Source organism: Hemitrygon akajei, chromosome 8 (genome assembly GCF_048418815.1).
Source record: "Hemitrygon akajei chromosome 8, sHemAka1.3, whole genome shotgun sequence".
Lineage (NCBI taxonomy): Eukaryota > Metazoa > Chordata > Chondrichthyes > Myliobatiformes > Dasyatidae > Hemitrygon > Hemitrygon akajei.
This window is the reverse complement of record NC_133131.1, coordinates 19,559,451-20,656,246: the sequence shown is the minus strand read 5'-3', so window position 1 is coordinate 20,656,246 and position 1,096,796 is coordinate 19,559,451. Positions and strand designations below refer to the sequence as shown.

The 1,096,796-nt window shown below is 41.0% G+C and overlaps 4 protein-coding genes across 17 annotated transcripts; 2 read left to right on the top strand and 2 right to left on the bottom strand.

Annotated features, from left to right (window-relative positions):
• The first annotated feature begins 40,527 nt into the window (after window positions 1–40,527).
• LOC140731706 (coronin-6-like) lies at window positions 40,528–291,317 on the top strand. Of its 2 annotated transcripts, XM_073053403.1 has the most exons (11): window positions 40,528–40,869; window positions 100,875–101,074; window positions 207,420–207,542; window positions 247,231–247,360; window positions 250,313–250,494; window positions 258,458–258,577; window positions 271,674–271,778; window positions 272,506–272,651; window positions 278,651–278,708; window positions 281,322–281,552; window positions 285,048–291,317. In XM_073053403.1, the coding sequence occupies exons 2-11, from the start codon at window positions 100,877–100,879 to the stop codon at window positions 285,168–285,170; spliced, it is 1,416 nt and encodes a 471-aa protein (XP_072909504.1). In that variant the 5' UTR covers window positions 40,528–40,869; window positions 100,875–100,876; the 3' UTR covers window positions 285,171–291,317. The 2 variants fall into 2 exon arrangements, with proteins under 2 accessions (XP_072909504.1, XP_072909505.1); XM_073053404.1 differs by lacking the exons at window positions 40,528–40,869; window positions 100,875–101,074 and adding an exon at window positions 207,217–207,311.
• Window positions 291,318–341,926: 50,609 nt separating this feature from the next.
• On the bottom strand, window positions 341,927–824,942 carry ankrd13b (ankyrin repeat domain 13B). Of its 5 annotated transcripts, XM_073053400.1 has the most exons (17): window positions 824,615–824,942; window positions 533,431–533,566; window positions 503,109–503,233; window positions 502,263–502,308; window positions 443,204–443,347; window positions 431,446–431,635; window positions 423,423–423,489; window positions 419,431–419,512; window positions 416,661–416,747; window positions 410,329–410,393; window positions 408,056–408,186; window positions 387,813–387,970; window positions 385,912–386,064; window positions 369,614–369,774; window positions 363,168–363,244; window positions 356,294–356,333; window positions 341,927–347,765 (listed from the first exon to the last, which is right to left on the bottom strand). In XM_073053400.1, exons 1-17 carry the CDS (start codon window positions 824,711–824,713, stop codon window positions 347,691–347,693), a joined length of 1,836 nt encoding a protein of 611 aa, XP_072909501.1. In that variant the 5' UTR covers window positions 824,714–824,942; the 3' UTR covers window positions 341,927–347,690. The 5 variants fall into 5 exon arrangements, with proteins under 5 accessions (XP_072909501.1, XP_072909499.1, XP_072909500.1 ...); XM_073053398.1 differs by lacking the exon at window positions 356,294–356,333; XM_073053399.1 differs by lacking the exon at window positions 356,294–356,333 and having other exon boundaries at window positions 408,056–408,171.
• A 608-nt stretch (window positions 824,943–825,550) lies between these two features.
• On the top strand, window positions 825,551–1,061,334 carry git1 (G protein-coupled receptor kinase interacting ArfGAP 1). Of its 9 annotated transcripts, none has more exons than XM_073053393.1 (21): window positions 825,551–825,761; window positions 942,290–942,423; window positions 950,796–950,908; window positions 951,351–951,456; window positions 964,323–964,409; window positions 967,217–967,347; window positions 968,894–968,988; window positions 971,453–971,495; window positions 988,501–988,527; window positions 993,345–993,393; window positions 996,909–996,981; window positions 1,020,846–1,020,943; window positions 1,027,826–1,027,937; window positions 1,030,385–1,030,536; window positions 1,037,299–1,037,451; window positions 1,042,941–1,043,159; window positions 1,044,261–1,044,344; window positions 1,049,880–1,049,956; window positions 1,052,117–1,052,290; window positions 1,054,681–1,054,744; window positions 1,056,803–1,061,334. In XM_073053393.1, the coding sequence occupies exons 1-21, from the start codon at window positions 825,710–825,712 to the stop codon at window positions 1,057,013–1,057,015; spliced, it is 2,256 nt and encodes a 751-aa protein (XP_072909494.1). In that variant the 5' UTR covers window positions 825,551–825,709; the 3' UTR covers window positions 1,057,016–1,061,334. The 9 variants fall into 9 exon arrangements, with proteins under 9 accessions (XP_072909494.1, XP_072909490.1, XP_072909492.1 ...); XM_073053389.1 differs by having other exon boundaries at window positions 1,044,261–1,044,371; XM_073053391.1 differs by having other exon boundaries at window positions 993,342–993,393.
• Window positions 1,061,335–1,063,864: 2,530 nt separating this feature from the next.
• Window positions 1,063,865–1,094,615, bottom strand: tp53i13 (tumor protein p53 inducible protein 13). The gene is made up of 9 exons (XM_073053387.1): window positions 1,094,348–1,094,615; window positions 1,093,837–1,093,911; window positions 1,093,253–1,093,288; window positions 1,087,738–1,087,796; window positions 1,083,740–1,083,818; window positions 1,081,036–1,081,164; window positions 1,079,537–1,079,743; window positions 1,076,423–1,077,521; window positions 1,063,865–1,065,646 (listed from the first exon to the last, which is right to left on the bottom strand). Exons 1-9 carry the CDS (start codon window positions 1,094,429–1,094,431, stop codon window positions 1,065,534–1,065,536), a joined length of 1,881 nt encoding a protein of 626 aa, XP_072909488.1. The 5' UTR covers window positions 1,094,432–1,094,615; the 3' UTR covers window positions 1,063,865–1,065,533.
• Window positions 1,094,616–1,096,796: the final 2,181 nt, after the last annotated feature.

The window sequence follows — 1,096,796 nt, the reverse complement described above, 5'->3', positions numbered from 1 at the left end:
TGAAAATGATAATGGGGGAAATCTTAATTATTTTTCAGTACCTTTAAACTTTAGAGTCAATGTCATTGCATTACTGGTTTTCTAAAATTAAAAAAAAAATTACGTATCTTCATTTTACAGTCGGTTCTTGGCAGCCATATTTTATTGCAAAAGGTATAATTGATAGTTTATTTTTGGACAAATGTATGATTCAGTGCTTTACATTTCCAGAATATCAAAGCTAACCTGACAAATCCATTTCTGTGAATTTCATATTTGGCTGCAGAAGCACTTTCACTGCTCTATCCTGCTTAGTTTTAACAGGACCTGTCACTAGACTCCTAGCAGCAAAGACATTAAATATTTGGAGTGCAGACCTCTGCTCCCATGCTCTCATGAGTCTGCACATTGAGTTTAATCTCGGTCAGAATTTCAAGTAGTATGGACAACATTTCCAGACTGATTTGCCACTGTACTGGGGTGTTAAGCAGGAGCGGTCAAATAAAACAAAATGCTGAGAGAATACTGAGCCAAGTTCAGTAATGGTTGGGATGGAAAACCAACTGACAGATAATAGTAGTTTAACAGATTTTTGAGCATTTTGATTGTATTGCTAACATAGAAATTCTAAATCATTAAATGGGCTATATTAACAAAACAACTTTCAAAAAAATGCATGTAATGATTGGATAATAGTTGATAGAGTAAATACTAAATCACTATTTTTCCCCTGTATATGAAATTGAATATCCACAGTATTAAAATTGCAAAGGTTTATAGAGCTACTCACTTTGTGTTTTTAACATCTTTTTGAATATATTTATATAATCTTTGGGTTGAACATTTCCAGTATAATTAAGAACGGTATGTTAGGTGCAAATATTCGTTCCCAAAGCTACCTAACAAATGTACCATTTTTCCTAGTTTTGACCTTCTCAGATCTTTGACATTCATGTTGAAGAGCACTGATATAATTAGAAGGGAAAGAAGCATGTAGTAATAAAATAGCATGCTGCATGGCCTTGGGGGTGGGGGTGGGGGTGGGGGCGGGGGTTCTCAAGACCAGCAATTGCAATTTTGAGATGTAGTCACTGTTTTAGGAAATAAAAAGACCAACTTGGGCACACGCATTTTGAGAAATGATTATGCCTAGAGTGAATGACATGGAAACACTGGGGAGGCGGGCATCAGGCACTGGGTTCTATCCTAGGTTCTACTATTTAAGCTCTGAATTTAGTGTGAATTTGTTGAGAAGTAGACTAATGTGACTAAAAGAGCTGCTTTTGCATGAGACCCAGCTGTCAGTTCTGGAACAGGATGAAGCAATAATAAGATGGGCACTAACTGGTGATGTAAATGAGCAAAAGGAAGTTGGTTTCCTAAAAATACACAGCAGACTGAATACAAACAGGAAAATGGGGTGAGGAATGTTTATGGCAAGTAAATAAAATAGAACTATAGAAAAGGTGGTTAACCACAAAATTGTAAGCAACCCTATGGGAATGAGTTAAACTGGACAGCAATATACACACAAAAATTTGCAAGCTAAATAGGGAAAGAGCATGGGAAGGCATTCAAGGATTGTGACAACAAGGGTGTAATTGGGGTTAAGAAAAAGGAATCTTAAAATGTAATTAAATGTGAAGTAGGAGGAAATGAAAATCCTATTTAAAAACAAATTAAACCTTCGGCATTGAAATGAGCCATATCTGACGCTGCAAGAAGTTCAGAAGAGGCTTTCATCAGAGTGGAAAGCATGACCTCCGTGTTGGAAGCTAAGTTTATAGGCATAGTTGAGGGGAGACTGAATAAGTGAAAGAGAGAGTCTTTTGAAACTCTCACATCATTCCTCAAGATCATAGCCTTTGAGAGTTTTTCTGCAGTGTCCCTGCAATTACTTAATTCCCTTAACTACTGAGCTTTCACAGCCCTTTGGGCTGGAGAATTCCAGAGTCGCCAACATCTGAGTCATAAATGTTATGAAATGGAAGATTTGAATATATAGACTTAGATAAAGTAAGGTGTGTGTGATGGGCGGGCGGGGATGAAGAAGTTCCAGTGGAGATAATTGACAGCATGGATTTGTCAGAACAAATTGCCTCTCTTTGAGCCAAATGTCCCATGTAGGTCATCAGAACTTCAATAAATTAGAAAAAAGTTTTAAGCTTCAGGAAAGAATGGTGGCCATTCTGAATGGCCTTAAGGGCTTTGCAAAACCAGCAAGAGCAATTTTGAAATGGTATTAGGAAATACAAAGCCCACTTCTGCATGCACACACACGTTGAGAAATGATTACACCCAGTGAATGATGTATGGAAACAGGAAACGGCTCAGGGACTGAGTTCTACCTAATGCTCTTTAATTTGAGCTATTGGCTACAATGTCATAATTCCATGTGCTGATCGATGCCCTCAGCTCATCTGCCTTTCCTACAATATTTCTTGCATTGAAATATATTCAACTCTGAATATTAGTCCCACTATGCCCAACCTTTCTCTTCCTGAAATAGCAGAGCAGATTTGATGAGCCAAATGGCCTAATTCTGCTCCTAAATTTTATGATCTTTAACTTAGCACCTAACTTCCTGAACTCACTTCACAGAACCTTGTCCCTCTTCCTACCTGTGTCATTGGTAACTATATGGACCTCAACCTCTGGCTGCTCACCCTCCGCTTAAGAATGTTGAGGACTCTGGAGACAACGTACAATCTGGGACTCTTGTTCTCGTTCACTGAACCTCTGTCCCCTAACTAACAAATCCCTTATCACTGTATCTTGCCTCTTCTTACCCCCCTCCCACCCCCATCCCATCTGAGCCACAGAGCCAGGGTAAGTACCTGAGACCTGTCTGCTGTGACTTTCCTTTGCAAAGTCATCCCTATTCACCTGCCAGCAATATCTAAATTGGTAAACTGTTGTTGAGGGGGATAACCATAGGGGTATTCTGCACTGGCTCCGTAACCCCTTTCACCCTTCTGGTTGTCACCCAGTTTCCGAGGTCTTGCACCTTGGGTGTAACTACCTCTCTATACATCATGTCCCATCACCCCTTTGGCCTCCCGCGTGAGCTGGAGTTCGTCCAGTTCCAGCTTCAGCTCTTTAACTTAGAACGATGGAAGCTGCAGCTGAAGGCACTTCTTACAGGTGAAATCACTAAGGACACTGGATCTGTCCGTGCCTTCTCATATCCCGTAAGAGGAGTATTCAACTATCCAGCCTGTCATCCTTACTACTCTAATTGTGCAATTATAAAGAAGGAAACAATAAACTGCAAACAAATCTACCTACAGCTTTTTGCCTTCTATCCCTCAAGCCTCTCCTTGCTGAAGCACTGAAGAGCTGCTAAAGCTTCAAAATCCCCATCTAACACTGTCCACTCTAACAAAGGCTGCTCCGCATTCCCCTGCCTTGTTTTAATTTGCACTTGCCAATGAATCCTGATCTCTGATTAGCTGCTGTTGGAACGCCAAAACTCTCATGAAGTGCTGCTTTATAATGCACACTTGCTAACCTGAGTGAGTCACTCCTTTTGTAGCTCCCATCTCTGATAGACCACTGTTCAAATGCCGAAACTCCCTGAATTTAGTGTGAATTTGTTTGGAAGCAGAATTAATTTGATTAAAAGGCCTCCTTTTGCATGAGAGACAGCTCAAATGACACTATGAGATTTCATGTGTCAGCAACCTCCATTCAGTCCCTTTCTGCTGTTTTTTGACCATATTATCGCTATTAGATTCATTTATTCTTTCCTGCTCTTCCCCAAATCACAGATGTTTCATTTCTATCCATCTATGGGTCTGAAACTTCATGTTTTTTTTACTTTTTCCTGTTCAAATGAAAGGTACTGCAGGCAAAGTAAATTCTACTACAAGGAAAGAACTAAACAATGGTAAGGCTCCATGGATGCATCCAAAAAGAAATTATGGGTAGAAAAGACCCTTTGGCCTATGTGGTTAATGTCTGATCCAATATGAAGAAAACTTCATATTAAGAGATTAAAAGAGAAAACAACATAAATTTGAAAAGCAAAGAGGAACTGGAATTCTATTATCAAGGAGCATAAAAACCTTTACAGGAATGTTTGTAAAAATGGAAATCAGGGTGAGATGTACAGGACAATACCAAAAGCAACAACATGAGTAGAAATTTCAAATCTTGCTGTCTTCACATTTAACAAGGAGGTTGCAATTAAAATAGGAAAAATGGATATTTTTAAATCAGCTAATCAGACTCGGGGAATTACACTGATTATCCCAAGGCCATAATTGTAGATACTCCATAATGATTAAGGAAAATTATTTCTTTGTTAGCATGCTAGAGAAATGCATACTTGAATAAAACTGTGTTTAGCTAGTGGTTCAACTAGGTATGACCAAATGCACATTCAAATGTGTCCCATTTGGCCCATATCCACTTAAACATTTCCTATCTATGTGCCTGTCCAATTATCTTTTAAAAGTTGTTGGTGTATCTGCATTAAACCACTTCTGGTGGCTCATTACCACCTCTGTGTATAAAGGTTGTTCCTGAGGTTCCTATTGAATCTTGGCCCTCTCAAATCTATGCCTTCCAGTTCTTGATTCTCTAACCTGTCTTTGTTCAGCTATTTACATTAACTCCCCTGTAGCTTGAGCCATCATTAATCAACAGTTAAATATCATTCCAAAGAGGCAACTCCAACAAAGAAACCTGCATGCAGGTGGTAAATAGCAAGGAACAGTGAATAATTGTTTTTTGGTCGGCTAATAGTGCTCAAACCTCAGTAAGAAATCATAGGTTCAAGTCCCGTCAGATAATTCAGCACAAGGCACCGGATTGGTATCACAGTGTAATGGTAAGGAAAGTTATCTTTCAAATAAGCCATTCAAGTAGCCGAAGAGGAGCGTAGTTACTGCATTTTGGACAATAATTATCCCTTCGATAAATTAGTAAAAAGTTTTAAGTTTCACCAAAGTGTGGTGGCTATTGTGCATGGCCTTGAGGGCTTTGTAAGAACAGCAAAAGCAATTTTGAAATGGTCACTGTATTAGGAAATACAAGGCCCAGTTCTGCACACACACCTTGAGAAACGATTATACCTAGTGAATGATTTGTGGAAACACAGGAAAAGGAAAAGGCACTGAGTTCTACCTAATGCCTTTTAATTTGAGCTATTGGCTTAATCAATGCCACTAAAATAACTTACCTTATTATTTGTTGGGTTTGCTAAAGAAGACTTCTTTATTGGCTGTAAAAGTAATCTGCGATGACTTGAGAAGAGATTGGTACCCTTTCTTCAAACCGGAGCTTTGAAAAGTACACTCTTGTTCTGCTGGACTCATTCATAAAATCAGATCACTTATTTCAGAATAAAATTTGTTTAGGGTAATAAGTAAATAGTTTATTTCTCAATAAAATCTGACACGTTAATCTGTTTTTCAGGTTAAAAACAATCATCATTCTAAATCTGTTTTCAGTCTGATCCTTTTCATTTCCAATCTGTTTGCAAGGAGTTCTGTCATGCTGAAATGGACCCACAAGGACACTTGGTTTGATTAAACTAACAATGAGGTGAAAACTGACATCTTTGGATATAGAATTATCTTAATCAGAGATAAGCAAAGAATGCAATGCTATGAAGTTTCAGACTACATTAATAAATATTAACTGTCCACCACCTTCAACATTTGAGATTTTTGCCTGCTTTACTGCTAATTTTTCTACATCAAATCCTACTTCTAAAAGATTTAGTCACCATAGAAAGGTCACACTCAACTGTGCAGAGAGAAACCACAGAACAAAACATCCATTTTCCTAAAATTTAATCATTTATATTTTCTGTACTTACAAAATCTCTCTCGACCTGTGTATGATTTTTAAAGCCAGACTTGCATAGTCATTAGCTGCAGCAAAATTATCCTTTAATAAGTTTAATTTTTTTTAAATGAAATAGTTTAAATAATTGTTTTCCCTCCAGGGAAAATAAAATCCTACGTCTCTTGAGCAATGCTTTGTCGTCAAGAAGACGACAACATGAAGCAATGCAAACAAAGTGAAACAACCCTGGAGACGGAGGAGTGTAGGTGCATAGCAGTCACCCATAAATTCATTTCCAGGAAGTTAAATAAAGTAATAATTCTACTCCAAACTCAACATAATCAAATCAACAATAACTTTTCTTGTGATAAAAGTAGGGAAGCTGTGTTCTGTTTACCTAGACACAGCCAACCTTTATTTTTTGCCTCCTGAGTACCACTGTTGGTTAGCTGCTAGCACTGAGGCAGACAGTCACATCAAATTGCACATCTCCAAATGCTACATCCTTCGCCCTTCAATTAAACTTCACTAAGGTGTGCAGATTATAGCTATGTATCAGCACTGCATAGAAAGTATTAACCCTCAGGATGAAGCAGACCATCTAACCCCAGAACTATTTTGGAGGACCATTCAGCCCTCTTCTATAAATCACTGCTAATTCGCAAAACAGTCATATTTTGTCCAATTAGAGGTCAGAGATTCTGGCACCCCCTTCCGGTACTGCTGCTGGTTGACAGTGTGCTGGTGAGGCTGGAATATCATTCATGAGTGGAACAGTTTCAGCTGCAGCCTCATAATCAGGAGCAAAGTCAGTCATCTCTCTCTGTTGACATGGAAGTGTGTCTGCTATCAGTATTAGAACTTGGAAGCCATGAGGTAGTCCCCAGGAACGTGAACATAATCATTTTCCACATGGTGTTGGTGGTTACAGGTCCCTTACACTTGACAACCACTCCAGAAATCCACAGGCACTTTGACTGTTTGAAATCATGGACCATCAGCTCCCCCCAGAATGGAACATTGGGACGGGACTGATCCTAGGCTCCCATCTGATGTTTGGAACCAGTGGTGGATGTCAGGCTTGTGAAAGACTGGCTGAATGCAAGCTTAACATTATTAAAACAACTCGGCATCGCCTTTCAGAGAAATGTTCTAATGCACAAATAAAAACTGAGAAGAAGGAATGGTCTGAGAATATTGTTTCATCAAATTCTTCCTACGGGTTTGTACAGTCCATTTGGCTGCACCATTAGTGGGGAAAAACTATGGTAGTTCCTACTGCACATCAAGAAGAGCTCAAATTAAGTTTATTGTGCTAACAAACTGAGGGCCACTGGCTGACATCTGCTGTCTTGGTGATGTGTAAGATACAAAGAGGTGCCTCAAAAGGCACACAGTCCTACCGGCAGTGATCAGTTGTGTCGGAAGGCAGTCTGGTTATTTCCAGTGAGGTCAATTGGAACCAGCAAATGCTGTTGTACACGTTAAAATAATAACCGAGCTCCTTTGGTAATGACCCAGGGCCACAAATGCAGAGATGCAGGGAGAGATTGATGTCAAACAGCCTCACATTGACTTAGTTCTACGTGTCTTTATCCAGTCCTGGTTAGCAGGGAAACACTGGGATTAGGACTGCACATACCAGAATGCTATTCAAAATCACCCAATAATAACTTCCTGAACTTGGGAGCAGTTTTGATTCTGGAAGTCCACAGCAAACAGTCTGGATCTGACCAAAGCTGGTCATTTATATTAAAGAAAGGACACAGTGACACATCTCACAGTACATCGGTCCAGCCTGGATTAAAGTCTTACATCGGACACTTTGGAAGGACAGGATCCCGTTTTGCTTCTGTAGTTATTTGATTGATGACACAGACAGGTGGACAATGTGTAGGGCAGTTGAGACAGTGCATCAACATTTCATAGTCATAGCCAACAAGGTCAATCTAAATGCTGCTAGTGTTGATGTTTCTGAAATATGTTCGAGAGATTTTTGATCTGTTACCAAGCTAAATTGTTTTTATCATAATTTATTCTCAGTGTTCCTTTTCCAAAAGAACATAATATTGCTCCCTTGATGTCAGGGTCCTGGAAGTTAAATCGATTGGGTGTTCAACACATGATCATAATACATGTTAGACAACTGCACCAATTTCATACAGAGATGCATCACAAAAAAAAGCCTGAGAGGCTTAAATTAATCACAGTGCTGGCACCTACCACTCAGAAGTTTTGCTGAAATATATGTTCACTGTGTGGAGACTCATAAGTCAAGCCTTAGTTTGCAGCAACTCATGTAAAGGCAGTTCTCAGATTACAAAGGGGTTCCATTCAGGAGAACTGTTCATGAGTCAATCTGCTTGCGAATCAAAATGAACAGAAATAGTGTGCAGGAGAGGGCCACACAGAAAGCTGTGATGGGGGAGTGAGCAAGTGAAGAAAGAAGGGCTGCTAGCCGGCTTCACTGACTCGGTGACTGAGTCCACTCAGGGGTCCGCTGCTGCGGTTTGGTAATCCGCTGAGGGGCGGGGTGGGTAGGAGAAAGGCACGTGGAAATGCCCCGTTCAGGCGCGGATGAAGATGCCTGCATCCATGCAGCGGCTGGTAAGTCCGGTCACCCAAACGTTCACTCGTATGTCCGTAAACTGGGTGTTAATAATGCAGGGAGGGCAGGTTGACAGGGAATAACCCAACCGACCTGAACTCTGCCACATTGATTGTTGCCAGTACATCAACAACAGTATCCACTTTTCTCTGGGATGGGTACAGTCCGATTTTCTGGGTAATCCACCGATGTAGGCAATGGCATTCGGCAGGCTTCATTCCGACTCTCCATAACTACGTACTGGATCTGATCTCCTCCAGTAAGAGGGAATCAGAAACTGCAGATGTTGGAAATCATTTTTGACCTGAAACATTTCTCTGTTCCTCCCCTTTCAGATGCTACCTGACCAACTGAGCATTTCCGGCATTTTCTATACTTCATAGAATGAGAAATATATTTGCCTTTTTGTCATCCACAACATGATATGCTATTGGCAACCATTGAAAATATTCCAAGTAAGAATCAATGACTTCTCAAATTGTGATCAATGTCTAATTTAACTTAATTCCGATTTTAACTTAGAGATACAGCACGGTAACAGGTCCTTCTGGCCCAACAAACCCATGCCGCTCAATTGCACCCATGTGACAAATTAAGCTACTAACTCAAATGTCTTTGGAAACCTAAGCACTCAGAGGAAACCCTTGCGGTGATGGGGAGAATGTACACACACCTTGTAGAAAGCGGCAGGAATTGACGCTAACTGCTACAATACCGTGTCATTTTTTTTGTAATTTATTTTTTATTGAAGTTTATCATCAAACAAAAATTTTCATAAGATGTATTTCAGATACTGTACATATATATCATATAATCATATTTGTCACAAATCTCCACATAATAGTTATCTGAGGTATACACTCATAGGAAGGACAGGAGAGAAGGAACAATCGAAATAAGAAAACTATGTACAAAGTAGGGAGTGATCTTTTTTTTTACAACATATTCATTGACTTGTGAGAATAAAATCAGGCCTATGAGGTGTTATGTAGTTAAACCATTTTTCCCAGTATGTATCAAATTGTTCCAAATTATGATTAACAGATGCTGTTATCTTCTCCATTTTGTAAATGTCCATTGTAATTTCCATCCATACATTTAAGGTTGGGCTCTCCTGCAATAACCATTTCTTGATAAGAGCCTTTTTACCAGCCACCAGCAGTATATTCATTAAATATTTATCTCTTTTCAACCTTTCTTGAGGTATATACCCAAAATATATAGTCTTACTCTCTAAGGGTATTTCACACTTAAAGATGTCTTGTAGGGCATTATGTATCCCACTTCAATAATGGGGCATTCCCAGAAAATATGATAACGGCTTGCATTTTGATTTCCACAACTTCTCCAGCAAACAGGGATGTTACTATCATAATGGGATTTCTGAGAGAGTGCAATAAAATATCTTATCAAGTTTTTCCACCCGAACTCCCTCCATTTCTGTGAACTGGTACACTTCCATTGATGCCTCCATATTATTGTCCATTCTTCCTCATGTCATTTTAGTTATTCATTGATCTTGTTTTCAACTGTGGAGGTTTAATTATAAAAACAATATTGCTGATCATTCTTTCTTTCAAAAACAATTGATGGGACACTTGCTGTACTTGGGCCAGGCCAGTTTTAACTTGTCTGACCATTGTTCAAACACCAAGAGCTGTTACTGGGCGCAGCTATCTTTTTATATCTGCTCCTGCCTCCCCCTGCTGGTCAACATGTATTTAGTCACCTGAGGCAAAAGAACACAAATTATACAACTTAAAATACAAAATGATCCATTTAACATTCCAAAGGAAAATGTAAAACTTAAACAAAAAGTCCCCCAATTCTGTTTCCACTGAGTTTTCAGGGAATAAATTAAGTTTGGAGCTAAGGTGAAGATATATTTTCAGCGGTGTCTCTTGGTTCTAGCAACAGTATTCCATATGGTAAAAATAAATTAAATCCCAGGTGAAAACTTAGAGAAAATAATTCCAAAATATTCACCAATTACCCTGAGGCTACAATTTGTATGTATTTTATATCAATTAAATCAAATTATTCCTTCATTAGTATGTTAGGGAAATCCATACTTGAATAAAACGGTTCGCAATTTCTGTCCTGAAGAAGGGTCTCGGCCCGAAATGTTGACTATTTATTCATTTCCATAGATGTTGCCTGACCTGCTGAGTTCCTCCAGTACTTTTTGTGTGTTGCAATTGTTCTATCTGGACACAGTCATAACGGTCCATTTTAAGAGTTGCAAACATAAGTGTTCCAAGAGAAATTATTATTTGTATTTCAATAAATCTCCGTATGTGAGCTAATAAAGTGGAGTTGTGGTAATTTATATAATATTGCAAATATTAAATAGTGGAGGGCATCTGTTTAAGTTGAGAAGGGGGAAGTTTAAAGGAGATTTATGAGTTGAGTTTTTTTACACCCAGAGAGCGGTAGACCTTTTCTGCTATCATACCAAGTAGGAAATAGTATGTATGGAACAATTGTATTATTATGGACTTCTCAGCAGTGAGCACACAGCCAGAGGAGACGGTAGAAGTAGTTATGGTAATAACACTTAAGAGGTATTGGGACAGGCACATGAACAGATGGGTAGATTTCTGTAAGCTGGCATCATGGTCATCACAGGCGGAGTGGGCCAAAGGATTTCTTAAAAACACAAAATGCTGGCAGAACTCAGCAAGCCAGACAACATCTATGGGAGGAGGTAGTGACGACATTTCGGGCCGAAACCCTTCAGCAGGAATTGCAGAGCTCCCAGGGAGACTGAAGTGATTAAAAATTAACTCTGTGCTTTGCTACTTCATTCCTTTGATACTCAGTGGCACGTTGTTAGGTACAGGAATGAAACCTGGTGTGGTGCCCTGCTGCTCTAGCCAACCCACTTCAACGTTTGACTTTTCGTGCATTCGGAGATGCTCTTCTGCGCACCTCTGTTGTAACACATGGTTATTGAATTGCTGTCACCTTCCTATTAGATTGAACCAGTTTGGCCTTCCTCCTCTCTCATTAATAAGTCACTTTCACCCACAGAGCTGCCATTCACTGGATGTTATTTTGTCATACCATTCTCCGTTAACTCAAGAGAAGGCCATTTTTATGTTATGGGCAAATACCGTTAAGCTGGGCGTCCATGGATCCCAGGTTGAGAACCTCTTGCTCTAGCGACTGCTGTGCATGAAAATCCTAGGAGATCAGCAGTTCCTGAGATACTCAAACCACCCTGTTTGGCACCCGCAGTCATTCCACAGTCAAAGTTACTTAGATCACATTACTTCTACATTCTGATGTTGGATATGAACAACTGAACCTATTGACCATGTCAGCATTGAGTTGCTGCCATATGATTGGTTGATTAGATATTTGCATGAATATACAGGTGAACAGATATACCTAATAAAGAGCCCACTAGACGTATATTTCAGTTTTAAAGAAATATACTGCTTCTCCACTGTTCAAAATCCATGTGTTAATCTTTCCCCAAGAGGCCTGGACTGCTTCATTTGTAGCGGAGTTGAGAATGGAACTGAACACAGTGCATTAGTCAGCAACCATCCCCACTCCTGACCTTACAGTGGAAAGTCCAGTCCTGATGAAAGGCCCCGAATGTATTCCACTCCATAGATGCTGCCTGACTTGCTGAGTTCCTTCAGCACTTAGTGTGCACTGTTCAAAATCTCTTTTTATGATTTGCTGCTCCACAACGGAGCCTCTTTGAGGTATGCTTATACTGAGAAAGTTTAAATCTTCTCCGATGAGAATTCAGTAAGACCCTCTCTTAATGCTCCCCCTCTGTGATCTCTGTTGCTCTCTGATTTGACCATGTGCACACCCAGACACGCTTCTACAGCCACATGTCCTTCCTAGAAACACTTCTGCTGCCTGCTTGTGCCCCTTACTTCATCCCCCCTCCCCCACCCAACTCACCTTCCCCCTCACCTGGTTTCACCTATCACCTGCAGCTGGTACTCCCTCCCTTCCCACCGCCTTCTTTTGCTGACTTCTTCAACCTTCTTTTCCAGTCCTGAAGAAAGGTCTTGGTCCAAAATGTTTCCCTCTGCAGATGCTGCCTGACTTGCTGAGTTCCTCCAGCCCTTTGTCTACGTCGCTCAGGATTTCCAGCATCTGCAACATCTCTTGTGTCTATCATTGATGAAGTGGCTGAAGGTGGAAGACCAGGATACTACCCTGAGGAGGTCCTGGGGCAGGACTACTTGACCCCCAACAACAATAACAGCACTTTCCTGTTGTGTGAGGTAATTCCAGCCATTGGCCAGTTTCCCCGGTAATAACTTTGGCTTCAGTTTGATGCCACGCTTGTTCAAAAATCCTATGTTGAGGTTTATTAATAACTGTACAAAACAGATCAAATTGATTCATAAGTTGTTCAAAAGCAAAAAAAAACCATATCGTTTGCACTGTTCAATAACCTATTTTTTAATATTTTTTTACTGCTATAATGTTTAAGTGGAAGCCAATATTCCAAATGCAGCTTTGGATGCAAAACAATATTTTAAGAAATCTGTCAACTTCCTGGGGCCTTCTAATTAACAGTCTATCAAAGCATTTCAAAGGCATTATAATGAGAGATTCTTGGATTCTGAATTAATTTGGCATAAATTAAATGTTTATTCGGCCTTCATAAATCATTTAAGTTCTGCATAACTACGTTCCATGGGACAGAGCACATTCATTAGTTGTGTGATTACCAAGGGCTTACTTAAGTGGTGAGGTCCACTTCAAAAGACTATGACTGAGCTGTTGACAGGAGAGACAAAGCTGTGGAAAATACCACTTCCCTTGCAAATTACATTAATTTGCGTGAGTCACAGTGAAGGTGCCATGCATGTCTGTCGCTCGCCCCAGCCCGAGGAATACTGCCGGCTGGACTATTCCAGGCTGTAGGAGGTGGAATGCACCGAAGCTTGGTTCAGCCACCTCAAGGGCTTGGTGGAGAATTACAGGGAGGGACCAGGATCAAAGTTCGAAGTTCAAATTGATTTTCAAAGTATGCATGCCATATACAGCCTTGAGATTCATCTTGAAGGCACCCACTAAACCAAGAAACACAATAGAAACTACTAAAAAACACACACAACAAACATCCAATATGCAAAAGGTTGGACGAGGAAGCTCCTCAATTATTGCAGTAGTGTCCCACCCTAGGAGGATGCAAGTGGCAACAAACCCATTGGTTTTAAGGAATGTCATAGAACACTATAATACATTGGCTATGAATGTAAGGATGAAATGGCATTGTATGGTTTATTCTTGTAAATAAGTTACTTATTCTAGATAAAGTTTACTTTAACATATAAATATTTGCAAAAGTCAGCAGCCATATCCACTCCTAGAGGACCAGTAGCTGAAACAACATAAGTTTGGAATATTGTTTGTAGTTTTGGTCACCTACCTATAGGAAGGATGTCAATAAGGTTGTAAGAATACAGAGAAAATTTACAAAGATTTTGCTGGCTCTGGAGGGCATGAGTTATAAGGAAAGATTGAATAGGTTAGGACTTTATTCCTTGGAACGTAAAAGAGTGAGAGGAGATTTGATAGAGTTATACAAAATTATGAGGGGAATAGAGAGGGTAAATGCAAGTAGGCTTTTTCCACTGAGGTTCATGGGACTATAACCAGAGATCATGGATTAATGGTGAAAGGTGAAAATTTAAGGGAAACATGAGGGCAAAGTTCTTCACTCAGAGGGTCGTGAGAGTGTGGAATGAGCTGCCAGCACAAGTGGTGCATGTGAGCTTGATTTCAATGTTTAAGAGAAGTTTGGATCGGTACATGATTGGGAGGGGTATGGAAGGCTATGGTCACGGGGCAGGTCAAAGGAAGTAGGCATGGACGAGATCGGCCGCAAGGCCTGTTTCTGTGCTGTGCTTATCTATGACTCTAAATACTTTAATCATGCTATTGAATACACAAACCCTGGTAACCTGGCGTAATCCAGGGATGTGCTTAGTTTGCTACAGAGGGTCTGTGGTCTGGGACCGAGCTGGCCGAGGGTAAAGCCCTGCATGTGCCAAGAGGAAGGTCAGAAAATCAAGAAGAAAAGACGTCAGGTGATTCAGCCCATTGTAGAAGAGATATGATATTGTGGAATAAGTATTATCTGCATTATTGCCAATTTGGGTTAGGGCCTTAGAAAGAATGAAGATTTCACTCTTTTTTTTAAACGTTTGCAAGAAAATTGGAAACATTTCTCTCAGGGGAGCCAGGAGGATCAAAATGTCATTAATTGGCAAACGTAAACAGCAAAAGAAAATGTGAATGTAGAAAATCAGGAAGTGGGGGAAATCAGAAAAAATAACTTGAAGATATTTAGAGTCGTAGAGCAGGGAACAGGCCCTTCAGCCTATCAACTCCACACTGACAGCTCCGGAGATCAAGTCTGGATGTTGGCCTTTCAAACTGCGAGGCGGCACCACTACCTGATTGGAAATATTGAAAAGCTGGAAACTAATTACTTTGTATTTTAATAGATCAGTCTGTTAACTGAAAAATTTGAGTCATTAGAACATCAGCGACTGGTGGAGTTAGGGGTGCTGAGTTGCACAAGTGAGAGTAGTTAAACTTTTCACAAAAACGGCATTCTTGTACACCACTTCAAAAATAAGTGAACACATACTGGAAATACTGACATGGTAGAGGGAAGCTCCCTGAATAGTGGTCTCCTTTCATAATCTGCTTCCATTTACGTGGAGGGCTGCTACAAGAAAGAAGCATCCATTGTCCAGGTCATACTTTCTTAGAAACATAGAAAACCTGTAGCACAATACAGGCCCTTTGGCCCACAATGCTGTGCTGAACATGTACTTATTTTAGTCATTACCTAGGGTTACCCATAGCCCTCTATTTTTCTAAGCTCCACGTACCGATCTTAAAAGACCTTATCTTATCTGCCTCCACCACCGTCGCCGGCAGCCCACTCCACGCACTCACCACTCTCTGCATAAGAAAACTTACCCCCTGACATCTCCTCTGTACCTACTTCCAAGCACCTTAAAACTGTGTCCTCTCATGCTAGCCACTTCAGCCCTGGGAAAAAGCCTTCTCGCTTCTGCCATTGGACAAGGGGTACAGGGGCCTTATGTCCCACAGCACCAAGTTCAAGAACAGTTAGCACCATTCATTCATCAAGTTCCTGAACCAGCATAGATAACTTCATTCACCTCAACACTAAACTGACTCCACTACCTATGAACACTTTCAAGAACGCTTTCAAGAATTCTACAACTTACATTCTCGGTATTATTTACTTATATTTTATTTATTGTTTACACAATTTATACTCTTTTGGACATTGAATGTTTGTCGGTCTTTTTATGTATCTTTTTTCTTAAATTCTATTGTATTTCTTCACTTTCCTGTAAATACCTGCAAGAACCTGAATCTCTGTGTAGTATACATACTTTGATAATAAATTTATGTTGAACTTTGAACAGTGAATCCAATTGGTTTCAGACTCTCTGCAGGCTTTCAAACGGTCTGGTGTGTAGATGGAAAGTCTTCACCCTTCACCACTGACAAATCCTTCACCAAAATGCTGTGGTCCTCCTGCAGTTAGTCTTCTGCAGCAGATTCAGGCATTTGCCGTCTGATTTTGGTGTAATGCTGCTAACAACCAGGAGGTGGCGCAATCCCCCAATTCTGACCTCGGAATTTATTTATTTATTTATTTATTTAACACTAATCCAGTTGTGTTCGGAAGTGCAGAAAGCTACATGAAATAAAAATGGTGACGATGAAAATACTATGCAGCTCTGCTAGCATCCGTAGAGAGGTAAACACATTTAGGGACTCAGGCCAAAACTTCAAACGCTTATTCCTCTCCATAGATATTACCTGCCCTGCTCAATTCATCCAGAGTTTTGTGCGAGTTACTTTGGATTTCCAGAGCTGCAGAATCTCTTATGTCTTTCATACAGTGGCACTCAAGAGCAACTTAAGACGCAAGCAGTGATGGTGGCCTGTTATTTGCAGATGATCTGTCTGGACTGAGTGTAAATAGGAGATGAATAAAAGCAAAGGAGAAATAAAAACAAATATAAAAGAAAAATTGCTGACAGAATGTGAGATGGGGAACACTGGGAAAGCAAAATACTGCAGATCCAGCAAGTCCGAGCAACAAGTCAACAATGGCTGAACTGCCAAAGCTAGCGACTGATTTGCCAAGTCAACACTGGGGGGCAAGTTCAGGGCCATAATCCACAAAACCAATCTGCAGAAGAGACAAATTATCCGAGATTCTATGATAGTTAGTTTCAGTGTCAATTCTGGGTTCTGGTTTAACCTGGAGACATGTGACATCAAAGTAAATTCTTCAAGATTCTATGTGTCAACTAAAGACCCATGAAGTCAATAAGTATTGGAGAAAATACAGACTGAATGAAAGTTTCTGGTTTTGATTTGGTTATCAGTAGACTGAGCAGACTCAACGCAGTGAATAGTCTAATTCTACTCCTGTGTCTTATGGTCTTATTAAGTTTGCACAACTAAATCCATTTTCTAATCTAGTTGTTGTAGACTGTATTATCTTTGTTTGGTAAATCATTGTTGAAGATCCTTAGGTATTTTGATCCAGCATCCCTCTGAAGTGACAATGGATATTTTTAATCATTCAGAAAGCAGAGTAAAACCTTTGTGCAAAAATTCCACCCTCCCTCATCATGTTATAGACTTCTTGGGTACCCCGTAAAGCAAATGTAGCATCTCATTACCTCAGTAATAAGACGCTCACTGTCTCTGTCATTTCCTTATCCTTCCTGAAGGTGTACCAAATGGCTGAGCTCTTGTGCAGTTTGCCAAACTTAATATTGCTGACGTGCTTTCAAGGCACTGAAGGAACATTTAAGAATAGGCTTTCAATTCCCACATCTTGTGCTTTGGTGTGGCAGATTTTGCTTGCAGTGTCTCTGATCCTGGCTTCATCTTTGAGGTTCCGTTACTTGTACAGCACTTTTCAATGGCTGTTTGCCACAGGTCAGTATGTTGTTTTGCATTTGTGGTAACTCTGAAAATAGAAACGACTGATAAGGAATAGGGCACATTTATTTATGCATTTAGTGATACAGTACAGAGTAAGGCTTTGAGCCACACCACCGCAGCAACCCCACGACCACAATTTTACCCTAACCTAATCACAGGACAATTTAGAATGACAAATCAATCTACCCAGTACACCGTTGGACTGTGGGAGGAAGCTGGAGCATTGGGAAAAGCCAGGCATTCCATGGGAAGGACGTGCAGAGACTCCTTACAGAAGAGAGCCGGAACTGAACTCCGAACTCCGGATTGCCTCAAGCTGTAACGGCGTCGCGCTAACCGCTGCACTACCATCGCGACCGTCTTTTATACAGTGCTGCATTCTAGTCAGTGTGGCTTCTGTGTGGAAAGTCGGCTCTACTTTGTATTTCAAGCAAAAGGAAGTTCAGCTGAAATTTACTCTGCACGGTAGACATCATGATACATAAATATCCAACCAATGCATTCGACATTACCACTGCTGGTTAATAGTAAATTGAGAATTTCAACACACTTTTGCAATCCACTTTAGCTGAATGACATCCCATTTGGTATCTTTAAAGGTGTGAAAATCAATGAACACACATAGAGCATTGCTAGTGCTAATTTAGACTTGTGAATGCATCACTGGCATGCAATGATGTCTGAGTGTTTACCTCAAAGCTTCTGGCAAGATGCTTCTTTTTTGACTGCTTCTTCACTGGTATCATTAGTGCCAAATGCCTTCTGCACTCAGGCACCATCAGATTCACTGCTTCGGGGCATTCAGTGAGGCTCTTGGAGATAGATTCTGACCTCTGATTTTGGGTCCAAATGGGCGAATAGCATTTAATAAAGAAAATGCGCCCAAGACATTCCTGTGGGGTTATGCTTACATGCAACACCATGACTGGTTTCAGTCTCATTGCAAAAGCAATTTTTATATAACCATGTAATAACTGCAGCATGGAAACAGGCCATCTCAGCCATTCTAGTCCGTGCCGAACGCTTACTCTCACTTAGTCCCACTGGCCCACACTCAGCCCATAACCCTCCATTCCTTTCTTGTCCATATACCAATTTTTTTTAAATGACAATATCGAACCTGTCTCTACCACATGTACTGGAAGCTCGTTCCACACAGCTACCACTCTCTGAGTAAAGAAGTTCCCCCTCGTGTTGCCCCTTAACTCTCAACTCATGTTCTCTTGTTTGAATCTCCCCTACTCTCAATAGAAAAAGCCTATCCACGTCAACTCTATCTATCCCCCTCATAATTTTAAATACCTCTATCAAGTCCTTCCTCAACCTTCTACGCTCCAAAGAATAAAGACCTAACTTGTTCAACCTTTCCCTGTAACTTAGGTGCTGAAACCCAGGTAACATTCTAGTAAATCTCCTCCGTACTCTCCCTATTCTGTTGACATCTTTCCTATAATTCGGTGACCAGAACTGTACACAATACTCCAAATTTGGCCTCACCAACGCCTTGCACAATTTTAACATTACATCCCAACTCCTATACTCAATGCTCTGATTTATAAAGGCCAGCATACCAAAAGCTTTCTTCATCACCCTATCCACATGAGATTCCACCTTCAGGGAATTATGCACCATTATTCCTAGATCACTCTGTTCTACTGCATTCCTCAATGCTCTACCATTTACCATGTATGTCCTGTTTTGATTAGTCCTACCAAAATGTAGCACCTCACATTTATCAGCATTAAACTCCATCTGCCATCTTTCAGCCCACTCTTCACACTGGCCTAAATCTCTCTGCAAGCTTTGAAAACCTACTTCATTATCCACAACGCCACCTATCTTAGTATCATCTGCATACTTACTAATCCAATTTACCACCCCATCATCCAGATCATTAATGTGTATGACCAAACAACATTGGACCCAGTACAGATAGATCCTTGAGGCACACCACTAGTCACCAGCCTCCAACCTGACAAATAGTTATCCACCACTACTCTCTGGCCTCTCCCATCTAGCCACTGTTGAATCCATTTTACTACTTCAATATTAATATGTAACGATTGACCCTTTTGGGTTTAGCACACTTACATTTAGCAAATGACTTTGGCTACCAGTCTTCACATCTGAATATGTATAGTGGATTTAATTTGGAGTGCTGCTCTGAACAATGAGCTCCTAAAAGCCATGAATCCCAGACCAGACAATGCCGATGAAAATTTATCTGGATGTCTGTGGTGTGGGTGATAATCAGGAGGTGTGAAGTTGTGTGTAGTTTCAAAGAAAGCATCATCCATACCTGGTAAATATGGAATTGTCCTTGGATGTTTAGCACATAAAATATTGAGTCCCACGTTGGGCCAGCTAGATCTTTCAACTGGAAGTGTCTCCATTAGGATGCCTTGTTTTGTCAAATAAAGAAGCTGCTTCGTATCTACCAGTGCTTTTCTCCAGTGATTTCATTCATGCAACAACACTTATCAATCACCAACCAACGACCTAAATGAAAATCTGAAGTAAGCCAGGAAGCGATGGAGACCTGAAACATTAACTCCGTTTATTTCCCTACAGATGCTTCAGACCTCCGAAGTATTTCTCATGATCTGACTGGACTGGTCACACGAGAGAAACAGAAAAATAGGGTTTTTAGCCCTTTGAGCTTACTTGAGCATTCAATATCATCAGAACGGATACTCTATCTCAATTCCCCAATGCTTTCTAATGCATTTTGTGTCTAGAGATCTATCTTTCTCCTTTTTGACTAAACACTCAGTGGCCACATTTTTAGGCACTTCCTGTACCCAATGAAGTAGCGAGTGAGTGAACGTTGGTGGTTTTCAGCTGCTGTAGCCCATCCACTAATAGAGATGCTCTTCCGCACAACACTGTTGGAAAGCGCCGTTATGTGTCACCACGTTGTCAGCGTCAACTATTTTGGCCACCCTCCTCTGAACTTTCTCATTAACAAAGGCACAAAGGATTCTGCAGATGCTGGAATTCCAGAGCACATATTTCAGTTGGAAAGGGAGTGAAAAAAATGCCAGAATAAAAAGGGCCGGGGGTAGGGGAAGGAGGATTAGCTGGAAGGTGATAAAGTGAAGCTAAGTGGTTGGGACAGGCAAAGCGCTGGAGACGGAGGAATCTGACAAGAGAGGACAGTGGATCTAGCTCCTCCAGTGTTTTGTTTGTGTCTCTCATTATCAAGGCATTTTCACCCATAGAACACATCCACTCACTGGATGTGCTTTTTTTTGGTTTGTTTCTCATGCCATTTTCTGTAAACTAAAAACCGTTAGGTACGAAAATCCCAAGGAGTCAGCAGTTTCTGAGATACTCAAACTGCCCCAGCTAGCACTAACAATCATTCCACAGTCAAAGTCACTTCGATCACTTATCGTTCCCGTTCTGGTGTTTGGTCTGACCAACTGAACCTCTTGACCATGTTAGCATGTTTCTTTTATGCATTGAGTTGCTGCCGTTGATTGGCTGATTAGATGTTTACATTAATAACATCTAATAAAGTGGTCACAGAGTGTATACAACAACTTTCCTTGCACCTCCGTAGGTAGTGTAGAATTTTAAAGGATCACCAACCGCTGAGTGAAGTAATTTCTCCTCAATGCAGTCCTAAATGTCTTACCCTGCGTCCTGAGATAAACCCTGGTTCTTTGTGTTATGTTTCGTAACTATAGAAACTAATTGAAAAAGACATTTTCCTTAGAAATGGGAGAAAATTTTTCAATTAGTTAACTCCTCCTCTATATGTGCTAAACATGCGCTGATACAATTTAAAGTGGTGCATAGAGCCCACATGTCTAAAGACAAGCTAACTTGTTTTTACTGTCATATAAATCCTATTTGTGATAGATGTCTTTCGGAAGTAGCCTCTTTGACTCATATGTTCTGGTCTTGTCCTTTTTCGGAGAAATATTGGAAAGATATTTTTGATATTATTTCAACAGCTTTGAGTATTGATTTACATCCTTGTCCTTGGCTTACCGATGGTGGAATATAGTTATCTATCCTCTTCAACCCGTCAGATGATGGCATTTGTTACATTAATGGCCGGAAGATCCATTTTATTGAATTGGAAAGAGATTAATCCTCCTACTTCATTCCAATGGTTTTCCCAAACTATATCTTGTTTAAATATAGAAAAAATCAGAACTGTCACTTTTGACCCTTTGGTTAAATTCAAAGAAACTTGGAGACTATTTATTCAACACTTTCATATGATGTAACTTGACCTTTTCCAAATCCTTTTTACTATCCTTAAATATTTGGATAGAGGAGCGTAGTTATTGACATTATTGATTGTATCCATTGTAATATAATAGCCAGCTTCCAGCTTTGTTTAGTTTAGTTTAATTTTTTTTTTTGATTTCTAATTTGGTTTTTTTTGGATATTTTTTCTATCATGTTAAATATATCAAGAATTTGGGAGGCTTAGTACATTTGTGTTTATCTATAGCTTATACTTGTGTATACTGTTTACTAACTATGTATTCCCAATCTTTCTGTATTACTATTGTTATTATGCCTATGTATTTGAAAATTAATAAAAAGAATTAAAAAGAAAGAACAAAAAACATGGGAACCTGGGATACTCGTGTACTTTGGGTTTTTTTAGTGAGGTGGTCACATGACATGGTGGCATAATGATATATATATATACACAGTATACTTCTTTTTCATCTTCATAGTAATTAGTATACTATATAATACAACTACAATATAAACATCAACCTCATTTTAAATTCTCCAATTCAGGCCTAATGATTTAACCACTGTGGAGGACTTCTTACTCTTGCGAGCTAACGTTGGGGGGGTGGGGATTGCCGCACTGCTTGGCCGGTGAGACTTGTGGCTGTGAAACAATCTCAGATGCTGGGGCTTCCTCTGTGGTGGTTGGAGAAGTTCACTTTGAGACTGCAGGAAGTGGTTCGGTCAGCTGTCACTTACCTTCTCTATTGACTCTGCCAAGGCAATGCAGGTCATTCCCAGGGGTAGAGAAGTGCTGCTCTTGGCATCTTCTGCATGTGTTGGCATCTTGAAAAGTGAATAGCAAGCTGCTTGATCTGCTAATCTATCCCAAGCTGATGCTTTCATTTTGACCACACCAAGATGACTGGCATGGAGCTCCTCTCAGCTTGGGTGGTAAAACAACTCTCAATCCCAACATGAGGCAATCCTCATCAAGGGCAAGTTCCTCCTAGCGCTGGTAAAAATGGGGAAACTGGAATTTCTGCTGCACATTCCAACCATTTTGAGTGGCCACGTAGACCTGAGAGAGTCTGGGGTCTTTTCTCGTTTCCATTTGGATCATCTCTGCCATAGTAGGGCAAATTTCAATTTGCATTAGGGAGATACTCTCTGGAGAGAAGGAGGATGAGAAGAGACATGATAGAGGTATACAAGATATTAAGAGGAATAGATAGAGTGGATAGCCAGCGCCTCTTCCCCAGGGCACCACTGCTCAATACAAGAGGACATGGCTTTAAGGTAAGGGGAGGAAAGTTCAAGAGGGATATTAGAGGAAGGTTTTTTACTCAGAGAGTGGTTGATGCGTGGAATGCACTGTCTGAGTCGGTGGTGGAGGCAAATACACTAGTGAAATTTAAGAGATTACTAAACAGGTATATGGAGGAATTTAAGGTGGAGGGTTATATGGGAGGCAGGGTTTAAGGGTCGGCACAACATTGTGGGCCGAATGGCCTGTACTCTGCTGTATTCTTCTCTGATCTCTTTGTTCTTTGCTACATCAAGAGGAGAGTACTTTTTCAGGTATTTCCTTTTCCAAGGGTAAACAGGACAATCCATCAGCACTTCTGTGATTAGTTGCCCCATTGAATTCAATCTTGTAATGGCATCCTCCAAGAAACGGAGCTCACCTCTGCATCTGTGCTTCCGTGGATTGAAAATGGACAGTATTGATTTATGATCAGTGAACTCTCTTCTCATACAAGCACTGGCTAAAATGTTTTACGCTGCAAACCAGATCCAAGGCCTCTCTGTGCAGAATCTTTCTCTGCAGCGGTAAGAGAACATACTGTAAATGCTATTGGTCGATCGCTTCCATCACTCATAATAAGTGCCATGACTGCACCTACTGTGTACCGTAAGGCAAAGCACCACAGGCAAGCTTCACTGGACGATAAGGATCATAATGTGTGTGTACAGTGTCTGATGTCTCCATTTCCTTTGCCCTTTGGAAAGCCACCTCACACTGCTTTGTCCATTGCCATTCCTTCCTGATCTGTAGTAACGAGTTCAAGAGGTGGAGCACGGTAGCCAGGTTTGGCAGGAGCCTCTTATAGTAATTCGCAATCCCAAAAAGGACCACAACTGTGACACATTCTTTGGCCCTGGGGCACCCACCACTGTGATGCTTCGTCTAAAGATTTGCTGCATTGTGCTCTGAGCGCAAAATCTTCTAATCTTTTTAACATTGTCCTTAGATTTTGGAGATGCTCTTTGTCATTCTCACCAATAACAAAGATGTAATCTAGGTAATATGGGCAGCACCTGGTCCATAACCTTCTGCCAGAGTGCAAGTGCAGTTGCTTCTCCAAAAATAAGCCTTTTACACCAAGATAAAACCCTTTGTGTGTGTTTTAATTGAGAAACATTTTGGGCTCTTCTTTCACCTCCATCTGTATGTTGGCCTCAGCTAAGTTCACTTTGGCAAAGTGTTTTCCTCCAGAAAGTTTTACAAACATATCTTCTATCCTGGGCAGAGGTTATCAATTTACTTTCAGTACTGGGTTGATGGTGATATTAAAATCATCACAGATTCTGACAGCCCTGTTCTTCTTGGTGTTTGGGACAACGTGCATTACCCGTGGCCTCCACTCAACCTTGGATAGAATTCTTTCAGCTTCCAAGTGATCTAGCTCACTAGCTACTTTATCACGGATGGTATAAGGAATTGGATGGGATTTGTAAAACTTGGACATGGCATTTTCATTTAGCACCCTTGATATGTTTGTGTTTTCCAATGCCATTTTTGAACACTACTGTAGCACTATCCGGTGCCTTTCAAAATATGTTTTCAGTTGACTCTATTGCAGGGGATATGGCATGAAAATTGTAAATGGATCTCCAATCAAGTTGTAGTTGTCTCGGCCAACCATGGCCTCATAATGCTGGCTCTCCTGTTTTTACCGCATCGCAAACCCAATGCAACCTCTAGTTGTTGTATTTCACTGTTACAAATATCATTCCCACAGGATTTATCTTTTCGCCTGTATAAGTTTTTAGTTAGAAATCTGCCCACTTCAGCTCAGTCTCTTTGAACTGCAATTCAAACTCAGTTTGTGGAATAGCCTAACCATCTGAGCCAGAGTCCAATTCCATTTTAATTAATCTGCTGTTCGCTTTCCCTATCTTTTTCCTTTCCCTGAGCAGACCATTTATTTTTGTCTGTCCTTTGTATATGTCTTACATTGTTGCATTTTTTTGTAGGCTTCACCTTTAAACCTGCATGGTTCTGATGTATGTGAGACCACGCCACAACAGTGACACAATTTGTTCAGCCAAGCACGTTTCTATTTAGATGTTGCAATCTTTTATTCATGCTCACTTTCATTCCTGACTACAACTCAATGGTGTCTCTGGCTGCTGTTTCATTGATACTCTTTTAATTGTGAGTTGTGCTTCAGTGAGGAGTCATTTTTGAATGCTTTCTTGTCAGATTCCACCAAACTCTCAGTGCATCATTACACACATCACTAAACTGACAATATTCAGACAATCTCTTCAATTCAGCATGTTAGCTGAAGTGTACTCCACGTCCCTTTGATTTCACTTATGAAATCTAAAGCGCTCTGCAAACAACAATGTTTTCAGTTCTAAATGTTCCTGTGTTACATTCACAATAACAGCAAAGCTCATTTTAGCTAGCATGGTTGGAGCAGTCAAGCTCCTAAGCAAACTGCATGCTTTTCCATATATTACACTCAGTAACACTGGCATTTGCTTTTCATTGGCTATATCATTTGCTTCATAATACTGCTCAATTCATTCAGTATACATCATCCAGTTATCTGTTGTGCAGTCAAATGCATCTATCTTTCTGATGTAGCCAGGTGTTTCTGCTTTTTTAATTACCATCCAGTACTCACTGTTTATGAACCCATGAATTTTACATTTTCTGCCATTTTTTTTTTACTTTCGAAGAAAAACTTGATGCACTGTTTTTAAACTTGGATGTCTTGCTGTGCTTAAACAGGTGGGTAGTTGTTTTGGGTTCACTTTCAAACTCCTTTGTCACCATTGTTATTTTTTAGTAACTTCAAAAACTAATCATAACAAAAACTCGGGAGCTGAGGCTGCTCGTCTATTTAGTTTTTCTTTAGTGATGTGCTCACATGTGACATGATGGTGTAATGACGAATGCCATTTACGTGCTTTACATATAATCCATAATGAATTATGTAAACAAAGAATGCTTACTCAAACAATATATTTACAATATTATTCAAATGTTACTGAAATATTAGATATGCTACACGAATGTGCCCCAAGTAGGGAGGGAATCTTCTCTGCATCCAGCCTGTCAAGCCCTTTCAGGGTTTTGTACATTTCAGGATCTCCACTCTCCCTTCTAAGCTCTCGTATGAACACTCTCAGCAGTGTTAGATCCAAACATGGATATTCAGCGATGAGTGCCTTAGTTCCTTAACCACTCAAACTCCTTTGGAGGCTCCTTACTAAATACAGAGTCCAAGCTGGGACTGTGAAGAATAATAGATTTTTATCAGGATTTGCGACCCCACTAAGTGTTAAGAAGCTCTAAGTCAAAGCAGTTGATTTATTTCCTTCCGCTTCACTCATCCATCAACAGCGCACACTACCTGGAGTATGTATGACTTCGGTTTAATGTACTAAGAATTCACCGTCTCTTGCAAAGCTATGATGATCAATGCAGATTTCAAAAACAAAATACAGTCATTACTTTAAAATAATAATTTCAAATGTTTGTGTTTTATTTCTTTTCCTCTGCAATACATATTCAATAAACAACACAACTCGAACTACCAAGGAATAGAACATTACAGATCAAGTGCTGGTAATAAATGGGATTAGTGCAGATTGGCACCTGATGGCCAGCATTGAATTGGTGGGCTGAAGGGCCTGTTTTGGTGCTGCGTGACTCTCTGACTTGGGTATTATTCATTTTTAGAGCTGACAGTTTCTAAGCAACATTTGTGACATAGCACTTTTATTTTTTTAAAAAATCACAATTTTCAATAAAGCATAAAACCTCCAGATTATTTTGCAACCAGAATAGTTTGCAGTTTAAAATCATATCAATTCCAGTGGTTTTCTTTGACTGTGCAATTGGAGGTTTCAAACAGTGGAATGCTGCACCACATCCCAAAAATATTTCTGGCTGGCTTGTTGGATTAATCACAGAGTATGCTAATAATCTTCCCATGAATACTTCCTTCTGAATTTTAAAAACAAGGGTAAGTAACACCTCAACTAAAATTTTTAAAAAGAGGCGGAATGGTAGTGTAGCTGTTAGTGTGATGTTATTACAGTGACAGCAACCTGCGTCCATTTCCTGCTGCTGTGTGTAAGGAGCTTGTATGTTCTCCCCATGACAGTGTGAGTTTCCTCCTCATGTTCTGGCTTCCTCCACATTCCAAAGACATACAAGTTACCAAGTTTATTTGTCACTTTGGTGTATTTGGGTGGCGCGGATTTGTGGGCTGTATCTCTAAATAAAGAAAACATGGAACATATGGTATGATCACTTAGAACGTTGAACAGCAATACAGGAACAAGTCTGTAGAACCTATGATTGCAATCTAACTCATCCCATCAGCTTGCAAATCCCTCCATTCACGACTGTCCCAATGCCCTTGCTTTTACTACCATTCCTGTTTCCACTGACAGGCCATTATGGGCACCCACGCCTCTCTGTGTGTAAAAAAAAACACATCGTGTAAATCTCCTGTAAAGTTTCTCCCTCTCACTTGAAAGGTAATGACCTCTACTTAGAGAGAGAGCACGGTATTGGCCATGTCACCAATTAAGTTATTAATCCGTATGTCTTTGGAATGCGGGAGGAAACTGAAGCACGTGGAGAAAACTGACTCAGTCACAGAGAGGACGTACAAACTCCTTACACACAGCAGCAGAATTGAACCCAGGTCACTGGCACTGTTAAAGCATTGTGCTAACTGCCATTCTACCATGCCTTTATCCACCCTGGGAAAGAGACTGCACCAATGTTCCTTCCAAGTCACATACCTTTCATGATTTATACATTGCATGTACTGCAATTTCTTGTTTATTATTGAGTTAGCATCCTCAAACCATTATGGGAACATCATCTCCAAAAGACTATAGAAATTCAGAAGAAAGGGTCCTCCAGCCAATTCCCAGAGAGTTGATGGATCACCAGAAAGTTTTAAAAAGAGGGAAAATCATCAAATGTGATTAATGTTGTATTTTGATCTGTTCTCAGCTGATCGCAGATATTCTGACACATCCTTTCTAATGTCATCGCCCAAAACATTATATAGCAATGCTTGTTCTAACCCTAGGATTATTTTTGTAATGATTTGTGCATGCTCCAAAGTGAGATCTGGTTTATTGCTCTGTTCAAGTAATAAAGTGTAATTCTTTTTTGCTAGGATTATTTTCACATGTACAGAAGTTTCAATAATTCCTTCTTTTTATTTTCCTCCAGGGTATTGATGTTATGTTTGTTGCAGGCTAACAGGCAATATTTTCTCCCTCCCAAACCTTAGAACGTAGGATATAGAACATTACAGCACAGTACCGGCCCTGTGGCCCACAATTTTGTGGTGTAGCGATGTACTACACACAGAGCTAGAAATAACGACACGCAGTCTGTAAGTTGCACTTGAGACTAGTTTATTCAAACTTCACGGCACTGGCTTTTACACAGTTCCATTTCCACCCTCACCGGGCGGAAATAACATCAGAGGTGCATTACAAAAGTCTCATCCCGCGCGCGGGCTTTCTCCCCTTGCTGGTGAAGAAGAAGGCCCAGCGCCATTTTGGGGCTGGCCTCTCTGCCGACGCGCGCGCCATTTTGTGAGCCGGTTCGGCTGCGCAGAAAGTGGGTCGCCACATAACCCACCCCCCAGAACCGGCGATACACCCCCCAATATCCACAGTCTGGATCAGTCTCTGTTTGGGAGGTCTGCCTCTGCGCCACGGTGCCTGAACCTTGACTGGCTGCGCCAAGTCCACTTGGGCCGGTTTGAGTCGGTCCACCGTGAAAACCTCCTCGCTCCCCCCAATGTCCAGAACGTACGTGGACCCGTTGTTGTTGATCACCTTGAACGACCCCTTGTACGGTCACTGCAGCGGTGCCTGGTGTCCGCCCCTTCGTACAAACACAAACTTACAGTTCTGTAGGTCTTTGGGTATGCAGGTCAGGATCTGTCCGTGCTGTGAAGTTGGTACGGGGGCCAGGTGGCCGAGCCTTTCGCGTAGTCTGTCCAGGACTGCTGAAGGTTCTTCCTCTTGCCCCCTTGGGGCTGGTACGAACTCTCCTGGGACGACCAGGGGCGCGCCGTACACCAGCTTAGCCGACGAGGTGTGCAGATCCTCTTTGGGCCCTGTGCGGATTCCAAGCAGAACCCAGGGAAGCTCATCCACCCAGTTAGGTCCTCTCAGGCGGGCCATGAGAGCCAACTTCAAGTGACGGTGGAAGCGTTCCACTAGTCCGTTCGACTGTGGGTGGTAGGCAGTTGTGTGGTGTAGCTGTGTTCCCCACAGGCTGGAGGTGAACTGGGCACCTCTGTCGGAGGTAATGTGGGCCGGTATCCCGAAGCGTGCTACCCAGGTTGCAATCAGCGCTTGGGCGCAGGAATCGGCGGTGGTGTCGGTGAACGGGACCGCCTCTGGCCACCTCATGAACCGGTCTACCACCGTTAGGAGGTACCGCACTCCTCGTGACACTGGCAGGGGCTCCACGATATCCACATGAATGTGGTCAAACCTCCGGCGGGTGGGTTCGAACTGCTGCGGCAGGGCTTTAGTGTGCCTCTGCACCTTGGCTGTTTGGCACTGCGCGCACGTTCTGGCCCATTCACTGACCTGTTTGCGAAGTCCGTGCCACACGTGGAGACCAGCCGGACTGTTGTCCTGATAGATGGGTGCACCAAGCCGTGTATGGAGTTGAAAACTCACCGCCGCCACGTTGCACAGGAGGGTCCTCTCACCTGGGCCTACAAGGAAGTCTTGCAGCTGCAAACCCGAGACTGCGGTCCTGTAGCTGGGCATCTCGTCGTCTGCCTGCTGCGCCTCCACCAGTGCTGCATAGCCCACCCCCAGGGACAGGGCCTGGATAGCTGGTCTGGAGAGTGCGTCTGCCACGACGTTGTCCTTTCCCGAGACATGCTGGATGACCGTCCGGAGATGTAGGACAGATGTCACTGCTGGCGGGCCGACCAGGACCTTTGTGAACATGAAGGTCAACAGTTTGTGGTCCGTGAACGCGGTGAACGGCCTGCCTTCTAAAAAGTACCTGAAATGCCGGATTGCCAGATTCAGTGCCAACAGCTCCCAGTTGAAGGCACTGTACTTGAGTTCGGGTGGCTGTAGGTACCTGCTGAAGAACGCCAGGGGTTGCCAGCGCCCCTCGATGAGTTGCTCCAGCACCCCACCGACTGCTGTGTCGGATGCATCCACCGTGAGGGCGGTCAGAACGTCTGTTCTGGGGTGCACCAGCATCACGGCATCTGCCAAGGCTTCCTTGGCTTTAACGAAAGCGGCCGCGGCCTCCTCATCCCAAGTAATGTCCTTGCCTTTACCCGACATCAGGGTGTACAAAGAGCGCATGATACGGGCTGCTGAGGGGAGGAAACTGTGGTAGAAGTTCACCATACCAATGAACTCCTGCAGGCCTTTGACTGTGTTGGGCTGGGCGAAGTGGCGGATCGCGTCTACCTTGGCGGGCAGAGGTGTTGCCCTGTCTTTGGTAATCCTGTGGCCCAGGAAGTCGATGGTATCGAGACCAAGCTGACATTTGGCCGGGTTGATCGTGAGGCCGAAATCACTCAGGCGGGAGTAGAGCTGGCGGAGGTGGGACAGATGCTCCTGGCGACTACTGCTGGCTATGAGGATGTCGTCCAAATAGATGAACGCAAAGTCCAGGTCGTGTCCCACCGCATCCATTAGCCACTAGAACGTCTGTGCGGCATTCTTCAGGCTGAACAGCATTCGGAGGAACTCGAACAGGCTGAACGGGGTGATGAGTGCTGCTTTGGGGATGTCTTCAGGGTGCACCGGGATTTGATGGTATCCCTGGACGAGGTCTACTTTGGAAAAGATTCTTGCCTTGTGCAGGTTTGCTGCAAAGTCCTGTATGTGCGGCACAGGGTAGTGGTCTGGAGTGGTAGCCTCATTCAGTCTGCAGTAGTCACCGCATGGTCTCCAGCCCCCGGCTGCTTTGGGCACCATGTGCAGGGGGGAGGCCCATGGGCTGTCGGACCTCCGTACGATCCCCAATTCCTCCATCCTCTTGAACTCCTCCTTCGCCAGGCAGAGCTTGTCCGGGGGAGCCTTCGTGTATGGGCGTGGAGGGGTGGTCCCTGGGTCGGGATGTGGTGCTGTACCCCATGTCTGGGCATGGCTGCCGTGAACTGCGGTTCCAGAACCGATGGAAAGTCCGCCAGGATTCTGGTGAATTCGTTGTCAGACAGCGTGATGGAGTCCAGGTGTGGGGCTGTCAACTTGGCTTCACCCATGGAGAACGTCCGGAAAGTCTTGGACCAGGGGGTAAGACGCTGATTTCCGCTCCGGTGTCGACCAAGAACCGGTGTCCCGACTGTTTGTCCCAGACGTACAAGAGGCTGTCCTCGTGGCCAGCCGCCATAGCCATTAGTGGCGGCTAGCCCTGGCCCTTGCAGGGCAGGCGACAATGGCGGGCTTCTGTGCCCCACCACTGGTGGTAGAAACATCACTGCTCATTGGCCTCCTCACCCTTGCCTCTGTGTTGTGTGCGCTCCGTTGCCGGGCCTGGTCTGGCCTGCTGTTGGGCGTGTGGCTTGGTAATATGTCCGATGGATGCCCCGCTCTCCCTCTTGGCTTTCCACAGCACGTCTGCCCAGGCTGCCACCTTCTGGGGGTCACTGAAATCTGCGTCGGCCAGCAGCAGATGTATGTCCTCGGGCAGTTGCTCTAGGAACACCTGCTCAAACATGAGGCAGGGCTTGTCTCCTTCAGCCAGGGCCAGCATCTCGTTCATTAATGCTGACGGTGGCCTGTCTCCCAAACCGTCCAGGTTCAGCAAGCGGGCACCTCACTCACGCCATGAGAGGCCAAAGGTCCCAATGAGCAGCGCTTTGAATGCCGCATATTTGCCTTCTTCTGGGGGTGACTGTATGAAATCCTTAACCTGGGTGGCTGTCTCCTGGTCAAGGGAGCCCACCACGTAATAGTAATGTGTGGGATCAGAAGATATCTGCCCAATCTGGAACTGGGCTTTTGCTTGGTCAAACCACACGCGTGGTCGCAGCGTCCAGAAAGCTGGCAGTTTTAGAGAAACTGCGTGTACAGATAAAGAGTTGGTCATCTTTGGTCCAAGTCCCGTTTGGTTGAATATGATATATTTTTGAAAATTTGGCACCCTTATTTACAAAAGATAGGATTAACTATATAGGTCCTTTGAAGATAAAATTATTAGTTATTTGGGGGAAAAAAAGATATATACTAAAGTTATTCTGAACTCCATGGAGCATGTGGGGATCCTCTGATATCCAGGCAATCTTTCTTTCTTTCTTTTTTTTTCTTTTTTTTTAGACAGGGATGTTAAGGGGGAAGGGTTAAGGGGAGGGGGGAGGGCTAATATTAATTTTCATTACTCTATTATTCTATTCATTCTATGTAATTCTCTTAAAAATTTAATAAAAAATATATATAACAATACAAATCCCGTTTGGACCGTTGGGTTCACCAATGCAGCGATGTGCTACACACAGAGCTAGAAATAACGACACGCAGTCTGTAAGTTGCACTCCAGACTAGTTTATTCAAACTTCGCGGCACTGGCTTCTACGCAGTTCCGTTCCCGCCCTCACCGGGCGGAAATGACATCAGAGGTGGATTACCAAAGTCTCTTCCCGCGCGGGGGGCTTTCTCCCCTTGCTGGTGAAGAAGAAGGCCCAGCGCCATCTTGGGGCTGTCCTCTCTGCCGACGCGCACGCCATTTTGTGAGCCGGTTCGCCTGCGTAGAAAATGGGTCGCCACAGTGCCCGCTTTTAAACTATGCTAAGATCAGTCTAACCCCTCCCTTGCACGTGGCCTATCATTTTTCTACCATCCACGTGTTTATCCAAGAATCTCTTAAATGTCCCTAATATATCCGCCTCTACCACCACCCCTGGCTGCACGTTCCACGCACACGTCAACTTCATACGATAAGGATTATAATGAAGCAGATTCCACCACCCTCACCAACACTGAATGCAGATTGCCACCATTTACCTGACATTGAGATTTTTGAGTAAAGTTTTGAACTATATGGCAATTAGCAAGGGATATTCAGTCATTGTAACTGTAGTTTAAACATCTATACCAATGCCCAGACTTCCTGTACCTCATGCAGTATTTTTTATAACTGTGAAGCTGGAACTTATAGGCTTTTCTCCATCCTGTTATCTCTCTGGTTTGAATAGCAGACTCTCCATGAGAGACAGCTCAGCATAGCAGAGTTACTTGGATCACTAATATAATTGTAACTTGCATTACCTCTACTGTGTGATTAATAAGGTTAATAAACTGAGGAGAGGAAATGACATGACATCATCAGATTCGTAATCCATAATTCAAAATTGTAGGATTTTTTACACCAAGTGTTCAGTGCATAGAACACCCTGGCAGGTTAGAGGCTAATATGTAAGGGACTCTGAAGAGAATCTTAGATAGGCATATGCATAAAAATACCACAGATCTATCTGGAAGGGGGTGGCTATCAGGTTTCACAACCTTTTTTTGCGCCATGGACCAATACCATTAAGCAAAGGGTCGGTGGACCCCAGGTTGGGAACCCCTGGGTTATACTGATCTTAGAGTAGGTTAAAAGGGTCAGCACAACATTGTGGGCTGAAGAGCCTGTACTGTGCTGACCCTTTAACCTTCTCCAAAATCATATACTTAAGTCAGCATTCATAAAAATAGAGGTTTGGACTTGGCATTCATTGAGCTTTGCTTTTATGGGTAGGAAAATAGCGCTGAATCAGCATTTGGGTATGACATCTGTACTCTGAGTTAACCTTGCACAGAAAGAGTTGCACAGAAACAGCTGGTGTTCATTATTCATCAAATTTCAGCTCTGAAAATGCTCTCTAACGTAGCTTAGAATGTGTTGATCTAGATCAGGGGTTCTAGGGTTTTTTATGCCAGGGGCCAACATCATTAAGCAAGGGGCCCATGGACCCCAGGTTGGGAAACCCTGATCTAGATCCACCAGTAGCCTTTTGAGAAACTTCCTACAGAGTTTTGCATAACCCTCTGTCAAAATGACTGTGCTATTTGTATCTGGCATTCAATGATTTAATAATGGAATAGTCACAATACTGTCACAAGATCAGAAAGGCATTTTGTCACCTCTTTGAATGAGCCTAGAATTTTCCTCCCTCCACCCTTTCCATATCTAATTTTCCACTACTTTTCCTGGAATAGTATCTCATTTGATGACCATTCCTATGTGTAAAGAACTTCCTGGCACAGTTCTTGTCTTTACCACTGATATGTTTGAACTGGAGTTTTTACTTATGCCGTTTCATTTAAAGTGCTACCCTAGGCCTTCATTTCCATATTCTGTCCCCCAAAGTATAAAGAAAATAGTGAACCCTGTTCTCCTCACACTCCACTTGCAGTGGAGGATTGTGCCAGTGAATTACATTCCTCTGTCATAAATAAGAAATAAGGATTTAGAGAATGTATTGCAGGAGGTAATGAAACTAGCAATATCCTCAGTGATTCTAGAACATTACACAGCTCAACAACAACATGATGAATGGATTAGGGCAAGCTGATTTACAAATGAAATATCCCCACTGTGCCATCTCTGTATTCTGAGTTTCTATTGCATTTAATGTATTATATTAATGATGTGATAATCTACAAGCCTGTTTATTTATCCTGTAACATGACAGTTATTTATCACTCAGCAGTGTGAGAAAACTAGATTTAAGTTCAAAGTTCAAGGTAAATTATTATCATAATACATATATGTCACCACATACAAGCCTGAGATTCACTTTCTTGTGACCATACTCAATAAATCCATAATAGAATAACAACCATAATTGGATCAGTGAAACATTGCACTAACTAGGGTGTTCAACCAATGTGCAAAAGAGAACAATCTGTGCAAATACAAGAAGAAAGAAATAATAATAAATAAAAATAAGCAATAAATATTGAGAACGTGAGAGGGAATGTCCTTGAAAATGAGCCCATTGGCTGTGGAAACATTTCAATGATGGGGCAAGTGAGGTTGAGTGAAGTTATCCCCCTGGTTCAAGAGCCTGAAGGTTGAAGGGTAATAACTGTTCCTGAACCTGGTGGTGTGAGTTCTGAGGCTCTTGTACCTTCTTCCTGATGGCAACAGTGAGAAGAGAATATGGCCTGGATGGTGGAGGCTGTTGATGATGGATGCTGCTTTCCTGTAACAACGCTTCATCTAGATGTACTCAATGGTGGGCAGTGTTTTACTCATGATGGACTGGGCCTTATCCACTACTTTTTGTAGGATTCCCCGCTCAAAGACACGACGTTTCCATACCAGGCTGTGATGCAGCCGCACAACATACTCTCCACCACACATCTATAGAAATTTGTCAAAGTTTGAGCTGTCATGCCAAAACTTCACAAACTCTGAAGAAAGGCTGCTGTGCTTTTCTCATAATTGCGCTTACACGCTGAGGCATGACAGGTCCTCTGAAATGACAACATTGAAGAACTTAAAGTTGCTGACCTTCGTCACCTCGGATCCTCTGATGAGGACTGGCTCATGGACCTCTGATTTCCTCCTCCTGAAGTCAATAATTATCTCCTTGGTCTTGCTGACATTGAATAAGATGTTGTTATGACACCATTCAGCCAGATTTCCAATTTCCCTAGTATTTGCTGATTAATCATCACATTTGATTCGGCCTACAACTGTGGTGTCACCACCAAACTTGAATATGGCTTTGAAGCTGCGCTTAGCCACTCAGTCCTAAGTGTAATGTGAGTCTTAGAGCACAGGTTTGAGGTGACCTGTGCAGATGGAGATCATGAAGGAGATGTTGTTGTCAATCCGAACTGACTGGGGTCTACAAGTGAGAAGATCGGGGATCCAATCACACAAGAAGGTATTGAGGCTAAGGTTTTGAGATTTATTGATTAGCTTTGAGGGGTCAATGCTGAGCAGATGGTCAATAACGAAATCCTAATGTGTGCATCTTTGCTGTACAGATGTCCCAGGATTGAGTGAAGAGGCAATGAAGTGGCATCTACTTTGGACCTGTTGTGCCAGTAGGCAAATTCAAGTTGCTTCTCAAGCAGGAGTTGATAAACTTCCTCGCCAACCTTTTAAAACTTCATCACTATGCTACTGGACAGTGATCATTGTCTGCCTGATTACCATGTTTAAAACAGGTCCAGGTATGATCTTCACAAAGCCAACTCATGGGTGAGGTGGGGATTCCGGGCTAAATAGAAGATGCTTAACAGTTGTGTCAGGACTTGAATGCTAGCACCCCTTATAAAGTTAAATCAAGCAACTGATGTAAGTGAAGTCTGCTTGAAGCAGGTGGTACCTCAGACTGGCGAAGCAAAAGGTTGAAGAGCTTAGTGAATTCTCTGACCAGTTGATTAGCACAGGTCTTTAGCAATTGGCCAGGTACCTCGTCTGGACTGGTTACTTTTCGTGGGTTCACCCTCCAGAAGGCAAGTTGGTCTCCGATTCTGAAATCACAGGAATCGCTTTGGGGCTGCGGGAGTTTGTGATGGTCCTTCCATGTTTTGATCGTCAAAGTGAGCATATAAGGCATTGAGCTCATCTGGAAGTAAAACCGTGTTGTTGCCTATGTTGCTTGATTTAACTTTATAAGGGATGCTAGCGTTCAAGTCCTGCCATAACTGTTGAGAATCCTCTGTTTAGCCCAGAATTCCCACTTCACCCATGAGCTGGCTTTGCGAAGGTCATACCTGGACCTGGTTTAAATTTGGTCCATGGACTTGAATGCCTTTGACATGGCCGCCAGCAGATTGTTGATTCAGGGCTCCTGGTTGGGGAAGACTCCGAATGAATTTGTGGGGGACAACACTCATCTACAACTATTTTAATAAAGTCTGCGACAACCAGGGTGTATTCATTCTGATCCACACATCAGTCCTTGAACGTAGCCCAGTCCACCAACTCCAAGTAATCCCATAGCAGCTCCTCTGCATCCTGCGGCCACCCCTTTGTTGTCCTAATCTCTGGAAATGTGCTCTTTATCCTCTGCCTATATGCAGGTTGGAGAAATACAGCAGGTGATTAGGTTTACCAAAATGCGTTCTGGACTTGAAACGGTAAGCATTCCTTATCTTAGTATAACATAACCATAAGACATAAGACATGGAAAAGAGTTAGGCTATATGACCCTTTATGTCTGCACACCATTCCATCAAAGCTGATTTATTATCCCTCTCAACCCCTTTCTCCTGCCTTCTCCCCGTAACCTTTGACGCCATTACTAATCAAGTGTCAATTAACCTCCGCTTTAAACGTACCCAATAACTTTGCTTTAACAGCTGTCTGTGCCAATGAATTCCACAGATACACCACATTCTGGCTAAAGAAATTCCTCAATTCTGTTCTAAAGCAACATCCTCGTGTTGTGAGGCTGTGCCCTCTGGAACTAGAATTTCCCACTATTGGAAACATCCTCTCCATGTTCACTCTATCTAGGCCTTTCAATATTCAACAGGTTTCAGTGAGATATCTCTCCCCTCCCCCACATTCTTCTAAACTCCAGCAAGTACAGGCCAGAACCTCATATGTTAACCCTTTCATTCCAAAGATTGTTCTCAAGAGCCTCCTCTTGACCTTCTCCAATGACAACCAATACATACCTTCTTAGATAACAGATAAAAACTGCTCATTATACTTCAAGTGTAGTTTGACAGATGTGTTATAAAGCCTTACCATTAGTAAATAAGATAGTTACACTTCCTACTCTTAAAATATAATTGCTTTAGTATCACCAGGTCTTCTCCTATCAATACCCTGGGAGGTGGCATTGATGAGAAGCTTTATTGAACCAATCACATGAATTCTTTGGCTACAAGGGCATATCAGAGAATGGTAACCTGCAGCAAATAACCCACTAAAGCCCTTCTACTTTATACACGGCTCAAGTCAGGATTTTAATGGAATACTCTTCAGTTAGCTGGATGATTGCAGCTCCAACAATACTTAAAATTTCCTAATAAAAAGTAATGGATACAGCCCAGTCCATCACAGGAAGAGCTCTCCCCACTATTAAGAACATCGACAAGGAGCACTGCACAGGAAAACAGCATCTGTCATCAAGGATCCCCACCATCCAGGCTCAGCTCTCTTCTCACTGCTGTTGGAAACGAGGTACAGGAGCCTTATGTCCCACATCACCAGGTTCAGGAACAGTTATTACCCTTCAAACATCAGGCTCCTGAACCAATATGGATTACTTCACTCACCTCAACATTGAACTGGTGAACCAACATGGATAATTTCACTCACCTCAACACTGACCTGATTTCACAACCTATGGACTTACATTCAAGGACTCTACAACTCATGTTCTCAGTATTATTTATTTTTTTTGTATTTTCCCACTTCCTCTTCTTTTGCATATTGGTTGTTTGTCAGTCTTTGTGTGTAGTATTTCTTTGTTCTCCTGTGAATCTCAGGGTAGTACATGGTGACATACATGTATTTGATAATACATTTACTTTGAACATTTTGAACTTTGAGAACTTGCTATTATTTAAATCAAATCACATTTTAATTGGCTTCTCCATCACCACCCTACGTGTTCAATCCCTCCTCAGTAGTGCACCTGATTAGAAACTGTACCTCCCTGAGATTATCCTGAATATCAATTTCCAAATTTGCAACTTCAATCCCAATATGCATTAATGAATGTGTGTGGCCACCGTCGATCGTAGTCGACCATGGGTACTGTGCCTCTGTAGTCACTGGAGTGGCCTCTCCAAGGTGCAAGCCAGGGCAGAGTTGATATGGAGATCCGTCTGTTGCCCAAGCAGTGGGACCCCCCTCTCCATGCTGATGACAGGTCCAAAGGAACGATGAAAGTCGATACAGTTTGGTGCCAGCAGCATCGCAGGAGTTGCCATGCCGATGCTGGGTACAGCAGTCAGCCGCCTTCGGGACTCTGACTCCGGATTTTTCCTTGGGGGTTTTGTTCCCAAAGCCTTTCCTGTGAGCGGGTATAGCCGCAAGGCAGCAGAGGTTTGAAATCGGAGATTTCCCTCTCCTAGATGAGCTACCATCTGTAGTTAACGAGCCCCATCTGCCCGGAGCAACTGGTTTTAAGGTGCCAGTGGCCCGCCTTTGCCCCTTCTCCTGTCAGTGAGAACAGCTCCGCCGGGCATAAGAACTATGCCACACGTGAAGGCCAGGAGTCGGACCTGGTTGTCAGAGGCTGTTTGAAATGCACGCCGTGAAGAGCATTTGTTTAGCAGTGGGAGCTCGTCCTCACTACCACCCTTCAGCTATGACTACCCTTGGAGCCATTAATGGATGAAAGCGTGAAATTTATAACAAAGTTGACGAGCTGTGGGTGCCTATCTGAATTGGGATGCTGGCTAAAACAATGGACATCATTGATTACCAACTATACCTGGAGGTCTGGTGTTCAGGAGAGACTGACAAAGGTATGTGTTGGGTTACAGGCAAAGTTAGTATGGATGGAATTGATCACGGTATTCCTCCTGTGATGTTGGGAAACATGGGAACATAAGAAACATCGTGAGTGGATTAAAACAACAGTATTTTATTTTCACCTTTTCTTTACATTCTAGTGTTCAGTTACAACCATGAAAATGGAGTTTTTCCAAACAGTCAATATTAGAGCAACTAGCCAGCAAATCTGCTCATTCCATTTGCTATGGATATGCGACAGACTTGCAGAGTAGGAGCAACACACACACAAAATGCTGAAAGAACTCAGCAGGTCAGTAGCACCTCTGGAGAGGAATGAAGAGGAGACTTGGCTTGAGCAGAGAGACCGTTGAAATCATTCAGTCTCAGCGAGCAACCCGGGGGGGCCCATACCCCGAAAGGCGGCTTCCATTTCCGTGCGTGATGGGAAAATTTCCACCTCACTGGGAATTTTAGAAACAGGTGCAATCTATTCATGCCAATCGCTGGAATGAATGGGTGAATTATCAGTCAGAGGTACTGAATGAGGCTGAGCGTTTGCGGGAAGAATATTAACAAAAGCACTTTCACCCATAAAAGGCATTTTATAACTAAATTGACTTACAATATTTAATATTATGAATTTTATTTGGGCCTAAAATGCAAGTTCCAAAACAAAGGGCAGAGGTGTCATTTCATTAGATTTTGCTCACTCTGCCCCGTGACTGAATTAAAATAATGCGATATTTATGAATTATGGGAGTGAATTGTTCACTTCGTAGTTTAAACTCAACGCAACCAAATGCCAGTCCGCGGGCTGGTCCCATTGAAAGGAATCAGGAGCAGGGAAGGGGTGCTTCGCCTGTCTAACCCGCAGGCTGCATCTTCGTGGATTTTTAAAGCGCAAGTGAGCGCCGATCTGCCGCGGGCATTGTTTCCCCATTCACCCAGGCACAGCTCCGACGTCGCCGGCTTTGGGACAAAGAACCGTCCTTCTCGCTGGATATCCATCAATCACGTTGGACCCTTTAGAATCTAGACTTTAACCATACTCCCTACACATTTTGTTTAAAAACTGAAAGGTTCGTTTATAAACGACCTACCAGATCACTTGATACACGTTAGTAGCCCCCGATTTGAATATTTGCCCCAGGCTGATTGAACGGGATATGTATGTGTGTGTGTGTGTGTGTGTGTGTGTATCTCTTGCCTCCAGTCCTCCGCGACTGTTGTAGAACATCCCAACCTGCGCAGCCTTTCTCAGGCTTATCACCCCCATCGACTCATCTCTTCTGCTTTGTGTTGCTTTATCAATAAACCGACATTTCTGCCTTATTTTGGGCGGAGATTTTTTTTTTAAATGGAAGCGGTTTCCACTTCGGATCAGTCGCTGTGTTCCTCCTGTGCCAGGTTCGGTGACACACATCCTCCCCGCTCGGGCTCTCTCACGCCCTCTGTATATCTCATTTTCCGACACAGTTGAGCCGATCCTGCTCGTTATTTTCCGCTCGTTCACTCTATCTGCGGCTGGGTACAGCTACTGGACCAAACCCTTAACCTTCAGTTCTACAGACCTCTACTTTCCCTTCACATTTTGGTAAGTACGCTGTCTCCTTTCCCCCCCCCATTTAAAAAGCCCCCACTCTCTCGACCCCCCCCCCATTCACTGTCCTTTTTATCCGAGACGCACACATGTACAGTGTCCCACCTTGTACTGAACCTTGTGCAATTACAGATCAATATAATTGAGTCCGCATTGAATCAAACACCCAACACAGAGTTCTTAAGAGCTTTATTATCCATTTAACGATTTATTGTTTCAAACGGGTGTCCGGGGTCCCTCGATCACAGGACCTGCCGAGAGTAATTGTTTTTTCCTATATTTGGAAACGGATGACCTCTGGTGTGGGTATCTGGTGTCCGATATTTAATCAACCCATTTATCCCCGAACGACGAAACTCCACGCTGTTATTTCGGCCCCGCTGTATTTGCCACGCAGCTACTTGGCGTTAGGGTTTGCTGTGTACTGCCCTGTTTTTTTAAATATATAAATCGGCAATCTTTGACAGCGAGTTGCGGCCAGCTGTCAGTCGCTTCTCGGAGCAGCTGTGCCAGTCCTGGGGCAGTCGCGTCATTCCCTCCCTCTCGTGTTGCAAAATCACTGCCAATACTCGCGGTTTTAGCTTTGGATTTTGTTCTCTCTCTCTCTCTCTCTTTCCCTTTCTGTGGGTGGGTAAGGAACAGGCGAAAGGTCCCAACCCTGGCAGGTGACTGGTTCTTGTGTCCAAGCCCAAACACCTCCCAGTAAAAAAAAACGTTGCAAGATGAAACGCGCTGGGTAGAACGAGCTGGTGTAACACACATTAGGTGTAAGGTTAATGTTTCTGTAGCTTTGTATGGCATTCACTGCATCCCGTTTAACTCTTCCCTATCCTTCTCATAAACCCTGTCCGTTAACAGCCTGAGTACTCACTCAATTTCGATTTTTTTTTGGGGGGGAGGGGGAAATGATAGTAATCCACTACCCCTACCTGGCTCACAGGTCAACATGTAAATTACTGTAGCCCGATGATGTATTTGTTTCGAAGTTGCAACCAATCACGTCGCCAGGTTTTATTGGCTGTTGTGAGACAAAGGTGGGCGAGGATGTTGCATTATTGGAATATAACTGTGTGCGTAGATGTTTACTTCAAGTGTAAATAGGTAGAATGGTTTAACAGCAAAAGCACTGCACCAAAAATGATCCAGGAAATATTCAACTGGCCAAGTCTGGTGTGTGCAGCAGCCTGATTGGTTGGTGGGACGGCTGCTAACTGAGCCAAGCTTGGTGTGTGGGGTAAACTTCGACCGGTGTATGCTGGGTATTCAGCACTGTCTACTGTTGTATGTTGTGAAAGGTACCTAATTTATCCACCTTCAGTCTGAAGATGATCTTTACAATTCTATAGTACCTTTCTCACATCTCCGTCAGGGCATCCCAAGCTGCTTTTCAAATAATGAAGTACTTTTCAACCATTGCCTTTGCTACAGCAGTAATATTGCAAGAACCATTGTGTGCACAGCAAGTTTCCATAAATAGCAATGGCTTTCCTTCCCCATGCATTGATTTAATAATTTCTGAGGGATAAGTATTGACTAGACCAGAGTCACATTATGCAAATTGATTGACACATACAAAATTCTAGAGGAACTCAGGAATTCAGACAGCATCAATGGAACAAAAAGTTGATGTTTCAAGCTGAGTCCTTTCATCTGAACCGGAAAGGAAGGAAGCAGAAGCCAGAATGAGAAGGGGGCGGTGGGGAAGGTGTATAAACTGCCAGATGATAGGTGAAGCCGGGTTGGGGGGGGGGGAATGAAGAAGCTGGAAGGTGATTGGTGGAAGTGGAAAGGACTTAAGAAGAGGGAAGCTGATAGGAGAGGACAGTGGACCATGGAAGAAAGGGAAAGATGAGGGGCACCAAGAGGAGTCAATGGACAGGTGAAGAGTGGGGAATGGTATAAGAGAGAGAATGTAGATTGATTTGTAAGTTTTAGAGATTGAAATTTTGTTCAAAGTAATAAAACTAAGTTAGATGTGATGTACTTACAGAAAGGATCACATGATTGTGCTGAAAAATTAATGAGGCACTCATGTCAGTATTATTCATACTCCTCTGGGGTGCCCAATATTAGATTATTGTACAACAATGCCATTAAAACAAGAAAGAGGAGAGAAAAAGGCAAACACATCTATCAAACCTTCTCCATCCAGACATAAATTAGTCAATCCTAACCTTTACAAGTCTTGTTGGTTCCTGTGAGAGGCCAAAAGTACTCAGAGATCAATATTATAAAGAACTTCGAGCAATTCCCCTCCAACTTATTCTGTCCATCAATAAATGCAACAGGAAATCACATTAACAAAAATCACTGTAGCCCCAACAACCTCTGCCTGGTCCTTCATTAATGCATCAGTCTTTTCTCTCAGACTCTCGGCCCAACTTTGAAAGACTGGAGTGAATCTGCTTTCATTAGATTAGTAATCTGTTCTGGAAGGCATTGGCTCTGTGAACAGAAATGCTTTCTTCTATTTGCCTTTCTTTGCTCCGGGATTTTATTTGATGGAGTATTGTGTTTATGAGTAATATTTATAATGCACTCTATTCAGATTGTTGCTGAGAGACGGAGCTGACACCAATCTATTACTTGAAAAGAAATCTGTCACAACTCTGAATGTCTAGTGGAAAGTCAATTTAAATAAGATTCATCAAGTGTCAGTGGGCTTAATTTGTGGGCTTAACTTCAACCTGCAAAATATAGAAAAGAACGAAGTTGTTGGCTTTGATCCCTGTTGAAAATACATTATCCTAGCTGGTAGTTCTATTTCCCTTTCTTGTAACTGTCGAGTTCTAACCAGAGTATTTGTAACCTTGTTATATTTTTGACCCAGAATTCAGCTATACCATGCATGCACTCCATCACTATGACTGTTTATTCGTATCTCTATAGCAATTCATTTCTGTTGTGGAGAGGTGTTGCCCAAAATCACATGTACCGAAATCAACTCTTGAAATTCTGTAAGTTTCACATTTAAAGGCCAAGTTAGCAGTAACTATAATGTGACACGCATGGGGTCATTTAGTTAGGGATAACTATGTACAGCATTCCTCTGTTGACCTACATAATAAAGAAGAAAACAAGAATGACCTGGTAGTACATGATGGATGGTTGCTTGTTGCAAAGTGGTTATCATCCACCACAGTGTGTCTGGGCTGTATTGTTTCCATTGCTGTGCCCAAATAAACTTAGATTAGGGTGACAAATTGTTCACTTCCTATTCCTTCAAGGCTCTCCTGTACTCCTGCTCCTTAGCAATTTGTTCCAGTTGCTGAGGCTAGAAAGGTGGAATTCTCATCTCTGAGTTGAATCCCACTTTTGCCTCTTGAGCACAACTCCAGAATGCAGACCTTTGGGTGAGATTTAATCTTGCCTTGCCTGCCTCACCGAGTGGATGTAAAACAAGTTTGTGCCACTCTCTGAAATAAGAGGAGATATGTAATCTCTAATTTCAGGGTAAATTCTGATCCCTCAACAAACTGACTGAAATGGATTGCTCATTATTGTAGTCCTGTTTGGGGGAATCTGCTGCGCTCAAATTAACTGCATTTTCTAAATTATGACACTAACATGTTGTTTTTTTTTAATTGGCTGGGGTACGCAGAAAGCAATCAATGGTTTTAAAATTTGCTAAATAAATGCCAGACAGCCAGTGGTGTAGTGACATCAGCACCAGACTTTGAGGCAAATTGCTCCGAGTTTGAATCCGGCCGGCTCCTTGCACACTTTCCATCTGTGCCGGGTTGAGCGTCCAGCTAGCAGCTTTCCTGGTAAAAAATAGTCAAGTGCCTTGGAAAAGGCAAAAAATGCTGCCCTATGTGCCACAAGGCATGAAAAGGAACAACAACCACAAATAAATACTACTTCCATGAACCTTGTGATTCTTCAGATCCTTTGTATTTACGTTGGTTAGGCACAGGGTGAATTCCTCATAATAAAGATAATTAAAAACTAAAGGAGCAAATGAATTAGTTTTTTTTCTCCACTTTCTGCTAAATAATAACAAATGCCTTTTTAGAAATCCTCCAGTGAGTCTGATAATATTTTCTACTGACATTAAATATTTCCAGCCACCTATTACATAGACAGGAAGAGAAGTGCCAAAGCAAACCAGTCAGTGTATTAATTTCTATTGTCAAACCTGCACTCAGTGGCCCTTGCACCTGATAAATTGGCCACTGAGTGTATGCCCGTTGTCCTCTGCTGTTGTAGCTGACCTGCTTCAAGTCCCGACGTGTTGTGCATTCCGAGATGCTCTTCTGTACACCACTGTTGTAATGTGCAGTTATTTGAGTTACTATCGCCTTCTTGTCGTTTTGAAGCAGTCTGACCCTTTTCTCTCACCATCATCGACATGTTTTTCCCCCCACAAAATTGCTGCTCCAAATTGGATTTTTTTTTTTTGCTGCACTATTCTCTATAAACTTCAGAGACTGTTGTGCATGCAAATCTGAGGAAATCAACAGTTTCTGATGTACTCAAACCAACCCGTCTGGCACCAACAATCATTTAACAGGCAAAGTCACTTAGGTCACATTTCTTCCCAACTCTGATGTTTGGTTGGAACAACAATTGAACCGCTTAACTATGTCTGCATGCTTTCACGAAGTGAGTTGCTGCCACATGATTGGCTGATTAAAGATTTGCTTTAATGAGCAGGTGTACAGATATACCTAATAAAGTTGTCCCTGAGTGTGTATGGAACTTCTTTGGACTGCACATAGAATATGAACAGCTCTGGATTCCGCATTATGGGAATGAGAGAGCAACCAGTGAAGGTCTATGGTTATCACAGAACTGGGAAGTTGTATCATTCAGGTTGAAAAGGTGGAGCTCTTTCATTTCCAAAAATTGCATTGACCTAATAATGGCTATAGGATGATGAAAGTGTTTGTTGGGTAGTTTTGGAGAAAATGGGAAAAGTCCAGATTTAGCAGGAGATGGTCACATACATTTAATAAGTAATTATGAAAAAGCCTTTTTTATCCAGGGTTGGTAACCACTGGAATTAGTACAGAAGTATTAGGAATCTCAGTAAGTACATGAGGGAGAAAGGGATAGAAGGTTGTTAATGGACTGATTAGATGAAGAGCAACGGGAGGACCTGTTTGATTTTTTTTGTACTGTAAGTACTTTGCCTGCTCATGAATTTTTACCCAGACAATTATTTAATCAATGGCAGAAGTACTGTAACGACTAATGTTTAACATTCAGCACCCTTCCTGATTGAACAAGTTTGTCGATTGTAGTTTGTTGCTTTTAAATGTGTTTTTCTGTTGAGTGATCAAGATTCAAGGGCAATGTAATTTACACTTACAAATTGCCTTCCCCTTTACCTATGCTCACCATGTCTAGTTCTGGGCTGCCTTCAAAGAGTATCTGTCGAGCTAGTCTTGTTAGGTAATTGCAGGAATTTAAAAACTAGTTGTTGATTACTACAATAAAACTCAGGAAAGATTTCAACAAAACTTTTCTTCATAGATAGGCTTTCTAACATAAATTTCTGCTGTTGTAATTTAGGTGAAAAAATAAATATTTAATATAGTTATGATTATGACAAGTGCCATATATAGAATGCACAAACCAGGATTAATTTGGTGATTCTTGAATACATGCGCTTCTTGTTTCATTTTTGCTGTTTTGGCTCTGGTGTTAATGTTTTTGCATGAATATGTTATAGTAACTGAGCAATATCTCTTTTAAAATAGCAGCAGAGTTTGCCAGAATATGCCAAGCTTTCAGTTGAGAGTGGCACCTAATGCTTTTGTGTATTGGGAATGGCATCCATTTTCTCTGCTGTGCTTCAAGACACCAAACCAGCTTTTGTGACGTTGTCATGTGTGATATGGCACTAATCAACCTGGCAAGTTATGACACTGTGTTTTATAGCAGGCCTGATGCATATGTCCATCGGAGTGGCAGGTTGGTGGAAATGTAAAGCTCGTATAAACCTATTGTAAGTAAGTGATATTCTGTTGTGCACCGGATATAGGGCAAAGACACAATAAGAAACTGGTCATGGAATCAAGGGCTTTTGGCTCTTCATGACCATGCTGGCCTTTGACCCCATCTACACTTGCCCACTGACCGTATTAGGGCCTTTCTATTTACGTGCCTGCTTAAATGTCTCTTAAACGCAGTGATTGTATCTGACTACACTATTTTCACTGGCACGACATTCCAGATATCAATCACCCGGTGTGTAAAATACAACCAGTCTCTTGGATCCCTTCCTCAGACCTTAAACCTATGACTGTATACATTTATAGGATGGCAAGTATTGTTTCTATTAGCTGTAGATCTTAAAGTTTAGTAAAACTTCTGTTGAATATTAAAATATTCTGAGATATCCCCATAATGGGTGATGTTTATAGCTAACTTGACACCAAGCCATAATTCTTGAGTTTAAAATACTCTCCTGTTTCACCTTGGAGGTCCAAGCAGCTAATTATAACAGGACAAACTAAAAATTCAGGAATTCCAGACTTGTTATTCAATTTTAAAAATTCTGTGAGCTTAGTGACCTTCAAATACGACAGTTTTTTTTTCTGGAGAGAGGAAGATATTGAACTGTGCCCTGGATGGTCCCAAGCCCAGCTGTGAAAGAGTTGGGCATGAGGCTGGCAGTCCCTTCTGGTAAAAATCTAGAGGTACAGGAACGCCAACAGAAGCCATCGAACAGAGGACTCTTGCAAGCTGCTGTCACTGACCTGTGCTCCAGGAGGGGAGAGGAGCTTTAGAAGAAGAAGTAGTAATAAATTGCCCTGGCAGCAGCATGGGGTATTGGGAATGTCGAGGGTGGAGCACTGCGGGAGGGGTGAGGGACGGGTGGCAGAGGAGTGCGGGGGGGGGGGGCGGGGTGGGATGGCACAGGTGCTGACACCATCCAGCCCTGAGATATCAGGCAAGGTGATTTGATTCCAAACAATTGGTTTACTGATCATGACAGAATGTCTCTCAGGTGCTTCGTGCTCACTCCCCTCTCCCGTCCCCTTTTCCCAACCACGATTCCCCCCTTCCCACTCTCAGTCCACAATAGAGACCCACAACAGGATCAGGTTAATCATCACTCACATAACGTCATGAAATTTGTTTGTTTTTGTGGCAGTAGGACAGTGCAATACATAATATTACTTCAGTACTCTAGCCATGTATATGTACCTAAGACTTTTGCACATTGTTGTATATTGCAGGCCTGATGCGCAGCAAAAATGGCAGGTTGTTGGACTCCGCTAGACTTAGATCTGAGAACCCGTGCTTTGGGTTGATTCTGGTGCAAGAGTGAGCAGTGATTAGTGGTGGTGGTGTTAGAACTAATAAGGAACACCATTGTTTCTGCATTATGTTAGCTGACCTCAGTTGGGGCAGGTGCTACTGTAGCAGAATGGAGAAGCTGGATTCTTCAGCATTATCCGCTCTTTGTGTTTCAACAATTTAAGGACGGGATTAGCTCATGTATGGTGCCACCTAGAGAAATACTTTGCTGACATTTATTGCACATACTTACATATGATGCTTGGTCATTCGGTTAATATTGTTAGAGGCTGGGGCCCTGAGACTTCAGTCAGGGTGTACTGGCACCTTCAAGTGAGCGTGGAGGTTAATTTGAGGTCATTTAATCTTGACCGGAGCTCAGGTGGGAACATTTCATTTAGTTTCATCCCCTGTACAGAAATCTAGTCAGGAAGAAAAATCTAAAAACCTTTATTCTGAGGGGATTCTAAGAATAAAAATCTAAAAATGCAAGCTTTTCTGATATTGAAACCATAATGGGGGAAATGGTGGGACTTAGTTTTTGGAAACGTTTCTATTCTGATTATTCTATTGGGTATTAAAAAATGCCATTGTAAAGTCTGTCTTTCTTCAAGGAAATAGTTGAATTTCATCATGGGGGAAATATTTGTGTCAGCGACAATGATCAGAAAAAATTGGCAAAGATTCATAAAAGTTAACTCACGTCTTGACTATTCTGAATTTATTTTTTAGATGGACAGGAAAAAGTCTTTAAATATTGTCTGCATAAATCTTAAATGAATCTCGTAGGGTTTAGTGCAAGAGTTGAACCCATGTAATTGGCGATAATATGGGTTGGACATCGAAAGTGTTTGGATAATGAGAATGAGATCTTAAAAGTAAATCACATTCAAAACAGATTCATAAGGACTTGTGTTGAGGCTTCAGCATTTAGATTTATACATCAATAACTCAAGCAAAGGAATAGAAAGTTGTCTATGGAGTTTGGATGGTGTAGGGTGGCAATTTAATGCAAGGGGGTGAGAAGACATTCTCTTCTGAAGAAGCAGAATGGAATATTTTTAATGGAAAGGGACTGGCATCTGTGGAGGAGAAAGAGATTTGAGCATAAATACCACTCATTAGATTGCTACCTGTAGGTTAAAGAAGGCTAATAAAATATTGCTTTTTTAAATCACAATTTAGCCAGAATTTGAATCTGAAAAAATGAAGCTCAGAACTTGGTCTAGTCTATCCAAGGCTCACTTGGGTAAGGATGCATTGGACTTTTAGGAAGGTCCATTGGAGATGAACAAGAATGATTCTTGGGCTTAATTGAACATAATCAGTTCTTATTCACAAAACTAAGGCAGCTAATGAGCAATGAGTGTATATTAGTTTAAAAGTGTTTGGTCTAAGTATAGAGATAGCAGAAATTTATTTTGGCAATATGAAGAAAGACAGTATTATGGAGTGGAAAGTTGAATTAGTCTAGGGGAATATCATACATCTTGGCATCAGTTGAGAAATCCATTGTTTGATTTCTCAGAGGGATTCTTGTTCTCCCTAGCATTTGATGTTTGAGAGCATTGAGAATTTAGAACTCCCTCAAAATGACTTCAATAGTGGAGCCATTCTTCAATGTTGGCCCTTTAAATAGCACCGATTTGGAATAGATGGGGCCATTTTCTCCAGAGTATTCTGTGAGTAAAGAGCTCTGATTTTTCAAACCTGTGAGGATGACTATCTCACTGCATAATTTTGGGAGAGTTTCGTCTAAGGGACACGAGTCTCTCTGGTGTTCCTGTATCCTTTTGGTTCAGTGTCTGTAGCTAGTGTTATCAACTTCCCGAACTTGACCAATTGGAAATTAGGATTGGTGTATGAGTGTGGTTGAGTAGCTTATTGTCATCAATATCAAGACTTGCGCAATGCACATCTGGTCATGGGCTAAGATTCAGGAGGGTGTTAGTTACTTCAGAATCAGGAGAGAGATAAATTACTATTTAATACTTTCAGTCTGCAAAAAATGTAGCTATTATCTACATTAGGTCACCTTGATCCAATTATAGCTAATTCTTAGGTATTGTTTCTTTTTTGCTCTTGCTTTTAATTACCAGATAAGTTTGTGGGATTGAGTAGTGGAGATATTGGAGCAGCCTTTTATACAGTGAATTGGTAGAATAATTATTTGACAGAAAAAATGAATAAACATCTGGGTTCAGTTCAAATTAATTAGAGTCCATCATACAGGTTCATTGCAAAGGAAATCAAAATCTAAAGAATATTTGACTCACAAAGGAAACATTTAGCTTTTGTTGAGTAAACCATTTATCATTTGTTCTGAAGGGTTAAGACAACGTCATTACAGGAGTTGTAAAATACTCTGACTATAATTTACTCATGATGTATAAGAGATTTCAATTACTACTAAGCAAATATTCGGGCTCTATAAAGCATTTTTTACATACTCCATCAAATAAAGATTTTAAAGACTGAATATAAATTAAATCTGTCCAATTTGTGATATTCCTGCTTCTGCCGTAATCTAGTTTTTTCTTTTGCATTTTGTTTAAAATATAAGCCAACAGTACTGCATTTATGCATTTATCTTTCCTGATTTGCAAAATGTGAGTTTCTTCGATATGATCAGCTGCTCAGTTAGTTTGATAATATTTTGTCTTTCAGACGCCAGGGCTCCTTTTGAGCTGGTGCATTGACATTAAGTGACGTGGGGCAGGTCTCCCCTTTACCTACAGAATGCTTGCTGCATGGCAGCTTTCTTTGATGTCAGTAATGAGCACTGTCACGGCTCTCTGTAATAATCAGGCCAGAGCTGTTAAGCTTTTTTAAAAAAACTATCTTCACTCTATGTGATCCAATTGTATGGGTCTATTTGTTCAAACATAATCTACTGAAAGGGTAGTTGATCGGTATTAGCATAAACCCACAAGCAGCTGTGTGGCATTCCACTAGCAGCTGGAAGGCTGCAGTACGATAATGTAGTCACTGGCACTGCAAAACGCCAAGCTGTCAAATGCCATCTTCCTTTCATACTCTGAGCAGTTAAAATCCCATACGTTAGCACCCTCATTTGCCTTGAGTGCACCAATGCCCTGAGACTCTTCAGTGAACCTTTTGTCATCCTGGTGTTGTTGAAATACAAAGGTGTAGCATTTTATAGATTTCTATCGTGTTCTGAATTTCTCATATTGTTCTCAACTGATTAGTTGCATTTGGCACGAACAATCTACCAAATAAATCAGATGAAAATTATAGATAATTTCAAAATTTTCATGGATCTATTGCAGTTTGAGAGAATTTTGCAGAAATGTGTTTTTGTTCACAAGCTTCGGAATGCTTTACTTGTGAAGTAATAATTCTAACTTCCAATTTGCCAAGGAAACATTTAAACTTTTCTTCTCTAAGGACTTTTGTTCGGTATCTATTGGAATAGTCTGCATTAAATCGAGCAGCCTTTTACTCCCTGCTGTGTTCTGCTCTTGTTCTGTTCACTTCATTTGTTCCCCTTACCGAGAGCCAATAAATTCTTATCACTTTACTGCAGCTTTTAGCAGTGATGGCCTATGTTCGCCATTAAGTGCTGGCTTTTAGATAAATCTGGCTTTCAAGAGGATGATGATGGGGCAGAGACTCTTTGAAATTACAGTATTCTTTCTCAAGTGACTTGCCTATCAATGTATCATGCTTAAAATGGCAGCTAAATTATTGTGCGCTGGAACAGGCTTAAAAACAGGGCTGTCAGTAAGTTGATCCCTGCTGCAGTGAATGGAAAAATGTGCATGTGGCTAGTCTGAGCAGGTCAGGCAGGAGGTGTGATGTGCATTTTCAAGGTGATGGGCAAACTATTTAGAGCGAGAAGAAGGATAACTAGAAATCCCAGGAGGGAAGGGCAAGTGGGAAAGACATCATTCTGAGTCACAGTTGGCTACTGCTGTGTTAATTTGCCAGTTAATCTTTTAAATGAAAGGACTGCAAGCAGGAAAATGAAGGTTGAAATTCTGACAGGATGCTTAAGAGCGACCTTTGCACTGTGGTTGCCAAGTAATCATAAAGGTTAGAAGCGTCAACCTCGTCTTTATTCCCCTTCTAATCAGAACACCCTCCTAAATTTATTGATGTTGCACATACCAACATTTTCAAGGGAGCTATAATGTGGAGAGGTTCCCTCTGGGCACAGTACATGGGAAGGGGTGATGTGAAAAATGAAAGAAATTGTGAGTGGGTTTATCATAAAAGGTCCTCATCAGACTCTCAGCTTTGTTTTAATCAGTTACTACTATCTATCAAAGTAGTGCATCCCCAAAGGAACTAAAGCTTCTGTAGTGATGTGCTTAGGGCAAAAGTCCACCAACGCAAGTGGCAAAATCAGGCCATTTGTGTTTGTGGACAAAAATTTACTACATTAATTTGGAAGATGAATTTAGTAAACTTTTAGTTGATAGTTATGTGGTCAAATGGCATTGCATTGTGGAAATATTCACCAAGCTTGGCAGTTTGAGGTTAAAGATTTTTTTGTTTCAAGATGACATGCCTTGATAAATTACATACCCAAGTTATTTTAGGATTGAAACATCCTTATTTTCACAAAACTAAGGGAAAGTGGAGTGGAGAGTTTGGCACAGTTGCAGATTCCACAAGTGACTGGAGACCTCTTGACACAGCTGTTGCAGGTGCAGTGTGAAATGGGGTTTGGAGTTGATTGGCAGGAAGTGAGATAATGTGGCTTTGAGGGAAGGGTTTGATCTTCTGGCTTCACCTGCAGGATGAGTAGTTTCTGTCCCTTTCCAACATTCCCACTTCTCTTCCGGCCTGACGTGCATCATTCAGGTGCACATGCCGTGCTTTAACAGTATGACGTGCATGGCTAGATGCTGCATGTCACAAGTAAGGTGGGGGCACAACACATTTCCCAGCTTCTGCTAAAGCATTGTAGGGTGAGATCAAATCCAGCAAACTGGCAGCTGCTTGTGTGCCTGATTGGCTCAGAAATGCACAGAGTTCCAATCATCTGAAATTGAAATCTGAATACAAAAAAGAAGCATTCTACAAAACTCTTTGCCTAGATTCTGCTGCAGTCGTACAGTTGGGTTTGATGTGGCTTGGAATCAGAGAGCACGGAGGGTTGGTTGAGTAAACGCTCATCATCAGTTGTGGCAAAGTTGCTGAAATCGAGATGGTAGCTCTTTCCCTTTCCACAGATGCTGCCTGACACTGTGTATTTCCAATCTTTCAGGTTCCATTGTGCGCTTCTGTCATTTCAGAATCAGAATCAGGCTTATTACCAATGACATATCAAAGTCAAATTAAATTTATTATAGAAGTTTGTATATGTCACCATATACTACCTTGAAATTCCTTTTCTTACAAGCATTTACAGGAAAATAAAGAAATAAATTGAATTTATAGAAACTATACATAAACAAAGACCAACAAACAATCATAGGTCATGGAAGTTGCTGTTTTGTGGCAGCAGTATATTACAAAGACAAACCTATAACTTGCAAAAATAAGTAAATAGTGCAAAAGAAGATTAATGAGGTGGTGTTCATGGACCATTCAGAAATATGTTGGCAGAGGGGAAGAATCTGTTCTTAAAGCATTGAATATGGGTCTTCAGGCTCTTGCATCTCCTCCCAAATGGTAGTAAAGCAAAGAGGGCTTGTCCTGGATGGTGATGGTCTTTAAGAATGCTGTCTTCTTGAGGCACCACCTTTAGGAGATGGTGGGGAGAGTTGTGAGGGAACTGGCTTGGTCTACAGCCTTCTGCAGCTTCCTGCCATCCTGTGATGTAATCAGCCACCACAAGCCTGTAGACATTTGCTTGATATTTTCACTGGCAGTTACGTCTGGGATTTGCAAAAGGTGCTTTGAAAGCTTTGTCTTTCGTACGATCGCAAGTCACTGCTGGATGCTAAGAAGATCAAGCACTGCAGGACTATCCCATCAGTGAATTGCTCCATAGCAACGGAGCTGTATTTATTGCACTGTCACCTAGACTTCTTGTGTACTGTTGTGCCGAGAAGGTGTGCAGTGTACTGGACATTTTTATTGTGATTGCAAGATGCTGGACATTGATAATTAGAATACTGCAAGTTGGTTCACTGGTTCTTTGGCAAAACCAACAGCAAGGGATTGCCTTGGTTGTGGCAGGGACTAGGCTTAGGCCAAGGCCGTGGGGTCATCCAATTCGGTTGTCCTGGTGATACCGCCTTGGTGGTACTGCCCTCAGGTGTTTGCTTGGTGGATGAATGCTAAATCAGGACAATTTACTATCAATCTAGTTAGGCCACACAGGGCTATGGTATTCTCTTTGTGATTATACGTTTTTTGTTTGAAATCACAACCACGTGTGCAATGTGTGACGTGCTGTTTGTAATGTGCTTTGCACCTTGACCAGAGGAATGGTGTTTTGTTTGGCTATAGAGTCGGCCCTCCTTATCCGCAGGAGATTGGTTCCAGGACCCCATGCGGATACCAAAATTCGCGGATGCTCCAGTCCCTTATTTAACATGTATGAGTGCGGTGGTCTTTAGGACCCAGCGGAACCCTGGACTTTATTTAACATGTGGACATTAGGACCTGGTGGCGCAGCTCTGAATCCGGCAGTGTTTCTGTTCACGAAAATAATCATGATCGTGATTGAAAATTAGGTGGAAGTAATAAAGTGATCGGAAAGAGGTGAAACGCCATCGGTCATTGGAAAAGCGTTAGGCTACAGTCGGTCAACAATCGGAACAATTTTAAAGGAGCATGTGAAAGGCCCTGCCCTGATGAAAGCTACAATTATTACTAAGCAACACAATGGTTAAATTATTGAAATACGTATGTTTCTTAAGTGTTTTATATGCATAGAAAGGTAAAATATGTACTATATGCTAAGAAAAATGTTTGATTAACTGACACTAAATAATACCGGATGTACCTGTTCTGACTTCAAATCCGTCTTAAAGACGGACTTAGGAGTGGAACTCATTCATAACCCGGGGACTGCCTGTACTTTTAAGTCATTTCTAGTTTACTTATAATACCTAATACAATGTAAATGCTATGTAAATAGTTGTTATACTGTACTGTTTAGGGAATAATGGCAAGAAAAAATAGTCTGTACATGCTCAAGCAATGAGTGCTGGAGAGAGAACTTCTAGGTTTTCCCGATCCGCGGTTGGTTGAATCCGTGCATACGGAATCTGTGGATAAGGAGGGCTGACTGTATTCAAGTATGGTTGAATGATAATTAAACTTGAACTTGATATGGGTGGTTATTGAGAGTTTAAGTAGGGGGAGAGAGAGAGAGAGCGAGAGAGAGAGAGATCAATCTAGGGCTATTGACATGACTAGAACCAGGAGCAAGGGTCATTTCATAGATAAAGGTAGGATAAGAATGAAATGGCTAAAGAGAAATAACGTCATTGAGTCCTAGAGTACTAAAGCACAGAAAAGGTTCCTTCAGCCCATCTAGTCCATACCAATCTGCTACTCTGCCTAGTCCCGTTGATCCGCTCCTGGACCATAGGCCTCAAAACTCCACTCATCAATGTACTTACACAAACTTCTCTTAAATGTTGCTATCATCCTTGCATTTGATTTTGTGAAAATGGTGCCGGTGCAGAAAACAAGGGGAAGTCATATCTAAGTATTGTTCATTTCTGTTTCTCACTTTCACACCAATTAAGATCGCTTTTAATATTTATTTTTAAATGTCAACTTGCACTTCGACTTCACAAGTGCTGCCTTTTAAAAGGGATATTGTACATCAACTACTGGATGAGCACATTTGATATCTGGAGGTTCAATAGAATGAGTTAGTCAGTGATGTGTCTGGGTAATTGGGGATGAAGAGGTCAATACTCCCCAATGCCATTAGGCTCTACAATTCTACCGCCAGGACTTAAGAACTTTTTAAAGCTATTATTAATGCTTTTTGAGATTGTGATTTAGATGCATATCATATTTTTTTTTTACTGAGTTAAGTATTGTATGTAATTAGTTTTGCTACAAGTGTATGGGACATTGGAAAAAAGTTGAATTTCCCCATGGGGTTGAATAAAGTATCTATCTATCATCTATCTATCTAGAAAATGAGAAACCTCTGCATAAAGTGTAGACAGCAGTGGACAACTTTGAGGGGAGACTTTTTTGTCTTTACTAATGCACCTGCACTTTATTATCAAAATTGAAAGTTAATACATTTTTCTTCTTCATGTCTAAGATAAAAACATAATTTTGTTAGCAACAGATAACTGAAGTGCCCTGTGTTGAACCCACCAGCCCCAAGAACAGGAAAAAGAACAACAACCAAAAAAATTAAAGCATGAATTTCAATATTTCCCTACAACATAGGAGAGGCCCTTTGGCCCATTAGGTCTGGGCTGAGAGAAAGCCCATTTCCCCATTAAGGTATCTTGTTAACTTTTCTCCATACATTCCTATCAGCTCCTTCAGACATTTCCACTCACTTACCCCAGGGACCATTTAGAGTAGCTGATGAACCCAACAGCCTGCAGGTCTTTAGGATGTAGAAGGAAACTTAGAGCACCCAGTAGAGTTGCATGCGGATAATATTCGAGGTCAGGATTGGGCAGAGGCCTCGTTGGCTGCACCACTCTGCCACCCTGTTGATAAACCCAGATAATTGCATTGTGAGATTGTCGGGTTTTGGAACTCCAAAACATTAAACTAATTCAAAGGAAAGCAAGAGAGCCGAGATTTGCGAGTCTTAGTTTTGTGTTTACTTTAAGCGAGGTGCGCATGTATCACACGGTGGCGCCATGATGTATGCAATTTACATATTTTTACATATAACCATAATGAATAAATAAAACAACAATGAATGCTTAATCAAACAGAACAAGTGTACTCAAAAATGGCTGCAATATTAAATACTCTGCCCAGATGATGCTTTACTGAGATAGGAGATGCAGCTGGGACAGAGAATGTAATGTCCAACTGTACATGGCCATTTGGTCCATTGGCTTCATGCAGTCCCATAGCAGTGTGGTCTCATTAATCCCCTCCTGTTCCTTTCTCTTTGCAATGTATTATCTCTCACACTGCTTTTACTTTTGCCTCTCAGTTACATAAGGTGTAAAATGTGTAAAGGAATTGGAGCTGCAGCTCGATAACCTTTAGCTTTTATGGGAGAATGAGCAGGTGATAGATCGGAGCTACAGGGAGGCAGTCATCCCTAGGCTGCGGAAGGCAGATAACCGGGTGACTGTCAGGAGAAAGAAGGGAATGGGAAGCCAGTGCAGAGTACCCCTGTGGCCATTCCCCTCAATGGCTGACACGAGGGGGCATAGTTTTGAGGTGCTTGGAAATGGGTACTGAGGGGATGTCAGAGGTAAGTTTTTCATACAGAGTGGTGGGTGCGTGGAATGCACTGCCGGTGGTGGTGGAAGTGGATACAATAGGGTCTTTTAAGAGCCTCTTAGATAGGTACATGGAGCTTAGAAAAATAGAGGACTATGCGCTAGGGAAATTCTAGGCAGTTTCTAGAGTAGGTTACGTGGCTGGCAGAACATTGTGGGCCGAAGGGCCTGTAATGTGCTGTAGATTTCTATGTTCTAGGGGGTGTGAGGGTTATGTTTTTTACTCAAAGAGTGGTAGATGCCTGGAATGCATTGTCTGGTAGAGGCAAATACAGTAGAGGCTTTAACAGATGTTTAGATAGCCCCATGAATGTGATGAGGATGGAGGGTTATGGACGTTGTGTAGGTAGGAGGGATTCGTTTCTTGAGGGGGGGCTTTGATTTACTTTTTAGCTGGTTCAGCAAAACGTTGTGGGCCGAAAGGCCTGTTCCTGTGCTGTATTGTTGTATGTTCTAATAATAAGTATACCACTTTGAACACTGTTGAGAGGGCAACCGACCGGTGGGGGAGTTGTGGTGACCATGTCTCTGGCACTGTGGCTCAGAAGAGAAGAGAGGTGAAGAGGACGGCAGTGGTGATTGGAGCAGAGACGAGATTCTGTGGGTGCGATAGTGACACCCAGATGGTATGTTGCCTCCCAGGTGCCAGGATCAGGGTTGTCTTGGATTGTGTCCGTGGCATTCTGAAGGGGGAGGGTGAGCAGCCAGGAGTCTTGGTACAAATTGTCACCAATGACATGGGTAGGAAGGGTGAGGAGGTCCTGAAGAGAGATTTTAGGGGCAAGGTAGAAAGCTGAAAAACACGATCTCCATCTTTGGATTGATGCCTGTGCCACACACCAATGAGGGTAAGAATAGGATGATTTGACTGGTGAATGCATGGCTGAGGAACTGGTGCAGGGGGCAGGGGTTCAGAATTATGGATCATTAGGATCTCTTCTTAGGAAGGTATGAGCTGTACAAAAGGAACAGGTTACACCTGAAGCTGAGAAGGATCAATATCCTTGCGGGCAGGTTTGCTAGAGCTGTATGGGAGGGTTTCAACTACAGAAGGCAACTAAAAAAGTCATAAAGAAGGAAATCATGGAATACGAAGGTAAGCTAGCCAATAATATTAAAGAGGAGCCCAAAAGTTTCCAGATATATAAAGTGTAGAAGAGAGGCAAGAGTAGATATTGGACTGCTGGAAAATGATGCTGGAGAGGTAGTAATGGGGGACAAGGAAGTGACAGATGAACTGAATAAGTATTTTGCATCAATCTTCACTGTGGAAGACACTAACAGTATGCTAGCAGTTCAAGAGTGTCAGGAGGGAGAAGTGTGTGAAGTTGCTATTAGAAGGGAGAAGGTACTTAGGAAACTGAAAGGTCTGAAGGTAGATAAGTCACCTGGACCAGATGGTGTACACCCCAGGGTTATGAAAGAGGTGGCCGAAGAGATTGTTGAGGCATTAATAATGATCTTTCAAAAAACAATTGAATCTAGCATGATTCTATTAGAATAGCAAATTGCAAATGTCACTCCACTCCCAAAAAGGGAGAGAAACGGAAGGAAGTAAATCATAGGCCAATTAGTCTGACCTTAGTGTTTGGGAAGATGTTGGAGTTGGTCATTAGGGATGTGGTTTTGGGGCACTTGGAGGCACATGATGAAATAGGCTGTGGTCAGCATAGTTTCCTTAAGAGAAGATCTTGCGTGACAAATCTGTCTGAATTCTTTGAAGAAATGACAAGCAGGATAGACAAAAAGGGAATTTGTGGATATTGTGTACTTGGATTTTCAGAAGGCCTTTGACGAGTTGTCTCACATGAAGCTGCTTAACAAATTAAGAGTCCATGGTATTACAGGAGAGATACTAGCATAGATGAAGCATCGGCTGATTGGCAGGAGACAGTGGGAATAAGGGGAGACTTTTCTGGTTGGCTGCCGATGACTAGTGGTGTTCCACAGAATCAGAATCAGGTTTATTATCACTGGCGTGTGTCGTGAAATTTGTTAACTTAGCAGCAGCAGTTCAATGCAGTCCATGATAATTAGAAAGAAAAAAAAGAAAAAAGTAAATCAATTACAGTAAATAAATATATATGTATATTGAATAGATAAAGAATAGTGCAATACAGAAATAATATTTATTTAAAAAGTGAAGCAGTTTTCATAGATTCAATGTCCATTTGGGAATCGGATGGCAGAAGGGAAGAAACTACTCTTGAATCACTGACTGTGTGCCTTCAGGCTTCTGTACCTCCTTCCTGACAGTAACAATGAGAAAAGGGCATGTCTTCGGTGATGTGGGTCATTAATAATGAATGTCGCCTTTCTGAGGCACAGCTCGTTGAAGATGTCTTGGATACTATGGAGGCTAGTACCCAAGATGGAGCTGACTAAGTTTACGACTTACTGTAGCTTCTGTGCAGTAGGACCACCCCGCCCCCCCCCCCCCCATATCAGATGGTGATGCGGCCTGTCAGAATGCTCTCCATAGTACATCTATAGAAGTTTTCAAGTGTTTTAGTTGACAAACCAAATCTCTTCAAATTCCTAGTGAAATATATGAGCCTGTGCTGGAACTGCTTCTTTTTATCTCATATATCAATGACATGGATGACGAAATTGATGACTTTGAGGCCAAGTTTGCGGATAATACCAAGATATGTGCAGGGCCAGGTAGTTTTGAGGAAGTAGAGAGGCTACAGAAGGACTTAGACAGATTAGGAGAATGGGCAAAGAAATGGCAGATGAAATATAGTGTCAGGAAGTGTATGGTCATGCTTTTTGGTAGAAGAATTAAAAGTGTAGACTATATTCTAAATGGAGGGAAAATTTAAAAATCTGATGTGTAAAGGGACTTGGGAGTCTCTAAAGGTTAATTTGCAGGTTGAGCCAGTGATGAGGAATGCAAATGTGATGCTAGTATTCATTTCAAGAGGACTAGAATATAAAAGCAAGGATGTAATGTTAAGGCTTTTTAAAGCACTTATGAGGCCTCACTTAGAGTATTGTGAGCAGTTTTAGGCCCCCAAAATGATTTTGGGACAGAAAGGTTTGTCATATGAGGAACGTTTGATCGCTCTGGCTCTCTATTCACTGGAATTCAGACGGATGAGGGATGACCTCATTGAAACCTCTTGAATGTTGAAAGGCCTCAATAAAATGGATGTGGACAGCGTGTTTCCTATGGTGGGAGACTCTAAGACCAGAGGACACAGCCTCAGAATAGAGGGGCATCCTTTTGGAATGGAGATGAGAAGGAATTTCTTCAGCCAGGGAGTGGTGAATCTGTGGTATTCATTGCCACAGGCAGCTATGGAGGCCAAGTCATTGGGTATATTTAAGGCAGAAGCTGATAGATTCTTGATTAGTCAGGGCAGGAAAGGAAATGAGGAGAAGGCAGGAGATTGGGGCCGAAAGGGAAAATTTGATCAGACTTGATGGAATGATGAAGCAGACTTGATGGGCCAAATAGCCTAATTCTGCTCCTATATCCTATGGTCTTATGGAAATTTACAGTATTCCCTTAACCTAACTACATATCTTTGGGATGTGGGAGAAAACCTGAGTAAAGGGAAAAGCCCATGTAATCACCGTGGTGGTGGAGGGGGTGAGGGTGATTGGGGAATGTGACAGTCGGTCAGGACAAAATCCAGTCCTTGGTGCTGTACAACAGTGGCACTAACTGCAGTGGCAGCAACTGTGCCATTGAGAATTGGGAGGCCAAAACACAAGGAGTCTGCACCTGGCTTTAACACCTATACACAGACACAACAAAAGCCACCAGGCCATTACCGAAACACTGATGTCAAATTCTGACAATATATTGCAAGTTCGTTAGCTTAAGAGAATAGACCGCCATAGTTTTGTCTATTGCATATCTTCAATTATTGTCTCATTTTGTTTCTATCATTAACCTTTATTCCATTTTGTTCACCGTATTTAACTTCTTTAAAAAAAATCGAAGTTGAGTTCATTGTCATCTGTGCGAGTATGTGCATGCACAGGTGTACAGGTGCAAGGAAAAACTTGCTTACAGACACCCAGCCTCAGATAAGGGTATTCACAAGAAAAATGCAAACATAGATTATACACAATTTTTACAAGAAGGAACATACTTAGAACAAATAAAAAAGGTCCATGTTGGTGCAAAAAGATCAAAGTAATCATAGAGTTGCCATACTGCAGTCATTGAGGTTGTGCCAGTTGGTTCAAGGGCCAAGTGGTTGAAGGGAAGTAGCTGGTATATATTGCTGAGAGAGTCTTCTGCTGCAAAGTGCCCCAGTTTGTTTGGATTGCAGTCTTGACTCAAAATAATGGCTGTTTGAATATTGAAATGATCTTGAACTGTAGAATTACTTTCAAAAAGGTGACAAAATGGCGTGGGTCACTTTGGCTAAAATCTGTGTAGTCCAGAACCTGGTGGTGTGGGACTTCAGGCTTCTGTCCCTCCTGCCTGATAGTAGAAGTTGACATGAGCTGGTTGGAGGGGAGTTTTGATATTTATTGCCTCATGTACATACCTCTAGTGGTGGTGAGGGTTGTGCCCATGATGTATTGGGCTGTGTCCTCTGCACTTTATAGCTTCTTCTGTTCCTGAGCATTTGAATTGTTGATATAACCAGTCAGGATATTTTAAACAGTTTGCACCACCCCCTGAGTAAAGAAGACCTCCGCACATTCATATCTCACCTTTTACCCTAAATGTATCTCTTCTAGTTCTAGTCTTACCCAACTTCAGTGGAAAAATCTGCTTGCATTTACCCTACGTATACCCCTAATAATTTTGTATACCTCTATAAGATCTCCCCGCATTCTCCTACACTCCAGGATAAATAACTAATTTATTCAACCTTTCCCTCAAGTCCAGTTGTATCCTTCTAAATTTTCTCTACTGTCTTTCAAGTTTATTGATATTTTTCCAGTAAGTAGGTGACCAGGACTGCACACAATTCTCCAAATTCAGCCTCACTAATGTTCAATACATCTTCAACATAAAATCCCAACTCCTGTACTCAATACTTCGATTATGAAGATTATTGTGCCGAGAGCTTCGTTTATGATCCTGTCTACCGATGATGCCAATTTTGTGGAATTCTGGATCTGTATTCCCAGGTCCCCCTTGTTCTGAGCTGCAGCTCAGTCCTCCTAATGTACAACACCTCACACTTGTCGTCATTAATTTCCATCTGCTATTTTCCAGGCTATTTTCCCAGTTGATCCAGACCATTTTGGAAGCTTTGATAGCACTTGTTGCTGTCCACTACACTCCTAATCTTGGTGTCACCCACAAATTTACTGGTCCAGTTTACCGTGTTATCATTCAGATCATTGATATAGATGACAAACAACAGGTAGTTTGCATGGACAGTTCAGAAATCTGATGACAGAGGGGAAGATGAAAGGTTGAACAAGTTAGGTCTCTATTCATTGGAGCGTAGAAGGTTGAGGGGGGATTTGATCGAGGTATTTAAAATGTTGAGAGGGATAGATAGAGTTGACGTGAATAGGCTGTTTCCATTGAGAGTAGGGGAGATTCAAACGAGAGGACATGATTTGAGAGTTAGGGGGCAAAAGTTTAAGGGAAACACGAGGGGGTATTTCTTTACTCAGAGAGTGATAGCTGTGTGGAATGAGCTTCCTGTAGAAGTAGTAGAGGCCAGATCAGTTGTGTCATTTAAGGTAAAATTGGATAGGTATATGGACAGGAAAGGAGTGGAGGGTTATGGGCTGAGTGCGGGTAGGTGGGACTAGGTGAGATTAAGAGTTCGGCACGGACTAGGAGGGCCGGAATGGCCTGTTTCCGTGCTGTGATTGTTATATGGTTATATAAGAAGCTGTTGATAAATTGCTGAGTGCATCAATCAGGACCCTGTATCACCTCCCTGATAGAGGTAACGACTCCCCCCTCCCCCCACCCATCACCACCACATTCCTCCATCTGGCAGAACTGGTCCTCACGTTCAACAATACAATTTCTCTTTCGGCTCCTCTCACTTTCTCTAAACTCAAGCGTGTAGCCAGGGGCACCCGCAAGGTCCTCAACTATGTCTATCTTTTCATTGTATATGTAGAACATTCCATGTTCCAAGCTTTCTCTGGTAATGCTCCCCAACTCTTTCTGTGCTGTATCAATGACAATCATGCACCCATGCTGGGCTTGTCAATTTCATCAACTTTGCCTCCAATTTCCACTCTACCCTTAAATTCACTTGGCCCATTTCTGAAACTTCTCTCCCCTTTCATGATCTCTCTGTCTCCATCTTCAGAGACAAACTGTTTATTGATATCTTTTATAATCTGCTGATTCCCATGGCTATCTTGCCTATACCTCCTCCTGCCCTGTTTCCCGTAAAAATGCCATTCTCTTTTCTCGGTTCCATCTTCTCCGCCAAATCTCTTCTCAGGATGAAGTTTTCCTCTTCAGGATATGTCAGAGGTGTTGTATTTCTTCAGAGAACAGGGTTTCCCTTTCTCCACCATTGATGCAGCCCCCACCCGCATCTCCTCCATTTCCCGGACATCTGCGCTCACCCATCTTCCCGCCACCTTAACAGGGATAGACTTCCACTTGTCCTCGCCTACCACTCCTTAAGCCTCCACAACCTCTGCCATCTTCAATGGGACCCCACCATCAAACACATTTTTACCTCCTGCCTACTCTCCGCTTTCCGCAGAGATCACTCCATCCGTGGTTCCTTTGTGTCCATTCGACCCTCTTCACTGATCTCCCCCCTGCCACCTATCCCTGCAGGCTGCAGAAGTGCCACACATGCTCATTTACCACCTCCCTCTTCTCCACTGAGGGCCCCAAACAGTCCTTCCAAGTGAGACAACACTTCACCTGCGAACCTGTTGGGTTTGTCTGCTGTATCTGGCACTCCTAATGTGGCCTCCTCTACGTTGGTGGGACCCTATGTAGATTGGAGCACTACCTTATTGAGCACCTTTGCTCCATCTGCAGGAAGTAGGATTTCCCAGAGGAACAACCACTTCAGTTCCGATCTCCATTCCCATTCTGACATGTTGATCCATGGCCTCCTCTTCTGCCATGATGAGGCCACTCTCAGGTTGGAGGAGCAACACCTTGTATTCCATCTAGGTAGCCTCCAACCTGAAGGCATGAACTTCAATTTCTCCAAATTACAGCATTTTTTTTCATTTCCCCACTCTGTCCCCCTCTTACCTCTTCCCCTCACCTACCTATCACCTCCTCCTGGTGTCCCTCCTACTTCCTTTTCTCCCATAGACCCCTCTCTTCTCCTCTCAGATTCCTTCTTCTACAGCCATTTACTTCTTCCACCTATCACCCCTCAGCTTTTCACTTCATCCCCCCCCCCCCACCCACTGGCTCCACCTATCACCTTCTAGCTGGTACTTCTTCCCCTCCCCCAACTTTCTTATTCTGGCTTCCTTCCCCTTCCTTTAAAGTCCTGCTGAAGGGTCTCAGCCCAAAACATTGATTGTGTATTAATTTCCATAGAAGCTGTCTGACCTGCTGAGTTCCTTCAGCATTTGGTGTATAAAGGAGAGTTTGACAGGTTCTTGATTAGTAAGGGGTAAGAGGTTACAGGTGGATGGGTTTGAGACGGATAATAAATCGGCTATGATGGAATGGCGAAGCAGGCTCAGAGGGCCACATGGCCTAATTCTGCTCCTGGGTCTTGTGGTCTTTTGACTCATGGGTTGCAGAAGAGTGAGAAATCAGCTAGCGTCAGCACCTTCAGGGGACGAGAGATGCATTTACAAAGTAAAGTATGATGAGCAAGGCTGGTAATCACAATGCAAACTGCTAATGGAGCAAGGCCATCATTACTCACGTCTGCCTCTTACTTGTGGTGGTGAGAAGTGCATTGATTTATCATGGATTGCCTTTGTACTGCGGTAATGTTTCAAGCTCTTCCTGCTAATGAATCCAATTATCACTGGGGTCAAAGTGCATTTTCCAGTATGGAAAAATATAAAACGAGGCAGCATTTTTCCCACCCATCCTATTTATATGTAAATGCAATCATGCCAGATGAGTCCACTTCGCAGAATACTACAATTTACTGCTATGGAGCGGGTTGCTGATTGAGGGCTCTATCACAGGACACCTGCAAGGCAGCAATTAATCGATCCTTTTGTGTAAAATTGGCAATAGAGATTTTTCACCGCTTGAACCCAGTAAGTGTTTTTTTTATTATACTTTTTTTTACAAGATTAGGTTTATTTATCATATGTAAATTGAAACATACAGTGAAATGCATTGTTTTGCATCAAATCAGCGAGGATTATGCCGGGCAGCCAGCAATTGTGGTCACTCTTCCATCAGCAGTGTAGCATGCCCACAACTTGCTAACCCTAACCGTACATCTCTGGAATGTGGAAGGAAGCCCACATGGTTACAGGGAGAATGTGCAAGCAACAGCGGGAATGGAACCCCGATCGGCTATTGCCAGTGCTCTAAAGTGATGTGCTAACTACTATGCTATTGTGTCACCTCTGCAGGCGAAAAGGGATAAAAAGCTATGGTAGAGATCTTAGCAGGAGGACAGACTGTCCTAGACAGGATGAAGGACTCTGCAGTACCCCACACTTGTTAGTTATAGGCCCTTTGAGCAAACATAACTCACCGATAATAAATGCAATCCAACCTGGACCCATCATAAACATATCTGAATACTTATAACAAAAATACCACAGATAGAAAATCCACCCCAAAGAGAAGGTATTAACAAGTTGCAGATGATCTTTGTAAGAACTTTCTTGAGTCTTCCAGATTCTTTGGGCTGTTCACTGACTCACTAAGTTATGGTTTAGAACTGTTTCTCAGACATTGCTGTTTCTTCTTGGACTAATTGTCAGTGTTGGGATGTCTATACTGGGCCGCTGTCAGTGTTATAACCCTCTGTACCGGGGCATTGCCTGTGTGGAGACTCTTTGTATAGGAATATTGTTGAGGGTGTATAGGCAGTACCTGTGTAGTGGTCAGCTTGTGGTCATTGGATTGGGACAGTAGTGAGCTTGGTGCCCCTGTCTCATGGAGCAATGGTCCATAAGGTATAGGAACAGAATAAGGCCATTCGGCCCATTGATTGCCATCAATCATGGTTGATTTATTATCCCTCTCAACCTTATTCTCTTGCCTTCTCCTCATAACCTTTGGCACCCTTACTAATCAAACACCCACCAACCTTCGCTTTAAATGAAACCAGTGACTTGGCCTCCACAGCTGTCTTTGGTAATGAATTCTACAAATTCGTCAATATGAGGATTCTGTACTGGGGCAGCTAAATGAAATATATGCAGTGGATTCCAGTTCATTTCTGGTCCACGTTGTGACCTGTGCATTTTAACCCAATTAAGTGACAGCCCCAATTAGCCAAAGTTTCATGGAATTAGTTTTAAAAAAGACAAACTACTGTTTAACTGAGTAACAAATTATGTATTTATGAAATACAGAAGGGGTTAGAACATTATCAATTTTGTTCATTTTGCTGATTTTGTTCATTTACGGTCAATACACTGTATTGTACACTGGATGAATTCCTCTGATAACTACAGTACGATAAAACTACGGTAATAGTATCAAAGGAGTTGATTCTAATAATATCAACAGGAGAAGTTCATCTGCTTTTATGCTGCCGTGTTCTTTTGATTGACTGTAAATGAACAAGGTCAGTGCAGACACCTAGTACAGGCAATGGACTGCCTTCCTGCATGGTGTAGTATCAGCGATCGCTGATTTTTAAATTTGGCATTGGTCAGCCTATACAAACAACATAACAAGCATGCACAACTGATGCTATTTAAAATAATTCGCTGTAACCATGGTGTAATGTCTAATGGCCACTCAAGTTGCACATGACTGACTCTAGTTAGAAACTGTTGCAACCTCCAAATCTTTGTTTTCATTGTAACATTCAAAGTGATTGCCAATATCTTCAAATTCTTTGTAGTTCCTAACTTGCTAAAGTAGCGAGATTGTTTCATTTTCTCACATCACTAAGCCTGAAAGCTTGAAAGCATAGTGAGCACAACTGTTCTGAATTGTCTTGCTGCTTATTTCTCGCCAGCTATAGATGACAAAAATCACTTTTTTTTAAACAAAAACACATGCAACTTTTGTTACTTAAAACCTGATTGCTCTAAGCATGGTGTAGTCTCTAACGACCACACAAGTGTACACAACAACAACATTCATCTGTCCGAATTAAGTGGCATAGTGGCCTAAATAAACAAAGGATATCCCAGCTATTTTCTTGATTAGTTTTTGTTCAGGGGTAGCATGGTAGTGTAGTGGTTCGCAGAAAGCTTTACAGTTCCAGTGGCCCGGGTTCAACTCCCACTGCTGCCTGTGAGGAATTAGTACTTTCTCTCCATAACCGCATAGGTCTCCTCCAGGTGCTCTAGTTTCCTCCCACAGTCCAAAGATATACCAGTTGGCAGGCTAATTGGGCTTTTTAGATTGTCCTGTGATTAGACTGGGATTAAATTAGGGGATTGCTGGGTGGCATGTTTTGAAAGACCAGAAAGGTTTATTCTGCACAGCATCTCAATCAATTAATAAACAACAGCTGCCCCAATAAGCTGATGGCCGGATTAACTGGAATCTATTGTATATTGAAAAGGACTGGCTGCCCCCATTTCTATTTAAGCTATGTGAATCCACTGTTGAAGTTTGTTTTGATGGTATAATAACTGCAGATGAGTTTTTACTCATGTAAGATGCCATGAGAAGTCTTGTTTTTGAACGGTTAGTGGTGTCTTTTGAGGGCTTGCTGAGCGACAGTGCTGTGGAGCCATGCTATGATTGTGGCCACATTTCCTGACATTCTTGTGTCAATGATTCATTACAAGCGGCTCAAAAATTGATCAAGAAGGACTTAACATCATGATAAACTGAATTGCATGTGACAGAGCGATAGATACCAGCATGATTATGAAGACGCCAAGTATTTAGAATTTCATAGTAGTTTCTTTGCTGAACGAACTTTGGGTGAGTTTTTTTTTAAATGTGCGATCGGCGTCTGTCCTAAGCTTGGATCGGATATTTGTTTGTGAAAGCATGTTACTCTGTTTTCCTTGGCTGGTTGTGATGCTTTTGAAATCCTTCCATGCTGGTACAATGATTCCCATTTAGTACACTGTCATTTCATTGGCATGACTGTTATCAGAGAAAGCCCAAGTATTCAGGAAATAGCAAAATCTGTGTCATGCCAAATGAGAAATACAATCTCTTAATTATATAAAGTTATTGGAGGTGGATAACTCTCCTCTTTATATGTCTCAGCATCATGTGGGATTAAAATAGAGTCAGGAATGAAGTATTGCAGCATTTTTTCTTGTTCGGGGAATAGCACACAACACACCAGAGCCGATGGTTTGAGCACATCAGCATCTTTTCACACTTGCCCCCTGGGTAGTGTTCCTTATGATTCTACTAAATATTTATTGGCCAATTACTGCAAATGATGCAGAATCTTGTGTTTCTGCCCTGAAAGAGTCTTCAAACCATAATGGTTGCTGACAATGCCGGAACCATTCAGCAGGTCAGGAAACATCCATGGTAAAGGACACTGTTAACGTTTCATGTCCAACGCTGGATACACTCAGCAGGGCAGACAACATCAATGGAAAAGGACACTCTTAACATTTCAGGTTCACTGCCCTTCATTGACATTTTCTGCTCTTTATATTTAATGTATCTGCAGTTTTTTTTCATTGAAATCAGACTTCTACCCAGGTCTTACTGTTAGATGAGAAGTCGTCAGATATATCTTTAGTTTTTGCGCATCCATCAAGGATTGCATGGGTTGTAAGCATCATTGATTAATCATTTCATGTTCCACAGCTGCTGTTACTTCATTTTTTTTTTGTCCCTTGCATTATATCCCTGTGTACCTGCATGTATTGGAAATGAATTCCTCAAAACAGACTTAAAAAGCTACTGCTCGGCGGATGACCCGGCAATCATTCTTCTTAATGCAGCTCTCAAACCTGCGAATCCATTTTAGCTTGTTGAATTTTCAAGGACCAATCAGCCTTTACCTTTGTCGAGGCAGAAAAGCCAGAGAGATTGTCGGTATTGTGTTTTAGTGGAGGTCCTGTTTTAAAAAAAATTGTCATTAATACTTAAATAATGGCTTTAAAGTTAATGGAGGTTTATTTGCATGCTGGCTTGCAACCCTCCCCCCCCCCCCCCCCCCACTGTTTATAAAATAATTCTGTACAGCTTCCCCTTGATATAATTTATTCTGCTCATTCCACTCCATTGAGTGGGAGAGGCAGTCTTTAGTCTATTATTAATTTCACCTAGTCTTTGTTCTTGGTGTAGGTAGTAAATGTGGCATCGATCACATTATTCATTTTATTTTTCTGGCTCAGTAGTTTCATTATAGTCTTCAGCAGCAGCCTCATGCATACTAATCACATCAAGCAACTGACAGTTGTTTCAAGGGGAAGATATAGGGGATTGTGTAAATCTGAAATGAAAGCAGAGAACGCTGGAAATAATCACCGAGTCAGGTTTTTATTTCATTCATTTCAGGAAGGACGATTTCAGGCACAACATTTATTTAAAGACGGATGTTGGTAAATTTTTGATAGGGCAGGGAATGGAGGCTAAAGGAACTGGCACTGAAGAGAAAATGAGTCCATGCTTGTTTTGAGCGGTCTTACCCTGCTGCTCCTTATGTTTTCCCGTTATTCTCTGTTGTTCAATTCCCCCTGAGCAAGTAATGATGAGCAACCATTTTAACCCTCTGCAGTTCTTCAAGGTTAGATGCACTCATCATGCTTCTGGGAAGGAGTTCCAGGATTTAGACCAGGTACCAATGAACAGCTGGTTACGTCGTCGGGATGGGGTGTAACTTGTAACTTGGAAGGAAATTGATGGCTATAGTCTTCCCATGTGTCTGTGGCTCTCATCCTTCTTGGTGATGGAAGCTAGGCCTGTGCGAACTGCTATTGTAGTACCCTCAAAGTTTAAACATCAATGTAAATGTATTATCAAAGTATGTATATATATATATCTCACCAAATACAACCTGAGATACATTTTCCTGTGGGCATACTCAGCAAATCTATAGAATAGTAACTGGAACTGGAGCGCTGAAAGATCAACCAGAGTGCAGAAGACACCAAACTGTGCAAATGCAAATATAAATAAATAGCAATAGATACCGAGAACATGAGCTAATGAGTAAGGAATCCTTGAAGTGAGATCATTGACTGTGGGTTTGATGGGGCAAGCGAGTGTAGTTTTTCCCTTCTATTCAAAAACCAGTCGTTAAGAGGTAGAAACTGTCCTTGAACCTGGCGGTGCGACTCCTGAGGTACTTGTACCTATTTCCTGATGGCAGCAGCAAAGAGAGAGAACGACCTGGGTGGTGGGAGTCCCTGGTAATGGATGCTGCTTTCCTACCACGGCGTTTCATGTAGATGTGCTCAGTAATTGGGAGGGCTTTACCCAGGATGTACTGGCCCAAATCCATTACCTTTTGTAGGATCTTTGGCTTAGATGCATTGATGCTCCCACACCAGGCCACGATGTAGCCGGTCAATGCACTCTCCACTGCATACCTATAGAAGTCCGTCAAGGTTTTAATTGACATTCCAAAGCACCGCAGACCCCTGAGGAAGTAGAAGTTCTTCATAATCGCACTTTTGTGCTGGCTCAAGGGCAGCTCCTCTGACATAGTAACACACAGGAATTTAAAGCTGCTAACCTTGTCTACCTCGAAGCCTAACTGAGTTACTGCAGTGCCCTCGGCAGACATGGGGAATGAGGGATGGAGGAAGTGTTTAGTGAACTGGATGATATTTGAATCCAGTATTTGCCTTGGATAGCATCTCCTTTTAGATTGTTGCATTCTGCCTGATTTGCTAAGCATTTGCTGCGTTTTCTATTTTTCATCCGGCATTTCTGTACGTAGGTGGCATCTAGTTTGGAATGCCCATGCATGGAGTCAACAGTGTAGCAGTTCCCTGCCAGATATGCTGGAGAATCCAAAGCAGACCTTGCAAGGGAATGTCAATCCATTCAATCTAATGGAGAGAAAAAAAACTACAGAGGATGTGACAGAATTAGTTTGTCCACTTTATTTGTGAAGTAAGTGAGTTCAGATGAATATTTATGATTACTTTTAAGGACTTAAATAATTTTTTTTCAGATTTTAAAAAATATTTAGCTTTTGAATTTTAGTCATATTAAAAACATTATCAAGCATCTATCTAATGTTTTGACAGAGTTTATTTAGTCATTATTTTTCAAGTGGAGCGTGCTTTGGCTCATTTGTGTAACAAAGTTCAATCCTATAACGTAGACAGTATGTTGTCATTTAAAAGCATTTAGTTTTTGGGCAACAGTTGAAATGTAACTTTATGCCATCCAAATGTTTTCCTCTTGATTCCACAATGAATCTTGGCAAAGAAAGTGAATTGAAAGACTTTTAAGTGTAAACTGACAACAGCATTATTACATTGGAGCTAAACATCTAATATTACCAACATACTGACTTTATTATGCATTGTATCAAATTAATTATTCTATTCAAGCATAAATAACATGCTAGCACAGTGGTTGAGGAAGTTGATCGAAGAATCATACGTAGCCGCAATATTAAGTAACCATAAAAGTCATGACTTCTGTGTGACAAAGCTGTGGAACAACCAGGCAGTGTTTTCTTAAGGCTCTGTTGAAATGGTAGATCACTCACACCTATTCCCCTAATTCGGTAAGGTTAAAAACAATGAAGTTAATTCTTCTTCATCTTAAGCCTATCACCCCTACTGGGGCATAGGCTGCTAATAGGAGCTGGCCCGAGTCGTCTGCCCTGGGCCGACAGAAGTTGATCTGCCTTATGGGTTCTACTTTCACCACACAACTTCATCCCTCGAAGAAGAAGCTCCTTCTCCCAGGGATGAAGTATTTGGAACTTCTGTTGGCATTTCTGTGGCTCTGGGTTTGTACAGGCCGAGGTTGCTAGCCCCATGCCCAACCCTCCTCTTTTTGCAACTGAGCTTGGGACTGTGCATGGCAGAATTAAAGTTAATTAGTGAGGTTAAAGAAGTTACCACAGCAGAACATGGACTCTAGGCTCTTGGGGGAATATACGGGTGGGTTGACCAGATGACCTTTTTTCCCCAACACCTGTACTGTTATGTCTCTTTTACGCTCAATAAACTTTACAATTGAGTGTATAAAAATGCAAATTGCATAGTGAATTCTTTTTACTTGGGTGATTCACTGTCCCTTCCTAACGATCAAAAGACTTGCTGGGCCAGTCTGTTCCACTAACTTGGGTTTTAAGAGCGAAGTTCTTCAAGGTATCTACTCAGCGATTAATAGCATTCACAGAATATGTAAATTTGTCACATACACGCAGGACATATGTCCTCGTGAACATTATAATTGGCAAGGTGCAATAAACACGATGCATGTATTTTAGCAGTTCTCCATGTCCCTTATTGATTCATTGCATCGTGGTTAGAATAACCACCCAAACACACATGACAGTTTTCATCTCAGACTGAGAAGGTTGTAATATAAACTGTTTTTGACTTTTGCCCATGCTAATAGTACAGACTTCTTGCAGCCCCCCTTATTGAATTGATGGCTATACAGCTATCAATTTTTGGTCAAATTTTAAAAACACAATTCTGGGACTTCTTTAAAGTAACAATAATACTCTTCATCTGAAAGTGTTGTTTATCAATAACAACCCCACTATTAACTCTGCTCACAGGATTATAAAGCACTTTGTAGAGCTTTGCTTGCAATTCAGCCTAGCCCCTTTTAATCCTTTCTAAAGTCCAGTTGCATTGGTTTTGTATATTTTGGATCATAGTTCCTGAGTTTTCAGTTTCTGTATTCAGGGATTCATCTTCGAACCTGGATGAGTATGCTGCAGTTGTTACTGACTTCATTAAAACCTGTGTGGATGAGTGTGTGCCCACAAAGACTTACTGTACATTCCCAAACCAAAAGCCATGGATGAACTAGGAAGTACGTTGTCTGCTGAAGGCTAGATCTGTGGCATTCAAATCTGGTGACCCAGGCCTGTACCAGAAAACCAAGTATGATTTGCGGAGGGCTATTTCAAGGGTGAAGAGACCATTTTGAATGAGGTTGGAGACGACATCAAATGAACGGCAATTCTGGCAGGGTCTGCAAGACATTACTTCCTACAAAGCAAAACCCAATAGCACGAATGGCAGTGATGCTTCACTACCAGATGAACTCAACGCCTTCTATGCACGCTTTGAAAGTGAGAACACAACTATAGCTGTGAAGATCCCTGCCGCACCTGATAACCCTGTGATCTCTGTCTCAGAGGCCGACGTTAGGCTGTCTTTAAAGAGAATGAACCCTCGCAAGGCGGAAGGTCCCGATGGAGTACCTGGTAAGGCTCTGAAAACCTGTGCCAACCAACTAGTGGGAGTACCTAAGAACATATTCAACCTCTCACTGCTCCGAGCGGAAGTTCCCACTTGCTTCAAAAAGGCAACAGTTATACCAGTACCTCAGAAGAATAGTGTGGACCACCTTAATGACTATCGCCGTGTAGCACTCACGTCAACAGTGATGAAATGCTTTGAGAGGTTGGTCATGACTAGACTGAACTCCGGCCTCAGCAAGGACCTGGACCCATTGCAATTTGCCTATCACCACAATAGGTCAATGGCAGACGCAATCTCAATGGCTCTTCACATGGCTTTAGACCACCTGGGCAACACAAACACCTACGTCAGGATGCTGTTCATCAACAATAGCTCAGCATTTAATACCATCATTCCCACAATCCTGATAGAGAAGTTGTAGAACCTGGACCTCTGTACCTCCCTCTGCAATTGTATCCTCGACTTCCTAAGACCACAATCCATGTGGATTGGTGATAACATATCTTCCTCGCTGGTGCATCTCAGGTGTGTGCTTAGCCCACTGCTCTACTCTCTATATACACATGACTGTGTGGCTAGGTATAGCTCTAATACCGTCTATAAACTTTCTGACGATACAACCACTTTTGGTAGAATCTCAGTTGGTGACAGGAGAGCGTACAGGAGTGAGATATGCCAACTAGTGGAGTGGTGCTGCAGCAACAACTTGGCACTCAACATCAGTAAGACGAAAGAGCCGATTATGGACTTCAGGAAGGGTAAGACGATGGAACACATACCAATCCTCGTAGGGGGATCAGAAGTGGAGAGAGTGAGTAGTTTCAAGTTCCTGGGTGTCAAGATCTTTGCGGATGAAACTTGGTCCTAATATATCAATGTAGTTATAAAGAAGACAAGACAGCGGCTATAGTTTATTAGTAGTTTGTAGAGATTTGGCATGTCAACAAATACATTCAAAAACTTCTATAGTTTTACTGTGGAGAGCATTCTGACAGGCTGCATCACTGTCTGGTATGGAGGGGCTACTTCACAGGGAAGCTGCAGAAGGTTGTAAATCTAGTCAGCTGAATCTTGGGTACTAGCCTACTAAGTACCCAGGACATTTCAGGGAGCGGTGTCTCAAAAAGGCAGCATCCTTTATTAAGGATCTCCAGCACCCAGGCCATGCCCTTTTCTCACTGTTACCATCAAGCAGGAGGTACAGAAGCCTGAAGGCGCACACTCAGTGATTCAGGAACAGCTTCTTCCCCTCTGCCATCTGATTCCTAAATGGACATTGAATCTCTGGGCACTACCTCCCTTTTTTAAAATGTATAGTATTTCTGTTTTTGCATGTTTTTAAAAAAATCTATTCAATATACATAGATTGTAATTGATTTACTTGTTTATTTTTTATTATTATTTTTCTCTCTGCTAGATTATGTTTTGCATTGAACTGCTGCTGCTAAGTTAACAAATTTCACGCCACATGCTGGTGATAATAAACCTGATTCTGATTATAGTTTTATTAATTAGCTGAGTCTGAATTCTCGTGAACTACCGCATTGCTTAAATTCGGACAAAATGTGTGGTCTGAAAATCCTTTTCAATGGTGTTGGGACTTGTAGTTGGAATTGAGGATACATTGCTTTGTAGCATTTGAGCAATGTTCCGGCCCACCCTCCATGACTGTAAATGTTTCTCCTGCGTTTGATGGCAGGAAAACATTTGTTTGTGATTAAGAGACTCGTATCATTGATAGGCGGTGAATGGTTGGGAGGCGTGAGCTGGCTGGTGGGTGGATATTTTTGTGGTTTGTGGGTGTGGTGATTATTGAATGCATATGGAACAAAATGAAATGCATAGTGGATGCAACACCAAATGTAACACACTGACTCTGTCCTAATTTTCAATATGGTATTTTCTACTATTTCTCTCCCCTCTCACTTTTTTAAACAAGGCACTCCAATGGTTGCAAATTTATTTAATGCTGGAGGAATTAAGCTAATTGCACTTTCAGTTTCATTGTTATTTTCCTGCTCTGTTTATGTTAGTGGTTTCATGCACATGGCTGGAGGTGTATTGTGGGGGAAGGAGGGTTCTGTTCACTTTCTTTATTCAAGGATTTTCAGGAAAGATGTACGATGCTGCAGAAAATCAACTACTTGTGAGAGGAAGGCTATTGACAGGAAATGTAATTTGTTAAACTGATTGTTCCAAGTGAATATTAATGCACATAAAAATGTCTTTTAAATAAGAGACAAATTGCTGGAAACACTCAACAGATCAGACAGCTTCTGTAGATGAACAAATAGAGTTAGCAGTTCAGGTTGGAGACCCTTCACTGGAGCTGAGCAAAAGATGTGAGGGGTTCCGATAATGTTCTTCGATGGGAATTCTTTGATATAGTGTATTTAGATAAAACAGCCAATTGAGAAACCATGTGATAAGACTGATAATCCAGGCTGTTTTGAAAAAGTGTCAAAGGAGACCTCTTGTCCACAATAAAGCTTATAAAATAGGTTGAAAAGCTTGAAGGCAAAATTAAATTGCCACTTCTTTAATTTCCAGCTTTATCAAGATTTCCAGTGACTGTTGGTTGGGCAGGTTTGTGCCTTCCCATTTATTAATGTGATTGAATGGGGCCCACTATATAGTTTTCAAGTAAACAAGATTGAAATCATAACACTGAATGCAAATTAAAATAATTTTGTCTGTAACGGCCTGATTTCATTGGACGTGCCTGAATTACTAAAATAATCTTCACAGAATTTCTGGAGCAGAAAGCCACACTAAAAGTTGCTGCTGTTTTTGGGAGTCTTCAGCAGAGCATGGGCTAAGGGAGGAGAACAGAGGTGAGGTGGGCACTTGGAATGTGCTCAAAGGAGGGTCTGATAAGTAGTGACTATGTATTTGAAAAATAATTTGTCTTATAGTCATTAGTTCTTTGAATATTCAGTAAATGGTGTCAGTTGCATATTAGTAAACTGAAACCTGATCTTATTTGCAAATCCAGAGGGTATAAATTTTTCTATTTCCACGTGGTACAATTTAACGCAGCAGACCTGAAGCCATCATATCCCAGAACTGCCTGGGCACAACTTGAGAACAATGATGGAAACAATATTATACATTATCGGAGCAGTACAGCTTTTCACAGGCCTGAGGTTTAGGGGCTGGCATATTAGCAGCAGCAGCTTGGAGCGCCTTCCAAACCAGACATTGCCGAAAAATGTCATATGCCTTTACAGGAATGCAGTTCAAGCTGTCAGCTTGCCATTGTAATAATAGTCTCGATGTTCCAAAACTTCAGTTCTTTGTGTGAAACTTAGTAAGGCGATTCTGTGTTTAAAAGTGCTTCATGTCAATCTTTATTTTACTGACTCTGTTATTTCATGCTTTGGAAGATTTAGTTTTCTGGGGAATTACAGAGGGCAGACAAAAATTGACTGCTTCGCATCGATTCTGGTCTCAACAATATAATAGTAGAGTTCCTCCCTCAAGAGCAACATTGTAGAATTTTGGGTGATCTACTTCTTGCTACAACTTTCCATTCTTCGATCTCGCCATGAGCACATTTATCTGGAGCGCTGCGTCAGTAAAGTGGAATCTATCATAAAGGACTCCCACTATCCAGGCATTGCCATCTTCTGGCTACTATCTTAGAGACGGAGGTACAGGAGCCTCATGCTTCACGCAATCGGGTTCAAGAGCAGGAATTGGCCTTTAACCATCAGGCTCCTGAACCATTGTAGATAACTTCACTCACCTCCACAATGAACTGATTGCACAACACAATACTCATTTTCAGCGACTCGACAACTAATGTTCTCGGTACTTTTGTTTTATTTCCACAGTTTGTTTTCTCTTGCACGTTGGTCATTTGTCAGTCTTTGTTTATGTACAGTTTTTCAGAAATTCTGTTGTATTGCTTTACTTTCCTGTAAGAAAATGAATCTCAAGGTAGTAAGTGCAGGTTGTGTCATGGTTCCTTCTGGCACCTGGCCCTCATTAGTTCCCAATCTATTCCCAGGTTCCAATAATTATGAACGGCTGCATTCCATCAAACAGTAGTATAAGAGTCCTGTGACCGCTACTGGAAGGTGCCAGTTCGTTGGTTGACTCGTGTACGAGTAACCTCACTCCATGGTGTTTAGGACTATCAGTTCTAAGTCAAGCCTTGTTCCTGAATTATCTACCAAGACCAAGACTCTGGGTAAAACCCCCCTCGGAACCCTTCCCACGCTCGCTACGACGGCAGCGTCTCCCTCCTCGGCGTCCGCGCCCGTGTTCCGCACTTGGGTTCGTTCCACCGCCACGTCCTTGCAACAGGTTGATGAAAAATTTACTTTGACGGCTGAGATGTGCAGAGCTAACTCCCTGCTCCAAACAGGGAGTGTTACTGAGATAATTGGCTACAGCAATGGTTGTCTTGCCATCGGTATTCAGTAACCCTTATCTAGAACCCTGTCAAATTAAAGAAATACAAAATAGCTGTGTAAACATAAAATGGTACATTTATGGTACAAATGGTATACTTCAGTATTGATTCCAAGTGTAGATAATTGGCATTTTTTTCTCTTGATCCAAACAGCAGGAGGAATGTTCAATGATCCATTGACTTGGTACTTGCTAAAGAAATCTGAAAACTGTCTCCGAAAATAAAACAAACATGAAGACCCTGCCATATTTCAGTGAGAGAATTGTCTTGGTTTCTGATAATGAAAATATTCTATTGCTGTCAATATTTGACAACTGACAGCAATACAAGATTCAGTTACGGCTGTGACCTTATCAGAAATATAAAACTTTCATTTGAAGAGTGGATTTCATGACTACAGTATGTTCTAAAATTCTTCACAATCTTTAGAATCATTACAGCATAGGAGCTGGCCTTTGTTCATTAAGCCTTGTCCTAGTAAAACAATCCCATTGCTCCTTGTATCCCTGACATGAGAAAATCTGCAATGCTGGAAATCCAAGGCAACACACTGATGCACCATCAATAACTCTTGGAGACGTGAGGCGAGATATAGGCTTTTATTGGCCGGAAGAAAGAACAAGCAGCAATTGACCACCATACTGCATCCTGGAGACTGAGGCCGGGGCAGTGTCCCCAATCGCCTTTATACCGGGGTCCGTGGGAGGAGCCACAGGAGCAGTCAGCGGGGGTGGGGGGGGGGGCATGTCCAGACAGCTATATGTAGTTCACCACACACACACACAAAATGCTGGAGGAACTCGGCAGGTCAGGAAGCATCTATGGAAAGGAATAAACAGTCATCGTTTCAGACCAAACCCTTTTATCAAGGACTGATGTAGTGTGTTGTGTGTGCATTTCCTATAGCACTGAAAATTATTCTCTCTCAATACCACCCTAATTCCCTTCTAATAGAATTGATTTGAGCATCTTTGTAGGCATCAAATTCCAGATCATAACTATTGTGATTTTTCTCAAAAAACGTATTTCCCTCAATTCCCCATGACAGTTTTTGCTCCAAATTTTAATATTGTATCCTACAGTCCTTAATGCCAATGTTAAAAGTTTTCCTCAGTACATCCTTTCTTAAACTGGTTATGATTTTGTCAAATCTCCTATTAGCCCTCGTTATTTCAGAGTCAGAATCAGGATTATCATGTCTGACATGTTATAAAATTTGTTGTTCTGTAGCAACAGTACAGTACAATAACTATAAATTACAATATTAATACAGTGAATTCCAGTTAACTGGGACATATTGGGACCAGACATTTCGGTCCAGTTAAGCGGCTGTTATAGTTTCAAATGGTTTCATTTAAAAACATATAAAAGAGACAAGCTACCATTTAACTGAGCAACAAATTATGTATTTAAGTAAAATACAGAACAAATTAGAACACTTACCAATACTATTATAGTACCATAAAACTGTTGTTTCTAATGGTTATCGCTGAGGAAATTCATCCACAATATGCTCTCACGTTCTTTTGATTGACAGTAAATTGAAAAACATCAATACAGAAACCTAGTGCAGGTAATGGACTGCCTTCATATAATGCTATTGGCAACTGCATCCTCAAGATTCTCATTTTCACTGTAACATTCAAGATGGTTGGAATTGTAATTGGAAAGTGTAGATCCGTTTGTCATATGGGAGACATGGGGGAAACCAATCTGCACAGGCAAGTTTGTTAGTTGTATCTTAGTTGAGGTGTAAATAGAGTTTTGGACATTGGGGATCACACTCCTGCTCTCTTTAGTTATCATTCCATGTGTTCTTTAACATCCACCTGAAAGGACCAAGTCTCATTGGAGTATCCCATTGATCTGTTGGATCCTTTGATAGTATAGCAATATCATGATAGCTTTGAGTGCCATCTTAAATTATATACTCTTGTTTCCTCAGTGGAAGTTGAAGCCGTAACCTTTTGATTCTACAAGCATGAGACCTTCCACTGACCCACCACTGATTCCAGGGAGTTATTGGGATTTGTAACCCGATTGTGCCTTCAGTGCTGTTACTAATATTAGTTCACTCTGACTCCAACAGTAACTTCTGCATTTTTCCACATACACTCAGTATTTTCCACATACGTAGTTTCCTCTCCAGATTTTGTGATGTGTTGAATTCTAAGGCAGTTTAGCAAAAGCTTTAACTGCGTTACTATATTCTTAAAACCAACCAAGCAATGTATTTTTTTTTTAATCCTATTATGTTGATGGGATCTAAGTTTGGGAATGTTTTGAGGAAGATGGAGCATAAAGTGGGTCAGAATTCCACTTGGATGTGAAAAACTAGAAATTTGCTTTGTGTTAGCTGGGACTGATGCTGACGGTGAAGTTGGGAGGAGCAGAGGGATCAATAACCCAAAGAAAACGTGGGAAGTGTGTAGTCTGCTTTTGATTAATTCCTGCGATGAGTAGAACACCAGGACAAGAGGACAAAATGGAGCTATCGTCTGCAATTTCGAATGATATGATCTCAGCAGCAGACAAACTTTGCAGAGGACTGAATGTTGAGGTTCTGTTTTTTTTCCAAACTGGAGAATGCAGAACTTGCAAGCTTGGTCACTGTGTAGGAGTCTGGCCATTTATTGTTGGCCTGAGGAGAAATTTCTTCCCTGGTAACAGCAGATTCTGGGAATTTTGTTCACCAGAGGATTTGCTGTGATATTATTCCTTCTCCGTAGTGTTTCGGTGACTCCCTTCATTCCTGGGAAGTGTCAAACTGACTGCAGGGAATTGGCAAATACAATATTTATACAATAATTAAATGTCACAGTTGGAACTTGGGTGCAAGGTTTATCACGTATGAAACTAATATTTGATGAATGATATTCAGATGCTTTTCTGTTCATACTTAATCAATTCTAACATTAATATTTTAAGACTTTGAATATGTTAATAGAAGCAGAGAGATGATGTGGGTGCAGCTGCTGGTATGGGGTAATGATATCTCAATAATTACTGAGGGGCTCTAGAGAATGTATAATCATTGCTTTGCCTGAAGCAAACTCCTTGGCCAGCACGTCAAGTAAAGGTGTGCAGGCACTGTGTTAGCAGTTGACACAGAGTCACCAGCCAGATATATCTTCCATTTTCTAAATTCTAGCCTCAGGTGATGAATACATAATGAATATTAATTGTTGTCCATTTGTGGATCCAAAACAGCTGAGCACAGATACTGATGGATGTTAACCAAATGGTTGAATGGTCTGGCTAAAGGTATGAATAATGCAGACATAATCCAATAGGTTTAAACTGTGATAGATACAGACTCTGTGTCACTGTGGACTTGCCCGAACAATCCCCATGCTGACCTTTGGAGTCTTCAGGGGAAAATATTTGAAGAACTTAATTGTAGGAGAAAAACTCCCCAGTGCGTCAAAAGTGAGACATTTCAAAAATGTTTGGATGCCTGGCAGTGCTCACATCTGCTGTAATATACAAGGCTGTCATTTGATTTATGTAGGCTTGAACACAACTGTCTTTCTCTGCTCCTCAGTCATTTGAACAGGCTAATATGTAAGTGAGCTCATTGCCCTCTGGGTAACTTGTGATTTTCAGCCTGGAAAATATATATCAACATGGCCACTTTATTAGGTACACCTGCGTGTTAATACAAGAATCTAATCAGCCAATTATGTGGCAGCAACTTGATTGGTGTGTTGTTCAGACATTACAGAGGGGAAAGAATGTGATCTAAAAGACTTTGACTGTGGAATGATTGTTGGTGCCAGACAGGGTGGTTTGAGTATCTTAGAAACTGCTGATTTCCTGAGATTTTCACACATGATAGTTTCTAGAGTTAACTGAGAACGGTGGGAAAACAAACAAAAAATCCAGTCAGTGGCAGTTCTGTGGGAAAAAATGTCTTGAGATGAATGAGGTCAGAGGAGAATGGCCAGACTGGTCCAAGCTGACAGGAAGGCAACAGTAACTCAAATAACTGCATGTTACAACAGTGGTGTGCAGAACAGAATCTCTGAATACACAAGACGTCGAATGTTGAAGTGGATGGGCTATAGCAGCAGAAGACCATGAACGTACAAAATACGTTCAGTGCAACACATACAAAATGCTGGAGGAACTCAGCAAATCAGGCAGCATCTATGGAAAAAAGTACAGTTGACGTTTCGGGCCGAAACCCTTCGGCAGGACGCATGTTTGTGAAAATACATTCAGTGGCCACTTTAGTTTCTCCTGTATGGTGGCCACTGAGTGTATATCTTTGTATCGACCAAAAACAGTTAGCTGCAGCTTTAGCTAAGACTCCAAAACAGTTTGCGTGCACAAAACCAACACCCCTCTGATCAAAGAATGTGCTATCTTGTTGCTTATTACTAAAATCTTTGGCATGAATGCGTCTCATTGGGCCAAGACTTTAAAATTTAGCTCAGTTATATTCTGAAAGGAATTCACTTAACTTTCAGTCCAAGGGGAGACCAAATGTAAATTCTGGAGAGTTAAGCTTTTGGTATCAGGACCTGGGAGAGGGGTGGGAGGCTGAACTTGTTTTTCAATGAGATTTTATTGCATGTTAATTCCAAAAACATTTTTTTTGCCCTAGCCTTTAAAGATAGCACATTTGAATCACTTACCAATGAGTGATTTTCACTTGGGAGGATTAAACTATTTGATTTGCAAATAAAATTTTGGAATCAAAAGCTCTCTTGTTACTTTTCATGCATTGCCTTCACTGGAGGTTCAATAAGTTTCTGTGAGAGCTTCAAAGGTTTGAAAAATATTTGTTAAACTGGCATAGAAGTTAAGCATAATGGAAATCCTTGGACAATGTTCTTTTTGCTTTGGTGTAGCAATTAGTTGTAGTCAGAATTGTGCTGCCTGCTGGAGATGTGTTTCTTCACCTTTATAAGCGATGAACAGCTGACACAGTCAGATTCATTCCTTTAAAATGAAGTCATTATTAATCCGATTGAAGCACAGTGCAGTAAGCAGTCTAACATAAACTAATTTGTTGTTAATGCAAATAGGGGGATAAAAAGACAGATGCAAGCATAAAATCAATGCTTAGCCCAGTTATATTAGTGCCATAACTTGAGTTGAGTATGTCATTCCCTTAAGGAGTTATTCCCTTAATGGAGAACGCCTGTGTGTGATTTTGTTTAAAGTGGGGAGGCTGACACATGGGCAGCCACCTTGACAGATCAGGGTCAGGGTCCGGTGGCATGGAATACAAGCCTTCCCTGCTACAGCCTTCCGCCACATACACTGCCATTATGACGTATCATCATCTTCAACCATCTCTACGGTTGGATTGCTCTTTGTCTGGAACCTTCCCCTTGACCTTACCACCATGGGTGACCCTACCGGGAGCTAAGCTCCAGATGGCACTCTTTTTGAGATCTTAGAAACTCACAGGCTTCTCCGCCAGGACAAGGTGACGATCTTTTGAGAAGGCTCAATGCGTGAAATGGAGCAAGTAGCCCGGTATTAAATACTCTTTTTCTACGAAAGAGAGAAAATAAGCATGCAATATGTTCCATACTGTATATATTATGCATGGTCCATTCTAAGGTCCTATCAGATCCCTTCTTCTCTAGACCTTTGCCTTTTCCACCTATCACCTCCCTGCTTCCTCTATCAAGCCCCCCTCCTCCTACCTACCTGCCTTCACTGATCACCTTCTAGCTTGTCTTCCTCAGCCCCCATCTTTTTTATTCTGGCGTCTTTCCCCTTCCTTTTCAACCCGAAACGTCGATTGTTCTTCATTTCCATAGATGCTCCCTGACCTGCTGAGTTCCTCTAACATTTTGTATGTGTGGTGATGCATTTATATATTACCTTTTGTATCCTCTTAAGAATGTCCTGAAGTATAATCACCGTTAGAAAGTGCAGCAACCAGTTTGTCAAACTCCCACAAAGAGCTAAGTGGTAGCAACCAGATCTTTTAAAAATAATGTTGAATGAGAGAGAAATATTGGCCAGGAAGCAAGGATATCTGCTCTTCAGTGTTTCTATGGGATTTTTTTTTTGCATTTACAAGAGAGAATGGAAGGAGCCTTAGATTAATTTGTTATCTAAAAATGGTGCTGTTGATATAGTGACAGTGTTTTTGGAATTGCACTGGAGTCTAGACTTCCGTACTCAAGATTAGAACCAAATCACTTGTCAAGCCAGCTATCAATTGAACCACAAGCAGCATAAGCTTAAGGCAATATCCCAGCACTCAGTTTAGCTTTTACATGCAGTGCCATGTACTTTCTGATTGATGAAAGGTTGCTGGTGAAATGCATAAACCTTCCCTTACATGTTTATCTGACTGTACTGGGAGATATGTGAATGAGTAACATTTTCACCAAAGTCTTAGTGTGTTGCACCCATTTTCCATTCTATGATTGTTGTTCAAAAAATTATGCGCCCATTTTCCATTCTGTGATTGTTGTTTAAAAAAATATTGGTAAGTGGCCTGGTCGAGGGAAGTGCCTGGTGTGAAAAGTGCCAGTCTTTGGCTCGAGAGTCTTCGGCGAGGAGACTACACCAGGCACAATTGCAGAGGGTGAAGACATGACCGCTAAGCTGATTCAGTGTGCTACGTGCATGATGTGGGAGGTCAGGGACACTGATGGTGCCCCCGGCTGCTACAGCTGTGGAAAGTGTGTCCAGATTCAGCTTCTGAAGGAGCATGTTGCAGCACTGAAGAAAGAACTGGATGACCTCAGGTTTATCCGCGAAAACGAGGGTTTTCTGGACAGGACCTACAGTGAGGTCGTTACACCGCGGATACCGGAAGAGAGAAAGGGGGCGACGATGAGGAAGGAAAGGATGCTTGAAGTTCAGGAGACCCCAGGGGATGTACCTCTCGTAAACAGGTTTACCTTCTTGGAAGCTGTCAGGCCAGAAGATACTGCCAGTCTGAGAGGTGGACAGGTCTGCGAGCCGAAAATTGGTGCTGAAGCAGAGCCGAGGAGTCAGACATCAGGAAGAGCCGTGGTAATAGGGGACTCCATAGTAAGAGGTACAGAAAGGGGTTTCTGCGGCAACAGGCGAGATTTCAGGATGGTTTGTTGCCTCCCTGGTGCTAGGATCCAGGACATCACGGACCGATTGCAGGGAATCCTCAAGGGTGAAGGTGAACATCTGGAAGTGGTAGTGCATGTCAGCACAAATGACATCGGGAAGAAGAGGAAGGACATTCTGCAGCGGGACTTTAGAGAACTCGGAAGAAGGCAAGACTTCCAGGGTGGTTATCTCTGGTTTGCTTCCAGTTCCTCGTGCTGGAGAGGGCAGGAACAGGGAGATAATGGATCTGAATGTGTGGCTGAGGAACTGGTGCAGGAAGCAAGGATTTACATTCTTGGACCACTGGGATCTGTTTTGGGGTAGGGATGAATTGTACAAAAGGGATGGGTTGCACCTTAATAGGCGGGGGACCAGCATTCTGGCAGACAGGTTTGCCACTGCAACACGGATGTGTTTAAACTAAGTAGTGGGGGGGAGGGGATGAACTGGAAATATAAGGATGGAGTTAAAGGGAAAGTGAAAATAAGAAAAGTTAAAAAGGACAACAGAATCAATGGAGTAGAAAGCTCAAGAAGAGATCATACAGTATGGCCAAGTGAAATAGGAATTGATATGAAAGGAGAGGGGAGTACCGAATTAAAAGTATATATATGAATGCATGAAGTATAAGGAATAAAGTAGATGAGCTTGAGGCTCAGTTAGAAATTGGCAAGTACAATGTTGTGGGAATAACTGAGACATGGCTTCAAGTGGACAGGGCCTGGGAAATGAATATTCAAGGATATACATCTTATCAAAAGGACAGACTGACTGGCAGAGGGGGTGGCTCTGTTGGTGAGGAATGATATTCAGTCCCTTGCAAGGGGGGGGACATAGAATCTGGGGATGTAGAGTCAGTATGGATAGAACTGAGAAATTCTAAGGGTAGAAAGACCCTAATGGGAGTTATCCACGGGCCCCCAAACAGCAGTCTGGATGTAGGGTGTAAGTTGAATGAAGAGTTAAAATTGGCATGTCACAAAGGTAATGATACAGTTGTCATGGGGGATTTCAACATGCAGGTAGACTGGGAGAATCAGATTGGTACTGGACCCCAAGAAAAGGAGTTTGTGGAGTGCCTCCGAGATGGATTCTTAGAACAGCTTGTACTGGAGCCTACCAGGGAGAAGGCAATTCTAGATTTAGTGTTGTGCAATGAACCGGATTTGATCAGGGACCTCGAGGTAAAGGAACCATTAGGAGGTAGTGACCATAATATGATATGTTTTAACCTACAATTTGAGAAGGAGAAGGGAAAATCAGATGTGTCAATAATACAATTGAACAAAGGGAACTATGGAGCTATGAGGGAGGAGCTGGCCAAAGTTCAATGGAACAATACCCTAGCAGGGAAGACAGTGGAATAAAAATGGCAGGTATATCTGGGAATAATGCAGAAGGTGCAGGATCGGTTCATTCCAAAGAGGAAGAAAGATCCTAAGGGGAGTAAGGGGTGGCCGTGGCTGATGAGGGAAGTAAAGGTAAGTATAAAAATAAAAGAGAAGAAGTATAACATAGCAAAGATGAGCGGGAAACCTGAGGACTGGGAAGCTTTTAAAGAGCAACAGAAGATAACAAAAAAAGCAATACGCCAAGAAAAAATGAGGTACGAAGGTAAACTAGCCAAGAATATAAAGGAGGATAGTAAAAGCTTCTTTAGGTATATGAATAGCAAATAAGTAGTTAAGCCCAAAATTGGGCCATTGAAGACAGAAACAGGTGAATTTATTATGGGGAACAAGGAACTGGCAGATGAGTTGAACAGGTACTTTGGATCTGTCTTCACTAGGGAAGACACAAACAATCTCCCAGATGTAATAGTGGCCAAAGGAACTAGAGTAAAGGATGAACTGAAGGAAATTTATATTAGGCAAGAAACGGTGTTGGATAGACTGTTGAGTCTGAAAGCTGATAAGTCCTCGGGACCTGATGGTCTGCATCCCAGGGTACTTAAAGAGGCGGCTCTAGAAATCGTGGATGCATTGGTAATCATTTTCCAATGTTCTATAGATTCAGGAACAGTTCCTGCTGACTGGAGGGTGGCTAATGTTGTCCCACCTTTCAAGAAAGGAGGGAGAGAGAAAACAGGGAATTATAGACCGGTTAGCCTGACGTCAGTGGTGGGAAAGATGCTGGAGTCAATTATAAAAGAGGAAATTACGACACATTTGGATAGCAGTAGAAGGATCAGTCCGAGTCAGCATGGATTTATGAAGGGAAAATCATGCTTGACTAATCTTCTGGATTTTTTTGAGGATGTAACTATGAAAATGGACAAGGGAGAGCCAGTGGATGTAGTGTACCTGGACTTCCAGAAAGCTTTTGATAAAGTCCCACATAGGAGATTAGTGGACAAAATTAGGGCACATGGTATTGGGGGCAGAGTACTGACATGGATTGAAAATTGGCTGGCTGGCAGGAAACAAAGAGTAGCGATTAACGGGTCCCTTTCGGAATGGCAGGCTGTGACCAGTGGGGTACCGCAAGGTTCAATGCTGGGACCGCAGCTGTTTACAATATACATTAATGATTTAGATGAAGGGATTGAAAGTAACATTAGCAAATTTGCTGATGACACAAAGCTGGGTGGCAGTGTGAAATGTCAGGAGGATGTTATGAGAATGCAGGGTGACTTGGACAGGTTGGATGAGTGGACAAATGTATGGCAGATGCAGTTTAATGTGGATAAATGTGAGGTTATCCACTTTGGTGGCAAGAACAGGAAGGCAGATTACTATCTAAATGGAGTCAAGTTAGGAAAAGGGGAAGTACAATGAGATCTAGGTGTTCTTGTACATCAGTCAATGAAAGCAAGCATGCAGGTACAGCAGGCAGTGAAGAAAGCTAATGGCATGCTGGCTTTCATAACAAAAGAAATTGAGTATAGGAGTAAAGAGGTCCTTCTGCAGCTGTACAGGGCCCTGGTGAGACCCCACCTGGAGTATTGTGTGCAGTTTTGGTCTCCAAATTTGAGGAAGGACATTCTTGCTATTGAGGGAGTGCAGCGTAGGTTCACAAAGTTAATTCCCGGAATGGCGGGACTGTCATATGTTGAAAGATTGGAGCGACTGGGCTTGTATACACTGGAATTTAGAAGGATGAGAGGGGATCTGATTGAAATATATAAGATTATTAAGGGATTGGACACACTGGAGGCAGGAAGCATGTTCCTGCTGATGGGTGAGTCCAGAACTAGAGGCCACAGTTTAAGAATAAGGGGTAGGCCATTTAGAACAGAGATGCGGAAAAACTTTTTCACCCAGAGAGTGGTGGATATGTGGAATGCTCTGCCCCAGAAGGCAGTGGAGGCCAAGTCTCTGGATGCATTCAAGAGAGAGTTAGATAGAGCTCTTATAGATAGCGGGGTCAAGGGATATGGGGAGAGGGCAGGAACGGGGTACTGATTGTGTATGATCAGCCATGATCACAATGAATGGCAGTGCTGGCTAGAAGGGCCAAATGGCCTACTCCTGCACCTACTGTCTATTGTCTATTATATTTCCATAGGGCACGTTCTACACAAAGGTAGTTGGCCCTTCCAAATAGTCTGTTTATAGTCACTTTACTAATGATTAAGACAGGCCATATGGCTCCTTGATTTAACTCCTGGATACATTTTGAGCCAGATCTTGCCTTAACAGAAGAAAACAGTTTTCCGTTTCTACTTGATGCTCATTTTCAAGGATCCATTGATTTCACACACTTGCGTCCTCTGAAGATGACAATAATTTGACTACAAACCAGCTATTCAGTATTTAATTGATTTAAGTTTCTCCATTTTGATGGTTTTCCTCAGAAAAAGAGCAATGTGAAGGAAAATAACAGAAACTCATGGGGAACTTGGGGAGTTTCTTCACTCAGAGGGTGGTGAGATTGTGCAATTAGCTGTCAGCATAAATGGTGGACATCGAGTCGATTTCAACACTTAAGAGAAATTTGGATGGGAGGGGTTATGGTGGGCTATGGTCCACGTGCAGAATGATGGGACTAGGCAGAATGACAGTTTAGCATGAGATAGATGGGCCAAAGAGCCTGTTTCAGTGTTGTAGTGCTCTAAACTCAGGGCCACGGTAGGGAAAAAGAGAGCAAGCTATAGCTATACTGTTTCCTTGCTGTATGTATTAAAATTCATGAGATATTAATGCCTAAACCTCAATGCATAGTTGGGTTTGATCTTATTCTGTTTGTACTTTCTTTTCATCCACGTCGTGCTTCACTTTTGTGAAGAAATTTGTAGACGGCACTGAAGTTAGCAACAGAGGCGATTCTGGATTATTATTTTGTTATTGAGTACACTTTTTTCCCAGTATTCAAATCATGCCAGAGAATGACAGCAAATGCACTATAATTGGCAGGAAATACAAGCAATCAGGCTACTGACGTCCGTGTTTACATCAATGAAGCCTATGTTACAATGCTGCAGGTGCAAGACTAGTTGGCAGGCTTTATTGGCAGCAATTTTGAAATTTGTGTAACTGTATCTCTCTTTCTCTTTTTCCTCCTAATCTTTATTTTAAATTTCCTCTCTCCTACCCTGGTCACCTATATCCCTTGCAATGATTGATGCTGATAAGCCTTCATCCAGCTTCTGAAAATGATTCCTTTTTGTCAACTGCCGTTCTGTCTCTGGAGGCGCAATCTGCAGAGGTTTCGAGGCCGCTAAGGGTGAAACGCTGAAGTTTTGGAGCATTAGACTTCCTTTGCACATTGTTCTGAATCACTTCTTGGGTTTTCGGTGCATTAATTGTTCCTGAATTGTGGACTTTGATCTTGATGGTTTTCGTCGCCATTAAAGAATCAAGGATCAAATTTATTCATATTAGGAACTTTACATCTGTTAGGAATTTGTTGCAGTGTGTGGGTCAGTGTGCGACCCCCCAAAAAAATACCCAACATTCAACAATTATAAAGAATACAGAGTTATTTAAAAAATAGTTAGACTTTAAAGTATGGATATGGAATAAAATATGCATCAATACATAATACAGGCATGTATTTATAATCGCAATGGTATTATGAAAAGCGGTTTAGAATACTTACAGTTCCGTGCACTAGATAGAGAGGGGTGGGGTCTAACTATAATGGGTGATCAGATTAACTGCCCGGGAAGGCACTTTTAAGATGGTGTGAAGTTTTTATTTTAATAGCTCAATAGCATTTCCAGAATTGAGCTTTTGGAAATGGCAGTTTGCAAGATAGAGAGAGTCCAATAGAAGTCAGGGCAGAAGGGATTTGATGCCCGTACAACTGGCCTGGGTGCAAAGTTGGATCACTCTGGGCACCGAGCTGACTTGTAGAGCTTGAGAGCGGTTTGGACTGAGTGGTGAAATCCGGAGGGGAGTGGGTGGTGGTGGTGAAAACCGGGCCCAGAACGAGTTGCTGGGCAGTGTGGTCTGGGCTCCAAACCCTTCACAGTAGTCGGATCTTATTGCGAGGTACAATCCGCTGTTTAGACAATTTAGTTGCCGGCCCAGATCGGAGTTGTGAGCTGATTTCACTTGTTCTCCATGATGTTCACCCCTCTCTCCAGGGTGCCACTGTTCCGTTGTCTGGTCAATTTAAACACTGGTTGAGATAGACTGAAAAGCCAAAGTGTCGAGGCAAGAGCCAATTTTGCTCACTCTCAGTGATAGTCACTCATTTCTCCATGGTGCTGAGGCTATGAAGACTGCCCCGGCTGTGCCCGCTAATATGATGAACTGATAAGCGAGGCTTTGGGCCTACTCTGGGCTGCTTCAGGATTTGGAATTGAGGACTCAATTTGGTTCGGACTGCTGCCGTTTGCTTCAGTTGCTTGCATGATTTGTGTTTCTTCATTCCCTTTCTCTTGCACATCGGGTCTTTTATTTATTTATTTTCTTTAATTGGGTTCTCTTGGGTTTCTTGCTTTGTGGCTGCCTGTAAGCAAACTAATCTCAATGTACTTTCGATCCTGAAATGGCATTTCGAGTTCATCTCAAGTAAGTGTGAGGCGATGCATGGTGGAAGGTCAAAGGGAGATGGCTGGAGCTGTGGTAGCATTGACGTACAGAGGGATCTGAGGGTGCAAGTCCATTGCTGCCTGAAAGTGTCAATACAAGTGGATAGTGTGGTAAAATAGGCAAAGGGCATGTTTGCCTTCATTGACTGAGGCATTGAGTAGAAAGGTAGAGAAGACATGTTTCAAATGTACAAAGCTATAGTTAGGGCATATTTGGATATTGTGTACAATTCTCTTTGTCACTCTATAGGAAGGATGTGAAGGCTTTGGAGAAGGCACACAACTGCACTGGGATGTTGGTTGGTTGGATTGCAGTCGATATAAGGAGCACTTGGATTGTTTTTTTCTGAAGTGTCGGAGGTTGAGGGGTGACCTGGAAGGATCACAGTAGATTCTGGTTTATTGGGACAAATCAGGACCGGTGCATTTTGGCCCAATTAAGTGACTCACAATTAGCCAAAGTTTCATGGAAATAGTTAAAAAGATATAAAAGAGACAAATAACTCAGTAACAGATTATGTGCTTAAATGAAGTACAGAACAAATTAGAACACTACTACTACAGAATTCTAAAACTATGTATTAGTTCCTAATAGTTATTGACAAATGAATTAATCTGGTGTACACTGCCATGTTCTTTTGATTGCTAAATGAACAAAATCAGCGCAGGCACTTAGTGAGATAACGGACTGCTTTTGATGATTGCATCCTCTCCAAATCTTCATTTTCATTGTAATATTCAAGAATCCTCTGTAGTTCCTATCTTGTTGAAGTAGTGAAATTGTTTCATTTTCATTCCTGGCCGTTCTGGCAGCTCCAAGCCTGAATGCTTGAAACCGCAGTGAGCAAAACTGTTCCAAATTGTCTTAGTGCTTATTCCTCTCCCAACTGTTAGTGACAAAAATCACTGCTTTTTGGACACAGACCCGCGCAACTGATGCTATTTTAAAAACTGTATTTACCAACGTGGAGTGGAAGGCAAGATGGTAAATCTGGCGAGAGCAAGGGATATTGAGAGTGGCGAGGGTGGAGCGCCACAGAAGGGGTGCGGGACAGGTGGCAGAGAAGGAGTGTCGGGGCTGGGGGTGGTGGTGCGGGTGCAGACACCCCCAGCCCTGAGACACCTGGCAAGGTCATTTGATTCCAAACAACTGGTTTATTGATCATTACAAAATGTCTCTCAGGTGCTTCCTGCTCCCTCCCCCATTTCCCAACCACGATTCCCCTCTCCCTGCTCTCGTCCCACTCTCCAGCCACAATAGAGACCCTGATCAGAATCAGATTGATTATCACTCACATATGTCATGATTTTTTTTTTTTGCAGCAGTGTACAATACATAAAATTACCACAGTACTGTGCAAGAGTTTCGGGCACCCCTGCTATCTACTGTATATGTGCCTAAGACTAAACTAAGGAAATCCTGGCTATTTTCTCACTTAGATTTTGTTCTTTAAGAGTGGTCTCAAATAAGCAGCTGCCCCAATTAACAGATGGTTCAATTATCTAGAATCCACTGCTTATGAAATAGATGCATGTACAGTAGATAACAAGAGTGTTTCTCCCCCCGGGGTTGAAATGTCAAATGCTTGAAGGCAATGCTCTAAGATGAGGGAGGGAAAGATACATAGGGCACTTGTTCTTTCACACAGCATGCGTTAGATGCTCAGAACACACTGCCTGTGGCAACAACAGAAACAGTAGCAACTTTAAAGCGGCATTTGAACTGGCAGAGAAGATAGGATTATGGGTCATGTGCGGACACATGTGATTAGTTTAGATTTGCATCATGGTCAGTGCAGATGTGATGAGCTGTCAGCTTGTTCCTGTACTGGCCTATGTTCTAATATATTTACTCTTAACTATCCCTAAACCCTCTGACCTGGCCTTTCAAGACATTGAGATCTGGAAACAATGGCGATGTGCTCACCAGTGACATCTGCAACCAACAAATGAATAATTAGAAATTTTTTTTTGCTGTGGCATTTCTGGGCAGTGACCAGAAGCTGAGTCAGCAGAATGCTGAGGGCTCAAGATTTCCATCTAAGTGTTTCAAATGCAGTTTGGTTATTTTTTGAAAGCCTTTACTACCACATTTCCTTTTGAAGTGGCTTTTCATTTCCTGTTGTGGGCAGTGATGGCTGCCCATGGACAATAGAAGCAAACCATCTTTACTGAGCTCCCAAAGGCATCTTTGACAGAGTTCAGAAAAACTGTTTTCTTTGAATGATACAAAATAACAGCAATTTCAAAGGGCTAACATATCTGGGTTATCAATAACAAAAGGCCAGACTCTTCAGTCTGCTGACAATTTTTCCCCATCTCCTACTCTTGGTTGCTTCATGCAGGCTATTGAATCAATGGCTGTGACAGTGATCCAGAGGCAGGATTTCAAATCCCACCCTGGTAGCGGGAAGTTGGGGAAATAAATTCTTAAATAATGAGTATCAGTAAGAAGGAAGTTACTGAACTGTTGCTAAATCACATTTTGGCTCACTGATGTCCTTTTAAGAAGGGAAATTTTAACCTAGTCTACCTTACTCATGTAACTCTTTACATGACTCCCATGTCCACTCTGATCTCCCTCTTGGCACTAATCCCAACAAGTGGGACAAGTGCTACACCTGCTCCTGCACCTTCTCCCCCACCACCGTTCAGGACCCCAACCAGTACTTCTAGGTGAGGCAACTTTTCACCTGCGAGTCTGCTGGGGTCATCAGTTGTATCCAGTACCTCCGGTGTGGCCTCCTCTACATTGCTGGGACGTGGGGCAGAATGGGGGACTGCTTCGTTAAGTTCCTGCACTCTTTACTCCAACAGAATCTCACGGTGGCTACCCATTTCAATTCATCTCCCCCATTCCCAGTCTGATGTGTCAGTCCATGGCATCCTCGACTGCTACAATGAGTCCAAACTCAGGCTGGAGAAGCAACACCTCGTATTTGGTCAGGGTATCTTCAAACTAAACCTGATAGCATGAATATTAATTTCTGTAACTTCCGGTAATTTCTCCCCACTCACCTTTCTCTTTTTTTTCCATTACCCTTTCTGGCTTTCCCCCTTATCTTTCCTCTTCTCCTCACCTGCCTATTACATCCCTCTGGTGCCCATTCTCCTTCCCTTCCTCTTATAGACCAGTCTCTTCTCCTTTTGGATTACTTATTCAACCTTTTACCATTCTACCTCACAGCTTCTTATTTCATCCCCCACCTGCTCCTCGTACTCCCCTCCCCCACCTTCTTATTCTGGCTGCTGCCCCCTTCCTTTTAAGTCCTGATGAAGGGTCTCGGCCCAAAATCCTGACAGTTTATTCCCATCCATAAGTGCTGCCTGACCTGCCGAGTTCCTCCAGCAGCTTGTACATGTTGTTCAAGATTTCCAGCATCTGCAGAATCCCTTGTGTCTACCTAATGCGCGCTTGTTTAATCATTAATTACAATCCTGTTCCAGAACACTTTGGGGTAAGAATTAAGTGCTGACCATAACAGTGACCCCACGCTTTGTGAATGAATAAATAATACATATGAAACCTCTGGAATTGTGTTCTGTGTAACCCTATTGATGTCTGTTTCCTACCGCAGGCTGCTTTTTCTGCATTAATTTACACAAGATGAGAGGGAGCTCACTGAAATTTTTTTTTTCACTTTGTATCCGGTGACAGTTCTGTAATTTGGAGCTGACAGATACATGAGTCACTTGCAAAAATATTTACTGCCTGGATCAGCATTTCTATACAATGGATGTGAGAAGGACTGGTACACTGGGATGTTTTGCTTGGACCTGAGCTTCTCTAGGATTAGGTGTATGTTGATCTAGGCTCCGTTCTAACTTCCTACATTGCATGCATGAAGGCAAATTAACATCCTGGGGCTCGAGATCCAGTTCCTCTGTGGAGCGGAGGAGCAACAAGATGATCACTTTAACTTCCCTTGATACGGCTCTGAGCTCAGTTAGTCCTGTGACACATGCCTGTCATTAAGTAGTCACCTGAGAGGGGCCTGCTTATTGTATTTTAAAGCTGATGTTCTTGCACACTGCACAAATGCTTGTCCTATTTGGCTAATGAGGATAGGTTGAGCAAGTTAGGGCTTTTCTCTCTGGGACGAAGGAGCATTAGGGGCATCTTGATAGAGGTGTACAAGATAATAAGCGCCATAGACTGAGTGGATAGTCTGAGGCGTTTTCCCAGGACGCGAGTGGCTAATATGAGGGGCATGGTTTTAAGGTAATTGCTGTAAAGTATGGGGGAGATGTCAGAGGTAAGTTTTGTTGTATAGGGAGTGGAGGGTTTGTGGAAGGTGGTGGGGTTAGAGGCAAATATGTTGGGGGCATTTAAGGAACTCGTTGATTGGCACACAGATGATAGAAAAATGGAGGACAATGTCGGAGGGGAAGTTTAGATTGATTTTAGAGTAGGTCAAAAAGTCAGCACAACTTTATGAGCCAAAGGGACTGTTCTTGTTGAAAGAGGAGAACCCAAGTGCAGGACACAGGCACGGAGATTGAGTTGGGGATGTGGGCGTAGATGTAAACATTGAACAGCAAACCGGAGGAACACAGAGCTCTGATATGGAGTCTTGACACAGAGGTGGGGTTTTCACAGAATATCTTGAAACTGGAGCTGAACTTAGAACTAAGCAGTCGAGAAACGAAGTTACCACATGGGAATAGACCAACGATCTGGCAACCTGTGATTGTGACGCTATCGTATTTATTTCGCAGTCTCTGATGAAAACCAGGTGTACTGCAATTGAGTAAGCTAGCAGCGAACGGAGATCTGATGACTGAAATAAGGGCATAATCAGGAAGAAAGAAGCATTAAAGGGGAACAGCCAAACAGAACCATGACAGTTCTGTGCTGTCATGTTCGATTTTCTATTAAGAATTAATAGAAGTGAGTTGTATTTGCACTTCATCTTTGGATGTGCAGCAGGGTTGAACACAGGGCAGGTATACTCAGTAGCACCTTCCAGAATTTTTAACTAACACACTGATTATAGAAAAAATGCGATGTTGTTCCACGCGCTCTTCTTTGCAAAATGTTAAACTAAACTCTGATTTGCCTGTACTGTAGTTTGGCTGGGACTTAAGAACATGCTTGCACACTTTGTGAAAAATATTTCATTTTGTTGGGCAGGGAGCTCTCCCTACATCTGGTTAATGTTCCTTTCAATAAATAAACATATGAATATATTTCCATCTTCGCAGTGTGACCCATCACACTGAGAGATAGGCTGGGACTCTTGCAGCCAATTTCAACCAGATGGACTGAACAGGTCATCAATTGGCTCATCTTATGACATGGGGATAGAAGGTCTGAGAGTTTGGTCAATCATGGATCCTTTGTTCCTTAAATAATTTCCCCTGACTTCTCTCTATATTCCTTGATATCAAAGTGAGGCTATGCAGCACCCAAGCCAGGAACACCAGCCTCAAACAGTTATTTCCTCCCAAGCTATCAGGGAGGAAATGTGTGGGTTCAATACCCCCACCCATTAGCCCATCACACCATGTTCCCCACCACCACGCTTTATCATTTCATTATAAACAGTTTATGTCTATAAGCTAATCCTATGTATTTATACAGTACTATGCAAAAGTCTTAGGCACACATATATATCGCTAGGGTGCCTTACACTTTTGCACAGTATCATAGTAATTTTATGTATTGCACCTTACTGTTACTACAAAAAAAAATTTTCATGACGTATGTGAGTGACGATAAACCTGATTCTGATATGGGTCTCTATTGTGAACTGACAGTGGGAAGGGGATGGGTGAGGGGAAACATGGTTGGGAAAAGGGGAAGGGAGAGGGGAGGGAGCAGGAAGCACCAGAGAGACATTCTGTAATGATCAATGAATCAAATGTCCTTGCCTGGTGTATTAGGGCTGGGTGTGTCTGCACTCACACCACCTCCCACCCTGGCTCTCCTCCTCTTCACCTATCCCACACCCTTCCTGCAATGTCCAACCTTCACTGTTCCCAACATTCTTTGCTCCTGCCAGATTTACAAACCCACTCTCCACTACACTTTGACAAACAGAGTACTGTGCAAAAGTCTTAGGCACCCGGGCTATATATATGTGCCTAAGACTTTTGTACAGTACTTATTCTAAACACCAGAAAATCTGCAGGTGCTGGAAATCCAAAGCAATACACACAAAATTCTTGAAGGAACTCAGTGGGCCAGGTAGCTTTTATGGACAAGAGTAAACAATTGATGTTTTAGGCTGAGACCCTTCATCATAGATGCTGCCTGTCCTGCTGAATCCCTCCAGCATTCTGTGTGTGTTCCACTGTATTTATTATGATTTTTAATTCTGTTCTTTATGCTTATTGTGGTTTTTTTTAATACTGCATTGGATCTGGGGTAACAATCATTCTGTTCTCATTTACACTTGTGCACTGATAAATGATGATAAACAATCTTGAATCTTGTATAACAATTATATCTTTGTTAGCTAAGTTCCAGTCATCTGCTAATTTGTTGAGGATACTTCACATTGATAGCTTGATGCTCCAGTTGATCTGTGCCACTCTGCACCTTATTACAAGTTTGGCCCAATCAAAAGAGGTGAACTAGGAGGGTGTGGGCAATTTATGCAAGAGTATTATAAAGTTTCAGCTTAACATCGGACTTCGAATTTATTGTTTTTGCTACTTAGTTGAACTTCTGTAAGCTTTGGTTATTGCCGCAGTATTTGGTAATTACGAGAGTGCAAATTCAATTCTTACCTTTTATTTGCCCTGAGAATGTTCGTTGTATATGTTACTCCTGTGTCCAGATTTATTTATGCCCATATTAAAATAAATCAGCTGTTACTCTCCTTACTTACATTTTCCTCTTCTGATTCCACAGCTCGTTTTGCTTTGATATTGGCTGCTAATTTGAGTACTGTACTGTAATTTTCACCGAGCTTCTGAAACCTAATTATGTTAATGTTAGCATCAATATAGGGACCAGTAGTGGGTCTCTACGTTGATGCCTGAAGCTCCCACTCCGAGGCTCCAAGTTGTATTTATTGTCATATGCACAAGTTTATGTATGGAGGTGCAAGAAAAACTTACTTGCAGCAGCATCAAAGCCAGGTAGCTTCACATAAGCAGTATTCACAAAAATATAAATTAAACATATACTTTTTACAAGAAAGAACACAATTAGAATAAAGAAAGGAAAGTCCATTTTAGTGCAAAGCTGTCATAATGTTGCTAAATTGTAGTGATCAGGATATCTACTGCCACCAAACTTATAGTTCCTTTACCCTCCACTGCTTATTTTTACCTCCTGCCCAAGATCCACAAACCTGATTGTCTCAGCTTGCTCCTGCCCCGCTGAATTGGTGTCCGCATACCTCGATTCCATTCCATCTCCCTTGGTTCAGTACCTACCCACCTACATACGCGACACTTCACATGCTCTCAATCTCCTCAACAACTTTAAATTCCCTGCTCCTGACCGCCTCATTTTCACCATGGATGTCCAGTCCCTATACACTTCTATCTGTTATCAAGAAGGCCTTAATGCTCTCTGCTGCCTTCTCAACAAAAGACCCAACTGGTTCCCCTCCATTAGCACCCTCCTCTGTGACCCTCAAGAATTTCTCCTTTGGCTCCTCCCAAGTTCTCCAAACTCAAGGAATAGCTATGGGTGTCAGTTATGCCTGCCTTTTTGTTGGCTACGTCGAACAGTCCATGTTCCAATCCTTCCCTGGTAACATCCCGCAATTCTTCCTGCACTACATTAATCACTGCTATGGTGCTGCTTCACGCACCCATGCTAAGCTTGTCAATTTCGTCAACTTTGTCATTAACTTCCACCCTGCCCTTAAATTCACTTCATCAATTTCTAACACCTCTCTTCATTTTCTCAATCCCTCTGTCTCCATCTCTGGAGACAAACTGTCTACCAACATCTTTTATAAACCTACTGATTCCCAAGTCTGTCTTGACTATACCTCTTTCCACCCTGTTTCCTGTAAAAATGTTCTTCCCTTTTCTCAGTTCCTTTGTCTCCACTGCATCTAGTCACAGGACGAGGCTTTCCTTTCCAGGACATTAGAGATGCCCTCCTTCAAAGAAAGGGGTTTCCCCCTCCTCCACCATTGACGCTGCCCTCACCTGCATATCCTCCATTGCCCAGACATCTGTACTCACCCGATCTTTCCATCATCTTAACAGGGATATAGTTCCCCTTGTGCTCACCTTCTGCCCCATGAGCCTCCACATCTAACACATCATTCTCTGCAACTTCCACCATCTTCAATGGGATCCTACCACTAAACACCTCTTTGACTCCCTCACCTACCATACTCTCCACTTTCTGCAAGGATTTCTCCCTCTGTGATTCCCTTGACCATTTGTCCCTCCCCTTAAATCTACACATAGACCTGCACCTGGCACGCAGAAATGCTACACCTCCTCCCTTACCTCCATTCAAGACACCAAACAGTCCTTCCAGGTGAGGTAACACTTCACCTGTTAATCGTTGTCTACTCTATCTGGTGCTTCTGATGCAGCCTCCTCTACACTGGTGAGACCCAACGTAAATCGGTGGACCGCTTTGTTGAGTACCTCTGCTCCATCCACCAAAAGTAGCATTTCCCAGGAGTCAACCATTTTAATTCTTATCCCCTTTCCTGTTCCGACATGTTGGCCCACGCCTGCCTCTTTTGCCATGATGCGGCCACTCTCAGGGTGGAGGAGCAGCACCTCGTATTCTGCCTAGGTAGTCTCCAACCTGATGGCAGGAACATCGATTTCTCCTTCCAGTAATTTATTCTCCTCTGCTTCTATTCCACACTCCAGCTTCTTACCTTTCTGCTCACCTGCCTACCACCTCCCCCTCGTGCCCCTCCTCCTTCCCTTTCCCCCATGGTCCAGTTTCCTTTCCTATCAGATTCCTTCTCCTCCAGCCCTTTACCTTTCTCACACACCTGGCTTCATCTATTCGCTAGCTAGTCCTCCTTCCTCTCCTCCACCTTTTTATCTTGGAGCCTTTCCCTTTCCCTTCCAGTCCTGAAGATTTTCTATGCATTGCTCTGGACTTCCAGCATCTGCAGAATCTCTTGATCAAGATCAGGATTCTGTCAGTTGGTTTGAAAACCAAATCAAACACTTAATCAAACCCTATGACAGTCACAAGTAATAGTTGTTTTTGAACTCCAGTAAATTTCTAATTGGTGTCGAGATCTGCCTTGGAATCGCGGGGCTTTGATGTTAACAGAAGACTCTTGTGTGAGACATTGTAAAAGGCCCTTTGAGATCCCAGACGTAGCAAGGCTTATTGCAATCTTTCTCATGTCTATTGAAAGCCATATTGATGAACCTCCAAAGGCAGGCAAAATCATTTAACAAAAAATGGTGCTCGTGTTGAAGTATAAAAAAGGAAGAATCTCACAATGGGTTGTAAAAGAGGGTGTTTGAGGAACTTCCAACTCTCGTCACTCAGCAGCATAACTTAAAACAAAATATACATACATGATGTTTTCTAAAATGAAAATTGATAGTTTAATATTAACTTTTCCATTGTTTTTAATTGTAGCCATGAGCCGGAGAGTTGTACGTCAGAGCAAGTTTCGCCATGTCTTTGGGCAGGCAATGAAAGCCGACCAGTGTTATGAAGATATACGAGTGTCCAAAGTGACTTGGGATAGCTCCTTCTGTGCAGTTAATCCCAAGTTTGTGGCCATCATTGTGGAATCTGGTGGAGGAGGTGCCTTCCTTGTCCTCCAATTGGCCAAGGTAAGTCTGGTCCAATGGTTTGATCCAATTCTCTGTCTAGTAATTGCTTAGGGGAAAGATGTATGAAATGGCATCTCACTGAAGCTTAATGGATACAAGATGGAGAGACATGGAGAGATGTTTCCTTTAGCAGGAGAGTGTAGGATCTGTGTGCAGTCACATAATAAAAGGATATCCTTTAAAACTGAGATCAGAAGGAATTTCTTCAGCTGGATGATGGTAGGTCTCTGGAATTCATTGCCACAGAGGGTGGTGGAGGCCAGTTCATTGTGTGTAGTTAGGGCAGCGATTGATAGGTTCTTGATTGGTAATGAGATTAAGGGTTATATGGAGAAGGCAGGAGAATAGAGCTTTGACCAGCAACTAATCCGGACCTTGGAAGTTTGAGAGGAGAGGATTTCATTGCCCAGGTAGGAAAAGGCAGAAGCGGGTTGAGACAGTGTAGTAGACCTTTGACCATTGACCGGTCTGCGTTTGAGATTGATTATCAAGAGCAAATTAAAGGAAGGCAGGGGCAAGTGCAGCAGCTGTCATCTGAGTGGACAGAGTTAGAGTCATGATCTTCGAGGCTTCAGCGAAGAGAGGCTTCAATCAGAGAAAGCAAAGGAAAGAAAAGTTCAAGGCTAAGTTTTGTTTTTCCCTTTTCCTTCTTTATATCTGCTCCGGCAGGACAGTAGAGATGCCAGGCAAGGTAGCTGAGTGCTCCTTTTGCAGGATGCGGGAAGGCAGGGAGACCTCCTGTGTACCTGATGACTACAACTGCGAGAGCTGCATCCAGTTGCAGCTTCTAACAATCCACGTTAAGGAGTCAGAGCTGGACCTGGATGAACTCTAAATCATTCGGGAGGCTGAAGGGGTGATGGGACATATAGAGAGGTAGTTACACACAAGATGCACGGCACAGTAAACTGGGTGACAGCCAGGAAGGGGAAAGGTGTTAAGCAGCCAGTGCAGAGTACCCCTGTGGCCATCCCTCTCAACAACAGGCATACCACTTTGGATACTGTTGGGGTGGGGGCTTGACCTAACAGAGGAAAGTCACAGTGGTCATGTCTCTGGCACTGAGTCTGGCTCTGTGACTCAAAGGGAAGGAAGGGGATTCATTAGTTAGGGGCATGGACAGGAGGTTCTGTGGGTGGGAACACGATTCCTGGATGGTTTGTTGCCTCCCGGGTGCCAGGGCATGGACATCTCGGGTTGCGTGCTCAGCATTCTTAAGTTGGAGGGTGAACAGCCGGAGGTCTTGGTCTATGTAAGTAGCAATGACATGGGTAGGATGAGTGGCAAGTTTCCATAGAAGGAGTTCAGGGAGTTAGGTGTTAAATTAAAGGGGAGGAGATCCAGGCTTGTGATCTCAGGATTTCTACCCATGCCGCATGCTAGTGAGACCAGAACTAGGAAGATTATACAGTTTAATATGTGGCGAAGGAGTTGGTGTAGGAAGGAGGTCATAAGATTTTTGGATCATTGGGCTTTCTTCCAGGGAAGGTGGGACCTGTACAGAAGGGACAGCCTTCACCTGAACTGGGAGGGGGACTAATATCCTTGTGGGAAGGTTTGTTAATACTGTGCTGTGAATTCAAACTGGAGTTGCAGGCGGTTGGGAATCAGAGCTCCAGGACAGCTAGTGGAGAGGTTGTGGAGGCAGATGTTGGTAAGACCTCAGACAAAGTTACGGATTAAAAGGTTGAGCATGGTGCGACTAGTGTCCTGGGCTGCGTATACTTTAATGTAAGAAGTAGCCTAGGAAGGCGGATGATAGTGCTGAAGATGAGGTAGCTGGCTTACTAACAGAGAGGAGTGAGGAGAAGCTGTTGATACGGGTAAAATTGCAGTCAACAGGATGAGTTGCAATTTAAAAGGTGGACAGTTATGAAAAGGATGAAGACAGGACTGAAAGTATTATATTAGAATGTGCACAGTATACGGAACAAGGTAGATGAATTAGTGGCACAGTTACAAATTGCATGTGCGATGCTGTAGGCATCACCAAATCATAGCTGAAAGAAGATTATAGCTGGGAGCTTAATGTCCAAGGGTACACATTTTATCAAAGGGACAGGCAGGATGTCTCTGTTGGTAAAATATGAAACCAAATCATTAGAAAGAGGTGACATCAGGTCAGAAGGTGTTGAATCATTGTGGATAGAGCAAAGAAATTACAGGGGTAAATTCCCTGACGGGAGTTGTATACAGACCCCAAAAAGTAGTAAGGATGTGATCTACAAGTTACACCAGGAAATAGAAAATACATGCCAAAAGGGCAATGTTACAATAGTCATGGGGTATTTCAATGTGCAGGTAGATTGGGAAAATCATGTTGGTGCTAGATTACAGGAAGGGGGGAATTTCTAGAGTGCCTACAAGATGGCTCTTTAGAGCAGCTCATGGTTGAGCCCACTAGATGATCAGCTATTCTGGATTGGGTGTTGTGCAATGAACTAGAATTGATTAGAGAGCTTAAGGTAAAACATTCCTTAAGGGAAAATGATCATCCTATGATTGAATTCACCGTAAAATTTGAGAAGGAGAAGCTAAAGTCAGATGTATCAGTATTACAGTGGAGTAAAGAGGAATTACAGAGGCATGAGAGTGGAGTCAGACAGGAATTGATTGGAAAAGAACACAAGGCAGGGATGATGGCAGAGCAGCAATGGTTGGAATTTCTGGAAGCAATTCGGAAGGCACAGGATATATTCATCCCAAGGGGGAAAAGTATTCTAAAGGCAAGTTTACAAGAGAATTTGACCTCAGTGGTGGGTAAATTAATGGAAAGTATTCTTAGAAATGGTATATATAATTATCTGGACAGACAGGGTCTGATTAGGAGCAGTCAACATGGATTTGTGCATGGAAGGACATGTTTGACAAATCTTATTGAATTTTTTGAAGAGGTTACTAGGAAAGCTGATGAGAGTAAAGCAGTGAATGTTGTCTATATGGACTTCAGTAAGGCCTTTGACAAGATGCCACACGGAAGGTTAGTTAGGAAGGTTCAATCGTTAGGTATTAATATTGAAGTAGTAAAATGGATTCAACAGTGGCTGGATGGGAGATGCCAGAGAGTAGTGGTGGATAACTGTCAGGTTGGAGGCCGGTGACTAGTGGTGTGCCTCAGGGATCTGTACTGGGTCCTAATGTTGTTTGTCATATACATTAATGATCTGGATGATGGGATGGTAAATTGGATTAGTAAGTATGCAGATGATACTAAGATAGGTGGTGTTGTGGATAATGAAGTAGGTTTTCAAAGCTTGTAGAGAGATTTAGGCCAGTTAGAAGAGTGGGCTGAAAGAGTGGCAGATGGAGTTTAATGCCGATAAGTGTGAGGTGCTATATTTTGGTAGGACTAATCAAAATAGGACATACATGGTAAATGGTAGGGCATTAAGGAATGCAGTAGAACAGAGTGATCTACGAATAATGGTGCATAGTTCCCTGAAGGTGGAATCTCATGTGGATAGGGTGGTGAAGAAAGCTTTTGGTATGCTGGCCTTTATAAATCAGAGCATTGAGTATAGGAGTTGGGATGTAATGTTAAAATTGTACAAGGCATTGGTGAGGCCAGATTTGGAGTATTGTGTACAGTTCTGGTCACCGAATTGTAGGAAAGATGTCAACAAAATAGAGAGAGTACAGAGGAGATTTACTAGAATGTTACCTGGGTTTCAGCACCAAAGTTACAGAGAAAGGTTGAACAAGTTAGGTCTTTATTCTTTGGAGTGCAGAAGGTTGAGGGGGCACTTGATAAAGGTATTTAAAATTATGAGGGAGATATATAGAGTTGACATGGACAGGCTTTTTCCATTGAGAGTAGGGGAGATTCAAACAAGAGGACATGAGTTGAGAGTTAGGGGGCAAAAGTTTAGGGGTAACACGGGGGGAACTTCTTTACTCAGAGAGTGGTAGCTGTGTGGAACGAGCTTCCAGTAGGAGTAGTAGAGGCAGGTTCGATATTGTCATTTAAAGTAAAATTGGACAGGTATATGGACAGGAAAGGAATGGAGGGTTATGGGCTGAGTGGAGGTAGGTGGGACTAGGTGAGAGTAAGCATTCGGCATGGACTAGAAGGGCCAAGATGGCCTGTTTCCATGCTGTAATTGTTATATGATTATATGGTTATAAGAGAAGTTAAAGCCAACTTAAAAGGCAAACAGTGAGCAAAATGCAGCAAAGATAAATTGGAAGGTAGAGGATAGGGAAGCTTTAAAAACCAACAGAAGGCAACTAAAAAAGTCATAAAGAAGGAAAAGATTGTATACAAAGGTAAGCAAGCCAAAAATATTAAAAAGGCTACCAAAAGTTTCTTCAGATGTAAAAGAGAGGCGAGACTAGATATCAGACTGTTGGAAAGTGATGTTGGTGGGGTAGTAATGGGGTCAAGGAAATGGCATTCGAACTGAATAAGGATTTTGCATCAGTCTTCTCTGTGGAAGGCCAGTTAGTCTGACCTCAGTGGCTGGGAAGATGTTGGAGTTGATTATTAAAGATGATGTCTCAGTGTACTTGGAGGCACGTGGTAAAATAGGCTGTAGTCCGCATAGTTTCCTCAAGGGAAAATCTTGTCTGACAAATCTGTTGGAATTCTTTTGAAGAAATAACAAGCAGAATATACAAAGGAGAATCAGTTGATATTATTACTTGTATTTTCAGACAGCCTTTGACAAGGCGCCACGCATGAGGCTGCTTAACAAGCTACAAGCCTATGGTATTACAGGAAAGATTCCAGCATGAATAAAACGTTGGTTTATTGGCAAGAGGCAAAGAGTGGGAATAAAGGGAGCCTCTTCTTTCTTGACTGCTGGTGAATAGTAGTGTTCTACAGGGGCCCATGTTGGGACCGATTCTTTTTGTGTTATATTTCAGTGATTTGGATGATGGAATTGATGGCTTTGTTGCAAAGCTTGCAGACGATATGAAGGTAGATGGACGAGCAGGTAGTTTTGAGGAAGTAGAGAGGCTACGGAAGGACTCAGACGGACTAGGAGAATGGGCAAAGAAGTGGCAAATGGAATACAGTGTCAGGAAGTGTATGGTCATGCACTTTGGTGGAAGAAATGAAAGGGTTGATTATTTTCTAAATGGAGAGAAAATGCAAAAAACTGAGGCACAAAGGATCTTGGGGGTCTTTGTGCAGGATTCCCTAAAGGTTAATTTGCAGGTTGAGTCTGTGGTGGGGAATGCAAATGTGATGTAAGCATTCATTTCAAAAGGACTAGAATATAAAAGCAAGGATGTAATGTTGAGACTTTACAAAGCACTGGAGTATTGTGAGCAGTTTTGAGTTGCTTATCTTAGAAAGGATGTGCTAAAACTGGAGAGGGTTTAAAGGAGGTTCACAAAAACGTTTCCAGGATTGAGTGGCTTGTCATATGAAGAGTGTTTGATGGCTCTTGAACTGCATTGACTAGAATTCAGAAGAATTAAAGGTGACCTAATTGAAACCTATCAAATGGTGAAAGGCTTTGGTAGAGTAGATGTGGAGAGGATGTTTCCTACGATGGGAGAGTCTAAGGCTAGAGGATACAGCCTCAGAATAGAGGGGTGTCCTTTTAGAATGGAGGTGAGGAGGAATTTCTTTAGCCAGAGATTGGTGACTCTGTGGAATTCATTGCCACAGGCAGCTCTGCAGGCCAAGTTTTTAAGTATTTTTAAGGCAGAGGTTGAAAGATTCTTGATTGGTCAGGGAATGAATGGATATGGGGAGAAGTCAGGAGATTGGGGCTGAGAGGAAAATTGGATTGGCCATGATGAAATGGCAGAGTAGACTCAATGGGCTAACTAGCCTAATTCTGCTCCTATATATAAATATAATCAGTTATGGTTGAATGGTGGAGATGACTTGATGAGCCAAATGGCCTAATTCAACTCCTGTAATTTATAGTCTTATAAAGGAGCCTTTAAAATACTTAGTTAAAACTTAAATGCTTGAAGGTCTAAATAATTTTTTTTGGAATTCTGTCTGACATCCCTTTGCACAATGTTTCCTCTCTTCAAAGGCCAATGACTTCTGTCCAGATGATATTATTAAGAAAAATTATTTGTTCTTGAGTATGAACTGTTCCATAGCATGTTGTTGCTGTTAAGGCAAAGAATCCAGGGGCTGCAGGAGGAATGGTAAAAAATCATGTACTGTCGTTTTCTGAATTCCCAGTTCTGGTGGAGACCAAGCTCTCCTGCCCTCAACCCCTCATGTAGGCCTAATATAGGAGCATGTGGTGAATTTGAAAATGTATTGACAGTGTGGAGAATTTATCAAATTGCTCTTTTGTGATCTTTCATGTATTAATAAATGGACTTGCAATGGTGTAGTATAAAGAATTTGCAACCTTTCGGGATTTTAACAGAGAAAATTATTACATTTGGAAGTTGAGCAAAAACAGTAGGATTTGTTTTAAGCATTGGGTCATTTTCAGAAAAAAAAAGGTTTGAATTTAATCAAGGAAATTCATCGATCCTTGGGTATGAATTCAGTGGAAATAACCACACCTTTTGAAGGCTTGAAGAGTATTGGACAGGTTAAAGCTGGAATGTCTGGTCGCTTCCTGCTTCTTGGAGGCTGGGTAGCCTCCAACCTGATTGACTTCTCTAACTTCTGTTAATGCCCCTCCTCCCCTTCTTACCCCATCCCTGACATATTTAGTTGTTTGCCTGTTCTCCATCTCCCTCTGGTGCTCCCCCCGCCTCCTTTCTTTCTCCTGAGGCCTCCCGTCCCATGATCCTTTCCCTTCTCTAGCTCTGTATCACTCGCCAATCACCTTTCCAGCTCTTAGCTTCATCCCACCCCCTCCGGTCTTCATTTCCCCCTCCCCCCACTACTTTCAAATCTCTTACTATCTTTCCTTTCGGTTAGTCCTGATGAAGGGTCTCGGCCTGAAACGCCGACAGCGCTTCTCCCTATAGATGCTACTTGGCCTGCTGCGTTCCACCAGCATTTTGTGTGTGTTGTTGTTTGAATTTCCAGCATCTGCAGATTTCCTCATGTTTGCTTCCTGCTTCTTGACGAGTTTGTAAAATGTAACATTGTGGTAAGGTAGCATCTGTGGTTAAGTTATTGACCAAGTATCCTGAGAAAGCCCATTGTTTCATGAGCACTAGTTCAAATCTCATGACGGGCAACTGGCAGATTTATGTACAAATGGTGAAGTCTGGAATAAAAATAATTTCCGTGAAACCTGCAGATTCCTGTGGGGGGAAAAAAGTCTCAATAATGTACCTCAATGAAGCAAATCTCTTATCCTTACCCTGTCTGAGCTGAATGAAAATGAAGACCCTTCAGCATTGCTGCGTATTTAATTTCTGAGGTTAGAGACAGTTCGAAACAGAGAACAAATGGGCGTTTATCATGCCCAGCACTGAAATCCAGAAAGTGAATATATTTTTAAAAAATAGACTGAATGTTATTGTTAATGTGCCCAAAAGAAAGAAATTGGAACAACAGGATGAGAATATAGGCCCTTGGAATGTAACGAAGGCATGGTAAGAGTTCATCTTCAGCGAATTACTGAGTAGATGATAGGGCTCGCTGCCGGTGTGTGGTCAAACCAGTGCTGCTAATCTGCAGCCTAGTTGATGATAATGGGATTTTATATAACCAAATTGAATGTTGCATATCTGTGAAGCGCTGGTTCATTAGGATCATCAGACACTCTGCTTTAACCAACATTTTGCTCTGTAACCTTCTGCCCTTTGCTCCAGAGGCGACGTTAACTCAGAGCTGCTTTACTCTGGAGACTGTTTTAGCTCTGAGGACTATCAGCCTGGAGGGATTATACTATCTGGTGCAAGTGCATTGAGAAGCGAAAGCCTTTTGGTTTTTATTGACCTGATTGTTAATTTTTGAAGCAGGGATTAGTTAAACGAAAATAAGAGTTTTAAGCAGTGGCTGAGATGTCATGGGCCTGACTGAACAGCGAAAGGCATCCACGTTGATGCACCATCAATAACTCACTCTGAGACGTAGGAAGCGAGGTATCGGCTTTTATTGACTGGAAGAATGAACAACACTACATCCTGGAGAATGAGGCCGGGCTCAGGCCTCAATCACCTTTATACAGGGGTCTGTGGGAGGAGCCACAGGAGCAGTCCAGACAGGTATATGTAGTTCACCACACACGTTTCACCACTCCAGCTACCTGGGGTATGGTTAAGCTGCCGCTGTTCCTTTAAGACTCAAGCTGCCGATTATTGCTCGTCATGTTCCTCTGTGGAAAGTCTGTGCTTAAAGGCCTCGTGCTGAGCGCTCAGTGCTCGGTCATAGGAGTTCAATTTCTAGTACTATTGTTTCCGATTCTGCCTTTGGATTTCATTTGAGCCAATTTGTTTATTTTGAGTCCGAGTTAATTCTAGATCTCACTGTGCACTTGCGTTCACTACCGTCCATAGCTCCCTCGTTACATGAGAAGTGTTAGGGGATGACAGTAGAAGCAATGGCTGTTTAATAAACCTTATGATTTTGTTTCCATGTACAACTAGTGCAGATCCCTACATATAATTTAGGGAGCTCGTGATGTGTCGGCAATGACTGCAGTTTGTGGAAATTTATTTGCAATTCAGAGTCATGGTAAGAAAAAGAACAGTCTGTGTCCCAGTCCCATCCTTCCGTTCATCACCCAGCCGTCACTGGTTTGCTTCTGCTTCTCATTCATTGGCACCTGGGCTGCGTTTGTGACATTGGGCATGAGCGTCACTTTAGTGGTGGTTTTAGGAGCCTGGCAAGGCTTCCAATAGTTGCCTTGTTTTCTATCCCATTAATAGTTTCTGCTGTTTTTGCCACTTGCGGTTTCATCCATACTACGGAAATGAAAGCTTTAGTGCAAGTCACTGAGGACTGCACCTCATTATGGTGAGACATGGTGAAATTTGGAGTTCAGGTCATACTGGACAGAAACAGGTTCTTTCACCCACTTGGTCTTTGCCAGCCAACAAGCACCAATTTTATACTAATCCTGTTTTAATTCCCTCAACTCCCCCCAGATATTATCACTGAACTATGGTTGTCTGATGATGATGGTGTAACCCCGTGTGGGAGAGTTTTTAAAGTGGGAAAAGCCATTGCACTGGGACAACTCCACTCTCCTGACCTCAGAAGTTTGAGTCCAGTGGTACGAGTAGTCGCCACAACCAGTTGCAGTGCATGACCGTGACTACTTCTGTGCTTTGTGATTACGTTCACTCTCCAGAAAGCATTCCAGAACTGCTTTTCTGGCCGTTGGATCTGACTGTTGATCTCATCGCCCTGTTTTTGCCGGAGCTGACTTTGCATGCCAGGACAGGCCGCTGTCTCTGCAGGGTATGTGGTCTGCCAGTTACCCTCACCTGGCTTTGCCCGTCTGTTGAAGCAGTGTGCCAGGGTGCGGCTGCTGTCACGTGCAAACTATTACTTGGAGCCACAGGTGAGAGCTGAGTGTCCAGTGGGAACTAATGGTGAGTGAGCTACCCCAGAATGAACAAGCCCCTTCACCAGAGGTGCTACCTTTCCCTGGACACTCCATATACCCTGCCACTGATCTATACACTCCAGGCAAATAACAGTGGTCTGTGAAGTCATGGAGTGCAGGCCAGAAAATGTCATCGTGACATGGAGAAAGTATCATTATGGATGATGCTGGACTTTCTGAAGCCTGTCAGAGTACCAGGTACCCGTCTGCTCTCCGTTCAACAGTATGGACTCATACCTCTGTGACAAGGAGGAACAGCAATTAGGCTGCTTAGAGTGGACTGAAAGAAGATTTGAAGCTCTAGGATATTGTTATACTGATTGCTATAAATTAATTAGACTTAACTATTACAATTACATCCCAATACACCTGATTGATATCATGTATATAACTCAGCTGTGAAGAACAGTTTCTTTGAACTACAGGTTCATACAGAGTACTTGGAAGAACCTTATCTTTGGGCAGTGAAACCTGTCTTGGGAAATCATGAGAGATAATTGCCATGTCTACTGTCTGACAAGCTAAAAAAATTAATTTATATTTGTGAAGCATTAAATTATCCCGAATCAAGAATAAGTCCGTTGGCTGTAAAGTATTTACGTTTTGTTTCAAAAACATCACAGCAGTTCTCCTCAGTCAATCATTTTCAGAATTGGCGGGGGCATGTTTTGCTTCCAGCAGAGAAATCCATGACACAATTGCAGAAGCCCAGCTGTTAATGTGATCATCCAAAGTGACATAACTCAAAATTTAAACAAGAATCACCGCTCTTTGAAAGATTTCCCAAAAATCTGGGACAAAATCAGCAGGAGATTCAAAGTGGAAAGTATCAACATATCCTGTTGGAGCAGGTGTTACATACAGCAGACTCTCTTTAACAGTGGCATATCCAAATATATTAGCCAAGGGGAATAAATGGAGCTACGTTTTCAAGCACTGAGCTGTATTGAGTGGATCAATCCCTCCGACAAAGTAGTCTTGTGAAAGTTAAAATATTGCAGCAACAGGGTTGACCTGGGCTTTCAGATAAAGTGGATTGGTCACACAGTCGTGCAGTAAGCAGGGCTGTTGCTTCAATGCTCCAGTGAAACTAGGCTTGGTGCTAACTTCTGGAGCTGTCTGTGTGAAGTTGGCACGTTCTTCCTGTGACCATGAGGGTTTCCCCTCAGGAGGAACTCTAGTTTCCTCTCACATCCTAATAGCATGTCAGTTCCAGGTTAATTGGCTACTCTATGTTCCCCTTCTGTGCAGGAATCTAAGTGTTCATTTGCTACTGCATATTCCACGACTATGCCAGAGTGTGTTCTTGTTCTTTCTTGTTGCTGTCTGATCAATTTAATTTGGGGTTGGGGTTTGATGTTCTTGCAGTTCGCCGATCTGTTTTTCTGCCTGGGGAGGGGTGTTGTGATGCATTTGTTGCTATTGCAATTAAAATTTGGGGCGATTTGTAAGTTCTTTTTTGAGCATGGGCGGGGTTTGATATTTCTCTGTGAACACCTTCTGTGACTTTCTTTGTTTTGTGGCTATCTGGAGAAGATGAGTCGTGGAGTTGTATATCACATATATACTTTGATAATAAATGAACGTTTGGTGGAATCTAAGGGTTAATTTGCTACAGTATTTTCCCCTACTGTGTTGGAGAGTGATGGAGTCTAAGGATTAATTGATAGGAATGTGGGAAGGACCTGTGTAAACAATAAGTGCTGAATTTTGGTGCAGACTCAGTGGATCTATTTCTGTCCCATATCTCTCCATCACAATTTGTATATTTCCTTTTGCGATGCTATTTATTTTTATTTAGAGAGACAGCACAGAATAGACTCTTCCGGTCTAATGAGCCGTGCTGCCCAGCAACCTACCCATTTAACCCTAGCCTAATCACAGGATAATTTACAATGACCGACTAACCGGTATACCTTTGGACCGTGGGAGGAAACCGGAGCACCCAGGGAAAAGGTACAAATTCCTTACAGGTGATGCTGGAATAGAACACTGAATTCCGACGCCCCGAGCTTTAGTCATGTCGTGCTAATAGCTACGCTGCTGCAGCATCCCGTTGATACTGGATGGAGTGTAATGCTGAATGACGTCTTGAGAAGAAGTGAAATGGTGGGTCTAACAGTAATTTGGATTTAACCTCTTTGCGCAAATGATCAAAATACAATTAAAAGGATACTGTCAGCAGATTCAAAAGTATACAGTGTAGATATTTAGTAATAACTGAGGGGTATGTGAACTATAAAATCTGGAATTTTTTTACCTCCACTTGGTATACATCCCTGACAGTTTAAAAGAAACATTAACCAGAGATTAATGGCTCCCTTAAATAAATACAAAGATTGTTTTTTAAAAAAATATAAATAAGACCATAAGACTTAGGAGCAGAATTAGGTTATTTGGCCCATCAAGTCTGCTCTGCCATTCAATCATGGCTGATTATTTTATTTCCCCCTCCTCAGCCTCACTCCTCCCCATAATGTTTGATGCCATATCCAATCAAGAACCTATCAAACTCTGCCTTAAACTCACCCAATGACCCGGCCTCCACAGCTGCCTGTGGTAATAAATTCCACAAGTTTACCATCCTCTGGCTAAAGAAATTTCTCCACACCTCTGTTTTAAATAGATGCCCCTCTATAAAAGGTGCAAGTTTTCAGGATAAAATTGCTATCAAAAATGCTCACCCCAATTGTGAATTTTTTTTGATTGGCCAACTGGACTGGTTTGGTTTTTTTTCAAGGAGATAGTTTAACTGGAGTATTTCAAATTTCAAGATGGTTCCTTGGTTACCACGGAGCATTGACAGGATTTGGAGCTGTTGGAGTTGGCGGATGGAGGTCAACCAGGAAAAGTTTGAAGTGATTCACTTTGGAAGGTCCAATTTAAAGACAGTATACAGGGTTATTGGTAAGATCCTTAGAGTGTGGAGGAACAAAAGGATTTTGGGATCCAGGTCCCTAGATCCCTCAAAAGACACTGCACAAGTTGATAGGATGGTTAAGATGGTATATGGTATGTTGGCTTTCATTAGTTGAAGGACTGAGTTCAGGAACTGCAAGGGTAATGTTGCAGCTCTACAAAACTCTGATTAGACCCCACCAAGAGTATTGTGCTTAGTTCTAGTCACCTCATTATAGGAAGGATGTGGAAGCTTTTGAGAGAGAGTGCAGAGGTGATTTACATGGATACGGCCTGGATTAGAGCGCATGTGTTATGAGAATAGGTTGAGAGAGCTATGGGTTTTCTCTTTGGAATGAAGGGGGATGAGAGGAGGCTTGATAAAAGTGTAAGAGATGATTAGAGGCATAGAGAGGGGGGACAGTAAGCACCTTTTTCCCAGAGTGGAACTGGCTAATACAAAAAGGCATACTTAAAGGTGATTGGAGGAAAGTATCAAGGAGAATGTCAGAAGTAGGCAGATACATAAGGGACATTTAAGAGATTCTTAGATGGGTACATGGATGAAAGTAAATGGAAGGCTATGTGGGAGGGATGGGCTAGATTGATCTGGAATTAGGTTAAAAAGTCTGCACAACATTATTGGCTGAAGGGTCAGCACTGTGCTGTATTGCTCTACGTTTGTTGGATGGTTTTTTGTCAGGTTAATTCTTGAAGTGAGACAAACAAATTGGGAAGTAATTTCATGTTCCATGCCTGATGATTCAAATAGTATCTTTTCCTCCCACGTATTGAGTGCTGCTATAGACTTTGAGGCCATAAAGTAAAGAATTGGCCATCCTTGCTGGGTAAGGATTGTGGGTGTTCGTGGTCTCCTGAATCTTTATTAAGCCTTACAGAATTTGCCGTGGATTTTCTACAGAGTTCCCTTAAGATGGCCTTTGGTTACTTTCTCCACTATTTCATTCATCTGTGATGCCGGTAGTGTTACTAAAGATGAGAAAGGCAGCTGAAACCTTTCCCTGAGGAGGGAATGAGATTGATTGTCCAAAATGACTTGTTGTTCACTTACTCTACATTGTCTCCTGCCGGCTCCAACTCAGACGGCCCCAGCAGGCAGTGTTGGTTGCTTGCTTGCTTATCTGAACAGAAATTGAACACTTTATTCATATTTGCTATGCATGGTTCCGCAGTGAGTAGGAAATCAATCCTAGACTGAGGAATTTAGTGGCAGAATAACTCCAATACTTATACTTCATGGCCTACATTACTTCCCATCTTGGAATGCAGCAAAAATGCCAATGTCTATTGAAAAATTAAAACCTAAACTGTTTAAACCTTTTAGCATTCCTTCATATACACTGTTGAATTAAATTTTAATTTCCTTGTGAGCCTTAAATTATTTTATGTAATTTCTCCCATGTCTGAGACAGTCTGGACTTTTGTCTCTACTTTAATTAGAGATTCCTTTGGCATATCACTCACTTGATATGTCATCCCTTCTTGATTTTCTCCCTCCTAATCTTTCACATTCTCTGCTCACAAGCCACTACAAACATGATATGCCTCATTCCAATAGCCTTCTATATTATCTATTTATGAAACAAGGTTGATTTCCAAATAATTATGATTTTTCAAAGGTGTGCTGTTCTCCAAGGCAACTTTGGTCCCAAACCTGTGTCCCCTATTACTTCATGCTCCGTCCTGAGAGTACCCCTGCCAAGCTGTGGGCTGTTCTCATACAGAAATGTTTAGGTGCAACTCCCCCTCCCCTTCTCTCTTTCCCTGTTCTCCATTCTGGCTTCCCTCATACCCCTTATCTTCATCTCAGCTGCCCATCACCTCCCTCTTGTCCCACTCATTCCAGTTCTTCCACGGTCCACTCTCCTCTCCTATCAGATTCCTTTACCTCTTCCTCTATCAGCTCTACTTTAATCAACTTCTCCCTTCAATCCCCCGCCCCAGCACATCCACTTTCCCCCTCACCTGCATTCACCTGTCTCTTACCAACTTGAACTTCACCCCATCTTCTTATTCTGGCTTCTTCCCCCTTCCTTACCAGTCCTGATGAAGAGTCTTGGCCTGAAATGTTGACTGTTTATTCTGGCTCCATAGATGCTGCCTGACCTGCTGAGTACTTCAGTATTTTGTGTGTGTTGCTCTGGATTTGCAAAAACTGCAGAATCTTGTGTTTACCATTGTTCCTTCATTAATACAGGGTCAAAATCTGAGCACTTCCAACAAAACAACAGCACAAGTTCTTTACCTCAAAAGCATGGGATGGTTTGTGTGTTTGAGTTGAATAAGAAATTCCTGACGGCTGTTACGAACGGCCATCAAGTGATGGAATGATTGACCCTGGAGGAAAATTCTAAACCAGATTCAACTCTGCCTAACAATTTTTGAAAGGAATAATTAATAGGTCACTTCATGAATTAAAGTGCCACTGGGAAAGTCAAGGCACATGGTGCTTTGGTGCTTTGATTTTCATAACACTTAACGATTGCTTTTTTCCGCCCCCCCCCCCCCAATGAATGACATTCCTGGTATAATCCAGGAACTGATGCCCTCTTCAGTGGTAGGCCCAAGTGAATTAGTAGGTTTTAAGCATCTCTGAGCCTCAGTTCTAGATTGTTGTTGGAGTTGGAATATGGGTGGGAGGAGAAAAGAAGGGATCAAAAGGAGAAAAAATATCAAAGTTGCTTCAGGAAAATCACTGCATAAGGGTTGATTTGTGATTTTTGTGTCTTGTGATTCCCGAGTAGTAAACTCAGTTCCAGCTATCTCAAGTAAAAGCCCTTTAAGTTGTTTTATTTGCCAAACATTAGTAAATGAGCAGGAAAGACACAAACGCAGTGCCAGCTTCTCCAAATAGCTTCCCTCCCCCTTTAGTACCAGCATTTTCTACCCTTCACTTACAAATAAACTATGAGGCTTAACATTCTAGGAGTTTCCTGCAACTGACCTTGTCATTCAGGTTATAACGTTGCAGCGCTCATATGTTACACGATTGTCCAGTTCGATTTGATCTGTGAGTGTATCCTGAGGAAGTCTTGTGCTTCATCGCTGCAAGTATCAAATGGGCACTGTAGCACAAACAGGAGAAAATCTGCAGATGCTGGAAATCCAAAGCATCACACACCAAGTGCCAGAGGAACTCAGCAGGCCAGGTAGTATCTATGAAAAAGAGTAAACAGTCAAAGTTTCGGGCTGAGACCATTCTTCAGGTCTCCTGGCGAAGGGTTCAGCCTTAAACATTGACCGTTTACTCTTTTCCATAGATGCTTACTGGCCTGCTGAGTTCCTCCGGCACTTTGTCTGCATATTTCCCTGGGTACTGTGACAGATAGGTAAATGAAGACTGCAATGTTAAGATTACTGCAGACAATTACCGGTATGTAAAGTGTAAAATTTGAGCGTGTCGGTCTTGCATCAGTTTATTGGCTCAGCGAGGATTGCTATTGTGTTGTCATGAGAAAGAAATGATCAGGTGAAATCATAGAAACATAGAAAATTTACAGCACAATGCACGCCCTTCGGCCCACAATGCTATGCCAAACATGTATTTACTTCAGAAATTACCTAGGGTTACCCATAGCCCTCTATTTTTCTAAGCTCCATGTACCTATCCAGGAGTCTCTTAAGGCCCTATTGTATCCACCTCCACCACTGCGCTGGCAGCCCATTCCGCATACTCACCACTCAGCGTAAAAAAAGAACATACCCCTGACATCTCCTCTGTACCTACTTCCAAGCACCTTAAAACTGTGCCCTCTTGTATTAGCCATTTCAGCCCTAGGAAAAAGCCTCTGACTATCCACACGATCAATGCCTCTCATCATCTTATACACCTCTATCAGGTCACCTCTCATCCTCTATCGCTCTTTTATCTTGATGCCATATTGAGAGTGTGATTTGTTTCTGATGCAATCTAATGCTCTTTGTAGAAACAAACAGAATATGTACTCTGAAAATAGCAGCTCAGTATTAATGAAGGGAGAGAGTTTGTTGCATCATTCCGTATGCTGTTGGTCATCGCACTGGGCTGAATGTCTCTGAAGGATACAAGTCTGCAAGACTAATTTAAACAGGCAGAAATTGTATTACTGACAGTGAATTCAAAATTTTCTGCACCTTTACGATCAGTGATACATTGCCAATCTCATTGTATTTGGAAACTTAATAGATGTCAGAAATTACTCTCTTGAAGCCGAGCTGACCTCAATTATTGATCTGCCATTGGAGTGTAATACATCAGGAGACCCTTGCTAAGAGCAATGCATTCCCAAGTCATTCAGACTGAAATTCCAGTTCTTGCATTGATGGCTGCCCAGTTGTCGGAGATCTAAGGTTAGTATCCATTCTGTTGATAAAGAAAAGGCTAAAGATTTCACAGTTGTGTTCAGCCAGAAGTACAAATGACATGATCCATTTCAGTTTCCTCCTGAGATCCCAGCAATCACAAAAGACGTACTTCAACCAATTTTATTTTCCCCTTGCATGTTAATGAAATGGCTGAGAGTACTGAAAACAGTAAAAACTCTGGGAACAGACAACATCTGAATTAAGTACTGAAGATATTCACTCCAGAGCTAGGTACACCTCTGCCAGTTGGACCATTTGAACATTGCTGACTATCTAATTAATGGAGAAAATTGCCTAGGTGTGTCTGACCAGTCTATTCCCAGGCAAAGTAATGGAAGCTGTTGTTGACAGATGGTGCAGAGTGTACCATGAACTGCAGTTACCTATTTATGCTATCTGACAATACCTCCAAAACCAGCAACATCTGTCACCAGTGATGAGGGCAACATTATGAATAGGAAATCAATCATCTGCAGGGTTTCTTCCAAGTCCTGTGCCATCTGTTTGCAAATATGTTTCTGGCTGCTCATTTCCGGGCTTAAATTCTGGAACTCCCAAACACATGGTAGTGTAGGAATACCAACAAGCATTTATTGTTGTTCTCTTATGTGCGTTGAGAACTTGATGTTGAGCTACCATCCTGTATCAGCAGAGATCCCACCAGAAAATCTGTGGTGGTTCAGGAGGGTAGTTCAGCACCGAATGATCAATGCCTATGAGGAAAGAACAATAAATGGCAGTCAGTGATGTCCAGATCTTGAACATTAGTAACAAAAATATCTCTGCAATGGAATTGGCTGTGTTTTCACTCCTCAATGATTTCATTAGCCATCATTGAGAGGGCAGATTTGTGGATGTTGTGTACACCATAATAATGCCTCACAAGAAGCAATCTTGTCTTATGCATGAAGAATAAATAGCCATTTGATTGTGTAGGGACCGACTGGCATTGTCTGTATTGATGAGATTCGTTGCAGGGGAGAACCATAGAATGCAAGTTTTGCATTCATTTATAAAGTACTTCTTACACCAAATAAATTGGCCACTGGGTGTATGTTCGTGATCTTCTGTTGCCGTGGCCCATCTACTTCAAGCTTTGATGTGTTATATATTCAGAGATGCTCTGCTGTATAACACTGTTGTAACACATTATTTGAGTTACTGTCTCCATCCTGTCAGCCATTCACCTTTGACCTCTCTCATTAACAAAGCGTTTTCACCCACAGAACTGCCACTTGTTGGATTTTTTTTTGCACAATTTTCTTTAAACTCTAGAGACTGTTGTGCGTGAAAATCCCAGGGGATTGGCAGTGTGAGCCACTCACACCACCCCATCTAGCACCAACAACTATTCCATGGTCAACGTCAGGTCACATTTCTCCCCCATTGTGATGTTTGGTCTGAAAAACAACTGAACATCTTGACCATGTCTGCATAGTTGCCTGCATTGCATGCTGCGACCTGATTAGCTGATTAGATATTTATGTTAACGAGCAGGTGTACATGTGTACCTAAAAATCTGCTACTGAGTGTACTTCGTGTTTTTTTTTTCAGCTGTGTTGCTGTTTTAATTGATGACCACCTGGGTGTTAATGAAACAAGTGACCTTTAGTCAATGGTCCTGAGGTCGCCGTGGACTGAGTTTGCTAACTGACTTCAATTTAAGCTTCCTGGTGTGATTAGAAAATTTCTGTATGGTCCAGACCAGCCCTCTGCTTTTCATGTTTTTTCATTTAACCGCTGTGCCACCATTTCCAGGATGTCCTTGAGAAGGTAAAGATATTTACAGAGTATTCAGAGGCAGGGTCTAGTATTTGTAACTACAAGCAAATGTGATACCCACCACTTCTGTGCATCATTGTGGGAATTTACAGAATCATTTGCTGCAAATATTGATTCTATGATTGAGCTTATTAGTTGTATATTCATTAATGGATAATTTTATTTTTTCTTTGTGCTATAATAAGTAATGGTATGAATTTTAACTGATTCACAAATGCACAAATAACATTTTAACTGATTGAGACTCTGAATCTTCGCATTTGCCTTGTGATTAATGCCCTGTTCTTACACATCTTCGGATGAGAGATTTATCTCTCCTTCCTTGGCAATGTTTCGCGGAGAGTTTTACTACAAATAGCTTTTGCCAAAACCTGGCAGCTTCTATCTGCAATTCTGATGCCTCGAAATTGGATATAAATATTCTGTTGCTATGGATATTGGCAAAGGATTGCTTCTACTTTTGGTACAGAAAATGTTAAACTCAGATGACTTGGGCCCGACCTTGTGCTAGGATTCGCTAATTTGTGTATTAGCTTTTAGTGAATGATATCCAACTTAATTTAGGGTTGGCAATGGAATCTGAAAGGTTTCTGATTCTCATTTAGAGATAAATTGATGTCACAATCATGCTGTAATTATAAATACTATCACGGATTTCTTTTCATGTGCGTTTTCCCTGTCATCTTATCATGCTTGTTTAAAATCAGTCACCACATTTACAACAGTGTCTTTAATGCAAATTCTATGGTCAAGCCCTAGAGCAGCATCATTTTAATACACATAATTTCCTTTAAGCTATAATTAAATTGTGACCAGTTATCAGGATGAATGTGATGCTGGAAAATGAGAAACCTATCTTTGGATTTTGTAAAACAGTTTCAGATGTGTATAGAAACATTGGACAGAATGTTGTGGTGGTTATCGTATTGGGCTACAAACTTGAGACTTTAATCCAACTAAAACAATTGATGTTTGGTTAATTAAGTATCAGAATCAGGTTTAATATCATGAGCTTATATAATGAGATTAGTTGTTTTGTAGCAGCAGTACGTTTCAACACATAATAATAAAAAATGAAATTACAGTATGCATAAGGAGCTAGTTTCAGTAATAACAACAGTGGGTTATTAGATAACAACCCACCCATTCACTGGTGCCCTTCAGGGAAGAAATCTGTCATCCTTACTTAAACTGGCTTGTATATGATTCTTTTTGGCTCAGCTCAGAGCTGGTCTTGCCAACATCAGTGAATGTGTTTCCATGAATGAGCGCTGCTTAGTGGCAGAGGTCAAGGGTTTTGGCCGATATTGTTAGGGCAGCCAAAACAAATAACTGCTGTGCGTTTTGTGCATGATGCACCCTGCAACCACAGCACTGCTGGTGGCAACGAAGCGGGATGGAGTCCAGCAGAGAGGGGTTTGCATTGCAACTGGAGAGTATTCCATGAAATTCCTGACATGCCTTGTAGATGGGGGAATAATGGAATGACTTCAGAGTGTTGGCAAATCACCCATTCCTTTCATCTACTCTTATAGTCATGGTACTTCTACATCCAGTCCGACTGAGTTTCATTGTTGCTGGGGGACTTGGGGTTAGTAATACCTTTAAATGTCATGGGTGACTGCTTAGAAATGACTGTTACCTGAAGCATTTTGTTATGAATGTTATTTGCCGCTTATCAGCTCATACCTGAGCATTGTTCAGGTCCTGCTACAGCAGCGGAGACTACTTCATTTGCTGAGGAGATGTGATTGGAATCGATCAATTGTTCCACTTCCAACAATTGGAACCGTGTTACATTGTATGAGCTATAAACCAAACACTGCAGTGTGTTTCCTTTGATAGAACATAGAACAGTACAGCTTTTTAGAACTTGCAACCTTTTAGGAACACTGGAAGCAAAATTTCCAAAATGTCTCCAGAGGTGAGGACTTTATGTGAAGAGTCTGAGTTCCTTCTCCTTGGATTAGAAAAAGGTTGGCAGATCTGGTGGAAGCAGGAGAAGTTAGAAATGTTTCCCAGTGCTGGAGGGACAGGAACCTTCCAGAGAATGGAAGGTAACTGGCAAAAGCTTTATTGCGCTGTGTATGGTTAGAGTCTGGAGTATACTGCCAAGGGAACAGTGAAGGCAGATTCAATTGCTGTGTTCAAAAGGGAGGAGGGTGAGTGTCTGAAAGAAAAATAGAACATAGAATATGAGGGTAAGGGACTGGGATTAGTTAAATTGGTCTGACATAACAGCTGATGTAGATACTGGCTATTTGGGATGATTTAGGTACATTCGCCTCACATGTAATAAATGCATTGAACCAACAAACAGTTTTGGGCATTATTAGGCAAGAGAAGTGCAACATAAAGGCAGAATGATAGAATTCTCTTTGAAGGAATGCAGCCTGACTGTAATTATTGACAGTCCTCTATCAGGTCCAGAACCACAAGGTTTAAGAATAGTCTCCTTATCGAGTATTACATCACTTTTAATGAACTAAACTGGCTGAGCTGAAATTTCCCAAATGTAATTTCATTCTTTTTACTTATTTGAAAATATCACAAAGAAAACACCAATCAGTCAACTTAACTGTGTTATTAATGATTGGGTGAATTGCATTTAATCAGCCAGCAGGCAAGTTCATTCTTTACTAATGGAACCTTGGCCTGTCTTGTAAATTGAGCACAGCTTAATTCATGAGGTAGTTAAATACTTTACTTATGGAGTTTTTGAAAGAGTTGAGGGAGAAATATTCTTTAATTTTTACTGGGAAAGTGCTAATCCCAATTATAAGGCAAAACTGGCCAATCCGTTGCAGCATAATGTTGGGTTGGTTTTACCATGTGCTTAATAAACAGAAGGCAATCCTACTCTACCAATCAGTTATCGTGAATGATCCTTTTCCTTGAGTTGACTTTATTGCCTGATTGCCACATTCTCCCAGTGTCCAAAAGTCCAGAAGTTTTCACTTTTTTTACGTGCATAACATCTGATCATCCACAGCGATGGCTGAGAATCAAAAGATTTGAAAGCCTCGCTGTTGTAGGGACTGTGCAGCAGGCTCTTTGTCCTGGCTGAAGCCTACTGCGTTTGATCGCGTTTCACTCAGACAAAACCTCTTCTCAGCATCTCCCTCTTAGTAGGTCTCAATGGGATCTCCTCTGATGGATAGGAGCTCAAGTGAATTCTCTCTGCAGGCAGATTTAACCACAGTGCTGATCTTTGGTTGTGTTGCTTTTATTAAACTAACTGTTTAAGTGAACCAAGGGGTTTGCTGTCTATTTTGTCTAGATCAAGAAAATCCAATGGCATATGATACAATTGGGGATCTTTAGTATCCCTTTGATTCAGTCCTTTCCCTCAAGATCAGAATAATCATTTTACCCTTGAAATTAGAGTACAGTTTCATTCTTACTTTCTTATGGGGTTTTGTGGAGAATCAAGGGAGAAATGATTTTAAATTTAATAGCATTCAATGTTGTTTAGCTCAGTTCACTAATTCAGTTAGTGATGTAATACTCCATTAGGAAAGGTTTTCTAAATCTTGTGCTTCAGGGCTAGACACAGACTTTTTGTTGACTCCTTACTGGTCACAGATGGGATTGTGCATAACTGTTACTGAAAGGAAAGAATGTGATTAAATTAGGCAGAGCCAAAAATATCACTAGCAGTCTAGAAACTGCACTGAGTGGCCAGTCCTTATTTGCTGAGAAGGTGTAACAGTTTTCTGGTAAAGCTACTCCGAGTTACTGCGCTGTGTGTCCAGAATTTTGGTGGTGTTTGTTCTTTAGCTATTCAAGGATGCTTTCAGGTAATGTCACTGATGGACAGTAACCTGTCTCCAGACTTGAAGCATTAGATTCATAGCACGGTGCAGATCTACACTGTTATTTCTCTTTACGAAGTGTACCTTTGAACCGTCTAATGAACTGGGGGTTTTATGATCACCTGGAAGATTTGGCTAACTTAACCCTCAGTAATGTAGGTACAGCACTTTGAAGCGGATGAAGGTCAGCCATTTCTGGAAGAGGGGGTACCAGGGCGGACTTCAAGCCGGACTAAATTGTCAAGACCCATGAGAGGAAAAGAAAATAGTGTTCAGGCCCACCACTCCATGCCAGCTTAGGAACCCCCACCTCTGAGCCCATTTTCTCTGGCTTATCTGACCGGTCTCCCTCTCTTTTCTCAACTACCATTGGGCGGGAGTCGTAGGAGCCTTTGGTGTCACACCACCAGTTTCAGGAACAATTATTACTCTACAACCATGAGGCTCCTGTACCAGCATGGATAACTTCACTCATTTCAATGCTAAACTGACTCTATAACCTGTAGACTCACTTTCAGGGACTCCATAACTCATGTTTTCAATATTATTTATTTACTTTTTTAATATTTACACGATCTGCCCTTTCTTCCACATTGGATGTTTGTCAGCATTTGTTGCTTGTTTTCTTTTATAAATCCTATTATATTTGTTTATTTCATTGTAAATGCCTGCAGGAAAATTAATCTCAATGGCTGTGTATGGGATAATCTACTTTGAACTGTGAATTTGTACCTCCTGGCTCTGAGAATCATGGGTTCAGTTCCCATCCTAGATCTCAAGTAGATGTTCTCAATGTCAACATTTAAACTCACTGACAAGGAGGTGTTATGTTGTGGAAAGTGCTGCCTTTTATATGTCAGAACCCATGCACTTTCTTCCTCAGGCAGATAATAAAAGAGCCTGTGTGACTTTTTGTTACTGAAGAACTGCTAATTATTCATTATCGTGACCAACATGATTATGAAGTATAGGACAAGAGAATTTATGACTGCAGTAAGAGACAATTCAGTAATGTGAGTCATGTGTACTACTGTGCTTTACATCCTGGTTCACAGAAATGTCTTGTTTCTATATACATTATATAGTTATATATGTTAAATGAAAATAAATTGACTTGACTTGTTGTCTTCCAATTACTCAAAGCTGTTCATTGGGAGTGAAATATCTTAAGACAGTGAGAGCTGCTAAATAAGTGCATGTTTGTTCTTCAGTCACTGATATTTTTGTGGCAGTAGAGCACAAGGAAATGGTGGTTGAACACAAGAGATTCTGTAGATGCTGGAAATCCAAAGAAACACACACACACACACACACACACACACACAATGCTGAGGAACTGCAACAGGTCAGGCAACATCAATGGAAAAGTATAAAGCATTGGGATCTCCGGCTAAGACCCTTCATCAGGAGTCATGTTGAAGAAAGGGTGTTGAACCTTGCCAAAGCTCCTACTGTGAACAGATTTCCTTCAGAAACCAAATTCAGAGAAGTATCTGTTCTGATATGAACCTTGTAGGGTAAGGTATCTGCAGTATAAGATATAGGAGCAGAATTAGGCCTTTTGGCCCATTGAGTCTGCTCCACCATTTCATGGTTGATCCAGTTTTCCTCTCAGCCCCAATCTCCTGCCTTCTCTCCATATCCCTTCATGCCCTGACCAATCAAGAATCTATCAACCTCTGCCTTAAATATACTCTACATAAAGACTTAGCCTCCACAGCTACCAGTGACAAAGAATTCCACAGATTCACTACCCTCTGGCTAAAGAAATTCTTCCTCATCTCAGTTCTAAAAGGACACTTCTCAATTCTGAGGCTGTGTCCTCTGGTCTTAGATTTTCCCACCATCAGAAACATCCTCTCCACATCCACTAGCAAGGCCTTTCACCATACGATGGGTTTCAATGAGTTCACCCCTCATTCTTTCGAAGTCCAATGAATACAGGCCCGGAGCCATCGAATGCTCTTCATATGACAAGCCATTCAATCCTGGAATCATATTTGTGAACCTCCTTCAAACACTGTCCAGTTTCAGCACGTCCTTTCTAAGATAAGGGGACCCAAAATTGTTCACAATACTCTAAGTGAGGCCTCACTAGTGCTTTGTAAAGTCTCAACATTACATCCTTGCTTTTATATTCTAGTCCTTTTGAAATGAATGCTAACATCACATTTGCCTTCCTCACCACAGACTCAACCTGCAAATTAACCTTAAGGAAATCCTGCACAATGACTCCCAATATCCTTTGTACCTCAGTTTTTTGTATTTTCTCTCCATTTAGAAAATAGTCAACCCTTTCATTTCATCTACCAAAGTGAATGACCATACACTTCCTGATACTGTATTCCATTTGCCATTTCTTTGCCCATTCTCCTGATCTGTCTGTCCTTCTGTAGCCCCTCTACTTCCTGAAAGCTACCTATCTTCATATTGTCTGCAAACTTTACAACAAACCCATGAATTCCATCATTCAAATCATTGGCATATAATGTAAAAAGAATTGGTCCCAACACAAATCCCTGTGGCCTTCTGAAATTCCAAGTACATAACATCAACTGATTCTCCTTTGTCTATCCTGTTTGTTATTTCTTCAAAGAACAAAGAACAGATTTTTCAGGCAAGATTTTCCCTTGAGGAAACCATGCTGACTATGGCCTATTTTATCATGTGCCTCAAATTACCCTGTGACCTCATCCTTATTATACGACTTCAACATCTTCCAAACCACTAAGGTCAGACTAGTTATCCTATAACTTCCTTTATTTTGCCTCTCCCCCTTCTTGTTGTCTGGAAACCTTCCAGAATCTAGTGATTCTTGAAAGATCATTTGTGATGCCTCCACAATCTCTACAGCCACCTCTTTCAGAACCCTGGGATGTACACCATCCGGTGGCCACATCCTTATGACTGTGGGGAGTCTGTATACAACTCCCAACACGGTCTTTTTACCCCTGCAGTTCCTTAGCTCTATCCAGAATGATTCAACACCTTCTGACCCTATGTCACATCTTTCTAATGATTCAATTTCATTTATTACTAAAAGAGCAATGTTGCCTTCTCTGCACTACTGAAATCTGCTCTTGCTGAAGAGTGTAACTATAATAACTAGAGTGGCAAAGTTGGAAAGATTAGGGTCATTAACAGGAGCTGAGGCGATATTGCATCTTTCTTTGTTACTGAATCGAAGCAGCTACAGATGATTAGAGAATAATTTCTTTGTTACATGAAAATCAATTCTTTAAAAATGTGACTAATCAATTTTATTTCATATATTCATTGGACGGATCTCTTTGTTTATGATGCTATTGTGAAACCTTTCACTCTGCCAGAAACAACATGTGAAATTGCTCACTCTCTCCACTTCTGATCCCTCTGAGGATTGGTTTGTGCTTCTTCATCTCACCCTTTCTGAAGTCCACAATCAGCTCTTAGGTCTTACTGATGTTGAGTGCAAGGGTATTGCAGCAACACCACTCAACTAGGTGGTATATCTTGCTCCTGTACGCCCTCTTCTCATCGTTTGAGATTCTGTCAACAATGGTCATATCACCAGCAAATTTATGGATGGTGATAGAGCTATGCTTGGCTGTGCAGTCATGGCTGTAGAGAGAGTAGAGCAGAGGGCTAAACACACAACTCTGAGGTACGCAATGGTTCAATATTAATCTTTCCAATATCAAGCAAAAGATCGAAGTCATCTTCAACATTAGTATACACAGCTGTAGTGAAAAGCTGAAAATTTAAAATCTTCACTATAGTAGTTCTTTACAGCCAACTCATGCTGACTACACCAACAAGTTCTAAAACATTTCAGCTGGAGGAAACATTCTTTCAGCATTTCCCCTGTCAGTCCTTTCCGAATGATACTGAATTCTTCTACAGCGTCTTGGACTCGAAGAGCTGAAGTGTATCCCCCTCCCTTTAATTGAGTTAGCGTTGTTTCCAAGCCTCATCATATTAATGGTTAGGTTGGATGTTGAACACCTCGTCAAAGTAAATTTATTACTATGTCACCATATACAGTCCTGGGATTCATTTTCTTCTGGGTATTCGCAGTAAATACAGAGAAACACAATAGAATCAATGAAAAACTACACACAAGCAAAATATGGGCAAGAGACAACAATTTGTGCAAATACAAAAAGAAAAGTAAAATAATAATAGATAAATAAGTAATAAATAATATTGAGAACATGAGTTGCAGAGTCCTTGAAATTTGAGCCCATTGGTTGTGGAATCGGTTCAGTGTTGAGGTGAGTGATGTTATCCATTCTGATTTAGGAAGGTTAATAACTGTTCCTGAACCTTGTGGTCTGGGAGTTATACCTCCTTCCTGATGGCAGCAGTGAGAAGAGAGCATGGCCAGGATGTTGGGAGCTAGAATGATGAGTGCTACTTTCCTGTGACAGCATTCCTTGTTGATGTGCTCAATGGACATTACTGTGGTGGACTGGGTTAAATTCAGCACCTTTTGTAGGCTTTTGGTGTTTCCATAGCAGGTTGTCAGTACACTCTCCAACAAACTTCTATAGAAACTTGTCAAAGTTTAGGATTAAATGCTAAATCTTCACAAACTTCTATGAAAGTACAAGGTTGTTGCTTTGTAATGGCACAAGCTGGACCCAGAACAGATCCTTTGAACTGATAATGCCAAGGAGTTTAAATCTATTGATCTTCTCTACCTCTAATCCTCTGACAAGGACTCCTTCATGGACTCCTGGTTTCCTCATTCTGTAATCAGTAGTCATCTCTTCGGTTTGCTGACATTGAGTCACTTTCAAACACTGCCACTGAAATTGACCTTCATTCCAAAGCTTTCCTCTGCAATCAGATAATGATTAGCTTTGTTTACCACACGTACTCTGAAACATATAGTGAGATGTGTTTGCATCAGATCAAATCAGTGAGGATTGTGCTGAGCGGCCCCTAGGTGTTGCCATGCTTCCGGAGTCTGTAAGTCTTTGGAATGTGGAAGGAAACTAGAGCATCTGGTGGAAACCCATCTGGTTACAGGGAGAACATACAAGCTCCTTACCCCCGCAGGAGTTGAACCCTGATCTTACAGCTACAGCTGTAAAGCGTTGCTCTAGTCACTATGTTACAATGCCACCCCTGATCAGCTGAAGAGCTGCCATCTTTACTCCTGTAACAAATCACTGAGTTTCAGAATAGCTCGAAGTATAGCCTTAAGTTATGCAAGTGCACCTCTGTATATAAATGGAAGTTCCTCATTCCATGTTTATGCTGAATTTAAATAAAGCAATTGTTAGGCATCAGTGAATTATCTCATTCATTTTTGGTCACTACAGTACAGAAAAGATGTGGGGATACCAGAATTCAGAATCAGAATCAGGTTTAATTTCAGCTGTATATGTTGTGAGATTTGTAAACTTAGTGGCAGCAGTATAATGCAATACATAATAATACAGAAAAATAAGGAATTAGAGTAAATATGCATGTATTAAATAGTTAAATAAGAAATGGTGCAAGATCAGAAATAATAAATGTGATGTAGTGTTCATGGGTTCAATGTCCACTTTGGAACTGGATGTGAGGGTAAGAAACTGCTCTCGAATTGCTGAGTGTGTGCCTACAGTGAGAAGGCACGTCCTGGTTGATGGTGGTCTTTAATGATGGACCCTGCCTTTCTGAGACATCACTCCTTGAAGATGTCTTGGATACTACAGAGGCTAGTACCCGAGATGGAGCTACTAATTCCCTCCAAGTTAGAATTAATAATTTTATAGCTTCTTGCGGTTCTGCACAGTAGCCCCCCCCCCCCCCATACCCATGATGCAGCCTGTCAGAAATGTCTCCACAGTACCTCTGTAGAAGTTTCAAGTGACAAACCAAATGTCCTCAAACTCCTAATAAAATATAGCCACTGTCTTGCCGTCATTATAGCTGCATTGATATGTTGGGACCAGGTTAGATCCTCAAAGATCTTGACACCAGGATCTTGAAATTGTTCACTCTGGTGCAGATGGTTCCATGTATGATAGACTTGGACAACAAAGTTAGAAAGGAGAAGCTGAGTTGTTCTCCTTGGAATAAGGAAAGTTGAGAGCACAATAGGGGTGCTGAAAATCATACCTCCTTTTAATAGGTTAAATAGAAGGAAGATATCCCCATGGTTCAAGGACCAGAGGACACAGATTTCTGAGAGTGAGAAAACTGAGAGTGAGAACAGTATATTTATCATAAGTTGGGGATTAAAAGATTTGCTGTGACATTTCTGAATGCAAATAGCGCAGAACATCACAGAGGCCACTGAAGTAGAAGTAAGGAATATGTTATTGTTGCAACAAAGCTTGGAGAATAGCATGCAGAAGCCTCTGCTGAAATAAATGTGCCATGCTGCAGTAGCTCAGTAGCTATATTTGATGCCTCTGGGAAATTTTATCTGTGTGACATCTCTTTGCCCCCCTCTGTAATGTTTCTGCAGGGTTTGCAATCCATCAGATGTAATTTAATCAAAGCAGGTGATGACAATGTTGCTAAAATTAGCCCACCATCTGCACCTAACAGATTCACCAGGACTGAAATAGAGTGCACCCCTTGTCATGCATACTTTGTAAAATGATTTATTTAATAAAAGGCTCTAAATGTTATGAGGCAACCTAAGAATTCTTAGAACTGCTAAATGATACAGCGCGGGAGATTACTGAGCCATTGAGCCTGTGCCAAGCCCAATGAAAGAACTGAATCCATAGCTCCTTCATTGGGTTGACGCAGGTCCTGGTCCCGCTTCCCACGAAATGAGTCTGGGTAGTTGGGCTTCAAAAATGACATTATCTTGCCATTCTCGATCCTCGTTCAAGAAGTATCGACAAACCTTCCAGATTATTCTGAATTCTGGAGTCCAAAATTACTCTAGCACAGGGGTCTACAGACCCGTTGTTTATTGGCCTTGGTCCATGGCATAAAGAAAGGTTGGGAGTCCCTGCTCTAACACAACAGGGATGTCAGAGGTAAGTTCCTGACACACAGAATGGTGGGTCCATTGAAATGGTGGTGGAGGCAGATACATTAAGGCTTTTTAAGAGAATCTTAGATAGGCATATAGATGATAGAAAAATGGAAGGTTATGTGGGAGAGAAGGGTTAGATTGAACTAAGTGTAGGTTAAAAGGTTGGCACAACATTGTGGGTCAAAAGACCTGTATTGTGCTATAATATTCTATTACTCCACAGGCTGTGAGAAACTCAATATGTATTTCAAAGGAACAATATAAATAGAGTAAAAGTTTGGTTTATTGAAGCAGTTCCATTTTATTCAAAAAGGGATTGGAGGTGACTTAATTGTCTGTTTTGCTGATTGATAATCAATGGTGAGATCAGTGATAAAACATACTCATTTTAAAACTAGTTTACAGTTATTTTTCCAAGTTAGTTTCATCTCTCAGGTCAGTCTGCCTTGCACTCATCAAGTCAAGTCAAGTCAACTTTTATTGTCATTTCGACCATAATTGTGGGACCATAACTGCTGGTACAGTGCATAGTAAAAATGAGACAACGTTTTTCAGGACCATGGTTTACATGAAGCAGTACAAAAAACTAGACTGAACTACCCGTAATAAAAAAAACACAGAGAAAGCTACACTAGCCTACAGACCTACATTGGACTGCATAAAGTGCACAAAAAATAGTACCGGCATTACAATAAATAATAAACAGGACAGTAGGGCAAGGTGTCAGTCCAGGCTCTGGGTATTGAGGATTCTGATAGCTTGGGGGAAGAAACTGTTACATAGTCTGGTCGTGAGAGCCCAAATGCTTCGGAGCCTTTTCCCAGATGGCAGGAGGGAGAAGAGATTGTATGAGGGGTGCATGGAGTCCTTCATAATGCTGTTCCCTTTGCGGATGCAGCGTGTAGTGTAAATGTCCGTGATGGCGGGAAGAGAGACCCCGATGATCTTCTCAGCTGATCTCACTATCCGCTGCAGGGTCTTGCGATCCGAGATGGTGCAATTTCCGAACCAGGCAGTGGTGCAGCTGCTCAGGATGATCTCAATACAACCCCTGTAGAATGTGATGAGGATGGGGGGGGGGGGGGGGGGGCGGTGAGAGATGGACTTTCCTCAGCCTTCACAAAAAGTAGAGACGCTGCTGGGCATGCACTCAGTCCACCATGAATTTCTCACCCTGCCTCCCCACAACCTAGAAGATATACATGAACCATCCACTTCAATAAGCTTTTGCTAACTGTCTCCAGTTCTTCAAACTGGTATCTTAAGTTCTGGTTCTGAAGCTATTGGGCCAGTAATTGAATCCCGTTTCAGTTTTCCTCTCCATGTGATTGCTACTGGTAGAAATCTATTGACATTTTTACCTATCAAGAAAAGTAACTCAGAAGTTGCTTGAAATCGAGATCAAACATGCACGGAAGGCGAACCATGTTTGGTTGGCTCAAGATTCTTCTTCAGACTAAGCCTCCAAGGAATGTGTAGATGCTGTAGCATTTTGTTTACATGGTAGTTAATCACATTTAAAGTAGCTAAGTGTGCTTCATAATGAACTTGTGCTGAGCATCTAATAGTTCCTGATAAGCTTTAAAGATTCATTCCATGTAGTTGATGTTCATCTAGATTTTGACATCTTTTAGGTCTGGAGCCTCCTATCAATGAGATGACTCCTCTCACCGAGCAACAGCAAATCATATCAATTTGTGAAACCTTAATTGAATGTACAAAATAAGGATTAGTTGGGTGTGTCTGCCCTTAGAGTGAAAGTTATTGATGAAAGCAGAAACCATCTCGCAATAAGTAGCCCACTTTGTATTTCTGAAGTTTCTATGATGTTTATTGTCATTTATTATCAGTAAGATGATGTCATAATGGCATCATGTTAGTCCACAAAGGGAAGTTAATTCTTCCAGCAAATAACTGGGCAGGTGCTTAAAGACACTGAGCACATCAATTAGGTCAATGTGTGGAATAACAAATGAATCTTTGTGTGCAAATCCTCAACTGTAAAGGGTGAGGAAAATGGATGCAAAAATGTAAACATGGAAAATGAATGGGTGTATTTGTTGATATAGGCAAACTTTGATGTAACTGCAGTGAAGGAATGGACAGGAATAATAGGAAACGAGAGCTACTGTGAGTATCAACAAAGGATGGGAAGTATAAAATGAATGCAAAAATAGGCAGGTTGTGGAATAGAAATGGATTAAGAATGGAGGGGTAAGTCAGACCACAAGTTCAGGTTTGATAATTGTAGGGGACCCCTGGAGAAAGGAAAGATATTGTGTTCTTAGGGAATTGTATTGCACAAGAAAGAAGTGCCAGATGTGAATGTGAAAAAGTTCCATCTCCTCGGTTTCCACAAGAACTGTGGAAGGCATATGTGAAAGAGTGAACTGTGGTGTCTTAGGCGCAGCTGAAATGGAACTTCAGCACGTAGTGAGGCATGGATTTGAAGAGAGAGATGTCAAGGGAAAAGCTTGGAAGTACAGGACTCTGTAGAAAGGAAGAAACAACTTTGCTATTTCACCAAGAACAAAATAAATTCTTGCAGTACTCTAAGGGTTTGAACCCATGACTGAATGGATAGTGGTTTGTCTTCAATGGCCTCCTATAATTTTTGCTTCTGTGACCTAATAAATGAAAATGTAAATACTATTGATTTTTCACTGAATGTGTTCTTCCTACCAGCTTTCTCACATGTACTCCTGACATCAGAAACTGTTATCTGCACAAAATGGCCACTTTATTATATATACCTGTACACCTGCTTGCTAATGCAAATATCTAATCAGCCAATCATGTGGCAGCAACTCAGTGCATAAAAGATGCAGTCATAGAGAAGTACAGCACCGAAATAGGCACTTTGGCCCATATTGTCTATGCCAAATCAATTTAAATTGCCTATAACTGCTGGAAAACATCCTGTCCCAATCTGCATGTGCCAGATCATTCCTGATACTATCAAAATTGGCCTTTCTCCAACTTAGAATCTCAAAACATGATCAAGAGGTTCAGTTGTTGTTCTGACCAGATATCAGAATGGGGAAGAAATGTGATCTAAATGACTTTGACCATGGAATGATAGTTGGTGCCAGACAGGGTGGTTTGAGTATCTCAGAAACTGCTGATCTCCTGTGATTTTCATTCTCAACAGTCTCTAGAGTTTACAGAAAGTGGTGCAATGAACAAAAAAAAAAAATCCAGTGAGTGGCAGTTCTGTGGGTGAAAATGTCTTGTTAATGCAAGAAGAATAGCCAGACTGGTTCAAGCTGACAGGAAAGATGATGGTAACTCAAATAACCATGTGGTACAGTACTGGTGTGCAGAAGAGCATTGGTGAACGCACAACATGTCGAACCTTGAAGTGGATGAGCTACAGCAGCTGAAGATCACAAACGTACACACGGTAGCCACTTTGTTAGGTACAGGAGGTACCTAATTAAATCTCACCTACGATGTAAAGTATCTTGGCAGCAAATTTTCACTTGAAGTCCCTTGGCATGGAAGAATCGACATAATTAAGGGTCCGGTTTTCAAACTGGGGCTTCTGAAGTGGTGAGATCTAACGTAAGGCTTGAATTTATTCAGCTGAAATCAAAATATTAATTCCATATTCTATTCTACTCCTGCACTCTTTGAATAAATCGCAATACTTGCCACTGAATGCTAAGAGCTTAACCTTCCCCCTCCTCTTCCTGCAGTCTACTTGTATCTGAGAGGAGCTATTAGAAACTTTAGTAGTGTTCTTAGGGTTAAAACACCAGGTATATTGTGCAACGTAAACTGGATTATTAATTGAACTTTGTCCCAGCTGTTCTGAGGAAATGGTTTTTGAGATCAGAAGTGCTTTTGGTGAGCGGACAGCTATGTCATCCTGTCAGAACACACATACTGACTGGAATTAGATACCCTATATTTAGCTTGGGATATTTTGTCTAGTGGTTTATGTTTTATTACTAAATTCAAAGCTGATTTTTTTTTGCACTTTCAGTGATTAAGTCAGTGAATCTTGGATTGGTGGTGAAATTGAATGGTATAGATTTCATCAATGTGCAAACATAGAATAGAAGTTTAATGAGGTCTTTTATTAGGCAGAGCAATCATATTGTTACAGTTGTAATGTATATAGGATATCCTGGGCTACATGGACAGCTGTAGAAACATTTCCAGAAGGACATCACCTAGCCTGACCTCTTTGCCTGATGGCACTTCAGCCAATCCTCAAAAGGGTTTAGAGAAGAAGATCCTACTGAGTCATGTAAAACACTGTGAGGAATTGGCAGGGGAGATTCTGAGGGGTTGTTATCTCGGTCTGAAGAGTCTGCAGCCAGGGAGTGTAGCCCAATAAGTGGTGCTCTTCAGGATGAGCTGAAAAGAAGTTTTGTAACTCGCGAGGTTTTGAATTCTGTACCCTAGCGACGTGTCTCTGCCTGAAATGTCAACCGTTCATTTCTCTGCATAGATGCTGCCTGTCCTGCTGAGTTCCTTCAGAGTTTTGTAAGACTAAAGACATAGCAGCGGAATTAGGCCATTCGGCTTATCAAGTCTGCTCTGTCATTCCATCATGACTAGATTTATTTTCTCTCTCAACCCCATTTTCTTGCCTTCTCTCTGGAACCTTTGATGCCCTTAATAGTGAAGCACATATCAAGCACTGCTTTGAATATACCCAATGGACTTGGCCTCCACATTTGTCTGTGGCAATGTATTGCTGAGATTCATCATACTCTGTCTAAAAAAATGCTTCCTTATCTCTGTTGCAAAGGGACGACCTTGTATTTTGAGGCTGTGCCCTCTGGTCCTAGGCTCCCTCACCATTGGAAACATCCTCTCCACATCCACTATATCCAGTGGTTTCAATTAGATCCTCCCTAATTCTTCTGAACTCTGGTGAGTACAGGCCCAGAGCCTTTAAATGCTCCTCATACATTAGCCCTTTCATTCTTGGGATGATTCCCATAAACCTCCTCTGGACCCTCTCCAATGCCAGCACATCCTTTCTTAGATAAGAGGCCCAAAGCTGCTCACAGTACTTCAAATGTGGTCTGACCAAGTCTCACTTTTGTGCTGTTGAAGTCAAAGCCAAAACTGAGTATATTGTCATATGAACAAGTACAGGTGCAGTGAAAAGCTTAGCTAAAGCAGCATCGCAAGCAAATAGCATCAGATGTGTAACATTCTTAAGAAAACATTACATACAATTTTTGCAAGAATAGACGTAATTAGGACAACAAAAAAAGAGAGTTAATTATAGTGTAATGCGTCAAACTGGTCATAGTGTTGATGTACCAAGGCAGTGATTAGGGTTGTGCAGATTGAAATGATTAAAGGAAAGTCGCTGTTCTTGAACTTGGTGGTGTGCCACTTAAGGTTTCTGAAATTGCCATCTGGTACCATCTGTGAGTAGATGGTATGGCCCAGCTGGTGGGGATCTTTGACTGATGTTGCCTTCTTGAGGCTGTGGCTACTGTAAATACTGTTCTTGTGGGAAGTTTGTGCCCGTGGTACATAGGGCTGAGTCCACTACCCCTAGCAGCTTTCGTGTTCCAGCACCTTCACATTCCTGTGAATCTAAATTGCTGTACCAGACCACGATGCAACCAGACATTGACATTCAGTAGTGACATTAAGTTCAAAGCTGTCAGCAATGGCCGTTCCCCTCTCCATGGCGCTGAAGCTGATGAACTGATAAAGATTTTGGGCCTACTCTGGGCTGCTCCAGGGTTCGGATCTGAGGACTCAATTTGGTTCAGAATGTTATGGTTTGTGTCAATTGTGTGCGTGACTTGTTTATTTTCCCTTTCTCTTGCGCATCAAGTGTTGGTCTTTTTTTCTTTAATTGAGTTCTTTCATGTTTATTGCTTTGTAGCTACCTGTAAGCAAACTATTCTTAAAGTTGTATCATTTATACATTCTTTGATAATAAACGTACTGTAGCGGTGTGCTACAGGCAGCGCTGAAATAACGACACGGAGTCGGTGAGCTGCAGTTGCAAAAAGAGATTTATTCAGACTTAGTGGCCTCGCTTTAAAGCCTTCCTGATCCCGCCCTCCCCAGGCGGGAATGCTGTAGGGGGCGCGTATTCACAGTCCTGTCCTGCGCGCGGGCTTTTCCCCTTGCTGGTGAAGCAGACTTGGCGCCCTCTTTGGGACCGGCCTCAATGCTGGCGCGCGGCCACTTTGTGAGCCGGTTCGAGTGCGCTGGGAAGTGGGTCGCCACAGTACTTTGAATCTTTGAAAGTTCAAAGAACATTCATTATCAAAGTACATATGTCCCCATATAGCACCTGAGGCTCATTTTCTTGAGGGCATTCACAGAAAATACAAAAAAACACGATAGAATCAATGACGAACTGCATACAAAGATGGTCAAAGAAAACAATGTGTACAAGACCACAAACGGTGCAAACACATAAAGGAAAAAACCCACAAAGTAAATAAATATTAAATATTGAGAACGTGAGTTGCAGTGTCCTTGAAAGTGAGCCCACAGGTTGTAGAATTAATTCAGAGTTGCAGTGAGTGAAGCGGTCCATGCTGGCTCAGGAGGTTGACGGTTCAGGGGTAATAACTGTTCCTGATCCTGGTGGTGTGGGTACTGAGGCTCTTGTACCTCTTTCCTTGTAGCAGCAGCGAGAAGAAAGCATGACCTTGATGATGGGCGCTGCTTTCCTGCGAAGGTGCTCCTTGTATATTAAGAAAGGGAAATCCAGCAAAATGATCACATTAAGTAATACAGAGTCAATCCTTTAAATTGCCAGCAGCTCCCCTTCCCTAGTTGTATTTTACTCTAATGCATTGTATTGCAAGGCACAGCCCATTAAGGGGTCACTACCATCATGATGAACGTGAAAGACCATTAGCGTAATGCTTGAAAATGTAAATGCAGTCAGACATGTAAATAATCATAATTTGTACAGCACAGGAACTCAGTCAAGCATACGTCTTTCAATTGCACCATAGACTGTTAGGAAGTAATGACGCTTATTCATTTGGGTAAAATAGTCTTGGCAAGGATCCATCTCTGAACATCACAATAGAAGTTTAACTCTTTTGAAACCTGAAAAGCTGCAATTAATCCCAGCTGGATCAGACTGTGGTGCTCTGATCAACACAATCCAAATTTAATTGGGAAACACTAGGAAAAGAATAATTGGTTTATATAATGTATATGGCATTCTTTAATAAAATCTGCTTTACGTGATTATTTTGCTGAATGTCGTAAACCTGAAGAACCTGGCTGTGATCTCTTCATCATCTCCCCCAGCTAATTATTTTGGAACGCTGCTCTCTAATTTTCACTGCTTGTGTTGAGTGAGAGGGTTGGGTCTGTGGTCAGGAATGAATAATTTCCTTTACAAATGCACTGAGAGAAGGTGAATTTTGCACCTAATCTGCATCATTAGTCCTCAGTAATTTCCTTCAGTAGAAGAAATAACCTATAGATTTTCGAGGGTTGAACAAGAAATTATGAAGAAAATATAATGGATGCCAAATAGAAGAGGACATTCAGTAATGCAGCTTCTGGGCTGAAACAGGCATGCCTCTGCTTCTGTGATACCAAGCCAACCCTTGCTTCGATTACCACCAATCCTGCACCTTTATATGAATAGTTTTTTTTTAAAAATTAAACATCTGTGTTTATAAATAAGAATCAGAATCAGGTTTAATATCACCAGCATATGTCATAGAACATAGAACATAGAAAACCTACAGCACAATACAGGTCCTTCAGCTCACAAAGTTATGCCGAACATGTCCCTACCTTAGAAATGACTAGGCTTACCAATAGCCCTCTATTTTTCTAAGCTCCATGTAGCTTTCTAAAAGTCTCTTGAAAGACCCTATCTTATCCGCCTCCACCACTGTTGCTGGCAGCCCATTCCATGCACTCACCACTCTTGAGTAAAAAACTTACCCCCGACATCGACATCTCCTCTGTACCTACTCCCCAGCACCTTAAACCTGTGTCCGCTTGTGGCAACCATTTCAGCCCTAGGAAAAAGCCTCTGACTATCCACATGATCCATGTCTCTCATCATCTTATACACCTCTAATCATCAACTTAAACACCTCTATCAGGTCACCTCTCATCCTCCGTCGCTCCAAGGAGAAAACGCCGAGTTCACTCAACCTATTCTCATAAGGCATGCTCCCCAATCCAGGCAACATCCTGGTAAATCTCCTCTGCACCCTTTCTATGGCTTCCATGTCCTTCCTGTAGTGAGGTGACCAGAATCAAGCGCAGTACTCCAAGTGGGGTCTGACCACAGCTGCAACATTACCTCTTGGCTCCTAAGTTCAATTACGCGATTGATGAAGGCCAATGCACCGTATGCCTTCTTAACCACAGAAATGTCATGAAATATGTTAACTTTGCAGCAGCAGTACCATGCAATACATGATTATATAGAAAAAAAATGAATTACTGTAAGAATATATATATATGTGTGTATATGTATGCGTGTGTGTATATATATACACACACACACATACACACACACACAACATAGTTTAATTAAATAAATATTGCAAAAGCAGAAATGATAAAAGCACTGAGATAGTGTTTATGAGTTAAATGTCCGTTCAGAATTCGGACGGCAGAGAGGAAGAAGCTGTTCCTGAATCGCTGAGTGCGTGCCTTCAGGCTTCTGTACCTCCTACCTGATGGTAACAAAGAGAAGAAGGCATGTCCTGGGTGGCCGGGCGGGGTGGGGGGGGGGGGGGGGCGAGTGGTGTCCTTAATAATGGACACGGCCTTTTTGAGTCACCGCCTCTTCAGGATGTTTTGGATGCTTTGGAGGCTAGTACTCATGATCGAGCTGACTAAGTGTACAAGTCTCTGCAGCTTACTTCGATCCTGTCTAGTAGCTCTCCCATTCCAGATGATGATGCTGCCAGTTGGAGTGCTCTCCACGGTACGTCTGTAGAAATTTGTGAGTGCTGTAGGTGACGTGCCATATCTCCACAAAATCCTAATGAAATATAGCCACTGTCTTGCCTTCTTTATAGCTGCATTGATATGTTAGGACTAGGTTAGGTCCTCAGAAATATGAATGCGTAGGAACTTGAAATTGCTCACTCTCTCCACTTCTATAATGTTATAAAACACTAGTGTTAAAAGGTCATGGCAACTTGAGAGCTCCTGTCTCATAACTCGCATTCCTCTTTACACTGCCCTCTCCACTCTCGGTCCTGCTGTCGGGTTCCACCCTGAAATGGCAACCCCCTGAAGGTGCTGCTCGACTTGCTTGAGTTCCTCCTGTAGGTTGTGTGTTGCTCTAGTGCTGAAAGGCTAACAACTTCTTCAGCGGTCTACACTCCTTTTAAAGCCTACAAGAATAACTTATTTCAAAATTGATCACAAGAAGTGAAGCAGAAGTTGCCAACTTGCAGATTGTTTACCTGTGACTCTGTCTCTGAGGGAGTCCCATTTGCAATACCCCCTGAGTGAAGAACTTCCTTGAACATTTCACGTCTCACCCAACCACAATAGAAAAAGCCTGCTTGTTTTTACCCTATCTATACCCCTCATAATTTTGTATAACTCTATCAAAACTCCCCTCATTCTCCTACACTCCAGGGAATAAATTCCTAATCTATTCAACCTTTCCCTATAACTCAAGTCCTAGCAACATCCTTGTAAATTTTCTCTGGTCTCTTTCAGCCTTATTGACATAGTTTCTAATTGAGAACATGGCAGAAGAGCAGTGCATTAAAGTATGGAAGAACTGGAGGAGAACATGAATCATCACTGAGGGCCATTAGGAGGCAGATGCAGTTTCACCTGGAATGATAGGCGGCAATATGTTTTGAATTTTAAAGTAGTGAAGTGGTTGAATAGTCTGAGAGAGTAAAGGGTAACTGAGGTGTTTTTCACAGCCTACTAAGCCTATGAGCAGAGTGCCAGTGTTGTTGCTCATTCACCATCACTAAAATCAAGTCATCTAATATAGTCTTTAATAGATTGATATTGGTGGGGTTGCTTTGCAAAAATTGGCTGCCTTGTTTTCTGAATTGAAATATGAACAACAATTCTGAAGTACTTAATTGATTGCAAAACACTTTGTAGCTTTGAAAGGCAATAGATGCTAGATAAATGGAAATCTGGAAACTTAAGAGATTTCAGTGCTGGAAATCTGGAGCAAGTGGAAATCTACGGTACCCTTTTCTCTTTCTGGTGAGAAACACAAGATTATACTGAATGCATAAGATCTTAGGTTGTGGTTTCATATCCTGTAATGTGTGGTTATTTGAGTTACTGCTGCCTTCCTGTCTGACCATTCTCCTCTGGCCTTTCTCATCAACAAGGCATTTTTGCCCACAGAACTGCGGCTCACTGGATGTTTTTTGTTTTGCGCACCATTCTCTGTAAACTTTAGAGACTGCTGTGTGTAAACATTCCAGATCAGCAGTGTCTGAGATACTCAAACCACCACGTCTGTCACCATCAAACATTCCACAGTCAAAGTTACTTGTATCACAGTTCTTTCCCATCCTGAACAACATCTGAACCTGTTAATCAGGTCAGCATGCTTTTATTCAATGAATTGCTGCCACCTGATTGGCTGATTAGATATTTGCATTTACCAGCAGATGTAGATTAATAAACGTCTACTGAGTGTGTATATATATATATATATACTCTAACTATTGCCCCCGCCCCACTGCCCACCATAAGCTCACTGAAATCTTAGCACCTTCCTGGGAGAAAATGTACCAGATTCCAAGAATAAATGTTTAAATATATGATCATATACTTGTAGAGAACTGAGTGCCATAGCCACCACCTGAATCATTTGTCAGCGATACATTTCATTGGGGGGAAATATTGTTAAAAACCCATTAATTTCCAAACTCAGGGTAGCTTTTAAAGTCTCAATGAATCTTTGTTGTGGGCTTGGCCTGCTTCAGGACAACTATGAATGTGATCAGAAGGCGGAGACGATACAAAGATTCTTTAAATGCCTTTAATCTTTTTATTGCCCCCTCCGTGCTGGCCTATCTGAAGAAGAATAAATGAGAATTTACGGGATTTAATTTAACTAAATCTTGCATTAACAGTGAATATTAATTGTAGGATAAGAGTTACTACTGTCTGCTTACAACAGAGGATTCTTTCTGCCAGCAATCATATCTTTTGCAATACTATTTTTAAAATTGGATTTGGAATGCACATGACTCCTTTATGTCCTTAATTCAAATAGTTTGTCATTTAAATGAAAATTTAATGTTGTGAAATTAATTTGATAGTGTTTTGTTGTGACATGGAATGCTGTAAATGTTTAATCTAATTAGGCAATTATATTATAATAGAATCTATCAAGATACACAGCTTGAGAACAGGCCCACTGGCCCACACAGCTCTTGGTTTTCCTTGCTTTGTTCCCGCTATGTACTCACACACCACCCTCCAGATTCCACCACTAATTCACCTACTAATCCACAAAACTTTTGAGTTTGGGAGGAAACCAGAGCACCCGGAGGAAACTCGTGCAGTTAGAGGGAGAACGTGCAAACAGTGCATAGATAGTGTTGGGGTCAGAGTTGATCTCAGGTTGCTGGTGATGTGACGCAGCAGTTCTACTGGTTGTCCATTGTATGGTCTTTATAAGAGACAAGTCAATCCGGTAGGAGTAATTACAACCAGAAACAATGATGTCTACAGATGTATAACCTATGGCTTGGTAAGCTCCCAACGGCTCTACAGGTTGATACAATGGTACTGAGGCATGAAAATGGTGTCACAGGTTGATAGGGTCATAAAGAGAGCTTTTGGCACATTGGCCTTCATAAATCAAAGTATTGAGTACAGGAACTGGGATGTTACTTTCAAGTTGTATAGGATATTGATCTGGCCTAATTTGCAATATTGTGTGCAGTACTGGTCACCTATCCACAGGAAAGGTATCAATATGATTGAGAGTTCAGAGAAAATTTACACGGACGTTGCTGTGACTTGAATACCTAAGATATAGGAAAAGGTTGAATAGGTTAGGACTTTATTCCCTAGAGCGTAGGAGAATGAAGGGAGATTTGATACAAAATTATGAAGGGTATAAATAGGATAAATGCAAGCAAGCTTTTTCCATTGGGGCTGGGTGAGACTGGAACTAGTGGTGACAGGTTGAGGGGAACACAAGGGATGTTGAAAGTTGAAACACCCTCTCTTCTTCACTGAGAGGGTGTTGAAAGTGTGGAATAAGCTGCCAGTGGAAGTGGCGGATACTGTTTCAATTTAAACATTTAAGAGAAATTTGGATAGGTATGTGGATAGGAGGGGCATGAAGGGATATGTTCTGGGTGTTGGTTAATGAGACTAAGCAGAGTAAGTTCAGCACTGACTTGATGGGCTGAAGGGCCTGTTTCTGAGCTGTAGTATTCAATGACTCTATAATGATCCCATGTTTATTTCCTGATCTCTGTGGATGTAGAATGAAGCGTGTTAGTCCAGTAAATATTAGTCCAGTACTTCTGATAACACTTTGCCAGCCCCACCCACCATAGGGGGCTGAGTCTAATTGTGGTGCTCTAGTTTGTTATGCTTTCTGAAGCTTGTCAACTCAGGGCAGTTTGCAATTGAACTTTGAAGCAAACCTTCTTTTAATTGCAATGTTCTCATTGACTTGGTTGCCAGAGCAAACTTCACCCTAAAATTTTAAATTTTATTTGATTGTGTAGCCATATTGTGTTTGGCTAGTATGTTGAAAGGAAAATTGTGTTTACACATCTCTTATAACCCCATTATGTCTCGATCGCAGAATGCAGTCATGTAATTTTGTAATATCAGAAGCATAACAAAGTGAGCATAGCAAGTTACTGTAAACAGCAGCGGTGATCTGATAGTTAAATAAAGGATAAATGTTCTTCGTCAAGCATGTAACAGGATCTTTTATGTCTAAAGGACCGCTGAAGCCTACTGTCTCATTTGTACCCTGTGAAAGCAGCACCAGCAACGCCAAAGCATCCACTCAGTGCTGCACCCTTGCACAGAAACATGACCAATCTAGGTTATGTCTTCTTTTATTCTGAAGTGGCACTTGAACCCAGAGCTTCCTGGCTGAAAATCAGAAGTACTGACAACTGAGCCACAGATGACTCCTCCTTCACTCTGGCAATTTACAAAGATATTTATAATTGCCCATTTTAATGTAGTTAATGGGCGCGCAAAGGAGAAATACTTTTCAGCAACCTGAAAAGGACTTTGGTTCAGCTTTTTACCATGCGTGATCTGAAGAGAATAGTCACTCCTTGAGCTGTGAAATGATTTCAAGCAAATATATGTGTAGCTCACCATGAAATTTGTACAATGTAAAATTATACTGACTTATATGTTTATAATTATATTGAAATATTTGCATGCAAAACTGGAAAAATACCCAGATAGTTCTGCCTCGAACTTCTGTGCACTAATGTTAGAAAGCAAACCCCGTTCAGATTATCACTTTGTGTCAATGTGAGAAATTCTGCAGATGCTGGAAATCCAAAGCAATACACACAGAATATTGGAGGAACTCAGCAGGTCAGGCAGCACCTTCAGAAATAAGTATTTCAGGCTGAGACCCTTCTTCAGGACTGTAAAGGAAAGGGGAAAGTGTCAGAATAAAAAGGTAGGGGGAGGGGAAAGAGGATAGCCAGAAGGTGATAGGTGAAGCCAGGTGGGTAGGAAAGATGAAGGGTTGGAGAGGAAGGAATCTGATAGGAGAGACGAGTGGACCATATGATAAGGTGAAGAAGGAAGGGGACCAGGGAAAAGTAATGGTTGTGACATAACAAAGTCACTGGAGAGACGCAGCTGGTAAATATGAACAACTCACACAAAATGCTGGAGGAATTCAGCAGGCCTGGCAGCATCTATGGAAAAGAGTACCATTGACTTTCAGGCTGAGATCCTTCAACAGGGCTGGAAAAAAAAGATGAGGAGTCAGTAAGAAAGTGGGAGGAGGGGAGGATAAATCACAAGGTGATGGGTGAAACTGGGAGTGGGGAGGGGTGAAGTAGGAGCTGGAAATTTGATTGGTGAATGAGATACAGGGCTGGAGAAGTGGGTGGGGGGGGATTTCATAGGACAGGACAGAAGGCCATGGAAAAAAGGAAAGGGGGAGGAGCACAAGAGGGAGGTGATAAGATGAGAGAGGGGAATGGGGAATGTGAAGGGGGAGCATTACTGGAAGTTTGAGAAATCAATGATCCCCCTTCTTAAGCCCTGTATATCTTTCACCAACCAACTTCCCGTCTCTTTACTTCACCCCTCCCAGTTTCATCTATCACCTTGTGCTTCTTCCTCCTCTCCTCCCACTTTCTTAGTCTGACTCCTCATCTTTTCTTCCAGTCCTAATGAAGGGTCTCAGCCTGAAAGTTGACTGTACTCTTTTCCATAGATGCTGCCTGGCCTGCTGAATTCCTCCAGTATTTTGTGTGTTGCTTGGATTTCCAGCATCTGCAGATTTTCTTTTGTTTGTGGTTGGTAGATATGAAGTAGCCTCTTTATTCAAATGAGACACAGCAGGCATCATATTGAGACCCTCCTGGAGGAAGAGTCCTACTTGACCCAACATTATATGACATTTTATGTGCTAGAGATCAGAGGACAATTCTGTACTTACAATGTATCTACAATGCTTCCTTTGGATTACATATAATTTCATACCTCCTTTGCACCCACACTACAGATATCTAACTGAATGTGAAATCAGCATTGTCTGGTTTTCAAATTAACTGTGGCTCGTGGCTCTTCAGAAACCGTTGTAATCTTAAATTTAATCTACAGTAAATATTTAGATCTGAAGACTGGTGGCTGAAGTTAACAGATAATGTTTTGCTATATGTCCAAACCCCAAAAATGCTCTAACAGTGACGGGCAAGTGAGAAGAGGTGAGAGGCCAGAGTGAGGAATAGAAGAAGACGGGACGGGGGGGGGGATGGAATTTTTTTCCCATCAAAAATTGGGGTATCGCTTCGTTGAGTACCTCCACTCCATCCACCAAAAGTGGATCCTGTGGTGGACAAACATTTTAATTCCCATTCCCATTTCCATCCGACGTGTCGGTCCGTGGCCTCCTCTTGTGCCATGATGAGGCCATCCTCAGAATCAGGTTTATTATCAGTGGCATAGGACCATCGAACATTACCGCACAGAAACAGGCCCCTCGGCCCTTCTTGGCCGTGCCGAACCATTTTTCTGCCTAGTCCCACTGACCTGCACCTGGCCCATATCCCTCCATACACCTCTCATCCATGTACCTGTCCAAGTTTTTCTTAAATGTTAAAAGTGAGATGAAAGTTAAAAGTTAAAAGTGAGCATGTGACATGAAATTTGTTAACTTAGCAGCAGCAGTTCAATGCAGTACATAATCTAGCAGAGAGATGGTAACAGTGAGAAAAGGGCATACTTGAGTGCTGGAGGTCCTTAATAATGGATGCTGCCTTTCTGAGACACCGCTCCCTAAAGATGTCCTGGGTACTTTGTAGGCTAGTGCCCAAGATGGAGCTGACTAGATTTATAACCTTCTGTAGCTTCTTTCGGTCCTGTGCAGTAGCCCCTTCATACCAGACAGTGATACAGCCTGTCAGAATGCTCACCACGGTACTATAGAAGTTTTTGAGTGTATTTGTTGACATGCCAAATCTCTTCAAACTCCTAATAAAGTATAGCTGCTGTCTTGCCTTCTTTATGACTACATCGATATGTTGGGACCAGGTTAGATCCTCAGAGATCTTGACACCCAGGAACTTGAAGCTGCTTCTGATCCCTCTATGAGGATTGGTATGTGCTCCTTCGTCTTACCCTTCCTGAAGTCTACAATTAACTCTTTTGTCTTACTGACATTGAGTGCCAGGTTATTGCTGTAGCACCACTCCACTAGTTGGCATATCTCACTCCTGTACGCCCTCTTGTCACCACCTGAGATTCTACCAACAATGGTTGTATCATCAGCAAATTTGTAGATGGAATTTGAGCTATGCCTAGCCACACAGTCATGTGTATACAGAGAGTAGAGCAGTGGGCTAAGCACACACCCCGAGATGCGCCAGTGTTGATCGTCAGCAAGAAAGATATGTTATCACCAATCCACATAGACTGTGGTCTTCCGGTTCGGAAGTTGAGGATCCAATTGCAGAGGGGGGTACAGAGACCCAGGTTCTGCAGCTTCTCAATCAGGATTGTGGGAATGTTGATATTAAATGCTGAGCTATAGTCGATGAACAGCATCCTGATGTAGGTGTTTGTGTTGTTTAGGTGGTCTAAAGCCATGTGAAGAGCCATTGAGATTCCGTCTGCTGTTGACCTATTGTTGCGATAGGCAAATTGCAATGGGTCCAGGTCCTTGCTGAGGCAGGAGTTCACTCTAGTCATAACTAATCTGTCAAAGCATTTCATCACTGTCGATGTGAGTGCTACCGGGCGATAGTCATTAAGGCAGCCCACATTATTCTTTTTAAGCACTGGTATAATTGTTGCCTTTTTGAAGCAAGTGGAAACTTCCGCCCGGAGCAGTGTGAGGTTGAAAATGTCCTTGAATACTCCCGCTAGTTGGTTATCACTCTACTGTTCAATACTCTTTTAAGTTGTGCTCACAGAATATGTTCCTAGGTAAATGCAATTCCATTATACCATATGTTTCTTCCATCCTAACCTCTAGCCTGCTGACTTCATATGTCCTCTTTTTATTTTATTTAACCTCATTCACTTATAAATGAATTTGAACTGTATTTGCTGTTGTGCACAGACCTAAAGAGTGCGGTTCTTGGTGAAGATGTCGCTTTAACTGATTTGTGGATCTTTGGTTTATTCATTACTATGCTTCAGTGGGAAGTATTGAAGCTACTTATGGCTACATGTTCAAAAAGTTCATAAGTAACTTTATTATCAAAGTTCATGTATGTCACCATAAACTACCCTGAGGCTCATTTTCTTGCAGGAATTCACAGTCGAATGAAGAAATACAATAAAATCACTGAAAAACTACATTCAAAGACTGACAAATGACCAATGTGCCCAAGAAGGCAAATTGTGTGAATACTAAATAAATTAATGAATAAACAAATGTAACTGAGATTGAGTTGTAGGGTATTTGAAAGCAAGTTCATTTGAAAGTGAGTTTGCATAGGTTGGTCAATCAGCTCAGTGTTGAGGTTTATGAAATTATCCATGTAGGTTCAGCATTCAGAAGGTACCTAATAAAGTGGCCATGAAGTGTACAGTTTTTTCTATCATTTTTTGTTATTGTTTTAAAAAATTGGTGACTTTCTATTCCAATAACTAGATATAAAAGGACAGCTTGCATTTCTCTTTCTTTATATATTAAAAAATCGTTGTCATTTTTCTTTCTGCAATGTGTGGTGAAATGTCTGTAAATCACTCTTGCAAATCCACTCTCATTAAGTCACTGCTTTAATCAGCTCAGCTGAGATGCTGCTGTTCATGGAGAGAGGTCCAACTGTGACAAAAATATCATGAGCTGTTTTTGCTGCAGTCAGAGAGGGCTTGATGGAGACTGAGGCTGGGATTCTGAGAAACACCTTATATAGGAATGAGTCGGGAGGCCAAGAGCACGTGACGTTTGCTAATGTGATGCAGTCTCTGAGCACAGGCTTTGACAAATGTGCGGAAGCTGCAGAGTAACCCTGGCTTCCAGAGCTCGTGAAACACGTGCTCAGTAGGTCAGGTTTTTTAGATTTCATGTCTGCACTGTTTCCTTTGTATGGTCAGAAAAGCTTTCTGATGTGGGCCTTTTTCCAGAGTCATGGACTGCATTTTCTGGTGCAGGTCCCAGTCCATCTAAAAAAAAGTCTGAGTTTGCCATGAATTTCTCGCTGAAGCAGTTTGGTCTGAATGTTATGCCCTACGATGATTGACTATTCTCAGAGTTAACTAGCTGTATGGTTTTTAAAAAAAGCACAAATAATTAGAGCCAGAACCAAGATCCAGTAAAATTTAAAGATATGTCAGACTCGAGATAAGAAAGATATTATCTTACACATAAACTCATTTTTCTCAAACATGAAACTGTTAGTGATGAGGATTTGTTTTTGAATTTTAATCCAGATAACAGTGATTTTTAAAAACTAGATGAAACATTATTCATTCATTGCAGTCCCCTTTCGTGCTTTTTAATTGTCTTATACTAGAAGCAGATTGTGAAGCTACTGCCACATGACTCCAGAGATCCAAGCTCACCTCTCCTCTTCAGTTGCATGTTTTCCTTGTGACCTTGTGAGTTTCGTCTGGGTGATCCAGTTTCCTCTCACGTTCCAAAGACATGCTGGTTCATAGTTAACTCTTTGTAAGTTGCCCTTAGTTTGTAGGTGACTGGGGGAAATTTGGGAGAGGAGTTGAAAGGGTTGTGTAGGGACTGAAGCAGGATTAGTGCTTAATGGTCAGCACAGACTCAATGGGCTGAAGGGCCTAGTTCTGTGTTATGTGCCTCTGTGATTCTACATATTCCTTTTCATCAAGAAAGGTCTTTAACTAGCACTGCTTCTCTCCGTCTTTGTCCAACTTGCTGAGTATTTCTAGCATTTTCTGCTTTTTTAAATTCTTCCACAAGTTTCCAAATTAACTTTGTATACAAGTGTCCTTCATTCCTCACAGCTTTTAGAAACTTTTATGAGATAAAGACTATTTTGGTCTTTCTTCGTGGTGCTGAACTACAGCATGTTCTTGTCAGTGGTGGACCAATGTGTGCACGCTGCCATTTTGAATACTTGCTACATACTTTGTAACTTTCATTTATGAGATGAAGTATTTACCGTATTGTACTCTCCTAGTTTGTTCTTGAGAAAGTGGGAATGAGCTGTCTTCTAGAGTGGCTAAATTTCATGTGGGGACAAAGAGTAGATTATGAGGAAGGAGATCCGGGGTTTAGTCCCAATAATGGTAAAGGTTTGGTGAATATATCCAAGTTAGGATTGTTTGTTAATTTGAGGGAACTTCAGTATGGTCGTGTTCCCATGAATCACTTTTTCCCTGCTCAGATTTGGGAGACGCTGTTGAAGAAGGGTTGGAGACTTGGTACGGTACATCTGTCGCCATGGTAGAGATACAGTTTCTTTACAAATTTACCAAGTTAACTGTTTTTACAGTGATTCTTTTTGATCTTGTGGTTGGAGTGTTATCCATCTTTGGATTCAAGAATATAGTATTTATTTATTTATTTATTTATTTTATTTAGCGATATGGAATGGTTACAGGCCCTTCCAACCTCATGAACATACTCTGCCCAAATTATACCAGTTAACCTACTAACCCTTTGAAACTGGAATTTCAGATTCAGATTCAGTTTATTGTCATTTAGAAACCACAAATGCAATGCAGTTAAAAAATGAGACAACGTTCCTCCAGAATGATATCACAAAAGCATATGACAAAACAGACTACATCAGAAAATCCACATAACGTTTGGCAATCCCCAAATCCAGAGTCCGGAGAGGCTGCTGCGTATTAATATCGCGGTACCATCTTAGCGCATTCCCCGGAAAGGAGCTCCAAATCCACCAGACAAACAAGACCAAAAACTAAAACTACAAGACCTGCACAAAACCACACAGTTACAACATATAGTTGCAGCAGTGCAAACAATAGCATAATTGATAAAAAAACAGACTATGGGCACAGTAAAAATAGTCCAAAGATGTTAAAGGACTATTAGTTCAAAGAAATCACCACACAGTTTCCACAAGTCCCCAGGGTCCCACCAGACTCGCCATCCCACGCCGGCGGCAGAAGGGAATACCCCCGCTATGGACTTCCACGGTGCCACCCGACTCAGCCTCGCAGACGAAGCACACAATGAAAGCTCCGTCGAACCCAGCCTCGCAGACGCAGCACACACCGAAATCGACCTGACCGCAGCGGACTCCGAGTCCGTCAAACCTCTGAGCCGATGACCATCCCCTCTGGCACAGCTTCTCCGAGCACCATCCTCTGCCGAGCGTATTAAGACGGCCCCGCCAACGGCCATTGGCAACGCAACCCCGAGGACTGGGGGCCTGTTCTTCCCAGCAGAGTCCAGGACCTCACAGCAGCAGCAGCAACAAAGAAGGTCTTCCTGGAGATGTTCCTCCGTGCTCCCACGTCCATTTTCAATCGATTATGATTGCGCACGGCACTCCGCTTCACAAATAACACAGAATCAGCTCCGGAGTGGCTGCTGCAAGCTGCGTCGCGCCGCCATCTTGGATAGAATTTGGTATGTGAGTGGAAATCGGATCGCCTGGAGGGAACACACATGGTCATGTGCAAAATGTATCAACTCCTTACAGACAACGGCAAAATTGAACCTGGGTCACTGACGCTCTAATGGTGTTAGGCTAACTACTATGCTACTGTTCTGCCTACGTATCTTGACTCTTGACAGAGGTAGAGTTCCAGTTCTGTGATTCACTTCAGGAGCATTTGTAGATCTTGCCGCCTTTGCTATTCTCCCAAGAAGTATGATCCATGTTGACTGTATAGAGCATCCCACCAATTTTTTCTTAGAACAATGTAGTTCTATAATTGTTCCTGATATCCTATCTTATCTCCAACCTGCCAGATGGCCTAATCTGCCCTTGATATCACCACAATGTGTGTCACTCTATCACTTTGTGACATTCCACTGGCACCCAACATAATTCCCTGTGATTTACACTTCTACTCGAGTTTTGGGGGGGGGGGGTGGAGGCTTCAGTTGAGTCTAACTTTACATTAGACCATTTTAGCATTTGGTTTGAAGTGTATTTGAGGTTGATGTCTTTTAATACCAGTTAGCAACTTCTCAAATCTTTCCTCATATTGTTACAGGGTCATCTTTAAGTGCAGTGATGATGTATTCACAAGTATATCCTTCAGTTTCAGACTTAACTCTTTTAGCCAATCACTTTTCTAGCAGAGTTGGTTGGTCTGCAGAATCAGTCACTATAATTGGTGCCTTTGCTTTTTGCCCATATTAAAATACTGCACATTCCCGCTGTCCTTCTATTTGTATCTCTTTCCTCTCCCTTCCTCTTCCCCTCGTCCTAGCTCTCTTCCACCTCCTCTCCCCTCCCCCACTCCCTGCTATTGTTTTTGCAATTATATGCAATTATTGCAACTAGCCAACATGAAATTAATTGGCCATTTACTGAATTTATTATAAAAGATTACAAAACGCCCATGGAAATGGTATGTAAGTTGGTGCTGAAGAACCAGTTGTGATACTGATATCCTGCAAGTTAAGACTCATGGATTCTAGTGACATATTGCAAGGCTAATGTGGCTTTGTCGAGAATTGTTGTTGACGCCAAATAGCTGGTGGCGCCCGAGTTCCAGAAGGCACGTCCTTGACTTTAGTGCAATCCACAAAATGGGACACCGTGCAGAAATTCTCCCAGCACTCTGTTTACGGTCCCGTTGCCTCGCCGAGCTAGGTTTCGCAAATGTTATCTGGATTAGTCCAGTTGCTGTGCAAGCTGATCTGACAAAAATAAATGACTTCATAAATCAAAATATAGTCATTACACCAAAGCCTGGGTTTCTCAGATTAGGAGACTTTATACTTCATACATGATTAATTCTGTAATCCTCATAACTTATTTTAAGATAAGAAGAGCTCCATGTTAATTGGTTGCTCAGTAATGTAGTTAGCATATTTCGTTGTTGGTCCTATCATGCTACTTCAAGGAAAAGGAAAACATGCATCTACACAGAATGTTATAGTCGAAAAAGTGTTGAAAAATTGGGCAACACATTGGCCCAGGAGCTGGAGTCCGCCCTTGATTCCTTAGAGTATTGTGGGCCAGGTCCTGGACCTAGTTTAAAAGCCGGAGCTAAGAGCAGATAACCTACCCTCAGAGAACTCCTTCTGAAGGGCTTGCCCTGCAATTTACTCAGGGTCGCAATCACCATGATTACATTCAATTCTCGCTATCGTGTAGCCTTCCAGTGTTGAATCTGCCAATGATTGTGAGGTCTGCATGGAAGAGAGTTAAGTTGTGCTGGGAGAGTGATTGTTTGAAGATGGAATATAGAACATGACAGCACATTACAGTCCATTCAGCATATGATGTTGTGCCGACCTTTTAACCTACCCCAAGATCAGTCTAACCCTCCCCTCCGACATAGCCCTTCATTTTACTTTCATCTTCATGCCTTGAATTAGTTTATTTTTGATTTTTAAAAATTTTGATCTGATCATTTGCATCATGACAGACTGCAGTGGTTCAAGCAGGTTACCCACCATCGACTCAAACAAGTGTGGGCAATGAATGCTGGCCTTGTCTTCAACATTATTATCCACCAAATAGGTAATGTTTGTAAAACCCACATGCTGGAATTACAGAGAAAATAAAGAAGAAAGGAAAAACTGGCAAAGAGCTAACAAACCCCGAGTTCATTCTGATGCCATCTTGTCCAGAAAGTCCAAATATCCGTCATTTCTCTGCATGCAAGCCACTTAATGAAATTCCTCAGGCCTTATCTCCTGACCCTAATCATACTCATTTTAGCTTCACTCCCTTGGGAGGTCAGAGGACCACAGATCAGTGGGTGCCTCAACCTTTTAAAAGGCTATATAGAAGCTGCGATTCCTGACACATTTGTCCTGAAGAAGACGCATGTCCCAGCAGCTTGGTCCTTGTCACTTCCAGTCAGCTTCAGGTTAGCCTTCTGTTCTGATTTGACTTCATGGATTCTATGAAATATCTGGGGTTCTCGTCTATTTTTAGTAACCGATTCCAACAGTTCATTTGAAAAGGGAAAGTATGTTATCATGATGGATATTGTGAGACAGAATCTGCAGTCTGTTCATACACTTTTGTTATAAGGATTGAATCGACATACAAGAGACCATTTGGCCCCTTCAGACTAGTTTATTGTAAAGTCAATTCAGGCAGACTCACTCCTTTGTTCCGTCTGCATTGTTCCACAGACTATTGCCTCCACTCTTCACAGAGTATTCCAGACAGTTGTATTTGGGAATTATTGGGAGGTGATGTTCTCAGTTTTAGCTAACTGATGGATTTATCTGAGCCACTAGATGAGAGGCTGGTGTGAAGAATGAACTCGGGGTTTGTTAGTTCTTTGGGGGTTTGTCCTGTCCCTTTATTTTCTCTGTAATTCCAGCATGTGGGTGTGGCAAATGTTATTTATTGGCCAGGTGCTAATGTTGAAGACAAGGCCAGCGTTCATTGCCCATACTTGTTTGAGCTGAAGGTGAGTAGCCTTCTTGAACCACTGCAGTCAGTCTTGTGAAAGTATTTTCCTTGTGTTCCTGGGCAAGGGTGATAAAGGGATTGATGACAAAGAAAGGTGAAATGTGGTATGTGACTTGAAGGCTGCTTTGAAATATCTTCCCCATGTGTCTGCTGTCCTTGTTGGTGATTGAGGTCATCGGTTTGGGAGCTACTAAATATCTTGATGAATAACCCCAGAGCATTTTTAAATGGTATTTGCTGTGTGGATTGTACTCTGGGGTGAAGAGGGAGTGAATATTCTGAAAATATTGAAGAACATGAGTCTCAAGGTTGTATATGGTGACACGTACGTAATTTGATAATAAATTTACTTTGAACTGTGAGTAGTGTATTCAATTGAATTTGCTGCTTTACCCTGAATGGTGTTGAGCTTTTTGAATGTTTTTTTTTTGATCTGCGCTCATCCAGGCAAGTAGTTGTGTTGGTCTACTCTCCGGGTGGAGGAGCAACACCTTACATTCTGTCTGGGTAGCCTCCAACCTGATGCCGTGAATATTGACTTCTTCTTCCGGTAAATAAATTTACCACACCCCCCTTCCTCTATTCCCCACTCCAACTGTTTGCCTCTTCTGACCTGCCTATTACTTCCCCCTAGGTCCCCTCTTCTTCCCTTTTTTTTTGATGGTCCACGCTCCTCTCCTATCAGATTCCTTTTTTCCCCGATCCCTTTCACACCCACCTGGTTTCACCTATCACCTTCCAGCTAGCCTCCTTCCCCTCCCCCCCACCTTTTTATTTCTCCTTCCTTCTCAATCCTGAAGAAGGATTTTGGCCTGAAATGTTAAATATCTATTCATTTCCATAGATGCTGCCTGGTCTGCTAAGTTCCTCCGGCATTTTATATGTGTTGCTTTGGTTTTCTAGCATCTGCAGACCTTCTTGTATTTATAAGTAGAGAGTATTTCCTCGTGCTCCTAATTTGTGCCATATGTGGGGGCCTTGGGGGGATATCAGAAAATAATAGATCAATACCAGATATCCTGGCTATCTTACACTTGTCATTCTTCCTGATGAGTAGATGTCAAAGGTCAAGGGTGACTCACAGAATGCCAATGGTGGGTGAGCTCAGCAATGGCAATGCTATTGAATGTTAAGGATGGGTGGTTAAACTTCCTCCTGTGGCAGATGGCCATAGTTGGGGGCTTGCTTCACATGAGTATTACTTGATACTGATTGGCCCATACCTGGACATTGTCTAGCCTTGTTGCACTCAGAAGTGGCCTGCTTCTTTTTCTTTAAAAAAATTATAAATGGAACTTAACATTGTGCAATCATCAGGAAACATCTGCTCTTTCATTCTAATGATGGAAGGAAGGTCAGAGATGAAGTATTTGATTGTAGAAGGGCCTAGGATACTGCCCTCAACTCCTGCAACGATGCCCCAGTTGGGATGATTGAACATCAGGAAGCACAGCAGAAGTACGATTCAACCCTGTTGGAAGTTTTCCTATATTTGCTACTCCTGCCGACTTCTGGTGAAACCAGGTGGGTGCCAAAAAGCAATATAACCATAGTGGGCATCACAAGAAAGATAACTCTCCCTTCCTAAACCCAAGAATCCTTTGGTAGTGTCCTTGCTTCTTAGCTAGAGAACAATATCCAGAGAGCATAATGATACAGCTGTTAGTGCAATTGTGTTACAGCGCCAGCGATCATCGATTGGGGTTTGATTCTCGTTGCTGTCTGTAAGGAGTTTGCATGTTCTCCCTGTGACTGAATGGGTTTCCTCCTGTGCTTCATTTTCCTCCCACATTCCAAAGATATATTCTAAGGTAGGGACATGTTCAGCACAACTTTGTGGGCTGAAGGGCCTGTATTGTGCTGTAGGCTTTCTATGTTTCTATATATGGGTTAGGGTTAGTGAGTTGTCAGCATGCTGTGTTGGTGACACTTACGAGCTGCTCCCAGCACAATTCTTGGCCTGTGTTGATTGTTGACGCAAAATGACACATCATTTCACTGTATATCTTGCTGTTTCAATGAACGCATGACAAATAAAGATAATCTTTATCTTTAATCTTTCTATATATCTCAGCATGTCTTCTGACAATCCCAGAACAATGATGAAAGAATTAAATACTTATAAAAAGTGAATGGTTGGCTACATGGAGCTAACCAAATTCTATTCATGTCAGCTAGTCTGTTTCTGTCTTCTATTAGGATTTGTTGGCCTTGTATGTGCATTTTTAGGTACACCTGTACACCTGCTCGTTAATACAAATACCTAATCGGCTAATATTGTGCAGCAACTCAATGCATGGTCAAGAGGTTCAGTTGTTTCAAACATCAGAATGGGGAAGAAATGAGATCTAAGTGACTTTTCCATGGGTGCCAGATGGGGTGGTGCGAGTATCTCCAAAACTGCTGATCTCCTGGGAGTTTCATGTACATCAACCTCTAGAGTTTACATAGAATGGTGTGGGGAAAAATCCAGGGAGTGGCAGTTCTGTGTGTGAGAATGCCTTGTTAATGAGGGAGGTCAGAGGAGAATGGCCAGTTTGGTCCAAGCTGACAAGAAGGCAACAGTAACTTAAAGAACCACATGTTACAGTAGTGGCATTGCAGAAGAGCATCTCTGAGCTTTCAGCTCATTGAACCTTGAAGTGCAAGTACTACAGTGGTAGAAGACTACAAAAGTGTATTCAGTCATCATTTTGTTAGGTAGGGGAGCTCCAGATAAGGTGGTCACTGGGTGTATTTAAAAAGTAAAAAATTATCTGCATGGAGCTAACCAAATACTGTTCATGGCAGCTGATCTGTTACTGTCTCCCACGAGGGTTTGTTGGCCTCGTACATTGCAATCCGGAGATGGATAAAGAGGATGCTTTCTCTGCTGCAAGTGCTGTACACTTGTCAGAGACTTTTAATAGATCACATAAAGTTGTAACGATGTTTGTGCAGTCATGAGGCAACATCATATTATAAACCACTGGGACTTTTATAATATCATCTGTGCTCCTGATTGATGTCGCCACTCTTAACTCAATGATGGATTAGATTGAGGAAAATGATGAATGGTTCTCTTTACTTGGTGTGTGTATCTTACTTAAGCAGCTACTCTGTTTACAATAAAAATCAAATCCTACATCATCGGTGTCACTTTTATTGAATATCTTGTCAGTTTCTGTCTCCGTTAAGCCCACACCAATCAAAATGTCTTTGCATATATTAATACAAATCAAAGGATAGTCGTTGACTGCTCCCAATAATATGCACCAAATTTCCTGCACTGCTGTTACATGGGCAGACACAGATATTGACATGCCACTCAGTTTAAATGATTTGTTGTAAGTCCTTGGCCCCCACACCCAGAACATTATCAGAATATTGAATGGTTCACTTCAAAATGTTTTAAAATTGCAATTTGTCAACGGTTCCTTGCCATGTAATATAAAGTACTTGTATCTCAAGAGCCTCATTATAATGAGATCTCAGTGCATTGTAATGCGTCCTATTAGCAGCGGTGACCTTCCTTTCGTACTTAAATGGGCACAGGTTTCTAAGCTTGGGAAAATGAGCAGGTAACTCTGCACCTTTGTTTGAACTTCAGAGAACTGCAGGAGAATATCTGATAAACTATTAGGAATATTTGCTCCAAGGCATCGTTACAATGCATGAACACCAGAAGAGTTAACATAGGAATCTGTAGTCTTCTGTTTATAATCTTAAAACAGTCAATGTCGAGTCAACAGTTTCGTTCACAAATACCAGCATAGATTCAAGATTGTTTATGGTCACCCTTCAGTACACGAGCACAAAGGAGAACAAAATGATTGTTACTCTGGATCCAATACAGCATAAAAAAGACACAATAAGCATAATGAACACAATAAAATACCATTAAATATAAAAGCAATCCCATAGCACACAATGTACAAGTAACTGTTATACGCACAGACTGACTGTATATACACTAGGTGATGTGGATGTAGTGGTGGTGGGGTGGGTCAATGGGTGGAAGTGTTGATCTGCCTGATGGCCTGGGGGAAGTAAATCCAGTCGCAATGTTATTTCAAAGTACATTTGTTAACAAGGTATGTATGTTATATGCCGGCCAGTGGTGCAGTGGCATCCGCACCGGACTTCAAGGTGAGTGATCCTGGGTTCGAATCCGACCGGCTCCTTGTTGAGTAGAGCTAGCAGCTCGTCCCTGTAAAAAAAAACCAGACAAATGCTAAAGAACTGGCAAGGTGTGGAGAGGAACAACAATGTATATTGTATACACCCTTGAGATTTGTGCCCTTGCATGCGGTCAGAAGACAATGAACCCCAAAAGAACCCATTTTTTAACAAGGCCATCAAACACCCAATGTGCAGACAAAACAAGTTGTGCAAAAAATAAAAGTAAGCACATAACCTCCAGGACTGAAATTCATAAAAGTGAGTCCACAGTTGCAAAGACAGTTATCACTGCAGCTGATCCAGGAGCCTGGCAGTTGCAGATCACAGTCTCCGTTCAGTGTAGAGGTGAGTAAAACTTATGGAGCAGTGAGCTGAACACTGGCCCATCCCACACATCAGCCCCAAAACCCTGATTAGCCTGGCACCTAAATTAGCCAAACAGCAGATCAATCCTCACTCTCGGACCGGTCCCCTGCCACTTTGATATGTTCTCAGGCCCAGGACCCCGCTGCCTCAAATTGGCCCATACCTTACTTTTCTAATTCAGCCCAGTGCTCAAAGTGTTCAAACTCTGCTTTTTCCTGGTTCTTGGGCCCTGATCCCTGCTACCTCAACTCTGCTTTGCCTCTGTCCTGCTTCTCCGAACCACCTCAAATTCCTCTCCAGCAGCTAAACACTGGCTTGCTTCCCACTCTCAAGCTCAGGCCCGGGCCCCACTGCCTTAATTCGGCCTATACATGCCTTGTCACAACTGTCCTGCTCCTTCGAGATTTCAGTTCACACCGCAAAAATGCCTGGTCATACAGGCAGCTCACAAGTTTGATTCCAAAAAGAAAGTTACAGGCTACTGATTGCAGTGATCGTTTTTGACCTAATTCCTTAAGACCTTAAGGTTTATTTGCCTTTAAGTAATGACTGAACATTGTTTGTGCAAAGTCTACAGTATTTCTGTTAATGGGTCTTTAGATAACTAGTGAAGGTAAAGGTTTGAATCAGTGAAGTGACAGAGAATGTACTTAAATGAGCTATCAGCTTTTATTATTTTTCTTTTGTCTAGACAAGCAGAGGTGGTAGCTTGAATGAGATGCTGTCCAGTTTGAGATTTGTAGGAGTACTGTCTGTGTGTTTTCTGTTGCAAGCTTGAACCATTAAAAAGAGGCTGAGTTACAATAGATCATTTTTTAATTTATTGGAGGCAGTAATTCTCAACAAAGCAGTAGTACAACAGAGTTTCAAAGTGCTGCCAAATGATACAAGCCAGTTCATTAATACATGTATACATGTCAGAATATTGCATCCTGCTTCAAGCAAGAATGAAATTAACCCACACAATTATTTGCATAATGGAGAATCTATTCGTTATGTTAATCTTCATTGATAAATTAATTTTATTATCAATTTACTCAACACCATGGTCTCTTTCACAGAACCCTTCACTGCAGACTTCATCGGTCCTTTCTGAAGCATGAGTTACAGGCATTGATCATTCCAGCAGACCTCTTCTCCGTGTGAGCCACCTACACACCTTGTTTCACGAGGGACACTACAGATGCTGGTCCAGATTCGGGGTCTCTGCCAGAAATGTTGATTTGCACCTCCCCACCCCAGAAAGCTGCCTGACCTGGGGAGTTCTGCTAGGATTTTGGATGTGTTGTGCCTTGCTTCTCATCTCCTTTGGTTCAGCCTGTAGTTTCTCACCTCGTTTGTGGTGACACAATTGCTTTCCTGAAACTTCCATAAACTGTTTTGTGCAGCTCAGACATGAGAACTATGCTTTTGAGGTTTATGAATGGTCCCTTTGATCTGAAATTGCTAAGGCACGATTAAAGTGATACCCCAAATATGGCAATTCCATAATGGATTTCATTAGCTCTGAACACCTCACATTGCTCCAGTGATCTGACCAATACATTACTTTGCTTTGCTATCTGCTACTCTGTCTCCTGTTCCTATGTCTAGGTCTTCCTGTGAACAATATCCTTTATCCTGGTATTCTGTGGTCATAGTGTGGTAATTGCAGTTTCAGTTGTTGACGTGTGGTAAAGTATATATGTGCACAGCCTTTATTGTCTGTCACTCAGACAGTCCATATTGTGAAGCTTTGAACCTTTTAGAATGCCTTCAGTAAGCCTCTATGTCACTGGGATATAAACTTTAGTAAAGTGTCCAAGCTCACTCCAAAATCCACATGTGCAGAGGTGTTACATTCCCATTTGCAACTGTAAGATCTTTCCATTCTCTTAGTGCAAATGTGGACTGTAATGAAGAAAAGTTGGAAGTCTGTACCAGGCTGCTGCCCTTCTGTCAAGGAAAATGTTCCATACAAATGCTTGGCATTTTTCTCGTCGCAACTTCATGATCCTCACTGGCAGACCAGCCCTAAAAATTCCATCTCATTGGGAAGCAGTACGTCACTAGATTCGCCTTGAACCTCGTCATTTTTCAGGTTTTTGTCTTGCCTTCACCCTGTGTTGTACTGTCTCACAGTGGCAGAAAGTGGTATGTGTGCCTCTGCACTGCTGTTTTCTGTCGCGATCATTTTCAAAGTGCAGATTGTAACCCTCGTTTACTGGTATCAGCAAGCTCGAGACTTGTCTCCCAAGCCACCTCGTCACTGGGGTAGATGCACCTTAGCAAGCATCCTGCCTGGATGCATAGTGGCTTGGTAGGATACCTGCTCTGCACGGATCTGCCGGGTTGTGGACACAGCTCAGCACATCGCAGGGGCCAACCTCCCCTCCATTGACACTGTCCAAATTCTCGCTCGATCAGTAAAGCAGCCAACTTAATCAAAGACCAGGCCCACTCTGGACATTTTCACTTCTCTCCTCTCCCTTCTGGCAGAAGATACAAGAGAACCCTGGACCTCTTTACTCCCCTCTCCTATAGGCAAAAGCCTGAAAGCATGTTCCACCAGGCTCAAGGACAGCTTCTACCCTGCTTTTATGTCTATTAAATGATTTCCTCGTACAACAAAATGGACTTTTCAACTCACAATCTACCTTGTCTTGCACTTACAATCCCTGCACTGTACTTTCTCTGTTGCTTTTACACTTTATTCTGGATTTTTATTGTTTTGCCTTGCTCTACCTCGATGCCTTGTGTAATGATTTGATCTGTATGAACAGAATGCAATACGAGCTTTCCACTGTATCTCGCTACATGTGACAAAATAAACCAATTCCAATCCTAATGGTCAGGGTATCTCTGAAGTACCACACAACAAAATGATTGGAAATATCTGACATAAGAAAAGACCTTGGGATCTAAGACAAGAGAGCATAGCTTCAGAATAAAAGGATGTCCCTTTAGAACAGAACTGAGGAAGGATTTCTTTCACAGAAGGTATTGGCTTATTACTGTCACAGGTATGAAGGACATGGAAAATGGTTGGGTTGCATCTGAAGTTAGAGTAGATGAAGACCACTTCTGAAAAGCCATTACAGAATTAGGAACAGGGACTTAATAACATAAGCAAAATGAGCGAGGGAAAGAATGGGATTGAAGGAATGCAAGTTCCAAGGATTGGATCGTTTCTATCTAATGGTTTCAAAGTAAGCAGATGAGAATACTGCAGACACTATTATTTTTCTGTCTTAGATTTAATAACCATTTATTTAGCTTGGAAGACTGAACTTGGTATTCTATTATTTGGGTGGCAGCGTGGAGATATGTTTCTACCAAAGGAGAGGCATTCCTTCCCTTTACCAGCCAGCGGGTCACCCTTGGGTAAGGTGCAGCACCTGCTTATCCCCCTTATTCCTCCCCCCCCCCCACCACCGACCAGGGTCACGTGAAGCCATGAGAGCAGGTAGTGGATGGTCGTATGAATAGCTGCTGCATATCACAAGTCCTGGTTAGTCGACCACTGATGCCAGGCTAGCAATATCTGACTAGTGTTGATAACGACTGGGGTCATCAGTCTTGTAAAGACACTGCCAAGAAGAAAGCAAGCCAGTTCTGTAGAAAAATTTGTCAATACCAATCCAAATCCTGGAAAGACCATGATCGCCTCGGTCATATGACATGATTCTACTATTGAAGGGAAATGAAGGACTGAGAAATTGGAGTCATGTAGACCAATTAGCTTGACATACATTTTTGGATATTTATTACATTCCAGCAGTTTAAAGTTAAAGAAGAATATTTAATTCCAAATATATTTTCAAATTCCATTCAAGTCTACTCAGGCACATAATTCAACATGTTTGGAATGGGAAGGAATGAAGGCTACTTCTAATTGGTCTGAATGTATGGTATTCTTGATCCAGAGTTATAACCGGTGAGACTTACTCTTCATAACTCTGCCAACTGCAATTAATTCCCAAGTGAGGAATGATCGGAGGAGCCTTATGAATTTGAATACTCAAATGAAAATGGAATTATATCACACAATATTGAATAACAAGAGCTCATCAAATGTCATGCTTGCCACTGGTATGATATTCCCTTAAAACGTGTCAATGGTAATGTTTCCCACTGGAGAGAGATTCGCTTCTCAATTGCGTCATAGCTACAATGTGGCTCAACAAGTAAATGGATTAAACAGATTCAAAACGTCTGCTCATACCATTTACTTGTTCCTTCCGATGTTCAAACTATTGCTAAGAATCAGAATCACCACTGGAAGATGTCGTGAAATTTGGTGTTATACAGCAGCAGTACAGTGCAATGCATAATAAAAATTGACTTACAGTAAGAATGTGTGTGTGTATGAATATATATATACACACATGCACATATACTTACTGTAATTCAATTTTCAATGTGTATATACATACACAGACACGCACACACTATATGTAGTATATATGTAATGTAATATCTGTATGTTTATATGTATGTATATATACAATTAAATAAGTAGTTTAAAAATAGGCAGTGTTCATGGGTTTAATGTCCATTCAGGAAACTGATGGCAGAGGGGAAAAAGCTGTTTCAGAATCATTGAATGTGTGCCATAGGCTCCTGTACCTCCTTCCTGTTGGTAGCAATGAGAAGAGGACATGTCCTGGGAGTTGGGCGTCCTTAATGATGGATGCTGCCATTTGGAGGCGTTGCTCCTTGAACATGTCCTGGATGCTGGGGGAGACTAGTGCCCATGATGATGCTGACTGAGCTTACAGCTTTCTGCAGCTTTTATCGATCCTGTCCAGTGTGCCCAGTGATGTGGCCAGTTAGAATGCTCTCTAGGGTGTATCTGTAGAAATTCGCAAATGTCTTTGGGGACTCCTAATGAAATATAGCTGCTGTCGTGTCTTCTTTGTAACAGCAAACTGTCCTAATTTAAACATCAGCTCCTTGTTAGGATAGTCAAACTCAATTTGTTTTTGTACTTCAGGAATTAATCAAAGGAAGACTGAGCTATATTGTCCATTTACTGTACATTAACTTGGTGAATAGCAGTTCATTTTATTTAAATTAATTTATCTTTGTTTCCTGTGGAGAATTACATGTAAACTCTTTTCCTACAGAAATAGGATTCACTGTGACATACAATACAATACTGGGCCAAAGTCAGACTCATGAATATAGTTAGGGTGCCTCAGACTTTTGCACTGTACTTTATTTGTCAATATTGAACGGAGAGCGAGTTTGATAATCTGAGGGGAGCAAAGGATGTTGGGAATGGCGAGAGTGGAGCACTCTGAGAGGGGTGTGGGACAGGTGACAGAGAAGGAGTGCCTGGGGTGGGTGCTCGCGCGGTTGCAGCCACACCCAGCTCTGAGACACCAGGCCAGGTCATTTGATTCCTAACAGATGGTTTCTTGACCATTACAGAATGCTTCTCTGCTGCTTCCTCCTCCCTCCCCTCTCCCTTTCCCTTTTCCCAACCATGATTCCCCTCTTCCTGTCCTCTTCCCACTCTCAGTCCACAATAAAGACCCATATCAGAATCAGATTTATCATATAACAACCATATAACAATCACAGCACGGAAACAGGCCATTCCGGCCCTCCTAGTCCGTCACTCCTATATCCTATATCATCATCATACCATCACTCCTATATCATCACTCATATACGTCATGAATTTTTTTTATAGGGGGCAGCAGTACAGTGCAATAAATTAAATTGTTATTCAATGCATGAAATTATTTAGGATGCCTAAGAATTTTGCAGAGTAGTGTACATGTGCCTGAGTATGAATTGTTCAAAGTGCCTTCCTTTGATGGATTAGAACTTGTTTTCTCTTTAAAGACCATTTTCATTGTGGAATAATATTGTAGGAAAGATTAATGGATTCAACTGAAATTATTCAGAGGAAGGTTAAGGGATGATTGGATTGAAAATGTCAGCATACTGAGAACTGCTGGTATTGGGGCCAAGATTCATGACCAACAATGGGAGCATGAGCTAAGTGATCTTAGGACAGTTCAACCTACAGATGATGATAGGGGTCTGAAATGTATTCTGCAATTGCCAGTAGATGCTAGGTCAATTATTTATTTTAAACCTGAGACTGGTGGCTTGTTGTTGCTAAGGTTATTAAGAGATGAGGTTTCAAGATGGGAAAATGAAGGTAGGTCACACATCAAACAAGATGTCCTTCAAAGGCGGGAAAGTCTCAAGACTTAATAGCTTACTGTTGTTATTTTGTTTCACTAGTGGTTGTGTTAATCCTTCAACTCAGCTTGATACTATATGTTTAAAGCTTGTATTTAATTGAAGATCAAAGCCTCTGTATGAAGTTTTGACATAGATTTAGTGGCAATGTTAAAAAGGGAAATAAACAATCTAATTTTGTGCTTTTAATGGCCCTTTTCCGACATTATCTAAATGACAATTTATGTTCAGTAAGTGCTTATCTGACAGATATGATGTTGTTCACCTCCCCAAACCCTTTGCAAATTGATTCTAAAAGCATGAACAATTGAACAATATTTAATTCGAATTCCATGATTTTAATGCAACACACACAAAACGCTGGAAGAACTCAGCACGTCAGGGAGCATCTATAGAGAGGTATAAACAATCAATGTTTCAGGCCGAGACCCTTCATCTTGGCTTCTAATTTTAATTTAAAATATGTGTGTAATTCCAGATCCATAGAATATAGGAACAGAATTAGGCCATTTTGGCCCATTGAGTCTGCCCTGCCATTTCATCATGAATGATGCAATTTTCCTCTCAGCCCCAATCTCCTGCTTTCGCCCCATATCTCTTCATGCCCTGACCAATCAAGAATCTATCAATCTCTGCCTTAAATATATATAAAGACTTGGTCTCCACAGCTGCCTGTGGCAAAAAATTCCACTGATTCACTACTCTCTGGCTAATGAAATTCCTCCTCATCTCCATTATAAAAGGACGCCCCTCTATTCTGAGGCTGTGTCCTCTGGTCATTGACTCTCCCACCATACTCTCCACATCCAATCCATCAAGGCCTTTTCACCATTCGATAGGTTTCAATGAGGTCACTCCTCATTCTTCTGAATTCTAGTGAATACAGGACCTGAGCTATCAAACACTCTTCATATGACAATCCATTCAATCCTGGAATCATTTTCGTGAACCTCCTTTGAACCCTCTCCAATTTCAGCACATCATTTCTAAGGTAAGGGGCCCAAAGCTGCTTACAATACTCCAAGTGAGGCCTCACCAGCGCTTTATAAAGTCTCAACATTACATCCTTGCTTTTATATTCTAGTCCTCTTGAAATGAATGCTATTATTGCACTTTCCTTCCTCACCTCAGATTCCACCTAAAAATTAATCTTTAGGGAATCCTGGGCAAGAACTCTCAAGTTCCTTTGCACCTCAGTTTTTTTTGTATTTTCCCTCCATTCAGAAAATAGTCAACCCTTCATTTCTTCTACCAAAGTGCATTACCATACATGTCCCAACACTGTATTCTATCTGCCATTTCTTTGCCCATTTTCCTAAATCTGTCCAAGTTCCTCTGTAGTTTCTTTACTTCCTCAAAACTACCTGCCCCTTCACCTATCTTCATATCGTCTGCAAACTTTGCAACAAAGCCATCAATTCCATCATCCAAATCATTGACATATAATATAAAAAGAATCAGTCCCAACACAGACCCCTGTGGAACACCACTAGTCACTGGCAGCTAACCAAAAAAGTTTCCCTTTATTCCCATTTTTAGTCTTCTGACATTCAGCCACTACTTTATCCATACTAGAATCTTTCCTGTAATGCCATGGTCTCATAGCTTATTAAGCAGCTTCATGTGTGACACCATGTTAAAGACCTTCTGAAAATCCAAGTGCACTTCATCAACTGATTCTCCTTTGTCTATCCTGCTTGGTATTTCTCCAAAGAGTTCCAACAGATTGGTCAGGCAAGATTTTCCCTTGAGAAAACCATGCTGACTACTCCCTATTTTTATCCTGTACTTCCAAGTACCTTGAGAACTCATCCTTAACGATCAACTCCAACATTTTCTCAATCACTGAGGTCAGACTAACTGGCCTATAACTTCCTCTCTTCTACCTCTCTCCCTTCTTGAAGAGTGGAGTGATATTTGCAATTTTCCAGTCTTCTGGAAAGATTTCAGAATCTAGTGATTCTTGAAAAATCATTTATGATGCCTCCATAATCTCTTCTGCCACTTTTTTCAGAACCATGAGGTGTACACCATCTGGTCCAGGTGACTTATCTGCCTTCAGACCTTTTAGTTTACTAAGAACCTTCTCTCTAGTTATGTCAACTTCACACACTTCATGACCCCTGACACCTGGAACTTCCTCCATACTGCTAGTGACTTCCTCAGTGAAGACTGATGCAAAATACTTATTCAGTTCATCCGCCATTTCCCTATTCCCCATTACTACCTCTCCAGCATTGTTTTCCAGTAGTACATTTGCTCTATTTTACACTTCATGTATCTGAAGAAACTTTTGGCATCCTCCTTAATGTTTCTGGCTAGTTTACTTTTGTATTCCATCTTTACCTTCTTAATGACTTTTTCGCTGCCTTCTGTTGATTCTTATAAGCTTCCCAATTCTCTAACTACCCAATTTTTGCTCTATTATATGCCCTCTCTTTGGCTTTTATGTTGGCTTTGGCTTTTCTTGTTAGCTACGGTTGGGTCATCTTGTCTTTAGAATACCTCTTCCTTTTAGGATGTCTATATCCTGTGTCTTCTGAATTGCTTCCAGAAATTCCAGCCTTTGCTGCTCTGCCATCGTCCCTACCAGCGTACTTTTTCAATTAATTCTGGCCAGCTCCTCTCTCCTGCCTCTGTAATTCTCTTTACTCCACTGCAATACTGATATATTTGACTTTAGCTTCTTCTCAAATTTCAGGGAGAACTCAATCACATTATGATCACATCCCCTAAGGGTTCTTTTACCTTAAGCTCTTGAATCACATCTGGTGCATTGCACAACACCCAATCCTGAGTAGCTGATCACCTAGTGGGCTCAAACATGAGCTGCTCCAAAAAGCCATCTTGTAGGCACTCTAGATACTGGAATCCAGCACCAACCTGATTTTCTCAATCTAGCCTCAAATTGGCCAGTACTTTAATTACATGATTTTAGTTTTTGGATGGTTAATTTAGTGTTTAACTCATTTAAAGCAAAGGAACACCTGAGGGTAAGTGTTAAATTGCTTGAAGTCTTAACAAGCCCTTGGATTAATGCAGCCCTTTGACGTGGAGGAGAAACTGTACTGCAGTCATCAACATCTTGAGCTATGGATATGACTCTAGGTGACAGTGACTGCAGGGACATTGGTTTACGCAATGGGTGGGTGGCTGAAAGATCGGCAGTAATTCACAGTTAATGATGAGTTGGGGAGGAGAATTTTTGTAGATAGTCTTTCAGCAGGGAGAGATAATGGGGAAAATTTGGAAGGTTTTAGCTAACTGGAGAATAGCATTTTCTTTCATTGGACTGTGTATATGGTGTACTGAATCCAGTATCATAATAATGGGGCCCCTTCAGACATTTCTGCTGTTCAGTTCCCTCCTTTGTGCTTAAAATAATTTGCAATATTCTGTCAATTGCTGTATGTTCCTTGGGAAGGTATGGAAATATCACAAAAGACGGCATTTTACTGTAAGCTCAATATAAGAGGGGCTTGTGTGTGGTCACACTGGTGGAAGGTGCTTCACATTTAATAATGTTGAAAGTTAGATTTCGATTAGGAGCTGGTAAAAAGGTATCATTTAATCCCTGCCTTTGCTCAAGGCTGGTTTTATTAACTGTTGAGTGATGGAATTGTACAGAGACAGTGTGTGTTGCTGCAAAAACGTCTCCTTCCAGTTTAGCTGGTATTATGTTCTTTTCTAGGATACCATCACTGTTGGTCATAATGTGGTGTGATTTATCAAAGTCATTCATTTGAGTGCCTTTGAGTTTGAGTTGTGGTGCTTGTTTCATTGAATCCTAATTCTAAACTGGATTTTATCAATGGAGTTTTCCGACTAATTCCCCTTTATATATACTTGACTACATACTGAGATGTATTAATATAATTCAATCATGCACAGGTGGAATCATACAGCACAGTACAGGCCCTTTGGCCCAGAGTTTGGGCAGCATTTTAATCTGCTCCAAAATCAATTTAACCTTTCCCTCTCACATAGCCCTCCACTTTTCTCTCATCAGCGTGCCCATCTAAGAGTTAATTAAGTGTCCCTAATATATCTGCCACTACCAGCCCCCCCCCCAACAGTAAGTTCCATGCCTCTACCACTTTCCGTTTTAAAAAAAACGTACCTCTGATATCCCCTCCAAATGTACTTTCCTCCAAACATCTTAAAATTATGGTCCATCATATTAGTCATTTCCACCCTGGGAAAAGGTCTCTGGCTGTCCATTCAATCTGTCTCTTGCCTTGTACACCTCTGTCAAATTACCTCTCATTCTTGTATGTATATGTGTGTGTGTATATATATAAAATCTAATAATTCATCTCTGACAGGGGTTCCCAACCTGCAGTCCATGAACACCTTGCTTAATGGCATTGATCAACGGCATAAAGGGGGCTGGGAACCTTTGATCTAAAGAGTGGTTTTATGTTGATACTTTTGTGGTGTTTTTCTCAGCAGACGATGGAGGATAACCTTGGAAGTGTTATACAGGTTGTCCTGCTAACCCAACAGTTAAATTCCCAAGACAACTTGCATTATAACAGAACAGGCTGTAGTTGCCTTCAAAACACAGATTTATCTTAGTTTTTTTCTGATTGGAATGATGTTATGTAAATAATGTTTGCTAATCCATTAATCATGTTTTAACCAATTTGAGTTAAGGAAACACAGGCCATAGCAGAACTACCTGTACTTGTGTATAGTCACACTGCCTAATTACACCAGGACCTGCCCATGACTTTCAAGCGAGATCAGAAAATGAAGGCTTTCATCAGATTTGATAAGTATGGATAAACGATTTAGGTGTGGCCACTCTCAAGCTCTTAGATATATCATAGGACTTGAAGTCACTTTTAGGTGTGACTTAATCTGATCTCACTAAAAGAGGTTCAGCAATGTCTGTGGTTACTTATAAGGAGTATCTAGTGCTGCAAGAAGATTTATGCTCAGTTATGTGCTTATTCTCCAATTGTTGGTTATAGAGAACGACTTTCAATGTTCACTTACAATTTAGAGCAGATTGCAGCCCCGGTTGGCTGCTTCTGCTGCCTTTGCTATTAGGAGCATGGACCTGCAACTGAACATTTTGCCCATTTCTCTATTAATATAAGATGCTGAGACCACAGCCATTTTTCCCAAGCATGTGCTGCAGCAACGTGGATTCTGCACCAGGAATCAGTACTAAGCAATGCACTTCAGCACCACCGTAGGGTAGCGGTTAGCGTGATACTATTACATCTCGGTGTGTTCTGCAGTTCAGAGTTCAACTCTGGTGCTATCTGTAAAGAATTTGTAAGTTCTCCCATGAACTGCGTGAGTTTCCTCTGTGTGCTTTGGTTTCCTCCCACAGTTCAAAGACATATTGGTTAGTAGAATAATTGGTCATTGTACATTGTCCTGTGATTAGGGCCAGGTTAAATTGGTGGGTTGCTGGGTAATGAGGCCCATTAGGTTGGAAAGGCCCGTTCTGTGCTGTATGTCTAAATAATAAAAGAATAAATAAACTCCAATGCTTGAAGAAATCTTTGCTTCTTACTCTTGGCATAGCAACTAATTTTATGGTGTATGATTATAGCTCAGTTTGGTTGATTAAATTTACTAAATCATTGCCCAGAATTTACAGCCAGCTTTGCTCTGGGTTTGCAAAATAATTAAATGTGTGAATCAAGAGTCCTGCTGTAGTTTACAGTGACCATTTCAAGAGTTGTGTATTAATTTGAAGATCTAAGGAAAGGTAGGTCGCATCCGGAATTATTTCCAGGAAGCGGATGATTTTCTTCTACGTCGCTCTGACGTATTGGGAAATGGCGTACTAGGCAAGTTACAGAAGTGGTTTGCCATTGCCTTCTGCTGGGTGAGTTTTTTTTTAAGAGATCACCAGCTCTTATTGAAGATCTAACTCTGAGTATATTGGATACATAATTATATAAGACAGACTTGATCTGTATACACAATGTGCTGGAGGAGCTCAGCAAGTCAAGCAGCATCAATGAATGGGAATATAGTTGATGTTTCGGGCCGAGACCCTTCATCCGGTTTTCCAGCATCTGCAGTGCCTCTTGTGTCTTTGATTTGTATATTTTAGTAACTGCACTGTACTATCTTTGCACTACAAGAATAAAGTCAAGCACAGTTTAACACATACACTGCAGAGTTCATTTAATGATAAATTACTTTCTACCAATCAGTTTTATGCCCCAGAGCAGAGAAGGGATCACATCCGAAGGCATCGTGTCAATTGCCACTCACTAAACAATGAATATACAGTAGATATTGTTTTAAATGGAAACTAATAGCATTGTACTTCTGATATGCACAGGCAAATGACTTCACGTTAAAGCTACATTATCGAGAAAGAGTAGCTGGCCTCCAATCCATGCCCATTTTTGTGGAAATTGGCCTTTGATTTACTTTTCTTTTGCTTTGACAGAACATTCAGTTCTGGCATATTCCTTAAGTAAGCAAATTACAATTTATGTTAGCTGTAAAACTAGCCACAGGATCTTGATAATAAAATGAAAACAATTAACTCAGCAATTTAGCATAAAGTAATTAGTGTCACTATGTCACTTATCTTGTGAGCGACCATTTTCTAGGCACTTATCTGGCTCCAAACATTTTCCAACTGGCTTGGCTCACTTGGTTACCACTCACTGTTCCCTCAAAGCCAAAGTGTAAAGAATCCCATGCTGTGCCTTGCCTAATAATAATGATGGGTTATGTGTAATATAAATAACAACATTGAATAAGAATGGCTTTAATATTTGCATTGCTTGTTCCATCTGACAGTCAACTGAACGTATCACAAGAACTTCACAAAAGTTTGGGTCAATTTAAAAACTCCTCTTGGTTTAGTAGTGTGTTGCATATAGAAAACTGATTTTTAAAAAAAATTGGATTTCAGCCATTAAAATAATCCTGGAGAGAGAATAGCTGTCAAGCTCTTTCTTTGGACACCGGAATGAATAAAGTGAATAGTGTCTCTGGAGAGGTTTATTCATCTCAATTCAAAATTATTTTGAGTTTATGCTAACATCATCCAATTTTATGCCAATTTTGATGAAGCAGGTCTTTATGCAATGTGGATTTTATCAGTTCTGTCTATAAAAAAAAAGGGAAACAATTCCGTCATCTGATCATTCACAGAGTTGCAGGGGTTCCCCGTGGACCTAAACCCCGACTGTTTTAAATCACTGAACGTTCTCTTTCAACCATATCCGTCAGATTCAGGAAAATGTTGGGAGTGAGCACTTTATCAGGCGACAGTGTGTATTATTACATAGGCAGAAAAAGATGGGCACTAATCTACAGCTGTGAAGACCTCAGCAGTCATTGTTCCTGCTAATCTTTTAGCTACGGATTAGCACAATTCACAGCTGGTGTGCTGGGTATGCTTCCTTCTGTGCCAGGCTGGAATAACCTGTGATGCTGCACCTCGGCCTCATTTGAATAAATGTCACGCATTTCTGGTGGGCTTAGCTACACGTTAAAGAATACTAATTTTGGAGGAGAAGTATATAACAGGCTAAGTAATACTTTCAGCTTTTGCTTTGGTGAGGTTACTTCTATGGCTATGTTTCATTAGGAGTTTGAGGAGACTTGGTAAGTCATGAGAGACGTGCAAATTTTTAAGAGCATTTTGACTGGTTGCATCACTGTCTGGTATGGAGGGGGGAGGGGCATTGCACAGGGTCGTAAAAATCTGCAGAAAGTTGTAAACTCAGCCAGCTCCGTCATGGATAGTAGCCTCCCCAGCGCTGAGGATACCTTCATAAAGGAACATCCATCATTAAGGACCCCCTTCACCCAGGACACGTCCTCTTCCCAATGCTGCCATGAAGGAGGAGGTACAGGAGCCTGAAGACACACACTCAACGTTTCTTCCTCTCTGCCAGAGTGGCCTCAATTTTTCCCTCCTCCTATTCTCCACTCTGGCCTCTTACCTCTTCTCCTCTCCTGCCTAACATCTTCTCTTTGTGCCTCTCCATCTTCCCTCTCTCCCATGGTCCACTCTCCTTTCCTATCAGATTCCTCCTTCTCCAGCCCTTCACCTTTTCCACCCACCTGCCTGAACCTATCACTTCCTTACTATCCTCCTCCCCCGGCTCCCACCTTCATATTTTGGCATCTTACAGCACCCCCCCCCCAACCCCACTTCCAGTCCTGACGAAGGGTCTTGGCCCAAAATGTCAACTGTTTACCATTGATACTGCCTGACCTGCTGAGTTCCTCCAACATTTTGTGTGCTAATACTTAATTGTCTGCAGATACTTGCCCTCTTTTTCATGTGGCTCATGGAATCTACAACACACAGACTGCCAGTCCACAGTGTCATTTTTCTCTGTGGTAGTGTTGGATAGAGGAATGTTGACTGCATACCAGCAAAGCACCCAACTGTTTTATCATTAATGCTATGGGATTTTTAACTTTTACTTCAACCTCTGGAACATCTGTTCATTTGCTCATCTAAATTTGGAATTTCCACTAATATTTTATTTAGAGATATAGGATGGAACAGGCCCTTCTAGCTCACCGAGTGGCACCGCCCAGCAGCCCACCTGATTAACCCTCGCCTAATCACAGGACAATTTACAATGACCCATTAACCTACTATCTAGTATGTCTTTGGAATGTGGGAGGAAACCGGAGCACCCAGAGGAAGCCCACAAGCTCAAGGGGAGGACATACAAACTCCTTACAGAGTATGCCAGGATTGAACTTTGAACTCCGAACTCCAATTCCCCAATATATTATAATTTCATGCCAACCACTATGCTACCATGATGCCCTACCACCATCCTACTGCCACTTATCAGAAAATCTATTCACATAGATCAGGGTCATGTAAAGCCATGGGAGGTGGTGGATGGTCATATGATCTATTCACAATGAAGACCGACTTTGACTCCCTGATCTTTATACTCCTCTCTTCTCCCATTTCTTCCCTTCCACTCCAATCCCAGTCATCTCTACTACTTTCTCACAGCCTCCCTTTTTATTTTCCTTGCCCATGTACCTTGTTTAGTTTTAGATATTAGTTAGAAACTAACTGTGTTTTCTCTGAGCAATACATACTAAATGCTGGAGGAACTCAGCAGCTCAGACTACATCTATGGAGGGGACCTTTCAGGCCAAGGCCTTCCACCAGGACTGGAAAGGAGGGGGAAGAAGCCAGAATAAGAAGGTGGGTGGAGGAGAAGGCGTAAACCTGGCATAGGTGAAGGGGAAGTAATTCACTGGACACTCTGAGTTTATTGTGCAGGTCTGGGTCTTAATGGAGATTAGTTTGCTTTCCTCAGTTGGAGATGAGCAAGAAATGTAAATAAGATGTAGCAACAGCTTAGATTCCGATCAGGGTCATGTAAAGCCATGGGAGGTGGTGGATGGTCGTATGAGCAGCTGGTGCATATCACAAGACCTGCTTATGTGACCATCTCTGAAGGTTATTGATAATGTCTGGGGCCACCTGTCCTGTAAAGAGACTACCCAGAAGAAGCTACTTCTGTAGAAAAATTGGCCAAGAACAATCACGGTCATGGAAAGGCCATGATTGCCTACGTCATACAACACAGCATATAATGACCATCAATAGTTGGGATATTTGTGTATTCAGCAAGTCTGGTCCTAGCACGTGAAGTCATCTCTGGCTGACTGGGCGGATGAAATCAACAATGAGATCCAACAGCAGGAAGATGGTTCTGCAATGCTTTGTGGAGAGCGAAGGGAATGATAATCTAATAAGTAATTGAAATTGCTTTTCAATAGTTGGAATTAATGAAGTGATATATTTGTCATGGCATTGGAAGAGATGACTTGCTGCATTGAATTACAGCTGTGTATTTTTCCACTGAGTTATGATCCTCATTGACCTCTGGAGACTTACTCCCCATTCCCTCCCCCTCCATTTGCTTGTCTTACTCATTTTCAAAGCACCTATTAAAGTTGCTTTGACCACTTGTTTGAATGGATTTACTGAACATGCAAGGGGTAAAATTATAATTCATAATTTTGTGCATGGTTAAATTAATACATTGTACTGAATAGAGATTGTTTGATCTTCATCGCATCGCTTTATTTGCATGTTGTAGAAGCTCAGTGGAATCATTACCTTGTACATGATATTTTGCTATCTACGTCAATGCAGTCATTAGGAAAATTGTTTTAATGTCACACAGGCAGAATGCCAAGATCCACACGTTTTGGATCTGTATTGTCAAAATCGTAATGTTCAAGAAGACTACTTAAAACTTGTGGGAACAAAGATTTGTTTTAATATGAAATCGGAAGCATTGTGCATTCATTAAAAATTGTGGCAGAAATAGAAACTACTGGTAATTAAGGTAAATCTTTTATCCTAAAAAAAAATCCAGTCATGTGGATGTGGTCAAAACATAGGATAAAGGAAGCATTGATTGTGATGGTGTAGAGTGAGGAGAGTGTTGCCGTGATCAAAGCATTGCAGACAGTGGAACGTTATCAGAGATAAAAGGCGATCTGGACATGCTTGGATATAAATAGAGCTTAGGATGAGGTGTATCACAATCCTAAGCAGTCAACTGACTCGCTGCCAATAATGAGTGAAGCTCAAAAGCTTTATGATGAAATTAAGAATCATAAATGGCCATATTTATAAGTCTACCTACTTAATTGTTCTGGCACATCCTTACCATCAATGACTCAGCATTTTTAAATCTATCAGTGACATGTTCATGCATTTATTAATGAAAGACTTATTTCTCTGCTGGAATGAAGTCAAATATTAAGGCAACAGGATCATTTTGCATCTACAAAGCTCTGGTGATGAGATGTTAATGATCATTATCCTATTAAAACCATAAAACACAGGAGCAGGATTAGGTAATTTGGCCCATCGAGTCTACCCTGCTATAAGACATAAGACCAATTATTCATTGAAGGTATATAAAATTTTAATAGTTTTTATTTTGGTGCTGATGAACATTGGGCAAATCCGTTGTCCATCTGTCTCTATTCATCTAAACTTGGGAATTATTTTAAATGTCTTCTTGATTTTGTATGCTTCAATGATAAGAAAGGCTATCTGTCCTCTCAAGACTACTTTACCATTCAGTACAGATGTCTGTCACCTCTGGTTTCTGATTTAACTGCGTGCTATATATGTGTATTGACCCCCATAATCTCTTAATACCTCTGGTTGGCAAAAATCTATCAAATTTAACTTGAATATCTAGTCCAACAACAACAGCCATTTGCAGAAAAGGATTTCAAACTTCAGCCTTCCATGCAGAAGTATTCCCTAACATTGGAGTCATAGAGTGGCCCTGCCCACCAAAGACTATGCCAAATATTAACCATCAACTTTTATACTAATACTAGCCTCACCTATGTCATCCAGGCACAAGGTCTTGACCCAAAAATCACCCGATTCTTCCCCCCCCTCCCCCCCCCCATATGCCGTTCAACGTGCTAAGTTCCTCTGGCAGATTGTTCTTGCCCCAGATTTAAAGTCTCTTGTTTGCTAACCTATTTCATTTTTCCCGTACTTTCATCAACTACTCTGCATATTCCACCTCTGGCTGATTGTCTTTCTGAACACCCTCCCCCTCCCCCTAACATTTTTTTTTGAATGTGGGAGGAAACCAGAGCACCTGGAGGGAGCACATACAAATCTCACACCGACGGCACCAGAGGTCAGGAGTGAACCCATGTTGCTGGAACTTCGAGATATCAACTCTGTAACTGTGCCACTGTGCTGCCATTTGTTCCTGAAGGCCTGGTCTTTTTTTTTAACATTGTCATTTGACATAAAAAAAGGCCCCTTTCCATCTTGTCACTTTCTCTTTTCTCCCCCTTCAGAAGATAAAACCGCTTGAGGACATGTTTGACTAGGATCAACGACACTTCAGTCCTGCCAAATTAAAACTCTTGATCTCTCAGTCGATCTTGTCACGGTTCGTGCATCTTAACTCTCCACCTGCACTGTACTTTCTCTGTAACTGTAACACCACACTGTTTATTGCATTCTGTACCTATATGTCCTTTCATATGGTATGGAATGAGCTGTTTGGATGGGATGCAAGCAAAGCTCTTCACTGCATATGGGTTCATGAGACGATAATTAACTAATTATGAATTAAAAGTTATGAGGCAAATGTTCATATAACCATTTTTTTGGCTGATGAGCTGAGACAGAGGTGGATTTAGTGAGTGCGATAGAAATAGTCATTCTTAATAAAGGTATGGCTGTGTAGTCTGAAAGTCACCTCTGTATTATGCTTCACTTTAAGATGGTGCTTTCATATATATCCACTGTGTGTGTATGTACCGTACTCTACAAAAGTCTTAAGCACATATATATAGCTAGGATGCCTAAGAATTATGCATAGTGCTGTAGTAATTTTATGTTTTGTACTGTACTGCTGCAAAAAAACCCAACACATTTCATGACATACGTGAGGGATGATAAACCTGATTCTGATACGGGTCTCAATTGTGGACTGAGAGTGGGAAGGGGGCAGGCAGAGGGGAATCACGGTTGGGAAAAGGGGAAGGGAGCAGGAAGCACCAGAGAGTCATTCTGTAATTATCAATAATCAAATTGCTTGGAATCAAGTGACCTTGCCTGGTGTCTGAGGGCTGGGTGTGTCTGCACTCACACCACCTCCCATCCTGGCACTCCTTCTCTGTCATACAATGGACTCTGGTTAATTGGGGCAGGCATTTATTTGGGACAACACTTAAAGAGGAAAAACTAAATCAAGAAAGTAGCCAAGATTCCCTTTATTTATTAGGGACACTATGCTGCCTAATTGAGGTAAGAAATTGTTGCCGAGCAGTTTCTAATTAGTGTCAGTTGCATGCACTGGCGTGGCCATTAGCCACTACACCATGCTGAAAGAGATCAGTTTTTAAAGAGCATCAGTTGCATGTATTTGTGTGCAAAAAAGCAGTGATTTTTGTCACAGGTAATTGGCGAGAAATAAGCAGTAAGACAACTTGGAACTGTTTTGCTCACTGTGGTTTCAAGCATTCAGGCTTGGAGATGCTTGTAATGGCCGAGAGTGAAATTAAAATGATTTCACTGCTTCAACAAGTTAGTAATTACATATAAGGTATCAGTAATTATTCTGAATGTTACAAAGAATATGAAAGTTTGCCAAATGGAATTGTTGAAAGCATTGTATGAAGGCAGTCCATTATATGCACGAGGTGTCTACGGTGATTTTGTTCATTTACGGTCAATCAAAAGAACACAGCAGACGAGTTCTGCCATCAATAACTAATATACAGTAATAGTAGTGTTTTAATTTGTTCTGTATTTCATTTAAATACATAATTTGTTACTCAGTTAATTGGTAGTTTGTATATATTATACCTTTTAAATTCCATGAAACTTCAGCTATTGGGGCAGTCACCTAATTGGGCTAAAATGTACTGGTTCTGATATGTCCTAGATACTGGAATCCTGTGTGTGTTTCTTTGTCTTGTAATTAGTAGCTTTTTTATTGTTATGTATTGCAATGTACCACTGCCACTGAAACAACACATTTCACAACATATGCCAGTGATTAATTCTGATTCTGAAGAGTTTGCTTCAATGTCATATGGCTGCCAGGGTAACTAACGAAAATGACAACAAGGAAACTGGGAATGCAAGAGAAATAGAAAGATTTGCCTTTACTCCTTCTGATAGAGGAAGATATTTCAAAGTTCGAGAGTAAAATGTATTATTAGAGTACATACATGTCACCACATACAACCCTGAGATTCTTTTTCTGAAGGCATACTTAGCAAATCTGTAGAACAGTAACTGTAAACAGGATCAATGGACAACAAATGGTGCAAATGCAGATATAAATAAATAACGAGCATGAAGTAACAGATAAAAGAGTCCTTAAATGAGTGTAGCTATCCCCTTTTGTTCAAGAGCCTGATGATTGAGGGGTAGTAACAGTTCTTGAATCTGGTGGTGTGAGTCCTGATGCACTTGTACCTTCTACCTGATGGCAACAGCAAGATAAGAGCATGGCCTGGTTGGTGAGGATCTTTGATGATGGATGCCCTTGTGGCTAAAGGGATCAGGGGGTATGGAGAGAAAGCAGGTACAGGGTTCTGAGTTGGATGATCAGCCATGATCATACTGAATGGTGGTGCAGGCTTGAAGGGCCAAATGGCCTATTCTTGCACCTATTTTCTATGTTTCTATGCCGCTTTTCTAGGCAACGTATTATGTAGATGTGCTCAATGGTTGGGAGAGTTTTACCCGCGATGTACTGGGCCGAATCCATTACCTTTTGTAGGATTTTCCACTCAAAGGCATTGGTGTTCCCATACCAGGACATAATGCAGCCAATCGGCACATTTTCCACTACACATCTATAGAAGTTTGCCAAGGTTTTTGATGACATGCCAAACCTCCCCAGACTCCTGAGGAAGTAGAGGCGCTGTCATTTAGTTGACAAGCATTTTGTTAATTTGGAGACCGTGGAATATTCAGGAGTGCACAACTAGGAAGAGGGAGAGCTGTGAGTCATCTGCCTATATGTAGAAGGGTCAGCCAAGGTTAGCTTCTCATGATAGAGTATATGTGAGGAGATCATCTGTGATTACTACGGATGTAACAATAGAACCTAGAGAGTGTAGCCCCTCCAGCTCGTAGAGAGGTTTAGTAGGTGATGATGTAGCCACCTGATCAAAGACTGCAGGCAAGTAGAGGTTCCCTTTGTCAAAAATACCCTGCCTGTCATTAATCACATTGGGTCCATCTGTTTCAGCGTTGTACCTTTGTAGAAACTGAATTAAAGTCATTCAATGATGGCATGAATTTATTAGACAATGGCATACTTAAATAACTTGAGGAAAAGGAGCAATATAGAACAACAAACTGGAAGTCAAAGATTTTTTTTGGGGGTGGAGTGTGATAATAACTTTAAAGGGGAGTTAGCAATACCTGAGAAATTGTCCACCAAAATTTCTATTTCTAGTCTCTAGAAAGATAGCTGAAATGTGGATCCATTGTTCTTAATTAATGAAATTCTTTAAATCCAGCTCGTGGACAGGATTGGCTGATTTGAAACAATATTGAATTTTTATTTTTTTATTGAAGAGGCAATGTCTTCATTTGGTTCACACAATGGTGGTAAAAGCATCTTCTTATGAAGCTTAAAATCAGGTCAAATTGTGATAGAGGTATCTTCAGTATTCTGGGGATATTTGTAATAATTACATCCATTAACTGGATTACCTATAATTATTGTTTATGTTATACTTCCATGTAAAAATCTGACAATTCCATCTGTCCATCGGGCATTTTCTTCCTTGCAAATCGTTGCACTTTGGCTAAATTGTCGGAGTTATTGTCAGTGAGCCAAATGTAAACTTGTGTATAAAGGACATCCAACCAAAAAACACATTCTTTTCCTTTGCCATGTTTGGGCACTTAGAACGCATCATACATTCTGGCCTGGTGCCTATAATCAAGGGTACTTATTACAATAAAAAGCCTTGCCCAGACTTACCAAAATAGCTTTGTGTTTTTGAAGACATCATTCTATGTGTACATTTGAGGAAGAGCCATGTTCTAGATTTATTCTTACTGCCAAATAACATAATTCTCAGTAGACATGGTTCTCTGCTTGTCTCTCTAATTTCCTGGCAGCTGTTGCCTGCTGGATTTCATTAACCCACCAGCATGTGATCTTGTTAAACAGACACAAAGAACAGATGGGAGACTACTTTCAGGGTCAACAAGATGAACAACCGTCATTTTAATGTTTCTTTTTAAAACTTGGGTGTGTGTTCTAACATTATTAGCAAAACTAAGGAACTAGAATTTGCTTTTTAATGATTGATGATAATTTGGCTATTCCTGGCCAAGATTATCGCTGGTATTAGAGAACTTGAAATGTTGCTTTGAAGCCCTTCTGCCAAAATGCCTTTGTGATTTCATGATGTAAGGGTGGTAGAACTGAGTTGTGTTTTGATGAAAGGGCATTTGCCTGAGACAGTCATGCTGTTTTCACCTCCGCAGATACTGCCTGGCCTCTAGAATATTTCCATCATGTTCTGAATTTACTTCCGATCTTTACTTGCAACAGCTTGGACTTGCATTGTGTTTAGATAGAATTATATACTTCAATGCCTGATCAACACTTAAAATTAATTATCTTTCATTATGTCCGAAGGTAACTCAAAATCATTGCATCCTTTCCACAAGGCCATAAGATACAGAGCATTCAGCCCATTGAGTCAGCTTTAGCATTCAATCTTAGCTGATTTTATTTTCTCATCCTCGTTCTCCTGCCCTCTCCTTGTAATCCTTAACCCCCTTACCAAATCAAGAACATGTCAACCTTGTCAGCCTCTTCCTATGAAACCTATCTGTTTCAAAGAGAACTGTCCCTAAGCTTGTAGAACACTTACAGGGTTGGCTAAGTCATTTTTCTCCTGTCTATTTGTAGTTACTTAATGTTTATGGTCCTGTCATGACATTAAAGAGATATGCATCAGATACACTACAAAATGAGGCATAAAAGCATTCTGGGTGATGAAAATCAAGCTTCTGAGCAATTTATTCATGTAAGGAGCTTTCTGCTTAATGCAGCTTACCCGTGTTGTGTAATGGCAGCCTGCAGTGAGCTATCCTGATGACATAGTGAAAAACTTCTACAATCATTTAAAGTACAAATTATGCTGCTCATGAATCATGCTGTGATGGTATGTATCAAAACAGAAACTGCTTGGGGGCATTCAGCAGCTAAGGCAGCATCTTTGGAGAAAGAAACAGCCAACATTTCAGGACTAAAGACCCTTTATCAAAAGATGTTTTTTTCATTATTATTTCAGATTTCTCTCATCTACAGTTTTTGCATTTGTTGTCTGGTTCACCTTCTGCTCTGTAGAATTAAATAGCACTTTTTATAGACTTCTTATTCATTCATTGGCAGGACATGTCTCATTGGAAATGCTAGATTCCAATATAATCCTGGCTGAAGGAATTTGCCACATTGATGGGTCAGTGGTGAGACATGGGCCAGACTGGTTAATATTCCAGAAGAATATTCATGAAGCTGATTTTATTACAATATGATAATTACATCATTACCTTTGCTGAGATGAGACTTATTTAGTTGCTTCCACTTAAGAACTTAAGCTACTATGCTGGGATTGGAACCTGCATTTTAGATTAATGGTCCAGAAGCTGGTATAATGGTTCCTTAACTTCTGTTCCAGCACCTTATCCCACAGAGGTCCCTGGTTTTGAAGTCTATCCAAAAGCATCAGGAGTAGAAAATCATTGTAGCTGATTATTGAGTTTTGCTTCACAAGTTAGCAAACTTGATGTTTTCCCTGAAGAAAATCAAAGGTGTTAGTTAAACATTTCAGATCAATTCTAATATTTTTTGGTGCGGGACGTACTTCCAGTGTACTTTATGAGTGATGGCACCCAGACACTTTGGAACGTTCTAAGTCACTCACACACACATCGGCATCTGGCCAGCTGAATTGAGTTTCTAAAAAAAAAACAGATTGAGTGTTCACCTCCATGAGTAAAGAATGTGTCTTTCCAAAAGAAAGAAGAAATGTCATTTTGAAAGGGAAATTGACCAAGGAAAATTTGGTTAGAATAGCATCTCTACAATGTGTGATTTGGAGATGTATATGGATGGTTAAAGGCCTAGATGAACATGGGCCAAATATAGTCAGATGGCACAAGCTTAGACATGTACCTTGAGCAACATGGATAAATTAGACGGAAGCGCAAACAAGAGAAGATCTACAGATGCTGGAAATCAAACTAATGCACACAAAATGCTGGAAGAATTCAGCAGGCCAGGCAGCATCTATGGAAAAGAGTAAGAAGTTGACACTTCGTGCTGAGACGCTTCATCAGGGCTGGTGAAGGGTCTGTTTCTATTCTATGTAATGCTGACTCTACGATTTATAACATTTACTGACGCAAGAGCCAGTTATAATATTCACCACAGATATATTTGAACATTGAAAAGCCTTGAAGTAGGATTTGATTTAGGTACAATCCCAGTTCATTTTTATGAAAGGGAAAATAAATCAGCCATGATTGAATGTCACAGCAGACTCGATGGGTGCAAGGCAAAATTCTGCTCCTATGTCTTATCTCTCTCCCTTTCTCTCTTCTTGTTAATTGGATTGGCAAGAAGTACAGTGATTCAGAAGATGAAAGGGGGCCAAATCATTTAGATGGAATGAAACTGTTGCCATCCTTTACTCTTAAATCTCTCCCATTGACTGCTACAGAACAGTCAATGGACAGCCCCCTCTTTAATGAGTAGGCCCTGAAACCCTGTGATAACACCTGTGTCATCGGTACTGCAGCTGGAGATAGTTATTTATCCCCATGTTCCTCTGTGGATGATGGAGTATGTTTAAGATGCCTGTGATCAATGCTGGTTTACTTCCAGTAACCAATCTAAGTATCCTTTGTGAGCTTGGATGGGGTGTAGTACTTGAATCTTCAACAGCGTCTCCTCCTGTCCTCCCTTCGGCTGTTTCTGCTGTTGTTTCATTGCCTTTGACTCTAAATAGACTGTGGTTTGACTCAATAGATTGCAGCACAAGGGGATTGCTGAATTGTCAGAGGTGCTGTCAATCAAAAGAGACATTAAATCCTAGCACCTCCTACTCTCCAAGAGATGTGGTGTATCCCATGGATTATTTTAAACTGACTCTACTCTACTTCCCGTTATGCTGCTGGCATTACGGGCAGCGGTGAAGGTCCTCCATCTATAGCAGTGTTCAGGGCTTCCTTCAATGATTCTCACCCTCTGCATGCCACCTTGGCTGAACAGAGGAACACTCTTAGTAATAGACTAGGACTAAAGAGCACTATATGAGGTCATTCTTGCCCTCCGCCATTAAGCTCTATAATGAGTCAACCTCTAGCCGGAGAAGTGATGACCCCCCTCCTGTTAGACAGTTTGAGGTAACTTATGTTTTATTCTTTCGTACTTCTCTTCTAATATTTGTATATCTGTGCACTTGTAATGCTACTGTGACACTGTAATTTCCTTTGGGATCAATAAGGTATATATCTATCTATCATGCCAGTAGCTTCCTCTTGGTTTTCACTACTCTCAGTCATGCAAGTTTTGGGTGGAAGCTCAGGAATACCCTCACACTCAGATGTAGAAGGATTCTTCATTTGCTCTTGTTTTATCAGTCAGGATTGTTAGCCCTGAGCTAAAACCCTGAATCTGGAAAGCTGGTGAACCACTCTTAGACTGGCTACTACCCTGTGACCTGTTTGGAAAGGGTGAGCCTACCAAAACCCACAACGCAAAGCCCTAACTCCAGGCAACATAACTCATCGAGACACAGTGGCTGTGGTCCTCTTGGAGAGAACAGAGCATAAAAGTTAACTCTGATGCCATGACCAGTAATATTACTAAACAGATGATCTGGGTAATTATCTCATTGAGGGTTGTGACAACTTATGCACAAGTTAGTAGCTAAGAAACTTTTTTATGTTATAAGAGTGACTACACTTGAAAACTACTTGACCAACAGTGAAGTACTTTTGGACATCTTTGAGAAAACATTGTGATTGGCATTATGTCAGTACAATTCAATTGTTTCTTTTCTGTCGTTGTGTGCACAGTGAAAGTGGCAGAGTTCACTGGCGGTCAGCCTTATTTCTCACTCTCCATCGTCCTACCTGCTCCTCCTTAGCTGCCTCTACACCCCTTCCCCAAAGCTAAGAGCATTAAGACCAATTTTAACAACTGAACTCAAGATAGTAATATGTCTACAAGATTTCTTACCTGTCTAGTCTAATATCACCACAGTTAATACTCTACCCAGCAATATGGAGAACTACATGTGCTCTGCTGGTTCAGCCTCTTCCTGAACTACTTGGATTCATGTTTACTTTGACATTATGATTCTCCTAAAACATGTTCTATGTGAAGAAGGTCCGTGATGTGTTTGCTTTCGTTGGTCAGGGGATAGAGTACAACAGTTGGGACATCATGTCAGAGCTGTACAAGGCATTGGTAGTAGCTTGCTTGCAATGTTGTGTACGTTTCTGTTTGCCGGAGTATGAGAAAGATATCAATAAGCTGAAGATTCCTGAGGATGTTACGGGAGGGTCTAAGCGATAAGGAAAGACCAGATGGTTTTGATTTCTTTTCTATGGAACTTGGGGTCTGAGGGATGACATTACAGAGGTTTACAACATTATGAGTGGCTTAGATAAGGTGAATGAATGGTTGCAGTCTTTTTCCCAGGGTAGGAGAGTGTAAAACTTCGGGGGCATAGGTTTAAGGTAAGAGGTGAAAGTTTAAAAGGGGATTTGACAAGCAACTTTTTCACATAGTGTGTGGTGGGCACATGGAACAAGCTGCCAAAGGGAGTGGTAAGGTGGATGCATTTACAGCATTTAGGAGACATTGTACAAGTACAAGGAGAGGGATATGGGACAAATATGGTGAAGTGGGACTATCTCAAGTTGACAGTGCAAGTGGATGAGTGGGGCCGAATATCTTCATTCCATGCTGAATGAATTGATATGTTTTTATACTATTATGGTTTTTACTAAGAAAGAACAGAAATGAATTTTAATCTCCACACTATACCTGATATTTTATAATTAGGTATAAATTATGCAACTTCTGGAAAATTATTTGAACACCATCAACCTTGCAGTCATATTCACTGCCAGTATCCTATGGCTAAAAGCGACCTGAAAGATAGGCTTCTTTTAAATGCTATTTTTCTCAAGCTGACAAGGAATATTATGAGGGGATTTCTAAAATTCATTCCGTCTAAATCGACAATGAATCGCATCAGTGAGAGTTGATGATTCTGCAGTGAGACTAGTTTAATTTGGGATCATGGCTGGCACAGACATTGTAGGGCAAAGGGTTTGTTCCTGTGCTGTGTGGTCCTGTGTTCTATAAGGAAATGAAAATAATCGATGTTCTGAATTTAGTGGCATCTGAAGATATCTTTCAAGTGAAGATGTTAAGATTAACTAGAATAACGAAGAAAGACTCAAGCCATTTACCTGTGCTTTTCAATCAATCTTACTGACTCCATTCAAATGTATGCCAGTTGTCTACATACGTGAGATAGGGTGGTTAAGAAGGCATATGCTGTGTTGGCCTTCATTAGTTGTGGGGGGGAGATTAAGTTCAGGAGTTGCAAGGTAATGTTGCAGCTCAATAAAACTGTAGTTCAGAGGTTCCCAACCTGGGGACTATAGACCACCTGCTTAATGGTATTGGTCCATGGCATTACAAAGCTTGGGAATCCCTACTCTGGTTGGACCACAACTGGAGTATTGTGTTTAGTTCTGGCCACCTCATTATAGGAAGAATGTGGAAGTTTTAGGGTGTAGAGGAAATTTACCAGGATGCTGCCTGAATTAGAAAACATGTCTTATGAGGGAAGGTTGACCAACTTGGGCTTTTATCTTTGGAAGGATGAGAGGAAATGTGATAAAGGTGTGTAAGATTAAAAGAGGTACAGATTAAATAGAGATCCAGGACCTTTTCCCCCAGGGTGGCAGTAGCTAATTCCAGAGGGCATCCTTTAATATGAGAGGATGAAAGTTTAGGGGAGATGTCAGGGGTAGGATTTTGCACAGGGAGTGATCAGTGCTGAGAATGCACTGTTGGTGGTGGTGATGGAGGCTGATACAATTGGGACATTTAAGAGACTCTTGGATAGGCACATGGATGAAAGAGAAGTGGAGGGTTATGTGGGAGGGAAGGGTTAGGTTGATCGTGCAGTAGGTTAAAAGTCCAGCACAACAAAAGGCCTGAATTGTGCTGAACTGTTCTATGTTTTGTAACAAAGGCTGAAGAGTTGAGGGGCCTGAGAAGAAGCAGTTCCACATTTTCATTTCAGGACACAATCGCTGCATCCCTTGTATATATCTATCTGCTGTGTATAACAGCAGATAGAGAGGTCTCATGCACCACAGTCTGACCTTTAGTTCATTTCTAACTTCTGTGTTGGAAGGAGTAAACAGACCTGTATGGTGTAGCTTGCTAATGGCTCTCTCTCTCTGTATCAGCCAAGTAAAAATCAGTGCATTTGCGTAACTGTCTAATTGAGGATTTAAGTCCAGCAGCTTCTACAAACCGGCCTTTGATATCTTTAATTGTGATCATATGTTTAAGGCTTAGTTAAGCACACTCACTAAGCTAAAAGAACAAAACAAATATTACATATTTGCCCCAGAAAGAATAGCTTTCTTTAGTTGCAGCTTCAGTATTCCATTGTGATTGTGGAGACCAGTGCTAAACATCTGGTGGAGGAAACATGATAAGTTAACTTGGCTTCCAAGAAGTTTTGGGCTTGAAACAAAAGTCACTCCCTTACATACTCTTTAGAAAATGTATTATGTCATTAAAACACATGGCTGATAAACTGCTTTCAGTCCAAGCGGCAACAAAACATGGTTACCCATGGGGCAAATTGTTGGTTCCTGATGTATTTGGATACAGACTGTTATATAATGCTTGGTAAGGGAAAGTTGACAGTAACATAGAGTTCCTGCCAATATTGCTGTTTAAAGCAGAACAAGAACAAATACTTTATTAATCTTTTGGCGGTCTGATGACAGAAGCCTCGGACAGAAGGAGCTTTGTAACCACCCTCTGTGGGCCTACAGCTGTTCCTGTAAGAGGAAGGGATTTCAGGTTATTGGGCTGGTTGATGGAAATTCTGTACTCCATTCTAGGTAATATATCTGTTTACTGTGTTCTGGTCTTGCAGGAAAGTGTAATTATATGTAATAGTCTCTTAGAGTACAAAGTTTGGATGTACATATGAAAACAAAATTCTAATTATTATTTATCTTGAAATTGGTGAATGCAAACAGAAGGTTGCAAAAAACCATTAATAAATCCATAAATGTAAGAACTAATGGTCGTTCGTTGCTTTACAGCAGTTACTAGTTATATACAGAGACAGTTCTCTGAGGTCAAGGATGATGTAGTTCTAGTCCAGTGCTGTGCGTTCTGCAGGTGGACAGGAGATGCAGGGATGACTAAGTGGGTAGTTTGGGAAGTGATGTGAACCTTTTATAATTTATGCCAGATTTTGTGTGTTCCTGCTGCAAGGACTCATACTCGCAAAGCCATTCCCATATCCTGCTTCTCCATTTTAAATGATCTTGGACAAGGGGCTTCCACAAGACAGTGGGAATGTCTTTTTTTTTTCAGAGAGGCTTTGAGGACATCTTTGAATCTTCTCCTTCCCCCATCTACTCATCTCTTTTTTTTTGCCGTGATGGAGATCTGAGAAGAGTGATCTGTTTCAAAAGTTCGGTGTTGGGCGTGCAAAGGCTGGGTCAGTGAAGCTGAGTGAGTGTAATTATGAGTGAGTACAGGCAGATGGGACCAGCTCACTGTGCAGCAAAGTCAACACTGCCGAGATGGGCCAAAGTGCCTCTTCCGATGCTCTGTGATTCTTATCAGAGCTTGGAGAGAGGACACTGATATTAGTTTGTTTATACTGTTAATAAATTTGGACGGTTTTGCAGAGATATCTCTCCAGTGCTTGGAGATGCCTGCTACAGGTTACCCATATCTCAGCAGGGCAATGTATAGGTGTTATTATTATCACGTGTTCTGAAATACAGTGAAAAGCTTGTCTTGTGTACTATTCTTCATGTCAAATCATTGCAGTGTGTTGAGGTAGAAAAAACTAAAGCAATAACAATGCAGAATGAAGTGTTAACAGCTATAGAGAATGTGCCCTGAAAGAACTGTAAGTGTAAGATCGTAACAGGGTAAATTATGAAGTAAGAGTCCCTCTTATCATATTTGGGAACCATTTAACAGCCTTATTACAGTGGGATGGAATCTGTCCTTGAACCTGAAAGTGTGCGCTTTTAGGCTTTTTTATCCTCTGCCCGATGGGAGAGGGGAGTAAAGAGAATATTTGGGGGGGGGGGTGGTCTTTTATTCTGGCTGTTTTACTCAAGCAGTGAGAAGTATAGTGAGAGAGCCCATTGAAGGGATGCTGGCCGTGTCTACAACTCTCTGAGGTTTTTTTTTCAGTTGCGTGCAGAGCAATTGCCATACCAAACTGTTATGCATCCAGACAGAAATCTTCCCGTGGTGCATCAATAAAAATTGGTAAGGGTCATCAGGGGATTGACAAACTTCTTTAGCATCCTGAGAAGGTAGAGGTGTTGGTGAGCTTTCTTGGCCGTGACATCAACGAGATTGGATCTGGACAGGCTATTGATTCTGCTCACTCATAGAAACTTGAAGCTCTCAACCTTCCTGGACCTCAACTCCATTGGATGTAAACAGGAGCGTGTGCACCACCACCCCTCCTTCCTGAAGTCAGTGACCAACACCTTTGTTTTATTGACCTTGAGGGAAAGGTTGTTGTCATGACACCATGTCACAAAACTCTCTACCTCCTTCCTGTACTCTGACTCATCGTTATTTGAGATGCGGCTCGGCTGAGTCGTATCATTTTAGAAGGAACGGTGCAGAATTTGGGTACAACTGTACAGGGAGTCAATTTAAGGCACTGAGGGTGCAACCTTGTGGAGCAGCAGTTTTGAGAATAGTTGTGGCCGAGATGCTGTTCTCCAAAAGTGAAGGATCCAGTTGTAAAGGGAGGCATTGGTGGCCAGGATCGGGAGTTTGGTGAAGAGTTTGCCTGGAAATATAGTACTGAAGGTGGAGCCATAGTTAATGCACAATTGTCTGACGTAGGTGCCTTTATTGTCCAGTTGCTCCAGAGATTGAGCGTAGGGCCAGGGAGATGGCATCTACCATAAAGGCAATAACAGGTTGCAGTGTGGGAAAGCTGCTGCTTGGTTGCATGTAGGCTTGATCTCAAATGCCCATTTCCTTAGATAAGTGAAGGCTGCACTGGTGCTCAGAGGAAAATGTTCTATTGAAGTAATATATTATTATTTTAAAATATATCATGCTCAGAGACTTTATATATTTGATTCCTTATTCTGATAAATGCTTTTACATAGAATTTTTGTTTGGATTGAATATTATTCTGGCTCATACACTGAACTACTGTGTGTAATGGGATCACTTGGCACTTTGAACCCATGCGGAATCAACACTGCCACACCTCAAGGATGCGTCCTTAGCCCACTACTCTACTCCCTCTACACCCACGATAGAGCTCAAATGGCGTCTATAAATTTGCCAACAACACAACTACTATCGGCTGAATTTCAGATGGCCTACAGACGTGAGGTAGATCAGCTGGTTGAGAGGTGTCACAGCACCAACCTTGCACTCAACGTCAACGAGACCAAGAAATTGATTGTGGATTCAAGAGGGGGAAGTCGAGGGAACACACGCCAGTCCTCATCAAGGGATCAGAGGTGGAAAAGGTGAGGAGTTTCAAGTTTCTGGATGTCCACATGTCTGAAGACCTATCCTGGGACCAACGTATTGATGCAATTACAAAGAAGGCACAGCAATGGCTATATTTCATTAGGAGTTTGAGGAGAATTAGTATGTCGCCAAAAGCACTCAGAAATTTCGATAGATGTACCATGGACAGCGTTCCCGTCTGGTACGGAAGGGCCTCTGCACAGGATTGGAAGAGTCTGAAGAAAGTTGAAAATTCTGCCAGCTCCATCGTGGGCACTAGCTTTCTCAGCATCCAGGACACCTTCAAAAGGCGACGCCTCAAAAATGTGTTATTCCCCACTAAGGAACCCCATCACACAGGACTGCCCTCTTCTCATTGCTACCATCAAGGAGGACGAACAGGAGCCTGAGGACACACACTCAACATTTTAGGAACAGTTTCTTGCCCTCTGCCATCAGATCTCTGAATGGACAAATACCTCAGTATTCTCCCCCTCTCTTCCTGCACTACTTATTTGATTTAATTTAATTATATAGAGTTATAGAAAAGTGCAGCACAGAAACACACCCCTCAGCCCATCTAGTTTGTGCCAAACCATTTAAACAGCCTATTCCCATTGATCTGCACCAGGACCATAGCCTTCTATACCTCTACCACATACATATCGCTTGTAATTTATACTTTTTGTTGTTATGTATTGCAAGGTATTCCTTTGCAAAACAACAAATTTCACGACATGCCAGTGATGTTAAACGTGATTCTGATTCTACAGGAGTATTAAAATCAGTCACATACCTATTCTGCTGAAGGGTCACTAATCATTTCAAGAGAACTAGAATACACTGCAAGAGCAAGCCTGTAATGCTAAGGCTTTATAAGGCATTAGTCAGACCTCATTTGGAGTATTGTGAGCAGTTTTGGGCCCTGTATCTAAGGAAAGATGTACCGGCATTGGAGAAAGTCCAGAGAAAGTTACGATAATTTTGCTGGGAATGAAAGGGATAACATATGAGGAGCATTTGATGGTCCTGGGCCTTTACTCACTGGAGACTTAAAGAATGAGGGGGAATCTAATTAAATACTGCCGAATATCCAGAAGTCTGGATAGAGTGGACATGGAGAGGATGTTTCCAATAGTGCGAGAAACTAGGACCAGAGTGTACAATCTCTGAGGAAGAACTTTTTCAGCCAGAGGGTGGTGAATCTGTGGAATTCACTGCCATAGACAGTAGTGGAGGCCAAGTCATTGGGTATATTTATAGCGGAGGTTGACCCAGGTTCTTGATTAATAAAGGTGTCAAAGGTTATGGGGGTGGGCAGGAAAATGGGGTTGAGAAAGAAAAGTGATCAGCCATGTTAGAATGGTGGAGCAGATCTGAAATGTTGACTGTTTCCCTTTCTATTGTTTGAGAGCAGCATGGTAACATAGCAGTTGGTGTAACGCCTTTACAGTACCAGCGACCTGGGTTCAATTCCTGCCACTTCCTGTAAGGAGTTTTTACGTTTGCTCCATGACTGTGTTGGTTTCCTCCGAGTGCTCCAGTTTTGTCCAACTTTCCAGAGACGTACGGGTTAGTATGTTACTTGGTCACACGGGCAGTGCGGTATCGTCGGGCCGAAAGGGTCTGCTATCGAGCTGTATCCCTAAATATAGAAAAATAAAAAAGCTGCTTCACCTGCTGAGCGAACCTAGCATTTCTACTTTTGGACCTCCAGTATCCATGATATTTTTTTTCATGTCACGCACCCTGTTTTTTCCCACCTCTATATCTTTTTCTCACAATTATCTATCCAATTCTCTTTAGGAAATAACAGATAACTTAGCTTCTCCGAGGCAGAGAATTTTAGATCATTGCTGTCAGCTGCAATTCTTCATTTCACCCCTGGTTCCTTAGTAACTGCCATTAAAAAGAGTATTTGTTTTTGTTTTTCAAGTCTCCCACCAATAGAGACCAGGATTTCTTTATTGTCTTAACCAGGCACTATAAAATCTACCCAAGCAATCAGCATTTCCTAAAGCATTTATTGCAATTTCACAAATTAAGAAATAGTTTATGAGCTGAGATTGTAACTGCAGATCAATCAGTCGTACGTCTGTAAAAAGAAATGCTCAAATTTTATAGTACCTTCAATTTTACAATGCAGAATTCTAGCATTCTCTGCGGAAAAAGAAAATTTGAAGAACATTAAATAAAGTTTGTTTAGTAGTTAGAGACACAAGAGCCTGCAGACGTTGGAATCTGGAGCTAAAACAAGCTGTTGCAGTGGGCCAGGCAGCATCTGTGAGAGCAAAGCGACAATCAAAAGTCAGCGGATTGAGATTCTTGACCCAAGGCATTGACCACCCCTTTACTTCCACACATGTTGCTCAACCCACTGAGCTCCTCCAGCAGCTTGTTATATTTTTGCTCCAGTTTTTTAACTTGTTTGCATGTTGTATGCACAACAGCAGACCTGCATGATGGGATTCTACTTTAATCAATGAGACTACTTAGAATTACTGAAGATGAGGGAGGTTGGTTAATCATTGATTCTAATGAGACACACCACTATTGCGGGAGCACAGAGCATTTGAAAGGATAGTTGGCGTTAATATATTATCCTTCCCCACAATTGAGGTTGTTAACAGGTGCTTACAGATCTATTAATTACTTTTTAAAGCACAATATAAAACACCACAACAGCAGATCAGCAATGGATTTCTGACTAGCTGTTCAGGGCCTCGTCTAACCCATTATCACTGACAACATAATCCTGCTGAGGAAGCCATGGAAATTACCATTGACTGTGGTCTGGGAGATCAAGTCAAGTCAAGTCACCTTTATTGTCATTTCAACCATAACTGCTGGTACAGTACACAGTAAAAAACGAAACAAGGTTCTTCCAGGACCATGGTGCTACATGAAATAAAACAAAGCTACACTAGACTATGTGAAACAAGACAAAACTACATTAGACTTCAGACCTACACAGGACCACATAAAGTGCACAAAACAGTGCAAGACAATACAATAATAATGTGTGTGTGTGTGGTTGAGTGGATGACTGTGTGTTAGGGTAGGTGCATGTTGAGTTGGGATGAAGTAGGGCTGTGTATTTCCCAGGACAGGTGTCAGTTTCAAAGAGCATTTCTTCTAAAGTGTTATACAGCTTGGTGTGGCTGCCTCTACATCGATGAGACCCAACATCGATTGGGGGGGACTGCTATGTTAAGCATCTTTGCAACATGCAAGAGTTCCTGGTGGCCAGCCATTTGAATTCCACTCCCCATTCCCATTCTGACATGTCGGTCTATGGCCTCTTCTACGGATGAGTAGCAACACTTTACATTCTGTCTGGGTGGTCTGCAATCTGATGGGATGAACATTGATTTCTCTAACTTCTGGTAATTTCTCCCTCCACCACCTCCTCACTTTTTCATTCCCCATTCTGGCTCCCCTCTTACCCCTTCTTTTCTCCTCACAAGTCTATCATGTCCCTCTGATGCCCCTCCTCCTTCCTTTTCTCTCATGATCCATTCTTCTCTCCTATCAGATTCCTTCTTCAGTCTCCACCTATCACCTCCCAGCTTTTCAATTCATTCCCCCTTTCCCCCAACCACCTACAAATTTCCTCACCTGACTACCACTCTCCAGCTTTTAATCCTTCCCCTCCCACACCACCTTATTCTGGCTTCTTCCCTCTTCCTTTCCAGTTCTGATGAAGGGTCATGACCTGGAATGTTGACCGTTTATTCCTCTCCATAGATGCTACCTGACTTGCTGAGTTCCTCCAGCATTTTGTGTGTGTCACTGTGAATGGGTGATTTTTTAAATCAGCTTGCATGTTTGAAAACCTTGTTTAGGCATGCATAACATGATTCACCAATAAGCATTGCTGCTGTGTGCTCGAAGTTAGGACCGTGAGAAGCCTCAGCTTATGACCTGTTTTTTTTCCCCCCTATGAATGTCACATGCTCTTAGAGACAGGGTTGGGTTACAGTTTTGTCACCTTAAAAATAAATAACCTTGTGCGTGTCAGAAGTGGGAAGAGCTAAAACAGGAGTGATTGACATTTGATTCTAAATAATGCTCGGGCAGATCAATAGTGATATCAATGCCTCTTGTCCTGATGTTGGAGACTGAGTACGTCAGACGGTTTCGTTTTGCTGTCAACACACTTACCTGATTCTGATAGCGTGGACAATTTTGTTTCATGTGGAAGCCTCCTCCATGTCAGCACTTGTCAAAAGAATGTCCTGCTGAGTAATAGGACAAGTGACACTAGAAATAACTTCCATAACCAGGATGGCTCCAGTCATAAAATGTGCTGGAAAATACTCACCCTGCTAACTCAGAGAGATGCTAGAACCTTATTGAGGCTGTTGACTGGAGGGCAAGCTTTGAATGCCTTTGGAGCTGACCCAGAGTCTTAGAATAGCCCATCATGATGCAACTTGCCTGAAGCATGCAGTCAGCCTTGGCTTGTGGGCCTCAGTATGTTACATCAGCGACCAGAGAGATGCTTTATACCAAGATACGGCAGCATTGCATGAACAAGTGAAAATCTAATGTTGCTGTTTCTGAGGCATTTTTGTAAAGGATGGAGGATCTGTGGCAAAGGGGTAAAAGCACTCTTAAATCATGTTTTCTCAATGTACAAGCTTGGATAAATGGCTATCTTCCATTCTGCATTCTTAGAACCTGTTTGTTAAATACAATCACGAGGAAATCTGCATATGCTGGAAATTCAAGCAACACACACAAAATGCTGGTGGAACGCAGCAGGCCAGGCAGCATCTACAGGGAGAAGTACAGTCGATGTTTCGGGCTGAGACCCTTCGTCAGGACTCAATAAATGCAATAATGGCATTTTTGCAAAAGAATCTAATTTTTTTCTAAAGCCATTAGTGATCACACATTGTTTTCCAACCAAGGGGGAAAACATGAGTCACCACATTTATTATAAACAATGAGGCACAACTTGTATTTCAGTCGTGGCATCTATTTCATTTCTCCCTATCACAACTCACTTTTCCTTCTCTTTGATTCTCGTCCACCTCCCCAGCCCCTGCTCCCGCTCTTATACTTTCACATTCTCTCTTTCCTGTACTCATTCTCTGTCTCCCCCTCATACATTCTCCCTCTCTTTCACTGCTCAAATCAGGTCAAGTTCATTGTCATGTGCACAAGTATGGCCAGGCACAGATACAATAAAAATCTTGCTAGGTAGCATTGCAGGCACGTAGATTCAGAGAATGCACAAAACATAAAACATACATAAATTACCCAAGACAGTGAAGAGAATAAAGACAGTCAAAACAATATATTAGTGCAAAATAAAAATAGAGACAAATCCAGTGGTAATCCGTGGTCTTCTGTTGCTAAAGTAGGTTTAGGGTTATGCAAGTGACTTTCATCACTCTCTCTCATAATCCCACCTTCCTTCCTACAGCTGGAGCAACAATGCAGACTGAGGCTGTGGTAGATAAACCAGGGAAATTAATGCCATCTGTCCATTGGGTCGCTTTGTTACCTCCATGATTTGACTATTTAACCCACATTATTAGTAACCTGAAGAGAAATTGATGCAGTGGTGGATCTGGGAATGCTTTGCCATAATCAATCTATTAGTTGTTTTTCTCAATTGGTACGTCTGCTTCTCTATTGGACCGGTCAGACCACTCCTAAAAGCCTCTGCTATCTGTCATTGAACAGCCTGCACCAGGAAACCCGTGCCCTCTGCCCAAGCTGCTGCTATCTGTTTTCATTTTGTACAACCATTAGTGTTTGTTCTCTGCAATTTGATAAACAGCCATTATCAAGTCTGCTGCATGACCCAAACATTATTATTGCTCTCTTAGAGCAAGCATGATGTAAGTGCATTATTTTGGCAAGGCTGGAGGGCTGGCTGTTGCGTTCACAATTAACACTCGCACATCTCTTCAGTGGATTTACTGCTACTCATTCCAGTTCCTCGTGCTGTACCGATTCTACGAGAGAGGTCACCCAGCCCAAAACGACCATGGGATTCTTCCCCCTTGCCTGGCTTCACCCATCACCCACTTGTACTCCTTCCCCGTGCCTCATATCCTGGCTTCTTCCACCTTCCTTTCCAGTCCTGATGAGGGGTCTTCTCCCGAAATGCCGAAACTCTTCATTCCTTTCCATGGACCTGTTGAGGTTCTCCAGCATTTTGTGTGTGTGTTACTCTGGTGGTTGTTTAAAAAGAAATCTATTTAGTTTAATGTAGTCATAGTGTTATGCAGCAGGAAAAGGGGCTTTTCAGCCTAATTTATCCATGTCGACCAAGGAGTTGACCTTAGGTAGTGAACTTGCCTGCATTTGGCCACATCCCTGTCAATCAGGGGTTCACAACCTATTTATACCTCCACCATTAACCGAGGGGTCCGTGGATCTCAGGTTGGGAACCCCTGCTCTAAGCCTTTCTATCCATGTACCTGTCAGAGATCTTTTAAATGTTTCTGTCACTTCTTCTGGCAGCTCGTTCCATATACCATCACCTTCTGTATGGAAAGAGCTGCCCTTCAGTTCCCTTTTAAATCTTTCCCCTCTCACTTTATACCAATGCCCTCCAGTACTGGGCACTCTTTCCCTGGGAAAAAGGTTGTCCGCTCTCACCTTATCCATGCCCATCATGATTTTATTAACTCTAAAATGTCACCTCTTAGTCACATACGCTTCAGGGAAAACAGCTGGCTCTCTCCTTGTAATTCAAGCCCTCCACTCCTGGCGATATCCCGGTGAAGCTTACTCATATCCTTCCTGTAGTATGGTGACCAGTTTTGTACACAATATACCAGATGTGGTCTTACCAACATCTTGTCCAGCTGTAAAATGACATCCCAACTTTTGTCCTGAAAGCCCTGACCGATGATTTCATTCTTTATCCTTTGGGGCAGGACCGGTCATAAATTATTTCCTCTTAAATGCCACTCCAGTCGTCTTTGCATTTCTAAGACAGATGAGAGAGTAACAAGGGTAGCTTGTGTGAGTTCTATCTCTCCTCCCCAGTTCCACACCATAATTATACATACAGGTTTCCCCAGCTATCGGAAAGTAGAGCATTCCTATGAAACCCTTCGTAAGCCGAAATGGCGTGAAGTGAAGAAGCAATTACCATTAATTTATATGGGGAAAAATTTTGAGCATTCCCAGACCCAAAAAAAACCTACCAAATCATACCAAATAACACATAAAACCTAAAGTAACACTAACATATAATAAAAGCAGGAATGATGCCAACTAAAAGAGACCACTTTGCTACTAGCAGAACCAATAATAACATCGGCAGCTTTCAAGGTTCTTTCCCTCTGCGTATAAGTAGTACGAATGGTGGATGCAGACAAGTTCAATGCACGCACAATCTTTATTTCATTCACCACGATCGAAGTGCTTAATTACGTCCAGTTTTGCGCTAAGTGTAACACCCTTACGAGCTCTCTTAGGCTTTTCTGCTACCTTAGGACACACCTTGCTGACGGATGCACAAAATAAATCGAGATAAAGCACCGATGCTCACAGACGAAGTTCAAAGCTATGGTGGCTTGATGCTGACGCTGAGTGTAGTTCCCGGGGAAGGGGCTTGGTGGCGCCACTCTCGCAGCTCGGGGTGCGTGCTGCCTCTGTACAGTAACGGCTCGCTGCAAAACAAACGCTGAATGCTATTTTTGCTTTTCGCCTTTTTTCATAAAAGCGAAAATCCTCTTTGGATTTCTTTTGGTTAGCGAAAACAGGTACTAATGTAGGTCTTTCGTGAAAGCGAAGTGACGTAAAGCGAACTTTCGAAAAAGCGGAGGATACCTGCGCTGCCAAGAAGCTGCTTGACTGCACTAAATGATTTTTGCTCATACGCGGCTTTCTAATTAACATTAGCACAAAAAGATCATTTGCTGCAACGCACACACACAAAATGCTGGAGGAACTCAGCAGGCCAGGCAGCATCTATGGAAAAGAGTAACCAGTTGACGTTTCGGGCCGCGATCCTTTATCAGCCTGAAACAGCGACTGTTTATTCTTTTCCATAGTTATTTCCTGGCCTTCTGAGTTCCTCCAGCACTTTGTGTGTGTGTGTGTGTTGCTTTGGATTTCCAGCATCTGCAGATTTTCTCTTGATTGTGAAAATAATTTGCTGTTTATAATTTGAACTGAGGGAGCGGTAATTTAAACTTAGCTTACTGATCACCAGTTTTTCCTCGGGGTTAAGGATCAACTTTATTTACTATATAAATTCACAATGTTTAGGAATTTGCAGTGATGTGCTGGTTCAGGACACAACATACAACAAAAACACCAATATTCAACGATTATAAAGAACAAATACAGTAATAAAAATAAAGAATTATATGTAAATAAAAATCATGAATGTAAAGATCTCCTCCATAAAGTTAGAGCCAAACAACTTCCTTTGTGGCTGCTCTGTACTGCTGATGTTGGTGGGGCCAAATGATTACGATTTCTAATTCCTTTCATGCCTCTTTGCCATGTATTTTGAATTGAGTTCTATTGTATGCATTTCCTTTTTCTCAGAAAAGTACGGATATATAAAAAAACTAGCAAAATACTTGGATGAGATCTGTGATTCAGGACTTCCCACTGGTTGTGCTTGAGTGTTTGAGTAAGCTACATATTGCCATCTGATGTTAACTTGGAAACTGAGAAGCCTCAGATTTCATCTTCATAATTGTTGATCCTGTCAGCTAATCATTGACACCTCCGTTCAATGATCTTTCACTTGTAACAGCAAGAAGTTGGCCCCAGTCTTCAATCAATAAAATTCTCTGTAATAGTATTTCCTTCCAAAGTAGCAAAAGGCTGGATATGGTGGATTTCAGTTGATTGGGCCGCTGGTTAATTGGGGCAGCCACTTATTTGGGATAACTCTTAACAAAAATTAACCAAGAAAATAGCTGGGAATCCCTTCGTTCATTTGGGACACCGTACCATTTAATTAGGAGGCGAGAGTGCTGCCAAACATTTTTTTAAATACCGTCAGTAGCGTGTGATTGTGTTCAAAAAGCAGTGATCTTTCTCATTGAGAGTTGGCGAGAAATATGCAGTAAGGCATTTCGGAACGGTTTTGCTCACCGCATTTTCAAGCGTTCAGGCTTGAGATGTGGGAGTGAAAATGAAACCATTTCGCTACTTCAGGAAGTTAGGAACTATGAGGAATTTAAAGGTGTTCATAATCATCTTGAACGTTAAAATGAAAATGAAGATTTTACAGATGCAATCATTGAAAGCATTGTGTGAAGGCAGCCCGTTATCCGCACTAGGTGTATGCGCTGACTTTGTTCATTTACAGTCAATCAAAAGAACACGGCAGCGTACACTGGCTGAATTCCTCCAATGATACATACAGTCGGCCCTCCTTATCCGCAGATTCAACCAACCGCGAATCGCGAAAACCTGGAAGTGCTCTTCCAGCACTTGTTGTTTGAGCACATACAGACTTTTTTTTCTTGTCATTATTCCCTAAACAATGCAGTATAACAACCATTTTACGTAGCATTTACATTGTATTAGGTATTATAAGTAATCTAGAGATGATTTAAAGTATACGGGAGGATATGCGTGGGTTATTGTGCATCGGGATCGAAAAAAATCAAAGTTCTCTTACTAAGTAAGTTGGAAAAGGTACATCCGGTATTATTTAGAGTCAGTTAGTCAAATGTTTGTCTTAGTATATAGTATATATTTTACCTTTCTATGCATATAAAACACTTAAGAACGTATGTTTCAGCGCTGGGCTCGGGAACGGAAGTTCTCGGGACTCAGGACAGATCGCTCCCTAGTGCGCTCTCCACCGTGCCGGGGTGATGTGGAGGATCAAAAACTCAAAACCCCAAAACCTAATAATTAAACCACTGCGTTGCTTAGTAATAATTGTAGCTTTCATCGGGGCAGAGCCTTTCTCACTTTATCCTTTAAAATTATTCCAATCGTTGACCAACGTAGCCTAACACTTTTCCAATGACCGATGGCGTTTCACCTCTTTCTGATCACTTTATTATTTCCACTTTATTTTCAATCGTGATCGTGATTATTTTCGAGAACAGAAACACTGCGCATTCAGAGCTCCACCACCGGGTCCTAATGTCCACCACATTGAGACAGGTTGAATAAGGGACTTTTGGTATTTTTTTATTCGCGAGGGGTCCCGGAACCAATCCCCCACGGATAAGGAGGGCCAACTGTATTAGAAACTAATATACAGTTTTATAGTACTGTAGAAGTATTGGTAGCATTCTAATTTGTTCTGTATTTCATTTAAATACATAATTTGTTAGTCAACAACAGTTTATCTTTTTTAAAAACTTTTAAACTATTTTCATGGAACTTTGACAAATTGGGGTGCCGCTTAATTGGGCCAAAATGTACTGGTCCCAGTGTGTCCCATTTAACCAGTATTGATTGTATTTGGTAAGTTCCATCATTGTGTCAGAGATGAAAGTTCATTTAATAAACTTCTTTTTGATGTTTTGGTTTAGAGTTACAAAGGAGGAAGTAAGAGAAAAGCATTTATAGACTTGTTGCTAATTGCACAAACAATACTGAAGGAAGCCATTGTAAACCACATATTGGAAATGTATGCTACTGAGGATTTGAAATAAAGTGAAAGAAACATTTTCTCTTTGATCCTGTGTTACTATTGTTGCCTTCCTGGGTGTAATGTATATGACTTACTGGGTGTGTAACTGCTTAAGAATTGTTCCTTGTGACTAACTGCTTACTAAATATATATTGTTACATTCTTAGTATTAAACAAGCTGGCACCGGAACAGAAAATATTTTCTGCCGCTCTCTATGCTCTTTTGTTTAATTAAACATTTCTGCAGTTTAACTTACAGACAGTCTTCCATTATTTTGGGGAGAGATACCTACATACCAGGGATTTTGTCAGGTCAGGAATCTGTCAGAAATGGCGTGAATGAATTCTGAGGCAAAAATATTGCTAACCTAAAATAAAAATTAAATAAAATCTGGAAATACTCAAGAAAAGTTCATCAGAAATGAAAGGATGGATAGGGGGCAACACAATGGCATAGCGGTTAGCGTAATGCTGTTACAGTGTCAGCAAATCAGGTTCCGTTCTTTCGCTGTCTGTAAGGAGTTTGCACACTCTCCCCGTGACCGTGTGGGTTTCCTCTGGCTCTCTGGCTTCTTCCCACATTCCAATGATATATGGGTTGGTAGGCTAATTGGTCACATGGGTGCAATTGGGCAACACGGGCTGAATATTTCCAACATTCTGTTTTTATTATGATGAACCCTGTCTTATTGGCCATTTTCATTGGTTAGTGAGATGGTGCCTGCAAATACTGTGAAAAGCAATGTTTTCTTTGTACAGAGCTGAGGGTTCTGTCGTGTCCTGTGGTGGGCTGCAGACGGGAATTGTGAGGCAGGAACTGTGTGGTTTCTACTGTCATTGTGCTTTTGATGACCCTGTTACTCAGACATGGCCCATGAAGAGAACAGGACTGATTTTCAGGGAAGAAAAATAGCGGGAATTGGGGACTGGTATTGAGTTTTCTTTGGCACAAACCCCAAACTGGAAATATGCGAGGTCATCACAATATCTCCAAATATGGACAAAGGAGCTGCATTCTAGAGGTGAGGTGAGAGTGATTAGCCTTGATATCAAGAGAGCACCTGACTGAAAGAGGCAATAAGGTACCCTGGCGTGACTACATCAAAGGCCATTGTGACCAAGTTTGCGAAAGATACAAAGATAGGTGGAGGGGCAGATAGTGTTGAGGAATCAAGGTGTCTGCAGAAGGACTTGGACAGATCGAGAGAATGGGCAAAGAAGTGGAAGGTAGAATATAGTAGAGGAAAGTGTGTATCAAATGGGAATAAAGGTGTAGACTATTTTCTAAGTGGGGAGAAAGTTCAAAACCCTGAGGTACAAAGGGTCTTGTGAGTCCTTGTGCAGGATTCCCTTAAGGTTAACTTTCAGGTTAAGTGAGTGGTAAGGAGGGCAAATGCAATGTTAGCATTCGTTTCAAGAGGAAGTAGAATATAATTTGTATATTTGTATGTCTTTGCACTTGTAATGCTACTGTGACATTGTAATTTCCTTTGGGATCAATAAAGTATTTATCCATCTATAAAAGCAAGGATGTAGCTCTGAGGCTTTATAAGCCATTGGTCAGACTGCACTTGGAATATTGTGAGTAGTTTTGGAACCCTTATCTAAGAGAAGATGTGCTTGCATTGGAAAGGATCTGGTGGTTGTTCACAAGAGTGATTCTGGGAATGCAGGGGTTCGGGATTAGTGCATGAGGAGCGTTTGATTGCTCTGGGCCTGTACTTACAGGAGTTTAGAAGAATGAGGGGGTATCTCATTTAAACCTATTGAATATTGAAAGGCTTAGATAGAGTGGATGTTGAGAAGATGTTTCCTATAGTGGGGGAGTCTAGGACCAGAGGACACAGCCTTGGGATAGAGTGACATTGATTTAGAATAGAGATGAGGATAAAAATCCTTTAGCCAGAGGGTAGTGAATCCGTGGAATTCATTGCCAAGTCAGTTGGGTATGTTTAAAGTGAAGTTTCTTAATTACTCAGGGCATCAAAGGTTTTGGGAAGAAGGCAGGAGAATGGGGTTGAAGAGGGATAATAAATCAGCCATGATGGAATGGTAGAGAAGAGTTCATTGGCTGAGTGGCCTAATTCTGCTCCTATCTATGGTCTTATGGTAAACACTCCAGTGACTGGAATTCTACACTTCACAAGGGAAGATGGTTGCCATTATCCGAGGCCAATCATTCGAGATGCAAGACATCACTACAGGTTATTGACCTGCTCCTAACACCTGCCAACCTCAGCACCTGGTATGAAGATAAGACAGACAGGTGTGCTGCTTGTGGCGAGAAGGGAACACTTCAGCATATTTTGTGCATGCAGAGTCAGTCTTTCCAGCAGCATGTACACTTGGAGACATAACAACGTTCTCAAAGTTGTAACAGAAGTGGTTGAGCAGAGGGTACTGCAGCACAACTTATCTCATGCCCCATGCTGCACAGAACATCGCACATCATTTGTGAAAGAAGGCTCCAGGTCAAGGGTGTACAGCACAGGCCCACGATCAAGCATACTTTCTTCAGCCAGTGATTGGTGTGTCAAGGCCGACCTGGATGGGAAAGGCAGTTTCCTGGAGCAAATAGTTTTCACCACATACGTCCAGATATAATTGTCTGGTCTGACACCGGTAGAGAAGTGGTTATTGGTGAACTCACAGTCCCCTGGGAAGACAACATCGATGAAGCCCATGAGTGCAAGTTACCCAAGTATGCAGAATTAAGATCAGAGTGCAGAGACAGAGGGTGGAAGGTCTCATGCTATCCATTCGAAGTAGCTTGCCGTGGCTTCATTGCTTTCATTTTCCAGAAGTGGCTGCGTGACTTTGGCTTCACTAGAAGAGAGATCAAGTCAACCAGCAGGGCTGTAGCAGAGGCAGGATCATCATGGGTGTGGACTAAGTACGTCCAGAGGGGCAGATAGTCAGACAGTGTATCTTTTGCAAACTCTTCAGTAGCTGCACAGACACCTGAAGAGTGGACTATCTGTTGGATGGAAGCGACCAACAACTCTGATAGAGGCAGATGCCAAGTTGTTAAGCTCATCAGTGGGAGGTGGTGCTTTAGCACTGCTGGCCCACCACCTCGAGGGAGTCTTGATCATAAGCGGGCCGAAACTCCTGAGGACAGGTGGCAGATCAACTGATGATGGCACAGGACAGTTAACACCTTAGTCCACGTGTATTTTCAATTCAATTCTACAACCCAGCAACATGAACTCTGAGGCACAAAGGATTCTGCAGGTGCTGAAGTCTTCAGAAATGCATGCAAAATGTCTGAGGAGTTCAGCAGTTCAGGCAGCATCCAGAGAAGGAAAAACTGCATGCACTAAACAACCAATGTGCAAAAGATAACAAATTGATCAAATATAAAAAAGAAAACATCAAACAAAATAAGAATATATAAATAAGTGATAAATATTGAGAATAAGAGTTGTAGAATCTTTGAATGTGTGTCCATAGGTTGTGGAGTCAATTCAGTGTTAGGGTGAGTGAATTTATCTGCTCTGGTTCAGAAGCTTGATGGTTGAGGGGTAATAACCTGGTGGTGTGGGACCTAAGGTCCCTGTGCCTCCTTCCCGATGGCAGCAGTGGGAAGGGGGCACAGCCTGGATGCTGGGCGTCCTTGATGATGGATGAGGGTTTCCTGCAACAGCCCTTCATTAAACGTCAATTTCTTGCAGGCATTTACCAGAAAATAAAGAAATTCAAGAGAATTTATGAAAAACTGTACCTAAATAAAGACTGACAAATAACCAATGTGCAAATAAATAACTAAGTAATGCTGAGAACATGAGTTGCAGAGTCCCTGAAAGTGAGTCTGTAGGTTGTGCAATCAGCTCAGACTTGAGGTGAGTGAGATTATCCACAGGTGAGGCTTTTACTCAATTAATATGTGGGACAGTTACTCCAACTTAGGTGTTTATGAACAAGTCTTAGCAAAGAGTCAAATGATTGTGCTGATCAACTACCCCCAATTTGTTGCTGCATGAAGTTGTTTCCCTAATGTCAAAAACAGTCAATTAATGTAATTGTAATGATTTTGCGTCATTGTTTAATGCACACAAATTGGTATGTCATAAAGTATGTCATTTAAAAGGTTCTGAAAAAATGACTGTTAAACTGTGAATTTCTTCTGTCTCACCAAGAGAATATTGGCAGTATTGGAGGATATTAGGGCTGGAGAACTTTTGCTTTGCAGTGTAGATATTTTAATATAAAGTTGGGGCCAATCTGATACTATCACCGGTGGATAAAGTCTCCCTGGGTAGAAACTGTCTCACTCTGCTTTACCTCGTGTTCAGTTTGGACTTTTCATCTGATTTACAATTCAGGAAAAGTAATTTTGGCTTCACAATGACAGTAAAATTATCAAATATGAATGCCCCTTAAATTTATGTCAGTGTGCTACGTACCCGTGACACGTGACAGTGGTGTTGAAGCTATACTGGACTTAAGGTAGTGGTCTTGTGATGGTGGAGTGACGTCATTTTCCCGCCAGTAGAGGTCAGGTGACAGGTTTTTTTTTACAGGGTATAAAAGGAGGACCCCTCCCTGTGAGAAGGGGCAGTTCGTGGCTGGATTTGCCATTTTGACTCCATGCCACTGCGTGGTCCAATATTATGATGCAGTTTGGTTGAAAGGTGGAGTTTTATTTAATGCCTAAAGTTTAAAAGGTCATTGCCGGCAGTTTCTTTATAATACTGCCAGTTGAGAACCAGTGGAGAGTGAAGATCGGAGTTCGGGAGCTAAAAGATCGAGGAACTTCGATTTCGACGGTGAAACAGGTTCGACCTTGTTTGATCCTCATTCGGAAGGAATTCGTTGGCTGTGCCTGTGTTAATCCCCGCGAAATAGCAGAAAGGATTGGGAACAGTTTTGTCAAGGAAAGGTCAGTGCCTTTAAGCCGTTTCATTTTCCATCTTCATAAATTCTCCGTGGGAAAAGTATAGTTCGACTGGGAACCGCAACGAGACGACGTGAAAGAGAATTTAAATCATCTAAAAAGTCTCTCCTTTAATGGACTGTAAGCATTTTGAACTTTTGCAGTACTACTTTGAAGAACTGTTTTTGCAACATCGCTTTAAGAACTGTTTAAGCTTCATTGCTTTAAGAACTGTTTAAGCTGCCGCACAGCAGCTGACTTCCAGTTACGTTAGTTGTTTGTTTACTTTTGGGGGTTTGTTTTTCAGTGTTTAATAAATGTTTTATTTGTTATAAAAACCCGGCCTCACTTATATATTTATTGTTGCTGAATCCGTAACACAGTGTTATTGTGGTGAACTACATATACCTGTCTAGACTGCTCCTGTGGCTCCTCCCACAGACCCCCCGCTGACTGCTCCTGTGGCTCCTCCCACAGACCCCCCGCTGACTGCTCCTGTGGCTCCTCCCACAGACCCCCCGCTGACTGCTCCTGTGGCTCCTCCCACTGACCCCTGCTGACTGCTCCTGTGGCTCCTCCCCCCCGCTGACTACTCCTGTGGCTCCTCCCACAGACCCCTGCTGACTGCTCCTGTGGCTCCTCCCACAGACCCCCTGCTGACTGCCCCTGTGGCTCCTCCCACAGACCCCTGCTGACTGCTCCTGTGGCTCCTCCCACAGACCCCCCGCTGACTGCTCCTGTGGCTCCTCCCACAGACCCCTGCTGACTGATCCTGTGGCTCCTCCCACAGACACCCCGCTGACTGCTCCTGTGGCTCCTCCCACAGACCCCTGCTGACTGCTCCTGTGGCTCCTCCCACAGACCCCCTGCTGACTGCTCCTGTGGCTCCTCCCACAGACCCCCGCTGACTGCTCCTGTGGCTCCTCCCACAGACCCCCCGCTGACTGCTCCTGTGGCTCCTCCCACAGACCCCCTGCTGACTGCTCCTGTGGCTCCTCCCACAGACCCCTGCTGACTGCTCCTGTGGCTCCTCCCACAGACCCCTGTCTGACTGCTCCTGTGGCTCCTCCCCCCCCGCTGACTGCTCCTGTGGCTCCTCCCACAGACCCCCGCTGACTGCTCCTGTGGCTCCTCCCACAGACCCCCGCTGACTGCTCCTGTGGCTCCTCCCACAGACCCCCGCTGACTGCTCCTGTGGCTCCTCCCACAGACCCCCGCTGACTGCTCCTGTGGCTCCTCCCACAGACCCCCTGCTGACTGCTCCCGTGGCTCCTCCCACAGACCCTCTGCTGACTGCTCCTGTGGCTCCTCCCACAGACCCCCCGCTGACTGCTCCTGTGGCTCCTCCCACAGACCCCCACTGACTGCTCCTGTGGCTCCTCCCACAGACCCCCGCTGACTGCTCCTGTGGCTCCTCCCCCCCGCTGACTGCTCCTGTGGCTCCTCCCACAGACCCCTGTATAAAGGCGATTGGAGGCACTGCTCCTCCCTCAGTCTCCAGGATGTTGTGTGGTGGTCTCTTGCTGCTAATCGTGGTGTCTTGCAGCTAATAAAAGCCTATCGTTCGCCTCCCATCTCTGAGAGTTATTGATGGTGCATCAGTTATCCACTTTTTGAGCTGCAAAAAAAACTGACCTGAATGACCTAGACAGTTTGGTTTTGTTTTCTCGAAACTTAAAGTGAGGTTTCACAACCTAGGGCAGGTTCGTGGGCCAGGCTAGGTCTGAGACTCGTGGCATTTTAGAAATCTGTAACTCACAATTGGAATGCATAAAGGCGCACTTTTGATTTGATTATGATACAGAATCTGTGTTTGCCTGCCTGTACTCAGCATATCCAGGAGTTTTTACTGTAATTGGAAAGAAGACTTATGAATTATGATTTTAGCCTGGGCACAGATTAATCTGAACTTTCCTCAAGCGGGCTGTATATTGTTTGATGCATTATGATTTATAGCTTGAGTTTATGTCTCAACAATTTCTCAGTTTGCAGTGCTAATTGTGCAGTTTGTTTTTCTTTATAAAATAGGCTGCTGTGGTCATATACAAGGGGTGAGTTGCACCTGGTGAATTTGATTCTGTTGAGATAATCAAGGCGCAGTGAGCAATTTGAAACTTGTCTTGCCCAAGACAAAGTGTCATATTCCTTCCATTTTACACCCTTGCTGTCTGCAACAGGAGAACAGATGGTGATTTGTCGCCATTGAGTCAGTGAACTGAATCTGTATTCTACGGTGAAAATAGTAGATGGCAATGAAATGGGTTCATAAATCTTGCCAGGTGAAATTACTTTTTCATCCTTCCTGTGAAATAGGTAGATCAATCATTGATCTTTTTTTAAAATTTTGAACTTTTGATAAAGCTTGCTGTTTCTCTGTTCATTTTCAGACTGGACGTGTGGATAAAAATCACCCCCTGGTTTGTGGACACACGGCTCCTGTACTTGATATTGATTGGTGCCCTCACAATGATAACGTGATCGCCAGTGGTTCCGAAGATTGTACTGTCATGGTAAGGATGAGTTTGTTCCCAATCACTAGGTTGGAGATGGATATGTTTAACCATATCACTTCAGTAATGGAAGTTGTCTCAGTTTACATGGAGTCAGAGAGCACTCCGTGAGAAGGTGAATTTTAATGAAGAATGTCTTGCAGCTAACGCCTTTCATCAGGATTTATGGAATACTATCTCACAGAAAAATCTAATTTCCCTGCTGCCATTTATCAGAAAGTACATTTCCCCACTCCTTTATTTTGTCTGTTTAAATGTTTATTTTACATAAATATCTCTATCCCATCTCCTTTTACAGAAGACCACAGATTCCACTATACTTTTTGAAAGGGATTAATGCTGGAGGAATGAAGCATCTATGGAGGGGCATAAGCTGTTGATGTTTCAGGGTGCGACCCTTCATTGAGACTATAAAGGAAGGGGAAAGAAGTCAGAATGAGGTGGTGCGGGAGGGGAAGAAGTTCAAGCTAGCATCCCTTCATCTGACATAAGCTTTCTCAAGACTTACGACTTGCATTTTCAATTAAAAGCTCATTGATTTCAAATAAGGTAATATTTAGATTGCACTTGCTTTGAATTGTATTAACGCTGTTGCCAAAATAGTATTGTAATGGTATGACACCAGATGATTGAAGACATTTATAATATGAGCGGTGATTGATAAGTTCGTGGCCTAAGGTAGAAGGAGTCAATTTTAGAAAACCTAGCACATTTATTTTTCAACATGTCCCCTCCTACATTTACACACTTAGTCCAGCGGTCGTGGACCATACCGATCTTGGACCACCAGAAGGTGTCCACAGCAGGGGTGATTGATAAGTTTGTAGCGTAAGGTAGAAGGAGATGAGTTAAAAACACAAATACGAGGAAATCTGCAGATGCTGGACATTCAAACAACACACACAAAATGCTGGTGGAACACGGCAGGCCAGGCAGCATCTATGGGAAGAAGCACTATCGATGTTTCGGGCCGAGACCCTTCATCAGGACTAACTGAAAGAACAGATGGTAAAAGATTTAAATGTAGGAGGGGGAGGGGGAAATCTGAAATGATAGGAGAAGACCAGCGGGGGTGGGGTGAAGCCAAGAGCTGGAAAGGTGATTGGTGAAAGGGATACAGAGCTGGAGAAGGGAAAGGATCATGGGACGGGAGACCCAGGGAGAAAGAAAGGGGGAGGGGAGCGCCAGAGGGAGATGGAGAACAGGCAAAGAGTGATGGGCAGACAGAGAGAGAGAAAAAAGGAGGGGGGAAATAAATAAATCAGGGATGGGGTAAGAAGGGGAGGAGGGGCATTAATGGAAGTTAGAGAAATCAATGTTCATGCCATCAGGTTGGAGGCTACCCAGACGGAATATAAGGTTTTGTTCCTCCAACCTGAGTGTGGCTTCATCTTGACAGTAGAGGAGGCCATGGATAAACATATCAGAATGGGAATGGGACGTGGAATTAAAATGTGTGGCCACTGGGAGATCCTGCTTTCTCTGGCGGACCGAGCGTAGGTGTTCAGCGAAATGGTCTCCCAGTCTGCGTTGGGTCTCACCTATATATAAAAGGCCACACCGGGAGCACCGGACGCAGTATACCACACCAGCCGACTCACAGGTGAAGTGTCGCCTCACCTGGAAGGACTGTCTGGGGCCCTGAATGGTGGTGAGGGAGGAAGTGTAAGGGCAGGTGTAGCACTTGTTCCACTTACAAGGATAAGTGCCGGGAGGGAGATCGGTGGGAAGGGATGAGCGAATGGGCAAGGGAGTCGCATAGGGAGCGATCCCTACAGAAAGCAGAAGGGGGCGGAGGGAAAGATGTTCTTGGTAGTGGGATCCCTTTGGAGGTGGCGGAAGTTACGGAGAATTATATATTGGACCCGGAGGCTGGTGGGGTGGTCGGTGAGGACAAGGGGAACCCTATTATACAGCTCTCGTTACATACACATGCAGGTCAACTCTTTGAGTGATTATACAGAAAGTTTGAAGTTAATAACTCATCAGGGTGACTGATAAGTTTGTGGCCTGAGGTAAAAGGAAATGGGTTATTAACTTCAAACTTTCTGCATAATCACTCAAAGAGTTGAACTGCATGTGTACGTAATGAGAGCTGTATAACTCATCTCCGTCTACCTTAGGCCACAAACTTATCAATCACCCATCTGTGGACACTTTCTGGAGGTCCAAGATCCGTATGCTCCACGACCGCTGGACTAAGTGTGTAAATGTAGGAGGGGACTATGTTGAAAAATAAATGTGCTAGGTTTTCTAAAATCGACTCCGTCTACCTTAGGCCACAAACTTATCAATCACCTCTCGTATTATTAATATGTAATATAATTGTCTGTTCAGTGATCTTCCGAATGGCATATTAAAGGGTTAGGCAACGAGATGCCTGAATGTCTGAGTGAAGCAGTAGTCTGGAGTAATGAAGAATAATTCTTCATGCAGGTGTATCATATCATTGGTCATTCATGATAAGCATGTTAAAAAGTGAAGTAAATGCTAACAGTGATGGAAATGTTCAGCTGGTTGAGCATCAGAAAAGTGACAGGACTTAATATTTCAGTTTGATGAAGCAGGAACTGGATAACAAAAGGTCATTGACTTGATTAACCCTGGTTCTCCCACAACAGATGCTGCAGAGTACCACCAATACCTTCTGCTTTTATTTCGGATTTCCAGCATCTGTTGTGTGCTACTTTAGAATTAATGGGAAGGATATTATACAAAGGCTACAGTGACTCCGTGTGGCGAGGGGAAAATTCTAGCCTGGTTAAATCTTGCTTATAGGGAAGAAACCATGCCCCTCGTTCACAGCTGCAGGCACCAAATGGATTCTCATATATAATATATATACTTCAGAGTTCTGCAGCATTAAGAAATTTAGTGAATTATTAATACAAGTTCTATATTTTTTAAATTGAATTTTCAAATAGGTTACAGAAAGAAAAAAAATTATCAACCTTTCCCCCCTCCCCTTAACCCCTCCCCTAACATCTCCCTGTAGAAAAAAAAGCAAAGAAAGAAAGAAAGAAAGAATGCCTGGATATCGGAAGATCCCCACATGCTCCACGGAGTTCATACTAGCTTTAATATGTATATTTATTTCTTTCCCCAGATAACCAATAATTTTATCTTCAGAGCACCTATATATTTAATCCTATCTTTTGTAAATAAGGGCGCCAAATTTTCAGAAATATTTCATATTTATCTCTTAAATTATAAGTAATTTTTTCAAGTGGAATGCAGCTAAAAATTTCATTCTTCCAACGATCTATACTTAAGTATGAATCCGATTTCCAAGTAACTGCAATAGCCTTTTTGGCTACTGCCAATGCAATTTTTATGAATTCTTTCTGATATTTATTCAATTTGGATTTCGATTTTATCCCTTCAATATTGCCTAGTAAAAATAATGTTGGATTATGTGGAAGTTGTATGCCAACAATTTGTTCCAGTAAAACTTAAATTTGACCAAAAAGGTTGAATTTTAAAACAAGACCAAGTAGAGTGTAAAAAAGTAACAATTTCTTGATTACATCGAAAACATTGATCAATGTTATTGCCAAAACCTAATGAAATAGAAACTTTAATTCATAAAGGAAACATTTAAAAAATTATTTCTGGTATGTATAATTTGATTCAAAAACAGGCAATTAAACAAGGAATTCATAAGTCAAGACAAAAAATGGGAAACTGATTTGAATATTAAAATTGATGAATCAAGTTGGTCAAGATTATGTCTTGACAGTATGACAAATACAATAAATGTTCGACTAAGATTAGTACAATATAACATTTTACATCAATTATATATTACACCACAAGTTCTATATTAATACAACTAATAGAACAAAGAAAAATGAGGAAACTGAAGATCTCATTTTAGATGTTTATAAGTATATTGATTACAATTATTGAATTATTAATTAAAAGGGTCATTTCCAAACGTTTGAGAACGAGGATGACAAAAATTAGTTAAGGATAGAGTCGAGGTCAAAGTAAATTTATTATCAAAGAATGTATATGTCATCATATACTACCTAGAGATTTATTTTCTTACAGGCATTTACGAGTAAGTAAAGCAATACAGTAGAATAAATGGGAAAAAAAACTATACATAAACAAAGACTGACAAACGACCGATGTGCAAAAAGAACTATATTTGGATGCATGCAGCTATGCTTTTAGCATTGGCCCACTGGCAATATACTCCATTGAGTCTCCTGTGTTGTAATTTCTGCAAGAAGTGACTGAGATGACTTACAGTGAAATCCTGGCTAAAGCAGTAAACCAGGAGCTGTGATGTATACTGAGCACGCTCCCACGCATAGCGTACTTGGATAGACGAGAGGCTCATCGGGTTACGGACGTTACTAAACGGTCTTGCTGAATAAACAATAAGACTGGTCTCCTCAGTCATGGCTGTGCTTGAGTCCTATTTAAAGACTTCAACCATGAAGGCTAATATGAACAACACCGCTTCAAAGTAGATACTGAGCCTGAAGGGAGACAAAATGTCATTTCACATCATGTAACTTAGCCCTCCTAGTGTATTCTGCTGGTTTTTCACTCCACATGGATAAGAAATCCAGAAATGGTCTGAAATGTCAAAGAGGACATCAAGGCCCGAGCCTAAACTGGGATTTAGGGAGCTTCGTATCTTCCATCAGCTAGGACCCTAACTCCAGGTTTCAGATTTTGACTTTATGAATTAAGCCATGAGAGGAAAAGAAAAACATCCACGGCTATTCATCCTCGAAAAGTTGTCTCTCAGGGTAAGTTTGAAGCAGGAGCAACGTACTTGGAGATGTACTTCCAAATATAGCAAGGCAACAGCATGAGTGAGAGCACAGGCTCAAAGTTTTGTTTATTGCCTTTCAATAAAAGATGAAGTAAATCACTGAAGGGGAAGTGTATGGAAAATGTTTTTGTTCTAAACACCTTCCAATTTGCATGGGAAATGCATTGATCTCTGGCACAGAGTTAAGAGCACTCTAACCAGTTGCCATGTTACAAGACTTTCCTTGTAAACTGATGCTAACAAACACCACTCAATCTGTCTCCAGTCAATTTGCAAACTGAAATAGTTCACAATTTCCACTCCTTATAGATTGGCGTCACTTGAAGGCTTAATAAAGATTATCAAACTCCAAGGCATCTATATTGAAATGTGCGATGTATCATCTAAAGGACCATGAATGATGAATAACATAAATGTATATTGAATAATAAATATATGCATACTAATTAATAGGTGGTCACCATCACTAATCATTATATGTCGTGCTGCATGACATGGGCAAACATAGTCTCATAACCATGATTGTTCTCGGCAAATTTTTCAGCAGAAGTGGTTTGCCATTGCTGCCTTCTGGGCAGAGTCTTTACAAGACAAGTGACCCCAGCCATTATTAGTACTCTTCAAAGATTGTCTGCCTGGAATCAGTGATCGCATACCCAGGACTTGTGATATGCACTAGCTGCTCATATGACCATCCACCATCTTCTCCCATGGCTTCACATGATCCTGATTGGGGGGCTAAGCAGGTGCTACATCTTACTCAAGGGTGACCTGCAGGCTAGCGGAGGGAAGGAGTGTCTTACACCACCTTTGGTAGAGACGTATCTTCACATATAAACATATGCTAACTATTATCTTAGTACTGGATAGATTATGGACAATAAGTATTCCAGATGGAAGCACCTCATAACAAACATACTTTAAAATCTGTCAGTGATAAGGTTTTAATTTTGTTTTTGTTACTTTTGGTCAACTGGAATTCAGTTAAGGTCCACACAATATTGAAAAGATCATTGGTACCTATGAATCAAATATTATTGTATGTCATCTGTTGTACTGTGCAGAGGAGTATAGGGAAGATGAAAGTCATTCATCTCTTTAACCTCGTTCTACTATTCTACCGAAAGATCATGAATGATCAATCACCTCCATTTCAACTCTGCAAATGAACCCCCTTTCCCTTCATTCAAGTACCAGCCAAAACTCTTCCTCTGAATTTTATACTTATTAAATAACTGAACATCCACAACATTCCTGAGTGGGGAAATTCCAAGGATTTACGAAGCTCTAATTGACAAAATTACATCAGAGGTTAGATATTCAATCCTGGATTGCAAACCTGCAACCAGGAAAAATCTCCTCCCTCTCAGTATCTCTCTTTATATTTTATGTTTCCTTTTCTTAAGTGCTATAGGGTACCAGTTACCGTACACCACCTCCCCTCAAAGATCCACCAGCACTCCCTAGGGCTCAGTATTTTATTGCAATTCCTTGAAGTTGTACTCTAGCCTGCTGTGGTGGCGAGCATTGGGCAAACACACTCCTTACATCCACGCATATTTCTCTCTCTCTCTCTCTCCCACTCTCCCAGTCTCTCACTCTCCCTCACTCCCTCCCTCGCTCTCTCCCTCTCACTAACCCTCTCACTACCCCTCTCACTCTCCCTCCCTCTCCCTCCCTCTCACCCTCCCTCTCACTCCCTCCCTCTCTCTCCCTCTCACTCTCCCCCTCATTCTCCCCCTCTCTCCTCCTGTCACTCTCCCCTCTCACTCTCCCCCTCTCACTCTCCCTCCCTCTCTCCCTCCCTCCCTCTCTCCCTCCCTCTCTCCCTCCCTCTCTCCCTCCCTCCCTCTCTCTCTCCCTCTCACTTACTCTCTCACTCTCACTTACAAACATTGCCTTGTCATAGATAGAGAGAGAAAAAGAAATAAAACACTAATTTAACTGTACAACTCAGTTGACCTGTTAAAATACCACCTTTCCCTCTCAGATTGACAAATAAATAAATCTTCTTGGATTTGATCCAGAGATCTTGTATAGTAAATTCCAGTTTAAAAATGTTATACTTGCCAAGAACCAGATTCCAATAATCCTCTCTGGTGTCAATAGAGCCCTACAGATAGTCTTTAATGTAATGGTAAGTCTTAAATAATCTTTGGGGAAAGGTAATACTTCGGTATATTTCACATTGGTGCTGACATTGTCAATGGTCATTACATACAAAATTTTGTTGTTTTCTTAATTTATGAATTTAACAAGATTGTGAAAATTCTTGCTTCCACCAATGGCTGCTAATGAATCCAATTTTTATATATCCTGATTATTGTTCATTTCTGGGAATTTGGTGTGCATGGATTTCCTGTTTAGTACTTACTAACTTTCACATCCTTTGCAACCTTTCATCCTGGGCGCAAGGTTAAAAACTGCGTGAGTATAAAAGGTAAACTGCTATATGTTACATTATACTTGAGATATCAGATGAGAAATCTCATTTGCTTCTCATGTGATTAGGACTCAAAGAGTGGTATCTAGTCCATTACTGGTTTGCAGACATCACAGCAGCCACCTGTCACCATCTTGGAGATCTTTCTTGCTGTGACAGAAGAAAATTTAGAGATGTATCCTAGACCAGATATCTTTGGAACTTGGTAACTTTTTCAGGATCTGGGGTAAATCTAGTATTCCTAGGAATACTCATTTCTTGATTATTGTGTGTTATTTTTGAATGTTGATCTCCAGAATTCTCAAAATAAGAAAAGGATATATTTTATTAACGAAGCTGAAGACTATGCACGTGTTTCGATGCCCAGGTATAAGCTCTTGCTTGTCTTCTGGTTTGTAAACACTTTGTGTCCCATGCCGTGCAGCCGAGTTCATGGGTAGCTGTGCGTATGCACAGTTCATACGTGAAATGGGCACATGAATGATTTTAGCTGGATCTCGTAAAGTGGGCAGGAACAAGGCAGAATCACCCATTTTCAATCATTCATTGCAATGGAAGAATTTTGGAACTACATCACTGAAGAAAATTGTTTTATTTGTTATTCAAAATGTTATTAACAAGGTTAAATATTTTCATCAATTGAAGGAAATGTGAAGCTGGAATTTCATGCTGGTCAACCCTTTGTAAATATTACCACTGAGCTCTTCACTTGAACACAATTGGTTATATATAGCCAGCTTACATGAGTTTTGGAAACTGTCGATTTGAGATATTGTTGGAATCCATTCAACCATCTTTGCAGTTAAGCATGCAAGATTTTATCTTTGCCTGAATTGTTCTACCACTTGCTTGAACTCTCTGGATTAATAAGTTTCTTTTTGGGGGTCTAAGTACTACAATTGGGACACTTTGACCTTGCCAGAGCGAATTTTGTTGGCACTTAATGTTGCACCCCAGTTATTTTTGGAGTGGTTCACTGATTCCCAAAGAAAGCTGATAGAAGTCTTTTGCTGTTGGAAGTGAACAGTGATTGCTTTCAGTCCTCACCAATGTTCCTTCTAATTCTTTTCTACAGCTGCGCGGACCAACTATTGCTCTGACAAGGAAATTTTTACGCATCCTGAAAACCATGCAGTACTTCAATTGCTTAAAATGTTAAGAAGGTTCTAGCTGCGCGTCAACAAAGGCTGTGTGCGTGGGTGCATTTCAGTTACTGTGTGGCCTTGCACCCGTGCAGCTTTGGGGGAATAGTGATCCGTACGTTTCCTAAAGCCTCATGCAACCAAATAGTCTGTCCCAGACGTGTGATAGGTAGGCACCGCTTGGCAAAGTTTAACCAAGAAAGTATTACTTGTTTGAAGGAAGAAATGGATTAATTGATTCAGGAAACCACATTGAAAGATTTTGAAATGAATATGCTGGTCCTACCACTGCTTTTATTTCTGAGTTTGGTGGTGATATTGACCAATTACATCCTGCGATACTGGCTCAGTTCATGCCTCAGTAACATCATCTGAGTACCTAGCGATTTTATTCAGCATCTCAACAACCGCAATAGAAACTCAGAAGCTGATGGAAGTATTTAGCAAGTCAGGCTAGTTTCAGGTTGACCAAGTTTCGAAAGAAGTGAAACTTCAGCAGTGTTTTTGCTGTTCCACAATTATGTTCCCATCTCTTCAATAAGCTTACATATTAATTTTCTGATTTCTCTCTCTGCAAAGGGTCTCTTGAGAAAAATTCCATAATTAAGCATTTCATGTTATTTTGTTTTTAAAAAGTCACAATTTGAACAACTGATGTGCTGAATTTTCAGTGCTTGGTTGAATTTTGTGGCCAAGGGAGTGGACTGGTTCTCAGATTTTAAATAACTTGTTATTGTTGATGTTATGGAAAAGAAAAAAATGCTAAAATACTGGAAATATGAACTAAAAAGTGAACATTCTAGAACACTCAGAAGATTGGGCAGCATCTGTGGAAAAGAGGAACAGTGTTAACAGCTCAATGACCTTTCATCAAAGAGATATTCAATTGATTATTGTGGAGTTATGTGACATGGCTTCCGTCGGTCGTGGTTGACCATGGGTACTGTGCCTCTGGTAGTCACTGGGAGTGGCCTCTCCAGGGTGCAAGCCAGGGCAGAGTTGATATGGAGATGTGTATGTTGCCCGTGCAGTGTGACCCCCCTCTACAGGCTGATGACAGGTCCAAAGGAACGACGAAAGTCGATACAGTTTGGTGCCAGCAGCATCGCAGGAGTTGCCGTGCTGGTGCTGGGTACAGCAGTCAGGATTTTTCCTCGGGGTTTGCTCCCAAATCCTTTCCCGTGAGCGGGTATAGCTGCAAAGCAGCGGAGGTTTGAAATCAGAATTTTCCCTCTCCTAGATGAGCTACCATCTGTAGTTAACGAGCCCCATCTGCCCGGAGCAACTGGTTTTAAGGTGCCAGTGGCCCGCCTTTGCCCCTTCTCCTGTCAGTGAGAACAGCTCCGCCGGGCATAAGAACTGTGCCACACGTGAGGGCCAGGAGTTGGACTTGGTTGTCGGAGGCTATTTGAGACGTACGCCATGAACAGCATGGAAATAGGCTGTCTCAGCCACTGAGACCATGAAATCAGCCATCCACTTATGCTAGTACATTTAATTTGATCTGTTAATTTTTCACCCATTCTCTCTGAACATTTCCAGCAGATTCTGTTCTCAGGTCATTGATGCAGACAGATGCAGGGTCAATTTAACCATGTGAGATTTCAGTGTGGGCTTACAAGGGAACTGCACAGTAACCAGTGGGGTTGCCAAGGATGCCAGGCAATTTTAACACCTCCATTTAGATTATTTAATTCTTTCTGAGCCTGTAGAAGGTGTGAATTTGGAGCAAGAGCTGAAGATGGAGACCTCAGGGAACGATCTTCAGCAATCAACATGGTAACATAACAGCAGGAGTGGACTAATTGGCCCATTCATTTGGATTATGGATGGTGCCATTTTGGCCTCAGCATAACTTCTGGGCTCTCTCCCCAACCTTATTGACTACTTTGTGGTTGAAATGTTATATTTCCTGAGCATATTCAGTGACTCTGCCTCTGAGGTAGAAAATTAGAGTTGTGCCCCTCAGTTCAAAGTTCAAAGTACGTAAACGTCACCATATGCTGTACTACGCTGAGATTTATTTTCTTGCAGACGTTCAGAATGAACTGTAAGAAACACAATAGAATCAATGAAAACCCTCACATGACAGAAACAGATAAACAACCAACGTGCAAAAGACAACACATTGTGCAAATACAAAAAGAAAAATAATTATAATAAATATCAAGAAAACACTGTGTGGGGTGCTTCAAAGTGAGTCGATAGGTTGTGGTTCAACAACCTGATGGCTGAGGGAAAATAACCATTCTTGAATCTAGGGGTGTGGGACTTGAGGCTTGATGGCAGTAGTGAGAAGAGAGCCTGTCCTGGGTGACGAGGGTCCTTGATGATGGATGCGACAGCACTCCATGTAGCTCAGTGGTGGGGAGGGCTTTACCTGTGATGGACTGGGCTGTATCCACTACATTTTTGTAGTTTTTTTTTCTGATCAAGGACACTGGTGTTCACATACCAGGCCATGATGTAGCTAGCTCAGAGACCTCGGCCTTCACCCTGCCTTGTGTAGCTGGATCCTGGACTTCCTGTCAGATTGCCAGCAAGTGGTAAGAGTAGGCTCCCTCACCTCTGCCCCTCTGACTCTCAACACAGGTGCCCCTCTCTGTATACCCATCACTATATCACCACCCACAGCTCCAATCTGCTAATAAAATTTGCTGACGACACTACACTGATTGGCCTAATCTCAAATAATAATGAGGCAGCATACAGAGATGAAGGCATCACCCTGACACAATGGTGTCAAGAAAACAACCTCTCCCTCAATGTTGCAAAAACAAAGCAGCTGGTTGTGGATTACAGGAGGAATGGAGACAGGCTAACCCCTATTGACGTCAATGGATCTGGGATTGAGAGGGTGAACAGCTTTAAGTTCCTCAGCATACACATCACCGAGGATCTCACGTGGTCTGTACATGCTGGCTGTGTGGTGAAAAAGGCACAACAGCGCCTCTTTCGCCTCAGATGGTTGAAGAAGTTTGGTATTGGCTCCCAAATCCTAAGAAATTTCTATAGGGGCACAATTGAGAATATCCTGACTGGCTGCATCACTGCCTGGTATGGGAACTGTACTTCCCTCAATCGCAGGACTCTGCAGAGAGTGGTGCAGACAGCCCAGCGCATCTGTAAATGTGAACTTCCCACTATTCAGGACATTTACAAAGACGTGTGTAAAAAGGGCCTGAAGGATCATTGAGGACCCATATTACCCCAACCACAAACTGGTCCAGCTGCTACCATCCGGGAAACGCTACCGTAGCAACAGGCTCTGGGACAGCTTCTTCCACCAGACCATCAGACTGCTCAACTTATGCTGACACAACTGTATTTCTATGTTATATTGACTATCCTGTTGTACATTCTATTTAATATAAATTTCTGTAAATTGCACATTTAGAGAGAGACTTAAGATTTTTATTCCTCATGTATATGAAGGATATAAGTAACAAAGTCAATTCAATTCAAAGTAACCAGTCTGTATACTCTCCACTGCACATTTACAGTATAGAAGCATGTCGAAATTTTAGATGGCATGCTGAATCTTTGCAAACTTCTAAGAAATTAGAATTCTAAGAAATGCTTTCTTTGTAATGGCAGTCACATGCTGGACCCAGGACACATTCTACTAAAATGGTAACACTGAGGAATTTAAAGTTGCTGACTCTCTCCACCTCTGATCCTCCGATGAGGAGTGGTTGATGGAACCCCCAGTTTCCTTCTCCTGTAGTCAATAATCATCTCTTTGGTTTTGCTGACATTGAGTGAGAGGATGTTGCAGTAGTGCCATTCAGGGAGAAGAACGTCCTCTTCATCTCTGTTGTAAGTAGGTGGCCTTTATTCTGAAGCTATGCCTCATGGTTCCAGATACCTCCACTAGAAGAGCCATCATCTCAGCATTACCCTTGTCAGTTCCCCTCAAAATTTCATTGGATCATTTTATATTGCTCTGTACTCAAATCGATATCACCCTACACAATTGGTTCGCACTATCTTCCAAAGCAAATACATCTTTTTCCCCTTGACTGTCCATTCCCCTTTTCAGATGTTGCCTAACCCAGCTGAGTTCCTCCAGGAGTTTTTGCTTAGCTGCAGCGTGATCATACCGTGCCTTGTAAAGAAGCATCAAAACTTCCCTACTTTATACACTGGGCGACTGCTTATTTAGAATCAGGTTTATTATCATTGGCATGTGTCGTGAAATTTGCTAACTCAGCAGCAGCAGTTCATTGCAATACATGACAATATAGAAAGAAAAATACTGTATAAACAAGGAAATCAATTACAGTAAATATATACGTGGGTGTATATTGAACAGTTAAATTAAAAATAGTGCAAAACAGAAATTATATATATTTTAAAAATGTGAAGTAGTGTCCAAGGGTTCAATGTCCATTTAGGAATCGCATGGCAGAGGAGAAGAATCTGTTCCTGAAACCTTCAGGCTTCTGTACCTTTGTCCTGTTAGTAACAATGAGAAGAGGGCATGTTCTGGGTGATAGGGGACCTTAGTAATAGATGCCGCTTTTCTGAGGCACCGCTCCTTGAAGATGTCTTTCCTGGACAGTAGCCCCCATCATACCAGACAGCGATGCAGACAGTCAGAATTGGACAGATGTGAACTGAGAAACAGAACCGTGACATTGAGAAACCTTTGCGGCCACTCTGAAAGGATTCCTCACAAAAATATCTTTATTTTCGACACTTTGCTTTAGCTCACCCACGCTGTTCCCCTTCGAGGTTTTGCTGTAGATGCTGATCCAAAGTGATCCAGTTATTCCAGCTACAGGTTTGACCTTTGATGGACCGTAACCCTGTTGCCACCCTCGTTCCTAACTGGTGTCGGATCCTGTTGTTTTTATGATCCAAAGGTTCTTTAGAAGTCAAGAATGAGGCATAGAACGTGTTTCTTACAGCCATTTTATTAAGTGTTACAATATCAAAGAATGACCAAACAAAGGAAGCGAAGCCAAGTGAAACACGGATGTCTTCTACAAAAAAAAACTAGCTCAGACTGTAAAAAAACAGCATCTCGTGTGAATAATTAGCTTATAAAATAGCTAGGCTTGACACATGCTACAGAAAGACTAAGAAACTTCTAGAAAACTACATAAGCAACTGCACTGGAAAACCCACTGAACAATTACAACTATGTAGGTAATTATGTGAATATAAAAGCAATTTAAGCTACAAGGAAAACAACACTTCTACACTAATCCAATGCTTGAGAATAAGGATTTAAAAGAATTTGTAGGCCAATGGAAAGAAAGCAGGATGGCTCCAACTCATTTCCTCTTGCAGAGAGGCAAATAGTATCTTGCTATGCCGTAATGTTTCTTTCTGGGACTATTGGGTTTCCCAGTGAGAAGGCATGATATCTAGTGTCGTCCTCTCACCGTGACCTTTTCCCAACAGAGATCAGGAAGGGATACATAGAGGCCACTTTATTAGGTGCCCGTGTTCATTAATGCAAATATCTAATCAATCTACCATGTGGCAGCAACTCCATGCATAAAAGCATGCAGCCATGGTCAGGAGGTCCAGTTGTTCAGAGCAAGCATCAGAATAGGGAAGAATGTGATCTATCTAAGTGACTTTCACTGTGAAATGATTGTTGGCGCCAGATGGGGTGGTTTGAGTATCTTAGGAACTGCTGATCTCCTGAGATTTCTATACACAATTGTCTCTAGAGCTTACAGAGGGTGATGTGTAAAAAACAACATTTAGTGAGAGGCAGATCTTCGGGTGAAAATGCCTTGTTAATAAGAGAGGTCAGAGGAGGTCGGCAAGATTGGTTCAAGCTGATAGGAAGGGTAACACAGATAATGACTTGTTACAACAGAGGTGTGCAGAAGAGCATCTCTGTATGTACAACATGGTTGAACGTTGAAATGAGTGGGCTACAGCAGCAGAACATTATTAGGCTCAGGAGGTACCTAATTAAAAAAGGAATTGAGTGTAGATGTGTGCTGGCCCTCTCTGAAGTTATGTCACTAGTCAGGTGCTGAATGAGCAAAGTCCCAAGCATGGGGCTGACTGATTTCCTGCAAACTGACACCTCATCAGGAAGTGCCTCCTTCTCACCTCCAGTAAAGTCAGGTGCTCTTTGTAACTTGTCACCTTCAAAGATATCTACTCTGAAACAAATAACACTTTGTGTTAAATATAAAACATTGCCAAAATGTTCATGGGACACAATTTCCAGATAGTGTCCTGAAGTTAGCCATAATAAAGCACTTCCTATTTTGTCGCTCCCAATTCACTTGGGATTCGCTTCATTGTTTTCCAGAACTTTGGAAAATTGAGTTCACTCTTTGTTATGGCAACAGTTCTATTCTCCTAAAAAAAACCACAATTACTGGAATGTTTTATGTTCCTAATAAAGAAATTCATGGCAATAAAACTATAAACAGTGCCTTCTAATCCAGAGAACTTAAATGGGAGTGTATTATTTGGCTGGTTGAGTTGAGCATTCAGAATCAGAATCAAGTTTAATATTACCAGCATATATCCTGAAATTTGTTAACCATACAGCAGCAATACAATGCAATACATAATAATAGAGGGAAAAAAACTGTGAATTATAGTATGTGTGTGTATGTGTGTGTGTGTATATATATATATATATATATATATAGTTGTAAAATTAAGCCGTACAAAAAAAAGAAATAAAAATCAGTGAGGTAATGTTCAACAGTTCAATGTCCGTTCAGAAATTGCATGGCAGAGTGGAGGAAGCTATTCCTGAATCGTTCAGTGTGTGCCTTCAGGCTGGTACCTCCTTCCTGAAGGCAGCATTGAGGAGAGGGCATGACCTGGGTGGGGGGGGGGGGCGGTCCTTAATGGTGAATACCGCGGTACTGAGCACTGCTCCTTGAAGGTGTCATGGATACTACAGAGGCCAGTGTCCGTGATGGAGCTGACTAAATTTACGGCTCTCTGCAGCTAACTTATATCCTGTCTAACAACGCCAACCCCTGCCTCCCTTACCCAGACGGTGATGCAGCCAGTTAGAATGCTCTCCATGGTGCATCTGTAGAAATTTATGAGTGTTTCTGGTGACATACCAAGTCTCCTAAAACTCCTTGTGAAATATAGCTGCTGTTTTGCCTTCTTTATGGCCTCATCAATATTTTAGGTCCAGGTTAGGTCTTCAGAGATATTAACACCCAGGAACTTGAAATTTCTCACTCTCTCCGCTTCTGATCCCTCTATGAGGATTGGTATGTGTTCCTTCATCTTACCCTTTCTGAAGTCCACAATCAGCTCTTTGGCCTTTCTGTTGTTTGGCCATATCAGCAAATTTCTTTACAGCCAGTGAAATTGTTTCGATGTGAGACACTACTATTAAACTGTTACAATAAAGATGGAATAATATAGAAGCTGCAAAACTTTGTGCAGCAAACTCCTACCAATCATAACACTGTTATTGATGCGACACAACATTGTGGGCCAAAGGGCTGTTCCTGTGCTTACCCGTCAATAATAGTAAATATGATCAGTTAAACTGAGCATTAGTAACTGTGGTTGAGGTTAGATAGCCAACCAGATACAAAAAATACTGATTGGCCACAGCATCAGATCCTGCTTCTAATGATGGTCACTTGACTAGAGATTGATGCACATTGGATATAGAGTTCAAGTGAGTTACTTAAATGTGTAAAATTTTGAATAGTGTCAATGTAGACAAACCAGACAAAAAGTCTCAACGTGAAATGGTGACTCTACATTTTTCTCTAGAAATGCTGCCTGACCTGCTGATTTCCCCAGTAGATTTTGTTTCTTTGCTCCATATTGCAGCATCTTAGAAACATAAAAAACCTACAGCACAATACAGGCCCTTCGGCCCACAATGCTGTGCTGAACATGTACTTACTTTAGAAATTACCTAGGGTTACCCATAGCCCTCTATTTTTCTAAGCTCCATGTACCTATCCAGGAGTCTCTTAAAAGACCCTATCGTATCCGCACCCACCACTGTTGCCGGCAGCCCATTCCACGCACTCACCACTTTCTGCGTAAAAAAACTTACCCCTGACATCTCCTCTGTACATACTTCTAAGCACCTTAAAACTGTGCCCTCTCGTGTTAGCCATTTCAGCCCTGGGAAAAAGCCTCTGACTATCCACCCGGTCAATGTCTCTCATCATCTTATACACCTTATGTCTTCTCTGTGTTGTTTAAGGTGCATTGAATTCAGGAAGGGGAGAAATCTTGGCCAGTAATGTGGGCTTATGAGGAAAGATGGTGCCCAGCAAAATGTTTTCTTTCAAAGTAGTTACTTGTGTCTTTAAGTAAAACCACCTCTGTGAAAGTTATGACAAAGCATAAAGCAAAAATACTGAATCAGCCTCTCAATGGAAAACTTGTGGTTGAAAGTCAAGAAAGGATGGCATTAAAATTCCTGACACAGTGGTCAAAACTTCTGCCCCCTGTTCTTGGAGATGAGAGAGGAATAAGTATCAGAACACTTTCCTTGGCATTAGTCAGTGCATCTGTAAGAAATGGGGAAGAAATTGGCCAAGAAAGTTCAGCAATGGCTCTACTTTCTCAGCGCGTGGCCAAGTGATTAAGGCTTTGGGTTGGCGATCTGAAGGGTGTTAGTTCGAGCCTCAGCGGAGGCAGTGTGTGTGTTCTTGAGCAAGGCACTTAACCACACACTGCTCCTGCACGTTTATAGCCCAGTGGCGGCGGTTGGTGCAGTATGGACAAGACAAAACAGGACAAGTAAAGCAGCCAATCAAAAGACCCCACTCACTAAGGACATTCTCTACTCTCCCCTCTCCTATCAGGCAGAGGATACAAAAGCCTGAAAGCATGTACCACCAGGCTCAGGGACAGCTTCTATCCCACTGTTATCAGACTCTTGTACAGATAAGATAGATTCTTGCCTTTACAATCTACTTTGTGGTGATCTTGCACTTTATAATTTATCTGCACTGCACTTTTTTTGGTACAGTACTGTGCAAAAGTTAGAGTACCCGAAACCTTTGCACAGTACTGTGTTTGTCAATGTGGAACAGGGAGCGAGTTTCTAAACCTGGCAGGAGCAAAGCATGTTGGGAATGGTGAAAGTGGAGCACCATGGGAAGGGTGTGGGACAGGTGGCAGGATAGGGAGTGGCATGGGTACAGACACACCCAATCCTGAGCCACCAGGCCAGATCATTTGATTGTATATAATTGGTTTATTGATCATTACAGACTACCTCTCTAGTGCTTCCTGCTCCCTCCCCTCTCTCTTCCCTTTTTCCCAACCTGCTCCCTGCCATTCTTCCCACTCTCAGTCCACAATAGAGACCCATATCAGAATCAGGTTTGTCATCACTCATACAGTACCTATAAAAGGTATTCATCTCCAAACCCACCCCCCTCCCAAAGGTTTTCATGTTTTATTGTTTTACAGCATTGAGTCATAATGGATTTAATTTGGCTTTTTTGACACTGATCAATAGAAAAATATTCTTTTGTGTGAAAGTAAAAACAGATCTCTACATAAAACATGAAAACTTCAAAGGGAGGTGAATACTTTATTTATAGACACTCTATATGTCATGAAATTTGTTCTTTTTTTAGTGGCAGCAGTACAGTGCAATACATAAAATTATGACAGTACTGTGCAAAAGTCTTAGGCACCCCAGCTATATATATGTGCCTAAGACTTCTGCACAGTACTGTAGCTGTTACACTTTGTTTCTGCATTGTTATTGTTTTACCTTATTCTAGCTCAATTGACTGTGTAATAATTTGATCTGTAGAAGCAGTATGCAAGAAAAGCGTTTCACAGCATCTTGCTACCCGTGACAATAATAAACCAATACTAAAATGCTTGTCAATTGGTTTCAAGTTTTCTAAAAAGTAGGGAAATTTTAACAATACGGTCAACTTTCAGGAAAGTAGAGTTCACTGAATGAGTTGTGATGCTTTAGTTGCTCAGACACTTTTGGCTCACAGTTATCAGTTGTAATGACACTTTTCACAAGTGGATGAGTCCCCCAACAAGGGGACATGGCAACAAAATATGGATCCAGTGATTTAAAACTGAGGTGCGTAGAAACTCTTCTGAGGGTAGAGAACCTCTGGAATTCTCTGCATGTGTGGGTGGTGGAGGCCAGATTACAAGATATATTTAAGGTAGAGAGAGATAAGTGCTAAGATCACGGAATTGAAGATTAATGGTAAATTGGTTTATTATTGTCATATTTACCAAAGTAGAGTGAGGAACATTCTATCAATAGAGATAATTTCATCACATCAGTCATTGAGGTAGTATCAGGGGAAACAATAAAAAATGTATAATGACATTACAGAGAAAGTGCAGTGTAGACAGATAATAAGGTGAAAAACCATAACACATTAGAAGCCAAAAGTCTATCTTATCATACTCAGTAGTCCTATGACAATAGGATAGAAGCTAACCTTGAGCCTGGTGGAATTGGCACAGAAAAGGAGTTTAAGCTAGCTCAGTGGCCACTTTATAAGGTACGCTTGCTCATTGATGCAAATATCTAGTCAGCCAATCATGAGGCAGCAACTGAATGCATAAAAGCATGGAGGCATGGTCAAGAAGTTCAAACGTCAGAGAGGAGGAAGAAATGTGACCTAAGTGACTTTGACCATGGAATAATTGTTGTTGCCAGATGGGGTGGTTTGAGTATCTCTGAAACAGCTGATCTCCTGGGATTTTCATACACAGCCATCTCAAGTGTTTACAGAAAATGATGTGAAGAGCTGAAAAACAACATCCAGTGTGCAGCAGTTCTGAGGGCAAAAGCACCTTGCTCATTGGAGAGGTCAGGAGAATGGCCAGATTGGTTCAGCTGACAGGAAGGCAACAGTAACTCAAATAATCACGTTACAACAGTTGTGAGCAGAAGAACATCTCTGAATGCACAACACGTTGAACGTAGAAGTGGATGGGCTACAGCAGCAGAAGATCCCGTGAACGTACACTCAATGGCCACGTTATTAGGTACAGGAGGTAACTAATGAAATGGCCACTGAGTACAGAGCAGCCATCATTACATTGAAGTACTCTGTTTCAATCCATTTTCTCTATTTATTAATAACTCAACCAGCTTGTACTAATAGAGCACAGAACAGTCAGACTCGAGATTTACAGCCCCTCTTGCTGCAACCAACTTTGGAATTTCTTAGAATATCCTCAGTCCCTGATGTTTGTCAGCATTTGGTTTTTTGGCACTCTCTACAGCTCTCATTCTCCTGAGCATCCTCTCTGACTTCATACGATCCCATCTCCATCTGTCAGAATTAATCCAGAAGTGTTTTAACACAAGTCATCCTGCAGCAAAATACTGAGAGTGGAAACAAAGCCCCAAGCAGGAAGAAAAATCTAAAGGCACCACGATCTGACACATCACACCCTACATTATGAAAGAAAACAAAACTGGAATAACATTTGACTAGAGTGCGATTTTGATATCAACGTGTAAGATTGAAAAACAATCTGTCACAAATTATAAATTAGATTTGGAAAGCTATTTTGAGGATCCTTCAGATGGTTTCTGCTGCCCTTATGGACTTCTCTTCCCTTGGAGCGAGGGAATAGGGATGGAAAGAGTGAAGAGTTTTGGGGTGGGAGAGAGGTGAGTATTCAGTCAAATATTCTGCCACCCTATCTGGGCCTCAAAACACTGTTGGCACAAGCACCCAACAGCATCATTTCTAATAAAAAAAAACTTTCAGAGCAATTAATGTAATTTTGTTGAGTTAACATTTGTGCCAACAAAGTAAACAGATGCAAGATTATTTTCAGCAATTTTATTTTGGCTACATTCACCTTGTGAAGTGTTTAGGTTCTGTCTGCGTTGATCAAGGGAAAGGTCATACTCTGAACTTTGAACCTGATAAGTGATTTGCTATCTTTCTCCCTCCTTTTAACTTTTCTAGTAGAATTTTCAGTGTTAAACCCAAACACTGGCTCATCATTTCCATACCCACAAAAGTTCTCTTTACCTTGCAGTAGACAGTAAGTCTGTGTTTAAGCTTAACATTCTGCTAAACTTGCCTTGACAACACCATTGTCACATGACAGGGAGCCACATCTCTCAAGCTACCCTCTACTATGGCAGCCTTATAAAAATCCTCAGGAATTACCTTGCCTTCTGAAGGAGCAGAAATGACTGACTTTTTTAGTCTGACGTTCCCTCCTAAGGATCTTGACTGGTAAGAGGACTGCGGTTCATGTGGAGAGGGCAGGAGAATAGATTTAAGAAGAAAACTCCCATAAACTCAATGGACTGAATGGCCTAATAATGCTTCTAAATCTATGGTATAATCCATCTTCATTGCTTTAACTAGTTACAAGAGTGGCACAGGAGTGATTACAGGACTTCTTTGGGTCAGTGGGTTGGATTGTATTCGGGAATTAATCTTCCAGTCTGAATGATTGTGCCACAGTTGTCACTGACTTCAGTAAAACCTGTGTGGATGACTGTGTGCCTTCAAGAACATACCGTACATACCCAAACCAAACACCATGGACGAACGAGGAGATTCGTAGTCTGCTGAGAGCTGGATCTGGGGCATTCAAGTACGGTGATCCGGGACTATACAAGAAGGCCAGGTACCTTACGGAGGGCTATCTCACAAAAAAAAAAGAACAATTCCAATTGAGTTTAGATGCAGAGTCAGATGTAAATTAACTCCGACAGTGTTTTCAGGCCATTATTTCCTACTAAACAAACCCTGACATCATGAATGGCGGTGATGCCAGATGAGCTCAACACGTTTTATGAACACTTTGAAAGGGAGAATAAAGCCACAGCTATGAGGATCTCTGCAGCATCTGATGACCCTGTGGTCTCCGTCTCAGAGGCCAACGTCAGAACGTTTTTCAAGAGGGTGAGTCCTCGCAAGGCAACAGGCCCCTATGATGTCCCTGAAAGGGCTCTGAAAACCTGTGCCAACCAACTGGTGGGTGTGTTCAAAGACAGTTTCAATCTCTCATTGCTACAGTTAGAAGGTCCCATCTGCTTCAAATGGGAGACAGTCAAACCAGTGCCCAAGAAAAGCAGAGTGAGCTGCCTTAATGACTATTGTGCAGCAGAACTCACGTCTACAATGATAAAGTGCTTTGAGAGGTTGATTATGGCTAGAATCAACTCCTGCCTAAGCAACGATCTGGACCCACTACAGTTTGCCTATCCCCACAATAGGTATACAGTGGATGCAATCTCATTGGTTCTTCATGCAGCCTTGAATCACCTGGACAGTACTAATATGTACATCAAGTTGATGTTTACTGACTATAGGTCAGCGTTTAACACAATCATTCCTACAGTTCTGATTGAAAAGCTCCAAAATCTGGGCCTCCATACTTCCCTCTGCAACTGAATCCTTGACTTCCTCACCAAAAAACTGCAGTCCATGTGGATTGTAAAAACATCTCCACCTCGCTGATAATCAACACTTGCATACCTCAAGGATGTGTGCTTAGCCCACTGCTGTACTCTCTCTACACCCATGACTATGTGGCTAGGCACAGCCCAAACGCCATCTATAAATTTACTGATGACACAATTATTGTTGGCAGAACTTCAGATGGTGACGAGAAGGCGTACAGGAGCGAGATATATCAGCTGGTTGAGTGGTGTTGCAGCATCGACCTTGCACTCAACGCCAGTAAAACCAAAGAAGTGATTGTGGACTTCAGAAAGTCTAAGACGAGGGAACACACCCCCGTCCTCATTGAGCGATCAGAAATGAAAAAGATGAGCAGTTTCAAGTTCCTGGGTGTCAACATCTCTGAGGATCTATCCTGGGCCCAACATATCGATGAAGTTACAAAGAAGGCATGATGGTGGCTATATTGCATTAGGAGTTTGACAAGATTTGGTATGTCAGCAAAGACTCTTGTAAATTTCTTCAGATGTATTGTGGAGAGCATTATGACCGGTTGCATCACTCTCTGGTATGGGGTGGGGGGGGGGGGGGGTACTACACAGGATCAAAATAAGCTGCAAAAAATTGTGAACTCAGTCAGCTCTATCATGAGCACCGATCTTCCCAGCATCCAGGACATCTTGAAAGATTGATGCCTCATAAAACACGGCATCTATCTTGAGGACCCCCATCACTCAGGACATATCCTCTTTTCATAGCTACCATCAGGGAGGAGATACAGGAGACTAAAGGCATGCACTCAAGGATTCAGGAACAGCTTATTCCCCCCTGCTGTCAGATTTCTGAATGGACATTGAACCCAACTCATTACTTTTTTCTCTCTTTTTGCACCACTTATTTAATTTTATATATATATATATATATATATACACTTGCAGTAGTTTCCAATAATAATGATGTTTTTATTTTCATGCTGCTGCATTAACAACAAAATTCCATGTCATCTGCCAGTGATACTAAACCTGATTCTGATTAAATTCATGCCTGCACAGCTGTAAAGTGGTTTAAACTTTGTCCAGAGTATTCAGATGCGTTCTATGAAAAATGTGCTTTCCTGATAAATATTGCACTTACGTAATTTTGAAAAAATATTGTTTGCTGGCTGTTGTTATTGGACATGAGCAGCTTTTTTGTAGTTGCCACATCAAAGCTTGAGAAGCTGGTCACCATGCATTCCAGACAGGGCACCATGGAGGTTTATTGTATGTTTTTCAATCCTTTTTCTTTAATGGGAAGCATACTACATATATACTGCTCACATATCTCAAATTAGTGGAGGGAGTATACATTCTAAAATTTAACACTTAAGTTTAACAAGAGAGTCTGTCTGCTGTATTTGATTGCCAGGTGCTTAAGGCATCAATGCTGAGGATTAGAACTGAGTAAAATGCTAATATTTATAAAGGAAAGATGGAGCACAAGGATGGTTCTGAAACAACGGTTGCTTTGCACATTTGTTGTTTGCCTGTCATGGTTTGTATGTAGTTTTTCATTGTTTCTGTTGTATTTCTTTGTTCCACTGTGAATGCCTGCATGAAAATGAATCGCAGAATAGCACGTGCTGACAAATACATACTTTGATAACAAATTTTCTTTGAACTTTGAAATCAGAAGCTGCTATTTCAACAAAAAGCTGTATATTTTTCTTGAAAGTATTAACAATTAGAACTTCTCACAGAGCTTGAAGGTTTTCTGACATTCCCTATCCCAGAGGGTTGTGAACGCGAGTTCATTGACGATCAGAGAACGGGTGCGGAAGAGGAAATGAGGCCTGATCGTATTGATCAGAGTGGCATGGCAGTATAGCAATTAGCGCAAAGTTTTACTGATCAGTGATTGGCCTTTGATTCATGCCACTGCCTGTAGGGAGCTTGTGCAGTCTCTTGGGGTGGCGCGGTTGCCATAACGATGTTATAGCAACAGCGATCCAGGTGCAATTCCACTGTCATTTGTACACTTTCTCCATCGTCGCTGGGCTTCCTCAGGGTGCTCCAGTTTCCTTCCACAAACCAAAGACGCATGGATTACTAGGTTAATTGGTCACATGGGTGTAAATGTGTGGCATCTTTTACTGTGCTGTATCTCTAAACTAAATATCGAATGGTGGTGCAGAACATGGATAAGATACTTTATTGGTCCCAAAGGAAATTAGTGTCACAGTAGCACTACGAGTGCACAGATATACAAATATCAGACGTGAAGTAAGAAAGAATGAAAAATAAAGTTACCTCAAACAGTCTAACAGGAGGAGCCATCACTTCCCCGGCTATAGGTTGACTCATTATAGAGTCTAATGGCCGAGGGTAAGAATGACCTCATATAGCGCTTCCTGGAGCTGCACATTTGTCTTAGAATGGTGAAGTAAGAACATATTTTCTTATGTTTTTATTTCATGGTCTTTTATTGTTTATTATTTTGTTCAGCCCAAAATGATATGCCCTCAGATATGGTTGGTAAGCACTCTAACTTCTGAATTATGAGTTTAAGCCCACTTCTAAGATTTGATCATGTACTTCAGGCTGACAGTTTGGCACGGTGCTGAGGAAGTGCCATGTTGTTGTCTGGTGTTGTCCTTTGAATGGGAATTAAAATGAGGGGACACACACAAATGCTGGAGGAACTCAGCAGGCCAGGCAGCATCTACGGAAAAGAGTACAGTCGACATTTCAGGCCGAAACCCTTCAGCAGAACTGGGGGAAAAAAGCTGAGGAGTAGATTTTAAAGGTTGGGGGGGGGGGGGGAAAGGAGAGGGAAACACAAGGTGATAGGTAAAATCTGAAGGGGGAGGGATGAAGTAAAGAGAATGGAAGTTGATTGGTGTAAGAGATGGAAGGCCATGGAAGAAAGAAAAGGGGAGGCAATGGGTGGGCAGTGACATAGTTGAGAGAGGGAAAAGGGGATGGGAAATGGTGAAGGAAACGGGGGGGTTTAATGGAGGGCACTACAGAAGTTTGAGAAATCAATGTTCACGCCATCAAGTTGGAGGCTACCCAGATGGAATATAAGGTGTTGTTCCTCTAACCTAAGTGTGGCCTCATCATGACAGTGGAGGAGGCCATGGATAGACATATCGGAATGGGAATGGGAAGTGGAATTAAAGTGGGTGGTCACTGAGAGATCCCACTTTTTCTGGCGGAAGGAGCGTAGGTGCTCGGCAAAGTGGCCTCCCAATCTATGTCAGGTCTCACCGATATACAGGAAGCCACAGCTCCCACCTCCCTACCCCCTTCTCTTTCTATCCTCCCCCCCTTTTCTTCCTTCCATGGCCTTCCATCTCTTACAACAATCAACTTCCCATCTCTTTACTTCATCCCTCCCCCCTCAGGTTTCACCTATCACCTTGCGTTTCCATCTCCTCTCCCCCCCCCCCCCCCCCAACCTTTAAAATCTACTCCTCGGCTCTTTTCCTCCAGTCCTGCTGAAGGGTTTCAGCCTGAAATGTCGACTGTACTCTTTTCCATGAGTGTTGCTTGGATTTCCAGCATCTGCAGATTTTCTCTTGTTTGTAATTAGAATGGGGTTATGGCTACACAATAAAATGTAAAAATGCATGCAACTTTTTCAAAGAACAGTGAGGAAATTCTCAATATTCATAGCTTGGGGAAACCCAGTGCATTGCTGAGTGTGGGTACTTGTTGTGAAAACTATCTGCTTCATTTCCCACAGTGGAACAGTAGCCCTAATTCAAAAATGACATCATTGACGAGGAAATAATGTGAGATGATTCAAGACATTGCATAAATTTCAGTCCTTATTTTTCTATTGGATGTCAGCTCCAATGTTTGACAAGATCTTGTTGAAACTTTTGTAGAAACTGAAGTCCTTATATCATCATGGACAAACATTACTATCTAAAGTATGGTCATTATTGTTGTGGCTAAACTTAATCCACTCTGTGGCCACTTTATTAGATACACCTGTACACCTGTTTATTAATGCAAATACCTAATCAGCCAATCATGCGGCAGAAACTCAATGCATAAATGCATGCAAGAATGGTCAAGAGGTTCGGTTGTTGTTCACCAAACACCACAATGGGAAGAAATGTGATCTAAGTGACTTTGACCGTGGAATGATTGTTGCTGCCATTTGGAGTGGTTTGAGTATCTCAGAAACTGCTAACTTTCTGGGATTTTCATCCATAATAATCTCTAGGGTTTATAGAGAATGGTGCAAAAAAAAAAAATCCAGTGATGGCAATTCTGTGGGCGAAAATGCCTCGTTAATGAGAGAAGTCAGAAGTCAGATGAGAATACCCAGACTGGTTCAAGCTGAGAGGAAGGGTGACGGTTACTCACGTGTTACAACAGTGGTGTGCTGAAGAGACTTTCTTAACACCCAACAGCGTGGTTTATACTATATCCTGTTTCATTGATATTCATTTCACTCCCAGTGTCACTGAACTTGAGTGTTAATCTTCCATTTCTTGCTTCATGGCAGGTATGTTACAATGTTAGAGAAGATGTCTTCTCCGACCATGCCACCACTTAGCTGAACGAAACACTTCATCATTGTCCAGGTTCAAACAGTATGCAACACAAGCTTGACTGGGCCTTCGGAATGGGAATCAGCCGTTAACATAGTTGATCCTTTTAGTTGTGACTTCCTATGGCTTTTCTTCACATTTTCATAGCTTTAGGTTAGTTATTGAAGAACCTTTTGTGAATACAATTGCATTAATAACAGTGAAACACAAAAACAAAACCAGATTGTTGTACCACTCTGACCTGTTGTCTGTGCTCAAATTCTGTCTCTGCTAGTTAGGTTCCTAACCCAAGGCTTTTGAGTTTTCCAATTTAGTGTAATTAGCAGTGGAGTAGACTCGATGGGCCAAATGGCCTAATACTGCTCCTATGTCTTATGTTTTGGATAGAATGTAGCATCCATATTTCAAGTACAATGGATCATTGTACCAGATATTTCTGCAACCATTATATTGGTAAGGGGGCTTTGTGCATGGATGTCTTAACATCCAAGGAGAATACTTGGCTCTTCTTCCTTTTCCCTTTCCTCCTCCTTCCTTATCTCCTCGACTGGCAGAACTTTCCCTTATATTGTTCAACTTAATTTCAGCTCAGTAAATGAATGTTTGACTAGAAATGTTAGCTCAGTTCCTCCCTTCCACAAATGCTGCCTGATTAGCAGACTATTTCCAACACTCTCTCACACGTCCAACTAGTTGACACAAATGTCGACCGCGCTTCTCCCTATAGGCGCTGCCTGACCTGCTGCGTTCCACCAGCATTTTGTGTGTGTTGCTTGGATTTCCAGCATCTGTAGATTTCCTCGTGTTTACACTCTCTCTTAATTAACTTGGCTCATTTTCTGCAGTTAAAGGCTTTTTCTGTGCCATTGAGGGAGGGCATAGGATGGCATAGATGATCAGCCATGATCTCAAAATGGCGGTGCAGGCTCGAAGGGCCAAATGGTCTACTTCTGCACCTATTGTCTATTGTCTATTGACTGATCCCAGCAAAGGAGGGTGAAATTTGATGCTGGTCAGTGGAAGCTTATGTTGCTGAGGCGAATGCTGTGAATGGCACGTATCGAACACAATGTTTGCATGACTGTAGGGTATCTCCCATTCACCCAATGGCAACTTTCTCCATTCCATTTGATGGCTGTTCAAGTGAATTTCCTGCTCTTATGCTAGTTTTCAGAAATTCACACACTTTGGTTCAAATTCAAATACTCTTCCCTCCCTGTGTGTGTTAGTCTCTCTGGTCATGGGCTTCTGTTGACAGGATGATGTTCAAATCCTCGTTTCCCTCCGTGTGGAATATACTCCTTGCAAGACTATTCCTAGTTTTGTTGACTCCATTGTACTTTTTTCTGGTTGTACTGAATTTTCAGCCAGGAATATTGAATTGACTTCCTTTTTCCTTCCCCACCCCTCACCCTCCACTCTCCCTTCCCGTGACTCTTGTAACCTCCTTTCTTCTGACTGTAGAAATCACAAATCCCTTACCTATTCTCTTCCCTCCCCCTTAACACTCGTGCTATGTTTCCTGCAACTTCCATCCACATATAAGATTTTTAGTTCTATCATGGTCCCACCACCAAACACAACCTTCTGTGATTTCTCTACATTCCAGGGGTACTCTGTAACCGTTCAGTTCACTCATACACCATCTTGAAAACATCATCTGAAATAATGACTTTTTCTTAGGAAGAAACTGACAGTTGACCGGACAAGAGGAATACAGGGTACCACCATGAAGGGTTTTGATGGTATAGATACATAGGGAATGTTTCTTGACTTGGAACAAACCTAACTAGATCTGTAAGGTAATCACCAAGAATTCCAATAGGAAATTTAGAAGAAACCTCTTTACCCAAAGAATGTGAAACTTGCAACTTTCTGGGTGCTACACTATGGAAAGGATGTGATTGTGCTGAAGAGAATGCAGAGGAAATTCATCAGGATGTTGCCTTAATTGGAAGATTTATGGGAAGAGATTGGATTGGTTGGGCTTTCCAGAAGCAAAGGAGGCTAAGGAGTGAGCTGATAAAAGTATATAAGAATTATGAAAGTACAGATGGGGTAAAATAGTGAAAATCCTTTTCCCATGATAGGATTATCTAAAACAAGAGGATGTAGATTTAAGGTGAGAGGTTGGAGCTGTAAAGGGAATCTGAATGATAAGGTCTTTTCAAAACCAAGAGTAGTTGATATCCGGAACGTGCTGCCAGATGAGGCGTTGAAGTCAGATACAATCAATGTTTAAGAGGCATTTAGACAGACACATAAATAGGCATAGAATGATATGGTCCTAATGCATGCGAGTGGGATTAATGGCAGTGGTTGATGGCCAAATAAGGTCGGCATGGACAGTTGTGAGCTGAAGGACCATTTCTGTGCTGTACAAATCTATGACTGGGGAGCATGGTAAGCGGTTGAAACAGATTGTATTAGTAGACTCAAAGGGAACTCAGACAACTGTCTTAGTCAAAAGGAAAAGGCTTGGGAGATTTAAGTGAAGGAAAACATTTGCTTAAGCGCTCAGATAAACTAATTGAGCTGTCAGTCTACACAATCCTAACCTGGGATAAATCAGTTGGGCTGTCAGTCTACACAATCCTAACCTGGGATAAATCAGTTGGGCTGTCAGTCTACTACAATCCTAACCTGGGATAAACTGGTTGAACTGTCAGTCTACTACAATCCTAATCTGGGATAAACTGGTTGAACTGTCAGTCTACTACAATCCTAACCTGGGATAAACTGGTTGAACTGTCAGTCTACTACAATCCTAACCTGGGATAAACTGGTTGAACTGTCAGTCTTCTACAATCCTAACCTGGGATAAACTGGTTGAACTGTCAGTCTACTACTATCCTAACCTGGGATAAACTGGTTGAACTGTCAGTCTTCTACAATCCTAACCTGGGATAAACTGGTTGAACTGTCAGTCTACTACTATCCTAACCTGGGATAAACTGGTTGAACTGTCAGTCTTCTACTATCCTAACCTGGGATAAACTGGTTGAACTGTCAGTCTACTACAGTCCTAACCTCTGGTTGAAAATATCATCCAAAATAATGAAGCTCCCTTGAGACGGCTAATAAGTGCCAGAATAGAGGTATATAATATCATGAAGGGTGTTGATCGAGTTGATGCAGAAATAATACCACAGGAAAGTCCAACAGATTCTGGACAATCTCATCTACAGCGTTCTACAGCGGGATCCAACAGACTTAATTGTGAGGATGACCTCCACTTTACTGGAGAAATGTGGACAGGCAGCAGACATATGTAAGGCACTTCTGCCTCAGGCGTCGGTACCACCAAAACTTTACAGGCTCCCTAAGATACGCAAGGAGGGTTCTCCCCCGAGGCCTATCATCAGTGGGATAGATTCTCTGACTTACTACCTTACTAGGCATTTAACAACCATGCTGCCTCCCTGTGTTGGGTGGGCTGTGAGCATCTCATCAAAAATTATTCAACCGACTTCATAAAAACGATAACCAACATCCAGCTAACCCCAGAGGACAAAAAGGTCAGTTTTGATGTGGTTTCCCTGTTCACGAGAGTTCACATTCAGGACAGCTTGGTCCAGTGCGGTCAACGTTTGATAAGGGAGCCACTGACCATTTTGAACATACCCTTATATTGACATACTTCCTCTATAAGAGGAACTACTATGAACAGACAGACGGAGTGGCTGTGGCTATTGCTAATTTCTACAGGGAGGACTTTGAGGAGAGGGCTCTGTTCATCGCCCTTACTTCCCAAATGCTTCTTCAGATATGTCGATGACACCTTCGCCGTGTGGCCTCATGGACTCCAGGCACTCCAGTAGTTCCACGACAATCTGAACAGTATACACCCAAACATTCGATTTACGATGGAGATGGTTGCCTCCCATTCCTGGACATTCTAGTACAACAGAAACCAGACGGTAGCCTCAGACATGGGGTCGATCAAAAATCCGTTCACACAGACCTGTACCTCAACAATAACAGGCACCATCATGACCCCAATGTAGAGTGGTTCTTTCTACTTTGATTATATGTGTTTTAAACTTTATTTTGGTGAGTGATTTATCAATATATTTCAACTGCTTTTAAATGTCATTGAAAACCCTTTGAACACACCCAAATATAAGTGAATATTTTACGCACTGTCAGACATCCTCTCTGAAGATTATTTTCCAGGCAGATGAAGTCAGATTACTTCAGACTTTATGTACTGGAGATGTTTCAAAAAGTAAAAACTTTTACTTAAAACATAACATTTTTTAAAAAGTGCTATGTTAGTGTCGTGTGGGTGGCATCGTAGTGTAATGGTTAGCTCAATACTTTTACAGCGCCAGTGACCCAGGTTCAGTTGTTGCCACTGTCTATAAGGAGTTTGTACGTTCTCCCCATGACCGTGTGGGTTTCCTCCAGGTGCTCCGGTTTCCTCCCACAGTCCAAAGATGTATAGGTCAGTAGGTTATTTGGTCACATGGGTGTAATTGAGTGGTGCAGGCTTGTTGGGCTGGAAGGGTCTGTTACTGTGCCGTATCACTAAATAAATAATGTGTTTTTGTTTTACTTTCTCTTCAGCCTTTCATCTCTAATATTTTCTTCCTTTTTCATTCACAACCCACTTAATTTTCTTTGGATGATTTGCACTGTACAAGCTCTGCCAGCTTTCAATTCTTGTTTTAGTCTCTGTGTCCTGCCGTGAGGATTCTTCAGTCTGTTCAAGGGAATAGACCAACTTGTTCTTTTCACACAGGGTCGCTGGAGGCGGGGATGGTGCACTTCATACACTGAACTCTTAATGCAGACATGAGTGCTAAATGGAAGGGTTTTTAATCACTTTTCTAAAAGAATGTGGCTGCAAGATTTCCTCAGTTAGTATTTATCTTATAGTGGCTATTTGTGAAATGCTCAGCACACGGTGTAGAGTCTGCAGACCGAAGTTTTGTTCTACACTGCCCTCTGCTGTTCATGGTGATCCTGTACAGATCATGGTGATCGGTCTAAAGCAATAATTTAAAATCAAGTTACAAAGTGTATGCTTTTCTCCTGTCAGTCTTTACAATCAAAAGTTTTGATGAAATGCAGAGAACAAACCATGCATTTGTGGGGGGAAAAAGGACAGAAATACAAAATAAGCAGGTTATGATTACAGGCATGGAGATGGAGAGGGCATACTGCAGCGAGATATACCAGCTCGTAGAATAGTGTCGCAGCAATAATCTTGCACTTACCAGTAAGATCAAAGAGCTGATAGTGGACTTCAGAAAGTCTAAGACGAGGGAACACACACCAATCCTTATAGAGGGAGCAGAATTGGAGAGAGTGAGCAGTTTCAAGTTCCTGGGTGTCTAATCTGGTCCTGGCATATTGATGCAGCTATAAAGGAGACAAGACGGCAGCTATATTTCATTAGGAATTTGAGGAGATTTCGAATGTCACCTAACACACTTGAAAATTCTACAGATGTACCAGGGAGAGCATTCTGACTGGCTGCATCACCATCTGGTATGGGGGTTGGTGGCTACTGCACAGGATCAAAGTAAGCTGTAGAGAGTGGTAAAATTAATCAGTTCCATCATGGGTACTAGCCTTGGTAGTATTCAAGACATCTTCAAGGATCGGTGCCTTAGAAAGGTGGTGTCATCATTAAGGACCCGACCACCCAGGACATGCCCTCTTCTCACTGTTACCATCAGGTAGGAGGTACAGAAGCCTGAAGGCACACACTCAGTGATTCAGGAACAGCTTCTTCCCCTCTGCCATATGATTTCTGAATGGACATTGAAACCACGAGCACTACCTCACTCCTTTTTATTATGTGTTATGTTTTTGATTTTATCTATTTGATATACATATATATTTACCATAATTCACATTTTTCCCTATATTATCATGTATTGCATTGTACTGCTGCCACAAAGCTAGCAAATTTCACGACATATGCCGGTGTTATTAAACCTGATTCTAATGCAAGAGGTTGCTTTTGCTGGAATCTGGAGCAACAGCTGATCTGCTGGAGGAACTCAGGGGAGGCGAGCAGCATTTGTGGGAGGAGAGGAATTGAGTTGAAGCCCTGTATCAGGACCTCCAGCAGATTGTATGATTACAGATATGTTTCAGCAGTAACCAAACACTTTAACAGGTGTGGTAAGAAATGTTTAATGTTAGCTGGACAAAAAGTTCCAAATATGAAATTACTTCACTGTGATTGTATCACCTGGAAAAGTTTGATACTAGTGTGACCCTCAGGTTCGGCCAGCACGTGTTCGTCTAGGGGAAAACAACTTCTGGCCCTGTCAAACTGAGAAATCTTGTTTGTGTGGCTGCTGCGTGATGTGTTGCCCGGTTACAAATCCGCACCGCAAAATATCAGACAGTACACCGTACGCAATTAAAGGATTGAACTTTATAAATCTTAATCTGAATATAGGGTTAGTAAAGAAAAGAAAAAGAAAAAGGGCCCATTTTAAGGAAAAAGTCAAAAGTGCACATTGGAGCTCACTGATACGGCCATTCATCAACCATCGACCTCCGCCGGGCGTCACTGACCTTCACACCCTCAGATCCCAGTCCACTCCATCCGGTGGTCTTCCAGCTCTCTCCACATGCGTCTTCCTTCTTCCTCTCTCGCTGACAGAAGACCACGAAAATCCCTCTTCCAGACCCACAAGAGCACCTGTCATTGGATTGCCCCACATTCCAAAGCCCCGTTATCTTTAGTCATAACCCAAACATTGCTGCTACAGAGAAACCATTACATTAGCAGCGAAACATTAAAGTGTGTTAGACTAGATTGAGTTTTAGTAAAGAATCTAACTTTAATCCCAATTTTTGTGCACAGGGTATATGATATAGTACTCTTTTTTTAAACTTAGTTTAAAGATAAAGATAAGCTTTGTCACATGTATATCAAAACATACAGTGAAATTCGTCCTTTGTATCAACGATCAACACTGTCCCAGATGTGCTGGGGGCAGCCTGCAGTGTCACCAAGCTTCTGGCATCAACATAGCATGCTCACAACTCACTACCCTAACCTGTACGCCTTTAGATTGGGGGACGAAACTAAAGCGCCTGGACGAAGCTCTCCGCAGTCATGGGGAGAGCGTACAAGCTCCTTACAGACAGTAACGGGAATTGAACCCCAGTCACTGATTGCTGGTGCTGTAAAGTGTTGTGCTAACCACCACACTACCGTACCATCCTTGTTTGGAGTAGGAAGTATTGATTTGGACTAATAAACAAACATCCGATTTCAAATCCTGCAATGGCTGCTGCGGAGTTTAAATTATCTGTCATCTGGGAAATAAAACAAGTGCTTAGTAACGATGACCACAAGACTGCAGGTTTTAGTTGAAGCCTATCGCAGGGCTCCCAAACTCATATAATGGTGGAGGTCCATAGTATAAAAAAGGTTGGGAACGCCTGGCCTATTGGTTTCACAAATGTAGGAAATCTACTTTCTTACCCCGTCACGGTTCAGACTCCAGATCCATTGATATAATTCGCTTTGAAATGCCAAGTAAACCGGTCAGGTCAGGGCATTTGGTGATGGACAATAAATTCTGACTTTATCACTAATGCCTACTCCCCCTAAAGTGAATAAAGAGTTTAGTATTATAGTTATTTATGCTTTTTGATATTTTCTCATGCCTCACAGTTAGCTATCAGATGTTCAGACCTCACCTGTGTGCAGTTCTGGTCACCCACCATAAAGGAATGATATGATAGAGTAGGAAAGGGTGCCGAAGTGATTCCCCAAGGAGTTGACTGGGACAGAGCATTTCATCTTATGAAGAGAGTCTGGAGAATCTCATTCTCTTTCCTTTGGAGGAGAGTGGTTAAGAGGGAACATAATTATGAGGGGTTTAGATGATGTAGGGTGAAGGGAACTTTCCCCCCTCTTTTGTGGTGAGTATGACCAGAGGATATAAATTTTAGGGTAAGGGTTAAGAGATTTAGAAGGGAATTGAAGGAGATTTCCTTTACCCAGTGAGTGTTGAATACCTAGAACACACTACTGGAGAGTGTGGTGAAAGTAGAGTCACTGAGGGCATTTAAGAAGAGTCTGGATGAGCACTTGAACCACCTGGGCATAGAAGGTGACAGGCCAAGTGATGTAAGAAGGGATTAGTATGGATCTGGTGGGCCAAGTGGCCTGATTATATGCTGTATGAATTCTGTCCTCTTTCCTTTACATCCTAGCTTCTAAACTTCCCAATAACCCTGGTCTCCATCACCCCCAACCCACAGTCTTTGCAGGATTGCGGTAGAAGTTCAGATAAGGCCAAAGGTCACTTGTTGACATACTGAAGTTTTGGGTGGGACAAGGCCCGCGATGAGGTCAGAGAAGATTCAGCAACCTTTCCCACCTTAATCCATCAGTTAGGTGGAATGTCACATTAAAACACTACATTACCACGTTGACTATACTTTCATGACTTGTTACATAGAATATAGAACAGTACAGTACAGGAACAGGTCCTTCGGCCCACAATGTTGTGCTGGCCCAATTAAGTTAGTAATCAAATGGCCAACTAAACTAATATCTTCTGTGTGCACAATGTCCATCAATGTCACACCACCGATCTTCATATCATCTGCAAACTTATTAACCCACCCATCTCCATTTTCATCAAGTGATCAACAGTAGAGGTCAGTACAGATCCCTGCAGAACACCACTAATCACAGATCTTCAACTAGAAAAAGTGTCTTCAACCACTATTCTCTGTTTTCAATGGGCAAGCCAGTTCTGAATCCAAACAGTCAATTCTCCATGGATCTATGCATCTTAATCTTCTGGATGAAACTCCCATGAGGGAGGGATCTTGTCATACGCCTTACTAAGATCCATCGATAATTCTGCTTCCATCAATCACCCTCGTAACCTCATCAAAAAACTCTATCAGGTTTGTAAGGTACAACTTGCCCCGCACAAAACCATGCTGGCTCATCCTAGTTAGACCATGGTTTTCCGAATGCTCATGAATCCTGTCTCCAAGAATACTCTTCAGTGGCTTCCCTTCCACTGATGGGAGACTCACTGGTCTATAATAGTTTCCAAGATTATTCCTGCTTCCCTCCTGGAATAATGGAACAACATTGGCTACTTGCCATACGTCTGGGACCTTACCTGTGGCTAGAGAGGACACAAAGGTATTGGTCAAGACTCCAGTAATTTCTTCTCTTGCCTCTCTCAATAACCATGGGCATATACCATCAGACCCTGGGGACTTCCACCTTAATGCTCTTTCAGAGACCAAACCACTACCTCATCCTTTCCTTTATCTTGAAATGCATATCAATATGCTCAGCACTGATCTCCCCATCCTCCACATCCTTCCCCATGATAAATACTGATGAAAAGTACTCTCTAAGAACCTCACCCAATTTCTTTTCATCCAAGTTAATGTTCTCCCCTTTATCCTTGAGTGGTCGCACCCTCTCTCTAGTTAACCTCTTGCTCCTGATGTATATATAGAATGCCATGGGATTTTCTTTAATCCTACTTTCCAGGACATTCCATAGCCCTTCCTGTCTTTCCTAATTCCCTTCTTGAGTTCCTTTCTGGCTTCTCTATAATCCTAAAAGGCTCTGTTTGATTCAAGATCTTAAGTTTTACGTACTTTGCTCTTGACTAAATTCATCATTTCTCTCATCATCCGAGGTTCTCTCCATCCTTGTCCTCCCTTCTGACTGCAACATAGCTGTCCTGTGCTCTGTGCAGTTGGCCCTTATACACCCTGCACATGTCAGATGTGGACTCGCCCAATTAACTCTCTCGAATTCCTGCCTAATGCTCTCCCTGTCCAATTCGATGCACTCCAGCAAGGTCAATACTTATCCTTACCGAAAGCTACCGTAAAAGTTAAGGAGTCGTGGCCACTGTTCACCCACTGAAAGGTTGATCTCTTGGCCAGGCTCATTGATGCCGTGTACAGGCCATTGTAGACCATGGCACGTAATGCTGAAACGTTTCTGAAGAACGCAACAAGGGAAGAAATCCGAGCGAAGCTTAATTACCATTCTCCACGTGAGGGGCATAAGAGAAAAACTTCTGTTACAGAGAATGGTAGGTGCTTGGCACCCAGTGCCAGGGGTGGCAGTGGAAGCAGATACAGTTGTAGTGTTCGAAGGGCATTTAAATAGGTATGTGAATATGCAGGGAAATGAAAGAGGTGGATCATTTCCGGGCAGAAGGGATTAGTATAACTTTTTATCACGTTGAGCGCAGACATTGCGGGCCGAGGTGCTGCTCCTGTGCTGTACTGCTCCATCTTCTATGGAGGGACGTTCCATTGCGGGCACATCACTGAGATTTGAAACCCTTACAAGCAAAAGTAAGCTTTACTGTTACTTACACTTAATTTCACCAAAGGGGCAGGCATTGGTTCTAGTAAATTAGGAGGTCAGTTCTTTGTTGTCACATGTAGGGAGGCACAGTGGAAAAACCTTGATTTGTATGCTATCTGACGAGATCATTTCATTACATTGAAGCAGAACAAGGGAAAACAGCAACAAAATATAGAATAGAGTGTTACACTTAACGAGGAAGTGCAGTGCCGGCAGACAATGAGCTACAAGGCCATGTCAAGGTAGATTGTGATGTCAAGAGTCCATTTTATCATATAAGGGGACCTTGCAGTAGTCTTTTAACTGTGGGAGAGATTCGAGGGAGAAGAGGTCCTCTTAAAGACCATCAGGGATGCCTATATGTGGGATCATAGGAGATGGCTGAGAATGTGAGTGCTTATTTCTCCTTGGTGTGTTCTAAGGATAATATCATAGATTCCAGAGAAATAAGGGTAATAAATAGTGAGGAGTTGGATCGTATGCATCTTACAAAGAAAGAGGTGTCTGCAGCCTTGAAGGGTGCTAAAGTGGGCAAGGCGGATGTTCATTGTGTTTTCCAGGGCTAGGGAGTCCTAAACTAGAGGCCAGAGACACAAGGTAAGAGGGAAGAGATTTAAAAATAAAATACCTGGGAGTGTAATTTCTTTACACAGATGATAGTACCCAGAATGAGCTGTCAGAAGAGGCAGTTTAGGTGAGTGCAATTACAATAGGTGCATGGAGAGAAAAGGCTTGAAGGGTAATTGGCTGAACATGGGCAAGCGAGACTAGTAAGGAGGATTCTTTGGTCAGTATAGAAATCTGTGCTGAAGGCCTGTTTTTTTTTGCAGTATGTTTCCATGACTCTATGATAGAAGCTGTCCTTGAGCCTGGTGGTACGTGCTCTCAGGCTTTTGTATCTTCTGCCCAGTGGGAAGGCGGGAGAAGGAGGAACGACCAGGATGGGAGGTAGTCTTTGATTGTGCTGGCTGCTCTACTGAAGTGGCAAGATCTGTAGACAGAACCTCTGGAGGGGAGGCTGGTTTTTGCCAGGTTCTGAGCTGTGTCCACAGTTCTCTGTGGTTGCTTGGGGTGATAGGCCATTCCAAGTTGTGGTGCATTTTGAGAGGATGCTTTTCATGGTACCTCTGTAAAAAACTGGTGAGGGTCACCGGGGAGGTGCTGAATTTCTTTAGCCTCCTGAGAATTTAGAGGCTCTGTTACGCTCTGGGCCATGGCTTCTACGTGGTAGGAGCAGGAGGGGCTACTTGTGATTTTCATTCCTAGAACTTAAAGCTGTCAATCCTTTTGACCTCAGCACTCTTGATGTAAATAGGATCATGTGCATTGTCCCCTCCCCCTTCCTAAAGTCAATGACCAGCTCCTTTGTTTTCTTCTTGATATCCTGGTTGTGGAATAAATATCTTGTGCCAGTGCTTGAACTGAGCCCAGCAGACATTTAAAGGAAAATGCGTCAGAAATGGATTGTAGAAAAACAGACTGTAAGTAATTAGAACCTCATAGTCCTTAGCTGGTTGTAGAAGGGATTTTCATACAAATATACCTTTGTTCTCGCTTCAATTTAACAATGCTGCAGTAATTCAGCTTATTATGAAATTTTCAGAAGCTATTTTATTATTTCCTTCCCTTCAAAGAAACTGACATTTTACCGTTCTCAGATGGTTGATCGGAATAATTATGTCTCTTAAAGAGAGGGCCGTTTTATGATCAGATACTGGCTATTGCATACACATAATTTAACACTGACATCATAAGAAATAGTTAATTTAGTCCAATGTTTAAAAAAAAATGCTTCTGTTCTTTCTGAACTGCAAGAAAATACTAATTATGATATTCTAGTCCTGATAATCAGTTTTTAGTACCTATGAATTTAATTATCCAATCGTTTGAAATGAGGAACATAAATAATAAAGTAGAAGTTTAATGTGTGATTTGAATTAAATACAAATCCAAAGTAAGTAGCACTAGTAAATTGTATTGTATGCCTCTATTGCAAATTGAGGTGATATTAGAACCACTCTTAACTTGAGATTGAGCATTGAGGATTTTTATTATCTAGTGTGTATTTGGTAAAATTGCAGCTACAGGAAGTAGCTGCAAGCCTCATTTTGAATGTAATGTGATAATCATGGATAATCCCATTGTTCCAATGGACAATAAGTTGATATCATCTCCTTTCATTAACTTGGAATTGCTGAACATTTAGACCCTGCTGATTTAATGTTTTAACAATGGTTGGAACTCTCTGGGCAAGCTTCAGAACAAACTTAAGAAGTTCAGGAATGATTAAGCAGCAACTAGGGATTTAAGGTGAGAAAAGCACAATACGGTTGCATAAGACCAGGAAACCACAGATGCCGCAGATAAATTTGGGGGTCAAAAGCGGCAATGAATATAGACACATATTTTAAAATCTGTGCAACAAAATTGGAATGAAAGGTCTACAAAAGCATCTATTGACGTGTAAAACATGAACAAAAAATGCTTCTGCTTCCAACCTACTGCTTGGAGGAGAGGAAGAAGGTGTTCCTAAAACATTAAGTTTGGGTCTTCAAAGTTCAAAATAAGTTTTATTATCAAAATACATATGTCACCACCTGAGACTCATTTTCTTGTGGGCATACTCAGCAAATCTATAGAACAATACCTATAACAGAGTCAATGAAAGGTCAACCAGAGTGCAGAAGACAACAAACTGTTCAAAGGCAAATATAAATACATAGCAATAAATAACGAGAACATGAGATAATGAGATCAAGAGTCCTTGAAAGTGTAATTGTTGTTTGTGGGAGCATTTCAATGATGGAGCAAGTGAAGTTAAGAGTAGTTATCCCCTTGGTAAGTTATTACAAACTCACCCCTTCAAAAAATCCTCATAATTAGTAAGGTGTAACTTGATTTTGCTTTGTGGCATGACACCTGAACTTGAACTGTAAATGCTTTACAAGCAATTTGATTAATTAGGTAAATTGTCGAATGGGTTTATTCTACTGCATTTGAGGTCAACAGTTTGCCCAGTAATTCTTTTTCTAACCAGATGTGCTTTCTCTTCCTCACAGGTCTGGCAGATCCCCGATCACATGACTGTTCGCTCCATCACGGACCCCATTGTTGTCTTGGAAGGACATTCGAAGAGGGTTGGAATTGTTACGTGGCACCCAACTGCCCGCAATGTTTTACTAAGTGCAGGTAAAGTCATCAGTTTGTGGAATATTACAGCAGGGAGTGATGCTTGGCTCACATTCAATGGTCAGAGCAGAAGTGATTGTGGCCCTTGTCATTTGGTGCATCTTATGTGCTAACAGATGTTCTTCACTTTCCCCCATAAGTTTTCAATATAAAGCATTAATATACTTGCATCTTTAAGACATAGCAGACTTTTACACAGTGCTTATTTTCGGCCAGTGTAGTTGCATCATACTTTTCTAAATCCTGCACATATTATAAGCGGAAGTCGCCCCTTTTTCCACACCAACAGGTTCAGAAATTGTCATTCCCGTTCAACCATCAGGCTCCTGAACCAGGATAACTTCACTCATCTCCACTCTGAATTAACACCACAATCTTTGGACTTGCTTTCAAGGACTCTACAACTTATGTTCTCAGTAACATTTATTTATTTTACTTGCAGACTGTCTGTTACGTGTGTTAATAGCTATTTAGTCTTTGTGTGTAATCTTTCATTGATTCTGTTATATTTATCTGTTCTACTGTGAGTGCCTGTAAAAAAGGAATCTTAAGGTAGTATATATACGTCCATTAATAATAAATTTACTTTGAACTTTTAAGTTAATGTGACTATTTTGGGTGTCCTGAGCTCATTCAGGCCATTGGAGAAAATGGGAGGTTGAGCTGCTTTCATGGGAAAGGGGCAACTTATAATGCTTGTCCTTCCCAGTTAGAGTTATGTATCTCCCACACAGTTATAGCAAGCTTAATATTCCATTAACCTCTGGCAGAGGGCACTTAGTCACTGAATCTGTTAAATGTGAATCCTTGGTTTGGCTAGCTCCTTGATTATTTTAGACCTTCCCGTCTTAAATTGGAGCACCTTCCTAAACAATTCAACACCTTCACCCTCACGGTCTAACCCAAAATCCACTGCAAGTATCAGTCATGCTCTTTAACTTTTATTTCTGTGGAATTCCTATAAGAATTCACCCAACTGCCTTCACAGCCCCAGCCCACCCCTCTCTATTTGAAATGCTATTTCCAAGTTGCTTCTAAAGTTCATTGTGCATTATTGATCAAAGGCACATGCCAAACCAAACTCATCACTGTGACTAACTGCAGTTGTTCAACTAAATTGGTGACTTGCTGGTGGAGGTAAATGTCAATCACAGAATGGTGGTGTTGTTACCTCCAATAAATACTACATCCACCTGTTTTAAATTAGTCAAGCATGAACTCAGTTATTGTCTTTCTGAGTTTTCCCCAGTATAATAATGCAAAACCTTTTATCCAGCAGCTGTTTTTCTCTTCATGTGGAAATATTACAAACCTCCTCCTCGATGTGTTCATTTGTGTCAGCAGATATTTCAAATTGAATTCCTGTACTGCATTACATCAAATCTTCTGCTTAGGAGAAAGGAAGAAGAGATTTCAATATCACATTCCTCCTGAACTGTTAATTTACCCTGTTGCATCAGGTTTAATTATCCATGGTACAGTCTGTCAGTTCTATGTGTCTGCAGTGAACCCTGCTTGTCAATCGTTTTCACCTCTAACTTTACTTTTTTTAACCTATAACTTTTTAAAATATTCATTATGATTGTTGAATGTTATTTTTTGTTGCATGTCATACCCATCAAAGCAAATTCCTAACACATGTATATGGCGAATAAAGTTGATCCTTGATCACTATTTCTCACAGAGTATTTCCCTTGAACGTTTTACAGCTGTTCCACACTTTCCAGCATCGGATCCCACGTTCATAAAGATATGCAGTCCCCTTCCGTCAGCCGCGCCCATGTTGAACATGGAGTAATCGTATTTGCCATAACGTGTTCCATACCGTTCTAGAACTGATTGTTAGTAGTTGTTAGTCAGCCTGCTGCTCCCCACTCTCAGAGCACAACAGAGACCCATTTCAGATTGCTCACATATCTCATGAAATTTGTTTTTTCTTTGTGTGGCAGCAGTTCAGTGCAATACATAAGATTACTACAGTACTGTCTTGGGCACCCGAGCTGTATATATGTACATAAGACTTTTGCACAGTACTGAATGTACATTTGTAATACATTTACTTTGAAATTCGAACTCTAAAGTTTGATACCATTGTTCATCTAGGTACTTTTTAAATGTTGTGAAATTCCCTCCCCCATCACCTCAGACAGTAGATCTCAATCCCAGTGACCTTCCTGACAAAAAAATACTCTGACCCATTACTGGAACTAAAAAATGGCGGATAACATTCCAAGACTTCTTTCTTATACTCACTGTGATAATATTATGAGAGAAAGAGGAGGCAGAGCATGCTTGAGCATTGCTATCTTTGCCAGTCTGGCCACCTTACTCTGCAATATACAAAATACTGGAGGAACTGAGCAGGTCAGGCAGCATCTATGGTTGAGTGTTGGTTGAGACCCTACATCTGCACTGGAAGGGAAGGGAGAAGGAGCCCGAATAAGAAGGTGGGGGGGAGGGGAAGGAGTATAAGCTGGCAGGCGATAGGTGAAGCCAGGTGAGGGGGAAGGTAGGCAAGTGCGGAAGGAGGAGATGAAGTGAGAAGTTAGGAGATGCTAGACAGAAAGGGTAAAGGGCTGAAGAAGAAGGAATCTGATAGGAGAGGAGAGTGGACCATGGGAGAAAGGGAAGGAGAAGGGAGGTGATAGGCAGATGAGAAGAAGTAAAGGGGTAAGAATAGAGTCGGAATGGGGAATGGAAAAGGAATGAAGGGGGAGTGGGGAGAAATTACCGGAAGTCAGAGGAATCAATGTTCATGCTACCCAGACAAAATATGAGTTGTTGCTCCACCCTCACAATGTTGTCCCACATGTCAAGGTTGATGAAGGCTCAAGGAGGCAGTTCTGCCAAGTGATGAGAAAGGAAAAACACTAAATAAAATTGATATTAGTTTGGGGATCAATGATCCAGGGGTTCATACCAAGTACTGACCTTGTATCATGTCTGTTTCAGGCAGTGATAATATGATAATTATTTGGAACGTGGGTACCGGAGAGCCCCTGATAACACTTGATGACCTGCATACCGACTTGATTTACAATGTTTGCTGGAACCGTAATGGCAGCCTCATCTGTACCACCAGCAAGGACAAGAAAGTGCGCATTATTAATCCGAGGGAGCAACGCATCATTGCTGTAAGTCCCCCCACTGTGCACTGGAGCTTGGTCTTTGAAATTCCAGGATTTGATTGGACCCTGAGCCATAAGACCTTACTCCTCTGGGAGACATTTTATCAATTAATATTGTCCTGATTGACATGAGCATTGATGTCATGAACTAACTGGTACTTGGTAAGCTGAGAGGGATTTAAAAATATCAAGTAGTTAGTTAGGAGGTTGCTCAATGTGGAGAAGAAAAAGATGGTAAGTAGAGTGAAGGCAGAGGGGAATATAAGAGATTGAACTGGCAGATTTTCCCAGTGAATGTCAAACGTACCTCCAAGTGAGCATTTAATTGAGACTGAGAGTGTAGGGTGTCTAATGTGTCCCTGATGTGTGGTAGAGAAGTTGATGCAGATCTTCAGTAACAGTTCTGTTTGCTCATTTTCTGATCTGGCAGGCATTGTCGTGTGAAAATGACGTTCAGGGGCTGTGTGGCACTCCACTGGAGAATGCAGGGTTGGCTTTGAGAGGGTAGGATTAGGTCTGCCAGGCAAATGGGCACAGAACCCAAAGCTCACAGAGCAAGGCGGAGATGTACTCATTCTTGTAGCGGCTTCCTGGTTGTTCCGGCTAAGAGACATGCAGCTTAGAAACACCTAAACTGTGTTCACTGTCTCCTGCGGGGAGGTGGGAATGGTGATCGGTAAACGTAATAGGCACTGCAATTTAACCGGCAACACTTTTGATTGGAAATTTGTCTGATTGGTTTCTCCATGTGGCCAAGCCCACAACAAGGCATTGATGTTTTCCAGTGGTGACTTGGCTGGGCAGCAGTGCTGGGGTGCTGCCGATAAACCAGACTTCTGTTCTTGGTGTTCTGGCAGCAAAATAAGTAAAGAAGACTCATGGTTGTTTAAATTTTTAATTTTAAAAATTCATTAAAATGATGGGCACAAGAGAGACTGCAGATGTTGTCAGTCTGGAGCAACATACAGAATATTTTGCCATTACTGTAATGGCTTACCATCCCTGAAGATTTCCCGTAAGATCTTAAGACATAAAGCAGGAGTGGGATTAGGCTATTTGGCCATCGAGCCTGCCCCATCATCCCATCGTGGCTTATTTATTAACTCTCTAACCTCATTCTCCCACCTTCTCCCCGTAACCTAAACCAAGAGCTTAATCAACCTCTGCTTTAAATATACACAGTGGCTTCACCTCCAGAACCACTTGTGGCGATGAGTTCCACCGATTTACCATCAGCTGGCTAGATAAACTGCTCCTCATTTCTATTCTAATCCCAAAGCACTTTGCCACAATTCATTCCTTTTGTAGTGCAGTCACAGTTGATTTGCACTATGAACATTTTCCACAACCACTGGTGGACGCATAGGAGTGGCAAAACGTCAGGGGAACTCTTTGCTTCTTTAACAGTACCATAGACCTGACACCTTATTCATCTAGCTGAACAGGTAATCGTGCCTTACTCCAATAACTAGAGTTTGCCTGGTCCTGCAGTGTATTGAACTGGATTGTGTGCTCATGTTCGGGAGTGGGAATTGAACTTTGAATCACCTGACTCAAGTTCAAGATCACCGAGCAAACGTCACTTGAGAGAGTCAAAATAGCTATGTGACAGAGGTATAATTAGTGAAATAAACTAAAATTTTAAGCAAGTACTAATGGACACCATCAAATGCAAACATTTGAACACAAATGAGACTGCAGAATCTGGAGCAACACACAAAAGGCAGGTTGAGCAGAATCTGTGAAGGGAAATGGACAGTTGATGAGTCAAGTCACAACACTTAACATCCCCAAAATGTCAATTGCCCATTTCTCTCTATCCTTCTTCTTCTTCGGCTGTCCATCGATTTTCGATGATGACTGAGGCCTGGGCAAGGAAGACCTGCAGTTGCCCAAGCTGCAAGTCTCCCCTCTCCACGCCACCGATGTTGTCCAAGGGAAGGGCATTAGGACCCATACAACTTGGCACCGGTGTCGTCGCAGAGCAATGTGTGGTTAAGTGCCTTGCTCAAGGACACAACACACTGCCTCAGCTGAGGCTCGAACTAGCGACCTTCAGATCACTAGACCGACGCCTTATCCACTTGGCCACGTGCATCTCTCTATAGATGCTGCCTAACTCACCAAGTTTCTTCAACTATTTCCGTGAAATACAAACGGTTTATATACGGTAGGGATTTGCTAATGACAAAAACTGGCACGTGGATGGCTGAATGTTTATCTCTGAAGAATAGATGTCTACTTCTAATTGAAAATCAGAGTTACAAAGTGAAGTAGTTCAGGCGATTGCCTGTACCTCCTTCCTTTAAGCTTGAGTGGGTGTGGTGAACTACATATACCTGTCTGGACACGCCCCCCTGCTGACTGCTCCTGTGGCTCCTCCCACTGACCGTGGCTCCTCCCACGGACCCTGGTATAAAGGCGATTGAGGCCTGAGCCCGGCCCTCAGTCTCCAGGATGTAGCATGGTGGTCAATTGCTGCTTGTTCTTTCTTCCAGTCAATAAAAGCTGATATCTCGCCTCACGTCTCAGAGGGTTATTGATGGTGCATCAGTGGGTTCAAGCAGCTGATGGTACCAGTAATGTAGAACCCTTCCAGTTCCTCTGAGTGATAATATATAGCGAGTATGTCTATTTACTTAGGACTTTGTGGAGCTGCTTAGCGATGTGGATACATGTTAGATTGTGGCTATTCTTGTACCATCTGGAATTTCCTGAAGAAAATTGTAAGCATCTTCCTCAAATATGAAGATGACAGATATTTGTTTTCCTTGTGGTTGTAGACAAATGCCATCAGATGTGGAAGGGGGTTCCACTTGATGGGGGTATCAGCACATCTTGCTTCCACTTGGACACATTAGGATATTTGCTCTCTGCCCTTCCCTTCATTCAGCTGCAAGATCCATTCAGCTTTCGTTTCATTCTTCATCTTCAGTTCCTTGTTTATCTAGTGCAGAGGTGAAGCTCCACTTGTGCTGACATTTGCTGCAAATGTGTCAGACCCCGACAGAAGCCATAAGTATTAGAAAGAGGTTGAAGATGCGACACAAAAGGACTGCAATTTAAACCATCTGTGGAATGTTGACTAAAGACGAAATTGAATAATTTGAAGGACTTGGCATTAGGTCTTCATGATGTAGAGTAGGAGAAAGTTCCTGTGGAGTGCATGCAGCAGTATTGAGCAGATGGGCTAAACGATCTATTCCTGCAGTGTTAGTTCTATGTGAATTTCCATCTTATGACTCTGGAAAGCAAAAGAAGTTAGTGAAGTTAGAGAATGATGTTTTATCACTGACAGTCTCAGCTTTATCTAACTCCTGTTGTGATAAAGCCATAACTTTGTTGGCATGCTAGGCTGGCACCAGAATGTGTGGTGACACTTGCTAGCTGCCCTCAGGACATAAGGCCATAAGATATTGGAACAGAATTAGGCCATGGGCCTATTGAGTCTGCTGTACCATTTCATCATGGCTGATCCATTTTCTCTCTCAGCTCCAGTCTCCTGCCTTCTCTCAGTATTCCTTCATTCCCTGACCAATCAAGAATCTATCGACCTCTGCCTTAAATATACCCAATGACTTGGCCTCCACAGCCACCTGTGGCAATTCATCTTTAGGTTGTGCTAGTTGTTAACACAAACAATGCCTTTCACTGTATATTTCAATGTACTTGTGATAAATAAATCTGAGTCTATATAACTCCGATGCACGAAGAGTGAAAGTTATAAATAAAGCCAAACCTGGTTGTTCTAATATTGATGGTGAAGCAGTGGACACTGGGCACTCAGTAATAACTACAAACCAGCTTCCCTGTTTATCACCTGCGATTCAAGAAGGTTTATTTCACTCAGTCTGTTCAGGCTTGCTAAATGTGATTGGTAACTTTCACATAAACCGTACTGAACGATGCTGAAGGCAAAGTCTTTAAGACTCAGTTAACTGCATACTGTTTAAATCAGCTTCACTTTCTGATTATGTCAAGAATGGTGTTGCTTGGTTCTTTTCTCCTTCCCCGTCACATTGTTTCTAAATTTCAAAACAAACTATCCTCTGCATACTTCACCCCGGCTTTCTACCACGATCCACTGGGACCCGTGTTGTCAAAGCATAAAATAGGTTCACAATCCCGCTGAGAAGACCTTCTCAGAAAGTAGAGGTGTCGGAGAGCTTTCTTGACTGTGGAGTCTGTGCTGAGATTTGGGCTTGGTGATAATCATCAGTTTCCTAAATTCAGCACTGTGTGAAGTTTTCTCTGAAGACACGACTAGTGATCTGCTGTGCCCACTGAGTGTATTTCTGGATGTTCCCCTGGTTGGAAACCTGGTAGAATCTTACTGTGGGTTGCATCAACACACACCAGTGCACACTATTTAAATGTACGACTGTTGCGAACGTGTAGTGAGGCAACACTTTGCATCTTGACGGTCACAGGGATTACTGTAAAGAGAGACTTCCAGCACAAACCAAAACATCTTACAACCAGTGCAGTTCTTCTTGAAGTACACAGGTGAACTGCAACAGACTCCTAAAACAACATGCACAAAATACTGGAGGGACTCAGCAGGTCAGGCAGCATCCATGGAGAGCCCATTGAAGCTTCCCTTGTCCATTCGTCCCCCCACCCCATCCCTTCCCACCGATCTCCCTCCCGGCACTTATCCTTGTAAGCGGAACAAGTGCTACACCTGCCCTTACACTTCCTCCCTCACCACCATTCAGGGCCCCACACAGTCCTTCCAGGTGAGGCGACACTTCACCGTGAGTTGGCTGGTTGTTAAGGCTCTGAATGTCCGGTGCTCCCAGTGTGGCCTTTTATATATTGGTGAGACCCAACACAGACTGGGAGACCGTTTCGCTGAACACCTACGCTCGGTCCGCCAGAGAAAGCAGTATCTCCCAGTGTCCACACATTTTAATTCCACGTCCCATTCCCATTCTGTTATGTCTATCCATGGCCTCCTCTATTGTAAAGATGAAGCCACATTCAGGTTGGAGAAACAACACCTTATATTCCGCCTGGTTAGCCTCCAACCTGATGGCATGAACATTAGTTTCTCTAACTTCCATTAATGCCCCTCCTCCCCTTCTTACCCCATCCCTGATTTATTTATTTCCCCCCCTCCTTTTTTTTCTCTCTCTGCCCATCACTCTTTGTCTGTTCTTCATCTCCCTCTGGTGCTCCCCTCCCCCTTTCTTTCTCCCTAGGCCTCCCGTCCCATGATTCTTCCCCTTCTCCAGCTCTGTATCCCTTTTGCCAATCACCTTTCCAGCTCTTAGCTTCACCCCTCCCCCTCCGGTCTTCTCCTATCATTTCACATTTCCCCCACCCCTCCTACTTTCAAATCTCTTACTATCTTTTCTTTCAGTTAGTCCTGACGAAGGGTCTCGGCCCGAAACATCGACAGTGCTTCTCCCTATAGATGCTGCCTGGCCTGCTGTGTTACACCAGCATTTTGTGTGTGTTGTGTGCAGTTTTGTCTGTTCTGGAGGGATGCTGGGGTTTGGGGTGTAGACTGAGCTCATGCTCGTGTGCTGATTCACTGGAGAACCACATCCCAGATCTCCCCCAGGAGAGAAGGTGTGAGGATGGAGTGTGAAGAAGGAGGAAATTGTTGGAAAATGTAACACATTTTCAAATGTTCTACTCTACTTAGAAATTTACACAGATTTAGCAGGACAACTTTGACAAACCTCTATAGATCTAAGATGTACAGTGGAGAGTTTACTAACAGGTTGCATCATGGCTTGGGATGGAAACACTCATGCCCAAGAAGAAAACAGTCTAGAAAGAGTGGCGGATATAGTCTGGTCCATCACAGGCAAAGCCCTCCCTACACTTACAAGGATCGCTGCCACAGTAAAGCAGCGTCCATTATCAAGGACCCTCACCATGCAGGCCAGGCTCTCTTCTTGCTGCTGTCATCAGGAAGGAGGGACAGGAGCATTAGGTCCCACAGCACCAGGTTCAGGGACAGTTTTTACTCTTCAACTATCAGGCTCCTAACCTTTCTCACCTCAACACTGAACTGATCCACAACTTATGGAATCCCTTTCAAGACTCTGCAACTCGTATCCTCAATTAATTAATTGTCTGTCTGTCCACAGTTGGTCTTCTTTTGCACATTGGTTTGTCTGTCTTTGCTTGTGTGTAGTTTTTCATTGATTCTGTTGTACTTTTCTGTTCTGCTGTGAGCGCCTGCATGAAAATAAATTTCAAAGTAGTATATGGTCATATACACGTACTTTGATAATCAATTAACTTCAAACTTTGTAAAACTTTCAGCTTCGTGGATAGACATTGGGAACTTTGAAACAGGGAGTTTCATCTTGTCCAACACACAGAACTGGTCGGGGCATCATTAACTGCTAGCTTGCTGCTCTTTCCCCAATATGATGCAGAGGGCAACCTGCAGCCTTTTGAAGCAGTAAATGGCATATTGTACTTGACAGGGTGAGAACTGAGAAATAACAGGACCAATAAGTGATGAGCAGGTGTGTAAAATTTTAGATTCTAGCCCGAGGCATCTATATACTGATGTATATAGATGTTTAGCTCACCTCCTCTAGGGGTGCTGAAAACAAAATCCAGCAAAACATTCAGAAGAGACTTGTATAGATAGTTGAATGAGTATAACTTGTACAGCCATGGGAGTAAGAATGGCACTGGTGGATTACTCTAACAGGATCTGTTAGTGACTCTCTGGGCGGAATAGCCTTCAGTGACGTATTCCTTTTAACAATAAAGCCGTTAGTCAAAGATCAAAGTAAATTTGTTATCAAAGTATGTATATGTCACCATATACTACCCTACGTTTTCTTGCAGGCATTCACAGTAGAGCAAAAAAAAGTACAATAAAATCAATGAAAAACTGCACATGAAGACTGAGAAAACAACCAATGTGCAAAAGAATTCTAACTGCAAATACAAAAAAAAAATAGCTAATACTGAGAACATGAGTTATAGAGTCTTTGAAAGTGAGTCGATAGGTTGTGGAATCAGTTCAGCGCTGAGGTGAGTGAAGTTATCCACGCTGGTTCAGGAGCCTGATGGTTGAAGGGTAATAACCGTTTCTGAACCTGGTGCTGTGGGACCTAAGGTTGTGAAGTTAGTTCAGAGTTGAATCAGGCCTACCAGTCAAGCATTATTCCTTTAGTTTATATATTTTTCCTGATTTGAGAAATTGCTTAAATACTGCTGGCTGCGTTGTATAATTCGGAATTTGTTTAAAGTGAGCACAGACCCTGCTAGCATGGAAACAGAAGGCCACTCGTAGATATCCCTGCAACCTGAGTTGTCAGGATTCCTGTAAGATGCATGTGTTCCAGTTCTTTCCAATCCGTATGGGATGTAAACAGCCAGGCCATCAACATAGCAGGGTTTAAGTGGCATTTCTGAGTCCCCATTTCTAAGACAGAGTGGGGCAGGGCCCGGCCACTGAAGGCAAAATACTGCATGTACTACGTTGTTGAGAGGATGTTGAGTCCAAAGCTTGGACTTCCAAGAGGAAAAAATGTAAATTGAATATGTTCCAGCAAGGAATGTGGCTCTTTCGGTTTCCAGTTGGTATCTTATGGTCTGTTACAGATTGATTGAGTTTACTTAGATTAGAGATGACAAAGGAGTTGAGGAGAGTTGGGGACAAAATATTAGCTTGTGGACGTAAATGAAGCTTTAGGTGAAAAGGCCATCTTGAAAATTGCCTTGATGTGCATTGTGCACTGTGACGCATGTTGTGCACTGTAATGCATTTTGCAACTCTTGGTGCTTGGGTGGGCTGTGGTGCATGACGTTTCCCATGGTGCATTTTGTATATGGAAATATGTACTGTATAGTGTGCTCCGGTGCATGTGCAGCAATGATAACTTTTGCCTGCACGATGGACGTTGTGCACTGTTCCTTCTAATTCTGTTCCTGAATGCATTTTTGCTCTTGTCTTTCCATCCTGCCATCTTCCCACGGTTGAAATCAGGAGAAGGAAAAAGCACATGAAGGAGCTCGACCAATGAGGGCCATCTTCATGGCTGATGGTAAAATCTTCACCACTGGATTCAGCAAGATGAGCGAGCGGCAGCTGGCCCTGTGGGACCCGGTAGGTGGTCTTTCATCATCTGGTGATGGGTGTGGAAGTGACCAATGGGTGCTCAGCCCCAATGAGAAAGCAAAGCCAACCCCCTCAGAGCAGCCAGCAAGAGCTGGCTTATTATGATCCATTTCTCTGAGGGGAAGGTCTTGTAGGGCAGAGGTTTCCAACTTGGGGTCCACAGACCTCTTGCTTAATGGTTTTGGTTCATGGCATTAAAAAGATTGGGAGCCCCTGTTATAGGGTTGTCTTCTCACTTGTGGTATTAACGACTGGGGAGAAATAACGCCTCTACATTTATCTGATTAACTGCAGGTTGTTCTAGTAAATTGCTCATTCATGAACTTTTTTAAAAATCTGGTTGATTTGATCTTTTACACTTTTGCTTCATTTTTCCATTCTATGATGCTTGATAGAGAATGTTTAATGTCCTTTAGGTTCTATTATTTACCCACTCCCCACTGCCTGTCACTTTGACCCGTACATCTCCTGCTCCAACTTCATCTTCCTAGCTCTTGACATGCAGGAAACTCATTCTCCTTGGTTAACCAACAGTTTCAACTCAATCTCACTCACTGGGGCTAGTTTGCATTCTCAGTAGCAAGAACCAAGACACACTTGGAAAATCACTTGGAATGTGTTGTATGCTTGATGGTGATTGAGTTGGGTTTGTTGATTCATTAAGTGGCCTGACTCCTTTTCCTGGGGGGAGTTGTTTAAGAGAAGGGAAAGCCAACAGGTACAATGGAGAAGATCCATCCTGCATGAAGTTGGACACAGACAGAGATCCCAAACCACTGTAGCAAGTAGTGTGGTATGGTAGCATAACTGTATTGCAGCATCAGCAACCCAGATTCAGTTCTGCTGCTGTGTGTAAAGAGTTTGTACATTCTCCCTGTGACTGATGGCTTTCCTCCAACATCCTAAAGGCATATAGATTAGTAGGTTAATTGGTCATATGGATGTAAATTGGCAGCGCAGTCTCATTGGGCTGGAAGTGCCTTTTACCATGCTGTATCTCTTAATAATACAAAAGTAAGCTAACTACAACCCAAAGATAATAACAACTCTGTCATTGTGATGGAGGTTTTGTTATTGCCACTGCTGTCCATGAAAATCAGCTCCTTCTTCCCTCTTCAATTTCTTAACAACTGAAATCGATGAGTCCTTGTCACTGACTCCCTAACTCAGAGAAAGCCTTCTTCAATTCATTCTACCAAAGCTACTTGTAAAAGATAAAAGCTTTTTTAAGTTACCTTTGTACTGGCCTTCTGCTCTGGTGGGACTACTCATTGCTAGTCAAGAGCTACATCATAACTATGTTTCATGTCCAAACCCAAAAGTAGGGTCACTTGTATCTAAGCTCCAAGAACAATAAAAAAAAACTCTTTCAAATCTTGACCATTCAATGTTGATAGGAGTTTTACATTCACAGCAACCGCCTCCCCAGACAACAATCCCCAATGTCCAATCAAGGTACATTGCAATTTCACAAGTCTTACATTTATTGTTAAATATGAGGTTATAGAGTACTTGGTAATATAGTACAAAGTCAGTATGGTTTCCTTAAAGGAAAATCTTGCCTGACGAACCTGTTCAAATTCTTTGAGGAGTTTACAAGTAGATAAAGGGGATGCTGTGGATGTTGTACAATATATTTGGATTTTCAGAAGGCCTTTGACATGGTGTCAAACATCAGGCTGCTTACCAAGTTAAGAGCCCATTGTATTACTGGAAAGTTACTAACATAGTTAGAACATTGGCTGATTGGTAGGGGTTAGCTAGTGGGAGTAAAAGGATCCTTTTTTGTATTGCTGCCGATGGCTAGTGGTGTTCCGCAGGGGTTGATATTGGGACCACTTCTTTTTATGATATATATTGATGATTTAGATTATGGAATAGATGGCTTTGTTGTCAAGTTGGCAGATTGGTGAAGGGGTAGGTAATGTTGTGGAAACAGGAAGCCTGCAGAAGGACTTAGACAGATTAGGAGAATGGGCAAGAGAGTGGCAAATGAAATACAATGTTGGAAAATGCATGGTCATCGACTTTGGTAGAAGAAATAAATGTGCAGACTATTTTCTAACCAGGGAGAAAATCCAAAAATCTGAGATGCAAAGGGACTTGGAAGCCCTTGTGCAGAACACCCTAAAGGTTAACTTGCAGGTAGATTCGGTGGTGAGGAAGGCAAATGCAATGTTAGCATTCTTTTCAAGAGGTCTAGAATATAAGGGCAGAGATGTGATGCTGAGGCTTAAAAAAGCCCTAGTGAGGCCTCACCTTGAGTATTGTCAACAGTTTTGGGCTCTTTAACTAAGAAAAGATGTGCTGGCATTGGAGAGGTTTCAGAGGAGGTTCACAAGGATGATTCCAGAATGAAAGGGTTATCATATGAGGAATATTTGATGGTTCTAGACCTGTACTCACTGGAATTTAGAAGGATGAGAGGGTATGTCATTGGAACCTTTTGAATGTTGACAGGCCTAGACAATGTAGATGTGGAAAGGCTGTTTCCCCCGGTGAGGGAGTCTTGGACAAGAGGGCACAGCCTCAGGATAGAGAGGCTCCATTTAAAACAGAGATGCGGAGAAATTTCTGAATTTATAGAATTTGTTACCACAGGCAGCTGTGGAGGCCAGGTCATTGAGTGTATTTAAGTCTGAGATTGATGGGTTCTTGATTGGCCACAGCATCAAAGGTTACGGGGAGAAAGTTGGAGAGTGGGGCTGAGGATGGGAAAAAGGATCAGCCATGATTAAATGTCAGAGCAGACTCGAAGGGGGCAAATGCCCAATACTGCTCCTATGTATAATGGTCTTACGGTCTTATATATGATGTGTATGAGATTAAATTTGTATTTGGGAAGTTAATGCAAGACCCACCCAAAAGTCTGAAGCTGTCATTTTGCATTTGTTGGCTCTTTTGGGAGATGCAAAGAATTTTGAGAGGACAATTGTCGGAGAGGAGTTTGTCATTCACCCTGAAGTTTTCTCATGAGTCATTACATAAAAACACAAAAGACATTTTAACTGTTGACCAAAGTGAGGTTCTGGCCAGTGTTGTCAAATTTCAGAAATTCTAAGGGTGTTGGTGTTTTGTTTGGGCTTTTGGTTCAAAGTTCTGATTAGTCTATCCTAGCAGGCTCGCCCTCAATAAACCAGCCTCGTTGTTTCTTTTGGGATTCTGAGACACCAGAGCAGGGGCTTCCAGGACAGAAACTGCCCAATACTTGCCAGTGGTTCTGTTATGGGGTGTCATACAACAGGAGGCTGCCCTGTGATAGGAGACTAAGTCTATCTCAGTGGAGGGGCTGGCTGTTCTGGCCCATCTCTGGGTTTTGATAGGCTTCAAGGCCATTGGTTTCATATCGGATTGGAGAGAGGGAGTGTGAGAGAGAGAGAGAGAGAGAGAGAGAGAGAGAGAGTGTGTGTGTGTGTGTGTGTGTGTGTGTGTGTGTGTGTGTGTGTGTGTGTGTGTGTGTGTGTGTGTGTGTGTGTGTGTTGGGTGTGTTGGGTGTCCAGGACCTGTTGGAGTCTATCCCACGAAAATAAGGGAGGCAAGGAAGGAGATTGTTGGGGTCCTTCAGAGACCTTCTGCAAACATAGACAAGGTCTCAGGAACACTGGAGAAGAGGGCAACAGGGAAACTACAGGAAATTATGTTGAGTGAGCCTTGCCCCAATGGGAGTGAAATTATTGGAGAAGAGTCGTAGAGACAGGATGTGTTTGCCTCGATTGTAACGTGGACTAGGTCTCATGCCGCGGGCTTGCCTGTTGCAGCAATCCAGGAGGGGAGACACTGGAGGCGGTGTGGTGTGGCGTTCATGCTGGGTTGGGGTCTAACCCCTCCCATTGGCGTTGCACTTCAGGGCTTGCATAGTGGATTGCATGCATGCGTACGTTCACTTGAGGAATGCAGAGAACTGTTGTATTTGCTGACAGAATCAAAATACCATCAATCCATCAGTTTAGAAACATAGGAACACAGAAACATAGAAAACCTGCAGCACAATACAGGTCCTTCGGCCCACAAAACTGTGCCAAATGTGTCCTTACCTTAGAACTACCTAAGCTTTACCCATAGCTCTCTATTTTTCTAAGCTCCATGTAGCCATCCAGGAGTCTCTTAAAAGACCCTATAATTTCCACCTCCACCACCACCGCTGGCAGCCCATTGCACGCACTCACCACTCTCTGTGTAAAAAACCTTACCCCTGATATCTCCTCTGCACCTACTTCCAAGCACCTTAAAACTGTGCCCTCTCGTGCTAGCCATTTCAGTCCTGGGGAAAAGCCTCTGACTATCCACACGATCAATGCCTCTCATCATCTTGTACACCTCTATCAGGTCACCTCTCAACTTACAGGACATGTCACTCAGGGACTTGGGATAGATATATATATATATTTATTTTTAAATTTGTTTACTGCTATCTTAGGCCCCCTAGGCCTGTATCGACGTAGTAGTAGTAACCATCTTATGTCCATATGACATAGGAGCAGATTTAGGCTATTTGGCTCATCAAGTCTGCTCCACCATTTCATCTTGGCTGATCCAATTTTCGTCTCAGCCCCAATCTCCTGCCTTCTCCCTTCATACCCTGATTAGTCAACCTCTGCCTTCAATATACATAAAAGCTTGCCCTCCACAGCTGCTTGTGGCAATGAATTCCATAGATTTGTCAATCTCTGCCTGAAAAAACTCCTCCTAGTATATGATCTATGTTCCTTGTGCTGTGTGTTGGTATTGTGTTTTGCACCTTGGTCAAAGTGTTTGGCTGTGGTCATGGGTATTCATGTATGGTTGAATGATTATACTTGAACTTGAGAAATATGGTAGTGATAAAGTGGTGTTTTTCTGACTTCAGTCTATGATTAGTTATGTTTCATAAGGATTGTGCTGAAATGTTTATTGCGAGTGATATATATAATTGATTTGGATGAAAATATAAGTATTCTGGTTAGTAAATCAAGTCAAGTCAACTTTTATTGTCATTTCGACCATAACTGCTGGTACAGTACACTGTAAAAATGAGACAATGTTTTTCAGGACCTTGGTGTTACATGACACAGTACAAAAAACTAGACTGAGCTACGTAATAAAAAAAAACACAGAGAAATCTACACTAGACTACAGACCTACACTGAACTGCATAAAGTGCACAAAAACAGTGCAGGCATTACAATAAAGAATAAACAGGACAGTAGGGCAAGGTGTCAGTCCAGGCTTCGGGTATTGAGGAGTCTGATAGCTTGGGGGAAGAAACTGTTACATAGTCTCGTCGTGAGAGCACGAATGCTTTGGAGCCTTTTCCCAGACGGCAGGAGGGAGAAGAGATTGTATGAGGGGTGCATGGGGTCCTTCATAATGCTGTTTCCTTTGCGGATGCAGCGTGTAGTGTAAATGTCCGTGATGGCGGGAAGAGAGACCCCGATCTACAGACAATAGAAAAATTGATGAACATGTAGATTGTCAAAGGATACAGCAGGATATAGATCAGTTGGAAATGTGTACAGAGAAATGTCAGATGGAGTTCAATTGGGACAAATGTAAGTTAATATGCTTTGGGAGGTCCAATACAGGAAGAAAGTGTTCAATAAATATCAGGACCCTTAGGAGCATTGCTGTACAGAGGAGTCTTGGGGTGCAGGTCCATAGCTTGCTGCAAGTGGAAGAAAGGTGGTAAAGAAGCCATGTGACATTCTTGCATTTCTTCAATCGTGATATGGAGCCTAGGAGTTGGCTGGCCATGTCGCAGCACTATAAAATGTTAATTAGGCTGAATTTATTGAAGCAGTTTTAGTCACATACTATTGGAAGGGTGTGGGGGCTTTGCAGTGGGTGCAGAGGAGGTTCACTGGGATGTTGCTCAGATTGGAGTATATTAAGTACAAGGGGACGCAGAACAAATGTGGCTTGTTTTCTCTGGAGCGAAAGAGGCTGAAGGTCAACCTGATTGAAGTGTAAATGTAAAATTATGATTGGCATAGATAGGGTAGACAGTCAGAAATGTCAAATGCTAGAGGGCATAGCTTGAAGAGAGGTAAAGTTTATTTTATACAGAGAGTGGTAGGTGTTTGGTGTGTGCTGCCTGTGGAGGTGGTGGAAGAAGATACCATAGCAACACTTAAAGAGGCATTTTAGGCAGACACATGAATAAGTGGGAATAGAAGGATTTAGGCACATGTGATTAGTTTGGATCACATTGTGGTTGGCACGGAGACAGTGGGCCTGCTCCTATGTTCGGTTTCTGATCAAACCCCTCATGAAATCTAAACCTATGAATTAATTTGATCTTCGGCAAACCCTATCAGATCGTTTCACACCATAAAATATAGGAGCAGAACTAGGCCGTTCAGCCCATCGAATCTGCTGCGCCAATCTACCATGGCTGGTCCATTTTATTTTCATTTGTTGAGATACAGTGTGAAATTGGCCCTTTGAGCTGTGCTGCCCCGCAATCCTTCGATGTAACCCTGGCCTAATCACAAGACAATTTACAATGTCCAACCAGTACGTCTTTGGACTGAGAGAAGAAACTGGAGCACCTGGAGGAAATCCACCTGGTCACAGGGAGAAGGTACAAATTCCTTCCAGGCAGCAACAGGAATTACTGCCCAAAAAGTCTGCTCCGTCATTCCATCATAATTGATTTATATCTCCCTCAAACCCATTCTCCTACCTTCTCCCCATAATCTTTGACACCCTAACTAATCAAAAATCTAGCCATCTTTGCTTTAAATTCACCCAGTGACCTGGCCTCCACAGCTGTCTGTGGCAATGAATTCCACAGGTTCTCCACCCTCTGGCTAAAAAGATCCCTCCTCATCTCTGTTCTAAAAGGACGTCCTCGCATTCTGAGGCTGTGCCCTCTCGTCCTAGGCATCCCCACCATAGAAACATCCTCTCAACATCCACTCTCTCCAGGCCAGTTAAATTTATTTTATTACTGTAAATGCTTTGGTCTGGGTGGCATTTCCATTCTTTACCAATGTTGTTAAACGCCAGGTCATGTTTGCCAGCAAACTCCATCGCATTCAACTTTCTTCCCAAATGTTTACCATTGACCTCTTCTATTCTGCTGGCAGACAGACCATATCATTTAAGAAACATTAAAATAAATTGACTGGACAGAAAAACGGTTTTATTTTAGTTCAGGGACCAGTTCAACTTCAATGCTTTGAGCTTTTGTGTTATTTGCCATCTGGCCACTTTGTAACATGAAAGTGCTTACAGGGGAAGGAGCAGACAATTATTGCTCATTCCTATACCTGGAATTGAAACAAATTTTCTTTCTTATTGGGTCTGAGTGAATAAACCAATTAAAGCCCCCCAAAATGTAATACATACATAAACATTAGTGTGGGTTTGTAAATACTGCACTCCTGCAAGGGGACCACTGTGTGAATGGCTGGTATTCCTCATTCCAGCACCAGGGGGAGCTCCAGGCCTTTCTTGCTGTTTATAATAATCTGCTTCAGGATTGAAAATGGTTTTGTTCCCACCTTTTGACTTCTGTCCGAACTGGATATCTCCCAAATGGATTACTGTCATCATCTTATTGGTACATGATTATCTCCTTCAGGAGAAATGGGCCTCGGCTTTACAGGGGAACTTCTCACACCAGAGGGAACCATTGTCATCCTCAGAATACACTCAGTGAGTCAGAGATAGTTGGGGATAAGGCAGCACTGGGTCGGAGGAAGTCAACAACGTGTGGACAAGAAAAAAAAACTTTAAAAACCTTAATGTTTTTAAAAATCGTGTGATTAGCAAGTTGGACTACAAAAACAATGAGTACAATGTGTTGTCAAAACTGCCTAATGCATCACTGGTACCAATCTACCCACCATCAAGAACATATAAACAGAAAGGTACTGGAAGAGAGCCGGTAACATCATGAAGGATCCATCACAGCCTACTCATGGACTATGTGTCCCACTCCCATCAGGGAGGAGGCTATGTAGTATCCACACCAGCACCACAAGACTCAAAAACAGTTACCCTCCTCAAGCAGTAAGGCTGATCAACACCCCTACCTACTAACTCCACTACTACTTTATTATTTCTGACAGTCACCTTATGTACCTTATGGTCATAAATCGACTTATGTATATGTTATTTTATGTATTTATATTTTTTGTCTGTTTTTATTTATTGTTGTTATTGTGTTCTTTATATTTTGTATTGCATCCGATCCAGAGTAGCAATTATTTCGTTCTCCTTACACCTGTGGACAGGAAATGACATTAAACAATCTTGAATCTTGAGGAACACAAGTGAGCATATGTAATGGAAGATTAAATTAAAATAGCTGATGTTCTAAAGATTTTCTTGCAACCGAACCAGATTTTGATATGATGCAGCGTGGAGCGAAGGCAAAAGCTGAGAGGTGCAGATGGTAATTGGTGTGTTCCAATGCTTTACTCTTCGTGGCTGAGACCCTGAGTGGTGATTTATCACAGGAAATATATCAAAAGTAATTTGGGACAAATGAAGATGAATCACACTGGGTGAAAGAGTAGGTGATTGGTGTTGGAACATTCTCCTGAGCCAAGAGGCAGCTCAAATGATTAATGCTTTTCCTCAAATGTCTGCTGTCAGCTTACTTCCTTGTTTAAATTGCTCCCCTTAAGGTAGCTGAGACTGAAAGGCGAATGCAAGGTCACTTGAGCTTCAGTTGCAGGGTAACCAACCAGCAGCACTGCACCAGCAAGTGTCAATCACATTTGCATAAATTAATATTAATTTTGGGAGCCTGTGGTGTCATCAAATTAAGGGGACGCTGGCGCCTTGGCTCATCCAGGCAGTGACACTAGTCAGGAGAGCATGTGCCTGTAATGCTGAGTGAGAGCATTCTAAAGACCAAATTTGCATCTTTTACACATCTCTCCGCCAGCTGATATCCCTACCTGGGGTGGCAGGGTGGCATCACGGTTAGCGCCATCCCTTTGCAACAGCCGCGATCAACCATTGTGGTTCAATTCTCACCGCTGCCTATACGTAGTTTGTACGTTCTCCACAAGACTATGTGGGTTTCCTCTGGGTGCTCTGGTTTCCTCCACGTTGTACGGTGTGGGCATGTTATGTTGGACCTTGAAGCGTGTGTCCCCCCAGCACAATCCTCTAAAAAAAAAACCCATTTCAAAGTATGCTTTCTCAAATAAAACCGATCTTCTACTTTGTTCAGAGGTTATATTGGCTTCAGGGCAGAAAAATAACTTGTCTGACAGCCGTTTTCCATCACAGTTCCGACACAATGCTGTTGGAGATCATTTACAAAAGCAGTTATTCTTAATGAAATAAAAGGTGTCAGTCACCCCGAGGTTATTTTCATAAAGCAGACACACCACTTCCACTTACCGTAGATTCCGGATTTTAAGCCGCTACTTTTTTCCCACATTTTGAACAGCTTTGAACTTTGCGGCCTTTAATACGGAGCGGCTAATGCATTATTTTTTTTCATGCCGCCTCGTAAACATTTTGCCTCGTAACAGTAGACCAATAAAATTGATGAGTAGTTCACAGAGGTCCAATGAAATTGTACGATAAATCAAGCGCACTTTCACAATTAAATTATTGTAAATCAGTCATTTGTACTCACCCTCATCAACATGGAAAACACTCGAAGCATTGTGCTGCCTTATGGCAGTTACTTAGTTTATAATATTTTCGCTTGGTAATTCATTTTCTAGTTAAAGTTAGAAGAGTTTTAACTATATTTGTTTTCTGTACTACATCGCGGGATGCTATGACGTCACACCCGGTTTCGCCGCGTCTTGTGGGAAAAATGCCGTTTGCGATAAACGGAAAGGAGGGGGTCGAGCGGCGGAGCGAAAACGCTGCTTTTAAGTTAAAGGCGATTAATAACTTTTCCTGGTAGGCTGCAGTATATATATTTTTTACCAGTCATTAGGAGATATTGGAATGTTGTTCAGTAAAGAAGTATACGCAACGTATATTTAAAAGTAGCCGCATTACGGGCACGGTTCGAAAAAAAGCATTTGCAATATGTATTTGTTTTTGTTACCATATGGATTTAATTAAAAGTTAAAAAATCCTCACGTGTAATATCTTTCTGTGTAAATATCTCATATTACAACGTGGGACACCTGCGGCCGAAAATCCGGTGCGGCCTAACATCCGGTGCGGCCTTTACAAGTAAAAAATTGATTTTATTTCTAAAATTAGAGCCAGCGGCTTTTAATCAGGTGCGCTCTGTAGTCCGGAATCTACGGTAATTCTTTTTTAACTAATGTGCTATGAGAGAATCTGTTCAGATTATAGTTCAGCAGCATTTTGTATTGCAGTGTGCATTGTGAGAGAGTGTTTCACTTGAACAGGTATGAGGGCAAGGTGGCACATTGAAACAGAAAAGAATTATCCAGCATAAAGTAGTGGATTCATCCCAGTGCATCATGGGTAAGGCCCTCCCAACCATTGAGCTCGTCGACATGAAACGCTGTCATAGAAAAGCAACATCCATCATCAGAGATCCCCACCACCCAGGCCATGTCTCTTCTTGCTGCTGACCTCAGGTAGAAGGTACAAGAGCCTTAGGACACACCGCCAGGTTCAAAAATGGTTACTACCCATCGGCCATTAGGCTCCTGAATAAAAGGGGATAGCTACACTCACTTGCCCCATCATTGAAATGTTCACATAACCAATGATCTCACTTTAAGTACTCTTTATCTCATTATCTCATGTTCTTGTTATTTATCGCTATTTACTAATTGCATTTGCACAGGTTGTTGTCTGCATTCATTGATCCTGATATAGTTACTGTTCTATAGATTTGCTGAGTATGCTCAGAACAGAATGAATCTCGAGGCTGTAAATAGTGACATATATGTACTTTGATAAAATTTTCTTTGAACGTTGATAATAATTAAGGTAAACGTGCCTAATGCATTGAAGAAATTTTACAGATTGAAAATTGTTCTTAGTTCCACAAGAGTTTTTTTTTGTATTTCCATAGTTTTCTGACAGAGAAGGCCATGGAGTCTATGCTGATTCTTGTAGTTATGCTAACAGTCTCTTTCGGTCATATGTTTCCCTGCAACCTGTCCTTTTATGTTCTTGCAGTAAATCTCCAGGTAGCCATTGTCCAGTGCAGGTTCTACCACTGTTCTTGGAGGTTATTTCCATAACTAGTTTTATTTCTTGAAATGACAGGAAAGCTATTTTTCATGGAACATACAGACAAATTTTGCTTATTTTTAAATTTTTTCTCTTGCGTTCATCGACTTCTCCTAATTCTCCCACCGGCCTCCAGTGCCACATTAACTCACGGAGCAAAGCGTCTCTAGGCCGTGGGGGGTGACCAGCGCCCAGGCAGTCACAGAGAGCTGCAAACTCTCCCCAGGCCGCGGCGGTGGGCAGGATTAAACTCGGGACACTAGTGAGGCGGCAGTTCTAGCTGCGCCCCTGTGACGCCCGGTGAGATGGTTGAGATCCATTGTGTTGGTGGCTCAGTCCATGCTACCCTGATCAAGAATTCAACAGCTTTCATTGTGTGTTCCCAAGCTAAGCCTTCGTCCCCCTGCAACAGTGAACTCTCGGCCAGCTGTGGAGAAGTCAACTGCTACCATCTCACTCTGGACCAGGGTCAGACCAGCCATGATCATTATGAGCGTCAGAACAGTTTTGAGGGACTCTGCAGCACCTGGTCCCTCTCCAATTTTTGATGTTCATGTGACCTCGATACCGGGGTCAGAGGTTACACGAATGACGATAATGGGCAGCTTCGCTGAAGTTACTGTAGATGCCAGCTCCAACACCTGCTGCTATATGGCCATCCATGAAACTACACTGAAACGACACGTGGTAGGTGGAGCAACCATCTCCACAACTGGGAAGTGAAGGAGTCACCCCATTGTGAACTAAATGCAGCCTCAGAATTCAGCAGCCACTGTACCATTACTCAGAAGATACTGAGACAATAAAACCAACCGATTTATAGAATACATTGTCAAGCTCCTCTCAAATTTAGTCAGTGCTCTTGTAGTACTGTGAGTGTCCACTTGAAAATGAGGCCACTGGGAGTGCACAGTCCCTGACCAAAGCCTGCTTCTCTGCTGGGTATGGAACTCTATCATCAGTGGCAAATACACACAACTCCCCCTGAGCACAAAGGCAGCAGGGCCCGGAGGACAGATAGGCTCAAATTGCAGATGGTCACTAGTTTGTACCGGGAAGTAGAGATGCAAGAGACAGCAGCTGCTGGGACCTGGAGCAGCACACAAATGCTGGAGGAGCTCAGCACGTCAGGCGGCAGCTATGGAGGGAAATGGACAGTGGACATTTTGAGCCGAGACCCTCCATCTGGACCTAGATCACATATATATCCTCTGTCTGAGTTGAAGTATGTGGGATCAAAATCATAATTCCCATGGTGGATCCTGAATGAAACAATCTCCCAAATGTAGGGCTCTTGTGAACTTTCTCTACACCAGAGATTTCCTAACTTCTCTAATGTGATACTAATTTCGGACAGCCCGCATATTACAACAGCATTTGTTTTATAGACTAACCTCTGTATTTGACATTAAAACTCCTCAGTTCTTTCTTCACTTTATCAGCAGTGAAATCATTTTTGCCATTTCATCTTTTGGGTGGTGGAGTTATCTGACTTAATGTAAATTAATATTGACAAACCTTATTTACCACCTCATCATATCATAAAAATTAAAATTCACAGTTGCTCCTTCAAAATCCTGGGGGCAGCAATACCACAGTCTGAGAACTTTGGCTGTACACTGTTTAAAGCAGGGGTTCCCAATCTTTTTTATGCCATGGAGCCTTACCTTTGACCAAGGGATCCGTGGACCTCAGGTTGGGAAACTCTGATTTAAAGTAAGAAAGGTAATTGCACTGGCCAAGCTCAGCATATGCACTGATTCCACCACGTCTGTCCTGCTTGTTGTGTGAACAGTTTTCATATTTTCTAGTGATGCAGAAGGGGGCTATTTGGCCCATCCAGTCCATTCTGACTCTTAGACTATCCCCATCAGAGCCGGTTTAATATATTCTGTAAATTTGTTGAATATGGTCTTGCACAGCTGACATATAATTTATTCCCTTTATTCTACCCTCCATGTAGAAAAACTTTGACGAACCAATGGCACTTCAGGAAATGGACACCAGTAATGGAGTTCTTCTACCGTTTTATGATGCTGACACAAATATAGTCTATTTGTGTGGGAAAGTGAGTGTTTCCCTCTGTGTGGGTAATTGATGCTCGGTAACTAATCTCCTGCTCATTCTGTTCATGGAATTTGAGCTGCATGCAGAAAAGGAGACCAAAACAACAGTTTACATGTATAGATCTTGGGACATCCCAATCCTTTCTATTACCAAAAAAAAACATATTTTCAAGGAGTGGTTAGCATAACTGATAGATAGATAGATAGATAGATAGATAGATAGATAGATAGATAGATAGATAGATAGATAGATAGATACTTTATTCATCCCCATGGGGAAATTCAACTTTTTTCCAATGTCCCATACACTTGTTGTAGCAAAACTAATTACATACAATACTTAACTCAGTAAAGACTGGGTTCAATTCCGCCATTGTCTGTAAGGAGTATGTACTGTATGTTCTCCCTGTAATTTCCTCTGGGTGCTCTGGTTTCCTCCCACATTCCAAGGTTAGTCAGTTAGTTGGTCACGTGGGTGTAAATGGGCAGCGCAGACTCATTGGCCTGTTACTGTGCTGCAGCTTTAAATATATAAAATTAGTCTTAACTGTGGGAAATACTAATAGAAGAATCACTGTTTTATCCGGAGTAGCTTGTTGCGTTTAAAACAAGTCATTTCCAAAAGTATGTTATGTTGATATTTGCTACTGTGAGACCTTCTAAATTATCAATTAATGTTCAGTTACTCTGGTCCAATCTCCTTGGAGACTGATTTCTCTTTGCCTTTAGGGTGATAGCAGTATTCGGTATTTTGAGATCACACCGGAAGCTCCATACGTTCATTACATCAGCACGTTCAGCAGTAAGGAGCCACAGAGGGGGATGGGCTTCATGACAAAGAGGGGTCTGGACGTCAGCAGATGTGAAATCGCAAGGTCAGTTCCTTCAACTAGCACACGGTGGGCTTCTAAGCTAGCTTGCAATTGCTGGTGTTATTGCAATGATGATGTTAATTTCACTGAAGGTAACTTGTGTCTCAAAAATCAGAGCGAAAGAACTTAAGGATTTGGAACTGGAATAAGCCGTTTGACCTTCAGGGTTGCTTTGCTACTGATTAAGATCATCGCTGATCTGATTCTGACCTCAGCTCCACATCCCTGATTAGTCCCGGCAGCCAATCATTTCCCTAACACGTAAACTCCGAAAATCTCAAATAGAATGACTCTACCCTTGTGAATCTTGAAAGATTTACAGTCTTTTGGGCCATGAAATTTCTCCTCATCTCTCCTAGTGGCATGATAGCATCCTGATTAACACAACAGGTGTATAAGATGATGAGAGGCATCAATCGTGCAGATAGTCGGAGGCTTTTTCCCAGGGCTGAAATGGCTAGCATGAGAGGGCACAGTTTATAGGTGCTTGGAAGTAGGTACAGAGGAGATGTCAGTGGTAAGTTTTTTACGCAGAGAATGGTGAGTGTGTGGAATGGGCTGCCGGCGACTGTGGTGGAGGCGGATACGACAGGGTCTTTTAAGAGACTCCTGGACAGGTACGTGGAGCTCAGAAAATTAGAGGGCTCTGGGTAACCCTAGGTAATCTCTAAGGTAAGGACATGTTCGGCACAGCTTTGTGGGCCGAAGGGCCTGTATTGTGCTGTAGGTTTTCTATGCTTCTAACAGTTTTCGGCACCAGTGATCGGTGTTCAATTCATGCTATGATGGCGACACTTGCTAGCTGCCCCCAGCACAAGCCTCGGGCTGTGTTGGTTGTAGATGGAGACTGTATGCTTTGTTGTACATGTGACAAATAAAAGTAAACTTTAATCTTCGACTGAATGGCTCATTATCCCGAGAAGGTATGTACAGTATGTTTTATAATTAATGCATTAATCCCGTATAACTTTAGTGTATCGTTACACCTGTGGGAAGTACGTAGTACCAATGCCACACAGAGGCAACCGGGAGTGAAATATACTGGAGGGAGCTCCTTTAAGGGAATGGAAAAATAAGGGAAGAATGCACTTTGAAAAATCAAAAGGTATCTCAACATATTGTATCTCAATAATGAAGCAGTGGAGGCTACCTCCCCCATAAATATATTTAGGCAAGGTTGGATAGATTTTTGCATAGTATAGGAATTAAGGGTTATGGGGAAAAGGCAAGTAGGTGGAGATGGCCAGATCAGCCATGATCTTATTGAATTGCGGAGCCTGAGGCCTACTCCTGCTCCTATTTCTTATGTTTCTTATATTAAATTTGGTCCTCAAAACTGGAAATAAATGACAAATCTGTGGTTACAAGCATGGAAGGGAAACCCATTTGCAGGCACTGAGCCAACGAGAATCATCCAACCTCCAATCTCTTGGCTGCTGGAGTGCAGTTTGTCCTGGGTCCCTCTATAGTACCTTAGGGTGCCAGCTCCCTTGTGTCACTGTGGCCTGGTTCCAGGGGACTGTAGCCAGGTTTCAGTCCACTGCGGGTTGCTGTTACTCGATGTACCGTTCATATGCTGCAGTGTAGCTAAAGTTGACCCAGGTGCCAAGATGTTGCCCAAGCCTGCTGAAGTAGTTGATGCCATCTTAGCCAGGCAGGCAAATCTTGTTGTTGAACACCCTGAGATTCCTTCTTGTGCTCTCTGTTTCAGAATCAGAATTAGGTTTATAATCACGGGCATGTGTTAAATCTGCTCCTCCATTCCATCGTGACTGACTTATTATCCCTCTCAATCCCATTCTCCTGCCTTTTTGTCGCCCTGACTAATCAAGAACATATCAACCTCCACTCTAAATAGATTCAATATCTTGCCACCCCTCACAGCTAGCGGTGGGAATGAATTGCACAGATTGACTACCCTCTGGCTAAATAAATTACTTCTCATCTAAATAGATGTCCCTCTATTCTGAGGCAGTCCCTTCCGGTCCCAGACTCCCCCACTATAGGAAACATCCTCTCCACTTCCATTCTGCCTAGGCCTTTCAATATTCAATGTTTCAATGAGATCCCCCCCCCCCCATTCTTCTAAACACCGGTGAGTACAGGCCCGTAGCCATCATATGCTTCTCATATGCTAACACTTTCATTCCTGGAATCCTTCTTGTGAGCCTCCTGTGGACCACCCCAATGCAGGTACATCTTTTCTTAGATAAGGGGCCGAAAGCTGCTCACAGTACTCCAAGTGTGGTCTGACCAGTGCCTTATAAACTCTCAACGTCACATCCTTGCTCCCGTATTCTTGTCCTCTTAAAATGAATGCCGACATTGCATTTGCCTTCCTTTCCACCAACTCAACCTGCAAGTTACCCTTTAGGGAATCCAGTACAAGGATCTCCATGTCCCTTTGCACATCTGATTTTTGAGTTTTCTTCCCACTTAGAAAATAATCCACACCTTTTTTCCTTTCTGCCAAAGTGCATGACCATACCCTTACCTACACTGAAGTCCATCTGCCATTTCTTTACCTATTCTTCTGAACTGTCCACGTCATTCTGCAGATACCCTGCTTCCTCAGTGCTCCTTCCCCTTCCACATATCTTTATACTGTCTCCAAACTTGGCCACAAAGCCATCAATTCCTTTATCCAAATCATTCACATATAATGTGAAAAGAAGCAGTCCCAGTACCGACACTTGCAGAATACCACTTGTCACCGGCAACCAACAGAAAAGGCTCCCTTTATTCTGACATCTTGGCTGCTGCCAATCAGCCAATCTTCCATCCATGCTAGTATCTTTCCTGTAGTACCATGAGTTCTTATCTTGTTAAGCAGCCTCATGTGTGGTAAACAAGAAAAACCTGCAGATGCTGGAAATCCAAGCAACACACACAAAATGCTGGAGGAACTCAGCAGGCCAAGGAGAATCTATGGAATAGACATTCGGGCCAAGACCCTTCATCAGGACTCATGTGTGGTACCTTGTCAAAGGCCTTCTGAAACTCCAAACAAAACAACATCTATTGACTCTCTTTCATCTATTCTGCCTGTTATTCCCTCAAAAAATTCCAACAGATTTCTGGCAAGATTTCCCCTTTACAAAACCATGCTGACTTTGACTTTCTTTATCATGCACTTCCAAGTACCTTGAAACATCATTTTAACAATAGAATCCAACATCTTGCCAACTATTGAGATCAGGCTAACTAGCCTATAATTTCCTTTCATCTTCCTCCCTCCCTTCTTGAAGAGGTGAGTGATATTTGCCATTTTCTGTCCTCTGGAACCATTTCAGAATCTAGTGATTCTCGAAGGATCATGGCTAATGCCTCTGCAATTTATTCAGCTACCTCTTTCAGAGCCCTGGGGTGTATTCCATCTGTTCCAGGTGACATATCTACCTTCAGACCTTTCAGCTTCCCAAGCACCTTCTCCTTAGTTATAGCAACAGCACTCACTTCTGCCCCTGACACTCAAATTTCTGGAATACTGCTGGTGTCTTCCACAGTGAAGACTGACACAAAATACTTTTAAGTTAATCTACAATTTCTTTGTCTCCCATTAATTACTTCCTCTTCAGTGTCATTTTCCAGCAGTCCAATATCCACTCTTGTCTCTCTTTTTGTATCCTCTTTGATATTTTCATCTTTTCTCTCCTTCAGTTTTCTTCTAGTTGTTTTCTGTTGGTTTTTAAAAGCTTCCCAGTCCCCTAACTCCCCACTAATTTTTGCTATATTATATGTCCTGCCTTTTGAGTTTGTGCTGTCTTTAACATCTTTTGTCACCCACAGTTGCATCATCCTGCCTTTAGAATATTCCTTCATCTTTGGGAATATTTCTATCCTGTACTTTCCGAATTGCCTCCAGAAATTCCAGCCATTGCTGTTCTGCCATCATCCCTGCTAGTGTCCCCTTCCATTCAATACAGAAATATAGTGTGATGCACAAAATATACAATAAATTATGAGGAATATTTATAAAATAGTTAGTTAATTAGAGGGGATTAGGATGCATCCAAAATCATGACCTGAATATGTCTCTTAGTGTAATTTTCTTTCATCCATTACCAGTTGTAACTTCTAATGATGGCCATCTATCTGCATAGGCAGCAGTGGGGGTTTTACAGACTGTGCATATGACCATCTGTGTACAACTTCATTGCCTTGTAACCTGCTCTTAATTAAGCTTGCCTCTGCTTTCAAAGCACGCTCGGCACATTTCCATTGGGAAATCCATTAGATTTACTGCTGAGAATCAGATTCAGATTTATTATCACTGACTTATTTGACATGACATCTGTTGTGCTGCGCTATCTGTACATTGCAAAGACATAAAATATTAATAACAGAAGTAAGTAAATACTGTGTTAATGTGTTATTCAGAAATTTGAAGCTGTTCCTGAATCTCTGAGTGTGGGCCTCCAGGCTCTGTGCCTCCTCTCCGATGGCAATATAGAGAAGAGGGCATGTCCTGGATGGTGAGGGTCCTTAGTGCTGGATGCCACCATTTTGAAGCAAAATAAATATATTGAGGGAAATGGATGAAGAAGAAGTGGTTGAAAAATTAGCCTACCTTTTTGGTTATTATTTAATTTCTTCTGTGTCGTTAACATCACAGTCGATCATTTTAAGTAGTTGTCGATGCTAGCTGGGCTGTTTGTCAAAGTACTTCCAGCACTGCTGGTTCCTCTCGCTGGAAAATACACTTGGCACAAAATGGCCAGAATCACAGTGGGCTGGGGAACCACCCACAATACAATCTCTGTTGCTCCAGGGACAGTTGTATTAATCCGGTGGACTTTTCAGGAAAATGGAGGCTTGGATATTTGGGAAAACGTGGAGCTGACTCAGTCCATGATGGCAGATTTTTTTGGAGCGAAGGGAGTTTTCAGGCTACGTCCACACGAGACCGGATAATTGTGAAAACATCGGTTTCACGTAAAACCGATAGGCGTTCACACTATGCGTTTTTAAAAATACCTCTGTCCACACTGAAACGGAGATTTCGGTGAATCTCCTACTGCGCATGCACAGGACACATCTACCAAAAACAAGCAACATGTTTGGTGTCGAATTTCACTGTGAAAGTGCGCGTTTGTGCAGTTACAGACTAGAAACACTTAACCGATGGGCAGCTGTTGGCTCTCGCACAGGAGAATTTAAAAGTTTAAAAAAAAACAAATACTGGAACGTACAGAGACAACCAACAGGGAGTTCACGGACAGTATGACCCGGCTGACGATGAACATTGAAAAACTGACTAACTCTGTTGCATTAATAAAGCACCTTGTTAAATGTATAAAACATGTGTGCATCAGTGTTATCTTGTATTTCCATACAATGTTATATTAGGCTGTTACACATCTATTGTCAGATAAGTACTTGCATAAATAGGTAAACCACCTTCACACAAGCAAGGACAGAAAATGGAAAAATGAATATATTTATTTATTCAGTAAGTTATGGGTCAAAGTATTTGGTGAGTACATTTCTAACTCTTCTGGCTTCAGTCTCATTGCCGTCTGTTCTGAAATTGTTAGTTTGCGTTCAAGAAAACAATGAAATAGCGCGCTGCCATCTGACAGCATTTTTAGATTTCTCCGGTTACCCCGTCCACACTGACCTGCCCAAGCAGCGTTTTCAAAAATACACACCCTGGAAAGCGATTCTGAAAAGCTCTGGTTTCGGGGGGACGAAAACGCCGTTTTAGTGTGGACAGAGGGTTAAAATGAAGAGAAAAAGCTTCGTTACGGATTTATTCAGTGTAGTGTGGACGTAGCCTTAGAGTGCAAATGTTCTGTTATCTGAAGGGACACGGGATTTGTCTGCTTTCTTAATTGTTTTGCTTCAGGCAACCTCTGCGCATATTCAGTCATTTACTTAAAAGCGTCTACATTACACAGGTTAATGTAGAACTCCCTGTGGAAAAACAACACTGATATCATCTAGTGTGTGCTTCCATCCAATGTGCAGCAAAAATTAATTCATTGCATTTTATGTTATAGGTTTTTCAAATTACACGAGCGGAAGTGTGAACAAATTACAATGACGGTGCCTCGAAAGGTCAGTACTGTACAGTGGAAAGGAGCATCACAGGGACCCATACAGTGTGTTCAAGCAAGGCCACAGAGCCACCATAATGATCATCAAAAAATAGACACGAGATTATAGATACCCATTCACTGCATAATTTTATGATGCCCACGTATGCACTATCAACAAGTAACAAATTTAAATTCCTATACATTCCTTGCCGAGACAATAAGACAAAGCAAATGGTGATTTGCAAACTTGCTGCTATCTTTCAATAACTATAACCCCAAAGTTTTTCTTTTCAAAATTAGTTTGGAAGCAGGTACTTTAAAAGTAAGTTAGATCACTGTTTAATTAATTTACAGACAACAGCCTGTGCTATCAAACCTTTAAGGTTAACTTGCTTGGAAGCTAAACCTCAATTTGTCTCTGGGTTAACTTGGAAAATTGATGAATATTTTGCCAGCTGTAATGTTTCAGAATGATTCCCTGTGTGCATATATTTGCGTTGCTGAAATCTCTTTTGGTAAATGAAAAAGAAACGCGTGCTCTTGGGAATATGCACCAAATTAGTCAGCTTCTGAAAGAACAAGTAATAAGTTCTCAGCCAAGGGCCTGCATTCATTTTCTTGTCAAGACTTTGGAGGGGATAAAAATTGACTAATTCTGACAACAATAAAGCATGGGAAAATGGTGATTTTTGCAGTTTTTACTTTATTTGCGGTATTTGCTGTGGGAATTGTTTCACTTGTTATCCACAAAATGAGGCAAACCAATTATTTTTTCATCTTGCATTCAGTTCACTTTTGAAGCACTGAAAATGGCTTTGTGATTTAATGATCAGGCAGTTACATTATTACTCTGCACTACACTCAATCTGAAGACAATTTTATGATTCAAAAACTAAGGTTCAGACCCGAAGAGCATATATTTATACTGTGAGGTGTCTTTTATGAAATATTGCATACCACGTGTGTGATTTAGAGGCTCTGGCACGTGAAGCCATTGATTTCAATGCTCTTCACATTGTGAGGAGCAGGTAGCAGCTTCCTGATGCAGGGAATTCTTTCCACACCATGGACAAGTTTTGTACAGCTCCCCCTTCATCCCTCGGCCAGGAATTGATTTGTTTGTACGGGTTCTCAGTTCATCCTGTGGCACAATAGGACCCTAAAAAAAAACCCCAAAGTTACTGGAGAATAACCATCAAAAAACAGGGATAAGAAGAAGGAATTATGGTGCCTTGTGAAAGTGTTCAGCCCTAACTCTTTGTTCACATAAATATTATAACCAGGGATTTTGATCAATTGAACTGAGAATTTATATTTGTGAATTACTTGCTCCTTTTTTTCCCAGTAGACCCCCAAAAGAATAGGGAAAATTATAAAGCATGAAATTCTAAAAATTCAAAAACTGAAATGTCAGCAGTTCAACAATATTGATCCCCCTTTACCTCAGTACTTAGTTGAACCACCTCTCACAGCTGTTATAGCCCCAGCCCTTTGAGGTGCTCGTCTTTTTGGGTATGTCTCTATTAGCTTTGCACAATGTGATGGAGCAAGGTTTGTTCATTTCTCCTTGAAAAATTGCTCAAGCTGTGCCAAGTTAGTTGGGGAATAACGGTTAACAGCAATCTTGAGGTCTTACTGGAGATGTTCGATTAGGACTCAGACTGGGCCACCTAAGGACATCAATTTTCTTCATTTGAAGCCACTCCACGGTTGCTCTGGCAGTGTGCTTTGGGTCATTGTCCTGCTGAAAGACGACTTCCTCCCCAATTTAAGCTTTCTAGCAGAGGCTAGCAAGTTTTTATCAAAGATCTCTCTGTACTTAGCAACATTTATCTTCCCATTGATCCTGACCAGATTTCCAGTCTCTGTTGCTGAAAAGCATGGTGTTACCTCCACCGTATTTTACAGTAGGGACAGTGTTACCTGGTTGATGTGCAGTATTAGATTTACACCACGCATACAGCTAAAAAAACATATTCTTGCCTGTAAAGCTTCACTTAGAAGATGCTGTAAAAGGTGTGGGAGAAGGTCTGGTGTTCGAAGGAGACTAAAGTGGAACCTTTTGTCCTCAACACTAAGCGGCACACTGCTATGAATCCTGCCATTAACTCTGCGCTCTGCCTTCGAGTTCAACTTTCTAAAGTGCATCACTTCACACTGTTCAGATTGAAGTCCATCTGCCACTTCTCAGTCCAGTTCTGCATCCTACCAATGACCCACCGTAACCGATCACAACTGTCTCCACTTTCCACATCACCACCAACCCTCGTGCTATCTGTAACGTTAACCCACCCTTCCACTTCCTCATCCAAATCATTTATAAAAATCACAAATAGTAGATCCCTGACGAACACCACTGCTCACTGACCTCCAAGCAGAATACGCTCCATCAGTTACCGCTCTCTGCCTTCTGTGAGCAAGTTAGTTCTGAATCCCCACAGCTAAGTTTCCCTAGGTTCCGTGCCTCCTGACTTGTTGAAGGTGGGAAGGTGACTTGCTGATGGGGAACCTTGTCAAACACCTTACGAAAATACACCACATACACACCACATCCACTGCTCCGTTTTCATCAATTTGTTTTATCTCTTTTCTCCACATGACCACTGACCTATATCCTTTATATCTTCTGCAGTCGGATCTTTTCCAAGATGACCTGTACCCAGATACCCAGGGTCCTGAGGCAGCCCTCGAAGCTGAGGAGTGGATTGCAGGAAAAAACGCAGATCCCGTGCTGATCTCGCTGAGGGACGGTTACATTCCACCTAAAAACCGAGAACTTAAATTTGCCAAAAGGAACATTCTGGACAACAAGCCTCCTCTCGGACCACGACGCAGTTACTCCACTTGTGAATCAAACTTTTCTGTAGGTGTCCAGAACAAACATCATTGTCCTTCAGTTTTCAATTAAAAGTCTGTCCTTTTGGTGGTGACAGAGTTAACGGATTGGTAATAGGGCGGGATGGTAGCGTAGTGGTTAGCACAATGCTTTATGGTACAGGCAACCTGGGTTCAATTCCTGCCACAGCCTGTAAGGAATTTGTACATTCTTCCCAAGACCACAGTTCAAAGATATACCAGATGGTAGATTAATTGGCCATTGTAAATTGTCCCATGATTAGGCTAAGATAATAATAATAATTAATTAGGATTAAATCGGGGGATTGCTGGCCAGCGTGGCTCAAAGGGCCAGAAGGGTCACTGACACACTGTATCTCAATAGATAATAAGAATCAGGCTTATTATCACTGACAAATTTGTTTTGCAAGACATTAAAAAATGCTGGAAGTCAGGATCAATAAATAAATGGTGGATAAGGGGAATAAAAAGGTGGTTTTCAGAGACCATTCAGAAATGTTTTGGCAGAACAGAAGAAGCTGTTCCCAATACATTAGGTGTGTGTCTACAGCCGTCTGTATCTCCTCCCTGATCATAGTAATGAGAGAGGGTGTGTTCAGGTGGTGAGGGTCCTTAATGATGGATGCTGCTTTATTGAGGCACCTCCTTTTGAGATGTCGTCGATGGTTGGAAGGTTGTGTCTGTGACAGAGGCTGGATGAGATTACAACTCCCTGTGCATTGGGACCTCCACACCAGGAGGTGATGTAACCAGTCAGAATGCTCTCCACCCTACACCTGTAGAAATCTGCTCGAGTATTTGGTGGCACTTCAGGCAGTGTCCGTACCTCCAGCTTAAAGAGGCGGGATTGACATGAGCCAGTGTCTCTATTCCTGATCAGCCTATCAAATCATTGCATGTGCACAGGGGTTAAGCATTAAATCTGCCACACCAAGAAAGTCCAGCAGCCTTCCTTCAAACTGTAGTCATTATAAATGCATTTTATGATCAGTTTATGATAGTTTGTTTCAAACTTATTAATTTATAATTGGTTTATTATTGCTAATTGTACGGAAGTACAGTGAAAATCTTTGTTTTGCATGCCATCCATACAGATCATTTTGCAAAATAAGTACATCAAGAGAAAAGCAATAACAGTAACAGAGAAGGTGCGATTCAGACAATAAGGTGTAAGACCATAATTAAGTAGACTGTGAGGCCCAAGAGTCCATCTTCTTGTACTGGAGGTGCACTGAATAGTCTGATAACAGTGGGAACGGAGTCTGTTTTCAGGTTTTTGTATCTTCTTCCTGACGGGAGAAACGAGAATGTTGATTGTCCCTTCACCCTTCTTTTGTCTGACTTCCATTCATTTTGCAAATAACAAAAGTTGCTATCATGAAAGTTGGATCCCAGATGAAATGTTGTCACAGGGTCAAGATGGACGATCAGGAATGTCAAAACTCTCCAGCTGGATAGAAATATAGTAGAAGACCTCTAGTTAATTCAGCCAGGTTACTTGACCAAGGAATATGAGGCTTCAGGTCTGGGAGAGGGAACTGACAATTTTGCAAGGTTAGGATTGATGTAGAAAGAAAAGCAACGCCAAAGCAAGGTCTTCAACAACAATATGAATTATATTTATACCCCATTTTTTTCAAAAATGGGATTGAGTAAAAGTGTCACAGGGCAAAAACAGGTCCTTCAAGTTCAAGTTCAAAGTACATTTATTATTGAAGAATATATAAATTATACAACCTTAAGATTTGTTTGCTCACAGGTAGCCACAAAGTAAGAAACCAGAGAGAGCCCAATTAAATAAGACAAAATAAAGACCAGCCCCAATGTGCAAGAGAAAGGGGAAAAAACCACAAATCATGTGAACAATTGAAGCAAACAACAAAATTCTGAACCAACTTAACTCCTCGGATCCAAATCCAAGAGCAGCCCGCAGTAGGCCCAAAGCCTTGCTTGTCAGTTTATCATTTTAGCGGGCATGGAGCACAGCAACCAGGGCAGTCTTCATAGCCTAAGCACCATGGAGAGAGGAGCGAGCCCATCTAGTTCATGTTGAACTGTTATTCTGCCTAGTCCCATCGGCCTGCACCTGGACCATGGTCCTCTATACCCTTCCATTCCAAATTCCTCTTAAATATTTCACCTTTCACCCTTAACCTATAACCTCTAGTTCCAGTCTCATCCAACTTTAGTGGATAAAGCCTGCTTGCATTTACCGTATCTATATCCCTCATAATTTAGTATAGCTCCATGAAATCTCCCCTCATTCTTCTAGCTCCAGGGAATAAAATCCTAACCTATTTAAACTTTCCCTATTATTCAGGTCTTCAAATCCCAGCAGCATCCTTGTAAATTTTCCAAGTATATTTTATTTTAACAAGCTGAAAAGTTTAGTTTAGTAATTCAGATTTGGCAGTGCCTCATTTTGTCTCAGTCCATCTTTGAAGAAGCACATATGAAGGAAGTGAAGGATGCTTCTCACACTCCTGAAGCCTGGCTTTGATTCGAACATTGGGTAATGTCTATGCTGAGTTTGTACGTTTCTCCTGTGATTGCATGGAAGGCTTTAGTTTCCTTCCTGATTCCAACTGAGGGTTATGTGGCTGCTGTAAAATTACCTCTTGGTGTAGGTAAAAAAATAAAAGGGAATTTAATGGACATGTGAGAGAGAACAAGATATGGTGCTGAGGGTGGGGGGAGGAGAATGGGTCTCGTGGGATTTATCTGCTGGGAGCTGGCTTGGAGTTCATTGGCCTCTTTCTGTGCTCTGATGAGTCAGTAACACCATTAAGAATTCAGGCGACAAAGGAGCTTGTTACGTCAAAGTCATTTTGATTCAAAGATATAATATTGGGATTTTCATAGGTGTAAGGTTTGGCACTAGTCTATCTGAGAACAGCAAGAGAAACATGCTTTCCAACAGTAACTATTCTAAATTTTTTTTTCATAGCCATGATGTTGATGTCTGCACATTTGGTAAGGTGCAAAAGGCCCGGTTTGAGCCGTGATACCTTTAAGGATTGCACCCACCTGAAAATCCCTAACCCTCCCTCAGACTATATCATTGTTTTCCCCTCTCAAGTGGCACTAGTGTCCTTGTATTTACTTCATCATGCAAGTTATGTTTATTTAAGTTAGGGAACTCTGCCATGTTTACAAAGTACTATGCTGCAGCTTCATACAAGCTAACTTTTTATCATCTGTATACTTATGATAATAAACTTGAACTAAAATACAATAAACTACACAGAAGTTAGAGACAGAGTGATTCTGAAATTGGACATTGTCTCAAATAATTTAATTCAATCTAGGACACATTGAGCCTAAACCTGATTAACTCGTTACCACTGACCACCTCGGCAGTGTTGTTTAATGCTGGTGACACAACAAATTTGGCATTTAATTTGTCTGCTCATTCAACTACAGCAGCAAGATCTGCAGCATGAGATTTTTTCTTCAATTATGGATGCCTGCTATTGATTTCTTTCTCTTCTTTGCCCCCCAGCGTGTAACCCTGGAGGAGCTAATGGACGAAGTTAAATCGCTGAAGATGATTGTCCAGTCCCAGGAGAGACGTATTACTGAGCTCGAAAACAAGCTCTCAAAGTTCACCAATGGCACTGCTTAATTCTACCATCCACATTAGCATGCACTCCAAGGTATCAGTGCTTCCTGCCAAACCAGTTCAACTTATTAATGTCCACCCCCCCAACAAACTGGTGGCAAACAATGGTAGCTTTTACAACAATCTACATAACTGTATGCATATTCTTAACTCCAGTGAGACAAGATCACATGGAAGTATTTAATGTTTTGTTCTGGAGATTAATTGAAGAATTCACGGGAAATGTTACACGATGTTTTGGGAAATGCAGTGAACTAAAGGTCAAGCTACACCTGATCAGTGTTCCTACGTGAGGTCATGAACTACTATTGTTAGTGAGAATCAAGGTCCCTGTGAGCTGACAGCTTGCACATCAACTCTAGGGCAGTTCTTTGTAGTGAAGAGGGAGAGGATAAAGAAATGCCTGTGACAGGAGCTCCATCAGGGCCAGCAGCTCATGCTTTGGGCATCAATGGACTGTGGGAGGGTGAACTGCAATGATTCATAAAACAAAGTAACGTTCAAACAATCTCCTGTCTAATATCCTGACATACTTTTTCAGCTGCTGGTTCCATTGTTATTAGCGGAAGAAGTTTGCCGTGTCTTTGCATTCTGCTCAGGTGTAATCAAATAATACTTTATGCATCTAATTTTCAGTTCACGATTTGCACTGTGTAAGGTTGGGGCAGTTTTTGGCACTTGGTGAAAGTGGTATTTTATTACATTTGGAGATAAGACGCTAAAATTAGAAGGATGATGTGGTTTATATGACATTTTGTGAAGTGAATGTGTTTGTGCTGTCAGTTAGTCCAGACGCGGTGACGTGTGATGCCAGCAAGTTCACAGAACGTTCTCTGCTGTTATCTCTCCTTTAGTAAATAAACTGTTTCATTTCAGGAACTCTTCAAACAGAAAGAGACGTCTTTAAAAATTATTTTGAAGTGTTATTTAGTTTACTGCCCTATGCATTCTGGCAAAGAAAAACATTTATTTTTGTGGTGGTTTTTTTTGACACTTTTTTGTGTGACATGATTCTGGTTTGGAGTTCTTGTCATATTCTGAAGTTTTGCACATATATCTTTGTTCTCCTCCAGTGATGAATACTATTTCTGCTGCTGTGTAAAATAGCCTCGCCTTGAGAATATAACATAAAATGCATGATAATAACCTTTAGCATATAAAAGGGGACTTCTCCTGCCTTGTGCGATACTTAGTGGTATCAAAAGAGTTGTTAATCCTGTCTGATCCCAGTAGAGAACTACTTCCATTTGGATTTTAAATCTGATTGCATTTACAAAATCTGCTCTCATTTGGCTTTTCACATTGGATAGAATTAATAGGAGAGAAAGAAAGAGAATTGATCCAGAAACTTCTAGGGTCCAGAGGAGGACCATGAGAATGATCCTGTGAATGAAAGGGTTAATGTATGAGGAGCATTTGATGGAGCAGGATCTGTACTTGCTGGAAGAATGAGGGCGGATCTCTTTGAAACCTATTGCATATTGAAAGCCCTTGACAGAGGATGTTTTCTATAGTGCAGTAGTATAGGACCAGAGGATACAGCCTCAGAATGGAAGGACATCACTTTAGAACGGGAGTGGCCTGGTAGTGCAGTGACCTGGGTTCAATTCCTGCCACTGTCTGTAAGGAGTTTGTTCATTCTCCCTGTGTCAACATGTATTTCTTCTGGGTGCTCTGGTTTCCTCCCACAGTCCGAAGACCTGCTCGTTGGTAGGTTAGTTGGTCATTGTAAATTGTCCCATGATTAGGCTAGTGTTAAATCCTGAGTTGCTGGGCAGCACAGCTCAAGGGCCAGAAGAGCCTATTCCACACAATATCTCAATCAATAAATAGAAACAGATGAGGAGGAATTTCTTAAGCAAGAGGGTGGTGTATCTGAAGAATTTATTGTCACAGACGGCTGTGGAGGCCAAGTCATTGGGTGTATTTAAAGCTGAAGTTGATATATCCTTGATTAGTAGGAGCATCAAAGGTTACAGGAAGTGGACAGGAGAATGGGGTTGAGTGAGCTAATAAGTCAGCCATGATGGAATGGTGGAGCAAACTTGATGGACTGAATGGCCTAATTCTGTACTTATGTCTTATGGTATTTATAGTTCGGTCTACTAAAGCTGGGAAACATCAAAAATTTCAAAGCTCCCTAATTGATATATGGAGAGCTGTAAGATGCCTGGTAGATCTTACAGTTCTTGAGTTTGCATCCATTGAGCTGACCAAATTTGTACAGATTGCTGTTGGTTTTCTCTCTCCCTCTCTCTCTCCCTCTCTCTCTCTCATTTCCTCTCATTACTAAGAGATAGATGCTAGACACAAGTAAGGGAATCATTGTGTGCAGTCCAACATGATCCTGTTTACAGTCAGATTCTCTGTAGGAGAACTTATGCAGGGCACGTGGTTGACTATCAATAGTAGACTACTAGATTCACCCTGAGCAAAACTCAGTAAGAATTGCTGAGGGTTACACCAAGTATCAGTGTTAACTTTAATTGTCAAATTGTTGTTGTCTCTTGTCCTATGATCACCTCTAATGCTTTTAAAAACCAGTTACAGATATATTTCTATGTCTAAGTTTAAAAATAACTGGGCTTGTTTTCATTTAAAGCAATATTTGTGTACTAAAGAAAAGCATTCATCTTGAAGTAGAGTTTTAAGAACTGGCTGTAAATGCATCTTGTCCATTTTCAAAGACTTGGTGTTAATCTGTGTCTTGTTATTTTCCATTTTATCAGAGTCAGGGAATTAAGAATAAAGTTTAAAAATCACACACACATACAGTATAACCTTTTGGAAACCAAGTAAAACTGCAGATGCTGGAATTTGAAACATAAACTGCAGATGCGAGATGAATTCAGTCAGATGTCAGAACATAACCTTTGACATGAAATATCAACTGCTTTCTCCTTCCACAGGTGCTGCGTGACTAGTTGAGTTCTTCCAGTTCTTTATTCTTGCTGCACATAGTTTTGGAAGGCTAGTAGAGCATTTGTAAACTTCATTTTGAATGGTGAAGTACTAGGAGAAGCAAAATATAATTATGGTCAGCACTGGCTCGTGAATTATTAACATTGGCAGATATTGCCTTTAAGGATTTCTCATGAACTTGATCAGATCTCCTAAAGCGTCTCCTGAAATTTTACTCCAATCTCCCTAATATATAACAAGTCTTCTAAATTATAATTTATAGAAGGCTGGCTAGAAATGTAAATAATTCAGTGATGTAAGGATTCACAAGTTGTACTTACCAATTGAAGGGCCTGTTTCTATTCTGTAATTCTAACAAATGAGGGGCCCTTGATTGTAAAATCAAGCTTGGTTTTAGTCCAACACACAGAACCATGGAAATGAAATATTCAATAGAAAATTAAGGCACCAGGGAAGCTGAATATCAAGAAATGTCTGTTGAACATGCTTGCTTTGCCAAAGGTCACTGTCTACAACCAGGAAATGTTCTGTACATTGTACACCTGAGTATTTAATGTGTTTTATTTCCCGTCCACAGAGGGTCTGACATTCACCAAGAGGTCAGACTTGGAAACCTGTTACTGTCTGTTCAAACCTTTACGCTGAAATAATTTTAGTTCTCCAGGCCCCAAACGAATTTTGATTTTAATTTGATACATAACATTTTGAATGGGAAATTAAAGACTTTCAACCTTGCTCTTTAATCAGCTCATTCAATTGATGTCCTGGAATTTGGGCTATTCTCTGGAGACATTGTGATTGGACAAACGGAGTCCCACTGGGTCTGTAAAACTATGTCTTGCTATTTGTTCTGACAGTGTACTATCTAATGGTGGGCCATTGATCACGATTTCTACTTGCCTGTATTTTGAACTATATGCCCAAAAATATCCAAGTAGTGAATACCCTACTAGCATTTATTTAAGAATTATTGATGTCATTATCTGTGAAAAAGATCTAGAAAATTTCCTTCAAGTGAAATGTTTTTCTGCCTCTGTTTAGTCTAAACTTTAAATGTTTGTATGACTCTGGTGACGTGGTTTCCATTGCAGTTAAAGCTTATACCTATCAGGGGTTTGTACGTTCTCCCTGTGACCATGTAGGTTTCCTCCTGGTGCTCTGGTTTCCTCCCACAGTCCAAAGATACAGTGGTTGGTAGGTTCATTGGTCATTGTAAATTGCCCCATGATTAGGCTGGCATTAAATGGGGAATTGTTGGGCGGCATGGCTTGAAGGATCAAAAGGGCTGTATCTCAATAATAATAAATAAGTTATTGATTTGCTTTCTCAGATACTTCTTTTATCAGAGTATAGTTTTGACTTGATTTAAAATATTCTTTATGCACTAGATGAGATTTGGTCAAAGGGAAAATGATCAAAATCTGAAATAAAGCCTTTGGTGTTAGAAGCAGGTTAACGATTCTAGTGAAAACCTTTAATTACAAATGAAGTTGAGGACCTGCAGATCTGTAATGTAGATCAAGTGACGAGTGAAAGACAACAGGTTCTGATGCTGACATCTCCAGTTTATTCTGCAGAGAGTACTTGAGGGTTTAAGAGATGAGAGCAAATTATTAATGTTTGAAACTATCAAGTTCTGGAAGATCAATAAATATCATTGCAGATTGTGCAAAAGAATTACAAGTAAGGAGAGAAAAAATCCATTCTACAAATGAAAAGAGTAAAAATGAATATGAATGTCTAGCTCAGGTAAATGAGGGTGATATGACTAACATACCATTAGCCAAAGAATAAAGAAAGATTCTTCATTAAATGAGCTAGCCAGGCTACGTCGATGAGGTTGTTATCTGCATATTAAATGAAGCTGATAAGAGATGGTATTCTGACTGTTGAAATACACTTTAAGGATTTGGAGACTATAGACGTTGAAACCTGGAACAAAAAAAAAACTAATGGCTGGAGGCACTCAAAGTCAAGTGGTATCTGTGGAGACAGACGGATGATTGACACTTCAGGTTGCAGTCCTGATGCGCGGGGTCTTGACCTGAAGTAGTGACTATCCTTCTCCCACAGATGCTTCCTGATCCACTGAGTTCCTCGGGCAGTTTGGTTTTGCACTGATACATTTCTTTGACTTGAAATAGCAACCAAAGAAATGGAGCCAAATTGAAATTCTTATCTGATCCTCTAAATAGCCAGAAAATTACTCAAGCGATTCAGAACCACAAAAATAATTTACAGCTAGCTGTCACAACCTAGACATTCAAAGCTTGTAGCTTTAGCAGATTCTATGCAGAAATTAATAGAAGATGGGATGATAGAAAAACAGTAAAGAATTTGTAGATTTCTAACCTTTAGTTCAGTGGTGTTACTATGGAAAATTTATAAAATATGAAGTATAGTGCATATTAAAGCCATGGAAGTTTCTTTTCAAATTCCCTGTCATCTATAATTTAGAGCAATTGTTCTAATTCGCATAGGTATTGACTCATTTAACAGTAGGTTGCAGGATCATAAGGCTTTAGCAAATTGTCACTGGTTGCAACTGAGGTGGAGGTCCCACCTAAAGGCATTTCAGGTATTTATTTGCATGGACCTCTCCAAGTCCCATCATCAGACACAAGACATTTGAGTTAAGTTTTAAATTAGTATTTCAAGGTGGCCCTTTCAATGGATGGTGTATAATGAAGTAATCTAATACATTTGGTGAAATTAGTAGAATAATTACTAGCTACCAAGGTGGCATTTCATTATCCTACTTGCTCTTCAAAGTGACTGTCCAAGCTTTTCTCCCTTGAATGAATCTTGCTAAGTGGATGTATGTGGCACAACTTGGGCTCTTTATCTGTAGGGATAACATTTTTCAGGGATGCTAGCATTGTTTAGATTGTAATCTCAACAAATCAGGCTGATGGTCAAGGCAATTGTATAATTTGTAAAGTATCTGTAACTGAAACCAATGCCTTGAATTATTGTAGATGATCTGGAATCATTTGCCACAATGTGAAAGCCTTACTCTCATTTAATATTGCCTGTATATGTATAGTTGTTATCGTAATTATAAGGAATACACTGCATCCAATCAAATCTCCCATACAAGCTGCACCAGAAGTAATGAAGTGTCTCCATAAAGGAGCCATTTACAAGTAAATGCATTAATCCTTTCGTGGCAGAAGAAGTCAACATCTTCCATCATATTTTTCTAAAATAAACTGAATATTAAAATTCCATGATATGTATTGATTTATTGATCCAAGTCTTTTCTGTCCAAGAAATCTATAAACCTGTGTATTTCTCAGGTCTTTTTCTGCAGTGGTGTCACAGTCCTCAAAGGGCATTTTCTTTTTATAAGGAAATGTTTCAAAAAAAAAGGTCCATGCGTGGCGTGTGTGTGGGGGGTGGGGGGTGGGTGGGGAGGGAGTTGGTGGTGGTGTTGTGCCCTCTTAAAATTACTCTAATAAAAATCAGAAATATTACTTCCACCCTTTAGGCACTTAATAATTATCCTTCAGTTACCATTCTAGATTACAGTATAGCCCAAAATCCATGTGTAATGCACTGATGTACAACAGTAGCTTTCGTAAGATAGACATCATTGATGTAATCTTCTATTACCCTAGTGCAGGGGTTCCCAACCTGGGGTCTATTGGACCATGGCATAAAAAAGGTTCGGAACCCCTTCTCCAGTGTAAATAAGTAGCATGTGGCGACCCACTTTCTGCGGAGGCTAACCGGCTCACAAATAGCCAGCGCGCGTGGGGAGACTTTGGTAATGCATTTCTGCCCAGAGAGGGCGGGCACTAGGGATTAAATGCCGGCGCCGCGAAGTTTGAATAAACTAGTCTCGAAATGACTTACCGACTGTGTGTCGCTATTTCAGTGCTGTGTGTGGCACATTGCTACATTGGTGACCCCGACGGTCCAAACGGGACCACCACCTTCCGGGGGTCGCTGAAATCTGCGTCGGCCAGCAGTGGATGTATGTCCTCGGGCAGTTGCTCTAGGAACGCTTGCTCGAACATGAGGCAGGGCTTGTGTCCGTCAACCAGGGCCAGCATCTCGTTCATCAATGCTGATGGCAGTCTGTTTCCCAAACCGTCCAGGTGAAGCAGGCGGGCACCCCGTTCACGCCGTGAGAGGCCAAAGGTCCCAATGAGCAGCACTTTAAATGCTTCATATTTGCCTTCTTCCAGGGACGACTGTATGAAATCCGCAACCTGGGCGGCCGACTCCTGGTCAAAGGCGCTCACCACATCCGTCGGTCAGATTACCAGGCCAGGCGCCCAACAGCGGACCAGACCAGGCCCGGCAGGGGGGTGCACACAACACAGAGGCAGGAGTGAGGAGGACAGTGAACAGTGGTGTTTCTACCACCAGCGGTGGGGCACAGAAGCCTGCCGTTGTCGCCCGCCCTGCAAGGGCCAGGGCCAGGGCCAGCTGCCGCTAATGACTATGGCGGCTGGCCGCCAGGACAGCCTCTTGTACGTCTGGGACAAACAGTCAGGATGCCGCTTCTTGGTCGACACTGGAGCGGAAATCAGCGTCTTGCCCCCGACGAGGTATGACACCCGCAACAGGAAGCCAGGACCCACCCTGAGGGCTGCAAACGGCAGCACGATACGGACCTACGGCACCCGCATAGTGCAGCTGCAGTTCGGCACCAGCCGGTTCACGTGGGACTTCACACTGGCCGCGGTGGCCCAACCACTCCTGGGGGCGGACTTCTTGCGAGCTCACAGCCTGCTGGTCGACTTGCAAGGGAAAAGACTGGTACATGCCGAGACTTTCCAGACGTTCTCCCTGGGTGAAGCCAAGTTGCCGGCCCCACACCTGGACTCCATCACGCCGTCGGACAACGAATTCACCAGAATCCTGGCGGACTTTCCATCGATTCTGGCACCGCAGTTCACGGCAGCCATGCCCAGACACGGGGTTCAGCACCACATCCCGACCAAGGACCACCCCTCCACTCCTGTGCACGAAGGCTCCCCCTGGAAAAGCTCCGCCTGGCGAAGGAGGAGTTCAAGAGGATGGAGGAATTGGGGATCATACGGAGGTCCGACAGCCCATGGGCCTCCCCCCTGCACATGGTGCCCAAAGCAGCCGGGGGTTGGAGATCATGCGGCGACTACCGCAGGCTGAACGAGGCTACAACTCCAGACCACTACCCTGTGCCGCACATACAGGACTTTGCAGCAAACCTGCACGGGGCAAGAATATTTTCCAAAGTAGACCTCGTCCGGGGATACCATCAAATCCCAGTGCACCCTGAAGACATCCCCAAAACAGTACTCATCACCCCGTTCAGCCTTTTCGAGTTCCTCCGAAAGCCGTTCGGCCTGAAGAATGCCGCACAGACGTTCCAGCGGCTAATGGATGTGGTGGGACGCGACCTGGACTTTGCGTTCATCTATTTGGACGACATCCTCATAGCCAGCAGTAGTCGCCAGGAGCACCTGTCCCACCTCCGCCAGCTCTACTCCCGCCTGAGTGATTTCGGCCTCACGATCAACCTGACCAAATGCCAGTTCGGTCTCGATACCATCAACTTCCTGGGCCACAGGATTACCAAAGACGGGGCAACACCTCTGCCCGCCAAGGTAGATGCGATCCGCCACTTTTCCTGGCCCAACACAGTCAATGGCCTGCAGGAGTTCGTTGGTATGGTGAACTTCTACCACCGTTTCCTCCCCTCAGCAGCCCGTATCATGCGCCCTTTGTACACCCTGATGTCAGGTAAAGGCAAGGACATTACTTGGGACGAGGAGGCCGCGGCCGCTTTCGTTAAAGCCAAGGAAGCCTTGGCAGATGCCGCGATGCTGGTGCACCCCAGAACGGACGTTCCGACCGCACTCACGGTGGATGCATCCGACACAGCAGTCGGTGAGGTGCTGGAGCAGCTCATCGAGGGATGCTGGCAACCCCTGGCATCCTTCAGCAGGCACCTACGACCACCTGAAGTACAGTGCTTTCGACCTGGAGCTGTTGGCACTGTATCTGGCAATCCGGCATTTCAGGTACTTCTTAGAAGGCAGGCCATTCACCGTGTTCACAGACCACAAACCGTTGACTTTCGCGTTCACAAAGATGTCCGATCCCTGGTCGGCTCGCCAACAGTGACATCTGTCCTACATCTCCGAGTACACGACAGACATCCAGCATGTCTCGGGAAAGGACAACGTCATGATGGATGCACTCTCCAGACCAGCTGTCCAGGCCCTGTCCCTGGGGGTGGACTATGCAGCACTGGCGGAGGCGCAGCAGGCAGACGACGAGATGCCCAGCTACAGGACCGCAGTCTCGGGTTTGCAGCTGCAGGACTTTCTCGTAGGCCCAGGTGAGAGGACCCTCCTGTGCGATGTGGCTACCGGCCAACCTCGCCCCATCGTCCCGGCAGCCTGGAGGCAATGAGTTTTCGACTCCATACACGGTTTGGCGCACCCATCTATCAGGACAACTGTCCGGCTGGTCTCCAGCAAGTTCGCATGGCACGGACTTCACAAGCAGGTCAGTGAATGGGCCAGAACGTGCACACAGTGCCAAACAGCCAAGGTGCAGCGGCACACTAAAGCCCCGCCGCAGCAGTTCAAACCCACCCACCGGAGGTTCGACCACATTCAGTAGGCCCCCTACTAGTGTCCTGAGGAGCGCGGTACCTCCTAACTATGGTAGACCGGTTCATGAGGTGGCCAGAGGCGGTCCCGCTCACCGACACATCTGCCAATTCCTGCGCCCGAGCACTGATCACAACCTGGGTAGCACGCTTTGGGGTACCGGCCCACATTACCTCCGACAGAGGCGCCCAGTTCACCTCCAGCCTGTGGTCGGCTGTGGCCAGCCTGTTGGGAACGCAGCTACACCACACAACTGCCTACCACCCACAGTCGAACGGACTGGTGGAACGCTTCCACTGTCACTTTAAGTCGGCTCTCATGGCCTGCCTGAGAGAACCCAACTGGGTGGACGAGCTTCCCTGGGTCCTGCTCGGAATTCGCACAGCGCCCAAAGAGGATCTGCACGCCTCGTCGGCCGAGTTGGTGTATGGCGCACCCCTGGTCGTCCCAGGAGAGTTCATACCAGCCCCAAGGGGGCAAGAGGAAGAACCCGCAGCAGTCCTGGACAGACTACGCGAGAGGCTCGGCAACCTGGCCCCCACACCGACTTCACAGCACGGACGGACCCCGACCCATGTACCCAAAGACCTGCAGAACTGTAAGTTTGTGTTTGTACGAAGGGGCGGACACTGGGCACCGCTACAGCGGCCGTACGAGGGGCCGTTCAAGGTGATCAACAACAACGGGTCCACGTACATTCTGAAAGAGGTTTTCACAGTGGACCGACTCAAACCAGCCCATGTGGACTTGGCGCAGCCGGTCGAGGTTCAGGCACCGCGGCGCAGAGGCAGACCTCCTAAACAGAGGCTGATCCAGACTGTGGACATTGGGGGGTGTATCGCTGGTTCTGGAAGGGGTGGGGTTATGTGGCGACCCACTTTCTGCACAGGCGAACCGGCTCACAAACAGCCAGCGCACGGGGGAGACTTTGGTAATGCACCTCTGATGTCATTTCCGCCCGGAGAGGGCAGGCGCTAAGGATTAAATGCCAGCGCCGCGAAGTTTGAATAAACTAGTCTCGAAATGACTTACCGACTGCGTGTCGTTATTTCAGTGCTGTGTGTAGCACATCGCTTCAAGCAACAACTATGAGATTCAAAGGCACCATCTATCTCACCAGCCACACTGTATAAATGGTATAGATGTTATTTAGTATTTGTCTCTTTAGTCCTGAAATTAATGGAGTTGAATATTTTATTATTTTAAATAACCTGTGTCAAAGTTCAAATCTGCAGGATGCTGATGTGCTGAGTATCTGGTTCCCAATGGCTTTTGTCAGTGAGTGTAATCAAATTGCAAAGGTCATAGAGAAGTAGAGCACAGAAACAGGCCCTTTAGCCCATCTAGTCCAGGCTGAACCATTTAAACTGCCTACTCCCATCGACCTGCACCAGGACCACAGCCCTCCATACCCCTACCATCCATGTACCTATCCAAACTGCTCTTAAATGTTGAAAGCAAGCTCAGATGCATCACTTGCACTGGCAACTCATTCCACGTTCTCACGACCCTCTGAGTGAAGAAGTTTCCCCCTCATGTTCCCCCTAAACTTTTCACTTTTCACCCTTAACCCATGACCTCTAGTCTAGTCTATCAAATCTCCCCTCAATCTTAAAGACTTTATGTTGGTTACAATTTTTTTAAATCCCAGTCAGACATAATTAAGACAAATCTATATTGTTAAGTGTTGGCGCGTGGCCTGGTGGGCAAGGCATCAGACTAGTAACCTGAAGGTCACTGGTTCGAGCCTCAGCTGAGGCAGCGTGTTTGTGTCCTTGAGCAAGGCACTTAACAACACATTGCTCTGCGACGTCACCGGTGCCAAGCTGCTTGGGTCCTAGTGCCCTTCCCTTGGACAACATCGGTGGCGTGGAGAGGGGAAGGCCTGCAGCTTGGGCAACTGCCGGTCTCCCATACAACCCTGCCCAGGCCTGCGCCCTGGAAACTCCAGGCGCAAATCCATGGTCTCACGAGACCGACAGATGCCACCACCATATCGTTAGTTACAACATGTTAGTTATGGTCCTCATCAGATGGATTTTAAGTCTAAACATCTTAAGGTGGATTTGAATTTAAGAGATTAATCTAGATAAAAGCTCTCTGAAACTGAATCTACTGTTGGAGGGTGTAGTTAATGATTTCATGAATACTAATTATAGGTGTTGACAGCCAGTGTGTGAGAAACATGTATTAATATTGAGCAAACTTTACAAGAGAGCAGATGTTGATAACATCATGTGGAGCACCAAGGCGAAGCATAGAAATTAATGTTGAATCAACATGGATGGGAAATTAAGGTTCCAATTTTGGCGTGAAGTGTCATTTGCACTGTAGTGCCGCAACAAGAGGAGAGCTTTGGACTTTACAAGCAAGACGTGAATTTATCTGAGTGGCTCTCGAGATGTTCTAATGCATAGCCTACATAGAATAACACGAGGGATTACTCAATCTTCCAAAGGTTTGAGAATGTAAGTGGAGTGTACCAATGATGTAATGGATTGCAATTCTTAATATTTCTTAAGAACTTTTCATTTACAATTTGTTTTGGCTGTATCACTTTCCAGCATCCTTTACAAGAAATGGATATTTTGACGGTGTATTTATCAGATGTGATACTATCCAACACTGGGCTCAAACTAATCTGCAGCTGTATGTCTGAGTCTAGACATGGGGCTGTGAGGAAAATTGGATCAGCCGTGATGAAATGGCAGACTCGATGGGCCAAATGGCCTAATTCTCCTCTTATATCTTATGGTCTACTTAACTGCTTTTCAAAAAGACAAAGTATACTGTCTAAAACTAGGTAGGTGTGCTTCTAGGATTATCTTCTATTCAGCATTCTGATTCTAAATAAAGCAGAGGCCACTTAAGACATAGCACTAGAATAGGCCATATAACACCACCTACATTCAGAGTCAAAGAGAGCATTAGTTGCAGGATGTAATGCTGAGATGCTGTACATCCTCAGATGTGCTGTAATACATCATCAGTCATGTAATCTGGGGTCATTGGGTGTTTTGGGTCTTTCAACATCAGACACCCTTGCCCAGGTGACCCAGCCAGTGTTGAAAAAGCCCCAGCTTGTCCCAGCAGCATTGGCCCACGGGTCACACCTCTTCATCCATAGCTAACTAGAGGCTCGCTCAGCAGCCCCTGTATTGGTCCTGATGGCTCGTTAATTTACAGCCGCCCGTAATGCTAAGGAGAGAGTAGGTTCTGTAGAATGAGCAGCCAGCGAAACCTCTACAACCCACCTTGCATCGTGCCCTCCTCTCCTGTCTCTGGCACTGCTCTATCAGCTCCTGGTATCTGGCTTTCTTATGCTTGAGCACCTTCTAAATCAGGTCTTCCTAAGGCACTGCCAACTCTACATGACCACCTACTTTGAGGTTTCTGACAGAATGGCCATGTTAGGCCTCAGTGATGATGATGCGATGAAATCAGGGAACTTTAATTGCTTGCCAACACCAGCTATCAGTTGCCAGTCAGTTGCTGTGGCAGCAAGCCTGCTGGTGATCTGGGCTGGCGCTGGGGTTGATCTCCAGCAAAACTGCGGTGTAAAGCACATAATATCTTTCTCTGGATGCTCGAGAAACAGGAGGCAGTATTTCCGAGTAAATTCAAGGGAATTGAAGCAGCACTTGTTTCACTAAGGGATCCATTTGGAGTTCTGTGATAGAGTTTATTGACATATGCAGAAGCTCCTGAACTGTAGTGGCCTTTGTTAATGATAAAACAGATGGTATGTCAGTTGTGGAACATAAGGATAGGATATTTGTTAAGCAGGAACTTTAGAAAAATATAAAAATTTTTATTTCCTTATGGAAATTAAGCATTACAAGGCAGTACTATATGAAGCAATAATTTCATTAGGTTGATGGAATCTATTGAATGTATTGAACTCAAGATACCTGCATCAGAAAATATTAAGCCATGTTATTTTTAGAATTTGTCTTATGTGAAATATATTATTTCTGTCTACAGAGAGATTATCACAGAGTCATTGAACATTACAGCACAGACGCACGACCTTCGGTCTATCTGGTCCATGCCAAACTATTATTCTGCCTAGTCCCATTGATGTGCACTTAAACCAGGGGTGCCCAACCTTTTTTATGCCATGGACCCTGACCATTAACCAAGGGATATGTGGATCCCAGGTTGGGAACCCCTGACCTGAACCGTAGTCCTCCATATTCCTCCTATCCATGTGCCTATACAAATCTCTCTTGCATGTTGAAATGAACTTGCATCTACCACTTCCACTGGCAGCTCATTCCACATTCTCTCCACCCTCTTGAGTGAAGTAGTTTCCCCTCATGTTCCCCTTAAAAATTTCACCTATCACCCTTAACCCATGACCTCTAGTTGTAGTCTCACCCAATCTTAGTGGGAAAAGCCTGCTTGCATTTACCTTATCTATACCCCTCATGATTTTGTTTACTGCTATCAAATCTCTCCTCATTCTCCTATGCTGTAGAGAATAAAGTCCTAACCTATACAACCTTTCCTATTACTCAAGTCCTCAAGTCTTGGCAACATCCTTGTTAATTTTCTCTGAATTCTGTCAATCTTATTGTACATGATAACTAATGTCACAACAGTAATTATTACATAATTACACCTAAATAACCCTGTTCAATACTTACATAAAAATTTTTTGTAAGAGATTCTAACCCTTAAATCCAAGGTGATATCAATCTGATACCTTGGTCACAGCTGGAGGTATTTAGATTGATGTTATAAGAAATTAGTTGTCTTTATAGAACATGAAAAGGAGATTTTTCTAGAGTTGCAAAACATGAGATTCCTTATCAGCATTCCCATTGAGTGCACCTCCTTCCTGTGAGAACAGATTACTAAATTTAGCCTTTACTGCTAGATGGAAAAAAAAGTCCAGTTCCTGATATATCTAGCTAATACGTCATTGTATTAAACCAAATGTTAAACTAAATTTACCCTTAGCCATTAGGAAATAATATGCAACATTTGGAGTGGTTTTACAATTTTCTCCTCAGCATCTTGGCTTGGCCCAATGGCATTTTGATTTATGAAGTTATTTTGCAGGTTGTTGTAATTCTGAAAGGAAGGATTTAATTTTCAACATGTGCATCTGTAACATTTTTGTGGCTTTGTTGTTTGGATGTACGGAGAGTGGTAATTTCAATTCATGAAATGTATCCTGAAGGATGAAGCTTATATTTCCATGTTAGCGCTAAATATTGGTCTGGTGATTGTTTTGTAAGTACACTGTAGATCAGGCATCTATTTATACATTGCTACAGCTGAATCAAATTTTGTTCTGTAAAAATATATAATTTGAAAATAAAATATGTTAAAATTAAATGTTATGTCTTTTAATTTGTTTGTAAACATGTGATTTGATAGACCATAGTAGTATGCTTGAAAGTCTGGTGATGGACATCACTTCATGGTGCAAGGATAGGATGGGTGAGGAAGATATTTAGGGTGACAACACACTACAAAGTACTTCAGAGTGGAAAGGTGGTTAAGAGTGATATGCCATAGGAAAGGTTTGCAGGAGTGGGCAAAAGTTTGGAAAATGAGATGGATTTTGATGACCTTTTGTCAGGGTGTATTCTCAGAAGGGTTAAGGGAGAGGATTTCAGAGTGGATTAAAGCAGAGTCATAAATTGTGAACATGAAAGAGAACTTCTGGGATTGTAGTTACAATGGTGGGAAAGATAAACTAACAAAACATGATAATGTTACAGGAACCGATGCAAAATGTAGGTCAGGCAGCATCTATGGGGAGGAATAAACAGTGAACATTTTGGGCTGAGGCCCGCAGACGAGAGCATGTGGGTTTCCTCCAGATGCTCTGGTTTCCACGCACATTCTAAAACTGTTCGGGTTAGTAGGTTAAGTGGTCGTATGGATGTAATTGGGTAGCATGGGCTTGTGGCTAGAATTGACCATTATAGTGCTGTATTTCTAAATTGGAGGAGAATTGGAGAAGATGTGCAACAAAAAAAGGTGGAAAATTCCACAAAGATCAATGAAGATGATTGAGAGGAAGAATAAGTAGAATATGGATAGGTAGGAGAAAAACCAGGTGTAGCAGGGAAATAATTACAGGATTCCCCAAGTTACCTTGACAACACCTCCTCCCATCATGCTTTCTGTGAAGACAATGTTCTATTTTCCCAGTTACTCTAACTTTATTGAACCTAGTCTCTTGACAACATTTTCCTCACCTATACATCCAAGATGTCCTCCTTTCTCCTCGGCTGTCCATCCCCTCCATGATAGCTGACGGCATTCTGTTAAATTTTGCGTTTTTCAAACATCTGCTCTCAGCACCTCCCACAAAGGAAGATAATTCTTGTTCTTGCCTTCAATTCCACCATTCCTCCGCATTGACCTGTATCTCCAAGGCTTGTTCAATATCAGTGCATTTCCTTTTCTTCCTCTTCTCCCTCCTTTTTAAGCATTCTGAGGTACTGCTCACTTCTGGGCTATCAGGTTTAACCATCTGTTTCCACCAATATCTACTCCCTTTCTCCTGATGTCCTCCCATGCAACACCTGCTCTCTTACCTTGAATGGTCTCAGCAAAGGGATTCACTTCACTTCCAGCTTAATATCCCTGGTGCTCATCTTGTAACCACATTGCTGAATACTTCCATTCAGTTCACAAGAGGAGTCCCAAGCTTCCAGTTATCTGTCAGTCTGATTCTCTATTTTTGACCTTTCTGACTTATTGTCACCTATATTTTGCCAAGTAAGACCCTAGGCTGTCACCGAGGTTCCCTTTTGTTCCCTTCTCTCCTCCCTTCTGTGTGTTAATAACTGTTCTTCCTTTCCAGTGGTGATGAAGGGACATTGACCTGAAATATTGATTTTGAATGGGTTTTTTTTGCTCTTGTATACGAGATCAGTATACATAGTACACAGTTATCTATTTGTTTGGAATGAGTCTGCATCTACCTCGCCAAGTGATGACTCCTGACATCTCCTTAAACTCAGCAGGATCCATTTCCTGCTCTCCCTTTAAATGGGCCCCATTTCCTAAGCCACTGAAATTCACTGAGGGCCATTTTCCCTGCACTTCCTTTCAACACACTGGGTTCACATTTCCCTTGCTCCTTTGAAACATATTGGGTTCCCATTTCCCTTGCCTCCTTTAAACACAACGAGTCCCTGTTTTTCACATTGCCCTTAAACACACTGGGATCACATTACTCTGTCCCATTTGTAATGAGTGATGGACAGACCTGATGGAAATGGGGTGCAGAGTTAACCATTCTCAACCCCCCTCCTGAGAACTACAAACTATTGCTGTTGCTATGCTGCAACTGAGAGAGAGAGAGATGATGCCCAGGCAAGAACATCTGCTGCAGATAAGAGGGAGAGAGAGACTGTTGATCTATTGTATTTTGACTCTTCCTGGATTATTTACCTTTCACTACAAGGACTTTACTTTGCTTGTTAATATTCCTCAGGAGACAGCAGGAGTGGCCTGATTTGATGGACACAGTCATTCAGAGTTGATGGATAGCTGAGACCCCATTAGTAGGGATAAAAGACAGGTCTGGGGAGACACCCTTCAGACACACCAGTGGACACTGACTGAGTGTTGGGAACCCACAGGAAAGGTGGGGGGCTTCAGAGACCGAACCAGGAGATCGGTCAGTAAAGCTCACAGTGTTACGGCAGGGCCGGTGGGGACTTGTGTGTGTGTCCACTCATGCCAGCGTGATGAGTCCACCACAGAAGAATGGTCTAGCTGAAGAACAGAGGGCTCATAGCTGCATGACCACCACAACGATACAACAGAATAAGAAAGCAACAGAAGGTTTGCCTGTTGCAGCTGTTACATCTCGCTCACTCTCTCTCTCCCTCCCTCTCCAATGATTACAACACAACAACCATAACTACCTCAGCATGCATGAACTGAACTTTATACTTTCCTATAACAATTCATTTACCCCAAGACATCGATAGAGCTTGCTTATTATTGCTTATTATTATTCCTACACTTTTAAGTTTATTATTGCTAATTTGTTTTATATGTATATTTGCATTTTTGATACTGTATAGTGTAGTTTACTAATAAACACCTTTAGTTTTGGTACCACCAGACTCCAACGGATTCTTCTATCTTTGCTGGTCTGACACCCAGTTACGGGGTACGTAACACATTAAACACAATGCCTTTCTTCCTTTACGTCTAGGGAATATTTTCTTGCCAACATTAGTTAAAATATTCATGTCAAAGAAAAAAAAAATTCTAGAAGTTCATGTAAGATATAACCAATTTATGACATCCTCTGAACAGTCGTGTGAGGTTAGAACCGCCACAGGCCACTTTATTTTTGTTTGTGTGCATCAAAAGTAAGATTCAAAGTTGAGGCTCGGGGCTAACACTTCCATTCTACAATCCACATGCATTAACTCTATGTCTTTCTCCATAGATGCTGTCTGATTTGTTGAGAACTTTCGGCATTTTCTTTTACTTCAGATTGTCTTTGTCTCAGTCCTCGCCAGGGCTGTCGCTTAACCTTATCCAACACATTTATGACTGCATTGGTGCTGCCCCTTGTACTCAACAAGTTCATTACTTTAGCTGCCAGTTTCCACCTGGCCCTCAGGTTTCCATGGTCAATCTCAGATTCTGCCCTTCATTCTTCAAAATTGCACAGTCTCAACAATTTTTCTCTCTCCTCTGTGATTCATCTTCCTCTGCTTACATCTTCTCCAGACAGATCAGCTATGTTTAGCAATTCCACTGCTTCTCTCAATACCTGTGTCGCCTGGATTCTTCCCATCACTGCCTTTTGTCTCTCCTCCTCTTCTCCATCTCTGCAATTGTAAACATGTTTGTTTTTTCACTACTTGTTCTATTGAAATTCTATTCTCTACTGAATGCTAAACTCTCTGCTAAAGGATCAAAGATCATCTTCATTTGCCATATACATTTACACCTATTAGGAATTTGCTCTGTGCGTTGGCTTGACATTCAACAATTATAAAGAGTAATGAATTGTATAAAAATAAAGTTAGAAGTATGGAATAAAATGTGCATAATACAAAATGCCAGTATGTATTTGCAATGTAAACAGTATTAGAAAAGTGACACACACAAAATGCTGAAGGAGTTCCACATCTCAGGCGTCGTCTATGGAAATAAATCAAAGTTTTGGGCCGAAACCCTTCAAGAAGGTTTAAAATGTTTACACTCAACACAGTGACTGAGGTAATAGAGGGTTGATGTGGGAGGAAGGTGCTAACTAGAATGATCCAGTAGATTATCTGCCTAGGGAAGGAACTTTTAAGATGGTGTGAAGTTTTTGTTTTAGTAGCCCTATAGCGATTTCTAGAAGGGGGCTTTAGGAAAAGTTGGTTTGCTGGGTGGGTAGTGTCTGTGCCGATTTTTCCTGCCCAATTCTTTGTCCTGGACACATCCAAGTCCTACAGTGGTGGTAGACTGCAGCCAATGACCTTTTCTGCTATCCTGACAGTTCACTATATTTTCTGTGTATTGTGAGAAAATAAATTAATACTACACTCTTAAAAAATCTACTGAAATTCTTTACCTCTTTCCTGGCCTGCTGAATATTTCTAGTAGTTTGCTTTTTATTCCAGTTTATGATTATGTTTTTAATGATGGAAGAACTTAAAGTGGTTGGATTTGGTGTGTAATAACTTCCATATCATGGGTTAACTTGCACATTATATAATGAAGCATAGTAGAAGACAAAATTGTATTTGTACCACAGCATGGATTGTGCAGCAGTAAAACAGATGCAAGAAGACACTTGGAGGATTGTGGTAGTTAGAGGCAATGGGTCTGCTCCCAATATGGTCACCATGGTAATCAAGATCCTTTGGACATGTGGCCACCAGGATCTGAAAGGATACAGAAATCTGTAAGGTAGGTTATGATCATAGACGAGAGGTGACATCAGCAGTACTCTCCTTTTCACCTTATTTTGGTCAAAAGTTATGACATATATACTTTGATGAAGATACTATATCTTATCTCTAGAAGTGTGTAAAAGAACCATGCTTTGAACAGTGGGGGAGAGAGTGTGTGGTCTATATGGAGAAGGTGGATGGGTCTCTATTTTCCTTCCTGTGGATCAATTCAATACATAACTTTCTATCGTACCTGAGAATGTACTAGTGCAAGTGAATCTCAACTCCACAATGAACTTATATTTGTACAATACCAGTCTCAAGAGTTCTAAAAATTGATTTACAACAATTAGAATTTCACTATGACTGTGAAGTTACTGCATGGACGTAGGGTATTCAGCAAGAGTAATTCACCTTAGCCCACCCTCACACCCACTTGCTGTAGTGCTATGGACTTTGTCCATTCAACTACTTTCCCAGTTCTCGCCCAACTCTGTCTCTCCACTGCGCCTCCTACAGTCCATTCCAGATTCTAATCTATAGATAATCATTGACATGTAACCATTGTCTGAAGATTATATTTCAAATCTAACAGGGGATTGATATCACATAGAAAAAATGTTTCAGATCTAAACCAATTAATATTTTCATTGAAGATTATGGACTCACTTTATTCTATTACACAGTATAAAAGATTTGCCCCATTGCATGTGAAAAGTTTCAGTTTTGTGGTGAAACTAAGTAATAGTTTAGATATAATAAAAAGAATAGTGATCCGTGACATGTTGGGTGTTCAAAGCACAATGGTAATGCTTGTCCAGGACTAAGTTGAAGTCCAGCCTTAGCTCAAATTCTGCAGGTGGACAAGAGCACAAAGTTGAAGCTGAAACTGAGAAGTATTGAACGTAAACCAGAAATGGTGTAGGTTATCAGAGCAGGTGTAGGGTGGCTGGGCTCTTGAGCTTGCTCGTCATTCAGTAAAATCTAGTCTTACTACAGGTTGAAATTCCGAAATCCAGAAACCTCTGAAATCCAAAATTATTTTGAGCGCCGACGTGACGTCACAAATACAAAATTTCACAAGGTGCACAGAAGGTTCCCTGGTCAGGCATGGGTCTCTGTGCACCATAGACAGTTCTGAGAAGTGACCTCACATCTGTAATGTTAATGAAAAATAGAAAGCCACCGCATAAAGCGAGAAATGAAGATCTCGATCATGTATTGAAAGAGTGGGTCTGTCAGCATTGAAGTGAACATATGCCGCTTAAGATCTATTACGATGAACTAAGATTTGAAGGTAATTATTTAATGTACAATATTATTAAAAATTATAGAAAACTACCCCTTTCACCACAGTTGCTGTGGAACGGGCAGCTGTTTGAAAAATGATGGTGCTGATATGAAGACAATTTCAGTGCTGGAACACGGTCGTGGACAATCAATCAACTCTGACAGTCTGTGAAGGACTGAGCTCCATCACACCAGATTGCTCGGGCTGCAGACTGATCACTCAATACAGCTGTACATGTAACACAAACAGAATTCATGTTTAGAATGGGGTCCGCATCCACAAGGTACCTCATTATATAATTGCAAATATCCAAAAATCTGAAACACTTCAAGCCCCAAACATTTCGGATAAGGGATGCTCAACCTGTAATACTATTTGCTCTCCTTTCCGGTTCATTCTCTATTCCCCCATTCCTCATTTACAAAAGGGATGAGATCCTGGAACACAGGTTGCTAAGCAAAATTTTATAAATAGAGAAAACTGGACAAAATGCATTATGGAAATTTTGGTACAGTGTATTCCTTAGGGGGGGACAGTGGCATGCAATTTGTTACAGTGAAAAATAGCTTTGTAAGTCAAAGACGTAAAATAATAGCAAATATTTGCAAATCAAATTCTTATTAATTGAAGGATGCTTGCTGTTCAAAAATGTCTTTCTCAGCATTCACGCCAATTTGGTATTCACAGCCCTTTGAGAAATGAAATTCTTCCTCTCATCAGAATATTAAATAGGTACTCCCTCATCCAGAAACTATGCCCCTTATTTATACTCTATAATGGAAAGTATTCTTGAAAAATCTGCCCACACTTCACCCCCTCAAAATGCATATGTTTCAAAAAGATCATCTAAATCTCTGTGAGTGGGCTCAATCTGATTAACTTTTCCTTTTGAGACAGGTTTCCCTTTTTGTCTTTACAATCATTGTAATCTCAGCTGTGTCCCAAAGGTAAGTATGCTCCTTCTTAAATGAGGAGAGCAATGGTTTTCACAGTACTCATCAAATACTTGCTAAAATCCAATGAAACGTTCTTACTCTACAATAAAGGCCATTTATCTTTCCAATTATTTGTGGTAGCCACACAATAAAATACAAAGTTTCTCTTTTTGCTGAAGGACTTCCAGATCTCTTAGCATCAGAATTTATTAGTTCCATATCATCTAAAAACAAATTCTGCTTCTCCATTCTTTCCATTAAGGTAGGTGATCTCAACTTTTCCCATATCATACTTCATCTTTTTGCACACTCAGTTTATATTCCCATCTAAAATAAGCAAACGTGGATGCAACACACTCTGCAATTTTGTTCCTGCGACCACTTTATCAAGGCATGCGTGTGTACCTGCTTGTTAAAGCAAATATCTAGTAAGTCAATCAAAAAGCTGCAACTCAATACGCCATGGTCAAGAGGTTCAGTTGTTGTTCAGACCAAACATCAGAATGGGGAAGAAATGTGGTCTGAGAGGCTTTGACCGTGGAATCATTGTTGGTGCCAGATGGGGTGGCTTGAGTATCTCAGAAACTGCTGATCTTCTGGGATTTTCACACACGGCAGCCTCTAGAGCTTACAGAGAATAGTGGGGAAAAAAAAACAATTTAAAAAATCGAGTGAGTGGCATGTCTGTGGACAAAATGTCTTGTTAATGTGAGGTCAGAGGAGAGTGCCCAGACTGGTACCCGCTGACAAGAAGGCGACATTAACTTTAGTAAACGTGTGTTACACCAGTGTTGTGCAGAAAAATGTCTCTGAACATACAACATGTCGAACCTTGAAGTGAATAGGCTACAGCAGTAGAAGACCACAAACAAACTCAGTGGCCACTTTATTAGGTACAGGAGGTAGATTGTAATGTGCAGAGGACTTAGTATTGACATTGGTAACAATCTCTCATGATCATTACTTTTGTATTTTATATTTGATAACTACTTTTCTATCCATGCTAATATATAATCCTCAGTGTCATGAGCCTTAATGTTTTAATTGGTACCTCACTGAATTTTGGAAATCTGAATATAGTTCTTTTTTGAACCACTTTAGTTTTATATTTTAAAAAATTTATTCAGCATGATTTCTGCTAAATGGAGCCATGCTATGTTTAATCATGATAAGAATCTGACTGTGCTTCGTCATTGCTTTCTTAAAAACCAACTCAGCATTTCCTTGAAGATTTGCTCAATGGTACATAGATTTCTGATTAGTTTTGTTACATTTGCAGGTTTCCAATCCACTGGAGCTTTTCCAGAATCTCAGGAATTTTGAAAGGTTACAGCTCAAACATCCACTAAGACTGCAGCCTAGGGTACAGGCCAAAAGTGTTGCATGACTTGTGTTGTATTAAATTCTGTAAAACATCGGATGAACGTTGGAACAATTACAAAAAAACTCTTTATCTCTTTCTGAACTGTTAGCATGTGGGGTCTGTACGTCTTCTAGTGGGTAATGTTTGCAGAGTGTCTGTACCAAGTAAACAACTTAGACTGTAGCTGGATTCTTTCTTAGTCTCAGGCGCCCTTAACATGAGGATGTCAGTTAATGACTAAATGTCTGTTGGTCACTTTGAGAGCTAGGTTAATGGATTCTTTCTTAGTGTCTGTCAAGTTGGCCTGATGGATTCTTTTTTATATTTGGGCTTATCACATATGTAATATTAATGTCCTTCTGTAAGTCAAAGCAATGTTATGTCCAAAACATTGTTGTCTAATGGATGAAGAGCGACCATTAAAGTGTCTAACTGATTAATGAGGATATGCTGAACACTGTATTAATGAACATATGTTGTCTGAGTGGAAGAAACCAGGCTGAGTTAATAGCTTGAGAACAAAAGATCGAAGAGTTTGTCTCTCTCCCTCTCTGCCTCTCTACTCTTGTGAAGCTCGTACTTACTGGGGTGCCTGGTGCCTTTCCCTGACTATCTACACTTTTCCCAGACCGGAGATCATGTTCAGTGCCTGGGACCCAGGGGAGGTTTCATGAGCGAGTCAGAATCGAAGCTCCCTCATCAGCAGCAACAATCAAGTGATGACTAAGAAATGTGAGCCCTGAAATCTTCGTAGGGAGTTCCTACCTAGTTCCTTCTGTGGTTTATTTGTGCTTTCAATTTTATGCTAACAAATTAGGCTTAAGTTAATTTGTTGAGCTTGTCATCTTATTACCACGTCTGCTGGACACTCAATTGTTTGGGTCTGATCAAGCCAACCCATTACACCACTACAATGATACCCATTGCAGCCTTCAAGAACCGAACTTTATACTGGATCTGAATACACTACATCCTTACAGACTTAATATTCACAAAAATACAAAAATACAACTGCAGATGCTGTGGGTCAAAGAATACGTACACAACGCTGGAAGAACTCAGCAGGTCAGGCAGCATCCATGAGAAAAGAGTAGCCAATGTTTCAGGCTGAGACCCTTCATCAGGAATGGGGGGGGGGGGGGGGGAAGAGAGGGCCGAAGCCCAGTAATAGAGATAGGGGAGGGAGTAGGGCCTGGAGGCGCCAGGTGGAAAACCAATCAGAGGAAAGATAAAGGGGGGAGGGGGAGGGGATAAGCATGAAAGAACTGTAGAGATAAAGAAGCAGAAAGTTGAAAGGGGAAGAGGCAGAAAGGGACCTGGGATAGGGGGAGGGGGAGGGAATTACCGGAAATTGGAGAATTCAATGTTCGTACCACCAGGCTGGAGGCTACCCAGACGGTAGGTGAGGTGTTGCTCCTCCAACCTGAAATTGGCCTCATCATGGCAGTAGAGGAGGCCATGTGTAGACATATCTAGATGGGAATGAGAGGCAGAGTTGAAGTGGGTGGCAACCGGGAGGTCGTGTCTATTGGGACGGATGGAGCGTAGATGCTCGATGAAGCAGTCCCCCAATCTGCGTTGGGTCTTGCTGATGTAGAGGAGGCCGCACCAGGAGCACCGGATGCAATAGACGACTCCAGCAGACTCGCAGGTGAAGTGTTGCATCACCTGGAAGGACTGACTGGGGCCCGGATTGGTGGTAAGGGGGGAGGTGTGGGGACAGGTGTAGCACTTACACTTGCAGGGATAAGTGCCAGGTGAGAGTTCAGTGGGGAGGGACGTGGGGACCAAGTAGTCACGGAGGGAACAATCCCTGCGAAAAGCTGAAAGGGGTAGGGAGGGAAAGATGTGCTTGGTGGTGGGGTCCTGTTGAAGGTGGCGGAAGTTGCGGAGGATAATATGCATTCAATTCTCCAACTTGAGATAACTTAATTCCGTTTCTCTGTTTCAAGCTGCTCTTTTCTGTCTATAATGCATCAAACATTTGGCTATGTTTTTCTCTTTCTACTGGTCTAGTCTGGACCACTGGGCATGACCTATATTCTTGCTATTAGCCAAACATAACACAGACAAAGAAGAATAATCAGATTTTAACAGACATATTAAATCTTTAGTCTCACCCTATCAGACATGTTCATTGTGATCTAACCGTTCCTTCCCCATTGTCTCTGCTACTGAGAAAAAAATATTTTCTCTCTTTCCCAGTTCGGATGAAGGATCTCAGACCTGAAACTTTGCTGTTCTTTTTGTGATGCTGCCTGACTTGCTGAATCCGGTTTATTATCGCAGACGTATTTCATAAAATTTGACGTTTAGTGGCAGCAGTAAAGTGCAAGACACAAAAAATAGTTTAAGTTACAATAGATAAGTAGCACAAAAGAAGAATAGCAGGGTAGTGTTCGTGGACCATTCAGAAGTCTGATGGCAGAGGAGAAGAAACTGTTCCTAAAATGCTGAATGCCGGTCTTCAGGCTCTTGTATTTCTTTCCTGATGGTAGCAGTGAGAAGATGGTGTAGTCTTTCATGATAGATGCTGCCTTCATGGGGCTCCACCTCTTGAAGATGTCCTGGTCAGTGGGGATGGTTCTGTCCGTGATGGAGCTGGCTGACAAGGTGAAGGAGAATCCTAAGGATTCCTACAGATATGTTAAGAGCAAAAGGAGTGGAAGAGCCAAAGTTGGTCATCTGGAAATCCAGAATGGAAATCCATGTGTGGAGCCGAAACAGATGGAGACAATCTTAGATGAATTCTTTGCATCTGTATTTCCTCAGGAGGCAGATACATAGTCTATAGAAGTAAGGCAAAGTGGCATCAACTGCAGACGAGGAGGTGTTTGCTACCCGGAGGCAAATCCCCAGGGCCTGACAAGGCGTTTCCTTGGACCCTGTGGGAGGCTAGTGTCAAAACTGTCAGGGCCCTAGCAGAGATATTGAAAACATCCTTAACAACAGGAGAAGTACCAGAGGATTGGAGGATAACCAGTGTTGTCCCACTGTTTAAAACAGGCTTTAAACATAAGCCAGGAAATTATAGGCCGATGAGACTGACAACAGTTAAAAGAAAGTTATTGGAAGGTATTCTAAGAGACTGGATATGTAAGTATTTGGATAGACTTGGACTGATTAAGGATAGTCAGTTTCACTTTGTGCATGGTAGGTCATTTTTAACCTATTTAACCATTTTAACCTATTTAACCATTTTAACCATTTTAACCAATCTTAATAGAGTTTTTCAAAAGAAGTTACCAGGAAAGTAGATGAAGATAAGGCAGCGGATGTTGGACTTTCATAAGGCATTTGACAAGGTTCCCATGGGAGGTTGGTCAAGAAGGTTCAGTCACTCGGCATTCAGGATGAAGTGATAAATTGGATTAGACCATGGCCTTATGGGAGAAGCCGGAGAGTGGTAGTAGAAACACGATCTGCAGCTTTCCTGACAGAATCACAATACATTCCGTGCAGGGATGAGAGAAGGGTGTTTGAAAGACGGTATCCCATAGCAGTCTGAGAGCAGGCAGACACACACACACACTCTCTCTCTCTCTCTCTCTCTCTCTCTCTCTCTCTCTTCTCTCTCTTCTCTCCCCCCCACCCCCCCCCCCCCGCTGTAGAGGGGATGTGACCAGCTATGGGATGTCTCTGCATGTGAGCTCTTCACAATGAGCACATTCCTTGTCTCTTATCCTGTGGTCCCTCACTGTTTCCAAGCGTCCACCACATCACCCTGATGTTTTTGGCAATGGAATACTGACAGCTTTCAGGCACCCACTGACAAAAGTAGCTTAGTAGCTAATTGCTGTAGTCAACATACACTCCACAATTTTAAAATACACTGGATACATTATAGACATTGAGAGGAGTTTGAGAAGTCTTAGTCAGCCTTGTGAGGCATCCTGATGTCAGCAGATTGTGAGGTCAAGAGTCCATCTGGCCATCCTAAGGAACTATTCTGTAGACGGGTAGAAGCTGCCCTTGAGCTTGGTGGTACAAGCTTTCAGACATGTATCTTCTCCCCAATAGAGAGTGGAGAAGAGAGAATGTCCAGGGTGAGTTGGGTCTTTGGTTATGTTTGGCTGCTTTACTGAGGCAATACCAAGTATAGACAGAGTTCACGGAGGTTTCAATGATGCATTCAACTGTGTCCACAACTCTCGGCAGCCTTGAGAATCATTTTATGTTGGTAACCATTGGTGCAGAAACCATTGTTACACAAAAATTGACTTCAGTTGGTGCAAGTCTTAACACCGGAAGTTGTCAAGCACCCTCCTCCAATTCAGGCTTCTTGAATTCCCAAATTGTATAATTTCAATCTGTGCCTGGGAGTTCAGCTATGCATTGGAATTCCCTCCTCTACGATGTTGTTTAAAAATTATTCTTTTGACCAATCTTTTCCCTGTCTGCCCTAATGTGCAGCTCAGCATTAATTTTCATCTCCCAGTGCTCCTGTGGAATTCCATATGAAGCTAAAGACTCCAAGGAAATACAGGTAATTGTTTTCACTTTCAGTAAAATGTTGCAGGAATGAGGAAAATCTCTCTGTTGATATAGTGGTTACCCAGACATCTACTAATTGTGCCTACTGCCGCTGACAGATTTTACTCCTCTTTCGATCCTTACTCTCAGAATTGACGTCATAGAGTCTTGGAGAAGTACAGCACAGAAACGGGCCCTTTGGCCCATCTAGTCCATGCCAAAGCCATTTAAACTCCTACTCCCATCAACCTGCACCATGACCATAGCTCTCCACACCCCTATCATCCATATACGCATCAAAACTTCTCTTAAATGTTGAAATTGAGCTTGCAAGCACCACTTGTGCTGGCAGCTCATTCCACACCCTCAAGACCCTCTGAGTGAAGAGGTTTCCCCTCATATTCTCCTTAAATGTTTCACCTTTTCACCCTCAACCCATGACCTCTGACTCTAGCCCTACCCTACCTCAATGGAAAAAGCCTACTTGCATTTACCCTATTTATGTCACAGTTTTGTATACTTCTATCAAATCCCCTCTCAATCTTCTACATTCTAAAGTATACAGTCCTAACCTATTCAATCTTTCCTTATAATTCAGGTCCTCCGGATCTGGCAACATCCTTGAGAACTTTCTTTGTACTCTTTCAACCTTGTTTATATCTTTCCTGACCAAAACTGCACACGATACTCCTAAGTAGGCCTAATCAATATCTATACTCTTCAACATAACATCCCATCTCCTGTACTCAATAGGTTTATGAAGGCCAAAGTGTAAAAGCTTTCTTTATGACTATAACGCTTTCTTTATGGCACTGGATGAAAAATACCTAACAAGTTTTCTTGTACAAGTACTTTTGATCAGTCTCTTGAATCATCTGATGAGCTCTAATTTGGAGTCAGCAGGAAATACAACGATGTTACAGCACATGAAAATTAGGTTCAATCCAATTATGTGTGACTTCCTAACAAGATTTACTAAACTTAGCCTTGAAGTAGTGAGGGCCCCAGAAAGGTAACTCTTTCAGCCCCTCAGAGCAGGATTTTCCACTTAAGTATGGAACCTTGAAACTCATGTTCACAGTACTATTTATTTACTTTTAAAATTATTTGCATGGTTTAAGATGGCGCTACCAAACAGAGACAGCTCGCTGGTAGTTCAAAAGGCAAGAAATTCAACTAAACATATTACTAATGACAAGTTTTTTGAAGTAAATTATCATCGCAAACAATGACGAGACCAGTGGAGGTGAAGTGAATTCGATGGAAGAGCGGTGCTGGCATGTTGCAGAGTTGACACAGATGGAGACAGTCATTTGGTGAGGAGAAGTCGAAGCAGAGGAGTTTTGATGCCCGTGCGGCTGGCCCAGGTGCAAAGTTGGATCGCTGAGCAGATTTGGAGAAGTTGAGAATAGCTTTGGACTGAGTGGCAAAATCTGGACCCGGAGAGAGTTGTTTATTGGCGCAGTCCAGGCCAAGAGTCTATCGCTGCAGGGGTGTTCGAGTCCTACCGTGAGGAACAACACGCTGTTTGGACAATTTAAAAGCCGGCCTGGATAAACAGGATCGGAGGCGAGAGCTGATTTTGTTCACTGTCCCACGATGTTCACTCCTCTTCCGTGGCGCTCAGACTATGAAGACTGCTGCGGTTGCTGTGTTCTGTGCCCGCTAATATGATGAACTGGGTTTCTCGCTTTGTGGCTGCCTGTAAGCAAACAAAGTTCAAAGTTGTATAACTTATACATTCTTTGATAATAAATGTATTTTGAATCTTGAAACTTGATTTGTCTTCTTTTGCACATTGTTTGTTGGTCTTTGTTATCTACAATTTTTCATAAATTATCTTGTATTTCTTTGTTTTCCTGTGAATGCCTTCAAGAAAATGAATTTTAAGGTAGTATATGGTAACATATATGTACTTTGATAAATAAATTTAATTTGAACTTTAACTTCCCGGCAAAATTCCATGGGAAAACAGCAGGAAATTCTTCTTGGAGCCATTCCACCAGAGATATTCTTGCTCTTCTCACTTCCAGTACTTTAATTGGGAAGCACCGCAGAGCACACAGGTTCAAATATTCAAATATAGATGGTAAATGGTAATCAAACCATGATTGCGTTACTCAACATATTTCCCTTAATTTGCATCTTCAGATTTGCCATAGCAACAGTGAGATCTGTGAAGTTCAACAACCTCCTTGGCTTATGCAATCTATTAATGTTGAAAGATTTAAAATCTTGAATTAACCTTTTGGATCTTCCCTTTGATCACCAGATTTATGGTGATCTTTCCTGGGAAATATTTTATTATGACATGGACTGGCGTTAACGTTTTATGCAGCTTCTTCTGTCCAAAGGAAAGGAAAAATAAAGGGATAAACATTTTAAACATGCATAACACACATTCACAGAAACATAGAAAACCTACAGCAGAACACAGGCCCTTCGGCCCTCAAAGTTGTGCTGAACATGTCCCTACCTTAGAAATTACTGGGGTTACCCATAACCCTCTATTTTTCTAGGCTCCATGTACCTATCTAAGAGTCTCTTAAAATAACCTATTTCATCCGCCTCCACCACCGTTGCTGACAGCCCATTCCACGCACTCACCACTCTCTGCGTAAAAAACTTACCCCTGACATCTCCTCTGTATCTACTCTCCTGCACCTTAAACCTGTGTCCTCTTGTGGCAGCCATTTCAGGCCTGGGAAAAAGCCTCTGACTATCCACACGATCAATGCCTCTCATCACCTTGTACACCTCTATCAGGTCACCTCTCATCCGCCGTCACTCCAAGCAGAAAAGACTGAGTTCACTCAACCTGTTTTCATAAGGCATGCTCCCCAATCCAGGCAACATCCTTGTAAATCTCCTCTGCACCCTTTCTATGGTTTCCACATCCTTCCTGTAGTGAGGCGACCAGAACTGAGCACAGTACTCCAACTGGGGTCTGACCAGGGTCCTATATAGCTGCAACATTATCTCTCAGTTCCTGAATTCAATTCCACGATTGATGAAGGCCAATACACTGTATGCCTTCTTAACCACAGAGTCAACTTGCACAGCTGCTTTGAGTGTCCTATGGACTCGGACCCCAAGATCCCTTTGATCCCCCACATTGCCAAGAGTCTTACCATTAATACTATACTCTGCCATCATACTTGACCTACCAAAATAAACCACTTCACACTTACCTGGGTTGAACTCCATCTGCCACTTCTCAGCCCAGTTTTGCATCCTATCAATGTCCCGCTGTAACCTCTGACAGCCCTCCACACTATCCACAACACCCCCAACCTTTGTGTTATCAGCAAACTTACTAACCATCCCTCCACTTCCTCATCCAGGTTACTTATAAAAATTACGAAGAGTAGGGGTCCCTGAACAGATCCCTGAGGCACTCCACTGGTCACCGGCCTCCATGCAGAATATGACCCCTCTACAACCACTCTTTGCCTTCTGTGGGCAAGGCAGTTCTGGATCCACAAAGCAATGTCCCCTTGGATCCCATGCCTCCTTACTTTCTCAATAAGCCTTGCCTGGGGTACCTTATCAAATGCCTTGCTGAAATCCATATACACTACATCTACTACTCTTCCTTCATCAATGTGCTTAGTCACATCCTCAAAAAACACACATGTACACACACATGCACAAGCACATACATGCAAGTGGATAGATAGATAGATAGATAGATAGATAGATAGATACTTTATTCATCCCCATGGGGAAATTCAACATTTTTTCCAATGTCCCATACACTTGTTGTAGCAAAAACTCATTACATACAATACTTAACTCAGTAATAATATGATATGCATCTAAATCACTAACTCAAAAAGCATTAATAATAGCTTTAAAAAAGTTCTTAAGTCCTGGCAGTTGAATTGTAAAGCCTAATGGCATTGGGGAGTATTGACCTCTTCATCCTGTCTGAGGAGCATTGCATCGACAGTAACCTGTCGCTGAAACTGCTTCTCTGTCTCTGGATGGTGCTATGTAGAGGATGTTCAGGGTTTTCCATAATTGACCGTAGCCTACTCAGCGCCCTTCGCTCAGCTACCGATGTTAAACTCTCCAGTACTTTGCCCACGACAGAGCCCGCCTTCCTTATCAGCTTATTAAGACGTGAGGCGTCCTTCTTCTTAATGCTTCCTCCCCAACACGCCACCACAAAGAAGAGGGCGCTCTCAACAACTGACCTATAGAACATCTTCAGCATCTCACTGCAGACATTGAATGACGCCAACCTTCTAAGGAAGTACAGTCGACTCTGTGCCTTCCTGCACAAGGCATCTGTGCTCACGTGTACATATACAAATACATTGGAGGCACAGACAATCATACAATATTCATGCTATGGACATGTACGTAGGTCACATAGGTGCACACACGCATATGTGTGTGTGTGTGTCTGTGTGCATGTGCACTAATTTATTTAACTTTTGTCAAAATGTGAACAGTTTAGTGACTACTGAGGCAGCATGTGGGAAAATTCTAACTGAACAATGAAGAGGACTGGATGCACGATACTACACCATAAAATTTCACATTCACGCTGGTTTTCCCAGTAGATGAGCAATAGAACAGAGAATTAACAGTGAGCAAATAGAAGGCACAGAATACAGTGAAGGTGACTCGAGCATTCGCAGCAGAACAGCCCTTATCACACTAAAAGAAACCAAGCGAACCTATGAAACTTGTGTAATGGATTGGTAATGGCAGAAAATGAGGACATTACCAGCTTGAATCATGTGCCATTAATGAGACATGCACAAAATATCTTAAATGGAGAGATAATATATTTTGTTAAAGGTGTATCTTGAGGGAAAAAAAAGCCAATGATACATGTAATTTGCAAAATGCTGTCACTTAAGCAAGGATGATATACTTTAACAAAATGTCTGTGCATGTAAGGCATTTCTTTAATGGGTCCAACTTTTACAGTCATAGTAATCTGGTCTTGGGGAGTATAGGGTGCCCAGGGAGGAGTTGCATCTCTGATGAAGGGGCTTGTCTTGTCCATTCTGGGACAGTTCATTCACCTTTGGTCCCACTGAACACTTAGCTCGCGCCTATGGCTCCGAGTAGCTGTTTGCATGTGACAGTGGCCACACCCAGGTACAACCCTTCAACAAGCGGGCTAAGCCAGGTGAGGCTAACCGGCGGGCATCATACCCCAGTGAGTTAGGGACACGCTTGTTGTAGCATGCAAAGTCAGCTCCAGCAGACTGGGTAGATGAGATCAACAGTGAGATCCTAAGACCAGGAAGGTGGTTCTGTAATGGTTCATGGAGCATGATGAACATGACAAGGCACAGAAGAAGTTATGGTCACAAACCACACCAAGGAAGACCCCAATTGGGATGACTATTCATATCACTGCATTCGGAATTCTGAAGTCAAGAAAGTGGACCTGCCCCAGTGCAATGGCTTTTCCACTTCAAAAATTCTCCCGCACATACAGGCTTCTACATTCATCGTTAAATACGACAATTCAATCATCAATATGGTCTTATATCACTTCATCTCCATACCTTCAATGCATGTGCCTACCCTTTGAATGTCTTAAGTTTATTTGTAAATCCACATCCACTGGTGAAAAGGATTAGACTTGCTGGGAGATTGCAGTCGGCTTTAAAAAGGATTGGCAAACGCATCTGTGAACAGTCTGTTCGAAGCCTACACGGGTATCACTCCCCAGCTTTTCCTGCACTACATCGATGACTGCATTGGGACTGCTTCCTGCGCCCATGAGGAGTTTGTCAACTTCATCAACTTTGCCTCCAACTTCCACCCTATCCTCCAATTTACCTGGTCCGTGTCCAACACCTCCCTCCCCTTTCTCGACCTCTCTGTCTCTAACTCGTATCTATTGATATATATTACAAACCCACTGATTCTCACAGCTACATAGACTATGCCACTTCCCACCATGTCACTTGTGAAAATGCCATCCTCTTCTCTTAGTTCCTCCGTCTTCACCGCATCTGCTCTTAGGATGAGGGTTTTCATTCTAGAACTAATTAGATGTCCTCCTCCTTCAAAGAAATGGGCTTTCCTTCCTCCACCATCAATGCTGCCTTCATCCCATCCTCCCGCCACCTCACCAGGCATAGGGTTCCTCTTGTCCTCACCTACCACCCCAGTAACCTCCACATCCAGCACATAACTTCTTCTAACACCAACAAGATCCCACCACCAAGCACATCTGTCCTTCCCGCACCCCCTCCCCCATGTTTCCACTTTATGCAGAGGCTGCTCCCTATGTGACTCCTTTGTCCATTTCTCCCACCCCAATGATCTCCCTCCTGGTACTTATCTTTGCAAGCAGAACAAATGCCATACCTGCCCCTACACCTCTTCCCCACTACCATTCAGGGCCCCAAACAGTCCTTCCAGGTATGGCGACACTTCACCTGTGAGTCTGTTGGGGTCATCTACTGCATCCGGTGCTCCTGGTGTGGTCTCCTGTATATCGGTGAGACCCAATGTAGATTGAGAGACTGCTCTGCCAAACACCTACGCTCCATCTGCCAGAAAAAGTGGCATCTCCTGGTGGTCACCCACTTCAATTCCCATTCCAACATGTCAGTCCATGGCCTCCTCTACTGCTGCGATGAGATCACACTGAGGATGGAGGAGCAACATCTTATATTCAGCCTGCGTAGCTTACAACCTGATGGTGTGAACACCGATTTCTAGAACTTCCAGTAATTGCCCCCCATTCACCATTCCCTTTCCCATTTCCCTCTCTCACCTCATCTCCTTACCTGCCCATCGTCTCCCTCTGGTGTTCCTCCCCTTCCCTTTCTTCCATGGTCTTCTGTCCTCTCCTATCAGATTCCCCCTTCTCCAGCCCTTTATCTATTTCATCTATCAGCTTCTCAGCTCTTTACTTCAACCCTCCCCTTTTCCCAGTTTCACCTATCACCTACCACCTTGTACTTCTTCCTCCCCTCCCTTCACCTTCTTGCTCTAACTTCTCATCTTGCTTTCCAATCCTGATGAAGGGTCTTGGCCTGAAGTGCTAACCGTTTACTCTTTTCAACAGATGCTGCCTGGCCTGCTGAGTTCCTGCAGAACCAAACTGTGTGAAGCTATGATCAGAGACATGCTATTTGCTGATAAAACAGCACACACAACCCACATTCCACAGCTCCGCCGGACCTAGATGAAATACTTCTCGTAGGTTTTCAAGGAATTTGGTCTGACTATCAGCTTGAAGTAAAAAGGCACCACGAGATGTTACCACTGATAACTACAAACTGGAAGTTGTTCGTTAGTTCACAAACCTGAGGTCCATCATCAGTAACAACCTCTCCTTGGATACAGAATTTGACAAGGACATGGGGAAGGCTGTAGCAACTCTTGCCTGCCTCATCACAAGAGTCTGGAAGAACGCCAAACTCTCAGTCAAGACAAAGATGAGAATGTCCATTACTTGTCACCTGCACATTGCTGTACAGTAGTGAGACTAGAGCAACATATGTTAAGCAGGAGAGAAGGCTCAACACCTCCATTAATGTGCCTTCGTCACATTGTGGGCATCTCCTGGAGAGACAGAGTACCCAATGCTGAGGTTCTCTCTCATGCTGGCTTCCTGCTCAGGCAGGGTAGGCTGCGCTGGCTGGATCATGTCTGCCACACGCAAGATGGCCTCATCCCAAAAAAACTTCCTCTGTGGTGAGCTGGCTTCAGATAAGAGAGCTGCTGGCCACTCACAACCGCACGACAGGGATGCGAGAGTGCTGGACTTCAGCATTGAGTCCTGGGAGCAACTTGCAGGTGGGGAAGCACGCCGAAGCAAGACCTTAAGTCAGGTGAGGAAAATGTCCTGAAAGCAGCAGAAGACAAACGGATCCATAGAAAGGAACACTGCAGAACTGCCTCCACTGATAAATGCAACCTTTGCAACAGAGACTGCCATGCTCACGTGTGTCACATCAGCCACAAAAATTACTGCACCAGCAACCGCCAACAGAAATAGCTAGGATGCAGCTTCCAAGGACCAACGGAGGGCCACACTATTGTAACTTATAGTGTTTTTTAAAAAATGTATTGCACTCTATTGCGGCTGCAATACAACAAATCTCACAACATCTGTCAGTGATAATTAAACCTCATTCTGATTCTGATATATATTTGAATGGCTCCAAAATGTCTTTAACTCTCAAAGACAAACAAAAGCTGATAAAAGGTCTTTTACAGATGGTGATTTGTCAGAGGCCATCAAGGTGATCTAGGGCATGGCCGCAGGACAGCTGCCGGACCCCTATTTTCCCTCCTATTTCACAGGGACAGCTCAATGAATCAGAGTGAAGTTAATCTGGCTGCTATTCCACCAACCTTTTGAAACTTATACAAAATTCATATCCATCACTGCTCCGCTGCATCCCCTTGATGCTCGCCTTAGTTAATATCCTTTTATGTTGAATTGAGGATTCTGAATTATTAAGGCTTAGTTTGGCATTTTTAAGCATGCTGCTGATTGGGCATTTAATTTTGAGAATTATTATTTTGGGTAAGTATGCAGATGGCTGAATAGTGGAGCCATACCCCAGGGATAGATTTCTGTAAAAGGAACTAGCAGATTTACTGCTTGATTCTGTGCCCTGCGTTCATTTTTTTGCTTCATTTTCAGCTACTAATGATGAACCAATTCTCGATCATGCTATTTTCTTGATGTACTGCTCAACAGAGGAAGAATTCAATTTGCAAACTGTAATTTTTCACGGATGTTGAAGATCACTAAGTTAATGAGTACCCGGTAAAATGTAATGCTTCACATTGAAACACGATGCCATTTTTGTAGGATAATTTATTTTCCTTTTTAAATCTGTGGCAAGTAGATCATTGCTAGGCTTTTACTGTCAATCTGCGAAGTAAGTTGAGCTACAAAGCTCACGAGATTCTGCAGCTGCTGGAAATCGAGAGCGACATACACAATGCTGGAGGACGTCAGCAGATCAGGCAGCGTCAATGAACAGTCAATGGTTCAGGCCAAGACCCTCCATCAGGACTGGAAAGGAGGGGGAAAGAGGTCAGGTAAGAAGAAGAGGGGAGTGGAAGGAGTAGAAGCTGGTAGGTGATAGGTGAAGACTTGCTAAAACTCTGTATTTTTGTCACCAGCCTGAAATAGCATAGAACTTGGAATTAATTTCCACCCTAAAGAAAAGGTAAATAGTTCAGTCAAAGTAAAATTTATTATCAAAGTAAGTAGAGTATATGTGACCATAGACTAGCTTGAGGTTCATTGTCTTGCATGCATTTACAGGAAAATAAAGAAATTAGGTTGTAGAATCAGTTCACTGTTGTGGTGAGTGAAGCTATCTACACTGGCTCAAGAGTCATAGAATTATAGAAAAGTACAGCACACAAACAGTCCCTTCAGCCCATCTAGACAGTGCCGAACCATTTAAACTTCCTATTGCCATTGACATGCACCCGGACCATAGTCCTTCATATCCCACCTATCCAAACTTCTCTTAAACTTTAAAATCAAGCTCATATGCACCAGTTACACTGGCAGCTTGTTCCACACTCTAACAGCCCTCTGACTGAAGAAATTTTCCCTCATGTTTCCCTTAAACCTTTCACCTTTCACCCTTAACCTGAGACCTCTAGTTGTAGCCGCACCTAATCTCAGTGGAAAAAAAGCCTGCTTGCATTTACCCTTTCTATACCCCTTATAATTTTGTATACCTGTATCAAATCTCCCCTCAGTCTTTTATGTTATAAGGAATAAAGGTCTAACCCAGGGGTGTCAAACTCATTTTAGGTCACGGGCCGGATTGAGCAAAATGCAGTTCCATGCGGGCCGGATCAGTTGGACGCGTGCGAACGCAGCTTTCGTTGCCTCCGTTTTTTCAGCCTGCTCTCATGTGTCTCAGTCTCTGCTATAACTACAAAGTGTTTCACTTTACAAATTCCGTTTCTTATGAAGAAGACTGCCGAGCAAGACTGCCGAATAAACACTAAAAACCCTGAAAACCTGGTACCTGAATAAACTCAGCATTAGCCATATCATACGCCATAGGCGCTTCGATTACCGGGGCAAGCTTTAATAGTAATTAGATATTATCTCACGGGCCAAAGGTAATTGCACCGCGGGCCGGATTTGGCCCGCGGGCCTTGAGTTTGACATATATGGTCTAACCTATTTCATCTTTCCTTAGACTCGTAAGTACCCTTGTAAATTTTCTCTGTACTCTTTCAACCTTATTTACATTTCTCCTGTAGGCAGGTTATTAAAACCACACACAATACTCCAAATTAGCCTCACCAACATTTTATACAACTTCAACATAACACTCCATCTCTTGTACTCAATACTTTGATTTATGAAGTCCAATGTGCCAAAAGCTTTCTTTATGGCCTCATCTACCTGTGACACTACTTTCAATGAATTATGGACCTGTATTTCCAGATCCCTTTGTTCTATGGCACTCCTCGGTGCCCTACCCTGGTTTGTCCTACTGAAGTTAAACACTTTGCACTTGTCTGCGTTAAATTCCATCAGTTATTTTTCCAGCTGCACCAGATCTCGCTGCAAGCTATGATAGCCTTCCTCGCTGTCCACTACACCCCCAGTCTTGGTGTCATCTGCAAATTTGCTGATCCAGTTTACCACATTATCTTTCAGATCATTGATATAGATGACAAATGACAGCAGACTCAGCACCGATCCCTACGGCATTCCATTTGTCACAGGCCTCCAGTCAGAGAGGCAATCATCTACTACCACTCTCTGGCTTCTCCCACAAAGCCAATTCACTACCTCATCGAGAATCCCAAAGAACTGAATTTTCTTGACCAACCTCCCATGTGAGATCTTGTCAAATGCCTTGCTAAAGGTCCATGTGGGCAACGTTCACTGCCTTGCCGTCATCAACTTTCCTGGTAACTTCCTTGGAAAACTCTTTAAGATTGGTTAGACACATCCTTTCATGCACAGGACCATGCTGACTATCCATAATTAGTCCACCTCTATCCAATTACTCATTTATCCGGTCCCTTAGAATACCTTCCAATAACTGTCCCTCTACTGATGTCGGGCTTTACCAGCCTATAATTTCCCGGTTTATTTTTAGAGCCTTTCTTAAATAATGGTACAATATTAACTATCCTCAGATCCTCCAGTATCTCACTGGTTGCTAAGGATGATATAAATATTTCTGCTCAGGCCCAGCAATTTTTGCACTTGCCTCCCACTGGGTCTGAGGGAGCAGCTTGTCAGGCCCTGTGGTTTTATCCACTCTACACCTCCTCTGTGTAGAGTCCATGAATTTGATGCTGTTTTGCTTTACATCTATATATTCTGCATCCATTTCCTGAGTAAATATAGATGCAAAAATGCATTTAAGATCTCCCCCATCTCTTTTGGCTCCACACATGGGTTACCATTCTGGACATCCAGAGGACCAAGTTTGTCACTTTCAAGTCTTTTGCTCTTGACATATCAGTAGAATCCTTTAGGACTCTCTTTCACCTTGTCTGCTAGGGCAACCTCATGCCTCCTTTTAGCCCTCCTGATTTTTTTTCTTAAGTGTTCTCTCACATTTCTTACACTCCTCAAGTACCTCATTTGTTCCCACCTGCCTATACCTGTTATGCACCTCCTTTTTTTTAGTTAGCCAGGCCTCAATATCTCTTGAAAACTAAGGTTCCCTACACCTGTTGTCTTTAATTTTTATTCTGACTGGAACAAAATACTCTCAACATTTCACTTTTGAAGGCCTCCTACTGACCAAGCACACCTTTGCCAGGAAACAGCCTGTCCCAATCCACACTTGCCAGATCACTTCTGATACCGTTAAAATCGGCCCTTCCTCAATTCAGAATCTCAGGCCGCAGACCAGACCTTTGAAAGTACTGACGTTGTGATCGCTAGATGCAAAATGTTCCCCTACACAAACCTCTGTCATCTGTCCTGTCTCATTCCTTAATGGCAGATCAAGTATCACGCACCCCCTCATTGGGATTTCTACCTACTGATTAAGAAAGCTTTTCTGAGCACATTTGATGAGCTCTATCCCATCTAGTCCTTTTACAGAATGGGAGTCCCAGTCAATATGTGGAAAGTTAAAATCACCTACTATAACAACTTCACGTTTCTTGCAACAGTCTGCGATCTCACCACAAATTTGTTCCCGCAGACTGTTGGGTGGTTTGTAATATAGCCCCATTAATGTGGTCATACCTTTCTCATTCGTTCGTTCCACCAATAATGCCACATTCCACATTCCACATTCTGTTCTGGCACTGATTCCCATCCTCATGCAGCAGAAGCAAACCCTCCCATGAGGATTTTAGATCCTATCCAGTTCAGGTGCAAAGCACCTCCTCTGTACAGGTCCCACCTTCCCTGGAAGAGAGCCAAAGATCAAAACATCTGATGCTGTCCCTCCTGCGGCCACTCCTTAGCCATGTATTAAATTGTATAATCTTCCTAGTTCTGGCCTCACTAGCACATGGCACCTGAGATCACAACCCTGCAGGTCCTGCCCTTTAACTTAGCACCTAATTCCCTGAACTTACTTTGCAGAACCTCATCACTCATCCTACCCATATCATTGGTACCTACATGGACCATGGCCTCTGGCTGCTCGTCCTCCCACTTGAAAATGTTGAGGACGCGATCTGAGATGTCCCAGGCCCTGTCACTCGGGAGGCAACATAACATCCAGGAATCTCATTCTCACCCACAGAACCTCCTTTCTGTTTCCCTAACTAATGAATCCCCTATTACCACAGTTACTTTTTTCTCCCCTTTTCCCTTCTGGATCACTGAGCCAGACTCAGTGCCAGAGACCTGATCGCTGTGACTTTCCTCTGTTAGTCATTCCCCCACCCCCCCAACAGTATCCAGCGTGATATACTATTGTTGAGGGGGATTTCCACAGGGTACTCTGCACCGGCTGTATAACCCCTTTCCCCTTCCTGACTGCCACCCAGTTTCCTGTGTCCTGCATCTTGGTGTAACTACCTCAATATATGTCTTACCTATCACTGCCTCAGCCTCCTGAATGCTCCGGAGTTCGTCCAGTTCCAGCTCCAACTCCTTAACACAGAGTATCAGAAGCTGCAGCTGGATGCACTTCTGGCAATGTAATCATTGGAGACACAGGAGACCCTGGGACCCTGCATTCCCATGTCCTGCAGGAGGAACATTTCGCTATCCTGCCTGACATTCCTGCTGTTCTAACTGAACAAATGTAAAGAAGGAAGAACAGATGGAGAAACACATAGAAGGAGGCTGATAGTTGAAGGGTAGTAACCATTCCTGAACTTACTGGTGTGGAATCTATGGCTCTATACCTCCTACCAAAAGGAAGTAGCAAGAAGAGGGCAAGGCCTGGATGGTTGGCGACTTTGATGATGGCACTGCTTCACTGTGGCCTTGCTCCAAGCTTTGCCTGTGATGTATGTGTTAATTTTTAATTTTTCTCCTGAATGCCAAATAAAAGCTTGGGCTCCACTTTAGATGAAACATTTCATATCTTAATATTTGGCAGTTTTATTGAGTGATGTGTTTTAGAAAACACCACTAGATTTGTTTAGCCTTGGGGAGCAGGTAGCTCTCCGACGTACTGCAAAATGGAGCTTAAGCACAGGAATTTCAGACGTGTCCTTCATCCTCATTTGATTGTAAGGAGGACGCACCTATCCAAGGCATTTCCATTCATGCAACCTGTTAAGTTTGGGCTTGCTTTGATTTTGAATAATATTTAGCTTCTTGCAACAAATGAGATTCTGGAGGAACTCAGCAGTTCAGGCAGCATCTTGTGGAGGGAAATGGACGTCTGACGTTTCAGGCTGAGACCCTTCCTACAGAACCTTTTTTATTGCTTCATATTCCAGCATCTGCAATCTCCTGTCACCATTTAGTCTCTGGTTATTTCTTCCTTAAAATCTATCTGTCGCTGACCTGAAATGCTCAATTCACCTCAGCTCAACAACTCCTTTGGGGACATAGTTCCAGATGTCTCCTGCATTTTATTTAAGTTCTTTCTGTGAGGAACTCAGGAATAACGTCTTTCCGATACAAATCTTGTATGCCCTTTTTCTGGATTTGCTCATCATCTTTATCTGAAGTAATTCAGATTCAGATTAAGCCTCATTTCTCTGGTTCTGTCTCTTCGTACAGATGGACAGCAGTAAGTCACTTTCTACAATTCTGAAAGGATATCACTCACTATTACCCAAACCACATATGTTGCAATTCAGATTCGGACTCATTTACTTATCACATGTACATTGAGGCGTACGGTGAAATGCGCCATTTGCGTACACAACCCATGAAAACTAAGGATGAGCTAGTGGCAGCCCACAAGGATCAGGCAGCCTTCCCAAACAATGGTAGTCTTCTACATAGTTACAACTATCCCTCAACTATGTTTTCTTCTGCAAGAGGTAAAAAAAGACAAACCAATATTTTTTAAAACCTCTGATTTGCATCAACAAACAGAACTCGACATTAATTTAGCTTTAATACAGCCAGACTACAAGATTGATTCTCAAACAAAACACCAGAGGACAGGAAATATTTGGACGAATAAGTAACTCTGGGAAAGAGTAGATTACATGAATCTAGAGGTAGTGATGGATGGGGGTTGGGGAGGGGTTCAGTGCTCAGAGTGTCCAGGTATTGCACCAACGGTGAGCAAAGATAATCAGGGAGATGCGAGGAGAGTGAAATTTCTGGAAGTACTGTAGGGATGAGCAAGGTTAGAGGTGGAGAGAGGTGCGTATCTAGAAGGTTTGAAAACTGGGATAAGAGTGGTAACATTTCAGACATTATTAGGCCAGGACCCACTGTGAGCCAGTACGAACATGAATGATGACTGAAGGCAGATATGTGAGGTAGTCTCTGAGTAACTGAGTTTTGTTGAAAGGTTTTGTATCTGCTGTTTGCAGGAGGGACCGGGTCACTGCCAGATTGAGGGGCCGAAGCCCTGAAACAGAAGGAGTTGGAGCAGGAGGTGAAGCGCCTGAGTGGGGAGCAGCACAGGTACACGCAGAAGGTGGGGGCAGGACTGCTGTGTGCAGCGTTGCCCCTCTGCAGTGCACATTTGGAGTATTGTGAGTAGTTTTGCATCCCTCATCTAAGAAGGATGTGCTGGCAAGGGAGAGGGTCCAGATGATGTTCATGAGAACAATCCCGAGAATAAAAGGGATAATGTATAGGAGAATTTGATGAACATAAGAAATAGAAGTAGGCCACTTGGCCCATCAAGCCTGCTCTGCTTTCAATAAGATCATGACTGATCTAGCAATGGGCTCATCTCCACCTACCTGCCTTTTCTCCATAACCCATAATTCCTCTACTATTCAAAAATCAATCCAGCCTTGTCTTAAATATATTTACTGAGGTAAATATAAATGGCTCTGGGCCTGCACTCACTGGAGTTTAGAAGAATGAGGAGGAGATCTCATTGAACTCTACCAAACCTTTAAAGGCCTGCACAGAGTAGATTCGGAGAGGGTGTTTTCAATAGTGGGTGAGTCTAGGGCCAAAGGGCACAGACTCAGAATAGAGGGACCATCTTTTAGAACAGAGATGAGGGGGGATTTCTTTACCAAGGGACGGTAAATTTGTGGTATTCTTTGCCACAGAAATCTGTGGAGGCCAAGTCATCAAGTAAATGTAAAGTGGAGGTTGATAGGTTCCTGATTAGTAAGGGCATCAAAGATTATGGGGAGAAGGTAGGAGAATGGGGTTGAGAGGGATAATAAATTAGCTATGATGGAATGGTGGAACAGACACAATGGGCCAAATGGCCTAATTCTGCTCCTATGCCTTTATGGTTTCATGTATTATCAGAGGAGATTAATATTGGTTGAGTGCAAAGTAAACCAAGAAATGTTTAAGCTGTAGGTGAGCTTGGTAGTGGGAGAGACAAGAAATGTACAGGTGTGTGAATGGAAACATCACATGGAGGTAATTTGGATATAACAAAGGTGTGGTGAGTTTTGGTGGTTTAAGGATCATTGTCTCACTAACTTGATTCATTGTCTTGAGATCCATAAGACATAGGAGCAGAATTAGGCCATTTGACCCATTGAGACTGTTCCGCCATTCAATTATGTCTCCTCCTCAATCCCAGTTCCCGGCCTTCTCCCTGTTGTCTTTGATGTCCAATCAAGAACCTATCAATCTCTTACTTAAATACACCCAACGACCTGGCCTTCACAGCTGCATGTGGCAACAAATTCCACAAATTCACCACCCTTTGGCTAAAGAAATTCCTCCACATCACTGTTTTGAAAGGGCGCCCCTCTATCCTGAAGCTGTGCCTTCTTTTCCTAGACTCTCCCACCATGGGAAACATTCTTTCCACACGTGAGACTATACCCTCCAGTTTTGGAACCCCCAATCTAAGGAGAGAACCTCTTAGCATCTGCCCAGTCAGTCCCTCTCAGAATCCTGTGTGCTTCAGTAAGATATTAAAACAGAATTCAATTTTATCAGATTTGGTCGAACCCTTTGTGGTTAAAATAACCAAGTGGGGAATGTAATATAAGCTTGTTTAACAATTAGACGGCAATGACTTACATAGTCATTTCCAGGCTTATGTTCTTCAAAAACCACAGGGACTAAAGATTTCATTACACTCACCTCACTCTTTCAGACAAGGTGAATTAAATCAGAGGCTAAAGAAGATGAAATGTCTTTTCTATTTGAGATGGAGATGAAGAGAAATTTCTTCATAGAAGGCTGTGAATCTTTGTAATTGTCTGTTCTACAAATCTATGGAGACAGGAATCACTAAAAATGTTCAAAACTGGGTCTTTTTTGGATTATGTGAGATTGGGCAGGAAAATGTAGGGGTCAAGATCAAATCAGTCATGATCTCTTTGAATGGTAGAGCAGGACTGAGGGATGGAATGGCTATATCTGCTCCTTGTTCTTATGTTCGGAGGAAACTCAGCACCTAAATGGTTAAGTGTGGGATGCTGTGTCAGGCTGAGAAAAGTTGAATGTCCAGTTTGTAAGGATGGTTGGTAGATTTGCTTGTGATATCCAGTAGGGAACATACTTGGATTAAACTTTTAACCTGAGTTCTGTGTATCTGTTGGAACAGATTATTCTATTACATTTCTTTTATTGATTTGGAATAAATTATAAAATACTAGCTAGATATAGTTTTAAGAAATTATTTGCATCTGACATCCATTTTCCTGCTTGCACATCACCTGGGGAGGGACAAAGCAGCACACACAAAATGCTGGAGGAACTCAGCAGGTCTGGTAGCGTCTATGGAAATAAACAGATAGTTAACCTTTTGGGTTGAGACCTTTCTTCAGGTCTGAGAACAAGGTGGAAGATACAAGAATGAAAAGGTGGGGGGGGGTGGTTATGGATACTAGCTGGAAGGTGATAGGTGAAGCCAGGTGAGTGGGAACGGTAAAGGGCTGGAAAAGAAGGAATCTGATAGGAGAAAGAGAAGGAAGAGAAGACCGGGGGAAATAATTGGCAGCTGAGAAGAGGGAAAAGATCAGAGTGGGAAATAGAGGAAGGTGGATGGAGGGGTAAATGTGTGTACTAGAAGGAGAAATTGATGTTCATGCCATCAGGTTGGAGACAGACAGACAGACAGGCAGACAGACAGACAGACATACTTTATTGATCCTGAGGGAAACTGGGTTTCGTCACAGTCGCACCAACCAAGAATAGTGAAGAAATATAGCAATATAAAACCATAAATAATTAAATAATAATAAGTAAGTTATGCCAAGTGGAAATTAGTCCAGGACCAGCCTATTGGCTCAGAGTGTCTGACACTCTGAGGGAGGAGTTGTAAAGTTTGATGGCCACAGGTAGGAATGACTTCCTATGACGTTCGGTGTTGTCTCGGTGAGAATGAGTCTCTGGCTGAATGTACTTTGTGCCTAACCAGTACATTATGGAGTGGATGGGAGTCATTGTCCAAGATGGCATGCAACTTGGACAGCATCCTCTTTTCAGACACCACCATCAGAGAGTCCAGTTCCACCCCCACAACATCACTGGCCTTACAAATGAGTTTGTTGATTCTGTTGGTGTCTGCTACCCTCAGCCTGCTGCCCCAGTACACAACAGCAAACATGATAGCACTGGCCACCTCAGACTTGTAGAACATCCGCAGCATCATCCGGCAGTTGTTAAAGGACCTCAGTCTCCTCAGGAAGTAGAGACAGCTCTGACCCTTCTTGTAGACTGCCTCAGTATTCTTTGACCAGTCCAGTTTATTGTCAATTCGTATCCCCAGGTATTTGTAATCCTCCACCATGTCCACACTGACCCCTTGGATGGAAACAGGGGTCACTGGTGCCTTAGCCCTCCTCAGGTCCACCACCAGCTCCTTAGTCTTTTTCACATTAAGCTGCAGATGATTCTGCTCACACCATGTGTGAGCTGCCCAGATGGAATATAAGGTGTTACTCCTGCACCCTGACGGTGGCCTTATCTTGGCACAAGCAGAGGCCATGGACCAACAGGTCAGAGTGGGAGTGGGAATGGGAATGGGAATGGGAATGGGAATGGGAATGGGAATGGGAATGGGAGTGGGAATGGGAGTGGGAATGGGAATGGGAATGGGAATGGGAATGGGAATGGGAGTGGGAATGGGAATGGGAATGGGAATGGGAGTGGGAGTGGGAGTGGGAGTGGGAGTGGGAGTGGGAGTGGGAATGGGAATGGGAATGGGAATGGGAATGGGAATGGGAGTGGGAATGGGAATGGGAATGGGAATGGGAATGGGAGTGGGAATGGGAATGGGAATGGGAATGGGAATGGGAATGGGAATAATGTTTGGCCACAGGAGGTCCCGCTTGTGGCGGATGCATCAGAGGTGCTCAATGAAGCAGCCCCCTAATTTACGACGGGTCTCACCAAAATAGAGGAGGCTGCAACGGGACCACCGGACACAATAGACGACCCCAGCAGATTCACAGGTGAAGTGTTGCCTCACCTGGAAAGACTGCCTGGAGCCCTGAGTGGAGGTGAGGGAGCAGGTGTAGGGGCTGATGTAGCACTTTGGCTGTTTGCAGGGATAAATGCTGGGAGGGACAAAAGGACAAGTGAATCACAGAGGGAGCTATCCCTGGGTAAAGTAGGAGCGGTAAAAATATGTTTAGTGGTGAGGTCCCTTTGGAGATGGCAGGAGTTGCAAAGGATAATGTGTTAGATGTGAAGACTGATGGATGGTAGATAAGGATTAGAGGGATTCTATCACTATTAAGGTGGTGGGAAGATGGAGTGAGCATGGATATATGGGAAATGGAGTAGATGCAAATGAGGTCAGCATTAATAGTAGAGGGAGGGAATAGAATGCTGCTTGCAAGGATAAGTGCCAGTAAGGATATTATGGGGAGGGACAAATGGAGAAGGAAATCATGGAAGGAGCAATTTCTGCGGAAAGCAAAGAGTGGGGGCGGGGTAAAGATGTGTTTGGTGGTACTGTCCCGTAGAAGATGGTGGAAGTTGTGAAGAATGATGTGTTGGATGTGGAGGCGAGGGCAAGAGGAACTCTATTCCTGTTAAGACGGCAGGAAGATGGGGTGTGCATAAATGTCCAGGAACTGGAGGAGATCTGGGTGAGAGCAACATCAATTGTAGTGGAAGGGAAAACATGTTTTTTGAAGAAGGAGGACATCTCTGATGTCCTGGAAGGGAAAGTCTCATCCTGGGAACAGATGCAGTGCAGACGAATGAACTGAGAAAAATGAAAAGCATTTTACAGTAGGCAGGATGGGAAGAAATAGCTGTAGAGATTGCTAGGGATTTAAAAGGTATCAGCAGACATTTTGTCTCCAGAGATAGAGACAGAGCGAGCCAGAAAAGGGAGATCGAGGTGGCAGAGTTGGAGACAAAAGAATCAAGAAAGGGGAGAGAGGTTGCTGTGATTGAAACCACCATAAACTACCTGCAGGATTACATCAGGAAACGGGGAATATTTTGGAAAATCATCAGAAGTGCGAAATATTCTGCTAATGCACGTGATTGACAATGAAGAGCACACTGGACCACAGGAGGAGCAATTTGGGTTATTTACTGTATGTACAATCCAAAGCTTCAAGATTCAAGTTTATTTATCGTGTGTACATCGAAACGTACAATGAAATTGAATCTGAATTACATCTTCAGGCAAAGATGGTGAGATATTCCAATGTTATCCAATGTCAGCACCTAAGTTATAGGGAAAGGTCAAACAAGTTAGGTCTTTATTCTCTGGAGCATAGAAGGTTGAGGGGGGACTTGATAGAGGTATTTAAAATTATGAGGGGGATAGATAGAGTTGACGTGGATAGGCTTTTTCCATTGAGAGTAGGGGAGATACAAACAAGAGGACATGAGTTGAGAGTTAGGGGGCAAAAGTTTAAGGGTAACACGAGCGGGAATTTCTTTACTCAGAGAGTGGTAGCTGTGTGGAACGAGCTTCCAGTAGAAGTGGTAGAGGCAGGTTCGATATTGTCATTTAAAGTAAAATTGGATAGGTATATGGACAGGAAAGGAATGGAGGGTTATGGGCTGAGTGCGGGCCAGTGGGACTAGGTGAGAGTAAGCATTCGGCATGGACTAGAAGGGCCGAGTTGGCCTGTTTCTGTGCTGTAATCGTTATATGGTTATATGGTTATTTGTGTTAACAACCGATATGCCCACAAGTGTCACTACACGTTCTGGCGCTAGCATAGTATGCCCTCAAGACAGAACTTATCTCCAGGTGGTCCCGACAGGGAAATCGGTGTGATTGGACCCTGGGTGTATGGCGCACATGAGGAGAGGCTTAGGAATGCTGCAAGGTTTTGACCGCAAGTGTCAACAATTCCTTTCCTCCCACAGATGCAGCTCGACCTGCTGAATTCCACCACCAGATTGTTGTTCCAGCTCACAGGAAAGTGGATGCTGTTGTTAACAACCAACATGGCAGAGGTCGGGTCATGCATGGGTCAGCTGAATTATTTTGGGACATCTCCTCACCGATCTCTTTCAGCCACTATGTGACTTGTTATGTGCAGGCGACACAGAGACTCTGTCTCCACAACGGTAAGATGATGCACTTCAGCAGTACAAGCTCTGAATTTTAAACAGCATTTTGTCGGCACACTCTGAGTCAGAGAAGCCTTTGAGATTTACATCTCAGTTTGGAGTTGCTGCAGTCACCTCACGTGTATTATTTTTAAGCGTAGGACATCCAATCAACTTCACTTCCAGAATCTTGACTCCAAGTGTGCAATAGTATGGTCAAATTGAAAAAGAAATATCACAAGATACTAACCTTAAAAACAAGAAATTTCACATAAATTCATCTTGCTCTCTGTTTACCTCTTTTTTGTTTTCCTTCTCCTTTTCTTCCATGGTTCGTCGTCCTCCCCTATTATATTCTTTCTTCTTTGACCCTTTATCTCTTCCACATATCATCTCGCAGATTCTTCCCCTCCCCACCTACCTTGCCCCTCACCTAGTCTTACCTATCACCTGCCAGCTTGTAATCCCTCCCCCACCACTACTCCCACATTGTTCGAGTCAATAAGTCATGGAAAAGTACAGCACAGAACCAGGTTCTTTGGACCATCTTGTCCATGCCAAAGCCATCTAAACTGGAGCAGATCCAAGTATTTTATACAGCTCTTACGAACTTATGAACTCCTGCCTCGGAAGTGACCTAGATCTGCTCCAGTTTGCCTACTAGGGCAGCAGGTTCATAGCAGATGCCATCTCATTGGCACTTCACTCAACCCTGGAAAATCTGGACAGCAAAGGTGCACACAGCAGGATGCTCTTTATCAACTATAGCTCAGTATTCAATACCATCATCCCCTGAACACTAATCAATAAACTCCTGGATCTTGGCCTCAATACCTCCTTGTGCATCTGAATCCTTGATTTCCTCACATGCAGTCCCCAGTCAGTTTGGAATGACAACAGCATCTCCACCACCAACTCCATCAGCACTGGTGCACCACCAGGCTGTCTGCTTAGCCCCCTTGCCCTACTCACTTTACACGTATGACTGTGAGGCTAAGCACAGCTCCAATACCGTTTTTAAATTTACTGATGACACCCTCATTGGCCAAATCAAAGGTGGTGATGAAGCAGCATGTAGGAGGGAGATTGAAGATCTGGCTGAGTTGTGCCACAACAACAACAACCTCTCATTCACTCTAGTAAGACAAAGGAGCTTTAGGAGGAAGAAACCAGAGGTTCATGAGCCAGTCCTCATAGAGGGATCAGAGGTGGAGAGAGCCAGCAACTTTAAATTCCTTGGTGTTATCATTTCATTTCCTGGGTCCAGCACATAAGTGCCATTATGAAGAGAGCATGGTAGCGCTTCTACTTCCTTAGAAGTTTGTGAAGATTCGGCACGTCATCCAAAACTTTGATGAACTTCTATAAATGTGTGGTGGAGAATATACTGACTGCTTGCATCACCACCTAGTATGGAAACATCAAAGCCTTTGAACAGAAATGCCTGCAAAACATAATGGATACAGCCGAGTCCATCACAGATAAAGATCTCCCCACCAAAGAGCACATCTAGACAAAGCGTTGATGCAGGAAAGCAGCATCCATCATCAGTGACCCCCACCGTACTGGTAATGCTCTCTTCTCACTGCTGCCATTCAGAAGTACAGGAACCTCCAGTACAGGACCACACCATCAGGTCCAGGAACAGTTATTACCCCTCAACCATCAGGTTTCTGAACCAGAGGGGATAACCTCACTCAACTTTACTCGCTCCAGCACTGAATTGCTCCCATAACCTGTGGACTCACTTTCAAAGAGTTTTCATCTCATGTTATTGATATTTATTGCTCACTAATTTATAATGATTTTTTTATTTGCACAGTTTGTTGTCTTTTGCACTTTAGTTGTTTGTCCTGTGGGTGCAGTCTTTAATTGGTTCTATTGTGTTTCTTGTATCTACTATGAATGCCTATAAGAAAATGAATCTCAGGTTTGTACATGGTGACATATATGTACTTTGATAATAAATTTACTTTGATGTTGAACCTTGAATAACAATATTTAAAAGATAATTGGACAGGTGTGGAAATAGGAAAGGTTTAGGGGGATGTGCACCAAACAGGAGCAAGTGAGACTAGCTTAAATAAACATCTTCATTGACATAGAAGAGTTGGGCCAAAGGTCCTGTTCTGTCTGTATTACTTTTTCACTCTATAATTCTATCTATTCCTTCTTTGCTACAAGGGACCAGGCTATCCATAGTGGACATTCTGGAGATCTGGGGAGTGTAAAATACAGCCAATTATTTGTTGAGTGCGGGAGAGTGTGGAGTTTGTGCACGGGTGGAAATAATGGGGTAAGGGAGCAAATAGAACCCTTCCATCACCTCCAGCACAGTTGAATTACTTTCATCAGGCCTTTAAATATAAATCCAATAATTCAAAGGTGTTCCCAACGTCTGCCCTTGAAACATTGCTGTCTTTCCTTTCCAAGTGTGTATCGAGGAGCACTGAATATCTGCACTGGGCTGAGAGAGGTTGTCTTCCTTCTACGCGTCTGGCTCTCGGAGCTGAGAGGGCAAAGTGGAAACAAAGCAAGTTCTGACCATGCATTGTGGCTTTTCCAGAGATGCTGTTAGTGGAGTTCTTTCAGCTGCAAAAATGAACAGAAAAAAAATGCAACCAGTGCAGGCGAATGGTTTCGAATGAAACATCACCTGTTTATCTCCCTTCTCAGTTGGTGTTTAAACTGCTGACTTCCTCCAGCACCATACTTTTTGCTCAGATTTCACCATGTGTAGTCTCATAATTTGCTCCCCTCCCCCGTTCTTTCTCCCTAGGCCTCCTGTTCCATGATCCTTTCCCTTCTCCAGCTCTGTATCCCTTTTGCCAATCACCTTTCTAGCTCTCAGCTTCACCCCTCCCCCTCCTGTCTTCTCCTATCATTTTGGATTTCCCCCTCCCCCTCCCACTTTCAAATCTCTTACTATCTTTTCTTTCAGTTAGTCCTGATGAAGGGTCTCAGCCTAAAACGTCGACTGTACTTCTTCCTATAGATGCTGCCTGGCCTGCTGTGTTCCACCAGTGTTTTGTGTGTGTTGTCATAATTTATCATCTGTGTCTTTAAAACAGGGGTTTACAACATGGGGTTCATGGACCCCTCAGATGATGGTATGGGTCCATGGCATAAAAAAGGCTGGGAACCCCTGTTCCAAATTCTGTCAGCAATCTGATAGTCCAGCTCTTTGGGATCCAATACAAGTTGCAGTATGCCTTGCAATTTAACTTCTTGCAGTAGATTCAGATGAGATTATTGCTGCAAGACTGCAACCATTACCTCATCTGTATCTGAAATATGTGGATGTGTGGAAAACGGCTAATAATTGAATCCTGCTTATATAACAGCTAATTATGTATGTGTATCCATGCGGGTTTGTGTGTGTGTGTGAGAGAGAGAGAGAGAGAGAGAGAGAAATGCACATGTACTAACTATACATTAAACGTCTGGAGGGGAAAATACTTTACACAAATATAAAATTGTATTTCAAATTTTATTCAACAGCACCATAAAGATTACACTAAAATCTTAGCTAATTGGCCTCCCATCAGCCAGAAACATTGGTTTTCAAATAATAATTCAACTCAACATATCATGTAAACATCTCAGTTTGAAAACTTACATGTGGAAGTGTGATAATTCATGAAAGATATTACAGAAATTTTGCAAACAATGAATGCACAGTTTTATGACCTGGTTATTTTTTCCCCCACATCTACCAGGCCAAATAAAATAACATTCTTCTAGTAAACAGGTTGTAACTGCAAACACTTCCAGTGAAGAAATGAGACCATGACTGTTGCCATGGTGATGTGCGGCCTACTTGCCAAGCTGTTAGCAGTTTGCTGGAGTTTGCTGATTCATGTCCTTCTAACTCTTCAATGCACTGCATGAAGTGCAGCCCCTACCAAGCACTACACCCCTATACTCTTTGTTAGCTTCTTGAACTTGTGTATGATTTTAGTTGGACATCAGTCTCTCTCAAATGCTTTCACTAGTCTCTGTGGTCCTGCAGATTATCTTGGTTTATCATGAAATAATTTGGCTCAAAACTGGGACAACACTTGAGCCAGCTGTATTGGTTTAGAATTAATTGTCAGCATTTATCTGTTCTACATGTTACGGGATACTTGAGCTATTGGTCATCACTGGTATAACATGGACTACTTATGACTACACTGCTAATAATAACTGGCCAACTGGAAGTCCCAGCGGCTGTGGAGGTAGAGGGCAAGACTCACATGCAGAGTTGTTGAATGTCAGAATTGGCCATTCACTGGCCAATTCTGCAAGAAAAGGGAACCATTTCACTGTGAGCCTAACAATCTCCGTAAAGTACGGCTTATGTCAGCCCATTTAGGAGCAGTCATGGAAAGTACAACATGACAAAATGTTCCCTGCTGTTGAGATCATATAGAGGCAGGAAAGCTGAAGTTATAGGCTGTGATATTTCATGAATCTAACAACAAATCTCTCTGGCACAATCATACTAATAGGATGCTGTTTGAAGATGCAAGTCCAATCAATGGCATTATTCCTGCAGTCCAGAACAACCAGCGACCAAAGAATGAGTTGGGGTGAACGGCTTCACCTCTTTCTCATTGTACAGATTTAGAAATCCCTCAAAATCTGAGAGCTAAAACCTGCATAGAATGAGGGGCTTATCTATTATCATTGGTGAAATAACACAAAGAAATGAAGTCCACCTGTATTTTATACACAGGGTGTTGATAGGTGGATCATAGGATAAAAGGCCCTTTTGACTGATCCTTAGTTCATGCCTCCAGAGAGAATCTTTCTTACAAGTCTGTTTCTTTATAAGAAGCTGAGGAAGCTAGGATTGGGCATGTCTCACTATCCAATGTGAAGAGTTTAGCCATTTGTTGGAGCAGTTGAGTACATACGGAGTTCAATGGATGAAGCCAGATTTTAACATAGAATTATTATAACATAAAGGGAGTTTATTTGATCCATTAAACTCATGTCAAAGAATGATCTATTCTAGACTGTTGAATATACTAACTCTTTCACAGCAACAGTGGAGTCTGCTCCCAATTGTCTTTCAAGCAGATCACTATTACTTGCTTCAATACAAGGTTTTCCCTCATGTCATCCCTGTTTCTTCACTCAATTGAGATAATACATTGGCATAAACAGTTGTCATTATCCACACTTTATGTCAATAAATAACCTCGTCAAGATTTTGACTTACTCTGACTGGGGCAGAACCTTGGATCACAATAAATTTCTCAAAAGACTTGGAGAAATGTGCCATAAATTTTACAGGCAATGGATAATTCTGTGGACTGAAATAGTTATTACAATAACAGGTATAGGGTATTTGATTGCTAAATAGTTGCTATGTATTTATTAATCAGGACCACAGAACCGTATTTGCTTGAAAGAAAAATACTATTTTTTTCTGAAGAAATGATCTGGAGATGAATCATATAGTCAAATATAAAGTCAGATTAGTATTTTACCCATGGTTAGGCTTGGAGGATAATAATTTACACCTCTAAATGTTTGTGTTCACATTCACACACACACACACACACACACACACACACACACACACACACACACACACACACACACACACACACACACACACACACACACACACACACACACACACACACACACACACACACACACACACACACAATTATTTCCATTGTCAATAGTTAGAATTCATTAATAAATGGACCAAGAGCTAAAGGTTTAAAATGGAGCAGGCAGCCTAAGAATATGTATTTTTAAGTTTCTATATTATGTAAAAAATTAACACAATTATTTAAAGATTTATATTATAAATGTATACATAATTTTTATCATCTTTTAATAAATCAATTATATTCAGTCATTGATAAGTTGTCTGTCCCTACATCTCAAATGGAAAAATGTCAAATCTTAATGATCAAAATCAATGCCAAAAATGAAATTAGAGATAATGAACAAATTCTGCCAAGACTAATCATGCTATTCAATGCCTATGTGTTGTAAGGGGTATGTTTGCTTCATATTTTTTAGAGAAGTAAGTAATCATGAGTAAAATTGAGGGGAAAAATTTATTTTTGCTCAAAGCCATAACTGACTGGAAGAATTATTGTTGCTTTAAATTGAGATGGAAATGCTAGAGTGCCATAAATTGAACAGGTAATTGCTTTAAGTTTTCCCCAGTTAATAAATCTCTGCCATGGGGTTTCTGTCTGTAATAGGAAACTCCCCTTCAAACTATCTGCTCCTTACCACAAAGTGACATTTCATTGGCAGTGTGATGCAGGGATTTTACATGTAAAATTGGACAATTGTGCTATAAGACAATTCGATTCATGTTTTAAAATCTGAGCAGATGAGGGAACATGTGGAGAGTGTGACCTTTGATAATAGCCTATTGGTTGATTATGATGTCACCAGTCCTGGGTTGGGTCAACTACCAAGGTTTCATTATCTAGAGGTTATTATGAGCCTAATGAGATATATTTTTTCTTTTCTAAATATGCATTCTTTTTTTTTACTTTTTCTTAATGTCAGCTTCAAAATTTGAAAATCTTATATTTGGAACATTATGTAAAACTGTGAAGAACAGGAAGTATTAATTCCAACTGCCCTTCTCTGAATGTAATGCCAGGTAGCTAACACTGGGATCAAGGCACAGTTGGCTCCATGCCCCCTATATTTGTGCTATAAAAGTTTTTCCAATGAAAGAGTTAAGCAACTCTATGTTACTTTGTTTAAGTATCATTTAAAGGTTAAAAAGTACTTGGAAGTACAATGTATAAAATGAAGTCATGCCTCAAAAATTGTAGGAAAACAGTGGATTCAGACATAAGTGTATTACTTAGCATTCTACGATTCAACTATTATTAATAATTGTGTGGCTCAGGTAATCTTTATCTTGCTCTAAGTTTTAAACTACAGCTAATCCTTTCCTTTTAGAATTTATCTAACTGTTGTGAACTGATCTTCATGCACACACACAAACACACACACACACACACACACACAGAGTTGGATCTGAAAAAATGTGGCAACATGTTTGAATTCCTCATAAGTTCGTTAGAAGCACCTTCTCCAGGTGGAGGATCCAAAATGGGAGGAAATAGGGAAGAAAAGTTAAATTACCAGTTAATAAACAACTAGATTAATTGCCCTACCAGCTGCACTGCGTGGGGGCATTTGAGCCAGATTCCCACTTGGAACTTGGCCTGAGCAGAATGGGTTTTTGTTTAGCATGTAAGCCAGAGCTTTGAAAAATGTAATTGCATTTGTTTTTTTGTAGGAATCTGAAAGAAAAAGCTGGAAACAGAGGAAACACATCAGGGCAACGATGCTTCCATATTTCAAAAATATTGATCAAGAATGTGTTCAATATCTTTGGCCCAGTCCATTCTGAGCAGCAGTACTGTGGTCTGGGTGCATGAGGACTTTGAGAAATACACTCAGGAGGCTCTGTCCTCAAGCATTTCTTAAAGCCTTTGACACCTGGTTGTAAACATCGAGTGTTTTTTAAAAAATAATTTTCGAATGCTTTTTTGCAATTAATATACATTTAAAGCTTTTAAAACTTTGAATAAAATATATTTTTAAATTAATTTTTTGAATGATTAAAAAAATAATGTTAACTAAAATCACCTAAATATTTAAAATATTAAATTTAAGCAGAATATATTTTTAAAGTGACTCCTAACTTGGAGCCTTAGCATTAGCATTGAAGTCAGTGGGGTGCTGTATCTTTTGCCAGGTGTAGCTCAGTGTGAGATGGTTTCCCTGCACTATTGCTGGGGGGGACTGAGCTCCACCATGGGATTTTGTTGTTTTTGTCAGATCCCTGGCATTGGTCAGTGAGGTCTGGCCCAAAGAGTTAATTGGTGGAGGATTCAGGAGTTTCACATTGAAGGGAAATATAAGACTTGAAGTGGGCACATTATAATTCATAACAAAGAATATTGGAAATAGGGAAGTAGCTCCTTTACTTTCCCGCTTTTGGTGTGCTTAAGCCAAATGACCTAGGAAGGAAAATGAGTGACAAAAATCTTCAATTCTCCACACCGTGGCTATGAATTATCATCTCATCAGAATACCACACTTAGAATTGAATACTGTTGGTGCTGGCAGTTGTAAGTATTTCATCTGTTCTTTAACAAGTCAACTCTGTGTTTTCAAATAATTATCTTGGAACTAACCTGGCTAGAATTTAGAATCTTTTTCCACAGTATTAATTTTCTAGCATGTACTTATTTTTATAGATTGTATTCCAGAATATTCAGTGAGATAATCAGAAGTCCTTTACTGTTAGATTGGCAAATCTTAAACAACACTACTCTGAGAAATGGCTCCATCATACATGTTGCAGAAGAGAAAAAGACACAATGTGCAAGAACACCATACCAGTCCAGGCTGAATTGCTCAAGATTTAAACACATGATAGGCATCAGGAGTGTTGCTTTCATATAATCTGTTCCTGTGTCCAAAAAAAAACTTGGGAATTGTATGTGGCTTCATTTGGAATTGTTTAAGTTTGATCAATGTTTGTTGCAGTTTGAAATCCTGAATAAAGCTGGGTTGTAATGAAAATACTCTATACAAGCCTTGCAAACCAAGCTGCCATCCGTTTTCATCTGACAACTACATGCAGAGTGCTTTCAACAGTTGAGTTCATGCCTGCCTTAAGTCTGAGTCAATATTCGATTGGGAGCATTCTTACTTGGAATGCTTTGCTCTACAGCAATGTTCTTGCTTGATTTCAAGAAAATTATGTGTAAAAAAAGAGTTCCTTTGTTCGTGCTTGAGTTTATTTACTTAAAATGAAAAGAATAGTGACTGAAAAAAATTGTGGTAAAGTCTCTCATGAACATGATGTGTCTCCAGTTGTATAAACGAAGGGATGTTGCTGGGTTACACTCTCTTATAAGTTGTTACCCATCAGTTCCCATTGGGTTGGGTGGCAGAGGGGCATATAATTGTTCTGGTAAACATTATTAATTAATTTATGATGCCAGCAATCAGAACAAATCTTCCTCGTCCCTTTAATGAGAATATTATCCCCATGTAATGTTTAAAGGAATCTGCAAGCATGACACACAAAAAAATTACGCAGATGGCAAAAATAATAAATTACTAAGGAAGCTAAATGCCAAATCAGAGGGCCCTCCAACTTTCCTACAACTCACCATAGACCAAAATACCCCATTAATATATTCAACGTTACAGCAGCACAGATGTAAAATAGCACAAACTGATTTCAACTTTGCATCACCTTTCAATATGTACAAATCAAATGTTCAAAACTCTACCGAAAATCATCCATCCATGTAGATATCAATCACACTTTGTCTTTCACTTTGGCAGAGCTGAAATGAATAACTTCACTGGGAAATGGCAGATAGTGACGTAAAACATCAGCCCGAAGCACATTTACAAGAGGGCTCAGTGGCAGCATGAAGTGCGTATGAATTGTAGAGTTTATTTTTGGGCCCTCTGCTGAGGTATTGTCATGCAGGAACTGTACTTAGTGGAATTTAAATCTTTCACTTAAAGAGGTTATTTTAATATTAAAAAAAATTGAATTAGGGAAAACTAATGGTCCCACAACTCACTGATCTTATCCCGGTGAGATTGATAAACCAATTTACTGTGCTCCTGGTGCTGGTCTTAAAGGTCCATGTGAAACATAGAGATCATGTACTAATTTGGGAACAATCCCTTTTTTTTAAATGTGGAAGCACATACATGTAATTAACACAACTCAAAAACATCTATAACCTCTTAATTAATATTCACCTTTATTCTACTGTCTTTTATTTTAAGGTGAAAGTTTGTCATTAAAATTGATCTAATTTTATGGGCAAAATAATTAACCATCTGAAATGATTAAGCCCAAAATATTATAAAATTAAAAATGCCATAATCTTTAGAATTAGAAAATTTCATCATCAGTTCCAACCAGTTTGTTCCTTTACATCACCACGCTGAGTATATAACTTCTCTATTGTCCTTACTAAATTCCTTCATATCCTGTGTTTCAAGGATCTGCCTTAAGTGTAAAAATATTAGGGTAGAAATTCATCTGTTAAGGGGGATGGGATGCATTATAATTCCTTCACTGCAATGGAACTAAATGTGAGGAGGAGTGAGGAATGGGTGGGTGTTCTAGCTGCTTAAGATTAACAAGCAGAGAAATTTCTTCCATCGTTACTGCTAACTGGAATGTTCTTCATTCCCCTCCCCACCCACCTGCTGTCTCCGTGCACACTCCATCTCTGGTGTTCATGGGATAAATGTTCACTTGCTATATATTCAACTTCAGTTGCTGGTGCTTGGTCGTTGCCATAGCATCAGTTGCCTGCTGCATTCCCCTTGTGTTTCTTCACTTCCATTGACTTCAATGGCCAAAGAAACCTTTCTACTCCTACAACAATTAACTGCCCCCTGATGAGATAACAGCATTATAATCTCTACCATTAAGCAGCTCTTACAGCTGGGCCATTTTTTTCCACTGCATAAATTACAAAGATGCTGATGGACAACATATTCAGTGCCCTTGATAAAATTAATGAAATCTTTGGAAGATTAAATCAGTAAAACTTACTGATAAATGATTAACTGTTTATTCTTGGGAGGTAACAATCACTCAATATTACCATGAATGGACCACTATTTGGCTAAACTCTGAATCTTGCAGTCATATTGTATCAACACTAATCTATTTTTCCATAGAGAATTTTTATCATTATCTAATGGATTAAACATTTTATGATGCCTATAATACCAATTGCTAATACGTAGCACATCCTTCATTGCAACTGCAGATAGACTTATTATTCTGATGAATAACACTGCAATGAATATACTTCTGAAAATGATTGCACAATGACAATACAAGCCAGAACTATCCTTCCAGTTTATGGTTCAATGGATTTTTCCATCGATGTAAGATGAGGAACGTGTTTCAGCCCTATAAATATAATTCTATTGATCAGACTGATATTCAAAGATAAACACACAAAAAAATTTGCAGATGCTGGAAATTCAAAGCAATGCACATAAAAGCTAGGTGAGAAGGGGAAAGGGCTGGAGATGAAGGATTCTGATGGCAGATGAGAGTGGACCATAGGAGAAAGAGAAGGAGGAGCACCAGGGGATAGTTAGGTGAGAAAAGGTAAGAGGCCAGTGTGGGGAAAAGAAGAAGAGGGAAAGGGGAGGAAAAATGAAATACCAGAAGGAGAAATTGGTGTTCATGCCATCAGGTTGGAGGCTACTCAGATGGAATATGAGGTGTTGCTCCATCACCATGAGAGTGGCCTCTTCATGGCTCAAGAGGAGGCAATTGACCAACATGTTTCAATGGGAATGGGAATAGGAGTTTAAATAGTTGGCCACTGGGAAATTCCATTTTTGATGGATGGAGTGGTGGTGCTCAAAAAGCGGTCTCCAAATTTACAACGGGTCTCATCGATATAGGGCAGGCCACATCGGGAGCACCAGGTACAATAGACAACCCCAACAGATTCATGGGTGAAGTGTTGCCTCACCAGGATGGAGTGTCTGGGGCCCTGAATGGAGATGGAGGAGGTGAATGGAGATCAGGGAGGGGGTCCATTAGCAGAGATAAGAGGGAGGGATGAATGGGCAAGGGAATCATGGAGGGACTGATCCCTGTGGAAAACGGAGAGTTGGGGGGAGGTAAACGTGTGTTTGGTGCTAGGATCCCTTGAGAGATGGTGGAAATTGATGAGAATGATGTGTTGGAAGCGGAGACTCATGAGGTGGTAGCTTAGAACAAGAATAATTTTATCCCTCTTGAGGTGACAAGAAGATGGGGTGAGCACAAATGAAGGGGAAATGGAGGTGACGCAGGTGAGGGTAGCATTAATGGTGGAGGAAGGGAAACCATTCATAGATGCTATTTGGAATGATTCACAATGATTACATCTTTTAACAGAAGTTTAGATAAGTGCATCGATGGATAAGGTGGATTATGGTGCAGGTTAGGATTGATGGGACTAGACAGACTAATTGTTGCACAGACTTAGATGGGCTGAAGGGTCTGTTCCTGTGCTGTAGTTCTTTATGATTCAAAAACTAGGTACCTTTCTGTCCTTTCTTTCTTCCTTTTCTTGTACATCTTTCATTCTATTCCCTGGCTGTACACCTATCACAGAAATTTCATTAAGATCCACAATTTTCAAATACATTTTCTACTGGGTTTAGTCATATGGTCACTCCAACAAGAAGTGCCAATATCTTTCACAAGGCTCTTTATTGCAACACATACTAATTACTCCCGCTGAATTAACCATTCAAAGAAAGGATGCTGAAAGGAAGACTTGGAAACCATCACATAATCAAGGCATGGCCATCATGAAATAACATTAGGCTGCATTTTCCAATCAGATCTGACTGAAATCTAGTTTATTTTTGTGCTCCACTGATCTTTGTTTTGACACCAAACAGCGAGTTCAAAGTCCTATCATTAAGATTTAGTCCACTTCAAAACCAATAGCTTCTTACAGCTGTTGGATTTTCAACAATGTACTCTGAATGTGAATGTGCTCATGCCAAGTTGGATCTGAGAACTGGTGGCCCTGTGAACTGAAGATTAACCTCCCACTAATGAAAACTGTTGTATGCTCAACTGCTATGTTTTGTTTCTGAAATTGAAGTCAATGTTAATAGCATTAGATCAGATGATCAACAAAAACAGTTCAATTTTTCCATGAATCCAGATAATGTGCATTTCTGCAGTTTATTAATGGACTCTAACATTGCCACCATGAAATCCATAAGGACTATATGATCCAAAAACTAAGTAAGCTATTATCAACTATCGAGGTAAGTAAAGACTATGTAAACATCTGTCACATTTGTACAATAGAACTAAAAATTACATTTCAGGAAAAACCTGATTTTCTGATTCAGAATCTAAAATTGTAGATTGGAAGTATTTTTAATTCAATGGAACTAATTCAAGTTATTCTAAAAATTTAAGCTAAGATTTTTTAAATATTTATTTCCATAGGTATTAATTCACTAAACTCTCCAGACTTAGTAAATTAGTCTCATTGCATTAATTATTGAAAGAAAGAGAAGCTTAAGGAAAAGTTGGCATCAATGGAAATCCTAACCATTGCTTACAGAATCAAAGTATGGCCAACATAATTTGACATTAAGCTGAATTTTCCATTTCAACCTAACTTAAGTCTAGTTTTGGTTTTGTGCTACTCTGATCTATATTTTATGTTAATTATAGTTTGGTCCACGTTGGAATCAACAATTGATTGAAATTGGATTCTCGGCAAGGTACACAGTGCAGTGGTTCTACACTTATGATGACAAACACAGATGCACCATCTTCTACTGCACTGTTGTGATGGCGCTTCCCATTTCCAAGTGTCCTTGCAAGAAATTGTGCTATAATATTCTGTATTTTCTGCAAGATGATCTTCAACTACCTATTTTGCTAGTGATCATTGCTAGCTGCCAAGTGAATCAAGAAGATCTTTAAGCTTTCTTTATGAGCACAGTTAAAATGTGCACCATATGGGTACAAAAACAATTTCCAAACAGTATGCCAATTCCCTGTAGGAATCTCAATTTAGATGGATGAGGATCTACTGATCATTTTCCGATGATAGAAAATTTAGCTGTAAGCATCTGTCAGTCAGCGATTATTCTTGAGTCAAAAGACAGTAGAATAAAGTGTGGGGTGTTCAGGCATATCTTAAAGTTGCATTTTCAACCATTAGTTGTAAAACTGTAAATCAGCCGTGAACTCTGATTTTCACTTGGCACTCCTTTGTGCCCAATAGTAATGCATGGACTTGTGACCTTACATATTGTCTTTTAACTTTGACTTCTTTTAATATTTAAAAAAACTGTTGTGAAAGAAAGAGTAAGGAATAGTGGTGGTACTATTTCTCAGTGAGTGAGAGTTGAATAATGCGTTCCAATTCTTCCTCCTCCTGCTGCTTTCGTTTCTCGACCTCCTCTTGCTCTTTTGTGGAGAGTTCCATGGCGAGTCGCAACTGCTCATCATAGTTGGGGTAGAGTTGATTGCTGGGTATGTGCTGGAGGCTGGGCTGACTCATATGGTTGTGTTGTGGGGTTCTGAAAGATCAATGTACAGAGTTAGAAACATAACTGCCTGGGAGCTTTCTTTTGGAACATCCTACAGTGCATGAGAAAAAAGGTAGACATTTACATATCGAAGAAGATTTTCTCACTTGAAATTTAACAAATCTATTAACCCTTTGCAGAGTGCCACCATGCACAACTGAAATTCAGAAAGAAAATCTAACAAAACACAAATGTAACTATTTCTTCATGTGAATTTTACCCCTCAGTGTTTCAGTAGTACTACGCTATACTTGAAACTAAGGTTTAAGCAGTAATGATTAACTCTCATCCGCACTCTCTTCTTGCACAATTACCGTTAAAATCTATAATCCAGGAAGAGGTTCCTATGGGTTTTATTCACTGCACTTGGAATCTCAAAGTCCATTACACTTTTAGGGCAGATAACTGAAAACCTATTTGCGATTTCTCTTCAAAACTCTCAGAAATGCCACAATAGAAATCAAGTACTTTTCAAGTATGTCCAATTATAGGAAAGATCCTCTCCACATCCACTCTATTGAGGCCTTTCAACATTCAATAGGGTTCAATGAGAGCCCTCCTCATTCTTCTAAGTACTTTTCAGTTATCTAAAAACTAAACAGTTTGTAAAATGTGTAAAGTATATTAAAAGTGTTGCAAACCACTGAAAGTTGGGTATCCAGAAAGATAACCATAAGACCACAAGACATAAGAGCAGAATTAGGCCTTTTGGTCCAATGAGTCTGCTCCACCATTTGATCGTGACTGATCCATTTCCCACTGAACTCCATTCTCTGGCCTTCACCCTGTACCCTTTTATGTCCTGACCTATTAAGAATCTATCAACCTCCAAATTAAACACCTAGCCTCCAAAGCCACCTGAAGCAACAAATTCCACAAATTCATCACTCTCTGGCTAAAGAAATTCCTCCTTATTATCTCTGTTCTAAGTTGACATCCCTCTAGTCCTAGATTTCCCAATTATAGGAAAGATCCTCTCCACATCCACTCTATTGAGGCCTTTCAACATTCAATAGGGTTCAATGAGAGCCCTCCTCATTCTTCTAAATTCCAGCAAGTACAGGCCCAGAACCATCAAATGCTCCTCATATGGTAAGTCTTTCTTTCCCACAATCATTTTTGTGAACTTCATTCAAACCTTCTCCAATGCCAGCACATTTTTTCTTAGATATGGGGCTCAAAACTGCTAACAATACTCCAAGAGAGGCCTCAACAGTGCCTTATGCAACCTCAACATTACATCCTTACTTGTATATTCTAGTTCTCTTGAAATGAATGCTAACATTGCATTTGCTTTTTTCATCAATAAATCAACCTGCAAGTTATCCTTTCGGGAATGCTGCATGAGGACTCCCAAGTCCTTTTGTGCCTCATATTTTTGAATTTTCTCCCTGTTTAGAAAATAGTCCATGCTTTTATTCCTTCTACCAAAGTGCACGATCATACAGTTCCCAATACAGTGTTCCACCTGCCACATCTTTGCCCATTCTCCTAATCTGTTAAAGTCCTTCTGTAGCCTCCCTCTTCCTCAACACTATCTGCCCCTCTATCTATGATCATATTGTTTGCAAACATGGCCACAAGGCCATCAATTCCATTGTCCAAATGACTGACACACAAAGTAAAAAGAATCAGTCCTAACACAAACCCGTGGAACACCACTAGTCACCAGCAGCCAATCAGAAAAGGCTCCCTTTATTTACACTCTAAGCCTCTTGCCAATTTGCCAGTGCTCTATCCATGCTAATATCTTTCCTGTAACACCATGGGCTCTTATCTTGCTAAGCAGCCTCACGTATGGCACCTTGTCAAAGGCCTTCTGAAAATCTAATACACAATATTCACTGCCTCTCCTTTGTCTATCCTGCTTGTTAATTCCTCAAAGAACAGAATGAGGTGGAGGATAAATGCATGACTGAGGGATTGGAGCAGGGATTCAGATTTCTGGATCACTGGGACCTTTTTTGAGGCAAGTGTAACCTGTACAAAAAGGACAGATTGCACTTGAATCACAGGAGGACCAATATCCTGGCGGGGAGGTTTGCTAAGGCTATTGGGGAGAGTTTAAACTAGAGCTGAAGAAACAGAGGAAGAGACGGTTGGCTCACAAATAGAGAAAGCTTGGAGACAGTGCAAGAGGGAGGATAGGCAGGTGATAGGGAAGGGACGCGCTCAGACCGATGGTTTGAGATGTGTCTAATTTAATACAAAGAGTATTATGAACAAAGCAGATTAGCTTAACGTGTTGATCAGTACTTGGAGCTATGATGTTGCCATTACAGTGACTTGGATGGCTCAGGAGCAGGAATGGTTACTTCGAGTGCCCGGCTTTAGATGTTTCAGAAAGGACAGGGAGGGAGGCAAAAGAGGCGGCGGCATGGCACTGTTGATCAGAGATACTGTCACGGCTGCAGAAAAGGAGGAAGTCATGGAAGGGTTGTCTACGGAGTCTCTGTGGGTAGAAGTTAGTAACAGGAAGGGGTCAATAACTCTACTGGGTAATTTTATAGACTACCCAATAGTAACAGGGACATCGAGGAGCAGATAGGGAGACAGATTCTGGAAAGGTGTAATATAACAGGGTTGTCATGGTGGGAGATTCTAATTTCTCAAATATTGATTGGCATCTCCCTAGAGCAAGGAGTTTAGATGGGGTGGAGTTTGTTAGGTGTGTTCAGGAAGGTTTCTTGACACAGTATGTAGATAAGCCTACAAGAGGAGAGGCTGTACTTGTTCTGGTATTGGGAAATGAACCTGGTTAGGAGTCAGATCTCTCAGTGGGAGAGCACTTTGGAGATAGTGGTCACAATTAGAACCATAGAACCATTGAACACTACAGCACAGTACAGGCCCTTCAGCCCTCCATGTTGTGCTGGCCCATATAATCCTTTAAAAAAGTACTAAACCCACACTACCCATAACCCTCTATTTTTCTTTCATCCATGTGCCTGTCCAAGAGGCTCTTAAATACCCCTAATGTTTTAGCCTCCACCTCCATCCCTGGCAAGTCATTCCAGGCCCTCACAACCCTCTGTGTAAAAAACTTACCCCTGATGTCTCCCCAAAACTTCCCTCCCTTAATTTTGTACATATGTCCTCTGGTGTTTGCTATTGGTGCCCTGGGAAACAGGTACTGACTACCCACCCTATCTATGCCTCTCATAATCTTGTAGACCTCTATCAAGTCCCCTCTCATTTTTCTATGCTCCAAAGAGAAAAGTCCCAGCTCTGCTAACCTAGCTTCATATGACTTGTTCTCCAAACCAGGCAACATCCTGGTAAATCTCCTCTGCACCCTATCTCCTTTGCCATAGCACTGGAGAGAGTTAGGAACAGACAAATTAGGAAAGCGCTTAATTGGAGTAAGGGGGAATATGAGGCTATCAGGCAGTAACTTGGAAGCATAAATTGGGAACAGATATTCTCAGGGAAATGTACAGAAGAAATATGGCAAATGTTCAGGGGATATTTGTTTGGAGTTCTGAATAGGTACATTCCAATGAGACAGGAAAAGGATGGTAGGGTACAAGAACCATGGTGTACAAAGACTGCTGTAAATCTAGTCAAGAAGAAAAGAAGAGCTTATGAAAGGTTCAAAAAGCTAGGTAATGATAGAGTTCTGGAAAATTATAAGGCTAGCAGGAAGGAGTTTAAGAATGAAATTAGGAGAGCCAGAAGGGGCCATGAGAAGGCCTTGTCAGACAGGATTAAGGAAAACCCCAAGGCATTCTACAAATATGTGAAAAGCCAGAGGATAAGACGTGAGAGAATAGGACCAATCAAGTGTGACAGTGGAAAGTGTGTATGGAACCGGAGGAGATAGCAGAGGTACTAATGAGTACTTTGCTTCAGTATTCACTATGGAAAAGGATCTTGGCGATTGTAGGGAAGACTTACATCGGACTGAAAAGCTTGAGCATACAGATATTAAGAAAGAGGATATGCTGGAGCTTTTGGAAAGCATCAAGTTGGATAAGTCACTGGGACTGGAAAAAATGTAACCCAGGCTACTGTGGGAAGTAAGGGAAGAGATTGGTAAGCCTCTGGCAATGATCTTTGCATCATCAATGGGGATGAGAGAGGTTCCGGAGGATTGGAGGGTTTGCGGATGTTGCTCCTTTATTCAAGAAAGGGAGTAGAGATAGCCCAGGAAATTATACAAACGTACATTTGTAGATCTGTGAGTCCTACTTCACTTGTTGGTAAGTAGATGGAAAAGATCCTGAGAGGCAGGATTTATGAACATTTGGAGAGGCATAAAATGAATAGGGAAAGTCAGCATGGCTTTGTCAAGGGTAGGTCGTGCCTTACGAGCCTGATTGAATTTTTTGAGGATGTGACTAAACACATTGATAGAGGTAAAGAAGTAGATGTAGTGTATTTGGATTTCAGCAAGGCATTTGATAAGGTACCCCATGAAAGGCTTATTGAGAAGGTAAGGAGGCATGGGATCCAAGGAGACCTTGCTTTGTTATCCAGAAATGGCTTGCCCACAAAGAGTGGTTGTAGACAGGTTATATTCTGCATGGAGGTCAGTCACCAGTGGAGTTCCTCAGGGATCAGTTCTGGGACCCCTACTCTTTGTGATTTTTGTAAATGACATGGATGAGGAAGTAGAGGGATGGGTTACTAAGTTTGCTGATGACACAAAGATTGGAGGTGTTGTGGATAGTGTGGAGGGCTGTCAGAGGTTACAGCGGGACATTGATAGGATGCAAAACTGGGCTGAGAAATGACAGATGGAGTTCAACCCAGATAAGTGCAAGGTGGTTCATTTTGGTAGGTCAAATATGATGGCAGAATATAGTATTAATGGTAAGACTCTTGGCAGTGTGGAGGATCAGAGGGATCTTAGGGTCCGAGTCCATAGGACACTCAAAGCAGCTGCGCAGGTTGACTCTGTGGTTAACCTTCATCAACCATGGGATTGGGTTTAGGAGCCGAGAGGTAATGTTACAGTTATATAGGACCCTGGTCAGGACCCCATTTGGAGTACTGTGCTCAGTTCTGGTCGTCTCACTACAGGAAGGATGTGGAAGCCGTAGAAAGGTTGCAGAGGAGATTTACAAGGATGTTGCCTGGATTGGGGAGCATGCCTTATAAGAATAGATTGAGTGAACTCAGCCTTTTCTCCTTGAAGTGACGGAGGATGAGAGGTGACCTGATAGAAGTGTATAAGATGATGAGCGACATTGATCATGTGGATAGTCAATGGCTTTTTTCTAGGGCTGAAATGGCTAGCACCAGAGGGCACAGTTTTAAGGTGCTTGGAAGCATGTACAGAGGAGATGTCAGGGATAAGTTTTTTATGCAGAGAGTGGTGAGTGTGTGGAATGGGCTGCTGGCGACGGTGGTGGAGGTGGATACGATAGGGTCTTTTAAGAGACTCCTGGATAGATACATGGAGCTTAGAAAAATAGAGGACTATGGGTAACCCTAGGTAATTTCTAAGGTAAGGACATGTTCGACACAGCTTTGTGGGCCAAAGGGCTTGTATTGTGCTCTAGGTTTTCTATGTTTCTATGTTTCTAGTTCCAACAGATTTGTCTGGCAAGATTTTCTCCGAAGGAAACCACGCTGACTACGACCTTTTTTATCATATGCCTTTAAGTACCCTGAAACCTCATCTTTAATAATCAATTCCAACATTCTCCCAAACACTGAGGTCAGGGTAACTGGCCTATAATGTCCTTTCTTCTGCCTCCCTGCCTTTTTGAAGAGTGGAATGAAATTTGCAATTTTCCAGTCCTCTGAAACTATGCCAGAATCTAGTGATTCTTCAAAGATCATTACTCATGCATCCCCAGTCTCTTTAGCTATTTCATTCAGAACCCTGGACTGTAGTCCATCTGGTCCAAAGGCAAATATCAATCTGATATTTATCTTTAGGACCTTCAGTTTCCCCAGCACCTTCTCCCTAGTAATAGCAACTGCACTCACTTGTGACCCCTGACACTCTTAAACTTCTGGCATACTACTAGTGTCTTCCATAGAGAAGACTGATGCAAAATACTTATTCAATTTGTTTGCCATTTCCTTGCCCACATTATGATCTCTCCAGCTTCATTTCCCAGTGGTCTGATGTCTACTCTCACCTCTTTTACACTTCATGTATTTGAAAACACTTTTGGTATTGACTTTGACATTATCAGCTAGCCTACCTTCATATTTCATCTTTTCCCTTTTTATGGCTTATTTTAGTTGTCTTTGATTGTTTTTTAAAAGCTTCCCAACCTTCTAACACCTAACTAATTTTTGCTCTAATAAATGCCCTCTCTTTTGCTTTTATTTTGGCTTTGACTTCCACAGTTACATCATCTTGCCTTTAGAATACCACTTCTTTTTTGGGATGTAGCTATCCTGCACTTTTCAATTACTCCCAGAAACTCTGGCCATTGCTGCTAGTGTCCCCTTCCAATTAACTCTGGTGAGCTTAATGCTTCTGGTGAACTCATGCTTCTGTATTGCCTTTACTCCACTGTAACACTTATACATTTGACTTCAGCTTCTCCCTCTCAATTTGCAGGGTGAATTCTATCATATTATGAATACTGACTCCTAAGTGTTCCTTTGCCTTAAGCTCACTAATCAAATCCAGTCCATTACACAACATCCAATCCAAAATAGCTGATTCCCTAGTGGGCTCAACCACAAGCTGCTCTAAAAAGCCATCATGTAGGCATTCTACAATTTCTCTCTCTTGGGATCCAAAATCATCACCAACCAATCTGTACTTGAATGTTTTTGAACATGCAAACTGCTGTTGAGAAGGATGATTTTGATCTAAGAGTATTTAGCCTCTTTAGATACTCATAAAAAGTTGGGTACATATGGACAGAATACAGGGAAAAGTATGAAAATACATTTAGTTTTTACCCTCCTTGATATTAGATACTAGGCAATGGGTTCACTTCTCAATTATCACTAGAATTGGACTAATTAGTCCCACTTACAGTTAACTCCAAAGCATTGTACCTCTATAATTTTGTGATTGGCTACCTTTGTCAAAGAACTGAAAGTTCACCTGAAGTGGCTAAGCAAGTGGATCAAATGGTAAAAAAGGTGTGTGACATGCCTGCCTCCATTTTTAGGAGTGTTGAGTTATATGAGCAAGGAAGTCATGCTGCAGCTATATAGAACTTTAGTCAGACTGCACATGGAGTTTTTATTGCTCATTGTAGAAAGGAGGTGAAAGACTGTGGAAAGGGTGAAGTATTCTTTACCAAGATGCCTGGATTAGAGGATATGAACACAAACGAGATGTTGGACAAACTTCGGCTATTCTTACAAGAGCATCAGAGGCTAAGGAGGATATTAGATACAGAATAGAGGATATTAAAATTATTAGATAGGGTAAAGAGTCAGAATATTTTACCTAGGATAGAAATGTCAAACACCACAGGAAATATTTTTAAGGTTAGAAGAGGAAAATTTAAAGGAATTTTAGGGACAAGTTTTTTATGCGTAGAGAGAGGTAGGTGACTAGAGCAGATACCAGAGGGGGTAGTGGAAGCAGGCATTTTGGTGGAGTTTGAGAGGCTTTTAGATAGACACATGAATATGGAGCAAATATGATACACAGGAATAAGACATTCAGTGTTCAGCAGATGTCTAAAATCTAAGGATCAGCACAACATCATGAGCTAAATGGCCTGTCCTGTGTTGTACGTTCTATGTTCTAAGTCCATATCAAGTACTAGAAAATGCCAATCTTACATTTTCTAGTAGTGTGTATTTTTTTTAACTTGACTGTTAAGATTCGGGTTGAAACTTCTGAAATTTTTAACAATTATTAATATTAATTTTTATTAAGTGGCCAAATAAAAGCTTGCTGCTTTCCTAGTCAACAGGACTGCTAATAAAACAGCCAGAGTCACATAATGTAATGCAGCAACACACAAAATGCTGGGGGAGCTCAGCGGGTCAAGCAGCATCTATGGAGGTAAACAGACAGATACATTTCAGGTCAAGAACCCTTTTGCTCCATAGATGCTACATTTGATCCACTGAGTTTGTGTGTCGCCCCAGATTTGTAGCATCTGCAGTCTTTCTTTTGTGCCATTGTTTCGAGGTACAATTTGGTCAAGCACTAAAGTTAAAGCACAAGTATATACAAGGTCCTTTGATATTACCTTAGCAAGAAGACATGGAGAGTTCATAAATATACAATCAGAATAAAGCTTTAAAGCCACCTCAACCCAATTTGACAAATTTAAAACCACTTCAGCCCAACAAAATGAAGCACCTATGGAGAAAGGGAAATTAGATCTACAGAGCTAGTATTGCAAATAATACTTATAATATCATATGGTCTGGCATTATGCTTATTACAGGTATAGGTGACTCCTTTACATTCCTTCATTTTTATTGGGTGCCAATGAGTGCCTTTGGACCTGTAAAGACCATACTGCCAAAGAAAATCATGATACTGTATCAGGCCGGTTCTCAGCATCAGTGTATAAGAGCAAGGGAATCGGTTCAGAGCTAGAAAAATCCAGAGGCCCCCTCTCCATTCTTACCTTTAACCCTCTGAGCACTGAAGGACTTTTTTTTAATCTTCTGAAAAACAAACATGTTTACCATCATATAGATAGATATCCTCACAACGATATTGCAAGAATGATAATTTGGCAAAAGAAATATAATGTAAACATCGGTGGAAATGTACAGATGGGCCAAACAGAATCAAATTATAGAATCGTTATGACACACGTCAAGGCTATTCAGCCCAATTGGTCAGTGCCAGTTCCAAATGGGGCAATTCTAGTAGAAGCCTCTTTCATAGGGTGTGCAAAAAGAATGGAAAGTTTGGATATGTAACAGTTGTGTTTCTTAAATGAGCGGATATTGCATACCTTTGGGAACTGAATACATATCACTGGTTCCTTGGTAAACACGAGAATAAAACTGGTATTTCTATACTCCCAGATACACACTTTCAAGACCATGTCACTGTAATTTCTAAGTTTTTGGAGTTACAGAACAGAAATGGTTGGAGATACACTACAATCCTCAAAACAAAAGCAGCAAACACACAGGCCCTTTGAACCAAGTCCATGCCAATCTTCAACCATCTATTTACTCTAATCCTACATTAATTCCAAATTAATGTAGGTGATTAAATCTCCTCACATTCTTTTCAGCTCCCCCAGGTTCTACTAGCTACTTACATTCAAAGAGCAATTTATAGTGACCAATTAACCTAGAGACCTACCATACTGTGCTAAAGCCTTAGGCACATGTAAAAAAAATATGTAAAGTGAAGATGCTTTCAAAATAATGAAATTAAAAGTTTCTAAATATAAAAATAATACAATATCGAGCAGAAAACGGTAAAAAAAAACTAAATCAAATCAATATTTGGCATGACCACCCTTCGCCTTTAAAACTGCATCAATTTTCTTCAGTACGTTGTCGTGTAGTTTGATAAGAAAATCGGCTGAAGGCGCAAATTGAACCTGAATCTCCAAGTTGCAAGGCAACAACTCAACCAGATGCGCTGCTGTGGTACCCAGGCAGCATCTATGGAGAGAGACGCAGCCTTAACATGAAACGTTGATCCTGCTCCCATCTTCACAGAGGATGCACGTGCAGTCACTTCAGTATTTTATTTTATTTATTTATACAGCAGCAGGCCCAATGAGCCTATGCCACCCAATTATACCAACAAAATCAATTAGTCTTTGGAATGTGAAAGGAAACTGGAACACTTGGGGGAAACCCACTCAGTTACTGGGAGAAGATACAAATTCCTTACGGGCAGTGCCAATTCATACCTGGATCACTGGTGCTGCAATAGTGTTATGCCAACTCCTATGCCACCCCTAATAATAAGTCTCAATTTTGATTTTACAGTATTTGTCGTTTTAAGATTTTCAACTATGTTAATGTGCAATACAATCCTTGCATTTGTTGGAAACAGGGAGGAAATTCCCAAATTGTTGAAACATACAGTACATTCAAATATCCTTTAATGTAAGAACCAGAAAATCTCTGGCAGTGTTTAATGAGATGCTCTGTCTTCAAGACTAGTTATTTAATATGAACTGCTTAATTCAATTGCAGCTCCAGCACCGTGTTCAATCTAAATTCAGCAGCAAGTAATATTGCTCACCAGAGGGCAGCTGTATAAGCTTTAATGGATGCTGCAGTGCCTGTTACATATGCCGGAATGCGCGGGAGAGCTGCATCTCTCCATCGGGCACGTCTCCCAAACCATCTGGAGGGATAGGCGGACGCATGATCAAAGTAACTTACAATGATCACAATTCATCATTTTGACTTCAGCAGCTAAAATTCTGCCTGAATGATCAAAAATTCCTAAAGTCATCATGCTTAAAAAAAGAAAGCAGCATCAGCATTTAAGTATTGATAGCAGTCAAATAAATTGTGGACTCTGCCTTTTCTGGAGGCACACCTTGTCTAAGATGAAATGTGCACTTACTGAAATAGCACAGAAGACAAGGCCACTGGATTTCTTTTGGCTCTGAATCTTTGCATAAATCTTATGATAAATTAGCTCTGCTCACAATTACATAATCTTGGGTTTGGGAGGATGCAGTACCACTATGTATTGATATTCAGTCTAGAGCTCCATACACAGGAGATATTAACAGATCAATTTTAGTAATGCTATCTTTTGGGCTTTTGATCTGTATAATCTGATTTAAGACCCTTATCACATATTACTTATTTGTATGTAGCCTGCTGGAAATGATTCACTCTTTTATCTATCCCTTCAAGTGAAAGACTTCAATTTCCTTCATCACACCTAACTTAAAAGCACCGTACAGATTTCACAGGCTGAGAAAATGTTTTGAAAACTTCAGACAAACTTCATGGACTCAATCAATCTTAACAAACTTCAACAAGGCAACAGGGATATACATTTTAAAAATGGTACTGAGGAGGGAAAGATCTGCTGGTTTATAAGGCGCTGGGTGGATTTTTTTTTGTTGTAAATTGATGCTACATTGTATTGCTGTCCAAATTCATTGTTCACACCGTTAAGTTGCTTTCTGCTGTCAAAGATATCCAGATGTTAAATCTTTGTTGGAGAAAATTCAAGTGACATTCATTAATAATGCATTCTTGCGTCAAGGTCAATGCTTGGAATAAAGGGAAATGGTAATAGGGTGGGTAGAGAAGCAAGCAGAATCATAATTGAATCATGGATCGGGCTTGCAGGGTCACTTGACTGACCCCAACTCCTTTTTCTGACGTGCGACTAATTCACTACCCATACCACTTCAGAGAGAAATGGATTGTGAAGCCTGCCTCCAGAGACTCCCTTCACTCAGTTACCATGCCATATTAGATTTTTGAGTCTAATCCATCTATAATTTGAATGCATTATAACACTGCTCCTGATCTATTTATTTATTTGGGGAGAGCCTGATTCATGATAATTCTGATAAAATGTTGCTTTTAAAAGACAATTTTCATCCTGAAAATACGTCTGTGAGGTAATTTTTGAAACAGTGAAATTTATTGTGTCACCAGCAGTAACTGGCTGCTCGTATTGCATAAGTGATTCAAAGCTCGGGAAAATCTGGGATTCTGCATGTTTAATGTTGCGGCGTTCGCTGAGCTTGGCAATCAGCTTGCAGACGCTTCATCATCAGTCGAGGTGACACCCTCTGTGTGCAGTTGTTGGTGTTCCTCTCTGCGAGCCGTGTAAATGTGAGCACTCCCAGAGAGAGACACCAACAAATGCACCCCCGAGGATGTCTCCTCAAATGGTGTTGAGACGTCTGCAAGCTAATTGCCAAGCTTGGCAAACACCACAGCATCAAACGCTTCAGCCCAAGCTACCAGTATTCACGACCATCCTAAGCTCTGACAGATTTAACTGTCAATTCCCATCTCGTCAGCTAACCTGCTGGAAGGTCATCTCATATCTGAAAGGAAGACTTTTCAGGTCATTAAATGTGCTTTAATATAGCCAAACACTTCGTTATTGAGTAAACTGGAATTTTATCAGAAGATCTGATATTGTTACAGTAGCACATCTGTATATTAAGGGAGTACTCAAGACACCCAAGAACAGCAAAATATATGAAACTACCATTATCCATTCTGGATATTTGACTGATTGTAAAATGATCAAGGGACCCAATGTAAAATATGTAAGACATCTTCATGTATAATTTTAGCCACTTAGAATTTACTTACTTCTACTTCAACAGACATTAAGTCCCAGTTAATTTCAAATAATTTAATATACTAATCTCCATGTAATGCATGAAATCCAAAATATGGAAAGATGTTGGCAATTTCCTCAATGTGGACTGTTCAAGAAAATAATCTGAATTAGTGATAGTGGGATAAATAATACATTATATTACTAATGTTAGTGGATATTACTGTTTAAGTAAATTGGATTTGTGATAATTATCAGAGAATATTGTTTGAAATTAGCTATAATGACATCTTCACATTAAGACTTGACCTGCAGTCATGAATTATAGAGCAATAGACTGCATTGTGGAAACATGAGCGAGTACAATACGCTTAGCGAGTTAAATCGGTTAACCATTTGTGGGTTGCAGGTGTTATGCTTTAAAATGGCCTTCCACTTCCAATAGAAGGTACCATCCTGTTTTTAAAAGTTTGATGTACCATTTCTTCCAGAGGTAGATTGTGTAAAAAGGCGTAATGGCGAAAATAGATATCTGACAAATGTGTCTTTGAAGTAAAAACAAAAAATATAATTAAGTTCTTCAGTCTTCAAAGGGTTAACTGTGAAGGGCCAAAGATTAAAGGAGAGAAACTGAGCACTTAGTTGAAGAGAGGGCATCAGCCACAGGTTCTCTGCGTTCATGAAGCAAAAGGCAACACACTATGTTGGAGCAACTTTACACGTCAAGTTACAGGCACTGTTTACTGTTATAAACCCAACAGCATTAGGCATTGAAGGTTTCACATCAGATTCAATCAGTGGTGCAAGTGACCTGACACTTTTTGTGAAACTTGGCATAGTCTGAAGGGGAAATTCTGACCTAAGATTCCTTTTCTCTGTTCAATTGTAATCAATATAAACTAATCAAAGGCAAACATGTGCAAATTGAAGCCCTCATTAGAAAGCATTGGCAGGGTCCTGAGCATTGTCAACTATTGGAACTTTCTGCCGATGAAAATAAATCAATCTTCTGAATGTTTTCTATGAAATTTAAAGGAATTAAAAATGCACCCATCATAGGTATTGGAAGAGTCCATTTGCCTAACATAGTGGTTTGAGCTTCTTTATCTCCCAGAGGCAGCCATCAAAATTGTTTAGTGCCTGTGTATTTATAATTATTAGAGAATTATATCAGCCTACATCATAATTACTGGTGACATTTATTGCATGATTACAATAAGGTTTAGGATTAATATTCTTTGACGCCTTTGCCACGTGTCATTCAGTGAAATTGAACAACTTCTCAGATGAATCTTAATTCTTTCAGTTCTTGACACCTCAATGAGACTCAGAGTGTTGATAATGGGTCACTGGATTAGATGATTGTCACTAAACACAGGGTGAATTTGAGCTTAATTGCCATCCACACAAGTCTGGTAATACCTGCCAGAATCTCTTAAAGCTCTTAGCCTTGTTCTCTTTGCCTTTATACGAATGCTGTTGGGATGCTGTTAATAGAGTTCATTTGGAAAACTTCGACTTGTGACAGCTCTCCCAGAATTGACTGGGTACAGCAGACTGGGAAATGTCAGCGCAAATCTCTGTGGTCTCTTGGCACACACAGATATCACTGTCATAAAGACAACTGCTTTTTTTATCTGCACAACCCTGGCCTTGCAGTAAATTAATCTGTCAGAAAACTCTCCATTATCTTTTCAACAGATATCAGTGGCCTGTAAAGTTTTCGTTGCTCCCTGAAACCTATTATTAATTGTGTGGAAGTTTATAACTTTGTGGCAGTATGAACACACTAGAATAAAAGTAATCTAGATATTATATGAGTTATGATCGAATTGCCTTTCTGCTGTGGGATCATTTTAGCACAAAATCCTGGTGCTATTTGCATTCCTGAGCTTAGCAGTTGTAATGAGGGGTCTTCTGCAGACTTTGTATCTTTGTACCATCATATGAAATACTTGGTGCCTAGAACTTCTCGTCTTGGCATAGGAACTACCAAGCTTTGCCTCCTAGAGTGCTTATCCATAGTCATGTCACTCCATCTCTTTGGCAGAAGACAATGAATGTGTTGCACTGTTCTAAGATTAAACCTGGCAGTATACCATCTGTGGCATGTTCTGAATGACTTGTTATGATACTGTGATTGGGACCGATCAGCCAAATATATTGGAATTTACCTAAAAATCCTCCAAGAGGACCACAACCTTGTTGTGGATTGGAGGCTTGCGTGCCTCAATGACCTGGAGAGCTATGTTGGCTAGAGTCAGGGCTTTAAGCTTTGGCTTTTGGTAGGGTCACCCATGCCAAATAGGTCAAAGGTTAGAGGCCAGACCAAGAGTGGTCCTCTGATCCTCCAGGCACGGGGGCTCACTGCAAAACAAAATTGTTACGGAAACGGCAACGAAGTATGCTTCTACATCTGAGTGTGACAGTATTCCTGAGCCTCCACCCAGGACTTACATGACTGACAGGAGTGAAAACAGAGAGGAAGCTACTGACATGATGAAGGAAGCCTTGTGCACCACCAGAAATTGAGGACCTTCATTGCTGCCCTAAACACCAGTGGCATGACAGTCAGTGAGTTACCTAAAAATGTTTACCCAACACAGTTTACCTAATAATGTAACCTCCCACCACCCTCTCAGCTCCCTTTCACCTGGGTAAGGGGATATCAAATAGGAAGATATTATTTTGAACTTTAAAAATAAAAATCACTCATTAGCTCGCTTCTTTCTTCTTCCTCTCATCACACTGGAAAATGTGACCTGGGCAGCATAACAGAGATTCAAAACATTTTGAACACAATTTTGCACACTCTGGCCAAAGACTGAGCAACATTCAGAACTTAATTCATGGTGTAATTGAAATGCAACCAGAATCACTGCACATCATTCTTTCTAAAATTAATGTGAGTTTTAGGTTGACATAACATCAAGGCATTGACTGATGTTTTACAATTAATTCTTTGCAACCCTACAGCATAACATTTCCCTAACATACTAATTCAATACAACGAACCAGAGGTTCTTTGACTGTTTTGGTAAACCCTTTCTATGTGGCTAAAACAACAAATGATGCTTCAAGACAATCAAATTCAAATGGTTGTTATTGACTTCATCCCTGACAGGCCCCCAATGGGAATGCTGTACCAGAAATGGATTTATAACAGTAAGGAATGAGGTGCCTGCAATCCACATATAAAGCCTTGAAGCACTAAATTCCGGAACTAATTATTCTTTATGAAACCTGCGTACCTTTCTCCATTCCTCTCCTCACAGGTCACGGGGCGTGTTCCTGGCTTGCTATTGGTCAATGCTTCCCAGATGGTCACCTGGAAAGAAAGCATGAAAAGTTTGTGAATAGCGTTGGAAACATGTTAAACAGTAAAAAAAAAATCATTATCTTAGGTTCCATCTGGTCTTTTAAAACCCTGGAAGTCCCAATTAATCTTAAGACACTTGGGTCTTTGGCTTTTCTCTTCCTTCTTTGCCAACTTCTACTCTTTGCTCCACACTGTATTGCTCTATTCATTCAAAGTGAATACACAGACAAATCAACCCACCCATTAAATTAAACATACATGTCCCACATATACTGCCTTGCAAGCATTTACAGGAAAATGAAAGATATACAATAGAATTTGTGGGAAAAAAAATACAATCATTAAAAGAGACTAACGAACACCTAAGTGTGAAAAGAGGACAAATCGTGCAAATAATATTTATTTTTTAGTAAGTAAATAACACTGAGATCATGAGTTGCAAAGTCCTTGAAAGTCAGTCTGTATGTTGTGGAGTCAGTTCAGTGCTGAGCTGAGTGAAGTTATCAATGCTAGTTCAGAAGCATTAATTGAGTAGGAGAGTATTAATTGGGACCTATGGCTTCTGTACTTCCTGCAGGATGATAGTGAGAAGAGAACATGATGGATGATGAGATCCTAGATGACTGATGCTGCTTTCTTGTGGCAACACTCCTTGGAAATGAAGGGTTTTAACTGTGATGAACTGGGCTATATTCACCAATTTATGTAGACTTTCCCATTCCTGTGCATTGCTGTTTCCATATCAGGCCATGATACAACCAGGCAGGATACTCTCCACAGTACATCTGAGGAAGGGTGTCAAAGTTTTGGATGATATGCTGAAACTAGGCAAACTTCCTAAGAAAGTAGAAGCTCCGTTGTGTCTTCTTTGTGATGGGACTTATGTGCTGGTCCCAAGACATCTCTGATATGGTAACACTAAAGAATTTAAAGTTACTGATTCTCTCCACCTCTAAGCTGCTAATGAGGACTCGCTCATGGACCTCTGGCTTCGTCCTCCTGTACTGAATAATCAACTCTTTGGTTCTGCTGCCGTTGAGTGAAAAGTTGTTGTTGTGGCTCCATTCAACCAGATTTTCAACCTCCCTCCTATATACTAATTTGTCCCCACCTTTGATTCGACCATCAACAGTGGTGTCATCAGCAAACTTAAAATGGCATTGGAGTTGTACTTAGCCACACAACCCTAGGTATAAAGTGCATCAAACAGGGGGATAACCTTAAAGTAATGATAGCAAATATGGTCCCAGTAAGTTTAAATGGAGTCTGGAAAACAGAACCAGGTACATGGGAACCACAACAACTTCATCTGTTGTGCCAGGTGCTGAGACATCAGGACTTCTGAATCATGACATAGGAATTATTTGATTTTTACTATAGTACCCTCACGTTTTCAAGGTGCTCCTACACAACAGAAAGTACACTTGTATGTACAAAAGTACTTTGATAAGAATCTACAAATGTGCTAAGCTGAAGAGGCTACAGAACTGAGCATAGAGGAGATACTATATCAACACAGACACGCAAATTTTATGCTGTCAGCTAATTTACACAAAGATATTGTGCAGCTAGCATTAACCAGATTCTTAAGTGGCCTCATTTCCCAGCTGGGAGCTTATTGCGGAGTGCCCAGCACCAGTTTACTCTCATACAGAGGAAATGCAGAAAGAAGCCGATATCAGTGAGCACATCCTTCCGGAACGGCAGAAACCTTAAACTCTCTTAGTGGTGAGATTGTGGTGAACTACATATACCTGTCTGGACATGCACCTGCTGACTGCTCCTGTGGCTCCTCCCACAGACCCCGGTATAAAGGCCATTGAGGTCTGAGCCCAGCCTCTCAGTCTCCAGGATGTAGTATGGTGGTCAACCACTGCTTGTTCCTTCTTCCAGTCAATAAAAGCCGATATCTCGCCTTTACGTCTCAGAGTGAGTTATTGATGGTGAATCAATTTTATTGACTGGAAGAAGGAACAAGCAGTGGTTGACCACCATACTACATCCTGGAGACAGAGAGGCCGGGCTCAGACCTCAATCGCCTTTATACAGGGGTCTGTGGGAGGAGCCACAGGAGCAGTCAGCGGGGGGGGGGGGGGGGGGGGCGTGTCCAGACAGGTATATGTAGTTCACCACATTCACCTCCCCCCTTTGTTTTAAAAGAGAGTCCCCATGTGGCGAAGTTTCTTACAAGTTAAGTCTATCAGGTGGTTGAATCTGTCGCTGCGATCTACGTAGCACCGGCTGTGATTGCACAGATGCCGGTGGTGGTGATTGCACAGGTGCTGGTGGTGCTTGTACCGGCACTCCGCGGTGGACAAAGAAGCCCAGGCCATAGTGGAACTCATGCTCTCAGTATTATTTATTTACTATTTATTATTATTGTGTGTTTTGTTTTGTATTTGTACAGTTTGTCTTCCCTTTAACGTTGGTTGTTTGTCATTGCTTGTTTGTGTGTAGTTTTTCATTGATTCTGTTTTATTTATTTCTTCTTTTGTGTATGCCCACAAGCAAATCAATCTCAGGGCAGTATATGGTGATGTATACGTACTTTGATAATAAATTTACTTTTGACATTGAAATTCAAAACTTTCGGCATCAGGATAAGACAGCTGCTGGGAAGGAGTTCTGGAGGAACTTACTCGGCCATTAAGGATGTGGAACTTACTTGCATATGAAATATTTGAGATAGTTACATTGTTAAGTCAGTGCATTAGGGAGAAATGGACTGAAAGTTGTGATGATCATTTTTTTATATATGAAAAGTATACATTGTTTAACACTGCACTACCTCATAAAAAGCTAAATTATCAGAATCAGAATCAGGTTTATTATCACAGGCATGTGACGTGAAATTTGTTAACTTAGCAGCAGCAGTTCAATGTAATACATAATCTAGCAGAGAGAAAAAAATACTAATAAATAAAATAAAAATAATAAATAAACAAGAAAAACAATTATCTATATTGAATAGATTTTTAAAAAGTGCAAAAACAGAAATACTGTATATTTAAAAAAAGTGAGGTAGTGTCCAAAGCTTCAATGTCCATTTAGGAATCAGATGGCAGAGGGGAAGAAGCTGTTCCTGAATTGCTGAGTGTGTGCCTTCAGGCTTCTGTATCTCCTACCTGATGGTAACAGTGAGAAAAGGGCATACCCTGGGTGCTGGAAGTCTTTAATAATGGACGCTGCCTTCTGAGACACTGCTCCCTAAAGCTGTCCTTGGTAATTTGTAGGCTGGTGCCCAAGATGGAGCTGATTAGATTTACAACCTTCTGCAGCTTCTTTCGGTCCTGTGCAGTAGCCCTTCCATACCAGACAGTGATGCAGCCTGTCAGAATGCTCTCCACGGTACAATCATAGAAGTTTTTGAGTGTATTTGTTGACATGCCAAATCTCTTCAAACTCCTAATAAAGTACAGACGCTGTCTTGCCTTCTTTATGACTACATCGATATGTTGGGACCAGGTTAGATCCTCAGAGATCTTGACACCCAGGAACTTGAAGCTGCTCATTCTCTCCACTTCTGATCCCTCTATGAGGATTGGTATGTGCTCCTTCATCTCACCAATCCTGAAGTCCACAATCAGCTCTTTCATCTTACTGATATAACTTGTCTGTATAGAATAGCCCCAATTCATTTATTATCAGTTTGTCTTAGAATACAGTACTATACAAAAGTCTTAGGTCATCTATATTGCTAGGGTGCCTTAGACTTTTACACACTACTGTATTTGTCAACATGGAGCAAAGAGCAAGTTTGTAAATCTGGCCAGAGCAAAGGATTTTGGGAATGGCAAGAGTGGAGTGCTGCAGGAGGGGTGTGGCACAGATGGAAGAGGAGTAACAGGGGCGGTGGGGAGGGAGGTGACGCGGGCGCAGACACACACAACCCTGAGATACCAGATAAGGTCATTTGATTCTGAACAATTGATTTACTGATCATTACAGAATGTCTCTCCAGTGCTTCCTGCTCTTTCTCCTCTCTCCCTTCCCCTTACCCCAGCAATGATTTCCCTCTACCAGCCCCCTTCCCACTCTCAGTCCACAAGAGACACTCATATCAGAATCAGGTTTATCATCACTCATATGTGTCATGAAATTTGCTTTTCTTTTGCAGCAGCAGTATTGTGCAATGCATAAAATGATAACGGTATGTGCAAGCATTAAATAAACAAATAAAGTTGGCAATTACACTGAGATTCAAAGGCAACATCATAATTAAGACCACTGATTTCTATGCTCAGATTTCTTTAGCCAAAGGGTGGTGAATTTGTGGAATTTGTTGCCACAGGCAGCTGTGGAGGCCAGGGTGTATTTAAGGCAGAGATTGATAGGTTCTTGATTGGACATGGCATCGAAGATTACAAGGAGAAGGTCGGGAACTGGGGTTGAGGAGGAGATAGAAAAAAGAGTCAGCCATGATTGAATGGCGGAGCAGACTCAATGGGCCAGATGGCCTAATTCTGTTCCTATGTCTTATGGTCTTACGGTCTGAAATAACTACCAGAGAGAATTAAACACCACATATATGTATATTAATGGCATCTTGGACCTAAAGAATCTCTTAAAACAATAATCACAACTTCGTAAACCAGAACAGAAAAACCTCATGCAACAAAGTGAAAGATTTCATTCCTCACCAATGCAATGAAAGATATCTGTATGCTATCAAATTTTACTTACAGCAAGAGCAGTTGGTAAAATATCTTAAATTCTCATCTGTCCAGTTATTTCTAAAAGCTCTGGTCTTTAGCAAGAAAGAAAAATGCAATCTCTCACCCTTAACATGCAGATCCAAAATACCCTTTAACATGTACTTCTAAACCCTGACTCTTGCCATATGATCCCAGCCATTTACTTGCACTCCATCTTTCAAGACATGCAGTTCAATTCCCTGTCCTCAGTGTGTAGTACTGATCCTCAGTTCCTGCTAAGTAGGTTCAAACATTAGCTGTTATCATTCAGGATCCAAGATTGCTTAATATCATTTCCAGTTCACAAGTGTAAAGGAGAACAAAATAATTGTGTTATTCCACATCTGATGTGAGGCCCCATGTGCCTCCTAGGCACTGAGAGTTCAGATGACGACAACATCTGATGCAGCACAAAAATCACAATAAGGAGTCTACCCCTCCTACAGATCTTCAATGGCTACGTGATATTATGTCTTATTTAAACTTAGAAAAGATCTGCTGCTCAGTCTTAAATTCGAAACAATCTTTTTATGATATCTGGGGACCTTTCCTAAATTATTTTTCCAATTTATAAAGTTTAACAGTCCACAGACTTCTATGTATATTTTTATCTTCTCTTCTTAAGTGAATATGTTTTCTTTTCTAATTTATCCATTATCATCCATCAGCTTTTTTCTTTGGTAGTTGGTAGGGGGTTGACTTTTTTATATATAAAAAATTTCTTTTATGATGTATGACCTATCTTTAAATTTTTGATTACAGAGTGGTATACCTTTATGTGTTATGCTATAACATTTTGATCAATTTTATCACAATATATGAATGTACACAAGTTATGTTGAGATGTAGCTACGTTGTTGCACTCTGTAAATCTTGTTTTTTTTCCTTCTGAATAAAAATATTGTAAAAAGAAAAGGGACACAATAATAAAAAACACAATAAATATAAATGCATAAGGTACCCTTATAAATATAGATTGATTGTATGTACAGTAGATAAAGTGACTCTAGGCACAAGAGTATCTGTACATATGTAGAGGAAATGATAAAGTAGTGGTGATGGGGGTTCAGTGGGTTGGTGGGTGGAGGTGTTGATCAGCCTTACTTCTTGGGGAAAGTAACTGCTGTTGAGGCTGGTGATCCTGGTGTGGATGCTCTGTAGCTTCCTCCCTACTGGGAGTGGGACAAACGGTCCATCAGCAGGGTGGGTGGGATCCTTCAAGAAAATGCTGGCTTTTTTTCTGGCACCTTTCTGTACATATGTCCTTTATAATGGGTAGGCTAGCGCTCGTGATGCGCTAGACAGTTCTGACCATCATAGAGCCTTCCTGTCTGCTGGAGTAGTTTCTGGACAATGCAGTGATGCACCAAGTTAGGATGCTCTCTAATGTGCACCTGTAGAAGGATTTGACTATCAATATGCGTAGTCCAGCTCTCTTCAGTGTCCTTAGAAAGCAGAGGCTTTGGTGAGAGTTCTTGATTGTGTACAGTGCTCTGAGACCATGACAAGTGTGCGAGATGTGCACTTCGAGGAGTATGAAATTCCTGGAACTCATACTCGAGGAGTTTGACACTCATACATTGCCAGCCTCCAGATCTCACAATGTGGACTTTATCCATCAGTTCCGACAAGCAATTCCGACTCCCAGCTGCAGGTTCCAGCGAGAGTGACGATTTGTCCTTACCTGATCATATTCCGTGCCTGCTTCGAGCAAACTCTGCTGAATCGCAAACTGCAAGAGGTCGTCATCCTCCTCTCTCAGGGAATCCCGATTGCTGCCCACTACAGTGTAGCCTCTGGGCACCTCGAAGAGTGCTGGGTCCATATCGCAGCCACGACATGAAGCTGAAAAACAAAAGCTTAAAGTCAATTGAGATTTTGTTTTTGTTAAAATAGATTCCAGCAGGTTCTCTATTACCCTTGATAGATGTGAGAGTTATTTGCACAATTCAGGCAGTAGGACTAATGGAATTGTTCTGCTGGGAGCCAGAACTACCTAGATGGGCTGAAGAACTAAATAAGTTAATTAGATGAGAGGCTTCTGAATGGAATTCTAAAAAGAAAAACAACAGCATATATTATCCAGTCATTTGCGTTTAACTGTTGGTATGTTTGTGTGATCCATTATAAAGACACTTGGTATAGCTCCCTTTTAAGAAGAGTATGTGATCGTTGTGAGCATGTGCAGTACTGACAGGAAGCCAATAAGGAGAGGTTGTGATGTCTCCATTTTACCATGCAGCAACAAATACGTTTAATTATTATCATTGGGGCCTGATGCTGTGCTGGAACATTCAAAAGCAGGATGATTTTAAAGAGTTGAGATAGATATTGAGCATGGAGACAGGCTCTTGGGGGAATAACTGAAACTGAATGTCTGGGTGCCTTGCAGTGCAAATCTGTGATTCACTAACTGATTTGTCCTGTGCTGTGCTGATCTGCTTTAAGATGATAGGCTATTCGTAGAACTCTAATAATTCCCCCCATAACGAATACTAGTTAATTTACATGTAATAATTAATAAGTATGCATTTGCTTGAGCTAACAGGGGACATAAAATTAACTGTTTTTATTTTGCTTCAGTGAATGGCTCCCAATGGTCTAGCTCAGCTGGTGACACAGTGAAAGCAGTGATCGATTCTGTTCCTGCTGATGGTCAGAAAAGCTTGATTAGCAAGATAAGAGAGACTTCTCCATTGCCGGTTGCAAATATTGCAGCGAGTCTGTGCCAGTAAGACCACTGTGTAAAATCTTCCCATTCGCAGCTAGTGGAAATCACAGGGGATCTTCTCCTTCAAATAAGATAAAAGCAATTACATGCTAAATCCATCATTATTATAATGCCCTATGCATCCAGTTTAGAGCCAATTTACTTTGTTGATATAGATACTGAAAAAATGCTTCATGAATTAGTAACTTGATAACTTTAAAGAAAGAGTCGGTTATATTTAGTACCAAAAAAATATCCAGTAATCTCCAAAGAAATCCATGAGTCACATACAATTAACACGTCTTTCTTTCGGTGTAAAAAAGCGTGCTCACCAAAGGCTAACACCATAGTTGGTTTAAGTCATCATCTTCCACTGATTAAGCTATCACATTTCATAAACACAGTGTTGTTCCTCTAGCTTAGAGGACAAAAAGGGGCAGCATGGTAGCATAGTGGTTAGCACAATGCTTTACAGTACAGGCAATCTGGGTTCAATTCCCGCCACTGCCCTGTAGTACATTCTCCCTGTGACCGTGCTGGTTTCCTCCCACACTCCAAAGACATACCGCTTGATAGGTTAATTGGTCATTGTAAATTGTCCCGTGATAAGACTAGGAAAAATAAATGATCAAGAGCATTGAAATTACTAACGTTGTTCTCAAAGTGGAGTTATAACAATCTGCTCTTTTCATTATATGCTCTTGGTCATTTATTTTTCAGTGGTTTGGCCATCTCAGTTTATTATCCTATGTCAATGTGCCCAGTTTACCTTGTTGATCTCACTGGCTGTATAAAAAGTGCACTTTCAAAGTCTGACCAGCAGCAGCTTGTGTTTAAGGAAGCAATATCCACTCATGGGACTTGCAAAAGGCTATCAATTACAACAAAATAATGCTTCTAAAAGGATGTTACTGGTTTATACGGTTGCTGGCTCCACACAAGACTAGTGTCTGGTTTAAATTTGTCCTTCTTATCTCACTTTATGTTTCTAGCCATCTGCTGGTGTCCCCAACTCTCTCTTGGTATCTCTGTCTCCAATTTCTACCCGGTATTTTGGGATGTGTTTCTATGATATCAGAAGACAGGCTGACAGCACACAACGGCTATGGTCACAAAGGTGAGCTGAGGAGATTCAAAATAATTCACTAACTTGGTCTCCTGCCTTTATCAGCACCGACAGGGAGAAATCAGAAAGCTATAACAGATAAGAGCTACATTGCTGTATTTACAGAACACAATCAAGGCTTAAGGTTGCTTGATCAGTTTTGCCACAGTTTACCACTATGGCATTAGCCCTCTTGCAAAGATCAAACTGCAGGTTCAAACCATTTGGTAAGCAATGTCTGCGCTGACCATGGTGACAAATTAAACCAATCCCATCTGCCTGCACACGGTCAATAACCCTCCATTCCCTGCCTATTCATGCCCCTGTCTAAATGCCTGTTAAATTTCAGTCTTTGATGATGTTTTAGGAACAGCTTCTTCCCCTCTACCATCAGACTTCTGAAGGGTCAATGAACCCATGAACACTACCTCTCTATTTTTGATCTCTTTTTGTATTATTTTCCTATTATATATAATGGGATATATATATTTCCTATTATAATTTATAGTATATTTTATGTATTGCACTGCTATTGTTCAAAGGAACAGATTTCATGGTATATATCAGTGATAATAAACCTGATTCTGATTCTGACACTGAAGCTGTAGTTCTACTACAATGCACCCACTGTTAAACTAAAATTATTTTCCTGGTTTCAATCATGGTAAAACATGTGTACAAGAAAGCTTAGAGTCATTTAAGTGGCTCCTTTTCCTGCTTTATTCTTCAAATTCCAGATTTACTTAATGACTTGTATTTAAATACCCCAGCTGTGCTGGTGGGGTTTGAACCAATGATTCAGAACCAAAGCTGATAGCCCTGAAAATTACCCAGTAAGCTACCATAACCCCAATTGCTGCTGACAACAGCAACTGTTTGGGTGGTTGCAACCCAGTGAGGCCAAAAATAATGCTAGCTTTCTATCCGTTTTAAGCAAAACACACAAAATGCTGGAGGAACTCAGTAGACCAGGCAGCATCTATGGAAACGATAGTTGACGCTTCAGGCCGAGCCCCTTCATCAGGACTGGGAAGGAAAGGGAGAAGTAGGAGTAAGAAGGTGGGAGGAGAGGAGATAGAAGTACAAGATCACAGGTGATAGGTGAAGCTGGGAGAGGGGGAGGTGGTGAAGTAAATAGCTGAGAAGTTGATCGGTGAAAGAGATAAAGGGTTGGCGAGGGGGGAATCTGATAGGAGAGGATAGAAGACCATGGAAGAGAGGGAAGGGAAGGAGCACCAGAGGGAGGTGATGGGCAGGTAAGGTGAGAGACGGAAACAGGAATGGGGAATGATGAAGGGCAGGGAGCAATTACCAGCAGTTTGAGACATCAGTGTTCATGCCATCAGGTTGAAAGCTGCCCAGAAGGAAAACTAGGTGATGGAAAGACGAACTTCTCCCCTTCCTTTCCAGTTCAGAAGGGTCTCGACCTGAAACGTTGACTGTTTGCTCTTCTCCATAGATGCTCCCTGGCCTGCTGAGTTCCTCCAGTGTTTTGTTGTGTGTGTTGCTTTGGGCTGCCAGCTTCTGCAGATTTTCTTGTGTTTGTGGTTCCATTTATTTTACATGCTTCGGTAATGGCATTCTATGGCATGTCTGCACTATGCTCTAGCTGATCAAGAGAGGAGCTTTGCCCTTGTTAATAAAAAAAGCTAGTTCAGACATTGATCACAGCCAAAAGGAATCAGTAATGCAACAAGAATTAATAGTTCACAATTAAAGCCAATTCATCAATGTAATTACTACAGATTACTCTATACAGAGCACTGACAAATTCAACATGTTATACTCATTCATGGGGTTACAGTTACAGAGAAAGGTTGAACAAGTTAGGTCTTTATTCTTTGGAGTGTAGAAGGTTGAGGGGGGACTTGATAGAGGTATTTAAGATTATGAGGGGGATAGATAGAGTTGACATGGATAGGCTTTTTCCATTGAGAGTAGGGGAGATTCAAACAAGAGGACATGAGTTGAGAGTTAAGGGGCAAAAATTTAGGGGCTAACATGAGGGGGAACTTCTTTACTCAGAGAGTGGTAGTTGTGTGGAATGAGCTTCCAGTAGAAGTGGTAGAGGCAGGTTTGATTTTGTCATTTAAAAAAAAAATTGGACAGGTATATGGACAGGGAAGGAATGGAGGGTTATGGGCTGAGTGGAGGTAGGTGGGACTAGGTGAGAGTAAGCGTTCGGCATGGACTAGAAGGGCCGAGATGGCCTGTTTCCGCGCTGTAATTGTTATATAGTTATATGGTTATATGGGGTTTGGGAATCATTTACCTATTCCCTAACTGCTTGTGAACTTAGTGACTGGCCAGCCCATTTCAGAAGGCAGCTAAGAGTCAGCCCAGATATGTGAACCTGGAATCATGTGGCGTTCTCCTTCCATGAACATAGAATGCTACAGCACAGTACAGGCACTATGGCCCACAATGTTGTGTCAGTCTTATAGCCTACTCTAAGGTCAATTTAATCCTTCCCTGTTACATAGCCCTCCATATTTCTATCATCCTTGTGCCTGTCTAAGAGTTCCTTTGATGTCCCTGATGTATCTGCCTTTACCACCATCCCTGGCAGGGCATTCCATGCACCCACCACTCTCTGTGTGAAACAACTTACCCCTGACATTCCCTTATGCTTTCCTCCAGTCACCTAAAAATTATTCCCCCTCATATTAGGCCCTTCCGCCCTCGGAAAAATTCCTGGCTATCCAGGAGGTTCCCAGATGTTTGTTTTTTAACGTGAATCAAACGGTTTCACAATCACCATTATTGATTTTTTTTAAATTCCAAAATTAATTCAATCAATGACGTTTTTATCCCCTGTGATCTGAATATGTCTCAGAATCATTAGCCCAGGACTCTGGATAGAAAATCCAATGATTTAATAATTTATGATATCGTATCCTACTATTATCACAACTGGTACTTCTGATGCAGTTATATTGAAAGGAGAGCTGTTTTCCTGACATGTGTTAGGGAAAGGTTTTGCATCTGTCAGCTACACTTCATTTGCCCAAGGGCACATGCCCAAGAGACAGAATTTCAGCATAAACAGTGAGTGTCGAGTCTACTGAACAGTGGGAAACATCATAACTATTCCCACTTTCATGTTTTAACAGCATAGAGGAGCAAGTGGAAACAGGAGGTGTCAGCGTGGAACGAGTTGCCTGTGGAAGCGGTTGCTGTTGGTTCAATTGTAACATGAGAGAGAAATTTGCATAGGTACATGGATGAGAGAGGTACATAGGGCTGTGGTCCCATTGCTGGTAGATGAGATGTGGCAGAAGTCCGGGCTGACATGGACTGGATGGGCCAAAGGGCCTGCTTCTGTGCTGTAGGGCTGAATGAGGCAGAGTGACTATTTCCTAAGGGATTCGGAAGCCAGTGGCTAACACCTATTACTACCTAATGCTGAGATAAGAGCACACTGCACCCCCCATTACAGCAATTTCTAAATGTTCATGATTTAAATAAAAACATCTCTGTGCATTCTGTGTCCACAGTTATACTATGTAAAATACCATCCAGCAATATTATATTCTTTCACACTACTAAGAGTGATTTCATGCAGCTGTACTTTCAAGTGAGCAGGTTGTTTAAAAGAATCCATACAGGGAATACTGTTACTAACAGCCTTACGTATAACAAAGCTAGGAAAGACAGACAAAACATGATTGAGGAATCAGGGAGGGTTATAAACTCAAACCTTTTATAAGAGATCGTTCTGGCAGACCACAAGCACATCAGGGTCCACACTGGGCAGATGGCTGCATATGTCTTCATCATTATTTGCAATTGTTTTGATGAGATAGCTTAGGCGGAAGCACACGCAGTTGTATACATAAAAAAGGTGATCCTGGTGTTACTGACAGCACGTCAGCAGATCAGCTCGATGGAATACAGCACAAGAAAGATACAGTTTTTGGAGAAGAAGCAGGGAGATAGAGATCCAGCCTTTCTGTCAGTCGTTAATTCAGAAGTCAGGTGAGATAGAACCATAGAACATTACAGCACAGAAACAGGCCCCTCGGCCCTTCTTGGCCATGCCAAACCATTTTTCTGCCTAGTCCCACTGACCTGCACCTGGACCACATCCCTCCATACACCTTTCATCCATGTACCTGTCCAAGTTTTTCTTAAATGTCAAAAGTGAGCCCGCATTTACCACTTCATCTGGCAGCTCATTCCACACTCCCACCACTCTTTGTGTGAAGAAGCCCCCACTAATGTTCCCTTTAAACTTCTCCTCCTTCACCCTTAACCCATGTCCTCTGGTTTTTTTTCTCCCCTAGCCTCAGTGGAAAAAGCCTGCTTGCATTCACTCTATCTATACACATCATAATTTTATATACCTCTATCAAATCTCCCCCTCGTTCTTCTATGCTCCAGGGAATAAAGTCCTAACCTATTCAACCTTTCTCTGTAACTCTGTTTCTCAAGCCCCAGCAACATCCTTGTAAACCTTCTCTGCAATCTTTCAACCTTAATATCCTTCCTGTAATTTGGTGACCAAAACTGCACACAATGCTGCAAATTCAGCCTCACCAATGCCTTATACAACCTCACTATAACATTCCAACTCTTATACCCAATACTTTGATTTATAAAGGCCAATGTACCAAAAGCTCTCTTTACGACCCTATCTACCTGTGACGATAGACAGATAGATCTTTCATAGAAGGAAATCTGGCAGGAGAGAGAGTGGTTGGTATATTGGATTCTTCTATATAATCAGTGTTGCATGGCATGGTAATATGATGCTAATGATCCAAATCAAAGGTGGTTAAAGGTGGGGAAATGGGTCCAGCATGGATAGGCAACTTGGTTGGATGGACCAGTTAGGGCAAAGGACCTGCTTCCATGTCGTACCACTTATGTCTCCAAAATGTATGTTAACCGTGAGGCAACCATGGCTGACAAGAGAAGCCAAAGACAGCATAAAAACAAAAAAGTTGGCACATAACACAGAAAGAAATAGTGGGAAGGTAGAGGATTGGGAAGCTGTTAAAAGCCAACAGAAGGCAATTAAAAAGTCATATGGAAAAGATGGAATATGAATGTAAGCTAGCCAATGATATTGCAGTGCTGTGGGGGTTGCCATGGTCGACAGCTCACCCCAGCATTCCTGGCGGCCAGTGCTAGTTATTGCTCTTGTTTAAAATGTGTTTGTGGGATTATAGTGGGATATTCAAGTTCATTTAGCATGGGTTATACAGTTATTCGTTTGTGTGTTTGTGGGTCACCCTGACTGGAACTGAGGTGTGTAATAATCACCTCTCCCATTGGTTCTCTCCCCGGGTCGTTGTGCCTGGGCCGTATTTGTGCTTATCGCAACAGAACTGTCAGCTGAGCTTAACGAGCTTCTCTCGTCTGTCACCATGGACCAAATGCTCGCCACATCGGTATCAGGAGTGGGATTAGAAACTGACAGTAAAATTGAGAGCTACGAGCTCGGATGGAGGGCCTTAAGACCCGGGGTATAAGTTGAGGGTCATCAACCGTACCCTCAGGCTGGGCTCCCGAATTAAGGACACCAACCCAGGTTAAACCCGGGAACAGAGCATCGTACCTTTCCAGGGAACCCGAATGAGGCAGGCATACCCAGGCTCCCTAAACCAGGGTACGTGGTGGAGTGCATCACCACCTCCCTCGCGGCCACACCGGGGGACCCAAGGCACCCCAGCCATGGGACAGCGGGCTACGCGGCAGGCACCACCAATACCACAAGAGGAAGACCAAAGGGCCCCGGTAATCAACGCCACAAGGTCCACCTGGAAGCTTCCTAGATACAACGGCACAGGCCACGTGGAGCCTTACCTGGCGCAAGTCAAACTTGCTTCAATCGATCCGCACTGAGACAGCGGTGAAGCTTGCCACGGTGCTGGAGGAGTTGCCCTGTGGGCCCTCCTCGGCCTAATGTCGACCGAGCAGCATGACTACAGGGCCCTTGTAGCGGCCCTGGAGCAGCGTTTCAAGCAGAGGCCATTGGAGGAAGCAACGGGGGAAGAACTGGGCATGTGGGAGAGAGCTCGGGGGCATTCACAGCTGATCTCCACCACTGTGCTCGCATGGCTGCCCCCAGTACTCTCTGGCAGCCCAGGAGGAGCTTGCCCTCCAGGCCTTTGTAAAGTTGCTGATGCTGGAGCACCATGTTTGCCTGACAGCATTGCTGGCCGAGGTGGAGAGGACAAAAGCAATTTTAGCACCCCCCCCCCCCCAAGGCGTTCCAGCGTCGCCCCGCAAACCCGAGCTTGTGTCACCGAGGCGGAGGAGGAAACTGAAAAGGAAGAGCCTGTGAGACAGGTCCGACCAGCACCGCGCTGGCCCCAATGTGTGCCTCAGGGCGATCTCTGCTACCGGTGTGGTGAGGCCCGGGACTGCCCACGCACAGCCCAGCGCGGCCGTCTGGGAATGCTCGACACCTCCCGTCATTGCTGTCTTCCCGACTGGGCCGCTTAGGCGAAGAGCAAGGCTCATACGTGGACTGTGTGGTGGAGGACATCAGATGCTGCACATTAGTCAGCCATCACTGTAATCCATCAGGGTGTGCTGCCCAACACGAACCAGCCCTCCATCCCTTGGTGGACAGCAACAGTGGTCCAGCTGACAACAGTCACCGGCGACTGTGCATCTGCAGCATTTCTCTTGTTCATTTACTGTTACATTTTAGCTTGGGTTATACAATTATTCACTTGTTTGTTTGTGGGTTCTAACTGTAACTGGGGTGTGTAATAATCAACTCCCCATCTGTATGAGACTGAGCAGATGTCTCAGTGGGCCATAGCACCCAGTCTGTTTTGGTGCTTGTGGTGAACTAGATATACCTGTCTGACTGCTCCTGTGGCTCTTCCCACAGACCCCTGCTGACTGCTCCTGTGGCTCCTCCCACAGACCCCTGTATAAAGGCGACTGTGGGCTGCTGCTCTCCCTCATTTTCCCCAGGATGTAGTGTTGTTTATTCTTCCAGTCAATAAAAGCCGATATCTCGCTTCCTAAGTCTCAGCGTGAGTTATTGATGGTGTATCAATTTTATTGACTGGAAGTTAAAACATGGAAACCGTTTTACGCCCAGAACGCTTAGATTTGGACCCCCAAGACCCTGAAGCAGCTCTTGCCTTTGAACACTGGCTTGTATGCTTCCAATCATACTTGGAGGAGGTTCGTGCCACCGACTCAGCTGTTAGGCTCAGACTTCTCCTCTCGAGGGTCGCCCCAAAAGTTTATTCATTCATCAGGGACCTCTCGACCTACGAGGGGGCGCTTGACGCCCTCAAAAGACAGTACCTGCAGCCGGTGAACGCAGTTTATGCCCGGCATTGCTTGGCAACACGAAAACAGTGGCCTACGGAGTCGACTGCTGAATTTCTCCGAGCTCTACAGGCACTCGTGCGGACTTGTGACTGCAAAACGCTCACAGTGGAACAGCATGCGGAACTCTTGGTCTGAGACGCTTTTGTGACTGGAGTCAGGTCAGTGTATTTGCGCCAGCGGCTGCTGGAAAAAGCTGATATTACCTTACGCTCAGCGATAGAGACGGCTGATACGTTGGAGGCTGCACAGCTGTACGCCGAGGCGGTCCAGCTGCGTGATTCCCCGGTTCCGAGCGAATTCGCCAACGCCGCTGCCAGTCGCGGTATCACGAACTCCTCGAATTCGCCAGGCTTAAAACTCTGTTACTTTTGTGGGCTTCAGAAACATTCCAGAAACAGCTGCCCGGCTCGCGAAGCGACTTGTTCCAGTTGCGGGAAGAAGGGCCATTTCGCCAAGGTCTGTAAATCTAAACCGCGCCTGGGGTCGAGCAGCGCTGCGTCTGAGACCTGGGGGCCGCCATTTTGCATGCCCGGATGTGGACAACCATCTTTGCCGGCGTCACCATGCCCCGCCCCTACCTACCCGTGTGCGACCTGGGAGCCACCATCTTGCATGCCCGGATGTGAGCGGCCATCTTTGCCGGCGTCACCAGGCCCCGCCCCTGACTCGCCCCGTTCAACGCTGGCTACCGTGACCCTCGATCAAAGCGCTCCGCACCAGCTCGCAAGGTCGATGATGGACATCCTGGTGGAGGGGCACAGGACGAGCTGCCTGTTTGACACGGGCAGCACTGAGAGTTTTATTGACCTGGCCACAGTGCAACGCTGTGGACTCGTGACACGGCCGGCACGTCAGAAGATCACCTTGGCTTCTGGGTCGCATTCCACAGACATCCGGGTGGGTTGTGTAGCGACATTGGTGGTGCAGGGCACAGAGTATCGGAACTTTGCGTTCCTGGTCATGCCTCGACTGTGCGCACCTGTGCTGTTGGGGCTCGACTTCCAGAGCCATCTCAAAACTGTGACTATGGCATATGACGGGCCCCTCCCACCACTCACTGTCAGGAATCCTCAGTTTGGTGGGACTTCGCCATATATTCTGTTACCACACGCACATACACACCGAACCACACATCCCGCCCAGCACCATGCCGATAGCTGTGCTACTGACACTACTTGCAGCCTCTCCACCCTCAAGATCCCTCCCCCATCGCTGTTCACCAACCTGACCCCCGACTGTAAACCGGTGGCGACTAAAAGCAGGAGGTACAGCGCAGGGGACAGGGCCTTTATTCATTCAGAGGTGCAGCGGCTGCTCGGGGAGGGGATCATTGAGCCGAGCACAAGCCCATGGCGGTCCCAGGTGGTTGTTGTTTGGACTGGGCAGAAAAATAGGATGGTTGTGGACTATAGCCAGACCATCAATAGATTCACGCAGCTTGACGCGTTCCCCCTACCCCGCATCGCGGATATGGTCAACCAGATAGCTCAGTACAAGGTGTACTCGACAATAGATCTGAAATCCGCTTATCACCAGCTCCCCATCCGCCCAGAGGACCGCCCCTACACCGCCTTCGAGGCGGGTGGCAGGCTCTATCACTTCCTGCGCATCCCATTTGGTGTCACAAATGGGGTCTCAGTCTTCCAGAGGGAGATGGACCAGATGGTGGACCAGTACAAACTGAAGGCCACATTTCCCTATCTAGATAACATCACCATCTGTGGTCGCGACTGGTCGGATCACGACGCCAACCTCCAACGATTTTTCCAAGTGGCCGAAGCTTTGAACCTCACTTATAACAAGGACAAGTGTGTGTTCAGAACCACACGACTCGCTATCCTTGGGTATGTCGTGGAGAACGGGGTCATTGGCCCTGACCCCGACCGTATGCGCCCCCTGTTAGAACTCCCTCTTCCCACCACTCTCAAGGCCCTCTGGCGGTGCCTGGGTTTTTTTTCCTATTACGCCCAATGGGTCCCCCATTACGCAGACAAGGCCCGCCCCCTGGTCAGGTCTACCACTTTTCCCCTCTCTGCCGAGGCCCGCGCGGCCTTCAGCTGCATTAAAGGGGACATTGCCAAAGCAACGATGCATGCGGTGGACGAGACCATTCCCTTCCAAGTAGAGAGTGACGCCTCTGACGTCGCGCTGGCTGCTACCCTCAATCAGGAAGGCAGACCAGTGGCGTTTTTTTCTCGTACCCTTCAAGGCTCTGAACTTCGGCACTCCGCGGTGGAGAAAGAAGCCCAGGCCATAGTGGAAGCTATTAGGCACTGGAGGCACTATCTCGCCGGCAAAAGGTTCACCTTGCTGACCGACCAGCGCTCGGTTGCGTACATGTTCAGCAACCAACAGCGGGGCAAAATCAAAAATGATAAAATTTTGCGATGGAGAATAGAACTCTCCACCTACAATTATGATATCCTGTACCGGCCTGGCAGGCTCAATGAACCCTCTGATGCCCTATCCCAGGGAACGTGTGCTAGTGCACAGCTCGACCAGCTGTATGCCCTTCATGCCCATCTTTGCCATCCGGGGGTCACCCGATTTTACCATTTCATTAAAGCCCGGAACCTGCCGTACTCCCTGGAGGACATCAGGACGATGACCAGGGACTGCCAGATCTGCGCTGAGTGCAAACCGCACTTCTACCGTCCTGACACTGCGCAGCTTGTCAAGGCCACCCGCCCTTTTGAGCGACTGAGTGTTGACTTTAAGGGCCCCCTTCCCTCCACCGACCGCAATGTCTATTTTCTCAGTATTATTGACGAGTACTTGCGATTCCCTTTTGCTGTTCCCTGCCCCGACACTACCACCACGTCGGTCATAAAAGCCCTGTGCCAGCTCTTCACTCTGTTCGGATATCCCTGCTATGTCCACAGTGATAGAGGGTCCTCCTTTATGAGTGACGAGTTGCACCAGTTCCTGCTAGCTAGGGGCATTGCTACTAGTCGCACCACGAGTTATAATCCCCGGGGGAATGGCCAGGTGGAGAGGGAGAATGCCACAGTGTGGAAGGCCACACTTTTAGCCCTTAAGTCAAAAGGGTGGCCAGTCTCCCGATGGCAGGAGGTCCTCCCTGAGGCACTCCACTCTATCCGCTCCCTGTTGTGTACGTCCACTAATGCCACCCCTCACGAACGCCTATTCTCTTTTCCCAGGAAGTCTGTCACTGGGACCACCCTACCAGTTTGGCTGACGTCCCCGGGGCCAGTGCTGCTACGTAAACATGCGAGGAGTAATAAGTACTCCCCGCTGGTCGAGAGGGTTCACCTCCTGCATGCTAATCCCCAGTATGCCTACGTGGTCTTGCCTGATGGGCGGGAGGACACGGTCTCTGTCCGCGACCTGGTGCCCGCCGGAGCAGCAGACCACTACCCCGAACATTCCACGGTAACTATGAACCCTGTACCCAAGGTGACACCGCACACACCGTGCCACACCCAGACTCCTCACGACGCTCATGTACCAGGCATCTCGTACGCGTCTATTCCAGGGACCTCGCTCACACGCGAGGGATCCCTGACACCTCCAGTTAGGACAGAACCAACCCACTCTCCGCCTCCGGTGCAAACACCACCTCCGGCACCTGTGCCATCACCACCTCCGGCACCTGTGCAATTGCAGCCGGAGCTACGTAGATCGCAGCGAACGATTCGACCACCTGATAGACTTAACCTGTAAATATACTTGGGGACTTTTTTAAAACAAAGGGGGGGTGAATGTGGTGAACTAGATATACCTGTCTGACTGCTCCTGTGGCTCCTCCCACAGACCCTGCTGACTGCTCCTGTGGCTCCTCCCACAGACCCCTGTATAAAGGCGACTGTGGGCTGCTGCTCTCCCTCATTTTCCCCAGGATGTAGTGTTGGTTATTCTTCCAGTCAATAAAAGCCGATATCTCGCTTCCTAAGTCTCAGCGTGAGTTATTGATGGTGCATCAGTGCTTATTACAGTAAAACTGGCATTTCAGCTAAATGAGCTTCTCTCGTCTGTCATCATGGACCAAATGCTCACCTCAATGTAAAAGAGGATGCAAAAAGCCTTTTTAGATATATAAAGAGTAAAAGAGGGACAAGAGTGGATATCGGACTGCTGGAAAATGACACCGGAGAGGTAGTAATGGGGGCCGAGAAATGGTGGGCAAACTTAATAAGTATTTTGCATCAGTCTTCGCTGTGGAAGCCACTAGCATTATGCCAGAAATTCAAGAGTGTCAGGAGCAGCGTTGTTACTATTACTATGGAGAAGGTGCTTGGTCTGAAAGGTCTGAAGGTAGGTAAGTCACTTGGGAAAAATGGACTACACCCCATGGTCCCGAAAGAGATGGATGGATATATTATAAAGGCATTAGATAGATAGATAGATAGATAGATAGATAGATAGATAGATAGATAGATAGATACTTTATTCATCCCCATGGGGAAATTCAACATTTTTTTCCAATGTCCCATACACTTGTTGTAGCAAAAACTCATTACATACAATACTTAACTCAGTAATAATATGATATGCATCTAAATCACTAACTCAAAAAGCATTAATAATAGCTTTAAAAAAAAAAGTTCTTAAGTCCTGGCAGTTGAATTGTAAAGCCTAATGGCATTGGGGAGTATTGACCTCTTCATCCTGTCTGAGGAGCATTGCATCGACAGTAACCTGTCGCTGAAACTGCTTCTCTGTCTCTGGATGGTGCTATGTAGAGGATGTTCAGGGTTTTCCATAATTGACCGTAGCCTACTCAGCGCCCTTCGCTCAGCTACCGATGTTAAACTCTCCAGTACTTTGCCCACGACAGAGCCCGCCTTCCTTACCAGCTTATTAAGACGTGAGGCGTCCTTCTTCTTAATGCTTCCTCCCCAACACGCCACCACAAAGAAGAGGGCGCTCTCAACAACTGACCTATAGAACATCTTCAGCATCTCACTGCAGACATTGAATGACGCCAACCTTCTAAGGAAGTACAGTCGACTCTGTGCCTTCCTGCACAAGGCATCTGTGTTGGCAGTCCAGTCTAGCTTCTCGTCTAACTGTACTCCCAGATACTTGTAGGTCTTAACCTGCTCCACACATTCTCCATTAATGATCACTGGCTCCATATGAGGCCTAGATCGCCTAAAGTCCACCACCATCTCCTTGGTCTTGGTGATATTGAGACGCAGGTAGTTTGAGTTGCACCATATCACAAAGTCCTGTATCAGTTTCCTATACTCCTCCTCCTGTCCATTCCTGACACACCCCACTATGGCCGTGTCATCAGCGAACTTCTGCACATGGCAGGACTCCGAGTTACAGGGTGAACAGGACCGGAGAGAGTACGGTTCCCTGTGGCGCTCCTGTGCTGCTGACCACCGTGTCAGACCTACAGTAATGATCTTTCAAAATCACTAGGTTCTGGAATGATTTTGGAGGACTGGAAAGTTGCAAATATCACTCCACTCTTTAAGAAGGGAGGGAAGCCAAAGAAAGGAAATTATAGGCCAGTTAGCCTTACTTCTGTCAACACACACAAAATGCTGGTGGAACACAGCAGGCCGGGCAGCATCTATAGGGAGAAGCACTGTCGACGTTTCGGGCTGAGACCAGGACTCGGCCTGAAACGTCGACTGTGCTTCTCCCTATAGATGCTGCCTGGCCTGCTGTGTTCCACCAGCATTTTGTGTGTGTTGTTTGAATTTCCAACATCTGCAGATTTCCTCGTGTTTGAGCCTTACTTCTGTGGTTGGAAAGATCCTTATCAAGGATGAGGTTTTGAGGTACTTGGAGGCACAAGATACAGTAGGCCAAAGTCAGCATGGTTTCCTTAAGGGGAAATCTTGCCTGACTAATCTGTTGGAATTTTTTGAGGAAGTAACAGGCAGGATAGGCAAAGGAGAGTCAGTGGATGTTCTTTACTTGGATTATCAGAAGGCTTTTGACAAGGTACTGCACATGAGACTGCTTGGAGTGGATGTGGAGAGAATGATTCATATAGGTGGGGATCTAGGACCAGAAGGCAGAGCCTCAGAATAGAGGGACATCCATCTAGAAGAGAGATTAGGGCAAATTTCTTCAGCCAGATAGTGGTGAATCTGTGGAATTCATTACCTCAGAATGTTCTGCAGGCCAAGTCATTGGGTATATTTAAGGCAGAAGTTGATAGGTTCATGATTAATCGGGGCGTCAAAGGTTGGGGGGAGAAGGAAGAAAAATGGGGTTGAGAGGGATAATAAATCAGCCGTGATGGAATGGCGGATCATACTTGATGGTCTGAATGGCCTAATTCAGCTCCTATGTCTTATGGGCTTAAAAAGCCGTTTCACTTATGCAGGCAGAGGAAGAGAGCCTTAGTACTTCCATCCAATGAACTGTTTCCATACATTACACTATGGAACCCAACAGAACTTAAAGACAAATTTTAAAAAAAAAGAGATGAGGAGATAAAGATGAATAAAACAAGACTAAAACACATTAACATTTGGATTATGATTATAGTAGATCTGCAAGAACAAAAAAGGATACCGATAAACCATAAATAATTAAATAAGTAATTGGCTTTCTGATTAAATATGTAACTGCTGTGCCCACATTTTAACACAATGAGGGTACTTTTGACTTATTATGTAAAATGGGTATCAAAGAATCAGAAATCTGGCCTCTCAAGTTTTACTGACTGTAATAAGATCAGAACAGATGTAACACCGGCTCCGAATTACACACTACCAACAATATTACACATTCAGGTAGAATTGAATGACCCCAATGTCATTTAGTCGGCTATAGCTGATTGATGCGTTGGAAGATTAATATGTGCCACACGTTTGCCACAATTTACTCACTGTAGGTAGTTAATCACAGACTGGGGCTTGTTTTTAATACATACTCATGGAGCTGGAGCTGCTCACACTAGAAGTGTCACTGCTGGGAGATGGAGCCTCACTGGTTGGACTGCTCCTGATGGAGTTCACTGGTTCATCACTGCCATTCAAGTTCCCAAAGGTGATACGTGCGTTTAGGATGTGAAAAATCGGAATCTCTGCAGAGAAGATGTAAACATTGCTGATGCCGCTGCACAAAACTTTAAAAAAACACTGCATGTAAAAATAAACATTTGTATTTAAACAGAAACATACTTCCCGTTGTATTTACATTTCACAACTGTTAAAAGAATTGGGTTTAACAGAAATGCTTATACTGATGTAACGTTTCAGCATGTTCTCAGCGAAGCAACGCTTCCATTGGGAAACTAAGACGGGTGGGCAATCTTAAGCAGCAAATTCCCAGTTAATCTGATTTACCTCAGTAGTGCACATTTGAGTGATGTTAATCAAGATAAATCATTGGTCTTCCTTGTACAGTGCTGTTAGTCCATTGTGTTTTTCTTATTTTAAGAAAGCACTTGATAGGATTTATGTTAAGTGGTTGCCTGTAAATTAAAGTGAGTTTGCAGATAAGTGTAAATTGATTTTCGAGCCAAACACTGGAGTTACTTCACAAGGAGGAAATTAATCTGATAGGATTTCTCTCAAGCAAGAGTTCAGAAGGCTCCCATTGAATCTGCTGCTCGTGACATGCATCACTCAGAATGTGATTTGCTTGAAAGTATTTTTCAAAAGGCTTGAGCAAGCAATAAACATCTACATCGTTGAATTTTGTAAAATGCCTGTTTCAAAGGTGCAAAATGAATAATCCTTTGTGGGGTGGGGGTGATCATAAATAATGGCTCGATCTTCTATTGAACTGGTGAAAGGGAAACAAGGGCGGAAATGTTGGAAATTGCTATGCTTGGGAAAGACACAAAGGCCACGATAGGTTACTTCAAGGAAACAAACAAGAGTCAAAGGTGAGCCTTGTTCTACTTCAGCACTAAGATTAAATAATAGCAAAGGTAGCAAGCCATGGCATTATAATTTATTTTCTTTTCAATTTATACGGGGATAATATTTTTAAAATGCTTGCACTTGCTACAGCACAAATGGATATTCAGGAGAAGCAAATATGAGCTATGAAATCTGGAGTCTATTTCCAAGAGTACCTCTGATGCATTAGAAATAGTTTTAAGCCTGTGGAAGGGTTTTCATCATTCCCCTGAATGGGCAAAATAGGAAATAATTTTGTTGGAAATATTACACCTTGTAGAATATGATGAAGGGATATTAGTGTGAGGTATCAGACTAGTATAAATGTTTAAATCCTTGTTGAGGAGTGGTGTGACTTCACTGCAAACTAGCAAGCTGGAAGCAACAATAATGATGTCTAGCATATTGAACTTTTTTATAGAGCTCTGTGATGCTTGGAAATCATGCAGAAGATGACAGGGACTTGATAATTAGCGGTGTTCACACTAGGGAGAACAACTATAGTCCTCATCAGCATCACATCCTGCCAATGTTTAGGAGTTATATTCAAGTTATAATCAACACAGCCTTCCTGACTTTAGATATCACACCACAAACATTGCTTTATGAAGAGGGAAAATAAGATAATTAATTTCTGCTGCATTTTAATCCTGATAATGTCAATTCTCCTTGGGTTGCAAATTAAAAACAGCTGCTGTTTGACTTTTTCCGAGCAATTAGCTCGGGTGTTTGCCTACATTGGCCCATTACCCACAAGGATTCCACCTTAACAGCCCATTGCATTGTCAATCCCCAGCTATCCACGAGAACCCTGTATAAAAAGGCAGCACAGGGATCTTCAAAGTTTAGAGTTTATTCTCTAATTTATGTGTTTTTCAGATGCAATCTCCAGAGAACAAAATGGTTTCTTCTTTCACTAACTTACCTATTTTGACGGGGAATCCTGGAGGCAGGCGCAGAGTGATGAAGTCCCTAAGTTTAGCAAAAAGTGCATTGCTTATTGCCATGAGGTCAATGATGGGAGCTACCTGCTCAGACAGGGACAGTGGATGATCCTCGCACAACCAGAGCTTTGCTTTAAACCTTGTAAAAATAGAAAAGGAGAGACATAGATCACCGTTCATTCTTGTTCACTTATACAGCTAGCAGAACAAACTAACATTGGAATCATGGGGCAATGAAAATGCCGCAACTTAATCAGTTGATCCATCTTAATGAACAATCTGTTGACTAAATAAGTCCCTTAGTTAATATCTACATTAACAAAGTACTTTCAAATTAATGAGATGCACATTCTTACCAGGGGAAATAATCTAGTATTCCATTGAAGTATCGGGTCCAACACAGAAATGCTAAGATAAATATTTCATTGGCTATGTCTGGAATAGAGCACTTTTGTGGAACCACATTCCAGATGTTTTTGCATAATTTAAAATATCACCTTGCTTTGCTTACAAGTCCAGGGACATCTGTTGAAGCAGTGTGTAAACGCTAAACGTTCATAAAGGAATTCCTAACAAGATCGTGAAATGCCAATATTATAGACTCAAACAGCTCATGACCTAATCAGTAAACCAAGGGATAAACAATAAGGAAATTGGCAGGGGTTACTTGGCTCTCTCTTTTACCAAATGGGTGAGAAGCAAAATTATCCTCACCTCTTCCACTCTCCGTACACAGTCCATCTGAATATCATCCTTAATCTCAAATTAGGCTTGGCTGTCTCTCCAATGTGGCAGAAACAGTACCAAACACAAACAAATATTTACTCAGTCTCTCCTTTCACAGATGCTAACTGACCAATCAAGTTTTTCCAACATTTTCTGTTTTTGTTTCAAACTTACAGCATCTGCAGTTTGGTTTCGCTTTTCATGCGCAACAATAATGAGGAGAAGGCGGGAGAATGGGGTTGGGAGGGATAGTACATTGGCCGCAATACTCCATTTTCCTGCTTTATAATTGTTCACATTTTTCACATAAGCAAGCTTCATGACCTTTACAATTTCAGGCTGGTTAGTAATGGGTTTACCCTAGATTTCCAGCATCTACAAAATCTCTTGAGCTTACGCTGGTAGCTTCCCACCAGAAATTGAGGTTAAAACTTTGGAGCCTCTGTCATTTTGGTCAATGTCCCGGTGCAGGTCGATGGGAGTAGGTAGTCGGCACAGACTAGATGAACCAAAGGGCCTATTTCTGTACTGTACTTTTCTATGTCTCTATTTTAGTCCCACTTTGTTGTGGATAGACTGATTGCACCCTAAAACTAAATGTAGGAGGTGAAACAACAGCACAGGTCTTGAGCATGGTATAATCACAAAATGTCAATCTAAAGAGAAGGAAAATCCACAAGATAAATATTTTTATTTAAAGTGCCCCTTGATGAAGCAAACAATTTATTTTGTTAAAATTAACTTAGTAAAGGACTACACTGATGAAGTCCTGATAAAGGGTCTCGGCCTGAAATGTTGTCTGTTTACTCTTTTCCATAGATGCTGCCTGGCCTGCTGAGTTCCTCCAGCATTTTGTGTGTGTTGCAAAGGGTTACACTTAATGGTTTTAGTATCTGTGCAACTTGAAGTTAGTTTTACATTTCCAAACTCTCAAATGATGTCCATTTAGTCGTAGAATTATGGAGTTCTACAGCACAGAAAGTGGTCCTTCTATCCATCTAGTCTCTCCCTATTTCTTGCCTTAACGGTTCAATTTCCCTCAAGCCTCACACAGGAACTAGAAAGGCAACTGTGCTCAGAGGCACAGGTGAAAACCAGTCTATGCTAGTCACACAGATCTCAGCAGATCAGGAAGCATCTATGGAAAAGAGTAAACAGTTGACATTTCAGGCTGAGACCCTTCATCAGGACTGGAGTTTCACAAGTAAAGCTATTGATGTCTGCATTCAATGTGAAATGTGTCCTGGGTTCGACTTTACAAATTGCCACAGGTGCACAAGACTTTAACATGAGAAATAGCTGGTTCTTGCATCTTGGGGAGATGATTGTATATATTCTCTTCCTGGTAATTTCTTCTGTTTTGGCATCTCCTGGTTTATCTTTCTATAAAAGTATGATGATAAGATAATTCACTTACTTCCAGAAGCAGAGGTCTCCACAGGTATGCTCCAAATGATGAATTACTTTCAATGTGCTGATTTGTAATCAACCATATTATTATGCATAGCTCCAGCTGAGCTGACACAAATACATACGGCCATGGCTAAATAGCTTCCTGCACTACCCACGCTGTAGCTCCATCATTATCAACATAAAATGGAACACATCATGTACGCAGGAATATCATGCAATAAACTAGAGGTAACAAAGAGCCATACTGTGTGCAGATATAATTAAACTGTATGTATTTAACATGACAGATCAATTGTGAGAACTGGCACCTATTTATACACCTGGTAGCCATTTTAATCTTCTGTTAAATATTACACATTGTAATTAGTTAGAGATTTCCTCCTCTTCAAAGAACAGGGTTTCCCTCCCTCTACTATTGATGCTGCCCTCACCCGTATTTCTTCCATTTCTCATACATCTGCGCTCTCCCTATCTTCCCGCCATCACTATAGTGATAGAGCCCCTCAAGTCCATACCTACCACCCCCTCAACCTCCACATCCAACACATTATCCTCCACAACTTCTTCCATCTTCAAAGGGACCCTACCACTAAACATTCTGCTTTGTTGAGCACCTCTGTACCATCCAACACAAGGAGGACTTCCCGGTAGCCAAACATTTTAATTCCTATTCCCATTCCCATTCCAACATGTTGATCCATGGCTTCCTCTTGTACCAAAATGAGTCAACCTCAGGAGGGAGGAGCAACACCTTATATTCTGTCTGGGTCCCCTCCAACCTGATGGTATGAATATCAATTTCTCCTTCTGGTGAACAAAAATTCTACCCCTTCCTCTATTCTCCGCTCTGACCTTTCACTACTTCTTTTCTGCCTTTCATACCCCACTGGGTCCCCTCATTCTTCACTTTCTCCTGTTGTCTCTTCACTCCTATCAGATTCTTTCTTCTCCTGCCCTTGACCTTTCCCATCAACGTTGCTTCGCCTATCACCTTCCAGTTAGCCACTTTCCTCTTCCCCCACATTTTAATTCAGACACACCCCCCCCCCCCACTTCCCTCTAGTTTGGAAGAAGGGCCTCAGCCCGAAACATCGACTGTTAACTCTTTATCACAGGTGCTGCCTGTTGAGTTCCTCCAGCTATCTGTGTGAGTTGCTTTGGATTTCCAGCAACTGTAGATCTTTTTCATGTTTGCAATTGTTAGTTATTTTATTATTGGTTCTTTGAAGGAGGATTTTTTTTTTCTTTTAGGTGCTTCCTTTGCTAATTGATGTTTAATTAAACATTCTCATTGAGTGAAATAAGCACTATCTAAAGAGGCAACCAATTATTCCAATATTGATTCAAAGGCTAGGATGATTAATTAGCTTTGCTCATTGTTAATAGCTATGAAAAAAATACTTTTCAGGTAACCAATAACATACCAACTTTGCCTCGCAATGACAATCATTAAAATACACAATCAAACTGCTTTTTTTTTGTAATGATTGAGGAATATTTGCCAGGAGCACCTGTTACTTACTCTTGCAAGAGTATTTATCACGAACATCCTTTACGTGCAATCTGTACTGGAGTGGGATTCAATCATAATTTTCTGACCTGCAATAAAATGTGCTAAGCTGTCCTGGGAGTGAATAATATTATAGCAATAGCTTAATTTAATGTACATTTTAGATATTACTCTACACAAAGGAGCAATTGGCTATGTACCAACACTTATGGGCCTTCAGAGTAATTGGATGTAAAATGTTTTGAGATCAGGCACTGAATAAATCCACTGTCTGGAGGTCTTTTTAACTGTATCTTTTAGTGAGATTACATTACTGCTGGCAAATTGGTCAATTTCCATTACAATAAATAAATCATGTGCATGCAAAATTCAATTGTGATTTTTTCCCCTACCACCCTTATCATGCCTTTGATTTGTACAGAAATACTAAGGGAGAAAGTCTATCAATACTTCATTACAAATCTCTTAATCGCAGCTGTGAATTGTACACGAGGAATCAGCAGAGTTAAATATCTGAAATCCAAACCGCTGACGATGAAACTCATGAGAACTAATACAGTTGAACTCAATTTGCTTTGTCAATAAAACAGCTAACATTGAAGCCTCTGAAGCCAGACCAGCAGTAATCCCCTCTGTCATATTCTAATAATGAGGACGACACGTTTCAAAGACTACAGATGTCTCGCTTGATAGTGCCAACTATTAAGGCTGTCATAGATGGGAGTGGTAATGGGAATAAGCTCTCGTTACCTATTAAATGCTCCCAACAGTGAGTGCCTCAAATAGTTTCTGGCAACCAAGTCCAGCTCCTGGCCTTCACATGTGGCTTAGCTGCTAAGCCTGGCAGAACCACATGAGCTTGCTACGTGGGCAACAGCTTGCCCTCCATATTGTGCTGCCCTGGCTTGTGTATCTAGACAGCTAGGATGCAACGTCCACGGTTGACCCTGACCGACTGAGGTCTCACTCACTCTGTGCCATCCACTATTCCTAAAATTTGTGCCCACCCAGCCACCACTGCCTTTACTGAGTTCCTCCAATCGACAATTAGCACACTCCCATTTCATTTCAAATATGTGCTTGCGTTCTCTCAGAACCCTCACCAGCTTATTATGCATAATTGCCCTTGAAATATAATTCAGAGTAGGATGTTTCTCAACCCACACTGAAATCTTCTTTCTTGACCACACAATCCAATATCTATCACGCCCACACTGCCAAGGTGAGCGTGTGCTCTAAATCACAGTTTGGTCTCTTCCTTCATTATTATTTTATGTAACTTACACAAATGCAGACATGTCTGGGAAGCTCAATACTTGCTGCCCATCCCCAATTACCTGTGAGAAACAGGACTCTCTCTTTGAACTTCCTGCTGCAGCCCTTTCAGTGAATATACTCTCATCAAAGTGTTTGACAAGAACTTTCAGGATTTTGAGGAAATGACGATGAAGGAATGCTAAATTTTTTCCATATCAGAATGAGATGTGACTTACAGGAAATAATGCACCTGATACTTAGAGAACTATGCGTATTTTTCTTTAATTCTGCTTTCTTCACTAGCAGTATGCATATGTGTTTATTGCACACAGAATCACAGAAATACAGTCAGCAATCTGGCATCAGGCCTGTTAATGCCCAACCCTATGTCCCCATCATGAGAGATGGAAATGGGTAAGGACGGCCAATAGGCCCCTGTACAGCGGATATAATACGTTACAGAAACATTGGTGAATTCCTACCACATCATCGACTTTAGATGGGAGATGGGAGGTCATCAATGGCCTATACTCCACTTACAGCTAAGGGCCCAAAGAATCTGGCATCATGCCCACTTCAGGAAGGTTTCCTTTCTTGGCTCAATTCAACAGAATCCTGCGTCGCTTTTGCCATAATCTACACAGAATCAGCTTCTGGAATACACTTACACAATCCTCATTTTCTCTTCGAAATCTTTCACAGGAAATAAGTGATTTATACTTCTAATTGCATCTCCTATTTTCACAAGATATTTTCTTGCAAGGCACACTTCAGCTGTCACTTCAACCTCCCACTTCCCATTAGCTGACTCACATGTGGGTGTTACATGTGAGCGTCATTGTGTTGTTGAAACTGTCTGTCTCCATGGCTTGATCCATCAATTCGGTTTTTGTTACAGTTTCTTCCCCTCCACTCACCCTTAAAATTTAGTAGAATGAAGTTCAGTCATGATCTGAATCCTTTATCATGGCTATCTCAGGAGAAGATCTGGAATGTGTGCCGTTCTCTTGTTTGCCAAAATATTTACTCACCCATGTCATATTATTAAACTTGAGCATCTATGTTTCCTCGGTGTCTTTGATCATTTTTACTGATATCTTCAATGCACCATTTAATATTGTGTGATATGATGGACTAAGTGTGTGCTTGATGCCTTTATTTTCATAAAGTGCTCGTATGATTATTAACATAATTGGGGGCCATTGTGCAAGACCGTGACATGAAAAGATGTTGAATAGAATCTCAATGTACTATTTCAAATGACTATCTGTACCAACAGGTTTGAGAAAATCTGCAGATGCTGAAAATCTAAAGCAACACAACACACAAAGTGCAGGAGGAACTCAGCAGGCCAGCCAGCACCTATGGAAAAGAGTAAACAGACAACCCTTTGGGCTGAGACCCTTCTTCAGGACACAATCCTCATTTTCTCTTGGAAATCTCTCACAGGAAGTAAGTGATTTTTAGGAACAGGTTGACCTTCTATAGTCCGGCACCATTGGGACCTGAGCAGTGCCGGATTAGTGAAAATGCCGAATTACAAGAGGATCACATTAAGCAATAGCTAACCGCCTCATCATACCTTTAAAATATCATGTAAATCAGTACAAGTTAGATAATAATGAAACAAAAATATTAAATGTGTAGCAAGTGAAATTTTAATAAAGTAATATACTGTACAGGCACAGATAAAATAAAGGGAACAGGTAAATGTACAGGAATTAACTTATACAGAACAGTTGAGAACTTCTGCTTCTAAAGTGAGACGTTTAATACACCTTCAGGCAAAGTTACATATCTGCAAGTGTGGGGTTGTCAGGATCATCAACATCTTCATCTTGAAAAATGAGTGAAGCATCAGGAACTGGTGCTGAAACTGGCACAACAGTTTCTTCAAAAACTGTTGATGATGGCAGCACATCTGGGTGAGTAAAAGCAGAAGTCGGAGAAAGGAGGTCTTCTATACGCCACATTTCACGCGACGGCCAGGCAGCCGGGGATTCGGCGCTGGGCTCTTCCTTCTTCACTCGCAGTTACTGAGGGAATCCTTATTAGTTTCTTTTCCTCCACTTAGTAATATGCTTAAATTCAGCGGGTCACCACGTCTGATCTGAGGTCGTAGGCAGAAGAGAATGGAGCGCCGGCCGGGCGACGCCGGAGGGCAGTGCGTAACTGCCGGCAGGTGGGCGAGAAGGCGGACCGACCCAGAGTGCGCCAGGTGGGTGAGACGGACGGGCGGGTGCCCAGCGGCCATGCCTCATGCAAAGGATATTAATAAATGCAGGAAAATGAGCAGGAATCGTCTGTCTGTGCTTACAAGAGCGCAACACGTGAACAGATCTAGCGCAACCAAAACAATGCGCAGCAGATTGGTACGGTGGCCCGGGAAATTTGAAATTACAGTTACGCGGAAAATTTGAACTCAATGCCGGATTATCGAAGGATTACAGGTAGTCGGATTAGTGAAGTTCGACCTGTACTAACTAATAAGTAGTACTATTCGATTATCTATCTCCATCTCACAATAAGCAATATTTAAATCTTGTTTCCAACTCTATAAAGGTATATGCTGTCTTGGCACTGCAACATTAAGAGTACACTCATGTACTAGCCCAACACAAACCTTTTCTCTCAGGCTTAGTCATAGTATGATCTTATATCATCATTATTCCAACTCGGTGCATCATTTGAAACATTTTTGATATAGACTTTTCAGAATGAAGCCTTCTTGTGTCTTCCTGCCTATTCTCATTACTACAGTCAGAAAATACCATTGACACCCTTGTTTGTGAAGGTTTTATTTATTTATGCATTGACATATAGTGTGGAGTCGACCCTTCCAGCCTTCTGAGCCGTGCTGCCCAGCAATCCCCCAATTTAATCCTAGCCTAATCATGGGGCAATTTACAGTGACTGTGGGATAAATCCGGAGCACCTGGAGGAAAGCCACGAGGTTACGGGAAGAACGTACAAACTCCTTACAGGAGTTTGAACCCGAGTCACTGGTACTGTAAAGCAATTTGCTAACCGCTATGCTACAGCGCCGCCCACATCACACATCTGATTTCTCATACTTAAGTATTTTTTTATGTACTTAGAGATACTGTGTGGAACGGGGTCTTCTAGCTCAATGAGCCACACCACCCAGCCACCCACACTATTTAATACCAGCCTAATTGTAGGACAATTTTACAATGACAAATTAATCTGTTAACCGGTCCATCTTTGAACTGTGGGAAGAAACCGGAGCACCTTAAGGAAACTAGCATGGTCATGGGGAGAGCGTGCAGACCCCTTACAGACGGTTCCAGATTTGAACTCTGAACTCCAATGCCCTAAGCTGTAATGGCATCACGCTAACCACTACACTACTTTGACACCAAGAAATCGCATCAATAGTCCTATTTTGCTTGGAATATTTGATTGTGTTGTTTTACTGAGATACAAGAATGATTGTGTGTTGCTTTCTCAACACAGCCATTGCTGGAATGGCCAAATTAAGACTAACAATTGCTAACAATTCCCTTTTCCCTTCTCCAGCTCTGTATTCCTTTTGCCAATCACCTTTCCGGCTCTCAGCTTCACCCCACCCCCTCCGGTCTTCTCCTATCATTTCGCATTTCCCCCTCCCCCTCCTACTTTCAAATCTCTTACTATCTTTCCTTCCAGTTAGTCCTGACGAAGGGTTTCGGCCCAAAACGTCGACTGTGCTTCTCCCTATAGATGCTGCCTGGCCTGCTGCGTTCCACCAGCACTTTGTGTGTGTTGCTTGAATTTCCAGCATCTGCAGATTTCCTCGTAATTGCTTACAATTCTTGGTCTTATTCTGGCCATTCTAACAAAAGCCATGTTGAGAAAGAGACACACAATCATTCTTAAAGATCTTTGACAAGGGTCTGTTCAAAAGGAATTCACAAAAACAGTTCCTAAAGCCCTTCCCCATTTGCTCATAGATTCCGCAATATATATGATGTAAATGGAGTTGCTTACATCACGTACTGAAACACCATAATTTGAAGCAACAAATGCAAGTTTTAGCATAAATTTTGGTGAACCAACAAAGATTTCCAAGACCTCTCTAACAGAAATTACTACTTTTTTCCCCAATTCCATTTTCCTTCTTTCTGTTTTTAGAACATCAATATTTTTGCCAGATCTGGTAAAAAAAAATTGGAATTTTACTTAACCACGTTAGGCACAATGGCATAGTGCTATACTTACAGTATCTGCTGTCCCACAGCTCCCACAACCTAGATTCAGTCCTGACCTTTGGTGCCCTCCATGTGGATTTTATGCTTTTATTAATAGTAGTTCAAGTTCATTGTCATCTGACTGTACATATATATAACCAAATGAAACAGCATTCCTCCAGATCACAGTGCACCTACACAACATATATCACTCACAGCACATAAACCAATATACAGTATTACGCTATAAACAAGTTAATAAACTATAATTGAAAATGCACGTGGTAAAATGTAGCATAGGTAGACAGTAAACAGCTCGCTGTCCTAGTTTTTTTTTAGTGTGTCGCACCAGACTGTCAGCCATTCTTGTCTGATGCGTGGTGTCAGGATTGGTCTCCTTTCGGAATAACCGGGTCACGATATGAACGTTCCTGACTCGAACCTTTTTTCTTTACGAGGCCGAGTGGCTAGCTCGATGCTCAACCCAGCACGGATGGAAGGCGTGCTCGGGGGGCAGCCCGACTTGGATTCGAACTCGGGAGCCTTCGCTCCAGAGTCCAGATGCCACTCCCAGTGACAGGACCTCAGTGGTGGCAGGGTATTCATTAGCCTCACAGTCTGAGGGAAGAAGCTGTTACCAATTCCTGGTCCTGATGCTTCTGTACCTTGCTGCTGATGGTAACGAGTCAGAGAAATTGTGGGATGAGTGGTAAGGATCCTCAACAGTGCCTGTTCAACATTCCCAGTAAATGTCACTGATAGTTGGGAGTGAGACCCGCTGATCCTCTCTGCGGCTTTTACTGTCCCTTGCAGGGTCTTGCGGTCTGATGCCGTGCAACTTCCATACTGCACAAAGATGCAGCCAAACAGGACACTCTTGATGGTGCTCCTGTAAAAACACTGTTACAATGGGGGCAGGGAGCCTTGCATGCCTCAGTCCCCTCAGGAAGCGTAGACACTGCTGTGCCTTCTTGACTAGTGAGGAAGTGTCGTGAGTCCTGGTTAGATTGACCGTTATGTGTACACCAAGGAACACTGTGCGCTTCACTCTCCCCATGGCAGAGCCATTGATGTGTAATGGAGAATGGTCAACCTTTGCCTTCCTGAAGTCCACAATCACCCCTTTTATCCTTTCCACACTGAGACTCTGGTTGTTGATCTCACACCACTTGACAAGCCTCTTTACTCCTCTTTGTATGCCAGCACATCATTGTTGATGATGAGGCCAATGACTGTTGCGTCATCAGCGAACTTGATGCGGTTTAAGCTGAATCTGGCAGTACAGTCGTGAGTCATCAGCAGCGTGATTTGCAGCAGACTGTGCACACCACGCCAGCGGGCACCAGTGCTCAGTGTGATGGAGCTTGAGCTGGTGCTGCCATCCTGTCAAGACCCAGTTACAGAGTGGGGACCAGCCTCTGAGGGATGACAGTGTTGAACGTTGAGCTGAAGTCGATGAACAACATCCTGGCATACAAGGCATCATTTTCTAGGTGGGAAAGGAAGGAGTCAAAGGTCGAGGCTATGGCATCATCAGCGGACTGGCTTGGGCAGTGGATGAATTAGAAAGGGTCAAATGTAGCTGGAAGGTGGATTTTATATGATTATTAGCAGCTGCTCAAAGCACTGCATGATTGTTGAAATCAATGTCACTGGGTGGTAATCACTTAGGCCAGTTACCGTTGCTGCCTTGGGCACCAGAGTGATGGAGGTTGCCTTGAAGCCTGCAGGACAATGGACTATTTCAGAGAGATACCATATTAAAAATATCTGTTAAGACCATAAGACCAAAACACATAGGAGCAGAATTAGGCCATTCAGCCTATCGAGTACGCTCTGCCGCTTGATCATAGCTGATCCATTTCCCTCTGACCAAGTATGTTGTCCAACCTTGCAGCTGGCTGGGGTCCTCCTCACTCCAGCTGTGACCAGACAGGGTGCCTGTTCTTCAGGAAAAGAGGGGGCTTTCCTTCGTGTCACATCACTCAATCGGTCAAATTGTGCATAGAAAGCTTTCATCCTGTCAAGAAGGGAGGTGTCGCTATTGCTGATAGGCAGGGTGGACTTGTAATCGGTATAGCTTGTATACCTTGCCACACGTCCCTGGTGTCACAAAGGTGTCTGTGGATTTTCTGTGTGTACTCAGGCTTTGCTTTCCCAATGGCATAGGAGAGTGTAGCATTTGCTGACCTTGGTGTCGTCCTGTGCCCCAATCTGAAGGCAGCATCCCGATCCCTAAGTAGTGCACGAACCTCTGCCATCAGCCATGGTTTCTAGTCTACCCTGGCAGTGCAGTGTTTAAGCATGCTGACACCCTCAATGCGCTTCCCTATGTGGCCAGTCACCGATTCTGCATATTCAATATTGACGTGCTGATCGTAGGCAGCCGTCCCCCCTGAATATGCTCCAGACCGTGCTTTCGAAACAGTCCTGCAGGGCTGAGGTGGCACCTTCTGGCCAAGTCCCTGATCTCCCTGTGCAGCCTATTTGACTTGATTAACTAGTGGTTTATACGTAGGGATTAGCAAAATGGATATGTGGTCTGCATATCCGAGGTGAAAGTGGGGGTCTGCCTTGTAGGCTCCACAAACGTTTGTATACACCAGGTGTAATATATTCTCTCCTCTGGCTGCGAAGTTGACGTGCTGGGAGAAGATTGTTTTTGAGTCGGTGTGATTGATGTCACCCGCAACAATGAAGGCACCATCAGGGTGAGTGGTTTTCAGGTTGCAGATTGCACCGGAGAGCTTCTGCAGCACTTCCCCACACCAGCACCGGGGGGATGTAAACAGCAGTAATCACAATGGTAGTGACCTCCCTCAATAAGTAAAAGCACCTGCACTTCACCATTAAAACCTCGATCTGTGGTGCTCAGTGGGCCAAAACTACTCAGGCATTCACACATCAATTGCAGCCATCCTCAGCCCTGCTCTTTTTGTCCCTGTCACCTAATCTTTGATGAAGATATCTGCAATCCTTTCCTTGTACCTCTTACTACCAACTTTTTACTTGTTCAGTTCCACTTTCTACAGCCTCCTATCCCAAACGATAACCTTTGCCTGCGAAGGATCAGTCATGGATCCCACCCAGCTTCCTCATTCATATCCACAACGCCGGTCTGTATTCTGTAGCCTGCAGCAACGAGACACCACTCACCGCTGGTCTACACACACAATATTGAGGGATATCAGTACTATGGTCTGGGATATCCCAACATTGGTTATTGACCAATGCCAAAAATAATGAAGATTTCACGCCAGTTGAGCAACCAATCCCACTGGAGAATTTTCCTAAACAAAGTGAGCATCACGGTAGTATTATGGTGAGAGCAATCACTTTACAAGCAGCAAACACTGACCAGGGTTCAAATCCTGCCACTGTCTATAAGGAGTGTGTATGTTCTCCACATAACCACTTGGGTTAAAGGTTAATCAGTTGTGGGCATGCTCAGTTGATGCCAGAAACATGGCAGCTCTTGTGTGCTGCCTGAGGCACACTCCATGAAAAGACCCATTTCACTGTATGCTTCGTTGTTGCAATGTACAAGTGATGAATAAAGCAAATATAATCTAGTCAGGCAGTATAAATTTCAATTATCTTTTAAATCAAATTTTACAGAATATGAGATGAATTGAGAAGAACCTTTTAAAACATTTCATCTTTCAGCTTGATCCACTTTTTCCAGTTCTGATGAAAATTTTCATCAACCTGAATGTTAATTCCATTTCTGTCTCTAGAGATACTGGTTGATCTGACGTGTATGTTGTTCCTTGTGGTGTATCGGGGTGGCAACTTTGCCATTTATTTAGCATTTTTGTCCGTTTTTACGAGGCTGAGTTGCTAGCTTGACGCTCAACCCAGCACAGTGGATATTGTCCTGCTGAAGCGTCTTGGCAGAAAATGTCAACCGTACACTTTTCCAGAGATGCTGCCTGGCCTGCTGAGTTCCTCCAGCATTTTGTGTGTGTTATGGTGGAAAGCGTGCAAGGAGCCTGCTGAATTTGAACCTGGGACCACTCGCATCGAATTCCAGTGTGGATGCCACTACACCGCCATCTGGCTTAGTTGATCTGATGAGTATTTCAAATTATCAGTCCCTACAACATTCTGCCTTTGTACTCGATTGTAGGACTAATCGCCGTTTCAACTGAATTTCCACCAATTCATTACAAAAACCTGCATTTTTGATACAAAGTATGAAATAAACACCAAAAAAAAATCTGAAGGCAACAAAGATAAAAATAAGGATCAGAGAGAATCCTTATCAAGACTAAATCTAGGGTCCACCATTACTTCTACAATTCACAAGAACGTTTTTCTAAGTAGACAATATTTTAGCTTTGAAGAGATTGCACTGCATTTCTGAATTTCTTTCTTCATGAAAATAATATTATGAAATACAAGCAGGATTTTTTGAAGGTGATTAGTCATTTCAGTGAAGTATAAAATATGATGCAACAAGCCAATGCATTCCTACAAAAAATACTTGAAAGTAGTTTCAAGGCAGCTACAAAGCAGAAAGCAGAAATGTAATTAAAAGCAGAGCTAATCTTCCCTGTGGGGAATCTGCTTCTATCATTATAGAAACACTTGTATGCCTAGAAATTAGGGGAAATAAAACAGCCAGGCAGGCAGTGAGCAGGATTTTATTTCTGGCAACCACTCCCCTCTGTTCCCCTCCCCCACCTTTTGTTTTTCCTCATTCCTCTTTCCCCTCTCCATTACCCTTTTTCTTTTCTCTTATTTCTTCTTCTATTAATTCTGTCCCTTTCTTCCCTGTCCTCCCCTTCAGATTCCTTATCTTCAGCCCTTGCCTCTTCCGCCAACCTCCTACAAGCTTTTCCGCTATTCCTATCCTCCACCCACACTAACCCACCTATCACACCGGGATTCGCCGATCAGAATCAGAATCGGAATCAGGTTTATTATCACCGGCATGTGACGTGAAATTTGTTAACTTAGCAGCAGCAGTTCAATGCAATACATAATCTAACAGAGAAAAAATAAAATATAATTATAAATAAACAAGTAAATCTTGAATACATTTTTTTTAATGTGTGCAAAAACAGAAATACTGTATATTAAAAAAGTGAGGTAGTGTCCAAAGCTTCAATGTCCATTTAGGAATCGGATGGCAGAGGGGAAGAAGCTGTTCCTGAATCGCTGAGTGTGTGCCTTCAGGGTTCTGTACCTCCTACCTGATGGTAACAGTGAGAAAAGGGCATGCTCTGGGTGCTGAAGGTTTTTAATAATGGACGCTGCCTTTCTGAGACACCGCTCCCTAAAGATGTCCTGGGTACTTTGTAGGCTAGTACCCAAGATGGAGCTGACTAGATTTACGATCCTCTGCAGCTTATTTCAGTCCTGTGCAGTAGCCTTCCCCCCCCCCACCCCCCCCCCCACACACACACACACCAGACAGTGATGCAGGCTGTCAAAATGCTCTCCATGGTACAACCATAGAAGTTTTTGAGTGTATTTGTTGACGTGCCAAATCTCTTCAAACTCCTAATGAAGTATAGCTGCTGTCTCGCCATCGCCATCTATATAACTACATCGATATGTTGCGACCAGGTTAGATCCTCGGAGATCTTGACACCCAGGAACTTGAAACTGCTCACTCTCTCCACTTCTGATCCCTCTGTGAGGATTGGTATGTGTTCCTTCATCTTACCCTTCCCAAAGTCCACAATCAGCTCTTTCATCTTACTGACGTTGAGTGCCATATTGTTGCTGTGGCACCATTCCACTAGTTGGCATATCTCACTCCTGTATGCCCTCTCATCACCACCTGAGATTCTACCAACAATGGTTGGATCATCAAAATTTATAGATGGTATTTGAGCTATGCCTAGCCACAAAGTCATGTGTATATAGAGAGTAGAGCAGTGGGCTAAGCACACGTCCCTGAGGTGCGCCAGTGTTGATCATCAGTGAGGAGGATATATTAGCAGCAATCCACACAGATTGTACTCTTTCCCCTCTCTACCTTTTATTCTGGTTTCTGATGAAGGGTCTCAGCCCAACAAGAAAACCTGTTTATTCCCTTCCATAGACACTGCCTGACTTGTTGGGTTCCTCCAGCATTTCTGAGCGTTGCTGAATATTTGAAGCATTTGCAGAAACATTTGTGTCAATTCTGGTTTCTGCCCTCTTTCCTTCCAGTCCTAAAAAAAGATCTCGGCTTTAGACGCCACCTGACTTGCTGAGAACTTCCGGCAATTTTCTTTGCTGTGTGTTGCAGAAGGATTTTATTGAAATCTGTGAAAGAACGAGGAAAGCATCGAAGGGTTTACCGTGTGGAGTGATCTGTTGGATTTGTGCAAGAGATTTGGGATTTGCAAGTTTTTTTTTTGTGAAGGAGGAGGGAGATGTTTTACTTTTAAACATCCTCCATGGTTTTCTTTGTTTCGTGACTATCTGGAGAAGATGAATCTCGGAGTTGTATACTGCATACAAACTTTCATAATAGATGAAACTTCAAATCTCCTTTTTTTGATCCTTTGAGAGGTCAACCAGTGCCTTGGGTCAAAATCTCACTTGAAAGGATTTCCATTAATGCTACACTTATTCAGAACACTAGTCTTGATTTAAGTACCCAAACCTCCAGAAAGGAACTTGATCCCACAAAGTTCTGATCCAGCATCAGGTCTTGAACCACGTCAAACAGCAACTGAATTGGCTGACAAACAACATCTTTCTAGAATCTAGTAAAACATGGCAAAACACCACCTGTAGATTTAAATGAGGCAAGGACAGTTGGTGTTGCTGCATTAGGAACAGAATCTGAAACGCATCACATAGAGACACCGCGTCATTAAAATGTATCAAAGATTATTTTAACCAGAGTACTTCATAAACATTTGTGTTACCTACATTATTAAGTATTATATTCCGATCAATTGGAAAACGACAATCAATTAGAGCAGATTTTCAGTAGTTGGTACTGCAGATTTGAGCAAACTGTCAAACTGTAAGACTGTTGTATTTGACAGAACAGTATATTCCCAAATAAGATAAAACAAATATTCCACTGATGCACTAATTTCATTAATGTATTCTTTCACATTGTTAAGATGGCACCAATGACACCTTGCTTATAACACTAGTGGATACTCTCCTTCTTCTAGATCAGGGGTTCCCAACCTTTTTTATGCCATGGACCATTACCATTAAGTAAGGGGTCTGTGGACCTCAGGTTGGGGACCCCTGTTCTAGATATTCTCTGGAACTGTGATTGATTGCATCCTGTAATTTCCCACTTAAGAATGTCTTTTTTTGTCCGACTGAACGAGCTGGTGCTTCAGTGGTCTCCTGGGGGATTCAGTGTGGAGTACAACTTTGGCCACTACAAGGTGGCTGCGTCGATTCCTAATGGCGGAATGCAAACCTGGCTCCATTACTACGTGTCAATTGAAGTGCCGAGCAAGATTGAAATCGGCGAGGACAAGAGGAGAAAGCAAACGGGTGTTCAGTGCCATCTCCCTCTCACTGCTGCCAGTGGAAGGTGCAGGAGCCTTGGGTCTCATGCTGCAAGCTTCAATAACCTTCAGGCGGCTCGTGGATGCGGACTTACTTTTGGCTGTGGTTTGATGTTTAATGCCCTCGGTGCTGAATTTCGGCACTGAACGGGATCGGGGCTGTGGCTGCAGCCATCGGCTCCTGGACCAGCTACCCTCACCTCGGCGGCCGCGGACTACCTTTCACGGATTCTGCGGTTTGGTGCTTAATGTTCAGTATGGCAGTTATTCACTTTATGTTGTCTGCACAAGGTACTTTTTTTTTCTTTAAATAGGTTCTATGGTGCTTCTTTGTGTTGTGGATGCCTACATGAAGGAGAATCTCAAGGCTGTATACATACTTTGATAATAAATGTACTTTGAACTATATCCTGTTTTGTTTCTGTGTCCCTATAACCATATAACAATTACAGCATGGAAACAGGCCATTTCGGCCCTTCTAGTCCGTGTCGAACGCTTACTCTCACCTAGTCCCACTCACCCGCACTCAGCCCATAACCCTCCATTCCTTTCCTGTCCATATACCTATCCAATTTTACTTTAAATGACAATACGGAACATGCCTCTACCACTTCTACTGTAAGCTCTTTCCACACAGCTACCACTCTCTGAGTAAAGAAATTCCCCCTCGTGTTACCCTTAAACTTTTGCCCCCTAACTCTCAACTCATGTCCTCTTGTTTGAATCTCCCCTACTCTCAATGGAAAAAACCTATCCACGTCAACTCTATCCATCCCCCTCATAATTTTAAATACCTCTATCAAGTCCCCCCTCAACCTTCTATGCTCCAAAGAATAAAGAGCTAACTTGTTCAACCTTTCTCTGTAACTTAGGTGCTGAAACCCAGGTAACATTCTAGTAAATCTCCTCTGTACTCTCTCTATTTTGTTGACATCCCTGACTGAGGTTTTTTTAGTTAAACTTAGTCCTTCATTACAGCATTTGCCAATAATAGATCTGTAAACTCCAAGGTTTCCTTTATTAGTTTTTGCCTCTATCCACCAGAAATCACCAACATTTTGCGGTCAATCCTACACAATATTTTAATGAAGTACTGTATTATGACTGTAGGAAGGTTGTCATTACTATATTGCTGCATGCTCTACATTGGGCTCACTTCCACTTCAGATTAAAGATTGAGCCAGGTGCAGTACAATAAGGATTTCTGAATAATCAGATCAAAGTGCATTTATTATCATGTTATATAGACTATATACAACCCTGAGATTTGTCTCCTTATTGGCAGGCACAAAACAAAGAAACACAATAAAACCCATTAAAAAAGGGAGACAATTAAACACGCAATGGGCAGAAAAGAAAACAAATTGTGCAAACAATAAAAGTAAGTAAGCAAATAACATTCAGAACTGAAGTTCACGAGAGTGAGTCCACAGCTGGTCATCACTGCAGCTGATCCAGGAGCCCATTAGTTGCAGGCCACAATTCAGCACGGAGGCAGATAAATCTCGCCAAGTGGTAATGCTAGATTATTAAGTGTTTTACTGCATCTACACCTGGCTCTGCTGCCTCCACATACTCCTTTCATTTTACAAACCCCTTATTTAGGTCTTCTATCTTCCATATAAAATCCACACCTTGTTCAGTAATTCTTATTAGCCATAATCTTCAGCACCTATCTTGCAATTTTTTGTTTTGTAATTTCTCCATAACGCTCCTGTGCGGTTTACAGTAGTCAAAACAGTATGTAGACCATAGCTCAATCAATGTCCTCTATAAGTCCAATAATACTCTTGAAAACAAATCCTTGGGAATGAGAAATATGCCTTCAGACAAAATTAAAAATCTCTGGGAACAATATTTACAGATTCCAATTTCTAAGGATACTTGGAATGAAATTTTTAAATTGGTTAATACCACATCGTTATGTGCCCGTCATTCCCTTCTACAATTTAAAGTGGTTCATAGGGCCCACATGACTAAGATAAGCTGTCTTGATTTTATTCTGATATATCTCCCTATTGTGATGAATGTAATAATAGAGAAGCTTCGCTAATTCTTATGTTTTGGGCTTGTCCGAGTCTTGAAAAATATTGGACGGAAGTATTCCAAACTTTTTCGGTGCTTTTTAAAGTAAATTTTAAACCTAATCCTTTGACTGCCTTATTTGGTATTGTTGGAGGAAATAGTATTATTTTGGAGACACATGATTTTCACACTTTGACTTTTATTTTTCTTATAGCCAGGAGGGCATTGTTGCTTAAGTGGAAGGATGCCACTCCACCTACTCATACTCATTGGTTAAATGATGTTACGTCATGTTTAAATTTAGAGAAGATTCGCTGTTCAATTTCTGAACCTAGACAAGACTTTTTAACATTGTGGGGACCTTTTTTGAATTAATTTCAAAGTCTTTGAGTTGCTATTAAGCACAGATGTTGGCCAATAATATGGTTTACTATATGTTAAGAATTTTTTCCTTTTTTTTAACCAAACAGCTGTTTTTTTCTGCTAGTGGGTTTAGAATTTTTGTATAATAAAATTATCTCTTTTCAGTATTATGTTTAAATTTAATTTATATGGATATGTGGTAATGAGACTATATTTGTGATTCCAATATATTGTAATTGATATATATTACATATCCTACTGTACTCTGTATTCTTTTATGTAAGAAATCAATAAAAATAATGAAAAAGAAAGAAAGAAAACAAATCCATTGTAACAGCCCAAGAATCCAGAGCAAGGAACTGGTCCACGATTAAATGTAGCAAACTGGCACATACCATAGTGTAGGACTCTGTGCTGAGAAGCGGATGAAGCTTGTTTTGTACAGTCACCATAAATTGGTTTATGTAGAAAGGCCACAAAATTAAGGCCCTCCTGGATTTATCGCTCATTAAGTGGACAAATAAGAAATATTGAAACCATCCTGGTACAATATAAATCTATTTAGTTAATGGAATGTTATCCCTTGTGCCGTGAATTGCAACATGCAAATGCCATGATTGCAAAATTACAGATTTTATTTTTAAAGCTTACTTTTAGAGGTAAAACTGTAATTGATCTATTAACATGTGAAAGCACTTCACTCACATCCCTAGAGTCCTGAATTTAATTACCCTCTCCGTTTTCAACGGTGCAAGACACTTTCCATTTTTTTCTACCAAAGTGCACTGTTTCCCATAATTTGTTTGACACTGAGTGGTTGAAAATGTTCTAATGCTTCATACATTAGGGTATATTCTTCCTCAATATTACTTTTATCTACCGATCTGTGATCATTAATGGAAATCGAAATTGAGTAACATGCTCTAAAATTCAAATCATTCATATAAATTATTAATAACAGATGTCCCAGCACTGGCCCTGTGGGTTCCAGACTGTTCCCTCGTTTATTTTAATTACCATTATTTTCCTCTGAATTTTGTTTCTTATTTTTTAAACCAACATTCGGGTACTTGCCCCAATCCCACAGGCTGAAACTTCTGTCATGAGACTTTGCAATACTTTATCAAACATCTCTGGGAAGCAAGTGTATCAGGGCCTCTGTTTACTTGTGTTAAAGGTGTACTCTAAACACAAGTTAGCTTTGATAGCCTTATTAAATTTTATGAAGTGGACATACTTGAAAGAGATTTTCAACTTACTTCTGTGTTTTTGTGGTGAGCTCCATGGGACGTCCAATATCACGATTTCCCAGTTCGAAGTTGAGGTTGAAGTACTCCTCTGGAGTAATGGATGTTGGATTGGTATTGCTGAATGTCTGAGTGATGAAGGCCTAGATCACAAAATGGTAAACTAAATTGCAGCAGTTCTAACGTCTCTTAGAGAAGTGTTGGATTGAGCAGTTATTAATTAAAATTTCCAAGAGGAGACCTGCTGATGTTTAATTGCAAAGTTAAACCAATGTGTAAATCAAACTAACGTGTATGCTGGAAGTTTGCATTGAAACGTGGAGTTGCAGTGAACTCACTAAAATGCCCATGAAAATCCTGGAGTTCCAGGTCACACAATCAGAACAGAATCAGAATTGGGTTCAACATTACCAGCATGTGCCGTGAAATTTGCTAACCTTGTGGCAGCAGTACAATGCAATATATGATACTATATTAAGGAAAAAAAATATGTATATCAAATAGTTGAATTAAATAAGTAGGCAAAAACAGAAATTAAAAAAATAGTGAGGCAGTGTTCATGGGTTCAATGTCCATTCAAAGATCAGATGGTAGAGGGGGAGAAGCTGTTCCTGAATCGCTGAGTGTGTGCCTTCAGGCTTCTGTACCTCCTACCTGATGGTAACAATGAGAAGAGGCATGTCCTGTATATCAGTGAACCGTAGCATCAATAAGTGGAATCTCATCATGATTCCAAAATTCAGTGAGGACCCTTGAAACCCATAATCATAGAAAAAGAATTTGACTTCATTTCATTCCCATAAACATATATTTCTTCATATTGTTTAATACAAGTCAAAATGCAGGAAAATTATTTTTAGATCAAGGTACCCAACTCTGCCTGACTTTCTGTATTTCAGCCAGGTATTCAGCCATTCACACAAATTTACACTGGTTAATAAAACTTTGATAATTAAGACTGGGGGAAGAATTTTCACATAGTCTACCAAACTCTCACCATTTATTTGGTGAGAGATCAGCAGGAATGTTGGAGAAATAGCATAAAGGCCTGCTTATTTAGGATTCCCATGAAATATATGGACAGGAGAACACGTGTGCAATTTCATCTATTTATTTGGCACCATTTTCCTATTCGTAGGTCACAATCAGTACCCAATTACTGTGTGTAACAAAACTCAAACCCAGGGTCAGTATTGCATCACTTGATCTACGTTCCATGATAGTAACCTTTATAAAACTCTTGAACTGTACATCTTTGCCTTAAATTTGAGTTTTTCATTGCAAAAACGTTGCAGTATATTTCCTCTGTTATGAGTTAGGGCTTATACACAAATACCCTTGAAGCACAGGTGTTAAAATAAAGGTCATCTTTACTATTCCATGACACAAATCAGATTTTAACTCAATGCAAAATGCTGGAGGAACTCAGCAAGCCAGGCAGCATTTGTAAAGAATAAAGAGTCGACATTTCTGGCTGAGATCTTTCATTACGTCTGGACCTCTCTCCACAGATGCTGCCTGACCTGCTGAGTTCCTCCGGCATTCTGTGTCTGTTACCCTGCACTTCCAGCATCTGCAGAATCTCTTGTATTTCAATCTAACAGGGAACATGGTAGTAGTGAATTTAATACTACTGCCCATATGAAGTTTGCATGTTCTCCCTGTGGCCACATGTGGCTCTGCTGTGTACTCTAGTTTTCTCCCACCCAGCAATGATTAAGTGCTGTAAATGACGCCTTTGTAGAAATCATTTGCAAAAGAATCAGAAGTGGTATCTATAAGCAAGTAAGAGAAAGTAAGTCACAGGGCTACAAGAAAATAAGGAAGGGAAATGTAGCCTATGGAATTACTTAGGAGATAGGTTGGATCTATTGTCCAATTGGTCTTGTTCTGTGTTAAAACAAATAAGCGTCATAGCTAGTAGAGCACAAGTTCCAACGAGCCAAGTTTGATCCTGAACTTTGGTCCTATCTGTGTATGCGTATGAGATCCCCAGGAACGTGTGAATTTCCTCTGGGATCTCTGGTTTTCTCCTATATGCCAAAGAAGTGCTGATAAGTAAGTTAATAACCTCCAGTTTGCCGGTAATTGATAGAATCTGGGGGATGTGGGGAAATGGTGTAGCAGAACTGCCTGTGGGTGTTAGATGGTTGATGCAGACATTCTGGATACTTCCCATGTAGATTAGTTCTATACGATTTATAAATGAGAGATAAAAGTGTATGGTGAATAAAAAATAATATGTATTCTAGCTCAGGTAAAAGAATAATATTTGTAATACGCACCCCATTGTGTGGTCCAACGTGTTGTTCTGCAATGCCCAGAAATGACTGGAGGGGAGTTTTACTACCTGCAAAATACAAGCAATGCGCTTCAGTATTAGGTTAAATCTATGGCAGCTTATAATGACTATTCTCTGCATTCAGCATGCAAGTCTGCTGAGTTAGAACCACTTGTGCTTAACTCCTCAGATGCAGTTCTTCTGACAAGATTTTCTACTTAAAGAAATAAGTATGTAAGTGATCAGTGAGGTATTGTTTCAAGCATTTTACAAATGGTGCAGTGGCCAAGAAATATGTGTGGAGTATTCTGATTTATAGATTTAAGTCTTCAGCTTAGGATGGCCTGTTAACTCAAGTAGCGTGGTCAACCTAGTATTGACACCATTGGCTCTTTTTATTATTATCCTCAATCAGTTTGGTGAATGATCTGGTGAATGGTTTCTTACCAACCTCTACCGTTCATACTTCTCCAAGTTCAATGACCTTGGCTGTGTAAGAAGGTAACACTGATTAACATGCCTCCTCTCTAATAAGCTTCAACCTCAGTCTAATTGATTAATCATCCAATACAAATTTATGCTGATTAATGCTATTTACTCTATGGAATTATCAGCTGTCAAATTGCTTCATTTTCACTTCGTTGCTAATCTTTTAGAAGCAGTTGTCATCTTTTAAAATGTCTCCTTGCCGTCAGTTTATAGCTGAAAGCTCGTTTAGCTTGAATGGGTTTCACTGAAAAGTCACCATCTGCCAGATATTCAGTCACATCTGGTTAGATACAACAGCAAGGGAAACCACTCAAAGCTGGAGTCGAAGCCACGGCAACAGTCATGTTATGTTGAAGAGCACAGTCCTTCCAATGTGCGGTAGTCTGCAAGGGAAGCACCACTGTGCTGCACATCTTGCCAGTGATTAACTGGACCTCAAGGCAATATTATGCACAACCATATGATGAGGATTGAAATTGAAAATAGAGAATGGTAATTTGGATTGTGACTTTTAACTGAAATTTCTGGCATCTCACATAGGGTGTCAAGAGCAGCTGGCATTGAGCCAGAGGGCAAGTAGTAAGTAGTCAACACAAAGGGGCAAACTGGTTAGTGCAATGCTATTACAGCACTAATGACCTGAGTTCAAGGTCATGACCTGGGTTCAAGGTTCAAGGCCGCAGTCTGTAAGGAGCTAGTACATTCTCCCCGTGACCGTAGGGGTTTTCTCCCATATTCCAAAAGCCTGCATTGCCCTGGCACAGTCAATTGTTAGAGAAGAATGGTGTACCGAGCTGTCAGAACCACTTTCTGCAGTCCTAGTCATCTCTTACAACCAACACAGTAGAGGCCCCAGAACATGAGATTGTTTCACAGCCACATGTCTCTCCCGACAAGCCATGACCCCACCCCTTGACAGGAAAGATAATATCCCCATTTAATCATCTGTAGTGATTAAATTTTTAGACCTGAATGGGGGAATATAAAATTCACTATGCTATGGATGTTTACATAGTAGTTGTATTATATAGTATACTATTTATTTATATATATAATGACTAGAGAGCAATACATTACATATTTGAGTTGAGATGCATTCTATATTGAGTTGGAGTTTATAGCTGAGCAGGGAGGAGTGTGTATTTAATATTTCAATAATATTTGAGTATTATTGTAAATATATTGTTTAATTGAGCATTCGTTGTTTGTTTACTTGTTCATTCTGGGATAAGAAGTACGTGAATGGCACACATCATTACACCAGCATGTCATATTTGATCGCCTCGCTAAAGGAAAACGAAGTACACAAAACGCATCCAGGCTCCTGTGTTTTTCTTTTGATTAATTTCTGGAAAACTACATAATGTAACACCTCACACAGTCCAAAGGTGTAGGGGTGAGTAGTTTAATGGGCCACGTGGATGTAATTGGGTGGCGAGAGCTCGTTGGGCCGGAAGGGCCTGTTACCGTGCTGTACCTCGAAATCTAAATCTAGACCAGGTGAACGAACCGGTGTAAAACTGCCCTCACTTTAAAATCGTGCATTCCCTCTTCAGCTTTACACAGAAAATGGCATTTAGTCTGAGTTATCTATACTGAACAGAGTTGCAACTCGAGCAGCAGTGAAACAGAAACGGCTGGAGGAGAGGAGTTGCTTCGCGGGAGGGCCTGAGGAACATAAAAATCACAGCCACTGTGCACCATGCTGGGTTCGCAGGTATAATTACACAAGCATTTTTCATAAGTGTTGACGCAAAATAGGGATAAGTAAAACAGCAATTGGAAATAAGGTACGACAGGAAATACATGCAGACATAAGACTTAAGACAAGTAGAGATGTGACAACATAGAGTGGAAATCCAGTGATGCAGTATTTACTTCTATGTAATTTTTTTATTACATGGGGAGATTGTGCCCTCTTTAGGAAACTGCCACTCCATTCCACCTGTAAATACTTCTCATCAACAGTACTTAGGGTCTCGGCCCAAAGCTTTGACTGTTTATTCATTTCCATAGATGCTGCCTGGCCTGCTCAGTTCCTCCAGTATTTTGTGTGTGTTCCTTAAGCACAATGTCATTGTCTTAAAGCATTAGAATCTCATCAGAGGGTGAGATTCTGACCCCACCTCCCCTCACTCCATACTTCCAATTTCTTCCCTCACTTTTTCCTCCCAAGGATTCTGTGCCAGTTCACCATGGAAACTCATGCCATAGACTTTTAAGAGTAAGCCACAACCATTGCAATCAATCCAGCTCATTCTGTAACTCAGCACATACATTAATGTGATAGCATAGTGGTTAAGTTAATGGATTTGACTACAATTCTGGTTCCAAGGACATAAATTTAAATCCCACCATGGTACCTGGGAATTTAAATTCAAGGAACTAAATAAATCTGGAATTTTAAAGTATTTCAATAATTGAAACTACTGCATTGTTATGCAACCCCATACTGTTCACTAGCTTCCTTCAGGGTAAAAAGAAAGAATCTGCTGTCCTTATTCAGAATCAGAATCAGGTTTAATATCGCTGGCATATGTTGTAAAATTTATATTCAGTCAGGTTGTGTATGAGACCAGACCCATTAATATAACTGGCTTTTTATTTGCCTCCTCGTGGATAACTGGAGGTGGGATTGCCAATAGCATTTGGATCTCATGTACCAAGTAAATTAAAACCTTATCCTGACACAAAGTACACATAAAATTCCACAACAGGAAGCAAACTAATGCTATGTTAGAATGAAAAACAGTGCTGGAGGAATGCAAAGTCAAACAGCATTTGTAGAGGCATTTCAGGTTGAGACTGTGGATCAGGACTGGCCTGAAACATTGGCACACTCCTCCACAGATGCTGCTTGGCCCATGGAGTTCTCACAACTTTCTATTTTTTATTCCAGGTTTCAGCACCTGCAGCTTTTTATGTCTTGAGTCATAGTATCAGGCGGTAGACAAATGCTTTGGCCCACCAAGTCCTCACTGACCATCAAGCGCTTTTTGTGTATTCCGACACTAAACCTATGTTTTATCCTCGCCACGTTCCCATCAACTCCCTGAGATTCTACCACTCACTAGGGCAACTTGCAGTGGCCAATTCGCCTCTTTGCATGGGCTGGAGAAAACTGGAACACCCAGAAGAAAGTTCTGTGGTCCCATGGAGAACTCCACGCACAGAAGCAGGGGAGGTCAGGGTACAACCCTGGTCAAATGAGCTGTGAAAGTAGAAACTCTGCAAACTGAATCACAAAACTACCCAACTGCACCACTGTGCCATTTTTCCTTACTGAGGTTGATTATTATTCTACTCTGCCCCTGATCAAAGTGCAAACTCTTGTCTTTGTTGGTCCATTTTATATTGAATTTCATTTGTCAATGTATACTCACTGGGCACTTTATTAGGAGCATCTGTATACCTGCTCGGTAATGCAAATATCGAATCAGCCAATCATGTGGCAGCAACTCAATGCATTAAAGCATGCTGACATGGCCAAGAGGTTCAGTTGTTGTCCAGACCAAACGTCAGAATGGGGGAAAAAATGTGATCTAAGTGACTTTGACCGTGGAATGATTGTTGGTGCCAAATGGGGTGGCTTGACTATCTCAGAAACGACTGAGCTCCTGGGATTTTTCACGCACAACAGACTCTAAGGTTTACAGAGAATGGTGCATAAAACAAAACAAAAAAAACCACCCAGTGAGGCGGGTACAGGTCTATGGGTGAAAATGATTTGTTAATGAGAGAGGTCAGAGGCGAATGGCTAGGCTGGTTCAAGCCGACAGGCAGACGGCAGTAACCATACGTTATAACAGTGGTGTGCAGAATGCATAAAACGTTGAATCTTGAAGCGGATGGGCCACAGCAACTGAAGACCACATCGTGTTCCGCTCTTGTACCTAATAAAGTGACTACTGAGTGAAATATCAATGGTGATGCTCACACTGAGAGAACAATTTTATTTCATCTTTGTCCTATTGTCCATCAGGCAGTTAAAGACTAATTTTTCTGCTGCCTTTCACTAGTAATATTATGGAGTCTATGATGTCTATGAAGGCTCTGAAACAAAAAGAGACTGCCTCAGGCTGTCTCAGTAGGTTTCTTACAACTTGGATTCAGGCTTCATTGGTCTTACTGTATTATTAGCTTCCAATAAAGGCTACAGTCATATTGCAAATGCACTCTGGGAAGCAGTCAGGCTTTCCAATGCATCTGCTCCTCTGAATTCTCCAGCATTGCTCGGGAAGCATCTGATCACCGCATCACTTAACTCTGCAGTTTGAGCCGGAGGAGCATCAGATGCAGCAAACCTTCCACCCCAGTGACGAAAATGTTAAAATCTACCAAGCAGTGTACGCCTGGCATTTCCACAGGGAGTTTTTGAGCAGGAGTTTGAAAGAATACTGAGAGAATGGTGTTGAAACAGCTGCATACACAGTTTGCTGAAGATGCTTGCCAATCCTCGCTGGATAACACAGTGGAAGGTTCAGAAAAAGCAGCACAAAAGGTTCTCCATAATGCTCAATTAGAATTTTAGTTGTAATGGCAAAATATTGTCGGTGGGAGTTGTGTGTTTGCTGTATCACAGACAATTTGATTTTGAAATCTTTCAATTCCATATGAGCTTACAATATTTTGGGTACCCTCACTATCAACTACAGCAGACATTCCGAACCTGGGGTCCATGGTCCACTTGATTAATGGTAGGGGTTCATAGCATAAAAAAGGTTGAGGACCCATGAACTACACCATTAAAGATAATTAATATTTGATGGAAGAAACAGCTTGCCCCAAGATGCACTTACGGTTAATTTGCTATACTAATGTCTGATCAGTACAAGAACTTAATCTGCTTTATCAGATTAAGTAAAATCTTTCCTGGGGCCAAATATTGGCCAGTAGTTCAGTCCCTGGAAAGATCTTCCTTAACCTGGTAACCAATCCTGCATGTACACCATATGAATCTGAATCAGGTTTGATATCACCAACATATGTCGTGAAATATATTAACTGTGGCAACTGTATAATGCAATACATAATAATACAGAGGAAAAGAAACTGTGAACTACAGTAGGAATATATATATATACATTAAATCGTTAAATCAGTAGTGCAAAAAATAGGAAATAGGGAAGTAGGGTTCAATGTCCATTCAGAAATCGGGTGGCAGAGGGGGAGAAGCTGCAGGACGTGAAATATAAATGGTCTGCAGAAAGCAACATGCTTCAAAGCATTCTCACTGAAAGGTACTCAGTAATCTGGGCATACCAAAGGTATTGATTTGTAGCTTTCTTTAGAAGTAAAAGGGTATCTTAAAAGTATACTCTAGCAATATTTTCTTTTGCACTTTGTTTTCCTACCATGTTCATTCAGAGTTGAATTTTGCACCTCTTTCTAAATAAAGAAAAAGCCTCTAACTGAATAGAAATCTCAGAGTGCCAACAGCTCCAGGGAATTCCAGGTTCCCTGGCACATCAACTTTTCATTGTGTTGAAAGAGATCCTAAAATTGTATGAATATACAGTGGAAACTCCAATAGGAGGAAGCTTGGAAACTGGCAGATAATTGAAGGACTCCAAATCTGATCTACCACAACCACCTAGGCACGACAATGAAAGCAACCACGATATTGTTATCAATAATATCTAGATTAATTCGGTAACAAAAGTAGGTTAAATACAATTAAAGGGCTTAGCAACCTGGTGATTTTTCAAATGAAGCTTTGCTCTGTGAATCTTATATCAAATCATTTGCAAGATTGGCTGAAGGGAGTTATGGAGGTTCCACTGTAATAAGCTTAGAGGTCACTGTAAAGAACAGTTGAAAATTTAAACAAATATAAAAACACTTTACTTCTGATCTTCTGGCTGCTCGATGGGATAACTCGTTGGTGCGCCAACAGACTGGACGCTGTTGAAACAGGTTTGTGTCGCCGATGCCCTAGAGATTGGAACAATTTAAAAAAAAAACACAATCTGGGGTTGAGAAATGCAAATTGGTGGTGTAACACCAGCTCGCTGGCCCCCAGATAGCAAACCCTAACAACATCAGCGTTTGAAACACTTACGGTGCTGACTTTCAGAAAACTCAGAGTTGCCACACCTGCCTCACACCTGGCAGTTAGCAAAAAAAAATCTTCCCCTACCCTACAAGTATTTAGTTCTTGGGTCATTAATCTATTGCTTCATTAAAATAGAGCATCTAATTTCACCCATTTCATGGGTCCAATCATAGGAAGCCCAAACACAGTTTTAGGAAAAGAAAATACTAGCCAGGCACTGCTCATAAACATTGCCTGAAGCTTGCCTTAAAGGTCAGATATTATTTCAACATTTAAAAAAAATATATCACATAGGCTCAGAAATGATATGCTTATTAGCTCTTGATTAGCTGACTATTTTTTCTGGAAAATCCTCATTTGTGATATTAAATCAATTATTTTAAAAAACATACTTAATATGGTAATCTGAAAATACTTTCTATCACTATAATATTGTCTCATTATCTTTGTTCTTCAGGGAGTTCAATCCATTGGTATTACCATGGGGTTAGTCAAGTGATACTATATACGTTGAGATCCTAAGTCATGAATTTTGTTGATACCTTCCAATGTGATTCATGGCTCATTGATTATCCCAATGTGGCTTGCTTCTTAATACTACAAAGTACCTTTGTAACCAGCCAGCAATTGATTGAACAAGATTTTATCCAAATAGCAATCATCACTTAATATTTGCCTGCCCATTGTCACTCTTCAATGGCACATTAATTAGTTCCTTTACACAATAGACAATAGACAATAGGTGCAGAAGTAGACCATTCGGCCCTTCGAGCCTGCACCACCATTCTGAGATCATGGCTGATCATCTACTATCAATACCCGGTTCCTGCCTTGTCCCCATATCCCTTGATTCCCCTATCCATAGATACCTATCTAGCTCCTTCTTGAAAGCATCCAGAGAATTGGCCTCCACTACCTTCCGAGGCAGTGCATTCCAGATACCCACAACTCTCTGGGAGAAGAAGTTTTTCCTTAACTCTGTCCTAAATGACCTACCCCTTATTCTCAAACCATGCCCTCTGGTACTGGACTCTCCCAGCATCTGAAACATATTTCCTGCCTCCATCTTGTCCAATCCCTTAATAATCTTATATGTTTCAATCAGATCCCCTCTCAATCTCCTTAATTCCAGCGTGCACAAGCCCAGTCTCTCTAACATCTCTGCGTAAGACAGTCCGGACATCCCAGGAATTAACCTTGTGAATCTACGCTGCACTTCCTCTACAGCCAGGATGTCCTTCCTTAACCCTGGAGACCAAAACTGTACACAATACTCCAGGTATGGTCTCACCAGGGCCCTGTACAAATGCAAAAGGATTTCCTTGCTCTTGTACTCAATTCCCTTTGTAATAAAGGCCAACATTCCATTAGCCTTCTTCACTGCCTGCTGCACTTGCTCATTCACCTTCAGTGACTGATGAACAAGGACTCCTAGATCTCTTTGTATTTCTCCCTTACCTAACTTTACACCGTTCAGATAATAGTCTGCCTTCCTGTTCTTGCTCCCAAAGGGGATAACCTCACACTTATTCACATTAAACGTCATCTGCCAAGTATCTGCCCACTCACCCAGCCTATCCAAGTCTCCCTGAATTCTCCTAACATCCTCATCACATGTCACACTGCCACCCAGCTTAGTATCATCAGCAAACTTGCTGATGTTATTCTCAATGCCTTCATCTAAATCGTTGATGTAAATCATAAACAGCTATGGTCCCAATACCGAGCCCTGTGGCACCCCACTAGTCACCACCTGCCATTCCGAGAAACACCCATTCACCGCTACCCTTTGCTTTCTATCTGCCAACCAGTTCTCTATCCATATATTTATCCAATACATTATCCAAGTAGTGTCCTTTTAAGAATGTAACATACACAAAATGCTGGTGGAACACAGCAGGCCAGGCAGCATCTACAGGAAGAAGTACAGTGGACGTTTCAGGCCGAGACCCTTCGAAGGGTCTCCGCCCGAAACGTTGACTGTACTTCTTCCTATACATGCTGTCTAGCCTGCTGCATTCCACCAGCATTTTGTGTGTGTTGCTTGAATTTCCAGTATCTGAAGATTCCCTCGTGTTTGCGTCCTTTAAGAATGTGCTTGAATTTTAGTCTAATGACCTATAATCTTATAATTTTTTCAAATCTTGAAATTGAATAGCAGCTTTAAAATACCCTTTTGAACACCTAATTACAATAGATTTAGTGAAATGTGTACACTGGGAGGCTATGGGCCGCAGGAACTCTCAGCTTGGCTTGCATATCATCGTGTGGATAGGAATGAGAGTGGAATAAGGGTAGAATGTGAGTGTGCAAAGCCTTGCAAGTTCCCCTCCCCCTGCACCAACAGTGCCTAAATGCAGAAGTTGCTCTATAACATAATGCAAAAAAAAAGATTACCTTCTCTGACTGACTTTCAGAGAATACCTCTGCTCCTGACTGCATTCTAATTCTTCAGCCTCTCTTCATTTCTGCTTTTTCCATTGGGGGTATTATTCTGCTGGTACTGTGCTACCTGCTTTCATATACTTGTCACTGATGAAGGGAACGTACTGTTTCACTTACCTTTGCTTTTACTTTTGTTCTGGTCTGACAGGTGCTCCGTCCTTGTCCTGGTGACCAGTTCCACATTGGAAGCTCCATAAACCTAAAGAGGCACAAGAAAATCAGAATTAGGTTTACTGTCACCAGTATTTGTTAACTTTTCAGCAGCAGCGGCACAATGCAATATATAACAATAAAGAAAAAAAACTGAATTACAGTAGGTAAATGTATTATAAATTACAGTCATACAGTAAATTATATATAAGAGGGCATGTCCTGGGTGATGAGGGTCCTTAATAATGGAAGCTGCCTTTTTGAGGCATAGCTCTTTGAAGATGTCTTGAATACTACGGAGAGTAGTGCCCATGGTGGAGCTGCCTAATTTTACATGAGTGCACCGACATTCATCAGCAGTGGGTCATGTGGACTTTGGCACATTTATGCTCCCCACCAAACTTCACTCACCATACTTCGTCTCACTCTATCTACATCTTCATCTTCCCTTGTGTGTCGGTTAGGGAAAATAATTTGCTAAAGAAATTTGATTCAAGTTGATTGCAAGGAGTTTAGACATGGACTTTGAAGTAAAAAGAGCTTTATTCACGATATCATGGGGAGTGGAACCTCTGAGAGTGGGGTTTGAAATCCCCGTAATACAGAGAGCACAGCTCCTTTTATGCATGTACAAATTGATTCCAAAAGCAAAGGCTGTTCGATTAACATTATGAATTAGAAAGGATAAGTTAAGTTTACATGCAGTTCTCTTGTGATAAACTATACCCATAGCAACAGCAAATTCTAAAAATCCGGTCCTGTGTACAATTAACAAACAGGTTGCCTCATATCCTTGAGTCTAATTCTTTCAAAATAAGCAACTGCAATTCTAAGAGTCATCTCTGCTGAAAGCCAAGGCCCTATCTATAGCAAACTAAGCTGCAAAATGTTTTCCATACTCAAAAAGCCAACATTAACTCTTTGTCTATTAAAATCTTTAACTCACAATATTTTCCTCCACAGTGTCTTAAAATGCTTCATGTTACTTGCCTCAATTACTCTACCATGCAGATATATAACACTCTTACGGAATTGAGGACCTGAGTGATAGGGAAAGGTTGAACAAGTTGGGACTTAGTTCTCTGGAGAGTAGGAGAATGAGGGTAGATTTGATAGAGGTACATAAAATTATGAGGGCTATAGACAGGGCAATGCAAGCAGGCTTTTTCCACTGAGGTTGGGTGAGACCAGAACTAGAGATCATGGATTAAGGGTGAAAGATAAAATGTTTAAGCTGAACATGAGGGGGATCTTCTTCAGCAGAGGGTGGTGAGAGTGTAGATGCGGGTCCGATTTCAACATTTAAGAGAAGTTTGGATAAGTACTGTACATGGATGGGAAGGGTATGGAGGGCTCTGGTCGAGGTGCAGGTAGATAGGACTCAGCAGAATAATAGTTCAGCATGGACCAGATAGCCGAAAGAGTCTGCTTCTGTCCTGTAGTTCTCCATGACTCTATGAGAGCATATAGTGCACCAGGCTCTTGTCAACAACAGGCCATGTGGCTCACATGGTCTTTATGCTCCCCACAAGACTCCTCTCACCCTACATCTCACTGCATGTACACCTTCATCTTCCCTTGCGTGCTTTAAGATGCTTCCATGTTATTTGCCTCAATTGCTGTACTGACAATACGTGCAGTCATAACACCTTTGGGTTAAAAAGCTTTACCTGATGACGCTACTACTGATGGTCTCGGATATCTAAAAAGTGGAAATATCCTTCCCTCTATTCCATTAAGGTCTTTCATAATCAGGAAGATCTTATCAGGTCAGCTCTCTTATGAAGAAAAGACCCCCACCAAACTGATCAATCTTCCCTGATGACACAATACCATAACACCTAGGAGAAGAGTTAGACTATTTGGCCCATCGAGTCTGCTCCACCATTCCATTATGGTTGACTTATTATCTCTCTCAACCTCAGTCTCTTGTTCTGTCATTAACCATGTGCATCTTTTGCCCCAATTACAATGCTTTAATATTATTTCATACATTGAAGTCTGGATGTGCTTAACAGTTCTTTTGCTTTATCCCTAGAAATTATTCTTATTGGCCTCCTGCGATTGAAGTGGTTTGTGTGACTCTAAGTCTCTTTGCTCCCATACCTTTTCCAGACTCTTACTAACTAGGTCTTCCTTCTTCCAATCAAACGCAACACTACTCCAAGTATCTTCTCCCATCTGTGAATTGGTCTTAATTTTCTGAAACTATGGTTCCAATGAAATCCCATCTTTTACCTACTGTACATCTGTATCTGTCATTAACGTCTACACTCCAATTTCTGATTTGTACAGTAGTTGCCTGCTGTACAATCTCAGAATCTCAGGTTGTATGTAGTGACATGTAGGTACTCTGATAATAAATCTTACTTTGAACTTTGACTTCTCATTACCTGACCCTGACTCCAGACAGCTAAGTTTCAGCCATGTGTATGGGACACTTATCAGTGATCACGTTTAACAACATGGTCACAAAGGTTTTTACTGAAACATTTAATTATACTAATTCTGTCCTCATTTTATAATTCTGCTAAGAATATCGGCAATGTTTGTTACTTACATGAAAACAACTCGCAAAAAATCTATTTGATATGAAGTACAAATTCCAGAAATAGGACCAATGTTGTCATAGCGTTATAGATCACTATAGCACAGCAACAGCCCCCCTTGGCCCATCTAGTCTGTGTTGAACTATTATTCGGTCTAGTCCCATCAATATGCACCTGGACTATAACCCTCCGTAACCTCCTTTGTGTTGATTACATCTTTCACAAGTAACTGTAGACATATTATGTCTGATCAACCTTTCCTGATGGTATATTCTCTCAGTTCTGTCATTAACCACATGCATCTATTTTGATCCTATCCCATTGCCTCAGTATGATTTAACCACCACTGATTCCAAGCCGAGGGATAGCTATTTCATTTTTCGTTCAGCGATATAGCGCGGAACAGGCCTAACAAGTCACACCACACAGCAACTCAACTGGTTAACCCTAGCCTCATCACAGGACAATTTACAACGACCAGTTAACCTATTAACCTGTACGTCTTTGCGCCGTGAGAGGAAACTGGAGCAGTCGGAGGAAATCTATGTGGTTCCCAGGGAGAACATTCTAACTCCATATAGATGGCGCCAGAATTGAACTCTGAACTCCAGGACGCCCCAAGCTGTAATAGCTATGTTACTGTGGTGCCCACGGTAACATCCAAGTAGCAAGGTGCTAAGAGTGGCACAGCGCTTCACATGAGAAGAGCACAAATGAGATATTTTGCAAGCAGATGTGATTGATTAACAGCCTGGGATTTTCCATTTGTTAAAATAATGCTGCATGTGTCTGCCCCTTCTTCACACCACAACTCCTGTGTCAGGTCTGCTGAATCATATACACAGTACTGTGCCAAAGTCTTGGGCACAGTACATATAGCTAGGGTGCCTGAGAATTTTGCACAGTACTGTATTTGTTGACGTGGAGCAGGAAGCGAGTTTGTAAATCTGGCAGGAGCAGAGGATGATGGGAATGGCGATGGTTGGGGGGGGGGGGGTGGTGCGGGTGCAGACACACCCAGCCATGAGACACCAGGCAAGGTCATTTGATTCCAAACAACTGGCTTATTGATCATTACAGAATGCCTCTCTGGTGTTCCTGGCTCCCGCCCCTCTCCCTTCCCCTTTTCCCAACCATGAGTCCCCTCTTCTTACCCCCTTCCCACTCTCAGACCACAATAGAGACCCGCATCAGCATCAGGTTTATCATCACTCACGTACGTCATGAAATTTGAATTTTTTGCGGTGGCAGTACAGTGCAATACATAAAATCACTACAGTACTGTGCAGAAGTCTTAGGCACTCTAGCTATATATATATATATATATGTGTGTGTGTGTAAAACTTTTGCACCGTGCATGATATCTAACTGTCTGTATTCTACTGTGCTTAATATTGAAGGTTCAGTTACCTTTGATTCATATCTGTTTATTATTTCAGTCTTCTCACTTCTCCAGCCCAGGATTCCAGATTTATTTCTGAGAAGGGAAATTCAAAGAATGAAGCTGAAGTGACACCTTAATTGACACAGTACAATTACAGAACATTTTTAGAACAGATCTATTATTCAGGGCTGTGGAACATGTCACTTAAGTGATGTTGCCAAAGGCAATTAGCCATTTAAAACTGGAATGACAGAAAATCTCTAAAATATCCTCAAGCAAAGTTTTCTGAAGAAAACATTATTTTTAACCAGTTCTTAATGTTGGTTTACACAGCTTAATTGGTATTTTTGTACCCTCTCTGAACAGCAAACACACACACACACACACACACGCATTTTCTTAACTACATTTGGTTTAATTGAGAAGAATATGTCACTTTGTCAATAACCTGTTACTGGGTTCTCAATAATTTGTACAGCTACACACGAAAATTTGTAACCTAATGAAGATGAATTGGCTGAAGGGATATGAGTTTCTCTGCCCCATTCCCAACAAGCAAGATTTCTCAGCGGCCAACCATTGTAATCCCAATCCCCATTCCCATTCAGACCATGGCCTCCTCTGCTGCCACGATGAGGCCACTCTCAGGTTTGAGGAGCAATATCTCAAGTTCTGTCTGGTCAGCCTACAACCAGGTGGCATGAAGACTGATTTCTCTAATATCCTTTACTTTTTTTCTCATGACCTGTCTTCTTCATCTATTCCCCACTTTGGCTCCCCTTTTCACTTCTCCTCACCTGCTTATCATCTTCCCCTGGTTCCCTTTCTCCTATTTCTTCCATTGTCCACTGTCTTCTCCTATTGGATTCCTTCTTCTTCAGCCCTATCACCTGTCACCTCGCAGCTTCTCACTTCAATGCCCCCTCCCCCAACCACTAGGCTTCACCTAGCACCTTCTACCTTGTACTCCTCCCCCCCCCCAACCTTTCCCTCACACCTTCTTATCCCGGTTTCATCCTTCTTCCTTTCCAGTCCTGATGAAGGGTCTTGGCTTGAAATATCGATTATTTTTCATATTTCTTTCCATAGGTGCTGCTGAGTTCCTGCACCATTTTGTATGTGTTGCTCTGGATTTCCAGAATCTGCAGAAATTCTTGTGTTTAGGGATAATGAAGTTACTGGAAGATGGATTGATAGGATAAAAGAGTCCGCTTCCAAATGACTGCAAGAATTCTATATTAATTAAATCTTGGTATATTGACCTTCTGTCTTAAGGAGAGCGTGAAGGTGCCTGTTCTTGGAACAGATAAATCACAATTAAAGGTTTAAAGGTTCATTTTATTGTTAACGTATGCATGTACAATACAACTCTGATATTTGTCTTCTCGAGATGGCCATGAAATACAGAAAAACCGTGGGAGTTGTTGGAAAGAAAAGCCATCACTCCCACTGACAGGAAAAAGAAAAAGACACAGAACTCACAAACCCCAAATCCCCATCCCCCTCCATCAGAAAAAAAACAGCAATGATAACAACAAATCCCCAGCCCCTCCTTTGCAAAAAAGAAACAGCGATGATAGCATCAAAAACAGTGGAAGTGTTTTCTCAGATAAGATAAGGCCCATTGTTGACCTAAATGTACCCACTATTCGTGTTAACATTTGTCTAAAATGAGTTAAAAGCTCCATTGTCCAACAGAATTAATCTTCATCTTTGTTTCAAATGTTTAAAGGAAGAAACTCGATTCAAATTGAAATATCCTATATATTGTTTATAGACTCCCAGAGGTTTGCAGACAGTTACTTAGACTGCTTGTCGCAAACCATATTGTGTTTACTTTGCATCCGGCACTTCTGTAAAGGAATGTCATTAAGGGAGCTTGATAATTAACCTTCATCATCAGCAGTGTGCTTAAATAATTTATAAATAAATATTCATGTGATAGTGTAATCAAGAATAATTGTGGACTGTAGGCCACTTGCTTAAATTCAGTAACCTCCAGCAATTTGCAATTGCGTAGATCTGGAGGACAGCTACGGACAGCATAACCAGAATCAATGAGAATTAGTGCATGACAGGAAGAGGCCATTCAACCCATCAAGTCCATGCAGTTACTTTGTAAACATAAAAAAATAACTATTCCCTGGGCTTTTCTCAAAGTCCTGTAACTTTTTTTTCTCCATTCGAGTACTTAGCTAACTTCCCTTTACTCTACAACTCATGTTCTCAGTATTATTTATTTATTATCATTAATATTTTTATTTTTTTGTATTTGCACAAATTGTCCTCTTTTGCACATTGCTTGCTTGTCAGTCTTTGTGTGGAGTTTTTCATTGATTCTATTGTATTTCTTTGTTCCACTGTGAACGTCTGCAAGAAATTGAATCTCAGGATAGTATATGGTGATATATATTATATGTATTTTGATAATGAATTTAACTCCGAATTTTGAAATTTATTGTTGAAGCTGCTTTCAGATACTGACTGCTCATTGGGTGAAAAGTATTCCCTGCATGCCTCTTTTGCTTCTTCTGCCAAATACCACAAATGTTCTCTGGGGCTGGAACAGTGACACACCTCGGAGCACTGAAACTCCAGTTCAGGCTGACCTTGGATACTGCCTGCGTGGAGTTTGTATGCAGGAGTACGTGCTGAGGGACGCACTCAAACTTGGTGCAGCCACCGCAAGGGCCCGGTGGAGAAGGACCACAGCCTAGGGTTCTTCTCCTGCGGGAGTTGAGGGGTGGGGGGGGTGGGGTGTACACCCCTCAACAAGGGAATATAAATATAAATAGAGTGCTACTTGGGTGGCGAAAAGTGTGAAAACGTTAAGACTGTAATGGAAACAGTTGTAAAGGATTGAAAGTCATGGAATGGTTTATTGTATATAATATTATTTTTGAATAAAGTATATTTTGTTTAATAAAAAAAAGTTTGTATGTTCTCCCTGGGAGCACATGGTATTCCTCCCAGTGCTACTTTATCCTCCTACGTCCTAAAGATATGAAGTTCCGTAGATTAATTCACCTCTAGAAGTGCCCCTCAGTGTGTAGGTAAGAGGTAGAATCTAGGAGTAGTTGATAAAGTGGAGGGAAAATGAGATTGGTATAGGATTAGTGACAGTGGATGGTTGATGGCCAGAGTGGATTCAATCACTGAAGGGCCTTTTTCTGTGCTGTATCTCTCTTTGACTCTATAATGCTTGCTCTGAGTTCACAATCAATGGCATCAACTTGTTTTTATTTACATTATCCTTTCTAATTTCGAATATCTCTATCAACTTGCTTTTCAACCTTCCAATAGCTCTGGCTTCTCCAATCTACTTGTACATTTTAATTCCTCAGAGACATTCTCTCAAATCCTTTCTGAGCCTCCTCGAAGGTCTTCACATCCATTCTACAGTATGCAGAATTAGAAACACATTACAAATTCTGTCTGACCATTGTTTTGTCAAGGCATCTTGTTTTGTGTTCTGATGGTTTATTTATAAAGCTCAGGATTCCAAATGTATTATTAACCACTTTCTCAACTACCCGGCCATTTTCAATGTTTTTGCAAATACCATCCCCTTCCTTCCTCCTCCCAGGCCTTGTTACAGACAGACAGACAGACATACTTTATTGATCCCGAGGGAAATTGGGTTTCATTACAGCCGCACCAAGAATAGTGAAATATAGCAATATAAAACCATAAATAATTAAATAATAATAAGTTAATCATGCCAAGTGGAAATAAGTCCAGGACCAGCCTATTGGCTCAGGGTGTCTGACACTCCGAGGGAGGAGTTGTAAAGTTTGATGGCCACAGGTAGGAATGACTTCCTATGACACTCAGTGTTACATCTCGGTGGAATGAGTCCCTGGCTGAATGTACTCCTGTGCCTAACCAGTACATTATGGAGTGGATGGGAGACATTGTCCAAGATGGCATGCAACTTGGACAGCATCCTCTTTTCAGACACCACCGTCAGAGAGTCCAGTTCCACCCCCACAACATCACTGGCCTTACAAATGAGTTTGTTGATTCTGTTGGTGTCTGCTACCCTCAGTCTGCTGCCCCAGCACACAACAGCAAACATGATAGCACAGCAACACCTTTAGAATTTTACTCTTTATATTACACTCAATGACCTTGTACACTTTATTAGGTACAGGAGGTGTTTATGAGGTATGTACCGCTAAGTGTATGTTCATGGTCTTCTGCTGTTGTAGCCCATCCACTTCAAGGTTCAACATATAGTGTGTTCAGAGATGCTCTTCTGCACACCACTGTTGTAAAACATGGTTATTTGAGTTACCATCACCTTCCTGTTAGCTTGATCCAGTTTGGCCATTCATCTCTGACCGCTCTCATTAAAAAGACATTTTTGCCCACAGAACTGCTGCTCACTGGATGTTGTTTGTCTTTTGCACCCTTTTCTGTAAACTCTGCAGACTGCTATACATGAAAATCCCAGGAGATCAGCAGTTTCTGAGATACCCAAACCACCCCATCTGTCACCAATAATTATTCCATGGTCAAAGCCACTTAGCCATTTCTTCCCCATTCTGTCATTTAGTCTGAACAACAGCTGAATCTCTTGACCATGTCTGCCTGCTTTTATTCATTGAGTTGTTGCCACATGATTGGCTGATTAGATATCTGCATTAATGAGCAGATGTACAGGTGTAACTAATGAAGTGGCCACTGACCATATATAGTTTTTATATTACATTGAGATCCGAACACTCAGTGTGAACTGGATGGAGCCTTGGGTCTTTATGTTCATTTTAGCTCAATACATTCACTCACTTCATCTTGGATGTTACTATTTAGCTCTTGAATAAATGGTTTGAGTCTATTTCTAATTAGGAAATTAATGGAACCTCTTCCTTTAACTTTTTCCCTTGCAATCATTTCAGTTTTCACACTTGCATCTTAAAAATGCTGACTTTTCCTGTGAACCAATCTTCCCTGAACAAAATTAACCAATTTTCAAAAGTAATATACATGATAAAGATTCGCCAATCATATCAGAAGTCTGACTGGCCAATGAGAGATCAAGTAACATTATGTAACCCAATGTATGCAGCAGTGCCAATATATTATGAGCACATGTCAGCTTTTACAAATATTATATGCACTTGAAAAATAAGCCTTCAGTTATTTCCGGAAGAGTTTAAGTAGCTGGCAACTATTGTAATTTGCTGGTAAGTATCTTTAAATGAGTTTTTGGGACATCGAAGAAAAAGCAACAGCTGAAAATATCTACTTAGTGAGAAATCGAATTTAGCATCCTGCCTTGTGACTAAAATGGATAGCTGATTAAGATAACAGTGCTTTAGCAATGGCAACAGTAGATATACAGGACTGTAATTACAATCAACTACCAGTGAAATTAGTGTGATAATTAAGGCTATTCTGTAGAAATGGAAAAGGCATGAGATAATGACAATCAATTTGTACAAGAAAGGGTAGAAATGTTTCCTTTAGAAAGGACAGGCTGCAAACTGAGCATCCTGTGCCTTTTAACCTGAGGCTGTAAGAAGGGACATGGCCATTTACTTACAATAGAATAACAGTGATTTACAGGAGTCATATACTACATTACTCTACAAATCCTGGCAATGAGATGTAATGCTTTAAACACTGTACATCAGTTAATTAATTTAGTGAGCCGTTAGCACTGTAAAGATATAAAGTAGATTACAGAGGCTCATGGCCAGCAACACAACTAAAGAATAATGCCTGAGAGGAGAAGTCTTGGGTTCACTTAGCTTATGGTGAAGCTTTCCGTTTAGTGTATAGTCTAACAGGGGCAGAATGGGGAGACAAAGGAGATTCAATGATTAGAGTAAAATCAGAAAAGAATCGCCTCAGGAGAGAATAAAGTTAATTGGGAAATTTGGATCATTTCTGGAAAAATAGTTAAAATCCACATTGGGTCACAACTCATTTGGACTAACTTTGGTTGGTAACCATTTGGGTTAAGTCTGTGTCAATCTTCCGATGTGCTTCTGATGGCCAAGTGGAAAGCTAATGAAGAAATTCATCCTTAAGTATCACGATGTATTTGACGATAGATGAATAAATTTCTATGTCATGAATTGTTGGGGCTCTGCTCAAACACTAAAGAACAAACTGCTGGAGGAAGAGAGCATCTGTGGGAATGCTTCAGGTCAAATCCCAACGTCAGTCTTGCATCCCCATTCAGTCGCCCTACCACCTACCAACCCCTATCTCACTATCCTCTCCTTTTTATTGTCTACTTGTTATCATCTGTCTGCACGCTCTGTCCTGAAATGTCCATGCTCCCTTTTCTCTTACAGATGCTACTTGACCTGCTGAGCTTCTACAGTAATTTGTTTTTCACTCTAGGTCCTAGAATTCTCCAGTGTCTCCTAACTAAATATAAACCCCTAGTCACTTTAGATCTCCAGTGGCTCCCAACTAAATATAAAATCCCTTCATGTACTTCCGTGGGGTTGCCTCCTATACTTCGTTTGATTCTTTGTGGTGGCAGAAGGTAAGGAATATCATGCTTTCTAATTTTTTATCACATTTCTGCCCCATAATAATGAGAATATATACTGTAGTTTTGACATTGAAACAATCAAAATATGTCCAAACTGGGAAGTTCTTAAATGGAGCTTGTTTCAGATGCTGGATTAAAATAGGGCCAACGTGAATGATCCACCTGCAGAATTTGATACAAATCTTAGATATTGGCTGTGAATATTCCATATTTCTAATGACACAGAAGACAATGTAGCCCATTGATTCTATGCTAGCTCTCAGGGCAAGCATCATACCTCGTCACCCAATAACCTCCCTATAACCTTTTCTTTCTGACGAACTCGTTGATTCCCCTTTGATTCTCCTGCTATTCATCTACACACCAGGGACAATTTATTTACAGGGGACAAAGTGACCAACCAACTCTCACATAGGAGGAAACTGCAGCAGCCAGGGAAATACATGCAGTGTGAGAGCATGCAAGATTTGCACAGACAGCACCCGTGGTCAGGATCAAACTTGGCCTCTGAAGCTATGTGAAAGTAGTGCTAATTCCCGTGTCATTCTTACTCTATATTGAGATTTCTACTCAGAAAATATTTTGAAGGATTTCTATTTCAAATGCAGAGTTGGGAAGATGCAGAATTGGTAATATCTTTGGCAATCCATGAAGTCTACTTTTCTAATCAAGTGAGCACCTTTGCTGGTATCTTTTTGTGTGTCTCAGTGCCATATTCTGTTTGAATACAGCTCATAAAGAACCCTGGGACTTTTTTAACCATATTAGGCCTCATATGGAGCCAGTGATCATTAATGGAGAATGTGTGGAGCAGGTTAAGACCTACAAGTATCTGGGAGTACAGTTAGACGAGAAGCTAGACTGGACTGCCAACACAGATGCCTTGTGCAGGAAGGCACAGAGTCGACTGTACTTCCTAAGAAGGTTGGCGTCATTCAATGTCTGTAGTGAGATGCTGAAGATGTTCTATAGGTCAGTTGTGGAGAGCGCCCTCTTCTTTGTGGTGGCGTGTTGGGGAGGAAGCATTAAGAAGAGGGACGCCTCACGTCTTAATAAGCTGGTAAGGAAGGCGGGCTCTGTCGTGGGCAAAGTACTGGAGAGTTTAACATCGGTAGCTGAGCGAAGGGCGCTGAGTAGGCTACGGTCAATTATGGATAACTCTGAACATCCTCTACATAGCACCATCCAGAGACAGAGAAGCAGTTTCAGCGACAGGTTACTATCGATGCAATGCTCCTCAGACAGGATGAAGAGGTCAATACTCCCCAATGCCATTAGGCTTTACAATTCTACCGCCAGGACTTAAGAACTTTTTAAAAGCTATTATTAATGCTTTTTGAGATAGTGATTTAGATGCATATCATATTTTTTACTGAGTTAAGTATTGTATGTAATTAGTTTTGCTACAACAAGTGTATGGGACATTGGAAAAAAGTTGAATTTCCCCATGGGGATGAATAAAGTATCTATCTATCTATATTAAAGGTGCTATATAATTACAATTTAGCATTCACGTAAAATAGGCCAACTCTTACCTTTCAAATGAGATGTTCTTGGTATCTAATTGGGTGGTGACGATGGGGGTGGTGAGGCGGCTTGCCACTTGCTCTTCTGAGGGCTGCACAGCAGCCAACAGCATGTCATGGTCAAAGTTCGCCAGTGACAGAGTCTCTGAGTAAACCATTTGTCGGTCGTGGTCGATCTCCATTACAACTGCGCAGTTGTCTGAAAAAAGCAGAAATCATCAGATTGTGCCATTTTCTTCATTCAGATAACGCAGGCAAGAAGATTAAAACCTTAAAACCCATACGCTTAAGAGAAAAAAGAACTGGTTTGTGAACTGGTATCATTGGTGCCCATGTGATTAATCTTTACCAAAAGTAAGAATCACACCTGTAGCTTTCTCAACAATCCAGTCCTCAGACCAACATATGCAGTGTACAAATGATGGAAAACACTATTTAATGTGATGACTGGATTCATCAGACTGCGTGGAGGAAACCACCAGCTGATTCAATGGGCAGGGAAGCATTTCCTGCAAGCGTTGTGGAGTGTGAAGAGCGTGGCAAGACGCATAGATTCACCCTGGTCACCCGCTGTATCCTGACCTATCTCCAGTTGTCTCAACTCTCATCTTGCCTCTGAATCCATGTAGACTAGGAAGAAAGAGTGAGGTTGACAAACTGCATGACTCTCCCTCACTTTAATCAAACTCACTCACAAGTCACAACCAGGAATGTCAGTGGCTCTCATCCCTTGCGATGGACACGCACAAATAGTTGACATAAATCTCTCACTGCACCTTCCAAAGTGGTAGCTGGCTAGTTTTTGGTAGAACTGAAGCCACAGAGGGTTGTGAGTTTGAATCCAGAGTGGTAAGGCTCAGGAAACACTGCAGTGTCTGAGTTTCCACGATTTTCAAGGAACATTAAATCCCTTTAATGATGTAAAAGATTCCATGACCAAGAGTTTGGAATTTCTGGTATCCTGGATAATATTTATCAGTCAGACAACACTTAAAATCAATGAAGGAATATAGTCACATTGCTATTTAGGGAGCCATCCTGTGTGATTATTATATTATGCTTAAAGGAATGAATTTATACTGGAGATAGGGAGGGCTTGAAGAGCCATGAGCTTATTAAAAGGGGTCAGTCTCAAGAAGCCAAGTAGCCTACAATCAGCTCCTCGTCTGCAATCACAAGGAAGGTTATCACCAAACACTCCAACAAACCTCCACATCTGTACTGTCAAAATAGTCTGACTGGTTGCGACATGGTTTAGCAGGACAAAGCACAGGAACGTAAGAAGCTGCAGAGTACTCAGTTCCATCCAATACATCATGGGCAGATCCTCCCCACTATTAAAAGTGCCTAAAGTTCCACACCACAAGGTTCAAGAACAGCTTTGGTATGTCACCAAAGACAGGCAAATTTCTACATTTGTCTCTTTCTGACTGCATTCTAACTGATTACATCACTGCCTGGTATGGAGCTGCAAATTGGAGGGTTGTAAACTCAGCCAGCTTCATCTTGGGCATGAGCCTTCCCACAATCAAGGGCATCTTCAAAAGGCGATGCCCTCTTTTGTTATTGCTGTTTTGTGCAATTTTGATCGGGGCAGGCTAGCACAGCGGACAGCAGATAGCAAGAGACACGGTGCTGGATAGAATTGAATATGCCTGGACTCTTTCGTTGTCTTTGCAATTTACTGTTTTGTATTCTGTATTTTTCACTTGCTTTTTTTTTTGCTGTTCACATGATTTGTTCTTTTTTTTTCCAGATTGGGAGCCTGATGTATTTCTTCAAACTGGTTTGATGGTCTTCTTTGTTTTGTGGCTGTGCGTAGAAAGACGAATCTCAGGGCTGTATACTGCCTCCATACTTTTAATCTTTGTATTTTTAATATCTGAGTTGGGGAGGAGTTAATAGGAATGTGGGGAGAAAAATCTTGTACTAGTTGAATGGTCAAAAAGGACCCCATGAGCTGTCTGGCATTGATTTGTGTGCAGAGAGTCCTGATGAAGGGTCTTGGCCTAAACATCAGCTGTTTATTCCTCTCCACAGATGCTGCCTGTTCTGCTGAGTTCCTCCAACATTAGGAGTGTGTTCCAGAATCTGCAGAATCTATTGTGTTTATCATTTTTCCATATGTCCTTCTCTAAGCCACTGGAAGATATGTGTAGAATGCCAAGTACTGTTTCCATACTATAGCTTTGGCACTCAGTTCATAGGTCATTGTTCTAGATATTTTAAACCAAAAGCAAATTATCACAGATGCCAGAAATCTGACATGGAATAGAAAAGCATTTTGTCCCGAGCAGGATCAAATCTAGCTGACAGCCAATAATCAACTGCCAACTATTTCTCATTGGACCCTGCTTTGTCACCAACAGGATGACAGGCCAATGAATTGGACAGGGAGTTTCCAACCCTGTGAGAAAAATGGGTGTCAAAGGACACAATAGCTTGTCTTGGACAAGGCTTCGGGTAAGGAACCAAGAGGCCTACTTGGCCCTCAGATTTCCCTCTGCTTCTGCCATACCCGGGGGGAGCGAGTGTGCTGGGTCGTCACATTAATCGGACCTCTGCATCTATGAAAGGTGAGTGTGAGGACCACCATACAGTGTTCACAGACACTGAGCTGAAACTAACAACGTTCCCCCCAGGGCATTCCTGATCTGTCATTCTCTTTCATCTTGCATCAATTATCAAAGTTGCATTTTTTTGTCAAAGTTCAGTTTATTATCAGAGTGTATACACGTCACCACATACAACCCCGAGATTCTTTTCTTGCGGGCATAATTAGCAAAACTATAGATCAGTATCTGTAAACAGGATCAATCGACAACAAACTGTGCAAATGCAGATATAAATAAACAGCAATAAATAATGAGCATGAAAGAACAAGATAAATAGTCCTTAAAGTGAGACCAATGGTTGTGGGAACACCAGAATTAGAATGAGTGTAGCTATTTCTTTTTGTTCAAGAGCCTGATGGTTGAGGGGTAGTAACTGTTCTTGAACCTGGTGGTGCAAATCCTGAGGCACTTGTACCTTCTACTTGATGGCAGCAGAAAGAAAAGAGCATGACCTGGGTAGTGAGGATTTTTAATAATGGATGCTGCTTTTCTACGATAATGTTTCATGCAGATTTGCTCAGTGGTTGGGAGGGTTTTGCCCATGATTTACTGGGCCGAATCCACTACCTTTTGAAGGATTTTCCACTCAGAGGCATTGGTGTTCCCATGCCAGGCCGCACGCTTTCCACCACACATCTATAGAAGATTGCCAAGGTTTTTGATGACATGCTGAACCTCCGCAGACTCCTGAGGAAGTAGAGGTGCTGTTGTGCTATCTTCACAACCATTTTTATATGTTGGTTCCAGGACAGGTCCTCTGAGACAATAACACCCAGGAATTTAAAGTTACTGACCCTCTCCACCTCTGATCCTCTGATGATCAATGTCCATTCCTAAATGGACATTGATCCCATGAACACTACCTCCAACCTGAAGGCATGAAAGTCAATTTCTCCCTCGCCCTCCTCTCTTCTTCTATTCCCAGCTCTGGCTGCTGACCTCTTCTCACCTGCCCATCACCTCCCCCTGCATCCTACCCTCCTTCCCTTTGTCCTGTGATCCGCTCTCCTCTCTTATCAGATTCCTTCCTCTCCAGCCCTTTATCTTTCCTACCTACCTGGCTTCACCTATCACCATCGAGCTGTCCTTCTTCTCTCCCCCACCTTTTTATTCTGGTGTCTTCCCCCGTCCTTTCCAGTCCTGATGCAGGGTCTTGGCCTGAAACATCAACTGTTTATTCAATTTTCTTACGTGCTGCCTGACCTGCTGAGTTTCTCCATCATTTTGTGTGTGTTGCTTTGGATTTCCAGCTTCTACAGACTTTGTCATGTTTGTTAGTCTCCTGTTCCCCTCTCATTGCTAACAGATGATGCTTGCTAGTCTAAGCAGCTTCCAGAGAGCTTTCTCAATGAAATGCAATGATTGTTTTTATTTAAAAGAAGGTCAAAACAAGTAAATAATTTAAGAAAGTCCAATTCTTGATGATGAAAAAGGTTTATCTGCCAGCTTACCTTGGATCTAAAATTATACCTATCCATGACTTTAATGGCCAGGTTGTTAATCAAGTCAGCTCCTTATCAACCAAACAAATCCTTCAGTGTGTGCATACACGCTGACGAAAATCCAATACACAAAACGCATTACAGCATGGGTGAGTAAATTCAATTATTCTAAGCCAAGGTTTCAATGAAAGTGACTAAAAGTTAATAGCATTCGGCATTCCTCAAGGATCGTTCCTTCATTGCTCTGTCCACATAATCAATTACTGAATAATCAGCGACTCCAGTAATAAAATATGTCGACAAATTGATTTGCCACTTTGGGAGCTTAGACACTGCAGTCCCATTAACAGGCTCTATTGGCTGATCATCAAACAATTCAGAGTGGTTCATTGAATTCTGCTGAGTACAAACTTTTTGGCAGATTAAAAGTAGAAAAAAAGGTTCCGCCAGAGGAGATGTATTCCAACAATTCTTAACAGACATTGGGCCTCTGTTGCATGAGCTAAACATATAATGTAATGCAGTGGCAAGTGAGCATTGGACCCTGCCTCCAAAATTCGGGTCCTTCATAGGGCTTTATTTTGGAAGTACCTGCATTACTATATTGCTCCTTTAGTACATTTCAACAAAGAGGAAATGTCTACTCCTATACTATCACCTGACGCAGCCATTGAAAACAAAAAAAATTCAAAGACTAAAATTGCTGTCATTGTAAATGTTTAGGAGATTAAAAATACATGTTGTGTACATGTGCTAAAAATATCTGTGGGTACGTCGACAAGGGTTTGGGCGGCTGCCGTTCTGTGGCAATTGAACATCATGCAATTGAATGCCAGCCATATTGCCTGCACAGGGAGTTTACCAGCCACACACCCTGAGCACTAATGCCAAGAATGCACTAGGAGAGCTTTGCGATTTCATCATTTCTCTACAAAACAAGCATCCGGACAGTCTCTTCATAATACCAGGAGACTTCAATCATGCAATTTATTGTGTTTTCTTTTGTTCTTTTTTTAAATTATGTTTGTAGCGGCCAATTCTAACCAAACCCCCACAGATTCGTTATACTGGTATGACATGCCTTCAGTCCCAATAACGATTGTACCAAAAGTTGAAGATGTGTACTCGATCCTTCATTAGCAATCAGCAAACATACAATCTTGAAGCAATGAAACTTAAGCATACTTAAATATAGCGCAGCAAAATTGAGCATAATTGTGCAGTCAACAAAAGGTATGACATCCCTCGGCTCCAAGCTGCAAAACTGCCCTGAACAAAGTACAAATGCGTAACTTATTCCCTTCTATTTTTACCATGCCCCCACTGTTGTGACTGTTTACCATAATAAATAAAATGAACATGCAGCACAAAATACAATACAGATAGGGAACAGATGCATGGCTCCTACAGTGCTATTTGTGCTTAATGTGTTCTTGCAATGGACCCAGAGTAACAATCACATTGTTCCACTTTACACTCTTGTACTGAAGAATAACAATAAACAATCTTTAACCTTGAATGCTTCCAGCTTTGACAAACGGTGCTGAAACATGCTATGGTTAAAGCGCAACAACAAATTGCAGGCAGCATCTATTCAAGAGGAAATGATCCACTGTCATTCTTCTAGATCTCATCTGTTGTTTTGTTCCATTGTTTAAGGCAAGTACCATCATCAATTGAGTATTGGGTAGCTTCACATGAAATGTTGCAACATGCAAGACAAGATGCTCTTATTAGATAAATGATGTTGCAGCAGCAGACTGGAGACTCATAACATTCACCTATTTTGAGTTAATTGCTCATTTGGAAGAAATGAGCAAGGGATACTCATTTGCTTCTGGGTCAAAGGGTTTTATATTCAAGTGGTGTGATCTCTCAAGTTGAGTATGATATTCTCCCAAAGGAGTATTCCTCAACGGTGAAGGCTTGTCTGTGACTTTATTTAACGTGGGGAGACTGATGCATGGGCACCCACCACAAGGCCCATGACAGATCGAGGTCAGGGTCTATAGTGGCATCCAGGAAGACTGGGGATCTTCCCCGCTGCAGCCTTCCTCTGTCTTCACTGCTGTTGTGATGTGTCATCTTCTTCCGCCAGTTCCACCGTGGTGGTCTTGGTTGGATCGCTGTTTGTTAGGAACCTCCTCCTTAACCTTACCACCACAGATGACCATACTCTAGCTGCCGCTGAGTGATTTAAATCTGGCACAATTTGTAAATTTCTTTTTGAGTGGGGGGGGTGAGCTTTGATGTTCACAGTTCACTAACCTGTTTTTCTGAGTGGTAGGGATGTTGATGCTCTTGTTGCCATTATGAATTAAACTTGGGGTGATTTGCACATTTTATTTGTGCGGGGTGAGGGGTTTGAACAACTTCCAAGGTCTACTTTGTTTTATGGCTATCTGGAGCAGACGAATCTCAGAGTTGTATACTGCATACATACTTTGATGATAAATGAACCTTTGAACACTTGAACCAGGAATAAGCTCCAAATGGCATCGCTCGTGCGTTCTCAGGAAACTCAGTCGCCTCTCTTTCATGACAAGGCGACGATCCTCAGAGAGGTTTAGATTCAGGTCCCACAATGGTGACTGAGCAAAAATATCTCGGATGAATTTTAGTGCTGGGCACTGAAGGACATGATATCGTGATGTCATCTTGACTTTAAATGTATTGTTCAGCTAAGAAAAAAAATCGATGAGACCCCTTTGATAGAAAGCAAGTCAGTTATTCCCAAGGCCTTGACCAAAGTTTGTTCCCCTACTACCATGATTAAACCCATCCTCCTGGTAATTACTACCACGCAGTTTGTGAGGAATCCTACCTCAGGGATCGTTGCTGGTTCTTATGTATCACTTGGATGAGAATGTAGGTAAACTGATTATCAGGTTGGTTGACAACAAAACAAAATGGTGGAGCAGTGGATAGCGAAGAAAGTCGTGAAAGTATACAAAGGGACAACACGTTGGCAAGCTGGGCAGAGGGTTAACACGTGGGATTTAATCCAGACGAATGTGAGTTAATACATTCAGGCATGTTAAATATTAATAGGGCATATGGTGGTAATAGAAGGTACCTCAAGAGTGTTGATATACAGAGGGACCTCGGGGTGCAGGTTCATAGACCCCTGAAAATGGCAACACAGGAGGAGAAGGTAGTGAAGAATGCATTTAGAAAGATTGCCTTTATGGCATGAGGCATCGAGTAGAAGAGTTATGATGTCATACTGCAGTTCTGCAGATCATTGGTCAGGTCACACTTGGAAAATTGTGCACACTTCAGATCGCCATACTGCAGGAAGCACGTGAGAGCACTGGAAAGGGTGCAAAAGAGATTCACAAGGGTGTTGTCTGAAATGGAGAGAGTGAATAGGCTGTGTTTACTCTCTCTGGGATATAGGTCTCTAATGGGTGACCTGATAGAACTTCATAAAATAATGAGGAACATGCATAGGGTAGATGGAGTCTTCTTCCTAGGCTGGGGTAACTAAAACTAGAGGACACAGGCTTAAGTTGAGTGGTGGAAAATATGAAGGTGATGTGAGGAACAAGTTTTTCACGCGGACGTTAGTGGTTATATGGAATGAGCGGCCCGAAGGAGTGGTGGAGGCAGATGCAGATATAATTACAGAGTTTGTAAGAGACAATTGGATGCAAATGCAGACATGAAAAGTTTGGGGGTATAATGTGATTCGCACTGGTAATTATCATGTCGGCAAGGAGGAGTTGAGTCCAAAGGCCTGTTTCTATCCTGTGCAATATTTTATGACACTAAATATTCTTGATAGAGATTTAAAAATTACTCCAGAGATTTAAGTAACCAAGCAAGTAAAGAATATTAAAAGCATTTTACAATAGTAAATTTAATTAAGATACTAATAAATGCTTATAAAAACATTCATGCAAATTAAATATTTAACAGCACTTAAATTTTTCCCTATGATCAGTGACCCCATTCAAATGAGATTTGAATTATTAATAGTTTCTTTTTCCACAGATGCAGACTGACCTGGTGAGTCTTTCCAGCATTTCCTGTTCTAATTTCATATTTTCAGCATCTGCAATGTCTTTGATTTTCGTGTACAGGTGAAGAACACCCTTGCAATCACATCAGATGCATTATAACAACAAATTACTCGGGATAACGTGCAAAAATCTGCAGAAAATGGGTGTTTACCACCCCTCTCGTCCGAGCTTACTGGGCTACAGTCTTGACTAATACTTGTGGTCTCATCTTACTACAAAGTGGAGTGGGAAGGTAAGCATGAGCTGAGCAGGCCAGTGGCATACTGGTAGAGCTTTTGGGTTGCTTCTCCAGATCAAGACTGTCCTCCGGTTCTTTGTGTGCTGCCCTTGCATGGTCTCTCTGTGGCTATAAGGTTTTCCTCAAGACGCTCCAATTTCCTCCAAATTCCCAACGGCGTGGGAATTGGTAAAGATGAAAGGTGACCTTTATTTGTCATATGTACATGGAAACATCAAAACATGCTCTGACGTGCTTGCGACAACTCAAATCAACGAGGATTGCGCTAGGCATCCCGCAAGTGTTGCCACACTTCCGGCTCCAACATAGCATGCCCACAACTCACCAGCCTTAACCGCAGGTCTTTGGAATGTGGGATGAAACTGGAGTACCCACAGGAGACCCACACGGTCACAGGGAGAACATACAAACTCTTTGCAGACGGTGGAAGGAATCGAGCACTGAGAAGTGCTGCGCTAAACCATAGGCCGCCAAGCCACCCAACGGCTGCCGTGCTGCCCTCATCTACTGTGCCATCTATGGACTACCATACCACCCATGGCAGGGTAATTGGCCCTCGTTACCCGTCACCTTCAGTAACTCATAGAATCTCAGGGGTTGTGGGGAGAGTAAGATTGCAAATAGTGGAGGGTCTGTATAATGCAGATTTGGGAGGTCAAAATGCCTGTTTCAGTGCTGTATCATGTGGTATATTCTTCCAATGCATCATCATTATCATTATGTGCCAAGTTGTCTGCTATGGACGATCATGGTCTTTGACCATGATTGCTCTTCGCGAATTCCCAGCGGATGTTCACCACAAATCAACTTGAGATTGTTGCGTCTTATGCTTTGGCTACTGAACCAACGAAAAATGTGCAGGGAGCTAAACAGAACTGAGTAAGCTCAACAAATCCCAATGAGGGAGCTTGCCTGATTGTCATGACAGCTTTGTTCTGTATTGTTCTGTTTCCTATTTTAGTTAACACACAGTCATTTCTAGGAAAGACTGAATGTTTTCCCTTGACACAATATTATGAGTTTACTAAGAGATGCGCAACAGAAGCACATTACATTGCTGACAGTTGCCCTTTCAGACAATGAGGATACCTTCTCACTGGTCCGTTCCTTTTCTGTTCTTATTTATGCTTGCTGGCAGATTTGCAATCACAGATTGCACGCGCCCGCAGAGCTTCAAAACATGTGAGTGACAATAGAACAGCAAGTCACTCAGCGTTGCTAATGAAAAGAGCGAAGAATGGTGTTCAAGCCCGCAGATAGCTCCTTCCCTTGAAAGGAACGCATTGATTTTGATTAGTAATGAGAGCGGCATCTGAATAAAGGTTCATTATTCAAGGGTCAAACTTAGCAAGATGAGAAATGTTTTCAAGGTCTTAAATCATCTTTATTTCACTCCATCTACTGATTTCTAAGCAACACACACACAATGCTGGAGGAACTCAGCAGGTCAGGCAGCGTCTATGGAAAAGGGTCCTGAAGGATCTCCGCCTGAAATGTTGACTGTACTCTTTTCCAAAGTTCAAAGTAAATTTATTATCAAAGTACATATATGTCACCTGCCATCCATTTTCTTGCAGGCATTCTCAGTAGAATAAAAAATACAATAGATTGGAAAACTACACAAAAAAGACTGAAGTAAATGCAGAAGTAAAACAAGTAATACTTGTTTCTGTCCCGATTTTATTCGTTTTTTTGTGGGGGGGGGGATTTGGGGGTTGATGTGCCTGTTCCATTTTTGTTCATTTTTTTGTGGGAGGAGGGATTTGGGGGTTGATGTGCCTGTTCCGTTTTTGTTTGTTTTTGTGCGGGAGGGGGGATTTGGGGGTTGATGTGCCTGTTCCGTTTTTGTTTGTTTTTTTGTGGGAGGAGGGATTTGGGGGTTGATGTGCCTGTTCCGTTTTTGTTTGTTTTTTTGTGTGGGAGGGGGGATTTGGGGGTTGATGGTCATGCTGCCTTACTTGGTTTCATGGCTACCCGGAGAAGAAGAATTTCGGAGTTGTACACTTCGATAATAAATGAAACTTTGAACCTTTGAAGTAATACTGAGAACATCAGTTGTAGAGTCTGGAGAAATTCAGTAGGTCAAGCAGATCTGTGTCCAGAGGAAGAATCTTAATCTGAAACATCTACTGTACATTTCCCTCCACAGATGCTGCCTGACCTGCAGAGTTCCTCGAGATTCTTGTTAGGGGTGTCAGTAGTGGGGTAGTGCACCAAGTTTAAATTTACAGGTAAAGATTAGATGAACACTATTAATGTAGCACACTCCATGTCCTCAAGACCTGACCATTGAGGTACAGTACAAACCAGGACTTGTGATATGCACCAGCTGCTTATACAACTATCCACCACACCTGCTCCCATGGCTTCACAAGACCCTGATCAGGGGTGGGGTGGGGGTCTAAGCAGGTGCTAACCTTGTCCAAAGGTGACCTACAGCCTAGTGAAGGGAAGGAGCACCCTACATCTCCTTTGGTAGAGGGATATCTCCACCCCACCACCCATAATGTACAGTACGTACTAACAGAAGTAAAATGCCATTGCTCCAAAGAGGTTATCTTTTATTCTTTAGTTCCTCACGGCATCGTGTTTAGTGAAGTTTTACCAGATCGAAGTGACTTGCCGAAACAGGACAAAGATAGCATGTAATGACACAATGGAAAACTAGTAGCAGGCAAGGAAGTCCCTAGTTTAATGATCTGACATTTTGTCAATGAAAAGGCATGCTTTGGTCGTTGCCTGCCCAGCTATGGAAAGGTTTAGAAGTCAAGTGTAAATGTGTGAAAATATACAAGTTCCAAACTCCAAGACAGCGATTGAGCTGGGTTTCATATGGTCCTAGAAGTTTGTCCACACTACTCTGGGGGAGAAAACGTGTGCTGTTGAAAACTGGCTGTTCAACTTCCCACCTCAGCGGTGAGAGTGGGACTACTTTTTCAAAAAACAATTTTTGTTTTGATCCTGTTTTACCCATGACCTTGCTTTATATATCTGCTTCGGTTTTCTTTCTGCGCCAAGTCTTAATCCAGTGAATTTCTAGGTTAAATTGGTGGCATCAATCTCTAGTAAGCTGCCCACTGGGGCTTCGGAGCTAGTTGAGGCTGGTAGTAATACTGTTCTCTTATAGAAACAAATCAATCTCTCTGTATGTAATGAAAGCACACGCTGCAGAGTCTGTTCCTCCACTCCCTCTACAAGCTATTAGAAAGTTGAACAGCTGTGTACAGAGAGCATGGAGCAAGATTCTGTATTAAACAGGAACCATAAACAACCATGTTATGCCATAATAGCTTACAGGAGCACATTATGAAGAGAAACTACCACACTTCAGAAACATCTTTACCCCTGAGGTGCTTTGAGTAAGATAGGGGAACTGCAAACATTTTACTTTTCAAAAATTAAAAAGCCAGCACTCTGCAGGAGGAAAGCCAGTTAGTTAATACCGACCTTGTCCTCGGAAGACAAAGCTACGATTTCCTCGTTGCCAGGTCATGTGATCAAAGCCGAGCAATGTGGTGTCCACCCGCAGGTTCTGTCCACTTTTCCAAACCCTGTACGTGTCACTTGGACAGATCTTGGAGACCAGGGGCACTGCAAAGCCAAGAAAGGGAGCAAACCATTAGCATTGGATCCATTGGATGTAGCAGACCCTTTTGTAAAGCAAAGCCACTTAAACTGTGAATCAGAATGCGAACATTGGAAGCAACTTGGTTACAATGGGCAGAATATTGTGTAAAACATGAACTGCTGGGGGGACTCAGTAGGCTGATCAGTATCTGTTTGGAAAAAGGAATTGTCACCATTTGTGGTCAAGACCCCGCACTGCAACTGAGTATAACAGTCCGGTTGCTAACATCCTTCACATGGTCACATCAGGCATCAAAATACCAAACAACATAATTCAATTGAATTCTTTCTAAGTCCTTATTCTAAAAAGTGGAATTATGAATCCATCCATTAACCCACCCCACTACAACACACATGACTACTGCATTATAATTTCCATTTGCAGTCACCCTATTTACAGATACACCTGTACCTAGCATCATGTTATATACATACAATCAGTGTGTGTATATAAGCTAATCTTATGTATTTATATTTATTCTGTTTTTATTGTGTTCTTTATGCTTATTGTGTCTTTTATATGCTGTATCTGATCTGGAGTAAAAGTCATTTCATTCACCTTTACACTTGTGTATTGCTGAATGACAATAAACAATCCTGAATCTTGAATTTAAAAACAGTTTTTGTTCGATTAATATTGACACTGGAAATAAAGACACTGACTCCATGCATGTGGGAAACTTTGTAATCAGAATCAAGTTTAATATCAACAGCAAATGTTGTGAAATTTGTTGTCTTTGCAGTACAATGCAATACATAATAATTGAAAAACCTGTGAATTACAGTAAATATATATATAAAATAATTAAACTAATAATAATAGTTGATTGATCCCGAGTGGAAAATTCTGTTGATACAGCAGCAACATTTAAAAACACGCTTAGCAGTATGCTTAACTAACAATTACAGAATAATAATATACACAAAAATAGTGTACCAATGTACAATAATATGCAATAACAACATGCAAAATAATAAAACAGAGACTAATGCACTATGATGTGTGTTCTCCTGTCGCACAGAGATGAATTGTTGTATATGCTTATTTCTGTAACGACCCTTGTCACAGCGGAGCTGAACAAGTCTGTTCGAAAGGGTGATTCAAAAGGTCATGCGAGAGGATGTGAGAGATTGTCCATAATAGGTAACAGTTTGTTTAGTGACCTCCTCTCCACCACTAACTCAGGAGAACTTGGATCCAGCCTCTTTGATGAGTTTATTTAGTCTTTTTGTATCACCAGCACCGATGTTGCTCCCCCAACGTAAAGCCGCAGAGAAGACTACACTCACTCAACAGACTGGCAAAAGATCTCTAAGATACTGCTGCACAGGATCCTTAAGGTAGTAATAGCCGGGGGAGGTAAATGCTCCCTACCTATTAAATGCTCCCAATAGCGTGCGCCTCAAATAGTCTCTGACAACCAAGTCCAGGTCCTGGCCTTCTCATGCAGCTTAGCTACTAAGCTTGGTGGAACCATTTCTACTGACAGGAGAAGGAGCAAAGGTGGGTTACTGGTGCCTTAAAACCAGTTGCTTTGGGCAGATGGGGCTCATCCCTGTCCCTAAGGCAGTCCTACACTGAGTTCAATGCTGATTGGCAACTCCTGTGACGCTTCTTGTACCAAACTGTATTGGTCTCTGCTGTTCCTTTGGGTTCATCAGGTGAGTGGAGAGGGGCAGCTTGCTCGCCATATCATACTGCACAAACCTGCATATCTGGACAGCTAAGGATACAATATATGGTCAACTCTGACCGACGGAGGCCCTACGTTAAACTAAATAAGTAGTGGAAAAATAGAAATTAAAATGTAGTGAGTAGTGTTCCCGGGTTCACTGTCCATTCAGAAATCGGATGGCAGAGTTGAAGAAGCTGTTCCTGAATCACTGAGTGTGTGCCTTCAGGCTGCTGTACCTCCTCCCTGATAGTAACAATGAGAACAAGGCACAGCCTGGGTGATGGGGGGTCCTTAGTGATGGATGCTGCCTTTTTGAGACATCGCTCCTTGAAGATGTCCTGGATACTACAGAGGCTGGTGCCCATGATGGAGCTGACTAAGCTTACAACTCTCTGCAGCTTTTTTCGATCCTGTGCAGTAGCTGCACCCACCACCCCCCCCCCCCCGATACCAGACAGTGATGCAGTGAGTTAGAATGCTCTCCACGCTACAGCTGACAGATTACACAAAGTGCAAGGATTGACCCTAAAAATCCGTGAAAAGGGAACCAAATAGGTTAAACTTCTTTCAGCAACACCTCATTAAGCATGGATATTACCTCCAGAGATGATCCTACTTGATGGTAAACTGTTTTGTTTTTTTTGCAGTCTTCATCTGCTCTCATGAGGACAGCTGATGTGCTGCAGTTTGCGGTGTGTCGGCAGGGAGCCTGGAGGATTTGAGCCTGGTGCCACAAAACCTTCTACAGCATGTTAGGACAACCAGTCCCTAATGAGCAACTGCTACAAAATGAATTACCCCGGGGGCGTAATTACACGGATAGACAGATCACTTGTATCTGCTTTTACAGCACAGGTGAACGATTGGAAGGAATGGGGAAAATAATCTCAGTTTCCCTTTGGAGCTTCAATAAAACTAACAAGCACTTATGTTGGAAACTGCAGGGGTGATTTGATAGAGGCCTTTATAATTATGCAGCGCAAATCAAATTGTTTCGAGTCGTTTCAGCAAATGGCGTGTCAAGGCGGAAAATGCCAGCTTAAACAAAAATGAAAATTCTGGAACAACTCAGCTAATCGATGCCATTTGCTTTGGATCCAAACGCTGCACAAATTCACGTCTTTATTGATTTATTCCTCCAAGAGGACTACAATCTTGTCACAGGCTTTGGAGGCTTGCATGCCTCAATGGCCCGGAGAGACACGTTGGCTGGAGTCAGGGCCTTGCTGCGTTGACTCTTGGTAGGGTCACTCATGCCAAACAGGTCAAAGAGTAGAGATCGGAGTAAGAGCGGTTCTCTGGTCCTTCAGGTTTGGGAGTTCAGCTCAGGGCTAACAACTCTGACTAGTCAAAAAAATTGTTAGAGAAACGGCAATGAAGAATCCTTCCATATCAGTGAGCACCAGCAGAGGTGGAGGACCTTCACTGTTACCCTAAATGCCAGCGATGTAACAGGCAGTAACTAACTAACTTATTGATTTATTGGTCCACTGATGTCTCCAGCATATCATCAAGTTTTGTTGGTTGTTAACGCAAATGATACATTTCACTGTATTTTTTGATGTACATGTGATAAATAAAATAAATCTGAATCTGAATCTAGACTGGTTTATTGTTGTCACATATACCAAAACAATAGCAAAAAATAGCAAAAAGCCATTGGTTACGTGCTATCCCAACATATCATTCCAGGCATAGGTATATTGAGATAGTACAGTACTGTGCAAAAGTCTTGGGCACACATTTATAGCTAAGGTTCCTAAGACATTTCCACAGTACTCTATTTGTCAATGTGCAGGGGAGAGCAAGTTTGTAAATCTGCCAGGAGCAAAGGATATTAGGAATAGCAAGGGTGGAGTGCCACCAGTGGGGTGTGGGACAGGTGGCAGAGGCAGGGGCTGGGGGTGGCGTGGGTACAGGCATGCCCAGCCCTGAGACACCAGTCAAGGTAATTTGATTCCAAACAGTTGGTTTATTGGTCATTACAGGATGTCTCTCTGGTGATTCCTGCTTCCTCCCCTCTCCCTTCCTCTTTTCCCAACCATGATTCCCATCTCCCTGCCCCCTTCCCACTCTCAATCCACAACAGAGACCCATATCAGAGTCAGGTTTATCATCACTCACATATGTCATGAAATATGTGTTTTTTTCTTTGGCAGCAGTACAGTGCAAAACATAAAATTACTACAGTACTGTGCAAAATTGAAAACAAAATGCAGAATAAATTGTTACAGTTACAGAGAGTGAAAATAGGCAAATAAAGTGCAAGAGGTATGAAAAATAAATTAGGAAATCATGACTTCACGAATTCATCCTTTAGCTTATGGAAGGACTGTTCAACAATCTGACAACAGTGAGATGGAAGTTGTCCCTGAATCTGGTGGTTCGTGCTCTGAGGCTTCAAAAATAATCAAAAGAGGATCTATGATACATCATGGAGCACTTTGGGAAGATTTTCAGAATAAATAATGGAAAATATTTACAAGGTGTAGCTGTTGTACAGTGAGAAAATTGATTAGACTGGGAGGATCCCACAATGAAAAGCATAGAACAGACAATGAGACATCTATAACAGGAGAAAATCTGCAGATGCTGAAAATCCAAGGCAAGACTCACAAATTGCTGGAAGAACTCAGCAGGTAAGGCAAGATCTATGGAAATGAATAATCAGTTGAATTTTGGGCCAAGACCCTTCATCAGGACTGATGAAGGGTCTTGGCCTGAAACGTCAACTGTTTATTCATTTCCACAGATGGTGCTGACCTGCTGAGTTCCTCCAATGAGACGTCTAGTCTACTGTAGTGAAATAATGATATCTTTTGGATATTGTAGGAAGAGAATGTAGAACAAAGGACAGTACAGCACAAGAAAAAGCTCAAGAAAATATACCTTCTCAGAACATAACGGCAAGATTAACTAAATATCTTCTACCTGCAGATGATCCATGCCCCTCCATTTCCTTAACATTCACGTGTCTAGCTAACAGCCTCTTAAATGCCACTATTGTGCCTGCTCCTCTACCAGTCCCAGCAGTCTCTTCTGGGCATCTTCCACTCTCAGTGTAATAAAACTTGCCCCACACATTTCCTTTAAATGTAAACACAAGAGATTCAGCAGATGCTGCAAATCTTGAGCAACACACAGAAAATGCTGGAGAAACTTAGCAGGTCAGGCAGCACCAATAGAGGGTCATGGCCCAAAACGTCAACTGCTTTCCTTTAAAGGTTCCCTTTCTCACCATAACTGCAAGGCCTCTAGTACTTGACGATTCTATCTTGCGATAAAGATTCTGACTGCCTACCCTATTTATGTCTCTCATATTTTATAAAAATGTCAAAGAATATGGGTTTGTACAGGCAATTGGTGCTGATATAAACGATTAAACATAATTTTAGAACTATGATGCAGGGCTGGAGAAGCACAAGGAAACTCATGCATCTGTTCATAAAGGTTTATAAACTGGGTCTCTTCTATAGTAGGGGAAGAGGGTTTCTTTTATATCTTCTCCTGGCACTAATTGGATAGTACTTGTACGAAATTGGGAGTTTGGCCTTGTCACATTGCTGATCACAGTGAATGGCTCCCTCCCAGCAGGGGTCTCTGAATGAAAACTGAAGCTACCAATTCACATCATGCGGCTCAGTAGTCAGATATGAATAGGGCCCCAGACGCCATATTTTGGTCAGAGCCTACGATCGGTTGCACAGGCTACGGAACCAGACATGGCTACCTGTGAAACAGAGCCTAGGACACCAGGGGGCTGAATCACTTTATGACCTGTCTCTGCCCTGCTGGGTGAGTATAGAACAGTACCGTGCAGACACTGGCCTTTTGACGCACAATGTGTGGAACATGGTACAAAGTTAATCTAAACCCGTCTGCCTGCACATCATCAATATCCCTCCATTCCCTACGTATTCATGTGCTTATCAACCAGCTTCCTGAACACCATTTCGTATCTACCTTCACCAGAATACCTAGCGCACTTTTTCAGGTACTTGTCTCCCTCTGAATTTTAAAAAAAAAACTGCCCCTCATATCTCCTCTGAGTGTTCATCCTTTTACTTTTAATTCATCCCACTCCTATTTAACATCTGTTACTCTGAGAAAAAGTTTCTGGCTGTCTACCCTGCCTATGCACTCATAATTTTATAAATACCTATCAGGGCTCCAATCTGCCTCCTGAGAAATCAATCCAGGTTTGTCCGACCTTTCTTTATAGCTCCCTGGAAAACCTCATTTCAGCCCTCTCTAAAGCCTCCACATCCTTATAGTGATGGGATGACACGAAATGCACAGAATACTCCAAATGCAGCATTACCAACGTTTCATACAACTGTAACATAACTTCCTGACCCTTATACTTTGAAGGTAAACACGCCATACACCTTCTTTACCACTATGCCTAATTGCATAGCCATGAACTGGGACCCAAATGTTCCTCTGTACATCAACATTGGGGCTAAGAGATCAGCCATGATGGAATGACGGAGCAGACCCAATGGGCCAAATGGCCTAATTCTGCTCCTATATCTTATGACCTTATGGTTGATAAGGGTCCTACCATTAGATGTATTTCTCCTCTTCTTGTTAAGCTCATCACACCTATTGGGGCATAGGCTGCCAACAACAGCTCGCCAGAGTCCTCTGTCCTGGGTTGATAGACGGTTGATCGAGCCTGTGAAGTTGTGTTTCACCACACAGCTTCATATGTCTTCTAGGCGAAGATCTTTCCTCTCCCAAGGATGAGGTCTTCGGAGCTTCTGCTGGTGTTTCTGTAGCTCTGGGTGTTTATGGGATGAGGTTGCTGGCTCTCCTCCTTTTCTCAAAGCCAGGCTTGGGACTGTCCATGGCAGAGTTATTAACTGTATGTTTTCCCCTTACATTTGACTTCCCAATGTGCAACAATTCATACATGCCTGGATTAAAATGCATTAATTTTGCATTAACTTTGTCCATAATTGTAAACGGTCCAAAAAGTTGTCAGAGCTGTGGGAGGTATTATGGATAAGCTCCCAATACCTACTACTCGCTCCAAATAGAGTGTGTCTCAAATAGCCTCTGAGAACCAAGTCCATCTCCTGGTCTTCATGGGCGGCTTAGCTACTAAGCCCAGTGGAATCATTTCTACTGACAGGAGAAGGGGCAAAGGCAGTTTACTGGCATCTTAAAACCAGTCGCTTCAGGCAGATGGGGCTTGACAGCCGTGGTTTGCAACTCATCTAGGAGAAGGAAAACTCTGATCTCAAATGCCCACTGCCTTGCTGCTATACCCACTCATGGGAAGGTGCTGGATTAAGCCCTGAGGACGAACCCAGAACTGGAGCTCAAAAGTCAGTCCTATGTTAAGTTCAGCACTGACTGGCAACTCCTGCAACACCGCTGATGCTAAACTGTATTGCTCTCTGCCGTTCCTTTGGATTCATCAGCTGTGTGGAGAGAAAGAACCTGCTGCATGCTCTCCATGTCCAACTGGCCTGGCTTGTGTATCATGTAGACAGCTAGGATGCAATATTCATGGTCAAACCCAGACAGCTGAGGGCAACTGATCTATGACCTGCTATATCGTTTGATGATCTTCTCCACTTCACCAACTTTTATGTTGACTGCAGATCGACTAACCAACCCATCTAGAATTCTGTCCAAGTCACTTATATACATCACAAATAGCTCCAGTGCTGATGCCATGGAATACCACAAGTTAGAGACCTCCAGATGGAAAAACCTATCTACTACTAATGTCTGTCTACTATGAGCAAGCCAGTTCTGAGTCCAAACAACCAATTCACTGTGAACCCCACGTATTTTAATCTTCCTAATCAACCTACCATGAGGGATCTTATCAAAACCTTAAAGTCCATGTTAACATCTACTGACTTACCCTCATCCATTACCTAAGTCACCTCCTCAAAAACTCAATCAAGTTGGTAGGACATTACTCTTCTACTCAAAGTCACCCCAACTGTCCCAAATTAGCACATGTTCTTTAAGATTATGTAATTCCCATCGCTAATAATCCTCTCCAATAGTTTCCCTACCTGACGTGAGGCTCACCAGCCTGAATATCCTGGATTATCCCTGAATTATAAGGCCATAGATAAAGCAACAGAATTAGGCTATTCGGCCATTGAGTCCGCTCCACCATTTCATCATGGCTAATCCAATTTTCCCTTCAGCCCCAATCTCCTGCCTTCCCCTAACCATTATCCTGGGTAATTTACGCTTACTTAATTTAAACTAGCACAATAAGGAATGACAGATAAAATGCAGGTAGAATTATCAGTAACATTTAAGCTGCACTGGCATTAGCCATTTTTATATCAAATTATCTCATCTATATATAAAACCTCCCTTTGGTGTTTAATGAAAATCTTGAGCCTCTTTTCACATCCCAGTCCACCCCATCATATTGCCCTTTGCGGCCTGAATCTCCTCACTCAGACCTCATCCACTGACTCATTGCCCCTCAGTTCCACCAGATCCCTCCTTCTCACACTATTCAAGCAGGGCAAATTTCAGTTGCACCCAGAATGAGCCCTTCTCTGCAAGCTGGGATAATCCCCCTTTACTATGCACTGCTTCATTGCCAGCAGCTGCTTATTAAACTTTTGGTCAAGGAAGCGTAACCATTAAGATGTTCACTTCATTCAAACATTACCCCTGGAGCTCTTGGCATGCTGATTTGTCAGTTTGCATTGCAAATGGCCGATGAGGAGCATCGGAGTGTGGAAAACCATGACAGTGAGTTAAATAACCTTTGAATGTCACCACCATTGAAATCTCTGATGTGTGAAAACCTGCACACATTCACTGACACTTCCTTGCCTTGGAATTCAATTGAGAAAGAGAGGGATATGCAAGCTTGACCATTTAAAGTGGCCTTCATACAATGATCACCAACTTACCAGTGTTCCTTGCCTGGAGGTGGGGAACTAACTTAGATACAATTCAACCTGTGCTTCTTTAGCAGATCATCATCTAGAATCCACTTTTGCATGCACCTATTGTACAATGAATGACAGCAGGCTATTTTAATGCAAGGGACATTCCAAAACAAATGCAATTATGTACTTTCCAACAGAGTCAGCTGAGAGCAACTTGAAAAAGAAGTCATAACTCTTTCCACTTGCACCTTATTACCTAGGAAGTATTGGCTTTATAACCGGATCAGACTCCAAATGGAGAATGCAGCTGGATTGCTGGAAATGCAGATATTCCTAGAGTGTGATTTGGTCAGGATGTGTTTCTGTGGAGTTCAGTGCAATGGTCCTCATAAGAAATTTATCTTCAAATAAGCTGTCAGGATGAGTATGCCATCATCACTACGTTCCCTTCAGCTCTACTGGGATGTCCAGGGAGGGCAACAAAACGATTTCTCATTTCAAGCTTTTCTGCTAATGATGGTGATTCTATGTCATAACAAGAGAGCATGGCTGGTGAAGCAGTTAAATGTCTTGTCAAATAGTTAAATATCTTTGATTTCATATATAACAAAAGAAAATGCTGAAAACACAGAACAGTACAGGTAGTAACTGAGGAGGGAGAAACGTATTTTTTTGCTTCTTAATTTTTGTTTTTTTGATCTTTGATGTCACACTATAACCAGTACCAAGTATTCTAATAATAACAAAGAACCAAGTGCCCACAAGTGGATGAAGGGATTGAAGGCGTGCTATACATGCCCGAGCTTTGTCCATATAGCTACACACTCAACGTTTAAATGACTTATTTTTCCCTCTGTCATCAGATTTCTAAACAGACTCATGAACACAACCTCACTATTTTTGGTCTCTTATTGCACTACTTATTTAATTTCATTTTTAATGTATTTCTTTTGCTAATTTACAATTGTTTTTATGTATTGCACTGCACTACTGTGGCAAAACAACGTTTATGACATTATGTCAGTGATATTAAACCTAATTCTGATTCTGATAGAACCAAGACCATAATTTCATGGAGCAATTTAGAAATGTAGAACACCTACGGCACAAACGGTCCTTCGGCCCACAAAGCTGTGCTGAGCACGTCCTTACCTTAGAAATCACCTAGGGTTACCCATAGCCCTCTATTTTTCTAAGCTCTGCGTACCTATCCAGGAGTCTCTTAAAAGGTATCCGCCTCCACCACCGTCGCCAGCAGCTCATTCCACGCACTCACCACTCTCTGTGCAGAAAACATACCCCTGACATCTCCTCTGTACCTACTCCCCAGCACCTTAAAACTGTGCCCTCTCGTGCTAGCCCTGGGAAAAAGCCTCTGACTATCCACACAGGAATTTCAAGTTCCTGGGAGTCAATATCTCTGAGGATCTATCCCAGACCCAACAGATCGATGCAGCTACAAAGGAGGGACGGCAGTGGCTGTGTTTCATTAGGAGTTTGCGGGGATTTGGTACTTCACCAAAAGCGCAAATTTCTACGGATGTGCCGTGGAGATTTACTTAGTGTAATTCACAGGGTTTTTTTCCCTATATTTACCATGCATTGCATTGTACTGCTGCTGCAAAGTTAGTAAATTTCACAACATATGCTGGTGATATTTAATCTGATTCCGATTCTGTTCATTTCCCCAAGAAGGTATTTGCCGTGCTATAGTTATGGAAGAAAAAAATCTGCAGTTTCCAAGGCAGCTTGTTGTAGAAGTGTGGAGCTAACCGTACAAACCATTTTTCACTAAATTTACAACTCTAATTTAGTCTGTTGTATTTCTCATTAATATCCTGCAGTGTTGCAGATGCCAAGTGTAGATTAACTGCAAATGCTCATGTAAAGCTGGATTTAATGTTTGGAATAATTTAAATAATAATTTGGTCTCCTCTGTTGAAGGAACATAACTGTCCTTATATTCATAGTTCCAACACAAATTTTATGTATTTATAATATAAGCTATTCAAATAGACTGGTTGTCATTAAGAATATTAAAAATAAGAATTGGGAATCAGTAACATTACCAGGAAATACAAATTGCTATGGCATTTATGACATATTAAAAGTATATTTGAACCCTGGTGAGCAAAATTGTATTCAAGAATAAATATATACAATTTTGCCCTCCAAATGATAGAACGATCAAGGGTTGTGCAGATTTTAATTTCATTCTTGATGGCTCAGTAATAATAAATTATGATAATTAATAATGATGAGGATAAATAGTGGATAACAACTGAATTTTAATCATCTTCATTACCATCATATTCCACCGACTTCCCAGTCCCCACCCGTGGAAGGCACTCTGTTGCCACCACTGGTAGGAGGGTGCAAATGCAGTGTGACCAGTCTCTAAGCATTTCCTTGGGATTAAGAATGACCTGGTAGCATTCTGGTTGTGTGAGTGGTGAGGTAACTGATAAGACCACAGTGGAAACTGCTGACTGTAACAAAGGTGAGCAGGAGGTACCTGATAAGGTGGGATTTTAAACTGATGTGCTTCTTCTCCTGTTTACACATGACTTCTGTGTGATGGTCTCAAGGATCCCAAATGTCCCTTGGTAATTTTGATCCAGGGATTCTCTGGAAATAGAGGGAATACTGAATTCTTTAGGCATTGCCTTAAAACTTTTCCTCGGTCTGCCTGGTAATGTCTGCAGGAGTTTGGTGTCGGGTGTACAAATCAACATGGCCAACTTAAAACTGAGCCAACTGAGTGTAACCAGTGACTCAGTACTGGAATGGCTGTGACACATAATCCTATCAGGATATAGCTCATCAGTACCACGTCAACCATGAACTTTGAGCCAAGACCAGAGTCGTCACCTTCAAACAGGCGAAGACTGCATTGGCACTTTGAAGGTGCAGGTGAGATTTATCATCAATGCCTGGCTTTACTGGGAGGCAGCCCCTAGGATGTGAGAAGTAGCCTATGTTCCCCAGGATCTTGATGCGATCCTTGATTGAAAGGGAGTCAGGTTGTACAGATGGTACAGATTGGTAGAGAACCTTTATATTTACAGATATTGTGTATAGATTGTTGTTGTTCCTTTTCACGCCTTGTGTCACATCGGGCGGCATTCTTGACATTTCTGTACCATTTGTGTTAGCTTGACACTCAACCCAGCATGGATGGACAATGTGCAAGGAGCCAGCTGGATTTGAACTCGGAACCGTTTGCCTCGAAGTCCTGTGCTGATTACCGGCAAGCTATTGTGCATAAGGCCCATCTTTATATTGGGTTCAGTGAATACGCTAATGAGGGCCTGGAATTCTGGCACTCACTGCAAGCCTGCATAATGCAGCTTGACAACAGATTCAGATGATCTTAGCTCTAGAGGGTAGCCTCTACAGGGCCCTAATTAGTTCTGAATATTTGCTCCACTTCCACAGAATGTTCATAAGTGATATGTAACACCGGAACAGGAAAAATTTGGAGAACTGTGGGAATAATGACTGTGTGAACTCTTGATGAAGGGTCTCGGCCTGAAACGTTGACTATCCATTTTCCCCTATAGATGGTACCTGACCTGCTGTATTCCTCGAGTGTTTTGTGCGTGTTGCTCAGGAAGAATGACTCATTCGTTTGAGATTGGCTCTGTTGCAGGTGATTGAATCAAGGAATGCATCCCATCACAAAGCAAATGTTGGATTGAGATGATTTTTTTTTGTGAATGGCTCAATGAAAGTGCTTTTATATTTTTTTCACTTTTCCTCACAATTGCTGGAGTCAAAGACATTAATGAGGCTGGAAAGGGTCACATACAGTGAATGGTACAGCTTTCTGTATTTCTTTTGTTGTGAAGATCAGAGCCTCTGTGGCTTTAGTTGGGCATAATCCGCTGTAATTCAGGAAGCAGCTTCAGCCACTGGGAGGGGGCAGCTGGCAATGGCCCTCCCTGGGACAGACAACAGGAAATCTGCTCTGTGCTTATCACAGATAGACTTGTTACCTTTGCCGAAGATGGTCTTGATTGAGGTCAGCGGAATATCCTCTGATTCCCAGCTGCAGACAATGAGATTGTTGTTTTCTGCATGAAATTCTCCACTACTGAGTTTTAAATGGCCTGTGGAGCCACCGTGTACACACGAGGTCTTTCTCTATTTTAGTTGGGACATGGACTTTGCACTTTCCTGTTGGTTAAAAGTGGTGGGACTGCTGAACTGGACAGTCCTCTGTGGGATGCTCCTGTCAAGCATAGAGTTGTGGTTGAGGGGGATAATTAAATTGTCCTTCCTAACAAGTACTAATTGACTCTCTGTCTTGAATAAGTTGACCTCCAATTTTGCTTCCAAGTGGAGTATGGACTTGGGTGACCGAACTACAGATAATATTGAAGAACCCGTCATGGCTGTCAGTCAGTTGCTGTCTTTCCACTTACTTTCATTCTTCTGGTGACTGGTTTTCTGTTGAGCCACTACCTTCAAGTATTTGTAAAGCTGTTTATTTGCTCCTAAGAAATGATGAGCATGCAACCTATGAATGCCAATTGCGATGGAGTAACACACTATTATGATGGACTTGCTGGCTTACCGTGGACACTTTGTGGCTCCTGATAGCCGGGAGCTGACTGCTTCTCTGTCTGAGAAAGATTACTTTTGCGGAGTCATTGTAAGCTATTGCTTTGTTTTTTGCGTCAGTATTTCTGCTGCTGTTGATGGTTTGGCGCCGGGGTTGATGAGGACAACAGTGTGGATTGACAGGTCCAGCAGTTATCAGCATCTGCCGTGGCACAGGCATTTTCACATTCCCTCACTCAGGTGATCAGAGGATTTTGCAAGAGCTGGTTCTGCCATGAATTCTTTAGTTTGTCTCTCAGACAAGGCAGTTTATAATGATGGTTTTGACAAGATCATGCTCGAAGCATTTTGTCAGAAGGTCCCAGGTTAGAGTTAATCTTCCCTTTCCTTTCCCTGCCAGAGCGATGCATCTAACGAGCTTATGCAATAATGAATACAAAACAGTTTTAATGTTCTGGTATCTCAGGTCACTATTCCATATTGCTTTTCTGACCAACACTGCTCTTTAAGAATGAAGATTACAGTCATATGCACAAGTATATGCATACAGAGGTGTAAGAAAAATACTTACATGCAATGAAAACATAAACATAAATTATACACAATTTTTAAAATGAAGAAAACAATTATAACAAAAAAAGAGTCCATTTTAGCCAAGCGATCCAAGCGGTCACAGTATTGCTAAACCTTAGTGATCAGTGTTTTGCTAGTGGTTCAAGAACCAAATGGTTGAAGGGAAGTAGTTGTTCCTGAACTTGGTGGTGAGGAGGCTTCTATTTCTCCTTCTTAACGGTAGTGGTGAGAAGATGGTGTGGCCTGGGTCGTGAGGGTCATTGATGCACGTTGCCTTTTTGAAGCAGTGCCTGTAGATGCTAGCGACAATGGGGAGGATGCACCCGCTAAGTACTGGGCTGAATGCACTACTCTCCACAGCTACTTGCATTCCAGCACATTCAGACTGCTGAAGCAGACTATGATGTAACCAGTCAGGGGCAATCCTCTCTCAGCTTGTACTTGCTGCCTAACAACATGAGGACTGCCACGGAGGCTCCTGTAACAGCTCGAACAATGCCGCCGGCTACCTTTGATGGAGTTTTACTGACACCATAAAACTGGCAATTTCACCACACTGGATATTTACTGGATTGAAGGGAACTGACTGAATCTGACAGCAATTCCCAATTGCCGCAAACACTATTTCAGTTGTCACTGTGCTGATATTTTATACTTTTATACTTCAAAACCCATTTGGATTTTGAAAGTCTGCTCTTTGAGAATCTGCAAGTAGAAAAAAGCATCATTATCTTATCGATCATCTCCACCTTCAAAGTCATTCCTATGTTCTGAGTGCTTCAAACATCCTTTCCCCACCCTTTTTTTATCTCCTTTCCAATCATCTCCTTGCTTTGACAATTTTCCCACAACACAATGGATTGGGAGAAGACAGGAGAAAATAAAACAAAGCTTTGAACTGAAATAAAATCCCTTGAATTAATAGGCTGAAAGAAAACATTGCACATCCCTGTTCTCTTGATTGGCCCGCTATCATTCTATTCTCTATAAACCCAAAGCTTTACTAGAACTCTACCAAATTAACTTTAAGTTGTACCAAAATCTATTCATCGGCTCTAACTGGTCTACTTTGGTTTCTGGTTAAGAAATGCCTCCGATCTTAAGTTCTTCTCCTTGTGCTCAGAACACTTCATAACCTTCTTCTTGCCTTCCTCTGTAGCCAGTCGGAGCAGAGGCAGCTGAATTATTATTGGTGATGTTTTCCCAGTTGTGTTTAGAGACGCAGCAGTGATATTGGGGCACATACTGGATGCAGAGAAAATACATCAATCGCAATCAGTTTAAAAGTCACAGCCTTGTTAATCAGGGTGTCATATCGACCAATGGAATCTGTCCAATTAAAAGGTACAGCCAAGCGGAAAATTAAGGGAGAAAATAGGAGTTCACTGTGCGAGTATTACATAACGTGCTCAAGATACTAAACAAGGTACTTCCATTGCATGAAACACTTTATGCTTTCAACTTCAATCTATCCCTAGCTTTGTGATGTTTAACAGATCTTTACTCTGTCTGATCCATTGATTGCCTGCAATTGGTACTGATAATCTTTACCACAATGATTATGGATGGCTGGAGCTCCAGGTCTGCAAATCTGTGCAGGTCCGCTGGGGAAGTCCAAGGCCCAGTATGTGTGATTCCACAGGTCTGTTGGAGACTGGAGGCTGAAAGTGGCTTGTCCTGGGATTGGAGGACTGTGTATGTGTGTGTGTGTGTGGGTGGGAGCAAGCAATGGCTGTTATTTTGCTGTTGTTCCTTTGCTGCTTGGTATGTTCTGATTGGTTGTGTTCTGTGATGCTCTGCTGAGCATGATGGGCATGTCAAGTTTGTGCCAGAATATGAGCGATTGGAGTTCTCTTGGGGCGCTAGATGGAGTAAGTTGTATTTTGGCTTTGCTCCATTCATTTTTCAATTTTTTCACCACCCTTTCATTGGACGTGGGCGTGTGCTCAAGGAATGTGCTGATGTATTAGCAGATGTCCTGACAGACATTTTCAACATCTCCCTCAATCAAGCCATTGTCCCCAGATGCTTCAAAACCTCCACAATCATCCCTGTAGCAAAGAAATCAGTTGTAGCCTGTCTGAATGATTACCGTCCCGTCACCCTGACCCCCACAGTGATGAAATGTTTTGAACGGCTTGTCAAGCCTCATATCACAGCCAGCCTCCCCTCATCGCTGGATCCTCTACAGTTTGCTTATCGTCCCAACCGCTCTACGGAGGACGCAATATCCACCACACTGCACACAGTTCTCTTTTACTTGGACGATAAAGACACTTATGCCAGAATCCTGTACATTGATTTCAGTTCAGCATTCAATACCATCATCCCGCAGAGACTAGTGGAGAAACTGTCGCTGCTTGGCCTTAACACTGCCATGTGTCGCTGGATTCTGGATTTCTTGACAGAGAAACCACAATCAGTCCGTGTTGTCAGGAACATCTCTGACTCCATCACACTGAGCACTGGATCCCCACAAGGCTGTGTGCTCAGTCCATTGCTGTTTACACTGCTAACACATGACTGTGCAGCCAGATTCAAGGAGAACCTGATCGTTAAATTTGCTGATGATACCACAGTGGTGGGGCTCATCAGCAAAAATGATGAAACAATGTACAGGGAGGAGGTCAAATACCTAGAGAGCTGGTGGAGTGACAACAACTTGATGCTTAATGTCACCAAAACCAAGGAGATGATCGTCGATTTCAGACGGTCTCAGCCTGAACACACACCCCTCAGCATCAGTGGCTCCACAGTGGAGAGAGTAGAAAACATCAAGTTCCTTGAGGTGCAGATCTCAGACAATCTCACCTGGTCCAGGAACACCACTAGGATTGTGAAATGGGCCCAGCAGAGAATGCACTTCCTGAGGAAGCTTAAACAAGCATCACTCCCCACTAACATCTTAACTACATTCTACAGAGGCGTGGTTGAGAGTGTGCTGACGTTTAGCATCACAACCTGGTACTCCAGCTGCAGTGCTGCTGATAAAAAAGGGTGGTTAGGGGAGCAGAGAAGGTTATTGGGGTCTCCCAACCTTCTGTCCAAGACCCCTTTCAGAGTCGATGCCTCCAGAAGACATGGTACATCATTAAAGACCCCTCACACCCTCTCCATAAACTGTTTGTTCTTCTGCCATCAGGCAAACATTACAGGAGCATCAAAACAAAAACCACAAGGCTACTAAACAGCTTCCTCCCACAGGCAGTCAGACTGCTAAATAGCTGCTCTACCTGACTCTGCTTTGGACACTTTTAACTTGCACTGGACACTTATAACTTGATTTTAACCGACATGTGGCTGTTGTGTTTTACTATTTATTGTTGTGTTTATTACTTAGTGTTGTGTTTGTTATGTTATGATTGCACTGCCCCTGGGAAACGCTGTCTCATTCTGCCCTGCAGAGCTGATGTATGGTTAGAATGACAATAAAGTTTTTGAATCTTGAATCTTGAATCTATGTTAAAGTGTTTAGAACACTTTTATATGCCTGAACTTTGATTTTTAATTGCTGAAAATAAATACCAGAGGAGAAAAGGCATCAGCCGAAGGCAAGGAAGCCGGTAATGGAAGTGGAAGGAAAGAAGGTGATTCTAAACAACCTAAACAGTCTCAACTCACTTTGGAAGCTATGTCGAAGCTCCTGGATGATAAATTCGATTTTTAAAAAATTCTACTTTGGAAGTATTGTTAAAGGAGATCGAAAGTAGACTGGGAGCTCTTAAGCGGGAGAGTGAAAAACAACAGCGGTAAATTTCTGAACTCGATGAAGCTGGAAGACAGAGAGATCACAGATTGGACACGTTGGAAAAGAAATTAACTTCGACTACTCAAACACTGGAACAGTATAAACTCAAGATTATTGACCTGAAAAGTCTTAGTTGTAGACAGAACCTGCGAATAATAGGACTCCGTGAAGCCGTTGAGAGTGGTGACCTTACTAATTTTTTTCTCATTTTTTAGTGGACGTGTTCGTCTCTGAAGCTCTCTCTGCTACCCCTATGCTTGATTGTGCCCACCGGGCTTTAAGAGCAAAACCTCCTAAAGAGTTGAAGCCTTGACCTGTTATACTCCGATTCCACTATGTGCAAACCAAGCAGCATTTAATTTGAATTGCCAGTCGGAAAGGGGTTATTGAACACAGAGACCTCAAGTTTCATCTGGTTGAAGACTACTGTCCTGAGGTAATGAAAGAAAGATCGCTTTTTAAACCGATGATTTCCGAGCTTTATCAAAGAAAGTTTCAACCGATTTCCACCTCTATTTCCACCTCTTTTAATGATTGTTCTGCCTGATAAATCACGTAAATGGTTTAGATCCATGGAAGAAGCTCATCAATTCCTTGAGGATCAACATTCGATCCCAGCTGTCTAATAAATTTACCGTTTCTTCGTGTCTGTATTCATTTGGTTTATAAGTTAATAACCAGCTCATAGATCTGGACTTCTGAAGTTTGAAGATTTTTGCCCTTGGTTTGATAACACTCGTACGCTGTTTTAGAGTATGGATGTTCATTATGCTTCTATGTTAAAGTTCTCTTTTTTTACCCTTGTTATTTTATTATTTTCAATTGTTCGTTTTTGAAAATAATTAAGAATTTGATTTGGTGATTGATTGTATTTTCCCTGAAATATTTATAAGATTGTATTAATATTTCAGGATCTCACTTTCCAAAATGTTTTGCAAATGGCTGATTTTTTTAAACATTTGTTTGGATTTTTTTATGGCATTCCTCTTTCAATGTTTTGACGATGGGTGGTATTTTGCATTTTTTTTCAATTTTGGAGATTTGCCTTCAAGAGAGTGGGGGTAGGGGAGTTTCTAGTTAGCTTTCTGGCTGTCTATTGGCCAGTTTTCGTGTTTTTGTAGCTGGGGAGTGGGGCTATCTCTAGTATTTTTCATCTGGGCTAATCTGAAACTACAAATAAGTCTGAATTGTCGTAACTTCCAGTTCCCCTTCAAACCTTTTTCCCTCTTCCTGATTCATGAGTTTCCTATGTAGTGAGGTTAACCCTCTACATACTATATGTTTATTCAAATAAAATGGATAATATTATTAACTTTGTCTCATGGAATACGAATGGTTTGAACCATCTGATTAAATGGAAGAAGATTTTTAAAGTTTTTCATAGATTGAATGCTCAGATTATCTTTGCCCAGGAAACTCATGTGAGGAAGGAGGATAATCAGTGTTTTTTTAGATTTTGGAAAGGTCAATTTCAACAATTGTCCTCTATTCACCCTAACAATTTCACTCTAACTCACAGGCTAAGGTGAAAGGTGTATCCATTTTTATAGACTCCTCGATTTTATTTGTTCACTATGAAACTATCTCAGACCCAAATGGTAGGTTTCTATTAATTACTGGTTTACTTTAAAACCAAAAAGTTGTTATGGTTAATATCTATGCACCAAATGCCGACTATCCTGAATTCTTTAAACATCTATTTGCATCTCTTCCTAATTTAAATGAGTATACGTTGATAATGGGTGGAGATTTTAACTGTTGCCTGAGTCCCTCGATGGACAGGTCTGCATCCAATCAGGTACTTCCAAACAAATCTGCTTTTCCTATTAATTCCTTTTTGGTTGACTCTGGAATTTTTATAAATTTGGAGGTTTTTACATCCTAACGATAAAGAGTTCTCATTCTTTTTCAGGTATATCATAATTACTCTAGAATTGATCACCTTTTTTATCGACTCTTGATTAGTTCCGTCTGTTACTGCCTGTGAGTATGATGCAATCGCCATTTCTGATCATGTGCCCTTGGAACTATCAATCAAATTAACTGATGTAACTTTTAGAGCTAGACAATGGCGGTTCCTGCCTATTTAAAGGAAACAATTCACTCTTATTAAGATTCAATTTATACCCAGAAAAATTGTTAAATTGAGCGAACAATGATATAACTGCCGGAATAGATTTCTCAGGATCAGAAATGTATAGTAACAAGTCGTCTGCATATAGTGATACCTTATGTATATCCATCCCGCGAGTAATGCCAGAAATGTTAGGTGATTCTCGAATAGCAAGTGCCAAAGGTTCTAGGGCAATATCAAATAATAATGGACTAAGAGGACAGCCTTGCCTCGTACCCTGAAATAAACAGAAAAAAGGAGATCTTTGATTGTTAGTAAAAGCCGAGGCTACTGGAGTATGATATATCAATTTAATCCAGGATATAAATGTTGGACTAAAGTTTAACTTCCCCAGCACAGTAAGTAAATATGGCCATTCAACTCTATCAAATGCTTTCTCCACATCTAATGAAATGACACATTCTGAGGTGTTACGTGAAGGAGTATAAACAATATTCATTAATCTCCTAACATTGAAAAAAGAGTAGCGGTTTTTAATAAAACCAGTTTGATCCTCTGAGATAATTTGAGGTAATACTTTCTCCAGCCTGGACACCAGTAACTTGGAAAAGATCTTGGAATCTACATTCAACAGGGATGTCGGACTATAGGATGCACTATCAGTAGGGTCTTTATCTTTTTTCAATATTAAAGAAATTGGAGCTCTATAAAAAGATTGTGGTAGTTTACCCAATCTAATTGCTTCTTCAAAAACCCTACATAACCAAGGAGAAAGAGTAGAGGAGAAAAACTTTAAAAATTACACTGTATACCCATCCAGACCTGGTGCTTTTCTGGAGTTCATTGTAGAAATAACACCTTTGATTTCTGCATCCATAATAGGAGTTTCTAATATTAAATGTTCTTCAGATGATAGTTTTGGAAAATTAAGTTTCCCTAAAAAATCATGCATGGTATAAAGGTTATGAGGAAATTCAGAGTGATACAAAGAAGTATAAAAATCTTTAAAAGATTTGTTTATCTCATCATGATTAACTGTCAATTCACCATTCTGTTTACGGATCTTAATAACCTGACGTTTAACCAAAGCATTCTTCAGTTGGTTAGCTAACAATTTACCCAATTTATCACTATGTATGCAAAATTCACTTCTGGCAGGTTCCAGTTTATGCAAATTTACCTTTAAATTAGTCAATGATTATTTTATATACTTAGGGATTAAAATCACACAAAAAAAACACAAGGAATTATTTAAGGTTAATTTTCTACCCTTAATTGATCAGATTAAATGTTTGTTGTTTTTTTATAATTTTTTTTATTGAATTTTCAAATGGTTACAGAAGGAAAAAAATTATCAACCCTTCCCCCCTCCCCTTAACCCCTCCCCCCTAACATATCCCTGTAGAAAGAGGAAAAAAAAGAGAGAAAAAGAAAGAAAGAAAGAAAGAATGCCTGGATATCGGAAGATCCCCACATGCTCCATGGAATTCATAATAGCTTTAGTATATATATTTATTTCTTTCCCCAAATAACCAATAATTTTATCTTCGGAGCACCTATATATTTAATCCTATCATTTGTAAATAAGGGCGCCAAATTTTCAGAAATATTTTATATTTATCTCTTAAATTATAAGTAATTTTTTCAAGTGGAATGCAGCTGAAAATTTCATTCTTCGAACGATCTATACTTAAGTATGAATCTGATTTCCAAGTAACTGCAATAGCCTTTTTGGCTACTGCCAATGCAATTTTTATGAATTCTTTCTGATATTTATTCAGTTTGGATTTCGGTTTTATCCCTTCAATATCGCCCAGTAAAAATAATGTTGGATTATGCGGAAGTTGTGTTCCAATAATTTGTTCCAATAAAACTCTTAAATTTGTCCAAAAAGGTTGAATTTTAAAACAAGACCAAGTAGAGTGTAAAAAAGTACCAATTTCTTGATTACATCGGAAACATTGATCAGATAAATTCGGGTTTAATTAATTTATTTTTTGTGGTGTAATATATAATTGATGTAAAAAATTATATTGCACTAATCTTAACCGGACAGTATTTGTCATACTGTCAAGACATAGTCTTGACCAACTTGTTTCTTCAATTTTAATATTCAAATCAGTTTCCCATTTTTGTCTTGACTTATGAATTCCTTGTTTAATTGCCTGGTTTTGAATCAAACTATACATTCAAGAAATAATTTTTAAAATTTTTCCTTTTTGAATTAAAGTTTCTATTTCATTAGGTTTCGGCAATAACATTGTTTGACCAAATTTATCTCTTAAATAAGCCCTTAATTGGAAATAACAAAAAAGAGTGTTGTTTGATATTTTGTATTTATTCTTTAATTGATCGAATGACATTAATATACCTCCTTCAAAACAATCCCCTATATATCTAATCCCTTTTTGAAACCAATTGTATAAAAGCTGGTTATCCATTGTAAAAGGAATAAGTTTATTTTGAATTAAAGGTCTCTTTGCTAATAAAGATTTCTTTATCTCATCATCAGCATTTATCTTATCCCATAAATCAATCAAATGTTTTAATATAGGAGATTCTTTCTTTTCCCGTATCCATTTAGATTCCCACTTATATATAAAATCTTCTGGTATATTTTTTCCTATTTTATCTAATTCTATTCTAATCCAGGCTGGTTTGTCTTCATCAAAAAAAGATGCAATAAATCTAAGTTGATTTGCTTTATAATAATTCTTAAAGTTTGGAAGTTGTAACCCTCCTAGGTCAAATTTCCATGTCAATTTTTCCAACGATATTCTTGACATCTTGCCTTTCCAAAGGAACTTCCTCACACATTTATTTAACTCTTGAAAAAACTTCTGTGGTAATTGTATTGGTAGTGTTTGGAATAAATATTGTAATCTAGGGAATATATTCATTTTTACAGCATTTACTCTGCCCACTAATGTTATTGGTAATGTAATCCATTTATCAAGATCTTCTTGAATTTTTTTCAATAATGGTAAATAATGTAATTTATATAAATTCTTTATATCATTATCAACTCTTATACCTAAATATTTTATACCATTTATCTGCCATCTAAATTGAGTTATTAGTCAACATTGACTATAATCTCCTTTATTAAGGGGTAGAATTTCACTTTTATCCCAATTTATTTTGTAGCCTGATATTTTCCCATATTCTTCCAATCTAGAAGATAATTTATGCAGCGAATACAATGGGTTTGTTAAATAAAGCAAAACATCGTCAGCAAATAAATTAATCTTATATTCCTCCTGGCTAACTCTGAAACCCATAATATCTGGGTCCGTTGTAATTAATTCAGCTAATGGTCTATCACCAAAACAAATAAAGCAAGTGATAATGGACAACCTTGTCTAGTTGACCTTGTTAACTGAAATGATGTTGAAATTTGACCATTTGTCACTACTTTAGCTTTGGGATTAGTATTTAAGGTTTTAATCCATTTTATAAAAGATACTCCTAATCCATATTTTTCCAATTCCTTAAATAAAAAATCCCATTCCAATCTATCAAATGCTTTTTCTGCATCTAAGGCAACTGCTACACTCATTTCCTCCCTCTTTTGTGCCAAATGAATTATGCTAAGTAACTGAGTTACATTATCTGCCGATTGTCTATTTTTGATAAATCCTGTTTGATCCATATGTATTAGTTTTGGTAAGTATTTAGATAATCTATTAGATAAAAATTTTGCTATTATTTTATAGTTGATATTCAACAAAGAAATAGGTCTATATGATGTTGGCTTTAAAAGATCTCTATCTTTTTTTGGCAATACTATTAAAATAGCTGTCAAAAAAGATTCTGGAAGTTTATGTGTTCTTTCTGCTTGGTATATTAACTCCATAAAGGGAGGAATTAGTAAATCTTTAAACTTTTTATAAAATTCGGGCGGAAAACCATCTTCTCCTGGGGATTTATTACTCTAAAGTGATCCTAGAGCTTCTACGACCTCTTTTAATGTAAAAGGCATATCTAATCCCTTCTGTTCTTCTGAATTCAATTTTGGAAGAGTTATTTGTGATAAAAACCTTTATATCTCAACATTATCATTTTGTGATTCTGATTGATACAGTTCAGAATAAACATTCTTAAAAGTTTCATTAATTTCTAAAGGTTTATAAGTAATTTTATTTACACTTGTTCTAATTGCATTTATTGTTTTGGAAATCTGGTCTGTTTTTAACTGCCAAGCAAGAATCTTGTGTGATCTTTCACCTAGTTCGTAATATCTCTGTTTAGTTCTCATAATTGCTTTTTCTGTTCGGTATGTCTGAAGTGTATTATATTGTAACTTCTTGTTAACAAGTTGTCTTCGTTTTTCTTCTGTCAGATATCTTTGAGATTCTTTTTCTAATTCTGTAATCTCTTTTTCCAATTGATCTATTTCTACCATATATTCCTTCTTAATTTTAGAAGTATAACTTATTATCTGGCCTCTCAAATATGCCTTCATTGCTTCCCATACTATAAATTTATCATCAACTGAATGTAAATTTGTATCTAAAAAAACTGAATCTGCTTTTTCATGAAATCACAAAAATCTTGACGTTTTAATAATATTGAATTAAATCTCCATCTGTAAATCGATTCCTCTTTATCCATCATTATCATTGATATTGTCAAGGGGGAATGATCTGACAATATTCTTGCTTTATATTCCATATTTTTCACTCTGTCTTGAATATTTGTTGATAATAGGAAAAAATCTATCCTTGAATAAGTTTTATGTCTATTTGAATAAAATAAGTAATCTCTTTCTTTTGGATTAACTCTTGTCCATATATCAATCAAATTTAAATCTTTCATCAATGATAAAGTTAATTTTGCTACTTTTGATTTTGTGACAACCTTTGTTGATCTATCTAAAACTGGGTCTGGACAAAAATTAAAATCTCCACCTATTAATATTTTGTCATGTGCGTCAGCCAAATTCAAAAAGGCCTCTTGTATAAATTTTACATCATTTTCATTTGGTGCATAAATATTCATAAGAGTCCATAGTTCTGAAAAAATTTGACAATGTATAATTACATATCTCCCCGCAGAATCAATTAATACATTTTGTATTTTAATTGGTAAAGTTTTATTAACCAAAATTGCAACTCCCCTCACCTTTGAATTAAATGAAGCTGCAATAACATTTCCGACCCAATCTCTCTTTAATTTCTGATGTTCTATCTCTGTTAAATGTGTTTCTTGTAAAAAAGCTATATCTATTTTCATTTTCTTAATGTATGTTAAAATTCTTTTTCTTTTCACTGGTCCATTAAGCAAATTAACATTAAAACTTCAGTAAATTAGTCATTATTTTTAACGGGGTTACTCTAGTCTATAGTAATACCTAACTTTTCAACTTTCGTAGTACCTTGGGGAATCTTTTTAAAATTCTCCATGTTGCTATGTGTCCCCCCCCCCTCCAATTGTCCAGGCAAAGAAAGAAAGATTAAAGAAAAATAGATTATAAAGAAAAAAATAATAAAATACCCCCCTACTAATGTTGTGAATAAAAAAAACACATTACCCCCCCCCCTCCGTTGTACGGGTCATGGCAATCACCATGATTACACACGTGAACCCCGTAGCAATTGATCTGAAGTTCCCCCAGCTCCCCCGTAACATAAAAACGTATATATAAGAGAAGAAAAAATAATATCACTGCTCTCGATTAATATTTCTCAAATTTTTACCTTTCTCCCCCTGTATCATATAAATAAGAATATATTTAAATATTCTTCTGTCCTTAAACATCCATCAACTCCATTCACTGTCCCTGTCTTCATCTTTAATCTGTTTCACTTTTAAATCTTTGGCTGTGGTTAGCGAATATTTGGGAGTTCTTGTGCAAATTCTTCCGCAACTCGATAATCAGTAAAAAAAATCTTCTTTTTCCGTCATCCAAAAAAATTATCAGGGTTGCCGGGTGGCGCAATATAAATTTATAACCCTTTTCCCATAAAACCTTTTTTCACTGGGTTAAATTCCTTCTTTCTCTACAAAAGGTCATAACTTATATCAGGATAGAAAAGAACTGTTTTCCCTTCTATCATCAATGGCCCATTTCTCTTTCTGGCACGTTGGGCAGCCGCCTTCAGGATCTTTTCTTTGTCTTGATATCTTAAGCATTTTATCAAGATTGATCGTGGGTTTTGATCAACTTGAGGTCTTGATCTTAAGGCTCTGTGAGCCCTTTCAATTTCAATTAACTGGGTTCCTTCTTCTATTTCCAAAATTTTCGGAATTCATTTTTGAAAAAAAATTATTGGATCCTCTCCCTCTATACCTTCTTTAAGTCCAACAATCTTAATATTATTTTGTCTGCTAAAATTTTCAAGTACATCCACTTTTTCCAACAACCGTTTTCTTTCTGATGTCCAGGCAGAAATATTATCTTCCATTTTATTCACTCTATAAATGGTGTCTCCCATTGTTTCTTCCAAGTTTTTAATTTTCTTGTCCATTTTGTCCTGTCTTTTCATCATTTTATCAAACATAATCTTCATATTTTAATATCTTTTTATTACTTTTAATGCTTTTAATTCATGCATTATTTGCACCAAAGATTTTTTTATGTCTCCAATATCACCTCCAACCTCTTCCTGTTGCTCTTCTTTGTTTGTCTCTTCATCTTCATCTGATTTATCCAGAGAATTTGATTCCACTTCATATTCACTTTCACTTTCAGTTCCGGTCATAGCTGGGATTTGTAGTTTGGGTTGCTCGTGTTTGCATATGCCCCTTCCTTCACACATGAGCAATTCCTGTTGCTATTTTTTTTTGGAAATGGTTGATGTTGCCGCAGTTTCCTGTTCTGTATCGCCGGAGGTAAAATGCACTTGAGCCCGAGGCTCTTTCATGGCAGCCGGCCTTGATTCTTTTCCAACTTGTGTTGTCTTCAAAGTAGTAGTTTTCTTCTGCTTCTGTTTAGGAGACATATCTTAAGACAATCCTGAGTAGTTTATAAGTAATTTTTAAAAGTATTTACTAACTTTTCTTCACTTAAACATTATTTTACTGGTTTTTTACGGGAGAGCTGGATTTCCCCGTCTCAATCCTATGTCATCACGTGACCTCCCCCCATTAAATGTTTGTTGACTAAATGGTCACCATTGTCTTTATCATTGATAGGTCGGATTAATGCTATTAAGATGATTATTTTACCTAAGTTTTTATATATTTTTCAAGTGGCACCAATTTTTATTCCAAAATCCTTTTTTGACAATGTTGATTCCAAAATTACTTCATATATATGGCAGAATAAAAATCCTAGGTTAGGTAAAAGATATTTACAGAAGTCAAAAAAGGAAGGTGGATTGGCATTGCCAAATTTTAGATTTTATTACTGGGCAGTTAATATTTGATATTTGAAATGTTGGTTAAGGGATTTGGATTTATCTCCTAGCCCTCACTGGGTAAATTTGGAAATTAAATCTGTACAAGGACTTTCATTGGGTTCTATCTTAGGGACTTCCCTTCCTTTTGCGTTTTCTAAATTACATAAACAAATTGACAATCCAATAGTCAAACATACTCTACGTATATGGTTTCAATTTCAGAAATTTTTCGGGTTGAAACAATTTGTTTTAGCAATTCCTATCATATCCAATTTCTTTTTTCATCCCCCTATTATAGACAAAGCTTATTTAGCTTGGAAGACTAAAGGTATACTACAATTTCCTGATTTATTTTTGGATAATTGTTTCATGTCTTTTGAACAATTATCTAATAAATATAATTTGCCCAGATCTCATTTTTTTATTTATTTACAGATTAGGAACTTTTTAAATACTGTACTTCCTACCTTTCCAAATCTAGACTCTATGGGTATTTTGGAGAAATTGTTAGAACTAAATCCTTTTCAGAAAGGTGTAGTATCAAATGTTTACAATATAATTATGAAAATACATTGAGGCCTTTTATAAGATTAAGAATGATTGGGAAAAAGAACTTAACTTTACTATCCCTATTGAGAATGGGGATAAAATTCTTCAATTAGTTAATTCATCCTCTATATGTTCTAAACATTCATTGATACAGTTTAAAGTTGTGCATAGGGCTCATATGTCCAAGGATAAATTAGCTCGTTTTTATTCCCACATAAATCCTATATGTGATAGATGTCATTCTGAGATAGCTTCTTTAACTCATATGTTTTGGTCATGTCTGTTCTTGGGAAAATATTGGAAAGACATTTTTGATATTATTTCCACGGTATTGAATATTGATTTACAACCTCATCCTATTACTGCAATCTTTGGTTTACCAATGATGGAGTCAATGGCAGTTCAATTCTACTCTACTTCAGGACATAAACTTTGTTAACTTTATTAAAAAACAGATTACCTTTTTCTTTTCAACTAACTTTACAGAAGAAATTTCCAGTGGGGTATTATGAGATACTTTTAAAGAATACATCCATGGCCAAATTATTTCATGTTCTGCTGGATTGAAAAAATGAAATACATACATTGGTTGATAAGAATAAAGAAATTGATAACAAATATTCTGTAGCTCCTAATCTGAAGCTTTATAAAAAGTTGAACTTCAGATGCAACACTTTTTGTTATTAACATCCCCGATTGAAAATCAATTACTTAAAACTAAGAGTCAATTTCATATACATGGTAATAAATTGGGTAAATTATTGGCCAACCAATTGAAAATTGCTTTGGCTAAACATCAGATTATTAAAGTTTGTAAATGGGATGGTATTTTGATGGTTGACCATGACAAAATTAATAAAACTTTTCAAGAATTCTATACCTCTTTATACCAATCAAAATTTCCTAATGATTCTACCACAGTGCACGAATTTTTAAGGAAATTGAATATTCCAAAATGACCACTTAATGAATGTTTAATGAATGTTTAATGTTTGAGGAGATGCGCAGGGATTTAGAGAGAGTGGAATGGGTCAAGTTGTTTTATGGGAAGGATGTAATAGAGAAATGGAGGTCATTTAAGGGTGAAATTATGAGGGTACAGAATCTTTATGTTCCTGTTCGGTTGAAAGGAAAGGTTAAAGGTTTGAAAGCGCCATGGTTTTCAAGGGATATTAGAAACTTGGTTCGAAAAAAAAGGGATGTCTACAATAGATATAGGCAGCATGGAGTAAAGGAATTGCTCGAGGAATATAAAGAATGTAAAAGGAAACTTAAGAAAGAGATTAGAAAAGCTAAAAGAAGTTACGAGTTTGGTTTGGCAAATAAGGTGGAAGTAAATCCGAAAGGCTTCTACAGTTATATTAAAAGCAAGAGGATAGTGAGGGATAAAATTGGTCCCTTAGAGAATCAGGGTGGTCAGCTATGTGTGGAGCCGAGGGAGATGGGAGAGATTTTGAACGATTTCTTCTCTTCGGTATTCACTAAGGAGAAGGATATTGAATGGTGTAAGGTGTGGGAAACAAGTAAGGAAGTTATGGAACCTATGACAATTAAAGAGGTGGAAGTACTGGCGCTTTTAAGAAATTTAAAAGTGGATAAATCTCCGGATCCTGACCGGATATTCCCCAGGACCTTGAGGGAAGTTTGTGTAGAGATAGCAGGAGCTCTGACGGAGATCTTTCAGATGTCATTAGAAACGGGGATTGTGCCGGAGGATTGGCGTATTGCTCATGTGGTTCCATTGTTTAAAAAGGGTTCTAGAAGTAAGCCTGGCAATTATAGACCTGTCAGTTTGACATCAGTGGTGGGTAAATTAATGGAAAGTATTCTTAGAGATAGTATTTATAATTATCTGGATAGACAGGATCTGATTAGGAGTAGCCAGCATGGATTTGTGCGTGGAAGGTCATGTTTGACAAACCTTATTGAATTTTTTGAAGTAGTTACGAGGAATGTTGACGAGGGTAAGGCAGTGGATGTAGTCTATATGGACTTCAGCAAGGCCTTTGACAAAGTTCCACATGGAAGGTTAGTTAAGAAGGTTCAGTCGTTAGGTATTAATGCTGGAGTAATAAAATGGATTCAACAGTGGCTAGATGGGAGATGCCAGAGAGTAGTGGTGGATAATTGTTTATCGGGATGGAGGCCGGTGACTAGCGGGGTGCCTCAGGGATCTGTTTTGGGCCCAATGTTGTTTGTAATATACATAAATGATCTGGATGATGGGGTGGTAAATTGGATTAGTAAGTATGCTGATGATACTAAGGTAGGAGGTGTTGTGGATAATGAGGTGGGTTTTCAAAGCTTGCAGGGAGATTTATGCCGGTTAGAAGAATGGGCTGAACGTTGGCAGATGGAGTTTAATGCTGAGAAGTGTGAGGTTCTACATTTTGGCAGGAATAATCCAAATAGAACATACAGGGTAAATGGTAGGGCATTGAGGAATGCAGTGGAACAGAGAGATCTAGGAATAACAGTGCATAGTTCCCTGAAGGTGGAGTCTCATGTAGATAGGGTGGTGAAGAAGGCTTTTGGAACGCTGGCCTTTATAAATCAGAGCATTGAGTACAGAAGTTGGGATGTAATGTTAAAATTGTACAAGGCATTGGTAAGGCCAAATTTGGAATATTGTGTACAGTTCTGGTCACCGAATTATAGGAAAGATATCAATAAATTAGAGAGAGTGCAGAGACGATTTACTAGGATGTTACCAGGGTTTCAGCACTTAAGTTACAGAGAAAGGTTGAACAAGTTAGGTCTCTATTCATTGGAGCGTAGAAGGTTGAGGGGGGATTTGATCGAGGTATTTAAAATGTTGAGAGGGATAGATAGAGTTGACGTGAATAGGCTGTTTCCATTGAGAGTAGGGGAGATTCAAACGAGAGGACATGATTTGAGAGTTAGGGGGCAAAAGTTTAAGGGAAACACGAGGGGGTATTTCTTTACTCAGAGAGTGATAGCTGTGTGGAATGAGCTTCCTGTAGAAGTAGTAGAGGCCAGTTCAGTTGTGTCATTTAAGGTAAAATTGGATAGGTATATGGATAGGAAAGGAGTGGAGGGTTATGGGCTGAGTGCGGGTAGGTGGGACTAGGTGAGATTAAGAGTTCGGCACGGACTAGGAGGGCCGGAATGGCCTGTTTCCGTGCTGTGATTGTTATATGGTTATATATATGGTTTAGCATTAGATGCACTCATCACGGAAGAAGAAATAAAGAAAGCAATTCCTTGATGAATTCTGTTAAAGCACCTGGTTTGGATGGGTATACAGTAGAATTTTAAAAATCTTTTTCAAATCTACTTTCTCCTTGGTTATGTAGAATTTTTAAGGATGCCTTATTTGTAGGTAAATTACCACAATCCTTTTATGAAGTATCTATTTCTTTAATTCCTAAAAAAGATAAAGACCCCACTGAAAGTATTCTTAGAGATAGTATTTATAATTATCTGGATAGACAGGATCTGATTAGGAGTAGCCAGCATGGATTTGTGCGTGGAAGGTCATGTTTGACAAACCTTATTGAATTTTTTGAAGTAGTTACGAGGAATGTTGACGAGGGTAAGGCAGTGGATGTAGTCTATATGGACTTCAGCAAGGCCTTTGACAAAGTTCCACATGGAAGGTTAGTTAAGAAGGTTCAGTCGTTAGGTATTAGTGCTGGAGTAATAAAATGGATTCAACAGTGGCTAGATGGGAGATGCCAGAGAGTAGTGGTGGATAATTGTTTATCGGGATGGAGGCCGGTGACTAGCGGGGTGCCTCAGGGATCTGTTTTGGGCCCAATGTTGTTTGTAATATACATAAATGATCTGGATGATGGGGTGGTAAATTGGATTAGTAAGTATGCTGATGATACTAAGGTAGGAGGTGTTGTGGATAATGAGGTGGGTTTTCAAAGCTTGCAGGGAGATTTATGCCGGTTAGAAGAATGGGCTGAACGTTGGCAGATGGAGTTTAATGCTGAGAAGTGTGAGGTTCTACATTTTGGCAGGAATAATCCAAATAGAACATACAGGGTAAATGGTAGGGCATTGAGGAATGCAGTGGAACAGAGAGATCTAGGAATAACAGTGCATAGTTCCCTGAAGGTGGAGTCTCATGTAGATAGGGTGGTGAAGAAGGCTTTTGGAACGCTGGCCTTTATAAATCAGAGCATTGAGTACAGAAGTTGGGATGTAATGTTAAAATTGTACAAGGCATTGGTAAGGCCAAATTTGGAATATTGTGTACAGTTCTGGTCACCGAATTATAGGAAAGATATCAATAAATTAGAGAGAGTGCAGAGACGATTTACTAGGATGTTACCAGGGTTTCAGCACTTAAGTTACAGAGAAAGGTTGAACAAGTTAGGTCTCTATTCATTGGAGCGTAGAAGGTTGAGGGGGGATTTGATCGAGGTATTTAAAATGTTGAGAGGGATAGATAGAGTTGACGTGAATAGGCTGTTTCCATTGAGAGTAGGGGAGATTCAAACGAGAGGACATGATTTGAGAGTTAGGGGGCAAAAGTTTAAGGGAAACACGAGGGGGTATTTCTTTACTCAGAGAGTGATAGCTGTGTGGAATGAGCTTCCTGTAGAAGTAGTAGAGGCCAGATCAGTTGTGTCATTTAAGGTAAAATTGGATAGGTATATGGATAGGAAAGGAGTGGAGGGTTATGGGCTGAGTGCGGGTAGGTGGGACTAGGTGAGATTAAGAGTTCGGCACGGACTAGGAGGGCCGGAATGGCCTGTTTCCGTGCTGTGATTGTTATATGGTTATATGAATGTGCATCATATAGACCTATACCCTTGTTGAATGTGGACTCCAAAATCTTTTCCAAAATATTGGCAATTAGATTCTAAAATGTATTGCCACAAATTGTCTCTGATGACCAGACAGGATTTATTAAAAATTGTTATTCATATTTTAATATTAGGAGGTTAATGAATATTGTATATACTTCTTCATCTAAAACTCCAGAATGTGTTATTTTGCTTCATGCCAAGAAGGCGTTTGATAGAGTTGAATGGAAATATTTACCTAACACACTTGAGAAATTTAATTTTAGCCCAAAATTTATATCTTGGATTAAATTGATATATCATACACCTTTGGCTTCTGTACTTACCAATAATCAGAGATCCCCTTTTTTCAAGCTTTTTCGAGGTACTAGACAGGGTTGTCCTTTAAGTTCCTTACTATTTGATATTGCCTTGGAGCCCTTGGCAATCGCTCTTCGTGATTCACCTAATATATTTGGCATTATTTGTGGGAATGGGATGCATAAGGTATCACTATATGCAGATGAGCTGTTACTATATAACTCTAACCCAGAGAAATCCATCCCTGCAATAATATCACAACTTGCTCAGTTTAGCAGTTTTTCTGGTTATAAGTTGAATCTTAATAAGAGTGAGCTTTTTCCATTAAATATGCAAGTTCCAATCTATGGACAATCACCATTCAAACTGATTTCTGCTTACTTATTTGGGTGTTAAAATTACTAAGAAGCATAAGTATCTATTTAAAGTTAACTTTTTATCCTTAATTGATCATGTTAAACAACTGCTTACTAAATGGTCCCCATTGACCTTATCATTGATGGGTAGAATTAATGCTATTAAGACAATTATTTTACCTAAATTTCTGTATCTATTTCAGGCAGTACCAATTTTCATTTCTAAATCCTTTTTGATATTATTGATTCTAAAATTCCTTCATATATATGCAGAATAAAAATTCTAGGTTAAGTAAGAAATATTTACAGAAATCAAAAAAGGATGGCGGTTTGGCAATGCCAAACTTAAGGTTCTATTATTGGGCAATTAATATTCGATATTTAACCTTCTGGACACAAGATCAGGATGAAATTCAATGTCCACGATGGGTGAACCTCGAGTGCGAGTCTGTACAGGGGTCCTCATTGGCTTCTGTTTTAGGGGCCTCGCTTCCCTTTGCACTTACTAAACTGAATAAACAAAAGACTAATCCAGTAACTAAACATACAATATGAATATGGTTTCAATTTCGTAAATTTCTTGGATTGAATAAATTTATCCTATCAAGTCCTATTATATCTATTTTTTTCTTCCAATCATCCAGAATTGATCAAGCTTTTCCTTTATGGAAAACAAAGGGAATAACATGTTTTCGTGACTTATTCATGGATAATTGTCTCATGTCTTTTGAACAGTTGTCTAATAAATATAATTTGCCTAGATCACATTTTTTCAGATATTTACAGATTAGAAACTTTTTGAATGTTATTTTGCCTACTTTTCTGATATCACATCAAACTGAAATTACAGAAAAAATTTAGGTTTAAACCCCTATCAGAAGAGTCTAATAGCAATTATTTATGATCTGATTATGAAAATACATCTAGGTACATCTCATAACATTAAGAATGAATGGGAAAGAAAACTTCAGGTATCTTTATCTATAGAGAAATGGGAGAAAATTCTCCAACTAGTTAACACTTCTTTAATATGTGCTGGACATGCTTTGGTACAATTTAAGGTGGTTCATAGGGCCCATATGTCCAAGGATAAGTTAGCTCGTTTTTATTGCCATATAAATCCTGTTGGTGACAGATATAATTCTGAGGTAGCCTCCTTGACACATATGTTCTGGTCTTGCCCTCTTTTGGAAAAATATTGGAAAGATATTTTTGATATTATTTCAGCAGTTTTGCATATTGATTTACAGTCTCATCCTATTACTGCAATTTTTGGATTACCAATGATGGACTCTAGTCAATTATCCCCTTCAGCTTGCCGTTTGATAACATTTGTTACGTTAATAGCCAGAAGATCCATTTTATTTAAATGGAAAGATTCTAACCCACTACTACATTTCAATGTTTTTCCTGAACTATAACATGTTTAAACTTAGAAAAAATTAGGAGTGGCACGATTGACCCTTCGGTTAAATTTGAAGAAACTTGGAGGCCATTTATTCAACATTTTCATATGATGTAAGCTGACCTTTTCTGAATCCTTCTCAATAACTTTTTGTTTGTGTATAGACAATAGACAGTAGGTGCAGGAGTAGGCCATTCGGCCCTTCTAGCCAGCACCGCCATTCACTGTGATCACGGCTGATCATACACGATCAGTACCCCGTTCCTGCCCTCTCCCCATATCCCTTGACCCCGCTATCTATAAGAGCTCTATCTAACTCTCTCTTGAATGCATCCAGAGACTTGGCCTCCACTGCCTTCTGGAGCAGAGCATTCCACATATCCACCACTCTCTGGGTGAAAAAGTTTTTCTAAATGGCCTACCCCTTATTCTTAAACTGTGGCCTCTAGTTCTGGACTCACCCATCAGCGGGAACATGCTTCCTGCCTCCAGTGTGTCCAATCCCTTAATAATCTTATATGTTTCAATCAGATCCCCTCTCATCCTTCTAAATTCCAGTGTATACAAGCCCAGTCACTCCAATCTTTCAACATATGACAGTCCCACCATTCCAGGAATTAACCTTGTGAACCTACGCTGCACTCCCTCAATAGCAAGAATGTCCTTCCTCAAATTTGGAGACCAAAACTGCACACAATACTCCAGGTGGGGTCTCACCAGGGCCCTGTACAGCTGCAGAAGGACCTCTTTACTCCTATACTCAATTCCTCTTGTCATAAAACCCAGCATGCCATTAGTTTTCTTCACTGCCTGCTGTACCTACATGCTTGCTTTCATTGACTGATGTACAAGAACATCTAGATCTCGTTGTACTTCCCCTTTTCCTAACTTGACTCCATTTAGATAGTAATCTGCCTTCCTGTTCTTGCCACCAAAGTGGATAACCTCATATTTATCCACATTAAACTGCATCTGCCACACATTTGCCCACTCACCCAACCTGTCCAAGTCACCCTGCATTCTCATAACATCCTCCTGACATTTCACACTGCCACCCAGCTTTGTGTCATCAGCAAATTTACTAATGTTACTTTTAATCCCTTCATCTAAATCATTAATGTATATTGTAAACAGCTGCAATCCCAGCACCGAACCTTGCGGTACCCCACTGGTCACAGCCTGCCATTCTGAAAGGGACCCGTTAATCGCTACTCTTTGTTTCCTGTCAGCCAGCCAATTTTCAATCCATGTCAGTACTCTGCCCCCAATACCATTTGCCCTAATTTTGCCCACTAATCTCCTATGTGGGATTTTATCAAAAGCTTTCTGGATGTCCAGGTACACTACATCCACTGGCTCTCCCTTGTCCATTTTCATAGTTACATCCTCAAAAAATTCCAGAAGATTAGTCAAGCATGATTTTCCCTTCATAAATACATGCTGACTCAGACTGATCCTTCTACTGCTATCCAAATGTGTCGTAATTTCCTCTTTTATAATTGACTCCAGTATCTTTCCCACCACTGACGTCAGGCTAACTGGTCTATAATTCCCTGTTTTCTCTCTCCCTCCTTTCTTGAAAAGTGGGACAACATTAGCCACCCTCCAATCAGCAGGAACTGTTCCTGAATCTATAGAACATTGGAAAATGATTACCAATGCGTCCACAATTCCTAGAGCGGAGAGGATATAGAGGAGCGGAGTTAATGACAAATAATGATTTTAACTGATGAAACATGGCAGCCCAGCTTTTGTTTTGTTCTTTTTTTATTTTTTTTAGTTTAGGGGGATATTTTTCTCTGTAAAAATTTTTTTTTGAATCTTTTTCATGTTAGTTACTAAGAGATTGGGAGGTTTAGATTACACATGTTACTCGGAGTCTGTTTCTGTACACGTTAACCATTATTAATGTAATCCAATCACTTTGTATCATTATCATTGTTATGTTTATCCTACTCAAAATTCAATAAAAAAGATTGAGAAAGAATGTGAGCAATTTGCAGGCAGCCCCCAGCACATCCTTGGGTGTGTTGGTTGTTAATGCAAAAGATGTATTTCAATGTACATGCGATAAATAAATCTCAATCTGAATCTACCACTTGTACCGATCTCCCGTAATTGATAAATAGAAATTAGCTAAATATTCAGAAGACCACTGCTTCTGCCATAGCTCCATTACCATGTCACTGATTCCCTTCCCCATCCCTGGTGGAGGCAGAACCAGGCTGTTCACAACCTCAGCATCCAATCTGATTACGAACTGAATTTCCAAGCTTAGTTTGGCTTCATCACCAAACCACCTTCCTCTGTTTTGCCTAGCCCCACTCTGCCTCAAGTCACTTATTCCCAAGGCATTTGTGCCAGCGTTACCTCTAAGCTCCTTGCTCCTCTGCACTTCTGATTGCCCTCCACATTGTATACTCAGCACACCCAACATTTTACCACACTTACCTTAAATAGTACTAAATTCCATTCAAAGTCACACGGGCCTGTGTTGGTTCATGGTTCTGTCACATCTCAGATTAGGAGTTCTTTCTCTGTACTCTATGACCTTGCTTGCCTCGGTAACCTCTTATAGCCCTTTACTCTTCTGCATCCCTCCATTTCTGATCTCCTGTCCAACTCCAACATCCTTTATCCTGACATCCAAATGGACAGCTACTCCAATCTTCTAAAATCCCTGTGTCTCTCCTCCTCCCTCTCCTAACAACTTAGCTTTAAGTTGCACCAAATTCTATTCATCTGGTCCAACCGGCCTACTTTGGCTCCTGGTTAAGCAAAGCTTCAGATTTTTAGTTCTCTTTCTTGCACTTGGAGCTCTTCAAGACCTCATTCTTACCTTCTTCTGTAGCCAGTCAGTTTTAAACATAAAATATTTAACCCAGATTTTCTTCATCTGCCCTAATATAAATTTGGAGCTTCAATATTAAATTTTGTTGGTTCATATAATGTATGTAAAGGTGTATAGTGTTGTGTCAGTGCACAACTACTTATCAATTAAATAAAAGTATGCTTGTGATGTGTTGGCATGTGGCCTAATGGATAAGGCATCGGACTAGTAATCTGAAGGTCACTGGTTCGAGCCTCAGCTGAGGCAGCGTGTTTGTGTCCTTGAGCAAGGCACTTAACAACACATTGCTCTGCGACGTCACTGGTGCCAAGCTGCATGGGTCCTAGTGCCCTTCCCTTGGACAACATCGGTGTTGTGGAGAGGGGAAGGCTTGCAGCTTGGGCAACTGCCAGTCTCCCATACAACCCTGCCCAGGCCTGTGCCCTGGAAACCTTCCAAGGTGCAAATCCATGGTCATTCGAGACTAACGGATGCCTATGTGAGTGATGGCTTTAACTGGTGTATTCACATTGTAGCGAGAGAGACAGAGAACAATGTGCATGCAGAAACAACAGCACCTACGCAGACAACAAATCAACACGTAGTGCTAAGTATGGGGGTAATTGCTCTAAAAGAAATAGATCCATACATTACACTTCCTCCACCTTTAGATTAATGCAACATAAAATGTATATGCACAAAACATTAAATTTTCCTTTCATAAGCCACATTCCAAATAAACATACTTTCACAATAACAGTCCATAACTAACTTCACAGTCCTAAAGATTCAATCTTTTGGGTGGTGCTCTGTTTCTTTCAGGATAGCACCTCTGGACCTGTGGAGTGGCTTTAGATTTGGCAGGTGTCTTGTCAATGATAACGTTCTTGTTGTGCCTCTGGACCTGTGGACTGGCATCGTTTGATAGGCGTGGATCTTGTGTGTGGTTCCCTCTAAACTGCACACCAGAGTGTTAGAAAATCTGCTGAAGGACACCTGGGTACAGTCAAGATGAAGAGTCTCGCCCGGAGCTACATGTGGTGGCCAGGAATAGATAAATAGATTGAAGACTTGGCCAAAAGCTATTTGGGATGCCAAAAAGTTCAAAAGGCTCTCCCACAGGCACCGTTACACCCGTGGGAGTGGCCGTCTTCACCTTGGTAACGAGTACATATTGACTTTGCTGGGCCATTCTTGGACTCCATGTTCCTGGTCGCAGTGGATGCTCATTTCAAGTGCTGGAGGTTATACCAATGAAGTCAAACACCTCAGCAAAGACCTTTTCTGCTCTGAGGAATTAAGTGACTATGGACCACAATACATATCAGAAGAATTTAGACTGTTCATGAAGAAAAATGACATCAGACAGCTCCTCACCACACAGCAATGAATGGGTTAGCTGAAAGGTTGATCCAAACCTTCAAGAAGTCTATTAGAGCGGTAGACAAGGAGGACATTTCTCTACAGCACAAGGTAGACAACTTCCCTTTTCTGTATCGGAACTCTGTTCTTGCGACAACAAATCGAACACCTGCAATGCTGTTCATGAACATTACATATTAATTAAATAAAAGCACGCCCATAGGAAATGGCTTTAACTGGTGTATTCACATTGCAGCAAGAGAGAGATAGAGAGAACAATGCACAAGCATAGACAACAGCACATGCGCAGACAACAGATCATTATGTAGTGCTGGGGGGTGGGGGGCCATTGCTCCAAAAGAAATAGATTCATACATTACATGTAGCTAACTTGCCACACAGACGTATGAAACATGTGGGTCAGTGTATTTATTGATCATAGTAATTACTGATGTTGGATTGGAACATTTTAGTCAATTGCTCATCTACATCCAAGTAGATCACATAAAAAGGATACCTACAATGAATTGCAGAAATGATCTTTAATTCCTTTGATTCAAACCAAAGACTGTCAAACAATTTCCATGCTAAAACTATGGAAGGAAAATAACTGAAGGATAATAAGGAATATAAATTTTATATATGATTTCATGTATCATGGTTGAGCTATCTAAGACAGAAGGTTAAGGAGTCATAGACAGTGGCAGAGATAGAGAGAGGGATAGAGACTGAGAGAGAGAGAGAGACAGACAGACAGAGAAAGACAGAGGGTGAGTTACAGAGAGAGAGAAAGATTTTAGGAGTGTTTCCCACTGGAGATTAAATAAGTGGGATTGTATCTGTGGAAAGATGGAATTTGAGAGGACATGAATGGACAGTGAAAAGAGAGGTCTTCCGGATCAAAGTGCCTATTGGTGTTCAATATCCTTTTGTTTCTCTATGAAACCAATGCCTATCCTAATGTGTAACTCTGACTGAATATGAGTAACGTGGAGCTGAAAAGTCATTTTACTTATTCTTGTAATGCATTTGTAGGTGGATTTTACCAATATTCCTGAAAAAGTGTACATAGACTTCAATTCTGGTCTGAAGATACAGTGTTGGCCGTTACAGTGAAACCCATTACACGTTCCACCTACAAACTATATGGTTCGGCTAGACCCGGGAGTGACTTTCTAAGCCATCTGTGAGCTAAATACATTTAATTTTACACATTGGTGATGGAAGGAGTAAAGGTCAGATAAATACCAATCAGAAAGGAGAGCATAAAAGTTTGGTAGAAAATAGAGTCATCAATAAAAAAACTGATGGCTTTGGAAATACTGTATCTCAGAGGACCAAAGCAACTAGGGATTGAAAATGCAGTTGTGAGTTAGGAGAGAAATTTTATAGGGATCCATCCAGAAGGAAACGCTAGAAGTAAATAGGCAAAGATGGGAAAAAGGGATCAAAATATACAGAGACCCCAATATCTGCTGTCTCCTGTATCTCCATGGGTAATAACAGATAGATCAAAATGTTATTGATCAGGATTGTGGGTTTAGCGGGACCATTCAAGATGACAAGGCTGTCAAAGTGGATGTGGGTCTGTTAAAATAAACGGACATTTATGTAGGGAATCAATAGAGAGTGTGATGACAGCAGCTCAAAATTAAAGTAATGATGTTACTACCAGGCACAAGAAGCCACGAAGTATTATTATCATAAACCATTAAGTATGGGAGCAGCATTGCTGTTAACTGATATTATTTTCATCAATTCACAGAATGTCACAAGGTTTCATCCAGAGTCCTTCATGGCACCAAGTTAGCAGTGAATGTCACATTTACTTACTTGTCGGTCAGTTTTAATTCTTCACTGAGTCAGAAAGGGTCATTTGTTAAATCAATAGCTGGAGTGTACTCCTGTGTGCCCCAGTCAGAGGTGAGAATCTCTACAGAATGTTAATAGCAGGAGCCTGTAACCATGCTAATAACCTTTAATTTTAACTAAGGGACAGTGTGGTTTGTATTGTTAGTTAATTGGATTGATTTCTGCTGCTGCTCTAATGTGCCCTGGACTCTCAAGGTCAATATGTAAATAATTATTCCAGAGTTGGCTGCGAGTGCAGTTGCTGGTGGCTTAATGTCGTGACAATGGCGAAGGAGACGTGAGTCGCATGACATGCTGTGTTTCAGAAGGAGTCACCCTGTAGCAAGCTATGTTGGTGGAATGACAGCGTTTTCTCTTCAACAATCAAGTCTGGTAGGAGTTTGTAATGAAGGCTGCCATCAAAGTACAAAACGCACTCTCTGGCACCTGCCAGTGCTGATAGGGAGCATGTTAACCTCTCACTCCTCGAGCTCCGTTTTGGCTGAGCTGAGGTGGCAGATTGTACGTCTCCAGGAGTTGCTGGGACAGCCGTAACTTGCAGACAATAAGATTACAAGCTAGTAGGATTGAACGAGAGTACTGCTGTTCTTTGGTGATTTATTTCATCTAAGTTTGAGTAATCTTGCCAATTTCAAACAATCTCTGAGTGAAACAACAGAGAAAGCGCTTCTAATGCCCACTGCACCCGTGCTGAATATCAAGTGTTCTTCATACCTGCGGTTTGTACACGGTGGCCTTCCAGAGCTCCCAGGTGCCAGCCATTTTAATTCCCCTCCCCATTCCAGCACCAACATGTCAGTCCTCAGCCTCCACCACTGCCAGGATGAGGTGAAATGCAAACTAGAGGAAAGGCACCTCATATTCCACCTGAGTAGTCTACAACCCAACAGTATGAACAGTAAATTCTCTATTTTCAGGTAATCTGCTCCCCTTCTATCCCTTTTCTCTCTCCTGATTTCCCAGATGCACCCACACCCACCCCACCCCTGTCAGCCTGGTTCTTTCTCCTCCACCTACTCCATCTGCCCACCTAGGTCTTGTCTGCCCCCCACCCCCCACAGACCCATCTGCCTGCCCCACCTCTCTTATGTGGTTCCTTGGATTACCCCCTCTCCTATCAAATTCCAACATTTGCAGCCTTTTGTCTCCTCCACCTATCACCTTCCAGTGTCACTAATTCCACACCCTTCCTCCATCAGCCCATCACTCCTCCTCACCTGGATTCACCTATTACTGGCCAGCTCTTACTCCACTCCTACCCTTCATATCTATCTCTCCTTGAACTTTCAGCCCAGGTGAAGGGTCATGACCCTAAGCATCAAGTGTCCATTTCCCTCCAAAGATGCTGATTTATACCAATATCTTGTCTGTTGGACCAGATTCTGGCCACTGCCATCTCTTGTGTCTTCAGTCTGTCAGGCTGAATTTATTTATACTAATATTATTTTATTCTCTACACATTCCCCTCAACTCCTCCCAGACTCAAATACTTACTGGGGGCAATTTGCAGTGGCCAATTAACCCAGCAACTCAAGAGGCTTTGAAATGTTGGAGTAAACTGGAAGATTGGGTGGAAATCCATGCAGTAACAGGAGAGTAAGTGCAAACACCATACAAACAGTCTCCATAAAGGCTGCATCACTGCCTGGTATGAGAACTGTACCCCCCTCAATCGCAGGACTCTTTAGAGAGTGATGCAGACAGCCCAGCACATCTGTGGATGTGAACTTCCCCCTATTCTGGACATTTACAGCGACAGGTGCATAAAAAGGGCCCGAAGGATCGTTAGGGGCCGAGTCACCCCAACGACAAACTGTTTCAGCTGCGACCATGCAGGAAACGGTAACGCAACATTAAAGCCAGGACCAACAGCCTCCAGGACAGTTTCTTCCACCAGGCCAGCAGACTGCTTAATTCATGTTGACATAATTGTATTTCTAAGCTATATTGACTGTTTATTGCAAATCACTATATCTTCACATTGCACATTCAGCCAGAGATGTAACGTAAAGATTTTTACTCCTCCTGTATATGAAAGGTGTAAGAAATAAAGTCAATTCAAAACTGAACCCCGGTCATTGAAGCTATGAGGTAGCGGCTCCACCAGAAGAGCATGAATTCTTCACTGACCTCCCTTTGGCATTTCTCCCTGTAAGCATGACAAGTGTTACACTTGAACCCCACACTTCTTCCATCACCACCATACAGGGCCCCAAACAGTCCTTCCAGATAAGGTGACACGTCACCGCCAAGTCTGGGTCACCTACTGTATCCGGTGCTCCCGGTGTGGCCTCCTCTACATTGGTGATACCCAATGCAGATTGGGGAATTGCTTTGTTGAGCACCTATGCTCTGTCTGCCAGAATAAAGGATTTGATTTGACTTCCCATTCCTGTTCTGACATGCCTGCCCTTTGACTTCTCAATGATTTGGATAATTATACATGAAAATCTCCAAAGTAATGAAGATGAGGTTGCTGAAAGGATAATGGAGTTTCTTTGCTCCATTCCCAACAAGCAGGATTTCCCAGTGGCCAACCATTTTAATTCCAATCCCTATTCCCCATTCCCATTCAGACTTGTTGGTCCATGGCCTCTTCTATTGCCAAGATGAGGTCAAACTCAAGTTGGAGGAGTAACACCTCATATTCTGTCTGGGTAGCCTCCAACCTTAACATCAATTTCTTGAACTTTCAGTAATTTTTCCTCCCTCCCTTCTTCACTCTTTTTCCATTCCCCATTCTGGTTACTATCTCACCCCCCCCCCTTCTGTGCTCCCCCACCTCAACTTGAAACATAAGAAATAGAAGATGGAGTAGTCCACTTTTTCCCTCATGCCTATTGTCACTTCATAAGATAATGGCTGTCTTCCACTTCAGTGCTATTTTCCTGAACTAATCCCATACCTTCCCCACCATCTTCAAGAGACAGTGCCTCAAGAAGGCAGCATTCATTAAGGATCCAGGATATGCACTCTTCTCAACACTACTGTCAGGGAGGAGGTACAGGAGCCTGAAGATGTATGCTTAACTTTTCAGGAACAGCTCTCCTGATGAAGGGTTTCGGCCCGAAACGTTGTCACTACCTCCTCCCATAAATGTTGTCTGGCCTGCTGAGTTCTGCCAGCATTTTGTGTTTTTTGTTTTTTATTCATTTCCCTCTGCATCAGTTTTCTGAACAGTCCATGAACCCATGAACACAGCCACTTTTTTTTGTAATTCATGGGTCTTTTCACTGTATTGTTGCTGCAAAACAACAAATTTCACATAATACGGAAATGATAATAAATCTGATAACTTCTTTATTGCCTTAATGTCCGAAAGTCTTGCAAATCTTCACTTTAGGCCCACTCCTCTCCTGCACCTTGGGAAGAACATTCTATAGATTCATTATCCTCTGGGTGAAGAGGTACCATTTGCCTTGGAGGATGAGAAACTGAAGGTTTTTGACTACAAAATCCAAGAAGAAAACTCCAAAATTTCTATCTTTTCTCATTGAAGGAATGTTTTCTCACACTCACTCTGGGTTGGACTTAACCTCATAGTTCAACCATCTATCCAGGTGAATGCAAAAGAGTTTATGACGTCCCACAACCATATAACCATATAACAATTACAGCACGGAAACAGACCATCTCGGCCCTTCTAGTCCATGCCGACACTTACACTGAACTAGTCCCACTGGCCCGCACTCAGCCCATAACCCTCCATTCCTTTCCTATCCATATACCTATCCAGTTTTACTTTAAATGACAATACCGAACCTGCCTCTACCACTTCTACTGGAAGCTCATTTCACACAGCTACCACTCTCTGAGTAAAGAAATTCCCCCTCGTGTTGCCCTTAAGCTTTTGCCCCCTAACTCTCAAATCATGTCCTCTTGTTTGAATCTCCCCTACTCTCAATGGAAAAAGCCTATCCACGTCAACTCTATCTATCTATTCCCCTCATTATTTTAAATACCTCTATCAAGTCCCCCCTCAACCTTCTACGCTCCAAAGAATAAAGACCTAACTTGTTCAACCTTTCCCTGTAACTTAGGTGCTGAAACCCAGGTAACATTCTAGTAAATCGTCTCTGTACTCTCTCTATTTTGTTGATATCTTTCCTATAATTCAGTGACCAGAACTGTACACAATAATCCAAATTTGGCCTTACCAATGCCTTGTACAATTTTAACATTACATCCCAACTCCTACACTCAATGCTCTGATTTATAAAGGCCAGCATACCAAAAGCTTTCTTCACCACCCTATCCACATGAGATTCCACCTTCAGGGAACTATGCACCATTATTCCTAGATCATTCTGTTCTACTGCATTCTTCAATGCCCTACCATTTACCATGTATGTCCTATTTGGATTATTCCTACCAAAATGTAGCACCTCACACTTATCAGCATTAAACTCCATCTGCCATCGTTCAGCCCACTCTTCACACTGGCCTAAATCTCTCTGCAAGCTTTGAAAACCTACTTCATTATCCACAACGCCTCTACATCAATATCATCTGCAAACTTTCTAATCCAATTTACCACCCCATCATCCAGATCATTAATGTATATGACAAACAACATTGGACCCAATACAGATCCCTGAGGCACACCACTAGTCACCGGCCTCCAACCTGATAAACAGTTATCCACCACTACTCTCTGGCATCTCCCATCTAGCCACTGTTGAATCCATTTTACTACTTCAATATTAATACCTAACAATTGAAACTTCCTAACTAACCTTCCATGCGGAACCTTGTCAAAGGCCTTACTGAAGTCCATATAGACAATATCCACTGCTTTACCCGTCAACTTTCCTCGTAACCTCTTCAAAAAATTCAATAAGATTTGTCAAACATGGCCTTCCACGCACAAATCCACGTTGACTGTTCCTAATCAGACCCTGTCTATCCAGATAATTATATATACCATCTCTAAGAATACTCTCCATTAATTTACCCACCACTGACGTCAAACTGATAGGCCTATAATTACTAGGTTTACTCTTAGAACCCTTTTTAAACAATGGAACCACATGAGCAATATGCCAATCCTCCAGCACCATCCCCGTTTCTAATGACATTTGAAATATTTCTGTCAGAGCCTCTGCTATTTCTACACCAACTTCCCTCAAGGTCCTAGGGAATATCCTGTCAGGACCTGGAGATTTATCCACTTTTATATTCCTTAAAAGCGCCAGTACTTCCTCCTCTTTAATTGTCATCGTTTCCATAACTTCCCTACTTGTTTCCCTTACCTTACACAATTCAATATCCTTCTCCTTAGTGAATACCGAAGAAAAGAAATTGTTCAAAATCTCCCCCATCTCTTTCAGCTCCACACATAGCTGTCCACTCTGATTCTCTAAGGGGCCAATTTTATCCCTCACTATCCTTTTGCTATTAATATAACTGTAGAAATCTTTCGGATTTATTTTCACCTTACTTGCCAAAGCAACCTTGTATCTTCTTTAAGCTTTTCTAATTTCTTTCTTAAGATTCTTTTTACATTCTTTTTATTCCTCGAGCACCTCATTTACTCCATGCTGCCTATATTTATTGTAGATCTCCCTCTTTTTCCGAACCAAGTTTCCAATATCCCTTGAAACCATGGCACTCTCAAACTTTTAACCTCTCCTTTCAACCCAACAGGAACATAAAGATTCTGTACCCTCAAAATTTCACCTTTAAATGACCTCCATTTCTCTATTACATCCTTCCCATAAAACAAATTGTCCCAATCCACTCCTTCTAAATCCTTTCGCATCTCCTCAAAGTTAGCCTTTCTCCAATCAAAAACCTCAACCCTGGGTCCAGTCCTATCCTTCTCCATAATTATATTGAAACTAATGGTATTGTGATCACTGGACCCGAAGTGCTCTCCAACACATACATCCGTCAGCTGACCTATCTCATTCTCTAACAGGAGATCCAACACTGCCCCTTCTCTAGTCGGTACCTCTATGTATTGCTGCAAAAATCTATCCTGCACACATTTTACAAACTCCAAACCATCTAGCCCTTTTACAGAATGGGCTTCCCAGTCTATGTGTGGAAAATTAAAATCTCCCACAATCACAACCTTGTGCTTACTACAAATATCTGCTATCTCCTTACAAATTTGCTCCTCCAATTCTTGCTCCCCATTAGGTGGTCTACAATACACCCTTATAAGTGTTACTACACCTTTCCCATTCCTCAATTCCACCCAAATAATCTCCCTAGATGAGCTCTCTAATCTATCCTGCCAAAGCACCGCTGTAATATTTTCTCGGACAAGCAATGCAACACCTCCTCCTCTTGCCCCTCCGTTTCTATCACACCTGAAGCAACGAAATCCAGGAATATTTAGTTGCCAATCACACCCCTCCTGCAACCATGTTTCACTAATAGCTACAACATCATATTTCCAGGTATCAATCCATGCTCTAAGCTCATCCACCTTTCTTACAATGCTCCTAGCATTAAAATAGATGCATTTAAGAAACTCTCCACCTCTTTCTCTCTGTTTATCCCTAACGATGCGATCAACTTTATTATCTTTTTCATCCTTCTCTCCTACATCTTCGGTCTGAGCGCTCCCCTTCTCTATCACCTGCCTATCCTCCCTCCCAGGTTCAAGCAGGTTCAAGAACAGCTACTTTCCTTCAACCATTCAGTTCTTGAACCAACAGGCAAAATCCTACAGTTTAGCAACACTAGGACCACTTTGATAATTTTGCACTAAAATAGTCCTTTCATTTGTACTAATTGTGCTTTCTTGCAAAAGTTATGTATACTTTTTGTTTAATTTTTTTCCTGTGAATGACGCTTATATGATGCCACGTACCCATGATGCTGCTGCAAGTAAGTTTTTTCTTTGTACCTGTGCATACATGTGCTTGTGCAAATGACAATAAACAGCTTTGCCTTTGACTTTGTCTTATAAAAGTGTGAGGATAATATTACTAACATCCTGGTCAATACTTATTCTGTAGTCAATATCACCGATTAGATTTTCTGATTATTATCATATTGCTAAACGTGGGTCATTTGGGGTGCACAGTACCTCCTGCATGACTATGCTTCGAATGTATCTCACTGGCTGTAAATACCTTTGGTCTTGAAGGGAGTAAAAACCTTGAGGTCTTGAAAGAAGTAAATTCTTTTCTTTGAAGTGGAACAATTTACGTTGACACCCAAAGCAGTGAAACATGCTAATTTGCTTTGCTGATGAGGAGGCGTACAGGAGTGAAATAGAGCAGAGTTGCACAAACAAGCTAGCACTCAACTTCAGCAAGACCAAAGAAAGCTGAAGTCAGAGAGAACCCGCACCGATCTTCAATGAGGGGTCAGCGGTGGAAAGGGTGAGCAATTTCAGGTTCCTGGACATCATCTTCTCAAAGGAATTATTCTGGGTCCACCATATTGATGCAATCACGGTAAAGGCATCCCAACAGCCAAACCTCATTAGGAACCTGAGGAGACACTAGCAAAGTTCTACAGCTGAGTAGTGGAGAGCATTCTTACTCTTTCAATCAGCATCTGGTAGGGAGACGGCATTGCACAGGATCACAAGAGGCTTCGGAAGGGTCGCAGACTCAGCCAGCAGCATCACAGACACAAGCTACCCCACCTTCGAAGGCACCTTCCAAAGGTGACATCCACTGTGAAGGACCCTCACCATCAGGACGTGCCCACTTCTCATTACTATCATCAGCGAGGAGGTACGGGAGCCTGAAGACCCACCCCCCAATTCAATGTTTTCTTAACAGTTTCATCTCTTTGCTATCATAGTTCTGAATGGCCTAAGAACCCATGAATGCTACCCGGAAATTCCTCTTTTTCACTACTTTTTTTTTATTCTTTGTTTATTTAGCAATACTGTGCAGAGTAGGCCCTTTTGGCCCTTTAAGCCACTGTGCCCCAGCAATCCCACAACCCTGAACTAATCAAGGGACAATTCACAATGGCCAATCAACCTGCCCAGTACATCTTTGGACTGTGAGAGGAAACCACAGCTCCTGCTGAGGAAAACCCACACATTCCACAGGGCCGGTGTATAGAATTGCACTCCGAACTCCAGAACACCCCAAGCTGTAATCACATCTGGCTAAGCATTACGCTACTGTGGTATGTTTTCCGACACAGCACAAAACATCATTCACAAAATGCTGAACGAACTCAGCAAGCCAGGCAGCATCTATGGAAAAAAAAAAGTACAGTTGCTGTTTCGGGCCAAAACTCTTCAGCAGACTGGAGAATAAAAGTTGAAGAGTAGATGTGAAAGGTGGGGGGAGAAGAGAGAAACAACAGGTGATGGGTGGAGAGGGAGAGTTGAAGCAAAGGGCTAGGAAGCTGGTTGGTGAAAGAGACAACAGGTCATGAAAGAAAGAAGAAAGGGGGGGAGGAGCACCAGAGGGAGGTGATGGGCGGGCAAGGCGATAACAGGAGAAAGGGAAAGGGGATGGAAAATGGTGAAGAGGGGGTGGAGGCACTACTGGAAATTTGAGAAATCGATGTTCATACCATTAGGTTGGAGGCCTCACAAATGGAATATAAGGTGTTGTTCCTCCACCCTAAGTAAGGCCTTAACCCGACAGTGGAGGAAGCCACGGATGGACATATCGGAGTGGGAATGGGAAGTGGAATTAAAATGGGTGGCCACTGGGAGATTCCATTTGTTTCAGCAGAGAGAACGTTGATGCTCGGCAAAGCAGTCTCCGAAGTCTACGTCAGGTCTCACTAATATACAAGAGGCCCCACCGGGAGCACCAAACACAGCATATGACCCCAGGTGAAGACTCACAGGTGAAGTGTCGCCTCACCTAGAAGGATTGTTTGGGGCCCTGAAAGGCGAGAGGGAGGAGGTGTAGGGGCAGGTGAAACACTTGTTCCACTTGCAAGGATAAGTGCCAGGAGGGAGATCAGTGGGGATGGATAAGTGGACAAGGGAGCCATGTAGGGAGCGATCCCTGCGGAAACAGAAAGTTGGGGGTGGGTAGGGAAAGATGTGTTCGATGGCGGGATCCAGTTGGAGCTGGTGGAAATTTCAGAAAATTATGTGCTGGACGCAGAGGCTGGTGGGGTGGTAGGTGAGGACAAGAGGAACCCCATCCCTGGTAGCGTGGCGCGAGAATGGGGTAAGAGCAAACGTGCGTGAAAAGGAAGCGATGCAGTTAAGTGCAGTGTTGATGATTGAGGAAGGGAAGCCCCTTTGAAAAAGGAGGCAACTCCTTCATTCTAGAATGAGGCTTTTCAAGCCACTCCATCCCAATAATCCCACAACCCCAAACTAATAAAGGGACGATTCACAATGGCCAATCAACCTACCCGGTACATCTTTGGACTGTGGGAGGAAACCATAGCTCCTTCTGGGGAAAACTCACACATTCCACAGGGAGGGTGTATAGAGACTCTTTACAGAACCATACTTCTTTCCACAGATGCTGCCTGGCTTGCTGAGTTTCTCCAGCATTTTGTGTGTGTTGCTCAGATTTCCAGCATCTGCAGATTTTCTCTTGTTTGCGATAAAGCATCATTGCTGAATTTGGCCAAGGTTGAGAAATGATACCAAAGGGGGAAAGTGCATTGAATTCCAGAAGGAACTACTGAGACGACACATCAGAAACATTGTGATGACAAAATCCCACACAGTATTTGTGACCCCTGGCCTGATTCAACATGCATTCTTCTAATCTGAAGTCAGACGAGCTACCATTGCACCACGAGGTCCGGCTTTTTTGTATTTGTAATAATTTGTCATGCCTGCACTGCATTACCTACCATTACAAATGAATAAATTTCAAGACTAATGCCAGCGACAATAAACCTGATTCCAGTTGGTGGCAATGATCTAAGGATTTTTAAGTGCAGTTTCTTTTAGCAATTCCATCTGTGCCCAAAGGTGGCAGTATTCTTCCACATGTGCATCACAGTTGGCCACTTAAAACGTGGCTCATGCCACCTCATTGATGTAATCAAAGCAGGTAGAAGCAAACATAGTTTGATTGATTGGCTTGAAAAAAGACTTCAGAGGAGATGCAATAGGGAATGAGGGCAATGCCGAGACCTTTGAGACAGCAGGAGATGCAATAGAAATCATTAAGAACAATGAAGAGTTGTGATAATCAATTTGTTGTGGAATCATAGTTTAAGTCATTAAAGGTGACTATTTGGGCCAATGTATTCATGCTGGCCAGTAAAAAAAAGCGATTTAGTTTACTCCCATTTTCCAGCCGTGAATTGCGTCTCTTAAGAGTGTTACATACATAAATTTAAAAAGAGGAATAGCAAGGTAGTATGATGTGTTCATGGACCTTTCGAAAATCTGACGACAAAAGGAAAGAAGCTGTTCTTAAAACACTGTGTGGGTCTTTAGGCTCCTGTACCTTCTTCCCAATGGAAAATATGAAAAGAGCTTCTACCTCACCCATCCTTTCAGATAACGAGTTTCAGTCCTTCTCATGACTGTTCAAGTGAATTTTTTTCTTCAGATCCCCTCTTATGATTACTAACTAATTTATGTTTACTGTATATTCCCTGTTATTGATTTTCTGCTAAGGGAAAGAATTATTTCCTCTTCACCATGCCCAAGGCTCTGCTGACCTTACACTTTAATTCAATTTGATCTACTCCTCATTTCCTATGAGAAGTGGCACGCTGATGTAGTGAGCTGCTGCCCTCTAATGACTTAGGTTCAGTCTTGCTCTCCAGAATGTCTGCGTGGAGTCTGCGTGCTCTTCCTGTAACTCTGTGGATTTTTTTTCTGGATTGTGCCACTTTCCTCCCACGTCACAAAGATATGCAGGTCATTGAGTGAATTAGCCACTGTAAATTGCTCCTAATTTGCTGGTCAATGGTAGAATTGGTGGGGGGATGGAGTTGATTGGAACATAGTGAGAACAACATGGAACTGACCAACACTGCTGACTTAGTGGGCTGAAGGGCTCTGTGGCATTACAGGATGGTAAGAAGAATAGATCTTTATACTCTGGAAGTTAGAAAAATAAAGCCCCTTTGAATGATTCAAATTATTGCGAGGTTGGCAGATCGTTTACCCTGGTCAGAATGTCTAGTACTAGAATTCCTAGCATTAGAACTTGGTTACTTAGGAGAGAAAAACTTGCAAGATGTAAGATGGTGAATCTTTGGACTCTCTAGACAAGAGGAGGTATGGGGATATTTGGCATGCTATCAAAGACTCTTGCAAATTTCTATAGATGTACTGTGGAGAACATTCTGACTGGTTGCATCACTGCCTGTTACAGAGCCTCCAATGCTTGGGATCAAGAAAAGCTGCAGAGGGTTGTAGACTCTGCTAGCTCCATCATAGATAATAGCATCCCCACCTTTAAGAACATCTTCAAAATGCAGTGCCTTAAGAAGATGGCATCCAATATTAAGGACTCTCACCATCCAGGACACGTCCTCTTCTCAGGATTGCTACCATTAGGGAGGAGGTACATGTGCTTGAAGCCAAACACTTCAAGTTTTAGGAACTCCTTCTGCCCCTTTGCCATAAACTTTCTGAATGGTTCATGAAGCCGTGAACACTATCTCACTATTTTGCTCTCTTGTTGCACCATTTTTAATCTGTTTTTGTATTTCTGATTGTAACAACAGTAATTTTTTTATGTACTGCACTGTACTGTTGATGTAAATCAACATACTTCAAGACACATGTCAGTGATAAAACACCTGATTTTGATTCTGACAAAACTGTGGATTCTGACAAAATGGTACAACTAAGCTTGAGACCCTTCAATCTTTTAAACATTAAGAAGGTCTGAGAATCTCAGCAGGAAGGTGAAAGACCAATTCATTTCTTACTGTAGTTAGAGCAGTCGAAGGATTATTTGACTTACACATATTTTTATTTCTTATTCTCCTTAAGATATCAACTAAGCAGAAATCTCTTGTCACTGGCAGGATGGTCAGTGACCACTGGACCTAGATTAAAGATAATTGTCAGACTACAATTTTTTAAGACAATCAGTAGAGACACAAGAGACAACAGATGCTGGATTATGGAGCAAAAAAAGGAAACCAAAGTGCAGGAGGAACCCAATAGGTCAGGCAACATCAGAGATGGGAAATGCACAGATCAAGTCTCAACCTGAAGTGCTGGCTGTTTATGTCCCTGCACAGATGTGGCCTTACTCACTCAGCTCCTCCAGCATCTTGTTTGCTGCTCCATTTTCCAGCAGCTGCAGTTTCTTTTGCTTCTACATCTTTTGTTACATAAAATGATTTAATAAGAAAAGTAGGTGCAATGCTTATTATTCAAAAGAGAGTTTGAAGTATCCTGAAAGAGTTCAAAGTAAATTTATGATCAACGTACATACAATATATGTCACCATGTACAACCCTGAAATTCATGTTCTTGCAAGCATACTCAATTAATGCAATAACCATATTAGAATCAATTAAAGACCCTACTAACAGGGTGGACAACCAATGTGCAAATGACAACAAACTGTGCAAATACAAAAACAAAGAAATGAAAGAAATACTGTAATAAAAATTAATAAACAAACCAATAAACAAGCAATAAGTATCAAGAACATGAGATGAAGAGTCCTTGAAAGTGAGTCCAAAGGTTGTGGGAACAGTTCAGAGACTGTGCAAGTGAAGTTGAGTGCAGTTATCCTCTTTGGTTCAGGAGGCTGATGGTTAAGGGGTAATAACTGTTCTTGAACCTGGTGGCATGAGCCCTGAGGTTCCTGTACCTTCCTCCTGGTGGCAGCAGTGAGAAGAGAGCATGACCAGAATGGTGGGGTCCCTGAAAATGGAAGTAGATGTGCACAGTAGTGGGGAGGGCTTTACAAGTGATGGACTGGGCTACACCCACTACTTTTAGCAGGATTTTCCATTCAAGGGCATTGGTGTTTCCATACCAGGCTGTGATGCAGCCAGTCAATACACTCTCCACGACACATCTATAGAAGTCTGTCAAAGTTTTAGGTGCAACGTCAAATCCTTGCAAACTCCTGAGGAAGAAAAGATGCTGCCATGCTATCTTCGTAATTACACCTACGTGCTGAGCCCAGGACAGCTCCTCCAAAATGATAACCATGAGTCATTTAAAGTTGCTGACCCCCTCACAGCAATGGAAAAGAGTAAACAGTCGATGTTACGGGCCAAGACCCTTCTTCAGGACTTCTACCTTGCACCTCCTTGGCAGAGACATACCTCTACTCCGCCACCCAGTTACAATAATTATGCTAACAGAAAGGATATCAAAACACCCAGATTTGGGGTGGGGTGATTGTATTGGCTGCTGGGAATTTGATGATTCCAGGATAGATCTAGTACTGTTCCTTGCTTAATTCGTATATTCATGCTTAGAGATAATTTGTGTTACAATTAGTTTATCTCTGCATTTCTGTCAAGACTACTTCAGATCTATACCCGTTCTAATATCCCTTTGGGAGGGATGAAACATTCCCACAATACATGAATACTTCTCAGAACAATGAGGCACAGGGCCGAGATAATTAACTCTTTCAAAGAATTACTTCCTTTACCATAAACAAGTTAATTACTCATGTAAATTACCCAATTAAGATTGGCCAATCATTTTAGCACGCACTTACACCATTGAAAATGAGACTAAATTATTTATTTCACTGATATAAAAATTAGCACTAAACATGTCTGGCAAGCTTCTTGTCTCATGGTGATAGAAACCACTAGATGCAAATTTGTAAAAATATAAGCATGATTATTTTAAGTAAGCTCTACTGAAGGTAATAGCTATTACCAGGGGTAGGCAACCTTAAGCGCAAATGATTTTCGAGCATGCGTTATTCATTAATTTGAGGCAAAACATAACTAGATGTATTTAAATGGATAATTCCCATATTTGAAGTTTTTATGGCATTTATCTGGCCCACCGTCCGCTCATTAATACACGATCCAGTTCACAGAGGCAAGAAGGTTGCCGAACCCTGTATTAGACTGAAGAAGAGACAGCTAGGTGTGTTTATTGACATTATTACCAAATTAAGTCAGATCAACCAAATCATCAGAGGTCTCGGGATTAGTATAAAAGAAAGAACCCAGGGGTCTCAGGATAAACAGATCTTGAATGACAAGTTTGTTCCAATCCCCAGATCCAGATGTCAAACCATCCTTTCATGTTGATGAATAGGTATTGTATAAGAATACCTTTCTTTACTCAATTTTGTACAAACTGGCCTTGTGTTATTTCAAGACATCTGTACTGAAACAATAGTCTTTGTGCTTGCAATATATGTGGTTTGGGTGATAACGAGTGGGTAGCCTTTCAGAACTGTGGTATGTGACTAACTGCTGTGCCTACCTGTACAAATAGATGGAACAAGAGAAAAATTCCCTCTGCTCCTGTAAATTCTTTTGTTTGATAACCTATTTTCAATTTCAATTGTCTTCTCTCTGAGGAAAAGACACAGTGACAAAATGTCAGAAGTATTGATTTATAAAGTTATGAAACGTAGACCCCATGCCCAAATCCAAATCCTAACCACCGGGCAGGACTCTTACCAAACGAGATGACACACAGACATGAACCAGGAGACAGAGAGCTGTGTGATTCAATTGCGATGGTGCGTTGTGGAATAAATGAAGCTGCTGAGCTGTAATGTCTAACCTGTCTATACTTAGGAGATAGGAGGGAAGAGTTCTCACTGTTTGTGGAGCTGATTGTGACAGATAATCAGAAACTGACAATAGCTAAGGTGTTACTCTGTCTCGCCGATCAAAAGCAAAGTGATTTGTGACCGGAGGTGAAAGAAGCCAGCAGATGCGACATATGGTGGAGAAAGTAGGTGGGTTAAATCGATGATGTTAGTGGTACCACCAATCTCATAGAAATTTAAATTACTTTTACCATTGAATACGAAATGCTTTAGATTGATTAAAGCCACATACAGTGATTACCCCACAGCATGAAATACATTTGTCACTGTTTCTTAGATCTCTTTTAATTCTGCAATTTAAAATATTACATTATCTTCTGATGTTGCCCGGCCTACTGGGTTCCTCCAACGTCTTGAAATTTTACTCCAGATTCCATGTTTTGTGGTAAAAACATGGATGGACATCACATGATGAACAGACTGAAGAGTGGCCACTAGCTCTTTGCTCCAGGAAAATTTAATCTGGGGGAGAATTTTCCCAGTGCTTTTTGAGTATGAAAATTTTCTTCTCGCTTCACGTACAACAGAATGTGGAAGTCCATGATTCTGTAATATAATGCCAATGAATGATGTTCCTAACACATAATGGGCAGTACCATAGCCACTGATATGCTGTCAGTGGTTCTGTCTTTTCCAATGTGACATTTTCAGAAGGCATTTGATAAGGTCCCACATAGGAGATTGGTGGGTAAAATCAAAGCTCAGGGCATCGGGGGGGGGGGGAAGACATTGACATGGATAGAAAACCGGTTGGCAGATAGAAAGCAAAGGGTAGCGGTGAATGGGTGTTTCTCGGAATAGCAGGTGGTGACTAGTGGGGTGCCACAGGGTTCGGTATTGGGACCACAGCTGTTTACAATTTACGTCAATTTAGGTCTTCTGTCGCCTTAGCCCATCCGCTTCAAGGTTTGACATGTTGGGGGTTCAGGAATGCTCCTCTGCACACCACTGTTGTAACGTACGGTTATTTGAGTTACTGTCACCTTCCTGTCAATTTGAACCAGTCTGCCCATTCTCCTGATGATACTAAGCTGGGTGGCAGTGTGACATGTGATGAGGATGTTAGGAGAATTCAGGGTGACTTGGATAGGCTGGGTGAGTGAGCAGATACTTGGCAGATGACGTTTAATGTGAATAAGTGTGAGGTTATCCACTTTGGGAGTAAGAACAGGAAGGCAGATTATTATCTGAATGGTGTAGAGTTAGGTAAGGGAGAAATACAAAGAGATCTAGGAGTCCTTGTTCATCAGTCACTGAAGGTGAATGAGCAAGTGCAGCAGGCAGTGAAGAAGGCTAATGGAATGTTGGCCTTTATTACAAAGGGAATTGAGTACAAGAGCAAGGAAATACTCTTGCATTTGTACAGAGCCCTGGTGAGACCACACCTGGAGTATTATGTACAGTTTTGGTCTCCAGAGTTAAGGAAGGACATCCTGGCTGTAGAGGAAGTGCAGCGTACACTCACGAAGTTAATTCCTGGGATGTCTGGACTGTCTTATGCAGAGAGGTTAGAGAGACTGGGCTTGTACACGCTGGTATTAAGGAGACTGAGAGGGGATCTGATTGAAACATATAAGATTATTAAGGGATTGGACAAGATAGAGGCAGGAAATATGTTCCAGATGCTGGGAGAGTCCAGTACCAGAGGGCATGGTTTGAGAATAAGGGGTAGGTCATTTAGGACAGAGTTAAGGAAAAACTTCTTCTCCCAGAGAGTTGTGGGGATCTGGAATGCACTGCCTCGGAAGGTAGTGGAGGCCAATTCTCTGGATGCTTTCAAGAAGGAGCTAGATAGGTATCTTATGGATAGGGGAATCAAGGGATATGGGGACAAGGCAGGAACCAGGTATTGATAGTAGATGATCAGCCATGATCTCAAAATGGCGGTGCAGGCTCGAAGGGCCAAATGGTCTACTTCTGCACCTATTGTCTATTGTCTATAGTCTATTATTCCAAAATCGCATCTAGCCTCCCCAATTGTCACAAAGTCCATCAAAGTCGCTCCCCACCACTGAGCACATTTACAAAGGTGTGCTGCCTGTGACTAGTGGTGTTCCACAGGGGTCAATATTAGGTCCCTTTCTTTTCACGTTATGTGTCAATGATTTGGATGATTTGTGGCCAGCTTTACGGATCAGAGGAGGGACAGGTGGTGTGAAGGAAGCAGGCAGTCTACAGAAAGACATCTATTTAGAACAGAGTCGAGGGTGGTGAATCTATGGAACTCATTGCCACAGATGGTTCTAGAGGCCAAGTCACTGAACATACTTAAAGTGGAGGTTGATAGGTTCTTGATTAGTCAGGGTGGCAAAAGTTACAGGAAGAATGGAATTGAGAAGGGTAATAAATGAGCCATGGTAGAACAGACTCTCGGGCCATACTTCTTGTGGAAAGGAACGTCTATCATCAAGGACCCCCACCACCGAGGCCAAGCTCCCTTCTCACTGCTTCCATCAGAAGGGAGGTTCAGGAGCCTAAAAGCCTACATCAGCAGGCTCAGGAACAGCTATTACACTTCAAGTGCATGAACCAGTGCGTATAACTTCACGGTCCTCAACACTGAACTGGTTACAGAACCTAGGGACTCACTTTTAATTACTTAGCGATACAGCATGGAGTAGACCCTTTCAGCATTTCATGTTACTTCACCCCAGCAACGACACAACGCCGATTAAACCCAGCCTATTCCTGGGAAAGTTTACAAGGACCAATTAACCGACCTGGTACATCTTAGGACTGTGGGAGGAAACCGGAGCACTCGGGAAAAACCCATGCCTCCCACATGGAGGATGTGCAAACTCCTTACTGACAGCGTCAGAACTGAAATCTGAACTCCGAATAGCGTTGCGCTAACCGCTGTGCTACCAAGCACTTGCAAACTCCAGACAGAGAGCAATAGAAATCAGGATGGAAGTCTCTGGTGTTGGGAGAGGATAACTCCACTTACTGCAACATCATGGTGCTCTAGTCAATATGCAATGGCTATTTGTAGGACCTTTCCATCTTTGTGTATTGACTACAATGTCATGAGGCTGTAAAGATGCTATATTAGTACAAGATGTATATATTAGGGAATATACTGGAGTTATCCGAATATAGCAGATATTAATTCAAGTATGAATCAGTCAATAGTTTTTAATGTAGATTTTAAATAGCAAGGAGTAAATTGGTTAAAAAGCAAACCCTTGCAAATAAACAACACAGTTGATAAGAGATATGGGTTTGCAAAATGATAACCATGATATATTTGCATATTCATCAGCCAAACATTAAGACAATGGGGTTGTGTTCATTGACCTGCACAAATCCAGGCAACTATGGATTTCAACTGGCTCTCTGTCATCAGAATTTTATTGGAATGTCTGTGCTAATGATTTTCTCCCAACAAAAGCATTTGAACCTTCAGAGCTGTCTTAACAATTACAATGTGCTTCCACTCTAAATATATACCTCAAAGAAACCATTTGTCAACCCAAAGTATTGAAGTAAAGAATGTCATTGTAACTATTGAAATTGTATTGAATCACCTACTGTTACCTTTGATCTTAAGGGTATAAAAATGTGATGTACCTTTTTGATTTGTGATCCTCTAGCACGAGTGTCTCCAGAATGATGTCTGCTTGTTGTGATGAATAAAGACTTCTATATCACTAGTCCAGTGTCTCTTCGGTGACTTCAATCAAAGTCACAACATATTGATCATTCTACGTGGAAGTATTATGTCTGTGACATTAACCCTAATGTGAAATTGATCGTCCTGCTTTAACACAAGCCCCTTGTTCTACTATTTTAGCTTGCTTTGTATCTGGACTTTTATGTTGTTACTGATATACTAGCAAAAATTCAGTTTAGTTCTCTCCTGTCTGCAGTAAACATTCCTAGTTCCTTAAATTGGATCGCACTTACCCCAGCTTGTAAACTCCCACTTCATTTCAACATAAAAGTCTTGTGCCTGTTGGAAACAAAGCAAAGGACTGAGAGTTAGACGATAATCAGCAGAAACACTGGATCACAGTGTCTGAGAGTTGTAGGAAAAGGACGTTAGCTCCTAAGGCAGCACGTTGGGAAGTCAAGGTCTTCGTACACACCCAAAGTGGAGCAAGGTCGGTGGGGTGAACTGCTACCTTTGATGATGAATTTGCTGGTATTTTTAATGTTAATATGAATGTTTACCTCATAAAGCTTCTGCTTGTCACCAGGATCACATTCAATGTGCATTCCATCATGAAAAATGTTTATTGAAATGTTTCACCACACCCACTTTCCTTAGATCTGCCTCATTTTTCAGTGCCAATAGCAACAAAATTCATTTTCCTTCCTTTTCTGCTACAATTCCTTCCAATGTGTTGCGATTCCCAAATCTGAGGGTTTACTTTCAATCTTCGGGGTTACACTATATTCTTACTTTTTTTTTACAACATCCAACTCCATGGGGAGTTCAGAGGAGACTTAATCCCAGACCGTTATCAGTGGCTTTTTTTAAAAACAGATAACAGATGGACGGGCCTAGATTTGAGGCCTCTGTTGGCTAATACCCATAGCTGTCAATGAAGGCACCGCTGGAAACTCAAAGTATGAGGAATTATGGGTGTAAACGTCAATCCTGCTGTACTACCGCATAATATGTTTGTCCATTGCATTAATGTACACCAAGGGATGATGATACCGAAATTCTCTACTCATTTCTTTTACATCAGGAATCCCAATAAGCCTTAATGAGGACAGGAAGCTCTAAGCAGATTGTTGCTTTACCTGGCGGAGTTTCTCCAATAGGCATGGGATCCCTGATAGTCGTTTAATAGATCTTTGGTAATCACGGTAGTGAAGAACAAGTTGTACCATCTCCAGGTCCCCTGTACTTACAGCCTCCTGGAGACCTGTGGGTCAAAGAACATTAACACAGGTGAAAAGGAGCAAAGGTCTATTTAATGTTTCCATTGAGTGAAGAGTACTTTTGCATATTCATTCACCTTTTCATAATTGTTTTAACAAAATGACACAATGTAAGAACTTAATTTCAGGAAGCTCTGTATGGGATAAATGGGCATTTCTGCTATCACAGCAATGCCTACAGTTCTATTAATGTTCAATATTCAAAGTAAATTTATACTACCCTAAGATTTGTTTTCTTGCAGGTATTCATAATAGAGAAAAAATACAATAAATTCAATGAAAAACTACAAAGAAAGAAAGACCAATGTGCAAAAGAAAAAATCTGTGCAAATACAAAAAAAGTTAACAATAGAAGTTAACAAAACTTAACAAAAGTTAACAATAAATAATACTGAGACCATGAGAGTAGAGTCCTTGAAAATGAGTCCACAGGTTATGGAATCAGTTCATTGTTTTTCAAGTTATCAGTGTTTACTGTATACAGAGATGAGAATGTGCAAGGAATTCTGGGCATAGCAAAACTTTGAGCTCGACAGGGTCTTTGGATTAAAGAGGCATTACTGGACTTTGTCTTCCCATTACCAGTAATGAACTGCTACCACAACATAAGAGGTAATTGTGACCCTGCAAAGCAAATAATTTAATGCAACAATTGGAGCAGAAATCAATGCCGTCTACAGTTTCCTTCAATTAATTGTAAAATCTTAAGTTCAAGATCAAGCAGTAATATTTGTAAATAGAAAATTAAGATAATTTTTAACGTGGTCTACAACCCAACTGGCAAAATATCTCAACATGTGCTGTCAGATCCTTCAACACCTCCTGCATCATTACCAGGCAAATAGAATTATGTGTAATTATAAGGTTATATCCAATTCATATATTAATCCTGATTATAATCATGTGAAATTGGATAGGTATATGGACAGGAAAGGAATGGAGGGTTATGGGCTGAGTGCGAGTCAGTGGGACTAGGTGAGAGTAAGCGTTTGGCACAGACCAGAAAGGCCGAGATGGCCTGTTTCCATGCTGTAATTGTTATATGGTTATATGTGATTCTGATGCAACATGTATTAAGCCTAAAAAAAACTTTGTTCTTATTTTTGTTATTATTTAACTTCTGTCATAAAGAAATTGAGGCACTTGTCTTTTTTTAAATGTTATTTTCTCAAAACAAAGTCATGTTGACAAATGAAATCAGGCTATATGGCAAATGTGGATCGAAAGAGACTTCATGTGCTGGGAATCTGGAATCCTGATGAAGGATCTCAACCTGAAATATTGACTGTCTATTTCCCTCCATAGATACCGCCTGATTCACTGAGGGCCTGCAGATTTTTGAGTGTTGTGCAAAGCATACAAAATGGTGGAGGAACTCAGCAGGTCAGACAGCATCTGCAGAGGGGATGGTTTGGGCTGAGATCCTTCATCTGGATGAGGGCAGCAGGCAGATAAAATGGTGGAAGGAGTGGGAGGATACAAGCTGGCAAGTGATAATTGAGCGCCTTGGAGCGAGCACATGGTCAAAGATGCTCTAGATAGCAACTGTGGACTGCCTACTGCCCACGGATAAAAAGCCAAAATGAGTGACCTCTATTTAAATAGCACCTTACACATATCTTTCAGAACAATCCTTTGCACATCAGGAATATTTCTGAAATGTAGCTCCTCTATAGCAAGAAATAGGGTGGTCAATTTTCATTCAGCAAGCTTCTTAGTGTGACCATATGATCATTTTGGCCAGAAAGAACTATAGTCTACAAATCACTGAATCAAGGATATCGGAAGTAGACAGACCAATTGTCTTTGTTCTTGTCGTGAGGTTGAAGGAATGAAGGATGCCATTTTGTGAAGCTGCTGTGCTTGGTAACTGATTCAGAACAAACAGCCATAAATGACCAGTTGTCACTTTCTGTAGAGGGCAAGAAGTGGATTCTGGCTTGGGACCAATAGAAAAGTGACACAGGTCAGTCAGAGTACCTCAAGTCAGTGAAATTGAAATGCAACATTTGAACCAATAATGTTTCAAAGCAAGGAGCTTCAAATGCAAAGCAGTGACAATTGTCCAGAGATGAACCATCGCAGATCGCTGAAGTAAGTAACCCCATGTCGGACACATAGAACAAAGGGTCCATACTGACCAGGTGTTCCTGAAATTAGATCAGGAACACCTGGTCAGTATGAACCCTTTGTTCTATTCTTTGTTCATAGAGGGTCAGGGAAACGTAGAAGGTATTCGGTTGTATAAATTCACGTGCTCTTTAGTTTAGACTATCAAGGTATTAGTCAGTAAATACAGATTCTCTCTATGTCTGTCGTTGAGTGCTGTCGACTCATGGTGACCCTATGGACAGTGTAGTTGTCCATTGGGTTTTCGTGGCAAGATACAGAAGTAGATTGCCAAGCCTATCTCCTGCATAGATACTGCTGCTGCCCAGGTTGGAACCCGGCCGGATTTGAACTCAGGACCATATACCTTGAAGTCCAGTGCTGATGCCAGTACACCACCGGCCAGCTCTCTATATCTAACTGGTCATTATCACTAAAGGGTAATCCTGCAACAATCACAACAAAATAATCTGCTTTTGGTCATTTTACCAGGCATAAATAATGATTTTCCTCTCTCCTGCAAACAATCTTACAGGATTTTCACATTCACCTAGCCTCAGTTAAAGCTCTGCTTGAAAGAAAGGCAAACTTGTGCAAAGTGTGCAAACTTAAAGTACACGGTATTGGGGGTATGGTATTGATGTAGATAGAGAATTGGTTGGCAGACAGGAAGCAAAGAGTGGCTTTTCAGAATGGCAGGCAGTGACTAGTGGGGTACCGCAAGGCTCAGTGCTGGGACCCCAGTTGTTTACAATATATATTAATGATTTAGATGAAGGAATTAAATGCAGCATCTCCAAGTTTGCGGATGACACGAAGCTGGGCAGCGGTGTTAGCTGTGAGGAGGATGCTAAGAGGATGCAGGGTGACTTGGACAGGTTGGGTGAGTGGGCAAATTCATGGCAGATGCAATTTAATGTGGATAAATGTGAGGTTATCCACTTTGGTTGCAAGATCAGGAAAACAGATTATTATCTGAATGGTGGCCGATTAGGAAAAGGGGAGATGCAGCGAGACCTGGGTGTCATTGTACACCAGTCATTGAAGGTGGGCATGCAGGTACAGCAGGCGGTGAAAAAGGCAAATGGTATATTGACATTCATAGCAAAAGGATTTGAGTACAGGAGCAGGGAGATTCTACTGAAGTTGTACAAGGCCTTGGTGAGACTGCACCTAGAATATTGTGTGCAGTTTTGGTCCCCTAATCTGAGGAAAGACATTCTTGCCATAGAGGGAGTACAGAGAAGGTTCACCAGATTGATTCCTGGGATGGCAGGACTTTCATATGAAGAAAGACTGGATCGACTAGGCTTATACTCACTGGAATTTAGAAGATTGAGGGGGGATCTTATTGAAATGTATAAAATTCTAAAGGGATTGGACAGGCTAGATGCAGGAAGATTGTTTCCAATGTTGGGGAAGTCCAGAACGAAGGGTCACAGTTTAAGGATAAAGGGGAAGCCTTTTAGGACCGAGATGAGGGAAAACTTCTTCACACAGAGAGTGGTGAATCTGTGGAATTCTCTGTCACAGGAAACAGTTGAGGCCAGTTCATTGGCTATATTTAAGAGGAAGTTAGATATGGCCCTTGTCGCTAAAGGGATCAGGGGGTATGGAGAGAAAGCAGGTACAGGGTTCTGAGTTGGATGATCAGCCATGATCATACTGAATGGCGGTGCAGGCTCGAAGGGCCGAATGGCCTACTCCTGCACCTATTTTCTATGTTTCTATGTTTCTACCTGTAGTTAGCAGTAGCCCTTCAGCACGGCAATGAACGGCCCACCTAGATATTTTTGTTCCACTCTACCCTCCATAGTGGAGAATCTGTAAACAGGCATCATTTAAACATTTCTCAGTGATACTGAAATGTTGGGAAATAACTTCATTGACTTCAGTTTTTGTAATTATTTACTTGCTGCTCTAATTATTTCACCCATAGCATTAAAGAGGCCCGGGAGGGAGGGGTACATCAAACGGCAATCTTCTCTCGGAACAGAATAAGGAGTGACCTCACAGAAGTTTATAAAATCACGAGGGAGAAGGACCAGTGTATGGTCATTGTCTTCTCCCCAGGGCTGGACAGCCTAAACCTAGAGGCGCAGATTCAAGAGGAGAGGGGAGAGATTTGAAAGAGACCTGATGGGTAACTTCTTTACACAGAAGGAAGTGAGTACCCAGAATGAGCTGCTAGAATAAGAGGTTGAGGTGGCCACAACTGCAACAATTAAGAGGCATGCTGATAGGTATATTAAAGGAGGGTCTTGGCAGGTTATGGGCCGAATACGGGCAACTGCAACTAGCAGGAATCATGTTGTGTTCAGCATGGTGATTTGGGCCGAAGGGCCTGTTTCTATATCACTCTATGATTCTAAATGTAAACAGTGTTGACATGAAATATGAGAGGAGGTTTTTTTCCTGACAGGATTATCAACAGGGTCATCAATGTCCTTTTTTGCAAAAAAAAATGTGTACATATTATGTTTATTGTTTGTTTTCCTTCTGAATCTGATGCTATGTGTCTGTGGTGCTGCTGTAATTAACCTTCCATTTGCACCTCTACTTGCCTATGGCTAAAAACTTGACTTCGACTTTCAAGTCATTCAGAACACTGATGATGCTTGTGCAAGAACATTTTTAAACTTTTAAAAAACTTTACCACAGACTTCTGTGAAACTAAATGATTAGCTACCTAATTCAGCACACTCACAGCATTTCTTTTTATAAGACTGTAAGACAGGCAACAGAATTAGGCCATTCAGTCCTTTCCATTAATTGATCTATGTGAAAGCAGTTCCCACGTGGTTAGAGTAACTTCAATGGAAAGTATATTGGCAAACACTACAAAGGATAAAAAGAGGGGTTATTTTCTATGAGTCCATCCCACCAGCAGAAAGTCTGGCACATGTTACCTGTTGCATTAAATATTGTACTCGTACGTGCCTATAATTCCAAATTTGTACTAACAATATGGAAAATTATTCTGGCTGCTCCAATTCCTCAGATTGCCTTGTTCAAATATTCAGAGTTAATGAAAGAATCCAAATTCAGTTAGTTCTAAAATTGTAGCAAATTGCTAGCAATTCACTATTTTCCATGTAATGAATTGCTTATATGAGATTTAGTTACACTAAAATCTAATTTAGTGCATGAATTTAATATTCTGTGGTAGGATATAACATCCGTGATTCTTAGCCTCTGAAAAAAAAGACCATCAATTTTTACACATATTAATGGACTACAATTTAGAACATGTTAGCTGCTGAGTGCAAAGAAATTAGAGCATTAAAAATTGATTCTGAAGGTTCCCCTTCAATGAATTTACAGTTATTGATTCTGTTTCCAAACTTGGTGGCGCCTCATCCTGACTGTTTGCTCTGCTGTTAGGCTCACTACTTGGCCCAGTGGCAGGGAATGATGGAGAGCGGGGCCAGGCACACTTCTCACCTGGGCCTCCAGTTTTAAGCCAGGGAAGGCTCCTGTAAAATTGTATTTTGTGCTGCACATTTAAATAAGTTTGTTAAAAGAGTTAAGTGCAGGTAAAAGCTGCAACTGTTTTACTCTATTTATCTTAACATTTTAAAATATTCCTTGAAATTCTATTGTCTTCACTAATTTTTTTATACGAGGGGTGATTGATAAGTTCGTGGCTTAAGATAGAAGGAGTCAATTTTAGAAAACCTAGCACATTTAGTTTTCAACATAGTCCCCTCCTACATTTACACATTTAGTCCAGCGATCATGGAGCACACAGATGAGTTATACAGCTCTCGTTACATGCACGTGCAGTTCAACTCTTTGAGTGATTACGCAGAAAGTTTGAAGTTAATAACTCATCTCCTTCTACCTGAGACCACAAACTTATCAATCAGCCCTGCTGTGGACACTGTCTGGAGGTAGAAGATCCACATGCTCCACGACCGCTGGACTAAGTGTGTAACTGTAGGAGGGGACAATGTTGAAAAATAAATGTGCTAGGTTTTCTAAAATTGACTCCTTCTACCTTAGGCCACAAACTTATCAATCACCCCTTGTAAATTGAATTTATAATTTTTCTAACCTATCCAAATAATTTTTTACAGTCAGAGTTGAAGTAGGCTTGAGCCTGACTTACCACACCCAATGAGAGGAAAGTCTTCACTGGTGATGGACAGTGAAAACTCACCTGTGCTTCCCAGGCGGACTGTACTCTCCTGAACGTCTGCCTCAAGTTACTACTGCTGGTAACATGATTTGCCATTCAACATGTCGACCCAGAGAAAGCTGCTTGAGATCTGCAGTTCCCTCAGAAATACGACAATGCACACCTGGCATTTCCTAGATTGGCCCAGTCAGAGCCCACTGCCCCGGCACAGGTAAACACTCTGGGAATGTAACCCCAGCTGTAAGAGAGGGTTCGAATCCCACTGCTGCCTGTAAGGAGTTTGTATGTTCTCTCCGTGGCCGTGTGGGTTTCCTCCAGATGCTCCAGTTTCCTCCCACATTCCAAAGACCTTCTGTTAGGGTTTGTGAGTTGTGGTCATGGTATGTTGGTGCCAGAAGCGTGGCTACAACTGCGGGCTGCCCATTTTCACTGTATATTTTGATGCATATGTGGCAAATAAAGCTAATCTTACCGTCTTTTATCTTATCTTACAGAACAGAAAAATAAAGCAACCTCTTCAATTGAGCCCTGCTGAAGGGTTTCTGCCCGAAACATTGACTGTACTTTTTTCCCATAGATGCTGCCTGGCCCGCTGAACATCTTGTGTATGTGGCTTGGATTTCCAGCTTCGGCAGATTTTCTCCTGTTTGCTCTTCAATTGATACACTCTTACAAAGAGGACACAAGATGCACCTTGGTACCAAAATATGACCTTATAAGGCATTACGGGGAACGGTCTGCTCATGCGCTTCTGAATGTCTGGGTTGGAGTCCTTCTGTGTTGATCAGATGGGCAACTCACTACAATCAGCCTCAGAAACCAGTGTGACAGGGAGGATGTGATTAAACTTAGAGAGGGTGCAGAAAAGATTGACAAGGCTATTGCCTGGGCTGGAAGGCTTGAGCAATATGGAGAGATTGGATAGCCTGGGTCTGTTTTCCCTGGAGTGCAGGAGGATGGCAGGTGACATGGTAGAGGTATGTAAAATAATGAGAGGCATTTCTATCATTTCTCATGATAGGTGTGTCTAAAACCTGAGAGTGCAAGTTTAAAGTAAGGAAGAAGGTTTGAAGAGGATCTTGAAGTAAATACTTCAGAGAAGTTGGTGTTTGAAAAGAGCTGCCAGAGGAGGTGGTGGAGGCAAGGAACAGTACCAACACTTAAGAGGCATCTGGACTGGTAATTGAATGAATGAGGCATAGAGGAAAATGTAATTAATGCAGCAAGGGGGATCTAGTAGAGATTGGCATGATGGTCGGCACAGGTGCAGTGGGCCGAAGGACCTGTTTCTGTGCTCTACCATTTTAACTGATGCTGGGTGAGCTCCACTCATATATGGACATTCAGTGATGACAAAACCAAACTGGACTGTGTTGCCTTTCCCTTCTGAATATCTTGTAAACCCTCCCATGAAGATAATCAAGGGGACTGCCCAATTAATTGGTGAGATGCTGAAGGAGGGAACCTCCAAGGAATTGTCAGCCTTTCCAGCCTAATCGTGTCACAAACACATGCACACTTCGCCACAAATCTGCAATAAATATATCATAATTACACCCCTTTATTTGATTCACAGAAGGACAGCAGCAGAAGCAAATTTGCTTCACTCAGTCCTCCTACACACACTCTCATCCTTTGCTTAGGTTTCCACAATGTGGATGAAGATAAGAATTCACTGTTCTGCTCACCCTGTCTGTGCCAGCTATGTATAATTGGTTCAGTCTTAAAATAAAATGAGCCCCGAAGGTGGTCATTATCGACATTTTGCTCTGTAATTTGCTGCTGAGCAATAGGGGAGGTGTTTAGTTACTCATATGTAGTACTGACCAGAGTCCACATATGGTCCTGCATTGATCTTGCAGATGCCTTAATGATTCATATTGGAATTAAAACCTTCTGCTCAAACACACAATTAACAAACGACTTTGATTAACCATTTGAAAAAGAGAAAAGTATTATAAATCTAACGTTATTACATATTAATCTCCAGTTGTCTTACGAATCTCGTTTGCATATGCTAAAGTTGCACTAGTCTTTCTAATGATCCAAGAGCTATAAATTACAAGGTTCTTACTATATTTATCCAAAGGCTCAAGATTAAGAAATTTATTCCACACCATGAAATTTTCAATTTGCAGTAAAATCCTGAATACTGAGAGATTGAAGTTACTATTAGTTTGCACGGTGTTTATAAAAGCATTATTGGATTCAGCAGTCACCATCACGTATAAAGAGGAACTAGCCAGCCAGTGGCGAAGTGGCATCCAGACCGGACTTCGAGGCGAGTGGTCCTGGGTTCGAGTGTGGCCCGTGCCTTGCACGTTTTCCAGCTGTGCTGGGTTGAGTGTCGAGCTAGCAACTCGGCCTCGTAAAAACAGACAAAAAAGCTAAAGAAATGGCAAGGTTGCCACCTGATGCACCACGAGACACAGAAAGGAGCAACAAATAAAGAAGTGCTAGCACAAGGTTCAGCTCCAACAGCTTTTGGGGGCTGTAGGGGCCACATTTGATCCTGATGGGTGACAAGTTAACTATCAGATTGATAAGGTCATTAGAAAATATCCCACTAATGAATACCATGCAGGCTACATGTAAGGTAAACAGATTATTACAGCCAATTTGCAAATTTGATGGTATCTCCTCCAAAGCAAAGCCCTATGGTTCAGCTGAAGCCTTCTTTTAAAATGGCATAGCTAGCAAATTTACAAGGCGTGTTGCCACAATAAAGCAGCATCCATCATCAAGGACCCCCACCATCCAGTCCATGCTCCCTTCTTGCTACAACCATTGGGCAGGAAGCAAAAGATGTTTATTTCCCACTCCGCCGGGTTATTGAACAGTTATTACCCTACAACCATCGGGCTCCTGAACCAGTATGGATAACATCACTCAGCTCAATGCTGAATTGAACAGACAACTGACTCCACAACCTATAGACTCACTTTCAAAGATTCTGCAACTCATGTTTTCTGCTTTCTTTCTTTTTTTCCTTATTTATTTATTTACTTATTTATCTATTTATTCATTTGTTTGTTTATTTATTACACATGTCTTATTTATTATTTGCATGACTTTTCTCCTTCTGCACATTGGTTGTTTATCAGTCTTGGTTTATATATAGTTTTTTATAAATTCTATGGTATTTCTTTATTTTCCTGTAAATGCCTGCAAGAAAATGAATCTCAAGGTAGTATGTGATGGCATGCACATAAGATGATAATAACTTTACTTTAAACTTTTAACTCTGAGCATGAACACATTTCTGGCAAGTTTTAAAAGAATGTTTGCATACTGCAGGCATGATTTCTGCTGACTATTGCTACAATCGCGCAGGGGTTTAATGCTTTCTGCGTCTTTTAAAGGGAACAGTATGCCTGTTCCAGAAGGTGTCGACCTTGAGCCTCTCAGACACAGGTAAATTAGTAAACATTCCAGGAGCTCAGCCTGGGCAGAGCTAATGCAGAGTAGGACAAGCACTGAGAAGAAGGGCTTTCAGTATAACAATGTCCACTTAGGATTTTCAAGAAGAAGTTCTTCCGAAAGAACCACAGTGACGAACAGTCCAAGGGAGGCCGCAGAAAGGACAGCCATAGAGTCTTCTACAACCTCAGAGCAGCACAAGGACTCCTTCGCCAGTGGCCAGACTCTCTCTAGACTTGACACAGGGATAATTGTAAAATTCCCAGATTGTTTTCTAGAGTTGCCCAAGGGACAGTCTGCATTCCACGCTTCCCGCTCTTTTCCCAGAGATCGTTCTTGACTCTTACGCATGTACTCAGCAACCACAGTCTGGAAATCAAGGGGTTTGGGATGAGGGAGAGTGGGATGTAGGAAGCTGGATTGGGTTTGATTGTTTTATATGGATGATTACTGACTCATTAAAGATCACTCCAGTAGGGTGAGCACTGTTGGGTAAGCATGTGCCACGTACCTCATCCGTTTGCTGCTGCTGCCTGAAGTTTGGAAGAAAGAATAATGTAGGTCTTGGACCATTATTTCTAATTCAAATGACAATGCCGAACAGGTTTCCTCTATATTGACTATATTCAGTGAGACCCACACTGCTCCCGCTCTCTGATCTCTGCTCTCCAATGATTTGAACGTGTGCTCACCCAGACTCATTCAGCTGGTACTTTTTCACCTCCACCCACCTTCTTATTTTAGTTTCTTCTCCCTTCCATTCCTGTCGCAGCCCAAAATGTCAGCCTTCCGCAAGGTACTGTGTAGGACCTGCCGAGCTTTCCACTAGTAGTATTTTGTGTGTATTGCTCTAGACTTCCAGGAACTGCAGAATCTCCTGTGTTTATGATTTGTGGCTCTGCTGCAAAGTCTCTTCAAGGGATGCTCACTCTGAAGAAGTTTAAATTTTCACTTCAACTGGAGTTCAGTGAGACCCTCTCTCACTGCTCTCCCTCTGTGATCTCTGCTGCCCTCTGACTCTTTAACCACATGCTCACACAGCCTCGCTCAGCTTGTACTCCTACCCCTCTGATTCTCGCTTCTTCCCCCTTCCTTTCCAGTCCCGATTAAGGGTCTCAGCCCGAAACATCATCTGCTTATTCCTGTCTATAGATGCTGGCTGGCCTCTGAGTCTCGTAATTAGGCGAGGGTTAAATTGGGGATTCTTGGACAGAGCAGGTTAAAGGGCCAGAAAGGCTTATTCTGCACCATTTCTCTATTAATAAATAAATACTGAGTGAGATCAATTGGAACAGCTTAAGGACTTTCTTCATCTAGTTCTTTAATCTTGAAAACTTGTTAGTTTGCAATTTCACACTTCCAATTGTGAGGCACAAACTTGATGATAAAAACAATATTTATATTTTGGAGGACAGATTTTAAAGAAATCCCAATGGAATCCTGCCAAGTATGTGTCCATTTGATTGCAGATGCAAGTGGAAAACAACTGATGCTATTAAATAACTGTTTGAAGTTTCAAGACTTTTAAATAATGTCTGTGGCTGAGTTGATAAGGAATGCAAAATGTGTCCAAGAGTGATAGCTGGCTTAGGCTACATGAATATTCTTTGGCACAAGAGATTCTGCAGATGCTGGAAATCCAGAGCAACACACACAAAGTGCTGGAGGAACTCAGTAGATCAACCAGCATCTATGAAAAGAAATAAGCAGTCGACATTTCGGACCAAGACCCTTCATATATGGAATAAGACCATAAGACATAGAAGCAGAATTAGGCCATTTGGCTCATTGAGTCTGCTCTGCCATTCAATCATGGCTGATCCTTTTTTCTCCTCCTCAACCCTTTCTCCAGCTTTCTCCCCAAAATCCGATCAAGAACCTATCATTCTCTGCCTTAAATACACAAAATACAGTACACGCAATGACCTTGCCTCTACAGCTGCCAGTGGTAACAAATTCCATAAATTCACCACCCTCTGGTGAAAGAAATTTCTCAGCATCTCTGTTTTAAACGGATGCCCCTCTATCCTGAAGCTGTGCTTTCTTCTCCTGGACTCCTCCACCATGGGAAACATCCTTTCCACATCTACTCTGCCTAGGCCTTTCAACATTCAAAAGGTTTTAATGAGATCCCCCCTCATCCTTCTGAATTCCAGTGAGTACAGACCCAGAGCTATCAAACGTTCCTTGTATGATAACACTTTCATTCCAGAATCATCCTTGTGAACCGCATCTGGGTCCTCTCCAATGCCAGCACAACTTTTCTTAGATGAGGAGCACAAAACTGTTCACAATACTCAAGGTAAGGCCTCACCAGTGTCTTATAAAGCCTCAGCATCACATCCCTGTTTTTGTATTCAAGACCTCTAGAAATGACTGCTAACATTGCATTTGCCTTCCTCACCACCGACTCAACCTGCAAGTTAACCTTTAGGGTGTTCTGCACAAGGACTCCCGAGTCCTTTGCATGTCAGATTTTTGGATTTTCTCCCCATTTAGAAAATCATCTACACATTTATTTCTACTACCAATGTGCATGACAATGCACTTTCCAACATTGTGTTTCATTTGCCATTTATTTGCCCCATTCTCCTTATCTGCAGTCTACCTGTTTCCTCAACACTACCTGCACCTCCACCAATCTTCATACCATCTGCAAACTTGGCAACAAAGCCACCTATTCCGTCATTTAAATTACTGATATACAGCATAAAAAGAAGCAGTCCCAACACCGACCCCTGTGGAACACCACTAGTCACTGGCAGCCAACCAGATATTGATCCTTTTATTCCCACTCGCTGCCAATGCTCTAACTTTTCTGTAATACCATGAGCTCTTAACTTGGTAAGCAGCCTCATGTATGGCATCTTGTCAAAGGTCTTCTGAAAGTCCAGATATGCAACACCCACTGCATCCCCTTTATCTATGTCACTTATAATCTCCTCGTAGAAGTCCAACAGGTTTATCAAGGAAGATTTTCCCTTAAGGAAACCATGCTGACTTTGTCTTATCAAGGAAACAAGGGAAACAAGATCAGCATGTACGATGTTCTGGACATCACTGAATTATGACTGAAAGAAGACTATAGCTGAGAGCTAAATGTCCAAGGATGCGCATTGTATCAAAAGAACAAGCAGCAGGTAGAGGGGGTGGCATGGCTCTGTTGGTAAAAATGAAATCAAATGATTAGAAAGAGGTGCATAAGGTTGGAAGGCATTGATTCATTGTGGGTAGAGCTAAGGAACTGCAAGAGTAAAAAGACACTGATGGGAGTTACGTGCAGACCCCCAAAAAGTAGTAAGTATGCGGTCTATAAATTATAATGGGAGAGAGGAAATGCATGCCGAAAGAGCAATGTTACAATGCTCATGAGAGATTTCAATATACAGATGCTGTACATTGGGAAAATCAGGTTGATGCTGGCTGAAGCCCATGAGAAAGTACTTCTAGAATGCAAATGAGATGGCTTTTTAAAGCAGGTCGTGATTCAGCCCAGTAGCTATTTTGTATTGGGTGTTGTGCAATGAAACGGAATTGGTTAGAAAGCTTAAGGGAAAAGAACCCTTAGGGGATAATAATCATAAGATGATCAAATTCACACTGAAATTTGAGAAGGAGAAGCTAAAGTCAGATGTATCAGTATTACAGTGGAGTAGAGCAAATTACAGAGGCATGAGAGAGGAGTTAGCCAGGAATTGATTGGAAAAGAACACTGGCAGGGATGACGACAGAGCAGCAATGGCTGGAATTTCTGGAAGCAATTCAAAAGGCACAGGATATATCCATCCCAAAGAAGTAGTATTATAAAGGCAAAATTACACAAACATGGCTAACAAGAGAAGTTAAAGCCAACATAAAAGCCAAAGAGGGGGCATATAACAGAGCAAAGATTACTGGGAAGTTACAGGACTAGGAAGCTTTTAAGAACCAACAGAAGGCAACCAAAAAGTCATTAAGAAGGAAAAGTGGAATAGAAAAGTAAACTGGCCAATAATATTAAAGAGTATACCAAGAGTTTCCTCAGATGCATGAAGTAGAATGAGGTGAGAATGGATATCAGACTGCTGGATAATTACGCTGGAGAGCTAATAATGGGAGACAATGAAATGGTGGATGAACTGAATAGGTATTTTTCATCAATCTTAACTGTGGAAGACACTTGCAGTATGGTGGAATTTTGAGAAAATCAGGGTCCAGAAGTGTGTGAAGTTACCATAACTAGAGAGAAGGTTCTTAGAGAACTAAAAGGTCCAAAGGTAGATAGTCTGAACTCAATTGTTGGAAAGATGTTGGAGTCGATTATTAAGGATAAGGTCTCAGGGTATTTGGAGGCACTTGATAAAGTAAGCCATATCTAACTTGGTTTCCTTAAGGGAAAAATCTTGCCCAACTAATCTGTTGGAATTACTTGAAGAAATAACAAGCAGGATAGACAAAGGCGAATAAGTGGATGTGGTATACTTGGATTTTCAGAAGGCCTTTGACAAGGTGCCACATTAACAAGCTAATTAACAAGTTAAGAGTGCATGGTTTTACAGGAAAGATTTTAGCATGGACAAAGCAGTGGCTGCTTGGCAGGAGGCAAAGAGTGGGAATAAAGGGAGCCTGTGTTAGTTGGCTGCCTGTGACGAGTGGTGCTCCACAGGGGTCTGAGTTGGAACTGCTTTTTTTAACATTGTATGTCAATGACTTGGATAATCGAATTGATGGCTTTGTTGTAAAGTTTGCATTTGATACAAAGATACGTGGAGGGGCGGGTAGTTCTGAGAAAATAGAGAGGCTACAGAAAGACAGATTGATTCGGAGAATGGGCAAAGAAGTAGCAGATGGAGTACAGTGTCAGGAAGGGTATAATCATGCTCTTTGGTAGAAGAAATGCCAACACATCTTTTCTTAGATAAGGCCCCCAAAACTGCTCACAATACTCCAAGTGACCAATGTCTGACCAATTCCTCAAAAAAAGCTCAGCATTACATCAACACACACAAAATGCTGGTGGAAAGCAGCAGGCCAGGCAGCATCTATAGGGAGAAACACTGTCGACATTTCGGGCCGAGACCCTTCGTCAGGACTAACTCAGCATTACATCTTTGCTTTTATGTTCCAGTCCTCTTGAAATGAATACTCTTGCCTTTCTTACCATTGACTCAATCTCCAAGTCAAGCTTCAGGGAATCCAGCAAGAGGACTTTCAAGTCCCTTTGCACCTCTGATTTCTGAATTCTCTCCCCATTTATAAAATACTCTATGCATTTATTCCTTCTACCAAGCTGCAAGAACATACGCTTCCTTACACCATATTCCACCTGCCACTTCTTTGTTCATTTGTATAATCGAAATCCGTCTGCAGGCTTCTTGCTTCCACAACACTAACTGCACTTCCAACTATCCGTGTACCATCTGCAAACTTATCCAAAAGCCAGCAATTCCATCATCCAAATCATTGACATACAGTATAACATGAAAAGAAACGGTGCCAACTCTGCCCCTGGTGGAACATCACGCCACTGGCAGCCAACCAGAAAAGGCCCCCTTTATTTCCACTCCTTGCCTTCTCCAGCCAGCCAATTTTCTATCCATGCTAGTATCCTTCCTATAATACCATGGGCTTTCTTTTCGTTAAGCAGCCTCATGTGTGGCACTTTGTCAAAGGCCTTCTGAAAATCCAAATAAACAACATCAACAAATTCTCTCTTGTCTATCCTGCTTGTCACTTTCTCAAAGAATTCCAACAGATTTGTCAGGCAAGATATTGCCTTAAGGAAGCCATGCTGATTTTTGACCTACTTTATCATGTGCCTCCAAATATCTTGAAACCTCATCCTTAAAAGTGGACTCCAACATCTTTCCAACCACTGAAGTAAAGCTAACTGACCTATAATTTCCTTTCTTTGGCTTCCCTCCCTTCTTAAAGAATGGAGTGACCTTTGCAACTTTCCAGTCCTCCCGAACCATTCCAGAACCCAGTGATTCTTGAAAGATCATTACTAATACCTCCACAATCTCTTCAGCTACCTCTTTCAGAACCATGGGGTGTAGTCCAAATTTTACAGGTGACTTATCTACCTTCAGACCTTTCAGCTTTCCAAGTCTTTCTCCATAGTGATAGCAACAACAGTCTCTTCTGCCCCTGACCCTCTTGAATTTTGGGCATAGTGCTAATAGCTTCCACAGTGAAAATTGATGCACAGTACTTATCAAGCTTGTCCACCATTTCTTGGTTCCCCCATTACTACCACTCCAGCATCATTTTCCAATGGTCCGATATCCACTCTTCCTCTTTTACTCTTTAATTATCCCTCTTGCTAACATTCCTCAGGTGCAATAGGAGGATCACCTGAATAAGTACAAAAATGTTGAATACACTGCTTGCTGCGCGTGGTGGTGGTAGAATTGGTTGAAAGAGGGCCATGACATAAACGCTTCTACCTTGGCCAACAACCTATATATCCTGGTGGGTATCGCTCCCCCGATATAAGAAGAACGGCAGCCAGCAAGAAAGAACGACTCTGTCAAACATCAGATGAGAGGCACCCACTACATGGTCATACACCTACACCCAGCCACCTAAAGTCAAGCAAGAGCTTCATGAACAGTGTTGTTCCATTACAATCAACCCCATCTGAAGCCCACATCGCCTTGTGGCAATCATAGTAACCTTTAGTCTCAAACAACCCCCAACGATGGAAATTCCACCGGATGAAATTCCCCCAGGAGCTAATGGCAACTGGGCAACCTGGAAGCGCCTTAACAGACTCAGGACTGGTGTAGGTCGTTCAAAGGTGTCACTCAGCAAATGGGGATATACAACTTGAGAATGTGGAACTGAGCCACAAACTATGCAACATCTCCTGCAATGCCCATCGCTAGAGGAACCCTGTACCGTTGCATATCTTGCCGAGTTCAACAAGGCGCAAAAATGTGTCCAGTCCTGGCTGGGCCATGTATAGACTGTCCGTAGACACGATGAGAAGACCTGAATAAGTATTTCCTCTCTCTCTAAGGTCCAACAGCATGGCAGATTTTCAACTGACCAAACCAAAAGAGAATTCAAGACAAGTCGGGTGTGGTGAACTAGATATACCTGTCTGACTGCTCCTGTGGCTCCTCCCAAGACCCTGCTGACTGCCCCTGTGGCTCCTCCCACAGACCCCTGTATAAAGGCGACTGTGGCCTGCTGCTCTCCCTCATTTCCCAGGATGTAGTGTTGTTCTTCAGTCAATAAAAGCCGATATCTCACTTCCTAAGTCTCGGCGTGAGTTATTGATGGTGCATCAATTTTATTGACTGAAAGTTACAACATGGAAACCGCTTTACGCCCAGAACGCCTAGACTTGGACCCCCAAGACCCTGGAGCAGCTCTTGCCTTTGAACACTGGCTGGTGTGCTTCCAATCGTACATAGAGGAGGTTCGTGCCACCGACTCGGCTGTTCGGCACAAACTTCTCCTCTCGAGGGTCGCCCCAAAAGTTTATTCGTTCATCAGGGACATATCCACCTACGAGGAGGCGCTTGCCGCCCTCAAAAGACAGTACCTGCGGCCAGTAAATCCAGTTTATGCACGGCACCGCTTGGCAACACGAAAACAGCAGCCTACGGAGTCGACTGCTGAATTTCTCCGAGAACTACAGGCACTCACGCGGACTTGTGACTGCCAAGCACTCACAGCGGAACAGCATACGGAACTCCTGGTCCGAGACGCTTTTGTGACTGGGGTCCGGTCAGTGTGTATACGCCAGCGGCTGCTGGAAAAAGCTGATCTTACCTTACGCACCGCGATAGAGACGGCCGATACGATAGAGGCTGCGCAGCTGTACGCCGAAGAGGTCCAGCCGCGCGATTCCCCGGTTCCGAGCGAATTCGCCAACACCGCTGCCAGTCGCGGTATCTCAAACCCCACGAATTCGACAGGTATGAAACTCTGTTACTTTTGTGGGCTTCAGAAACATTCCAGAAACAGCTGCCCGGCACGCGAAGCGACTTGTTCCAGCTGTGGGAAGAAGGGCCATTTCGCCAAAGTATGTAAGTCTAAACCGCGCCCGGGGTCGAGCAGCGCTGCGTCTGAGACCTGGGGGCCGCCATTTTGCATGACCGGATGTGGACAACCATCTTTGCCGGCGTCACCAGGCCCCGCCCCCGACTCGCTATCTTGCATGCCCGGATGTGAGCGGCCATCTTTGCCGGCGTCACCAGGCCCCGCCCCCGACACGCCCCGTTCAATGCTGGCTTCCGTGACCCTCGACCAAAGCGCCCCACACCAGCTCGCAAGGTCGATGATGGACATCCTGGTGGAGGGGCACAGGACTAGCTGCCTGTTTGACACAGGCAGCACTGAGAGTTTTATTGACCCGGCCACAGTGAAACGCTGTGGACTCGTGACACGGCCAGTACGTCAGAAGATCACCTTGGCTTCTGGGTCGCATTCCACAGACATCCGGGTGGGTTGTGTAGCGACTTTGGTGGTGCAGGGCACAGAATATCGGAACTTTGCGTTCCTGGTCATGCCTCGGCTGTGCGCACCTGTGCTATTGGGGCTGGACTTCCAGAGCCATCTCGAAAGTGTGACTATGGCATATGACGGGCCCCACCCACCACTCACTGTCAGGAATCCTCAGTTTGGTGGGACTTCGCCATATACTCCGTTACCACACGCACATACACCCCGAACCCCACATCCCGCCCAGCACCATGCCGATAGCTGTGCTGCTGACACTATTTGCAACCTCTCCACCCTCAAGATCCCTCCCCCATCGCTGTTCACCAACCTGACCCCCGACTGTAAACCTGTGGCAACTAAAAGTAGGAGGTACAGTGCGGGGGACAGGGCCTTTATTCAATCAGAGGTGCAGCGGCTGCTCAGGGAGGGGATCATTGAGCCAAGCACAAGCCCATGGCGGTCCCAGGTGGTCGTTGTTCGGACTGGGCAGAAAAATAGGATGGTTGTGGACTACAGCCAGACCATCAATAGATTCATGCAGCTTGACGCGTACCCCCTACCCCGCATCGCGGATATGGTCAACCAGATAGCTCAGTACAAGGTGTACTCGACAATTGATCTGAAATCCGCTTATCACCAGCTCCCCATCCGCCCAGAGGACCGCCCCTACACCGCCTTCGAGGCGGGTGGCAGGCTCTATCACTTTCTGCGCGTCCCATTTGGTGTCACAAATGGGGTCTCAGTCTTCCAGAGGGAGATGGACCGGATGGTGGACCAGTACAAACTGACGGCCACATTTCCCTATCTAGATAACATCACCATCTGTGGTCGCGACTGGTCGGACCATGACGCCAACCTCCAACGTTTTTTCCAGGTGGCCGATGCTTTGAACCTCACTTATAACAAGGACAAGTGTGTGTTCAGAACCACACGACTCGCTATCCTTGGGTATGTCGTGGAGAACGGGGTCATTGGCCCTGACCCCGACCGTATGCGCCCCCTGTTAGAACTCCCTCTTCCCACCACTCTCAAGGCCCTCCGGCGGTGCCTGGGTTTTTTTTCCTATTACGCCCAATGGGTTCCCCATTACGCAGACAAGGCCCGCCCCCTGGTCAGGTCTACCACCTTTCCCCTCTCTGCCGAGGCCCGCGCGGCCTTCAGCTGCATTAAAGGGGACATTGCCAAAGCAACGATGCATGCGGTAGACGAGACCATTCCCTTCCAAGTAGAGAGTGACGCCTCTGACGTCGCGCTGGCTGCTACCCTCAATCAGGAAGGCAGGCCAGTGGCGTTTTTTTCTCGTACCCTTCAAGGCTCTGAACTTCGGCACTCCACGGTGGAGAAAGAAGCCCAAGCCATAGTGGAAGCTATTCGGCACTGGAGGCACTATCTCGCCGGCAGAAGGTTCACCTTGCTGACCGACCAGCGCTCGGTTGCGTTCATGTTCAGCAACCAACAGCGGGGCAAAATCAAAAATGATAAAATTTTGTGATGGAGAATAGAACTCTCCACCTATACTTACGAAATCCTGTACCGGCCTGGCAGGCTCAATGAACCGTCTGATGCCCTATCCCGGGGACCGTGTGCTAGTGCCCAGCTCGACCAGCTGTATGCCCTTCATGCCCAACTTTGCCACCCGGGGGTCACCCGGTTTTATCATTTCATTAAAGCCCGGAACCTGCCGTACTCCCTGGAGGACATCAGGACGATGACCAGGGACTGCCAGATCTGCGCTGAGTGCAAACCGCACTTCTACCGTCCTGACACTGCGCAGCTTGTCAAGGCCACCTGCCCTTTTGAGCGACTGAGTATTGACTTTAAGGGCCCCCTTCCCTCCACCGACCGCAATGTCTACTTTCTCAGTATTATTGACGAGTACTCGCGATTCCCCTTTGCCGTTCCCTGCCCCGACACTACTACCACGTCGGTCATAAAAGTCCTGCGCCAGCTCTTCACACTGTTCGGATATCCCTGCTATGTCCACAGTGATAGAGGGTCCTCCTTTATGAGTGACGAGTTGCGCCGGTTCCTGCTTGCTAGGGGCATAGCTACTAGTCGCACCACGAGTTATAATCCCCGGGGGAATGGCCAGGTGGAGAGGGAGAATGCCACAGTGTGGAAGGCCATACTTTTAGCCCTTAAGTCACAAGGGTTGCCGGTCTCCCGATGGCAGGAGGTCCTCCCTGAGGCACTCCACTCTATCCGCTCCCTGTTGTGTACGTCCACTAATGCCACCCCTCACGAACGCTTATTCTCTTTTCCCAGGAAGTCTGTCACTGGGACCACCCTGCCAGTTTGGCTGACGTCCCCGGGGCCAGTGCTGCTGCGTAAACATGCGAGGAGTAATAAGTACTCACCACTGGTCGAGAAGGTTCACCTCCTGCATGCTAATCCCCAGTATGCCTACGTGGTCTTGCCTGATGGGCGGGAGGACACGGTCTCTGTCCGCGACCTGGCGCCCGCCGGAGCAGCAGACCACTACCCCGAGCACTCCACGGTAACTATGCACCCTGTACCCGAGGTGACTCCGCACGCACCGTGCCCCACACAGACTCCGTATGCGTCTGTTCCAGGGACCTCGCTCACACGCGAGGGATCCCTGACACCTCCTGTTGGGACAGAATTAACCCACTCTCCGCCTCCGGAGCACACACCACCTCCGGCACCTGTGCCGTCATCACCTCCGGCTCCTGTGCAATTGCAGCCGGAGCTACGTAGATCGCAGCGAACGATTCGACCACCTGATCGACTTAACCTGTAAATATGCTTGGGAATTTTTTTTAAACAAAGGGGGGGTGAATGTGGTGAACTAGATATACCTGTCTGACTGCTCCTGTGGCTCCTCCCAAGACCCTGCTGACTGCCCCTGTGGCTCCTCCCACAGACCCCTGTATAAAGGCGACTGTGGCCTGCTGCTCTCCCTCATTTCCCAGGATGTAGTGTTGTTCTTCAGTCAATAAAAGCCGATATCTCACTTCCTAAGTCTCGGCGTGAGTTATTGATGGTGCATCATCGGGTAAATAGTGATAGAGAAGCACAGTTCTGGGGAAGGGTCAAAGACCATTTCAAAGGCACTGAACATGCCTTAGAGCTCAGTACAGTCCATCATGAAAAACTGGATAAAGTATGAAATCACAGCCACACTACTTAGGTCAGGCCGCCCCGTCAAACATAGTCGCCGGAGAAGAATGGCACTTGTAAGAGAGGCTACTGTGATGCCAACAGTCACTCTGGGTAAACTGCAAAAACAGTGGTTGCAACTGGAGGTCAAGTTCATGGCTCCACAGTCTCTAAGGCCTTGTACAAAAAGTGTATTTATGGAAGAGTGGTAAGGAAGAAGTCCTGGCTAAAAAAAGGCATATTCTTGCCCATAAAGACATCGCAAAGCATCTTTTAGAGCAGTGTTTCCCAACCTTTTTTAGCCTAACACCCCTCTAAAGCACTTTCATATTTGCCAATGCCCCTCTTAGGCACGAAATATTTTCTGGCACTCACACAGTGTAAAAACATATCTAGCATATGCTAACATGAGAAGATGATAGTGTTTTAAATTTTTATTTCTCTTTAAACCTGGCTTACACAGTACCTTTATGCTGTACAGCAGTTTTGATATCAATGTGATCCTTGAGCTTGATGGGTTTTAGCAAGAGTTGAAATGTCTGGTTCAAGTTGTGAGAGCAAAAGCATTAAGTCCCAACATGTAACAATATCCAAGGAGTTTCTGTTTTTTGTGAGTATGTGGTTCACTACACTGAAATCTCTTTCAATAGGCTAGGAAGATGGAAATGCAATGAAGAGCGATTTGGCAATTCTCCATAGATCAGGAAACTACATATGGCAGTCTAGCGATATACCACAAAAGCCAACATTTTTGAAAAGCATTTTGCTTCTTCATCATTCTGAATTTCAATAATTTCTTCTTGCATGTTCTCTTCCTGTTCTTCCACCTTACAAAGAAACGGGTTAATTACCCAGTCCGGAAATTCCAGATTGTCCAAATCCTTGAATCGATTCTGAAAATCCTTCTCCAGCGACCGCAAGTGTAAACAGTACTCTTGCAAACCACCGCCTATGAAAGAGAGTGCCAAACTCTCCATGCAGGGAAACTGTGAGAACATTCTTCTCCCAATGTTTTGCTTATATATTTCCAATTTTCTGATAAAAATGGGAACAGCACTTTTCACCTGGATAAATGAAATTCTCACCTGCAGTTTCATATTTACAATGTTCATTTTGTCACACAGATCGGCTAGGTATGCCATATCTCCACGTAAAAGTTCAATCTTTTTTCCCAAGCTGTTGTCAACTTTGAGCAAAAATTTCAACCACAGTGTCAAAAAGATCAAAGAAACATTTTAAGCAGCAGCCTTTTGACAGTCAATGTACTTCAGTCTGAAGAAGCAAGCATTCAAACTCTTCACCGTTATCTTTGCATAACTGGCACAATATTCTCCAACTTAATGGATGCAATTTAATTTTGTTGATAACTGCTATTACAAGAGACATGCTTGAAAAAAAATCATTGGCTGACGTTTTGCATGCGAGATGTTGACAATGAATCGCACAGTGGATTGCAAACAGACTTGGAGTTACTTTTTTCATACATGCTACTAAACCAGAATGGTGACTTGTCATATATGGTGCACAAGAAATCACGTTCCTAATTGGAATACTTTTGTCCTCAATGTATATTTTGAGCTCATCATAGATTGACTCTCTGTTGATACTAGTCTTTAACATTTTACAACTTATCATTAACTTTTCCATTTTTGAGAGACCGTAAATACACCATTGGCAATACCTCGTTGTCTGGTCTGTTTTTTGTAGCTCTGTGCATAGTTGATACTCAATATTTTCGCTCATTTCGTCAATACGATGAGCTACAGAGTTATTACTCAGAGGAATTGATTAATTACTCAGACGTATTATTAATCTTTCACCAATTGTATGAGATTTTCCACACTTTGCTGTCATTTTGGAAATGTTATAAGAAGCAATGAGACTACTATCAGGGTCATTTTTAGCTTTCTTGACAAATGACTCAGCAGTGCAATGCTTTTCAAATGCTTCTTTCATCTTCTGGACTGCGTAATACCATAAGTGGCCTTTTCAGGGTGTCTTTTACGGAAGTGTTCCTGCAATCTTAATGGTTTCATGGTTTCATTAGACAGTACAGGATTACAAATAAGACGCATGGGACATCGCTGATCCGATGGAAACGGAATAAAACCATACTCTAGGGATGTAACACAGTATTGATGTACATTCTGTAGTTTCTGGTTCTTAGCAGGATTAGAATTCAAGGTTTCACTGCCTTCAGACTCCTAGAGATTGCGCAGTGCATATTTATCCATCATTAGTGGGGCTAAATGGGAATGCCTGTCGAAGGCTGACGATGGCAGCAAGTTGACACAGATGGAACAATGATAGTGGCACGCAAAGGAACAGTGAGGCAAAGACGAAGACGGTCACAGCAGTGAAAAGTATGCTGACAAGGAGTCAGACTGGAATCTGAAAGTTAGTCGGGATAGAACTGGTGTTCAGCAAGCTACCTTTATACTATTCCAGTTAGGGCAATTGACTAATCACGTAATCCCCAAAGGTGGTTCGTGACTGCACGTATGAAGTCGAGGTCACTTTGAACACCTTAAGAGGAATCCTCAGGGTCGGCAGGTTCACTGATTGGCTCTATTTCACTGTTTAGTTCTGGCCAGCATTGTATAGTTGTGAGACCTGCTTTCCGCAGATCAGCAGAGGAAGTTGAGAGGGTGTACTTGACTTACCAACTGTTAACTTGCATGAACTCGTTCCGTGCCCGCAAGTCAAGGGGAAATGTTGGGCACCCTGGTTGCTAATTTATGCATCCCCAGTAATGTCTGTTTGATTGGTAAGGTTGGATGAGATTGCTGAGTTTCAGACGCGTTGTGACGACGAGTGCCCACCGCCTGCAAAGCTATGGTTCTTCCTGTGTCCCAGTGCCTCATCCTTTTTTTTGGAAGTGCCTGCTCTACTAGCAGTCAATTAGGTCTCGTGCCTTAAGCTAAGGTGCCTTTTACAGCCCGCTCCAAGAATCTTGATCACCCCTCAACAACTTCTCCTTCCCCTAATGTCCCCTGAAGACATATAATCACCTTCTTGAGGCAGTACTATCCCCATTGGGAATCACTGTCTTAGAGGATACAGTTAAGATGCAGAAGAAGGTCTTGTGGTCAGATGAGACTAAAGAGGAACTTTTTAGCTTTAACACTAAGCGGTACATGAGGCATAAATTTAATACTGCACATCAGCCTGGTAACACCAACCCTTATATAAAGTATGGTGGAGGTAGCATCATGCTATGGACATGCTTTTTAGCAGCAGGGACTGGAAATCTGGTCAGGATTGATGGAAAGGTGAATGCTGCTAAATACAGAGAGATCCTGGATAAAAACCTGCTAGCCTCTGCCAGAAAGCTTAAAGCTGGGAGGAAATTAATCTTTCAGCAGGACAATGACCCAGAGCACACTGCCAGAGCAACCATGGAGTGGCTTCAAATGAAGCAAATTGATGTCTTCGAGTGGGCCAGTCAGAGTCCTGACCTTAATGCGATCAGACATCTTTGGCAAGACCTCAAGATTGCTGTCCACTGTCTTTCCTCAACTAACTTGGCACAGCTTGAGCAATTTTTCAAGGAGCAACGGGCAAATCTTTCTCCATTACTTTGTGTAAAGCTGATAAAGACTTACCAAAAAAGACTCCTGGCTGTAATAGCTGCAAGAGGTGGTTCAACTAAATACTCAGCAAAGGGGGATGAATACCTTTGAACTGCTGACATTTGAGTTCTTGAATTTTTAGTTTTTCATGCTTTATGGTTTTCCCTGGGTTTTTTTTTGGGGGGGGGGGACTCTGCTGTGAAATAAGGAACGTGTGCTTCACAGATAAAAATGCTCAGTTAAATTAATCAAAATCCCTGATGGCAGTATACTCATTTATGTGAACAAAGGGTTGGAGGCTGAATATTTTAACAAGGCACTATATGTGCTTCTGGTAAGCAGTCTTTGTCTTCTTCACACTTAAGTACTTAACAGTAAAAATTATTATATACCATTAATATAATGAAGATATAATGTGTACAGGGTAACAAAAGCTTCAGGAGAATATCTGAATCAGCTGTTGAACAACAACAAACAACGGCAGGCTTTCACTCTCCACCTATGACGCTATGTTTTGATGAAAAGGTTTCCATACACTAAGTTTGCATTTTGCATTTTTTTAAATGTTTTATGTAAGGTATAGAGGGATTATGGGTAACCCTAGGTAATTTCTAAGGTAAGGACATGTTCAGCATAGCTTTGTGGGCCAAAGGGCCTGTATTGTGTTGTTGGTTTTTTATGTTTCTCTGTTTCTATGTATGAAAATAACCAGCATTGTAGACTTGTTCTGGTGTTAGATTTTCATCAGCAACAATTCTGGCAAACTCATCAATGAATTTCTCCGCTGCTTCAAGATCAGCAGACATTTAAAAAACTTAATGCTGTGCCTTTTCTTAAATTTCTGCAACCAGCCTGCTGAATATTCACAATTACCTTCAATTTTCAGTTCATTGTGAGAGATCTTTGCTTGTTTCATGGTCAGCATACTGTTAAATGGCATATATTGACTCCGATGCAGACAAATTCTTTTTTTTCAATATGTGATCTTCATTTTCGGTTTATGTGGTGTATTTCTATTTTCCATTAACTTCTGTTCATTACATATGTGAGGTCACAACTCAGAAGTGTCTGTGGTGTGCAGAAACTGGCTCACTGCCTGGGGACCTTATCAATGTCTTTCAGATCTTGGATTTTGGATTGTCAAATTAGGGCTAATCAACCTGTATTATCGGCCTTCTCTTTTGTTTTCATGCTGCCTTTGACTTCCCTTATTAGCCATGGTTATGTCATCCTCTTTTCAGAATACTTTTTCACCATTGGGATCGCTCTATCTTGAGCCTTCCGAAACTTCCATCATCCCTACAAATGTCCCTTCCATTCAATTTTGACCAGCGCTTCTCCCATGTCTCTGTAAGTCCCTTTACTGCAATATAATACTGATATATCTGACTTGTTCTTCTCCTTCTTAAACAGCAGGGTGAATTCTGTCATATTATGATCAATGTCTCCTAAGGGTTCCTCTACCTTAAGCTCCCTAATCAAATCCGGTTCATTACATAACACCCAATCCAAAATTGTCCTTCCTTGTAGTGGCCTCAACCACAAGCTGTTCTAAAAAGCCATCTCATAGGCATTCTACAAATTTTCTCCCTTGGGATCCAGCACCAACCTGATTTTCCCAATCTACCTGCATATTTAAATCCCACATGACTAACGCAGCAATACCCTTTTTACATGTCTTTTCAACCTCCCATTGTAATTCGTCTCCCACGACCTGACTATTGTTTGGAGGCCTGTATATGACTCCATCAGGGCCTTTTTGTCCCTGCAGTTTCTTAACTCTGTCCTTTCTGTACAGGTCATACAGTACCTTCCTCAGAAGAGATCCCAATGATCTAAAAGTCTGAAACCTTGCCCCCTGTACCAAATCCTTAGCCATGCTAAACCATCCTATTATTACCCCAACTGGCACATGGCACAGGTAGCAGTCCAGAGATTACTAACCTGGAGGTCCTGCATTTTAGCTTTCTACCCAACTCCCCATATTCTCTCTTCTCTTTTCCTATCTGTGTCAATAGTACCAATATGTATCACAAATTCTGGCTGTTTATTCTCAAGCTTTAAAATGCTGTGGACCCATTCTGAGCCATCCTTGACTCTGCCACCTGGGAGGCAACATGGCATCCAGTCTCTTTTATGTCCACAGAGGATTTCCTGTTTGCTCCCCTAACTATGGAATCCCCTATCACTAATGCACTCCTTTTCTTCTTACTCCCCTTTCTTCCCTTTTGAGCCATATAGCCCGAATCAATGCCAGAGACCTGGTTGCTGCTGGGTAGGTCGTCACCCCCAACAATATTCAAAGTGGTACTTATTATTTAGGGGAACGGCCACAAGAGTACTCTACGTTGGCTGCCTCTTCCCTTTCTCTCTCCTGACAGTCACCTAGGTAACTGCCTCCTGCAATTCAGTGTTGACTACCTCTCTGTTGAGATGGTAGGGTGGAGATACGTCTCTACCAAAGAAGGGGTAAGGCATGCCATCCCTCTGCTAGCTTGCAGGTCACCCTTGGGCAAGCTGTGGCACATGCTTAGCCCCCACTCCCGGATCAGGGTCACGTAAAGCTATGGAGTAGGTGGTGAGCATATCACAGGTTCTGGGTTATGCAACTACTGACACGAGGCAGACAATCTCTGAAGAGTATTGATAATGGCTGGGGTCACCTGTCTTGTAATGGCACTGCCCAGAAGAAGGCAATGGCAAACCACTTAGTAGAAAATTTTTCTAAGAACAACCATGGGCATGCGACCATGATCACCTATGTCATACAACAAGGCACTCAATGATAATGATGATAACCTCCCTGTAGCTCCTGTCTCTCACCCCCTCATTCTCCCGTATGAGTCCAGGGTCATCTAGCTCGGTATGACAACTGCTTTGGCCACAACCACAAGAAACTGCAAAGCTCTGGAGACAGAGCAGCACATCATGGAAATCAGCCTCCCCTCCATAGCCTACACTTCTCACTGAAGCAGCCAACATACTGCAATTGCCCTCCCACCCCGGACATTCCCTCCTCTTACCCCTCTCATTGTGCAGAAAGTTTGAAAGCACATACCACCAGGTTCAGGGGCAGTTTGTTTCCCACTGTTAGATTGGCTATCGAATGGTCTCCTTGTATGATCAGATGGTTCTTGACCTCACAATCTACTTCAAGATAGCCTTGCATCTTATTGTCTGCCTGCACTTTCTCTGAAGCTCTTCATTCTGTATTCTGTTACTGCCTTCCCGTTGTATTACTACCTCAATGATCTGCATAGATGGCATACAAATCAAAAGCAACTGACCAATGAGAAGCTCAGTCTGTGTTATGTGTTGCAAATAGCAAGGATTAAAGTGCCAGGCAAATAGAATCTCACGGTCGTTCCTGCTGATTGAACAAATGGAGTCAACAAAATGATCACCAGATCTGTTTGTTTTCTTCAGCGCATCATAGAGCACATTGTAAATGCCACATGCAATAGACCACATTGAAAGAGGTGCAAGTGAATCATCTGGAAAGACTGCATAGGTCCATAGATAGTGGAAATGGATGATGCGAAAGAACAGATAGAGACACAGCAGAGACTGTAGATGCTGAAATCTGGAGCAAAAATAAAACAATTTGCAGGAAGAATCAAACAGGTTGGGCAGCATCTGCGGAAGGAATGGTCAAATGTTCCTGATGCAAGATCCTGACACAAAATGTTGATTGTTCATTTCCCTTCGTAGATGCTGCCTTGCTTTTAGCTTTGATAGCTCTGAAGATGAATGGGAAGTTGCTATAAGATGAGGAATGATTGATCAAGGAGTTGAAAAGGAAGTGACTCCTTTGAAATGCTGTCAAGGAATAGATGAATATGTGTCTGGTGGTGGGATCTCATTGAATCTGATGGAATTGCAAAGGATAATCCATAGGATATAAAGTCTGGGTGGGTGGGTGGAAGGTGAGCACCAGGGGTACAGGTCTGTTTCCTTTTTTCATTGGGAGAAGGACAGAGATCCTTCAAACACTTCTAGAAACATATTTATCAAAGTTTTTATACCATTCATTTTTGGGGAGGGCAGGTTGTGTCTATACTCCCTGTTCACTTTAACCACCACAAAGTTGAGCAGGAACTACCGTTCTATGTCATAAATATTGGTTTTATTTGTAGTCGATTTAACAAAGACCAGATTATGTTTAATATTCAAATGCTTTTGTCGCCTCTTGACAAGATTAGTTGAGTGTTTTAAATTGCTAAATAAGAGCAGTCAATCTGAGCTGTAGTAATACTAGTTTTCCCGTGAATTCAATAAATTAATTATTTATCCACTATTTCTTAGATATTACAACATTGAGAAAAAGCACAGAAATGACTGCTATTATAGTGATTTGCCTCCCATAGATAACAATTTGATGGTCTTTTTAGAATGTGAACATATTAAGATTATTTTTTAAAAAGCAACACACACAAAATGTTGGATGAACTCAGCAGACTAGGCATCTATGGAAAAGAGTACAGTCAGCATTTCCGACTGAAACCTTTGAGCTGGACATTTTGTGTGTGTTGCTTGGATTTCCTGCATCTGCAGATCTTCTCTTGTTTGTGATTGGAAGACTATTAAAAATATTATTTTTCTTTCTTAGATTTTAATCTTAAATTTGAGCTGATTATTGAAAGAATATAACTGGATAAGAACAGAAACTTGAAGACACAAGCGACTACAGATGGTGGGATCTGGAGCAAAACAATCTGCCGAAGGAGCTCAGTGAATTGAGCAGCATCAGTGGAGGTGGGGGTGGGGGAGCAGTGGAAGGAGTTGTCGACGATTTGCGTCAAGATCCTGCATCAGGTCTGTAAAAGAATCTGTGCAGAAACTTGCTGCACCTTCCGTGACTTGGCACATCAACGTGAGGAATCCCCTGTGCGCATCGACATTAGCAACTCAGTAGGTGACAGAACATCAGATGTGGCAGCTTCTCCCAATCCAAGAACTATTATTTCTGAAAGATTCTTTTCAATAAATGTAACATAATTATGCACTAATCAAGCAATCTTTTCTAGCTGTTGTCTGCACCCTGTGAATATTTTCAGATTTTTCTTGCATTTTCAGTCATGTTGAATATTAAATTATTAGATTGTACAGGGTAGGGTTTAGTATTCAGTTTCTGAAGAGGATTGTTGGTAGAGGAAAATGTGCCGCAACAAATACATGAGAGGTTAATCATGTTATCCAATACATATTATACATGCATTCAGTCACAAAACTTACGTGTTCTCCAATCATAGATGATAAGTAACATTTAAGAGGACCATAAAAAGAAAACCACCACAAGTATTTCTATATAAAAAAATTGAATAGCAATTAAAAAACATTTTAAAATATTATTCAATTCTGCCATTTCAGAACAAGGTGTTACCTGTCCATCCATTGTGATTTTCTTTACTAACATCTGCGCCATGCTTTAACAAGACTCTTGTACACTCCAGGAATCCAAGTGTAACAGCAAGATGCAATGGAGTCCGGCCTCGTGGGTCGAGCTGTTCGGTGTCAACCTGCCAATCGAAGAAGATGGTCAGCATTTTTGTTTTATATTCTTCTTCTTAAACTCAAGAAAAAAGGAATCAATCCCATTTACATCAGGCTCAGTTTCAAAAGAACTTTCCTTTTCTCAAGAAGCTGTCCTGCAACCACACCAAATGGCCATGCTATATGTTGACAGCCTGTTCAGTGGTGAAAAGCATCACTAATCCTCCTCACACAAACTCCAAACAACATCTTGCAAGGGAGCAGAATGTCATTTGCCAGTGAATGCTGTGAATTTGCCATGCAGTGAACGCTGCATGGCACCTTGGGATAATGGAGGGATGGAGGGCAAGCAGGAGCAAATAGCCAGATAGAGAGATGGACTTGGCCAGTATTGGTATGGCAGTAAAGGAAGAAGGTGGGAAACTGATGATGATCAAGTAAGTGAGCAGCTGTGGTGAAAATATGGGGTTAATGGGTGTGTTGAAGGAGTTAAAAGATGGGAAGGTGAATGGGTGGGGAAGAGGTCATCAATGGATGGGATAAAAAGGTAATATAAATGTTAGGCATAATAAGAAGGCTTGGAAAAGTAAATTAAAGTTCAGGAACAGCTATTACCCTTCAACTATCAGGCTCCTGAGCCACCATGGATAATTTTACTCACCTGAACACTGAACTGATTCCACAAACTATGGACTTACTTTCATGGAGTCTACAACTCATGCTTTCAGCTTATTATCTATCTATTTGCTATTTATTATTATTGTTTAGTGTTTTCTGTACTTCAAGTTTTTCACCTTCCGCACATGATTGTTTGTCAGTCACTGTATATAGTTTTTCCATTGGTTCCATTGTAATTCTTTGTTCTACTTTGAATGCCTACAAGAAAATAAACCTCAGGGTAGTATAAGGTGACTTATACATATTTTTTAATGAATTGACTTTGAACTTTGAAATAATTGTGATACGCATATGCAAATGATGCTAGTGCTAAAGTTAACTTTGGTTCTGTAAACACCCGAGGAGATGCTGCAGAACCGGATGAGGTGTGAAAAACTCCCTGTTCTGCATTATAACCATCAATGGAATCAGCCATCGGTCTATTACTTTGATAGACTGTGAACAAAGACCAAACCTACAGGGTGATCATTAAAGTTGGTGGAGGCAGGACGGTATGAGCAATTGTTCATTTTTGCAGAAGGAACAAAGCAGGATTGGTTGTGAATAAGTAGAGACAATTGGCAGAGCAACATGCACAAAATGCTGGAGGAACTCAGTAGGTCAGGCAACTTCTAAACAGTTGGCCGATGAAGCTAATGAAGGGTTTCGGCTCCAAACTTTGACTATTTATTCCCCTCCATAGATGCTGCCTGATTTGCTGAGTTCCTCCAGTATTTTACTGTGTATTGCTTGAGATTTCCAGTAGCTGTAGAATCTCTTGTATTAACAATTGGAAGCAACTGGGACAGAAACATTATTATCTAGACGCCTTATAATGTAATCACCAACTGTATCCTTTATTGTAAACAAAGCAAAATGCCTGTGAAAGGAAGATAATGATAAACAATGGCCATACCACCATGAGGCACTGACCTGGTTAGAGTTTAAAGGTCATCTGCCGTCACAAATGAGAGTGGTATTTTGACTACTCCAACCAATGAAATCAAGTAGACCTGTTTAAAGACCACATATGGACATTGATTTCCCGGCCTTTGTCTTGGCACAGAGAGATAAAACCAAGCAATCGGAAAACAACATTTACCCAGGCTCAGGGACTATCTGGGAAGATAGGAAAGAGAGCAGACTGATGTCACCTGTATCTGAAAGGCTGCATGGGCCAAAAACAATGTCAACTATCTCTTATGTGGTGTACTTAAGAAACTCACAAGTGTTTATACAAAAACATGAGAAATTCTGCAGATGCTGGAGTTCCAAAGTGACACACAGAAACTGCTGGAGGAACTCAGCAGGTCAGGCTGCATCTATGGAAATGAATGAACAGACAACGTTCCGGGCCGAGACCCTTCCTTAGCTTTTCGTGTATGTTGCTTAGTGCTTATACAAGCTGATAGCTGTTGGTCATCAAGAACCTTTACATTGGTATAGACTGCACTCCAGAAGGAGCAAGGGAACTTGTTAATAAGATCAGATGTTCGGATGACTACTTGATCAACATCTGAACTCAGAGAAGGGTGACCATAGTGGTGGAGTGAAAAGCAGGATTGTTCATCTCTGCTAGGAAATTTTAGGATGTCGAATATTAATATTGTAACTGCATAGAGAGGTAAATTAACCAGGGGTGCAAGAGCAGAAGAAAATGCAGGAGCGTTGTGAACGTAGCCCAGTGTATCAATCAAACTAGTCCTTTGTCCATTAACAGTATCTATACCTCCCGCTGCCTTAGGAGAGCAGGCACCTTGGTCATTCTCTCTTCTTCCCCTTTCATTGGGCAGATGACACAAGCAGCATGAGAACATGTACCACCATGCTGGCTTCTTTTCCATTGTTGAACACCCTTTTTTTCCCAATATTTTTATTGATTTCTTACAAAAAAAAAGAATACAGAGTACAGGAGAAGGTATATCATATATCAATTATAATAAATGTGAATCACGCTTATAGTCTCATTACCCCATATTCATGTAAATTACATTGAATCATAATATTGAATAGTAATAATTTTATTATACAAAAAAATCTAAACCCATTACCAAGAAAAGCTGTTTGGTAAAGAAAGTAAAAAGAAAAAAAATCCTTATCATATAGTAAAACATATTATTAGCCAACATCTGCACTTGATAACAAATCAAAGATTTTGAAAGTAATTCAAAAAAGGTCCCCACAATGTTAGAAAGTCTTGTCTTGATTCAGAAATTGAACAATGAATCCTCTCTAAATTTAAGCATGACATAACATCGCTTAGCCATTGAATGTGAGTAGGCAGAGCAACATCCTTCCTCCTAAGCAACAATGCCCTAAGCTATAAGAGAAATAAAAGTCAAAATGTGCAAATCAGGTGTCTTCAAGATAATATCTTTTCCCCCAACAATACCGAATAAGACAGTCAGAGGGTTTGGTTTAAAATTTATTTTAAAAAGTACAGAAAAAGTTTGAAATATTTCTGTCCAATATTTTTCAAGGCTTGGACATGTCCAGAACATATGAACTAATGAAGCCTCTCCATTCCATTGTTACATTTATCACAATAGGGAGATATATCCAAATAAAAACGAGACAGCTTATCTTTAGTCATATGGGCCCTATGAACCACTTTAAATTGTAGGAGGGAGTGACAGGCACACAGCGATGAGGTATTAAACAATCTAAAAATTTCATTCCAAGTTTCCTCAGAAATTGAAGTCTGTAAATCTTGTTCCTAGAGATTTTTAATTTTGTCTAAAGGAACATTTCTCATTCCCAACAACATCAAGTCAAATCACATTTTATTGTCATTTCAACCATAACTGCTGGTACAGTATACAGTAAAAACAAGACAACATTTTTCAGGACCATGGTGCTACATGAACAATACAAAAACTATCCTAGACTACAGACATACCCAGGACTGCATAAAGTACACAGAACAGTACAGGTATTACAATAAATAATAAACAAAACAATAGGCACAGCAGAGGGCAGTAGGTTGGTAGTCTGATGGCTTGGGGGAAGACATACCGTAAATATTAGATATTGATCCATTATGAAAAGGTTTCAAATTCAAAATTACATCTAATAAATTCTTATCAGGACCTTTAGGAAATGTATGTAATTGAAACCGCAAAAAGTCTCTAATTTGTAAATATCGAAAAAAAGTAGGTTTTTGGTAAGCTATATTTAGTTGACAACTGCTCAAATGAAAAGAGACTTCCTCCAACAAATAGATCCTGAAAGCATTTAATACCCAGTCTATCCCAATCTTTAAAAGTTACATCAGTCATAGAAGGTTTAAAAAAAGTTAGAAAAAATGGGACTTGAAGGAGAAAATCTCAATACAGTAAACCAAACTATTTTCTAAGTTGTACCCAAATCCCCAAAGTATGTTTAACTACAAAACTATCGGTTAGTTTACTTAAAAATAAAGGAATTGAGGATCCGAGAAGAGAGATGATAGAAAATTTATTAACAGAGTTAGCTTCTAAAGAAACCCAAACCGGACAGTCCTCTCAGTTAATATAACATAACCAAAATATGAGATTCTGTATATTGACTGCCCAGTAATAAAACCTAAAATTTGGTAAAGCTAAACATCCATTCTTTTTAGCTTTTTGATGATGAACTTTATTTAGTTGACAGTGTTTATTTTTCCATATATATATGAAGATACGATAGAATCAAGAGAAACAAAAAAGGATTTAGGAATAAAAATGGGTAAGGCCTGAAAAAGGTATAAAAATTTAGGCAAAATATTCACTTTAATAGAATTAATTCCGCCAATCAACGATAATGAAAGGGGCGACCATTTTGACAGTGCCCTTTTTACATAATCCAATAAAGTTTAAAAAAAATTCTTTAAATAAGTATTTATAATTCTTAGTAATTGTTACACCCAAATAAGAACCGTAAATTGATTCCTTACAATTTTGAAAAGAAGGTTAGGAACACTCTTGAACAGATGTCTTATATGCTCAAGAACAATTTCTGATCTCTCAAATTTTATTTGTTTATCTGCACTGTACTATCCCTGTAACTACAACACTATATTCTGTATTCTGTTTTTTGACCCTGCTTTGTACTACTTTAATGTATTTAAGTACGGTATGGCTTGCATGGATGGCACATAGACAAAATCTTTTCACTGTCCTTCAGTACATATGACAATAATAAACCAATTCCCTTCAGGTATATTTATAAATGTTATTTGTGGAATGCCTCATAGAAGGAGACCACATTACCCTCAGATCAATGATAAATTATATTCAGGAAGTAGATCAAAAGAAGATTAAAGAAAACAAGGAGATCGAATTACAAGGCATTTTTCTGATGTCAGTGAGTTGTCAGATATATAAAAGAACAACTGGGAAAAATTTGGGGACTTTACAAAGCAGGTCTGGCATCGAGAAATGGAGGCGCAATGCTCTGCAGTTGTTAAGCAGCAGCAGTATGCAATGGCTTTTAGGGGCTGCAGGTGCCATTCAAGAACGCAAGGTGAGTGAAAAAGCCAGGCTGAAAATGAGATCAAAAGGAGAGAACATAAAAGGAACGCTCCGCCTGGGTAGTCTCCAACCTGATGGCATTAATAATGATTTCTCTAATGCTGGTAATTTGTCTCCCCCTTCCCCTTCTCTTTTTTTTCTATTTCCCATTCTCATAAAAAACACAGAAAAACATAGAAAACCTACAGCACAATACAGGCCCTTTGGCCCACAAAGTTGTGCCGAACATGTCCCTACCTTAGAAATTACTAGGCTTACCTATAGCCCTCTATTTTACTAAGCTCCACGTACCTATCCAAAAGTCTCTTAAAAGACCCTATCGTATCTTCCTCCACCACCATTGCCGGCAGCCCATTCCACACACTCACCACTCTCCGAGTAAAAAACTTTACCCCTGACATCTCATCTGTACCTACTCCCCAACATCTTAAAACTGTGTCTTTTTGTGGCAACCATTTCAGCCCTGGGAAAAAGCCTCTGACTATCCACACGATCAATGCCTCTCATCATCTTATACACCTCTATCAGGTCACCACTTATCCTCCGTCATTCCAAGGAGAAAAGGCCAAGTTCACTCAACCTATTCTCATAAGGCATGCTCCCCAATCCAATCTTGTAAATCTCCTCTGCACCCTTTCTATGGCTTCCACATCCTTCCCGTAGTGAGGTGACCAGAACTGAGCACTGTACTCCAAGTGGGGTCTGACCAGGATCCTATATAGCTATAGTTCTCGTTCCTTTTCTTCTCCTTTCCTGCTCATCATCTCCCTCTAGTCCCCATCCTCCTTTCCTTCATTCTGTGGTCCACTGTTCTCACCAACTACGTTTGTTGATCCCTTCTTCTTCTTCAGCCCTTTGCCTTTTCCGCCTATTCCCTTCTCCTCACTCACCCACCTTCGCCCTTACCTGGTTTCACCTATCACCTGCCAGTTTGCTCTCCTTCCCCATTCCCACCCCCCCAACCAATCCCCATCTTCTTACTTTGACTTCTGCTCTCATTCTTTCTAGTCCCCGATGAAGAGTTTCAGTCCAAAATGTCAACTGTTTGTTCTCCTTCATAGATGCCGCCTGACTTGTTGAGTTCTTCAAGCAATTTGTGTGCGTTGCTGAGAGAGAAACCCACATGATTTTTCTGTAACCTTGGAATTTTAGAATGGAGAGATACCTGTGAACAAAATTGACTCTACCTGGGTATAGTTGGGAAGTAAGTGTTCATACAGATACTGCAGTATTCGTAAAAATTGTAGTATTTGGAAAATGTATTAATAAAAAATTTCAAGGCTTGAAGTAGAGGGAGATCCTTTATAAATGATCCAAGAGGCATTCCATATCTTAAAGTCTCAGGGGCAATACTGCCAAATCCAGTTAGTTACAGAGCTTCTGAAAATCCTGGCGGTACAAGGTTTCCTTCATGCCTCAGGGCCCAGCTGGGATTATGAACACTGGAGCACACAGAGTCCAGTGGTGCCGGGGAGGAGGCAACAAAAGCAAGACAAGCCCCGTCCAATGTCAACACTGAGGATTGAAGATGCAGTGCTTCAGTCCGTAGAAGTCAACACTTTATTTTTAGGAAGCCCATAAGGGTAAAGTCTCACATATACTGTATCCCACAAGCAGTGGGAGCAAGAGTCCAAATGAAGGGCACTCCTGGGAGGGATTGCTTTGATTTGACAAGACCAGATAGTTCACAGCAAACAGGTTGTATGATCAGAGCTCACAGATCAGAAATTAAAAAGCAAAAGAAAAATGAAAGCTGTTGGGAATTTTCATGATGTGAGTGTGACTGAATTTATGAGCTTTCTTTTTCAATAATTTATAGGATTCATTCATTTTAGCACCTGAATATTTAAAAGTCTCCACTAAGTGTATGTGAGTTTGCTTTAAAGTGTCCTGAGAGTTCGACCTGGAGTGCTATTAATATATTATTTCTGAACAAATTTGAAGTGTACATATGGGGGAATTTTAAAATGTTATAGGGTTTTGACTTCCTTTGCACTTACACAAGGAGAGAGGGAGAAATGATTAATTGAGGAAGGGAAGAACCTGTTATGTGTATGTTAAATCTGTATCTCTTCTGAATTACTTTTTTAAACAAGAACAAATTTTATTCATAACATTATCAGTAAATACCATTGGGTCATGTTGTCATCTGCATTCCTTGCACAAGCATTCATTATATTCCTCCACACTCATGTTTCCTCCTCAAACAGTGAAGCACTTGAGAGGTTGCTACACACGCCCTGTCATTCAGTGTCCAGTCACAGCAGGACCCTAGTATCATGGTCCTGACTGAACAGCGGCAGGCATCCAAGCTTTGGCGCTCCAATTCCCTGGAGAATGGTGAGCTGCAAGTTATTACCTGCCACATTCCTTCATGGAAAGTCTGTACTTAAAGGTGTCGGGCTGAGCACTCTGTGCTCAATCGTAGGAGTTCCATTTCTAGTAGGACTGTTTGAGATTTCATCTTTGAATTTCATTTGTGTCCATCTTGCTTATTTTGAGCCTGTGTCTGAGTGTATTCTAGACCTTCCTGTGCACTTGGGTTCACCACCATCCATAGCTCTCTTGTTACACCTAGAATGTGATCCGTCCCCATAGAGACTTTAAGGCTGCAACTATCTTCAGTGCTTCACTCAGCATACACGCCTGCGGTTTGCATTCACCTGCACTGGACATCTCCTTGCACTGGAAGACAAACAAGCTTTGGGCAGACCTAATGTGTCCTTCTCATTGACAAGCAGTTGATGCTTGCCTCAGTATGCACCCCTCAGATAAGTCCCTACAGCAGAGTCCTGTGCTACACAGCTTCTGGATCCAATCCTTGTCAAAGACCATAACATCTTTTCTATACTATTTCACTCTATTTTTACATTGGTTCCATATATTTTATTCTCTCCCCATAGCACAGTGGTTAGTACAACACTATACAGTACCAGTGACCCCAGTTTAATTCCTGCTGCTGGCTGTAAGGAATTTGCATGTTCTCCCCGTGACCACGTGGGTTTCCCCCAGGTGCTTCGGGTTCCTCCCACAGTCCAAAGACGAACCCTTTGGTAGGTTAACTGGTCATTGCAAATTGACCCGTATTTAGTCTAGAATTAAGTCAAGGCATTTCTGGGTGGCGTGGCTCAAAAGGCCAGAAAGGCCCATTCACACCGTGTTCCAATAAATAAATAAAACAAATAAATTAATACATAGTCCACAAGGAGGTGAACGTCTGTATGAGTCACACCACAAAAACCTCGATGGCAGCAAGCAGTGGGTGTGAGGCTCCAGCTATGTTGAAGGGAGTCGTCGTGGCTATGGAAATTATTCTATGTTAACATTGCAAGATCACTTACATTTTAAAAGAGAATATTGCTTTATGAAGTTGTGTGAATATTTGCTATTTTCCTTTGCCCTTTGGCATGAATACAAAGCTTTTAATTTGCCTATGCAAAGTATCTTTACTAGACCATCAGCCTATGTAATTAGTTTTGCTACAACAAGTGTATGGGACATTGGAAAAAAAGTTGAATTTCCCCATGGGGATGAATAAAGTATCTATCTATCTATCTAACTATCTATATTTTGATCTCTGCAAAATCTCTTGTGCTTGTGATTTATTTACTTTATTTGAAGCATATAATCTTCTGATTGTTTCCACTTTGCTTTCAAGCTACTTTGTTTAAATTCACCAACAGATAATATTTAAGTTCTAAAATTTATGTCAGAAAAGTCTAGCTAAGAACAGTTCATTATTTTCACTTTGAAAAGGTTGCAACATTGTCTGTGAATGCTTTTTAATGAACTGCTTTGTCTGTGTGGTCAGTCTCTGCTGTAACTCCATCTACAAGTTTGCAGATGGCACCACAGTTGTGAGCCCAATCTGAAAGAACAACAAGTTAGAGAGTCTAGTGATATGGTGTCATGACAATAACCTCAAAGTCAGCAAAGCTAAGGAGCAGGTCATTGACTTCAGGAAAGGGGATGGTGCACAACAATGGTGCTGAGGTCAAGCTTCAAATTCCAAGGAGAGAAGATTACCAAAAACCTGACCCTGGTCCAACCATAATGACACCGCATCCACAAGCTCACCAGCACCTCTGCTTCCTTAAGAGGCTAAAGAAATCTGGGGGGGGGGGGGGGGTGCCTGATGACCCTCACAAGTTTTTCATCGATGTGCTATAGAAAACATCCTAACCAGACATATCACAGGTTGGTATGGCAACCGCTCTGCCCGTATCGGCAAGAAGCTACAGAGCTGTGGATGTAGTTCAGCGCATCGCAGAAACCAGCCTCCGTGGATTCTGTATACACTTCTCGCTGCCTCAGTACCATAGCCAATCAAAATTGAAGACCCCACCCACCCTGCTCACTTTCTCTTCATCCTCCCCATCCCCTAACAGTCTACTGGGCAGAAGACGCAAAAAATTGTGCACGTACCACCAGGCTCAAGGACAGCTTCTGTCTTGCTGCTGTAAGGCTAGTGAACAATCCACTTATACAAAAGGATGGACTCTTGACTTCATAATCACCTTGTTATGGCTTTTCACTTACTGTCTGCCTACAGTGCACTTTCTCTATAACTATACAGTATCAGTGACTGGTGGTCAATTCCCACTGCTGTCTGTAAACAGTTTGTACGTTCTCCCTGTGATAACTTCAGTTTCCTCTGTTTGCTCCAGTTTCCTCCCACACTCCAAAGACGAAAGGGCAAATTCAGAATCAGGTTTAATATTACCAGCGTATGTCATGAAATTTGCTAATCTAGCGGCTGCTGTACAATGCAATACATTACAATATAGAAAGGAACAAAATAAGTAAATCAATTACAGCAGGTATATATATGTATGTCAAATAGTTCAATTAAAAACAGTGCAACAACAGAAATAATATAAATAAGTGAGGTAGCGTTTATGGGTTCAATATCCATTTAGGAATCAGATGGCAGAGGGGGAGAAGCTGTTCCTGAATCGCCGAGTGTGTGCCTTCAGGCTTCTGTACCTCCTTCCTGACTGTAGGATGGCATGCAAGTTTTTCACTGTACCTTGGCACATGTGCTATAATAAGCCATTTCTATCCAATCCATCTGAAGTGTTGCCTAAAACATTGAAACACGTTTAGTTCTCCAGATTTTTTTGTGTAATCTTGAAAATTACCCGAGAGCCAATGGTTAGTTTGCATTAGTTTAGTGGTAGGGATGACTTTGGAATACTACAGAGGAGTGCGCAAATGTGAGTGGTAGAGAGTAGGCCAAGAAGCCTGTGAAAAACAAAACAAAACAAGCTTGAGAAAGTTCACTGAGAATTTTCAGTGAAAAGCTAATCCCAAACATACTTGACAAAGTATATTGTGAAATAGTTAATGAGCTCAGGAGAGAGAGGGAGAGAGGGAGTGAGGGAGTGGAATGCAAGAGAGAGGGGAGAGAGGGAGGGAGGGAGGGAGAGAGAGAGAGAGAGAGAGAGAGAGAAATAAAATGGGACTTACTCATCAAGACACTGAAATTTAATTCATAGAAAAACTGATTTTGAAACCATCAAAATAAAAGTTAAAGCATATACTCTGTTTTCAGACAAATCAATGATAAATAACTCCATAAATTTTATATGGTATCTATTGAAGGCTAAAGAGGTAATATTTTGCAGTGCACACCAAGTAGGAGCATTGAGACATTTTGTGATGTGGCATTGTGTTTTTTTGTGCATATACGTTGTTTACAGCATTTAACTGAGAACTATAAATAACAAGCATATAAGTTAGAAATTGGTCTTGCTTTTGCTTTGAGAGATTAATAATCTAGTTTCATGCTGAAAATATGTAGTGTTTGGATAAACCATCGTTGATGAACGGTAGGTTATGGATTAGTTGATCAGAGAAAGGAAGGTTGAGGGAATATGTTTACAACATAATGCTGTGGTAAAGATATAATAATCCGGAAGGAAATTAGAGCAAAACAGAAGAAAGATTACACAGAAAGAGTCTCCACAGAGCAGGATTTCCTCCCACTGTTAGTAGTTGTGCAGTAATTAGTCTGCTAATCTTTACATGGATTTATAAAAAGTATAATCCAAGAGAGATATAGTAAATTAATAGCACCAATATCCAGTGGACATCAGTACCAAAATGTGAAATGGGAAGCAAAACATTGGTGCCCTGGGAGGGGGGAGGAGGTGATGGCCATTGATTGCAGAGGAGATGGTAATGGATTGAGTGGAGAGGGTGAAGGGGTGGGAGGGTATATTGTATGGTTGTGGAGGAAATGGGGAATGGATGTAGTGTAGGAGGTGAATGGTGTGGGAGGAAGTTGTAAGTGAATGTGAGGGTGAGAGAAAGGAATGAGCTGAAGGGATAGGGAAGTGGGAGGGAATAGCTGAAACAGAGGTAGTAGTGAGTGGAACAGAATTGATCAAGCGAACATAATGGAAGGATAAGGAAGAGATGGGGAGTATGCAGAATGGCCCTGGTGAGCAGGTGGAGGTGGAAATGTAAGTGGAAAGTTCCGATGAATGGGAGGATAGGGAACGTGGTAAAAGGGTGCAGGTGAATTGAGGGGAGGAGCTGGTGGAGAGGTGGTGAGTTAGGGCAGGGAATGGAACTGGTGGCAAGTATGGGGTTGGGGTGACATGCTCAGTGTGCAGTTGTTACCTGCTCTAACTGGATCCACATCATAGAAATTTATTGCTTAACTTTATCTGGGCAGTATGTTAGTCTGATGACCATGTATGCATCAGGGATGCATTTCACTGTATGTTTCAAAGTCCACGTGACAAGTAACTCTAAATCTTCTTTCAGCTCAGCAAAAGACCTGGATATTTTTATAAAATTGCTGACTGTGCCTTTCATCTCCATTGTATCGATTTGGAAAGCCATGTTAAAACTGTGTTGGAATATAATTTGGTGCACAATAGATTTAAATAACAGTCTTTATTTGTGTCTTATTGCTTCGTTCACAGGTGGCAAAACAGACTGATGTTCAGTGCTTAGGAAATGAATATTCCTTGAGAATTCAGTCTGTCAGATACTTTTACTTTGTAGTGAAAATATATAACTTATGTTCAGTGTTTATGGGTTGTATAACAAAAACTTTAGTATAATTATTATCCAGCAAAACTGTATTGCTATAATGGACTGAAAGTACAACACAGAAGATAGAATATTATAGCACAGTACAGGGCCTATGGCCTACTACGTTGTGCCAACCTTTTAACCTACTCCAAGATCAATCAAACCCTTCTCTCCTACATAACCCTCCATTCTTCTATCATCACATGCCTTTCTAAATGCTAGATATTAGAATTATAACAACCTCTGCCAAATAGCCATGCCTGATGATGTGGCAAAGACTCCTCAGTGAAGACAAATCTTTGGATTCAATTTGAAACACAATGGATCTTCCAGCGAGCAATAATGCATTTGACAATTTTTTCATTTGTTGGTATTGGACGGCTGCCTATTGGCCATTTATCAGTTCTTTAATATAAAATGGGTCAAAGAAAACTGTTGGCTTTTCTCGGCCTGATTTATGGATTTCAAGGTTTAGTTCCTTTAGCAAATGCACCTTTTTCTCTAAACCACTGTGCTTTAACGGAGAAATCTAGAGAAGCAAAGTGACATTTCCATTACTATTTCACAAGTGTCACAATGATTGATTTGCATAATCAGGCTGCCTTATAAACAAGGAAGGGAAGGATTTCCAATTTGTTTTAAAACAATGCTACTTTAAGACCAGAGGTTTTTCAAATCAGTCACTGTACATTTAATTTGCAGAAGTGTCTTAGCCATAATTGAAGCTCAATCTTCAAAATCAAAACCAATTTATCTTTTGCAGAGCTCAGAGGTTGTGTGCTGCCACTATTTACTTCCAGCAGTAGCTGTGAAGGGAGAGATTGAATTGCCAGAAGACCCAACACTGACCTGATTAGACATTAAACCCACATTCACAATGTTTACCTCCAAGAAGACCACAACCTTGTTGTGGTTTGGAGGCTTGCATGTCTCAGTAACCCGGAGAACTATGTTGGCTGGAGTCAAAGCTTTATACTTTGGCTCTTGGTACGGTCACCCATGCTGAACAAGTCAAAGTGGAGAGGTCAGACTAAGAATGGTCCATCGGCCCTTCAGATTTGGGGGTTCAGCTCAGGGCTAACAACCGGTCAAACAAAACTGTATGGAAACAGCAATGAAGAATCTGTCTACATCTGAGCGCGATGGTATTCCTGAGTTTCAACCCAGAACTTGCATGACTGACGGTGGTGAAAATTGAGCTACTGACATGATGAAGCAAGCCTTGATCACTGCCGGAGATGGGAGGTTTTCATTGCTGCCCTAAATGCCAGCAGTATAACAGGCAGTAGGATAGGACTGGAATGCACTGGAAGGCAATCCAATCCAATCCAATTCTCTGGATGCTTTCAAGAAGGAGCTAGATAGGTATTTTATGGATAGGGGAATCAAGGGATATGGGGACAAGGCAGGAACCGGGTATTGATAGCCATGATCTCAGAATGGCGGTGCAGGCTCGAAGGGCCGAATGGTCTACTTCTGCACCTATTGTCTATTGTCCATTGACTAATCACAGCCACCACTTACCCTTGCCCACACTGCGCCAGAATATGTGGATCCTGGATCGGCCTCTACAGACACCTGGCGTACCAATAGACAATCCCTCAGGAGAAAATCATTCTCAACTCAAGAGAATGCACTATTGGACTGACTCCATGGTAGGAATTGTACATTGTCTACTGTGTAAGAGCTACTCCCGCACCCCACCAGAGACCTGGGTTCAGGTCTTGTGTGTGTGGAGTTTTCACTCTCTCCCTGTGACAATCTGCATCTCCTTCATCTATTCTGGCTTCCTCCCACATCCTGAAGAAGTGCAGGGATGTTAACGGGCCACTGTGAAATGCTGTGTGTAGGTGAGTGGCAGCAACTCAGAGAAGACTATGGAAAGAATAAAAATAGGGAATGTGGGCAAGATTAGTGTGAATGGTTAGCAAACACTCAGTTTCCTTGCTGAATCTCGCTATGATTTTGTAAGGAACTATAAGACCATAAGACCATATGATACAGGAACAGAATTAGGCCATCTGGTCCATCAAGTCTGTCTGCCATTCCATCATGGCTGACTTCTAATCCCTCTCAACTCCATTCTCCTGCTTTTTCCCCATAACCTTGATTCTCTGACTAATCAATAACCAATCAACCTCCACTTTAAACTTACCCATAGACTTTACTCCAAAGTTGTCTGTGCCAATGAATTCCACAAATTCACTTCCCCCGGCAAAAGAATTCCCTTTTCATTTCTATTCTAAATGGACATTCCTCTATTCTAAGGCTGTGCCCTCTGGTACAAGAATCCCCCACTATAGGAAACATGCTCCCCGTGTCCACTCTATCTAGGGTGTTTAATATTCAATAGCTTTCAATGAGATCCCCACCTTATTCTTCTAAACTCCAGTGAGTACAGGCCCAGAGCCATTAAACACTCCTCATATGGTAAACATTTCATTCCCAGAATCATTCCCATGAATATGCTTTGGACCCTCTCCAATGCCAGCACATCTTTTCTTGGGAAGAGGCCTAGAGCTGCTCACAATACTCCAGGTGTCTTATAAAGGTTCAGCAGAACATCCCTGCTCTATTGTACTAGTCCTCTCAAAATGTATGCTAACATTGCATTTGCCTCCCTGACCATTGGCTCAGCCTGCAAGTTAACCTTTAGGGAATCCTGCACAAGTACTCTCAAGTACCATTATACCTCTGCTTTTGGAATTTTCTCTCCATTTACAAAATAGTCCACACCTTTATTCCTTCTACCAAAGATGCACTGTATTCCATTTGCTACTTCCTTTCCCATTCTCCCAATCTTCCAACAAAGGTGCCACAGTCTCATTAGCAGTTAGCACAATGCTAAATATAGCTCAGAGCATTCCAGAGTTCAAATTCAATTCTGTACTCTGTAAAGGTGTCCCTGCACGTCCTTCCTGTGGAATGCATGGATTTTCTCTGTGTCCTCCGATTTCCTTCCACAGTCCAAAGATGTACCAGGCAGGTTAAATGGTCATTGTAAATTGTCCTGTGATTTAGGTTAGGGTTAATCTTGTTCATTGGGGGGGGGGGGGGGGGGTCACTGGGGTGGCGTGGCTTGGAGGGTTGGAAAGATATATTCTACACTGAATAGCTAAATAAATCTGTCTCAGTCCTTCAGCAGACTCCCTGTTTCCTCAACACTACCTGCCCCTCCACCTATCTTCATCTCATCTGCAAACCAGGCCACGAAGCTGCCAATTCCATCATCCAAACCATTGACATATAATGTGAAAAGAAGCGGTCTCAATACTGACCCCTGCAAAACGCCACTAGGCTGCCAACCAGAATAGGGCCCCTTTATTCCCACTCTTTGCTTCCTTGCCAGTCAGCCAACCTTTCCACCTTGCCAGTATCGTTCCTGTTATACCTTGTTATACCTTGTTAAGCAACCTCATGTGCAGCACCCTGTCAAAGACCTTCTGGAAATTTAAGTAGACGGCATCTATTGACTCTCCTTTGTATATCCTGCCCATTATTTCCCCAAAAATTTCAACAGACTTGTCAGGCAAGATTTTTCTTTAAGGAAACTATACTAATTTCGGCCTACTTTATCATGTGTCTCCACGAACCCCAGAATGTCATCCTTATTAATGGACTCCAACATCTTCCCAACCACTGAAATCAGGCTAACTGGCCTATAACTTCCTTTCTTCTGCCTCCCTCACTTCTTATGAGTGGAATTTTCCAGTCTTCCAGAATTAGTCCAGAATCTAATGATTCTTGAAAGATCATTACTAATACTTCCACAAGCTCTTCAGCCACCTCTTTCTGAACCCTAGAGTGTAGTTCATTTGGTCCACATGTCTTACCTAACTTCAGACTTTTCAGCTTCCCAAGCACCTTCTCTCTACTGATAGCAACTGCACTCACTACTGCCCCCAACACTCTTGAACTTCCAGCATAGTGCTAGTGTCTTCCACAGTGATGGCTAATGTAAAATATTTATTCAGTTCATCCGATATTTCCTTGCCCCCCCATTACTACTTCTCCAGTGTCATTTTCCAGCAGTCCATTATCTACTCTCATCTCTCTTTCATTCTTTAAATATCTGAAAAAACTTTTCATATCTTCTTTCATTTAATTGGCTACTTTACTTTCATATTTCATCTTTTCCCTCCTTATGGCTTTTGAGTTCAGTTGATTTTTTAAAACTTCTCAATCTTCTAACTTCCCATAATTTTTTGCCAAACTATATGCCCTCTCTTTTGCTTTTATTTTCTCTTTGACTTCCCATGTCAGCCATGGTTGCCTCATCCTCCCTTTAGGATAGTTCCGTATCTATCCTGTGCTTTCCAAATTGCCCCCACAAATTCCAGCCATCGTTGTTCTGCCATCATCCCTGATAGTGTCCCCTACCAATCAATTTTGACCTGCTCCTCTCTCATGCCTCTCTAATTCCTTTACCCCATTGTAATACTGATACATCTGACTTTAACTTCTCCTCTCAAACTGCAGAGTTAATTCTATAATATTATGATCACTGTCTCCTAAGGGTTCCTTTACCTTAAGCTTCCTAATCAAAAATCTGGTTCATTACACAACACACAATCCAGAATTGCCTTTTCCCCAGTGGGCTCAAGCACAAGCTGCTCTACAAAGCCACCTCGTAGGCATTCTACAAAATCCATCTCTTGGGATCCAGCACCAAACTGATTTTCCCAAACTACCAGGATATTGAAATCCCCTAGGCCTATTGGAACATTGTCCTTTTTACATGCCTTTTCTATTTCCCATTGTAATTTATACCTCATATCCTGGCTACTGCTTGGAGGCCCGTTTATAATTCCTATCAGGCTCTCCCTTTACCCTTGTAGTCTCTTAACTCTACCCACAAGGAGTCTAAATCTTCCAATCCTATGTCAACTCTTTCTAAGGAATTGATTTAATTTTCTACCAACAGAGCCACCCACACCCTCTGCCTACCTGCCTGTCATTTTGATATAATGTGTATCCTTGGATGTTAGGCTCCCAGCTATGATTTCCTTTCAGGCAGTAATCAAGTGATGCTTCATCCTCAGCCCTATCACTCCGGTTCCCATCCTCCTGCTAATTTCATTCAAACCCACCCCAACAGCTCTAGCAAACAAGCCCACAAGTGCATTGGTTCCTCCTGGGTTCAGGTTTAACCTGTCCTTTTTGTACTGGTAATAATCACCAATGATCCAGAAATCTGAAACCCTGATCCCTGCACCAATTCCTCAGCCTCTCATTCATCTGTACTATCATCCTATTCCTGCTCTGACTAGCACATGGTACTGGGAGTAATCCAAAGATTACTTCCTTGGAGGTCTTGCTCTTCAGCTTCCTCCCTAATTTCCTGCTCTCTGCACAAGACCTCTTCCCCCTTGCTACCTATGTACATCACGACCTCTGGCTGCTCACCCTTCCTCTTGAGAATCTTCTGCAGCCTCTCTGAGACATCCTGGACCCTAGCACCCGGAAGGCAACACACCACCATGACCATAGAATCGCCTGTCCGCCTTCCAATACCAAGTCTCCTACCACAATTGCTCTGCCTGACTTTACCCTTTCATTCTGAACTTCAAAGCCATCCACAGTGCCACTGGCCTGGCTGCTGCTGTTGCCCTGATAGGTCATTGCCACCCCCCAGCAGTGTCCAAAGGGGTATACTTGTTACTGAGGGCAAAGGCCATTGGGGAACTCCTGCACTGATTGCGTACTCTCATTACTTCTCCTGGTGGTTGCCCACCTACCACCTGAAGCCAGTAGTCTGTGTGTGACTTCCTCAGTAAAAGTCTCATCTATGAGGTCTTCAGGCTCCTGAGTACATCCAGCTCCAGGCCCAGTTCCCTGACTTTGTCCATCAGGAGCTGAAGTTGGGTGCACTTCCTGCAAATGTAGTCATCCCACATCTCACACGAGGAGCATAGTTCACTGCCTATAATACCATCCTGCCGACACCTGTTATACCTCTGTTTCTTTTTTGCCTCTGTAACCACTGTAAATTTCTGAAATAAGAGCAGGAAAAAAATTCTCTGATTGTCTGCTATGACTATTGCCAATGATACTTTTATTGATTCATTCATTCCTGGTAAAACAGCATTTAACAGCTGATACTAATTGCCCATAAGAAAGTGAATCACATTCTTGAACCATTGGTATTCCAAGCATGTTGAGTGCAGAATTTCACGTTTTTACCCCCACAATAAAGGAAACTGAAACAATTCCAAACCATTTCACAGTGGGAAAATCGAACTTTGTAATATTCCCACACAATAACTCCCAGTCTGCAATGAGAAAAGAATGGTAAATTACTTATTTGCAGATTAGTGAGAGAGAACTGAAGTATAGGCTCCAGTTCCAGATTTTAATGTAGACTGGAGACTTGGTGTGCTAACAGATTATCTACTTTTCCTTTGACTGCATTGAACATTGTTGACTTGGTGGTTGATATCAAGGCTTAGATGTTATCATAGAGCAACTATAAATGTGGATAAATTTCCATGGGTTGCTAAATTTGAGGAGGGAAAAATGTATGTACAACTATAATTATAGTTGTGCTGAACTATATTTTAAGGTGACTGTAAAAAATCAGATTTAAATGCCCCATACCTGCAGGTCTTAGGGATCTTTACCTACATTTACCTACCATCCAAACCTTGGGAAAAGGCTCTATATAAATTTTCTCCGGCCAGTAACCAGATGCACATCTGCCAATGAAATTAATGGAGACGATAGATTCATCCAGAACTATAATGGATCAATATTATCAATATCAAATTAATGAATTGAAACAGAATAATTATTTTTGCAGCCACAGACTGCAGATGTTTCTCCAAGGCCCTATGAAGTGTCGAGGGATCTTCAGTGGGGCAAGTAAAGCAATAAACTGTGCTTTCAGTGAAGCCTTTTGTAATCCACAATAGGGCTGGACTGATCTAAATCCACAATAACCTGATTTAGAAAATAAAACATTGTTTGAAAATGAATCCAAAACAGTAAGATGTAATTTTATCTTCACCGATCAATGACAGCTGGCATGGACTGTATTCATAATCTGTCACTAAGTACACCCAAATGCAATGGGTGGAATTGAACTCAGAGCGAGGTGAGTGGGCTTGAATCCATCTTTGTGCCCAAAATCTTGTATGTGCTTAAAATTAAATGTTCAAGAAGAATTTTGTTGCATCACTGCAGATGAACAGCTGTTACATTTTTTTTCAACAAATGAGCATTGTCCAAAACACAGCACTGCTCCCTCAGGAGGCAGTCCAGAAAAAAAAAATATTTTAAGTAGAACTGTCTAAAAACCCACTGCGCCAACTATTAAGACATTCCAGTCATTTGGTCTGGATGCTGAAAGAAATCATTAAGAAATTGGCAGCATATCAGCGAGTTTCACCTGAGCTGTTTCATGAATGAGAGCAGCCAGCATTGTGCTTGCTGATGCTTTTTCAACTGGCCACTGCCAGCTCTCATTTGCTTCCAAATGTTGAGAGCTTTCAAAAAAGCCCCATCTGCACCAAAGAAGGTGACTTGCATGAAGTTTCAGAGGCTGTTAATAGCAATTATGAAAGCCACTGACAGGGCTGATCCGTCCAAGTATTTTTCCCAGGATAGAAATGTCGAATGCTAAAGGGAAAAGTTTAAAGTGGACATGCAAAGTAAAGATTTTCTTTGGAATGTGCTGCCAAGGGTAGTAGTTGAAGTAGATACAGTTAAGGCATTCAAGGGGCTTTTGGCAAGGTACATTAATATACAGGAGATGGAGGATATGGATCATCTGTAGGCTGAAGGGATTACTTGGCATCAAGCTAGCACAGATATCATGGGATATCATCTGTGCCTTTTTCCACTCTTCTATGTTCTATATTCAATTCCAACTCCCATTCACAGAAGAAAAGCAGAATGGCCCCATTAACACAGCAGCATAACTAAAGCTGCACACACAAACTGCTGGTGGAACGCAGCAGGCCAGGCAGCATCTATAGGGAGAAGCACTGTCGACGTTTCGGGCCGAGACCCTTCGTCAGGTGTCGGCCCGAAACGTCGACAGCGCTTCTCCCTATAGATGCTGCCTGGCCTGCTGCGTTCCACCAGCATTTTGTGTGTGTTGCTTGAATTTCCAGCATCTGCAGATTTCCTCGTGTTTGCAGCATAACTAAAGGTAGGCTTTGGAGACCATTCTAATTAACTGCCTGCCCAGTCTCCATAAAAAGAATATTTCCCCTCATAATATGCATCTGAATGTGAGTATTTGAGATTCTGTAAGCGTTACCACCGAATCAACATTCATAATAAACATATGTTCTTATTAACCTCTTGCTTTTATGAAATTACCATGCAGACAGATCATTGTCATTTGTATTGATATTTACACTCTCTTTGTGCATATTTTATCTCCAGGTCTGTATTGTCTTTGTCCAGCGAGCTATCTTTGTTGAATATTCTTAGATAAATCATTTAAAAAGAGGCTAATAGGGCCATGACAGTGATTTAGAGGACTATAATTCAAATGGATGATCTTGATTATATCACTATGCCGACAGGAAAACATACCGAGACTGAATTACTGTCATTGCACAGCACAGCCATTTCTCAAGATATTATTTACTGCCTTCTTTTGTTATTTTAAAACTTGTTTCCCTCTGCATTGAACACAGTGGGCATTTACAGGAGGGGAATGTGAGAGGTGACAGTTTCTATTTTAATTAGACTGTTAACTGTTCTCAACTCTGAATTGGTGGGAGAATCACTGTATGCCATCATGTGATTATCAGGCCCTCAGTCTTATATAGTTCACTACAAAATCAGATGTTTAAAAATATATGTTGATTAAACTGGAAGGAAGTAGATGCTCTGCATTACTTGCCTCTGGTTATTCATCCAAGTCTCGTGCCAGCGATTTGAAAGCTTCACACACAAAATGCTGGAGAACTCAGCAGGCCAGGCAGCATAATGTGGACTGGACAGAACTGAAAGTGTGCTATGCCACTACAGTGTCATCTCGCTGAGATCTTGAAACAAGAATGCCCTCTCAGAGAGAAATGAGATTCCTCGGGATTACTGCCTTTTCATGTAGAACTGATCAGTTGTACCGTGGCTTGTGGGAGATTCCCATGCACAAACTGGCAGCCTATTTTATGATCATGTCTACACTCTAATGGTATGTAACACACTGTAAAACATTATGGTTATGTTGATACAAATGTATTATTTCTGCATTACCCGCAACAGCACCTTCTCAGCTCAGTTGCTGTGAAAAGGCACTTTCCACTAAGGCTAATTCTTGAGGTGAAGCTCACTTAAAAATGCCAAATACTGTCAGCTTGTGTGTGCCGAATGAAGACTTTTATACTGCCAGCTGCATCTCTCTCTCTGGTGGCTTTTGTTGACAGTCACAATAGAGGTCATGGGTTGAGTGTGAAAGATAAAATGTTTAAGGGGAACATGAGGGGGGAATGCTTCATTCAAAAAGTAATGGGAGTGTGGAACTAGCTCCCAGAATAAGGGGTGGATGTGAGTTCGATTTCAGCCTTTAAGATAAACTTCAATAAGTACGTGTGTGGATTGGAGGGCTATGCTCCAGGTGCAGGCCAATGGAACTAGGCAGAATATTAGCTTGGCATGGACTAGATGGGCCGAAGGACTTTTTTGTGGTGCTGTATTGCCCTGTGACTCTTTAAGTGAAACTGCTCACTTCAAAAGTTGCACCAATGATTTGTTCTATGCTGAGCACCAAGAGCAGTAGGAACGATAATGAGAATTCAGACTATGTACCTGCAACTGGAGATTTTACTATCCTTCCTGATGTATTAATGCAATAAAAATGCAATGGGGAACTACAAAAGCTAGGATTCTTACCTTAAATCAGAAGATTATAGGTTCAGGCCCTATTTCAGAAATTTAGTCACGTAACCTCAGATTTCATTTCAGTGCAATACCAAAAGAGTCCTGCACTCTCAGATGAATTATTGAACTAACCTCCTATCAGTGCCTCTGGCAGTATTTATCTCTCAACCGACATCAGCAAAGCGTTTTATCTGATAATTTATCTCAGAGCTGTTTGTGGATCTGCATGAAACAAGCTAAGTATTTCCAGGCAGAAGTTTTATAGGCTGTGAGGACATGAAAGCACTTTTTAAATGCACATTCTTTTTAATTGGACTGTCTGTCAGTAAACATTAAGCATTGAGAACCAATATCCACTTCTTCTTGTGATGATGTATTGCCCTTTTGTTGAACAGGCCCAATTACTCAGGTTCCTATAGAAAACCAATTGCAAATTTGCCCACAGAGGTTTCTTTTCACTTCTTGTGATGAAGTATTGAACACCACCCACTAACAATGAGTTCATTCCCATGATTCAATGGGGTCATTGATGGTTCTTTGGAAAACACACAAGAGATCTTGCAACAAATTCACTGGAAATTTTGTAAGTCAGCTACAAACCAAAACTATTGCTTTCAAGTGACACCGGAGTATTTAAATATACATCTAACTTGCCTGAAACTGTGACAAACTGACTTATGTTATTACTTCATACAGTAACTCCAGAGACTCCTGTATAGCCAACCTGAACTTGTTGCATTCTACACTACCTAGCCATTTTCTGTATGTCGTTGTTCAGTCGTTAAGTTGAGCCTGACTCTTCTTGACCATAGCCTCCATAGGGTTTTTATGGCAAGATACGGAAGTAGATCGCCAGGCCTTCCTTCTGCGGAGACACTGCTGCTGCCCAGATTGGGACCCAGCTGGGTTTGAACTCGGGACCATCTGCCTTGAAATCCAGCGCTGATGCCACTACACCACCAGCCAGCCCAGTTTCCGTATACATTTAGATTTTAATCCTTGACGTGCTAGCCTGTGCATTTTGAATTGCAATTCAGAACTTACTAAATACAGGAATATATTTCTGTCCCAACTATATTCATACTACTTAGCACTCCCTTAACACACTCTGTTGATTTGCTGTTCTCATGGAAGTAAAAAGTCTCCAACAGTATAGTTCCCTCACAAGCAAGAGTACCTCGTACCTCAGGACTTATAAAGCAGACTTCCTTGGCCCAGCAAGGGTGTGCTGTAGGGAGAGGTAGCCTGGCCAACAGACTACCATCAGTACATGCCAAGCTCTGTTTTAAGCAAGTTAACAACAAGGACATCAATGCTTTCAATATCGATCATACCCCTTGTTAGCTGACTATAACCATTGAAGAAAGAAACAAGTTTTGTCTGCCAGTTAGTTTGCACCATGATGGTGATCTGGGGTTAGACACCAATTCTATCAGCAAGACCACACAACAATAGATCACCCTACATCACCAGCCAAAGTTACTTGTGGCAGAATTGCATTGCTCAATCATAAAAGGAAATGGTAGGGGCTAATCAAAGTTTGAAAACTCTATATCTCACAAAGGATATGTATAAATATGTTAGGATGGCTTACAAGGAAACATTACCATGATGCAGTCATGCATTAGCATCAACGTATCCCTGAAAGTAATGCCAATCGCTTGGACTCTATTCATTGCCCTCATTTTGATTTGTCACAGCATGCTACTAAATTCAAGGAAATGAAGAGACAAGTTGGGACAATGTTGATGCCTTCGGATTGCTTTCTGTATGACAGTGACAACTCGAGTTGATAATGCGAAGTGTCAGAATTTCCACATTACACAAATTTAGTTTTTGCTGATTTCAACACATCAGATGTGTCTCGGACAGAAAACCCATCCATATTCTATAAGATGCAACATGATTGAACCATCTAAGCCCTCCTCTTCCCTAGAGAAAAGGAAATGAAGAAATCATTGAACTATAAAATCACTGTGCTAAGTCCCTTCATCAAATTGAAGGGATTGCCACCATAGACTTGTCCATCTGCTCAGTAAAAGAGCATACAAGAGCTTACAAATTAGGGATCAGGAGGCCAAGATCTCCTGGGCATAATATCTAGGCATATTGCTATGTTTTCCCTGGCTATGTTAGTAAAAACACTATAATTCTATTTATTCAAAAGAAGACATCAGAGAAAACTAATGTTTCATGTGGACGAGCAGCAGGTATGAAGGATCCTCAGATACTACAGTGTATTTTTGGCATATTCTGTTTTTCTTTTCAGCAATTACTACTACAAAAGAATCTACAAAAATTTGTGGATATGGCCCAGTACAACACGGTTCTCTCCATCATTGAGAACATCTACATGAAACACTGTCGCAGGAAAGCAGCATCCATCATCAGGAACCCCCACCATCCGGGACATGCTGCCATCTGGAAGAAAGCACAGGAGCCTCAGAACCCAGCGGTGTATCTAAGGTATGGCAGGTGTGGCACGCGCCCTGGGCGCCACTGAGCAGTTTCTATTAAAGTCAGGCAAGCCATCCTCGGAGAGTGAAAAAAGAATTTTCTTCAGATGTATGATCTGTCTTTGATTATCATGGGTGAGAAGCACTAGGATGGCCTTATTTCAGAGTATTGTGTAAGAAGACCATGAAACGTTTCTTCACGAAGAAGAAGGAAAGTGGAGCTGAAGGATGGAAGAGACGAAAGTTGGAGGCAGAGGAAGCCAAGGAGTCGAGCAAGTTCGTCATGACTTTGAAAAGTCCAGAACAAATAGTTTGACATGTTCCATGGAGTCGCCTGCACCTGCTACAAGTTTGTTACAATCCAAAGGTGGATCAAGTACAAATGCGTCACAAGCTGAGGAGGAAGTCAAGTCAGATTGTTACGAATGATGAGCAACTCTGATGGGCAGAAGGGTACAGAATCGCCAATGCCCCCCCCCCCTTTTGGAGAATCGCAAATCGCTACTGTTCCGATGCTATTATCAAGGGAGATGAGAGAGGCACAGGATAACAGCAAAGGCAGTTGTTATTGACAAAGCAGGGATACACAAAAGTGGAATGTCTCCTTCTAACAAAAGCGGAACGGAACCACTGATTACTGCTATTGTCTCTTGGAGAAAGATTGTGTATTGAGTACTGTTTCTATTCATTGAAACCCCTCAGGGGGCAACCAGAGTGGTCTGGTTGAAGGATTGCATCATCCCAACCTGATTGACACCTGAGACCCCATGAGTGGAGATAAAAGTAGGGTCTGGGGAACACCCCTCGGACGCACCAGGAGAGACGCTACGAGACCGGTGGGGGCTTGTGTGTGTGTCCACCCTTGCCTGGGTGACGAGTCCACCACGGAACGGTCTAGCTAAAGGACGGAGGGGTCATACGTGAATGGCCACAACAACGACGGATCAAGATCATAAAAGGAAAGTCAGCAAGTCAATAGCTGTTGCTCTCTCTCTCTCCCTCTCTCTCTCTCCAACAATTGCAACACAGTGATCAACAACTACTGCAGCCTGCATGAACTGAGTGAACTTTATATTTCCATCAGACAATTCATTATCCCCTAGACAATGATAGAGCATATTTCTTATTGATTATTATTATACCCGCACTTTTAGGTTTAGTATTGATGACGTATATTATCTGTATATTTGCATTGATATTATTTTTGTGTATTTTTACTAATAAATACTGTTAAAAATAGTATCATCAGACTTCAACGGATACTCCTATCTTTGCTGGTAAGATACCCAATTACGGGGTTCGTAACAAGATAAATCTGACTATGACAAGATTAAGAGTGAGGCTGCTACAGAGAATGTGGACGTGACAGGAGGGGAAGACAATGGCAATGGTAGTGATGTTGAGTTTTTTGACGAGATTTTACCTGACAAGATTGAACCTGGCGACACTGAACCTAGTGAACTGGATGGTGTCAAAGAGCCTCGAACAGTCATACAGAAGTGATTGAACAACTGGACTTCTGAAGTTCGACACGGATACTGGAAAAGCAATTCTGCCTGACGCGTTGAGAACAGAAATAATAAAGCTGGGTTCAAAGTATTTCCAGAACAGTGAGGGGCCTTTCCTACCAACAAATAACCGCTCAATGAACAAAGGTTGGTTCAAGAGGAAAATGGGAAATGGTCATAGTGAGGAAGTGACTCACTCATGGTTGGTCTAAAAAGTCTGCACTTCATATCTGTTGTCTTCTCTATTCCCAGTCAGACTATCAATCCTCATTGGAGCAGGAAAGTGGATTCAACCAGTGGAAAGCACCTGAAAGGATTAGTGTTCATGAAAATGCCAAGAATCATCGGGAATGCTTCACACCGTGGAAAGAAATGGAAAGAAATTTAGCTGGAAACAGAGGAGTTATTGACGTGGTATTTCAGTCACAGATTGAGAAGGAAAAGCAGAAGTGGCGTGATATCTTGACAAGAATCCTTCACTGCATAAAATTCCTTGCGACTCAGAACCTGGCTTTGCAAGGACACAGGGAGTCACTTCAGCTAGACAATGACTCCAATGTGGGAAACTTCCTTGGCTTACTGAAACTACTGGCCATCTTTGACCCTGTCATAAAAGAACACCTCACTCATTTGGAAAGTCATCCTGGATCCACGTCTTATCTTTCGCCAAGTGTCCAGAATGAATTCATCCGCATGATGGCATCCACTGTTCACTAGAGTTTACTGAGAAGCATTCGTAAAGCCAAGTACTATGGTCTCATGTTCGACTTGACTCTTGATCAGGCACACCGTGAGCAGATGTCAGAAGTAGTGAAGTATGTGGAAGTTGATTTTGAGAGGAAAACCGTCTATGTTAGACAGTCCTTCCTTGGTTTTATCCCAATAAGCCAGAAGGATGCTGAGAGCTTGGTTGAAGACATCTTGAAACAGCTAGAGAAGGATGAAATGGAGCTACAAGATTGTCGGTCACAGTGCTATGTCAACGCTGCTGTGATGGCTGGACACAGAAGTGGTGTTCATCAAAAAATAAGTGAGAAAAACTACCTGGTAGTGTTTGTAAATTGTGACAATCACTCACTCAACTTGGTGGGTGTACATGCAGCCAAGCAGGATACAGTGATGGTCACGTTTTTTGGAACCATCGAAGTTCTCTACGTGTTTTTCTCTCATTCAACACAGCGCTGGGAAAAACTCAAAAATGGCATGCCTGTGGTTGTTAAGTCGGAGTCTGAAACCAGATGGAGTGCAAGGACAGAAGCAGTGAAGCCCCTCAACAAGTACCTTGAGGAGATACTTCAAGTTCTCCAGGTCATGATAGACAATGAAAATGAGACCAGTGAAACAAGAAGTGACACAAGGCAGCTGTACAACCGCATGTTGAGTTACGATTTTCTGATTTTGCTAGGATTTTGAAACAAAGTACTCATTCGCATTGACCGTATTCAAAGGAGGCTGCAGGATCCTAGCATGAACTTCTGCGATGCTACCCTGGATTTGAAAGCCCTCCGAGATCATTTTTATGATGAAAGAGAAGTGTTGGTCAGTGAGTCACTCGAAGAAGGAATCAGTCTCTGTCAAGAATGGAATATTGAAGTTGAAAGACGTCAGAGATGAAAGAAACGAATGGCTGATGAGAACTTGAGAGACACTGGGGTAATAACTAAGGAGGAAATGGAAAGCGTCATGAAGGGAACACTCAACCGTCTTCACAAAGAAATGGATGAAAGGTTCGCTCATTTACACGACACTGACGCCAAGTTTGGGTTCCTCCTTGATGTCAAGGAGCTGTGTAATGGTGCCGACGGTAATGACGGTAAAGAAAAAATGTGAAAAATTGGGCGAATTGTACAGCTCTGATGTTGATGGACAGCAGCTATATGAAGAAATTTTGGATTGCAGAATGTTGCTATCAAGGCAGGTCAACATGAAAATATCAAGGCCTGAAGAGCTTCTTGAATTTATTGTTCAGTATGGAGATGAGAGCTTCTTCCCCAATCTTCGCATTGCTATTCAGATGATGCTAACCATCGCAGTTTCCATTGCCAGCTGTGAGAGATCATTCAGCAAGTTAAATCTAATACTTCCATATCTGAGAGCCTCCATGGGTCAAGGCAGACTCTGTGATCTTGCTCTGCTGAGTGTAGAAAGAGGAGAAGCTGGAAAAACTGACTTCGATCACATCATTAACCAATTTGCATCAGTGAAAGCAAGGAAGGTGCAGTTATACTTTTCATGTAGTGCCATAATTTGTTAATTAAAAGATTAATGAGCTTGACATATTTTTGAGCTGATATTATGGTAAAGTCACCTAAAAGATGGGTATCAGATGTTTGGACAGGGACGCAATTTCAGTGTTTGCCATAGGCGCTATTTTCCATAGTTACGCCCCTATCAGAACCCACACAACCAGGTTCAGGAATAGTTATCACCCCTCAACCATCAGGCTCTTGAACCAAAGGGGATAACTTTACTCAACCTCACTAGTCCCATCATTGAAATGTTTCCACAACACACGGACTTACTTTCAAGGACTCTTCATCTCATGTCCTCAATATTTATTGCTTATTTATTAATTATAATTTCTTTGTTTTTGTATTTGCACAGTTTGTTGTCTTTTGCACACTGGTTGAACACCCAAGCTGGTGTTGGTCTTTCATTGAATCTATACGGTTATTAATCTATTATGGATTTATTGAGTAGGCTCATAAGAAAATGAATCTCAGGGTTGTGTATAGTGATGTATACAGCATGTACTTTGACCATAAACTTTACTTTGAACTTTATTACTTCTTGACATTACTTCTATTCATCCCAATGTCTTTGCTAACTCCCAGGGAAGTCTGCCTCCTACACATTTTCACTGCTGAATGAAGCCCAATAGATGAGTTGTATCACTTCTTTAGTCCACGAACAACACAATACGTATGTTAGAAATTATTCTTTCACATTACTTCAGATGGGATTAATGTTGAAGTGAAAAAAAAATAGAAATCTAAATCAAGCAAAACTTTACCAAAAATGAAAGAGATATTTTGAAGACTGTGAAGTAACTTATAAATCTTTACAGCATACCCACCACGATCAATTTGGCTAACATCTCATGAAGCTTATATTGAAAAATTGAATGATTGCATTCAATCTGCTGAATACATTCTTTTAAAGTAATGATAATCCTTATCCTTGATAGTGCAGCAATATTCTCTGGAGGAGAAATGTCACTGACAAAGTAATAAAGACACTCGGAATTGATTCTTTTTAAAGATTTAAATTAAGTAATTTTTCTGTCAAAGGGAGAAAATCTATCCCTGTCTAATCTTGGATTTCTAATGCACATTGAATGTCTTTGGGTGGCATTATTTGAATTCTTATCATTAGGCCCCGAGTCTTTGCATTTGTTTCTCACCAGTACCACCCCCTTCTGATCTAAGTCATATCAGTGAGGAGACGTGAGGTGAGGACTTTGTATGAACAGTGTACTGGGGGCACCTCCATCTATCAGCTGTGATAGAAGCAGGTGTCAATGGGAACTGACAGGAAAATCACAGAAGCAGACAACACTGAGCAAAAATAAGAGGAGATACTGCAGTTCCTTCTTAGGGCAGATACCAGAGGTAGGTTTCATACACAAGGAGTGTTAAGTACCTGGAATGCATTATTGTGGGTGGTGGTAGAGGGACACTAAGAGACTCTTAGATAGGCACATTGATGAAAGAAAAACAGAGAGTTATGGGCTATGTAGGAGGGAATGGTTAGATTGACCTTGGAGTGGATGTGAAGCTCGCACAACATCACGGGCTGAAGAACCATTAATGTGCCGTACTGATCTATGTTCTACACCCAGTGGCCACTTAATTAAGTACACCCATACACTTGCTCGTTCATGCAAATATCTAATCAGACAATCATGTGGTGGCAACTCAATGCATAAAAGCACGGAGACATGGTCAAGAGGTTCAGTCGTTGTTCAGACCAGCCATCAGAATGGGGGAGTCGTGGGAGCTAAGTGACTCTGACTCCGGAATGATTATTGGTGTCAGATGGGGTGGTTTGAGCATATCAGAAACTGCTCATCTGTCGGGATTTTCACCAACAACAGTCTCTAAAGTTTACAGGGAATGGTGTGAAAAACAAAAATAAAAAATGCAGTGAATGGGCAGTTCTATGGGCAAAAATGCCTTGTTAACGAGAGAGATCAGAGGAGAATTCTGCTGCGAGTTGGCGATAGGAAGGCGACAGTAACTCAGATAACCCCATGTTACAACAGTGGTGTGCGGGAGAGCATCTCTGAATGCACAACATGTCAAACCTTGAGGTGAATGAGCTCCAGCAGTGGAAGATCATGAACATATACTCAGTGGATGCTTTGTTAGGTGCAGGAGGTACCTAATAAAATAGCTTCTGAATATCTACACAGAGGAAGAAGGGAAAAAAAGCAACAAACAAACAAACAAACAAACAAACAAACAAATAAATAAATAAATAGATGGATAGATAAATAAATAAATAAAACCACATTTGTGGTCAGTAGTGTGAACATTAAAGGATAAAAAGGCACAGAGTATCCAGCATTTTCTGTTTTTATTTACTATATACAGACTGATAAGTTAGGAGCAGCAGAAGGGAGTTGGGATGAAGTAATGCCAGGAATTATCAATATACATGTGGAAATAAACACTGTTGTTGAGGTGAAGTTGTAGAGCACTAACTTATAAATGACAACTAACAGAAAATTACATGCAGATACATGAAGGCGCCAAAGGTAACAGTTGAGGAATGGGAAAAGAAGCTGTTGCCTGTAATTTCCAAAGACTAGCAACTGGTCTCTTTAAATCAGAGGTTGATAGGTTCTTGATTAGTAAGGGTATCAAAGGTTATGAGCAGAAAGCGGGAGAAAGGGGTTGAAGGGGAAAATAAATCTGCCATGATCGAATGGCAGAGCAGACTCAATGGACTGAATGGCCTAATTCTCCTCCTATGTCTTATGGTCTCATGCCACAAACAAACTTAGCACCATTGCCAATCGTGTGGCTCCCTTTGATTATTCACAGGGCTTCCCCCACCCAACTCATCCCCTTCCACGTTCAGTAGCAGAAGGAAAGAGTTAATCCTGTCTGGGTGGATGAACCTACCTCAGACATCAATCTACTTCCACCGTCCATGTACTGGCTGTCTTAGATTTCAGTATTACCCACTTTGTGTTCCTCAAACTTTCACAAATTTTATTCCTTCCATTAAAAAGAATGCATCTGTTTTGCATCAACATAAAAGGAGAATTTCCATCCAGCCGAGAGTACTATAAATTGTGCCATTTTACTATAGTGCAGTATATTTGTCTAATTTACATCACATCTAACAGTAAAATTCCCTCAGGGATCATTCAGCTGTAGAGTTCAGCAAATGAATACTCGCTTTTGTGTGTGATATAGAAAAATCTGTCAAGGCATCACAGTGAAGAGAAATAACCGTAATAGCATTCAGCCTTCTGACTCCTGACCCCAGTATGCTTATTGCCGGCTTCATTAGTATTCTCTGTGAATATGGCTACACATAGTACGGCTTTCATGCAAGTGACAACTCCATCCTCATGCAATGTGAAGATGACTGATAAACACCCTGTCCATTAAACCAAGTAACCACAATGGCATTAAGTGATTAGAATTTATTTTATACACATAGTTATTCAACTCTCCGCCTTATTTTTTCTCATTTGATTTAAAAATTAGCCAGGTTTATTGGGAGGCATAATTGTAGCTCGAGCCATTAAATCAATTTGCTGCAGTTCATAGAGGTTTTTTTTTTAATACACTCAGCAGACCGCTTTCCACGACACTATTTAAATAGGCTGCACGGAGTTTATTGTTTCTTGTGAAGCTGAAGATTGGACAATGATTTTCAACACAGATCACCAGATAAGTAGTTATGTTGCTTGTGCCATATTCGTTATTAGTAGGTGGCTTAACTCTGACCAACACCTCTGTGCTCCCAGTACGAGCATAGTTATAACAACCTCTGGGATAATTTTCATTACGGTCCAATTTAAAATGAGTCAATTATAAATGTCAACGGACTAATCAGGTCTGCATTCCACTAAAAACAATTAAAGTAATTTGAATATATAGTGTATGATTTTTATATTCTCAGCATAAGATTTACATATTCATGCACTTACACAGTGAATGTTTGACAGGTACCAATGCAACGTCTTATGCTGAAGGGAAAGATTTTCCATTTAAAATACAGTTCTGAATATAATTCTAAGTATTAGGAAGGGTTAGATGAAGTGGAGTAAGAGGAGGATTGTGCAGAGGATAAAAACCAGTTGGTCCCTATGGCCTTTTGCAGTAATATGAATTCTGTATGAAAATCATCTGAATCCACTCAATCTGATTTTGTGGCTTTGAATAGGAAGCTTACACCAAGTCTCTGGGGTTTCATGGAACTATTTTAGTCTCACTTTTCCAGAGAAATTGCTTTTGTTAAACTGACTCCTCTGTCTGGTTGTCACAGGAATGATCTGCGACACATGGACTTCACTTGTAGTGGTGATTTTACAGTCATCCCCCCCACCCCCAGAGATAAAGGTCGGAAGAAGAGTTGCAGCTCAATCACCAGTTCTCCCTCAGTCATTCGCTTGTGGCTGAAACCTTCAGCCACACCTTCACTCTCTCAATACTCACCTACCTCGCACACTGAAGGATGATGAGGTGTCTTGGTTTCAGAATAAGGGTTTACCCACATAAGAAGGAGGAAAAGTGGAGTTGCTTCTGTCAGAGACATGTGAACCCTTGGAATTCTTCATCCTAGAAACCCCTGGCAGCTGAGTCATTGAAAATATTCAAGGTTGCGCTGGATTTGATCTGCAGGGATTATGAAGTACAGGCAGGAAAGTGGAGCTGAGGACATGATTGGATCAGACAGGATCTTAATGAACAATGGAACAAGCTCAAGGGACCGACTCCAGCTCTTCCTTTGTATATTCTATGCCTGATCTGCTCACCCAGCTGTCCTTGTCATAGCGTATCAACTTCTCAACTTATGAACTTTATTTGGCATATACATTCACGTGGTAGGAATTTTCTGAGGTGTGTTGGCACAACATGCAACAAAAAGAACATACAACAATTACAAAGAATAAAGAATTATATAAACTAAGGTAGAACTTAAGATTTGGATGTGGAATAAAATGTGCATAAACAAATAAATACCAGCATGTATTTCCAACATAAAAAGCATTTAAAAAAGTAATTTAAGGCTTTCACAGTGCTTTGAAGTGACTGAGGTATTAGATAGAGGGGGTGGGGAATGAATCAGAATGGTTGATCAGATTAACAGCCTCGGGGAAGAAACTTTTAAGATGGTGTGAAGTTTTTTTTTGTTCCAATAGCCCTATATAAAGTAATTTTTGGAAAATGCAGTTTGACAGGCGTGCAGTTCCACAATGATGTTATTTCCGGCCCAGCTCTTTGTGCTGGGCGCATACAAGTCCTGCAGTGATGGTGGACTACAATCAATGCCGTTTTCCATCGACCTGACCGTTCACTGTCGTTTTCACACACTGTGAGAGGATGCTGCACCAAACCAGACAGTACTGGCTGATGTGAGGATGCTCTCTGATAATAATCACATAAAAATCTCATAATTGCTCCAAGCTGCATTTGCCTTCACTCTAAATGTGCCCCCTTCCATGGGCTGTCACTTAAGGAGTTCTTTGATTTTAACATTTCCACGCTTGTTCTTAAATTCATCCACATCCACATCCACACCACTCAGTCACTGCAATCTCTCCAACTTTAAAACCCTGGTAATATTTGGATTCAGTTGATCATCTGCGAGCCTAGTTTCAGTACCATTCACCTGTGCCTTTACCTCCCTGAACCCCTCTGCCATTTTACACATCTTTCCTCCTTTAAGGCACTCCTTAAAGCCTACCTCAACAAACACGAGGAAATCTGCAGATGCTGGAAATTCAAACAACACACACAAAATGCTGGTGGAACGCAGCAGGCCAGGCAGCATCTGTAGGGAGAAGCGCTGTCGACGTTTCGGGCCGAGACCCTTCGTCAGGACAACAATCTAGCTTTTGATCACCTAACTTAATATCACCTTCCACAGCTAGGCATAAAATTTCCTGTTTGATAATGCTCTTGTGAAGTGCCTTTGGCTATCACACTCTGTGGAAGATCGTATCGGTTTGTTATTGTCACATGTACCAAGATAAAGGGAGAAGCTTGTTTGTACAAATCAACTTATTACACAGCGCATTGAGTATCGAATGAATCTCCAGGGAGCAGTATGCAACGAGTCACCACGGTCCCACACCATCTTGTAAAGAAGGGAGCCGTTGCTGTTGTTGACATGGTTTCCATCTGGAGAGACTTAATGACCTTTTAAATAAGCTGGAGCTTCCAGTGTTTGGTGGCTACACACACCAGATGGTGCAGGACTGATCCATAGACTGGAACCCCAACCTGCACTAAGCCCCTTGCCAACAGCGTTAGCAGCATGGGACCCCCATAACTAGCCTTGCGATCCTAGAATCGGAATGCAAGAGTTAACCAGCACTAATTGCCAATTGGCTCCTGTCGAGAGCGGACAGAGGAGAGGACAAGCTTATATTAAGCAGCTTCTGTGCCCGATGTGGAGCAGGCTGCCAACACCAGCTGTCTAACTCACCCACGAAGAACAGTCAGTGGGCAATATTCCAGGATTATTGTTGGGGCTTGGAGCTACACTTGCTTTCTTTCTGTAAGGTGCAGTCGAAGAATGATAACACTCTCAACAATTTTAACTTTGCTAGTTAATGGGAAAATGTGTTCACCTGACTTAATCAAAGTCGGGAGAAAATAACTTCCCCATGTTTCTGAAAGGAATGACATTAGCAAAGTGAATGCACCGCAGTTAATGCTGAATGTGCACTATGTACATAATGCAGGCCTGTCCAAAGGGAGGACAGAAGGCAATGGTGTCAAGGGCTTTAGGCGTCCAGAATTTCTTTAACTGAGGAGAACTGTTGACAGCTGTTGCAAATTCAGATTTATTGAATACCCTCAGCTGTTGGGATTCACTTTCTAACCCATGCAAAGCTGAGCCAATCACAGCAAGTTCCCCAGTGCTAGAGGAGCTGAAAATTGCTCATGTGTTGCCACATAATCGACTTGTCTTTCTGTAAAGTGTGGCAGTTATGTCATGGGCTAAGCTTGTAATTCCTCATCTTACCCAGTCCCTTCAGGTTAAGAATGACTTACTTACTTCCATTCTAGTTCTGATGTGGCTGAAGAGACATACTCTGGCATGCAAAAGTTTGGGCACCCCTGGTCAAAATTTCTGTTACTGTGAATAGCTAAGCGAGTAAAAGATGACTTGATTTCCAAAAGGCATAAAGATGACACATTTCTTTAATATTTTAAGTAAGATTACTTTTTTTTATTTCCATCTTTAACAGTTTCAAAATAACAAAAAATGAAAAGGGCCCGAAGCAAAGGTTTGGGCACCCTGCATGGTCAGTACTTAGTAACACCCCTTTTGGCAAGTATCACAGCTTGCAAATGCTTTCTGTAGCCAGCTAAGAGTCTTTCAGTTCTTGTTTGGGGGATTTTCACCCATTCTTCCTTGCAAAAGGCTACTAGTTCTGTGAGATTCTTGGGCCGCCTTGCATGCACTGCTCTTTTGAGGTCTATCCACAGATTTTCGATGATGTTTAGGTCGGGGGACTGTGAGGGCCATGGCAAAACCTTCAGCTTGCGCCTCTTGAGGTAGTCCATTGTGGATTTTGTGGACCATTATCCTGTTGTAGAGGCCATCTTCTTTTCACCTTCAGCTTCTTTACAGATGGTGTGATGTTTGCTTCCAGAATTTGCTGGTATTTAACTGAATTAATTCTTCCCTCTACCAGTGAAATGTTCCCCATGCCACTGGCTGCAAAACAAGCCCCAAAGCATGATCAATCCACCCCCGTGCTTAACAGTTGGAGAGGTGTTCTTTTCATGAGATTCTGCACCCTTTTTTCTCCAAACATACCTTTGCTCATTGTAGCCAAAAAGTTCTATTTTAACTTCATCAGTCCACAGGACTTGTTTCCAAAATGCATCAGGCTTGTTTAGATGTTCCTTTGCAAACTTCTGACGCTGAATTTTGTGGTGAGGACGTAGGAAAGGTTTTCTTCTGATGATTCTTCCATAAAGGTCATATTTGTGCAGGTGTCGCTGCACAGTAGAACAGCGTACCACCACTCCAGAGTCTGCTAAATCTTCCTGAAGGTCTTTTGCAGTCAAATGGGGGTTTTGATTTGCCTTTCTAGCAATCCTACGAGCAGTTCTCTCGGAACGTTTTCTTGGTCTTCCGGACCTCAACTTGACCTCCACCGTTCCTGTTAACTGCCATTTCTTAATTACATTACGAACTGAGGAAACGACTACCTGAAAATGCTCTGCTATCTTCTTACAGCCTTCTCCTGCTTTGTGGGCATCATTTGTTTTAATTTTCAGAGTGCTCAGCAGCTGCTTCGAGGAGCCCATGGCTGCCAATTGTTGGGAGAAGGTTTGAGGAGTCAGGGTATTTATAAAGCTTTGAAATTTGCATCACCTGGCCTTTCCTAACGATGACTGTGAACAAGCCATCGCCCTAACAAGCTAATCAAGGTCTGAGACCTTGGAAAAAGTTAGCTGAGAGCTCAAATCTCTTGGGGTGCCCAAACTTTTGCATGGTGCTCCTTTCCTTTTTTTCACTCTAAAATTATACAAAACAAAAATAATACACTAATCTTGCTTAAAATGTTGAAAAGAATGTTTCATCTTTAACTTTATGACTTTTGAAGATCAGTTCATTTTCTACTCACTTAACTATTCACAGTAACAGAAATTTTGACCGGGGTGCCCAAACTTTTGCATGCCACTGTATGTGGGATGCACAGGTAGGGTAGGTAGTGCTCAGTGGGGCAATTAGGCACTTAGTATGTGCACTCCTTCCTCTACGTCTGTTTGGCTTTAGATTGCTACTGACGCGGAAGCCTGAGGTACGGTACTATATGTGGCACAGCCTTAATAAGTCAACATCCATCATCAAAGATCCCTGCCATTTGGGCCATACCTTCTTCTTGGAGTAACCATCAGGTGCAACTCATGTTCGAAGTATGGCTTATTGACTTAATTATATATTAATAGATTTTTCTATTTGCACAGTTTGTCTTCTTTTGCACATTGGTTCCATGTCAGTCTCTGTATGTAGTTTTTCATTGATTCCATTTCAGAGTCATAGAAGCATTGAAATATACAGCACAGAAGCAGGCCCTTTGGCCCATCTAGTCCATGCTAACTCATATGCCATAGCCCTCCATAACCCTACCATCCATGTACCTATCCAACCTTCTCTTAAACGTCAAAATTGTGATTGCATGTACCTCCTGAAATGGCAGCTTGTTCCACACTCTCACGACCCTCTGAGAGAATTTAATTTGTTTTCCTGTGAATATCTGCAAGAAAATGAATCTCAGGGTAGTAGTTGGTGACATAACCTTACTTTGAACTTTGAGATGCAACATAAATGACACAATGAATTGAGACCTGATGACGGGTCTCAGCCTGAAACGTTGACTATCTATTCAATTCCATAGATGGTGCCTGACCTGCTGAGTTCCACCAGCATTTTGTGTGCGTTACAGTAAATTAAGTCATAGCATTGTGATTTTCTGGGTGATACCTCTAAAAACACTTATTTATGGAGTAGAATATGATTGGAGCCAACTATAGTTTGAGCCTTTTCACTTAGTGAAAGAGAAAGAGTGCCAGAGAAAGAGGCCAGTCAACCAACTGGGATTAATCCAGGTCCCAACACAGCAATCCCACTTGTTTTACTTCCTGTACTGCTGCAATATGTATTATGACCACAAGATGGCAATGAGGAATTTACGACACTGATACAGAAATACAAAGGGAATAAATGAGTGGGTGGAACCTGACTCCATGTAATGTTGTGGTTATGTGCTACTACGACAGCTATCTATTCATAATATATGAACTATCCGACTAAATTAGTGGAATGCTACACAGAAGTCACGGAAGAAAATCTCGCTATAACTTCCCCATATTTTCTAGAATTTCTTAAAGGTAGGAAGACATATTGGATTCTGGTGCATTATGTCACCATTGACTCCAGGAAATCTCTACAGATGTGCCTTGGAGAGCATTCTGACAGACTGTAAAGAGGTTCCAGTGCACAGAATTGGAAAAAAAAGGCTGCAGGGGGTTGTAGGCTCAGCCAATCCCATCATGGGCACAACCTTCCCCACTATTCACTTTCAAACTTTCAAAAGACGATGGCATCCGTCATGAAGTACTCTTACCATCCAGGGTATGCCCTCTTCTCATTACTACCATCAGAGATGAAGTACAGGAGCCTGAGAACACCCATTCAACATTTTAGGGACAGCTTCTTCCCCTCCCCCATCAGATTCCTGAACCCAGGGCACTACTTCACGATTTTGCTGTCTTTTTGCTTTATTTATTTGTAATTTAGTCATTTCTATTGTAACTTATAGTAATTTTATGTATTGCACTGTACTGTTGTTGCAAAACAAACTTCATGGCATATGTCAGTGATAATAATTCTGATTCTGAATGTTTGTTCGGTGGCAGGAAGCAAGTGGCTTTATAACTAGAGTGCTTTTATGCCATCACAAAAACCAGTCACCTTTCCATTGACGGGGCCCACACTCCCTGCTGCCTTTTGGGGAAGCAGCCAACAAAATCAAGGACTTTGGCCATTCTTATCTACCTTCTCCCCGTCCCTTCCATTGGGCAATAGATACAAACACATGAAAACATGTACCTCCAGGCACAAGGACAGATTTTATCCCGCTGTTACAAGATTTTTCAGTGGATCACTTGCACGATAAAGGTGAACTCTTGACTTCTCAATGTACCCCATCATGGTCTTTGCATCTCACTTGTCTACCTGCATCGAACTTCCTCTAGCTGTAACACTATATCCTGCATTTTTTTTTTCTTTTGTATGACCTCTGTATACTTATTTATGGAACGGTCTATCTGGATGGCATACAAACAAAGGCTTATCACTACCCCTGTGAAAATAATAAGCCAATTACCAATTTTATTCCCTTTTCTATGAAAAAGCAGCCAGATCAACACTAAATTAGAGAGTGACAGTATTAGACGTTCACGTGGCATCTTTATAGTCATCAGAGCACAAGCTTTTCTCTTGGGATTTACTTAAGCCCATATATGAATGGCAGCAGCCTAGCGTCCTCCCTGGTAACACCCTTTGATGGGGCTCTCAGGGTGTGATTTGCTTCTTGGATCAGCTGTAATGATTGCAAAGCTCTTCACCTTTGGCTCACTATGGCTCAATGCAATATGTCAGTACAGATGTTTGTTACATTGTCTAAATTACTATATGGCAGTCTGGGCAATAATTATGAGCAACCACAACTCTCAGAGGGTTCAAATATAGATCCACAGGCGTCTGAAGTCTGAAGTCCAACATAAAATTTATAACCTAGAGAACAGATGGCAATCAGTAAGAGTGCATGAGGTCCAGTAACTTGCCGATAGCCACAACAAATGTGGATTCACATGCAAGGCCGCACCATTGAACTAACCCTCTTCTGATCCTTGCTCAATGTAATGCTGCACTCTAACAAGCTTCTCATGGAGTGGAATGAAGGGAAACCCTTCAACCTTCGGCACCTCCACTTCAGAATTTTAGTCAACCATTTACAGAGCATTGGCAACACTTCATACTGAATATTTTGATATCCAAGCTCCAGATCATTACTGACATCTTCAATGAAGTATACCCCGGCCTTATCTAAAAGACACTCTCCACTAATCAATCCCAGCCCTCAATGATAAAGATCTGTGGTGAAACCCTAGGAGTATTGTGTTCAGTTCTGATTGCCTTGTCTTTAGGAAGGATGTGGAATCTTTAGAGAGGGTGCAGAGGAGATTTACTGGGTTATTACCTGCATTAAAGAGCATGATTGATGAGGATTGGTTGAGCGAGCTAGGGCTTTTTTCTCTGGAACGAGGGAGGATGAGACATGACTTTATAGAGTTGTACAAGATGATAAAAGGTATAGATCAAGTGGTTAGCCAAAGACTTTTTCCAAGGGCAGAAGTGGCTAATACGAAGTACATAATTTAAGGAGATTAGGGAGAAGTATAGGGGGGATGTGAGAGGTAAGGTTTTTTTTTAACAGCAAGTGGCAAGGGTGTGGAACGCCCCACCAGAGGTAGTGATAGAAGCAAATACCTTTGTGGGTTTTACGAAACTCTTAGGATGATAGTAAATGGAGAGCCACGTAGGAGAGAATGATTAGATTTATCCTAGAACAGGTTAAAAGGATGGCACAATATCAAAGGGTGAAGGCCCTGGACCTTAAACATATATGTTCCTAAAACATAAATCAGTTCCTTTATGCTGGCAACAGGCATTCAATAACAAAAGCATGCCCTTTGGCTGCCGGAGGGTAAGTTTGTTTGAAGCAGGTACACAGGAAATTTACTCGGGTGCTCTCTGGAATGAGGTGAATTGGTTATGAGAAGAGACTGGATAGGCTGCGTTTGTTTTCCTTGGAGGCAGAGAAAATGGAGGAGGGACCTGACAGAGGTGTACAAAATTGATAGGTTAGAGGTTAATGAATCTTCCGGAAATAGCAGAGGTGTCTATAACTAGAGGGCATAAATCATAATAGACCATGAGACGTAAGCCATTTTGCCCATCAAGTCTGCTCTGCTATTCCATCATGGCTGTTTTATTTTCACTCTCAACCCCATTCTCCTGCCTTCTCCCCATAATCTTTAACACCCAGACTAATTAAATAGTCATCAACCCCTGCTTCAAATATACCCAAAGTCTTGCCTCCGAAGCTGCAATGAATTCCACAGATTCAGCAGCCGCTGACTAAAGAAACATATGGCTGTAGTGAAGAGGAGAGGAGAGATCTGACCACACATCCTGTATTTCCTCTAGGTATTCCAGCTTCCTCCCTCATTCCCAAGACAAGTCGGGAGGCTGTTTGTTGCTGTAAAATGCCTCTAGTGTGTTGTGGAGTGATAGAATCTGTTGGGAGGTAATGGGAATGCAAGGGAAAATGAAAATTGTGATTACTGAAGGATTAGTGTAAATGGTTAGTAGATAGTCAGCATGGAGTTGGTTGGTCGAAGACCAAATTGCTCTACTGTGTGGCTTCATGATTCATTCACTCTAATTGGTGATGTCATGGTCAATGATTGTAGACTCTGGCCATCCAGTATAAAGTATGCTTTAAAAATTACGTGCCTTGGGAGAAAAAATGGAAGAGACAAAGTTATGTATTTAAAATTGTACAAAATTATGAGAGTTCTAGTTAGGGTAAATGCAAGCAGGCTTTTTCCACTGAGGTTGGATGAGACTAAAACTAGAGGTTATAGGTTAAGGGTGAAAGGTGCAATTTTTTAGGAAAACTGCGGATCAGACGATGGCGTAAGTGTGGAAGAAGCTGCCAGCGTAAATGGTAGATCCAGGTTTGATTTCATCCTTTAAGAAAAGTAGTTTAGTACATGGATGGGAGGGCTAAGATCCAGATGTGTGTTGATAGGACTGGGAGGAATAAGAGTTTGACACGGACTAGATGGGCTGAAGGGCCTGTTTCTGTGGCTATACTGCTCTATGACTGGATGAGACAAAAATTGGTGCTTTTAAAATGTCTCATCCATTGGGACAATATATCCAAACAAAAATCAGACTTGTCTTTTCGTACTGATCGCCTCAATTAATCCTGGTAAAATTGTTTTCTTTTTCAGAAAATAACCTGGATGTTGAAAAATTTTTGAATTTTCCCATTCAGTCATGGCAAGAGCTCCTTGAGACTGGATTTCCAAGCCAATTGCCTTTGCAACCATTGTGATCCCAGAATCCTGCATTAGTTAAATTACTTATTGCAAGTGCATGAGATTTCAAACTTGGCAGCCGCTCCTGTGTTATCTTTCAATAGGGAGGATATCGCTCTGCTTCTGTCCATCATTGCCCTGGAGGAGCTATGAGGATGTGAGGAATTGGAAGAACTCATTGCTAACTGATAAACCAGGATAATTGTTCACCCAAATTCATTTCCTTGATTGCAATAGAGAGACGGGAAATAGTCAATCCTTGAACTAAAATGCATGGGTCTGATTTCTGCCATGTTGAGTAGGAATTGTGTAAAGACGAGTATCTGTGATACTAGATGTTGGACTGATTTCTCAGAGTCAATGATCCCTTTAATTTTTTTTTACACCTGCACGGACCAACCATTGCTCCGAGCAGGGAATTTTTACATGGCCGGAAAACTGCGCGGCACTTTAAATGTTATGTTTGTAATATGCGTGATATGAATACGTAGAATGAAATCTGAAAGAAATTTCATGTTCTTTTGATTTTACTTATTATTCAAAGGGCATGATGAAATACAGTTCAACAAAGAAAACCTTTCATGTTGCATGAACTTTCTCTAGCTGCGTCCAAATCCAGCTGCGTGGCAAAAAAGGCCTTGCGCGTGGGAGCATTTTAGTTGCTGCGCGCCCACGCGGCTCGGAGGGAAGAGTGCTCAGTGCTTTGTGAACACAGCACTGCCTGCCACACAGACTGGGACAAAACCCTTTCCCACAAAGGTAATGCAAAAAATGGATTTGCAGTTAACAAACCTAGGAGTTGTTGGATTAATGTTTTCTCAAGAACTGTTGATAACTACTACACCCCATGGTCAGTATTCAGTTTTATTTATTTATTTATTGAAGTACAGCATGGAATAGTCCCTTCCAGCCATTTGAGCCTCGTCATAGGACAACGTACTATGACCAGTTAACGTACCAACCACTACGTCTTTGGAATGGGGGAATAAACCAGTGACCCGAAGAAAACACACACGGACATGGGGAGAACATACAAACTCCTTACAGACAGCAGCAGGACATGAACCCAGGTCACTGTTACTGTAAAGTTTTGTGCTAACCACTACACTAGTGAGCTTTCCCCTCAATCTTCATGTCAAGGTTAAAGAAATGGCAATTCTTTTTGTCATTGTCAATATCCTAAATAAGTTACTCCAAGTTGCTTCCCCACTCAACAACAGCGACTTTAGAAATCTTATACTTAATTACAGCCTTCAGTGTAGCAAATTAATTTTTGTAATTTATTGATTTTCATGCCTTTGCACTGTAATGCTGCTGCAAAATGACAAATATCACATCCTAATTCATTGATAATAAATCTGATTCAGATTCTGATCCCAGGTGTTTTTAAGGGAATGCCATCAACAAAACTGACACTGAACAGCACTCGGGTTTAATAGGGCAGATGATGAAAAGCTTGTTCAAAAGTGTCAGCTTCAATGAGATGAGAGTTGAGAGCTGAGAGAATTGAAAGAAACGAATTCCTGAGTTTAGGGGTTCACAGCCGACGTTATGACCATCAATAATGAACCAATTAAATCTGAGGCCGAGCTGGAGTTTGAAATATGTGGAAAACCGATATCTGGGAGTTTGGTAGGGCTGGGCGAGATTACTGAAACAGGCAGGCACGGAGTAAGGGAGTGATCCAAAAATGTCAGAGGGTATGTTAAAACTGAGGCACTGGCAGCTAAAGCAAGCCAGCTTTAATAAGGGTCGATGAAGTTTTGAGTCCCAAAAGTCAGAATAAATTAATAAACCGATATGGTGAACAAGCTCAAAAAAATTAAAAACTGGGCCCTGCCTGGATTCCACTCACTGCAAGGGTTCCCTGTTAATGTTACGGCAAGAGTTTGCTGGCGTAATTGTGAAATTCAAACAACACAGTAGAGTAGCGGTTAGCATAACACTATTAATCTGACAACAACCCGGAATTAATTCTGGTGCTATCTGTAATCTCCTGTTGGCCATATGGGTTTCCTCCAGGTACTCCAGTTTCCTTCCACAGTCCAAAGACACACAGGTTAGCAGGGTAATTGGTCACATGGGTGTAATAGCGCGGCGCAGGCTGGTTGAGACTGCTACCGTCCTATATATCCATATAAATAACTAACTTCGAGACCCTTTCAGCGATCACATGGCCTCAGACCACTCTCCCTAATCTATATTTCTTTGTCAAACCAGGAAGGGTCAAGTAATCGTAACTTCAGAAGGAGGCTGGGCTCTTCCCCTACAACAACCTTCACACATGGCCTACTTCAAACCAATTATTCCTCCATTACAGACCCGGTATAAGGTCCTTTCTGTTAGGAATTTGTACGTTCTCCCTGTGATCATGTGGGTTCCCTCCAGGTGCCTCAGTTTCCTCCCACATTCTAAAGACGTACTGGTTGGTAGGTTAATTGGTCACTGTAAGTTGGCCCATGGTTAGGTAAGAATTAAATCGGGGGTTGCTGGACTGCGCAGCTTGAAGGCCTGGAAGGGCCTACTCCACACTATCTCAATAAAGAAAGAAAGAAAATTGGATTGGGAAACTAGGTGCTACACAATTCAATACCCAGGGAGAATAAAACAGAAATACAGGACTTACTACTACATATCTTAGTTTTCATTCCAGGAATACTGTGCACAGAGTGTCTTGATGTCAGTAATAGAAATCAGGAAACCTCATGTCGCTTGGCTATGATTAATCATTAAGCTACATATGTTGTGTTGGGTCACATCCTTTTTTTGGATTACTAAAGGATTCTTAGTTATATTTGTACTGGCAATTGTCATTGGTACTAAAATACAGTGAAAATCTTTTGCTTGCATGCCATTCCGAACATAAATACCTCAAGATAGTATAGCAGGAAACAGAATATAAAATACAGTGTTATAACTATTTAGAGAGTAGGGCAAGTACACAAATAAAATGCAAGAGCCACCATAAGGTAGATGGGGAGATTTAGAGGCCATTTAAGAAATCGTTTGGCCATAGTTTTTTTCCCTCCCCAATAGAAACCAGATACTCAGCTGAGAGGGTCTATACTAAAAGTTAAAAAAAAACATAAATTGCTAGCGACACTCAGCAAAGTGAGATGCAGCTGTGTAATAGTTAACTTATACAGTGGATGCAGCCCTGTCCACCAAAGGAAAAGCCTTCCCCACCACTGAGCACATCTATACTGCCGCAGGAAGGCAGCATCCATCATCAAGAGCCTTCTTCAACCAGGCCTCGCTCTCTTCTCGCTGCCACTGTAGGGGAGGAGATACTGTAGCTTTAAGTCCTGTGCCACAAAGTTCAGGGACACCATCGGACTCCTGAACCAGCATGGACAATTTAACTCATTTCAACACTGAACTAATTCCACAACCTACGGACTCTCTTTCAAGGACTCTATGACTCAAGTTCTCAGTATTATTTACTTAGGTATTTATTTATTACTCTTTTTGTATTTGCACAGTTTGTCTTCGTTTGCACATTGGTTGTTTGTCATTCTTTATGTGCAGTTTTCATTGATTCTATTGTGTTTCCTTATTCTACTGTGAATGCCTGGAAGGAAATGAATCTCAAGGTGGTATATGGTGACATATATGTCATTTTATAATAAACTTTCTCATCTCTACAATCCTTCATATGAACCATTTCCCTTTCAACTAAGGTGCTTAACCTGCCAAGTTTTTATTTCAGACTTCCAGCATCTGCAGTGTTTTGATTTTATATTTTGCTAAATTTATGTGAGACTTTGTGGAGGGTTCCCTGACAGCCGTCATGAACTTCTCTTCATTCTCTTCATTCTTTAGACATTTTCTCTCTCTCCCCTTTTGCTTTTCTCTCTTCTGAAACAACCATCCTGTAACACAAATGTCTAACTTTCTTTATTTCAATGAAGAAAGCAAGAAATCATTATTGAGGAATATTATTGAGGATACAAGAATTATAAGCCCTTTATTCTCATGCAGATTTGCATCCTTTTCAAAGGAAACTGGCAATGACTTGTAGATCATTGGCCTTGCGAGTGACACATCCCAAGATTAAATAATAAAATTCATCTGACTTTATGAGGCAGTTAAATATCCCTGACAGCAGATCAGAATCCCTGAGTTAATAATCCTGTTTTAATTTAACACTCATAATTTTTTTTGGATTCTGCTTAACTTTCTATTTCAGTTTCTTCCACTATGTGCTTTCAAAAATTACATAATTTAGTGGTAGTATTTGTTCACATTAAGTTATAGTTGAAAGGCAGACATTTTAGTTTCCTTAGACCATCATCAGTCAGATTACTGCTTGTTCCGAGAGTGACAAGAAAAGCTTTTAAGGCCATTTATCAGAAATAAGGGTGTTTCTGACAGCATAATGGGGACATAGTGTAGGCCTGGGCTCAGAAACATAGTATTTCATTCTTCATTACTGAAGAACTGAGCACTTAATGATCGCAACAGACCAAAAGAGGCTAATGGCTTAGAAATAGCAGAGACAGGATGAAACTGTCGACCTCTTGTTTTATGAAATCCTAATTGGACTGTCTTTGCTTATGTCAGGTCAAGTTGATGTCAGTGCACAAGAGCGGGTATGCACAGATGCAACAAAATACTTGCAGCCGCATCACAGGCACGTACTATTAGAGGGAGACATTCAGAAGAGAAATGTAAGTTAAAAATAAATTATTCAATAGTCATACAAGAAAAGAACACAATTGGAACCAGAAAAAAAAATGAACACAGCTCCCTGCATGCAAAGTACTCGTGGTGTTGCTGTACTGAGGTGGTGATTCAGGTTGGTCAAGAACCGAATGGTTGAAGGGAAGTAGCTGTTCTTGATATATTTAGTGAATAACAGAACCATGCAATCCAAACGCAAAATAAACTTGTTGCAGATTGCAATAAATCATTCCCTATATGCACAGCCAATGTGCACATAAAGCTGTATGTTTAAACACATATACGGCATTGTAGCATAGCCTTTAGTGTAATGCTTTCACAGCGCCAGTGACCCAGGTTCAATTCCACTGCTGCGATCTTCCCGCGATCGCGTGGCTTTCCTCTAAGTGCTCCAGTTTCCTCCCAGACACCAAGGACGTGGGGGTTAAGGTTAGTAAGTTGTGGGCGTGCTGTTTTGATGATAGAAGCATGGTGCAACTTGCTTGCTGCTCCCAGCACACCCTCAGACTGTGCTGGTCATTGACGTAAACGATGCATTGTACTGTATGTTTTGACGTACATGTGACAAATAAAGGAAATCTCTAATAAGACCCTTTATAGCTTAATTTGCAAGACAAAAATTACAAATAACCTTTCTAGATCAGGTGAAATTGTATTCGTCCATAGTCTAGACTGGAGTTACTGTTGCAGTCCTGGAATTCTTCGCATAAACTGTTAAAGCTGAAGATTTGGGACTTACAGACAGGATCGAGGAACTGAGTCTGACAGTCCACAAGGAGTTTCGCCAAACCTAATTGATGGAGATTCAAGTACTAATATGCAATCTGAAACCACATTGACTTTAACAAGGGCTAAAGGGCAAAACTTTAGGACAAAGGGGAAGGGAGATCACTTTGGTAAAAATTTATCTGATTTATCCGACTGTCTTAAGTTATTTTATGCATTTAAGTTATATTTATCTCTTAAAATGTTTAAATAATATTTTCAATCATTCCTTCAATGCAAGAACTATAAATAACTGTTAAAGTTACTGATGTCTTTTCCAGATGACAAAGTTGCACTCCCCAATTCTCCTTCCTTCAGGTGCTACCTCAGGTGATTTCAGGCTGACGAATTCCACACTACTAGACTCCAAAGGACCAGCAACACAGGCTCTCTGCAACTTTTCCAGGTAAGTGTATTTGTATGGGGACTTTAAGGGCCATTTTAGGTCAGGTAGGCATTCTACAGCCCAATACGACTTTTCCAAAACACTTGCCTTAAATAGTGTGAGTTTCATGAACTTACGAATTCAAAGCCAGAATGGGCCTCTCAGTTCTTCAAGCCTGTTCTGCCATTCAAAAGGATTGTCACTGATCTGATTGCAACCTCATCTCCACATTCCTGTCTACCTGCAGTAAACTTTCACTCCCTGCTGATCAAGGGTCTACCTAACTTAGCCACCAAATATTCCAAAAATCTGTCTGCACTGTTCTTCGAGGAGGGAAGTTCAAAGAATCACAATTCCTTTTAGAGCAACTACTATTTTTAAATAGGTTCTCCCACAAGAGGAGGTACTTCCCTGCATCCAGCCTTTTAAGATTTAATAGGACTGTATATGTTTCAGTCAGGGTGGTGTTGCAGTTAGCCGACACTATTACAGCTCTGGGTGTCGGAGTTGAGAATTTAATTCTGGTGCCGTCTGTAAGGAGTTTGTACGTTCTCCCTGTGACTGCATATGTTTCCTCCGGGTGCTCCGGTTAATCCCTCAGTCCAAAGACATATCGGTTAGGAGGTTAATTAGTCATTGTAAATTGCCCTGTGATTAGGAAAGTGTTAAATAGGTGGGTTGCTGAGCAGCACAGCTCTTTGGTCTAGAGTTCCACACTATAACTCTAAATAAATAATAAATCAAGACCCCCCCCACCCACCCCGCACTTCTAAGCTCCAGCATGTACGCGCCTAGTCTGTCCAACCACATATTTAAAGACGTTCTCCTTACTCCGGTTATAGTCTGGCTGGCATCTCTGAACTCCTTCCAAAACATTAACATCATTTTTAAAATCAGGGAACAAGTACTGCACATGGTATCTCACCAATGGCTTATGTGACTGAAGAGCCATCTCCTATTTTTTTGGACTTGATTCCCTCAGCAATGTTATCCCTCCTAATTACTTGCGGTATCTGCATTTTAACTCTTTCGAGAATCATAATTAATGACAGCCATGTTCCTCAACATCTCAGAGCTCTACAATCGGCAATCTCTCACCGAATCATAACAGGCCCCGGCTGCTGTGCTCCGTGCCTGCTAATACGATGAACTGACAAGTGAGGCTTTCGGCCTACTCCCGGCTGCTCCAGGGTTCGGATCTGAGGACTCAATTTTGGTTCGGAATGCTGTCGTTCACTTCAATCGTTTGCATGATTTGTATTACGGTATTTTTCTTTCTCATCAAGTTTTGGCCTTTTATTTTTATTCCATTTTTGCTTTAATTTGGTTTTTTTTCAGGCTTCTTTCTTTGTGGCTATCTGTGAGCAAGCAAATCTCAAGTTTGTATAATTTATGCATTCTTTGATAATAAATGAATCTTGAATCTTGAGCTTGCTTCTTCTTACAATTTCCTGCCAATATGGACAAATGAACATCTTCTCCATTTTGTCTGACTTCTGTAACCGCTTTGAGTTCTCTTCATAAGTTGCTTTCCTCCCTATTTTATATCATTAGCAGTTTTGTCAGTAATACCTTTAATACTTTCATGCAAGTCATTTATATAAACAGAAAAATATTGAGCCCCAGCAACAACCCCTGTAACACACCATTCATTATAACTTGCCAAACAGAAAAGATCCATTTATGCCTTCTCTCTCTTGCCCTTGACCCTGACCTTGGAATTTCAATGAACATGAAAGGCAGCACGTTTAGCTGATGCCAGGCTTATTATTACCAGCATTTCTTGAAAGGCGATTCATTATCTTTATCATATTGCTTTGATAATGTTTAATTATTGTACTCCTTCATGCTTTATTCTCTGGGCTACTTGTGAATTAGTTATGTTAGCATGAAAACCCATGAAAATCTAAAAAGTAAGGGTGGCACAGTGGTGTAGTGGTTGGCGCAATGTTCTACAGTGCCAGCTGTAAGATGGAGGTTCAATTCCTGCCGCTGTTGGTAAGGAGTACGCACGTCCTACCCGTAACTGCTCCAATTTCCTGCCACATTCCAAAGTTATACAGATTAGGGCTAGTGAGATGTAGGCATGCTATGTTGATGCTGGAAGCATGGCAACACTTGTGGGCTGCCCAGCACAATCTCGCTGATTTGATCTGACAAATTTCCACTGTATATCTCAATGTACATGCCACAGGTAAAGCTAATCTTAAAAGAAAAACTAATTGTTTAACAACACACACAAAATGCTCGAGGAACTCAGCAGGCCAGGCAGCATCCATGGAAGAGAGTACACTTGACATTTCGTACCAAGATCCTTCAGCCGGAGAGCTGGCCTGCTGAGTTCCTCCAGCATTTTGTGTGTGGGACTTGGATTTCCAGCATCTGCAGATTTTCCCTTGTTTGTTGTTTAATAACTAAGTAGTTTGAAGGCAGGAGCAGAGTGCCATGCAGACAATTACAATGTGATGGCTTTCAATGCGGTAGTTCAGACATCTCTGCAAAGAGCAAATTGTTGGCATAACACAGGTTCTGGATTTTCAGGAGAATGATGGAAAATTTCCATATTTCTTTGCAACACAGAAGGAAGCCACTTTGATCCATCCATTCCATACCGGCTCACAGACTTAATTCCATCCCCAATTAATTTTCCTTGTAATATGTTTCCAACACTAGCTGATTCACCACTCATTTACATACAAGAAGCAATATAAATGGCTAATTAGTACACCAAGCCGCACGTCTTTGTGCTGTGGAAGGGAAATAGGATATGCAGAGGAAACCTCACAGTGTGACTGAAACATCCAAGTCTCAGGCAAGTTTTATGTACAGAGTCACAATAAACAGCCTCAGCATCTAGGAAATGCCCTCTTCTCATTACTACCATCACGGAAGAGGTACAGGAGCCTTAAGGCCCACTCTCAATGTTTTAGGAACTGTTTCTTCCTCTCTATTTGCTTTTTTATTTTTTTATAGTAATTATTGTATATTTAATATTTCAGTAATATTTGTGTAATCTTATATATATATTGTTTGTAATGCATTTTTTGTTGTTTGTGTAATTCACTATAGTTATATGTGACAGTATGTGAATTGCATTAATATTTACACCATCATGTGATATATGCACGGCTCGCTTAAAGTAAAGAACAAGCTAAGACTCACATTTCGGACTCCCATCTTTTTATTGCAATTAATTCAATGTCTTGAGGCTAAAAAACATAACAGTAATTCTTGCACTGAACTGCTGCCACAGAACAACAAATTTCACAACGTATGTCAGTAATAATAAACCTGATTCTGTTTCTGATTCTAATTAAGTTGGACCACGGAACTTGCACAATACAGGAGGCAAGCCTACTCAAGAGTGACCCAGTCCAATTAATTCCTTCCAGCTTATTAGTGGGACGTGGGTGGGTTGTTGTGATTCTATCCACAATCTCCACTACGTTAGAAATAAAGGTGCAGATTTTACTTTCCTCTAGAGTTAGACCTTCAGCCAACTTAATGAGGTTATAATTTAAAAATAAAATATGACAACACAAGGAACACCCACACATGTTTCTGCAAATCTGGAGCTTGGTCGGGTTCACAAAAAGTGGATTTGCACGGCTATCGCTGTTGCAATTTTCCACCGAGCAAACTTCACAGCTGGAAGTATCACGAGCTCAATGGTCAATAAACACCATTGCTTGACTGTACACAGGCTCCTGGTATTCTCATCAAATGCAACACAACATGGTAATCTATTCCTATAACAAAGGTGAAAAGAAGAGAGTGTACGATCCCATGAATTTCTGGCACCAGGGATGCTACCTGGATTTAAAGAGGCAATTAAATAAATATGTGGGATGTTGTTGGACCAGGCCCACTATCTGGAATTACTCTCCATGATGCCTCCTCCTCCCTTTTCCCGATAGCCTGACGTGAACAGCTAGACAAGCTAATCCTCTGTCGAGCATCCTATGGAGTGGAATGGGCCCTCTCTCGATCACGGGAGTCAACTTTTATGAACTATTTTTAAAGTGCCTGTATTTTTTAAATGTTTATTCAAATAGATCCAAATATTTAAAATAAAATACTTCAAAAAAATTAAAAAAGTAACATGCAGAAATATAATTAAACTCCCCACAAATTATGAGCAAACAATTGAAAACGTTGAAAGAAAATAACTCGCCTATCTGTCCTGAATGCATTCCGCCAGGTTGTCAGCCCAGCAGTCCTCAGTGTAAACTGAGGGGTCTTGACAACATAAGAAATATGAGCAGGAGGAGTCGGCCATCTGGCCCGTCGAGCCTGCTCCGCCATTCAAGAACGTCGTGGCTGATCTGGTCATGGACTCATCTCCACCTACCTGCCTTTTCCCCATAACCCTTAATTCCCCTACTATGCAAAAATCTATCCAACCTTAACCTGAGGTAATCTCCACTGCTTCATTGGGCATTGGGACAGATGCAAACTGCATCCAGCTGGAGGTTAGAGGCTCCTGCTTCTAACTTTTGGCTTAACACCAACCATTACTTTTGGCTGAGCCTTTGGAACCACTAGTTATTAGTTAGCTCGATCAGCCACTTTACTTCCAACATTCGCTTTAGATCACAGTGACCAACCCCCAGGCCTGACCGCAGGCCCTGGCTTGACATTCTTAGCTGTCTATTTCTCCACAGAGGCTGTCGAAACTTCCATGCATTTCCAGTATTTTTGTTTTTTTGTTTCCCAGTTTGAATGCTCTACTCTGCAAGTTTTCTGATACGTGGGAGTGAAAATAAGTGAAAAATATTCAGCCAAACAGTTGCTCACACAATGCTTGTTACAGGAGCAATGCTGGATCTTATAAGAATGTAAAGAATGCCAGCAACGTACGCTGAGATCAATGCTTATGGTGTTATCCATTCAAAGAGATGAGTAAATAAAAAAAACACACACAGATGCAACTGATAATGTAAGTCTCTCTGTGAGAAAATCATAATTCCATTGCACTAATGTTGTTATATTTATATTTGTTTATTCTGTCGGGTAGGTTATGTATCATTTATGTTAATTTCAGTTTATGTAATTTATGCTGTCATGTTTGTAATGTACTGAGCTGCTTCTGTGAGAAGCTGATTTTCAATGCATTTATACACTGTATATGTATGCCCATAACAATAAATTTGAAATGTGAAACTTTAACAGCTCAGTGTCAAACTTGGTATCAGATGGACAAGTTCCGATAAATATGTCTAAACTAAATCACATAAGTTAGGGCTAATGTCAGGAAACTCACAAGTGTGATGAGGGCACAGTCTGGGACTGTTCTCAAATCTGCGGCCAATCTATCCCTACAACATCCATAACACTATAAGACATAGGAGCAGAATTAAACCATTCAGCCCATTGAGTCTGCTCTGCCATTTCATCTTGGCTGATCCATTTTCCCTCACAGCCCCAAACTCCTGCCTTCTCCCCTTATCCCTTCATACCCTGATTAAACAAGAATCTGTCAGCTTCTGCCTTAAATATACCCAATGACTTGGCCTCCACTCCCACCTATGGCAATGAATTCCACAGATTCACCACTCTCTGGCTAAAGAAATTCTTCCTCATCTCCGTTCTAAATGGACAGCCCTCTATTCTGAGACTGTGTCCTCTGGCCTTAGACTCCCCAACCAAAGGAAAGATCCTCTCCACATTCATGCTATCGAGGCCTTTCAACATTTGATAGGTTTCAATGGGGTTAACTGGAATCCCTGGATTTATCCACTCATATCTCTGCTCGGACCCAAACATGAGAGTCTCCAAAGTAGTACCAATGATGGAATAGCAGGAGTCCTGTGGAGACTCTTATCTGGGAATGAACTTCTTTACTGGGGGACTAATGGGGAAATATGCCTTAGAGTCAGATAACAAACCCATAAACCCAGGGCAGCATGGTAGTGTAGAGTTTAGCATATTGTTATTACAGTACCAGTGAACAGGGGTTCAATTCTGATCATGTCTGTAAGAAGTTTGTATGTTCTCCCTTTCTCCACATGGGTTTCCATCGGTTGCTATGGTTTCCTCCCACACTGTAAAGGCTAATTGGTCACATGGGTGTAATTGAGCAGCACAGCCTCATTGGGCCAGAATGGTCTGTTACTGTGCTGTATCTCTAAACAAAATAAAGAGAAAGACTGTGCATTTATAAACCTTGCCACAATAGGCTCAATGCACCTGGAATGTAGGAAACGTGCAATCAATTTGTATATAGCAAGCATTTACAATCTTTAATACCCAGATAATCCTTTAATAACATTGCCTGAGTAATACACCGTTGGCCAAGGCATCAGGGAGATATGCCCTGCTCTTTTTCAAAGAGTGCAATTGGGGATCATATCTGTTCACCTGTAAGATTAGTTAGGGACTTGAAGTATTTGAAAGAGCACTATCAGCAAAACTGTGAAAACTTCTTCAGAATTGCACTGGAGTATAAACTGAATCCTCTTCCAGTGGAGTCAGAAGACAGTTCGGGTGATTCTGAAGCCGTAGGAGTGAGGTACGGACACACCAAGTGCAAAAGTCCTGAGAGGACCTCATACACAATGTCCAGGTTCCTCCCAGTTATCGATAGGGGACGCCCTCCCTGCAGTCCCGGTTTCTGCTTTACCTTCCCAGCCCGCTCCAGCCAATTCCTGTTGCACCCCTCGGCCCCGCCAAACCAGATCCCCAGCACCTGCTGGTCATTATACCTAATGGTGAAGGGGGACACTGGATCGGCGGGGCAGTTGCCAAAGAGCACGGCCTCACTTTTCACCTGGTTAATGAGTGAAAGTTGAAGTCCGAGTTCAAGAAATGAGAATGTTATTTGTTCCACCATGGCCTACGGGTTTTATCTGAATGAAGAAGCCTGGATTTGCCTGCCAGTATTAACCTTGCAGCATGTGAACATCTGAATATTATATAACTATCCAATTAGGATTGGTCACTTTTAAAACTAAAGGCAGACTTGCCTTCTATTCCGGTCGAGTTATAAATCAGAAACCTGAACCATTAATCAGCTACAAGCATGAGAAATTCTGCAGGTGCTGGAAATCCAAAGCAACTCACACAACATGCTGGAAGAACTCAGCAGGTCAGGCAGCATCTGTGGAAATGAATAAACAGTCGACATTTCAGGCCGAGACAATTCATCAGGACTGGAAAGGAAGGGGGAAACCACCAGAATAAAAAGGTGAGGGGGGCGGGAAGGGAGGGAAGCTAGCTAGAAGGTGATAGGTGAAGCCAAGTGGGTGGGAAAGGTCAAGGGCAAGAGAAGAAGGAATTTGATAGGAGAGTGGACCATGGGAGAAAGGGAAGCAGGAGGGGACCCAAGGGGAAGTAATAGGCAGTTGATAAGAAAAGCAGAATGGGGATTAGAGGAAGGGGGGAGAGACAAATTTTTTTACTAGAAGGAAAAATCAATATTCATGTCATCAGGTTGGAGACTACCCGGATGGAATATAAGTGTTGCTCCTCCACCCTGATCTTCTTGGCACAAGAGAAGGCCAAGGATCGATACATCAGTTTTCGTCAATTAATCAGTTTTCACTCCTCTACTCAAGAATCCCGAGATAAAGTGCAGTGTTTCTAACCGTACTCTGCCTGAGATCAGCTGGCCCAGTGCAGGCCAGAGATGCAGCTGGTGATCAGATCACTTGCATGATAGAAACATAGAAAATAGGTGCAGGAGTAGGCCATTCGGCCCTTTGAGCCTGCACCACCATTCAGTATGATCATGGCTGATCATCCAACTCAGAACCCTGTACCTGCTTTCTCTCCATACCCCCGATCCCTTTAGCCACAAGGGCCATATCTAACTTCCTCTTAAATATAGCCAATGAACCGGCCTCAACTGTTTCCTGTGGCAGAGAATTCCACAGATTCACCACTCTCTGTGTGAAGACGTTTTTCCTCATCTCGGTCCTAAAAGGCTTCCCCTTTATCCTTAAACTGTGACCCCTCGTTCTGGACTTCCCCAACATCGGAAACAATCTTCCTGCATCTAGCCTGTCCAATCCCTTTAGAATTTTATACGCTTCAATAAGATCCCCCCTCAATCTTCTAAATTCCAGTGAGATGCAGTGTTTGAAAATTTCACTGGTCAAGCAACCCTGGCAGTGCTAAACTGTGAACTCTAATTAAAACGTCTGATTCTGTAGATCTAGATAAAGGTATCTGTCATTGCACCTCTTCTGTGACGTCACTTGGAGGCTGTATTTATGGCGTCACCTTGTCCCATTTGTATTCAATTTGCATATCTCTATTTGCTGTGGTTTCAGCTGTGAGTTTGTGATGATAGTGCACATAGGGTTATAAGCCAATGATTCACAACCTGGCAATGAAATTCTTCTGTGGTTCAAATAGGCTCACAAGTTAAACCAATTCAAATTATCTCCTCACTGCATTTTTCTTTGGAAGAATCTGTTTAGCAAAGTCAAAATGTTAATATTTTCCTCCAGGTCCAAATACCAATTCTGATGGCTATTTCACCAGAGCTTTTTAGATGCATTGAGCTGGACTACGCTCACAGCTCCATTCAGATTAGCTCTTCTCCGAGTTTCATGTCTATGTACGGCGACACAGACGTCAGGAGTGAGCTAACTGTCAGATGTCACACACTGAAGCCTGGAATCCGTTCTGAGTCTTGGGTGGAGCACATATTTGCCGAGTGAAGAAGCTGGAAGGCTTACAGGCTTGGACCAGCGATGGTTAGTGTATGGAGCAGGGCTATCATTCATTTCAACATGGCTGCCAATTGCGAACCGCATCGAGTACACAGCTGGCAAACCTGTTCAAATGGGTGAGGTTGTGCTTTGTCTGAGTTGAGCCAGGAGTGCAAGGAAAAATTTACAGCAGCATCACAGGTCCGTAGGTACAGGCAACACACAGAATATAAACTCAGCATAAATTACACACAAAACTATACCATTCAGTGAAAAATAAAGATTTTGCATAAGTAAGATCTTAGTGCAGAAAATAAATAAGGGCATTATCAAATGCAAGTGCAAGCGGTGGTCTGCAGTTTTTACTGCCAAGGTAGGACTACAGTTCTGCAGATCGGTTCAAAAATCTGATGGCTGTAGGAAAGTAGTTGCTCCTGATCCTGTGGTGTAGGATAAACTTTTGGCTAAATTTTGGAATCAAGTTCAAGTTTATTATCATTACACACACACACACACACACACACACACACACACACACACACACACACACACACACACACACACACACACACACACACACACACACACACACACACACACACACACAGGTGACTGAGAGTGCATCCACACATGTATCACACATATCATATAAACCAAAATACTACCATAAATAAGTTTATAAATATACTTTAATTAAATGTATTGTTTTTACTTTTGAAATAAAAACATTTGGAACTGTTTGATCACTCAACATGTTTAGAAGCAATTCAAATGCATCTTACAGTAGTGAGTTTTCAGAAGGACATCAGGAGTGGACCAGGAAAGGAATCTCAAGATTGTCTACCTGAGACTTTATCACTGCTTGTGGCCCAGTCTGTTTGGAGGCTTTGGCAGAATGCCCACCAGTATGAGCAAACCCATATGAAGGAGGTACAACTGCTAGAACAGGGAGAGATGAGAAGGAGGATGTGGTGGGAAAATCTAAGCACCAATTCAGATTCAGCACAATTCAGCTCATTGTTAATATTGATGAACATTTACAATTGCTTATCATTGGAAAAGCAAGACATGTTCTTGTAACTGATAATTGTCATTGTCCTGAACAAGGGTCTTGGCCCAAAACTTTGACTGCTTTATTCCTTTCCATGACCGGCTAAGTTCCTCCAGCACTTTCAATATGTTACTCAGGATTTCCACCATAGAACCACAGAACACTACAGCACAGTACAAGCCCTTCAGCCCTCCATGGTGTGCCGAGCCATATAATCCTTAAAAAAAACCATCTGCTGAATGTCTCGTGATTATTGTATCTGTGAACAAGGTTCTGAAGGAACTAGTTAATGTAGGTCATAGCCAACGGTGTCACTGCATTTAGAACTGTGTGTGTATTCAAGAGAAGGAGGCCAGTTGTCAAAACGTCATCAGCAGGCCAATCACGAATTGGGCTCTTAAACAGAAAAGGTTGACTTCCAGTCACTATTTGCCCATGACTTTATATGCCACCAACAATCAGACTTCCCCCCCTTTGCCACTGACATCTTCCAACTCCAACTGCACCTGGCCCACCATAGCATTAATTCATCTGCCATGACAGGCTTCTTTCTTTTAGATTGGAACATTAGACTGCCGCTCAAATGGTACATACATAGAGTCATATAGTCATACAGGACTTGAGTACAGAAACAGGCTCGTAAGCCCATCAGAACCAGAATCAGGTTTAATATCACCAGCGTATGTCGTGAAATTCGTTATGCGGCAGCCGTGCATTGCAATACTTAATAATAAAAACTGTGAATTACGGTAAGAAGTATATATCTTAAAAAGTCAAATTTAATAAGTAGTGAGGTTGTGTTCAGGGGTTCCACGTCCATTCAGAAATCTGACGGCAGAGCGGAAGAAGCTGTTTCTGAATCACTGAGTGTGTGCTTTCAGCACCCTGTACCTCCTACCTGATGGTTGCAATGAGAAAAGGGCATGTCCCGGGCATTGGGTGTTGTTAATGAGGCATCGCTCCTCGAAGATGTTCTAGATGCTGGGGAGGCTAGTGCCCGTGATGGATCTGGCAGCTAATCCATGGCAAGCTGCTATTCTGCTTCGTCGCAACAACCCACATTTGGAACATAGCCCACCATAGCACTCCCACCCATAGTACTTATCCAAACGTCTCTTATCATCCGTCATACTATCAAAGGTATGTACACAGGCAAGAATCACTGACAGAATGATGACTGGCTTTCTGATTCTGACTACTAAACATCACTTTGAGTATTATTCCACATAACCAATAACAAATAACCTCCTTATCTTCCAGGTTTCTAACCAATTTATGCAGTTACCAAGATAAATGTGCCGCCTCCTCCTAAGGCTTGGAAAACCTATTTTTAGTGTTTCTACAGTGTTGCTGTGAAATAAGGTGATTAGCTAAATCTGCTGGAGCAACCGGGAATCAAGGTATTCCAGATGCAATCAGATACTGTAAGCTGTGTCTGTGCCTTCTTGCATTATATGTATCCCATCATCTCATGTATCCCTTCATCTGTTTCTTGTCTGTCGTACTATTTATGTTGCAACTTTTGAATTCACCCTTGAATTTGTTTCATAAAACTAGGATCCGTGCTTCCCAGATCAGGGGCACTGTGGTGCTGTTCTATAACCATATAACAATTATGGCACGGAAACAGGCCATCTCAGTCCGTGCCGAACGCTTACTCTCACCTAGTCCCACCGACCTGCACTCAGCCCATAACCCTCCATTCCTTTCCTGCCCATATACCCAACCAATTTTTTTTTAATGACAATATCGAACCTGCCTCTACCACTTCTACTGGAAGCTTGTTCCACACAGCTACCACTCTCTGAGTAAAGAAACTCCCCCTTAGCATTGGCTAACTTTTGCATTCCCTAGAGAATGTTCACTCTTGGAGAGCAAATATTCACCTTTATAAATTCTGAATATCATGAATATTCATAACTCATTTCCATAAAGACTTCCTTTATTGTCTAAATATTTGTTTTAATCCCCTCTTCAGGCTCAAAGAATATCCAGAGATGATGATTCAAATTTGGCACCTTTAAACAATTTAACTTAGTTCCATAATGCATGAACTGAATCAGAATCAGGTTTGTTATCACTGACATATGTCATGAAATTCATTGCTTTGAGGCAGCTGGACATTAAATATACAATAAATTACAGTAAGAAATATAATTACATAATCAAAAATAAATAAATACTTCAAAAAGAGAGCAAAAATAATGATGTAGTGCTCTTGGGGTCAGGCATGAAGGACAAAGCTGTTCCAGAGACAATGAGAATGGGTCTTCAGGGTACCTCCTCCCTGACGCTAGTAATGAGAAGAGAGATGGCACATTATGGCACGTTCAGTGAGCCAATCAATGTCCTAGGTCACTGTGCCATCTGAGTAGACAACCTATGGAAATAAGGTTGCTTATTGTGAGAAGGTGCAGGAAAGATTTACAGAAATAAAAAAAAAGACATGTTAACATCCCTGCATACACTGGATTAAAGGAGCACAGAAGTGGAAGAACACTTAAAACTTCTTCCAAGATCAGTGCAAAAGTCAAGCCAATGCGTGGGAGAAGCATTCTTGCTTTGCTTGAGCTTTGAGGAATGGAACATTGCATTCTTGATATGAGAAACGTGGAAGTGCTTCAAAGAGAGCTTTCTGAGCCCACAGGATAACCGAGTTTGCACTGCTCCGACAGAGGACCCAGGCAAATATTTATTTACAACTCAACCCATGAACTGGTATTCAGTTACTACATTTTGGAACAGCACAATAATACCATAGCTGTGAGACTGAATTTCGATACTTGCTTGTTGAGGCTTTCTGCAATATCCAGTAGGTGCTTTGGGGTAAAATTGTGACAACTTATCCCATATTCAATTGAGTTGGAAGTATTTGATTAAAAATCAGATTTACTGTTGTCATGAAAATTAAATTCTAGAGTTCTGCTTATTTTTTCAGATTCAGTGTGTTTGGATTTATTGCTTTTAATCTTACAATGTAATGTGAGGAACTAAAGAACAATTCTAACCACATAATCAATATAGCAAGCATTTATATGTTCTGTGGCGCACCAGGACATTAGCACTGTGATGCTCGTAATAGCACACAAAATGCTAGACAAACTCAGTAGGTCAGGTAGCATCTACGGTGAGGTATAAAGAGCCGACATTTCGGACCGAGACTCTTCATCGAAACGTCAGCTCTTTATTCCTCTCCATAGATGCTGCCCGACCTGTTGGGTTCCTCCAGCATCTTGTGCGTGTTACTCTGGATTTCCAGAATCTGCAGAATTCCTCATCCTTATTCTCTGCTAGGCTGAGTCGTGTCCACAAATTCCTAAAGGACATGTATACAAACACATAAATTAAAGGTGTTTGTAGAGCACCTTCGAGAATACACTGCTGGTTAGCCTATCATTAAAAGAGAATAATCCATTGTATGGCATGTGGCAAAGGAAGAGTAAACCTTAAACCAATACTCTTGTGGCAGGTTGTAGGTACTTAAAAAAAAAAGTAACATCCAATCATGACACATAAGCCAAAATGTTGAAATAAATAAATGTGTGCCAGAATACATGATTCATTGGCTCCTGCTGACTTAATTTATGCTTTAGCTTGCCTTGGAGGATTTTAATAAGGTCCCAGATATAGAACTACAACAGGAAGCCAAATAATTCAAAATGAATACAGAACTCACTCACTCAAAAATTAAATATAAATTATTCCACGGACAGTGTGAATCGACTTATCAAATCATGGCAAGGGGAAAGCTTTGTGCTCTCAGTAATTCCTCTTCACATGGGGCGTGAACTTACTTGAGAGGAAGTAATTCAGTAGGGGGAGTTCTGACAGGAATCGAGGACCCCCACCATGCAGGCCATACTCTCTTCTCATTTTAGTTATTGGACAGGCGGTACAGGAGCCTTAGGTCCATTCTGCCTGAATTAGGGCAGACTGTCACTGCCAGCAGAATTCTCAACTTGAAAATAGGAGTTTACTAATTTGAAAAATATCAGAAATGTAGAAGGGAAAATTCTCCATCTGCAAGCGAGGTACAAGTAGTTACATAAATGAGTAAACTAATTATATTATTAAGAAGTCAGTAATAAATACAATAACTCCATACTGGTTGCACCAATGTGCAGGGATGGAAAAGTTTCTACAGAAAGTGGTAAATGCAGGCCAGTCCATCACAAGCAAAGCCCTCTCCATTATTGAGTACATTTACAAGGAGTGCAGCCACAAGCAAATGGTATTCATTATCAAGGACCCTCACCATCCAGGCCTTGCTCTCTTCTCACTATCACCATTGGGCAAAAGGTACTGGAGCCTTAGGTTCCACGCCACCATGTTCAGAAACAGTTACTGTCCTACAAATATCAAGTTCCTGAACCAGCATGGATAACTTCACTCACCTCAGCGTTGAACTGATTCCACAACCTATGGATTCACTTTCAAAGACTCTACAACTCATTGTCTCAGTATTACTGTATCTATTTATGTATTTATTTATCTAGCTATTTATTTGTTTGGTTGGTTGGGTGATTATTTACTTTTTTTTCAATAACACAGTTTGTCAGCCTTTGTGTAGCATTTCATTCATTCTATTGCATTTCTTTATTCTATTGTGAAAATCTGAAAGAAAATGAAACTCAGGGTTGTGTATCGTGACAACTATGTACTTTGATAATAAATTTACTTTGATATTTGAACTTTGAACATACTTAATTCAGACATTCTTGACTTCACTGACCAAAAGTATACAGTATCTCTCCTATTTTCTTTTACCATCCTTTGCCCTCCCTGTTCTGTTTTTTTTCTAAACATTTGTTCATCAGACTTTTTTGACCTCACTAATTATTTTTACGAACTTTTTCACCAGTGCATTTGAAAAAATTTTTGTTCCCTTTTCCTTTATTCCATTTCTTCTGCCTTTTCCTTCCTCTATATGACAAATCCAAGTACAACCAGGAAGTAAACAAGCGTAATTACAACAACTTTGAGCTGTAGTTCTTGTGGCAACTGGCAAAATTCTATCTTCCCCAAAACATACTGGTGCAATTTTATATTGCCATCATAGAGAGCATCCTCACATTAATTATTACTGCCTGGTTTTCTGCAGCTTCCTCTCACAACGTACAATAGTGAAATTTAAGGTCAGCTGAAAAGGGCACCGACTGCGGTCCACCATCACTGCAAGACTTGTATGTGTGCAGGAAGAAGAATCGGGCAGTAAAAATCATTGCAGACCCACCCATCAAACTCTCTTATCTTAAAGCTCCCTTGTGGAATGTGTTATAGGGCGATTAAAACAAAAACCATGCCAGTTTAGAAGATTTTCCCCCAAACAATAAATCTGATCAACAATTCTCGATAGCCACTCTCCCTCTATCTATTACCTTAGTCAATATACTGCTCTGAAAATAGTTTAAACCACTTTTTTCAATTATGTTTACATTGTCAATACATGACAGTATTTACAATATGTATTTATGCACGATTTATTCCTTATCCTTACTTTAACCTTTATATCTTATATAATTCTTTATTCTTATAATTGTTGAATGTTGATTTTGTTGCATGTTGCGCCACCATACGACGGCAAATTCCTAATAAATGTAAATGCATACGTTGGATAAACCTAACCTCCATTTCCACATCTTCACTATTAAATTCCTCTCCTACTCCACACCTCAGCTGTACAACAAATTCTGCACTGTACTATATTTAGTCACTCTCCTTCATTAAAATATACTAACTATTTTATAAAATAAGTATTACCGGACCTATTACTAGTAATGGCGCGATCAGTCGAGTCGAGTATGATGTTCTCTTAATGGTTGTCTATTGTCGTGTACTCTGGTGGCTGCAGATGTCGATCCGGGATCCACACGTTCTGGATCAGTGTGCGCAAGTTGAGTAAGTGGTGGCTGTGTTTAGTGGTTGGGTCTCATTGGTTGTCCAGCCTCTCCTTTCACAGCTGCCACTTGTTCTATAAAGCAATCCCTTGCCGACACCAAACACCCACCCGCCTTAAAAGCCAGTACTCTCACAGGCCACATTTTTTTTACCCAACGCTACTGCTGGTTTATTTCCTCCCACAAAAAAACAACTATTCTCATTCTCAGAAGCAACAACAGAGGTCAGCAATATTTCAGATCCTCTGTAAAACAATAACAGGCTGCAAAAGAACATCATCTGCGGAGAGAGAACAGAGCTAGTATTTCAACAAAATCATCTTTTTTCAAAACAAGTCAATATAATTCCTTTCATCTGATAAAGGATCTCATCTCTCATGCTGAAGATCTCCAGTATTTTATTTCTATTTCAGATATCCATCACCTTAGTGTTTTTACTCTTCAACATAAAAATTATCTGCTGTCTAGTATAGATATCCAGCTGTCTCATTTCTGGTGGTGTACTCATTATGCTCAAAATATTTGATTAACATTTTGTTTACAATTTGCAATAAAACACAATAATCTTGGTAAACTTTGTCATTTTAGAACAAAATTGTTCCAGAGCAAAAGAGGATGAGAAGTGACTCACCAGAGGTGTATTTGATGATAAAGAGGCAGAGACAGAATGTACAATCAGTTCCTTTTTCCCAAGGTGGCAATGGTTAATTTCTACTTGTGCACTTTGGTAGAGGAAATGAAAGAGTTAACTATTTTCTAACTGGAGAGAAAATACAAAAAACTGAGGTGCAAATGGACTTGCGGGTCCTCATACAGGATTCCCTAAAGGTCAATTTGCAGGTTGAAACTGTGGTGTGGAAGGCAAATGCACGTTAACGTTCATTTCAAGAGGACTAGAGTATAGAAGTAAAGATGTAATGTTGAGACTTTACAAAGCACTGATGAGGCCTCATTTGGAGTATTGTGAGCCATTTTGGGCCCCTTATCTTAGAAAGAAAGTGCTAAAACTGGAGAGGGTTCAAAGGAGGTTCACATTCCAGGATTGAATAGCTTGTTTTAAGAAGAGCATTTGATTGCTCTGGTCCTGTATTCACTAGAATTCAGAAGAATGAGGGGTCACCTCATTGAAACCTAATGAATGGTGAAAGGCCTTGATAGAGGTGGATGTGGATAAGATGTTTCCTATTGTGGGAGAGTCTAAGACCAGAGGACACAGCCTCAGAACAGAGGAGCGTCCTTTAAGAACGGAGATGAGGAGAATCTCTTTAGCCAGAGAATAGTGAATCTGTGGAATTCTCTGCCATAGACAGCTGTGGAGGCAAAGTCTTTGTGCATACTTAAGGCAGATCTTCATTAGTCAGGTCATGAAGGGATATGGGAAAAAGGCTGGAGATTGAGGCTGAGCAGAAAATTGGATCTGCCATGATGAAATGGCAGAGCAGACTCAATGGGCCAAATGACTTAACTCTGCTCCTATATCTTACGGTCATATGGTCTAATGCAAGTGGACATCATTTTAAGATGATTTGAGGAGAGTATAGAAGTTGTGGCAAAGTGTTGTTACATAGAGAGTGGTAAGTGTATGGAATACACTGCCGGGGTGGTGGTAAAGATATATTAACAAAATTTAAGAGAATCTTAGATAGGCATGGTGATTGAAAGAAAAATAGAGGTCTATGTGAGAGGGAGGCATTAGATTGATCTTGGAGTTGGTTAAGAGGTTAGTACAGCATTATGGGCTGTAGGACCTCCATTGTGCTGTACTGTTCCATATTCTATGCCCTAAGTTCAAAAATGGATCAACAATAAACAGGAAATGATTTAAAGAGTAATAGAAAATGAAACTTCGAGGCCACCTGCATTCTCATTCCTACAAAACTGGCCGCCAGTTTCAAAATATCATCTATTTTGTTATGGACGTCATTCGGTGACACAAGTAACTCTTCTAAATTATCCTACGTCACAAATGATTACCCCTATCTTGTCCAGCAAATAGCTGCTTTCACAATGCAGCTCCCTTCAGTGTACAAGCCTTCAAAACTGACCTGGTACGGCTGGACACAGGCAAAGATTGGGCAAACCATGTTGTTCATGTTACCAACAACTGGACAGAGAAAGAGGTTCGAGTACATGTTCAAAGCTCTGCTGATAAATGCAACCTTGTCATTCTCTCCTCACAACGAGGATGCAGCGTTCAGGATGGTATTGAGAATCTTAAGGCCAAGCGTTGTGAACATTCAAAGGTCCAGTGTAAGGGGTGAAAGCAGTGGATCGTTAACTTTCAATCCTTCCTTTCCCAACATTTTTCCAACTTGTTTCTACATTGGCTTCATCAGCCACCAAAAGGGAACCAAAAATAAAACTCCAAAGCTCGAGCCTAGATGTAAGTTATGGGAAAGGGTAAACAATTTTAAAAAAACAAATCAAGTGTGTCCACAGGGTTAAGTGAGAATTCTCACGTTTTCTCCAAAGTTCAGCATTTGCCTGACCCCAACCGACTAACAGCCAACTCCCACTTCGATTATCATTGCACATTTGTCCTGACTTTGTAGCTTCAGGGAAGGCAAAACAAACTTTCCCAGAATTGAGAACAATTACATTTTTGCCTTGATAAGCTTACCATAAATCACAATGTTATCAATGTTGCTCTGGATTTCCAGCAATTGGTAGAATCTCTTGTGCTTCCAATGTAACTACATTTGAATTCAGATTGTTTCCAGACTGAGCTCAAACAGAATGGCTAGAGGTGCTTAGCAACGAAAGCAGATGGTGATGGCAGAACTGACGGTGCCTTGGGAAAACTGGATTGAGAAGCCATTCGAGCATAAGAAAGGCAACTTCGAGGAACTGGTAGAGCAGTGCCAGAGACAAGGTTGGGGGACACAACGTGAGCCTGTAGAGGTGAGGTGTGGAAGTTGCACTGGCTGCCTGCTCTGCAAGACCTACTTTCTCCTTAACATTACAATGGCTGCAATGAAAAGAGCCGTCAGGACCGTGTACACAGGCTGCTGAGATGGTTGTGGATCAAGAGGAGTGACCTATGGATCAGCCCTGCTGGGCCTGATTAACCCTGGCTAGGTTGCCTAGCTGAGAGTGCCTGATGTTGAAAGACCAGAACCACCTATGACCATAGGTTACATCACTGATGATGTGCCCCAGAACATCCTAGGATGTATCTCAGCAAAACAAATAGGAAGCTTGCTGCACTCCTTCCCTTAACCCATCTCCTAGTCTAGCTTTTTCCTCTTCCTTTCCAATCCTAATGAAGGGTCTGTTTATTCCTCTCCAGCGATGCTGCCTGACCTGCTGAGTTCCTTCAGCATTTTGTGTCTTTTGCTCTGGATTTCCACTATAACCATTTAACAATTACAGCACGGAAACAGGCCATCTCAGCCCTTCTAGTCCGTGCTGAACGCTTACTCTCGCCTAGTCCCATTGACCCGCACTCAGCCCATAACCCTCCATTCCTTTCCTGTCCATATACCTATCTAATTTTTTTTTAATGACAAAATTGAACCTGCCTCTACCACTTCTACTGGAAGCTCGTTCCACACAGCTACCACCCTCTGAGTAAAGAAGCTCCCCCTTGTGTTAACCCTAAACTTTTGCCCTCTAACTCTGAACTCATGTCCTCTTATTTGAATCTCCCCTACTCTCAATGGAAAAAGCCTATCCACTGCAACTCTATCTATCCCCCTCATAATTTTAAATACCTCTATCAAGTCCTCCCTCAACCTTCTACGTTCCAAAGAATAAAGACCTAACTTGTTCAACCTTTCTCTGTAACTTAGGTGCTGAAACCCAGGTAACATTCTAATAAATCTCCTCTGTACTCTCTCTATTTTGTTGACATCTTTCCTATAATTCAGTGACCAGAACTGTACACAATACTCTAAATTTGGCCTCACCAATGCCTTGTACAATTTTAACATTACATCCCAACTCCTATACTCAGTGCTCTGATTTATAAAGGCCAGCATACCAAAAGCTTTCTTCACCACCCTATCCACATGAGATTCCACCTTCAGGGAACTATGCACCATTATTCCTAGATCACTCTGTTCTACTGCACTCTTCAATGCCCTACCATTTACCATGTATGTCCTATTTTAATTCTGCACTATCTGCAGAATCTCTTGTGTGTTTACAAGTAGAAAATACAGTTTGTGACGCGCTGAATGATAAAGGCTTGCTTAACGCAAAATATGTTATTTTTAAGAAAGCCATCAGGCTTTCCCAAATGGATATAAATTTTGAAACTTCAGCTACCCCCGATAAATAGCTTCCATACTGCTCTTTTGATTTACGCTGCCCAAGATAGACTGTACCCAGGGTAAATAACAACAACCTCTTAAATCACTTAATCTGTACATAATCTTATTTTCTGTGTCAGTATGCTGGTCAACAGTTACTGATTTCGATGCTGAGAAATCATTCCACCTGGAGATATTTTTTTTAAGAGTTAATTGAAAGTAAATGACAATACATTAATTCCTAAAAAAAAACATAATCCTCAACAAACTAGGTCCAGCAATAAATTAAATTTAAGTACTTGGTCTCCTTTGACCTTGCGAAACCAATATTTTCACGTGCTTCAGGATCTCCACCCCACATATTATTCTGGCTTCTGTCCCCTTCTTTTCCAATCCTGATGAAGAGCCTCCACCTGAAATGACGACTGTTTATTCCTCTCCATAGATGCTGCCTGCTCTGCTTAGTTCCTCCAGCATTTTGTGTATGTTGCTCCATTCATTGGCCTAACTATGTGATGCTGACAAATATGGAATTCAATGCTTTCTTTGAACAAAGGAAAGGGAATACTTTTAAAAGACAGTATGCCCTCACAGAGTCAATTAAACACTATTAACACATATGTAGTATCACCCATCAAGGCAATGTGACATTTGTTTAAATAACTGAACTCATCTGAACCTTTTCCTTGGCGAAGATCTGCCTTTTGGAATTATCTGCAGTGCCTTCATTAATCAGGAGCTCACCACATTGTCAATCTCAGCTGCAAGCCCACCCCACTGCCCTCTATTTCAAGCGGAACACGTACAGAGGATATTCTGTAGATACTGGAAGTCCAGCACAACACACAGAAAATCCTGGAGAAACTCAGCAAGTCAGGCTTTCCATAGGAAGCAATAAACAGTCGACGTTTTAGGTCGAGACCCTTTCATCAGGACTGCAAAGGAAGGGGAAGGAGCCAGAATAAGAAGGTGGGGAAGGGGAAGGGTACAAGCAGGCAGGTGCTGGGAGAAATCTAACTTGCAGAAATTCTTCCCTCTTCTCTCTTTCTCCATTCCCCTTTCTTGCTCCTTTCTCACCCATTCTCTTCTCCTCACTTGCCCATCACCTCCTTTTGGCCCTTCTCCTCCTTCCCTTTCCCCCATGGTGCACTGTCTTCCCTTGTTAGATTCCTTCTTCTTTAGCCCTTTACCCCTTCCATCCATCATCTCCCAGCTTCTTACACCATCCTCCCTCCTGCACCCACCCACCTTCCCCATCACCTGGATTCACCTATCACCCTCCAACTTGTACTCCTTCCCTTCCCCCATTCCTGATTAAGTGTCCTGGCCTAAATCATCATCATCACCATGTGCCATACTCTGCCAGAGCCTCGGCGACCACTTTCTTCCACTGCGATCCGTCGGCAGTCAAACCTCTTGCACCTCTGGCGGTGAGGCTGGTCCACTTCTTGACGTTGTCGTTCCAGGTTGTCCTCTGTCTGCCTCGGGAGTGGCTTCCTTCTACTCTGCCTTCAAGCACGGTGCATTCCAGTGTGTCATCAGTTCTTGAGATGTGTCCAAAATAGTGAAGTTTCCTTTGAATAACAGTTTCCGGAAGTATTGGTTTCCTGCCAATCTTTTCTAGGATGAAATTGTTGGATCTCCTTTCAACGTATGATACCCTGAGGATCCGTCTGTATGTCCACATCTCAAGAGCTGTCAACTTCTTTTCATCAACTGCTTTTAGGGTCCATGTTTCCATATAGGGCTACTGGCCAGACGAGACTCCAGAGGAGGCGTATCTTGGCCTGGATCATTGACTGTTTATTCCTGTCTATAGATGTTGCTGGACCGGCTGAGTTCCCTCAGCACTTTGAGTGTGTTTCTCAAGGTATAAACGTGACACCTTTCCTTATCACTGTAGGATGCTAGCAGAGACTCTGGCCTTCCACTATCAGTTAGCAGTAAAATTACAAAAACGTTTTTGGGAAGTGTATACCATGGCTGAAGGAATGACTGAGCCAACCTTTAAAATCAGCTGATGTTTGAGAAAGGTTTGAGGGACCAAACGATCTGCTCCTGTTCCTACGTTTCAAACATGTTGTTAAAACATCACACAGAAACGATGTGTGAGAAATTGGATGGAAGTCAGCGAATGTAGAACTCAATCTTACTTGTGAGGAAAAATAGAGCAGGAGCGTAATCTATGGTAAATTAGCAGGAAAATTTTACGCGGTACTTCACGTTTGTATACGTTGATATTAGAAGGGGAGATGAAATTGTATGCAGATTGACAGATAACTCACCTCCTCCACCTCCCCCCAACCCCAACAACAAAAACCATGCAACCCTGGGAGAGAAAGGTAGCTAAGCATTTAGTGACCGTAAACGTGATGAAGCTGACCTTCGGAAGAAAGGAAACTGATCCCTCTGGAAACTGAGAGTTGAACACTTCCCACTAATAAAAGAAGGCACAACATCCATTTGAATAGTTCCAAACAAGAGGAAACCAATGCTGCCCAGGGATTCCAGGACTGAAACTGACCCCGATTCTCAGGGCCCTTGGGAGCCACTATGGAAGTTTTACCTAGAGGAGACCCATTGGCCCTCACTTAGCTTGGCTGGCCTTCAATTTTGAGATAAGCACACAAGCAAAAATAACACCTTGTATTTCCTAAAGAAGGGAGAAGGCACTATCATTACTGCACTATCTCTGCAATAGTCCTTAGAAAATATGGACAATACAGTAAATAGATTTAGCCATTCGGCCCTTCAAAGTCTACTCCACCATTCCATATGATTTATCTGATCCTCTCTTTTCACAACATAGTCCTCCAACTCTCTCTTGTCCTAGGCACCCAGCCAGGAGAAACATTCTCCATGAATCTAGTCTGCTTATTCCTGCTAGAATTTTGTAAGTTTCCACTGGAATCTCCTTCCTTCTTTTGAACTGTAGTAACCAAATAGGATATTGCCAGCATCCCATGAACTACTATGGTGAGTTACTGAAACACTCTCTCCATGGCACGTATATCAATTCTGAGATAAACATGAGATCCTGAGATCCTTTATCTTAGTAATCCAAGTGTGGTCTCACCAAGGTCCTGTATGATTGTAGCAAGGCATTTGTCTTTGATTTTAGTTTTTTAAAAATGAATTACTTAAAAGGCTTTGTTCCTGGGAATTGGAAGTGAAATGTTGAAAACATGAAACTGCCCCTCAGACTTTTCATCTAAAACAAAAATAAATTTTTGTGAATAATATCAAATACAGTGCTTAAGTGAGTTACAAGGCCACCTGATACCCTGAATGAAATTAATGTCTTGTTATCATTGGTGGTGATGCATTATTCTCCACATAATTCAATGTCTGTCTATGTGGCATCCAGTGTTTTGAATCTCCTTTTGATTTATGGTTAACACCATGGCTTCAGTCACTTTATGTTGGTCTTTGCAAATTCAAATCAAAGCCATCAATCTATCAAAGTACAAAACTCCATCTCAAAGGATAGATATTCACTGTGGCTTGAATATGCTACATCCAGTTCTATCTGACATGAGTGATGCTCAGTACTCTGTTAACTCCCTTGCTGCCTTAGCTTTTGGTTCAGTCTCCCCAACCTCTCTCATGTACAAATAAACTTCATACGCTTCGGTCTCCTCCCCCTCCCTTGATGTAGGATCAAGTGACTTTCATAATCTCTTGCCATCGTTACCAGAGGTAGTGTTGGAGTCTGCCATCTTCTGTCACTTGGTTGGATGCCTGAGAGTTCATCTGTTATGAGTCACTCGACACTCTTCAGAGCAGAGCCAGCTCCCGGGCCTGACAGGAGCACGCGGTTCTACTGCAGCAACGGATGTTGTTCTGAACACTTTTACTCCGGAACCCCAAATGCAGCTTAGACATCTTACACAGGTGCCCACTCAGAGAATTTGCGTTCTGTATTGATTATGGATGAGGGAGAGTTCTGATATAAAACCTGTATATGGCACTGCAAGCAAGTGGGGAAGTACATACTTCACATATTTCTCATTCCATTTCCAAGGAGGGATGTTTTCTTACATTTGCCCTATAGGTATTTTTAAAATTATTTCGGTGAACCCTATTTCAGCAAAGGACAATTCAGCTTTTAGATTCGAAGGAAATGAAGCCAATGCTGGGTTTATTCCAGGATCACATTAGAAAGTAAGTATGCTATTAACAGCAGGGAGGACAAGGAAGATCCCACTGTTCCCCCCAAAAAAGTAAATTTATTTATTTGTTTTTAATTTACTATGATACAGCACAAATTACACCCTTCCGGCTCTTTAAGCAAAGCTGCCCTGCAACCCCCAGTTTAACTCTAGCCTAATCATAGGACAATTCACAATGACTAATTAACCTACCAACAGGTACATTTTTGAACTGTGGGAGGAAACCAGTGCACTCGGAGGAAACCCACACGGTCACGGGGGGAACATACAAACCTGTTCCAGACCAACGGCGGGGAATTAAACCCGGGTCACTAGAACTGTAAAGCGTTGCGCTACGGTGCCACTGAATGAAGTAAAATAAATAATTGTTTAAACTATTACCACATGTTTTGAATGTACTTGTAAGATAACTTAAAACTTTTATTAAGAAGATTTTAAATAGGTGAAATATGTAGCGGGCACTTGGGGGGACTTCGTCACTCAGAGGGTGGTGAGGGTGTGGAACGAGCTGCTGGTGGAGGTAGTGGATGGGGGTTCAACGGCAATATTTAAGGATAATTTGGATGTACATGAATGGGAGGGATATAGAGGGCTATAGTCCAGGTCTGAGTCAATGGGACAAAGCAGAATAACTGTTCAGCATGAACTAGATGGGCTGAAAGGCCTGTTTCTGTGCTGTAGTGCTCTGGGTCTCTATCTTTTTAAATAGCCATGTTTTTATTAATAAAATATGACAACTTATAGATCCTTAAGAGGTCTGTTCTGGCTATTATATGCTTATTTTTTGCTTTAATATTGAAGCTTACTTCCAGTGCCCACCTTCCTGATGAGATCTCAACCGCCTGTGAAGACTGTGAGGTGGGCAAGGGATTAGGCACCTCCATCGACCCGAGCCCAACCTGTGACTCGTGTCTGTGACAGGGTCAGTCAGCTGTTGCCGGGGGGGAGGGCGCTGGGGTCAGAGATTGCAAACGTGTGAGCCGGTGATCTGGCATTAACCTCCCATTCAATCTGATCCTTCTCTGTTGAATGCCCCGAGCACAAGCCCAGTATCTTCAGCCAAATGGTGGAATATCTAAGCTGGGCTCACTGGGTAAGGCTGCAGTCCTTGACTGCTCTGTACTCAACCTGACAAAATGCATTCTTTGTCTTGTGTCATGTAGTCGCATATGAAACACAGTGGATACTGGTTAATTGGGACACATTGGGACTGGTACATTTTGGCCCAATTAGGAGGCTGTCCCAATTAGCCAAGGTTGCATGAAAATAATTAAAAAGGTATGAAAAAAAAGACAAATTGAGTAACAACTTATGTATTTAAATGAAATACAGAACAAACTAGAACACAACCAATATTACTGGCCTGTCGAGTCCAATGATGACAGGAAACCTGTGTGGGGGAGTTTTTAAAGTGAAAAGTCACTGCAATGGAGCAGTTCCACTCTCTCGACCTCGAAAGTCAGAGTCCAGTGGGATGAGTAGGTTCCCTGATTGTAATGGATGACCACGACTTCTGTGCCTTGTCGTGCCCTTTTCTCTCCAGGGAGCGTTGGAGAACCGCCTTCCTGGACCCTGGATCTCACTATAGATCTCATCCGCCCAGTCCGCTGGAGCGGATTTCGCATTCCAGAACAGGCATGTCCGCGTCCCACTGGGGTACGAGATCCGCCAGGTACCCTCACCTGGTTTGGACCACCTGCCGTATGTTGTACCGAGGTGTGGACTCTGCCTTGCAAACAGGTACTTGGAGCCACAAGTGGGAGCTGAATGTCTGGTGGGGACCAAAAGTAACATTCAGGACGATTGTCAATACCTTCATAGTTCCTAACTTGTTGAAGTAGTGAAATGTTTCATTTTCATTCCCAGCCTTTTGTGGCATCTCCAAGCCTGAATGCCTGAAACTACCTTGAGCAAAACACTTCTGATTGCCTTATTGCTTATTTCCTGTCAACTATCAGAGCCATAAATCAATCCTTTTTGAACACAAAAACAGGCAACTGTTGCTATTTAAAACTGATTTGATCTAAGCACAGTGTAGTGTCCAATACCCCCAAAAATGCACGCGACTGACACTAATTAGAAACTGTTCAGCAACAGTCTCCCATCCCAAAATAAGTGGCATAGTGTCCCAAATAAACGAAGGGAATCCCAGCTATTTTCTCGATTTCTTTTTGGTTAAGAGTCGTCCCATATAAGCAGCTGCCCCAGTTAACCAATGCCCAGTTAATGGGGCAAGTAACTTAACTGATGGTCCAATTATCTGGAATCCACTGTATTCTGTTCTCATTTATCTCACCCATCCCCAAATTACAATTCATTCTAATCTTTTGCAGAATGCAAACCAGGTTACACAAATGCCCACACTATTTATTAGCCACATTTGATACAGTCCAAGCTGGTTTGCATTGTGTACTCCCATGAAAACAGTAATTTAAGACATAAAGCTGTATCCATGACAATATGAAGATAATCGGTGAGATTGATGGAATCCAAGACATGATGCAAGGATGGCTGGTGTTAGTGGAACAGTGGATTCTAAATATATTTTCAGCTCCAAATCCAGACCGGGGGGAATAATTTCCTCTGACAGTTATACGATCCAGAATGAAGGGAAATCTATCAATAGTCTTCAAATTATGGAGTTACTGGCTATTAGCCCTGGATCTATTCTAACATATTCAAGAACAGTAGATGCTCACATTAGTTTGAAATAGGAATCAGTTCATCATTCTGACACCACCACCTCTCAGTTTAATGAGCACCTTTGACATTAGGATCTCCAGTCCAGCCCCTCAGCCTCTAAACCCAATCTCATTTTACTAGTAAGACTGTTTCCCAGAGGCATCATTACAGTGATGTAAAGGCAGGATAATGGCAGCTGATATTTTGAAAAACAACTGTCCCTTGTCATATACATATGGTGCATCTGGACATCAGAAAGATATCTTTGGCATTCTATGATACTGGCTGACACAACCCTGGGATGCATGTCTTCCTCCATAGTTTAAAAGCTGATATTGTATTGTTTAAAATCAGCCATCATTCTACAGCATAAAAATAAATAAATGTTAGCTTTTTCACATATTCCAAGTTTATAGCTCATGATTGTGTCTACCCTCCATGAAATATAGATGTATGAAATGTAAATTAGGTTAGCATTCTCAGGCTATGCCTTTCAAGCGATTATTCCTCATCTTTTGAATACATTATCAGTCTTCACCATATTTACATACTGAATATCTTTGCTGTACACAAACATACCCATAAGGTTGGGCACACAGTCTAACATACAGAATTTAAACTTTAAAAGCGTCAGTGAATCATTTTACTTGTGGTAAATTTTTGCATGGTTCTAAAATAACCAGCATTAAAATGTACATTATTAGTACACCACTTTCACATTCAGATTTATTCATCACATGTACATTGAAACATACAGTGAAACACACCATTTGCATTAACAGCCAATGCACTCAAGGATGTGCTGAGGGACGCCCACAAGTGTCGTCATACATTCCGGTGCCAACATAACGCGGCCACCATGCTCGGCAGAACAACACAGAGATCGACAAGTGACAAAGCCAACAACAGGAAAACAAGCCCCATTCCTCCCTCCCACCCAACACACATATACAGTCCACTAACCCGACAATAGGCTGCCTTCTTCAACCTCTAGCCTCCAGTGGACTCGAGGATACGCAGGCATTTGCCTTTTAACTTTGATTTGTAGAGATTAGCAAATGGAAACAGTGTGCATCAATGAATAATCAAATCCAACTAACCAACTGCCAATAACTTATGATCAATGTTTCCTAAGCAGCTTCATTGTATTGAAAAAATCTGCTAAATCACATTTTCTGGATTGCCATCAATAATAATATCTTCCATATTTAGAACACCTTGAACATAATTGCTTCAGAAGAGCATTATCAAAACAGAAATTGGAGATGATGTGTGCACTAAACAACAAAAAATCAGCATGCAAACGACATTGTTAAGCAATCTCACAAACCATGGGTTGGGTTGTAGCTCTGCAGTCCCAGCAGGTCCAGTCAAAGCGGATTGTTGTTAATTAAACAGTGAAGGTAAGGAGAGGGCTGTAATATTTCCATTCTCAGATCCAATCATGTGAGTGCTATTGACAAAGATGGGCCGTTCACTATCACACTCAGGTAGAAGTGTATCTGGGCTTCCTCTGAGATCTTTATCATCATAGCAACCAGTCTCAATCCAGTTCAATTCATTTCACATGATATCAAGAAATAAGACCATAAGACCATAAAATGTAGGAACAGAATTAGGCCATTTGGCCCATCGAGTCTGCTCCACCATTTCATCATGGCTGATCTAATTTTCCTCTCAGACCCAATCTCCATCCTTCTCCCTGTATCCCTTCTTGACCTGACCAATCAAGAATCTATCAACCTCTGCCTTAAATATACATAAAGACTTGGCCTCCACAGCTGCCTGTGGCAAAGAATTCCACAGATTCACTGATCTCTGGCTAAAGAAATTCCTCCTCATTTCCATTCCAAAAGGACACTCCTCTATTCTGAGGCTGTGTCCTCTGACCTTAGACTCTCCCATCATAGGAAACATCCTCTCCACATCCACTCTATTAAGGCCTATTACCATTCAATAGGTTTCAATTCAGTCACCCCTCATTCTTCTGAATTCTAGTGAATAGAGGCACAGAACCATCAAACACTCTTCGTATGACAAGCCATTCAATCCTGGAATCATTTTTGTAAATCTCCTTTGAGCCCTCTCAAGTTTCAGCACATAAGGGGCCCAAAACTGCTCACAATACTCCAAGTGAGGCCTCATCAGCGCTTTATAAAGTCTCAACATCACATCCTTGCTTTCATATTCTGGTCCTCTTGAAATGCTAACATTGCATTTGCCTTCCTCACCACAGACTCAACCTGCAAATTAACCTTTAGGGAATCCTGCAGAAAGACTCCCAAGTCCCTTTGTGCCTCAGTTTTTTTTATATTTTCTCTCTATTTAGAAAATAGTCAACGCTTTCATTTCTTCTACCAAAGTACATGACCATACAATTCCTGATACTGTATTCCATCTGCCATTTCCTTGCCCTTTCTCCTAATCTAAGTCCTTCTGTAGCCTCTCTACTTCCACAAAACTACCTGCCTCTCGACCTATGCTCCTATCATTTGCAAACTTTGCAACAAAGCCATCAACTCCTTTATCCAAATCATGGACATATAAAGTATAAAGAATCGGTTCCAATACAGACCCCAGTGGAACACCACTGGTCATCAACATCCAAGCAGAAATAGTTCATTTTATTCCCCTTCTTTGCCTCTTGCCACTCAGCCACTGCCTTATCCATGATAGAATCTTTCCTGTGATACCAGGGTTTGTAGCTTGCTAAGAGCACCTTGTCAAAGGCCTTCTGAATAATCCAAGTACACAATATCAACCAATTTCCTCTTTGTCTATCCTTCTTGTAACTTCAAAGAATTCCAACGGATTTGTCAGGTAAGATTGTCACTTGAGAAAACCATGTTGACCACGACCTCTTTTATCATGTGCCTCATAGTAACCTAAGACCTCATCATTAATAATTGACTCCAACATTTTCCCAATCACTGAAGTCAGGCAAACTGGCCTATAGTTTCCTCTCTCATTTCTTGAAGAGTGGAATGGCATTTGCAATTTTCCAGTCTCCCAGAGCAATTCCAGAATCTAGTAATTCTTGAAGGATCATTAATAATGCCTTCACAATCTCTTCTGCCACCTCTTTCAGAATCCTGGGGTGTACACCATCTGGTCCAGGTGACTTATCTACCTTCAGACCTTTCAGTTTCCCAATAACCTTCTGCTAGTAACGGTAACTTCGCAGACTTCATGAATCCTGACACCTGGAACTTCCACCATACTGCTGGTGTCTTCCACAGTGAAGACTGATGAAAAATACATATTCAGTTCATCCACCATTATCAGAAGTCTGATATCCATTCTCAGCTCTCTTTTACACTTTATGTATCTGAAGAAACTCTTGGTATCCTCGTTAATATTATTGGCTAGCTTACTTTCATATTCCATCTTTACCTTCTTAATGCCCTTTTTAATTGTCCTCTGTTGCTTTTCAAAATCTTCGCAATCCTCTAACTTCCCACTAATTTTTGCTCTATTATATGCCCTCTCTTTGGCTTTTATGTTGACTTAAACTTCTCTTGTTTGCCACGGTTATGTCACCTTTCCTTTAGAATACTTCCTCTTTGGAATGTATATATCAATAAATGATTCAGACCAGGCAAAATTCTGGTGTTAGCATTGAAGACCTGTGTTCCAGGTCTTCTGACTTCTACCATCTACCATCTATAAAACTTTTCTACCATCTATATGTCAGGAATGTAATGGAATACTCTCCACTTGCCTGAATGAGTGTGGTTCCAACCTGAAGGAAACCCACACAGTCATGGGAGGGAATTATAAATTCCTTACAGGCAGGAATGGGAATTGAACCCAGATCTTACAGCCAGCTGCTGGAAAGCATTGCACTAACTGCTATGCTACCTTGCCGCCCCACTTGGGGCAAAACTCCTGAGCCAAGAGTGAATCTGGAAATGTTATGCTCGGCCTATAATGTTACCTACACATCCAGCTGAACTATACACACAGTGACCACTTCATTAGATACAAAAGGTCCCTAACAAGGTGGCCACTGTGCGAAAGATAACTGAAGAATCTCTGACTACTAACAGAGTCACACTCCGCTGTCGCTGGGGATGGGTAATCCCCATTCATCCAGTGGCAATAATGAAAACAGCTCACAGGCACCTTGCTTCTTTCCTGCTGTCCCGGTACGCCCTCTAAAAGATGCAGTTAAGGGAAATGGATTGTATGATCTAAGCCTACTTGTGTGAGCTTCTTTATTTTAAGAGCCATTGATTGGTATCCCCAAGGCATCTCATTTAGGGTAATGAACTGCTTCCGTTTTCATTTCGAGATATTCTCTTGATGACCACAGCAAGCCTAGCCTACAGCTGTGTTTGCTTTTATAGTGCGCCTTTGGAAAAAAAACTAATCTTAATATAATTAAAACAGATGATATGAGAATGAGTAATAGCAGGCGTGATCACATTGTATCATCAGGATACATCTATCCATTAGCAGGAAGAAGATTTTCCAGCAGTTGGGCACTGGAGAATTGAAGTCAGTGCACACTCTACATTGACTCATCTGAAAAGATCACAAATGCCTGAGGGATTTCATGAAAATGCTGATGAGCTTCTATAAGTGTGCTTTCTAAAAGAAGCGATGAAAATATTCTGTTGTTTTATTTCAGGATAGGCTCAGAGTCAAGAAAATTGCCTTTATCCATCCCTGAGAAAATATACTTCATCAGATAATTTGATCATGGTGACTAAAATAAGGGGAAATTAGTCATTTTTGTGGTGTTTCTGCAGTCATTGGTTGAGTAAGATAAAGTTGAGCTTAGACTCCTGATGCACCATCAATAACTCACGCCGAGACTTAGGAAGTGAGATATCGGCTTTTATTGACTGAAGAACAACACTACATCCTGGGGAAAATGAGGGAGAGCAGCAGGCCACAGTCGCCTTTATACAGGGGTCTGTGGGAGGAGCCACAGGGGTAGTCAGCAGGGTCTTGGGAGGAGCCACAGGAGCAGTCAGACAGGTATATCTAGTTCACCACAACTCCAATGAATCTTCAATTAAACACTTCAATCACATGCCCAACTGCTCAATATCTTTCAGAATTTCATCAGACCAGGTTTCTGATCAGACATTCATCCTTCTAATGCAGAACTGGAAGTCTTATTCAAAGATTCAAAGTACACTTATTATATATGCAGAAAACAACTTTGAGATATGCCGTCCTGCAGGCAGCCACAAATGAGAGAAACACCATGGAACCCATTCAAGAAAACATCATACACACAACACGCAAAACAAAGAACAAATTGCGCAAATGGCAAAAAGTTAGCGGGCAACACATAGAATATCAAACACCAAACTAGAAGTCCAATAGATTCATTTTAGTTCAGTTCAGTTCAGTGTCATTCCACTAGCCCATTGCAGGCCACATGTGCACTAATTGACTGAACTCTGATAAGTTTTGGTGCCTTTTCGTTATTTTCTTTCCCTTCATATATATTGTATCGTTATTAATCACTTAGTTCTAGCACCATTTATAAAGTGTATTCTGGTGTGATTAGGCTCAGGTTAAATCAGGGATTGCTGGGCAACACAGCTGAAAGGGCTGGTAGGGCCTATTCTACATTGTATCTCAATAAGTAAACAATAAACACACACAAAATGCTGGAGGAAGTCAGCAAGTCAGGCAGCATCTATGGAAAGGAATAAACAGTCGACGTTATGGGCCAAGAGCCTTAGAGAATGGATTTCAACGTTGACAGGAGTGTTGGAAATAATGTCACCTGAAACAAGTTGGGGGCAGGACCTTGCTGGTTGAGGTAATAGTGCTTCTCCTTGTTAATCCACAAGTTAGCTTGTGGTGATCAGTGATTTTCTAGGAAGATATACTATACAATTTTGGCAAGAGCAGTATTACTAAAATGTATTGCAGATATCCTCATGTCAGACAATGGCATGCAATAATGGTGGTAAATAACTAAATCAACATACACAAGGTCTACATAACAAGGCTTCAAATGCAGCCATTGACTGTGAATTGCAGAGGGGTAAAATGCAAGGTTAATGATAACAGGCTGGTGGTGTCTTCTCTTTCTCATCTCAAAAATGTGGTCACTGTTGATAAGGATAAAGAACCAAGGGTTATGATGGGAAAGACCATAAGTCATAGGAGCACAATTAGGCTATTTGGCCCATCGAATCTTCTCCACTATTCCATCATAGCTGATTCTTTTCTCCCCTCCTCAGCCCCACTCCCTGACCTTCTTCCCGTAAGTTGACTAATCTTCTGGAGTTTTTTGAGGATGTAACTATGAAAATGGACAAGGGAGAGTCAGTGGATGTAGTGTACCTGGACTTCCAGAAAGCTTTTGATAAAGTCCCACATAGGAGATTAGTGGGCAAAATTAGGGCACATGGTATTGGGGGCAGAGTACTAACATGGATTGAAAATTGGCTGGCTGACAGGAAACAAAGAGTAGCGATTAGCGGGTCCCTTTCGGAATGGCAGGCTGTGACCAGTGGGGTACCGCAAGGTTCGGTGCTGGGACTGCAGCTGTTTACAATATACATTAATGATTTAGATGAAGGGATTAAAAGTAACATTAGCAAATTTGCTGATGACACAAAGCTGGGTGGCAGTGTGAAATGTCAGGAGGATGTTATGAGAATGCAGGGTGACTTGGACAGGTTGGGTGAGTGGGCAACTGTATGGCAGATGCAGTTTAATGTGGATAAATGTGAGGTTATCCACTTTGGTGGCAAGAACAGGAAGGCAGATTACTATCTAAATGGAGTCAAGTTAGGAAAAGGGGAAGTACAATGAGATCTAGGTGTTCTTGTACATCAGTCAATGAAAGCAAGCATGCAGGTACAGCATGCAGTGAAGAAAGCTAATGGCACGCTGGCTTTTATAACAAGAGGAATTGAGTATAGGAGTAAAGAGGTCCTTCTGCAGCTGTACAGGGCCCTGATGAGACCCCACCTGGAGTATTGTGTGCAGTTTTGGTCTCCAAATTTGAGGAAGGACATTCTTGCTATTGAGGGAGTGCAGCGTAGGTTCACAAGGTTAATTCCCTGAATGGCAGGACTGTCATAGGTTGAAAGATTGGAGCGACTGGGCTTGTATACACTGGAATTTAGAAGGATGAGAGGGGATCTGATTGAAACATATAAGATTATTAAGGGATTGGACACACTGGAGGCTAGAAGCATGTTCCCGCTGATGGGTGAGTCCAGAACTAGAGGCCACAGTTTAAGAATAAGGGGTAGGCCATTTAGAACAGAGATGCAGAAAAACTTTTTCACCCAGAGAGTGGTGGATATGTGGAATGCTTTGCCCCAGAAGGCAGTGGAGGCCAAGTCTCTGGATGCATTCAAGAGAGAGTTAGATAGAGCTCTTATAGATAGCGGGGTCAAGGGATATGGGGAGAGGGCAGGAATGGGGTACTGATTGTGTATGATCAGCCATGACCACAGTGAATGGTGGTGCTGGCTAGAAGGGCTGAATGGCCTACTCCTGCACCTACTGTCTATTGTCTATTGTCTATTGTAACCTTTGATGGCATGACCAATCAAGAACCTATCAATTTCCACCTTAAATACACAAAACAACCTGGCCCTCACAGCTGGTAACAAATTCCACAAATTCACCACCCTCTGGCTAAAGAAATTTCTCCACTTCTCTGTTTTGAACGGATTCCCCTCTATCCTGAAGCTGTGCCCTCTTGTCTTAGACTCCCCCCACTATGGGAAACATCCTTTCCATATCCACTCTCTAGGCCTTTCAACATTTAAAAGGTTCACTGAGATCCCCCCTCATCCTTCTAAATTCCAATGAGTACAGACCCAGAGCTATCAAAAGTTCCTTGTATGATAACCCTTTCATTCCTGATATCATCCTTATGAACCTCCTCTGAACCCTCTCTAATGCCAGCATGTCTTTTCTTTGATAAGGAGCCTAAAACTGTTCACAATACTCAAGGTGAGGCCTCACCAGTGCCTTATAAAGCCTCAGCATCACATCCCTGCTCTTGTATTCCAGACCCCTTGAAATGAATGTTAACTTTGCATTTGCCTTCCTCACCACCAAACCTACCTGCAAGTTAACCTTTAGGGTGTTCTGCATAAGGACTGCCAAGTCCCTTTGCATTTCAGATTTTTGGGTTTTCTCCCCAGTTAGAAAATAGTCTGCACATTTATTTCTTCTACCAACATTCAGGACCATGATTTTCCAACATTGTATTTCATTTGCCACTTTCTTGCCCATTCTCCTAACTTAACTAAGTCCTTCTGCAGCCTACCTGTTTCCTCTACCCTTCCAGCCATTCCACCAATCTTTGGGTCATCTGCAAACTTGGTAACAAAGCTAGCTATTCCATCATCTAAATCATTGATATATAGCTCAAATAGAAGTGGTCCCAACACTGACCCCTGCAGAACAACACTAGTCACTGGCAGACAACCAGACAAGGATCCATTTATTCCTACTCGCTGTGTCCTACCAATCAGCCAATGCTCTAACCATGCCAGTTACTTTCCTGGAATACCATGGGCTCTTAACTTGCTAAGCAGCCGCATGTGCGGCACCTTGTCAAAGGCCTTCTGGAAGTCCAAATATAAAACATCCACTACATCCCCTTTATCTATCCTACTTGTAATCTCCTCAAAGAATTCCAACAGGTTCATCAGGCAAGATTTTCCCTTAAGGAAACAATACTGACTTTGTCCTATCTTGTCCTGCGTCACCAAGTACTCCATAACCTCATCCTTAACAAATGACTCCAACATCTTCCCAACCACTGAGGTCAGACGAACGTGTCGATAATTTCCTTTCTGCAGTCTTCCTCCTTTCTTAAAAAGTGGAGTGATATTTGCATTTTTCCAGTCCTCTGGCACCATGCCAGTCCAATGATTCTTGAAAGATCATTACTAATGCCTCCACAATCTCTACCGCTACCTCCTCCAGAACCCACGGGTGCAGTTCATCTAGTCCAGGTAAGAATGAAGTTGAGTCAAAACTAATGCAGTAAACCCTGCTTTCAATGTAAAGGTGGAAATCTGAAAAAGGAAGCAAAAAGAGGAAGAGACTATTTTTATACCACTAGTTTGTTAAGTGTTTCCTAAAAAAAATCATGTGACAGGCTGGAGCTACGTCTCTACCAAAGGAGGTGTAAGGTGAACCTTCCCTCCTCTAGCCTGCAGTTCACCCTTGGGCAAGGTGTAGCACCTGTTTAATCCCTTGATCAGAGTCTCATGAATCCATGGGAGCAGATGGTAGATGGTCATATGAGCAGCTGGTGCACATCAGAAATCCTGGTTATGTGACCTCTGACAACAGGCAGGCATTCTTTGAAGAGTATTGATAATACTCTTGGAAAGATACTGTCCAGAAGAAGGCAATTTCAAACAACATCTGCAGAAAAATTTGCCAAGAACAATCAGGGTCATGGGACCATGGTCACTATATCATATGACACAGCAAGTAATGATGATGAATCGGCAAAATATTCTCAAAATAAATACTTGAAAGGTTAGAAAATAGCAATGTGATGGTGGGGATGTGGTAGGGAAGACCAATTAGACAACTATTTCACAGAGCTGGCACAAGTATGATTAAGCAAATGATTTCCTTCTGTACATTTCCAGCCAAAACCTCCTCCTCACTCAACATCACTAAACAAGTGATGCAACTACTAATACAGCACTGCTTGTGGGATTTTCCTGGGCCCAAACTGACTGCCGCGTTCCCAATAATAACCACACTATGAATAACCACACTCCATGCACTTTTAAGAGAAGTTTGGATAGATACATGGATAGTAGGGATATGGTGCAGGTCAATGAGAGTAGGCAGTTTAAATGGTTTCAGCATGGACTGGATGGGCTGAAGGGTCTGTACTCCTCTATAACACTTTGATTTCTGTTGCAGCTGTGGAGAGTGTTACAACACTATGAACCATCTGGTTCAGGGAGAGTTATTACCTTCCAACCATCAGGCTCCTGAACCAGCATGGATAGCTGCGCCCACCTCAGCACTGAACTGATTCCAAACCAATGGACTCATTTTCAAAGACTTTGCAACAAAAGTTCTCAATACTATCTATCTCGCTGTCTACTTATGCATCAGTTTATTTATTTATTTATTTATTTTTGTGTCGTTTCTCATTGACTCTGTTGTATTTCTCCATTCTACTGTGAATGTCTGCAAGAAAATTTATCTCAAGGAAGTATATCGTGACATCTTTGATAATAAATTTACTTTGAAATTTGAGCATTGGCCACTGTTTTTTTCTAATAGTTAGTAATTCTACACAGAGGTGTAGAACAAAGAATGAAGAAGAGGAAACTTGAGGAAAAAGAAAGACATTTCAAGCAGAAATAAGTGGAAAATTTCATATAGTGGCAATCCATCAGAAAACAACCACCTTGTGTTTACATTTGAGGCTTTGCACTTAGAAAAGCTTCCCCAAATACAGGAGAACTGCCACAAATCAGCACACACAAAAAATAAAAACCTGCAGATGCTGGAAATCTGAAATAAAACAGAAATACATAGCAGGCCAGGAAGTCTCTGTGGAGTGAAAAACAGAGTTAAACTGACAGCTGAGTGCATCACTGTAGATCCATCGCAGTTCTTTTTCCATCTGTTACCCGAGTTTTATCCCAGGACAAGCTGGTGGGTCCTGTCTGTTTCATGAATGGAGAATTTCGTATGAAATCACCTTGGATACCATCAGCAAAGTCCTTCCTGGATGCCAGCCCAGAACATGCATCTCAGCATGCACTTCACCACAAACTGGCAAAAGACAAAATTAATCGTCGTACTGTCACTCAAGTTTGAAGATTTATATTAAAATGAAGTATCCTTTTACCTTTGAGCTGTTCTAGTATACCCCTGTTGCTTTCAGAGTATTAAATGCGTACAAACATATGCACTAGGAGCTGGAGTAGCCCATTTGGCTCCTCAAGCCTTTCTCTGCCTTCTGTCCAGCCATGATTACACTCAGCATCTTGCTAGTTACACTGGCTTTCAAAATATTCAGCCTGCCTCCATTGCCCTTTGAGAAGGAGAGTTCAAACACAGCTTTCTTGCCTCATATCTGCCTTAAATGAGTGACTTCATATTTCTAATGAGTGAACTCCCCCCACCACCACCCCCCCAGCTGTAAATTTTCCCAAAACAAGAAACAACTTCTTTGCATCCATCTTGTTCGGACTCACAGAATCTTAAATGTTTAAGACAAGTTTCCTCGTACTCTTCCAGAGGCTCTGAGCCCAGTCTATCCGACAGTTTATATTTCTGGCCAGCTTCATTTCACACTCCACGTTTTCATTCCTAATTAATCTTTTACTGATTCATTACTGTTTTTATATTCTGTTTCATCTTTTGACATGCCACCTATCATTGTGCAAATGTATAACTTTTCCCTTAAATTTGCCATGATATTTAAATTTTTTTAATTAATCATGCATGATGGGTCCTCCCTTTGGATTTTTTTAATCTTTCTTGTGGGAATGTTTTGTTCTTTAAATTCTAAAAAAAAATCACTCAATATGTATCAGTACATCTTTATTGCCTTATCCTTTAACCTAATTTACCAGTTAATTTTTAACCAGCTCTACCGTGTGTCCTCTCATCATGTGCTGGTTTGTATCCATGGGCAATCATGGTCTTATGACCATGTTCTTGGCAATTTTTTCTACAGAAGTGCTTTGCCATTGCCTTCTTCTGGGCAGTGTCTTTACAAAATGGGTGACCTCAGCCATTATCAATGCTCTTCAGAGATCGCCAGCCTGGCGTCAGTGGTCGCATAACCAGGACTTGTGATATGTACCAGCTGCTCATACGACCATCCACCACCTGCTCCCAAGGCTTCAACATGACCCTGATCGGGGGGCTCAGCATTTGATACACCTTGCCCACTGGTGACCTGCAGGCTATTGGAGGGAAGGGGCGCCTTACACATTCTTGTGTAGAGATGTATCTCCACCCGACCACTCTTACATGCCCTCACAGTTTCCTCATTTATGTTTAAAATACTTGCAGTGGACCTATACTTCATTCCTTCAAAGCAAACATAGATTTCAATTATGTTATGATCACCACTACTTAGGGGGTGCCTTCACAATGAGATTATCAATTAAACTCATTTCATTGCAAAATTACACCTAAGTATAGCCAGTCCCAGAACACAGCACATAGAACATTACAGCACAGTACAGGCTCCTTGACCCACAATGTTGTGCCAATCTTTTAACCAACTCTAAGGTCAATCTAACTCTTCCCTCCTATATAGCCCTCCATTTTACAATCAACTCTAAGAGTTGCTTAAATGCCTCCAGTGTATTTGCCTCTACCACGAACCCTGGTAGAGTGTTCCACACACTCACCACACTCTATGTATAAAGCTTACCTCTTACATCTCCCCCTATACTTTCCTCCAAACACTTTAAAAATCTGCCCCTTGTATTAGCAATGTCCTCTCATTGGTTCCAGAGTGTAAGGTTCTGAGAAACTATCCCAGACACATTATATCAAATTCTCATCATGGCCACCATTTTCCATTTGTGTTTTCCATTCTATATGTTGATTAAAATTCCCATCATTATCATTGTTCCTTTCTGAAGAGTGCCAATAGTTACTTCTTTTATATTCTCTTCTTCCAGGTGGTTACTCCGGGGTGCCACAAGCGATTTGTTGCCTTAAGCATCTCTCATCCCCACCCCAAACTGCTTCTACGTCTTGGCTTTCTGGGTTCATACCTTTCTCTATTATGTTAAAATCGTTGTCGATCAACACAGCCGCTCTTCCACCTTTTCCAGCTTGTTGTGTCTTCCTAAAAGCCATGTGCTCTTCTATCGTCAAGCCTCAGTCTGCACCATCCTGCAGCTCCATCATTGATTTGCTTACTTGCACTCTCTGTTCATTTGTTTCTTTTGAATGTAGTGGTCATTCGGACGCAAAGCACTTAGTTTTGTCCTTTCATTATTTTTGTCATCTCCATCTTAGCTTACCAATTCTCTTTTCGATTTGTACTGCCAATGCCCAAGTGTCCTCATATAAATCCCAGGATCCTCTCCCTTCTCCAGCTCTGTATCCCTTTTGCCAATCACCTTTCCAGCTCTCAGCTTCATCCCACCCCCTCCGGTCTCCTATCATTTCACATTTCCCCCTCCCCCTCTCACTTTCAAATCTCGTACTATCTTTCCTTTCAGTCAGTCCTGACAAAGGGTCTCGGCCCAAAACGTTGACAGCACTTCTCCCTATAGATGCTGCCTGGCCTGCTGCGTTCCACCAGCATTTTGTGTGTGTTGCTTGAATTTCCAGCATCTGCAGATTTCCTCGTGTTTGTCATATAAAACCCTCTCAACTTTAGCCCATTATGTTATCAGCATGTGGTTGGCAGTTAGTTAATCCCAAATAGTTCCCTTTCCAGATTTAAAACTGTCTAATAAAGACTAACTGACTAAATCAAACAGTTATAAATGAATAAATAAATCAAGAAATCTGCAAAAATAATGCAGTCCTTGATCAAACCCCCACTGTACGTTGATTGCTTTACGATTATGATGCCAAACTGAATGAGTTGATGTGGTCTAGCTGGTTGTTAGAATCAATCTAGATTGTAATTAGCCTTCTGGGGAAGAAAGGGAGGCAGATCCTTGGAACTATTCAATTTACCATTCAGCCACCCATTTCTTCTTTCAACACTTGCCATCCCCAGACAGACTGTCTGCAGTCAACATCAAAGCTAAAACATTTGGACTAGATATTTGCAAAATTATAATCACCAAATTGATTGCCCTAGGAAACAGTATCAAAGTCTCTCTGTGCTGCATGAATTTTTGTCGGGACCTCCACTTTCCTCGCACGTCCCAAACATGTGCAGGTAGGTAAATTGCCCTGAGGTTAACGGCAACAAGAATCAAAGGGCAGGTGGTGAGCATGAATGAAAGTGCATGAGTTACAGGAGTACAGGGAAAGAAGAAGAAAGAGAATTAGGGCTAATGAGATTGTTCTCCAAGAGCCAGCATACACCTGACATACTGAAAGCCCTTCATTTGATTTGTGTTCAGCATAGGTAGGCCTGGATGAGGTTATCCTCTCTCACCCACTGAGGCTCAGGCGGGTTACAGTATCTAGACTGCAGCCTGATCTGTCATCATCCAACATGGAACTGACTGTGAATCAAAGTTGGGATTTCTGGCCAGCACAATTTAATGTTGCAACTAGCTAGATCACAAGACCGTAAGACACTTGGCCCATCTGGTTTCCATCATTCTATTATGGATGTTTACTGTCCTGAAGGATTTGGCAAACTAGAGTGTCAAGAACACAGATCTGGCCACAGCGGCCATTGCTGGAGCGGAATTCGGGCTGGATTGACGTGGTGGAACCCTGGCCCAAGAGTTTAGCCAATTCAAACACTGAGCCAGATTAAAAAGATTAAGGTGTTGAGGCCAAGGGCAGAGGATGAACTAGTGTTCAGCTCACTGCTCTGTGTCAACCAGTACTCCCTACATGAGGTTTATTTGTCTACCTATGTTTGACTTGCCTCCCTTGCTTCTCACTGCTACCATCGGGCAGGTGGTTTAAGAGTCTTGGGTCCCACGCCACCAGATTCAAGAGTAGTTGTTGCCCTCTTGAGTAGAGAATTTCAAAGATTCACACTTCTGCGTCAAGGAAATTCTTCCCTGCTCTGTCCTGAGCCCTTTAACTCCTTATCTTCTGATGGTAACTTTGGTCTGGGCACCCAGCCCAGGTGTGATATTATCCCCACTTTTATTCTGCCAAGCACTATCAGAATTTTGAATATTTCATTGCAAGAGCCAGCTTCACTTCAGGTGTGACCTCACCCCCAAAATGCCCTGATGGCTTTTAACAACCGTAAGGATTTTGTACGTTCTCCCCATGACTGTGTGGATTTCCTCCAGGTGCTCTGGTTTCCTCCCACATTCCAAAGACACACAGTCAGAGTTTGGGCAGATTATGTTGGTGCCAGAAGCGTGCTAACACTTGTGGGCTTCCTTCAGCACAATCATTGTTGATTTGATTGATGCAAACAATGCATTTCACTATATGTTTCAATGTACATGTGACAAATAAAGCTCATCCCTAATCTCAATTTGGTAATTTTGTGTCTCTGATGTATAAAAACTCTTCAAACAAGATTAAGTAATTTTAAAAATTCCAATAAATTCCATATCCTTTTTCTTTTGCAAAGCACTTTAAAATACTTTTAAATTTCAAAACTTGAACTAAAATAAATCAAACACCTTCCTGCTTCGATGAGTCAATCGTTCTATTCAGCATGGGTTAGGTCTCCATGGAGTATTCCTCTATGAAGTGTATCTGAGGGCTGTAGTTGAGATATACCTATACCTATCTCCTCACCATGTCCATGCTATGCACCTCAGATTAATGGTATTCCTTGCAATGGAGCAGGTAGCCATGCGCACTGGTACCTGATCTCCACATCATCTTGGTCTTTGGCATTTGGCAGGTTGTATGAGGCAGTCCCAGACAAGTGGAAGCTGCCAGCCAACAGTTCCCTAGGGTGTCATCAGCTGCTGGACAGCTGGATCCGGTCCAGTACATATTCACCTTAAATTAGGTCACAGGAGGCTTGTGGAAATCTGGTAGGCTTGATATAAAACAGCACAGGCTCGGCAACAAAATGTTCAATTAACCTCTTAAAAGGGAGTAATGGAGCTGTGAGAATAATAAAAAGGGTGAGAATCAAATTATTGAACATTTTTGACAGTTTTCCCTGTATGGCGAAAAGGAGCAGGTGATTTTGTGAAAAACATAAATCATTTGCAACCAATACATCCACCTAATGACATAAACCATTATCAATAAGTATTATTTTTCATGGTGGTTAACCTTATATACACCGCCTGTCACAAGTTTAGACCTTGTTCATTCCAAGTCTCTCTGTCTGGTCTATGAGTGTGAAATCATGTCATGGTTGGCTATAATTTAAAATCATGTTAAATGTTTTTCTCACACACTTTCTGTCATAAACCCTTTACCTAATTAGCAGATGTTGAGGTATATGACTGTCAGCTGTAACTAGCTATGGGTATTAACGTTCTAAGACAAAACGAGAGAAATAGATCTCTGATCCAGTCACTCCTCATCTTCCAGCAGTGTCACAAATGAATCATATTATTGAATTGAATTGAAAAGCAGCTTCACCTCTTGCCTGAACACCTTAGCTGGATCCTACATCAAGAATGAAGAATGAGAGGAGATTTGACTGCGGCATACAAGATTGTGACGGGTATACATAGGATAAATAAAAGCAGGCTTTTTCCACTGGGGTTGGGTGAGACTAGAATAGAAGTCATGGGTTAAGGGAGAAAGGCGAAATGTTTATGGGAATTATGAGGGGGAACTTCTTCACTCAGAGGGTGGTAAGAGTGTGGAACGAGCTGCCAGTAGAAATAGTGGATACAGATTCAATTTCAACTTTTAACATAATTTTGTATAGTTACATGAATGGGAGGGTTATGGAGGGCTACGGTGTGGGTGCAGATTGATGGAACTAGGTACATAATAGCTTGGCACTTGTTCTATGCTGTAGTGTTCTATGATCCTATGATTCTAAGAAACTTAAGTTGTTTTTAATTATTATGCACAATGTTCAGCATTTAATTGCAAGCTTCCTCAAAAAGCAACAGCATGTGCAAACCCTGTCCCTCAACCCACCACCACCATCCCACCCTTCTTCCTGCCAAGGAAACTCTATTATAAACTATGGGTTCAGCATGAAATGATAGCACCAGCCATTGTCCTCTAAGGACGCCACAAACAATGTTCTAGAACCTCTGGTTACTCCTTTCTTGATGACTTTTTCTTAACAACACCAACTACATAAGATTGCCAGCATCCACCAACAATGATGACATCACACTAACCAACAAGCCAGTCTTATTGAAGAATTAGGGCTAGTGTTAAATAGGTAGGTTGCTGGGCAGTGTAGCTCATTGGGCTGGAAGGCCTGTTCCACACTGTATCTCTGAATAAAATAAAATAAAATGAATTCATTACCAAGAAATCAAATTTAAATACTTTGCAGGCTGTAATTTGAAGATTGATTAACAGCAAACTATGCTAATTTATTCAGAAGACTGTAACCTATTAAAAGAACTTATGACAAACTACTACAGAAGCTTCTCCCGATAAAAACAAGCTGATTTCTCAATAAAAAAAAATTGCAGTGAATAAAAGACAATTATATTTGATTTATGCCATGATGTTTGATTGAGAGCGGAAATGCTATCCTGATAAAAACAGACGTCAATAAACCAGCTTTTCAGTATTTTTTTCAGGTCTCCATCTTCTGCAATGTTTTGCTTTTATTTGCTCTGCCAGACTATGATGGTTGACTCCGTATTACTTGAATTCCATTTCTGCCCTCATTTTTGAAGACAAGTCTTATATTGAATGACTCCCTCTGATGAACACTTAAACCCACATTCCTCCAACTTGTCATTAGGTTTGGAGGCTTGCGTGCTCCAATGACCCAGAGAGCTATGTTGGCTGGAATCAGAGCTTTATGCTTTGGCTCCTGGGAGGGTCACCCATGCCAAACAAGTCAAAGGGTAGAGGCAAGACTAACAGTGGTCCACCAGTCCTCCAGGTTCGAGGGTTCAGCTCAGCACTAACATCCTTGACTGGTAAAACAAAACCATTATGGAAATAACCGTGAAGAATCCTTCTACATCTGAGTGGGATGGTATTCCTGAGTCTACATCCGAGTGAGATGGTATTCTTGAATCTCCACCTGGAACCTGCATGACTGACGGTAGTGAAAACTGAATTACTGACATGATGAAGGAAGCCCTGAACACCACAGAGATGGAGGACCTTCATTGTGGCCCTAAACGCCCGCGGCGTAACAGGGAGTAGGTTAATCTGCCTAATTATAATCATGCACCTTATTGTCTACCTGCACTGCACTTTCTCTATAGCCTTTGTACTTTATTCTGAAATCTGATGTTGTTCTGCCTTTACTTCCTCAATGCATGGTGTAATGATTTGATCGCAAAGTAAAGTCAAAGTAAATTTACTATCAAAGTACATGTCGGCTATATGTTACCATAAAATATATTGCAACTAATTTACAGGAAAATCTAGAAATACAGTTAAATTTGTGAAAAACTGTACCGAGATAAATGTTACTAACAACCAATGTGCAAGGGAAGACAAATTGTGCAACTAAAATATATACAGTATATGTATTACTTAGCACATGAGATATAGAGTACTTGAAAGGAAGTCTGTAGTTTGTGGAATCAATTCAGAGTTGTGGTGAGTGAAGTTATCCATGTTGGTTCAAGAGCCTGATGGTTGTACGGTAATAACTGTTCCTGAACCAGGTAGTGTGGGACCTAAGGCTCTTGTACCTTCTGCCTAGTGGTAATCTGTATAAAATCATGCAAGACAAGCATTTCACTGTACCTCTGTACTGTGGCAACGTCAAACCAATTCCAATTCAAAAACAATAGTCCGTCTTTTCTCTCAATATTTGGATATTTAGGGTACTCTCGAAAATGTTTCTCCCTTTTCCATATTTACCGGTGGAATTTCTGGTCTACATTCAAGATTGAAGACCGCTTAATGTAATTCCCAGTACACAAGTGCAAAGAAGAATGAAATAATTATTACTCCAGATCTGATGCGGCACATAAAAACACAATAAATATAAAAACATAAGATAGCTTACATACTCTACATAGATTGATTGGATATATATAAAATGATGCTGGGCACAGGAGCATCTGTACGTAAAGCAATGATGCATTGGGCTGTTTTGACTACCTGTTGTAGAGCCTTCCTGTCCTGCACAGTGTAATTTCCGTACCATGAAGTGATGCAACACGTTCTCTCCTGCGCGTCTGTAGAAGGCCGTGACTTTTGAAGGTGGTGAGTACATTATGGAGATCTAACTGGAATGGCAAGAGATACTGAAGCAAATAGTAAACTTGGAGAGGTGGGAAAGAGCAGAGCCATAACAGATGGGGCTTGGAACAGGACAGATGGTGTGGTTTAGACAAAAAATTGAGTAGAGGAGAATCCTGCCTGCTTCAGACATACTTTCCAGTGATGGAGTAAGTGGAGGTTAATTTCAGAGATAAAAATAATTTCTGAAAGGAGCTTGAGAGAGTAAAGGGACATAAGGATTTAACCAGAGGAAGCAAGTTTAAACTTTAAGCTTTAAAGGGGATTGGCAGGTTTATGGGTGGATGAGGTAAACCCTGTGAGAGATGGGAAAGTTGAATGAACTGAGATGCACAGATCTGAATATTGTCAGATCTTTAATGTTTTGCTTCAGGAAGGGTTCATAGGAGGTTTAGCAGCAGCAAAGTATTTAATTCCATGGATATTTAGCAATAAATTAAAAGAATCCATCAAAAATTACAAATGAATGTGTCAGACTGATAGATCACGTATAAGGCGGAAAGCTATTTGTTTTCTCTTAGAGAGATGGACGTAATGCTAAATGCAGCCACTAAATCTGCTAGATTTCTCTGTGGTTTTTCTGTAACAAAATCTAATGGTGAATGTTATATATTATCTGTAATAAATTTTATATCAGTAATATTTGCGTAATATTGTAAATACATTGTTTCATTAAGCATTCTTTAATCACTTACATATATCATTATGGGCTATATGTAAAAGTACGTGAATGGCTTACGTCACACCGCTACCAAGTCATAAGCAAGTGCCTTGCTAAAGTGAAAAATGAAGTAGTCATGCATCTCCTGATTCCAAGTTTTTCTGGCAATTACTTTTGGTTTTTACAAAAGATAATAGTGTCTTTTTAACATTCCCATGAGATTTTGGAGGGGTTTCTTGTTATCTTTTTTTGGTAACAATGATGTCATCCAGGTAACACTGAGTACCTGGGCAGCCTCACAGCACCTGGTCCATAGCTTTCTGCCGGAGTGCAGGTGCAGATGCTGCACGACACTTTTCTTTCAATTAGTTTTGGAGTTACAAAATATAACTCTGCCAGTTTGCAGTCTCTTAAAAAATAACTGATCCTTATTGCAGAATGTGATTCCCAAAAATCCCTGCTGGTGAAACGGGATTTTAAATTTATTTATTCACCTTAAGTTGCAGGTTGTAAGTTTAGTATACAACAGCTTCCACTATTTAGACAATTGAACTCTGAACCACTGTCAACATGTTTCCATTAATCTGGAACTATCTTTGAATATATGTAGAACTGCTCATTGGATAAACTCACTGAATGAAGCTGCAGGATTCTTCAGGATAACTGTTTGCTTACTACATTTGTTGATTGTGAAATCTTGTACATTAATAAATGGCTACATTTCAAAAGATAATTCCAAAGGCCATGAAATACTTTGTATATCCAGAGGAGTAAAATTGATAAATAAGCTTGCTTTCTGCCATATTTTTTCAATTCTAACTTAAGCCAATTTAGTGTCTGAACGATTAATTTGTGAAACAATTAATTCCATGAACTAATTTCAATATTTCAACAGAAACTAAATTTCTGACAAAACTGCATCATGGAAAACTGGGAATGAACAGCTGAACTAAATGAAACAAAAGGTTGCCCTTTGGGAACAGCAGATCCTGACAGCAATTAACCTTTTCTGACATCCTTGACACATTGTACTTTTGAATGCCCACAGACAGACAATCTGTGCTTCTTAGGCCTGCTGTGACAACCCAGCCTGGCTACCACAGTTGAAAAGGACAACTCCCAACCTGGAGAACTTGAAAACTGCTCTTTCTACATCTTGTTGGTGCTTTAGATGTCAGATACTGATATACAAAATAGCTACATACTGTGCTTAATTATTATTCTAGCGAAGTCTTTTATTCAGTTTAACAAATTTGATCAATGTACCTGTGGTGAACTACATATACCTGTCTGGAAAGGCCCCCCCCACCCCCCGCTGACTGCTCCTGTGGCTCCTCCCACTGACCGTGGCTCCTCCCCACAGACCCCGGTATAAAGGCGATTGGAGCCTGAGCCCTGCCCTCAGTCTCCAGGATGTAGTATGGTGGTCAATTGCTGCTTGTTCTGTCTTCCAGTCAATAAAAGCCGATATCTCGCCTCACATCTCAGAGAATTATTGATGGTGCATCAGTACCATTAAAACATGCTTTAAATGACAAATCCAAACAAAAAGGAGAAGCTGTTATTATATTACATACGGACTTGATACACAGAACTTCGAGACACTACAGTTGGCAGAGAGTTGCCATCATATCTATGGCAGAGATATAAATATTCTGGCCCATTGTTGCCAAGGCCTCCAAGAAGGCCACAACCATGTGGTTTGGAGGCTTGCTTGCCTCCATGACCTGGACAGCTATGTTGCCTGGAGCCAGGGCTTTATGGTTTGGCTCGTGATTGGGTCACCCATGCCGAACAGGTCAAACGGTAGAGACCATACTGAGAGTGGTCCACCAGTCCACCAGGTTCAGGGGTTCAGCTCAGGACTAACTCTGACTGGTAAAACAAAATTGTTACAGAAACAACAATGGAGAATCCTTCTACATCTGCGTGCGATGGTATTCCCAAGCCTCTACCGGGGACTTGCATGACTGACAGTAGAGAAAACCGAGAGGAAGCTACTGACATGAGGAGGGAAGCCCTGAACTCCGCCAGAGATGGAGGAGCTTATATTGCTGTGCAGGTGGATCCTCACATCAGCTCCTGAGCAAAGTTGCCCACAAAGCATTAGCAGACTCTGTTGATGTCGACAATTCCAAGGAGATGTTTAGTCTGGGACCATCGGTAAGGTTTCTGCGTTCCCTGGAATGATGAAGTCATCAAATTGGCTTTGCAGCCAATCCAATTCAAGAAATCTTGACAGCAAACAGGCAATAAAGAGCATGGATTCTAATTCACTTAGAGGCTGACTTAAACAGGTATTTTTAAAATGTTACTTTAAAAATCCAGACCAAATATTACCTTGAAATGAAGCGCCTGGTTCTCCATAGTTATCATAGTTACCAATTTAAAGGCTGGATCAGTGAAAATGATGGCTTAGTATGCCATTAAAACTTACAACTACATCTCATTCAATGAAGTTTAATGCTGTCAGTTTTTTTTCTTTTGACAGGAATAGTGCATTAACAAGTTAAAGTTCATGTTAATTGCTGCAGAGCAGCCTTGGCTTAATGATTCCATCAATGTTAGAGAAACAGGCAATGCCCTTTGGAAGAAGCACTTCAAAGACTTTGTCGACCATGTCACTGTGAGCAACCTTGGCCCCAAGGGACAAACTTACTGCCAGAGAAAATAAGAAGCCCATTTCATAGCTAAAAAATAACAAGACCTCAGGAGCAGATTCTGCCCTTGATGAAATCCTAAAATTCATCAGTGAAGAGCTACTATCAGAAATCCACAGTCCACAAAGAGGAAGATATACCTGGGGCGGGCAGAGATGTTGTAACCATAATCAGCTTCAAGAGAGGAGACAAGTCCAACTACAGAAGGATTTCTCTGTTGTCCACCACAGGGAAATTCATCCCAAGATCCTTCTGAGCCTTCCCATTCCTATTTCCATAGACAGGCTTTGTGGATCCCATCCATCTGCAAATCTAAAGTTTGCAACAACTCCAAAAGAAATGAAGGAAGCAGCACCACATCTTCTTTGACTTTATTAAAACCTTTGACTTCAGCACTCAAGAAGATGATGTGAAACACCCTTCTCAAACTTGGCTGTCTGCAAAAAATTGCCTCCATCTTATGTTTGCTCTATGACAGAGTGCAAAGCTGTTGGCTAATCACAGTGAAAGCCAGCATCAACTGCATACTTTCAAACTTTTTCACCTCAACTCCAACAAACTTCCTGTGAGAGTCCAGAATAATGGGAAGCCATTCAACTAATGAACAGTGACTATGCTGTTGAACCAGACCTCAACCATTGAGCTGCAGAATGCAGATGATACTTGTGGTTGAGAAAACTCAAAAACAGAACCCCAAAACATCACTACTATTTCACCAAATCATATGGAAAGATGGTCTTTGTGCTCAAACTTCGCAAAACCACAGTTCTTTACCAACTTGTACCTGATGCACCGCACTAACTTCTGATCATAAAGGTTTACATGAGACCCTGAAAAGAACTGACTGCTTCCCAATCTCAAAAGCAGGCTTCTTGTGAATGAAAACATCGATGGCATTTACCACCACATCCAATGCGCTAGTACAGTCTTTGGGAGATTGAATGAGAGAATGTTGGAAGATTAAGACCTCAGATGTGGCACAGAATTCATGGTTCATCAGTCAGCAGTGATCATGCCTTTCCTATACTTCTGAGATCTGTACAGTTATCACCAATGCCAAACTCTAGAACACTTCCAAAGTCATTGAACTGCGAGAACCAATTTCAGTGCCCTTTCTGGGCCAACATACCTGGCATTGAGGACCTGAATGCTCTGGCCAGGCCATATCATTCATTTCCCATCAAATAGACACTCTATACTGACCTCCATCGAAAGAGGTGAATACAAAGAAAAGATGTCAGGATGTGCTCAAAACTTCCCCAGAATCCCCTGGTGCCTCGGGCCCATGACTGCTGAACACAGAGAAGTATTCAGTATAGTACGGAGAACCTTAAAATCATTCAATGAGAGCACAAGACATCTTGCATGAGTTGCAACTGTAGCATGCTCTCTTACACGCATCTCATTGGCCACCTCCTGTCCTACCAATGGAAGACCCTGCAGATCCCACATTGACCTTGTTAGCTACCTTAGAACTCACAGGACAGGAAGGGATGTAAGTCACCCTGTCTTGAGGAAGTTGCAATGCAGTTTACGATGGAGCAGGGTTTTTACCGCGGCAACTTCTGTTGTCTGTGAGTTACGGACAGTTTTATGCTGGCAACGCCTAGTAGTTTTTCTGCCTCCTCAGCCACAGTTTCCAGGCCAAGGAATCTTGTTATTCAAAGGCATTCAACAGTCTGACAACATGAAACCAGCATTGGAATGAAGTCTGATAGCTTCTGAATAAAGTAAGCAAGAAAGCTGTAATTTGACCCATCACATTGGAGACTTGAGCACTTCAGAACTCAATCCATTACCCCCATTCCTTTCTGCAAGCAGTGTACACTGAGTTTTTGCAGGGTTAGTTTTATTTCACAGTCTTGTTAATAACATCAGGAGACAATTCAGCCCATTCTTTTTTATTGGTATATGTCAACGGAAGGGAAAATCCCAGGATCAGCTTCCAGTCTGTCAGTGTCAATTACAGAGCAGCAGAATTAAAGGATTCCCTTATTGTGAGGCTGGGTTACAGGAGATGGCTCCGTAGCCATGTCTGATGTGAAGTACGCCACTCTCACTTCCCAGCAGAGATGTTGGCTTTCAGGATCAGAATCCTGAATCAGGTTCAATGTCACCAGCATATGTTGTGAAATTTGTTGGTTCCAATGAAAAACGAGAATCTTGACTGAAAATTCCCTCCCCTTTACAGCGCTGTGGTAGTTGCTTTGTCTGAATACCTCAGTGCGGGTAAACGTGTGCTTTTCAGTTTGTGTAGTTCAGCAGTACTGTGATGACTGCCTGCTTGGAAACCTCCAATAACATAAAAAAATTAGTATGTCATCAGACTGTAACTCATTGAGTAAATACACCTTAACACTGGCACATACTAGCTCAGGTCTTCATTAAATTTATCACCACGCATGCTTACAGTAATACTGTAGTAAATACTTGGAAACTAGTGTGATTTCAACAGTTCTGATAAAGGTTCTCGGCCCGAAACATTGACTGTTTATTCCCCTCCATAGGTGCTCCCTGATCCATCTAGCTCCTGCAGTATCTTGTGTGTGTTACTCATGTTACGAACAGCTGATATGATTGACAATATGTCAATAGGAAAAAAATCTGTTTATGTGATAATTAACGAAAACATCTATCGCACGGTGAGACATCATGCTTCAAACACCAACAAACCCACAACGGAAGACTGCTTTGAACAAAATGTTGAAGAAATCCAATGGCTTCCAGTAGATTTTTCACAGCTCAAGTTCACCTAGAATGATTGGTGAGATCACAAGCAGAGAAGAAGAGCAGCGATCAGTTTATAAAGTCTTAGTGCATCAGTGGTAGGTAGCTTCTAATTGATCTCAGGGCATTTTTAGATTAAATCGCCATGGGATACACCTGAAGAGAAAAGACACATAGCACAAAACAAAATGGTAGTTACTGTATATCTTATGTAACGCAAAGTAACTCCTATCCCATGAAGTGCAGAGAACGATTCCTTAGAATCTTTTCATCATTCTTCTGTGCTTGGGAACACAACTCCTCTTTGAGAGTGGCACAGTTATGCAGATAGCGGAACGACTGCCTTGCAGCACCAGGGACTGAGATTCTATCCTGACCTTAGACACTGTCTGTATGAAGTTTCTACATTCTGCCTCTGACTGCTTGGCTTTCCTCCAGGGGTTCTGGTTTCCTCCCATGCCCCACAGATGTGCAGGTTGGTAGTTTAAATGGCCTCTGTAAATTGCCCCTACTGTGTGCATGAATGATAGAATCAGGGAGGGAAGGAGCAACGTTGATAAAGAACCTGGGATTAAGGCCGTACGAGTGTAAATGAATGGTTCGTGATCATGGTGGACTTGGTAGCCAAATCCAACAACTACTCTATGACTCTGCAGTTTTACTGATGGAATTAGTTCAGAGAATGGCTAGTTTCCCTACCACCTCGTGAGGAGGATAGCTTCTGGAATTGGCATGATGCTTCATCACAGCTGAAACCAGCAACTATGCGAGCAAGGAACTGCTAAGCTTTCTCCATGGACTGCGTCGCACTTGGCGACATTCACCCGTTGGCTTCAAATTAAAACATTTGAAGTTAGCATTTACTTACAAAAAGTAATGAATATTTACAGACTCTAAACTCTGATTCAGAGAAGGATTAGAAATAACTTAATATTTGCTTTCATGGTTTTTAATTTCCTCATGATCTTTACAATGTATTCACTGCCAGACATAAATTATACTCTATTTAATTTAGATTAAGCGATTGAAATGGCATTCTTAGTTTATCAAAACTTACTTTAATTTTTAGATCTTCAAATTGCAGCCTATGCGTAATAAATAGCTTTGGATGTCTGACAATGATACCTCAGCAACTCAGTTCCAATTTATAATTTTAATTCTTCAGTCATTGATCTTGACTTCACAGGCCAGAGGTTTGGAAAGAGTAATCTGTCCTCGGTGTTACTACCCAATTGGTTGGCATCCAATGAGAGGCCTATGAAATATACAAATTAATAGGAACCATTTTTATTACTTATTTTCAGCATGTGGGCATCGCCAGCAACACCACAATTTATTGGCCAACACTACTTGTCCCAGGCTTGCTTGGTAATTTCAGAAAAATTTTAAGCTTAGTCCAGTTTGTTATGTATCTGGAGTCAGATACAGTATGTTGTCTGAATCAGATAGCAAAAACAGATTTTCACCCTGCATCATATGGGTTGCTATGATAAACTAGTGGTTTAATAGCCTTTATTATTATAAATAACTATGGTTTATTTTAAATTCCAGAATATTAGGAGTGATGATATTAGGAATATTAGGAGGACGATAGGAGTGAAGGTAGGACCGATTAGAGATAAAAGTGGGAAGATGTGCCTGGAGGCTGTGGAAGTGAGCGAGGTCCTCAATGAATACTTCTCTTCGGTATTCACCAATGAGAGGGAACTTGATGACGGTGAGGACAATATGAGTGAGGTTGATGTTCTGGAGCATGTTGATATTAAGGGAGAGGAGGTGTTGGAGTTGTTAAAATACATTAGGACAGTCAAGTCCCCCGGGCCTGATGGAATATTCCCCAGGCTGCTCCACAAGGCGAGGGAAGAGATTGCTGAACCTCTGGCTAGGATCTTTATGTCCTCGTTGTCCACGGGAATGGTACTGGAGGATTAGAGGGAGGCGAATGTTGTCCCGTTGTTCAAAAAAGGTAGTAGGGATAGTCCAGGTAATTATAGACCAGTGAGCCTTACGTCTGTGGTGGGAAAGCTGCTGGAAAAGATTCTTAGAGATAGGATCTATGGGCATTTAGAGAATCATGGTCTGATCAGGGACAGTCAGCATGGCTTTGTGAAGGGCAGATCATGTCTAACAAGCCTGATAAAGTTCTTTGAGGAGCTGACCAGGCATATAGATGAGGGTAGTGCAGTGGATGTGATCTACATGGATTTTAGTAAGGCATTTGACAAGGTTCCACATGGTAGGCTTATTCAGAAAGTCAGAAGGCATGGGATCCAGGGAAGTTTGGCCAGGTGGATTCAGAATTGGCTTGCCTGCATAAGGCAGAGGGTCGTGGTGGAGGGAGTACATTCAGATTGGAGGGTTGTGACTAGTGGTGTCCCACAAGGATCTGTTCTTGGACCTCTACTTTTTGTGATTTTTATTAACGACCTGGATGTGGGGGTAGAAAGGTGGGTTGGCAAGTTTGCAGACGACACAAAGGTTAGTGGTGTTGTGGATAGTGTAGAGGATTGTCCAAGATTGCAAAGAGACATTGATAGGATGCAAAAGTGGGCTGAGAAGTGGCAGATGGAGTTCAACCCAGAGAAGTGTGAGGTGGTACACTTTGGAAGGACAAACTCCAAGGCAGAGTACAAAGTAAATGGCAGGATACTTGGTAGTGTGGAGGAGCAGAGGGATCTGGGGGTACATGTCCACAGATCCCTGAAAGTTGCCTCACAGGTAGATAGGGTAGTTAAGAAAGCTTATGGGGTGTTAGCTTTCATAAGTCGAGGGATAGAGTTTAAGAGTCGTGATTTAATGATGCAGCTGTATAAAACTCTAGTTAGGCCACACTTGGAGTACTATGTCCAGTTCTGGTCGCCTCACTATAGGAAGGATATGGAAGCATTGGAAAGGGTACAGACGAGATTTACCAGGACGCTGCCTGGTTTAGAGAGTATGGATTATGATCAGAGATTAAGGGAGCTAGAGCTTTACACTTTGGAGAGAAGGAGGATGAGAGGAGACATGATAGAGGTGTACAAGATATTAAGAGGAATAGACAGAGTGGACAGCCAACGCCTCTTCCCCAGGGCACCACTGCTCAATACAAGAGGACATGGCTTTAAGGTAAGGGGAGGGAAGTTCAAGGGGGATATTAGAGGAAGGTTTTTCACTCAGAGAGTGGTTGGTGCGTGGAATGCACTGCCTGAGTCAGTGGTGGAGGCAGATACACTAGTGAAATTTAAGTGACTACTAGACAGGTATATGGAGGAATTTAAGGTGGGGGGTTATATGGGAGGCAGGGTTTGAAGGTCAGCACAACATTGTGGGCCGAAGGGCCTGTAATGTGCTGTACTATTCTATGTTCTATGTTCTATATTAAAATAAATTTAAACAGTGTTATTTGAACTCAGTGCTCTGTTAGTTTAGTCTTCTGGTTACTCCTCTGGCGATTTAAACACTGGACCACCTCACCTTTGGTTTAAACATGTGGGGCCCAAACATTTCCACTGATGATCATCCAGTCATTCACATTTGCACTGCTCCTTCACCAAACAACATCTTACAAACATTTTGAAGGAAAGTAAGCAAAAACTCAGAGATGAGGAGCAAAGGGTTAAGACCGTAACCATTAGTAAATGCGAACTTATGTATTCTGATCCACAAAATGAAAGGATGGCCGGAAGAGCAGAGATTAAGCAAGATATTGCTGTATATTTAATATTTAAGTATTGTTTAATTCATTTTCTATATATATATATATTGGTTGACCAAACATTCTGGTTTATTTGAATAATTCATCACAGGTTATATGTATAAATGTGTGGATTGCATATGCCATCTTGCTACCACGTGATAAGTGCGCACTTCGCTTAAAGTAAACGTAAAGTTAGATCCACGTTTCCGGACCCCTGCGTCTCCTTTTGAATTAGTTTAATGTTTTGAAGTTACAAAACGTAACAGGTATGACCTAAAGATTAAAGATCTTTACAGATCAGCTTTATTTGTCACATATACACTGAAATATCAAAGCATACAGTAAATGCCCCATTTGCATTAATGACCGTATGCACCAATGGATTAGGGCACAGCCCCAAAGCAAAACTCAGAAACCTCACTCTGAAAATGATAATGAATCTATTTTAATGGCAACTGCAGGTACAACAGTTAGGCCTCTGAGAACATAACATTTCTGTTTTATCATAGGGCTGAATAGATAGGGTGAGAGCCCCCCTTCGGAACTGACCCTTACAGAACAGGAATAGCCCAGGCTTGTTGACATGACTAAATGACATCAGGGATTTTAGGACATAATTCCAGCTTTTGTGCTCCTGCTTGTTATCCACAGATCCTTACAGAATAAAAGACATAGGATCAAAGATCCCCATGCAAATGACAAAAAAAAAACACACCATTAACTGTGTTGAACTTGATCATACCTATACTGGAACTTACTCAGAAGTAACCATTTTAAAAGTAATCCATAAACACAAGAGATTCTGCGGGTGCTGGAAATCCAGAGTAACACACTCAAAATGCTGGAAGAACTCAGCAGGCTAAGCTACATCTATGGAGCGGAATAAACAGTCAATGTTTCAGGCCGAGACCCTTCATCAGGACTATGAGTAAAATGTAATCAGGACTTATATATGAGTCACAAGTAAGCTATGCCTTTTTACCTTAAATGACTTCATTCGAATTCTAAAGTCATTTGTCGTCAATGGAGAGTACCATTATAATGTTGGAAATGCAGTGGACAAATTGGCATAATGAGCTTTCACAAACAACACGGCAACAAAACTAATTTTACAGATGATGATCAAAGGATAAATATTCATTAAATTTCCAGAAAGAACTCTCATCTCTTCTTTGAAGTACTGCCATGGGATCGCTTACGTCCAACTGAGAGAACAGACAGGGCCTCAATTTGACGTCTCTCAGGAAAGACGACGGCTCCAAATGTGGTAGCAGCTAATTCATTACTTTCCTGGCGTACCGCTAGATCTTTCTTTGGTGCTCAGTTGCCTGGGACAACAACTTTCAGATCCAGGAGCGCGACTGACTGTGTCACTGCTGACATGTCCGTGACAAGTGAACTCCTATCGTGTTGCTATTGCCCGCCAGACTTTTCATTCTTTTGTCTGAGGAGTATTTTGTTTCTTAATCATTGATGCTAAATCAAAATATTTGAATATATTTTACAATACATATTTATAACTACAATACATTTATTTTTATTTATTGAGATACAGCTCGGAATGGGTCCTTTGGATCCTTTGAGCTGTGCTGCCCAGCAACCCCTGATTTAACCCTAGCCTAATCACAGGATAATTTACATTGACCAACTAACCTACCAACTAGCACATCTTTGGACTGTGGGAGGAAACCAGAGCACACAGAGGAAACCCACACAGTCATGTGGAGAATGTACATACTCCTTACAGGCAGTGACAGGAATTGAGCTCAGGTCATCTGTACTATAAAGCTTTGTACAAGTCACTACACTAACCTCTTTATACAAATTAATACATATTTGAATGTGTTAACTAATTGTAAATTGGATGTAGCACTACGTTATGATTGGATCTTGTGCTATGGTTTAAAGTAACACACACATAGATTTTCATTCAGCAATTAAAGGTAATATCATAAATATATTTGTCCCCAAAATAAGCACAGATAGACCGAAAAAGTGCTAAAAAATGTACTTATTGAGGTTTTATATTTCCCCTAACATTAGATGATATGAGCCATTGTATTTTTTTAAATTATGGATTAAAAGAAATGAAATAGAGGTGCTTTCAGCACTAGCATTGTCAGAGAGGCAAGAAGCAACCAGAACAAGAAGGGCAATATCTTGAAACTGTGCAGAACCAACTGAGCTCAAAGTGAACTGCATATGAAACCCCAGCTCTCAGTAAACCTGGGAGAAACACCAGGGGTTCAGGACCAAATATGTCTATGAGTGGGTATATTGAAGTTAACAGATGTCAACCTTACACCGCTATTTTTGAAAAGACTCATTATCTCTGGTCAGGCATAAGACCACACCAGGGCAGAATTAGGCCATTTGACCCATCAAGTCTGTTCCACCATTTCATCATGGCCAATCCAATTTTCCTCTCAGACCCAATCTCTTGCATTCTCCTCTTTTCCTTTCATCCCTTGACCAGTCAAGAATCTATCAACCCCTGCCTTAAAAAAACATAAAGACTTGACCTCCACAGCTGTCTGTGGCAAAGAATTCTACAGATACACCACTCTTTGGCTGAAGAAATTCCTCCTCATCTCCATGCTAAAAGAACTCCCCTCTATTCTGAAGTGGTATCCTCTGGTCTTAGACTCTCCTACCATAGGAAATATCCTCTCCACATCCACTCTATCAAGGCCTTTCACCATTTGAAAGGATTTGATGAGGTCACCCTTCATTCTTCTGAATTCCATTGAATACAGGCCCAGAGCCATCAAATGCTCTTCATATGACATAACAGAAATATCACTGCTTAAGTGACCAGGGACAACCTCAATCCATGGAAACAAATAAACCAAAACATCTGATAATTATGTGATGAATGCATAGTTAAAATTATGCTATTTAAGTATCCAGAACACTGGTCACAAAATGTAGAATTACAACATCATCTTTATCCATGGTGTTACAAGATTTGTGCTCAGCAATTTTTAAGCTATCATGAAAGGATTAAATCAGTCATAAAGTACCTTGTTTCAATAATGTAGACTACTTAACTGCTCCTGTATCCTGGGACTTTGCCAGTTAGTCATTTACAGTTGTTTCTGTTTTAGAATTACATTTCATCAGAAAAATAACATCATGTGTCAGTATTTTTTATGATTTAGGCATGAAGTACATTTTGTCCTTTATTGGTTCAATTTCTGATTACGCTAACTGTTCAAGCAATCTGTGTTACCTGTAAAGTGAGAGTTTGGATGCTCATATAATTTACCCAGGGCAACTATACACCCTTCCAGCTTACAAAGTTTCCAGATTTCCCAGTACCTGTTCGCAAATTCATAATGGAAACTTGCATTTCAAAATGGAATTTAAAGAAAGATAAATATTTTAATGATGAGCTTTATTTGTCACATGTACATTGACACATTAAGACACAGGGTGAAATGCATCATCTGTGTCAATGGCCAACACAGTCTCTGTTGAGGCCAGCACGCAAGAGTTGCCATACTTCCAGTGTCAACATAGCTTACCCACAACTCCCTAACCCTAACCCGTACAACTTTGAAATGTGGGAGGAAACTGGAAAACCCAGAAGAAACCCACACAATAATGGGGAGAGTGTACAAACTCTTTACAGACAATGATGAGAATTGAACCCAGTCACAGGTGCTGTATAGCATTATGATAACCACTACGTTACTGCACCAATATTAATTTTTTATGCTGCAGCAATACCCCGGAATGGAAAGTGGAATGCATCTAGATGCTTATAGTTCCCTGGTCTGTTGTCTACAAACAAATTCAATTTCATTGAAGTATGGTGTTTTATGATATGGTTTTCTTTATTATTAATGCTGAATTTAATCACACTGCACCTTATGTATTTTTGCTAGGATACACTTTCATGGGTGTCAGGAGCTCTCTGATCCTGCATTCAAGGAGATGTTATTCATCAAATCCTTTTACAGAATGCTCTGTTTCATGAAATTTAGCCAACAGGAAAAAAACTAGTCTTGATGAAGGGTCTCAGCCCAAAACATTTCCAGATCAGGCAGTATTTAGATTCTGTCTGACCTGCTGAGTCCCTCCAGCATTTTGAGAGTGTTGCTTTGGATTTCCAGCATCTGCAGTCTTTCTCTAGTTTATGAAAAACCTAAATGTTGTCTTATTTCTTTGAACAAATATCTTATTCTAAATTGGAGTCTGTAAAAAAGAGTATAGGATTGGCAAGGTAGAAATCTTCCTTTGAATCTCAGGAAGTAAATAACGAGCTCTGGAAACTCCTAATATCACAGTTGGACTGAGACCAATGACATTTATAATTACGACTGACATCACAGTTCTCTCTTATCATCTCCAATTTCTTCCATCTGTACTACCACGTTCCTCCCATGTAATAGGATTTCACCTCAGTGGTGCCATTTATAACCCTATGTGGTGCATTACAGCCTGAACAGTTACAGGAGCACCTGGGACATAATCAAGATTAGCTGCTGAAAGGGATGCTGTCTTGTGAAAATGTGTTTGCCAAATCCTTGTTATTACAGAGAGGAAAAACCACTCATCACTTCTGTCAGAGAACTGCTGTTGGATTCACCTGACCAGTTCTGTTAGGATCTACAAGTGATACATATATATTAGAAAATACATCATTAAGAACCTCAAAGTTTGTGAGAAAACAATGTACTGTTGTAAATGTCAAAGAATTTTCCTTCAAACGTAATTAAAGAACTGATGTTTAACAGAAGTAATATCTGAAATCCAATTGGATTCGATTTCTATAATTATTGCTACGTTAAAGTTTATGGTCACTTACAAGATTTTGAAAGAGTAAACATATTTCTTGACATGAGAAAATCTAAGCAACACCACACAAAGTGCTGGAGGAACTCAGCAGGCCAGGCAGCATACATGGAAAAAAGTGAACAGTCGATGTTTCGAGACCATTCCTCAGGAGTTCAGCATACACCTTGTCAGACATTCCGTCTAAACATCCTGGAACCCAGTATGCTTACTGAATTGAGGAGTACACTTAAGGCTCTGGCAGTGAAGAAGATGAATGTTTAAGAAAGAGGAAGGAAGAGGGAGCAAGCTTAAGAAAAAGAGAGAGAGAGAGAGCTTAACAAAACGCAAGAATTTGAAGATAGGATGTGTGTGACCAGCAAAAGAAAATTTAAAATCTGTCTCCTAATGTTTTCCTTCGTCATGTTTTTCATTCATTTCTTTCAATGAATCATTACTCATTTCCAAATATCAACTGGACAAGAAAGCAAGCTCACCACTGACAGGATAACATGGCAATTAGCTGGAACTAATCTTCAATATTACAAGATGTTTCTCTTTTTTCAGTGTAACCAGCTAACAGTTAGAGATTTAGGATGGAATCAGTTTAATCAAGGTGGCACTAGGAATATGAAAGCAAGTTAAAATAAGTAACTTTGTGAGCAAAGTGCAATGGTTTGCTGTAATTGTTGATATCCCATAGTGCCACAGTGTCACCAATAAACTGATTAGATAAATAATCTAATAAAGTCAACAAACTAATTAGAAAGACAGTCAAACCAAATACACTGGAGGCTGTGGTAGAACAAAGGACCCCAGGGAAAATCCTGGCAATTCTGGACAATGTTTCTCACCTTCTGCATGCCACCATGGCTGAACAGAGGAGCACTTTTAGTGACAGACTAAGACAACTGCGCTGCTCCAAAGAGCGCTAATGAGGTCATTCTTACCCTCGGCCATTAGGCTCTATAATGAGTCAACCTCTAGCCGGGGAAGTGATGCCCTCCTCCTGTTAGTCTGTTTGAGGTCATGCTTTTTTATTATTTCTTACTTCTCTTTTAATATTTGTCTATCTGTACACTTGTAGTGCTACTGTGACACTGTGATTTCCTTTGAGATCAATAAAGTATCTATCTATCTGATCTATACTAGGAGGAAGTGCTAATACTTAAACAATCTTGCTGCTTCTCATACTGCCAACTAACAAAAACCTTCCATTTGTTGTCTTAATGTTTCCACAGTTTTGAGGATTAGTTCCCATGACCATATGAAAAATGGTAAATTCTTATGCTGCAGACTACAGCCGGTCACAGGTTCTAGCGCAGTAAAGCTTCCAACTTAGCTCCTTCACTTCCAACTAACGCTATTCCTTCCCAAGCTGCTGAAGGATCCATTAAAGTAAAATTGAGATAAAGTATAAAGTATTTTGATATTTTGATCATTTGCAATATTTATTTATATGTGTAACTTAAAGTAACGTTCATGTCTTGCACTGCAATGCTGTCATAAACAGCGGACTTTACGACATATATCAGTGAGAATAAACCCGAAGCAGCTTTGAATTCCGTTGCATTATCTGGAAATGTGGGGAATTACTGTAAAGGGTTTGGAACACTAATTAAAGCGAACTAATGAGATAGCTCTCTCAAAACTGACACAAGCAAAATTGATTACCGTATATGAACCCCTTTTCTTCCTTCCTGTTCAATCATTTATTGAGTATAAAAATGGTGATTGACTCCCTCCTAGAAAGCCCTGGCCCACTGAATTTGTGCTTGCTAACCTTGTTTTAATCACCTTACTTGGACTTGATACCGAAGGAGAATAACCTGAAAGTGGATTAAAACTGCAAACATGTAGATGACCTATTGCCATTTGAAATGGGATAAAAGAATGGGTGAATATTTGACATAGAAACCATTCATCAGAACTCAGAATAATTATTTTTTAATTATAGATACAGCATGGTAACACACCCTTCGGTCTAACAGTCACCTGCCACCCAAAACCCCACTGTGAGCAATTATCCTACTAAACTGTACATCTTGGGAATGTGGGAGGAAACTGGAGCACTCAAGGGAAACCCATGCAGTCACAGGTAGAACATATAAACTCCTTACAGACAATGGCAGGTTATTGCGACAGTAACAGCATTATGCTAAACGCTGTGCTACCATGTCACTCCAAATGGTCGGTGTGTGGCTTGTTGTGTGTGTTCATCTGTGTGGAGCGCTGTCGTAGGAAAGCATCATCCATCATCAAGGGCTCCTACCATCCAGGCAGTGCTCTCCTCTCGCTGCTGCCATCAGAAAGAAGGTCCATGAGCCTCAGGACCCGCACCACCAGGTTCAGGAACAGTTACTGCCCCTCAATCATCAGGCTCTTGCACCTGTGGCAATAACCTCACTTCAATAGGTCAACAGGTCAGAGAAATGTATACAATATACATCCTGAAATTCTTTTTCTTCGCAAACATCCACGAAAACAGAGGAGGGCCCCAAAGAATGAGCGACAGTTAAAATGTTAGAACCCCAAAGCCACACCCAACTCCCCTTCCCACGCACAAGCAGCAGCAAGAAAACGACCCCCCCACCCCCACCAGCAAAGAAGCATCAGCACCCTCTGCCGAGCACTGAAGTGTGCAGCAAAGCTCAAAATAGCACAGGCTCTTTCTCTCCCGAAAGAGGGGAAAAAATCTGTCCCCATTTCACAGCGAGAGGGGAGACATAACAAACGAGTCGTTTCCCCATCAATGAACTGTTCCCACAACCTATGGACTCACTGTCAAGGACTCTCTATCCCTTATTCTCAATATCTATTGCTCATTTATTTAATATTTCTTTTCCTCTTTTTGTATTTGCCTAGTTTGTTGTCTTTTGCAAATTGGTTGTTTGTCATGTCAGAGATGGTCTTTCATTGATTCTATTGTGTTTCTTGTACTTACAGTGAATGCCCACAAGAAAATGAATCTCGGGGTTGTATATGGTGATGTATATGTAACTTGATAATAAAATTACTTTGAACTTTATGTTGTAAGAGTGGCCATACATAAATACTTGCTAAGTGAACCCAGTTGTTCTCATTATCTGAACTCTGTTCAATCATGTCTAATATTTGAATATTCAGTAATCCCACAGAAGCATTTGTCTATGCTGTCTGATTGTTCTAACCTACAATTATTTGAAATCTCCCATTCCCAGACTGCATAATATGTAAAACTTCAGATTACTCCCATTGTTATATCATTGCAAAGTACCTTAAGCTGTCGACCAGTGCATATGGTACCAGCCAAAGAATATTTCAGTAGTTTCATCTTAATTATCTCTGAAACTGGAGCCAAGCTTTAAGCTACAAGGATTCTAAGGAACTGCTGGAGCAGCAAGGGAGCACTTCATTAAACAGAAGAGTCTTACAATTTTAAACAGGTGGGTTAGTGATCATTTAAAAGATTCTGCATTTAGCTTCTGAACATTATGCAGCAACCTCCTGATATTTTTAACTCGCGCTATTTTCCTGAGGAAAGGTGACTCTCAAATAAGATTGAAAGAGAGCAGAGAAAGTTTGCAAAGGTTTTGTTGAGACTTGAGGACCTGAGTTATAGGGAAATGTTGAATAGGTTAGGACTTTATTCCCTGGAGCTTGGGAGAATGAGGGGAGATTTGGTAGAGATACACAAAATTATGAGAGGTATAGAGAGGGCAAATGAAATTAGGCCTTTTCCACTAAGGTCAGGTAAGACTAGAACTAGAGGTCATGGGTTAAGTGGGAAAGGTGAAATATTTAAAGGGAACATCAAGGGGAACTTCTTCACTCAGAGGCTGGTGAGAATGTGGAATGAGCTACCAGTGGAAGTGGAGGACGCAGGTTTGACTTCAACATTTAAGAGAAATTTGGATGGTTACATGAATGGCAGGGGTATAGAGGGCTATGGTACAGGGAGTAGGCCGCATCAAAGTTCAGCATGAACTGGATGGGTCAAAGGGCTTGTTTCTGTGTTGTAATATTCTATGACTTTCTGACTCTAAGAAACTTTTCAAGTGGCTAATGCTTAGTCAATGATGGATATTTGTTTAAAATATTCAAGTAATGAACACCTTGATGAAAGTTGTGACCATGCGGTGAAGTAGTTATCTAAGAAACTCCATTTGTCATTCCACATCTTGCAAGAGAAGAACATGTCAGGGACATGCTCTGTCGTCACCTCTCTGCACTTTCCTGCAGTTTCCCGATCACCCAGTTCCACGGGCAGAGAGTGAAATACGCTTTACAAGAGGGCATTCTACAGATTGACAGGTGTTCCTGCCATTTGGATTGCTGGGCTCAAGGACGATCCATGATCTGGGCTTCCATGAGTGCATGAAGGGGATGGAAACGTCTGCCTGGCATCTGGGACCGGTGTTGAATTGGTGAATGTCTTTAAGAATCCTGAATAATGGATGTCTGGATTCTGAGAGATCAGCTCACCTGAGACGCCTGCCAAAATAGAACTTGCCCATTTACGTTTCCAGAAGAGGTTGGGGGGAGGAGCAACTTTGGTGAGTAAAAAGCCTTAACGTTTGAAGGTCAGCTCTCACTAACTCTTGCCCTTTTCCCCTTTGACAACACCATAGTCAAGTTTTTTGTCATACAGTATGCACAGGTGCAATGAAAAACTTACAGCAACATCACAACTAAATGACATCAGATAAGCAGCAGTAGCCCATGATGCTTCTGATCTTACAGCACAACAGTCTTAAAATTTTCACCTCAACAATTCCTTTCCCCTACAGATGCTGCCTCTTCCACTGAGCTCTTGAAGCAGATATTTTGTTCCATCTGCAGTTTCTTGTGTCTCTCAAACTTTTCTCACCTCGCTTCAGCCAGAAGAGCACAGAACACAGTATGCGTGCAGTACAGTACAAGGCCCACAATGTTGGGTCGACCTTTTAACCTCTTCTAAGATTTGTCTAACCCTTCCCTTCCACATAGCCCTCAATTTCTCTTTCATCCATCTGCCTATCTAAGAGTTTCTTATATGTTTTTAATGTTTGTGCTTCTACCACCAACTCTGACAAGCATTCTACACACCCACCACTCTATGTGCAAAAAAACCCCACCTCTAACATCCTCCTATATTTTCCTCCAAAGGCCTTAAAATTATGCCCCCTTATATTAGTCATTTACGCCATGGGAAAATGTCTTTTGTTGTCCATGTTATCTATGCCTCTTACCATCTTTAACACCTCTGTCAATTCACCTCTCATCCTCTTTCACTCCAAAGAGGAAAACCCTAGTTGAATAAACCTATCCTTTGGAATTCCCACCACATACCCCTCTGGATGAAAGGTTTGTGATGGAAATTCTAGAGGATAGATTTGGATTCCAGAGGAAATGGTAGATATACTTTGGAATTCTTTCTACAAACCTCGCTACTGCTCGCTCTTAAGATGTAAATGCAAATAAAGCATATTGTGATAAATTTAATGTTCCTGGGAAGTGCCCGAGATTGTTTATCATTTTAAATCAGGCTCAACACATAGAGAAGACATCAAACACAGAATTATTTAAGTCTGGGGTTCCCAACCTGTGGTCCATGGACTCTTTGGTTAACGGTAAGGCTCCATGGCATAAAAGAGGTGGGGAATGCCTGCTTTAAGGGGATGCTTGACAAGCATTTGAAGGCAACGTAACTCAGTATAACTCACCAGTTAATAACTCATAAGGGGTGATTGATAAATTTGTGGCCCAAGGTAGAAGGAGATGAGTTATTAACTTCAAACTTTCTGCATAATCACTCAAAGAGTTGAACTGCATGTGCATGTAACGAGAGCTTTATAACGCATCTCCTTCTACCTTAGGCCACAAAATTATCAATCACCCATCTGTGGACACTTTCTGGAGGTCCAAGATCTGTATGCTCCACGACCGCTGGACTAAGTGTGTAAATGTAGGAGAGGACTATGTTGAAAAATAAATGTGCCAGGCTTTCTAAAACTGACTTCTCCTACTTTAGGCCACGAACATATCAATCACCCCTCGTATAATCAGGGTTGGAGATGGATAAGCAGGTCGGATTGCTATCTGTTTCATTGCCGCATTCTCTGTGCCGTTCTATTTAAGTCTTCTGGTCCTGGGGAATGGATAGCTGCCAGCTTCCTCATTCCCACTACTTGGACAAACAAGATGCAGAGAGAACTGAGACTCTAGGCCATTGCTTGAAAGCAGGCCGGAGGAAGAAATTACAAACGTTTGTAGAAAGCAAACCACAGTGAAATTGGCTGGAGCTATTGATTTCTCTCCTTGACACTTAAAAAGGCATCAATTCTCATGACAACAGTGTTTGTAAATGTAATGAGAAAATTTGCTTCGGAAACAAATTACCATTTTGTGTGTATACTAAGTTCCATCATATCAAAAATCATTCCATTCATCAGATTCCTCTTTAAAAGCCCAGTAGGTTCTACCTTGATTTCAGATTTCCACGAAATGCAGTATGTTTCTTTTGGATATTTGCAGATAGTGTGAGTCACTCAGGGACATTGTTCAAGCAGTTTTTTCTCTTTTTTTCTCTTCACGCTCTCTCCCTCTCTCCCCCTCCCTCGCCCTCCCTCCTTTCTGCCCCCTCCCTCTCTCTCTTCCACCCCCAACCTTTCTCTCTCCCCCCAACCTCTCTCTCTGCCTATCTCTGTTTATCTATCTATCACTTTTAACTATGGCCAAGAACATGGAAGAATTAGAAACCAAAGTATCTATTATATTAATAAACTAATATTAGTTTCTAGTAGATCACCTCGATGATAACTTATGAGGCCTTGGTGAGACCATATGGAGTACTGTGTTCAGTTTCATTCACCCAGTTGCACTGTAGGAAGTAATGGAAGGAGTGTAAAAAAGATTTAGCAGAATGTTGAGGAATTCATCTATAGAGAAAGGCTGGCCATTTACTCCTTGGAGCATTGGAGACTGAGGGAGTGACCTCATAGAGGTATCTAAAATCATTAGAGGCATAGATACGGTGAGTGGTCTTTTTCCATGTTTGGGGAACTGAAGCTAGAAAACTTAGTCTTAAGGTTAGAGGTGAATAAGAAGCTGAGGGGCACATTTTTCCCCCACAGTGAGTGGTAGATATATGGAACCGGCTACCAGAAGAAGCGGTTGAAGCAGGTGCATTAGATATGTTTAAGAAGTGCACAGGTACAGTATATAGATGACAAGAGTTTAGAGCAGAAGTTGCCAACTTGGGGTTCACAGACACCCCCCCCCCCCCGGTTAATGGTAGAGGTCCAAGGCATTAAAAAGATTGAGAACCCCTTATTTAGAGGAATATCGGCCATGTGCTATGAAACAACATTGGCTTGAATATACATCTTAGTCAATATGGACAAGTGTGAGCTGAAGAGCCTTTTTCCATACCATGACCAACCATTATAATAAAAACCATTGTAGTGATTAACTTCCAAGGTGTAATATGCACTACTGCAATTGTATCATTAAGAAGCAAGTGAATTATCTGTCATTCCTGTTGACAGGTGACAGGTATTCCAAAAATTAATCTTTACAAAGAAATGTAGAACAATATTCTGTGCTCAGAACAGTATCCAAATAAACGTGTAAGGTAATGTAATGGGTGACAGATGCCACATATTTTTTCACAATAGAAACATAATTCGCCCACCGTCATTGAGTTGTATTCACTGTGTCAGTATAAGGTGACTGCTTTTGGTTTGCGCTTAAAGGAAGTAAAGGACTGCGGCTTTTGTTAAGAACGCAAAATGACTCTTGCAAGTTTTATTCACAAAACTTACATTGGTGACCCTGACACTCTTGGACGATTCCAGAGTTGACCAATGTCGACCAATGCAGTCAATCTGAAGCTGCCAGAGGTTTGGGAGCAGCATGCTACCACGTTGCTTACCCAGTTCACTCTCCGAGAAATCACTGCAGACAATACCAAGTTTTACTATGTCATCACATTGCTGAGTAGTTCCATGCAGCCAGAGCAGTGAGCCTACTAGAAGACCCACCTGCATGTGACAAGCATGGCCCTCTGAAAACAGACTTCTGGACTATCTGAGTTCAAGCGCATCAAACGGTGGCTCTCCTTGCCCAGCCTTGTTGACGCTAGGCCTCGAGAACAAATGGACCACATGCTACCTCTCCTGGGCAAACACCATCCTTGTTTATTTTTAAAGAACTCTTTATGCAACAAATGCCTGATCAAGCTTGCAAAGCCCTTGCAAATGCACCCGTGTAGGACTATAGGGAGCTTGCTAAAATGGCCGATAGACAGGCAAGAGGTACATCATTTGTATTCCATTCCCTACCTCAATAAACGCTGTCAGCAGAGCCATGTCCGCGGCTCCGAACCGGTCAATGCCGGGTCTATGCTTTTACCATGCATGCTTCAGCATGATCGCCAAGTGTCAGCTACCATGAGGCTTCGACAGTGCCAGCACATCGGGACATCAGAAGCCTGTGAACATCATGACTTCCAGCTGCCAGGGTCGTCTGTTGTTCATCTTGCACACTCTGTCAGGCGCTCAAGTAAGTTTGTGCTGCCAGCATCGTGTGACGTTCTGCTGCAGTGGATGATGCCACACATGGGATTTTGTCTTGGCCAAATTTTCTAGACCTCTGCTTGGTGTAACTTTTCTGTGCGCCAAAGCCAATGTTCCTCCTCAATTTAAAAATGAACAAAGAGTGAACTTACAATCAGTTGAAATTTCCCTACCTCTACTTTGAGAATGATGAAGAACATTTGTTTTCTTTGACTCATTGGCAACATCAGGACGAGGGCATGATGGTTAGGGGAATTGGACAACCACCATCTTGAATTAATGACACAGATTTCAAATCCCACCAAAATAAGGGTATTTATTTAATTGTACAAAATATTAATTTAAAAATCAAGAATGGAAATTACACCTTATTCACAAATGTCTTCATGAGATTTAAATGACATGGGACTCCAGACTTATACAGTTTACACTCCACTCAGTTGTATTAAACCACTCTGGACGCGAGTTCCTTACCCATACAAATTTGACTCACTCTTTGTAACGCAGTCTCCTAGTTCTTTCTGTTTAAGCTTGTTGAGTTTATTTTGAAAGGCTTGGAGAGTCTGTGTTACTTGTACTATTTAAGTGCACACCTGATTAGTTGATTAGTGCAAATCACGGGGTCCTAGTTTAGAGAATGTAACTTCTTGTGGCGTTGCTCAGCCAAGCCACTAATGTTCTTTTAGAGTTATTATGAATAATCACTGGCCGCCGTCTCAATATCAGAGTCTGTCTTTCACCCACACTTGGGTTCCGATATTGCCAGTGCACATTGTGACAGGGGGAAATGGCATTATAGGCTGACCTTATCAGCAATGTCCACATGCCATTCGTGAAATGAAAGCAATGGGATAAGAGGCAGACAAGTATTGAAGCTAATCTGATTAATTCTCTGAGCGCTGAATCAACACGCCTCTTTTGAATGGATATCAGAGAAAGAGTACAGTGACAGGCCCTTCAGCCCAGACTGGCCATCAAACCTACCTTTATCCCATTTTCCTCCAATTCTCATCAACTCTTCCCAGATTCTATCACTCACTTACAAACCAGAAGCAATTTCCAGTGGCCAATGAACCCACCGAACAGCACATGTTTTTTGGGATGTGGGAGGAAATTGGATTACTTTGAGGAAATTCACCCTGGTAAGAAGAAGAATGTGCGGACTCAACACAGGCAGCACCCAAGGTCAGAACTGAGCCAGGTCTCTGGCACTATGAGGAAATGGTTCTACCACCTGCCCTATGTACAAATAAAATCATGCTTAGGTCATTTGCATGACGTAGGCTTTGCTTTTATTGTCCAACACTAGTTTCTCCTGAGAAGGTGGTTGAGAGCCCTTTTTTTTACAAGTTATTGGAGTTCTTCTGATAAAGATACTTCCATACTATTGTTGGTTGGAGGAGTTCCAGAATTTAGAACCAATAATGAAGAAAGAATGACAGTGCACTTCCAAGTCAGGATGGTGTGTGATTTGGGGAGAAAACTGCAGACAAAGCTCTTGCAGAGGTTTGGGTGTTGTCAAAATAGCCGAGCTGAATAATTATAGAGCCATTTCTCTCAACAGTGCAGTGAAGTAGAGGGAATAAATGTTTAAAATGATGGGTGGAGATGATTGAGCAGACTTTGCTGTGGATGATGCTACTTGAATATTGTGGGAGGTGTATTCACCCAGACAAAGGGGAGTCATGCTCATGTGCTTGGAGAGCTGATGGAAATGTTCACTTTTGGGTACTTGCAATCTCTAACATAAGAAACTAACACATTATCTTCACTGAACACTCTGCTGAGTTTTCTGCAGTCCTTTCACATAAATTTCAACGTGGAAGGATTATAGCGTTAATACGTATTACCTTTAACAAATACGTAGTTTCTGAGTATCCTGTAGATTTGAGACCATTTGATTAACATCCGCATCTCACATTTTAAATGCACATGATGGTTGGCTAATGCATTAGGGCCTCATCAAATGTTATTCCATAATTTCATGCAGATTTATGCAATCACTAAAAGCAGCAAATTTTGATCTTGATTTGACTTCATGTTCACCAGAGTAAAACACCAACTTGGATCATCTAGTATAACAAAGCAGTCATAGCCTTGCAAGCACACACAATCTTCATTTCAATATATTTTGCCATTCCTTCATTTTTGCTGACACATTATCCCTAAACACTGCTGATACAATATCCTGGAATATTACTGATATAAATATCCTGGCATAGGGATTTTCTTTACAAAGGCTCATCCATTCTACACTGTGGCTCATTTCTATCCCCCCAAAGACCAACTGTTGGCCAATAAATCTCAGCTCTTCCACCAAGCATGATTTACTTGAAATCTAAGAAAATTTTTCTTTAAGCAACATTGAAAACCTTCTCAGAGGATTTGCAAAACCGTTACATGTGTCAAATCTAAAAGTTTTCTTTGCAGATTTCTTGTTCTGAATATAACAGGAAAAAAACATTGGTGCTTTCATCACATGTTCTGGAAAAATTGGAAGAAAAGCCATTGGAGCTGCATTTCGTATACCATATAGTAACACATACCTGCTCCAGTGGTGGGAATCATGGCAACCGGCATTTCAGCCTTCACGTTACTTGACGACCCACACTTCACTACTGCCAGTTTTGTTGAATTTATTTCTGAAAATGTGATCACACAACTTCTTGCCTGCAGCACCTCCCTCCCTGATTACTCTTCCCAACATGTCCATTCATAAGACCAACAGCCATCCCAAATTGTTCAACCAACTCTTCTCCATTTCTGTTATTTTAGTGACAAATTGACCAATAAATCTTTCAAAGAGGATGAAATCAGAATGTTGCTTAATAACTCGCATGATTAAGCTACAGGACTGCTTGAAACGAAATCCTGCAGTGTTAAAGTTTAATAATGTATAGGAAATGTAATGGCAAATTATATCATTAATTCATATAGACCATAGAACACTAGAGCACAGTATGTTGTGCTGACTCTAAAACCTACTTTAAGATCAACCTAACCCTTCCCTCTTACATAGCCCTCTATTTTTCTATCAGCCATGTGCCAAACTCAGTCTCTTAAATACCCCTAATGTATCTGTCTCCTCCACACACCCACCACTCTCTGTGTAAAAAACCTACCTCTCACTAAATCCCCTTTATTTTCCTCCAAACACCTTAAAATTATGCCCTCTCGTATTAGGAATTTCTGCCCTGAGGAAAAAGTCTTTGGCTACCCACTTGATCCATGCCTCTCATCATCTTGACGCCTCTATCTAGTCAACTCTCATCCTCCTTTGCTCTGAAGAGAAAAACTCTAGATTTTAATTGGAAAGGGAAATTCGAAGTACCATTTCATCTTCATTATCTCTATTACCAATTTACAACAGTCCAACATACTTCGAATCATCCTTTCCCAATATGGTAAAAAAAAAGTGCTGGATTTGGTAGCACTTGCAGAACCATCTTTTGTTACCTGAAGATCTTCCCTTCCATCTCCTTTGGACCAGCTTCACTTTCCCTCCAATCATCTCACACTGCCTCTTTCCTACGTGAAAGCACAGGCAATGATGGCCTGCTTCTTTTTCCCACTCTTACCATCTTTATTGTACTTTCCCAAATTCTCTGCTAGACTTTCTCTCCTCTCACATCTTCATCAAGCTCCTTGCTTCATTGGTGTTTCCTTTCATCCTACTGCTGTTATCTGTTGATGGCACTCAGCCATTGCAATCTGCTTACCATGAACATAGCCACCTTGTCAATACTTGGCATCCTCTCTGCTTAGTTCTATATTTATAGGTGAAAAGTATCTAAGTACTCAATAGACACCTTCCCCCACCACTACCACAACTCTCCACTCATGAAAGTAAATTGTTTTTTTATTGTCACCGTGTACTGAGGTACAGTGAAAGACTGTTTCATGTGCATCCATGTGGATCATTTCATTACAACAATGGATTGAGGTAGTACATGGGAAAAGCAATTATAGAATGCAGGATCAAGTATTACAATTATAGAGAAAGTGCAATGTCATATTGAGGTAGATTATGAGGTCAAGAGTCCATCATGCTGTACTAGGAGACCATTCAATAGTTTTACAACAGTGGGATAGAAGCTGTCCTTCAGCCTGGCAGTAGGTGCTTTAAGGCTTGTCTATCTTCTGGAAGGTGAGAATGTCCAGGGGTGGATAGGGCCTTTGATTGCCAAAATAGAGCAACTTTGGAACTCTTGTCAATACACCATAGAAAGCATTTTATCCAGATGCATCACAGCTTGGTACAGCAACTGCTCTGCACACGCCTAGAAGAAATCGCAGAGTTGTGGACACAATTATCTTTGCTGCTTCTCGTTTGTTGTTATTGATTATTTCTTGTGTCACTGTTTGTTTTCCTTTGTTTCTCTTTGAATTGCCAGGATTATTGTTGGAATGTTGTCTTATTTGTGGTTGTTTTTCTTTTAAATTTAATTGCCCCTTGCCCCCAGATGTCTGTTTTGTTCTTACTAATTAGAGAGGCTGGAGGGATAAACTTACTGCTACTCTCAATTTTTGAGCAACTCCTCGACCTCCTCCCAGTTTATCTGTTTATTAATTTGCCCAGGTTACCAAGGACCATCTCATGACATGTAGAGTTTTGAACTCAGTATAACATTCATGCATCTTTAGCCGGTGAACTAAATCTGGCTCATTATTCGTCACTAACTGTCCCTTTGCTGGCTTGAGGGCGAGGTGCCACAGAAAACAAGCCATGGGCCGAATCTAAAGATTCATTGTGCTTCTGGAAGAAACAACTTTCACATCATAAGTAGATAGAATCCCTCTTTGAAAGCATTAAGTTTAAATATTTAAAGGCTAGCTTTATTTGTTTCAGGCACACTGAAGCATCGAAACATGCAGCCAAATGAGTGAGGATTGTGCTTCTGATGCCGATATAGCATGCCCATAACTTACTAACCCTAACCAGACCCATCTTTTCAATGTGGGAGAACCTGGAGGAAACCCATATGGTCTGTGGCAGGAATCAAACCCTGACCAGTGAACACTAGCACTGTAAAGTGATTGTGCTATCCACTGCACTGCACTGCAGCACATTTGTTCATAATTAAATCAGAAGCTGGCTTTCTCTAACTCTGAGGACTGTCATCAACTGGGCCAAACCAGGGGAAGAAAACCCAAATACCTTTGAACTAGGCAAGCAAGTAAAATACTCTTGACTTGGATATGAATTGGGATCTCGGATTACTGACTTACACCAAGCTGAGCCCACGCAAGCTTGGCGTTACGGTGACATTTGAAATATAACTCTACGAAGCAGCATGGCAGAAATTTAACAGGCCCATACAAATCAAAATGAGAATGCTATTTATGGATTGGTAAAAAATTAATTGAAACATTAAAAATCAAAATTTTATCAAGTTATAATTCAACTGTACTACTAGGCAAAGACATTTTAAAATGCACAATATGAAAAATTTATTCCTGCGCTTTCACAAAGGATTTCTGAAATATGGAGCCTCCATTTAAAGTAGTCTATGTTAAACTTGGCCTTTGACAGTGGGGTTCCGCTCTATCTGTTGTACCAGACTGTACACCAAGAGGACAGTGATGTTTGCTATCTTTCTGCTTGCTCTCTGAAAGGTAATGAGCTGCCTCAGTGGAGTGTTTGAACTCAGCTTCCAATCCATCCACAAAAATAACTATCTTTTATCCTTATCAGCACATCCTTACTGTCGTTGCTGTCTACAGTACTGTGCAAAGGTCTTGTACTGTATGCAGCTGGGGTGCCTAAGAGGTTTGCACAGTACTGCAGTAATTTTGTGTCTTGCACTGTACTGCTGCCACAAAAAAAAACACATTTCATGACATCTGTGTGATGATAAACCTGATTCTGAAATGGGTCTCTATTGGAGACTGAGAATGGGAAGGAACGATGGAAAGGGGAATCTCGGTTGGGAAAAGGTGAAGGGAGAGAGGATGAAGCAGGAAGCCAGAGAGACATTCTGTATTAACCAATAAAATCAATTGTTTGGAATTGAATGACCTTGCCTGGCTTGGTGTGTCTGCATCTGCACCCCTGCCCTGCCCCCCACCGGGAATTCTTCTCTGCTACCTGTCCCACACCCCATCCACAGCGCTCCACCATCGCCATTCTCAACGTCCTTTGCTCCTGTCTGATTTACGAACCCACTCTCCGCTCAACGTTTTCAAATACAGCACTACGCAAAAGTGTTAGGCACCCTAGCTGTATCCGCCTCAGGTTTTTGCACAGTACTGTCTGGATCAAATGTCCTGCTCACAGGGAGCCCAAACCTCTCCTAATAAAGATGCCAGTTGACCCAAGTGCCAGGATTCTGTAACTGACTCAGCGTTTCTTCTGTCTACCCCCTTCCAAAAATTACAAAATCTTTTACTTGGTGTTTCTCTCCACAGCAATTTTTCAACATTGAATGTTTCCTTATTCTTATTTGCAATATGCCATCTCTAGCTTTCATTCCTCTTGGCAGTCCTCATTCTCCTGAGAATTGTAATTTATTTTTCATTGCAAGTTCTTCAGCACTGGATAATTCCATGTTTCTCTACACACAACCCAGCTCCATCTACTTCATCTACTTGTGAAGGGCCAACGTCTGTGAATCCAAGTTCACTGTAGGCCGAAGAGAGCCTGTCCTAGGGCTGGCAGGGCTCCCTCTAATTTTTCTTTACAGCTACGCAGATCAGCTATTGCTATGAGCAGGAGATTTTTACCCGGACTGAAGGCGTAGGGTAACTGCAAACCCGTGTCTTTCCTATTGCTTTGCTCACGCTTGAGTGCTTGGTGGTGGGTGCTGATGCTTTCTTTTGCTGGTGGGGGGAGGGGGGGATCGTTGCTTGCTCCCGCTTACGTGCGGGAGGGAGTGGTGCTGGAGGGTATTTTGAGGGTCTTACGTTTAACTGTCGTTCATTCTCTGGGGCACTTCTCTGTTTTTGTGGATGCTTGCGAAGAAAAAGCATTTCAGGATGTATGAGAGGTGATTGATAAGCTCGTGGCCTAAGGTAGAAGGAGATGAGTTATTAACTTCAAACTTTCTGCATAATCAAAGAGTTGACCCGCATCTACATGTAATGAGAGCTGTATAACTCATCTCCTTCTACCTTGGGCCACAAACTTATCAATCACCCATCTGTGGACACTTTCTGGAGGTCCAACATCCATATGCTCCACGACCGCTGGACTAAGTGTGTAAATGTAGGAGGGGAGTATGTTGAAAAATAAATGTGCTAGGTTTTCTAAAATTGACTCCTTCTACCTTAGGCCACAAACTTATCAATCACCCCTCGTATATTGTATACATTTCTCTGACATTAAATTGGACCTTTGAACCTTTGAAACTGTGCAGCATTTTCAATGTCCTTTTGTTTGTAATATGCATACTACAAATATTTAGAATGAAAATTGAAAAATCACATACTTTTGATTTTATTTATTAATTGGTATAATGAAATAGTGCACAACAAAGAAAATCTTTTACATTTCATAAACGTTTTCTTGTCTGTCTGTATTCCAGCTGCATAGTAATAAAGGCTATGTGCACGGGAGCATTTCAGTTCCTGTGCAGCTAGGCACCCACACATCTAGAGGGAGCCATAGTTGGAGGGCATCGGTAGGTGGTTGGGGAGGGAGGAAGAGGGCTTGTGTTGTTTTTGTTGTTTTGTTGCTTTTTGTGTTCTGTGTTGCTCTGCCAAGCATTGTGGGCATGCTATGTTGGCACCAGATTGACTGGCGGCATTTAAGAGCCCTTGAGTGTGTTTGGTGTTAATGCAAACGGCACACTCCACTGTTTGTTTCGATATATACATGTGAGAAATAAATAAATCTGAATCTTGAATAATTTGTGCCAAGGCCTGGAATCACGGTGATCCTGCTCTCTGTCACTTGCCTCATCTTCCCTCTGTAAAAGCCCTTTTTATGATCACCCCTTCACACCAGAAGTAAAATTCATGTTGGATCTATTTGTTGCCTGGAATTAGTGCCCAGCTGACCTCACTTCCCTTCTCTGGAGAGAGAAGGCTGAACAAGTTCACTCTCTGGATCTAAGAGGCAGAACAGGACTGGGGCTCAGCATGTGGCCCAATGAGACCACAAGCTAGGCCGCTCTATCGGCCATTGACAAATCATTGCAGTCGGTGTACCAGTTAGCACCAGCTATAGGATTGGGGTTCAATTCTGACATCATTTGTAAGGACGTTCTACAGTATCCCATGACCATGTGGGTTTCCTCCGGGTGCCACGGTTTCCTCCCACATTCCAAAGGCATACCGGTTGGGGTTAGTAAGCTGTAGGCGTGCTAGTGTTGGCGTCGGAAGTGAGGCGACACTTATGTGCTGCCCAGCACAATCGTCACTGATTTGATTTGGTTCAAAATGACAAATTTCACTGTACGTTTCGATGTACATGTTGACAAGTAAAGCTAATCTTTAAAAGGTTGCTGATATAGAATGGAACACCAGGTCAAATAGATTTTAAACAGTTGTTTTTTAAATGTTGAGATAATTTATCTTTAATTTTAAATAAATTTGGTTCATGACGATACTAAAAAAATGTTAAATTAAAATATATTAATCACTTAGTTGCACAAACTTTTGTTCACAAGGTAACCCTTTACACTGCTGTCCTGCCAGGTGTCAAACTGAGAGGTCAGACCTGAAGAGCGTCCATTGCCACCCACCCTCCACTTCACCCTCCCCTCAGTGTGTCAACACTTTGGGACTTTACAATAACAAAACAGAATGCCAGATGCACCAGCATCTGGTTGACCTAGATGGCTGGAGAATCATTGGCTGTCCGTCAGCTCGATGTGGGCGTTATTTGTTAAATCCGGTGTGGAGACTTCTCATCCCATGTCTGTGGACAGATAATTCCCTTGCTTTTGTCAGTCCTGTCTTCCAATCAGTCAGATGATCTGGCAAGGGAGTTGTCCTGTGACAATGTGATTGTAAACTCACAGTGAAGCAATTGGCAGTAATATATGAAAAGGAATTGAAAATTCCGGTGCTGGAAATCTGAACTAAAGCTGGAAATACACAAAAGATCAGGCAGCAAATGCAGAGAAAAAAAAAGGTTAATGTTTCAGTCAATGACCTTCAATTATATTAGGAGATCATTGAGTTACAGTCATAGAAAAGTACAGCACATAACCAGGCCCTTCAGCCCATCTTGTCTGTGCCTGCTCCTATTGACCTGCACCAGGACATTGGCCCTCCATACCCCTACCATCCATGTACTTATCCGAACTTCTAATAAACATTGAGCTTGCTTGCATGACTTGCGCCAGCAGTTCATTCCACACACTCATGACCCTCTGAGTGAAGAAATTTCCATTCACGGTCTGCTTAAACTTTTCACCTTTCAACCTTAATCCATGACCTGTAGTTGTCCCACTCAACCTCAGCAAAAAATGCCTGCTTGCAATTACCCTGTCTATACCCCTCATAAATGTGAATACCTCTATCAAATCTCCTCTCAATCTTCTACGTTCCAAGGCATTAAGTCCAAACCTGTTCAATCATTCCTTATAACTCAAGTATTCCAGTCCCAGCACTTGACTTGAAATGTTAATTTATTTTCAGCAACAATTAACCTGGGGAACAACATCAAGCAGTACTTGTGGGAGGAGAGGAATTTTGTGTCAAAACTCTGCTGCAGCTTTTCGACTTGAAAGGAAAATTTTTGACCAGAAGTCCTTTTGTTTCACAGATGCTACTTAACCAATCAAGTTTGCTAGCAGATTGCTGCTCCAAGTTCCAGCATCTACGGTCTCTTGTGACTCTGTTAAACCATTTCCTCATCCACAGAAGCTGCCTGGCCTGCTGAGTGCTTCTAACAATTCCTTTGCTCACTTACATAAAACCAGAGCATAGCCACCACTTTCCAGCACAAGCTGATACTAGACACATTGAATTAAATATGAATTAGGATGTCTGGGCTCGTAGAAAGTATGAGTGTCTGAAATATAAAACGATTTTCTTTATCATGAGGCTTGACACTGAGATATCATCAACTCTGTACCTATGATGTCAATGAGGCCAGTTCACCCATGTACACCTCTGAACTAAAAGCAAAGTTCAAAGTTACATTGAAATTTAACCCTTTGAACTAAAAGCAGCAGGAGTGATTATTTGCAATCGCCTGTCCCGTGGAATGACATAAATTGATAAGATATTTTGGAAAGCCTCTTGGATAAATATGAAAACGAGATCGAGGGAATTGGTATGTGGATGGTAGGGGTATGGAGGTCCAGGTGCAGGTCAATGGGAGTAGGCAGTTTAAACTGTTTCAGCATGGGCTAGATAGGCCAAAGGGCCTGTTTCTGTGCTGTACTTCTCTAAGACTCTATGAATTGGAAGCTTCCAGTGCTGGTCAAGAAGGTTTGCCTCTCAGTGCCACATAATACCATGTTTGTTAACTGCAGCAAAAGTGATGGTACAGTTGCAGAAATTGCTCTCACTGCTCCTGCAGGGGAATTGGAGAGGTAAGGGCATTGGTGGGGACAGAAATCAGCCAGAATGCCCGAAATGGTATTCAGGTACTTATGCACCATCAATATCTCTCAGAGACGTGAGGCGAGATATAGGCTTTTATTGGCTGGAAGAAAGCACAAGCAGCAAGTGACCACCACACTACATCCTGGAGACTGAGGCCGGGGCTGTGTCTCCAATCGCCTTTATACCGGGGTCCGTGGGAGGAGCCACAGGAGCAGTCAGCAGGGGGGGCGTGTCCAGACAGGTATATGTAGTTCACCACAGGTACACATTGGGTAAACGTAGAATTAGGCTGCACTGTAATTCCCTTCACAACTGAAGATATGAACATAGTTTGATTGCCTGATGAAGAGCAGGTATTTGTCAAGATATCCGAGGACTACCTGTGTGTGTGACTGATCAGATTTACCACCTCAGTGGGAATGAATAATGAAATAGATCCATTTCTGTGTGCTAATTGACATTTCCTGAAAGTCACATTTGACTTTGAAACATTTTTTTGAATAATGAGAAACAGCTTGTCAGTTACTTGATAGGCGGAGTCCAAAGATCGGGGATAGAAAAAGAGTTAATATGATTCACTTTAAAGGTTAGGAAGTAACCAGAGAACTGGCAGCAGCTTCTAATAAATTAACATTGTTCATTCTGTTGAGAAGTCAAGAAGTCTTGTAATTAATTTGGAAATCTTCCCATCCAAGTGGGAGATAATTAGTCACAGGTAATCTATAAATACATGCACATTATGGAAATCTCCCGTGACACAGCATTGTGCAACAGAAGAGTGTTTTTTGTGTAGTAATGCACATGAATGTTTATTGCTATAATCCAGCTCTAGACTTCTCAAAACCACAATGTGAAATTGGAATTAAGTAAGCATAAAGTGAGTTCATTCACAGGTTAATTGCTATTGGGCTCAAGACAAAATCTTGGTTTTTTTTTGAGAAAGGGTTATCAAAATGCCTGCTGTCTTCATGCCTCTGGTATCCTCCGTTCCTGGGGATATTTTATTCCTTTTCCAAGTGACTGTTGCTTTTTCATTGTGGCCATTTGTTTACATCTTTCACTGGCTTTTGCATTAGATGTGTTACTAATAATCTGTGGACAAGAAGTGTACATACTTTTATAGTACACAGTCAATACATATTAACTATCATACCTAATAATTGTCAGATATTTCCAGAAAATATCACTAAAATAAAAGTTTCTAATAAGGAATCCAGAAGGCCTGTAGATCTTATTTCCTGAGAAGCAGACAGGAAGAAATTTTCTTCCTTTACCCGGAACCAATGCCCTTTTTCCCCTGACTCCTGTAGCAGTGTTGCTCCATTCTAATTTACTTCTTGATGCTCTCTCCTGCCATCTCTCATATTCCTGCAGTGTCTTCCACCCTCCTATCTTTTGCCTATTGAAATTTGCCCCTTCTATCATAAGCCCATAGGACAGAGGAGCAGAACTAGGCCCACTGTGTCAGCTCCGCATTCCATCAGGGCTGATTTATTATCCCTCTCAACTCCATTCTCCTGCTTTCTCCCCGTAACTTTTGTTACCCTTTCTAATCAAGAACCTAACAAACCCCACTTTAAATACATATGCAATGACCTGGCCTCCATAGCTGTCTGTGGCAATGAATTGCCACAGGCCTAGCTTCACTTAGTCATCTCACACCGCCTTCATCATATAAGAAAGCTCTGGCAATAAATAGCTACTATTTTTAGATCTTCTCTCACCACCTTTATTGTGCGTTCCCAAATTCTCTGCTTGAGTTTCTCTCCTTTCACATCCATACCAAGCTCTTGGTTTCATTAATGCCCACTTTAATCTCACTGCTGGTACCGATTGGATACACTGAACCACTGCAGTCTGCTTACCCGAATATAGTCACCTTGTGAATACTTGGCATCTTCTCTGCTTAGTTCTGTACTCATAGGTGGAAGGTATCTAAATAACCAATGGGCCCACCCCACTGCCATTCGTGCCTCCTCCCCTTGAAAGCAAATTGGTAATTGGTTTATCATTGTACCATGTTCTGAGGTACAGTGAAAAACAATGCAGACCATTCCGTTACGACTGTGCGTTAAGTTAGTACAAGGGAGTAGCAATAAAAACGAAAAATAAAGTGTAACATTCGCAGTGAAAGTGCAGTGCCATAATAAAAAAAGGTAGTGAGTCAGATTCCATCTTATTGTACTGGGGGCCTTATGCCAGCAGAATAGAACCGTTCTTGAGCCTGATGGTACAAACTTTCCGGTCTTCGTATCCTCTGCCAGATGGAAGAGAGAATGTCCAGGGTGGATGAGGGCTTACATTGTTAAAGTGAAATCAACTTTGGGATTTTTGTAGATGCACCACAGAAAGCATTCTATTTGGATGCATCATGGCGCGGTATGGAAACTACTCTACCGTAACGCAGCCCAATTCATCGCACGAACCAGCCTCTCCACGGACTCTGCCCACATGTCCCACTGCCTTGGGAAAGCAGCCAGCGTAATCAGAGCCACCCCCCACCCCAGTCATTCTCTCCTGTTGGATAGAAGAGACAGAGACTCAAGAACAGTTTCTATCCTGCTGTTATCGGACTCTAGTGCACTAAAAGATGAACTCCTGCAGTCTTGATCCTGATCTACCTCATAATATGAGATAAATACGTCACCATATACAACCCTGAGATTCATTTTCTTGAGGGCATACTCAGCAAATCTATATCTATAGAGTAGTAGCTATTACAGGATCAATGAAAGATCAACCAGAGTGCAGAAGACAACAAACTGTGCAAACGGAAATATAAATAAATAGCAATACATAATAAGAACATGAGATAATGAGATAAAGAGCTCCTAAAGTGAGAGCATTGATTGTGGGAACATTTCAATGATGAGGTAAGTGAGCGTCGTTATCCTCTATTATTCAAGAGCCGGATGGTTGAGGGGTAGAAACTGTTCCTGAACCTGGTGGCGTGCGTCCTGAGGCCCTTGCACCTTCTACCTGATGGCAGCAGCAAGAAGGAAGCATGGCCTGGGTGGTGGAGATGTTCATTCTGTTTTCCTTGTACAACCTCAACGTACAATAAAACAGCAGCTTTTCACAGCAATTGCAATTTCTGTCTGTTTATGTGGAGATCGCAAAGGTGCTACTGGTAATTGTCTTCCTCCAGAGATTGTATTCTTTTCCAGCTTTCTCTGTTGTAGGCCTTTTCTAGGGGAATCACTGAATCTGGTGATAATTTCAGGCATTGACAAACTAGTCTCGCTGTAATATACAATGAAGCTATTAAATTTTTGAATGAAATCCAAGTGAGAATCTAATAGAGCATGAATCCCATAATTACTGTTTAATAAACTCAAAAATAATTTCCTGTATATGGGCTATAATTTCCTCACATTGTTTCAAAAATATGGAATACTTTTAAATAAAATCAATTATTGTTATGCTATAGACAATTGATCATGAAATTTCAGCTTTCACCTTAATCATATGAAGTATATTGAAATACTTTTGTCAAGTGTAAAAAGAATTAGCTGGAAATGGAGTCCTGATGAAGGATCTTGGCTCTTTATTCCTCTCCAACGAAACTGCTTGACATGCTGACCTCCTCCGGCATTTTGTGCGTTTACTTTGCTGCCCATTATGCCGCTAGCTTTTAGGAAAACAATGAAGGTCCTCCATCTCTGTCTATCCATATCACCGCACACAGATAAAGGTGTTTCCGTAACAATTTTCTTTTGACCAGTCAGGGTTGTTGGCTCTGAGCTGAACCCCCGAACCTGGAGGACCGATGGACCACTCTTAGTCTGCCCTCTACCCTTTGACCTGTTTGGCATGGGTGACCCTACTAAAAGCCAAAGCACAAGGCCATGCCTCTAGCCAACATAACTACTGGGTCATTGAAGCACGTATGCCTCTGCAGAATCCCTTGTGTTTATGATTCGCTGGAAATTGGGTTTTTGCCCTCCTGGTTAGCCTGTGTGAGATTTTTTTCAATATGATTAGTAACCCAGTAAGCTCAAAAAATGTGACCCAGAAACTGGTAAATCCTGAGGACATTTTATCTTTTAAAGTCACTGTGGACAGAGTCCGTAGAGATGAGGTTGGTTTGTGCGGTGAATTGGGCTGTGTTCACAAATCTGCGATTTCTTACGGTAGAACAGTTTCAAAAGTAGAATACAAGTTAACATATTTTCAACTTAAATTTGAATGAATCCCTTGGATCATGAGTTGAAGCAGTTTTTAATTAGCTGGAAGTTTTCCAAGTGAAATCACTTTTACAATCTTAATCCATTCTTCACTGGATGTAACTCCACAATTAAACCAAAATCTCCCTAGTTCTGCTTAATCAGTAAAGACACCATCCATCCTGGTTAAATCAAAAATCTGCCCTAGATAAATGCAACTTATAGCTTTGTTGTGCAGTCTCCAGTAACACTCTATCGTGGACTGGCCTTGCTTAAATCAAAACAGGCCCGCTTCCGAATCAAGCAGTAATCTAAATACCTGGCTTCTCCTTTCCACGTCTGCGAGACATGTTATTTCCTTTTCTGCCGACTGTACATGGATTCAAGTGAACAGTTCTGCAAGCCGTTTAACTGTGAACCAACTGAACTTAATTTGAAGAAAATAAAGATGATTGCTCAGTAATCACTCAGTGGATTCTTTCCTGAGATTCCTATAGTTTCAAGCCCTATCATTAATCCTCTTTCATCACACATCAGAACACTACAAACCTCAGGGCATAAAAATCTATCTGCAAATGGAATTAAAGCATAATAAACGACACAAAGCAGAGAACATCCTCACTCTCACTCACCCTCTCAGTACACCAGTACTCAAATGATAGGCTTTGTAATTATGGTACATCACTGCTTCACTTCACTTTTTCCCATCTAACGCTAAACTTCACTCCACTTCATTTGTCCCATCATTGAAAAGTCCACACAACCTAAGGATTCACTTTCAAGGATTCTTCATCTCATGTCTTGATACTTATTGCTTATTTATTTATTTTTATTATTTCATTCTTTTGTATTTGAACAGTTTGTTGTCTCTTTCACACTGGTTGAACATCCAAGTTGGTGCGAGTCCTTCATTGATTCTATTATGGTTATTATTCTATTACAGATTTATTGAGTATGTCCACAAGAAAATGAATCTCAGGTGACATATGTACTTTGATAATAAATTTATTTTGAACTTTGTTCTTTCCCAATGGAACTCACTAGATGGGAAATAGAAGCAAGGACATGGGCTGGATTTTTATCTTCTATCTTAGGAAAGTATTTGATCATTAATCTACCACCTGAGAGGGATTGAGGAAAAATGCTTTGGCTCTTTCCACAGACTACATTTTTTAGAACTGGCGACACAGTCTCAGGATTTAGAGTCCGTGAGTTGATAAGATATTTCTTCACATAGAGACAGATTTGCGAGTTCACAGTTACCAATCGTTTATGGGGCTGACATTGTTAGACTTTGGGCACTAAGAGGTACAGAACAAAATGCAACTTTACTGAATGGCAGAGCACATCTAAAGGGCTGTTCAGCTTCCTCCTAATATCTCTTGTTTTCATATGTACAGACTAATGTTCAGGTCACTGCTCGGTGAGGGTTACTTGTCTCTGCACTGAACTGAGGCTGTGGCCTGCAACTAATGGGTTCCTGGATCGGATGCAGAGATAGCTGGCTTTGTGGCTGTGGACTCAATTTTGTGAACATGGGTCCTGAAAGTTTCTTGCTTACTTTTGTTATTTGCATGATTTGTATTTTTTTTTCCTGCACATTGGGTGTTAGACAGTCATCTTTTTTAAATGGGTTCTATTAGGTTTCTTTGCTTTGTGGCTGCCAGCAAGTAGACGAATCCCAAGGTCGTATATAATATATACACTTCGATAATAAACGTATATTGAACTTTGAACTTCAATGGAGTGTGCCTTTGTAACAAAGATTAGCTTTATTTGTAAATCAAAACATTGAAACAGACAGTAAAATGTGTTGTTTGTATCAACAACCAACACAGTCCAGCTGTGCTAGGGACAGCTCACAAGTGATGCCATGCTTCTAGTGCCAACATAGCATGCCCACAACTTATTAACCATGGGGATAATGCACAAACACCTTTAGGACAGTGACGGGAATTGAACTCCAATCGCTGGTGGTGTAAGTTATTACGCCAACCACTACACAACATGCGCACTAGTATATCCAACAGGCCAGCCGGTGTTATTTATCTATTAAATCATATTTGTTATTTATTGCTGTTTATTTACATGTGCATTTGCACAGTTTGTTGTCCATTGATCCTGATTACAGTTACTATTCTATAGATTTGCCCACGGAAAAAGAATCTCAGGGTTGTACGTGGTGACATGCATGCACTCTGCTACTAAATTTTACTTTGAACTTTGATGGTAGTTTAATGAAAGTGGCCGTTGATATTAAAGCTGAAATCCAGATGGATTTCAACTGCTTACATTTCAATCCAAACCCTTGAAGTAAGTTAACACCTCGTAGTCACTCACAAATACCAGAAACACTCCTCTTATTGTGAATTCAACCTGGATTACTTCTCAATAAACCTGGCACAATTAATTCTTCGAAGTGTGCACAATAGTATGGGCATTGATGTGTATTAAAACAAAAATGAAGACCTGCATAGCATTGCACTATGTACATTCAATTAAAATATAACAGATGGTGCGAGTGACTACAGAAGGAAAAAAAAATTCAACAGAGGCCAGGGTGACTGTTGTTCTCTTTGCTCAGAGATTCAAACCAGGTCCCTGTGATTTATTTAGGCACCTTTACCACAGTAAAAGGAAAAGAATTTAAGGATGTTGGAAGAACGTTAACGTTTTCTAAAAAAAATAATCTAAATATATTAACCTTTAGAATTCTCTTCCTGGGATTGCCTCCAGCTCTCTAAGGACGTCGGCTAATCTGATCAGATTCCAGTTTTTTCAGCGGTTTCCTCTTGCAGCAGCATTGCTTGTAGCTATTTTGCATGCAAATTACTTTCTTATGGGCAACAGCAGGTGGTTCCCTCAGAGCTGCACTCCTCTGCGAGGAATCGTGGCTAGGCAAACCTGCTCATTACATGTTTTGTGTATTGAATATCGGAAAGCTGTGATCATCGAAATCAACGAGCACGACACGCTGGAAGAACTCAGCAGGTCGGGCAGCATCCGTGGAAACGAGCAGTCAACGTTTCAGGCCGAGACCCTTCGTCAGGACTGAAGGAGGAGGGGGCAGGGCCCTATAAAGAAGGTGGGGGGAGGGTGGGAAGGAGAAGGCTGGTAGGTGCCGTTTAAAAAACCAGTAAGGGGAAAGATCAGGGGGTGGGGGAGGGGAAGCAGGGAGGGGATAGGCAGGAGAGGTGAAGAAGGAATGTAAGAAGAAAGCACTCTGGGTAGTAGAAGGAGGCGGAACCATGAGGGAGGTGATAGGTAGCTGGAGGAGGAGGCAGAGTGAAACTGAGATGGGGGAAGGGAGGGGGAGGGAATTACCGGAAGGTGGAGAATTCAATGTTCGTGCCAAGGGGCTGGAGACTACTGTACCCAGACGGTATATGAGGTGTTGCTCCTCCAACCTGAGTTTGGCCTCATCATGGCAGTAGAGGAGGCCATGTACGGACATATCCAAAGGGGGATGTGAAGCAGAGTTGAAGTGGGTGGCAACCGGGAGATCCTGTCTGTTGTGATGGACGGAGTGGAGGTGCTCGACGAAGCGGTCCCCCAGTCTGCGTCGGGTCTCGCTGATGTAGTGGAGGCTCCACTGGGAGCACTGGATGCAATAGATGACCCCAACAGACTCACAAGTGAAGTGTTGCCTCACCTGGAAGGACTGTTTGGGGCCCTGAATGGTGGTAAGAGAGGAGGTGTAGGGACAGGTGTAGCACTTACGCTTACAGGGATAAGTACCAGGTGGGAGATCCGTGGAGAGGGACGTGTGGACCAGGCAGTCATAGAGGGAACGATCTCTGCAGAAAGTGGAGAGGGGTAGAGAGGGAAAGATGTGCTTAGTGGTGGGGTCCTGTTGAAGGTGGCGGAAGTTGCGGAGGATAATGTGCTGGATCCGGAGGCTGGTAGGGTGGTAGGTGAGGACAAGGGGAACTCTGTCCCTGTTATGGTGACGGGAGGATGGGGTGAGGGCTGAAGTGCGGGAAGTGGAGGAGATGCGGGTGAGGGCATCATTGATGACGGCAGAAGGGAAACCACAATCCTTAAAGCAAGAGGACATTTGGGATGTCCTGGAACGGAAAGCCTCATCCTGGGAGCAGATGCAGTGGAGACGGAGGAAATGGGAATAGAGAGTAGCATTTTTGCATGTGGCAGGGTGAGAAGAGGTATAGTCGAGGTAGTTATGAGAGTCCGTGGGTTTGTAGAAGATGTCAGTGGACAATCTGTCTCCAGAGATGGAGATCGAGAGATCGAGAAAGGGGAGAGAAGTGTCCGAGATGGACCAAGTGAATTTGAGAGCTGGGCGGAAGTTAGAGGCAAAGTCGATGAAATTGACGAGCTCAGCATGGGTGCAGGAAGCGGCACCAATGTTGTTGTCAATGTAGCGAAGGAAAAGTTGGGGAGCATAGACTGTTCCACATAACCAACGAAGAGGCAGGCATAGCTGGGGCCCATGCGACTGCCCATAGCTACACCCTTGGTCGGAAGAAAGTGGGAAGAACCAAAAGAGAAGTTATTAAGTGTGAGTACCAGTTCCGCCAACTGGAGGAGTGTGGTGGTGGGGAACTGGTAAGGTCTATTGTCCAGAAAGTAGCGGAGGGTTTGAGACCTTCTGGATGGGAATTGAAATGTATAAGGATTGGACATCCATAGTGAAAATGAAGCAGTGGGACAGGGGAACTGGAAGTTATTGAAGAGGTGGAAGGCATGGGATGTATCCCAGATGTAGGTGGGGAGGGACTGAACTATGGGTGACAAAATGGAGTCCAGGTAGGCAGATACAAGTTCGGTGGGGCAGAAGCAGTCCAAAACTATGGGTCTACCGGGACAGTCAGGCTTGTGGATCTTGGGGAGGAGGTAAACTGAGCAGTGCGGGGTGTAGGAATTATGAGTTTTTTTGGCTGAGGATGGAAGGCCTCCGGAGTTGATAAGGGCGGTGATGGTACGGGAGACAATGGTTTGTTGTTTTTTGGTGGGATCCTGTTCCAGAGGTAAGTAAGAGGAGGTGTCAGAGAGCTGCCGTTTGGCCTCAGTGAGGTAGAGGTCCATCCGCCAGACTACTTTTGTCTACGGGTTTGATGGTGAGGTTAGGATTAGTGCGGAGAGAGTGGAGGGCAGTGTATTAAGAGGGAGTGAGGTTGGAACAGGAGAGAGGAGTGGTGAAGTTGAGACGGTTGATGTCTCGGCGACAGTTGGAGATGAAAAGATCGAGTGCAGGTAAAAGGACTGGGGGGTGGTTATCTAGGAGGAGGAGGAGGGTTGAAGACGGGAGAAGGGGTCTTCAATAGGGGGAGGGGAATCCTTGTTAAAGTAGTAGGCTCGGAGACGTAGGCGACGGAAGAAGAGTTCAGCGTCACGGCAGGCACAGATCTCACTGAGGTGTGGACGGAGGGGGACAAAAGTGAAGCCCTTGCTAAGGACAGAATGTTCTGCCTCAGAGAGGGGAAGGTCAGAGGAGATGGTGAAGACACAGCAAGGGTTGGGGCTGGGGTCAGAAGAGGGTAAAGAATGGGAGGTCTCAGGAGGGGGGTTTGCAATGTTCAGGGAGAGCAGGGTTGGGGGAGGATGAGGGGCAGAGGGAAGGTTGAGAGTCACGGGGAGGATAGTGGGTAGTAGAGGAATAAGACGAGCTGTAGGAACCAGCGGCAGTAAGAATGGTCCCAGTCTGGAGAGGGTCAGGACCTCGGTCCGCAAGGTTGACTGGTCGTTTCCATGGATACTGCCCGACCTGCTGAGTTCCTCCAGCGTGTTGTGCGTTTGACCCCAGCATCTGCAAAGTATTTTGTGTTTTTGATCATTGAAATGGTGTGATTGGGGGGAAGTCATTGCCTCCGGAGAGAAAATTAAGAAATCAGGTTAAGATTCAAATGGTAAACTGACAGTGAATGAGAAAAATAAAGTCTGTTGACAACAGTCTACTGAAGTAAATTAGGAAATAGACCAGAGGAGAAAGACACCTTCAACCCTGAGCATAGGGAGTTAAGGATTAGAGATTCTGAATCTGGAAGGGAGAATGGCAGATGAGATACAGGAGCCTTAGGCCCCTCACCACTAAGTTCAGGAACAGTTATTACCCTTTAACCATCAGGCTCCTGAACTTCACTCATCTCATCTCTAAACTGATTCCACAACCTATAGACTCACTTTCGAGGGCTCTACAATGTGTTCTCAGTGTTGAATACTTAATTACTCATTATTACCGTCTTTTTTATTTGCACATTTTGCCGCCTCTTGGCCATTGATTTTACACACAGTCTTTCTGTTTAATTTTTCATTGATTCAATTGTATTTTTGTTTACTGTGTATGTCTGCAAGAAGATGAATTTCAAGATAGTGTGCGGTGACATATACCTACTTTGATAATAAAATTTACTTTACTTTAGAAAGCAATAGTTTGCTAGAGGAACCGAGTAGGTTGAACAGCATCTATGGGAAGGAAAGATATTGCGGACGAGCCCTGCATTCAAAGAAAGGGACATTGTCAAATGAGTGGAAAAGAGGTGCAGCTGATGAACAATGGAGGGGGAAGGAGCCAAAAGGATAGGGGATGGAATGGGTAGAGCGTGTTGGTGATAGGCAGATGGAACCAGATGGAGTGGGGTAAAGAAATTAGGACTGGTGGTTGATGGTTTGTGCAGACTCGATGGGCCTGTTTCCAGACTGTATCTCAATATGATTCTACGAACAGAACCATCAGCACGGGGCTGGACCTGAATAAGCGTTCATTGCCATTGAAGTGACATTGTTAACGCCGGGGATGCCAAGTTAGCTAGTGTGAGAGAGAAATGACCGATGCTTTTCATCGGTCCTCGTGTGACAGGGAAATGATTTCCCATGACAAGAGTGGGACTGACCAGGCCGCTTGTTTGGGAGGAAGGGATGTTTTCTCTCACACCAGGCATAACTTTAGTGAAAGATCCATCAAAACGCAGGGAAAATTCATAAGTATTCCCAGAGTCTTTCTCCTTAATAAGCACTGATACTTCCGTTTTTTTTAACGTATGGGACTCACTGACCATCTGAATTGGCCATCTATGGCCAAAGTGCCATAGTAAGGAACGGCAGTGTTAAATCAATTTAATGATCCAAATTGAATTTTCATTCACTTAGATTGGAGGCAGGACCTCTGACTTCACTGGGATGAGGTACAAGTGGCCTCAGATCCCGTCAAAAGCCTGAAAGCATGTATCAGCAGGGTGAAGGATGGATTCTTGACCTCACCGTCTACCTCATTATGATCGTGCGCTTTATAATTTACCTACACTACACTTTTTCTCTGTAGCTGTTACACTTTACTCTGCATTGTTATTGTTTTAACTTCTTCCATCTCAATGGTCGAAACGTCGACTGCACTCTTCTCCGTAGATGCTGCCCGGCCTGCTGAGTTCCTCCAGCAATTTGTGTGCGTTACTCGGATTTCCAGCATCTGCAGATTTTCTCTCATTTGACCTTTAAAAGGTGGTTCATCCAGGATGCAATCACTCATGAAGTTCAAGAAAAACATTGTCTAATACCCTAAGAGCCGCTCATCCACCTTTCAGATCAACTGGGCGTCATGTGGGGATGGAAAGCTGCAGTGTATGTGAAGTATAAACTGGTCTTCGCTATAAATCAATCACTGGCTCAGCACAGAACTGCTTTATTGTATAAGGTGAAACTGAGTCATGATATCTACTCTCAACTTCTGAAAAAGATTATACAAAAATATTAAACACCAGAAATTCTGCATACGCTGGAAGTCCAAAGTAACATACACAAAATGGTGAAAGAACCCAGCAGGTCAGGCAGCCTCCGTGGAAATGAACACCAGCCAGCGTTTTAGGCCGAGACCCTTCTTCAGGACTGGAAAGGAAGGGGGAAGATGCCAGAATAACAAAAGGTGGGGGATGGGAAGAAAGCTAGCTTGAAGGTGATGGGTGAAGCTGGGTGCATAGAATGGTTTGTATTCAGAAGAATAGTACTGCAAGTCCACAATGATTATAGAAGGGTTACTCTGTCTATCTTGCTTAAATAGAAATTGATTACACGGCTAATTACAGATCAAGATGACTTCTTATCTGTCATTCTTACGAATAATTAGAAGTAAGTCTCAACGAAAGTTTGTTGTTGATTTAATCTGTCAACATAATTTATAATGGTTTGTGGGCAAAAAAATTAAACTAACATAAAATTCAAAAATATTAGTTCCAATATACTGATAAACAACCTGCAACAAACACATCTTTATTTCCTGCCCCACCTACTCTTCACTTTCCACAGGTATCGCTCCCTCGGTGATTCCTTTCTCTATTTGTCCCTCTCCAGCTGTCTCCCTCCTGACACCTATCTCTGCAATCAACACCTACTCATTCACCTCCTCCCTCACCTCCATTCAGGGGCACCAAACAGTCCTTCCAGGTAAGGCAACACTTTACCTTTAAATCTTCTGGGGTCATCTATTGTATCCAGTGCTCCCAATGCAGCCTCCTCTACATTGGTGAGACCCATCGTAAATTCAGGGACTGCTTCGTTGAGTACCTCCACTCCATCTGCAAAAAGGGAAATTCCTGGGGGCCAACCATTTTAACTCCTATCTCCATTCCCATTCCAACATGTCAGTCCATGGCCTCCTCCTCTACCACAACAGGGCCACTCTCAGGGTGAAAGAGCAACACTTCATATTCCATCTGGGTAGTCTCTAACCCGATGGCATGAATATCGATTTCCCTTTCTGGTATTTTTTCCCTTTCCCCTTCCCTGTTCTTCTATTCCCCACTCTGCCTCTTTCCTCTTCTCCTCATCAGCATATCACCTCCCCCGGTGCCCCTCTTCCTTCCCTTTCTCCCATGGTCTACTCTCCTCTCCTATCAGATTCCTTCTTCTCCAGCACTTTGCCTTTTCCACCTTTCACTCCCCATCCCCCATCCCCCTGGCTTCACCAATCACCTTCCAGCTTGTCCCCTTCTCATCCACTTCATCTTTTTTATTCTGGCATCTTCCCCCCTTTCTACCCGTCCTGATGAAGGGTCTTGGCCTGAAACGTGTCTGTGTTTTCACTTCCATAGATGCTGCCTGACCTGATAAATTCCTCCAGCATTTTGTGTGTGTTAACCTGTGATGTTAACTCTGTTTCTCGATCCACAGATACGCTCTGATCTACTCTGGTTGTTACTGTTTTTATGTCAGTCAAGTCAAGTCAAGTTTATTGTCATTTAACAATATACATCAATACCATCAAATGAGACAATATTTCTCCGGGTCAGGGTGCATACATAACAGACAATAACTTAGGAAAGTAAGATTTAAATCTACAAATGAATAACACATAGTTAAACAAAGTGAAGTGCATAAATTGAACATTGTATGTTACAGTACAAATTATCTGGTGACACTTCAAAGGCAATGTGGGAGGGAGTTCAGGAGCCTAATGGCCTGAGGGAAGAAGCTTTTTCCCATCCTGACCGTTCTTGTCTTTATGCATCTGAGTCTCCTGCCTGATGGTAGAAAGTCAAAGAGGATGAGTGGGATCCTCGAGAATACTCGGGGCCCTGCAGATGCAGCACTCCTAATGAATATCCCAGATGAACGGTAGGGAGATTCCTAGGATCCTCCCAGCCGTTCCTAGGGATTTCCAGTCCGATGCTCTGCTGCTCCCATGCCAGATGGAGCTGCAGCTTGTTACAACGCTCTCCATGGTGCTCCTGAAAAATTTGGTTGGGGTGTTGGGAGGAGCCTTGCTTGCTTCGATCTCCTCGGGAAGTGGAGGCACTGCTGTGCCTTCTTATTTGGGGAGGTGATACTGGGGGAGCAGGTGAGATCATCCGTGATGTGAACTCCCAGGAACTGGGCGGTATCTGTGACACTTTGTGCTTTAGGGTTACGTGAAACTAATATTTGTCACATGCGTGGATATTAAACAATAACTAAAATGTGACCACAGTTCAATGCTCAGCTAAAGAAGTGTCAGGGATTATGAGAATGTCATCAAAGACATCCTCGTCCTGTTTGGCATTAAGTGCCTTGTGTCTCCCAGTAACAAGGGAAAAGCAAACATTTGAATTATACAGTAGCTGTTAATCTAATGCCCTTCTAACATGCAATTACCAAGGCTAACACTATATGTAAAATACCATCTGTGACACTCGATCCGGATTAAAGGATGAGTGTGGGCTCTTTCCCAACCTGAATGAAGACGTAAAGAGAACAATGAATCTCCATTCAAGGACATCATCTAATGGCTAATCCTTTAACCATTTCTTTGTGAGTCGGGTTTATGAGATTAGACTTTTGAATGGTGTGAATTTGCACGGTTCACATGGAGTGCTCAGTTCTATTCCATCCTGGTCACATCCTTTTGAGGTAAAATAATTCATTTTTCAGATTGATTTATTTTATTGTCACAAATGTTATGTGTCGTTTGCTTCAGGGCGCCTCAGGAGATTCTGCACAGCTGGGAATCTTAAGCAACAGACACAAATGCAGTAGGAACTCAGACTCAGCAAGTCAGAACCAGGATTAGAATTTGCATCAGCTTTATTATTTATTGAGATACTGCACAGAATGGGCCTTTCCGGCCCTTCGAGTCACACTGCCTAACAATCCCCCGACTGAACCCTAGCCTAATCACGGGGCAATTTACAATGACCAATTAATCTTTTGACTGTGGGGGGAAACCCAGAAGGAACCCATGCAGTCATGGGGACAATGTACCACCTCCTTACATTCAACAGTGGGAATTAAAGCCCTGTGCTAACCTCTAGGCTACTGTGCTGCACGGAGATATGTCGTGAAATCTATTGCTTTGAGAAGAGGGAATGTTTATTGGTGATTATGTACGTCCTGTGTTCATTCTCCTCCAGAGGTACTGCCTGACCTGCTGAGCTCCGCCAGCATTTTGTGTGTGTGTGTTCTTGCAGGACCTGCATGGTGTTCAGTTGCTGCCAATGCCTAGCTGATTGACCTCCTCCCAGATCAACAGGCCCCGTAGATCAGAAATGGGAGATTGATCTCAAAACAAAAGAACATAACAGAAGCCATACAGTGTATCACTGGCTTGCAGCAAAGTGCACTCCAAAAGAGAACTCCATCTACTTCCCAGCAAGGAGTCCATTGAGCAGATATATCTTCAACAGTCTGGCATCTTCCTACCAATCTCCTACCCATGGACTTAGTGAAAATCTGCTAAAAAACCATAGCAGCATTGGGACAACTGGTGCATTCCATTTTCTATTTCTTAAATATAAATTGAACATTGGTAGAATAATATCTAATTTTTTTATGGAACACATTTTTTATGCTGTGGAATGAAGTTTCTGACCAACTTACATACATGGAGTGCCGGGGTTGGGGGATGTGGTCAATGTCATATTTAACCGAGGTACAAATCAAGCAAAGAATAGCAGCTATATAATGTTTTGATCAGTCCACATGCAAAGGACCGCATTCAGTCTGGTCACCCCAGTGTAGAAAGGATGTGGGAGCTACAGAGAGGCTGCAGAGGAGGTTTGCCAATATGCCTCCTGGATCAGAGTGCACGAGGAGTGGGTGAACAAACTCCGATTGTTTTCTCTGGAGAAATGGACTTTGAGGGAGACCTGAGAAAAGTTTATAAGATTATAAGAGGCGTAGGTAGAGAGCTAGTGTCTTTCTTGCAAGGTTGAAATGTCTAATACCAGAGGGCATTTAGTTAAGGTAAAATGGACTAATTTCAAAGGAGATGTGCAAGGCAAATTTTGTTTTTTAATTGCAGAGAGTGGTGGGTGTCTGGAATGCGTTACAAGGGGTGTCAGTGGAGGAGGAAATAATAGAGGCATTTGAGAGTCTCTTAGACAGGCATATGGGTGTGCAGATAATGGAAGGATATGGGTGTTGTTTATCAAGAAGTTATTAGTTTAGTTAGCATTTAATTACCACTTTAATTAGTTCAACACAGCATAGTGGGCCTGTTTCTCTATCTTCTAACGAACAATCAAATTGGACAGCACAGTGGTTAGCGTAATGCCTTACAGCACTAGCAACCCGGGTCGAATTCCCACTGCTGCCCTTGAGGGATTTGTATGTTCTCCAGTGATCGCCTGGGGTTCCTCCCAGTACTCTGGTTTCAGTCCACATCCCAACGACATCAGTTAATTGGTCACATGGGTGTTATGGGCCAGTGCTGGCTCATTGGGCTGGAAGGGCCCGTTACTGTGCTGTATCTCAAAGTGAAATAAAATAACTCCTCCTGTAAGATTAGGCTGACACCTCAACTATTTGAAAGAGCACTTCCAGCAAAGCAGTGAAAGCTCTCTCAGAATTGCAGTGGGGTAGAAACTAAATTCTCATCCAGCGGAGTGAAAATTGAATTCAAAAAGCAACAATGATCACTCATTGTGCGTTGCTCACTGCTCATCCCCATTGCTTTCACTGGACATCTTTATAACCTGTCCAGTTATTCTACAAACCTTAGCTTCAGTGCTTTGCCAATCTGCTGGCCAAGGAAGAAAATGCACAAGGGTTTTTCCAAATTAAAATATTTTGAGTAATTTTAATGATTTCCTGCACTGATATATTTCTTTGTTAATTGGACTTTGCCAGCTGCTCAATCTTATTTTAGAGTTTTTGTACTCTTTCATGTAGTAGTATCTGTCAGTGGATCCTTTGCCCATTCACTAATATTTCCATGATGGTTTTTAATATATACGTAATCATTAAATCACCGGAAATACAAGATTTTCTTAGCTGGGCTAAGATTTCAAGTTGTGTTTTTGAAATGAGAAAGTTGCTTGCAGAATCCAAAGACTTCAATTACAAAGGTAGATAAGCATCTCCTTGTTAACCTTCTGAGGGGTGAGAACAAATCTCAGCCAATAAATGGGCATGAATTTGTCTGTAGGAAGCTATGAATGTAATCAGAATCTGAGCTCTGTGCAGTATTTATGCAATTTTTCTCAAGTAGATTCCAGTAGGGGATTTGCAGGTGATGAAAGTCTATCAGAGATGAAAGTGAGATTTTGAATTATATCCGGCTTCCTCGGAGTATTTCAATTCACTATTGAAACTAATACCACATAACACAAGGGCACGGACCTTTAACATATTCTAAAGTACTTCACGAAAATCTCATACAAGCGCATCATGTTTGAGGAAATTACTCATCGCGAAACGAGGGTGAAGTAAGGAGGATAGTTTTGGCTTGATGCGTGAGCCTGGAGCTGGTGCTTTCTCCCTATAGCCAATCCTTGCCTTACCAATTGACAATTTTTTCATTAAAGTCAAAGTAAACTTATTATCAACATCATCATGTATTACCTTGAGATTCATTTTCTTGCAGCCATTTACAGAAAAATAAAGAAATATTTCCTGTACAGCACAATGCTTTACAGTATCAGCGACCAGGGTTCAATTCCTGCTGCTGCCTGTAAGGAGCTTGTTCTTTTCCCCATGACTACATGGGTTTCCTCCGGGTGCTCTGGTTTCCTCCCACGGTCCAAAGACATACCAGTTAGTAGGTTAGTTAGTCATTGTAAATTTTCCCATGATTGGAGTAGGATTAAATTGGGGAATGCTGGGCCGTAAGGGTCTATTCCACGCCGCATCTCAATAAATAAAAAATACAATAAGTTTATGAAAAATCAAAGACTGACAAAAAACAAAGTGCAAAAAGGACAAATCATGCAAATAATTAACAAAGTAAATACATACTACTAAGAACATGTGTTGTAGAATCCTTAAAAGTGAGTTTTTAGGCTGTGGAATCAGTTCAGAGTTGAGATGAGTGAAATTATCCATGCTGGTTCAGGAGCCTGATAGTTGAAGGGTAATAACTGTTCCTGAACCTGCCTGTGTGGTTCTAAGGCTCCTGTACCTCCTGCCCAATGGTAACAGTGAGAAGGGGGCACGGTCTGGATGATGGGGGTCCTTGATGATGGACACTGCTTTCTTGTAAATGTGCTCAATAATGAAGAGGGTTTTGCCTGTAATGGACTGCAGACTTTTCCATTCCTGCACAAAACAGGCCATGATACAACCAGTATGGAGTTATTATATTTATCCAAAACTTCTTTATAATATAATTAGCTTTGCTCATTTACATTATCATGTGTATATCCTCTCTTGCAGAAAGAATAAAATTCCTTCTAAATTTCTGAGTTTTTTTTAAATTAGTGAACTCCTTATTTTTGGGTTGAGAATTCTGTTGCTAGTGACATTCTACCCTAATTCTGGCAAAAATTAGAGGACCATATCCTTGTCGTTGGGTTTGGAGGCTTGCGTGCCTCAGTGGCTCAGAGATTTATGTTGCAGGAGTCAGGGCTTTATGCTTTGGCTTCTGATAAGGTCACCATGCCAAACAGGTCAAAGGGCAGAGGCCAGACTAAGAGTGGTCCACCAGTCCTCCAGGTTCGGTGGTTTATCTCGGGGCTAAAAGCTCTGACTGGTAAAACAAAAATGTTATGAAAACAGCAGTGAAGAACATCTCTACATCTGAGTCTCCAGCTAGGACTTGCATGGCTGATGATAGTGAAAACCGAGAGGAAGCTACTGACATGATGAAGGAAGCCTTAAACAGCACTAGAAATGGAGGACCTTCATTGCTGCCCTAAACGCCAGTGGCATAATGGGTAGTAAATAAATTAGTTCAAAGTTCTTCAATAGAATTAAAAGCAATTTTACTAAAAATAGGTTCAATCTTTTATTGCGGCCCTGCAGCTGAAGGCTGCATGTAACTTCTGCATTGTATGATACACCCACGGCAAATGACACCATCATTCTACAGGTTGACTACTTTGCTGAAGTTTATATCTGGTTTTAAACACAGAATTTGCTTCCACTTAATGATCAGGGACTTCAGCACAATATTATCCCAACACTATCCCACAGCACTGTGCAACAATGCTTACAGGGAGGTTTGGGACTTGAGTTATAGGAAGAGGTTGAATAGGCTAGGAGTTTAATCTCTGGAGTTTAGGAGATTGAGGGTAGATCTTAGACAAAATTATGAGGGGGATAGATAGTGTTCATGCAAGCCGGCTTTTTCCATTGAGGTTGGGAGAGACTAGAACTAGAGGTCATAGGTTAAGGATGAAAGGTAAAATATTTAAGGGAAACCTGCAGGTGAACTTTGCCACTCAGAGGACAACACGAGTGTGGTATGAGATGCCAGCAGAAGTGATGGATACGTATTTGATCGCAACATTTAAGAGAAGTTCAAATCGGCACATGGATAAGAGGGGTATGAAGATGCAGGTCGATGGGAATAGGCACAATAACATTTCAGCACAGACTAGATTGTCCAATGCGCCTGTTTGTGCGCTGTAGTGCTCTCTGACTCCAATTGATGCATGTGGGTAATTTTTTCAATGTAGAAAATAAATAGGCAACATGCGCAGTAAAACCCTACTAATAGATCAAAGGGTTCTTTAAAATGGGAAAGCCAGCAAAACAGGATGAGGTGAATTATTGTCAGGAATTCTTTTGAGCATGTTTTTAATATAAAAATTAAGATATATACATTTACCTTGTATCTCTAAATACCCTGAGAAGGCAGCGATTGTAGGATTTTGACACAGCAAACTTGAAGCAATGAGAATAAATAATTCCAGAACCATGTGGGACACTAAATCCCATTTATCTCCTGTTCTCTCTCCTCTGGAAGGTGAAGTCTGCAGTTTGGCAGATGCAGCAGTGTTTGTGATAAAAGGCGTTCAATTCACGCAGAAAATGATGGAGGCTGAATTGCAATTACAACAGCACTCAGTTGAAATTTCAGTACCTACTTTGAGCTAGAACATGTGGAATTCTAAACACAGAGTGTATGTGGACATCTGTTCTCTCAGAGGGTGGTGGATCTGGAATACTCTAGCCCATCAGATAGTTGTTATGTTACTTCCGTTTAAACATACCGTGGGTTAACAATATAGAATCATATTCTGGAAGAATTAGAGAACTTTTACTTACAGTAATAAACAAACACGTCTTAACCCCGCCACATGCTGAAACATTCTGGCAAACCCCGAGCATGCCCAGTGCCCTCCAATCAGGAACTGGCACATCATTGCACGTGAAAGTATTTAAAGTGGTGGTGTGTAAATATTTGACAGGCTGAGGAGCAAAGGGATATGGAGAAATGGCACAGAAGCTGAGACCAGCAAAGATTATATTGAAGGGCCTGATAGGCCATTCCTACTCCTGCCCTCTTATGTTCTGATATTGTGTTCTACCAATTGCACTTCAGTGGTGTAAACTCCTTCAGCTGTCCATTGCATGTCGCAGTTATGTCCAACTCACTGAAACTTAATGTTACATTAGATATCAGTTAAGGACCAGTTAAATACTGCAAAATGCTGGCTTTGTTGAAGTGAGGAATATTCCCAAAGAACAGAATTTGCTTCAATTGTTACACTGTGATTCACGAAATTGGAGGTCGTTCCTTTCACTTATCATTGTGCAGACAATCCAGTTTTGCTCAGTTAATAGTTTTTATATCTCTAAGACAAGGTTGGGGAGTTGTAATTGTGGTGAACTACATATATCTGTCTGGACACGCCCCCCCTGCTGACTGCTCCTGTGGCTCCTCCCACGGACCCCCCGCTGACTGCCCCTGTGGCTCCTCCCACAGACCCCGGTATAAAGGCGATTGGAGGCACAGCCCCTTCCTCAGTCTCCAGGATGTTGTGTGGTGGTCGCTTGCTGCTTGTGCTTTCTTCCAGCCAATAAAAGCCTATATCTCGCCTCACGTCTCCAAGAGTTATTGATGGTGCATCAGTAATCTTGCTTGATATGACAGTACAGCCTTGAGGGAGTGGCCTTCTATTCAGATATCAATCCAAGGCTCAGCTCTGATGTCTTTTGCTAGACTTTAGTAATGCCCTGGTGGGATAAGAAGAACAAGGGTTCCTGAAGGGATGTTCTGATATTGTTACCTGAAGAAGGAATATTGCCTCTGCCAGCAATCTCCCCCTCAGGTAACAACCTCGGAACTAATTCATCTCTTACTCATTGGGAGATATTGCTGCATGTAAAATGACTTCCACTCTGCATGTAACAAGTCGTGTTAATTCATCAGATGCTTTGATGATTTACTGAATGCAGTTTCCACAAAAGATTGAACTTTTCTTTGTCAGTATCCAGACTATGTATCAGACAAGTAAATCAGTCGAGAAGTTTCCTTCTCCTTCATCATCTTTTGCCCTCCATTTTAGAAAGGTTTCATTATGGAATATATTACAGTGATGAGGCCAACCATGGAAATTGTGTCTCAGCTCTACATGAAACACAAGCCGGGGCTGTACGATGTGGAAAGCAAGCTATTGCCCATGTAGCAGGCTGCCCCTCTCCACGCAGCTGATGAATCCAAAGGAACGGCAGAAACCGATACAGTTTGGCACTAGCAAAACTAGCAATTGATTTTCCATCTTACTGAGCCAAAAATCCAAACTGTAATCCTTTCATGAGCACTGGATGATCACATTTGGCACCAACAGCATCACAGGAGTTGCCAGTCATTGTCGGACTCAACACAGTACTGTCCCAGAGACTCCATCTCGGATTTTTTCCTCAGAGTTCATTCCCGAAACCTTCCCCGTGAGTGGGTATAGCCAAAAGGCAGCGGAGGTTTGAGATCAGAGTTTTGTTTCTCCTAGATGAGCTGCCAATCACAGCTGAAAAGCCCCACCTGCCCGAAGCGACCGGGTTTAAGGAGCCAGTAACCCACCTTTGCACCTTCTCCGGGCAGTAGAAGCAGTTCCACCGGGTTTAGTAGCTAAGTCACACGTGAAGGCACAGGAAACAGCCATTCAGCCCACGAGGTCTGTGCTGACCATGATGCCAAAGTAATTAAACCTGCACACGATTCATATCCTTCCATTTCCTACTTGCTCATTGCCTGTCCAAATGCCTCTTAGACACCACTATTGTATCTGCCTTCATCACCGTTCCTGGCACCTGCCGCACTGTGCTTAAAAGCATCTGCCCTGCACGTCTCCTTTCATCTCCTTTTGCCATGTAGTTCCTTGGCTACCAGGCTCACCTCAGTTTCGAAGGCCAGACGATGAGCTGTCAGGTCACTGAACGAAGCCTGCCAGTATACTCCTACCCCAGATCCCCCATCACTTGCAGAGACTTCATTTAGTCACGTTAAATGGGTGCTAGAGGACTGTGGGCCTCTGGTATCAGGCTGCCTGTGGGATCTGGACACAAGGGGAGGAACAGACTGCTGATATCAGAAACCAATATGGAGGTACAAAACCTCACTGTTTCCAAAGAGCTGGGCACCGAAGAATGGCTTCAAATCAATTTTTACTTGAAGTGCACTCCATACTAAAATAGACAGTGATTCTCATTAGGGAAACATTTGTGTGGTAACTTCTACTTTACAAAAAGACCACTCGACAACTGGATGGCCAAACCAGCATCTTTATCTGGGACGGCAAATGATATTTACAATACAGAGGCTTCCAGGTACCTCGTGTGGCCTGGGTGGAGGAACTATATGCAATGCATACTGGGAGTAAAAAGAGCGGAAGTAAAGACCCCGCCAACCCCAGATCCCGCCTCTTGCTACCAACAGCTTCCTAATTAGTATTAACTTACTTTTAATAATATTCACAGTACAACAGTTTGGTTGGGTGATCTTTGATTGTCAGGTTTTGATTGTGGTGTGGTCCAATAAGAGAAGAACAAACTAGCAGTTATTTTCTTTAATCTCTCCATATGGAACTCAGTTAGATTTAGTTTTGCAATATTCCGTGTCAAAAATGCTACGTAAATGCAGGTTGTTATTTTAAGCCCTAGCTAGGCGTAGAAGCTGAACTAAAAGTTTAAACTTAAGTTGAAGTAACTAGTTAATTTTACCAGTGAAGTAGTACCTATTCCATCGTTTCTCTGGTCAGTACACAATCCCCCACCCCTCTGAAATGTCAGAGAGAAGTACAGCACAGAAACAGGCCCTTTAGCTCATCTGGTTCATGCCAAAACCATTTAAACTGCCTACTCTCATCAACCTGCAACAGGACCACAGCCCTCCATACCCCTGCCTTCCACGTACCTATCTAAACTTTGCTTAAACTTTGAAATCGAGCTTGCATGCACCACTAGTGCTGGCAACTCGCTCCACACTCTCACGACCCTCTGGGTGAAGATGTTTCCCTTCATGTATCCCTTAGACCATATATGTCAAACTCAAGGCCCGCGAGCCAAATCCAGCCCGCGTTGGAATTATCTTTGGCCCGCGAGATAATATCTAATTACTATTAAAGCCGGCCCCAGTAACCGAAGCGCCTATGGCGTATGATATGGCTAATGCTGAGTTTATTCAGGTACCAGGTTTTCAGGGTTTTTAGTGTTTATTCGGCAGTCTTGCTCAGCAGTCTTCTTCATAAGAAACGGAATTTGTAAAGTGAAACACTTTGTAGTTATAGCAGAGACTGAGACAAATGACAGCAGGCTGAAAAAACGGAGACAACGAAAGCTGCGTTTGCACGCGTCCGACTGATCCGGCCCGCATGAAGCTGCATTTTGCTCAATCCGGCCCGTGACCTAAAATGAGTTTGACACCCCTGCCTTAGACCTTTCACCCTTCATCCTTAACCCTTGACCTCCGGTTGTAGTCTCACCCAACATATCCAAAACATCACACGTTTGACCACTTGGCTTTATATATCAGAGGTACATAGATGAAGGTATGGTTACATTGTTTAAAAAAAACACGTTGACAGATAGAAGGACAGAGAGATTTAGAGGGGTATGGACAAAATGCTGGCAAATCAGGAACACACGTTAGTCAGCACAGACTAGCTGAGGAAGACATGTTGATCAGCATGGACTAGTTGGCAAAAGGATCTTTCTCTCTGCTGTATAGCTCTATGACTCTGCTTCCTTTGGTTTAAATTCTGATTATTCTACTGAGAAGTTTCTCGGGGCTTTTTGCTTTGTTAAAATTGCCACCAATACTGTTACTAATGCACCAAATGTTCCCTCTACGTTATTGTTTCTCCATATACTGCAGTATGTAGCCAATTCCAAAACCTCCTCGATTCTTTCCTAAAACCACCCAACTGTTTGTCCTTCATTCCCAATAACGATGCTACATAATTAACACTGAGATTATACATCATATCAGTCAATGCAAGATCCGATTCTTGGTAGAGAGAGCCTAGGTTAATAAGACAAGATCGAATCCCCAGTCATGAATAATAGCACAATAAAAAAGCACGAATCCAACTCTTGACTAAGCAGAAGGAAGCCATTCAGCCCATCAAGTTCATGACAGTTCCCAGCAAACCAATCCTATCATTGCCAGTCCCCCAGCCTCCTATAATCCTGCAACTTGTTTTCCCTCCTCAACAAATCCCCTTTGGTTATTTTGACACTCAACTATAGTAAAAGTTATCTTATTATAGCTAATTAACCCAGCAGTACATGAAAATATGGGGAGAAATAGAAGCACTCAGCAGACTCCCACACAGCCAGGGCGAAAGCATGAAAACTCCACACAATGTCAGAATCTTTCGGGTCACTGCACCACCCACACAGGGTTATTCACTGTGTGGGTACACCTGAGCCCTGTCTACACAACCATCATGCTGGCATGAATTTGAATGCTGACCATTTGACGATTAACTAATGACTTTGTGACTGCTCTTAATGCTTCACAATCTAATGATTGGATAGGTCTGGCTAATAATTGCAATCAAGGAGCCTCTTGTACCAGTAGGATTAATTTTCTAATCTGAAATTTTCTGTGGCTCTCACAAACAACTCACGTACTTGGTAATAAACTGCAGTTTTATGAAAAACTGTGGCTTCTGACCTGCAAGACAACATTAAACAAAATATTGCCTTAAATAAAATATTCTATCCATTACACAAAGTATAAACCTTCAGAAAACAGATATGGATTCTCCATTCCCACCAATCACTTCTACAAGGGTGCAGCTGTTCCCATTCATTTTAATCTTTCTCCAATTGGTTTGGATATTCCAAGCATTTTTATCCTATGTGATTTTGTAAAATGCAATGTTAGTCTTTACACTGGATCTTTTGAATAGTTAATGTTTTGGCAGATGCTGTTTGGAAGAATTACTAACGTTCAAGTTAATGATGTTGCAATGACCCATTTTCCAAAAATAAATACAAATATTCTCCTTCAGACAGTGGTGCCTAATAAAAAGTTATTGGTTTTGTTTCCTTACAGTATTTCACAATTTTATCACCCTCTTCCATTCCATATCCTCAACACTGCTCACCATCACTCACCACGGCATCGTTGTCCTCATTGTCTTCACTTCAGAACCGCGAGCTTTGATTCTATGGTTATCCTTCCCAGCTGTGAAGTTGGACATTGACTAATAGTGAGTTTTGTATTCACTAGCTGGTATTTTAACAAGATGCTAAATTTAAGAATGGGAGCTCGGGATCATGTTTCATTTTTTCAGCACTAGCTAGTAAAAACATTCGTTTTCTTGACCTGGCTGAGATGAATTAAATTCCCAAGAAATATATTAACTAAAAGCTGGGGTAACAGACACAAAGTGCTAGAGGAACTCAGCAAGTCAGTCAACATCTATTGAACTGAATGAAGAGTCACCGTTTCAGATATAAAACGAAACCTTCATGAGTCCTGATGAATGGTCTCGGCCCGAAACTTCAGCTCTTTATTCCTTTCCGTAGATGCTACCTGACCTGCTAAGTTCCTCCAGCATTTTATGTGTTTGTTACTCTGGACTTCAAGTATCTGCAGAATCCCTCATGCTTATCACTAAAAGCAGGCCCTCCTGCAAGCACGGTTCATTATTGCTCTTTTGCAATGATGAATTTATCAGGAGAACATCCGACAGAAATCAGCCTGAACAAACAGGCTCAGTTACAGTCACTCCTCAATCCATGAATGTTCAATTTCATTGTACTTTGGAGAATATGTCCTTGATTCGCAAAATCGCATTTTGCCGTCGGTGCATCACTCACTGCCTATAGGAAGCCTCTGAGCTGAAATACCCATAGTGCATTTCATCCACTTAACAACTTAAGAAATTTCTGCAAACAAAATCTTTTCAAATTGTAAATCATGAATCTGCCATTAATTACAATATTAATTCAATCATATAAATATCACTGTAAAAGTGAATCTACAGATACTCTGCCAGAAATAAACTGCTATGACTCGAAAGAAAGCTATGATCAAATGTTGACATATAGGACCAGCTTGAATGGAGGTCTTGGTCAGCAGGGGCCAGTTTGACCAAAGGGCTTGTTGCTGTGCAGTATGACTAACTGTAAATGGGAAATGAGCTGTAGGGGTGGAACAGATCAGAGACAAGAAAATCATTTTGTTCAGGGAGGCAGAGGCTATAGCTCAGGTGGTAAATGAATACGTCAATGAAGAAGATGCTGCTGGAGTCTCACTATAGGAGGAGCTAAATGAGATTCTGGATGGGCTAAACATTGATATACGTAAGGAGATATGAGGACCTGTGTGGATGAGTGTGTGCCTACAAAGACTTACTGTACATTCCCAAACCAAAAGCCATGGATGAACCAGGAGGTACGTCGTCTTCTGAAGGCTAGATCTGTGGCATTCAAGTCTGGTGACCCAGACCTGTACCAGAAAACCAGGTATGACTTGCAGAGGGGTATTTCAAGGGCAAAGAGACAATTTCAAATGAGGTTGGAGGTGATATCAGATGCACGGCAACTCTGGCAGGGTCTGCAAGACATTACTACCTATAAAGCGAAACCCAATAGCACGAATGGCAGTGATGCTTCACTACCAGATGAACTCAACACCTTCTATGCACGCTTTGAAAGGGAGAACACAACTACAGCTGTGAAGATCCCTGCCGCACCTGATGACCCTGTGATCTCTGTCTCAGAGGCCGATGTTAGGCTGTCTTTAAAGAGAGTGAACCCTCACAAGGCAGAAGGTCCAGATGGAGTACCTGGTAAGGCTCTGAAAACCAGTGACAACCAACTAGTGGGAGTAGTCAAGGAAATTTTCAATCTCTCATTGCTACGGGCAGAAGTTCCCACATGCTTCAAAAAGGCAACTATTATACCAGTGCCTAAGAAGAATAATGTGAGCTGCCTTAATGACTATCGTCCAGTAGCACTCACATCGAAAGTGATGAAATGTTTTGAGATGTTGGTCATGACTAGACTGAACTCCTGCCTCAGTAAGGACCTGGACCCATTGCAATTTGCCTATCGCCACAATAGGTCAATGGCAGACGCAATCTCAATGGCTCTTCACATGGCTTTAGACCACCTGGACAACACAAACACCTACGTCAGGATGCTGTTCATCAACAATAGCTCAGCATTTAATACCATCATTCCCACAATCCTGAAAGAGAAATTGTAGAACCTGGGCCTCTGAACCTCCCTCTGCAATTGGAACCTCAATTTCCTAATCAGAAAGGCCACAATCTGTGTGGATTGGTGATAACATATCCTCCTCACTGATGATCAACACTGGCGCAGCTCAGGGGTGTGTGCTTAGCCCACTGTTCTACTCTGAATATACACATGACTGTGTGGCTAGGCATAGCTCAAATACCATCTACAAATTTGCTGATGATACAACCACTGTTGGTAGAATTTCAGGTGGTGACGAGAAGGCGTACAGGAGTGAGATATGCCAACTAGTGGAGTGGTGCCACAGCAACAACCTGGCACTCAACGTCAGTAAGACTAAAGAGCTGATTGTGGACTTCAGGAAGGATAAGACGAAGGAGCACATACCATAGAGGGATCAGAAGTGGAGAGAGTGAGCAGCTTCAAGATCCTTGGTGTCAAGATCTCTGAGGATCTAACCTGGTCCCAACATATTGATGCAGACATAAAGAAGGCAAGACAGCTGCTATACTTTGTTAGGGATTTGAAGAGATTTGGCATGTCAACAAATATACTCAAAAACTTCCATAGTTGTACCATGGAGAGCATTCTGACAGGCTGCATCACTGTCTGATATGGAGGGGCTACTGCTCAGGACAGAAAGAAGCTGCACAAGGTTGTAAATCTAGTCGGCTCCATCTTGGGTACTAGCCTACAAAGTACCCAGGACATCTTCAGGGAGCGGTGTCTCAGAAAGGCAGTGTCCATTATTAAGGACCTCCAGCACCCAGGGCATGCCCTTTTCTCACTGTTACCATCAGGAAGGAGGTACAGAAGCCTGAAAGCACACACTCAGTGAGCTTAGAACAGCTTCTTCCCCTCTGCCATCCGATTCCTGAATGGACATTGAAACTTTGGACCCTACCTCACTTTTTTTTAAATATACAGTATTTCTGTTTTTTGCCCATTTTTAAAAATTTATTCAATACACGTAATTGATTTACTTGTTTATTTATGATTACGTTTTATTTTAATTTTTATTATTTTTTTCCTCTCTCTGCTAGATTATGTATTGCATTGAACTGCTGACTGCTAAATTAACAAATTTCACGTCACATGCCAATGATAATAAACCTGATTCTGACTCCGAGATAAAAGGGTCATCTGCTCTGAATGTGACCTGGTCAAGATGGGAAACATCCATGCTTGTTGAAGGATGTGAGGGAGGAGATTACAGAGCCCCTGGTCATAATCACCCAAACATCTGCCAATTTGGGGATGGTGAAGTGCGCCTGCAGGACTGAACGGCTAACTCCTGTTCCTGTTTGACTGGAACTTTGCAAATGTTGGCCCCTTACTTAAAAAAAAAAGCTCTTTTATTAAATTCAGTACCTACGGTCCAATGAATTCAATCTCAGTAATGAGGTAAATCCTTGGAACAAAATAATCAGAGACAGAATTAGCAATCACTGGGAAAGGTGTGAATTGATGGTATGGTTTTTGATGATCGACATTGTCCTGAGGCAGTGTCTCACACTGTCATTACTATGGATGGTGGGATGTATGTTCCCGTGATGTACCGTGTTCTTACGCACTACAGCTTTTTGTGTTCCTGCACTTCTGTATTTCTGTACCAGACCCCGATGTAACCAGTCAGAATACTGTAAATCAGTACATCTGTAGAAGTTAGTTTGAATGTTCGGTGACATTTGAATCTCCTTAACGTTCAATCAAAGTAAAGATGCTGGTGTGAACCCCTTTGTGACTGCGATTGTGTTGGGCAGAAGACAGGTCGTCCAATATGCCAATGCCCAGGAATTAGAAGCTGCTGACCCTCTCCTTAGCCTATCCACCCCACCCCGCCCCCAATGTGGATGTTTGCTCCCTTCCTCTCCACCTGAAGGCAACAATCAGCTCTTTAGCTTTAGTTAGGGAATGGTGGAACAAGAGCTGGCTAGCAATTGGTGGATCCAGGCCAGGACATGGGATAGGCAGACGAAGGAGGGAAGAATGGAATTGGTGTCCGGTCTTCTCTCCCTTATCCGAGACCCTACCTATTTGAAGGTACAGACAAGTTTCTGACTGGGGACAGCAGCACGTGAAACATTAATATAACTTGCTGCCTTTCTTCCTTGGGAAAAGTCCAAAGAGTAGAAAATATGTTCACTGGAAAGGCTGATATCAACATTGAATGAAACAGAGTCAGACAGACTATATCCTGTCCCTAGTGGGTTTAAATCTACAGCCTATCAATTGCTGTGAACAATCCAACCATTCAGAAATGTCACCTGAAGTGTCACATTAAGGGAAGTGAGACGGTTCCGGCTGTACTGTTATCTGTCACAGTAGAGGCGGATTAAGTGGAAAAAGGGAAATCTTTGTATTACTAGCTGCTTGTATCATACACAACCTGGGAGCACAGATTATAATTACTGCTCCTGAAATAGCCTGATAGGGAGTGCTGAATGCAGTGACTGGAAGGCAGGAATGATGTTTCATTATCAACTATGTGTGTGATGTGCTGATGTGTGAAGAAATTTTCAGTTACTCATTGATTCTCCTGACCAGAATAGATGGCTCCTCATCTGTGGTGTTAACAATCTGGAGCATTTACTGATCTGTTTCATTTTTCCCCCTTCTCCTCTGAAAGCAACAACCTACGTGCTGACGTTCGAGGGAGCAGCAGTGGAGACTGCGAGCATTTTCAAGTTCCTGGGTGTCAACATCTCTGAGGATCTCTCCCGCGCCCAACATATCGATGCGATGACAAGGAAGGCGTGACAGCAGCTATGTATCATCAGGAGTTTGAGGAGACTTGATATGTCACCAATGACAAATTTCTACAGATACACCATGGAGAGCATTCTAACTGGTTGCATCACTATTTGGTATGGAGGGGCCCGCTGCACAGGATTGGAAAAAGCTTCAGAAAGTTGTAAACTCAAACAGCTCCTTCATGGGCAGTAGCCTCCTAAGGACACTTGTAAAAAGCGATGCCGCAAAAAGGGGGCATCCATCATTAAAGACCCCATTACCCAGGACATGTTCTCTAATCATTGTACCATCAAGGAGAAAGCACAGCAGTCTGAAAACACATACTCAACATTTCAGGAATACGCCGTCCCCTCCGCATTCAGATTTCTGAATGAACAATGAACCCATGAACACTACCTCGCTGTTTTCTCTTTCTCCCTTTATAACACTACTTATTTATTTTTTTAAATATTGAAATTTTTAGCTTTTTATTATTATTTATTTCTGCTGCCACAGAGTAACAAATTTCATGAAATATGCCAGTGATATTAAACCTGATTCTGAAAGGGTGACAATGCAAATTTCATTCGGGCAGTGGGTGACTTTCTGAAGTACTCCCGTAATGACTTCTGCATCCACAAGAGGCCTGAACTCAGATGTTGCTGTAAGATGCAGAGGAGGAGGTGTCTTCCCAGCACATCAGTGTAATTTGCACTAATCTCCACCTGTTTGTGTCACCGCTCTTATAACTAAGTAAACAGGAGTCATAATATGCAACAAAACTGGCTCTTCTTAAGTCAACTCATCCATGCTGACCAAGATATCTACTTACTCTACTCATTTCTCTGGCTTTGCCTCATCCCCCCCCCCCCCCCCCAATTACATAGAACATAATATAGTACAGCAATATACAGGCCCTTTGGCCCACAATGTCATGTCGACCCTTTAACCTACTCTAAGATCAACTTAACCCTTCCTTCCACATAGGACGTAGCCTCAGAACAGAGGGGCATCCTTCTAGAATGCAGATGAAGAACTATTTCTTTAGCCAGAGACAGGTGAATCAATGTAATTCTTTGCCACAGACAACTGTGGAGGCCAAGTCTTTATGTATATTTAAGAGGTTGATAGATTCTTGATTGGTCAGGGCACGAAGGGATACGGGGAGAAAGCAAGAGACGGGGATGAGAGGAAAATTGGATCAGCCATGATGAACTGGCAGAGCAGACTCAATGGACCAAATAGCCTAATTCTTCTCGTATATCTTATAGTCTTATCGCCTTTTATATCGTTCATTCATGACTATCCTAAATATCTCTTAAATATCCCAAACATATCTGTTCTACTACTGCACAGCAGAGAATATTCCTTTGTTATCCAAGAAACTTCCAAATGCTTTTTAAGCATTATGATTGTACCTACCTCAATCACCACGCCTGACAACTTGTCACAGTCCTCTGTGTGAAAGACTTGCCTGTAAGATCTCCTTTAAATACCTCTTGACCCACCTTAAACCCATGTTCACTAGTTTTAGACTCCCTTGTCCGTAAAAATAAAGTCATCATCTTTCACTGAAGGACGTAACTCTTCAGTAAACAGCAATCACGTATTGTTGCTGCACTATGCGCTCACTTCTAAGCAGCATGGTGGTATGGCAGTAACGGGCAGTTACAGCGCCGGTTGTAAAATGAGAATCCAATTACCACCGCTGTTTGTCAGGAGTTTCTACATTCTCCCCGTGACTGTGTGGGTTTCCTCTGAGTTCTCCAGTTTCCTCCCACATTCTAAGAAAGGCGTATGCCTTTCTAAATTACAGGTATGCTACACTGGAGCCGGGAGCGTGCCCAGCAGAATCTTCACTTCATTGATTTGATGCAAATGACACATCTCACTGCACGTTTCAATGCATATGCTACACATAAAGCTAATCTCTTCCTCAAAAGAGATTATTACTCGTAGCCTGGGGAAAAATACACGCGCGGGACAACAAATACTTTTTCAGGTCTTTAATTCCTTTATCTGGTTTAGATGTTTTAATGCTGACAGAGGGTATCGAAATAAAAATGATGAAATTAATTTTAAAAACCACAGTTCCTGAAAAGGGTATAAAAAAGACGAACTACCATTTAACTGAGTAACAAATTATGTACTTAAGTGAAATATTGAATAAATAAGACCACTGTCAAAATGACTACAGTACTATAAATCTGTGCGTTAGTTCCTAGTGCTTACCGACAGAGGAATTCACCTGTGTCACACTCCTTTAACTCTGATGAACAAAATCACCGCAGATACCTGGAGCAGAAGGTGGGTCCTGATGAAGGGTCTCAGCCCGAAACATCGACCACTTACTCTTTTCCTTAGATGCTGCCTGGCCTGCTGCGTTCCTCCAGCATTTTGTGTGAGTTGCAGATGGTGGACTCCCTTCAAAGAGTACTTGCATCCTCCAGATCTCCATTTTAATTGCAACATTTAAGATGATTGTCAATAATTCAAATTCTTCATAGTTCCTAACTTGGTGAAGTACTGAATTTGGTTCATTTTCACTCCTGGCCATTTCTGGCATCTCCAAGGCTAAAGGTTTCAAACTATAGTGGGCAAATCATCCTGAATTATCTCACTGTTTATTACTCACTAAATATCAGTGACTAAATCACTGCTTTTTGAACACAAACACACGTGACATTATTCATAAAATGTCTGCTCGAAGCAGGTCATCTAACAGCCACACAATGTGCACGTGACTGATGCTAGTTAGAAAATTCTCTGCAAAAGTTTCCTGCCCCAATTAACTGGCATGGTGTTCCTAATAAACAAGGGCAATCCTTTTTTGAATTATTTATGTTTTATAAAAGTTGTCCCAAATAAGCAGCTGCCCCAGTTAAACAATGGCCCAATTAACCAGAACCTACTGTATATATTACACTAAATACTTCCAGGGACACTTGCTCAGTATCCAAACCAAAATCTTTCTGGTGCTCTGCATGCCGACACTGAAAGTTTGTTCATTGAGAGATTAAATTACCCTTGGTTTCACCCACAGAACCTGAAATTAATTTATTAATTCATGGGATGTTGTCTTCTCTCACAAGATCACCATTTATAGTGCTTGCTTAATCATCCCGGGACTGTGTGGCTTGCTGGACCAGTTCAGAGAGCAGGTAAGAGATGACCAGTTCAATGCTTGTCTTCAGTCACATCTAGTGCCAACCATTGAGGGATGGCATATTACCATCTGAACCAGCGGGGTAACTTCACGCAAAGTTCAAAGTAAATTTATTATCAAAATACATACATGTTACGATATACAACCCTGAGATTCATTTTTTGCGGGCATACTCAATACATCTAAAGAATAATGACCATAACAGAATCAGTGAAGGACTGCACCAACTTGGGTGTTCAGCCAATGTGCAGAAGACAACAAACTGTGCAACTACAAAAAGAAAGAAATAATAATACATATATAAGCGATAAATAGGAGAAAATGAGATGACAAACCCTCGAAAGTGAATCTACTGGTTTGGGGATCATTTCAATGAGGGGGCAGGTGAAGTTGAGTGCAGTTGTCCCCTTTGGATCAAGATCCTGATGGTTGAGGGGTAATCACTGTTCCTGAACCTGGCGGTGTGAGCCCAGAGGCTCCTGTACCTTCTTCCTGTTGGCAGCAGTGAGAAGAGAGCATGTCATGGGTGATGGGGGTCCCTGATGATGGATGCTGCTTTCCTGTGACAGCGTTTCATGTAGATGTGCTCAGTGGTGGGGAAGGCTTTACCTGTGAAAGACAGAGCCGATCCCACTACTTTTTGTGGGGTTTTCTGTTCAAGGGCATTGGTGTTTCCATACAAGATATGAGATGCAGCCAGACAATATACACTTCACTACTCATCTACAGAAGTTTGTCGAAGTTACTCACATCAATGCAGAACTCTCTCCACTATAGGTCTATATAGTGGGATGTATATAGTCACCTATATACTGTATCTCCTGTATATGATTATATGAACCTATAGACTCACTTTCAAGGACTATACAACTCAAAATTGTTTATTTACTTTGAAAATATTTGCATGATTTACCTTCTTGTACATTGGCTGGTGGTCAGTCTTTGTTATTTATAGTTTTTCATAAATTCTAATGTATGTATTTTCCTGTGAATGCCTGAAAGAAAATTAATCTCGAGGTATGGTGACATATATGCACTATGATAATAAATTTACTTTGCACTTCGAATCAACTTTGGGTTTGTGCGCCTATATCACTGACACTAATATCAGAATTCAGTTCGCTTAATTTAAATACCCTAGTAGCCACGCGGGATATGAATATGTGTTGCAAAATTTTCAGTTCAGCCCTCATAACAAAAATGCAGATTCACTAAACACGCTCAACTTACATTGTAATGGTTTATCTGACAAAAATCAAGTGGGTAAGGCAGCAACAGTGGAGTATTCACTGTTCTTTCAAGTGGTAAGTCTCCAAAGATTTAAAGGACTCAGTGCCTTATAACCAATGAGTTTTCCAAGGCAAGAATTGAATGCACTTCTGTAGGTGAAATAAAATAACTGCAAAGGAAGTCACGTTCCACAGGAGGCCTGATTAGAGGGAGTTGCTCTAAAAGGCACAGCCAGAAAGGCCAATCAAATTATCTCTGTTCTGTTCCCTGGTAAGGAGATTCTTAATGATTAATTAGTGACTAGCTTAAGCTTTCCACGGTGTCACAACGCTGATCTTTGCAATCAAATAATAAGCACCTGCATTAACACAAATGGCCACTGATGTTTTTATGGAACACATATAATTCTAGAGCACATTAAGCTTCATGAAGACTGCCTGCTTTTAACAAATAACAGAAAAAAGACTGATTAAAGAGACACGTCGTGTCTGGTTTAATGGGAAAAAACAGGCACAAGAAAACACAACAAATTGCCCGCAACTGTCTGTAAGGAGTTTGTACGTTCCCCTTGTGACTGTGTTGGTTTCCTGCAGGTAGGTTAATTGGTAATTGTAAGTTGTCCCGTGATAGGCTAGGATTAAATCAGGGGTTGCTGGGCGGCACGACTCAAAAGGCCGGAAGTGACTATTCTGTGCAGTTTCTCAATCAATAAATAAGCAAACAAACAAATAAATAAAATACTTCAGCATTCATACTTCAATAGGTGTTGATTAAAAAGCCACAACTATTTTGAACTAGGCGTAACAACAGGCCTCTCCAAATTCTAAACACCTGGAATGGACTACTGCAGCCCAGGTAATACTAATCTAGTTATTAAATAATCCAACGATTTCATCAGCTTAAACATTGTCAATATAAGGAATTCCAGAAGATGGTGAGGAATAAAAAGAGGCGATAAATGAAATGTGGCTGATGTCCTTAACATTTTCTGTAACTTTCAAACAGTATATGTTCCATTCAATTTTCATTCACGTAATCCTGATCAAAGGCTCTCTCAAAATTTCAAATTGCATCTGTCAACAGAGTCTTTCTTCCCCGGTACCAAGACATTTATTTGAAAGGTTACCAGTCAAAGTGATCCATATTTAGCATGAAAAGGAAGATAATTGCCAGGAGTTGCATACACAGCATCTTAACTACTATGAGTTGCCCGAGAAAGGTCAGTTTGCTATTGATCGGCCCTTCTAGGGAAAGGTTTCAGATATGAGCAGGCATTTAAAAGGGGGTTGGTTTAGTCAGATGTGGGCTTTGCAGTGGAAATATTACAACTGAAAGTACTTCAGTAAATCTTTCAGCTATCATTGTGATGACTGATGATATCTTCCCTTGACAGGCCAATGATTACGCTTTGTCCTTTCACTAGCTTTCCAATATGAATTAATTAATCTTAAATTTAAAAATGAATGAATTATGTGAAGGAAATTATTCAGCTTCAGATTTATTTATCACATATATATGACTGGCGTCATTGCGGCCTGGTATGGAAACACCAAGGCCTTTGAACGGAAAGACCTACAAAAGGTAGTGGAAGTAGGCCCAGTTCATCTCGGGTAAAGCCCTCTCAACCATTGAGCATATCTACATGAAACGCTGTCAGAGGAAAGCAGCATCCATCATCAGAGATCCCCACCACCCAGGCCATGCTCTTTCCTCGCTGCTGCCATCAGGTAGAAGGTACAGGAGCCTCAGGTCTCACACCATCAGATTCAGGAACAGTATCTACCCCTCAACCATCAGCTTCTTGAACAAAAGGGGATAACTACACTCATTTACCCATCCTTTGAGATGTTCCCACAACCAATTATCTCACTTTAAGGACTTTTTATCTTGTTACCTCATGTTATTGTTATTTATTGCTATTTATTTATATTTGCACAGTTTGTTGTCTTCTGCGCTCTGGTTGATCTTTCATTTGTCCCGTTCTAATTACTGTTCTATAGGTTTGCTGAGCATGCTCACAGGAAAATGAATCTCAGGGTTGTATGCTGAGACATATATATATATATTCTGTGTTACGTATCCGAGGGTATCTTGTACTTGTCACGTGACAGTGGTGTTGAAGCTATACTGGACTTAAGGTAATGGTCTTGTGATGGTGGAGTGATGTCATTTTCCCGCCAGTAGAGGTCATGTGACAGGTTTTTTTTACAGGGTATCAAAGGAGGACCCCTCCCTGTGAGGAGGGGCAGTTCGTGGCTGGATTTGCCATTTTGACTCCATGCCACTGCGTGGTCCAATATTATGACGCAGTTTGGTTTATTTAATACCTAACGTTTAAAAGGTCATTGTCAGCAGTTTCTTTATAATACTGCCAGTTAAAAATCAGTGGAGAGTGAAGATCGGAGTTCGGGAGCTAAAAGATCGAGGAAAGTCGATTTCGACGGTGAAACAGGTTCAACCTTGTTTGATCCTCATTCGGAAGGAATTCGTTGGCTGTGCCCGTGTTAACCCCTGCAAATAATAGCAGAAAGGGTTGGGTACAGTTTTGTAAAGAAAAGGTCAGTGCCTTTAAGCCATTTCATTTTCATCTTCGTAAATTCTCTGGGAAAAGTATAGTTCGACTGGAAACCACAACAGCACGACGTGAAAGAGAATTTAAATTGTCTAAAAAGTCTCTCCTTTAATGGACTGTAAGCATTTTGAACTTTTGCAGTATTACTTTGAAGAACTGTTTTTGCAACATCGCTTTAAAAACTGTTTTCGCTTTATTCCTTTAAGAACTGTTTAAGCTGCCGCACAGCATCTGATTTCCGGTTGCGTTAGTCGTTTGTTTACTTTTTGGGGGTTTGTTTTTCAGTGTTCAATAAATGTTTTATTTGTTATAAAAAACCCTGCCTTACTTATATATTTATTGTTGCTGAATCCGTAACGTCTGATAACAAACTTAACTTTGAAACATACAGTGAAAAGTGTTATTTGCATTAACAACACACAAAAGGATGCACTGGGGGCAGCCTGCAAATGTCGCCACACATTCCAGCGCCAGCATAGCGTACCGACAATGTTCCACACTACAACACGACAAAACAGCACACAACAAGCAACAAAACATCAATAGCAAAACAAGTCCCCACTCCCCCCACACATTACAGTCCTCTCACTCCAGGACAGCCCTCCAGTCTCCAGTCTTTGATTTCCAGACCTTCAAATGACCCTTGTGCTCTGATCTTCAGTGTCAACCTGTGGACTAGCAATTGACAGGACCCCACACTCCAGGCTTGCTGACGGAACAGCCCTCAAGCCTCCTGTGTACACCCGATTCTGGGACCACCCGACATCCTCTGCCGTCCTTTGTAACCCGTCCGCATTGCTGGTCTTCAAGCACATAGCAGACGTCTGGACTCCAGATGTCCTTCATCCTCACGTCCACATTGCCGGCCTTCGAGTGGGGGCCTGACATCTGACTCCTCCAGATCCCTGCCCCAAAACCCTAACCTGACCCCTAACTCCCCTCTCTGTCCCCAAAAACCATCCCTACAAACTTACAAATCAATTAAGTTTGAGCCACGATCTCAGTGGAGACAACAGCTCAGCACCATCTTAACCGGACTAATTTGAGACCTAAAGCTCTTGTTGCATTGCATAACGCTTCCTTTACTTCTAACTCCTTGAAAATCCCAGTGGACTGGATGGTTTTGATGTTTCAATGTCTGACACATGTCTGGGCTTGAACAATATGTACCAGACTGTCTTACTATCTGGGCCTGCATATGCAGATGAAATTACATATAAATAAGATCTAGCATTGTGAGGTACAGGATTACGGTCAAAAACACAGCTGTTCTGTATTTAATATTTCAATAATATTTGAATAATCTTGTATACATATTGGTTGATTAGGCATTCTTGTTTATATATGTATAAATATGTGAATTGCATACGTCATCATTCTACCATGTGATACTTACGCGAACTTTGCTTAACATAAACTTGAAGTTAAAGTCGCATTTCCAACTCCTGTGCCTTTGTTTGAATTAGGTTAATGTTTTGACGTTAGAAAACATCGCACCAGCCCTGGCTGATTTTCATCCTGCCTCTCTACAAATCACAAACCAGAGATCAGACTTGGGTTATTTCCCTTGTCCAATGCAGCGATGAACTTTGCATTTGTGTTATACCACTGAAGGGAAAAACTAAACTGCTGGAAATAATCTGTCTGGGTGGAGAGAAAGAGGAGTGTGAAAGTAATGCCTGGGCACCACTGGCATTCAGTCAGTGTGAGAGTAATGCCTGGGCACCACTGGCATTCAGTCAGTGTGAGAGTAATGCCTGGGCACCACTGGCATTCAGTCAGTGTGAGAGTAATGCCTGGGCACCACTGGCATTCAGTCAGTGTGAGAGTAATGCCTGGGCACCACTGGCATTCAGTCAGTGTGAGAGTAATGCCTGGGCACCACTGGCATTCAGTCAGTGTGAGAGTAATGCCTGGGCACCACTGGCATTCAGTCAGTGTGAGAGTAATGCCTGGGCACCACTGGCATTCAGTCAGTGTGAGAGTAATGCCTGGGCACCACTGGCATTCAGTCAGTGTGAGAGTAATGCCTGGGCACCACTGGCATTCAGTCAGTGTGAGAGTAATGCCTGGGCACCACTGGCATTCAGTCAGTGTGAGAGTAATGCCTGGGCACCACTGGCATTCAGTCAGTGTGAGAGTAATGCCTGGGCACCACTGGCATTCAGTCAGTGTGAGAGTAATGCCTGGGCACCACTGGCATTCAGTCAGTGTGAGAGTAATGCCTGGGCACCATTTCAGCCTTGTTACTTCAAAGATAGTTGCAGCATCCAATTGTTTCTTTACTAAATCATATAATACTCTGTCATTATGCGTGGAAGTACGTAATGCCTTTCTGAAGGCCTTTGACAAGGTGCCACATGTGAGGCTGCTGAGCAAGATAAGAGCCCGTGGTGTTACAGGGAAGATACTCACACCGAGAGATGATTAACTGACCGGCAAGATGCAAAGAATGAGAATAAAGGGGGTGCTTTTCTGCTTGGCTGCCAGTGACTAGTGGTATTCTGCAAGGGTTGGTGCTGTGACTGCTTCTTTTCACATTATATGTCAATGATCTGGATAACTAATTCACGGCTTTGTGGCCAGGTTTGCCGATAATGCAATGATAGGTGGACGGTAAGAAGTATTAAGGAAGCAGGAAGTCTGTAGAACAACTTGGACAGTTTAGGAGAACGGACAAAGAGTGGAAGATGAAATACAGTGTATGGTCATGCACTTTGATAGGAGGAATAAAGGCATGGACTATTTTCTAATCAAGGAGAAAATACTGAAATCAGGGGGACAAAATAAGGTGGGTGTCCTAGTGCAGGATTCCCTAAAGGTTAGCTTGCAGGTTGAGTTGGCGGTAAGGAAGGCAAATGGAATGTTAGGATTTAGTTTGAGAGGACTGGGATATAAAAGCAAGGATGTGATGCTGAGGCTTTATAAGGCACTGGTCAAACTGCACTTGGAATATGGTGCGCAGTTTTGGGCCCCTTTTCTAAAAAAGGATTTGCTGGCATTGGAACAAAAGGAGCACCACTGAACGCCACACGAGATCCTTCCTCCCTGTGGCTATAAGACTCTACAACTCCTCCTCCTTAAGTATATACGTGTAGGGTTTCATTGTACATCTGCATTTTGCACTATTATTTTTTAATGCACATTTTGCATTCTCTTTTCATACCTCAATCCTTACAACTTATATTTTGAAGTATATATTTCCTACTAAGCAACCTTGCAAACATAATTTCCTTTAGGATAAACAGAGTTTTATCTTAATCTTAAACTTAACGTTTAAGGAGTGTCTCATGACTCTGGGACTCTATTCACTGGAGTTTAGAAGAATGAGGGGGACATTGAAATCTATCAAATAAAAGGCTTAGAAAGAGTGGACATGGAGGAGTTTAGGAATAGAGGGCATAGCCTCAGAATACAAGGATATCCCTTTAGAACAGAGATGAGGTGTGATTTCTTTAACAAGCGAGTGATGAATCTGTAGATGGCTGTGGAGGCCAAGTCATTGGGTTTATTTAAAGTGGAGGTTGACAGGTTTTTCATTAGTAAGGGTGTCAAAGGCTATGGGAGAAGTCAGGAGAATGGGGTTGAGGAGGAGAATTAATCAGCCACAATAGAATGGTGGAGCAGACTCGATGGGCCAAATGGCCTGTTTCTGCTCTCATGCCTTATGGTCTTATGGAAATTGGTAGAAATTAAAATGAACATAGAACATAGCACAGTACAAGCCCTTGATTTGTGCCAAACTTCTAACCAACTCCAAGATCATTCTAAAGCTTTCTTTCCACATAGCCTACCAGTTTTCCATCATCCATGTGCCTATATAAGAGTTTCTTAAATTTCCTTAATGTATCTTCCTCTACCTCTACCCCGGCAGCATGTTCCATCCTGTACTTTCTTCCTATCACCTTTATCAGGTCACCTATCATCCTCCTTTGCTACAAAGAAAAAAAACCCTATTTTTCTCAAGTTTTACCCTCATAAGACATACTTTCTAGTCCATGCAGCATCATGGTAAATCTCCCCTGCACTGTCTCTAAAGCTTCCACATTCTTCCTATAATGAGGCAACCAGAACGGAACCAAATGCTCTGAGTGTGGTCTAACCAGAGTTTCATAGAGCTGCTACATTACCTCATGGGGCTTGAACACAAACCTCCAACTAACGAAGGCCAAGACACCATATGTCTTCTTAACCACCCTGCCAATCTGTGTAGCAACTTTGAGAATCAATGGACTTCGACCACAATATTCCGCCACACTGCTGAGAATACTTCCATTGACCCTATGCTCTTGAAGATCTTCAAGTTCAACATTCTAAGATATTTCATTACACACTTCCCTGGAAAGAGCTTCATTTGCCACCTCACAGCCCAGCTCTGCATCCTATCAATGTCCTGTTGTATCCTACAACAACCTTTACTACTAATGACACCACCAATCTTCAAAAAGCAAATGGCTTGTTAAAAGAAATTGTGTTTTAATCCACTTCCTGATTGTTACTGTTTCAATTCCCTGGACTGACTAAATTTACCAAAGTTACCATTTAAGGAGAGTTATTAAAAACTGCTCATAATCAACATCACTATCAAGTAAACTAGGCATGGTGCCTGAACCACAACAGATACTATGGAGATGGAAGACAGTTTTATGTACAGAAACAAAAATACTGAAGATTGTAAATTCATGTATTTGAGCACGATTAATGTGACTTCTGAATTATTACAGACAAAGACTTCCACTATTCAGGAGATTAATTCTAGATGCGGAAGACAAATTACAGTAGGTATCAGAAAGAGGAAATATTGGAAATATTCAACAGACTAGACATTGTCTTTCAAAAGAGAAGTATTTTTTTGAAAGGCAATATGGTTGCAATACTAACTTAGTTTCTTCCTCCACAGATCTGCCGAACTTTGTGCTTATTTTCAATATTTCAGTTTTGATTTCAAATTGTTGTTACATACAACATGTTGCTTTTGTACCCACTGAAATTTTATATTTCATGTTAAATTAAATGGGAGTATTTAAGTTAACAAATCCATCATTTGTTCAACAGTGCTGTGGATAACTTTTGGGAGTATTAAGCACATTTCAAAAGAAATACAAATAGATATTACTACTAAATAGAAATTCCTCCAGTTACTTTGTGTTAGTGTAATGCATATTGATTGCAGCTAGCCAAACAGGGTAGTTTAAAGTAACTGATAGAAAAAGAAGAAGATTCATAAATCAAAAAATGTTTACGCAATGAACTATTATGATTTGGAAGGTGAAACACTGATAGCAGATTAATAACATTCACGAGGGAATTGGATAAACGAAGGGGAGATTTCATGGTGCTCTGGCAAATATCAGAGCAGTGGGATTAACTTAATAGCTCTTCAAAGGAGCTCAAACAATTAAAATAACCTCCCTCTCTGCTGTATCATTCCATCATATATCCCATTAAAGTAATTACCATGTTGTTAAAAAGAATTGAAGCAGGTTTATATATATTTTTCAGAACATTTAGCAAGTTGATAATGTGATTAGGGCATCTATATTTAGAAGAAAAGAACACAGCAGCACGTCTTCCTTGGTATACTTTACATTTCAATTAGCATTCTGACGAGGTCGATTTGATCATTCCCAGTATGACTAGCCCTTTGCAGCAACAAAGACTCCAAGAACCCGAGGTCAAAAGATAAATGAGACAATTCTCACAAAAGGTTTTATTCCACAAATTTAACCATTGATGCAATTTTAAATGAAACTCACTATTGCTTTCGGTCTTAGCAGCAAAATTAATGTTTTAAATCCATCTCTAAAAATGAGTGATTTTTTTTAAGGTTGAATGAAAGAATTTGAGATACTTGAGAGGATTATTACATACTGGGATATCATATAAGGCTTGTAGTAATGTAACATAAATCAGGATATTGGAATGTATCACATGGTTCAAGTGGTAAAGTAGTTCTGATGAAAGGTCAGCAGCCTTAAAGATTACCTGCTGCTTCTTCGCCTGAATGATATCTCCATTTCTTTCTAAGCTTCTCCCTCCAAGGAATGTAAACTCTGATTATGCCTCCACTAAAAGGGTGACTATTTCTCTCACCAGACAAGTGGCCTGGCCTGCTCTGTGCTTCTTTTTCTGTTGTTATTTCAGTGTTTCCACTGTTCTCCAAGCGGAATCTGAACGTCAAAGGGTTCAACTTCTGTTCAGTTGCCAGATGCACTGAATTAAGATCAATTTTGACACCAGTTTTATCCCTGCTTCTTTTAACGTGGAAATTCTGGATTTCTTTTGCTCTTGCTTGATGTCATGGCTCAGTTGTACCAGGGACTGGCTTTCTGGATCAGTAATTCATTGCTTCCAGAATCGGTAATCTTCCGGTGGTGATTAGACCTGACTGCATCATGCACGGTGCACTACCATACACCCTCAGCACGACTGTCTCAGTCTGGCACTGTATTGATTTTGGCAGCTTAGCTAAGTGTTCTGTTTCATTGCTTCTCCCAAGTGACCACTATTAACGTGTGAGCGTTGACAGTGAGGGTCAGCAGGCTTTCTAATCAAGGGTGACATCATAGTTGAACAACATCCTCTCCCTTACCAAAATGCACCCACATTAGCTCTCATCAAATTTGACTGATTCTCTCCTCCATATCCCCAGAGTGCTGTGGTAATCAATACTTCCAAACACCTGCTCCCATTTGGAATCAGCTGACTGAACCCATATTTTTAAGGTTAAGCTTTGAATCCATTTAATAATTTTCACTGTCCTTTCTTATAGAGGAGACTAAAAGACCAACAATCTCAAACCACATTACTTCTGTTTTTTACTTACAGCATAGCCATCAACCAGTGCCAAACACCTCATCTGCACTTTTCCCTTTGATTAAACTTTATTTTTTGATTGTGTCTCTGGTTAGTTTTGCCAAATTACATTTAGTTTTGCAATTAACTCTGATTTTTCTCCATGGTTTCTCTAATTCTGATATAGTCAGTGGAAAGAAAATAATCTTTCTACTAATGATTGTAGCCAGATATCAACTCACAACTCCAGACTCAGCAGTGAGAGTGGCACAAACTGAAGCGCGCCTTCTAAGATAGGTGGCGTTGTGGATAATGAAGTAGGTTTTCAAAGCTTGGAGAGAGATTTAGGCCAGTTAGAAGAGTGGGCTGAAAGATGGCAGATGGAGTTTAATGCTGATAAGTGTGAGGTGCTACATTTTGGTAGGAATAATCACAATAGGACATACATGGTAAATGGTAGGGCACTGAGGAATGCAGTAGAACAGAGTGATCCAGGAATAATGGTAGATAGTTCCCTGAAGGTGGAATCTCATGTGGATAGGGTGGTGAAGAAAGCTTTTGGTATGCTGGCCTTTATAAATCAGAGCACTGAGTATAGGAGTCGGGATGTAATGTTAAAATTGTACAAGGCATTGGTGAGGCCAAATTTGGAGTATTGTGTACAGTTCTGGTCACCGAATCATAAGAAAGATGTCAACAAAATAGAGAGAGTACAGAGGAGATTTACTAGAATATTACCTGGGTTTCAGCACCTAACTTAAAGAGAAAGGTTGAACAAGTTAGGTCTTTATTCTTTGGAGTGTAGAAGGTTGAGGGGGGACTTGATAGAGGTATTTAAAATTATGAGGGGGATAGATAGAGTTGACGTGGATAGGCTTTTTCCATTGAGAGTAGGGGAGATTCAAACAAGAGGACATGAGTTGAGAGTTAAGGGGCAAAAGTTTAGGGGGTAACACAAGGGGGAACTTATTTACTCAGAGAGTGGTAGCTGTGTGGAACAAGCTTCCAGTAGAAGTGGTAGAGGCAGGTTTGATTTTGTCATTTAAAAAAAAAATTGGACAGGTATATGGACAGGAAAGGAATGGAGGGTTATGGGCTGAGTGCAGGTCAGTGGGACTAGGTGAGAGTAAGCATTCGGCACGGACTAGAAGGGCCAAGATGGCCTGTTTCCATGCTGTAATTGTTATATGGTTATAATGGAAAATCAGGTTCTCGGATCATTTTGTTGCAATATGTGCCTCAAAAAGAGCAAACCATTTTAATTGTGTGTACTTCATTCAAATTATGACTGAGGAAATGGTGGAAAGGGCTTAGGTTCTTGGACCGTTGCAATCTTTTCTAGGGTAGGGATGGACTGTACAAGAGGGTTGGGTTGCACTTGACCCACAGAAGGACTGATATCCTCGAAGCGGAGTATGCTAGTACTGCAGAAAAGGATTCAAAACAGATTGGTAGGAGGGTGTAGAACTCTGAACAGGGCCAACACATGGGAGAAGCAGAAGTCTCTCACAGTAAGTTCAGTAATCAGGGTAGCCAAAGGCAGGGAAAGGAAGACTCAGTTAAGCTGCATTGATTTCAATGCACAAGGATTAATAGATAAGGTGGGCAAACTTAGGGAAGAAAACAAATCTCAGGGTTGTATATAGTGACGTATATGTATTTTGATAATAAACTGCCTTTGAGCATGGCTGAGAAAAGAGCAAGACTGGCAGATCTATGTTCCAGAATATAGATGCTACAGACGTACAGGTAAGCGAGGACGGAGGCTTCCCATTTTCATAAGGGAAGGTGTGACAGCAGTGCTAAGGGATAACATCATTGGAGGGTCAGCCAGTGAGGTCATAAGGTTAGAATTTGGGAATGAGAAGGGTGCATCACTGAAGTGGAGCTATATTATACACCCCTCAAGTCAGTAGCAGCTTGAGGAGCAGGTGTGTAGAATCTGCTCATTGGGTTGTATTATTGGGAGGGTTTAGTTTCCTCAGTATGATCTTGATAGGGGCCAAAAGAAATTTGCTAAATGAGTCCAGAGTCAATACATAAAGGGAGCTACTTGGAGGATATAGCACCAGAGTTTCTGTTAGGGAGCAAGGCAGGGAAAGCAACTGAAGTAACAGCCAGGGAACATTTTGACTCTCGTGACCATAAATAGAACCATAGAACACTACAGCACAGTACAGGCCCTTCAGCCCTCCATGTTGTGCTGACCCATACAATCCTTTAAAAAAAAAGTACTAAACCCACACTACCCCATAACCCTCTATTTTTCTCTCATCCATGTGCCTGTCCAAGAGGCTCTTAAATACCCCTAATGTTTTAACCTCCACCACCATCCCTGGCAAGTCATTCCAGGCACTCACAACCCTCTGTGTAAAAAACTTACCCCTGATGTCTCCCCTAAACTTCCCTCCCTTAATTTTGTACATATGCCCTATTAGTTTCTATTAGTTTAGAATTTATTCCAAATTCTATTAGTTTTAAGATAGTGATGGAAGAGGATTTGGCAGATCCACAGGTTAAAATCATGAACTGGAGCAGGGTTAAGTTAGGAAGAAAGATTCATTTTAAATATCTCATGTACATCAAAACATACAGTGAAATGGATGTTTTACAGTAAATCAAATCAGTGAGGATTGTGCTGAGCAGCCTATAAGTGTTATCACACTTCTGGAACCAACATAGCATACCCGCAACTCACTAACCCTAACCGTACATCTTTTGAATGTGTTTCTCTCATGCTTGGAACGTGGATAGATATGTGTCCAAAAGAATTAAACCAATATCAAAAGTTTGATGTCATTGAGGAAGGATGAAAAATTCAAAAAAGACCCTTTGCTATGCCAATGTATGGTGTCTGAACTAAAGTCCACAACTGTTAACTCCAACATAATAATATAAATCGGCAATGGAGACGGACATCCCTTGTAACTTCCAGCTAGTCTTACCAATTATTTCCATAGGTACAGCCCTGTTATTTCAATTTAATATTATACTAGGCCTCATTGATTTTGGACTAGATGAAATTAAAGTGCTGCTATTCATGTTAGAAATTCATTAAAGTAACATGAAATAGTATTTTAATTGAACATTGGGCAGCAAATCATTAGATCAAACAAAAAAACTAAGAAACAGATGAGCGAAATGGAAAACCAATCTACAAATATAATTAAGCCCTCATCAAATTCTCATTTCATACAAAGCAGAAAATACAATGTTCAAACATGTATTTGGCTCTCATTATGGTTGAGTTAACACTTCCTAATGCACAACAGTAACACTGCAGTGAGAGAAACATAAAATAGGTCCTTGACTGTGTGCATGGGATAAGATAAGGGATGTCTGTGCTAATTTAAAACATAGAATTAAACAATAACACTGTTCATCTTTCTCATTTTGTCCTTGACGGTAAAGCCTGATTGTAAGGCACAGAATGCTTCAAGGACTCTCCATTTCCACCAAATGCTACCTTACACCCGGAATTATGTGCTGTAGAATGGGGCAATTTATTATTAATGAGTCTCCATCACTAAATCTGGGAGAAGAGAAAATCTGAGATGCTGGAACTCCAAGCAAAACACACAAAATGCTGGAGGAACTCAGCAGGCCAGGCAGCATCTATGGATCAGAGTAAGCAATCGACGTTTCAGACACCTCATCAGGAATAAATCTGGGAGTAAGTTCAGGATATGCTGATACTTCTTACTACATATGTTTTGCTTAATAAGGTGTTTTGATACTGATACAATATAACTTACTTTAATGGGGAAATAATTCAATTGTATTGGATATAGTGTAAAGCTCTCTTGCAAATATTGTTCTGAGAAGTACTTTTGTTTCATTCATCAAACTTCACTCTCCTGGGGAAATTACTTCTTCCCTGGAACAGTTTTGAGGAAATTTTGAGGGGTCATTATTTTTATGGACTTCCAGAAGGCGCTTGGAATGGTTCCCTTGGTTTGGTGTTCACGGAATTGGAGTTAGTCAGCTGCCGGGAGAGGAAATCGGCAAATGTTTTGAAAGCCATGAGATAAAAAGTGCAGGTGAGAGCGCTAGGAACTTGGGTTCAGTTCCGCCACTGTCTGTAAGGAGTTAGTACCTTATCCCCATGAGCGCAAGGGTTTACTCCAGGTGCTCCGGTTTCCTCCCACTGTCCAAAGACATAAGAGTTAGTAGATTAATTGGTCACATGGGTATAAATGGGCAGCACAGACTCATTGTGCCAGAAGGGCCTGTTATCATGCTGTATCTCTAAACAAAACAAAATAAATACAGTAATTTATAAAGGTGGGTAAATTGATTGTAAATCAGCCTACAGTGATGGCTATAGATTACCCTACAAAAATCAGACTCCTGAACAGGCATAGATAACTTCAATCACTGCTACTCTGAATGGATTCTGTGACCTAAGTGCTCCCTTTACAACTCACGTTTTCAGTATTATTTTTTATTTGTACAGTTTGTCTTCTTTTGCACATTGGTTGTTTGCCAGGATTTGCCTTTTTATGTATCGTTTTTTTCTAAATTCTATTGCATTGCATATTTCTCCTGTAAAAGCCCACAAGACAATGCATCACAAGGTAGCACAGTGGTAATAAATTTACTTTGAACTTTGAATTTTATGTTCTAATTGAATCCAACAAAAATGAGGGTGGTGGTCGGCACAGCTATGCTAACTGGCATTCCTTCATTTCTGTCTTATCACAGCCAAGCACCACATTAATATTAATTAATGCTGCCTTAGCAACTGTTGTCAGAAAATAGTCTGAATGTGGGGGAATATCATAGCCAGACCTAAACTTCATCTAAATGGCACTTTGGTGTTTGACCAATGATAAGCTAATACAGTCCCTTGGTACTAAGGCCAAGTGGCTAAGGCATTAGTCTAGTGATCTGAAGGTTGCTAGTTCGAGCCTTGGCTGAGGCTGCGTGTGTGTCCTTGAGCAAGCCACTTAACCTCATATTGTTCTGCGACGACACTGGTGCCAAGCTGTATGGGTCCTAATGCCCTTCCCTTGAACAACATCGGAGGCGTGGAGAGGGGAGACTTGCAGCATGAGCAACTGCTGATCTTCCATAAAAAAAAACCTTGCCCAGGCTTGCGCCCTGGAAACTTTCCAAGGCGCAAATCCATGGTCTATCAAGACTAACGGAGGCCTATACACATACATATACAGTACACTAAGTATTTAATTAAGTTCCTCACCCAATAGAAAGGGTATTGAGACAATGCAAAAGCCCAGCACTGATTCACAAGGATGCTGAAGGATGTAATTAAAAGAGAAATGTAAAGAAAGGTTTAGATTTATTTATTTATAGCATGTATATCAAAACATACAATGAAAGGTAGTGTTTGTGTTAACAACTAATACAATCTGAGGATGTGCAGTGGGCAGCCCACAAGACTAGAAAGAGTGAATACTTTACACTCAATATTGGCTGATAAGATATGAAAGGATGAATCAGGGACTGTTTGCAGTACTTCAGTGACCTTGACGGGGTAGGAGGTCACAGGTATGAAATGTAATTTGTATTAGATTTAGACGAGGCTGGAGAAGCCATTTCATGAGGAGATGCCGGCCTTCGGAAAATAATTTCAACAGAACATTAATTAGAAATTTAATACTGATGATGAGAAAAGTGATAATTCAGTCTAAATCAAGGGTTCCCAACCTGAGGTCCCCAGACCCCTTGCTTAATGGTATTGGTCCATGGTATAAAAAAAGGTTGGGAGCCCCTGGTCTAAATGGAAATATAAAAAAAATTGCAGACAATGAAAATCTGAAATAAAAACAGAAAATTGTCAATAAGTCTGGAACAGTAGACCCATTTCCCTTTCCACAGATGCTGTCTGACCTGTGAAGTCTTTCCACGGTTTTCTGTTCTTGCAGCATGGGGGAAACTCTTCACTCTCCAAGTTGCCATGGAGATGGTAGGCCGAGCCTCCTACCGGTTCAGGTGAATGAAAATGATCTTGCTGGCTCTATTCGTGGGACAAGGAAGGTATCAGGATTCCTTCAGTCAACATCACCAAGAGGTCAGATTCATTCTTTCTTTTGTTCATGAGGTCTAAACTGATGGATTGTATAGAAAGTATTTTGCAAAGACGGGATAAGTGACAAGCAAACAAACAGGCCCTTTGTCCCATGCCAACTTTCTGCCCAACTACATTAATTGAATCGAGCTATTTGAACTTTATTCTTTTAAGTGCAAGTTCTTGCAAAACACATGTCTGCCATCTCCAACAGGATCCCACCACTAAGCACATCTTTCCCTCCCCCCCCCCCCCACTTTTTGCAGGAATTGCTCCCTATGTGACTCCCTTGTCCATTCGTCCCTCCCCACTGATCTCCCTCCTGGCACTTATCCTTGCAAGCAGAACAAGTGCTACACCTGCCCCTACATCTCCTCCCTTACTACCATTCAGGGCCCCAAACAGACCTTCCAGGTGAGGCAATACTTCACCTGTGAGTCTGCTGGGGTCATTTACTGTGTTCGGTGCTTCTGGTGTGGCCCCCTGTATATCGCTGAGACCTTTCGTGGATTGGGAGACCGCTTCGTCGAGCACCTACGCTCCATCCCCCAGAAAAAGCGGGATCTCCCAGTGGCCACCCATTTTAATTCCACTTCCAATTCCATTCCGAATTGTCTATCCATGGCCTCCTCTACTGTCACGATGAGGCCACACTCCGGTTGGAGGAGCAACACCTTATATTCCATCTGGGTAGCCTCCAACCTGATGGCATGAACATCGATTTCTCGAACTTCCGGTAATGCCCCCCATCCCCTTTTCCCTCTCTCACCCTATCTCCATGCCTGCGCATTGCCTCCCTCTGGTGTTCCTCCCCCCCTTTTCTTTCTTTCATGTCCTTCTGTCCTCTCCTATTCGATTTCCCCTTCCCCAGCCCTGTATCCCTTTCACCAATCAACTTCCCAGCTCTTTGTCTCACCCCTCCCCCTCCTGATTTCACCTATCACCTTGTGTTTCTCCCTCCCCTCCCCACCTTTTAGCTCTACTCCTCATCTCTTTTTCTCCAGTCCTGCTGAAGGATCTCTGCCTGAAACGCTGACTGTACTATTTTCCATAGATGCAGCCCGGCCTGCTGAGTTCCTCCAGCATTTTGTGTGTGATGCATGTAAGTAGAAACCAGAGTGTTATAGAAAATGCTTTGATGTTTTTTACACTGAGGTTTGTACAGAAGTCATTGATGCAATTGCAAATCTCCAAGCTTGTTTGCAAACATTTGATTTCAATAAGCAGCCATTTTAAAATATTGCCACTCAGTACAGTAAGTAACAGAACCATTGAATGAGGAAGATGCAGTTCTCTGCCTGTGGTCTGCCTAGCTCTGATTGACAGCTGCCAAACAGCCCAGTCTACCTGATGTCAAATTAAAGTGCCTATTGGGAAAAGTTACTATTTGGAAATTATCTTTTTTTTAGTAGATGATGAGACATGCAAATAGAATTATGCTATTCAGCACATTGAATCTGGTCCGCCATTTGATCATGGCTGATTGAACTCTATTCTCCTGCCAGTGCTAAAGTACTGCTGTACAACCTCATTCTTCTTTGGTTTAGCAGCTCAGCTCGTTTTATGCACCCAGTGGTGCTTTATTAGGTGTATGGTGGTGGTCTTCTGCGGCTGTAGCCCATCCACCTGAAGGTTTGATGTGTTGTGTGTTCAGAGATGCTCTCCTGCACACCGCCCTGATAACGTGCGTTTGTTCGAGTTACTGTCGCCTTCCTGTCAGCTCGAACCAGTCTGGCCGTTCTCCTCCGACCTCTCTCATTAACAAGGTGTTTCTGCCCACAGAACCGCCACTCACTGGGCTTTTTTCCCCTGTTTTTCTTACCATTTTCTGCAAACCCCAGAGACCGGTGTGCGTGGAAACCCCAGGAGATCAGCAGCTTCCTAGATATTCACATCAGCTCGTCTGGCACCAACAATCATCCCAGAATAAAATCACTTTGATCACGTTTCCTCCCCATTCTGATACTTGGTCTGAACAACAACTGAACCTACTGATTGGCTGATTAGATACCTGCACTAACAAATATACACATATACCTAATAAAGTGGCCGCTGTGAGTCCTCTCGGAGGTGTTGCTGTTACTCACCATCTCCAGCAGCTTCAGAGCCGCTGTGTTTGCATGGCTAGCAGGGCAAACCTGAAAAGTGCATGCAGCAATCAGTTATCTGCTGCTAAATCCACTTCATGTTCCCATACGTACAGAAAAGAATAGGATGTTTGCTTAGTGGGCAAGTCTTTATCAATGAAGTTTACTGCTGTTTGCTTTTCACCGAGTTAGATATGGAGATCATTTTCCTTTCTGTAGATGTTTTGTTTGGATGCAGCCTCTTCATAAAGTTTTCTCACACTGTTTTATGCATTGGATTCATGGTGCTAACAGATAAAACGGATGGAATACCTTTTTTGAAATAAAAGGCATTGGACTTAGCACGACATAAAGGAAAATAATACGTCATGCTAATGTGATCTTTTGGACTTTGGCAAGGTTAAGTAACCTCCAGATTGATTTAGGTCACTAGGTCTTTAGTGTATAAACTGCTTCTGATGGGCACATTAGATTTATCAAGAACAATTCCTGAGCAGAAAAAAAACGCAGTTGCATTTTAAGTTAAGAATTTATTGGATAGCTACAATCGTTTTTCTACATGTGATTAAGAACTTTAATCGGATCATTTGTCTCCAGATGTCAGTTGTTCCCTGCAGCTGGGAAAGATTGAGTATTACAGAAAGATTTGTGCCGCCTCGATCACTACGAAGATGAAAGTGGACGTTTTTCTGGTTCTCCCTGTAAGATTCATGATCCAAGATTGTTTATTGTCATTCTGCAGTACACCAGTACTCGATTCAATACAGCATAAAGAACAATAAAGATACAAAAACACAATAAACACAATCCTATAAAACAGAATGTAAAAGTAACTGTTACATATGTAGACTATTGTACGTACATAGAATGAAGATAGATGATGGCCGTGTATGTAATATTGCTGGGGTGTGTTTATGGGTGGAGGTGTTGATCAGCCTGGCGGGTTGCAAGATAGAATTGTTTCTGAGTTTGGTGGTCCTGGTGTGGATGCTGGCTAACAAGTCTCTTCACTGATGGGAGTGGGACAAACAGTCCATAAGCAGGGTAGGTGGGGCCCTACAGCTGGCCTTTCTCCAGCACCTTTCTGTATATACGTCCTTGCTAGTGGGTAGACAGGTGCCAGTGATGTGCTGGACAGTTCTAAGTAGCTGTTTGCCAATAAAATTGTAGCTTTTGAGATCACACCTGCACAGTTGTGGACCAATATGCTGTAGTCAATTGCTCATTAATACTTAAAAGAAACAAATATCATCCTGTTCTTCAATTAAAGGAATAGTTTGACCCTTTGTATTTTCAAGGCTTCCATTCCATTGGGGAAATTAATATAATGGGTTCCATTATCTATTTAGACAAGCATTGTCTTTAATTCCTAATTTGATTGACAACATCGATAACATTAAGCTTTACTGCCTTGAAGTACGTGAAAGCAAAACACACCAACTTTAGCCTTCCACCCAATCCACAGTTGGCAAGGTACAAACCTCAACTGTTATGTCCCAATCATTTCAGCATTGTCAAGCATATCTCTCGTCCATCCCATAATCTCTTTGTTGACCTACCATCAGGCAGGAGGTACTGTAGCATTAGGACAAGGACTGTTAGGGTGGGAAACAGCCTCTTCCCCCAGGCTGTGAGATGACTGAACTCCCTGTCACTACCCAAGTTTCATCACATATAAAGCGCCAGTGGCAATATACTGTTTACTTTTTAACTTGGATCATAAATGCACCTAAAGCGATGTGTCAATTTTCTGTTATTTGTTAATTTATTTGTGATAATATTACATTAAGTGTTGTGTGTGAGTTATATGTACTGTGTTGTGCACCTTGGTCCGGAGGAACATTGTTTCATTTGGCAGTATATATATATTATATGGTTGAATGGCAATAAAATTGAACTTGAACTCAATTTTCCTAACAGCACTTCTGTTAGAATCATTCTCCAAGCAAACTATTCGAGTAACTGAAATCTTGTCAGCTTTAATAAAATATCTCTGACCGTCTTCATTAAATTGTGACATCATATACCCATTTCAGGAGGAGTTCAAGCCCACGATTAAATATTTATTACTGTCCTAAATTAATTTAGGTTGTTATTGATTCAGTACTGTTGCTAACAGCTGATTTGCCACATTTTAGTACATTCTGGCTCATGACCAGTTCATAGTCCCCGAGGTGTAGACCTCTCATTAGTGAAGGGCAGATTAATGGCAGGAGCTTTCCGTATTGACAATGGTAGGTGAACGAGAGGAACTTGGCTATTTTCAACAGCTTGTCTCTTCCGCTCTCCTCTGTCTACTTCAACAGAGCCATCTTATAATGGGATACAGAGCCAAAAAGCACCAGAAGTACAGACAAATAGCAATCCTTGAAGAACAATTTATTAATTAACCATTGATTCCCACTGCTAAGAATGTTTTTATCAACTCATGCACATTAATAGCTGACTGATCTGACAATGGATTGATTACACATACGTTACTTAGAGCACCAGAGCCAGATTGGAATAAGATCTTAATGAAGGAAGCCTGTGCATATACAAGCACGCACGCACACATACTCGCACCATCTGATGTACAAGTGCAACATATCACCTATGGCACAAGGTTTTCTACACATAAATGTCAATAAAACTGATGAATTCTCCTTTGACTATAAGATCATAAGACATAAGAGTAGAATTAGGCCATTCAGCCCATTGAGTCTGCTCTGCTATTCAATCATGGCTGATTTATTAACCTTCTCAACTCGCTTTTCCTGCCTTCTTTGAAACTTTGAAACCCTTTCTAAACAAGAACCTACAAACCTCCCTTTTAAATATACCCAATGACTAGGCCTTCAAAGCCACCTGAGGCAATAAATTCCACAGATTTGCCACCCTCTGGCAAAAGAAATTCCTGCTCATCTCTGTTCTACAGGGATGTCCTTTTATTCTGAAGTGATGCCCTCTGACCCCACACTCACCCACTATAGGAAACACTATCTCGTCCACTCTATCTAGGCCGCTTTTTAATTTTCGATAGGATTAAATGAGATTTCCCCCCATGCCATTCTTCTACACTCCAGCAAGTACACTTCGGGTGCAGAGCCATCAAATGCTCCTCGTAGTATGTTAACCCTTTCAATCCCAGGATCATTCTCGTGAACCTCCTCTGGACCCTCTCCAATGCCAGCACATCCTTTCTTGGATAAGGAGCCCAAAATTGCTCACAATACTCCAAGTGCAGTCTGACCAGTGCCTTATAAAGCCATAGTTACTGTGAGACTTGGTTACTTAAGCAATTGTGAGCATGCTGTGTTGGCGCTGGAAACACGTCAACACTTGGGGAGTACAATCCTCGGACGGTGACGGTCTTTGATGCATAATGACATATTTCACCGCATGTTTCAATGTTCATATGATAAACAAAACTAATCTTTATCTTTATAGTGCTGAGAGAATCTTCTGGGTGTCTCTCCTCCCACCCTTCGAGGACATACACCTGAAGCTCTGTGTTTGCAAAGCCCTCAACAGTGTCAAGGACTGCTCCCATCTGTCCCACAATCTCCTTGACCACCTACAGTCAGGCAGAAGATATCACTGTATAAGAACAGGGACCGTTAGGCAGGGTAATAGCTTCTTCCTCCAAGGCTGTGAAACTTCTGAACACCCAGCTACCGCCCAGTAAAAAGCATTTATGACAGTGCCGCTAGCATTATACTATTGTGTAGTTAACTAGGCGCGTGGCCTAGTGGGCAAGGCATCAGACTAGTAACCTGAAAGTCACTGGTTCGAGCCTCAGCTGAAGCAGCGTGTTTGTGTCCTTGAGCAAGACACTTAACAACACATTGCTCTGCAACGTCACTGGTGCCAAGCTGCTTGGGTCCTAATGCCCTTCCCTTGGACAACATCGGTGTTGTGGAGAGGGGAAGGCTTGCAGCTTGGGCAACTGCCGGTCTCCCATACAACCCTGCCCAGGCCTGCACCCTGGAAACTCCAGGCGCAGATCCATGGTCTCTCGAGACCGATGGATGCCACCACCAGTTAACTATATGTCATATATGCATTTTATGTCAACTTGTACATCTATGTATTACCTATGTATTACAGTACTGTGTTAATATTATTTTATGTACTGTATGTGATATAATGTACTGTGTTTTGCACCTTGATCCCAGAAGAACATTGTTTCATTTAGCTGTGTACATGTGTCTGGTTGAATAACAATAAACGTGAACTATTTTTATCTTTGCGGAACTGAAATTCGAGGTGAGGATTTGTAAATTACAGATCCTCAGACTTACAGCAACTGTTGCTCTAAATCTCCAGCCCACACCTGCTGTGTCATCGCCATCAATGGCCTCCTACAGTGTTCTAATGAAGGACAATGTAAGCTCGAGGAATAACACCCTATCTTCCAATTTGGCACAACACAGCCCACGGGATCCAAAATTAAATTTAACAGCTTCGGCTAATCAGCAACTCCAGTCTTGTGTCTCACAGCTCAGGCACACAGTTCGCTTTATCTCTCCTCAGACTTCATTCATCTCCTCCTACTTGCCCCTCTGCCACCCCTCACCCGGTATCATCGCAACTGTGTGGTTCACTCTACCTTGCCTCCACTCTTTCTCAGATCTTTCCCTCTGTTCTCCCCACACACCCCAGCCCACAGGCACTGTTCAACGCAGGGTGCCACAGTAGCATGACCTTATTGCAACTCGGGGCGCCAGAGTTCAGAGTTAAATCCCAGCATCCTCTGTAAGGAGTCTCTGTACGTCCCCTATTCTCTGATTCCTCTGGTTTCCTCCCACAATTCAAGGCGTACCGGGATTGTTAATTGTTCATTATAAATTGTCTTGTGATTAGGTTAGAGTTGAACTGAGGTTGGCAGGGGGTTGTTCGGCCCTACACCAGGACTGGAAAGGAGGGCAGCTGAAGCCCTTTCCAGTCCTGATGAAGGGTCTTGGCCTGAAATATCAACTGTTTATTTTCATCCATTGCTGCTGCCTGACCTGCTGAGTTCCTCCGGCATTCTGTGTGTGTTCCCAATAATGATGCACGTTTAGAATCAACCAGAGTCTCTCCTGTGGGCTTGCTCACAAAATTTGTAGTATCTCTTGTGACTATTATGGTGAATTGGATTGACAGTATTGTCAGTCTTAATCTATTCTTTGCAAAACAAGTTATTTGTAGATATGCTTCGGTACGTTAGCTGTGATGTTGGCCTACCAACTACTGTGAAGCTGGGAGGGAATCAGAATCAGGTTTATTATCACCGGCATGTGTCGTGAAATTTGTTAACTTAGCTGCAGCAGTTCAATGCAATACATAACAATTGAATTGAATTGAATTTATTTCTTACGTCTTTCACATACATGAGGAGTAAAAATCCTTGTTATGTCTCCACCTAAATGTGCCATGTGCAATCATAGTAATTTATAATAAATGGAACAGTCAATGTAATATAGAGTACAGTCAAATCAGTGTGAGTTCATCAGTCTGATGGCCTGGTGGAAGAAGCTGTCCCGGAGCCCGTTGGTCCTGGCTTTTTATGTCGCAGCACCGCTTCCTGGATGGGAGCAGCTGGAATAGATTGTGGTTGGGATGACTTGGATCCCCAATGATCCTACGGGCTCTTTTTACACACCTGCCCTTGTAAATGTCCTGAGTCATGGGAAGTTCACAACTACAGATGTGCTGGGCTGTCCGCACCACTCTCTATAGAAGCCTGTAATTAAGGGAGATACAGTTCCCGTACCAGGCAGTGATGGGGCCAGTCAGGATGCTCTCAATTGTTCCCCTGTAGAAAGTTCTTAGGATTTGGGGGCCCATACCAAACTTCCTCAACCGTCTGAGGTGAAAGAGGCGCTGTTGTGCCTTTTTCACCACACAGCTGGTGTGTACAGACCTCGTGAGGTCTTCGATGATGTGGATGCCAAGGAACTTAAAGCTGTTCACCCTCTCAACCCCAGATCCATTGATGTCAATAGGGGTTAGCCTGTCTCCATTCCTCCTGTAGTGCACAACCAGCTCCTTTGTTTTTGCGACATTGAGGAAGAGGTTGTTTTCTTGACACCACTGTGTCAGGGTGAAGACTTCTTCCCTGTAGGCCACCTCATTATTATTTGAGATTAAGGCCAATCAATATAGTGTCGTCAGCAAATTTAATGAATAGATTGGATTTGTGTGTGGCAATACAGTCACGGGTATACAGGGAGTAAAGGAGGGGAGAATAATAATAAATAAATAAATTGATTTACAGTATACATATATTGAATAGATTAAAATCGTGCAAAAAACAGAAAAAATTGTATATTAAATAAGTGAGGTAGTTCACGGGTTCAATGTCCATTTAGGAAACGGATGGCAGAAGGGAAAAAGCTGTTCCTGAATCGCTGAGTGTGTGCCTTCAGGCTTCTGTATCTCCTACCTGATGGTAACAGTGAGAAAAGGGAATGCCCTGGGTGCTGGAGGTCCTTAATAATGGACGCTGCCTTTCTGAGACACCGCTCCTTAAAGATGTCCTGGGTACTTTGTAGGCTCGTACCCAAGATGGAGCCAATTAAATTTACAACCCTCTGCAGCTTCTTTCAGTCCTGTGCAGTAGTCCTTCCATACCAGACAGTGATGCAGCCTGTCAGAATGCTCTCCACGGTACATCTATAAAAGTTTTTGAGTGTATTTGTTGACATAGCAAATCTCTTCAAACTCCTAATGAAGTATAGTTACTGTCTTGCCTTCTTTATAAATGCATTAATATATTGGGACCAGGTTAGGTCTTCAGAGATCCTGACACCAAGGAACTTGAAGCTGCTCACTCTCTCCACTTCTCAGCCCTCTATGAGGATTGGTATGTGTTCCTTCATCTTACCCTTCCTGAAGTCCACAATCAGCTCATTCGTCTTACTGATGTTGAGCGCCAGGTTGTTGCTGTGGCACCACTCCACTAGCTGCTAAATCGCGCTCCTGTACTCCCTCTCATCTCCATCTGAGATTCTACCAACAGTGGTTGTATCATCAGCAAATTTATAGATGGTATTTGAGCCACACATGAATGAATCCTGCAGAAAGTTTGACTAGATAAAGTACCACTGACCCTCACTAGTGAAAAGTACACAGAGGAGAGAATGCACCTCTCGTGATCATAAGACATAGGAGCAGAATTAGGCCATTTAGCCTATCGAGTCTGTCCATCATTTCATCACGGCTGGTCCATTTTCCCTCTCAGCCCCAATATCCTGCCTTCTCCCCGTATCCCTTCATGCTCTGTCTAATAAGACCATAAGATGAATAATATTGAAATAGTGTGAGCAGACTCTCAATGTGTGGGTCTAAGCTGCTACACAGCAATGCAATGTGAGAAAGCAATGTATTTTGTTATCGATAGATTGGTCTGAGACTTGAGTCCTTCATATGTCCAGCCCCAATCCTGAAATTCAAAGAGAAAAAAGTTCACTGTATAAAAAGTTCAGTTCTCAGATTCACTGGCCCAGATTTTCCTGTCATTACACTGACGGTAGCCCTATCAACTTACTGGGTTAACATTGAAATTAGTATCATAAGTTCTTCAGTAATGTCATTGAATCTAGAGGAACAATGGTGCATACTTTCACTTTGGTGGTTTGGTCACCGTATATGAAGAGATCTACCTCAGAACTCTGATCCTGTTGAAGCAGCATCTATTAATGCTTCCTCTAAGTGCCAAGGGATTCTCAGTTCCGTGATGGAAATGCATTATTTAGGAACAACTGATCATTCCTGGCAACTAATGCATGTGCAAGGTGGAACTGTAAATGTATCGAATGCTTTTGAGAAATCTTCTGGGGTAAGTAAAACCTTGGACCTTTACATTGGGTTGCCACTGTCATCGGTGCACTACTGCAAGGTGACAATACCTAAAGCGACTGCCTAGAATTTCTCCATCAACGTAAACTGATGAGATATGTCAAAGTCAAACACTGTTGGAGAGCAAACTCACACTGCTGTGAAATTAATATTTAATTCTGAAATGTATTTAGCAATGTAATTTGATTTTTGTTATTCTTAGAAATATTAATTATGTTCAAAATCTAGCAGCATAACAATAAATTCCCTTGAGTATTCAAACAGAATATATTATTCAATGTTGATAAAGGGTATATACTTCATAAAATCTCGAATGAATCTTTGTGAATGATTGCTACTCTGAATAAAAGCTTCTATTTTTTATATAAAAAAAGAATTGAATTTAGAAATGAAATTTCTTTTCGATACATATTGGCTGCTACACTGCTCAGAAGAGTTTTAAGTGATGGGTTTAACATTGTTCACCAGATTCAAAGTTCAAAGTACTTGAAAAGACTTTTAAAGGATGCATATAACATTGTTCATGAGATTCAGTAACTAGATACAAACTTTTATTTAAATATCTGTTCAGACCTTTAAGTTGGATTTCTAAGTAAACTTTAAGCCCTGAACATACGAACTATTCTTGGACAGATCCTGAGTTGAGTGAAGATGCTACTGATAGGATGATTCTGTAACAAATAGGAAATAACTTATTAATGTATGGTATAATGTGACTCAGTGTAATACTGAAGTGTGTAAGATCTATCTTGTAATTTTGATGTAGAAAGTAATGAATAGTGTAGTGTTAACTTATTGTCAGTTCTAATAATCCTGACTTGGGCACCTTGCTGCTATGTAATGTGGCAAACCTTCTGTTTCAGCAAGTATGGAGATGTGTGCGAAAGTTTGCTTTCAGAAGGCCCAATAGAGGCAGCAGCTTTTAAGCTTCAAGAGATTTTTCTTTCCACCTCCATTTTTCAATTAATGTTCCCCCCCCCCCAGTATTTAATTTGAACCAGAACTGTAATATAACTGTGATGCAGATTGCAAAAATTATATCTACAGTTGGAAGATTAACAAGATCAGGATTGAGCAGAGTCATTTGAGGGAGCATGCACCAAACTTATTTGCTGTAAATATGATTGCTTTAAGTGTTCAGTCATGTTAGTATTGAATTGTATGCCTGAAACGTGGATGCTACCAATCCATTTATTTTTCCAGACAGGTGGCCTATGTAGAGTGTTCCACCCTACTTCACAAGTAAACAGCTGATGCAGAACTTTATCCACGTGCTGACTTAGCCGACCGTTCTGGAGGTAGTTTTATCTTTAGTAGTTCCTTTTGCATAGAGTTGTTCTTGTTTGCTGACTCCAGACACCTAATCACAGCACACTATCTTGTTTCAACTGACACTCTTCAAAACTGGACCAATACTTGTGGGTATTTCTGTCGGCACAGGCACAGAGGAAAAAGTCTACGTCACAGCTGGCTGTGAACTTGTGTAGTGTTGGAACAGGAATTCTGCCCACAGCAGGAAAGGACAAGCACCTTAGAAAAAATACAACTCAATTCCGCAATCATGAAAAACTCATTGGCACTGTAATTTTCAATGATTAAACATCCTACATCAGTGGAAATAGTTTTATAAATTGTATTTGGTGGTTAAAATAAAAATAGAAAATGGCTTACATGGCTTCTATGGTCTATGTATATGTTCAGTAGGTCAAGCAGATTTTGTGGTGGGAGAAGCAGAGTCAACATTTCAGGATGAAACAATAACTCAGCTTCACTCCCCACAGATGCTTCCTGACCTGATGAGTGTTTCTAGCATTTATTTATTTATCATACATTAGCAGTTTTTTGAAAAAGGATTTTTTAACATTCTTACCTTAATCACCTACCCATCACCCAACCATCCCTTCACTTTATTTCTGCCCGTACAAGATATTAGGCATAAGTGGGATGGGATCTTTAACTTTATATATTCCAGTTTTCAGTCCTCTTGGCTTTGCTTAGATTTCCTCATCATTCCTTCTCCTGGATCAGCAGCATTATCACATGCAGTGTCATCTTGCCCGACATGTTCATTCTTCATGTGAACTCCAGAGAGATAACTGAAGCCACTACATTTCATGGTGATAGCAACAAGACCATGATTAATCTCACCATGGCTTGGGACTCCACACCACCATCATCTAACACCCCCATATACAGTTTAATAATGTCATCCACTAGAGATATGACTGAAGAGCTCAAACTGATTGAATGGACAGAATGATCTGTTAATACCTTAGTGCAGGATAATGTAAATTGATCAGACCAGCTATGCCAAGATTAGCAAGTGCAACCTTCTGAGATATTGCCTGCAATGAGTCAAGAATTTCAGCCATGAAATATGAGAGAGAAATGTGTTTCATGTCACTTAGAAGGAAATGGAGTTGAGATAAATTCAAAATAAAATCTGAGAGTGATGTATTGACACGATGTGCACTTGCAAATGGAGTGTGCTTCCAAATGAATGCTATATCTTTCTGATGATATAGAAAACATGGAGAGTTAACTGAGAGTGACAGTAGACCTGATAGTTAACCTCACAACTCATGTGACAACACTGAGTAAATACAATGAATTATGAGTTCCAACAAGTCATTATCCTAAGATTATGAAGTGTTCTGATCTGCCTTTTTAGTCACCAAAATATAATGGAAGTATTTATGCCAGAGCCCAGGACATCAACCGCCTGAAACATGGATATATACGGTGTAGTCAAAGGAAAAGGGAAGTGAACGTGATCCTGAGGAAAGAATGATCACTTTACATTCCATATACAAGAGTGAACTTGGAGTTACAGTTGGCTGTCACTTTAATTCCACCATCCCACTCTCACTCTGACCTTCCTGTCTGTGGCCTTCTGTACTGTTATTACAAGGCCCATTATAGTTTTCATGAACAACAGCTCATCTTCCACACTCAGTATGAAATTCTCCAACTCTTTCCAGATAAATCCCAATTGGCCGTTTCTTCCCGTCATCGTTTATGCTCACTTTTACTGACCTCCCTGGCATGTCCAGCAGTTGCTTCATTTGTAGCACATCGTTTACAGAGTCATAGAGGCATACCGTATGGAAAGAGGCCCTTCAGCCCAACTGATCCATGCCATCCAAGATTCCCAGCTAAGCTGGTTCCATTTGTCCCATAATCTTCCTAGCCTTTTCTATCCATACGCTTATCTGTCCGTGTATTTTAAATGTTGTTAATGTACCTGTTTTTAATTAAGCTGTACTGAACTAAACTCTTTCAACGAGTCTCTGATTTTAAGTTCTATATTCTGTATTTTTCACTCGTTTTTTGCCATCTGCACAGTTTGTTTTGTTTTACACATTGGGTGTTTGACATTTTCTTTGAACGGGTTCCATGGTGTTTCTTTGTTTTGTGGCTGTCTGTGGGAAGACAAATCTCAGGGTTGTATACTAATAAATAATAAATGTGCTTTGAATCTTTGCCTCAATCATTGAGAGGGGGATAGGATAGATACAGTAAAATCTTTCTCCCAACAAGGAAATATCAAATACAAGATGGAATAGCTTTAGAGTGAGAGAGGGGAAGTTTAGAGGTGATTTATGAGGCAAGTTTTTGTTCACACAGAGTTTGGTCACTAGAAAGTGTTATCAGTGGAGCTGGTAGAAGAAATGTTTAGGCAGCATTTAGATAAGCATATCTATAGACAGGAAATGGAAGGATATTGAACATGTACATGTAGATGGTATTATCTTACACTGGCATCATGGCCAGTATAAACATTGTAGGCTGAAGGAATATATATTGTTCCTGAGCTGTTCTCCAGTTGGAAACACAGCAAAGCATGACAAAAGTCAGCAAAAGCTGGAGAGAAGTTAAATGCATAGCTGAATACTTTAAATCCTTTCAGGAACGTATCAATTTGCAAACTGCTTTCAGCATTTTGCACATTATGAGTATTATTTGATAATTCACTTACTGTATTGCTATAATGGGTACTTATTTCGATTGCTACTAATTATCATTATAATGAACTAAATTATTATTTCTAAGTTACAAACATTCAATTGTTCCTGAATATAAAGCTTCTCATAATGTATATTTTCATATTTCCTCACTACAAGGATGGAGATCATTTGGTCCCTCAAGTGAATGCCAGCCCCTCACTTATTTCTCTGTAACATACAGTTTTTGCTGTGACATGGCCAATGCTTCCACCCAAATTATACTATAACCCCCGCCCCCACCCTGACATTAGGGGTTATTTACAGTAGCAGATAAATCGGCCAATCAGCACATATGGTAGATAACATGAACCCCCTGGCAAAACCCACATATTCACTGGAAGAACATGCTAACTCCATACTAGATTGTCAGAATTGAACTTGGGTCACTGATACTGTGACTATTGTAACGAATACTCACAACTGTGAGACCAAACAATTAAATTCATCGTTTCTGTACTCCTAGCTGTCAGCCAGGCTCATAGTGGATCAGGGCACCAGGGCTGTCTGGACCCTTTGACCTCCTCAAGTGCATGCTGGGTGATAAGTACATGCAAGGTTAATGTGAACAGAGATACCGCACGGTAACATGCCTTTCCAGCCCAATGAGCCTCCGTTGCCCAATTACACCCCCATGACCAATCAACCTACTAACACGTAAATCTTTGGAAACCAGAATATCCAGAAGAAACCGATGGGGTCACGGGGATAATGTATAAACTCCTTACGGGCAGCAGAGGAATTGGGCCCAGATCGCCGGTGCTATGATACTACTACTACATCGACTCAGGCCTAGGGTCCGGCATCGGGCACGATGATGGACTCTCCACTCCTCCCTCTCCCTCATCAGTGTGCTCAGATCATCGACATTACAATGTAGAATGCTATGATAATGTTACGCTAACCGCTACCCTACCGTGCTACTCTGTCTCCTCAGATATGTAAGGACAAAAAAAAAATGAAGATGCACATTCCTGATGAATTATGCAGAATAAGCTAAATCTTACTGGACAATTAAACGTGCCACTTTTGTATCCCCAGCTGACGGCCAGATCCACAGTGAATCAGGGCACCAGCAGTCTTCTGGACCCTTGATCTCTTCAAATGCAGAGCCAGGTAATATTCAAGGTTGATGTGTACAGAAATCAATTTATGATTAAAAGCCAAATCTAATAACAGCTGCCATAGAGTCAGACTTCCAGGACTTAAATTAATTTAGAGCAAGCATAAATGCAGCTAATGACTAACTGAGTACGGATCAGAAAGGTATGGCAGGAGTAAGCTACAGGATTCATATACAGAGATTTTAATCATACACTCAGTGGCCACTTTATAAGGAGCAGGAGGTACCTAATAAAGTGATATGTTCATGGTCTTCGGCTGCTATAGTCCATTCACTTCAAGGTTTGATGGGTTGTGTGTTCAGAATTCTCAACCATTGTTGTAACGTGTGGTTATCTGAGTTACTGTCACCTTCCTGTCGGCTTGAACCAGTCTGGCCATTCTCCTCTGACCTCTCTTTCATTAACAAGGCGTTTCTGCCCACCAAACTGCCACTCACTAGATTTTTTTTTGGTTTTCTTACCATTTTCTGCAAACTCCAGGGACTGTTGTGCATGAAGATCACAGATACTCAAATAACCTCGCCTGGCACCAACAATCATTCCAGGGTAAAATCACTTTGATCACATTTCCTCCCCATTCTGATATTTGACCTGAATAACAACCAAACCTCTTGACCATTCCTGAATGTGTTATTACATTGATTTGCTGCCACATGATTGGCTGATTAGATATTTGCACTGACAGACAGGTGTACCTAATAAAGTGGCCAATGAACGTAGATTCAAACAACAGCACGTAGTACATAAATTAAACTGAAGTTATACAAAGCCTCACTCAAGTCACAGGAGGAGTATTTTGTCCAGTTCTGATGATCACACTGTAGGCCGGATGTGAAAGACTTTCAAGACAGTACAGGAAAGAATTACTGGAATGGTTCCAAGAGGGAGTGATCTCTGGGACAAGGTTCAGACTGGAGAAATTCAGTGGCATTACCAAGGAGGTTGAGAAGTTGACAAGAACATTGTTGCTTTGAATAAGATAAATAGAAGTTGTTTCCATTGCCAGATTGAGGAACCAAGAATAGAGATATCACACCAAGAGAAAATCTGCGGATGTGGAAATCCAAGCAACGCACACAAAGTGCTGGAGGAACTCAGCAGGCCAGGCAGCATCAACATTTCGGGCCGAGACCCTTCATCGGGATTGGAGAAAAAAAATGTAATCTTCACTGTTAGAAGATGGGGGAGGGGAGTAAGAAACACACAGTGATAGGCGAGGCCGGGGTGAAGTAAGGAGCTTGGAAGTTGATTGGTGAAAGAGATAAAGGGCTGGAGAAGGGGAAATCTGATAGGAGAGGTCAGAGGCCATGGAAGAAAGAAAAGGGGGAGGAGCATCAGAGGGAAGTGATGGGCAGGTAAAGAGATAGGTAAGATAGAGAAACAGGAATGAGGAATGGTGAAGTGTGGGGGGGCATTACCAGAAGTTCGAGAAATCGATGTTCATGCTCCAAGCAACACACACAAAACTCTGGAGCAATTCAGAACGCCAAGCAGAAAAGAGTATAGTCGACGTTTCAGGCCGAGACCCTTCATCATGATTGGAGAAAAAAAGTTGAAGAGTCAGACTTAGAAGGTGGGGGGAGGGAGGAAGAAACACAAGGTGATAGGTGAAACTGTCCTGATGTGGCCTGATGAAGGGTCTCGCCTTGAAATGTTTATTCTTTTCCATAGATGCTGCCTGGCCTGCAGAGTTCCTCCAGCATTTTGCATGTGTGTGTAACATACTACCCATACACCTTTGGGCTGTGGGAGGAAACCGGAGCACCTGGAGGAAACCCACGGGGTCACAGGGACAATGTGCAAACTCCTTACAGGCAGCGGTGGGAATTGAACCCGGGTTGCTGGTTCCGTAATAGTGTTACACCAGCCACTACACTACCATGCCAGCCCATCTGGAACTCATTGCTTTTCAGGATTGGTGGGATTTTCCTGACAGAAATAGAAAGGTACCTGAGGGAACATAATTTTGTGGCCAACAGGGAAAGAGCAGAGAAAGCTGTCTGGCCTGATCGATTTTCTAGTGGCTGGCATGGCCTCATTTGGTAAAATAACTCCATTCTGGGTCATATAGTTTCCATGTTGGAAATGTGGCCTATCTAGTGTGCGTGATTGCAGACGTACAGCTCTACTTTCTGTCCCTGACTCTAATGGAATATTCTTTACAATGGAAATATCTTAATGTGTGTTATAAGTACAGCCTGCTACAAGATTCAGATTCATTTATTTATCACATTCACATCAAAACATACAGGGGAATGTCCTGTTTGCGTTAACAATCAACACATCCTAAGGATGAGCAGGGGGCAGCCTGCACGTGTTACCACACATTTTGGTGCCAATGCAGCATGCCCACAATGGTTAGCAGAACAATACATACAATAACAGTGACAACAGCAACAAAATAACAACAGAAAAAGAAGCCCCTATCCTCTGAAGCAGGGGTTCCCAACCTGGGGTCCATGGACACCTTGCTTAATGGCGTTCGTCCATGGCATAAAAAGGTTGGGAACCCCCGTTCTATACAAACCCAGAAAACAATCAAGTCTGAGCCACGATCTCGACAGGCACCATCTTGACCGAAAGGATGAGTCACTTGTTAACGTGGTTTAGCAGTAGGGAACGGCACGCAACAAGTCAAAGAGGAGGGAGGCAGCGACCAATGGAGAGTCGGCACCCGGACACCTTCCTCGTGGTCATATCACTGCTTGCAAGCTCCTGATGTTATGCAGGAGTTCATAGCAATGAGCTCAGCCACTGTGAGGATTTCTGGCGGTTATGACTTGCAGACCTTGAACTCAGAATGGACATTAGAGTGACTGGGCAGATTCCTGTGGAGGCAAGGGAGATGGAACCATTTGGAAGGAACTAAATTGCATCTCAGCCAGCCATTCAGAGGCAACAGGGTGGGATGAGAATAGGTGAGAATACACAGGAGCTCCATCTGCAGTGACTGGCAGATAAAGCTCAAGGACAAACCATGTGTTTTTTGGGAACAAGCCAAGGCCAATTCACAATACCTGTCCCTGGAAATATCCATTACCTTGATGGATGTACACACAAAGAAAAATGCTCCTTCAGCCCTTGAACTGACGGAGACCATTGCTATATAACAAGCTTACATCTACCAGCTTTCATTCTAAGTGCACCTCTTTGATTTTTATATGGGTAAAGTCTTTAGGAGCTTCTGAAATTAGCTTATTAATATGTTGCATGTAGAGGAAGGCTGAATGTAATGAGTTGCATTCTAATGAGCCCTGAGGAAGGGTCTCAGCCTGAAACATCGACTCTTGATTTTTCTCCATAGATGCTGTCTGACCTGTTGAGTTCTTCTAGCATTTTGTGTGCGTTACTCTGGATTTCCAGCATCTGCAGAATATGAGATGTATCTTTTTTATCTATTTACAAATCAACAGTAATTCTGTCGGTTTTATGTTGATTGTGAATTCTCTTTTTGAAGATACATTCATTTTATCTATGTGTATCTAGTGAGGGATGTTACTCATTCATTGGCGGGCTGCTGTCATCAGTAGCTCCAACAATAAAGATCCACCAGAATTCCCCTGAAAACATATCCACTTCTCATGAGCCAGTGAAGACAGACAACAGTGAAGAAGTTCTGTATCATCTTCCGTCAACTTTATCTTTGGCTATCTGAAGGAAAGGGGTATTTGAAGACCAAGGCCTCAATCCCAGTACAAGACTCAGAGTAATGATTACCTCCCTCTTGTATGCTTCTGAGCCTTGGATTACTGGACACATTCTACAAATGCTAGATTTGCAAATTCACTGGCATTTCATTTTATTTAGAGATACTGTATAGCACAGTACAAACCCAACAAGACCACGCTGCCCAATTACACCCATGTGACCAATTAACCTACTAACCTGTACATCTTTGGAATGTGGGAGGAAACAGCAGTGCTGAGAGGAAGTCCACCCAGAAACAGGGAAAAGGTACAAACTGTTTTACAGACAGCAAAAGAACTGAACCCGTCACTGATACGGTAATAGCATTATGCTAAACACTACGCTACCATGCCTCCCTAATGTAAATATAATATAAAATAATATAAATATAAAAAATATAAATAAAGCAATGTCTCCATCCTTCCTCATTGCTTACAGGCCCGAAGTCTGAATCCTTAAGAAGACACTTTATTCTGAGCTCTACCATGGAAGGATATTTATAGGTAGTTAAGGAAATATGTTCATGGATGTTTTCATAACCTCTGTGAAAATGTGCAATATCCGTCCAATTTCTGGGAACCACTGTATCATTAGTAGTCAAAGTGGAGGAGCATCAGATTGGTATTGTGATCCTAGAAACCAACATAAATAGTGGAAGGTGTCCAGAACTTCTAAAACTATCCATCTGCCTGCCCACCAAATACTTCCTTACCACCTGTGGCAGAAGAGCAGATCCCACATTCACTTCGAACTAGAGAAGGAGCAAGTTTATTCTGAATCCTGGCTAATGGTGCACATTAATTCAGTGAAGAAAGTGGGTTGACATGAGAAGGTACAACTAGAGTGGGGCAATGCAGAGAAGAGCACCACATGCTTTAATCCACTACTTTATTTGTTTTGTTGACTAATCTAAGCAACTTCATGAAATCAGCATTTGCCGAGATTTATTCCATCTATTGACAAGAGATGGCATCAATCAAGTCATGGTATATAGTTGGGTTTACTGCTTAAATACAGCAAGTAATGTTACCTAAGCTCACAAAGATTGACAATGTCCTCCTTATGGGTCTCTCAATGTTTTGTGCTTTGTAACTTAAACAGAATACATCACTGAAGTTTCTATTGAGGCTAAAGAAAGGTTGGGGAAAAGGCAAGATTTTTATACTTGATGTGCAGGAATAATTTGCTCTGCTACTAACCTAGGAGCTGGAAAATCTCATTGATGAATAATTTAAGGAATACTCTAAATACAACAGAAGATGTTTCAACTCATAGGTTTGTATGTGAGTGATGCCTACATGGCAGCATCATTTCATTCACAAAATTCCATGCAAGGTTATTCAACACACCTGTTTCCTATAGAAAAACAGGAGAGATTGTATTAACTTTTAAATAAGCTAAAGCTGTAAATTACTATTGCTCATATCAGTTGATGACATGTAGTAGTCTTCTATTTTAGTAGCAGTGTTAAAATAAAAACAGATTAGGATAAGCGATAAAGTACTGAGACAACAGTAATCTTCCAAAGCCACAAAGCATTTATTTGCCTGCTGATATTCTTGATACTAACTTCCACACATACAGTTGTTTGAACATAGCATTAGAGGTATCCATGTTGAAAAATCTTCAGATTAATTTTTCAAATTATTCCTCATTTAAAAATTGGAAAACATGTTGTTTTGCTGAGAATAGAGGAATGGTTGAATAGGGCGTTAGGCTTCAGCAAACTAATGTAATGGAAGCAAAACTACCAAAATCAATACGATCAAAATGTCCAATTACTCTTCCATTCATTCTGTGCTTTCCCATGGGTGACTGCTGATGGCTCTCAGAAACAGGGGCTTATATTCTACCCTGTCCTTCTCAAACTCTTGAGTGTAACTTTGACCATTTCAATTAGCCCATTTTGACAACAGCCAGGCAGGCTCTCCTCAGTACTATAGCTTTCTCTTCAGAATGCTGCTACTTACAAATAGAACAATTAAACACATCAAGAATAACTGTCTCTTATCCATATATATCCTCCCATGAGAAACTATACTCACCAATATCATTTCAGGACTGTAACAGTAATGATTCACAAGTAATTATAGAATGTTAGCAACACACACAAAATGCTTGAGGAACTCAGCAGGCCAGGTAGCATCTTTGATAAAGAGTATAGTCGATGTTTCGGGCCAAGACTCTTCACCAGGACTGGAGAAAAACATGATCATCATTCCTCCAGCTTTGCGTGGGTGTTGCTTCAATTTCCGGCATCTGTAGATTGTCTTTTGCTTGTAACTATAGAATGTTAATGGGTTATCACTGGATGGGAATTCCAGTGACTGGTGTCTCCTGGGATCTTATTGGATCCTTTACAGGGTTAGTAGAAATTCCCCGCATTTTACCCCCAACTTTGATGAGGGGTTGAAGGAAGAACACAGTTAGCAATGAAGCCAAATAGAAGTTTCCAACAATATCCTGCCACTTCCCCACACCAGTCAATCATCTTCCCCACACCAGTCAATCATCCCTTATCTCTTCAATTGACTATTTAAGGTAATAAAGCAAAGGTGTTGTTGGCAAGGAAACTATTTTATTGGCTGTTTCAATCTCATCATCTTGAGTTAATCAAACCATGAAGCAATCTTGTTCCCCCAAGACACCAGGATTGGGGTCTGATATTTCTCTGCATTACCATGTTCCAATCAACACTGGCTCTATTACATCATCATCAGTTATGAACCAATCCGGTTGTGCTTTCTGATTTGCGACTTTTGGGAAATCAAACTATTTCCCAATAGATTGCAGTAAGTGATGCCAAAATATTTATCGACAGCTGATGGTATTCCACTCTACACTGCTGTTACTCACTGGCTGAGCTCCTTCAGATTGTGGTACTGACATTACCAGCGATTTGTAAACTCTCCATTCTGCAAAGTGAAACACCCTCAATAAAATGTCCAGCTTATTTTTCTGAGGCAACCTCAAAAGTTTAAAGTTCAAAGTAAAATTATTATCGAAGTACATATATGTCACGATATACTACCTTGAGATTCATTTTCTTGCAAGCATTCACAATAAAACAAATAAGTACATTCGAACAATGGAAAAATTATAGATAACCAATGTGCAAAACGAGACAGTCTGTGCAAGTACAAATAACTAACTAAATAAATAATACTACGAATATGAGTTGCAGAGTCCTTGAAAGTGAAACCATAAATTGTAGTCTCATTTTCAAGTTCAGAAATCAGTTCAGAACTGAGGTGAGTTAAGTTATTCACACTAGTTCAGGAGTCCGATGGTAGAAGGGTAATAACTGTTCCTGAACCTGGTGGTGTGCGACCTAAGGGTTCTGTACTTTCTTCCTGATGGCAGCAGCAAGAAGAGAGTATGGCCTGGATGGTGAGGGTCCTTGATAATGGATGCTGCTTTCTTGTGGCAGCGTTTCTTTTAGAGGTGCTCAGTGATGTGAAGGTCCTGCCTTTAATGGACTAGGCTGTATCCACCACTTTTTTCATAGGCTTTTCAATTCTTGGATTTGCACTTACACCCACAGTATGTGTCACTAGGGAAGACACATACAATCTCCCAGATGTAATAGTGGCCCGAGGACCTAGGGTAACGGAGGAACTGAAGGAAATTCACATTAGGCAGAAAATGGTGTTGGGTAGACTGATGGGACTGAAGGCTGATAAATCCCCAGGGCCTGATGGTCTGCATCCCAGAGTACTTAAGGAGGTGGCTCTAGAAATCGTGGACGCATTGGTAATCATTTTCCAATGTTCTATAGATTCAGGATCAGTTCCTGAGGATTGGAGGGTAGCTAATGTTATCCCACTTTTTAAGAAAGGAGGGAGAGAGAAAACAGAGAATTATAGACCAGTTAGCCTGATATCAGTGGTGGAGAAGATGCTAGGTCAAAGATCAATTATAAAAGATGAAATAGCGGCACATTTGGATAGCAGTAACAGGATCAGTCTGAGTCAGCATGGATTTACGAAGGGGAAATCATGCTTGACTAATCTTCTGGAATTTTTTGAGGATGTAACTATGAAAATGGACAAGGGAGAGCCAGTGGATATAGTGTACTTGGACTTTCAGAAAGCCTTTGATAAGGTCCCACACAGTAGATTAGAGAGCAAAATTAGAGCACATTGTATTGGGGGTAGGGTACAAACATGGATAGAAAATTGGTTGGCAGACAGGAAACAAAGAGTAGGGATTAATGGGTCTTTTTCAGAATGGTAGGCAGTGACTAGTGGGGTACCGCAAGGCTCAGTGCTGGGACCGCAGCTATTTACAATGTACATTAATGATTTAGTTGAAGGGATTAAAAGTAACATTAGCAAATTTGCAGATGACACAAAGCTGGGTGGCAGTGTGAAATATGAGGAGGATGTTAGGAGAATGCAGGGTTACTTGGACAGGTTGGGTGAGTGGGCAAATGGATGGCAGATGCAGTTTAATGTGAATAAATGTGAGGTTATCCACTTTGGTGGCAAGAATAGGAGGCAGATTACTATCTGAATGGTGTCAAGTTAGGAAAAGGGGAAGTACAACAAGATCTAGGTGTTCTTGTACATCAGTCACTGAAAGTAAGCATGCAGGTACAGCAGGCAGTGAAGAAAGCTAATGGCATGTTGGCCATAACAAGGGGAGTTGAGTATAGGAGCAAAGAGGTCCTTCTGCAGTTGTACAGACTGCTGGTGAAACCACACCTGGAGTATTGTGTTCAATTTTGGTCTCCAAATTTGAGGAAGGACATTCTTGCTATTGAGGGAGTGAAGCATAGGTTCACGAGGTTAATTCCTGGGATGGCGGGACTGTCATATGTTGAAAGATTGGAGTGACTGGGCTTGTATACACTGGAATTTAGAAGAATGAGAGGGGATCTGATTGAAACATATAGGATTATTAAGGGATTAGACGCGCTAGAGGCAGGAAACATGTTCCCGATTTTGGGAGAGTCCAGAACCAGAGGCCGCCGTTTAAGAATAAGGGGTAGACCATTTAGAATGGAGTTCAGGAAAAACTTTTTCATCCAGAGAGTTGTGGATCTATGGAATGCTCTGTCTCATAAGGCAGTGGAGGCCAATTCTCGGGATGCTTTCAAGAAAGAGTTAGATAAAGCTCTTAAAGATAGCAGAGTCAAGGGATATGGGGAGAAAGCAGGAATGAGGAACTGATTGTGGATGATCAGCCATGATCACATTGAATGGTGTCACTGGCTCAAAGGGCCGAATGGCCTACTCCTGCACCTATTGTCTATTGTCTAACTGTGTTAATGAATAGACACTCTGTTCTATCATCACCACATATATACTCCAATTCCTTTCTATACTGAACAGCTGTAACGATTCTCCAAAATATTCAGAGCAATGGACAAAGACAAACATTAAGTGAACTGCTGCTGTGAACATGAACTTGTTTGTCTAAGAGTGATAGAAAGATACAGCCAAAAGCAGGCTATTCGGCCCATTCAGCCCATGCTAAGCATAAACCACCCATTTATACAATGCTACATTCATTCCTTTTTTATTCAACTCACCTTCTCATTGGCATCCCCAAATCTGACCACTCAGTGGCTATATAAGTTACCAACCCACGTACTTTTGGGATGTGGAAAGAAACTGGAGCACCTGCAAGAAACTCAGGTGGATATGGGGAGGACCTACAAGCTCCATGCAAACAGTTAGGATTGAGCCTGGATCTCTGGCACTGTGAGGCAGCAGCTCTTCTCACTGAACCAGTGTGTAGCCCTAAGATATTCCAATGCAGAGAATTATTGTTTTAAATGTTTTCTTACTCATTCGGTGAACAGTGAGAGCAAAATCATTTCTCAGTTATTTGCCAAGAACATGCATACTTTTGAACAGCTCCAGATATTTAATCCTGTGTCAGCGTCAGCTCTTTTCTGGTGTAGCTCAAAACTAATCCCACATCCTCATCATTTCCAAAATCCTTAACTTCAGTGGTTGCGCTTAGTTTTGTTTTTTACAAAATGCAATATTTCCTCCTTAAAATTGTCCTTGAACTAACTTCTGGTAACTTCTCCCCCTCCCCCTTCTCTCATTTTCCATTCCCCATTCTGGCTCCCCTTTTACACCTTCTGTTCTCCACGCCTGTCTATCACCTCCCTCTGGTATCCCTCCTCTTTCCCTTTCTCCCATGGTCCACTCTCCTCTTCTATCAGATTCCTTTTCTTCAGCACTTTTCCTCTTCCACCTACACCTCCCAGCTTCAGACCGTTCGCCTTCCCCCACGCACATACCTTCCCCCTCACCTGGCTTCACCCATCACCCTCCAGTTTGTACGACTTCTCCTCCCCTCATCTTCTTATTCTGGCTTCTTCCTCCTTCCTTTCCAGTCCTGATGAAGGACATCAGGCTGAAATGTTGGCTCTTTATTCACCTCTATAGATGCTGCCTGACCTGCTGAGTTCCTCCAGCATGTTGCGTGTGTTACCCTTGAACCAATGTCTTCTCTGTTATATCAACTTTGTTTTGAATATTACAAGGGCTTGATAGAGTGGATGTGGAGAGGATGTTTCCAAGCGTGGGGGAAGTCTAAGACCAGAGAGCACAGCCTCAGAATAGAGGGGTGTCCATTTAGAACAGAGATGAGGAGGAATTTCTTTAGCCAGAGGATGGTGAATCTGTCGAATTCATTGTCATGTCGTTGGGTATATTTAAAGCAGAAACTGAAAGGTTCTTGATTAGTCAGGGCATCAAAGGTTATGGGAAAAAGGCAGGAGACTGCTGTTGGGAAGGATAGTAAATCTACCACGAGTGAAGCAGAGATTCCAGATTAGACTGGAGTCAACGAGGGATGCTCTACAGCTGTAGCAAGGTTCGAATGCCATAACCTCCTACAAAGTTAAATCTTGCGACATACAGCACAGCACAGCTTTGCATCCAAACGAGCTCAATGCCTTCTATGCTCGCTTTGATCACCTGAACAGGGAGGACCCATCATGCACCCCCATGTCTCCGGATGGTCCTTTGGTCTCAGTATCTGAAGATGATGTGCAGGCTGCCTTCAAGAGAGTGAATCCAAGGAAAGTATCTGGTCCTGATGGAGTATTTGACCAAGTACTGAAGACCTAGCTAACCAACCTCTCAATCTCTCGCTCTGGCAGTAGTGGTACCTACCTGCTTCAAGCGGACTTCAATCGTACCAGGGGTAAGAAGAGTGTGGTAACCTGTCTAAGTAAGTATCACACAGTGTCACTTATGTCCACTGTGATGAAGTGTTTTGAGAGGTTGATGTTGAAGCATTTCATCCCCTGTCTGAATGGCGTCTTGGATCTGCTCCAATTCCCCAATTGAAGCAACAGGTTTACAGCAGATGCCATCTCGTTGGCACTTCACCCAACCCCAGAGCATTTGGACAGCAAAGATGAATCAGAATGCTTTTTATCAATTACAGCTCAACATTTACTACCATCATCCCCTCAAAACTAATCTGTAAGCTCCAAGACCTGGGCCTCAATATCCCCTTGGGCAATTGGATCCTGGATTTCCTCATTTGTAGAGCTCAGTCAGTCTGGATTGGCAAAACATCTCCTCCACCATCCCCATCAGCACAGGAGCACTGCAGGGATGTGTACTTCATCCATGCATTTAAAGATCGCATGGATGAACTACAACAATTGTTCATCCCAGTTTGGCAAAAGAATAAACCAGGGAAGGTAGTGCACCCATGGCTGACAAGGGAAACTAGGGATAGTATCATGTCCAAAGAAGAAACTTACAAATTAGCCAGAGAAAGCAGCACACCTGAGGACTGGGAGAAATTCAGAGTGCAGCAGAGGAGGACAAAGGGCTTAATTAGGAAAGGGAAAAAAGATTATGAGAGAAAGCTGGCAGGGAACATAAAAACTGACTGTAAAAGCTTTTATAGATATGTGAAAAGAAAAAGATTGGTCAAGACAAATGTAGGTCCCTTACTGTCAGAAACAGGTGAATTGATCATAGGGAACAAAGACATGGCAGACCAATTGAATAACTACTTTGGTTCTGTCTTCACTAAGGAGGACATAAATAATCTTCCGGAAATAGTAAGGGACCGAGGGTCTAGTGAGATGGAGGAACTGAGGGAAATACATGTTAGTAGGGAAGTGGTGTTAGGTAAATTGAACGGATTAAAGGCAGATAAATCCCCATGGCCAGATGGTCTGCATCCCAGAGTGCTTAAGGAAGTAGCCCAAGAAATAGTGGATGCATTAGTGATAATTTTTCAAAACTCCTTAGATTCTGGATTAGTTCCTGAGGATTAGAGGGTAGCTAATGTAACCCCACTTTAGAAAAGGAGGGAGAGAAAAACTGGGGAATTATAGACCGGTGAGTCTGACATCGGTGGTGGGGAAAATACTAGAGTTGGTTATCAAAGATGTAATAACAGCACATTTGGAAAGAGGTGAAATCATCGGACAAAGTCAGCATGGATTTGTGAAAGGAAAATCATGTCTGACGAATCTTAGAGAATTTTTTGAAGATGTAACTAGTAGAATGGATAGGGGAGAGCCAGTGGATGTGGTATATTTAGATTTTCAAAAGGCTTTTGACAAGGTCCCACACAAGAGATTAGTCTGCAAACTTAAAGCACACGGTATTGGGGGTATGGTATTGATGTGGATAGAGAATTGGTTGGCAGACAGGAAGCAAAGAGTGGGAGTAAACAGGACCTTTTCAGAATGGCAGGTAGTGTCTAGTGGGGTACTGCAAGGCTCAGTGCTGGGACTCCAGTTGTTTACAATATATATTAATGATTTAGATGAGGGAATTAAATGCAGCATCTCCAAGTTTGCGGATGACACAAAGCTGGGCGGCGGTGTTAGCTGTGAGGAGGATGCTAAGAGGATGCAGGGTGACTTGGATAGGTTAGGTGAGTGGGCAAATTCATGGCAGATGCAATTTAATGTGGATAAACGTGAGGTTATCCACTTTGGTTGCAAGAACAGGAAAACAGATTATTATCTGAATGGTGGCTGATTAGGAAAAGGGGAGGTGCAACGAGACCTGGGTGTCATTGTACACCAGTCATTGAAGGTGGGCATGCAGGTACAGCAGGCGGTGAAAAAGGCAAATGGTATGTTGGCATTCATAGCAAAAGGATTTGAGTACCGGAGCAGGGAGGTTCTACTGCAGTTGTACAAGGCCTTGGTGAGTCCGCACCTAGAGTATTGTGTGCAGTTTTGGTCCCCTAATCTGAGGAAAGACATTCTTGCCATAGAGGGAGTACAAAGAAGGTTCACCAGATTGATTCCTGGGATGGCAGGACTTTCATATGAAGAAAGACTGGATTGACTAGACTTATACTCACTAGAATTTAGAAGATTGAGGGGGGATCTTATTGAAATGTATAAAATTCTAAAGGGATTGGACAGGCTAGATGCAGGAAGATTGTTTCCGATGTTGGAGAAGTCCAGAACGAGGGGTCACAGTTTATGGATAAAGGGGAAGCCTTTTAGGACCAAGATGAGAAAAAACGTCTTCACACAGAGAGTGGTGAATCTGTGGAATTCTCTGCCACAGGAAACAGTTGAGGCCGGTTCATTGGCTATATTTAAGAGGAAGTTAGATATGGCCCTTGTGGCTAAAGGGATCAGGGGGTATGGAGAGAAAGCAGGTACAGGGTTCTGAGTTGGATGATCAGCCATGATCATACTGAATGGAGGTGCAGGCTCGAAGGGCTGAATGGCCTACTCCTGCACCTGTTTTCTATGTTTCTATGTTTGTCCCTCTGCCTCACTTGCTTTACACCTTTGACAGTGTGGCTAAGTACAGTTCCAACACCATATACAAGCATGCTGATGACACCAATGTTGTGGGCTGTATCAAAAATGGGGATGAATCAGCATACAGGAGGGAGACTGAAAATTTGGCTGAGTGGTGTAATAACAACAACCTCTCACTCAATGTCAATAAGTCCAAGGAACTGATTGTAAACCTTAGCAGGGGAAACCAGAGGTCCATGTGGCAGTAATTATCGGAGGATACGAGGTGGAGAGGGTCAGTAACTTTAAATTTCTGGGTGTCTCAGAGGACCTGTCCTGGACCCATCATATAAATATATTGTGAAGAAAGCATGTCAGTGCCTCTACTTCCTCATGGGTCTGTGGAAATTCAGCATGTCAAACTTCTATAGATGTTTGGTGGAAAATTCACTGACTGGCTGCATGATGGCCCGGTACGGGAACAACTTTGGTATGGGAATGCCTCCGAGCTACATATCCTACAATAGGTAGTGGATTCGGCCCAGTACGTCATGGGTAAAACCCTATCATCCATTGAGCACATCTACATGAAACATTGCCATTGAAAATCAGTTCCCATCATCAAAGATCCTCACCACACAGGCCACGCTGTTTTCTCGCTGGTGCCATCAGCCAAAAGGACTCGCACCACCAGGTTCAAAGACAGTTATTACCCCTCAACCATCACACTCTTGAACAAAAGGGCATCACTACACTCATTTAAGGACTTGTTTAACTTGTTATTTCATGCTTGTTATTTATTGCTATTTATTTATGTCTGCATTGCACGGTTTGTTGTCCATTGATCCTGCTTACAGTTATCGCTCTACAGATTTGCTAAGTATACCCACAGGAAATAGAATCTCAGGGTTGTATGTAGTGACATATATGTACTCTAATAATAAATATTGCTTTGAACTTTGAAATTTAATGGAGCAGACTTGATGGGCTAAATGGCGTAATTTTGCTCCTAATTCTCATAGAGAGAAATATCTCCAATTATTTTAGATTCAAGAGCGGAGCCATCAAAAGAAGCAACAATTCACAGTTGTGCTGTGTAAGTACAGGACAGTTTCAAGCCCAACAATGTCTAAGTTAACTAGGTGGTGCAAATTCAAGGACTGGACCTTAAATCTGCCTGACAGGAAGCTAGTGAGCCAAATACAAATTTACACAAACATTCAACTATTTATTAAATGGAAATATTCTGGAGAGAAATTCACTTTAAAACAATAGGTCCAAAAAAAAAGGAGGCAATTGAAAAGATCCTTCATAAAGATCCATCTATAAATTTGCTGACAATACAACCATTGTTGGCAGAATCTCAGGTGGTGATGGGAGGGCTCACAGGATTGAGAAATGCCAACTAGTGTAATGGTGCCACAGCAACAACCTGGCACTCAACGTCAGTAAGTCGAAAGAGCTGATTGTGGACTTCAGGAAGGGTAAGACGAAGGAACACATACCAATCCACACAGAGGGATCAGAAGTGGAGAAAGTGAGCAGCTTCAAGTTTCAGGGTGTCAAGATTTCTGAGGATCTAACCTGGTCCCAACATATCGATGTAGTTACTGTATAAAGAAGGCAAGACAGTGACTATACTTTATTAGGAGTTTGAAGAGATTTGGCAGGTCAACAAATACACTGAAAATCTTCTATAGTTGTACCATGGAGAGTATTCTGACAGGCTGCATCACTGACTGGTATGGAAGGGCTACTGTACAGGACTGAAAGAAAGGTTGTAAATCTAGTCAGCTCTATCTTGGGTACTAGCCTACAAAATACCCAGGACATCTTTAGGGAGCAGTATCTTAGAAAAGCAGCGTCCATTATTAAGGACCTTCAGCACCCAGGGCATGCCCTTTTCTCACTATTACCATCAGGTAGGAGGTACAGAACCCTGAAGGCACACACTCAGCGATTCAGGAACAGCTTCCTCCCTTCTGCCATCCGATTCCTAAATGGACATTGAAGCTTTGGACACTACCTCACTTTTTTTTAATATACAGTATTTCTGTTTTTGCGTGTTTTTAAAAAATCTATTCAACATAGGTAATTGATTTACTTGTTTATTTATTATTGGTATGTTTAATTTTATTTTTTTTTCTCTCTGCGAGATTATGTTTTGCATTGAACTGCTGCTGTTGAGTTAACAAATTTCACATCACACGCCGGTGATAATAAACCTGATTCTGATTCTGACACTTGCCATCTCCTTCTCACCTACAAACTGCCCAATGACAGAGGCATTGGCTCTTCCGTCCCTACATGGAAAAAAAATGCTAACAAGCAGCGTATGTGGAGGGAGAACCAGAGGAAATGCTTCAGGTCAGAACCACTTCATCAAACTGTTTTGTCTGACCTGCTGAGTGTTTCTAGCATTTTTGAGTTTATTTCAGATTTCTGGCGCCTGCACTTGTTTTATTTTCATAGAGTTTTTGCAATGCCTCCATGATCCTGAGGTTCAGAGGCTAGAGCCATTATCATCACCCCACCAGTTGACAGTGGTCGGTTGGCAGAGGGTAGATAAGGCAACCAGATCTAAAGGTGTTAAACACATAGGCAATGTTAGGTCAGCTGGCTGAAAGTCAACAGTCTCTTCACAGTTGCTGACATAAGAGCCAACATTTAAAAGGTACCAGGTTGATAAGGCACTGCCCAATTTTCTATTAGAGGCCTGTAGTCATCCACCATGGATGTTTCCAATAGTGGGAGAATCTACAGTCACAAGGGCACAGCCTCAGAATATAAGGATGTTCTTTTAGTACAGAGATGAGGGGTAAGGAGGTATAGAATTCATTGACACAGACAGTTGAAGCCAAGTTGTTGAGTATACTTAAGGTGGAGTTTGATAGGTCCTTGATTAGTAAGGGCATCAAAGTTTACAAGAAGAAGGCAGAATGAGGTTGAAAAGGATAATAAATCAGCCATGATGGAATGGGAGAACAGACTTAATGGGCCAAATGGCCTAAGTCTGCTCATACATCTTATGGTCTTATCTTATTGTCCTGCATTCCTCATATCCATGGACGCAACAGTGGTTGCTGGAATGGGAGCACCGTGCAGCTAAATTAAATCTTTTGGACATTTTAGGTCAATGCCTTATTAAAATTTACATATAATTATAAGCCCATTCCACCCTCAAATTAAAAAGCTGTTGTTTGCTCTGGAAAGCTGCTTAAAACACTGAGTAACATTGACATCAAAGGCTGATTACAAGGTTAGCAGGAATTTGTATTGGAGAGCTGGTATTTTCAGAAATACTCAGGAACTTGGTTCTTTTGGGAACAAATAGTGCAGACAACATTGTTATTATGAATTCTGTATTGTAAGAAATAAACCTGCTGCTTTTGGATACAATCACCTATTAATTCCAATCTAAGCAACCTTGTTCAGAATGCAATGCAGTATTGCATTTGGGTTAGCGTTGGACATACACAGCTTGGATATTATTCTGGATACTAAAAATATATTATAACTGAGAACATCTTGGTTGTACGCTATAAAATATAAAGATATTGGAGCAGAATTAGGCTATTCAGCCCATTGAGCCTCTTCTGCAGTAGACTTTGATCATTTCCTAGAAGGATATCCATAAATTGGATGGATATTATGACAATCCAGCCATTTTATGATCTGGATACCAGACTGGATTGTTATAAGCATCCACCTGATTCACCCAATATCCTTCGGGGAAATAATCTGCTGCCCTTCCCTAACTGGCCTGATGTTTGACTGCAGATCCCCAGCGATGTGTCTCAATTTTGACTGCCTTTTGAAATGACCCAGCCAGCTCTCAGATCAACAGGCAATTAAAGACTGCCCTTGTTGACAATACCTAAATCCCAGCAACAAGAAAAAGGAAGGGCTCTGATTGAATTGATACTACTCAAGGAAATGGTCTCTGATAGTCCCAGTCTAATCCCGGGAGTTTGTTTAATTAGGTTACAGCTAATGCTTCCCAAAAAGTAAATCCAGCGTGGTCCTGCTGGTACAATTTAGAAATCCAGCAACTGAAATGCAACTTCTGCTCTATTTCTCGCCTTTAGATGGAAATGATGCCTTGATTAATTATATTGTAAAGCTTCTTCTTTCACACTATGCACTAATTAATTTAATCTTCAAAAAAAAAACATTTCTCAAAATGTTAGCTATCTTTAATTAGGATCCTGACTCTAATGTTGATCGTGCACACAGTTCATTGAAAGTAATTGCTTGGATGATTGGAAATTTATATCATTCATTTAGCCTTTCTTACACATTGTGGCTGTTTCAATTTTTTGGTCCATGAATTGGATGACTGGAGAATTTACCGTTAACAGCAGGGTCAGGCAGAGCCTTGCGTCTACAGAGACATTGCTGATGTAGAGGCAATGTAGACATGATCACTGGAGACAGAGCTTTGAGAATACTATTATACTTTGCTCCTGCACTTGACCTCCCAAAGCGAAGCATCTCATACTAGGCAATATTAAACTCCATTTAACCATTTTAATTACATTGCCCATTCCCATTCAGACATGTTGATCCACAGCCTCCTCTACTGTCACAATGAGGCCACTCTCAGATTGGAGGAGTACCTCCTCAAATTCTGTCTCTTTATTCCTCTCTGTAGATGCTGCCTGACCTGCCAAGATCCTCCAGTATTTTGTGTGTGTTGCTCTGGATTTCCAGCATCTGCCAAATCTCTTGCCTCCAACCTGACAGCATCAACATCAAATTTCTCTGTTTTCTAGTCATCTCTCCCCTCTTCCCCCTTCTCTTTTTTCCATTCTCCATTCTGGTTCCACTCTTATCCCTTCTCTTCCCCTCATCAGCCGATCACCTCCCTCTAGTGGCCCTCCTCCTTTCCTTTCTCCCATAGTCCTCACTCCTCTTCTATCTGTTTTCATTCCTCTTCGGCCCTTTACCTTTTCCATCTATCACCTCCCAGCTTCTCACTTCATCCCTCCTCCACCACCCACTCACCTTCCCCTTCACCTGGTTTCACCTATCACCTTCTAGCTTGTACTCCTTTTCCTCCCCCCCCCACCACCTTATTCTGCCCACTTCCCCCTTCCGTTCAAGTCCTGATGAAGTCCTCTTAATTCTCCTCCATGGATGCCGCCTGAGATGCTGAGTTCCTCCAGCATTTTGTGTGTGTTGCTCTGGAATTCCAGCATCTGCAGAATCTCTTGCTTTTGCCACATTTCCATCAGGACTATATCCTGCTGAATCCTTTGCCAATCCTCTCAATGTCTACAACTCTGCCAGTTTTTGTCATCTTCAAACTTGCTGATCAGCTCACCTACACTTTCATCCAAATTATTGAACATATATCACAAACAACAGAGGTCCCGGCACAGATCCTTGTGAAACACCAATAGTCACAGAGTAAAACAGCTCGGCTGCAAACTGTTTTCTATAGCCAAGTCAATTCTGAATCAATTTACCAGGTCTTCATCAATCCCATGCTGAATAATCAATCAACCAATGTGATTCAAAATCACTGTTCTAGAAGATATGTTGCAGGTATCGTGGAACAATTAATAAACAACAGTGAAGTTAAATCAATTGCGTTCAGTTAAGGGCGGGGAACAAGAGATCACAGGGATAGGTGTGGGCGGGTTGACAGTCTTTAAAAAGCAAATGTTATTAGAATTGACTAAAGAAAACAGGGTAGCAAAGAATGGAGAGGAGATGGTCTTTGGAGAAGGAAGAATCAGAACTGAGCCTGAGTTATCCATTAAGTTTTTATGTACAGAAAAAAAATACTGGATACATTCATGTAATTTATTGGCTGATCTTTTCATTTCCTTCATCCCATTCCAACATAAACCTGCTCACAATTAATTCAATTGGCACAAATACATTTTCTGGTCCAGATAAGTCAGTCGTACACCACTCTCCATAGACATTGTTGAGGCATCAGCTGGTTCCAATATGCTTGAATGCCCCAGGTGTCACTTCTGCATGAGTCCGACTCAGTAGGATGGAGAGTTGGCCAAATACAAATATGGACTATGATAAAAACCAGAATGCATATCCGTTTGGCTTCCAATGCAGGCTCAGTGACATCCAGGCGGTATCCTGGGCAGCAGTCTGGTAGCTGGCTGCTTGGACACTTCCTGCTGTTTTGATGCTGTGCACACAGTTCATGGAAATTGCCAATAACAGGAAAATCATCATCACCAGATACATTCACAGGATTATATTATTCACCTCCTTGTTTCCAACGTCTCCACAACTTTGTTTTTAACTTTCCAGCACTGTATGTCCAGATATAGCACATTAAACCAAAATGATATTTTTTTTGTCTGTCCCACCCCATGATCATCCTCATCATACAACAAGATATGATGATGATGTCCCATGGTAATTAAAGCTGATTTAACTTCACAGAGAGAAATAACTGATAGCACACCAGTAATCAAACAGACCAGCCAGGTTATTGGTTTACAATATAAAAAGCCTGAATAATTTGTTTGTATTGCTTTCACTCAGTTAAGACTGTAAATATTTCTGCCTCTCTAACCCACCTTTTAAGGCCCGGGGCACAGTGGAATAGCGGTTAACGCAACACTTCTCAGCACTCGCTGTAAGATCGAGGTTCAATTCCCGCTGTCTGAAAGGCGTTTGTACATTCTCCCCACGACCGCGTGCGTTTCCCCTGGTGCTCCAGTTTACGCCCACGTTCCAAAGATGAACGATTAGGGTCAGTCAGTTATGTTGGCGCAGGAAGCTTGCCGGCCGATCCCAGCATAATCCTCGCTGAATTGATTTGACACAAATGACACATTTAATCGTGTTTCAATGTACATGTGACAAAAAAAAAGCTAATCTTTCTTTATCTTCAAAACCCCTTCCAAAACCTTTCCTGAAGCCTTCAATGGCCTCTCTAAACACCTCCCTGTGACTATTCCCTTTCCCCCTGTTAAACAACTTTGTATTTAGATTGTAAAAGTGTATTTAAACATGGGAATATTAATGCAAATTATTGCTGTTTATGGCCATAAAGCAGTTGCAGTAATCTGCCACAAATGCAGGCATTTGCTGCACAATAGCAGGCCCATTAGTGTATACATGGGGTATTTGCATCTTGATATTATATTAAATCATGACAATGGGTTCATAGTAGAGACAAAGAATTATATTATCAACCTCATATTATACACTGAACTAAAAGCTATTTTTGAATCTGAACAATTACACAAGACAGTACTTGAAATCGAGAGTGCAGTCAAATAAATGAATAGGTTTCATTATAGTGGAAGGCTGAGAAATCTGTTCTACATAAGAAATAGGACGGTAATCTCTTGAGCCTTCCCAGCCATTTAATGATATCATGGTTTTAACTCAACATTCATGCCCAATCGCAATAATCCTTAACTTGACTACAGTCCAAGAATCTCTTAATCTTCCATGTATTCAGTGACTTGGCCTCCAGAGAGTGAAGAATTCCAAAAGGTTCACTAGAAGAAAAAATTCCTACTCTTCTCAGTTTTCTCTGAAATACAACCTCTGACTTTCAGTTTCCTCTTAAGGGAAGCATTGTCTTGGCGTCTCCCAATCCTCCTCAGGATCAATAATGTTTCAATAAAATAACCTCTCCATCTTCTAAACTGCAGCAGTTCTTAACTCCAGTGATCTTTATAAAGCAATCCCTTCACACTCTGCAATAGTGTAGTGTGATACAAGGGCTCCATCAAACATTATTTCTGTCCACAGACGAATGACATCTTCAAATCAGTTCATCCTGGCCTGCAGGCTGCAGGTCTGTTATAAATCTGGACAAAGCATGAAGACACATCCTACTGTGGCAAAAAACCAGAAATTCACACCATCAGAGTATCCACTTCCTTAATTTCATGCCGTCTATCAGAAAACCAGCTAGAAATTATTATATGCAAGTCCACACCTCTTCTGAATAAATGGATAGGGCAATATCATCTGAATACTTTAATATTTTCCCTCATTAATTTCTAGTCTTTCATTTTCTGACAGGTATTCCAACACTGACAGATTACTTTCCACTGCAGACACAGTCTCAGAGTACGAGGTGAGAGGAGTGAAGAAGTGGTGCAGTGCTGCATAATAATCTGACACAAAGACTACGAGGTTGCCATAGAGGCGAGGAATTAATGCTGTGCTGCCAACACAGTGAGTGCTGCTTAATAATCTGATATGATCTGACACGTTGTATGTGATCCCAAACCGTGGCCTGGTATGGAAACACCAATGCCCAAGAATGGAAAGATCTGCACAAAGTGGTGGATCCAGCCCAATCCCAAAGCCCTCCCCAACACGGAGCACATCTATAAGGAGTACTGTCACAAGAAAGCAGAATCCATTATCAACCAGTCCATGCTCTCATCTGCAAGGAGGTACAGAAGCCTTTCCTCATACACCACCAGGTGCAGCAGTAGTTATTACCCCTCAATCATCAAACACCTGAATAACTTCACTCACCTCAACACCCAACTGGATCCACAACCTATAGACTCACTTTTAAGGACTCCACAACTCGTGTTCTCAGTATTATTTATTTACTTTTTAATTTTATTTACTTGCACATTTTGTCTTCTTTTGCACATTGGTTGCCTGTCAATCTTTGCATGTAATTTTTCATTGATTCTATTGTATTTCTTTGTGTTAGTGTGAAGGCTGATCAACTGGCTGGAGTGTCCACTGATCCTTAACCTCTCATTTCAGCTGTCTGAGATACCCACCTGCTTCAAGCAGGCTTCAATTATACCAGTGCCTAAGAAGCATGTGGTAACCTGGCTCAATGGCTATCATCTAGTAGCACTTACGTCCATAGAAATGAAATGTTTTTTAGAGGATGGTGATGAAACATATCAATTTCCGCTTGGGAAGTGACTTGGGTCTACTCCAATTTGCCTATCAGAAGCAACGGGTCCACAGCAGATGTCATCCCATTGGCTCTTCACTCAATGCTGTAAAAACTGGACAGCAGAAGTGTATGCTGTAGGATGTTCTTTATCAACTAAATTTCAGCATTGGATTCTATTATCCCCTCAAAACTGATCACTAAGTTTCAAGGCATTGGCCTTAATACCTCCTTGTACAGTTGGATCCTTGACATCCTCACTTGCAGACTCCAGTTAGTTTGGATTGGCAACAACATCTCCTCCACAATCTCCATCAGCACAGGTGCGCCTCAAGGCTGTGTCCTCAGCCCCCTGCTCTATCTGCTTTACACTGATGACTGTGTATCTAAACACAGTTCCAATGACATATTCAAGTTTGCTGATGACCACACTGCCCTAGGCCAATCAAAGGTGGTGACGAATCAGTATACAGGAGGGAGACTGAAAATCCGTTTGAGTGGTACCATAAGAACAACCTCTTATTCAATGTCAGCAAGACAAAGGAGCTGATTATTGACTCAGGAAGAGGAAACCAGAGGTCTATGAGTCAGTCCTCATCGGAGGATCAGAGGTGGATTTCTTGGTGTTATTATTTTGGAAGACCTGTCCTGGGCCCAGCACAAAAGTGTAACTACAAAGAAAGCATGGGAGTGCTTCTACTTCCTGAAGAGTTAGCAAAGATTCAGCATGACATCTAAACCTTGAATAAAATTCTATAGATGTGGACTGGAGAGTATATTGACTGGCTGCATCACAGCCTGGTATGGAAGCACCAGTGCCCTTGAACAGAAAATCCTACAAAAAGTGGTGGGTATAACCCGGTCCATCACAGGTAAATTTCTTTCCCCCATTGAGCACATCTACATGAAGCGTTGTCGCAGGAAAGCAGCATCCATCCTCAGGGTCCCCCACCATCCAGGTCATACTCTCTTTTCGCTGCTACCATCAGGAAGAAGGTACAGGAGTCTCAGGACTCACACCAGCAGGTTCAGGAACAGTTATTACCCCTCAACGAGCAGGCTCTTAAACCAAAGGGGATAACTTCTTTCAACTTCACTTGCCCTATCAATGAAAAGTTTCCACAAACTATGGACTCACTTTCAAGGACTCTTCATCTCATGTTCTCAATATTTATTGCTTACTTGCTTATTTATTTATTGATTGATTGATTAATTGATCGTTATTTCTTTCTTTTTGTATTTGCACAGTTTGTTGTCTTTTGCACACTGGTTGAACGCCAAAGTCGGTGCAGTCTTTCATTGATTCTCTTATGGTTATTATTCTATTATGGATTTACTATGCCCACAAGAAAATGAATAATAGGGTTGGATATGGTGACATATCTGTACTTTGATTATCAACTTAGCTTAAACTTTGATATCAGTGGAGAAGATTGCAATACATGGACAGGTGGCTGAGTCTGTGGCCAAAACATTGACATCCAGGGAGAGAACTAACCTTGCTAACTTCCTTCAGGATTTGCTCTTTTTTATGACTGTGACTTAAAACTAAAGATTGTAGGTCATAACTTATAAGTCCAACTTGTCAAAAAGGTAAAAATGGATGATGTACATATTGACAATGTCATCACATGGGTGGGTGGTGCAGACAAAATTGTAGCTATGCTCAGCTGACCAGTGTAATGTCAGACTAGAGGAGACTTCTAGCAGAAGTGGTCACAAACACTTTCCAATGTAAGTAACATTGATCTAATGGATGGTTTGCATGGCATTAGAATGAAATTTGAGGTGTGTCAGTTACCGCCATCAACCAACCTCTCGACACTGTGCATCCCACTAGTATTTGAGTGTGTAAGCCTTGGGTAATCTGTGTAAATCTTACCTGAGGTTATTCAATGCTGTTGTTCCCTCTCACTTCACCAAGAACAGCATCGAGGATGTGGTCAGGCTTGAATATTTCCTTCTGTGCTGCTGATGAGTGATAAGTGTTGGCGCGTGGCCAAGTGGTTAAGACGTTCGTCTAGAGATCTGAAGGTTGCTAGTTTGAGCCTTGGCTGAGGCTGCGTGTGTGTCCTTGAGCAAGGCACTTAACCACACATTGGTCTGCGATGACACCAGTCATCTGTAAGCTGTATGGATCCTAATGCCCTTCCCCTGAACAACATCGGAGGCGTGGAGAGGGGAGACTTGCAGCTTGGGCAACTGCCGGTCTTCCATAAAAAAACCTTGCCCAGGCTTACGCCCTGGAAACTTTCCAAGGCACAAATCCATGGTCTATCGAGACTAACAGAGGCCTACACACACACACACACACACACACACACACACACACACACACACACACACACACACACACACACACACACACACACACACACACACACACACACACACACACACACACACACACACACACGTGAATAATTTACATTAAGTGGTTATCTGTAGTAACATTACTTCCTGACGTCCTGCCGGAGGGTTTCAGCTCAAAATGTCAACTGTATTCTTTTCCTAGATGCTGCCCGGCCTGCTGAGTTCCTCCAACATCTTGTGTGTGTTGCTCGGCTTTCCAGCATTTGCAGATTTTCTCTTGTTTGGAACATTTCTTCTTGGCTGTTTTCTCCTGGGCCTGGCACTTGAAAGTTTTGTTCTTAGTTCCAGAGGTGAATAAAGAATAAATTAAGATCACAAAGTTATTAAAATCTATAGCTTGATTTTAATGGCACCAATTTTATTTTTTAAAGTTTTAAAATTTTATGGGCTTCTCCCAATCTGGTGACAACTCCATGGCAGGTGAGCAGAGCTCCTGGAGACACATTGCACACGTTTGGCTTTGGAGTTCCATAAGTTCAACCAGGAGAATCCCAAAGCAAATTCCAACCTTATATGAAGCTCGCAAGGCATATTTGTGCCACAGCTCAGCACTGCACAAAGACTTAAAATCCTGATAAGGACTGTGGTTTATTTGCCCCACCATCATAAAAGATTTTTTTGATGTAAAGTATTTGTTTTACGATTTTTTCAATAAATGAATTATCTTGTGTTGCTTAGGAAATAATGTGTAGGCTGGGCTAGGCTCCTGGAAAGAGTTACTATGGTCTTAGGAGCAGTTCCTAGGGTCTCTTACATCTCTTCTACACATAGATGGAACCTCAGTTTAATATCTCATCATGTTCTTGATTAGTAAGGATGTCAAAGATTACAGGGAGATGGTAGGGTAATGGGGTTGTGAGGGAGAATATATCAGCCATGCAGAGCAAATGTAATGGGCTGAATGGGCTAATTCTGCCCCTCTGTCTTACGGTCTTATTCACTATAGTTGTAATTACCCTCTGAATGTACATGTGGATAAATGTTTACTTCATTAACTGTGCACCGCTGAGGTTGTATCTTTGCTGATGTGGAGGTACCTTTTTTTTGATATGCAGCTAAAGCAGGGACAATTTCATTCCAATCAAGCATTTCATTAAAAAACCTCTGGTCTTCATGATTTTCGGATTTAGATCTGGGTGAGAGATGGCTTCTGAAACTTAACTCTTGTTCAATTTCCATTCCGTACAGGGTTCATTGGGAGCCGGATTGAATGTTCGGTCATCCTGTGCTTTAAGCATCAAATGTTCCACAGAGCTAAGTTTTAGTTATCACTCTTGTCAGGGCTTCCCGTATCCACAGAATTACTTTCCAGCAGAATTGGCTTCCAACTGCAGATATTTGCTGCCCAGACCTAGATTCAGTAATCCAGCGTGAACTGATAGGAGGTATTTCATTCAAATAAAAGAGTAGATGCCAAATAAAGAATAGATTATTTTCTTATAAAACTTTTGTTCCAGGAATTCTATTGTGTTATACAAAGATTTCATGCAGACAGTGATAGTCTTAAGACTGCAGATTTAACAGGAATGTGATCTGCATCACTATGGGAACAATAAGTGTATATTTGCGCTCTGCTGCTGTAACCTAGCCACTTCAAACTTCATTAAGTTGTGCATTCAGAGGCGCTCTTCTGCACATCAAATTTCAAAGTGGAAAGTAAATTTATTATCAAAGTACATATATGTCACCATATCAGACATCCCACCTGTCCCAGAAGTTCCGGGAGTCTCCCACAAGTTGATGGCGCTACTTCCCTGAAATGAGTTTTTGCAGGGTGGGATGTCTGCCATATATAACCCTGAGATTCATTTTCTTGTGGGTGTACTCAATAAGTCTATAATAGAATAATAACCATAATGAAAGACCACATCAACTTGGGCATTCAACTAGTGTACAAAAGGCAACAAGCAGTGCAAATACAAAATAAAATTAAATAAATAAATAAGCAAGCAAGCAAGCAATAAATATCAAGAACATTGCACCACTTGGAACATGTGGTTATCTGAGTTACTGTCGCCTTCCTGTCAGCTTGAACCAGTCGGGCCATCTCCTCTGACCTCTCTCATTAACAAAGTATTTTCGCCCACAGAACTGCTGCTCACTGGATGTCTTTTTTTTATTTTTCACACCATTCTCTGTAAACTCTAGAGATTATTATGTGTGAAAATCCCAGGAGTTCAGAGATTTCTGAGGTACTCAAAAACCCTGCCCGCAGCAACAATCTTTCCAAGATCGTAGTCACTTGGATCACATTTGTTCCCCATTCCGATGTCTGAACAACTGAACCCCTTGACAACCTCTGCATGCTTTAATGCATTGAGTTGCTGCCACATGATTGGCTGGTTAGATATTTGCGACAGTGAGCAAAGTGTACTGGTGTACCTAATAATTTGGCCACTGAGTGTATGTGTCTTAAATGCGGATTGGGAGATGGGAAATACACAGGTTGAGGGAGTGAAATTCAGAGTTTAAATGGGATAGCTGAAGAGAGTACAGACTTTGACAAAGCAACAACATTCAGGAATACAGCAAGGCCAGAGGAATGGAGAACACCAAGATCCTAGATCACTGTAAGTCTACATGTGGTTATACAGATTTTGAAACATCAAGTGACATGGATTTGTCGTCACACATTTGTTGTATTAAGGATTACTACAATTATTGGCAAATATCTGCAATAGGATGTGAAGAATCTACAGCTTTTTAGATTATAAGGATTCAAATCCTCACACTAGAATTGATATACATGAAAAATTGATTTTTAAAAGATTATCATTAGTCTGCTTTTAATTGGATCTTTTAAAAGAAATCAATTTTAGTGTTTAAAAGTATATTTTCACTTCTCAAATTTCTGCAGTACCATAAAATAATTAATTTGCTGCAAGAGTGATATTTCTTTTTGGAAAAATTGCCAATTGCAATTTAAATATGCAGGATGTAAGGTTGGAACTCGATTAAGTCGGAGGTTGTGAACCATCTCAGGTCATTTCTGGAAAACCCCGCCAGATTTTCACTCTTGCTCGCTCTGGGGCTTTGGGACCAATTACAATGGAACAGCTGATTGCCTGCTGAAAAGAAAATTAGCACAAGATACCTAATAGGGATCAAATCCAGGTCTGTAATCCTAGGCTGCATTTCTCTGTAGCAACAAAGTGTTTTCCAAACAGAAAATTAATGGGGGGGGGGGGGGGGGGGGAACTACCAGGGATATCTTTTTCAATTTCCTTTTCTCTGTTCCATTCTCTACACTTTATATTGTAAAAGAAAGAACAAATTAAAGTATATTTGAAGAGATGAATATTTTAAAGTGGAACATTATATTTATATCTACATATCATGCCTCTAAAAGTCCAAAGTCTTTATTTTGCATTTGCAACATGCTGTTATGAATAAATGTTACACACTGTTTCATATAATTACAGGGATTTTATTTGGGTGGTTGTGAAACATAATGCAAAACAGACAAGTACAAGGTAAAAATATATTGCTGCAAACGATTATAGTGCAGAGATCGGTGAAAGATGTCTTGTTTGTCTCCAAAAAGGAGTGCCAAGATGCCAGCTGAGAGAGCTTCCAATTGAACTCAATAACTCAGACTGTGACCTTTTTTATGTTTAATTGTCATATTATTTGTTGAAGATAGTTATCAGTGATACTACAAATAAATGCTCCTGAAAAGTGCTGTCATTTTAATTACCCTGTTATTAGCTCCAAGTGTTGTCTCTAAATTGACCAAATTTGTTAGAAGTATGCTGTCTGTGTCCATTGTTTACAAATTTGTCATGAAACAAATATGTTGGCGAATCTTGTATGTTTTTTAGATTTTCTTTTCATCATCATCGGACTCACAGATTTTATATGATGGTTTGGAGTGGTAACAAGTATTTATTGAAAGGTACAGTAAAAGAGAAAAGCTATTACGGCTCTATGAAAATACTAATCCCTGCTTGGACTTTAATTAAACACTGCACTAGTCTTGGGTTGTGAAAACCTCAGATCTAAACACTGTCTAAGTGAAGCATTTTCACCTCAAAATCTGAACGATGTTTTGCTTTTAAAGTCCAGATTTTAGTACATAACTACTGAGGTTTGCCTTTAATTAGACAGCTTGTTTGTGTTCTCCCAGTATAACCTTTGTAGGGAAAACATACTGAGAGAAATAAGTTGATAAAAGAGCCTGTCTGATACGGCAATGCACATGACAGAGCTGCTTTACAATCACAGGGATGTGGGAACAGATAATGGACTCTTTTGCTTCCAGAGGAGTTTTGTTTAGCTAGTAATCTCTCTCTCTCTGCTACTGCAAAACATACTTCTCAAGTTTTTCTATTTATTTATTTATATACAGGACATCATTCTGCAAAGCTTATTATTTGTGACAGCATTTTAGGCCCCTGTTGGATTCAGGATGATCCAAACTGTAAAGTGCTTTTCTCCTTTAAAATCTTCCCACAGTGTAAGCCCTAACCTCCCTCACAGTGGCAGAATTCCCACTGGACATTTTGACTTGTTTCTTCCTTTTCCTGAGATGCTTTGCTGGATTTTCCTCCCTGCTGCGTACAGAACTAGTTTTCCTTCCTCTCAACTCCCCACCCCCACCCCCACCCCACCGTTTTCCATGCTCTCGATGCATTCACCTTTCTCTTACATCCAGGAGCTTCTCCCTCCCCTGCTGCAGTCTCGTCGCCAGCTTTTTCTGTCAAGGTGCTATGAACATTTCAGATTCAGATCCATACACTTACTACAGACGTAAAAAACCTGCAGGTTTCTGGAAATCCAAAACCACTCACGCAAAATGCCGGAGGAGCTCAGCAAGTCAGGCAGGTCAGACCCTTCGTCGGGATGTCTCGACCCAAAACTTCGACTGTTTACTCGTTTCCGTAGATGCTGCCTGACTTGCTGAGTTCCTCCAGTACTTGCTCATTTATTGTTTTATTTATCACATATTCATCAAAACACCCAGTGAGGTGCGTCATTTGCATGACAGCCAACACGCCCAATGAGTTCCTGAGGGAAGCCTGCAAGTGTTGCCGCATGTTCTGGTGCCAACATAGCGAGCTTGGCAGAGCAGCACAGAATACAACAAGCAACCGTAAATCAAGCCCCTGTACTCCCTCCCATCCATCCGCACAGAAGGGCTACTTTCCTAAATTTCAGAACTAGAAGTTTAGATCAGATCGCCCAGAAATCCACTGCCAACAGCCTCGCACTCTCTCCTACAATGGTTAAGGTCACAGATGCCAGTCGCCGGGAAGATCCTAGCCGCGCCATTCTCAACCGCCTAATCACCACCATATCGAAGAACCTGCCCGAGACACAGTGCGGGTCCCACATTGGAAGAAGCTGTCCATCAGGCTCAAGAAATATGCATTGAGCAGAAACTGGATCGGTACGTTCTCTTCATTGACTCTTCATAGACTCTTCACAGACTCTTCATAGACTTCAACAAAGGCCTTTGACACTTTTACAGAGAAGTGCTCGGGACAGTCTTGTCAAAGTTGGGTTGCCCATGCAGGTTTATCAATCTTACTTGCTTCTTCCATGATACTATGACTAGCCTTGACCCTGCAAATGGGGAAGTCTCAGAGCTGTTCAGTATCCCAGATGGTGTGAAGCAAGGGTTTTGCTGGCCCCCATGCTGTTCAAGCACGTGATCAGGGGTGTACTTACAGTAAAGACGATGGATAATCGTTTGAACTGTGTTGCCTAAAATCCAAATCTAAGAAGGTTATAAGGGTTTTCCTCAAAACACTCTGTGCAGATGACTGCACTTCAATGGCCCACACAGAGTCCTTATGTTTGTTTGGCCTCTCCATCAGTCTGAACGAAACAGAGGCCTTATTTCATATAGGATACACTGCCCGGTCACCTTCCATCACCCTCGAAGGCACAACACTGAGGGCAATAGAAGAATTTAAATACCACGGCAGTGTCTTCTCCAGTGATGTTTCCTTGGATAAAGAAATCGTTGCCAGGATTTGCAAGGCTAGTCAGAGTCTGGGCCACCTGTGACCATGTGTTGTAACCCAGATGTCGAGTAAAATTAACTTGTGCAAGGCTCCTGTCCCCACTAGCCTCCTGTATGGTTGTGAGATGTGGACCATATACAAAATGCAACTCAAAACTACTGGAACGTTTCCACACGCGCAGCCTGAGATCCATTATGGGTATCCACTTGCATGACCATATCAGAAACCTGGAAGTACTGGATAGGGCAAAGAGTACCGGTATTGAAGCCATGATCCTGAAAGCACAACGTTGTTGGACCAGCCATGTGATATGCATGGATCACTCTGGGCTCCCTAAGCAGTTGCTGTATGGCCAGTTATCACAGGGAAGCAGAAACTGTGGTGGACTTCATAAGAGATATAAAGACTGTGTGAAAGACACCATTGCTTATAGCGGTTTGCTTTCCAGCATCTGGAACATAGGCATGAGATAGAACCTGTTGGTGTGAATTGGTTAAACGTGTTCACAGCAACTTAGAAGAAAGACATCACGTGGACCTGGAGAACACCTGACGGAAGAGGAAAGCGGCAGCGAAAGCCAAGCCTACAGAATCAGGACAGCTCCCTTTTCCCCACCGTGAATGACTATGCCTTTCAAGAATCGGCCTCGACTGTCACTTCCAAACACTCAGATGAGAGCTGCACAAACACAACCATCATCATCGAAATCAACAGACAACCAACACCAGCATTGTAAGTGATCTCTTGGAAACATGCAAAAGTCTTAAAATGTCTGTCTTGTGCCTGCAAACTTTGATACCCTTACTGATCAAGAATCTATCAACCTCCACTTTAAATGTACCCAATGACTTGGTCTCTCACAGCTGTGATTTCCACAGATCCACCACCCTCTGCCTAAAGAAATTCCTGTTCTAAAAGGGCATTCTTGTATTCTGAGGCTGTGCCCCTCCTCCCCGTCTTAGACTTATCTACTAACGGCCCACATGAAACCAGGAAAATTGTCTTTAAAGATAATTTGTGCTAATTATGATTTCTGGGCATTTTTTTTTTTGGTGTTTAACTACTCAGTAATAATCATGTCCTTGTGGCTATCTAATGCAGAATCCTACCTTACAACTTCAGTGCTAGAACCTAGTTTCCCCTTGCAGCAGGGAGAGCCAAAGGCCCCAGCCCAGAGACATCTTTTCATTTACACTGTCAAAGTTATCCATCAGAAATCTGTCAGGAGGCATTCAAGCAATGACAAAGGCATCTCTCCGAGCCTTTTCCCCATAACCAGTGGAAAGAACAGCTGAGGCTGTCAAACCCATCCACACAGTTGTATAAATGCCAGACTTGGGTCAGAATCTATAATTACTAGTTCATTTTTTTTACATCACTTGGCAGATGTACCAAAGTAATACAAAAGTTAACCTGGCAGTTTCCACTCACTGATACATTGTCAATCTGAAGCTATAATTTCCCTTTTATCCTTGAGCAGAAGGGATGGATTCAGCTGCAGAGTCCTAACATACAGTTTCACTAAAATTACCTACATCAGACCCAGTGGGAGATCATGTAGAGCAGACTGAGCGCAACATCTTTGTCTGAACTTCACAGCTATTTCTATCGCAAAAAGAAAGGCATTAACTCCGCCATGGATGATCCCAAGCCGAGAAGGAGGGGGGTTGGGCATGGGGCTAGCAACCCCATCCCATAAAAACCCGATGCTACAAAAACACCAGCAGAAGCTCCTCCCTGGGAGGGGAAGGATACACCAAGAAAATGGGCTACGCCTTGCAGACAACTTGAAAGACTGGTCCAGGACAGAGGATTCTGGTGAGCTGCTGTCAGTATCCTATGCCCCAGCAGAGGTGATGGGCTAAGTAATTACTGTAGGTAAAAAGACCATTGACTCCCTGATGCACCATCAATAACTCACACTGAGACTTAGGAAGCGAGATATCGGCTTTTATTGACTGGAAGAATAAACAACACTACATCCTGGGGAAAATGAGGGAGAGCAGCAGCCCACAGTCGCCTTTATACGGGGGTCTGTGGGAGGAGCCACAGGAGCAGTCAGACAGGTATATCTAGTTCACCACACTCCCACAGTGAAATTGGTGTCCTCACACCTATATTTGGGAATTCTCACCTGGTTAGCTCCGACACACATCTGCATTTGCACTTTGCTTCTGACCTTAACATTCAATCATAAAGGCATTTAACGACACAAATGTGGCCCTTCTGTGCACTCTCAGTAGGGACAGCTCAGGATGAAAGACAAAAGTTTAGTGTCTGTGACCAAAGTAACAATTCTGTGCAAAAAGGCTTGGCTCAGTTATTTAACTCTGCAGATAATTCCAACACATTCTCTCAAACCTCATCCCGTTACGTGATACAAATGCAATTGTGTATTCTTGACCATCATCCATAACATGACTAATGACAGCTCAACTCCTTAATTTCAAAGTATATGTCTTGTCATAATGAAGCAACACATATTCCCTTCTCAGACTCTTAAATAATCATGCCTTTTGCCTCACTTTTCCCCAGTTCCAATATTTTTCACTTTTCAACAACTGATATAATGATGTCAGTACTTTTGTAAAATCTGGCAAAAATGTTAAGAATGACTCAGATTGTAGAACATCTTCAATTTGTCTTGCCTTTACAGTGGCTTGCGCATATTCCATAACTGACAGATATTGATTTCTATCTACATTTAGCCCAAAGTAAGCTACCATACAAATATACATTGTTGTTTTGAGCTTTAACTCATGTCTGTACTCTGAACAAATTACGTTTATTAGTAAATCACCTAAATACAATTTTAATAGTCAATTCCAGCATCTGCAGTCTCCTGAAATCTTCATTGTTCCCAAATCTCCATTGTTAACATTGGCTTTAAAACTGTCTTTATCTCCTATCCACAGTTTCATTTGTGAAAACTCCTGAAGGAAATAAACTACAAGAATAGGTGCCTTTCCTTTGAGAGTTAAAATATTTTAAATTGATATGCATCTTTTGAACAGCTTCTGTTACATTTATTTGTCAAAGTTTCACCCATCTTGACTTCCAGTCAAGAAGGCGGCTGTGTAGAAAATTCCTTCAGTCGACATCCTCTGGATAGATCACAAACCCATACATTTCACTTCTTTTATGTCTTTTACATTTGTTTTTCGTCCTGAATGTGATTCTGGAACTTGTGATTCGATTCTGGTGACTTGCAGCCTGTGATTTGCAGTTTGAAGAACATTTGGGTGCTTCAGCACTCTGCAGTCTCCAAGGGGTTTCCGGGAGGCAGAGGCAGCATGTGGGAACCTCGTGGCAAGAAGGCTGTGAGCCAATGTCTGCCGATTAATTTCCACGGTTTGCTGATTAAAGCGACGAGGGAGATCGAAGCATCGGCCACCTGCCTTTTTATTGCTGGGGGATCACTCTGCTGCTGGAGAGGGGAGACTGCCTTTTAATTGCTGGTGAGATCGCACTGCTACAGAGAGAGAGAATGTTGCCCAGGTTTTCTGCGTTTTGAATGTGGAATTGGACTATGGACTATTTTTTCAGTCTTCTGTTTTTTTGTATTCTGTTTTTTTTCACCCAATTTTTCTCGTTTTTCTGTATGTGGGGGAGGGGGATTTGGGGGTCAATGTACCTGTACCAATATTGTTCTTTTTTTTTTATCCGGGGATTGATGACCTGCTGCCATTCTGTTCTTCCTTGATTTGGTGGCTGTCTGGAGAAGGAGAATTTCAGAGTTGTATACTTTGATAATAAATAAACCTTTGATATACTTCAAATTCTTGCTAGGAACTCCAGGCTTCACTGCTGCTCCATGACTGTAAAGTGCCATAGTATTTCTATATCACATAGGATGCAATTCTGCTACATCTCTTGATGCCATTTTACAGATGGCTGAATTTAGCAAACAACATTAAATTTGAGACTCTGTGTGCTTAATCATTTTTCTCAAGTCTAATTATATTACTAACTTTTTAAGCGTAAATGATCTATGACACAGTGTATATTTTATAACATTTGTTATGAATCTAAGTTTCTTCCAACATTATTTTTAGACCGTTCTTTATTCTTTATAATTGGTGAATTTTATTTTGTTATATGTCACAATGACACTCCGCTGTAAATTCTTGAAGTTCAAAGTAAATATATGTCAGCATACACTGTTACGTACCCCTAACTGGGTCACTTACCAGCAAAGATAGAGAGGTCCGTTGAAGTCTGATGGTACTATTTTTAACAGTATTTATTGGTAAAAATACACAAAAATAATATCAATGCAAACATACAGATAATATACGTTGTCAATACTAACTCTAAAAGTGCGGGTATAATAATAATCAATAAGAAATACGCTCTATCGTTGTCTAGGGGATAATGTATTGTCCAATGGAAATATAAAAGTCATTCAGCTCATGCAGGCTGCAGTCTTTGGTTGGAGTCAAGAGAGAGATTTTTGAAACTTGCCAGCTTTTCCTTTTTATGACGTCGATCCTTCGAAATTTCGTTGGTGTCCTTTTCTTTTTAGCTAAGCCGCTCTTCCGTGGTCAGTCCCACCAATCCCAGGCAATGGGAAAGGACGCACGTGGGCCCTCCACCGGCTGTCGCTATTAAACGCTGTCACGGGATTTCTAGCGTTTCTTCTGGTGCGTCTGAAGGGGTCGTTCCCCAGACCCTCTTTTATCCTTACTCACAGGGTCTCAGATGTCAATCAGGTTGGGATGATGCAATCCCTCAACCAGCCCACTCTGGTCATCCCCTGAGGGCTTCAATGAATAGTACAGTACTCAATACACAATTCCGTCTCCAAGAGACAATGGCCGGTATCCGTGGCTTTGTCTTGCTGAGGGCAGAACACACATTCCAAACCCTTGAGGATTCTCTCTGTCATTTCCTGGGTCCCCAGACCTGAATTAATAGCGATCTTGCGATTCTCAAAAAGGAGGGGGCTACTTTGTACCCTTCAGCCCCTCAGAGTTGTGGCACATTCGTAACAAAACAACCCTGAGATTCATTTTCCTGTGGACATTCTCAGCAAAACCATAACAGAGTAATAACCATAATAGAATCAATGAAAGACGATCAACACAGGCACACCGCAATAATGTGTGTTGAGCCCACTGCTCTGCTTTCTCTACACTCATGACTGTGTGGCCAAGGCACAGCTCAAATGCCATCTATAAACTTGCTGGCAATACAACCATCATTGGCACCATCTCAGACGGTGACGAGAGGGCATACAGGAGTGAGATATACGAGCTAGTTGAGAGGTGTTGCAGCAACAACCGTGCACTTAATGTTAGTAAGACCAAAGAGCTGATTGTGAACTTCAGAAAGGGTAAGACGAGGGACACACACCAAGCCTACAGAGGTACTGTGGAGAGAGCTACATCACAGAGTGGTATATAATGGGGGATGGGGGAGTGTATGGCTACTGTACAAGATCAAAGTAAGCTGCAGAGAGTTGTAAAATTAGTCAACTCCATCATAGGCACTAGTCTCCATAGTATTCAGGACATCTTCAAATAGCGATGCCTTAGAAAAGCAGGACCCCGTCACCCAGAACATGCCCTCTTCTCACTATTACTATCGGGAAGAAGGTACAGAAGCCCAAAGGTACACACTCAGTGATCCAGGAACAGCTTCTTCCCCTCGGCCACCTGATTTTTGAATGCACATTGAACCCATGAACACTACCTCACTACTTTTTTAATTTCCTGTTTTTTGCACTACTTATTAAATTATTTAACACACACACACACACACACACACACACACACACACACACTTACTGTAATTACAGCTTTTTTCTCTCTATTATCATACATTGCATTATTCTGCAGCTGCAAAGTTAACAAATTTCACAACATATGCGGCTGCTATTTAACCTGATTCTGAGACCACACCAACTTGGGGATGTAACCAGTGTGTAAAAGATAAACTGTGCAAATACAAAAAGAAGAAATAATAATAATAAACAAAGAAGCAATAAATATTGAGAACTTGAGATGAAGAGTCCTTGTAAGTGAGTCCATAGGTTCTGGGAACATTTTAATAATAAAGAGATGCTGAGTGAGGTTCTCCCCTTTGGTTCAGGAGCCTGATGACTGAGGCGCAGTAATTATTCCTGAACCTGGCTGTGTGAGTCCTGATGCTCTTGTACTTTCTTCCTGGTGGCAGTAGTGAGAAGAGAGCTTGTACTGGGTGATGGGGGTCACTGATGATGGATGCTGTTTTCCTGCAGTAATGTTTGTGTAGATATGCTCAGTGGAGGGAAGGGGCTTTACCAGCTTGCAGTGTAAATTGTACGTGCTGAATAAAGTTGATCCATGTCCTTTAATGATCTCACTGATAGTTTACCTCGTGCCTGTGGCGATTGTTTTCTGAGGGGTTTGGGTTAGAATGCTGCGGCAACATCTGCACTACCTCACTGCACGAACCATCTCTCACTTAAGTGTTAGATCGACAGTGTAGTGTAGATTTTCCGTGTACCTTCAGAATCCATTTTGAACACAAAGCGATGTTACCACATTAGGTGCTGCATTCTTCCCATAAGCATCAACTTCTGCTGTAAAGGACTCCATATGAGCTGAAGTGTTTATACACCACCGTAAGACTGATCATAAGCAGCTTCATCTAATGCAGTTCCCACCAAAACTGATGATGTCACAGCAGAAAGTGCAAAGCTTCAAAGTTAAATGGTCCCATCTACTGAGGCATAAAGTAACCATAAATGCCTTCCTGACAAACTCCCACCAGCTAGACCCACTGGGAACTCTTTATCCTGGTACTTACACACAGCTGAATGTCTTCAGTAATAGAGACATATAGCACTACTACACAGAAACAGGCCTTTCAGCCCATTTAGCCCATGCCAACCTGGTATTCAGCCTAGCCCCATCTACCTACACCTGGACTATTGCCCTCCTTACCTCTCTCACTTAAGTCATAAAGCACTATACCACAGAAATAGGCCTTTCAGCCCATCTAGAACACCACAGCCTGTTTTTCTGCCTCATCCCTCCTACGTGTACCTGGAACATGGTCCTCCATACCTTCCTCATCCATGTACCAATCCAAACTTCTCTTAAATGTTACAATTGAACTCACATCTTCCACTTCCGTTGGCTGCCCATTCCATATTTACACCAGTGAAGAATTTCCTCCTCACAAATCCTCTTAAATGGTCACCCTTCACCCTAAATCTATGACCTCTAGTTCAAGTCTCTCCCATCCTGAGGGTAAAAAAGCCTGTAAGCATTCACCCTATCTATACCCCTCATTCATGTATGTATCTCTATAAGATTCCTCCTTGTTCTCTACTCCGGTTAATAAAGCCCTAACCTATTCAACTTCCTCTATAACGCAGGTTCTCAAGTCCAGGCAGCATCCTTGTAAGTTTTCTCTGCACTCTTTCAAGCTTATAGATATCTTTCCAGTAGGTAGGTGATCAGAACTGCACACAACACTCCAAATTAGGCCTCACCAACTTCTTATACAACTTCAGCGTAACATCCCAACTCCTATACTCAGACATCCCACCCTGCAAAAACTTATTTCAGGGAGGTAGCACCCCCACCGCCCGCCCCCCCCCCCCCAGTCGACCTCCAAGGGTGTATGTAATACTTTGTTTGGTGATTTTGTCTAATCTGTAAACCAAGCTGGGTATATGCAGAAAATGTGACATTAAAATATGCACTTATATTATATTATCATGGCGTCAATTTTTATTCTATTACAAATTTAAGCAAGTCTACAGGGAGTTTGGCCTCATCACATAGGACATCAATAGAGTAGCTCCTTAGCAGCTAGCCAGCTAGTTTAAATAATGTTAGCAATGCTAATGAATGAATGACACCTGTTAAACTCACCTCAACATGTCTTTTACATTTTAACCCACCATGGGCAATAGAAAAGTCACTGTTGCAAACAGTGCAGCGAGCAACACTGTCATTATTTTTGAGATCAACTGTAAAGCCCGCCCACATAGAAAACTGATAGGTCTACTTAGCACGAAGAGAGACCAATCAGGATGTTTCCTCTCGCTCTTCCTCTTCCTCTCCAAAATCTCGATTTCCGAGATATTGTATATAACTTGTGGGCGTCAGAGAGCTGCTATCAATATGTGGGAGACTCCCAGAGTGTCCGGGAGAGGTGATGATATATGCCCTGATTTATGAAAGCCAATGTGTCAAAAGCTCTCTTTACAACATTATCTACCCATGATGCTCCTTTCAAGGAATTATGGATCACACTTCCCAGGTCCTTTTGTCCCTTCTGTTCCCAAAGTTCTTACCCTGGAGCCTCCCAAGTCATGTTCTTCCTCCTTCTTGTGGTTTTCCTCTATGTGCCCATGTAAAATCCGTCCTTACTGTGAACTAGTTGCTGCTCTGCCCAGTCACTGTGTTTGCGGACACTGACAGTTTTGTCGAGTGGACAGGTCTCCATGCCTGCCTCTAAAGCACGAGTTGCCACCTGGAGCCCACAGCCTCCCTGGTTACTGGTAGGGGCCCATGGCACAAAAAGTCTGGGTACCTCTGGTCTGGTGGACAGGTCTCCATGCCTGCCTCTAAAGCACGAGTTGCCACCTGGAGTCCACAGCCTCCCTGGTTACTGGTAGGGGCCCATGGCACAAAAAGTCTGGGTACCTCTGGTCTGGTGGACAGGTCTCCATGCCTGCCTCTAAAGCACGAGTTGCCACCTGGAGTCCACAGCCTCCCTGGTTACTGGTAGGGGCCCATGGCACAAAAAGTCTGGGTACCTCTGGTCTGGTGGACAGGTCTCCATGCCTGCCTCTAAAGCACGAGTTGCCACCTGGAGTCCACAGCCTCCCTGGTTACTGGTAGGGGCCCATGGCACAAAAAGTCTGGGTACCTCTGGTCTGGTGGACAGGTCTCCATGCCTGCCTCTAAAGCACGAGTTGCCACCTGGAGTCCACAGCCTCCCTGGTTACTGGTAGGGGCCCATGGCACAAAAAGTCTGGGTACCTCTGGTCTGGTGGACAGGTCTCCATGCCTGCCTCTAAAGCACGAGTTGCCACCTGGAGTCCACAGCCTCCCTGGTTACTGGTAGGGGCCCATGACATAAAATGGATGGGAACCCCTGCTATAGAGCTACCTTCTTCCTTCAAATAGATTCTTATCCTTAAAGGCTCATTATCAATTTGTAATATATACTGTACATGGATTCTTATTCCAACTACACATATTGCTAGGACTTAAATGAATTACTATGAGACTTGCATCTTGCTTAGTCAGCACTCTGCAACTCCTACATATTTTTCACTCTACAATTTCTACCCGACTGGGCAGAACACTTGAAATTTAGATTTATTTATTCACCATTTGCACTGCAGATTGAACGAGGGGCATCCTGGCATCTTGTATTAACAGGAACATCATCATGCGGTAACTCATCACCCAAAGATCAAGGCCCATCTTCATTGGCCGTCTACGTTTACATATATTGGGATTTTGCTGTGGTGAGTTGGTCAGGGTGCAACAAAAAAGCAACATTCAACAATTATAAAGAATTATATAAAAATAAAGCTAGAAGTTAAAGTACAGAAATGGAATATGAAGACCAGCACGTATTTATAAAAAGTGGTTTAAAGTGTTTACAGTGTAGTGCGGTTGCAGGAGTAGTGGGTAGAGGGGGTCGGGGCTAACAAAAAGGATTGGTCAGATTAACTGCCTGGGGAAGAAACCTTTAAGATGGCTTGGTTTCATTTTAATAGCCCTGTAGCACTTTCCAGAGGGAACGTTTGGAAAAGACAGGTGGGTAGTGTCCGCAATGAAATTGGGTGACTTGCAGGTGACCAGGACAAAGAAGATTGGGTCATCCCAGATTGGGTGACTTTAAAGAAATAACCATGAAGTTTGTTTTAGTGAGAGGATGTATAATACGTACTGCCCTAAACTCTAACCCTATGTTGGAAGGTGTGCAAAGAGAGTACTTGACTTTTCACCGAAGATTTCAACATTGATCCAGATTTTGGAATTATAATGGAGGTAGAACTATCATCAGATTTACACTGTGAATCTGACACTGACTCAGCCCTCCCCAGGCTATTCTGTCATGCAACATTCTCCACTGTATTCTGGAGAAATCAGATGAAAATTCCAGGTGCATGTGAACTAGTCTCATTATTCTGATGATATTCATTAAAAGCAAAACAATTATCATTGCTGAAGATCTGAAAACAAAATATTAACCAGGCCCCTGGCCCAGCCTATTGGAGAGAATCACTTTGCTCTATCCATCTTCTTCCACCCTCTCTGTAATCTAAAACTAACTTGTTTACTCAGTCTCTCAGTTCTAATAAATTATCCTAAACTGGAGTATTAGCTCTGTTACTCCTCCCGCAGATATTGTCTGTCCTAATCCATATTCTTATAGAATCACAGGAGACTGAAGATGCTGGAATCTGGAACAACATGGAAATCCCAGAGGATTTCAGCAACGCAGGCAGCATCTCTGGAAGAAAATTGGAAGTTGACACTTTGGGTAGAGGCCCCTCATCCACATTTTATATTTTGCTTTTATTTCAATATTCTGGTTCTGTTTGAATTTTTTGCCACTTTTTCCAGAAATATCCGTCTCAAAGAAGCTCTGCTTTTCTCTCTGACTGGATTAGTTTCTGCCTCTTTCATCACGTTCACCTCACTGGTTTCCCTTCAGTTTCAGGTTTCAACAACAGCTCAGACCTGCATTTCACATTAATATCTCCCTCTCTACCCTGCTTAATCTATTAACCGGGAGCTCTCTAAAGCTTATGATCACCTACATGACCTTCACCTCACCCTGTCAGTGTTATTTCCTTTGTTCATTCAGCCTCTCCCCTTTCTGCAACTTAAAATTGAAAATATATTAGAATGTGACCCCAGTTAGGCCGATATTATCCTTATTTCATGATCTGTAAAATGCATGAAACAGTAACTAAATACTGTACATCTTCCTTCATTTTCTGCTGCCTGTGACAAATCTTTAATATGATTGGTTATACACAGCCAGCTTGATGATGTCATGGTAGTTGGAAGTCTTGATACCCATGGCATGTAATGGATGACTCTCATTTTCAGAAGAAGTGCCTTCACATCACACAGGCCACTGAAACTTCCTCAGCAGATCTCCTCAGAGTCACTGGGGAGAGCCCTCTCTTGCTACTAAGTGTGAAATTCAGTCCATTATATTTCCAGAGGTAAAGAATAAAAGTATTGAGTCAAGGATACAATACTCTACTATTGATCAAGCAGAGAGTTCACAATTACTCAACAACTTTACTTATTCAGATAAATTCATTTTTGTGAAGAAATATACTCTTCATTTATGTTCCTATTGTGTGGAGTTCTGAAATCCATAAATATCATCATACACTTTTTCTACTACTCTTTTCCTGATTTTCTTCTTGAAACTGTTGAATTGTGCCCAGATGATGCCAATTTGTTTATGGTCCTGGCACAATATTTGAAAACTATCCTGCCTTCTCCCAAAGGAAAACAAGACCGGACAGCTGGCTGATTTTTCTATTAATTTGATTATTTTCCCTCTCTGTTTCTCACTTGGCTCAAATCAACTAACTTGATGCCGATGAGCAATTGGCCTGTGGGTTTATGAGACTGCGTTCTGTCTGAATGCAACACTTTGAGAATGTAATCTTGGTTTATTATCCTGGTTACCTTGGTACCTTGGGAGCACACCTGTCTCCAGGTCAAGCTGGAGATTTGAGTCCCATTTCTAGTACAGAGAATGTCTCTCCTAGGTGGGCACTAGGTCATGGGTCAACATTTTAGGAACAGCTTCTACCCCTCTGCCATCAGATTTCTTAATGGTCAATGAACCCATGTACACTACCTCATTATTTTTTTCTTTTTTTTGCTCTCTTTTTGCACAACTTATTGTAGTTTATAGTTTTTTTTATGCATTGCACTCCACTGCTGCCATAAAACAACAATTTCCGTGACATAAGTTATGCCAGTGATATTAAACTTGATTCTGATTCACAAGTCTCCTGCTGTGTTATTGCAAGAATAACTGCAATGTTCCCCTGGTGTACCGGACAATATTTACCCTTGCTGGACAGTGCTTATGTTATTTCTGTTGTACTGCAGCTGTTCAGCAAAGCAAGATTTAAGATAATGTCCTGGCAAGGATAGCTTACAGTGTGCAGTCGGCCCAGGCAAGAAATGTGTTTCAAGGGCATAGGTTCCCTTTGCACAGGAGCCATTTGGCATTTGGATACAATAGAAGGATGCAAACAAAAGATTCTAGGGGGACACTTACCATTGGTCAATTATTTTACAGATCCATCAGTATTGGCCTTTAACATGGAAATTCTATTGGCTATTAATACCTGTATTTTTGTAGTGTGATTGGTGATTGATTATCCAAATGAGGAAAATGAACATACACACACACGAGGAAATCTGCAGATGCTGGAAATTCAAACAACACACATAAAATGCTGGTGGAACGCAGAAGGCCAGGCAGCATCTATAGGGAGAAGCACCGTTGACGTTTCGGGCTGAGACCCTTCATCAGGACATGCGCAGAACCTTGTGTACATGAACATACACAAGGTTCCTTTGCCTTAAAGAAGTTATTAGAAGACACCAGTGAGGGTAATGTATCAAGGTACCTTATGTTGAGGTGCATTGCAGGGGGGGGGAGCGCAAAATACCATGGTACCTTATGTTGGGGGGGGGTAAAGAAGTACCAAGTTACCCTATGTCGTTGGCAAGAATAACATAGCAATATCGCTTTGCACTTTTAGTACAATAAATAGTTGGAAGTCACATCAGGCAATAGCTCATATTAGGCAGTGACAGAAAGATGGGATAAAACTCAGGAACTCATTAATGTCCAGTTAATGGTGGGGACAGTAACCCCACCACTATCACCATCAAGCGGTACTGTGTAATTGGCTTCAGCTTCTTAATTTGTCCAACCACTGTTGAAGCTCCCCTCGTGAAATATCTGTATAGAGATCTGGATGGGTCATTTTTCATTTCCTACACAGAAAGAAGACAAAAATACAAAGAGGCAGAATGCGAGATGACTACCATCACCTTTAGTTTTTAAGCAAAGCAGAAATCAGAGGAAGTATGTCCCCTTGTGACTTTATGAAACAAGTGAAAAGCAGCTGTAATTCTTCACGTCCCCTACATCATTTACTACATTTGTAACTTGGAGAGGTGGAATTGCTTTTTATACCAATTCGCATAAGTAAATTATATATTTTCCCTCAGGCAAATGGCAGTTGAGTTACTGAAAGAACAGGCCCACAGTAAGAGTTGGAAATATGAAATTGGAAACTGTCAGAAATGCACCACAAATAGGATACCATCTGTCAAGAAAAGAGAGCTTAATATTTTTGCTACCTGCATTTTTTTTTCCAGAAACTAGTTGGCATGCAGTGTGCACCTAATGCCTTAAATTCACAGTTTTGTATTTTTGCTAAGTCTTTATTTCTATCAGTTATTCACACAAGAGCATAATATGTGGCGTGGGTGGGTCAGTGGGAACTTAATGAGGGGACACATGATTGAGTCTTATCATTCTCCTGACTATGTTGTTCACCTGTTTCAGGGTATTCACTGCCACAGCACATTGTTTTAACTGCTCAATTAATTACCAGCTTGCCTTTCACCTAACTACAGAAACTATGATGCGAAAATTGAAAATTAATAATAGAACTGAAGAATGATGAATTATTGAGGAAAACTACAGAAACACATTCTCCCTGTACACATCAACAAAGCAGAAATGTTCTGCCACCTTATCTGCAGATATTTGATTTTTTCATTATGCGGCACAAGGCAACGATCAAGAAAATACATTTTATGCAGATGTTTGCTGGGTTGCTCTTTTTTTTACAAAGAAATAAACAATTTAGCCCACAGTTGTTATCTTCCGTCTGTATTTATTGTCGTGCCTCACAGTTCTTTTAATGCATGTCTTCTGCCAACAGGCTCCAGTATCTGCAAATTAAAAATACTTGGCAGTGATATTAGCAGACACCCTCTGCTGTTTTATTACAAATAATAACACGTTAATTTTAAAGTGGATAATATCTTCTCTAAAATGGCAGACATATCAATGTGCTCATTTTTTTTCTTTGCTGAGATCACCAACATTGTGCCAAAATTCACGAACATGATAAAAGCAAAGCAAATGACGCCCATCGTCTTTCAAAGGCAAGAAGGTGGCACAGTGATGGAGCTAGAAAAGTTGTCACCTGACAGCCCCAGTGACCCCGGTTCTACCCTGACCTCCACTGCTGCCTGTGTGGAGTTCGCAAGGTCACCCTGCGGTTGTGCGTGCTTCCTACACTTGCTGGGGTTTCTCTCAAATCCTGAAAACGGTCACGCATAAACTAACCTAGACTTCGATGTTCACCCAGGAGGAACATTCTCTATTCCAGAACTGGCACTTGAATCCACAACCGGATCCAGAGACAGGAGAGCTGCCATAATGCCAGGATAAGTTAGGATTGGTCACTGTGAAGTTCCCCAGTTGTGACTGGGTGAGTGGCAGAATCCGAGGGAGCTGATGGGAAGGCAGGGGGATGGGAATTAAAATGGGATTATTTATTTATTTATTTATTATTGCGATACGGCCCATTCCAGACCTTTGAGCAATGCCACCCAGCAATCCCCTGATTTAACCTTAGCTTAAACACAGGACAATTCACAATGACCAATTAACCTACCAACTGGTACGTCTTTGGACTGTGAGAGGAAACTGGAGACCCGGAGGAAACCCACGTGGTCACGGGGAGAACAGACAAACTCCTCACAGATAGTGGCGGGAAATGAAACCAGGTCTCCAGTACTGTAAAGCGTTGTGGTAACCCAGTATAGGATTGGTGTAAATGGGTTTTGATAGTTCACATTGACAGTGGCCAAAGGGTCTGTTTCGTGCAATGTGATTCTGTAGCTGTGTAACTAGATGGTATCAAACTCAGACGGGGAGCAGAGGCAGAATTAAATCCCAAAATTCAGATTCTGATATGTCAGAGCTGCTCCACTCCACTATTAACTTTGCAAATTCAACCTTAACCTCGCCATTTTCCATTAGGATGTTGTTATATTTACTGTCTGTGACTCTTCAAACTCACGTCAGAAAATGAACAACTCGTATGCTTGATAGTGCATTGGTGGTACAGTGATAAATGGCTGGAATAGTCTGCAAAGTGCTGAACTAATAATTAAAGGTCTGAGCTAATAATCCATGACCACAAAGCTACTGAAATGGTATAAAATCAATTTGATTCACTAATGGTGTTCAGGGGAGGAAATCTTTCATCCTTACACAGTCCAGCTTACACCTTTCTCCAGGCTAACTAATGTAGTTGACTTTAAATAGCTTATCAAGCTACTCAGCTCGATGGCTGTTAGGGATGAGCATTAAATGCTGGCCATGTCCATGACGGCCATATCCCATATAAATGAAAACTGTAGCAAAGTCCTCTGAAGCATTTCAGGGATGTGTTATCCAACAAAATTTGACACAAAATTACATGAGGTGATATTAGGACTGATAAATGCTTCGTGCAAGAAGTTTTAAAGGTGAGAATAGAGACACAGGGAGAGTGCTTTCGGAAGAAAATTTTAGAGTTTAGAGCTGCAGCGGGTGAAGACACGGCATCTAGTAACGGAACAATTAAATTTGGGGATGATCGATGGGGCAGAATGGAAAGAGTGCTTACACCTCAAAGGGTTATAGAACTACTGAACGTGATAGAGAGCGGGAGGTGAGATGGCACAGAGGGATTTCAAAACAAAGGTGCAACCAGCTGCCGCTGGAGGTAAGCATCTACAAGAATGATAAATACACTAGGGCCTTGGCCTGAAACATAGAATCTATATTCCTCTCCACAGATGCTGCCTTACCTGCTGAGTTTCACCAGTATTTTGTGTGTGTTACTCTGGATTTCCAGCATCTGCAGAATCTCTTATGCTTATAATCTGATGCAAGTTTCGACATCGGCGGCATAGTTTTGCATAATCACTAGTTTATGGCGTGTCGAGAAAGGGAGCCTGATTTGGAGGTTTTGGAATGATGGTATCTGAGTTTTAGCAGCAAAAAACGCAGTGTGCAGTCAGAGATGGTTACAACAGCCTTAATCATTTGCCATTTCATGCATAAAAACCCTTTTGATACACATTTTATAACATTCAAACATCATTTGTGGCTGAAAATAATTAATTATAGATGGGAAGTCTCATTCTGTAGTTAATTCATTTTGAATTAAATGGAAATCTTTTTAGATGCCAAACTTAACATGTTTTCCTCCCTATTTACTCCCTCATTCTCACATACATTTTCTCTCTCTGAATTAATTCTTTTTTTTATCAATCTATCGTCGCTCTCCTGTGCCCAATGATTAACTTCCCATTTCTTAAGTTTCAATGGTTAAGGAGTTTTCTTGTCAGTTGCTGTATCGACTAGGAATCAAAAACTCTGGTTAGCTTTGTTGCATTTTAATCTGCCACATTTTAGTTCATTGATGGGCAATTCTATCTGTACTTACACACTCAGTGGAGACTTTAATCGCTACACCTGTACACCTCTTGTTAATGCAAGTATCTAATCAGCCAAACACATGGCAGCATCTGAATGCATAAAAGCACACAGGCATGATCAAAAGGTTCAGACCAAACATCAGAATGGGAAAGAGATATGATCTAAGTGACCTTGACCATGGAATGAGCATTGGTGCCAGACAGGGTGATTTGAGTATCTCAGAAACTGCTGATCCCCTGGGATTTTCACACACAACAGTCTCTAGAGTTTGCAGAGAATGATGTGAGAGACAAAAAAAATCCATGAGTGCCATCCTGTGGGTGAAAATAACTTGTTAATGAGAGAGGTCAGAGGAGAACGGGCAGACTGGTTCAAGCTGACAAGAAGACAAATAACCACACATTACAACAGTGGTGCGCAGAAGAGCACTGCTGAACACACAACATGTCAAAACTAGAAACGGAGGGGCTACAGCAGCAGAAGACCAGGAACGTTCGCCCCGAAGCCACATTATTAGATACACGAGGTGCCTAATAAAGTGGTCACTGAGTATATTTCTACATTGTTTTCTTGTGTAAAATGCCCCGGAAAATTTTGAAGCAAGGATGTCCAACTCCCTTAGCACAACTTGACAAGAATGCTATTCAGACGCTATTTAGCTCATCTGATTAACAGGTTCTAGCACAAAGTCAGACTATGGCAACTGAAAATCTGATTTGTAGCCTAAATTTAATGAAACAAAGCCTTCAAGTGCTAATATAAATCAAGCATAATGTGTAGATATAATGAGGTTTTCAATAGTTCAATGATTCAAAGTACTTTTATTATCAAAGCATGTATGCAGTATACAACCCTGATATTCACCTTCCCTCAGACAGCCACAGAACAAGGAAATACCATGGAAACTGTTCAAAGAAAACGTCAAACGCACAACATGCAAAAAAAAAAGAACAAATCACACAAACAGCAAAACAAGCGAGTAACACACAGAATATTAAACATCAAACTGCAGCGTCCTTGAAGCAGTCCAGGAACGTTCAGTTTGGTTCACTTCAGTCCTGTTTAGCACTGTGTCATTCACTGAATGTAGGCTACTCTGCTCAAAATTGCACAAAACAGCAATAATTTTAAAAAAAGAGTAACCAGAAACACATATAACATGAACTGCAAGGTCCTCTAAAAATGAGTCCAATCCACAAATCATGCCAACCAATCCTTGCCCAAGATCCAAGACACAAATTCTTTAGCAAAGCTTCCAAAAGCTTGGCAATTTTCCTTACAAGTCCGTGGGATGATTTCTGATCTGTGCTTACTTCTAGTGACAACATATAAGTTCAGGACTGTGAATGACTGCTGATGTAATTCAGGTCAGTGATTATTATTGGTCAGCCTCAGATAGTTCCTGTGTCAATTGGTGGTAGCCTTGCGTCTGAGGTTCTGAACTGAGACTCCAGAAACCCCACCAGCACTTCAGTGCAATACGGAGGAAATGTTGCATTGTTGATAGTCCCGCTTTTCAAAAGAGAAATAAACTTGAATCTGCAAAGAGAAACTGGATTGGCTCAGTATTCACTAAAGTTTAGAAGAATAAGAGGTCTAATGAGGGGAGTGTTTGACGCCTTTGGAGTCAGAGGAATGAAGGGGGATCTCACTGAAACCTACTGAATACTGAAAGGCCTAATAGAGTGGATGTTGAGAGGATGTTTCCAACAGTGGGAGAGTCTAGGACCAGGGGGCAGATCCTCAGAATAGAAGAATGTCCTTTTAGAACAGGGATGAGAAGGAAGTTATTTAGTCAGAAGGTGATAAATCTGTGGAATTCATTGCCACAGATGTCTGTGGAGGCCAAGTCACTAGTTTTATTTAAAATGGAAGTTGATAGGTTCTTCATTAGTAAGGACATTATAGGAGAAGACAGGAGAATGGGGTTGAAAGGCAAAATAAAATCAGCCATGATTGAATGGCAGAAGAGACTTGATGAGCCAAATGCCCTCATTCTGCTCCTATGTTCTATGGTCTTTTGATCTAACTGAAACATACAAAATTCTGACAGGGCCGCACAGATAGGATACAGAAGGGTCTCGGCCCAAAACATTGACTGTTTACTCTTTTCCATAGCTGCTGCCTGGCCTGCTGAGTTCTTCCAGCATTTTGTGTATGTTACTTTGAAGTTCCACTCCAATATTTAGAATTTCAGTGTCTTACATGGAATTTGTCCTGCCAAAGATCTTTGCACTCGAACCCCTAGGTCCCCTATTCCGAACATTCATTAGAATTGTGCCAATATGTCAAGACTGCCTCTCCTCATTGCTTTTTACAAAGTGAGTCACCTCATGGTCCTCTTCATTAAATTAGACCTGCCTGCCCTTTCAAAGTACATTTATTATCAAATTATTTATGCAGTATACAACTTTGAGACTCGTCTTCCCACAGATAGCCACAAAACAAAGAAAACCATGGAACCCCAATGAGCAAAAGACACAGAATATAAAACATCAAACCACTAAGTCATTGAAACAGTCCTGCAATGTTCAGTTACAGTGCAGTTCAATTCAATCTAGTGCTGGATCATTCGTTGACTACAGGCCGCAGAGCCAGTCTGCCCAAAATAGCAACAAAAAAAGGAGAAACCGGAAACACATCATAATGTGAGCTATAGAGTCCGATCCACAATTCTGCCAGTCTGTTGTGATTGACTGGTATCATTCTCACTGCTTACCACAACCCTAAGTTTGACAGAATTCACACAATTTGAAACTTGCTCTGTGCTCTAATAGCCAAGTAATTTATATTGATCAGGAAAGGTCAGTGATCTCACCGCAGTTCCAGGGGAGCATCACTGCTTAACATCTTCTGTTCAGAAAAGCAGTCACTTACAAGATATCACTACTTTCTGGCCGTGAGCTAACTCTTGCATTAAAGTTGACAAGTTTTGGTTTTCCATGATCGTTAATTATGCTAACCAGACTTGTATGTGGCACTTTGTGAAACCCTTCTAAAATAAAAACAATTAATACTCTCCTTGTCGATCTTCACTGGTGCCTTACCAAAGAATTAAATTTGATTATTCAAACTCAACCTGCTCTTTGGAGATCTACGCTTGCTCTCTTTAATTTACCAACCTTTTTGGATTATTCTCTCTGAAGAAACACCAGCCGTCAATGTTAAACTGACAGACCTGTAATTGCTAGCAGTACCACTATAATTTTTTCTTGAACAATGGTGTCACTTTTGTCATTTAACAACCCTCTACGAAGGAAGGATAGGAAGATTAAGAAAGGTCCATCCACTTTCTCCACGCCAACTTCCCGAAGCAATCTGAGAAGGAAGCAATCCAGACCAAGAGTTCTAGTCAGAGTATTTTCAAATTTCATCCCAGGAATTACCTCAACCATCTCTACTTCTATTCATCGGTAGAAGTTGCATGCATTTACTGGTTAGTATTCCCTTCCTTTGTACAGAGCACCCAAGAACTTGTTAAAGTTTACACTGCCCTTCTAAGCATACATCATTGGCTTTGCCCCTAATAATATTTATTTACACACGTATTATTCCTTTTCTAGTCCTTTAACCTCTAACCCGATTAGTTTTTTTAATATATATACACAGTAATTCTTTATTTTTATATAATTTGTTATTCTTTATAGTTGTTGAAGGTTGTTGCTTTTGTTGCATGTTGCGCCCTGACCAACATACCTCAGCAAATTCCTAATACATGTAAATGTATAAGGCAAATAAAGTTGATCCTTGATAAAAGGTCCCATATTACCTCTTGCTGTTGACATGCAATTTTTTTGGGATTCCTTTATATTAACTGTCATTCAACATTCATGTTTCCTCTTTGTTACACTTAGCATTGCTGTTCACTTCCCCTCTCAGCATTGTAAGGAGCTTGATTGTCACTTAAATAATTCACCTGGTGCATCTTTAATGCTACTTTTTTGGTTTAAAATATTCTCTCCCCATCGTCGTACAAGGAGTTCCATTCTACCCATTTGTGGGAATGCAACAAGCCTTTACCAGAAATACTTCCCCCAAAACATTATACAAAGTTCAGATGCAGAATCAAATGGGTTCTGTTCTACCTGGTCTAACGTCTCTTTTAACCTATTGACTTTGCTTCACCTACGATATTTAAATTCCACCTTGAGTTCCTGTCCTTCTCTGCTTCAAATCTAAACCACGTGAGAAAGTGCTTCAGAAGGTTACGTGAAATGCTAGATAAATCTAAGCCTCCTTTTTATCTTTTTACAAATCACAAGAAAAGTGAGTCAGCCACCGATCAAAGGGTGGGTTGATCCATCAGATTGAATCAGGATTAAAGGAAATGAACAATTCTGGAAATCATCCTTTAATAATCTTTTTTGTATAAAATAGGGTCTTTTAAGAGACTCAGATATGTACATGGAGCCTAGGAAAATAGAAGGTTATACGGTAGGAAAATTCTAGTCAGCTTCTAGAGTAGGTTACATGGTCAGCACAACATTGTGGGCTGAAGGGCCTGTAATGTGCTATTGATTTCTATGTTTCTATAAATGGAACAGAAAATGCAGGAAATGTACAACTTTTATAAAAGGATATCTTGCCTGCATGTGGACAAACGATGTATCAGAACCTTAGATAAATGAGCCCACCATAACTGACACATTTAAGCAGTTTCAAATTCCTGGGAGTGCACAACTCTTATACTCCCGGAACATACTCTACACAATCAAGAAAACTCACCAACGTCTCTGCTCTCTGGGGATGCTGAAGAGATCTGGACTATGTACATCAATACTCGCGTCATTCTACAGACGTGCAGCAGAAAGCATCCTAACATGCTGCATCAGAGTCTGGTACCGAAACTGCACTGCAGCGGATCCCAAGGCTTTACAGCGGGTAGCCCAACGCATCACTGGCACCAGCCTACAGACCACCAAGGACATATATATCGAAAGGTGCCCCAGAAAAAGGCCAGCAACATCATAAAGGCTCCCACCTACCCTGGTCATGGGCTGTTTGTCCCATCTTGTAGTGTTCTTGCCAGGACCACCAGACACAAAAACAGTTACTTCCCCCAAGCAGTAAATGATCAACACCTTCGACCACTAACCCACCCTCCACATCTCCCACCACCACTACTTTGTCATTTTCTGTCAGAGTCACCTTATGCACTGAGACTGCTGTGCCTAGTGTCACCTTATGTACATACAATTAATCTATGTATTTATATTTATTGTGCTTTTTTATTATTTTGTTATTTATCTTATTGTATTTTTTGTGCTGCATCGGATCCAAAATAAAAATTATTTCGTTCTCCTTTCAACTTGTGTACTGGGAATGACATTAAACAATCTTCAATCTTGAATGTTGAATCTGGAGTGTCAGTTTATTGCCTTCTAGTTTTATTTGCTTTATTATCTATTCTTTATATTTGCCTAACATGAGTTTGTTTCCTTTGTGAAGTATCCATAAGCAGTGATACATGATATATCCACCTCCTTGTACATTCCCTGTGGAAACCCCCATGTATGTTGAAAAGACTGACTGAGCCATTCTAAAGTCAGTCATTTTCTCAAGGGGTCTTCACTTCAGCATGGGGCACCTTTGATTTATCTAAGGGAAAGTGGTTGTGAAGGCTTTTATTTCATTGCTGAAGGAGTACCCAAGAGCCTCCTTGGCTATTTCTTATAACAACCCTTTCTTTTTCAATGTCAATCACAAAACAAAGATGTGTTTCATCATGTCCAACAGCCATATAATACTGCTGACATTCAGTACCAATGAATGGCTTGATACGAATTGGTAAGTTTTATTTGTATGACTATTGCAATAAGGTCAGTATAAAGTATACCTTTGTTCGAGATTTTTGAGGAACATCAAATAGAATCAACAGGAGCATCATCTCTCTTACTCTTTAATATAAAAATCACACACACGCACACGCACACACACACACACACACACACACACACACACACACACACACACACACACACACACACACACACACACACACACACACACACACACACACACACACACACACACACACACACACACACACACACACACACACACACACACACACACACACACACCAAGAGGAATTCTGCAGCTCAGAGCTTCTTTCAAACTGTGGCATTCTCAGTGACATACAGGAATCCTGGGCCTAGGAACCACTCAATCTAGCAAAGGAGAACCAGCCCCAGGCACTGGGCGTTCAAATCTCTTTGGGGCAAAGACTTTCCCAAACAATCTACACATCTGCCCTGTCGAGCATCTCTGACCCCACTTTGAGGCAGAATCTGTAGATTGTGTCTGGACCCTGCCATCCAGCCGGAAACCCTCAGGAGGAGAGTAGAAGCTAGTCAAAATCTGGTTTATTGTCGCTAACATAGTTCATGAAGTCTGTGTTGGTAGTGTAGTGGTATCTGTACCCAGACCTTGGAACAAGAGGACTCAGGTTCAAATCCGGCCATCTCCTGGAACTCTTTCCATCCATGCTGGGTTGAGTGGTGAGCTAGCAACTTCTCTTCGTAAAACAGACAAACGCTAAAGAAACAGCAAGGTTGCTGCCTGATGTGCCAAACAAGGCACAGGGAGGAACATAGCTCATGAAATGTCTTGTTTTATGGCAGCAGTACAGTGCAGGTCATAAAGATTACTATAAGTTACAATAATAAAAAATAATTAAAAACATTGATGTAGTGTTTATGAGTTCATGGATCATTCAGAAATTTGAAGGCAGAGGGGAAAATGCTGTTCTGAAGGCATTATTCTATTATAAAAACATCAATTAATATGTTATTATTAATGTTAGAGTACTCAATACTCCCTTTCCAACTTAGTTGACTTCCATCCAACATCTGGTTACCCCACAATAATTAAATGGTGCCATTCTCTATCCTCCCTTCCCCAACGTTGTGTTTGTTGTTTTCCTTCAATGTTCCAATCTCAGCCAATAAGCTTCTCCCATTTGCTTCCCAGCCATCCCTCACTCACATTTATTCTCCTTCCCAAAACACTACTTATTCCTGTTTGATCCCCTGGAAATGCTTTTCCTTCCTTTTGCTTCCCAATTGGTGCTCTACATTTGCAGGATTATTTTAAAGTAGCACATGTTTGTCACTTTTCTATCACATCCCAAAGTGCTTCACAGCCAATGATGTATTTCTGTCACTGTTACAATACAGGAAACTCAGTAATTAGATATTGCATTAATATTTGATTGAGGGTTACAGAGCTCCAAGAATAACCCTCTTGTTCTTCCTCGTATTAATGTTGTGAGATGTTTTGTATCTATTAGCAGATAAGGGGATTTGGTTTACCATCTGATGCAAAAGACAGTTCTTCAGACACTTCCTCTGTACTGCGCTCTGGACTCTGACCAAGTGTCTGGAATAAGGCTTTGTCCAACTCATAACACAGATGTGAGGATGTTCAGTGATAGCATTTGGGTGAAGTTCCTCACTTGCTGGAACTTTCTTCTGCAGAAAGTCTCAGAAGCAGGTAGTAAGTAACTGTTGAAACTGTTGTTATGAACATGATAGATAGTTGGGGGGAAATCACAGGAAAGCTATACTTTGCAATATATAGTGTTATTATTAAAAGTTACAGTTGCATTAATTAAAAAGAAATTTCTCATGATTTCTGATTATTTGAGAACGGTTTTGTTACGTTTACTATTTGTTTTCATCCTTCAGACTTTACACTGCATTATGCTGTTGCCAGATGTGGTTGAAGGAGTGCTTTCTGCCCAGTTGCTCTTACTCCCAAAGAGACTCATGGTGCTCAATTCCTTCCCAGTTGCTTCTTCAGTTTATATTATTATGAACGAGTGCCCACTGCACATTAATAAGGACATTACACTCCTTCATCAAGTCTTTGCATCTGCCCTCCTGAAAACCCCTTGCTGTAGTGGATCTGAACAGTATGTCTGCTTTGGGAATCTGCACTCAGGATTTCCAGCCTGAGCTCTCAGATAGCTGAGCATAATGATGCCAGGGATGTGGCCTGGGGGTATTCGATGACAATGGCTAATTTATCCAATGGAGTGATAGTCTGAAGAAAAATTTTTACAAGCACATGAACCTAGCTGAGAAGATAAACTGAACTTTCATCTATTAAACTGAAATGTATGAAGATTAAATGTAATGATTAATTGCATGAGTGAATATTTGCTAATTACAGATTTTCAAAATGGGAGATGATTGGAGTGTGCGGAATGATAAGCTCTAAGTGTACTAGTACACTCCAACCTCACAAGTGAATTTAGTGTAGCCTTGTTTTGACTCTGATGTATATTAGTGCTAATTTGATAATGTTTCCTTTCTTTAGTGGTGTGATTTTATAATGCAGGGACACTACAATCAGCAATTCTGCAGCATTGCCTCTATGTCACTGTGATGTGAAAAATGCTCCCAGTATATTGTGGAAAGGATTGCACAACACAAGAATAATAAGTAAAGATTTGCCTACATCTCACAATGTGCATTGTTGTATTTGGTACTGAATGGCGCATTCATTAATGATGCACAAAGGTCAGTTCGAGTCACTGATGAGTGGAGTCTACCACTTAAAGACAAACATGGGACAGTCTCATTTTGTTGCTTTGCTGTATCAATGGGAGAATAAGGGATGCCAATTTCAGCATCAGAGCAAACTAGCAAGATTAACACACACAAGATGCTGGAGAAACTCAGCAGGTCAGACAGCTGAATAAAGAATCAAGATTTTGGGCCATCAGACCATCAGGACGTTAACAAGTACTCTGCCTCTCTTTTCCACAACAAGGTTCAAACTCGCAGCTCTGCCAGGATGACATGGCACGTTGTCTTTACCTCATGGCAGAGTGTAGTGTTTTTTCTACACTGGTCACAAATGCTGTTGTCATGAGCCATGTGTCAAGGGAATACTTGTTGCAAAGTGTATTAAGCTATTCACTGTAGAAAGAGTGCCAAAGGGAATATAATCTCTAAAAAGAGCGACAGGGGCTATTTGTTTTTGACACAAATGGTTTCCATGCTGAGCCATGACTAGGCATCTAAGCACCACTCCCATACTTTTGTTATTGTGATTTTTCAGTCCATGACCATAATTACTGTGCCCGCTTTCTGAAAGAAAACTTACGCTTTGTCCAAAATCAGCAGTTCCTTTATTCTAGCCTGTTTGATCATAGTTAATGAATACCAGCGATCAGCAATCTTCACCAATGATTACAGTGGCACCGTCCTCTTATCCTGCAAAGAATTCAACTGGACAGCTCTTTAGAGAGGGCTTCGGGTGCAAGAACTCTTATCTCCATGATGTGACATCAGTATGAATGAAGTCATGTTATTCAAAGGCAATGCCTGCACCTTATTGAAATGTTACATTCATGAGGTATGTTAGAATGTCCAACGTGTCACCGAAAACTAAGTCCCTTCATGGGGTCGTAAGAAAATTATCCAATCAAGATCCATATGGTCCATATGTCTGCCATATCTGACAATGACAGAAAGCATGTGCGGGAGAGTTTTTTAAAGTGGAAAAACCGGTGCACTGGGGAAGTTCCACTCTCTCTCAACCCTGGAAGTCTGGGTCCAGTATTATGAATATTCATCATATTTGGAGTCTTCCTTGGTCACAATGACAATGAATTCTTTTGTGCCTCGTCAAGTCCTTTGCTCTCCATAGAGTGTTGCAGAGTTGCCTTCCTGACCACTGGATCTCACTGTTGATCTCAACCTCCCAGTCTGCTGGAGGTGATTTCACCTGCTAGAACAGGCATGTCCCCATCTCACTGGGGTATAAGTCCATCATCTACAGCTGCCCTCCCCTTTTTCAGTCCACCTATCAAAGCAGAGTGCCTAAGTGTGGTCATGCTTTGTTAATGGCCATTATTACAAAGACTGCATTCTGAAAGAAAGTAATATATACACACTAAGGCTACGTCCACACTAGACCAGATAATTTTGAAAACGCTGCTTTCGCGTAAAAATGATAGGCATCCACACTATGCGTTTTTAAAAATATCTCTGTCCACATTGAAATGGAGATTTCGATGAATCTCCTACTGCGCATGCGCAGGACACATCTACCAAAAACAAGCGACATGTTTGGTGTCGAATCTCGCCGTGAAAGTGCGCATTTGTGTAGTTACAGACTAGAAAAACTTAAAATGATGGACAGCTGTTGGCTCTCGTGCAGGAGAACTTAAAAGTAAAAAAAAACAAATACTGGAGCGTACGGTGGCAACCGACAGGGAGTTTAATGACAGATTGACCCGGCTGACAATGAACATTGAAAAACTGACTAACTCTGTTGCATTAATAAAGCACCTTGTTAAATGTATAAAACATGTCTGCATCAGTGTTATCTTGTATTTCCATACAATGTTACATTAGGCTGTTACACATCTATCGTCAGAGAAGTAATTGCATAAATAGGTAAACCACCTTCATACGAGCAAGGACAGAAAACAGGGCAAAGTGAGTATACTCACAAAATGCTGGTGGAACACAGCAGGCCAGGCAGCATCTATAAGGAGAAGCACTGTCGACGTTTCGGGCCGAGACCCTTCGTCAGTCCAGTCGACAGTGCTTCTCCTTATAGATGCTGCCTGGCCTGCTGTGTTCCACCAGCATTTTGAGTGTGTTGTTTGAATTTCCAGCATCTGCAGATTTCCTTGTGTTTGCTCTTTAAAGTGAGTATACTTACAAACGTATTTATTCAGTAAGTTATGGGTCAAAGTATTTGGTGAGTACATTTCTAACTCTACTGGCTTCAGTCTCGTTGCTGTCTGTTCTGAAATTGTTAGGTTGCATTCAAGGAAACAATGAAATGGCGCGCTGCCGTCACCATCTGTTCCAGCACGTCATGACAGCGTTTTTTAGATTTCTCCAGTTACCTCGTCCACACTGCTCCGGCCAATCTGGCGTTTTCAAAATTACACGCTTTAGAGAGCGTTTCTGAAAAGCTCCAGTTTTGGGGAGGAAAACGCCGTTTTAGTGCGGACGGAGGGTAAAAACAAAGAGAAGAAGCTTCGGTTACGGATTTATCTGGCGTAGCGTGGACGTAGCCTGAGCGGCCACTTTATTGCCTTTCCAACATCATTTTTAGTGGAGCGCAGTTTCAGTGCAGTCATCCAACTTCTTTCAAAGCAACGAAACAGGCAGCAAATTACTGAACCTGGGAGTCTGTGACTCCTTCTCCGTGACATTCAGCCTGATGTTGAGAAGCTGATATCACTACACCAAGCCCATCTATTTCACTGAAAGGTGAAAAACCAATGGAGTCGTGAGTGGTTGGACTACTAATGTACACTCTAAAATGGTTTATAAAATATTATTTTCACTATAATTAAATTAATAAATAAATTTATTTGTAGCTTCAAATGGATCTGAATAGCTTTTCAAGTATTTATCACTGCTTTGAACTTGCAGTTCCCATTATCTTTCACTGTCCATCATAAATCAAAATTCTTTATATTTTATATGTAATGGCCAGAAACAGAGGGGGGGGGGCACTGGGGATGTGGTCTGGGAGCCAAGGGGGCTGTAACCTAAAATAGTTTGGGAACCACTGGTCTGTTTCAAGGCAACCATAAGACCATGGGACAAGCAACAGTAATAGGCCATTTGGCCCATCAAGTCTGCTCTGCCATTCAATCATGGCTGATTTATCTTCCCCTTCAACACCATTCTCCTGCCGTCTCTCCATAACCTTTGACATCCTTATTAATCAAGAACTATCAATATCCATTTTAAAAATCTTAGGAAATTACTGGCAATAGCTTCTACTCCCATTTCCCCACTGTTATCTCTGGAGCCTTCATTTATCTGCATGTAATGCTCCATTAGTTCTCATTTATAAATGAGTACTCTACAACTTCTCCTAAACAACAGTGTCTATTTCCACATGTATATTGATAACTGCTAGCGTTACTTTATCCCAACTTCATTTACCCTTCTGCTACTTCTAACTAAGTAAATAAAAACAGAAAAGACCAGAGAACCTCAGTGGGTCGGGTAGCCGCCGCAAAATCAATAGAGTTAACATTTCAATTTGGTGGCATTTCATCAGATTGTCAAAGCTCCATCACTAAGGAACCTCACCATCTGGGACATGCCCACTTCCCTTTGCCACTGCTGGGAGGAGGTACCATAGTCTTAAGACCCACACTCATCAACTCAGGAACAGATTTTTCCCTTCTGTCATCAGATTTCTGAACAGTACATGGAGCTATGAACACTACCTCATTATTATTCTTTTTTGCACTATTTATTTATTTTCTGTGTTATATACTGTGCCTTCGCACAAAACAATAATATAAGATAGTGTTAATAAACCTGATTCAGATTCTGATTCTGATTCTGAAATTTCTTCCAATTAAGCAGCGTGAAGTCTGGCACAGCATCCCAAACTTCAATCACTGTCCATCACCTTGATCTCTCACAGTATAACCATGAAGCTAAAATCCTGTTGATTATCTTAGTGTGATACTAGAGCTCAAGGTGAACTTTCAACAACGATAATCTATTTCCACCTCTGTAACACTGTACAAACTTTGCCTCGGTTAATTCACTGCTGAATGCCCTTATTCACCTCAGGATATTCCTAAACACAAGAGAGTCTGCAAATGCCGAAATGCAGAGTAATGCACACAAAATGCTGGAGGAACTCAGCAGGTCAGGAAATATCTATGGAGACCTTCCATCGGAACATCAGTCTCGGCCCAGAATGTTGACTGTTTATTCTTCTCCACAGATGTCGCCTGGCCTGCTGAATTCCTCCAGCATTTACTGCACGTTGCTCTGAATATCCGTAAATAGCTCCACATCTGCACCAATTGTAAAATTTAAATTTGACCCCCACAATATCTGTTTGCTCCGCAATTAGCAGCAAGTCCAGTCCACCCACCTTTTTTTCTTTCTGAACTACATTAGTTACAATTTTAAAATGCTTCACCTCTTTTTAGCATTTTTACTTCTTCTCAGTGAATGCCACAACTTTTCATGGTGCCTCTTGTAGCTCAATTACAGGCACTTTTGCATTAGGATCTTGAGGTTGCCGGTTCAAATCCCAGCCAAGAGATCTCAGCTTGTAGTCCTGTGCAGTACTTGGGGAGTGTTAAATTGTCAGGGCTGCCACCTTCCAAAAAGACAGTAAACCAAAGCCTTAGGTGAACATAAAAAAACTTGATATTTCAAAATGGAGGAAGAAAGATATCCCAATTGTCCTGGCCAATATTTAACCTTTACCTAGCATCAGTGAAGCAGATCATGTGAATGTTGCTGCTTACATGAACAAACTGTGTATAATTCATCTGCCAAGCTTTGGATATTAAAACAAATATTTTAAAAATGGTTCATTGGTTGTAAATCAATAAAGTTCTTATTTAAAGTGTTGAGGGACATCTTGTAAAATACTGTATAAATGAAAGTCCATCAATTTTTTGCATGTTTTCTTACATTTCTGACCACCTAAATCTCCCTGATTTTAATCACTCTGTTGTTGGCAGCTTGCCTTCAACTTCCAAGGCATCAAGCTCTGGAATTACCTTCCTGAACTTTACATTTTGTTCCTCTTGCAGATGCACCTTGGCCTACTTTTTATTCGTGTTTGCCTTTGGGCACTATGCCAATTTTGCTTGGTAATTCCCCTGCGAACCAACTTGCTAAGTGTTACTTCTCTTCGTGATTTTATAAATGACCTGCATGAGAAAGTGGAGGGATGGGTTAGTAAATTTGCTGATGACACTAAGTTTGGGGGTGTTGTGGATAGTGTGGAGGGTTGTCAGAGGTTACAGCGGGACATTGATAGGATGTAAAACTGAGCTGAGAAGTAACAGATAGAGTCCAACCCAGGTAAGTGTGAAGTGGTTCATTTTGGTAGGTCAAATATGATGACAGAATATTGCATTAATGGTAAGACTCTTGGCAGTGTGGAGGATCAGAGGGATCTTGGGGTCCAAGTCCATAGGACACTCAAAGCTGCTAAGCAGGTTGACTCTGTGGTTAAGAAGGCATATGGTGTGTTGGCCTTCATCAACTGTGGGATTGAGTTTAAGAGCCGAGAGGTAATGTTGCAGCTATATAGGACCCTGATTAGTCCCCACTTGGAGTACTGTGCTCGGTTCTGGTCGCTTCACTACAGGAAGGATGTGGAAACCATAGAAAGGGTGCAGAGGAGATTTTCAAGGATGTTGCCTGGATTGGGGAGCATGCCTTATGAGAATAGGTTGAGTGAACTCAGCCTTTCCTCTTTGGAGCGACAGAGAATGAGAGGTGACCTGATAGAGGTGTATAAGATGACGAGAGGCATTGATTGTATAGATAGTTAGAGGCTTTTTCCCAGGGCTGAAATGGCTAACACGAGAGGGCACAGTTTTAAGGTGCATGGAAGTAGATACAGAGGAGATGTCAGGGGTAAGTTTTTTTACACAGTGTTATGTACCCCGTAACTGGGTCACTTACCAGCAAAGATAGAGAGATCCGTTGAAGTCTGATGGTACTATTTTTAACAGTATTTATTGATAAAAATGCACAAAAATAATATCAATACAACCATACAGATAATATACGTCGTCAATACTAAGTCTAAAAGCGTGGATATAATAATAATCAATAAGAAATAACTCTATCGTTGTCTAGGGGATAATGTATTGTCCGATGGAAATATAAAAGTCACTCAAGTTCATTCAAGCTGCAGCTTTTGGTGAGAGAGAGACGGATTAAAACTTGCCCATTCCTTTTATGATGTCAATCCTTCGAAAGTCGTTGGGGGCTGATTTCTCCTTTGTTGTTAGCTAGAGCCGTTCTTCTGTGGCAAGGCCCACCAATTCCAAGGCAAATGGAAAAGGACGCATGTGGCTTTCCACCGGCTTTCGCTATTACGCTGTTACAGGATTTCTAGCGTTTCTTCTGGTGCGTCTGAGGGGCTGTTCCCACAGACCCTCTTTTATCCCCATTCACGGGGTCTCAGATGTCAATCAGGGTGGAATGATGCCATCCCCCAACCAGCCCACGTTGCCCGAAGGCTTCCACGAAGCACAGTATTCAATACACAATTCCGTCTCCAAGAGACAATGGCCGTTTCCCGTAGCTTTATATCGCCGAGGGGCCAAACATTCCAAACGTCTCTCTCTCATTTCCTGGGTCTCCTGACCTGAATTAATAGCGATCTTGTGATTCTCAAAAAGGAGGGGGCACAGGCGTAAGAGCAGAAAGTGGTGAGTGTGTGGAATGGGCTACCGGCAACGGTGGTGGAGGCGGATACGCTATGGGTAACCCTAGGTAATTTCTAAAGTAAGTAAATGTTTGACACAGCATTGTGGGCCGAAGGGCCTGTATGGTGCTGTAGTTTTTCTATGTTTCTATGTATTACAGATGCTATATAAAAATAAATTATTGTTGTTATTACAACAAACCAGAAAAAGATTTCATTTGCTTCATCAAATTATGAAAAAGTGCACATGAAAAAAAAAGTTTGATTGTGAAAATGTTTCTACTCATTAATAAACAGGCCCAGGCCAATCCCTTAAATCTTTTGGAATGTCTGGCTCTTTTCCTTAATCCTGCTGATGGCTTGCTTCTCTTCTGAACTCTGCCTGAATTCCAAATCAGGTTTCTCCCTTTCACTTACCCGTCAGAAGAAAGGGAATATCAAAAGTAAAATAGAGGCAAGTGGACAGGTGACTCCCTGATGTGAGGGTTTACTTTTGTGGAATAGGAGGTTCTTAAAAGTCATTTAAGGATATGGATTATCTCATTCGATTTAAATTGGAGAAATATGTTTTTTTTATCTCATTGTACATAGCTCTATCCAAAGAAAGCTAAGTGCAGACATCCTGAGGACACATAACTGATTGGACCAATCATTTTCTTCCATTCACTTCTGGGTTTTTGCCAACCTTGTGCAATCTGTTGATTTTAATCTCCATTTCTTTGTTGATTGTTACAGATAATCCCTTCTTTGTCCATCCTGCAGAATGCTGTTAATAAAGATTATGCAACCAAAGTGAAGCATTGTCCATCTAATTTTAATTCCAGATGAGGCGCTGTACTTGCCAACTTCCTGTCACATCAGATCTTTGATAGAGTGATTCGTTCTGTAATCAGCACAAGGAACCTTCTGAACACTTCACAGATCTCACCTTGGTTTTTGGTGTTTATTATTATGGAGATACAGCACGGAATAGATCCTTGCGGCCCTCAGAGACACACCACCCAGCAGCCCCCAAATAACCACAACCTGATCACAGGACACTTTCATTAACTGGTAAGTCTTTGTAGTGTGGGTGGAAACTGGAGCAGCCAGAGAAATCCACGTATTGCAAGTCATATTACAGATGATGTCAGAATTGAATTCTGAACTCGGACACCCGAGCTTTGTGCTAACTGTGGCGCCCAATTTTACAGTACTTTAGTGAGTGCCCAGGTGTTCTATTGTGGACTGTATAATAAAATATTATTACTCAAATAATAGCATCATCATCATCATCATTAATTGCCGTGTCGTATGATGTGGGTGATCATGGTCTCTGTGACCACGATTACTCTTGGCAATTTTTTCTACAGAAGTGCTTTGCCATCACCTTCTTCTGGGCAGTGACTTTACAAGACGGGTGACCTCAGCCATTATCAATACTCTTCAGAGATTGTCCAGCTGGCATCAGTGGTCACATAACCAGGAATTATGATGAGCACTATCTACTCATACAACCATCCACCACCTGCTCCCATGACTTCACGTGACCCTGATCGGGCGGTGCTAGGCAGATGATATACCTTGCCCAAGGGTGACCTGCAGGTTAGCGGAGAGAAGGAGTCCCTTACACCTCCTTTGATTGAGACTTATCTCCACCCTGCACCTGTTAGTATCCATAATATTTAAATGCAGGACAATTTAAGTACTGTGTGCCTTGTAGGTAGCCCATCCAGAATTTTGATTTTGGAACATATGTGGATAAATATTCACCACAGAGAGTGGTGCAAAATACAAGAAGTTTCCTGTGAGTGGCAGTTCTGTGGGCAAAAATGCCTTGTTAATGAGAGAGGTCAGAGGAGAAAGGCCAGACTGGTTCAAGCTGACAAGAAGGTGACAGTAACTTAAATAACCACACGTTACAACATGGTGTGTAGAAGAGCATCTCTGAACGCACAACTCGTCGAACCTTGAAGTGGATGAGCTACAGCAGCAGAAGATAACATTGGGTTCCAAACCTGTACTTAATAAAGTGGCCACTGAGTGTATATGGAAAATATTCCTGAAAACTACATACGTAATTTGTTGTCATTGTCACTTACGTAAGATCACAACAATGCAAATTTATAATAATTAATATATAAATTGTTGATAATAAGTTCTAGAATCAGCTAATACCGGAATGTACATAGATTCCTTTCACTGGATTTATTCCAAGAATAGAAGGATGCTATCCAGTTGAAATCTTAATCTCACTAGTCTCTTTAGTTGTTGATAGATTACACTATTCAGTGCTACTCTGGAAAAAGTATCCAATATCAACAGTATTAAAATCATAGAGAAATTATTGACTGTAGCAATGACTATGGAACAGGTCAATAAGATGTTAAACTCAGGATGGAGGGGGTTTAATTGCATTGTATGGTGCCACAACAACAACCTCCCACTCAACATCAGCACAATTAGAGAGCTGATTATTGACTCCAAGAGAAAGAAGCTGGAGGTCCACAAGCCAGTCCTCATTACAGGATCAGAGGTGGAAAGGATCAGCAACTTTAAATACCCTGGCATTCAGAGGATCTGTCTTGGGATGAGCACGTAAGTGCCTTCTCAAAGAAGACACAACAGTGCCTCTACTTTAAAAATTTGTACAGATTTGGCATGTCCCAAAACATTGTCTTCTACAGATTCACATCAGAGAATATTCCAACTGGTTGCATTACAGTCTGGTTTGGAAACACCAATATCCGGGAATGGAAAGTGGTAGATACAGCCCAGCCCATCACAAGCAAAGGCCTGCCCATCATTGAGTACATTTACATGGATCAGTGCAACAAGAAAGGAACATCCATCGTCAAAGACACCCGCTATCCAGGCCGTGCTCTCTTCTCACTAATGCCATTGGGAACGAGATACTGTACAACAGCCTGAGGTTCCACACCACCAGGTTCAGGAATAGTTACAGCTCTTGAACCATCATGGATAACTGCACTAACCATAACAGACTCACTTTCAAGGACTCTACAAATCACGTTCTCAATATTATTTATGTATTTTATTTATACTGGCTCCCTTCTTTTGCATGTTGGTTGCTTGTCAGTCTTTGTTTATGTATAGTTGTTCATACATTCTATTGTCTTTCTTTATTTTCATATAAATGCCTGTAAGAAAATGAATCTCAAGGTAGTATACCGTAACATATACATAATTTGATAATAAATTTACTTTGACTTTGATTTTGACTTTGAATGAAGTAGTAAAACTAGTAATGCAAAAGCAGGACTGAAATGATCTAGTTTAAAAAGTAATATAAATCTATTCTGTTGATCAGATTAGCCTCTTAGACAAAGCTACATTGATTTGGGAGGAGGAGAAACAGATTTAAGTCTTGAGTAATGCATCACAGATGCAACCTGATTTATTGTACTTCTTTGCAAATGTTTCATCCTCAGCCATGTCTTTACACGAGGCCCCTCCCTTACTTAAATTTCTAAAAGATATTTCAAACTAAGTATTGTATATTTGAGTATAAGATGCCAGACAGTATATTTCCATTAAACCTGGGCTGAGAACATGAAATATCCAGATTAATATAGAGGCACAGAGACGGTGTAGTTTGTAATCTTGGAGAAAGAAAAAAGTTGCAACAGGAATCAGCTGGTCAAGCAGCATCCATGGAGGATTATTGACTTTTTGGGTCAAGATCCTCCATCACGATTTATGAAGTGCCTTGGCTGAATTGTCAGCCGTCCATTTATCTCCACAGATGCAACTTGTTCTGTATACTTCCTCCAGCAGTTTGAATTTTGTCACCTCTCAGACGGACTCTGCCAAATAATGTGAAGCAATGTATACACTTATCCCACTCCATTCTCACATTAAAAAGTGGTTGGCTAGCACTGAGCTTGGGTCCATGGTGCAGAAGGCAAAGAGGGAGAAGAGGGGTCTATTAATTGAAAGGGGACTCAATAGTCAGAGGAACAGACAGGAGGTTCTGTGGACGTGAGCATGACACCTGGATGGTACGTTGCCTCCCAGGTGCCAGGGTCAAGGACATGTTGGGTTGCATCCACAGCATTTTGGAGGGGGAGGGAGAGCAGCCAGATATCTTGGTACCAATGACTTGAGAAGGAAAAGCGCAAAGAAGAACAGAGAATTTAGAGAGCTAGGCACAAAGCTGAGAAGCAGAAATTCCAGGGTGGTAATTTCTGGATTGCTACCTGTGCCACGTGCCAGTTAGGATAGAAACAGGATGATTTGGCAGATAAATGCATGGCTGAGAAGCTGATGCAGGGGGCAGGGTTTCAGGTTCTTGGATCATTGGCACCTCGTCTGGGGGAGGTATGACCTGTACAGAAGGGACAGGCTGCACGTGAACCCTAGGAGGACCAATATTCTTACAGGCAGATTTGTTGGAGCTGTAGGGAAGCTCTTAAGCTAATCTGGCAGGGGAATGAAAACCTGACTCAGCAGAGGACTGATGATAAAAACACAAAGATAGCGTGCAGTCAGACTATCAGGAAGGGCAGGCAGAAGATAGGACAGAATTGCAGTTAGCAGGGCGAGTATCCATGCATTAAGGATGCAGAATCAAAAATGGTAACAAATACGATACTCAGTGTATTATTTCTCAATGCATGGAGTATAAAATATAAGGTGGATGATCTTGTGCACTTCTACAGGTTGTCGGGTATGGTGTGGCCATCACTGAATCGTGGTTGAAGAATGGTTGTAGATGGGAGCTGAATGTCCAAAGTTACACATTGTATCAAAGGGATGGGAAGGTAGGCAGAGGAGGTGCTGTGGCTCTGCTGGTAAAATAAATGGCATCAAATCATTGGAAGGATGTGACATATGATCAGAAGATGTTGAATACTTGTGAGTTGAGTTAAGAAACCGCAAGGGTAAAAGGACCCTGATTGCAGTTATACACAGGCCTCCAAACAGTAGCTGGGATGTGGACTACAAATTACAATGGGAAATAAAAAAGGTGTGTCAAAAGGGCCATGTTATGTTAGTCATGGGAGATTTTAACATGCAGGTATTTTGGAAAATCAGGCTGGTAATGGATCTCGAGAGAGTGAATTTATTGAATACTTACGAGATGGCTTTTTAGAGCAGTTTGTCACTGAGCCTACTAGGGGATCAGCTATACTGGTTGGGTATTGTGTAATGGACCAGAGGTGATAAAGGAGCTTAAGCTAAATGAATTCTTAGGAGTCAGTCATCACAATATGATTGAGCTCAACTTGAAATTTGATAGGGAGACATATCAGTACTTCAGTGGAGCAAAGGAAATTACAGTGGTATGAGAGAGGAGTTGGCCAAAGTAAATTGGAAGGAAATGCTGGCAGGGATGACAGCAGAACAGCAATGGCTTGTATGTCTGGGAAAAATGAGGAAGGAGCAGGATAGATGTGTTCCAAAAAGAAAGATATACTTAAAGGGCAACATAATACAGTTGTGGCTAACAAGGGAAGTCAAGGTTAATGTAAATGCAAAAGAAACGGCATACAACAAAGCAAAAATTAGCGGGAAGATGGAGGATTGGGAAGCTTTTAAATACCTACAGAAAGCAACTCAAAGAATCATTAGTAGGGAAAAGATGAAATATGAAAGCAAGCTAGCAAACAATATCAAGGTGGATAGAGAAAAGCTTTTTCAAGAATACAATAAAAACAAAAGAAAGATGAGAGTGGATATAGGACCGCTAGAAAATGAGGCAGGAGAAATAATAATGGGGGACAAGAAGATGGCAAATGAACTAAATGAGTATTTTGCATCAGTCTTCACTGTGGAAGACACTATCAGCGTGCCAGGTGTTGAAAGGTGTGAAGGCAGAGAAGTGTGTACAGTTACTTTTACAAGGGAGAAGGTGCTCAAAAAGCTGAAAGACCTAAAGGTGCATAAGTCACCCGGACCAGATGAACTGCACCCTAGGGTTCTGAAAGAGGTAGCAGTAGAGAGTGTGGAGGCATTAGCAATGATCTTTCAAAAATCATTGGACTCTGGTATGGTGCCAGAGGACTGGAAAATTGCAAATTTTCAAGAAATTTCAAGAAAGGAGGAAGGCAGCAGAAAGGAAATTATAGACCAGTTAGCCTGACCTCAGTAGTTGGGAAGGTGTTGGAGTTAATTGTTAAGAATGAGGTTATGGAATACTTGGTGAAACAGGACAAGATAGGACAAAGTAGGCATGGTTTCCTGAAGGGAAGATCTTGCCTGATGAAACTGTTGGAATTCTTTGAAGAGATTACAAGTAGGATAGATAAAGGGGATGCAGTGGATATTTGGATTTTCGGACAACCTTTGACAAGGTGCCACACATGAGGCTGCTTACCAAGTTAAGATCCCATAGTATTATAGAAAAGTTACTAGCATAGTCAGAGCATTGGCTGATTGGTAGGACACAGTGAGTGGGACTAAAAGAATCCTTTTCTGGTTGGCTGCCAGTGACTAGTGGTGTTCTGCAGGGGTCGGTGTTGGGACTGCTTCTTTTAATGCTGTATATCAATGATTTAGATGATGGAATAGATAGATGGCTTTGTTGCCAAGTTTGCAGATGATAGGTAGATTGGTGGAGGGGCAGGTAGTGTTGAGAAAACAGGAAGGCTGCAGAAAGACTTAGACAAATTAGGAGAATGGGCAAGAAGGTAGCATATGAAATACAAAATTGGAAAATGTGTGGCCATGCACATCGGTAGAAAAAATAAATGTGCAGAATATTTTCTAAATGGGGAGAAAATCCAAAAATCTGAGATGCAAAGGCACTTGGGAGTCCTTGTGTAGAATCCTAAAGGTTAACTTGCAGGTTGAGTCAGTGGTGAGGAAGGCAAATGCCATGTTAGCAGTCATTTCAAGAGGTCTAGAATATCAGAGCAGGGATGTGATGCTGAGGCTTTATAAGACACTGGTGAGGCCTCACCTTAAGTATTATGAACAGTTTTAGGCTCCTTATCAAAGAAAAGATGTGCTGGCATTAGAGAGGGTTCAGAGGAGGTTCACAAGGATGATTCTGGGAATAAAGGAGTTATCATACGAGGAACATTTGATGACTCTGAATCTGTACTTGCTGGAATTTGGAAGGATGGAGGGGGATCTCATTGAATGTTGAAAGGCCTAGATAGGTTAGATGAGGAAATGAGTTTTCCCATGCTGGCGGAGTCTGGGACAAGAGGGCATAGCCTCAGGATAGAGGGACGTCCATTTAAAATCCTTTTTATTTAGCCAGGAGGTGGTGAGTTTGTGGAATTTATTACCACAGGCAGCCGTGGAGACCAGGTTATTGGGTGTATTTAAGGCAGAGCTTGATAGATTCTTGATTGGACATGGTATCGAAGGTTATGGGAAGAAGGCCAGGGAGTAGCACTGAGGAGGGGAAAAATGGATCAGCCATGATGAAATGGCAGAGCAGACTCAATGGGCCAAATGGCCTAATTCTGCTCCTATGTCTTATGGTCTTATGCTCTAAAACATAAATGCACAGAAACTTCTTTTGGTCATAGGGTTTAAAAACACAAACACGAGGAAATCTGCAGATGCTGGAAATTCAAGCAACACACACAAAATGCTGGTGGAACACAGCAGGCCAGGCAGCATCTATAGGGAGAAGTACAGTCAACGTTTTGAACTGAGACCCTTCGTCAGGACTAACTGAAAGAGGGTGGTGAATTTGTGGAATTTATTACCACAGACAGCTGTGGAGGCCAAGTCATTGGGTGTATTTAGGGCAGAGATTGACAGGCTCTTGATTGGCATTAAAGGTTACAAGGAGAAGGCCAGGGAGTGGGGCTGAGGAGGGAAAAAAATGGATCAGCCATAATTGAATAGCAGAGCAGACTCGATGAGCCAAATGACCTAATTCTGCTCCTAACTCTTATTGTCTTATGAATTCCTTAAGAAATTTGAACTGGAAGGAAAAGGCTTTTTGTCTTAAAAATATTTCAAATGACTCTGCATACAACTCCTTTAATACTGCTTTCACTTAACATCTAGATTGTTTCAGCTTTCATTAATCCCAAATAGTGGAAGAGTGATTAATAAATACTGCAATTTATAGTGATTATAATTATTGGTTAATGTGTAATTCATTAGTATGGACACTAACATCTTTGACTATCACGATTCTATGAAATCATAATTCCATTATGAATCAGTAAGCTACATAATTCATCTTAGTACTCACATAGGTACAGTCTAATGGAAAACATGACTAAAATCATAGTACCTTGACTTTCATATAATTGCCTGATCAGATAAACAGAGCCCTGCAGCTTAACCACGTGAGTATATTTTGGGAATTCCAAATCCCAAGGTTCAATGTCCTCTGAGACTACGGCCTTGTTTACTGGAGGTTTACCTCTCTGTACTTTATTTGTTAGATACCAATTCAGTTTTAATTTGATAAACTCGTTGTGGTGTAGGAATTGTCAAGAGGAAAACAAAACAGGGGACACTCAGTCCTGCTTCTCTGTAATAAAAATGTGAGTTCTTGTTTAGCTTCTTCAGACTTGTTTAGGTTACTGCTTGAACTTCCTTAGGAGTCAGAGAGAGATTTAGTATGGAAAGGGTGGCAATGGCCAATACCAGGGGTCATCTGCTTCAGGTGAGTGGAGGGAGGTTTAGAGGAGATTTCAGAAGTAGGTTTTTCTCCAAAGAGAGTGGTGGGTGTCTGGATGCACTGCCAGAGCTGGTAGTAGGCGTTGATGTAACAGGGACATTTACTGTAAAAGAACCTTAGCTAGACACAATGATGTAAGCAAATCCAGGGTTAACGGGCTGTGTAAGAGGGAAGTGTTAGATTGATTATATTAGGTAGCGCAGGGATGTACTGTACTGTTGGATGTTATATGAAACAGGTCCTTCTGGCCTGCTGTATCCATGTAATCCATTTATTCTGATCCAGAACTCTTAGGGCAGACTGAGTGTGGTGACAGGGAAATCAGGATTGCCTCAAGTCTCTGGAACTGTGAAACACTGGCTCTAATAGGTATGCCGTTGTGGCATCATTGTGTTATCCCCCTATTTTTTAACTGTCTTTTGGTATAGGGCAGCCTTTGATCCTCCAACCGCATGTTCACTCGAAATCAGGGGTTCCCAAACTCGAGTCCATGGGCCCCTTGCTCAATGATATTAGTCCATGACATATAAAGGGTTGGAAACCCCTGCTCTGAAACATAGATCAACTACGATGTCCAGAAATAATGTACATGTTAACTTCTGCCTGATGTAGCGATCTGCAATCATGGCTGTGCCCATCACAAATAACACCTCAGCATCATATTATTTATCTAAATAAGTGTTATCACGTGGTTCATGGGAATACACTTGTCCCTTAGGATTAAACTGTTATGACGCGTCAACAAACATTTAACATGAACAACAATGACAAACAAAATATCTTTTATTTGATAAATATATGTCACCTTATAAAACCCAGTAAATGAATCATGGTGATGTATACGTATGCATTTTGATAATAAATTTACTTTGAACTTTGAAATTACCCATAAATTTTTTCCCCATTTCCCTGCACTTTTCTTTTTTTTTTCTTTTTTTTCTTTTTTTAAAAATTTTTTTTATTAGTTTTTCAAAACATTTTACAAAATTAAAAACCCCAAATCCCAATGAGGAGCATTAATACAGAGCAAGGTTAAGAATACAATAACAATATGCTACACAGGAAGAGAATTTAACAAAAAAGCACCTAAATTAAAGACAAGTGAGCTTAGTGTCCTCCCCAAACCCCACAACACAAGAAAAAAAAACAATTCCAGACCAACCACCACACAGTATAGAGAGTATAAGTCCGGACAGTCAAACTCCCAGACTGTGAATACACTTAACAACAGAGGATAATAATGCCTACTACCAGAAAAAAAAGGGAGCTGAAAGCAAGGGACCGAAAAGAAAAAAAAACCCTAGTCAAGAGGAAGGTTATGAAAGTACTCGATAAAAGGCCCCCAGATCTTATGGAACTTTAAATCCGAATTGAGAACTGAATAATGAATTTTTTCGAGGTCCAAGCAGGCCATAATGTCGTTAAGCCATTGCGCATGAGTGGGCGGGGCAACATCTCTCCATCTAAGGAGGAACAAGCGTCTCACCAGGAGAGAGGCAAAGGATAGTATTCGGCATTTGGTCGGGCCCAGACATAAATCTGTCTCGCCCCAAAAACCGAACAGAGCAATTAAGGGGTTAGGTTATAGGTGCTAATTCAGAATACCCGATAGTGTAGTGAAGACATCTTTCCAGAATTTCTCCAAGCTAGGACAGAGCCAGTACATATGGATGAGAGAGGCCACGCCCCTCTTGCATTTATCACAGAGCGGACTAATGCCAGGGTAGAATCGAGATAGTTTAGATTTAGACATATGGGCTCTATGAACAATCTTAAACTGTAAGAGACAATGGCAAGCACAAAGAGAGGTTGAGTTAACCGATTTGAGAACTGAGTCCCAGCTCTCCTCGGATAAGGAGATATTTAAATCCTGGTCCCAGGCCATTTTAATTTTATCCACAGGGGCCCGTCGTAAGGCTGCTAGTTTATCTTGGATAATTGAAATTAAACCTTTACCTAGTGGATTAATGGAGAGAAATAGGTCCATAGCATTTTTCGCAGGCATTTCAGGAAAGTTAGGAATTAAAGGAGCAGTAAAGTGTCGGATTTGGAGATATCTGAAAAAGTGAGCATTAGGCAGGTTGAACTTAACAGAGAGCTGCTGAAAAGAAGCGAAGCAGTTATCAATGAAGAGATCTTCAAAATGTCTAATGCCCTTCCTGTACCAAACATGGAATGCTGAATCGAACGTGGTAGGTAAAAAAAGGTGATTATGTGCGACAGGGCTAGAAATGGAAAACCCCTGGAAACCATAGCATTTCCTGAACTGAGCCCATATACGCAAAGTGTGTCTAACCAGAGGATTAGCTATTGACCTGGGCAGACTGCTAGGGAGTGCAGAGCCAAGAAGTGCAGATATAGATAATTCTTTAGTGGAGCTCAACTCCATTGCCACCCAGTTAGGGCACTCAGGTTGTTTCCCTGCACTTTTATGTGACGACCATGATTTCAGTATTGATTTGAACAAAAAGGTATCACATGACTGAAGAATGGAAAGTATTACACAAGCATTCCTAGATTGCATATTGACCCAATCTCAATACTTCGATTAGAGTTATAGGCAGAAGAGCAGGATCATGTCCCAATTGTACAGTACATCCCTTTGATGACTGTTGATTTAGCTGAGAAAACTAACCACAGTGTTCAGGCTAACTTGCAAATGTATTTTCAATGGTGCCTGAGACTAAGGTTAGGCTTCTGATAAGTATATCTTGAGGTCTCATGCCAGTTTTATGTTTTATTTCACAGCTTCCCAATTTATATAGTGTGTGTAACAGTTCTGCAAAATAAGCCATATTATAGCATTGTGTGAACACCTTAATTGAATTTGAATCAGTTTCTGAGAATCCAACATTCTGACTCGTTGTTATTGTTACTCCTGAGCCACGTGCTAGGATGTGATTCTGAATTGTCTGGAGGCAAATCAACTTCTAATCTACCTCATAGAAAGCACCTCCCTTAATGTCACGATCGAGGCATTGAACAAAAACCCTTTCATTCCTGCACTCTACTTCCAAGAAGGACTCTAGGGGCATTGGAACACCACCACCCAGTCCCCTCCCAGCCGTACGTTGTGCAGACTTTGACAAAGATTTATCAATCTTCCATCATTGCTTGGTTCAAATCCAGAGATTTCCAACCAAACCATAGACCTCAACCATTTCAGAGATTCCTCAAAGTTGCAGCGCAAGTTGATAGGATTGTTAAGAAGGGCTTGTTGGCATTCATTAGTCAGGGGAGTGAGTTCAAGATCCATGGGATAATGTTGCAACTGTATAAAACTATGGTTAGCCCACACTCGGAATATTGTGTTCAGTTCTTGTCGACTGATTATAGGAAAGATGTGGAAGCTTTAGGGAGAGATTCACCAGGATGCTACCTGGACTAGAGAGCATGTCTTATGAGGATAGGTTGAGCAAGCTGGGGCTTTTCTCTTTAGAGCAAAGAAGGATAAGAGGTGACTTGACAGAGGTGCACAAAATGATAGGGGGCATAGATCAAGTAAACAGGCAGAGACTTTTTCCCAGGGTGGAAATGATTTTATGAGGGGGCATAATTTTATGATGATTGGAGGAAAGCATAGGGGGGATGTCAGAGGTAATTTTATACTCAAGTGAGTTAATCAAGAAAGCACAGCAGCGTGCCCATTTCCTGAGGAGTTTGAGATGAACAAGGCTCCCCACCACCTCCCCATTCTAACCAGTTTTTACAGGAGCAACATCAAGAGTGTCCTAACCAGCTACACCATCATCTGGCGTGGGAATTGCAATGCATCTGACCACAAGACCCTACAAAGGATTGCAAGAACTGCAGAGAAGTTCATCGATGTCTTTCCCCCACCTGTCTGAGATATCTATCTGGAGCACTGAGTACGCAGGGCCCTTAGCATTGTCAAGGAATTCTCTCACTGTCCCACAATCTCTTTGACCCCCTGCCATCTGACGGGAGGTGCTGTAGCATTAGGACTGGGACTCTTAGGATGGAAAACAGCTTCTTCCACACAGGCTGTGAGACGACTGAACTCCCCGCCACCCCCCAGGTCTCATCAAGTCTGAAGCACTGGTAGCGTTATACTGTTACTTTTTTAACTCGCGTCATAAACGCGCCTTTATGTCAATCAAATGTCAATCTTCTGGAATGTGTTTTATTATTTGTTAAAATTTATTTATGGTAATATTACTATGTGTGTTATGTGTGAGTTATATGTACTGTGTTGTACAACTCAGTCTGGAGGAATGTTGGTTTGTTTGGCGGTATACATGCCAATAAACTTGAACATGAACTTAGGTGTGTGGAACACCCAAAGGCAGATACACAAGGGACATTTAAGAAACCCTTAGATAGGCATATAGATGATAGAAAAATGGAGGGCCATGTAGGAGGGAAGGGTTAGATTGATCTTAGAATAGGTTAAAAGTTCAGCACAACTTCATGCTTAGTGCTTTATATTAAACAACACAGTGTTGATAGCTTTATTGCACCGACAGCAATAATTCAACAAGACAACTCCTGTGACTCCTCTGACTCTTGGACATTAAATTCCTCATTAAAATATTGCAGATATCATGATAGAGAAACATCGAACCTGACATCTGGTTGAAGGACCAACAGCAGCCATTAATACCAAAGGCAATCATTGACTTGGACACAGATATAACTGTGATTCATTAAAATAATTGCTAATATCATCTTTCAAGTATACACAATATCCCTACAGTCCAATTGTAATACACTGCCAAAATCTGCATTTTGTCTCTCTCATGCAAACCTTGACTGAGTGAGACATTTTGCCAAATACCTCTGTGATTCTTCTGTGATGATGCTTGCAACAGAGTATTACATTTGGAAACTGTGTTGCTGTAGGAAACCAACTATTTTGTTGTTCAACTGGCTGACTGTGACTCCCGTTCCACAGAGAGTCTGCTATTGTGCTATGTCCACTAAAAAGCAAACTGCATCAATTTAACTGAGGATGACATCCTACAATCCCATCCTGACAGAAGAGAGCCCTCAGTATGGGTTTGTTTTCACCGTATATATCCTCTGAGCAATCTCCAAAAAAGTCTTCCTGGCAAAAATTAGGAAATAAATGAAATCATCTCACACAAAATCAATCCAGATCTAATTTCTTGGCTCATCAGCCTCCCCACAATGATAATCCCACTGTGACTTTTATGTAGCAGGCATCCAGTATATTCAGGGTCCAATAGAAAACTCTCTCACTTTATAGAGCCAGTTGAATCATTGCACAAGATATTTGTGGTTCTGCTTTGGCCTACTCTCCAAGGCTTATCCGGCAATTCAGTAATAATTTTTCAGCCCTTTTAAGTGTCAGTCAGCACAGAGAGGAATGCACAGCACGTCACTAGAGTAGAGATTCCCAGCCTGAGGCCCACGGACCCCTCAGTTAATGGTAGGAGTCCATGGCATAAAAAAGGCTGGGAACCTCTCCACTTGCTGCTTTAGATACAAGGGCCTATTCCCAGCCACCAGATCCAGCACGTTCACCAACCTCTGAACAGAGCCTTCCCTTCACTATCAGTGACTCCTACTCAGAGCCAAATATACTCTGTGACATGACCATTGCTCCTGAATGCTCTTGGGCGGAGAGCAAGTAAAAAAAACTGCAGATGCTGGAGGTCTGAAATGAGAACAGAAAATGCTGGAAACACTCAGCAGGTCAGGCAACATTGGTGGAAAAGAAAGTTTCATCAGAACTTGACCTGCTGAGCATAACCAACTTTTTTTCTAGTTTTATGATTGCCGAAATGCCATCCTATAAGACGTTGTAACAGTCAAGCTACAGGAACACACATTACAGAAAGAATCTGCAAGTACAAAGGCTGATTGCAGCATATAATTACATCCCAGCTGAAGTCATCTAATTCAGTTTAGATCGTATCCAGACAAATAACTTTCTATTTAGTATTATTTCCCTTCACATTATGATGCATATGCTATCAGAAGAATTCATGGAGTGGTTCTTTAATAGAGAAATTTTACTAACTCTCAACTTACTTCCACAACACATTATCTGTACTTATGGTGCTTCCAATCACAGAGAACACTGTCACTCGAGCTCCCAAATGCAGCATTTTACACAGAGAATATTGTGTAAAGTCAATGACTTTTCAGCTTATGTAGACACTGAACAAAGAATCATTGAAAGCTCCTTTTTAAGGCCTGCAAATTCACTCTTCTAGATTATTATCCTCACAGATCCATTCATCAGAATGTGTAAGCTTCTCTCGTTACTTTTGCAACCATTATGAATCATATTTTAATATCATTGTTGTGAATGGAATCTCAAACATCAAGGAACAAAAAAAAGAGCTAAAGAAAGAAATTTTAGTTCCATACACAAGAGATTCTGAAGATGCTGGAAATCCAGAGCTACCCACACAAAAATACCAGAGGAACTCCGCGGACCGGGCAGCGTCTACGGAGAGGAATAAACAGTCAGAATTTCGGGCCGAGACCCTTCATCAGGACTGCAAAGGAACGGGGAAGAAATCAGACTAAGAAGTTGTGGGGAGGGGAAGGAGGTGATAGGTGAGACCAAGTGGGGGGTGAAGTGAAAAGCTGATTTCACAGAGCTATTTTTGGAGTAATAATTTTTAGGCGTATGTTCCTTGTGCCACTGTCTATGTATGACTTAGCAATAAGCAGTACATGTATGATTATTGATTTCAACACAATCTTAAATAATGAAGGAACGTGTACATTCATTAATAATGTTTATTTAGTTCTTAAAACTTCTGTTCCTAGAGCTTATTAAATGCACATAGAACATGCTTCTACTAACTGTGGTAAGATGCCACACACATTGGAGCAGACAGTCACTGAAAACTTGTGTGTGGAACTCTTCCTTGATAAAATCTCTTCTGTTAGCTGACCCCATTTTAACCTTGGTCTAGAGCCATTGCATTGTAAATCTTTCCACGTGTAATACCAAGCTCCACCAAGCAGCTTATATCCACAACAATCATGACTTGGCAGCAGTGCAAAATGTAGACTCCAACTGGAAAGCTTCAACTTATTTTTTTAAATGTTTTTACATACCTATAAAAAAACTGAAAACAACAGCCTTTGGAAGTATACTCCAGGCAGTAAAACAGGTTAAGTTTTAAGATATCAGTAAGAAATATTAAAGCTTTGTTCCTGTGATTTAAGAAATCCATACTATGGACAGTACTGTGCAAAAGTCTTAGGCACACATATGTAGCTAGGGTGCCTTAAACATTTGCACAGTACTGTAGTAATTTTATTTATTGCACTGTACTGCTGCCACAAACAAATTCATGACATATGTGGGTGACGATAAATCAATTCTGATATGGGTCTCTATTGTGGACTAAGAGTGGGGAGGGAGCAGGGAGAGGGGAATCATGGATCAGTAAAGGGGATCAGGAAGTGGAGGGATTGGGAAGCACCATAGAGACATTCTGTAATAATCTATAGACCAATTGTCTGGAATCACATGACACTGGTTGGTGTCTCTGGGCTGGGTGTATCTGTACCCACACTACCCCCTGCCCTCGACAGTCTTTCTCTGCTACCTGTCCCACAACTCTCCCACAGCGCTCTACCCTTGCCATTCCCAACATCCTTTGCTCCTGCCAGATTTACAAGCTCGCTGTCCACTCCACGTTGACAAATACAGCACTGTGCAAAATTCTTAGGGTCCCTAGCTAAGGACTTCTGTACAGTACTGAATGTGAGCACCTCATAAGACTGTTGTGTATTACTGATATTACAATCCAATTATTTTTGTTTATGGGTCATTTTTTGTTTGACAAGACCGTGGCAAGAAATATAAGATCCTAGAGGTCTTGCCAGGGTGGATTTGGCAAAGGTGTTTCTTCTTGTGTGAATATCTAGAACCAGAAATTACTGTTTTAAAAAAATTATATATGATTGCCCATTTAAGGCAGAGATGATGCAAGTTATTTTGTGTTTGCATTTGGGACTCCCTTCATCAAACAATACTTTTAATGCAGAAGTGAATAGATTCTTGATAAGCAAAGGGATGAAATGTTATCATGGACACAGAGCCTGAGATTACAATCAGATCAGACATGATCTTTATTAAATGGTGGAGGAGGTTCAAGAAGCCCAATTGGCCTTGATTAATATTTGAATGTATTTGTATATTTATATTGTTTGTGAAGAGCAAAGACAATGAAAAATCAGCTTCATTATGTGACAACAAATAGGCATGTTAATTAGGAATGTAATAGAAAGAGGAATGTATAAAGTTAACACTAAGATTATAACTGTAATACAGAATTAGGAGAGATATAAAATAACATGGTAGGGATGCAGGCCATTTGGGCCAATTCATCCATGCCAACTAAGTACAGTGGTATAGTAAACTTTCTCAGATTCAGATTCAGTCCTTTGTCACACGTGCATTGAAACATACAGTGAAATGTGTCATTTGTATTCGCAATCAACACACCTAAGGATGCGCTGAGGACATGATCTCCCATGCACAAAGCCCAGTGCAAAGAGTCACAGGTTGCTGGATCTCGATTCGGCACTATCGTGACTATGTCCAGATGTCACAGCTACCGTCTGTGCACCTGATTTTCCTGCGTTTGCGCCCTCACGTTGAGAAATTTATTATTGGTGTGATGCCTGATGGCTTTCAAGAACTGCAGGTCACCATTGTGGTAATTCCTTTGTCAAGAACACGGCTCAAAAATCAGACTCAAGTTTATCACTTGAATCAAATGGGGATTTTGAAACTTTAGACACCAGTAGGCAGGAAACACTCAGCTATGAGTTAATACTTCCATACCCATTGGTGCAAAGTAACTTTGCTTCTGCAAACAGATGTTTGGAGGTACCTAACAATTTGTGTAATTTCATATCCCTCCTTCTGATATTCCTCTTCCTCCTTCAAACTTCTGAATGCCAAAAATAACAAAATCCAATACTGCACTGAAGTCTTAGGCACATATATAGATATATATAGCTAGGATGCCTAAGACTTTTGCACAGTACTGTATAGTCATCTCCATGAGATGCAGTTAATCTTAAATAGATGAATAAAAGGGAAAGTAAAAATAATTTTTAAACTATGCAAAAATGAAAAGATTGCAAAATTTGGATCAGGCAGGATTGTGAGCCAATATTTTAACCATCTCATTTGCAACTTCTCTGCAAAGGCCGGAGTATCAATCCTAACACACAGATTTCTCCGTTCATGTACATCAACTAGGAATAGTAATCAGAGACAATTTTTCTCTCGACTTGAGCAATTGCAAGTCCACAATGTTGGCCAATCCCAGTGAAACCAGCTTCAAGGAGCGATACCTCAAATAGGGAGCATCGATCATTAAGGACCCCCAACACCCAAGACATGCCCTGTTTTCATTGCTTTCATCAGGAAGGAGGTGCAGAAGCCTGAAGACGCACACTCAATGATTCAGGAACAGCTTCTTCCCCTCTGCCACCCGACTTCTGAATGGACATTGAACCCATGAACAATACCTCACTATATATTTTTTTAATTTTGCACTATCTATTTAATTTTACTATTTAATATATATATTGTAGATACCTACTGTAATTCACATTTTCCCTCTACTGTCATGTATTGCATTGTACTGCTGCCGCAAAGACAACAAATTTCACAACAAAAGCTGTTTTTTAATCTGGAGAGCCATTGAGATTTTGAAAGCAGGGTTTCATGGCAATTTTTCTGAGTTGAGGAGCAACCAATCATCAAGAAAGATTCATTAGAAAGCGCCAATAAGAATAATTCAAGTGCAAGCGAAGCGGCCATTCTTTTGGAGTGTGCCAGCCTTTAAAGTGGCTTCGGCTCTTCAGGCATGGGTGAGGTAGATTGTCTTGTAAGTTACTCTCTCTCGCCCTCTGTTCTTACACGTCCATTCCTCATCATTTCGTGCACAGTACAGTCGGCCCTCCTTATCCGTGAGGGATTGGTTCCGGGACCTCCCGCGGATACCAAAAAATGCGGATGCTCAAGTTCCTTATATAAAATGGCGTAGTATTTGCATGTAACCTATACACGTCCTCCAGTATACTTTAAATCATCTCTAGATTTCTTATAATACCTAATACAATGTAAATGCTATGTAAATAGTTGTTATACTGTAATGTTTAGGGAATGTTGACAAGAAAAAAAACTGTACATGTTCCTCTCGCTCACACCACAAGCGGCGAACGAACGAGACGCGAGGCGAACAATGATCAAACGACGAGTAAATCTTGTAATACCTGTACAGTAGTTGTTATACTGTCTTGTTTAGGGAATAAAGACGCTTTGGAGGAGGCTCAATAATACTAAAGTCAGGAACTGTGGAGGTTGAGGGCTGAGGATCTTCAAGTGTTGAACGTCGAGACTTCAGAATTGCAGGTGCTTTAGTTAGAAACATTGTTATAGGAAGCTGTCTCTTTTTTTTCTTTGCATCATCAAACAAATCTTGCAAGGTAGCCTTTCTCTTCTGTGAGTTTTTTGAGCTCCTCTGGGAATGCTGCTGCGGCCTCGGCATTAGCCGATGCCAATTCTCCCCTGGTCTTTATAATTTGGCCATCGACAGGGATATGCTTCTGTGACATGTCCTCTAGCCACACACTCGGCGAGATATAGCACTTTACGCACCCTTTTAGCCTTTGAGGAATTGCTTTGACCACGTAATTACCTTTTAGGAGCCATTTTTTCCACAGGAACAAAGTAGCGAACGAACGAGACGCGAGGTGAACAATTCTCAAACAACGAGCGCTGGAAGAGCACTTCCGGGTTTTCTCGATTCGCGGTTGGTTGAATTCGCGCGTGCGGAACTCGCGGATAAGGAGGGCCAACTGCATAGTGAGAATGGCTCACTATACTAGTGTTTTATACTGTGTGCGGAATGTGGAAGTCTGAGAGACCTCCAGTCTCCAAGATAAAGACACCTCCATCAGGTGCACCAAGCTGCAGCTCCTGAGAGAATGTATTAAGGAAATGGAGCTGCAGTTCACTGACCCTCAACTCTTATGGGAGTCACAGTGAGGTTGTTACCCCCAGCTTGCAGGAGACAGGTAACTGGGTGACTGTCAGGAGAAGGAGGGGAAGTGCAGAGTACTCCTGTGCCTATTCCCTCAAAAATAAGTATATAACTTTAGACACTATTGATGGGGACGACCTACTGGGAGGAGCGACAGTGACTGGTGATCTGGTGCTGTGGCTCTGTTGCACCATCAATAACTCTCGGAGACTGGAAGTGAACGATAGGCTTTAATTAACAGCAAAAAGGGAGCACGACATCTCGGAGACTGAGGGAGGAGCCGTGCCTCCAAACACCTTTATACAGGGGTCTGTGGGAGGAGCCACAGGAGCAGTCAGCAGAGGGGCGTGTCCAGACAGGTATACATAGTTTACCACAGGCTCAGAGAGCAGAGAGTTGAAGCGGACTTCAAGCAGTGTTTGATAGGAGATTCCTTGGTCAGAGGAACAGAGATGAGTTTCCGTGGGCGTGATAGAGACACCCACATGGTATGTTACCTCCCTGGTGGCAGGTTCAGGGATGTCCTGGATCGTGTCCATGGCATACTCAAGGGTGAGAGTGAGCACCTAGCAATCTTGGTACATATTGGCACCAGTGACATGGGCAGAGAAGGTGAGGAGGACCTGAAGAGAGATTTTAGGAAGCAAGGTAGAAAGCTGAGAAACAGGACCTCCAGGGGAGTAATCTCTGGATTGCTGCCTGTGCCATGTGCCAGTGAGGGTAAGAGTAGGGTGATTTGACTGGTGAATGCATGACTGAGGAACCGGTGCAGGGGGCAGGGGTTCAGATTTATGGATTATTGGGATCTCTTCTAGGGAAGGCATGACCTGCTCAAAAGGAAAGGGTTACCCCTGAACCTGAGGGGGACCAATATCCAAGTTTACTAAAGTTGTTCAGGAGAGTTTAAACTAATTTAACAGAGGGATGGGATCAGAGTGGTAGTGCTGAAGACGAGGTAGTTGGTTTACAAACAGAGCCAATGTGTTGCGAGACTCCTGGAAAGGCAAGGCTGACGATAGGGCAAAATTGCAGTCAACAGGATGAGTTGCAATGTAAAAGGCGGACAAAATCAGAAAAGGTGAATACAGGACTAAAGGTGTTACATTTGAATGTACACAGTATTGTATATGGAATAAGGACAATGAACTTGTAGTGCAGTATGATATTGTAGGCATCACCGAACCATGGCTGAAAGATTATACCGGGAGCTTAATGTCAAAGGATACACATTGTATCAAAAGGATAGGCAGGAAGGTAGGTGGGTTGGTGTGGCTCTGTTGGTAAAAAATGAAATTAAATCATTAGAAAGAGGTGACGAAGTGTCAGAAGGTGTTGAGTTGTTGTGGATAGAGCTAAGGAAATGCAAGGGTAAAAAGTCTCTGATGGGAATTATATACAGACCCCCAAACAGTAGTAAGGCTTTGGTCTACCAGTTACAACGGGAGATAGAAAATGCATGCCAAAAGGGTAATGTTACAATAGTCACGGGGGATTTCAATGTACAGGTAGATTGTGAAAATCAAACTGGTGTGGGATTCCCGGAGGGGGAAATTTCTAGTGTGCTGATGCGATGGCTTTTCAGAGCGGCTCATGGTTGAGGCCACTAGGGGATCAGCTATTCTGGATTGGGTTTTGTGCAATGAACCGGAATTGATTCATTGAGCTCAAGGTAAAAGAACCCTTATGGGCAAGTGATAATAATATGATTGAATTCATCCTGGAGTTTGAGAAGGAGTGGAGTAAAGAAAATTACAGAGGCATGATAGAGGAGTTAGCCAGAACTGATTGGAAAGGGACACTGGCAGGGATGACGGCCCAGCAGCAATGGCTGGAATTTCTGAAAGTGATTCAGAAGGCACAGGATATACACATCCCAAAGAAGAAGTATTCTAAAGGCAAGATGACACAATCATGGCTAACAAGGGAAGTCAAAGCCAACATAAAAGTTAAAGGGAGGGCATATAATAGAGCAAAAATTAGTAGGAAGTGACGGGATTGGGAAGCTTTTAAATATCAACAGAAGGCAACTAAAAATGTAATTAAGAAGGTAAAGATGGAATATGAAAGTAAGCTAGCCAATAATATTAATGAGGATACCAACAGTTTCTACAGATAAAATGTAGAAGAGAGGCAAGAGTGGATATCGGACCACTGGAAAATGATGCTAGAGAGGTAGTGACAGGGAACAACAAAACAGTGGACGAACTGAATAAGTATTGTGCATCAGTTTTCTCTGTGGAAGACACAAGCAGTATGGTGGAAATTCTAAATGTTTTTGGAATGGTTCTGAAAGACTGGAGAATTGCAAATGTCACTCCACTCTTCGAGAGGAAGAGAGGCAGAAGAAAGGAAATTATAGGCCAGTTAGTCTGACCTTAGTAGTTGGGAAGATGTTGGAATCAATTGTTAAGAATGTAGTTTTGGGGTACTTGGAGGAAAATGATACAATAGGCCGTAGTCAGCATAGTTTCCTCAAGGGAAAACCTTGCCTGACAAAACCTGTTGGAATTCTTTGAAGAAATAACAAGTAGGATAGACAAAGGAGAATGAGTTGATGTTGCATACTTGGATTTTCAGAAAGAGCCACACATGAGGCTGCTTAACAAGCTATGAGCGCATGGTATTACAGAAAAGATTCTAGCATGGATAAAGCAGTGGCTGGCTGGCAGGCTGCAAAGATTGGGAATAAAGGGAGCCCTTTCTGGTTAGCTGCCAGTGACCAGTGGTTTTCCACAGGGATCTCAATTGGGGCAGATTCTTTTTACATTATATATCAATGATTTGGATGATGGAATTGATGGCTTTGTTGCAAAGTTTGCAGACGATATGAAGACAGCTGGAGGGGCAGGTAGTTTCAAGGAAATACAGAGGCTACAGAAGAACTAAGACAGATTAGGAGAATGGGCAAAGAAGTGGCAGATTGAATACAGTGTTGGGAAGTGCATGGTCATGCACTTTGGTAGAAGAAAGAGTTGACTATTTTCTAAATGGAGAGAAAATACAAAAGTCTGAGGTGCAAAGGGACTTGGGAGTCCTTGTGCAAGATTCCCTAAAGGTTAATTTGCAGGTTGAGTCTGTGGTGAGGAAAACAAAAGCAATGTTAGCATTCATTTCAAGAGGACGAGAAAATGAAAGCAAGGATGTAATGTTGAGACTTTATAAGGCACTGGTGAGGCCTCACTTGGAGTATTGTGTACTGTGCTGGGCCCCTTATCTTAGAATGGATGTGCTGAAAATGGAGAGGATTCAAAGGAAGCTTATGAAAATTATTTCAGAATTAAACGGCCTATTATATGAAGAGTATTTTATGGCACTGGACCTGTATTCACTGGAATTCAGAAAATGAGGGGTGACATAATTGAAACCTATCAGATGGTAAAAGGCCTTGATAGAGTCGTCATGGAGAGGATGTTTCCTATGGTGGGAGTGTCTAAGACCGGAGGACATAGACTCAAAATTAAGGGGTGTCCTTTTAGGATGGAGGTGAGGAGGAATTCCTTTGCCAAAGAGCGGTGAATTTGTTGAATTCATTGCCACAGGCAACTGTGGAAGCCAAGTCATTCTGTATATTTACGGCAGAGGTTGATAGATTCTGTTTTGTCAGGGCATGAATGGATACAGGGAAAAGGCAGGAGACTGGGGCTAAGAGGAAAAATGGATCCGTCATGATGAAATGGCAGAGCAGACTCGATGGGCCAAATGGCCTGATTCTGCTCCTATGTCTTATAGTCTTGTATGCTGTGATATTAAATCTGATTCTGATTTGTAGCCTGTAGCTGGTCTTACCCATCTTGTATGTAAATTCATCAAATCAGCAACAGTTTCTATCCTAATTAGTAGATTATGATTCTTCATAGAAAAACGTGTATTGTTGTTGAATGAATCAGCTACTTTTGATCATTAAGTTTGAGTACACGGTCAACACTCAGTATCTAAATTCACAAGTAACTAACCGAGGTCTCTTAATTCAGTACAAAGAATCAAATCAGAAATTTCTCGTCTCCATAATTTATGTTTACAAGAGCATTGAATTTATTTCTGTCAGCTTTCAGGCCACACACAGTAAAAGCATGTTTTCGTGGTACTTGCATTGAACTCCTGTTTGAGGTATGGTTCAATAGAGCCTAAATTTCAAAGCACGATGCAACATGACCCGAACTTCCACAAATTCTTTCAGTGCTTCCAATTCACACAAGTAAACTTTTACAAGCTTATAGATCATGAACATTTAATGCTGGATGCTAATATTGGAAAACCTTCATCTCTTAGCAGTGTTTGTTTTTTTTAAAATTCTTCACAGGCAAAGATGATGCTGCCAAAACTTTATCTACCTGTTTACCCTTCATGATAATATATTGTTCCATGTTTCTTTCTAGAATCTTACAGTAAAACACTTGCAATTGCTGTATTAAAATTACAGCCACAATACAGTTTATCATCTGGTCATCATAGTTCTTTATGATAAATCTAAACACAATCTTTTTATTGTTCTGCATATTCAGTTCAATTAGTCATTAAACAACATTTGTTTAGCAATGACAAGGTATTCTTTAATGTCTCAAATACAAATTGTCGAATTAATTTTATAACTCTCCTCCAGTCCTACTGATAAGCAGGTCTGTATCTAAGGCATGGCTGCAAATATTTATAATACAGTCTGATTATAGTGGCATTACCAGAGGGAATGGTATGTACTGCTGCAATATACCACAAGATTGACTCCAATTCAAAATATTGCTTGATTAAGTTTCAAGATTATACATTTCGAAAGACAAAATAATTATAAAAATTGCTTGATTTGTGAATCTGTTTGCTTCTTCCTCCCCAAACCATTTAACTTGAGTAATTTTAATTATGAGAACTACTTGGTATGCTGATTAACCCCTTTACTGATAATTTTGTTTAATGACTGCAATGTTTTAATTCACTTGTGAGTGCAACCCAAATACCGTCAGCCCATTACTTGATTTAATGTTGCTTCTGTGCAATTGTGAAACCTTTGCCTATTGTAGTGGGCACAGAGCCACTGTGTTTTAGCCGAACTCTGCGAGTATCAGCTGGGGTAGATCCAAGGGAGGAAGCTCATTTCCAAACACATCTGTCTATGCAATGTTACTTACTGCGCTTGTTTTTCTCACAATGATTCCCTGCTGAGTTCTTGCGGTTGTGATTTATTTTAAACATTGTCTATCCTAAAGACTTTGTGGCTGAAAGTACCACCATGCGTGGTGCTGGGCCAAACAAAATACGACAGCTTCATGCGCTGCCAATTAGCTGAGGGAAGAAGTGGAAATGTTACGACTTTCCCTGGTTCATCTGGGTGACTATTCCTGATTGTTGTCCATTGATGCAAGCTTAATGTATCTCCATAGATCAGGGATGACTGAATTGAGTTTGACTCCAATGTTTCCAATAGAAAAGTATGTTAACCTTCACCCACTCACTGGGTTTGCACATGAGAATAGCATTGCGTGGATTTTGGTTACCATGGAGTCAAACTCTATATAAAACAGGTACCACTAAGAAGGAAAACATTTATTTTAATTTAGTTAGAGATGCGGCACCCTTTAGATCAGGCCCTTGCAACCCAAAGAGCCACTCCGTCCAACAACTAACCGATTTAACACTAGCCTAATCTCAAGACAATTTACAACCACCAATTAACCTACTAACCGATTTATCTTTGGACTGTGGGAGGAAACCAGAACAGCAGGAGGAGATCTATGTGGAAATGGGGAAAATGTACAAACTCCATACAGGCGGCATCAAAATTGAACTCTGAACTCCGATGCCCCAAGCTGTAATAGTGTCATGCTAACCACTATGCTATCATGGCGCCCAATGAAAAAAAAAAATCATCAGAAATAGTCTTATGCCTTACAAATGTTATTCAAAAGTTCTAGTTCTAGTGCAATTTACATATTTTCTACCCATAACGTTTAAGGTTCATTCATTGAGAATAAATTGTGAATAAGCTATGTGTGCCCTGTATCAAATGATTGCATTTCAGTCATGAACATGTTTTACGTGTTTATTTTAATATAACAGCGATACCATCAGGGTATCAATCAGTTTTCAATCAGCGAACCTTCCTCAATTTATCATGATATTTAACATTGTGCTAAAATATTCCTTCCATGATACCTTTGCTGTTTCCTCCCTTTTCCCTCAGGTATTAGGAGAGAAAAGCCCCCGAAGGTAGCCTTTGCTGGTTCCTATACCACATTTGAATACAAAAGTGTAACTTTAGCAAGCGAAGCAATGTTTTGGGAGTTTAATACAGAGACAGTTTATATATATATATATATAAACTGAATTTCTACTCTTCGCTATGATTTATGGCATTCTGGTTTTGCATGAGATTCTAATAACTATGGAGAAATGATGAGCGGATAAGATTGATTGCAAGAAAATAACCTTGTTAAGCTTTCACATGGTGTCAAAATTCAATCTCGGGCAAAGATTGGTCAATTTATTACAATCTGGGGCCTGGGATGAGATTGTTTTTGTTGTATTCTGCCCTTCTAAATCTTCAGGAAACGAACACAGCAGTTACAAGTAGAACTATTGAATCTGCTGTACGACTGCTCAAGAAGTAAAAACAAATGAAAAGCCAAGTATCAATCAGACAACCAGCCCTCCTGTTTTTGGATCAGGAACAGACAGCTCTGATGAAAGGTGCTCAACCTGTAATGATAATCAGGTTTTTCCCTCTCTCCGTTTTTGCTGTCCAATCTGTTATTTCTAGCATTTTCTGATTTACTTCAGATTTTTGGCATCTGTAGTTGCTCCATTTTAATTATCAATTATCCTTCTCACATTCTGTAGTGAACAAGATAAATGTGTGATCATTGCATACAGCAGCAACCTACAAATTAATAGATGTGTGACATGGTTTTTATTGGTGTCAAATTATTGGTATAGTTAAATTGTAACTATAATAATAAACCATTTCTAATAAAGAAATATGTATCCTGATTATTCAGCTTTTTATAATTACATTTTGTGAATCAATTTTTGCCTTTTCATTTTTATTTTCTGGTTTCTTTTCAAATGTAAGAGGGGGCATGACCAGGAAAACGCAGCGGACCAGGTGAGCACAGCAGATATAGATCCATCGGAAAGATTCAAGCTAAGCACAGGCTTCACTTATCAGAGCACAGCCAGAGACTGAGTTTATGAAAACAGAAATTTCTGGAAAGAGTCGACATGTCAGGACAAATCTGTATAAAGAACCCGGCATTAACATTATTTGAAATTAACTCTCAAAATGGAGTCAATGGCAATAGTAGTGTTTGTGACAGAAATGTCAAAATCCTAATTTTGGCAGGGAAGCTGTAAATACTTCCCAAGAGTAGCACTTGGAATTAAACAGGTGACGCAGGGCTGTAGTAGCTTGTACCTATCATAGAAAGTCTTAAAATGTCAATTTTTTAAGTGTTTTTACAATGAAGGCTGAGTTATCACAAACACTGAACACCAGCATGTAATATTCTGCTCCTTTGGTACTAATATCAACAGCACACAAGCCTTATTCAATATCCAGAAATGCTATTTTCTATCGAAATCACTGGACAGCAATAAGATGCAAGATCCTTGTATTACATTTGTCACATTTTATTACAATACAGAGAGGCCAAATCAGCCCACTAAACTTCGCTAGTTCTCAGAGAAGATGCTAGCTACTTTTTCCCTCGCTTATTTCTATTTTTGCTTATTCTATCTCATATGCTTATCAGGCGCTTTAATTTTCCGCCCACCCACCTACGTTAGCGATAATTTAACCCACTAACCAGAATATCTCGAGGATTTGGGAGAAACTGTAGCACTGTCTTCTACAACTCCATTCAGCATAACGCACCTCCCCCAGCCCGTATCTCCAAGCTTCTTTTTGTTTACTTCAGCAAGAATTTACAACACCACCTCCGCCCCAACACTGAACTGGATTCTACTCACGGTGTTCCTCACCACATTAAATAGATGATGCATTAGAAAGGGTGCAGGGAAAATTTTACAAGAATGCTACCTAGACTGGAAAGGCTGCCAGAAGCGGTTTCCTTCTGCATGGCAAATGTTCAAGGATGCTTTTCCTTCTCTGCCCCTTCAACGAGATTGTTCATTCAATTTCCCACATCTCCACAGACCCACAGTATACCTCTGATTCTATCCTCTTCTCAAGAGCATTTATGTCTTTGTGAAAGAGGTAGACATAAACACTGAGTTTGACACCAACAGTACTCCAGTATTGAACATGGGATTACTAAAGGTCATCTTATATGCAGGGATTCAGCAGCACCATGCTCTGCACATCACATTTCAGAGGCCTATCTAGTCATTATCAATACATTAACCAGAGAAACTAGATGCCCATCCTATGCACTTTTGGTCACTTGTTTAAATGGATCAATTGCAACATTCCTGGACACTCTTCCAATCCCTAGCACCTGAATAGCTTCTCCAGCCCTGATTTTCCTGGTTGAACCTAATTCTCTCTTTCTGATAGTGAATACTCTCTCATTCAATGCTCTGCCCTCTATTCCATACCATATTTCCTTATGATATAGAAGGAGAGTATTTTCAGCTCATCAAGGTTATGCTGGGTTTACAGAGCAATTCCATTCCCCACTAATTTGTTCAATTACCTAATCTTCCTATATTCCAATCAACTACCTACCCCCCACCAGATTATCCTATCTCTCAATACCCTAGGGCTATTTAAGTCTCCAATTACCCAACTATCCCACATACTTGGGATGTAGGAACAAACCAGATCACCTGGAAGAAACTCAAGCGGTAATAGGGAGAATGTACAAACTCCAGACCATGAGGACTGTGGACCAGATTGGAATTTGGTTCTCAGAAATTTTGAGGCAGCAATTCAACCAGCAATGCACTGTGCCGTCCCGTGAGTGAAGGTGAACCTCCATAATCTCATCCATTTATCCATCTTCTTCATACAAGATAAACTTTGATAGTTCAACTTAGGGAGGACAACACCAAACACAGTGATCTTCTTTATCCATTATGGAATCACCCAGCAAAGAAAGAACCTATTAAGGCTATGAAAAAGCTTTTCTGTTAGTTCCACTGATCTGTTCTTTCCCTGCAGCTTATAAACTATTTATTTTTCCAGGTGTATATTTATCATACACAGAAAAGATAAAAGAGAGTCTAGAGGCTATTTGTGCTTACTGTACCATTGCATCATCTAAAATCAGCTAACATGGAAAACTGTGGGAATTGCCTTTAAAGATGCATTGAATAATAAACTACACAACTTTTCAAATCCAATAATGGTTGCATCTTGGTGGATATCAGGATGATGCTGGCGACATTTTGTGGGCAACACACAGAACTACCAAGTATTCTATTAAATATACTTTTCCTGGACTATGATCACTGCAACCCACGACCTGTAATTTCCTTTTCGGGTGTGCGTTTGAACTGGCTGAATGACCTGGTGCTTTTGTGGTATACTGAAGGATTCAACGAACTGGACACTTCAGAATGCAGGTACAACCATGGAGGCGATTGCTAGAGTGGATTTTGGGCCAGACTGAAGGAACAGGGCCCAGACCTGAGAGCAGAAAAATAAACTGATGCTTAGCTGATTTAAGTGTTGAGCCAAATTGAAAAGATCCAGGGTGAAGGACAAACCAGCTCACTACTCCACGAGGCTTTATTCGCCTCAGCACCGAACTGGCTCCGTGGCTGTGGCCTGCAGCCAGACTGGCTGCAGCCCTGAATTGACTTCATGGCTGTGAACTCACTTTCGGGGTCTCTACTGTTCGTTTTCACAATTTGTTCTTTTTTTTTCGCACATTGGACATCTTTGATGTGTGGGTTTCTCTTTTGTGGGTTCTACTGTGTTTCTTTATTTTGTGGCTACTTGCAAGGAAGACAAATCCCATGGCATTCAGACTTCGATAGTAAATGTACTTTGAATTTTTGAACTTTGATCTCCAATAACAAATGCATCAACAGATTCAACAGTGTGTCTAACATAAACAGTTACTTTGAAATAGTGTGATGAGTTATTAACCCTGAAACCACATTTGAATGGTGAAATATCCCAATGATCTTAATTTACTTCCAAGAGGAATTGAAATGTAAATATTTTATAAAAATATCTTTTAACTTAGAAAGTATTATAATTTTGAATGTTTAATGACATTTTTTCATTCAATAGATTCAAAACAGATCTTATGGTGTATTGATTCAGCTGAGGTAGAACCAATATTTGCAAATAATATGAGGGGTGATTGACATGTTTGTGGCCTAAGGTAGAAGGAGTCAATTTTAGAAAACCTAGCACATTTATTTTTCAACATTGTCCCATCCTTTACTACTAAACACAGTCACACACTTAGTCCAGCGGTCGTGGAGCATACGGATCCCTTCTTTGTAGAAGTCAGTGTCTTGGACCTCCAGAAGTGGTAGACATCAGGTGTGATTGATAAGTTTGTGGCCTAAGGTAGAAGATGTTATTAACTTCAAACTTTCTGCATAATCACTCAAAGAGTTGAACCGCACGTGCATGTAAAAAGAGCTGTATAACTCATCTCCTTCTACCTTAGGCCACGAACTTATCAATCACCCCTGCTGTCGACAACTGCTGGAAGTCCAAGACGCTGACTTCTACAAAGAAGGGATCCGTATGCTCCTCGACCGCCGGACTAAGTGTGTAAATGTTGGATGGGACGATGTTGAAAAATAAATGTGCTAGGTTTTCTAAAATTGACTCCTCCTACCTTAGGCCACAAACATATCAATCACCCCTCGTAGAATGTGCAACCACATTTGCAAGAATCCAGTAACGGGATTCGCCTTGTATTTGCATTAGATCTTTCCCTTGGGTAAATAGATAATATTACTGAATAAGAATTATTTTCAATTAAAACATTATTAACAATTGAGTTAACCAAAAAAGATCTATTCAGTAATTGTTGATTATAAGATTGAAATATAATTGTGCTTTATAATAACAGGAAAATGCAGTGTCTTTTCGACTTGGAAAACTTGTTGTTTCAGGTAAGATTAAATTTCAAGCTTTCATTTTTTTTTTTAGCAATCTTGACAATTGTGTGTTCTGTGGGCATGCTATGCTGGTGCCGAATGTTGGTGTGTTTGCTGTTGAGGCAAATAGCACTTTTCACTGACAATGTACATGAGCGGAATAAAACTGAATCAGAGTAGTAAGTTGTACATAATATACAGTATGTCTCATGTTATGGAGTATTTAATTTAGCTAAGTGGAATTTAGAGAAATTTGAAAGCTTCCATGTTATTAGAATTTTCTGAACAATTACAGACAGACAAATCCTATCAAAATTGGAAATAATTCAGAAAAAAATGTTAGTGCATACATTCGTGAAACTCAAATAAATTTAAATGCAGTCGAACAGAAAACATTTCTGTCTCCAAACCTACCAAATTTATCTCCTCTATCTGGTCATGCATGTTTAAAAGCTAACTCTAACAATGAGCACTGAAAGTTTACTCTGGATTACAGAATTTATGTTTACGTCCAATTTTATACTTAAGCAATTTTACTTAGCGATTTAAGTCTAGGGTCAAAGCCCATTTCTGTTTATTTAATAACTGAGTTGAAAGCATTTAATTTTTTAAACAAGCAAAGTTATCTCTCCCTCCAGTATGTGTAATTCGCTACTTGTGATGGCAAATGGAAAGGAAATGCTGCAGGACAACCACTTCAAACAGAATGATTTACTGGCAATACTGGAATAGATGACAAGATATAGACATAGATAAGGAAATTTAAACAATTATTGCAATACAGCGTATAATATTTATGTAGAATGCATTGATGCAATCATAGTCAAAAGATAATTAAACATCCAAATAATGTGTTCTCTGTTTATTTGTCAACTGTCCCTTTCTGATAGCCAAGTAGTATTTGGAAACATTCATGTGAGAATAAATTGACAATAACATGATATGCCTTAACTGAATTCAACAATATAAATCACAGTTTCTGTATAAATGTCTAATAAACTTAGACTCAAGGGAAGAATTCTCACAATTAAATTGCTTGTAATCCACTACCCAGCTCCAAATCTCACTATGGATTTGGCCCATCATAGGGAAATAAGAACAGAATAGCAGACAGGAGGTGAGTGATTTACATCAAAGCAACATATGACCAAATAGGACAATAAAGAGCTCCAATAAAATTAATGTCCATAAGACCATAGACATAGGAACAGAATTAGGCCATTTGGCCATCAGACCAATCTGCTCTGCCATTCCATCATGGCTGATCTATTATCCGTCTCAACCCCACTCTTCTGCTTTTGCATTGTAACCTTTGATGCCGTGACTAATCAAAGAGTGATCAAACTCCTCTTTAATGATTTGGCCTCCACAGCCTTCTGTGGGAATGAATTCCACAGATTCGCCACCCTCTGAATGAAGAAATTCCTCCTCATCGTTGTTCTAAAGGGATGTCCTTGCATGCTGAGGCTGTGCCTTCTGATCCTAGACTCTTCCACTTTTGGAAACATCCTCTCCACATCCACTTATTCCAGGTCTTTCAATATTCAATAGGTTTCAATTAGATCTTCTGAACTCCAGCAAGTACAAGCCCAGAGCTCCAGTAGAAATCGAGACCAAAGTCCTCCAATGCACAAAACAGAGGGTGCTTGAAGCTTTTGGAGCCAATCACTTGACCCAGGACATTGCTGCAGGAGTTTCTCATTACATATCAGCTGGATTGTTAATGATATTCAGTCCATCATAAGGTCAGAAACAGAAATATTCCATGATGATTGAACAATCTTGATTTTCAGTTGAAAACCTGTCAACATCCAGAAATATTCCACAAACACCAGGTAGTATCATTAACAACACAAAGAAGAAGAGACACCATATTCCAGGTAATGCATGGCCAAATCTACCACCATGATCAGCCTGGATGTTTCAATTGAACTTAGTTTTATTAACTTAGGAACAAAGTGTTACTAACCAGATAAATGCTGCAGCTACAAAAGCAATTTGATGCTGAATATTCAGTGACTCCCCATCACCGGATATATCAGGAAGGAATGTGCCTGACTGCATAAATACGACTTCATCAACTTTTAAAGAAAGTGCCATCAGGAGAGAAAAAAAAGCAAGCAACTCGATCAACATCCGTCATTCCTCTCCATTGCTAGACGTTAGCTACAATTTGTGTCATCTACAAGGCACATGGCAAGGCTCCTTCCATAGCACTGTGTGACTTATACAACTGAGCAGAAGAAATATAGGTTATGAGAAGTGGACACAGTCCCATCCATCACAGGCAAAGCCCTCCCCTATATTGACAACATCTGCCACGAGAAAGCAGTTTCCGTCATCAAGGACCCCTACTATCCAGGCCATGCTCTCTTCTCGCTGCTGCCATCAGGAAAGAGGTACTGGAGCCTTTGGTCCCGCATCACCAGGTTCAGGAACCGTCAGACTTGTGAACCAGCGTGGATAACCTCACTCACCTCAACACTGAACTGATTCCACAACCTGTGCACTCACTGTACTTACTGTTATTATCATTATGACATTTGCTCAGATTGCTTTCTTTTGCACGTTTTTGTCAGACTCTGTATATAGTTTTACAATGGTTCTATTGTATTTCTCGTTCTACTGTGAATGCCCGAAAGAAGATGAATCTCGGGGTGTTGGGAAAAACATATTTTGATAATAAATTAGTTTTGAACTTTTAACTTCGAGAGCACTCATATTTGTGAGATCCTGGGTCAAATATTAGCCTAACCTGAAATTACAGTATATTACTGTTCCTTTTTCACCACCAAGTGCTACAATTCTCTGCCTAACAAAACAGCAGCTGAATGTCACATTCTTGTGAATATTCTGGGATGGAAAATAATTAATGGGCTTGCCAGTGATGTGAGCAAATGATCCATTCCAATAAATATAGTTATGATGATAAAATTATTTTGGGCATTAGTTCCTTGAAATAAAGATGCTGTTAACTAAATACTGCAACACACTAAATTGCAACAAAGTGACAAGGTTAGAATGAAGAAGTTAACAAAAAGAACAAATTATAACTGGTTTTCCCCCATGTTGTAGAATAGATCTGCAGCAATTTCAAAGGGTGGGAGGATTATTATACAAAGTGAATTGGAACTCAATCTCTATGTGTCTTTTGTCCAAACCAACCAAAAAAAGAATAAAATAAAAACATTCATTGCAAATGTTCACTTAAGCTGGTTTTAATTATTGAAGCGTACACGCGTAACGAAGTACATCTTTTAGTTCTACCAGCAACTCGGAATTTCAGTTTATATTATTACATAATGAATGAATTCGCAAAGGTATGTGATTTGAAACCATTTATTTGCTTTTATTGTAAATATATGGTCATTTATACTGATGCACAGTTCTGCGTCGCGTGATAATAACGCATGTTAAACTTTTGTACTCTGTTTCAATGCCTGGAGCATCACCAACATCAGCGAGGTCCCAACCTACTCTATCAATATGAGCTCCATATACAACGTGCTACTGACTCGCACACTCGTCCATTTTCTTCTCATATGTGAGGCTTTCTACCTTAATCAGTTACACACCTAGGGCTACCTAGGTTGACGGATCCCATTAAGTTATTTATGGTCATTGAAAGCGATTAAAGGTGAAGGCAAAGTTTACACCGTCTTGGCAATGAAAAAGAACTTGCTCCATATTAGCAGTGATATAAATCCTGTTTTAAAATTATTATTGGAACGTGGCGTTTTCCAGCAATTACATTTGCAATACACCTTCTATTACATTTGTCCTGAAGCATTATTTTCTGAGCAATCCGATTTTGACAACCTCCAACATTTCGAAGAGACCCACACAGAAACATCTGTCGGCCAACCCCCGACTTTACAGCCCTGTCCAGACCAGTTGCGCCGAATTACTAATGCCGCCCGTCAACCGAAACTCTGCTTCATCACCAGATATTTGAAATATCAGTGCATCGAACTCCCGGTACGTTACCCGTCAGATCAGTTCTAATTTTTGCCCGCAGTATTTTAGAGATTCTGTCTTGTCGGAATTCACAAAACCTTCGTAGCATTTGTCAGTTTCCGAATTCGTCGATGGTTAATATGTTCTACAATCTATAGACAGATCGGACAAAATGTATTTTGCTTCGTTTGCTGCATTTCCGGCCCAAAGCCGTGTTTATTTATTTATACTCCCGAATGCCTCGTGGAGGGAGCCCAACCTAATGAACTCTCACTGTTGTGTAAAACGGTACGGTGCCGCGATAGCGTGAGCAACACTCAAACTTGCACCTTACGCGACACTTGCTAATGCATTGGCGCATGTGAAACAATACGAGGGCAAAGAATACACTGGAAGGATATCGCAGGTACATCACTCCGGGCTTCGAGTAGCTTCAGCGAGTTGTGGATTAGGATATTTTCCCCCCGATGGAGTTGGTGGGGTGGGGGGGGGGGGGGGTAGAGCGCATAATTGGAAATGCCGAGGCCATGTCTGACAGACCCAGCAACATCAAATTATTACCGTGCCCAAGGGAAAAATGAGGGCGTCAAAGTTCTGGTCAAAACCGACAGCCCGGCATGTTTAATGTTAGAACAGCCGTCCAGTTCCTGTAGTCATAAAAACTGTTCATTTCGATCCTTATTTTCAACAGTTCCTACATTTCATCTTAATATGTAAGAAAGTAAACATCTTGAAAATAATCCGCTTCTAGTTCTAGTCTCCTGTTTCTAGCTTTTCATGGGCTTACTATTATTAGCTCAATCGATCGATTTTGATGTATTTGTTTGAATGCAAATTACTTTTTAAGAAATCGGTTAATTGTATCTAAACAATTAACAGCTAGCTAGCATTCATCCTATTCCTATTTCGAGTCGTGTTATCCCGTTGGTGGGGATAAATCTTGTCACAAGATTCGATTTGTATCCTTGCGTGCTCGATCTGTCAAAATCTGCTCAATGCAGCACTAAGTGTCCTTTCTTAATTCTCAGTCAAAGAGAACGATATTGATGTTTTTATTTCACACATCCCCCCGATTTTCTTTCGACACCCACCGCCTTGTTGCAATCAGTTTACGCAGTTTCGGTATGAGCTTTGATTGATAGCGACCATGCGCGGTTGGCGAGAGATGTTACAGTTCAATAGTAGTGGTTGCCGGAGAGGAGCGGCGCCTGCGCGCTTTAATGTGTATCGAGCTCTTTAAACCGTGCAGTACTGGAACCGCAGCAGCTACGGAGACGGTGCCCCCCCCCCCTTCTTATTGTGGTTATTGTATCGTGTCTACTGTACATCACAGAAATGATGCCGAAGCGACCGCCAGATCGCGAGGATTTCAAATGCTCATCAAAATTTACCAGCGTTTTCGTTTCCACCCAAAAGGCTAACGCAAACCATTACATTTTGTTGCAATAAACGCTAATAGTTTCTGCTTCTGCAGAGTTTTAAAAAATTTAAAATTATAGCCATCACAAGGAATATTACATTTTAAAATATCTTGTTGCACAAACTCGGCTCACTTTACGTGTGGTTTATTTTTAAATTTAGTTGCACTTTTTTTAAGAGCTACTGTTTTACCTCCACAGAACACATTTTAACAAAACAACATTTTCGTTTCATCGTCAAACTATAACAACTTGTTCCCTTGGGGCAATATCCAAAATATAAAACCATCCCGGGATTTTGATGATGGGGAATGAAACATGTAACATAGTAAATGAGAATATTTCAGAGCAGTTGATATAATTATTTTAATACACACAAATGGTTCTCTACATGGTTACTAGGAATGACCCTTTCCATACATCATTTTAAGTGGAGAATTATTGTTACATATTTCGTTTCTAAGTAATCTGAGAAATTTTAGGCAAAAGGTGAAATATGCAATGGAATCGACGCGATCGCGCTTTTTTATTGAAGAAAAAATATTGAGACAAAGCCAAACCCAACGAAAGATTCAGTTCATTATACACCAGCACAATTTCGTAAAGCTAATGCACAAAAACAGACATTGCCACAATTCATATCCCTGACAATTTTAACGCTGAAAAGACATGCAATTTCCAATTTTATTCTAAGTGCAACATTTAATCTCCCAGTCCATAATTTCACAGCGACTTGGTGAATGCTACTGTATTTAGACAATTGTACTTGCAATGCACCACCCCAAACACATACACATCACCCACCTGCTTGGTGCTAAGTTCCTTTTCCAGCTCCTTGTATTTATTATACCAAACCAAATAATGCAACGGATATCTTTCTGCCACCTTTCTCGTAGAAATCATTCTGATATCATTCTTCTTTTCCAAATATCATACAAACTACCTTTGCAGTAGACAGTCAACCCCCTGGCAACAGGCACCAATCCCTATATTGCTCGACTACTGAACATCAGACGATAGGAAGCGCTGTAATTCTTGCTTTCACCGTGCTAGAAAGAGGAAGTGGGAGAAAAATCGAAGGATAAGGAATTACCAAGTCCCTATGGGGGAGGCTTACGTATTGGAAAAAAATGTTGAGCGTAATGCATTAACAGTATCAGCAGAATTTTCTAATATAAATACGTTTAAAGTAAAATGCTATATTTTATCTATTTAGTATGAATGTTTTAACGATGGAAAATGCAATGTTCATGCATTTTATTTTGACGTCAACCCTGTTACCTACAATATTGAAGATGCACGATCGTAAAACCTCCTGGGAGCTGTAGTTTATTCGATATGATTGCAATTATTGATAAAAAATTGAATTTCAAATAAGCTGCAGCTTCTAAATCAACTCCTTGAGAATAATTACAATATTTGAAAATATTGGCATCAAGTTCAATGAGCTCCAGTTGCATAATGACATCACCTTCTCGTCTGCTTTCATTGAGAACTACAAATCCCACACAAGCTGACAAAATCCACCCTTCAACCCCAAACTGGGCGGGTCAGTAAGCGCCGGCAACCAAACTTGCAGGTGGTGCTGAGGATGGAGCTGGTTGGTGGACGATGACGTTATTTACACTGGTTGGCTTGTTCTTTGGCGAATTGTGCTGTCCATCCATGTGACGCGCGTGGGAATTCCACCAACAAGGTGGGCTGCGCGGCTGGTGTCGTCATTTCCTTGCTGCTCCGGGGATGGGGGCGGTCGAGAGGAATCTGCGGTTTTCTCACAACTTGCCTCGAACCGGATGCATCTGCATTAAACAGGCCGGCCCTGGGAGACTGGAAGCGTCGCGGTTTCGGGGTCAAAGCTGGAAATAAGTAAACACAGGGTATTCGCAGAGAAATAAAAAAATGTCCCGAAAGCTGCGGCCCAACGAAGTGTGCGCCGACTGCAGCGCCTCAGGTACGTGACTCGGTGTACGGGGAGGGGAGGGGGGGTGAGCAAAGGGTGGTCAGAGATGGGAAAAGGAGCAGGGCCGCCCCCGATCTCTGCCGGCGGAGCTCGTACGCTAGAGCCGCGACCAGCTGGGTTTTTATTCGGGCCTGTCAGTTCAGACCTCGCAGCAACGGTCAGCAGATAGGCAAATCACTGAGCGACTCGCCGTGGAAAATGACCTGGAGTGAAGCAATTTAAATGCGGAGCACACTGCCTGATTTGCCAGTGGCTTTATTTTTTTTCAAAGTGTCAGCGACTGGGTTATAAAGTCTGTTGGAAGCATGAAGTTGATGGCGAGCACAACCATTGTCCAGCGGCTGATCGGGAGTAAAATCCGTCTTTTAATCTATCAGATTAACCCTCGATGATAACCACAAGAAAATCGTGATTGTGTTGTTCCTTGCTCTTGTGTGCAAGAGCTTCGACTCTGATACAGGGAGTCTTGGTTTATAGCTTTTCATTGATGCCAAATTTATAGGTTCAAGTTGTTGAGTCTGTACATTTTGTTAACAAAAGCTGTCAACTGTTGTTTGAGGCGGCAATATGTTAAAAGTGTTTGTAATGGTTTGTTTTGCTATGTTCATGAATTGCGGTTATAGTTGAGGCACCAATGCGAGTTGGTCGTTTCAGCTGCGTATGAAATCCGCTGTAGACTCTTTATTTTAAGATATAACCTTGTAATTAAGTGATTCTACTTTAATTTCGATTGAAAATCTTCTTTGGAACTTTGGGCAACATTATGCACTTGTTATTAAACTGTAAAGTTTATTTAATTGAACATTCTCTACTATTTTGATTTAAAAATCACAATTTCATACTTCAACACTTGAGGTATATTTTTGATTTATTTTTCAAATTTGATGTTTGTGGCTAAATTCCACACTCATATTTCATAAGGTCACCCTTTTTTCTTGACAAATCCTCCATTACTCATCTGATGTCAAATGAGCGAGTGAGTTAACATAAACATTTTGCAAATGTTCTCTTTCAAGATGTCACCAAAAACAATGGATTCAGAATGTGACCAGTGGGATTCCTGAGGAAATAGTAGAATGGAAGCGTGGTTGGTTGTTCTTTTGATGTTCATTTGCAGGGTTGCTGACAAACTACAGTTGTCAAAAGAATAATGACTATTCAAAGTAAATTTTATTATCATAGTACATATATGTCACCATATACGACCCTGAGATTCATTTTCCTGGGGGTATACTCAGGAAAGATTAACTAGAGTGCAGAAGACAAACTGTAAATGTAAGTAACTAGTAATAATTAACAAGAACATGAGATAGTGTCCTTAGTGAAATAATTGATTGTGGGAACATTTCAATGATGGGGTAAGTGAGTGTAGGTAACCCCTTTTATTTGAGAGCCTGATGGTCGAGTGGTAGAAACTGTTCTTGAACCTGGTGGTGCAAGTCCTGAGGCTCTTGTATCTTGATGGTAGCTGTGAGAACAGAGCATGGTCTGGGTGGTTGGGATCTCTAATAATGGAAGCTGCTTTCCTACAACAGCCTTTCATGTAGATGTGCTCAGTAGTTGGGAGGGCTTTACTCGTCATGCATTGGGCCAAATCCACTACCTTTTTGTGGGTGTTTCCATTCATAAAAATTTTGTATTTTGTTTTATTTTTCCTTATGGCAAACACCATTAAATTTTGCCAAGTATCAGAATCAAGTTTAATATCACCTGCATATGTCATGTGATTTGTTAGGGCATTCCTATCAGTTCCATTTCCCAGTTACCCTTTTCTGTCACAAGCTTGTCTATGCTTTCCCCTTATTAGCTTGCCACCCACTTACATTAAGGGTATCTTGTAGTAGCAAGTTCATCTCAAATTGGGATTGTGGGAGAAAATGGAAGCATGTGGGGGGAGAGGGGACAACCCATGTGATCATGAGGTACATGCAAACTCCATACAGACAGTGCCAGATAACTGGATTGAATCTGGGCCGAAGGAAATGTAGGACCTGCTCCACCTGATGCGCCATTCTGCTACCCAAATAATAAACTACTCAATCACATTTGCAGCCACTAGTAATAAATATTGTGTTGCATTTACTAATAATGTATAAAATCTTGTGTGTATTTGAAAAAAATGTTGATATCAAGTTATTTATTAATCCCAATGTTTATCTTTTTCTTAATAAATTTTAGAAAACATTTTATTGTAGGTAGTTTGGAATAGGATAACATTTCATGTGATTTGGAAATGTTTCATTTTGCATTCATTTTGCATGTTCTTAACTAAATATTATTGCCTCAATAGGGGCACATCATGAGTGAGAATGTTTACATGTATTTGAAATTGCTGAATGAAATTATTTTCCTGCTGCAGCTGAAGGATCTCAGCCGGAAATGTCGATTGTCCTCTTTTTCCATAGATGCTGCCTTGCCTGCTGAGTTCCTCCAGTATTTTGTGTGTGTGTTATATGCTTTTGTTAATTTTGGCCCATTTGAACAGAATGTTTAATTTGGATGCAAATGAGACCCTTTTCAAGAAACCCCTGAAATGGAATTAACAGTTATCAAATGAATGAACATGTCAGCATTTTGAACAATTTATCATAATGTTTGATAAACTTTTGCATAAATGAAAGTCACTGTCTTTTCCAGCTAGGAGAAAAAAATAGTACATCCTAAATCATATGTAGATGTCTAGGGAAAGGGTAAACAAACTCATAAGGTTTGTTGACTGTGGTTAGCAGGCACTTGTTATTGAGTAGAGATGGTCAAAACCTTTATCTCATGGCAGGGGTATCAAAAACAAGGCGCAAGTTTAAGCTGAGAGGAAGGAGTGTATACAGTTTGAGAGATTTTTAAAAAATTTAGAGAGGTTGATAACTGGAGCTTGCAACTAAAGGAAGTGATGGAGTCGTGTACAGTTACTGCATTCAAAAAACATTTAGACGTATTCTTCAGTAAGCAAGACATAGAAAAATGAATACAAACCTAATTGAGGGCAAATGGCATTAGTGTAGTTGGACAAAAGTTCTGGCTGAGATCCTGTTTCTGTGCTGTATGACTCTGCCTGTTTGCAATACACCAGAGGTGAAAAATGCAAGCAATTTAGATTTCCTGTGGTACCTGAGTTTGTTTCTAAGGATTACTGAAGTTTGAATATACGGCAATTACATGTATGAACAGCTGGTTTGTTAATTATATAACAAAATACACAAAATAATTCATGATTGGTCCTGTGAAGTATCAGATTGGCAAAAGCAGTTGGTAGTAATTTGTTGCAGTTATTGCAGTTATGTAACTTAAATTAAATTCATCTTCAGGAGAATGATATCCAAATTCTGAAACATCCAAGAAATTGATCAATTTAATGTTTAAACTCAATGTAAACTGTTGGCAGCCATTCTGTAAAGAATTCTAAAATAATTGAATGTAAAGCACAACCTACTTGGCTCATAGAACTTGCCCTATGTTTTTACCACAGAGTTCACAATCTAATACCATTTTCTATCACAAAATTAGTTTAACAACATTTATGAATTCTGTATAAATGATGGTTTGTGATGCTGAATTCTATTGTCATTGATTGCAAGGGTATATTTTTCATACAAATATATGGTCTGTAAAATTGTTTAGAAGCAGGATCATTATCACCGGCATGTGATGTAAAATTTGTTAACTTAGCAGTTTGTTAACTTGTTAACAATGATTATGCATTGTTCAATGCAATGCATAATCTAGCAGAGAGAGAAAAAATAAAAATAAGTAAATCAATGAATAGACTTTAAAAAGTGCCAAAAACAGATATACTGTATTTTTTTTAAGTGAGGTAGTGTCCAAGGATTCAATGTCCGTTTAGGAATCAGATGGCAGAGGGGAAGAAGCTGTTCCTGAATCGCTGAGTGCGTGCCTTTAGGTTTCTGTACCTACCTGATGGTAACAGTGAGAAAAGGGCATGCCCTGGGTGCTGGAGGTCCTTAATAATAGACGCTGCCTTTCTGAGACACCACTATACCAGACAGTGATGCAGCCTGTCAGAAATGCTCTCCCCAGTACAAATATAGAAGTTTTTGAGTGTATTTGTTGACATGCCAAATCTCTTCAAGCCATTGTGATCTCATCCAAACATGCCATCATTCAAAGTTCAAAGTAAGTTGAATTTATTATCAAAATACATACATGCTGCCCTGTGGTTCACTTTCTTGTGAGCATTCACAGTAAATACAAAGGAACACAACAGAATCAATGTAAAGCTATATACAAAGATGGACAAATAACCTGTGTGCACAAAACAAATTGTGCAACAACAAAAGAAAAACAAAGTAGTAAATGTTGAGAGCATAAGTTGTAGAGTCCTTGAAAGTGAGTCCATAGTTTGTGGAATAATTTCCGTATTGTGTTGAGGGAAGTTATTCATTCTGGTTCAGGAGCCTGATGGTTGAGGGCTAATAACTGTTCCTGAACCTGCTAGTGTAGGACCTAAGGCTACTGTACCTCCTTCCTGATGGCAGCAGTGGGAAGAGAGCATGGCCTGGATGGTAGGGTTCTTTGGTGATGGATACTGCTTTCCTGCAACAGTGGTCTTTGTAACTGCTCCATGGTGTAGAGAGCTTTACTGGTAATGGACTAGGCTGTATCCACTACTTTTAATAGGATTTTCTATTCAAGGGTGCTGTCCACCATGCTTTACAAGCTTTTCAGAGTTTTAGATGATATGCCAAATCTTTCCAAACTTCTAAGTAAAGAGAGGAGCTGGTGTACCTTCTCTGCAATGGCACTGATTTCCATTGAAATATTGTTGGAGAGGTTGGAAGTAATTCAAGGAACCCTAGGAAAAGTTCATATGGCACAAAAAAGGAAAAGGTGGGCTTTTCAACCTCAGTGGTTTACTTATTAAAGTAAGATAAATTTGCAAACAATTTTCAGCTAAGCTGTGTTAAGGGATTCATGCAAGCCAACAGCAAAAATGTCTTTTGTCAAGAAAAAGTGGTTAATTTTGGTAAGTCCAATTTGAAGACGGAATATATTGTTTATGGTAAGACTCTTGGCAGTGTGGAGGATCTGAAAGATCTTGGGGTTTTTGTCCATTGGACACCCAAAGCTGCTGTGCAGGTTGACAGTGTTGTTAAGGTGTGTGGTGTGTTGGCATTCATCAGCCATGGGATTGAGTTCAGGAGCCATGAGGTAATGTTATAGCTATACAAGACCTTGGTCAGACCCCACTTGGAGTGCAGTTCTGATCACCTCACTGCAGGAAGGATGTGGATACTATAGAAAGTGCAGAGGAGATTTACAAGGATCTTGCCTGGATTGGAGGGTGTACCTTATGAGCAGTGGAAGAACTCAATTTAGGAAGTATTTGCTTTTTAATTCATTCATAAAAATGTTGTCTTTGCTGACCTCTAAACTTGTCTGTAAAAGTGGGTTGAGAGACCACTTCAGGAGGAGTTAGTGTCACCATGTTAATATGGATTTGGAGTAGTATAATGACCAGATTGGTTGAGGATGACATTTATGGAAAAAAAAATCACAGATGAATACAGTATAGGAGGATGTCTGTCAGGTCTGAATTTGTGCTGACTCTGTCTTGAAGCAGTCCAGTTGGTTATAGAAGTTTGCTTTTTCTTTTATCCACATAATTGCATTTTCTCTTGGTATTTAACAAATTTTGTTTTGATTGCTATTATTGAATCTACATTTACAATCCTATCAGGCTTTGCATGGTAATCCTCATATCTCATTGCATTTAAAGAAAAAAGGACTAATGAACTCTAGATGTTGCTGGTTCATTTGCCTACCATATTTCCATAAAAATCATGAGCTAGAATGTGGGTGTTTTCATTTCTGGCTGTGAACACGAGTGGAGTTTCTCAACATTTCTTTGGCTGACATTGGGTAACTGCACACAGAACATTTAGATGGCTTTTGGGAATTTTTAAAACCTGTTTTTTCATGCAGTAGATGTGTACTTGTATTAGAAAATTGGAAAAGACATTGAAAATCTTGACAGTTTACCAGCTGTGCACTTGAAAGTATTGAAGTTTTTCCATCAATATTAAAACATATTGTTATATCAATTTTCAGGAAATGTTTTTGAGGAATTTTGTACTACTTGTGTGAATGTTTAAACTTTGCTCCAAAAATGTAATCCAGTCTTTGAATCAGGCAGTTAATAGTTAGAGTTGACATCCTTTAACATGATGACGAGATCTAATTTTGCAAAAGCATCTCTCAAAGTCCAAATGAGTTTGCATTTTCTGCATTCTTACTGCAGCTCACTTTTATTGAGTTGGAATGATTATAGCCATTGCATCTGCTGTTGGGCGACAGTCTCATCTTGCTCCATGCTTTTGAAATGTGCATTAAGTATTCCATTTGAGAAAAATAATCTAGTTTTAAGTGTTGTTTTTGGCTTTTCCACTGCAGGATAAACTATCTTGTTACTTCTAAAATTACAGCACAATTTACAAAAAAAATGTGGTTATGTGTCCTCCATCTCCCTGAATTTTATCCAAGTCAGTGGAAAGGAAAGACAGCTTTAATTCCTGAACTCTGAAGGGGCACTGAGAGTTGTCCAGTTCCAAGACCATTTTGATGTTGTTTAACTGTAGAGGCTTGTTTATTATTGCTCTGTTTTCCCCAATTAATATTTTGTAACATTTTGTAGCATCTGTGCTTCTGTCTATGGCAGGTGTTCCCAAACACTTTTATGCCATAAACCCTTATCATTAACCAAGGGGTCTGTGGGGTCTATAGCATTGAACTATTATTGATCAGGTGCTTTGATTATAAATTTGTAATGGTGTCTAGGTACTGGCATTCAGTACTTTTAACTGTTATCACATTTGACTACTTGATAGTACACTGGACTGAAATTTTAAATTTTTACATGTTCAAGCATTTTGACTGATAGAACTTCATAACACATTTCAATTATATTAATTTTGGAATCAAATTTTGCTCCCATAAGACCATAACAAAGGAGCAGAATTAGTCCATTCAGCCTATTGAGTCTGCTCTGTCATTTCATCATGGCTGATTTAGTATTTCTCTTAAACGCCATTCTCCTGCCTTCTTCCCGTAACCTTTTGTACCCTGACAAATCAAGAACCTATCAACCTCCACTTTATAAATACCCATTTTTTTCTCTGGCAATGATTCAGCACTCTGGCTAAAGAAGCTCCTCCTCATCTCTGTTCTGAATAGACATCCATCCATTCCAGGGATTCACAATCTTTTTTATGCCATGGACCAATCCCATTAAGGACCCCAGGTAGGGAACTGTTGCTCTATTCTGATACTCTGCTGTTGGGTCTTAGACTCCCCTGCTATAGGAAACAGTCTGTCCACATCCACTCTATTTAGATCTCTCAATATTCAATAGGTTTTGCTTTTCTAACCTCCAGCGTGTATAGGCCCAGAGTCACCAAACACTCCTCATACATGAGGTTCATCCCTTGAAGATTAGCTGTTTTCCTTCAAGTAAGGGTTCTTCTATTTTACTCCTTTATCTCTCAAGTATTACTTAGAAATAATAGAAATGCTATGACGTACCCTCTGTTCTGTACCTTTGTACATCTTAACTGCTCACTTGTGTTATATTGGTGTTCTGGAGGGCATACCTTCGGAGTCTAGATATGTTTTCTACTTGTACTTTCTTTTCAAGAATTGGGCTGAATTAGACACAAAAAAAAACATAGATCTTTGTATCAAAACATCTGGAAATGCTAAATGTGGGCTGGCTGGGGGTAAGTGAAGTACATTTCACAGCAAAAAAAATGGGAGAACCTGGAAGTGTTGAAATAAAATGAAAAACTTCTGAAGACTAAACTATTGCATTCCTTCACTTAAATATTATTGATTATAGATAAAGATGAGCTTTATTTGTCATGTGTATATTGAAACACATACAGTTAACTATATTACTTTCCTTCATTGACCAACACAGTCCAAGGATTGTGTTGGGGCAGCCCATAAATATCACCACATTTTTGGACTATTCCTAACCTGAATATCTTTGGAATGTCAGAATGTGGTCACGAGGAGAATGTACAAACTCCTTACAGACAGTGACAGGAATCAAACCCTGATCAGTGATTGCTGGTGCTGTAAAATGATTGTATTAACTGCTGTGCTATTGTGTTGCCCCTATTTCCCTGTAGATGCGGCGGTTGTGTTAAGGTGATGGAAATTTGTGTTTGCTACCCTTGAGATATGGAATGAAGTTCATTCTAATGGAACTTGCGTGTGGGGGGGGGAGAAACACTGCAGAAGAGACAACAAATGTTGTCAGTTTTATTTTTAGTCGTTCAGTGCTGTGAAGCAATAAGATTTGAGATGATGTCACCATGTGAATTAGTTTGGTAGTCATAAGTGAGTGTCTCCTTTGCATTCTGATGACAGATAAATACATGTCTCAGTACAACACTGCTGAGCTCTTCATCTGCAAGGGATTTTCTCTGATTTACTGCATTGTGGGGAGGTGCTTTAGCCATGTTCAGCTCCCTAAAATGAACCCCTGGACTTTACTCCACTTACATAAAGTCACTGCCTTTTTCCCAGGAATCCCAGACCTTATTTGCTTTCTGATATTCCCACTTGCTAAACCCTTTCCTGATCCTTGTTGGAGAAGCTGACAATACTTGTTAAAGAATTTGACATGGCAGAGCTTCAGTCTGAGACCACTGTTCATGTGTCCTCAGACTGGAGAGGGCATGGGAAGGGAAGCACTCTGCTGTGACTGTCAACCAGATTGATTTGGTGATGTCATATTCAAATCTTAATTCTGTACAATGCTTAAAAATAAAGACAATACTGCTTTCACATGAACTTTGTCTATCCCAAGTGCAGTGTTGACTTCTAGTTTTAAAATGGCTTCATATGAGAGAAAAATATCCCTAGAAACACACTTCCACTTATGCAGTTTAGTAGGCAAAGGGCATTCATGTTACAGAAAATTGAAAATCCAGGTTTGCCTGTAACATATTCTTGCCCACACCTATTATAATCTAGGGTATTTGCAAAGAATAATTTATGGTAGCGAAATAATATATCAATAAGTTTGGAATATGCCACATGATTACGGGGGGAAAGTGCAAACTGGATGAAGTTGCTGAGGTTGGGATTAACATGGGTCACTGGAGTTGTGAAGCAGTAGCACTACCTGCTGCCCCCCTTTGCCATCTGGTTAGGATCAAAGTGCGCTATCACTGAGCTGTGGGAGAAACCAATGAAATTGACAAGTATTAGAAACCAAGTGCTTAAGATGCCAGTATATGTACTGGAACAGATTTTGGGGCTAAGGTAACATGTAGTGCAGTAAATAAAAAGTTCTGATGGCAATGAACTGGAAGTTAGTACACCTTTGGGGGCTAATGTGAACAAGTGTAATGAGCATTAAAACCGCTTATGAGGGAAGAGATATTTGGAATGGATCTGAAGAGACAGATGAAATTAACGTTGTAAATGAGGTGGAGGATCTTAAGTGATCAAAATTTGGATTTGTAAAAACACACCCACACATATATACACACACACATGTACACGCACATGCACACATACGCACGCACACACACAATCTGAAAATACTTAGCAGGCTAGGCAGAATCTGTGGGGAGAAAAAGGTTAATGTTTCAATCAATTTCATTTCATCAGAATGCTTTACCTGTGCTTGATTTTGGATATTGTGGCACAGGTGCTTTCTTAGTATTGTTCTTGTTTCCTGTTGTTTTTGTCATCTCCCTTTCCTCTTTCCCTTTCCCTTCATGTCTTAGCTTGTGTTAGGTGTGCTGCTGACATAAAGCCAGATTTACACAGGATTCATGTGAGAGGTAGATAGCAAGTGTGATGCTGTGCAGGAGTGTAGAGAGAGGAAATAGTTCGAAATTAGGAAGGGGTACTTGGGGGTGGGGGGGGACAGTGGGAGGAGGATGCAACAAGCGATCAGATTTGGCCCATTGTTAAGCAATCAGATGGGAGCGTTTTCAGGTCAGATTAGATCTGAGAAAGGAAGGTGAGCTTCAGCCAGAAAAATTTAATCTTCGGCTGATTAAATAAATTATTGTGAAGTGTAAGGAAACTCTGTTGAACTTTTCTTTCATCATACTGTCTATTATTTATTTAGTCTGTAACAGTTTTTCCACTCATTTTAAACAGTGGATCTGCAATAAATTGGAAACTTGTTTGTCGTGTTCAAAACCATTAAATATATTCCATATCTATTCCATTTTGATGTTTTCTTAGCTGCTTTTGGACATAGTGCCCCAAAATGACTTTCAGACTTCAAGGGTCGATAGGATTCAAGGTTATAAATGAATACTCGTTTTTTAAAAAAAATCATATTGAAATATTCATGACAAAATTAAGACCCAAGTTCCTGTATTAGCAATCCATTGCAATGACTAAACAAGAAATAATATCAAATTGCTACTATGATAAATTAAAGTTCAAAACTTTGTAATATTGCATGAGAGCCTCCCTTGGTTCCTGTCAGATCTTTCACATTGTGTTAGTCTAGCCCTGTGCCTTGATGTTAATACTGTACTAACCAGGCAGAGGAAACATATTCTATGTACTGAGTGCATTGGTTTTATTGTGAAATAAATTATACCTGGGCACATCAGTTAATACTGAAGCTGATTCATTTTTAATGCTGTCCCTTTCAATGATTGAAATAATTAGTGTTGTACATCTATAATGTACATGTATAGCACTAATCACAGGGAAGTTAATGGTGCAGAAATAACTAAGAAATGCATCTTCTTCAGTTTCAGTGATACAATGTAGTGAATGCTATAGCAGAAGTTATATTAGAGGGTTTCTTCACCTAGCTGGTTCAGTTAAGGAAATCCATTTATTGTAGCCAAAGCTTCAGGATATACTCCAGAGCACTAGTTATAAATAGTTGGAGTTTGTAACACTGCTAATCTTTCTTGACTGAGCACTAAAATGTAACGTGTACATATTTTGATGAGCAAATTTACGGACATAAAATTGCTTCAGTTCTGTTTGATTTGCTTTGTGCAGTCTAATTGAGAAATTAGGCTAGAGCTAAGTAAAATTGGGTGAAGAGCTCTTTAGTTTTCTCAAGAAATTCTCACATTGCATCATATTATCTGAATTCAGTTACACTTGCAAGGTAATGCAATATTGACATGAAGTGACTGATGTGCAAGAGAACCTTTGGAGTTTGAGATGTTGACTCTTCATACTGGGTTTTAAAATTCCTGTCAGTCAGATTCAAGGAAAGCTTTAGTTTATTAACCAATACCTCCATGAATTGAATCATTCTGTAATTAAATGTGGGAAGAGAACATTTGTGTCATCTGGAATTGCCTAAATGCATGTGAAAAGTTGCTTCATTTCAACCATGACTTATGCCAGACAGATGCAGACAGAAATGAGTGTTTATTGAAGTTGTAGAAGCTGCAACATGCCTAGACGGAAGGTAAGGTTGTCATCAGGCTTGTAATAATGTAGGAGATGAGAGAAGTTGGGGTGGGGAGGGTTGCAGAGGAAGTAAAGTGCCATAAGATATCAGGGAGAGCAGAATGGACCAGATTCACAAAGGGGATGCTTCTTTTGGAACACTGAAAAGGGATGAGAATATGTATCTTGTGAAACTATTTTGTTGGAGCTGGTGCCAACTGTGCAAAATGATCAGTGGAATGTGGAAGGAAAGGAACATGAGGAACTCTGGTTCTGTTCAGGAAGAGAAGCAGTGAGAGAGAGAGAGAGGTGCAAGAGACACTTAATCTAGTCAAAAGTTGTGTCCAATTATAGTTAATTGAAACTACAGGTCAGAAGAATGGTCTCATTTGAGAGAAGTGCAGAATATCTCATCACGTCAAATGTATCTGAAGGTGGAACAGAATAGGGAATTTGTAGGAGCAAGATTGGATGAAGTATAATCAATTTAGCTGTGGGGTTCTGTGGATTTATGGGGAATGTTTGTGGCTAGCTTGTCTCCTGAGATGAAGACTGAGAGATCGAGGAGGGGAAAGTAAGATGAGCCACGTGACAGTGAGAGAACAGTAGAAATTGACAGGAGAAAATGATGAAATGTTTGAGTTCTAAACAAGTGCAGGATGTAACACCAGCACAGTTGCTGATATACCAAAGAAAAAGTTGGAAGAATGTGCTGATAGAGGACTGATAACGAAACTGTGCCATGTGCGCACAAAAAGACAACCCTAACTGCAGAATTTTGTACTTGGCACTTTGTGTATTAGTCATTCACCTCTCCCTTCAGTTTTTATTCAATTCTTTCTTCCTTTTAAATATCCTTCAGCGAGCCCCTGTGACTATCAGCCTTAGCTGACTTCTCTGTTGGAACTGCTTGTATCATTGTCTCCCTTAGTTTGCTACAGTGAAGAGATGTTTTTAGATGTACAAATAGAAACCATAGGAGTAAATGGCTATTTGTTGCACTTGCATAAGTGCAGCCGGTGATGCCAGCAGTGTTTCTTGAGAGAAGACAAAAAACCATGAGACGTCTTTAAAAAAAAGTGCAAGATTTAATATATTAGGTGGTGGCTTAATATAGAAGAGTGAGTCTGATAAATGAGTGAAAAATCAAGATTGTGTTTAATATCACTGCCTTATGTTGTGAAATATGTTGTTTTGCTGCAGCAGTATAGTGCAATACATAAAATCCTATAATTGCAATAAGAAATGTTTATATATAATATATTAAAAAATTAAGTAATGCAAAAGAGAAAAAAATCATGAGGTAGGTCTGTTGTCCAGTCAGATATCTAATGGCAGACACCGACCCACAAACAGTTTCAGGCAAATGTAAATATCTTTGAAAATGTTTAAGTGCATTTGGAGTAAAGTTAATTTATAAATTGTGGCCATACCAGAAGGAAGGTAAAAGGAAGAGGTGCAGGTTGCTACTTCGAATGGTGTTCCCTTATTGGCTTGATCTGTATCTTGGAATGACATTATAGATGACCGGGTTATGCAAAATTCATAAGTCTCTGTCCAGAAATGTGAGATGCAAGATAAAAGTTGTGCTCTTATAATTTATATAGGATGTGGAGTGTAAATGAGTGATCTTATTCAATTCATGTTTCTTGACATGTGCTGATGATAAGACCTAGCATTAGAGAAATTTGCAATGTGGCTCATTTTCTAGGAATGCAACCTCCACTGCCCCCATAACATGAGTCAACTGTATTTGCCATTTTTCCTCTATAGTCCAGGGCCATGTTAGACTTGCACCCCCTACTGCAATAATCATTTGTAGCTCTACTTTATTTAAGGAGAAAATTCCTAATTTTCTTTTCTGTCACTTAATCTCTCTTATCCTTAATCCTATCCAATATTTCCTTGTTTTCTTCCTAGTTATTGGGTTTCCAAGGATGATGTCTCTTCCAACATCTCCTGTATTTGTTTCCAAAATTTTCAAAATTTTGTTTGAATAATATTTTCCCTGGTGAAACAGGGACACAGTGGTGGAGAAATATATATATGGTGTTCAACACAAATGCTCTTTGAAATAAAACCACATTGAAAGTGCTCAACTGTTTTGCTAGTTCCAATGTTGATTCCTCTTCCATTGGAACTAGTAAAATTTACAGATCAGATTTTCAAGTTGCAGCAGAAAGAACACAAGAATTTGCACATAAAACAACTAGACTCTGGCAACCTGAGAATGATTGACATGATGATGGCATTGAAAGAGTAGTGAAGGCTTGTTAATGCATGGGATTTCTCTAAAGGAGGTGCAAACACCTAAATCTTTTCAGTATGGCAACGCTTTAGTTAGGATGCAGTTCCATTCTAAGCTTGCTGTTTCACTTCTAAATTTTCTCCTGTCAGTCTAAAGAGGCCATGGTCACCATTAATACTAGTGTTTACAGCTTTCTAATTTGGTTATGTAGTTAAGTATATTAGCAGAATTTGACAGATATGGATGGTATCCAGGTAGAGATTTCAATGTGATAAATACTAATTTTGCAGATTACGCAGGTGGGATAAATGTGAGGCTGTAAATTAAGAATATTTTGAATTGAGATTATTTTTTAATCTCTGCTTCCCACTTTCTTTCTTCCTCCCTGTTTCTTAATGGCCTCAACCCAAGATGGAAATCTATTGGTAGTGCAAGGAAGTATGTTGTAGGGAGTAACTTGGATATCAGTCTATGAAAATGTGACATTTTCCAACTGTAAATGAGAGCCAAGAGAAAGGTACCATTAGTCCAGCAGTTCTTTTTCAAAGATCTCAAGGGAGCAAAATGTTTTGCATCTGTGACCTGCAAAAGTCTTCCAGATCATAACCATACTGTCAGAACTTTGCAGGCACCTTTTTGCTAAGCAACTCATTTACAATAAAGTTGCTGGTACAAGTTCAATAGGCACCAACTAGTTGGTTCTTGCTTTAAAAGCCATTTGAAATGCATTGATAGAAAAGTAACAATCATAGTTCTATTTTTGTTTGCAGTAATCCTTTACTGTGAAGTCAGGTGGTGATGTGTGTCATTACAGCCTCAAGCCTATAAAGTCTGTTGTGTAGGTTAGTTGAAAGAACTTGGCATTCTACCAAAAAAAAAATTGACTTCAGTTATCAACCCTGAAGTTGTGATTGAGGAATAATAATTTTTATTGCCCATTTTTAAGACTTTATCTTTGTGCTCTTTACTTGAACATTACTGCTAATACACAAAATACTGGAGGGACTCAGCAGGCTAGGCAGTATCTATGGAAAAGAATACAGTCGATGTTTCAGGCAGAGACTCTTCATCAGGACTGGAAAGTAAGATGAATCGGAGTAAGAAAGTGGTGGGGGGGAAGGAACACAAGGTGAAAGATGAGAGGGGGAGGGGTGAAGTAAAGAGCTGGAAAGTTGATTGGTGAAAGAGATACAGGACTAGAGAAAGGGGAATCTGATGGAGGACAGAAGGCCATGAAAGAAAAAAAGGAAGAGGAGCACCAGAGGGAGGGAGGTGAGAGGAGAATGGGGAATGGTAAGTGAGGGGGTAGCATTACTGGAAGTTCAGGAAATCGATGTTCATGCCATCATGTTGGATGCTACCCAGATGGAGTATAAGGTGTTGCTTCTCCTGAGTGTAGCCTCATAGTGACAGTAGAGGAGGTCATGGATTGGCATGTCAGAATGGGAAGTAGAATAAAATGGGTGGCAACTGGAGATCCCAGTCCTGATGAAGGGTCTTGGCTCGAAACATCAACTGTACTGTTTTCCATAAATGGTGCCTGGTCTGCTGAGCTCCTCCACACACAAAAAATACTGTTGCTTGGATTTCCAGTATCTGCAGATTTTCTCTTGTTTGTGATTGAACATTACTGGAAAAAGTTAGCAGTCACGGTGGCGGGGGTGGGAGAGAAGACTTGGACAAAGGAAATAATACAATAGAATTTGAGAACTAAAAAAAAAGCAATATTTTCAGGCTAAAGGTCAATAGTTTACATTATTCATCAACCATGTGTTTGAGGCTCATTGATTATTTAATTCAAGGCAGCTTTGAATAAACAGAATAAACACTTTTAAGAGCAACAGCTATTGTATATTATGGTCATGCTTTTTGGTAAACAATGTCTTCATTTGCTGCCTGAGTTGGTCCTTGATCAATAACTTGAGCCTATAGATCATTATCATCTGTGGAACTTGGCAGCACTGATAGCTTGATTTGAGTTCCACTACAGATTTACCTGTGTGTTTGATAATTGAGAAATCCAGTTCTAGAACCATGTCCTATCTGCAGAAGGTATAGATTTCCTTACATTTATGTGAACTGCCTGAAGATAAGGGGTTCAATCTTTTCTGCTCTCCAGCTTTGAAGAATGTATATTTCTAGAAATAGGCGATTGCCTGATGGAGCATATGAAGCCAGTTGTGCTTATTCCTCCAAGCTTGGGATGTCAGACCAACTTTGTAAAAGCTTTTTGTCCCAATGTGGTTTCTTCTGACAATGAGTTAACATGGATTGTAGGTTAATCAACCAATAGAAGCACAGAGTTGCGATAAATGGGTGTTTCTCTGGCAGAGAGTGGTGAGCAGAGTGCCACGGGTCAGTGTTGGCACTGCAACTTATAAACGTTTTGAAAGAGGGGACCGAGTCTAGTGTATTTAAGTTTGCTGATGACACTAAATTTTGTGGAAAAGCAAATTCGGCAGAAGATGTGGAGAGTCTAGAGATGCAAGGATCTGGCAGATGGAGTACAATGTTGGTAAATAAGAGATCATCCACTTTGTAAGGAAAAATAGATTATTTTAATGGTGAAAACTTGCTGTTTGCATGAATCGCAAAAGGTACAACAGGTTATCAAGAAGACAAATGGAATTTTGGCCTTCATTGCAAATTGGATTGAAATTAAGAGCAGGGAGGTTATGCTGCAACTGTACAGGATACCGATGAGGTACTGCATGCTGTTCTGGTCTTGTTATTAACAAAAGATGTTGGTTTTGTAGGCAGTGTAGAGGTGGTTCACCAAGTTGATTCCAGAGGTGAGGGGGTGAGCCTGTGAGAAGAAGTTGAGTCGCCTAGGACTATATTCACAGTAAGAATGAAAGAGAACCTTATAGAAACATAAAACTTATGAAAGTGATAGATAAGATAGTCAGGAAAGTTTCCACTGGTGAGTGAGACCAGAGCTAGGAGACATAGCCTTTAGATTTGGGAGAACAGATTTAGGGTGGAGATGAAAAACTGCTTTTCCCAGAGAGAATTACCTGCCGACAGAAGCAGTAGAGGTATCTTTTTTAATATATTTAAGATGTATTTAGATTTTTACATAACAGGGGAATTAAGAGTTCTGGGGGAAAAGCATGTAGATGGAGCTGAGTCCATGGCCAGATCAGCCATTGTATTTTTGAATAGCAGACCAGCCTCAATGGGCCAGATGGTCTACTACTATTCCTATTTCTTATACTCTTATGGATGAGCTGTGAATAGAGGAATTACTTGGACAGACGAAAGCCTGGCATCCACACAGTAGCCAAAACAGTGGAGAGAATGGATTTTCTCAAAAGCTGTGAATCTTCATCATGGTGAGGATGCCAGGTTTTTTTTTAGTTGTCTTCCACTTTGGAGAAAGCTTGTTGCATGGTTTTGGTATTATTGTAATGTTGAAGAAATTAAGCAGAATTGAAAATAAAATTTGCTGAAAATTTGAACTTGTATTCAGAAAATACTGGAAATGCTCAACAGGTGAGGGCACATCTGTTGGAAGAGAAATAATGTGCATTTTGGATCGATTGTTGGTCAGAAGTAGGAAAGAGAGAAGCAGGATGAAAGGAGGATAGCCATGGGGGTATGCAGTGAGTGCCTAGTCAGTGAGTAAATTGGAGCAGTTAGAGAGTGAGAATATAAACAAAAGAATGAAAGAGCTGTAAAATGAGAACTGTGAATGTACGATGTCAGATTGGAATTAGTGGACATGAATCACTGATTGTCTTGGAAAGACTGTTTGAGTCCCTGAATGGGGAGAAGAAATGGAAGTATAAGTGATGTATTGCTTAGTCTCAAAGGGAAGTGTCTAAAGAAAAAAATGTTTGGTGGGAAGGGAAGTGTAGACCAGCAAGGTACAAAGAAAGGTCTCTGTCAAATGCTGAAAGGGAAGGAAGAAGGGGAAATGTGGATATTTATTGAAGATCCAAATGAAGCAGTGATTTGTCCAGTCTTATCCACTGCATTAAGTACTCACGATGTGATCTGCAGGGCCAAGTCTGAGCTTTCCATTGCCTGTCTATTCTACATCCCACTCTCACTCTGATCTGTTGCACTATGCCTATGGCCTCTTAGTGTTAGATGAAATCCAATGCAAACTAGAGGAACAGCACTTCACCCTCAGTATCCTTATGTACTTTGAATTCTACAACATCAGTTAACTTAGGTTTCTCTGTATTAGTTCTCCAACTTTTGATATTGACACAGCTTATTTGTCTTTTACACTCTGGCAGTGGAAGACCTGCCAGGCGTATTCTCTTACTTTATAGTTTGCATCTCCTACATTCTTTCGTAGGTTTTATTTTGCCAGTGTTTTCACTATTTAACTGTTCCCATTCACTGACTGACCAGATAAACTGTTTACAACTTACCCCCATGGTTACCCCTGTTTCTTTCTATCAGCATCACCTCCCTGCAGCTTTAACAATCTCTCCCCGTTGCCAATTCTGATGAATCTTCAACCCAAAATATTAACTTTTTTTTTTCTTTCCATAGGTGAGGCCTGCCCTACTGAGTATTTCCATAATTTTCTTCTTTTTGTTTTAAATTGTGAATAAGTTTGGTTGAGAAAGCCAGACCCTAATTGAAAGACAGCAACTGAAAGAGAATGTAGGCAATAAGCAAGATAAAATGAAATCAAGGGAACAGTATTTCCATTTCCTTGCTTTAGCAGTTTGCAGAATGAGTACATTTTAGTCCTTTGTCCAGTCCAGTATATTGTTTTAGTATATCTAACTAAATCTGGGAAATAGTTTACAGGTCTTCTAACTATGATCCAAAGACAGCAAGAGGATTTTCTAAGGCTACTGAATTTCTGCAATTCTCCAGATGTCTGTATTTCTGTGCAATTTATTGCCAATGTGTTTGTGTTTTGCAGTATGTAGGAAAGCTTAAATATCTATTGTAAAAATCTATTATGAACAAACTGACATTCCTAATAAACACTGAACATTAGTTACAGCTTGGGTCATATCAACAATGATGAATCTTTGGGGTTGAAAATGAACTGACATCAGCAATTGCTTCAACTTGTAATTTTTTCCAAAGCATTACTCATCACTGTTCTTGCCAAAATTGCGAGTAGGGTGTAATGACTTAGTGTGATTTTCAATCTTGCAATGTGTTTGCACTTCATTTCACTCTTTTGAAGTTCTATTAGTAAACAATTTTCTGTTTTAACAATCCTGAATATTCAGAGCTGTATATCAAACATTGGTATAAGCAGCGCTAGGGCCCCACAGGGGACTGTATTGGCTCCCTTCCTGTTTACCCTGTATAACTTGAACTTTAAATACAACACTGAGTCATGTCATCTGTAGAAATTCTCTGATGACTCGGCAATAGTTGGGTGTATAAAGAATGGGTGGGAGGATGAATACAGGGTCCTGGTGGAGGACTTTGTCAAATAGTGCAAGCTGAATCACCTGCAGTTCAACATCAATAAGACAAAGCAGACAGTGATGGACTTTAGGATGACTAAGCCTACAGTGGTCTCTGATATTATTGATGGTGAGGACCTACAAGCACCTGGTGGTGCACCTGGATGACAGACTTAAGTGGCCTACCTACACAGAGGCTGTGTACAAGAAGGGCCAGAGTTACCTCTACTTCCTGAGGACAGGCAGGTCCTTTGGATTATGCAGGCCTGTTTACATGTTCTACCAGTCTGACTCCAGTACAGTCTTCAATACGGTGGTGTGCTGGGACAATGGCATCAACACGGGTGATGCCAACAGGCTTAGTAAATTAATTTGAAAGGCTGGCTCTGTTATAGGAGTCAAAATGGACACTGGAGGCTGTTGATAGAACAAAGAACCCTACGGAAAATGCTGGCAATTCTGGACAGTGTTTCTCACTCTTTGCTGAATAGAGAAGCACTTTTTAGCAATATACTAAGACAACTGCGTTGCTCCAACGACTGCTTTCTTTCTTATTAGGCTCTATAATGAGTCAACCTGTAGCCGTGGTAATGATGAACCCTCTTGTTAGACTGTTTTGGGTTAACTTATTTTTTGTTCTTTCTTGCTTCTCTTCAAATATTTGTATATCTGCACTTGTAATCCTACTGAGACACTGTAATTTCCTTCAGGATCAATAAAGTAGCTATCTATAGTTTGGTGTAATACTTTAGTGTACAAGATCATGAGATAGATACAGATTGCTCATTCGTTATGTGCTGTGCCATATGAAGGCAATCATGGTCTTTCCATGACCAAGATTGTTCTTGGCAAACTTTTCTACAGAAGCGGTTGCCATTGCTTTCTTCTGGGCAGTGTTTACAAAATGGGTGACCCCGGCCATTATCAACGCTTTAGAGATTGGCTGGCATCAGTGGTCGCGTAGTCAGGACCCTTGGGATATGCACCATTTGCCACCTGCACCCATGGCTTCATGTGATCCTGACTGGAGGGTAAAGCAAGTGCTACACCTTACCCAAGGGTGACCTGCAGGCTTGTCAGAGGGAAGGAGTGCCTTCCACTCTGACACAGATGAAGTTGAGAATTTGGCCTACTGTAGTTGATCGCTTCATAAATCTGCTTTTTACCTGTTTTGCATGACAGCATTCAACATTTTCCTTTGTTATCCCAAATTTCCATTTTCCCATTTATCTGAAGCAGTGTTCCTCATGGTTCTAACTGTGTTGGCTAAAAAAATTGTTAATTTGCCAGCAGCAAATTAGTTTTATTCATGTAGAGACAAAAAAAAACATCTTACTTGCACACAGGAGGCCATTCAGTTGGGTTCATGCTAGTTCCCAACAGAGAATTCTGCTAACACAAGAAAATTTGCATATGCTGGAAATTCAAACAACACACACAAAATGCTGGTGGAACACAGCAGGCCAGGCAGCATCTATAGGAAGAAGCACTGTCGACGTTTTGGGCCGAGACCCTTCGTCAGGACCAACTGAAAGGAGAGATACTAAGAGATTTGAAAGTAGTGGGGGGAGGGGGAAATGCGAAATGATAGGAGAAGACCGGAGGGGGTGGGATGAAGCTAAGAGCTGGAAAGGCGATAGGCAAAAGTGATACAGAGCTGGAGAAGGGAAAGGATCATGGGGCGGGAGGCCTCGGGAGAAAGTAAGGGGGAGAGGGAGGAAGCACCAGAGGGAGATGGAGAACAGGCAGTGTGATGGGCAGAGAGAGAAAAAAAAACAAACAACTAAATATGTCAGGGATGGGGTAAGAAGGGGAGGAGGGCCATTAATGGAAGTTAGAGAAGTCAATGGTCATGCCATCAGGTTGGAGGCTACCCAGCCGGTATATAAGGTGTTGTTCCTTCAACCTGAGTGTGGATTCATTTTGACTATAGAGGAGGCCATGGATAGACATATCAGAATGGGAATGGGACGTGGAATTAAAATGTGTGGTCACTAGGAGATCTTGCTTTTTCTGGTGGACAGAGCGTAGGTGTTCAGCGAAACTGTCTCCCAGTCTGTGTCGGGTCTCACCAATATATAAAAGGCCGCACCGGATGCAGTATACCACACCAGCCGACTCACAGGTGAAGTGTTGCCTCACCTGGAAGGACTGTCTGGGGCCCTGAATGGTGGCGAGGGAGGAAGTGTAAGGGCAGGTGTAGCACTTGTTCTGTTTTCAAGGATAAGTGCCAGGAGGGAGATCAATGGGAAGGGATGGAGGGGGGGGACGAGTGGACAAGGGAGTCGCATAAGGAGCGATCCCTGCGGAAAGCAGAAGGGGGGGAGGGAAAGATGTGCTTGGTAGTGGGATCCCGTTGGAGGTGGTGGAAGTTACAGAGAATTGTACGTTGGACCTGGAGGCTGGTGGGGTGGTAGGTGAGGACAAGGGGAGCCCTATCCCGAGTGGGGTGGCAAGCGGATGGGGTGAGGGCAGATGTGCGGGAAATGGGAGGGATGCATTTGAGAGCAGAGTTGATGGTAGAAGAAGGGAAGCCCCTTTGTTTAAAAAAGGAAGACATCTCCTTCGTCCTGGAATGAAAAGCCTCATCCTGAGAGCAGATGCGGCAGAGATGGAGGAATTGTGAGAAGGGGATAGCATTTTTGCAAGAGACAGGGTGGGAAGAGGAATAGTCCAGGTAGCTGTGAGAGGCTTATAGTAGATATCAGTAGATAAGCTGTCTCCAGAGATGGAGACAGAAAGATCGAGAAAGGGGAGGGAGGTGTCGGAAATGGACCAGGTAAATTTGAGAGCAGGGTGAAAGTTGGTGGCAAGGTTAACAAAGTCAACGAACTCAGCATGCATGCAGGAGGCAGTGCCAATGCAGAATTCCACTAATCTCATTCCCCTTTCATGTGTGTGTTTCCCAACTTTTTTTAGTCCAGCGACCCCCCCCCCCCCCCAAAGCACCTTCATACTTGCCAACACCACTCTTAGGCGTAATATACTTTCCGAAGCCCCATAGTGTACCATGTTTACCATATGCTAATGAAAAAAATGATTGTGCTTTAATTTTTTATTTGTCTTTAAACATAGCTCACACAGTACCTGTACGCTGTATAGCAGTTTCAATATCAATGTGATCCTTGAGCTTGATGGTTTTTAGCAAGAGTTGAAATATCTGGTTCAAGTTGTGATAGCAAAAGCCTTAAGTCCCCATGCTAACAATATCCAAGCAGTTTCTGGTTTTTTTTGAGTATGTAGTTCACTGCACTGAAGCTTCTTTCAACAAGGTAGGAGGATGGAAATACAACAGAGAGTAGTTTGGCTCTTCTCCAAAGACCAGGAAACGTCATATGCCAGTGTAGCCACATAACACAAAAGCTGACATTTTTGAAAGGTATTGTTGCTTCTCCATCATTCTGAATTTCAGTTATTTCTTCTTGTAAGCTCTCTTCCTGTTCTTCCACGTCAGAAATACCCAATCCGGAATTTCCAGATCACACAAGTCCTTGAACCGATTCTGAAAATCCTTCTCCAGTGACTGCAGGTGTAAGCAGTACTCTTGCAAATTACTGTTTATGAAAGAGAGTGCCATACTCTCCATGCAGGCAAGCTGTGAGAACATTCTTCTCCCAATGTTTTGCTGATTAAAAGTGGACACTGCACTTTTTGCTTGGATTAAATTGAAATCCTCGCCCTGCAGTTTCATTTTTAGAATGTTCATTTAGTCTTACAGATCGGCTAGGTATGCCACATCTCCACGTTCAATTTTGTTCCCAAGCTCTTGTCAACTTTGAGCAAAATTTCAACCACAGTTTCAAAAAGATCAAAGAAACACCTTGGGCAGAAGCCTTTTGATAGCCAATGCACTTCAGTGTGAAGAAGCAAGTGTTCAAGCTCTTCATCGTTATCTTGTCATAACAGGGGAAATATTCTGCTATTTAATGGCTAAGTTTTAATTTTGTTGATAGCAGCTATTACAAGAGTCATATTTGAAAAATGTTGTGGGCTGAGGTTTTTGGCAGTGAGATGTTGACAATGAAATACACAATGGATTGCAAGCAGACTTGGAATTTATTTTTTCATAGATGCCACTAAATCAGCATGGCAACCTGTCATATATGGTGCTCCATCTGTTGCTCAAGAAATCATGCTGCTAATCAGAATAATTTTATCCTCAATATACATTTTGCGCTCAACATAAATTGTTTCTCCATTGATACTAATTTTTAACTTTTTGCAGAGGCAAATCCAAACTTTTCCATTTTTGATAAACCGTAAATGTGCCATTAGCAGTGCCTTGTTGTCTCGCACAGTTGACTCATCCAGTTGTATAACAAATTCTTTTTTTCGTCGCTCTGTGCATAGTTAATACTGTCTTCAGTCATTTCATCAATATGATGAGCTGCAGAGTTATTATCAAAGGAATTGATTTTAAAATACTGGTATCTATTTTGAGAACAGTAGGGAGCACTTCTGATAACAGCAGGCATTATTAATCTTTTACTAATTGTATGAGATTTTCCATACTTCGCTAATCATTTTGAAATGTTATAAGAATCATTGAGACCACCATCAAGGTCATTTTTAGCTTCCTTGGCAAATGGTTCAAGTGTGCAACACTGTTCAAATGCTTCTTTCATCTTCTGGACTGAGTAATACCATAAGTGGCCTTTTCAGGGTGTCTTTTACAGAAGTGTTCCTGCAATCTTGATGGTTTCATGGCTTCATTAAACAGTCCAGTATTACAAATAAGACACATAGGGTGTCACTGATTGGACGGGAATGGAATAAAACCATACTCCAGATATAGAACATAATACTGACACACTTTCGGAAGTTTGTTTCTTAGCAGGATTATAATTCAAAGCTTTCAGATTGTGCCGTATGTATTTCTATTAACAGGGCTAAATTAAAATTAAAACAAATTGAAAATGCCTATCAAATGTTGATGATGGCAGCAAGTTGATACAAATGGAATAATGGGAGCGGCATGCAGAGGAACGACAAGATGAAGATGATCACAACAGTGAAAATTATGCTGATGAGGATTAGTTGGGATGGTGCTGGTGTTCGGCAAGCTACCTTTATACTATTCCAGTTAGCGAGATTGACCAGTCATGAAAAGTCTCATAATCCCCAAACATGGTTCTTGACTGCACATATGAAGCCAAGGTCAGTTAGAACACCTCAAGACAGATCCTCGAGGTCAGCAGGTTCACTGGCTCTATTTCGCCATTTGGTTCCAGCTAGCACTGCATCATTGTGTGATCTGTTTTCTGTAAATCTATAGAGAAAGTTGAGAGGGTGTACTTGACTTGCCATCCGTTAAATTGCATGACTTGGTCCGTGCTGGACACCCTGGTTGCTAATTTATGCATACCTAATAATGTCTGTTTGTTTAGTAAGGTTGGATGAGATTGCAGGGTTTCAGATGCGTTGTGACGACAAGTGCCCACCGCCTGCAAAGCTATGGTTCTTCCTGTGTCCCAGTGCCTCATCTTTGTTCTTTTGGAAGTGCCTGCTCTACTAATGGTCAGTCGGGTCTTGTGCCTCAAGTTAGGGTGGCACTTACCTCTCCAACCCCCTGCCCCCTTAGGACATGTAACTGCCCCTGTTGGGAATCACTGCCCTATAATATTGTCACAGTTTTTCCTTGCATCCCCATCAGATCTCCTTGTTTCATTTTTGCCATTTGACTGTCCCAAAGAATAATTTACATTAGACAATTTGCAAGAATTTTTTGTGAAGTGGTAGGAAAGAGGAGTATGTGGCAGAAATCCAGATAAAGAAAATGTATGGAGCTTGGGAAATTCGGGAGCTGTGAGGAAGCAGCAATAATGGCTGTTTTTCTATGTCATCCTACTAAGTTACTTAACATCTACCACTGTTTTCTAATCTAGGGAAGAAAGTAATCAAAGGGACAAATAAAATGCTGCCTCACACTTTTGCTTCACTGCTTTTCCCAGTAAGTAGTTCAAAGTAAATTTATATACATATCAATGTATGTATATGTCAGTACACTTTGAAATTCATTTTCTTGTAGGCATTTGCAGGAAAACCAAGTTCAAGTTTATTGTTATTTGACTATACATATGTGCAACCAAATGAAACAACGTTCCTTCAGAGCGTGGTGCACCTCCAAAACATACATCTCACAGAGCACATAAACCAAAATATTACATTATAAAAAGTTAAAATATAATTCAAAATGCATGTAGTAGTCTCACAGCTTGAGGGAAGAAGCTGTTACCCGGTATGGCAGTCCTCGTTCTGGTGCTTCTGTACCTCCTTCCTGATAGCAGTGGGTCAGAGATTGTGGGATGGGTGGTAGGGATCCTCAACAATGCTTTGGACCCTTCGTCTGCAATGCTTCTGGTAAATGTCACAAGTAACAGGGAGGAAGAACCTGATGGTCCTTCCAGTGGCTTTTACTGCCCTCTGTTGTGTCTTGTGGTCTGATGTCTTACAGCTTCTGTCCCAAGCAGTGATACAGCCAGACAGGACACTCTCAATGGTGTTCCTTTAGAAAGCTGTTAGAATCGGAGTTGGAAGCTTTGTATGCCTCAATCTCCTCAAAGTCTAGACAATTCTGAGCCTTCTTGAGAAATATAATAATAAAGAGATACAATTGAATCTTATGAAAAACCAATGTGCAAAAGAAGACAAATTGTGTAAATAAAAAAACAATACACCCTATCCTTGTTATATGCGTCTTCAGACAATGCGGATTCACAGTTATGTGAGGAACCTATTTCTACCAACGTCTCCTTGTATGCGTCCAAAACTCACAGTTATGCGAGGAGCACTGCTTTCCCGCCAATACAAGTCACGTGCACACGCCTCACAGTCTCACTGTTGGGATGAGAAGCACCGTTTTCCCGCCAATACAAGTCAGGTGCGCACGCCTCACAGTCTCACTCCTGCCAGTCTCGCATTGGTTTTGGCAAGGTGTGGATATGCAATCTTGCGCTCTTAAACTTCTGAGTTTTTTGTGCTTGAAATGTTTAACTATGCCTGCTAAGCGTCCAATGTCAATTCCTGGGCCATCAGCCAAGCGGCAGAGAACCGCTTTTAACACTAGAATATAAGTTGGAAATTATAAACAGGGCAGCATTAGGTGAAGATAACACAGTTCTGGGACGCTACTGCTGGGAACAGAATCTTGCCTTTAAAGTTCTTTTGTTGCTTGACAATACGCCGGCCCATCTTAAACATTTGGACAGCATTACAGTGCATTTCCTGCTGTCTAACATAACATCGCTGATTCAACCACTCGACCAAGCTGTGATCTAATTCAAGGTGTATTTTTTTTTACGGCGAACTATCTCTCAGATGCTGCAAGCAACAGACGATTTTGAAAATCCTGGGAGTTTACAAACGGTGAGGGAATGGTGGAAGTCAGAACATTTAGTGCAAATGGCGATGGACATGGGCCCAAGTTTAGAATGGAGTCAGCATTTCAGTCGTTCCCTGCCGTCAACCTTTCTTCCCTACAAGCAAATTTATGCTGAAGAACAAAATGCTGCCAAGCAAACAACCCTCACCACATTCTTCAAACCGGTGTCATCTCCTGCTGCCGGCAGTTCTGAGAGTTCTGCGAGTCTTCCTTCACCCCTTGCTGTACTTGATATGATCCTGACGACCCACAACCATCCACCTCATCTATGTAAAGCTTCCTGACACCACAACCACCACTCATCTCCCGGAGCGAACACACCTGCCACTGTTGGTGAGTACTGTACACCCTAGTATAATTTATGATTTATTACGTTGAATATTACCTTAAATTGATTAAATATAATACGAATGTTGTCTTGTGGTACTGCTTTGTGTCATATTGGTATGAAAATATGAATAAATTACAGATAAAGCATATTTAGGAAGCCCTCTGGAACGCATCCCTATTTTCTCCATTTAAATAATTGTTCACATTATGCGCTTTCACACTATGCATCGACTGCAAGGAACGTATCCCCTGCATATAACGAGGATAGAGTGTACTGAGAATGTGAATTGTAATACTGTTGGCAGTTATGGAGATGTTGTTGCCAATCCATACTGACTTCGGTCTGCAAGTGAGAAAATCAAGTATCTCATTGTACAGCAGGCTATCGAGGTCTAGGTCTTAGAGCTTAATGATTAGTTTTGAGAGGAAGGTTATATACACACGAATATAGAGTTACCACATCTAGATTCTTTGCTTCATGTAGCTAGTTCCTGCTTACCAATTGATAAAATTCCTTGGATTTAAAATCCAAGTTTTTCTACTTTCAAATTACAACTTGAATTAACTTAACTTGCAATATCTGGAAAGTTTTTGAATGCCTTTTTTGCATTATGTTGATGAGGCCTAGAAATAGCACTAAAAAGAAGATAAGACCAGTGTATTGACTTCACCTTGTATTATTTTATGCTTTGTGATCTGCTGAGATCTTATGCATAAGAATTATGACATAAAAACAGGCCTAACCTGTTGCTGGCTATCTAAATCAAGATAACCACTGTTTCTTCCTTGTGTACTTGTCCAACCTACCCTTAAATGTATAATTACAAGAATAAGTGTATGAACCCTTTGCAATTTCCTGGTTTCCTGCATTAATTACTCAAATGTGGTATGATCTTCATCAAAGTCACAATAATAAGCAAACACAATCTGCCTAAACTAATAACACAAACAATTGAACTTTTCCTGTCTTTATTGAAAACCTTGTTTAATCATTCAGTTAAGGCTGGAAAATGTTTGTGAAACCTTGTGTTTAATAACTGATAGAACCTCCTTTGGCAGCAATAATCTCCACCAAATGCTTCCTGCTGATGTAGCTGCTGATCAGACTTGCACGATGGCGAGGAGGAATTTTAGACTGTTCCTCAATACAAAACTATTTCAGTTTATCAATATTTCTGGGATACCTTGCACATACAGCTCCCTTCAGGACATGCCACCGCATCTCAATTTGAATTCATTGTTCCCTCAACGATTGCAAACTGTCCAGGCCCTGAGGCAACAAAGCAGCCCCAAACCATGATACTTCTTCTACCATGTTTCACAGTTGGTTTGAAGTATTGGTGTTGGTGTGCTGTGTCCTTTTTCTTCCAAATATAATGGTATACATTTATGGCAAAAAGTTGAACTTATGCCTCATCTGTCCACAAAACATTCTCCCGGAAGTATTGTTGAATATCTAGATGGTGTTTTGCAAATTTGAGAAATGCATCAATGTTTTTTTCTAGAGAGCAATGGTTTCCTCTGTGGTGTCCTTCCACGAACACCATTCTTGTTCGGTGTTTTTCTTATAGTGGACACGTGAACAGAGACTTTAGCAAGTTCTAGAGATAGCAGGTCTTTTGCTGTTACCTTGGGTTCTTTTTCATCTCCTTCAGCATTGCATGTTGTGCTCTTGGTGTGATTTTTGTGGTACACCCACTCCAAGGAAGATTAGCAACAGTGCTGAATTTCTTTAATTTGTGGATAATTTCTCTTGACCTGTTATAGAACCATCAATGCCCAGGAATGAAAAGACTACAGAAAATGGTGGATTCTGCTCAGTCTATCACAGGTGAATCCCTCTCCTCCATTGAGAACATTTGTATACCATACTGCCACATGAAAGCCGCATCCATCTTCAAGACTTCCATCATTCTTGCAATACCCTCTCCTCACTACTGCCATATGTCAGGATGTACTGAAGCCCCAAGTCCCATGCCACTAAGTTCAGGAACAGTTATTACTCTACAACCAGTAGGCTCCTGAACTGGCGTGGATAACTTTATTCACCAAGACTGAATTGCTTTACTACCACTCTGAAGAACTCTTTACAACTGGTGCTCAGTATTTTTTTTTGCACGTTGGTGTTTGTTGGTCTTGTCTTTTCTTGTATAGTTTTTCGTAAATTTCAGTTCTATTTTTTCCTAAAAATGCTAGTGTGGAAGTTGCAGTAAGAAAACAATAGCGGTTGTAGTCTAATAAGACCTTTAAAGTGAGACTGCTGGAGACATCTCTGCTTACTCCAGACAAAGTAGATTGCTGCAGTATGTACTCAAGCCCAACGAGTGAGGCTTCTGTAATGAGACTTTTCCAGAAAGGTCTTCCTGAGGCATAGTGTTCCTTTACCCAGTGGGGGAAGCCGGAGACAAGATGACACGAGTAATGAAGGGAATGTGAAACATACGCAATGACTAAGCTCTATTGTCTTTACTAACTTCAACATATCATCAACTGTCTGCTTGAAGTTTTGATGACTTTAGTGACTATTGTGAATGGTGATGATCTTGCAAGTCAGGAATTCAAACATGTACAATTTACAGTGATCAATATCTGTAACAATTAAAAATAACAGTTTTCTGTTCAGACTTCAGAGTAACGTGGGTGACGGGCCCATGCTTTTCTCCTTGTGCATAAGTAAAACAAAGATTGCTCGAGAGTGCATGTGTTCAGGGTCCAATTATTTTATTTTATTGTCTGTGGCAGTAGTTCGACACCTGCATGAAAATGAATTTCAAAGGCACTTTAAACTTTTGAACTTTGATTTTGTCCTCTGGAAATAAACCTAATGGATGTTTACTTTAAAATGGCCTGTGAGTTTTAATGATTTTTAAAATGTAACTGTTAGTGATTGCAGCTCTTAGAAGCCAAGATCTTTGTTTCTCCACCCGACTTAAGCTTGCACCTTACACCCAATAACTGATCTCCCTATTCTTTCTACCAAAAATCATTACTATGGCTTTATTGATTTTTGAATTTCACTTGTTGCAGAATGAACAAATTGTGTCATTCTAAAATTTGTGACAATTCTCCTCAATAGCATTACCTTCTCACTCTGAAATTGGTTTTGGTTCCAAAGTGTTAATTGTAAATATAGGTTATGAACAGCTCTGAAGAATACCAAAATCATCTTCTGTGAGTATGTACAATCTGCTTTTGGTATTTAAGTCAGCAAGCAATTCTTTCTCCTTCTACCCTGATGGTATTTAGTAATGTATTGTGGAGAACTTCTGAAAGCATAAACACCACCTGCAACAACAGACTTTTTTGTGTCCGTTGTTGTACTAGTGCAGTGAAGTAACTCAGAAGATTGTAATTCTTTAATCTTATCAGAATTGTCTGTAGGTCAAGGCCTAGAATCCTCTTCCATCTCACACCTCTTCTTCAAAAATCTCACTTTGGACTGTCAGACGTGTATTTAAAACATAGGGATTAATAAAATACCCCAGTGTGTTTTACACAGGGAGAGGCTGACTTCCAACCCTAGTTGTGTGAGTCCATTCAGTGCTTGGAAAATGCACTTCACACTCATCAGCCTCCCCTCCAGACTCAACCAAATAAACATGGTCCTACTGCGCACTGCCATCCAGGGCAGAGAGACCTCTAATGAGATTGCTAATGGGGCCACTCAGTCACTTCGCACCAATGCAAATTACTGAGAATCAGATTTCAGAATTCCGAAAGGTTAAAGGTAATTTACCTTTGCTAACTAGAGGGTCTAGAACCAGGGACCACAGCCTCTGGAAGCAGGGTGCAAGACATTAGAGACATTACCACTTGGTGGTAAACCTGTGGAATTCTCAGTCTATCACAGTGTTGTGGAGGTCAAGTCACAGATTCTGCTTTTACAAAAGATAGGTAAATTTCTAGATACAATCAAGGAGAGAGAGGGAATATGATATCAAAATAGAGGATCACCCATGATGATATGATGGCCAAAAGGTAAATTCTTTTACTAGTTTTTTTTCTGATGCTATCTATGATTGACTGGTAGATGGACAACTGTACCCATTTACAATATATTATCTTCTTTCCCATTGGATTGTTGAAATTGTAGTTGAGCTGTAAGATTCTGGTGAAATTCCTCAGCTGTCTGATAGATATAGTGGCTGGAAATATTTCCCACTGACCTTGTGTGGGTTGCTTTCCATATTTGTTTAAGAACTGAAGAATTATGAATCCTGTACATTTTGAATGTACAATAAATTATGTAGTACCCTCCTTTAATGTTCCTTTCTGTCACTACCAGCCTAAAGTCAACTATCAGTGAGAAGTATCAAGATTAATCAGGAAGCAGTGTACATATACTTTAAATATTTTATTTACTTCAGCTGATCAATCACATTTTCTTTCAGTCTAAATGATGCTGTTTAGCTACACTAAGTTATTTTGCTTAGTAGTACTAAGGCTGAAGTGTTATACTTGTGTATTTGTTCACTCTCAGAATTCATGAATTTTAACACATCAGTAATTTATTTTGATTAACTTTTTAGTTTCTCAGAATTTGCTGCATACCTTTCTTAACTCTTGACTTTCAATAGATAAAAGTATGAAATAACTTGATGCCATTATTTGAGTCAAAAGACCATTGACCATCATAGAATTGGGCAAACTCTACATTGGGATTCCTAAATTCACTTATTTAGTAAGGGTATATTTGGAATTACACCATTTCTACAGGCATTGTGTATTATAATTTAATCACAAGTATGCTGATTAATTGAAACTTTTGATGTCAATATATTTACTATCATAACTTTAGACACTATTGGAATAAGACCTTGCAGTGATGTAAACACTTGGCAGCTTCCATTTGTGATTTGTCCAGATGTTTCAATGTCTGGCACTAACATTTGCTAATTTGGAGCTTTAAGACTTTGGCAAAATACAAATCAAGCTGAAACTCTGGGGTTACATGTTGTTCCTCCCTTAACCAACATCAAAGGGAATGGTTACTGATTAATCATTTATTTGCTATTTGTCATCATCTTGTGTGGGCAAATCTGGCTGTTGTTTTATTCCTTGCACAGTAGGAAATGCATTTCAAAAGAGGAGTTGGTTTTAAAGCACTTTAGAACTTCCTGTTAATGTGAAAAGCACTTAGAGACACAAATTTATTTGTCCCCTTCTCTGGTCTGAAATACATCAGATTATTTATGATAATTACATTTTTGGTTTATCTTTAGAATAATTGCATTATAGTGACAGAACTTGAGGTTCGGATACACACAAAATGCTGAAGGAACACATCAGGTCAGGCAGCATCTATGGAAAGAAAAAGGCAGTGGATGTTTTGGGGTGAGACCCTTCTGGAGTTTTGCATGAGTGTTAGACTGGACAATAGCTTCATTTTACTATATTTTAAATTTTATTTTAAGAAAATGCGCAGTATACTAATTAGCTACTCATTTTCTTGACTCTAGCAATAGATGTATGACTTAAATTCACTTTAAGGCATTGAGGAAACGATTTGCAAAAAAAGGAAATAATGGTCTAGAAATTTTTAGAGATGAAATAATGGTGTCCGATATATTAGTAACCTCTGACAAATTGACTGTGTAGCAGTTACTTGAAAGCAAACTAAAACCGCTCAGAAACTAAATACAGGGGTTGCCATTGTATGATGCACTCCCAAGTAACAAAGTTCCAAAGCTCGGAAGAGTACATTCGATCCTTTATTAATGAACCAGCAAGGGCAAGCAATCTTAAATGATAAAAAACTAATGAAACTAAAACTAGCAATATAAAGAAATGTGGTCTTACTGGTAGTGTTAGCGATCTTAGCTGTCAACAAAAAAAATCACCTCCGGTCTTCTCCCCAGCTCTAACTAGTCTAAACTGAAATTAGACAAAGCATGAATACATAACTATACTCATTCGCTTCGACAACGCCCCAACCCACATGACAGGTTACTCATAATAAACACGCAAGACAAAATACAATATCGACAGACCAAAAATAAATGCATGTCTCCTATATCCCAGCCCCTAATTATTACACTATAATAATTACACTGCATACTTCTAAAAATAGGAGACACGAAACCTTCAAAGATAAACATCTTAACTTTCATACAGATGTCCTTTCTTCCTTCCAGACAAGTCACGCAGCAGTCATCTATGTCGGAGGTTACCAGCACTTAGCCCAGTACAGAGTGATCTTACCACCACTCTGTCAAGCCTGTATGTCAGGTCAATGTCATGAAGCTTCTAGAGCTGTAGTTTCTCAAACCTCTATCTCCTGTAGCAGACAAGTCTTGGTTATAAGTCTGTCCAGACAGCTGGTCTTTGTCTTAATGCACACCTGCCACACAAATCCTCTTCTGTCTGGAAAGACTTGAGTGACTACTCCCATGATCCAAGAGTTTCAAGGTGCTGTGTCGTCAACTAAAAGACAATGTGTTTTGGGAGGAAATTGCGTTTTATACCTGACCATTTCTGACATTCCTATAACTGGACTTCTTGACCCACCGTTTCCAAAACAGGTTTGACATGTATCGTCTCCAACCTGATGGTGTGAACATTGGCTTCTCTAACTTCCGTTAATGCCCCTCCTCCCCTTCTTACCCCATCCCTGATATAGTTAGTTTTTTTCCTCCCTCCTTTTCTCTCTTTCTGCCTATCACTCTACCTGTCCTCCATCTTCCTCTGGTGCTCCCCTCTCTCTTGCTTTCTCCCTAGGCCTCCCATCCCATGATCCTTTCCCTTCTCCAGCTCTGTATCCCTTCTGCCAATCACCTTTCCGGCTTTCAGCTTCACCCCACCCCGTCCGGTCTCCTATCATTTCGCATTTTCCCCTCCCCCTCCTGCTTTCAGTTAGTCCTGACAAAGGGTCTCGGCCCGAAATGTCGACAGTGCTTCTCCCTATAGATGCTGCCAGGCCTGCTGCGTTCCACCAGCATTTTGTGTGTATGACATGTATTGGACCTGCTTTCATATATGATGAGAATAAATATCTTCCTTTTGGAACTTCCCTGGTGGAAAAGATGGTGATTTCTTCAGAAGCAACAGATGTTAATGCTTCTAAATCATTGGGATCAGAGGATACTTTAGTAATTGGATGACCATTGCTAATAGCTTTTACTTCACAAAACCCTGTGTGGAAACCCTCTTAATCAAGATTCTGCTTCATGGTGGAATTGAGGACCTTTCTCACACGATGTTTGTCGCATTATCAGATGCAGTTCATGAACCTGTCCTAATCTTGCTATAAAGTGTTGAAGTGTATTGTTACAAACCCCGTAACTGGGTGACTTACCAGCAAAGATAGAGACGTCCGTTGAAGTCTGATGATACTATTTTTAACAGTATTCATTAGTAAAAATACACAAAAATAATATCAATGCAAATATACAGATAATATACGTCGTCAATACTAAACCTAAAAGTGCGGGTATAATAATAATCAATAAGAAATAAGCTCTATCGTTGTCTAGGGGATAATGTATTGTCCGATGGAAATATAAAGTTCACTGCAGTTCGCACAAGCTGCTGCCGTTTGTTTGTCGCTGTGCTGCAATTGTTGGAGAGGGAGAGAAATAGGAGAATGGGAACAGTTACCGCTACGGGTTTTTCCAACCTTGCTTTATGATTTCGGTCCGTCGGTGTCTCGTTGGTGTGGCCGTTCAAGTGTGACCTCTCCTTTAGCTAAACCGTTCTTCTGTGATGAGCCCGCCACCCAGGCAAGGGAGGACGCACACGAGCTCTCACCGGCTTTTGCTATAAAACGCTGTCCCTGGATCTCTAGCGTTTCTCCTGGTGCGTCTAAAGGGGTGTTCCCCAGACCCCTCTTTTATCCTTACTCACATGAGTCTCAGATGTCAGTCAGGTTGGGATGATGCAATCCCTAAATCAGACCACTCTGGTTGTCCCCTGAGGGGTTTCAATGAATAGTACAGTACTCAATACACAATTCCTTCTCCAAGAGACAATGGTAGTAATCAGTGGTTCCGTTCCGCTAATGTCAGGAGACATTCCAAACCTTGTGTATTCTGCGTCTCTCTCCTGCATGATGTGTATCTCTCTCATTTCCTGGGTCTCAGACCCGAAATAATAGCGATCTTACGATTCTCAAAAAGGAGGGGGCGACTTTGTACCCTTCGGCCCCTCAGAGTTGCTTCATCTTCGTAACAGTATTAACAAAGGAATCTGTCTAAGGAAGATGCCACTTCAGTGTGAACTGATCGTATAGCTAGAAGGGTAAATATGACCCCGTAACTCTTTACTGTACTCCCTCTGTTCCTTGCATCAAAAGGTCCAAAGTAGTGTACTCCTATATGTGTAAACAGAGGTTCAACTGGAGGGACCCTGTCCAGAGGTAAATCTGCCAGGTGCTAGCATCCTGAAGCAGCATGCAGCTGTCAACAAACAACACACTTGGATAGGGATTCTTTTTATAACTGTACAAGCACCGGGAATCCAGTATTTTTGCCACGACCTGGATAACCTGTGCTTACGGCCGCCATGTCCCATCACCTGATGTACATGCCTTAGAATAATGCATGTATGCATATATACAATGCATACATTTTATATATATATAATGCATATATGAAGACCCTTTGCCAGTATAACAGAATGTATGGACTCTTCAGGCCTGGATGCCCTAGTAAGTCATCTACCAACTTTCCTGACACCATCTGCAAGTATTGGATTGAGCTTGAAAATATGGCTGTTCCTTTTCACAATTTATCCCCTTTGCAAACTTCCTTTGGCAAAAAACAATGACCTTTCAGCCTTTGAGTTCCTCCATGGAGAGTCAATCCCAGCCAATCTGACCTTTAGCCTTCTTAATCTCTCTTTCCAAATATCGCCTTTGTTCTTCATCCAAGTCAGACTGAGCAAGAATGGTGTTCAGTTGCTTCCTCTTTTAACTATGAAACAAGAGCAGGTTCTTAAATTTAAGAATCCAGGCCACTATCTTCCTCAAATGGGTCCAATTCAAGAACTGATAGATTATGCATGTTACAGTTTTCTCCTTTACTTCGATGTATATGACATTCATTGTAACACCCCTCTTGACTTCCAGATCATCTATCAGAAGTTCTCCAGAACAGATAAATTCACAGGCCATTTGCTTTCAGGCTGAAGAAGATACTGAAGCCCTAACACCCACGTCTCCTTCAGGAAAGCCTTCACCTTAAACCACATCTACTAAGTTGCTTGAAGTGTTTACGTACTCCATTGAGATGCTTGTGAGACCTTAAGAATTTTTGGAACTGTTGGCCACAAAGGTGTTTGGAACCTGGAAGTTTCATTCTTGATGTACTTCAGCACAAAAATATTATGGGTGCAAAACTGAGTCCTGAAGCTGCATGTGCAATTCCTTCCTCCACAGTGTGTCCCTGTGGCTTGCCATTGTAGTAGCAATGGACTGCATATGAGGGATGGAAACTGACTTCAGTGGAGCTACCCTAAGTTTTCCCATAATAAAATCACTCTGCACCTGAGAACACGTGTTGTGCAACTGTGCAGCAGTAACTTCTTCAAATTCCAAGGGTTTCAAACATCTAACAAACTTGAAGTCTTCCAACTGGCAGAATTCTTCTAGCCAACTTGTCTGCTCATGAGCAACTGTTGGTATAGTGCCATCCTGCCCAAGCCCTTTCTTACCTGGATCTTGAAGGATCTTAGCAGATAACACCACTGGACTCAAGATTGCTAATGGAGCTAACTATGAAGAGGATCCCTCTTTCTCGTGAATGGTCCATTTTGGATCATGATCTTAAACTTGAAAGTATTAGACTGAAAGTACCATTGCACACCCAGTACTCTCTCCACCGAAGGGATATCTTTATCCAAATCCTTTGTCTTTCGCTTTTTGGTCTTCTGGTATCACAGATAGCACACTATGTCTATTGTTTATCCACTTTGAGAGTCAAAAACCACCTTTAGCACAAATTGATGCAAGGTCATGATACAGAGACACCACTCCTTCCTCAAGGACACTGACACCAACAACATAGAAACAATGCAAAATCTTATCCACCTTCTCTCAGGCTGAACCATCTTCTGTGCATTTCCTAAGAGTGAAGTTGGCACAGCTTGGTGATGAAGTTGCTCCAAAGAGATGTACCACCATTCTGAAGTTCGCAATATCTTGGTTGAGGTCACTGGAGAAACCTCAGTGTCTTCTGCTGGTACTTTTAATCTGATGAACATTGAGTCAATGTCTGCCATAGTCACCATTGGTTCTTTTCTGAATCTGGTTATGACTCCAATTAATGAGCTACTGAGATATGGTATCTGTAAAAACTGAATGTTTCCCTGAAGAGTTGCTCCACAGTCAAGCACAACACTTAAATTTTCCTTTTCTAGGGTGGTAAACACCATAATGTGGAATATACCAAACTTTCCCATCAGAGTTCCAGATCCTGACCTGGCACTCTTTCTGTATAACCTTCAGAGATGACATTTTTCGTGAAAGCTGTGAAATGACAAATCCTTCTTAAACTCTTACTTGTATTTAGAGCATACTGTTCAGCAATCTTTCCGTTAGGCATTTTAACTTCTTAAAGGTAAACTAATCTGGTAGTGGCCAGCGACCAGTTTTGCAGAATCTGTAACCAGCTCTTGAGCTTGTGGTCTTCTCTTGACAAACTAGGTTATTCATCCTGACTGCATTCAGGCAAGTCTTCCTTGAGCTGCTGCTGCCAAAACTCATTCAAGTTCAAACTGAGATCCTGTTAACTGTCAGCTCAGGCTGGACACAGCTTTTCCCCAACACCATGGTCTCCTTTCAGTGGTCCCTTCAGAGCCCAACCCAACATTGTTCTGAATAACACTGCAAACTTGCAACAGCTCCAATGCTTTAGGCAATTTGCCCCTATCAACAGCTCAAATGGACATGTTTCAGGTGAGACCATCCCTGAAGATCCCTCTGATGAGGAGTGTTCCCTTTGTGGACAGGAATACTTCCCTGCATATAGACATTGGGTAGTTCACAATAGTTTTCACTATCTAAATCAGCCACTTCCAATCCTGAAACAATATAGCTATTCACAACCTTCTCTTGACCCACATTGCATAAGAGAATGTGTGTCCTTTTTACTGTGAGGTTGAGTTTGTCCATGAGCCCCACTGTGCAGAACACTGTACTAGGAAAGCATAAGTAACCACTGTCTTGTTACCTTTCTGACGATTTCACGTGTACTGGAATTATGGGAAGTTTACAGTAATGATTGCCAGCCCCTATAAGGCCATTGGTTACCAGGGCATTACCTACTGCTGCGTCTGATTCTTTTGCAGCTTGTTTTGATTCTGCACCCTTTTCATCAGAGTGAATGCGAAGTGTGCTGCAGTGTTTGCCACCGCATACCAAATTTGGAATATTGTGTACAGTTGTGGTCACCGAATTATAGGAAAGATATCAATAAATTAGAGAGAGTGCAGAGATGATTTACTAGGATGTTACCTGGGTTTCAGCACTTAAGTTACAGAGAAAGTTTGAACAAGTCATTGGAACGTAGAAGGTTGAGGGGGGATTTGATCGAGGTATTTAAAATTTTGAGAGGGATAGATAGGGTTAACGTGAATAGGCTGTTTCCATTGAGAGTAGGGGAGATTCAAACGAGAGGACATGATTTGAGAGTTAGGGGGCAAAAGTTTAAGGGAAACACGAGGGGGTATTTCTTTACTCAGAGAGTGATAGCTGTGTGGAATGAGCTTCCTGTAGAAGTAGTAGAGGCCAGTTCAGTTGTGTCATTTAAGGTAAAATTGGATAGGTATATGGACAGGAAAGGAGTGGAGGGTTATGGGCTGAGTGCGGGTAGGTGGGACTAGGTGAGATTAAGAGTTCGGCACTGACTAGGAGGGCCGAGATGGCCTGTTTCCGATGCTGTGATTGTTATATATGGTAAAGTCTCTTCCTGCAATCCTTGCTGATGCACGCTGTACACAAACAACTAAAGCAGACATCATTTTCCTTTAGGAAGGCAATCTTCTCACTGAGAGCACTAATCTAATGTGTGTTCACCCTTGCAAAAACAGACAAACCCTTCTGGCTAATGAGACCATTCCCCTTCCATTAGTTCCAGATTCAGTTTTGGCTTTACTTCTCACAGTGGCCACAGTAGGGGCAAAGCTGCTTTGTTTAGCCTTAGAGTGAAGTTGTAACTTAGTTTTGTTCACACCTTGACGATTGCCAGTGATATAGCATCCTGTATATTACCAAATACCAGTTGTGTAGCAGTCTTTACAAGTGAAATCTGCAATGTCAGTGAGAGTAGTCTCACAATTGTGCCTTTTTTTGCAGTTTACAGACCACTGTTTTTTCCATTTATCCATTATTTATGATGATCGACATATTGGCAGGGATGTTCAGCTGTCTTGCGTACTCCACTTCTCCCTTGGCATTACAACAATCTCTAAGAAAAGGAGCTTTCAAGTTTTCAAATCTAATGGGTCCCCAAGAAAGTGCCTTTTGTATGTAAGCAGATGCAATTTTCTGTTCATAACCGAAGTGTTCCTGTAGTAAAGCCTTGGCCTTTAAATATCCTTAGAATCAACATGCTGGCAAATTCTAACAAGTTTTCTAGAGCGACCTCCAGTGTACTGTTCAAGAAAACAGGCAGTCACCATAGCTATCAGTCTTGCCTTTATTACTATTTTCAGAAGTTCTTATGAATGCATGATGTTGCAACGGATCAGCATCAAAGATTAAATCTCTCTTCTAGACAAAGGTAAAATGTGTTGTTGTAAATGGAAGGTTGATACTTCATTTACTATTTTGACTTCTAGCACCTAAACAAGAGTGTTTCCATGTTATAAGTTAATGACCGCATATGAGCCCTTTGAGTTGTAGGATTTGACATGGGTTCAGAGTGCCTCCTTGTGCAGGCTGAGAGCGAACACCTTTGATTACCTCTAGGGCATCCAGCTCGTATTTCACAGACATTTGAGGAACAAATGAAACAACATTGACATTGCAGCACACACAAAATGCTGGAGGAACTCAGGAGTCCAGGCAGCATCTATGAAAAAGAGTATAGTCGACATTTCGGGCCAAGTCCCTTATTCTGGACATTGGGTGTGTTGGTTTTTTTCTGTGCCTTGTCAATATAGGAACTCACATCATAGGGCAGACCTGCTGGAGCAATTTTAGCACTCTTAGCACATTACTTCGGTCATCTGTGCAACTTGGCCATCTTGCAACTTAAGCTGCTCCTTCCTCCTTCATAGCTGCTCCTCTTGCACTTTGTAAAGCATGTTTATCCTTCAATAATTGTTGCTGTGTGATTAATGTAGCTAAATTAGCCTCTGTTCTAATGTGCACAGAGGAGGTATTAGACATAGAAGATGTTCTGCCCGCAACAAAACATGGGGCACAGATACTGTCACTTGAGTTTACATCATTCTCTGTGTCCTCTGCTATATGCATAATCAATACATGCCTTGGAATTTGAGAAACATTCTCACTTAATTTAACAACAGGACTTTCTAATATCACATATTTGGTTCAACCATTGTTAACATCCCCTATGACTGCACTACCAAGGCATCCATTATTTTAAAAAACTATCATTTTGTTTGTCTCGCTCGACCTGGGGAATTAGTGACAACATTTAATGTTGCTCAGCAACAACTTCACAGAGACTATTCAAGTCCTCAAGATAAGATTACACGTAAGATATTTTCCCTATTTCCAATTAAATCCTAATTGATGGTATTAAACCTTTCATTTTGTTCACATTTGTCTTGTACTCCTTTTGAAGATTTTTGATTCTACAGCTAAAGCTTTTGAAGTAAGTTTAATTTATTTTTTAATAGTCTGGATACGGGGTTTGTTGTGATCAGTTCCAACTTTTGATTCACTTTATGTTACCCTTTCCCTCATTGCAACACATGCAATTAACTCTTTGTTCACCCACAGCACCAGCGATATTCAATACAGTAAACGTAGTCAACAGCAAACAGTCTGTGCATCCATGGTGGTTAAACTAGACATAACAGTATTCTGTAAAACAAAGTGGCAAACACTCAAACATCACGTGATTGAGCAGACAGCACTGACCATTCCAAACTGTATACAAACCACAAACACACAGCATGAACCAGCAATAGACCATTCATTGCTGATAGCTGCTCTGGCTTCTGCATTGCAATTCCAATTTCACCAGTGGGTCCTTGGCAGTCCTTAGTCATAGACTGATGTTTGTTTGGAATAACTCTTTTTTTGTAGAAAAAAAATGTAGAAGTTACTTGAAAACAAACCAAAACTGCAGAGACTAAGGACGGTGTAGTGTTCTCACACAGGTGTAAAAGAACTCTGAACTAAACACCAAGCATAAACCAATCAATGAGGCGGTCCCAGTAAGATTAACCGTTTACTGTTCACTCTTCCACATTAACGTATGGTGAAAACTGTTGATAAAACAATACAAAATATATACAGTATTTGTTTCCTTCTTGATATCACATTTACATCATAAATACTTGCAAAAGTAAAACTACAACAACTATATTACATTAAAGTGCAACATACAGTCAGAATCTACCTACGCCATCGACTGCTTTAAATACACTTCAACACAAACTATCCGCAACTCTTTAAATAACAAAAACATAAACTTTATCAACCGTCATTACTTTTAACAGTATCAGTGTTAACATTTTTAATTCAACATATCTATTATCTCATGAACTTCCGGCATTGCTTCACTGATGTTTCTAGTGCGTAGAAAGAAAAATTTTTCTCGCGCTGATCCTGCACACGAGCCCCCTCCTTCTCGTTTCTCCAAACCGGTATTTTCCCACAAGACGCGGCGAAACCAGGTGTGACGTCATCGCATGCCGCGATATCACAGACAACAAATTTACTTTAAACAATCTTAACTTTAACTAGAAAACGATAACAAACGAATTACTAAAGCGAAAATATAATAAACTAAACAAATGCCATAAAGGCAACACAGACGGAGTTGACACTGTATGACGCGCTCCGAATAACAAAGTTCCAAAGTTCAAAAGTACAGTCGGCCCTCCTTATCCGCGGATTCTGCATGCGCGGATTCAACCAACCGCGGATCGGGAAAACCCGGAAGTTCTCTCTGCAGCACTCGTTGTTTGAGCATGTACAGACTTTTTTTCTTGTCATTATTCCCTAAACAATACAGTATAACAACTATTTACATAGTATTTACATTGTATTAGGTATTATAAGTAATCTAGAAATGACTTAAAAATACAGACAGTCCCCGGGTTATGAATGAGTTCCATTCCCGAATCCGTCTTTAAGTCGGACTTGAAGTCAGAACAGGTACATCTGGTATTATTTAGCATCAGTTATTCAAATGTTTTTCTTAGTACATAGTATATATTTTACCTTTCTATGCATATAAAACATTTAAGAAACATACGTATTTCAATAATTAAACCACTGCATTGCTTAGTAATAATTGTAGCTTTCATCGGGGCAGGGCCTTTCACATGCTCCATTGAAATTGTTCTGATTGTTGACCGACTGTAGCCTAACGCTTTTCCAATGACCGATGGCGTTTCACCTCTTTGCGACCATTTTATTACTTCCACCTTATTTTCAATCATGATCGTGATTATTTTTGTGAACAGAAACACTGCGGATTCAGAGCTGCGCCGTCAGGTCCTAATGTCCACCGCACTGAGACGTGTTAAATAAAGTCCAGGGTTCCACTGGGTCTTAAAGACCACCGCACTGGGACAAGTTAAATAAGGGACTTGAGCATCCATGTTTTTTGGTATCCGCGGGGGGTACTCAGAACTAATCCCCCGCGGATAAGGAGGGCCGACTGTATATTCAATCCTTCATTAATGACCCAGTGAAGACTAACAGACTTGTAATGATAAAAAGCTAATGAAACTAAAACTAGCGATATAATGAAATAAGCGGTAACGGTAGCTATCTTAGCGTTCTTAGCCATCAGCAAAAAAATCAACCCCAGCCTTCTCCCTGGCTCTAGCCAGACTAAACTTAAGTTAGACAAAGCATGAGTTCATAACTATACACATTCGCTTCTACCACACCCCAACCCACATGACAGATTATCCATAATAAGCTCTCAATACAAAATACAATATAGTCAGACAAAAAATAGATACATGGCTTCTATATGCTGTAAAAAGGTCCCTTATCCCAGACCCATGTTTGAGATGTGCTTTGCTGTTTACATATGTAATTAGTGGATCTAAAGCTTGTTTGAGGACACCCTTTGCAACATTAGTCCCCCATGAAACTCATAGGCAGCATCTATGGAACGAAAATGTCGACTGTTTATTTCTTTCCTTAAATGCTGCCTGATCAGCTCAGTTCCTCCAGCATTTTGCATGTGTTGCTTTGGATTTCCAGCATCTGCAGAATATCTTGCACAGATGAGTTAAGGTTGTTGATATCTACTATTTGAAGGTATTGTCGAAAGCCATGACTTTTAAAAGGTAGGAATTTTAAATGTTACTTTAGTATGATGTCAAAAGGTATGGGAATGCTGACTTTGGGCAGCAGTCAAATCCAGATTAATGGTAAATGAATTAAATTGAATTTTGAAGATCATTCCAATTTTATTTCCTCCACTCCAATCCCCATAAGTCTTGACTGAACTGAATGTTAAGACTCCTCCATTGATGTGCAAATTTGCTTTGCAGCATGATTCAATAGTGTTAGAGTGGCTGAAGCACTGAAGACCTGTGCTGACCAAATGGCTGGTGTAATAACAGATATATTCACCCTCTTGCTCCAGCAGTGCCTGGTAACTTGTCCAAGTGACGATCGCCCAGTGGCACTTACATCCACTGTGATGAAGTGTTTTGAGAGGCTGATGTTGAAGCATATCAGCTCCTGTCGGGCAACTTCGATCCATTCCAATTTGCCTACCAAAGCAACAGATTTGCAGCAGATGCTAGCTCCTTGGCTCTTCACACAGCCGTAGACACCTGGACAGTAACGATGTATACATCAGGATGCTCTTTATCAATTACAGCTCAGCATTTAATACCATTATTCCCTCAACTAAATCAGTAAACTCCAAGACCTGGACCTCAATATCCCTTTGTGCAATTGGATCCTGGATTTCCTCACTTGTGGATCCCAGTCAGTTCAGATTGGCACAAACATCTCTTCCACTATCTTCATCATTACAGGAGCACTGCGGGGATGTGTACTTGGCCCCCTGCTTTACATCTATGACTGTGTGGCTAAGTATAGTTCCAACACCATATACAAATTTGCTGATGACACCACTGTTGTGGGCTGATCAAAGGTGGTGATGAATCAGTATACAGGAAGGAGATTGAAAATTTGGCTGAATGGTGTAATCACAACAACCTCTCACTCAATGTCAACAAAACCAAGGAACTGTTTGTAGATTTCAGGAGAGGGAAACCAGAGGTCCCTGAGCCAGTGATCATTGGAGGGTCAGTAACTTTAAATTCCTGGATGTCACTATCTCAGTAGACCTGTCCTGGACCCATCATATAAATATAATTGCACCAATACTTCCTCAGGATCTGCGGAGATTCAGCATGTCATCAAAAACTCCGGCAAGCTTCTACAGGTGTGTGGTGGAAAGTGTACTAACTTCCTACATCATGGCCTGGTATGGGAACATCAATGCCTTTTAGCAGAAAATCCTACAAAAGGTGGTGGATGTGGCCTAATACATCACCAGGTAAAATCCACCCAACCATTGAGCACAGCTACGTGATCCATTGCCGTCAAAAAGCAGCATCCATCCTCACAACCCAGACATGCTCTTTTCTCACTGCTGCTATCAGGAAGAAGGTTCAAGAACAGTTAATACCGCTCAACCATCAGGCTCTTGAATGATGGGGGATAACTACACTCTTGTAAGAATTCTTATCTTGTTATTTCATGCTAGTTATTTATTGTTATTTATTTATATCTGCATTTGCAGTTTGTTGTCCATTGATCCCGTTTACAGTTGCTGTTCTATAGATTTGCTAAGTATGCCTGCCGAAATAGAATTTCAAGGTTGTATATGGTGGCATGTATGCACTCTGATAATTTTACTTTGAATGGCTCTACTTAGAAGTTTGCATAGATTTGGCATGTAACCTAAAACTTGACAAATATTTATAGATGGACAGCAGAGAGTGTCCTAACTGGTTACATCACAGCTCATATGAAAACATCAATGCCTAGTAATGGAAAGATTTACAGAAAGTGCTAGATCTAGCCTGTGCCATCACAGGGAAAGCCCTCCCCATCATTGAGCACATTTACATGAGTGCTACCACAAAAAAGCAAGATTCATCATCAAAGATCCCCACCATTCAGGCCCTGCTTTCTTCTCACTGCTATCATTGGGCAGAAGGTGCAGGAGCCTTGGGTCCCACACCACCAGGTTCAGGAACAGTTATTACCCTACAGCCATCGGCTCCTGAACCGGCATGGATAACTTTATTCACCACAACTATGAACTGATCACATAACATACAAATTCACTTTCACGAACTCTACAACTCATGTTCTCGGTATTATTTATTTATTTTGCACAGTTTGTCTTCTGTGTGGTGGTTGTTTCTCGTCAGTGTGTGTTTAAGTATTTTTGTTTATAAATTCTATTGTTTCTCTTTCCTGTAAATGCCTTCAAGAAAATGAATCTCAAGATAATATATTGTAATATATCTTTGATTATTTACTTTGACTTTTTTGAATTTGATCTCTTGTGACCAAGTTAATTAATCTCAACCAGGATGACACCCCTGCTGGTGCCCAGGCTGAGGTCAATTAATTAACAAGAAAACCTAGTCTGCCTGCTCTCTACAGGTCTGCTTAATATTGGCTAGTGAAATCATTAGTTGTGCCATGGGGTAGCTCACATTAATTCTGTTCAACTCTCAAGGATCATTTTGTTATTTGAAAGTATTAATGACATTATCTATTCCTGCTGGTAATCAAGCCACCATAAATTATTGAGACTTCAATGTCTAAAATTATTTTTAATAACTAGCTTTGAACGTCATCACTGATGGTTTACCAGTTTTCAAAGCCGTGATTCCATTTTTGTTTTTGACAAAATCAGAGCATCTTGGATTCAGTGTGTACTATTTAGGTTAGCTTTTCTATTTTGGGTTTGGCTTACAATGCAAAGATAACCTAGCTTTTCCTTTCTAGTACAAGCAGGTACTCCATACTTGCCTTAATCTGATTAACTGTGTCATTTGTACCCTTTTCTTCCCTGTAACATTGAAGTTTTAAATATTTCCCCCCCTCCTTCACTTAATTCCTCACTCTCTGTTCCACTCTCAAATCAAGTTCCTAACTTTTTGTTTAATCTTGTCTCCTTGAGTTTACATCCTGTTACCTGCAAATGCCTTCTGTCATGTCAGTGAGGCCCTCTTTTACCACATTACTATAGTCAGCTTTTAACTTTGATATTTAATAGCTGATATTGCAGTTGTTCTCACTCTCTTCAGTTATATTTTTCCCTTACTTTGCATCTATTGTAAATGTGTTGTTCTTTAACTTGACCCTTCTGGAACATTTTCTACCTTCAAGTCAGTGGGAAATATACTCTGCTTTTTGGGAGGGAAAATACCAGCAAATATAGACCAGTCAGTCTGGCATTGTTTGTATGAAAATTACCAAAAGTTGGTTGGGAAGTGGTAAAGAGGCCCCCTAAAATATTAGAATTGGACAACATATCAATTGATTTCAGAAAGAGAAAAGATTAGCTGGATCTCTATGTTTTAAGGCTAATATGAGAAGAATAAAGTAAACTAGTTCACATGATATATCTGAATTATAAGAAGGCCATGAAGGTGCTATAAAATTATTAAATGAAATAAGCACATGGGAGAGGAGCAATTTATTGATATGGATAGGAGATTGGTTGACGGATATAAAATAGTTGGAATGAATGGTTATTTTTGGTTTAGGAGTGTGTCACCAGCAGGAATCAGTATATTGGCTCCAATTGCCCATAATATAAGCAATGATTTGAATAAGTGTGTATACATTCAAGTTTATTACTGATGTAAAGCTAGGTGATAGAGTGAGTAGGGTGCAGAGAAACATTTGTGGGATGGGGTGGATATACAATTACAAGAAAATGTTTTATGAACCCTTCGCAATTACCTGGTTTTCTGCATTGCTTACTCATAAAATGTAGTCTGATACTCATCTAAGTCACAATAATAGACATAATCTGCCTAAATTAATAACACACTGACAGTTGTACTAATTCTCAACAATACTGAGTACACCATTTAGACAATCACAGTCTAAAAGTTCAAATAAAGTATGTGAACCTCTGGGATCATGCCTTCTACAAAAGCTATTTGGAGTTGGGTGTTCCAATCACTGAGATGAGTTTGGAGGTGTGGGATGCAGAGGTACCTTGCCCTATATTTTAAAAAGAGACACACAAAGTCTGGTTACTGACTGAGCCTGCTCTTCTCAGAAAATATCTGTTCATGTGCATCATCCCTCAATCAAAACAACTTTCAGAGGATCTTAGAAGAAGAATTGTAGAGATGCATGAAGCTGGAAAAGGCTACAAAAGGTGTTTTTTTTTCAAGACCTGAGTGTTCATCAGTCCACAGGAAGAGAAATTGTCTACAAACGGAGGAAATTTGGTACTGTTGCTACTCTCTAGGAATGGATGTCCTGCAAAGATCACACCAAGAGCACAACATTCAATGCTGAAGGAGGTGAAAAAGAACCCGAGGATTACAGCAAAAGACCTGCAGAAATCTCTAGAACTTGCTAAAGTCTGTTCATGTGTCCCCATTATAAGAAAAACACTGAACAAGATTGGTGTTCGTGGAAGGACAACATGGAGGAAACTGCTGCTCTCCAAAAACACATTGCTGCATGTCTGAAGTTTGCAAAGGACTACCTGGATGTTCCACAAAACTTGTGGGACAATGTTCAGTGGATAGATGAGATAAAAGTAGAATTTGTTTTAGCAGAAATGCACACCAACACCAAAACTTCACAACAGTAAAACATGGTGGAAGGAGCATCATGGTTTGGAGCTGCGTTGTTGCCTCAGGGCCTGGACAGCTTGCAGTCATTGCAGGAACGATGAATTCAAAATTGTATCAAGATATTTTACAGGAGAATGTCAGGGTTGCAGTCTGTCACCTGAAGATGGATGATGCAACAAGACAATGATCTGCAACACAAAAGTAAATCAACAACAGAAAATATGAAACAGAAAGAAGAAAGTACGTGTTTTGGAATGGCCAAGTCAGAGTCCAGACCTACCCCAACTGAGATGCTGTGGCATGATCTGAAGAGGGCTGTTCATGCAAGTCATCCCAGAAATATTGATGAACTGAAACACTTTCTATGAAGGAATGGGCTATGTGATTAGCAGCTATAGGAAACATTTGGTGGAGGTTATTGCTGCTAAAAGAGGTTCTACCCGTTATTCAATACTTTTTCTAGCCTGGACTGTGAATGATCAAATAATGTGTTCATTAAAGGCATGAAAGATATAATTGTGTTATTAGTTTAGGCAGATTGTGTTTGTCTATTATTATGATTTGGATGAAGATCAGATCACTACTTATGAACAATGAATGCAGAAAACCAGGCAATTGCAAAAGGTTCACAATTTTTTTTTCTTGCAACTGTAGATAGTCTAAGGAAATGTGCATCAGGGTGAAGTTGAGAAATTTCACAAAGATTAGTAAATATTTGGAATCCTGTAACCCACAGGGCTCCGGAGGTACAGTCATGGAGAATATTCAAATATATTTAGATATTAATAGAAGTGAGAGAAGGTTTGATTAATGCAGGAAAATGAAGCAAAAGGTTCTTTTTCTTGACTGCTTTCTTCAACTACTGGAGCAGAGGTGGGAGGATAAATGGTCTACTATTTTATATGCAAACACGAGGAAATCTGCAGATGCTAGAAATTCAAGCAACACACACAAAATGCTGGTGGAACGCAGCAGGCCAGGCAGCATTTATAACGTCGACAGTGCTTCTCCCTATAGGTGCTGCCTGGCCTGATGCGTTCCACCAGCATTTTGTATGTGTCGCCACTATTTTATACATTCAATTTTTTGATAGATAAAAGTTTGTTAAAGAATAAAATAAGATCACTTGTTTTAGCAGAGAAAGTATAGGAAAATGTTTCTTTAAAAGCTGAGATTGATGGGTCTTGGTGTTTGGAGTGCCCTATGTGGTTTTTTTTAATCTAAAACCTTGAAGTTAAGATGAACATTCAGCAAGCATTTAGGAAGGGAAATAGTGTAATGGTCTTGTATTTTATTCCAGTAGAAATTTAATGCTCTTTTCACATGTATGTGGTGCTGGTGAGACCACACCCGGAATCTGTTGTACAGGTCTAAATATCTGTTGAAGGGTGTAATTGCATTTGGAGGGAGTGCAATGAAAATTCACCAGATTACACGGGATGTTTGGGTTTCTTGTATGAGGAGATCAAAAGCTAACTGAATAGTCTCTAGAGTTTGTGAGAATGAGATCATTAACATGTACAAAATTCTTACTCAGCTTAAGAGATGTAGAAATGATATTTCCCAGTGTGTGTGTGTTCTTAAGGGTTTGTCAGTCTGTACAAAGCAATTTCTTCACCCATAGGGTAATGAATCTTAGGAATTCTTTACCCAAGTGGGCTGTTCAGATCCAGTTACTGAGCATGTTTTGTAGGCTAGATTAGTGAATCGTATCATTACCTGGCTCATAGATACCTATTGTTATCCTGACTACATCTCCTCCCAACATACTTCCTGTAAAATTTCCATTCCATTCTTAGGTTCTTCAGCTATTGTTCTATGCTACTGATGACATTTTAAACACTTTTTTTCAAGCTTTTTCTTTAATTCTTCATAGTTAGAACATAGAAACCTACAGTGTATTACTGGCCCTTTGGCCCACAATATTGTGCCGACCATGTAACCTACTCTAGAAACAGCCTAGAATTACCCAACCGCATAGCCCTCTATTATAATAGAACATAGAAATCTGCAGCAGTTTGCAACACTTATTCACTGTATCTGTTCAATTACTCACAACATTGTTGCTCAACCTTTTACTTCCTGTGCAGGAGTAGGGTTCCCTTGTTTTCAAGGTTCAAGGTATATTTATTATCAAAGTATGTATGTAGTGTATAACTCCAAGATTCATCTTCAGCAGGCAGCCAAGAAACAAAGAAAACCATTCAAAGAAAAACATCAAACCCCCGTGCAAAAAAGCAGTGCAAACAGCAACAAGAACTTTGTCTTCCACCTAACCAGTCTTCATTTGTTTTAGATTATCCTTGTAATTTCTGCCACTTTTACTGTGATACCAACATGGAAAAGATCCTCATCACTGTTTTCAACATTCTGAAGGGATTGATCTCTCTAATTTCATGATTCACTCTTGTTCAAAAAAAAGCTTAGGAAGGATGAGTTTTACATCTACAGGCCAGTCAGTTTAACCTTGGTGTTGGGAAAGGATTTGGAAATGTTGTCCTAGGGCAGGTTTAATGTGTCTCCTGGAGGAAAATTAATTGAACCAAACAAGCTAGTTTGGACATGAGAGAAAATTTGTGTTGAACTAATTTGATAGCTTTTTACGTCCCATACTTCCTATTGAGGTGTATTGTGTACGTCAGCCAAGTTGAGCTACATGCGCTCAATATACCTCCATGGTAATACGATCTCAGAGTTCCTCCAGCATTTTGTGTATGTTACTCTAGATTTCCAGCAGAGAATCTCTTGTGTTTATATTGTTCGATAGATGGATATGAAACCTGGCAAATAACAAGAAAGTTATGGTGAATGATTTCATTTTGGGCTGGAACCATTTTTTAAAATCAGTATTAATACCCAGACTTGGAAGGCAAACCATAATTTCTAAATTTCAAATGACAGAACTTGACATTATAAACTGTGAAGATAAGTGATAAATTGCAGCAGTGTGAGCAGACAGGTAGAATGGACAGATACATGGCAGATGGAGAGATGTGAAATGTTGCATTTTGGCAGGAAGAATGAGGCAAGACAGCATGTAAATTACGCTACTCTACAGAAAGTGCAGGAACAGAAGGACCTGGAGTAAGGGTGCACAAGTCAATGAAAGTGACAAGGCACATGAGAAAGTAATTATTAAATCATGCACAATCTGCTTATTCAAGGAATAAAATATAAAAACATAGAAGTCATGTTAAATCTTTTTCTACTTTAAACTATTGTGTTCAGCTATGTCTATGGAAGCATGTGAACATGAAACTATAGAAGTTCCAGGAGAGATTTGAGAATAGTTCTTAGAATTAAGTACTATATTGATTATAAGGCTTGTTTTGACATTTTTTAAAAGAATCAGAATCAGGCTTATCACCAGCATGTGTCGTGAAATTTGTTAACAGCAGCAGCTGTACAACACAAAACATGATAATATAGAAGGGAAAAAAAATAAGTAAATCAATTACAGTAAATGTGTACAGGTGTCCCCCGTTTTTCGAACGTTCGCTTTACGATACCTTCCTGTTACGAAAGACCTACGTTAGTTACCCGTTCTCACTAACAGAAGGCAGCCAAGCTCCTCCCCCGGAACTGCACTCTAGCCGGCATTGCTTAGACACGTGCCTGTGAGCATCTGTGCTTTATGTCTATTTATTTTGTGCATCCGTTAGCAAGATGAGTTCTAAGGTATCGGAAAAGCCTAAAAGAGCTCACAAGGGTGTTACACTTAGTGTAAAGCTAGACATAATTAAGTGTTTTGATCGTGGAGAACGAAGTAAGGACATAGTGAGTTTGGCTAAGGAGGCTGGGTTTGTGGAAGTTGATGAAGATGACGTTGAAGAGGTTTTGGCATCCCATGACCAAGAACTGACAGATGAAGAGCTGATGAAGAGGAAAGGATAACAATTGAAGCCGAGCGCAGTAGCAAATGGCCAGAAAGTGAAGTCGTCCAGGAACTGAAGGAGAAGCAATTGCGTGAGATTTTCACTGCGATTGACAGCACTGCAATGGTTGCAGAAAAGTATGACTAATTTTGAAAGGGTATGTAGGCTTAGGGCATATTTGCAGGATGGTTTGAGTGCTTATAAAGAACTGTATGATAGAAAAATGCGTGAGGCTAAGCAGTCAAGCATACTGTCGTTTTTCAAGCCTTCCACATCAGCCACAGCAGACGATGAAACTCGACCTTTGGCATCGACGCAGGCAGACATAGAAGGAGGTAACCTGCCTGCCCTGATTGAAATAGACGATGATGAGATGAGACCCCAGTCTCCTCTACCTCCCACCACCCCAACTTCCGACGATTCAGCCTAACACACCATCAGTGTGCTCACTGTCTTCCGGATTCCGGTAAGTGAAACTACACTGGACGTACATTATTTCTACTTTATATAGGCTGTGTATTTTTATGTGTCATTTGGTATGATTTGGCAGCTTCATAGCTTAAAGGTTACTGGAAAGAGTGCATCTGCCAAGAGCGCTTGCGCCGTGTGTTTCTGCCAAGGGCACTTGCGCTGAGTGTTTTTGCTGTGAGTGCTACCGAGAGCGATTGCGTGAGATTTTCTTTACGGTAGACACTGCTGCCATAATTGCAGAAAAGTATTCCTGCTTTATATAGGCTGTGTATTTATCAGATCATTCCTGCTTTTACTATATGTTACTGTTGTTTTAGGTTTTATGTGTTATTTAGCATGATTTGGTAGGTTATTTTTTGGGTCTGCGAACGCTCACAAATTTTTCCCATATAAATAAATGGTAATTGCTTCTTCATTTTACAATATTCTGGCTTACGAACCATTTCATAGGATCGCTCTACCTTTGAATAGTGGGGGAAACCTGTATTAAATAGTTTGATTAAAAATAGTGAGATAATACTAAAAAGTGAGCTTGTGTTCATGGGTTCAATGCCTATCCAGGAATATGATGACAGAGGGTTAGCTGTTCCTGAATGGTTGAGTGTATGCTTTAGGCTTCTGTACCTTCTTCCTGATGGTAACAATGAGAAGAGGGAATGCCTAGGTGATGGGGTCTTCAAAAATGGATGCTACTTTTCTGAGGCTCTCCTTCTTGAAGATGTCTTATATACTACAGAAGCTATTACCCAAGATGAAGCTGACTAATTTTACAACTTTCTGTGGCTTTCGGTCCTGTTCAGTAGACCCTCCAATACAGGACAGTGATGCAGCCTGTCAGAATGTTCTCCACAGTGCATCTATAGAAGTTTTTGAATGTTTTAAGTGACATACCAAATCTCTTAAAACTAATGAAATATAGTCACTGTCTTGCCCTCTTTCTAGCTACATCGAAATGTTGGAACCAGGTAGGATCCTCAGAGATTTTGCCGCACAGGAACTAGGAATTGCTCGCTCTCTCCACTTCTGATCCCTATGAGGATTGGTTCATGTTCTCTTGTCTAGCCCTTCCTGAACTCCACAATCAGCTCTTTGGTCTTACTGACCAAAGGTTGTTGTTGCGACACCACTCAACTAGCTGGTACTTCTCATCCTCATCTCTATCTGACATTCTACCAACAATGGTTGTATCATTAGCAAATATATATATATATATATATATATAATATTTTAGTTGTACCTAGCCACACAGTCATGGGTATCGAGGGAATAGAGCAATAAGCTAAGCACACATCCTTGAGGTGTGCCAGTGTTGATCATCAGCGAGGAGGGGATATTATCACCAATCTGCAGAGATTGTGATCTTCCAGTTAGGAAGTTGAGGATCCAATTGCAGAGTGAGGTACAGAGGCCCAGGTTCTGTAACTTACTGATCACCATAGAAATGATGGTGTTAGACGCCTAGTTAGTCAATGAACAGCATCCTGACATAGGTGTTTGTATTGTCCAGGTGATCTAAGGCCATTCCAAGAGCCATTGAGATTGCATCTGCTGTAGACCTATTGTGGTGATAGGTAAGTGGCAAAGACCTTCCAGGTCTTTGCTGAGACAGACAGACAGACATACTTTATTGATCCCGAGGGAAATAGGGTTTCGTTACAGCCACACCAACCAAGAATAGTGAAGAAATATAGCAATATAAAACCATAAATAATTGAATAATAAGTTAATCATGCCAAGTGGAAATAAGTCCAGGACCAGTCTATTGGCTCAGGGTGTCTGACACTCCGAGGGAGGAATTGTAAAGTTTGATGGCCACAGGTAGGAATGACTTCCTATGACGCTCAGTGTTACAGGAGTTCATTGTAGCAGTGACCAACTTCTCCAAACATTTCATCTCTGTAGATGTGTGTGGTACTGAATGATACTCATTAAGGCAGCTTGCACTACTCCTCTTAAGCACTGGTATAATTGTTGCCTTTTTGAAGCAAGTGGGATCTTCCAGCTGTAGCAGTGAGAGGTTGAAAATGGACTTGAATACTGCTGCTAGTTGGTTGGCACAAGTTTTCAGAGCTTTAACAGGTACTCCTTTAGGGTCCTGCTGCTTTGTGAGTATTCACCCTCCTCAAAGACAGCCTAATAGGTTTTCCAGCAACTTTAATGCATTGTTCTTTGCATCTTTTCCCTTCTCAGTTTAAAATGTTTAATTTTTAATTTCTCCTAGATTAGATGGAAAGTTCATTAGCCTGTGACTGGTTCATCTCCACGCTTGATGCTTCCAGCAATTTCTACTTTTGTTTACAAATTTTGACTAATTAAAATTGTAATATATTCTACCAATGTGAATAACAGAATTTTCCACTCATGGAAAGTATGTCTTTGTACGTTCCTCAGCTCACTTTCACATCTGTCTGTATTGTAGGCAAACTTAGATATGCTACTCTGTTTTCATCTGGAAGATGTTTATTTAGCTTGTCACATGTATATGGAAACATACAGTGAACTGTGTTTGTGTCAATGACCAACACAGTCTGAGGATTGTGCTGGGAGGGCAGCTCACGAGTGTTGCCATGTATCAGGAACGTGAGAGGAACCAGAGCACCAAGGAAACCCATGCAGTGACAGGGAGAACATATAAACGCTTTACAGACAGTGAATCCCAATTGGCAATGCTAAGTCTGCAATACTCTCTCTTTTGCTGATAGTGTCCATATAATTACAGATCTGATTTTCTTTGCATTTTTGAAGCAGGGCAAAGACTTCAAGCCAACATTACCCTGTGACATTTTGTTATTTGAAAATCTAGTTATCCTATTACATTTTATTATCTCTATGTACAAATTAATTCAGAATCGGGTTTATTATCACTGACGTATAATGAAGGGTCTCAGCCAGAAACGTAGACTGTTTATTCCCATTCATAGATGCTGCCTAACCTGCTGAGCTCCTCCAGCACATTGTGTGTATTGTTCTATATTTCGAGCATCTGCAGTATCTCGTGTCATGAAATTTGGTGTCTTGCGGCAGCAGTAAAATGCAATACAAAAATACCACAGATAATAAAAATATATAAACATAAATAGTGCAAAAAATGTGAGGTAATTTTCATGAACTGTTCAGAAATCTGTTGGCTGAGGGGAAGAAACTGTTCCTAAAATGTTTTGTCTCTTCAGGCTCCTGTATCACCTCCCTTGATGGTAGCACTGAGAAGAGAGCATGTCCTCAGTGGTGAGCACCATTAATGTTGGATGCCTCTTTGAGATGTACTTGATAATGGGGAGGCTTGTGTCCATGATGGAGCTGGCTGAGTTTATAACCTGCAACTTTTTCAGATCCTGTGCATTGGCACTTCCAGACCAGCTGACAAAGCAACCAGCCAGAATGCTTTCCGTGGTACTCCAGTAGAAATCTGTGAATGCTTTGAATTGAATTGATTTCTTTCATCCTTCACATACATGAGTAAAAATCTTTACATTATGTTTCCATCTAAATGTGCAATTTATAGTAATGTATAATAAATATTATGTACAGTAAGATGTACAACAGAACAGCCAGTATAGCTTAGAAATACAATTGTATCAAGGTGAATTAAGCAGTCTGATGGCCTGGTGGAAGAAGCTGGCCAGGGAGCCTGTCGGTCCTGGCTTTAATGCTGCGGTACTGTTTCCCAGATAAAGGCAACTGGAACACTTTATGGTTGGGTTGACCCAAGTCCTCAGTGATCCTTCGGGCCCTTTTTATGCTCATGTCACTGGAAGTGTCCTGAATAGTGGGAAGTTCACATCCACAGAGGCGCTGGGCTATCTGCACCACTCTCTGCGGAGTCCTGCAATTGCGGAAAGTACAGTTCTCATACCAGGCAGTGATAAAGCCCCTGTAGAAAGTTCTTAGGACTTGGGAACTCATGCCAAACTTCAACCGTCTGAGGTGAAAGAGGTGCTGTTGTGCTTTTTTCATCCCACAGCTGGTGTGTATAGACCAAGTGAAGTCCTTAGTGATATGTATACTGAGGAACTTAAAGCTGTTTACCCTCTTAAGCCAAAATCTATTGACATCAATAGGGGTGAGCCTGTCTCCGTTCCTCCTGTTGAGCTTGAGTTGTGTTGGTGAATATTGTCTGGTCATTAAACTGTTCACATGTATGTTGCCTAGTATTCATTCCCAACCCTCTGGACCCATAAAGTTAGACAGTCCTGTCTATGAACTCATTCAAGATCACTGACCTACCCACGTATTACAACTTGAGTATGGGACTTTGGATCACTTTGGCTCCCAATGCATATACAGTGCCTTGTCAAAGTATTCAGCCCCCAACCTTTGTTCTTAAAATGTGTATTAAAACCAATTTGAGCAACTTAACTTAATTCTGAATCGCTTGCTCCTTTTTACAGTAGAGACCAAAAACAGGGAAAATTGTAAAGCATGAAAAACTAAAATGTCAGCTTTTCAAAAAATCCCCCTTTGCTCAGTACTTTGTTCAACCACTTCTCTCAGCTATTACAACCAGTAATCTTTTGGATAAGTCTCTATTAGCTTTGCGCAGTGTGATGGAGCAAGATTTGCCCATTCCTCTTTGCAGAATTGCTCTAGCTGTGCCAGGTTAGTTGTGCAGTGGCAGTAGACAGCAATCTTGAAGTCTTGCCAGAGATGTTTGATCAGCTGAAGGTAAGGGCTCGGTCTCGGCCATTCAAGGACATCAATTTTCTTCACTGGAATACACTCCATGTTTGCTCCAGTAGTGTGCTTTGGCCTGGTGTCCTGAAAGATGTACTTCCTCCTAGTTTAAGCATTCTGGCAGAGGCTAGCAGGGTTTTATCTGGGATTTCTCCATAATCAGTAGCATTCATATTCCAATAATTTCTGACCAGATTTCCAGTCCCTGCTGCTGAAAAGCACCTATAGCATGATGCCACCTCCACCATACTTTATAGTAGGGATGGTGTTTACCTGGTTGATGTGCAGTTTTAGATTTATGCCACACATACTGCTTCAGATCGAGGCCAGAAAGTTCCACTTTAGTCTCATCCAACCACAAGACCTTCTTCCACATCTTTACAGTATCTTCTATGTATGTGATGCTTTGCAAAGTCTTTATAGGCAAGGATATGCTTTTATTAGCCAGGGCTTGCTTCTTCCTTGGCACTCTTCCATAAATGCCCTTTTTGTGCATGGCCTTAGCCATGAACTTCACCTCCAGTTGCAGCACTAACTTCTGCAGCTTCCTCAGTGACTGTCCCTGTCGCAATACCCTCTCCTACAAGTGCCATTGTGCTCCGATGACTATGTTTGGGGTGGGGGGGGTGGGGGCTGACCTAGCCAGTGTGGTTGTGGTTTCATATTTTTTCCACCTTTCACAATGGACTACACTGAGCTCCGAGGTGTGTTCAGTGCCATCGAGATGGCTTTGTACCCTTCCCCAGATTTGTGCTTCTCCAGTATTATTTCCCTGTCTTGTCTTGAATGATTTGTCTTCATTTTGGTTTGGTCTGTTGAAAATCTATCTTACAGAGAAGGGGTATTGGAATTCATTGAAAACAGGCGATCCTCCAATTTTGTACATCATCAAATTGGGTCAGTCGGTAAGGTAATATAGTATATTGCACCAGAGAAAAGCTAGCATAGTAATTAAAAAAGATGAATATATTTTCAGACTTATAATTTTGGCTTCTAATTTTTAGTAAATTGACAAGTTTTGGAATTTTTCTTCAGATTTAACAATGTTTTATCGATTATCTCAAAAGTCCTCCTTCAATATATTTTAAATTTAGAAAATGGAGAGCAAACTGTGGAAATAGCTGTGGGGGCTGAACACTTTTCCAAGGCACTGTATGTAAGATCACAGTCTCAGCTGCTATCAAGTGGACAGTGGACTATGTACATGCTGTATGTGGATTTAGAATCCGTTTAGGATTGTAATTTTGTTTTAAAAAAAATACTGTAACTTATTTTTTCCTATTGTTAGCTTGCTTTGTTTGGTGGTGAGGGCAGATGGTGGGATGGGTAGAGTAGGATGCTTAACCATGGGGTAACCAGGCTAAGTTTTATTTTTCAGAAAACTCGGGTCAATACTAAAACCTTCATGAATTTGCCTGCCAGATGAAAGTACACATTGGTTTGAGTCTGACCTAAATGAGTATGTTCTGCTATTTGGCTATTTATTAAATGCCGCAGAATGGCATACAGTAGCACATTATATAGTAATCCAATTAATATACAAAACTGTCTTTATCATATAGTAATACTAGTGTGAGCAGCTGCTGGCTAAAGAAAGCAATGTTTGTCTACAATTTGTATCCTGATTCTTGACCTTTTCTAAAAGGGCAAGATTTGCTCTATTACTCGCTTGGCCTCTACCACAAAGTGGCCCCAAAACAAAGTGCAAGACTCTATAGTGAGAGCAGAATTTTATTCTGAATGAATGTAACTGTATTGTTGGGTATTGTCACAGTGCTCCAAGCATATGAACAGTTTTCCCAAAGTTATGCAAGGGTCCGTTCTGTTGCTAATTGGAACAATAGATAAAATAGACAGAATGGATGGAGAAGCAAATTTACAACCATTAGGTAGTTAATTGAAGCAAAATGTTCTTTGACTACATCATATGCATATAATGTGGACCTGCATCAGCCCTGCAAGCACAGAAGGGTAAAATGAATCAACAAGGAAGAGATTTGAGTCCATGATTAACAAGGAGGTAGAATCGGATGTTACAGATGCTGACATATGAGAAGAAAGAAGTGCTCTAGTGAGTGGTGTGACTGAAAGGACTGGGGTTGGCTCAGAATTTGGTACGTGATCTGGAGACTGAATAGCTAACTTGCCAATGTACCAGAGTATGAACTACAGAGTTAAATCTAGAATTCATGACAAACCAACAGTGAAAAAAACATTGATACTCAGTATTATTTACTTCTTTAAATATAGATGTGATGTAAATGAGTGCCCAACTTTAATCATTCTTTATAAAATTAATAACAAAGAGTGGCAGCTTCAAGCCAACTAATTTTAAGGTACAATATTCCAATTTGAGGGTTGTCTTAAAATGTTAATTATTATTTAGGGTTTGTTAGATACATAAACTTTGTTTTGCTGATCTGCAAGGTGATCCTGTCCAAACACATTTCTTAGGATTTAAAAAAAATCGTTGGAGTTATTCAGCATGAGAAGTTTACAGGATCTTCAGCATGTACTCTTCTGATTTATTCACTGGCAGAACACTGGCCTGAGTTTATTGAGACCATTAGGCCTGATCATATACATGCAAATTATTAGTGAGTGTTTGCTAAATCTAAAATCAACATTTTTGCTTGGCTATGCTTCTCAAAAGCAGTCAGTGTTCTGAAACCAGTGAAGCCATACCTTTCTGCCATGCAGCACTGTTGCGAAATACCTGCATTATCGCTCTCCCTGAGTTTAATAGGAACAAAATAAACTGGAATAAAAGAAATTAAAATTGAGGTAAGCTGAAATATGGTACTTCCAAGTTAACCTCCTCCTCATCCCCCCCCTTTCTAGTATCACTCAAATTTGAGACAATTTAATCATTAGTTCCATTAAGTGTAGTTGAAGTTGCCAGTCATTTGCTTCGTACTTTCTAATTGTGTAATGCTTGCAGTGATTTTATATTGGTTTTCAGTTTTACTTTTTTCTACATACCCTAGTTTGTTAACCTCATTGGGACCATTTAATTTTGATATTTTTGAGTAGCTGATTAGCGGCTATAAACAGGATTCCTCCAGACATTCCATCTGTGTGAGTTTAATTATTGAGCATTAGGCACATCAAGCTTTAGATTTGGCAATCTGCCCATATTGTTTGGGAATCTTTTCAAATTAAAGGTTAAACTCAAATGCTGTGGGGCAAGACAAACTAAAGAGCAAGTTTTTTGATAAGTTTCTAGAGCATAGGAGATTCATGGTACTTTAACTCGGTGTTCACTGGTTGTCTTGAAGGGTTGAGTGTTCAGTAGTGTAATTGGGATAGGTGATGGATAGTTGCAGAGAGATCTTCCGAAGCATGGTTCAGAATCGGCAAACGTACTTGACTTAGCACAGAATATTTAATGAGCATTGTGGTTCATCAACGTGATGAACTAGTGTCTGCATATTTTCCCAGGAGTGTAGTCACCAGTAATTGCCAGAGCATTCTGTAGGACTATTCGTTTCTCTATGCTTTACTGAAGCATAAAATCTAGCCATCAGTTTTATATGCTCTGTCCTTACCTGACAGAAGACGCAAGGTTTTCAGTCAAATTAGATCTGTTGCAGCATAAATGAGTATCTTGAGTCCACTAATTATTTTTAGTATTTACCACTATGCATAGTATTGACAAGTTTATTGTACATCTGCAGATAATCCTCTATAAGTGGGCACTCTATTTCAGAATTTTACCTAAATGCAATTGACTCTTTGGGTTTTGCTTTCTACTCAATCTTTCTTCACTGATGTTGGCAAGAAGCAGCAATTGAAATCTCTGTCCAGTGGATAGTTATCTTTGGCACAGCCCGACACCTTCAATAAAGATTACAAGCCACTTGGAACGCAGCAGACCAGGCAGCATCTATAGGGAGAAGCGCTTTCAATGTTTCAGGCCAAGACCCTTCGTCAGGACTAACTGAAAGGAAAGCTAGTAAGAGATTTGAAAGTAGGAGGGTACTTACTCTTACTATCTCTCCTTTCAGTTAGTCCTCACGAAGGGTCTCGACCCAAAACGTCGACAGCACTTCTCCCTATAGATGCTGCCTGGCCTGCTGCATTCCACCAGCATTTTGTGTGTGTTGTTTGAATTTCCAGCATCTGCAGATTTCCTTGTGTTTACAAGCTACTTGACAGGCGGCTGTTTAGTTGTTTACACAGATTATTGACTTGAGTGCTTATCAAAATAAACTACCTACTGTAGATGCCGCTACTTTTTTCCCACGCTTTGAACAGCTTTGAACACTGCGGCCTTTACTACGGTGCGGCTAATGCATGATTTTTTTTCATGCCGCCAAAAACATTTTGCCTCGTAACAGTAGACCAATAAAATTGGTGAGTAGTTCACAGAGGTCCAATGAAATTGTACGATAAATCAAGCGCACTTTCACAATTAAATTATTGTAAATCAGTCATTTGTACTCACCCTCATCAACATGGAAAACACTCGAAGAAAAGCATTGTGCTGCCTTTATGGCAGTTAGTTAGTTTATAATATTTTCGCTTAGTAATTCATTTGTTAGTATTTTCTAGTTAAAGTTAGAAGTGTTTTAAATATATTTGTTTTCTGTACTACATCCCGGGATACTATGACGTCACATCCGGTTTCGCCGCGTCTTGTGGGAAATACCGGTTTGCGATAAACGGGAAGGTGGGGGCGAGCGGCATTAGACCCGAGCGAAAACGCTGCTTTTAAGTTAAAGGCGATCAATAACTTTTCCTGGTAGGCTGCAGTATATATTTTTTTACCAGTCGTTAGGAGATATTGGAATGTTGTTCGTACACTGTTCAGTAAAAAAGTATACGCAACATAATTTGTGTGTTACCGATACGTATGTATATTTAAAAGTAGCCGTGTTACAGGCACGGTTCGAAAAAAAGCATTTGCAATATGTATTTGTTTATGTTACCATATGGATTTAATTAAAAGTTAAAAAATCCTCACGTGTAATATCTTTCTGTGTAAATATCTCATATTACAACGTGGGACACCTGCGGCCTAAAATCCGGTGCAGCTTGTACAAGTACAAAATTGATTTTCTTTCTAAAATTAGAGCCTGCGGCTTTTAATCAGGTGCGCTCTGTAGTGCGAAATCTACGGTAATTGACTGTTAACTTGGCAATTGGAAATAGTCCCCTATTGGTTGTGGCAAAGTCATCCTGGGAGGCATTTCATGTTTTAACAGTAAATGGCGTAAAGAGTAGTTAGAGGATTTGAATCAACATCGTCTACTAATGGATTTAGTGATGCAGGATGATTATGACAAGACTTGAATGTGAGGGGTCAGTGGATCTTTTGAAAGTGCCTTTGAACATTCCAGAAAATTTGCAAATCAACAATGTTCAGCTTGGTGGGGAAAAGAGGCAAAAAGCGGTGATATGAATAGAGTATAAAATTTTTCCAAAGAGCTGAAACAATTTATTGAGGAAGGTGGCTGTGCTTTTAAACTCATGTCCAATGTCTATAAAATAACCTGTTTTATAAGATGATTCGCTCACGGCCTCATCTCAAGGATTAAGAAAACTGCATCAGACTTCAAGGAAGTCAAAATTTACTTTTTGATTTTAGAGCAAAGCTGATGGTACTATGTACTGTACTTTTCAATTTACTGTTCAGAAGACTGAGGGTTATAAAGGGAATTTTAAAAATACAATCTTCCAGTGGTGTAGCAATTAACTATCAAATCCTAGATGCTGATGCTGCTCATCCAAGGTTATATCAAATTGTATCTCGCCCTTTGTTGAACAAGATCATGGGTGAAATAACCTGAGCAAGAGAGCCTTGTACATCATTGATATTACATATCCAGTTTGTATTTTGGCTTCCTATCACTTTATCCACTGACTAGATAGCTACTTTTATGATATACTGTCTGCAGTGTGTAATGAAATATATAGAATTAACCACTAATGATATGCAGGAATTCTCAATCAGTATCTCTTGGTATGACATGACCAACACAACAGTGAATGGAGTATGAAAGAAATAACAGCCAATAAGCAAGATTCCCAGAGATTCATAAACCTGATTTTATGCCCCCCCCCCAAGGAAGACTGTCAGGTTGTCAGATGTGAGGGGGATTGATAAAGTAGACGTAGGTAATATGAAAAAGTTACTAGAGTAACTTAGTACTATCTTGCTTATCAAGAGTTTGGATCAGATTCTGCTTTGACTTTCAGAGAATTCTGAAGCGCCACAACCCTTTTGAAAAAACTTTGCTTCAGCTGTCTTAGGTAGATGTGCTCTTTCTTGAGACCTGTGCCCTTGTTCTAGATATATCCTCTGTCAAGACCACTAGGTGAGTACCCTTAAAAGGTATATTAATGCTATTGTGGGGAAGTAAGAATGTTATGAATCATGCATTTTTGGTATCCAGAGTAGTCAATGAGTAGAGCTGTCAATGACTTTGAGCCTTTCAGACCCATTGCCTTTTGTATTACAGCAGTAGACATTGTACTTGAAAGTGAGTCATGCTCCATGAATTATGAGAGAAAAACTGAGCTGAAGCAGTGGCAGCAGAGGAGAGATGGCAAGAGCTGGGATAGGAAGAAAGATCATGAAAATGGTATGGGTGTTGGGGTAGCAGGAGAATTGATGAGAACTGAGGGGAAAGAGGTTTCTTGTTTTTCCCTTGGTGAACATTCTGAATGGGTTCTTAATTATCTGTTTTATTTTCTAAATTAGGGATTTAATAGAAGAATATACTCAGATTCGGTCGGCCCTCCTTAACCGTGAGTTCCACATGAGTGAATTCAACCAACCGCGAATCGAGAAAACCTGGAAGTGCTCTTCCAGCACTTGTTGTTCGAGCATGTACAGACTTTTTTTTCTTGTCATTATTCCCTAAACAATGCAGTATAACAACTATTTTACATAGCATTTACATTGTATTAGGTATTATAAGTAATCTAGAGATGATTTAAAGTATACAGGAGGATGTGCATAGGTTATCATGGATCGGGATAAAAAAATTCGGAAGTTCTCTTTTTAAGTCGGTCGGAACAGGTACATCTGGTATTATTTAGTGTCAGTCAAACGTTTGTCTTAGTATATAGTATCTATTACCTTTCTATGCATATAAAACACTTAAGAACATATGTTTCAGCGCCAGGCTTTCCCGAGTTCGATCCAGTGACAGACCACTTCCGAGTGTGCTCTCCATCTGTGCCTGGTTGATGTGGAGGATCAAAAATCCAAAACCCCAAAACCCAATAATTTAATCACTGTGTTGCTTAGTAATAATTGTAGCTTTCATCGGGGCAAGGCCTTTCTCACTTTATCCTTTAAAATTGTTCCAATCGTAGACTGACTGTAGCCTAATACTTTCCAATGACTAATAGCGTCTCACCTCTTTCCAATCACTTTATTATTTCCACTTTATTTTCAATCATGATCATGATTATTTTCGTGAACAGAAACACTGCGCATTCAGAGCTCCACCACCGGGTCCTAATGTCCACCGCACTGAGACAGGTTAAATAAGGTCTGGGGTTCCACTGGGTCCTAAGGTCCACCGCATTGAGACAGGTTGAATAAGGGACTTGAGCATCCGCATTTTTGGTATCTGCAAGGGGTCCCAGAACCAATCCCTCGCGGATAAGGAGGGCTGACTGTATTCTCTTGTCCTCATGAAGTGGCTCGGCCTGAAATGTTTGATCTTTGTTCCTCTCTATTGATGCCTCCTGACCTGCCGAGTTCCTTCAGCATTTTGTGTGTATTGTTCTGGATTTCTAGCATCTTCAGAATCTCTTGTGTCTAATATCTTCAATTACTTGTATCTTAAAGAGTAAGACTTTCTTTGCCTAACATTGATTCCTCTAAAATGCAAACAAATGGTTTGTGTTCAGACCACTAGAAAATGTTTTAATTCATGAATTTTTGCCTGGCTAGTCTTCTGCGATACCACCCTTCATACCTGGTGAAATTTCAGCTTCTTGGGTGTATAAAGTTCAATGTTCAGCAGCTCAACACCACACTTTTGTCTAGTATTCAAATTGAACTTGTACCAGTGCAAGTGCCCCCAAGCTAAATGCCCTCCAAACGTGATGCAGGTTAATTGGTAATGATTTGGGCCCTGTGTTCCAGGAAGCATCAAAAGTCTGAATGGTAAAGTTAATCAGTGATGTTTAAGCCTGTTTGAATAAACATGTTCAGTTTCATTATCATATTCTTGCTTCATATGACTTTATCATTTTAAATGTCCCATGTCCTGTCCATTGGTCGGGTAAATGGAGTTTGTCAGCCTGGGAAGGCAGTCCATCTAAGAGAGGGAAAACTCTGAGTTCAAACCTCCGCTGCCTTGCGGCCATACCCACTTATGGGAAAGGCTTCGGGAGTAAACCCTGAGGGCAAATCTGGAGCTGGAGTCCCTAAGGCAGTCCGACGTTGCCTTCAGCCTCGCCGTGGCAACTCCTGCAATGTCACTGGTGCCAAGCCTTATCGGCCCTTGCTCTTCCCTTGGAGAATGTTGGTGGCGTGAAGAGGGAGACTTGTTGCATGGGCAACAGCCGGTCTTCCATACAACCTTGCCCAGGCCTGCTCCCTGGAGAAGACTTTCCAGACACAGATTCATGGTCTCACGAGACTAACAGATGCCATGCTTGTCCATTTGACTACTGAAAGAACTTGATTGATCGTATAGAGACTAGACTTCTAATGTGTATTAAAATGTATCAGAATGATCAGAATAAATGTCAAATTGAGATTCAGTGGAGAGCATTCAGTAGCACTAACATACTTTGTAAAAGATGCTTGAGATGAAGTAGTCTTAGGCTGCAGAGAAGTTTGACTGGAATGATGATGGATAAAGGGTTTTGATTCAGTTGGAGAGCCAGTAAAGATTTTTTCTCCTTAAATCAGAAAATTATCAAGATAATTATGCTATATTATCTTTGTTATATTTTTGATAAAGTGAAACCATTTCTGATAAGGTCAGTAAACTGTTGCAGATGTGACATAACTGGCAAAAGAACCACTATGAAAATGAAATTTCTGTTATTTGTAGTTTCAAATACATAACTTGAGTGGTGGAAGAAAATTTAATTGTAATTTTGAGAAGAGAGTAGAATATTTACCTGATAAGATAGGGGTGATGTGAAGAGCCAGGCTGTGTGTGGGGGCAAGTTGATCTAATAGTAATTTTTGAAATAGTGCTTGTCAATATTTCTGATATAGGATGCCCGCTGGTAATGGAGTGGGCAGAAGACTATACTTTTGCTACATGTTATTAATTGATTCTGGTTTAATATTCAAGTTTTAAATTATAGTTTTAAATTATTGATTAAAATTTGAACAAAATGTTGAGCCAAAATCATTTTAATCAGATGACTAATCAGTCAAGTCATTTGAAAATTGTTATCTGATTAAATTTTTGCAATAGTCCACAGCATTAAGCCAGTTTGAAATTTTGCAGATCATTATATAAAAGTTTCTGCTACTTTTACTGGAACATTATTTGATACAGTTTTAGAATAAGCATCATTTTTAATATCACTGGCATATGCTGTGAAATGTTTTACGACAGCAGTACATTACAATACTTAATTTAAAATGATGATTTACAATATGGAAAACAACATATATCGAATAAAATTAAATAGTTTTGAAATAGAGCACAAAACAATAGTGAGGTATTATAATGGGCTCATTATCCTTTCAGAAATCTGACGGTGGTGGGATGAAGCTGCTTGCAAAACATGGAGTGCTTCTTCAGGCTCCTGAACCACCACTTTGATGGTAGCAATGAGAAGAGGGTATGTCCGAAGTGATGGGGTTCTTAATGATGGATGTCACCTTTTTGAGACATTACCTTTTGAAGATATCCTCTATGCTGAGGAGGATAGTGCTGGTTGAATTTGCAGCTTTTTCTAATCCTGTGCAGTGACACCTCCATACCAGACAATGATGCAACCAGTTAGAATGTTCTCCATGGTACACCTGTAGAAAATTGCGAGAGTCTTTGCTGACATACCAAGTCTCCTCAAACTCCTAATTTTAATCCAGCCACTATTGAGTTTTCTTTGAAATTGCATTGATAGGGCCCGGGATAGATCTTCAGAGATGTTGATATCCAGGAACTTGAAACTGCTCACCCTTTTTACTGCTGATCGCAAGTTGGGGATTAGTGTTTTCCCTTGACTTCCCTTCCTGAAGTCCATCCATAATCAATTCCTGGGTGTTACTGAATTTGAGTGTAGGATTGTTGCAACAGCACTCAACCAACTGATCTATCTCACTCTGTAGACCTCCTTGTCCCTATCTGATATTCTGTCAACAATAGTTATGTCATTGTTAAATTTATAGATGAAGTTTGAGCTGTGCCTCCCATGCATTCATGGGTGTAGAGCGATTAGAGCAGTGGGCTAAGCACGCATCCTTGAGATGTGCCACTGTTGATTGTCACTGATCTCCACTGACTATGGTCTCCCAATGAGAAAGTTAAGGATCTTTTTGCAGAGGGAGATACAAAGGCCTGTGTTTTGGAAATGAGAAAATTTACAGATGTTGGAAATCTAAGCAACACACAAACAATGCTGGAGGAACTCAGCAGGGCAGGCAGCCTCTGGGGAGGAGAGTAAACATTTAACATTTCAGGCCAAGGTTCTTCATCAGATCTCAGCCCAAAACATTGACCGCTTACTCTTTTCCATAAATGCTGCCTGTCCTGCTGACTTCCTCCTGCATTTTGTGTGTGTTGCCTATGTTTTGGAGCTTGTTGATATGTACTTGAGAGTATGATGGTATTGAATGCTGAGTTGTAATCAGTAAACAACTTGACATGGGTGTTGCTGTTGTCCAGGTGATCAATGGCTGAGTAGAGAGCAAGTGAGGTTGCATCCACTGTGGATCTGTTGTGGTGATGGGGAAATTGCAGTGGGTCCAAGTCCATGGCAGGAGTTGATTCTGGCTAAGACCAACCCCTGAAAGCCCTTCATCACAGTTGATGTGAGCACAAGGGTGGTAGCTGTGCTCTCCTTGGGCACTGGTATGATTGTTGCCCTTTTGAAACAGTTGGGAACCTCTGACTGCTGCAGTAATAGACTGAAGTTGTCCTTGAACACTCCTGCCAGTTGACTGGCATACATTTTCATTGCCCTACTAATTACACCATCAGAGCCTGGCGCCGTGCGAGGGTTCTCCCTCATGAAATGTGTTGTGATGTTGGCCTTCAAGACCGAGATTACGGGGTTCCCCAGATGCTGCAGGGATTCACACAGGTGTGGTTTTATTCTCCCTTCCATAATGCGCATAAAAGGCTTCATTCATGGGAGTGAACATCGCAGGCATTAACGATGTTAGGGTTCATGTAATATCCTGCAAACCCTGCCAGAGTTGATGTGCATCTAACTTCAATCAGAATAGTTTTTTTTTTCGCTCTTAAAATAGCCTTCTGTAGATTGTACCCATCTTCTTGATTAGTTCTGGATCACCAGTCTTGAATGCCACAGATCTAGCCCTCAACACGCACTCATCCACACAGGTCTTGATGAAGTCGGTGACAAATGTGGCATACTTACTCAAATTCAAAGATGATTCTCTGAATATTGTTCAGTTCACCGACTCAAAGAAGACTTGTAAGAATTACTTCCCCATCCTTTCACCATACCTTTATGGTCCTCACTACTGGTGCTGTAGTCTTTAGTCTTTGCTTATACACCACAAGTAGAAGCACAGCTAGGTGTTCAGACTTCCAAAGTGCAGATGTGAATGGCATGGTTAGCCTTGATGGTGGTATAATCATTTTTGCTCCTCCGGTTCCATAGGTGATATGTTGGTGATACCATCGTAAAATATCTTTCCCCACTTTTCAATCATCCTTGGATATTGATTTGAAACATTACCGAAATGCTGTACTTCATTGAATATTTATGTTCTAAATCAATCGGCACTGAATTTACTACTCATATACAATATTGTAGCCCATTGCTGTATTCTGCAAATTAACTGGAATTTATACTGTTTGCGTTGTGGTTACTTCTGCATTATTTGGAAGAACATTCATCCTTGGAGTAATCATCATTATCTTATGTCAATGATTTAAACCATAAGAGAACATGTATGAATTTTAAAATGGTTTGTGAATGCAAGGCCAGAGTTCCAATTTACAGTTCCGATACAGTAGTTTGTGATCTCCTTGGAGGCTCTTTGTTCAATTAAAGTCTTGTTTCTTGCTGTGTGGCCATCTGCTATCCTCTGGGCAAATTTTATTGGAGTTATTTTATCCTTCCAGATTTATTATTGGATTTGCACTGCTGACTGTAAGTATCATGTTGGCCTGTTTCAAACATTGTTTGTTCTTGCTTTCATTCTGTGACACTGTGCAAAGAAAGAATGAAATTTTAATAACTGGAAGAAAGTAGTTGAAAGATCTTTCTATTCTTTTCTAGTTGAGACATGTTTATTGAAGAGTTTATCTTAAAGGGATAAGGAATGACTTCATATGCATGTAATGTGTAGGCTGGAATTTGTATATGCAACCTAATATTTTTGCAATATAATAAATTACCATAAGGCATTTCCTCTCCTGCCATGAAACCAATGTGTCACTAGCTTTTATAATGGCCTTTTAAACAAATTACACTTTTAAGTGCTACGGTGAAAAAAGTTAAATTTGAACTTTTGTAATTGTGTGTTCAGCACACTTGTGCTCAAGAAAACAAGATTAACTTCCTCTAAGCTAAAATGTTCCATAAAGCATTTTGCCTGTGCTATTAGTGTCAATCTGAAATTATTAACCTGCTCAGTTGAGGAAAAACACCAGAGACACGAAATTACCTCTGTGCAAACACGAGGAAATCTGCAGATGCTGGAAATTCAAACAACACACACAAAATGCTGGTAGAACACAGCAGGCTAGGCAGCATCTATAGGGAGAAGCGCTGTCGCCTACAAATTACCTCTGAAACGGTTTTTATTCAGAGAGGAGTTCGCAGCCCCACGCACTTGGGCGTAAGGTAGCCAACTCCCAATTTGTCGGTTTACGAAGGTCATACTTATACCCAAAAGCAGGGTACTACGTTCGCAAATATGTGTACCGATTCAAATTCATCAATTGATTGGCTATTGCATAGCTAAGCATGCGAAATACTCAGAATTAGCAAAGGTTCAAGCGTAATACTTGGAATTAATACTGACGCACTTCAAAACACTTGAAATAGGTATACTCAAAATACTTTTCCAAGCACATTGTCTTGTGGTCACAGGTTCCCTTTTCCTTGTGGTCTCCACATCTGGCCTGGCACCTTATTTTAGCTACCTCTCCTTACTTCCCCAATGACGTACCTCTCTCTTGTCCTGTCTACATATTTTGCTACACTTACCCCTCGCCCACCCCCTCTACACGTACCCCTTACCCTTTTCACATTCTCGTTAGAAGACTGATAGTAGCTAAAATAATTTTTGCCATATTTAACAATTTCACCAGAAAAAGGAGCAGTGGCATTTTTGTTTCTTGCAGAGTGTTACAAGTTTTAATTGGAGTATATTAAAAAAATTGATTAAAAATTTTAGTTTAAAAGCACTTATTTTGCCCACCTTCTCTCATCTAGTAAGAGCCAGATAATCTCCAGCCATGATTTTCGCACAGCAATTTTATATAAATGTTTAAGATGTGTAGACAGAATTGAATTAGATAGTATGGCATATTAATCATTGGATGTGGCTGCAAGATTGTCAGTAGCAGCGACTAAATACATCAGATTGTTTAAAAAAAACAGAGACGATAGTCCGGTGTGCAAAGGAGTAACTTGTGTTTCAGGATGAATGTAGTCTATACTAGAGGAAGGTGCAATGCATTCAGGGAAGTCATTTGGGGAGAGTTAAGAGATTTTCATTAAGTTATGAATGGGCCACTTGAGTCATAGAGTTTCAGCCCAACTCATCAGTGCATAATGCGTAATTTCATTTACCTGTATTAGGCCCGTACACTCCTGCTCTGTCCAACTGTTTTCCAGAAAACACTTGATAAGCGATTGTTGTGATAAGACTCAGATAAATGTGTAAAATTGGAAACAAATTATTGTACATTGGCAGAAAATTGGGCAAGTATTCAAATTTCTTTCAAGACAGTACCACAGCATCTAGTTTTGCCTTAAACTGAGATTCTGTTACTAAATTCCTTCTAATGCCCTCTTCCACATCTTGTAATGATGCCTGTGCCATTTGATCCTGCGTGCTGAAGTGCTCATTCATTTGTTACTTTTGAGTCACAATTTTCCAGTGCTGGAATCCTGAGGGTTCCCATTGTTCATTGTTTTAAAACTTGACTCATCCAAGTTCTATGCTAACTTGCAGTTGGCCCCATTCATTTACTACTTCCATTGCAACATTGCATTTAAATTTAATAATCTCATTCTTGTGTCTGAATCTATCCATGCTGTATTGCATTATTGTAACTTCCTTTAACCCTATAACCTCTGAATTGTTTCTCCGATTTTGGCCTTCTGTGTATCCCTGATTTCCTTTGTCACGTCAGTGTCAATTGTATATTTAGCTGTTGAAGCCCAAGGTCTTAAATTTCTTCACCAAACCTCTCCATCTCTCTCTCTTTCCTTCAAAATTTGAAGATAGGTTTAAAGGAACAGGTTCGGTAGTTTGATAGGATTATTTCACAGACTTTCACACTAATAATTTTGCATTTTCACTGCTTTAAAGGCATTCAGTTGTGTAACTTTAAATCACTAGAACTTGCACTTTGCAAATAGATCCCCACAAAAAAGACTGGACGCATTTCTATTTTTTTTGTATGTCAGTTACTTTTATACTAATTAAAAATTATAATTTTTGTTTCAAGAGTAGAAATTAATAATTTGTTTCCAAATACTTTTGAGCTTCATCTTTGCATTACTTCAAGAAGCATGAGCAAGTTAGTCTACATGAGCTTGTTTTGATTACAGAAGGCAGCAGTTTTGCTCCATTGTAGGGAAGTTTTTGAGTTTATTTGTTGACATACCAAATCTCTTCAAACTCCTAATAAAGTATAGCTGCTGTCTTGCCTTCTTTATAACTGCATCAATATGTTGGGACCAGATTAGATCCTCAGAGATCTTGACACCCAGGAGCTTGAAACTGCTCACTCTCTCCACTTCTGATCCCTCTTTGAGGATTGGTATGTGTTCCTTCATCTTACCCTTCTGAAAGTCCACAATCAGCTCTTTCGTTTTACTGACATTGAAAGCCAGGTTGTTGCTGTGGCACCACTCCACCCTTGGCATATTTCACTCCTGTACGCCCTCTCGTCATCACCTGAGATTCGACCAAGAATGGTTATTATATTGCCATCAAATTTATAGATGATATTTTAACTATGCCTAGCCACATAGTCATGTGTATATAGAGAGTAGAGTGGGCTACACACACACCCCTGAGGTGCACCAGTGTTGATCATCAGCGAAGAGGAGACATTATTATCATCAATTCACACAGATTGTGGTCTTCCGGTTAGGAAGTAGAGGATCCAATTGTAGAGGGAGGTACAGACGCCCAGGCTCTGCAACTTCTCAATCAGGATTGCGGGAATGATGGTATTAAATGCTGAGCTATAGTCAACCACTTTTCAAATAAAAACTTGATTACTTTGTATGTATATAGCCCATTGTATGATTAAACAAAGATAACAAACAGAATGCTAATGATTAATGACATAGTGAGTTGAATGAACCAAAGTTATTAACAAAATTAAATAGAAGGGTGTAGAAGGAATCAAACTGGGTGAAAGGCAACTAAACTAAAAGGTGAGGGTGCAGCAGATGTGACAGTTTAATTTTCAAAGGTAAGAGTGAGCATAGCAATAAGGTGGTCATCCTGCATCAGCAAGGTCTCTCACAGGCACAAATTTCACGGCAAACAGGAGTTTCCAGATGTGTGGTCCAAGCTCTTCTGAAGAAGCAGAAAGAAATGAGCATGGTTGACGACCAGAAATGCAGCAGTTGGTCATGGAAACTGAGTGCAACAGATAAGAGATTTATCAAACTGACATCCCTTTTAAATCAGAAGTTCAGCAGTGCTATCAGCTCTGATTTCACCGACCAAGTACTCCCTTCTGCAATCCGGAGAAATCTGGTCAGATGTGGTTTTCGTGGAAGTGTTGATGCCAAAAAGCCATTCCTTCAAAATAAACAAAGCCAAGAAGACTCTCCTATACACAAAAAATACAAGGACCAGGGTCAGTGCTCTCCACTGACGAATCAAAATTTAACATTTTTGGTTCAAACGGGAGGCAGTTTGTCCAGAGAAGAACTGGAGAGTGCTACATGCATGAGTCTGTGCAGCCAACAGTTCCCTGTAGGCATGGGGCTGCATTTTTACAAATAAAGTTGGTGATCTGGTCAGAATTAATGGAATCCTCAATGCTGAGAAGTACAAGCACATTCTCGTATATCACACAATACCATCAGGGAGGCATCTGATTGGTCCCAACTTTATTCTACAGCAGGACAATGACTCCAAACACACAGTCATAAAGAACTATCCTCAGCAAAAAGAAGAAGATGTTCTGCAACAGATGGTATGGCATCCACAGATCCCTGATCTCGACATCATTGAGGCTGTCTGGGATTACCTGGAGAGATAGAAGCAAGTGAGACAACCAAGGTCGCAAAAGAGCAATGGCAAGCTCTCCAAGGTGCTTGGAACAACCTATCAGCTGATTTTCTTATAAAGTTGCATGACAGTGTACCTAGGAGAACTGATACAGTTTTAAAGGCAAAGGGATGGTCACACTAAATATAGATTTGATTAAGTATTCTACTGTTTACTGCTCTTTATAGTAATTTTTTGATATTTAGGAACATTTAATTTCATCATTTTTTGAAAGCATCTTCACCTGGCAGAATTTTTTTACATGTGCTTAAGACTTTTGCACAGTACTGTCCACAGTATCTATACTGTTCACAGCAAAATAGAATGAAGTGCAGGGTATAATCCCAAAGAGCCATTGTAGCATAGTGGTAAGTGCGACAGGGTGTCAGAGTTCAGAGCTGAATTCCAACAGTACCTTGAAGGAGTTTCCATGTTCTCCCGTGAACGTGTGTGCTTCCTCTGGGTGCTTCAGTTTCCATCCACAGTCCAAAAACTTGAAGGCTAGGTTTATTAGTCATTGTAAGTTGTCCTGGAATTAGACTAGGGTTAAATAGGTGGGTTGCTGGGAGGTGTGTCTTGTTGGGCCAGGAGTGCCCCTTCCGTGCTGTATTTCTAAATAAATTAAGTAAACTATATTGCTCGGGTGGAGAGAGAGCATTAACAGGAGCAAGTGGACCAGTCTGCATATTTGCATGCCACAGTCCCTAGGAGACATGGGATTGCCTAATATTATGCACTTGGCAAGGATAAAAAAAAACTAGTTAAATTTAAGCAGAGCAGGGAGTTGAGGTTCATCAAGGCTTTGGTGAAGAGAGGCTAGGTCATAGATTGAGGTGAGCTGTAGTAATAGGGGATTTGTTGGTTACAGGAACAGTAAGGAGGTTCTGTGGGTAAGAGCAAGATTCCGAGATGGTTTGTTGCCTCCGGGTCAGGGAAATCTTGGATTGAGTTCACAACATTCTTAAGAGGGAGGGTGAGCATTCAGAGGTGGTGACCCACATCAGTACCAAAGACGTGGGTAAGAGGGGTAACAAGGTCATGCAAAGTGAGTTCAGGGAGTTGGATGCAAAGTTAAAGGACAGGACTTCCAGGATTATGATCTCATGATTGATACACGTGACATGTGCTGGGAAGGCAAGAAATAGGAAGATCATAACATATGGCTAAGGAGTTGATGCAAGAAGAAGGGCTTCATATTTTTGGATCATTGGGCTTTCTTCCAGAGAAGGTGAGACCTGTACAGAGGGGTGGTTTGCACCCAATCTGAAATGGGATTGAAATCCTAGTGGGAAGGTTTGCTAGTGCTGCACAGGGGAGTTTAAACTAGAGTTGCGAGGAGGTGGAAGCCAGAGAGCACCAGTACAGATAGAGGAGTGGTGGTGAAGAAAGATGTTGTTAAGCCTACATATAAAGGTCAGGAATCGAAAGGCCAAGCATGGTGGGACTAGCATTCTGAGCTGCATGTATTTCAACGCAAGGAGTATTGTAGGAAAGGTGGATGAGCTTAGGCGATGGATCAGCTCAGGGAATTATGACATTGTAACTATTAATGAAACTTGGTTGCAGGTGGGGCAGGACTGACAGCTCAATATTCCAGTGTTCCATTGTTTTAGACTTGATAAGAGTGGGAGGGATTGATTGAGGTGTGGCATTAGTCAGGGAAAATGTCACAGCAGTGCTCAATCAGGACAGACTGGAGAGGTTTTTTAATGAGACTTTATAGGTAGAACTGGGAATAAAAAAGGTATTGCCACATTAATGGGATTATATTATGGACCGCCCAATAGTTCACAGGATTTGGAGGAGCTACTTTGTAGAGACTGCAAGAAACACAAGGTCATACTAGTAGGTGATTTTTAACTACTTCACATATTGACTGGGACTCCAATACTGTAAAAAGGCTGGATAGGGAAGAGTTTAAAGGTGTTCAGGAAACTTTGCTTAATTAGTACATAGAAGTCCTAATTAGAGAGTGAGATCTCCAATTAGGGAATGAGACAGAGCTGATGACAGAAGTTTGGGTAGGGGAACACTTTACAAATTGTGATTATAATCCCATTAGTTTCAAGGTAATTATGGGAAAAAGATAGGTCTCGTCCTTGGGTTGAGATTCTAAATTGGAGAAAGGGCAATTTTAAATATATCGGAAAGGATCTCGCAAGTGTGGATTGGGACAAGTTTTTTCTGGTACTTGGTTAAGTGGGAGGCCTTCAAAAGTGTAATTTTGAGAGTACAGAGTTTGTATGTTCCTCTCAGAGTAAAAGGCAAGGATAAAAGGTTTAGTGAGTCTTGGTTTTCAAGAGAGATTGAGGCTATACTTAAGAGGAAGGTGCACAGCAGGTATAAATGAGGTACTTCAGTATAAGAAATGCAAGAGAATACTTCAGTAGGAAATTGGCAGGGCTAAGAGAAGAGATGAGTTTGCTTTTGCAGACAAGATGAATGAGAATCCTAAGGGCTTCTACAAATATATTAAGAGCAAAAGGATTGTGAGAGACAACATTAGTAAGTAATGTCTAACCAATCTTGTATAGCTTTTAGAACATAGAACATAGAAAACCTACAACACAATACAGGCCTTTTGGCCCACAATGCTGTGCCGAACATGTACTTACTTTAGAAATTACCTCGGGTCACCCATAGCCCCCTGTTTTTCTAAGCTCCATGTACCTATCCAGGAGCCTCTTAAAAGACCCTATTGTATCTGCCACCACCGCCAGCAGCCTATACCACACACTCACCACTCTCTGCATTAAATAAATAAATATAGTTACCCCTGACATCTTCTCTGTACCTACTCACAAGCACCTTAAAACTGTGTCTTCTCGTGTTGGCCATTTCAGCCCCGGGAAAAAGCTTCTGACTATCTACATGATCAATGTCTTCTCATCACCTTGTACACCTCGATCCGGTCATTTCTCATCCTACATTGCTCCAAGGAGAAAAGGCCAAGTTCACTCAACCTGTTCTCATAAGGCATGCTCCCCAGTCCAGGCAACATCCTTGTAAATCTCCTCTGCACCCCTTCTGTGGCTTCCACATCCTTTCTGTTGTGAGGTGACCAGAACAGAGCACAGTACTCTAAGTGGGGTCTGACCAGCGTCTTATATAATTGTAACATTACCTCTTTGCTTTTGAACTTAATCCCACGCTTGATTCACGGTTTTTGAGGAAGTTACCAGGAAAGTTGAAGGCAAAGTTGTGTATGTTGTCTACTTGGACTTTAGCAAGACCTTTGACAAGGTCCCACATGGGAGGTTGGTCAAGAAGGTTAGGTTGCTTGGCATTCAAGATGAAGTCACGAATTGGATTAAGCATTAACTTTGCAGAAAAAGCCGGAGAGTGATTGTAAATGGTTGCCTCTCTGACCGTAAGCATGTGACTAGTGTGGGGCAGTGACTAGCTGGTGAAATGGACTGAAAAATGCAGATAGATTTAATGCAGACAAGTGTGAGATATTATACTTTGATAGGCCTTACATGGTGAACATTAAGATACTGTGGAATGTGGTAGAACAGAGAATACAGATCCATAATTCCTTAAAAGCAGCATCACAGGTACATAGGGTAGTAAAGAAAGCTTTTGACACATTGGCTTTCATAAATCAATGTATTGAGTACAGGAGTTGGGAAGTTTATTGAAATTGTATAAGACATTAAGGCCTAATTTGGAGTTTTGTGTCCAGCTTGGGACACCCACCTACAGGAAAAATGGAAATAGGATCGAATGAGTGCAGAGAAAATTTATGAGGATGTTGCCGGGACTTGAGGACCTGAGCTATATGGAAAGGTTAAATAGGCTAGGACTTCATTCCCTAGGAACGTGGAAGATTGAGGTGCCATTTGATAGAGGTATACAAAATTATGAGTATAGATAGAAAAAATTCAAGCAGGCTTTTTCCACTGAGGTTGGCTGAGATTAGAATGAGAGGAAATGGGTTAAGAACATAGAACGTAGAATAGTACAGCACAGTACAGACCCTTCGGCCCACAATGTTGTGCCAATCCTTAAACCCTGCCTCCCATATAACCCCCACCTTAAATTCTTCTATATACCTGTCTAGTAGTCTCTTAAATTTCACTAGTGTATCTGCCTCCACCACTGACTCAGACAGTGCATTCCACGCACCAGCCACTCTGAGTAAAAAAAAACCTTCCTCTTATATCCCCCTTAAACTTCCCACCCCTTACCTTAAAGCCATGTCCTCTTGTATTGATCAGTGGTGCCCTGGGGAAGAGGTGCTGGCTGTCCATTCTATCTATTCCTCTTAATATCTTGTATACCTTTATCAAAGGTTAAAAATAAAGTGTTTCAGGGGATCAAGAGGGGTAACCACTCAGAAGGTGGTAAGAGTGTGTAGTAAGCAGCCAGCGCAAGTTGTGAGTGTGGGATTGATTTCAACATTTAAGAGAAATTTAGAGAGGTACATGGAAGTGAGGGGTATGGAGGGTTATGTTCCAGCTGAAGGGCAGTGGGATTAGACAGATTAATGGTTCGGCATGGACTAGATGGGCTGAATGGTCTTTCATGCTGTAGTGTTCTTTGACTATGACTCCAAATTTAAATGCTGCAGTGTAGTTTGATATAATCACTGGATAATTAGACTAACTATAATTTTCTAGAATAAAACTACAAGAATATTTATTCCAGGAAAATGTGGAATAAGCAGTTAACTTTTTAGAAACGTTTTAAGAGTACTTCAATCTGTTGCTTCTTCATGGGTTCCCACTTTTATTTATGCATTAATAGAAACTGTGCTTATTTTATGGAGAACTTAAGTTTTATTTTCCACAAGTAAAGTTTGGTGTGTTTTTGATCTCTCCTCAAAGAATGATGGGATCAAGGTCTTATAATATCTTGAAGGTCAATATACGCAGGTGTTTGATAAGCAAAGTGTCTAATGTTAGCACAGTTAGAAATGTAGTGTTGAGGTTACAAACAGATCAGTCACAATCTTGAGCAGAATTAGGCCATTCGGCCCATTGAGTTTGCTCCATATTTCATCATGGCTGATCCATTTTTCTTCTCAGCCCCAGTCTCCTCCCTTCCCTCTGTATCCCTTCATGCCCTGATCACTCAAGAATCTGTCAACTTCTGCCTTAAATATACATAAAGACTTGGCTTCCACAGCTGCCTACATAAGAACATAAGAAATAGGAGCAAGAGTAGGCCATCTGGCCCATCAAGCCTGTCCCACCATTCAATAAGATCATGGCTGGGGACGTCACGTGATGACGTAGGATCGAGACACTGGAACCCAGCTCTCCCATAAAAAATCAATAAATTAATGTTTAAGTGAAGAAAAGTTAGTCAATACTTTCTAAAAGTTACTTATAAACTACTCCGGATTGTTTCAAGTTATGCCTCACAAACAGAAGATGAAGAAAACTACTACCGTGAAGACAACGCAAGTTGGAACAGAATCAAGGCCCACTTCTGCCAAAGAACCGCGGGCTCAGGTACATCTTACCTCCGGCGATGCAGAACAGGAAACTGCGGCAACATCGACCATTTCTAAAGAAAAGGACCAACGAGAACTGCACAAACGTGAAGGAAGGAGCATGCGCAAACGAGAGCAACCAGAACTACAAATCCCAGTTACGATTGAAACCGAAAGTGAAAGTGAATCTGAGGTAGATTCAGATTCTCTGGAAAAATCAGATGAAGATGGAGGTAAAAGTTTTTCTGGAAATATAGAAAAGACTTTGATGCAAATAATGCGTAAGTTAGAAAAATTAAACGCATTAAAAGTAATTTTTAAAATGGTAAATATGGAGATTATGTTTGATAAAATGACAAAGACAGGAAAAAATGGAAAAGAGAATTATAGATTTGGAAACTACAACGGAAGACATGGTTGAAAGAATGAATAAAATGGAAGATGATATTACTGCCTGGACATCAGAAAGAAAACAATTTATGGAAAATATTGATAAACTTGAAAATTTTAGTAGACGAAACAATATTAAAATTGTTGGACTTAAAGAAGATATAGAAGGAGAAGATCCAATAAATTCTTTTCAAAAATGGATCCCTGAAAAATTGGAAGTGGAAGGAGAAACTCTAATTGAAATTGAAAGGGCTCATAGAGCCTTAAGGTCAAGACCTCAAGCTGATCAAAATCCACAATCAATTTTGATAAAATGCTTAAGATACCAAGATAAAGAAAAGATCCTGAAGGCGGCTGCCCAATGTGCCAAAAAGAGAAACGGACCATTGATGATAGCAGGGAAGGCAGTTCTTTTTTATCCTGATATGTTATAACCTTTTGAAGAGAAAGAAGGAATTTAACCCAGCGAAAAAAGTTTTATGGGAAAAGGGTTGTAAATTTATAATGCGTCACCCAGCAACACTGATAATTTTTTTGGAGGAGGGAAAAAGAAGATTTTTTTTTTACCGATTATCGAGAAGCGGAGGAGTTCGCTCAAAAACCTCCAACTACTCACTAATTACGCATAGAGATTTCCAAGCGTAATGGATTAAAGATGAAGACAGAAACAGTGAATGGAAGTGATGGACATTTAAGGATGATACAGGGGAGAAAAGCAAAATTTCAAAAATACTAATTGAGAATAGTATTTTTTTCTTATATAAATATATATACTTTTTTATGTTGCAGGGGGGCTGGGGAGCTTTGGATCAATTACTACGGGATTCACGTGTGTAATCATGGCGATTGCCATGACCTGTACAACAGAGGGGGGTAATGTTATGTTCTTTTTTCTTCACAACATTAGTAGGGGGGTATTTTGTTTTTTTTCTTTATACTCTATTTTTCTTCTATCTTTCTGCCTGGATGATTGGTGGGGACACACATAGTAACATGGAGAATTTTAAAAAGATTTCCCAAGATACCACGTAAGTTGAAAGATTAGGTATTATTATAGATTGGAGTAACATAATTAAAAATAATGACTAATTTACTGAATTTTTTAAGTTTTAATGTTAATGGGCTTAATGGACCGGTGAAAAGAAAAAGAATTTTAACATACATTAAAAAAATGAAAACAGATATAGCTTTTTTTTACAAGAAACACATTTAACAGACATAGAACATCAGAAATTAAAAAGAGACTGGGTTGGAAATGTTATTGCAGCTTCAGTTAATTCAAAGGCGAGAGGAGTTGCAATTTTGGTTAATAAAAATTTACCAATTAAAATACAAAACGTATTAATTGATTAGGCGGGGAGATATGTAATTATACATTGTCAAATTTTTTCAGAACTATGGACTCTTATGAATATTTATACACCAAATGAAAATGATGTAAAATTTATACAAGAGGTCTTTTTGAATTTGGCTAACGCACATGACAAAATATTAATAGGTGGAGATTTTAACTTTTGTCTAGATCCAGTTTTAGATAGATCAACAAAGGTTGTCACAAAATCAAAAGTAGCAAAATTAACTCTATCATTGATGAAAGACTTAAATTTGATTGATATATGGAGAAGAATTAATCCAAAAGAAAGAGATTATTCATTTTATTCAAATAGACATAAAACATATTCAAGATAGAGTGAAAAATATGGAATATAAAGTGAGAATATTGTCAGATCATTCTCCTTTGATAATGATAATGATAGATAAAGAGGAATCAATTTATAGATGGAGATTTAATTCAATATTACTAAAACGTCAAGATTTTTGTGATTTTATGAAAAAGCAGATTCAGTTCTTTTTAGATACAAATTCACATTCAGTTGATGATAAATTTATATTGTGGGAAGCAATGAAGGCATATTTGAGAGGTCAGATAATAAGTTATACTTCTAAAATTAAGAAGGAATATATGATAGAAATAGATCAATTGGAAAAAGAGATTACAAAATTAGAAAAAGAATCTCAGAAATATGACAGAAGAAAAATGAAGACAACTTATTAATAAGAAGTTACAATATAATGCACTTCAGACATATCGAACAGAAAAAGCAATTATGAGAACTAAACAGAGATATTATGAACTAGGTGAAAGATCACATAAGGTCCTTGCATGGCAGTTAAAAACAGACCAGACTTCTAAAACAATAAATGCAATTCGAACAAGAGTAAATAAAATTACTTATAAACCTTTAGAAATTAATGAAATTTTTAAGAATTTTTATTCTGAGTTGTATAAATCAGAATCACAAAATGATAATGTCAAGATAGAAAGGTTTTTATCACAAATAACTCTTCCAAAATTAAATACGGAAGAACAGAAGGGATTAGATATGCCTTTTACATTTAAAGAGGTCGAAGAAGCTCTAGGATCATTTCAAAGTAATAAATCTCCAGGAGAAGATGGTTTTCCGCCTGAATTTTATAAAAAGTTTAAAGATTTATTAATTCCTCCTTTTATGGAGTTAATACATCAAGAGGAAAGAACGCATAAACTTCCAGAATCTTTATCAACAGCTATTTTAATAGTATTGCCAAAAAAAGATAGAGATCTTTTAAAGCCAGCATCATCTAGACCTATTTCTTTATTAAACACTGATTATAAAATAATAGCAAAAATCTTATCTAACAGATTATCTAAATACTTAACAAAATTAATGCATATGGATCAAACAGGATTTATTAAAAATGGACAATCGGCAGATAATGTAACTCGGTTATTTAGTATAATTCATTTGGCGCAAAAGAGGGAGGAAATGAGTGTGGCAGTTGCTTTAGATGCAGAAAAAGCATTTGATAGATTGGAATGGGATTTTTTATTTAAGGTATTGGAAAAATATGTATTAGGAGTATCTTTTATAAAATGGATTAAAACCTTAAATACTAATCCCAAAGCTAAAGTAGTGACAAATGGTCAAATTTCAACACCATTTCAGTTAACAAGGTCAACTAGGCAAGGTTGTCTGTTATCACCTGCTTTATTTGTGTTGGCGATAGAACCATTAGCTGAATTAATTAGAATGGACCCAGATATTAAGGGTTTCAGAGTTAATCAGGAAGAATACAAGATTAACTTATTTGCTGATGATGTCCTGCTTTATTTAACAAACCCATTGCACTCGTTGCGTAAATTATCCTATAGATTAGAAGAATATGGGAAAATATCAGGTTATAAAATAAATTGGGATAAAAGTGAAATTTTACCTCTTACTAAAGGAGATTATAGTCAATGTCGATTAATAACTCAATTTAGATGGCCGGCAAATAGTATAAAATATTTAGGTATAAGAGTCGATAATGATATAAAGAACTTATATAAATTAAATTACTTACCATTATTGAAAAAAATTCAAGAAGATCTTGATAAGTGGATATTACCAATAACATTAGTAGGTCGAGTAAATACCATAAAAATGAATATATTCCCTAGACTACAATACTTATTTCAATCACTACCAATACAACTACCCCAGAAGTTTTTTCAAGAGTTAAATAAATATGTGAGGAAGTTTCTTTGGAAAGGTAAGATGTCAAGAATATCGTTGGAAAAATTGACATGGAAATTTGATCTAGGAGGGTTACAACTTCCAAATTTTAAGAATTATTATAAAGCAAATCAACTTAGATTTATTGCATCTTTTTTTGAGAAAGATAGACCGGCATGGATTAGAATAGAACTAGATAAAATAGGAGAAAATACACCAGAAGATTTTATATATAAATGGGAATCTAAATGGATACGGGAAAAGAAAGAATCTCCTATATTAAAACATTTGATTGACTTATGGAATAAGATAAATGTTGATGATGAGACAAAGAAATCTTTATTAGCAAAGAGATCTTTAATTCAAAATAGACTTATTCCTTTTACAATGGATAATCAACTTTTATGTAATTGGTTTCAAAAAGGGATTAGATATATAGGAGATTGTTTTGAAGGAGGTATATTAATGTCATTTGATCAATTAAAGAATAAATATAAAGTATCAAACAACACTCTTTTTTGTTACTTCCAATTAAGGGCTTATTTAAGAGAAAAATTAGGTCAAACAATGTTATTGCTGAAATCTAATGAAATAGAAACTTTAATTCAAAAAGGAAAAACTAAAAAATTTATTTCTTGTATGTATAGCTTGATTCAAAAACAGGCAATTAAACAAGGAGTCCATAAGTCAAGACAAAAACGGGAAAGTGACTTGAATATTAAAATTGAAGAAACAAATTGGTCAAGACTATGTCTTGATATTATGACAAATACAATAAATGTCCGGTTAAGATTAGTGCAATATAATTTTTTACATCAATTATATATTACACCACAAAAAATAAATAAATTAAATCCAAATTTACACAACTTCCACATAATCCAATATTATTTTTATTAGGCGATATTGAAGGGATAAAATCGAAACCCAAATTGAATAAATATCAGAAAGAATTTATAAAAATTGAATTGGCAGTAGCCAAAAAGACTATTGCAGTTACTTGGAAATCGGATGCATACTTAAGTATAGATCGTTGGAAGAATGAAATTTCCAGCTAAATTCCACTTGAAAAAAAAGTTTTTTTTAAAAAAAATAAGATCATGGCTGATTTGTCCATAAACTCAGCTCCATCTACCTGCCTTTTCCCCATAATTCCCATACTATGTAAAAACCTATCTGTTTCTTAAATATATTTAGTGAAGAAGCCTCAACTGCTTCTCTGGGCAGAGAATTCCACAGATTCATCACTCTCTGGGAAAAAGTTTCTCCTCATCTCCGTCCTAAATCTTCTCCCCTGAATCTTGAGGCAGTGTCCCCTAGTTCTAGTCTCACCTACCAATGGAAATAACTTTCATAGAAACATAGAAAATGTACAGCACAATACAGGCCCTTGGCCCACAAAGTTGTGCTGCACATGTCCCTACCTTAGAAATTACTAGGCTTACCTATAGCCCTCTATTTTTCTAAGCTCCATGTACCTATTCAAAAGTCTCTTAAAAGACCCTATCGTATCAGCCTCCACCACCGCTGCAGGCAGCCCATTCCACACACTCACCACTCTCTGAGTAAAAAAACCTTATCCCTGACATCTCCTCTGTACCTGCTCCCCAGCACCTTAAACTTGTGCCCTCTTGTGGCAACCATTTCAGCCCTGGGAAAAAGCCTCTGACTATCCACACGATCCAATTTCTATCTTATCTATGCCTTTCAAAATTTTGTATGTTTCTATAAGTTCCCCTCTCATTCTTCTGAACTCCAGAAAGTATAGTCCCAGGCAACTCAATCTCTCCTCATAGATCTCCCCTTCATCCCTGGGATCAACCTGGTAAACCTCCTCTGCACTGCCTCTAAAGCCAGTATGTCCTTAAGTATGGAGACCAGAACTGCACACAGTCCTCCAGGTGCGGCTTCACCGGTATCTTGTATAGTTGCAGCATGACCTCTCTGCTCTTGAATTCAATCCCTCTAGCAATTTTCCATTCAACATTCCATTCACCTTCTTAATAACCTGTTGTACCTGCAAGCCAACTTTTGGCGATCCATGAATAAGAACTCCCAAGTCCCTCTGCAGAACAGCGTGCTGCAATATTTCACCATTTAAATAATAATCTGCTCTTCTATTATTTCTTCCAAAATGGATGATCTCACATTTACCAACATTGTATTCCATCTGCCAGACCTTGGTCCACTCACTTAACCTATCTATATCCCTCTGCAGACTCTCCACATCCTCTGTACAATTTGCTTTTCCACACAGTTTAGTGTCATCAGCAATTTTGCTACGCTACACTCGGTCCCCTCTTCCAAATCATCAATGTAAATGGTAAACAGCTGCAGGCACAGCACTGACTCCTGCCAACCAGAGAAGGCCCTGCTCTTCCCACTCACCATTGACTGCCAACCGGAGAAGCACCTATTTATACCAACTTTCTACCTTCTATTGGTTAACCAATCCATTATCCATGCCAATACACTTCCTCCAACTCCATGCATCCGTGTCTTATTTATAATTCTCTTGTGCAGCACCTTATCGAACGACTTCTGGAAATCCAAGTATACAACATCCACCTGTTCCCCTCTAACCACCGCACTCATTATATCCTCAAAGAACTCCAGTAAGTTTGTCAAACAGGACCTGCCCTTTCTGAATCCATGTTGTGTCTGTCTAATGGAACCACTCCTTTCTAAATGTTTCGGTATTTCTTCCTTAATGACAGCTTCAAGCATTTTCCTGACTGCAGATGTTAAACTAACTGGCCTATAGTTGCCCACAGATTCACCACTTTCTGGCTAAAGAAATTCCTCCTCTTCTCTTTTCTGAGGCTGTGTCCTCTGGTCTTAGACTCTCCCACCATAGGAAACATCTCCATGATCTCTTCTTCCACTAGGCCATCAGACGGATTAACTCACGCTGATTTGAGTCTATTTCTATGTTACGTTGACTCTTCTAATAATATAAATTATTATAAATTACTATGATTGCACATTTAGACTGACATAATGTAAAGATTTTTACTCATGTATGTGCAGGATGTAATAAATAAAATCAATTCAATTCATTTCTTCAGACACCTTTTTCAGATCTCAGGGGTATACACCATCTGGTTCAGGTGACTTTTCTACCTTCAGATCTTTCAGTTTCCTAAGACCTTCTCTCTAGTTATGGCAATTTCACACACTCATGCCCCTTTGCCCCTTGACACCTGGAACTTCTACCATACTGCTGTTTTCTTCCTCAGTGAAGACTGATGTAAAATAATTATTCAGTTCATCTACTAAATTCATTGTTTCCCCATTACTACCTCTTCAGCATTGTTTTCCAGTGGTCAATATCCACTTTCACCCCCTTTTACACTTCAGGTATCTGAAGAAACATTCAGAAGATTATTGGCTAGCTTATTTTTGTATTTCACCTTTACCTTAATTACTTTTTTAGTTGCCTTCTGTTGGTTTTTAAAAGCTTCCCAATCGTCTAACTTCTCACTTAATCTTTGCTCTGTTATATGCCCTCTTTGGCTCTCCTTTAGAATGCTTCATCTTTGGGATTTGTATATCCTGTGCCTTCCGAATTGCTTCCAGAAATTCCAGCCATTGTTGCTCTGCCGTCATCTCTGCTAGTGTTCTTTTTCAATCAGTTCTGGCCAACTCCTCTCTCAAGCCTCGATGCAATGTGTATCCTTGGGCATTAAGCTCCTAGCTATAATCTTTCAGCTATGATTCCATGACGCTTACAACATCATACCTGCCTGTCTGCAACTGTGCAGCAAGTTCATCTATCTTATTCCATATACTGCGCGCATTCAGATACAACATCTTCAGTCCCATATTTACCCCTATCGATTTTGTCGCACCATGCTCAACCTTTAGATTCCTAACTTTGTCTGAGGTCTTATCGACATCTGCCTCTGCAACCTTTCCTCTAACTATTCTAGCACTCTGGTTCCCATCCCCCTGCAAGTCTAGTTGATACCCCACAGTGCAGCAATAACAAACCTTCCCACTAGGATATTAGTCCCCCTCCAGTTCAGGTTCAATCTGTCCCTTCTGTATGTGTCCCACCATCCCTAGAAGAGAGCCCAATGATTCAAAATCTTATGCCCTTCCTCCTACACCAACTCCTTAGCCATGTATTAAACTGTAGAATCTTCCAAGCTTTTGCTTCATTAGCATGTGGCATGGGTAGCAATCCTGAGATCACAACCCTAAAAGCCCTGCTCTTCTAACTTAACACTTAACTCCCTGAACTCCTTATGCAGAACCTCATCACTCACCCTACCCATGTCATTAGTACCTACCTGGACCATGACTTCTGGCTGTTGACCCTCCCACTTAAGAATGCTGAGGATTTGATCTGAGATATCCTGAACCCTGGAACCCAGGAGGCAACATACCATCCAGAAGTCTCATTGTCGCCCACAGAACCTCCTGTCTGTTCCCATAACTTAAGAATCCCCTATCACTACAGTGTGCCTCTTCCGTCTCCCTGCCTGAGTCACAGAGGCAGTGCCAGAGACCCAACCTCTGTGACTTTCCTCCTTTCAGTCATCTCACCTCCCCCCCCCCCATCCCCGCAGTATCCAAAGTGATATACCTGTTGTTGAGTGGGATGGCCAAAGGGGTACTCTATACTGGTTCCTAACACCTTTCCCCTTCCTGACTGACTGTCACCTTGATTCCTGTGTCCTGCACCTTGGGTGTAATTGCCTCTCTATATGTCACCCCTTCAGCCTCACAAATGATCTGGAGTTTCATCCAGTTCCAGCTCCAATTCCTTAATGCAGAGTTATTCATATGTTTGTAGAATGTAGAACAGAACAATGCAGTTTGAGCATGCCTTTCAGCCCGCAGTTTTATGGTGAACTAATTTAATCAAATTATCAACTTAAACTAATTGCTTCTGCTACGCAACGTCCATATGCTCCCATTTCCTATCTAAGAGCCTCTTAAATGCCTCTATCATATTTGTCTCCACCACCAACTCCAGCAGCATTTTCCAGGCACCAACATTCTGTGCACATACAAAATAAAAACTTTTTTTTTCAGTATATGTATTCTCGGACTTGTTTCCTCTCACCTTGTCCATGTCCTCTGGTATTAGACATTTCAATCCAGGGAAAATGATACTGGCTGTCTGTCTATGACTTTCATAATCTTAGTCCTCTATCAGTTGCCCTTTTGGCCTCTTGCTCTGGGCTTTTAACAAAAAAATGGAGGGATGCTTTTAAGGATGAATGTTGTCCAGAAGCTAATAGTCTTCATGTTTTTAATATACTCATTCTTTGCATTGGGGTAGTTGAAGATCTTGGTCAAGTTGGTAGTGATCTCTGATATTCATAAAATCACTGAGATTAGATCAACAAATGATTTTTTTTAATTTAAAAGGCTTTCCCTCATCCACAAGGTACTTAGCTGAATCAAATTCAACTGGAAATTAAATTGCCAATCTTGGTGTATTGTCCACTAGGATTAGCCTATTTTCATTCTTTGGTATGCCAAGAAATGGTTAAAGATGGCATCTGTTTTTTTTAGAAAAAAGGTGGCATAATCCATCTGAGCAGTTGTAAACTAAAATTGTAGTTTGGTTGAAACTACTTGTCATTCAGTAATTTAAATATCCAATTTTGCCATGGAAATTGAAGGACAAATGAGTATTTCATTGTATTTTGTTGGCAGTTGCACCGCAACTTTTCCAAGTGTCAACGATATTTTCATTTCTCTTTATGAACAAAGGTCTCCTTCATGGAACAGTTCAGCATTTTTAGCAAGCGAATGTTAAGTAGTTAGGCAGGCTTTGATGCTATGAAGCACATTTATTTTGAAAATTACACCCCAGGCATTTTTTTGTATTTATAGCCTTTACTGTCAATGAAATGTTTTTTAACAAGTGTGCATTGTGTTAACAGGATTATAAGACAAATGGAACACTCTGACTGCCAATAAGAAGTGATTTGTGTTTTACAATCAATGCGCAAGAAATTGAAAAGTTGTAGTTTATCAACACAAGATAAAATTACATCTTGGGTAAATTCCAGTGGAAACCTGAAAGAGAGAACTGTTTAAACTGATGAAATTAGATTAGTTAGACTGGCATTAGTTAGGCAGTAGGTGAGAATTGTTAAAGGCATTTTGTGCTTTACTAATATAGTTGTACATTTTAAGAAAATCACTTCGTATGTGCTTTTCGGAAAACTTTTGATTAGTGACCCCTTGTATAAGCACAAAACAATTATGGGGTCACGAATCAGAAGTATTGGGGTGTTTAAACTGATTTTGTAGTTTGACCTGATTTACACAACCTCAATGTCCTCAAAGTTCTTACAAGCAATAAATGTTGTAGTCATGTTTGTAATGTAATGTGGTTAAGAGTTGGAAGGCAGAAATCGATTTTTTTTTTGGGGGGGTGTGGTTTCATGAATGATCAAGTAGATACAACGTGTTCTTTAATTATTGTTAATAAGTATGACTTAATGTCAGCTTTTTACTCTCGTTTCAAGTCTGTCATACATCCACATAGTGTAAGGATGGAGGAAGTCTATAAAATGTATGTCTGGTTTGTAGTATGTGGTCTTTAACACAAATCAGAATCAGATTTATTATTGTTGACATATGTCGAGAAATTTGTTTGGCAGCACCAGTACTGTGCAAAACAGAAAATATAAATTGTAATAAGAAATATGAAATGTATATAAATCAAATTAAACCAGTAGTGCAAAAATGAGAAGGGGGCTTGTCTGGTGCGGTTGGAGTCCTTAATGATGGATGCCGCCTTTTTGAGGCATCATCTTTTGAAGATATCCTTGATGGTCTCGATGGTGGGGAGGTTGGTGCCCTTGATTGAGCTGGCTGAGTTTACAACCCTCTACAGCGTTTTCTGATCGTGTCCTACAGCTCTACACACCGTCCTTAAACACTTGGAGAAGAGGGATGCTTATGTGAGAATGCTGTCTTGGACTACAGTTCAGCATTCAACATCATAATTCCCTCCAGGCTTGACAAGAAGCTCAGAGAACTCTGCCTTCACCCTGCCTTGTGCAGCTAGATCTTGGACTTCCTGTCAGTTCGCCGGCAGGTGGTAAGAGTGGGCTCCCTCACCTCTAACCCTTAACACAGGAGTCCCCGCAGGGCTATGTCCTAAGCCTCCTCCTTTACTTGCTGTACACCCATGACTGTGTCACCACCCACAGCTCCAATCTGCTAATTAAATTACATTGCTAAATTAATCTACATTGACTGGCCTAATCTCAAATAATAACGAGGCAGCCCACAGAGAAGAAGTCATTACCCTGACACAGTGGGTGCTGGATGTGGACTACAGGAGGAATGGAGACCAGCTCACCTGCTATTGCATCAATGGATCTGGGATTGAGAGGATGAACAGCTTAAAGTGCCTCAGTATACACATCATCGAGGATCTCACCTCTCTGTGTGGTGAAAAAAGCACAACAGCGCCTCTTTCACCTCAGGCGGTTGAAGAAGTTTGGCATAAGTCCCCAAATCCTCAGGATTTTCTACAGGGGCACTATTGAGGGCATCCTGATTGGCTGTATCAGTCTCTGGCACGGGAACTATACTTCCCTCAATCACAGGACTCTGCAGAGAGTGATGCTTTCACCCCAGTACATCTGTGGATGTGAATTTCCCACTATTTAGGACAGTTACAATGATAGGTGCGTAAAAAGGGCCCAAAGGATCATTGGGGATCCAAGTCACCCCCAACCACAAACTGTTCTAGCTGCTACCATCTGGGAAACGGTACTGCAACATTCAAACCAGGGCCAACAGGCTCTGGGGCAGCTCCTTCCACCAGGCCATCAGACTGATTAGTTCATGCTGGCATAATTGTATTTCTAAGCTATATTGACTGTTCTTTGGTATATCTTACTGTATAGACTAGTTGCACTTCTCCAGTTTCAGATGGAGAAGTAACAAAATTTTTATTCATGTATGTGAAGTTTGTAAGGAATAAAGGAATTCATTTGAATTCATCACAGTGGCCCCCATGTACCAGACGGTGATGTAACTATTCAGAATGCTCTCCATTGTACGTCTGTAGAAATTTGCTAGTCTTTGGTGTCATACTAAATCTCAAACTCCCTGATGAAATACAACTACTAGAATGTCCTCTTCATCATTGCATCAATATGTTGGGCCCAGGATAAATCTTCAGGGATGTTGATACCGAAGAACTTGAAACTGTTCATCCGTACCTGACTGCTTGATAAGGATTGGTTATGTGTTCCCATGCCTTCCCCTTCCTAAAGTCCACAGTTAATTTATTGGTCTTACTAACGTTTAGTTCAATAGTAGTTGTTGTGACAGCACTCAACCAGCTGATCTGTCTCAATCCTTTTTCCCACCCCCCCCCCCCCCTTCACCTCTGAGATTCTGCTGACAGCAGCCGTCTTTGGCAAATTTATAGATGGTGTTTGCGCTGTGTCTAGCCACACAGTCATGGCTGTAGAGATGGGAGTTGTTACTTTCATTCTGCACTGACTGTGATCTCCCAATAAGGATGTCAAAGATCCAATTGCAGAGGGAGGTGAAGAAGCAGAGCTGTTAAGTTGACAGGCCTCTTGCTTTCATTGTATGAAAGAAGCTACTTGGAACTAAGCACCAGTTGTGTTTGTGATGCCATGAGTCATTTTTGTGCAATAAATGCCACCTTTATGCATTTCACGAAATATCTTTCATGGTGAGTAAACTTTTCAATTGCAGCCCTTTCACTATTATTCCATAAGAGACATTCTCATTCTAATGATAAATTAGTGAGAAAAGTGAGGTGCTACTTCCTCATGAAACAAGCTATGGTTAATCAAAGTTGTTTGAATCCATTATACCTGTAATGCAGTATGATTTAATGTTAGCCTTTTGCTCACATTTTATAGCTAGAAGTCTTGGGATTGTAGACTGTAAAGCTGAGATGCAAGAACTGTGACAGTTCAGCCTTTCTGCTGGAATTTTCTCAAAGTTTCTCTTAGCCAATTTTTAAAGTAATAACTAATGGCTGATAGAAGAAGAATGAATGCTATATTGGTTCATTTTTTCTCTTGGAACTTGTTTTTGCATTGTTTATTCCAGCATGTAATATGTCACCAAGCAGTAATCCTTTTTCTTTCTTTTTACAATATTTTTATTCAGAAGAAAAAAAACAAGATTTACAGAGTGCAACACATAGGTACATCGCAACAGAAATTGTGTACATTCATATATTGTAATAAAATTGATCAAAATGTTATAACATATCTCATAAAGGTATACCACTCTGTAATCAAAAATTTAAAGATAGGTCATACATCATAAAAGAAATTTTTTATATAAAAAAAGTCAACCCCCTACCAACTACCAAAGAAAAAAACTGATGGATGATAATGGATAATTAGAAAAAAAACGTATTCGCTTAAGAAGAGAAGATAGAAATATACATAAGTCTGTGCACAGTTAAACGTCCCCAGATATCATGAAAAGATTGTTTCGAATTTAAGACTGAGCAGCGGATCTTCTCTAAATTTAAATAAGACATAATATCACGTAGCCATTGAAGATGTGTAGGAGGGGTAGACTCCTTCCATTTAAGCAAGATTGCTCTCCTTGCTAAAAGAGAGGTAAAAACTAAAACCTGTCGGTTAGGAGTATTTAAAGTTATATCTTCATTTGCAATAATACCAAACAAAGCAGTAAGGGACCCTAAAAAGTTGTGAAAAGGTATGGAATACTTCCCGCCAAAACTTTTCAATTTTAGGGCAAAACCAAAACATATGAATTAAAGAGGCATCAGCAGAGTTGCATTTATTACAAAGTGGAGAATGTTTGGATAAAAACTGGACAGCTTCTGTTTAGAAATGTAAGCTCTATGAACCACTTTAAATTGTAGAAAAGAATGACGGGCACAGAAAGATGATTTATTAACCCGTTTAAGAATTTTATTTCATCTTTCATCAGAAATCTGACAATTTAGGTCATCCTCCCAAGCTTTTTTTATCTTATCTAAAAAGTCTTGTCTAGAATCAATCAACGTTATAGATACCAGTAATAGAACCATTAACAAAAGGTTTTAAATTTAAAAGATCATCTAGTAAACTTTTATCAGGACCTATAGGAAAAGTAGTTAATTGAGAACGTAAGAAATCTCTAATTTGAAGGTATCTGTAAAAATGTGTATTTGGCAGTGCAAATTTAGTTGACAGTTGGTCAAATGAAGCAAGAGATCCTGAGATAAACAGGTCCCAAAAACACTTGATATCTAGTTCATCCCAATCCTTAAAGACTTTGTCAGTCATGGAAGGGATAAAAAAAATAATTAAGGAGAATGGGAGATGATAATGAAAAATTCGCTAAACCAAAAAATGTTCTAAATTGAGACCAGATCCTTAAACTTTGCTTAACAATTATGTTATCTGTTGTTTTATTTGCTGAAAAAGAAGAGTATGATCCAAGAAGAGAGACAATAGAGGAATTTTTTACAGAATTAACTCCTAAAGAGACCCATGATGGGCAATCTTTACGATAAATATAATAGGACCAAAAAGTAATATTCCTTATATTGGCAGCCCAATAGTAAAACCTAAAGTTGGGTAAGGCTAATCCACCCATCTCTTTATTTCTTTGTAGGTAAACTTTACTTAAACGAGCTTGATTAAAATGAAGATTCTTCCTAAATTTTTATATCTTTTTCAGGCTTTGCCTATTTTTATTCCTAAGACCTACTTTGATTCTTTAGATTCAATTTTAACATCTTATATTTACAGTAATCCTTTTTAGTGTAAACCATGTAATGATACTTCAGTACAAATTAAATGCCCAGCCTGAATTACTGACAAACGATTTAATATCCCACACATTGCATGATGTGGATGTTTTTTTTGACTGAGGGAGCAACTGGCCAACGGTTAAGATTTCCTGTTGGACTAAATTGAATGGTGGCTCAGATGCAGTATTCTACACATTTTCCAAACCTCCCCACTCAGGCTTTGTACTTTTTCAACACTTCACACTGGTTAAAAATAGGAGATGCAGGAAATAATTTTAACAAGCATCTGAGATTAAATATCTCTTGAAAGACCCTCTGTTATTGTGAAAATAATTACAAATAATTTTGGGGAAGGGTTTTTGAAATGGTTCCTTTAATGTCACATGATTTGTCTGATAGAAGACCCTTTGTGTGAGTTATTTCCTGATCTTGATGGTATCCTTCTGTATGTTTAAATTAATCCAGAGAAGTATTCATGACAAATTACATCAAACTGGCATATAGAACAATGGTATGTAAGCAGAAACTGTAGATTTTGTACATAGAAATTTCAACTTGTGGAGGGGGGAAAAAGTCTTAACAAGTTCTAAGATTGATGGCAGAATCAGTGCTACAGTTACAGTCTTAGCATTTGGCTTGTTCCATCAAGCAATCTGTGAAATTTCACACTTGTGTATTTTTGACTAGGATCTTGTGAGTTATGGAGCTCTGGAGCCCGTACAGAGGTGGTGAGACTGGATGTAAAGCCAGATGTTAAGGAGAGAATAGCATATTGCAGCCATAACCGTATACATCTTATTTAGTTTATAGTGCAACTCCAAGCAATGAGCCAGTTCTAGTGTGTTTAAAAAAAATTGCAGGGCATTGCACCAGTTGGAAAAACAAGATGCTTGAAAACCTCAGCTGATCAGGCAGCATCTGTGAAAAAAGAAACAGTTAATTTATTGGGTGAAAGACCCTAATCAAAGTTTTGATGAAGGATCTTCAATTTGAAACATTTAACTTTCACTGTTTTCACAGGCGCTGCCCGATCTAAATTTTTTAAGTATTTTCCATTTTATTTCTGATTTCTAGCACCTGCAAGTTTTGATTTTCATTGAACCAGAGACATTGGTTTTGACTATTAGAAACATTTAAAAATTTGTAGCATTAAATGCTAATAATGATGCAAGAGAGCTGCTACCAGCATTTTGGTCCAGTTCAAATGTGCCTTTTGTCTCGTTTTATTTGGATCTTCGTAAGCTGTTAAAGGGCTTAGCAACTTGTAAACTCTTGGTGCTAACTGCTTGTGACTGATATCCTAAACCATAAACACAAAGTAGAAGAGGCACAATATACCTAAATTCAGTAATGCTTTCACATTTGCAAAGTGATGTCCTAAATTTAGGTGTTCAGTATGTAGTTAAAATAAGACCTTTAACCCCAGACTCAAAAATATTAAAAAAAACTTTCTTTTACAAGAGAGCCTGATCCCATGAGATTTTCCTGATGAAAGGGGAATATGAGATTACTGAGCAACTTAGCTCCAGTAATTGAATGTGTATCATGAGAATGTGTTGCATTACAGTAAGCAATCTGATGCAAATTGTTAAACTAACACAACACATCTCCCCCTCTTTGGCACATTTCGTCAGAATCACTGACTGGTTATCACTTGTTCATTGTATATGACGCCAAAGTGGAACTTGCCAAAGATGTGCTTGAGGAGGTAGGCATATGGGCTGTTTGGAACAACTTCCAGTATTTACCCTTGATCTGTGTGCTCCCCATGAATTGATTTGAAATTCCCATTGTCATTGATTGCCCCCCACATTTTGAGTGTTCATAGGCCAAGGAATTACACCAGCTCTTTGTATGGCAGTCTGCTATGCTTATAAATATTTGGCCCATGAAGTACTTGATATCTTCCGAAAGAGTAATCCTTGTTTGATCTTTACTCCACACCCTACAACATATTAGCATTTCCACAAATTATCCTTGCTTATTTATACCTACCAACCTTACTTTGATTTGTTCTGACATTAATCTCTGCTAAAGAGTAGACAGTGAACTTGCCAGCATGTTTTGGGTGAGGATAGTAAACATTTTGGAGGAAGAGATTTGAGAGCGTCCTGGAATCCTTCCTCTTCAGAGTGGGAATCTTCTGCATGATGCAACTTTATATATTTTCCATTTCAGGAGTGAGTGCTGTGTATTTGAATGACGTGGGCTGCCAACCAGAGATGAAAGTGTCAGGGAAAGGGTGCTGATATTAGCTTGCTTATTCTTCCACTGAATTTGGATGCCTTTACAGAGGCAATCATAACTGCCCAGTGCTTTGAGATAGCTGTGCGTTTTGAGTAGATTCAAAGCTGAAATCACGACGATTTAATTGATGACAAGCTGTGTGCTGGGTTTTAAGGGATATGGGAGTTCAGGCAAGTAGGACTAGCGCAGGTAGACTGTTTTGTCGGCATGAGTAAATTGGACAGAAGGGCTGATTTTTGTGCTGTATGACTGTTCATTAAGAATGTTTATTTAAGCAAGGCTCCTAAATTGTGATTCTTTGGGACTTTGGTCTATTTGTTCTTCCCTTAAGAAAAGGAAACAATTGTGAGGAAGGGAAAAAGCTTAGAGTCACATAGTTCTGTGAAAGAATTTGTACTTGGATATTTTTCATGTTTTTTAGCTTTTGTTTATTTAACTGCTAAAAGCCCCCACCTACCGGATTGTACTTTATCAGCATAACGAAACAGATAAAACTTGCAGTCAAATCGATTTCTGCATTATATTTAGAATAAATCTAAATTTACAGATTAAACTATAGTTAATCTTTCCAAATGTAATGCTTTGGTCAATACTTGGGACTGCTTTGCCATTCTTTTGACAGTGGTACAGGTCCACCTTAATGCACACTGAAGATGGACAACTTCAACATAATGTTGCCTGGAGTTGTAGAGGTTAATATAAACTAATAAATTTGATTTTATAACAAATGATTGTACTAATCTGCGATTGTTGCACAATTTGAAAGAAGCCTCAGCAGATGACACAAAAGATTGTTAGGGTTGTGGATGTTATGTCTTCAGAGGCGCCTTCAAAAGGGCAAACTGGTGGCAGAGCAGCTCGATGGATACGATTATATATTCCCATTTCAGCAAAATGTGAAATCACAAATGTGTCCAAGGTCTATAAAGATGTTTTAAGGCGACTGAATAATCTATCTCTGCTTAAAACCAATGGAAGTAATGCTGATTGTGGCTGTAAGATCCTCATTTGGAGGACTCCTCGTTGGAAATGTGGCTGTTGATCGGGGCTGCAACTGCATTTTTAAAAAAAAATGAGGATTTCAATTACCATTACTGACTATTTTGCTGGCAAATGTACAGCCTATGGTAAATAAAATTGACGATCTCAGAGCTAGGGTGCTGCATCAGAGAGAAATTTATACAGCGTGTGTCCTCTGCTTCACGGAATCCTGGTTAATCCATTTAGTATCGGACGCAGTGATTCAGATTGATGAGTTCACTATACACCATCAGGATAGAACTGTCGAGTCTCTTGAGCAGAGGTGGTAGTGTATGCCTCATGATCAACTTCTCGTGGTGTACCAATGTGTCGTTGACGTCCCAATTTTGTTCACCAGACCTGGAATATATCGCAATTATGTGCCATCCATGTTGCCTGCTATGGCAAATTTCAGTGATCTTTTTATAGTGATGGACGTTCCACCTCGGGCCACTATCAAACAGGCTCAAGATGAACTGAGAGATGTGATTAACATCCACGAAACAGCATACCTTGACACCTTAATTTTGGAGGATTTTAACCTGGTCAGCTTCACAGTCATTAAACAATTATCATCAACAAATCACTTGTAGTACCAGTGGAAACAACACAGTGGAAAACTGTTAGACTAAGATCCAGAGTGCTTACCACGCTATTCCATGCCCACACTTCAGAAAGTCTGATTACCTCACTGTACTTCAACTCTGAGTATAGGCAAAGACTGAAGACTGCAGCACTAATACTGAGGACCAAGAAGTTATGGACAAGGGAAGCACAGGAGCACTTTCAGGACTGCTTTGAATCAGTAACTGGACTGTATATAGGGATCTATCTTCGAATCTAGATGAGTATGCCGCGGTTGTTACCGACCTCACTAAAACCTTCGTGGATGAGTGTGTGTCTATGAAAACTTGCTGTACATTCCCAAACCAAAGGTTGTGGATGAACCAGGGGGTTCATCAGCTGGGAGCTAGAACTGTAGCACTAAACTCTAGTGATCCAGGCCTGTACAAGAAAATCAGGTATGACTTTTAGAGGGCTATTTCAAGAGCAAGGAAACAATTCCAAGTGAGGTAGGAGACGACATTGGATGCACGTCAACTCTGGCAGGGTTTGCAGGACATTGCTTCCTACAAAGCAAAACACAATAGTGTGAATGGCGGCGATGCTTCACTATCAGACAAGCTCAACACCTTTCATGCCCACTTTGGAAAGGAGAATATAATTACAGCTGTGAAGATTCCCTGATGCACCCGATAACCCTGTGATCTGTGTCGGAGGCAGATGTCAGGCTGTCTTTCAGGAGGGTGACCCTCACAAGGCGGCAGGTCCCAATGAAGTACCTGTTAAGACTCTGAAAACTTGTGCCAACCAACTGGCGGGTGAATTCAAGGACATCCTCAACCTCATTACTACAGTTGGAAGTTCCCAACTGCTTCAAAAGGGCAACAATTATACCAGAACCCAAGAAGTGTAGTGTGAGTTGCCTTAATGACCATAGTGCAGTAGCACTCACATCTATGGTTAATGAAATGCTTTGAGGTTGGTGAAGGCTAAAATTAACTCCTGCCTCAGCAAGGACCTGGACCTACTGCAATTTGCCTGTTGCCACAATATGTCAATGGCAGACGCAATCTTAATGGCTCTTCACACGGCCTTGGATCACCTGGACAATGCAAACATCAATGTCAAGATGCTGTTCAACATTTAACACCATCATTCCTGTGGTCCTGATCGATAAGCTACAGATTTTGGGCCACTATACCTCCCTCAGAAATTGGGTCCTTGACTTTCTAACCAGTACACTAGATGATAAGAGGTATGAACAGAGTGAACAACAGGAGACTTTTTCCCTAGGTAATAATGACTAATACAAGAGGAGCAGAATCTTCAGGTGAATGGAGGAAAATATAGGGAAGATGTCAGAGGAATGGTTTTTTAACCTGCTGCTCAGTGCATGGAGTGCACTGCTGGGAATGGTGGTAGAGGCAGATACATTAGAGACATTTAAGGGACTCTTGGCCCTCCATTTTTTTATTTCATCCATGCACCTATGTGGAAGAGAAGCATTAGATTGATCCTGCAGTAGGTTAAAAGGTCAGCACAACATTGAGGGTCGAAGGGCCTGTACTGTGCTGTACTGTTCTGTGTTCTCTAAATCAAGTCTGTCTTTCATTTTCTCCATGACAGCACATTGGTTTTCGTACATTTTTAAAGGCATGTGCCAACAAGCTACATAACATTTCAAATCATTGCTGTTTCTTTCCCTCTCCTGATTGAGGAGCTGATGTAATTCTTGCCTTGGCCAGTTTGTGACTGAAGTGTGCAGTTTGCATGGTGTACTCATTACATAATGCAGTCAGTACTTGGCTAAGTTCTCAATGCTCTAAAAAGGGTAATATGAGTAGTTGGAGAAACAGAAAATCTGAGCAAGCGTTATCATTAAGCTCTTCGACACTCTGTTTTTCCAGTCTCCACACTGTTTTTGCTCTCTCCCTATCCCTTTAATGACCTTTTTTTTATCTGTTTCCTTGCATATATCCCGAAACCTGACCTCCATTGCCTTCTGTTGTTGCAAATTCCATAGGCTCACCATGCTGAGTAAAGAAATGGCTCCTGTATGTCCTTTCCATTTCCTGAGAATATGATCCCCGGTTATTATGTTCTTTATAATAAGCTAGCAGTTTCCTTGCTTTGTAATACATGGTAACTTCGACTTTTTGAAATATATGGCATCAAAAGGCATAAAGTGAATGTAAGTAACAAACGGGTGCTGAATAAAATTATAGCTTTAAAAAGTTGTATGTTTTTAAAATCCCTTATTGCTAGTCAATGACAAATTGACTTCATCCAGCACCTTTAAATTATAATGTAGATTATTATAGTAGATTTACAGAACACTCTTTTCCATTATGGCTGCTGCAGTTGAAATTAAGAAGCAGAATCAGGTTTAATATCGCTGGCATGTGTTATGAAATTTGTTGTTTTGCAGCAGTACGTTGCAAATATATGTATTTTTTTAATGCAAAAAGAGAGAAAGTGAAAACATTGAGGTAATGTTCATGGATTTGTTGTCCATTCAGGATTCTGATGTTGGTGAGGAAGAAGCTGTTCCTGAAATGCTGACCTTGACGGTTGCATTGAAACAAAGGCACATACTGGGTGATGGGGTCCTTAATCATGATGCCGCCTTTTCGAGGCATCTCCTTTTTGAATTTGTCCTGGGTGCTTGGAAGGCTTGTGCCCATCATGGAGCTGGCAGAGTTTACAACTTACTGCAGCTTTTTTTTCCCGATCCTGTGCAGTGGTCCCTCCATAACAGACAGTGATGACAATTAAGTGGTCAGCTAAATTACAGATGGCATTTGAGCTGTGCCTAGCCACACAATGATGGTTGTCAAGAGAGGAGTGGTTGGGTAAGCGCGCATCTTTGAGGTGCACCAGTGTTGACTGTCAGTGAGGAGGAGATGCCTTTATCGATCTGCATGGATTGTGGTCTTTCAGTGAGGAAAACAAGGATTCAGTTAAAGAAGCCCAGGTTTTGGAGCTTGTTGAATAGAACTGAAGGCATAATTGTGTCGAGCACTGAACAATAATCAATAAACAGCAGTCTGGTGTAGATAGTATCAGTTTATATTAGTCATAGTAGGTATTACTATTGTGATCGAAGCCAGAGTGGGGAGCCAGTGAGATTGCTTCCACTGTAAACCTTCTTCCTGAGCACTTTGATTGCCTGTTGTAAATGGTTAAGATTAAAAAAAAGTTAGGATTTGCAATAGGGCATCATGGATCTCTTTAAATTGATGAAGAAATGAAGATTTTTAAAATTAACTTTTGACATAATCTCAAATAGTATTTCTCTATGTACAAAAATAACCCATGTTAAAGATGTTCAGAATCCTACAATTTAAATGTGGTATCTTTTAGTGACTAACTACTCAGTAATTACACAAGGCAGGAGCAATGATATTCATAGAAATATTCACATTCTCTACACACAGATTGTAGGCTGATCTGCAACTATGTATTACACAACAGAATCATTACTGGAGCTTTCTCAATCCTGCAGATGAGAAGTATCCATATGTTAGATGCCATTAGAATAATGAGTTTGTTTTGGAAAATGTGTTATTACAGTCACGTGGGCTTTAATACATTATTGTTTCAATAACAGTATCCTATTTATATAACTTGTTCAACATTGGAGAGAAACTAATGCCAGATACTTGAGGCAATAGAGAAATGAATGCTGAATTTATATAGCATGTTCCTGTTCTTTTGGCCTAACTAACTGCCCCTCAAACTACTTTAACTGACCCTATCAGATATTTGTCTATTAGTTTCTCATTTATCTATTTAACTTCCTTTTAAATCTCTCTGCCATTCACCTCCATTGCGCTGCAGTAGTATTTCTACATTCCAGTCATACTTGGGTACAGGAGCTTTTAACAAACAAGAAGCATTTAAAAGTAATTAAATTAATTTAATTTGGTTTATTATTATCACTTGTACCAAGATACAGTAGAAAAACTGTTTTTCATGCTATTTATACAGAACATTTTACCGCATCATGCAAGTGCAAAGGAAAAACACTAACAATGTAGAGTTTTGACTGCTTCGAGCTTCAATATAACCACATCTGATAATGTTGAAGCAAGTTGTTTGCAATTAGTAATTAATGGGAATTAACTTGACAGACATTATATGAACTATGACAAGATTATACTAGAGATAAAGCTGAATGAGTTCCAACCATGTTTAACCAGATCTGCTGAGTGATTACGGTACTCTCCTTTCTTCCTTAGAACCCCGCCCATCACATGTAGATTGGTGAATAGAAACTGTTTAAAGTAGTGGATACAACAAAGTCCAGAACACTTGTTCAGAACCAGCCACACCTGTAGCCAGGTTGTGCCAGTACAGACACATCACTGGCATCTACTTTAATGCCCTGTCCACAATAAATTATAATTTAGCATTACATCCCTTTCAGTAGCTTAATAAAAGTTGTCATCAACACTGTCATTTGACAGTACCAATATTGTTTACCAATACTCAGTTAGTGTTTTGCTATGACTGTTCAACTCCAGACTTATTAGGACACACCTGAAGAACCAGCCACGTGATGTACAATGACCATTTCCTTCCATGCAGCTCTAGCTAACAGCAAATTTTCTCCCAAGTTTTCGAAAATAGTTAAGCTGAATCCAGAGAATGAAGCAGTACATGTATCTGAAGAGTCTTGGCGGTATTTGAAATCAGTGAAAATCTTGAAGAAAATTCACCTTTGGCTAGATCCATAATTTGCACAACGGGAAATGATTGTTGGACATTTGTCTCTGAACATTGCTATAAGAGCATCTCCCAACTGCTTCATTAATGACCTAATTGGAATTGCACAATTTTGAATTTTGTAACCTGGAGGATTTAGAGAAATGGGAACACCTACCCTTGCTGCAGACGAGACCCAGAGAAACATTCAAGCTTGGGCAAGTAAGTGGAAAGTAATGGTCATGCTGCACTACTGCCAGCCAGTATCTGATGCTCTATGGTGCACACAACAGCAGGAAACAGAATCAGGTTTATTATTATTGTACAGCATATGAAATGAAATTTGTTTTCTGGCAGTAGTACACTGCAAAGGCATAAAATTGCTATGCATTGCAAAATAGTGTGAAAGAAAAAGAATAATACTATAGTGGCCGTAGATTTGAGGAGATCTGATGATGGAAGAAACTTCCTAAATTACTGAATGTGGGTCTTCCAGCTGGTATGCCACCTCCTTTATGGTACCAATGAAAAGAGAGCATGTCCTGGATGGTGAAGGTTCTTAATGATGAATACCACCTTCTTAAGACACCACCTCTTGAAGATGTCCTCAATAGTGGGACGGTTCTGGCCATGATAAAGCTACATGAGTCTACAAACCTCTGCAGCCTTTTGTGATGGAACCTCCACACCAAGCTGTGATGTTGCCAGTCAAAATGGTCTCCACAGTATGTCTACAGAAATTTGCAAGAATCTTTGGTAACTATCATATCTCCTCAAACCCCTAATGAAGTAGCACCACTGTATTTTCCCCTTACTTACCCCTATTTCAGATATAGGCAGTAAATATTAGCCTTGATAATATCAGCATTGTGTAAACTTAGGAAATATCATTAGCAACTTTGTTTTCCAAGATAATAACTTGAAATTATGGATGGATGAAAATTATAAATATTAGGAACATTTATTTCTGATGAAAGGACATCAAAGTATTTTTAAATCTCTTGATGTTTCTGAAATTGCTTTCTAGATAATGTCTTGGTTTGGCTTTGAAGCCAGATAGGCTTCAAATTTGCATTTAATTTTTAAAAATGTATCTGAAAGAAACTTAACACAATTTTTGGTCTTTAATGGAGCAATCGGGAAAGGATCATGAGTTTTTAATCAAAAAGTACTGATGATAGGCTTGTTATGCCTACTTTTGAGTGGGGGAGGATCAGGAAATATCCTAAATAAAGCCTTTAAAACTATCTATATATCTAGATCTCTGAACCACCATTACTTATTTTTTGTGATGTGGCAATCGCAATAATGTATGCAAGTCTTTGAAGTCCTTTGAAACTCTTAAGTATTTGAAAGAGAGCTAGAAATGATAGTTAAATGGAGAAAAGTTGAGAAGGTTTGTGAGGCATAAATTCCGGCCTGACTGGGCTGAATAGCAAGTTTCTGTGTGCTGTATTACATCTTGTATATAATTTCCAGATAAAATATCAGAATATCAAAGTTTCTTAAAATTACTTCCTCAAAGGGATTGTATTTTGTTATGATCAATGATGCTCAAAGTTGGTGTATTTTCAAAGTTCAAGATAAGTTTATTATCAATGCATATGTCACCATATACAACCCCAAGGACATTCACAGTAAAAACTAAAAAAATACAATAGAATCATTAAAAGACTGCACCCACCAGGACAGACAAACAACTGATGTGCAAAAGACAACAAGCTGTGTAAATACAAAAAGAAAGAAAAATAAATAAATAAACAAACAATAAATATTGAGAGCATGGGATGGAGTCCTTGAAAGTAAGTCCATAGATTGTGGGAAGAACTCAGTGATGGGGCAAGTGAAGTTATCCCTTTTGGCTCAAAAGGCTGATGATTGAGGGGTAATAACTTTTCCTGAACCTGGTGGTGTGGTCCCTGAGGCTCTCTGACCAACTCCTTGATGGCAGCAATGAGAGGAGAGCTTGTCCTGAGTATTGGGGGTTCCTGATGGATGCTGCTTTCCTGCAATAGCATTTTGTGTAGATATGCTCAGTGGTAGGAAGGTCTTTACCTGCGATGGACAAAATTTACAAAACAGCTTTTAGTGTTTATAGGAATATTTTATTTAGAGATAAAGCACGGAACAGACCTTCGAGCTCCACCACTTAGCAGCCTCCAATTTAACCCTAGTCTATTCGTGGGGCAATTTGCAATGACCAATTAACCAACTAACCGATTTGTCTTTGGACAGTGGGAGGAAAGCTGGGCGGCGGTGTTAGCTAAGAGGATGCAGGGTGACTTGGATAGGTTAGGTGCGTGGGCAAATTCATGGCAGATGCAATTTAATGTGGATAAATGTGAGGTTATTCACTTTGGTTGCAAGAACAGGAAAACAGATTATTATCTGAACGGTGGCCGATTAGGAAAAGGGGAGATGCAACGAGACCTGGGTGTCATTGTACACCAGTCATTGAAGGTGGGCATGCAGGTACAGCAGGCGGTGAAAAAGGCAAATGGTATGTTGGCATTCATAGCAAAAGGATTTGAGTACAGGAGCAGGGACGTTCTACTGCAGTTGTACAAGGCCTTGGTGAGACCACACCTAGAATATTGTGTGCAGTTTTGGTCCCCTAATCTGAGGAAAGACATTCTTGCCATAGAGGGAGTACAGAGAAGGTTCACCAGATTGATTCCTGGGATGGCAGGACTTTCATATGAAGAAAGACTGGATCGACTAGGCTTATACTGTTACGTATTCAGGCAACAATAAATATATATGAGTTAGGCAAGGGTTTTTATAACAAATAACACGTTTATTAAACACTGAAAACAAACCCCCCCAAAAGTAAACAAACACTAGCGTAACCTGAAATCAGCTGCTGTGCGGCAGATTCATAGTTCTTAATAGCGTTGCAGTTCAAACAGTTCTTAAAGCGGTATTGAAAAAAAACAGTTCTTTAAAGCGGTATGCCGAAAGTTCAAAAGCTCACAGTCCATTTAAAAGGAGAGACTTTTTAAGGCGATTTAAATTCTCTTCCACGTCGTTGTCCTTCGACCCCCGGCGTCGAACTCTTCCCACGTCGAATTTTTATGAAACGTAATGGTTTAATGGCACTAACCTCTTCTTCCACACTCTGTCCTCAATCTCCCGCTATCCCAGCGGAGGTTAACACGAGAACAGTCAACGAAATCCTTCCGAATGAGGATCAAATAAGGTCGAAACCAATCCACCGTCGAAAATCGATTCTCCTCGATCTTTATCTTCCAAATTCTTATCTTCACTCTCCACCAGCAAAGAAACCGCTGGCAATGACCTTTTAAACTTTAGGCATTACATAAAACTTCCATTTTTCAACTAAACTGCGTCATCACATTAAATCACGCAGTGACATGAAGTCAGCTTGGCAAATCCAGCCACGAACTGCCCCACCTGACAGGGTGGGTCTTCCTTTTATACCCTGTAAAAGAAACCTGTCACATGACCTCTACTGGCGGGAAAATGACATCACTCCACCATCACAAGACCATTACCTCAAGTCCAGTATAACTTCAACCCCAGTCACGTGACAAGGGTACCACTGTCACGTGTCACAGATACGTAACAATACTCACTGGAATTTAGAAGATTATGGGGGGATCTTATTGAAACATATAAAATTCTAAAGGGGTTGGACAGGTTAGATGCAGGAAGATTGTTTCCAATGTTGGGGAAGTCCAGAACGAGGGGTCACAGTTTAAGGATAAAGGGGAAGCCTTTTAGGACCGAGATGAGGAGAAAGTTCTTCACACAGAGAGTGGTGAATCTGTGGAATTCTCTGCCACAGGAAACAGTTGAGGCCGGTTTATTGGCTATATTTAAGAGGAAGTTAGATATGGCCCTTGTGGCTAAAAGGATCAGGGGGTATGGAGAGAAAGCAGGTACAGGGTTCTGAGTTGGATGATCAACCATGATCATACTGAATGGCGGTGCAGGCTCAAAGGGCCGAATGGCCTACTCCTGCACCTGTTTTCTATGTTTCTATGAAACCAGAGCACCCAGATAAAACCCAAACATTCCACGGGGAGGATGTACAAGCTCCTTAAGGATGACGCAGGAGTTTAACTCTAACTCTGTCTCAAACTGTTACAGCATTGCATTAACCGCTATGCATATCCTAACTTGTTTTTCATTATTGCTGTAAAATGTTGCACCGCATCAAGGTGATCATATTGTTGGTAGAATAATGAAGGTGGATTTTGTGAAAAAGTACTCATAGGGACTCATATTAGTATAATTAAACTACCTTATTGTTTAGGAAAAAAATGTGTTAATATCGCATAAGGTATTCAGCATTTTGTTTCACCAATGTGTTTGCTCCTTCCCCCACCAAAATAACCTAGTGCTCATGTCTCAAAGTTGTTGGATGGCTCAATGACGGTCTTCCAGTGGCACTTGCATCCATTGTGATAGTGTTTTGAGAGGTTGGTGATGAAACCTCTCACTTCCTGCCTGAGAAGCGACTTGGATCTGCTCTAGTTTGCATACTGGCACAACAGGTCCACAGCAGATGCCATTCCAATGCCTCTTCATTCAACCCCAGTGTTGTTGCGGAAAAAGAATTAACACTCGGACACGAAGGGAGGTCGCTTCAGAACGCCTTTATTGTAGCTTGATATCATGGAGAGCTCATCCTCCTAAAAGCGGAGTTCCGAGACTCTGCCTGACAGTGGGTCTCGCTCTATTTATATCCCAAGCATACGAGAGAAAAACACATAAATCAGAAGGAGGAACTTCATTGGCAATTCTGCTGAGTAGCAGAGTTGCAGGTTATGTCCTTGAGCAGTTACACATTTACTTCAGTGTTAATTTCTCAAAAGAGTATATCAGACAGGCTAAAAGAGTATATCGGGTGTGATAATTCTTAGAACAAAGAAGTACAAACATAGTTATTTTAATCATCCTGACTGAAAGGCACATTGTCAGCAGCACAGAGTACATTAGTCACAGTAGACATTGGTTTTACATTTGAAGATCATTAACCCTTCCTTGCTCAATACAGTGTCAGCTCTGGGTATTTTCTTCCACACCTTGAATATATGAACAAAGATGCATACATTAGAATGCCCTTTATTGACTACAGCTCAGCATTCAATGCTACCATCCCCTCAAAACTAATCAATAAGCATCAAGACCTTGGCCTCAATACCTCTTTGTGCGATTGGATCCTTAACTTCCTCACTTGTAGATCCAAGTCGATTAGGATTGGCAACAAGATCTCCTCCACAATCTCCATCAGTGTAGGTGCTTAGGCACCTGCTCTACTTGCTTTATGCTTACGACTGTGTGGCTAAGCACAGCTCCAATGCCATATTTAAGTTGCTGATGACACCACTGTCAGTGGCCAAATCAAAGGTGGCAACGAATCAGCATATAGGAGGGAGAATGAAAATCTGGCTGAGTGGAGCCACAACCTCTTAATGTCAGCAAAACCAAGGAGCTGATTATTGGACTTCAGGAGGAGGAAGCTGGAGATCCTTGTGCCAGTCCTCATCAGAGGATCAGTGGTGGAGAGGGTCGGCAACTTTAAATTCCTCGGTGCTATCATTTCAGAGGACCTCTCCTGGGCCCAGCATATAAGTGCATTTACAAAGAAAGCAAGGCAGTACCTCCACTTTCTAAGAAGTTTATGAAGATTTGGCATGTCATCTAAAATTTTGACGAACTTCTATAGATGTGTAGTACAGAATATATTGACTGCTTGCTTCACAGCTTGGTACGGAAACACCAATGCCCTTGAAAGGAAAATCCTACGAAAAGAAATGGATGTAATCCATTCCATCACAGGTAAAGCCCTTCCTACTGGTGAACACATCTAGACAAAACACTGTTCCAGAAAAGTAGCATCTGCCATCAGGGGCCCCCAACACCAAGGTTGTGCTCTCTTCTTGCTACTGCCATCAAGAAGGCGGTGCAGGTGCTTCAGGACTCACCAGCCTGGTGAGTTATTACCCCTTAACCATAAGGCTGTTGAACCAGAGGGGATAACTTCACTCAACTTCACTTGTTCCTTTAACTGAACTGTTCCCACAACCTATGGACTCACTTTTAAGGTCTCTTCATCTCATGTTCTCAATATTTATTGCTTATTCGTTTATTATTATTATTTCTTTTGTATTTCCACAGTTTGTCTTTTGCACATTAGTTGTGTCTGTCCTGTTGCATGTAGTCTTTAATGATATTTTGGTTACTAGATTTACTAAGTATGCTAGCAAGAAAACAAATCTCAGGGTTATATATGGTGACATATTTGTACTTTGATAATAAATTGAGCTTTAGATAGGTGGGTCTTTTTGAAATAACAGACATTTTGATGCCTTCTTACTTTAAATTGGTGCATCTGCATTTAAATGTTTTCTAAAGTATTTGTGTAATATGGTTATTAGCAGTAAGCAATATAAAGGCTGCAGAATGGGAATTTGAAATAAGGGAACTAATTCAAATACGGTGGTAGCATTGATGTTCAGTAGATTGAATTATTTCAGTAAAACCAAACACTGGAGGAGGGAAGACCATGGAAGAATCACTGCAAACCTTCCTCTGAAACATTTAATCTCTCTCAGTCAGAATGAAGGCTACCAATCAGATCAATACTCTTCAGTTTGGAACAATACAACTAATGGTGGCAGCAATTTTCACATCTGAGTCCCGGGTTCAAATTTCATTCAGACAGATGGGATGAAAGTTTCCTTGACAGCTGCCAAAGGTTCGGTGTGAAATGTATTTCCATCTGGCTCTGAATCTGCATGCAAATTTTCTTGGTAAACAGTATTGAAAAGTGTGGGAAAGCAAATGCACAATGGGCCATTCTAGTCTTAAGTTGGGCCTTGGGCACCTTGATGGGCTAGGTTTGCCACAACCTTCCCTGAACAGTTCATTCTGTTATCTATGCATACAGATGAAGTGTTACACCACATTATGTTGAAAAGCTTAAAAACAATGTAAATTGAGAAAAGAATACCAATGTTAATTGATGAAAAATTATTTAGCCTAAAACCCATATGGAACCTCATACCTTTAGGTACAAAATGCAAGACCAAAGTAAAATTTTAATTCTTTGTGCTGATATCTGTGAATTCTGACATCAATCTACATGTGTTGTAAGTGGTGCCATTAAACTGAATTGCTGCAAGTGCACATGGCACCTCGGATCATGCAGTAGCACTCAAGTCACTGATGCATAAAATTGTGTATTGAACCCTGCAGTGAGATGCTTTTGCAGATGCTATCATTCGAATGAGACACCAACCTTGCAAGTTAAGCTGAGAGGAAAAGCTTCCAGAGCACTTTTCAAAATTAGAACATTGTGCTTTTTCCCTTGATTTAAACACTTCAGACCAGTCATTCATTTGCTCTTTGAGATCTTGCTCTGAAAATTCCAGCGTTATTCCACCAATTGCTTTGGGAAGGTTTGACACTTCTTAAAAAAACGATGTAAAAATTTATATTCATATTAATGGGCAAGCATGGTTCTTGAATAGATAATTGCTTGCATTCACTTGCTCATTGATTTTTTTTCTTTTTGCTTGTGATTTGTGCAGTAATAAGCATTTATTTCAAACATACAAAGAGCTATATGGGTTTTTGTCCAAGAAAAGGATGAGTTGAGCTTACAAACTTTGGCCCTTTTTATGACTTGTCAAAGCTTGTCAAAGATTAGGGTTTGCATCCATAGGTTGAGGAAGAAACATTGTACTGGAAGCTTCCAGAAGGTTTGAAAGTAAAGATAATTATTTACATGCTTGTTTTAAGCACATGGTACTCTTATGGAATGTTGGTGTCTGTTGCAAATGGGATAATGTAAGAACATGTATGATACAAGGCAACGACTGCATATTTAAAATATAGTATGAAGTTTTTGTCACCTTAAATGAGGGATTTGCTTGAGGGTGTGTAGAGAAGATTCCCTGGGTTGATTTTTGTGATGAAAGGATTGTCTCTCAAGGAAAATTAGAATAGCATGAAACTTTATGCATTGGAATTTAAAAGACTGAGAAGTGCTTATTGAATCACCAGTTTTCGAGGGACTTAACAGGTAAATGTTCGTGCAGATGCTAGCCTTGCAATGATATATAGGGCGGAGAAAATTTCTGAATAAGTGTAAATCCACTTTAGGCTGATTGAAGCAAAATTGGGGTCATGAATCTTCTCTAATCAGTTGTGAAGACTAAGCCATGGGGAAATTGTTGATTATATATAACAGGCAGGAAAGTACAGCTGAAGCCAACATTATACCAGCCAAATTCAAGGCAGAGCTCGCTTGAGGGGCTATCTGTCATAATCTGCTTCTATTTTTGTTCACAATAAAATTGCAGCTGCTTATAAAGACAATAGAGTACTTTCACCAATGCTTTGAATAAAATGAGATTTCTGAGCTTGCTTGATCTAAGAATAATATTTGTTCTGGTGGCTTGGGATCAGTTTGAACAAAACTGACCGAGTTTCAGATGGAATGATTTAGCTAATTTTCATGTTATCTTTGCTTTTTTTTGTCTGTGAATATCTTGATCATTACAGTGTAATTTGGAATGATTGTTAATGGAATTACTGTGGTAGCTAGTATTGACAGAGAAAATGAGTGTTTCTCCTACTGCCATATTAATATTGCCATTTGCAGTGTAAAAGTTTCATATTCATTCTTGTGTTAGTCATGGTGGGTTCCTACTTGTTTATAGAAGTTAATGTTTACAACTTTCACTTTTCTCCCACCTGTTAATGGGCATTCATTTTTCAGAGTATTGATTCTGATTAGAGACACAATGATCACTTTGTACCTCAGAATTGATTTTTTTTTTAAGAAATTGTTAGCCAAGATCCTTGCTATTTAAAAGGTACAGGTGATCTGAATCCAGCAGAGTGGTATTTGGAGCTTTAAATAAAAAGGCAATTGAAATAGCCCAAGTCTGATGTTAAAAGTAAATTTGAATTTGAGATTCCTACTATCCAAAATGGTGAATGAGTTATTTGTAATGGGAAAGGGCTATTATAATTTCTGGTCTGTTAATGTGAATTAAATTCATGCATTTTACTTCACTAGACATGCTAGTTCATCTATGAAGTAGGATTCTGGGGGCTATTTCTCATTTGAATTTGTATCTGTAGGTCCAGCTGTCACTTTCCCCAGACCCAAGGGTAATTTGGTAAAAGCGTAGTTTACATTGGTGTTCTCAGTATAAATAGTCCAGATATGAGATTTGTATGGATTGAAGAATATGAGCCATTGAGTTGCTGTTTAAAAAAAAATCGAGAGATTTATTTTTCAGAGCATGTCCAGCAATTGTATAAATGGAACACGTGTTCCAGCTTCTGATGTGACAGCTGAATTTCTTCAATGTGTGAAGCCCCCATGTGGCAAATAATTGAAATTGCAGTTCAATTTTGATTGAAATTGCATCTGAGGTCCATAGCTACCAGTGCAACTGAAACCTGAAGATGTGAATGTGATACCTGCATGAGATTTTATATTTAAAACAAGAGCTTTATACATTTCTCTTGGGTCCACCTTTTGAAAGGAGATAATTTCACCACAGGCAAGAAATGGACGATCATTTATGGGAAGGTTTAAAAAATCATAGATTGAAGTTATTGTAAAAATGTCCAATATCAATATGCAAGTATGATTTTGGAAATGTAGGTAGTGAGGTTTAATTTGTATAAATTTTGTTTAAATGCTTACTTTTTGTCTTCTGTATTAGTGTGTCAGTAGAAAAGAGCAGATTTTGGATTTCCAGTCATTCTACCAAAGAAAAAATGTTATAGAGAAATATTTGTATTGTATTACAGGAAGTAACAAAGTAATAGACTACTTTTCAAATAAAAACTTGATTACGTTGTAGGTATATAGTCTAGTACACGATTAAACAAAGGTAACAAACAGGATCAAGGACAATGAGTTGAATAAACTAAACTGATTAACAGAAACAGGTGTAGAAAGTATTAAACTAGGTGAAGGACAACCAACCTAAAAGGTGAGGATGCAGCAGTTTAACCTTTAAATAATCAATTCTTATATCATGGCAAGAGTGAGCATCTCAACAAGACACAAGGTGGTCATCCTGCATCAACATTATCTCTCCAAACCAGAAATTTCACAGCAGACAGGAATTTCAAGATGTGCTGCCCAAGCTCTTTTGAAGAAGCACAAAGAAACAGGCAAGGTTGAGGACTAGAAACGCATGTTGAGGGCCACAGAATGTGATTGCAACAGATATAAGGTCCCTTCTAAATCTGAAGAAGTCTAGCACTGCTAACAACTCTGAACTCACAGAAGCCACTGGATCCAAGTATCCCCCTCACAGCCCGGAGAGGTCTTGTCAGGAGTGGTTTTCATGGAGGAGTTGTTGCCAAGAAGCCATTCCTCTGAAAAGAAAGCAAAGCCAAGGCACTCACCTAAACACAAAAACATCCCCACTGGGGTGTTGAAGGATGGCAGCAAGTGCTCTGGTCTGATGAGTCAAAATTTGAAATTTTTGGCTCAAACAGGAGGCAGTTTGTCCATAGAAGAGCTGGAGAATGCTACATGGATGTGTATATGCAGTCAAGAATGAAGCATGGCAGAGGTTCCCTGTAGGTTTAGGGCTGCATTTCTGCAAATGGAGTTGGTGATCTGGTCAGAATCAATGGAATCCTTAATGCTGAAAAGTACAAGTAGATTTTTATCCTGGGCGTTAACATCTCAGGATCTATCATGAGCCCAAATTGATGAGCTCACGAAGGTGGCACACCAGTAGTTCTACTTCATTAGGAGTTTAAGTATGTCACAAAAGGCTCTTGGAAATTTCTACAGAAGTACAGCAAAAGCATTGTGACTGTTTGGATCATAACCTTATATGCAGGCTGCAGTCTGGAAAGAGGATGCTGAGGGTTGTGACTCAGCCATCTCCATCATAGGCACAACCCTCCCCACTATCAGGGACTTCAAGAGGCAGTGCCTCAAAAGAGTTAAATTCATTGTTGAGGGCACTCACCATCTGGATATGTTCTCTTTACTGCTACTGGGGAGGAACTACAGGAGCCTGAAGACCACATTCAAGAACAGCTGCTTTCCCCTCTGCTGTCAGATAACTGAACAGTCCACCTCATTATTCCTCTTTTGCACTGTTTTTTTGTAGCTTATAGCAATTTTTGTCTTGCATTGTACTTTTGCAAAACCGCTAATTTCATGACACTTGTCAGTGATAATAAATGTTGATTCTGACTATTCGGCAAATTTGGTGAAGATTGGGTTTGTCATCAGTTCTATTGTCTCAAATGTGATTAGTTTTTGACATGGCATGACCTGTTTTACATATGTGCTTTTTATACACTATTCCACCCTAATGTATACCATCTTCAGCAAAGGGGAAAGATTGATGGGGAAGAATCTTTACAAAACGTAAAGACGATAATCTGCATGAACATCTTGAAATGAGCACCTCAGTTTTCACTTTTCCACTGAAGCTACAAACTTCACAAGCTATTCCTGAACACCTGGTTAACTTGGCCTAAGAGAATTAAACTTATGGTGCAGACTGCATGGGTTTTAAAAATGAGCAGTATGTCATTTGATGGTTTCCTGAAGCTAATCACCCACACTGGTGAAGAGAGATGTTACAGGGATATTATTTTAACCACCACTTGAATTTCCTTCAACTCTACTCAGCACTCAGGTGTGAACACCTAAAAGGTCTGGCAAGACAGTTAAAGAATCTTAGATGTATGGATTTGTCTTCTAAAGTCACAGAGCACTTCTGATTTGCACATGAGCCCTGAAGCAAGTCTCAGCTTTCCCTGGTACCATCTGTTCTAGATGAGGTTCTGCTTTTTTTCATTGCTATGATAAATTTTAGGAATGTACATTTTGTTCTTGCTTTACTATATCCTAAAACTGATTTTTTTTCTTACTCTGATTAGTGTTCTATGCAGCTATAAAAATGCACTGAAATTTTAATATAGCTGAGTTTTCCCTTGAGGGGAATCTTTCCTGACAAATCTGTTGGAATTCTTTGAAGAAATCACAGGCAGGATAGAGATAAAAGAATTGGCTGATGTTTTGTTTGGATTTTCAGAAGGTAGTGCACGAGGCTGCTTAACAAGATAAGAGCCTATGATATTATAAGAAGGATACCGGCATGGATAGAAGATTGATTGGCAGGAGGCAGAGTGGCAATAAAAGGGGCCAATTTTGGTTGACTGTCAGTGATTAATGGTGTTTTGCAAGGGTCAGTATTGGAACTGCTTCTTTTCACGTTATATGCTAACGATTTGGATGACAGAATTGATGGCTTGGTAGCCAAGTTTTCAGATGAAACAAAGATAAGTGGAGGGACAGGTAGTGTTAGGGAAGCAGGGAGTATGATGGACATTTTGGGAGAGTGGGCAAAGAAGTGGCAGATGAGAAGTATATGAATATCCACTTTGGTAGAAGGAATAAAGGCATAGACAATTTTCTAAATGGGGAGAAAGTTTAAAAAATCAGAGGTACGAATGGATTTTGGAGTCCTTGTGCAGGATTCCCAAAAGGCTAACTGACAGGTTGAGTCAGTGGTAAGGAAGATAAATGCAAGGTTAGTATTCGTTTCAAGAGGACTAGAATATAAGAACAAGGATGTGATGCTGAGACTTTATGAGCCATCGGTCAGTTGGAGTATTGTGAGTAGCTTTAGGCAAAGGAAATTTGAGCTGGCATTAGAGAGGGTTGAGTTGAGATACTCACTAGCATTATTCTGGGAATGAAAGGGCTAACATATAAGGAGTGTTTGATGGTTTTGGGCCTGTACTCGCTGGGTTTAGAAGAATGAGGGGAAACTTACTGAAATCTATTGGCTATTGAAAGACCTGAATAGTGGATGTGCAGAGGATGTTCCTATAGTGGGTGAGTCCAGGATTACAGGGCACAGCCTTGGAATAGGACATCCATTTATAATGGAGATGAAAAGAAGTTTATGTAGCCAGTGCTGGTGAATTTGTGGAATTCATTGCCACGGATGGCTGTGGAGGCCAAGTTAAAGTATATTTAAAACAGAGGTTGATAGGTTCTTGGTTTGTCAGGGAGTCAAAGATTATGAAGAGAAAGCAGGAGAATAGGGATGAAAAGGATAATAAATCAGCCATGATTGAATGGGGAGCAGACTTGATGGGTTGAGTGGCCTAATTCTGCTCCTATGTCATATGACCTTATGGTCATTAGAGCCTATTAACTTAACCTATGTTTCTGCAGGTAATTAAGAGTAATCTAAATACATAAATAAAGATCCAAGGTGGCGGCGCGACGCAGCTTGCAGCAGCCACTCCGGAACTGATTATCTGTTATTTGTGAAGTGGGCTGCCGTGCGCAATCATAATCGATTGAAAACAGACGTGGAAGCACGGAGAAACATTGGGAAATTCCAGGAAGATCTTCTTTGTTGCTGCTGCTGCTGTGAGGTCCGGGTCTCTGCTGGGAAGAACAGGCCCCCAGTCCTCAGGGTCGCGTTGCCGATGGCCGTTGGCAGGACCGTCTTAATACACTCGGCAGAGGATGGTGCTCGGAGAAGCTGTGCCGGAAGGGATGGTCGTCGACTCGGAGGTTCGATGGACTCAGGTCGCTTTCGGTGTGTGCTGCGTCTGCGAGGCTGGTTTCGATGGAGCTTTCACGCTGTGCTGCATCTGCGAGGCTGAGTCGGGCGGTGACTTGGAAGTCCATAGCGGGGGTACTCCCTTCTGCCGCCGGTGTGGGATGGCGAGTCTGTCGGGACCCTGGGGACTTGTGGAAACTGTGGTGATTTCTTTTGAACTTACAGTCTTTTAACATCTTGGACTATTTTTACTGTGCACATAGTCTGTTTTTTTTTATCAATTATGCTATTCTTTGCACTGTTGTAACCATATGTTGTAACTATGTGGTCTTGTAACTTTGGTTTTTGGTCTTGTCTTTGTCTGGTGGATTTGGAGCTCCTTTCTGGGGAACGCACTAGACGGTAGCGTGATATTAATACGCAGCAGCCTCTCCGGACTCTGGATTGGGGATTGCCAAACGTTACGTGGATTTTCTGGTGGTGTCTGTTTTGTCATATGCTTTTGTGATATCATTCTGGGGGAACGTTGTCTCATTTTTAACTGCATTGCATTTGTGGTTTCTAAATGACAATAAACTGAATCTGAATCTGATGTTGTCCCCTGTGTAATAAACATTTCTGTTAAAAAATATAACCATTAAAACATGTAGCAAACCTTTTGTATGAGTGCTAATGGTAGATTAGAAGATTTGGTTGAGAATATTGTACTATGGAATGCAGAATAGATTTTATATTGTTCTTAAAGCTTAATGTTACTGTTTTGGCTTTGTCTCAACCTACTGTTGAAGGCAAGCTGTTGGCACTAGTAGATAGATATGTAATTAAGATCTTCAGAACTGCTATTCAACATGTCAGCTATAGCTGCACCTGTAAATGACTTTTACCAGTAAGGCAAGGATTTAATTTTTATCATGTTACAAAGTGATGTTCCCTATTTTGTGTAGAATGCACTAATTTCATATTGTAATCTCTACAGATCCTGGTTGGGCATCGATAAATCGTGGAGTGCTGGTTTGTGACGAATGTTGCAGTGTTCATCGAAGTCTTGGTCGACACATTTCAATGGTGAAGCATCTCCGACACAGCTCATGGTCTCCAACACTGTTACATGTGAGTTATAGTTAAACTCATATTATTAAAACTGCTGTCACTTCTAGGATTTAAGGGACATGTGCTCCCTTTGAAACTGTATAATGCAGCCGGGAAAACAAAGTTGGTTTGGAAACACTTTGTTCACGTATTTGAAATTGTATTGCTGAGGAAAATTTGGAATGTGTCAAATCTCATGGCCAAGTGCAAGTGACCAACCCCCCCCCCCACCTTCGCTCTTCATTGTATTGGTCCTGGAAAATAGCCTGGTGTGATTTCCATAAAATGAAGCTCTGTCATTTGCAATGTATCAAGAAATGCAGGTTGAAAAATTTAGATTTTTTTTCTCCACAAATGCTGAGAGGGTGAACTTTGTCTCAAATATTTAGGTAATGATTTTAGAATTCTTTAAGTGCAGATCCAACACCTGAATGGCTGTAACTGGGCATCATCCTCACTGAATGGGCATTCGCGTTCAGAGTGCATGCATGAGGAATAGTAGTATGGGCAATCTTAGTACAGGAAATTTGGGGAAATAGGCATTCTCGACTTCAAACTGTTAGTGAATATTGAAAGCAAAGCAGTTCATGATGACGTTTAACTGGTTGAAGGACGTATTATGCAAATAATATTTCAAATTGGAGGTAGTTCCAGCAATGATGTACGTGTGTTTCCTCTTCGTGGAAGTGAGGAGACTTGGCTTAGTGCTGAATATTTTAATCTTGAATTGCCTGTATGTAATGAGGTTTTGTTTAATTGTAGGGAAGTATGTGTAGCAGTTTATTCTACACCAGTTTGGTTTTAAAAAAAGCTTTAAGAATCTATTTAAATGATAAAGCAAAATCACGATTAGTAGTTTGTAACAAGCAGTGTGCGCCCACACTGGTTTCTTCCAGGTACTCAGGCCTCCTCCTGCATTGCAAAGGTATGCAGTTGGTAGGTTAACTGGCTACTTTAAAATTGCCCTACATGTAGGTGAGTGGTAGTGCTATAGATAGGAACATGGGAAGATCGGAATTTGTTTAAAATTGCCGTATATAGGTGCTCCACAGTTGGCCGAATGGTCTGTTTCTGGTATAGAACCCAATGAATCTAAGTTAACATTGAGAAAATTATAATATTTTTCTAAGTTTATCTGCATGGTATAAACCCAGTTTATTCACACCTGGTGAATGTGCAGTAATCCTGTCTAAATTCTCCAAACATGAAAACAGATTTTTACCATAACAATTAGATTTGAAACTCCAGTTAATTATTGTGCTATTAAAATTTCACACTGAATGGTTATTGTTAATTAGTTAGATGTAATGATTGTCAGTTGTCAACAGTATAGATTATCCAAAAACATTTGGTTTCTCCAATGTAGAGGGCACCTAATGTGAGCAATGAACTGTCTTCTAACTTATAAACCAAGAAACATGAGTTCTTAGATTATTGGAAAAGATTAGTTTAAAAAGGTAGGTGGAGTGGATTAGTAAGTAGGTATTAGTGGATGTGCAAAAGAGAAAGAGATGCTTGGAAGCTGAGAAAAAGATGACACCCTTTTGTTAGGCCTATTATAGACATCTCGTATCTGTATTACAGTATTGACCTATTAACTGAGATCACCCGTATTTAACCAGTCTGGTAGCGTTTGGCCTCTCCCTACTTCTCTGGGTTTTGCTCTAACATTGTATGGTGTTCAACTTTTATGGATTTTTAGTAGACAAAGGATTTTGATGATGTAACACTTAGGGTGTAGCTTTATATTTAAAGAAACTGCAGTAATATTAAAATACCTTGTTAATTTTGGTTCAGTGAGTTGATCTGTCATTAAATCTGAGATAATCTGGCTGGTGAGATTGTGGTCTTTTCTCCATCAAACAGTTAGCTGTGAATTAAAATGTACTGTGTACATTTACTTAAAGCAATCTTGAAACTAGATTAGTGATTAGAATTTATAATTAACAAGCATAGAGCCAATTGATAACATTAATTAGTTTAATTGAATTAAGATGAGCATGATCGAATAAATACTGTATTGCTGAAGAAATGAGCAGAATCACAATCTGCTAGGTTAATTGGCTGCTGTAAATTAGCTGTAGTGTGTAGCTGAGTGGGAAATGTTTTTGATATTCAAAGAATAAAATACTAATGCAGGAAATGCCACCAAGGTAGACCAGCCATGATTTTATTGAATGGTAAGGCAAGGAACTGGATAGCCTTTTTCTCTATTCATGCTCTGAAGATCCTACATTTATGACCTTAATTGGATCTCCAAAGGAGAAGTCACTTTATTCAAGTTTAGTATCTTCCTGCAAAAGTAAAATTATTCTTGGTAATGCAAATGGTGTTCTACATTCAAATCTGATCAGCCATTGAAAATTTAATGCTCACTTGTACTTTTTACACGTGGCTTTAATAATTAAAATAGGGGTTTAAATAAGATTAAAAACATTCCTTTGTTGATTGAAGGGTTCAACATTGATTCAATAGAGAAGATACAAATTTGCAGGTATAATTCCTATTTCTTTAGGAATAGTTAAGAGGCCCCAATATGTGTTGTTGAATGGAATGAAATAAAAATTTCAGTAGATGTACATTTTTATAGGTCAGAGTTGAATATATTAGACTACAGTGAAATTTTGTCTGCTTTATGTATTGAACTATATAAAATATTTAGTGCTGTCTTAATGCATGATATGAGGAATTTGCACTTTAATCTTAAGCAAAATTTAAATAATAAATCAGTTTTTATAAGGATGTCCTTTAGCTCATAATGATTTACTTCATTGGTGTTGCTGTGTTTTCAAAGTTTCAAAAGAGAAAAAGAAGTGATTGAAAATCAGAAAACAGAAAAATGTTGGAAATCAGAAATTAAAGGTGCTAGAAATACAGTACTCAGCAAGTTGGAGAGTAATGTGTGGATCGAGAAACAGTTAATGTTTCAGTTAAATTATTCAGTTCAAATGAAGGAAGAAACAATTGTTCGAACACACAAAATATTGAAGGAACACAGCAACTAAAAGCAGCGTCCGTAGAAAGGGAGAACGGTTGATGTTTTGGGCTGAGACCATTGATCAAGATGCTGAGTTCCTCCAGCATTTTGTGTGCATTGCTCAAAGATTTCCAACATCTGCAGAACCCCTTGTGTTAACTATTGTTTTAAGTTGCAGAGTGAGTGGATTGGAGAAAACAGAGGAGGCCATAGGAAGGAGAACAAGGTTATCCAGGTTGACAATGCTTGAAACATGTAAGATGAATAGGGGAAGTTTTAGAGATAAATGAAGGAATATGCTGGAAATATTAAACAGAAGACACAGCTATAACGAGACTAGCTGGAGACCTCATGTTTGTAACCTTATTAAAAGAAGGATTTATTTACAATAGAAAGAATTATTCCTGAAATGGTAGTTATGTTCTATAAGGAAAAATTGTGTAAGCTAGATTTCTTTCCAACAACAGTACCCACCTTCACTCTCCCAGGCTTGATCTTTTTCTTTTTGTCTACCTCTTTTTATCATATCTCTCAGCTCCACCCTTCCCCTCTCCTACCTTGCTTGTCATATTTCACTACCCCTTTCTCTTTCCCCCACCCCCCCGATCTACCAATTAACTCTGACCTCTCTCATTACTCCACCTCTCCTCTTTATAATAGCTATCTTCCCTCTCCACTGTCAGTCATGATGCAGGGTTTCAACCTGAAACCTCAAAGTTCTTCCCCACCACAGAAGCTGCTTGACCTGCTGAGTTCATCCAGCAGATTGTTGCTTGAGAAATCTTTGGAGCACTCCTCTAACCACTGGTCATTTCTTGCTGTGACAGCACTGGGAACTAAGTGTCAGCTTTGGGAGTTGGAACCAGTCCATTTGAAACCCTGTGGCAGAGAATAGGGATACAAGCTCAACCCTCTACCCCACCTCCTTCTCCTCTCTCCACCATACTATAATTATCTTCGCATTTTTGTTGGATTTGATTATAATCATAGCATCTCTCTGATTTTTGAGACATGTTTTCCGTTACACGAATTTTAAATCTGTGACAAGTTTTTTTTCAGGAATTTGTCAGCTTATAAGGCTTTGTTGTGATTTTGCTTAATGGTATTGCTCCATGGCATAAAGAAGATTGGGAACCTATGATCTAGTGGGTGCTGACTGCCCACCTGTCTTCTCTTCTTGACACGGGCTGATACAGAAGTCTTTGTTGTCTCCCACTTAGACAATGATTATTGAACAGGTGCTGTTGCCCAGATCGGAAATGCCACCATGATGTCTTATTCTTGGCTGTCTGCTGTAACGGTGTTATTTATGACAGGATTGTGCGCCAGGCATTTTGACAGTAGGAGGATATTAATGGATTTACTTTATCGTATACCTTTCTAATCATGCCTTGCCTGAATGGAATTAACTTCAATAGTATTGTAAACGTTTTTTCCAGTTACTACTTGGAAATTATTTGAAATTTGTGCTTTTTTACTCATTAATGCATTGCTACTGATGTGTGAGCTTACAGAGCCTGTAATCAAAATGTATTAATCTAGGCTATGCATACATTAGCTTTATATGCAGAACAAAATGTACATTTGAATTCGGGTGCATACTCCCACCACCAGCTCCTGGTCTTCACGTGTGGCTCAGCTACTAAGCCCAACGGAACTGTTTCTACTGACAGGAGAAGGGGCAAAGGCAGGTTACTAGCACCTTAAAAGCAGTCATTTCAGGCAGATGGGGCTCGTCAGCCATTGTTGGCAACTCATCTAGGAGAAGGAAAACTCTGATCTCAAACTTCTGCTGCTTTACTCATGGAGTAGGCTTCAGGAATAAACTCAGAGGAAAAATCTGGAGCTGGAGTCCTAAGGCATTCCTACATTGAGTTCCATGCTGACTGGCAACTCCTGCGATGCTTCTGGTACCAAACTGTATCGGTCTCTGCAGTTCCGTTGGGTTCGTCTGATGTGTGGAGAGGGGGAGCCCACTACATGAGCAACAGCTTGCTTTCTGTATTGTACTGTCCAGACTTGCATATCTAGATGGTTAGGATGCAATATCCATGGTCAATTCTGACCAACGGAGGCCTCAGCCCAGACGGGCTCCAGTTGTGTGTGCAAGTACTCTGCTTTTCTTAAGAATTTGTGATCACAATTGAAACAGAATTATAAAAAATTTGGTATTAATTTTGAAGTTTTCCATAATTTGCAGACCCTGGGCCTCTGTACCTCCCTCTGCAATTGGATCCTCAACTTGCTAACTGGAAGGCCATAATATGTGTGGATTGGTGATAACATCTCCACCTCACTGATGATCAGCACTGGTGCACCTCAGGGGTGTATGCTTAGCCCACAGCTCTACTCTCTATATACATATGACTGTGTGGCTAGGCATAGCTCAAATACCATCTGTAAATTTACTGACGATACCACCATTGTTGGTAGAATCTCAGATGGTGACGAGAGGGTGTACAGGAGTGTAATATGCTAACTAGTGGAGTGGTGCCACAGCAACAACCTGACACTCAACGTCAGTAAGACGAAAGAGCTGATTGCAGACTTCAGGAAGGGTAAGATGAAGGAACACATACCAATCCTCATAGAGGGATCAGAAGTGGAGAGAGTGAGCAGCTTCAAGTTCCTGGTTGTCAAGACCTCTGTAAGGATCTAACCTGGTCCCAACATATCGATATGGTTATAAAGAAGGCAAGACAGTGGCTATACTTTATTCAGAGTTTGAAGAGATTTGGTATGTCAACAAATGCGCTCAAAAACTTCTATAGATGTACTGTGGAGAGCATTCTGACAGGCTGCATCACTGTCTGGTATGGAAGGGCTACTGCACAGGATTGAAAGAAGCTGCAGAGGGTTGTAAATTTAGTCAGCTCCATCCTGGGTACTAGCCTGTAAAAGTACCCAGGACATCTTCAGGGAGTGGTGTCTCAGAAAGGCAGTGTCCATTATTAAGAACCTCCAGCACACAGGGCGTGCCCTTTTCTTGCTGTTACCATCAGGTAGGAGATACAGAAGCCTGAAGTTGCACACTCAGGAACAGCTTCTTCCCCTCTGCCATCTGATTCCTAAAGGGACATTGAATCCTTGTGCGCTACCTCATTTAAAAAAAATATATAGTATTTCTGTCTTTGCACGATTTTTAATCTATTCAATATACGTATACTGTATAAATTATATTAAATAAGATTTACTTATTTTATTTGATTTCTTCTGTATTATATATTGCATTGAACTGCTGCTGCTAAGTTAACAAATTTCACATCACATGCCAGTTATAATAAACCTGATTCTGATTTATTGATGATTTTATGTCTCTTTGGATTCATTATTACTCTATTTGTTAGGGTTTATTAGAATGTTTCTGTAAAGCTCTAAGCTGTAAAAACCTTTATAAAAGAAAAGCTGAAGGCAGGATTTTGCAGAATTTCAGAACCTTTGTGAATACATCTGGTACGTTGAAGGCCCCAGCACCATCCCGACCACACTGCTGAGTCTAGGATGCATTTGGTCAGATGGATTGAGCCACAGCTTCCTTCTTTTCACCTCTGTTTCCCCTTCTCCCCGCCCCCCCCCCCCACCCCACAACAACCAGTCCAGGTAACAGTATAACTTATGCAATTTCAGACCAGCTGAAGTGAATCTGCATTTCATAAAACTATACCTAAAAATAAAGCCTGTTGTGGTTACATAATGATATTGTAGCCTTTATCCCCATGAATATATTTCTGATGTCCTATGGATGTTGGATTGGTATCCAGGTATTGAGTGTACAAGAGAAATCAAACCTGTCTTAGAAGTAGCCACTTGTTACAAAGCTCTAGATAACTGGCCTTGCATCAGTCAGTGAAAATGAACTTAGAAAATTATACTTAGAAATGTGCTTTTCAGGTTTTTTAACAATACTAGTGATCAGTTGGCAATAAAAAGATTGGCACATTTTTAACTGATTTCTAGAAAGGTGCTTCATCAAGCTTGCTGTTCAATGATAAGTTGGTCACATGGACCACATGTTGAAAAACTGATAATCTGAAAGAAAAAATTCTTGAAGTACTCAGCAGGTCAGGCTGTATCTGTAGAAAGGAAGCAGTTAACTTTGAGTTTGATGTCTCTTCATGCTGGGAAAGTGAAAGACAAGTTAGATTTACATTAGAGAAGGTGGGAGAGAGATGGATTGAGTGAAGCGAGTGTTTCTGATGAGAGTGAGGCTGAAATTGCCCAGGTGATCATGTTTGTATTTCTGGTTAAAAGACTAACAGGGATTGTTTGAAGAACCATGAGCAAAGGAACATAATAAAGTTTTAAAATGCAAGCCAGAGATGAACTGGAAACCAGAAGTAAAATACTGAAATAACCCAATAGACCAAGCAGTGCCTTTGAGTGAGAAAGGTTCAATCTAGTATTACAGATGGCTAACCTTGCAACTGAAATGGCTATCCTTTACAGCAAAAAGATCTATTACAGTGTTGTTCAGATTTTTTTTAATGCAACACTGACTCATTTTGGACACATGCTGATAAAAAGCTGACGTGCTGTTCAAGCCTTATGTCAGGCCTAATTAAAACAATGCAAGAAATCATAGGTCAGAATGGAATGAAACTGAAACTTAGTCACCACTGAAGTCTGAAGATGACTGCTCAACTAAATGATCGTCTAATCTCTCTTTGCTGCCTGCAGTGTAAAGAAGACCACATCATGAGCACAAATGGAATGCACAACCAGGTGGAAATCCCTTGACCTTTGGATCTTTAGTTAGTGGGAAGCACTGAAGTGAAAGCAGATTTTGTAGCCTCTGCAGTTATAAGGGAAAGTTATGGTAAGGAAAAAGACTGGTAGAGAAAGAGGAGTTGGGACAGGAAACTGCAGAAGGAACTATTATTTTGAGAGGCGGAATAATGTGAGTAGTGGTGAAGGTGGAGGGCAATGTGAATGAAGAGTTGTTGTGAAGGCTAATGAATGCAAATTGATGGCCAGGGTAACCTTTGAAGGGTCTGTTTCTGTGCTACAGTGCTCTATAACGACTATCCATGCTATGACTTAGGTGAGAGAAGAGTGGAATAAATATTCGGGAAATGGAGTCCCAATCAAGGATTCTTGCAATTGTGGTATAGGAGAAGCCATTGTTATGAAAGCAGAAGGCAGCTCAGACACTTTTGTGTAAAGTCTTGTAATCAGAGTGGAGGTGGAGAAATTGAGAAGTGGAAGCTTACAAGGAGCAGAGTTGGAGGCAGTACAGTTGAGATGGTTGCGATATCTTGAGTGTATGCAGTCGATATTGGTCATTGACTAATTCTGTGATTGTGGATTGGAAAATCCAATAAGGGAAGGTAAAAATTGGCAATGCCAATGTGAAAGTAGGATTTTGTATTGTTTAGAAGTTGTTTTAAATGAGTGTCCTCATCTTATTTCCTCTTAGATGGTACAGACCCTAGCAAGCAATGGAGCCAATTCAATCTGGGAACACTCTCTACTTGATCCAGCCCAAGTACAAAGTGGAAGGCGCAAACCAAACCCTCAGGATAAAGTGCAGTAAGTACTGTTCGCCTTAAGTACAGCAGTGCAGTATTGAAACTGAATGTATTCAGACCATCTGGGCAATGGCATGTCATGATAATACCAGACTGGCATTACAGAAACTGTAATGAAAGCATTCTTGGGGAATGAAGGATGCTGCTTGGTCAACATTCAGATACCTTTGAGAGTTAAGATCTCGTTATTGCATCTCATTCTTTGGAGGTTCTTACTGTTTGGGAATAACAATATTTAAAATGTAATTACTGACAAAAATAGGTTCTCCTTTAAATAGATCTTTAAAGTATAAAATCCTTGTTAAATTCGTGCCAAATGTTTATTGTCATGAAAGGAGCTGACGTTGCAACTGATTATGTGGAATTGCTGATAGGGCTTGCAGAGACTGCAGTGATTAAAGTACTAAAATGTGCCTTTGTTTGGTTTCTTTAAAAATCTCCAGTCCTACCAAGGCGGAATTCATAAGAGCCAAATATCAGATGTTGGCATTTGTGCACAAACTGCCGTGTCGAGATGATGATGGTGTTACCACAAAGGATCTTAGTAAGGTGAGATGATGAAAACAAAGATATTGAGGTTCTAATCAGCAGTTTTGGCTAAGTTTGAATATTTAGAGACTAACATTAGATATCATTACATCAAAAATGAATTTTAAGAATTCCCTAAAGTTGTTTTTTCAGATGTCTGTGGTTGCAGACTTTAGTGAATGACTATGTATGAAAATCGTTCTGTAAATTTGCACATTCAGTCATCAGTGAAGATGCCACCATTTAAGGGGTGATTGTTTGCATGTAGCTCCGATGGGAATCACCAAATTTTCGCATTTAGGACTACTACCTGAAATCCAGTCACAAGCGTGGGTACCTCAGTAAGCAGCATTGCTTTAAAATGTCTTTAGAAAATCTTATCGAAACCCAATATCACCCAACCCACTTGAGTTGGGAGTGCGGTTCCCCTTTAAGAAGATGTAAGTGGGGGCAGTGCGTCCGTCTGCAAGTACAATTGAAACACAGAGGCTTTAGAACCCTACTTCTGACTACCCTGCTGGCAAATGTATAGTCTCTGGAAAATAAAATTAAAAATCTGAGCAAGATTGCTGTAGCAGAGGGACATCAGGGACTGCTGTGTACTTTACTTCATGGAAACATGGCTGTTCCCCACCATTTTGAATGCAGCACCAATGGCTTCTCAATTCTCTGCAAAGAGGGCAGCTGAGTCTTTTAAACACTGAGGAGATGGTGTATGCTTTGTTTAATTCATCGTGATACAGAACTATGGCGGTTTTGTTTCAGTCCTGCTCAGCTGACTTGGAACATCTAGTGGGCAAATCTTGACCCTTCGGGTTTGCCAAAACTGCTTTCTGCCATCCTGGTAGCAGTGTACGTTCCATCTCTGGCAAACGTCAGGCAGGCACTGAGCAATGTAATCAGCAGGCATGAAACTGTGAACCCAGATGCCTTCCTTATCACTGCAGGAGATTTCAATCAGGCCAGTCTGAACAACTGCAACCAACATCAAACTGTGGAACCAGAGGAGCCAACACACTTGACGACTGTTATACAAACATCCAGAACACTTACCATGCTACCCCATGCCCACACTATCATCTGGCTATACTTCTACTATAGGCAGAGACTAAAGACCACAGCATCAGTGGTGAGGACCAAGAAAGTATGGTCAAGGGAGGAGGAGGAGCCGGCTGGACTGCTTTGAGTTGGTAGACTGGACAATATTTAAGGATTCATCTTTAAGACTGAATGAATACATCACTGTTGTCACTGACTTCAAGACCTGTGTGGATGAATCTGTGTCTTCAAGAAAGTACCGGTCATGCTCAAAAGAAAAGCTGTAGATGAACCAGGAGATTTGTAGTCTGTTGAAGGCTAAATCTGCGGCACTCAAGACCAGTGATCCAGAGCTATACAAGAAGTCCAGGTATGACTGGCTTTGGAGGTGGTGCAGAGGAGGTTGATTCCAGAAATTAGGGGGTTAGACTATGACGAGAGATTGAGACACCTGGAACTATACTCACTCAAATTCAGAAGAATGAGAGGAGATCCTATAGAAACATATAAATGTTTTTTTTAAATTGTTTCCACTTGTAGGTGAGACCAGAACCAGGGAGCATTGCCTCAAGATTTGGGGGAAGTAAACTTAGGATGGAGATGAGGAGGAGCTGCTTTTCCCCAATTGTGGTGAATCTGGAATTCACTGCCTGGTGAAGTAGTTGAGGCTACCTCAGTGAATATATTTATGACAAGGTTGGATAGATTTTTGCATTGTAGGGGAATTAAAGGGTTATGGGGAAAAGGCACGTAGATGGAGATGAGTCCATGGTCAGATTAACTGTGACCTTACTAGTTCTATTAGCCTATTATGCTCCTATTTCTTGTGTTCTTATGATATACGGTAGGCTATTTTAAGGGCAAGAAAACAATTCAGATTGAGGTTAAAGACGAAATTGGATGCATGTTAGCTTTGGGAGGGTTTGAAAGCCACTACTTCCTACAAGGTGAAACCTAACATCATTAATGGCTGTGATGCTTCACTCCAGATGAGCTCAGCACCCTTTTATGCACACTTTGAAAGGGAGAATAAAACTACAACAGTATGAATCCCTTTAGCATCTGGTGATCCTGTGATCTCGGTCTCGGAGCCCGACACCAGAACAAGTTTCAAGAGGGTGAACTCTCGCTAGGCATCAGGCCCTGATGGTGTACCTAGTGGGGCTGTGAATACCTGTGCCAGACAACTGGCAGAAATGTTCAAGGACATCTTTTATCTCTCATTGTTGCACTTGGAGCTTCCCACCTGCTTCACAAGGGCAACATTCATACAAGTGCCCAAGAAAAGCAGGGTGAACTGCCTCAACGAATATTGCCCAGTGACATTTACATCTATTGTGAAGAAGTGCTTTGAGAGGTTGTTCATGGTTGGAATTGACTGCTGTCTAAGCAAGGACCTGGACCTGCTGCAATCTGGCCATCACCACAGTAGGTTTACAGAAGATACAATCTCACTGGCCTTGAGTTACCTGGACAATAATGATATCTATGACTGGCTGCCATTTATTTACTACAGCTCAGTGTTCAACACAATCATACCCTCAGTTCTTATCAACAAGCTCCAAAACCTGAGTCTCTGTACCTTTCTCTGCAACTGGATCCTTGACTTCTTCACCAGGAGACCACAGTCTCTGTGGATCAGAAATAACATCTCTTCACTGACAATCATCACTAGCGTGCCTCAAAGACATGTGCTTAGCCCACTGCTCTACTCTCTCTGCACCCACAATTGTATGGCTATGCGCAGCTCAAATGCCATCTATAAATTTGCAGAAGATACAACTCAGCTGGTTGAGTTTGTCCTAACAGCCTTGCAGTCAATGTCAGTAAGACCAAAGAATTGATTGTGGATATCAGCAACTGTAAATCGATGGAACACAAAGGAATCATCGAGGGTTGAGAAGTGGAAAGGGTGAACAGTTTCAACTTCCCGGGTGTCAACATCTTTGAAGATCTATCTTGGACCCAATATATTGATGGCACGACATGACCTGGGCATTCTGGGTATGACAGTGGCTATATTTTATTGAGTTTTGAGGAGAATTGGTATGTCATTAATTTCTATAGATGTACCATGGGGAGCATTCTAACTGGTTGCATCACCATCTGGTATGACGGGGCCACTGCACAGGATCAGAAAAAGCTGCAGTAAGTGGTAAACACTGCCATCTCCATCATGGCCACTAGCCTCTCCGGACTAGATGATGCCTCAGAGAGAGAGTTTCCATTATTAAGGACCCCAATCACCCAGGCCATGTCCTCTTCTTCTCATTGCTACCATCGAGGAGGTGGTACAGGAACTTTAAAGACATACTCAATGTTTTGAGTACAGCTTCTTACCTTCTGCCAGGAGATTTCTGAATGGACAATGAGCCCTCAGTATTTTTTGTTTATTTTCTTTTTTGCACCAAATTTGATTTTGTGTGTGTTATAATTTATACTTTTTATTAATATGTATTGCAATGAACTGCTGCCACAAAACAACAAATTTCACAACATCTGCCAGTGATATTAAATCTGATTCTGAGCTTTTATCTGCACCGAATCTAACTTAACCAGTTCCTATGTCATTCAAATGCTTGCTGGCTTTATCCAATGCCCAATTTGGCTATCTTGAATTCCATAAGTATAGAGAACAGTCAGATTTTATGTAAAATGCTTATTCTTACCTTATTACTATGTAAAGCTTAAAAAGATAAATTTGCTGAAATTTTGTAATAGTAAATTAATTTTAATTGTATCCTGTACCCATCTTTTCATGTAACCAGCATTTAACAGTGCATGCTACTAAAAGATCTTTTATAAGATGCATTTCAGTTCTAGTTTAACATGATGGATTTGGTGATTTAAATATACACTGTATTTGTTTTGGGTGCAGCTTTGCCCCTCTGTTATCTAAAACCAATGGACAATGAATTCATGAACACTACCATGAACACTCATAAACAATAACAATAGGGTTGTTGTGATGGGAGAGTCTAACTGTCCTAAAATTAATTGGTATCTCCTTAGAGCAAGGGGATTAGATAGGGTGGAGTTTGTTAGGTGTGCTCAGGAAGGTTTCCTGACACAATTTGTAGATAACTAGAGGAGAGGCTATACTTGAACTGGTATTGGGAAATGAACCTGGTCAGGTGTCAGATCTCTTGGTGGGGAGCATTTTGGAGGTAGTAACCACAACTCGTATCTCCTTCACCATAGCACTGGAGAGAGATAGGAGCAGACAATTTGGGAAAACATTTAATTGGGGTATGGGAAATATGGTGCTATTAGGCAGGAACTTGGGGGAAATGCATGACAGAAACGTGGCAAATATTCAGGGAACATTTGCGTGGAGTTCTGCATAGGTATGTTCCATTGAGGCAGGGAAAGGATGGTAGGATTAAAGAACCATGGTGTATAAAGGATATAGAAAATATAGTTAAGAAAAGAAAAGCTTATGAAAGGTTCAAGTAATTAGGTACTGTTAGAGCTCGAGAAAATTACAAGGTTTCTAGGAAGGAGCTTAAGAATGGAATTAGGACAGCCAGAAGAGGCCATGAAGAGGTCTTGGTGAGCAGGATTAAGGAAAACCCCAAGGTATTGTACAAGTATATGAAGAGCAAGAGGATGAGCTGTGTGAGAACAGGACCAATCAGGTGCGATAGTGGAAATGTGTGCCTGAAGTTAGAGGAGGTAGTGGAGGTACTTAATGAATACTTGCTTCAGTAGTCACCAGGGAAAAAGACATTGGCAATTGTGGGGATGACTTACATTGGGCTGAAATGCTTCAGCATGTAGACTTTAAGGAAGAAGATGTGATGGAGCTTTTGAAAAGCATTAAGTTAGATAAGTCACCGGAACTGAATGAGATGTACCCCAGGCTACTGGAGGAAGCAAGGGAGGAGATTGCTGAGCTTCTTGCGATAATCTTTGCGTCTTCAATAGGGACAGGAGAAGTACCTGAGGATTGAAGGGTTGCAAATGTAGTTCCCTTGTTCAAGAAAGGGAGTAGAGATAACCCAGGAAGTTTTAGACCAGTGAGTCTGACTTCAATGGTGGGCAAGTTTTTGAAGATCCTGAGAGGCAGGATTTATGAGCATTTGGAGAGACGTAATCTGATTAGGGATCGTCAGCACGGCTTCTTCAAGGGCAGGTCATGCCTTATGAGCCTGTTTGAGTTCTTTGAGGATGTAACATAAAACATTGAAGATAGAGCAGTGGATGTAGTGTATATGGATTTCAGTAATGCATTTGATAAGGTTCCCCATGCAAGGCTCCTTCAGAAAGTAAGGAGGGATGGGATCCAAGGCGACCTTGCTTTGTGGATCCAGAATTGGCTTGCCCACAGAAGGCAAAGGGTAGTTGTAGATGGAAGTCGGTGACTAGTGGTGTTCTGCAGGGATCTGTTCTGGGACCCCTCCTCTTTGTGATTTTTATAATTGACCTGGATGAAGAAGTAGAAAAGTGGGTTAGTAAGTTTGTTGATGACACAAAGATTGAGCATGTGGTGGATAGTCTGGAGGGTTGTCAGAGGTTATAGTAGAACGTTGATAGGATGCAGAACTGGGCTGAGAAGTAGCAGATGGACTTCAACCCAGGTGAGTGTGAAGTGGTTCATTTTGGCAGGTCAAATTTGAAAACAATATAATATTAGTGGTAAGACTCTTGGCAGGGAGTAGGATCTGAGAGATCTTGGGGTCTGTGTCCATAGGACACTCAAAGCTGCTGTGCAGGTTGACAGTGTTAAGGCATATGGTGTGTTGATATTCATCAACCATGGCATTGAGTTCAAGAGCCGCAAGGTAATGTTACAGCTATGTAACATCTTGGTCAGACCCCACTTGGAGAATTGTGTTCATTTCTGGTCACCTCACTACAGGAAGGATGTGGTAACTATAGAGAGAGTGCAGAGGCAATACAAGGATGTTGCCTGGATTTGAGGGTGTACCTTATGAGAATAGGTTGAGTGAACTTGGCCTTTTCTCTTTGGAGCGATGGAGGATGAGAGGTGACCTGATAGAGGTGTATAAGATGATGAGGGGCCTTGGTCATATGGATAACCAGAGGCTTTTTCCCAGGGCTGAAATGGCTAACGTGAAGGGGCATAGTTTTAAGGCGCTTGGAAACAGGTACTGATGGGATGTCAGGGGTAAGTTTTTCACTCAGAATGGTGAGTGCGTGGAATGCACTGCTGGCAGCAGATGCAATACAAATAGTCAATACAATAGTCTTTTGAGAGACTTTTAGATAGGGACATGGAACTTAGAAAAATAGAGGGCTATGTGCTAGGGAAATTCTAAGCAGTTTCTAGAGTAGTTTACATGGTCAGCACAACATTGTGGGCCGAAGGGCTTGTCATGTGCTGTGGATTTCTATGTTCTATGTACCTCAGTAGCAAAGCCAATGCAATTTTTCCAGTGGGCGATTTCTTGTGCTTTAGCATTCAGAGCAAATCAAAAGGCAATAATGTTGAATATATCCAAAAATTTGTAATCTTTAAGCAAATGTTAAAGCAACTGATACTACATAAGCGAGAGATTCTGCAGATGCTGGAAATCCAAAGCAGTGACACACAAGATGCTGGAGGAACTCAGCAGGTTAGGCAGCCTCCATGGAAATGATAAACAGTCCATGTTATGGGCCAAGACCCTTCTTCAGAACTGGAAAGGAAGGGGGAAGGTGCTAGAATAACAAGGTTGTGGGTGGGTAAGGAGGATAATCTGAGGCGAAAAGGGATTTGGAATCCCCTGAAGGGTAATTTGCAGGTTGAGTCTATGGTGAGGAAGGCAAATGCACTGTTAACATTCATTTCAAGACGACTAGAATATAAAAGAAAGGATGTAATGTTGAGACTTTGTAAAGCACTGATGAGACGTCACCTAGAGTATTGTGAGCAGTTTTGGGCCACTTATTGTAGAAAGGTTGTGCTGAAACTGGAGAGAGTTCAAAGGAGGTTCACAAAAATGATTCCAGGATTAAATGGCTTGTCATATGAAGAGCGTTTGATGGCTCTGAGCCTGTATTCACTGGAATTTAGAAGAAAGAAGGGTGCCCTAATTGAAACCTATCAAATGGTGAAATGTGGAGAGGATGTTTCCTATGGTGGGAGTGTCTAAGACCAGAGGACACGGCTTCCAAATAGAGGGGTGTCCTTTTAGAATGGAGATGGAGGAATTTCTTCAGCCAGAGACTGGTGAATCTATGGCATTCGTTGCCACAGGCAACTGTGGAGGCCAAGTCTTTATGGATATAGAAGGCAGAGGTTGATAGATTCTTGATTTGTCAGGGATATGAGGGGAAAGCAGGAGATGGGGTAAGAGGAAAATTGTATCAGCCATGATGAAATGGTGGAGCAGACTTGATGAGCCAAATGGCCTAATTCTGTTCCTTATATCTTATGGCCTTGTAGCTAGAAGGTGATGGGTGAAGCCAAGTGGGTAGTAAAGGTTAAGGGCTGGATCAGAAGGAATCTTGCAGGAGAAGAGAGTGGACCATGGGAGAGAGCGAAGAAGGTGAGATGAGGTTAGAGGCTAGAGTGGGAATAGAAGAAGAGGGGAGTGGGAGGGAAAAATGTTCCCACAGACACTACAGCTTGGCTCAGCTAACATTGCAGTGCAACTCAAGCTGCTGAGCTAGGTGAGAATATTGAAATGGGTGTATTGAATATTAGGAGTAATACTTAGAGAAAACAATGTTGAACTATTCTCTACTTGAGTAGTTGTGCACAACTGGAGTTGCATAAACATCTACTTAAAAAGTGCAATGACCGAATATCATCTGGATGTGATTTTGAAGTGTTATTGACGCCATCAATGCATTTTGGGAAATGGAAAATTAGAAGATAAATAAATCATTTTGAGTGTATATTTAGTTTTGTTTAATAGGTCAAGGATAAAGATATAACACATCAACATGCTACATATGTTGTGTTTCCCTGAAGCTATTGGACTAGCATTCTATAGTTGCCAGCTGATCTTGATGAAACTGAAATGATTTATGACATTAACATTTATCTCCTTATATATTTAAATTTCTTCTTAAGGAATTTGGAAAAAGGCTTTTTTTTTAAAAAAAACTCAAGATTGGAAACATAAATATTACAGGCTATATCATCCCCTGGAGCACGCTGTGGAAAATTGCATTGTCATTCTGCACAGGCTAATAATGACAGCGTGCTTTGCTGAGTGTTGCACATCTCATTAAAATGTCATTACACAGTAATTAGAATATCTTGAGACCAATTTGTGAGGCACAGAAAAATACATTCATTTATTGGGGTAGATTTTAAATAGTTGCTGAGTTAAATAGGATATGTGCATAGGTTTAAAATAATGTAAATGTGATAATTTTTTTCAATTCTCTAAAGCTAATCTAAATGCATGAGTAAGAAATGCTACCCCTTATTCAAAAAGTTATTATGCACTTTCTGTTTGGAAAATTAAATATTAACAAATGATTTTTTAAAATTCTCAAACTTAATTTAAAATCCCTCCAGGGTTTTAATCCTTATTTTTATAAGCTTAGCCTTCCTTACTTATTTAATTCTGCCCTTTTAAGTCTCCTTGAATTTAATTGGTTCACTGTTGAATGTGGTACCTTTTATATTAGCGAGAATGGTAGAAGTGATATTCTTTCCTGTAAACTTCTTTCCCTCTATACTGTCCTATCTCTTTGAACAAGTCTTAAGCTTAATGTCTCCTTGGCACTAATCTTCCTTTTCATGTTTCTGAAGAACCTTGAGGTTTTTGTTATGAATGCTGTAGAAATGGAAATATTCTTTGAAGGAGATTAACTTACAGATGGTACAGAACAATGCAATTGCAGAAAAAGTCTCTCTCCTGTTCCTTCCTATATTTACCATGGGCCAGGATTTGAATACATTCTATTATATCCAGGGACGTAAATTGGGGAACCATTCCATCGAGCACCTCCATTCCATCCACCACAAGTGGTACTGCCCGATGCCCAAACATTTTATTTCCAAGTCCCATTCCCATTCCAACGTGTTGGTTCATGGCCTCTTCTTGTATCAAGATGAGGCCATCCTCAAGGTGAAGGAGCAACGCCTCGTATTCTACCTGGGTAGCCTCCAACCTGGTGGCACGAACATCGATTTTTCCTTCTGCTTCCCCTCCCCTCTTCTGTTCATCACTCTGGCCTTTTACCTCTTTTTACCTGCCCATCACTTCCTCCTCCTCCTTTCCTATTGGATTCCTCCTTCTCCAGCTCTTTACCTTTCACATCCACCTGGCTCCTTCACCTTGAGGATGGCTTCCCTGGGTGTAGTATATTAGTTACAGCGTGCTGTTATGTTGCTGCTCAGAGTGAATCTCAATAAAGATCATAGTATCTTTTTTGCATTTTCTTGGCAAATGCACAAGTTCAGGAGGAGGTGGATGAGATGACTGTCCAGATCACAGCATATGGAGGGGCAGACATTCTGTTGCCGTGGAAGGATCTGATAGGGAAACCTTTTTTTACTGCAAGCCAAACGAGGTCTTAATACTGATTTGTGACTTTGGAGATGAGGCCATCTGTCAAATGACACTGATGATCTGTTAAAGGAAGCCAAGCCACAGGAACTTTAAAAGCAAAGAGTTTGTGCTGGAATGCTATACAGGACTAGAGTCGAAGCACTGAAACTGGCCATTTAGCCTATCTAATCATTGACAACCTGATCCTCTGCCCAGTCCCATCTACCTGCATTCTTTCAAACCCTTCCATCCATGTACCTCTTCACACTTACCACTTAACTATAAAATTGAATCGACATCTGCCTCTGGCAGCCCACTCTTTAGTCACACACTGAGTGAAGAAGTTCTCTGTTTCCCATTACTCTTTCTAGTTCTAATCTCACCCAACCTGAAGGAAAAAAGACTGCATGCATACACCCTATCTAAACTCTGAATTTTGTATGCCTCCTATAAGATCTCATTCTCTTACACTTCATGAATAAATATCTAACCTATTCAGCCTTTCCCTATAACTCATCCCCTGAAGTCCTGCCAACATCCCTGTAAAATTTCTCTCACTCTTCCAAACTTATTGATATCTTTCCTCTAGATAGGCAACAAGGTCTGCACTTAATATTCTAAATCTAGCCTCGACAAAGTCTCTTACAACTCATAACATCCCACCTCCTTAATAAGGTCGATGTACTACAAGCTCTCTTTACAAACCTATCTACCTGTGCTGCCACTTGCAAGGAATTATGGATCTGTATTCCCAGTTCCCTTTGTTCTACAGCACTCCTCAGAACCCTACCATTTACTGTGGAAGTCTTATCCTGGTTTGTCCACTCAAAGTGCAATTCCCCACACTTGTCGTCATTAAATTCCATCTGCCATTTTTCAGTCAATTTTCCCAGCTGATCCATAATGGCTAGTTGGGTTTATATACTGCATACAGCTCTGGTCACAACTTTAGAGGAATGGTGTGATTCTGCCACAATGTGTGCTGAGAAGATTCACATGAATGTTGGCCTGTTAAAGTATGCAGAGATACTTGCTTTGGAACAGAGGTTGAGAGGAGATCTAATTGAGATGAATAACATTTAGTAAGTAACAGATAAAAACACAAAATGCTGGCAGAACTCAGCAGGCCAGACAGCATCCATGGGAGGAGGTAGTGACGACGTTTCGGGTCGAAACCCAAGGTTTCAGCCCGAAACATCATCACTACCTCCTCCCATAGATGCTGTCTGGCCTGCTGGGTTCTACCAGCATTTTGTGTTTTTATTTATTTCCAGCATCTGCAGATTCACTCGTGTTGCCTAGTAAGTAACAGAGTCCATTTTCCTTGGCACAATGGTCATTTAACATAAGGGGAGATTGTGGGGTGAGTTGGAGACAGTTCCTTGTGGGCTTTTTGCACCAGGTTTAAACAGCAATCGGGGCTTCTCTGAGCATTAGGAGATCGCGGAGTAATTTGTACTTGTGGACTTTAACGTGCCAGTTTTAACATGAACATTGGACCTTTTGGAACTTTTCAGCGGGCTGCAATCTTAACAATCTTTTGTGCACTCAGCAAGAACCAATGAAAAGAAGCAGAGTATAAGCGGAGCATTAGGCTTGGGTGAGAACAGGGAGTGGCCAGAACTTCAAGCTTGAGAAGTTAAGAGGTATAGCAAGTGTAGGCAGGATGGCAGTTCAGCCAGTGAATGCTCTTCCTGTGAGACATGGGATTTCAGGGTATCTGACAGTCTCCTGGATGACTACATCTGCAGGAAGTGCGTCCAACTGCTGCTCCTGACTAACAAGGTCAAGGAGCTGGAGCTAGGTGAGCTGAAAGGTTGGAAGGGGCAGAAAGTCGTGTTAGATTTAAACACATGCAAAGAGCACTTAAAGGCTTTGCCTACAATACTCTGCCCCAAGAATTTGAAGGTAGGAATAGGCTGGTGGCTCCTTCAACTGGCATGGACTTGTTTGACCAAATGGCTGCCACTCATACTGTAAATTTGTTCTGATTCTATGAATGTTTTTAAAATTCTTACCCATGTTTTATCTGGTTCTCAACAACATAATACAGATAAGATTGTACAATCTTATATGTATATAATAGCTAAAATCACAATAATGAGGGAGTCCTAAAAGGCATAAGTAGAAATTGCGCTAAGGAAATAAAGTTACTCAAGTTATTAGCATTCGTGATGAAATATGCCAGGGAACGTACTTTCTCAAAAGAAACTTGAAAATCATCTGAATCAGGTTTATTATCACTGAGGTATGTCGTAAAATAATTTTTGGCAGCAGTACAGTGCAAGACAAAATTACAATAAAAATGCAAAAGAGGAACAGTGGTGTAACTAAATTATAAATCTCATTAGACCACAATGAATATGCAAGTGTTAGTATTAAAGACTTCTGAAAATAAGAAATGTTTGCATTTCTAGCAATCTATGTTGAGGTCCATTTTTCTATATTTGACCACATTAATTCTTGGTAAAATATATTAATTTAAGCCTATTTTGCTGTCTACAATTAACACATTTTCCCTGATTTTTATAAGAAGTTTCAAATCTCCATATTTACATCAGAGTAACACCAGAGGATAATTAAAACTGTCAAGAGGATCCCTCTGCTCCCCACCCCCCATCTGTGACATCTACCAGGAGCATTGCATGTGAAAGGCCCAAAGCATTGTTGAGGACCTTACCAACCATCCCAAAATTTCGCTGACCCACTACTATCAGTATGGAGGTACAGAAGCATCAGGACTTGGGCTGCCAGACTGGATAACAGCTTCTTCCCTCAGGCTGTGAGACTGATACCCTGCCTCCACCGACATCTTGATACTAGGACAGCTATCTGTTTATCTGTGCTACACACTAGATGCATTTTGAATTATATTTTATTAAGTATAATAGTATTTTGGTTTTATGTGGTGTGTGATATATATTTTGTGGGTGCACTGTGGTTTGGGGGAACGTTGTTTCAATTTGTTGGATATATGTACAGTCTGATGACAATAAACTTGAACCAGTACTCAAGTAACATCAATGCTGCAATGGGGTGTGTTTATTAAAACCTTATTATTACAGGTACTGAAATTCTATAATAAACAATGAACATGCTCAACAAGTAAATCAGCTATGTGGAGCGAGAAACTGTTGGTATAAAAAGCAATGAAGTTACTTCAGAAATAAAAAAAATATAAAAAATCTTAAGACACTAAGAGGAAGTGAAAAGTCCCTTTGTTAATTTAAACTAACTTACCAGTCTGATGCATTATTTATAATTTGGATATATAAATTTACAAATGTATATCCTACTATAGCAGTGTATTAATATTTAACCTATCACTCTTATTTATCTGTAAAATGTCACTGAATTGTCATTATTCTAATTTGTATATTTGTCTTGCATCAGCAATTGCACTCCAGTGTACGAACAGGGAATTTGGAGACGTGTATCAGGCTACTCTCCCTGGGAGCACAGGCCAATTTCTTTCATCCGGTAAAGTTCATTGTGGAGTTTATTTTCCATAATTCATAGTATTCTGTAATATTTGTTCAGTATAAAACTGTAGTGAGTCAGTAAACACCACAAAGAGAATAATACTGAAAGATACCTTCCAACATGTTAATATTTTCTTGTTCAGGTACCGATGGTCTCTTTTGCATTTGTTTTATTTTCAATTTCATTTCAGCTGACTTTGATTTTAGAATTAGCAATAAAATCAGTACATTATTTTATATCGTCCCTTTGCTATTAGCAGCTTTTAGTCAGTAAAGGATTCAGTTCCTGGGTGCTCACTGATCATAAACAGTCCGCTCACACCATACTTAAATTGTTTGCAGAGAGCCACTTTCATTAGCCTGAGGTATCTTGGACTCCAATGGCTTGATCTGACTGATGGTAGGACTCCTGGCAGCACAGCAAGGAGCCTTGTTCCTCAACGAAACATCCTTAAAAGCTTTGACAGATCCCATCCTGCAGTTTTGCCTGCAGTCAAAATGTGTGAGGGTATTTTTTTTAATATATAAATCTTAAGGGGTGGGAGGGTAGGGGGAGAAGTAGCATCCCTCCCTCTTGTCTCCCTAATCCTTAATGGCATCCATTAGTCTCGCGAGACCATGGATCTGCGCCTGGAAAGTCTTGCTTCAAGAGTGTCCTCTCCAGGGTGCAAGACTGGGCAAGATTGTATGGAAGACTGGCAGTTGCCCAAGCAGCAAGTCTCCCCTCTCCACACCACCGATGTTGTCCAAGGGAAGAGCAAGGGCCGATACAGCTTGGCACCAGTGACGTTGCAGGAGTTGCCAGAACGAGGTTGAAGGCAACATCGGACTGCCTTAGGGACTCCAGCTCCGGATTTGTCCTCAGAGTTTACTACCGAAGCCTTTCCCATAAGTGGGTATGGCCACAAGGCAGCGGAGGTTTGAAATGAGAGTTTTCCCTCTCTTAGATGGACTGCCTTCCCAAGCTGACGAGCTCCATCTACCTGAAGCACTGGTTTTAAGGCGCCAGGACCCGTCTTCACTCCTTCTCTTGTCAATAGAAAAGTTCTGCCGGGCTTAGAGGCTAAGCCACACGAGAAGGCCAGGAGTTGGACTTGGTCGTTAGAGGCTATTTGAGGCGCATGCTGTGAGGAGCACTTTTAGGTAGTGGGAGCTTGTCCCCACTACCACTCCTCGGCTTGACAACCTTGGAACCCTCCCTAATCCACAGCCCGATTAAACCCTATCAAAATCATTGAGGTTCTTGGATCCTGCCCAGGCGTGAGATGAAAGTGATTTTCCTCAGTATGACTTGCAGGGAATCTAAACAAGCCTGGACTCTAGGGTGGAATCAGTGAACTTTGAATTTGGCATTCTAAATTTGTTATTAAATCCAGGACCTGCATGTTTGTCTGGAGATTTCTAACATGTGTTTAAATAATTGTCTGCCAGCATAAGGCAGTGCCAGGTCACTTCCTTTTCAGTAAAACATTTTCAGTATATATTTTAATTTTCAGTCAAGCAGCAGTCTTTGAGCAGTCTAGATCCAATGGCAGAATTACTCTTAGTTCATAATAAACTAAAAAAAAATAAAGTTTTATAGCAAAATAATTCAGTTGTCTTAAGTCTGCTGCAAATCAGTTGAGCTTAATTCTTGGTTTAAAGGTCAGCTCAAATCCTAATGCCAGATACATATTTTCTTACTGTCAAGTTGTGCAAGTTCCGCATCTGATTCTTCTGATTTCCTCCCATATCTCAAGGTACCAAAATTAGCAGAATAATTTAAAATTCTAAATTGAGGTATTAGTATATAAAGTTTTAGAAAATATTCTGTATGGATGTATTCAAAGTAAGTCATTCTGTTCAAAATGGAGCACCTCTGCATGTTTTATCCATATTTTGTAAGACATCTGATTTTTGAATAACAAAAAATGCCTTGCAGTGGTGAAGTTTGTAATTTTACATGCAAACTAATGGTTACTTTTGTATAGCATATTTACCATTCTTTTCTGAAAATTGCAAAAATGGTTCCAGAAATTTCAATGACTATTTTATGAACAAAGTTGTTGGGCTTCTGCTCTATCAGCACAGTCAATCCTGATCAAATCTAAACACATTTCTACAATTGACATCTAGGTTTCAGTAGTGATGAACGTAGAGTGATTAAGACACAGTCTGTTCCTGTGTTTGCTCTTTGGTATGGTCGTTTAGTTAAGTTAATTCCACATAGTCCTATTAAATTAACCTTTTAAAGTTTAATTCTATTTAGAAACTTTCATGCACCATCTTAGGTTATTTCATTGGCCCTAAATGTGCTTCAACTAAATTTAATTAACATTGTCTTACAGACTGACTTTATCGTTTATATGGTATGGTGACTATTGGGCTATTATGGGAATAGCAATTTTATTTACATAAATATGTTATGATGATTGCTTTGATTTTGAGGTGATTTATCAGAGTAAAATCCTCTCCTTGACTGCTGAAGTGCCTTCAACCTTTTGTCAAGCACTCCTTGAATCAAGTGTGACATTTCCACGTGCATCTACTTTGTGTTGGATGGCATTAATAATATTTCAGTAATTTGTTTCAAATTTAGTCTTTCTTTATTCTGAGAAGTTGACTTCCAAGTGCTACTTAGAGAGCATAATTTTTACTTGCTCAGTCCTGTGTAAGATGCTGCAAATTGTTTCATGGGATGATGTCAACTGCTGAATCTATGCGTGCAGCTTTAAAAATGAAGCAATTCTTTAAGTAAGCCAGTATAATAGTTCCTGTTTACTTTTTAAAAATAAAATTAATTAGTTTTGATTTTCTACTCTTTAGGAGAAAGGTACCACTCCTTTGCATGTAGCTGCCAAAGCGGGACAAATACATCAAGCTGAACTTCTGGTTGTTTATGGTGCAGATCCTGGAGCACCTGATGTTAATGGTAGAACGCCAATAGATTATGCCAGGTCAGTGGAGTGGAACAAATATCCTCAATCATTACACACTTATGTCATGTTTAACTTGATGCCATAATATATTGCTCTTTTTTTATGAAGTAGGTTCAGATATACTGTTTATTGGAACTGCATTAAAGATATGGGAAAGGAATAGCAAGTGCTTTCCATAACCTTTTTAGAGATTGTACTGTTGTGTATATTTTATTAAATTCTGTCTAATGCTTTTGCAATAGAAATAGTTTAGTCAGAAAGCATTATTATGAAAGTTACATTTTAGGTTCTTTATGAAATTGTGTTCGTTGAAATCCCAAAGTTTTTGCCCTTCACACTTAGGAGAAACAGCACTGACTTATTATAACAAAACTCTGGACAGGAACAAAAGCCCATTGGAAGTCATAGTTTTGCAGAATCTAAAAATGATACTGCTTTTAAGAGCACACTGTTCCTTCAATACATACGTCAGTACTCTGTACAAAAGCAATTCCTTTACATGGGGCAGAAGAAAGTGGGAATGACAGCCATTCATAGTCTGCTTTGTCTTAGTATTTTTCAGATTGGAGGTCTTCTGTACTGCCAAAATGAAATTACTATTGTTTGATTGTAAAGGCTGTTACCGTAGAGGTTAAGACCCTTTTAATTTAGATACTATGAAGCTATTGTTTAATGGCACCACTTGGATCAATGCCAATTTTGACTTATCTGTGGGTTATTTGAGTTTTCAAAAAAAAGTTAGGGACAGACACAGAGCCTGTTTTGTATAATTATGTAAAAACATCTTGAAAACTCCATACAGTTCAGATTACTTTCATTTGAAATCCTTATCTTAACATGGTCCAGAAATTAAACTGATTGGTCAGTCAGCATCTGGGATTAAAAGAGATTGGGTCTAGAACTAACTCATCTTGCATTCTCTGGCCGTATTTCAAGCATGTTGTTGCTTCTGGATTTGTGGCATTTTCTAAATTTTATAAAAAGATAGACTAATTTAACTAATGGTTTAACTAATAACCTATATACAGTACTGTGCAAAAGTCTTAGGCACATGTAAAAAAAAATTAGTAAGCGAAGATGCTTTCAAAAATAATGAAATGGAAGGTTTCTAAATATCAAATAAATACTATAAAGATCAGTAGGCAGTAAAAAAAAAAGCACTAAATCAAATCAATATTTGGTGTGACTACACTTCGCCTTTAAAAGTGCATTAATACTTTTAGGTACACTATTGTGCAGTTTTATAAGAAAATCAGCTGGTAGGTTGTTCCAGGTATCTTGGAGAACTAGCCACATGTCTGCAGACTTTGACTGTCTCACTTGCGTCTGTCTCTCCAGGTAATCCCAGACAGCCTCTGTGAGTTAAGATCAGGATTCTGTTGAGGCCGTGTCATCTAAAACCATATAAAAGATCTATGGTGCCTAAGACTTTTTCACAGTAATGTATAAAAAGTTTATTATGTCAAAAATTAAACCTTATGCTGTATTTAATGTACAGAATCTAAACCCATGAGCTCTTGTTCTTGTGTTCCTTTGGCTAAATATGACTTTTTTAATCTTGTAGACAAGCAAATCACCATGAGCTTGCTGACAGACTGGTAGAGTGTCAATATGAGCTTACAGACAGATTAGCATTTTATCTTTGTGGGCGGAGGCCAGGTAAGTCATTTCTACAAAATCATCTGAAGTCTACTATTTATAAATATGGCTATTAGATAACTGTGTGGAACACTAAAGATCCTTTTGTTCTTGTTAAAATAATTCATTTGCTGATATTGTACAAAAACAAATTCATCTCTTTATTCAAAAAAAATGACTGAATGTCATTTGTAGATGCAACCTTTTGCTGTATCCAAGTTTCATCTCATTGTTTAAGAGAATCCGCTCCACTAATTTCATTGCTTCCAAACTCATCTAGCATGGTTTTTGATATTCATTTACAGGATGTGAGCATTGCTGATAAAGCTGGCATTTGTGTATTTTCTAACTGAAATGGCTATTTCAGAGGTGCATTTAAGAGTCAGCAGCCTTGCTTGTAGATATTTTTGCAAATTGACCATACTGAGTGAGAATTGTAGATCTTCACCCCAAACCTTTAGTGCACCATCTTGTTTTGTTTGTGGTTAGGTACTTTTAAGACACCCATTCCTGATTCCACGTTCATTAAATTGCATCTTAAGTTCCCAAACTGCAGATACAGGGTTTGATCATGAGCCTAGGATTTTTAGTCCAAACAGCCACCATATATCATACTCCTGAGGTTTTATTAAGCAGTTACTTTGAGGGCAGAAAATACTTCTTAATGGGTGTTAGAAGTATTTTGCAGATGAATGTAAGAAAAATTGCATATGGAATCCTAAAGATGAATTTGAATTTAAGTGATTGCACAACCCCTCTTCAATTACCGCCAATACATTTCTGGAAAGTATCTTGAGCATAGCTTATACATACCACTTGAGGTAAATCAGAGCCATGCTGCAGAGCTTACAGGGTGAACTTGCAGTATCTAGAAATCTTGTCATTAACCCATCTTATGATTGTTAACACTCAGATTACTGGTTGTTGAATTATATCAAAGACGTATTCAATTTCTGGTCATTGTCACATTGAGCCCCTAACTCCCATGGTTACCTCTGACCTTGTATCTTCCATAACAGTCAAGTCTTATAACAAAATCGAGACACCTTTATGAGAGGCTACATTTTTCAAGTCACTGGTTCCACTTGTTGTGGCATGAGGAGCTATCTTCCATGAAAGATGTGAAATTCAATTTCTCAATTTAAAAAAAACATCAGAATCAATGAAAAACACAAGAAAGCAGACTGCATTATCTCATTATACTTGAATCTCTTGTGATGTGATTTAGTTTATTAAAATCACTGGAATTTGGGCTCACCATCAGTGAAAATATTACATTTGGCAGGTATTTTGTGAATTTTGGTTAAATCCCCTGTAACAATTCATCCACTACATTGAAATGTTTTTAAATTTGCAGAAAATTGATTAGCTTTACCTGGAGAGGCTGAGAGTTACAAAATACAGTTTACACTAGGAAATTGAGAATTATGACAGAGAATCCTTTGTACTTTCCAGATTGTGTCCTGAGCTTTCAAAGCCTCATCCCTAACTACTACAGGGTTTATGAGGAGTGTGATGGGAGACTTGATTATCATATGGACTTTGCAATAATAGTAGGAGAGCTTATTGCCATATTGGATAGATCTCTCCACTTATTTGACATGCTGCCAGACCAGATTTCCGTTCCTCATCGTATCCTCCCCCAGCAAATATTCCTGAAGTCTTTGTTAGACTTTTATTGGAGCATATACAATCTTCAAAAGACACTGCTGCATCCTGCCCTAGTTATGTGAACATCACCTTTCAGCAGGGCAACTTCCACCATCTGCAAAGGCAGAATTGCTATTGCTTCCATCTTCTTTCATGTTGTTGGTATTGCAGATTGACTTTTGCTGTTATTTTGATGGTGTTGTAAATATCTTGGAGTTTTCTACGCATCATCCTACAGGGCCATCACCAACATAAGGACTATAGCAGTTTTAAAACCAAAATCCATCAGTACCTAGTAGCAAGCAGAAGTAAACAGTTTTGTCTTCAAAGATCACTTTGACAACAATTCTTTAATAAAAAGGCTGCAATAAATGCATCCTTAGAGTCAACATAAAACAGAACACAGTTCTGGGACATACAAATTACAAAAAAGCAAGCATTTGTGTTGTAACAAATTTAATATTAAATCAGCTCTTATGAATTACAACTTTTTATCAAAATTTTGTCTAGCATCTTGCTGTAAGAATCTATACTGTAGATTATAAGTTGCAGAAATTTACTAAATTTTTGGCCAAATGAGTCAAATATCTTAAGATAAAATTAATGTGGCTACGATCTTTTTAAAATAGTGCCCTATTTTGATGTTTAATAATTGTATATGTTGAACAATCTGCTTCAAGAACAGTGGGAAATGCTATTTGGTTTTCACTGAACCTGAAAATCAGTATATTTCTCCAAGGATTCTTTGCTCAAGCACCAAATAGACACTTTTATGTAGACATTCCCCTTGGTGCATTGTTATCTCTACATTGTTTTTGTTCTCCTTTTTCCATAGATCACAAAAATGGGCATTATGTCATCCCCCAAATGGCCGATAGGTGAGACTCCATCTTGCTTTATTTGTGAAGGATTAATAGTTAATTAAGAATGTATATGTTCAATCTCATTGACACAGATGCACTCATTTTCACAATACTAAAAATTTTATTTTGAAAGCTGAAACCTTTTCTGTGTTCTACTATTTTACTATTCTATTTTGCCTTTTTTATTTTGCTGTTTTCTATTTTACTTTGGTTTCATTTATGACCCTGTCTCAGAATTTTGTAGATCTGTTTCTTTTCTGGCCTCCACTATATTCATTTTTGTTATAAATGTGGATTCTCGCAATTGAATTTTGCACAGTGATTTTTTTCCAATAAAGTTATACATAAATCTAGTCATTTTTGTATTTGGAAAACTCTTAAATTGCTGGTCATTGATCATTTTCTAATTGGTGCAGAGAAGTTTCTGAGAATGGATTTCTTGATTACAGTGGTGCTGAAATTCTCAAAGCTTCCATATCCAATATGGTGGTGATAGAGGAAATTTTAATTTGTTTCCGCACCTGATTAGTCAGCACTAAAATTTACCTGTTACTCTTAACAAAGAAAAGCATGTCAAATACATGCACATAAAAATGCACACTTCTGATTTTCTTGTGGAAATTCATGAGTAGCTTTGACTGATCTGCTTGACTGGGGTTCTTTGTTCCATTCGTTGTCATATTGGTCTTGTTTATATAACACTTTGAAGTTCTGTAATTGTGCAGGTGATAATGTTACAATCATACACTCATTCTGGCATACAATCCCTCAGACTTGTATGTATGTTATATTTTGGGGTAAGTAAATGCCAATTGTCTATCATATTATGTCAAAGTTTATTCTTCTACGTTGACTGGGTTTTGAGAATTGTGATGCATCAGCAGTGGCCAAGTAAAAATTTATTCTAGAAATACAGTACTATGCAGAAATCTGAGGCACATATATATAGCTAGGGTACCTAAGACTTTTGTACAGTACTGTAGTAATTCTATATTTTGCACTGTACTGCTGCTTCAAAAAAAAAGCAAATTCCATGACATAAGTGAATGATAAACCTGATTCTGATGTGGGTCACTGTTGCGGACTGAGAGTGAGAAGGGGTCAGGAAGAAGGGAATCATAGTTGGGAAAGGGAGAAGAAAGCACCAGAGAGACATTCTGTAATGATCAATAAACCAATTGTTTGGAATGAAATGACTTTGCTGGTGTTTCTGGGATGGGTATATCTACACCCATGCCGCCCCGACCCTGTCACTCCTTCATCGCCGTCTGTCCCACAGCCCTCCTGCACCGCTCCACCCTCACCATTCCTAACATCCTTTGCTCCTGCCAGATTTACAAACTTGCTCTCCACTTCAAGTTGACTGTGCAAAAGTCTTAGGCACCCTAGCTATCTATATGTGGCTAAAACTTTTGCACAATACTGATAGTTTCTCATTTCAGCACATTTCTAGGTCATTACATTAATCTGTAACAGTACTTATATTCATAAAGTAAGTGCTTTTATGAATAACTGCCAATTTGACTTCTGTATTCTCATTTGGTGTGCTACCCTGTCTTCCATTCTGATTGTTTTGCTACTCCAACCCTGTAAAAGAAGTGGATTTTTTACTTGTGTAACTTTACAGCTACTTGAGTAAAATTCCACTTAATTTACTACATTTTAAATCTCTGTCGTGGGCAAAGTACTGGAGAGTATAACATCGGTAGCTGAGCGAAGGGCGCTGAGTAGGCTACGGTCAATTATGGATAACTCTGAACATCCTCTACATAGCACCATCCAGAGACAGAGAAGCAGTTTCAGCGACAGGTTACTATCGATGCAATGCTCCTCAGACAGGATGAAGAGGTCAATACTCCCCAATGCCATTAGGCTTTACAATTCTACCGCCAGGACTTAAGAACTTTTTAAAAGCTATTATTAATGCTTTTTGAGATAGTGATTTAGATGCATATCATATTTTTACTGAGTTAAGTATTGTATGTAATTAGTTTTGCTACAACAAGTGTATAGGACATTGGAAAAAAAGTTGAATTTCCCCATGGGGATGAATAAAGTATCTATCTATCTATCTATCTATCTATGGGGTGGGGGGGAATCAGTAACATCTATACAAGTATTAGTGATTTTGAGTATTCAAATTGTTTCCATCAAGGAGCTAGAAAGTGGTTTTTGTTTTCAGTAGCTATGCAATAGTTGTCTTTTCAGAATTTTGCTTGACATTAGTCAATCTGTCAATTAAATTTTCTCTGAATGCTTGCTTGTATTAAGTGTTACAGCACAACAATGCATTCTACCAAAAAGAGTTCCCTGCCTGTATTTAATCCACGAGTTTTTTTCCTTTCCTTAGCTTATCCCCATCACTATATTCTTCTACTCTTATCTTCCTTGTGAATATTTTTGTATTTGAAATCCCTAAATCTATTCATATTATTCAGAACAACTGTTCTAAATGCTAGGAAGCTCCCACTTTAATCACTCTCTGTGAGAACTATTTTCTCCCGAATTCCCTTTTGCACTCTTCCTGACCATTATTTTTACATCTGAAAGTGGAAAGGTTTCTCAACATCGTTCCAGATGTTCTGATCTTTTAAACTTCAATCTGATTAGTTATATATCTTTCTGAAAAAAAATGGGTCCAGCCAGTTCAGAATTTCCTGACATATACAACATCTACTGTATTTTATCTTTGCCCTCTCTAACAGTTCTACATCTTTCATAATATGACCAAAGCACTTTATAACAGTCTAGCAAAGATGCTTTTTTTAAATAATACTTATTTCAGTTTGCTCTCTGTAGAAGCAAACTAATTTTTTTTTAAAGTTTTTATTGACCTGCTTAGCTCTTTTGGTGTATTTGAACCATAGAAATGCATGCTTGGTGGCAGAAACTGATATTTTGTTTTAATTTTAAACCAGCCATCATACTTGATTTGGGAGCAGTAAAGCCATTCCAGTGAATGAAATCAAATCACAGCGTAATATTAATATTGTCCATACCCGGTATCTAGATCAAAATCGGCTTTGCCCATGACCTGTGATCATATCTGCTGATCACCCAGGTGTTAGTATTTTTAACAAGAAAAAAAGTTAATTAGAAGGGCCATGTTTAACCATGTAACTGCAAAATCTATTTAATTGGACTTGCCACCTTTTCATACATATTAAACCTGTCCTGAAGTTGTAATAGTTGTCTTTTAGGCACTTGGATATTTTCAAAACAAATCTCACAGTTTGCAAATTGTCTTTGTCCTTTGTTCAAATATTTGCTTTTAATTTGCAACAGTTAACCTCTAATTCTTCTGTTTTCAGTTAACATACCTCTTTTTTTTCTCTCCCCATTGCCATCAGTAACATCTGTAAACTAGTAAACCTGTCTCATAGCATCAACCTTGGTATTCTCAGCATTTTTGATATTATGTGGTTAGGAATGCAGGTTTTTATTTGGAAAACATGGCTTAACATTTTTCATACTTGATTTTACTTGACTGGTATTCGTTCTATTCTCTGCAAGCTAATGCTTTAAGATTTTCTGGAGTGACTAAATTTGATAAGAAGTTTCGTATTAAGATGGAGCTCCCAATCTAAGCATTTGTATATTATAATTTGTTGTGAAGATGTTTTGAAACAATTCTGATATGTTTGTGTTTTTTGGACCTTTGCTTCAGAGGTGTTGCACTGTCACAGCAGTTCCTCTTTTATCGTGAGGGTAAATTATCCTGAAGATTTACTGCTCAAAAGCGAGCAGTATGTAAATGCTCAATGCATTAATATACAAATACCAATACGTAGTTGTTTAGTTTCTAATATTGCCAGTAGATTTTTAAATTATATAATGCAATTATCAATGTACAATTTACATTTTAGCAAGAACACTTGAGAAGTTGTCTGTGTAACATGGAACCTTGGAGTTGATTAATTGTCTCGCACCTTCCTTACCTTTACCCTTCCTTTCTCATGGATATCAGGATCTGTGCTCCATATTGCTTCATACTTGGTATGTAGGAATGGCCATCACCAATTATCTTTTAGAAGGTGTGCTGATACCCTGTGCGGTTAGGGAATTCCAATATTTTAGTTCCGGTGATAAATCATGCTTCCCACTTCCTTCAAACCAAAGGTGTGGCCATGGGCACTCGCATGGGTCCAAGCTGTGTTTGCCTTTTTGTTGGCTATATTGAACAGTCTATATTCCAAGCCTACACTGGTATCACTACCCAACTTTTCCTATGCTACATCATCAACTGCATCGGTGCTGCTTCAACTTTGCCTCCAGCTTCCACCCTGCCCTCAAATTTACCTGGTCCATTTCAGACACCTCCCTCCCCTTTCTTGATCTTTGTCTCTATCTTTGGTGACAGTCTATCCACTGATATCTTTTGTAAACCTACTGCCTCTCACAGCTACCTGGACTATACCTCTTCCCACCCTGTCACTTGTAAAAATACCATCCCCTTCTCTCAGTTCCTGCATCTCCACCGCATCTACTTTCAAGATGAGGCTTTTCATTCCAGAATGAATGAGATGACCTCCTTCAAAGGAAGGGGCTTTCCTTCCTCCATCATCAAAGCTCCCCTTGCCTGCATCTCTTTCATTTCACCCCATCTTCCTGCCACCACATGAGGAATACAGTTCCTCGTGTCCTCACCCATAACTCAACTAGTTTTATTTTGAAGCCCCCCCCCCCCCCCACCTTCTTGCTTTGACTTCTCATCTTTTTTTCCAAGTTCTGATGAAGGGTTTCAGGTTTTTCCATAGATACTGCCTGGCCTGCTGAGTTTCCACAGCATTTTGTTTGTGATACAATAGTATGCTTCCTCATGAGGATGATGTTTGGCTTAAGAGGCAGACTGTAGGAGCTTGAGTAGAGCTGTTGAAGTAGTGCTGGGAAGTAAAACTTGTAGATAGTAAACTGTGGTCATCTTGTTAAAGACAGTATGTTTAGGTGGGTGGGCATTGCCACATGGGCTGTTTGGTTAAAGATGGTGTTGACCTCTTGAATTAAAAAAAACCCACAATTCTAGCAAGTGGAGATTATCCTGTTGTTCACCTGTCTCTCTTAAGTAATCACAAATCCTGAACAAAGGTGACCGTGTAGCTGGGTTGGTTCACTTTCTGCTTCATATGACCTGACTACAATTTTCCCTCTTCCCTCCTCAATACCAGCATCTCCTCAACTAATCAAAGGGTCTTGATAGGAAATTAATGATCATCGTGTCACAAGGTGATCATTTCTGCTCTCTTTTTGGAAATGGTCATCACCTGGGACTTCATGTTAGTTCATGGTTTTGTATTGTCTAGGTATCTTCTCATGCAGGCACCAATAGTCTCATTTATCTAAAGAGCATAGTAGGCAGGAGCAGTAAATCATTTGGCCCTTAGAGTCTACTCTATTTAACAAAATCATAGCTGATCTAGTCATTATCTCAACTCTTCATTCCCATATGTCCATGGTAGCTATTCATATATTATGAGAGATTTATCTACTTCTGCCTTAAAAGGTGTACACAGACTAGCTTCCACTCCCATGAGGTAGAGTTTCAAAGACTACATGATCATGTGACCATGCCTGACTTGTTAAATAGCAAAAATCAAGATTGTTTAATGTCATTTCCAGTGCAGAAGTGTTAAGGAGAACAAAATAATTATTACTTCAGATCTGATGCAACACACAAAGAAAAGGTAATTTTTAAAAACACAATAAATATTAATACATAAGACAGCCCATATACATTAATTGTATGTCCATGAAGTGATTGGTGTTAGACCCAGGGGTGTCTGTACATAAAGTGACTGACAGGAAATGATAAAGTAGTGATGATGATGGTGTGGAGGTTTGGTTTAATCAGTGGAGGTGCTGCTCGGGGAAGGGAGCTGTTCTTGAGTCTGGTTGTCCTGGTGTAGATGCTACATAGCCTCCTTCCTTATGGGAGTCAGGCAAGCAGTCCACAAACAGGGAGGGTGGGATCCTTCATGATGTTACTAGCTGTTTTATGGCACCTTTTTGTATTTATGTTCTTGATGGCAGGTAGGCTGCAGCTAGGTATGCATTGGACAGTTATGACTACCCATTTTGCAGTCTACCTTACCATTGCAGTGCAGTTTCTGTACAATTCAGTGACGTTGCTTGTTAGGGTGCTCTCTACTGTTCATCTGTAGAATGACATGAGTATGGATGTCCAGCTCTCTTCAGTCTCAGAAAGCAGGGGTGTTTGAGCTTTCCTGCTTGTGTAGAATGTGTTCTGTAACCATGAGGGGTTACACAAGATGTGTACTTGCAGTAGTGTTGAGGATGAAGGGGAAGGAGGAACCATTGTACATCCTGACTAAGGTTTGTTGGTTAGGAAGTTCAACACCCATTTGGACAGTGGTGTATTTAGACTGAGGATTAGGAGTCTGTTCATTAAAGTCTGCTGGACAATCATGTTGAGTGCTGAACTGAAATCCAGAAACAGCGCAATAACAGTCTAAACCTTAATCTCTGTCACAATGATGTGAAATATTTCAAAACAAGATCTCTAAGGCTTGATTTGATGTGTCACTTAACATAGTTCTGTTGCCTTTGTTTGTCCAATGTGCTCAAAGGTGTTTCATTGCCTCGTTAGTTTCCAAACAACAGCTCTTAAGCGAACTTCCATTGTGAGTTGGTAGCCTGCCCCCTTCAGAGGTAATATTTGTTTATACATCTGTCTTTGTAATTTCAAGTCAAATTATTGTGTATTGTGAACAATTTGCAAGTTAATCCTTGTTTGTTTTGATGGCTACTATAGCATACACCTTATATGCTTTGAGCATAGCTGTTTCTCCTTACTGTAGAAAGGTGTGAGTTTGTAGTTATGACTTTGGCAGGCTTTTGCTTGAAAAGTCTTTGAAAGAACTCCTAATTTCAGTGCAAGTAAAATAACTTATTGAAAAAAATTTCAGTGTTGGCTAGACTGACCCACACTGGATTTGTTGAGTCCAAATCCAAAACCTAGCCTAGTGCTAGGTTTCTTGTTTGGTCAGAGATACTAAGCAGTTTGCTTGGACTGTGAGGGTAGTTAATGCACAGACACATTGCTCTGGGTCTGGACTTGTACTTTTACCAAAGTGGGATGTAGATTTTGTCTCCTAAAGGATACTTATGTAGCATTTGTGTTTTTACAGCAATCTAGTTACTTCATTATTGCCATGTTGGACTCAGGCTTTTTATTGAGATTACTCCTCTAAATTTTTTTGGAAGATTAAATTTTAATAATGCTAAACTAAGGCTTTTTGAAAAAATAGGATGGAAATAACCTTCTGGCTTAATGATTCAGTGCATGTGAATATTAAGTAGTTATGGTTATATGCAGTAAAAATGAGGTTCATTTAAAAAGTACTAGTGTGATGTTTGAACAAAATTCCTTGCTGAAGGTCTGTGGAGGTGTACCAGTAATTTATATATGGAAATAATGATTGGATTTTAACAAGCTTATTCTTGCACCTGTAGAGGGTGCTGTGAGTATAAAATTGTATTATCAACACACCCAGTAAAGCAATTTCCTTTTAAAGCTGACATGTTTAAAAGGGATATGGTCGCATAGGTGGAATGAAGCCAGTTTGATTTTAATAGGGCTTGTTAAAACAAATCATAAGAGCACATCAGTCTGTGCACCAAAGGAAAGGATTATGGAATAAATTTTTAAAAAATCAAGAGCCACCTAAAATTATTGAAAACTGAGGAAAGGCACAAAAAATAAATTAGGCACCAAGCAAGAACTGCATGGGGGGATAAAAAAGCATTGTCCTCTGGCTATATCCATTACAGTTGTGGAATAAATTACCTGTTATTAAGTTAACAATATTTTTATTACTTTATGGATTATTCATAGCTGAACAGGGAACCAAAGTTGTAGAAGTAAAGAACATGTTTTGAGATTCAGCAGTAAAGCATGAAGATATTTAAATACAGCATTTTAAAAATTAAAAAAAAGCCAACCTCTATTGTCCCATCTCATTTTTTTTTCTCACTGACCCATTCTCCATCTCACCTCCCAGGCTTTATTTCTCTCCCTTTTACCCTTAACATTACAAGATAGTTTCCCCAAGGTGTCTTCAGGTACTGATTAGAATTCGAGCATTAATACTCATTATTATTATTATTATTATTATTAGCGAAAGAATACAATGAAGTCTGATGACTGAAGTAAAATTTTCTGACTCAAAATGAATTGCTAGTTCGGAATTTTACTAGTACTGGCTAGAAGTAAGTAGCCACATCCTCTGGTGTCATGTTGTTTCAAAAAGTGAGCCCTCATTTAGAAAAGTGACTAATGAAAACTTTTAGTCAGTTGTCTGCTTAACATATTGATTGTTTGAGAAAAGGTTTTTAAAAAAATTGAGAACTGCCTAAAATTATTGAAAACATGAAGAAAGGAGAAAACTCATCCAAAATGACAACTGTGTGAAGAAAAATATACACTGTTCTTTGGCAACATCCAGTACAGTTCAAATGATTCAGTTTATTATTAGAGAATGTATACACCCTGAAATACTGTCTTCCCAGACATCCACAGTAAACAGAACCTCAAAAGAATTAATGACAGAAAAAAGTTAGCACCCCAAATTCCCTCTTTCCCCTACCCTGTATAAGCAGCCGCATCAAGGCATCAACCGTTGCAGAATATATTACTTGATTGCTTGAAATAAGAGAAGATTGGTAGCTCAGGTTGGCTGCTTGTTTATAGGGTTGTTCACCAGTCCTAGATGTCAGGTCACAAATGTTTCACCACCAGCCACAATTGTGCATTGATAATGTCACCTCAACTGGTGACAAAATGTTTGCAACCTAACCTCCAGGCTCGGCAAACAACCTTACAAGCAAAATGTTATTTGAGTGCACCTAATTACCCGACAGTAACACTTAAAGCAGGATTTTTATTACTTTATGAGAATTCTAATGATTCATTTATTGCCATAAACAAGACTTAATGTAACTACCTGACTTAGAACTGCCTTTTCACCTTGGAGCCTACTTTTGATCCATTTCAATTATTTAAGATTACACTCTGGAGCATTCACAATGTAAAGCACAAAAACATATTAAAATTGTGATATAAAAGTTTTGTGAAACTACTATGTTTGCATTTCAAACTCTGCTTCTTGCAGATATTTGAAGATTTGATAGTGACCCTTGAATTAATATTTGCCAGTGTCTTAACAACTAATACAGTAAAACTCAATAAACTAGCTGAGTTGGAACTTTGGTGCCAGACTGGAAGATTTTTCTGAACTACTGAACACTACTCCTATCACTCCAACACACTCTTCATTTGGTTTCTTTTTTGTGTAAAGGGAGAGTATAATGGATTTTCCTGTAAGCCGTGTCTTTAAAGAGAGCATGGGGAGTAAAATCTGTTGTGCAGGAAATGGAGCCCAGGTCAGCAAAACACAGGGTGGGAAGTCAAACCCAGTTGGGCCAGATGCAGAACCAAGAGGATTCTAAACAGTGGGAGAGCAAATTAAATTGTAGAAAGATTGAACCTTGCGTTAGATAAAAACATCTATTGCTCCAACCAGTTATTTTTCCTCTAAGTAGACAGACCAAATTCTCAACATTTGCATGAAATTGCTGTAAGATCTACCTTGCTTGGTGACTATTGGATGAGGAACATGATAAAATAGATCAAGATCACCATGGTTTCCTTAAGGGGAAATCTTGCCTGACAAATCTGTTGGAATTCATTGAGGAAATAACAGACAGAATAGACTAAAACATTGTAAAATAGACAAAAGACATACAGTCTATAGAAGTGAGGCAAAGCAGCAGTGAGGTCATGGACCATATAGAGATTACCGAGGAGGAGGGAGGTGTTTACTGTCTTGAAGCAAATTCGGGTGAATGAATTCACGTGGCCTAACAAGGTGGGAGGTTAGTGCAGCAATTGCAGGAGCCCTAGGATTAGACAATAGCTAATGTTCCATTCTTTAAGAAAGGCTCTAATTGAGTTGGTAAACTCCAGGCTCATGAACCTGACATATCTCGTGGGAAATTATTGGAAGGTATTTTAAGGGAACAGATATATACGTATTTGGATAGACGGACTATTTCAGGATAGCCATTGCTTTGTGTATGGTAGGTAGTGTCTAACCAAAGATAGAGTTTTTCAAGGAAGTTACCAGGAAAGTTGATGAAATTAAGAGAGTGGAAGGTGTCTATATGGAATTTAGCAAGGTTTTGGAGGTCTCGCATGGGAGGTTGGTCAAGAAGGTTCAATCATTTGGCATTCAAGATGACGTAGTAAATTAGGTTAGACATTGGCTTCATGGAAGAAGACAGAGAGTGGTTGTAGGTGGTTGCCTCTCTGACTGTAGGCCTGTGCCTAGTGGTGTGCTGCATAGATCAGTGCTGCGTCTGTTATTATTTGTCATCTAAATCAACTTTCTAGCTAATAATGTAGTAAACTGGATCAGCAAACTTGTGTATGATACCAAGACTGGTGGCATAGTTGACTGCAAGGAAAACTATCAAAGCTTGCAGCAGGATTTGGACCAGATGGAAAATGGACTGAAAAATGGCAGATGGAATTTAATGCAGACAAGTTTGAGGTGTTGCATGTTGGGATGACAAACAATCGAAAATTTTACACAGTGAGCATTAGGGCTCTGAGAAGTGCAGTAGAACAGAGGGATCAGGGATTACAGATCCATAATTCCTTGAAAGTAGTGTCATAGGTGGAAAGGATCATAAAGAAAGCTTTTGGTACATTGGCGTACATAAAGATGTCAATAAGATTGAAAGAATATAAAGAAAATTTACAAGGATGTTGCCAGGTCTTGAAGACCTGAGTTATAAGGAAAGGTTGAATAGTTAGGACTTTATTCCCTCGAGCATAGGAGAATGAGGGGATGTTTGATAGAGGTAATAAAATTTTGAGGGGTATAGATAGCGTAAATGCCATCAGGCTTTTTCCACTGAGGTTGGGTGAGAGTAGAATTGGAGGTCATGGGTTAAGTGTGAAAGATAAAATGTTTAAGGGGAACTTCTTACTTCAGTGGTTGGTTGGTAAGTTGATGGAGAAGATCCTGAGAGGCAGGATTTATGAACATAATATGATTAGGAATAGTCAGCATGGCTTTGTGAGGGCAGGTCGTGTTTTACGAGCCTGATTGAATTTTTTGAGGATGTGACTAAGCACATTGATGAAGGTAGAGCAGTAGATGTAATATATATGGATTTCAGCAAGACATTTGATAATGTACCCCATGCAAGGCTTATTGAGAAAATAAGGAGGCATGGAATCCAAGGGAACATTGCTTTGTGGATCCAGAGCTGGCTTGCCCACAGAAGGCAAAGAGTGGTTGTAGACGGGTCATATTCTGCATGGAGGTCAGTGACCAGTGGTATGCCTCAGGGATCTGTTCTGGGACCCTTACTCTTCGTGATTTTTATAAATGACCTTGATGAAGAAGTGAAGGGATGGGTTAGTAAATTTGCTGTTTTGCACAAAGGTTGGAGGTGTTGTGGATAGTGTGGAGAGCTGTCAGAGGTTACAGCAGGACATTGATAGGATGCAAAACTGGGCTAAGAAGTGGCAGATGGAGTTCAACCCAGATAAGCGTGAGGCGGTTCATTTTGGTAGGTCAAAGATGATAACAGAATATAGTATGGTAAGACTCTTGGCTGTGTGAAGGATCAGAGAAATCTTGGGGTCCAAGTCCATAGGACACTCAAAGCTGCTGCGCAGGTTGACTCTGTGGTTAAGAAAGCATACGGTGCTTTGGCCTTCATCAGTCGTGGGATTGAGTTTAGGAGCTGAGAGGTAATGTTGCAGCTGTATAGGTCCCTGGTCAGACCCCACTTGGAGTACTGTGCTCAGTTCTGGTCGCTTCACTACAGGAAGGATGTGGAAACCATAGAAAGGGTGCAGAGGAGATGTACAAGGATGTTGCCTGGATTGGGGAGCATGCCTTATGAGAACAGATTGAGTGAACTCAGCCCTTTTTCCTTGGAGCGACGGAGGCTGAGAGGTGACCTGATAGAGGTGTATAAGATGATGAGAGGCATTGATCGTGTGGATGGTCATAGGTTTTTTCCTAAGACTGAAATGGTTAGCATGAAAGGGCACTGTTTTAGGAGCTTGGAAATAGGTACAGAGGAGATGTCAGGGGTAAGTTTTTTTTATGCAGAGAGTGGTGAGTGCGTGGAATGGGCTGCCGGCGACAGTGGTGGAGGCGGATATGGTAAGGTCTTTTAAGAGACTCCTGGACAGGTATGTGGAGCTCAGAAAAATAGATGGCTATGGGTAACCCTAGGTAATTTCTAAGGTAGGGACATTTTTGCCACAGCTTTGTGGGCTGAAGGGCCTGTAATTGCGCTGTAGGTTTTCTGTGTTTTCTATGTAACTTCACTAGAGGTTCATTAGAGTGTGGAACAAGGTGCCAGTGGAAGTGGTGTATGTTGGTTCGATGTCAACATTTGGAGAAATTTGTTTCAATACGTGGATGAGGTAAGGAGGGCAATGGCCCGGGTGCAGGTCGACAGGACTAGGCAGATTAATATAGTTTGTCACAGACTAGATGGGGCAAAGGGCCTTTTTCTGTGTTATAGTGATCAATGACTTGTTTACTTGGATTTTCAGAAGGCCTTTGACAAGGTGCCACACATGAGGCTTGTAAACAACACAAGAGCTCATGGTTTACAAGAAAGAGTGGCAGAAGATTGGCTGATTGGCAGAAGGCAGAGTTGGAATAAGGGGATCTTTACAGTTTGGCTGCTGGTGTGCTGTTCACCAGGGCTCAGTGTTGGGTCTGCTACTTTCACATTGTGTTAATGATCTGGATGAAGGAATTGATGGCTTTGTGACTAAGCTTACAGATGATACAAAGATGAGAAGAGAAGCAGGTAGTGTTGAGGAAGCAGGGAGTCTCCAGAAGAACTTACAAAGTGAATCACTTTACATTTTTTTGGGGTGAACTCCATCTGCCTATTTTCAACTAAACTCTGCATTCTATTAATGTCCTGTTGTAACCCTTGATAACCTTCTACACTATCTACAACACCACCAACCTTCCTGGCATCTGCAAAGTTATCAACCAACTCATCCCCTTCCTCATCCAAATCATTGATGAAAGTTGAGTCCCAGAATAGATCATTGCAGAACACCACTGGTCACTAACTTCCAGGCAGAATATGCTCCATCTACAATCACCCAGTGCTTTCTATGGGCAAGTCAATTTTGAATCCACATAGCCAAGTTTCCCTGTGTCCCATGCCTCCTGGCTTTCTGAATGAACCTACCGTGGGGCATCTTACTAAAATCCATATTCACCACATTCACTGCTCCACCTTTATCAATGTGTTTTGTCACATTTTCAAAGAATTCAATCAGACTCATGAGGCATGATCTGCCCCTCTCAAACACATACTGATTATCCTTAATCAGACCATGCTTCTCCAAATATTCGTCAATCCCATCTCTAGCAATCTTCTCCAATAACTTGCACACCACAGAAGTAAGAGTCACTAATCTAATTCCCAGGGTTATCCTTTCTCCCTTTCGTGAATAATGAATAATATTTGCCACCCTTCAATATGGTTCTACCCCTGTGATCGGTAGCATCACCAAACGTGCAGTAATCTCTTCCATAACTAAATCTCTTCCCTGGAGGCCATTTATCCAATACTTTCATAGAATGTAATTTGACCTTTTCCAATTCCTTTATATTATTTATTAATTTGAGGAGCTGAGTTGACAACATTAATGATTTTATCCGATAGAATAGCCCAGCTTTGTTTAGTTCAGTTTTATTTCTGTTTAGTTTACTTTATTTTTGATTTTTCAATTTGGGTTTTTTTTCCATCTTTTTTATTTCCTTGTATCTTGGGAGGTTAATTATATTGGTGTTACCTATAGTTTCTACTCACACATGTATTAATTGCCAACAATGTAATCACACACCCTTTGTACTATTATGGCCACTATGTATTTATCTGGAAAAATTCAATAAAAAGATTGAAAAAGAAAGAAAGAAAATCTTTCCTAAATAGTGACAGTGTCTAGGAACAGAAGGCACAGCCTCAAAATAGAAGGTTATCCCTTTAGGACAGAGACAGTGAGAACTTTTTTTAAACAACATGGTGAATCTGTGGAATTCAATGTCACAGAGAGCTATGGAGGCCAAGTCATTGGATATATTTAAAGCAGAGTTTTGATAGCTTCTCGTTTAGTGAGGGTGACAGTGATTACAGGAAGAAGATAAAATGGGGTTGAGTGGGACAATCAGCCATCATCGAATGGTAGAGCAGGCTCTTTGGGCAGAATGGCCTTCTGCTCCTTTGTCTTGTGGTTTTTATAACTAAAACTGAATATCCATGAAGGATTGCTTTCAATTGCTGAAAATGCATATTTATAACAAAGTTTTGAAGATTTTAGCAAATAATACTATGTCTGATTTTTAGTTACTTTGTCAGATATGTGATCTGAAGAACATTTTCAAGTTGTTGAAGAATGTTCCTAAGGCCCTAAATGGTTGAGAATGTATGCAAACAAGCTTTTTCTCGTTCTCAGAATTCTCAATAAGGGAATCTTTGTGGGAAAATATGTTTGGCATGCTCATTCTGGAGGATTAAGGAAAGAAGCCAGAAGCATGTTTTTTCTTTAATTCAATTATATACAGTATGTTGATGTGAAGCATTTCATTGTTTAATGATCATGCAAATAAAAAGGCCAGATTTTTCTCTCAATATAATAGTGCGGCTATTTATGTGCTCTATTATTTATGCACAAATGGTGGAATGAGTTAAGACTGTGGCAAATGAACATCCAAAATTGTTATGTTTGCCAGCAACTTCTCAAACATGTCTTCCGTAAAATGCATTGTGAATGATGCAAAGCTTCTGTATTTATCTGGGATATAAGTTAAACCAAGTTAAATCTTGCCATTTCAAGTCTAGAGGTGTTTAACTTTTAACATCTTTTAGAAGTATTGTGACAGTAATTAACACAATACTTTTAAAAGGTTAGAAGTTAAACATTAATGTTAAAGCCGTATTAACTTTTGTTTCCTTAATTTAGTCTTTATTTTTCTTAACTTGATCTTCTGAACCGAATTTAAACTCTTGGAATTTACATTTGGTCCTGTCTTTCAGACTCGTTTTCAGAATTTTCATTCTTTCTGATGGGTTAAGAGGTTAAGTTGCTTCTTCTGTTACTTGAACTCATATGCCCTATTTCCCTTGCTGAGCTGAAAATCAGCTCACGCTTTCATTGTTTCCACCATTTTGCTTTTATTTCACACTTATTAAACCAATATACTAAATAATTTAACATCTCTAAATGCATTAATGAAAGTATAGCTAAAACATTTCTGTTATACAAAAAATCTTATTCTATGCACAAAAAATCATAATGTATATTAGTTTTTAAAGAAGCGGACCACTTTACACAATTAATTTCTTTATGAACTTTAATTAAACCCTTTCTAGGAAGAGGTTGTGGGGAGGAAAGGTTATGCCATGAGCTAATTTAAATTAATTCCTTTCCTGTGATTCTGATGATTAGGTTCTGACAAAAAAGCCCTCACCCCATCCTCCAACCACCCCACCAGGGATAGAGTTCCTCTTGTTGTCACCAATCACCCCCGTAGTCTCTGCATCCAGCATTTAATTCTCTGTAACTTCTGCCATCTCCAACAGGATCCTACCACCAAGCACATCTTCCCCTCCTCACCACCCCCCTGGTTTCCACAGAGACCACTCCCTACACGACTCCTTTGACCACTCATTCCTCCCCACTGATAACCCCTCCTGGTACTTATCCTTGCAAGCGGAACAAGTGCCACACCTGCCCCTACACCTCCTCTCTCACTGCCATTCAGGGCCCCAAGCAGTCCTTCCAGGTAAGGGGACACTTCATCTGTGAGTCGGCTAGTGTCATCTACTGAATCCGTTGCTCCCGGTGTGGCCTGGATATCTTAAGACCCAACATAGATTGGGAGACTGCTTCACCAAACACCTACGCTCTGTCTGCCAGAAATGGCAACATCTCCCAGTGGCCACCCTTCAATTCTACTTCCCATTCTGTTTGTCAGTTCATTGCCTCCTCTACTGCCACGATGAGGCCACACTCAGGATCAACATCTTGTGTTCTCTCTGGGTAGCCTCCAACTTGATGGCATGAATATTGATTTCTCGAGTTTCTGGTAGTTGCCCCCTCCTTCCCTGCCCCCCCCACTTCACCATTACCTCCTTCTGGTGTTCCTTCCCCTTCCTTCCAAGGCCTCTAAACTCTCCTATCAGATTCCCCCTTCTCCAGCCCTTTATCTCTTTCACCTATCAACTTCCCAGCTCTTTACTTCACCCCTCCCCCTCTCCGTTTCACCAATCACCTACCACCTTGTATTACTTCCTCCCCCCCCCCCCCCCCCACCTTCTTGCTCTAACTTCTCATCTTTTTTCCAGTCCTGATGAAGGGTTTTGGCCCAAAACATTGACTGTTTACTATTTTCCATAGATGCTGCCTGGCCTGCTGAGTTCCTCCAACATTTTGTGTGTGTTTTATGAATTTATTATCCTGTCACATTATTTATTATTTTAATTCCACAGCTTCCTGAGCATCTTAAATTCCTGACTTTTATAGCTGTGTTTATATAAATGGCTTTTAAAATTCTAACAGTCTCACTTTGGCAATATACTATCAAAATATGTTTGCATTGCATATGAACTAAAGTTTGGAGCAATGCACTTTGTTGCTCTATAGTGCAAATAGAATGGAATGAGTTCCTGCTGTCATTATGTATTCTTATATAAACAGATGGAATAATCACACCAGTATTTTGTTGCAGTAATCGCCTATAAGTTTCATCTTTTATTATGTTCCTTATTAATGCAGTGACAAAATTGCAGTGATTAAACAGAGTTTTTTAAATCTTTATCCATCTTTATCTCAAGCTTGAATCTGAGAAGTAACAGATGATCCATAAATACTCTTAGGTTCTCACAAATTGCTTATTCTAACAGATTTTCCTGTTTTTCCTCCTTTGCATTCCTTGGAAAATAGAACACGGCAAAAATGCATGACCCAGAGGTATTTTCATTACATTTAGATCTTCAATTTGTTTTCGAAGCATGCCAATATTACATAAACATAGAACATTACTTCTCTGTACTGCTTGCCTGTGATTTATTTCTTGCCAAAATACAACATCCACCCTAACTTCTGCAACCAGGTACTTAAAATGCTTGTGCTTGATTGATGTTTTAAATTGATTATCTAACAAAGTGAAGTACTTGCACATAATTTGTCATGGTCCAATTTTTCCAGGGTACTTCATAGTTTCCCTGATTGTTTTATGAAATCTTTTGCATAGTGTCATACTTGAAGACTACCATGATAACGAGATATTGCTTATCATGTAATTTTGCAAGATTTTAAATGAGCTTCTGTGAAACTCCCACCATAGGCCCCTTCATCATCAAAATTCGGTTATTAGAAGATAAGGCATACCACAACCTTGAAGCATTGGCTTTGGTTCTATAGCCACTCTATGGTTGGAGTCTGGTCACTCTGGTCACTGATACCCAAAGCTGCTGCCCCAGTATATCTGAGCCCTTTAAAATAATTAAGATGATAAAAAATATAAAACCAAATTGTCAATAAATGCATAAATTTACATCAAAAATGAAAAATCAAACAAAGACAGCCATTTTAATGTACTAGTTGCAGTAACTCTGGTTAGTGTAAAAGCAAGTGGCCAGATACAAATTGCGCCCATTGCTACAGCTGGGCAATCCATGGTGTACTTTTTTTTTGGCTTGGTAGAAGGTCAATCTGCAAATATATAACCCCCTGGATGTTCTTCACATTGCAATGTGTAGGAGCAGAGATCCAGAATTGAATAGCACACAATGCAGCTGGCCAACATTTTCTTATCTAAGGGGCTATTCATTGGTGTGTTCCTGTCCAGTATTGATTACTTAAATGAAAGGTTAGCTCAGTTGTAAGATTTGGCTTTATTATTTTTAGCAACATAGCAATATTAGCACTTCATGCCTCCCATCTAATTCTCAGGCATTCTTTCTAGTTTTTTTCCCCACTTTCAGTTATGTTATCCTTCCCATTCTGCAAGAAAAGAATCTTAAACTGAATGGGATTTTGTAAGTTATTATCCTTAATGCTTTACTTTGTTCCAGTGTAATCCATTTTTTATTCAAAAATATTACCAAATGTTCTAAGTTTTATGAAGTTTTGGCACCAGAATCTCCATGCCATGAAGACTAATGAAAGCTAAGGAGTGTTAAAATGGATCATTCATATCCAAGAGGACAATTACAGGTGTTTATTCGCTGTGCATCTACTGGTGATAGAGGGAAAAGGCATCTCTTGAACGTGTCAGAAACATAAATGTAGTGTTAATTTTAAATATGACCTATAAATTGGTTAGCTTTATAAGTGCAAGTGTTATCACTTGATTAGAAATATTGCTGTAGTTGAACGCTATATTAAAAAAAGTCATGAACCAGCCAAATTTTAAACTTGTTTAATGTAAGAGAATCAAAGTTCAATCCCTGTGTTCATGAAACAATTTACAAGATCACTCCTGTTCTTAAATGAGATGTGATTTGTGTGAGGTTGTGAACAGGTAACTGAACTAAAGATGTAAATCCCCCTTCTAACCAATCTAAATTATTTGATAATGTTGAAAATATTTTGTTTGCCAACATGCTTGTAATCTTGTTATACTACTACCACATCTGTGATTTCTTTTGGAGTGAAAGTTCAAAAGCTTCAGAATTAAAAAAGATCCTCCTGTTTACTTGCTATGGTTGTACATACCTCAGCACTTTGGTGATATAGAAATTTCTTTAAAATCAATCCATAAATAAGTGAAGAATAAGATTTGGTCACACTTCTGTCAAGTACACTATTATAACAAAATAAAGACCTTAGTGTGGAATTGTTCATTCATGGTGTGATTTTCTTTTTGTTAGAGGTGAGGAAGGAACTACGAGAGCAGATTCAGCAGAGTACGGATGAGCCTCCTATGTTGAAATGTGATTGGTTTGCAATTAGTTTCAAAAACCAGAATTGTAAGAGATGCTTTAGATACCAGTGAAGGAAAGTGTAGAACAGGGGTTCTCAACCCGGGCATCCATGGACCCCTTGCTTAATAGTATTGGCCTGTGGCACAAGAAATGTTGGGAACCCCTGGTGTCGAGAAAAATAAAGATAAATTATAACCTAGCTAAATGACTTTGGGAAAGAAGTACCTCTGTGTTGAAAATTTGTAAGCCAAATTATTTTAGACTCCTGATTCAATAACTTTCAATGCTATTGTTATAACTTTTGAATCAATAATATTGTCATTTCGTAGAATAGCTGCTGTTTGCTGCAGGCTAAATGCAGTTTCCACTGCCAATACATAGGCTGGCCTTTTGATACTAGTAGTGCAACATAACCTCACGATTATAATTTGTGTTTCTTCTTTTTTGTTTGGATGTTGTAGAAGATACACTCCCAACTAGTGTATCAAATCAGAAAGCAAAACTTGAATGGAACAGAAGTGATACTTTGCAGCTAGAGTTATTCACCATTCTCCTGGAGTAGGTAGAGTTGGCAACATAAAAGAAGATCTTCCTAGAGAAGCTAATTTATTGAGTTTCTCTGTTACTTCTGTTCAGAATACTTTCAAATAATCATTAAAGAAATTTTACTATCTTTTAAACTGAAAACATTTTTCACTACATCTTGAATGTTATGCAAGCAACCAACAAGTGTTACAAGTTTTTTTAAGCATTTACATTAACCACCACAGGAAAAAATACTGTAAATGCACTCATAGCTTTATATGTAAAGTTGAGGTCTACAAATGTGCATGCAAGAATCCAGGATCATAAAACTGCAGTATTGTTTAAGAACAGTCATTCCTTATAATTTATAACTATAATTACCCTTTTCACTCACTTGGAAATTTGTTTGAACTGCTCCATAGTCCTTCAGTTGCAACCCCTAGGATTCTTCTCTCAGTAGCTAATTCTACATCAGAAGTTAGTTTTGTATTAATCTAAGTCGAACATTTATTGTATTTCTCATACTATCAGAACATAATCTTGACCAATTTTTTCCATCAATTTTAACATTCAGATCAGATTCCCATTTTTGTCTTGATTTATGAATTCCTAATTTAATTGTCTACAATAATGAATTACATAGTTGTATTCCATTTGAAAAAATTACGTATAATTTAAGAAATGAATATGAGATATTTTTGAAAATTTGGTCACCATACTTACGAAAGATAGGATTAGATACATAGGTCCTTTGAAGATAAAATTATAGTAATTGGGGAAAGTGAAAATAAATATCAAAATTATTTTGAACTCCATGGAACATGTGGGGATCCTCCGATATCCAGGCAATCTTTCTTCTCTTTTCTTTCTTTTTTTCTCTTTTTCTTTAAATAAGGGTTATGGGGGGAGGGTTAAGGGGAGGGGGGAGGGTTAATATCACTTTTCTTACCATTTCATTATTACATTTATTCTTGTAATTTCTAAAATTCAATAAATAAATAATTTTTTAAAAAAAAAAAAGAAGTTAGTTTTGTGAGTTCAGGAGTATACCACATGCTGCTTGCTCTGGACTTTTGTGTTCAAATAAGCAAAATTCAAATCTAAAATGGATTATAATTTGGAGCATGCTCATCTCATACATTGTTGTTTAGATTTTTCTTTAGACTTGTGTGCATGGAGCCCATATTTCAAGCAACCACTTAGTTGTAATTTTATTAATGTAAAAGCTGACATCAAGGCACTTCAGATTTTTGACTCAAACCATTTAGTAATTAATGCTATGAGTATTTCTCTTCATTTAATTTTAAATGATTACTTTCCAAGTGACTTGTTATTCATTTTTAGGATTATTATTAGTTTGACAGTTTCTCTTGAGTTATACAGTACATTAGTCGATTGAGCCAGTTAGTTGATGTGCAAAATCTTATCTCCTCCCCATTATCCCCTTTCTGAGAGATGGAGCATGCATGCATGCATAATTTGGGGATATATTTGTTTCCCTGTATAATTCAGAGTTATCACAGGAAACTCCTCTAGACCACTAAATTAATGTGTCATGGAATCACACAGCACAAAACTAGACCAAGTCCATGTTGACCATCAGTTGCCTGAGTTTTTGTTCTTTAATTTCCAAAGCACATCACATCAGACTGCACTACCTTTCTCTCAAAGGGTGCCCCAACGTTATCTCTGTTATCTAGTTTAAACTAATCTTGAAGTCATCTTATTTTGGCACAACTTTGGGAAGTGAAAGGAAACGCACATTGTCACAAAGAATGTGCATACTCAGTTATAAACACTTTTGGAACTGATGGAATATTATTACGTGGCTATGTAGAAAAAAAATTGAGATAAATGTCCTTTTTGCAGTATTTAATCCAAAGTATTGTTCACCGTTAACTAAGGGCATAAAAATGCATGGGTACTTTTAAAATTATATATGTTTGTTGTAAATGTATGGGTGACAAATTGAACTGGTCACCAAAGCAGTACATTAACAGGTTCCTACTAACAGTGGCTGCTATACTCAAGATAACAGGTTGTAAGTTGTCATTGAATAAAATTACTGTTAAGTAGCACTATTAGTATTTCAGTTCCAAAACCAATCCATCTCTTGAGTCACACACTTTTGCAAAGGAAACTTAACCAGATACTCCAGTTGTTTGTAGTCCCTTGTATTCTAAATTTCTGAGTGTTTGTAATGAATAGTTTTATGGAGTCAATGATTCATCCTGAGCATTTGTACCAGGTTCCATTTGAAAGTTAATATTGTTATCGATGCATGTTTTATTGACCAAGTTCCTGAGTTGTGTTTTTCATGTTTCTCTTCAGTAGCTTGGACTTGTCAGAACTAGCTAAGGCAGCCAAAAAGAAACTTCAAGCAGTAAGTTATGAATAAACAATACTTTTACATTATTATTCATATATTTCTCTATGACAAATTGTTTCCCATATATATTGTGATTTCCTTTTATGGGTTGCATAAGTATTGAAATTGGAGCAATAAACAAAAAATGCAATAACTACACAACATATCATTCGGGATCTGAAACAATTGAATAGGAGTTAACTAGAGATTCTTTTTAGTTGGAGCTATTGCATTTCCAGTACTTTTAATATTTTAACATATAGCTTGCTTTGAACTTCCTTGCTTAACTATGCAAATAAATAAAACGTTGCAACTCAGTCATGCTTAAATCTTTTTGTGTGCTGTTTGTTTTTCCTAATTATATAGTTTCCAATTTTACTTGTCTGTTGCATACTATTCTGTATTCATCTCAATCATGGTATTTTTGCCTCAAAATTTTCCCAACTCAGTTTGTCATGAACCAAATTTAGAAACCACCACCCACCACTCTAAGACTTCCTGCACTTGGTTCTAATGGAATGTGTTCTTATGAAATAATCACAAATTTGTTTTCTATCTGTGCAGGCAGTAAGAACTACTGATATTATGGTTTGTGTAAAATTGCTGCATTTGTCATTTTAAGTATGTTTCTTTTCCCACAACTTTTACAGGTGATTTTTGGTATCATGCCAAACTAGGCACCATTCCAATGAGAGTTTATGTTGAGTTGGGGGTTCCATTGCAACAAGTGAGAGAGTGAAAAGTATTGTAGCTAGATCTTATCCTGTCAAAATTTGCACATGCACCTTTTCTAATATGGTACACGGGATTAATGAAGGTTCCTAGAGCCAAGCCTTGGGATACATAGACAATTGGCAAAAAATTCTTACCATCACCAAAAAGATTTGCATAAATAATTTTATTCTTGCACTAGGTGGTGCAGAGCAAAGCCATTGAATGAGTACCCTTTCTGATGATTGTTTTGATTTGCTGAAGGCATCTTACTTCAGAGTGTATTCAGCCAATAATGTTATGCTGCTTAAGAGTTTTGAAAAGAATTTGATGCCAAGCTGTAATTGTAAACAGAAACAATGATTGCAGATTTTACAAATCTGTAACAGAAATTATGAACAGCACTTAACACGTTTGGCAGCATTCATAGAAAGAGTTGATATTACAGATTGATGACATTTTATCAGAACTGGTCATCAGCTTGTAATGTTAATTCTGTTTCTTTCCATAGATGCTACCTGATCTGACTTTTTCCGACATCGGCTTTTTGATTTGTGATGGTATTGAATTCCCCTGAACCCTTGATTTTAGGTGTACTACCTCAGGCTGAGTGAGTTGAATAGAATATTCTCTATGGCTAGATGGTAATCATTGCTTCTCTTTTAAGAAAATAAATGATTAGATCTTTGAAGCAGAAGTAGAATGTAGAAAATTAGCGGTCATTTCAGGCACTAGATGTTGGTTTCATTGGAGACTCAGTAGAATATCATCTGAATGCTTTCACTTTGAGTTCCCGCTGCTGCATTTTTACCACATTCACTATTGAGATAATTACTAAAGACACAGGAAAACAATGCAAGGTCATGGACTACCCTCAATGATAACAGGTTTTTTTGTAAATCTATTCAAATCACAGTTTTGCTTTTTAACAATATGGAATGCACCGAAACAACACTTTTCCATTGAGCTTCCAGTATTTTGAAGCTGTCAGTCAAATCCGTGTGTTAAAACTTATAAATGGGCCATATTTAATTGCTAAATAAGAATTTTGAATCAAGGTCACAAATTTATAGTGACTGAATAAATCTTTTTCTGTTGTATGAAATGATGAGGTTATTGCTATTTTCTGAGAAATCTCATTCTATGATTCTCACTGTTTTGTAGTCAAAACTAGAAGCCAGTAGATAATGTTCAGATTCCATATACCTGTTTTTTTGAAAATGGGAAGGGCGGACAAAGCAGATGGAATACCATGTGGGAGAAATGTGAGGACACCCACTTTAGTGCACATGCAAGAAAATTTGCAAATTGTGAGGATTGGGTCTTGTTGATGTGCTTGTACACGGGTCATGGAGATTAACATGCAATTGCACGTGATTAAGAAGGCAAATAGATATATTAGCCTCTACTATGAAAGGAGATATTTCATTAAGTTGTATGCAAACTTCATAGATTGTGTAGAGTTCTGTGTATGATTTTGCCCTCCATACTGTGAAAAGATGGAATAGAGGTGAGGATGTACGAGATCACTTCATAAACGTGAAGTTGTGTGAAGAATGACAGTGTTAGAGCTATATTTTCTATGGGGCAGAGGAGGTCACTTTGAAACTAAAGTTCTTAAAGAGTTTATTAGTCTAAACACAAGAAGTGGGTGTTTCTTTGGCTGAGGAATCTTGGTCAGGGAGTGCACTTTCAGATTGAGGATGTTTCCCCTTGCAGAGCAGTCTTTAGAAGAGAGAAAAACAGTTTCAAAATTGTAGGACTAAGGAGGAGAAATTTCTTTACTGTGAGTAGTGAACTTGTATATTTCTCTTCAGAGAGTTATAGAGGCTCAGGCAAGCTCATTGAAAACAGAGATCTGTAGACTTATGAACTAAGGAGAAGAATGATCTTGGGGTAGTACTGGAGGTAGAATATTAGCATTGCTGTTGTTGAACGTGTGTGTGTGTGTGTGTGTGTGTGTGTGTAGTTCATATTTTCTCTTTGCTCTGCTGCTCCTATTGCTTTACACCTTTAATGGCATGGGAGGAAGAGACCAAGGCATCGTGGGAACCCTGGCAGTATCAGCAGAACTGGAAATGGGTCAGGCAACCCTTTTAGGAAGTGCAGAATATTTGGCAGGCAAAACCCTGCCAGACTCTGGCTCTGCATGAATATTTGTAAGGCCTGTTGTGCATTGCGCCCACAACAACTAAAGGCAAAATGTGACACAAGCTGGAAATCTGAAACAGTGTAAAGCAGCTAATGGACAGCCGGTCAATAACCTCCCTGCGCCTTGCCACAATGCCTGCTGTGGAAGTACAAATAAAATACATTCCCTTTGATAAACCAGCTGGAAGAAAGCACAAGTCCTTGGAAGTGGGAAAGAAATAAAAATAACACTCAAGCATAGTTCTCACAGTGGGTAGATGTACTCCTACTCCAGGAGTCTACAGATTTATCTTTTATTCACCATCAACAGATAGCAATGTCTGTTGAAGCTGATAAACTGGCCTTGGGAAAACATAAGAAAGTATGTTGTCCTTGAATTATAAACGAGAAAGCATCTCAAAGACTTGTGTGGTAAAATCAAGTAGAGTAATTAAAAAGCAAGCTCACAGATCAAACGATGTAGATTTTAATTTTCTTGAGTGAATGACATACTTCTAAAAGTTTAAGTTGCAATCATTTACTCGGTTAATTATAAGTTAGTTTATTACATGCTTAGACAAACCGTCTTTTGAACCTCATCAGTGCAATACAACATTGCTTGGTTTCTAATTGGACAATACTTTTTAAAAGTTTAATTGTAAATTGTTATATGTTTGCTTTATGTGCAGCTGAATAACCGACTTTTTGAAGAACTTGCGATGGATGTTTATGATGAAGTTGATCGCCGTGAGAATGACGCAGGTATATCAAGAATTCATGTACTTTTAGTGTACAAGTATTACTAGGGGTTGTAATAGAAGGGATTTCAATAATCAAAATATGTATCTTTGGCTGAAATGCTTTAAAGGTAAGTCGGTACAATGTTTTTTGAGGCAAAAATCGAGGCACATACACAAAGACAATGGCAAAACTTATGCTTTGTCAACAAAGATTCTTGGGACACCGATGTCTAAAAGTTGTTGTTAACTAAGCAATATGATTTTCTATACTTGTGCATTCCAGTAAAACCACAAATATAAGCACTTGGAAGTCATATACTGTAGTGTTTTTTTTGCAGTTTGTAAACTGGAAAATCTTGCCCTTAGTGTCTAGGAGAAGGCCTTTTAAACTCATACTGATCCCATGAGCGATACAAAATCAGAATTGTTGAATTGCAAAGAAACTGAAATGAGAATATTGGCCGTGTTAATTTTCCATAAGGTGCAATGAGTGTGAAATGGGGAAAGCTGACAATGAAAAGGATTAATATTAGGGTAAATGGGTGATTGGTGGTCAGTGTAGACTTAGTGGGCTGAAGAGCCTGTTTCCATGCTGTTTTTCTCACTCCAACCCAGTTTGGGTTGGCAACGTCTCCATGGTTTCCAGCAGCACAGGTGCACCACTTCTTTGATCAAGGGGTACATGTGAAGCCATTTATCTTTTCCATATTCAAAAATAGAAAGTTTAATTTAAAATGAATTTGTTTACTGGAGGGCCCCACGTGCAATCAAATTGGAATGTGAATGGCACGAAAAACATGTCAACATTTCAGTTTGTCCTTTTTTATGATTTGGAAAAGTTTGGCATGCTAATGATTTTGAGTAAAGCCGAAAGAGCCAAAACTGAGTAACACAAAATGCTGGAGGAACTCAGCAAGTCAGGCAGCATCTATGGAGAGAAATAAACAGTTGACATTATGGGCTGAAACTTTTGGGAGTGAAAATCCTCTTGGCCTCTTCCCAAAGCTTCAATAATTTGCAAGACAGCCTCATTAACTCCTTATACAACTGGATTCTCGATTTTCTCACTCCAACCCATTTTGGGTTGGCAACATCTCCATGATTTCCAGCAGCACAGGTGCACCACTAGGCTGTGTGTTTAGCCCCCTGCTCTGCTCACTTTATACTTATGACTGAGGCTAAGCACAACTCCAATGCCATACTTAGGTTTGCTGATGACGCCACTCTCGTTGACTGAATCAAAAGATATGATGTTCCAGCATTGAGGAGGGAGATTGAAAATCTGACTGAGTCATGCCATAGCAACCTCACACTGAATGCCAGCAAGACCAAGGAGTTCATTATTGACTTCACGAGGAGGAACCCAGAGGTCCGTGAGCAAGTCTTCATCGGAGGATCAGAGGCAGAGAGGGTCAGCAACTTTAAATTCCTTGGTGTTGTCATTTTAGAGGACCTGTCCTGCACTACACAAAAAATAGTAGATACAGCCCAGTTCACCAGAGGTAAAGTCCTTACCATTGAGCACATCTATACAAAGCATTGTCACAGGAAAACAGCATCCATCATCAGAGACCCCCACCACCCATGACAAGCTCTCCTTGCTGCTGCCTTCAGGAAGAAGGTACACACACCACCAGGCTCAAAAACATGTTACCCCTCATCCATCAGGCTCTTCAACCAAATTTATTCGAATCTTGTATAGTTTTTCAAGGATGTTACCAGGAAAATTGATGAAGTCAAGGCAGTGGTGACAGGGTCCAGCATGGGAGGCTGGTAAAAAAAAACTTCAGTCACTTGGCATTCAAGATGAGTAATAACTTGGATTAGACACTGGCTTCGTGGGAGAAACCAAAGTGTAATAGTAGGTGATTGCCCCCTCTAACTGGAGGGCTGTGATTAATGGAGTGCTGCAGGGTTCAGTGCTGGGTTTATTGTTGTCTCTAACAAGGGAAAATCTGAACGTGCCAGAAATCCAAGTAACACACACAAAATGCTGGAGGAGCTCAGCAGGCCAGGCAACATCTATGGAAAAAGTACAGTCGATGTTTTGGGCAGGTTCTGGTGAAGTTCTCAGCCCGAAACATTGGCTGTACAGTTTTTCCATAGATGCTGCCTGGCCTGCTGAGTTCTGCTAGCATTTTGTGCGTGTTGCCGTTGTTGTCTCTTATCTGCAGACCCCATTTCCAGAAAAGTTGGGATATTTTCCAAAATGCAATAAAAACAAAAATCTGTGATATGTTAATTCACGTGAACCTTTATTTAACTGACAAAAGTACAAAGAAAAGATTTTCAATAGTTTTACTGACCAACTTAATTGTATTTTGTAAATGTACACAAATTTAGAATTTGATGGCTGCAACACACACAACAAAAGTTGGGACAGAGGCATGTTTACCATTGTGTTACATCACCTTTCCTTTTAATAACACTTTTTAATTGTTTTGGAACTGAGGATACTAATTGTAGTAGATTTGCAATTGGAAATTTTGTCCATTCTTGCTTGATATAAGACCTCAGCTGCTCAACAGTCCATGGTTTCCATTGTCTTATTCTCCTCTTCATGATGCGCCATACATTTTCAATAGGAGATAGATCTGGACTGGCAGCAGGCCAGTCAAGCACATGCACTCTGTATCTACAAAGCCACGCTGTTGTAGCCCGTTCAGAATGTGGTCTGGCATTGTCCTGCTGAAATAAGCATGGACATCCCAGGAAGAGACGCCGCCTTGATGGCAACATATGTCTCTCTAAAATCCTAATATACGCCTCAGAGTCAATGGTACCTTCACATACATGCAACTCACCCATGCCGTGGGCACTGATGCACCCTCATATCATCACAGATGCTGGCTTTTGCACCTTTCGCTGATAACAGTCAGGATGATCGTTTTCATCTTTGGCATGGAGAACTCGACGCCCGTTTTTTCCAAAAACTAGCTGAAATGTGGACTCATCTGACCACAGCACACGGTTCCACAGTCTTTCGGTCCATCTGAGATGAACTTGGGCCCAGAGAACTCGCCGGCGTTTCTGCATAGAGTTGATGTATGGCTTCCGCCTTGCGTAATACAGTTTCAAGTTGCATTTCTGGATGCAGCGACAGACTGTGTTAAGTGACAATGGTTTTCCAAAGTACTCTCGAGCCCAGGTGGCTATAATAGTCACAGAAGCGTGATGGTTTCTTAGGCAGTGCCGCCTGAGGGCTCGAAGATCACGTGCATTCAACAGTGGTTTCCAACCTTGCCCTTTACGCACTGAGATGTCTCTGAATTCTCTGAATCTTTTCACAATATTATGTACTGTAGATGTTGAAAGACTTAGATTCTCTGCAATCTTGCGTTGAGAAATGTTCCTTTTGAACTGACTAACAATTCTCTCACGAATTTTGGCACAAAGAGGTGAGCCTCGACCCATCCTTGCTTGCAAAGACTGAGCATTTGATGGACGCTACTTTTATACCCAGTCAAGCCTGCTTAATGTGGAGTCTTCCAACCCGGTGTTACTTGAATATTCTGTGCACTTTTCAATCTTATTTTAACTCTGTCCCAACTTTTGTTGAGTGTGTTGCAGCCATCAAATTCTAAATTTGTGTGTATTTACAAAATACAATTAAGCTGGTCAGTAAAACTATTGAAAATCTTTTCTTCGTACTTTTGTCAGTTAAATAAAGGTTCACGTGAATTAACATATCACAGATTTTTGTTTTTATTGCATTTTGGAAAATATCTCAACTTTTCTGGAAATGGGGTTTGTACATCAACGATGTGGATGCTTGTGTGGTTAACTGGATCAGCAGATTTACAGATAACACCAAGACTGGGAATGCAGTGGACAGTGAGGGAGCCCATCAGAGCTGGCAGGATCTGGACCAGCAGGAAAAATGAGCTGAAAACTAACAGATGGAATTTAATGCAGACAAGTGTGAGTTGTTGCACTTCAGTAGGACCATCCAGGATAAGTCTTACACAGTGAATGGAAAGGCACTGAGGAGTGTGGTAGAACAAAAGGATCTGAGAATACAGGTCCATAATTCATTGAAAGTGATAAGGTCTATAATTTGTTAAAAGTGATAAGGTCCATAATTCGTTTAAAGTGATAAGGTCGTAAAGCTTTTGGCACATTGGCCTTCATAAATCAAAGTATTGAGTGCAGGAGATAAAATGTTGAAGTTGTATACGGTGTTGGTGAGGGCTGATTTGGAATATTGTGTTCAGTTTTGGTCACCTACCCACAGGAAAAATGTAAATAAGGTTGAAAGTGTGCAGAGACTGGGACTGGAGGATGTGAATAGGAAGGATTGAATAGCTTAGGACTTTACAAGATTGAGGGGAGATTTAGTAGAGGTATAGGAATTTATGAGGGGTATAGATAGGGTAAATGCAGGCTTTTCCACTGAGGTCAGGTGAGGCTATAACTAAAGGTCATGGGTTAAGGGTAAAAGGTGAAATGTTTACTGGGAACATGAGGGGAAACTTCTTCAGTCAGAGGGTTTTGAGAGTGTGGAACTAGTTCCCAAAGTAAGTGGTGAATGCGAGCTTGATTTCAATGTTTTAAGAGCAGTTCGGATAGGTCCATGGATGGAAAGACATGGAAGGCTGTGGTCCAGGTGCAAAGCACTAGGCAGTTTAAATGATTTAGCATGAACTAGATAGGCCAAAGGGCCTGTTTCTGTGCACTACTTTTCTGTGACTCTATAATCATAGTAGAATCAATGAAAGACTACACCAATTTGTGTGTTAAGCCAGTGTGCAAATAACAACAAACTGTGCAAATACAGAAAGAAAGAAATAATACTAAATAAGTAATAAATATCACGAACTTGTGTGGAAGAGTCCTTGAAACTGAGTCTGTAGGTTATGGGAACATTTCAAAGATGGGGCAAGTCAAGTTGAGTGAGGTTATGCCCTTTGGTTCGAAAGCCTGATGGTTGAGGTGTATTAACTGTTCCCGAACCTGGTGATGTGAATCCTGAGTGCTGGGGGTCCCTGATGATAGATGTGTCATGTCAAAAACAATGGAACCCTGGAACATTGACCTGTCTGTCCTGCCCCTCCTGCTAGTTGCTACTATGTCATAACTCCACATGCTGATCTATGTCAGCTTCTTTGCCTGGGGGAACCAAATGTTATATTTCCAATTTTCAAATGGTATTAAACTTGGTGGGATTATGATTACAGATGATCCTAGGAAAATGTTTCAGGAAGCATGGGCAATCAAAGTGGTTGGTTGAGAACATAGCAGATAGAATATAATGAGTTGTTCAGTTTTGTGCATATAATGAAGGTACAAGTGTTGAATGGTGAGAAATTGGATAATGTTGACAACTGAAGGAACATAAGCACATGTGACTCTACTGTTACGCTTTGTTAAATTTAAATCCTTTAGGTTGAAGAAATACTGCCCTGACAGTATCGTGCTTATATGTCTAGTTTAAAAGACTGAGAAGTCTTTGAAACTTTTGCAGATGAAGGATGATGGTTTCTTCTGCCAGGTGTGGCTAGATATCAAAATAGGAGCAGGAGGAAGCTAGAGATATGGTCCAAAAATTGGAGGTTAACCATTCAGGTTAAGATGAGAAGAAACTTTTGCCAGAGGATACAGAATCTTCACAATCCTCTACCCAAAAGGATTTTAAAGCGTATTCATGACTGTTTGATGGATAATTTGGATATTAAGGAAATTGAGAAATATGGGCTCAGTTGCACTGAGGTAAAAAAAATACTGTGCTCTTATTGAATGGAAGGGTCAGAGGCCAAATAGGCTGCTTCTGATTTGTTTCTTAAGATCTCTTAAGAGTATTAAGGTAGGTGTGATCTCCAGAAACTCAGCGTAGATGCTTGTTGTCAGAAGTGCCCCATTCTGCTTTATTCAAAGGTTCATTTTATTATCTAAGTATGTACGCAGAATACAACTCTGAGACTTGTCTTCAGATAGCCATAAAATACAGAAAACCATAGATGTAGGTGAAAGAAAAACATCAATCCCATCGCCCCACATGGGAAGAAAAAGAAACAAAAACTCACGAACCACAGACCTCCCTCTACCCATCCTTGCACAATAAGTAAAAGATCACTCACATGGAGAAACAAGAAGAACATCAAACCCCAAACCTTCAACCCGCCAGTCGGCAGCAGGAAAGAATGGGTGAGAACAAGAAAAAAGCATGAGGGCAATATGAGCTACAGTTAGTTTGAACTACAGCCCAATCCATAAATCTCAGAATTCCAATAACATCTCCGAGAGCATCAAGACCCTGCAGCCCCTCCGAGGGAAGCGATTTGAACTGTAGTGATCATGTTAGCAAACACTCTAGGTGGAGAGCGAAAGAAAGAAATTATTAAACCTGGCTAATGATTTTGAAATGTCTCTTCATAACTCAGTTTATTCCCATCATAGATATAAATACATCTGTGTCTACTTCAGTGCGTACTGAATGTTGTTGAGAAAAAGTAATGAATAAGCTGTGCAGAGATTTTACAGCAATTGCACGAGTAAAATTAGCAGATTGTGTCCATCACTTTGCTGCTTAGTAATATATCATTGAAGGAACAAGAGTCATCTGAGCCAAATATTTTGCTTTGTGTAAATAAATATGCATTGCTTGTTTTTATCATGACCATCTGCAAATATTAATCTTCCTTTGGTATTTAGTCAAACATGCGCAAAAAAAATACTTTATAGATGTATCAGCACTGGAGTTTTCACACAGCCAGTGCCATAGTCTCCCTCAAATTAAACATTTAGCTGTGTTGCAGAGTTAGTGTGTATGTGAGCCAATTGGAAAAACTTGTCATTGGCGAAAAGTTGCTTTGACAGTAATTTGGGGTTGCAATGTTTCTTGAAGAGTAAGATGCAGATATTTATACCCAGAGCCCGCAAGTGAAAATGGAAATGTTATCATTCTGGCCTGTCTGCTGTAAACTACAAGTAGATTTTTATCTCCCTCACTTGATGGTACTTGATCTGAACTGCTATGATAGTACCAGACTAATTCCAGGTCCACGTAAATGTGGCAACATAGAATGTACCAAACTGGAGGAGTAAACTAACTCTCCATGAGACAGAGCAGGCCTCAGAAAGCAGAAGCTCCACTGCCAGCTCTACCTTGATGGCATTTTCACCACATGAGGTGTTTAACAGCTAATGAAGTGGATTTGACAGTAATCAAACATTTTAGCTTGTATTCTGATACATCAAAAATAAAAGAAAATAAGTTTACCATTTTAGTAAAAGTTGATAACTCCCTGCAGATGAATATTACTATTTGTACATCAGTCATGCCACAAATAAAGATAGGAAACAAGGTGTGTTTAGCCACTTTCTTGAGCTATCGCTCCTAACCAAGCCTAAACTGGCCCAGGTTTTATCAAATATTCGTTTGTAACCCTCTGGTTCGGTCCGCAGCGTTAGTCTAGGGGAAGACACTCTCCAGCCTGCCAAACTTGTGAAATCTCGTTTGTATGGATGCTGCGTGATGTTTTCCCCTGTTACAAATCAGTACCATGAAATGACAAACAGTACACCATGTGCAATTAAACAATTTAGGTTTATACTTCTTTGACTGGAGGATTAATAAAGAAACAAAGAGAAAAGGGCCCATTTTAATGAAACATTCTAAAATGCACGTTGGAGCTCAGGATTTTCCCATCCATTTGTTCTCCTTCCTGGGTATTGTCAGCTCCTGACTCCATCCCACGTCCACTCAGTCCTGCAGTCTACAGCCTCTCCATTCTGGCATCTTCTCTGTCCATCTTCCGCCAAGCAAAAACCCGCGAATACCTCGCTCTCAGGCACACAGGAAAGGAAAAACACTCCCCTCATTGGACACCGCACGTTCCAAAGCCCCCGTTATCTCTAGAAATAACCCAAACACTGCTACTACAAAGGAACCATTACATTAGCAGTGAAACCTTTCCTGGGGTGTTACATGTTTATGCAGAATGTGAGTCCAAGTTGAATTCTACGATTTAAAAATCTGTCTAATATTTGAGTATTAAGAAAGAAGATGGTACGGAAGACCTGTCCTCCTCCCTTTCTTTACCTTCTTCCTATTCATTTCCCTAGTAAAATTCCCTAGTTTCTCAACTGATCCAAAAGTGTGAATGCTTCAAGCAATTAATCTGACAAGATTAGGGCCCAGCCTCTTAAAAGAAGGTTTGTATGTCTGCATTTATATGTCTTCCAGAAGGTATTATTGGATGGGCATCGTGCGCAGTTTGTTCCATGGAATTCAGTAATAGTCAGCTGTCACCATTCAACTAGCTTGTGCATTTACCTAATGAGCCTATATAGCTTTTGTCACAGATGTCTTAAAATATTTAATATGACACTGCAGAATCTTAATCATTTATGTTAACATTATTTTAGAATCTATATTTTCTTTAAAATCACTTTTTTAAAATCAAACTCTAGGTGGAAGAAGCATGTAATGTAGTATAATAGTGGTACCAGTGATCTGAGGGTCACGAAATAAACAATGCAGTTTTAATAAGGAACTGCGATAGGAATGCACTTACTGTGAGGAGTGCTTATTATTGCTGCCAATAGACTTTTCAGAGACTGGAAAATTTTATCCATTTTTGGAAAAGCTTTTGGTTCAGTACTTTCCCATTATCAGATGAGGATAAGTAACATCTGGTATTTAACTCTGTGTGTACTACATTGTAGAGGGCAGCTGAATAAGAGTGGAAAACATACTGTCTGGAGTTCAGGTAATTTAGTTGCTCTGAGAACGGATTGTGTTCGAAATGTTCCTGTTATTCATCAGTCTTTGTATTTTTCATCAGTTTCCTAAATGTAGAAGCTAGCTACCAAAACAGGAAGAGAAATCTATTCAAGTTTAATGCTTTTGGAATACAAGGCTCAAATGAATTGCAATTTAGTTTTAAAGTGGATTTTACATAACCACTTGTTAAAAAGTTAAATATAAAATAAGGTAAGAATTATTTTAAAGTTTTTTTTTGTGATTATTTGCCCGAGCTGGTTTTGCCTTGCAGCAAGTCCAAGGGCAGCATACATTTCTGTCCGTTATTTAACTTGATTTTTCAATATCCTTTCCAAGTGCAAGTTGTGAAGTGTTCAGTAGATACCTGTTTTACTTCGTGTTTAGAAGTCATTGTTTGAAGTATGGTAACATGATTGCATTATAAGAGCCAAACTTTACAGAATTCTTAACAGATTATATGTGAGATTAAAAACTTGGAAGTGAATTCTAAACAGTTGCTAGATGGGAAAAGAAAGAAATTAAAAATGTTATTTGTATAAAGTAATACATCCATAGCTTTCCAGATTATATCTGCTTCTTAGCTTCAGCTATCTTCTACAATTGTAAAATTTTCCAGATATTCTACCATATTGTGGTATTCCCAAATGAGCCTGGGAAGAGGCCAAGTCTGGTCTTTTCCTGCTGTTCACTTTCTAGCAGGAGCATCTACGCACATACAGGAGACTGCAGGCTATTTCGTTTTTTGCCCTGGAGAAGTGGATATTAGTTGAAAGTTTTGGCCAACTTGGCACAGACTGCAAATCAAATGTGATCTTGTCTTTTTTGTCTGTGTCTTTTATAAGGCAATGTTTTGCTAACTAATTCAAGAAATCTGTTGAAATGCTGTTGTTTAAAACTTTGGTGATTTTGGCATGAAGATATCACTGCAGAAAGTGCTGTTGTTAAGTCCAAACCCAATTGCAACAGGGAAAAAATGAACCTTGTGTTTAGTTTAGTTCTGAAATCATTTCCTGTGGGTTCTTCTGTTTACATAGAAATGCATGTTTGAGACTGGAAATAGGATTTTTTGTCCACCCAAGCAATGTTACTGCTATCAACCTACGTGAATGGTAGTCTTAATCTGTATACCTGTTACCATTTCTTTTTTTCTTTTTAGTTGCAATATTGGATGGTTCTTTGATCACTATACTCAGTCTACTCCCTAGCCGCACTAATTAATCGTTTTTTTTTTAATAAAAACTCTCCGTCCTTATTAATCACAGTAGAGGCTGCTTGTTCTGACTTCTCAACCACTGGAAAATGTCCTATATATAAATCTAAATATTCTTTTTGATGACACTAAATTCCAGCTCTAGATTTACCCATTTCATAATACTAGCTTTGCTTTGCAGTTTTCTTTGATCCACACAAATATATTAAATTACTATGTGTAAAATTGGATACTCCCATTTACAAATAAGTGACGTACAGTACATATTTCTATGGCCCATACCCATCTGCAATCACTCTAAAGAAATTGTTTTTTATTTCCTGCTTTGTTTCTTCAGTCATCATTTAATCCATTAGTACACTAATTCCAAACACAAAAAATATTTTTCAGTCTCAAATGATCAATGCTTTCTAAAATTATCTTGTTATTATCTTGTAATTATTTGTCAGTCCAACAACTTGTATCAGTATGTATTATCTGGAATAAGTTATTTCCTGCTGAATTTCCAGTATCTTGAAGAAATTCTTCTCATTGGGAGGCATCAAAGTTAATTAAATTGTTAAGCTGGAAATACTCTTTGGAGTAGAGATGGGGACAGAAACAGGTGCTGGTCTTTTGAATTTAAACTTACTGTCTGCTATTTCTCTTCCACCATGTCACTAGATATAGAAGGCTACAGATCCAATTGTAATCAGCTCCAAGTCTGGCTGGGTATATTATAACAAAATTTAATAGAGCTTGCTAAAATTATAAGAAAAATTTAACACTGTGGGGCCCCATTTGGCCAATAATGTTTTGTTGATTAGAAGTTACCTAGCCCAAACCCGTCACAAGGTTTCAAAGGTACATTTAATGTCAGAGAAATGTATACAATATACATCCTGAAATTCTTTTTCTTCACAACCATCCACGAAAACGGAGGAGTGCCCCAAAGAATGAATGACAGTTAAATGTTGGAATCCCAAAGTCGCACCCCCAGCTCCCTCCTCCCACACATAAGCAGCAGCAAAGCAACGATTCCCCCCCCACCAGCAAAATAAAAAGCATTGGTGCCCCCCACTGAGCACTGAAGCGCGCAGCAAAGAATCAATAAAGAGACATACTTTTGCAGTACCCCAAAGACTACTCGTTCACCCTATAATTCAACATACCACAGTCTCACCCCCTCCCTAATGGGGGGGGGGGGAGTTGTCCCCGTTTCACAGTGCAAGGGGAGACATAACAAACAACTCGCTGATTTACAATGTTAATGGTCTGTTGCGTAGATTTTTCCGAGCTCTGTAGCCAAAGAACTCGGTTCTCTGGGCACACAGCCAATAGCCAGTTAGCTACTTTCGATCTTCCATGTATGCCCATGACACATCAGTTTCCTGCGAAGACACCGACTTTGAGTCTGCCCGCCTCCAGAGCCACAAAATCCAGGCACACTAGTCTTCTAGGCCACGTCCTTGGTATATCAAATAGCAGCCAGTCATAAGACCCCAAGAGCGGGTCCCATTCCCGCAAAGAACCAAAGTCAGTGTGTGACTCCAGGTCAGGATCTTCGAAAGAACTCTGAAAGGGAAAAATTGAGATATTAAATTTAGAAATCGGGCTGTTTCCGAAGATGCAAGCAAAGAAGTTGCCATTAGGTGCCATCGTTGTCCTAAGCACTGCCCAGTCCAGAGCACATTCAAGTACTCTTTAAATGTGAGAGTTTCTACTCTCTGGTATCCTTTTCAAACAGTGTGTTGTACACCCATTCAACCCTCTGATTAAAAATGGTGTGTTCATCGCCTTGCTAATCTATCCACCAATTACTCTAAATCTACCCATTAGATCTATATTTGTTGCAGTTTGAGAAGTCGAATTAGAGAATTAGTAATATCCTGATGTGTTACAAATTTTTGCAGCTAATGGAAGAAAAGGAAAAGGTAACATCAGCATTTGAATAGTGTTGACTGTAAATGAACTGCACAAGCACAACAAATGGGCTTATGAACTGCACAAGCACAACAAATTAGAAAAATGGGAAAAATCTTGGTATATATCTGATCTCAATATCGGCAAGAATTTTTTTGGCAAATGTCTTGTCTAAACGTGGCTTAGGGATGTGGGTGCATCTGTATGGTAAGTGTATCAATGCCATCTAAATTTTTAACATGTAGTACTTGTTGAGACAGAAGATACTTCAACCCACATATTGCTGACCAAGTCAAGTTGGATTCCAGTCTAGAAGTGGATGTTTGAACATGTTCTGTTATGTTGCTATCAGTAGTGCAGTTTTTGACCAATGACAAGATTGTTTGCTGTAAAACAGAGCCAAGTCCACATGCTTCATACCTGCCAACTAAATGGATAAATTGTTTCAACCATGATATAAAGATTACCAATGCTTCTCATAGTTCACACCATCCAAAATCCTATTAACTGCTAATTGAGATGTACCATGTATCATATAGAATACACGTACCTTGAGTCCTGTGGTTGTTTGGGTATCAACGCTTTCATTATCTGCGTAAAATATTAATACAGATACTTTATGATGCGGCTTTTTAAGCCATTAGCTTGGCCACAGCTGCAATACTGAGCGTTCACGTTGTCATGCAATAGGGAGGATGTGATTACACTACAGAGGATGCGGAGGGAATTCACCAGAATGTTGCCTCAGAAGAAGCAGCTATGAGGAGAAACTGGATAGGTGATGTACTGACTGAAGTACAGAATGAGGGGCTTGGATATGATAGGTGCCATTAAAACAGTTGTAGACGACTGTGTCCCCACAAAATCATTCAGTCTTATCTAACCAGAAACCATGGATGAACCACGAGATCCTCAATCTGCTGAGAGCCACATCAGAGGCATTCGTCTGATGACCGAGAAAGTTACAAGAGGTCTAGTTACAATCTCCAGAAAGCCATCTCACAAGCAAAATGGCAATTCCAGCCTAAACTTGAATCAACGAAGAATGCTTGACAGTTGTCGTAGGGTTGAATGCTATCACCTCTTATAAAGTTAAATCAAGTGACATAGACGACAACAAGGCTTTGCTTCAAGATGAGCTCAATGCCTTCTATGCTCACTTTAACCTTCAAAACATGGAGGAACCATCGCAAATTCCTACAGCCCCCGATGACCCTGTGATTTCCATCTCTGAGGTTAACATGTGAGCAGCCTTTGAGAGGGTGAACCCACAAAAAGCATCTGGCCCAGATGGGGTACTTGGCCATGTACTAAAAATCTGTGCTGATCAACTTGCTGGAGTGTTCACAGAGATCTTTAACCTCTCGCTTTGGCATTCTGAGGTATCCACCTGCTACAAGCGGGCTGTAATTATATCAGTGCTTAAGAAGAACATGATTACTGACCTCAATGACCGTAATCCAGTAACGCTTGCGTCTACAACTTAGATTCATTTCAGTTTACCTACCAGAGCAACAGGTCCACATCAGATACCATCTGACTGGTTCTTCACTCAACACCGGAACATCTGGACAGCAAAGATGCATACATCATGATTCGGCATTCAATACCATCATCCTTCAGTACTAATCAATAAGCTTCAAGTCCTTGGCCTCGATACTTGCGCAATTGGATCTTTGATTTCCTCACTTACAGACCCTAGTCAGTTTGGAGTGTCAACAACATCTCCATTAGCACAGGTGCACCACAAGGCTGTGTACTTAGCTCCCCTGTTCTGCTCGCTTTACACTGATGACTGTGTGGCTAATCACAGCATGAATTCCATATTCAAGTTTGCTAATGATGCCACTGTTAGGCTGAATCAAAGGTGATGATGAATTGGCATATAGGAGGGAGGTTGAAAATCTGGCTGAGGGATGACAACTTAATGTCACCAAGGCCAAGGAGCTGATTTTTGGCTTAAGGAAGAGGGAACCAGAGGTCCATGAGCTGGTCCTCATCAGGGGATCAGGGGCAGAGAGGGTCAGCAACTTTAAATTCCTCTATCATCATTTCAGAGGACCTGTCCTAGATCCAGCACGTAAGTGCAATTACAAAGAAAGCGGAACAGTGCCCCTACTGCCTTTGGAGTTTGCAAAGATTCAGCATGGCATCTAAAACTTTGACAAATTTCTATAGATGTGTGGTGGAGAGTATATTGATTAGCTGCATCACAACTGCTAAGGAAACACCAATGCCCTTGAATGAAAAATCCTACAAAAAGTAGTGGATATAGCCCAGGCCATCACAGATAAGCCCTCCCCAATTTGAGCATGTCTACATGATGTGCTCAATGTTGGGAAGGGCTTTCCTCTTGTTGCAGGAAGCATTGAGGAACCCCACCACCCAAGCCATGCTCTCCTCTCGCTGCTACCATCAGGAAGAAGTTACAGGAGCTTCAGGGCTCACACCACCAGGTTCAAGAACAGTTATTAACCCTCAACTATCAGGGCATAACCAAAGGGCATAACTTCAGTCAATTTCACTTACCCCATCACTGAAATATTCCCACAACCTATGGACTCACTTTCAAGGACTCTTCATCTCATGTTCTTGATATTTATTGCTTATTTATTTGTTGTTATTTTTTATTGTATTTGCAGTTTGTTCTCTTTTGCACACTGGCTGAACACCCAAGTTGGTGCAGTCTTTCATTGATTCTATTGTGGTTATTCTATTATCAAATGCCCTTCCCTTGGACAACATCGGTGGCGTGAAGAGGGGAGACTTGTAGCTTGGGCAACTGCCAGTCTTCCATTTTAAAGGAAAAACCTTGCCCAGGCTTGCGCCCTGGAAACTTTCCAAGGTGCAAATCCATGGTCTATCGAGACTAACGGAGGCCTACATACATTCTATTACGGATTTATTGAGTATGCCCACAAGAAAATTAATCTCAGGGTTGTATATAGAGGCATATATGTACTTTGATAATAAATTTACTTTGAACTTTGAATAAATCCCTCAGCATAGTTGAGATGCAGATACCCTTACAACTCTTCTAGGTATTCAGATATGCATTAAAAACACTATTCTATAGAAGACAATGGACTGAGTCCTAAAAATACTGATTATTCTAAATGGGTACTTGACCAGCAAGGGCACGCTGGTTGAAGGGCCTCTTGATGTGCTGCATGATCTGAAATATTGTTCACGTGGGGAAGATGCTGCCATTAGTTGGAGTGAGGGCACATTCTCAGATTAAAAGTAAAATGTGGAGTTCCTTCAGCCAAGGGTGGTGAATCTGTGGAATCCGTTAACATGGAGAGCTTGTGAAGGTCAAGTCAGTGGATGCACTTAAGGCAGAGCTTGATAGTTGTTGATTGGTAAGGAGTTTAAATGTTGAATGAGAGAAGCTGGAAAAATAGGGTTTGGTGGGGAGGACAGCCATGATTATGGGTAGAGTGAAAGATCTAATTCTTTTCCTATATCTTACGGTCTGTGAATCAATTTTCTATGAAGTAAAAGCGTGATAACTGCAAAGCCAAATGCCTGTTAGTAGACAATATTAAATTAATGTCTTTGGAGCTTATTGATTCTGTGGTTTAGTTTGCCTGGTTTTTCTGGATTCAAATCAAGCCCACACTAATGAAATAAGTTTTATATCAGTTTTTGTTCCCATAATAATGTATCAGTTCAGTGGGTTTAGGCTTATGATACAAACTCTCTGCAGTACAGCCCCATTTGGCCTGTTGAGTCACTGTCGTGGAATTAGATTTAAGGCACATTCAAGTAGATAGGAGTCAAAAATATCAAATTGAAAGGCAAAAAAAGGAACTGTAAATTCTGGAAATCAATATCATGTTATGAGGAGGGTTTTCAGACTCTGATTTCAAAGAGCATTCTGGTTCCAGCATTAATTCCCCTACAGACTCCCCCAGATCCTTGCACTTACCCACACAATATGATCAATTTACAGTAGTCAATTAGCCTGTAGACCTCCTGATCTCTGGGGCTGTTGGGGGGAATCCAGAGCACCAGGGGAATATAAGCAAGCTCCAAGCAGTGCCGGAGGTCATGATTGAATCTGAAATGAAAGCAATGCAGTGCTTAGTAGGTCGAACAACATCTGTGGAGAGAAGAAACAATTGTAACATTTCAGATCGATATCCAATTCTAATGGAAGGTTGAAAACCAAATTGCCTACTGTTTTTCTTTACAGATGGTGCCTGCCCTGCTGAGCAATTCCATTTTCCATCTTTATTTCAGAATATGTGGTTACTGGTTTTCAAGTGTGTTCTGACTAGTGTGAGAAGTTTTCTTTTACCCCCATTTCTCTAGTTTAAGGTACACAAAGCTATTTCTGCATTTGAGAAAATGAGCAGAAATTGCCCTTAGAAACTTAACTTTTACTTTTTAAATGTATTCACACATCTTTCATTTTTGAGTTATTTCTGTCAGATAGAAATGAATAATTATACCTGTGATTGAAAAACCAAATGTGTTTTTTTTTAATCCTCACTTAAAAGATCATTAGTTTCGCCTGTTATGCAATGAGTGTGGGATGGTAGATTAATGTTAAGTACAGTGTTTACACTTGAGTCTTTGAACAGGCAAAAGCCACTGATGTAAACACTTCACTGTGTGCATTTTTTAAGTCCAATATATTCTACATAGCCTCTTGGAACCTTTAAAATCCCAACAGAACTAAGAACACCTTCCAATAATGTGTATAATAATCTCTTTTGTAAGTAAGAAGCCATTGCAAATATTTCTTTAATCTTACACTAATTTTAATGAAAAATGCCATTGTACAAATGCAGCAGGATGTAAAATCTGAATGATTCCATCCAAAGGCTAGTTCAGGGGAGATGACGGAGCTTACTAATATGAGAAAATGAAACAATTGTGCTTTTAGTTCTTAGTTTGTGTAATTTGACTGTGTATATTAAGATCAGTCTCTTCTTAACAACTTACTTATGTTGTCTATCACTAATTAAAGTGTGCTCACCATAGTTAAAACTCTTGCACAGTTTGTGATGATGAATTTTTGTAAAGAGAGAAATCAGGAGGGCTAAAAGGACATGAGGTTGATCTGGCAGACTTGGGAAAAGAGAATCCCAAGGGTTTCACTAACTATATTAAGAACAAAAGGATAGCAAGAGAAATTTGGTCCTCCTGAAGATCAGAGTGGTCATCTATGCGTGGAGCCAAAAGAAATGGGAGAGATCTAAATGAAATGTTTACATCTGTATTTACTTGGGTGAGAAAGGGAAAAGAGTAGTGAGTACATGGAGTATTCAGATTATGGAAGAGTATCTGCATGCTGTCTTAAGGTGAATTAGGATGTATCAATTCCCAGGGCCTGGCAGTGTCTCCTTGTACCTGATGGGAGACTAGTGCAAAAATCACAAAGGTCCTTAGCCATGGGTGAGGTGCCAGAGGACGGGAGGATAGCTGATATTGTTCTGTTGTTTAACAGAGGCTCCAAGAATAAGACGGGTAATTATCGGCCAGTGAGCTTGACTGGAGGCTTGTGACTATTGTTGAGCCACAGGGATCAGCGCCAGGTCCGTTGTTCTTTATCATCTATATTAATGATTTGGAAATTAGCATAAACTAGATCAGCAAATTTCTGGATGCACCAAGATTGTGAGGTGTTCTTTCTTTTCAGTTCTGATTAAGGGTCTCAGTCCCGAAATTTAAACTGTTCGCTGCTTTCCATAGATACTGCCCAACTGTTGAATTCCTCCAACATTCTTTGTGTGTTGGTCATATCCATCTGAGGTCTTTTCATTAAATACTTAAAGATTGACGTCCGGTTATGGTGCCTTGCTGAGCGGACGTGTGTCAGAGCCCCTACGAAAAGTTTTGAAATTACGCAACTGAACAACTTTGAAATACCTGAACAGTTCCAGTTTGATCTGATTGGAAATCGAAGGAAAGCCAAAATGCCACCAAAGGCAACAAACCAGACGCAAAAGTCTCCGAAATTGGGCTCCTCTTGTAGCTACGCAGTGCTGACCACCAACAATACCGGCAAGGAGGAGGCTTTAACAGGTCAAAGCCAAATCCTAAACGCCATTCAAGTAATGAAGGATGACTTTGTGTGGAGATTTGAAGGGCTACTGAGCTCAATACAAGGAATACAAGCGGATTTGAAAGTTGTTACAGCGCGCATTTCAGAAGCCGAAGGGAGAATGAACACCAATCAAGACGATATCGCCTCTTTACATACCCAGAATACTACTTTGAAAGCAGCTTTGGAGGCGTTAGTGCTTAAACTGGACGATTTGGTAAACCGTAGCCGCCGTTCGAACCTTCGCTTGGTGGGACTTCCAGAGAGGGCGGAAGGGTCGGATATGGTTTATTTTTTGGAAAAATGGATTGCCGAGGTTCTGGGTGCTGAAAACTTCCCTTGGCCCTTGCTAATTGAGAGAGCACACAGAATAGGCAGGGCAAATGAAACTGTAACAAAGTCGGCCAAGCAACCCAGGGTAGTGATAATGAAGTTTTTAAACTACGCCGATAAAATTCGGGTTATGAAGGCAGCCAGACTGAAAGAATCTGTACTTTTCGATAATCAAAGAATCAGGTTTTTCCCCGGCGTCTCTGCCGAATTACTTAAGCAAAGGCATGTATTCGATTCGGTGAAGAAAGAGTTGGCCTCGTTCTCAATCTTGGACTTACGATATGGTCTGATTTATCCTGCTACCCTGCTGGTAACTCAAAAGAAAACACTACACCTTTGACAATGCAACGGAGAAATTTGTGCAGGAGTTGAAGAACTATAACTTGGAGGCTGCGGACAAATAAGACAATATAGCGGGTTTCTCTTTAACTTTTTGCTTAAATAGGCATGTTCATTGTGCCTAAGGGACATAAATAAAAGCTAACGAACGTTAGCGATGTGCTTATCAATGCATTATTTAGGCTAATGAATTTGCATCAGTTCTCACCTTCTACAGTGGCAATGTAACTACGATTAGGTTAAATCTGATAAAATCTCTTGGTATAATATAGTTGTAAGATTTTCTACTACTGATAACATGGGGGCTCTGACCTGGTTGCTGGCTATGCTGTTCCTCAACATGATAACATGGGAGGACCAGTTAAGCTCCATAATTAGGCCCTCCTTCGGGGCCGTCAGGAAGCTTTCATTATGGGGTGGGTGGGTGTATTTTAGTTTGGGAAATACACTCAGTTATGTTCACATTTTTCTATTTACTTTTCACTGTTTTTTATTTATTTTTCTTTTTTGTCACGTTGTTATCCCAGTTAGCAGTCATTCTAAATCAATTCAGCTCAACATGATTGAAATTATAACTAATAGTCTATGTCCTGTGGACTTCAGTTTACCTCTTGGAATGTAAGAGGATTAAAAAAAACTTGTCAAGTTAAAGCAAGTAATGAGTAGGATAAGACAGTTAAAAGCCAAAATAGTTTTTCTGCAGGAGACCCATTTAACCCCTGAAGATATAGTTAGAGTAAGGAAGAGATGGCCGGGTCAGCGTCACACTCACACTCAAGGGGGGTAATTACCCTTGTACATAAGTTGGTGCCTTTTCACCTTGTTAATGTTACTGAAGATCAATCTGGCAGCTACCTTATTATTCAATGTGAAATTTTCTCAGCCAGGTTCAACTTGGTCAATGTGTTTGGGACAAATGACGACAATCCAGCTTTTTTCAGACACCTGTTTTTATCATAAGCTGCTCTGCCAGGCTACCTTATTATAGGTGGTGATTTTAATTGTGCACTTCAACCTGAACTAGACAGATCTAAGGGGAAAGATACCTCTCACAATCAAACAAGAGAAGAGTTATTGCAATGTGTTAAAGTCTTTAATTTAGTTGACGTGTGGAGAAGGAAGTACCCAGGTAAATTAGCTTTTTCTTGCTATTCTAGCACTTGCCAGACCTTTTCCAGAATTGATTATTACTTACTTTCAGCTACCTTAATATCTACAATTTCAAGCTGCTGGTATGACAGCATATTAATTTCGGATCATGCTGCAGTTTCATTTACTCGGAGCCAGCCTAATGCTTTACATTACTCCCCAAGGTGGCGGCTTCAAAATATTTGGCTTAGGGATCCAGAATTTATAAAGTTTATTGGAGAACAGATAGACTACTAGTTTGGAGTTAATACGGACCAGACATCTGCGGCTATAAGATGGGAAGCCTTTAAAGCTTTTCTAAGAGGTCAGATAATTAACTTCACCAGCTTCAAGCAGAAATCTTTTAGATTTGAAATAGGACAGCTCGAGAAAAGAATAAAAGAGACTGAATCTGAAATTTTTCAAAATCCCTCTCAGCAGCTATTTGCAGAACTTAACAAACTGAGAGCTAGATATAATGTATTGTCCATTGATAAGGTAACAAAATGTTTGATGAGATTGAAGCAATCCAATGATGAGCAGGGTGAAAAGGCTCTTGGCCTGGCGTATCAAACAGATACAAACAGAAAGGACAATAAACTCCCTACAATCAGATGAGGGGGTGACAACTGCTGACCCAAAAGAAATAAATAATATCTTTTTGCGATTTTACCAAAATTTGTATACATCAGAATATTTGGATTCAACTCCACAAATGCAAAAGGAATTTCCGGATTTGCTAGAATTTACACCCCTGGATGAAACGTCCTTGACCTTGCTGGAGTATAACTTAGAGGATAAAGAATTGTCTGAAGCCATAACTAATATGAAGGGAGGGAAAAGTCCTGGGCCTGATGGCATTCCGATTGAAATATATAAAATCTTTAAAACTAAATTAATACCACCTCTGCTTGATATGTATCAGGAGTCATTTGATGCTGGATCCCTTCCCCCCTCTCTTAATATGGCAGTAATTACAGTACTACTAAAACCTGGAAAATCACTGTCCCTATGTGGATCTTATAGACCAATTTCACTTCTGAATAATGATCTCAAAATTCTTTGTAAGGTATTAGCTAGGAGGCTGGAGCCACACTTGCCAAAGGTGGTCCACCCTGACCAAAATGGTTTTGTTAAGGGAAGACAGGGCTTTCACAACATCTGAAGAGTGTTTAATATACTCTACGAAAAGTCTGGAAGCTCTGGTAGTGCTATTCTGTCACTGGATGCCGAGAGAGCTTTTGATAGAGTGGAATGGTAATATTTGTTTAAAGTTTTAGAAAGATTTATGGGGGGGAAATTTTTACGATGGATACAGCTTCTTTATTCTAACCCACAGGCTGAAATTTTAACTAATGGGCTTTTTTCGGCACCTTTCAAACTCCAAAGGGGAACAAGACAGGCCTGTCCCCTATATCCCCTCCTGTTTATCCTGGCCATTGAGCCACTTGCTATGGCAACTCGAAAAGAGGCTACCATAGCAGGAATAACTATAGGAGATATAGAACATCGCTTAGCCCTGTACGCGGATGACGTAATTTTGTTTTGTTCTAACTTGAAATAAACATTACCTGCCTTAACTGACCTGATAAGTACTTTTGGTACTTTTGCAGGCTATAAAATAAACAACAATAAATCTGTAATATTATTCATGGATAAAGATGAGAGACTCAGTCCCTCATTTCAAACTCCATTCGTGGTGTCAGTACAGGGTTTTACTTATTTGGGTGTTAAAATCACTCCTACTATTGATTAAATTATCCCAACTAATTATAATCCTCTCCCAGACTCAATTATTCAACTTATAAACAGATGGTCGAAATTGCCTATATCTCTCATTGGACGCATAAACATTCTAAAAATGTCAATTTTACCGAAGTTCCTGTGCCTTTTTCAATCTATCCCACTTTCTCCTCCATCATCTTTCTTTTATTTATTAAAGAAAGTTTTTTCTAACTTTATCTGGAATAATAGACGTCCAAGATTCAGGCCTTCCTTATTATATTTGCCGTATGATAGAGGCGACCTACAGCTACCAAATCTTATATGGTATTTTTGGGCGGCCCAAATTAGAGCAGGAATGTTCTACTTTGTTAAGGATCACTCCCCTACTTGGGTCTCAATGGAATCCCGGTCGATCAATATCCCTCTAGATCTTTATTTGTATTCAGCAGATAAGAAAAAACTGATTAAACAAACTAAAAATCCTTTTTAAAAAAATACAATGATGATCTGGCATGACGCTGTTGCATATTTGGGCGAGACATCACAGTTATCACAGTTTACCCCCATCTTTGGTAATGATGGCTTTAGGCCCGGCAGAGCAGACCCTGGTTTTAAAACTTGGGTGACCCGAGGCATAGCAAAGGTGTCTGATCTTTATAAGGGCGATACATTTATGTCATTTGAAGAACTCAAGGCCACATATGGAATTCCAACAAAACAATTTTTAAATACCTTCAGTTGCGACGTTTTATGATGTCCAGGCAAGGCAACAGTTTGAAACTCCCTCCTTAATCTACCCTAGAAGACATCACTCTGAACTTATCTGAAGCCAGGGGACATGTTTCTGTACTATACAATTTATTTGCAAGCAAATGCAAAGAGTTACCGAACAACATACTTCAAGCATTGAGAATTGATTTGAATGAGAATCTATCTCAAAAAGAATGGTCAGAAGCTAGTTCCTTAGCTCAAACCCAATCAGTGAACACTCACTCTAAATTATTACAATATAAATGGATAACCAGACAGTACATTACTCCAGTCAGATTGCATCTTTTTAACCCCAACATTCCAGATGCTTGCATTAAATGTAACCATCAAAAGGGTTCTCTGTTTCATTGTATGCGGGAGTGCCCCCGGATAATTTGTTTCTGGAAGAAGGTGCTGGATTTGATTAGTCAGATTATTGGGAAAAAGGTGCCCCTCAATCCTAAATTATGTATTCTGAATATTTATCCAAGTAACTTTGTAACCTCCAAAAATGTAAGGTCTCTGCTTAACATTTGTTTTTTGGAAGCTAAACGCTGCATAGCCTGTTCATGGAAGAAGCCATCAACCAGTGGACTCTCACAATGGTTGAAAGGAATGACTTCTTATCTTGCTCTGGAAAAGATTACAAAAAACAAACTTGATAAATTTTGAGAAATATGGAACATTTTCTACAAGTTCCTGGAGAATAATGTTCAAGATGATGATGAAAGTAATGAACTGAATTGACTGCTTTTTTTTTCATGGTGGGATGGTTGCGTTTTTTTAAATATATTTTATTTTCATTTGTTTTCCATATTTTTTTCTTCAACTTTGTTATATTTTCAACTTATGAATGATATATATTGTTTTTTTTCTTTTATTCCGTTAAAAACAATAAAGAGATGTTTAAAAAAATACTTAAAGATTGTTCATCACATATCATCTTTATCATAATGTGGATCTGTACAGATCTTTAACAAGTAAGAAATTGGCCAATTTTAGATTATTGCAATGGAATCTTTATGAAAATATAAATAATTAGCTCTGCTTCATTGCAGATAGATGTTTTTTACAGATTCAGATGGGTTTTAATAGCTGAGATGGAATGTTGGGCTTATTTCAGCACCAATAAGAGATATAAATAGCTGATCAGCAGGCTATCTACAAAAATATTTTTGAAGGTCCTAGTTTGTTATTTTGAAGTAAATAGCCTTCATGCAGTTCATATTTTTACCACTAGAGGATGCTAACAATGTTGAACTGGTCTGAATGCTTTGCTCATAGTCAATTATGCTATCAACACATTTTCTGTATCACCCCACCAGCAGGCCTGGTATCAAAACTGGAACAAGGGAGTCTGTATTCCTTGCAGACAACTGTATTTATTATAATACTATAAACTTAATACAATTCTAACAAGCACATTTCCTACAGCAACCCCTTTGTTAAGAAAAATATACATTACTTTTTTAAAAATTGGACTAAAAACACCTCTTGTTCTGTTGTCGTGTTTTTTTGTAAATCTTAAGTCATAAAGTTAGTGTCTAAATAATTCTCCCAGACAGGCTGTGTTGTCTGAGTAAAATCTACTAGTTGAAGCTTGATTTGCCTGGGTATTGTTTCCTTTGGTTAAACTATTTGAGTCTGTTTCACAGAAGCTTTCAAAATATTACTTAAAATTTCATACTCACTAACACTGTTTTCTTTCTGCATTTGCAGTGTGGCTGACCACACAGAACCATAGCACTTTAGTGACCGAGCGTAGTGCTGTACCCTTTCTTCCAGTTAACCCTGAATATTCTGCAACTAGGAACCAGGTATGTTGAAATACAAGGTTTAAATTCAACTGTGTTTTACTTAATAATAATTGTATGCTGGAATATAAGTTCCTAGACATTGGAACATAATGAAAGACTGTAACTTGGACATTATTCATAAACACTCATTCTTGTAGTACAGAAAAAGTTTTTTAAAAATTTGTAGTAGAAGTGATCGTTTTGAATTGAATTGAATTCTTGTAAATGATTATTCGCATCTGGGGTCCCCCTGAAACTAATATTGCTGCATTTAAACTTGCTGGTGTAAAGCCTCGTGTTACAGCAACCTTGACAGCTAGCTCACCACTTTCAGATTAAGTTCATCTAGACTTAGCTGAGCATCTTTCTTGATGCTTATCTTTCTAAGAGTAACTGAGAAGGTGGTACTGATATATTCCTGCGTGCACAGACCCACATTACAGGTAATCAGTGGCCACTGTCTTTCAGTTATAGTTGATGTGAACTTTCTTGGTGAAAATGTTTCTAATCTTTTGAATGTCAAGATAGTTTCAGCGGTATAGTTGAAAACTATTATGTTCCATCTCATTTATGTATTGAGATAAATTACCTACTTCATGTATATGTGTTGTGAAGCCCCAAGTTTTAGCTATTTGCTACACTTGATATCCATCTGTTAGTCATTTTTGTATAAACGCAAGTTATACTGGTATTGAGGTGTACAGCATTCTTAGAGGAAGGAGGATATGAGAAAAGGTGTGTTTGATCTTTGTGTTTCTATAGATACACTGAGTCAATTTATTGATATTTCATCAGATTCATGGCCTGCCTGTCTTGGCCACAAAAATTCAAAGCATGTGGTCTGTCTCCTCATTTGCCACGTAACTGCAAAAATATGCAGATATTTGAACTTAATTATCCTTCCAAAAATAAGACTTGGCCCGGGGACACTTAAAGGAAATCTTGAGCAGTCTAATTCTCAAAAGAATTACAAATCGTACAACTGTGTAAGGACATGTTTATATTTCACTTCGATGTAAAAGGATTCTAAAAGAGGGTGTTAAAAGTCCAAATGTAGTTCCCTTAGTTATGTAGCTTCAGAATAGAAGAGCAGTTCTTTACAGCGGAGACAGGGATGTATTTCTTTAGTCAGAGAGTGGTGATTTTGTGGAATTCATTGCTACAGCTGGCTATGAAGGTAGACTCATTGGGTATATTTAAAGCAGAGGTTGATAGGTTCTTAGTGAGAATATCAAAGGTTGTAAGGGGAAGGCAGGGAATGGGGTTGAGAGGGCTAGTAAATCAACCGTGGTGGAATTGTGGCGCAGACTTGATGTACAGAATTGCCTAATTCTGTTACTATGTCTATGGTGTATTGTAACATTTCCTAATATCTAATCTTGTCTGGATGGAAAAATCAGGAACTTTGAGTGGAGGGTGAGATTTAAGATTCTGATAACAGACCGCATTTCTCAGCAAGGGTGGTGGGACATGATGTAAGTATCAGTTACATATTGTAGCAGTTATTAATGTATAAAATCCTTCATGAAGTTGCTCCAATTGACTGCTCCATAATTTCTGTTTAATTCACATGTAAGCAATAGAAGTGTTGAAAGACAACTTTCATGGTAATTCATACAAGTTAGACCAATTTATCACTCATGTAAGTAGTTGCGGCAAATGCTTCTGCTGCCAAGTTGTAAGCGATCCATCACCCTATGGAATTTAACTGCCTTCATTGTAAATACTTCATTGTAATAACTGTCAATGAGCTAGACAGTTCATTGTAAACTGTCTAGCTAAGACAACCCACCCCATCAAATGAGCTAATGGTTACCTGTGTAGAAATAATGCATGTGTGGCAACCTCAAACAGCCATTGAGCAGTGCTGCAATATGATACGCTGTTTCCTTTGTGGAAAATAAAGTAGAGGAGTTACTTATAGAAACTTGTTTTCTTTCCTATCCAAACCACTATCTCATCCAGCCCTTGGGAGTGCCACGTCTGAGCAGTAAACAACTTCACAGCCTTAATGAAAAGTGATTGTTCCAGAGCAGGAGGGGTATCAGTGTCCTTGAGAATGTTAGGAATAGCTGTGAGTAGGTAAATAACCCACTGGATATTTTTCCTTTGGGGAGAGGTGTTAGTGTGGATGTGGCCTGAAGACATGCTGTTGCTAGTCTGTTAGGTACTTGAGTGTATTGATACTGACTGTATAATAATATTAGTTAACCTGTTCATCTGAATCCCTTCCTCCAATATTATCTTTCCCTCCAAAAAAAAATGCTTGTGAAGCTTAAATATTTACTTAAGGTTCTCAGTAAATGATTTCTCAGACAATATATCTTGCAATGTTTTGCAAGCTAAATAATAATTGCATAAAGTGGATTGGCTTTTCTATAATTAGTTTTGAAAGCTATAGATCAATGCTTTTGAAAAGTAATTCTATGAATCTCTAATAATCTGCTTTCCATTTTATGCATTCATTCTAAATTTCATTATTTTTCTTCAATTCATGTCATTGAATAACTTCATAGCTGCCAAAATGCACATTTTTTTGTTTGTTTCTAAAAATGATCCTTGACAAAATATTAAATCTTAGCATCCAAATGCTGTGACTAAAAATAAACTGCCATGAAAGTAACAGCCGATAAAACGTTATCCTTATTGTATTGTTAACAAATATCGGCTGTTTAGTTATAAAGCATCTTTTTGATGAGAAGTTTTTAATAGTACAAAAATAATTGTCAACAAAAATTACAACTTTCTGTAATGACCGCCTATTTTAATGAGATCTGTTGAGCAGATTAGGCTTAGGAGAGAGCAAAGAAATGACAACACCTCCATATCACTTTTTTTTTGCATATGCAGTATTTGTTTCCTTAAAAAGTAGAAATCCAGGGTTTGATTCAAATCTTAATTATGCTATAAGGTATAAATTTGAGATCACTGTCTAACTGGCTGATTCACTACATTTATCTAAGATTACCAGGTAAATGAAATCATTCTCATCTTGGTTTACTTTTACACTTTGTTTTGTCTCCCAAATTTGTATCTGTTTGAATTTCTCCAGTCCATTTCCACTAATGATACTTGTGGCACAGAAAAGCTTCAGATATTGCAATTGTCTTTCAGCTCCAACAGGGTTTGACTCTGATTTCAATGCTGTCTGTGTGACATTTGCATGTTTTCCTTGTGACCACACAAAATTCCCCTGGTTTTCTAATTTCCTTCTATATTTCAAAAGTGTGTTGGTTATTAGTGAGAAAATTGAATTGATGAATAACCCTGAGAGCCAGCATAGATTGAAGGGAGTGAATGGCCTGTGTCACAGTTCTGAAACTCTGATAGTATAAAGTAACATTCATTATCAGCCAAGGTAAACTTACACCTTATCTCTTATCCTCCATTTAGTCAACTTCTCTATCTTCCATTTCAGCTTCTTTCCATCTGAGAAACACTATTCTTGTTTACATAATAGCCTGCGAATTGCGAACAAAACCTGATATTAATCCTATTCAACATCTAATGGCATCAACCTTATCTGAGTTAACCCCTCTATCTATTAAATCTATTGTAAGATTGCTTCATTTGTCCAATTACAAATATTAAGCTGATCTAGTCAGTATTTTTTAAGACATTACTTGCAAATTGAAGTTTTTCACCAACAGTTTCAGCCCTATCCCTGGCCATTATCTCCTATTCAGTTAACATTCTGGTTAATTCTCACTGAGTCCTTTCTGCTCCTATAACCTGTCCATACCAATGATAGCTAATTCTATCTGTCTTGTAAACCTTCACAAGGCATCAGGCTCTAATGGTAACTCTGGTACCATTGGTAACAATTGGTTATAAATGGTAACCTAGCAGGACTCTGAAAACCAACCAGCAGATTGTTCAAGGACATCTTCAGTGTCTCAGTGCTGCAGTTGGAGGTTCGCACCTGCTTCAAAAGGGTGCCAATCACACCAGTGCCCAAGAAGAGCAGGGTGAGTTGCCTTAATCACTATTGCCCAGTGACACACACATCTACTGCGATGAAGTGCTTTGAGAGGTTGGTCATGGCCAGAATCAGCTCCTGCCTAAGCAACGACCTGAACCTGCTGCAATTTGCTTATCGCCGCAATAGGTCAACAGCGGATGCAATCTCACTTGGCATTGGATCACCTGAACAATAGTGATATTTATGTCAGACTTCTGTTTATTGCTTACAGCTTAGCGTTCAACACGATCATACCTTCAGTTCTAATCATCAAACTCCAAAACCTTGGACCTTTCTACCTCCCTTTGCAATTGGATACTTGACTTCCTCACCAGAGAACCAGTCTGTGTGAATTGGAAATAACATCTTCCCTGACAGTCAACACTGGTGCACCTCAGTGATGCATACTTAACCCACTGCTGTACAATTCCACACCTATGACTGTGTGACTAGGCACAACTCAAATGCCATCTATAAATTTGCCATTTACACATCTATTGGCAGAATTTCTGATGGCTACAAGGAGACGTACAGGAGCGAAGTGGTTGAGTAGTGTTGCAACACCAACTTTGCGCTCAATGTCAGTAAGACTAAGGAATACAGTAAGGGGAAATCAAGGGAACACGTCTATCTTCATTGAGGGATCACAGTGGAAAGGATAAGCAGTTTTCAAGTTTTTCAGTGTCAAAATCTCTAAAGATCTGTCCTGGGCCCAACATTTTGATGGAATTACAAAGAAAACACAAGGTAACTATATTTCATCTGGAATTTGAGGAAACTTAGTATGTCACCAAAGGCACTCACAAATTTTTACAGATATATCATGGACTGCATTGTAACTAGCTGCAACATCGTCTGGTATGGAAGAGCCTTTGCACAGGATTAGGAAAAGCTGCATAAAGTTGTGAACTTAACCAGCTCCATGATGGGCACTAGCCTCCACAACACCTTCAAAAGGTGATGCCTCAAAAAGATGGCATCCATCATTAAGGACCTCTTCTCATTCCTACCATCAAGGAGGAGATACAGGAGCCTGAAGGCACCCACTCAACATTTCAGGAACTGCTTCTTCTCCACCATTAGATGTCTGAAAGAACAATGAATTCATTCATTTTTTAATTCCTCTCTTTTTGCAATAATTTAGTTAATTATTATATATTGTAATTAAGCTTTTTATTATTATGTATTGCAATGTACTGCTGCCACAAAACAACAGATTTCACAACATATGCTAGTGATATTAAACCTGATACTGATTCTGATCGTCACAAGCCTCTCGAATATCCCAATCTTCCTGCTGTAACTCTATTCTTGACTTTCTTACATTCGGACATTTCATCCCATTGCTGTTTTGACAGTTTCCTTGTGTAAATCAAAGCTCATCTTGAATTCATACTGGGAGAAGGCAGAAGATTTTGGGCTGAGAGGGAAAATGGATTAGTCATGATGAAATGTCAGCACAGACTTGACTGGCCAAATGGCATAATTCTGCTCCTATATCATATGGTCTTGTAATAAATTCCTGCTGTCTGTAATACATACATGTTTCCTTTACCCTTGTCCTAGCTGACTCCATGTTATATTTGGCCAGGCCTTCAACCGAGCAGGCTCCATAATTTCCACACTATAGAATTCCATTCCTTCAGACAATCTGTCTCTATACTTACTGCTTACTGTCACTACCATCTTCTCCACCCTTCTGTAATCCTTTGCACTGTTTCAATATCAGTGCCCAATATTTTCCTCTTGTGCTTCAAGATGGAACAGAGGAGGATTTTTGTACGTTCAAGTTTTCACTTAACTATGTTGTTCCTAAACTAGAGTGGTTTCAGCTGCTTATTACCAAAAAGTGGTCATGTAACTTCAGATATGAATAGCCATCAACTCCCACATAGACAAGAATGAAAATTGTGAACCCAGAATTTTATTGTACCGTGTAAATATTACTCAGAAATTATAATGATCCCTGGCCCTTAATAAACAGTTCTAAATGCTTTTAATGGTCCTTCTATCTGTACCTTTGATAGTGGACTTTAGCTTGCTTAGATGATGTGTTCAAGCTTGTTTGCAGCTCCTCGTTATTGAAAGCCATGTGAGATGAGCTGGCAACAGAAGCTGGAATTGCCAGCTAAGCACTGTCCCTTGTCAGAGCTTGATAGCTGCAGTAAAATGATAGCACTGGAATATTATCCCCTCCAGCTCTGAGATTTGTCAGTCATGAACACATTTCAGTGCATTGGGTTGGGGCTGGAAGTCCCACTCACCTACTGACATGCATTTGTGCATGTGCGTGCTTAATCTTTTAAACAAATTTCCTACCAGATTCTGCATTTATTTACAAGCTTTCATGCACTTCATTGTACTAAATTCCACAGCATTAGAATGATTTTTATCTGTAAAAATGTTTTAAAACTGAGGTCATTCTTTTAAATGTTGCGAGGAGAAAAACAGCCTCATTGCTGTTTTGATCTGAATTAACATAATGAAAAGCAGCAGGTCTGCAAAACCTGTAAAGGATTAGAGTGGGTCTGCACACTCGTTTTCACACTGCATCCCTGTTTATGCTTATACTGTAAATGAGAGAAAGTCTGATCTATTTTTAACAATGAGCAGTTTATTCCTTGGCATGCTCGGTGGTCTCTGTCCAATTTTTAATATTTCTTTCCTACTTTGAAATCCCAAAGTTCAGTGGCTTTTGATTGGCTCAGTTGTTGGCACGCCTTGCATACTTCCCTCGCTGAGTTCAAGTGATCCCTGTGATCATTGGCTCCTTTGACTGTGTGGTTTAAAAACTATTTGAAAGTGGGTCAGCAGACTGCGGCCAGACAAGGGACAAGAAAAAACATTCACTCGGAAGAAAGCTTCTGAAGAAAGCTTCCATGAGATTAACCTCGCAGTTAATTATTGACTAAATTCATAACTTTCAACGTTATTCTTTTTAGGGACGACAAAAGCTTGCTAGGTTTAATGCCCGTGAGTTTGCAACCCTGATTATTGATATTCTTAGCGATGCAAAGAGGAGGCAGCATGGAAAGACGCTAGGTAGTCCGACGGGTAAGTAGTTTTTAAGTAGTTTTGATTATGGTATTTTTGCTGCAGTTCAAGTATTTTGAAATATTTATACAAGCATTGATTTTATTGCATACAGTGGAATAAGTTTAAAATTAATTCAGATATCTTAATGCATTGTGGCACAGTAAAACCCTATTATCTATTACAATTGCTTCCAATCTCTTGTATATCAGTTATGAGTGACGTAGGGAACATAAGCAGAATAGTGGATGAGCAACCCAGGAACCCCCCCTAGTGGTCATTACAGCATTTTCCTCACATCCTAATCTAGTAGAAGTAACAGTTTAATTATTTTACCTTTATGAGCCGAGGTATCATTGATTCTGTAAATTAATACCAAATAAACAATTTATTTTGTTCTTTTGAAAATCTAGCCCAGTCCTCATAGTATTTGTCTCCTACTCAAAATGAATGAACCATAGAAAGTTCAGCTTTAAATCAGATATAAACTGTATATAGGAGCATACATAAACACCCTGTTGATTACGCTCACCTCCGGAAAGCAGTGGAATGTGATGTCTACAGTGGAAAGTTCTTTGGATATCTCACAACACTAACCCCCACCACCACCTTGAACATGAAGCGCGTGTATAACTGTTACCTTCTTGCTCCACTCCAGCTGCCTCTGGTAAAGCTGAAGTTAATTAAAGCAGCTTGTAATGCTCAGTTTGCTGCCATGACTGCTGATATCCTCTATAGTCCATCATCCCCAATTGGAAAGAAACTCCACCTTCAGTATCTTTAAGGAGTGTTGAGCAGGGTGATAGGAGATAACCATTAAACAGAACCTTGATAAGCATGGACGAATAGAGCCTAGGTTTTCAATGGTTCTCTACTTCAGAGCATTCCATGATTTGAGTCCAGCGACAGTGCATGACCAGTGGTAACATCTAATCAAGAAGATGGTGCAGCTTGGAGAGGAATATACCTGTGTCTTTGTTGCTTTTGCTTTTAGTAAAAACCATGGTTGGGAAATAGGGTTTTGAAATATTTTGAATGGAAGATGTCTAGGTATTGCAAGATGTCTTATGAATTGCATATATTAATGTCACTAAAAGCTAGCGATAGAGGATTAACAATCAAATCTAAAGATTTTATCTCAAGCCCTCAAAAGCTTCTGCACCTTTCACAAATCAGGTAAGTGTTGATATTCCAGTATTCTGCTGCATCTATTGAGATAATTGGAGAGCATTTCAAGTCATTCAGGCTACTATAATATGCTTATTGCCATGCATCCACTAATTAGTGTAATATTCAGCCCTCCATCACCAGCTAGTCAGTAACAGATTTTTTAGCACTGACATACACAATGAAATTTGTTGTTTTGTGGTAGTGCAAGGGCATAAAAATTAATATTAAGGTAACTTGTACATAAAAAAGGAATAACAGGTAGTGTTCATTAGTTCATGGACCATTCAGAAATCTGATGGTGGAGGTGAAAAAGCTGTTTCTAAATCATTGCCTTAAGTTTACTTGCATAACCCACAGGTCCACTGTTCATTTCTAGTAACATTGTTCTTTCAATTTTGCTGAGTTTAAATCCTCAGCACCCCACCTAATATAAGCTTGATGCACCACCAGCTTAGGAGCTGTCAGAGTTCAGAAAGGCAGTCCATCACTGGGGTCATTTAAGAATAAATATGCCATTGTTGGACCCTGAGAATAGAGTGTCTTAATAATGTACTTATATAAAATGGAGAAATGTGCTTTTGAAGATTTCTTAAATGTTAAGGGGAAGAAGTTATACTGAAAGTATCTCTTCCGCTAGACCACTGCAAAATATTGGCCTGCCCTCGATTTTTGGCCTGAAAATTGAAATAAAAAAGGTTTTGAGAGGAATGGACTGGCAAGATTATGAATCAAAACCCTATGGGTGCCTGTGAAAACCAGCTTATTGGTCTTGATCCAATATCATTGATTCTTGGTACTTTTTGCCAACATTTAATGGTGTTAATAATTTAAATATTATGTAGCTTTTTCTAACATTTCCTCTTTTGCACACTTCAATTAGTTCTACAAATAAACATTATCTGTTTTCTTTGTATGGAAAATTATTTTTTTCTGGCCAGAAAGTGGTTTAAATAAAACTTGTAAGTTCTGCCAGACTTTTTCTCCTGCTAAGATGTTTCATCTTAATTTGTTCAAACACCTGCAAACCGCTATCAGTACCTTGCACACTATAATTAAGACTCACCAAGGCAATGTGCCAGGCATGGTATACTGACATATCATTCAATCTGTGTGTAAATAGGTTGCTTCAAAGAGCAAGACTGGAATGGAAATACTGATGGATTTTCCCATTCTCCTCATGGGTTGTGTCAGCTCGGCATTTACAGTAGAATGTTGCCATCTTGCTTCTGTAGGTGGCTATTATTTTACTCCATAAGCAATATATAGTTGTAATATCAAGCTAACCTTTTTTTATTTAGAAACTGTAGATTATCTTCTGCGGAACCAGAATGACCGTCCTGACAGTGATTTTGGAGATGATCAGCATGATTATGATAGTGTAGCTTCGGATGAGGACACAGACGCTGAATTGCACCGAAACGCATCCTCGTCTAGAAACAACAGAGCTAAGGTGAGCGGTGAAAATCTGGAATTGGGTCTTGATTTTCAATCAGAACTATAGCTTTTTTTGTTTGTTTGGGAGCAGTTGCAACATTTTTAACACTTGGTTCTTTTTTAAGTGGCTTTCCATATCTGGGTTTTTCCAAGAGGATAAGCATTGGATATCTTTGCTCATGAAGCTGTTTTAAGTTCAAGTTCCATTTATTTTTATTCTACTGTACACATTTATACTGCCAAACAAAAGGTTTTTCTGGACCAAAGTGCACAACACAGTACATACAAACTCACACACACACACACACACACACACACACAACACAATGTCACTAGAGATAAATTAACAAATAACAAGGTGCATTTACGACACGTTTTAAAAAGTAATTCAGAATATTGCCACTAGCATTTCATATGTGATGAGACCTGGGTGGCAGGGAGTTCAGTGGGACAGAAGCTGCTTCCCATCTTAACAATTCTTGTCTTAATGCTACAGTACCTCCTGCCTGATGGTAGCAGGTCAAAGGGATTGTTGGACAAATGGGAGGGATAAAGTAACAGGTCTTTAAATATTTCCTCTTCCTACGTGAATATTGAGAGAAGATCATGTCTGAGGGAATCTGTAAATTTATACCTTTCTAGCGTACATTACCTCACTAAAGCCATTTTATTTTACGTTGCTGTGTGATCTTGAAACAAATTTAGTTGGGTTTTTGGGAAAATAGGACAGCTGATCAAGTTCAAAGTAAATTATCAAAGTACACATGTCACCATATACAATTCTGAGGTTTGTTTTCTTGTGGGCAAACACAGTAAATCCAAGAAACACAATGAAAGACTGCACCCAAAGGGACAGACAGACAACCAATGTGCAAAGGACAACAAACTACAAATATGAAAGAGAAAAATAATAATAAATAAGCAAACAATAAATGTTAAGAATGTGATATGAAGAGTCCTAGAATGTGAGTACATAGGTTGTGGGAACAGTTCAGTGATGGGGCAATTATAAAACAAATATGCCTCTTTGTGCCCTTAACGGATGTATTTAAGTTGAGGTTTGATATCAGTCATTCATTAATAACTTTTCCTGCCATGAATTTAAATATTTTGTTATCAAGAGATTTTGTATGTAATCTACAAATAATCACAAAATTGAATGGTTTAGTTTCAACCATGCAAGAATATAGTTGCAACAGAGTGCAGTAAAGGACAAAAGGTTGAATCCACTGTTGGTGAGTTTGTGATATGAAGGGCAACTAAACCTGTAACACCTTTGTATCAACTTTAGAAAAATTAGAGGCTTTTATTGAAGCAAATGAACTTCTTACAGGGCTTCACAAGTTTAAAAATATAAGTATAATGTTTCATCAGGCTGTGGAATTGACCACAAAGATTCAGTCTCAAAATAAAAGATTGACCATTGTGGAAAAGATGAGGGCATTATTTTTTACTCAGAAGCAATGGATCTTTTGTTATAATAGTGGTTCAGTTACTGTGTATATTCAAGAAAGCTCAATAGACTTTCCAGTATAAAGGGAATCAACACTCATGAGTGACATCCAGATCTGAAAAGTAAATAAATATCTGAGGTCAATGAAAGAAGAAATCAGCTTTCAAGTAAAAGTTCACTTGTGGTCTTTATGAATAACTACCTGATATTTTTATATTCTAACCCCTAAAGATTGGCACTCTGCACAATTTTATGTAGGTGTTAAACATGGGCAAACTAAAATGATTTTATGTTGATAATATTAAAAAAATATATCAAGGGATTGATATAAAAATAGTTTACTTTGACTTAATTTTCAGTCATTTAGGTCCTGCAGAGCCTCCTAACTTTTGTATCAGTGCATATATGGTACTGTGCAAAAGTCTTGGGCTCAAGCGGAATAAATTCCATAAAGCAAAAATGCTTTCAAAGTTAATCAAATAAAAAATTTCTCAATATGAAAAGAATTACTATAAAGAGCAGTAAACAGTAAAAAAAATAAAATAAATCAAAATTTTTTTGTAACCACACTTTTGCCTTTAAAATGGCATCAGTTATCTTGGGTACACTGCCATACTGTTTTATAAGAAACACGAGTGAATCTGCAGATGCTGGAAATAAATAAAAAACACAAAATGCTGGCAGAACTCAGCAGGCCAGACAGCATCTATGGGAGGAGGTAATAACAATGTTTCGGGCCGAAACCCTTCATCAGGAGTGAAGTAACATGGGATGGTCGAGGGGGGATAAGAAGTTGGGGGAGGGATAAAGTAGAGAGCTGGGAAGTGATAGGCTGGAGGGAAATGGGCTAGGGGGAAGGTGGAGAATTATGGGAAATAAAAGAGAAAAAAAGGTAGTGCTGGGGGTTGAGATTATAGTGAGGGGAGAGAAAGAGAACCAGACTAAAATAATAGATAGGGATGGGGGTAAAGGTGGGGGGCAGGGGTATCAACGGAGGTCAGTGAGTTGGATGTTCATGCCGGCAGGAAGGAGGCTACCTAGGCGGGAGATAAGGTATTGCTCCATCGACCTGCGTGTGGCCTCATCTTGACGGTAGAGGAGGCCATGGACAGACATGTCGGAGTGGGAGTGGTCCCACCACCAACCACATCTTCCCCTCCCCCCCACTCTCGGCTTTCCGCAGGGATCACTCCCTACGCGACTCCCTTGTCCATTCATCCCCCCCCCCCCCCCAATCCCTCCCCACGGACCTCCCTCCGGGCACTCATCCCTGCAAATGGAAGAAGTGCTACACCTGCCCCCACACTTCTTCCCTCACCACCATCCCAGGCCCCAGACAGTCCTTTCAGGTGAGGCACCACTTCACCTGCGAGTCAACTGGGGTGATATAATGTATCCGGTGCTCCCGATGTGACCATTTATACATTGGGAAGACCCGCCACAGACTGGGAGACCGTTTCACCGAACACCGGCGCTGAGTCCTCGAGCAGTGGCGGGATCTCCCTGTGGCCACACACTTCAATTCCACAGACCACTCCCACTCCGACAAAACTTCTTCAGACAGTAGAGGGTGTACTGAGTTCCAGTGATTTCTGTAAGTTCAGAGTTAATAACAATGCTGGACTACTTCCAATTTAGAAGGAACATCAGTTTGATGTATCTCTGCTCTGCTACTCTCATTTTCCATGCCCGACCACTGCATTTCTGGTCCTCAACCTTGCCTGTTTTTTTTGCTCCTTCAGAAGAGTTTGGACAGAACATCTTGAAACTCCTGTCTGCTGTGCAATTTCTGCTTGGAAGAGACCTTCCTGATGCAGGATGACCATCTTGTGTCTTATTACTATGCTCATTCTTGCCATGTTGTAAGAATTTGTGATTTAAAGGGTAAACTGTCACATCTGCCACACCCTCACCTTTTAGTTTGGGTGTCCTTCGAGTACTCTACACCTGTTTCTGTTTCAGTTAAATCCATTTAGTTCCTTCACTGATCTGGAGCATCTTGTTTGTTACCTTTGTTTAATCATACACTAGGCTATATACCTACAATGTAATCAAGTTTTTATTTGAAAAGTTATTACTTAATATATTATTTAAATGAAATACAAACATTTTTCTGACAATTATTTTTTTGGAAAATAAATGGATATCAAATCTTCTCTCTTCTACTGGCACTAATGCAGAAGACAAAATACAAGCATCTAAAACAAAATTTATATTAAAAAATCTACTGTGCCTAAGACTTCTACACAGTACTACATGTTATCTAATTTGTTACTTTTTCAAGTTGTGGGAATTGGCAGTTTTTTTTCTCTCAAACGTTGTTAAGTGCACCTATTAAGTGTGCATTAGCTATTGGAATTTTTGTAGACGTAGCTGGAATATGGCATTCTTCTCATACAATTGCTGAGAAATATTCTTCAACCATTCATTGCCTCAAACCTTTTGAGTCAGGGTATCTAAAGAAAATCTCAATGGTTCCATTCAGGTCAAATACAGATTTACCTTGTATCACAATATAGCTAATAGTTGATCTTTAGAGCTCGGTGACAGCAGTCAAGTTCTGCTGTCTAGTTTTTAAATTGCTGCACTTTGAGTAGTGGGTGAAGGCAAGTAAGCAGATTGAGCACTTGCAATGTTCTGATTTCTCTTGAGTTAACTTGCCTCAGATTCCTAAATGTTAGTTAACTAGCAGATACATTGAAATAGTTATCGTGATTTAACATAAAAGCTATTAGCATGGGTTGTATATCCAGTTTCATTCCTGTTGTTCTTCAGCCCTTCTTGACAGCCTGAAAGGTTGCTGTTTTCAGCACTGCCAGCCTGTTCACTATTTTTTCTGTGCTCCAGTCCAAATACAGTAGATCAGAAACATAAATGTGCTGTGACAGGAACTGAAGTTTTTTAATTCATCCCAAAAATAGAGTGCATATATATTGGACACAGTTTTTTTTCTGTGTCAAGAAATAGCATTAAGCTTGTTAGTCACAGAAGGTAGTTTAGGTCTTATCCCAACATTTTTTTTAAGGTGTTATTTTTGTTATCTGTGTGAAACCAAGATCGAAGGTAGCAATTAAGAAACAGAAGGAAAACAGGTTTTACTGCCCCTATATTGTGTTTGCAAGAATTTTATAAATGGGTCATTTAAATGTTTTGGTGCATTACCTTTTTTTTTTGGTGCTAGTTACATGTGCTACAAAAAATCAAGGGCCTAGATAATTTCATTACATTTTAACTTTTGCAGATATGCATATTGAGATATTCTCCCATTATGAATAAAAATAACAATAGCTTTTAGATTATTCTGTTGTTTTGATGCTTTTTAGGTTTTCAATTATATTGAACTGAATTGAGATTATCCCCAGTTATTTTATGGTTCTGATTGGCTTGAAAGTGAGAGTTTATCTGTAATCCATGTGATCTTATTTATGCAGCTTCTGAGAGTTCCAATATGCACTGTTACTCATTCTTTGCATTTTTGATCCATGTTTAACAACAATAAAAGAGTAACGGGGAGCTTTTTAATTTACAAATGTGCAGACCTTAATCATATAATATTGAAAATCCTATTTGGGAGGTATTGGAGAGCTGGCTGGTTATGTCACAAGCATAATATATGAGCAAGTGTTGCTATTTAAAGCTTAAAGGAATTTCATCAAGTTTACTTGATCTTGTCCAAATAATGATGTTTTGAAGATTGTATTATCAATCCTGATTAATAGAAATTAGTTTAAAATTTTGGCCTATTTGCATATAAATGTAATAATCGGGCGCTTGAGTAGCCTTCTTGCCTCCTGAAGTCTTCTCTACCATTTAAAGATATTACTGACCTGATTGTAACCTTGAACTCTGCAATACTGTCTACAGGGTTAACTTTTCACCTTGCTGCTCTACTGCCATTGCCCTTTGGGGAGGTGAATCTAGGGGTGGCAGTCTTCGGAAGAAAATGTTTTGCCTTGTCCAATCATTTATGATAAAGATCTTTCTTTTAAAAAGAAACAGCATGTGGTATTCTTCCCACTTGCACCAGGATCTTCTATTTCTTGTTCACACACCCCCTCATTCTATTACAGTATAGTACAGTCCAATCTTCTTTCAAATGACAAGCTCATTCCAGGCATTCGTCTGATAGATCTTCTCCGAACTGTTTCTAACCCATTAACATCTGTCCTTAAAGGGACCAAAATGAAAATAATATATCATGGGTGCTCTCACCAATGCCCTATATGACATGAGTTTAACTTTACTATTTATTTATTCACTTTTGTATTATTTCTTAGCATGCAAGTACACTTTGACCTACTAAGATTCCTTAGTGCAATTCACTGACGTAAAATTAATTCTTCCAAATTCCCTCTTTGTGAGTGAAGAGGAAATTTGGAATAAATAATTTTATCTCAAAGCAACTGTACCAAGCTTTGCTGATGGTGATACTGATTTTGAACGTGCTGGGGGGGGTGGAGAAACATTTTCATGGTGCTTGAAATGTTGTGCTGTGATAAAAATCAACATATTTTTTCAACACTTCACTGTTTACTCAGAAAATAGGAGTCAAAGTATGCCCCTCTTGCTTGCTGTGCCAATGAGATCATGAATGACCTTCAGCCTCCATTTTTTTAATCTAACCCAATATTCCTCAATGTATGTAATATCCACAAAATGTATTTTGATCTTAGTTTTTAATGACTGAACCTTCACAACATTCAGTGAAGAGTTTAATGTTGAAGAGGAATTGTCACAACAATCCTCCAAATGTGAGAGGGGAAATAAACCTCTTTAGTACTACTGCTGAACATCATAGTAACACTTTCAGGCCATTTGTACTTCATTCCCTTTTTTTTAAGCATCTTTATAGGCTACCTTTTATCACTTACCCCAACAATTCTATTCTGCCATCTTTCTTCTCAAATAGTGGCCTTTATTCTACAAACAAACTGCAAGTCATTAATTCTAGGCCATACTTACTATTTCATTACAGGAAGGGCTAACTCCCAACCCCAGTGCCACCCTTAATTTGTTGGTTCAAGAATTTGTGCCCATGAGACATGGCTGTTCTTTAGTAATTAGTCACCTATAAAGAAATCCTTCATGAAATTGATGGATGAAGTTGGGGAAGGAACTATGATTCCATTGACCTAAAGGAAGACAGAAAAGAAAGGAAGATGAAAATGAGCACAGGTGTAAGTGCTATGAACATGTGGTCTTTCTTTCAGTTACTGTAATGCAAATGACAGCTGCAGTTTTGGATTTGGTATTTTGGTTCATTACTTGAGTGAAGCGATTGTTCACACTGTTCTACAAAAAGAAACATCTCCTTTTAATCTCTAGAGCATGGATTCATCTGACTTGTCAGATGGTCCCATAACACTGCAGGAGTATTTGGAGGTGAAGAAAGCTTTGGCTGCATCTGAGGCCAAGGTTCAACAACTAATGAAAGTAAATAACAACCTAAGTGAGGAACTGCGCAGACTTCAGCTGCAGGTAAGTGGATATTAATTAGAACTCTAGTAGCAGAAAGGTTGTATTTTAATTATTTTAAGAGTACATGATTCAAAAAAATTTAATGCCCAATAAATGGTAAATTTACGCTCTCAGAAGAACCTGTTTGACTTCATTGTTTCCTGATGAAGGGCAAGTTGTCACTTTTAATGAGTTGAGATCATTTGCCATCTGGATAAACAGAATGATTTCAAAAGTAGATATTTCCTGGGTATGTCAGGTTGATGTAATTGATTCTTGTCTTCATCAATTAGACATATGGCATAAAAGCTAATAAGACTTTGTTTTGGAGCAGAGGTCTATTTCGATCTCCTTTGAGTACATATATGTGTATTGGATCTCTGTCCTATGTATGTAACTTGTCTACATTAAATATGATTTGGCTTCATATTTTATCCAACTGCTCCTGCTTGGCTGCTTTCTATAATTACAAAGCCCCTCCTTTGTTTTGTATCAAAGTTAATCTCCAGAACAGTCTGCTGTATATCTTGTATTCACTTTGCCTGGGTCATATAATCTACTTTTCTAGTTCTGATGCCTACCTTGGACAATACATTTGCACCTTAATGCTATAATCAGTCAAGGTAAAGTGTCCCAATATGTGCTGGATTTGTAAATAAAAGCCACACTTCAGTTGAAGAGAAGAAAAGCTACACTAAGCCACTTGAGCATGAACAGATAATGCTTGGTTTATAGGCACTGCAAGCATTATTAACAAGAGATTCAGCAGATGCTGGAAATCCATTGTTAGACAAAATGCTGGAGGAATTCAGCAGGTTAGGTAGCATTTATGAAGAGGAATAAACCGTCGAAGTTTCAGGTCAAGTCCCTTCATCTAAACTTGAAAGGAAGGGGGAAGAAGCCAGAATTGGAAGGTGTGGGAGAGGAACAAGTGCAAGCTGGCATTTGTTAGGTGAGACCAGATGAGGGGAAAGGTACTGTACTGCTGCAAATAAAAACAAATTTTATGACATGTGAGTGATGATGAGCCTAATTCTGATGTGGGTCTTTATTGAGAGTGGGAAGGGGGCAGGGAGAAGAGTTGGGGAAAGGGTAAGAGAGAGGAGAGAGCAGGGAGCACCAGAGAGACATTCTGTAATGATCAATAAACCAATTGTTTGGAATTAAATTACCTTGCCTGATGTCTCAGGGCTGGGTGTGTCTGCAGCCAAGCCAACCCCCCACCTCCAGCACTCCTCCTCTGTCACCTGTCCCATACCCTCCCACAGTGATCCACTTTTGCCATTCCCAACATCCTTTGCTCCTGCCAGATTTACAAACTCATTCTCTGCTCCACATTGACAAACGTAATTCTGTGCAAAAGTCTTAGGCACCCCAGCTGCATAAGTGACAGAGTAATTTAAGTGGTTGGAGGAGAGGGAAATGAAGTGAGATACTGGAGTGATAGGTGGAAAAGGAACAGGGCTGAAGAAGAAATCCGATAGGAGTGGAGAGTGGACCACTGGGGAAGGAGGAGGGGTACCAAAGGGAGATGAGGAGAAGAGAGGGGGTAAGAGGGGAGTGAAAATGGCAAATGGAAAAAGAGGAGGAGGGAAGACAAAATTAGAGAAATAGGTGTTCATGCCATCAGATGACAGCTTTGTTTCTTTAATTCCTGTGATCTACTCAAATATTTACTAGAGTCACCTTCTTGTTCACTCCTGCTGCCCCCCCCCCCAAAAAAAACTATTATTATCTAATGGTGTGCACGGTCCCTGTCCCTGTATTAGCTAATGCCATCTGTTTAGGGTTTTGTTCTTCCATATGGACATGTGAGCTAATTACAGATGAGCCTTTTAAATTTATCACTGCTGCATGCTGTTAAACCTTAGGAAGTCTTCCCTTTGATGGTATTTGGTCCATTTTGCTTTACAACTTCTGCAGTGTTTGATCTTGATATGCTGTGCTTAATATGAAGCTGAAGATGATATTACACAGACAGTAAAGTTTAGCTTTCCACTGTTTTCTCAACCTTCCTTGCCATTATAAACATGCTATACTATAACCAAAGTCTGTGCTGTCACTTCATTTTGGAAAATTGTTTTCTTTTTAAATTATAGCTTTTCACAATGCAAGAAAATTAATGGCTTGATAGCTTAAGCTCCTGGGTTATGCCAGAGTATCAGTAGGAAACTTTAGCTACTTTCTTAATTACCGGTAAATCCATTCTAGAAGCCAGGCCATTCCAAAACAAGTACACAAATTTTAAATCTTCACCACAGGTAAAGTTAATGAGGGAAATTTTCTTTTGCCTTTAAAGCTTTGCCATCAAACGTAAAAGTAAGTGTTTCTGTAGCCTATTAGTCACTGGAATATTGGCTCTATACTGTTGTTAATTTGTTTTGCCTCGCTGCCAATTTTCCAAAACAGCATGTCAGAATCAGGTCTTGAAATATATGTCTTGAAATTTGTTGTTTTACAGCAGTAGTACATTGCAGTGCATAAAAAATACTATAAATGACAAAAGTACATATATACAGTTTATAGTTTTTAATAATTAGTGCAAGTGTTCATGGGTTAGTTAGTACATTGTCCATTCAGAAACCTGATGTTGGAGGGGAAGCTGTTCCTAAAACATTGAATGTATCTTCAGGCTCCTGTACCTCTTTAATGGTAGCAATAAGAAGAGAGCATGACCTTGGTGATGGGGGTCCTTGATGATGGATGCATTTGAGGCATTGCCTTTTGAAGATATCATCGAAGCTGAGGAGGCTAGTGCCCATGATGGAGCTGGCTGAGTTTGCAACGTTCTGCAGTTTTTTCTGATCCTATGGCCCTTCCATACCAGACAGTGATGCAGCCAGTTAGAATGCCTTGATTAGTAATTGGTCTTGCAGCTTGAAACTTAAAACCTGGGTGTGGCCTGCAGTCGACTTAAATTGAGAAGGAAATTCTGGAAACCCGATCCACAGAAATGATCCTTAGGGCAGCACCAGCACTGACAACTGTGAAGGGCGTGTAATGTATTTTCCCCACTTCTGATTGAAGAAAGTTGGTGTCAAGGATGAACCTATCTGACATTTCCATTTTGTAATTCAGTTTTAGGTAATATACCAATTCTGGGCAGATAATCAACGTATGAACTATTTGTGTTATAGATTAATTATTTGTTTAATAGCTATTGCTGCAATAATTACATTAAAATTGGAAACGTGTTAAAATCCTCCCCACACTCATATCAGCAAGAATCTAATTGCAAGAACTTATTACCGCCTCCTGTTTACTACAAAGAATATCACCAGGTATGCAAATGCCAGGTGGTATACTTAGTCTTAAAGGACGGTCCTGTACTTCCTGTAAGGCAGTAAACCAAACAGCATTAATAGGCAGTTAATGTCCATTAAGTAATGGGCAGTTGCTTGTATTTTGGATAGGGATGTTGGTAGTTTACAGTGTGCTGGAAGAAACAGTAATGCTAAATGGAAGCTGCCAGCTCACTGGATCTTTAAGTATGTGCCAAACGAAGTCTTTTTATTTTAATGCTATTGCCCATACTATTTCCACTATATTGTGAAGAGTTTAAAAGTGAGCAGTTTGATGCATATACCAGTATTTTGGTCATCAGTTTATTTACCATATCTTCCACTTGAAAATAATTAACTGATAATTCCAGTTATTAACTGTCTTTGAAATACTTTTTTAAATATGACTTTTGTTTATAAGCTTGTATATTTGCCAGGAATTTTGTTGATAATTTTTAATTTTAGTTTCAAGATTTATTGCAATATTTGTATAGTATTCATTTACATTCTGAAATAACTTGTATTTTTTGTTTTGTTTTAATAGTAATTATATAATGGGGCAGACTTTACAGTTCTAACCATGTTTACTTGCAAATAAAGTGAGGGCTTTGTCAATTGGATAGTGACAAGTTGTAAGGAAAGCCAGTATGGCACTTTAGCAGCAAAAATCTGTTGGGATAACGTTGGTTGTGAGACCAAGAAGAGAACGAGTCCACAAAGATTTTGTTTTTTAAAAAAAATCCCTCTGCTATCCAGTTAAACCACAAATGAGTGTTTCAGAAATGCATAAAACTCTTTGACTTTTAATCTTTAAAAATTCTAAAAGGTAGGTAAATAATCTGAAACAATTTTAAATATCATTTAAGAACTCTTAATTTAAAAGCTTTAATTCAACTTCACAACACTTGCTTCTGTCCCTCACATCCATTTCCCTCCAATTGTCGAACTACACTTCATTCTCTCTAAGCACTGGGGAACTTCTGCCATAAGGGCTTGTAAAGACAAAGCTCAGTTAGCAAATCAGTGAATTGCATCGTTTGGATTTCTGCACTAATGTTTGTGCAGATATCCTAAAGAATTTAAATAGCTACTTTTGCTGACATTTTCATGCAAAATCCGAGCTGAGTGGCTAAACAGAAGTTTCTGGCAAAGAAGTAGATTGCTGTGGTACATGGACTTTCAGATATTCTTCATAATTAATGTTAATTCTGAAGAATTGGGTCACATAACCTTCAGCTTTAACAAAAATTACAGAAGACAAGAAATCTTGTACTGATTTGTACCAGTTTGCCCTTCTTTCTATTAGGCCATCCATCTTATTCAACATCCTTATTTCCATCACCACGAACATGTTCACTGATTTGAATATTTTCATTACTGAAGAGTCAGCAGAAAATGAGCAACTTGCAAATAAACAGGCACCATGAACATTTAACCAGAGTGTGACTCCTGTAACTTTATAAATAGATTTGAATATTGAGTCTATCAGATTTCAGTTCTGAGAATCTATTCCTCTCTTGTCCACACTGCCTTGCCATTTTATATTTGGTTTGTACATCCAAAATAATCATGGTAGAATAGAATAGAAATTGATTTCTTAAAAAGGTACATGAATGAGATGAAAAGGAAGGGCGTAAAATGCACTGCACAAGAGTTGAGGACAATGTGAAATTTATAAGTTAACAGTTGTGCACCAGTGATCAGTGCCTGTGTATTGTATTTTTGCTCAGTGACATCTCTCAATGCTATTTTGAAATCAACAAATGTTAAAAGTTGGCACTAATGACCAGTTTTATTTAATTTTTGTTTGCAGAGGTTGACTATCCTGATCAAATTGCCAGTGAGAGAAACAGTGCTCATATTTCCATGAGAATATGAACTGACACTTTTGCTTTGCCCAATGCCTCAAATATTTTAAGCATCCCTAGCCTGTGTGGCTATTGGACTGGAAAAATGGTTATGAAATAGAATTTTGTACACAACCACACAAATAGTTAATAAGCTCTGATTTCTACCTGTGAAAATCCAACTCTGAAATATAAAATAACATATAGTGATCATGGCAAAAGTACTGAATCTTACTCCTCTACATTTTTCTATACTACACATCACTGTCAAATTTTTAATAAAAATGTTTAAATTGTGCAATTAATGATTGAAGGCGGGGCCTTAATAGATATTAAATTACTATTTTTTAAGATGTTGTGGATCTCTTTCATTACATGTCAGATTAACAAACTGCAGACAGAGAATGCACAAATGAAGCAACAAACTCCTAGTCTGCATCCATCATCAGCTGCCAGTGACCGCCAGGAGCTTGCCCCTCACACAAGTACAAATAGACGCGATCGGCAAGCTGTTTCCATGTATGAAACCAGATCTGGGCAGAAATCTTTTGGACAAACTACCGATGATATTGTCACAAGACTTCAGCCTTTGGACTGCAGTGTGAGTTAATGCTTGCAAAATAGATTTAATTTCACACTTAAAGCATATTGACCTTTACTAACTCATCAGTGCTTAATCATTACCAACAAAGCTAAGAAATCTCTTTAGTTTATGGTAAAAACAGGAAGGCAGCTACTCCCTTGCCCTTTAAATCAATTTAACTACAATATTTAAATGTCTCAACTAAAGGACATTAACTGATAAAATTAAATTATTACTTCTGGTTGAGTTTAGCTACGTTTTCAAATTTAAAATGGCCTAATGCAAGGTTGACTCATTAAGATAAACAAATGTAATAAGATTTTAGCTAATCCTTGAATTGACTTTTTTCTGATTCACCTAGGTGAATAATAAATGTAAATTTGAGAAAGGGGCTTTATCCTGTTGCTTAACATAGGAATCTATACTGTTTCTATGCCATTTGGGAACTGGAATGAAATCCAATGGCATCCAACAGTAATGTGAATGTTGGTCATTGGCAGTTCTGGTCCAGTCAGTGAGTGTGGAGAACAAAATTTGCGCTAAATCAGCTGGATACTGTAAGCACACAAATATTTGCAGTGGGTGATGAGGTGGGTGGCAGGAAAAGTGTACAGTTGCATTATCTGTAGAAAAAGGATTGTTTGAATCCTGGTATTACGAATATAAACTATGCACTTAAGGTTCAGGGTGTGTACTAACACTTACTGTGTCAATTCATTTTTTTGGGTGGGAGAAACTGATTTTTTTGCTGGTGATGCACAAAGCCTTCAAGAAAATTGAGGCCAGAGAACATTTAAATCATAGAGTGAATACTGTTTTGAGACCTTCAGTAAGGGATATTGCATTGATTCATTTTAAGGCTTTGCATTAATGTTGCTTCATTTGTGCTATGATGTTCTATTAATTCATTATGCATGTTGCATTAACAGAATTCACAATCTGCCAGTAGATCTTACGTGAGATAACTTTGTTTGACACTGTCAGCATGAAATTGTTTAACCAATATGTTTCTACAAACCTGCAAATTGTCTGTAGCAAGTTATATGCATGGTTTATTTTTGAAAGTTCATTAATGTCTATGTGCATGCCATTGTTTACACTGTCCCTTCCATGTTACAGATTCGCAGGGGTGTCTCCGTGACCTCTGTACCCTTTCCCTTCTCTGCACAGCATTCCTGTTCACAGGACTGCGGCAGATCCGTGGTTAAGTACCATCTCAGTTGGGCTCAAGTAAGAAGGGACAGAAAGGATTCCAGCAAGTGCCCTGGGCTCATGTATCCATGCCTTTTGCATGGATTTGTTCCTTCTGCTATATAACCTTGGCTTCTATTTTCCTTTCAAAAATGGGAGGCTCTTTTTTTGGAATGCCTATGTCAAAAAAAATCCGATCGTGTAATTCGTTAAAAATTTACAAAAAAGTATAATTCCACATTCCAATCAAGTTTATTGCAAGGTATGCTTCTATTTATTATTTATCAAGGTTCAGCACAAAATAGGCCCTTCTGCCAGCAACCCCGGTATAACGCTAGCCTAATCACAGGCCAATTTAGAACAGAGGTTCCCAACCTGGGGTCCACAGACCCCTTGCTTAATGGTGCAGGTCCATGACATAAAAAAAGGTTGGGAACCCCTGATTTAGAATGACCAATTAACCTACCAAACAGTAGGCCTTTAGGTCAGTTTGACTTGTATTAGCTTCTTTACCAAGGACCCTATGGAAATTCACCATTTGCAGTCCTCTAGTGTAAATGCAATCTAATGTGTTACAGATATACATATCTTGTCAAGTTGAAAGCATAATTTGTAACATTACAGTTGCAATGTTGAAAGACAATAATCCAATAATGGTAGAGTTAAAAATCAAGCTTGGTCACTTAAGTGAACACAGAGAAACTTTACATGTTGCATTTCCCAGTAAAATTTGGTGCTGAAAATGATCTCCCGAACGCTCCATTGTATATGGTATGCAGGGCCACATATAAAAGGAATCAAATGGATGTGTTTCTGTTCCCAAAAGCTGTTCCCCCCAATTCTAGCCAATTTCATAAATTCATATTTTGCCCTCTATCTTGACTAATTTATGACAAAGAACCCAATGATATTATGTTGTCTTCCACATATGTTGTCCAAGAGGCTTGATTTAGATTTAGAGGGCAACAGCATACAAACTTTAGTTCAACTGACTTTTCAAGACAGATTGACTAATTTTGATTGTTAGACTATTAAAAGAAAAAGAGCAAAATTGAGTAATGAAATTGTAGAACTTTTGAGGGGAAGATAGACTGAAGAGCTGAATAGATGTGCCTACAAATTACATATCCCTCTGGTTTGAGAAGATAACAGGTAACACTAAACTGATCAGGTATGAAGGTGTAATGTTTATGCATAAGGCTCACTACTGTCTTTAAGTGAAGGAAATCTGCTTTTGTTTCCTATCTAATCAGTATGTCTCTGGGGCCCTAGCAATATACTTGACTCTTCACTGCTCTCTGAAATAGCCAACTCATGTTATACCAGCTATGAAAACAACAAAGTGAACGACCTGCTCTATGCACACTCAGCCATGTCAGACTAAGAAAACAATTTTCATTGTGTCTTACCCACAGTCTCACCAGAATTGGATAAGCTGCTCCAAGCAACAGCTAGATGTAGGTACAATCCTATAAATGCAACTTTGGAGCAAATCCCGTTTCATCAAGCAGCCTTCCTGACTGTCTTGACTCATGAGGGAAAGTGTCATAATTGCGTGCAGTCAGGAGGGTATTGCCCAGTGAGACATCAGCATTGACTTCTCTCAATTTCAATTGGCCCATCAGTGAGCTGTTCTCACAACCTTTGGACTCACTTTCAAGCACTCTGCAGCTCATTTTTTTGATATTTGTTGCTTATTTATTTATTTTTCTTTTCTCGTTTTGTATTTGCAGTCTGTTGTTTTTGCATGTTGGTTGTTGTCTATCTTATTGGGGGTCATCTTTCATTGATTCTGTTGTGTTTCTTGTGTTTACTGCGAATGCCTGCAAGAAAATGAATCTCAGGGTAACACATATGTACTTTCATAATCAATTTACTTTTGAGCTTTGATTTCAGACTGCAGTAAGATAATGGTAACATATACTTACCATTAAGTATATTTCCTGCTGATTGGCAGCCTCTGTCTCTTTAACGAATACACCTCTATCATTGCACTTTAAACTGAGGGTAGCTCAACTACAGAAAGTACTTGTCTGTTGACCGCCCCTCCTCCCCAACCTTTCTACCAGGAACAAGACATAAGTCAGAAGTGTGATGAAATAGATCTCACTTTCATTACTCAAGAAGCTAGATACCATCTGGGACTATACAACCCGATTAAACTGGTCTGTCACATCCAATCCTACCCTCCTTCTGAATCCTATATAACTGCGGTATGTACCATCTGCACTGCAGGAACTTCCTAAGGCTTCTTTGACCACACCACTGATGCCTGTCTCTACAGAAATGAGCTCAGAAGGATTGTAATCATAGTATCAGATATAGAGAAACACACCACCACACTATCCTTTCCTACATTATTGTAAAGGCAAATCTAATAACTTCCTAACTAGTATCACAGGGAATGCAGTAGTTGAGAAGGTGGCTTACCGTGCTCTTAAGGGCTTTAGAGATGGTCAGGAATTGATAGCTACATCCTGAATAAATTGAAGCCATCAGTTTGCATCTTACATTACTTTATAACATGAAAATAATAGAATACAGAACCTGCTTGAGAATTTTTATGAATAACTTTCAGAGCCAAATATGAAAGTTAAATTTTTTAAATATCCTTTTGCATATTCCGTGTGTGAATTTTTTCTTTAGCTTCAGTTTCAAAAGTGAATTTGGTGGTCTCGTGTAAGAGTGATCGCGTGAAGATGAAATGAGAATTAGTTGCAACTGTGATGGAAAAAGGCTACGCAATGAAGCATGGGTAAAGAATATACCAAATTGAAATGGGTGTGCAGCTTTCATTTTTAAGGCATTCCAAAAGATGAGCCCCTGTAATCGGGCTATAGCTACCAATGCTTCCTATGTAACTACTGCTTCCCTTTCTACAGTTTTAACATCCTAACTTTCTTAAGTAGTACGAGGGCTTTCAATGGCTATCATTTGTCGAGCATGTTTATTTGCCATTCAAGTATTCACTTTCTTGGGTTACCCGGATGATCATCCCTGTATGCCTATATTAGCTCTCTGAATGCTTCTTTTCTTCCCTGGTAAACTATTGAGACACAGGTTTTGTAAATTTAAATAAAATTAGGGGAAAAATTGTACTGTTTTAATGGCAAATATGGAAGTTATTAACCAGTGCATTATAAAACTTGCACATCTGTTTTTTATGGTCTTAATATACAAAATAGCCTTTGTGCGGCTAGTGATTAATGGTAATTCTGCAAGGAAATCAACAGTAGTCCAAAATATTGAGTGGAAAATATTCAAAAATTCCATTGCACTTATTCACAAAAAAAAACAATGTATTTTGATTCAAAAATGCTTTATTCTATGAGTGGAGATCAATTAAATTTAATCTAAATTTAACAATTTAAATTTAATTTAAATATAATCCTCAATTGTTAACTGATTTTAGCAGCCGTTACTGGCAATCATTTCCTCAGCTGCATGGATCCAACTTTAGATTTACAAAATCTGAGTCAAAATATTAGTAGACTTTCTAAAAAGAGATTGCAGAAATGTTTGTGTCCTCAAAGTTAACCCTCTGAGAACTTTTTACAGGTTGAAATAAACAATTTTGTTTTAAATTAGTGTTTCATTGTAAATTCCACTAAAACAAAATGCAGCAGAATCTATGACCGTAAAGTCTTAACATTTTTACTAATTTTGTTAAACTGTAAGACAGAAGTTACTGTAGTCCTCAAAGGGTTAAATTAGGCATTTTTTTTTTGTAGTGGGAACTATTTTTTCTAATAAGAACATTGCCATCAAAGCTTCTGATATTGATTATGTAAAATTAAAGAACAATCCTTATAGTTTATAAAGCTGCATGAAGATGGTGTAGTGCAGATGATTCCAAGATCTTGCTGTTCAAGATAATTATAGTTAATCCTTGCTAGGTAATCTTGAATCAGAACTTTACTTTCTTTAACTGGAGAAGTTCCTTGTCCTTTATTAAGTCTTGCCATATGGAATTTAGAAAGGACGATTATAAAGATGGGATCTATTCAGTTTCTTGCATTTATTTATATCAAACCTGACAGCATTTCAAAAGAGAAGGTACTAATTTGTATGCCAGTATATTTAGGGCACTAGATATATTCACAGATGCAAATTATTACTTTAATGAGTCATACGATTTAAATGTAGTAATCTGAAATAATATGCAACAAATTTACAATTATTCCAAGAACTTTTGAATCGTTGTAGGCAAGTTGCATTAAATATAATTAGGTTACTTTGAAGTATCTCTCAGAACCATTTAATTAAGCAATTTTAATTCAAGCTTTCAGACCATTGATGGGCTAGGCTCACTATTAATGTGGACTTTTAAACCAACAGCTTGGGAAGAGAAATCCAAGATTAATACCATGGGAACAGTATCTGACAGTATCCAATGTCAATAAGATTTTGGGAAATGTACTTTATGGATTTTTAAAATATTTTTATGTAACAATTGCAACAGTTCATTATAAAACTGCAGTGGTGAGGATATTAAAAAATAGTACAGTTGAAAATTTTACTCTAGCATGCCAGGTTATGGTACCTTAATGTGAAGTGCTTTTCCTTCAATTTGTTTGGAAAATTCAAAGATGAGGAAAAGGGAAATTTTCAAACCTCTATACCATCTGATATATGCAGTATCAAAAAGATGCCTTTGAAACAGGAAAACAGTGATATATTGGAACCATCTGCCATTATGTAAGTATTTTTTTAAAGAAAGCTTCAGAAGAATGCATGTGTTTTGTCTTTTTCTATTAAAACCATAACTGCTAATCCTTTGGGTGTAAAGGAAAATAATAAATATTAGAAAATATTCTTAAAATGTAAATCATAAGAAGATCTGACTTTAAACATTGAGATCCAGAACATTAGAAAGGCTAGAGTTGTGCCTTTTAGAAAATTGCTGAACTGTTAATCCTGGGGCTTCACAAATATTCTAGGATATTTTTGCTAGGTGAGAACCATTGTAATGCAAACAACCTTTGAGTTTTATATTAAGGACTTTTGTGAAATCAAATTTAGTACAGATTTTCACAACAGAATTTGCTAAACGCTGTCAATTCTACACCTTTGTGAAATCTAATATTGGTAAAACAGCTGCCAGATTTGTTCCTCACAAATAACAATTTTAATCCCATTTGTAAAAATCATATTGAAAATTATCTCATTTGAAATTGTTAATTAATAACTAATAAGTGGTAAAAGAATCTGCAAAAGTTCAGTGCCCCAACTGCCACCCAGTTCACTTATCAGTTTTGTGTTCAAGGCTTAAGTGGTGTGTGTTACTAATTAGACTAAATAACATTTTGATGCTTAATACTTATAGCCATAACACGCTATGGGTAAATACAAATTTCAGTTGCTGAACATTTTTTTTTTGCATTATAATAACTGGAGCTTCTCTCTTTTGTGTGGATTTGAGATTCTCTTCCTACTAGTCTGCTTGCATTGTTCTTATAATTACTAATGAACAGTTAGTCTGATTGTGCTATCTGTGTACCTTACAGCAGTATTGTGCTTATGTTTTGTCTTTGTTTTCCCTCTTAGGTGTCCAAACTAGACAAACGTGGCAGCGGAACAGACAGTGATTATGACAATACCCAGGCCATTGAACTGCCACCAGGGTGAGAAGAGTTTGATGTTGATTATGACACTGTTGCATGAACATGTTTAGTGGTACTCACCAGAGGAACCTTTCTGCAAGATGTTATTCTCTAGCTTTTTCAATATTGTTTCCATTCCACCCACAAGCTATTTCTGCAAATACTGTTATTTGCATAATTGCAAGCATGCCATTATACTTTCTGTATAATAGGAATGTGTAGTTAGTCTTTCTAATAAGACATTAAAGTGGATGATGCATGCAATAAGTTTTAGGTCAGTTATTTACAATGGAACATCACGAAGAATACAAAGAAGGCCACCAGTACTGAGGTTTGGAGCCCAATTCTCCATTACGATGTCCATTGTGGAAGGATGACCAGATGCTCGGTTTCTGTAAGGTTGCTAGAGCTGCAAATAAATGCAAGAAATTCTGCAGATGCTTGATATCCAAAGCAACGTACACAAAATGCATTTCTGAACTAATCAAAAGGAGATAATTTTGATTAATATTTCCAAAGAATTGCAATTTTTAAGCAAATATGAAGGCAACTGACACTATATAAATAAGAGAAATTCTGCAGATGCTGGAAATCCAAAGCAACAAATAAAATGCTGGAGGAACTCAGCAGATCAGGAGGCAACCATGGAAATAAATAAGCAAGATTGGAAAGGAAGGGGGAAGGCACCAGAATTAAAAGGTGGGAGGATTGGTTGGGGAAGGATGATAGCTAGGTGATAGGTGAAGCCAGGTGGGTAGGAAATGTAAAAGAAATCTGATAGGAGAGGAGAGGAGAGAGAAAGGAAAGGAGGAAGGAACCTAGGAGGAGATGATAGGCAGGTGAAAAAGAGGTAGGAAGCTAGAGTGGGGAATAAAAGAAGAGTGGAAGGGAGGAAATTCAACCGGAGGGCAAAATCGATATTCATGCTATCAGGTTGGAGGAATACAAGGTTTTGCTCTTCCACCCTGATGGTGGCCTAATCATGGCACAAGAGAAACCAGTGGACTAACATGTCAGAACGGGAATGGAAATCTGAATTAATACTTGGCCACCATCCGCTTTTAGCAGATGGAGCGTTGGTGTTCAAAGAAGTCCTATTTATGACGGGTCTCACCAATGTAGAAGAGGCCGCATCAGGAGTACCAGAATCAATAGATGACCCTAGCAGGTTCATGGGTGAAGTGTTGCCTCATCGGGAAGGACTGTTTGGGGCCCTGAATGGAGGTTAGGGAGGAGGTGAATGGGCAGGTGTGGCACTTGGTATACATTTTGTTTTTAGGAGATGGAGATTGCCAGTCAATTTTAACTTTGCAGTTTTCTGCACTCTTTCTGAAGGTTGTGCCTCATGCAAAAGTTTTATTCAAAACTAGAAGGATACGTGACTGCACTCATCGTTAGTGCACAAGCCCAGTCACATAGAGCTGGAATAGATTACATTGTAATTGCATGAGTATACATTGATTCACACAAGAATCTGAAACTGGCATTTTTACCAAGATTACCCGATAACTTTCTCAAATAGCATGAGTACACCAAGGATTGGAGCTTTTCCGTCTCAGGCCATCATAGTTGCTGAAGGAGCCTACTAGAAAAGACAACATCCCCCTGGTGATGTGACCAGCAAGTTCAGCAACCTGCCAGTCATCAACACATCTAGGCTAGGATTCTTTATATTTCTTGTATGTTGACATCACTGCCTCTAAACTAATCATACACTCGTGTTGCAAGCTTCATTCATCAGTTCCATTACGCTATTACTGCTGCTTTGATACTGACCTGCAAGGTCCCATGGTAAACAACTTTCAGAGTGGTAAGTAATTATTTTCTGGAAATTGTAGCATCTTCCAGTTTGTGACTGGTGAAGGGAGGTGCAAAATTAATCACTCCACAGCTTTAAAGATTTCTGAAAGTTGAAATGAGGTATTAGGAGTATTGTCATTGTAGGCACAACCTGTTACATAGTATACATTTAACATTTTGAGTTTTGAGTGATCCAGTGCCACTTGTAGTGTGATCTGAATCCTGAGTCTTTTTAAGCTTTGTAACATACTGATGCAGTTGGTTTCTATATGCACCTGACAATGTACTAAGAACTTACTGTAGGTACTATTTTAGCTGATGGGTTATTAAACTCAATTTATGTTGGCTTTTTTTCTCTTTTCTTTCCCCCCTCTCCTTAAGTATTGCTGATGGGAAGATGGGAAGGGATGATGACCTCCATCTAGAGTTTGATGAGCATGAGGGTGAACTCGATCCAAGCCTTCCCAGTACAGAGGATGTAATCCTTAAAACAGAGCAGGTCACCAAAAACATCCAGGAGCTGCTTCGAGCAGCACAAGAGTGTAAGCATGAAAGGTTCGTATGGGAACTGCTTAGTTAAGCATTAATGATGTAGGTTAGCAGTTACAAAAAATATGTTAAAATATTGTTTGGTTGTACTGGCTATTCGACGGTAGAGCGTTCCTATGAAACCATTTGTAAGCCGAAATGTTGTAAATCGAAGAAGCAATTACCATTAATTTATATGGGAAAAAATTTGAAGGGTTCCCAGACCCAAAAAATAACCTACCAAATAACACACAAAACCTAAAATAACACTAACATATAGTAAAAGCAGGAATGATATGATAAATACACACCCTATATAAAGTAGAAATATTGTATGTACGGTGTAGTTTCACTTATCAAACTCAGGAAAACAGTGAGCCAAAATTGATTTGAAGAAAAAAAATCGGCACGTACATGCATGTGCACGTACACACCTACGCACGTACACTCATGCGCAAACAACTGCCCGCACAAGGCTTCACGGTCATGGTAGTCTTTCTCGGGGTAAGCATGCGTATAAAGCGGGCGTCTTTTTCCCGTAAAAGCAAAAATCCTCTTTGGTTAGCGAAAACAGGTATTAATGTTGGTCTTTCGTAACAGCGAGTTGTTGTAAAGCGAACATTCGAAAAACGGGGGCTGAATACTTTTACAAGCACTGTATGTGCAACTTGTATCAGTTTCATAATGCAAACAACTGCCTTCTGCACAGTTCTCAGCAATCTGTTGCTTTTTCAGTTCCCTTGAATTATTTTATCTTAATTCCTTTGTTCCCCACCATTAATTGTCTCAAAGTCTCTCCAACTGTCTCAAAGACGCTCGACTGGTCTTATTGTGATCAAGCCTGATAGAAATCATAGTGTTTTCTCAGACTGGTTGAATAAACTGTTGTCATTATTTCTCTCCTGTTCCTTGTAAAACTTTATCCTAACAGGTTGAGGGGGGACTTGATAGTGGTATTTAAAATTATGAGGGGGATAGATAGAGTTGACATGGATAGGCTTTTTCCATTGAGAGTAGGGGAGATTCAAAGAAGAGACATGAGTTGAGAGTTAAGGGGCAAAAGTTTAGGGGTAACACAAGGGGGAACTTCTTTACTCAGAGAGTGGTAGCTGTATGGAATGAGCTTCCAGTAGAAGTGGTAGAGGCAGGTTCAATTTTGTCATATTTTTTTTTAAATTGGATAGGTATATGGACAGGAAAGGAATGGAGGGTTATGGGCTGAGTGGAGGTAGGTGAGACTAGGGGAGAGTAAGCATTCGGCACGGACTAGAAGGGCCAAGATGGCCTGTTTCTGTGCTGTAATTGTTATGTGGTTAACGGTTGCTAAAAATCAACAGAAACCACAAGATTAATTTCCACATGAATTGGTTACATCCATCTTCACTATTCTAACTACCCTCCCAGACATTAAATTAGCCAAAACATTCTAATTTAATGTTGCCAAACTAAAGCAATCCTATTTGCTGTCTTTACCACTGACACGAGTCTACCATTGATTCTAACAAGCTTGTTCTGGTTAAGCTGCTTATAAAACAGGAAATAATGGCAATACTCAACAGGACAGGCAACAGAAACTGTGGTGAGAATAACTGAGTTAAATTCATCAGATTTATGAAAGTTTAGAAATCGAAGATGTTTGAAGTTGCAAAGGGGGAAGATGGAGAAAGCAAAGAGAATGCCTGGGAGACAGTGATACAAATATTAGTAGTGCCAGCTGTGTGAGGTTTGTAAGCTTAACCGATGTCTCTTGAGGAAATGCAAGATGGAGCTGAGAGCAAAGTAAAGAAGTAATGGAAATGTGAAATTCATGGCATGACAGCTGTCGATCTGAAATGAAAGAATATGGAGTGTGTGGAAATCAGTAGGTTAGGTAATATCTGTGGAGAGAAAGGTTCATTATAGATTTCTGACCTTTCATGAGAACCATCTGTTCATTGTCAGATGAATTTTTGATCCTTAAACTTGGGCTTTGTTGGAAAAGTGTAAGAAGACAAATTGCTGAAAATGCTTGGTAAGTCATGGAGTTAATCATGAGCTTCTTGATTAAAAAAAATTGATTTGAAAATGTTAGCAACACACAAAATGCTAGAGGAACTCAGCAGGCCAGGCAGTATCTATGGAAAAAAGCACAGTCGATGTTTTGGGCCGAAACCCTTTGGCAGGACTGGCCTTTGAAAATGTTAACTGTTTTTCTCTCTCCTCAGATACACTCTACGTGCTAAATATTTGCAGTATCATTTGCTTCTTCAATTGACTTTTGTTTCCTTTAATCCGGGTCCCCTCCAGGTTTGCACTTACCCTTTTGCTAAATGTATATTTTGTCTTCCAAGGCCTCACTTTGAGACCCCCGTAGCTGTGCATAAGAACAAACATGGGTCAGTGAATGAATCTTAATCCTTTGTGTATTTCATTGACAGTTTTGTGCCATGTTCTGAAAAGATTCACTCTGCTGTTACTGAAATGGCTTCTCTTTTTCCAAAGGTAGGTCTTGAAAGTAATTTTGTCTATACCATTGTCAGAAGGTAATGATATTCTTTTGGAGGGGTAGAAATGAGATGAAAAGTCAGTTTACCTGTTTCTTTGGTAGTACTAAGGGCTAAAGCTACTCTTCAAATGCAGATATGAACATGCACAGGTTGACGTGACTCACATTTAAAGCCTAACAATGTATAATTTCCACAATCAGCCACAATTGTACACTAAAATCTGAAATCTTCAATCATACGACTTGAGTAGGAATACCAGTCGTTCAGCCAAGCTGATCTTAAACTGTGTAATAAAAAAAACAGTATCTCTAATAAAAAACTGTCTGCCTTCATTTTGTGCATGTACACTAAGTGGCCACTTTATTAGGTACACTCTACACCTCATATATAATGAGCCAATCATGCGACAGCAACTCAGTGCATAAAAGCATGTAGACAGTCGAGGTTTAGTTGTTCAGGCAAGAGATCAGAATGGGAAAGAAATGTCATCTAAGTGACTGGAATAATGATGCTAGACAGGGTGGTTTGAATACCTCAGAAGCTGGGCTCTCCTGGGATTTTCATGGACAACAATTTCTAGAGTTTACAGAAAATGGTGCAACAAAAAAAGCAAAACATATTCTGTGAGGGGCAGTTCTGCGTGTGAAAATTCCTTATTAATGAGGGAGGTCAGAGGAGAATGGCCAGACTGGTTCCAGCTGACAGGAAGCCAACAGTAACTCAAATAACCACACATTACAACAGTGGTGAGTAGACAAGAATCTCTGAGTGCACAATGTGTCAAATTATGAAGTGGATGAGCTATAGCTGCAGAAGACCACACCAAGTTCCACTCCTGTACCTAATAAAGTGGCCACTGAGTGTATATTGGAAATTGCTTTTATAATTGTATCATTCTGAAAATACACCCTTCCAACAGTAGAATGTTAAAACATGTATCAGTTTCCATTATAAATGTTGACCAAGCAATTTCCAGTGGCAACGGATAAAAATAATCCATAAGTTCAGTATTATCTCTCCATAGTCCAGCCTACTTTAACATAAAGAGACTTAGTGCGTTTATGTTGGAGACTGCACTGTAACGGAAATTTTTGAGGCACATTTATTCATATAGAAGATGGTAAGTGCCTTGAATGCTGCTGGGGAAGTGGTAGAAGCAGATATAATAACCGCAAGAGATTCTGCAGATACTGGAAATCCAGAGTGACACACAAAATGCAGGAGGAACTCGGCAGGACAGATGAAGAGTCTCTGCTCAAAACATTGGCATTTTAATCATCTCCATAGGTGCTGCCTGATCTGCCAAGTTTCTCCTGTATTTTTTGTGTTTCTCCAGATATGATAGCAAAGTTTAAGAAGCATTTAGACACATGAACAGACAGGGACTAGAAGGATAAGAAACTTTTGCAGACAAATGGAGTTAGTTCAAATTGGCATCATGCTCAGCATGGACATGTTCCTGTGCATTATTCTATTTGGGCCCTTGTATGACAGGCAAGAAGTCTGTGTGCATTCCTGGCAAAAGGTACAGTCTGCTGTATTGAGCAAGGATTAATTTAAAATAGCATTCTTTACTCCCACCTGAAGCTGGGATTTCAGTAGAACTAGTAAGCAAATGTTAATTAAAGTTAAGTGCAAGGATTTTATTGCTCTGAAATTTTATGTTAAGTAATTTTGAATTTGCCAAGTTCAGTATTTGGCATTAGTTTAAGTGCAAAAGTAAGTCGCATTCCTTTACTCATCTCTTCATCTCTTATTGCTTGCTTATTCTTATTTTTTGTTACTTTTGTATTTGCACAGTTTGTTGTCTTCTGTGCTCTGGTTGAACGCCCAGACTGGGTGATCTTTAATTGATTCTGTTATGGTTATTATTCTATAGATTTATTGACCATGCTCATAAGACAATGAATCTCAGGGTTGTATACGGTGACATATATGTACTTTGATAGTTTACTTTGAATTTTATTTTGTAAATAAATGGTCGATTACTGTGCAGAATCTCTCTAGTTTATCTTAACATTGTCCCTTATTAATATATATTTTTTATTATCAGAAACCTTCGCTGGATACAGTTCGGTCTTCTTTGAAATTGCTAAATGCTAGTGCCTTCCGACTGCAATGTGAATGCAGGAAAACAATTCCACCAGAGCCTGGTGCACCAGTTGATATTCAGTTGCTTACACAACAAGTCATCCAGTGTGCCTATGACATTGCCAAGGCAGCCAAGCAGCTGGTTACTATAACAACCCGTGAAAAAAAACAATGATGGTAAAGCACTTCAATCACATTCCATATTTTTCTGCTGTACATTTGGGAGACTAAAGAAACGCATATTTCTTCAAAAGCAAACTGAAATCCCTGTACATATGCTGATTCAAATACTGTGGATTTTTTTTTCTGTGATAGACTGTTTTGGCTTTCACGTTGAAGAAGGCTAAGAAAGGTTAAATCTCCAATTTTGTGGTAGAATGCACCAGTCATACTTAACCAGAATTGCTACCACTACATAAATGACTTGGCCAAAGCAAAAGTTGCAGTGCAGTGATGGCCAATAACTGTCAACTTTGGACATTTTGGCAAGATGTAAATATTTACTTTTTTGACCATCAGGTGATGTTACACTGGAATTCTTAACTCCTCAATATAAGTTGTTTTGAAAAGTACTATGTGCTACATAGGTGGATATTAACGCTGTAAAATTTCAGTGCGACAAGGCATCTTGCGTCCCATTGACTTGTATGGAAGAACTGCAAGCAAGTCATTTCAACCACATAGCCATACCTTGAATATTTCTCTAAGTTCTTGTCTGAGAGTATCTAGATTTAACATGGACTATCAATGGGTTACTTGCTGCTTTATTTTTCCGTCACCTGAAGCTGAAGAACCATGGACCCTGTTAAAAGCTGTCAAAGATACCAAGAGTGGGGTGCCTTTTCATATAGGATACTGTGAACCTGTCTGTAACTGGCAACTATCAATACCATTGCATCTTTGTGCATTGTATGCCTTATAACAGTTGAATCTTGTTGAATGGTAGTACCCCATAGTAGTGTAGTTTCCACTCTTTGCTTTCTTAGTGACCACTCTAAAGGTCATAAATCTTAGAGTGTAAGTTCATAGTTCAGTAAATTACTGTGTGAGGGCTCAAAATGCCACTTGATTACAACAATCGGTTATATTGAAAGTTCGCCATTGTTTAAAAGTCTAAACACTATTCTTTTCATGTGTATCACTTCCGAAAATTTGGAAGAGAATATTTTCTTGAGCCACCTAGCAGCAACTGTACAGGAATACTTTTGAACATGTAGCTCCATGTTGCCCATAGGCACCGAATATAGGGGCATTATGCTGCCAGTATGTTTCATTGTACACCATACTGACAGTAAAGGTTAATGGAGTGACCTAAGAGAATGGCCATTGCTATACAACACTAAAGTCTGCTTTTTGTTACTCAGAGTTAAGAATCATGATGCATTTGTTCACTTCTTAGAAAATGTTCATCCTTAATTAAAAGAAGTAACATTTACAAGGGGGAACAAAAAACACTATCTCCAGCATTTATGCATTGACTTGACATTTCAGTGAAAGAAAATCTATATATAATAACTCTAGGAGATGTGAACTTTGAATGGGAAGTGATGTCGCCTAAACTTTTACAGATTTTTTTAAAATTGAGCTTTCCACTTAGCATTAACAATTTGGAAATTAAATTGGAATGCTAGAATTGCAGCTTCAAATGTCTGAAACTAAGTTAATTGAAAGGGAATAGTAATTAGAGAGACTTTTCCAATCTTTATATTAAAAGAAGCTTCAATAAGTGAGATTCTTCAGCCAGAGGTATGAACACTTACTCAGATTCTTTTTTAAACCTAGCCTGATTGAATCCTAAGGCGTTCCAGATTTGAGTGCAAATTTAGTATATTAAAGCAAACTAGTAAATGTGTCATTTCATTATGTTAAATGCTAGAAATTTTCATCACTCTAAACCAGGGTAACCAAAACCACTGCATCCACGACACTAGGATGAATCAGTGGATGAATTCAGCTTGGGTGAAGGATACTAGTTAAAGTCAATTGTTGACTGAACATGGAAGTATTGCAAATCTTTTTACTTGTGTTTATTTAATAAATGCTCATCAAAGCCAGAGGAAGATTTGGTACTGAATAATGTACTAACATTATAAAATTTGATAACTCTTTGTATCATGAAACAGTAATACTATAGTATGCTATTCGGGTAAGAAAAATACAGAATTAAAGGCTGTTTCAGGGCATGTTGCAGACTAATCTTGCAGTACGTGGGCAGTGGGGCTTTGTTCTTTTGAACTGCCTCAAGTATCTTCTTAACTTGACACCACATTTAGATTTAGACCATCTCTTAGAGCATTTATTAAGAATGACTCAGAAAAGCAAGAGAAGGTGTTTGTGCTGTAATTGTTTTATAGGAAAGCTCCTGCTGGGATGTTTGGCAACAGCAAGGGTAAAAATCAATAGTCTGACCTTGTATGACATTTGTGATAATGACTCACTACTGCCCAATTCAAACGCACTATTTTGAAATGCTAACATCCTGTGTACAAGTGATATTGTTTCCACATTGCCTTTACCCCAGAGTGTTGTTTTTTTTTTCTTTGATTCTGTAAGTATCAAGTCTTGTTTACAAAAGTCCTGAAATGTTATAGATTTTCTTCCAGAACATGTCCAATTAGAATGCCTTAACCACTAGTTTTTAAACTTTGGGAAGCAATTATCCAATGGACATATAACAATCACAGAAAAAGCTAATTTTGTCAGTAATTTGCAAGTTCCACGTGTTGTAAAAATAACACCTCGCCTAGTTACAGAAACATTTCAGAACAGGCTTTTAACTGTCATGACTTTCAAGGTGAGATCAGGTAAAGTGCCTTCTGCTTACCATGGATTGATTTGTTTATCTCCTGAGTCAAATTGGGGTGCCAAACAAGCGGTAAGTTTAGTGTTCTTTACAGCAGGGGTAAATTTGGCATCCAGACCAACATAGTGATTCAGTACATACTTAGGCGAAAACTGCAAGTTCATTATCTGTTTAATTTTACAAAATCCGGCTCTAAATAATAGTCTCACAAATCTGGGAGAAATTAAATATACTGTATCTCTATTTAAATGTGATTTGATGGTATCATAAATTTATTTCCTGTAGCCTCTTTAACACTGCTTATAATCGTGTTGTCTTAGCTATTTTTAACCATGAATTAATGCAGATGTAAAACTAGAACTACGTACAGCATAATCCCTTCCCTTTCTCACTGAGCGACACAGTGAGAAATAGGAATATATCAGCAGGAATTTTAAACGAGGATTACAAAAGCATTGTGCTTTTATATTCCCCGTTAGTAGCTGTTAACTTACCTGACGTTGTAAGTTTCATTGCCACTTTGGAAATCCCTTCCAGCATTCAGTAAATTCTGGCCTTAAGAGTGGAGTAGAGAGGGGAGCATATTGAATTTAGTGTTTCTATTCTGAGAACGGAGAATGTATTAACTAAAAGAACTTATAAAATTCTGATTTAAAAATTTTGAAATTGCAGTATAATTAACACTATCCCTCAAAACAGTAATAACCAATTTGCCAAAAAGGGTATTTACATGAGTTAGTTGATTATGATATTGGAGCACACTTGATGGGAGTGTGTGCGTCTATGATGTTTACCATCTATCCATGCACTACAATAAGCTACTACAAAATCAATATTCCACCCTGTGGAATGGTTTGAAGCACATGAATGGCAAGATGTAGAATTTTACCAGTGATCTTCTAAAATTGATCTGTTATGATACAACAGAAACATTCTAGAGGGGAGTGATGTCTGACTTATAATATTGCAACACATCTCTGAGGCACTAGAACTTTACCAATAACAGTTTGAAATGTTAATTTTACACTCACAAAAATGATGTATATATTCTAAAGTAAACCAGTACTGTGGATGGTTTCTATCCAATCCCCTGGATTCAGATGTTTATAAACTACATTTCATACAGTTTTAGAATGCTTTCTAAATGGATCCCTCTTGGGTCCAGCCTTGTAATTGTTTTATATGTTCCATTACTAACCCTTGATGTGGTACAAAAGTTTTATTGAAAAAAAAATCCAAATGTCTGATATCTCAAATGGTGTTAAGCATGCACTTTTGGACAATTGAGTGCTAAAAGTTATATTTAACAAAGATAGTCAGTGACCTGCTTACTGTTTCTTTTGTGCAATGAATGCTAATTGTAACTAATGCCATTTAGAAATGCACTCTATTGTAGATGGTAGTGGAAATGTGGTGATGGTGGTGAGCTTCCTTGTAAACTCATCTATTGTACATTTGTATTGAAATAAATACATGCAGTTGTGCACAATGCTTGCTCTACACAATTATTTTGGATTAAAAATATTCAAAGAAAATTGAATTAAGTGTTGAATATGAAGAAATTCTAAACAATGTATACTAATTACTGTATACATCTTGCATTCATCTGAGTAATTGAGAAAAGAATTTATCATTTCACTTTCATTACATTGGTTAAATGCCTTGAAATAAAAAATAAATTGCAAGATCTACTTGAGGAGTTGATTATCCATTTGAATTCATTGTGAGTTTTTGTTGTAAAATGAGTAACTCCCTATTATCAAAAACTTAACCATACTGCTGCTGGTCTTGTTGGAGATTAAAATGATCTTTGAATGTTCAAAGAACACTTCTCATCTTTAAAGCTTTTGATCCTATGACCACTTTCAATATATCAGTTTCAATACAGGTATTGACTATTTTCATTAAACTTTCCTGCATAACTTGAAATAAAATGAGGTAATGTTAAATCAAAAGGAATGTTATTTGAAAACAGACAAATGCATTCTATTTTAGATTTTACAGTGTAATGGTTGTTGCTGTTTTCGTTGGTCTCTGCACCTTGTGGAGCTTTGGGCGGCAGCCTTGCTGTTTCCTTGGCATTTGTGTGTGCTTTTTACGAGGTTGAGCTGGTAGTGCGATGCTCAAGCCAGCACAAATGGAAAGTATGCAAAGAGCCAGCCAGATTTGAACCCAGACCACTCCACTCGAAGTCCATTGCTGATGCCACTACACCACTGGCCAGCTTAGAATGCAATGGGCAAAATCACAACAATGGTGAAACTATTTTGTTGCATTGGAATTCTTACATTTACTCATGTTTAAAAGTAAGTTATATAAATGGGCTGTGGACAGGCAGACGGGATTAGTTTTGATTGGCATTGTGGATATCATAGGTATCTGGTCCTTTGTACTGTTCTGTGATTTCTTCTAATATTTGGATTAAAGGACAGGCTTGAATGATCACTGTTATTCCAAAAAAAGGAATGCAATGAGCCAAATGTTGCTCTTGCATGCATGTTCTGTTCATAATATTTTTGGACACAGTTATCAGCAGTGTAGATTGGCAGATGAAGAAGAAAAATTATTGGAAATTTTGATCTATAAAACAATATCTAGATCTTTACTGATAGAGCTGGTGGATATTTATGGAGGGAGATGGCTTTCCGTAGTGGATTTTGTTCATACTACTTTACAATTTAGAGTAATTCAGAGTAGTTCATAGCTGAGGCAGGCAGAGAGATGGGATTTTCACATTACCAACAGCAGAAATAGCACCACTGACAGCAGTACCAAGATTAGAACTTCTTTTGAGATGATCTATACAAGCAGTGCAAATTCTCCATGCCTGTGTCTGCCTCTCCCACCTCTTCACAGTCAATCATTTGCACAGTTAAGTTCTTGATTGGATCCTCACCAAAAAAGTGAATTAAGTCTTTGATCAGTCAAAAATTTTACTGAGGCTCCCAGCAATCTGCTGAAGCTCAAGTGCTGCCACCTAATGGCATTCATCACTGGTGCCTGATTTCTTCAAGAAGCTCAGTAATGCACGACTCGTATATCTGAAGACTGACAGATCTTTCTCATTCAACTTAACACAGCTCCGCAAACCTTTCACCTTTCTCACTTCTGGGGGAGGCAGGGGTGGGGGCAAAAAAAGTCACAACATTGTGGGCTGAAGGGCCTGTAATGTGCTGTACTATTCTATGTTCTATGTCCAGCGTGTTTGGGCATTTTCCAGCATTTTAATGACTGAGGTTTTACTTCAGCCAGAGGCTGAATGAATACTTGTGTAATCCTTCCTGTTCAGCTTAGATTGTTGTCCGTATCATTGATCATATGGCAGGTATGACTACTTTCTTAGACAATGCAGATGCAAAGGGATGCTTTAAGATTCAAGTCAAGTTGAGCACTGGGTTCAAGAATCAGGATGGTGTAGCATTGTAAAACTCTGATAGGCTGCATCTGGAGTATTGCATTAGTTCTGGTTGCCCCATTATAGGAAGAATGTGGGGTTTTTTGGAGATTTTGCGGAAGAAGTTTACCAGGAAACTGGATAAGCAAGCACAAAGAGAGGTTGAACAAACTTGGGTTCTTTTCTGTGGAGTGATGGAGGCTGAAGGAAATCTGATAGTTCATAAGAATATGTGAAGCAGAGTTGAAATGTTTCATACTATGGGGCACACATTTAAGATGAGAGGGGCAAGTTCAAAGGAATGTTCAGGGCAGGTTTTCATGGTGGGTGTCTAGAATGCACTGCCAAGTGGTAGTGGAGGCAAATACAATAGTGGTATTTAAGAGGCTCTTGGGCACATGAATATTGCAGAGAATGGAGGGGTAGGGACATTGCGTGGGCAAAATTTAATTACTAGCTGGGGAATGAAGGGTCTATTCTTGTGCAGGATTGTTCTTTGCCTTGTTGTTCTTTGGCAACTTTGCCCAATAATAAGTACTCTGCTTGAATCTATAAGTAGTAACAGTTTCCAGTTGGTTGTTGAGTTACATGTTCTGCAATTTCCTGTTTCCTCAATCCCATCAATATCCACCCACAATGGGGCTATATTTATAAGCATTTCTATCTGGTTCTACCTGCTTCCTCTTCTAATGTCCCCAGCAGAAAATTTCTTCACTCCTTTAGCCATTCAGCAGCAAAACTAAGGAACTTTTAAAATACAGACTGAGCAAGTAATGTAATACTACAGACATCAGTGTGTATGTTTTAGAAAATTAGAATCTGTCACCTAAAAGAAAATAAGTCAAAAATTTTAATTTTTAGGAACATAAAAAATCATTTATAAACATTCAAATATTTTCCCCATGAAAAATTCACATTATTCACTAAGAACAGCAATCAATTCTGTTGTGAAATTACACAAGTTTTATAAATTATTATTCCCATTTAACAATTATTTCCCATTCAGCATTAACAATTCCCTAGTGATAAAGCCCATATCTAGACAGATCTGAGTGAAGAATCACTGTCTCTGTCCACCCTCTGCCTCCCTATTTATTTACTGCCACAGAATTTGTTTCAAGCCTCAACCTACCATTCAAACCTGGTAGCTAAGTCGGGTGCAGACAAAACTGAATCATCGCTGAAGCAAATTAACATGCAAATTTGATTAAATTAGTTCTGATGTACTACTTTCAATTTTTATTAACTGAATTTGAATTATAACAAATATTAATTTGTATTAAATGTTTTACCCTTTTAGTCTGCATCTTATTCTATGGCCCTGCAGTAAAATTTCTCCCACTACATTGCAGCTTTTATTTCATATATATTTTACTTAAGACTTAAAACTACTGTATTTCAATCTGGAATCTAGTTTGCAGCCAGAGTAATCTTCATTAACTAGAAGGCACTTGTGCATGGTAGGTAGGGATATTGATCCTTGCATGCACCCTACAAGTTTTTTAAAATCATTTTATATTGAAGATAGCCAACAGAAAATGTTTGGGAGGATCTGATATCAGATTAAGATTTTTGAACTGATTTCATTATACACAGTTGTAAGGTGAAATTGATCAATGTAAATAATTAATTCTTGATCAAGTCTTATGCTACTTGTAGCAATTAAGGCAAAGAGGATTTAATTTCCATTAGAATTGTACCTACAAATTAAGGATCTGGGAGATTCACTTTCATCTGAAAGCCTGGATAAGAATGCTGGTGTGTTTGACTTAACCCTAGTTCACAAAAATAATAAGCATCAATGATCGCTTTAATAATAGCTTTCCTATCTAAAGTTGTTACTAATGAATTAGTTAAACTGAGGAACCTTATCCAGGTGATTGTCATTTGCTGAACAAGAGTTGATTCTGCAATAACCTGCTGATATGACTCTGCGGCATAGAAACCAATTTATAAACCTTATCCCACCTGATCCCATAGAAAGACCAAATAAATGACGAGACAGCTCTATTTTAATGCCACAGATGATGTAGCTAAAAGTTCATGTTTTAAAAACTCAGCTATGGATAATTTAAACCATGCAAGGGAATAAACTGCAAAATTACCCTGACAGTGCAATTTGATGTATACCACATTGAACTTTGGTTTATATCACCATTAAAAATTTCAGAAATTTAAAAATCTATATAGAAATTATTTAGAAATTCAGATTTCTCTCCCGTTCTAAAGGCACAAATAAAAGCCCATTGCAGTGCATCAAAATAAACCTAACAGTAAGCATGATTTAAATTGAACCAAGTATCAAGTACAAGATAATTTTGATGTCTCTAATGTCTGTCTTCTCCACTTCCCGTCCACACCAGGATTGTCGATTTGTTTTCCCAAGAATGGTTCCACCTCCCTGCTGTTGTTCACAGTTACTTTGTGACAGCATTGTCCGAGCAATTACATCATTTCAGAACGGAATGCCAGGCCTAATCATCAGCTTCGTTACAGTCAGTCACTGTTGTCACTTGGCAAGACATCATAAGGCGCAACGGATTTCTTCTTGTGTAAAGGCCTCTTTTTCCTCTTCTTGCCAAGCCTGGTGATTCTTCTCTTTATGATATCTAGAGAATATAATAGTTTAATTTTTATGTGTGTAAAATATTGAAATCTTTAATCCTGTATTGTGCACTCACTGAATTCGTTATGACCAACTAATTTCGCTTTAAATTTGATGTGACGCATATTTTTCAAAAAGCACTTTAACAAATCTTGCTGCAATAAGAATGAAGAAATAGCATTTTGATTGAAGACAGACTTTAGTAAAAATGCATATTATTTGGCAAAAAAAAATTCAGTGCAATACCTCAGACTTGGATGTTATGCTAACATTTTACAAGGCATCAGGTGCAGGTCAACGATAGGTGTAAAGAACCTGGCAGATGCAGTTCATTTGTAACTATATGTGAAATATTATTGGGTGGAGGTGAGAAGGGAGGAAAGGGATAGAGTTCTGAAATGCAACAGGAAGGCTAAAATTGGCAAAGGACAAACAAAATTTGACTGGATATTTAACTGGACTGGTAACAGCTCAAGGCAACTGGAATTCTGGTCTACATTAATAATACTCCAAGTGATTATTATAACTAATGTTGATGTATTTCTTGGGTACTTAACATATGAGATGTTTGAAAAGGAAAGTCAGTGTACTAGAGTCAATGATAAAATCCACAGGTTGTACATCTTAACTTGCTACATTCACAACAGGACCTTGTCATTTAATTGTTTCCTTACAACACAGACAGAGGCTAATTCAGCCCACCAGAACAAGCAGAAACCAATCCCATTCCTATTTTTTTCTTCAACCTTTTCTCCCCACATTTCATTAACTTTCCTAGATTCTGTCACCCCCGCCTACCCAAGAAAAAGTTGACAAGACCAATTAACCTACCAAAGAACAAATAGATCAGATCATTATTTAAATGGTGAATGATTGCAGCATGCTGTTGTGCAGGTGAGTTTGGAAGTGCTTGTGCGTGAATTGCAAAAGACTGGTTTGCAGGTGTAATGTTGGAGTGGTGACCTTCATTGCTAAAGGGATTGAATTTAAGAGCAGGGAGGTTTTTCTGCATATGTATGTGGAACAGTGCAGTTTTGGTCTCCTACGTGAGGGAAGGTATACTGTCTTTGGAGGCCGTGCACCAGGTTGATTCTGGTGATGAGGTCAGCTTATGAGGAGAGAGAGTTTACTGAGCCTATACTGGCTGGCATTCAGAATAAGAGGTGATTTCACAGAAACATAAAATTATGGAAGTAGTATAATTACTAGTAAGTGAGACTAGAACTAGGGCCCAAAGCTAGGAAGAGGGGAGAGTAAATTTTGGATGGAAATATGGAGAAACTGCTTTTCCCCAGAGAGTAGTGAATCTGGAATTCTATGCCCACAATATATTAAATACTGTACATTTAAGACATGTAAGATTTTTGCATAGCAAGGGAATTAACAGTTATGAGCAAAAGGTGAGTAGTTTCAGCTGAGTCTACAACCAGATCAGCCATGAGCTTATCGAATAGCAGAACAGACTGGACTCCTACTCAATCCTGCACATCCCTGGTATGCCACATGAAACCAACATAATCATAGGGAGAAGGTGCAAACTTGAGACAGACAACACTTAAGCTGTGACGCAGAGAAAGGCATGAAACATCTTTCTGACTCTAAATTATGGTTTGCTGCTTCTCGCTTTGCACACTGCGCTAACCAGCTCAAGGATTCACATCGATTTAAGTATTTTGTAGTTTAGTTCGAAAGTGCTTTTTAATCAACTAGATCCCAACAATCTCAGGAATACTGTCCACAAGATGTTTGATTATTTATCTACAATTCCGTTTCTTCCCAGCGCTCATCCTGGCAAAACAAAGACACTGTGCAGCCTTTAGGGAGAAACAGTGAGCATTTCTGATCAATGACTTGTCGGAGCAGGGTTTTTGGATTATTTGATTCAAGCAGTTTTCAATTTACACATCTCACCATTTGCCCTTTTCTCCATTGTATTTGGTTTCTTCTTTAGTGGTCACTTTATGCCAAAATTACTTGTTTGAAAAAATATTTTTATTCAAAAAATGATGTCCAAAATTAAGAATCACTGGGAGCAAGATTTACAGACATCAATATCTGAGGAAACTTAGAATGAAATTTTTAAACTGGTTAATACTTCATCGCTATGTGCTCGTCATTCCCTCATACAATTTAAGATGGTATATACAACTCGTAAGACTAAGGATAAGCTATCTCGTTTTTATTCAGATATATCTCCCTACTGTGACAGATGTAATAATGGAGAAGCTTCATTAATTCATATGTTTTGGACTTGTCCGAATTTTGAAAAATATTGAAGTAAGTCTTTCAAACTTTTTCCTTACTTTTTAAGGTCAATTTTAACCCTAACCCTCTGACAGCCCTATTCGGAATTGTTGCAGTATTAAGATGATTTCCTCCTACTCGAGCTCAATGGTTATGTGACATTGTCATGTTTAGATTTAGAGAAGATTCGTTGTTCAATTTCTGAATCTCGTCAAGACTTTCAAAAATTGTGGGGACCTTCTCTGAACTATTTTCAAAACCTTCAACTCATTTAAACTCAGATGTTGGCTATTATTAATTTTTATTATATGAGAAGGTATTTTACCTTCTTTTCTCCTTAATAAACAACTTCGGTCTTGGTAGTGGTTAGATTTTTTTTTGTAATAAATTAGTTCAATTTAACTATTGATTAACTTACATGAATATGGGGTAATGAGATTGTTATTATGAACAGATATAATGAAATTTGTAGTTTTTTTAATCTTTTTTTTACCTTTTATATATACTTTCTTGTACTCTGTATTCTTCTAAGTAAAAACTACTAAAAATGGTGTCATAATAGTGGGAGACGCTGCCCAGAAGGCAATAGCAAACCACTTCTGTAGAAAAATTTGCCAAGAGCGACATCAAGAACGCAATGGAAAGACCATGATCACCCGCGTCATATGACACGGTCCATAACAAACGAATGGATGGTGTAACATCTGGACAGCAAATCCAAGTAACACAATCAGGGCCAGATCGAAGGAAAATGAGAAGCTTATCGCAGGTACTGAGAACTGAAACGGGAAGTGAAGAGGATGCTTAGAAAAAGAAATTAGGACAAAGGGGTGTGTGGAAAAAATTCCAGCAACACTATAAACAAAGTTCTTTGATATTTTCCATAAACTCTCCTCAGGCTTCCAGCTAGGTACAGTTATTGATTATAACTGACATTTTGATGACAAACTTTGCGGTCTGCATCGGGGACATGTCTAGGCCAGTGCTATTTATACCCGTGTAGTCAGTCCCTCCCGATTGGTTAGTCCTCATTCAATCAGGTTTCCACCCTCCCACCTTGTTTTCAATTGAATTCCAGTTTGTTCTTAGAGCAAGACCTTCATCTTTGTTAAAATTCTTTTCCTCTTGTTTTATTTCAATGGCTTCCTTTCCCAGGTGGTCCCAAAAGCCACCAGTGTAGCACAGTAGTTTTGTGCCATTGAAGTCAATCCTATGGCCATTGCAATTGCAGTGTTTTGCGACCACCCGTTTCTCTGGTAACCCAAACAGATACACCTTCTGTACTCCCTGATACATGTTGCTACCATGCATCCCATCTGGCCAATATAGTCATTGAAATAAAACTAGACAAAGAGAATTTTAACAAAGACGAAGGCTGCCCTAATCATTGGTTGTCAATACCAGTATCTGGCTGGAAGCCCAAGAGTTTGTTATATATGCTGGGAAAGCACTAGATACTTTTTCATTTTATGTTTCTTTAGGGAGCGGTGTCTCAGGAAGGCAGCGTCCATTATTAAAGACCTCCAGCACCCAGGGCATGCCCTTTTCTCACTGTTACCATCAGGTAGGAGATACAGAAGCCTGAAGGCACACACTCAGTGATTCAGGAACAGCTTCTTCCCCTCTGCCATCCGATTCCTGAATGGACATTGAAACTTTGGACACTATCTCACTTTTTTTTAAATACACAGTATTTCTGTTTTTGCACATTTTTAAATAATCTATTCAATATACGTAATTGATTTACTTGTTTATTATTATATTTTATTTTATTTATTATTTTTCTCTCTCCGCTGGATTGTTTTGCATTGAACTGCTGCTGCTAAGCTAACAAGCTTCATGTCTCATGCCAGTGATGATAAATCTGATTCTGAGAGATCAATAAGAGAGAGTAACACTCACAAAATGCTGGAAGAACTCAGCAAGTCAGGCTGCATCTAAAGAGGGGAATTCACAGTTGACATATCAAGCCAAGTCTTCAACAGGGCATGTTTCAAAACATCCAACTGTTTATTCTCCTCCACAGATGCTGTCTGATCTGCTCAATTGCTCTATATTTTGTGTGTGTTACTCAATTTTTCCAGCATTTGCAGAATCTCATTTTTATGATCAGACAGAGTAGGGCTCTTTAGGGACCAAAGTGCCAATCTGTGTGAAGCCAGAGGACACGGGTCAGGTTTCTCATCTGTACTCATTAACGAAGATAACCTTGTAGATTAAGAATATCCTCCTTGCTGATGATCAACACTGGCACACCTCAGGGGTGTGTGCTTAGCCCACTGCTCTACTCTCTATACACACATGACTGTGAGGCTAGGCATAGCTCAAACACCATCTACAAATTTGCCGATGATACAACCATTGAATCTCAGGTGGTGACAAGAGTGAGATATGCCAACTAGTGGAATGGTGCTACAGCACTCAATGTCAGTAAGACGAATGAGCTGATTGTGGACTTAAAAAGGGTAAGATGAAGGAAGACATACCAATCCTCATAGAGGGATCAGAAGTGGAGAAAGTGAGCAGTTTCAAGTTCCTGGGTGTCAAGATCTCTGAGGATCTAACCTTGTCCCAACATATCAAAAGAAGCTGCAGAAGGTTGTAAATCTAGTCAGCTCAATCTTGGGCACCAGCCTACAAAGTACCCAGGACATCTTTAGGGAGCGGTGTCTCAGAAAGGCAGCGTCCATTATTAAGGACCTCCAGCACCCAAGGCATGCCCTTTTCTCACTGTTACCATCAGGTAGGAGGTACAGAAGCCTGAAGGCACACACTCAGTGATTCAGGAACAGCTTCTTCCCCTCTGCCATCCGATTCCTGAATGGACATTGAAACTTTGGACACTATCTCACTTTTTTTTAAATACACAGTATTTCTGTTTTTGCACATTTTTAAATAATCTATTCAATATACGTAATTGATTTACTTGTTTATTATTATATTTTATTTTATTTATTATTTTTCTCTCTCCGCTGGATTGTTTTGCATTGAACTGCTGCTGCTAAGCTAACAAGCTTCATGTCTCATGCCAGTGATGATAAATCTGATTCTGAGAGATCAATAAGAGAGAGTAACACTCACAAAATGCTGGAAGAACTCAGCAAGTCAGGCTGCATCTAAAGAGGGGAATTCACAGTTGACATATCAAGCCAAGTCTTCAACAGGGCATGTTTCAAAACATCCAACTGTTTATTCTCCTCCACAGATGCTGTCTGATCTGCTCAATTGCTCTATATTTTGTGTGTGTTACTCAATTTTTCCAGCATTTGCAGAATCTCATTTTTATGATCAGACAGAGTAGGGCTCTTTAGGGACCAAAGTGCCAATCTGTGTGAAGCCAGAGGACACGGGTCAGGTTTCTCATCTGTACTCATTAACGAAGATAACCTTGTAGATTAAGAATATCCTCCTTGCTGATGATCAACACTGGCACACCTCAGGGGTGTGTGCTTAGCCCACTGCTCTACTCTCTATACACACATGACTGTGAGGCTAGGCATAGCTCAAACACCATCTACAAATTTGCCGATGATACAACCATTGAATCTCAGGTGGTGACAAGAGTGAGATATGCCAACTAGTGGAATGGTGCTACAGCACTCAATGTCAGTAAGACGAATGAGCTGATTGTGGACTTAAAAAGGGTAAGATGAAGGAAGACATACCAATCCTCATAGAGGGATCAGAAGTGGAGAAAGTGAGCAGTTTCAAGTTCCTGGGTGTCAAGATCTCTGAGGATCTAACCTTGTCCCAACATATCAAAAGAAGCTGCAGAAGGTTGTAAATCTAGTCAGCTCAATCTTGGGCACCAGCCTACAAAGTACCCAGGACATCTTTAGGGAGCGGTGTCTCAGAAAGGCAGCGTCCATTATTAAGGACCTCCAGCACCCAAGGCATGCCCTTTTCTCACTGTTACCATCAGGTAGGAGGTACAGAAGCCTGAAGGCACACACTCAGCGATTCAGTAACAGCTTCTTCCCCTCTGCCATCTGATTTTTAAATGGACATTGAAACTTTGGACACTACCTTTTTCCCAAATATACAGTATTCTGTTTTTGCATACTTTTTAAAAATCTATTCAATATACATAATTGATTTGCTTGTTTGTTTATTATTGTTTTATTTATTATTACTCTCTGCTAGGTTATGTATTGCATTGAACTGCTGCTGCTAAGTTAACAAATTTCATGTCAAATACCGGTGATAATAAACCTGATTCTGTTTCTCAATTCAGAGAGGAGATGGTAAAATTCTAAGAAGTTCAAAATGAAGGCATTAGCAGGTCCAAAGGGGACAAGTTCCAGAACCTAATGAGATGTATCCCAAGAACAATGGAAGGACAGCGGGGAGATTCCTGGTATCAACTGTGATTTTCAAACCTGCTCGTGCCACAGGTGAGGTGCCGGATGGCTAGAGGACAGTAAATGTGGCACCTTTATTCAAGAGCTGTCATGTAGCATAGTGCTGTAGTACGGACTCCGAGAACAGCAGCGAGGAGAAGCCAAGTAATTACAGGTTAGCGAGTTATTGGGGGGGAAAGATTCCAGGGGACTGACTAACCTGCATTTGGAAAGGCGGAGATTAACACTGTTTTGTTGTGGGAGATCTTGTCAGATCAATTTGATTGGATTTTTCAGACATACTGTACTGATGAGGGCAGTACTGCATCCATTGGCATCCGGAGTGCCTTAGACTAGGATCCCATGTGGAGTCTAATCAGAAGCTAAGAGCCCAAGAAGTCCAGAACGTTAGCAAACTGGATCCAAAGTTGGTTTGCTGATAGAAGGCAGAGGGTGGTGTTGAGGGGAGGGGTGGTTTTATGATTAGAAGCCTACAGTGCACTACAGGAAGTTGTAGCTGAACACTGTTATATCCACACATCTGCTCGCATGAGGTAAGAAATAAAAAGCACAACTGGAAGATCTCCGGGGGCAGGGGGCAGCACAGCTGCATCCATGCAGGCAAGGGAGCTGCAAACCTAGTTGACCAGCCACATTGTTCCAGTTTTGGTTCCAGATTCCAGTATGTACAGTCTCTTACTTTCATAGGTGGTATGAACAGGAAGACAGAAATATCAATGTTATGAAAGGAATGGTATCAGCTAAAGAATGATGTTTAATTAGTAACTAGAGGCTTAATAGGTGGAAATTAAGCCTAATAATTGAGGTCATACACTTAGGAAGAATAATAAAGCAAAGGTCTTTCACAATGAATTATTTGGGTCTGAGGAAATAATGGGAAATAGAGAGAACTTGGCTTTACAAGCCCCATGAACCCTGAAGGTGGCAGCACAAGGAGCTGAAGTGGTTAAGGCAGCATACAGGGATACCTGCTGAGAATATAAAAGCAAAGAGGTAATGGATAACTTTATAAAACATATAACCATATAACAATTACAGCACGGAAACAGGCCATCTCGGCCCTTCTAGTCCGCGCCGAACACTTACTCTCACCTCAATATCACCAAGACCAAGGAAATGGTGGTGGACTTTAGGAGATCTAGGCCTCATATGGAGCCAGTGATCATTAATGGAGAATGTGTGGAGCAGGTTAAGACCTACAAGTATCTGGGAGTACAGTTAGACGAGAAGCTAGACTGGACTGCCAACACAGATGCCTTGTGCAGGAAGGCACAGAGTCGACTGTACTTCCTTAGAAGGTTGGCGTCATTCAATGTTTGTAGTGAGATGCTGAAGATGTTCTATAGGTCAGTTGTGGAGAGCGCCCTCTTCTTTGTGGTGGCGTGTTGGGGAGGAAGCATTAAGAAGAGGGACGCCTCACGTCTTAATAAGCTGGTAAGGAAGGCTGGCTCTGTCGTGGGCAAAGTACTGGAGAGTTTAACATCGGTAGCTGAGCGAAGGGCGCTGAGTAGGCTACGGTCAATTATGGATAACTCTGAACATCCTCTACATAGCACCATCCAGAGACAGAGAAGCAGTTTCAGCGACAGGTTACTATCGATGCAATGCTCCTCAGACAGGATGAAGAGGTCAATACTCCCCAATGCCATTAGGCTTTACAATTCTACCGCCAGGACTTAAGAACTTTTTAAAGCTATTATTAATGCTTTTTGAGATGGTGATTTAGATGCATATCATATTTTTTTTACTGAGTTAAGTATTGTATGTAATTAGTTTTGCTATAACAAGTGTATGGGACATTGGAAAAAAGTTGAATTTCCCCATGGGGATGAATAAAGTATCTATCTATCTATCTATCTACCTAGTCCCACATTGGTTGTACCGCAGCTGCAGGTACAGTTGTGGTTGCCGCAGTATAAAAGGAACTTGATTGCACTGGAGAGATTTCAGAGATTCACCGTGGGACAGAGCATTTTGTTTATGAGAAGACTGGATAGGCTGGGTTTTCCTCTGAGAACAGTTTAAAGGAATTTTTGTGGAAATTCCACCCTTGGAAAACACTGGCTAAGCAGGTGGTGGATTTGGGTAATCCCACAACACTTAAGTGACTAGACTAGATTTGAACAACCATAGTCTTGAATGGTTAGACAGCAGGGACCAATTGCTGGTAAATGAGACTTGTATAGATAGGTACTGGGCAGTCTGACGTTTGAACCTTCTCCCCATTCAGAGAATAGTCCCCACTATTGTTCCTTTTACCCAAATGCATTATCATACTTTTCCCAACACTGTATTCCATCTGCCACTTTTTTGCCCATTCTGCCAATTTGTCCCAAGTCCTGCTGCAATTGCATTGCTTCCCCAGCACTACCTACCCCCAACACATCTCCGTATCATCCGTAAACTTTGCCAGAGAGCCATCTATTCCATTATCTAAATCACTGACAAACAAGGTGAAAAGGCCCCTTTACTCCCACTCGCTGCCTCCTGCCTGTCAGCCGTTCCACTATCCGTGCCAGTATTGTTCCTGTAATGCCATATGATTTTTTTTTTGTTAAGCAGCCCCGTGGGGCACCTTATCAAGCGCCTTCTGAAAAGAGACCTGGGATTTGGCCGAGCTGAATAAGATGCCTGCCCCAATGCGAAAATCCAGTTTAACCTGAAAAAGATGTCGGGTTTGAGGATGCAAGGTACAGACCACAGTTTTTCCAACAAGTAGTTGGCCCTTTGTATCTCATTCATTTAAGATCCCATGATTTGCAGTTAGAAACACAAACACAACAGATTTTGAAGGTGCTGGAAAGCCGGAGTCACACACAAAATGCTGGAGGAACTCAGCAGGTCGGGCACCAGATGACATTTTGGGCTAAGACTCTTCATCAGGACTGGAAAGGAAGGGGAGAGAAACCAGAAATAAGGCAGAAGAGAGGAAAGAGCACAAGCTGATAGGTGAAACTAGGTGTGAGAGAAAGTGGGTGAGAGGGAGGTATGAAGCTGTGAGGCGATAGGTGGAAGAGGTAAAGGGCTGAAAAAGGAGGAACCTACCAGAGTACAGTAGATCATGGGAGAAAGGGGAGCAAGAGGGGTACCAGAGGGAGATGACTGGCAGGTGAGAAGGGTCAAGGGGAATGGAAAAAAAAAGGTGGGAGTGAGAAATTACCAGAAGTTAGAGAAATTGACATTCATGTCATCATGGAGACTGCTCCACTGGAATCTAAAGTGTTGCTTCTCAACCCTGAGAGCGGTTTCATCATGGCAGTAGACTAGATCATGGACCAATGTGTCAGAACGGGAATAGAAGTCAAATTGAAATGAGTGGCCATTGGGAACTCCCACTTTGTTTTTTGGTGGAGGAAGCAAGGTGATTAATGAAGGGGGTTCCCCCTAATCTCTGTTGGGCCTCACCAATGTTGAAGAGGCTGTACCAAGAGCACAGGATATCGTAGATGACCCCAAAAGACTCGCAGGTGAAGTGTCACCTCACCTGGAAGGACTGGTTGTGGCGAGGGAGGAGGTAAATGGGCTGGAGTGGCACTTTTGCTACTTGCAGAGGTAAGTGCCAGGAGGGAGGTTAACGGAGAGGAACAAGGGAATTGAGTGGAGGGCAACCCCTCTGGAAAGCAGAGGCTGGGGAGAGGGAAAGATGTGTTCAGCGGAAGGCAGAAGTTACAGATAATAACGTGCTGGATACAGAGGCTCATGCTGTGGTAGGCAAGAACAAGAGTAACTGAAAAAGGGGTGAGGGCAGATGAGCAGGAAATGTGGATGAGGGCAACATCAATAGTAGTGGAGACAAAAGTCTAGGCAATGGCAGGGGTTTCAAGGATGAAAAAACAATAGGGAGAGCATTTCCGAGGAGAGTCCTAGGTCGAAAGCTTGGCAGACTCTGTACATTGGCTAGCATGGGCTGTGAGGGATCTGGTGAGGAAGATTAACAAAATTAAGACTGACAGCACTGGAGGCTGGCTATTGTACAAACTCCACACAGACAGACTGGGACTGAAATCTTCATTGCAGCAGCAGTTCTATCTACTGTGCCCTCTGACAATGCACACCGCCACCACGGGAAAAACTACAAATCAATTTATCTGTAAGAGCCGGCTCTTTTTAATTCCTCTCTCATTCAGATATCACTATTCTAAGCTTGAGGCAGGAAAACTATTAAAGAGATTCACCTGCTACATTTTCCTTCCCCTCCATGGCTGGAACCGGTGCCCAGTACAGGCTGTTGCTCTTTATGAATTTTTTGTACAGCCTTGTGTACAAGACTGCCAGTGTAAGGAACACAAAGAGAAAAGTGAGGGCCGCAGCTGCCCAGGCTGCCTCTTCTGTCCGCGGAGTGGGCACATATTTCACCTTGTCTTCAGCAGCTGCCTTTAAGTCATTTGAATCTGCACCTCTGGAGTCAGCCCGGACATTCTGCAGCACGCCATCACATTTGCATCTAATGCTTCCAGACTCCACAGGTGCTGTACCATTGTGGATTGTCAATGTTAAATTTATCCCCATCTCCCCTTTCTGCAGTATTCCTTCACTAACTGCTTCTGCAGCGAAAGTTTTATTAGAATTCCCATTTTCCTTCATTCTGTCATTTTTGGAAGAGATGAGTGTATTCTGTAGTAGCTGCACAGGTTTTATACTCTTTCCACTATCAGAGATCCCATTCTTACTCACTTGACCTCGATTGCCACTGAGACCATTGCTGACTCCAACAGTTATTTTACCCATCTCCTGTTCCTTAATGGCAGGGGTCCCGACCCGCTGGTTGGTTTTGTCGATAATCCGTTCACCTTTTTCAGTTTCTCCTTGTTGATCACGAGTCCAATCAGCCTTCGATGAAGAGTGGGAATGGTTGGCCTTAGAACCTGGCTCCTTCGCAGCCAGGTTAGCAGTACGGTTGCTCAGAACAGCACGTGGATGGGTCTGGTTGGAGTCTTTTAACACAGACATAGCAAATTTGGACTCATTTCCCGTTCTGGTCTGTCTCTGTCCAATTTCATAGCTTCCCTTTGTCTTTTGAGTTATGCTAGCTCGCACCAGGCTGCTCTCCAAATCCCTGACACTTGTTACATCTGCCTGGCCAGTTGGTACTGTTGCAACATACGTCTTAGCTTTGACCTTTTCACTGACTGGAGCAGGTCCTTGAGTATTTCTTTTCCTTCTCCTCAAAATTACATGCCTGGCAGACTGATGTCTCATCATGCGATCTCTAACTTTATCCCATTTTGATAATGTTGATTGAAGATTCCTCTTCTTGAAGTAGTGTTGCAGTTTCTACCCAAAAAAATGCAAAGATCTTATTCAAATGACTTTAAAATACAGACATTTGAGTAACCCTTACAAAGTTCACAAACCACCACCCAAATGTTTGTGATACAGAATAAGGTTTGCTCAGGGAATTCATTTTTCCAATTCCCATTCTTGATCTGTGTGCAAATGATACAGCTTTGTGTTATGGAAAATTGCTAAATGGACTTCTCTACGAAAAATGCTTCATTAAGGATCCCCATCACCCAGGACCTGGTCTTTTTTCATAGCTACCATCATGGAGGAGGGAGAGACAGATTCAGTGTTTCAGGAACAGCTTCTTCCCCTGTCATCAGACTTTTAAATCCATCCATGCCCACTGGCTCAGATTTTTTCCCTCTCTTTTTGCACAACTTACTGTGCAGAAGGTTTAGGCACATGTCAAAATAAAATCTAAAGCAAAGATGCTTTTAAAAATAACTAAGTGAAAAGTTTCCAAATATCAGAAAGTTTACTATAAAGAGCAGTAAACAGTAAAAAAAAACCCACACTAAATCAAATCAATATTTGGTGTGGCCACCCTTTGCCTTTAAAACTGCATCAGTTCTTAGGTACACTGTCATGCAGTCTGTTTTTCAGAAAAAAAGTTTTTTAAAAATCAAAATCAGCTGGTTGGAGAACTTGCCACAGTTCTTCTGCCATCTCACTTGCTTCTGTCTCTCCAGATATAGTCCCATACCATCAGAAGCTATTAAAAAATCTAGCCTGCCCAAGACTTTTGCACAGGACAGTATTTAAATACATTTGTAGTTTATAGTTTTCTATTATGTTCTGCTGCTACAAAACAACAAATTTCACAACTTATGCTCGTGACATTACAGGTGATTCTGAACACTTTCCCTTGCTCTGTAACGTAGGGGTAACTTGTATCTCAAGTCATTGGACAACATTATCCAAGTTGACATTATTACACTGCTTTTTACGAGCAGGTATAACTAATAAAGGCACTGTGGACTGCTGGTCATTCTGTGGACATGTAATGCAAGCCTTTTCCCTCCCATTTTCTGCAAGGATCTGTAGCTAATTGTTGTCTTGGCTATAAAGTACAAACCTGGGATCTGTTCTACATAGCCCAGTGCTATTATGGCGAGAGTAACCACCATGACTTTCCAGAGATTCATCAAGTCAGGGGGCAGCATCCAACCATCTACAAATCTAATTTCCATAGGAAACATCTTGTGTACAGGCCAAAGAATGGTGAAAACTCCTAATGAACTGTACATTTGGGACAAGTGAAAGCTGACCATGGGGCTTAGCTGTCACTCGCTTCTAAGACTCGAGTCCCAAGCTGCACACCACCTCAACTGAAGAGGCTGCTGGCACGCGGCTCCAGGTTCAGCCCTGACCTGGTGATGTTCAGAACCAAGCTCATGAGCACCAATTCACATGGTGTGAGATGTGTTGTTTTGCAGAAGTACAGTGCGAAGACATAAAATTACCATACACTACAAAATAAATAGTGCAGAAAAAAGAACCAATCAGAAAGCTGATGCCAGAGGGTTAGAAGCAGTTCCTGAATTATTGAATGTGGGTGTTGTCTCCCGTACCACCTCCACAAGAGCAGTAATGAGTACAATGTCCAAGATGGTGGGATCCTTCATGAGGTTGCCATCTCTTGAGGATATCCATGTAAAAAAAAAATTTAACCTGTGATTGCTTTGACTTCCCCACTCCCCTCCCAGTATTCCAATTTTCACCCATCTCCCAAAAATGTGCTAGTAGGTTAACTGGCTCCTGTAATAGGAGAACTGGGAGAAAATGATAGAAAAATCAGAAATAAAACTAATGGAACTGCCAAGAGCAGGTACACAATGTATGGGCCAAATGGCTTTTACCCATCCACAAGGGAATACTCAGGCTGGATGTGTCCCAGCACCCAGCACTGTTACAATTAACAAGGGTCTATCGCCGAGACAACAAACTGAGCAACCTCAGTTGTAGTCATCTTCTTCAGTTATTTTAATTTACTATTAGCAGTTTACCTTGACTTGATCTGCAGGACAGATAACGCCATCATTGTTATCTGACACCGGCCTTGCCTTCTGGATCAGCAGAAATTTGTATACCCCATCTTCTTTCACCTGGGAGTTATAAGCCTGGTTTGCACTCTTTGTCAGCCAGCTGACAGCTTCTGCAAGGTTAATCTCTGACATTTCTAGGCTTTTACCCCATGCAACCAAGGCCAAGGGCTGTAAAAGGAAAGCAGTGGAGTTAAATAAAAGGTTTTTAAAAAAAGTGTTTTTATCAATCATTTATGGTCAGGCAGTGGCAAAGTCAGAATGTACTGATTAACAGTTGAGTGCCTTGATACATTGCTCTAAAGCATCAATGTTGGGCCTAGCTTCACGTACAGTCCTGATGGGAGCCAGTTTCTCCCCAGAAGAACGGTAGTGAACCAAATATGTTCTTAAAGAATCCAATCGTTCATAAACAAGGAATTCTGAAGATATTGAAACACACACAAGATGACCAACACACTCACGAAAGGCTGGAGGAAGGCAGCAAATTTCTATGGAGGGGAATAAACAGTCGATGTTTCAGGCCGAGATCCTTCTTCGGAACTGGAAGGGAAGGCGACACAAGCCACAAGGTGAGGGAGGGGGATGGAGTACAAGCTGGCAGGTGAGAGGAGAGGGAGGGGACAGGTAGAAGAAGAGGTAAAGAGATAAAGAAGGAATCTACTTAGAGGTCTAACCCAATGGTTTCATCACTTCTATTATCTTTTATTATTTAGAGATACAGCATATGGCCTACTAACCCATACAATTACACTCATGTGACCTAACCCATACACCTTTGAAGCATGGGAGGAAATCCACATGGTCACAGGGAGATTTACAAACTCCTTATGGACAACAGTGGGAATTGAACCCAGGCCCGTTGGCACCATGAAGCATTATGCTAACCGCGCAGCCCCTTCACTTTTTTTTTCCCCACTCTCCCCCCCCCCCCAAAGAGATTGTCTTTAAATTCTCCAGCAGATCCTAGCGAGATACAAACTCAAGAGTGCTGCCTAATCAATTAAGTCTGAATTACTAGTTCTATAACACATTAGATGTGGTACTGTACTCATTAAATTACTTAAACTACCCCTTAGGGGACCGTACTCAACCCGAGTGATCACATCACTGATTTCTAGGGGTTTCCAAACTGGGGTCCACAGACCCCTTGTTTAATGGTATTGGTCCCTGGCATTAAAAAAATGGGGAACCCCTACTTTATTACCTCTGGGTCAGAAACATCCAATTAAAAAAAATTAAAAACACTCAATCCAAGGCCTAGTAAGTCCATACCCCAACCCAACTAAAGTTCTCAATGAAAGAAAAATGGATACTTAGCTCAAAACATCCACGTTCAAAATTGATGCAAAAATATGAAAAAAACAACATTAAAATGTTTTAAACAATGGATCATTGATAGAAATGGAAGGAAGTCTGCATCAACACCTACATTTCTCACAGTGCCAGAATATGTTGCTTACCCGTTCCTGACTGAGGTTGAGGTGAGGAGTGATGATGTGTTTCTGCACACAAGCCCTGGCCAACAATGTCAGCTCCTCCTTCAGTTGCGGATGCACACAAGGATGATAAAGGAAAGCGACCCCACCATGCTGGTGCAAGAGTGAGAATAAGAGTATACAATTAATACAAAACTCACTAAAAAGGAGTTTATTTGCTAAGTTTGCTGTGGAAGTTAAGGCATTTTTAAAAAATAAGGCCTTAACCAGCAACGTTCACCATCAAAGATCTTCGAAAGGTGATGCCTCAAAAGATGACCGATCATTAAAGGACCCTTACCACCCAGAACATTCCCTCTTCTCATTACGAACATCAGGGACGATGTACAGGAGCTTGAAGACCCTCACTAATTTTTAAAACAGCTTCTTCCCCTCCCTCATCAGATTTCTGAACACTACCACAGTATTTCTCTTTTGTACCATTTCCTTTCATTTTATTGTAACTTCTAACTTTTTCTTTATGACTTGTACTGCAGCCACAAAACAGATTTCACAACCAACATGAGATAATCGACCCGATTCTGATTCTAAAGCCTCCCCCATGGAGAGCACCCCAGGACACTCCACAGCCAGTGAAGTACTGATACACGATACCCGGCAACTAATCTATGTTCAACAAGATCTGTGGACAGCAAATGCCCAGTTGTCATTTAGGGATGGTCACTGGAGGATAAATATTGTTCAGCCCTTTTCAGATATCATAATATGCCGTGTCGTATGACGTGGGCGGTTGTGGTCTCATAACCATGATAGTTCTTGGCAAATTTTTCCACAGAAGTGGCTTAACATCGCCTTCTTCTGGGCAGTGTCTTTACAAGATGGGTGACCCCAGGCATTAATACTCTTCGGAGATTGTCTGCCTGGCATCAGCAATCACATAACCGGAACTTGTGATGTGCACCAGTTGCTCATATACCATTCACCCCATGGTTTCACGTGACTCTAATCCCGGGGGTGGGGGTCTAAGCAGGTTCTACACCTAGCCTAAGGGTGACCTGCAGAGGGAAGAAGAGCCTCACACTTGCTTAGGTAGAGACAAATCTCCAACTCGCCACCCCGATAACACCACCAAAATGGTGCCCAGGAACTTTTCTATCCACTCAAGAGCCAGGCAGGTGTTTGTTCTTGGTTTTACATGGAAGATGCCATCTTTAACAGTGCGGCACCCCCTTCTCCCTCCTGTGGAACATAATGGACTGGTTCTTGAGTCTCTGTGCTGGGATTTCAACATGGAAACTCTCAGCTCAGGAATGAATGATACCAATTAACACAGTAAGGGGTGGGTTGTCGTGGATTTTGAAGTAGGAAGTCAATTCAGTGGTAAAATGTGATCCTGCTCTGGCATCTACAGTTAGATGTGACAAACTACCTCATCATCGTTACCGCCAACTGGGCTGGGAATAGCAAATGGCTTAACAACAGCCAGAGACCGCTAACACTCAGAGCTAGTGGACTGCTACCATCAGTGGACAACGAGATCACTTAAGAACATCTCTAACTGCTGCATGGCCACATGATCAGTTTTACATGCACGCAGCTGATTAAAGGAATCCTGCAATTAATGAGATTGTGGCAAGCAATGTGAAAATCTAGAAACAGGCGTCACTGAAAGACCAAGACACTGACTGATTTTCCTCTGCAGAGGAATAAAGAAAATGATATCCAGTGGCCTATTTGGTCTTTTAGGAAGAACACTGTAAACCATTTGTTATGTCTTGAGATGCTAGTCAGTTATACACAGTCTCTCTTGTCCAGAAACTTGATGCCAGCCTGGCTGCCTCACATTTCATTTCCTAGGGATAGCTGTTCATCATTTTCCATTGCTTTCTCCAGACGATGCCACATGCCCCTGTCCCAGCAACAGGACTCCCATTATCTGCACTCTACAGAGCAGATCTCTGTGCTAATTCTGAATAGGCTGTGTATCACACTCTCACTACCCTACCGATAACTGTTACAGCTGGATGTTGCTCAGAATGAAAACTATTTGCTTCTTGCTCGGTGCTCCAGTGAATTACTCTTTCTGGCTGCTTATTATTCCCAACGATGCACTCTTGCGGGACCATTTCATTCCAGAGCACTTCATACACAAGCACAACATGAAATATTCACTTTCATGGGAGAATGAGATTCTCATTTTCCCAGAGAATAATAACACAACTTCCCCACACACCAAATTCTCCATCCCATTCTACTCCTGGACTAACACCTTGTTGGAAGAACATCCAGAAAATTTACACCCAGTTTCTCAAAGAACGTAGAAGTTTACAGCACATTACAGGCCCTTCAGCCCACAATGTTGTGCTGACCTTGTAACCTATTCTAGGTAATCTCTAGAGTTTCCATAGCACATAGCCCTCTCTATTTTTCTAAGCTCCATGTACCTATCCAAGAGGCTGCAAACGTATCCTCTTCTGCCACCAGCAATACATTCCACGCATCCACCACTCTGTGTGTGTGGAAAAACTTACCCCTGACCTCCCCTTGGTACCCATTTCCAAGCACCTTAAAACTATCCCCCTTCATGTTAGCCATTTCAGCCCTGGGAAAAAGCCTCTGACTATCCACACAGTCAATGCCCCTCATCATCTTATACACCTCTATCAGGTCACCTCTCATCGTCCGTCATTCAAGTCAAGTTTAAAACTAGCAATGAATATTCCAGTACCTGCAGGTTGTGTACCCAGCGCTGGGCAGGGATGTACAAGTATTCTCCATACACTGCCCTGTTTGGTCGATGGATGCCGCTGTCCAGTTCAAACAGAAAACAAAGGATAAGGGTTAAGAAATTAATGCTCGAATTCCTCCTTCAAAAACAGCTCAGCTAAAATTTTGCAGATTCGTACAGCTCATTAAGATTGTACTTAAACTCTGCAAACAAAATACAGTGTTATCTACCAACAAATTCTCCATCTGCATACAGCCCAAAGCAAGAACTGACTAAACATGATCCAAGTCGAACAGAATTCACTTACAGACTATTTAAGAATGCATCTGGTAAATATCAAGGAAATTTCCTGTATTCTTAATAAAAATAGAGTAACACGAAAATTGTACATCACCTTGAGATGCACATTGCCTTGACAGTTCCAAGATTAATATTGTTAATCATGCAAAATAAAAGTTAAACTGAACACTATTTTTGGAATATCTTTTGGATCCAATTCCCACCCAGTATACACAAAACATCAGCAGGTCTCAACTGGATACAGCTTCAGGGCCAACAGAAATCCTACTGGATGTGACTAAATTATTTTGTCAATGGCAGACTCACCCATTTGCCCAAGGGACAAGCATGACTGGATGGATTTCCTCTCTGGGGGCTGATCAGGAGAAAGCAAAGGAATTCTCCTCGAGAACAAGACTTCCAACCTGGGGCAATGCCATTAAACTCAGGGCATCAGAGTTTGTATGTTGTCTCCATGACCCACTGATCAAAGACATACTGGTTACTTAGTTAATTAGTCACTTGACTTGGCATTAGGCTAGTGCTAAGCAGGTGGGTAGCTGGCCAGCACGGCTCGTTTGGCCAGAAGGGCCTCTACCATGCTGCAAGCAGATTACTATCTGAATGGTGTCAAGATATGAAAAGGGGAAGTACAACGAGATCTAGGTGTTCTTGTACATCAATCGCTGAAAGTAAGTCTGCAGGTACAGCAGGCAGTGAGGAAAGCTATGTTATGTTGGCCTTCATAACAAGGGGAGTTGAGTTGAGTATAGGAGCAAAGAGGTCCTTCTGCAGTTGTACAGGGCGCTGGTGAGACCACACCTGGAGTATTGTGTTCAGTTTTGGTCTCCAAATTTGAGGAAGGACATTCTTGCTATTGAGTGAGTGCAGCGTAGGTTCACGAGGTTGATTCCTGGGATGGCGGGACTGTCATATGTTGGAAGATTGGAGCAACGGGGCTTGTATACACTGGAATTTAGAAGGATGAGAGGGGATCTGATTGAAACATAAGATTAGGTATATGGGATTGGACATGCTAGAGGCAGGAAACATGTTTCCGATGTTGGGGGGAGTCTGGAACCAGAGGCCACAGTTTAAGAATAAGGGGTAGGCTGCCATTTAGAACAGATTTCAGGAAAAACTTTTTCCACCCAGAGAGTTGTGGATCTATGGAATGCCCTGCCTCAGAAGGCAGTGGAAGCCAATTCTCCAGATGCTTTCAAGAAAGAGTTAGATAGAGCTCTTAAAGATAGCGGAGTCAAGGGATATAGGGAGAAGGCAGGAATGGAGTACTGATTGTAGATGATCAGCCATGATCAGATTGAATGGCAGTGCTGACTTAAAGGGCCGAATGGCCTACTCCTGCACCTACTGTCTATTATCTGTAAATAAATGAAAATATAGTCATCGTGGGCTGAACGGAAGAGAATAATATTCCTCAGAGGCAAGGTCCGGTGGAATACCACATCTTTACTTCAGACCCCATGGAAAAACACATACACACTCTAAATTGTTCAAAGTAACACTGCAACTAAACTAAGACCCAAAATGAGGAAAACTAGTTAATTTAGATCATCTCCCAATTAGTTATTTGCTTCATTTTGGTAACATGTACAAAAGTGAGATTTTATAATAAGCAGTAAAAATTAAACTAATACGACCCCCAGTCTCTTCTGCTCTACGTGGTCGGGCATGAACAAAAAAATACACTTGTCCAAACTGCTTCTTGACGTCAGTGTGTCCCTACAGTTACGCTTATCTGCTTCCCAACAAAACAACAGCACTTGAAACTTTATAGCTAAATTGATTAAGCATGCTACTTATAGCATTCAAAACCAGCCAGCGTTAATAAAGACAATGACTGTGGTTACCAGTGGCAAATAAATCACAATTGGGGTCACTTGCTGCCCTTCTCTAGACGTGGCCTGACTGTTGCCATCGATTTAGAATTTTGCTCGCAAGACATGAAACATGATTACCTGTGACATTACTAGAAAGTTAAGAGAACAATCTGAAAGGCAACACTATTTTGTGAAAAAATCCTCATAAGCAGTTAACTTCAAGTACAGACATCTCTACTCAATGTAAGTTTAACTTTCACTAAGTATGAATGTGCAATAGGGAATTCTTCAACTTGCATTGCGTTTTACAAATTATCTACCAAAAAAAACCCTCCAAGAGAACCATTAACTTTTCATAGGGTTTGGAGGGGTGTGTGTCTCAACGACCCGGAGAGTTACATTGGCTGGAATCAGAGCTTTATGCTTTGGCTTTTGGTAGGGTCACCCATGCCAAACAGGTCAAAGGGTAGAGGCCAGACTAAGGGTGGTCCACTGGTTCAGGGGTTCAGCTCAGGGTTAACAATCCTGACTGGTCAAAAAACAAAAAAAAAAGTTACGGAAACAGAAATGAACAAGAAACCTTCATTGCTGCCATAAGTACCAGCAGCGTCACAGGAAGCAAGTAACTACCAAAAAGACAACTTGACAGCATGCACACCTCAAATCAGAAACTGTTTATATTTATTAGTCATCACCCTGACACAGTGGTGTCAAGAAAACAACCTCTCCCTCAATGTCGCAAAAACAAAGGAGCTGGTTGTGCACTACAGGAGGAACAGAGACGGGATAACCCCTATTGACATCAATGGATCTGGGATTGAGAGGGTGAACAGCTTTAAGTTCCTCGGTATACACATCACTGAGGACCTCACATGGTCTGTATATACTGGCTGTGTGGTGAAAAAGGCACAACAGCAACTCTTCCACCTCAAGACGGTTGAAGAAGTTGGCAAGAGTCCCAAAATCTTAAGGACTTTCTATAGGGGCACAATTGAGAGCATCCCCACTGGTATGGGAACTGTACTTCCCTCAATCACAGGACTCTGCAGAGAGTGGTGCAGACAGCCCAGCGCATCTGTAGTTGTGAACTTCCCAGTATTCAGGACATTTACAAAAACAGGTGTGTAAAAAGGGCCTAAAGGATCATTGAGGACCGAAGTCACCCCAACCACAAATTGTTCCAGCTACTACTATCTGGGAAACGCTACCATGGCTTAAAAGCCGGGAGCAAACAGGCTTCAGGACAGCTTCTTCCATCATACTGTTTAATTCACATTGACACAATTGTACTTGACTGTCCTATTGTGCATACTACTTGTTACAAATTACTATAAATTGCTTCTTCAGACAGAGACAAAGATTTTTTACTCCTCATGTATGTGAAGGATGTAACAAATAGTCAACTCTATTTTATTTCAGTATTTTATCATTACTCTACCAGGCAATTAGTTCTCGATTTGTCACCATGATTAAGAAGGATGCTCCATTGTAACACCAGGAGAATGCTATACTTCATTTCATACTCATTTCCAATCAACATGCAGAATATGCGCTCTATGGCTGCTGTGCCTGCTATAATCACCCAAATTGTTTATACATTGTATTGGTATCCAGTAGGTGATACCTAGCTAACCAAATCTGATAAACTACTCGAAGTAAGTGACAAGCGAAGCAGCGAGTAGTTATGTCTAATCTCAATGGTCAATACAAGATGCAAATCTTCTAAAACACCAGTAGATTCTGCACTTACATTGCAAGGTTCAGTTGTTACACAGATTAAGCCCGAAATATTCTGCACCATACCTTCAATGTGATTTTAAGAAGTCAGAAATTAAAAATTCCTAGTCCTTTTAAAATAACACATCATTAATGTAGTACCTGTTTGGGATTCGCACATTGTACACAATCTGCTTGTCCATACACACTTGAATCGCTTCCTGTAAAAAGGAAGAAAGCATCTCAGGGTCAAGATAACACACATTTCCTTAGAGCACCAAAGAGCCACTTTGAGCTAAAGCCTACGTCACAGACCATCACAAAACTGTTAACAGTTTTGATAACGTGAATACCTGCGGTCAAGATGGTGCCGGCGTACATCACTCCTTTGGGTGACAACTTCTGGATAGATCATGAAACAATATATTTCACCCCTTTCATGTCTTTGTTCTTTTTTTCATTTTGAACCTGATTGTGTAATTGTTGGAGCCTGTGATTTGCAGTTTGGAGATTGCCCGGTGTTTCAGCCCTTGCGGTCTCCAAGAGGGAGATTGAAACATCGAGGCAAATGCAGGAGGTGACCGTTGGCCGCCTCCTTTTCATCGCTGCTGGAGAGGGGAGACTGTCTTCTATCACTAGTGGGATCATTCTGTTGCCGCAGAGGGAAAAGACTGCCGCTGTGCCTGGAGATTACCCAGGTTTTCTGCGTTTTGGATATGGACTTGGACTGTAGACTCCCCTCCCCCCCCCCCCCAAGTCTTATAGCTTTTTAAAAACATATTTTCTGTTTTCGCCTGCTCTTTCTTGTTTTTTTTTGTGTGGGGGAAGGCGATTTTTGGGGGTAGGGGTCAATGCCCCTGTTCCACTTTTGTTTTTTGTGCGGGGAGGAGGGATTGGGGGTTGATGATTATGCTGCTATTCTTCTCTCTCTTGGTTTCGTGGCCATCTGGAGGAGAATTTCAGAGCTGTATACTTAGAAAATAAATGAACCTTTGAACGCACGTCCTCATGAAGGGTCTCGGCCCGAAACGTCAATTGTTCATTCATCCCCATAGATGCTGCCTGGCCTGCCGAGTTCAAGCATCTTGTGTTTGTTCCTCAGGTTTTGATATCAAGTGGCTCAGATGTTGAGCACACTGGCTTTCTGCATCTGTGCAACAGTCACATCTAAGTTATATAGGCTTAAAGCCTCCATTAATAGTTGTATATCTCTTGGATGGAGTATGCTTTAATTCAATCAAGTTTTCTGATCATACCTGAAACTGCTTGTTCTAGAGTGAATCCCAACAGGACTCAAACCATGAAAGCCAAGACTCACCTTCCTAAACCCATTTTTGCACCTTTCCTTCCTCAAGTTCCTCAGTGCAAATATCCATCCCATTAAATTTCTTGCTTTAGAGTCACCATCCATTGTAATAAGATTGATCTTTGGGTAGGCTACAAGGTTAGCACAACATTGTGGGCTGAAGGGCCTGTACTGCACTGTAGTGCTCTGTCCTCTGTGGCCACCTTATTAGGTACACCTGCTCATTAATGCAAATATCTGACAGCCAATCACGTGGCAGCAACGCAGTGCATAAAAGCATGCGGACACGGTCAAGAGGTTCCAAACATCAGAATGGGGAAGAAATGTGATCCAAGTGACTTTGACCATGAAATGATTGCTGGTTTCAGAAACTGATGACCTCCTGGGATTTTCATGCGAAACAGAGTTTACAGAGAATAGTGCAAAAAAAACACACACACACACAAAAAAAACATCCAATTCTGTTGGGGGGGGGGCGTAAAACTGCCTTTTTAGATGAGAGGTCAGAGAATGGCCAGACTGGTTCAAGCTGACAAGAAGGCAACAGTAACTCAAATATCTACGCGTTACAACAGTGGTGTGCGTAAGAACATCTCTGAACGCACAACTTGTCAAACCTTGGAGCGGATGGACTACAGCAGCCTGTACCTAATAAAGCAGCCACTAAGTGTGCTCCTTATACCATCAGGAACTTGCTCCCCACCAACCAAATGGGTCAATGGCTCAGTTGCTTCAAAAACTAACACACCATAAACCAACATCGCGGGAAGAATCAGAGAGTTGTGGACAAACAAATCCAAAGCACTGACCATTTTACAGTTACAAAAAGATGGCGAGTTAGATGCTTAATGAGCAAGGATGAAGTCATTGCAAATGATTTAAACAGAAGGGATCCTGCAGATGCTGGAAATCTTGAGCCACACATACACAAAATGCTGGTAGAACCTGCAGCACTTTCTGTGTACTACAAATGATTTACTTGTCATTGAAGGTTTTGGTTGGATGTGCGTTGCATGACAGGAAGATTCTGTGACGGGGAGCGCCCAAGAATGACAAACCGGATCACTGCCACAAAATGAGCCCCCAGTGCAGGGAGGGGGGTTGAAACAGAACATGGGTCATTGTTGAATTAACAGGGCAGATGAAATGACTTTAATCCAAAATGTCAGCCATTTCTCTTTGCACCAATGTGCCCTACTGATTATTTCCAGCATTTTGTTCTATTTTGGGTTCCAGTTGTTGGGTGGAAAGTGAAAGGGGAATAGCAACAGTGCAGGAACTTAGCAATTTCAACATAACGTTGCTTGCAGCGCCACGTATGGGCCAGGATTTAAAGGAGAAGGGCGAGAGAGTGCAGATATAAACAGCGGGGAGGGGCAGATAGCTGAAGAGAAAGACATCCATCTTCCCTTATGGTCACCTCATTTGTTATTTCAAAATAACCTTGAGTTTTGTATGCTCAAGCCTGACGAAGGGTCTCAACCTGAAACGTTGGCTGTTTATTCCTCTCTATAGATGCTGCCTGGCCTGCTGAGCTCCTCCAGCATTTTATGTGGGTTCTCTGGATTTCCAGCATCTGCAAAATCTCGTGTTCCGTTTTATAGTTCTTCTGTATATTTTTATGGTTTTCTTTACATTTAGTCGACACATTCTCAGTATTCTGGATTCATACATTTTCAGCTTGAGCACATTCTGTACACAAACTACCTTTCAGAGCCGGAACACATTCTCTCAGCTCTTCTCAAAGCAGTTTGCAGCCTGTGCCAATCATCCACACCCAAACTCAAGTTCTGTCACAGTGAATGCAAACTATGTGGCAGCCAAACTTTAACAAAGCCAGCACACATTGCAGCTAATATTGTATTCAACCAACTGAGGTCACAACTGCAAGAAACCAATCCCCCTCGTATCAAAAGTGGAAATCAAATTGAACAGGCCAACTGCTTAAAGGCTGCAGAAGTGTTTGATTTCATGCTACGAGTAAATAAAAATACCATAGGCAAAAATGGGAACAGGTTCTCCTTGTTAGCTATGCATTTATGATGTGCCACATTCTACAAATTGAGATGACTTAGACCTCAGGAATGCTGCATCCCAACATTAAGACAAGAACACTTCTCAAAATCATATCAGATTAATTTACTTGATGCAGACACCAGCCCTTTAAACACTTAGAATGCGAACTTCACAATAGGTTTCCCCATTTGAAGCACAGTACAAGTCAATCCTGTAACAACTGAACTAAAAATCGCAAAATTAGTAACATGGAAAATTCCGTAAGACATAGGTGCAGAATTGGGCCATTCAACCCATCAAACCTGCTCCAGCATTCAATCACAGCTGATTTATTATCCCCACAACCTGCCTCCTCCCCATAACCCTTGACACCTTTACTAACCAAGAACCAATCAACCTCCTCTAAATATAACCTATGACTTGGTCTCCACTGACATCCGCAGCAACGAATTCCACAGATTCACCAGCCTCTGGATAATGAAATTTCTCATCTCTGTTCTAAAGGGTTTACAAGCAATAAACTCAGTCATAGGATCTATATGTGCAAGCGTGATTCTGTAAATTCCCATAATAGGCAGACACCTTTAGAACAACTGGTTTGCTTAAGGTTAAAGAGCTTGCTTTTTTTTTTTAAAAAATACAGTTCCCCTCATCCTCTCTCCAATTCAAGAGGTGTCAATTATTATGGGGTAAACCAATAATGGGGAACACTTTATTGTCAATCCGAACATGAGTCTATAGAAAGCTCCCTGTATTATATAGTTATACATGACTTGTCAGTTTTGTTACGTGTGGTTCTGCAGGTACCAGCAAAACATAGGCACACGGCACATTTAGCCATTCTTCAACCACAGGGCTACACATGATTCAACTTAAGGACATCACAGACAAGCCTAATCAGGTCTTCACTCAGTTTTCCACCTGGCAAGCTAACAAGATTGTGAGGAAATTCACAAAGCTTTCATTTTTGTTAAGACCAAACTAATAGTTGAGCCAAAAATCAGAAGTTGTTTTTTTCACTTCATTGCTATACCAGACGTTACTGACACTATGGTCTTTTTAAAATGACAGTTTTAAACGACACATTCCACTTACGTTTCATACAAAACTGTATAGGTACTTTCCAATGAGACAGGGAAGTTATGGTAGGGTACAGGAACCGTGGTGTACAAAGGCTGTAATAAATCTAGTCAAGAAGAGAAGTTTACAAAAGGTTCAGAGAGCGAGGTAACGTTAGAGATCTAGAAGATTATAAGGCTAATAGGAAAGAGCTTAAGAAGAAAATTAGGAGAGCCAGTAGGGGTCATGAGAAGGCCTTGGCAGACAGGATTTAAGGAAAACCCCAAGGCAGGCTACAAGTATGTGAAGAACAAGAGGATAAGACGTGAAAGAATAGGACCTACCAAGTGTGACAGTGGGAAAGAGCATATAGAACCAGAGGAAATAACAGAGGTACTTAACTTACTTTACTTCAGTATTCATTATGGAAAAGGATCTTGGTGATTGTAGTGATAACTTTCAGCAGACTGAAAAGCTTGAGCATGTAGATATTAAGAAAGAGGATGTGCTGGAGCTTTTGGAAAGCATCAAGTTGGATAAGTTGCCAGGACCGGATGAGATGTACCGCGGGCTACTGTGGGAGGTGAGGGAGGAGATTGCTGAGCTTCTGGTGATGATCTTTGCATCATCAATGGGGATGAGAGAGGTTCCAGAGGATTGGAGGGTTGCGAATGTTGTTCCTTTATTCAAGAAAGGGAGTAGAGTTAGCCCAGGAAATTATAGACCAGTGAGTCTTACCTCAGTGGTTGGTAAGTTGATGGAGAAGATCCTGAGAGGCAGGATTTATAAATATTTGGAGAAGTATAATATGATTAGGGATAGTCAGCATAGCTTTGTCAAGGGTAGGTCGTGCCTTACGAGCCTGATTGAATTTTTTGAGGATGTGACTAAACACATTGATGAAGGAAGAGCAGTAGATGTAGTCTATATGGATTTCAGCTAGGCATTTGATAAGGTGCCCCATGAAAGGTTTATTGAGAAAGTAAGGAGGCATGGGATCCAAGGGGGCATTGCTTTGTGGATCCAGAACTGGCTTGCCCACAAAAGGCAAAGAGTGGTTGTAGATGAGTCATATTCTATATGGAGGTCGGTGACCAGTGGAGTTTGTAGGTTTATAGTGCTGTAGGGTTCCTATGTTTCTACGATCTTTTCTTTAAATCTCATCTAGATTTATCATAAAGTCAATTAATATGCAGATCTGCAACTTGACAGATTAACAGTAAAGAATAAGATTTGCAAATTGTTACAATAATGCAGGCTAAACTGTGATAGATACAATTGGTCCATCAATCATACCTGCTCAGGATACACCTTGGCCAGACTTGGAATGACCTGATAGATGAAAGACAAAATGTGAAACAGACAAATCATTTAAATCCAGTCAGCAAGAAAACAATTTAAATTACTGTACGTTGTTTTCTACATACCAGTTGTAACTATAGTGACACAAGGTCATCAAACAGATGCAGCCATTTCTCAACACAAAAATTGTACAGCTTCACTAAAGTCCAACATCTACAACTCGTTGTATTATTCACTTTCTTATTTGCACCGTTTGCCTTTTGCACATTAATTGTTAGTTATTTTATGTAGTTTTTTCCCCATTAATTGTTGTATCTTTGTTCTGCAAATGGCTGTAAGAACACGAATCTCAGGATAGCACATGGTGACATACACATACTTTGAACTTTGAATATTAGCACCAGCCTTGTACTTCCTGATCAGTAACTAATTATTGAATTAGCTTTTGTCTACACCCAATACCGATTTCAGTACGGAGCATTAAGTCAACACCAGCAAGAGCACAAAGTGCCAGTCACCTTAATACAGAGAGACTTTCTACAAAGGCAAGCCCGAAAAGCTAAAAGTTTACAAGTTACCAGTTCGGGAAGTGGCCAGACAGGTTCAGGACAGCCCAACTCTTCGATTGGTGGCAAATCCATTTGCAGCTTAAACTAAAAAAAAGGAAAAGCGATCATAAGCAGGAGGAGAGATGATCTGGGACACGTACATAGTTCACTGAAATTGAGAGACCAGGTACGAAGATGGTTAAGAGCAGGAGGGATCCCAATAGGGGTAGAGAATACAAGAGCAAAGAAGATGTGATAAACATTTATCAAACAACCAGTTGGGCCACAGGGAAGCATTATATCCAGTAGTCTGGACTTCACAATATTCCCGCCACATAGGCCGGCGCAGCCTCACAAGGCCACGGCTTTCCCCAGAAAGGTAATGAACGTGAACGCTCGAGATTTCCATGTAACGATACCGCCTTCATGCACCTTATACCGTTTTGTTTTGCAGCAACTACGGCAAAGCTACAAGTTTTCAAGGAGTTCATTAATGCAAGCGAGTATCAGGACTGCGACGAGCCGTGTTTTCGCCACCAACCTTGCCGTTATCACATCGCTCCCTCGCCTCCGCCAGCAGCGCGCACAGGAGCAGCAGCAGCCCCACTCCGGGATCGGCCTCCATGAAGCGAAGCGACCCGACCGACCGACCCCGCCGCTACAGCCGCGCCGGGCGGACCCGCCAGACATCGGGCTGCGAACTCCCCGGGACCGCCGGCTGCATCCGAGACGCGGCCATCACGGAGCCGCAGCCCGGCTCCTGCCCCGCACTCCGGGCTCTGGGGGCGAAGCCGCCGCCTCCCTCGCGATGTGATTGGATTAAACTTGGAAGGTGGGCGGGGCAATAGAACGCGAAGACTTTGCTGGAAACTGATACTTCGAATGTGACAAGTCAGTCCCACCCGCGATGGTGTTCCCACAGTGTCACACGTTCTCTTCCACTCAGTCACAGTTCGATGTCTTTTTACTAGTGAATTAAATATAATTGACTGTGCTGCTTTACTCTAGAATACTTACACTTTCAATTTTACTTTGATTGTTGCCACTAACGACAGAAGAATAACAATCGTAATTTAAGAGTTATCCAACTCAAGTTAACGAAACAGTGCGTTTAAAATGAAATAGCAGAGCACACCGAATAAGGAAAATACAAATACGACAGGTAACATCTGCCGGGTCTTTATTTATGGCATGGAACATTGTCTATGAACACGGCCTATCCGCTTTCCAACGCCCCTAGTATACTCTAAAACCTTGAGATTTGTCTCCCTGCAAGCAGCCAGTCTGAATGAAGGTCTCAGCCTGAAATGTTGACTGTTTATTCTCTCCATAGATGCTGAGTTCCTCCAGAATTTTGTGTAGTGTTACTCTGAGCTAGTCAAATCGCAGTCTCATATCTCCACTAACCTGGGTCCAACTCTAAGTCTGCGGAGTTTGCACGTTCTTTCTATGGCTGTGTGGGTTTCCTTCCACATTTGAAAGTGCTAGTTGTTATGGTAATTGTCTGCTATAACTTGTCCTGAATGTGGAGCTGAGTAGTAGGATCTGGGGAGCCTAGATGGGAATGTGCACAATAAAGTTGAGCCAGATTTGCCACAACTGCAGTACTGTGCAAAGGTTGTAGGCACATAAGTGCAGCTAAGGTGCCTAAGACTTTTGCACAGTACTGTATTTGTAAACACGGATCAGAGAGTAAGTTTGTAAATCATCTGGCGGAGTTAGGAGGCGAGGGTAGAGCACTGCAAGAGAGGAGTGTCACAGAAGGAGTGCTGGGGTGGGAGGTAGCAGGGCGTAGACAAACGCAGCACCGAAACACCAGGCAAGGTCACTTGATTCCAGACAATCGGTTTATTGATCATTACTGAATGTCTCTCTGGTGTTTCCCACTCCTTCTCCTCTCCCTTCCCCTTTTCCCAACCATGATCCCCCCTCTCCCTGCCCCCTTCCCACTCTCAGTCCACAATAGAGACCCATATCAGAATCAGGTTTATCATCACTCACATATGCCATGGTTTTTGTTTTTACAGTGCAATACATAAAATTACTACAGTACTGTGCAAAAGTCTTAGTCTCCCTAGCTACATATATGTGCCTAAGACTTTTGCACAGTTCTGTGTGTGCTGCTTGTAGAAGCTGTCCTTTGAAGCCCTAAGACCATAATCTTGTTGATGGATTAATGAGAATATTTAGAGAGAAGACTAGTTAGAGGGGCTCAGAGGAGGTTCTCAAGAATAATTCTGAATGAAAGAGAATGAGGAGCGATTGATGGCTCTGGGACTGAGATGTCCATTTAGAACAGAAATGAGGAGGAATTTATTTAGCCTGTGCTTTGTGAATTTGTGGAGTTCTTTGCCACAAGTGGCTGTGGAGGCCGAGTCATTGGTTGTACTTATAAGGCAGAGGTAGATAGATTCTTGATTAGTCAGGGCGTGATGGGGAGAAGGCAGAAGAATGAGGATGAAAGGGAAATAGATCAGCCATGATGAAATGGCGGAGCAAACTCGATGGGCCAAATGGCCTAATTCTGCTCCCATGTCTTATGGTCTAAGACAAAGGGAGGTGCAAAAGTTTTGTATCAGAGCTGGTTTGTTTCTCATCTGTAATATTACATAGCCTACAGAAAGTAGTGCATTCAGCCCAGTCTATCACAGGAAAAGCCCTCCCCACTGCTGCGCACATTCACATCGAAAACTGTCCCAAGACAGCAGAATCCATCGTCAAAGACCCCCACCATCCAGGCCTTACTCTCTTCTCACTGATAACATTGGGCAGAGGGTACAGGAGCCTTAGGTCCCACGCCACCATGTTCAAGAATGGTTATTACCATACAATCGTCAGCCTCCTGGAATGAGCAACTGATCCCACCAGCTATATACGTATTCACTTCCAGGACACCACAATTCACGAGTGAACTGATGTTCTCAGTGTTATTTATCTTTTATTTGCACAATTTGCCTTTTGCATATTGGTTGTTTGTCCATCTTTGCTTA

Coding starts and splice junctions, on each gene's coding strand:
- LOC140731706 (XM_073053403.1), top strand. CDS start 100,877: ATGAGCCGGAGAGTTGTACGTCAGAGCAAGTTTCGCCATGTCTTTGGG. Junction 271,779..272,505: donor TAGTCTATTTGTGTGGGAAA/GTGAGTGTTTCC, acceptor CTTTGCCTTTAG/GGTGATAGCAGTATTCGGTA. Junction 281,553..285,047: donor CTTGTGAATCAAACTTTTCT/GTAGGTGTCCAG, acceptor TTTGCCCCCCAG/CGTGTAACCCTGGAGGAGCT.
- ankrd13b (XM_073053398.1), bottom strand. CDS start 824,713: ATGATTTCTACGAGAAAGGTGGCAGAAAGATATCCGTTGCATTATTTG. Junction 533,567..824,614: donor AGGAACTTAGCACCAAGCAG/GTGGGTGATGTG, acceptor TTCGATTGGCAG/GTTGACACCGAACAGCTCGA. Junction 387,971..408,055: donor CTCACCACAAAAACACAGAA/GTAAGTTGAAAA, acceptor TATTTTTACAAG/GTTTAAAGCAAAGCTCTGGT.
- git1 (XM_073053388.1), top strand. CDS start 825,710: ATGTCCCGAAAGCTGCGGCCCAACGAAGTGTGCGCCGACTGCAGCGCC. Junction 971,496..988,500: donor ATCCCCCAAATGGCCGATAG/GTGAGACTCCAT, acceptor CTTGGAAAATAG/AACACGGCAAAAATGCATGA. Junction 1,020,944..1,027,825: donor ATTCTGCAACTAGGAACCAG/GTATGTTGAAAT, acceptor TATTCTTTTTAG/GGACGACAAAAGCTTGCTAG.
- tp53i13 (XM_073053387.1), bottom strand. CDS start 1,094,431: ATGGAGGCCGATCCCGGAGTGGGGCTGCTGCTGCTCCTGTGCGCGCTG. Junction 1,079,744..1,081,035: donor TCAACCTCAGTCAGGAACGG/GTAAGCAACATA, acceptor TTCCTTTTACAG/CCCTTGGCCTTGGTTGCATG. Junction 1,065,647..1,076,422: donor GGGGAAGGAAAATGTAGCAG/GTGAATCTCTTT, acceptor TATATTCTCTAG/ATATCATAAAGAGAAGAATC.